Source organism: Phyllostomus hastatus, unplaced genomic scaffold (genome assembly GCF_019186645.2).
Source record: "Phyllostomus hastatus isolate PE091 unplaced genomic scaffold, TTU_PhHast_1.1 phas_scaffold_1066, whole genome shotgun sequence".
NCBI classification, from domain to species: domain Eukaryota; kingdom Metazoa; phylum Chordata; class Mammalia; order Chiroptera; family Phyllostomidae; genus Phyllostomus; species Phyllostomus hastatus.
In genome coordinates, this window is record NW_025334004.1 from 24,040,115 (window position 1) to 25,193,547 (window position 1,153,433).

General features: G+C 43.9%; 7 protein-coding genes and 1 pseudogene across 9 annotated transcripts; 6 read left to right on the forward strand and 2 right to left on the reverse strand.

The window, feature by feature from the left end:
- Nucleotides 1-10,226: 10,226 nt before the first annotated feature.
- Nucleotides 10,227-47,420, forward strand: TRUB1 (TruB pseudouridine synthase family member 1). Its single transcript, XM_045854682.1, has 8 exons — nt 10,227-10,510; nt 13,966-14,064; nt 22,230-22,285; nt 31,864-31,945; nt 40,576-40,648; nt 41,949-42,088; nt 44,025-44,081; nt 44,836-47,420. The coding sequence occupies exons 1-8, from the start codon at nt 10,246-10,248 to the stop codon at nt 45,093-45,095; spliced, it is 1,032 nt and encodes a 343-aa protein (XP_045710638.1). The 5' UTR covers nt 10,227-10,245; the 3' UTR covers nt 45,096-47,420.
- An 83,358-nt stretch (nt 47,421-130,778) lies between these two features.
- On the forward strand, nt 130,779-636,952 carry ATRNL1 (attractin like 1). The gene is made up of 29 exons (XM_045854498.1): nt 130,779-131,721; nt 152,217-152,300; nt 153,415-153,528; nt 158,534-158,662; nt 160,001-160,209; nt 171,780-171,954; nt 174,708-174,795; nt 180,164-180,419; nt 198,409-198,592; nt 219,213-219,367; nt 232,829-232,913; nt 234,195-234,403; nt 235,184-235,302; nt 239,227-239,359; nt 243,793-243,974; nt 251,480-251,693; nt 253,542-253,730; nt 261,192-261,410; nt 276,347-276,484; nt 282,305-282,398; nt 287,875-287,927; nt 306,540-306,634; nt 311,510-311,588; nt 313,519-313,676; nt 333,096-333,157; nt 347,383-347,461; nt 446,822-446,929; nt 537,015-537,129; nt 636,058-636,952. Exons 1-29 carry the CDS (start codon nt 131,435-131,437, stop codon nt 636,180-636,182), a joined length of 4,137 nt encoding a protein of 1,378 aa, XP_045710454.1. The 5' UTR covers nt 130,779-131,434; the 3' UTR covers nt 636,183-636,952.
- LOC123829010 lies at nt 386,343-387,145 on the reverse strand (annotated as a pseudogene).
- Nucleotides 636,953-689,885: 52,933 nt separating the features above from the next.
- Nucleotides 689,886-916,040, reverse strand: GFRA1 (GDNF family receptor alpha 1). 3 transcript variants are annotated; one of them, XM_045854233.1, is made up of 11 exons: nt 915,932-916,040; nt 915,345-915,633; nt 914,221-914,514; nt 912,956-913,039; nt 863,635-863,649; nt 783,159-783,495; nt 756,846-756,955; nt 753,820-753,954; nt 749,834-750,015; nt 726,100-726,153; nt 717,622-725,163 (listed from the first exon to the last, which is right to left on the reverse strand). In XM_045854233.1, the coding sequence occupies exons 2-11, from the start codon at nt 915,382-915,384 to the stop codon at nt 725,008-725,010; spliced, it is 1,407 nt and encodes a 468-aa protein (XP_045710189.1). In that variant the 5' UTR covers nt 915,385-915,633; nt 915,932-916,040; the 3' UTR covers nt 717,622-725,007. The 3 variants fall into 3 exon arrangements, with proteins under 3 accessions (XP_045710191.1, XP_045710189.1, XP_045710190.1); XM_045854235.1 differs by lacking the exons at nt 717,622-725,163; nt 726,100-726,153; nt 915,932-916,040 and adding exons at nt 689,886-689,931; nt 704,325-704,378 and having other exon boundaries at nt 915,345-915,690; XM_045854234.1 differs by lacking the exons at nt 863,635-863,649; nt 915,932-916,040 and having other exon boundaries at nt 915,345-915,690.
- A 43,478-nt stretch (nt 916,041-959,518) lies between these two features.
- Nucleotides 959,519-997,870, forward strand: CCDC172 (coiled-coil domain containing 172). Its single transcript, XM_045853723.1, has 8 exons — nt 959,519-959,597; nt 959,811-959,896; nt 976,159-976,275; nt 977,685-977,850; nt 982,835-982,936; nt 983,296-983,398; nt 996,903-996,990; nt 997,835-997,870. The coding sequence occupies exons 1-8, from the start codon at nt 959,519-959,521 to the stop codon at nt 997,868-997,870; spliced, it is 777 nt and encodes a 258-aa protein (XP_045709679.1).
- Nucleotides 997,871-1,048,189: 50,319 nt separating this feature from the next.
- PNLIPRP3 (pancreatic lipase related protein 3) lies at nt 1,048,190-1,074,274 on the forward strand. The gene is made up of 12 exons (XM_045854556.1): nt 1,048,190-1,048,238; nt 1,051,799-1,051,953; nt 1,056,885-1,057,004; nt 1,057,652-1,057,783; nt 1,059,378-1,059,486; nt 1,062,962-1,063,081; nt 1,063,166-1,063,288; nt 1,066,387-1,066,505; nt 1,069,152-1,069,284; nt 1,071,408-1,071,519; nt 1,073,578-1,073,745; nt 1,074,019-1,074,274. The coding sequence occupies exons 1-12, from the start codon at nt 1,048,190-1,048,192 to the stop codon at nt 1,074,080-1,074,082; spliced, it is 1,404 nt and encodes a 467-aa protein (XP_045710512.1). The 3' UTR covers nt 1,074,083-1,074,274.
- Nucleotides 1,074,275-1,110,890: 36,616 nt separating this feature from the next.
- On the forward strand, nt 1,110,891-1,126,093 carry LOC123828983 (pancreatic lipase). Its single transcript, XM_045854488.1, has 13 exons — nt 1,110,891-1,110,998; nt 1,111,143-1,111,188; nt 1,112,303-1,112,457; nt 1,113,032-1,113,154; nt 1,115,076-1,115,210; nt 1,116,140-1,116,251; nt 1,117,445-1,117,564; nt 1,117,681-1,117,800; nt 1,118,372-1,118,490; nt 1,120,582-1,120,711; nt 1,121,780-1,121,888; nt 1,122,464-1,122,628; nt 1,125,969-1,126,093. Exons 2-13 carry the CDS (start codon nt 1,111,143-1,111,145, stop codon nt 1,126,030-1,126,032), a joined length of 1,398 nt encoding a protein of 465 aa, XP_045710444.1. The 5' UTR covers nt 1,110,891-1,110,998; the 3' UTR covers nt 1,126,033-1,126,093.
- Nucleotides 1,126,094-1,132,741: 6,648 nt separating this feature from the next.
- On the forward strand, nt 1,132,742-1,147,074 carry PNLIPRP1 (pancreatic lipase related protein 1). The gene is made up of 13 exons (XM_045854381.1): nt 1,132,742-1,132,844; nt 1,132,974-1,133,022; nt 1,133,586-1,133,740; nt 1,134,186-1,134,311; nt 1,135,924-1,136,058; nt 1,137,374-1,137,482; nt 1,138,908-1,139,027; nt 1,139,128-1,139,247; nt 1,140,728-1,140,846; nt 1,141,776-1,141,905; nt 1,143,970-1,144,078; nt 1,144,865-1,145,032; nt 1,146,954-1,147,074. Exons 2-13 carry the CDS (start codon nt 1,132,974-1,132,976, stop codon nt 1,147,015-1,147,017), a joined length of 1,404 nt encoding a protein of 467 aa, XP_045710337.1. The 5' UTR covers nt 1,132,742-1,132,844; the 3' UTR covers nt 1,147,018-1,147,074.
- The last annotated feature ends 6,359 nt before the right edge of the window (nt 1,147,075-1,153,433 follow it).

Consider the following 1,153,433-nt stretch of genomic DNA (forward strand, 5'->3'; position numbering starts at 1 on the left):
TCCAACTGGTGATAAAAGGCGGCGGCTGCTGGAAGAGAACGTTATTTTACGAAAGCTTTTAGAAGAGCTCTTTCCCCACACCCTGAATGCTAATCTAGTTCAGATTTCAATTGCCTGTGTCATTCCCTTATTTTCAGACATCTTCTGCTTATAGTGACACTTTCACTGGAGTTGGTAGGGTTGGTTTTCTGTTGGGGGGTGTGACAAGCATTCATCCTTCACGGAAAAATCCGAGGACTTGTGTTGCGGGGCTGGCCTTGCCCCCGGAGGCCCGCCGGGAGAGCACAAGGCTGTTCTCCTCTCTGCGAGGAGAGGAGCCAGGGGGATGACTGAGAGGCCAAGAGAGAGCTTGCTCTGGGGATTTCTTCTTTCAGTCCCGTAAACGGGAGGAAGATGAATGGCTGGCAAAGTCACACGACAGATTATAATTCTCTTCAGGCAGGTTACAAAGGTGCGCTGACAAGTTCTGAGAGGCGGGGGGAGATGAGGAAGGGGCCAGGCTATGTAGCTGCTTTCAAAGCCATTTATCAGACAAGAAAGTATCTCTCAATAAAATGACACCGTGTCTAAGAATGCTTGCCCGGCATCCGTATCTGCTATCTGCTGGCGTGTGAAATAAATGTGCCTTCATGGTAATCAGAAAATAGAATTACGGACAAGAAATATGTAAGCATTAGATACATGTATTTAATAAAATAAGATGGCTTGTTTTAAACTCTGAAATAAAACAAGGCTAAAATTTCATATAGGGGTTTGCTTGTCTATTTGATGAATTATACGGATTGGCAGCTTAATGAATACCATAAGTACCCTGGCTTTCTGATAAAATATAGAATGTTTATATTTTGGTATTGGTAGCAGGATCTCGATATCATTCTAAAAGCTAAATATATTAAAGAGAGGTAGACAGGGAGATGCCCCCCACCCCGGAATAGTTATTATGAAAGATAAATTTGTTGGGTGTGATGGGGTTCAGGACATGCTACCCCAAAATATGGCACCTCGGTATCTGAGAATGGTAGAGAAGGAAGGTCACTTGGATACCCACCCCCACCAATCTCCTTCTCCCTGAAAGCAGAAGATAAATCTCCAGGGTGAAAGGTGCCCTCCTGTACCTGCAGGAGAAGAAACCTTATCACCAGAGAGGAGAATTTGGAACTGAGAAATCTATACAAACAAACCTTGTCAAACTAAGCTTTCTCATCCTAGCTACTTCCTCACCATTCGTATAACCTCTAGCCCAAATCACTGTGTCTTGTCAGTTCATCACAAATTTATTGTTTCTTTGTCTGAAAGGTAGAAAAGCTTCCTGCTCTGGTCACTTTGGGTCTTCATTCTCTTGTGACAGCCCCCATGCACATGTAAAAAAAAATCCCTAAAATCTGTAAGCTTTTCTCCCATTAATTTGTCTTTGTCAGTTTAATTTTCATACCCAGCCAGGGACCCTAAGAGGGTTAAGAAAAACTTTTTCCTCCCCTACAGGTGGGCTATAACCTTTAGCTGGATAAACTAAAATAATTCAGTTCAGCCAGTGACCGAGGCGTCATGGTCCGCTCACAAACCAGATGTGAACTTGAAGTTCCCGTTGTACAGTTTAAGAAACGGATAAAGGCCCAGCAACATTGAGTTTGAGTTAGGATCTTAACTGAACTAAGAGAGAATTGTTTTCTTTCCTTTCAGAAACTCTGTGAAGCAGAGGAAAATTTTATTCTGGGGGAGAATGACCAGGGCATTGATGGTTAATTTGTACTTGGTCAAAGTAGAAGAGTAGAATAGGGAAAAAAAAAGAGGAAGAAAAGAAAAAAAAATATTGTAGATGTAATATGTGAATACAGTTCAGAACTTTTGAGATTCCTATTATAAAGTCAACAGAGTAATAAAATACATTATACAAATATATGTTATTCAATGTTATATAGTAAAAAGTAATTTTAGGATTTCATACTCAGGCTTTGCCTTTTCTGAACTGTTTCTCCAACTTAAGGTTAACCACATGAATGAAGGAATTTTGGAGGCAAGACACATCTGCATCATCAAGATACACATGCAGGTATGCCTTGGCTGCAAAAATAAGAACACATTTTCGTTCTCTCACTTGGCCAAAACATTCAGATTACTTTTAAATTGTACAATAGATACCAAATCACAGATTAGGAGAAATGTATCCAAACCTTGTCCAGCCCCCACCTTCCCCCCAAATCCATCTTACATTTAAAAACCTGCAAAATACTTAAAAGGCAGATAATGCTTTTCCAAATTCAATTAAGTAGTAGTAGGAAAGGCCGAGGCATTCGGGACTTTTGGGATAACAAATGGCAGCTGTAAGTAAAGCCATTTTCCTCTGCTAGCCTCTAGGCGCAGTGCATGCTTAAGAAGAGGCTTTTCATTCAACCTGGTAATGGGAAACATCCATCACCTGCGTCTCTGAGCCCAGCCTTAAACTCTTCCTCAAGTGGAGATCATTATTAAATGTTTAAAAAAAAAAACCCTGAAGTCACAGGACATTTCCCCAGCTTATGATAGCATAGATTAATCAATGAAGACAATTTGTACATTATCTCTGGAATGTGAATATTTTAAATATGTCAAACCCTCGGAGCCTACTTAAAAACTGATATTGATGATACTTTCTCCAGCTGTTTTTAAATGATTTTATTTGCAGTAGTAGTAAATATGACGTTAGTTCATGCATCTATCCCAAGCAGATGCATAATAAATATTTGTTGTACCAATGAATGTTACTTTAGAAGTGTTACTTTAGAAGTGTTAGAGAAAGTTGACCAATCCCAGAGCTGTCTGTTTTACTGTATTTGTAAGTCACTTAATATGTATGATCACATATATTTAGTTTACATTAAAATATAAATATATTATTGCCCTGGCTGGCGTAGCTCAGTGGACTGAGTGCGGGCTTCGAACCAAAGTATCGCAGGTTCGATTCCCAGTCAGGGCACATGCCTGGGTTGCAGGCCACGGCCCCCAGCAACCGCACATTGATATTTCTGTCTCTCTCTTTCTCCCTCCCTTCCCTCTCCAAAAATAAATAAATAAAATCTTTTTAAAAATTAAAAAATATAAATACATTATTGATGTTATTTAATAAAAACTCAGTATTTATAATTGTGTAGAGGTTTGATCTGAAAATGTATTAAGTATCCTTAAGATACCTTGATAATATTGTGTACATTGTAGGGGATCACTATGCCCTTTGAATGATGTTATGAGAGCTCAGGAGTAATTACAGGGATCTCTATTTTTTTTTGTCTTAATATTTTAAAAATATTTCATTTAATTATTTTTAGAGAGAGGGGAAAGGAGGGAGAGAGGGAGATGAAACATCAATGTGTGGTTGCCTCTTGTGTGCCCCCTACTGGAGAGCGGGCCTGCAACCCAGGCATGTGCCCTGACTGGGAATTGAACCAGCGATCCTTTGGTTCACAGGTCGGCACTCAATCTGCTGACCCACACCAGCCAGGGCTACAGGGATCTCTTATGGATCTAAACAAACAAACAAAAATGTCTAGTTCATGTTTTGTACACTGGAAAATATTTCTGTCATCTCAGGTCTTTCTGCATCGTGGCCCCTCTTTTCTACTTCTTTCTTCTATAAAATATTTACATTTATCTAACTTGAACTCCTACTTGGGGGGGGCATACTACTTCTTTTTGCTTATTAATGTGAAATTTTGCCTTTTTGATAGAGAGGTCATGTGAGCCAGCTAATGCGTTGGCAGGTGAACTAGCTCTTTCTGCCAAAGGAGTCGGCTAAGATGGGAGCGTTAATTTATTTGAATGGATCTGAGTTGACAATAGCATAAAGGAGTATTGGCATGGCTTAATGGAACAGCTGTCAAGAAAATGGAGGATGGGTATGGTGTGATTTGGCAAGAATCAGAATGTTTCCATGTTCACAAGATCTCTGTTTCCTAATCTGGACTGCTGTCTCTCAGATTCCTTCGCCAAAACCAACTCCTAGAGATGTGATGCCTAGAGATGTGACTAACTATTATCAGGTGTTAGTATGAGATGGGAATTGCTGATAGGCAATTTTTTTTTTACTACAAAAGTGGTAGTTTTATTTGATTTAACATCATACCTCCTTGGGGATAGTTCATCAGATAGCTTGTTAAGGAACCGAGGAGAGAGGACCAGGAATCTTTGAGACAGGAAAGAGCTGAGTGTGAAGTATTGTCTCGAGTCGGCCCGATTATCGGGACCTGCTAACACCTACCTCACTCTAGACCAGCACCTTCCACGGGTGTGCCGCGAGCATTTTTAAAACATGCAATACCTGACTGTTTAGTCAGGGGCACTGACCTCTTTTCCCTGAGACTGTCAAATTAAAAAAAGGACAACAGCCAACACAACAATAGCTGTCTGGTGCAAAAGAATCAAAACTATACCTTTTTTTGGGTCAGATCAGCAAAAGATATATTTTTTGGGTGTGCCACAGAATTTTAGTAATGAGTTTATGTATGCCTGGAGATGAAAAGAGTTGTAAGTTGCTGCTCAAGACGTAATCATTGTGTTATTGCTTCCAAACTGCAGTAACTGCTCTGGTGGCCAGTTTATACTGTGCTCCTGTGAGGTTCCATGCAGACGGAAATCCCCCAAGCGTTTTCCTTTAGGTTAATTCCAAAGCTTGTTTTCTGTGACTCACCTTCGGAACTTGGCTTTTAGCACCACCTGTAATCTTGGACTTAATGTTAATTTCTGTAAAAATTCATTTGAACTCAACTTCACTCTCTAGTCTATTTGTATTGGTTAGTGGTTACTGAGTACTGGTTAAGATCATAGACTTGGGAGTCAGGGGAACCTGGATTCTACTAAGTCTAACTACCACTTCGTTGTCGGATTTGCAGTAAGTTGCTTATCCATTTAAGCTGCAATTTCCTCATTTTTACATGCCACTGATACTTCTTAGGGCTGTTGGATGAGTTCCGTGTGGGTTAGATGAGTTACTGTACTAATTCTGCACATTCCAAAGAAAAGACTAGCCCTTGACTGATTCCTGGGAGATAAGCTCTGAACCCCAGGCATATCCTGCCTGCTAAGAATGTTTCAGTAAATCTGAGGCCTCCACTACACTTTATGAGTCAGAGGGGATAGTTTATACGAACGAGATGACTTAGGGTAAATATCTGCTTTCCGGGGCCTGATGCTCTGGGCCATGTGGTATTGGTTTGAGGTCTGGGGGGCTGGAGACTGAGTAGGTTAGTCATCGAGGAGCTGTACGCCTGTGTGACTGATCTCCAGCAAAAACCTTGCACGGCAAGGATCAGGTGAACTTCCCTTCACACGTACTGCCCCATTGCTTCACTGGAAACGTCGAGTGCTGTCCTTGTGACTCCACTAAGAGGGGATCACTCTGGAAGCTTGGGTGTGGTTTCTCCTGGCACCTCCCTCCCGGGTACCTTTTCCTTCTGCTGCTTTTGATCCGTACTCTTTCACTGCAATCCACTGTACCCGTGAGTATGACAGCTTTTCTGAATCCTGTGAGTCCTTCTAGCGCATCCAGTCTGAAGCTGGTCTTGGAGACCCTAACCCATTCATTCACTCACTGTATGCTAGCTGTGTGCCCTTGGTTAAGTGACTTCACCTCACTGAGTTTCACTTTCCTCCTCTGTAAATGGGGATGGCGATGGTGATAATGATAAGTAATAATAATAGCTGCCTTAGAGCTAGCTGTAAGTTCTGGTACGCAGCCTACACTTTATTTTACCCACAAGCACAGCTTGAGAGTCACTCTAGAAATTCTAGGGAGCTGTAAAGTGCCAGCACACAGCATATATACGAGAATAGTCAATGAAAGCCTTCCCTTAAGCAATCTCTTCTGTAAGTTCTCGTACCTCCCTTCTCCTGACACCCCAAGATACAAATTTTTGAACTAGGAAATCTAACCTCAATTCATTCAATCTTCTCACCCCTTGTGGACATCATTGTCTTCTTATCGATTGTTTCCTGCTCCCATTTTCATCCAAAAATCAGTCTCCTCCACAGAGATGTCCGGCAAAGTAGGTGTTTCGCTTGGGCTTTGCCATCCTATTGGCCTCAAGCAGTAAATCGATCTTTCCCTTGATCTTCTTTAAAAGTTCCTTTTTATTTTCTTTTATGGTCTCTGGGATTTGTTTTTCCTATTCCCAGATCATTTGGACTTCAGCTTTTCTGGCCTTATTCCTACATATTTGTGACACTTTCTAGTATTAGTGTTTCATGATCTATGTGACCTTTAAAAACATTCTTTGCTCAATTAAAAACATGATTTCATTGCTACCATTTTTCCTATTTACAAAATAACTATATGGTCAAAAGTCAAAATATTAAAACCATTTATGCCTTAGAAAGAAAACTTTCATAGAAGTCTGCCTCTATAAAAACCATGACCTCTTTCTGTTAGGTATATAAGCTCAGAGCAGAAATCCCAATGCAGCCACTGGTTTCTGTAATTACCTTCCCTGTTAAGATCATTCATAATGGCGGCAAACTTTTTGAGAGATTTCCAGTTCTTTCAAATGTCACACAATGCAACATGCCCATCTTTTCTCTGAACTAAAAATATATATATGTCTTTCTAAGTTCATGGTATAGACCGAGCATCTGTAGTATTCTCTTCTTATAAGAAACACCTTTTTATGTGCTTCAGTTTTAAAGTAAGGGATGCAGATTATATGGTCTGTAAGTTCTCATGAAGCACTATTTTCTTTCTTTTTTTTAAAAGAATTTATTTATTTATTTTTAGAGAGGGAAGGGAGGGAGAAAGAGAGAGAGAGAGAGAGAGACATCAATGTGCGGTTGCCGGGGGTCATGGCCTGCAACCCAGGCATGTGCCCTGACTGGGAATTGAACCTGCGATGCTTTGGTTCACATCCCATGCTCAATCCACTGAGCTACGCCAGCCAGGGATGAAGCACTATTTTTGATGATTCTACCATCTATGGGAAATTGCACAGATGAGCAGCAGCTGGAGAATTTGTAAAGCATCACTTGCCCAAGCATATGCCTATGGCAAGGATCCAGTAAGTGCCCCAGGAATGCAACCATGGAGGAGCCAGTGGCAAATCTGGAATAAAGCCTGAAAGTCATATCAATTTTTGAGTCTTGTTCGAGGCACATGGGTAGTCAAGGACAGTATGGAAGTTGGTCTAGAAAGTTGGAATTTTGTAATATGGCATTAGGTAATCTTATTCTTGCTTTGTCTCAGTTCCAAACATATAAAATAGAGATAAAAGCATTTGAGGCCACATGAGGTAAGGTACACTTGGAATATACATCTATTATTTTGCACGTACAGTACTCGACTTTTCTGGGAACTGGCATCAAGTCTGCTGTATCTGCATCAGGAGCGTCAAACTCATTTTCACCAGGGGCCACATTGGGCTCATGGTTCCCTTCAAAGCTTCAAAGGCCCAAATGTAATTTCAACTCCTTAACAGTTAAGGAGCAAGTTACATGTATACAGTCCTAAAATTACATTTGTCCCTTTGAAGGCAACCATGAGGCTGATGTGAAAATCAGCTGCGGTGAAAATGAGTTCGACACCCCTGGTCTACATGGTTTCTGCTGGAGCTGCCATGTCAATTCATTCACTTGTTTAACAATTATTTATTGAGAGCTATCTCTGGCACTCTTCCAGGCAGTAGATGAAACATACAAAAATTCCTCATGGAGCTTACTTTCTGATGGGCGAAATAAGACATTAGACAAAATGAGTAAATACGTTGCACGTCTGATGAAATATGCCATTGAGAAAAATCAAGCAAGAAAGTGAGGGAGGAAACTACGGTGGCTGAGAGATGAAAGGAAGGAAGCTACGTTTCATAGGTGGCCAGGAGTGACTTCATCCTGAATGTGTTTGGAATTGGACCAAAACGGGATGGCTTAAACCATGAGTGTGGAACGAAGAGAAGAAAAAAAGGCCTGCTCAAATCAGAAGAGAAGAATGAAGAAGACGTAAGAGGGGAGCATACGAGGAGAACGTGGGTGGAGAAAGAGAGAGAGGATAATAGAGAACTTCCCAGGTTCTGCATAATTTTCCAGCATACTTCTGATGAATCATTTAGAAATATCTTTTTGAAAACCCTAAGCTGGTATGCATCCAATTCTGTCACTCCCAACCAAAGAAGCCTAACTCGTGCATATATTAGGTAAGGGAACCTGTACATTCAAGACTTGTCCAATGTCGGAGATGTCAGTTACTTCGGCAAATTAGAGGTTGGTGCTTTGATGCCAAGAATCCAGACTCGACAGCAGAGTAGAATTAATCTTGCCATTCCCTAGCATTCCAGAAATAAAAATATGTGAGAAACATCCATTTCTTTGTTTTCTTTTCATCACGTTAACTCTGATTCTGCACTGGGCTTGTGCTAGATTCAAATGGTACTATTATTTTTCACCCTTAGTTCTGCCCTCCCTCCACTCCCCCCACCGCGGAGTCACAATGGAATTAGGGAAGCTTACTGATGTCTAGACACTGGGTAAAGGCTCTCTAAGCTCCAAGTCATCATTGCTGAAGTCTCCTTTAAACTTCCTCTGACAGTTCCTGGCTCCCTGCTTCTATATCGTGAGGAGAGAACAGGAACCTTTGCTGAAGGTAAAGGGTGCTTGGATCCCTAGGGTGCAGCCATCCCACCTGAAGTCATGCTACCCTCCTGGGAAATCTTGAAGTAGGCGCAAGTACCTACTAATCCTGGGACCTGTCCATTTTTCTTTCTCCTTATTCTCAAAATAATTCTCTTCTCTCTTGGCCTCCAGGGCACCGCTCTCCCGCCCCCACCCTCTGCCCTGCCCATGCATAATGTTTTCCCTTAGCTTAGGCTTTTATAATAGACCACAAGAGTGATTTTTTTTAAAAAAAATTCAGCTTTCCACCCTGCAAAAACTTCCCAAAGATTGTTTTCAACCTTTCTCTTTGTGGTACAATATGCATAACATAAAATTTACCATTTTCACCATTTATAAGCATACGGTTCTGGGTTTTTAAGTACCTTTGTATTGTTGTGCACCCCAGAAGTTTAATGAGAGCCTGGTGATCTCTGGTGATCTGATTGAAATGGGGAATGGTGAACATATAGGAAGAAATAAACACCATCTTTAAAATACGGTTCTTCCGTGTGTTTGTTGGACTTCAGATAGGGTCCCCTAATTGGTGAATCTGAGCAGCTAAGAGGCATCATTGGGATATTAGAGGTGAATGTGTGAGAGGATGAGGAGGAGGAAGGGTAGCTGCAAAGAAACTTGGGAAAACAATGAAGACAAACTGAATCTGTCTGACCATACTCATGGTGTGCTTTAGTGCATCTGCAGCAGAAGTAAAATGGAGAATGTTTTTCCACTCTGCCTCGTGCCAGGACCAGAACGATGTTCCTGAATTGTGCTGGGGAGTGAATATCTTCTAGAGAGGCCTCCCATGGAAAGTAAAGTTTAATTTTATGCATTGCAGCAATGCCTTTGGGTACCTACGCGATGTGTTACCAAGGAATGCAATCCACAGAAGAGTTAAAATTAAAAATCTTGGAATGATTAAGAATTACATGTGGCTTGTGGTAGTTGGAAGGTGGATGGAATGCCGGAGGGGCATTAAAATAAGCCCACGTGATTTAGTATTAGCTGGGCCTAGACGTTTCTTTGGGAAATTTGAAGAACTAGGATCCATTCATTCATTTCCAAATCGTTATTTAAGGGCCTACTACGTGTGGGGCACTTACCGATGATACAACAATGAACGAAGTAAATTGGTTCCTTCCTCTAATAGAGCTAATAGGCAGGTGTATCTTAATTCTGAACTGTAAATCCAAGAGCACAATACATTGAATAAAGCCAGGGAGCCATGGTTCCCGCAGCAAAAGTCAGAATTTTAAGTTTTCTATTCTTGGACGCTGGGTATTACTAGTTCTGCAAGGGCGGTGAGCAAGTGGCATGTGAAGAGATTTCCCCCCCGAAAATACACACAGATTTAGTGTTCCAGTTCGGCAGCTTAGGATTTGAAATTCTAAATTATACCCGCGGTGCCGAACTCACACTGCCTAAGAAGCAAACAAGCTTATAGGAGAAAAACCACTTGCTCCATCAGAGCGCATGGCCACCTGTCAGCCAGCAGAGGTCATGGACTACAATTCCCACAAGCCCTTGCAACTCTATCTGCAAGGGCACTGCTTCGAAGTCTGGGAAAGAAGGGAGGTCGGGCGCATTTTTTGTTGCGTCATCAGCGTGCGACTACGGACGCAAACCGTTTCGGGTTTGAAAAGCATGGCAGCTGCAGAGTCGGCGGCGGCGGTGCCGTCGTCGTCGTCTCTGGTGGCAGACACAGTCCTGGTCCCTGAAACTGCAGAAACAGCTGCAGCAACAGCCGCCACCTCGCCAGCGACGGCCGGGACCGGATCCGAAGCCATGGTTTCCAAGGCCGCTTTGGCTACTAAGCTGCTGTCCCTGAGCGGCGTGTTCGCCGTGCATAAGCCCAAAGGGCCCACTTCAGCCGAGCTGCTGAATCGGCTGAAGGAGAAGCTGCTGGCAGGTACTGCAGCCCGGGTGGGGACCGGGCCGAGACGGTCGCCGCGAGAGCGGAAGCCGCAGAGAGCACCCTGGGCTTTTTTGCGCGTTCATGACTCAAGAGATAAAAGGAAGGGAAAGGGCAGAGGACCACTGCCTTAGATCTGGACAGAAATCTGGGGCATCGCGGGCTTGGACTCGCCCTGACGTGAACTCCTGTAGCCTAGTTGGCAGCTGGCGCTCTCAGGGGAGCAAAGCAAATCAAAACCCACGCACACACAAATAAACCTCAGCTCTTGAACTTGCAGACCAACTTTTTTGTAATCTGACCCTAGAGGAGCTCTTTGGCTCCCGTCGGTGAACCCCACTCAGAGGAAGTACTGTCTCTGTACCCCCAAAGCTGCATTAAAAATATGTTGGAAGTGCAGATATTGTTTTGTTAACGAAAATTTAATACAGTGGTTTTCACATAGAAGGATAAGAATTACTTAGAGTCCCTAGTACAAGTGCAAAGTCCTAACCCTTGTGCTCCCAGAGATTGCAATTCTGAGCGTTTGGGGTATTTTTAGGAAACCGTACTTTTAAACCATTGCTCCACATAATTCTGATGTCAGTAGTCTTTGGACCACATTTTGGAGAACACTGAATATAACTTGGTCACTTCTCTAAGAGCGTTCTTTTTGTTGGTTTCGTCACATACGCTGGAAGAGAATTAGCAAAGCCTGAAGATTCTCTCCATTCATCTGCCTAGTAGATCATTTCAGACAGTGGCATCAAGGAACCTTAGTATTGGACACTTACAATAAACCAGATCTGTACTAGCCTATACGTTTTGGGATAGTACAGTATAGTGAAGATGAAAGATACCATCTCATTTCTTAAGCGAGCCGGTAGCCTAGTAATTTCTGGTGGTAAACTATTTAGCTGCATGTGGAAAGCCCTCCAGAATGTGGCCCTGGCGTGTCTTTCCGTTAAACCAGTGCAGGAACTGTCTTACATTGTTTAGGAGCCCCTGGCAAACTTTGCACTTTTTAAAAAAATTTGAAAACAAATCATTCTGATAAGAATTTGTTATTCAAAACATACACAATACAGATTAAAATGTTTATTGGCAACAGGTGTGCTCCTGCAGATGTTTAATTCCCGTTTTATAGCTACTCATTCTTCTGTCAAATTTTCCTGTGTAGGGATGGGTGGTAGAGGAGATCGTAAACGAAGGAATCGCATCAGGGACAAGTCCTGTGGTGTCGACAAGAGTGGTTTCCTTTCAGCAGAATGGCGGCTTTCATTTGGCCTGACTTGTTAGCTAAACTGAATGAAGGCTGTTTTGTTCCTCAATAATGATTACCGTTCTTTGTCTCAGACAGGTTTCTGATAGGATCAAAGCCATATCCTGGCTCTGGTTAATCTGCCTCCAGCACTGAAGTTTCTTCTTGAAACTTGGTTAAAACACTGTTTCAGGGCACTGCTGGGCCACCTTCTGGGAACCACTCAGATTGACCTCCACTGTGGAAATTCGGGTGTAGCCACAACCCCCATCCCGTTCCCAACAAAATTCCACCAGAATCTTGTTGGCCTCATTGGGGTTGCATTTTCCTCAGTGTAACCATCTGTTGTGCTAAGAACTGTTGATTTGGTTACTGTTGCATCTCCTCTGTGTGACTGTCAAACATGGACAGTCTCATTGCTGCTCTCCATTTCTACCGTTGCCTGTAGTTGACCTGCTCTGTGTTTGTATTTGCTAGACCAAGCCTTCCCGAATGCCTTTCTGACTGGCTGTGATCAGTGCCTAGGAAGGTTCTTAAAGATGCGGATTCCAGGGCACCGTATTCCAATGCCAGCCAGGTTCGACGGCCATGCTCAGTGGTCACGGCCCCTGTGTACTCACATTTCTTGCCTTTCCTTACACTGATTCATGCCACACTGAAATCCCTGCTCTTCTTGGTTTGAATCTTTCAAGGCCTGAAACACCAGAATTTTATAGCTAGAAAAGACTTACTGAATATTCATTTGTGCACAGCACCAGTGGGAAGAGCCAAACTCCAATATAGCAGAGGGGGCAGTATGTTTGTGAACTTCAAAGACGTAAATTTGGACACAAAGAGAAGACAGTAGACCTAGAGGCCTTCCTACTCCAAGGAATGTCAAGTTGAAAATACAGACAGTTCCCTAAAAGGCTTCTATGAACTCAAGGATGAGAGATGCATGACGGGTTGCAAGTGAAAGGACAGGTTGAGGCCCAGGTCCAGGCTGAGGCCCAGGCTGAGGCCTTACAGGTTTACACTAAAGCAGCCGTGCCCTTCCCAGCGGGTGATCTCGTACTCAGAGAGTGACACTGGGACTGGGTTCCAGACACTGGTTCTGTCTCAGTAGGGTGGTCATTGTGTGGCGAGGCTGAGCAACCCAGCACCGTTTATTTTTGGGGGGTGGGGGGAGGGTGGGCATTTATTCTGGATTTTCCACAATTGCTTTGCTTTCCTCCTTTTCTTCTCTCTGTCCCCTCTTTTCATTTTCTTTTGCTGTGTCTTCTATCTTCTTAATGTCAGTAGTGGCAAGGCAGGTTTGACAGGCTGGGGTCAAAACAGCTGTTTCTGCTCCTCCCTTTTCTTATCTGAAGTCCAGTAGCCAATATTCTTTCGATATCGTTGTATATGCCATAATAATAACAACAACTGCTACCTACTCTTAGAGTGTTTTGTCATTTCCAAAGCACTTCCAGATAACTTGTCAGTTTGTCTTTGCAATAGGAATATGAGATAGGCTGGGTTGGCATCCTCCTTTTTCCTTTTCTTTCTTTCTTTTTTTTTTTTTTAAATCTAAATGCTTCAGAGGTTAAGAAGCAGCTTAACTGTTACCTACTTCCTACATAATCTTCTGTGGTGGTTAGCCTCTTTAAGGCACTGGGAGCTTTGATTGGAAGAGAAGGACAAAGAATGCAGATAGTTTGGGAACATAGTGTTTTCGGAAGTAGCCTGGCTGGAGATGCAGTCTCCCAGCATTAAATACGGGGGTGGGTGGGGGCAGGGGTGGGGCCGTGCTGGGGAAGAGGACTAGGAAGCAAAGGATGCTTAGAAATGAAAGGAAAGACATTTTAAAAGTAGCTGCCTATGTGAAAATTACCTGCTTTTTGTCATTCTGTGTCTGACAGCCCACTACTACCAGCAGCTCACCAGATTTTTATGGGTTGGCATGCACATTTATCTACTGTTCCTAAATGCTACTTTTTTATGATGAGAAAAGGAATTGTACTTTCTGGATGACTCATTTTTGAATACTATTTTTTTGTAATTTAGAGAGTATCTGTACATTTTTAACTGTGTTCTTTGCTAGTAATGTTGTCACAATCTAAATATGTTACGTTTGTATGAGAGTTTTCATTTGTTTTAAATACTCCATCTCCCCGCCCCCCATATTTATTAAGATCCTACTTCATTCTTCTTGGTCTTGGTAATTACCTTTTTCATCCCAATTACTCTACAGAAGCTGGAATGCCTTCTTCAGAATGGACCAAGAGGAAAAAGCAGACTTTGAAAATCGGGCACGGAGGAACTCTAGACAGCGCGGCCCGAGGAGTTCTGGGTAAGAGATGTGAACGGGAGCTTAGTGTAACTGTCACTTCATAGCAGAAGGAAATACTGCTTGAGAACAGATAAGATAAAGATAAGACAGAGCCTTGACATTTTCAGCCAACTTTGGGATCTTTCGGGTCCACTGGGTTTATAGTGCCATTTTGTAAAGAAGCCTTGAAATGGCGTGAGGTATACAAGGCCGTTGGAAATAGCCTCTTTCGTGTGTGGATAGGACCTGTGTGTGAGAAAGCCTTTGCATCTGTGTAGGAAAGCGTTGACACAGCAGGCCCCAAATTGCTCTTTTTAGAAAGTCTGCTAACAAGGCTTGCCCTTCGCTGGCCACTGGGCACCCGTGAGCTTTTCCACCCTTCTGTCTGATAGGGGTGGTTTATTCTGCCTCGACGGTGTGAGCGATGTGTTCACGCCGAACACCTACCTGCTTTTCTGCTTGAAGTGCAGAATTTTGTCCCCCACCCTGCAAGCAGAGGATGCCCGAGGGACCATCCCTGTCATCTCCCCGCAGTAAAAACTTAGGGTGCTGAGTTTCTGCTGGGCTTCCCTGAGCAGGAACATTGCCTACATTATTGCTTTTTTCATTGTTGGGGAAAGGAGCATCCTCAAGTGTCCCCCGCCCCTCCCTCATAAGAGAGAGGGGGTAGAGAATAAGGAAGCCCGGGAATGGATTTCTCCAGTGTCTTTTCCCTTTCTGATACATTGTCTAAGTTCGCTATCATTGTAGTAAATCTTTGCATGTATGAATCTTCCAACATGGAGTGGACTTGGGGACTCCCAATGAGGGTATATGGTGCCTTTTTTGGTGGGGGGCTATATAGAATCCAATCTCTGAGATCAGCTTTCTTGAGAAGGTGAACCTTGTAGTTTCTGAGAGGAAGTCACTTTCTCCTGGAGACATATTAGTTGAGCATTTTATTGCTTGTGGAGGAAGATAGGTAGAACTGATTGAGGAGAGAACAATCATTTATCCTTTTTTATGCCACCCATTTGTTTTTGGCATCAGGTAGAGGTTCTGGAGTCTATCTTTATAGACTGCTAAAGTGTGTATCAACAGGCTAGAGATGTTTTACAGACTTCCCTGTAACTACATTCATTGTCACAGTAATAGGTACATGGGGATCCCCCTTCTCTCCCCCTTTCTCACTAGAAACAATGTTTATGGAACAATACTTACATTTTCACATGCTCTGGTGTTTCATGCTTTATTCTATTCTATTTTTTTTTTAATGCTGATCAAAATCCACCAAATTGATTTCACGGTGCACTAATGGGTTGTGACTCATGGTTTGTGAGTGTGCTACGGTATCCAATACATTTCATTAGCGCTAAGCTTAGATACAAACAAACAACAAGCCTGACTTAAGTGATTCAGATGAAATGAGTGCTTATTTAGAAGGATAAAATTAGTGGGGAAAATTATATTTTTCGGGAAAATTAAAAACAAGGTATGAATTTGCATTTTTAATATTATAGATATTATCTAATTCATGTTGGCAAAAATATCTTAACTATGAGGTTAAAATAGAAGCAAACACAAGGAAATAAATTTTCTTGAATTAGAGAACTTGAATAGGCAAATTCTGACCAGTAATGTTACTATTTTTTACCGTAACTAATGATAACCATTTATGAAACTCTTACATTGTGCTTAGGACATTCATAAATTACGTACTTTAACCATTATTAAACCTACCCTAAGGGTAGGTTTTATTATCCCAGTTTTACAAAAGAAACAAAGACCCAGAGACAAAGTGATGTGTGCATTGTCATGGGTAGTGAGTGGCAAAGTCAGGATTTGAACTGGGTCTGCTCAGTTTCAAAGCCATTGCCCGGATCTGGGACGGCAGATACCAGGCGCACCTGTCTTTGTTCCCTTCTCCCCACCCCTACCCACTGCAGGGAGTAGCAGTCAGGCTCAGCGTTCTCCGCCATCGATCCCCCGTGTGGCTTTGCTGTTCCTATCATTCCAAACTCCCAGCATTCTCTGCGATTGGTTCCTGGTGTGGCTTTGCTGTTCCTATCATTCCCAGCTCCCTGGGTTGCAGCTGGCTTGCCATCACCACCCTGCCCCACTGTTTCCCAGGTACACCACCGTCAGTACGGAGGGGAGCGGGGAGCATCTGCTGCTTGTTTCTAAACAGACCAACTGCATTGATTTCTGGTGGTTCTTAGTCATCAGTGTGTAGTGATATTCAAGGCAGTGAGTGAAGTAAGTTTATTGTCAGCACTAAAATTTAGGGATCTTGTCGAAGTTTCCAGTTTAGTATTACGAAGGGGGGCGTTCAGCTGAGATTTGTATGTTTGGAAGTGGTTGCATTGGAAATAATTTTTCATTTGCACACTTTTTTATATTGGAGCACACGGGGACTTTTATGATGATATAATATATTAATATGTCAGATTTATTTATTCTAAAACTGCTGAATAAAGTTTCCAGTGAGAAATAAAGTTAAACAACAACAAAAAAGGCATGTAGTCACAGCACTGTTGGGAACCGCCCTGCCTGGTTTCAGAAGCTGTAACCCCTGCCAAGGCTAAGGCTGAGGGAACGAATTTGGACTGTAAGCCAGCAAGGAGACAAAAGCTTATCTCCCTGGCAGGAGTGCCACTTCTGCTCCGTTTACTTCACCCTGCTTGGCCCCCAATGCTTGGTCAGTTAGCCAATGACAGGTAAGATTCCCCAAGAGGGGAATGACTTAAGACAGGCACGATCACGTGGGAGGCCCCCAAGGAAGGACTTTGTAGGGTACAGCAAAAGGGGATGATGGACCCTTGACCCTTGGCTTTGACAAAGCCTGAGTCCTCATTGTCTGCGAGAAAATCTCCTAATCTCTTGGCTGCCTTAGTTCCCTTGCTCCACCTAAGCCTGAAGCAATGACAGGGTGGTGCAGCTCTGTGCTGGAAAGGGTGGGTTCCCCGGGTGATCAGGCCTAAGAAAGAACATGTAAATTACTGTGAAACCTGCTTTGTTTAGAATGCTCTCAATGGAATGATAAGGGTCCAAGCAAGAAGTAAGTTTATTCCTCAAACTTTTACAGCTCTTTAGCTATTTGACCCTGACTCAAAATAGGCCCTCAGAGTTCTTTGTTATCTATTGTTTGATCCTCACTTCCTGGCAATGATTAATGAGCTTTACCTGAATTCCTGTGTAAAAGAACCCAATAAAAGCCTGCTCGGGTGGGAGAACAGGGCGCTCCCCACTAGAGAGGGTGGCCGTTCCGTCCCTATTTCCCCACAGGACCTGGTTGTCTCTGTGTATGTTTTTCTTGTGTTTTGACGAGCCATCTGCAGCATTCCCCTGTCATTGCAGGCCAGTGGTCGTGTCATAGCACAAGGAGTGTTTGTTATCTAAATATTTCTGCAGACTTAGGAGAAGTTGGTTTTGGGCTCTAGGCTCACATGGGTTTGTGCCCCGGCTGCTCTGCGTGCTGACTGCACATACCCCGGGCCAGTCCCAGAACCCCCGTGGGCGTCAGTTTCCTCGTCTCTTGGAAAGGGCGGTGTCCACCATGACTCAGAAGGCTATCGGAGTAGCTTATGAGACACCTGTAATGTAGAGATGTATACTGTACCCTGTGAGCACTTTATAAAAGCCATTTTTAAAAAAATAAAAACTGGACCTGTGTGACAAAATATACTTTTACCATTTTAGACTGCTTTGCTTTTTTGATTGTTATATTAATGGTACAAATTTAAAAATTTAGTTGACAATTTAAGACAATCTGAAATTCAGGTTTGTAGCTCTATTAAACTATTATATATATATTTCGATATATATCTGATTAGGTTACATCACAACGGGGAGTTACAATTACAGATGGAATTAATCTGATTCCATGGCTGATCAGCTGACTCTAAGATGAAGAGATTCTCTTGGAATGCCTAAGTGGGCCCAGTATAATCACAAATGATTTTTTTAACTTTATTTTTATTGTTGACACTATTATAGATGTCCCCATTTCCACACCCCCCCCCACCCCCCGCCAGCCCCCACCCAGCCCTGCCCACACCCCTCCCCTCTGGCCATCACCGCACTGCAGTCTGTGTCTGTGGGCCGTGCACACGTGCTCTTTGGCTGGTCCCTTCACCTTCTTCCACCCGGTCCCTCCCTCCTCCCCCCCCCCACCCCCCGACAGCTGTCGGTCTGTTGCATGTATCCAAGCCTCTGTTTCTATTCTGTTGTCAGTTTAAAAGCGAAAGAGGAGGCAGAGGAGAGGGATGTGGCAATGGAAGCAGAGGTTGAAGTGATCACTTGCTGGCTTTGAATATGAAAGAGGGTCACAAGCCAAGCAGTGCGAGTGCCTGCTGGAAGCTGGAGGGGGTAAGGACCCTCCCTGGGAAGGGTCCAGAGAAAGGGTCTCCCTGGGCCACCCAAAGGAATGCAGCCACACTGATGCCTTGACTGCGGACACCTTGATTTTTAGTGTACTAAAGCCCTCCTCACACATCGGACCTCCAGAACTGTGGGACAGTGAGTTCGTGTTGTTTTACTACTAAGTTGGTAAACCAGTACACCCATTTATTATAAATCACTTAAACTGGAAACTAATTTTTTATGTATCACTTTAAATATTATTATTTTTAACTTTAGAGATTATAAAATCACAGTGTAGAAATTAGGAAATATTTAAACCACAAAGTTGAAAATAAGTTAATTCATTTTCTACATTCTAGTGATAATTATTAATATTTTTGCCATATTTCCTCCTAGCTTTTTATCTATGCAAATTTTTTAAGTTGAGCTGTTTTACTGCATGTACATTTGCATCCTTTTTTACTTACATAATTACATAAGCATTTTATCATGTTATTTAAAAAAACTCTTTGTAAACTTTTTCACTTTATTAAGGAAAAATTGAAAAATAATAGTTGTATATACAACTTCAAGGGTTGATATTATATCCAGTGTCTTCTGTGACCACTGTGATATGAAAATAGAAATCAGAAACAGGAGGAGAGGTGGGAATTCACAAATATGTGGAAATGAAACAGCACACTTCGGAACAACCAATGGGCCCGAGAAGAAATCAGAGAGAAATCAGAAAATGCAAATGAAACGGAAGTGCAGCATACAAAACCTGTGGGATACGGCAGAAGCAGTGCTGAGAGGAAGTGAGCATTGTTTGGAGCAGTAATGGCAGTGTAAGGTGTTGTCATGTGGGTAAAGTGCAACTTATTTAACTGTTTCCCTATTTGAAGTCATCGGAGTTGCCAGAATTTTGTTAGTAGAACTCATTTTTGTGAGGAGCATCTTTACGAATAAAATTTTTTCTTTGATTATTAAGATAAATTCTTAGAAGTGGAAAAATACAGATCTTTTAAGATGATTGCAAGGGCATCATAGAATTAAATAAATGGTAGTAGGCACTTCCAATTGCAAAAAGCTTTAGAATTGCATGTGTAATACCCTTTCCTGTCCTAAAGTGGCTCTTGTTGTATATAAAATCTATCTTTATGATTTGAGAATAGAATACGAGGCCATTTGAACAGGTTTGGAAATAGTGGGGGGGGGTTTCTGTTTTTACAAAGAAACACTTGAGCACAGAAAATTTGGGAGACAGACAAAGCAATACTTGTGAGACAGTCCTTGGAAAACCCTGTTATTCATTTATTCTCTTAATTTGCCACAATTTTTTCAAACTGTTGTATCTTTGCCAATGCTGTGTTTTCACATAAACTTCCCATTTCTGTCTCCTTTAATTGTCGAAATCCTACTGGCCTTTCCAGGTTCAGCTGAGATGCTGTTTCCTGCATGTGATGCCTGCCTACTTGCTTCTTTTTGTTGCTAACGTGAAAGTTCATGCTGTTCCTTGTTTGTGTAACTCACGGGGCTGGATCCAGGTCTTACTCGTTTCTATACCTAAACAGCAAGCACCCAGTAAAATTTTGATTGCTCGAATGGGAAAAAGTTGAGTAGAATGTTTGTCCACTAAACTGTCCCTTGAATGAAAGCTGCTCATTGGCTGGGTTTCAACTCCAGGTAGTTTTTCTGCGTGCCACTTCTGTGCTGGTCTTCCTGGAGTTCTGCTTGATTCACTGATCACTGGGCTTCAATGGGCCTCGGTTTTCTTGGGTACAAATGAGAGAGAGAGTTAAGCTGGATAACTCTAAGATGCTCTCTTGTTTTAGATTTTATTATTCTGGATGACTGAACTGGCAGGGAAATGAGTTCAGCATTTCAACCATGACAAAGCTAAACATGCCAGCCTGCTCTTAAGACACTCCCCCGCCCCCACGCTCTGATGGAAAAAGCCACTGTGCTCATCCTTGTATCTGAGAACATGCTTGTGTCCCGAGAACACGCTTCTGTCTCCGCTGTGTTCCAACGCCGTACGTCCTTCAGGGCCTACCTGAGACTGTGTGAAGTGCTTGAGTGAAGGGCTCTCTGGTCTCTTTAGTCCTTTACGCGCTCCCTCCTTACCTCCGGCAGCAGCTGCTCTCTCTGCTCCTGTCGACACGACGACACACTAACTACAAGCTGTCGCGTTGTTATTAGTGTTATCCACGCATTCTTTCAGGCAGCTTTTGTTTTTGAGCACCCGTGATTCCTCTCGTCTGCATTGTGTTTTCCCTGTGAGGTTGCACGTTTTTCCAGAGTCAGAAAATGCGCTGCCCCATTCGAGGTCTTCCTGGGGCCGTATGCGTGCAGAATGGCTGCTCCAGGGCCATTGGTCGGGGACCCCTGAGTGGAGTGAGACTGTGCTGAGTCTTCGCTGTTGTCATACCGAGTGTCTGCCTCCGCGGCAGCAGCTGTCATTTGAAGAGTGCTGTGCTCAGCACAGAGCATTCCGGGGGCAGACGGTGTTTTATTTTCGTCCCTAAATTAACATGACTGTTACCACAGCAGCTTAGGGGGTTTGGGGTGGACTTAATAAAGGAGTTGCGATTTGGGCTGGGTTTCGAAGGGTGGACTTTGAATGCCTTACAAAGGAATCGGTGCTGTAGGCATTGGGGCCCTAGTGAAAATTGGGGGCGGGGGCGTGTTGTAGTGTACAGTATACATTTTCAGAAATGGTATCAACTGGTAGAGGAATGCGTTGGTTGTAGGGAAGTCAGGTTTGCAGCGGTCCAGGCAGATTTAGGCCGGGGGCAGGCAGTGGGAAGAAAGCCTAGGTGAGTAAGGTGGCAGGGAGGGTGAGAAGGGGAGGGTCTGCTCTTAGATGGTCTGGTTTAAATTTTCATTTGACCATACACTAGTTGTGAGGTGCTAGGCAGAGTTCTTAGTCTGTGTTTGAATGTTCTTATCCATAAAGCAGGGATCGTTGCGTTACCTTTAAGGGCTGCCGCAAGGATGGAACGAGCTAGTGAATGGAGGACATTTGCCGTGGGGTTTGGTGAACGGGGAGCCCGGTGAGCGGTGACTGCTGCAGGCATCCCTGACAGCTGAGCTTGCCAGTCACGCCTCCTCCTTGCCTCTGATTTCGAACTGTGGTGGCTATGTTGTGTTCTTCTACAAAATTGTATCCACTGATAAGAAAAGACTCCAATTCTTACAACAGTTAACTTGCTATTTAGTGAAGAAATGATTATGTCTCCTCACCCTCAACTGGTGGAACGTGCCACCATACAGTGAGGCGGTGGTGGGCGTGGAAGGGACGGGTGGGCCACCGCCGTGCTGTAAGTGTGGTCCGCGTGGGCGCCTTCTCCGGGCGCGCGTCCCCCACGCGGTCTGCTCTGTGTTGGGCTGGCTTGTTACCTTGCTGCTTTCTTGACTGTGTACTGCTGGGCGATAATCATCTGTAAATGGTTCATTAGCTATGATGATGGCTTTTGCTTTGTTTAATAACAAACTGTCAGGAGACCATCAGACCATGGTTAATGACACCATGTACTTTTCACTGGTGCCCATATCAAATTCCAGTTAGTCCTTTAAGGTTTTTCTAAAACTTTTTATTGTCTAAATGACCAGGTTGAAGTTTCTATCATGATTTGTCCTTTGGGGAAGAAAAAAAAAATCTCTCTCCCATTCCTTGTCAGAATTTCTTGGTTGCAAGACAAGTCCAACAGATGAGAGTAGCGGAGCCCTCAGATTGTGCTACATACACACTCTTTCCAACTCGACGGAGCAGGTGCCAGGGAATTACGATCAGAATATGTAGATATTTTAAAAACCTACTTTTCAAAATGGAGTGTCATAATGTTTCTTTCTTTGATTTGTAGTGGTTGGAATTGGAAGGGGAACAAAAATGTTGACCAGTATGTTGTCAGGGTCCAAGGTAAGAATACAGAAATAGTTCTGTGTTTCTTTTTTTTTTTCTTGAATATTTTTCTTAATGACCATGTGTTGGATTTTATCAATTAAAAATAAACTATATGAATTTGCAAGAGTGTCAATTCTGAGTGTTCACCACAATATCTATAATTAATGATATCTGAGAATTCAAATTTTGAAACTAAATTCAGAATTCAAGATTGAAAGGCAAAATTGACTTATAGAAACAAAACCTCTGCTGTGCCCCAAATTTTAAAAAATTATATCTGGCTTTTTCTGTAATTATATTTCTTGGATGAAAGGGAACTTATAGATCATAAATTCTATTGGCAGATTTTGTTAAACCTTGGATTTTTTATAGAAACAATACCATTTTGTAAAACATGCACTTTTCAGCGAAAGACATGCTTTCTTCATGGTTGCAAATGTTTGCTAAAGAAAAGAACTGGGCTTCTTTAAGGTGGTGAGCACTTTTTGAGGCTCTGGGAAGGAGAGAGAGGAGAGCTTATGCAGAAAGCGGGCGGCCCGACACCTGTGGCTTGCTTCGGGCGCTCAGTGAGCCGCCTGCAGGGGGGAACGGCAGGGTGAAGGGGCGCTGAAGCAAGACGTCAAAGCGGTTAACCTTTCTGGGCCTTTCCGTGTTTCCTTAGGAGACGTGATTTGATCCTCCCTAGGGTCTCTCCCAGCTCTAAGAGATAATGACGTCTGTATCCTAATTAGTGACTAGGTTATCATAGTTGGGCCTGGGGACCAGTGCAAATGCCTGTGGGAGGGAAATTCATATGTCGTTAGGTAGACAAGAATTTCAGCAAGTCCCTGGACTAAACTTTTTGTTTTAAAACTGTTGCTGTGAATGGGATATAAATAGCTGGTAAAGTGATTTTGTTTAAATTGTTTCTTTAAAAAAATTTGGTCAAAGACCATCAATTGTTTTTTTTTTAGTTCATTGCAGACTGATGACTTTTATGAAATATAATTAAAATGTTATGGCAGTGTCAGATTGCTGCATAAGTTTTAAACACCCTCATTTTCTGAAGTTCATCTTGTCGTGGATATTAGACCTTGGACCACACTTGAGTGGTGGTGGTCTTGATGCCCATGGGCAGCCTCCCGGGACTGCTGGCAGTGGGCTGAGGGCAGGGACCGGGAGGGGTCACTGGGGGAGACGGAGCCAGGCCCTGGGAATGGCACCTGGGAGCCGCAGCATGTGGCCAGACAATACCTTTGCAAGCTGCCCCAGGGCCGTGGCCAGCACATTGAGTTTCTCTGCACTTGTGTGTGCATCTATGAGGCCGCGCTGAATTTAGCTCATGTCTTCGGGCACTCTGCCCCTATGCAGAGGGCCTGGTCCTGGCTGCAGGTGCCCTGCCCTTCCCGCTGAGGCGGTCCTTGGCTCTGCCGCAAAGGCTGTGGGGTTCCCAGGGTTCCTTTACTTAGGCTGTTGCTTTGGTTGCTCTCTGCAGGCGGGCTCTGAGTGTGAGCCACTTGCTCCTTATCAGAACTAGGGTGTGGGGTGTGGGAAGTGCAGAGCTGACAGCGCCAGGGAGTCTGCCCCACACCCTAGGCAAGATGGCAGCCGGAGGAAGTCCTTACACTGAGCATGTGCAAGGCTAACAAGACACTAAAAGGGAAAAAGCTCTCCTACCCGCTTCCAGTGTCAGATTCGGGGTGGGAACAGGGGAAGGCAGGCACGTGCGAGGTAGAAGTTAAAGTGGGCAGGGGGAGGTGCTAGACCAGAGAGGCCTGCCAGTCTACCCCAGGGAGAGAAGGGATGGATTGGGAAGTGGACTCACTGGAGGGCACGAAGGTTTGGGAAGTTAATTGGTGGTTCTGAGAAAGCACCTGGCCTGTCCCATACTCAAAGCTAGTATGAATCCAGGGGAATGAACAAACACTCCCTCTCATTGTTTGCTGCTCGGGACCTGCACCCGAAAGTGCACTGGCCTGTCCTCTCCATGGACCATGTGACTGCCAAGTCACATGGCCCATGGCCTCCAGGAGGGAGTCTCTCTCGCTTGCTGACTTGGTGGCGTATTTGCCAGTGCATTCATGTGCTTTGTGGCCTGGGAGCACCGGACCTTGTGGGCCTAGAAACTGCATGGCCGATGGTGGCACCAGCTCCATACGCAGCCTGTGGGAGGGAGCCTGGGCTGGACGGCAGCTGGGAGCAAGTTAAGCTTCCTGCATGACCGCTTAGCAGCCACCTTGAGCTCCAAAGGACAGCACTTTAAAATGTAATGGGAACTCTTGAGCATTGCCTTTTGCTTTGGTCTTGCTGAGGATGCCGGGTTTTCTGTGGGTTTGCAGAGGAGCTGAGCTTTGAGACCGGGAGTCTCCCATTCCCCCAGGTCATTCAACATCCAAATAAAAACCTCTTTCCTTTCTCACCAGCCTCTGCCTCTAGAGTTTGCCTTTTAGTGGCAGCGGGCAGCTGAACCCCATTTTTGTTCACTAACAATCTGCATAAGCTTTTCTTAAAAAGCCCTGGAGAACATACTGCCTTTGATGTTACATTTTAGTGATCAGCTGACATAAAACCTGTGTCTTTTGGTTGGAACAGCTCTTAATGCCTTAGATAAATGGAAGAATAATTTCAGCGTGTCTTGCTCTGCAATCTTCACAATGCTGTTAAAAAGTCACAGAATATAAAAATTGTGTTAGAATGCATGAATTTGACTGTTTTACAGTAAACTTATACATTATGTTTAAATATAGGCACATGGAGTTTAGAATCTGTTTCTGATACATGTTTTTTTGCCTGTCGCTTAATATTTGTTTGTTAACTCCAAAATATAAGTTAATAGTAATTTTGATATAGGATAATGGATGATTTTTATTTTCTTTTTTTAACATGGTTTTGTATTTCCCAAAATCTTTACAATGAACAAATGACTTTTATAATAACAAAAAAAATACGGTTACATTAAGGAATTCGTTTGGGTTTTCCCAAGATACAGTATTTTGAGTTCATTGGAATATTTATTATCCATCCCTCCACCCTCAACCAGAAATGCACACAATACACACTGTATGTTATTGGGAGGTTTGACATGCAAATTCCAGGCATATTTTCAGAAACGTGATGACTGGAAATGTAAATACATTGTTGGCTCTGGCTTAAGCTTTATTTGTCACAAACCATTTCGTGTTCCTCTAGGAAAGCTGAATGTCATATAGTGAAATCACTAATCCTCAGTAACTTAAACAGAAGATCCTAGATGCATCTTATTACAAGAACCTAGTTCTTGGGTGCTTCACCTTTCAAAAATAGGATTATTACCTCATTAGCTATTTGTATTTTTTGTACTTTTAATTTTAGATTATGTATTTGTTGAAAAATTAAATTATTTAAATTTCACTTTTAACTGTTGAAGATTATATTTTTCTCAAAAGTAGTTAAATTTTTAAAAAATATTTCATTTATTTTATTTTTAGACAGAAGGGAAGGGAGGGAGAAAGAAAGGGAGAGAAACATGTGTGTAGATGCTTCTCATGTGCCCCCCTACTGGGGACCTGGCCTGCAACCCAGGCATGTGTCCTGACTGGGAATCAAACCAGTGACCCTTTGGTTCACAGGTCAGCACTCAATCTACTGAGACACACCAGCCAAGTCAAAAGTAGTTAAATTTTTAAAAATAGATCTTGTTTTTAGCATTGGAAGGAATCTTAGAGATCCTCTTATTTAGTGGCTTTCAAAACTTTTTGACCAAGACCCAGAGTAACAAATTCATTTTACATCATGATCCTACATCACATACATGCATAAAAACATTTTATTACACAATTTTAACCCTATGTACAATGCACTGATGATATTTTTCTCTGTGTGTGTGTGTGTGTGTGTGTGTTGCCTGCAGCCTCCTAACTGGGCGCAGACCCAGTGTTAGACCTAGTGTTTACTCTTCTTCCACTTCCTACTCTTACAGATACATTTTTATTTGCATCACAGAAAATTAGACTTACAGTATGTGTAGGGTGGAGTTAGCTGAAGAGCAGAAATGTTTCATTCTGGGATGGCAGATACTTGGTGTGCATGTTTCAGCAATATCACAGTCCACCCTTTCCTCACCATTCGGCCCTTAGTAGAGACACTGCCCATTGAACATGGCCTAACACTCTTCTCTGTTGAACCAAGAAACATCCCTAGAATCTTCAGCATCATGCTGCTTCACGCAACCACTTCAAAGTAAGGGGTGGGGTGCTGACCTTTTCCATAAAATCGGTAGGCCTTCAGGTTATTTTATGTCCGTTGTGAAGACCAGAGACTACTCAGACTGTGCAAGTCCTTTTTCCCCACTTCTTCCCTTTCAGATCAGGTGAGATTTAAGAAAGGAGCCTTTCTTTGTCTTCGTTTGCTTCCTCTTCTATCTTATGGAACGTTTTGCTCTACCAATGATCATACTTCTCTTTATTTACTTAATTACTATTATTTTAAATTAATTTTTTCCCATCACCATTTATCCCCCTGTGCCTTCTTCCACCTCCACCCACCTTTGCTTCCCCTACAGTGACCACACTGCTGTCCATTTCCATGAGTTCTTTCTATCTTTTTATTTTTCCTTTGTTTGCTATTTCTCTTGCCATTTATTTTTTTCACTGCATTATCCTTGGGGATTACATGGATAATGTGTATAGAAAGCATGTAAGTTTTCTGTACGGTGCCTTGTATACCAAAGTTGCTCAGAAAATGCTGTTGTTACTATTTCCAAGTATTTCATCCATCCCCAAATCTCTCCCCTGAATTCCATGCCTCTTGGATCTCTCTAAATGATGTCTCGTAGACACTTGTCGGAAATCTTGAATCCATCTAATTTCATTCCTTTCACTTCTATCTGTGATTTCTGGTAGCCTGGGCAAAACATGGTACTCATCAGAAACAGGAGGCATGCCAGTTCTCCAAGGGAGAGAGTTTCTCTGGACATTCAAGTCAGAAAGAAAGTTTTTAGAGCAAGACATATTGAGTGACAGATAGGTGGTGGTTCTCAAAAATAGTTTTGCAACAGATGGACATCTGCATAAAATGTAATTTAAGTAAAATGCTCGTGAGAGAAGTTAGGCAGTGTGTCCCTTTGGCCTACCTTGGAGAGTAGATTCCCTGGAAGAAGGCAGGGGTGCATAGTCCTCGACTGTCTTCCCTAAGTTACACTTACCGTGAGCCACTCACTGGGCAGAAGCTGGATGGCAGATATACTTGGAAGTAACAGACTTTGAAGAGGTTTTGGAATATTATCTTTATTTGCTTTCTATATTGCTGATTAAAGTTGGTTACTTCTGCATGTTTTAGAGATCAGATGAGCAGATGGAAGGGTTGCTGTCCTATTATGAAATCACTGAGGCCATGTAAAGACTTGACCTCCCATCTTCCAGATAGAAGGCTGCTCCCATATCTGTGTGGAGATACACCGTAGTACAGTAGTACCTGTAAGCAAAGCCAGCATTTGCTCCGGAAGCAGCTTTGTATCCCCTCCAATAGTTGAGCAAGTCTTATTGTTTAGGTACACAGACCTTTTCACCTTAGATGTGCTCAAAGGGCAGTAATGTACCCCAAGTGTACCCCAAGTGTGCAGTGGTATTTTCAGGGTAACCAGTCAGTGTCAACTCTGAAGTGTGACTTGAATAATGCTCCCGTGAAATGTAGCCAACGCTCCCAGATTTGAGCATATCTAATGCACTTTCTCCAGAGGTTACTGCCATTTGTGCCTTTTCTTTACATCCTCTTACTGTTCATACATTTCATATGTACTATGTTGAAAATTTTGAAGGACTTGTACTTATGAACTGTACAAAACTATTCTTTTAATGAAGACATTCAACGCCACATGTTTTCGGTTTGGTAGTTGTTTTTTTTTAATGTTCTTCCTCATTCTAAATAATATCCCTTTGTTTGTGAAACTGAATCACAAGCTTTCAAAATCAAACCAGAAAAAGCAGTGCCTAGTTGAGATGGAAATAATTATGTACACTTTCTGTAATGCAAACATTTTGTTTTCTCCAGGAGAGTACAGAAGGCAGTTTGTTCTTAAAGTTGTCCGGTGGCATTCAGGGAGTTGAGGATGAGGGAAGTAGAGAATACAGTAATATTAGTACCAGCGAGAAACCACAAGTCCCAACATACAGTTCAATGGAAACTTCTTTAAAAATTCTACAGGACCTCCGTTCGTTTTGTGGCAGTGGAATTATGTTGTCATGAATTCATTAAGAGAATTCATAATTTCCAGGTATACATCATGGGACATAAACAACTCTAAAACCCTGGTAGAATTTTGGCCAGTGAAAATACTTTACACCCCATAGGATAAAATGGTGGGATTGTGCGTATAAATTCCCATGTCTGTTTTCCTCTGTCTCATGACTCTTCGGTAGTAAGGCTTTGTGTCAGCTGAAGGCTTAACTCTCTGGGTAGAGTTTCCTAAGTAGTTTGTGGGTTATTGAGCATAATTGGAAGATAATTGGTGCCTAGCAAGGCACCAAGACAAGGGATAGCTGGAAATCAGGTATGACTTAGACCAGCGATTTTCAACTAATGTGCCACAAGACTTTTAAAACATGCAGCACCTAACTATTTAGTCAGGGACACTGAACTCTTTCCCCTCAGACTGTCAGATAAAAAAAATTACAACAGCCAACACAAACAATATTTGCTTGGTGTGAATGAACCAAAGTTACACCTATTTTTTTAATGTCAGATTGGCAAAAAGTATATTTCTTTTGGTGTGCTGCAGAGTGCTGGTAATTGGTTTTTGTGTGCCATGAGGTAAAAAAAAGGCTGAAAATCACTGACTTCGACCAGTGGTTCACACAGTGCAGTCCGGGGGCTCCGGGGGCTTTTTAGGGGGCCTTTCAAAGTCAAAACTATTGCCGTAGCCTTTGCTATTTCACTCGCAATCTTGTACTCAGTGGAGTTTTCCAGAGGTTACCTGATGAGCAAAGATATCATGGCTCTGACGGCTAAACGAATGTGTGTGTGTATTAGTGTTTTCACATTTTTCAGTTTTAATATGCAATAGAGTAAATATTAAAGAATTCATATGAAAAAAGAAATTGTGCCAGGGTTTCTCAATAACTTCCAGGTGTTGACAGGGTTCTGAAACTACAGTGTTTGCGAACTGCTGGTTTCGGTATTATTTTCCCTAACAAGAATCCAGCGTGTGGCCAGATTCAGCGTAACGGCAGAGTCTAGAATGACTTGAAACTTGGCAGGTACAATGTGGAGGTCCAAAACTATGGGGAAGTATGAAGAATTGTACGTGTAGGAACTTCTCTAGCATGGAGATGGAACTTTTCCATCTAGTAAGAAACTAGATGGAAAACGAGAACAACAATGCAAAATCCAATGTAACAGAGTTTATAATATGGCAAGATAAGGATCAGTGTGTAAAATGTACTTGGAAAATAATGAACATCTGCAGGTAATCACATGCCACGCAATATGACGTGAGAGCTCAGTGGGATAAACCACTGGGAAGAGGCATTGTTATCTGTTATCACCTTCACGCTGCCCCCTCTGCAGGTTACCTTTATTGATGTCTTATCCTGTCACACTGTAACCTTCTAGAGGCAGGGGACTCTTTAGTGCATGCCTTTGTATCAAAAGCATGTAGCCCTGGCTGGCATGGCTCAGTGGATTGAGCGCCAGCCTGCAAACCAAAGGGCTGCTGTTTCAATTCCCAGTCAGGGCACATGCCTGGGTTGCAGGCCAGATCCCCAGTAGGGGGCTCCCTAGAGGCAACTGTACATTGATGTTTCCCTCTCTTTCTCCCTTCTTTCCCCTCTCTAAAAATAAGTAAATAAAATCTTTAGAAAAATTTTAAAAAGAGCATGTAAAATAATACTTTGTATATTCACAGTCCTTAAGGAATGCGATCGAATGAATATACTAGTGAATGAGTGAACATATAATGTGGGTTTGATAATAGGCCTTCATTCTTTTTTGTAAGAAACTGGTGTTGAGCACCTACCCTTAACTATGCAGCGGGGTCCGAAGATGGGATGGGTTAACAGGCAGCTTTGAAGGAGGTTTGGGCCTCAGGGAAGAGAGGGGGCCCAAGGCCAGGACACCTGTAGTCCAGAGACTAACAAGCCTTGATTGCATACTTGGAAAGATTCCTCTTTAAAACGTGTTATATAGCAGAATAGCACAAATATCTGGACACAATATACTTCGTGATTGCATCGTGCTTTTCTTATGCAACTAGACAGATTGTTAAGACAAAAATCAGAGCACCGTTGCTTTACTGTTTCTTATGGGAATTCATTGTAACCAGATGAGTCACTCGAACCGCTGTTAGTGTGAATCACTTTACTTTTTGTTTTTGTTTTTTTTAATATACCAATAATAGTATTGTTTTTTATTGCTTACCAGGGCCAGGTACCGGTGTTGTAAACTCTGCCCCTTTTCAGGAGGCACTGCTGTTGTCCCCATTCTAAGGCAAAGGGCACAAGGCGCCAACGGGGGAGACTGACGTAACCCTCTCCGCCCCGGTGTGGAGCGAGGGTTCACAGACCCTGGAGTCTGTGCTCTGCCCACACGCCCGCGGCGCTTCTCCCCGAGGTCCGCTTCACCAAGGTCGATTGTTCCAAAAACAGGAGCAGGAGTGGGGCATTCTGGGTGACTTCTGTCAAGATTAATGAAAAACGTTTAAAGTTAATGGAAGTGCATTGGAACATTCCCTTCCGTATTGTGTTTGTAAAAAAAAAAAAAATCTGAGCAACATAATAGAAGGTGATTTCATAAAAGGGCACTGAGGCGGATATGAAATGTGTGCTTGCTTATGAGAATTTGAAGTTTTAATTTTTTTTTTTCCGCATTTTTGTCTCTGGTCCCTGGACTAGCATAATAAGCTTGTTATTAATAAACTATATGTGAACTTCCTTTTTAAAAAATTGCCCACCCAGCTACAGAGGCTATTTAATGGGAATTCTATTCCTTGCATTTGTCACAGTATTTCATGTGATGCTCCACTTAAAATTGAATTTGACCCGATGAAAGGAATATCAAGAAATTGTAGTACAGTGTGCCCTGGAATGAGTAGTGAAACACACCTCAGTTAACTGAGAGTGATCCAGTTCTTTATTTAGGAATAATGATGAGTTCTTTTCCCTTCAGAGAACTACATATTTAGCTTTTGTTTAAATGCATAATCAAATTAACAAAGACTTGTCTTGGTCTCTCACAAAAGAAGTAGTAAGCTGACTTATTTTGAAATCAACACTTAACTGTACCTGTGGTGAGATTGTTGAGTCTGGCGATGGCCATGCGTAGGCCTATTGTGCCGTGCTCCCCATCCGTAAGTACATGGGAACATTTCCCTGCAGAATCAGAGCTGGTTTTAGAGAGGTGTTTGCAGTAACAGTGTGTCTACAAGCCACGGCTACCTTTGGCTGCTGTGGGAGTTTGGGCACGTTCTCCAGTTTACACACGTGCTCCCCCCGACCACAAACGAACCGAGTGCCTGCTGTCTGTTCGCCTCCATCCTGTGCCGCGTGGGTGGTGCCCGTAAAACTCTGTGTGACTCTCAGGACCTGCACAACGGCTCTTCCTCACCTGCGGCCTGTGTCTCTCCCTTGTTGCTCTTCCTCCAGAGGTACATCGCCATCGGAGAGCTGGGGAAAGCTACCGACACGCTGGACTCGACGGGGAAAGTGACGGAAGAGAAACCTTACGGTACGAAGTTCGTCTAAAGTGCTCTCTTTTGACATTTAGGGAAAGATTCTGTGAGTTCCCTGCCCTGATACTACTAGTGCTTTTAGTTTTCAGGACATTTTTTACTTTAATAAGACCATAAATGATCTATCACGTTGTTTATCTGGTATGAGTTTGTTAATAAAGTTTCATTGTAATTGCCTCTTTTGCTATAGTCAGTTTTTATAGTGTTCAGAATTCTTTCAAATAATTCCCTTTCCAAAAGGCATTTGTGGCTGGGATTTAGGACATTTTTTTCCTAGTAAATGAGAAACAGAGAAACTCTCTTGTTAGATTTTACCCGTGTCTTGCAATTGTTTGTTTATTCATTTATTTATTTTAGAATCACTTCTTAGCTGCTGAAATAAATGTACCAGGTTTAATGTTTAAAACTAATCATGTCTCTTTGCTATTGGAGTACGTAAAAAGGTATGGCCAAGGGAAAGCTATTTCTCTGGAAATAAAGCAGAATCTTAGTTTTTCTACTACTCCTTTTATTTATTTATTTTTTACTATGTTAAGAAAGGATAGATAAATGAAATGGTCTCCTAGCAACTCTCCCAGTGCTCATGCTATTTATAATGAAGCAGGCTTGTACAGTCAGTTCACCTGCATTATCACGTCACCGACTGTGAACTGTGTGTAGGTTTTCTGTCTGCTTGTTGCTGTTCTGCCCGTGTTTCGTGGGATCACTTCTGGCCTTAGCTGCAGACGGTCCAGCACCCGGCCTCCCCGTGCTTTCGTGCTGCGTGACCTCCTTACACACTTTGTGTTGCCCCCGCACTGAGACTAGCCATTTCATCGTCCTTCACAGTGGCTTCACTCGGCCTGCTAATATTTATTTACATGTAGTTTACTGTTTTTCTTGATTAATCAAACAACATCATCCGAAGAGAAATCGCTGATTTATTTTGAGTCGTTTTAAAAATAAGTGTTGACTTATTCTTGATACTATTTTTATTAGGAAACATGTAGGCGACCCTCACTTAATGGAAACGCAACTGTAATCTCCAGCCAGAAGGTGTTTAAGAGTGAAGAAGCACAGGGTGGCAGGAGACTATCCGACTCCCAGAGTGCACTAAAGTGTACGGTGTCGGCACGTGTGCAGGTAGAAGGGTGGCGGAGAGGCAGACTTGGTGAGACTCGCTGGTTGGATGGCGCAGTGAGGGAGAGGACGTTGTCCGCCATGACCTGAGTCTGGGGTTTTAAAGCCGGTTACGCGGTGGTGCAGTTCGTTGAGTAGGGGATTCTAGACGAGGGTCAGGGTGGTGGAAATGCTTGAACGTGCCCTTCCTTCCTGCCCTGGGGCACTTTGGAATTTGGAAGCCTACTCTGTTGTGTGATGTGTAGCCTTATTTACTTGTCTTAGAGAACGCATCATTTGTTAAAATTATCTCATTAAAATGTTGGAGTAAGTTGTGGAGAAACTGAGGTTCTTTAAGCCTTAAAAGAGGAGAGCTCCCTACAGTTTATCGAATGGTATTTGTAGTTCCAGAAGGTGAGAGGTCAAAGAATTTTGCTGATTGTTATGACTTCTCTATGTGATTTCAGTAAATCAGCAAATGTTTATTATTTGCTATAGCAGGTACCACAGGGAAGTTAAATAAGTGTAAAACCCAGCCTGTGTCCTTATAGAACTTCTGTCTAACGGAGAGCTAGGACCTAGGTTCTCTACCCTCTGGGACCCAAAAACTGAGACCTATAACCAGTATTTTCTAATGCCTTCTTTACTCCCCAAATAAAATTCAAAGATACTCTAACCTACCTACATGTTTTTTTAAAAAATCACTAATATACAGTACATGGAATGTAAAGAAGGAATAAAAGTGATAATAAAAATGGCACATCAGTATGTAAATGCACAGATATTACTATACTGGAAGTCTTAATGGAGTAGTGAGATGTTTACACTTATTCATAAACCATTGTAAATGTCACAAGTACAAATGCAGACTGTTCAGACGTGTGTTGTATGACTTAGTACTGGAAAATTCAGTATATGGAAAAAGTGCAAAAAAACACTTTGTGTTTAAATGGAAAATGGAGTTAGGTTCTAGCTTCAGGTGGTTATAAACAGACTTTCACCCAGGTAAGTATCCGGCAGACATCCAAAGTCACACAGCATACAGGACAAGTCACTGTGCTGTGCCACCTGCCAAGGACAGGTGTCCGGCCCCAGCCCTTACATCATCGTAGGAATGAACAATGCCGTCCGTCATCGACCCGATGAGGACCACTGGGAAATGGGTGCAGCAGCCGAGGCAGTGTGCAGTGAGTGGCCAGTGCATGCTCCTAAGTCGTTTTGTTCTACCGAGACAGACACTGCCGTTAGCCATTGGGTCAGGTGGCGGAGAGGTAGCTCAGAGGAGTGAGGAAACGAGTCCGGCTCAGTGGAATTAAAAACCCAACCTTATTGACAGGTCCCTTCCTTTTATTCTCCTTCATAACACCGTCTGTTACTCCCGAGTAGTGGTTTTCCCCGTGTCTAACTGTGTGTTTGCGTTTCAGTCCCTGAATGGTGGGGCTGAGACCACGTCCCCCTTGGTCCTCACTGTCTTTTTGGTTTGTAGGACAGTGTGTGGCCTGTGGAATAAGACACTCACTCCGTGAATCGATTAGACAGGAGACAGAGGCTTTCTGGATAGGACGACTGCCGGAGACTCGCAGGAAGGGCAAAGCGCCTTCCTGCCCTGCTGCACTTCCCTTGTCCGCGTCTGTGCGGCATGAAGGGGTTGAGGCTCGGGGGCAGTTGCTAGTGTCTGTCGGGGCCGTGTCTTCACTGTGCCCGTCTGTCCTCCACTGGGCCCAGGACACTAGGACCGTGACTTTCTGGGCCGCCTTCGATGTGGGCCAGGCTTCTGGGAAGGCCTGGCTGCTCCTGAGATGGGAGCAGATCTTCCTCTCTCCTGTGGCTTTTTTATTGGGAGGCAGGAAAGGAAAAAGGAAAGTGGTCGCTCGTGCTAACCCTCTGTCCTCAACACCGCCTGCTCCTTAGTCCCAAGACAGGGTTCCACCGAGGTCTCTCGAATGGATGTTCTAATGTCAATGGGAGTGGCTTCTCTTGGACTCCGGCCTGGTTGCCCACACTCCCTGGTGGAAGTCGAGAAGTTGAACAGAGTTTCAAATTGTGATTTGAACAAATAGAGGACACGTCGGGGGCTCATGTGTAGCTGGGTATCCATTACCTTATGGTGCCTCTTGTTTGTATTTAAACCGCTTCATTATGAAGTATTACACAAATGAAGACAAGTGGAGAAAACGTACATCCGCAGCTCTGTGAACTATCCCAAGGCAAACTACCACCTAGTCACGGCACAGAAGGTTCCTGGAAACCCCCGAACGCCCTTTCCAGTCTCTGCTCCGGAGACGGCGGTTCTGACTTCCAGCGCTGCGGTGACAGTAGTGCAGTGAGTGCGGTGACAGTAGTGCGGTGAGTGCGGTGACAGTAGTGCGGTGAGTGCGGTGACAGTAGTGCAGTGAGTGCGGTGACAGTAGTGCAGTGAGTGCGGTGACAGTAGTGCAGTGAGTGTGGTGACAGTAGTGCGGTGAGTGCGGCAGTGCGGGTTAGCCGGTTTTTGAAGTTGGTAGAAATGCAGTGAAACAGTATGTTTCTGTGTCTCCCACAGGCACACACAGTTCGTCTGTTCATCTGTGTGAGAGGCATCTATTGTGTTACACGTATCAGTATTTTGGCCTTTCTTTATTGCTGTGTATTATGCTGTTGTGAGAATGTACCATATTGAGTGAAAAAAATACATATATATGAATGGGGTGTGTGTGTGTGTGTGTGTGTGTGTATTCACACACATACACTATTGTTGACAGACTACTTTTGGGCTGACTCCAGTTTGCAGTTTTATGAGTAAGGCTGCTCTGTGTATTTGGTATGTCTTTTCGGTAGAGATATGAACTTGTTTCTCTTGGATATAGTATATCCAAGTGTCATTGCCAAGTCATAGCATAAGTATATATGTTACTGCACTAGAAATTAGTAGTTTTTAAAGTGTTTGTATAACTTTTTTTTTTTTTTTTGCATTTCCACCAGCAATAAATGTGTTCTGCTGCACCCTTGGCAACATGTGGCAACAGTGTTTTTAATTATGGCTGTTCTGGAAATGCATAGTGGTATTTCATTGTGGTTTTAATTAGGTTATTAATGAAATTCAGCACTTGATTCATGTTTTTTGGCTCCTTAGCTATCTTCTGTTGTGTATTGTCCAGGTCCCTCGCTCATTTTTTTGATTTTGAGTTTTTCCTTTCCCTATTGAGTTGCCTTTTCTTTTTTGTAAAAATATTGATTTGTATAAAGATGTTAATATGCTCTGGATATGTTTGTTCTCTTTTTCTGGTTGTTATGTGTTGAGGATATTTTCTCCTACTCTGTGGCTTGTCTTTTTTCTATCTAAGAAGTTCTTAGGTTTAATTTTGTCCAATTTATCCAGTCCTTGATCACAAGTCAAGCCCTGGACAGACGTGAGTTTGTCTGGAACCTGTTTTGTTATGTGGGTCTGTCTCTCTGTCCTTGTGGTGAGACCGAACTATTGTAACTGTTGTAGTTTTAGAGTGAGGCCTGCTGTCTGAAAGAACAAGTCTTCCTTCCTGTTTCTACAGACTTTTTCTTCCGAGTTTTATCAAAGTAAGGATATTGCCTTCTCTGCCCAGTTTGCTGCTGTTGTCTTTTTATCATGAGCAGACATTGAATTTTTATCACACGTTTATTCTGTATCTATTGATTTTTCTCCTTACTTAAATATTAAACAAACTGTACTTTTCTGGAATAAGCCTAAGTCGATTATGGTATGCTATCCTTTATATAAATCATTGGATTTAGTTTGCTAATATTTAGTTTAGGATTTTTTCATCTTCGTCTCTGAGTGAAGATTACGCTGTAATTATTCTTTCTACATATAATGCCCTTGACTGTTTTGGAGTGGTTTTGATATCAAGGTTATGCTGACCTTATAAAGTGGGTTGGGGAACATTCTCTGTTTTCTATTCTTTGGCAGAATTGGTGTCAGATCAGCATCCTTTTTTCCCTCATGTTTGGTAGAATTTGCTAATAGACATTTGGACTTTGTGCTTTGTTAGGAAGGTGTGTAATCATGAGTTGGATTATTTACTGTGGAACTTACTTTTTTTAATCTCGTGTCACTCTTGATAATTTTTCCCCTTGTTCATTTTATCTAAATTTTCAAGCTTATGGTTATAAAGCTGTTTATAATAATTTTTCATGCCTGTTCTTTTTAGTTTGAAATACTATCAAACTTAAAGTTGCGAAAAGAGAGCTATATTTTTGTAGTTTTCAGTATACAGATCTTTAACTTCTTTTGATACTTATAATAGCACACTTTGCTGCTGTTTAAATGGGATTTTTAAAATTTTTAATTTCTGATAAGTTCATTTCTAGTATATAGAAATGGAGTTGATTTTTGTATATTGGTCTTTTGCCTTTAACTGTGCTAAACTCACTTATTAATTCTAGTCACTTTTGTGTAGATTTCTCATTAGGGTGGGTCTAAAGTAGACTGTTTTCCAGGTCTAGATTAGCACTGTTCCTGAGCAAGACTTCTCTGGGGTCTCTGTTGAATGCCTCAGGTATGCATCAGAGCTCCATTCCAGATGGTTGGAGTTGAAACATCTTTGGTGCCGGTTCTTTGGTTAATTTTGTGGCAGCTCAGTGTATATATGTACAGCTTGGAATTGAGCCAGGTCTCAACTGGAGCCCTGTGGGCATCTGTGTGGTTCTCTCACCTTCTAGCTGCTGCTGCTGCCCCAAGTCTGATTTCTGTTCAGTGGGATGCGGTGCTTTGTTTGGGCTCCCCGCCCTGCACCGCCGCTCAGAAAGCTCCTCCAAGCCAAAGCGAGCGACTGGGGCTCCGCCGTGGTCCTTTCCCTTCGCTCAGGGGCTGCTGCAGCGATTGCTGCCTGTAGCCTGTCTCGTGTTTATTGCATGTTTTCCAATTTAACGGCTGCTTGTGGTGGCAGGGCCCGTCCGGTCACCGCACTCCACCGTGGGTGAGCATGGTTTGTAATGCCGTCGTATGGTTTCTCCTGCGTAGTTAAGCACCAACTATCGTGGGAGTTCACCGGAAGAGTCAGTCAGTTTTAAGCAAGGAATGATGTGTAACGTGATCTTGTATAAATTAAATTTTTTGAGAACGACTTTATAAAATTAATTTCAAGTGAATACTGTTGTCTTGGTGATTTATTAATTTGCTAGTAAACCAAGAATAATTACCCAAATCCTATGGTACTTGTATCACACCTGTCTCTCTTACCAGTTGCACTTCTTTGGGCTGGTTATGGGGTATATTCGCTTCGGAGATGTTACTCTCTTTCTTCTTAAATCCTAGGGAGGTAAAATCTTTATTCTTATAGGGACAACTATTATTATTTGGATTGAGCTAATAACATGTTTAAATCTAGCCAGCATGCTCACTACATACTCATAGAGTGGTGAATATAATTCTCATTGATAACATTTATTATTTTACTTTTATTGTAAAATAACTTTCTGCGTAGGCTTGTTGTTTGGTGGTTCACCTATCAGGTGACTGACGGGCCAGGTCACTTCTACTGCCCGTTAGACCTTGAGGTCGGTTATTCCGCAGCAAATTGGATTCAGCAGGACCGCCTTGAGTGCCACCGCAGTTGTGGATGTGATAGAAGAAGAAGAGCTGTCTTTGCCTTTAAGGAGCTCAGGATTTCATTGTTAAAATGTGTGTGATTAATTGCAGAACGAACAGCACAACCCATAAACCCCTGAGATGTTAAGTCAGGGAAAGAGCCACTGGGGCGGAAGTAGAACTCGAAAGAGCACGTCTTGCCATCTTGGGGGGGGGCGCGGTTGGTGCCAGTGAAAGAGCTGTCGAAGCAGCACAAAGGAGACGCAGGCAGGGGTGTCAGTGGAGAGAGCGGCCTGGCGGGAGAAGGCTGTTTGGTCTCACTTCTAAAACGTGTTGCCAGATTGTGAACTATCGACGTTTTATCAACAATGACATTTCTTTTGGCTGTTGCCAGGATGGTGCCTAGATTTGGAAGTTTTGCATAACTGAGGTGCCACCAGTAATTATGTTTTAATGTTACAGTGGGGTAACATTTTTCATGAGAGGATCCTCCTCTGCATCATGAGCTGTATCTGTTTGAAAAACAGTGTGAACAGAACAGCCTTCTGAGGTCCGCCTTTCTGGAGCAGCTAGGTGCTGGAGAAATTCTTTTCACTTCTGCAGCTCTTCTCTGTTTGAGGCTGTAGTGGATTCTGGTCTTTTGTTCCCTTTCAGCTTGCAAGGATCAAGGTCACAGTGAGGGTAAGGCTGTCTTGCTGTGTTGATATTGAAATCTGGACACAGTATTCCCTGCTGTCCTTTAATTTTTATTCTGATGTTAGAACAGTAATTGGAAACATCATTTTTTGTTAATATTGTCCAAATAAATCAAATATAACATGTACATATCAGAAAAAGAAGTTTAAGCCCTGGCTGGCGTTGCTCAGTGGATTGAGCGTGGGCTGCGAACCAAAGTGTCGTAGGTTCGGTTCCCAGTCAGGCCACATGCCTGGGTAGTAGGCCACAGCCCCCAGCAACCGCACATTGATGTTTCTCTCTCTCTCTCTTTCTCCCTCCCTTCCCTCTCTAAAAATAAATAAGTAAAATCTTTAAAAAAAGAAGTTTAAATAAACTTCATACAAAGTGAAAAAGCAGCACTGTGACATCTTTCCATTTATATGACCTAAATTATAGAGTATTTCTATAATTTAGTTATTGAATGTGAAATATGTATAGTTGTCTGTGAGTATGAAAAATCCCAAATATCAAATTTCAGTGTGTTGTAATTTTCAGTTGCAGAAAATCGTAGAACTGTACGTTAATATAGCATTATTTTGCTTGAAAGAGTATCAAATAAGTTGAAAATGACTAAGTGACAGATACTGAAAGCTGTATTTATGTCTTCATTCAAATTGTCTAAAATCATTATTTACAAAATGTTTAGTAATCATGCTAAAATTCTTGCTATGTATATTATCTTTTTGCTCTGGCTTATTTTTGAGGCAAAAGACATCCAGTGGAGTGTGTTCATTTAAAAGAACAGGAAAACTGCAAGAACAGTGAGGGGGTACAGATGAATGCAGCTGTACTTGGGGACAAAATTCAGTGTGAATGTGTCACATTTATACTGTACCATAGAAAAGTTTTGAAACCTCTTCAGTAAAATTTTAAATGTGTTTAATACTTGATCACCTTCAATACTGCATTAAGTTATTTATATTTGATGCCTGGAGAAGCTTAGAGAATAACTTACGGGTTTTTTCCTACTCTCTGTTCACTTCATTTTTGATGCCTGCAGGACCATTTCTGTGGCTAATGCAGCATCTTCTACGGTCTTCTAAAGGCCATTAGTAAGAATCAACTAAATGCAACAGGATTTCATGGACCTCAATGCAGAGAATTGAATCACTTTTATTGGAGAAAAAATGGAAGCAGAGGAAATTTGGTCTTAATGTTAGACAAGATAAGACTGAGTGCTCCTTTTATCTCATGAATGTCTGTATATTATTAAATACATGTACTTCTGTGGTTGTTTGAGTGTCACTTTTTTTTGTTCATTTTTGGCAGATAAAATAACACAAGAAGATATTGAAGGCATTTTACAGAAATTCACTGGGAATATAATGCAGGTGCCTCCCCTGTAAGTTTAAGTATCGAATTTGACTAAATGTTTAATTTTATTTTCCAGCAGATAGTATCGCTTTAATGAAGGAAATGCCTCCTTTTTATGTAAGGTGAGGCAGGTTTTAAATTTGACCTAGCGAATGATCAGGTAAAGATGAGCCCGATTTGGACGGGATGCCAGGCTTCCGACACTCTCCCGGAGGCAGCGATGTGATGTCCTCTGTGCCGGGACATCGCCACAGCCTGGTATCTCTGCTCTTCTGTGTTCACCCGTTTTTCCGATTCTGTCTACAGACCAGGGCAGTTTGGAAGCATAACGGTGGCACTTCCCAGAATGCTCTGCAGGACCCAGTCCAGCCCGGTGCAGGTGTCCACGTTGTGATTCGGAGTCCAGTTAGTTGGTCCTTCCTTTCCGGTCTTGAGACCATTCCTTTTGGGATCAGAATCTTAGGCTTCACAATTCTCTGAATCAGATGAGAGTTAATAACTTATTAAAAGCATAATAAAATGGATTTACCACATTTTTTCATGCACATTACTATTTCAAGCAGATTTTCATGCACATTTTTTAAAAGATGACTGAATGTCTATATGTTGGGTCAGGATAAGTTACTGACAACTCTTTTTAAATGTAGTATTTATTTTGTTTATAAAAATATTGGTTTTTTTTATACTGAAATAGCTATGGGAAAGCGTCTCTTCAAATTGTTGCCTCCAAGGTAAAGGTTTAAAAATTTTAGCAGGAGATGAATAAACATGATTTTGGATCATTAGTGTTAAAATAAATGAAACATTTTTACTTATTTATAAGAACTGTTTTAGAATTTTCTCTGTGATTGTTCCAAGGATGTTGTGGTCTAATAAAATTTTATCACATGAAGCTAAGATCTGCTGAGTAGATTATTTGCTTATTTGCTTTTCACAATCACTTTGGTAACTTTTCAATGAAAATGAATATTATTAGAGCGGAAGTTGTCTCAAGGAGCTACAGCCGAGATCCTCATGACCAGAGGCCCTGGGCCCTTAACCCAGGGTGTGGTCCACTGAAGACACGAATAGCCACCTCTAGGGAGACAGACAGTCAAAGAGTAAAATTGACAGGATGGCTCCTCAGGGCCAGACTGAGCTCTGTGCGCTCAGAGGTGCTTAGGAACTCGGTTCCTGGCGCCACTGTGGAGCAGGTTCAAAGGAGCAACTCACGCATTTTTTAGAAGGATTTGCCATGAGAAGGGCGGGTGGTCGTCGCTTCCTTGCTGCAACCTGGAATCATTCTGCCGTTCTTCCTTAATTCTTCTCCCCCTCTCTGATCTTGTAAGCTATTCTGCGTTAAAGAAAGATGGACAGAGACTTTCAACCTTGATGAAGAGAGGTGAAGCAGTGGAAGCAAAGCCCGCCAGGCCAGTCACTGTGTACAGCCTCTCCCTGCAGAGATTCCAGCCACCGTTTTTTACATTAGGTGAGGCGGAGAAACTCAAAATCGTTTGTGTTTACAAGGTGCCTTTAGTTTTGTATTTGGCTACGTATGTATAGTTTTAATGGCTCTCTTAGAGAGTTTTAAAATTCATATTTAAGGGAAGGTTGGCTTTGTTACTACTTTCTGGTAACACATTGAATGAGAATACCTCCAGCTGGAGGTTCGGACACGCCTTTCTAAACAGGCTGAGGTTTTATACCTTAGGCCTCAATGGAGAAAAGTGGGTAAGGAGTATATATTTTAAAAAATTTTGTATTTTATTATCTTATGGATACTTGTTCCCTCATTTTGGCTTGTATCTGGTAGTTCACATTCAGTTTTAAAATTCATACTGCTTTGTATTCTTAAAACAAAGCATTTTTTTGTCTTTTTGGATAAGAAGTCTAGGAGTGGAGTGATTCTTTTTCCCCAGCCTTCTTTGTTACCTGCAAGTTAGTGTTAAGGATCATGAAAATATGGAAATAGTGCATAAGGCAGAAATGTATGCATGGATATCGTGTAAATTTTAGTTCAGGTTATCAATATGAATTCATCCAAATTTAAAAGCCAAAAATTTTGTTTTGGTTGTTTGGAAATTTTATGACCTACCTACAAAAAGTAGTCGCTGAAGCCTCAGACATACAAGAGCTGTAGTTCCTCTGAGTCCTTAGGCTTCCTTAGGCTGATCCTCTCTTAATTTCATGTTTCCCCAAACCTTTTCTGCTAAACTTTGTTCCTTTGGCATATTATCTAATGTATATAAAGTTCCTGTAGAGTATGGTTTTTATACAGTTGAAAAAAAAAGAAGTCACTCCTTTTCTTTAGTTTCCTGGTTCTAAAAAGTTTGACAAATAAGGAGAGAAACACAATAAAACATATTTTGTCCCATTCCATGAAAACGCAGCAGCTGGATTGGCACAGTAGATATTACCTATCAAAGTAAGAAACACTGGGATTTTTCCGATTGCATCTTATTTAATCGGCAAATACTTTATTTTGCTCACTGGAAGGTGTGATAGGCCAAAAGAGTGGTCTTTTCACCCGAGTCAGGTAGAGTGCCTGAGTGTCGGCCTCTGTTTGATCCTGGTGTTCATTTCCTGTCTCAGCTGTGGCCCCGCCCCAGAGCTGATGGAAGAAAAAAAAAACTATTAAAATCCCCAGGTAGTAAGTTTTCATCGATTCCCTTAAATGCCTTCATGTGTATGATATGAGCAGAAACGGCCGGGTGTAGTCCTTTGTGCAGAGAGTCCGGGTGTCCTCTGGGTGAACGGACGTAACCCAGGGGCCCTGCGCTCACCAATAAACGTGCGCCACGCTTTGGGAAGGAGACGTTCAGCAACGCGTTTCCTTTTGGAACATGGTGCAATTTTACTTACTTTATGATTTCCTTAGGAATATTTCTAAGAGAACATTTAAGTCTGCTGAGCTCTCCATGAAGTATATTACCTCAAACGTAATTCCTGTCCCCCAAAAGGGTTTTTTGCTTGTATTGGTTGAGTGTACAAATCTGGAAGTATTTTTAAAAATCTACAGCTCATGATAGCAAACCTGAGATGCCTAGCCACTTAAAACCCATTAAATGAGTAAGGTGTCAAAATTTGAAAATAACCTTTTTAGATCTTCAGCTCACGAGAGCAAAGATGAGATTTCCGATTAAAAACTCCTAAACGAGCAAGGCGGAAGTGTCGGAGGGGCAGGACTTGCCAGTTCATTCAGAATGTGTTCGCGAGCCTCTGTTGTTTGCTTTGCCCGTGCTCTGGCTTTTCAGTCTCACAAACACATATGCTGCGGGATGAATAATTTATGTTGTAGCGCATAAATATTTTATCACCCGATTGTTTGCATAGTGCATTTTCACATTTGTTTAGAGGCACCATTTCTATGTAAAGTGGATTTCATGGGAGGTTGGCAGTTCACCCTGTCATTGTTCACGTTCCAGATGTTGAATGCGGAGGAGGCTTTTATATCAGAAGCTTGGTCAGTGACATTGGCAAAGGTAAGCGTAAAGATGAATTACGAGTTATTATTTAGAGAGTCCTACTCCTTTTTTTGATGAGAAGAGGGAATTGGCTCCTTGTCACAGCTCTGAGCACTGGCCTCGCGAGGGGCGCTCCTGCCGCCTGCAGCTGCGGAAGCATCGCAGGTTTGCGGCAGACAGTTGCCAGCGTCAGCAGCTGCCGTGGAAGGCTCGCCGTGGGAGAGCGGGGAGAGGAACAGGAGACGAACCTGGGAGTAATGAAGGGAGGACCGACATTTTTCTCAAGCACAAAATATGTGTACCAAAGTAGGGGTCAGAAAAAAGAGATTTTTCTTTCCAAAAGTTACTTTCATTGGTACGAGTCAAATCTTTTAAAAACTGGAAGCCGTGGTCTGACCACGAGCCAGAGAGCTGCAGCCCTGGCCCCAGCACTGGCTGGCAGTCGTGACACTGCACGGGTCACATTAGCTCAGCTGCCAAGTGGGAGTAATGGTTACCTCGTGGGGTTGCTTTGGGAGGTAAATGAAAAAGTGTGTGTGAGTTCCTTGTAGACTTGAAAGCAGCTCATAAGGTGAGTTATTAAATACTATTTTGCTCTTTAATCATTTCTTAATCTCAAGGCTCTTGGTTCTCGTATTGAATTATTGCAGTGTTACATTTGGAGTGATTTTGAGAGGTCTGAATCAGGTTCCTCTGTCATTTGACAAATTACAAACTGCTGTATACCGAGTCATTTATCGTGTGGGTTTCCTTTTCACCTGTGCTGCCGTAGCGCTCTCGTCCTGCGCCAATGTGCTGGAACTGACCCGGACCAAGCAGGGGCCGTTCACGCTGGAGGAGCACGCGCTTCCCGAGGACAGGTGGACAATCGATGCCATCGCGCAGTCCCTGGAGCACTGCTCGTCCCTGCTCCCAGCCGAGCTGGCACTTAAAAAACCGAAACCCGAGGAGTCTAATGACCACGTTCTGAGCTGTGAATATATAACTCTAAATGAGAAGAAGGGAGAAGACGATGTAATTAAGACGTGTTAAGATGGGCGTGGGTCCTCATTTCTCAGTGGACAGTCAAATCCTGTGTACACAAGCTACTGGCAAAGGACAAATAGCTACTCCTTTTTTTTTTGCATGAAGAAAAATGCCCATCATTTACCGTTTCTGCAGTGCACAGTTTATCTGCTGCACATTGCGAATAGCCTTGCAGTTGTTCAGCTCTTCAGCGTACTGTGGAGTGTTCTTTTAGGATATTATTATGTTGTTAGATTGGATACGGGAAAAACTACTTGCTCATTTTGATCTTGCTTCAAAGTCTTTTCCTGTGAAAAAGCTGAACACATTTTCTAATCAAAGTAAAAAGACATATGAGCTACGTGTTTCTTCGGCCTCAAAAAAGTTAATGTAAATTAGTGTTACTTTGCCTTTATTCTGGCTGTCTGGTAGCTCTGTTTTATTGAAATTCTTTAACTTCAATATATTTGAAAAGGCTGTTATTTAACTCCTTGTGTTTTGGAGAGTTTGTGGTTATTAAGAACATTTCTTTGATACGGCTGCATTCCTTTGGTAATAGCTGTGTTTGTTTAGATCTTGCACACTAATAAACTTGTATAATAAATATTTTTAATTGAACCAAACTTTTGCTGTTACCACTAAAGGGGTGTAAAATGCAAGACTTAGTGCACCTCTACCGTTAGTGCAAAGGACGGCCCAGTGGCTTGTATTTCGGCAGCTATGAGATCTTCAAATATTTTCCACACTGTCAACCACCCTGTACCAAGTTGCTAAATAACAATTTTTTACAAGTAAGCTAAAGAATGTGTCTTCAATTAAACATTTCTTTATTCTTTAGTATTTATTTTACCTTTTTTAGGGCATTGATTTTTGGTTTGCTCTTTCAAAGGATATTTATAGACTCTGAGATCGCCCCTGTGCATTTCCAGCTGATCTTTTCATCTCTAAATGTTTAAAAACAGTTCATCTCCAACATTTTCATTCAGATGGCCTACTGAACATTTTCTCTTCCTGGTTAACATAATTTTGAAAGCATAGTCACATTACAAAATGGTAAATTTCATATGTAGTGAGTGCTTCATATTTTTGTTATGGGAAAGTGATCTGTTGTGCATCATCCTGTCTGTAGACATGTTTGTCCTTCCTTTATTCAATAAATGTAGTTTCGAAAGGAAGAATCATTAACATTTTCATAACATAGGAGCTTTTAGATTTTCATGAACTACATTTCTTTTAGCTGGTTGTCTCCTTGCAATCCCTACCTTGAAAAAACATTACTATGAAAACCAACATGATTTTATTTATGGTTTACTCAGTATAGAAAGTTACATGCTTCAGTAGAGCATTTTCGTCCCATTGGCAACATATTCAAAGAGAAAATGCTGAAAGCAATTCTTAGTATGACACAGGAAAGGATAAGGGAAAGAGTTTGGCATCTTGAGGGATTAACATCAAATGCCAAACCAAGTTGAAATTTCGAAGTTTACAATTTCCCTTGTTCACAGCTGCTGCCCTGCAGGCTATGCCAACCCAAAGTGGCGGTAGTGGCTGCTTGTGCCCTGCAATTGTGCAGGGTGGAGCGTGTCTTCATGCATCGCCAGCCAAAGTCCAAACAGAGGGGTATTTAGGTCGTAGAAAACAACTGGGGCATTTCTACTTGACATCGCAACTTAAAAAATTGACGTAAATAATGTATTAATGGAGAAGAGTAGAGATTATTTGACTAGACAAGTGACTTTTTAAAATAGTAGCCAAATCTTTTTCTTTTTATTGCTGAAATTCTTGCTATGTATATTCTCTTTTTGCCCTGAGGACACTGAAAAAAATTTTCCCAAATGGAAAAATTACCCATAATCCTCACCATCCTGGTACAGTGACTTCAGAACTTTACTTTTGTAGTAATATTTTCCTTTTGTTTACATAATTATGGTCTTAAGACACCTATGTTTTTTAATTGGCTTTTTCTGATGTAATTAGTTTGATAATTATTATTTTAATTATATTACTTCATATTCAGTTTATTTAAACTATTTCCTTATTACTGAACACAAGTTATTTTCCATTTTATTGGGATGAATTCCTGAGAGTGAGACTATTAAGTGGGATATATGAACAATTTTATGGTTCTTAATATGTTGGCCTTATTGCTTTCCCAAAGCGCTGTAACATTTGACTGTCACTATTTGAGTTTTATCAGTTCACTGAAAGTTTACAGTTCGGGTGGGGGTATGATATGTCGTTGTTGCTAATTCAGTAAGTGTCAGAGAGTTTAAAATTGCTCTGCTTTGCTTTTGTGTAATTTGCATGTATTTTGTCCATTTATGTAAATAAATGTCTTACGGTTTCTTGATACATTTGTATGAGTTATTTATGCAGGAAATACTTGGTAGAAGTATTTTCATGGCCTTTCTCTTTTTTCACTTTCAGTTACATTTTTTTATTCTTGCTAACTGAATTGGCTAACTAATTTCAATAATTCTTCACCTTTTACAGTTGTCAGATTTATGACTATGAATATTTAAAATTTGTTTAAGATATTATTCATAGCTCTCATAATCAGCTAAAACTGATCAAGAGGCTCTCAAAATTTTAAGACTCATCCAGAAACAAATTAGTTTTCTCCCAAGAGTCTAGTATTTAAGTACCAACTTTTTTTTTTTTCATTTTAATCAAAATGTTAAAGAAATAAATATCTGTTCCTTATATATTCCTAGGCCTACAAACTAGGAAGTGGCTTCATTTCTGTGTGGGGTTTTCAGAATTTCTGACCTGTCATTCTTGGCCTCTAAGAATTCTTTAAAATATCTGCCCTGACTGGTGTGGCTCAGTGGATTGAGTGCCAGCCTGTGAACCAAAGGGTCGCAGGTTCGATTCCCAGATCAGGGCATATGCCTGGGTTGCAGGCCAGGTCCCTAGGAGTGAGTGAGTGAGAGGCAGCCACACATTGATGTTTCCCTCTTTTTTTTCTCCTTCCTTTCCCTTCTGTCTAAAAAGAAATAAAATCTTAAAAAAAAAGAATTCTCTACAATATCTGTTTTTTCATCTCACCTGCTTTTATGATGACTGCCTCTTGCTTCTGTACTGTGCCAGAAATGAAACACTTCATGTTTCCTGAGTCTGTTCTACCTCGCACCCTCAGCTCTTTGATGGCCTCAAGAAGTGGCCCAGCTTTTCCTTGCTGTTAGGGGGATATCGGCATTGTCTCGAAGCTTTCATCCCAAGTAGAAGCATAAACTTAAATAATGCTTTAATATTTTTCTCAGCACGTATAGTTGTGAGGGTTTTGTGGTTATTTTGTCCACTGTTTTCATTAGAAATAGAACTCTGTGTACCCAAAATGTAGTTAAAATGAGTTGCAACACCATAACATTATAGCTAATTTTACGTCCTTAGGAAATACTCTGTTGATCCATTGGCTAATGGCAAAGCATTCAATAAATTAGCATTCATATATTCAAGGTGCTTTGACATTTGACTTAATTCTTCCATTACGGGTGAGACAATTAGGGCATAGAAAAGTAACTTCCCCAACTCCAAATGAATGCATTAGGAAGGACAGACAGGTCAAGGTCAGATACCTTAAGTCATTCATAATCTTTTGGCCCACACAATTGGCTACCTGATCTAAAGGGGATGAGTAACTGGGTGATTTGATTGCAAATGAGTCAATTGTCAGAGACGCCTTGGTGCGGGGAAACAACGGATGCAGACCAAGTCTGGAAGACACAGTCCAGCCTTCCAGAAGCTTTCACATACTTCAGGTCGGGACTCAAGGAAAGAACATGTAAAAAAGTGAAGTAGTGGTACAAGACAGTACCTACGTGTGGTGAGTGGCATTGCCAAAAATGCCAGTGGTGTTTAGTGGAGCAATTACTAATTTCCACAAGCTTCTGTTGAGCTCCTGAGACCAGAGGAGGGAGGGCCCAGGGACCAGGACACCTGCATTGAGGTGGAGGACCTTGAACGGTAGGTAATATTGAAAGACTTAAGAGAGGAAAGAGCCTCAGGTGTGGAGGAGAGCTCTGTCTGACCCAGGCAGCAGTGTGCAGGCATGGGGTCAGGGAAGAGGAGGCGGACACCTGGGTGGAGAGGAGCCCTCGTGTCAGCGTGTGGTTGTAAAGGCAGATTGGCGTTGCCTCGTGTGGAACCTTGAAAGCCAGAATTCAGTAATGTTTCCTATGGAAGCGTTTTAGGACATTAATTACTATCTGGCAGTTGTGTGGCAAGAACTGAAGAGGCAGAAATACAGGGCAGAGAGCCCGGGGAAAACAGCTTGGTGCAGTATTCTGGGATTCAGGTAGTAAAAAAATACCCTCTCAACTAGAGTGTTATCAGACAATAGATATTTGAACGGACTGATTAAAAGGAAAATTGATGGTATTCAGTGATTTATGAGATAGTTGAGGGCCAGGGAATTGTAGGAAAACATGGTTAGCCGTAGCCATCAAATCGTTTTTCTTGAAAGAATCTGAATGTTGGTATGAATAGCATTTTCTCGACTGTTGGGGTAGCTGGGGTAGCTGCCTGTGATAAAGAGGGCCACGATATTTATTCTACTGTCTTTTTACAACCTTGAATTCCTCTGCAACCAACCAATCAGTCTCCTAGAAAGAACGATGCATTTTCACCTCTCCAAAGTGTCCAGGATATAGTAGGTTTGTTGAATTTAATCTCTAGCTAGGGGTTCCCAATCATTATTCAAATGTTCGATCATGCCCGTGGTCAAGGGCATGGGCTCTGGAGTTGTAGATTTTCCAAGTTCTGCTTGTCATCAGCTGTTAACCTCAGGCAAGATAATTAACTCTCCTAAGTCCCAGTTTCCTCATTTGTAAAGCAGGGATAATAATAGTGCCTACTTCATAAAATTATGAAGTCTAAATTAAGTCATTCAGGTAAAGTGTTTAACATGATTCTTCGAACTTGGCAAATAGTAAACAGAAGCAAATGCCACATACCTGATTTAAATGTAAGAGAAGAATGAATCTGAAATTTTCAGGGTTTATGGATTCAAAGTATACATTTCAAAAATGTTTTGTGAGAAATTATTTTGGTAGGAAGAATTGAGCTGAATGAAAAAAGTTTCCTGACAGCAAAGGTAATTAAATGATGCAACCGTCCATTTATTGATGCAAAGAGGAGACAAATCTTTAGGGAATGTAGATATCCATCTTTCATATATGAAGTGTACTACAGTATTCTTAGTAGACACACACATCCCATTAACGTGTGTAAACCCTTTCATTTCCATCACCTCCCTTGACCCGCCAACGATCCTATGAAGTAGGGAGGATCGGTCTCCACCTTATTTTGGTGAAGAACGAAGTGGCCTTGAGTGCTAGGTGACTTGCCTAGAGTCACACAGCCAGAGTGGCAGAGCTGGGCCTCTGGTTCCAAAAGGCTGCTTTTCTTACATCTGGACCAGAGTGATCCGAAGCACAGATGTCTGTGGGGGGAATGAGACACATGCTGGAAAGCCAAAAACATAACTGGAAATAAAAGCAGAAAACAAGACATTTGTTTCTGTTATAATGTGACAGAGAGTCAGGCTGCTGTGGTTTGGGGCTGAGCATTCAGAGACGGTACAGGGAGACGGCCCTGGGAACAACGCATCTGCTGCTGGCTGCTTGTCGCCGGGCTTATGGAAACCAGCTGGACGACGTTCAAAGAAAAGCTCCACAATGATTAAGGGACTGATGGCACTGATTAATAAAGAAAGCTTGAAAGAATTAAATACGCATAGCTCAGCCGAGCAAAGACTAAGGCAAAACAAGACAAGTGTATACAGATACCTAAAATGTGTAAATACTAGAAAAGGAGATTTAATTATTTAGTATGATACCTGGGGGTATAATGTATAGTAATAGGATGAAAATTTAAGCTGAGTATAAAGAAGCCTTAAGAGTTCTAAAACTTTGCTGGGAACGAGATATTAGATGATGTTAGAGAATAATTATTAATTTGGTCAGGTATGATATTGGTATTGTGGTTATATAAGAAAATACCATTTTTTTTAGTGTTACTATGAAATGTAGGAGTAGAGCAACATGATGTAAGAGATTTGCTTAAAAATACTACAGCAAGGAAAGAGGAAGGAAGGAAGGGGGGAGGGTGTGAGGAAGAAAGTGGAAGCAGAGGATAGAGGAAGAAGTGTGGCAAAATGTCGATGTCGAATCTCAAAGAAGAGCATATGAGTTCATTTTACTCTTTCACATATGATTGAAAGCTTTTATCATAAAAATGCTAGTTATTGTTTCCTGAACAAAGCTCAGGAGCGTGTTATTAATCCCTGGCCTCCCTGAATAGGAAAGCGCTATTGCCACACACCAGACATCTGGTTGACCAGGGTCCGCGGTGGTGGGGACAGATGCCTCTGTCCACCATCTTGCTCTGGCGCTGCAGATTGGACTGGGCCGGAGGGCTATTTCTAAAACTCCCAACAAGATTCCTAGAGTCGTAGGCCCAGAGGGGTAGGTTCAGAGGGTAGAATTTCTGAAGTGAAAGCAGAGAGCCGGGGTGTTGAACCACTAACAACTGACCTCTCCCGCTGTCCTGCCTCTCGGTCATGGGAAATACTGGCCACTGAGCAGAGGCCTGGGTGCCTCAGAATGGCCATTCTCTTGAATGAAGACAAACATTCCCCTGTTTGCTGCAACTAAAAAGCCAGAAGAGGGGTTCATTTATAAAGTAAAGCGAAGACAGACTTCAAAACCTAGCAAACATCTGTGAAGCTCGAGTTTTAAAAAATAAGATTTGTAAAAAGCACCTTCCCTCCTTTACCTCTGTTCCTGTAAGTAAACGCTTAAGGCAAGAGATTTAAGGAGCATTTGGAATGTATGCCTTTGCTGCTTATTTTGTTGTTAGAAGAATATAAATAATTTATCTGAATTTCACTGATGGCAATTGCACATGAACACAGACCCGGCATTTCAGACTCCTCACGTCTGAATTTCTCCAGAGGGCAGAGCTAGGCCCCAAAATAGCAAGTTAGAGTGAGGCTGGTTCCAGCCCAGAATGAGGATGGACCCTATGACCATAGGAGCTGTGTGACAATGAAGCAGAGGCCGCATGGTGGGTAAGCTTGGTTGGGTCTATCGTCCCTTACCTGCGTTATTGCAGCGGCCATAACTCGGCTTCCACACCTCCAGTCTCGTCCTGGCGTCATCATGCCCCACCTCACCCTTAGAGGGGCTGTTCTGAAATGCAGCTGATGGTGACATCACTCCGTTTAAATCCTTAGCATCTATATTATACAGTGTGACAGGGACCATATTTTGGGCACCTCCCACCCTGCCCGGCATATAGACATTCTTGCATGAAGATCTGATTGAACGCATGCCATCTCAGTGCCGGCCACTCTGCCAGTGGCCTGTCTGTGCCTCTGTACTTGCTTCCCCTTTGCTCACTAGGTGGCTTTTCAACCTTGTCCACCAGCAATTTTTCAAGACTCAAAGTTTATGGTAATGAAGTTGTGTTTTTTTAAATTCTCACCCTAGGACATGCTGATTGATTGAGAGAGGGAGAGAAATATCGACATGAGAGAGAAACATTGGTCAGTTGTCTCTTGTATGTGCCCCAACCGTAGACTGAACCCACAACCTAGGCATGTGCCCTGATGGGGAAACCGACCCATGACATTTTGGTGTATGGGACTGAGCCACACCGGCCAGGGCAACGACGTCTTTTTTGATGGCCCGGTCAGAATAATCCATCCTCACCTCAGTTGCCATGCATCCATCCATTCCTGCATACACTCACTGCCATCCTTAGCACCCCACCTGACTTACGCATTTATTTGTCTTCCCCACCAGACTGTGGGTTCTTTGAGAGTAGATACTAAGTTTGCTTCCTTATTTCCCCAGTGCCTGGCGCATAGTAGACACTCAGGGTCATCAGATAAACCTTGGGAGTCCTGCTGTTCCGAGTATGAGAAGATAGCGGGCCCTCGACAAGTCTGAGTGAACGAAGACAGCATTCTTTCCACACATATTTATTGACTGTTTAAAGCAGATTGTCTGGCTGCTTTTTTTTGTCTGTAACTCGAGGAGAGAGTACTACACAGAACCACAGATCCAGCTAATCGCCAAGTTAACCTTTAACCTGTGATGGGGAAATGATGAGGAAACGTCCCCTCATTTCTGTGTTTTGGGGACAGGAAAATGCAGTGGCACATACAAGAAATATTTATTCCACTATCCTAAGCTGCCTTTCAACTTTAGGAATCTATGAAAGAAAGAAGCTGACATACAGCTTATTCTAATTTGTGGTGGTGTTGTTTATTTGTGTCCTCTTTAAGGAGGAGGTGGAATTGGATTGTTTGTTTGGTTTCTTTTTCAATAAGAAGCATCTTAATATAACGAGTCTGGACATCTGTCCCATTTTCAAAAATTACAAGTTTTGATCACTGCTAAATTGTACAGATCCTCGTCTGTCTGCTCTGCATATATTTGCATTTATAAAAGCAGGAGCGGACTAAAAGTCTTTCTAATGCAATTCCCTAAATGCATGAAGTATTAGATTGCTTTCCCCCATTGGTTCATGCATTGCTGAGGGCTTAAAAGGATCATTGATTTGAATTATTTAATGTGTACAGCAGGTTGAGTTTCCTTTTTATTTTTTTTAAAGAACTCTCAGGGACATTGCTTTCGTTTTTTTATGTTAAATCTCATTTTTCTTTGGAAAATAAGAAGTTAAAGCTGTATTCACATGAGCTCCCAAAGTGCCAGATTTCCATTGTGTTTTTAAATCATCGAGGAAATGTTTGATTCTAATGAAATGTTACTGCTGAGAACGGGGCTGAAATTGCTGGGCTGAAAATATAGTTATAACTACTCATTATTATTCTAATGTTGTGGGTTTTTTTTCTGGGGGCTGATGCAGATGAAATAAAAGCAAGAGGGAGAGATCCTGTCTACAAAAAAAGCCATCCTGGATTTTTGTTGTCGCTTTTGAAATTTAAGCTGGTTTTGACTTCAATGCAGGAAGCACAGTCCTGGGCTTTCAATGTTGAACATTTGTACTGTGTAATTTACATTTTGGTTCCTATCGTTTTGTGATGGCTTACGCCTTCCCCGAGGAAAGGAAGCCACATTGTGTCGCCACAATTTGTGATGGCGGCACCTGGGTGAATGGATTTATTGCGGTTTGTGTTATGTTCAGAAAGCCTGCCAAAAATGGAGACTTGTTTGTGATGCTTAGTGTGGCTTCCTATGACAAAGCAGGGAGTCTTATTGAATTCCTTTGTCAGGACACTGCACAAATAAAAATAATGGAAGTCCCATCCACATAAGGTAGTCATGTGATGTAAAAAAGTTTAGGTGGGGGGCTGTTAATAGGGTGACTATGTCATTTACCACCTGGACCCAGATGCTTCAGAGAGCGAAAGACAAGTGCCAAAATGATTCAGAGACATTGACTGATCGGGTATAAACTAGATATAAACAGGTATAAACCAGGCCCACCCAGGACAAACCAGATGGCCATTGTCACCCTAACTAAGGAGGCTGCCACTACCATCTTTAAAATCTTCCCTTGAGGATATGTTTGTTGAGTTTTAGTGAGAGAGGAAGGGAAGAGAGAGAGAGAAACATTGATGTGATAAAGAAACATCGATTGGTCGCCTCCTGTATGTGCCTTGACCAGGGATCGAACCCACAACCTTTTGGCTTATGGGGCGGCACTCCAACCAACTGAGCCACCCAGCCCAGCTGCCACTACCATTGCTGTTGCTGCTGCTGATAGTGGTTGTTCATCGGCTTGTTTTATTAACCAGTCTCAGGCTACCTTGGTGAGGTGACAGGGTTAGCCTCATCCCTCTAATGTTTCCATTGGAAAAGGGTGATTACTCTAACCTGGCTGGGTACCAGCCACGTGCACTTCTATTCCTTCCCATTGCCTTCTGTGTTCTCAGGGCTCCCAGAGCACAGCACAACCCGGAGGCCCTGGCTGCACAGCGGTTTCCAGATCAGACAGTCCTTTATCCCTCCGAGTCCCTTTAACATCACTGTCCACACGTACATGGTAAAAGCAGGGGTTTTTTTTTGCCAAAAGTTTCCCTGTGACACCCACAGTCATGCCAGTGTCCCTCTCCCAGTTTAGTTTTGCTTCTGTAAAGCGTCGCCACCTGGGGAAGCTGGGTGAAGGGCACACAGGATGCCGCTGTTATTTCTCCAGTTTCCTTTGAGATGATAATGTCAAAATAATGTTAAAATTAAAGCAAACATATTACTTATGGAAATGAGAGTATAAACATTCAAGCTCAAAGTTTAAAAGGACTCTCAAGAGAGCTTGAGAGTCACCTGGCAAAGGTGACACGCAGGCAGGGGGACCGTGAGGCCCACGGAAAGGGGCCTGCTCATGTGTGAGGGTCATTACTAACTCCAGTGGCGATGCACAGGAGTCAGCCTTGGCCTCTCCGCTCTCCCCAAGTCCTGGACCAAGAAGGCTGGGGATTAGCTCCAGCTAACAGGGAACGAAGTGGGTGGGAGAAAGGCCCCTAATTTGAAAACCCAGCGAGGGAACACTCTGCACCTGATTTCTTTCGGCCACTCCACATTTGAGGCCGACTCACGCCCACAGCCGAAGCCCAGGCCAACAGTCCGCCAGGGCTCAGGGTCTCACCCTGGCTTCATCAGGGTGCAGGCCGAGCTTGTCCTCCTTGGGCAAGACCTGCTCTTCCAATGGCGCCCGGCCCACCTGATGGTTGGTGAGCACAACAGGCCGATACTTCTGTAATCGCCCGTGCTCCTTAGCCTCCAAGCACAGCTGATGGGGGCCAATGACAATGCACAGGAGAGGGGGAGGAGCTCCTCGTTGTTGACATCGCAACCATGCATCCAGGCCTCCAGCACCCACCTGTGGCCCGTGAAGTCCACGTGCAGGGTGGGGCCCAGGAAGTCGGCCCGGCAGCGCTGCGGGGCCTGGGGGAAGCTTGCCCGTACATCAAAGGGCATCCAGGGGTATACTGTGGACACGAGCCAGCAGAGGCTGAGCTTCACACGATGAAGCTCCTGTGGCCCTGCAGCCAGAGCACCTGCTGTCTGAGTGATTCCGAGTCACTGTTGCATGTGGCCGCCTCTCTGGGAGCCAGTCCAGGTCCCCTGAGGCCACGGTGTTGTCCCTGGAGCAACACGACGCCCCAGCAGCCAAGGGGAGCTTAACAGCGCTATGAGAGAACTTGCCGATACACTCCAAGGCCTTTCCTGTGGTGTCCAGTCCATTCTAGTGGCAATCCTGGGAGTTCTGGTAAGTCATTGATGCAGCTCTGTGTTACGGAGGGATATGGTAGGGATTCTAATACATCTGGCAGTACTTGCCTGGATTTGTGGCCAAAGGCACGCATTACGGCAGAAGTCAAAGAAACTGGGACTTGACCAAGGGCATAAATGTTGTTTAATCATCAACCTGCTAAACAATGAAATGAGTTCAGTGTGCAGGAGGGCACAGAAATGGATTGCCTATAGGAAAAGCTTGGATTTGGGTTGGCTGTCATGGCGGCTTTGGTTCCGGAATCAGAAACATGAGCCGAGGATGTTAGCCAATGAAACAAGTTTTTATTGTCATATGCTACGGACACAGCCACTGTCCTTTCCTTCCCAGGGGTTCTTTCTGAATGAATATACCTTAAACATAGCTGCAGCCTCTCCAATCTGTAAGAAGAGTTTATGCTGCTTGCCACGCTTTTCTTTTTCCTGAAGGTCTCCCAGGCCTTTCAGGAACACAGTTCAATTCAGCAAATATTAGGGACCTGATGTATGTAAAACGCAGTGTAAAGGGCTTCTCAGATACAAAGAGAAGAGTGAGCTGCCGCCCTAGGCACTTTTCTATAATGCAAGAAAAGAAAATAAAGTGTGTAAAAGGACAACATAGCAGGTGCCACTGAAAAGGTGCACACGTTAAAGCCGGGTGGTAGGTATGAGGATATCTACAACGTTAGTCTATAAATTTCTGCATGTTTGAGATAGCTTATCATTTTAGTGAGTGGAAAGGAATCTATATCTGTATAGGACCATGAGAATGTAGAGGATGGGAAAATGATGCCTGGTTATAAGCACCTGTGATGACTCTCCTCTTTTCTGCGACGTTGCATTCTAACTGTGATTTGGCTTCCCCCAAAACTCTCTCTTGCAAAAGAGTCTTATTTCTCCCACACCTGTGCAGTGACAGGCAGCAACATGCACGTGCTTTGGGGGCCTCAGAACACTCCCTGTTGTTTGCCCTGAACTTGGTCGCTGTCTCCTAACCTTGCCGGTCTCACGTGCCTTGAGTTTGGCCACTGGCACCAAGGCGCCCTTCCTCCCCACCCCAGTCCTTGCCGAGAGAACTGGTGTGTGCCCACTGCTCACCTTTCCCAGGGCACAGCTCCAATCCTAGCCCCACACACCTACTGACTGCACTCCCGCCGTGGGTTCCTTCCTCTTTCGGAAGGGTGTCCGGCAGGGGTGAGACTGGGTGCGAGGCAGGTTTGGGATTCCCAAGGAGATGAAGACTCCTTTGTGCCTAGGCTGGTTTGCCAACTGTTCGCTCCAGTCGGCAGGTGGGCGAGTCTCAAGGAGAGACGGGGGCTGATGAGCTGACAGTCTTCAGGGTATGACGGGGGTCTAACACTGTGGGACCAGGCCACCATTCTCGGAGAGGGTAGGTGGGGAAGCTGAGCCCTCAGTCATCCTAAACCAGAGCCGGTAGGAGGAAAGCCCTGGGAGAGCGGCCTCCTGAGGGTCCAAGGACCAAGCATATTTCTGGAAGGAGAGACCACTCAGTGCTGCCCAGGGGCCTAGTCAGATAGAAACAGAGGTGATTGCTGGACCTGGAGAACTTGAGTTTGTGGGTGCTCTTCCAAAGAGTGGGTTCAGAAACCACTTGAAATTATTTGCAAGATTTGTTGGGCATGTGCACTATTCCAGGCTGAAGGCCAGGAAAGCAATAAGTACTTATTGAGCACTTACTGCATGCCAGTGCCGTGTTACCCCCATTTAATCTCACAGCAGCCCCCCCCCCCCCGAGGTAGGTGCCATGTCCCTGTCTTCCAGATGATGGCATGGAGAACAGATACATTAAGTAGTTTGCCTAAGGTTACACCAGCTGACCGGTGCAGAGCTAAGATATGAACCCAGGCAGTCTGACCCTAGAACCCACGTTTTAGTTTCCAGACAGATGCTTGCAGAAGACACTCACTGACGAAAAGCAAAAAGCCTCTGGACTGGGGACCTGGGAGTGTTTGCACAGAAGGAAAAGTTAAAGGTGTAATAATGACAGAGACCAGTGAGGAAGGAGTAAGGAGAAGAGAGACCTACCCACAGCAGAGATAGTGGGCTGATTCCTGCCTGGGAATTAAACCGTTAAAAATACCTACAGGTAGAGCAAAGTTTCTTAGACTTCCTGAACAGCTCACACGCCCTTCAGAGGACTTTGTATCCTCCCCGAATGTTACGTATTATCCAGGTCACACGAGATACTGTGACTGAGCCCAAAGCAATGGGACAAGGTGCTGTTCTGTCTTCAAGCTCTGCTCCCTCCCAGATTCTGGTGCTATGTCTGCACATGGACTGACAACAGGCGAATGTCACTGATTTGCCAGGTGGGAGGAGAAAGTCGAACAGAATGAGCCATTCAAGAGAGAGTCCCTCGAAGACAAAATAGGGACAGGACTTTGTCATGAAACCCAGGCAGTGAGATGTCTCTCCAGGGAGACAGTGGCCAGCCCTGTTGCAGATGGCAGGATAGGGTCCTTCATCAGCTGCTAAGACCGAGTTTGCCTTAGTCATGAAACCAGTGCCACTGCGAACATGCAGTAGTTCGCAGAAGTGAGTATGGTCGGCACAAGCAGAAAACGTGGTGCGGGAACATATTTTCAGTCCTAGAACGGATAGTGGAAGCACAAACCTAACCCCCGAGATCCATTTGTCTTGCTTTCCCGAGAGCACCGATCGTGCTAACGCGTGGTGCTCACCTTGAAAAGGGAGGAAAAAGGCTCCATCCTAGCCGCACTCTTTCAGCGGTCAGCGGGAAAATGCAACTCTGCACCTGTCTTCACCAAACCTCGCGGGCTTAGCGAGCAGTTGTTTTCCAGCTTCCTTCCGTTACCTTTGAAATCCAAACATTTTTCGATCCTCTCTTTTCTGCTGTGCCAGCACTAGCCCAGCGAAGGGCGAGAGTTCGCACCGCCCAGTCGCCACGACGACTCCCTGTGCATAGGGAGGGGGAGGGCGCGAGGCTGCTGCAACCACGTGGCCAGAGCGTGCCTGTGAAGGGACCTGATAATGATGACCATGGTACGTCGTTCTTGCCTTAAACCAATAGACAAAAAGAGGCAGCCGACCCCACGCTTGTAAGGGAGAATAACAATATAATAAATCACCTTTCTTTCTGTGTCCGTTTCCAACCTGGCTCCGGTTTCTTAGATGAAATCACATGTGTAGAACCGACGGGAATTTAGCTCTGAAGTCCGGAATGGCTACACAGGAAAGCCGCGGGCCTTTTTGTATACTGGTTCCCTGGTGTGTTAAATCAGCCAGAAAGCTGGAGAAAAGGGCTCCCCTGCCCGCGCAAGACCAGGAGGGGGCCATCTGAAGGATATTCCAACAGTTCGCAGTTGAAAAGCTGGCGAAGGTCTAGGGTTATTAATAATAACTATTATTATCTTTTTATTTTTAACCTCAGATGCAGGGAGTGGAGTAAATTACACTTCTCTGATCCTGCCCCATTTTCATTGTGACGGTCTTCCGTGCCTGCTCTGGTTTTGAGTATTTATCTCCCGTTTCTGTTTCCTCACTGATCACTCCCCCATCCTGCTCCTCCCCCATAGGTAATTATTCTAGCATGTTGGCGGGGTGCTAATTTATTTGTATGTGTTCTTACAGACTGTGCAAACTGGTATCATCAGTCTATACAATGGTACTGTGTTATATATCTGTCTCTTTCTTTTTTCACTCAACTAGGTTTTTAAGATTTATCCTCATTTTTTTAAGACTTTTAAAAAAAGAATTTATTTATTTATTTTTAGAGAGGGAAGGGAGGGAGAAAGAGAGAGAAACATCAATGTGTGGTTGCTGGGGGCCGTGGCCTGCAAACCAGGCATGTGCCCTGACTGGGAATCGAACCTGCGATGCTTTGGTTCGCAGCCCGAGCTCAATCCACCAAGCTATGCCAGCCAGGGCTAACCTCATTTTTAAGATGTATCCTAATGGCTGCAGAATATGCCATGATTCTTACCTCTTCGCTGGGTGCCTTTTCTGTGCCAGGGCTATTATTCGGTGCTTTAAGTGCATCATCTCCTTTGATCTTACCCACACCCCAGGAGCAGGGCACCAACGAGTCAGGATCAGGGCAGGGGCTCCAGCAGAGTGACGTACAAACGTGCCAGCAGCCAGGTGGCATTTGCTCAGCTCACTCCAGGGGCTGCTGCTGGAGCAGCTGCTTCCTGCTTCATGTCTTGCAGGTCTTTAACTGCCGCTGATTTCAGCTCCACAGATTTTCTTTCTTTCCTCTGGCCGTCTTCGGAGTCTCCTAGTCCCCAAAGACAAAGAGCCCCAGCAAAGCGTTGGGCACCCGTGTCCATTCTCTTGGAAGGACGATTTTCTGGAAGCCCAGGTGGCCAGTTGAACACTGTGTGCTCGGCCCGGGTCCGAGCTTCGTGCTTCCGACAGGAAATCAGGGAAACTCCGAGCTGCAGAGCAGGACTCACACAGTCAGTGTCCGAACCGGTTGGGTACAGGGACAGTGGCCGGTCGGGCCAGTTAGCACCTCTCCTTGGGGGCGAGGGAGAGACCTGGGGCGTGTCTGGGAGCTCTGCCCGCCCGCACCTGTGCGAGAGACTGGACGCTCTGGCTGTGGATCCTACGTCTGTGAAAATTGGTCACCTCTTCCTGCACAAGATGAACCTCTGTATGGAGACACCCAAAGCACTGGCCTTTATATTTTTATTCCTGCATGAATCTGGTAGAATCAATCTGTTCTTTTCCTTTCAAAAATTTTTTTGTCAACTCTTGCACTTATACCGCTATAGCCAGTGTAACTTCCAAGTCATATGCCATACAAATGTTCCCAAGCCCAAATAGGGAGATTTTTTTGGCCATGGGCGAAAACAGAGAGTTTGCTGCGGTGTTGAAATTTTCGGAGAAGTCGTTGATTATGGTTTCTCGGGTCTCATATTTTGCTTCTCAAGCCTTCATTTCTGCCTTACTCTTCATTTTGGAAGCAGTGTGTTTAAAAGCTCCAATCATGGCGTATCTGTGGAATAGTCTCTGGTTTCTTTCTTATTCCCGGAAAAAAAAAAACATATTCAGTGTAGCTGATGCTGTGCTTCTTTCAAATTACTCATTTCTCTAACCCCAGGATTGAAATCATACTTTTACTGACTAATTCTTATTGACCAGCTTTCACTTCTTGTCATCAGGCTACTGGTCTCTCATGCCTCGTAGATCTAATTGGCTCTTCTAATAAAGGGCTTCTAACAAATTTTTTTTCTGATCAGTCTTATCTTTTGATTGCTTGTCAGTAGCAAACTGTTAATGTTTTGCTCCTTCATAATATTTTCCAGGGCACACCGACCATTTCTATCTTGCTGACAGCAACACCCAAGTGTAATGCGTTAAGACAGTGTGTACCCAGCGTGGAATAGGAGAAATTAGAAGGAAACAGACCCCTCTCAGCCTGAGCAGTGCATGGTAGGGTCACTGGACCTAGGTTGAGAGTTCTTGAGGGGACACAGACATAGTCTGTGCCCGCGAAGCACAGAGGAGGGATGGGACAGATGTGCCCGATGAAGCTTGAGCCACACTGGGGTGGAGGGACCCCTGGCTGTAGGAACTCAGGGTTGCCTGGTTCAGCCCAGGGGTCAGAGAGGGCTTCCTGTAAGAAGCAGCTTCCGAGCTGCCAACTCATGGGGAAACTCTGGGTCTACTCTTCTGGCTCCATGGGGCTGCTTCTTCCACATCCATTCATTGCCACTGGAGTTGGGCCACCTTCCGGGCCTGTCCTCTGCAGAGCAGTCACAGTGACATGGAGCCAGGCTTTGAGGAAGGGCTGTCGTCGCCTCTGCCCAGAGACCGGTTCCTTGGAGGACCCACGAGTCACTCAGTCCTTCTTGACAGTTTTGGTGAGGCCCTCTGACTCCAGGGGCCATGGGCCTTTCCATCTTTGCCAAGTCTCTCTTTCTCATTCTCAACCATCAGAATGTGGCGCACAGAGGGCTGGGAAGTCATCCTCTCCCTGCAAGTGGGACGCAGGGCTGGAAGGAGAGAGCAGATGGGAAGTTCACCTTCCTGCGGTGGTCAGACCCGCTGACAGCCTGGAAGCATTTGACACCCCACCAGTCCAACAGAGAAGCCGTATATACCTTCTTTCCTCCCCTCCCTCCCTTTCTCCCTCCTTCTCTCTTTCCCTCCCCTGCTCCCTCCCTCCCTCTCTTCCTCCCTCCAGGCTCTGTGTCTTCAGAGCCTATTCCGATTATGTTGTGATGTCTGCCTCTTCCTCTTCTCTGTTGGAAGTGGAAATGTATGGAAACCTTTCACTGAACAAACTAAAAGAGCTAAAAATTGATGGTAAAAATGAAAATATTAATTAGTATACTAACTTCAATGAAAAGGTACCTAACCTTTTTTTAAAGATTTTATTTATTTATTTTTTTTAGAGAGAGGTGAAGGGAGGGTGAAAGAGAGAAAGAGAAACATCAATATGTGGTTGCCTCTCACATACCTCCTACTGGGGACCTGGGCTCACAACCCAGGCATGTGCCCTGACTGGGAATTGAACCCGTGAGTCTGGTTCTCAGGCCGGCACTCAATCCACTGAGCCACACCCGCTATTGCAGGTAACTAACTCTTCATGAAAAACTGATGGGGGGGGGGAGAGGGAAACAAAACAATAACCTCAGTGACCTATTTTTAGAAAAACAACATCAGAGAAAATGGATATTATGTGCACTCATGTATATGTCTAGGAAATAAAATTTATAGAGACGTCTTATCTGATCCTTTCTGGGTAAACAGGACTGTGAGTAGAATCAAGAGGAGATTTGAAGAAATGGCAGGAGCTGAGCTTAGCAGGAATGGTTGCCTGGTTCCCCCAAACTATGTTTGGCTCAGCGAAGTTTGAGGCTCAACTTGAATATATTTAAGACACAATGAAGACAGAAGGAGAAGAGCAAGCAAGAAGTTCATTGGCAGAACACTCAGACTTCTTACTACTCACTCTCCAAAACCACCACTGTCTTAGATGGAAAAGCAAAAAGCCACTCTGTTAGAGAGACACTCGGTGCTCTAAGAGATTTAAAATGCCCTCTTGACCCGTTTCCATCATTCTCAACCCTTCCCTGTGTTGTGCAACAAAGGACCCCTACTCCAGGAAATGTTACATCAAATGTTAATGCAAATGTTAAATCAAAAACAGAAAACACAAAATATGAAAATGTATTATGAAGTGACAGTAATGAAATCAGGACTGGTTACAGGAATAAACCGCCAGACCAATGAGGCAGACGCCAAGTCCGGAAATAGACTGAAATGCACACAGTAATCTAATATAAATAGAGGTAACAGAGTGAACCAGTGGGGGGAATTGATCATGCCATAATTGATACTGAAGTAATGGGCTAGTCACCGGGAGAGAAAGGACCGTTTTTCCTGCCTCCCTTCTCACACCGTACACATTGGGGATGGAGGGAAGATTTCTGTGCATACTAAATACATTGAAAAAAAATTTTTTTAGAATATCTGCTAGAACCAACCATGCCACTAATCAAATAAAGATTCCGAACCATAAAACAGACTGTTTTCAAAGCATTTTTATGTTAAAAATTTAAATTTTAATAAAGTCTGCATTGACTCACTGAAGGAGCATTACTATGGAACGTGGCTTAGCACAGGATGAACTAAGTCTTCCCACTCCACGGAGGGGCCTCTCAGAGTTAAAGAAGGAGCGGGCCAGTCCCTTTGGCTCTGCAGGTGCTAACCCCGACACCTGAAGGCCCGGGACACCGGTGGATCTTTGCACTGGGGGAGGAAGTGGATCAGATTTAAAGTTGATTCTGACATTCATTAACACCACACGAAATTTGTAGACTATCCTTGCTTGAAGGCTTTTGTAATTAAATTTGTTCATTGAACCAACAGATGCAGTTTATATTGGGAATTTTTAGCAGATCACATTGATCTGGGCTTAAACCTAACAAAGTAATACCTTTCGTTTAGGTTAACCATGTTTCCCCAGAGGCTGATTTTAGTCGTTTTAGAAAATATGTCTACACTCATCTAACCCTCACTGCAACCCTCTGAAGCAGGCTCCATTGTCGTCTTCCTCATCTGGGTGGGGAACAGACGCAGAGAGGCCGTGCGCCCCTGGCCGGACTTCCTAGCCAACCGGTGGTGGAGGCAGGACTTGAACCTGAGCATTGACCCAGGGCCCAGGTTCTCTGTTGCTGCACTGAGTGTGTGCTCTGTCGCTGTCGGCAGAAGCAGGCCCCGAATAGGACCCTGCATTTTCCAGTAGCCCAAACAGCATGTGTAGTCAGACCTTAGCGGAACACACACACACACGAAATCCCTAGGCAGAGAAGTACGTGTCGTGTCAGGATGAGCACACCCTACTAGTGTGTGTCCGTGTATGTCGATAGTAAACCCTCACTCGTTTCCAGGCAACCCACACATCTGTGCTCTAACTGGGGTGTCCTACCCGCCACCCGTGGGCCGCCTGTGGCCAGAATGGCTCTGAATGTGGCCCAACACAAAATCGTAAATTTACTTAAAACCTTTGTTTTGCTCATCAGTTTTCATTAGTGTTGGTGTATTTAATGTGCGGCCCAAAACAACTCTTCTTCTTCCCGGGTGTCCCGGAGACACTGGAAGGCTGGACACCCCCGCATGTCTCGTAGATTGAAAATGGCTAGAGGTAAGGTGTGGTTTCCCTGAGGCTAGGATTGAGTTTTGCTTTTGTTTGTTTGGTTTTTTTCCTGTAGACTTTATTCTTTAGAACAGTTTTAGATTTACAGAGAAATTGAGAAGACAGCACAGAGTTCCAATATATCCTACACCCAGTGTCCACGGTTATTAACATCTTAACGTATAAGTATGTACACTTGTAACAATGAACCAACATTGGTACATTATTACTAACTGAAGTCCATCCTTTATGGACTTAAGTCCAACCACATTTTCTTGGTTGTTACCTAATGTCCTTTTCCTGTCCCAGCAACTCAGGGGGCACCACGTTACGTTTGGTTCTCATGTCTACTTAGGCTCTCCTTGGCAAGGACTGAGTTTTAACTGCTTTATGCAGAGTCTGCAAATGTTCGCATTGCAGCTCAGTATACGCAAGTGTTTGCACAAGCAGCCTATTGCCGCGGTGGCTCGTAACGGCGTCTCAAGGTGGTGAGCACCTGTGTTTTCCGTGCCAACTGCGAGTGCCAACTGCGAGAGCTGCTGCTTCGTCTCCTGCCAGATGACAAATTGGGTCCACCTGAGCATTTCTCCGAGTAATGCCTAGTTCATGGAGTTTCTTAAGCTGCAGCCTTACAGGCAACACTTGGCCAATTAAAAGACACGCTCATGTTTAAGCCATTCTGTTTTCACTTACTGTATCTCCAAGTATGGCTTTCATCACTCAGAAAATTTAACAGGACTGTAATTTTTTTTTTCACTGTCCGTTTCCCATCCATCAGTCCTTTCCCCTTTGCCTGTAAACATGCTTGAGATTCTTCCAGGTCTTAAAAAGCAAAGAAAAATGTTTCTCGTAATCTAGTTCCTGTCTGATTCCCCTGTTCCTTCTATTGCTGGAATTCTGGGAAGCCTGACCTAGCTCATTATTTCCATTTCCGCCCCCTGCGTGAATTCCTGAATCCAGAGTCATCAGGCCTCCTTTCTCACTGCTTGACATTTCTTTCCGAGGGTGACAGGTCCCGAGTACAGTGGCCTTTTCTTGGTTCTCTTCCTTTTTAGACTCTTGGAGCGTCTGACTGACCATTCCCTCCTTTCGAGCATTCCTCCCTTGGTTTTTATGACGTGACGTGACGGTGGTTTCTTTTCTCTCTCTGGCCACACCATTATCTTTTTCGTTTCCTTTCCTCCTCCCATCATGCCGCTGTCCTCATTTCCCAGAATTGTCCTCACCTCTTGGACTTCTCTAAGACATCTTGTCCGCGCATATATCTTTATTACATTATTGCATCTATGTCGATGCAGCTGACTTTTCTCTTAAGCCGCAGCCTCCCATTCCCAAATGTCCTTGGGCATTGCCAACCGAGTGTCTCTCTAATGCATTTAACCTGCTAAATAGCTGAGACCCAGTCTCGCCCACCAGTTCCGCTTGAGCTTTCCCATTTCCTGTCAGTGCTGCCACACTCCGCTCAGGAGCCCAGACTTGAAACCTTGAACTTTTTCACCACAACCTCTCCCTTCTCTCCCATAATCGATCAGCAAATTATTCCTTGACAATATCTTTCTATATTTCCTGCCCTGCTATTATCATTCATTCATGCGATCCTTCAGCAAATGCCGTATTTTTCAGACCATAAGATGCACCTAGGATTTAGAGGAGGAAAATAAGAAAAAAATTTTTGAAGCAAAAAAAAATGTGGTAAAATATTTAATAACATAAATAACATAATATTTCACCAATGTAAATGTAAGCAGGACTCAACAGCAGCATTAACAACCATTATTCTTCCCGAATTTGGCGGGGAGAAGTGCATCTTATAGTCTGAAAAATATGGTATTTACGGAGCGCTTACTAGGTGCCAAATGTTCTACCAGCACATTTCTGTTTTGTTTTCCTGCCTCTAGTGTGCCCCCCTGACAGTTAATTCAACAGTGTTGCCAAATGTGTGTTCAGAATATTCTCTTCTAATTTTGTCGCCTATGTGCTTAGAAACATTTCATGGCTGACCGTAGCCGCTTGCAAAATGCAGAGTACTCTGTAGAGCCCTAAAGCTCCCGTGGAGCTCCCCAAAGGCACCAGAGTATGTGAATGTAACAGGAGACAGCTCTTCAGCCAGACAGCTCAGCTCCCACTTTATAATAATTTTTTGTAAAGTTTTTAAAAAAATATTGGAAAGGACTGTTTAAACCTTTGCCTGATAGTAAGGCCCTCTTTGATCAAACCCTAAATGGCTTTCAGGGCTAGTGTGCTCCTAACCCACCACAGACAACCACTTTGAAACCAAATCGGACTCCCGGTTGTCACCACGGGAAATCACGCACGCCGGCCGCCCCCACGCGCCTTCACGCGCACCGTTACCTTTCCCTGGAATGTCCTGCACGCGTCTTCCCCGGTCGAATTCTGCATCTAGCTTTTAAGAAAAGGTAGCTCGGTTTTCAAGAAGAGCTTTCCTTTTTCCGAAAAGTCCATAGACTTGGTTTCACGAATCTTTTTGGCACTTCCTAAAATACCTGCTTGATTTTGTTATTTGTGTTCATGCCTTATGCCCTTACGTGCCCTCAGGAGTTTTAGACTCCCTGAAGGCAAAGTGATGCTCGAAGTCATTTTGTGCCTTAGTAGCTACCGTCCATAGTAGCTAATGCAGTACCTTTCCTCTAGAAAGCAAAGGATGAGCAAATCTGGTCTCCTGTGGTTTTGCCCTGAAGGGGTCTGTATGAGTCCCTGCCAAAAAGGAAAAAAAAAATTGTACAACCTTATGTGTGTATTCACGTAAAAGAGATCCAGAGAAAAGAAAAGGAGGAATATGAAAAAGGGGTGAATAAGAAAATAAGAATCATATGTACCAAAAACATACTTTCTTCCTTAGTACTAACTACCCAAGGAAATAGGACGGGTGGTAATAATCCTTCTTTCCTTCGTATTCAGTTAACTTTTTTTGCACCTTTATTTCACATTCACGTAGGAGACAGTAACTCATTAAGGCTTTCAGTACCCCTGGAGATAAGAAGGGCCGCTGTGTTCATGAAAGAGATGGGGAAACTCAGATCATCGGTGACTTAAACAGGGACACGTGGCAAAGAAATGGAGCGTAAATCACCAGGTGGTCGTCACAGGATTCTGATTTCCAGCCCGTGACTCTTCGCAGTAGACACCATCCCGAGTTATGATCTTGGCTTGTGCACAGGAACATCACGTTTGTTCCCACCACCCTTAGGGTTCTAAGAGCGCACTGAAACCCCCCTTTGTCCATTCAATAACATCAACAGCCAATAACATCTGAGCACTGACTGAGTGTATATTGTTACATGCACACGCAGCTCCGACTTTAACACAGGAAATCCACAGGGTCATCGTCTCAACAGGTTCCACCGAGAACACGGCCGAGGCAGGTGGCACGAGTAGCAAAGCACTGCTGCGCCCACCTTGAGTATTGGAGAGGTGCAAACGACTCCTTTCACTGTTTTTGCTCGCTTGTCTGTTTCACTCGCGGGAGAGCGGGCTATTGCATCTTGCATCCACGTTGCATCCATGCAATGTGCGAGTGTGAGCGTCACTTGGCCTTTTCCAAGCAGAACGTATAGCTGATAACAAGCCGCTGCAGAGAAAATGAAGGTGTTTCTGAAATCGGTTCGGCATGGGAACGGCTGACCAGAGGCCATTACTGAAATGTGGCTCTTTTGCTCTTGGCTGATTCTGAGTAATAGCTTCGCTTCTGTAGAAAGGAGATTTTATTTGAAGTCCATTCAGAGATTTGGTTCAACAACCTGGACCACAGGTCTCAGAAAATCTCTTTGGAACCTTCCAATAATAGACTCTCTCATCTCTCATTGCTGTAACGCTTCGTCCTTCACAGCCGGGCACAGAGGTAGTGCAATTGTTCGCCGTGTCCCGTGTCTGCCATTACGACCTCCTTTTTCCACTTGGGGTACACATGGAATAAAATCTTTTATGTTTCTAATCCATTGTGTGAATTCCCACTTTCCTCCCTCAGCAGAAGTCCAATATCATCTTGAAAACTTCCTTTTCTCAATCTAGGAACTTACTTGCTCTGTGAGGCATTGGTCTTGTTTGTGAATATCAGGGAAAGAAAGAACCGGAGCCATTGTCATCTGCGTGATGTCACTTTGGAAACCTGGTCCCGCTTAGATCTGTGCACACAACAGTGGTGCCCTTGGCAGGCCAGGTATCTGCTGAGGCCGCAGCTGGGCCGTGTGTTTAACTTCCAGGATGCAGCAGGCATGATATCAAAATATTTCAATGTTGGCATCACATGGGCATTAAATAATCAGCCACACACAACTGACAGAGCTGTAGAGAGCGCCGGCTGATTGTTAGTCCCGGGTAACAGTCCTTTTTCGTTCCCATACCCATGGTCCGCCCTTTGCTCCCGAAGACCTTGGCTGTGCTGCAGTTTCTGAAGACAGAGGAGTCTGCAGACCAAGCCACGTGTGGGGCCAGCCCCAGCCCACTTTCAGAGCTGTGGGAGAGCTGGATCGCCGTTCCTGACACTCTTTCTTCAAGGTATTTTATTTCAGGGATATTTTTACTTTCATCGACTCTACAGGGAGTGTTTACAATCTAGGGAGCAGAGCTGGGTTCCTTGACTTCCAGAGGGCCTGTAGGGTTGCCGTAGCAAAATACCACACATGTGGGTGGCTGAAAACAACTGGCATGTATTCTCACACCGTTCTGGAGGCCAGAAGTTCAAAGTCAAGGTGTCGGCAGCGCCATGCTGCCCCTGAAATCTGTGGAGGAGAATTCTTCCTTGCCCCTCCCTAGCTTCTGGGGGTTTGCCAGCAATCCTCGGAATTTCTTGGCTTGCAGCGCTTTGGTCTCCACCACCATCATCTCACGGTGTTCTCCCCCGGTATGCGTGAGTCTCTGGGCCTCTCCTCCGCTTCATATAAAGACACCAATTATATTGGATGAAGGGCCGGCCCTACTCCAGGCTGACCTCATTTTAACTAATTACATCTGCAATGACCCTATTTCCAAATAAGGTCACATTCTGAGGTACTGGATGTTAGGATTTCAACATATCTTTTGGGAGGACACAATTCAAGTCATAATAGTGCCTGTATTTTTTTTAAAAAAATAAGTATACTTCCCTTTTCCCCAAGTTCTTTATAGCTGGAAGCAACTCATATCGAGAGACAAAAATATAACATTATGTAACCTTAACCTAGGGTAGTAGGTCCCTACTGGCCTGCATTTTTGTAAGCCACAGAACCCCCAGGAAACTCCTTATCGAGGCAAAGAAGATTTTCTCCAAGGAGATTTTCTGTTATCACCTGTACAGGGAATGTCTCCAGGGAGAAAACAAACAAATAAGCAAGTAAACTGTACCCTACTGTATATCCTATTAGGCTTGGTTGATCAAAGAAAGGAGTTTCATGAAAGCAAAGATATTATCAAATGGGAGCTTTTCTCTGCTCTTCTGTCCTGATAGAACCTTGGGAAATGAAGTGAAGTGGCTGTCCAGGTCAGCCAAATGATAAGCGACAGAAGTGTGATGAAGAATCTTCACGTCTTCGGCTCCCACTCCCGAGGAGACAGACAGATGTGAGCAGGTGCTGGCTGCTGAGCCCGAGGCCAAGGAGGCCTCTGCTCACCTGCCCAGGAGTACCTTTGTGTCGAATGAGTTTCAGTGCACGTACTCCATGAGGGCACATTCTCTGTGGTGCTGCCATACTTTTGGGGGCATTGTGATAAGGATGGCTTCCCCACAGAGCTCACCCAGACCTTCGTGAGTTGCAACCTCATTGCTGGAATGTTGCAGAAATTGGACAAACTGCAGAAGAAGGACTTTGCCAGTGTCCTCCTCTTTGGAACCCACAGCAGCAGCTCCATGTCTGGACTCTGAGTCTTCCAAGGCCAGGAACTTGCCTTCCCGCCAAGTCTAGGTTGGCGGGTGGACTCAGGTTTCTATAGGTGGCGAAAACTGCATCCCGCCAGCAAGGAGAGCCAGATGCTGAGGACTTTTGCTGGGAGGGGCCTTCCAGCCTGTGGGCAAAGCCTTCAACCAGGGCAAGATCTTCAAGCAAACATCTTTTGCCATTGCCTAGCTTCCTACACCTGTCCTTCAGGGAGATGGGGTCATTAAAGGAAACTGAACACTGGGGGAAAAAAAGATTCTTCACACCTTTGTAGCTCTGACCACAAGACCAATCTGAATTCCATCCATCTTTCATGACCCAGCTGAAGTCCCTCCTCACCTTTGAAGACAATGGTTTTTGCCTCTCACTGATGGGCCATCGATCTAGGAAAGTGCAGTTAGAATGAGGTCATAAAGGCTGGAATGAGAGCTGGAGGAGTCTCAATCTTCTTCAGCAGGCAGTGAAGACTTTTTAAAAAGAAGAATGACACCACGAGGATCGGACTTTTGGAAGACTGATCTGCAAGGTATAATCATGTGTGATGGAGGAGAGCTGGGGACCCATTCGGAAACCAGCAAGGAGGAGGAAACACAGAATGAGACGGGGACAATGGCGGAGGTCGGAGGTGGTTCTGAGGTCTGCACCTTCGGAAGATAAGGCATCTTTAAAGACAGGGTACAAACAAGGGCTGGTGCGGGAGGGAAGGCGGGTTCAGCACTGGAGCCGCAGAGCGTGCTATCCTGGTTAGGTGTTCCAAGGGAGAGGGCTCACTGAAAGTCTGTGCCACTTTAATCATAGGAAAATAAATCTTCAGGAGGGTCCCCAGATTGGTCAACTTCTTGGTAAAGGTCTGAACTTGATTGTAATGAGAATATTTAAAGTCAGAGTTAAAACCCATCTTAATATCTGATTATATCTTTAAGGCATTTTTTAAATTTTTTACAATTGATTTTTAGAGAGAGAGAGAAACATTGATTTATTGTTCCACTTGTTCATGAACTCATCGGTTGACTCCTGCATGTGCCCTGGCCGGGTTTCAAACCCACAACCTTGGTGTATCAGGATGATGCTCCAACCAAGTGAGCCACCCGGCCAGGCCTAATATATTTTATTTTTAAAACTGTCTTCTGAAATTTTAGTTTCTAGCATGACTGCATTGTGTTTGTGCTTGTGTAAAGGAACTTAAAATATTTATAAGGGGCCGTGGGTAATTAATGTATATTAGATTTTTACTCTATGTCACCATCAATAAAACATAAAATGGAAGGAAAAAGAAAGAAAAGAATTTGCCTTTGAAACAAGAGAACAGATATTCTAAGTTTGGCCTTTTCTGAGAACGCAAACGCATGGCCCGCTGGCACAGGCGCCCTGGTGGGTGTGCCGGGTCTTGTCATTCACACGCAGCAGGTCACCCAGTGCCCTGTGCCACGTGCCCTGTGGTAAGAGCCGTGGGAATATGAAACAAGTGGGGCCATGCCAGGCCTCAAAGCTGAGTAGACAATCTCGTGGCACAAGGGCCGTGATGGAGATAAACAGAGGGAGCCATGGAGATGGCTAGAAGGTGGCAGCGGGACGAGGGTGCCAAGAGACACTTCCAGGGAGGTGGTCCTGATCTGCATTACAAAGGAGGACTCACAGCCGTGTGGGAGGGCACGGTCCCCACACTGAGGTTATAGCGAGAGCAAAAGCAGAGGGGAAGAGGGCGTGGGTGCCCGGGAAACTGCCAATGGGTGGTAGGGTTCAGCACGGCGGGGTGGGGGGAGGGCGGGAAGGCCGGAGAGGAAGGCTGTGGACCACGATGAGAACAAAACACTGTTCCAGCTGGAGTGAGGGAGCGGGAGGCCAGGAGGGAAGAGAGCGGATTCCAGTTAGGACTTCAGTCTGGGAGAACAGAAAGTTTTCATGCTTGTAGGAGCCATTCAAGACCATCCCACTCCAGGCTCCTCCATTTACAGATAAGGAAAGAAGGCCCAGAAAGGCGAGATGATTCGCTCAAGGTCACACAGGTAAGCCTGGACTCGGGCTCTGAGATCGAGGTCCCAGCTCCCGTATCCTCAGTGAAGAAAACTGAGACTCTGAAAGGAAGAGTGACTTTCTCAAGTCACCGAGTCCATTAGCAGCAATGTCAGGGTTTTGGACTCTCAGGCCGTGCTCCTCCCTCCACCCGTGATCCGCTGCTACAGACTCCGTGTGTCCCCCCCAGGAAGTCTAATCCCCAATGCGATGGGATCTGGAAGTGAGGCATTTGGGAGGTGATTAGGTCATGAATGGATTGGCACCCTTAAAAAGGGGACTCCAGAGAGCTCCCTCGCCCCTTCCGCCACGTTAAGACTCAGTGAGACGACAGTTGTCTGCAGCTCTCAGAAGATACCTTGATCTTCGACATCTTCGCGTCTAGAATTGTGAGGAGTACGTTTCTGTTGTTTGTGAGACATCTGTCTAGTCCATGGTATTGTGTTCTGGCAGCCCAGGTGGACTAACACAACCACAGGGGCGAAGCAGCTCAGAGGAACCGCGAGAACAAGGCCACTGTGGTGCCTGAGATGGGACTGCCGGGAGGCCAAGGTCAAGGTGCTGAGAAGCGGAGACTCTGATGAACTCGGAGCCCAGCGTGTGGGGAATTTGATGAGCGGGGATGTTCGAAACCCTCTAGCGTAACAGAGAAGAGGACCAGGGACCAGGCTCTGGGGGCATCCAGGAAGACGAGAAAGGGGACCAGAGGCAGAGGAGAGTGGACACAGGGAGAGCATTGTCAGTGTGAACGGGCAGAAGGAGAATCTGGAAGGTGTAGCCTAGGTCCCTAAGGTCCCCTTGGATCCTAGGCAGTTTCGGCGAGGTGGTCAGGCAGAGAAGTTAGAAATCACAGGGAGGGGTGAAGTAGAATTCCTCAGCACGAAGTATGAGATAGGAGTCCCACCCAGGGCAGCACAAGGGAAGGTGCTATCAATCCAAAAAGGAAAAGAATACAGGTGGAGGTGGCAGGGGATAGGGGTTTGATGAAGGGAGGGTGGTGATTTTTTGGAGTGCAGAGTTGAGGGAGGGAAAATCTGGGGACCCTGGATACCTGTGCTTATGGTCAAAGTGATGTGATCGAGCACTTAGCGCGCTAGGCGCTGGGCTGAGGGCCTGAGACGCTTGTCCGTTTACGCCCATCAGATCCTTTCAGGGCACCTGCAACTATCCCCATTTTGCAGGTGAGGTTAAGTAACTCACCCAGTGTCACATAGCTCAAGGGTGGTAAGGCCAGGACTTGAACTTGGGCCGGCTCCTGAATCCCAAGCTTGTGACTATTATACGTGCTATGCTTTCCCTCACCTGCAAAAGGGGTCAGCACAGGAACTCAGGGCATGGCAGCTTCCAGCCCCAAAGTCATGGAAGGGTGTTAATTTTCTGCAACACTTTCCCTTGGGACTTGAAAAAGGTGACGTGGGCTCACATCCCATCTCTGCCATTAGTAACTTAGGGAATTAGGATAAATTAGTTAACCATACTCAACTGACCTTTGCTTATTCTAGAGACGCTGTAATGAAAGTAGTAATCAAGATGCGGGTGTTTGCAGAGCGTCCAGAGTGTCCCTATTAAAACACACATCACATCCTGTCATTGCTCTGATGAAGACCATCCAGTAGCTTCTCAACTCAGAATAAACACTGGTCATCACAATGGCCTGCAAGACCTCAGTGTACCTGGTCTTTGACCGCACTGTGGTTCCTGGCTCTCCCTCCCGCACCTGCTCCAGGCACACTCAGGGCTCTTGATGTCCCTTGGGTACATCAGGCACGCTCTTTGCCCAGGGAATCTCCCCTCCGACTCTCATGTATTTTCAGTCATACCCTTTCTCCCCACGTTCACTGGTCAAATGTCTCAGTGAAGTCTTCACTCTTTCCCTTATGTAAAAGGTGCTTTCTATACCTTTATAGAAGTAGTTCCTTCTTATACCATTATTATATATGTCTGCTTTTAGGTTATCTATTGCCGTGTAACAAATCTCCCCCCAGACTTTACCCAGTGGGGTAAAACATCATCAAACATTTTATTTCTCCTGCTCTCTGAGGGCCACGGATTCTAGAAGGGCTCAGCTGGGGGTGGGGTGCTCTGGCTTCTGGATCTCTTGCGTGGTTGTAGTCAGAGGGTGGCTAGAACCAGAACAATGCAAGAGCTGGCTGCATTTCTCTCTAGTCTTGGGGCCCTCCACGTGGCCCCTCCATGTGGTCTGAACTGTCTCGCAGCGTGCTGGCCTCAGGGCACTGGGCTGCTTCTACGGTGGCTGAGGCTTCACGGGTGAATGAATATCCCAGCAACGAAGGTGGAAGCTGCATTATCTCATATGCTCTAGCCTTGGAATTCACATAGCCTCACTGTTGTGTGCACTCTATTGGTTGAAATCTCCCGGAACACCATCTAGTTTCAAGGGGAGGAAACAAATAACCCGACTCTTCATTGGAGAAGGGTCCGAGTCCCATTGCAGTAAGAGCCTGCGGGATGGGACACGTTGCCACCGCCGTATGGGAGCAACTCAGCCAGCGACACCTCCTTCAGTCCCTCCTTCTCACCTCACTTGTGAGGGACTGACTCGTTTTTCTCTGTTGCCTGTCTTCCTGCACTAAAATATCGGCCTGCTTCGTTCACTGCTGTATCGCTCAATAAATGCTTGTTGAATGAATGACTTGTGACTATTAACCCCAACTGTAGGTCTCTAGGTTAAATACTAACATAGAACCATTTAACAGACGAGAAGAACGAGGTTGGGGAAAGATCTGGTGACGTCAGCAGGCTCACTCAGCTACACGATGGAACGGCTGGGGTTAAATGCACACCTTGCTCTTTCCACTGTTCCAGGCAGCTCGTCACCCAGCTGCACCCCTTCGGACTGCCCTCCACCCCCACCCCGACCCGGCACAGAGACACACCGCCACAGTCCAGCCGCAGACTGAAATTCGATGTTTCCCCAGTCGGTTGCACTCAATGGAGAGCAAAGCAGTTGCACTTTAAACGCCCTTACAGCCGATGTTTCTGGGCACGTTCGGGAGCGACCAGCACATTTTGCATTCAGATCTGATTTCTGGTTGGCTGCGAAAAGGCAATTAAATGAAAGGTTAGGCAGCTTTTAAAAGAGCCAAGTCAAACTTTAGGCTTATTTTCGCCTTGCTGTCTTTATAGGCATTTTATCAATATTTATCACTCTTCCCCTCAGGGAGCCCTCAGAGCTGTGATATTTGAAATAATAAAGACTCTCCATTGGCCCTTTAAAAGGTTCATGGTGAGACTGCACCATTAACATTCACAGTTCCTCATTTATGCGGCCGGCCCCTGATTTCCATACTCCTCACTGCTTCTCCGGTGAGGATCTCACATAATAGCGTTGGAAGGCTGAAGACATCAAAGCAAACTCTTTACCATTTTTATCCTTGAACAATATTCAGTATTTGTATAATTAAAGTGAACTCTTCCTAGAGGAGATGACAACTCAGATCATCTCAAATGTGCCTCCAAGAAAGGAACTGTCAGAATGGCATTCAGTTGCACAGCCACGTCCGCTGAGGCCTCTGCGTCTTCTCCTGGTTCCTTGTCATCTTTGAAGGTTACGCCATGGCTGACTTACAGCTCTCTTTAAATGATTATGGCCTCCTTTCAACGTGAGTTCTGAGGGCGAGGAGCTCGGTTTTGGCTTTTTCTCTAGATTTTTGTCTCTGCACTGTTACCAAGAATTTAAAACAAAGGGACAAAAGCCGAAACAAAATCTTCCTTGATGCTGGTTTTGGCACTAGGCACTATCCTCTCTCTCTCTCTCTCTCTCTCTCTCTCTCTCTCTCTCTCTCTCTCTCTCTCTCTCTCTCTCTCTCTCTCTCAGGATTTTTAGCAAACCTGGGTACCCTCTGTCTCCATTTTCTCACTTCCATTTGCTAATGACCGCCAACCTCATTGGCAAATTAGAGGGAATTTTTCAAGTTCTGTTTTTCATGGACTGCCCCCTGCCTGTCTCCCCAGCTTGACTTGGTGCTTCTCACGTTGCCCCCTTCCCAGTGCTGAGGCATCTCCTTATCTAGGCTGTCTTCAGTGTGGCTGGACATTCGGTATCATCATTCATGCAGATGCTCACGGGGCTTGCTAAGACACTGATGGAGGAGAGGAGGAGGCTGGAAGTCAGTCAGGCCAGGGGTAGGGAAACTGACGCACATCCAGGTGAGGGCGCCCCTTGGCTTAACACTTAGGGTTCGGAAGGGCTGGGAAAGTTGTGCTGGACACGGGCCAGTGGTAGTTCTTGGGATCCAATCCAGTGTTCAGTAAGGATATCTAGGCAATGTCCATATCCATTCAGTGAGACTTCACTAGGTGTCGGTTCCGGGTTAGGCATTGTGGCGGGCACAGGGGAGGTTGAGATAAGTAAACAAACACGGTAGCTTTCCTTAAATTGCTCACTGGGGAAGTGGACAGAGAAGAGAACAGACAAGTACCAAAAATATACAGAAAAGTACAATTAAGCAATGGCCTTGAGATGAATGTCACTGACTCATCAATTGCTCTTTTAAGGGTTTTATATGGGATCTATTAGGTGTTATACTGGAGAAACATGAGTTGCTTTTCACAATTAAGCACATGAATAATTAAATAAAATGCATTTGTATTTTTATAAAGAGCTGTTAAGAAACACTTGAAAACCTGGGAACTCTTAAAATCTTGCCATGCTAACTTCCTCTAAAACCTTTTATTTTGCACATTTCTTTATCAACACAAACACCACTGTGCTCTTCATTGTTTAGTCAGTTTAAACCTCACGTTCTTCCATTGTCTCCTAATTACCTATTCCCATCCATTAATTTTCCCATACAGAATGAAACAGAAGTGGCAGAATGTCTAACTACAAAAAGCAGATTTTGACAGGCAATATTCAGAAGTAGAAGGAAATAGTCAAGATGAATATGATAACCAACAACATCTAATAATGACAGAATAACAACGTCCAATTATTCATTAAAAAAATTTAAGACCTTAAGAAATATGTCTGAAAAGGAAGGCATAAAAACTGTAATAAACTATTTGGAAAATAACAAGGACAGTATAAGATGCAGTCAAAGCTGTGTTTATTGTCAAATTCATAATCTTGCATAAATGCATGTCATTATTTAAAGCATAGGTTTTGGATTAGTTAGACCTGGATTCAAATCCCAATGATGGAACACAGAAGGCTTGCAGTGAGGAGCAGACTCTATAAGGAGTGTTGAGAATAGCATCTGGCGTGAAATAGGTACTTGACAAGTAGTGGCTGCTCTTGAAGATTGATCGAAGAGTGATAGGTTTGTGTTGCAACAATGTAACACAATTTTAAAAGTAGACTTATGTCGCTCCCGTGATTCAAGAGCTTTGAGGTTGTCTGAATGTGCCATCCCTGTCTTCATCTTTGCTCATTTGTTGAGACTTGATATCTGTGCTGCTAGCAGTCTTTAATTAAACCCGCACAGATTTTGTGTCACTGGTTATGGGGTAAACACGTTTTTTGCTAAGATCGTATTCTTGCTTGCTTTTGGGGAACTTCCTCCACAGGAACATTTTGTACATGGCAACGCTAAGCATCAGCTCTGACTTGCAACAGTTACTGATGTTTAAAAAAGGATTTTCATTTGAGAAGGGGTCCATTTGGGTTCTTTAGATCCTAAGAACTACTTTGTTCTGTTTTTTTTTTTTTTTTCTGGTTTCTGGGAGAAGAGGAGATGTGAATTCCATTAGCACCTTGGCAGTTTTCTTTATCCTTCATTTCAATACGGAGATGCTTGGTATGCATCGTGGTGTCAGGTTACATCGAAAGAGGGGGGAAACAGTTTCTTGGTTTTTAATTTTCTACCAAAAGGAGAAGGCACCCATTTCGTTCTGCTCTAATTAGTATGAGGGTTAGTGCGTGACTTTCCGAGCGGGCAGATGCTTTGAAGGCTGTGTAACCCAAGTCTTCGTTAATCTCTGCGCAGGATTTTTGCTCGTCCTCTGTCTGGGCCGAAGGTGCCGGCGCGGGAAGATGAGCTGTCAGTCACAGAGCCCTAGCCCACCGCAGCCAGATTCTGTAAAGAACAAGTCAGGATGGGGACCCAGTAGCATTCTTACAGTCTCCCGCTGACTTCTACATCAGAAACACAAAGTTGATTATTGTCATTGGAATGTAGGCATGTAAAAAATTAAAGTCATTTAACAAGCTCAGTGATGAAGACACTCACCGTGAAGGTGCTGGGATTGATTCAAGTTCTACCAGCCCCACTGCGGAAGGAAGCCAGCATGCAACTCTCCCCCCCCGCCCCAACACCCTGAACCCCTGGCACCCCTGGCTTTTCTGATGAGGAAACGTGCCCACAGTGGAAAACCATGGATCGAACAGCTAATTAGGGCTCGGGTCCTTTTACTAAGCACTGAAATCCTGACCCAGTAATACATTTGTGCGATAAAAGGAGCTTCCCTCAGCCACGGGTTCGGGTTTGAACTGTGTGTCCTACACACACACACACACACACACCCAGAAGGGCCGCCCCTGCCCTGCCCAGAGAACAAAGCCTGGTGTGTGGTGAGTGACATTCTGCGGCTCACGTCCCGGCAGCACCAGCTTGCCTGAGTTTTAGCGAGGCCACCGAGGGCCTGTGTCACTCAGATGTTTAGTCAAGCTAATTCTCGTGAACCCAGCACGTACTCTGTCTAAGACACTGAGGAAGGTTCAGAGATGCATAAAAAGACTGAGCTTCCACCATATTCTATAAACCATCACTTTGGGGAAGGTTTTAGATGTGGGTGAGCTGCAGGGCCTCCTTCAGGGTCAAAGTCACCGACTCAGATGCCTGCAGAGGCCCCGCTGACAACATAAATGAGCGATTCTGGCTGGATATAAAACAATTACGGGTGGGCGGGAGGGGGTGCGGGCAGCTTCCAGCTGGAGAGTGCGTGTCTGTTTCAGAGGGGCAGCTGCTCCTCATTTCCAGACAATTGTGTTCCCATGGAGATGTGCCGGCCGGGTAGGGCCAATACTGACGGTGTCTCGGGAAAAGCCAGAAATCTCAACTTTTGTGTAAAATCTCTCAGATTTCCAAAGGACTGTGCAGGCCAAATGCACGCAGCCCAGTCTGCAGGCTCTCCCCTGGCCACGTGAGCACAGTCACGCAGAGCTGTGCTGCAGGCCCTTGGTCGTCATTCTTTTTCGTTTCATCCCACATCTTCCCCGTCCTGCCTCCCTCTGACCTTCCTCCTCCCTCAGGCCCCCTCCGGGCCAGGCGTGGGTTCAGTGAACATTCAGCAGGGGAGCCCTGAGCGTGTCCGCTGCGGGTACAGCATTTCAGCAACCTTGAGATACATCACTGTTGTGGCGAGCGCCTCACTGTAGATTTTTAATTTTCAAAAAGGCAATATTTATGATTTGCTTCTTCCAGGAAAGAGCTCTGTCAGTTTTGGTAAACACTTGGAGGCTGAGGCGCCTTAAGAGAGTTGTGCGGTGATGCACAATAAAGAATTCCATTTTTGAAGTGAGTCTAAAAAGCATCAAATGTCACATGGAAGTCACTGCCTGCAGGGCTACATTAGTATTAAAACTGGGTTAAAGAATTCTGAAGGGGCTGATGGGCAAGCCATTAAAAGACCTGCGTATGGTCTCTCTCTCTCTCTTTCTCTCTCTCCCTCCCTCCCTCCCTCTCTTAAAGAGATAACATGACTATCAGAACATTAAATACAGACAGACAGTAGCCAATGGTATTTAAAACATCGCCTATTATACAGGCATCAGGAGCTGAAGGTTAAGAATATCAGCCGTGGGGAGCGCATTAGGAGTCAGGGAGAGATGGATAACAGGGGGAATAGATAGGGTCAGGAAAGGAGAACGCTCAGGTTACCCATAAGTAGAGACCAGAAGGGTAATATTACGTGTTCTGTTGTGAGAGCTGACTTTGGGGTAAAAATGGGAAGATAAATGAAATCAGTAGGGGGTGATGGGGAGTAGGTGTGAAAGGGTCCAGGCTTATAATATAGATCTCTGCAAACACAGGCAGTGTTGTACTGAACGATGGCTAACAACTGGTTCTCCTAGGGGTGGGGGCAAGCCTCGATTTGCAGCATTTGCTAATTTTCATGGTGCGAACCCTCCCGCCAGGACTGGTTTCAAGCTATCAGTGTGAAGTTACTGAAAGAAGAGCTGAGAAGAGATGCGCGCAGTTGGTCCCCAGGAAGGTGCAAGGTCAGGAGGGTGAAATCAAGGTTAAGGAAAACTCAGGATCCTGAGGCGCCTCAGGTCTGAGAGACGATGACATCTCAGGAGCGGCCGGAGTAGGGCGACGGCAGAGGTCATGAGGACGGAGGTTAGAGAGGACCTCATGTCTGTGAGAGTGACCGTGGAGGAAGGGGTGGAGGACGGAGTTGACGGGCCAGGTCTGGAAGGTATCGAAGGCAGTATGACATTGCGCTGGAGGTCAGCGGATATCAGAGTGGGGTGTCATGTAGTATTGTGGGCCCTCATTCATTGCCAGTCACTGAGCCTCTCCTATGGGCATGACGCTGTGTGGGTTACAGAGGGAGTAAGACGGCATTCCTGTCCGCTTAGGGGGGAAGCAAGGCCTGTCCACGGGTAATACATAGTGTCACGTGACTGGCACAGAGACAGGATGCTGTAGATGAGGCTCTTACTATTGGGGACACTTATTTGAGCCCTAACAGTGGGCCTAGCATTGTGTGAAGGACTCTACATGCATTCAATTTAATCTTCAGAGCAACCCATTTTACGGATGAGGAAACTGAGTCAGAGAGTTTAAATGCTTTATCCAAGGTCACATATCTGGCAAGTGGCAGAGGCCAGCCTGGATCACAGGTATTTTTTTCATGCCCAAAAGCCAGTACCCAACCACTGCCGACTGCCCGCCCCCCAAAGAAAATATTGTGATGGAGATGAAGGGTGGTAAAATAGGAGATCTGGGGTTTCTTTTTTAAAAAAATTACTCAGCTTGCATATTCCTAAAGAGTCAATTCACGTTAAGAAATAATTTCCCTTGTGCTTGCATGTGACATGTATTTTTAGGATCGGCTGTTCGCAAGTGTATTTTTGTGTGATTGAGTAGGAGAGTGGGAAAAGTTTTGCAGAGCTGTTTCAACCAGAATGCAGGAGGCACAGCAGAGGCTGTGAAATCTCTGCCATCGACGGTTTCAGAAAAACCACAAAGAAACATGTTCCCAATTTATGCTTCTATGTGCATCCCCAGATGAATGACTAGTTAAAGGTATTGTTAAAGCACGTTAAATGACCCACTTCCAGCGGTGAACAGAATCACTTACTGTGCCAAGCCAACTGGCGTTTCTGAGATTATAAAGCCACGAAATGAGGAAAACGTTAAAACGGCTAAAATAAGAAGGATACACAATAGTGGAGAGGGATAAAAATTGAGCCTCATCATCTGTGGAGGCAGATGGCTGACCACTAGGTGGGCCTGTGCGGAATGTCCAGGGTAATTGGTTGCTGGGGTTTTGCTGGCGCAGAGGGATCAGATTTCCGCCTGGCACCCCGGATCCTGGCTCGTTCTGTCCTCGGCTCTGCTCTCCGCCTCACCCCACACCCGGACCTGACGGCTGATCCGAGCAGACAGTTGAAATCAGGAGGTTACCTTTACCTTAAAAGGCTTTTCTAGAAATAGTGACATGAGAAGTAATTAAGGACTAGATATCCTACCCATCATTCTCTTCTGCATGTACAATTATCCACAGATATAAAATTGCCTGCTTTGATAATTATACCCTCCAGATGAGGGGCAAGTGGCTAATTATGCCCACATGCGGCCGATTGCACTCTCCATTAGCCGATTACTGCACAATTATCTGTGCACATCAATAATTGTACTCGTGGAAAATAGTGGCCCTTCTTTTAAGTCCTCCTGCTTGGAGCGGCTGATGGAGTAATTGTCACACTGGAAATGTACTTGGTGGGGATTGAAAGCTACCAGATACCAGGAAATGCATAAGTGACCAGGGCTCACCGGTGGGCACTGGAGCAAATGGCATTCAAGTCAAAGAAAGCAGGAAGGACCCCGGGACAGAACAGAGCCAGTCTCTGAGTTAGGGAGCCCGCCTCTGAGGTTGGGGGAGTGGTTCACAGGTAGTGAGCTTGGGTAAGTCCCTAACCTTCCTTCAGTTCTCCTGGATTCGCACACACAACGAAGGTGATAATAATGCCCGATTCCCAGCACTATGGTAGGATGGACCAGACAACTCAAGGGTTTGTGGTCTGCTCCAGGTAAAAGCACGACGTGCATGAGGCTGCATCAGGTGAGTCAGCACATTCCCAATGGCCAAGCAAAGGTGTGACCCCCTGCCCCACCCCATAGCATGGCCAGACCACTGGCTTGGGAAGGAGACTAAACTTGCTCCCTGGGCATTGACATTTCTACTAATAACAGGACCTGACATGTGGCCACACAGCATTCATTCATTCATTCAACAAACACCTATCAAGCGTTTACGCTGTCCTGGGCATTGCGGGACATGATGACAGGCTTGGTCCTGAGCGAGGAGGTCACTGGCACGTGGCCTGGGCCAGCCTTTGCCTCCGAGCTGCTCCCATGAGTGCACGCGAGGACCTTGTCTAATGCACTCATGTCTTTAGGCCTCATGTCTCAAAAATCTGGCATGAATTTTCAGTTTGATTGACTGGTAAATTCAATGCGAGTGCATTTTATGGGCTACTGCTACTTTTGTTAACCTAAGAGCTGCGGTTTGAATGCCAGTGCTCACAGGTGGTCTATGTCGCGGCGTCAGGGGTGTGGCTGAGAGGCAAGCCTGCAGCTTCGCCGCTGCCTGTGTCCCCATCTCTCCTGTCACACACAGTAGGAGCAGCTGTTCTTCCTCATGGGCATACGGAAGGTGTGCACAGAGGCAGGAATGCTAGGGTCGGAGGAGGAGGCTTCTGCTAGAGGAATGGGCATGGGGAGTGTGGCCACATTCTAAGAAGCCAAGGTTTTATTATGAAATCCGCTGTCTGGGGTTTGGAGTGTGGACGCTGAAGTGAGACTCTGCCTGGATTTCAAGCCTGGCTATGTGACACTGGGTCCGCTACTCAACCTCTCAGTGCTTTTGTTCACTCCCCTAAAACGTGGGGATTCGTGTCCTGCACGGTAAGGTTGGCATAAGGGTCAAATAGGTAAACGTATAACCAGAAGTGCCAGGAATGTTGATGCGGATGAAGTGAGCACTGCCTGATAGCCGTTGTTTATACTAGTTAAAGAAAAATAGGCAAAATGCCCATTCAAGAAAGCAATCCCGACGGTCCTCGGACTTAGGTACGTCTAAAGATCACACGGGTCACTTATCAAATAAAGCACGTTCCTGGGTTTCGACCTCAGAGAGTGTCATTCAGTGGGCTGGGCTGGAGCCCAGGCTTCCTCACCTTAAACCTGTGTGTCGCCCCTTGCGCCGCCTGTTGTCGATCTGATGCAGGTGATCTGAGGAGGACGCTTTGAGAGAGTCACAGAGAAGCGCCCGTTCCTCATCTGGCATAGCTCACGTGAGAGGAGGAGATTGTAAGACCTTTTGCCCAGGCCCTTATTTTCCTGGGTCTTCCACTCTTCCACGTGGGCCTCTTCTGTAGGGGCAGCGAGAGCCCTGCGCTGCAGTGCCGCGCCCCTCCGAAGCGGGGCGCTGTCAACGCCGTTGTGGGCCCGCGCGGGTCTTGTTGGGCACACATAGCAGCTTCCTTCTCTTGTCCTTTTGTATCTTCAGGAGATCGTTGAAAAAAACGTTAACATGTTTTATTTTGCAGTGAATCCCATTTCTCTGATTCTGTAAATAAAACAAAGTCCTAAGCATCCGCAGCACTGAGGAGAACAGGTACCGAATGCCCCCAGCTCCCTCCCGGTGGTTCCCCGCAGGGGAACCGGAGGAGGCTCGGGTGCACGCGTACTGATCGGCTGTTGGCTGCTCTGTGTTTTCCGCAAAGAACGGGTTTTCCTGCTGTGCTTCAGTGCTTAACGTTAAGTGTTTCTGCAAAATGCTAGGATTTTTTTTCCTTCCTTCAATAGGGACATTTCAATTGTAGCAAAAATCAATTGAGGGACCCCAAGGGGCCCAGTGCACAGAGGTTGCCACACACCTCTCTCCCTGGATGATGAGTGGATGGGGGGCTTCGTGGATTTCACCACGTCTCCCCCGAGCCCAGATGAGGAAGCACGGCTGAAAGGACGCCAGGCGTACTGGGCATTCTCAGAAGTGTTTTGTTGGCATAAAGAGATTGGATAGCGGCCCCTTGTCACAAAAGTTGTCTTACTTAAATAGTGCTGAAAAAAGAAATTTGCTTTCCCCAGATATACGTCCTGACTCTTTGTGAAGACAGGTTCCTCTGACCTGGGGCCCTGCGGGGCTGGCACAGGCGTCCCCTCAGCACAGGTCCAGAAGAAAGGGACTCACGCACAGTGCGATAGCGAGACGCTGCTGGGGGCGGGGCGCGTGTGCTCATCTGCTTGCGTTTCATTTTGCTCTCCTGTTGTTACATGGGGATGATAGTACCTATTGCATTTAGTTCTTACGGGATTAAGTGATACAATGTATGTGCATGCAGTGAGTAGTTCAATGCCCCGAATTGTGTGATGTCTCAGGATATGGCAAAAGAAAAAAAGAAAAGACAAGTTTTCCTAAGTACCCACTAACCCGGGAATGTGTGCTCTCCTCTGTAACGTATCCACACAGACCTCATGCGTCCTCAGGAATGGGAGACGCCGTGAAGTCATCGACTGCCCATCGAAGGCCGGGACGCCCTGTATTACATCCCCGGGAATGGCCTGTAGCCTCCGTCGGAGGGCAGCTGTAGTGACCAGCTGGGGATGGCCAGCTGGGGATGGCCAGGCCCTCAGCCCCATTTTGGCAATGTCCATCCACGGCTTTCAGATGAGAACACTGGAGGTGTGTGTGCCAAAGCTCCTCCGGCTGGAGGGAGGGGTGGAATCCAACAAGACAACGTGTGATGAGGATAATTGTGATGCCAAACCCTAGACCCCAAGAATCCAGCTTGTCACGAGTTCGGGAACTGCAGAGAGGAGCTGCAGGAATGGGGGCTTCTCTGCCCACCAAGGCAGCCCATTCTGTTTGAACAGCTCAAACTTTGGGAAGTTCTTCCCTTGGTCGAGGTCACCTTCCGTCCATTCTCGCTGTGGTCTGGTGGACTTGCGTGCCCTGACCCCTCCCCCCTCAACCCTGTCTCATTGTGTGTTTCTTCTGTCTCAACCCCCTCCTCCTGACTGCCACATGCGAGCCACCACGGACCCTTTTCGCTGGTCCTTAACAAACCATGCCCTTCTCCGCCTCTGAGTCCTCCCACCAGCTAGCCCACCACTTTACTGAGCTCCCTCCCCACAGCGTCCTCCACAATCCGATGTCTTCTCCTCGCCCTGCCCTGAGTGATGGCTCCCAGTTACTCCCTCTCTCTTTCTGCTTCATTTCCTTTGGAGCCCTTGCTGTAATTCATGTTTATTTTAATGTTTAAATTATATTACTTAGTTATTTGTTCACTGTATGACTGCATAAGCCAGTAATTTAAATTCGGTTTATATATATCAGACGTATTCTTTGAGATGATTGTATATAACCTGCAGTCCATTCTGAGATAAAATTATTTAAATTGTATTACCATAGGAAGAGAGCAAGAGTGTTGGCTCATCTGCTCTTACCTGTCGGTGTAGCTGCATGATTGGAAGTACCCATTCTGGGGCCTCCTGTGGGCGGTAACTTAGGCGGTCTAATACTCCCGAGCAACCAACTCCTCCAGCTCACTCTGCAGCCTGGGCGGGTCAGCCCCTGGGTCCCGTCCAGAGTGTGCGGTCAGGAGCTCTGCCCCTCCAGGTCTGGCAACGTCTATCAGGATTCACCGGTCACTTCAGTGCCCATGGCACAGTGGCCAGCTTACCCCGACTTGGTCAGTGGGCTCGGGCTAGCAGGAACCGGGGAGCTGAGTGTCCACTGCTATGAGCTCCTTTCACAAAGACGGCCAAGTAGCCGTCAGACAGAGGCAGTGACTTTGATTTAGCTTCAGCAGAGCAGTCCCTTGGGCCGTTTGCAGTGCTGCATCATCCTCTCTGGAAGACACTCTGCCCAGCAGAGAGAGGGAACGAGATGCTCCCAGAGGGAAAGAACTCGGACAGTCTGACTTCTCCTTACTTGGTAATTGGATGTGGAACTGGATTGTGAAAGAATGCTTAAATTCGCAGTGTTCATTGCAGGGCACGCTCATGTTCTCCCTCCCGTCCCCTCCCACCTGCCTGTCCCTCTCTGTGTCTCCCTGTCTCCTCTCTCTCTCTTGCTCTCACTCTCTCTCACTGCCAACAGTAATAGAGTTGCTTTTTAACCTTTTAGAAGGAAACCTTATTCTGATGAAAAGCGTGCAGACTAACCTAGTTTTAATCCTGGAGACAAGGCTTTATGCCTTTATCTTTGCCCAGCTGAAAAGCCTGGTGGAAGCAGCCCTCTGGATGAAATAAAATGGGTTCCTGCCCAGGGCTGGCAAATCTGCAGTCTTCTGTGCCCCTCCCCTCCCCTCCCCTCCCTGGCACCCACAGCTTCCGACGGAGAGAGGGAGGCTGGATGACGGGCCTCCCTGGCTGGGCCACTTGAAGGGAAGCTGGGTGAAGAAATGTACATCGGTGGAGGTTAGTGGGTGACTTAAAGGATCTCCCCCTCTAGGAACTGCTTTATCCCCTTGGTAATTGCTCCGTAATAACTCGGCCAAAGTTCACAGGACCTCGTGCACGTACTAGAGGAACTTCCCAAGACTGAGGCATTTGGTCTGCATAGGCCCGTGAGAATGCACCTTGGGTATTGGTCGGCCTTCTGGCTGTGACAACGGGGAAGGGGAGGATTGCAGGTCGTGGCTCTACTCCCAGGATTATAATGAAAGGCACCGTTTTCCGAGCGCTCACTACCTGCCAAGGGCTGTGCCAAGGGCTTTGCTGTGTAATTGCATCGAGTCCTCAGAGCTATCAGAAAGGAATGAGCACCACCAAGAAACAACAAGCACATAGCAGAGTGGCTAGCCTCCCTCTTCGGGCCCCTGCAAACATAGTAGCTATGACCACTTCTCCAAATGCTGCCTGCTACTTCTATCGCTGATATATACATTGTAGAATGGAGACATGAAGTAATGCCATGCAGGGTGCTGGTCAAGACAGCCATCAAACCTGGTGCTTCCAAAGGCAGGACTGCAACTTCCAGCGTCTCCACCATCCAGCCGTAAGCATCGCCCAAAGTGAACGAGAGGCAGGAACTGAGAGAGATCTTCACCAGAGCCCGAGAACTCAGCCTCCTCCTCCCAGATTCACACTCGATACTCCACCTGCGGACGGGCTCTTAGGTTCTTCCTGCCCAGGCTCCTGATAAGTAGGGAGACTTCCCAGCAGTAGAAAGCCTGGGCACTGGAACTCCTTGGAAGTTCCTCAGGCTTTCTAATAACAGCGGAGAGGTGAACCATAAAAAGTATCCAAGTTCCTCAACTCATAAAGCCGCTCATCATTTGGAAAGGGTAAGGTACCCGCAAGACAATAAGCACCAGTATTTTCAGTCATCCGTGAAATGAACATTTTGGGGAGCTCCGGTAAGTTGATGCGCTGTGCCTGAGCAGGGCACGCTGACTACTCACTAGGAATTCTTGGTATTTTAAAAGGGTGGCAAAGGGAAGAACAGTGGGGGTTGGGGCAACAACTTTAAATAGATCTCCCCCAGTCATACATTGCCATTGAAGATAATTAACTTATGATTTTAATCAAGTGAGCACTCATGGGGCCCTTAGTATTTGAAAATGAATTGCCTCCTGAATGTTCATGGCAAATACGATATATTAAGCTTAAGCTATTTTAATAAAACATCCATTTTCAGAAGCTCTGGTAGGATCTTCTAGGTCAGATTTGAAAAGCCATAAAGAACAAAGGCGAACTCATATTTTCCCAAGGTAATGGGAAATAAAGAGAAATGAGTAATTCAAGCCCGTGGTTTAATTTCAGCCAATAGTTTGTCCTCTTCTGCTGTCCTTTCATCAGCGGCGTTACCAAGTAACCACACTGGTTTGCTTGCGTGGTTTCCGACCTTCGTGTGCAGACTCTTGCTCTGTTGAATTGAAGAGGGTTTGTGTAGCTGGGGCTACCCTGAGCTAGGAGTCCCAGGGCCTAGGTTCCGATTCTGTCTTTACAGTTAAGTACGAATGACCTTCAGCAGGATACCCAAGGTCTTTGCGGAATCACAGGCTTGTCACCTCTGAGATGGGGCTGACCATTCCATCTCTAACTTGAGCCCACACTGGCAGAGAGATCACATGACCACAGCTGAGGGCCTTATGGAAAGCTGTCTCATGAACATTATAATTAATGTTATCATTAAGTATGGCCTTCATGCAGATCTTCCAAGTATAAATATCAGCTGAATAAGAAGTAATTTTTCAGCCCTGGCTGGCGTAGCTCAGTGGGTTGAGCTTGGGCTGCAAACCAAAGTGTCACAAGTTCGATTCCCAGTCAGGGCACATGCCTGGGTTGCAGGCCATAACCCCCAGCAACTGCACAGTGATGTTTCTCTCTCTCTCCCTCCCTTCCCTCTCTAAAAATAAATAAATAAAATCTTAAAAAAAAAAGAAGTCACTTTTCCCTGAAGCAAAAGTGAGATTTGAAAATGCAAGTTTTGGGAGCTTATTTTGCCATATACGATGCCAGAGGTTCCGTAACACATATGTACCTTTTCTTTCCCTACATAGACTATTGACAAAATTGTCTTAAAAGTTTTATTTTGGCAAATGTCCAGAACATTAACAATAAACAACAACAAGACCCTTCGAAAATGTCTTCGTTGACTGGTTTTCATGTCAATTAAAATTTCTACATAATATCAGTCTACACAAAAGCTCAGAACCACCGTGTTATGTCAACCGATTAAACGTTAATTTGCATATTTACAAATATTCACACAGCGCCCCCTTTTGTAGGGTTAGTGTAGGAGTCAGAACCCCCACTGCAGTGTGTTGCAGTGACAGAGAGCAAACCTGGGAACCAGAACCCCAGGAAGCCATGGGTCGGCTGCAGGGCACAGCTGAGGGGTATTCACAGTGGTGCCCAGACCAGCATCATGGAGATTCCCGCGGAGCTTGTTAGAAATGCTGATTCTTGGGTCTGACCCTGAGCCCACGGAACCAGAATCCTGAACCAGAATCGCTAGGTGTGGGGCCCTGGAATCTGTACTTTTTTTTTTTTAAGATTTATTTATTTATTTTTAGAGAGGGAAGGGGGGGAGAGAGAGAGAGAGAGAGAGAGAGAGACATCAATGTGCTGTTGCTGGGGGCCATGGCCAGCAACCCAGGCATGTGCCCTGGCTGGGAATCAAACCTGCGACACTTTGGTTCACAGCCCACGCTCAATCCACTGAGCTACACCAGCCAGGGGAATCTGTATGTTTTTTAGCAGGCCCTCCTGTTGTTCTGGCATGCGTTAGAGTTTGAGAAGCACTGTGTAGTTGGTCCTGACTTAGACTTACCACGGACATGATCTTGAACAAGTTGCCTAGTCTCATTGAGTTCAGTTTCCTCACATTTAAAAGAGGCCCAGTCACATCTACTTCATAGGCTGCTTTGAGGATTGGACCAGACGGCCACACCTGGTCCACAGGTGACTTTCAATAAATGGCAATTTCCTTGTTTCTCTGCTCTGCTGCGTATGACGTGGTTAACTGTGAGCAAGTGGTTTAGTCGTTCTCCGTTTAGTTTCTTCCACTGTAAAACAAGGGAACTATCTCTTATACAGAGTTCATGAGGCGGTTGTAAAAGTCAGCTGAAATTATGTCCACGGCAGCTCTTTGGACACTAGAAAAACGTTAGACACATCTAAGGGATTCACGAGACCACGTGGATTATTTCTAAGCTCAAGGGGGTAGTAAGACGGACCCTGTTCTGTGTCCGCATAGAAACTCTATAGAATATGCACATTTGCAACAAAGGGGTCATCTGGGGAAGGTGACATTCACCCACACTAGTCCCCAGAGACTGGTTGGTCCTCCAGCGGTGGGCTGGAGCAAGCTTGTACCAGCTCTTGGGGACCCATTGTTAAATTTTTAGAAATTTTGTAGACTGGGTGTTAAAAACAGCTATTATTTAAAATTAAGTTGTATACATAAATGTATAATAATAGTAAATACAATAAATGAAAATAAGACAAAAGCAACAATTGCTCCACACTCTCCCCACACTCATCATTGTTCTGCTGGCTGTGCCTTGAGATGACTTACACGCGCTGTGGATGTGTGGGGACAGTGCTTTATACCCGCGTGCTCTCTCCCCAGCTCCGCGTGGACCGACTCTGGCTGGTGGCTTGACACCGGCCAAGGTACAAGTGCGAGTATTTGCACCGTGGAGGTGGCCCACCGCTACAAATCCAGGTGTCGATTCCCACCCCAAAGTGCTGTTAAAAATTTACCCACACACCACTGGTCTTACCTTTGTAATTGACCACAGTCCTAGGGCTGACCACAGCCTTAGAGACCGAGCTTTGTCAGCATGCTGAGGCGTGAGCCTTTGTTTTTTTTTTTTCTGGAAAGCGTGCTTATTACCCAGGCTCACAATTGTACGTATAGAGACACCCAGTTAGAATATCAGTTTATGAACCTACAGGGAGGAGAGGTGCCACAGGACATACCCCAAGGGAAGGTAACGGGAGCTTCCTTCTCAAGGGGGACACCAGCTGCCTTAGAAAGGGACAGGCTGGGCCCTTGGGCAGGGACACAACTGCTTGGACCTTCGATGAGCACTGTCCCTCTGGCCCACGGAATGCTCCTTGGCATGATTAGAGCTGGTTCTTTTATTTATTTTTTTTACCATACAGGTGGACTTACCCTTCCTTAACACTCGGCAATGCCTCTCACCGGGTTGTACTCAAAACCTGGCAGCTACTCTCCATCTTCCAGGCAGGATTTTTCAAAGAGAAGTTTGTGGACCATATGCATCTGGATCATTTGGATGAATATTAACAACGCAGATGCTTGGGCTTTCTCCAGACCTGGCAGCTTGGGAGCTCTGCTGGCAGGGCCCAGGAATCTGTATTTTCCACAACCTGCTAGAGGATTTCTAGACACGCTGCGGTGTGAGGATCGCTGCTTGAGGGTTTCTTTGCACATCTCCCCTCAGTGCATACAAAGATGGACTTCTGGATTTAACTCCTGAGGCACTTATATTTTTAAGTTCCTGGAGCCGTACACTGCAATCCCCCCACCACTAATACCACGTTAGTCTCGAGAGAGAAGGCGAGAGTTGTACAAAGGTACCCTGTCGAGGCAAACAAAGCTCTAATCCTGACTTCGGGCCAGTAGCCTCCTTTCTAGTCATTTCCGTGAAGGGATCACCCGTTATGACTACCCCTGGTGACAGAGGGGGAGGCACAGGAATGGAATTTGCTTCCTGCGAAATCTCAGCCTGTGCAGGTTGAAGTGCAGGCGTCTTGCTCTCACCTCCGAGAATAGAAGGGAACGGACCTGTGAGTAGAGACTGGCGCCTTGTCAGACGGAGTCACGCCAGCTCAGTGGTCCTTAGTGGGGGGGGGGGGTGCATTGGACTCCAGGGGACAGTGCAGTGCTTGGAGACATTTTTGGCTGTCACAGTGGGGGTGGGAGTCGGTGGGATACTGCTGGTGTTCAGTGGGTGGAGTGCAGGGATGGTGTTAAGCATTCTACAAAGCACCCCCATAACAAAGAATTACCCAGCCCCAAATACCAATAGTGCCAACATTGAGAAACCCTGTTTTAGCTTCCTTTTCCCTTTATATTCTAGTCAATAGTTACCCTTTCAGCATTAGGATCCATATCTATATCTATATATCTATCTATATCTAGATCTATATCTATATCTATCTATATAACTCGTTCTAGTATTTGACATGAGAGGATCATCAAACGCAGGCTACATGATTTTCCCTTTGAATGGATCCAGTAACCGTGCTCTTTAAAAAGAAAGCTAAGTGGCCTTTTTTTTTTTTTTTTTGCAGAGAGTGTAATGTTAACAAAAGCCAGCCCTGAATCCAACCCCCCAGATCTATTTAAAGAATTCAAAGAATGTCAGAAAAGCATGTGGCTTCAAGGTTAATGTGTGAGATTTACAGAACCTTGAAAAATCACTATTGCTAAAAAGAAAGTACAAGCCCGCTGCATGCCTTTAAATTAGAACGACAGCCCGAACCAGTTCATTACAACAGCGTATTTAACCCAATTTTATATTGCCCTCCTGCCCCACCTAGCATTTCATCAATAACCCTTAAAGAGACACAAAGAAAGGGAAGCTCTGAACCAAATTCTGCTTTGTCGCAGATACCCAGGTCAAATACTAGGTTTCCAATCTGCAGGGTGGGGGCTTCCACAGTTCTACAGTCGGAAAGAAATGTGAAGAGAGGGAGAGGTTCAACCGGAGCCTCCGCTGAGCTAGCATGGAGGTGTGGCCCGACAGTGGTGAGTGGTGAGTGTCTGGGGACCAGGAAGAGAAGTTAAAAGGAGAGCTAGTCAGAGGAGCCTCATCCTCATTATAACGTAAAATCACGGACTCCTAGAATTTTACAGCTGATGTGATTAGAAATTTTAAAAGGCAATCTCTTTAGTTTTTCAGCTGGGAAAACAGATGGCCAGAGAGGCTAAATAACTCGTTCATGATCACAGATCCCCCCAGAATGCAAACGCAGCACAGCACACGCACACACACGCACACACATGAGGCTCTGCTCCCCTCACTCAGAATTCACGAGTGTTTTCCAGGCTCTCGTTTCTGCCTCCGTTTAGCACGTTCGCCAGTCTGACTGGTTTCGGAGTTGTTCACATGTCTACTGAGCCATGACCCCCGCATTCGTCTCCTTTCTCCAATGCCATGGACTCAGTCAGTGTTGGCTGAACCCAGCCGAGTGGAACCCTGGTTTCCTCATCACTGTCCGGCGCATTGGGAACCAGGATAGCAAGGGATTTGTCTTTCTATTTTTGGCTCCTATGCTTTTTCCACATATAGATGTTCCCGGCACGTTATTAAAACCTGATACAGTGCTACCTACACCTGGACTCTCATAATTCCATTTCTTAAATGTACTGCAGTGGTCTCTACACTTCAGGTTGTTTTGAATTTTAAAACATAACTGGATAAGGCCTGGGGATGTGTAAGGCACGAAAATGTAATTTTGTTACTTTTTCTTTTGTTTGTTCTTTTTAATAGCTTTTTCCTTATTATAACAATAATTCCCGTTCATTGTAGAAACCTTAGGAAATAAAATAGTAGGTAAATAAAGGAGGAAAATAAAAATGACCCATAATTGCACCATACATTTGGGTGGTTGTTTTTTTTAAGCCCCAGGTAAATGCTAGGGATATAGTGTAGCATTGAAGGTAAAGTCTGGAGAGGCGTCACTGACTTGGGAAGTTATCGGGCTAGACATTTTCTGCTGGGGTCATTTTGTAGGTGACGTTACTGGGAAGGTAAGTGGCTTGCCACCCTGGGGTAGTTAGGAAAGGGTTTGGGAGGATGTCGGAATGCAGCTTCCTAGCCTCCAAGGGGGAATCTAACAATAATCCTCTGGATAGACATTTATTCTCTTCCTATGATACAATGAGCTACCTGATAAGTCATATGGGGCACTTCATTCTTCTAATAGGTCTCTAATGTATTTAGAATCTGATAATGCCACTATTAGAATTCATCTCTTTAAGAATACAAGGAACTGAGGAACTAAAGAGAGGGTTGGAATAACCCATTAATTGTGTCCGTTAAGCTTCAGTTACAGCTAATAAGGAATATCACATGACCACGGCGTGTGCTCGCTCTGAACAATAAAGGACACGAGGAAAGATAAGATTCAGGACTGAAATGTCCTTCAGCGTGGCGTAGCTAGTGGTGATGAAAGTCATTAAGAGAAAAATTGATTGAGGTACTTCAGTAAACAAAAGAACTCACTGCTTACTCATCGGGAAGTGTATTGTTAAGATAGTGCCGTTCAGCCTACTGGAAGAAAATGTTTCTTCGTGCTTCTCTCTTTAGCTTAATTCTTATCCCGCCACTTTTCAAGAAAAAAAAAAAAAAGAAAGAAAGAAAGGATTGACAACGATGGCCCTATTTGCTTTGCTTGAAAAGAAACAGGCTGTTGCATTGTGCTTTGGAACAGTTTACTCTCGGCCTTGACGTAAGTGTGAATGGAAGACCATGTAATTGACAAGGCTGTTTCTGGGGAGGCAGCAAATACGGTGTTAAAAAGATAAGCAGGCATGAAGACAATGGCTATTTGATAAAACTGTAGCATTTCTGCGGCGAACACATTCTCAGCATATTTCCTTTGTTACCGGCTCGCCGGAAGGACATTAGTAGAAACCATAAGTAGCTTGTAGGCATTGTCTTCCTGATAGTTTTCTTTCGCATTATTGAATTTATAATCGCTCACAGTTGTATTACCTTTAGGGTAATACACTGAGTATCTGTAGCTTTTATTAAAATCCGGAGCATCCAATACCTGACATATATCTGCAGCCGCCTCTGAAGTCTTAGGATTGAACTAGACTATTGTGTGGACATCAATATCAGATATTAAAATGGAAATTTTGTCTAAGGCCAAAGACAATGAAAATTATAGATTCTAAAAGAAGTGCTAGACCACCAGAGGGGATTTTTTAAAAAATGTGTGTGAGCAGTGGAGTGAGATAGGGGAAAATTACTTTTACAACTCCTTGAGTATTCTACACTTGATAAGAGTATACGGGGTGGAAGTTAGAATTCAGGAGAAGAGGGGTATTGGTGTGGTGTGAATAAATCCCACCCCTCCCTCCATGCAGATAAGACAGGGGCGGCCTCTTCCCTTCAAGAACATTTAGGAAGGGCCCTAACAGAGCCCTCTAGAGCCAACTAAGGAAACACTGTTGCTCAGGGAGTATCATGCTCTGGGTTCTGACTCAGCCAAAGTGGGGGCACAGGAGGGCTGGCTGCTTGCATGGTAGGGTCAAGGTCACCTGCATGCACTGCAGGGCCCTTAAGTGTTGCCTTACAACTTGTCCTAGAGATGTCCCTGGAGAAACCAACCAACACCCAGCAGCAGAGAGAAGCTGGAGGTCATTCTGGGCTGAAGAACTAGCAAGTAGTTCATTGGGTCTGGACTCATTCACCCTGTAGAGACAATGAATGACAGGAAAGATCCCCAGTGATGGGGGCTGGCGGTGTTTCTAGGAATTATGACAACCCAACCCCCCCCCCCCCCCACACACACACAACCAGTCAGCTTTAAACACAAGCCAAGACTGAGATCACACAGATACTAAATCTCCACCAGGATGTGAGGCTTGTAAGAACCTTCCTGCTCCCTTTAGCCCTACTCCTCACTGTCCTTTAAGCCTTGGGTTACAGAGACGGTGAGAGGAGGAGGAGAGACCTGGGCTGGGGAAAAAGGACCAGAAGCTTCCCTCCTTCTTCAGCTGCAGGACTCTCCCTGGACACAGTCGTGGGATGGGGGCAGGTCGAAAGAGTCCTTTTCCAACTAAAAATTTAATGTTATTATTTTAATATAAAAGCGATTTATGTTTCAATTACACTAGGACTGGATGTGTTCATTATTAAACCAAGACCATGTTTTGAAGCTTGAAGGAATCAGAGAATTCTCTTAATTACCCGAGAACACCTAGAAAAGTCGGGCCTGCCTAGATGTTCGTGCAGGGACCGGGGCAGAATGAGGTCCTAGAGCAAGTTCAAAGGGCAGCTGGAGCCTTCACAAAGGTGTGTGAGGGAGTGGTTACATACCCAGACTTGTGGTCATGGCTTGTGAGCAGGGGAGAAAAAAGTGTCATATTTTTCCCATTCACTTTTATCTGACGAGATCCAGCGCGTTCAGGGTGGTCTGGCTGTAGACATGTTTTCCCCCATTCATGTTTAGAGAAGAAAGTTCAACTAGTATCAAAGTCCAATTCAAAACCCAGTGGGTATATTTGCATATTTAAGTCTACAGCCTATCACGTAGGCCCCGCGTTACGGCATTCATTATAGCAGATGACAAGCTGCGGTGGTTTCTTCCCCTCTAATTTAACAAATTAATTTTCCTTGGAACGTTTTGGTTGGGATTTTAAGATGTTCAGCTTTCATCACAAAGAGATGACGGCCTTGGAGATGATTGCAGGGGCAGGGGGGCCCCTCCTGGGACGCGGCCAGCTGGGCGGAGGGTTCCGTGCGCGCTGGGTCTTCCTTTCTCTCGCGTAGCCTGTGTTTCTGGGTATTCTCCTCACATTTTGTAAGGTTTTGTTAAAAGAACAATTTTTCTTGTGTGTGGTTGAAGGGCATGTCAAAGAATAGAGGACGCAGTTTTAAATCAAAGGAAGGTTTATGCTACGACTTTGGAAGTTCATTTGAGTTAGGACGTATCCTTTCCTCATGGACGTGTTAAATGGCTCTGTTCAGCAGGCTGGCGGCCTTCTTGTAAAATACAGGCTTTTTTTTTTTTCTTGCTGTAAAGAATGTGTATTTCAAAATGTGACTGTCAGCAGTCAGAAAATTATATACATATGTACATATGTGTGTATATATATATAACTTTTTTAAGGTTCTCAGAAACCTATACCTAATCATGAATATTTTCTCTCTCTGGATTGTATATTTTCCCCTTCCAGAAACTTTGAAGTTTCTTTGCAAGACACCAGGACTGATATGGGGTTTTTTGTTTGTTTGTTCCAGAGAGAGAAAAGAGGGATGCTCTATTCCCAACCAGACATACCAAATTCTGATGCCCCCCCCCCCCGCCCCACCTTTTTCCTTTGTTTTGTGAAGAAGACCTTCTCTTTGGGAACAATAATTTGTTACTCACAGTTTACTTGTCCTCATCCTCTCAAGAGGAAAATTGCATAAACTTTAAAGAACGCTCCAGGCGGCATTATCATCCCTGAGTCTTTGCGGAGTTATAAAAACAAACAGATTTCTGAACCTAGCGGAGAAACTGTTGCGAAGCCATTGCATTTAGGCAGAAGCAGAATTTCTCCTCCTGGGTCATTAAGTTATAGAAGAATAGAAAGATTGCTTTCTGAGATTCGGATAAAGCTAGGTAACTTGTTAGTCCAATGAGTAAAATTTTACAATGCAGGAATACTGACAGCCATTGAGTTTTAATAGACTTCTCACATCCCAAGTTTAAAGCTTCCTTCACTGAGCTAATAGAGGCACTGCCACCATAGACATTTCAGAAGAAAATAAATAGAATGGATCAGCATTTCCGAACTGTAATGTGCTTTCTGTCCATTCCCCTTCTTCACATAAAATTTTAAAACCATCACAAAAGGTTTGAAAGAATGGCAGAAAATCACTCACTTTCCCTCTCCCCCACTATCTCCTTCAAATTTACACCTTTTCCTTAGGTCAAGGCAACCCCAGAAAGGGAAAGTTTGGGCAATTCAGACCTGTTAGTCCAAAGTCATCGACCCTCCCCCTTCTCCAACTTGTTCTCAGCCCTTGACCTTGGGCTTTGTTTCCATTCCAGTCCTAGGACCTGAGCTGGCTTATGGGGCTGGATGGTTAATGCTCCTCCTCCGCTCTAGCTGCTCTGTCTTCTGGAGCTACACTCTATGGTGACTGGAGGCCACTCCTGCCGCCCCCCACCCTCTCTCTGGTTTTAGCCCAGGAGACAGGTATCCCGACTGGGTGGGCCTAGGTCAGACCGAAACACAGCCATTCTCAAGGATCTTGGCGAACTTCCTTCCAATCTTCCCCCAATATCTTTTTTCCTTCATGGTTACAATAGTACTCCCCCTACCCCCACCCCCCACATGAGAACATTCCACATTTTTATTTAAAATTACACTATAAACATTTTATGTGGTCGCTATCGTTGCTATTCTTCAGATAACGATATACTCTCCCACTGATATAAAATAATTTGTCTGGTCATTTGACCGTGCACACGTGTTCTTCTTTCCTGCTCAGCATCTCCCGCTTCTTTGAGGAAATGCCACTGCCCGTTTGCACGGAATCTGGGTGAGACTGTTGACCGCAGTGCTTGGCTCCCCACGGTGCCTCCCCAAGAGGAGAGCAGGTGACCCCGGTCAGGTCAGGCAGACAAGCTCTCCAGAAGGAGCCCTGAGTGTGGCATGTCACCCCACTCGAAGTCTGGTTGGGGAGCAGATGACTGAGCCTGAGTCATCTAGCACCAGTAATACCCCTCCCCCACAAAGACTGTCCGTGAAGCCATCATACTGAGATTCCTGGAGTTATTCTGGCTCTCAGCTTCTTGATGTCACTAGTTTAAGAATCTTCCCAATGTTTCTAATACATGTGTTTTTTTTTTCCCTGAAGATAGAATTGCTTTCTGTTTTTGCGACTGAAACACACTCTACATGATAGACTTATTGCCAGGCATTTTGGTTATTTTATCATTTTGAATACTTCTGTGATAAACATCTTTGTGTGTGTGCTTATGTGTGTGTGTGTGTGTGTGTGTGTAATGGCTTTTTATATATTTTAAATCATTTCCCAGAAGTGGAATTACCTAGTCAAAGGATATGAACATTTTCTGATTCTTGATATAAATTGCTCAAAATTTAAGGGGATTTTACCAGTTTACACTTCGTATTATATGGTACAGAAAATACTACTAAAAAGTAGAGCAAAACTTTTGCCTCTGTTCAGAAGGAACTTATAGTAGACAATAGGTTGAAAATATTTGATTAAAAAATCAGTGTTTTTAGTTACTTTAAAATTATTCCATTGGTTGTTAATAGGTTGATTTGTATCAAACCTAGGTTAGTAAAAAAATTACTTATTCAGCTGAGTCTGAATAATAAAAAGCTGGAACTTACTGAATGTTTAACATACACTTTGTTAGCGGCTTTGCATCATCTCCTGAAATCCTCAGCATTCTCTTATCCCTCTTCCAGGAAGGGAAAGGAAAATGAGGAGAACTTGATTAGCTTCCCAACGGCTGTGCTGGGACCAGAACTCAAATCCACGTGACTCTAACTCTGTGTTATAAAGCTGCATCCCAACCACCTATTCCTCTAGAACTTGGTACCTGAATAACCTTGGGGGATTCACTCAGCTTCTTTCAATCTTAATTTTCTAATCTGTAGAACTAAAATAATACCTGCTCTATCCACCTGCTAGGACCTTGTGAAACACAGACACGATGCTGGAAAGTTCCATACAAATGTACAGTAGTAGCATGATTACCGAGAGTGGTGAACACCATGGATAAACCTCTCTGACCTCTGTAAAAGGTCACAAGGACTACTGGGGCTCTGGGATACCCACTCCCCACTTTCTGCTTTGACTTCTGAGACAGCTGAGATGCAGGTACAAGTCCAACAGATGAGGAGGAGACATCAGGTGTACCGGGGTTGTGGTTCAAGTGTGTGGCTGCCATGGGCTTCCTAATACTGCAAGGGACAGACTGACCACCCGTCGCTGGCAGAGCTGGACATTCGGTGCCTCTCCCACCGCGCAGCCCCTGACTACAAGCAGTGGAGGGGAAGGTTGGCTGAGGTTCCTCCTAAAAGCAGAGCTTGAATGGCACCAGCCCCAGGGGCCCAGGTGCTCCTTCCTAAGCAAACAATGGCATCACTCACTGTAGACAAAACCGGTGAGTTGGTGGGGAAAGAGAGGGCAAGAACTCTGCCCAAGCTGACCCCTCTGGAGCATCTTTAGAGAAACGTGCAAATAGGAAGTTGGGGAGAATCCGATTTCCCTCTTAATAGAAAGAATGACCATCACTGCTAGTGATGGGAAGACAAGGCTCACGAGGAGTCTTTGCTAGACTCCTCTGGCCTCCCACGTGGCTGAGCGGAAGGGGCCGGCCGTGGTTGCCGCTTCCGCTGTTATCAGCTTTGTAATTCCACGCCCACCCCTGAACTGCCCGACCTATGGTCATAAGACTCCTTTCAAATCACCCATGTAAAAAATGAAATGGCTTCTCTCCCGTAAAGGACAGTTCACTGTCAGACGCTTGCACGGTTTGCTCCGGGATGGAACCCTTCGCAGCGTTTGGGCGGCTCGCAGTGTCTGACTCTCAGTGGAGTTCCCTCTGGGTCCCAGTGTATGCTGGTCTCACCAGGGCTGGAAGCCCCGTGGAAGGTCATTAGGAGACACGAGCTAATTGGGATTTTGTCATTCGAGGTCACGAATGCCTGGTTTTGTCAATAGTGCTCAATAAAGCCGCACGGCCAGTGCGCCCTTGTGCACACCGATTGCTGAGTCAGGCTCCCCGGTGCAGAGCGCCCCCTGGGCATCACCACCGTGGAGACGGGTAGCCTTGGTTCTGAAGTGGTTGAAATTTGTAGCGCTCTTTCATCTGAGTCTGGAGAATTCTTTTTTTATGACTGAGATTCTGCTATGATATTTTTGCCCTTAATATATAGAAATCGTTCCCCAGTTTCTCAGGTTCTTCAATCAGTTACATCTGGCCAGCTGTCTTGTCTGGTGTCTGAGAGTGAAAAGAAGTGTTCTGCCAGGTTTGGAGGACAGGAGAACTCGGAACTGCATCTCCCCTCGCCCCCTTCCGTCTCACCGCCTCCCTGCTGGCCCAAGCGCTCGTCCTCAGCTGCGCCGTTGCGATGGCACCAAACGGGTCTGCTGCAACTGCTCGAGTTCTTGTCCTCCTGGGGGTCTGCTGTGCAACTTTTCCTTCAGTCCTGGCAACTGCTCTTTCACCGTGTCCCTGTTTCGAGTGAAGTTGGCCAGAGCCTCTTTGCACCAAAGAACTAATACAATACCAGCTTGCAGTGATCTGTGCTGCTTCTGAAATCATGCAGCATTTCCTGTCTAATCCATCGACTGATCTTTAGTGTTTGCTTCCTTTTATTGGGTAATCGTGTGTGAGTGTGCATGTCTTATCTCCCCAGACAGAATGTGGTCTCCAGGGAGTGGGACCGTGCTTTGCCCACCAGTAGATATCACAGCACCCAGCAGTGCCTTTCACAGAGGAAGTACACGCAGATATGTAGTGTTCCATCGCTCTCTTTTCTCCTTCAAAGCGACTCCCCAGCCACACCAAACGTCTCCACGGGGGTAGCCTGGCCTGCAGCTATGGTTTTATGCCCAGAGCAGCTACAAGAAGACCCAGAGGAGCAAATTTAAATCCTGCCTCTGCCTTCTGGGGCTCCAGAACAAATAGCAGAGCTTGTGGGAGATAATCATACCTTCTCTCACTCTCCCTGGGCCCCCACTCTTGACTCTCTGTGTGGGCTGAGCCCCTATAGTAAAGGGCCAGATATAGAGGTAACCGTTTTATTTAATCCTAGTGGTATACATGCTGAGTATTTGGTTGTGTGTTTATAAGCACAACATTTTTAGTGGGAGAGAAAAAGAAAAATATTACCACATATGTTATTTAGAACTCTTTGATTGTACTCGACAGACACTCAATTCAAACCAACCTGAGTCAAGAAGGAAAGCATATTGGCTCACGTAACCTTATCACAGAGAGGTCAGGGTGGGTGGGGCCTCAGCGACCAGGGACTGGGACCCTAGGATTAATTCAGTGCGAGTCACCTGCCTGTCCCTGACGTGGCAGCGGAGTCTTTTCAGAGGAAGGAACGTGTGTCAGGATGAGGTAGGGCTAGCAGACAAGGGCCAGGGCCACTATACCATGTCAAACACGGTTTCCTTTGCTGTTTCTCTAAATTCTGCAAATTCTTCCAGCGAAGGAGCACACGCAGAGAAGAGCACAGGAGCTACACTAGAGAGGCCATGCTACAGCATGAGCCTGGTGCTTGCCTTGACTCTCTCTCCCTGGCTGCGCCTGAGGCTATCGGCGCCCTATAAAAGGCTTCCACAGGGCTGCTCCCGAGCTGGGCTCCTCCCGTGGTTCCCCCCCTCCCCTGTCACTTTACACGCACGATCTCCCTCCTCTCCTGACCAGCAGGACTGACCGGGGGCTTGTGTGCAGGGACTGCCTCTTGTCTTCAGATCATCCTAGACCAAATAAACAAATGCCATTTTCTGCTTCCTCCTGCTGGGTCATGCTCCCTGTGCCCTTCATCCTAGCTTTGGTCAAGCCCCCCTGGAAAAGGAAAGGCCTAGTTAGTTCACAATAGTCATCCTAGAAACTGATCGTCTTTGACACGCTGTGAAAAGAATTCGCACTTGGGAACCATAGCATTTCTCTACTGCGGCCAACGCCAACCAAACCTCCCCTGGAATGCAGAGAGGGCTTAAACGTGGGATGTTCTAGAATTGTGTTTTGGGCATGTAAACATTCTCCAAAAGGTAGGCTTAGGGCACCGCGCCGAATGAGCACGACTGAGTTTGTTACATCCACTACATCCACGGAGTTGGTTTTGTGCAGGCTCAGAAACAGAGCCCATCTCCTTCGTGTGGCCAGCCTTCCTCCCTTCAGAAGTCAGCCGTGTTTTCTGCTGACTGTCCTCGGGAAGGGCAGCCTGCACGCTGGAGTAGTAAGTACTGCTGACAGTCCCAGAAGCATCCACGGCTATAGCTCCAAAGCCGATGATCGATCATAAGAGAGAAATGAGAAAGCTGGGCTCTTCGGATAAGTCTTGCTCTTTACAAGCTCCCTGGTTTGACTGCATCCCTGTTTTGAATCCAATGATCATTTGTGCAATTTTTGTGTAAGTCATGCACACCCAATTTCCTCTAGTCCTTGGCTATGCTAGTACCTGTCTATTCATGACAGCCGTGCTTCTCCAGTATAAATGTCTTGTATGTGTTGTGGCCTTTGGCTTACGTGCAAAGGAATATTGAGTCCTGTGAAACTGAGATTTTTCTCTCTATGTATGTAAAGAGTTCACTGGATTGATTGCAATAGGCTGATCTGTGAGGTTCTGTGCCCACTCGTAACAAGGAAGTCATGGACTAAGGAACAAAAAACACAATCCAGGCAGTTAAAAGAATAGGCTGACTTTACCCAGCATAAAAATAAAGCAAAAGAAGCTGCAAAGAACGCCGTGTCTCGAATCAGGTCATTGAGAGTCTATTGCAAAGATTTTCTCCTTTATGATGAGAACCAGCTTGACTCAAGTGAGCAGTGATGACCTCTTTGGCCCCTGCATCTGTGCAGGATGGAGGCTTTCCCATAGAATCTCACCTGGCACAGGTATTGAGACAAGTGCCCAGGCATGCTCTTCAAAGCACTCAGGCTTGTGTTCGAGTCTTTCAGTGAACGGAAGGGGAGAGACAGATCCTTCGTGAGAACACTTCTTCCATGCTCGGGGAAGTCATTCTGCCAGGGCTCTCTCCAGTTACCTTTTCCGATTCATTGAATGCGACCCCGAGGTAGCAACACTTCCAAGTTTTCTCTCGTCTGTGATCAGTTTAAGCTCAGAGAATTCCATACTCAACTTCTTGCCCTTCTATGGAATATTGCCCTCCAGTATTCCATATTCAACTTCTAGCCTTATTGCAAAGGTCTTCTAGGGAAGGAACTTAGATTTTTGCCAAACCTGCGCCCGCCGCCTAACTCAAGCCCATTCAGTAGTTAATTCTGCCCACCGACTGGGAGACAGGGAAGAAGAGAGTGCCTCTACCCCCTCCATCCTCCGTGCAGGGAAGAAAGCATTTGTGGCGAGGCCGGCCTTACAAAGGTGCGCTAATGCTCCGTGACGGGGAGAACCTTCTGTAGGTCATTCCTTTCAGAAAAAACACACACGTGCACACATTCGCACACTATTACTACGAAACAACTGTGGTGGCTGTTTGCATACTGAACCAGCAATTTCCCAAGGATGTTTTACCCAACATCCTCTCCAGATAGTGAATGCAAAAGACTTAGGTTGGAAAAGTGCATTAGCTTCTGATTAAAGGTTGGATGAGGGCCAGTTAAATTTTTAAATCTGAATGGACTTGCTGACTCAGACCCCTGAGCAGCATAATGGGCAGACAGCCCTCGAAGCTTTCATTAAAAGGGTTTCTGGTAACTGATGGCTCAAGAAACGAGTTGAAATGTAATTCACTGAAATATAATTCAGCTTTTTATCTAAAGCAGAATATGTATTCTCAAAGAAGTCAACTGATCTCTTGACATTTTCAGGTAAAAGTACATTTAAAGAAGCTGGGGCTTGAATGTTTTGAAGAGAAGAAATCTCCAGTAGCTTTGTGACTCTATCATTTCATCTTTTTGAATCCCGTGTTTAATTCTGTTTATTGCATTTTAAGTGTAGTTGGAGTTACCGGTCTGCTGACAACGAAGTCTGGAATGGTTTGTAGGACATTCTCAGGATTTGGCAGAGACTGATTGGATTTGAATTTTATTTTAAATTTGTGGGTCTCTCTGAACTCTACCTTTCTATTTTTTTGTCTTTTGTTCACCTTGGTAGTAGAAACAAACTGTCTTTGCAGAAATCTCCCAGGAAACCTGGCTATAAAAAGACCGCTGAAACTACTCTGACCTTGGGGGCTGCTTCATAAATTAGAACCAGTAACTCTTGACCTTTAGGCTGCAGCCCGAGACGCATCCAATTTCCTTTTGCAGTGACGCTAGAGGTGAACGTGCTCTCTCTTCTGTTTCTCGTGAAAGAGCGTAAATGATGTTTTTTGCTGCCTTTTCCCAGTCCAGTAATATCTTATTCAATGTATGAGGTTAATAGCAGCCCCTTCAGAAGAGCACAGCAAGAGCGGCTGCTTTAGGAAAGGGGTGAGTTCTTTCCCGCCCCCTCTGAGTCGGAGTCTTCTCGTGTAACTCGTCTTCCCAATGGGGTCGTGAGCATCTCCAGGAAGCACCTCTGCCTGTTCCTCCTCTCTAGTAGTCCCGGCCGTCCTCTACTGCAGTGTTCCAACATCAGCTATCAAGGCATATTATTTTTTCCTGAAACATGTAGTAGGCACTTTAAAAAATAGATTTTATTGATTTATTTTTATTGATTTATTTTTAAAGATTTTATTTATTTCTGGATGGAGGGGAAGGGAGGGAGAAAGAGAGGGAGAGGAACATCAATGTGTGGTTGCCTCATACATGTCCCCCACGGGGAACCTGGCCTGCAACCCAGGCATGTGCCCTGACTGGGAATCGAACCTGAGACCCTTTGGTCCACAGGCCTGCACTTAATCCACTGAGCTACACCAGCCGGGGCTACTGATTTATTTTTAGAGAGAGGGGAAGGGAGAGAGAAAGAGAGGAGAGAAATATCAATGTATGAGAGAAACACTGATCAGTTGCCTCCCAGAAGCCCCCAGATGGGGACCTGGCCTGCAGCCCAAGGATGTGTCCTGACCGGAAATCGAACTAATGACCTTTCACCTTGTGGGAGGACACCCAACCCACTGAGCCCCACAGGTCAAGGCTACAGTAGACACCTTTGACAGTGTCTGCCCAGTTCCCAAATACCACCATCCTCTCCTGAAACCTAAAAGCCATATTTGTACAATATGACTTTTTCAGGGGCAATAGCTGATTGGAACAGTGGTGGACAATTGTCACAAACTGGGCCAATCAAATGCTCATGCTCTCTTTCCTTTTCTCTCTCTATTACTCTCTTGCGGGAGTTTGAAATTGAGATTCAGAAACAGCCATTTAGTCTCTGCATGTGGCTAGAACAGTGACATCTGAACTCACAGTTCCAGGGAAGCAATGTTCTGCAAAATGGAGAGAGAAGCTGAGGAAGACAGCCTGAGCAGAAAGGAGGAAGCAGCGGAGAGAAGCAGACACAGATTCAGGGAAGCAGGACACCTTTCCGGTTCAGGTCCAGCCAGTTCCGAGGCCCAGATGCATTCCTCCCGGGCAGCGCCATGGTCCTGCGTTGTGAAGCCACCGCAAATCCCTCCTGACCCCCTTTGCATGTTACCTGAAGTACTTTTGCTCTGGAAACCGAAAGAGTTCTAAATGATATAAAATGTCTGTTGTAGAGAAAGTAGGGTGGTGGTTGCCAGGGGCTGTGGGAGGGGGCAACGGGGAGTCGTGGTTTAATGGGCAGAGTTTGTGTTCTGCAAGATGAACTATTCTGGAGATAAGTTACACAGCAATGCAAATGAGCTAACACTACTGGACTGGATGCTTGGAAAGGATTAAGATGGTAAAATGCTATGTGTATTTTATCACAATTAAAAGGATACTTTTCCAAATGTCTGTGACGGTCAGCTTCCTTTCCTTCCTCACTGCCGCAGCCTTATTCGGGTCCCACTGCCCCACGTATGGACAACTGCAGTTACCAAAATTCTGTGACTCCCCACCGCCACCCCTTGGCATTTGCCCCGACATGCTGTTTACCCTGCATACGTGGAGAAATCCGTGTTCCTGACACAGCACACAAACTGTGCCTTTCTCCAACCTACCAACTCCAGAGCTACTCACTGGATTCAGGATTGAGTTCCACTCCCAGCCTGGTGTGCAGCACCCAGTGAGCCGTTCCAACCCTCGCATCTACAACTTCCCAGCAGGAAGCAAACCCTAGCCAGGTTGTTCAACTCCCTTCTCAGAAAAGTGCATACTCACGCCCCTTCCCACCTTGGACACCTGCCTTCTGTTCATCACATCTCGTCTCTCGTTCAAAACCTGCTTCCAAGTCCGCCCCTCCCAGGAAACATTTTCTGACCACTCTGGTTCTCAGGGGACATTTATTATTTGAACCACACTTTTTAAGTATTTAAATAGACATAGTTTCCTATGCATCTCTTTGTTCTTTTGCTCGTTTGCACATTGTTTGATGATAGGGACCGGGTCTTACATGCTTTGATTTTTCCCGAACTGACTACCAGGACACTCTGTTCTTCCTCATGCTCGTTGCATGAAGTCAGAAACGGAACAGAGCTGAGTCACCAGCTTGCCTCGTCAGGACTAACACTTGCAGAGAAGTAGCAGAAACATTTATTGAACACTTAGTATTTGCCAGATACCATGCCAAGTGTTTTACATAGACTATATACCTCGCTTAATCATCCAGATAACTGTATTAAATAGACATAATTATTATCCTTATTTTACAGATGAGCAAATGCAGGCACATATGGTTAAATAAACTTGTCCAAGATCCTATCTACAGTAGGAGGCGGGGTCATGATTCTGAGCTAAAGCTATTTGGCTCCTAAACCTATGTTCTTTCTGCAATATCACCACACAGTCCATTCTCTGTTGTTCTTGCTAGACCTCTTGCCTGGTTTTCCTGTGAATAATAGTGTCCCAAGGGCAGGAACCTTCTCTTAATTTTTAATAGAGGTTCACTAAACATCTAGTAAAGAAAGAAAAGACAAGCTATCTGTCTCAGCATAGGAAGGAAGGAAGGAAAGGAGGAAGGAAGGAAGGAAGGAAGGAAGGAGGGAAGGAAGGAAGGAAGGAAGAAGGGAAGGAGGAAGGGAAGATTAGGGGAGAAGAAACTTTGCGGTAGAGCCTCTCCTGCTCCTAAGCTTAGCCAGGTTCAACCTTGGAAGGGGCTTGTCCAGAACACACGGGCTCCTCTTCCTGAGCCACATGCCCAACGCCATCGATCCCTTTCATCTGGGGAGTTCCTCAGTCGTGCATGCACTGTGTGGGTGATAGCTGATGAGCATTTTCCTGCCCCAGTCTCTTCTGGCCAGGTTTCCTTAGCTTCCAGCCTGCTTCTTTCTTGTTTTGAACAGATAGTATCTAACCTTTTTTCCTGTCTGGCAAGTGATGAACTCTGGCCCCTGTTAGCCATGAAGTCTCCTAATAAAAAGAAAAATCATGGGGCTCTCTGGCCACCCCTGCCCACCCTACATCCCCGACTAGGGATGCATGGGGACTCTCTGGAATATGGATGGCAGACATTGGTTTAGAACGGGCGGGCAGATAACCTTCAGCTACAGCCATAAAGAGTTAGACTGTTGGGAATTGTTTCTTTGGGTTAAGAGTCTCCTCTTCCTCCTACCACCCCATCTCAGTTTACTTACCTATAAAAACAGTGAGGTTGTTGCAAGTTAATGCATGCATGTGCTTAGCACAGTACCTGCCACTCAATAAACAGTAGCTGTTGTAGTTGCAACTGTTATTATTATTAGCAGTAGCAGTACTAAGATGTGAGATAACCAGGAAAAGTAGAGCATTCAGCCAGGATGAGTCAAGGGCAACCTCAAGGGGATTGTTCGCTAGCCTTTCCGTGCTATTTCCTAAAGGAAGTTCACTGAGACGAGACATGAGCAGGGACGACTTACCACAGAAGGAGTCTGGAAACGAGGAGTGCTGTGCGTCCAGGTGCCGTGCGAGGACCCCGGGGGCGGGGCAGGGCGCGGTGGTGCTCAGTGAGAACTTCGGCTTGCAAATGACGGACAGCTGATTCAGATAAATGTAAAGCCACAGCAAGTTTCCAAAGGGAGCGTATCAGAAAGGCACTGGGTCACGGAGGGACCAGGGAGCAGATTCTCTCCTCTCACTCCCAACTCTCCTGAATAATAAATACAAGGCTTTATTCTCTGTTTCTGCAGATAGGCTTTCTCTCCATGGTGGTGAGGATAACGAACAATATCACTTAAGTCTCACCTTTCCAACTCTGTGACCCAAAACACAAGGCTCCTTCTCCCGTCGCTGCCACATTAAAAGGAATCCCAGGGCAGAACGTGTATTGGCCAGGTCTGGGTCACATGATCCCTGTGGCCTCGGAGTTAGGGAATTCAGAACCAGAACTGGTAGCTCCAACAAAACTCCCAGGAACAGAGCGAAGGAGAAACTAGTCGAAGAGGAAAGGACGGATCTCCTTTGACTCTCCAGCACGTGGTTGCAGGAGAGCAGACATTCAGAGTCCCGACGGCCTGAACGTTTCCCTGCAGGCCGATGGAAACCCACATTCTTTCAGCTAAAAATTTTCCACTCTCTTCGTGAGGAGTTCTCATGCAGAGCCTCGCTTCGTGGGAGAGAACAGGAAGAAAACAACGCAGGATGTTTCTCATTAGGACACGCCATTATTGCCGTTTTATAGGGACCTCGGTCCAGTCCTCCCGGGGCTCGCACGTTACTCCTTATGCTTGTGGCTTCTGAACTTTTTCTTCTCTTTCCTTTTTTGTTTTGCACGCTGCTCACATTCCCTTCCCTAATAACCACTCTATGAAGAAGAACGTTAGCCAAGTAGGCTGGTTTGATTATGTGCTGATCTAACTCATCGTCATACACCTGGAAGAGAAAACGGCAGACACACTTGAATAGCTCAGGGTATAAAACCTGGAGTACAAAGCACACTGCCGGCTTCCTCGTCACCCATGGATGAACGGAACTGCAATTCTGCTGGAACAGGCGAGGAAAGAACCGTGAAGAACAGTATTTAAATCAGAGGATGGTGATATCCAGTTTTGTCTGGGAAGACCGTGGCAGTGGTCTCTGGAAGGAAGGACATCAAGTCTTTGGAAGAGTCTCCATATGTGTAGGGCTAAGTGTTAACTAATGGGAGAAACCAAATGAAGTACAACTTTATTTGTGATCCTATTAGGCCTAGTGTTAACTGTGTCTGGGACAGTGGTATTTATCTGGTGATGCTGGACGTTGTCCTGCCCTGTTTGACAAGGGCTTGACTGACATGGAGAGAAACAATCATGCTTTAAGAGTTTGCAGAGCACTTTCCTGCACGCTGTTTTAATCCTTCCAGCGAGCTTGAGGGGCAGTAATGTTATTCCCATTTCAAAGAGGGGGAAACTTGGGCAACAGCCCAGGAGGCTGGCTGGCGAGTTTGGAAGCGGAATATCAGAGGCTCTTAATTTTAGTGCCTGGAAACACCGAGTGAGTTTCTAAAATGCGTATTCCTGTTCTCTGCTTTCCGAGTTTCTCATCGAGTCCGTTTGAGGAAGGGCCCAAGGAACTGAACTTTTTATCATGCTCCCCAAGAGATTGAAAATACATATGTGGTCCAATAAGCATAATTATGCATTGTCCTAAGCACTAGCTCAGGTGGCTTGTGTGAAAAATGAAAGCCCACAAACCACGTGACCGAGTTAGTTAACATTTCAGAGCCTCTGTTTCATCATCTGAAAAGTGGGCAGTGGTAATAAAACAGCCAGCTGCCATGTGCCCTGTACACGCTGTCTCAATGAGTCCTTTCTACGAACCCGGGAGGTCGATGCTATCGTTGTCCCCACATGATAGGGCGCAAACTCTGATCATTGCCGCTCACGCCTTCTGTCATGATTTCCAGGAAAAACAGAAGTAGTACGCGGAAAGCATCTAGCACACATGCCTAATGTTGAATGAATGGCAGTAGCTGCTACAACGAAATACTGAGGCTGGCAATTCCGACAATAGAGCCACAGCTACAATGCAGAGGTAGTTTCCCACCTGGAAGGAGTGTGGGAGTAACTTAACTGTGTGAGTGACCCACTTCTTCCTTTACGTGTAAGTTTATTGATTAAAAAAGGTGTGGGCTTACAGACAAAAATTAGACAGATACAGAGAACAATGAGAACTATTGTGTTTGACAGTATGTGAATTTTTTAATTTAAAGTTTCCTTTTACATATGTTAACACGGTTTCTATCACAGATTAAAATTTGTAAGAAAAGCAGGAGATGCTGCCAATGTGCAGTGAATTTCTTAAATGTATTTCCATTACAGTCTGCGACTGCTAGTCCTCTCTAACAAAGGGAAAAATCAACCAAAGGAACGTGTCAGAGCTAAAAGACTTCAGAGCTGATGGACCGAAACCTAGATTGTATGCTCATTAGCCTTGGCTTAGCTCGAAATACCAAAAGTAAAATATAACATTCTGCGTCTCTTGTACCATGTCATGTTGTTTAAATAGAAAGTTCTCAGCATAATCTGTACCATCATTGAGATACTTTGTTCAGTTCTTGGGCAGTAAATTCAGTCTTTGGTCCCTGCACCGTATCATTAAACAGTGATTTCCACTTCGTTTCAAAGTCAACTACTGAGGCCTACTGATGTCGATTTTATTTCTTTATTTTTAGAGAGAGGGAAAGGGAGTGAGAAAGAGAGGGAGAGAAACATCGATGTGAGAGAGAAACATCGAGTGGTTGCCTTAGTATGTGCCCTAACTGGACGGAACCCTCTACCCAGGTATGTGCCTAGACAAGGAATTGAACCGGTAACCTTTCACTTTGTGAGACAACACCCAACCAACTGGCCACACTGGTCAGGGCCTAATGAGGCACTTTTGACACTGGACATAAAGCGTTTATAGTTCCGAACCGCAGTTTTCTTTGCCTCACAAATAAGATGTGTTGATGAAAGAGGACATCTCTTAGACCCTATAAACCTTACAAGCATAGGAAAATAATCTGTGAGAATTTTACTTAATGAGCATTTCAGAAAATTGCAGTAAAGTTGCTACCTTTATTACCATTTTGCTCCTTCATTATCTTCCAGCTTTATCACAGTGAACTTGTCCATTCATAAACTGGGTTCAGAGAACGTGGTCGCTGTACAATGAGGGGAGCAGCTCATGTCTCAAGCCCTGGATTATGCGGACGCTCCCTGGAGAGCGTGGGTGTGAAACGGTGCAGCAGAGTGGACTGGGCGTCAGCATGGGCCCTGGACCCATACTGCCCGGCTCTGAATCCCGGTTCTGCCACTGCTCTCTGTGTGACCTTGGCCGAGTTAACGTAATCTTTCTGGGCCTCAGATTCCTCATCTTTAAAACAGGGACAGCAACAATGCCTACCTTGCAGAGTCATTGTGATCGTTACATAAGCTGATGTTCGTAGAAGAGGAGTAGTGAGTGGGTTTTGCTAGGGCAATGCTTGGTGCAGCTGCAGTGCTAAGTTAAATGAATGAAGGTTAGCAAAGAGCAGAACGGCCATTTTACACACAGCAGTTATTGAAACAGGAAAAAATGCCTGCTCTCATAACGCTTACATTCCAAAGAGAGAAAAGAAGCAAAATAAGTTATACAGTGCCTATATAAAGTGAGAATGAAGTGAAGAGCATGGGGTAAGGCAGATATTGCATCATCATCAATTGGGTGGCCCTTGCAAAGCTGACATTTGAGCCAAGTCTTCAAGGGGGTGTGGAAGGAAGCCGGGTGCATTTCTGGAGTAAGGACATCGCAGGCCCAGGCGACAGGGAGCGCAAAGGCCCTGCAGGCCCTGAGAAAGGAGCATGACCGGCACGTTCAAGAAACAGCCAGGAAGCCAGGGCGATGAGAGCGGAGCATGAGGCGGAGAGTGGCAGAGGACCAGGCAACGCCGGTGAGGGCTTCAGCTTTTACTCTGAGCAACACGAGGAGCACGGAAGGTATTTGAGTGGAGGAGGGACGTCATTCCTGAGTTTGGACTAGACTGCAAGGAAGCCAGAGTGCGGCGGGAAGGCCAGTCACACACTGTTGTCACACTCCGGGTGAGAGAGGGCAGCAGTGTGGACCACAGCCGCCTGAGGGAGAGGTAGGTCTCGGCTACGTGTGCCTGGGTCGCTCTGACACCCCCTGTGCCCAGGCATAGTGTTCGGCTCATAGTGGGGACTCTATGAATGTTTTGGTAGAGGAAGAACAAGTTAGAGGTGAATTTGGGTAAAGTGAATTATCTGGGGCTCTGTTCTCTCACCTTCAAAATGGGAGTAAGGGGAGGGAGATTTTAATAGTATCTACCTCTGAGGGTTCTTGTGGCAATTAAACAATCTCCCTAAAGCACGTAGCATGAGACAATGCTGAGATGTGTGTATGAAATATATAAATAGAAAATATTTGGGGGAAAGTTTACATTTGGAGAGATGGAGGAAGGTAGACTTTCATTCTTCCCTATATGTGCTAAAAATAAAAAAATGAAGGAGTATTGGAATTATGAGTTATTTTTAACCCCTCTTTTTGTGCTTTTTACAACTTTTAAACATTTTTTCTTTAATGAACGTGTGGCGTGAAGACAGAAAGGAAAGGATAAGACCGCTCAGAATCGCACATTTTTGCAGAGTACCAGATGTGAAGGACAATTTTTCTGCCTCTTCCACGTGGCCCATTTCTCTGGCCCTTTGAATGTGAGTATTATGCTTATCCTCCTCCCTGCTCCCTCTCTTTTTTAGTTAAGAGTAAAGTGAGCTTTTGAAGCTATTACAAAACGAGAACAACCACCTAGTTCATCCTCAAGGTTTGGAGCGTCTTATTCCTTCTAAAGAACAAACACATCTATTTACCAGTTAAGAGTGTCCTGAGCTGAAACCATTCATCACGGTAACCGTAGCCCATTGGTCTGAGGTGTGAGTTACCACTAAAGAAATAGAGCTCCTTGTGGAATTTACAAATGGACTCTCCAAAGAAGTCTTCTGATGCTTTTTAAATGAGGGCACCAGGCCCTGGCTGGGTGCTCAGTTAGGTTAGATTGTCATCCTGATACCTATACCAAGGTTGTGGGTTCAATCCCCGGTCAGGGCACATATAGGAATCACCCAGTGCCCTGGCCGGATAGCTTAGTTGGTTGAAGTGCGGTCCCATACACCAAAGGTTGCAGGTTTGATCCCTGGTCAGGGCACAGTCCTAGGCTGCACGTCTGATCCTCCGTTGGGGCACATAGGGGAGACAACCGGTCGATGTTTCTGTCTCACATTGATATTTCTCTCTCTCTCTCTAAAATAAATAAGCATATCCTTGGGTAAAGATTAAAAAAAAAAGGATCAACCAGTGAATGTATAAATAAGTAGAATAAGTCGATGTTTCTCTTTCTCTCTCCCTCTCCCCCTCCTTCCTCTCTCTCTAAAATCAATTAAAAAAATAAATAAATCGGGGCCTCAACAGGTAAAAGAGTGCAGTTGGAGGCAGAGGAAAAGGTGCAGGTCACAGGAGACCTGGTTTTCAAGCCTAATCATAGGGTCCCATCAAGAAATAATGATGCTGGACTGAGCTCTGGAGAGGCGAGCCCTCAGCCTGAATCTTCCAGGGCAGAGCCGGCAGGGTGTTCCCACCTGGGCTGGTCTTACTCTGCGGGTCTTCGGCATGTCCTTCCGCCTGCCTTTCTGGGACCAGTGTGCGTGCCTGCGCGCCCCGAGATTCGCTCCCAGCTGCCTTCCAGCTCTCTGTGCTCAGATCCAGCGTTCGGCAGTTCTCAGTTCTCAGCCCCCGCCGTCCATTAGGAATCTTCTGGGGAACTTACCTAAATGGGCGCTTGGGCCTTATCCAAGGCCGGTTAATTTAGAATGTCTTCCTGGTGGATCGTGGGCATTGCTTTATTTCTCTCTCTCTCTCCTTCTCTCTCTCTCTGTCTCCCTCTCTCTCTCTCCTGTTTCTAGGTGATTCTAATGTGCAGCCGGAGTGGAGAACCACAGTGGTAATGAAAGCTGAAGGAATAACCCTCCCCAGGGATCTGGGAGACCAGAAAATGTAACACTCAAAGGAGTATATTAACAATAACAGCGATAACATTGTTCCTATTCATAACTAATAGTCACCGAGCTTTAAATGTGTTGGCTAATGTAATTCTCAACAACAACTCCATGTGGTAGTTACTATTATTAACCTACCTGTTTCACAGATGAGGAATCCAAGATGCCAAAAATTCACACCACGTGTCGAGTGAGTGCTCAGGCTGGGATTCACAGCCAGGCCACCCACAGCCTTCACTGCCACCCGGTCCCCAACCCCCGCCCCGCCCCGCCCCGCCCCCGGTGCTGCCATCATGGAGGGTGCTGATGGCGCTGCAGCACGCTTCCTGTGTCGGTCTTCTTGTTAGGCTGAGCCGCTCGTGCTGCAGCGGCCTACACCTCCAAAGCAGGATGCGACTGATGCAACTTCTCTGGCGCTCCGGGAACCAACCAAGGTCCTCCGTCCCCTGTTTTTAAAGCGATGTAAATGATTAACCTGCGTTCCGTGACTCCTTTTGGAATCTAATTCATGGAATAAATCCATGGCACAAGTTAGTATCATAAGTTTCCCATAAATTGCTCATCAGGCCGTGTGCAATGTAAGATAAAGCAGCAAGAGTTTTCCTCCAAAGAACAGTCTTTCTGTTTGTGACAAGTTATTCTTGGCAATGTAATTAGCCAGTCGGGTTATTGAAACAGATGGGAAGTGTTTCTTCCAAAATGCTAGAACTGAAATGATTCTTATTCTGTCTTGTGATAAATGTCAATTAAAATAGTTTTTGCTTTACAGGAAAAATTAAGGAAAAATATAGTTTAGGAAAATATCAGTCCTGATTGCCAGGGGAGATGTGTTTCTGCCGTCAAACAAGCAAAACAAATCAAATCCCTTAAAATTAGGAACAGACTATCTACTGAAGTCCAATTCACATCTGGAGATTTTTTATGAAATTCATTGAAATAGTTCCGGTTTTCTCTATTTTTAGTATAACAAAAAGATTCTTACTGTTTATTGTAGTTGATCTAAAATGTTGCTTTTAGCCAAGCCCTGACACAGCTCCTATATGGCTGGAAAATGTTCTCTGCGTTGACAGAGCAGCGAAGATCTTGGATGCGGAGGCCAAAGTGGACCATCGATCCATTGCACAGTCCTAAAGATTCTTTCTAAATGGCATCTCATGCCACAGGTTTGCCCCATATGCAAAGAGCTGCCAATATGTAGCAAGATTAAAGAATCTATGATAAGTACATCGTATTTATTAATGCTCTTCAAAAATGTGAATTTAAGTGGCATTTAAAGAATGCATTTTTGGGTCAAAGATGTTTTTAACTATGATATCAGAAGATAGAAATCTAAATATAACATACTTGAAAAGACGCCGGAATGGCTGAATACTCACCTGTGTACCATTCAGAGTCCAAATAAAATTGAGAGATTCTTTTAATCCCAAGATGCCTTTTGATCATATAGGAGTGTCCGTGCTAAATTTTGACTTTTAAACATTCCTGAATATGGGTCAAAATCTACTTCACAAGTAAACTCCCCCCTCCTTTTTCAAGAGAAAAGTCAAGAAACCGTTTCCATCCAACTCCTTACGTCTAAGACGAATCTATTGATATTTTAGCCAACATTGAAAACATTCACTTTTTTTTTCCACAAAAAAGAAAACTTTTCTTCATTCTTTGTTATTCTTGGCAGGTAGTTGATTTTTAAAAATCTTTGAAAGCAGGAAAAATTAGACAGTGTCTTAAATGATGATGATTATTATTAGTCATGAGTACTAAAAAGGAGAATGAGAGCATCTAGAGGACTAGCGCCTGTTGGGAGGAGCGGTTCGACCTGGCCTCGCCAGGCACCGACGGAAGGGGGCGCTCGGAATGCCGCCTGGGATGCACACCCAAGCCGAGGCTCAAGGGTTCACCTGTCAGGAAAACCTTTGACAGAGAAATCTTTGCCACAGATCCTAGTAGTTACAGTGGGGAAACCTAACCAAGATGTTGGCATCTGTGGGAGTTCAGGTTGGGAAGCAGAGTCTCAGCAAACTCAACTCTCCGTGACCTTGGACCTGAATCTGAAATACACACGTTCTATGCACTAATTGGACATTGCAGTGAGCCATCAGTTGACCACATCTGGGAAGGAGCTGGTTGGGTCTAATCTTGGCGTGGCAGGATGGGTGAGATGAAGGGCCACCTCAATGTGGGAGCCCAGCGATCACTGCTGAGACACTGCTTTTTAAGTCAGCTTAAATAACCTTCCTGGGTTACCCCCTGAAGGGCTGAGGCTCCTCAAATACTTTCTGTCTGGTGTGCGAGACAGGACTGAGTTTACGGGTGGGGAGATTCAGGCGGGGAAGACCGAGACCTGGGGGCTACAGAGCTGATGAGTCTATTCCGTGAATGAGGGCCATGGGAGCAGCTCCACACGTGGGACATGCTGATAAGTCATAGTGCAGCATTTTGCTTCCTCCCTCTGGGGCAGCCCATTGAGGATGAAAACTTAGACTAAGTGGGCACTTCCCTGACTGCTCTATTTAAAATCGCAATTCCCTCATGCTCTTGATCTTCCCATGGCTGTTTCTTGATTTCTTTTCCTCTTCAGCACTCTATCTGCCTTACTTATTATCTCCTCTCATTACTTCTCAGGGAATTAAGAGTGAAGAAAGCTGAAGTTCAGGTTCATTACCTTGATCAGGTTTACTAGCTAGGGGAACTCAGGTCTTCTGACCTCAAAGCTTTCCGACATACTATGCTATCTCGTGTAAGGGGTGGTGCAGTTTTTGAGCAAAACGTGCTCTGTAAGTTTTAAAAATGAGTACATGTACTAAATCTACAAAGCATACTAGCAAAGAGTACATTTCCTAGGGAAGCTTATATCTTTCTGCTTCCCAGTGCTCACTTTTCCCCCTCTTTATTGAGGTATATAACCTACAACCCGTAGAGTGCTCAAATCTGAAATATACCACTCGATGAAATTTTACATTCACACACTTCTCTGTAACCGCCACTCAGACCCAGTTATAGGCCGTTTCCAGCACTCCGGGGCTTCCCGGTAGCCCTTCCCACCCTGAGGCGACAATGACTCAATGTCTATCATCGTTTGTTATTTTGCCCATTCTTTCACTTTACTGAAAAGGAATAGTACAATATGGAGCCTGCTGCGCCTGGCTTCTTTTGCTCAGTCTTATATCAGTGGGAGTCATCCAGGGTGTTGGATACACCATCGTTGATTTTTTTTCATCGATTTCTAATGTTCTGTGGCATGGACATATCATAATTAGTAAGTGTACGTGTATGTATGTATGTATTTAACCAACTGTTATTCCAATTTACAGTCTCATCAGCAACATATGAAAGTTCCAAGTTGCTCCATATCCTTGGAAAATTATAGCTACCCTAGATCGGCCATTTGGATACTCTCATTGATGAAGCATCTATTCAAGTTTTTGCCCATTTTAAAATTGGATTGCTTATGTTCTCACGTTCACTTCTAAGTTTAATACATTCATTGATAATCTGGAGGAGAGAGTGTATATCAAAGTATAAATTATAGGCTTTAGTTCACAGATATTTTTCAAGTGCCAACCGTTTTCCAGCACTATAATAGGGTTGTCTCTGCCTTCTGTAGGCCCGCTGTTTAGAAAAGGAGACCATATAATGTGAAATGGTGTAGATGCTATTATATTAAGATGTTTGATATAATCTTGGGGGTGGGAGCCCAAGGCAAGGAGAGGTGGCATAATCTGGAAAAAAGTGCTTGTGTGGAAGGTGACCTGAGCTGAAAAATAGATCAGCGTGAGCACCATCAGGCTCTCGGGGTTTCTAGGATCACAGACACTCAAGCCAGCTCCAGTAATGGAATTATTGTATAAATACATTTCCAGAATAGAATCTCATGGACATCTGTGGATGGAAACCATGGAGACTGGAACTCAACGACCATCCTGAACCCAAGGCAGCCTTAGCATCCGGAGCAGCAGGAGTCTACGGCTCATCACGCTGCCGTTCAGTGAGCAGCATGACTCAACAGTTCTCTGTATGCCTGCTTTTGTTCTTTGTCTAATTGCTGGTGGAGAAAAGTCTCTTCATCTTCTACTCTATCATTTTCGGTGTCACACTGGCAACTTATCTGTAATTTTTCTTCCTTATAATTTTGACCTTCTCATGAGTTGAGTTACACCTTTTTTTTTGTCCTTCCTCTTCCCAATGGTCAATCTCTTTCTGCACAAATGTTCAACTTTCGTTTCTACTCTCACTTGCTTAATTCTTGCTATAGTTCTAATATGAACCCCCCAAAGGGAGAATTTAATGGCCCCAGTACGTTCCTGTTTGATTAGTGCTTTTGTGCCAAGTCCCTTTGTAAAGGCCCTGGCACCCCCAAGTTGGTGCTTGTCTCTGGTAATTATCAGCAGCTGAGGAGAGCAGAATCCTATGTACCAAACATGGCTGTGTGAGTAGGCTTATCGGTGGAAGACAGGGAAAGGATCATTTTCTCTCCATGTTAAGGACTCATCTGTCTTCATGATTATCTCATGCAGATGGTAAAGAAGCAGTGGATTATTCAAAATCCGCCATCACGGAAATCTAGAAGTATCTAGACATTTTTCCAAACCAAGTAAATGAACACACCGACGGAAGAAATGTGTCTTGAGATACTATGATTCTAATGCATCTTGGAAAGAAATAATTTAAATAATAGCCTCGTGGGTATTTAGTTAGTTCTAACCCTTTTTGGGAAAGTATGCAGACATCGTCACAAATAGACCAAAGAACACGTCTTAAAGAGCAGTGGTAATCAAATAAGTGAATAAGAAACCATTGCAGTTTAAAAGGGTTGTAAAATATTGTGATAAACTTAGGTTCATTTTTCCAAAGTGCACATCCTAATTTACAATGGCCTGTTCCATTTTATCTCCCTCATCTCAAAAATGACTGAGCTAGATAAAAATAATTTAGACAAGGGCAGCTAAAATAATTACAGCCAGTGTAGCAAGATAGAACCCAACAGTGAATGAGTTAGGACTTTTTAGTTGGGGGCTGGGCGGGGGTAGAAATCTGATTAGAGCTATAAAAGAATAAAAGTTAAAGAAAAGGGTAATTGGACACTTTTATTTATATTTTTTAATAATTAAGGACTAAAAGGCCACTTGATAAAATGAAAAAGCAGAAAAAATGTTAAACTAATAAAAGAGATTTTTTTAAAGCAAGCAATTAACTTTAGACATTTAATCATAGGATAATTACTGCAGATAGTTTAGGATGGTTTAGACAGATCAGGCATTCATATGAATGAGGAGAGCATTTGCAACAACAGGGTTAGATGAAAAATAATGAGCGCCAGCAAGTGCTAAGGCTTGAGGGCACATACGTATCACAAGCCAGAGGAAATGTCCCCACCTGATACAACATTGTCAACCCGCCGGGACTGGCAGACATCTACAAGACTTCTGAGCACATGCCGGGCGGGGGCTGGCACCCTCTTCTTTGATGGTTCCCCCTGAGTCATTGCACCAACTTCGAAGCCATCGCACCAACTCAATATTGCTGCCCCGTTGTTTATTCATACATATTTTGGGTGTCTGGCTAGCTCAGAATGCCCATATTTTTCCCCTTCTAATGAAGCTGACTTTTTTCTTCATTTGAGTGATCATTTCCAGTTTCACCCTTTCCAAACTTTCCCTAATAAATATTTCATTCTGACTAGTCTGCATGTTTAAAAGAAAATGGACTGAGCCAAGAATCTGTCGGTAATGATGTTATTATTTATGCAGAAGAGATTTGGGGTAACCGCAGAGACTGGCGTTTCCTCAAGCATCCTCCCAGCCATTAAAAGGAGTCAGGACTGTTGCTGAGGATCCTTGCCAGACTTCAACCTGGGGAGCGTGTTCCCCAGTGAAGACCTACCCTTTCATTCTAATTCCGACCTTACATTCACTCATCCTGTAGTCCGGCGTGCCAAAATCCCACTGCTGGCCTGGCTTCCACTTGGCAGGAGGTACCATACCTCCCATCCTGGTTGACTTGAAGTCAAATCTTCCATCCAGGAGCCACTCAATCCAAAACCCCACCATTAGTACTTAATTCCTTTGTGTCTGTACCCTCACTGGTCTTCTATCTGAAAATATAAACCCTCCCTCCGTGGATGCGATGTTATATTAAAGTTATAAAAGGGGCTAGTAACTTCTCACAGTCATGTTTCTTTGATCAGGCCAACCGGTAAGAACGTTTGCAGTATGTGTATGGGCTGTGTGTTCTGGGTGGGGGGGCAATGGGGATGGTGCAGCTTTATACTTTTCTTTTATTCCTTATCAAGAGTATTCTCAGGAAGTGGTAAAAGTTGTTCATGCTAAGAGGTTAATCATGACTGGTCAGACTAAGCGTTTCAATGGCATTTGCAACAGAGCAAGTGCCACCCAAATCGTTAAGCTAAAGGACAAAATCGCCGAGCTGGAGTTTTAAGTTATTATAGCTGGAGCGTGTGAGTGGTGTGCTTTGTTCTCTGGAGCCTTCCAGTGGTGGCTGCAGTCACTCCGTACGTGTGGTCACTTACCTCACCTGGGCATAAGGCGATGGGCTGTGAGGTGGCTGCCACCTGAGTCTCAGGCCTGGGGGCGTCAAGATGCAGAGGGATTACTGAGCTTACTCTCTGGCTCTCTGCTGTCACACGGCCCCGCTGGGTCCCAGAGTGGTGTTCTTTAGGAAGGAAGAGAAGCAGGCACCGTCAAATAGAGCTTCACAGCTTTTAAACCACTCTGACATCTTGTTTGGAATTTTGATCCCGCCGGCAATGATCAGGGAGGGCCAATATTTTTGCTGTTCTACAAAGGAAGGGACCGAGGGGTAGGTGAGGCGCACTGCTGAGTTCTGGGGGCTGGGTCTCCTGGTGCTTTGTCAGCTTTCCAGGCACTTTCCTATGTCAGCCCCGCAAACCAGAGGGCTGTGTCCGCTGATGAAGAACACGGCCATGACACGTGTCCGACAATGTCTGCTACCGAGTGGTTTAGATGATTTAATAAATGAAACTCTTTCACATACTTCCTGGTCGTAGATGTTAATGTGTTCTCTGCTTACTGTCGAACCAATTTTCCTAGAAAAACCTATGTCCTCTTCACGTGCAGGAAGACTTTCCAGCTATGTTCTAATTTAAAAAAAAAAAAGGAAAACTTAGGGCTCTCGCTTCCAAACGGCAGTGTTCCTGTTGACTTTGTTTGTTTGTTTGCTTAATTTGAGATTTCACTTCAGCTTTGGGGAGGGGTATGCGTGAGGGACTCACAAAAAGAAGAATCATAAGGCTGGTTTTAATTTATTTGTGTACATTTTCAAAATTACTGTGCCTGGAGTCTTCCAAGACTGATGTTTTTAATAAGCAGAATGTCGTGTTATCGGGATTTGTGGGGCCTGGCTATCATTTGTCAGATATTTTTTCTTTTCTTTTTTTTTTTTTATATGTGTGCTTTTCTGTGGTTCTTCTTTGTCTCCGAGATCTGTTCGCGGCATCCTGACGGCTCAGTCCTCCCTCGTCAGAGGGTCCATAATTCTTTTTTGTGCTCTTTTCCTTGTAAACATAAACATATTTTCCTGTGTCAGGACCTCACACAGCTTCTCAAAGCTAGTGTGTTATTGTTCTTATGAAATTGTTTATTTCGCTTGGGAGCCTTTGTTTTTTTTTTAAGTACTTCCTGTTTTTCTTAGGCGACTCACTCTTTCTTTAAACAGCAGGAGCATGAAAGGAACCTCTACTTAACTCAAGGTTTACAGAAATTCTACCTGGTTTATCCACACGTGGGCAATCTGTTAGAAGTTCGACTGCAGCAGTCGTTGGGTTTTTTCCAGACATAATCCTTTCTGTCACTCATAATCACAAGTGTTTCTCTGTGTTTGATGGCGCCCTTTCAGTGTATGAACCTTCCGAACGCTGGTTCTTTAGATGTAAGATGATGCAGCATAGTGCAGTGACTATTAGGAGTCATCTTGAGAAATTAGAATGATCTGTTGGGCAAAAATCGTGGCTTCTGAATAGAAAAGAGTGCTATTTCCCTTTTTCGTCACTGGATTCAAACTGAACTTCTGTTCATTTTTATTGACCGCTGTATCTTAAGAGTGTTTTCCTCCTCCCTTCGAGGAAAGTACCAGCAAATGATATGCTGGGTATGGAAGGGAGAAAAGGTCCCGGAGCTTTTTATCTTCCCTTTGTCCTCACTTCTTTCAACATTATCCCAGGGAGGAAAGGACAGGGGAGCCTGTTAGATGTTTTGCAATGGCTGGGAGCGCTCCAGATTTAGCACTCTTTCTCGACACATGTTGTCAATCATGGGCCATGCCCTTTCTTCCTCTGCTTTTCTTCTCTCTTGCTCCCATCCTTCTCCCGTTTAGTAAAGCCAATCCTTACATCTCCATTTTCCAGAAGAATTTTGCGGCTGCCTTGGCCTGTCAAATTGTCTTTTTTTGAAAGTCTGCCTATTTCCTTCCTGGCTTTTCTCTCCATACTTCGGCAGGAGCTCTAGTTGGCCAGTCAACTGATATTTATTGACAATGTGTGTGTGGCCGGTCCTGACCTGGGCCTGTAACCTCTGCCTTTAGCTGCGCGGGCCAGCTTTCACTTGGTTCCACGTTCCGGGTGTAAGGTTCATTCTTTGGCTCCTGCCTTTTGTGAGGCTTAGCGTTGCCTCTGCTGTCAGTAATTTGTGTGACACTAGACAAGTCACCATCTTTACTGAGCTTTGGAAGGCCTTTCTGGAGCGAGGCAGGGATGACTTTAGTTCACTTGAGAAGTTTCCTTATTAGCCTGAACTATAAGATATAAGACAAAAACCAAAAACCAGAACTGGGTTGCATTTCGGGAGAACTAGGGTTTTAGATTTAGCTCGGCCACTGGCCCCGGCTGTGAATTTGGATGACACTTCACTTTCTGGGTCCCAGCAGCTCCTTGGCAAAGTGGACTAGATCTGTCTTTAAAATAACATGGCTTTCTTACAGCCCTGCCTGTTTCTCTGAGTTTTTGTATTTTGTGTTTGTGTTTTGTATCAACCCAAATCCCTTTCAAAAATCCTTTCCCTTACACGGGACTAGAATGAATTGTTCCTAAGAGTAATTGTTTTACATTGAAAATTAAATCAAAGCTTGCATAGTGCTTTACTATTTACGAGGTGCTTTTGCACATTATTGTTTGGACCCTCATCTTACCTGTAAGACTATTTTCTCACCTATAAGATTCAGTTTTCTTACCTGTAAGACTATTCCTGTCTTATAGGTGAGAGAACTGCGGCACAGAGGTTAATGGCTCATACAAAGGTAACTAGTATAAAGGTGGAAGAATTAGAAACCCAACTTGCCCTGGCTGGTGTGGCTCAGTGGATCAAGGACCGGCCTGTAGATCAAAAGGTTGCTGGTTTGATTCCTGGTGAAGGCATGTTCCTGGATTGCAGGCCAGGTTCCCGGCTGGGGGTGAGCGGGAGGACACACATCAATGTGCACAGCATCTCTCTTGCACATCGCTTCTCTTGCACAGCGATTCTCTTGCACACCACTGTTTCTCTCCCTCTTTTTCTCCTTCCCTCTCTCTAAAAATCAAACAATCAATCAATCAATCAATCAAACTCATGTTTCTATGAGTCTTAGGCCATACACCACCTTCTTTATTTTATACAATAAAGCCATAATTTTATTTATTATTTTGGGGGCTTTTTTTTACAAGTAAATTTTAATTTTCAAAGAGTACCAAAAACCAAATAATAAAATGCTGTATTTTTGACCCTCCTCCCTACACTCTAAAAGAAAACCACCTTCAACTCTTTTCTTCAGTGTAGTATACTTCTAGTGCTATTTCTGGATTTATCAGTTTGGGATGTGCAATTACTTCTTATTAAAGAGTGGGGAATTTAGCACTATCCATCTTTACACCTCTCTCGTCTCTTTAATAGGGACATTAAAATTGCGCGTTAAATCAATCGCATTCACATTATTATGACTATGTATTGCTGCTGAACCATCTTGCATCAGTTTCCTTTCTTTTTCTTTTCTAGTGAACAATTGCTTCATTTTGTTCATTTACTTAGATTTCTGTGCGCCTATTCCATGTTCCCCCCGCACACTTCAAATCTGTCACATATCACTAGTAGTTCTTCCGAAAGCTCAAACAGTTGCAAGCACTCATACCCGCTGTTTCCCTTGACGACTCTCTCCCTGGCCCTCTGTGGGACTGGCTGCTCTGTCATCCTAGGGTATCTCTTCACAGTTGTCTTATGCTCAGTCTCCTCTCCCTTTATTCCATTCTCCAGGAGAATCTTTAAAAAGGAACTACATGTTTATGAATGCTCGTGTATCTGAAAATGTCCTTATTCTGACACTTGATTGACAGCTTGGCTGGGTATAGAATTCTATGTTCAAAATAATTCTCCCTATATCTCTACTCATTTTAGCATCTAGGTTTGCTGTTGAGAATTTTAGCATTATTCTTACTTCCAGCCTATTGCATTTGCCCTGTCTCCCCCTCTATTTGTGAGTCCTTTTTTTTAAAGATTTTGTTTGTTTATTTTTAGAGAGAGAAGGGAGGGAGAAAGAGAGAGAGAGAGAAACATCAATGTGCGGTTGCTGGGGGTCATGGCCTGCAACCCAAGCATGTACCCTGACTGGGAATCGAACCTGGGACACTTTGGTTCACAGCCCGTGTTCAATCCACTGAGCTACCAGCCAGGGCTGTGAGTCTTTTTTAACTCAGTGTTTTAGGCTGTAGTGGGCCCTTCATCTGGAGGCTCAGTTTAGTTCTGGGAAATTTTCTTAGGTTGGAGAAATTGTTACAAAGCAATTTTGTCTGCTCTACACAGGAGTGGTGTATTAATGTGCTATCCCATTAATAAATGTACACACATTATAAATGCTTAATTTAAAATGGTGTCTGTTATGAACATTCATTAATGAATCTTCTTATTTTCTTAGTTTTCCCCTCTCCGATGAGAGGAGAAATTTTGTTTTTTCACTCTTATTTCTATATTTCCTATTCTTTATTTTTTAAACTTTTTTTTGCATTTTAATTTTGTTGACCCTATTTTTATTGTTTTTGTCCTTTGTTCTTTGTTTTTTAAAGAGTATCCAGTTCTTGTTGCATGTCTGCAAAATCTTCATCACTTGACTATATTTCCTCTCATTTCCTTTTCTCTGTTTTTGTTTCTATCTTTCATGTCTAATGAGCATTTATTGCTTGTATTTAAAAGGGAGTCATTAAAAATAAGTGATTGGGCGAGGCTTACTGACTGGCAGCCTGACCAGATGTGGTCCCTTTCGTTGGGAGACTCCCAGTGACAGCAACCTTCCTCTGGGATTATTTACTTTTGGAGATGATCGTCCTTCCGTTTTCTGCCTGGGGCGGGGGGAGTTCAGTTGGCTGTACCTGTTCTGAGAATAGGTAGGAAAAGGAGACAGGAAAATTTTGCCATTCAATGTAAAGATTTTCCACTTAATCTCTCCATTTTCAGTTGTATATCTCGTTCCCTCCTTTGATCATGCCTGGGGCTCTAAGTCTGGAGACTCTCTGATTCATTTTCTCAAGAGATTAAACCTGTCAGGGTGGGGTCAAGGGCAGTCTTTAGCTGCTTGGGGTAAAAAAGTGGGGAGGAGGCATGAGTCCTTATATTGCCCTCAACCATTCTCTTTGTTTTCGTGTTAGGGTCCCAGCTCTACTCTCCACGGCGTCTCTTGCCTCTGAGTCCTGAGGTTTCCCCGAGGCTTGTTATTGTTACTCATCACGCAAGCATGTGCACATGTGTTAACGACCGTGTCTCCATGTTCTCTCCTCCTTCCGGCGCACTGACCCTTGCGAGTGCATTGACCCCTCTCATCTACTAGTTGTTTTTTTTCCTCATTTTCCTTGTCATTGTGAGTTTATACCTTACCATTAAAAAAAATTCTTTCCTGTCATGTTAGTAGAGTTTAGAGCAGAGGTCAGTGCACATACTTAGCCCATATGTTCAGCAGGAAGTCCTAGCTCATGTTTTTTATTGAATTAAGTTTCATGAAAGTCAAATTTCTGCAATTGGCTACTAGCAATCAACTGGTTTTTTTTTTTTGTTTTGTTTATTTGCTTTGTTTTTTTTTTTTTGGAGAGGGGTAACAAGTCTGAGTATTTAGGATGAAGGTTTAAGGATGCTCATTTTATTTCCCAGTTCAGGAAGATGTATTAGCCCAGCATTGTGAATTTAGACTCTTTGGATTTATTTCCTTGGATTTACTTATAACAATATGTTTGAAATGTGTTAAGTAGAAAAATTGGCAGGATCAAAGAGTATGTGTGTGTTTGCAAGTGTGACAGCAAGGGAAGCCAGTGGAAGGAAAGCATGGGTGTAAGGGAAGGCAGTGTCAGATCTGGGGTGGGAGGCAGGGCGGTGTTTCAGATTATCACCATATGAACATGTTTAATTTCATCTGTACTTTTATAATGAGCATCGAACATGGACTTTTTCTTAATAGAAGCAGAGGCATAACTACATAGAACAGACTGGCTGCTGTCAAAGGGTTGGGGGGACGGGATGAAAGAAGGGGAAGGGATTAGCCAAAGAACATACACATTAACACGTAGAAACAGAAAACAGTGTGATGATAGGCAGAGGGAAAGGGGGTAGGGGCTAGGCGGAGGGGGCCAAGCAGGGGGTTGGGAGTGCAGATGGACAGAAATTTTGCATGGGGGTGTGGGTGCAGGATGCAGGATGCAGATGATATTTTATTGAGTAGGACACTTGAAACCTGTGTGGTTTTGCAAACCAATGTCATGCCAATAGATTCAATTAAAAAATAAAGTTGATTTTTTGTCTTTACTGTGTAATCTCACAGACTATCCGTGCTTTATCAATGTCACAGAAAGACTGCCTTGATTCTGAGCTCTCATGATCTTGGCTGGTTCCAGAAACCTCGTAGAAGTCAGATGGTGAGCAAGTAACCAGAGCTGCCATCATTTTTCAGACAAGTGACTGAGAAGGGGATGTTTTGGTTTCTTGGGCCCAATAGGATCTCTTATATTTTGAGTAGCAGTCAAGAGGTCAGTGGACCTATCATTTCTGTTCTTTAACAAAAAGTCCTTTGAATTTCCTTCAAACAATTTGGCAATGGGAAGCTTTAAATTTCTGTCCACCATATTATAGTATCATTGTTAAGGGGTATGAATGGAAATGAAACACACCACCCAAAATAGCTCAAGGTCTTGCTATAAGGCCAACTGTGGAGAGAACAAATGTATTTTTCCAACCTTTCCCCTTGGATACATATTAATAGGTAATCCAATCTTAATAGTTCCATCCCACTTTAGAGGAGCTGGCTCTCCCCTCACCGAGTCTTTGGAGTAAACTTCCACATTTCCGTTGGATTTATGACTGCGATTGCCCATACTATGAATTATCGTAGTGCTCTATGGCACTGCTAGATGCTGACTCTACTTCTCTGGAAGACAGAGATAACATGTTGGAGTTTTAAAATTTCCCGATCATAGAAGATACTGGAACCTTCGTCAAGATTCTAGGCGAGCTTCGTCACCGAGTTTTTGTGCGACCATTGTAAAATCATTTAAGTTTTTTGAGTCTGCATCTGTTCACTATGTGACACTCGGCTGTGAAAGGGACTTCCAGTCTAGTGAGCTTAATAGAAGATCCGTGTATCCAGGGACAGACCTTGGTTTTATTCGTCTTTGTGTTCTCTTCCTTGAATTCATAATAGTCACTCACTGAATGCTGACCAAAAGAATTTCCAAGAAAAGTGGGACATAGGGCAAGTGGAAGTTCTGAGATCCTAATGAGAATGATTTTACGTGTGTTTAGTACAGTCAATGTGATTCAAAAGGCTACAGTGAGAGGAGGCCCACGGGGCTGCCTGTTCTTCAGTACAACACCAAGCACTGAGCTGATTATAGTGGTTAGAAGATTAAAAGAGATGTATTTTAATGGGCACATCCTTAGCCGGAATATAGGCTGCAGTCAGCCCGTGGCTGAGCAGTGATCTGTCTTGTTAAAGGGGCTGCACTGGACCGTTTGAACTGCCTGCACGTTCAGTGATGGTGTCAAAGGCTCGGATGCTTCCCACCGTCTACCGTCTGAAACCGACTCTGCATCAGATGTGAGCAAACGTGGCTGACTTGAAACTTTGGCTGGCCCAGGCAAAGGATGGAGAAGGCGGCAGAGGTCGTTCATGCATGGCTAGTGCTAGAGACAGAGGTCTAGATTCTACAGGCGTGGGAACGAAAAGGTGTGATCCAGAACCGCCTCTTCCTTTGAATGTAGGCACAGTGTTTCCTCCTTCTACCCTCCGGGGTCTCTAAGGAGCCTCCTGATCTAGAAACTATGCAACGGGAAGATGAGGCTGTCCTAATTTTTAAGGTTTGAGGATGACATTTCTAATATTGGTACTAGGGGAGCATTGTGATTTTTTTTGGTTTTATAGATAAAAACCATTGTTTTCCTTTTTAAAAAAAACTTTCTAAGAAGTCACCTCTTTCTGAGCCTTGTGTTCCTCAGGTCCCTGCTGAGGTATTTTCACACAAAGCCAACACTTGAATTTTATCCACCAAAGTAGAACAAAGTATCTGCTAATAGGAGCCAAACAGCCTGGTGAGTGGTGGGGAAAGGCAGGGAAGGGAGAGGACTTGGTTTCCAGCTCGCTGCACTGCTTACTCCAGGTCGGCCATCAACCAATCTTAAACCTTGCTGAGCGTCTCTCCTCATCTGTAAAATGGGGTTAATGGAGGATTTCCTCTGCAAAGTGGGGATCACAGAGATTACAAGAGATGACGTGGGTGCCTCGTGCCCCAAATAAACATGGGACTAATCTTAACAAGAATACTAAGACTGTGTGGTGGCAACGAAAACTTTCCTCCCTTTGCTGTCAGAAATGCCTTGGGTAGATTTCGGTTTCTTTTCATACCATCTGCCCTTCTCTTGGGTGGGGATCAGTAACCTTGCTGCAACTCCAGGATACAGGGCTGCAATTTGTAGTTCGGCTTTCTTTCTCCAGGGTTCAAACAGCCCGTTTCGAGAAGGCACCAAGTACAAAGCAAACATCCCAGCATACGCCAATAAATCTTGGAAAGTCATCTGAAGGAGGAAAAGATTGCTGCTTTGGAAGGAAAACGGCTCATTTTGGGCATCCTTTCTGCTCGTCTAAAAAAAAAAAAGCTCCGATGTTGCAATATTTTTCAAGGCAGAAAGAACACTGTCCCAGCCTGAAGAAGAAACACTGAGAAACAGAAAAGGAGATACCTGGGGTTCCGAGGCAGCGCTGGCAAGGGGTGGGGCGCCGGGCGCTCTGAACCACGCAGATCTAGTGGGGGCCGGGGGGGGGGGGAGCCATTATTTCCACCCAAAGGTGGAAGAAATTGCTCCCCCTTTGGAGAAGTCCCTCAGCGGAGACAGTCCCGGATCCTCGCAGCTCCCAACCCCCGCCCCTTCCAGCTATTTCGGACCCCACAACGTGCTCTGACTGCGGTGCCTTTAAGACTTTTGCCTGCTGCACATGCTCAGCTCTTCGTGTGTTGTTGGAGTTTCTCTCTTTCAAGAAAAAAAAAAAAAAAAGGAGAAGAAGAAGAAACAGGCAGGAGGATGGGGCGGAGGAAGGGGAAGCGCCAGGAAAAAAAGCACTGCACTTTTGCAGCTGTAGACGGCGGACGCGAAGGGCTTCATTTTTGCTGAAGCTGCGAAGCCGGTCCCGACCTGCTCCCTCGTTTGTGGGGCTCCGCAGGCGCGTGGGGCGAGTGGGGGGCCCGGCGCGCGGCGGGCAAGGGCACCGCGGGCACGCGGGCCGCACCTGGGGGGCCGGCCACCCCTCGGCTCCCGGGCCGGGCGGGTGGGCGCGCGCGGGGGAGTCCCGGGTCCGCGTGAAGGCGGGGCGAAACCACGCGCTGGGCCTGTAGGGGGAGCGCGGGCCGGCGAGAGGCGCGGAGGCAGCCCCGCACGCCGCCAGCTCGCGCCGCCGCTCGGGTGGCTGGCTGGCGGCGCCGGAGAGAAAAGGGCTGCTGGGGGGCGGCCGGCCGCGGGCCGGGCTGTGCGACGCGGAGCCCGGTTTTCCGAATCCTCCCTCCCACATTGGGCGCGCCCACCTCGGGGCTCCAGCTGGTCCCCGCCCTCCCGGGCGCGCGGGGCTGCGAGCCGAGGCAGTTGGCGCGAGCCGCGGTCGAGGCGGGGCCGCGCGCGGGGTCCCCTCCCCCTCCAGCAGGTCCCCTCCCGCAGGTCCCCTCCGGAGCGCCCAGCGCAGCCGGCACTGCCCGCTCCCCGCCTCCAGTCCGGCCCGGGGCGCCGCCGCGTTGGGCTCGGCCCGCAGAGGACAAGGTCAGGAGACGGAGAGGCGATGCCCGAGTACGCCTGGAGGGAGCCGAGCGGAGGCGACCGCGGTTGGGATCTGTCCCTCCTGACCCGACAGCGGGACTGGGGCAGGCGGCGGTGAGGAGCGGCAGAAGCGGCGGCGGGGGCACGGTTTCCTCCGGCCGGATTTCCCCTGCGGAGCATCCCTGTCCGTGCCCGCGAGCGCAGCCCCGCCGGGCAGGGGCCCAGGGGAAGATGGAGCCGGGGGCCCCGGCCCGCACTGGCCCCCCGCGGCCGGCGGCCCCGGCGCCCTGGAGGGCTCGGCCGGCGGGCGGCGGGGGCGCCTCCTCCTGGCTGCCGGACGGAAACAACTGGCTGCTGTGCTATGGCTTCCTCTACCTGGCGCTCTACGCGCAGGTGTCCCAGTCCAAGCCGTGCGAGAGGACCGGCTCCTGCTTCTCCGGCCGCTGTGTCAACTCCACCTGCGTCTGCGACCCGGGCTGGGTGGGGGACCAGTGCCAGCACTGCCAGGGCAGGTTCAAGTAAGTGCCTTGCCAGACCCCGAACCTCAGCCCTGCTTCGCACCCGTTGCGGCCTCCCTCCTCCCCCGCGGGCTCGGGTCCCCGGCCCGGGAGCGGACCCGCTGCCCGCTCCCGCCCCCGGGCCTCGGGACCTCCGCCCCGCGGGGAGCGCGGACCGCTCTGGCCGCTGAGCCCTTCCCAGGGGTCCAGATGTCCGCAGCGACTTCTGGTCCCCCGCTCGTCAGCATTTGCACATTCAGTTACGGTGTCAAACACCATTTTGTCAGGACACTATTTTTAATTAAAAATTATGCAAGTAATTCATGAAGTACTTGGGCACTGTGGAACGTTCGGAACGATACGGAGGTGTAAAGGTTAAAAGTTATGGTCTCCCAATAGCACCCCCCCCATCTCTCTCTCTACAGGTAACCACTGCTAACACTTCATTTAGTAATAATAATGATCATAAGTAAAATTTATAATGGGCTCGCTGTGTGGGAAACACCGCCCTAAGCGCCAGCGTGGGTTATCTCATTTGTCCTCACCACCACTCTGTGAGGTACTGGGAATCTTATAATGCATGTACAGAGGGAAAAGTCAAGGCAACGAATTTAAGTCATTTGCCCGAGACTGCACAGGAGAAGGGCAGATAGATGCGTGATTCCACGGCAGCCAGCCTAACTCCACAATGTTTACTTTCAGCCAATATACTGACTGTATTGCATTTGGGAGGGCGAGCGCGAACTGAGAACTGCGAGCGTGACTCGGGGGCGGGTGAGAGGAGGAAAGACCCGGAGTCTCTGACGTGGTGAAGATAATGGGGTGTCCTCACTGGTTAGTTCCCCGCCAGCTGTTGTGTCAGAGCGTCGCTCTGGTTTTTCTGAAGCTCCAGGCCCGAACGACTGTGCTTGACAGCAGTGGAGATGCTCTCTCCCTATTGGATGAGGTTGATTGCATGCCTGCCCGACAGGAGGAGAAATGGGTGAAGGTCGGGGACCCTAAAATCAGATCGTGGAGGACATTAAGGTAGCTGCTACTTGACAGCTTGCAGTGAAGTCAGCGAGTCAGTCAACCTCGGAGCTTTCCAGATACTTAACATCAAGTTTTCTGGCTGGTTTGTGGCTCTGAAATGACAGTATGTAGATGGCTAACATTTATGGTGAGGATGATAGCACAATCTCAGTGAAATGTCTCTTGGGTGCCAAGGCAAAGGTGGGGTATGGCTCACTTTATTAATGTGTCATAGAAAAATTTCCTGGAGTTCTAAACTCAGCATTTATTTATTTATTTATTATTTATTTCACTGTTGCTGATTAAAACGGTGGCCTGAAAACTCATTATAAAAATGTATTTTTTAAAAAAAATGGCACCTTTTAATTTTAGGTAGATCCTACTATTTACATTAATTTACAGTAGGTTTTGGGAAGTGAAATCTCAAGATGACATTTTATGAAATTCATTTGTAGCAATAGGTTGAAATGTGTCCTTGCTTTGCACTTTCACAAATTAGTATAACACTATGTTTTTTTAATATATATTTAAAATTTGGGACAGGTGCTAATTACAATTTTAAAAAGGGCTTCAAGATGAGGAAAGATAGCATATTGTATTGTGCTTGTTAGCCTTTTTAAAAATTGATTTTAGAGAGAGAGAGAGATATCAATTTGTTGTTCCACTTAGTCTGTGCACCCATTTGTTGATTCTTGTCTGTGCCCTGACCATCCACTGAGCCTGCAACTTTGGCAAATCAGGATGATGCTTTAACCAGCTGAGCTACCCGGCCAGGGCAGTTAGCCTTTGTTTTTTTTTTCTCCTTCAGTGTTCTTAAACTTTTGCTATGAGTATGGCAGCCAGCCTCCCCACCTAGCAGGAGAGATTTTGAACATGTAAATTGGGCACCAACAATGAAAAAAGCCATCTCCATTTTTCCATCTTTTTGTACATCCATAGGAAGATAGCCTGATTCCTGTGTAATTTAGGGAATGTTGGCCTTTGTGTGGGTGGCTTTGCTCCATCTGTCTTCAGACAAAATTGCTACAGTCCGGAGGAGCCCCTGTCCACATTGTATAGTCGTGGACTCACGAATCAGCGCCATCAGCAGCTTGTAGCCTCGCGAGCAGATGTTGTCCCAGTTGGTAGGAAGCACCACAGATCAAGTTAAAACTAGCTTAAATGGCAGAGAAGTGGTGTTCATAAGCACAACACATCAATGAGTAAAAGAGGAATAGCTTTTTAAATATAGATATAGTTAAATAACAATAAACCCTGAGCTAGCCATCCATTGAATGTTCCTCATTTCCTTGGAAGCTGTAATTTCCTGTGATTCATTGTATTCTATTGATAAGTAGAATGCATTTCATATCTCTGCAGAATACAGGCTATTAATTAGAATGAATATAACTGGTACAACTTTGTGTTTTGTTATATATGCTCTTAGGGGTAAAGAAAACATGATATTTAACATTAAAGGGACGAATCAATTTAGGAGAAAATTCTCCCTAGTAAAGTACATGCTAAACTAAGAAAGATTTATTTGAGGATGGTGGCTTGAAGTCATAACACAGTGGGAAAGACTTTAACTGGAAATTCTCACTTCATTAATTATCTTGGAAATCTTTGACAAAACTGGAGGATAGCAAACTCACAAACAGACATAAAAATGATCAATCTCGGTAAGCAGGTGTCAAAATTAATTGGCTGGTTCCATGGTAACTTAGCTTCCCCCTCTACTATAGGGATTTCACTAGGGAATGTGCTTCAGATGCTTCTTTAGAATGGAAGATTGATGGTTGGTGGGGGGGGTGGCAGGGTAGGGGGGGACACAGAAGCAAATGTGATATTAAAAGTGGTACTTCAGTTCTCTTAGCGCTGATTCCAGCCTTCTCTGTGTTTCCACTTGAAAAGAATAAAGCACTCAGAATTAGAAGCCACTCCTCACATAGGTAAAACAAAATGAATACTGATCTTCAGCTACAGCAGTCCTGAAAGATTTAGGGCTGAGGTTCAGAATAGGCCAGTGCCAGTTTGAAACACAATCATGGAGCTTATGATGTATGCTAATTCAAATGGTATTTATACTTGGATAGCTTAGTATAACATTAGGCTAGGAAGCATTTTGCTATAAAATCTATTTGAGTAAGTAGCATTCTTTTTTAGAAGCTGGTTGTTGAGAATTTTTTTTAGAATGGTTGAGATTTATATGTACATACATTTATATATTGTGTTCACAAGTCCATTTTCTTGCTAATGTGACTTAGGAACCTATGACTTCTAATTTCTGTCAGGTAAACAGAATAACCTAAATAATGCTCTTAGATTGGAAAATATCATTATATTATGAATAATTTGTAAATGTAAATTTGTTATTAAACATTTATTGAACATCTTCTAAAATCACCTATTAAATCTTACTACATGCTCAATATATATAGATTTTTTAACTTCATAGGTTAGGCAAATATAGATACTGAATTGCACACATTTATAATGGAAGTATTTATTTCTAGGGACAGCAAACGGAAGATGTATTAGGAATGAGGTTGCTATAAAAAACAAAATGGGGTAGCGTTAAATGTGCAAATGTTTTTCTTAAGTTACTAGTATGTATATACATATACATATACACACATGTGTTTGGAATCCTTGTTATTAATAGTAGGAAAACTGTCAGTAAGTATAAAGTTAAATTGAATGTTCCCTGTCCCCTGGTCTTCTTTATTTCAAACCAAATCGTAATATGTCATTTACACCCACACCTTCTTTGTAATTCTTAAAAAATCACATAGTAGAGCCATTCAAACAGTTTAAATGGAATGTTTCTAAGATCCTGAATTGGTGAAGTTACTTGTAGCATGTTTCTCAAGACCACGTGTCTGCCTGGTTTGGCCCTTGTAGCGGATTAGACCCTCCCTTCCTTTTTTTCTGCAGGGAACTCCAAGTTCCCTGTCAGTGTCGGAGCGTTTTCGCACAGTGCTGTTTCTTCTCTCTGAACCCTGCTTTCCTATCTGGGTGGGTGTTTTTTTTTCTGTGTGTGTGTGTGTGTGTGTGTGTGTGTGTGTGTGTGTGTGTAGCTAATTACAAGACATCCTTCAAATCTTAGCTTATACCAAGGAGGCTTTTCTGACTTCAGGCTGTGTTTTCCCTAATTATGTACTCTTACAGCACAGCTTTTTTCTTTTTAGTATGTTCAAAACGAATTATTTAATTGCAATTGTTACTTCTCCTTTAAATTATTTTTCTTTTCTTTTTCGATCCTTTATTTTAAGAGCTCTTTGAGGTATCATTGAGATGCAATAAACTGTATAATTTGGAAAGTTTTGACATGTACACACCTCTGAAAATGACACCACAATGAAGATTCTAAAAATATCCATTACACCCCAAACCCTTTCTTTCCTGCTGTTTCTCCCTGTCCCCGGGAAACTGCTGAGCTGCTTTCTGTCACTATAGGCTTGTTGGAATTTTCTAGAATTTTTCTATGAATGGAATCATACTTTATATATTCCTTTTTGTCTGGCTTCTTTTCACACAGCATATTTATCTCAAGATTCATTACTGGTGTATCAGAAGTTTATTCTTTTTAATTCTTGAGTAGTATTCCAATGTATGGATACACCACAATTTATTTATTATTCACGCTGTGATGGATATTTAGATTGTTTCCAATGTTTGGCTTTTCTGGAAGCTGCTGGTAGTAGAAACCTTTGTATGGACGTTTCTCTTGAGTCATCTGAGTGGAATGGCTGGATCCTATGCTGGAATCATGTGTAACTTTTTAACAAACTGACAAACTATTTTCAAAGGCAATTGTATCATTTCCATTCCCACCAACAGAGTGTGAATGTTCTAGTTAATTCACATCCTCAGGCACTAGATATAGTAAGTCTTTTAAATTTCAATGGTTATACTAAGCATGTAGTGGTATCTCATTGTGGTTTTAATTTGCATTTCCCTAATGACTAATGTTGTTGAGCATCTTGTCATGTGCTTACTTACTCTACAGCAAGTGACATGTGAGGTATCTACTTTAAGTGTTTGCACATTTTTTATATTCTTATTTTTTATATTTCTTCTTGTGAGTTCTTTATCCATTCTAGGTACTATTTCCTTATCAGATATATCATTTGGAAATATTTTCTCCTAGACTGGGGCTTGTCTGTTCATTCTCTTAACAGTGGTTTCAAAGAACAGAAGTTTTAAATTTGATGAATTCCACTTTATCATTTTTTCTTTCATGGATTGTGCTTTTGTTGTGATACCTATGAAACTTTGCCTAAACCAAATATTTTCTTTGATTATTGTTTTCTAGAAGTTTTGTAGTTTTGGATTTTGCATTTAGGTTTATAGTCCATTTTGAGTTAATTTCTGCATGTGGTGAGAGATATAGATCTTAATTCATTGTTTCTGCATATAGATATTAAATTGTTTCAGGGCCACTCATTGAAAAAACTTCTTTCTCTGCTAAGGTGGCTGTGTACTGATGTTGAAATCAGTTGTGCATATGTTTCTGTGTCCATTTTGGGACTAGTTTGATTATTGAAGCTTTCTACGTCTTCAATTCACTGAGTGTCAGTGCTTCAGTTTTGTTCTTTTTCAGTTATTTTGGCTACTCAATTCCTTTGCATTCTAGTATGAATTTCAGAATCAGCTTGTTAGTATCTAGAAAAATGTTGCTGGGATTTTATTTGGGATTGTGTTGAATCCATAGGTCAGTTTGGGGGACAGTTGACACCTTATCAAAATTGAGTTTTCTGATTCATGAATATGGTATATCTCTCCATTTTTCAAGGCCTTCTTTAATCTCAGCAATATTTAAAAAATTTCACTGAACAAGTCTTACAACTTTTTTGTCAGACTTTTCCCTAAGTATATTTATGAAGCTGTTGTAAATGATATTTATTTTCTTTAGTTTTTCAATGTCTGATTATTTGTTGTGATTATATGGAAATATAGCTGATTTTTGTATATTAATATTGTATCCTTCAATCTTGCTGAACTCATTAGTTGGAGTAGATTTTTGTAGATACCTTATGGTTTTTTAAAAAGATTTTTAATTTATTTTTAAAGAGGGGAAAGGAGAGAGAAAGAAAGGGAAGTATCAACGTGTGGTTGCTTCTCACATGCCCCCTACTGGGAACCTGGCCTGCAACCCAGGCATGTGCCCTGACTGGAAATCGAACCAGTGACCCTTTGGTTTACAGGCTGGTGCTCAATCCACTGAGCCACACTAGCCAGAGCGATACCTTATAATTTTGATATAGCGGATTATGTTGTCAGCAAATTAAGAGACCCTTAATCCTTTCTTTGCAATCTGGGTGCCTTTTATTTCTTTTTTCTTGCCTTATTTCACTGGCTACAACCTCCTTTACAATGATGTATATGGCTGGTGAGAGTGGTCAGCCATGTCTTGTTCCTGATTTTGGGAGAAAATGTTTAATCTTTAACCATTAGGTAAGTAATCTGTAAGTTTTTTGTAAATCTTTCTTTGTTACATTGAGGAAGTTTCCTTCTCTTTCTAATTTGCTGGGAGTTTTATTAGAGATAGATAATGCATTTGTTATTTTCTTTGGTGTTTGTTAGGATTATGTCATTTTTCTTTTTTAAGTATGTTAACAGGACATATTACATTACTTAATTTTTGAATGTTATACCAACCTTATATTCCTGAGCTTAACCCCATCATATATATATATATAAAACATATGTACTTAAATACATATATATAATCACAACAAATAATCAGACATTGAAACAAAAAAAATATCATTTTCCTGCACATATATATGTATATTTATAGATAATATTGTTTGGATTGTTCTGTTAAAATTTTGTTTACAGTTTTGTTCATGAAGTTATTTACACATGTATGTTCATGAAGAATATTGGTGTGCACTGTTCTTGTAGCATCTTTGTCCTGTTTTAGTCAGGGCATACTGGCCTCATAGAATGAGCTGGTGCCTTCCTGCTCAGTTTGCTGGAGAAGTTTGTGTAGAATTGGCAGTATTTCTTCATTTTGTGTTTGGTAGAACTCACCAGTGAGGCCCTTCAGACCTGCAATTTTCTTTAACTTCAAATTCCATTTATTTAATGTAAATTTGATTTATTTAATATGTATGTCTATACATTCAATTTCTTTAATATGTGCAGGGCTATATGATTAGACTCTGTTAAAGTTTATTAGCCAGAATACTGTTCGTCTTGATAAACACCCTTGTGCTTGTGAAAAGTACGTGTGCTGTGCTATTGATGGGGAGAATGTGCTGTAAATTTCAGCTAGGTCAAGTTGGTTGTGCGAGTTTTCCAGTACTTTTCTAGTTTTCTTTCTACTTCTGTCAGGTATTAAGAGAAGGGTATTGGAATCTTCAGTTATAATGTTGTATTTATATACTTTTCTCTGTAGCCTTGACCTGTTTTTGCTCCATGTATTTTGAAGCTGTTACTAGATGCATGACATTTTATATTATATCCTCTTGAGGGCTGACCCCTTTTTCATTATGAAATGACCATTTGTTAAAAAGACTATACTTTTTTCACTCACACCTTCACACCTTTGTTGAAAATTAATTGATATCTCTACCTTCATATCTGTTTCTGTCCCTTTGATCCATGCATCTACCCTTTTGGAAATTTCTTTTTAGACTACCGTATCTGTATAATCTTGAAATTGATAGTGAGATGCTTTCAACACAATTTTTTTGGAAAATGCATTTGGTTATTCTAGTTGAAGCACTTTTCCACATGAAATTTATATTCAGTTTATCAATTTCTAAAAAAAAATATAGTTTGTTTGGGATTTTGACTGAGGCTGTGTTGACTCAAGAGCTTTGCAGTCCATCACCACGATGTATGTGTTTATTTAGGGTTCCGCTGGTTGCCCGCATCACAGTTTTGTGGTTTTCAGACAGCGATCCCACGTATGTTTTGTTAGATTTATACCTAGATAGTTTTGCCCTTTGATGCTGTTGTAATTGATAGTGTTTCTCTGGATTTGTTTCCAATTGTTGCTTCTCATTATGTAGAAATAAAATTGATTTTTGTATGCTGACCTTGTATCCTACGATGTTGCTAAACCCGCTTAGTTTCAGCAGCTTTGTCTGTAGACTCCAGGGCTTCCTGTACAGACACTTATGTTTTCTGTGAGTCGAGACAGTTTTACTTCTTTCTTTCCAACTACATGCACTTTACTTCTCTTCTTGCACTATTGCACTGGCTAGGACTTTCAGCCTGATGTTGAACAAGCGAATGGGAGTGGATATCCTTGCCTGTTCCCAACACAAGATGGAAAACACTCAGTCTTTAAGGATTAAGTGTCATACTAGTTGCAGGCTTTTTTGTAAATGCCGTTTATTAGGTTAAGGAAGTTCCCTACTATTCCTAATTTCGAGAATTCATTATGTATGGATGTTGAATTTTATCACATTTGTGTGTGTGTGTGTGTGTGTGTGTGTGTGTGTAGCTCTTGAGGTGGTCATTTGGTTTTTCTTCTTTAGTTTGTGGATGTTGGTGAATTAAATTGATTGATTTTTCAAATATTGAATCAGCCTTACATTCCTGGGATGAATCCCACTCGGTCACAATATATTACATTTTTTATATATTGTTGGATTTGGTCTGCTAATATTTTGTTGAGGATTTTTGCTTCTATGTTTGTGAGAGAGATTGCTCTGTCATTTTCTTTTCTTGCAGTGTCTTCAGTTAACTCATTAAATGAGTTAGGAAGTGCTCTCTTTTCTGATTTCTGTAACAATTTATGTAGAATTGGTATTACATTTTTTTTCTTAAATATTTGGTAAATCCATCAGTAATGCCAGCCCTGGCCTGGCGTTTGCGTTGTGGGAAGGCTTGTAACTATGAACTCAACCTTTGTTATAGATGTATGTATATTCATTTTATCTGTTTCCTTTTGAGTGAGTTTTGGTAGATTGTGTCTTACAGAGAATTTGTTCATTTCATCTAAGTTTTTAAACTAATGGGCATATAATTGCCCATGATATTTCCTCACTGTCCTTTTAAAGTCTGTGGGGTCTTCAGCGATAACCTTTCTTCCATTCCTGTTATTGATAGTTTATGCTTTCTTCCTTTTTCCTTGCTTATTCTGGCTAGACACTTGTTATCGATCTTTTCAAGAATATGTGTTTGGTTTCATTGATTCCTGCTATTTTTGTTGTTGTTGTTTTCAGTTGCATTGATTGCTGCTTCCTTTGGTTTTAATTTGCTTTTCTTAATCTAGTTTCTTAAGATGGAAAGCTTAGATAATTAATTTGAGATGTTTCTTCCATTCTCTAGTCAGGAGGCTGAGGGGGGCTGAGTCTGCTGTCATTTGCTTAGTGCAGGGCAGAGATGGTCCAGGCCCTATGTCCTCCCAGCAGCTGCCGCACCCCAAGTGGCGAGGGGCCCGGGGTGGTCTTTGCCTGATACTCGAGTAGCGCAGGCAGGAATGGACAAAGGGGCTCCACCCCCACCTTCTTCCCCAGTGGGGAGAAGAAAATGCTCATTATTTTTATAGGTAAAATAGGAGCATTTAGAAAATTAGAAACTCTCACGTGGATTTCCTATGTCTCATAAAAAATAGAAAATCGAAGCGCATTTTCCGTATTTAGATGTACTAAGTTTAATCCAAGGGTGCATTTGTACTCCTTTTGACAATGTAATTACGCCGATAATGGATTTTTTCTAGAGAATAGAAGTTATTATTTCATGTAAGAATAATATTAATGGTATTAAAGCTAGTATTTCAAAACTGAGATTTTGAATTGAGAGAATTATTATAATGTGGTGGAAAAAAGCTTTTACATATATTGTCTTTTTTTTTTTATTGCTGATGAACATCTTGTGAGGTGGATATTGTTTTTCTCATTTTACAGTGGGGATAGGTCATGAAAGACCCGAAGCAATTATTTATGCACAGTACGATAGCTACTAAGTGACAGATGAGTTGCCAAATCATGTCTGTCTGGCCCTTTTCGTGCATCAAGCCATCTTTTACTCTTCGTTCAGAGGTGTCTTCTTTGTTACAAACTCACAATCTTCTGGATTTCCGGATAGCGTAGGGGTGACTTAGTGGATGAGCTTTGGTATCAAACTGATAGGTGTTTGAGATCTGTTTCTGCCAACGTCCCGTGAGCTCCACACCGATTGGCTTTGCTCCCTTACTGAGCATTAAGTTCTATCTCATTTTTTGTTAAAACATTCTTCTGAAATAAGTACTGTTGTGGAGACTTGGGGAAGTTGACTGACACGCCTGCTGAGTGTCCAAGCTGAGATTCTTGCAGCTCCTCTGAGTATTGCCTTTTACTTTCAGTTTCTCAGTTCATGTCTTTTTCATTCTTCAGTGGAAAGAGAATGTTCGACAGAGTTCTCACTTGTCCTTTGCAAAGCTGACACGAACGGGTGCATTTTACAGTACACAAAGGTACCAAAAGAAAAGTCTAAACTTTTCAAATAGTTCTCTAGCATGTAGCAGGACTTTATTTTTCTGCAAGCTTGTTGAGCGTTTGCATGCATAATGTAATGGGAACATTTAATGTCAGGTTCCTGGGTGGGCTGTGAGTGGTTCATGAATTCTCAGATTTGTGTATAAAATACTGTGTGTATGAATTTTTTTTTAAAGATTTTATTAATTTATTTTTAGAGAGGGAAAGGAGGGAGAAAGAGAGAGAGAAACATCAATGTGCGGTTGCTGGGGGCCATGGCCTGCAACCCAGGCATGTGCCCTGACTGGGAATCGAACCTGATGTATGAATTTTTAAAAAAGATGTTATTGATTTATTTTTAGAGAGAAGGGAAGGGAGGGAGAAAGAGGGGGAAGAAATCATCAATGTGTGGCTGCCTCTTTCACACTCCCCCACCAGAGACCTGGCCCGAAACTCAGGCACGTGCCCTGACTGGGAATCGAACCGGAGACCCTTCAGTTCTCAGGCCAGCTCTCAATCCACTGAGCCACACCAGCCTGGGCTATGTGTATGAATTTTTGTAGGCAGGAGGATATAGCTTTTAAAAGATTTTCAAAAGTGATCTCATCTCAAAATGATAAGAACCACTGTGTCAGAGGGACGAAACCCAAATAATGGTCGTTGGGTGTGTACAGCTAGAAAAACGTGGGGTCCGGTGGACAGAGGCTGCAGAACGGGGAGTGGGGCATGCAGAAAGAGATGGCGAAGCAGACGAGAACCGAGGCCAGGGCTGCTGCCAAACATCTCCCAATGCAGAAGACAGCCCCACGGCCGAGAATTATTTGGCCAAAGTGTCAGTAGTACCAGGAGACTTCGCAAACTGCTCGACACATTCGATTAGTCACATCACCTTCTCTGTGTACTGTGTGAATCTTTTTTCTTTGCATTCAGTTGCGTTTTTACTTGTAATAATAAGTCATAATATTCTAGCACAAGGCAATGCAGTAACTTATCGGTGTACAGACACGGAAAAGTTAATTCCACTGAATATACTCCAGAAGTCCTCTTCATCCTTTTTGTTGAAAAAGAAATCAATGCACTATTAAATAATATTTTAATTAAGACCACTTTTTAAAAAGACCGCATGTAAGGAAGGCGCGCAAAGCCAGCCCCACGTGGATCCGACTTCCCCTTGTGGAGTGCTTGTGCCGCCCTGGACCTGTAGTCACTGAGGAGCAGGATTTAGTGTTTCAGAGACTTGGTCCCATAAAAACAATGGGATTTTCTTATTTCTAGAATGTCTTAACTGAATTTTGTGTTTATGGCCGGGATTACAGAACAGCGCTTTGGCTGGTTTACGTTCTGTTTCTTGTCTGTGCGGGGGGGTTCCTGCGCTTGGTAGTGGTCCCTCCCGGGGCGTCAGCACCCCCGCATGCTTGTCCAATCGGGCGCTCCCCAGCGGCCGTTTCAGCAGGAGGACACGAGGGCGTGGGGCAGACAGCGAGGCGGGCACTGGCAGACTCGTTCCGCGAAGGGCCCGGCAGTAGCTGTTTTAGGGTGTGCGGGCCAGGTGCTCTCCGGTGCTACTGCTCCGCTCTGTTCTTACAGCTCGTCAGCGGTCTCAGACACGTGTCAGCAGACGGGTGCAGCCGTGTCCCACTAACTCGTCATTGACACAGTCAGGCGGCGGGCTGCAGTTCATGTGGTCCTGTTTGGGATTAACACGTCAATGTGGTTCTCACCTCAAGGACGGGAGTGCCCCCAAATTAAAAAACAGAACAGTTAATGGTTTGAACCTTGGACCGCATGGTAGAGACAACATTAGAAATAGTAGCCACATGGAGGCCCATCTTACCTTTCGGGCAGCGGAGCTATCTGTTCCCTAACTTCTGGAGACCTCTACACCGTTGGAAGGTAAGGAGGAAAGAAAAGATGGAAAACCAGGTGTTTGTGGCCAGAGTGTGATGCTGAGGCGTGAGACTTCTGCATTTGCGAAGAGGAACAGGTCCAGATTGTCTGTGGCGGGGAGTGCTTGGGCGGAGCCGCACGCAAGTGAAGGGCGTTGATGTTGAAGAGACCTGGCCATCACAAAGTGACAATCGCTGTGGCTGTCGAAGTGGCAGGGGCTTTCTCCCCTTACTCCTGTGTCCGGGTGGTGAGAAAGAATGGAATTTTCCATCCCTTTCACCTCGCTTGGTGTCAATCCTCCCCATCCCCAAGCTTCTAGAAGAGGCTATGGCCAGGAGGAAGGCCCCCCCGCAGGAAGTGCAGGCAAAGGGAGGGTCCTGGTAGGGGCTTTAGGTTAGGGATGGGGGGTGAAGGTGGAGAAGGGATTCAGGGGCTGTGGTGAGTAGAGTTTTGTCTTGTCTGTGTGCACGTTGCCCTGAAGTCATGGGGGCGGGGCAGAGTGGGTGGTTTCAAGGCTCCTCCTGCTGTGCAGCCTGGGTGGGGGATCGTAGCAGTTTCTTCACCTCGCCTCTTACAGACGAAGAGCAGAGTTATGGGGGTCGCTCCTAGTGTATATGTCTCTTTGGAGGAGGGTTGGCCAAAAAGTCTGTTACGTTTTTTCTTGTAAAATAAAAGACACATTTTTCATTTTCACCAACAACTTTGTTGATTTGGATATTTTGAGTATGTCGGCTGTCTCCTGCTATTGGCTTCCAGTGGGAAGAGGCCAGGGGTGCGGCTGAACATCTCCCAATGCATAAGACAGCCCCACAGCAAAGAATCATTCGGCCAAAGTGTCAATAGTACCAGGAAACTTCGCAAACCACTCTTGACATGTTTGATCAGTCACAGCACCTTCTCCACACACTGTGTGAAAAGATTCCCTGTGTGAATCTTTTTTTTTTGTGTTCAGTTGCATTTTTACTTGTAATAATAAATCATAATATTCCAAAACTGTTACATATTTTCTTCCACCTTCAATATTAAAATGGCTGCACCAAAAATGCACTGGTTGTGATAAGTTTTTTTAAAAATGGGCACTATATGACAGCTGTCACAATACAATGTAACGGAATTGTTACAGTGAATGAAGTTAAAGACAGCTAAGTACTACTGGAACCATAGTATGGAAAAAATGCAACAGACTTTTTGGCCAACCCACTATGTTTTCAAGTCAGGGTGAGGAGCTGAGAAACGTAGGAGAGGAATGAATCCGTCTGAGAAGGTGCAGCGGTGGAGAATGAGAAGGTTTCAGAGAGCAGGGAGGCAGTGTCCTGGGTTTGGGGCATGAATTCCCTGCGAGGAAGGTGGGTTAGATTGTATTGAGAAGCTGATACTTGCAGAGCAGGGCTGCCTGTCCTCAAATTTCCAGAGAAAAAGAGCTATTTATCTCATGACTGTGTGTTAAGGTGCTTTTTGAATATGTTACACTGATACTCTTGCACCATAGATGTTGCAATAGAAGTAGCCGTGTAGGGTCATGGGACAAGTTAGAAGTTTTAAAAATATTAAGTCCCCGAGGCTCTAACCGGGGGTGTCCAACCTTTTGGCATCTCTGGGCCACACTGGAAGAAGAAGAGTTGTCTTGGGCCACATAGGAAATGCATTGCAACATGTAATCACACACAAAAGATGTCATAATGTTTTAAGTAAAGTTAGAATTTTGTGTTGGGCTGCATTCTCAGCCATCCTGCTCTGCAGGCGGGCCATAGGCCATGTGCTGGACACCCCAGTGTCTAAACTATTATCACACAGTCTGAATTTATTATGCCGGATCGTTTGTATCATTAGGTTCAATCCTGATTTGGGATTCTTTACAATTTATATTAACACTATTTTGACTTTAAGGGTTTGTTGCAACTGTAAGTTAGAAACTTCCAGAGAAGGATTTCTGGATACACTTTACTGAGGGATCTACACTCAGCCTTAGAACCAGAGGAAACTTTCATACAAGATTCCTCCCTGTGTTACCTGCTTTTTGAGAGGATGGAAGTAATAATGACTTTGAGATTGTGATAAGGAAGCTTTTAAATGTTTATTGATGTTTTCTTTATCCATTGAGATATTTTCCTGGTTTTCTTCCGCTCTTTAGCTTATTTAAAATAGTTGAGTCAGTCTGTCTAGCAAGTCCAAAGCCTGTGTTTCCTCAGGGACCGTTTATGTTCTCTTCTGTGAATGGGCCATATGTGCTTGTGTCTTTGCATGCTTTGCCACTTTTTGGTTGAAGACTGGACGTTTGATTATGATAATGCGATAACTCCAGAAAACAGATTCCTCCCCCTCCTGAGGGTTCATTTTTGTGGCTTATGTAGTTGCGTGTTTGTTCGGTGACTTTTCTAAACTGGTTTTGTAGTGACTGGATTCTTTGTTGTGCGTGGTCTCTAAAGTCTCTGTCCCCTAAGCCTGTGGCCAGGTGGGGTTTTAATAAATTTCCTTGAATGCTGGAGCCAAGAAAAAAAAAACAAAGAAGTCTCCCAGGCTTTGCAGATGGACTCTGAGGTGGTATTCCTTTAATGCTTAGCCATGCTGTTTGCGTACGACTCTGCCTTAGCCCTCACTTCCTTCTTGCTCTTGAGTCTAAAAATTAGCTGTAGGTGACAGTCTCTTCTGAGCACACAGCCTGCCCTGGACATGCATGTGGCTTTCCAAATTCCCAGGCTGGAGCACTGGGTAGCTTTTTAATGTCCTAATTCTTCAAAGAATCTTGTTCTCCACATTTTTCTCCCAGGCGCTCGGTGTGTCTATTGCTTGCTTTTACTCTAACTTTGTGCTGCAGGCAGCAGGGGTTGCTCACACCTTGCCTTTCTGGGTTCTTGTGGAATGCCTTCTGTCTGGCTGCTTTCTTTCTCCTGAAGGTGTTTCATTTTAGCTGTGGCGTGGTTTTGTAATGTATCAGCAGGTGATTTTGTGAATTAAATGCAAAAAGAAAAAGGTGAATTTCAGTTGCTCAAGGGATTAGAGCAATTAAATGTATGGGTTCCTTCCTTGAATCAGTCTGAATAACTGTGAAGTTCACCTTCTCCATTCTTACAGCCACTGTCGTGTAGATTGCTTTTTCTAGTCTTGTCTTTAGACATCGCTCATTGAGCCACTGAATCGCTTGCAGTTCCCCAAAGCTATCAGGCTGTTTCATGAACCTCCAGCTCTTCTTCCAGGAATACTGTTACATCTTATTCTTTTCATAGACATTTTTAATATCTACACCAGATTAAATTTGATAATATTTTGTTTAGGATTTTTGTATGAGGGATATTTGTCATCTTTATTTTTTCTTGTATTGGTTTTGTCAAGTTGTACTTTAAAAATAACTTTTGCATTTCATCTAAAATGTCAGGTTCATTGGTATGAAGTTGTTCTTAATGCCATATGATTTCTGTAGCATCGGTAGTGAGGTTCCTCCTTTCCTTTTTGATAACGGTAATTAATATTTTTTTCCTGTTTCTCTTGATCAGTTTTGCTAGGGGGTTACTAATTTTATTAGTCTTTATAAAGCCAACTTTTGGTTCTATAAATTTTCTTTACTATATGACTTTTCTATTTCAGAGATTCCTGTTTTTATTATTTCCTTATGCTTTCTTGCTGTTTAATTTATTGTTCTTTTTCTAGCTTCTTGAGCTGTAGTTGATTATCAGCATTCTAGCATACACATTTAGAACTATAAATTTCTCTCCGAACACTGGTTTAGCTTCATCTTATAAATTCTGATATGCTGTGGTTTTGGTATTCAATTCAAAATACTTCCTAATTGTCCTTGTGACTTAAAAGTCTATTGCTCATTTTTCAGACATTTGGGGATTTTTAATTTATCTTGTTCGGTGTGAGGTTGCTGGGTGTGGGGCCGCCACTGTTCGCGTGACTTTTGGATGCATGATGACCGAAGCCGCTTGCCGTTGATTGAATTGATTTAATCATTTCTGGTGCCACTTGTTGCTATAGCTTCATTTAACAAAGGTATTCATGTTAAAGAGGGCGGGCTTTATTTTTCTTACTGTCAGAACTGGCTTCAGAAACACTTTCACAGGCCCAAAGTGTCCAAAAACATCTGGGGGTTCAAGGTTGTCCAGGGCATCCACCCAGCCAGCACCCTCCTGGGTATCGGGCTCCACCTCCTCGTGGGGGGCACCGCCTTCAGTACTGAAGTGCTGTTGGCAGAGCCGTGAATGGAACTTTTCCTGTAATTCTGCTCCTCTGACATTCTGGTCCCGGGCCTGTTGTTCAGCCTCCCCTCCCCTCCTCAGGAGTAGAGAGTCTCTCGCAATGTTACAGAGTGCCCTGGCTTTCACGCCATGTCTCGAACTGGTGGCCGGGGAGTTGAGTGTGATAGGGGAAAGCTGGTCACGGGGATTGTCTCCCACCAGAGACGCTCTGCTGCAGTCCTCTTTCTTCAGCGCGTCGGTGGCTTTTCACAGCGACCAGCCGGCTCCACAGTCCTCACAATTACCCGTGCTCCGCCAGTTATTGCTCAAACACTGGGTAGAGGTATGGCACAAGCCGACTGCATTAGTCAGCGCGTCACCTTCCACTGGTGTCCCCGTGGAAGCCTTAGTCACTGGGATGCTATAAATAGCATGCTGTGGGTTATTACCACCCTGTCCGCACCCGCAGTGTGGGGCGGCATGTGGAAATGATAAGGGGGTCTGGGAGGATGTGGTGTAGCTCCCAAGGCTGTCGGCCTCTCCCTAAGATCTGTCTGTTTTCAAGGATGCCGGTTAATACTAAATTACTCTCTAAAGGCGTCCTACTGACTTCTTCCTGTGAGAATTCGTTTTCTGCACATCCTCGCCAATATTTTATCAGTCAGTCTTTTAAATCTTCACCATTCTATGGGGTGCACACTGATATGCTGCGGTGATGTTATTTTGCATGTCCTTTATTATTATTATTATTGATGGGTTTGGGTCACATCAGGAAAGGGAGGCACTTAAGAGGAAAAATTCAATGTAAGAAATGATTGACTCTAACAGGGATTGGAATAATGAGCACTTGGCTGGTAAGAAGTGAAGAGAGCTTGGGAAAATATGGCAGTGGCAGATAGGAGAAGCAGCCCCTTTTGGCTGCGCATGAGCCGTGAGCTGTAAGCAGCCAAGCCCTTGTGCTGAGACGGAGCCCGTGAGGGCCCCCTCCTCCGCGCCTGACATCCAGGCCTTGTTGGGAGGCCCTGGCGTGGCTGGGGCTTACCAAAGGGCAGGAAAATTGCCGAAATCCTGCACTGATGGGACTTCCTTGACATCTGCCCCTTGGAACTTGCCATGGTTACCTGATAGGATGCTGGGAAAAGCTGTTCGTGGGGCAGTATTCTGCTAAAGGCCTCAGGGAAAGTGCCGGGGCAGCTGTTAGTGGCTGGGTGCTACCGGCCGTGATGTACTGCAGGCGCCCAGCGCCGGAGAAGCCAGCAAGCTGCAGGAGATCGTTAGTGCACGGGAACGGGGAAGCAAAACTCTTAGCTCCCGCAGGCTCTGCGTCCACAGCGCACTCTGCCCACGAAGCCTGCCAGCTTCGCACCATGCGATCCGGCAGAGCAAAGAGACATAAAGGACCCGGATCGATTTTCACGGAGTAGGCCAGTCCTGTGAATTTTGCGGTGAGAGGCAGTGGGGGACTGGCACCATCTACCCTTTGGTTATCCAGCTCCTGTGTGTTTCCCTGTAAACACAGGTGAACTCCCGCACATCCAAACAGATCTGTATTTCGACCTAAGAAGATACACTTTTGCCGGGTGTCCAAAATGGAGAAACACGCAGCTCCAAGAGTCATTAATCTCTCTCTGGTTATATTAATTAATCTTCATACACGGCCACAGTCACCCTGATTATCCCATTATCCAAAGTCTACGTTGCGAAGTTAGAACAACTTGTGTGTAAAACAAAAATGTGGAGAGAGAAGACATACATGCAGAAAGCAAATAGAAACTGCGCAAAGCTGCTGGGATCCTGGTCTCTATAATTGGTTGTAAGACCGTAACTGACATCGGCGGTTGTGTTCTTCCGCACGGGGGCTGCGCATTTCCCCTGCGCTCAGCTACAATCAGCCGGTGGCGGGGATTTTACCTGGCGGAGGAGTGACCCACACCCAGTGGGTGGAATCCTCAGTCACCCTGCTGTGGTTTTGATATTCTTATGGACTTCGCATACAGGGCTCTCACTCCGTTCTGGCTGTGTTGGATGTGGTGTTGAACCTGCCCATTGAATTAATTAGGTTATGGTAGTTTTTAGTACTAGAATTTCCATGATTTTTTTTTTTCAAATGCTCTCTGTTGCTGTTTGAAGTTTTCCATTAACTGCCCCCGTTTAAAATTGTCTTTCGTCTCTGTGAACTTAGTAAGGCCTGTTTGTATGATAGGATGCGTCTGGCGATCTCCGTAATTGGAGTATCTTTAGGTTTCGTCCTGTCGTCTGTTGGTTCTTACAGTGTTGTCGTCAGTATCTTCCTCTGACTAATTAGTTTTGATCATGCTCGACACTGTAATTTAAAAAATTACAGGTAGAGATAATTTGAGACCTAGGATGATGTTGTCTCTCTTTAGAGAGTATTTTGTTTGTCTCTCCTGTTAGGCACTGGAGCACGCCGGTGGTTCTGTCGCCGGAAGCCAGTCGTGAGTCTTGGGGTTCGCTGTCACCCCAACGACTCATCCAGGGAAGGGCTAGCTTGCTTCAGGCGCGCCATTACCCCGAGAACAAGTCACTCTGTCCCGGTCCAAAGTGCCTTGTTGTTTATTGGAGCCCCTACCTTTGTTTTGCCCCCTCCCTCGCCGAGGCTGCCAAAAGCACTCTCAGCCTTTGGCCCAGTCTTCCAACCGGACAGATCTCTCCAGAGCAAAAGCAGCTCTGAATGCCTGGAATTTGCGACTTCTTGATCTTGCCTTGGCAGATCTTAGCGTTTTGTTACTTACAGCATGCTTTTTAGATTTTAAAATTGTTCCTTAGCGTTTTAAGTTGTCCTCAGTGGCGGGTTTGTCTGAATTACCTCATCTGGTACTATTGGAAGTGAAAAATCAGGACAAGTTATTCAACCTGTTATTTAACTGGGCTTTTGTTTTCTCATCTTCCAGATGGGATTAATAACTGCTTAACTATTTCGAACGGTTTCAGGGATTTTTAAAGGAGGTAACACATTTTGTGCTTACAGTAATGCCTGGCATGTAGAAAATGCTCAATTTATTACTACATTAATTTGAAAACATTGAAATTTGCCTTTTCCTCTTCAAAACCTTTTCCAACCGTGAATTAGCTCTTTTGTTGCATAAAGTAAATTGGCAGGGATTATGAAAGACTTACAAATCACTTTCATATCGACTGACCTTTCTGTCAACCCTGATTTGGGTAGAAGATACTTTTTTATCCTAATGATTTTAGGACTCTATCACATCAGGACAATTTAATTTCATCTGAGACTCGATAATGACCCTGATATCTGTGTGTGTATGTACGTGTGTACACATGTGTGTATGTGTGAATATACAAAGACTGCCAAACTCTGATGTGCATATGTGTTTGTATCATATGTAAATACATAAAGGCTAAATGGGAAGCCAGTTTAAGTATTTAAAATATGGTCTTTTGTTGATAAAATAATTGGGCTGGAGCTAAGGAGAACAAAATGAACTGGACTGGGATCCTGTTTTAAATATTTTTAAATTTTGAAAGTTGTGTAGATAAGAGAAAATGATACTAAAAACAGGTAGCCAAACCCGGTAAGTCCGGTGACAGCTGCCTTGGCCATGCTGGTGGAGAGGAACACACACACAGCTGCCCATGTGCGGCTCTGAGGGTCGTAGGCATGCACACTGTGTCTGCATTCCACAGATCCGCATTCTCCAGGGTGTGCTTGGTCTCCCTTCCTTTGCCTCGGCCTCACTTTGTGCAGGAGAAGTTTAACTTGATCTATTTTGTATCAGCCTTCAACCCATCAATACAATATTCAGCCTTTCAGTGTATTTTCCCACTATGTAAAATAAAACAGTCTTAATACATCAAGGTTTTAAGCAATCCAAAATAAAATTCTTTTCTGATGTGGGAGATACGTGGCAATTTGAAAAATGTTCTAAGTTGTAAACAACCTTTTATTTTTTTTTGTAAATTGCTAGTCCCATTCCTTTGTTCTAATGTCTCTTAAATTTTCTTCTGCTACTATGTGTCTTAGTTGCTTTAAGGTAATTATTTTCATGGTTTTGTTTTCTAGGTTAACAGAACCTTCTGGATATTTAACAGATGGTCCAATTAACTATAAGTATAAAACTAAATGTACATGGCTAATTGAAGGCTAGTAAGTATACGATTTGGGTATACTTGTTTTATTCTGAAATGATAAAAAAGATGATCCTATCAATGTTATAGCAGTAAGGTATAACAACTTTATAATTGTAGTTTATTTAATTGCTTTTTGTTAGAAGAACATTCACGATACTTTTATGGGATTTACAACTCTTAGATTTCATGTTTAATATAAACTACAATACCCAATCTCTTGTAATAATAGTTTAATATATTTTATTTTTTAGTTATGTTAGTGTGGCATTAAATCAAGTGGGCATTTTTGGCTTCCTTTAAACTTCTTGTTGTGGAATTTGAAGGTTCCAAAAATAGTCCATCCTGGATTATGCCATTGGTTCCTATTATTCAGCATTTTAGTTCTCGGGTATTTAAAAAACATTTAATAGAAAAGAATGAATTATCCTTTTATAGGTATTTTTTTAGTAATAGGGGCTTGAGACTGACTTTATTTAAACATTGTAAACAGATTATAAAATAATTGATATGAATTGGTTGAAAAATTTTATGATTTTTAAAGGGTGTATTTAGAAAACTGGTATTTTGAGGGTTATTTAAAAAGTTTTTAGGACTTAAAAGTTATTAATTCCTTGTGTATCTATGGTCTCATTTTGTTTATTCATTAATAGTATATCATATTATTAACTTTCAATTAAACTCAGAAGACCTTATTCAGACCTCTAGTTAAGGATGGTATAGAAATATGAATAGTTGCTTCTTGAGTGTTGAATTTTAAAATTCAACTTTATTCAAGTACAATTTGTGTATAATAAAATGCATCCATATTAAGTATGTAGTTCAATAAGGTTTCAATAATATATACAATCTACGTAACCTCCACCTTAATCAAGAGATAGATAGATAACATTTCCTGTGGCTGAGTTTTTAGGAAATGATGATACGTACATATGGCCTGTTAATAGATTTTGAAGTTGTGTGTCTTTGTTTTACAAATCAGATGTGACTGCTTATCAACCTTTTACGCTGGTGACTTAGGGATTTATAGCTAAATTATCTGTAAATAGGTTTTAGTAAAATACCCAAAATTTCTTCAGACTGTGCTTTGCATACTACATATTAGTTTTAAAATATTTTGGTTTTTTTTTTAGTCCAAATGCCGTGTTAAGATTAAGATTCAACCATTTTGCTACGGAATGTAGCTGGGATCACATGTATGTTTATGACGGGGATTCAATCTATGCACCTTTAATAGCCGTGCTGAGGTGAGTGTTCATGTTTCATCGATGAACTTACAGTTGTAGAAATGTAGCCATGTATAATTTATGAATTTTAAATATATACTGATCTGTACTTCAAAATAAATTTGCAGAGATATTGACCATCAACTTAGCTGTACATATAATAATGTCGGTATTGATGTAGCAAAGACAAGTTAAGTCTTATATCAGAAATGGAGAGTTCTTACTGACTGTCCTTGATTTTGCCTCATATAGTATCTTCTTTTCAAGTGACTCAATGGTATTTTCAGAACTGTTTGGACAGATTAATGTGAGTTCTAGCTGACAAAAAATAAATATATATGTATCAATAGTTGCCTTTTTATTTTAGCAAAATGATAACATTTTAAATTTTTGTCACAAGGTTAAGTTATGCTTTATTTAATGGTTTAATAAAGGAGGTGTGCCCATCAGTTCTCAGAATTTAGGAATTGTGGTTGCTTCCAAACATTTTCTTAGTAGTCAGACTTAATTTTAAAATCACAAAAATTTTAGTATCAATTTAAAAATCTTTATGTTTGCATGTACAAATTATTATAGAATGTTTCACAAGTAGGAGAAAATATGTTAGGCACAGGAAAAATCGTGAACAGCACTGGTTTCTGTGTGTAAGTTGACTAACGTGATCCTTCTCCAGAGTCACGCACTGCGTTACTCCTTCGTTGTGTTAATTACACACAGTATCTCTTCTAGGTTAAATCGTTGTTAGAAACTTAAGCATAGATCAAAGGCTATTGTCTCCTTCGAGATTTTTCATTTTCATTTTACTATTTCTGTTGCAAATAGTTTATCAGGCATGTGAATCGTTATTTTTTTTTTGGACAAACATGTAAGACTTGTACTTCTAAATGATGACTTCAGAGTAACTCCTTGGAGCTTGGGCACTTGTGTGCCATTGCTTTTGCTCAAATACTTGTGGAGCTTAAGTTTCAAGTTGTTTGAAAATTACATAAAACGTAGCCACGAATGGCCCTTCCTCACAGGACGGTAGATGGAAAGCAGAGTAGCCTTGTGAGTAATTACAATGTAAGGCAACTCATCCTGACAGTTAGCTAGCTGAGGTCCTGGCTTCACCCGCTTATTTGTAGCAACTGAGACGTTGTTCTGCCGTCACTGCTCTATTTGTATGACGCTGTTCACCGACCATCATCTAGATGTGCGTCTTTCCACTTGTTTCTCCAGCTTTAGTTGATAGTGATTCGTTAACACTCTTACCTGCCCTTTCTTGACCCTGGAGGAACCCTTTGTGAGGTGGCAGGATGGGACTGACTGATTGCCTGGGAAGATGGGACAGTGGGTCCTCACTGGCAAGTGTCCCTGGGAGCAGTCCTGAGGGAGATGAAAAATGTTACGCTTGTTGAATGCCCACTTGGCGCTAAGCACCGTGGGAGGCAGTTTAAATGCCACGTGATGGGCATCTTGTGGAAGAATTACTGTTACCCCCGTTTTACAGCTGAGAAAGTAGAGACTCAGATAAATTAAGTTTGCATATGATAGATGGTAGAGTCAGCTTAGGACTGACGTACAAGCTAAACTGTCTTTTATGTAGCTGAGAATTCAGAATCTAATTGTCCGAATTATTCCAGTGGTGTAAGTACTTGCTACTCGACAAACGTTTGATAACCTACTCAACTCCAGAGGCTGTCGTAGGCTCGGAGGGTATGCTGGGAAGGAAGGTCCAGGGGGTCCAACCTGCGTCCTGCAGTTGGCTCTGAACTCAGCCCCACGCAAAACTGTAAATTTACTTAAAACATTACGAGATCTTTTTGTGGCTACGTGTCATAACTCTTCTTCTTCCCCCGTGGCCCAGAGATGCCAAAAGGTTGGACACCTCTGCATGACTTCAGCTGCCGACCGCCTGGAGTTGAGCCAGACTCGATAGGTTACGTTACAGCCCTTCATGAAACTGCCCTTAGTTCAGACACCAGCTGCTGGTTCAGGGGTTCCCGGGTTGCTTGCACGTCTGACCAGCTGGCTACAAATTTAGGGGTGCCCACTCTCCCCTGAGGTTCAATAATTTGGTAGAACGACTCCCAGAACTCAGGAAAGCACTATATATACATATCATTACAATATTATCATGGAGGATAAAAATCGCAACCAGCCAAGTGAAGAGGCACATCCGGAGAGGTCTGGGAGGAGGATAAACAAAACACCTGGGTCCTCAGGACGTGTCACCCTCCCGGGACACGAATGTGTGTCACCAGCCGGGAAGCTCACCTGAGCTACAGGTGTCCAGAGTTTTTCCTGGGGTGTCGTTATGTGGGCGCGATGGATCGAACCGTTGGCCACAAGACTGAACTCAGGCTCACTGCCCCCCGAGCTGTCTCTGGAAGTCAGATTGAGCTCTTGGGCTCGAAGCCCCAGCCCGTTGCATCACACGGTTGGTCTTCCTGGAGCGGCAGGCTCCCATCCTGAGTCATCTCGTTAGCCTGGGCCACACAGGGACCCGCTGTGAGTCATCTCATCACCGAAAACTGTCAGGGCCCACGGGTAAATAACAGAGCCGCTCCTGTCCCTGGGGAAATTCCAAGGATTTGGAGGGTATATGACTGCATGGTAGTTTGCCACTGGTGTCAGCTTATAAACAGATTTTTTTTTTACACAGCACAGTAAGTGTTATGACCAGGTTTTGGAAGGAGTACTGTATGATTTCAGGGGAAGTCACTACTTCTTCGTGGTGAGTTTCATCATGAGTAGGAGGATAGGCCAAGACTGAGGAGGACCAGATAGGGTATTTCCATAGAGAAAAACATATGTCTAAAAAGGCACAGATGTATGAAAAGAACGGTATATCTTGGGATGATAGATGGCGATAAGTAGTGATGAGTAACTTGATCGCAGGAAGTATAAAGGAGTGGGCAGGAGCTAGATTACTCAGCCAACAGTAGTCCAGTCCGGAATATCTGCTGAGTGCACGTTAGACGGCAGGCAGTGTGCAAACATTCTTTACGTACATGGACTCCTTTAATGCACATTTAATGCACATGACTGTGAGGACGGTGACCTGTTAGTCAGGCACTACCGTTGCTATGTGAGGGGCCCCAAGTCACCCGGCTGGCAAGGGGTGGCGTTAGAATATGAGCTCGGCTCCTGTGATCCCTTAGTCCCTGTAGTACTGCTTTCCTGTGTCCCTCACTCAAGAAAGTAGACTTTGCAGGCAAGACTTTTTAGATTGTGGAGAACGGATGGGATGGGAGACGTGTAAGGTATTCAGTGTTATAGTGTGCTGGGCCTCATGTCTGTAAAATCGTATGTAGCAATCATTCGAGCCCGAGGAAGATACTGTGTTCCTACAGGGGGAGCCCGGGATGCTGCGGTCCACAGTGAGCTAATTCCAAGCTCATTGTCGAGGTGATGGCCACCCAAGCTGCAGAGCAGTCCCAAAGGGCCCCGTCTTTTACCAGATCACATTTACATCCGTTCTTTGGGGGGCATCCCAGATGAAAGTGAGGGTCCAGGCTCCCACACTTTGTTTCCCTAGCTCTGTGCCACAGCCCAGCTCCTCAGCCCTTCCGACCTCACCTCCAGCTGTTAAATCAGCGAGTGTCTCCGAGGAGAAAGGGCCTGGGTGCCTGGGCGCTCCACCGTCCTCTCAGCTCTCCAGTGCGTGCAGGCGGGTCTGTTCGTTTTTGTGTGATCTGTCATTTTTCTGGCTGACGTCAGCGGCGGAGTCGTTTGGTGCAGACTGCGTGGTGTGGCATACAAGAGGCGGGAACCCTTGCTTATTTGATGCTTTTAAAATACTGATGGACAAACAACCAAGCAAATCTTTTTACATATCCGTTTCAGAGAGATTAACTTTTTATTATAAAGGTTTGGGAATATTGTTTTGAGCAAAGCACTCATTTTGATATAATCCCTCTCCAGTGAAAACTATACATGTGCAGCTAAGGCTGGTGTTACGGAATTTGAATTCCGTGGACAATCTCCTTTTAAAATCTTTTGGCCCTTCACGCACATGAGCTACTGGTAGATGTAATAATTATTATCAACGCATCAAGAGTTGATTACTTTTTGTTTGTTTGTGAGACTATGTTTGCCAAATAAGTCGACTATAATATTTTATCTGTTCTCTCCAACATGCCCCGAATCAGGGAACTTAGTTCCCAGTGGTGCCTGGACACAGGTTTAACAGGAAGTGAGGGAACGACCACTTTGAGAGGTGCGGGTTGTTGTTAGCGGCACCCTTTTATCCTCAGAGTGCGTGCTTTCATGGGTTTCCAGAGACGGTTGTGGTGTAAGTGAAGACGTGCAGTTTTTCTCCATGAGCAAATAGGCTTAAAAAGGGGAGAAGTACCTGTTATTAACTTAAATTTTTCCTTTTGCACATTTTATATACCCCCCAAGTTATGTATTTATTTATTTTTGTGCCTATAGTGTAAAGTGGATAATGCGATACATTTTGGAATAGTTCTGTGTTAATACAATTTGTGTAAGTGAGCAAAACTTGAAAGACATGTAAGAAGTATACATTTTTAGGTGACCTAAAACCCGTGGGTTGGTATCAGAAATGAACAACTTTTGCTGAGACGCCACGTAGTCACTTAGCTGGTGCGGGGTGTTCTTCTAGCGTCACAGAATGTGCCACCAGGGGGAAGGAGGGAGGCGCGAAGTCACTTGTTAGAGGGCCGAGGTGGCTTTAAGGGAAGGTTTGTGTACGGAGGTAAGTGGAAGACCACCCTAGGGTGTTAGGCGAAGGTGGACAGCAGGACCAGCGGAGAAATGGGGCGTTGCTGCCCCGACGGCGGGGGGAGGGAGGAACACGGAGAGTGGGGGCGTCAGAGCGGGTGTGAGCCCACGTGGCCTCCGCGGAAGGGCCCACCTGGAGAGAAACGGACGGAGACCCGTGTTAGCTCTGTTCTCCGGCTAGCTGCCCGTCCCCATGCAGGTGCTGAGTGATCCCGACAGGCCTGTGCTTAGCAAACGGGACGGGAGGAGCTGTCCCGTGTAGGTTAACCCGCTCGGCGCCCGCCTTGCTCTCTTGCAGCGGCTTGATCGTCCCCGAAGTTCGGGGAAACGAGAGTGTGCCCGAGGTCGTTACCACGTCCGGCTACGCCCTGTTACACTTCTTCAGTGACGCTGCGTATAACCTAACTGGTTTCAACATTTTTTACTCGTGAGTATTTTTGTTGTTGTTCAATTTCGTAGTGTAATGATTTTTATAATTTTGCTTAAAAGAGTTAATTGTTTGTGTAAATATCTTATATACAAGGAACGGGCTAGGGTGTCAAATTTCAAAACATATGGGGTCTCTCCGTGACCTAAAACGTTAATAACATGCCTCAAAATACTGTCTAAGCTTGCATTAGGATAAATTCTAAGTCTCAGGACATGGCAGTAGCACGTTTGGTTGCAAATTAATTACGAAATTTGAAACTGTCGCTAAATGATTACGTAAACCAATGCAAACTGGTGCAGCTGGCTCGCAGCAGCCTGTGCGGGACTGCGGGGAGCGTCAGCCCTAGGTGCTCCGAGGGGCTGCGGCCGACGGTCCTCTGGGCCCCAGACGGCAGGGGGCGCTCTGTGCCTGTTACGCTCTTTGACCCTCGTCTTGGCAATTCTGTCGAGTAGGAATTTTCCCCATTTTACTCATGAGAAAATTGAGGCTTTAGGAGACAAGGTAAGTGGTTATATCACTGTCTTCTCTAAACCAAAAATAATATTTATAAGTACTATTTATAAATATTATAAGTACTATTTATTGCAAATCTATTGTTTGTCTGACATTTATATAATTTCTTTTCTAAATCTGAAAGTCCAAGGGCAAAGTAAAGTAGCCAGAGATGCTTTCAGGTGCTCTCATGGGAATGGTGCAGAGGAAATCATGTTTCCCCCCTTTTTTAGGAGTGTAGAAAATGATAACCAGAGAGTTTTCATCAGGAATAAAACATTCTAAATACCTTGCACCCAGAAGTTTATTACAGAATGTATTTGTCTCAAGTATGTATGCAAGGGAGAATAAATTACAGTAGAATATACGAGTTGGTTGAAGGGCCTTAAAATAATATTCGACAAACATTTCATTTTTATATAACAGCGTATAGATGGTAGCCTGCTATTTAAATATTATAAAACAAGTTATAGCTTGGCTTCTCATGCAGTTTCAGGCATTCATGGATTTAATTTTTTCCTGTAAAATGTACATTCAGATTATTTGGGTGCTAAAGTCGTTACAGAGCATCGTGCTGGGAGCTGCGTGTATCCTGCAGAGGCCGAGCTTGGAGTCCCGGTAGCCAGGCAAACTCATTGGATGAACTAAGGCCAGTTGCAAACAAATAGAACTGGGCTGCATTCGGGGTAAGAGGGCACAGAGTAGAAAGTTGAAGTCACATTGTGAAACTGTTAGTGAATGAGGGACTGAAGACGACATAAAATTGTAAAGCTGACAAAAATACCGATCAGAGTTCTTGTTCAGTTATGTTGAATTTGAATGTCTGTGCACGGCATTTTACAGAATCAACTCTTGCCCCAACAACTGCTCTGGCCACGGAAAGTGTACAACCAGCGCCTCCGCTCCAGGCCAAGTGTACTGTGAGTGTGATAAGTACTGGAAGGGCGAGGCGTGTGACATCCCGTACTGTAAAGCCAATTGCGGCAGCCCCGACCACGGTTACTGCGACCTCACCGGGGAGAAGTCCTGTGTCTGCAACGACAGTTGGCAAGGTGAGCCCGCATGGATGATGTCACCCAGTTTGAAGCTGGTTCACGTATCTGAGAGACGAATACAGATCTGCCCTCATCCGTTTTGCTAAAGTTTGCAACACCCAAATCTCGGTCCTTTGCTTTGTTTTTAGGATGTTCAGTTAACAATCAACTTCTTAATAGGTTTTTAGAATGTTCAGTTAACAAAAATCAGCTTCTTCATAGTTTGCTTCTTCAAAACAATTGGTGTAGATTTTGCCTCTACACTTACTTTTTTGAGAATCAGGGAAGTTATATATGAAGCTCTTTAAATTGTAGCTGTGTGATCATTATTAATCTCCACAGATCTGATGACTTGACTGAAATGAACACATGGTGTGTTCAAATTTGATTTATGATAGGTAAATTGTTTATTGCAAAAATAGATGCCTATTTTAAACATTTCTTAGGAAACACCGCCCTCTAGTGGCTCTTTGTAAAAGATCATAGCATATTTAAAAAGTATTTCAGCTACTTAGTGCAAAAAATTTCTGAGGAAGGATTTCTGAACAGTTTTCTATAAATATCTGTCATTAAAGATTACTTTTAGACTACATTGAAGAGTTTTAGTTTATTTAAATATTGGGTATAAAATCATAAATTTTGTCATTGTAGAATTAAATGAAGAGAGATCTGTTTTCCATGTACTTACCCATCCACAGCCTACTTTGTGCCGATTATATTTACAAATCAAGAACTTAGTTTGTGCAGATATATTAATCCTGTTGATGGAGGGAGCTTTGACTTAGGAAACACATATTAGTCAGTGACATGCCCACGTGTTACTCTAATATAGCTGTCACAATCCTTGCTATGAGACCTAAGTAAAAACCAAAGGGAATGTGATCCTCCTAGTTCTGTTCATCATTCTGAAGATCATTTTTTAAAAAATGTGCTACTGAGTATGCTGAGTACTTACTTCAAGGCGTGGTTTTAGGCTTTGTGAAAATTATGCCCATCTTCAACCCATGTTATCTCATTAAAGGGTTAGTTACTCCAGCCACGTAAAATACCAGTGATTACTTACTGAATTGAACTTGATTACCTGGTATGATTACGACAGGAAGAAATTTCTCAATGTTCTTTAATTATAGGGCCCTGTCTTTTATTAAGTGGCTATTCTAATAATTTGTGACCTTTCTTCTCCTAAAAAGTGCCTTGAAGTATCTTTCTTTTTTTCATTTCCATCTTGAAACTAAAATAATGTTATTTTCTAAGGAGAACATGGCATATCAAGAATATACTTAAGGGCTGGGAAATACACGTATAGCTTACACACGCAGTGATTTCCACACTGCTGTTCATCTTCATTTTATTTCCACATTCTTGAAAACAAAAGGGAAACATCTGTGTATACTGTTCTCTATGAACATATCTGTGTTTTCTCGTTCTGTCCTCTTGTTCATCCTTTGAGATGTTTTATTTTCTGGGGTTTTCGTCCTGTAGAGCTGGTTTAAAATAATATCTGTTGTTTTTCCGGCCTTTCGCATTTTATTATTCTCCTTAGTAATGCCTCCAATCATAAAAATTCCTGATTCTTATAAGCTCAAATCATAAAAATTCCTGATTCTTATAAGCAAATGGAAATGGGGAAGGAAAAACAAAGTGATACTGTGAATAGTTTTCTATATAGACACATTTTTAAATAGGTTGTAAAATATTATAGGAATCATACCCATTTTGCACCACTATTAATTCGTCGTAACTGAAGAACTGACCTGAATTAGTGGGATGTGTCCACCAGGGGGCAGTGTTCGGCGGGCGAGAGGGTGTGTTGTTGCTGGGTTCCTTTGAGCGTCAGACTGGATCCCTGAGTCTGGTTTCCAGGAGGTTGGCGTTGTGACTGAAATAGTTGGGGGAAAATGAGGTTTTCATTTCAGGTATGTGGAATGTGGAGGAATCACAGAGGGAAAAACAAAAAGGTTTGTTTCTAGGACGTCTGGGAAATGATCAGAGAACCGGAGATATTTGAAGCTGAGAGCTAAGGAGGACATCTTTCCGAGCGCCCAAATCTGCCAGTTTTCTGGGATGTGTTACTGGGAGCTGGCTTCTTTGGCTTGAAAAATAACAGGTCGTTGCTACCTCCGCTCTATTTTGTACTCTTATGTTGGTTAACTTTGGTTATTCTGTTTGGTTCTGTGCCAGTATTAATGCAAAATAAGTGTTGGGGTCTAGAAATTGAGATTTTATGAAGAGAACACACGGGGAAAATTTAGCTTCATATTAAGTCTTGAGTTTCCTTCCTGAACACCTCTCAAGTGCTGGTCCCCCCCCCCGCATCTTCCTGTCTCCCCGTTTTCTCAGTTTATTTTCCCTGGGGAGCGCCTCCTGGGACTCTGCTCAGCCATCACCATACCCCCTCTGCCCCCCCCTAACTTTCTCAGCGAACTCTTTCTTCCTTAACCGTCTACGTTTATCTTTTTACCATTTGAGGCATTTTTCCAAATTACGTAGGAGTGTATTTTAAGGATAGATAGCACCATTAGAGTCAATTGTTCCCCTTTTCCTGTAGAAGGTACTTACAAAAACCGAAAGCTAAAGTAGTTGAGAATATAGAAAATGCCAAATGCAGCATTTTTGAAAGGCACACAAATTTCTTTTACGACGTTTAAGTTCTGTCATAATGTACACCCACCAAATTACTTGAAGGATGATAGGGGCCTGTGTGGGCTCATGTGCTCCTGTGACATTTCTCATGTAGTGAGATTTGTATAAGTTTCTGTAAGTCAAAGGAGAAAAAAAAGGCAACGTTGAAAAGCACTTTCCTTTTAAATACAATTTCAATAAAATATTTTAAAATACAGATCGCTGCCATCATTGACAAGACATGGGCTCAGTAGTTCTCTCCTGTCTGCTCAGAAAAACTCTGCAGCGTGAGCTGTTTGGTAAGATTAGACAGACAGTCTTAAAAAGACAAACCAGCAGGCCTGCAGGACAGTTTTTTCTTAATCCATTACAACAGAGCATTTTTCCCCTGTACTGCAGGGATGAAAAACAGGTTGCCATGTCTTATATGCCAGTAGTTACCGAGCCATTTGGAGATTGCCCCCATGCCCCTCCCGTTGGTTCCAGGAGCTCCTGCTCAACCCTGGTGTTCGGCCCCTTCCAACGTCTTCGGGGTGTGCGCTGTAGTTTCAGTGTTTCTCCTCAGTCCGGTCCAGTCACAGTTCTCCTGTAAGGATCAGAGTTTTCAGCCTTTGAATCACTGGGCGAGAGACAGTGTCTGAGCATGTAAGTCGCGTGACTTGATCATGTTGTATGTATGGTGCCTCTGATTCTTCACGTAAAGTCACACTGTGTTTGGACGTACTGCAGTGTCCGGCATGCCCTCCGTCCTTTACTGTCTCGAGGCCCTGTTCACGGCTGAACCCCCTCCCAGAACAGCCTCCCCGCGTCGACACGCTGGTCCAAGGTCAGATCTCCCTGTCACATGCTCTCCGGGGGCCCTGCCTCATTCATGTGTAACACTGGTCACATTCGTGTTTGTGTGCTCTTTGGACTCTCTTTCCTACAGACCTGTAAGCTCCGTGAAGTTAAAATGACTGTCCTGATGACCTTCGTGTCCCCAGCACCTTCTGTAGTGCCCGCGATGTGTAGTGGGCACTCAGTTTTTTAAATTTTATTTTTGATTGAATGAATGGATTAGAATTGTATTAGATTGTTAGTGTATTAATACCTGGACTTTACAATACAGGTGTTTGAGAAGACTAGTGGTCCGATAAGTTATGTAACTTGCTTGGCATAGAAATCAGAATTTTAAATATGGGGAGAAACAATTGAGTTTGAGCCTTTGGTTCTTGGACCATTTATGATGTTTGCTGCACTTTTGGTCTCAGATTCTAACATCCGCCACCAGGTGGCAGTATTGGCTACCAGGACACACTTCAACTCCAAGGCATCGTTCCAGTTGGACGAACTTGGTAATTTGGTTCATTTTAGAAAAATGTAAAATCTTTTGTCTCAGACTCATGGATATTTTATCCAAAAGTGGTCTTTCCTGGGTTAGTCATGTAATAGGACATAGTCAGTTACTTTAAGACAGCGCATGAGAGCTGTGGGTCACGGCACAATTCACGGAATATCCCGTGGTAGACATCTAGGCTCCTTCCTCACAGAGGCTGAAACACTCGCCACCACTTGTGTTGGTGCCTCTGACTTGGGTAAGCAGGGTAAGCAAAACCTGCTCTCAATCCTAGCCAACCGTGTGTTTGTCGGTTCCAACTAATCAGAACCAAAGTCTGGAAAGCTTTGTTTCAAGCCTTCCGCAACTCAAAAATGATAAGTGGGAAACCACTGATCCTTGCTAATAGACCGAAGCTTCTTTTCAGACTGCAATGGCATCATTGGCCTACACTCTAAGAACCAAGTATTCTTGGGACATACCTAGTCTGATGCTTGCCACTCACACAATTCATTGTTCTATAAACCTGCTGACGGCAGACATTTAAAAATACACTAATATCCATACCAGGCCTTTGCAGGTTGGTTTGATGACCTAGAAAATGTTTAGAATACTTGGGAGACGGAAACAAAACAAAATGTTACTGACGACGTTAGCAGAGAGGACTCTCGCACTGGTGTCATCTCGTGTTGCCGGTCTTCGGAGAACCTCAGATTCAGCGCACACTGAACCATAGGGCTGTTTCCGAAACGATACGTAGAAGTTACGTGTGCCGCTCTAAAAATCTCCTTTCTCAGCATATTTCCCCTTTCCTATTAGCAGTCCAATTTCTGCTGGGAAATTGCCCTTCACTCACCGGGAGGAGTGTTGACGGAGGAGATAGCCAGGCACCTGTCCAGTCAGAACATGATTTGTTGGCCTCTTTGTAGCCTTCTCTGGATTTCTCCATGTTTTTTTTTTCCAGTAAATTCCCAGCTTTCCTAGCCAAAATTAGTTTCTGTGGCCTACAACGAAAGAAATCTAACTGATAAAATAACCCTAGGGATACAGTTAGAAGGCACACCTAACTCTTTTTCCTGTTATTAGAGTTGTTTAAAATAACAGAAGTGGATCTACAGGGTAGAGTTGTTTACGGAAATGCAGCCTCACAGCCTGCATTTGATGTAGTTCAGAGTTAGCCGTATATATAATGTTAAAAGAAAATAAATAAAACTTGCCCTTTTACATACGTGCCTTAATAGAAAATAAATATTTTTTATGATGGCATAGATGAAATATGAATTACAGGTATGAGTCAGAACTGTATCAAGAAGGAGTCTAGGTCGAGAGCAGATCGACCGCTCTGGGGGGAGGGCATGGGGGAGGGGGGGCAGACAGCAGTGTGGTGAATGCGGGGTGGGGGTGGGAGAGGGGGTAAAGGGACTCAATGGTAGTGGAGAAAAATACAATAGTACATGCATAAATAAATACAAATTTGAAAACATCTAAAATTCTGGAGCAAGATTTTTCTCCCTGAAAAATCCCTTATTTTGGGGTTCTTTTCTTGCTTTAAATTATATAAAGAAAGCTCCACTCAGGCTCATTCTTGCTTTGAGGAATCAGAGCCCGCTGTTAAAATATTAACCAGCAAAAAGGGACAATGCAACCGTTTCATTGTTGGCGGAGATAAAACTTTACTGCCAGGTTTTCCATGCTGTGTCTCTGTACATAACAGTTACAGTTTTTCTGGTAATATCAGACATTAATGTATCAGTCTGCTCATAAATTTGGGGCACCTTCGGGGAATTGCTGTCTCACTCACTTGAAGACATTAAATTTTTATCCTTCTTTATGGAAACAGTGTCATTTTATAAATTTAATTTGTGTAAAAGAAATAAAAATGTTTTTGTACTGATTTCCATTATAAAATCAGAGATAGATTCCTTTAGGAAACACTTTTCAGGGCAAAACTATTACAATACCTGGGAAGGAAGAAAATGCAATTCAGTAGTTCTGGGATTGCTTTGGAAAAACTTCCAAAAACATTTTAGTACTTTATTCTTGTTTTTTTTTTTTCCTTTGCTATTATCTGCTAATTGGATTTACTTGTGATTATAGGCATTTTTTGCTTGAATTTTTACTGTTCTCTTTGGGTGTGTATATTTATAATATCCGATAACACTAGTCTTCATTAACTTATTTTGCCTGCAGACTTAATTATATTTAGTCTCCTTGTGTATAGAACGGGGGGAGGGGGAGATTGACTTAATAACAATAAAGTTACTATTATGAAGCTTTCATTGTAGTATTAAGTACAGTCTCATTTTATATTCACAGAATCCTTATGTTCTTCTAGCTGTAATCTCCATGGTTAAACTGGAGCTTAGAGAAGTTAAGTAACTCCTCCAAGGTTTTACAGCTGATATCTAGGAAAGCTTTGTTTGACTGTATGCTCATGCTTTTGACCTTTTATAGCTCTAAGGTTATATTCATTCATTCATTCATTCATTCATTCACAAAGTGTACCCTGAGGCAAATCCTGGAGGGGTTGTAGACTGTATTAGGATTTTTCGTTTTATTGTCAGTCTGATGGGAAATGATCGAACTGCTTCAAGTAGAGGAATGACAGGTGTAGATTTGTATTTGTAATTATTCTGGTCGCACCATGGAGAGTTGAACGTGACGGGAAGGGCGCAAGAGTGGAAATGAGGCGACCAGGTCGGAGACTGTTGCAAGAGTCCAGGTGAGCGTGGATGCTGGCTTGGAGTAGGATGTCTGTTGTAAAGGAAGACATCAGTGGCTGGTGTCAGGCTGAGGTGACAGAATGAAAAGTATTTATCATTTAAGGTGCGGATACTCAGACGCCAGCCCATCCCAGTGGATGCTGACCTTGGCCAGGAGCAGGGTGCTGGGCCTGCAGCCGTCCGCTGTGCAGAGGTCTGGGCTGTGTCAGGAGGGGCCGGGGGACTGGGGAGGGGATGCGGGCAGCATCTGCTTCCCCAAAGCACGCCCATGTTCGGGCACTTGGAGAGGCTGAATCCCTGCGTGTCTAAAGAACATCTGTCCGGGATTTATTGGTGGGTTGGGTTCGGGCTGTGGGAGGAAGAGAGAACTCAAGAATAGAGCCGAGGTCTTTGCCCTGAGCAACTGGATGAAGGAAGTGCCCTTTGCTGAGATGAGACACCCAGGCCAAGGAGCAGATCCGGGAGAGAAGCAGCAAGACTTTGGTTCTGGACGCGGCAGGTTCGAGGTGGCCACTAGGCACATGGCTAGACATCCCAGTGGAGACATCACGTCTGTAGTTTCAGTTCCCATCTGGGATTCCAGAGAGGTCGTGGGGCTGGAGAAATAAGTCGGAGACCCATCAGCGCGTTATTGTACACTGCGATTCCAGACCAGCTTTTCCCCTCAAAAACCTGTCTCTCAGCGGCCTGTCACTCATGCCTGAAGTCGCAGCACGAGGAACTCATTCATGCTCGTTGAGTCATGAAACTACACATAACCTGTGGAAAAGGAACACATTCAATCTTTATGAAAAGCCGCCGTAATGTGGATCATTTTATTGCTTCCTTTCCCAGACAGCTGAGACCTGCTCATGTCGTGGGGAGTCCCGCACCGACTGTTGGGGGTCGTGCAGGGAGAGTTATGTGGAGCTGTCGGATCAGGGGCCAGACCAGGCAATGGGGGAGGGTTTTCCGTGGACGTGCTTTTATGAAAAGGGAGTCTTGGAAGGCCTTAAGTGCAGATATCAACGCCAGAGTTTTAATGGAGGGCGAAGGCTTTGTGTATATAAACTGTTCTTTATAGTTATCTGCGTTTTAAATTAATATTCATTTTATAAATTTATGTTTTAAATCATTTTAGTTATATAATGCAGAAAGCTACCAATGATGACATTCAATTTTCTTTAAAGTTTTAATTCTATTCATAAATCTTTCATTCTATTTATAAATGTATTCATTCAGAGTAAAATAAAAACAATCTGTATAGCTGGCTACAGACTATTCCTTCTGATAATTTCTGCAAGTTACATAAAATGTGGTAGTGACAAAGATAGGAAGAATTTTTTTATTTTTAAAGATTTTATTTATTTTGAGAGAGGGAGAGAGAGAGAAACATCAATGTGCGGTTGCTGGGGGTTATGGCTTGCAACCCAGGAATGTACCCTGGCTGGGAATCGAACCTGCAACACTTTGGTTCCCAGCCCGCGCTCAATCCACTGAGCTACGCCAGCCAGGGCTTAAGATAGGAAGAATTTTGACTGCTATTTTCTCCTGTGTAGAAAAATTAGATATCTTATAGAGTCAAATTAAAAAAACCCTCTAGCATCCTGTTTTCTGTATTAAATAATGTTTCGTTTAAAATAATGAATTAAATCAGCTTTTAGTATTAGTTTCCCCAAAGTACTCTCACACGTTCCCACACACTTACCTTTCGGAGGTGAGCAGTTTCACTGGGCCGAAATCCAGGTGTTGTCAGGGCCGCACGCCCTCCGGCGGCTCGAGGAAGGACCCGCGTCCCCGACTTTCCCAGCTTCCCCGGCGGCCAGCCCGACATCCCCCGGCTCCCTTTCCCTTCCTCCGCCGCCTCCGAGACTTGCAGCGCAGCATCCTGCTTCCTTCGCCACGTTGCTGCTCCTTCTGGAGCCCAGTCCCCCTCCCTGCAGAGGGCCCTTGTGATTACGTGTAGAGTCCCCCTTCCATCATCCGGGAGAAACGCCCCCAGTTCCAGACCCTGCGTTTATTCTGGTCTCAAGGCCCCTTCTGCCAGATAAGGTTCCGTTGGGTACGGCCTAGGTGTCTTTTGGGGGCCATTACTCAGCCTTCCACAAACTTGCTCTGAAGTATTTGGCTTTAGGGAAGATTTTCTATATCCCTGACTCTCTAAAGAATTTTACATGCCATTGACCCCTGTCCAGCTCTGCCAGGTAGTACCCTGGCGTTATCGGACGGCACACAACTGTGTCTTTGCACGATGCCTCTTTTTTCACTTCCTATTTAGAAAGAGTTTCAAACTTATAGAAAAGTTGCACAAATAAGAATAGCAATGCGTATTCAAATGTTCTTTACGAAGTTTACCTATTATTACCATTTCATCCTATTTGCTTTATCACTCCTGACTGGCATGATTTACAATAAATCCACATTTCCTTTTCTAGGACACCAAATACAAAACTGTAGCAGTAGCTATATTAGTCATGTATAATGCCCACCTGCTCCCATTCTCGTCAGTTCGATTAGAGGTGGGCAGACTTTTGTGCGAAGGGCCGTGTAGTAAGGAGTTTCAGCTGTGTTGACAGTCTGATCTCTGTTGCAGCTACTCAGCTCTGCTGGTGTCCTGCAAAAGCGCCACAGACAATTCTTAAACGAATGAGCACACTGTGTTCTAATTAAACTTTAGCTACCAAAACAGGGAGTGTGGGCTGGATTTTGCCCATGGGCTATCGTTTGTCAACCCAAGTTAAATGAGTTCTAAGTGATTCAGAATTGTAGTTAAAAATTTTTTTGAAATCCCTGTGTTCCTTTCATTTCTTTGGTTACCACAAAATGATTCAGAATCTTTTCACTCAAAAATAAAAAAGTTTTTTATATCCAGTTAAAAGACTGTGTCATTATCAGAGAGAGAATTTAGGGTGCTACTCCGTTGCACCTGAAAAGTACACTCATAGAATGTAAGTTTGGAAAGGACTTGGAAGATGAATGAATGAATGAGTGAGTGTGTGAGTGAGTGCATGGGTGAGTGGACAGGTAAACAGATGGAATCTATGCATAGGCTGATGTTTCTCAAATTAGGGCTGGTTTGGAAGTTTTTAAATATTGTGATTCAATGGTAATCTAATCCTAAAGTTTTTTTGTTGTTGTGCAAGTACAGTTGTCTCCATTTTTCCTCCACCACTCTCCCCCTCCCCACCCATCCCCGCCTCCTACCCTGGATCCTTCCCCGCTTTGGCTTTGTCCGTGGGTCCTTTGTACATGTTCCTTGACGCACCCTCCCCTTCTTGCCCCTGTTAGCCCTCTCCCCGCTTCCGGTTACTCTTAGTTCGTTCTTTATTTCAAGTAAAATTTTTTGATGTAAGCAAATTTAGGATCAAGTAAACGATCTCATATTTGAGTAACGATGCCACTTGATTGTAATACCAGCCTTGGTGTTGACCGGTAAGTTGGGACAGAGCAGTGTTCCCTGTTGTAGGCTAAAAAGAAAGTTATCGAGTGTACCGATGCATTTGTGGCAAGTGAAGGTCGAATGACCGCATGGCATAATGTATGAATTGAAAAGGTTTTTAAAGGGTAGAGGAAGGAAACATGATGGGGAAATTATGTTGTCAAAATAATGCAGACATCCTAACCCTGTGTGGGAAAAGGTGCTGTGAGAATTACTATCATTTCCAACCTCAGACCAAGGATTTAGTCTGATGTTGGAGCAAAACGACATCATCTCTCCTAATAAACAAACACTAAGCTTATAGGTTTTATGTTTGTTTATATGTACATATAATTTATAAACTTATTGTTGATTTTATATTTATACAAGAACTTTAAACATGAGTTTATATCTAGTTTTTATTTGGGCATACTTGAGCTTTATTAGAATTAAAAATGATTTGTGAGCCTTTAAGTTTGGTGAAAAACTATTCCCTTTAGGAGCATTTATTCCATCACTTAGGCTTGGGTAATGGAATAAGTCACTGAGCTGAACACTGATGGAGGCCGGCCTCTCCTACAGTTCACAGATGGGGAACCGAGACTCCGGAGTGACGTCATGCATTTGCATTGGAAGAGGTGGTGTTTCCAACTTACAGTATTGGAATTATCCTGCGCTAATTAATATAAGTTTATGATACATAATATATATATTTTTCTGTTTGAGGTTAATAAGCCTTCCCTACTGATACCAATTTTGGTTATTCCTAATACTGCTCAGAAAAAAGATGATTTTATTTTTATATAAGTGTAGTGGTTTACACTTTACAAGTGCTTTCATCTCCACCGTCTTTTAAAAATTGCATATTTGTAAGCCCTGGCTGGCATAGCTCAGTGGACTGAGCGCGGGCTGTGAACCAAAGTGTCGCAGGTTTGATTCTCAGTCAGGGTGCGTGCCTGGGTTGCAGGCCATGACCCCCAGCAACCGCACATTGATGTTTCTCTCTCTCTCTCTCTCTCTCCCCCCCTCCCTCTCTCCCCCCACTTCCCTCTCTAAAAAATTTTAAAAAATAAAATCTTAAAAAAAATTGCATATCTGTAGTTACCCTGGGAGAGTAGATGGTCATTTCCGTCTTGTAGACGAAGGCCTGTGATGCGGGAGGCAGACTGACTTGCTCAGGTCCCACGTGTAGTGAGTGCGGAGCGGGGATTCCCGTGCATCCATTTCCATTGTGCTGCCCCGGCGGCCGAAAGTGAGCAAGAAACGTTGTCTCACTTAAACGGTTCTCCCAGACGGTGATGTCCGTGTGAACAAGTCTGAGTCTGATCGAGGATTTAACTTGTCCCCCCTTAGATGTGACACTTCCTGTGAGAACTTTCCCGGTAGGTCGTAGTTCAGGCCCTTTATTATGTGCACTGATGAATAGGATGAGCCTTGAATCACTCATTTTCTTCATCCCTGCATTCTCTGTTTTTATAATCCAAAGTTCTTTGTTTAATGCGTCGTGTTGTTTGATTTTTTTTTTTAATAGGTCCCGATTGTTCTTTGAATGTTCCTTCCACGGAGCCTTACTGGATTCTGCCGAACGTTAAGCCCTTCAGCCCCTCCGTGGGTCGGGCCTCCCACAGGGCGGTTTTACACGGGGAGTTCATGTGGGTGATCGGTGGATACAGTTTTAATTACAGTTCTTTCCACATGGTCCTGAAGTAAGTGTCTTTCCCAGATCTTCACAATTTAGTACTTAAGCTGATTGTTGTTGTTGTTGTTGATAAGACTATCCTAAATGCCTATTTTATTACTGTCCAAATTTATGGATGTTGATCTTTGTGATGGGGTCTATTTGTGACATGGAACTGATTTTAAAATCTGTGAGTTCAGTAGTTAAGTACTTGTCATTGTGAATATATAGGTTTGTTTTGTAAAACCTCTCTGGAGTGCCTTTAATAAATTCTGAGTAAGAAGATACTAACTTCAAGTAAGGGGAGGCCAGGCCTGTATTAGACATTCTGAATCCTGCCACAGTTTATTTTTGTCCAGAATGAAGTAGAATTGCTTATATAGAAACACTTTCAGTGTGTCCTGCAAATTAATTTACCTGAACTTTTTTACTTTGGGCTTATTTTACAAGCTCTTGTTGGGAGAACAGCGCCGGTATGATAAAATAGATTATTCGTTTGCCGTTGTCCCAGCAGAGATTGTCCTCTCAGGATTGGATGATGGAGGGAATCCCATGGATGGCAGCTCTATCTGATTTCTTTCAGCTGGTGATTGTATTTTATGAATGCCTGGTAGTAAAGAGCAAAAGAGGAAATAGGAAGAATCATTTGAGTAGCAATATTGTTTTCGGGAGTGACATGCATAATATATAACTGGTGCAGCTTGGGCATCAGCCAATCAGAGCTGACCCTGGACAGCCTGCCATAATGGTGTGCACCCAATGGGTTGCCAGAGGGAGCAGATAAAATACACAGGACACCCAGTAAAACTTGAATTTCAGATAAACGACTAATAATTTTTTTTAGTATAATTGGGCCCTTGCAATATTCTTTTTAAATTTTGTCTCAAATATTGCATGGTTCTACCTATACTGAAAATTATTTGTTTGTCTAAAATTCAGATTTAATTGGGCATCTTGAATTTTACCTGGCAACCCTACATACCAAAAATATTAGCCGTATTAATTTTGGGCATTCAAAAATTCTGCTTATAAGAGGAGATTGCTTTTAAAACTGTGACTGACTAGGACTAGAATTAAAGTATTAAATAAATTCTGTAGAGAAGGAGGAAGAGTTTTAGCTAAGTACTTAAGGGAACAGTTAGAATTCTGTAACCATATATGACAGATGAAATATAGTAGAAAGAATTGAAAGGAGGTGGTGGGATTGAAATGAATTGCTAAGATATGAAAAGAACCCGAAGAAATGAATTTTAAACGTGGAAACTGAAAGGACGTTCATTAACTGTGATTAATTAAAGTGAAAAGATTGTGAAGATAAAGTAAAATGGTTTTTGCATGTTTAACGGGCAGTTAGAAAGAACAAAGAAAGAAAGATACGAAAGATCAGCGTGGCCCACAAGGCCTGAGATGTGTCCTCTCTGGCCCTTTGCAGAAATGATCTCCCAAGTCCTAATTTGTGGTAACCTGGCGGAAAGCAGTGTGTTGGGTGCTGGTAGGCAGGTAGATGTAGCAGTGTGAGTCTGTGGAAGGTGTGTTCTGATTGATCATCGTTCTTTATATTTGCATCCTGCAGATGTATCTTCTAACTGCAGTGCAGGAAACAAGTTAAACGTAATGCTCAAACCAGTTTTTGGTAACCTTCCCTTTTTTTTGTATGAAGGGAGCTCGCTTTGCCTTTCCTGATGAGCTGGAGGAGGAAAGAGAAGAGAGCAGGTGAAAATGGAAAGGAAGCTTCTTAAGCAAGGTCCTGGCCAGTTCTTGGCTGGGGGCTTCCTTTGGCCTCTTCTGGCAAATTGAGGAGACTTGAGGGTCGAGTCTGATGGTGACAGCTGAACTGGAATTCTGTTAGCTAAGCAGCTGAGATCCACAGTCTGGAACCTCTGTTTCCATGTGTCTGTTTTTGGACCAGTAGAACAAGTATTCATTTTCATTTTTACCCTATAGTCCAATAGTACCTTATTGTTACAGAAGCTTCTGTCTCGCTGGATTAATTTCACACAATCACAGATGATCAGTAAACATGATGTATTCGTGCATAGGATATAGATACTTCTTGGTTAATTTATATAATGCTGAGCTAAGTGCATGTAAAAGAGTGAAAATGAATGCATAAAGCCAGTGGCTTTTGTAAAAATGGAGAGAATTTCCGTATATTTCCAAAAGAAAAACCTGGCTTTTCTTTTTGGCTTTTGTGCAGTTTATTTATTATTTTTATTATTTTTTAGTTGAATTTCCTGGGGTTACACTGGTCAGTAAAGTTCTATGGGTTTCAAGCGCACGGTTCAGCAGCACATCATCTGCGCGCTGCATCGTGCGCGCCCCATCCAAAGTCTAGTCTCCTTCCACCACCATTTACCCCCCGTTCACCCTCCTCCGCCTGCCCCCACCCCGCCGTCCCTCTGGCAGTCACCATACTGTTGCCCGTGTCTGTGAATTTTTTGTTTTCCTTAATCCCTTCACCGATTTCACCCGGCCCCCGTCCCCTCTGACACCTGTCTGTTCTCTGTCTTTTTTGTAAAATTAAAAAATGCAGACCATCTCACTATTGCGTTCGTTCAGCAGTTGGCTGAAATGATTAAAGCAGTTGAGCAAATTAATTCCAGTAGTAAGCAGCCTCATCAAGTTAATGCACATTACACATTTAGGTGATTGAACCCTAATTTAGAGTAGGTATAAAATCTGTTTGTGAAAAATATCTAATATGGTACATGAACTTACGAGTTTGCGAATTTAAAAAGCAAACAGGAATCTTGTGAAGTTACTTCTTTTTCTTGTTCCTAGTTACAATTTAGAAAACAACATATGGAACGTGGGGACTCCGTCAAGGGGACCTCTCCAGAGATATGGACACTCACTGGCTCTGTATCAGGTATGGGTCCTGCTTATAAATTTGAATTTTTTTTTTTCAGTTCACCTTAGGCCTGAAAAATACTAAATCTCAGATTTATTTCAAACACCTCATGAGAACAATAGATCATAAGGACCATAATGATTTGACATGTCACAGGCTCATATACTATTTTAGTAAAAGTAATAGGGTTCAGTCGTCACTTTTCAAATTGTGGTAAAATACACACAATATCAAATGTACCACTTTAACCATTTTAAGGTCAAGTTCAGTGGCATTACGTATATTTGAATCATCGTCCAGCCATTACCACCATTGTCTCCGGATCTTTGTCCTAAAGCTGAAACTTTATGCCATTAAACAATTCCCCATGCCCTGCTTCCCTAGGCCCTGGTACCCATCATTCCACTGCGGCGCCTGTGAATTAATTTGACTGCTCTGGGAGCCTCATATGAGAGAGCTCACACAGTATCTGTCCTTTACCGACCGGCTTATTTCACTTAGCGCAGTGTCCGCAGTGTTTATCCATCTTGGAGCCTGTGTCAAGATTTCCTTTCTTTTTACGCCTGAGTAATAATAGTATGTATGCAATAGTATCCATTGTATGTATGTAGTGCATTTTGTTTATCCATTTATCTGTTGATAAACATGGGTTGCTTTTACCTTGTCGGCCGTCGTGAATCAGGCTGCTGTGAGCAGGAGTGCACACCTATCTGTTCCTGCACCTACTCTGGATTTTTGGGGTAGGTAGCCAGAAGTGGAATTGCTGGATTATATGATAATTCTATTTTTACTGTTTGGGGAGTTTCCATATTGTTTCCCGCAGTGACTGTACCGTTTTCCATTCCCACAGCAGGGCACAGGGGTTCCGGTTTTCCCACGCCCTGCGGCATTGTGCTGCGGATTTGATTTGTGTTTCCATAGTGATCAGGGATGTTGAAGCCTTTCCAAGTGCTTGTTGGCTCTTTGGACGCTTTCTCTGGAGAAGTACATATTCGAGTCCTTTGTCTGCTTTAAAAATTGGGTTGTTTTTTTGTCATTGAATTTTGAGGGTTTTTTAATGTGTTCTGGATATTAACTCCTAGTTGGATATGTGATTTCCAAGTATTTGTCTCATTTCATGAGCTGTTTTTGGACTCTGTTGATAGTGTTATCTGATGCACAAAAGTTTTCAATTTTGACGTAGTACAACTTATCTGTTTTTTGTTGTTGTTATCTGTGCTTTTGGTGTCCTATCCAAGAAATCATTGCCGAATCCAATGTCATAAACGTGGACCTTTGCCATGTACCGTAAACAACGTTTACTCAAAATTGATGAAAGACCTGAAAATAAGAATGCTTTAAGACTCATAAAAGGAAACATAAGAAGAAGGTTCCATGGCATTGAGTAAATTTTGACCCTGGTCTGTGGCAAAGGTCCAGTTTCATTCTTTGACATGAAGATATTCAATTTTCCTGGCGTCTTTGTTAAAAAGACGGTCTTTTCCCCAATGAAGGATGCCTGTGTTGGAAATCAGTTGACCACATATGTGAGGTGTGTTTCTGAGCTCTCTGTTGCTGCGATGGCTGTGTTTACGTGAGTGCCACCCCGTTCTGATCATTCTCGTCTGGCAGTAGGTTCTGAACTGAGGTCGTGCGAGACCCCCAGCCTCGGCCTTGTGCTTCAAGTTCCTTTGGTCTCGTCACGGTCCCCTAAGATTCCATGTGAATTATTAGGATGGTTGATCTATTTCTACAGATACGTTTTTGGATTTTGATAGAGATTGCACTGTATGCAGTTACTTTTATGTATTTGAGGGATTCATGATTTAAAGGACAGGCTGCTTAACTGGTTTTTATTTTGAACCAACAAAAATTCATGTATTTTGTGATCTGTGACTAGACCCTTCAAATCAGATTCATATGTTTTCTCTGCTTATTTACGAAAAATTGGAAAATACAGGAGTAATGTAAAGAATAAACTGCCATTTTTATGCATACACGTTTTAAAAATGAAATAAAAATCTTCATGTAAAAATGTATGTATATATGTTTTAGTTTTGTTTTTTAAAGATTTTATTTATTTTTCCTAGAAACTGGGGGAAGGGAGGGAGAAAAGGAAGGAGAAAAACATCGATGTGAGAGAGAGACATCAATTGGTTACCTCTCACAAATACCCAAACGCACTGGGGACCAACCCACGATTTAGGCACGTGCCCTGACCAGGAATCAAATTGGGAACCTTTTCCTTTGTGGGATGATGCCCAACTGAGAAACACCAGTCAGGGCTATTTTTTAGATTTTATTTTTTTTACTCTTTTTAATTTTTATTTTTTAAAGATTTTATTTATTTATTTTTAGAGAGAGGGAGAAAGAGAGGGAGAGAAACATCATTTTTTGTTTGCCTCTCACATGCCCCTGACTGGGAACCTGGCCTGCAACCCAGGCATGTGCCCTGACTGGGAACTGAACTTGCAACCTTTTGGTTCATAGGCCATCGCTCAATCCACTGAGCCACACCAGCCAGGGCTGTTTTCTAGGTTTTTAAAATTAAATTTATTGTGTGTGTGGGGGTGACATTGGTCGGTAGGGTCATATAGGTTGCAAGAATACATTTCTGTGGCACATGATCCTGCATATAGCATTGGTTTTTAGCTTTGTGATTTATTTCATTTTCGTAACAGATTTATTGAGATATAGTTGACACATGGTATAATTCACTCATTCTAAATCTGTATAATTCAGTGGCTTCCAGTGTATTCAGAGTTGTGCAACCATCTTTTGCAGATTTGTGCAAAATTGCAGAGTTGTCCAATCAAGTTTAGAACATCTTTATCACCTCGCAAAGAAACCCTATATCCTTCAGCCATCACCTCAAACCTCCTCATCCTGCCAGCCTGAAGCAATCCTTAACCTCCTTCCTGTCTCCATAGCCTTGTCTCCTCCGGACATTTCGTGTACACACAGCTCTGTACAATGGGCCGATGACTGGCGTGTTGCAGCATGCGCCAGTGCTTCATTTCATGGCTAAATAATATTCTGTTGTATGGACATATACTACCGTTTGTTTATCTTTCCATCAGCCAATGGACCTTTGGGTTATATTCACTTTTCGGCTCTTGAGAATAATGCCGTTGTAAACATTTACGTGTGAGTTTTTGAGAGGACATGTGCTTTCATTTCTCTCGAGTGTGTATGTGGGATTGGACTTGCAGGGTCAAACGGTAACACCGTATTTAACTTGTGGAGGAACTGCTGCTGTTTTCCAAACTGGCCATCCTGTTTGACACTCCCCTCCCCTGCACCTCTCCCCCCCCCCGCCCCCTGCCATCTACAAAGGTCCCAATTCCTGTGGATCCTCGCCAGCTCTCATTCGTATCTGTTTTTTGGATTGTAGCCATCCCAGTGGGTGTGAAGTGGCATCTCGTTGTGTTTTGATCGTGTTCCTGTTGATTAATGATGCTGAGCATCATTTCATGTGCTTATTGACTGACTGTGTTTTCATAGGAGAAATGTCTATCCAAGTCCTTTGCCTATTTTTTAAGTTGGGTTATTTGTCTTTTTATTATTGAGAGGTAAAGGGTTCTTTATGTATTCCAGATACAAGTCCTTTATTATTTGCAAGTGTTTTCTCTCATTTTGTGAGTTTTAACTTTCTTAATGGCGTCTTTTAAAAGACAAAAACAAAAGTTTTTTTTTAATTTTGGTGAAATGCAACTTATCATTTTTTCTTTTCTTGTTTGTGATTATGGTGTCATGTCTAAAAATCCATTGCCAAAACCAAGGTCATGAAGATTTACCCCATGTTTTCTTTTAAGAGTATATAGTTTGGCTCTTAGATTTAGGCCTTTTGATTCATTTTGAGTTAAATTTTTTATATGGTATGCAGTTTCAAGTTCATTCTTTTGCATGTCACTGTTCAGGGTTCTTACCACCGTTCGTTGAAGAGATTATTCTTTCTCCATTGAATGGTTTTGACACTCTTGTCAAATATCGATTGGCCGTAGAGGTAGGGATTTATTTCTGAACTCCCTGTCCTATTGATTTATGTGTCTGCCTTTATGCCAGTAGCACACTGTTTTGATTACTTTGGCTTTGTAGTACGTTTTGAAATTGAGAAATGTGAGCCCCCCAATTTTATTTATTTATTTCAAAGTCGTGTGGGTATTCTGGGTCTCTTGCAATTCCATGTGAGTTTAGGAATCACCTTGTCAGTCTTGAAAAAGAGGTCCTCCGGGATCCCGATACCAGTTGCATGGACTCTTGTTCCGCTGGGAGAGCGCTGCCTTATCTTGCTGACAGGAGGTCTTCTGGCCCAGGGGCACGGGGGTCTCCCCCTTGGTTCAGATCTGTTCAGATTCCTTCCAGCAATGTTCTGTGGCCTTCAGAGTAAGCGTAGAATTTCTTTTGTTAAAGTTGTTCCTAACTGTTCAATTTTTTGATGCATTTGTAGATGGAATTGTTTTACTTGGTGTCATTTTTGGATTGTTCATTGCAAGTGTATAGAAATAGAATTCATTTTTGTACGTTGGCCTTGTGTTCTCCAGTGTGGTAGAACTCGTTTATTAGCTCTAATTGTTCTTTGTTTATTTCTTAGTATTGTCTATAGATACTTTCAGATCTTCTATGAAGAGCAGTATTTTACTTTTCCAGCCTTGTTGTCTTTATTCAGTTTTGGCCAATGTGCTCTGGCTGAAACCTCGAGTACAGTGTGGACTATAAGTGGCAAAAGGGGGCATCTTAGTCTTGTGGTTGACTGTCGTGGGAAGCACCCACTTTTTCATCATTATGTATGATGTTAGGTCTGTGTTTTTCTTAGGTGATCTTTATTAGGTTGAAGAGACTCCTTTCTATTCCCAGGATGTTCAAATAGTAATGACTTGTCTCATGTATGTAGCATTCACTTCAGTCATATGTGATTAAAGCTATTGGTATAATTTATAAGTGCTGTAAGTATCTGTCTGCCCAGAGAGAGCCAAGGGAAGTGGTAATAAAAATGTACTCCATGTCATATGCAAACATGGTCTACCTTTTCGTGAGCTGTGCTTGAGGGAAGCAGTGAATGGTCAGGAATGGCACAAAGCATCACACATAGCTGGTAACATTCAAATGTGACAACCAGACACTCGGCAAGTAGGACAATAAAAATACGGTTAATTGACTACGTAATGCAGTTGTTTTCAATAAAATGTCTTACGGTAACTTTTTGAAAGCATGGATTCCCCTCCCTGTCTTGTAAGTAAAAGCATCCTTTTTCATTACTCGTGTGTTCCCATTTGAGACTCTACTAATAAGAATTATGTCGGGTGCATGTTGTGATTCCTGAAATTGGATGTTGAAATTCAGCCTTCCTGTGAAATGGAGATGCCTTGCTATTTTGTTTATCGACATGCGCTTTTTTAACTTCCAGGACAACATCTTTATGTACGGAGGCAGAATCGAAACTCACGACGGCAACGTCACGGACGAACTGTGGATCTTTCACATCCAGAGCCAGTCATGGAGCACGAAGACGCCCATGGTGCTGGGGCACGGGCAGCAGTACGCCGTGGAGGGCCACTCGGCGCACATCATGGAGCTGGACAGCAGGGATGTGGTCATGGTCGTAATATTTGGCTACTCTGCCGTGTACGGGTACACGAGCAGCGTCCAGGAGTACCACATCTGTGAGTTGCTTTGAGAAATGTAACTGTAGGCTCTTCCCTTTCTCGGCGGAGAACATTTTTATGTTTCATATAATCTTCATATAGTGAGTTTAGTCAGGATTTGGTCAGTTACTTGAACTAAGTAAGAATGACAAGCCAAGAATTGATCCTTCCAAATGTGTTTTTTAGCTTTGTGTTAGATTTTGTTCTTTTGTATGTAAGTGTCTTCTTAGCGACATGTGGGAAATGGTACAGTACTAAGTATCTGAGTCATATTTTCTGAGAGTTGAGAATGTTTTTAAATACGTGACATTCCAATAGATGGTGCTATTTCTTTGGAATTTACTCATGGACCAAAAGCCAAAACTAACCCAGTCTCCTGACTGTGGAATCCAGGATGTCAGGATTTTTCATTTTTCAGGGTTCTGTTCCTAATCTTGCTGCAACATCTCCATGTTCGTGTTGCTCTTTGAAAGGGAGCTTGTAAAGGGCAGTCACTCAGCTGCTACGAGAGACTGTTAACCTGGTGTGAGGGGGTGGCCGGGACAATCTACCCACGACTTCCTGTGCTGTCCTCTTAAATCCTCTTCTTTGTTTTGCTGGTGCTTTATTTAAAAATATTTTTTTATGAAATTTTCAAACAGTTGTAGTTTAAAAAAGTTTATCTACAAATATACAGGGTGTGGCACAAATAATGCCCCTTTTTATTACACAATCATAAGCATATCATTCTGTAACATAACAATATCACACTCATGAACACCATATGACATTTTAGGTGAAATGCCCAAATTGAAACTGTAAGTTATGGCACCCTTAGTGTCACCCTAGCAACCACACTGAAGCAGGCCTTACCTCTGCCAGACCCTGGGTGTACCTTATACTCACTACTTATAGTCACTACTTAGATTTGAGAACGTACTCCATTTCTGGCTCTTTCCAGTGTTATGAGCTCAAGTTTTAGCCTTTTTTTGTGTATAGACAACTAGACAGGGTGGGACAAAAGTAAGTTTACAGTTTGTATGGAAAAAGTGGAATAATTAATAAATGATAATACAAGAATAAACTCCGTTTTACGTGCTCACAAAAGCAAACCTCACTGTCACTGCCCGCCCCCCCCCCCCCCCCCAGGACAACTCTGCAGGGCCCTCGTGCGGTCTTTGTGAGGGGGCTCCTGTGCAGGTCCCATGCAGCAGCAGTAGGAGCGCACTCGTGTGCCCAAAGCAAGACACCCCTCTGGCTACTCGGCTGGTTCCCCTGCTGACCTTTCAAGTGGTCTGTGTCCCTCTCCCTGTCCCCCGTGCAGCTGGGCTGGAAGCGGGATGTGCGACCTCAGCACTTCTTGCTGCGCTCTCCTTCCATCCCTTCCTCTGTGAGTCGCTCGGCTTTGAATCGTGTGTCATTAGACTCTGACCCCCGTTTTTCATCCTCCTCGTCTTCGGTTGCTCCTCAGATCGCTGTGTTTTGTCCCTTGAAGAAAACAGCTTCTGGCTTACTGTCACTCTGCCCCACGTGTATTACCCAAATGTTTTTATGATTTCAGCATCTGCTTCAATCACTCTTCTGATACCTGACTCCTCAGTTTTTTATGTCTTCCACAGATCTTGTTTTTCTTTTTTTTTTTAAGATTTTATTTATTTATTTTTAGAGAGGAAAGGGAGGGAGAAAGAGAGAGAGAGAAACATCAATGTGCAGTTGCTGGGGGCCGTGGCCTACAACCCAGGCATGTGCCCTGACTGGGAACCGAACCTGCGATGCTTTGGTTCGCAGCCCGCGCTCAATCCACTGAGCTGTGCCAGCCAGGGCTAGATCTTGTTTTTCATCCCACTTGAGTAACTCTCGCCTGTTGCCATACTTGCAGCGAAGCCCATGATTTCCATTTCGCCTCTCTTGCCTCCCGTGCCACCGATGAGTCCAGCCTGCTCCCTCCAGCACCCAAACTCTGGTGACCCCTCAGCCTGACCCGAGCATTTAGTGCCCCGGGCCTGCGTTCGGGCCTTCACACTGCCTGGTGCTTACTCACGAACTCACCAGGCGTACCGTTCACAGTCACCGCTCTCTCCCCCAGCTCTCCACAGTGACGGTTTCACGCGTTTTCCTCTCTCTTCGAACTTGCAGCACGCCCTTCTTCATCATAACGCCAGCTGGTGAGCTGACTTGTTATTTTACGGAGAACATCGAAGCAATCTAAAGAGACTTCCTGCTGATGGGGAGGAACATTTTGGAGGAATGGCTAATAAGCAGTGCTGCGTCGAGTGAGCCTGCTTACAGGCATTGCTGTCGTGACAAACTCGCGATGGCATGGGGGCGAGTGTGGCTGTCCTCCTGATGTTTCAGATGAGCCCCAGTTGTTTCAGCAAGAGTTGACGTACAGGTGTCCTATGTAGAAAGGTTTTGTTTGATTTTGTTATTGATTTTAGTTTTATGCTAATGTTCAGGGAATGTCGTAGGTATTATTTCCCTATTTTATAATTTTTTTAAATCAGTTTTTTATCCTTATTCTATTCCAGTTGTCCCAATTTCCCCCTTTGCCCTCCTCTGCCCATCCTACCTGCCGCTCCCACAGGCCGTCCCCACACTGCTGTCCATGGGCCATTCGTACCTGTGTCTTGTCCAGTCCCTTCCCCTTCTCCCCTCCCCTGTGTTCACTGTCCGTCTGTTCCATGTTTCCGTGCCTCTGGTTCTGTTTCGTGTGTTAGTTTGTTCTCTTCATTACACGCCTCTTATAGGTGAGATCACATGGTATTTGTCTTTTTCCGACTGGCTTATTTCACTTAGCATAATACTCTCCAGTTCCAAGGAATTTCTCTATATTATAATTAATGGAGATTTTCTTTGTGGCCTAATTTTCATAACTACAGACACTCAAAGAGGAGGCAAATCCTATGATTTTAAGGTATGGTGTCTGAGATACTGTATGTAGATCAAATCTACTTGATTCATTTTACTGCTTAGTTCTTCTGTTTCTTTTTTTTTTTTTGTCTTGGATCTATCATGCCTGCAAGTTAAAGTCTAAAAATGTTAGTGTATTTTTGCCTATTTCTCCTTATATATTCTGGAACTTTTATGCTTTATGGAAGTTACTATTATGGGTATTCATAATTGTTTCATCTTTGTTGCAAATGGTATCTTTTAATGTTATAAAGTGCTTTGCTTGTTTAATGTTTTTTGACCCGATTTCTGTCTTGTCTGACATTAATACTGTGGCTCTTGTTTGTTTTTGTTTTTTCCCGGGGTGGCGGTCAGTGTTTTCCTGCCCGTCCCACAGACTTTTGCCCGTCCCTTTGTTGTTGGCCTTTCAGAACCACTTCCTTTTAAGTGTATCTCTTGTGTGCAACAGAGAGTTGGGTTTTGCTTTGTGATCCCATCTGGGTTTTGTGCATTTTCTGTACATGTTTTATATTTTTAATAGTCACTCCGTTGTCTTTCAGAATAACCACATGCCTCCTCATGTTCAGAGGAGACAGGCCCATGTTTTCGTGGGAACGAGAGTGGCAATTCCCATGCTCCCTGGCTCCGGTGTCTCATGTTCCTTCCTGCATTCTGGGGGCTTCCTCTCTCGGGCCCTTTTACTTTAATTTGCTTTTTGCACATTCCCAGCCGCTTTGGTATTTGTGGTTTTTTTTCATTCCTAGTTTCTCTGGAAATTTATTTGTCTTCCCCCCTCCCCCACCATGTTTTCCTTGTTGCTTTATATGTCTTCCCTGGGGTGAATGGGAGATTGGGGATTCAACTATCACCACGCTTGTACTCGAACCCTAGATCTTGACTCTCGAAGTTCTAACGCGAATGCTGAATTACGTCTGACGTTAACCGGTGCTTTTAGTCCTCGCCCGAGCTCTAATTCACAGGATGCCATTTTCCGCTGTCTTAACTCATCTCGTCTCGTTTCAGACACGTTGGCACCGCCATCAGTATTTTACTCTAGGGGTCAGCAGTCTTTTCTGTAAAGGGCCCAAGAGTAAATATTTTAGGCGTTGTGGCCAGTGTGGTCTTTGTCACTCTGATCAGCCCTGCAGCTGCCATGAGAAAGCAGCGGCGGACAGCACTCGAACACACGGGCTCCGGGGTTTTGCCCTCCTGTCTTCGCTAGCCGCGTCCTGCTCGGAAGAGCGGGTGTGTGTGTGCTGCTGGGGGCCTAGCCACCCTGGTCCCCATTTATTAAAAATGTTGGCACGTGGGAGGTTTTTCTTTGGATCCTGTATAGGCAGTGAATTCATGGCCCAGACTCTATGACCCAGAGTTCTCAGAAGAAACATTATTTCCCCCTTCAGATAGAGCCAAGGTGGAAATAACACATTTTCTGTCTGCTTCTGCAGAGCAGCTTAAAAAATAACTCACTTTTTCATTGAGGAGATAACCCTTCAGGGATCCAGACTTTGTGTAGAAGTTCTCTGATCCGTCACCCACGTGGGCTCACCTTCGGTACTGGCCATTGAAACCAAGTCTCCGGTCCCCCCACCCCCTGATCGAGACACGTGTTCCCTACCCGGCCTTTCCACTGAGTGCAGTTTCTACTCCGCAGAATATATTTCCCTCTTCGTATACCACCCTTTTTTGCAGGAGAGACTCATGCAGCCATGAGACATGGTGGCAGTTTCGCTTTCCAGGGGTGACCAGGAAGACACGGCAGATTGATTTTAATTTTCTATGAATGGTATCATTGGTGCGGGTTGAACGATAAGTCCATCGGCTGGTAGGTGTTTTCCTTTGGAACACTGTGAATCACAGAATGTGAATGGTAGCTTTGGTCAATTTTAAACTATTTCTGAACAGTTTCTTTTGGCTTATTCTATAACCCAAATACTATTTCTATGTAAATTTATCAACAGGGTATTTTTGGTTCGATTTTTGTCTTATTAATGGCATTACTTGTCAGGCACACTTGCGAATGTAGTCTCAGATGGAAATGGGAAGAATACATGACTTAAGAGTTTTATGAGAATAATAAATGAATTATGAGTAGATTTTACGTTTTGTGAATTATTTAAGTGCAAAGTAAAGCTCATCAACTTTTCTGTAAAATTATATTTTAATGATAAAATGAATGTACTACATTATTTACTCCTAACACATTTTGAATTTGCTGCTTATTGTTGAAAGTATGGTATCAAAAAATAATCTGTAGTTACCTTCAGTTTGAAAAGTTCTTACACAAAAGAGTATACAAAATGATGGGTAATTATAGTTTAAAGATGTCAGAATAATGAAGTTGTATATCCCGTAGGCAGTGCTACTTTAGGGAATGACACTATATTAAGTAGGGCTGCTTTGAACATAAGTAATGGGATAATTTATCATCTGAGTTATAAGGGAAGGCTTATCTCTAGAGGGAAAGTTTAAAAGATTTTTTTCTGTGTATCGTGGGATTACTATACTGCGATGTCAGTTAAAGCTCCCCCCCCCCCCCCAACTGATTTTAATGGTGGCAACTGCCCAAATGTAGGTTGGGTTTATTTTGAGTATCCTTACATGTTTAAAGCTTCTAGAAAACTGAGCATTTTTTGTGTGTGTAATTAAAGAATGGACTCTCTTTTTAACCAGCAGTGTGGTGAGAGCAGCTGAAAGGAGAGCCCACGTCATAGCAGATTAACTCATGAAAACAGGGGACTTGACTACGTAAACATTGACCCTGAATTGTGCTCTGAGGATATTAACCTCACCATTACGTAGAAATTTTAAAAAGAAACAAAGTGCTCTCAGTGAACTTACTCCAAAATGACTGCTTATTAAACTTTGAATGATACTGAAAATAACTGGGAAGTATTTCTGGTCCAGTGCTTACTACCCTGAATGCTCTTGGAGATTTTTGTCATAATAGGATTTCAAGCAAAGGAACCATCTAGTTAACTTTAATTATCTTAGTCTGAGCCTTACCAATTAACATTAAAACAAATTTGAGATACTAGAGTATAGGTTTGGCTTCTGAGTTTTAGACCATCCATTGATCTAAGGAGTAATTCCAAATGGCTTATAGGAGCACCCTTTGTGGTTCTGCCTGGGTCCAGGCATATGCATTAATGCCCATCAATGCGTATCAGCAAATACGGCATTAGGAATTTTCCTTTACCTTTGCAGAACTTATTTCTAACGGGGTGATGCAGATAAGCAATAGTGAATGTAATAGGTATGCATGTGTATGATATATTAGAAGATAGTATATTTTATAAAAATAGAGCAAGGTACGGAAATTGAGAATACTGAGGGTGGAGGTGGTCCAGAAGGCCAGGAGAAGCCTCAATGAGGAGGTGAATTTTGATCAAAGAATTGGAGGCTGGTTAATGTAGCTAATCGGGGGAGGGGGCGGGGGCCGCAGTGTTCCCTAGAAGTAGGAACAGCTAATGAAAAAGCCAAGAACATGCAGAGCATGTTCAAGGGCAGTCAGGAGTGTGGAGGAGGTCAGAGAAGTAATAAAGGGAGAGATCATAGGGTTTTAGCTAGCTTTTGTTTTTTCACTCTGCACGGAATGGCGAGACGTTGCAAGCTTTGGGCAGCGCAATGACATAATTTTTAAATGAATCATCCTGGCTGCTGTGCTGAGAGGAAACTCCGGGGAGAAAGAAGGGAAGCAGGAAGGCCAGTGAGGAGGCTGCCACAGTAATCTGAACAAGGATGGTGGCTTACACCAGGGTAGCGGTGGTGTTTGGAGATGATGAGGATCAGTACATTGGCTTCATATGTTTTTAAAGTGAAACTAATAATATTTGCTGAGGGTTTGAATGTAGCACCTGAGATGAAAGGTCTTTGGCCTGAGCAACTGGCGAGATGAAGTTGTCGTCAACCAACATGAAGAAGTCCTGAAGCGGGTCTGAGGGGAGGGCCGTGTGAAGGTCCAGATTTCAGTTGGGACATTTATATGTGGTATCCATTAGACACGGCAGCAGCAATGTGAAGCGGGCAATGGGTCTGGGGGCCTAGAGCGAGGTGTGGGCAGCAGATGCGAACTGGGAGTTTTGAGGATCTACATAGCATTTAAGGCCATGAGCCTGGGTCAGATCACTAAGGAAATGGGTGTAGATAAAAAGCAAAAAGAATTGAGCCTTAGGGTGTTCCAGTGGGAAGAGGTAAGGAAGAAGAAGAAAAGAAGCAAGAAAGAGTGTGGTGAACTAGAAGCCACGTGAAGATAGGTTTTTTTTTTTAAAAGATTTTATTTATTTATTTTTAGAGAGGGAAGGGAGGTAGAAAGAGAGAGAGAGAGAGAAACATCAATGTGCGGTTGCTGGGGGTCATGGGCTGCAACCCAGGCATGTGCCCTGACTGGGAATCGAACCTGCGACACTTTGGTTCGCAGGCCGAGCTCAATCCACTGAGTTACGCCAGCCAGGGCGAAGATAGGTTTTAAAAAGAAGAGCCATCCACTCTGCCAAATGCTGCTCTGCTGGCAGGTCAAGTACAACGGTGACTAAGGTTTGACCGTTGAAGTTCTGACAGCGCAGGTCACTGGTGATCCTCACAGGGACAGTGTCTGAGTGGTGGGTGGGTGCGAGCCTGGCTGGGCTGGGTGCAAGAGGGAGGGAGAGGAGTGGAACCCAAGGAAACTTGCTTCTAATAAGGGGAGCAAAGCAGTGAGCAGCAACGGGCAGGAAATGCAGGACCTTTTTAAAGGGTCTGCACAGTGGCAGACCATGAAGCAAGGGTTCAAGTGAAAGAATCTTACTTGGGGAAGTGCAGGTAACACTTAACCCTTCCTTAGGATAGTCGAGTAGTGAGGCTGGCGTGAGGAGGCAGCCTTCAAAGGGTCAGGAACCTAAACAACAGAACAAAGAAACAAGCAAAATATAACCAAAGACACTGAAACAGAGAACAGACTGACAGTTCAGAGGGGAAAGGAGAGGGAATTTCAGGGGAATTTCAGGGGGCAAGGGGAAGGGTTTGCAGGAACAAGTATAAAGGACACATGGATGAAAAACTAGGGGCAGGTGGAAACGGGAGGGAGGAGGGGAGGGCTGGGGGGGTGGGCTGGGATGGGAGTAAAAGATAGAAAATGGTAGTGCAATAATACTTACAATAAAATTTTAAAAAATCCCCCCCCCCAAAAAAAAAAGAAAGGAGAAGGGGAAGACCAGTAAGTTTTGAGTAACCAGAACTCAGACTGAGAGCCAGAATGAACAAGATTGGGGGTGCAATTTCAGAAAAAAAGTATTCACTTTTGCTGTTGTTTTGCTTTGTTTTTTTTTAAACACCTATCATTGATTTGCTAAGCATTAAAAAAATTCTTAAGTCAAAAAAAAAAAAGGGCCCGTTCATCAAGGCAACCGGCAGAGTGGTGATGGAGCTTCACTACCCAGGCTGTGAATCAACACATAGTCTTTGAAATTTCCTTAATTAATTACAACATTCACAGTTAGATGATGAGTCTTGTGGGCTGTGTTTCCAAAATCAGTCCTTTCTTTAGCTGGAGACCTGGTGCATTCAGTGTGCTTGATTTGCAGTTGACCTTTGAACAAGATGAGTTTGCCCTGCACGCGTGTACTTACGTGGAGGCTTGGTTTTGTTTTTTTTGTTGTTGTTGTTTTTTTCTCAATAGATACCTGTACTGTGTTTTATCAGTGCATGGGGTCTGTGGATGCGGAGGGCTGACTGGCATTGATCTACACCATTGTACCTGGGGGACATGAGCATTCATGGAGTTTGGTCTCTGTCCGGGGGCCTGGAACCAGTCCTCCTTAGATACAACTGGTGTAATTAAGTTTTGGGGAAGGTAAACGTGATACGTGGATTTTCAACTGTGTGAGGGGTCGGCGCCTGAAGCCTGCGTTGTTCAAGGCTCAGCTGTGTGTGGAAACATGTGTTGATGCGTAACGACATGGTGCTGAAGAGAACAGCTTGTACGGGGCACACACAAATCCGTGTGACAGGGACAGTTTTCAGGAGAGCACTCTAGAGTGTAACTTCTAAAAGTGACGTATGATTGTCAGGTGCTTAGAGGTGACAGCAATCAACCAGCTCCTACACAGAATTATTAGAAGAGTCAGGAAAACGTGTAACATAGAGATTAGCTTGCAGTAAAGGCTCCATAAACTTTTGGTTAAGTAAGAAAGTAGAGGTAGTCTTCATGAAAGTGTAAGTGTGAAAAGACTCTTGTTACTGTACGACTATATTTACTGCCTTTTCATCTTCTGAAAGTGGTTTAATTCTTCTCTAGGTTCCTGTATTTATTTGTAAATGACTGTGAGACATACACTGCTTTTTATAGGCTTTCTCTTGGTATTTATATTCTTTTTCTTAGAAGTTAACTTCAGAGTACGAACCCTGCTGTATCTCTCTTTGCGTACTTTCTGGTAGAGCGCCGTGCATTAAATGCTCGATAAATGTTTGTGGAGGAAGGAATAGGGTTTTTAGCAGTTCTGCTATTATTCTTGAACTTATAGATTTTAATACTGTGTGGTCACCTGTAGCGTTTTATTTTCTTTTGATGTTTAAGACTGATATATTTGCTCAACATGTTTCAAGAATATTAGCTATTGTTACTTTTTGTTATAAACAGCACTCTTGTTTACACATATTTTTCTTTCTGTTTGTTAAAAAAATATAACCATTGGCCCTGATTGGTGTGGCTCAGTGGTTGAGTGCTGGCCTGTGAACCAAAGGGTCACTGGTTCAATTCCCAGTCAGGGCACATGCCTGGGGTTCAGGCCAGGTCCCCAGTAGGGGGTGTGTGTGAGAGGCAACCACGCATTGATGTTTCTCTCCCTCTCTTTCTCCTCTCTTCCCCTCCATCTAAAAACAATAAAATAAAATCTTTAAAAATATATATAATCCCTCTAGTCACTGTTAGCCTGTTCTCAGTTTCAGTGTCTTTGGTTATATTTTGCTTGATTGTTTTGTTGTTTAGGTTCTGTTAAAGGTGAGATCATATGGTATTTGTCTTTCACCATCTGGCCTGGCTTATTTCACTTAGCATAATGCTTTCAGGGGAGAGGGGAGGGAATTTCAGGGGAAAGGGGAAGGGTTTCCAGGAACAAGTGTATAAAGGACACATAGACAATAACAAGGAGGAGTGGAAACGGGAGGGAGGTGGGGAGTGCTGGGGGGAGGGCTGGGATGGGGTTAAAAGGCAGAAAACTGTACTTGAACAATAATTAAAATTAAAAAAATGTATATATATATAACCATTGATTGGATATTTTTAAAGTTTTTTGCTTTATAATTTATATAACTTTATTTGTTTATTATGTCATCAACATAGAAGTAATCATGCCTTACTAACGAAATGACCCCAAAACTTATTTGATGAGTGGATTTTGTTTGAAATGGCATAACCAGTTGTTGTATTCCTTGAATTTTCTCTTTCTAATCATGCTCACCATTTTTTCCTATTTTTAAAAGGATTTTCTGCCCTCCCACTCTTCTGAAGTCCAGAATTTCTTATTACGAATTGGTTTTTAAAAATGGCTCGACCACATGGACATGCATGCTTATGTGACATATTGTTTTCTTTCCTTGTTTTTGAACTTTAAAACAAGGAAAGATTGTTTTATGCAGCTTTCTAAGGCTTTCTTTGATTTCACTCACTATTTTCCCGAGGCTCATCCTTGTTGCTACGCAGGGCCACAATTAACTCCTTTGCATCACTCGATTTCATCGTCCGATGCTTCCCAGCTCACTCGCCCGTGCTCCTGTTTATGAGTTGTTACATTGGGTACCTGTCACAATTCACCCACAGCAGCAGTTTTGAGAGATCTTGATAAAAATATTGCATTGAAAAAAATAAAGAAATAAAATCCTCAGTCTCTTCGGGCAGAAAGATGAAACATTTTATAAGGGCAAGAGATTAGATTACTATCAGATTTCTTGAAAGCAACATACAAATCTAGTCAAACATGGAACACATTTTTCAAGACACCGAAGGAAAGCAAGGACAGGCTAAAGGTTTGTATCTTGCCCAACTGTCCTTCAAATGTCAAGGCTATAGAAACGGCGGTTCGAACACGCCCAAACTTAGATAATTCTGTATCTATTTGGCCTTACCTGAGAAATCTACTCGAGTAGAAATGTGCAGACTTTTTTTTGATAAAAGTCTAGATAGTAAATAATTTAGTCCGCTATACAGCGTCTGTGGTCGCTGCTCAGCTCTGCCATTGAAGCCGTACACAGGCAGCCATATAAAACCCACACATGAATGCGTGTGGCTGTGTTTCACTAAAGCGTGATTTACAGAACTATTGATGGGCTGGACTTGGTCTATGGGCTGTAATTTGCCAAACCCTCTCCCATAGAATAAGCGCCACCTAATGTCAAGGTGAATGGGGACACTTCAGGTAAAAGACTGATGGAGAACCTTTCACGGGTTTAACTTTAGAACGAAGACTAGAACAAGGGTGCAGGTGTCGATAGGTGACTAGTATACACATTATGTGTTTTTTCTTAAATTTATTTTTTGTTTCATTTTTTTCATGATCACTTATCCCCCCATACTATCTTTCCTCTCCACCCCACCCCTGCCCATTCACCAGTGTTACGTGTTCTGCCCCGGTTAGAAAGAAAGAAACGAAGAGTGGAAGGAAAGGGTGGGTGGGGAGGGAGGAGAAGCAGAAGGAGCACGTGGGCTGTGGCCCGGGTCACAGTGGCAGCAGAGGAAGCCGCTTACCTCCTGGCACTCTGTCAGGTTCTGTTGCAGGCAGTTTTACTTTTCATGCTTAGGAAGCCTGACTGTGCGAAGACTGTTGTTTTATGTTTCATTTTCTCTTAGAAGTCTTTGAAAGAACAAAGAGAACATTGACTCATTTACTAAATATGGAATATTCTATCTGTAATTATTAGATGGGTTTATTGGACCCAACCATGTTTCAAGTAAATAACACTCATTCTGAAGGGAGGAAAAAATAACATATCCAAGTGACTCTTTAAAAATTTTTGGTTATTTTTTAAAATATATGTTTATTGACTTGAGAGAGAGAGATACACTGATGTAAGAGAGAAACATTGACTGTTTACCTCCCATACACACCCCAACTGGGAATTGAACCCACAAGCTAGGTATGTGCCCTGACCAGGAATCAAACCCATTGGACCCTCAACCTTTCAGTGTGTGGAGACCTCCAACCAGCTGAGCCACACTGGTCAGGGCCCAGTTTAGATGCGGATGTGGGGAAGGAATGCAAGTAAGTCTCTTAGGTTTGTTCGTTGAAGGTTTTGGTGAAGCAATTCTGAAATGATTTTATGTGTATTGTTAGATTGAAAAAAAATGAGTAAATGTGTTGATGTCGTTGGGGATTACATTTCTCAGCGTGGAAGCCGGGAGACACGACACGAATCTGAAATGGGGAAGGCAGGGAAGGGCTCTGCCTGCAGGAGTTGGACGCAGAGGTGTCAGTGCGAGCCTATGGTCTCAGAGACAGGCGGGTAGTTACGGTCGTAGGTTCTTCTGGGAGGGCCGAGGAGCTGAGACGCCCCACTAGTGAGCACACGGATCATCGGTGTTCCCAGATCCACTTTCTACCTGCATCCACCCGAGAAGGACGCAGGGCTCCCTGGAGGGACGGCGGACTGCGGGGCTGTGGCAGGAAAGCGGAAATGAAAAAGCGTCTTGTGCTATCAAACAAAGGACGTGCTCAGGGAGAAGATGGGTCCTGACGCAGAAACACGGGAATCGGCTTGGAGGGGTCCTGTCGGTGAAGCCCAGGACACTGGCCATCAGAGTAATTGAAGAAAGTCCCGTAATCAATTACAAAGCAGTGAAAAATAGGATTCGTGAGCTCCTGCCGATAATGGGCAGACAGACACAGAGGAGGGGAGAATTCTCATTCTTCCGCAGAATGCTGACTGGTATTGTTGGAGTTAGAAACTGTATTGAAAAATGGGTTCGGGGAAGAACCATCAGGGGGTGCTAAGTCGGAGGGGTGGGGGTGAATTTCCGATGAGATGTGCATGGTGTTTAAGGGTTTCCCCCACGGATTATTTAAGGGTGCAAGGGGAAAACAGTAACTACGTGGTGAAGAGATCCATCAGTACCTTGTCCAGGTGACCAAAATCCACGTCACAGGCCATGGAAAATTGGACGTGGTTTGCCTCTGGACACGATACTGCTGAAAGAAACACCGTGTGTAGCTGGGTTGGCAATTTTTTGCCATAAAGGCTCAGGTAGTAAATACTTCAGGCTTCGTAGATTATCCTGTCTCTGTTTCTTCTACTCAATTCTGCCCTTGAGATTTGAAAGCAAGCTGCAGCTAACGTGTGTACGGATGAAGATGCCTGCGTGCCACTAGGTCTCTACTTAGGGAAGGGAGTGGCGGGCTGGGTTTGGCCCGTGGACATGGGTTGCCAACCCCTGGCTCGCAAGTATTCCAAGTGGGAGCACGTGCCTAAGTCTAATCACCACGCAATCTCACGCAAACCCCAAAGGGGGAACCTTTAATTTTAAAGGGGAGAGCTTTAGTCTTCAAAAATGTCAGTGTCCTGAGAGGCAAAGAAAAGTTGAAACATTGTTCCCAGTTAAAGGAGGCGAAGGCAACGTGGCAGCTGAATGCTGTGCGTGGCCCCCCGCTGGGCTGTGCACTGGACAGAAGCTCTGAAGGACGCCACTGGCTCTGTTCACAAGCTGAATGTGTGCATGTGTGTGCGTGTGTGTGTATTAACGTGTTGTATACATGTGAAGTCTTCTTGATGCTGATACCTGTAATATGGTTATGTGAAAAAAAATCTGTTTTTAAAGTATACGCTACAATGCGTATGGGTAATAGGAATGATGTAGACATTTTGTATAATGATTGGTAAAGCACATGGGGCAAATGTTAATATGCAGTAATCAGTGAATCTGAGTAATGGGTGTGTGGGAATCCTCTGACTACTCTGGCAAGTTGTTTGTACCTTTGAAATTATTTGCAAATGAAGTGCTAAAAATAGAGGAAGTAGATGCATGTTTCTGTATTTGGTTGTGTAGGATGTAGAGTTGACATGAAATGATAGGTATCCCCGTGAACTTGCTCTGGCAGTAAAGAAGACATCAGTTTGTCCTTTTTGCTATACTTTGAATTACGGCTTTTAGGGAATCTGTGTATCTCCAAGGGGAGTTATCAGGTGGTTTTACTAACTTGGACCATAAAACCCTTCTGGGCTAGTCCTGAGGGAAATTTATTTCACTGTAAGTTTGCAATACCTCATAAACTTCCTAAGAATTTCAATGTGAGTCTCAAAGTTTGTATAATATTAATGGTTTGCTTGAGTATATTTCATGCTTTTAGAATTTGGGAGGTATATTGGGAAATCATCATTAATGTCATTTTATGTTACCTTTTTCCTTTGGACTCAAAACCATTCAATATGATTTTCAAGGAAGTTAATTTTTTTCTTCTCTAAGTGTAGATGACACTATGTGACCCTCTTTAGCTTTGAACACCACACATTGTCATGGTCTTGTGGTGACTTTCAGGTGTAAGTGGAGCTCTGCTTTCCAGCACATTGGTGTCTGAAAATGAGACCTGCAGACAGGGGGGTGAGGTGGTGGGAATTAGGAATCTTCAGTAGCAGAAAGCGCCCTTAAAAAATAATTCAGCCCTGGCTGGCGTAGCTCAGTGGATTGAGCGCGGGCTGTGAACCAAAGTTTCTCAGGTTCCATTTCCAGTCAGGGCACATGCCTGGGTTGCAGGCCACGGCCCCCAGCAACCGCTCATTGATGTCTGTCTGTCTGTCTGTCTCTCTCTCTCCCCCTCTCCCTCTCTCTCCCCCTTCCCTCTCTAAAAATAAATAAACAAAATCTTTAAAAAAAAATTCAACCCCAGGAATCATAAAACACAGACTTTTCTTGTGCCTATATTAGGCTTGGCATTTGTTGTGGAGTTTCATTTGTGAAGAAGAACTTTACAGGACTAGTTTGGTAAAGTAAAACAATCTCAGTGCAGTAAGTAAAATGTTTTAATAAGTCACTATCAATACCTCGGTGTGACCAAGACTGCTGTTCACATCAGATGCATGTTTGTATTTTCTCAACGAAAATGCCACAAAAGACTTCATAGTTTTGGTGAATGAAATGATCTTTTTTATTATTAAAGTATGTGCTTTTAAAACTTTACAAGCTACGTAAATATATATATTTGAAAATACACATGTGTTATGTTAAAAAGTCAGTAAATGCGCGTTCAGGGTGCAGAAAATTCTCATCTTTCTGTCCCTGCTTAACGTTCTTTTGGTGATGGACGTACCCATCCCTTAGAAGGCAGCCGTTCTGTTTAAACACTTTACGTATTTAACACGTAAGGATTTATATGTGGGAGAAACATGCCATTGTAATCGGTACTTGCTTTTTCATGACCACATGGAACTCTCCACGTGCATGTAACCGCTCGTCCACGTCCTGGCCCTGCAAACATTTCGAGATATGTCATTTTCCATTTATTTTTGATTCTTTCGACAAGCCTCCCTACTGGCCTCAGTCTTCACGTAGCCCGGTTTTATCCGTATCCTATTGATAATGCCTTACAGTAACACGGACATTAAAGATGTGAGGGATGTTTTCTAATAAATAATAATAATAATAATAGCAGCTAACATTTACTGAGGCCTTACTCTGTGCTAGGTGGTGCCATAAGCACTTTATACATATTCACTCTTGTTCAAAGTGATCATGCAAAATATATGCTCTTTTAACCCCATTGTACAGATAGGGAAACTGAGGCACAGATGCCTCACACAGCTGAGCATTGATAACTCACTAGAAGGATTATGTAAGTATAAAATACACGTTGTCATCTTTGTCACCCTCTCTGGACAAACTATACGTAGTAATGACCCATTCAGACCTAAGAGAACTTAATAGAGCGTGGTGCGTCACCTGCTGTGACACCATTCCTTTCCCTTGTTGTAGAGTTGATATTAGTATTTTTAATGCAACCTAAAGTTATATTTCACACTAATATTATTATGCTGACTGGGAGCTAGTCTAAAGGCAACAAAACTTCTTCCTTAGTCTTTAGTTTTTGCTTTTAAGGTAACTGCTTACAGTGAAGCGAGGTATACTCTGTGCTGTACTTGTCTCTTTGATGTTGAAATATCAATGAGGGACTTCACTGTTATTGTTAGTGTCAGCCAGTCATTGCTTTTGCTCATAATTCTGGTACCTAAAGCTTTAGTCAGCTCTCCTTGTATTGGGTCAGCGGTCATGTAAGCAGTACAGCTTCTTTGCCGTCATCCTAGGAATTGACAAAGTATGTTGACAAGTAAAAGGTCGATGTTTACGGAGCCAAAATGATACCTTGTAGCATGCACACATTTCCAAATGCAAAAGTAATAAAAATATAGTGAGAGTGCGGATCATAATTTTACATTTCAAGTTCATCACCTGCAACTGGGCAAAATTATTTCCTTAATTTTTCGTCTGAAACTAGCATGTCATCTGTGGGTTCCTTGGCTGAACTGCCAGTGACCGACCCTTGAGAACTCCTGCTGTAGTGGTTAGGAATACACACCTTGATGTTAGGTCCGTGTCATGATGAACTTCCTGTTACTAGTAAGGTGCGTGCACATTTCTAAATGAAACTTTGACTTTTGAGATAATTTACGTAGACTTGTGAGAGCTAACAGTGGTCCTGTGTTCCCTGGAGGCAGTTTTCCTTGGTGGTGCCATCTTGCAAAAATACAGCGTCTCACAGTCGAGATATTTGTGTCAATACAGTCTCATGGTCTTACTCAGATTGCTCCAGTTTCCTTTGTGTGTGAGTGTGTATTTGTGTCTAAGTCTATCCACATTTTTGCACATTGTTTCACGTATCTACCACCGTAGTCAAGATATCACCACAAAGACACTTCACATTGCTCTTTTTATTTTTTTTTAATTAAAAGCTCGAGAGCGTTTTATTGATTTTAGAGAGAGAGGAAGGGAGAGAAAGAGAGAAATGTCGTTTACCGATTGGCTCCTATATGTGCCCCAACCAGGTATTGAACCTGCAACCTAGGTGTGTGCTTTGACAACCGTTTGGTGTATGGGATGGCGCTCCCACCAACTGGGGCACCTGGCCAGGGGCTTCACGTTGCCCTTTTCAACCGTACCCACCTCTCTCTGCCCTTGACACTCACAGCTCTGTTCTCCGTTTCTATCGTTATCTTTCAAGAATGTTATATAGCTGGACCATTTATGTTTAAAGTAACTTTGATATGTTAGGGCCTACATCTGCCCTTTTATTATTTGTTTTGTTTCCTGTTTTGTGTGTGTGTGTGTGTGTGTGTGTGTGCACGTGTGCCTCTGGTTCCGTTTACCTGCTTCTTGTGGGTTACTAGGCAACTGTCAGAATTTCATCTTGATGAACTTACAATATTCTTGAGTATGATATCTTTGTATAGTTTTCTCAGAGGTTGCTCTGGGTATAAACAATACACATGTGTAACTAATTATAATCTCCCAGTATCAACATTTTAAAACTTGAAGTATGGAAGTGTTGCTTTTATTTAGGTTCCCTCTCTTTCCCCACTTTTTAATATCATTGTCTTGAATAGCAGATGGCGTTATAATTTTTGTTCATCAAATACGATTTAGAAATCCCATAGAGGACAAGGATGGTGTGGACTCATATTTCTGCTCCATTCATTGATCTTTTCTGATGCCCCAAGAGTCCTTTTGTCATTCCATATCTGTTTGAAGCGATAAAGCGCCAGCCTGGTGCTAAACACAGTTAAAGGCAGACACCCTACCTTTTTTGTTATCTTTGTATATCAGTGACCAGCTCAGGGCCTGTTACATAGTAGGCTCTCATCAACTATTACATTTTTTCAGAATTATTTACAAATATAGAAATGTATATAAGAATGAAGGTTGCCTTTTCCTCTTGCACACACAAAATTGGTATTTTCCGTGTTTCAGAGTTTCATCTACAGAAAGACAAGTCTTACTTGACTTCAGCTTCTAGCACCTAACATAGTAACTAGCACATACTTAATAATCTTTCCCTGACTAAATGAACATTAGGTATACCTTGCTCCTAAAGAGGTGGTGTTAGAATTAACTTGGTAGATTGGCGAGGTATTAGTTATGTTTTTAAATACTCCTTGAAGTTCATGTTTTATCTTCCTTCTCTTACAGCATCCAACACTTGGCTTGTTTCAGAAACCAAAGGAGCTATTGTTCAAGGCGGATACGGCCACACCAGCGTGTATGATGAAATAACAAAGTCCATTTATGTGCACGGAGGCTATAAAGCATTACCAGGCAACAAGTATGGATTGGTAGATGATCTTTATAAGTATGAAGTTAACACTAAAACTTGGTGAGTAGTTGAAGCAGAAGTATGTTGAGAAAAATTTGGCACTGGTATATTTTACGTTTGTGTAATAGTGGTGCTTATTAAATATTTTCAGTGAGACATGCTTGTCCCATCTTTATTTGGGACAAGCCAAATTTTTTTGGCCTTTTCCCATCTTTATTTCAACTAATGATATTATATTATGTAGCGAAGGCTCAGACTAATAGATTTCCTATGTAGCCGTCATTACTGGAAATGATTGACCTGAAAGCGGCTTCAGATCCTGCAGATACACTTACTCTGTGTTACTTGTACTCATCAGCGCTGACGTTATGTTTGATTCAGGCAGGAAATTTTGCTTACCACACTTTTAGGATCGCTATTCTCTGCCTTGGGATTTGTTCTTTGTTGCTCTCCTGTGTTATTGTCATTTGTAAATTTTAAAGATGTTTCTTCCATGTTAACCTCTCATTTCCTGTGAAATGCAAAGCTTGTGACATTTAGCTAGATTTTCCTATTTTGTTGTAAAAATGCCGCATTGTCCGTCTTGCGCTGGTCTTCTCATGCACAAATGCAAGAGTTTCCCTAGGGTGTACACTAAAAATGAGGATGTTCGTAGCCTCAGGTTTGCTCCAGGTCGCCTAGCTGCTCTTCCAAGCGGCTGGTGATGTGTTCTCCACCAGCAGGGTCTGAGTGTCCCGTTTCTTCATGTTCCCACTGACACTCGGTAACTGTGAGGATATTTTAGTTTTCCCAAAGCAGTGGGTGTGAGTGATATTTTACTGGTACTTTAATGTACATACCCTGGTGACTAGTGTGAATAAGCATCTTTTATGTGTTCATTTGCCACTGTTTCCTGTTTAGTGAAGTGCCAATTCATAACCATCATGTTCTCCTTATGTTTGAAATGTTGTTAGTTTTTTAAAATCCGTAGATCACCTTGGGAACTGATTCCTTTGTTGTTTTAAGACACGACACACTCTTTTAAACTTTTGGCACAAAATTCCTTTATGTTACATGAAATAGAGTTTTCTGCCAAATTGTGATTTGTTATACCTCCTTCACTTTCAAATATATATTTCAATTTTTACTTTATTTCAAGAAAGAAAGATGGAATTTTTAAGAATTAGGGCTTTGGGTGATTTTGTGCATTTTCATTATTTTTAGTCTAATAAAATGCAGTGTTATTCTTCATATTTTTATAAATATTAAAATTAATAAACTACCCTTTTTGTTTTATGTAAGTTATACATTGCATTTTTTTTCCCTATTTTGGTATTTCTAACATTCCCTCCACGACTTTGTGCCCTGAGAAAAGGCGGGACTGCGGTGCAGCGCGGGGCCCCGTCAGCCTGCCTGACGTAGTGTTTGTCGCATGTGTGTTGCAGACATTGTATCAGGGCAGAGGGGCCGAGATCAGTGCTTCCGCGTGGCCGGGCTCCCAGTAGTGATCACGGGCACCGCGGTGCTCAGGGAGGGAGCTTAAGAAAAATGGATGAACAAGAGAGACACGGACAGTGTTTGAATAAAGTCACTACGAGAGAGTTAGTTGTCGCCTACCATGAGAAATGAAATTTGCTCAGATTTTACGTGATTACCTGAAAATTACCCACAGTGAAATTTGGCATAGAAGGATATTAATTGTCATCTTGGCAATTTTAGCACATGCACAAATAACATGGTTTATCTGTTCCTTAGGGGAATTTAATAAAATAATTTGGAAAGTATCTTGAGCACCTCATTCCAACTATGTTATAGATACTTATGATACTTTACTGTTGTCCTGGGGTCTGCATTTAAAAAAAATTTGTAAAATTATCAGTGAGCATTTAAATGGTATTTTCCTATTTGTAGCCTTCTTAAAGTTTTGGTGCTGTTTGCAAGTTTGTTTTTGAAGTTTGCTGTTATGTATGCACTGTAGTACGTATCAGCTTTATTTGCCAAGTGTTATGTTATTTTCAAGTGTTTCTGTTATGTGTCCATTGTACACACTAATTTCACATTTTTGCCACATCAGAACTGGTTTTATTTTTTAATAGATATAATTTAGTAAATAGGCTACTTTGTTGAGATACTAGAAAATGTGTGTTTGGAGGGATTCTTTTTCATTGGCAAAATGGGTTATTTGGACTGTTATTTGCACTGGGAAAAAAATTAGGAATTGCATCTTTTGAAGGCATCGGTGTACTACTGAGGAACTGAGACATTGTGGGCCAAGATGGAGGAGAGGTAGAATTCCAAGGGAAGTAAGAGTGGCATTTTGAGCAACCTTTGTTCTTAAGACAAGTATAAATCCTGAAAACTCTTGAGAAGCTGAGCAGAGCTTTCGTTGATCACTGTGAAGGACCAACGTTGGATTTCCAAGTGCGCCAAGGACAAGGCACCTGGCTACACCCTTAAGGACCTAGTCTGGCCCCGGAGTTGTAAGCCTGTTTGTAGGATACGCTCACCTCTGCATCGTCCTGGCGTCTCACTGGGGTATGGTGATCTGCTCATAGCCTAACGCGTTGGCAGAGCCAAAGTCAGTCCTCACTTCAGGGAGATAATAATGCATAGAACCTCAACTTATTTCTTCAGTATATCATATACAAAATCAGGTACAAAACTAAAAAACCTTAAGGCTTAGAAAAAATAAGATGTGGAAAAAAAAACAACAACAGCCGTTAGAAACATATGTATAGGACCATGGTGTTTTGGGGAGCTTTAAAGTGATTAGAATTTTATGTTGAAGGACTTAAAATATAAGGTAGAAAATGTTAGCAGACAACTGGAAACTTTTACTAAAGAATCAAATGGAAATTATGGGAATGAAAAATACACGAAATGAGTGAAGAATTCGTTCGACGGCTTTCACACAGCCAAGCAGAGAATTAATGAAACGCCGGGTAGGTCAGGGGAAACACCTACTGAAATACAGAAGGAAACAAATAAAAATCGAAAGCAGAAAGAGGCATAAGGGACATGCGCAAGGGGTCTGCCGGGCTTGTAACTGGAGTCCGGAGGAAGAGGCAGGAAATAATGCACCACACTTTTCCAAGCCCGAATTGCTGGTAGTTTTCAAACGTGACAAAAGACATCAAGTCATGAAGTGAAGACATTCCATGAGCTCCAAGCAGGATAAGTGCAAAGAAACGTATGCCTAGAAATATCACAGGAAAGCAAATGAACTCCCAAACAGGAAGAGAAATCTTTTAAAGCAGTCGGAGGTGATGAAAGGTGTATTTCCTTTAAAGGAGCAACAAACACTAAAGCGACACTAAGACGGACAAGTGATTTCTTCACTGAAAAAAATGGATCTAGAAGATGTGGTGTCTTTTCAGTGATTGAAAAAAAATGACCGTCAGCCTAAAATCTTGCAGCCAATGAAATATCCTTTAAAAATGAAAACCAGAGTGAGGAGGTGGTTCTCGCCTGTGTTGTGTGTGTGTGTGTGTGTGTGTGAGTGAGCAAGCGAGTGAGTGTGTGTGTGTGGGGGGGGCTCACTTGTTGTTGGTGACTTCTCCCTCCCCTCCACCCTTCTCCTCCCCTACCGCTGCTGCAGCAGCGGCTTCCAGGGCTGAAGGAAAGGAGAGATCAGGAGAAGGCAAGGCGGAGAGCAACGAAGAGCAACCGAGGTTTCAGAGGTTTCAGTCTGCGGCTGACTCACGGGCTCATCCTAATGAGATGGGACAAACATGTAGGGACCACATCAAAGCCAGGTTTCACAGTTTGCAGGACTGATCCCATCACTCCAAGGAGCGAATGCAGCCTGGGCCCAAATCTTAGGCAAAGCCATAGTGTATATCCAGTAATGAGAAGGAAAAACCACACACACTGGCCAGATACCGATGACTGATGACCTCAAGGGGCCTGAATGTTCTTTTGGAACAGCAAGTCCGTGCGCTAGAGAAGCCGGGGTCTGGTGCCCGGCGGCAGACCAGCTAGCCCTCCTCAGACAACAGCCTCTTCACCAAAGCCAAGGGCAGCATCGCATCTGCCTCAGTTGGGAGCTCAGACTCCAGCTCAGAGCGGGAGCACGAGGAAACTCCGGATGGGGGCCAGCCAAGCTCCGCGGGACAAGCCGGCAATGAAACTGCCTCCTCCATCACCTCATCCTCTTTCAGTCCATCCTTAGAACGCTCAGAACCGTCTAAGAGACTATTTTTTCTTTCTCTCTCTTTTTTGAATTTTATTTTTACACAAATGCTCTTGGACAATAGCTGTCATTCTCCTTCCCCATTTCCACTATTTTTTAAAATATTTCCCTTCAAGCATTCCCTGTCCCTACCAGGAATTTTTAAACCAGAACACCCCAGCTTGGCAGCCTTTCCTGTGGAGGAGAGATGGCCGGCTGGACTTCTGAGCACATGGTGTCCTGACCGCCCACCAGCTCCTCCAGCCCTGCGGGGCACAGGCCCAGAGGACCCCCGCCCCTCCCAGGCCTCTCCACACCCTGGCCATGCTTGCCACTTTGTGAGTCTGCGGACTGCTCTACTTGAAGGAGATGACTGTTTTAAGGGTCTTCAGAATGACTCCCTCTTCTTTTTAAGGATCCCTGCCTCCCCCTCCCCTGCAAAAGCTACTTATTTTTCCTGTTGAAAGACCCAAATCCCTGAAGAAGTTTCTGGTATGAAAGGAAGTGGGGACAGATTTTCAGCTGAGTCTTTGGCCTGTTTCACTCCTGCCGGCCTTAGGGAGGGCTGTGTCACCCTCCCGTGGTACGGGAGGGGCTCGTCCCCAGGGAAGTGGTAGCCACCAGAGGTTGCCAGGGGTGGGACAAGCAGCAGGGACTGGTTGGGGTAGAGGTTTTTATTGAGGGCCAGGGATGATGTTTTGATACTTATTTCCTGCTACTGAAATTTGAATCTGAGTGCATTGTCCGTGTTTCTGATGATGTCGGTATTGCAAAGTGACAGATTCGTAAAGTGATGATGAAGTCCTTCCATGTTTACTTCTAAGAAATAGATCCAACTGGTTTTATATGTAAGTACCAGGAGCAATTCACCCGCACTGTACCCCTTCCTACCCTCAGCCCTGCTCTCTTTCTACTGGTCTGGGACCTGTCTCCGCTGTGTGATATGGCCCTGGTTCTGGCTGCAGTCAGCAGACCCAGTGAAAGGTTTTGTGTGTTAAGGCCTCATTTCTTTGTCTTTCTCCCACTTTTTCCCCACCATTTGCTGATTTCTAGTGTATATTCCGTGGTCTCAGTCCATGTTTGATTCCGTTCCGTGGAAATGTAAAGTCTGTTGTGCATACTGCTGAACAAGTTAGGGCTTCCCCCTTTATTAGAAGACTATAAATAAAAAATTATAGTATCCTTAAAATATAAAAACAAAATAAGGACACTTTAGAAGAGGGAGAATTGAGAGAATTTGACAAGAGTAGACCTGCAATAAAGGAAATAAATAAAGGAAATGCTAATGAAGTAGAAAGAAAATGACCCTAAGTACTGGAAGGACTACAGACATTAAAGCGGTGGATCTAAGTGATTGTTACATGAAACTATGATAGTGATAGAGGCTTAAATATAAATTTAAATGCATGATAATAAAGCTGATAAATCAGGAAGGAGATTAAAGGGTATTAAAAAATGCTGAGGGTCCTTATGTGAGAATTGACAAAAGAACTAATGTATAGTAGATAACAATGAAAAATTTAAATTGTAATATTAGGTAATAACAAAAATAGAAGTAAAGTAGCGTGTATCTCACAAGGTAATGGGGGAAAATGGGAATACTACTTCATGGCTTTTTAAGAAGACAAGAGAGCGATGGGAAAGGGACAAAGTAAAGTTGGGATGAGTATCAAGGATGTAGTGAGGTTGCATATGTAACTCCAAATATGTCAGTAATTCCACCAAATGTAAGGCGATCGATATTGCAATTACACTAAATGTAAGAGACTAAATCATTCCAGCACAAACCTAATGGTTTTGATTGGGTATAAAAACAAAACCTAGCCACATACTGCTTAGAAAAGATACAAACATTATAAAAATATTTAGAAGAGTGGAAAGTAAAAGGATGGTAGAAAAATATAGTATGCAATCACAAAACGAAAGTAAGTTGGTATAGCTATACTGTCAGGCAAAGAAGAATTTAAGACGGGCACCAACCTGGAAAATGGAACAGTTCTGTATTTACATGTAATTCATGACACTGTATTAAATAAGGCAAAAACTGATAGAGTAAAAGGGAGAACTCATAGTGGGATATTTTTAACCCAGTTGTCTTGGTAATCTAGTATAAGGAGAAAAAGAAAAATCAGTAAATAAACAATAAAAGATTTGAATAGCACAATTAATAATCTTGTATTCTTTGGTGTTTGAGAGCATATTATCTTATGATTGCCATGTGTACATTGTTTTTAAATACAAGGATCATTATCTAATATTTACCGTATGCTGGGGTTTAATACAAGTCTCAAGAAATTTAACAGTAATAAAATCATGTGAAATCATACAAAGTAAGGGACCGCAGTGAATTGAACAAAAATGTAACTAGAAAAAACTTTATGTGCCTGGAATTAATAGGTTACTTAAAACTACTTGGTCAAAGAAGTTATACTAAAAATTAGAGTATATCTTATACTGAACGATGGCACGTCAAAATGTGTATGATGCCACCAACAGGGACATTTATACTTTTAAATGCCTTTATTTGAAAAGGTTTATAAAAGCCTGAAAATCAGTTGTCTAAATACAACCTTAGGAAGTTAGAAAAAGAAAGGCAGATTAATTTCAAAGAAATGATGAAGCAAATAAAGAAAAAGAAAAGGAATATGAGATAAGAGCACAAATTAACAAAATAGAAAATGTGATAGAGATGATTAATATAGAAACAAAAAATTAACAAAGTTGGTTGTTTGTAGAGAGTAATAAATAGATAAACCCCTACTTGGACTTAGATACAAAGATCTCACTCAAATGACACATGCTAGGGTGAAAAGTGACATCACTGAAGGATGTCACTTAAGACCCCGCAGACATCAAAAGATAAAAAAAGCATATGATAAGCAGCTGTATGACAGTAAGTCTAACAGATCAGATGAACCATGTCAAATTTCTAGAAAAAACAAAACATCACAATCGATACATGAAGAGACAGAAAACTTGAATAATCTTGTATCACAGAACTAGAATCTGTCATTGAAACCCTTGCCCCCTAAAAACCAAACTTACACAAGATAAAACAAACCGAACTCCCCAAGCCCAGATCACTTTACTGGTGAATTTTCTTTAACATTTAAGAAGTAAATACTTAAAAATAAAGAACACCAATCCTTCATAAAATTTTAGAGGACAGAAAAAAAATTATCTTGAAATTTATGGGGCTAGCATAACCTTGATGCAAAAATATGAAAGACATTTTATAAGTAAGGAAAACTATACTGTTATCTTTTTCATTAACATAGGTACAAAGAAAACCCCCAGTGAATCCAGCAGTATATAAAAAGGATAATAAATAATTTTGGTTCATTCTATGAATATAATGTTAATTAAAATTTTATAAAATTATGTTAACTAACACATAAAGAGGATAAAGAAATAAAGCCAAAAGATCTTCTCAAAAGATGCAGTTTAGATAAAAGTTAACATTTATTCGTGATCAAAACTCTAGTTAAATAGTAACAGGAGCAAAGTATTCATGTGGTAAAAGCTACAAACAGAAACATTTTGCTGCAAACATTGTAGTGTAGTATTGAAAAAATTCCCCTTTTTAAATTTAGGAATAAGTGTGCCCACTATTACCATTTCTATTCAACATAGTATTGGAATTTCTAGCCAGTGCCATAAGGCAATTAAAGTAAAATAAAATAGGAAAATATAAAAGATATATGGACAGTAGGTTGCTAGATATATGGACAGTAGGTTGCTAGATATAATGTCAATATAAAAAAATCAAATATAATTCTGTATACCAGGAACAGGTACAAAATGATAATTTAAAAGCAATACAATTTATGTCCCCATCAGAACGTCAACAACTTAAGGAGTAAATGCAATGACATATTCAGGGTTTTTACCTAGAAAACTATAAAACCTTTTTTTTTAAGAAATCAAAGATCTGAATAAGTGGAGAATACTTTAGGATGATGGATTGAATGACTCAGTGTTGTGGAGATGTCTGTTCTGCCTAAACTGGGCTATAGATTCAATGTAACCCCTAACACATTTGCAGTAATAAATTGACATGCCTATTCTGAAATTTATATGAAAACGCAAAGGAGTAACCTTTGCTAAAATGAACCAATGGAAGAACAAAGCTGGAAGATTTCTGTACCAGGTCTCATGACTTTAAAGCCCCAGTAATAAGCTGGTTGCAAAGACAGGGAGACAGACCAAAGCAGCAAATAGGACTTCCACAGTCTTATACTGGGACCTACACACTCACGAGCACTTTGTTTATGACGGAGCTGGCTCTGCAGAGCTGTTTCTCTCCTAATGAAGTATTCTGGGCCAGTTGGATGTACAGTGAGATGAAGTTTGGGTCCTACTTCACGCCGTACATGAAAACTAATTTCAGATCAACTAGAGATCTAAATAGGGAAAGTAAAAAAATAAATATTATGGAAGGTAACAGGGACAAATATCTTCATATCCATTGGTAAAGAAAGACTTCAGGATTTAAATACTACTATGAAGAAAGATAATGAAAGGCTACTATGAACAATGGTAAACAGCTATGTATATCTAAAAATATCATGAAGAAGGTGAAAGGCAAGCTGCATTGTGGGTGATTTTTGTAACATATGAAGCCAACAAAAAACTCTATTCCAAAAATATAGAAAAGTGCTCTATTCAATCAAATCAATCAGAAAAATGTCAGATTACTCTAGAAAATGGGCAAGAGACTTGAATAGAGACTTCACACCAAAGAATATCCAAAAGGCCAGAATACATTTAAAAAGGTATTCAACCTCATTAGTCATGAGAGCAATTTAAAGGAAGACAGCACAGAGGTACCACTACACATCCACCAAATGGCTCAAATTTACAAGACTGCTAATCCGAGTGTGTACAGATGGTAGAAGCACACTCTGAAAAACCTTTGACAGTGTCTGTTAAATTTGAACACTGTCACACACATTTGTGATGTACGTATCCTATGTAATAGGTATTCTAGTTATATAATCAACAAATGATGTGTGTATGTGTGTACTACAGTCATATGAAAGAACACATCACAGTGTTATTTGTAATATTGGTAACTGAAACAAATCAGATACCCATCATCAGTTCCATGGGGTAAATTAGTTGTATTCTGAACAATGGAATGCCATGCAATAATGAAAATGAAAGAACTGGCCCTGGCTGGTGTGGCTCAGTGTATTGAGTGCTGGCCTGCAATCTGAAGGGTTGCTGGTTCGATTCCCAGTCAGGGCGCATGCCTGGGTTGTGGGCCATGGCCCCAGTAGAGGGCACATGAGAGGCAACAACACATTGATGTTTCTCTCCCTCTCTCCCTCCCTTTCCCTCTCTCTAAAAATAAAATAAAGTCTTTTTAAAAAGAAAAAAAAAGAAAAAGAATTGTCTCTGCAGGTATCCATGCAGTTGTATCTTCCAAAATAATGTTGACCAAAGGAAGCCAGACAAAAAAATTGTATATAGTGTATGATTCCATTTTTATGAAGTTTAGCACCAGGAAGACCTAGTGTATGGTTTTTGAAACGATGAAGGGAATAGGCTTAGGCTAGGAAGAGTGAAGTAGTGATTGAGATGGGCAACAGGGAAGTTTCTGGAATGATTACACATATTCGTTCACTTTGTGAGATTTCATTGAACTATACTCTTAAAATTTGTATACTTTTTGGTAAATATGTTACATTTCATAAAAGTATATTTACAAATAGAAATCTGTGTTTGATTTATCAGGTTTAATGTTATATGCTGGTAGTTTATGATCATTAGAATAACTAAAAGAGGGTCAATTTTTAGTATATAGTTGCCGAATTTCATTTTCTGGCCATTGTTGACCATGACTGAGACACAAAAGTTCAGATACACCCAAAGCCATTGCCACCTCCTCACTACTTCAGGAGTAGTTGAGTCTGGTTTCTTTACATTTAAAGAGTAAGAGAGAACAAACATCGTCTATTTATTGGGTGTCCTTTCATATGCTTAGGAAGGTTTATTAATTGGTATCATCCTTTGCTAAGCGACTTTAACTCTGCTCTTATTGTGGGTAGCAGGGCATTGTGGTCTAATTTCTCAGCCTCGTTAAATGAGGTATCTCATAATATTCTTTTCTCGCATGTTTGAAAGCTTACAGGAGGTCCCTACATCTTCATAGTTCTTCTACATCAAGGCCTTTCTGCCAGTGGAGACCTCAGAATTTTTGTCTGTTGCTGAGATCCTTTCCTCTATGCTGTGTTCCTTTAACCTGTGAAAGAGCAGAATAAATTTCAACACATAAGGAACACATTAAAAATTATTATTTATAACTTAATGGCTGTGATTATACATGTGTTAATTTTGGACATTTTGGCCATTAATCTTGGACATTTTGGCCATTAATCTTGGACATTTTGGCCATTAATCTTGGACATGTCCAAAATTAACACATGTATGAGCCAGGGACTGTATTCCCAACTCTGAGATACATTAAAAAGATGAGTAGTCAGTGTAATGATAATGCTTCTATGGTCCTATTTAATTTTGTATGTTAAAAAATATTTGAAATCACGTAGAATATGTTTTCATCATGCTGCTACATATAATTACATGAAATTATTTTTCTAGCTTCTTAAATTTGATATAATGGAGTTTTTTACATTAGATTATTCAAAAGCTATTTTATTACTTTATTGAATTTTTGTGATTTCTCTAAAACCTTAGCTGTCAGAGATTTTGGAAAGTGCAATAGGACAATTTTATAGATGTTTCCAATTAGCTTAAATTTTAGTAAATACTGAAGAACATACTGTGCATGGTGTTCATCCTTGCTTATTTCTCTGCAGAACGAGTGTATGAAATCTTTTCAACAAAAAAGTTGTTTACTCTGTATCAAACACTGCGTTGGGAATAATCCTGAGACTTTCTCAGTAAAGAAGACAGATAACTTAAAATTTTATGGTACATGTATATGCAGAAAACAATAGAAATACATACCATAAAGAATTAGCGCAGCAGAGGATTTATTAAATATTTATATAGGAAAAAAATGGTTATCTTCATAAACAGCATGGGTTATGAGATTTGGAATTTAGGAATGCCAAAAATCACACATTGATCATTTAAAGAAGTATTTATTTCTATAGCGTTACCTTCTAAGGTAATTTTGAGCTGTATAGTACTTATCTTTCTCATAGTGCTTTTTATAAACTTGGGACATTTTGCCTATGGACAAAAGACCGTATGAAAGTGTGCATGTGTAGTTTCAGAACAATAATGAAGCACACACCCTGTCTACCTGAGCTAAGAAAGAGGACAGTACAGTACCCCAGGAAGCCCTCATGGGCCCCCCGTTGGCTCTTCCTTCATTACCCCCCAAAGAGGTAACTGTATTAATATTGTGTGGATTGCTTCATTGCTTTTCATTGCAGGCTTTTTACCCTTCTCTGTGTATGTGCAAACAAACTATTCAGTCTGTCAGTTTTTGAATTTTGCAGGTGTTGTTTCACATTGCATGCTTTCCTTAGAGAGTTTTTTTAAACATCAACTTTATGTTTTGGAGATAGATTTTAATAAGGAGAGACAGACAATGACAATGGAAATATGTCAAATGTGTTTAAGATGATAATAAGTGCTATGGAGAGAAAAAGAAAGCCTGGAAAGAGGATAGGGAGTTTTAGGTTGTTACATGCAAATGGGGTGATCTGTGAAAATGTCACCGACAACACATCTGAGTGAAGATTTGAAGGGGACTGGGGAGCGAGCCGTGTCAGTAGCGGGGACAGGTGTTCTGGCAGAGGCAAAGCTGGGGAAAGCCTCCAGATGGGAACATGCTTGTCGTTGGGAATAACCCGAGGGGCCCGGTGTAGCTGGGTTCAGAGGGCCTCAGAGTGGGTTGGCCGAAGTGGGAGAAAATGACCTTAGGGTGGTAATGGGTAATCTATCATACAGAGTCACAGAGGTCATTATAAAGATTTTGACTTTTATTCTCTTTTTGTTTTTGTTTTTTGGTTTTTTGTTTTTTGTCTTAGTTTTTGAATTGTTGTCAAGTACAATTGTCTCCATTTTTCCCCCACTTCTCCCCGCCACTCCACCCACCCCCACCTCCCACCCTTGATCCTACCCCCCTTTGGCTTTGTCCATGTGTCCTTTATATATATTCCTTGATGACCCTTCCCCTACTCCCCATAATCCCTCTCCCTATCCTCAGTGTGTTCTGTATTTCAACGTCTCTGGTTATATTTTGCTTCCTTGTTTGTTTTGTTGATTAGGTTCCACTTACAGGTGAGATCATATGGTATTTGTCTTTCACCCCCTGGCTTATTTCACTTAATATAATGCTCTCCAGACCCATCCATGCTGTTGCGAAGGATAGGAGTTCCTCATTTCCTTATGCTGCGTAGTGTTCCGTTGTGTAAATGTGCCATAGTTTTTGATCCACTCATTTACTGATGGAGATTTTGACTTTCATTCTGATACGGGAAGCCCGTGGAGGGTTTGGAACAGAGATGTAAAATGCTCTGACTTGGGTGTGCACAGTATCACTGTGGCTGCTGTGTTGTGGTTATGATACAAGAGCAGAAGGAAGGGGGCTGTTTAGGGGGCTATGCAATAATCTAAGAAACAGGTGATAGTGTCCGAGACCGGGCAGGCAATGTGCAATTGAGGAGAATTGGTTGGATTCTGAATATATTTCCAAGGCAGGGCCAGCAGATTGGCTAGACTGAGGGGATGAGTGAAAGTCGAATCAGGCTTTTGAAGACCTGAATGCATGGAGCTGGCATTCATTGAGATGATGGATTTTGTCAGAGGAGTAGGTCTGGTGTGAAGGAAGATTTAGAAGCTCAGTTTTAGATATATTTAATTTGAGATACGTATTACACATCCTAGTGGATAGGTAAACGAAGTGGCTGGATATAGGAATCAGGGAATCTGGATACTACGTTTCTGCTTGAAGAAAAGGGTAAACAATCAGAAAAAGACTGAGAATAAGCGATTTATGCGTTGGCATGAAAACTAGGTAAGTGTGGTGTCCCAGAAGCCAGGAGCGGGTTTCAAAGGAGAGAGAAAGTGTGTCAGAATCTGGGGATAGGCAGAGTGGTATGAGCATTGAGAAATGACCGTGGCGTCTGGCAAACTGGAGTTTCTTGCGGACCTCGACAGGGGAAGTGCCAGTGGAATGGCAGAGGGAAATTCGGTTTGCCATGGAGCCTACCCAGGCTGGGAGAAGCGGAACTGGAGCAAAGTACAGACATTTTCTGGGCAGCTTAGTGATGAGGGAAGGAGAGAAGTAGGGTAATGGAGGGTCAGGGAGGTGAGGACAAGAGAGGTCCTTTTCATTTTTTAAGTTTGGAGAAGCAATGAAGCTTGTTGGCTGGTAGGAAAGATAAAATGTTAAGAATGATGCAGGAGAGGGAAGAATTTGCTGGCAGGTCATGCTTAACAAGTAGCAGTGGGATCGTGTGAATGCAAAGCAGAGCCTCCAGCCCTGCAGGAGTGTAGACCCAGTGACAGAATTAGGGGAGAAGGCAGGTTAAAGGCATGCAGTTGCAGCTAAATGGGTTGATGAGGGGGAGTTGGTGAAAATCATGATTTAAAAGAAATTCTCACTGAAATTGTCAGTGGAGAGTGAGAATGGGTGATATTTATTTGAAGACTGAGGTCTGGCAAGGTCAAGTACGGAATGATCGTTTAGGAGGGAGGAAGGGTGAGTGGGTTAGGGAAGTATGACAGGATTTGGGGGCAGAATTGTCCTGTGTGACAGACCTTTACTGTGGGAACAAACAGACAATAGATTCTTTTTAAAGGATCTATGTTTCCATTTTTGCTATTATGAACAATTCTAGTGTAAGTGTTCTTAGTCAGTCTCCTGTTGTTTCATAATACAAGTTCTCTAAGCTATTTACTGAGCCAAAGTTTGGTCATACGGATAGTCCTGCTCGATTTTACCCAACTGTACTCCAATGTCATTATTACTATAATTTACATTTCTACCAGTGATGAGTGGGAGTTTCCATTCCTCTACGAATTCGCCAAAATCTGTTGTTGTTTGATGTTTTTAAAAGTATTTTTGTCAATAAGATGGGTGTGAAATCATGTTCTATTTTGGTTTTAATTTGCATGTTTCTGATTACTAATGAGGTAGAATGTCTTCATGTTTATTGTTCATATTTCTTTCTTCTTTGAAATTCTGCTCAAATCTTCTGCCCATTCTGCCATATTAGTTGTTTGTGTACACTTTTAAAATATTAATCCTTGGTTGTTTCGGGGATTTGTACAGGGTACACCTTTTGTGGTGGGACACATTCAGCCTTTATCAGGTTGAAGACATTCCCTTTTGCATCTGTTTTGTTGGGTGTTTCTTACCCTGAAAGGGTGTTGGATTTTGTCAAGTTTTTTCTGCATCTATCAAAATGATTATTTTGTTTTTCCTTTATTTTATTCATATGGCATATTGCATCAATTGATTTTTAGGTATTGATCCAACTATACATACCTGGGATAAATTCCACTTGGTCATGATACATAATACTTTTATATATTGCTGGTTTTGAGTTTTTAATATTTTGTGGAAGATTTTTATGTCCAACAAAGATTTACATTTTTATATATATTTAAAAATGTATTGGTATATAGTGTTCTTTTCTCGTGACGTCTTTCTCTGGGGAGTACTGTTCCATCCTATTTTATATTTTTGAGGAGTTTGTTAAGACTTCATACCAATCATCTTTAAATACTTGGGAGAATTTACCACTGAAGTCATGTGGCCCTCACTTTCCTTTGAGGAAAGTTTTAAAATTTCTAATTAGATTTCTTGTTATAGGTCTGATCAGATTTTCTACTTGTTTCTGTGTCAGTTTTGGTAGTTTGTATTTGGGACTCTGTTCGTGTCGTTCTGTTGTTTGTAAATTCCATGACAGACTTACCTTATGTTTATTATTACATTGTAATCTGTTATATTTCTCTATGACAGTCACATTCTTTCTTTCATTTTTATGTTAATCATTTGAATTTAGTAATTAATTATTTGTTCATTACAGCTAAGAGTTTGTCAGATTTTGATCTTTTCAAAGAAAGAACTTTTGGGCTTTATTAGTTTTCTCTGTTGGTTTTTCTAGCCTATTGTGTGTTATTTTCTGTCCTAATCTTTATTATTTTCTTTATTCTTTTTAGTATATTTAATATCTTTAATGTTATTTTTGATATAGTTAAATGTATCTGCTACTTTACTATTTTTAAAATATTTCATATCTTTTTGTTACTCTATTCCTTTTTATTGCTTTTTGGTTTTAAGTAAATTTTTTAAAAGTGTACTTTATTGATTATGATATTACATTTGTCTCATTTTTTCCTCCCCTCTATTCCCCTCTGCCCTGCACCCTCCCTCCCACCAGCATTACCCGCCGCCCTTAGTTCATGTCCATGGGTCTTACATCTAAATACTTTGGCTTCTCTGTTTCCTAGACTATCCTTAACCTCTCACTGTCTACTTTGTACCTATCCAATATGCTTCTCATTCCCTGTACCTTTAGCTTCAGTCAACCCCTCCCGCTCCCCACTGATAACCCTCCATGTGATCTCCATTTCTATGATTCTGTTCTTGTTCTAGTTCTTCACTTAGTCTGTTTTTGCCTTTTTTTTTTTCAGGTTCAGTTGTTGATAGTTGTGAGTTTGTTGTCATATTACTGTTCATAGTTTTGATCTTTTTCTTAGATAAGTCTCTTCAACATTTTATATAATAAGGGCTTGGTGATGATAAACTCCTTTACCTTGATCTTATCTGGGAAGCACTTTATCTGCCTTTTTATTCTAAATGATAGCTTTGCTGGATAGAGTAATATTGGATGTAAGCCCTTGCCTTTCATGACTTGGAATACTTCTTTCCAGCCCCTTCTTGCCTGCAAAGTTTCTTTTGAGAAATCAGTTGATAGTCTTATGGGAACTCCTTTGTAGGTAACTGTCTCCTTTTTTCTTGTAGCTTTTAAGGTTCTTTCCCTATTTTTAATCTTGGGTAATTTAATTATGATGTGTCTTGCTGTGGTCCTCCTTGGGTCCAACTTTTTTGAGACCCTCTGAGCTTCCTGCACTTCCTAGAAGTCTATTTCCTTTGCCAGATTGGGGAAGTTCTTCACTATTTGTTCAAATGAGTTTTCAATTTTTTGCTCTTCCTCTTCTCCTTCTGGCATCCCTATGATTTGGATGTTGGAACGTTTAAAGTTGTCCCAGAGGTTCCTAAGCATCTTCTCATTTTCCTGAATTCTTGTTTCTTCATTCTGTCCTGCTTGAATGTTTCTTTCTTCCTTCTCTTCCAAATTGTTGATTTGAGTCCCAGTTTCCATCCCTTCACTGTTGGTTCCCTGTATATTTTTCTTTATTTCACTTTGCGTAGCCTTCACTTCTTCCTCTATTTTGTGTCTGTACTCAATCATTTCTGTAAGCATCCTGATTACCAGTGTTTTGAACTCGGCATCTGCTGGTTGGCTATCTCCTTGTCATTTAGTTCTTTTTCTGAAGTTTTGATCTGTTCCTTCATTTGGGTTGTATTTGTCTGGGCATGCCTGTTACTTTGTAAGGGGTGGAGCCTTAGGTATTTGCCAGGGTGGGGCAACCCACCCTGCATCCTGGTGCTGTTGTAGGGGAGGGGTCAGACAGGGAACAATGCCACTTACTTGCCTCTCATCCCACCTTCAGTCACTTCTTCCACTACCCACAAGCAAATTGGGCCCTTCTGGTGCTGATTCCCTGGTGGCTGGGTTTGGGTACCTTCTAGGATCCTGTGGGTCTCTCCAATGAACTCTACTGTGAGGCTTTGAATCTCTCCTGCTGCTGCAACCCCCACAGTTTTAACAGTGATAGGTTTGAGCTTCATTTCCTTCGCTGGAACCCTGGGTTGCATGGTCCGTCTCGCTCCCTAGTTGTTTCTCCCGGCTTGTCTACACGTGAATGTGGGACTGCCTGGTTCAGCTGCTGCCTCATCTGCCTGGTCTTCTAGCCACCACCTTGTTGTGTGTCCTCTCCACTCCAGCTGCCATCTTCGCCCTGCCTGCCAGTCTGGGTGAATGTTTCTTTTTCAATTCCTTGGTTGTCGGACTTCCATATTCAGGTCCATATTCTGGCAGTTCTTGTTGTTTTTTGGTTTTAAATTTGTTGTTGTCTTTCTTTTGGTTGTGCAAGGAAGCAAAGCATATCTACTTGTGCCTCCATGTTGTCCAGAAGTCTTTTAGTAAGTATATTCTAGTATATTTTAATTCTTTTAATATTTTAAAATAGTTATTTTAGTTACTTCCTTAGCAGTTGTTCTAAAGCTTAACATGTATATCTTAACTTAGAATGTACTTCAGATTTATACTAACTTGATTTCAGTGAAATAGAGAAACATGACTCTTATATAAAAGTCTATTTCTTCTTTTCTCTTCTCTCATGGTGTTATAATTATATATACATAGAAAACATCTATATATGTTGAAACTCAACAATATATTTTTATGCCTACTAGTTTATACAATTTTAAGTCATTTAAAGAGACCGAGAGTAGAAAGGAGAACAAATGTGTATGTCATGTCAACCTCGCTACTAAATATTTTTGTGTGCTTTTTTTAATCATTTGTTTTTCTTGATTTGAGTTACTATTTGGCATCATTTTCTTACTATAGTGGACCTTTACTTCCGTCCCTCCCTTTGTGTTCTTATTGTCAAATACAGGAGTAGGCAAAAGTAGGGTTACAGTTCGTATGGAAACAGACATGCAGGGTATGATTATTTCAATAGCCTTATTAACTGCAAAGACGGTCACCACAACTGTGAACCCCCTTTTGCCCACCCCTGGTGTATTATTACATTTCTTTCTGTATGTTATAAGCCCAATAATCCAATTATATATGTCCTGTTTTAAAACAGTTGCTCTTCAACTGTATGAAGAAAAGGAAGGAGAAAAAATATGCATTCACACTTTGATTTGTAATGATATGAATGCCTTTGCCAGCACTCTGGATTGGAAAATTTGATTGAAGACTAAACAACTACCTGTAGTAACCTGCTGGGCAGACATTTTCTTTAAGTTTGTGAATGTGCTTGTAACATTTTTCTAACATGTATAGATAGTAGCCACTTTGAAGTCTCTCTTGCTCATCTAACACCTGGGCCCTCTCAAAGGCAGTTCTGTTGTCTCTCTCTCTTTTCCTGCGCAAGGGTCACACTTTCTTACTTTGTTGCATGTCATCATTTAATGGAGATCCTGATTTCCCTGCTCTCTGGGACCGTTGTAATTTTATTTGTTTAGTAACATAGCAGAACTCTTTTAGTGAAGTCTCTCCTCCTCCAAATGCATCCTCTAGTGCTGCCCCTCAGAGGAGGCGGTCTGGGGACTCACACAATTGCCCTGGGAGGGCTGTGATTTTAGCAGGGCTCTTGGGACTTCTTCCTCTGACCTCTCTGTTAGGCTGTCTGCCTGTGTTTGTATCACAATGACCAGGCCTCCACTAATTGCTGACCGATTGCTCTATTATTTTCAATAATGCTTTGGGGCATAGGTGGCTCCACAGTCAGATTGGATTCAATTTCAGTCCTTTTTCCGGGCTAAGTCTTTGAGGACAGTCTTTGAGTTTCTGACCCCTTTCCAGCTTTTAGTTGTTATTTTTTCCAGGCTCTTTCTGGTAAACTTTTACCTGGTCGTTGTTGGAGCTTTTGTTCTCATGGAGCTACCAGCCATCTCGTAATTGCCTACAACCAAAACCTCCATCTTTTTGAGAGTTCCCTTAAGGCTTGAGGTCTCCCACCCTCTGTTCCATAGAAAGGCAGTTTCCTTGGAAGAGCTTTGGAACTCTTCTTTCTTAGCCTACCTCTCACTACGGGGGAAACCTCTGTGTTTAGAATCGTAGGTGGAATTAGCAGCCCGCTCCTCTTGGAGCGACACCACTGCTGTATGTGCATGGTACTGGGTGGGGCTGGTGGCCTTTGTTCTTTGCAACTTGCCTCTTTTGGCAAGGAACCTCTGCCCATTAAGTTAGGTGAGGTGAAGCCTATTCAGCCCTGGTGCTCTTAGCCTTCTGAGCTGATCCTGGCATTTAGCTTCCACCCTATGAGTTAGAGGGTGAGCTCTAACACTTCTCATGCTTTCTCCTTGAGTAGAACTTCTGCCAGCCAGAGCTGGGGGCGTGGCAAGTCTTGGCAGTCTCCTGCTCCTGGTTAGACTTCAGTGGCCTGGACGAGGAGTTGAAGGATGGAGCTCTTGTTCTTGGCTTTGCATGCTTACTTGGGGTGACTTCTGTGTTACCGAACTGGGCGTAGGGTGGGGGGAGGTAGAGAAGGTGAAGGATGAGGGCAGGTAATGGGTTAGATATCACAGACTGCTGCTGTTCTTACTAAAATTTAGCAGATACTCTCGAGTAAATGGTTATGGTTGCTCTTAGTAAAAGATATTTAGACAGTAAATCATTATTTTTTAAAAAATAATTTTTACCAGTTATAGCTCTGTGGGGAGAAATTTGTTGAATTCCTCCTCGTATTGCCATTCTGGAGGTCAGCTCCATATTCTTGAAGCATTAATTGGTATTCTAATCCATGGTGTTTGAGATACTATATACCTTACTAACTTTATACATACTGTGTTTATATTCTGATTCTTTGTTCATACCAGGGATTTATTTAGAATATTTACAAAATACTGATTCACACTGTCATGCACCGTTATCATGTATCTCTTTATTCAGGTGAAATATATTTGTGAGAATATATTGGTAGCATTTTCTCTCAGATACACTTTAATTAATTAAAAGAATATTTATATTGTAATGTTTCTCAAAAATGCATTGTGTTGTTTAGTTATACACAACATATGCATGCATCTCAGACATTCTTGAGCAACAGAATGTACAAATGAATACAAACTGTGTGATTCCATTTTGTAAAGTACAAAGACAGCAATGACAAATCTTTGCTATTGAAACCAGAATAGTGGCAGAGTATCTATTTTCACATCCGAGTGCTGATTACTTAGTTGTGTTCATCCTGTGAGAATTCACTGAATTTTAGAATTATGATTAGTGTACTTTTCTGTATGTTTTATTATACCTAAAAAGTTAAAAAGTGTTTTATGGGATCCATATGAGTTATGTAGTTTTAACTGAATATAGTTCCAAGTAAATTTATTGTACCTAGCTTTTTATTTATTTTGATACATAAAACTGATGATATTGATCCTCTAGTTTTAAGGATAATAATTTCCTACTTTTATAAATAAAAACAAAATTCAAAGTATAAATTATTATAAAATCATTAACCATTATGTTTAATATTGTGTTTCCTCAAAGCACTTTAAGGTACTATGAATCTGAAAATATTTTTCTAAAAATATGAAGTTTAGAGACAATATATATTTTTAAAAATATTGAAGTTTAGAGGATGTTTATGTTGAAAATTAAGCATGTTATTTCACAATTCCAAGGAAAATTCTATATGCAAGTTAGATCCTTTATATAATATATATATATATATATATAAAATTAGGGAGGTCTTTTTATCTTTTGTAATACATTTTTAAATTTTATCCTGTAGGACTATTTTGAAAGAAAGTGGGTTTGCCAGATACCTTCATTCAGCTGTTCTTATCAATGGAGCTATGCTTATTTTTGGAGGAAATACCCATAATGACACTTCCTTGAGTAACGGTGCAAAATGTTTTTCTGCCGATTTCCTGGCATATGACATAGGTATGTATCTATGTTAGGATTGTACAAAATAGGAAATATCAGAAAATTTTCATGTAGAGATTCTCACATACATTACTTGACAGCATGTGTATGTATCAGTTTAGAGAGATAAATGCAGGGGCAGATTGTGAATGGAATTCTCTCTAAAGTCAGCATAGTAGTAGCACAAGTCCAGGAGCAGTGATGAACTGGGGTGACTTTGTCGTAGAGACAGGGGCGCTGAGAAATCTGGGCTTGAACGTCCTTTTCAAAGGCTTTTGTATAGGCTATCCCAACGTGGGCGCTATATCAGTCTGTTTTGTTTGTCTGTTACCAAGAGTTTTGATAATGGGTAGATCAAGAGGGCTATCAAATTTTGTAAATTATAAGTAGTAACACAAGCACATTAGATATAGTGGGGATGAGTAAAGATGCATTTAAATTAAACTCCCCAGGTACACTTACTTGGTATAGAACACTAAGGGAATTAGAGAAAGGAATGTATTGGTTGTGGAGCAAAGGAAGTAAGATTTGGGATAAAATGAAAACTGAGAACTAGGAATGGAAGTGATAAAATAATCTTTTGCAGAGAACCAAAAACATGGTGCATAGTTACAGTTTATTTAATTTTAATTATGCTACCTATAATCCTATCAACTTCTGAACATTAAATGAATATATTTATTGAAATACTAAATTTAGCAATGCAATAGACTATTATAATAAAAATATTTTTCTTTGTACATCATAATATAGATAAAACCTGGCTGATATTTAAAATATATTTAGCAGTACTTTAGAGCACTTAGAGCACCTTTTATTGGTGGTATAAAGTAATATACCAATTTTAAGCTATTAGGAATCATTTTGATAAATAAAAATAAAAGAGACCAAAGAATAATATGCTGAATAGATGTAAGAAGTATACTCTTGCTTTTGAATACCAAAAAGGCACATAATCTACTTAGGAAAATTATTTCAAGTGGTAGCATATAAAGAAAATTATGACTCTTAGTAAGCACTTTGATCTTCATACTATTAGAAATTTGTCGGGAAGAAAATTCCTAGTAATAAAGCTAAGCATGCATCTTAACTCTGAGCTATGAGTGTCTGTCTGTGACTCATCATTAATAAGAATTCACTGTCTTGAGGATCTTTGGGCCCTACATAATTCCATATTTACTTTTTGAAAGAATAATTGGAAGTGATGATTCATGATGAAAATGGGATTGTCTTGGCTCTTAGAAGGCTTGTAAATCAGCGCCTGAGATCCAGAAAAAATGGATCCAATGAAGCGCTGAAGGCGGCTGGTGCGTGAGTGTTCACTGCCAGAGGGGGGCGTCCACCTGTTGTTTCGCCTGTGGTGATGAGGTAGTAGGTTTCGTTCCTACTAGGTAGGTAGTAGGTGGAGGTAGATGAAAGTTTTGTCTGTTTTTCTTATAAGAAAAAAAATACTCTGGGAAAGTGTAGAATTTTGTTGTTGTTGTTACTGTTAAACATCTATAAAGTGAGAGATTTTGAACTTCTCATTTTTGCAGAAGATTCTTCCAGAACCTTGCGCCCACTTTCTGTACTTTAATGAAGAAATTAGCACTGAGATCTTTTTAGAGCTTTCACATTGGGAATTTATTTTTATTTCTTGCCTATTGTTCACAATGATCATATTTTAGGGTTTATGTGCCAAAAAAACTTACTGAGGTAAAAAAAAATTAGAGGTGTTAGTTTCAGAGAGGTGGGGGGAGTGAAATATCAGATTATCTTTGTTCTAATTACTCTTCACTGCCTTCTGAGAGCTGGGTACTATGCTAAGGGCTAGGGCTTTATATACAATATCTGTAACCTCTCAAACAACCTTGTAATGAGCTGTTAATAAACTTATATTCCAGAATAGGAAGCAGAAGAGGGTGAAACTTGCCTAAAGCTTTGGGGCCAGTCAGCAGTGGAGGTAGCTTCTGTAATTTCCAGTTCTTGCCGTAGTCTTCCCACTCAAAGGTGCTGTGCTGTTGGGTTGAGTCCAACATATGTTCTTAATTTGGGCAACAAATTGCCAGACACATTATGTTTAATGATGTTTCTTAATTGTGTGGAAAGATAAAAGCAAACATCAGTTTCACTTTTCAAGGAAATGTTTAGATTGAAGGAAGGATAACATATTTTAAATAGCTTTGTATTTTAACAGGTTTTTGTTTTGGGTTTTTTTTGTTTTTTTTTTTGCTCTGTGTTAGCACTAACAACAGAAACATAATATAACCATGCAATTCAACCTAGGATAAATGCTTTTTTAAATTTTATCTCAGTTGATTATTTCTGTTCAGCTCCCAAAAAAATTTCCCCCTAAAATCTGTATCTATTCTTTGTTTTGTAGCATCAAATGTTGGAATATTTTCCTGGAAGAGTATTTTTCATATTTCAGGAAATGCCTTGCAAAATAATTATTTTCCTTATGCAGTATATTTCGTGGAAATAAAACACGATCATTGCATAATGAACCAACCATAAAATAGATCTGTTCTGAAAAGGAAAAAGGCCACCTTGCTAATTTCCCTCGCTGGTGCAGTGCTCTAGGTCTTTCATGGCATGTCTAGCTGGAATGTACCTGAACGCTTCTGCTGCTGGCCTTGTGTTCTATTGTGTTTAAACAAATAGGAATATTTGTGCTGATGCTATTTTTTTCATTGCTAAAAAATGCCCTATTTCAACCTTACTGCAAGTATTTTAGTAGCAGTATCGTTAATCTTTGGAGATATAACCCTGCCTTCAGAGCTCTCATTATCTGTGGTAGATACAGAGACACATGATGGTGATTTTGAAACATGGCCGTGCCGTGGCATCCCTTTTGAAGGTTGTAGGAGAAAAAAATTATGTAATTTGATTTTTCTTAGATTAGTCACCGGGCATCTGCAGTTAAAAAAGAAATGACTTGAGTGCACTTGATAATAGAGCCATGGCTGGGGAGTAAGACTGGATCGACTTCAATAGATACTGTGATATATTATTTAATGTCCTAGTGTGTAAATCTAGCTTGAAGTCAGATTTTGAATATGAAAACTATTGATTTTTGTTATTGTTTAGTGGTATTGTTATTGCACCTGATTCAAGATGAAAATGATCTTTCTGGCAAAGATAACTTTCTAGTGTATAATGAGGCTGAAGATACAATGGGAAAAGCGTATCTTACTGAGCTGATCTCATGTGACTAGATGTACTTATACTTTGAAACTCTTTGGCTGTGGAAAGTGAATATTGTCATAGAAATTAGTTTTCTGGGATGAGCGGGGAGAAAAGAAATCAGTAAGGTTGTTTTTTATATCTGTTAAGTTTCAGAAGGCGATTTGACTAGCGGTGTCAGTATTTACAAGCGAGAGAGTTTTATGAATTGAAACACCTTAAAGTCAAAATGAGTTTTGACACAATGTTTTAAGAGTATCATAAACTATGACCAAGTAGAATTTATTCTAGGAATTTAAGTGTGATTGATTACCAGGGAATATATAAATATAATTTATCACAAAGACTGTTTACTGAAGTCAATTCGTTATCAAGAAATGTATAAATATAATTAATTACATGAAGACTACTTATTGAAAACCCCATAAAATCATTTCAATTAATTGAGAGTCAAACAGTAGTACCTGCTTTGCCTGGCAGAGAGTAGAAACTAAATAAATATTTACTGGGTGAATGCCAGGGACAACATTCTGAGAGCAGCTGTCGGGGCGAATGCAGTGACTAAGAAAAGTGTGTGCTTTTTAGAATGTTTGGGAAGTTTTGACCTCGTGGGGGAAGAACCCGGTGAAACACCATCATTGAAGAGCTAGTGGAAAAAAGTTTTTAGACAACACCCAGAAATTTGGTTTCTGTTACAAAGGTATTCAAATGGTTAAAGGGAGGTTTTCTCTATATTCGTCTACTTTTGAGCCTGGTCCATACAACCTTTGTGTTCTTTTTAGCATATTTCAAGTATACAACTAAGACTGACTTATGAGCTAGGATTTCAGGTGGAAAATTAAAGGAATTTTTAAAATGTGTCCTTCAAGCATTACGAATGTATATTTTCATGAAAATATACATTTTTCATGACTGTTTGTAGGAAAATTTGCAAATGAATGTGCATTTTCCACCTGTACTACTTATGCGTAATTGATAAACCAGTGTCCAAATGCCAGTAGAAGTTCTTAATGTGGTCATGAACTAGGTCAGCAGCCCAACAGCACAGTTTCCTGATTTCTGAACTTTGGGTTTGAGAAAACAGTAACTCATTTTTCACCTTATGCGTACTGAGCGTGCAGCCTGTACATTAGCATTTAGTACCTTGTAGCACAGTTTTTAAAAGCACATCCGTACCCCACAGTGTACATTTTACTTTGTCCTTGATTCCCGTGCGTGTAGCTTCCCTGTTGTTACGGAACGGTGTTTCTGTCGGCTTTCGTGACGTCGGGAGCTGTGTGGATTTGCTGTGATTTGTCTAGCCTTAAACTTTTCATGAAGTGGTAATGACTTAAGTGCTCTGGAAATATATTTTCTTCTTGGCAACCCCCCCCCCCCCCCCATAATTATTGACTGTAGTCAGATTAATAATGTAAGAGGCTTCACAATGTAAGCATGGGAATAGACCGCATGTAAGCAAATGATATTAATGTGATACCGACAAATTCTGCTCACAGGAAAACCAATCCCAGTTTTAGAGAGAATCCCGATCTAGAATGAGAAAACTCAACAACAATTTATCTAGCCCAACCTTCTGTTTAGTAGTTATTGAAAAAGCTGGAAGGGATAAGTGGAAAGTCTGTTTGTAACAACTGCCCCTGTCTCTTTCTGTCCCCATTCTGCTGCAAATTCCTGGCAGGTGGGCAAATACCGGCAAGCATGAAATGCTCTGCCTGTAGATGCAAAAATTGCTCACCTCAGCTGGCTATTCATAAACTTGAAAGTGAAATTCTATTCATCCTAAACAGTTTTACGAGTGAGAACAATTTGCCAGCTATTTTCAGAAACCGTGGAGGGAGATTTGCATTTATTGTATTGTATCAGTCAGCACGGGTCAGGTTATGTGGTGGCCACGAACAGCCCTGTCACAGCCCGGGCTCTCTGGAAAGCAAACCCTGCGATGGTGTTTGGTGTCCAGGGTGCTGATGAGGGTCTTGGGAAGGGGCGGGGGGAGAGACTGGATGGGGCAGAGGGAAAGGTCAAGCCCACCTAACAGCCTCTGTGCCCATCAGAGTTGTCACTCACGGGATGAAACAGGACTGTCCTTGTGGGAGGGTCCCTCCCAGGAGCATAGGGCCTTGGGTGAGGGGGCTCTCCAGAGCTAAAGCAGTGTCTGCAGGGGCCGGTAGCTGAGTGACGTCGGTGAGAGTCCCTGGAGGTGGGTTTAGTCAGCACATTTCCGTGTTCGATATAATTCATTCTTTGAGCCACTCAGTCCACTTCTTCAAATATATTTGCTGAAAGCTCCTTTTGGATGCCAGCGGCCCTTCTCCCCGGGGAAAACCTGGCTCATTGCTCTGGCTCTGCAGCTGGTCTCAGGGCTGGAAGCTTCCTCCATTATTCTTTTTAAACGTCCCTTACCATCAACTAGGACCTCTCCCGGCCTCTGGCTCACCTGGTGGCATGACCCAGACCCTCACCCTTAGGTATCCGAGCCCCTGATCAATATGTTATCTCCTGCCCTGGCTGGTGTGGCTCAGTGGATTGAGTGCCTGCTTGCCTGCAAACCAACGGGTCATTGTTTTGATTCCCAGTCTAGGGCACATGCCTGGGTTGCGGGCCAGGTCCCCAGTAGGGGGCATGGGAGAGGCAACCACACACTGATGTTTTGCTCCCTTTTTTTTCTCCCTCCTTTCCCATCTCTCTCAAAATGTGTAAATAAAAACGATGTTATCTCCTACTCTGGGTTATTGTACTTGCCCATTTACCTTCACACTTGGCTCTAGGGCCATTTCTCTTTCCCCACAATGTGAATGAGGCACAGTTGGCAGGGTGACTTTTTCCTGAGCCACGCTGAGCGAGGCTGTCTTCTAAGTGACGTCTATTTTTGACTGTTCCCACACATCAAGCTGCCACATACATATTTCCTTCCTCTCGTTATCTGGGCAGAGACGATTCCCCACGTGGCCATAGCTGTAAGATGAGGGATGAACACGGGTGCACCGGCGGTGGATGCAGGGGTCTGAATGAGCTACCTGTCTGTGCGTGTTGCTTGTGCACCGTGGTTGTGCTCACGCTGGATCTGGGGTACCACTTCCATTCCACGTTCTTACAGTTACTGGGGACAGAGCCAGCTTAGACATCAAACTCTGAACACATGGTCACTTGAAAACCCATGGCAGGGCATGGCAGGAATAGAGGTGTAAAAATTTCCACTGTGGATGGGGAGGAATCAATAGTAGAGATATAGAAAGCCAAGTGGAAAAACGATCTGTGGGGAAAATAAAATAATGTTCATGAATGAAAATGCAGTCGGAGCAAGCTGCATGCCTTATCTGTGAATAATAGCACATAATATTTATCTAAAAAAATATAAGTACACAGGGAGGACGAAGGGGGGAAGTCTGTGTGGGCACACCTGCACGAAGGAGGTCGGAGATGTCTGAGGCTAAGAACTAAGTATGCCGCTGGGAGCAGGGAGGTAAATGTACAAACAAACTCTAGTTTTTTATTTGGAATTCAAAGTGCTTACTTCTGTGATTGTGGCATAGGCACTGGGAAGACAGGGCAAGAGGCCCTTTTATCATAAACCTTGTGGGGTCGTTTCACTTTTAAACTTTGCACATATGCAGGGTCTGGCAGAAGTAACGCCACTGAGTGCAGTTGGTAGGGTACGTGAATGTCCCGCACGAGGTGGACAGCAATTTGAACATTTCACCTAAAGTGTCACATGGTGTACCTGAGTGGGATATTGTTACGTTACAGAATTACATGCTTATGATTTTGTCATAAAAGATTTGGTATAGATTACCAGCTCATTAAAAACAAAAACAAAACAAAACAACAACAACAAAAAAACCCAGGGGCATTCATTGTGCCAGACCCTTTAAATTTTTTTAGTTAAAAACTAGCAAAATAAGAACAAACCAAAGCAGCACAGAAATTTAAAAAGGCACAAATAGTGGGTCAGGAATAAATGTTCAAAATGGTTCTGGGGAAAACTGGTATCTGGAAATATACTGAGAAATATCTGCGAAATGTGGTGTGTGGGAAAAATTGAACTTGGATCATTGCAAGAGAGGTAAAAGTAAGTTCCAAAGATCAAAGCAGTAAAGGCTGGGCTGTACATCTTTTAGAATAAAATGAGGGATTATCTTTAAAATCTTCTGTTAAAAATAAAAAGAACAAATCGAAAATTTGACCAAGTTAATCTACGCACTTTTTCGTAAAACAAAAATTGCATGACTAAGTGAAAAGACAGATCACAGCAAAGGAAAAGATATGGCAATTCATATGACCAGCAGAGGGTTGGTATTCAGAATCTTTAATAAAGAATTATTAAGAAAAATAGTCAACTAGAAAAATGGATGAGACTCGAACTGTGATTTTACAGAAGACCTGTAGAGGTGAAAAGGCGCTTGATCTCACTAGTAACTCGGAAAATGTATAAAATAAAACCATTCATCAGATTGGTAAAAACAAAAAACGTCTGATAGAGATTCATGTTGGAGAGAATATGAAAGAAGAAAACCGATCGCGTACTGCTCGTATGAGTATTGAGTCAGTGAAAGTACTTAGGAGAGCAAATTGTCAAAATCTATTGAAACTGATATTGTGCCTTTCCTTAAGCATAGTAAGTAATTTTACTCTTAAAAATCTACCTAGAGAAACTCTCAAAATGTGCACAAGAATGTGTGAATAACAGTGAGCATACCAACATGACTTGTGGTGGGAAAAGTCTGAGAAAAGGCTGAATGACCATTACCAGATGAATGGATAGATACAGTAGAGTCATACAAAGCAATGGTATAACATGGTTAAAAGGAACGCACAGCACCACATATACGCATACATTTAAATGGGTTGTTGAATAGACATTTCTCCCCAAAAGATACACAGATGCTCAACATGACTAATTACTAGGGAAATGCAGATCAACCCCACAATGTGATGCTACATCACACCCAGTAGGATGGCTATGATCGAGAAATAGAAAATGAGTTTGGGTAAGGACGTGGAGAATTCGGAACGCTTGTGCACTGCTGGTTGGCATTTACATACAGCTGCTTGGAAGAGTGTGGAGGCTTCTCAACATATCACACATAATATCACCATATGACCCAGAAATGCCACTACAGGTATGCACTCAAAACAACAGAGAAGGACAGGAACAGTCACTCGTAAACCCATTTTTATAGCAGCTTCTTCACAGTAGCCAACATTGGAAGCAACCCAAGTGCCCACTGATGGATGAATTGATATCCATATCTATAGATACCTATAGATATCTATATCTATAGATAGGTATATCTACAGATATCTATAGATATAGATATAAATATATAGATATATAGATCTATGTAGATAGATATAGATATATAGATATAGATATATATCCTTATATATATATTGATATCTGTGTGTGTGTGTGTGTGTATTATTCAGACTCACAAAGGAAGGAAATTCTGACACATGCTACAGCGTGGCTGAACCTTGAAGATACTATGTTAAATAAGCAATTTTTCAACCTTTTTCATTTTTTCAAAAAATTATTTTATTGTTACTCAATTACAGTTGTCTGCATTTACCGCCGCCCCACTCCCCCCACGCCCAGCCAAACCCACCTCCCTCCCTCGCTTCCACCCACTCTTGGTTTTATCCATGCGTCCTTTATAGTTGTTTCCCAAAACCCTTCGCCCTATTATCCCCTCCTGCCTTTTCCTCTGGTTACTGTCAGATTGTTCTTAATTTTAATATCTCCGGTTATATTTTGCTTGCCTCTTTCTTTTGAAACCCTTTTCATCTTATGACACACATAAAGTAACTACTAAAATTCTGCAACACACTAAAATACATATAGTTTTTGCTGTTCTGACAAAAATAGGTATCATTTTGATTCACCCACACCAAGTAGCTATTGTTGTGTTGGCTGTTGTCATTTTTTTATTTGACAGTCTCAGGGGAAAGAGGTCAGTGCCCCTGGCTAAACAGTATTTGCATGTTTTAAAAATTCTTGCTCACACTGGTTGAAAAATCTCTGTGCTAAATGAAATAGCCCAGTCACAAAAGGAGGAAAACCATATGATTCCACTTATGCGAGGAACCTAGATATAATGTAGAATTATTGGGGAGAGAGGGAAATGGGGAATATTATTTCAGGGTGTGCAAACTTTTGGTGACTCTAGGGCACACTGGAAGAAGACGACTTGTCTTGGGCCACACATTAAATACACAAACACTAATGAAAACTGATGAACAAAATAAAGGTTTTAAGTAAATTTACAATTTAGTGTTGGGCTGCATTCATGGCCATCCTGGGCCGCACACGGCCCCCGGACTGTGGGGTGGACACCCCGATTCAGTCTAGCAAGATGAAGAACGCTCTGGAGATACACTATGACGATACCCGAGTTTGTAATGTTCAGTGTTTGTAATGCCACTGAACTACACCCTTAAAAATGATTACGATGGTCCAAAAAAGAAAGAAAAACCTAAAATCAAAACTCAGTGAGTTGAATAAACCAAGCGAGTTGCAGAAGGATATCATTTTTTGTGTATATATATATATATGTCACTTGTGTTAATATAAATTTTTAGAACCTATACAAAATACTATTCATGTATCATAAATATAAAAACTCATGAGCAAATAGAGGACAGTGGTTGCACTTGAAGAGGGAAGATATTATAAAATATTCTTGTGGGTACACAAGAAAATGTTATCTGTAATTTTTTCTTAAACAACTGTAGTAAATGTGATAAAATAATGGTTTTGACAAACCTGGGTAGTGGCACATGCGTTTGTAATGCTATTCTTTAGACTATTCTGTGTACTGAAAATTTTCTTTTTCCTAAAGGAGAATATCTCATACAGTTAGAAGAAATCTTAAAAAGCAAAATTTGTAGTTATGCTCATTTTATTCTATTAGCTCTTTTTCCTAACTCGCATCTTAGATAGTTTTCCTCAGTATATTTTATGCCTTTCATCTTGAAAATCTGCCTTCCTTTCTTCCTTCTGCCTGGCTTGTACTGGATGTCGGGCCGAATTACTTACCTTTTCCTCCAAGGTGGGCTCAGATTGTTGGGTCATTTTCTTTTCTGGACTGTGGATGTCCAAAAATGACCTTGAAGGTTCTTCTTTGGAGACTTTTATAATAAACTGATTTCTGGAAGTCCTACTTTCTGAAGCCCTACTCTTTCATCTGACGCTTCTGTTTTCTTTGTCTGAAGCATATCCTGGTTTCTAATTCTGTTGCTGAAATCCTATAACCAACACACAGTTTACAAATCAGCAGTCATGGGGCATGTGTGTGTGTGTGTGTGTGTGTGTGTGTGTGTGTGTGTGTGGAGATTGTACGGAAAGTCTGAAACCTGTCCTTCCCAACCAGTGAATTCTTTGTCACCTCTTTGCCGAAGTCTGTGGCCTTTTCAGGTCGCACCTCCTCTCCACATGCGAATAATGCTTTACAATTCTTTTTTTTTGTTCTTTTTTATTAAATTTATTGGGGTGACACTGGCCAATAAAATGATAGAGGTTTCAGGTGCACCATTCTACAACACGTCATCTGTGCACTGTGTGTTCACCGCCCAAAGTCAAGTCTCTGTCCACCACCATTTGTTTCCCCTGTGCCCTCCCCCTCCCCCTCCGTCCCCCCTTCTCCCAGGAGTCACCACACTGTCGTTCGTGTCCGTGGCTTTTTTTTTCTTTTTTGTCTTTTGTGCAATCCCTCCACTCCTTTAGCCCCCTCCTGCTGTCAGCCTGCTCCCTATGAGTTGTTTGTTTTACTTGTTAGTTCATTTTGTTCATTAGACTCCACGTGTGAGTGAAATCATGTGGTACTTGTCTTTCTGTGACTGGCTTATTTCACTTAGCGTAATGTTCTCCAGGTCCATCCATCCATGCCGTTGAAAACAGTAAGGTTTCCTTCTTTTTAATAGCCAAGTAACTGTATTCCATTGTATAAATATACCGCAGTTTTTGTATCCTTGTATTTACTGATGGACACTTGGGCAGTTCCATCAAATTAGTTTTATAATAGCAAACATTCATAAACATAACTTTCAGAAAAAACAAATGTAATCGAATAGGCTTACAGAAATTGCCTAACTTGTCCTGGGTTGAATTGTTAGATATTTTTAACGTGAGGTAATACCAACTCAATCAACCTCACAGGATTCTTATAAAGACTACTTTAAGGGGTGGAGATGAAAGCACTTTGGAAGTTTTATAGTACTACACACATTTCTTCAATGAACTTGAGCGTGTTAAATTGGCATACTTAACCCTATGCATAGCCATCAATAATAGTATTTCCCAAAATGTGATTTTCAGAGCATTGGCTCTTGGAAAAGTCATAGGTGTTATGTGAAAAGTGTTTCTATGGATAAAACATTGTCAAAACACTAGCAAATACTCATCTGCTGGTAGACTATTGTTTTCATATCTTGGCTGTTGTAAATAATACTGCAATAAATCCACAGGCACATGTATCTTCTCAAATTAGCGTTTTTGTTTCTTCAGATAAATGCCCAGAAGTAGAGCAGCTGGATCAAATGGGAGTTCTATTTTAAACTTTTTGAGGAACTCCTGTACTACTTTTCATAGTGGCTGCATCAATTTACATCCTCACCAGTGTTGCACGAGGGTTTCCCTTTGCCCACATCTTTGTCAACACTTGTTATTTACTGTCTTTTGCTAATAGCCATTCTGACAGGTGTGAGAGGAGAGCTTATGCGGTATTGACTTGCATTACTGTGATGAATAGAGGTGTTGAGCATCTCTTCATGTATCAGTTGGCCATCTGTCTTTATCAGAAAAATATCTATTCACATCTTCTGCCCATTTTTAATGGGGTCATTTGTTTTTTTTTTGATATTGAGTTGTATGTATTCTTTGTATATTTTTGATACTAACTTCTTATCAGATATGTCATTTATAAATATCTTCTCCCATGTAATAGATTACTGTCTCACTTTGGTGATGGTTTCCTACACTGTGCAGAAGCTTCTTAGTTTTATGTAGTCTCATTTGTTTATTTTTGCTTATGGTGCTCTTAGCTGAGGAGCAGATCTGAAAAATATTGCTAAGGCTGATGCCAAAGAGTTTTTTTTTTCTAGGAGTTTTATGGTTTCTGGTCTTACATTAATAATTTAATCCATTTTGAGTTTACTTTCAGAGATGTTGTAAGAGTCATCCATTTTTTTTCATGTAGCTACCCAGTGTTCCCAACATCATTTATTGAAGAGATTGTTTTTCCTCATTGTATATTCTTCCCTCTTTTGCTGTAGATTAATTGACGGATGAGCATAGGTTTATTTCTGACCTCTTTATTCTTTTCCAAGAATAAATTCCAAGAATATTTTCCAAATATTCTTTTCATTTCTATTCTGTGTGCCTGAATTTGTGCCAGTACCATGCTGTTTTGATTATTATTGGTTTGTGATATAGTTTGAAATCAAGGAGCATGACAACTCCAGCTTTGTTCTCTTGCGAGGTTACTCTGGGTATTCAGAGTCTTTTGGGATTCCATACTAAATCTTTGATTTTGATAATTCTGTTTTTAGACATGCTTTCATTGAAAATTATATATTCTACTTAATTTTGTATGCATGTATATAAAGTTTGATTTAGCGATTTAACTTTCTACTAGATTTGCCTGGGATTGATGTTCATATATTATTTCACTATATGAACCTTGGTTTATTTGGTAAAGATAATGTCATTAAAATTATTTTCCTGTTGTCCAAAAATGTTTCTTAAGCTCTCCTCCTTTATGCGAAGTGAAATAAGCCAGTCAGAGAAAGACAAATACCATGCGATTTCACTCATATGTGGAATCTAATGAACAAACTGAACTAATAAGCAAAATAGGGACAGATTCATAGATGGAGAATGGATGACAGTTAGTGGTGGGGGGAGATTAGTGGGTAGAGGGACTGAGCAAAAAGGAGAAGGGACTCATGGACATGGACAGCAGTGTGGTGATTTCTGGGGGTACCGGGGTATGAGGGGACTAAATGGTAATGGGAAAATATAATAAAGATAAAAAAGAAGAAAAGATTATTTTCTAATATAAAATACACCCATTTTCTTTTCTTTCATTTCCTTTATTCTCATACACATAAATTTATTTGTGGGAATTTTAGGCAAAAGCCATTTCTATTTAAGAGATAATGCTAGTTGAGTAACCTAAATTGTAGGTCATGAAAAATTAATGAAAGGCTTTCTGACTTTATGTATTATATCATTAATATGACCAATGATTGTTTTTTAGTATTTGTATTAATTTTTTATTTTAATTTTTTGTTCTTCTGGTCTCTTTTTTTTTTTCCTAGCTTGTGATGAATGGAAAATATTACCGAAACCAAATCTTCATAGAGACGTCAACAGATTTGGACACTCTGCAGTTGTCATTAATGGGTAAAAGAAATACATTTATCAGTTTTACTCTCTGCATATTCTGTTATCCTTTCAGAACTATCATTTGTACTTAATGGCATTTGATTTTATGTATCCCTGCTGTACCGTGGAGTACCTTTTGGCTCATTAACCGTATTCTCCATTCTTTCTGTGTTTAAATGTGTTTAAGGGGCAGGGGGTCGTCGAGGGAAAGGTGCTGAGGTGCAACTTCAGACACTTAAGAAAGGCAGTCCCGCCTTCTTTTCCTTTCTCCAGAGACCAGATAGTGAATGACTTCCTTTAAAAAGATGACACTGAAGTGATAGAAAGGCTAGTAGTTCCTGTTTCTATCCAAGAGAGCAAGGGTAGTGAGGAGAATTCATTTCAGTTGTCATTACAAATGCATGCTTTTTGACAAGTCTTTTAACCCCTCTGGATTTGAATATCCTTAAATCCACTGGGAATTTGGGCTGGGTGATCTTTAAGTTACCTTCCTCTTACAAGTTTGTATGATTTTTCTATTTCCGTAGCAAAAATGTGGTAATATGGACTCAAGCGATAGTAAAAATATGCTAGCTCATTCATTAGCTTAAAATGTATAATTCGTAAGACCATGTTTATACGTTCATTTTATTTCCATTTTACTCAAATTATGTCAGCATTCTCCAATATAATACTAAAAGCAGGTAAAAGTTAACCACAATGAAACTGTAATTGGTATCAGTTGGCTTTCAAAATAGTAGTACATGAAATTCAGAGTGTAAATATATAAACTTTAGGCTTCTCTGTTGACAAATTGTGTTTTGTTGATTTCTATTTTACTTCTCTTAAATAATAGAAGGTATTATCGAAGTGTTTTCCGACTTTTTCCATTTATTATATTAATAGTATTTTTAGAGATAACAGTGTTACTGTCAGGGCATGTCACTCATCTTTGGCATTGGGAATACTAATCAATTCAGTGATTGTCTGGGATTTTCTTTATAAATTGAAATTTTGAAAATCTTTTTGACTATTTTACTCTTTTTGTGAATTTTATAAGAGGATAGTAAAATACTGTAAGAAGGTCTCCTTATCTAATTTCTAAATTTTATGTCTGTATTTAAAAATCACAATTTTAGATAGCAGTTCTACAGTGTACCTTATAATACATGTACAGCGAGTATCTATTTCTAAAACATTGTTTCCTCCCTCGGTAAAATAATGTAAAATATATATTTAAATTCATTTTTAAAAGTAATACACTCAACAGAGACTTTTGTTAATAGTGTTTCTTTAAGATTCTTGTTCTGTTTTTATTAGGTCCATGTATATATTCGGAGGATTTTCTAGTGTACTCCTTAATGACATCCTTGTATACAAACCTCCAAATTGCAAGGCTTTTAGAGATGAAGAACTTTGTAAAAATGCTGGTCCAGGGATAAAATGTATTTGGAATAAAAATTACTGTGAATCTTGGGAATCCGGGAATACGAATAATATTCTTAGAGCAAAGTGCCCTCCTAAAACAGGTAAAAGCTGTTTTTTCTTTTCTTTCTCACATCTCTGGCACATAGCCTCTCTACTTGGCTAGATGTAGAAATGCATTCTGCTTGTGAGAATTACCTTTGTAGTTTTCAGAAATTAAAAATTTATAATCCTCTAATTAGGAATCTAATGTTTGAACTAGACGGCAATTAATAATTTAATATCTTTATTAGCTATTTTTAGTTTTCTTTTAAAAATTCTGCATGTAAAATTACATATCAATATTTTATACATAACATGATCATATATAAAAATTATTTTCCTATGTGAGTGAAAAATGACTTCAAATAATTCTTTCTAAGAAATATTATATGCTTCAAAGAAACAAAATGAAGTAATTTATTATGCACTTGGTATTATTTTTTTCTTCCTGAATTATTGCCAAGCCAGACCATGAAGTTAAAAACAATTTCTGTAATTTCAATGATTAATAATGTTTTCTTTTAGATATATAGTAATACATTTTGTTCATAAAATTACCTGTGAGTGTTTTCTCCCTCCTCCATAATGTGGACATTTCAAATAGCTATAGATCGTGTAGATTCAGTAATTAAGATGAAGGCAGGACGTATTTAAAACCTTGTAAACACAATTAACCACGAAGCTGACTTCATACTGAAGAACTTATGTTGATATTGATGCTCATATTTATGGTTTAAAAATGTCTGAGCGATTCTTAAACAGATGTTGAAAATGCGTGAATCAAGAAGCGTGACATTTCCACTCGCATTCTGATGTGTCTCTCTCCCCCGTTCGCATTGCAGTGGCTTCTGATGACAGGTGTTACAGATACGCCGACTGTGCCAGCTGCACGGCCAACACTAACGGGTGTCAGTGGTGTGACGACAAGAAGTGCATGTCGGCCAGCAGCAACTGCAGTGTGGTCAGTACTCGAGGGTACACGGTCATGGACTTAACGTTGCTGCTGTGTAATCACTGGCCTAGCACGTAGTAGGGCTGCAAAAAATAGCCCTTCTCACATCAAGGCATTTAGAAAACTTGCAGGGAATGTTTTATTCCCTTATTACATCGCACTCTTAGTACATTGTCAGTTCAGTCCGCCATTTGTTGTTCAAATTTGTCAGTGTGGGTTCCATTTTGAGTCCAGTAACTTTTGCTTCTTTTCATGGACAAGATTGGGAAAATTCTTACAAAGCTGATTTAAAATAAAAAGATTTATGGCTGTAAAATGCTGTCTCCAGTGCTGATGGAAATAGGATTATAGGGACTTATCGAAATCATTTCCAGGGAGATCTCGTCAGTGGTGGTGTGGTCTAGCACGTCATTTACATACCCTGTGTGTAAAGTTTAACCCGAGGCCGTGGCCGTGTCGGCTTCTCTTTTATTCAACGTCTGTGCTGAGATCAGTGCTTCTCAGCCGGAGGCAGTGTTGTCCTCTGAGGGACATTAGGCCATGTGCGTGGACGTTTCTGGTTGTCATGACTGTGTGGCTGACGGTAGCATCTAGGCGGTAGAGGACAGGGATGCCGCTGAACGTCCCACAGTGCGTGGGCAGACCTCCCACAGACAGTTATCTGGCTCGAATTCTCAGTAGCGGTGGGATCGAGGCACCCTGCTTTAGGTAGGTGCTTGAAAACATCATAAAATGAATATTCATGACAGGTGAAAACTGATTAAGAGCCGCAAAATTTAACCTTTTAAGTGGGTACTGAAAATGTCCTGTGTGTTAGATGTCAACAAATCGAAATAAAAATTTAAAAAGTATTTAAAAAAATGTATTTAATAGGATTAAAGTTTCCCCAGTTGGGCTATAGCTTAAATTTCTAATATGCATACTGATTTTCAACTAAATACAATATACATTGTTTTTCTCTAAATTTTTATTAATCAACAAAAGTGCCTGTTTGTTTTTCAAAATAGCAGGCAGAGATGAAAGGTAAAGAAAAGGGGGTTGGAAAATAAGTAAAAAAAAAACTTCTGTGTCATCTGAAAATTTTCTGCACTAACCAGTCATATTTCAAAATATTAAGTTTTATGATTCTATTCTACAATAATATTCAAAACTCAAAATGGAGGACAATTTTTAGTTACTGACTCATCAGTTGAATCTTTTTGCTTTCATACAAGTGGTTTTGAAATACAGGCAAAAAGCAGGTTTACAGTGTGAGTATGCAAAACAGAGTTTATTCTTGTGTTATTATTTATGAATGACTGTGCTATTTTCCACACAAGCAACTGGAAACCTACTTGTGCCCCACCCTGTATGCATTCTAGGGATGCAAGTTACTTTAACAACAATACATACTTCCATTTTATTTGTTTGAATGTTACTCTGACGTGACTCATCTTTGAAAATCTGAAGTACTTTTTCATGCTTGGTGGATTAATGTTCGTCTCATGAGTTATGGCGGTGAGTCATGTGGAAACAGGAGGAGGGAAGTAGAACGAGGTATAAGGGAGTATAAAGGACTAACATGGAGAATGTCAGTAGGTAAAAACTGCAAGCAGATTTTATTTGAAGCTTTGTTGAATAACCCTGAGTTCACCTGTGTCTGGACATTGACCCTAAGTGAAAATATGCATATCCCAAAAGTTGTGGGATATCAATTTGCTATCAAGTATTCATTTTATAAGGTGCTTTTTTTGCTCTCTATTTTATTTTTGCTAATGCTGCGTTAACAAGGAAAGCAGTGGGCGAGGTGGTGTAAGTGAGCAGATGGTACTCACTTGTAATTTAGACTTTGATGTAATGTGTCTTTCAGACAGTTTTATCGCGATGTCTGGTGATTAAGCTAAACCAAATGCTAATGGGTACAGAAAGGTCCACGAGATTTCCGTGTAAATGATGTCCACTGATACCCTATTTCATTATTTAATCATATTTACTGCGAGTTGCAAATATTGAGCTCTCATAGTTCAAATAGCCTGCTTACTTCTCCCAGCTTTTCATTTTAAATTCCCTTCTATGTTAGAGTGAAGACCAGTAATGGTTAGTCTTCGTAGTCTGTTTACAATGTTCATCTGCTTCATGAGGCCAAAAAATGCCAGCCATGTTTCAGAATAGCTCTCAGCTTTCTTCCATAATTGATTAAATTGGCCCGGCGTGCAAATGAAAGATGGTTTCATCTATTGTCCTGGTTCAGCACCAGTCAGTGACTGTACCGTCATTAATGAAGAGCAGTATAGTTAGTTACTTGGAGGGTGGCTGTAATGATGTCATTGTTATTCTAAGATCCGGCTTTTGTATGTTATTCTTTCCCTCATTCTAAGATGATGTTTGGCATCTCAGTAATTCTATTTGTCCAAAGAGTCGAGTAAATTTATTTCTCTTGTTAGCTGGCGAGGGTTGGGAACTACGATGATCATATAGACTAATACTGATTTATATGCTATATGAAAACAAAAACTGAATTAGAATAAATAACAAGGAGATTAATATGTTTCTAATGAAAATATGATGGTTGAGTAAGAGTCACAAAGTAATGTGAGATCTTAAAAATTGTATTTGCTGCTATTTTTGGATGCATAAAGACAAACACCAGTACCTGTGTACTTTTTACATTACCTTATAGTCTGTGTAATTTGCCCTAAAGGAATGAACATCTCCTCACTGAAGGGGGCTACGATGTGTTTTGTGTAGGAAAATGTAAGAGTTGACAAGTAGATATTTGGTGGGGATATTTAAAAGTATCTAAGAGGATGAAGATTGCTTTAGCTGTTTTTCTACATGGGATAGTTATTACTAAACTTTAAATTTTAAGTTTACTGACTGAAAGGAAGTGTTTAGCTTCCTTATATGAGCAAGCCTGAGGCGAGCATTTATACCTTAGTGAGAAAACTGGGGGGAAGTGGGACCCAGGAGGTAGCAGGACGTCCTTCATGACTTTTCCTGCAAAGAAGCGTCCCAGGAAGAGTTGAGCCAGGAATGTAATACCCAATTTTGACGAGGTAGGCTGTGCCATAGATATTGATAGTATGTGAAATATGGGAACCTCGGTGTACGTAGGGACTGCCACTAAAGTTCCTATGTTGCCTGTGTTTTTCTCTTTTAACTTTTAAACTCTTAGTGCCGAAATTAATTGAAACACGGTTACATACTACAGTTCTGGCTGGGTAGGTTTGTTGGTTAGAGCATTGTCCTCTCAGTACGCCAACATTGCGGGTTCGATTCCTGGTCAGGGCACATACACGAAGCAACCGGTGAATGCATAAATAAGGGGAACAACAAAGCAATGTTTCTCTAAAAATCAATCAATAACATTTTTTTTAAAAAGTAGCTTCTGCAGGTTGTTTGCAGCCTGGATAAAGGCAATGTGATAAATACAGGAGAAACATCAATGAACCAAAACCAATATTTAATGTCTGTGGGAATAAAATTAGTTTGAGTTATTGAGAGAATAATTCATTTTAAAAATTTATTGTATTCTGATAGAGCATCTCTTAAATTTTTACTGCTTATCATTTCCACTTCATTCCAGGGATTTGCATGATAGTTTTATGATGACTGGAATTCTTTCATGTGATCATTAAGAGAGATGGCTTTGTGCATTGGCTTTATTTGTTGACTTGGAAGTCTGCTACCCAATTCAATAGCAAATGTTTTCATTAGATGGGTTCTGTTTCAAATTGTGTAATTTGCCCATACTGTCCAGTATGTACATATTCCAATTCCAAGAACTGTAGTGTAACTAAATTAATGAATAAAGAGAGATTCTGATTCAGTAGAATTGAACTTGGGGTTAGGAATTTGTATCTACAACGGCACCAGGTAATTTATTTACGCTGAAGTTTAAGAATCATTGCTGTACAAAGGTGAAAAGTAACGTTTTATCTTTTAACTTTCTAGTTTGTGAAAAACTACACCAAATGCTATGTGAAAAATGAGCAGATTTGTAACAAACTTACCAGCTGTAAAACCTGCTCACTGAACTTGAACTGCCAGTGGGATCAGAGACAACAAGAGTGCCAGGCTTTACCAGGTAAAAATGTCAGTTCGCTCAACGAGCTCCCCAGTCCACAGATGGGCAGCGTTATTGCAAAGAGCTTTTAGCAGAATGTTCCCTTCTCCAAAATGAAATCAAGAGCAAATAAACCGGTACTGTTGAAACAATGGCAGCTTTGCTTCCACAAGGATATTTGTATGTTTGCTTGCACTTCTTTTAAGATGTCTTAGGTTTCTTGTATTTTTCCTCCTGTTGACTTGATAGAATCCCCTTCCAATTTTAAAAATTGATGTCTTAACATAGAAAGTAATAAGCACCCCTACAGATAGCCAAATTTTAACAGATGTTAACATTTTGACATATTTGATTTGATTTTTAAGTGCTTTTTTTTTTAAATTATGGGAACTGTATTTTCCCGACTGCTTTTTAAATTCTAAATGGGAACACTTGTAATAAATATTATATGATTTAATGAGAATCGAAATTCTGCCAATGAGAGCAAAGATCGCTTTAAAAAGCAATTTCAGTTTATTTTTTTTATTGTTCACACACTCCTCTTAGTAGACCTGAACCACTATTCTTTTTAAATCTGAAAGGGAAAATCAGTAAATGAAAAAGTTATATAAATAATTAGCCAGTTTCATCTTCCCGTGACACAGATAAACTGAGATACACTGGCTGAGTGACTTGCTCAGAATTGCGTGATTGTAATAGAAGTGACTGTTGACTGGGTATTCTCTGTTTGATTATACGCCTTTCTGTGTCCCGTGCTTTTTGTTTGTCTTTTTATTTCTTTGCAAAAAAAATTTCTAAGCCTATGTAATTTTAAAATATATTAAATTCCATCATGGGATTCATGTCTTTCTTACAAGTTCATGTAATTAAATAAAACTTAGATTGCCCTGATAAGTGCTACTGAGATGTTGGAATGTTTATTTGAATTTTGAATTTTGTTTATATGTTGACCTTTAAAGTTTTCATTTATTTTTTAATTTTTATTTCTTGATTTTGGGGGAGAGAGGAACAGGATGGGGGTGGGGGAGAGAGAGAGAGATTGATTTGTTGTTCCATTTATTTATGCATTCATTGGTTCATTGGTTGATGCTCGTATGTGCCCTGACTGGGATCAAACCCACAACCTTGAAGTATTGGGATGATGCTCTAACCAACTGAGCTACCCAGCCATAGCAAACCTTTAAAGCTCACAATATATTGTGATATATTTATGTGTGCAAACTTTGAGAAAATTAGAGAATAGTAATTCAGTGGGCAGGATTTGAGAAGCAGTACTGAGATGACATTGAACTTGAAAGTAATATTGATTTCTTTTTCTTAAAGATTTTATTTATTTATTTATTTATTTATTTTTAGAGAGAGAGGAAGGGAGGGAGAAAGAGAGGGAGAAGAATATCAATGTGTGGTTGCCTTTCTCCTGCCCCCTACTGGAAAACTGGCCCATAATTCAGGCATGTGCCCTGACTGGGAATGGAACCGGCGACCCTTTGGTTCGCAGGCGGGCACTGAATCCACTGAGCCACACCAGCCAGGGCAAAAGTAATACTGATTTCTAAGCGTTAAATTCTAAAATCAACCTATTGATAAGTAAAAATACAAAATCTCTTTAAAAATACATAGTAAATCCTGGGCCAAAATAGTATTTCACTGAAAGGAATGTGTATATTTAAAGGAAGATTACTTCAATAAGAAAGGGATTTGGTTACCATTGGAAGTTTTGAGAAATAACAATAAAGTTATATTGGTAGATCCTACCTACTCACTGCCCAGGAAAAAACTGTGGTCTAGTATAATGGCTCCATTTGAACAGCCTAACATTTTGAAGAATAAAAAATAAAATACAACAAATACCGTAAAATGTGGTGTTATATACCAGCTTCGCTTGTTCTGTGTTCATATTTACTACACCATAGTATGTTTTTCTTCCAGCTCGTCCCAAGGCGGTGAATGGTCGGAATGGGGAGCCCAGTCTATAGCAGTGGCACTTGTCCATGAAAATTCGTGAACTGCATTTTTTAAATTGGTCTCATGTAAATTTGGAAGTTTGAATTTATCTCACTCAACTCATTTGGCAAATTTACTGCTATCTTTTTAACTTGAAAGCTGAGTCGATACCCAATAGGGACAAAAGCCTCAAGCATCAAAACATTTGGTTCAGTGGTTTCAGTTAGTTTAGCTTCAAAGGCCCATGCACTTGTTTTTATTTGTATAATTTGTCATTGGATATTTTTGGCCTTGGGGGGAAAAAAGGTGAATTGGCCAAAAACAAACAAACAAAAAACCCACCTAAACCCTTCTTTGATTTGATGACGTAAGAAAAATCCTTAATTTAATAGAATTTTTGTACTATAGCCTTGAAGTCATTTGGTACTTCCAATTCTAGAAGACAGGAAGGTTGCTGTGTGTGTAGCCTAGAAATGAAAACAAAGGTGTTTTAAGCAATCTTATTAGATGATAATTATGGTTTATTGAGGGCTTACTGTGTTCCAGGAACTGTGTGCTATTCTTGGTGCTCAATTTAATACAACAGCAGTTATTAAAGAAACAGAGTCTCCTGTTCATGGGCCCTTTTAACGGGTCCGTGAGGTCAAAACTCATAATACTAAGATATTATTTGCATTTTTAATTCTCATTCTGTAATGGGATTACTGTAGCGTTTTCCAAAGGCCATGTAATGTATGATTCCAATACATTGAATGGAGAAGCAGATAAGAGAATACAGTTGTCTTATACTCATCCACCATTAAAGAGGTTCGCACAGATGTAAAATAGTGATACACTTTTCACTATTTTGTTTTGGATACTATCATTTAAAAAAAAAACTAAATATGCTATTTATTTTAATTTGTAATATTTTTCCCAAACATTTTATATGAACAATTTCAAATATATAGAAACATGGAAAGAAGATCAGAGGACACTGAATAGCCACACCCTGGCATCTTCAATGAACGAATGTTTCATCGGCTCATTCCCCACTTCCGTTATCAGTACATCTGAATTGTTTGATGCGAATGGCCTAATTGCAACTGTCAGCTACTCTCTCTCAGGGAGAGAATTGGATGACACATCCCCTTTGGGCCTGAATTACGGCATAAAAGGGCAGGACATCCTAGAAGCTGGGGGAGTGTATTTCTAATGAGTTTTATTTATCTATTTATCTTTTTTTTTTTTTTTTTTTAGTTTTTTCACTATGGTTTGCAGTCAGCATTACCATGTGTTAGTTTCAGACACAGCTGGACGGTCCTGTAGTTTACAGAGTGGTGCCCCAGCTGGTTCCGGTCCTCACTGGCCATGTACATGGTTGTCACAGTATTATCGACTGTGTTCCTGTGCTGTGCTTCACATGTCTGTCACCTCGCTGTGACGACCGTTTGGCACTTCTTAATCCCTCCACCTCTTCAGCCAGTTCCCCAAGCCCACTACCCTCTGTCCACTGTCAGTCTGAATTTTACATTACAACTTTAAATAAACAAATACATCTTTAAATGATCAGCTTTAGTTTTTATATGGTCAAAACCAAATTGGAAGTGGGTAAAGGAAAGACCTGTGGAGTCGTCAAGAGTTACAAGGGTCTCAGGCTAACATGTTTAGGAAGAGGTGCTTTCGAACAGTTCCGCAGAGACTGCGTTACCGCATCCGAGGCTGCAGGGGCAGGGGCACCGGTGTGTTTAATGTGACGCGGAAACTAAAATGTAGTCGAATCTTACAGAACAGCGCGTTCATGAAACATTGCATTGTTCATTAGCGCACTCTAGTGCGTGCCTTTGCAATATATTTATTAATCCGTGTTCTAGAACTAGGTCCTGTTTTAGGTTCAATTTAAACTTTAAGGTTAAGCCACTATTACTGAATAGTGTGTTAAAACTTTAGAAAGACCTGAATAACTGTGTAAAAATAAGTATTAAAAAGCAAAGATTATAGCTTTTTCTCTAAATATAATGAAATGAGGGTTCTCTCTCCACAATTATAATTAAAGAATCAAAGAACCAAACATATCAAAATATTAATAGTGTACCTCGGGCTGTGGAAATTAGATTTGGAATACAATTAGCTACACTTGTAGGGATAACTTTGAAATTGCTTTTGTTATATGTTGGTTGTTTTTGTTTTGGAGTGATCTTTTATTATGTAAGTTGACTTTGGGATATATACATAGTAAGCATTTTACTTGTGGAGAACCGTATTCCAACACAGCAGATTTACAAAGAAAGTCTAGCAAACAGCTAACACGTTTTAACAGATTAAGAATTAAGGAAGAATTCAAAATCTTCTGTTCTCTTTCTCTACTAAACTATTAGGTAAATTTTGTTTAGTATACTTTGTTGGTATATTTAAATATTTTATTGTTCAGTTATTTAAACAGATACAGAAATTGTATTTAGAATTCTGAAATAAGTGAAAATACACTTGCTTTTTGGTAATCTCAAAATAAATTGTAATTTTTTCCCTAGCTCATCTTTGTGGAGAAGGATGGAATCATATTGGGGATGCTTGTCTCAAAATCAACACCAGTAGAGAAAGCTATGACACCGCCAAAGTTTATTGCTACAGCCTTAATGGAAATCTTGCTTCATTAAGGACCTCAAAAGAAGTAGACTTTGTTCTGGATGAAATACAAAAGTATACGACGCAGGTAACAACTATACTTATTTATATTACGGAAATATGCTGATGATCCTATAATTATTGGCAATGATTCATTCTTGTTTTGTATCTTAATACATTATTTTCACTACATCTTGGAAGTAAAAGTGAACTGATTTCAAAGGTGACCTGGTGGAGGATTCATTCAGTATGTGTGTTTAGGAATAAGGTTTTCTAAGGTGGTTTCCTCATATTTTGTGCAGTAAACCAATGCATTGTCTCACAAAGAACTCACCTCACGTGACTAGACTTAAAAATATGGCCTAAGGTTTAATAATTTGTGTTGGAGTATTATTACTTTGTACTTGAACAATCCCTCTCAATAAAAACACTGGACCGACAAATACACTGACTACGTTTGTATACGTGCACATTCTGTACGTGTGTGTGAGCATGCACTGTGAGGTAAGTTTTTGAATTCTGTTATTCTTCTAGATATAGACTTGCTTGAAATAATATACTAGTGATCAGTAGGACTAAAACCAATTTTTAAAGCATCTGGAAGATATTGTAACATACAGTACTTGGAAACAGTTTCAATTTTGTTAAGAGTTGTTTTATGGAATATATTTCCACAGAAGATGGAAATGAATACCAAATTCTTGAAAATGATATCACAATATCATTTTATAAGAAATTTCTAAGAGAAATTGACAATATTTGTTTTCCGTTCTTGGGATGTTAAACTACAGTCAATCACTAAGAATACATTAAATAGGAGATTTGGAAATAATTTACTAAATCTGCTTTTGAAATACCTTAGTTCATGTACTTACTTGAAATACTTTGAGGGCATTTTTAAAAATTGAGATCTAATTGACATATAACATTATATTAGTTTCAGGTATACAACATATGAGGAAAATTACCACCAAATAAATCTAGTTAAGATCTGTTGCTATACATATTTACAAAAAATGTTTTTTTCTTGTAATGAGTTTTAAGATCTACTCTTTCAACAACTTTCAAATATGCAATACGGTGTTTTTAAATATGACCACCATGCTGTCCAACTCATGACTAGTGTTATTACTGGATGTTTGTACCTTTTCACCCCCTTTGCCCATTTCACCCACCCCCAGCCCCCACCTGTGGCACCCACCAGTCTTTTTTTCCTCTGTATCTATGAGCTTTTCTTTTTTTTTTAAGATTTTATTTATTTATTTTTAGAGAGGGAAGGGAAGGAGAAAGAGAGAGAGAGAGAGAGAGAGAGAGAGAGAGAGAGAGAGAGAGAGACATCAGTGTGTGGTTGCTGGGGGCCGTGGCCTGCAACCCAGGCATGTACCCTGACTGGGAATCGAACCTGCGACACTTTGGTTCGCAGCCCACGCCCAATCCACTGAGCTACACCAGCCAGGGCTCTATGAGCTTTTTTGTTTTTACACACCTAATTAGGGTTTTTCTTTTTAAAAAATTGTGGTGCAATTATAGTTGTCCCCATTCCTTTTTTAAAGATTCCACAATAAGTGAGATCATACAGTACGTGTCTTTCTCTGTCTGACTTATTTCACTTCGAAATAATTGATTAAACAGAGTTTGTTTGAGAGATACCAGCCTTCTGGCTGAAGGATAAGATGTATACGGTAGGAGGGGTACACGTCCTGTAGGACAGACCTTTAGATATTTTTAATAGTTCAGAAGAACGTGACAAGGTCTATTTGAAAAGTTTTATTTTTATTCACATGGACCATACAACATAAGCTCTGTTTATATCCAGGTGAACACAGGAGCTTCATTTCTTTAATTACAAAATTGAGAGACAGTTTCCAGTGAACACTTGGAAATTAGTTCTACCGAATATGTATCACTTAGAAAGAGCTTATTATTGGTCAGTCTACATCCTTGGAGTTATAGAAAGTACTACTAGTATTTGGCATTAGTACTCTGTTGCTTTTTTCATTGTTTATAAAATACTATTTTTACTCCTTACACTGTAACCCTGAAATATGCTATTTTAGAAGTTGCATATTTCAAGAATACTTGATTTAGTTGTTCATTTTTTTCTTGCTTATTTTTGTCATGAAGAATGGGCTATTATTTTGGATGTATGATATACTTAGATTTCATAGTTTGTGGATTAGCATGCCCTGTGAGTGAAGAATATTCTTTTTCATTAGAGAGTTAAGCTTTAGCAAAATTTCACAGGTAGAAACTTCTGCAAGGTGACATTCCATTAAGCGTATCTTCATATAAAATAAATTATATTCTGAGTTATTGCAGTTGGGTAAACTTAAGATAACCTTTCCTTGGCAAATAAAGATCAACAAATTCATATACTTGAAAGAGATAGCCTGGGTCAAATGACCATTTACTTATCGGAAATGGCTAATGAAACGTTGCAATGATGTATGGTATGCGACTGTGAATTTTCTTAATACAGTAATTTATCTTCCATTTTCAACTGCCTGTCCAGTCCATTTACTGGGTAATAGTTACTTTAAATGTTTTATCAACTGCTTCATTTTTCTGTTCTTGTCCTCTTCCTTGAAGGTTCTTATCATGATGAGTTAGGGAGTCATACTTCATTTTAAGTGACTTGTCTCTACTGTGGAGAGTTCGGAAGTGGAGGCAGGGTAGCTGTACAGGGAAGCGCAGTCATTAATTTGAAATATCTATGTTGGATTGACTCCTGCTGTTATTATCAAGAACTGTGAGAAAGTTATAGCTTTTTTTGTTATAAAAATATCTTTCAGAGTAATATATGGAAGATATGAGGATCACAAGGCATAGCAGCATGTGAATATTTGTAATTAGAAACATTATTTATTAAGTGCTATCTCTGTCTCAGGAACTGGCTGGTGGGAAATAACTACCTCTGTTCTAATGAACTTTGTTTAGCAGAATTTATTGACTACCTACTATGTGGACAGTACTCCACTAGGTTACATGAGGTCTACTGTCACGATGAAGATACCTGTTTTAATTTTATTTAAGGAATATTTGTTGTGTTAACTATGTAAACATTTTGAAATTTGTTTTAAAGTGTATTTATACTCTTACAAATGTCTGGGTCTACAGCCACCTTTATAAGCTCTCTATGACCATTCATGCAATATATCGAGAATAAATACTGGATATGTATCTCTTATTTCTATTTTGTTAGAGAATCAAACAGAGAGGTATAGTCCATAATTTAGGGAAAAAAAAAGTGGAGTTTAGAAACTCCATGATGTGGAGTTTTCAAACCACTTAACATTGTAGTATAATCTTATTAGCTTAGTAACTCAGAAAAGAAAATTATTGTCATGTATATTAAGGTATAAGTGTTTAAGAATGATGTGAGGGAGAAGATAGATGGGGAGTTTACAGGGATTATCCCCTCAGAGAAGCATCAATTTGAACAGCTAGCTGTCTGTGTACAAAAACACTCTTACAGGAAGTGAGGCATCCAGGTGAGAGATCACAGCACCTGCGAGGAACCCAGAAATAAGAAAGGACCCAAGGAAGAGGGTAGACAAGGCAGGTCCATATTACCTGCCATCATCCTTTCCTCAAGGCTGCACAGGGCAGTGAAACCTGTGAATACCACCCTCATCGAAAGGGAAGAGTGAACTGAGCACCTGACTTTGCTGTGGACACCAGCTTTAGGCTAGCCCTCTGTACCCTGGGGCTGGGCCAGTCCCCATGGACCCGGGTACCAGGCATGCCCCCGTGCCCAGCTGGCCTCTGTGGCTTCAAGCTCCAAGTTGGTACCCATGGACCCAGCCTTCGGGATGACCCCCTGTGGCCCTAGGCTCCAGCAGACCTAGGGGCCTGGTCCTCCCCCCCTTACCCTCTGGACCCAAGCACTAGGTATGTCCCTGTGGACCAAGGTTCTGGGCCTGGTCACTCACTGACAGCAATAGGTGGGCAGCAGGCCGGCCCACCCAAGGACTCTAGCAGTAAGTGCACTCGGAGCCCAGCAAACAGCCAGCCAGAACCTCTGGGTGGGCTGACAGGGAAGGGCTTTCCCTGTTGAAACTAGTCTGTAAAGACAGGAGGAGGGGACTGGTTCCTTTAGTGCCCAGACACCAATACCAGGCTCTAGGGAGGATGAAAAGTCTGGGAACCGCGAGACTGCAGAACGAATAATATAAAGCACCAGTGACCAAGGTTGAAGGGATGGAGACCTACAAACCGCCTGAGTGAGAATTCATAATAGTCATCTAGAAGACGCTCAGTGAGCTACAGGAGAACACAGACAACCGAACAATACTAGAAAACAACACATGAACAAACTGAGTTCAACAAAGACACGGAAACCACAAAAAAGAACGAAACAGAAATTATGAAGTTGAAGGACATGATGACCAAACCATACAATTCCATAAAGGGCTTCAACAACAGCCTCTTGTCAAGCAGTAGAAAGAATCAGTGATCTCAGACATATCATTTGAAATGACTCAGCCAGAGGAAAAAAAGAAAAAAGAATGAAAAAGAGTTAATAAAGTTTACGTGACTTATGATAGACCATAAATAACAATGATTGCATTATAGGGGTTCCAGAAAGCACAGAAAAGAGAAAGAAGCAGAAATTTATTTAAAGAAATATGCTAAGTGAAATAAACCAGTCCAAGAAAGACAAGTACTGTATGATTTACTCATATGTAGAATTGAATGAACAAACTGAACTAACAAGCAAAATAGAAACAGACTCATAGGGCAGGGTGACAGCTAAGTGGGGAAGGTTAGGGGGTCGAGGGATTAAACAAAAAGGAAAAAGGACTCATGGACATGGGCAGCAGTGTGGTGATTGTGAGGGGTGGGGAGGTATAAGGGGACTAAATGGTAATTAAGAAATACAGTAAAAATTTAAAAAATAAATAAAAACCCAGAAATAATGAATATCTAGAATTCGGGGGTGTCCAAGCTGCAGCCAAGGGGTCACATGTGGCCCAGGATGGCTATGAATGTGGCCCAACACACAATCATAAATTTACTTAAAACCTTTTTTTTGCTCATCAGCTTTCCTTAATGTTTGTGAATTTAATGTGTGGCCAAGACAACTCTTCTTCTTCTAGTGTGGCCCAGAAACAGCAAAGGTTGGACACCCCAGATCCCTGAATTCCAAAGATTGTCACGTATATTAAACATAAAGAGATCTTCGCCAAGACATGTTCTAAGAGCCTGAAAAATCCATGCATTTTACGATCAATCGATATTTGACAGAGGCGTCAAGAACACACAATGGGGAAAGGACATCTGTTCCGAAAGTTGCTGGATATCCTCACGCAGAAGGATGGAAATGGATCCTTATCTCATACCACATACAAACATAAAAATTGGTTAAGGATGTAAATATAACACCTGAAGCTTCAAAATTATAAAAAGAAAACATGGGGAACATCCTTTGACACTGGCCAGGACAATGGTTTTCTTGGTTATGACTCCCAAAACACAGTCACCATGAGTAAAAATAGACACATAGGATGGCGTCAACCCAACAGCAAAGGAAACCATCAACAGGGGGAGAAGAAACCTACAGAATGGAAGAAAATGTTTGTAAACCATACTTTGATGAGGAGTTAGTTTTGAAAATACATAAAGAACTCAACTCAATGGGAAGGAAGATAACTCAGTTAAGAAAAGGGTAAATTACATGAGTGAACGTTTTTCCCAAGAAGACACGGATGGTCAACAGGCATGTGATTCTATGTGCTAGAAAGCTTAGCATCGCTATTCACTAGGGAAATGCAAATTAAAAGCAACTGGGATATCACCTCACACCTGTTGGAGTGGCTGTTATGAAAAAGACAAGAAATAAGTTTTGACAAAGATGTGGCAGAAAGGGAACCCTCGTACACTATTGGTAGCAAGGCAAATTGGTGTAGTCAACTTGGAAAACAGTATGGCAGTTCCTGAAAACATTAAAAATACCATATGATCCAGCAGTTCTGCTTCTGGGTATAGATATCTAAAGGGAATTAAATCAGCACCTTGGAGAGACATCTGCCCCCCGCCCAGCCTCATGTTCATTGCAGCATCGTTCACAGTGGTCAAGGCAACAACCAGAGGTTCCCTCCGGATAAAGAAAAAAAGTGGATGACCGGATAAAGAAAATGGGAGGTATACAATGGCATATTACTCAGCCCTAAAAAGCAGGACAGCTTGACATGGGCAACAACATGGGTGAACTCGGAGGACTTCATTCTATTTGAAATAAGCCAGACACAGAAAGACAAATAGTGTATAATCTCACTTATATGTGGAGTCTATAAAATGTTGCACTCACAAAAGCAGAGAGAGTAGGATAGTGGTGGCCCGGCGCTGGGGGCTGGGGTTGGGGGGAATGTGGGGATGTAGGTCAAAGGGGACAAAGTGTCAGTTATCCAGGATAAATAAGTTTTGAAGATCTAATGTGCAATATAGATACTATAGTTAATACTGTTTTGTATATTAGAAGTTTGTCAAGACAGTATATTTTAAATGTTATCACCACATACAAAAAAATAACTGTATGAGGCGCTGCGTTATGTTAATCAGCTTGATTGTGGTAGTAATTTCACAGGAATACCGAAATGTCACCTTGTACACCTTAAATATGTATACTTCTTGTCAATTATTTCTCAAGAAAGCTTGAAAAAAAATAACAATCTCTCAAAAAAGGAGCATAAGTCTGAAGTAGAAACAAGAAAAGAAAAAGATAGTCTCATCGAGTTTTGCAAAGAAAGTAACTTGGACCAAGAATATATCATTATTTTTTGATTGTCACGAGAAAAACATCTGAAAATTGAGTAATGGTTAAAATAAGGCACGTAAATACAGATCCCATATTACGTGCCACCTCCTTTGGACACAGTAGAGACAGCACTAAGAATGTTTAGTTTTGGGACATTTGCCACCCTCCGCAGATTAAATTTCAGGCACAAGAGTCAAAGATTTCATTCTTTTTTAAAAATTTATTTGATAATGAAGATAGATGCCATTGATTTACCTACAATTACCTGTAAGTCCTAATGTAGTAGTAGGAGTCGGGACCAGGAGAGGCGCTGTTATTCTCAGTCCTTTCGTGAACCTGTCACAGAGTTGTCACCCAGCCCCTCTGCACCGCCTGTCGATGCTGTTTTCTGGGTCCCCACAGCCCATCTACGGCAACTTCTGTGTAGACACTTCCTCCGTAACCGATTCCACCGCTGCTGGTGGTTCCAGTAGTCATAGCAGCGGTGGCTGTCACTGCAGCGGGAATGTGTTACATTTTTTAATGATCTGGCTTCATAAGATAGGTGTTTATATGTCCTTTGAATAGAAGAGGAAACTGAAGTTCTCAAGGGCTAACCAGTAACCCCAGTCATGCAGCTGAACACACAGTGCAGTTAAAAATAGTGTTCTCGTCCCCACTGTTCTCCAGAATGAGCTGTCATTGTCGGTCAGCCGTGGCAGTGGCGGCCCTTAGAAAGGCAGTTCTGTATGTTTTCCAGTGTCATTTTTAATGATCATGTACCAGTTGCTAAGGAATACGACACAGTATTTTTATACCTAACTATTCTCTAACGCCCTTCTTGGTGTCGTTGACAGAAACTGTCACCTTGGGTGGGCTTGCGCAAGATCAATATATCCTACTGGGGATGGGAAGACATGTCTTCATTTACAAACACGACACTGCAGTGGCTCCCGGGTGAACCGAACGATTCTGGGTTCTGCGCTTACCTGGAGCGGGCCGCGGTGGCCGGCTTGAAAGCCAACCCTTGCACCTCCATGGTGGACGGCCTTGTCTGTGAAAAAGCCATTGGTAAGTAGCTCTGCAGCCTGGTCTTTCTTGGAGACGTGGTTCCAACCCGTCTCTCCACCACCCCTTCCAGGGTGTGACAGTTTGTGGGGCTGTAGTGACTTCTGCCATCTTTTTATGATGCTGCTCCCCACAGAGATTTTTAAATTGACCCACATTCCCCACTGACTATTAGTGACCCTGGCATTAACTTGTGGAAAGAATACATTTCATCGTTTATGTACAGTCTGTTTTTTTTGTTGTTGTTGAAATAGTGACATTCTGAACATATGGTCATAGTTATTATAGTATACTCAGATATCTTCATTTCTTAATGTCTTTTACTTTTATGATAATAGTCTTTGGGAGAAAGATTTATCTTTAAGATTATTAGCTAATTTAAAACCAATTTAATCTTGCATATCTATACTACAACTGGAAAGTAAAAAGAAACATTTTTGTTACATCTATTGAAGTAGGTTTTTGTTAAGTGAAGTGAGAAAAGGATATTGAATTCTTTTCTCTGTTTAAACCAATATTGCATTTCTTGTGTGGTAATATATGTAACATAAAATGTACAATTTTAACCCATTTTTTTCAGTTTTATTAAGATATAATTGACTTTCTAGACCCCTTTTTCAACGTAGAGTTCAGTGTCATTAAGTGCATGCTCTTGTTGTGCATCTGTCAACACTGGCTATCTCCGGAACCTTTCATCTTCCCAAACTGAAACCCCGTGCTCATTAAGCAGTAACTCCCCACGCCCTGGTCCCCTACCGCTGGCAACCACCTTTGACTTCCTGTATCTACGAGTCTGACTATTCCAGGCACCTCCTATGTGGGGTCATAAGGTGTATGTCCTTTTGTGATTGCTTACTTCCCCTAGTATCATGTCTTCAAAGCTCATCCACGTTGTACCATATAGCCAAGTCCGTCTGTGTCGTGATTTTACTTCTTTTTTACTTTGAATGATTATCCACTGTATGGATATACCACATTTTGTTTGTCCATTTCTCCATTCATTGACGGACACTTGGGTTACTTCTACCTATTGGCTGTTGTGAAGGATGATGCTATGGATATTGGTGTACCAATGTCTGTCCCGGTTCCTGCTTTCACGCCTTTGGCCGAAAGTGGAATTTCTCTCTCACCCGGTAATTCTGTGTTTAGTGTTTGAGGAATTGTCATCCTGGCCGCCATAGATGCCGCACCGTTTTACATTCCCCGCAGCCATGCGCAAAGGTTCTGAATTCCTCAGCTCCTTGTCAACATTTTTTAAAATCATCCTAATGCGTGTGATAAATACTGTATTCTATGTAAAGATTTTATAGTAAATTATTTTATTTTTATTATTTATACAAGTAACATATTCACTGACAGGATGTTTGCTTTGATAATGTGTGGAGCATTTATGTGATTGTGGCAAGGAAGGTAAATAATGATCGTATACGGAGTTCTAGCCATTAGGTAGAAACACTAGGTCAGGTGTTACAATTCAGAGTTATAGTTTTAACTTTATACACCTTTATGTACTTTGCAAAGGATTAAACATTTTCAGAAATTATGAATTTTAAATGTGATAATAAATTGAAGAAATATTGATATGTCATCTTTATTTTTATTTTTTAATATTGAATTTATTGGGGGTGGCATTGACTAATAAAATTATATAGGTTTTAAGTGTACAGTCCTGTAATATATTGTATTACGTCTCATCTTTATTTTTAATATCATCATGCCATCTGGGCTTTAATTTTTATCCCACACGTGGCTTAATGGAAATATCCCCCAAACGGCAAAGCCCATGCAGTCCATTTAGTTGTGTTAGAATGCACTTACAAATAAAACACTCGTATCTGTGGGTCGTTGCAGTCAGCCCCAATCAGAGCGCGAGGATATGCAAAACGCCGTGCTCTCTGCGGGCCTCCTGCTCCAACTGCACCAGCAACGGCATGGAGTGCATGTGGTGCAGCAGCACCAAGCGCTGCGTGGACTCCAACGCGTACATCATCTCGTTCCCCTACGGGCAGTGCCTGGAGTGGCAGACCGCCACCTGCTCCCGTGAGTATTTATTTGTCTGCAGTGACTCCGCATTGAACCGCAGCCTCGGCCCCTTTCTGGGGTGGACAGGGGACTGGAACATTTGAGGAAGTTAAAGGAGACGCGAGTAAATACTATTACAGTTTGTTTTGACACCTAGTAATGCTGCCAGCTCCTGATTTATATTATGCCATCATTTTGAGTTCCACTAGGTAGCATCTTACTCTGCGTATTAGCATTCTGCCACATTTGTCCTCCCCCGAACTCTGTGTGTTTCAGACAAACGTTTCCCCACAGGGCTCACGTCCAGGATCACAGATCACTTCGCTGTCTTTCTTTGGTCTCCTTTAATCTAGCCCACTTCCCAGGTGGTCTCTTTCCTACCTGTCTGTGATTATTATTATTTTTTTTTTTAAGAACCTATACCAGTTGTTTGGTAAGTTTCACAACCCAGATTTGTCTAATTGTTTCTTCAGGGTTAAGTTCAAATTAAGCCCTTTTAAATCATCAGATGCAAGTGTGACATTTCGGGGCACGAATGTCCTGTCGGTGGTGGCACATCTGCTGCAAAGGCGGGATGCAGCCTGGGCCGCGTGCGGTGAGTCCTGTCGACAGGGCAGTTCTGGACTTGCTGTGGGCGTGTTTCAGGAGAAGGCCCCGCCCCCTCCTTGGTGTCCTGTGTTATAAGGACTGTAGGATGAGGACACACCCAACAGCATCGGTGGTCCTGGGCACCATGTGGTTCTGACAGTGGCTTTTCTTGCAAAGACAAGCTGCATCCGGATGTCACCGCCAAGGGAATTGCATACTACTACTGACTGCACTTGGTGGTCTTGTAGGAGCTGGAGACCACGTGTGGCCACCTTTGCTTGGGAGAAGTTAGAAGCCACTTGTCTCAGTCAGGCCCTTGCTAGTCGAGGCGTCCCTCCTGGAAGTGGCCACGTGCAGGTTTCCTGGTAGTGTGGGCCCATAACACAGCTGTTCCTGTCACTTTCTTCAGTTCCTCCTGGACTTGCTCATGAGCCCATTGGCTTCCTCGCATTCCTTCTGTCGGAGCCGGCACTGACCACGCAATTGTGGGACATCGTGACTGTCCCGCAGCAGTGTGCATGATCTGCCATGTAGTGTTCCTTTCATTCTTCTCTTGCGCTCTCAGGGTTTTCCTGCCAGATGAAGAGCTGCTTGCTTGAAGAGCAGCTCCATCATTCTGAGAGTCTTTTTGGTGGTGAATCCACTGTTGTGTGGCTTGAGCTGGGACCCAGTGGCTCTCGGACGACATGGTCTTCCAGTTACCAGCCCTTCTGGCTTGGAGGAGCGACCTCATTCAGAGGTGGCCATCAGCTTAAGACAATGCTGGTGGAGACTCACTGATTTTTTCATACCTTCCTGCATTGCCTGAGGAGGATGTCTTTTCCCCCAGGGATCCAGCCAAACCCGTATATGCTTCTTACTGGGCACCACTGTGGCCAGTGAGGACTGAGACAGAGGAGTGCCACTGCACAGGCTGGAGCGTGCAGGCTGCGGTTGCCGCGTGCATTTTGTTCTCATAGCCTCTCGGCATGCAGTGAGAGGTGTTCCTGGGGTGGGTGTGGCTGGACACCTCATAGGCTGGCCCCCCTGCCTCTGTTCCTTCTCAGGAGCTTTGATAAGGAACGGTGGTGTGTCTGATCACATGTGTTGATCACGTGTGCGGCAGTGGGGTTGCTGCAGGCACACCGTGGTCTCGCTACCACTGGAAACATCTTCTAACTAGGAGCCAGCTGCCCAGGAGGTCGAGTATCAGTGCTGGAGACGGGTGCTCAGCCTGTCTTGCTGCGATGGTCACGTTTGTCTTTCCAACCCCATTTGTACTCAGTGAAAGAAGCCAGAAAGAAAAGATTACATCCTATATGACTCCACTTACGGACATGAAATACAAAAGTAGTCAGAGCTGCATTATATGGTGCAGCAATGAATATTTAGCTCTGGAGTAAGGCAAAAAGTTACTCTTATGAAGGTCAGCAGATACTCCTGGGAGAAGATTGGGGGTGCTGACTGGGAAAAGGATGCAAAGGAGGTAGGGGTGCACTTCTGGGCTGGGTGCAGGTGCAAAATATTTATTTACAGTAATTTATTGTATTATATTGTAATTTATATATTATATCACAATTTGTGTACCTCTCTGTATGTGTGTTATATTTTACAATAGAAAAGGCTAACAGGTAGGGAAAAGGGAGTTTGAGAAGTACCCAAGCTCTTCGACTCTCAAGAAATTTCTAAAAATTGCTTCGAGTTAGGTCTACATTGTCTTCTCCACTCCCAAATCTGTCTTATATCTCATTTCTTCGTTCTCACCTGCTCATCTTTTGGAGAATAGTCTTCAGTAATTCTGTCTAAATACATCTGTGGCTGGTACACTTTTTGAGTGTCTGCATGTCTAAAAGTGTATTAATATTTTTGATAGAATGACAGATTGGCGTGAATGTGGAGTTCTAAATAATTCTCTCCTTAGAACTTCTAGCATTTGATGGGGATCAGCTTCTCGGGCCAATTTAATGTTCATTTCTTTGGGGAACAGTTTTTCCCTTTCTTTGAGAGCTTTTAAGATATTTTTCTTTACAGTTGGAATAGAATTTTGTAGTTTGTTTAAATTGTTTTCCAGCAGTTGATGTGGATTTTTAAAAAGGGACTCTCATTGGTTTTCAATCTGAAGAGTAGTTTCTTCACTTTTTAAAAATGTTCTTTACTTTCTTATTTTTTCTCCTATTTAATATATCCAGAGAGTAAACAGTTGTTAGGATTTCTAGATATCTCAGTATTTTTCAAATTCAGTTGTATTTTCCATCTCTTTGCTAAGATTTTGTCTCACAGCTTTTACAATTCTGTGCCCTGTGCATCCCCGTGGGAAGTGAGGCATTATACTTTGTCTCATCCGAGGTTTTCCAGTAAATGGAACCTGAGGGCAACTTTTCCTTGCACATGAGAAACAAATAGGGAGTTTGCAATATTCTTCAGTATTATCCAGTTATTATATTGTAATAGTAATGCTTAAAATTCACAAATTGAAGAGGAGAAATATATTTTAAGACAAATTTTGCCTGATGGTTTCTAAGAAAGCTTTGCTAATAACTGGAATTATTAATAATTAATATATTTTAAGGAGCTGGATATTCTATTTGTGAAAATGAAATCCAAGGGGATTATTTGAAGCAATAATGGAAGATTTAGTTCTTAATATATAAAAGCTCAAATAAAAATGTAATTAAATTGATATGGTGAAAATGGAATAAGAAACATAAGAATGTAGTATACATCTCAGAAATCTCTCTCTATATTTTTAATATGAAAATGGCCTTTTTTTAAAAGATTTTTTAAAGATTTTATTTATTTATTTTTAGAGAGGGAAGGGAGGGAGAAAGAGAGAGAGAGAGAATATCAATGTGCGGTTGCTGGGGGCCGTGGCCTGCAACCCAGGCATGTACCCTGACTGGGAATGGAACCTGCGATGCTTTGGTTCGCAGCCTGTGCTCAATCCACTGAGCTACACCAGCCAGGGCTAGAAATCTATATTTTTTCCAGTATTTTAGAGGTTTATGTATATGCTTGATTTAAACTTTTTTTTTCTTGACAGTTAGGGAAGGTGATCTTTTGTTTAAATTAATTAAGTTTTATTTTTAGGACTCGGTGCAGTCACAGCAATATTGAGAGGAAGGAACAGGTTTCTCATACACCCTCTGCCCCGCCCACCCCACCCCTCCCCCCGCACATGCACAGCTTCCCCTGTGGCCAGCACCCCCACCGGAGTGCTGCATTAGCTGCACTGGCTACCCGCACTGACACACCGCTGTCGCCCAAGGCTGTGGTTCACATCAAGGGTAGCCCTAGGTGAGGTCCATTCTGTGGGGGTCGACACATGTAGAGTGGTGCGTGTCCATCATTAGAGTATGATACGCTGTGGTTCCACGGCCCTGAAAGTCCTCAGCGCCCTGCCTCTTCATCCCCCACTTTCTCCTAATTCTTGGCAATCATTATTATTATTTCTTTACTGTCTCCATAGTTTTGCCTTTTTTCAGAATGTGATATAGTTGGAATCATACAGAATATAGCCTTTTTCAATTGGCTTCTTTCACTTAGTAATATATATTTACGTTTTTAAATGTCTTTTCATGATAGGTCATTTATTTTTAGAGCTGAATAGTATTCCCTTGTCTGGATGTACCACAGTTTACTTATCCGTCCACCTACTGAAGGACACCTTGGGCACTTCCCAGTTCTGGCAATTGTGCGAACAGCTGCTGTCCACACCCACGTGCAGGTCTTTATGTGGACGTGCATTTTCAGTTTCTGTGGGGAAGAGCAAGGAGCGTGATTGCTGGATAGTATGGTAAAGTATGTTTCATTTTGTAGAAATGGCCGAACTGCCTGTAAAAGTTCTTGCATTTTGTACTCCCACTGCCAGTGATTGGGGGTTACTGTGTTTCCCTCCAGTTCCGCATGGTCTCCAGCATTTGGTGGTGTCAGTGTTCTGGGTGTTGGCCGTTTCATACAGGTGCCTGGTGGTATCACTGTTGTTTTAGTTTGCGTTCCCTGATGACGTAAGTTGTGCAGCTCCTCTTCATCCTCGCCATCTGTGTATCTTTTTTTGGCAAGGTGTCTTTAGCCCATTTTCTAAAATGGGTTTTGTGTTTTCTTATACTGAGTTTTAAGAGTTGTGTATCAGATGTATCTTTTTCAAATATTTTCTCTCAGTGTATGCCTTGCCTTTTCATGTCTTCAACAGTGCCTTTTGCAGAGAAGAATACATTTGAATTTTAATGAAGTTCTATTTATCAATTCTTTCTTTCATGGGTTGTGCCTTTGGTGTCATAACTAAAGTATCGCCAAACCCAAGGTCATCTCAATTTTCTTACGTGTCACTTTGCTTCCTTGGCCCATCTGTTCTTGCATGCTGTTGACTTGACCCATTAGAGCCCACGGCCTGTTCATCAGAGCTGTTTTAAATTCCTGGTCTGGTAATTCCAGCATCCCTGTCGTGTCTGGGCCGATGCTCGTTCAGTGTCTTGAATTGGTGGGGTTTTTTTGCCTTTCCATATGCCTTGGAATTTTTTCTTGATAGCCAGATATGATATGCGGGTCACAGAAAGTGCTGGAAGTTGACCTTAGTGATGTGGTGGAAAGGTGTGAAGGAGGGGAAGTATTTTATAGTTCTGTGATCAGGTCTCAGTCTTTCGGTGGGCCTCTGCCCCATACTGTGAATTTCACGAGCTCCCTGGTATTTTCCCCCTCTTGGATGGTATGGGATGGCTGCTGCGGGGAGCTGAGTCTGTGCATTTCTCTTTCCCGTCCCATGCTAGTGTTGGGTATTTCCCTGTAATTGGGTGAGGTAGGATCTGATAAAACCCCAGCTGGTCAGACTTTCTTAAATAGTTTCTCCAAGGGTTTGTTCAGAAGAACAGAATATTCTGGCATATCTTAAAGTCATTCCTTTTCCTTTCCCCCCTGCTTGGAGCACAGGGGGCTTTTTCTTGGATATTGCCCAGGGGGACCTGGCAGAGCTCCTGGAGATAAAGCTCCCAGAGGTGTGGGTCCCTCCTGTGACTGGGTCCCCTGGAGACTTGAATTCTCGCAGTCAGCCTCCAGCAGTGCATCAATGACAGCTCGGATGGCTTACCCTGGCCCTGGTGCCCGCAGAGGTAACCTTGGTAAACTGAGATGCTCCCTGTCCACCTGTCTGTCTGTGCAAGTTGAAGGGTAGTGTTGTGCCCCGAGACCTCACTTCTCTGATGGGTCTAAGAAGAATTGGTGGTCTTTGAGTTTGTGCTGCTTTTTCACTTTTCGTTAGGATGGAGTGGAGACTTCTAAGCTCCTTACCTGCTGGCCTGGAAACCGGAAATCTTCAGTCATCATTTGATGACATAATTTCTTACAGATTGATTTTTCAAATGTTTCTATGCATTAAAACCGTAGTAAAGAATTTACAACTTAATCATTCAGAAGCCTAAAATAAAGTAAAAATGATTGCTCTAGTTTCTTGTAGCTCATACATAGCTTCTGTACCATCCATAACTTAGCTTTCATGTCATTATTGTTTTCTGTAAGAAAAAGGAAAACCATTAGACTCTGTCAGTTTTTGAGTCAGCATTAAATGCTCAGGAATGAATTTTCCACAGGGTTAACATTACTCACTTGTGTTTAATGACTCAAAGAATATTCTTCATATTTTAATTTTATCATTAAAGAAACAGAAGAGACGGTATTCATTTTCCACCTTCTTACATCCAATCTCTGAAATGCTTCGCATGCAAAAAATTCGTAACAACAAATCACATTGTAATTGATGAGTACTTTAACCCAATATCCTATTACCCCCGCACAGTGAATTGTGAATTCATATTGAATTCCTGATGTTCACTGAGACGCTCGCGCCATTGTCTGCAGCAGTCTGAGGAGCGTTTTTGTTTCCAGTGACACTACAACACCGAGTGGCAATTAAGTTATTACTCCCACAGCAGTGAAATTGAGTCTGCCAGAAATCTTCCTTCTTTTCCCCCTTGGGGAAAAAGTGTGACCAGAAGTCATTGTTCATGGTGCCTTGTCCCTGTGTCACCGTCTTCTGTGGATACACAATTTCCAAGACGAAGTGTACCTGTAGAGTTTGCCACTGAGCAAAATCTCAGTAAATGTAATAAAGTCTCAGCCCAATGTCAGATATGCAGGAACTGTTATAAACCAGGGTGGCAGAGTATCTAGTAAGTTCATCCTTGGAAAAGGCTTCCCGGTCTTGATAGGCTTTGTTGAGGGTCATAGGTTACACGTCAGTTAAACAAAAAAGGTTGAGCTTCAGTGAGTGAGCCTCGGAGTGATAGATTCTGCAGCCCTGCAAGTCCGAGTCAGCCTGTGCTGCTGGTTGCCTGAATGAGGCAGAGGACCCGGGTTCCACGTGCCCGTTCAGCTGGGCTGTCTGGGTGAGATCCAGTTCACTCATCACACGGTAGCCAAATACTGGTGTCTCGGACCCCTGGAGAGAGCATCGTCCATGCGAGGCAGTCCCGATGTGGCTTGGCTCTCGCAGGGGACGGACAGGCATCACCTGCACGCTGAGCGGAAGCAGATTTTCCTTGAAGGCCCTCACTAGGTACGGGAACAGCTGATGAGGCTCTACATCCCAGACAAGGGGAAATGGGGGCCTCAGGACCCTGAATAGGCTCCTGGAGGGTCCTCATCCTGGCAGAGTTCAAGAGGCTTTAAGTTCTGACTTCATTTTCCTCCGCATCAGAGTCACCACACATTTTTAACCTCAAGTCTCCTTTATCTCCTCTTTGCTCATGGTGAATGTTTTCTTTGGGCTAAGTAGTTGCTCGTTAGACGTTGTTACAGGACTGTTTAAACTACAGATGACCTTCTCTGGGCTCTTTTTCAGATCATGTTTATTTTTCCATTAGCTTACAGTTCTGTTTGAATGTAAGGTCCTATAACGTGCTTGTTCATGCTCTGATCTTGCAGCCCAGAATTGCTCCGGCTTGAGAACCTGCGGACAGTGTCTGGAGCAGCCTGGGTGCGGCTGGTGCAACGACCCCAGCAATACGGGGAGAGGACACTGCGTCGAAGGGTCTTCCCGAGGACCCCTGAAGCTTGTTGGAATGCACAACAACGAGGTGGTTCTTGACACCAGCCTTTGTCCCAAAGAAAAGAACTACGAGTGGTCCTTTATCCAGTGTCCAGGTAATAAGAATGCGATGAAAACAGTTTCAGGTTTTCCAACAGTTCTGTTTTTCGATCAAATTATTGTTCAAACAATTTCAAAACCAAAAATATTTTTTCCCTTTCTTGTCATAAATATATACAAAAAAATAACAATGAAGATGAGGCTCAAAATTCAGTGATAAAAAAATATTCTTCCCTATACTCATTTCTGTTGCATAGATGGTATTCTGTTTGGAATCATTAAACAGAGTAACCAGATGCATTGCGTATAATTATTAGATTGGGTTTCATGTCAATAGTTTAGATGAAATAATGTTGGCTTATAGCTGTGTTCTATCCTAGTATTATAATGTTTTAGAATTCAAAGGTAAGTCTGAGGGTCCAGTCAAATTCATACTAAGTATGGGAATTTTCTCTGTAATTCCTATGATGAAGTCCACTGGCCTCGTTTTGAAAAGTTGCCATTGGTATTCACTACCATTCAATGTTGAAGGTCAATAATTACTAGTTTTCAGGTCCTCTCCCATAGGAAGTCTTGATTTACTCTAATACTGAGTAAATCAACCTTCTTGAAAAATTAATTTATTCAATGTATTTTTGAGTGCCTACTATGTGTAGGAGTATTGTAGATGTTAGACATATACCAATGAACAAATTAGACTGAAATCATTGCATCCATAGTAACTGTATTCTAATGGAAGTTAACAATTAGTTACACACACACATACGTGTAAGTTAGGTGGTGGTGAGTGCTATTAAACAAACAAGGCAAGGAAGGGGGAAGTAAGGCTTGCTATTTAAATTGGGTGGCAAGAGAAGCTCTCACTGAGGGGTGACAAGTAATATGTAGATGAGGGAATAAATGCGGGGGACATGTGGGGAAAGAGTGTTCTAGAACAGGTAGCAGCCTGGCTCAGGACTGGGTAGGATCGTTTATTTGGGAGGTGAACCTAGGAGACACCGTTGACATAGGAGAGAATTTCAGAGAACAGAGAAAAACCCCGTCAAAGTGCATTATTCAGGTGTCTCCTACACGGGGAAATGTGGACTCAGACCCACCAAGGACCTAGGAAGAACCATGTGGAAGGTTCCTCAGAGTTAAACTCATGAAGGCACAAGGGGGATCCGGCATTTATGCACAAACTCTCGTCCCCCATTGGCTGATTGGTGCCTCTGGGGTATTGTACTTCCGAGCTGTGCCAGCACGTCTGATTAGTAACTTTCCCCCGCACTCTTGAAAATTGTGCAGCAGGAAAGTAAAAAAACTATGTCAGAATTCGCTTTTGGTGTGACGCCGGCGATTTGTTGCTCTGAAACCAGATGGACCAAGGGGATCTGGCACAGGGTGAAACCATACCCGCTGCATGACCTTTGAAATACATATAAAAACAAGAAAGAACAAACCGTTGACTCATACAACATATCTGAATCTTAAACGGATCCTGGCTGGCTTCTGTGCTCCAGGTCCCAGAGGCTGAGCGCGAGGTGTCGGCCAGGCTGAGTTTACTTTGGAAGCTCTGGGGGAGGGTCTGCTTCCAAGCTCCTTCATATTGTGGGTGGAATTCAGTTCCTTTTAGTTGTGGGACTGAGGTGCCTGTTTTCCCATTGGCTGGCTGGCTGCGACCACTTCAGCTTCTAAAGAACACTCACATTCTTTCCCTGACGTCCCCCTTCATCTCCAGCTGGTACTGTAGAGTCCCCAAAACTCAAAGGGCATCTCTCACCTTTTAATCTCTTCCTTCAAGTAGATTCCGATGCCTTGCAAGGGATCATCTGATTGGGTTCATCCAGAATGATCTCTTTTTAAACTCAGCTGTGCCACGCAACATACCTAATCATCAGAGGGAATATCCCATTGTATGTACTGGTCCCCGCCACACTCCAGAGGTGATCATTAGTGTTTGATTAAATAACTGAGTACTATAATCTAGCTTCATTTCCTCATAAGACTATCACTTCGTACAGTTTACTCATTTAAATGTATAGCAGCTCTGGATGGGTAGCTCAGTTGGTAGGGCCATCATCTTGATATTCCAAGGTCGTGGGTTCGATCCCCAGCCAGGGCATACACAAGAGGCAAATGAATACAGAAACTACTGGACCAACAAATCCATGCTGTGCTCGCTCTCTCTCTCTCTCAAAATATCAATAAATTAAAAAATTTAAAGTGTATAATTCAGTGGTTTTTATTATATTCACAGAATTATGCAGCCAACACTACAGTGAATTTAAAAACATTTTTTCATCCCCAACAGAAACCAGATACTTGTTAGCAGTCACTGAATGTTAAACCCCCACTTACCCTTGTCAGCCCCAGGCAACCACTAATCTTTCTGTCTCTGTGGGTTTGCCTATTCTGGATATTTTATATAAATTGAATCATACAATTGTAGTCTTTTGTGACTAGCTTCTTTCCCTATGCATAACATTTTCATGGTTTATTCATGTCATAGTATGTCACGGTAGACTTGTTAACAAGTAATTTTCCGTCATGGGAGGATACCGCATTTTGCTTATCCATTCAGCACTTCATGGACATTAGGGCATTCCTGGTTTTTTGCTTTTTGCATAATGCTTCTGTGAACATCTATGTACAAGTTTATGTGTGGACATGTTTTCAGTACTTTGGGATGGAATATCTGGGTTAAATGGGAACTTGGTTGGACCTTCTGAGGAGCCGCCGGGCCGGCTGAAAGCTGCTGCGTTGTCTTGCGTTCCCACCAGCAGTGCACGAGGGTTCCAGTTACTCCACAGCTTTGCCAGATGGTGAAGTGGTATCTCCTGTGGTTTTCATTTGCCATTTCTTCTTGGCTGATGATGCTGAACATTTTTTGTATGTGCTTTTGGCCACTTGTGTGTCTTCTTTGGAGAAATGTCTGTCATAGTCTTTGCCCATTGCCGAATTGTGGTATTTGTCTTTTTGTTATTGAACTATAAGAATTCTTTATATATTCTGAATACAAATCCCATATCAAAAATTGATTTGCAAATATTTCCTCCCATTCTGTGGGTTGTCTTTTCACTTTTTTGATAGTGTCGTTTGAGTCAGACACTTTTAATGTTGTTGTTGTCCTATCTACTTTTTGTTTGTTTGTTTCTTGTGCTACTGATGACATTCCTGTGAAACCATGCATAACATCAGATACCAAAGATTTATGCCTGTCTTTTCTTTTAAGGGTTTAATGGTTTCGCACTGGCCAGGTAGCTCAGTTGCTTAGAGCATTGGCCTGATACACCAAGATGTGGATTTGATCACATATGAGAAGCAACCAATGAATGCACAAATAAGTGGAATGACAGACTGATGTTTCTTTCTCTCTCTTTCTCTCTTTGCCTTCCTTCCTTCCTTCCTCTCTAAAATCAATACATAACAATTTAAAAAATAAAAAAAGTTTAATAGTTTTAGCTTTTACATTGGGGTCTTGGATCTGTTTTGATCACCTTTTATAGGTGTTGTCAGAAAGGGACTTCATTCTTTTGCAAGTGTATCTAGGTGTCTGACACCATTTGATGAAAAGACTTTTCTTTCCCCAGTGAATTTATTTTTCACTTTGCATATTTTATTGTTCATCATTAGAAATCATATTTTAGTTATTTGATATTTTCCATTTCTCTCTTTTTCTGTATTCTTGAGTATATGGATAATACTTTTAATAGCTGTTTTAAAAATCCTTCTCAGCTCATTCCATCTTTTGTGCCATTTCTTCATCTGTTTCTACTGATACATGTATCTTTTCTACTAATTATGGATCAGAATTTCCAGCTCAGTTACTTTGTATGGTATCCTAGGCATTGTGATTTTTGTAGTTTATTACTCAATTTTGTTGTATTTCTTTTAGTGTGTTGCACTTTATTCTGGCATGCAGTTATGTTACGTGGGATTTGTATGATCAATTTAAAAAAAATTGTTTTTAAGGTTTGTCAGGACCTGTACATAGCAGTCTGAGTCCAGTGAGAATTTATTCCCACTAAGAGTACCTTTTTGTGGGCTCTATACAATGCCCTTTGGATTAGGAGATCTCTCCCCCTTGGCCAGTGGGAATGCAGACTATTCCCAGTCCTCTGTGAGGTCCTGGCATTGCTTGACCTGCGGGTTTTCTGGTGGCTCCTTCTCCAGGTTCACCGAGTTTCGCACTGCGTTCAATTCAGTATTTGGTCAAAGACTCGGTCCTCTCTGCAGACTGCTGTGCAACCTCTCTTCCGTAGTATTTTGTTCCACAAGTGGCAGCCACTGTGACCTCCCTGAACTTTGAGCTTTGTTTCCTCAACTGAGTGAGACGTCTGGCGCTTATTTGGGTTTCCCTCGCTGGGTTGCGTCCTCTAATCTCTTCCAGGTAGTCAGAGTTTGTTTGCCTTCTCTGGGCGTGTCATTCCTGAGCTGCCTGTGATATTCGAAAGTGGCTGCTTCATCCGTGTGCTTGTCACCACTAGAGGTCACTTATCCGAGTGGTTAATGCTTCCTGGGCAGCAGGGGAAGTCTTCTGTCAGTGTGTTTTTATTTACCGTTAATCTCTTGAAAACAGCACATAGGTCTTGTGTATTTTTTGTTTGTTTGTTTTAAATCTAGTTTGACAATCTCTGTCCTTTATCAGAGTGTGAAATCAATTCAGATTTAATACAATATTAGTATTATTAAGTCATGCCATTATGGTATTTGTTTAAAATTTTTTTCTTTATTTTTTTCCTCTGTTCTTTGTTTCTCCTTTTGCCTTTTCTTGGATTAATTGAGTGTTTTTTAAGTCCATTTTTTTATCACTTTCGTTGGATTTTTAGCTATACCTCTTTTGTGTTTTTTTTAGTGACTGCTGTAGTGATTGTAATAGTCATCTTTATCTTATCACAGTCTACCTTGAATCAGTATTATTCTACTTCATATATAAGGTAAGAATATTACAACAGTGTAATTCTATTTGTTTTCTTCCTGTCCTTTGTGTAATTATTGCCATATAATTTACTTTTTTATATGTTATTAACCATACATTATTATTTTTGCTTTAAATAGTTTTCTTACAAAATGATAAGAAAAAAATACTTTTTAAAAGATATTTTATTTAATTTTTTAGACAGAGGGGAAGGGAAGGAAAGAGGGAGAGAAACATCAATGTGTGGTTGCCTCTCACACGCCCCCTACTGGGGACCTGGCCCACAACCCAGGCATGTGCCTTGGTTGGGAATCAAGCTGGTGACCCTTTGGTTTGCAGGCCAGTGCTCAATCCATTGAGCCACAGAAACCAGGGCAGAGAAAAATTATTTTTATTTACCCGTATATGGGCCATTTCCTGTGATCGTCGTTTTTTCCCTATAGGTCTGAATTTCCTTCTGCTATAATATATCTTTAGCTTGTTGAACTTTAACTTAAATACAGTGTTTTTATTTTCTCATTGTGGCATTAAATTATTGCTTTCATGTCTATGAAAAAGGTTTTTATTGTGTATGTGTGTCTATATTTGACAAATTTTTTTTTTACTGGAAATAGCATCCTAAGTTGACAGATACAGTTTTCAGTAATTTAAAGATGTAATTTTCTTTTCTTCTGGCTTCCTCCATTTCTCTTCAGAGTTTCTCTGTTGTTTATCTTTTAAAAGCAGTATGTTCTTTTTCCTCCTTCGGACTTTTTAAAATAGATTTTTCTTTTCAGTTTTTGGATGTTAGTAATTTCAATATGATGCACCTAAGTATCAGTTTTGTCTTTTATACTCTGTGGCTTCATGTTTTTCATCATTTTTGTAAAGTTTTCTGCCGTTGTCTCCTCAGCCTTGGCACTTGCTCCCGTGTCACTGTTTTCTGTTCCAGGAGTTCACTCCGCTACTGTTCGGCTTTTTCACCGCGTCCCTAACTTCTGACTGGCATTTCTATGTTTTCTTTCCTTGCACCTCCTTTGATCTGTATTCCAATGTACTCATTCTTTCTTTAGGTGTTTCCAATTTTCTCTTAAATCTACATTTCATTTGTTTATTAGTATTTAACATAGCATCCAAGCTGACTGTACTAAAGCATTTTTATTCATGATTCTACATCATCTGGTTTTGCTAAATTCTGTTAATCACTTCTTCTAGTTTCTTCTGGTTTTACGTTGTCATTTGAGACAGGAAAGTTGTTGTTTTTTTTATTTTGATGATGTCCAGTGTATCTGGTTTTTTTTCCTGTTGGTTGTTTGTGCTTTGGGTGTCAGATCTAAGAAGCTGTTACGTAATCCAAAGGAATGAAGATTTACATCTATATTTTTCTGGTAACAGTTTTATAATTTCAGCTCTTACTTTAAGTCTTCGGTCCATATTTAGTTTATTGCTATATATGGTGTGATGTATGTGTTCAAATTCATTCTTTTGCCTGTGCATATCAAGTTATTCCAGCACCATTTACTGCTAAAGCAGTTAATGTTCCCCATTTAATGGTCTTGGCATCCTTGTTGAAAATCAGTTGACTTCAGATTTATGGGATTATTTCTGGACCTAATTCTATTGCGGTGATCTATATGTCTATTCTTATGCCAATACCACACTGGTTTGATCACTGTATCTTTGTAGTATGTTTTAAAACCAGGACATTTCAGTCATTCAGTTTTCCTGTTCTTTTTCAAGATTGTTTTGGCTAGTCTGACTCCTTTGTGATTTAATATGAATTTTAGGATCTGCTTAGACAAGAGGAGTAACAATAGGAAATTATTCCTATTAAAAAAAGTCTGCTGGAATTTGATAGATAGTACATTAAATTTGTAGATTAATTGGAATGAATTGGTATCTTAATAATATTAGGTCTCCCAATCCATTAATACAGAATATCTTTCCATCAATTTATTTCAACAATATTTTGTAGTTTTCAATGTACAAGTCATCCATTTCTTTGGTTAAATGTATTCCTAATTATTTAATATTTTTCTGATGCTATTGTAGGTTGTATTATTTTCTTAATTTTATTTTTGGATTGTTCATTGTAACTGTACAGAAAAAGAATAACACTGATTTTTCTCTAGTAATTGATCTTTTATCCTACAACATTTCTGAACTCATTCATTAGCTTAATTAATTATTTATGGATTCCTTAAGAGTTTTATATATGTAAGATCATCTGCAAATAGTTTCATATGTTCTTTTAAATCTGAATTCTTTCATTTCTTTTTCTTCCTTTATTGCCTCTGCTACAATGTTGAACAGAAGAGACAAGATTTTTTACTTATTCCGATATAAAAAGGAAAGCTTTCAGTTTTTCACCATTAAATATGATGTTAGCTATGAATTTTTGATGCATGCCTTTTATCAAATTGAGACAGTTCTTTTCTATTCCTAATGTTGAGTATTTATCATTTATTGAGATGATCCTGTGGATTTTTCTCCCTTTGTTTCTGTATCAGTATGGTGTATTACCTGATTAATTTTCATATGTTTGAAGAATCTTGAATTCCTGGGATAAATTCCACTTAGTTATGGTATACAGTCCTTTTTATATGCTAATTGATTCAGTTTTCTAGTGTTCTGCTGAGGATTTTCACAGCCGTAATCACAAAAGATATTAGTCTGTCATCTTCTTTTCTTGTGATGACTTTGTCTTATTTTTTGTGTTCAGGTAATATTGGCTTCATAGTATGAGTTAAGAAGTATCTCCTTTGCTTGATTGTTTTGGAAATGTTTGTGAATAATCAGTGTTCATTCTTCTTTAATCATTTGATAGAATTCACTATTTAAGCCACTTGATCTTGGGTTATACTTTTCTGACAACTTGTTGATTAGTAACTCAATCTCCTTATTGATACAACTTATTTATAGTTTCTATTCTATTCTTGAGTCAGTTTTGGTTGTTAGTGACTTTATAAGAATTTTCCCATTTTACCTAAATTATCTAGATTGTCATAGAGTTGTTTATAGTGGGGTTTTTTTCAGTAATGCTTCCCCTCACTCTTTGTCAGTAGTGTGTCTTCTCTTTCATTCTTGATGTTAATAATTTGTGTCTTCTCTCTTTTATTTATTTATTTATTTGGTAAGTAAAGTTTTGTCAATTTCATTGATCATTACAAAGAACAAACTTTTGGCTTTATTGATATTTTATATTGTTTTTCTACTCTGCATTTCATCTATTTTCATACTAATATTTTTTTTCTGTTTGCTTTAAGTTTAATGTTCTATATATCTGTTAGTTTCTTAAGGTGTAGAGTTAAGTTGATTTGAGACTTCTTTTTGTTTTTTGGTATAGGCTTGTACAACCATAAATTTCTTTCTGAGCAGTGTTTTTGCTTCATTCTGTAAATTTTTATGTTTTTATTTTTATTTACTTGACATTTTTAATTTCCCTCTGATTTTTTGGGCCACTGGTTATTTGGGAATGTGTTGTTTAATTTTAATATATTTGTGGTTTGCTAAGTTTTTTTTTCTGGGCAAATTATTGATTTCTAATTTAATTCAATTGTGGTTAGAGAACACACTCTATATGACTTCAGTCCTTTTAAATTTATTGGTGTTTGTTTTATGACATAATATAAAGTGTATCCTTGATTTGGTTTATAGTGTTATTTAAGTTTTCTGTTCCCTTGATGATTTTCTTTCTAGTTGTTCTATTCATTATTAAAAGTGTGGTATTGGAGTCTCCAACAGCTGATGTTAAATTGGATATTTTAATTTCTGACAGTGTTTGCTGCATGTAGTTAGATGTTCTGTTATTAGGTATATATGTGTTTACAAATTTTGTATCTTCTTGATGGGTTGCTTTTTTTAATTATAAGATGTTTATCTCTAGTAACATTTTAAAAAGTTTATTTATCTGATATTTGTATAGCCATTCTAATATTCTGTTGGTTGCTGTTTGAATAGTATATCTTTTTCCATCCATTAATTTTTCAATCTACTTGTATCTTGAGATATGTTTCTTGTAGATATAACATACATAAATCTTTGATTTTTATCCAGTCTCTGCCTTTTGATTGAATTTTCATCCATGCAGATTTAATATTATTATTTATATAGTTGAATCTATGTGTTACTTTTCATTTTTCCCCTATATGCCCCATGATGTTTTGTTCCTCTTTTCTTCATTAATTTTTTATAGTAAGTGAATCTTTTCTTCTAATGTAACATTTTGATTTATTTGGTGATTTTTTACTATATTTCTTGAGTTATTTTTCTGAATGGTTACTGTGGAGTTTACCATGTTACATTTTATTAAAATATGCCTCAGATTAATACTAACTTCATTCTGGTTAGTATATGGAAAGAATCTAACTTATTTATATAGGTCTTTTCTCTTTCTTCCTCTTTTGTGGTATTGTTATACATATTATATGTTGCAAAATCAACAATAAATTGTAGTTTTTTTATATAATTTTATGTCTTTTAAAGGATCTGAGAGAAGAAAGGAGGGCAAGTATGTATTTATAGCTTTTGGCATATTAATCTTTGTATTCACTGTTTCTGGTTTTCTTCATTTGTTCCTGTGGATCTAAATCACTATTTAGTAATGCCATATCGTGTCTTGTTCCTGTGGATCTAAATTACTATGTAGTAATACCATGTCATGTCTTCATCTCAATATAGATTTTTCCACTCTATTCTTTTTGTTGTCATTGGGAAGTATATTACATTTTTATATCTTAAATGCCCAGCTATACCATCATCTATGTTTTAAAATAAAATTTAAAAACTTATATAACAGAAGATAGAAAAAATATTATTTTTACTTTTTTTATAATGACAGAATTACTATTACCAGTGTTTTCTTTTTGATTATATGGAGAGTAATTACTCTCTGAGGTTATGTATTTTCATCTGGAGGAACTATTGTTAGAATTTTTGTATGGTGGATTTGCTGCCAATGAATTCTCTTAACTTTTGTTTATCTGTTAATATCTTTATTTTACATTATTTTTTGAAAAGAGGTTTATTGGTTAGAAAATTTTTGGTTGATAGTTTTTCTTGGAGAGCTTTGAATTACTATCCCATTGCCTACTGGCCTCCATTGTTCCTGAGTGAAAGTCAGTTGTTAATCTCATTGGACTTCTTTATAAGTGAGGAGTCATATTTTGTCTTGTTGCTTTCAAGATTTTCTTTTTGCCTTTGGCTTTTATCATTTTTATTGTAATATGTCTATTGATCTCTTCATATTTATCATATTTAGAGTTTGTTAAGCTTCTTGGACATGTAGATTAACGATTTTTATCAACTTTGAGAAGTTTTAAGGAATTATTTCTTCAAATTTTAGCCCCTTTTTTCCCCCTAACCTTCCAACATTCCCATTATGCATGTGGGGGTACACTTAACTGTGTCCCACATTTATCTGAATCTCTATTAATTTTTTTCACTTTTTTCTGTCTGTACTTCAGTTTACATAATCTCTCTTGATCTCTCTTCAAGGCTGCTAATTCATCTGTCAGTTCAAGTCTACTGTTGAATCCCCCTAGTGTATTTTTTATTGTAGTTATCACACTTTTCTACTTCATAATTTTCATTAGTTCTTTATTATAATTTCTATGTTTTGATATATACCTTTATTTTTAAGCATAGTTTAAAAATGTTTTGTTTTTAACTATTTTGAATATTTTTTATTGCCTTCTAATTTTCCTTTTACTCCCATTTTGGGGTGTAATTCTCCTTTTTTCTCTTTCATTTCTCCTGACTCTCCTTTATGATAACTCATAAATTTTCATTTTGAAGTGTTAGTTATAGTTGTGTGTTTTATGTCAGTGGTTTGCAAACCAGAGACTGCAGGTCAGACCTAGTCCATTGCTTATCTGTGTCAGCAATGTTTTGTAGGATTACAGCTATTATCAATTGTTTACTTATTTTATATGGTTGCTTTTGCCTGCAATGGCAAATGTGAGTAGTTGTAACATAGATTGTATCGTCTACAAAGCCTGAAATAGTTATTATTGAGCTATTTACAGGAAAAAGTCTTCCAATTCTCTATTCTGTAGTATACAAGGTCTGTCTGGAAAGTATCCAGCCAAGGAATATAAAAAATAGAGACATTTATGGAAGAAGATATAAGAAACATTATATGTAAGGCAATGACACCTCAGTCCCCTTCAAAGTAGGCACCTTGGGACCTCACACAGTTCTCCCAGTGTCTCTTCCAGTGTTCAAAACTCTCTTCAAAATCCTGTGTTAGAACTGCAATCAGCTGCCCAGTTGCATTTTCCTGAATCTAATCAATGGTCTGAAATCTCTTCCCTTTCAAAGGGAATTTTAGTTTTGGGAAAAGAGAAGTCTTAGGGCACCAAATCTGGGCTATAGTGGGGCTGAGACACCTGGGTTATTTGATATTTCATTAAAAATTCTGCACAAGACATGATGCATGAGTAGGCACATTGTCATGATGAAGCTGCCAATCACCAGTTGCCCATAGCTGTGGCTGTTTTCATTGTATTGCATCTTTCAACTGATGAACAGCATTGATGTAGTACTCCTTATTACTTGTTTGGCCTAGAGGAGTATACTCATGATGGACAACACTTTCCCAATCAAAAAACAGTTAACGTGGTCTTCATCTTGCTATGACTCTGCTGAACTCTCTTTGGGCATGGAGAACCAGGTGACTTCCATTGGGACAACTGGGCCTTTATTGCTGGATCATCCTGTAGACCCACAATTCATCTCTAGTTATGACCTTCTTGAGGAAATCTGATTTATTGGTAGCAGTTTGAATCAAGTTAGCAACCGCAGCACGATGTTCCTTCTGCTCTGGTAGCAGAAGCTGCAGAACAAATTTTGCCATGCCACATTGCACGCCAGGATCCTTTGTCAAAATCTCAGAAACAGTAATGTTTGGAATCCCCAGATCAGCTTCTAGTTCTCACACTGTCACTTGCCGATCTTTGTTGATTGCAGCTCATGCACGTTCAACATTCTCAGGTGTTCTGCTTGTTGCAGGCCTTCCAAAATGTGGATCACTTTCAACAGATTCTCGACCATCTTGGGGCACTTGCGCTATGCTTTTATTTACACTGCACTCATCTCATTGTCCCTGAAAGCCATCTGAATCATCCAAATAGTTTTTGTGGAGAAATATTTAAACTTAATGCAAAATTTGATGCAGATTTGTTGATCTACTCACTAGGTCATTTTGAGCATGACAGCCACACAGTACACATGTTCACTCAATGGCCTCAACAACCCACACTGACCAGTATAGTGACATTATTATTGTTCACACGTGCATTCCAACCCACTCTCCTTGGCTGCAAGGTTACATTGATGTCATGCAAATTGTTTTCGTTATATTAACAATGGCTCCGCTTTTTTGGGACAGACCTCGTATTTGTGTGACCTGAGTTGTAGAAGTATTTCAAGGAGCCATTTACAACTGCTTTTGCAAGGTGCATCTGGCTTTCCTTGCTTACAGAACATGCTTTACATTGTTTGATGTGAGGTTTCTCTACCATATGGATGATGTCAGTTTCCACCCAACATACATACATACTTGGAGCAGGTTTTAAGTTCTCACAAGTGATTTTATTCTTGTATACACATACCTCAGTGTACTTAAGGTTCTTTTCTACTTCTCTGGGTTTGTGATGTGTTTAGTACTTTTCTCACAGATAGGGGCTCTAACTGAAGGTTTCAAATATTATAAATATGGTTCAGTATAGCTCCCTTGTGTGAGCAGGCCAGAGAGTATGTCTCCTGGGTCCTGTGTTCTGTAACCTGTCCTCTCCTTGGCCATTGCTGCTGTGTTAATTACAGCTATGACAATGACCATTCTTTTTTTTTTTTTCCTGGAAAATTAGCTTGCAGATAAGTCTAAAATATACATGCTTTCTCTGTGGTGCATTCACTACATGAAACTTTAGGCATCCTTGTATCACACTGTCCAGCAGGTGTATGGAAGCATGCAGGTAACATGCTTTGCTTCTTCATGGTCACGTGGCCCAGACCTGGCTTTAGAACTCACTTTGGGAAAGGGGGCTTTGAGTGGCATTACACTAGGGGTCCTCTTTTCTTTTCCAGAGGTATTGCAGGTTACTACTTTCTTGTTTTATTTGTGGGGTTGTCACCATAACTAAATTCTTGTTGTTGCTGGCAAGTTTTCTTATTGTTTCAATGGAAATCTTTGAGGATTAGATGCAATTGCTAAATTCAGCCCTCTTATTCAGTAGTTAAAGCATATACACATGTAACCATGAAGTTCACAAAACACCTAAAGCAACCCATCTCTTATTCTGATTTATTTCAGATAATGCTTTACATAGAGTGAGCACTCGATAAACTGTTTTTACACCACTGAACTAACATTATTTAATTCACTGTGCACTAGGTTTCACATAAATTTTTTATGAAAGAATGCCTTAAACTTTCAAGCATGTTAAAAAATTAAAGTTAACATTATTGTTTCTTATTTTAAAAGTAATATGAATTTATTGTAGGAAATTGATGGTACAGAAAAACTTACTACACTAAGGTAACCATTATTAACTTTTCCATAGGCATAGTTAAATATTTAAAAACAAAATTTGATTATCTAAACGTAATATTTTATCTTTATTTCACTTAATTTGTCATGAACATTTTCCTTTGTTATTAAATTTTCCCGTTTCATAATGTAATAAATGATAATAAAAGCTGAAAATTATAACTTTTCTCAATTTTATTAAAAGAATGGTGAAGATTATTTAACATTTTTCCATGATGATTCCATGTCATTTATATGCTGTGTTACAACAGAGGTATGCCTCTGAAAATTTTTGTCAGATAAAGGTATTTGGTTTTTACTTTTTATGTGGGTGTATTTCTTCACCCTTCAATGTTAACTGATATGGATGACCTTATGGTAGTCTCTTGGGATTTTCCTTTCACATCCAAGTTTTGCACATGTCTGTGGTATGGTGTTTCATGTCTTTTGACTCATACATTCTGATTATGCATTTCTTTGTGCTATTGATTAGCTGTGTGGCTCTGGGTAGTTGCTTAGCCGCCCAGGCTTCCTCATCTTAGAAATGGTCCTAAAATAGTACTTTCCATAGAGAATTGCTGAGATGATTAAATGATATAATTCATGTTATTATATCATCTAGTATATTGTCTGGCAGTGGGGTGGTATTTACAATATTTTAAGACTGATGCTGTGTGTAAACTGACCAATCAGAGTACATGCCTACCACAAACCATCGGAATCTCCTGAACACTGGCATTTCTGGCCAGAGTGAGAGAAAGCTCAGTTAAATGCTATCTCAGTTGTAATAATGATGAAAAAGATTATGAAGGTGACAGTGAGGATGATGTTTGGACAAACGGTTACCAAACTAGGTCAGTATTATGCCCCAAATAAATACTAAAGATGCGAGATTTCATATATGAACTTTCTCATAATCTGAGAATTGTCGGATGCTATTATAATATTAATATGAAGACATAATACATCTCATAGTATGAAGACACAAAAATATCGTGCTTAAATATCTGATTCTGTTAGTTCACATTCACATAGAATTTCAATTAAGCCCTGAAGCTTCGCTTGCCCAAAGAAGATAAACATTTATGCAAATTAATTTAAAAGTAGTATTTTTGTGAATTTTAACATATATTTTCTTGAAGTAAGGACCTATTGCCACACACTTTTCTATATTTACCAATCCTTTGTTATTATGTGTAAATATAATTTTAACCTTTTTTAAATCAGAGGTGGATTATTTAGTCTTTTGTTTATGTAATTTAATAGACATAATATTCACATGAATCTTTTAGGAATATGTTAAAACGTATCCCCTGCTTAGCTGTAACTTTTATGTTCCAATTTATCTCTAACCTGTGCATTTTATAGTGTATAAAGCAGAATTTCTAAACAGAATTTATCGTATTTATTCTCCTGCACTGATAGTTTGAGCCACATATATTATACATGAAAAGAACTTGGAAAATGTCCTTAGGACTTTGCTACCATGCCGATTATGAAAATAAAGTCTTTGCCTTGATAGTAGTTACACTTGGTTTTATTGTACAGATATTAGTAACGTATTTTTCTGCTGTTTTCTTTAGCTTGCCAGTGTAATGGGCACAGCACTTGCATCCATAACGATGTGTGCGAGCAGTGCAGAAACCTCACCACGGGGAAGCAGTGTCAGGACTGCCTGCCCGGGTACTACGGGGACCCCACCAACGGGGGGCAGTGCACGGGTAATCATTTTCCCATTCTCTTCTGTGTGTGTGTGTGTGTGTGTGTGTGTGTGTGTGTGTGTGTTAAACTACAGAGAAGAAAATTGACAAGGATACCCTTGTGTGGAAAATATACTTTAAAAAGAGAAAGTTTTCCATTGTGTCAGTAGTTTTGGAAGGTAATACATTAGAAACTATGTAAATGATAAAAATTCTGTGGTATACTTGCTTTAAAAATTGTACTTGTTTTTCAAGGATGAATTCATGTTTATTATAAAAAATTTATCGAATAAAGATAAAGTTAAAAATGACCTATAATCTCACTGTTCAAAAGTAACCACTGCTGCTAGTTTTTTTTAATAGTAACATATCACTTTGAGTTTAGAAATAAAATAATTAAGGGTTTTTGTATGCCTTAGGTAAGATTTCTTTTGTGACAGAGTGATAGTGCAGCATGAGGTTTAAGGGAATGGGTTTGGAATCAGTCCTGGGCTGAAACCCCAGCTCTCCCACCGTTTAAATATATGACCTTGGCTCATCAACCTGACCCCTCAGTGCCTCCTGGTCCTCATGTGTGAAGGCAGATGATAGTACTTCGTTGGAGTGTTGTAAGGATCAAGTGAGATCATATGTAATTTAGGCACACATAATAGGAATTGAAGTACATTATAAGAACATTTAAGTGCTGTGACTATCTTTACCTTTTCATTCACTAAACCCTACTGTTCTCTATTTTTCTATTCTGCTACTTCTTTTTTCCTACTTTAAAAAAATTTGGTCTTTCCTTAAAGAATTTCCTGTTATGTTGTAATTTTATAGTAATCTTTTTTATCTCTGGATTGGTCTTTGTCTCTTAGATTATGTCTCTCCTTTTTCTAAATGGAGATTGCCTAGATAACACCCGCAGAGAGGTCTCAGATGCTGGCTGTGAAATGATGAGGACTCTTTAAAGAGGAGAGTTGGGCCTGACCATGGTCTAAATAAAATTGTTAACACTATCTTCATATTGAAACTACCTGGAAGTCTTTTAACAAACATGGATGTCTGGGCCATCCCCTAAAATAATGAAGTCAGTTTCTGGGTTGGGGCTGTAGGGTGACTCTTGAGCACTGGTTCTGTTCCGAGGTTTCCCAAATGACTCCGACATGCATTCAGGGCTGAGCCAAGGGGAAGGATGGGCTCAGCCTTCCAGTCAACAAAACTGTTCAGACAACAGCAGGCTTGGTGCTGACTGGAGACAGTTGAAACAAAGTTTTGTCTGACGTTTTCTGATTTCTAGGCACCGTATTCATAGCTTTATGTTCATGATCTCCTCTGAGCTTCACAATAACTACATGGGGGGGTATCACTTTTGTCCTCATTTACCTGCAGACCCAAATATACAAAGAAGTCAGGTAAAATACCGATCATTGGGCTGCAAGTAAGAGGAGGAAAATGTGAGCTCTTAGCTCTTCACGCAGAAGTTATTGTACGTTAGTACGGACAGGGAAGATTCAGTAGCCCTTAGCTGAAAGCCACAGCTTGGTTCTGGGTCCAGTATGAATTGATACTGTAGGGACGGGCAGAGTGGAATCCACAAAATTTAGACTTCACCTATTAGAGTCTTAGTATTTTGTTATTTTATGTTTTTAAGTGAAAAGATCATCAATATACAGCAGTGCCTCAATATTCAATGCACTACAGTACTTTGCAATGAAGGATTATCCTTGAATTCCACAATTGTGGAAATGGACTGAATACACTGTATAGGTGTTATAATATTGGGATAAAGAAATTGAACGATACAATCACTGACAGATTAATTCTGCTGGAAGGATCTGGGTAGACCCTTGGGAGTTGAGAGCAATTTATGATCTTCAATTTTACATGATTATCATGAATTGTGTATTTTTCATTTTAATTTGTTCCAAAAGTTAGACAACTAAGCTATATTATTAATCTTAAAAATAATTTTATTTCTTTACATAGATGTGTTTTAATCAGTCATTTATAAGAGAACATGTAATATAGGAAAACACTTCTCTGAATCATGAGATGTACAGACATTTAAAACTCTGCACTCTACGGGACTAAGTTTTCTTCATTGAGGTCTTACTCTTGATTAGTTTATTACAAGGTGTTCAGTGGATTTAGTTGATATCATGATTTTACTTTTATATTTATATCTTTTAGTTCATTTTTTTCTTTTAACAGTGATAAAGAAGCTTATTTTTTTTCAGTTTTTGGATAAAAGGTGTTCTTTTAGCATAGTGGCAGATCTATATTTTTACCTTTGTTTCTTCTCAACAAAACTTATATTATAGTCTTTTTGGCATATTAAGAATATCTGTCCATAGCAGACTTTTACAGCAGTATTTAATAGTAAAAAACACACTAGGGACTTGGCCCAGGTAGCTCAGTATGTTAGAGTGTCATCCTGATATGCCAGGGTTGCTGGTTCAATCCCCAGTCGGGACACATTAGAGGAATCAACCAATGAATGCATAAATAAGTGAAACAAGAAATTGATCTCTCTCTCTCTCACTCTCTCCTGCTTCTCCCCTCTCCTCTCTCCTCCCCTCCTTTCCTCCCCACCTTGCTCTCCTAATCTGTGCTTTTCTTTCTCCATCCCTCTATAATCAAGTTAAAAAAAGAGAGAAACATGCTAAGTTATGACACAAATATTCTCTGAGACTAGAGGGTAGTGAAAAAAAAAAAACCAAATGAACTTTGCTCTGTACTAGGATGGTAGAATTTTTTTCCATTTTAAAGTCTTCTCACATATTGCAGATTGTTCAAAGAAGCAGAACATTTATAAGCAAATGATTTTGAACACTTTTAAATATAAAAGTAAGAAGTTTAGTTCTCTCAAACTGGGGCATTGACCTAAATAACCTAAAGATGCAGATAAATGAAAATCACTTGATGTGAAAATCTTGGTTTTATTAGTTGTTTTGACAGAGTAAAATTGAAAGTTTGCATTTATCTGAGTACCCATTATCATCCTGTGTGCCCAAGAAAAGCCAGCCCAAGATTTGAAAAATTTTCAAGAGAGCCCATTAAATGAATAACTACATAATTGTATGTAGGTATTATTATATGGTATAACCATGAAGTCATGCTTCATCAAGGATTCTGTTCAGAATGGCATTTTCTATAAACTTAATTATATTAAGTAAACCAAGAAAGCCTTTTTAAGTCATGGAGAACTGCATAATTAAAAAGAAACTTTATTGCCTAGCTACTATAATATTTTTAGCTAGTTTGTCCTCTTTCTGTACTAATTTTTTGAAATCCTTTCTTGTCCTTGGAGAAGTGGTCCCCTCAGATGCCCAGTCGCCCTGTGTGTTCTTCACGCCCCCTGTTCAAGCCCTTCCCATCCTTTCTGTCCTCACAGCAGGAATCACAAGGGCAAGGGGGACTGAGGCTGTGCCAGCTCTGTCACTGGCCCCGTCGGGCCTTTCAGGATGACCTTCGGTGATCTGTATTAGAAGGTGCAGATTACTGCTTTTCCTATTCGATGCCTTTTATTAAATCATTTTATTGTTATTCTATTACAGTTGTCCCAATTTCCCCCTTTGCCCTCCTCTGCTCATCCCACCCACTGCTCCCACAGTATGTGGGCTGAGACTCACACAACTACCAGAAACACAGTCCTCGAACCTTTGAGGGCTGGGGACTGTGGCCACGGCTGTGGCAGCACCTTCCTTACACCTGCCCACCCCTCCTCCAGATCCCCCTCCCTAACTCTGATTGACACAGAGTCCTCCTTTCCATCCTGACTTACACGAAACTTTGACTTCAACTTTCGGCACTTGGTTAGTGTTAAATAACTCATGTCATGTTTTCTCTTTATTTTTTAATTTTGGCTATACGTTGATGTTGCAGCTTTATATTATAGAGGAAAAATATCATGTGACCACATAATGTCCCTCTAGTGTATGCCTTGGCTATAAAATCGTCATATAAAATTTGCCAGGCAAAGGCCACCGCATGATAATTTCCTAGCTGCTTATTCAGCGTGAAAAGATAACCTCAAACGCTGACAACAACAGAATAATTTCAACACTGTCATGAAGTATAAATTTTAAACAATTGAGTTTCAGACACTTTTGAGCCATTTCAGCCTGAAGTACAGCACCACAAGGGAATTCTCTTAAACTGAGCTTACATTAAGAGGTATTTCAACACAATTGTTTTTATCTCAGAAATTATTAAAGCTACTATACCATGTTAACTATTTATAGTACTGCTATAAAGGACAAATAAAGGGTTTATCTAGGTTTTAAAATAGTAATGAAGTGAAGTTCTGAATACAAGGCAGAATTAATATGATACTCTGCAAGTTAATATTAAATATATCATAGTATATATTCATTCACGGTTTATAAAGTTACATGCATGGTGTCAATATATCTTAGTCTCCCTCTGTTACTTGAGGATTGTTTCTTTTATTCCTCGAGTTTAAACCCTTGCCATTTGTTTCTATAATTCTCACATGTTGTGTTTTCATACTTAATTCTACAAACCTAAAGGAAATTTATGCTGATTTATTTAAATATTCTTTATGAAGAAACATGTACTTTTATGCAGAAATATCTTCCAGAAAAAAAAACATGTTCTTAAAAATCTACTTAATACCAACTTATTTTTATGTGTGTGTAGGGGTATGTGTATTTACTTTACATTAATTATCTATTTTTAAAGCAAATAATCATAAACAAATAGCAACAAACTTAAGTGTTCTAGAATACTCTATACTTTGATCAAAACCAGGGACTCAGCTTATTTTTGTATGTGTATGTGTACCAGGAAAAGACCACACTATTTTATTTTTATCCACAGAATGGCTTTACTTAGCTGGTGGGGTGCAGGGACATAGTAGTTCTCATGAAAGGTTTTAAAGGGGCTAGTAATATGGTCAGCCTTGTCTCTGTAGAATATGTCTCGGGGCTGGGGAAGGAGTTGGAGCCTAGAAATACTGCAGGTGAAAAGATCGGACATGTGATCGATTGTACAGGGAGAGAACGCGGGTGGCAGTGTTTGAATCGCGCCGTCACAAGGAAACTGAGGGGACTTGCAGAATCGGAACCCACCAGTTCTTTGGGTGTTGGGCACAATAAAGTGTGAGGTTGGCGTCCTAAATGATCAGAATGCTGCTCTCTAATGAGGAATTCAAAATAAGAAAATACAACAGGTTCATATGAACCCAATCAACTGTGTTTATTATAACGTGTTCCAATTAGTTATGGGAAACTAAAATGGAGAATATCTCAGAAGCTAGAAGGGACACTATTGGGGCAAACACACATACTTTTTTAATGCAATACGTTACTATTTTTATTATCGTCAGCAGTGGGAGTAATAGAAGTAATAAATGTATTTATCAAGTGCTTGGTATGTGTTAGGTATTTTAGAACACGTTACCTGAGGGCTAAGTGTTACTACTTTCCTTTTACAGATGAAGAAACTAAGCCTAGAGAGGCTAAGTAAGTCGCCGGTGTCACATATATAGCGATTATAGATGCCCGTGTTGAAACTGAGCTGCTTGACTCCAAAGCTCTTGTGCTGTGTGCAACTCGTTTCATTGAGCAGATAATGCAAAGTACGAGTGGAAGGAGGCCCAAAGATGAAAGACATAAATACTCAGGTCCATACATATGCCAGGACCCGAAAGAGTTTCTCATAATTTTTAAATAAGTGAATTTACCTCCCTTTAATTAAAAATAACTTAGATGGTAACCCTAGTTTTTGGATGGCGAGAGGAAAACACAGAATAAAAACACGATACAGAAACCTTCCCTGAGATGCGCATGCTGGTGATGGAGAATACTCAGTGTCGTTTTGGTTTTGACTTCACAGCTTGTACCTGCAGCGGCCACGCTAACATCTGTCACATGCACACGGGGAAATGTTTCTGCACAACTAAAGGGATAAAAGGTGATCAGTGCCAACTGTAAGTAAAAATGGTTTTATAGAACTTTTCTGGAAGGAATTTGTACCGCAGAATTTGTAGGTTTTCCTTTTTAAGTGTAGTGTTGTGCTCGTTAGGTGACCAGTATCACTGCACACTACATTTACTTGGGTTCTGTCAATTCTCATAAAAAGTTAAGCCTTTTAAAACAACAGTTTTCTGGAGGACTTAAAATATGGGCCATAGATTATGTTTGTATTTTGTAAATCTTGAAAAAGAAGAAACATTCTTATTTTTTCTGGAAAACTCACGTTCCATATCAAGTCTGTATTGTCATCCGTATAATTTCCCTTCCTGTCTCGTTAAATAATTCAAGTCCAGTGTTTTTATGCCTTTCTTTCTTTTGAGTCTTTTGCTATTAATTCTGGTATTTGTAGTTCTTTAAGCCTTTTAAGTGTTTTCTTAAGTTGTCCTCTTTTTCTCTGTTATGTGTGCAGACAGGAACCTGCCTTTGGTGTTCCTCTGCTGTCGCTAGTTTTATGAGTCACTGTCTTTTTGTAATTTAACTGTTATTCTCCAGATTTATTTCTCTCCTGAAAATAACTTTAAGAAGCAGTTGTTTCATGTTGTTTGAATGTTTTTCTTGTCATTCTTATTCATATACATCATATATTAAAAGTATTTTTATAGTTTTGAATTATTTATATGCAAACACTTATGTTTATATTAGATATAAATATACTCTAACCATAAATGTCAACCATAACAATTATAATTACAAAAATTGGTAAAATGTTTTCCCAAACTATAAATATGTGAAAATTATATCTAAAGAAGTCTGTTAAAAATGGAAAATGATCATTGTGTGTTTATCAAGAAGAAATATGATTTTTTTTTGCTCTAGAATTATCCTAAACATTTCAATTTAGATGATTATATCTTTAACTAGTTCCTGAAGTATCATAGGTTTTCAAGTTCAGAGAAGATAAGTAGAACTAATTTTTATTTCTTCTCCATAGTTTCTGAACTTAAAAATGAGGCCAGAGCATAATATTATCAGGAAATTCTTATTAAGGAGGGCTATTTTGGTCTCATTACCAATGGAATTAAATCACAGTACTTTGCTCTAAGACCGAAGGATGCCTGCAGTATTTTGCAACACTCAGTACTGGTTGTCGTGAGCAGGGTCAACTTTGTGGGCGTGTGGTGTCTGCGTCTACATAGGACTTCAGGCTTACAAGGGCATCCCGCTTGCTCTAACGCTGTGCCAGCGCCATCTTGAAATTCTTAATAAATTTTTAACAAGAGCCCTGTGTTTTCCTTTTGCACTGCTCCTTGCTTTCCTGTCGCCCTCCACCCCACCCCCACTATGAAGTACACAGCGGGTCCTGGTCATAAGCAACAGATGTTTTATTTTTGTTCTGAGACTCCATCATGAAGATGAGCGCTGACATTTTTAATTTGTACGTACTTCTGCATAAATGAGATAGCCATCCACATGATTGTCTCTTACGTGATATGGTACTTTAGTAACACATTTTTTTTTTCCAGATGAGAGGGCAGAATTTTAATTCATTGCACTTAGATGTACAAAGTTACAGAGTTTAACATATCTATGAAATACTAAAAGGTAAATTATGTAGTTCTAAATGATGAAAGTATATTTACCCTAGTTCTTATTTATGATTTTTTTGCAAGAAGAAGGAAAATTGGGCTACTAATTTGTAAAGAGTACTTTGTAGATAGAATAACATTCATTATTTTTTTGTTCTATTTATTTAGCTTTTGAGTGTGGGCCAGTGAAAGATAGGGCCATCATTCCTATAGCAATCACTTCCTATGGTGCGCTTACCCAGGAGAAAACGCTCTTGCTAGGAAGCAAAGCTAGTCATTCAAGTCAGTAAACAATGATTAAGTGAGTGCTACTAGTAATGAAGATAAATAGCACGTGGTTTTTGCTGAAAGTATCTTTCAACATAGCAGTGTAGACAGTAGTCAAAATACACTAATTTCTTTCCGTAGTGATTTGAGATACTTATCAACCCTTCCCTCCTCTCAGGATAATTTCCGTTCAGCTTTAAGTATGTAGTCAGACACCACATATTCTTGGATATCTTCATAACCTCCCCAAGCTGAAATTGTTTCTTTTCCTGTTTGTTAATTTTTTCCTTGTGTTAGCTGTGTACTTGCCTGTATCCTTTATAAAAGTGAAATTCTTTGGGGATTATTACATTAGTAGCACAGTGTCAGTGTTCAATAAATGTATTATTTAATGAAATGGAGTGCAGAAAGTACTGAAGGGGTTCTGAAAAGGGAGTGAAGAATTTATCTGGGAGGGGTAAGGGAAGTTGGAGCAGAGGGCATTTAAGCTGGAGCTTGAAGGAGGAGCTAAACTGTTCTGGGTGGAGAATATAGTCAACAGTGAAGCCAAATGGTAAAAACGAACGTGGTTTTAGCGTTTCCATTGTTTGCTCAAGGATGTGGAGAGCTGGGAAGAGCTTCACTTCTGCCTTTCCAATGAAAGAAAGAAAAGCTGGGCGAAGAACAAATTCATGAGTATGTTCGAAAGCTTTGAGCTATTGGCAGAATTCAGGGATGTTTTGCTGGGGGGGCGGGGGGAGGAGAAGGTAGACGTGAGTGGGTCGCTGGCAGCAGCTGGGATGACTTAAACCCTTCGCTGCACTAAAGGGGGTCAGTTAACATGGAGCCAGCAGGACAGTCCTGGTTTAGAGCGTTCTGCTAGCGTCAGCGTAGGTGTTGTCAGCGTGCTCCCTTAAGAATTTATGCTCGTCCTTACTTGGGGTAACACAGTGAAAACTGTTTCCCCCATCTAGTAATGAGATTTTTAACAGATGTCATAGAGTCAAGAGAACAGTCTGAATTCTTGAAGCCCAGCAATGCTAACATCAAGCACCATATTGTTAATTGCGTGTAGTGTGAATACATAAAAAGAAATAGTCCTGATCACTTTTCTAATTGTATACCTTGAGTAAATTACTTGAATTCTCTGGGAATCAGTGTATTTCTCAGTAAAAAATATTAAATAGCCATCACTTTGTAGGGTTATTATGATGATTAGATTTGCCAATATAAAGTGCGTAGTAAGGTGCTGAGCACGTAGTCAGTGCTGAAATATCAGCTCTTAAAAAGAAAAATAAAAAAATAAAAAAACACAAGGTAGCCAAGTGGCTAAAGATCTAAAGACGAACAAGAGCTTTCAGGGAGTGATGAGACATGAGCCCCAGCTTACCTGGGGTGAAACCAATAGGAAATTTCCGAGTTCAGCTGAGGAGGTGAATGAGCTGGTGCTAAGTGTGCGCTGTCAGTCCAGTGTGAAGCTCCTGGCCACCCAGGAATAGTCGAGTTCACACCTTTTTTAGAGTTGTTTTTTTTTTTTAAATTTCATCCATGAAACCAAGCAGTTGCTCATGCAGAAATGGGAGAAGTTTTTTTAAGAATGTTTTTCCTGTGGTAGAAGCCGAGGGTGGGAATGGCAGACACAGTGGGTGGAGCTTCGGTATTGGGATCCAAATATTCATGTATAGGGACACCAAGTTATTCCTCTTGCCAAGGAGGTTCTCACTCTGGCCCTGGCCTGAAACACTGTGGGAACTCAAAAATGATACCTGAACAATGAATTTAATGAAAATACAAACTCTTAGATAAATATATAATAAGTGAAGTAGTATTTTCTATGAAAGCTGCTTACTTTCGAGGAGCAATCTATGGACTTTAACAAAAACACAATGTATTATTTTTGGAACATGTCTAAATTTTATTTATAAATTGTGTTTAAATAATTCCCTGAATTAAAATATAGACTGACATATGATTAAATGTTACAAAGTGTGTTTTCTTTCTTGAAACCCCACCATGTATCAAGGCATAATATGCAGTTTCTGATATTTCGGAAGACTGTAGAAACTGTATTATTTCTTAAGACAGAAGGAAGTACAGGGTATGAGCCAGTAGAGTTGTGTTGTCAGACTCTCGGGTTGAAAAACGATTGGTACCCCAAAATAAATTTTAATGTATAATGTCTACCACATAGATTTTATATTGTACTGCTACAAAACTTTAAAAAATGCATAGGGCATGAATAATATACCAATTTTAATTAATTTTTAATGAAATTCAGTGCTGTTCATAAGTTGATACTACTAGTAATATTTGGTTCTTATTCTCTTACAAGGAGTCTTATATATTCTCTAGACATGTGATACACCCAGACAAATGTGTTATATATATCACGAACAGCAAAGCTATTGTTTATAAGGTTTTCTGAAGTGATGAACATGTTTTGTTACATTCTAAACATGATTTTATATGGTCTGTTTTCAAGTTACATGTTAGTTGCAGTGCTAGGAAATTCAGTATGTTTTATAAATATGCAAAACTTACTCTGTAACTTGTATGTAAAATGGAAGTTGTTTCTATACTCAAATAATTATGAACAGAAAGTTATTCATTTGCCATGTTATTCAAAAGTTGTCTAGGGTTTGGATCATTTTTTGTTTCATGGGGTTGCCTTGTGCATTCAGAATGTCTATTATCCTCCCTCCCATTTTGGAAAGTTCCATTAGAACTCCATAATTATGGAGTAAATAATTGTTATCCACAGATTTAATTTCTATTGAGAACCACTGGCTGAATCAGTTAGTGTTTTCGTTGACCTAGCCAAAAAACTTCTGTTGTTTCACTTGCTGCACATAACATCTTTTTCCTATTTTTCACCTTTGTCCTCATTTGTTTTTTAGTTTACTTTTCTCTTTCCCACTGTGTCTAACTGGCTGTTAATCTCATTCACTCAGTTTTTAATTTTGGTTATTACAACTTTATCTTACTGGTTTTATAGTGTCCAGTTTTTAGACTAAAGTCTTAACAGACAAGATTTAAAACTATGATAAAGTTATGTCCTACCATATAAAAAATAGTTATGTTAAAGCATATGTCTTTCCCTGGAGAATATCTGAATTTCCATGGCTATATTTATATGATTCTTTGTTTCTGCTGGTTCCTGTTCTTGTTTATTTTTGTTAGTTTCTAAGTCTCCTTATTTTTTATTTTGTACTGGGTACCATATTTTCAAAATTTATTTATAGTTCTTTTGACACTTTGCATGGAATGCTTTTCTAAAGAGAATTCAATTCAGTCCTGAGCCTCAGGGCAGTAGTACCTTAATCATTTCAGGGATGAGGATGGTTCAAAGTAGATCTTCAGTCTCTTGAAGTACTCCTTGTGTCTTTTCTCCTACGACTAGTCTTTGTTACCTAGGTCCTCAACCTTTGGTGGCCTAAATGCTGGTCCCTTTTTTTCTCGTGAAATAATCTTTCCATCTATAACCATGAAATCTCCCAATAACCTGGGATTCCATCCTCTGCATCCTAGCTTGGAAATTATTTGCTTTTGTGCTCTCCAGGGCTTATTCATTAAAAGCAAGTTAAAAATCTATCCATCTTAGTTGTCTTTTTTATTTTTTATTTATATATATTTTTATTCTTGTTTATTATTTCTACAGATGTGACTCTGAAAATCGTTATGTTGGTAATCCACTTAGAGGAACATGTTATTGTAAGTATTTGTATTTTTTCATTTTAATTAACTGGTTTGAATGATTAGTTCAGGTGATTTTGCAGATAATAAATTTTATCTTAAATACTTGATATCATTATTAGGTTACCATTTTGATTTTTTGCAAATCTTGTAGCATATATTGCTAAAAAAAAAGCAGTGTCTTCTCACTGTATTTTCTTAATTTTATTTGGTGCATTTTTTTCTACTCTGAATAGAAAAATAGCAATAAATGTTATTCTGAACATGGAACAAAATATAGAACTTGATATAAAACTCAGCTGGATTTTAGTGTAATCCTTTCATTATGATTGAATTTAGAACAACTGAAATTTTGTGATAGATTTTTTAAAGGGGAAAATTTTGGTCATCATTAAAAAGCTGCAATGATTCTGTGTTGAAAGACACTTCCATTGGGTAATGATCATATGGCAGATGTGTATTTAACTTTTTAAGAAACAACCAAACTATTTTTCCCAAATGGTTTTACCATTTTACATTTCCACTAGCAGTGTATGAGTTTTAATGGTATCTAATTCTCATGTTCTTTGCATTCCCTAATGATTAAAGATGTAAGCATTTTTATGTGAATTTTTCCATGTGTTTATTTTTTTTGATGAAGTGCATTTAAGTGTCCATGCCCCAGCTTTAAAAATTGCATTGGTTGTTTTCATTTTGAATTGTCAAAGTACTTTATGTATTTCAGATGCAAGTCCTTTGTCTGGTATATGATTTGCAAATGTTTTCCCTAGTTTGGGGCTTGCCTTTTCACTCTATTAAGAGTTTTTTAAAATGGAATTTTTAAATTTAGATGAAATTCAATTTATCAATTTGTTGTTTTAGGAATCTTAGCCTAATTAAGGTCACAAGGATTTCCCCCTATATTTTCTTCTAGAAATTTTATATTTTTAGGTTTTCCATTCAAGTATATATTACATTTTCAGTTGATATTTGCATACATTTTAAGGGATGAGTCAAATTTTTTGTCTCCATTTGGACATCCAAATGTTCTAATACTATTTATTCATGCACTGTCTTTTAACCAGTGAATTGCTTTTGCACCTTTGCTGAAGGTCAGCTGTCCGTATACGTGCATAAGACTATGCTTGTTTTTTTTGTATTATAAAGGAATTTTAGCATTTATTTTGGAACATATGGTACAAGAAATTTTGTGTCATGAATAATTAGTACTTTGCATGCAAATATCAGTATTGCTTTCTAGAGTTACATTTTTAATGCATAAGTGTAAATAAAAGAATTAAAAAACATTTATATAGATATGGAATTAGTGCTACCCATGTATAACGCACATCCTTATTTTTCCTCAAAAATGTGGGCAAAAAGTATGTATTATACATGGCAAAATATGGTATATTCCATTTTTTAGAAATGGGAAATATACTAATATTTAAGCCTTTTATGTTACAGAATAAGGTTGTTTTTCTTCTAGATCAGAGCAGTCTAATGTAAATACATTGTGAGCCACCTATGTAACTTTAAATTGCTACTAGCTGCATTAAAAAGTAAAAGAAAACAGGGGAAATTAGTTTTAATACTACGTTTTATTTATGTCAACGTATCTAAAATATGTCATTTTAACATGTAACCTTGTAACAATCACCTGTGAGCTATCTTTCAGTTTTTTTCCAAATTAAGTGTTTGAAATATAGTTTGTATATTCAATAGGTAGAGCAATCTTACGTTAACTTTGTCACGTCAGTCACTCTATAGTCACATGTGATAGTGGCTACCATATTGTAGAGCTCATCTCTACATTATAGAGGACTGTCCCTCTTTTAAAAATGCTAAAGGAATAGTTGTAAAGCGCTAGATGGCAGTCTTGCCATTTGCTATGAGACTTTTAGAGCTTAATGACATTTGAAAAAAAATTGTGTTGAAAAAAAGAAAAGGTCAGTAGTTCTTGTAATAGTGTTAATGGAAACTCTTCTGATTCTAAAGATTAGAGTGAAATTTAAAATGCAGGCCTACACTGCAACATAAAGCCATTGAGTTCAATATGGTGTTAACTTAATGGACAGTAATACAGACCAGCAATTGTATCCTGGACAGTCTTGACAGCCTTTCAAATGTCAGCCTAAAACCAGAAACTGAGTGTGTTAGAAATCTGTCATTGCTCCCATGGAAACAAAAGAAAGTTAGGAGCAATGATACCTCATTAGATTGATGGTTTTCAACAGTGAATTATGCAATTTATCTCACCAAATATGAAAAAAGTAGTCTCAAAGTAGTTCCTTTTTTCCTTGATACTTTATTTTTAATTATAATAACAGTAGTAACAAGAAAACCTTAAACACAAAATGAAAGACTGGGCTATGAAAATGTTATGTAGTTGATACATTTGAAATGTGTAGAACTGAGTATAGGAAGTCACTTTCTCTAATCATCAGCTTTACACTACAACTATCTTAATTCTTCTTTATTTTATTTTATTTTTTAAAAGATTTATTTATTTACTTTTAGAGAGGGAAGGGAGGGAGAAAGAGAGAGAGAGAAACATCAATGTGCGGTTGCTGGGGTCCATGGCCTGCAACCCAGGCATGTGGCCTGGCTGGGGATCGAACCTGCGATGCTTTGGTTCGCAGCCCGCACTCAATCCACTGAGCTATGCCAGCCAGGGCTATCTTAATTCTTTAACTCTGTGCAAACCAAACTGCTCATTATTGTGCTTTAGTACATTTCCAAGTAATCAAACATATTTTGGTTTATTTCACCTTTCACTCTTTGAAAGATTACTGTATTCTTAAAAAATTTCTTCTATTACTATTTAGAGTTAAGGGTGCAATTTTGTGGTGATAATAGTACACTGACTTTTGAAGAATAAAGAACTAATTACTCTATATTCAGTGATCACCTCCACTACTTATTGTATCTTAGTTTATATTTGTAAAAAATGGAAATATTTATCCATTTATCTCACTGTATACCCTTTCATTATTATTGATTTATTTAATTAATGTTTATATCTTGAACTGAAAGATATTTATAAATGTTATTTACTGGATTTGAATTTTCTATTTTTGATAAGTGAGTGATAATATTTCTAATAAACATTATTGTAGCTGTGAATTAAAACAAATACAGGGGTGGGCAAACTTAGGTTAAATTACCAGCCATCATTACCTAAGCAATAAAGCATAAGTAAGTAAGGATATGATATAATAAGAATAATAAGAAGAAGACAAGTGATATAAATAAATAATACTATAATTAGTCAATAAAGAGTAATATAAGAATAAATTGTGTTTCACATGCTCACAACTATACACCTGCTTTTGCCAACCCCTGTGTTAATCTCATTACTCAAAATGCCATGCTATATAAAACTATAAAGCAGCTAAAACTTGAATTAACATTATATTTAGTGTAATTGTCCTATGTTTTGTTCTAAAACAGAATAAAAGTACTTTTCTGTTTTAAACTAAATATATTGTATTTTCTTAGTGAATGTTATATATGACTTTCTAGCCATTGAATATAAATAGCTACCTAAACGGAAATGGCTGGTCCATCGGCAGGAAGAGCCAAGTGAGCTCAGTGGGCACCGAGAACCTGAACTCTTGTGTTTCACAGACCGAGGGCGTGTGGGATCGAGGGTAATCTGACAAAGCATGAACGATCTCCACGTGGTTGGCATTTTGACCTTCTCCTTCGATTCATCTCTATTTTCATTAAATTCCCTCAAGTCTTTATGCCAGTATTTTAGATGTTTATTTCAGAATTATTTAATATTTTTGTCTATTCAGAAATGAAGGCTAATGCTGCACAGTTATGAGAAACTTAAAAATAGTTGAAAGAAAATAATGGATATGGAGTTCATCTAGAAGAGAGACAAAAAATTTATTTGACCATGTATTTTATGATGAATCTGTTATATTTCTCTGGTTATGTAAAAAACATAGACTTGCTGTAAAAATAATTAAAAAGAAAAAAACAAGTAAAACATGTCTGAAAACCTCCGACCAGGGTTTCCAAGCGGCGCTGTGCGGTCGGCACCCTCTGAAAAGGCTCTCAGCTGCGAGGAAGAGTGGGGGCTCACGCCCTGCACGCACTTCTCTCCTGAGCCACACGACCAGGTGTGGGCTTGTGTACCTTCAATACGGCCTCACGGTTCCTTACTCCTGTAATGATGCCGAATGGGCTAATGAAGGCACTGTGTGCCTTTCTAAATAAATCATATCTATAACATACCTAATATTCTTATTGTGAAACATTTTTTTCCCCTAACAGATATGTAACTCATTATTTACCATCATTTATCGAATACAGCACAGTTTTTGTACAAACTAGAAAACAATCCATATTAAAATACCGATGACATATTTCATAGTTATGGAACAAACATTCCAAAAATGTATATGGAACCAAATGTAAATTTTATTTGGCAATTTTGAGAAAGAAGAACAAAATAGGAGAGATCATGATACCTGATATTAAACTATATTATGGTGCATTGTAATCAAAACAGCCTGGTATGAGCATAAGAACAGACACATAGATCAATGGAACAGAGTAGAGAGCCCAGAAATAAACCCATGTCTCTGTGTTCAGTTAATATTCAACAAAGGGGGCAGAAGCATAAAATGGGGTAAAAATAGCCTCTTCAACAAATGGCGTTGAGAGATCTGGACAGCTACCTGCAAAATAAATGAAACTCTACCAGCAACTTACACCATACACAAAAATAAACTCAAGGTGGATGAATGACTTAAGTATAAGTCACAATACCAAAAAAGTCCTAGAGGAGAACATGGGGAGGACACTCTCAGGTATTCTGTGCAGCAATATTTTCACTGATATGTCCCCAAGAGCAATGGGCATAAAGGAAAAAATAAACAAATGGGACTGCATCAAAATAAAAAGCTTCTACATGCCTATAGAAAACATTAGCAAAATGAAAAGGGAACCAACCGTATGGGAAAATATGTTTGTCAATGATACCTCAGACAGGGGGTTGATCTCCAAAATGTATCAAGAATTCATGTGACTACACAATAGGAAGACAAACAATCCAATTAAAAAATGGGCAAAGGAACTGAACAGACCCTTCTCCAAGGAGGACATACAGAGGGCCCAGAGACATATGAAAGGATGCTCAGCATCACTAGCCATCAGAGAGATGCAAAGTAAAACCACAATGAGGTTCCACTTCACATCAGTCAGAATGGCCATCACAAATCAACAAAAAACAAGTGCTGGCGAGGATGTGGAGAAGGGGAACCCTAGTGCTCTGTTGGTGGGAATGCAGACTGGTGCAGCCACTGTGGAGAACAGTGTGGAATTTCCTCAAAAAACTAAAAATGTAACTGCCTTTTGACTCAGCAGCTGCACTGCTGGGATTATCCCCTAAGAATCCTGATACACCAATTCAAAAGAACCTATGCACCCCAATGTTCATAGCAGCACAATTTACAATAGCCAAGTGTTGGAAGCAACTCAAGTGCCTATCAGTAAATGAGTGGACAAAAAAACGAGGTACGTTTACACAATGGAATTCTATGCAGTAGAGAGAAGGAACTCCAGCTCTTTGCGACAGCATGGATGGAACTGGAGAGCTTTATGCCAAGTGAAATAAGCCAGGTGGAGAAAGATAAATACCACATGATCTCACCTATAAGTGGAACCTAATCAACAAAACAAACAAGCAAGCAAAATATAACTAGAGACACTGAAATAGAGAACAGGCTGACAGTGACTGGAGGGGAGAGGGAAGAGGGGTAATGGGGGAAACTAGGGGAAGCGTGGTCAAGGAACATGCATACAGGACCCATGGACAAGGCCACAGGGTAGTAGGATTCAGGGTGGGAGGTGGGAGTGGGTGGGACAAGGGAAGGTCGTAGGGGGAAAGTGGAGACAACTGAACTTGAAAAACAATAAAAAAAAAGGAAAGAAAACAACCATCTGACTTTTTAAGTAATGAAAATACTGCTTCACCTTTACTGGGCACTCACTGTGCCAGGCTGTTCTGTGCTTTTTCTTTGTATTTGCTTATTTAATCCTCAAATGAGGATACGCTTATTATCCCCATTTTGTATTTGAGGGAACAGAGGCTGGGAAGGTTTGTTTAACTTGTATAAGATCACGCAGCTGCGGAGTGGCAGTCAGTCCTCACTCAGGCCGTCTGGGCCTGTAGCCCTCCTCCTTGACCACAGGTGATCAAACCAGAGCATCAGAAATCAGCAGTATATTTAACTCAAGAGTTGTTGGTAGATGAATAAAATAAAAACATCCTGTTAAAGAAAATGGAAGAGAGAAGCTAAGCAATTAAAGATTCATACAGTTTTCTCAAGTGAGGAGTCTTCGCATAAAAACATACTTACTAAAATTTATGTAAAAATTTTATGCAGTTTCAATTAGAATTCCATTCAGTTCAGTTTTTTAAAGGGTATGCATTAGAATAAATTATCTTAAGCTTTATTTTAAGTCACAGACTTTCAGAATATTCAGTACAATTATGTAAGAAGGGACAGTGGGAAATCCCACTCTGATGTATGTTTGCAGAGACGCTGTAACTCTGACCGTACTGGTTCCCATAACCAAAGAAGGAATCGATGAACAAATCAAGTCCAGGGTTAGATTCCTAAACATATGGGAATTTATATGGCACTCACTTTATTTTCAAAAAGCCGTTAATGACTTCACATGTTCATTCATTTTTTTATTGAATACTTTTGATTTTTCTTGTTCAAGTACAGTTTTCTGCCCCCCCCCCCCACCGCCCCAGCCTTCCCCACCTGCCTCCCCTGTTTCCACACCCCCTTGTTTTCGTCCATGTGTCCTTTATGGTTGTTCCCATAAACCCTTCGCCCTTTTCCCCCATTGCCCCCTCCCCTCTCCCTTCTGGCTACTGTCAGTTTGTTCTTAATTCTTCAATGTGCTGAGCTTTATCTTAGGTTGTAGCTTTTGCATTTATTATTTTTCTGCCTCAAGCACTTCATCTCCAGCTAATATCCACTGCAGTGTAAAATGGACTCCCCCGGGGTATCACAGTAGCCTGTATTTTTTTTTTTCATCCTAACTTACAGTAGAAAGTTACCTCACTTGTTTATTTGTTTACTTGAATGTGACTTTACTATTTTTTTTTACTCACTAGTATGAACATCTCTGAACCCAGGACCTTCCATTGTTGGAACCCACAGCTGGAAAACTGTGTGGTCGCTGGGCAGGCACTCAGTAAACATATGGAGGTGCCCATCCACATTATCTATCAGTAGATGTGTATGCATGCATTGTGGCTGTCTGGGCAAGTGTTTTATTTTTCAACTTATTTACATGTAGTATGAGCCATCATTGAAAACCATTAAGCATCATCCACTCATTTAAATAAAACTGAGTTTCAAGGTTTGTTTTTTAACTTGGTCTGTGTAACATTTGCTTCAAATAGTATCTGAGCAGTTTCCCTTGTATCATTGCAAAATAATGGAATGTTTTAGCTGTTGGTGATACTATGAAGCATAGGACGGTGTCTTCCGAAGAGGTCATGGCATATTATATGAAAACTCGTAATTACAATCATGGGTGAATGGGCATTGGTGATCTTCATCCATCCTCTTTCATTCATAGATTAAAAAGTAAGACCCACTGAGTTTTAAGTGTGTATTCTAGGCCATAAAATCAGTATTTTTCAGTGCAAATAGTAAAGATTTTGCATTTTTTTCTGTGATATATCTAACAGATGTTTAACTTGCCAAATTCCTGCAACAGATTTCACCTTTGGAATTTTTCTAAGTGTTCCAAGCTTAGTAAAAATTACTTTTTAAAGATATTTATTTATTTATTTTTAGAGAGAGGGCAAGAGAGAGAGACATATCCACGTGTGAGAGAAACTCCAGTAGGCTGCCTCTCGCACACCCCCAAGTGGGTGCCTGGCCTGTAGCCCAGGCATGTGCCCCGACCAGAACTGAACTGGTGACATTTCGGGTTGCAGGACAATGCCCAGCCCTCTGAGCCACACAGTTCAGAGCAGTAGGAATTCTGAGTTAATAATTGTAAGTATGGATAGTAGTGTTCAGCAAGCAAGGGAAACTTGTATTTATTGATATTTATTATGTGAGAACAATTTAATTCATTTAATACTCACAAGGGTGACATTCTTTTTCTCGTTAATTTACTTACTGAAGAGTTACACTGTTAGAGCTTGGAAGGAGTGTGGGTTGTTGGAATTGACCCACTTCTGTTTACTTATTCAACATACATTCATTGACTATTTTGCTGGACTCTGGGGATATTATAGTGAACAAAACAGGTTCTGCTACATTGACACTTATAAACCACTGGTGAAAATAGATAATTAAGTCTATACAATCACCTCGATATGATTGTCATAATAGGACCTGTGAATGAGAATTGTAGATGCTTTGGGAGTATATTACAAGAGAGTGTGGCCTAACTGTGGGATAAGGCAGTAGAGTGGGTAAAGCAAGAAAAGGAAGGGGAGTTGATGTGAAAGGTGAATTGATAGAGGAAGGGCATGGTGTGGATGGAGAGGAGCAGAATCAGCAGGACGGCATGCGTAAAGGCCTGTAGTCAGAAAGGGCATCCTGGCCTGTGAGATACAAGCTCTCCAACACATAGAACTAGGTGAAGAGTGGCAAGAGATGCGGGGCGTGAGACCTGCGGGATCCAAGTCACGTGTTGCTTTTTATAGGCACGTAAGAATTTTGGTCTTTATAGGAAGAAAAGTGGGAAGCCACTGGAAAGTGTCAGGAAGAGGGTAAAATGTTAGGTTTTAATTTTAAAATAATCGCTCTGCTTGCAGTGTGCCAAACAGCTTGGTGAGGGCAATAGAGTATGAAAGAGGCCATGCTTGTTCACTTTTTGAGGCATATTCCTGGAGCTACATGTTAAAATATGGTAGGTCCTTGAATATTGTCATTTTGTTCAACATTTTTCTTATACTGTTAATCAGAAAACAACAACAACAACAAAACCAGTCCTGGTGGAGGCCACTGCCTGTGTGGAGTTGACATACTCCCCCATGTCTGCATGGGTTTTCTTGAGGTCTTGCCGTTTCCTCCCACATCCCACACATGGGTATGTTAGGTGGGCACCAGCCTACATCGCCCCAGTCTGAGTGAGTGTGGCTGTGGTGCAGGCGTGAGTGGCCCGGCGATAGAAGGGCATCCTGTCCAGTGTGAGTCGCATCTTGCATCCCGAGTGGCCAGGGGAGCTCCAGCCACCCAGGAGCCAGAACTGGAATAAGCCTGTTGGAAAATCATTGTCCTGTTTTGTATTAATCTTTCCTACATGTATGTACAGGTCACCTATATTCACATAAGTTTTATCATTTACTAAACAATTGTCTAAGTTGGCAAATACTTGTACTTATATGTAGGCCATTGTCTAAAACATGTGGATTCTTAATGTAGTCAAAGTGTATGTGCATCCTTTTCTAAAAATATGACCATGAACTCATGAAAAGATACCTAGCTGTAGATAAACATGCATATGAGAACCTGTTTGACTTTTGAAATCTTTAGATTTCATTTAAAATGACTAAAGAAAGTGAAATAACATGTATGGACTGCATTTACTTTATGAGAGAGTATTCTCTAAGGCAAATACACACTAATACAATTATGTTTAATCCACAGAGCAATCCTATGAGATAGGCAATTTTACCCGCTTTGTACCACTGACTTTCACTGAGGTTAATTAACCTGAATAACAAAACCCCATTGGTAAAATGGGAAATTGCAATTACAATTGAGATCTTCTTAAATATTGTGGACAATCGTAAATTGAAAGTAAAGTACAGTATTAACTGGTGAAAAAGCAAATCATTACATGTCAGTTTCTTTCTCAAAATAGTCAACATAAAAATTTATGAAATAATTAAAAATTTATGTAATAATTATTCTGCTCCCCGAATGACCTGACATTTATATGAACAGTGCCATTGATCTACCATACTCATACGCATATCAAGATTCATTTCATTTGGGATCCTGGCACGTTTGCCCCTTCTACGTCATTTATTCGCTTATGCAATCATTTGTTGTGTCAGTATGAACTCATGGATATATAGTTTATGGCTTACAATAAGTTATTAACATTATTTTTTTATAGCTGAAGTTGCTCTAGATTTAGCCATTGGGTCCCTCCTCAAATTGGCCCCTGTATCCTTCTGACCATGACTCCATAATTCTCTGAATACTTCCTTATATTCTGGGACTAAAAGACTGTTTTTGTACTTTTTCTGCCCTAGTCATGGACTCAACCTTTTTTTTTTTTCCAAGAGGCTATGGTTTCTTATATTAAAGAGTGGTATATAGAAACCAAAATTTGAGAGCTAAGTATGCTCATTCACTTTTGGGTTGTTATTCTTCTTTTCCTTTAAAATACTTTTTTTTTTTCCAAATTAAATTACCAAGTATATTCTTGTTCTCTTTTGGTAACTTTCTTATATTTTAACTGAAACTTGTCTTATTCTGAAACCTGGCCATCCTCTAAGGGAAGTGTTGACTGTGTTTTCTTTCCTAGTGTCAATAACTTACAACCTGGGCGTGGAAATAGCAGCTGCTTTGCTCCCTTTGACATTGCATATGATGGTTCTGCTTTACCTGCTCAAGAATTCCATCTCTTTCACCCCTCCTTTCTGCTGCCTTTCACTGAAATGCTTTGTGCTCCATGTAGCAATCTATCCATTTAATACTTTTGACCTACCTCATTGTCTTTCCCTTAATATCTTTCTTGATATCATTCTTGATTCAAACTATCACATGCACTTTAACTGTGCATTATTTATCTTGTGTTCAATTTCTGAAAAGACTGTAGGACTCAAACCACTATCAGGTCAGCTTTATTACAAGGAAAGGATATATACTGAAAGGGCTCTGGAGATCTAAGATATTAGGGCTAACTGTGCAGTTATCGGAATTAAGGTGGTGTGTGTGTGTGCGTGTGTGTGTGTGGCGAGATCAACATTATCACCAATATAATAAAATAGGCCCCAAATAAGAGCTGTAGGTGTTAATATTTTTATACCATATGTGGTTACACACTGAAATTGTTTATTTTAGTAACTTTTTTTATTGTCCTTTATTACTTGGTAAACATTCTGATTTTAGACATAAAAATATAGCTTTGTTTTCTTTTATTCCAACTTGAAATATTCACTGCCAGATGTTTTTGTTATGCTATTTTCATATTTGAATTTGTGTCTCAGTTGTAGTATGTGTATGAATGATTAGTTTTCAGGATGAGTATGTAGATCGTATACTTTTGGACTTTTTCTTACCTGAGACTATGATGACGTTGTTTTTCTGTGTAGACAGCATGGCCGAGTACACATACTACATAGATACTGCTCCCATCTTTTGGTAGTGTCTTTGGTTGTATATTGTTACCTAGGGGCACTTGCCATCTTGCCTAATTTTTCTTTATAAATAACTAGTTTTCTGTGTGAATGTGTGTGTGCACATGCCCACATGGAAGAGCCTGAATGTCTACAGTATTTTTTAAATAACCACTTTATTGTGATACAATTCATATACTAAAAACCTCACACTTTCAAAGTGCACAGTTCAGTGAATTTTAGTACACTCACAAAGTTGTCTAACCATCATCACTATCTGATTGTAGAACATTTTTATCACTCCTGAGAGAAACCCAGTCCACAACAGCAGTAGCCACTCTTCCTTCCCTCTTTCCCAAGCCCCTGGCACCTTCTTTCTCTGTGGGTTTGTCTGCTGCTTTTCACGGTTCGTCGTGTTACAGCAGGCACAGTACTCCACCCGTCTTTACAGTGGAGTCAGCTAAATGATATTTCATTGTATGGGCACACTGCATTTTGCGGACCTTCCGCCAACGGACGGATGTTCGGGTTTACTTTTGGACTGCTGTTGATAATGCTGGACTCCTTTTGTCTTTTATACAAGGTATTTCCTTTTAATAGATTTAGGTTTCAATCTTCAACAGATTTCTTTCTATCATATATTTAACATCTATTTTATGTGTTTCTTTTCATTTTGTTATGATGTTGGCTACAATATTACTCGTGCATACATGGAAAATTTCTAGGTCTCTTATTCCTGTTGAATGTTTTTTATCTATGACCAATATGAGATGTTTCTTCAGATGTGACTTACATAGAAGTAGTTCGGTTCTATGTTGTAATCATTATATGTTTGGAATCTGTTATTGTATTTAATTTTGTCATTATATTATTACTTTTTGGTTTCTGTTGCAGTTTTTTTACAATTTTTACTTATTTTGCTCTCTTTTATTGTCTTCAGTGTTATCTCATCTTCCAACTTCAATTTTGTGGGGCTTTTTTTAGATTTCCTTTTTCCATTAATGCATACTGCATTATGCACAGATATTTTAACTGACTAAACACTTTACTCATATTAAATATGTATACTTAATGTACTGTTGACAGAACATTTTTCTCTTGTCTCTCCTCACTATGCAAGTGGAAAACTGCCTTAACACAGGTGTCCGCTTCTCCTTTCTCTTTGTTTCCTTTCTTATAGATGATGACTTTGTCTCATCTGTGAGATTTGGACCCAGATGTATTAATAGCCTCATATTTACCTTGAGGTCTACCATCAAAAAGCGAGAGAAGTATAAAGAAAAGTGGCTCTTTTTCATATTCATTTTACCCATATTTTTAGGGATTTTAATTTATTAAAATTAAAATAAGTAGAATAACAGTTTTATTCTACTTACTGGGTTTTATTGGGAAATTATTTGCCAACCTTTAATTTTCCTGGAATTATCAGAGATACTTTGCTCATTCTTAGCCAAAATATTTAAGAGCTACCTATATCATTTACAGTTGTTCTAACTTTTAGGGCTTGATCTGTAAAATCAAAAGATTGGTTTATATAGTGTTATATGGTTTCTATAATGCTGAAATGGTTTCAGCATTTCTTTCTATTCCTAAAGTTCTTAAATAATTGTTCCTAGTCAATAATATATTTAAACATACAAAATACAGTTTATCCTTTATTAATTATGAAAATTTAAATTGTGCTGAAAAGTATCATATACGAGGTCTGTCCAGAAGGTACCCAGCCATGTAATAAGAAAAATAGAGACATTTATTGGAGGAGATACAAGAAACATTGTACATAGGATAATGATGTCTCAGCCCCCTTCAAAGTAGGCACCTTGAGACCTCACACAGTTCTCCCAATCACCATTAGCTGTCCCATCCTATTTTTCTGAATCTCATCAACAGTCTGAAATCTCTTCCCTTTCAAAGGTGATTTTAGTTTTGGGAAAAGCCAGAAGTCACAGGGCACCAAATCTGGTCTGTAGGGGGGCTGAGTCACCTGGGTGATTTGATGTTTTGCCAAAAACTCTGCATGAGACATGATGCATGAGTGGGCGAGTTGTTGTGAGGAAGCTGCCCATCACCAGGTGCCCATAGCTGTGGCCTTCTGAATCATCGGAATAATGTCTGCTTAATGCGGAAATGTTCAAGCTTAATGCAAAATTTGATGCAGATTGAATGTGATGGCCACACAGTACACATGCTCACTCAATGGCATCTCCCTGCCCCACGGACTAGTACAGTGAAGTCATCATTGCTCACGCATGTGCATTGCAGTCCACTCTCCTTGACTGCCAGGTTACATTGATGTCGCACAAACCATTCTCGTTGTATTAGCAATGGCTGGACTTTTTCCAGCCTCATATACTTTTCATATAAAGTATAGTATATATATATATACTTTCGTATTTACAGTACATATACATTTGTAGTGTATGTAATGCAACTTAAGGGGTGTCTGCTTACCACTGAGCTGGAACAAGCCTTGACACTCCCCTGAGTTTCCCGCGGCACCGCAGGCTCCACCTCTGCCGACCTTGGTGCAGGATGGGTGAGGTTTACAGGGCTCCACGCTCCAGTGTCAGCACCCCAGTTTTCTTAGGGCTCCTGCGGGGTATGAATTCGTTGGCATTTCCAGATTGTAGCTGCTCGAACTCCCTGGTGGGGATATACAGGAAGTGAAAACAAATGAAAACCCCCTCAGACCCAGGGAACTCACCATTGGGCCATCCCTTGAGTTCCAAGGTTATGGCCTTTTACCTACTTCCTACCTTTTAGGGTGTTGTTCTAAATTTTTTTCCATCTCATCAACTTTTCCTTCTACTAAATTCTTATTTATGTGGATCAGTATAAAAACATGCTGTTCTTCCCAATTTAAAAATAAGCTCACCTCACTTTATCACACTTAGTCCTCCTGCTACTTTTTCTCTGTGTTTATTAATAATACCGTAAGTTATTTAGTTGATTTATACTCAGTCTTCCTCTTTATATCACAATAATAAAGTGGTTCATTAAAGCAGTATAAAAACTTATTTTCAAAATATGTATACTTGCACAAACCTGACGCATTTTAAATTTTAATGTTTTATGTCCTGTACCCTATTTAGCTGAGAAGTTCAGAGTAAATCGGAGTGATATGGTACATGTTTTAAGTCCCAGGTAATTAATTATTCATTTGTAACACTCCTAAAAATATATGAGCATTTTATTTAAATTGAGGGGAGAAATACATCATCTCCTGGTTAAGTGGAAACTTGTGCAGTTCGCTTCTGGAAGAGTTTAAAAGGAAATTCCAAGCAGCTTTAAAAGGAAAAACATTCTGTGTAGAAGTCTAAACTTTCTTCAATTAATAATAATTCACATTCACTAAGTGGTGTTCCTATTAGTTGCCTGAATTTAGTAATACTCTGTTGGGAACCGCCCTGACTGGTATCAGAAGCTGAAACCCCCGCCTAGGCTAAGGCTAAGGGAACACCCTTGGAACCGTAAGCCAGCAAGGAGACAAAAGCTTATCTCCCTGGCAGGAATGCTGATTCTGCTGCTTTATTCATAACTGAACCCCAAAAAGCTTGGTCGGTTAGCCAAAGACGGGTAAGATTCCCCACGGGGGGAACGACCTAAGACACGCATGATCACTTTGGGAGGCCCCCCAAAAGAAGGACTTGGGGGGCTGCAGCAAAAGGGGGTGATGGACCCTCGCTCCTTGGCTCTGACATAGCCTGAGTTCTCAGTGTCTGGGAGAAAACCTCCTTGTCTCCCTGTTGCCTCAGTTCCCTTGCTCCACCTAAGCCTGAAACAATGACAGGGTGGTGCAGCTCGGTACTGAGAAGTGCGGATTCCCCGGGGTGATCAGGCCTAAGAAAGAACATGTAAATTACTGTGAAACCTTCTTTGTTTAGAATGCTCTCAGTTGAATGAGAAGGGTCTTAGGAGGAAGTTAGTTTGTTCCTCAGTCTTATAGCTCTTTGACCCCAAATCAATAGACCAGCAGAGTTCTTTGTTTTCTATGGTTCCTTACTTCCCCCTAATGAGTACTGTACTTTACCTGAATTATTATGCAGAATGATCCCAGTAAGAGCAGGTATGGACTGTAAATCGGCGCGCTCCCCACTGCGGGGGGTGGCCATTTCGTCCCTACTTCCCCACAGAAACTAGTCTGTCTCTGTGCATGTGTTTTTTCTCGCGTGTTTATCGTCGAGCCATCCGCAGCGTTCCGTGGTCACTGCTGGCCGGTGACCCACGCGCAACAATACTCCTGCTCATTTTGTTCTCGGCCAGGCTTATTTTACTCAGCGCAGCCGCCATTAGGTTTGGTCGTTATCCTCCATACTACCCATCGTGCTGTTCTTGTGCCTCCCACTCTATCAATTAAGAATAGAGAAATCAAGCATGGAGGCTCACCAAGGATTCAGTGGGACATGATTGTGGCAGAGGGGTAGAGTCCAGAAAGGCAGAAGAGTGTCCGTGGGCCTGGGGCACTGCCGCTGTGGCCGGAGCCGCTCAAGGGTCCCAAGTCACCCATTCCCTGCCTCCTAAGGGCTCTCTACTCTCGACTTCTTAATGTTGTGTTTCAAGCTAGGAAAAGTAAAGATAATTATGCAGACAAGTCCTTGAAAACAGTTTCAAAGTGTTTCCTTTTTCTCGTGGTTATTTTTCCTTCATTCTGAGTAGATATCCCCTTTCCTCAATACTGCAGCCCTGCGTCTGAGCCCTGCCTGCTGCCGCTGACTGGTGGGCGATCACTCCTCCCTTTGCAACATTGTTTACTCGGCCCCCGTAACACTAAATACTGGTCGTATTCCTGTCTCATAGTTTTTCCTCTCCGTGTCCTCAGCGGGCTCCTCCTGAGGATCTGATGAGCTCACAGTGCTACCCCTCAGGGCTCAAGCCTGGGGCCTCTTCTCTGTCTACAGCAGGAGCTTTCTCGGCTCCAGGGATTTAAGTTCCATCTGATATGCTGATAACTCACAAACTGTTACAGATTAGGCATGCCCTTGAACTCTATTCAACATACCACTTGCATATTCAATTAGTAACTCAAAGTTAACGTCCTTAAAACTAAGCTCCTAATTATTGCCCAACTCCCATCAAGTGAAACCTACCCATCTCAGCAAATGCTGCTGTTATGCCTGGTCTTGGGTCAAAAAAAAAAACAAAACTTTACCTTTCTTCCAGATGCTCCACCCATTTATTCAGTTTGTCATACCTTCCAAATACATTGTGCATGTCTGACGTCTTCTCATGACCCCCAGCTTCGGCTAGTACCCTCACCTCCATCCCCTCTTCTTAAAAGAATCATAGTTAAGGCTGGTTCTTTCTTTGAGATTTTTGTACATGTTCCCTCTGCCTGGGTTATATTTTTTTTTCTACTAAACTTCACAGTTTATTCTCTTATTGTCTTTGATTTTTAAAGGTTCCTTCTCAAAATTGCAAGCGTGCTTCTTACTCCAATAGTGGTTTCCTTTTCACTAATTTGTTATTATCCAAAATACTCATCATCCCTTATATAATTGAATCATTTATTAAGTTTTGATGTCCATCCAATAGAATATACTTTGCACGAGGACAGAAAGTTTATCTTTTATTGTTGTATCTCCAGTGCCTAGAAGGACACAGGCCCATTGAGCTCACCCCGGCATTTTCCCGGCAGTCAGGTGAAAATGGGAAATATGACTTATTGCATCATTCTCCTTGTCACATGTAAGGATGCCTATAAATTCTTAGGAAGACAAAGTGTTGCCTTTACACTAAATTATATAAGAAATACATAGGATGGATCTTGTAAAGTATACAGGAAACAGTGTAGGGAATGATGCCTTAGTGCTTTTAACAATAAATCCAGTGATACTATTCCTGTCTTTACTTTTTATTGTAATAGTGTTTAATTGCTGAAGGCATAACATGAAAGGTATGTACCCAAAAAAGCAGAAGTCATCTCTGTTTAAAATAATTTGAAATATTTTTCTGTCAAGGTAGCAGTGTATTTGTTTTCTTTTTTAAATTCAGTGTATTGGGGTGACATTAGTTAATAAGATTATATAGGTTTCAAGTGTGCGTTTCTGTGATACATCATCTGTATATTGCACTGAGCATCCACCACCAAGATTCAGTCTTTTTATTTTCTATTTTTAGCTTAAATCAATTTTTTATTATATTATTTTTCCCATTACCATTTAATCCCTTTATACCCCCTGTCCCTGCTCCCTGCCCCGCAATCACCGAAGGTGGCAGTGTACTCACGGGGAATACTTCGCCCTCCTGTAACAGGAGAGGCTGCACTTGAGGTTTAACATTCAGCTGTCTCACCCGGGTTTCAGCGTTGTACGTGGTCAAAGCTGAACATGAATTGTTTGCCCCTGTATTCTTTTTTAATCACTTGTAAATGGCAGTCATTTCTGTAGAATGATGTTTACCACAGTCATTTTTTAAAATATATTTTATTGACTATGCTATTACAGTTGTCCCAGTTCCCCCCTTCACTCCCCTCCCCCCTGCACATATAAGTTCTTTGGCTTCTACATTTCCCATACTATTCTTACCCTCCCCCTCTCTATTTTCTACCTACCGTGTATGCTACTTATTCTCTGTACCTTTTCCCCCTCTCTCCTCCTCCCACTCCCCTGTTGATAACCCTCCATGTGATCTCCATTTCTGTGGTTCTGTTCCTGTTCTAGTTGTTTGCTTAGTTTGCTTTTGTTTTTGCTTTAGGTGTGGTTGTTAATAATTGTGAATTTGCTGTCATTTTACTGTTCATATTTTTTATCTTCTTTTTACCACAGAGTCATTTTAAAATTACTAAAAGTAAAAAGTATCACTCTAATAAAGGAACAAGTAAATTTATTGTAGTACATGATGAAATATAAGTTAGCTATTAAAATTCATGTGTTGGAAGAATTTTTATTTTATTAAGAGATTGAAATGTCTACCTATCTGTCATTCTACTTACAAAATTTTAACTGGAATAAAATGCACCAAAATGTTTTGTATTTTTCTCTAGTTATAAGATTATGGATGACCTTTTTTTATATTCTTACTGTTATGGAGTTTCCAGAATGCCTACAGTGTTTGTAGAATTTTTATCATGAGAACAGTAATAATAAATATGATTTTTAAAGAATTAGGACTTCTTCCATACCTATATTGTGCTTTTTGTAGCTTCATGCCAATGGTTTGTAATTCACTAGTCTGACTTAGGCTACTAATAATTAACACTAATCATCTTCGATGCTGTCATACGGTATGTTTTCGCATAACTTGGTTTGTCAAGCAGTTTTTAAATGACATGTCAGGATTGTGTTTTTTCCCCCCGGCAGACAGCCTGTTGATCGACTACCAGTTTACCTTCAGCTTGCTGCAGGAAGATGACCGCCACCACACTGCCATAAACTTCATAGCAAACCCAGAACAGGTGGGGAGATCATTTAACTTTTCTTAGACTATTCTGTGTATAGCAAGGGGCACAACGTATTTTCGTCTTGTTTGATTGCAAGTTTACCTCTTAGAATTATCGCACTTATTTTCCTGGTTCATAACTGCCATTAGATGTCCACGCCATGCTTGTTCTCTCGGAGCTCTGGGCCAGGTAAGGCAGACACAAGTCCTGGGGGTCGTGCTAGGAAAGGTCAAGGATGCTGGATATATGGCACGTTCTTTTCTTTCCCCTGGGGCGGGGGGGCAGAATTCCAGGCCCAGGTGATGGTGCTGGCCTGGGGGAGGGGCTTCTGTGGGGCTAACAGCTTCTCTTACCCATTATAACATGGCAGGTTTCGATTTTGCATTCATCATTGGTACTGCTGCTTCTTAACTGGACCTTGGTGCTCTCATGAGGGTGTTTTGGCCCATATATCATTGGTGTTTTTGTAGGGGGGTGAGGGCTTGGACTTCCTGCCCGACTGTCATCTTGCCCATGGCGCTCTCTCTGATTCTGGTGTGGTCTTATTACATAGTAGCCTATCATATTAAACCCGTATTATGTATTTTAATAGTTTTTGAAATCGGTGAAACCTCAAAATATTTACTGGCATTTGCTAGCTTCTTTTCTCTAAAATATTTTATAAGGCTTCTTAACAAGTTATATGATTTCTTAGATTTTCCTTTTCTAGTAAAATAGGATCCCTCCTTGCAAAAAAAGTAGAACGGTTAGTTGACGTGATTCCTTGTCCTTTAGAGTTTGAGGAATGCCTTTATTCTTGGGAATATATTTAAAGTTTTAACTTTTCAGTAAGGATTTTAAAAGATGTTTCTTCAAAGGATGATCCTATCTTCAGTGTGTTTTTTTGACATATTAATGATATGTCAGAAACTACATTTATCAGTATGATAAGAGAGTTTTTATCAGTGTGTTGTAATTGCCATAGACTTCTCTTCTACTGTGGAAATATACACATAAAATAAAATTTATCATCCTAACTACTGTTAAGTAAAATTTCATGGCATTAAGTACACTTACAGTGTTATACAGCCATTACTGCTATCCATTACCAAAATTTTTCATTATTTCAAGTAGAATCTCTGTATCCATTAAGCAATGGCTCACAATTGCTCCCCTCCCTCCAGCCTCTGGTAACCTTCATTTGACATTCTGTCTCTATGAATTTGTGTATTCTAGGTGTTTGTGTAATCATGCAGTATTTGTCTTTCTGTGTCTGGCTAATTTCACTTAGCCTACTGTTTCCCAAGTTGACCCCTGTTGTAGTATATGTGAGAATTTTATTCTTTACCACTGGCTTCTTGAATGTTTAGTAGCAATTTCCAAACTTGTAGAGTTCTTTCAGGATAGAAGAGTTCATCGAACTTAAAATGTAGGTGTGAAAAGAATAATCCTTTCCAGGATTATCCATGGTGTCCTACACATAGGTCCAGATTGGCGATAATTCTAGTTTGCTTCTCTCTTGACCGTCCTCTCCTGCTTCGATTTTCAGCATCCTTGGGGGCTTCCACGTGTCCTGACTTCCATTTGTACTTTCTACTCTTTTGTCCAGTGGAAGCCAATAGCCTGGACTACGATATTTTTTTTTAATTATTTTACTGTTGTTCAATTACAGTTGTCTGCATGTTCTCCCCACCCCCTCCAAACCCACCTCTCTCCCAAGCCAAGGGGGGGTGGGTGGAAGCCATGGACAACCTTATTTGAAAGGATGCTAAACTACCCTGAGAGTATGCCAGGAAGGATGCTTATAACATTATTATATATAATTTATAATTATGTAATTATCACTTATAGTTAAAGACTTATTTAACTTGGAAACAACTCTGAAATTAATATGGATTATTGATCAGGGCTTCCTACTCATCCTACAAAAATAGATAACAAAAACTAGGTGACTTAATTATTTATGCATTTTTTTACATTTTGACAAAAGCATCTTATTTACATCAATTACACATCACTTCTAGCCTATGCTTTCATGTCAACAATGCCTGGAATAGTTTCCTATTAACATGATTTTGTCTAACTAATCTACATGTAACCGACAATGTTCTAAATGAGTAATTTTGGCACTTACTGCGGTAATCACAGTATCACTTCCTTCAGTCCAGCATTTTTTTCTTGACCTGAAATGCATTTTATAAGGCTTGTATTTCAGTAATGCCTGCACTTGGAATTGGTAGAAGATAAACTAATCATTTGAGAAGAGTTTTTAAAAAATATTTTATTTATTTGTTTTTAGACAGAGGGGAAGAGAGGGAGAAAGAGAAGGAGAGAACCATCAGTGTGTGGTTGCCTCTCACGTACCCCCTCCTGGGGACCTGGCCCACAACCCAGGCATGTGCCCTAACTGGGAATCGAACCAGTGACTCTTTTGTTCGAGGGCTGGTGCTCAATCCACTGAGCCACACAAGCCAGGGCTAAAGAAGAGTTATAATTTTCTATATCAATTGGAATTTTTTTGACTTTTTAGCAGCATTTCCCCACATTTCATAATTTCCCCACCCCAAACAATTATGAAGATGGGCATTCAAGATAAAAATGATGATTTAAGCTTTCTTAGGGGTACACCTTTTCAACCATGTTTTGTTTTTCTTAAAATTAAACCATTTTATGAAATACCTCATTAATAATAAGCAACCAACTGCTTCTCAGACACTGGCAAATATTCCCTCTCTCTGAGTCCCCTGGGAAAGAGGAAGATGAAGAAAGAGAAGGCATCCTTTGTCACCAGACCTAAGAATATCAACAGTGCTGCCATTATCAGCGCTGTCGCCAGAAACAGTGCTGTTTTTTTGAGAATTGACCTTATTTGATATCCCCAAGAAACTCTTTAGAGAGGTCATCATATACTTATTTTAGAGATGGGGAAACTGGTTTCTCAGGAAGGACAACTCGTTTTCCCTGAATCAGTCGACACGTATGTGAAAGAACTCATTTGAACCCAAGACTGTCTGACTTAACAGTGCGTACTCTGCATTAATTCATTTCACTGCCTCACGAACATGATTTAATGACTATGGAGCGATATGGAAACCAATGAATAATTGTTTTTCAGGCCTGGTTAGTTCATTATGATGACATAAGCCAATATTTGTTACCGGAGATTTTTCTTCTTTTTATTTCTGGGTTTTCCTTAATGTAACACGATGGTGAAACAGATGTTTTTTACCACACTCAGCCCTGCACCCCATCACATTTTGAGCAGATCTGTCTGCCTGCGGACAAAAAAGCATTTTGCGTTTATTGCTAGGGTCATATTAGTGGCATTATCCTGAATCATCGTCAACTGCTTTCACTCATATCATCAAAGAAGTAGCAAGGTTTCACCAAGTTGGACAGTTTTGTGGTGCATATTGTGGAAGGTATCTGAACAGCTTATCAATAGAACTGAATAGAACTGAAGTTAAGAAGAACTTAACTTCTTTCTTACAGTCATGGCCACTTATGACTCTGGGGGATAATGCAGAATCCTTCTGAAATACTATATATATTTAAACTCCCAGGCTTTATTTTCTTTGATTAGTTTGAATACTCAAATACTATCTCTGCAGCATTGATGAGCAGTACCCTGAAAAATCTGTATGGCATTCAATCTTATTATCATGCATTTAATTTTGCATGTTCTTGGGAGATGACCACTCTTGTTGCACACGTGTTTTCTTCCTGGAAACTAGGAAGAGAATGCTCTGTGGTAGTTGTGGAACATTATTAGTAGCTCTTCATACAGGCCCAGCTATCCTTCTGGCTATGGTGATCATTAAGAGTAGATATTATTTTGAGGTTAAAAAATGGATCTTAATGTATCTTTAAAGTGGAATGACTATCACACATCCAGCAGATTTTACCTGTTATGGGGCTCCTTGCTCCTACTCTTCATCATCAAGAAAGGGCACCAGATTTCAGTTATGTCCTCTTATGACCATTACATTGGAAATAGGGAGCTTAATTGCTTACAGACATTTTCTCTGAGTCATTCGGAAAATTGGAGATGTACTTTCTATTGGCTTACCTGTTTTATCTAATTTAGAAAGAAGTAGTAGTATTAAGGAACTTACACATTTTCTAGTAGCCAGGTCTCGCCTATGAGTACAACTTTTAGTACGAGTCATTATGTGTTTTAAAAGCAGCACAACACAGTCCACAAAGCTAAGCTCGTCCAACGTGAGCAGCCTTCCGTATGTTTTTGCAGAACTAAATAGTTACCGTCATATGAACTTTCTGTTCCTCGTCTCTTGGAATGAGATAATAACAAAAACATTTAAAGAAATTTCTCAGACATTTGTTTGCGGTGAGCGACAGGAAGAGAACGGGTTGCCTGACGGACTCCTCAGCGCTCCTCTTCAGAGACGTTTAAACAACATGGTCTCCTTTTTCTTCCCCGAGAAGTTTCATCATTGTTACCGGAATGCTTTCATGTACACAGTTTAAGCATTTTTTTAGCTAGAAAAAGTGTGTATAATACTAGAATATGCACCTAACAAAAAGCCTTTCAACAAAATAATATTTTATTGCTGTAAAAGTTTTGAACACATCCAAACCTGTACCATTTAAATATTAACTGAAGATCAGTGAAGAAAATTAAAATACAGATATTGAATTATAGCAGCCTCTGGCTGACATACAGAAGGTTAGATTTTAGCAGAGAAGATAAATGGGGATCTTAAATCTACTTTGGAATCGATCACCTATCTATAGTATTTAAAAGAGTATAATTGGCATCTACACTTAGTTGAATGTTGTCATTATAAATGTACAGAATTTGACAAATATAGCATGGACATAATGAAAACATTAATCATATCTATGTAGTATAATTCAGTTTTTTAACCTTCATATTTTTTTTCTTGGTAGTCAAACAAAAATTTGGATATTTCGATTAATGCATCAAACAACTTTAATCTCAACATTACATGGTCGGTTGGTTCAACAGGTAAGAGAATTTTGTTGCCGTGTGTCTTTCATGTCAGTTTCTATGTGGAAGGTGTTCTGAGATGACCTTTTAATATTAATTTAAATAATTGAAATTAAAAAATATGATGTGCCTGGCATTGTATTGTTTCAGATAAAAATAATAAGTAGCATTATTAACGAAGCTTTATTACTTTGTTAGCTTTGTCTTTTATTAAAAATAGATGGGGAACAAATATGGTACATGACAATTTTTTTAAATGGCAGTGCCATGAATTGCTATGATTTTAATTAAGATAGATTACATTTCAAATAACTAAAAATATCAATGATTTGATTCACTATTGAAACTGTAAATTTAATTATTAACCTCATATTGCTATAAAACAATGAAATTCTCCTGTGAATGCTGATGAATTAACAACTTATCTGTTACTTTCCAATTTAGAAATCTGTCCCCGCTCTATCTGTGTCAGCTTTGGTGCCGCCAGAGAGTGAAAAACAAAACCTATACTTAGTGTGCCTTCCATAATAAGCTTCATAAATTAAACTGCTGACTTTTTTAAAAACATAACTAAGAAGAAGTAAAAATCTATATGTTGGATTGTAAAAAACTATGTTCACTTTTTTAATATATTTACATATTAGGAAATTCTATTGCTTTCTATTTTCTGTCAAAGATACACTGTTGCATAAAAGTACTGGGAACTTTTTTTAAAGGAGTATTCTTTATTTGATTTCTGAAAATTAAGTCATGTTATTTAAATATGTAGGATCATGGAAAGAGTTCAGGAGTGATTAGGTCTTTGACATTCCATCACTTATAAAACATGCATAAAAATGAGAAGTTCAGGCAAACATATGGACATTTTGTTACATCGTTCAAACGTGTGGTAAAATCTTGGCACTGTGAATTACATTAATTAATGATTCATGATCACTTGCATTGTTAATTGGAAGATTACTTCTGTGCAATAAACCAACTCTACAAGTTTTAAGATTTTTCAATAAAAATATATAAAATGCTGTAATCACGTTAGAATACTGATTTTAGTATGCAAGAAATTACTTGTAACCCAGATACCCAGAACCAAATGTCAGAAATTTTTATTTATCAGGTTGTGAGATGTAGGTCAGGAAAAAATCTGCATTTTTAAAAAGCATCCACAGCAATTTTGGAATAATGATCAGTTAGAAATTAATTCAGGTGTTCAGTGTATAATTTTCATAATTTTATTTTTTGTTAAGTGGAGGGCTTGGTGAGATTGTTAGAAATGCTTTGTTTCATTTGGTTAATTTCATTAAATATTTATTGAGTACCCGATATTTGTTGAACTGATTGAGCATTTAGCTCGTGTTTTAAATTATAGCCTCCTTACAATTTACTCAAATTAGTGATATTTCAGCTTGTGGTAAGACAAAGAAATTGATTTTTCCCCATTTTTTAATTTAATTGAGACATGCAAAATATGGCCTGATTTATTTTGAAATGCTCCGTGGAGAAGTAAGTAGAAGGAACTCAGTTTCTGGGGCCATATCCACCCAATTTCCAAAGAGGAGTTTCCCGTGCAGTAGCTGTGTGCTGGGGGCACGTGCTTGCATCTTTTCTAGACTCAGGTTCCAGTTTGAAAACTCGAAATGGAACTTGGAACACCTCCGGAATAAAATTGTCATTAAAAAAGAATAAAAGTCTCTAAGCTAGTGCCGAGAACATGGTACTTCATCAGTAGTATGATTTTGAAAAATAATTTTTATCCTAAATCTATTTCATTATATTGAGGACAAGTCTTGTTTTTCTCCTTCATTGCTCTAAGTTGTAAGCATGAGTTTATTTTAATAATTATGTTCTTATACGTAGTTATAAAAAGAAGTATCATATATATTCTTAAGTTCATAAAGATCTGTTTCCTCCTATGAATTATTTAATTTTGTGATTGTTATTTACCTTTCAGCTGGAACAATATCTGGGGAGGAAACACCCATAGTTTCCAAGACTAATATAAAGGAATACAGAGATAGTTTTTCCTATGAAAAATTTAACTTTAGAAGCAATCCTAACATTACATTCTATGTGTACGTCAGTAACTTTTCCTGGCCCGTTAAAATACAGGTAAGTGTTAAAATAGTATTAAATCTAGTGACTATTTTGAGTATTTTCATTAGAAAAAGAATGTGGTTTCTTTCAGAGTGATGATACAGTTGGATTTCTGTGTTTTTAATAATATGATAAAAGGGCACATGAATGTTTGTGATGATTAATATCTTCATAAAAATTCATAAAATAATATTGCATCAACCAAAGAATATAATTTTTAATGACATTATATTCTAAAAATATTAGACTTAAAATAACTAGATTTTGGGGTTTTCTGATTAATTGTGTACTTTAACTGAGGGTTAAATGGATATTCTTTTCCTATAATACCACTTGAAAGTATTTGCTATGTTTAGTAATCTCATTTTTGTTTTATTATATACTGAAGGCAATTTAAATTTTCATTAAAAATTAAGCATGAGCAGTCCTTAACAGTTAGTTCTTCCAGACCCACTGCCTGTTACTGCTGACATCTTCATCTCTGCTTTGTCTCTGCTCTGCGTCATCCGTTTCTTTTCTTGTTGTGTTTAGTGATAGGCTGCTAACACTTCCGATTTATTACTAGGACATATTTAGGATGTTCTTTTATCTTGAAAAGTCCAAGGCTTGAGTTCTTAATTTATGCTTTTTGTGAGCGGAATGTCTACATTTTGTACCTTGGGGATTTGTTCATTTATTCATTCTCTGATGACTGTTTCATTTGAATTGATTCCAGTTAGTTGGTTGAGTAGCCTGTGCCAAGCCCTGTGCGGGGTGGGCCTGTTTCAAAATCTTTTAAAAATTTACAGGCCATTCATTCCTCTTTCTTTTATATTAACAAATGACAACCTAAGATCTGTGACTACAGATGTTTGCATGTTTTATTTATATTTACGCCCCTGTGATTTGTGGATAGAGTGATTTTTAAAAATCATGATTTACTGAAAAAATCTATAGAGCTTATTAAATAGGAAATAAAATGTATACAGTTGTTATATATTTAATAGTTTCCTGCCCTTTCTTTCTTGGTTATCTCATTGTATTTTATGTTTAAGAAAATTACATAGTTACTTTAGAATGCTTATGAATATTTAATGGTTAGAAATTAACTTTCTAAATTGGATTTTCTTTTGGGAACATACTAGTAATATGTTCTGGATGCCAAACCAGAATTTGTGTAATAAAGTTGAAATATTCCCCTCTCCCAGAGTAATAAAGTGTGGAAAACAACTTGGATGGTCAAGATAGATAGCGCTCAATTTCTACTCTTTGATTAAAATCATTGTATTAGTCATGAGAAATATTTTCACTGAGGTACTCATAGATGACTATGGGTGTTTCTTTATAGAACTATGCTAATCTTTCGATTATTAAAAATAAAACAGAATTATTTCAATTGAGATTTATTTTCTGATAGAATTGAGTTACATTCATTGATTTTTGAATGTTTAACCAACCCTGCTAATTCAAGAGTAAGTTCTGCTTGGTCATATGTATTATTGGTTTTGATTTCTTAATATTTGTGTTAAGAAATTTTATACCTGTATAACTGAGGAATATTAGTCAGTAGTTTTCTGTTGTAACCCTGTTTGATTTGGTATTATGGTACTGTTGGCCTTACAAAGTGAGTTGGGCAGTAGTCCTTTCTCTGTAATTTTCTGAAAGAATTAGTGTAGAATCTATATTACTTTTCTATAAACTTCTTAAATTATTTTAGTGGTGACTTTATGGTTTATCATAGACATTTTAAACTCATGGCCTACCTCCAAGTAGTATCACATCGCTCATTTTTCAAACATTAACCTTAAGACAGTATGCTTTTGTTTCCTTCCAGTCTTTGCTCCATAGTTGAATATATTTTACTGCTTAACATATTATAAATTCCATACCACACTTGCTGTTTTGACATGGTCAACTATATTTAAAGATATTAAAAATAGTTACTCTCTCTGTAGATCTAGATTTCTGTCAAGTGTCATTATCCCACTGCCTCGTGGACACCCTTTGGCACTAGTGCAGAGCTGCAGGCTCTGAATTGCATCAGCCCCGTATTTCTGAAAAGGTCTTTATTTCACTCTTTTGGGGGGATTAAGGAATTCTAAATTGTAGCTTTTTAAAATTGTTTCAAAGATGTTTCTTCACTGTCTTTTAGTTTGCATTGTCTCTAATGAGATATCTGCTCTTAACCTTGTTTTTCCTTTGTATATAATAGATCTGTTTTCCCTTTTCACATTAAAATTTTTTCTCTTTATTATTGATTTTGGCCACTTTGATTATGGTGTGCATAGGTGTGGTTTTCTTTATTTTTTGTGTGCATGAGTTCTTTTAACTTCATAAATACATAAAATTACAATTTTAACCAAATTTGGAAAACTTTTAGCCAATATGTCTCAAAATTTTTTCTCCTCTCTGCTCCTTTAGGAATTCCAATTGTATGTATATTAGACTGCTTGAAATTGTTCCTTAGCTTACTAGTGCTCTGTTCTCATTTTTAATTTATTATTTTTCTCTGTGTCTTCATTTTGCATATTTTTTCTATATCTTCAATTTCATTAACCTTTCCTTACTAGTGTTAATCTGATAATAATCTCATCCAGTGTATTTTTCAACTCATACATTATATTTTTTATCTGTAGAATGTTGATTAGTTTTTTAAAATATCTTTTTTATCTCTATCTACTTAATGTGCTCCATCTTTTATCTGCCTTCTTGAACATATGTATTCCAGTTATTGTAACTCAATGCCCTTGTCTATAAAATTCTGTCATCTGTGCAATTTCTGAGTTTCCTTCTATAGTTTTATGTTGTTCTTCTTTATGGATTATATTTTGATCAGATGCCCGACATGCAGAATTTCCCCTTTTTGGGTGCCAGAGAGTCACTAACATTGATAAATAATTTTTAGCCTTGTTCTGGGATGGAGTTAATTTACTTGGAAACGTTTGGGCCTTTTCAAGGCTTACATCTGAGGGGCGCTCATTTCTCCCCTGGGCATGGCCTTCTTGGTGCTCTAGGCCATTGAATCATGAGGTTTTGCACTCTGACTGGTGGGACTGTAAACTATTCCCAGCTCCAAGTGAGTTCTGAGAATTTTTCTCTCGGCTCCTTTGTGATCATTCTTTCCCCAGCCTCAGGTAGTGCCTTGACCAGTAAGGAGTATTCACCTGAAGGTCAAGGGGACCCTTAGCAAAGCTCTGGAGCATGCTGGGAAGTTCCCTCTTCTCCAGTACACTGTCCTGCAACCGCTAGCCACCTCAGCCCACCACATTCCCCGCTGCCCCTCCGCAAGTCAGCAACGTTTCTGAAATGCACCTGTGTTGACTGTCCTTTTGGTGCCGCCTCAAAACCATGATAATCCGAGGGATTGAAAGGCTCACCCCGCCCCCGCCCCACTCAGGAATGATTATTCTGCATTGCTTGATAGCCAGTGTCTGAAAGAAAACAGGTATTTCAGATACTTTCTCTGTTTCAGGGGTTGTTTAAACATGAGGCTCAGTCCATTCCCTGTTATTCCATTTTGGGAGGAGATAGAAATTTTCCACATAATATTGAGTCTAGATAGTAGATAGAACAATTGTGTTAGCCACAAGTTTCTTCAACAACTGAGGGGACTGCTACTGTATGTGTTGTTTCATGTTCACTTGTAAATTGTTTAATTTAGTATCTTAGATTTATGCTTCCAAGTACTTTTCAGATAAATGGTAATTAGGTTGCAGATATATTTCTATACATTTTCGATTTCATAAAGACATTCTACTGCAGATTCCAACAAGCGGCAAGTTATGAGAAAATTTATAATCCATAAATGAAATTGTTCATAAATAATTGCAAAACTACACTCTATGGAAGCAGTTATCTTAAAAAGTGGCTGAAATAAAAAAGTATAAAAAAACCCTAATTCCTACTGAAAAAGATCTATCACACCATGAAATACCAAAAATGCTCTTTTCAAAAATAAATATCACAGTTTTCTTTTCCCAAAATTTTATCAATGAATTTCTAACAAGCAAAAATAGTGTTTGTGATCAAAATTAACATTTAAATTTTCATGACCATGTTTACTTAATTTATTTTTATATTCACTTCAATACCATTGCCACACGGGAGAGACCTTTGTGTATATAGCTGCAAGAAACTGCTTCAGGTTATTTCAGCCTTTCAAACTGTAATTTAATTTTTTCAATATGCTGCAGTATAAAATATGGATGAAGATTTAAATATTTAATTATTTGTTGTTTACATAAAAAATCTTTGTATCATATCCTTTTTGTAAGCAAGACATTTCACATAAATTTCACTTCAGTTACTGTCAATAGTATTTTCATACTTAATTTTCTCCGTCACAGTTCTTTTGAGCGCTGTTGGTTGGGGCGTTTCCATGATATGCTTGAAGAGATTGACGAGATCGATTTAAAAAGTATTACTTGAATAAGGACAAGTTTTTCTTGATATGTGAGAAAATAGAAGTTTTCATTTGTCTTGATCCGATTTCTGTGTAATGTTACTCGTGAGATACAACATTCTAGCATGATAATAGATCTATGTCAATTTCTACAGATACTGACCAAAATTAAAAATTACAGTAATGGTATCTTTTGTATTTCATCAATCAAATGTTAATACAAAATAGCGCTTTCTTTCTGCAGAAATGGCAGAAATTTAACATTTATGAGGTCTCTCCACAAGGAATCCAGCCAGATAATATGAAAATTAGAGACAGGTATTGAAGAAGATACAAGAAACATTGTACATAGGACAATAACACCTCAGTCCCCTTCAAAGTAGGCACCTTGGGACCTCACACAGTTCAAATCGCCATCAGCTTCCCCATCCTATTTTCCTGAATCTCACTGATGCTCTGAAATCTCTTCCCTTTCAAAGGTGATTTCAGTTTTGGGAAAAGCCAGAATTCACAGGGTGTCAAATCTGGGCTGTAGGGGGGCTGAGTCACCTGGGTGATTTGACGTTGTACCAAAAAGCTCTGCATGAGATGTGATGCATGAGTGGGCGCATTGTCGTGATGAAGCTGCCAAATCACCAGTTGCCCATACCTCCAGCCAAATAGTTTCCACAGAGGACTATTCAAGCTTAACACAAGCAGATCGGTTGCTCTGCTCGCTCAGTTGTTGTGGATGTGATGGCCACACGGTACACGTGCTCACTCAATGGCATCTGCCACCCCTACTGACTAGTACAGTAAAGTCGTCATTGTGCACACAGGCTCATCCCAGCCCACTCTCCTTGGCTGACAGTTTCCACTGACGCGGCGCAAACCTTTCTTTTTATATTCACAATGGCTGGCCTTTATCCAGATACACCTTGTACATAAATTTTTGGCTACACCTTCAGTCATATACAGGACACTTCTCTAGAGGAAGAAATGGTATGCAAAGTAGTCTTTGCCCCCATGAAACGTATTGGCAGCATTATTTCAGTTGCAGATAAAGAAATCCAATTTTAAATGAGCTTTCAAGTAAAAGAGGGCCATCATAGGCTTAGAAAACAGGGCATCGAGAGGAAAGATCTTTTGGAACTTCAAGATTTTGGCATCCCCTCCTCTGGGCATATTTCCTAAACGTTCATCCCTTTACATTGTCTATAGTGTGTTATACAAATAATTACTGATTTGTTAGTGTGGTGGTTCTTTCTCTGTCTCCAGTTTCAGTTTCACCCGTTGACCCTGTTCTGCTGTAGTTGGGTTTATTGGATCCTGATTTCGTCATTCTGGAGAGAAAAGGAAAAAAAGCCTCTCAGTCTTGAGACTGAGTTTCAAGCACCTGTTTTGGTTTTGTTCACTTCATAAAATGCTGTCATTTTGGGCCATTCACTTGGGCTGACATGGGTGTGAATGGTATTTATGAACTGGCGACTCTGGATAATATTCCCACCTCTGTGACTGTTACAGAGATGATGTGGAAGGAGGAAAGCTTCTTGGAGAAAGGTAAATTGAAGGAAGATTTTGAAGGACGAACAGGAGTTCAGCAAAGGGACATGATGCATGAGAAGGTTTTCAAAGTCACGAAGAATTTTCGTTAGGGAGGAATGTAGATTTTTTTTAAACTTTTTTTTTTAAAGATTTTATTTATTTATTTTTAGAGAGGGAAGGGAGGGAGATAGAGAGAGAGAGAGAGAGAGAGAGAAACATCAATGTGCAGTTGCTGGGGGTCACGGCCTGCAACCCAGGCATGTACCCTGACTGGGAATCGAACTTGCGACACTGTGGTTTGCAGCCTGCACTCAATCCACTGAGCTATGCCAGCCAGGGCTGGAATGTGGATTTTTTTAACATCTGGAAAACAGGTTGCCTGACAGACAGCTGGAGGGGCAGGGTGGGGGATGGTGTGGAATGATAGGAGTGGTAGGAGGCAGGGATGGAACGGGGCTGGGAAGCTTCCTTGGACCCAAGTGATAAGTATGTTCAGAGTTAATCATCCCATGTGCATTTTAGAAAACAAAATTTGACAATTATCTGGCTGTAGAGTTGGCTTGGAAAGAGTTTTATGAAATTTCATCTAACTTGTGTTAATTCTTTAAAAAATTTGACAGAAAAGGGGAATTTTGTATATTCTGAATTGACAGGCAACATAATAAGCCTGTCATCCACCAGATCAATATTGACATAAGGGAGGATGTTACTACTTAAGAGAAATTCTCTGTTGCCGCACACATAGGTTAATAGACCTGTCCAAGTGATCACAGAATGGCAAGATGCCCACACGAAGAAAGGTTTTTACCCCCAGGAGTATTTCTGAATTAAAATGGGATGTTTTGTTTCTTTTTTACTTCCATTTTCTTCAAGTCAATAAATGTTAATTGTATGCCTAGTATGTTGAGGCACTGTACTGCATATTAGGAGGAAATGCATAATTATCATCTACATTCTCAGAGAATTTATAATGTGTTCCTCATGCTACTGCAGTCCCAGTTCTACCCAAGCAGCTCCTTTGAAACTGCTAAGGCACAGGGCGTAGAGACCTTACAGACACCATGTTTGGTTTCTTGCTTCAGTCTGAGTTGACCTGGGAACAGCATTATTGGTCCCCATGCCGCCTCATTCTCCTGCTCTTCCTCCTTCTTTTCTTTGCGTTTCGAATTACTTCCTTCTATCACCCCTTAGTTTCCTGTGTTCCTCAGGGCTGCACTCGAGACATTCTGCGCTCGGACAACCAGCTTTCTGTTTTGGCCTCTTTTACTACCGTGGCTCCCACGGTCACTTTGTATACATTTATAAATCAGTGTTACCAGCCCAGACCTTGCTTGTTGGTTCCAGTACACCTGCGGGTCCAAAGCTGCTTTTTGCAGGGCATGGCACCACCTACAGCATTTTGCTTGAACTTCAGACTTGGGTTTTGATTGCTGGCTTCAATCTATTCCTTAGTGCAGGGGTCCCCAACGTCCCCCCAACCCCGCCATGGAGCTCTGCATCCTGTCTCTACTCCCCTAAGTGTCCCCGTCCATGGAGAAACCAGTCCCTGGTGCCCACAATGTCGGGGACTGCTGCCTGAGTGGACAGGCACAGAGCACACACATTTCATTGACTGCACTGACTACGTTCCACTTTTTTCTTTTATGTATCTGGTGAATCCATTAATATCTTTTTCAGCCACCTACTGCCAAGCTACCTTAGACCAGACTCCCATGCAGTAGCCCCTCTGGGGTGCCTGTAGGACCACCTGACTCTTGGCCCCACCCTAAGCACTGTTTTCCTTAGAGACTTTGGACTACTCTCACTTGCATACTTTGATTGATGCACAGTAGATTTTTCTGGAAAAGTCAGTTGATGAAATAAAAGTAGTCGAACTATAACTTGAGTATGTAAAGGTGAACTGTTTCATTAATAGAAATTTAATCTGTATTGTATTTTGTTCCATTACCATTTAGTCCCCAGCAGTCACCACCCTGTGGTCCATGTCCGTGAGTCCTTTGCCCTTTTGCTCAGTCCCTCCACCCCCCAGCCGTGCCCCCACCCACGCTGTCGTCCCGCTCTGGGTCTCCAGTCTGCCCTGTGTTCCTTGTTAGTTCAGTTTTTCATCAGATTCCACATGTGCGTGAAATCACATGGTATTCGCCTTTCTCTGGCTTATTTCACCTAGCATCATGTCTCCAGGTCCATCCAGACTGTCGCAAAGGGTAAAAGTTTCTTTTCTATAGCCGAGTGGCATTCTATTGTGTAATGTCCCATAGTTGTTTTTTCCACTCATCATAAAACGATTTCAAATGTTTTTTGCTACTAGTGAACTGAATATTATAAGTATATATATCAATAATTATGGAATATTACACATATCATATAAAGTATATGTTCTAAGTGTGTACATTTATATCTTTAGACTTTAGCTAAAAATAAAAATAAGTAGAATATTGATTAAATTGGTTTTGTTTCATAGAAAATATGTTGAGTGACAATATTAATATTTATATTACATTTTCATTAAATAGTTGTAGCTTCCCTTTAATAATGTATGTTTTATTACAAGTTGTATTATCAAATATGTTTATATATTTTTACCTAACTCTTATCCCTTTCTACAATCCATTAAAGTTTTAAATTTATTTTTAGTTAATTATTGCCTTATTCTATAAAACATTTTAGTACAAATTATATGACAGACAGGCAGTCCTTGTGCTATAAAAACTGTAAGTGGGCAAAGACTGTAGTGATTGCTGAGCTAAAGGGCAAATTATGACAGCTGATTCTAAAAACACTGCTGCCCGAATTCACTGGCTCCAAGATTTTTTTAATTTTTATTTATTTTTTAGAGAGGGAAGGGAGGGAGAAAGAGAGAGAGAGAGAGAGAGAGAGAAACATCAATGTGCAGTTGCTGGGGGCCATGGCCTGCAACCCAGGCATGTACCCTGGCTGGGAATCGAACCTATGACACTTTGGTTCGCAGCCCGCGCTCAATCCACTGAGCTACGCCAGCCAGGGTCACGATTTTTTTTAATGTTTATGAGGATGCTTGAGAAATAAACATCTTTGTTGAGGATTTTTATTTGACTTCTTTGTAAGTATTATACTAATTTTTTTCTTTTGCTTCCTATTACTGATTATATGTATTGTAAAAGCTTATTTCTTAGAGCTTGATAAACCTTACACTTACTAATGGAATTCTCGAAATCAAGAAAATTATTTTCCCTGGCAGACACAAACTACACCTACCAGAGCAGGGAGATTATACACCATCAAGCAGACTTTAATTTGGCCAGGGAAAGTGTCTGCTGTTTCGATATATTATTCAGTTAATTTACGTATTTAAGGAAGTAGTTTCCATTTCATGTAAATCGTTCTAATGTTAAACCAGTTTTCTTCATTGTCCTTGATATGGTATTTTATGTTTTAGATTGCCCACTGCTTCAGCATTCAGATATCCTTGAAAATCCCAGCTGTGGCTGTGAGGCACGTGACAGGGTTCGTTGTATGATAAGTACATCAATAATCTAGTAGTGAAGCAGGACATTTTTTCCCCTTTTTGAACACTAGGAATCATGCAAGTAGGTTGATTTGCCTCAGTTTTCAAAGTGAGATTTTATTTTAAATTGAGAAAATCATGCTGGCAGGTTGATTTGCACCCGTTCTTTATTAATTCTTTAATAAATACATCCTTTATGGCTTGTAATGCCATGCAATTGAATCTTGGTGATTAAAAAAAGAAAAATACTACTAAAACTGCAACGCAAATACCCTGAAAAACAGAAAGATTGCGTTGAGCTTAAGCACTGTGTGTTCTACAGCGGTGCTGCTCATCCACCCTTACACATTCCTGTTTAAATCCCATTAGTTGGAATCTAAGTTACTTGTCCCTGAGTAGATGGGATTTGGCAACTCTCTGTTGTCAGTCTGCAAACTGATGTCATAATGAGAATAATGCCAGGACGCATTCTTCAATTTGCAATTTTAATTTCCATAGTAGACTAGGTGATATCCCTGTACTGATAACCGGTTGTGTTACAAGTGTGTTAGCAACTTGAACATGTATGATGAGCCCTTTGAGCACAAAATAAGGTGGTTAGCTACTAGAGTAGGTACTGAAATGAAGAGGAAGTTTTACCTCATGCATGTTGTTTGAAAAGTAAGGTTATAACACAAAGGTGCTAATAAAGACATCCTTGTGAAATATTTTTCCCAAATTACCCCACAGGACACATATTATTGTTGTTGTTTTCCAAATTGTTACAAGCTTGAGGAATTTATCACATATATATTAAAACATACTTTTTCCTTTCCCTTTAAGGTACAGTTCTTTTTTGCCATGAAACCTAGGTTTGCATAAATTTAAAAAGTGGCATTTGATATTGCTAATCAATTTTGTTAGTTACTAAACTAATACATTGATTATACTAATCAGAATATAACTTTGAGGTAAATATTAACTGATACTTAAGTATATTATTGTAGAACTAAATGAGAAGATTTATGACAACTAAAATATAAGATTGGTTATGATAGGTACAGATGTTCTAGAGATTAAGTGAAGAAAAATGTAATATCAAGTTTATAATATAGTGTAAGAGTTCAGTAGTAAGAAACAGAGACCGTACTGTTTGCAAAGCTGAAAATCTTTACAGATTATTCATAGGCCTTTAACAGAAAAAGTTTGTTGGGTCTTTATTTTAATATTAATACAAATGTTATTTTTATAAGCAATAACATTGTTGAAATTAGATAGGGTGGCTTATATTTTCTTAAAAAGATATGGTTTTCTAAGAGAATGGCTTATAAAGAACCCATTTAACCTTTCATTTGTAAAATGAAATCTAAGCACCAAAGAAGTTCTCCCAATCCTTTATAGTAGCAGTTTTTAAAAAGTGATTAATTTCTTTCCTAAATCTAATTAAACTCTTTAAAAATTTAATGAATTCTTGTTCAATATTCCTATAACCAAACAGACATTTTACTTGCCATCGTGAAATCATTTGATTGTGTAGACTTCTGTGATTTTTATATAACATAGAGCAAACCATTTTATTTCTATGTCATCTCTATTATCTTTTTTAATGGGAAAACAGTTTAACCAGGTCTTGTACCTCCATGGATATTGTTGGAAATGTAGAATTTTAGAAAAGTAATCTAGCAGTGAATATTGCATGATCACACTTAGGAGTGTATATGAACTGAAGAATGGATACGCAGATTGTGCGATATCCATACTAGGTCGTAACACTCAACAATAAAAAATATTCATACAAGCACTGACATGGACCAAGCTTGAACATGCTGTGCTCAATGAAAGAAATCAAACATGAAATATTGTGTGCCCTGTGACTGCATTTGTATGAAGCTGTGGAAACACGAAGAACCATGGTGATGGGAAGGACATAGAAGGTTCAGGGTGTGTGGAAGGTTCAGCTTCAGAGAGGCAAAGGAGGGCGTTTTAAGCTGATGAAACGGTTCTGCATCTTCAATGTGGTTGCAGTTATAGCTTTGTAAAAATTGCCAAAATCCAACAAAATATACATTATAAAGAATTTAATTGTGTTTACATTATACTTCAGTAAAGGTATTATCGATTTGTAATTGTGAGTGTATTTCAAATGTTGTGATCTTTCCAAATATGAAATATTTGAGTATTGAGTATTGTGTTGCCACAGTATATAAGAAATGGTAACATTTCAAGAAAGAAAAATCGCTATTTAAATTGCAGTCATCTCAGATTTTCCATGTGATGTATTTGCTTGAAATTCAAAATTAAAAGGGTATACATAAAAATTATACTACAAATTAAGTAACCCTCTCAACTGAATGACTTTAAAAATATTAAGTACTCATTTAAAACATTAATAGTATAAAGTCATGCATTCACATAATATCATAATATCTGAAGAACCAATTTCAAATATGGATACATGATTTATTTGAATTGAGCCATTTCCTAGGAGGTTAACTGAAAGAATGTAGTAAACAATATAAATCAATAGAGACATTAAAATCCTTTTTTTTTTTGGTATAACAGCACTTTTTATATTTTTCAATAGATTTGTAAAATAGTTTTCAATAGTTTCAGGTAGATTCTCCACAGTTTAGTGAAAGTTTTCATGGAATTCCTGTTTAGTCACTGTATGTTGAGTTTCTGTTGCCTTGCATTTTTTTAAAGTATGTTTTATTGATTATACTATTAAAGTTGTACCAATTTTCCTCCTTTACCCACCTCTGCCTAGTACCCCACTTCCCGCAAGCAGTCCCTCCCTTAGTTCATGTCCATGGGTCGTACATCTGAATTCTTTGGCTTCTCCATTCCCTATACTGTTTTAACATCCCTCTATTCTGTACCTACCAGTTACGCTTCTCTTTCCTTGTCCCTTTTCCCCCATTCTCCTTCTTCTCCCTCCCTGCTAATAACCTTCCATGTGGTCTCCATACCTCTGATTCTGTTCTTCTTCTGTTTGTTTGCTTAGTTTGTTTTTGTTTTTATTTTTAATTTCAGTTGTTGATAGTTGTGAGTTTGTTGTCAATTTAATGTTCATAGTTTTAATCTTCTTTTTCTTAAATAAGTCCCTTCAACATTTCACATAAGGGCTTGGCAATAATGAACTCCTTTCGTTTTATCTTGTCTGGGAAGCACTTTATCTGCCCTTCCATTCTAAATGAAAGCTTTGCTGGATAAAGCAATCTTGTATGTAGGTCTTTGCCTTTCATGACTTTGACTACATCTTTCCAGCCCCTTCTTGCCTGCAAGGTCTCTTTTGAGAAATCAGCTGATAGGCTTATGGGAACTCCTCTGTAGGTAACTGTCTCCTTTTCTCTTGCTGTTTTTAAGATTCTCTCTTTATCTTTAATCTTTGGCCATTTAATTATGATGTGTGTTGGTGTGGTCCTCTTTGAGTTCAACTTGTTTGGGACTCTCTGTGCCTTCTGGACTGGTATATCTATTTCCTTCACCAAATTAAGGAAGTTTTCTTTTATTATTTTCTTCAAATCTTTCTCTTTTTTTTTCTCTTTCTCTTCTTCTTCTGGCATCCCGATGATTCTGATATTGGCATGGAGATGCCCCAGAGTCTTCTTATTCTCTCCTCGTTTTTTTGAATTCTTGTTTCTTCATTCTGTTCTGGTTGACTGTTTATTGATCTGAACCCAGGCTTCCTTCCCTTCACTGTTGGTTCCCTGTGGGTTTTACTTTATACCACTTGGTTTAAGCTTCATTTCTTCCCCTATGCTTTTGCCATACTCAGTGAGATCTCTAAGCATCCTGATCACCAGTGTTTTAAACCCTGAATCTGATAGGTTGACTGTCTCCAATTTACTTATTAGTTCTTTCACTGGGGTTTTGTTCTGTTCTTTCATTTGAGCCACATTTCTTTGTCCCCTCAATTTGGCAGCCTCCCTGTGTTTGTTTCTATGTATTAGGTAGAGCTGCTTTGACTCCTTGTCCTGGCACACCTGGTATGGGGTAGAGCTGTATGGGGTAGAGCTTTAGGTAATCACCAGGGTGAGGAGAGCCCGTTTCACTGGTTTGTGGCTTTGTACATGGGGAAGAGGTCAAAGAGGGAGCAATGCTGCTGCCTGATTGCTGGAGGCTTGTTTGGCACTTGCCCTGCTTTTAGTCATTTATGTGACTGTTGCCCCTCTAGCCATTGTCCTAGCAGTGGTTCCTAGAGTGGGTGAGTTTGTGTACATTCTAGGACCCTGCCAGCTCTTTAAACGGACTCTCCTGAGAGACTGGCACTTTCTTCTGCTACCCCAACCCCCACTCATTTTTACCGCCAGGAGTTATGAGAATTTATATTCTCAGCACTGGAACCCTGGGTTATGAGGTCTGGCCTGGAGCTCCCTCCCCAGGTGAGGGACTGCCCATTCTTCTGACCGTTGCCACTGCCACCTGCTCACTGCTGCCACACAATATCCTCTCCACCCTGCCTCTCCATCTGCATTCTTCCTACCCATCTGGGTGAATACGTCTTCTTTAAATCATTGCTTGTCAGACTTCCATACAGTTCTGTATTCTGACAGATGTGGGTGTTTTTCATTTTGAGGTTAGTTGCAGTCCTTACGGTTGTGCAAGGAAGTAGAGCATATCTGCCTGTGCCTCCATCTTGACCCAAAGTCTGTCTCCTTCAAGATATTAACATTCTTAAAGTAAAACCCATTGAAACCAAAATAAAATGAAAGTATGTGTAAATTATTTATTATGTTTATGTGAATATATATGTTGAAAATATATCAGACATAAATCAGTGTATATGCCCTTAAGCTCATCTTTTGTATTCTAACTTTCATGTTACTATTGGCATATTTAACTTATATCCATTAAAAATTGTCACTTGGACTTAATCGACTATTTTTTTCCCATATTTCCAAACATCCTCTTAAACTAAAACTTTAACTTTTAATACTTACAATCTGTATTACACATCACAATTTATAAAAAATGGTTTTACAAGCATAAATGGTATATAGCTTTTTATCTTAGCCATTACTCTTGCTTTTATATGTTTTTGATCAATGAATTGAAACTTGAGGCTCTTCACAAAACCTCATAAATATGCTAATACTATAATTAAGAACAGGTAGCATTGCAAATGCAATTTTTTTGCCATTTGAAAGGGTTTATTTTACTTTTTAGCATTTACAAGTGTTTTTTTTAAGATTTTATTTATTTACTTTTAGAGAGGGAAGGGAGGGAGATAGAGAGAGAGAGAGAAACATCTATGTGCAGTTGCTGGGGGTCATAGCCTGACTGGGAATCGAACCTGCGACGCTTTGGTTCGCAGCCTGTGCTCAATCCACTGAGCTATGCCAGCCAGGACTTATAAGTGTTTTTTGAAAAATGTTTGGAAAACTAATATAGCTTCAAGCAAAAATATTTTTGAAAAAATAATATTCTTTAACTTCAAGTAATATATTCTCTGGACAAGTAGATATAAAGTTTTATCTATTTTAACTGACATAATCTTGATATAAAAGTAATTCTCATTTTCTTGTATAGCTTGACCTTTAGTTAAAATGAAACTTTTTTTAAAGCCTTTTTATTTAGAACATTGAGACATATATCTCTAGAAGTTACTGCAATTTATTTCTTAAACACTTATAAGTCAAGATGCCAGGTTCTTTTCTAGTTGCTAGGAATGCATAGCTGACCATGAGAATGCCTGACTTCAAACATCTTGAAGTCAAATGAAGAGAAAAGAAAAATAAGCTATTATCACAGTACACTGATAAATGGTCCACAGGTCTTAGGAAAGAGTACAACATAAGAACTAGAGAGATAACACACTGATTTTCATTTTAGTTTTGCTGCTTGTTGCGGGGGTAACCTATGAACCATTATTTCATTATCTATAAAATGGACTTAATGGCATTGCTTATTTTTATTTTTAAAATATTTTATTGATTATGCTATTACATTTGTCTCATGTTCCCCTTCACTCCCCTCCCACCTGCACATTCCCCTGTTTTAGTTCATGTCTGTGGGTCATACATAAAAGTTCTTTGGCTTCTACATTTCCTATACTATTCTTACCCTCCCCCTGTCTATTTTCTACCTACCATCTATGCTACTTATTCTCTGTACCTTTTCCCCCTCTCTCCTCCTCCCATTCCCCTGCTGCTAACCCTCCTTGTGATCTCCATTTCTGTGTTTCTGTTTCTGTTCCTGTTCTAGTTGTTTGCTTAGTTTGCTCTTGTTTTTGTTTTAGGTGTGGTTGTTAATGATTGTGAGTTTGCTGTCATTTTACTGTTCATATTTTTTATATTCTTTTTCTTAGATAAATTCCTTTAACATTTCATATAATAAGGGCTTGGTGGTGATGAACTCCTGTAACTTGACCTTATCTGAGAAGCACTTTATCTGCCCTTCCATTCTAAATGAAAGCTTTGCTGGATAGAGCAATCTTGGATGTAGGTTCTTGCCTTTTATGACTTGGAATATTTCTTTGTAGCCCCTTCTTGCCTGTAAGGTCTCTTTTGAGAAATCAGCTGACAGTCTTATGGGAACTCCCTTGTAGGTAGCTGTCCCCTTTTCTCTTGCTGCGTCTAGGATTCTCTCCTTCATTTTAATCTTGGCTAATGTAATTATGATATGTGTTCGTGTATTCCTCCTTGGATCCAACTTCTTTGGGACTCCCTGAGCTTCCTGAAATTCCTGGAAGTCTATTTCCTCTGCTAGATTGGGGGAGTTCTCCATTATTTGTTCAAATAAGTTTTCAATTTCTTCCTCTTCCTCTTCTCCTTCTGGTACCTCTATGATTCAGATGTTGGAGTGTTTAAAGATGTCCTGGAGGTTCATAAGCCTCTCCTCATCTTTTTGAATTCTTGTTTCTTCATTCTGTTCTGGTTGAATGTTTCTTTTTTCTTTCTGGTCCATACCATTGATTTGAGTCCCGGTTTCCTTCTCTTCACTATTGGTTCCCCGTACATTTTCCTTTATTTCACTTAGCATATCCTTCATTTTTTCATCTAATTTGCAATCATATTCAACCAATTCTGTAAGCATCCCGATTACCAGCGATATGAACTGTGCATCTGATAGGTTGGCAATCTCTTCGTCACTTAGTTGTATTTTTTCTGGAGCTTTGATCTGGTCTTTCATTTGGGCCATTTTTATTTTGTCTCTGTGAGCCTGTTGCGGACGAGGGGCAGAGCCTTGGGTGTTCACCAGGGCGGGGTAATCCCTACGTCACTGCGTTCTGACGCTACTTGTGGGGGAGGAGTTCTAGGGGCAACCACGTGGCCCGTTCCGCTCTCCACCGGGTTTCAGTCCCTTCCCCCACTTCCCACAAGCCAGCTGGGCCCGTCTGGTGCTGGTTTCCGGTGGGTGGGCTGGTGCGCGTTCTCGCACCCTGTGGGTCTCCCCAGCCCGACTCTCCTGTGAGGCTGGGAGTTTCTCCCGCCGCTGCCTCAACCCCCACAGGTGTTTTCACTCAGGGGTTTGAGACTTGATTTTTTCTGAGCTGGGACCCTGGGTTGTGCGGTCTGTCCCGCTCCCCCGTTGTTTCTCCCGGTTTATCTGCACGTGATTGTGCGACTGCCCTGTCCACAATCCGCCACCTTGCCAGTCCGCCCACTGCTGCCGCGCCAGCCAGCTGTAGCCTTGCGTGCCCCGGCCCTCCAGCTGCCACCTAGCGGTGAGTCCTCTCTGCCCGGCTGCCTGTCTCCGCCCCTCCTACCGGTCTGGATGGATGTGTCTTCTTTAACTCTTTGGTTGTCGGACTTCCATACAGTTCAGTTTTCTGTCCGTTCCGGTTGTTTCTTGTTTTTAAATTGTTGTTGTCCTCTTTTTGGTTATGCGAGGAGGCACAGTGTGTCTACCTATGCCTCCTTCTTGGCCGGAAGTCTCCACATTACTTATTTGATGTGGTTATTTTGTTGGTTAAATAAATTAGTATGTGGAAAACAGCCCAGTGCCAGGGCAATAATAAATGGTTTCCAAATGTTAGAGGATTTTTTTTTATATAGTAGTAATGTTGTAGAAGTATACGGTAGCAATTGAGGCCACCAAATAGACAGGCTCTAGAGTTGAACTGCCAGGCAATGAATCATTTGGACTGAAATTCCCCAAGAGAAGGTGTTAGGGCAAGAGGGAACGGTTCCTGCTAACCCAGAACAGGGGGTGGTAATGAATGGCGAATATTGGAAACTACTAAAACTGCTATTTGATCAGACTGCAGTGTCAGGGCTATGTGCAGAGAAAGACACAAGGGCCAACTCTGAAGGTCATTCTCTGCTATAGCAAGGAAGTTGGAGCCCAGGCTAAAAGTGATAGAGAAACACTGGGGAAATTTCAGCAGGGGGATGAAGGGCTGTGAACAGGAATTACAGAAACCTCCTTCAGCTTCAAAGAGAGCATGTTGTCAGCCGGATGAAGAGTGACCAGGGCGTTGTGAGATTGGAAGCCCGGAGACCAGTTAAGTTTTTACATTAAACCAGGAGGAAAGTTATGAGTGCATTCACTAAGGCATTTATCTGCTCTAAAAATAATTAAACCCATTAAATTTTCATAAGCAATATTCAAGGATTTATAACCATTGTAATTTGTGTTGTATTTATAAAGGATTGGTTGGTATGTTTATTCCTCATGTTTTTATCCAGAAATAGATTTTATCTTTAAAAAGTATCCATTTTCCATTCAGCCCTATTTTTAAAAATATTACTGTATCAAGCATGATGCATATTATTATATCTATTGGCAATGTGTTACTCTCTATAGGAAGTTTAGGCTTATTGGGATAAATTATCATGGTTGATCTCATCTAGTAATAGGTAACTTAATCTCCAGTTTGCTCTAATTTATTTAAAAAATTAACAAATAAAAACCTGATGCAATCTTGAATTGCTTACCTGAAACACAGCCCATTGTTTCTGAGCTGACTGATTCCCATTATAACCTCCATTATTATTATTTTTTTAAAAGATTTTATTTATTTATTTTTAGAGAGGGAAGGGAGGGAGAAAGGGAGAGAGAGAAACATCAATGTGCGGTTGCTGGGAGCCGTGGCCTGCAACCCAGGCTTGTGCCCTGACTGGGAATCAAACCTGCGATGCTTTGGTTCGCAGCCCACGCTCAATCCACTGAGCTACTCCAGCCAGGGCAACCTCCATTATTTAAGTATGCTTTTATGTCAGCATTCAGCAGAATTCTGACCTAAATAGCGGTTTGAAAAACCTCTTCTACTTTGTGAGATGAACTTGATAATTTTAGCACATCCCGTTACATTTTCATTTTTATTTATCTCAAATACATCAGGATTTATTAATGGCAGTCTGACATTTGCACCAACATACTAACTTGTCCTTCAGAATAAGAACAAATAAGAAATATCCAAATCAGAACTCTGATCATTTGTGGCGCTATTAATCTACTTCCCCAGCCAAACTCACGTGGTAGAAACATTTTTGTTGAATCATAAATTCAAAACGTTGATTGTTATTATTTTATAAAATGCAGCATATCTTAATTTTAGGTTTTAGGTGTTGGACACGTATTCAGTGTAAAGTTGCATTAAAGCTCGAAGGGACGAAATCGATTGCCATCGCTGTTGCTTTGGTTTCCGCTAACTCAGTATTTTCACATTCATATTTCATCAATTATTTGAGAGCTCTTTAAAAACATGGGACAAATGAGGATATGACTAAATTTTACCATTAATTGGTCTCTTGACTTTGCAGTGATCCATTATGTTAATAGAAAATGTGATTATTGTTGGATGAAGGAACTTATCTGTACGATTTAGTCAGGCGCATGTTAATGTCCTAGGATTTCACGGGAAGCTTGTAGCACTCATTCCTGAAGTAATTTTGTGTTCGTTTTCTTAAACCACTTAATTTTAGAACCCAGGCACATGTTATCGTTAGTAGTTAATGTATTAGGTGTTCTAGATAAAATTTTGATTGCAGCATAAATGATTTATAATATGGTGATCCAATTACCTTGATCATTTAAAAATATTGTACTTAGAAATGCCCTAAAATATCACCACATCAATGCAGTAAGTTTCAGTCTTTCCTTTATTTTGATCTTTCAGATTGCATTTTCACAACACAATACAATCATGGATCTTGTGCAGTTTTTCGTCACCTTCTTCAGGTAATTTGCTTTTATTGACTTTGAATTTGTTAAACCTATATTTTGATATTTGTTCTGTCAGCCCGTTAGGTAATTTTTCAAATTTTTAACCTTAAAATACCATAAAGTGTTATATATGATATTCTTATATCATATATAACATGAGTATATATATACATGAGTATATATTCATACAAATCATAAATAATTTTACATGCTTAAATATATCCCACAGAGGACACATATTTGAAATATACATTGCAAGGTTATTTTGCTGTTGTACTATTTGTTAATGGATTTAGTGCAATGAGAATAACTTCATGTTCCTCTGTCACATAAGTAATTAAACTCTTTTTCAATTAATGAAATTAATAGTACATTCACCATATTGATTAGGTGCATCTTCTGGAGTTAAATCAATTCAGTGATTTCTTAGGAAATTATATGTGCTTAGCAATGTGTTAAAATCTGTGAGGGATAAGAACAAACATGTATTTATGTTCTCAAAGAGTTTATAATCTGGAAGGACAAAATATGACTGAATGGAGCATCTTTCCCTAGGATGTTTGTTATTTGAGATATTAATAGGTCTATAAAAATGGTTTCATAATTAAACAGCTTTGGAAAGTGTGTATACTCAAGTTAACTAGGGCACTTTAATTTGTTTTTAACTGACATCACTTGTCCGAACTTTTAATATGTTAATTTGCACTGTATCCTTCTGAAAGAGAGGGTGGAGCTGGAAGCATTCCTCACAAAGTGAAAACTCTTATCTAGGAACATTTCCTTTCCTCTCCACGGGCTCTGGGTAGAGAAGCGCCGGGCTAGGGGGAGCAGCGCAGGTTCGGTGCTGCGCGGAATCTTAGATCACCTGGGTTGGAAGGAACGCCAGTTTTGTTGACACGGTTATGATGTGGACAGCTTATGTGCGTCCCCTGGGTGCCTTCGTGCCAATTACACAAATGCATCTCCTTCTCCCAGCAGACATAGTCCCCCATCACAGTACACAACTTTACAAAGCAGTGTGAACTTTGACCTTCACTCACCAAGTTGGCTGTACCCCCTTGTACAGTAATGAACCTTCACCACCCGACACACGATATGCCAAGTACTTTCCTAAACGCCAAAGCAGCCCCTACTGACAGGGGTGACCTTGTCCAGACACCCGTACAATACCTGAATTTCTAATGCTTTCCCCACAGAGGTCAGCACACATTTACTGTGATGGGCCAGATAGTACCTATTTCAGGACTCGTGGCCTCTGCGGTCTCTGTTGCACGTACGCAACTCTGAAGCTGCAGGGCTAAAGCAGCCCCAGCCAGTGTGGAGAGCAATGGGAGTGGCCATGTTCCAATAAAGCTTTATTATAAAAACAGCTGGTGGGCAGGATACTGCCTGCGACAGAGTTTGCCCAGCTCCTGATCTAGCACATGCCTGAATGCCTTTAAGGACAGGAAATGTACCGTCTCTTGAGGTAGCATTTTCTATTTTCAGATAGCTCATTTTGCTTCATGATGAACTCAAATCTGTGTCCCTACAATCTCTCTTTCAATTTATCCCTGTGGGCCCAGACGGAGGGAGTCCAGTCTCTTGTCTCTGAACAGCCCTTCAGTTTTCACACTCGTTTCTCAAATGTACACGTCCCCTGCTTATTAATTAATCCATTTCCGTGGTCAACCCCTTTGCCACGGTGGTCATTTTCCTCTGAGAACAATTGTGTTCGTCTGTGTGCCTAGAGAAGTTGTAATTTCTGGGATTTAGTGCTATAAACATTTATCTCTAACATGTGTGAAAGTTTTATTCATGCTTTAAGTTTGTCCCTTAAAAGTGAAATTTGAGGAAACATCTTAAATATAATTAATGTTTTATGATTTTGTACTTCTGAATATAAATGGATTTTAAGGCCATTAATTACATTATTACATGTTTTGGGAAAGTATTAGAAGATAAAATCAAATGAGCCTTATTTAATGCATCAAAATAAAACTGTTTAGTGCAGAACGGTGTGGATGGATATATACTAAAAAGTTCAGCTGTGTGAAAATTCACAATGCTGAATATGTACGTAAACTATTTAAATATTTAAAGTTATAGTTGAAGCTTTTGAATTTGTGCGCATATTTAAGTTCGATAGTTCTTTCATTAGATGAAAAGAAAGCTGGCGTTGATGCGTACCACGCCTTAGAGATGGTCTCATTTATTAAGTTGTCACCATGAACAAAGTGGAAAAATTTTAGTTGTCATGTGAGGTAAAATGTATTTGGTGGTTTTTTTGTCATTTGAATCTCTTTCAGTATTGAAATGTAAATTAGTATTAAAATTGCCTTATTATGAAGAAAAATAGGGACAGGATATTTTGAAGTTCATTTGGTTTTCTTAAATAAGGCCATTGATAAATCTTATTTATTTATTTTAATTTAATGATTTGAGAGAGGAAGAAAGGGGAGGAGAGGGAGAGAGACACTGATTTGTTGTTTCATTTATTGATGCATTCATTGGTTGATGCTTATATATGCCCTGACTGTGGATCGAACCTGCAACCTTGGCTTATTGGGAGGACAATGCTCTAACCAATTGAGCTACCTGGCCGCGGGCCTGATAAATTTTCAAAGAGATTTTCAGTCAGGCCACCATTCCTGCTATTGCCTTTTCTAACCAAGTTATTCAAGTAGTAGAGGTAAATGTGTCTGCTTTTTGGTTCCGCCACGGTTCGATGGAAGCTACTTCACAAACTCTCTCGCTTTTTAAGTCTACTTGTGTTGGGCCTAGCTCCGGTGGTGGGCATCATTAGGCCAGTGTCAGGGAGATTGTTTATAGACACAGCCCGGCTCTGATCTTAGCTTTCTAAACCATCATCAGTGCGTCACCTAACATCTCTAAGTGTCAGTCCTCTCATATAGAGAATTAAAGCATTTTATTGTTGTGAATTTTATTTGGTTATTATTTGGCAGAGCCTGTGATATCATAGAGTAAATGATTAGAAAACTAAAAAGTTATTTTAAAAATAAGTTCCTTTTTCTGGTATGCAAAAGAGGAAAGTAAATCTGTGTGAATCTGAAAAGTCTGAATTATTTATTTTAAAAGAAGTGAAGTCTGGTAAATTAAATGGAGAGGTAGCAGGGACCGCTGCCCCTGCACCTTTTAGGTCCGTAATGGTGGTAATGATTTTCACTAGCCCACTGGGGTGACGTAATGTTTCTGATTTACCAGCTGGACCAGAAGGAAGATAGTTGAGAGGTTGCTGCCTGGTCTTTCCCACTATGATAGGTCTTATCAGACAGGCCAGGGATGCAGTGTATGGGATATTGTAACTAACTTGGACATCAATTCTAATTCTACACTTGAGAACCAGGAAAGTTATCGCTAGGTACATCCACAGGCACTGTTGGCATGCTGTGAGCCAGAATTAGCCAGAATTTGTTACCTGGTCCCGGAAGACACCCAGCTCTTTCAAAGCGCCACGGTGAAGACTTTGGTCCTTGGGTGTCTGTGACATCTGTAACCCCGTGTTTAATAGTAACCGAGCCATGTACCTATTCCTCTTGCACTGTGTGAGTACACCCATGCATGTGTCTGTATATATGCCCAAATATGCACAGGCCCCTTTGTATAGAGTCACACACAGGTCCCTTGGGGGATCATTTTATAAACTCTTAAAGATGTTGCAAGGTGTCCTTTCTTCTACGGACCCAGCCGTATGTATGTTCAGTCACTGGTTTCTGGATTTGCAAATTAGCTCAGCCTGGGACTGAGCAGAAGATCATGATGTTTTATTGAATCTGCTGGGGTACATTGTGCTACGTGAAATAAGCCAGTCAGAGAAAGACAAGTACCATGGGATTCCACTCGTAGGTAGTATCTAATGAACACGATAAACAAACAAAATAGAAACAGACTCACAGAGTGAGGATCATGATTTCCTACCGGGGCCACCACCCTCAGCCCCTTGTTTCTTCAGTTCTTAGTTAACATAACCCTAAACGTGCCTACCTGTCGTGCCCCTCGGGAGCCCTTGCATTTTTAATCATCTCCGCCCCTCCATCCCAGCACATTCCCTCTGTCAGCTGCTTTCTTCCGTCCTCTTCCATGTGCTGGGGCAACTCAGGCATTTCCATTTCACTCCGCATTGCCCACTGCTTTTTTCCCGGCTCCTAAGAGTCACTCCAGCAACAGGCGTGCCTATCCCCTGGAGTCCTCATTAGGGCATTGCATCTCCTGTGGTTCTGAGAATACACACCAATAGTCATGAATTTTTGCTTACCCAATCTCACATTCCTTCCACCCTGATCAAATTCCACTAACATGCAGTTGTGGTCATACTCCTCTGGCTAATTCCCGCGCTAGCTAATTCCTGCAGCTCTTTTAGTAGGTCATTTCTTCCCATTCTTATCAGGCCAATATAGATCGTGCTGGTTTAATTATAGTTGTTATCAATCCGGCAACCAAGAGAGGAGGTAGTGGCAGCTTGTTATGGGAGCTTCTGTTGGCTCTGTTACTAGAGCAAGGGAGTTGTAGAACAAAGCTCCTCAGAAGGATCTGTCTAGATATTCCGTTCTAGATATTCCTGTCCCATATTTCAAGGGCTCAGGTTTCAGAGGACTGCTTTGCCTGAGCGTCTGTCATCTTTGGGAGTCGAGTGAAAGAGCGGATCTAGCAGTTAGATCGTTAGCCTGCTGCTCATCCTTATTAGCTCTTCCACCATCAGAGATAAGGGCCTCGTTTGGAGCTCTAAAGGACACCCTCTAGGCTCCTGTGCAGCTGGTAATGTTGATGTCCTCCAGCCTCTCATTATCCCTCTGCAGGGGGTAACACAGCATAGCAGTAACCAGACAACGCTCCTCTGAAGGTGTTTTCCCCAGGTTACCACTGGAGAAACCTCTGAGCAGCTGAAGCCTTCCTCCAGCTCTCTCTGCGTCCGTGCCCCACCTACCAACATGGATGGTTTTCTGCTAGCTTGCCAAGTAATGAATGAGCCAGCTCCCAGTCCTCATTTTACCTCCTGATTTCCCAGACCGCACGTCCTCAGAGAACCAGACACCGAAATGGGATTAGACGTGTGATAAATGTGTCAGGGGAAACTCCTGTAAGGGGAAGAGCAAGGGAGAAGGTGAGGGACCTTATAGACCACAACGTCGATCTGACCTTTGTAAAATAAGTAGGAGGAGAGGGAAGTTGAGTGAAAGAGCTTGCAATGGCAGGGCAGGTCAAAGAAAGTTTGACGAGACCGGTGGTAAGTCCTGGAGCCGAATCACCCGTGAGAGTTCTGTATCTCCCAGGCTCAGGCCTGCCTTGTGATGGCTGCCATGCGCAGTCAGTGACTGACAATAGCCCTTGGGGAATGTGGCCTCGGCGTGAACACAGCGATGGTTTTCAGAGTGCAGGAGTGGGAGCCATGGATTAGCTTAACGCTCTCTGCTGTCAGAGGCCAGGGACACATTTTAATGGTTGTCTGGTTTGTCTGTTGCTTAAAGACTCGGTGGAACTGACCTGTAAAACCATCTGAATTTGGTATGGCTTTTAAATTTGTTTTTGTATGATTTGATTTGTGTTTGTGGGTAGACTTTTCAATTTCGATTAAATTTCATTATGCCCTTTCAGGTTTTCTGTTTTTCTTGATAGAGTTATTTTATTTTTGAACTATATCACAATTTCCTTTTTTTTTAAGGCCAATAATATGTAGTACATTGCATGCATATACCATGGTTTCTTATTTGTCAGTGGACTTTAGAGTTGCTTCTATGTTTAAATAAATTATTTTAATTCTCATCTGAGGGTATTTTTTTAAAGATTTTATTTATTTATTTTTAGAGAGGGAAGGGGGGGAGAGAGAGAGAGAGAGAGAGAGAGAGAGAGAAACATCAATGTGCAGTTGCTGGGGGTTCTGGCATGCAACCCAGGAATGTACCCTGGCTGGGAATCGAACCTGGGACACTTTGGTTCGCAGCCCGCGCTCAGTCCACTGAGCTACGCCAGCCAGGGCTTTGAGGGTATTTTTTTTAAAGTTTATTTTAGAGAGAGAAGAAAGGAGAAAGAGAGAGGTAAACATTGATGTGAGAGAGAATTATTGATTGGTTGCCTCCCATCAACAACCCAACTGGGGATCGAACCTGCTACCTTTTGGTATACAGGACAATGCTCCAATCACCTGAGACATACTGGCCAGGGACGAGTCAGTTCTGGGGAGGTTCATTTGGGTATTTTTCTATGCATTTTGCGTAAATGATTCCTGAAGTGGAATTTATGGATTCTTCCCAGCCTTCATTTAACTCCTCCCACTTTCGGTAGCCTGGTCCCTCACCAGCTTCCTAGGCTGAAGCCTGTGAGTGCACAGCTTTCAGGTAGCCAAACGATGGGGGAAGAGTGGGCTCGTGTCATGTTGTATGATGTGAGTCCTGACATGCCACCTCCATCTTGGTTCGAACAAGCCTGAGAGTAAGGCTGATGCGCAGCAGACTATGTAGTCCAGCATCAGAGACCAGTGTAGCCAGGGCCCTGATCAGACCCAACCTGGACATTATTTTTCCTTCTTCCTCTGTACATTGGAAGCATCAGAGTCTGCTCAGGCTGCCCCGCAAAATGCCACAGACTGCGTGGCTTTAGCAACAGACTTTGTTAAATCGCACGGTTCTGGAGGCGGGGCACCCCGAGCTGTGAGCGCCAGTGCGGTTGGTTTCCGGAGAGAGCCCTCCTTTTGGCCTGCAGAAGGCTGCCTTCTGGCCGTGTGTTCACACGGCTTTTCCTTGGTGCGTGTGCTTGGAGAAAGCGCACAGCCTCTTTGGGGTCTCTTTTCATAAGGACACTAATTTTATTGGCTCTGGGCTCCACCCTTACGAGCTCATTTAACTTCAATTACATCCTAAAGTTCCTCCCTCTAACTACAATTATACCTGAACTTTGGCTTCAACACATGAATTTAGGAGGAACATACCTTATAACATTCTGCTTCTGGCCCTCCAGAATCTTGTCCTTATTTGCATGTGAACTACATTCATTCCGTCCCAACAGCCCCCAAAACGTTTAACCCATTCCAGCATCAACTCTTAGAGTCCAACGTCTCATTTAAATCTCATCTACATGAGAATTAGGTGAAACTCAAGGTATGATTCATCATGAAGCAAAATTCCTTTCCAGCCATGAACCTGTGAAACCAGACAAGTTATGTGCTTCCAAAATACAATGGCTGGACACACATAGTGTATACATTCGCATTTCCAAAGGGAGAAATCTGAAGGAGGAAAGGGATGATGGGCTGTAAGCATGTCCCAAACCAAGGCAAATCCCATGAGCTCATAAGATTGGAGAGGAATCCTCTTTGGTGTATGTAACGCTCTGCCTCCAGGCCTACGTGGGTGTCAGCATCACCCCACAGCTCTGTGGGGCAACCCCGATCCTTCAGTTTGGTGAGGTGGCCCTGACCCTAAAGTCCTGGGCTGCAGCCTGGCTCCCAAACACTGGGCGGTGCCATTCTGGTCCCCGCAAACTAAAGAGGCTCCACCCTTTAAAACCTTGGAGAAACTAGACTTGCCCCCAGGGCCTGGGAGCAGGAGCCTTGGTGATATCTTAATGACGTGTGGGTCATTCGCCCCTTTTTCTAAAGCCTGTTCCCAGCTGCACACCCCTGTGGCTCCGTCCTGTGGAATCCAGGAAGTCCGACAGCATTCCTTCATCCGTCTGTCCGTCCTGCTTTTACTGTTCATTCAGTTCAGACCAGCCAGTGTCTGTGCCCCTGTTATCTCATCTCCGTGTCTTGCTTCTGCTAAAATGGTTGATCAGATCCATGAGCCACTCCCAGGCTTTCTTTACCAAATGGTTGTTTAGCCACAACCCGAGTGTTCTCTTCAGAACAAGCTTTCTCAGTTTGTTCGATATGGGTGGACTGAGAATGTTCCCAAATTCCAAGTTCTGGTTCCTTTTCGCCTAACAATTCCATCTTCCGTTCACCTCTCTCCGCTTGCATTATACTATTAGCAGGTAAGAGGGCCAAAGCCGCATTTTCAATCCTTTCCTTATAAATCTCTTTTGCTAGGTATCCAACTCCATGGCTTGCATGCTCTACTTTCCGCCAAACACTAGAATGCAATCCAGCCAAGTTCTTTGCCATTTTATAATAAGGATGGCCTTTCCTCCGGTTCCCAATAACCAGTTCCGCATTTCCACCTGCCACCTCACCAGGATGACCTTTGACTTTATATGTGTATCGACAATCTGTTCATGATTATTTATATATTCTCTAAGAAAACAGTTCTCCTTGTTTCTTTCTGACCTCTCACCAGCACCGCCTCTTAAGTCCACGTTTCTTTCCCAGTCTCTTCACATCAGTCTCGCGTTTTCCAGCATCTCCCTCAAAATTCCTGCAGCCTGTCCCCATTCCAGAGCCGCTTCAGTACCTCCTAAATGCCCTGCCTCCAAACACAGTCATGCTGGGTGATGGGTTTCAGCTTACGGACACGGGCAATACAATCTGGCCATAGCATGGCATGTTAAGTCCCTTTAGTCCCAGTATTGTTGATTGTATTTTGCATTAAGTTTTCTGTTAGTTGTATTTGGAATCATCTTAACTGATAGTACATCCTAAGGTATAATTGATTTTTTTGTGAGTCACTTTTTAATTTTTATTATTTTCCTGTTTTTATTACCAGCAGGGTGGGAGTATCTTCTTTAAAATGCTTTTCCCCCGCCCTGGCTGGTGTGACTCAGTGGATTGAGCGCCGGCCTGCGAACCAAAGGGTCACTGGTTCAGTTCCCACTCCAGGGCACGTGCCTGGGTTGCGGGCCCCATCCCTAGGTGCAGGCGTGAGAGGCAATCACACACTGAGGCGTCTCTCCCTCTCTCTAGAAATAAATAAATAAAGTCTTTAAAAAAGATAAAACGCTTTTCCCAAGCCAAAAGTACTCCACACCCCCATGCCCCTAGAGTGGGCAGCTGTCACCCTGCAACATGTGTGGAAAGGAGGGTGGGGAGGGCCTGCAGCACCCTCCACGCTGCCGGCAAAGGTTCCCCAGGCTGGTTCTGCTGGCCTCGATTCTTGCTTAGTAACCCTCAACAAACATGCACCGATATATGCTACGAACACACTGTGTCTCCACTTTCACCCACAAGACTTTGTCATTTTTTTCATCTTTGCCGATCTGACCACTGAAACAGGTAAATTTGTGTTTGTAATATATAGGGGTATCTTTGTTTGTTCTTTTGTTTTTGTGCTCTAAGTTAGTGATTTGCTTTTAACATTTTACTTTTTAAATAAATCCTTCAAGTGTTAGGAACATATTTTTAGAATCTTTAAAAGATTGTTTCCAGAATAGCAGGTACTATGAAATAAATTACTTTTTAAAATAATATGTCTCTGTACTTCCGCACAGTTCCCTAGTTTGTAACATTTTTAGTTGAAATAAAAGATTAATATGCCCAAATTGTCTTTTAAAAATGTGTTTAAGACTTGATTTTTATGATCAATTAACCTCAAATTGCTATAAAAGAGTGACAATATTATCTCTTTTTGCACTTGGCCAAGTGGATTACCACTTGAGGGTTTTTCTTTGCTACCCGAGGCCTGCTTTCCAATGTAACCTGCACTGCACTGCGCTTTTATTGAATTCTCTTTAATTTTCTCTAAATGAAAATGTCTAATGAGTTCCACATTTTTTTCATTTTGAGCATCCTTTCCACACTGACCATTTTATGAGGGTTAAAATCAAGTTATTGAAATATCTCTCCCTAAGTTCCCATGTTTTATTTTAAAATCCCATAGCTCAGATACTTGCTTTTTAATGTTTCCTTTCTTTCCTTTTTTCCCGTTTCACTGCCATTGGGGGATTTTACTGAAGGATAATGAACCTTTCAGACCTTCTGATTCTGTAATACAGCATTCTTTAAAAAGAATATCCAATTGTCCCCCTGTACCCACATTTCTACCAAGGAGCAATGGAAACTGCTGTGTAATATAACAGAAAGAAATCTGGGAGAAAGTGATGAAATATTTTTCTCCGATTAGCTGACCATGATAGCAGGTTATAGGATGCTAACGTTTGACATTGGCCTCATATTAGGGAAAAGCTAACCTGAACAGATCAACCCATCCCTATCTGTTTGATGCGATGGGAGTGTTTCTCTCACTCCCGTGAAGTCCGGTGGGCAGGGAGAAGCCGGTGGGAGGGGCAGAGCGCTGTGCAGGCCTCTGCGCCAGCAAGGAGTTCGGGCTCCTGGAAGCTCTGTCCTGCCTGGGTCTCCGGGGCCCGGCAGCGGGGCCTGGGGTTTTCCATTTGTCGCCAGTGGATGAGCATAACGTCACAACTGCGCAGGATAAATCTGTCAAACCAGTTTGTTTGTTTGTTTGTTTGTTTAAATAAAGCAAGTGCTCCTAATAAACCTATTTTCATCTTAAATGTAGATATTTAAAAAGAATTACAACTTTTATTTGCAATGTCATTTTTTGCACATTAAGAGCATTTATAAAGCATTACCTTGATATGCAATCCTACTAATGCCAAATAAGACATTCAATGTCGGAGAAAGTATAAGCTTCTCAAATCAATGAAAGAACCAGTTCCATTCATTTGGACAAAGTTTAATGACAGCTTCCACTTGCCACTGGGTTTTAAATATTCTTTAGAGATTATTAGGATATTTTCTTAAACTATTTATTGGTTTTACCAACCGATTTATTCATATCCCCGCCAGCTCTACTCTAGCGCGAATTAGCCTAGAGAGCATTGCTGCGAAGCCCTGACGCATCTCTCTCCTCTTCCGGAGGAGTGGTGGAAATGGTGAAAACTGAAAATTATTTTTTCATACTAGATTTCTGCATCATTATAAGAGTGGCACTCCTCACTTGAGTCATGAAATTTAAATCAGAAAGACTTTTTTAAGTTCCTCGTGGAGAAATCCAGCAAGTTTTCACCAGCTTAAATTGAATTTCTATCTCGTAACTCTCTTGACTGAGAAATACAAATTACAGATTGTCAAACAAAAGTATATTTTGCTACTTAATTTGTATGTAATTGTTTAATGTAAATGGATTTTGCTATACATACTATTGTCTGCTACTACATATATTCTGAAAGGAACAGTTACAAAATTTGGTGTCTGATTCCGGGGCATGAGGAATGATAAAACTGCATGTGCTTTTTTATGTTTTAGCTTAAAAGTAATGGCAAAACAAAGAAGTTGGGAGAAAGGGGAGAACTCACAACTAAATGCTTTTTAACTTAGGCATTTTACCTAAAGGGTATATAACAGTGCCTATAGTATATCATGTGTGGTTATGGTAACTAAGGAAGAATTTTGGAATTATATTATAGTGCTTGGTACATATTACTCAAGAGAGGTTAATTGCTTTTACTTTCATGAATGTTATTCAGGAGTTCAGTTTGGACACAGTAGGTTTGAGGTGACGTTTATAATGTTAAAATCTTAAGGGCATAATGGTGGGACTGAATTTCAGATAAGTAGATCCTTGGGCTATATCTAAGCCTCAGCTCTTCGTACCCTATTGCAATAGTGACAGTGTTACATGGATTAAGCACTGTGGCAACAATGCAGACTAGAACAGGATTTCCCAGCACTATTAGCATGTTACTGTGGAAAATTCTTGGGGCGAGGGAGCTGGTCTGTGTATTACTGTGGGATATTTACCTTCATCCTGCCCCACAAGTGGTAACAACCAGCAATGTCTCCAGACCCTGCCAGATGTCCCCTGGAGGGCAGAACTCTCCCGACTGAGAATTCCTGGAGTGGAGGGCATCTTGTAGGCTCCTTCAGGTATGCAGAGGAGTTTTAGCACGCAGAAGAAGGACCTGACTGACTCAGTGGAACCCAGAAAACAGAAGCAGCACTGATTGATAAAGACAATTTAATAGGAGGATATTTTCATAGTTTGAACGAGCTAAAAATAGAGTGCCATGACTTGTAATAAGGCAGCTTTCAGCCTCAGGTGTTTACTTAGTTGCCAGATCATGACCGGAATTGTGCTGAGAACTTACTCTCTCGGAGGGAGCTTGAACTAAATACTCCTTTAGATGCTCGCGTTTTGGCAGGTCTGTCTAATGGTGCAGATTTGAAAAGCATTCCGAGTGAGGTAACATTTGAGAAGATGACAGCATGGTTGCTGTGAACTGACTTTTAAAGAAGGTTTGTAACTTAGAAGGGGAACTCTGGAATGCAGCCCGCCTTCCCTGACCCTGTGATGTGTCGGGAAGGATGAAGGAAAACCAAAGAAATGAAGTGTTCGGGAGAGGTTGCACGGAATGGATGGTTGTGTTGCCGACTGAGAGGTGAAAGTCGGTTGACTGAGAAAAGAGCAGTGTATCTACTTCCTTGAAAGTCGTGGTGAGAACAGTATCCTGTAAAGTGTTGACTATTATATGAACATTGATCATTATTAATAGTAACACTTGATTAGCATATAAGCCAGGTGCCAGATCCCAAGGAGGTAAATAAAACTAGATCGTGAGGAAACAGACATGGAGGTGGGTGCACTGACCAGCTCAGAAAACAGAGGAAGCCACAGGGCCAATAAAGCAGAGTTATTGCTATTATTCTTCAGGAGATGTGGGACTTCAGCACATTGGAAAATTTAAATTAAGATGAAATAGAAAGTGTGTAAACATTAGGGCAATAGATAATTATATAAAAAATAAAAGGGTACCTCAGTGGTTGGAAAGGTCAGGCAGGGTCACAGGCTTTTTCCTTTTCTTTTTTTTTTTTATTTTTTCATCCACTTCCTTTGGTCATGGGGAAAGAATTAGGGAACGGATGTGGAAATGTAACCGTCATAAGGTGGTGGCTAAGCTCAGGGCTCCCTGCAGATAGGGAGGAAAGAGTTTTTGAGGTTTACACAGCCGGGTTTGAATTCCGACAGTACCACCAGCTTTCTGTGTGACCATTAGCAGCTTACTTTCAACTCTGGGCATCGAATGCTTCTTTTCTGAAATAAGAGTAATACACGCTATCCAAATTCTTCTTATGAAGTTAAATTCAACGGTGAGTGTAAACCTAGCACAGCGTCTGGACTGTGTTCAGCACGCAGGGAACATGTTACAGTTGCCTCTGTCATGGCCATCGAAGGGCATTCTAAGGTTTCTTCAAGTGTGGCAAGGAGGAAAAACATAATAAGGTCTTGACAAACATGGAAAGTGTCAGAAATTGCACTGCTCTTGAGTGAATCACTTGATGAATGCAAGGGTTGTCAGTTAAGGACGAAGACCAGGATTTTTATAGTGACCAGTGACCAGTGAATTTGCAGCGACTCAAGTCTGCTCACTTCTGGATTTTTTTTCAGAGCTTAATCTTTAACCACAGAACAAAAGAAGAGAAAATAATATTGATACAGGGTGGGGATTGATTAATGAGATTCGCATAAATTTGTTAGAGACTTGTCAGTCTCAAATTACTGCTCACAAGGTATCCGGTATTATCGTAGCTCATTGCGTGTCGTACCTAATGTGTGTGGACCACAGGTATAGACACTTAACTGAACCATTTCTTATTTTAAACATTAGCATAGCCCAGGACCTCTAAACTTCAGCACTGCTGACATTTGGACTAGATGGTGCTTTGTCATGGCGGGCAGGCCTGTGCATTGCAGGGCGGTCAGAAGCACCCCTGGCTCTCCTCGCCAGAGGCAGGTTGCATCCCTCCCAGCTGTCGTAATCAAAAATGTCCCCCGACATTACCAATGTCCCACGGGGGTGGACGAGGATCTACAGTCTGCAGTTGAGAACCACTGAGATAGTCTCTTATCTCAAATAGTTGCTCATGAAGATTAACTGAGTGAACACGTGCTATTTGGATTGATAAGATTGCCAGTACAACTCAGCGATTCTAAATAGATTTCTGTGACTTTATAAAATGAGTAGAATTATAAATTTATGCTTCTTCTAACAAAGAAAATCCGAAAGGTGGACTATAAATCGTAGCAAGGAATGTAAGTAATTTTTCTACCTGTATACTTCATTTTAACTTGGAAACATTTCACCACGAATTTATCCTTTTTTTGCTTGAATTATTTACCAAGGCAAAGTGATTACTTCCATATACATAGGGTGGAGCAGAAGTAGGTTTACAGCTGTTCGTATGGAAAATAACACAATAGTTAATCAGTGATACTGCAGGAATAAATCCTGTTTCGTGTACTCACAGCAGTAAACCTGCCTTGGCTTCACCGTGTGCATGTATTTAAATCCTCTACAGATTTTTATTACATACATTCAATATTTTAAGCCAAGATTATTCGTGTTTTATTTTCCAGTTGTTTTTTATCCTTGTTGTTGGTGGCGGCCGTGGTCTGGAAGATCAAGCAGACATGCTGGGCTTCTCGGCGGAGAGAGGTATCACTGACAGTGTTTACTCTTTAGTTTATGGGGTCCAGCAAACGTGGGCATCTCTGCTGCTGAATGAACGTCTCCGTTCAAATATAGGCTTTCAGATCTATCTATCTATCTACCTATCTATCTATCTATGATTTTATGGTCTTATGGGTTTTATGGTTTTACTTATTTTTAGAGAGGAAGGGAGGGAGAAAGAGAGGGAGAGAAACAGGAATGTGTCAGAGATACATTGATCGGCTGCCTCTCACATGCCCCCCACTGGGGACCTGGCCTGCAACCCAGGCATGTGCCCTGACCTGGAATCTACCCAGCAACCTCTTGCTTCACAGGACGATGCCCAATCCCCTGAGCCACACCAGCCATGGCTAATGTTATTTATTAGGATTGAACAAATTAGTCTAGTGTTTTTAAAGCTTCAGAACAAACTTTACCACAGTCATTTTAGGTCAGTATGTATAGAAGCATTGGTTAGCTGTAAAATATTTTTTTAAACGGTGTTAGAATCAGTAGTGAATAGAAATATTCTGTTGATAAAATAATCTGCATTCTCTTTTATTTAGGTAATTAGTTATACTATAAAACTATAATTTATTTTAATAAATGTCTTTGTTGCAGTTTCAAAGAAAATTCTAAGTGACAAGCATTTATTTTTGGTTTTTAATCTTAGAGTTTTGTTATTTTTTATATAATCAAATCTTTTCTATTTTAAGATTATCTGATAATGCAAGTATGTTCGAAGTGTACCTCAATTTGATACATGTGTATCAGAATTGATTATGTATGTTTCATGTAATCTAAAAATTAATGAAAAGCAGAATACTTTTCCAGAACAACTGGTGATATAAATAAATTAGATAGTTTCTTAACTTTGTATATATTAGTTAATTGAAAGAAACAATGAACCATAATAATCTAAGGAGCGTAAGTGTATAGTAGATTTGCTATTCTATACCTCACGTAACAAAAAAGTAAGTTTCTGTTTTAACATTATTGCTACTACATTCTGTTAGTGTTAATATTAGTTTTTTCTTTGCTGTTGCGCTTCCTGTGTATGTGTAAGTCTGCAACACTACAAAGCAGGGCTGTAATGACTTACCTTTCCCCCCACGTGCTGAAAGGTTACATTTAAGGGTGTTTAAAAGCAATCCAGAGTATCTGAAGTTGTGTTCTGGGTTCATTATTCTTTTGTTTTCAAACATCCATCACAGCTCAGTGCACACCTGTAATACATTTACAGGCTTGACACCCCTCCCACAAATCAGCCGTTCATTCGTCCTAACCCTCTCCGCCTCTCTGGTTTCTGTATCCGGCCAGTGCAGTATCAATGAGAATTGACTTGTTATGACCCCGTGATAAAAAAGTAATCCAATTGAAAAGGAGCTTATTTAATATAAATACATAAATATTTGGCAAGCACTAAACTTCTCTGTGGAGATAAACAGTAGGAATGAATACACATGTTAGACAATCTATTAAAGTGAGATTACAGGTGCACAAAGGGAAACTTAATTGGTAGGCAGAGAGTGTTAATGACAGCCTTCTGTACAATGGGAAAAGGTAAGTGACATTTATGTCCCTAATCATTAGAAAATAAGTCAGGATCAATTAGGGATCTTGGGTTCCCACTTCATTATGATTAGCCACGTTTAAATATCTGATTTCTAAAGTTCATAAAATGCACCTGTGTAATCATGGCATTGTGTGGAGATCAATACCCAGCTCCGACATTAACTGGCTTCCGAATGTGGGTAAGTGGTTAAATTGAATTTTTTTTCTCAAAAGAGAAAAGTTATACTATATAATTTCCAGTTAGAGGTCTCTAGAACTCTAGGAATGTTTGTATGTAATTACTAGAGTTTAGAAACAGTACTAAATATTTGAGAGAATTAATGTGAAAAGTTCATTTACCTACGAAACTCAAACTTCTCAAAACGACAAATTGCTTTTGTTTAATATTATATCACTGCAGGGTAGTAATGTTGTTTATTGCATATTATCAGAAGCTCTGGGCAGCTGATACTACTTGAATTTAACAATAAAAATATGACTTCATCTTTTGATTAAAAGTCCAGATCTCTCCAAATATGGAATGAACACAGGAGAGACAGGGAGGGACCTAGATCAGGGAACCCCTGGGCCAGTGCTAGCCTGGGCTTCTGAACATCACTGTGTGTTCTCGGTGTTCCCTCAGCATGGTGCCCACCTTTCCAGAACTCATCCAGGGGGGTTTTGTTAAGGAACATAATAATAATGTTTTTATTTAATTTGCTACTTTGACTAAGATGCAAAATCTATAAAAATCTGTCTTGTTGAGACTCATGCCATGTTGCAATATAATATGTTAAAAAATACTGTGAGGAATTTCCTGAAATTTAATTGTATTAAATTCTTTAAGTACAAAATTCTGAATGTGTTGGAAATCGTTTATGCGTTGATGCCCACAGTAAAGATGACACTATTTTGATGACTAACAGAGATCTGATAGTATGGTCAGATAATAACTTTGTCAAATAATAACTTTATGTTATTAAAAGGTCGTCATTTTGATCTTGGAGGCCCAAAGACTTTTAACTATACTCGTTGTAATTTATATGATAATCCTAGTTGTAGGCTTTTTGCAAATGGAAGTCAAAATGTGTTTTTACCTTATCTTTTCTTTATTCAGTTTTAACTATTAGATTAACTCTAATATTCCCCAAAGGAAAAGATCCTAGTTTTTTAAAACAATGTGGATATGCTACTTTTTCTAAAACCTTAATGCACCAATTATTGTAAACCTCATAGGACCCTGGTTATTAGTAGAATGGCAGTTTGTCTGTAGCAGTAAATGAAAATTATTTAAAGGACTTTTCTCCTTAGTACTTCTGTAATTTTATTCCAGGAATTGTACTACTACTGCAACTACTACTGCTGCTTGTTTTTCTAAATATAAGAACTGTCTTGAAGTGAAAATAACCTTTGGACATTTAAAAAATATATTGTGCTAATTAAACCAGGCATATTGCTTTTTAAAACTATTTGAAGTTTGGCTCCTCAAAAACACACAAATGCTTTTTCGTGGTATAATTTTAATATAAGAAGGCTATTATTAATGTTATTCCTTTTGAATAACACCCCTGAGAATTCAGGGGCTCTTAAAAACTCAAAAAGGAAACTACAAAGGACTTCAATTTTAATATTACCTCTTCATATAGGAGTTACAAACTTATTTTTCTGATAACTCTGTAAAGAATATGAAATTTGGGGGGAGAGGCTACATTAATTAATGGAAACAATAAATGGATATTGACCAGTGGAAATATTGTAATACATTAAGAGGCTGAGTTCCCTTTTATAGTTTCTGCTTATTCCAGAGGTATGAAAACATCAAGTTTTAATGGCATATTCAATTTTAGGTCAATAATTGTTACACTACATAAACACTTTTTAAAAGCAAGTATGGGTTCAAAGGAGTCTCTTAAAATATTGCCATGCTTTATAATCCTTATTTTTAAACTGAATTTGAATTTTGAGTGGGTATTATACATTTCCTGCACATCCCGTATCACACAGAGTAAAACCTAGACTTGAGTTTAGCATTAGGACCCTGAAGTTTGAGTTAAAATCAGTAAGCGAAAACTAAAAATAATAAACTAACAGTAGGATTGTCTAGAGACAAATGCACCAGTTCTTTTTTTCTGTATCTGTTTTATGGGCACAAAAACGGAGAACAAGTAGTAATATTAAATTATACTCTACTAAGGACATGTCATGGGTTAATGATAAAATAGTCTCTGAGATGCTTAATTTGTGGTAATTGGGTTCTTATCTAAATATTATTAATGTAATGCAGCGATGTTTTCAGAAGTGTGTTGCTCTACCTCCTTGGACCCCCAGCTTAGGGAGGGTGAAGGGAGTGGGCAGAGTGAAGAGACTAATGAGCAATGTTATTTGGGGTGAAGATGTTACAATTAATTAATTAGGTAATGTATGAAACTTCTTGTAGAATTTCTCAGTACTTTAAGAATCTCACTTTATAAAATGTTTAAACATTTTAGTATCTAGATAAAGCTTTCCACAAAACATGTTCATTTGTCAAAAAGCAAGAAGTTTTTAGTTTTTTTAACCATTGTTAAATAATGCACTGATATATATGTTTATCTTTGCCGTTAATGGCGTCACCATTAACTTATTTCGCTTATATTTTTATCTTACAGAATTGCACAATATGATTCCATTGCTTTAATTTTTTTCACTTTATGGATATTTAGCATGCCTATTTATATTATCATGGTTTTAAAAATTAGCATAAAAAGTCTACTTAAAATAATTTGAATTGAAAAGTCAAATATGTATGGAAGCATAACATGTGAAAGTTCACTGATTCTTGCCCATAAATGTGTTCCCATGTATCTTATTGTATGTATAATGCTTACATTTTGCTCAGTTAGGGAAAGATGTATTAATCTCTTACAGTATTCCAGAAAGATTGACCAATGCTATGGACATAAAGAGCCATAAACTCCAGCTTTAGGGAATTCATAGCTTTCAAACATTTTCAGAAATATACACACGCACATACAAAGCTCTCAAAGGAACACCTCAGTTTACCTTGTGGTGTCATTTACAGGGAGAGAGTGTATTCAAAAGTTTTCTGGAAGTTGTGTTAGTAATGGGAGTAAATGTGAACTGTTGCATAATTCTACATAGAATTAATTTCTAAAGAGACAAAATTTGTAGAATTGTTTTTACTATAAATACAATATGAAAAAGACTATATTTGTATGTCATTATCTTTCATTTAGACCCAGTTATTTACTTAGATGAAGAAATTTCCTCTCAGTGTATTTTAATCTTGGTTAACCACAAAATCTCACATATGAAACACACACAAATGTATCAGTGTATATATGCCTCTAAGGAACAGGTATATAATGTGTTTTCATAAGAAAATATTCATTTTTTTATCTATAATTCAAGTTTAACTTGGTATCTTATGTATTTGCTCAATTTGGCAATCCTATTTTCAATGCTGATACGCACTCTGGAGCTGAGGGGTAGGTTCAACCCCACAAAATCCACATTGATGAGAGAGTGAGAAAAGACTAATTTTCCAAAGTAAAATTTTAATTTGCTTTCAGAACAACGGAGAGTTATACTGGGCAAGCAAAAATAAAAGATGTTTACTCCGAGCATTATCTATCAAAATTAAAAAAGGGAAACTCTCTGATTCAACAATTAGATTTCTAGGAATCTATCCTAAATATATATATGCCTTCCTACTTTTTCAAAATATATTTATACAAAGATATTGTATACAGGGCTTTTCTGAATGTCAAAACAATTTATGTCATTCAAAATTATTCTTGAAATAACTCTGTTTTCTTATAAAGGGATATTATATATCTGAAAACTAGGAATGAGGTAGTATGTATAAAATGAAACATTTATTCCTTAATTCTCCAAATATTGAATAACTTCTCTTGTTCCAAGCACGTTTTTAGATGAACACAGTAGTGAACAAATCAGATGGTCGTCATGGCCCTAAAGGGGTCACAGGTGTTAAAGATATGTTTTTTTTACTGGGGACAGCACAGTTTTAGAATGTTTCTATTTGTCGAAATCATACACAAACTCAAACACACACTCATATTATATACATGGAAATTTTAAGAGAATCACCAAGATTGTCTCTGGTTTGGGGGATTGGTATTTAGTAAAGAAGGATGATTGTATTATTTCATAATTATAGCACAAACAAATAACTAAATTTTAGGAAAGTAGAGGAAACATGATCTAACGTTTTGGAGTTGGGCATTTTACAAAAATAGTTTTTAATCCTTATGATAAAAGACATATTATTTCCCTTCAAGCTATACAAGGAATTTGAGGAGAGTTGAGTGCAGTGTCTTAGCACTTATAATTAGTAGAAGAAGAGCTGTGATTTTTAAACTAAATCTGTCAAATTCCGAAATTCAAGCTCTCCGAGTCATGCAAAGAACATCAAAAATAGCCTGAGTTTCCACAGGTTCGATTCAATAATTGAGCACTTGTAATATAACCGTGTGAATCTGTTTGTTGTAGAGGGGATATGCTGTACTGTATCTAATATTGTGACACAGTCGATCATTATTTGATGTTATAGAAAGAACAGGCAATGCCAATGAAGTTATGTCACAGCACTCTCTTACCACTAAGAATATTTATTTTATACTTATTGAAAGGACTTTTGGCGAATTTCTTAGATACAGATTTTATTATATCACTCACATGTGAACATTGAAAGGAAAGTTGAAGCCAAATATATTGGTTAAGGCATTCCTAAAACTTGTTGACATTCATAGTCCAGCTTTTCATAAATCACTTTTTGACTCGGGTAAAAGTGTTTTCTTTGCTTCACGTAGTATCATTGACTAGAATAATCGAGTTTGTGTCTGCACAAGCCGTGCCACGGCCATCTGGCCAGCAGTGGTTGTACAATTTCATCGATTGTGAGACACATCAGATTTCAGGGCTATTAAAATGTGAGAATGAAGTGGGTCTCATAATCAATAAAACGTGGTCGGGCCTGCTTGATGAAGTTTTCAGTGCTAAGTCAGTGGTGGCACGCCAAGTGCTCACTCCACTGCCTTTTCCTTTCCAAGCTTCAACAGTATAACCTGTATTGTTGTTGCTATGTCCTATAAAGACTGATTTACATTTTATTATGCATTGATATTATTAAGAGCAGCTTCTCTGTATCTATGATTCTTCTCCTCCATATCAGCTTTGACACAGTGGTTCTCAATCTAGTAAGCCCTTAGAGTCCCCTGTGGGCCTTAAAAAGTATATTTATATATCCCCGAGTTCCCCTTCACTGTTGCACCCCCACCAGACCTGTAAATCGGAATTAAGCCTCAGCTTGATGTGTTTGTTTTTGATGCCCACAATCGATTCTCATATTCACCTTTGGCATTGAAACTCTGCTTTGGCTACTACTCTTAGAGAGATGGAAAACCACTGATGGGTTTTCAAACAAGGAATTAAGCAATTTGATTAAGGGCCTGATTTTAAACTGATAATTGTGGTGTGCTGTGTTGGGAATAGACTATACATAGGTAACCAAGGACACAGGGAAACCAGCACGGAGTTTGTTACTACCATACTTGGTGAAAGATAACGATGGCTCAGATGAAGAGGTGGCAGTGACTGTGGCGAGAAGTGATTAGGTTGTTAATATGTTTTAAAAATAATAACAGGATTAGATGGATGGGGAGGCATGAGAACAAATTAAACCAAGCATGACCTCCAGGTTTTGCCTCAGCAGCTGCAAAGAGAAATTTGGCATCCGCTGAGGTGGAGCTGACTGCAAGTAAAACTGGTTTGGGGATAGGAGTTCAGCTTTTGCATGTTAAGTTTGAGACGTGTGTTAGACATCCAATTAGACAAGTCAAGGAGGCAGAAGTTGGCCGTGACATGCGGAAGCAGACCTCACCAGGAGAGATAAATTTGGGAGTCCCACTGTACAGATGGCATTTAAAACAAAGGGACTGGATGATGTCCTCAAGACGAGAGGGTGGAGCCCTAAGGCATTACAATTTAATGTTATGGACTGAGTGTTTGTGTCTCCTCCCACATTCATAGGTTTATGCCCTAAACCTCAATGTGATGCTATTGGTAAATGCAGCCTTTGGGAGCGATTTAGATTTCCATGAAGGCGGTAGGGTTATGATATGATAGGGTTAATGCCCCTATAAGGAGAGGAGACACCATGCTTTTTCTCTGGTAGTACACAAAGAAGAGGTCATATGCACAAAGAAGAGGTCATATGAGCACAGAGAGAGATGGTGGCTGTCTGGAAGCCAGGAAGATGGCCCTTTCCAAGAACCTCATCTGCCAACACCTTGATCTTGGGACTTCCCAGCCTCCATAACTATGAGAAATAAATGCCTCGTGCTTAAATCACCCAGTCTGCTGCAGGAAGTCAGAGGGAAGGCAAATAATCAGCAAAGAATCCTGTGAAATTGGAGAAGAACTAAGCGAATGTAGACTCCTGGAAGCTGAGGACATACTGTGTAGAAGAGGGTAAGAGTTATCAGCTGTCTTAAAGGCTGCTGATAGGTAAAGTAAAATTATAATGGAAAATTGACCATCGGGTCTAACCACTTGAAAGACATCAGTGACTCTGACAGAGCAACGTTAGTGGACTGATGACTGCACGAGCTTGGTGGAAGTGTGATTAAGAGAGAATGGGAGATGACTTCCACAATGGCAGCAAGAGGAGCTCTCTCCCCCTACAGCCTAACTGATGAAGAACTGTAATTAGTGAACATTATCTTTAAAACATACAAGCATTCATTTTAAATCTCTGGAATCTGTTCTAAGTATATATAACCAGTAAAAATAATTGTCCAAGACAATCTACTAAATCTCAAAAAAAGAAGTCAAGCTATAGTATTTGAGCTGTGACCTGCTCTCTTCCTGTTTCCTCTCAACTCAGTATATCCAGCACTTCTGAGTTTAGACCCTAGTCCTGCCCAGCTCTGTGCCGCAGAGGTTGCGCACCAGGCCAAAGCAGCTGAGATCTGAGGCTCTCTTCCTTCACCAAGATGGCGGCACTTCCCAAACTGACCTGCAGATTCAGTGTGATCCCTATACAAATGCCAACTGGCTTCATTGTAGAAATTGATGAGTAGATCATAAAATTCACAAGAAAAATAGAAGTCTGTTTCCTTCACCAGATTGGGGAAGTTTTCCTTCATTATTTGTTCAAGTAAGTTTTCAATTTCTTACTCTTCCTCTTCTCCTTCTACCACCCCTATGATTCATATGTTTGAGTCCTTAAAGTTGTCCCATAGGTTCCTAAGTCTCTCCTCATTTTTTTTGAATTCTTGTTTCTTTATTCTGTTCTGGTTGGATGTTTATTTCTTCCTTTTGTTCCAAACTGTTGATTTGAGTCCCAGTTTCCTTTCCTTCAGTGTTGTTCCCCTGTATATTTTGCTTTATTTCACTTTGAGTAGCCCTCATTTCTTCCTTCATTTTGCAACTGAGCTCAATCAGTTCTGTGAACATCCTGATTACCAGAGTTGTTAACTCTGCATCAGATAGCTTGTCTGTCTCCTTGTTGCTTAGCTCCTTTTCTGGAGTTTTGACTAAACTCTTATTATAAGAAATGCTAAAGGGACTTACCTAAGAAATAGAAGAAGATCAAAAACTATGAACAGTAAAATGACAACAAACTCATAACTATCAACAGTTGAACCTAAGGGAAAAAAACAACTAAGCAAACAACTAGAATAGGAACAGAACCAGAGAAATGGACATCACCTGGAGAGTTTTCAATTGGGAGGGAGAGGGGAAGAATGGGGGAGAGGTACAGGTAATAAGAAGCATAACTGGCAGGAATAAAATAGATGGGGAGAGGTTAAGAATGGTATAGGAAACAGAGAAGCCAAAGAACTTACATGTACAACCCATGGACATGAACTAAGGAGGGTGGGGAATGCTGGAGAGTGGGGGTGTGCAGGGTAGAGGGGGGATAAAGGGGAGAAAAAGTGGGAAAACTGTAATAGCATAATTAATAAAATACACTAAAACAAAAAGAAATTTTAAAAAAGGAAAATGGAGAGGACCCTGAGTAGCCAAAACAATCTTGAAAGAGAAAAACAAAGCTGGAAGACTGACTTCCTATGTTCAACTTGCTACAAAGCTCAATCAGTTTGGTGAGCTACTGGCATAAGAATGGATGCATAGATTAATAAACAGAATTGCGAGTCCAGAGATAAACTCTTACATTTATAGTCAATTGATTTAACCAAGGGGAAAGATTACTCTTTCAACTAATGATGCTGGGCAACTGGATAGCTTCATGCAAAGGAATGAAATGAGACCCATAACTCAACCCTGCCCACCAAAATTAAGTCAATAAGGATAAATGAACCTACATGTGAGAGATAAACTATAAAATCCTTAGAGGAAAACACAGAAATAAATTGTCCTGACCTTGCAAAGTCTTCTAAGACACCAAAAGCATCAACAACAATAGAAAAAAGTTTAAGTGTATAAGTAATAAACCATATAAAAGACTGTGGTACAATATACCTGCTTTTAAAACAATAGAAAAAAGTTAATAAACTAGAATTCACTGAAATTGAAAACCTTTGTAAATCAAAGAACATCAAGCTAGTGAGAAGACAATGTAAAGAATAAAGGATTTTTGCAAATCGTATATCTGATGAGAGACTTGTATCTAAGTACATAAAGAATTCTTACAATTCACTAATAAAAGATAAATTGCAATAACAAAGAGGCAAAGGATTATGAATGGACATTTCTCAATATAAGATATATACATGGTCATTAAACACATGAAAAGATGCCCTGTGACATTAAGAATTAGGGAAATGCAAATTTAAAAAAACACAATGAAATACTGCTTTGCACCTGTTAGGGTGGTTATGGTCAATAATAATGCATGTTGTTATTCACCAGTATTCACCATCACTAGTCATCAATATTCATTAATAAGTATCACTAATCATCACCAGTAATAAGTGATAATAATAAATGAAGTGATGATATGGAGAAATTTAATTTATTGTACATTGTTACCAGGTATGTAAAATGGTACAGCCACCTTGTAATACAGTCTTTCAACTTGTCAAAAGATTAAAGTTTCCTTATAACCCAGGAGTTCACTCCTAGATACTGAAAAGAAATGAAAACCTAGTTCCACACAAATACTGTACAGCAAGGTTCAGCAGTATTCGTAATAGACACCAAGTGAAAACATCCCCCTACACTGTGCCTCCCTCTCTCCCTCTCTCCCTCTCTCTCCTTTTTTGCTGGCTATATACTGTTAATACTTGGGCATATAGATAGATATATAATTCTAATACAGAATCAAGCAGTAAGTATAATCTTATGAGCTAAAATTTCTTTTTTTGTGTGTGAGCTTTTAAAATATATCCTACAGGTTATAATTTGAAAGAAAAAATTGCTTCTAGCAAAATAAAATAATTTTGCTATGATATGAACATAGTTATTATAGTGCATTGTTATTAATTGTCCAAAGATTAGGTGCAGTATATAGTTACCTTAATTGCTTAGTTTGTACTTTTATTTCAGAATAAATGTGCTTTCACAATAATATTAGCATCCCACAGAATTGGTTTCTCAATAATTTGACCATATTATAAGGAATGGTAGATATATAATGGAGTGAAGTGTCCAGATGTTCACCCACCATCCGTGGTGGGTGATGTAGTGGTTCACTGTAGCAGGGATTCCCACTCAAAGAGGACATTTCAAAATAGTATAATTTGGAATGGCCTACTGCAGTTGATTTTGATGTTCCCTTAAGAGAAAGAATTGTATTTCCTTTCTCATCTCCAAGAATCACAGCTGTACTGAAAAGTAATGCTGAATTGACATTTGATAGGTACTGTTATTATCTAGAAATTACCTGGTATTCTTGCTACATTGTGTACTGTATTTATTTATTTTTAAATTCTTTTGATATCAGCATAATTATGATCTAGTTTGGGTTATGTTCATTCACTGAAAAGACTCATATACTTTAATCATGACATTTAGGTAAACCAATTAAGAGGATATTGAATCCGCATAGCATCTAATATTGCACATGTTAGCTACTTTAGTAGAGAAATTATTCTGAGTCTGAAACTCACTGTTACATTATGGCCAATGCTTCGAACAGGGATGGCAATCAGAGCTGGATTCTTCATTCCCGTAGCCCGTCGGAAGTCATTTCGTATGACCCTTTGTTCTCGTTCCTCGAACAACGAGGGGCAGGCGTGATTTCCCCCCTCTCTTTTCTTTCTAGATGTATTTTTCATTTCGTTGGTAATGGGATAGCACAAAACTTGATTCTCACAGTAGAAGAGATTTTTAGAAATCATTCTCCCCTCTAGTGGGAATAATCACGGGCAGACCGCTATCAGATCCAGCAGTCTGCTTGTTCCTCCTGCTCGTTTGCATTTTGTTTTAATAGCTATTGTCAGGAGGAGACATACCTGTGTTTCAAAATTGCAGGCTTACACCCCATTCCCTAGTCACTAACCTCTCTCCTCCCCAGAGCTGATCAGCGTTATCAGGATTGTGTGTGTGTGTGTGTGTGTGTGTGTGTGTATTCTTTTGAAGTTATTTTGTACATACACAAGTAAATGTGAACATAACGTTCTTTGTCCACATTACGTACACTAATTGTAGCATACTGTACTTCCCATTGCGCACATTTTAATATTTTAACTTTTAAATTCTAATAAATTATTGTGATTATAAATTGTTACTATCCTAAACTATTTTATAACTATTAATGAGGAGTCAAAAATTTTTATAACTATTAATAAACTAATACTTTTCGTGATATATCACATTCTGACCATTTGTTATATATTTTTTCCCTCTTTACTATTTATTTCTACAGTGGAGTCATGCACTGAGGAATTCTTCCAGAGAGATTATTGTAAGAAATCCAGGGCACCGTTCTAGCTATGTAATTTCTGAGAGTAATTTTGCAAACCAACCCCACTGTAGTGCTTTTCCAGATACCGATGGCTCAGTTCATTGCGACTCAGGTGGATATGGGAAGAAGTGATTAGATTAGGCGTATGTTTTCAAAACAACTACAGGATTAGATGGACCTCAGTAACAAACTTAAGGCACAACAAGCTGCATTATAATCTTAGAGAGCTAAATTAAAATATTGGCACGCTGCTTTAGATTATGTTGTGAAATCTTTGAATTCTGATGCATAAATGGAAAATAATAATAAAATTTGGCTTCTGTTACTTTTCCCTTCATTTAAATATAAAAAGTCATTGTATGTAAATAATTAGTTTTGATGTTGGTGTAGAAAGACTGCATAGTTGTATAGTCATTATATTATGCAATTATAAATTTGTACCATAGTGTTGTGTTGAAGTATGTTGCAGACTTACGCAGTCAGTCGCTGGCCTCCCACTCAGTGCATTTAGAGCAGTATGTAATTACTTACCTTGGCCCTGATTCCTAGCTTAGGAAATGGACTTACAATGATTTTGAAACACAATCTCTCCAACTGCTAATAATTTAAAGTACAGCACAATCCAAATTTAAAAATCTACACATAGTATTTTCAAATAAAATATGAGTGTATAAGTTTATAATTACAAATTCAGAAGTCATTATTTATACTGAAAATTTTCCTTTGGACTATCGTTATTTTTAATTATTATTCTCTGAATTTTTTCTATTGGTATAAGATTGTATTTTTCTTGAGATTGCCAAGTTATTACTGTGGAATAATATTAATTTGAAGAAAATACAGGTCAGCAAGATTCTCCTTAGTGTATTTTTTAAGGTGCTTCACTAAAAATATTAACTCCTTATTTCTCTTAAGACATCCTGAAGCACTGACACTGTGGACTCTAGTTGGGTTTCTTGTGGGAACATTATCTTTGACTTTCAAAAACCGTACATAATGGTTTAAACAATCCTATATAAGGCCTACAGTTTCCTAAACAAAATGAGAAAAATTCACTTTTCTTAAAAGCTAGTTGTGTATTATCTCACTGACTAAAAATCTCACAGAGATGTGGAGAATTTATTACTTTCAGAACAGTTATTTGCCTAACAGATGAGCTAACATGAATTAAACAGTAAATCAGTTTTGCTTCCTTTAGATAATTACTAATTTACATATAACCTTTGGCTATTCTTTTATCTTAAGGTATTGACATAAGTTGCATAAAATTGTTTTCTGTATAGAAAATGCTTTGAAATGCAAAATCTAATTAAAATGCACTATTATTTTAGGACAATTGTGTTGCTAAATGATACTGTTGAGACTATTATGAATATTTGAGGCATCTGAATGGAGCATGGAAGAGCTAAATTATAATCTCTGTGGACTATTGTAGGTTATTTTATCAATCAGTTGGAACAAGAGGAACTGCCAAAGTACTTAGAACACTGCATTTTTTTTTTTTTTACATATACTGTGTTTAGAAATAATGATGTTATTGCCGTATTGTGCTCCCTCTCCTATTTCACGTGAAGGTCAGGTCGAGTGAGGTAGGTCCAGTCTGGCTGTGACTGCAGGGCTCCCGCACAGCGGCGCTGACGCCGACTCCCGGAGGCTGCCGGAGGACTGAGGCCGTCACATTTGCAACCGGTTAATTGCACACTGGTTGGTGACCCGTATTTCATTTGCTGGCAGCTGAAGTCCTGTTTTGGTAAATGGTACATGTACCTGTCGGTCAGCTAGGCCATGCAGAATGTACTTGTCAGGAATGCCTTGTTTGCTTAACACCCCTGGCTTTGCACTTGCCCAGTATTGGGTAGAAAACTATGTTGCATTTCATCGTTATCATTTTTTAATATATTTTATTGTTGTTCAAGTACAGTTGTCTCCATTTCCCCACCAGCACTCCCCCCACCTCAGCCATCCCCACTCCCCACCCTTGATCCCACCCCCTTTGCTTTTGCCCACTACACGATCCTGAAAACCCTTCCCCACCCCATTGTCCCCTCCCACCTTCCCTCTGGTCACTGTCAGTTTGTTCTTAATTTCAATGTCTCTGGTTATATTTTGCTTGCTTGTTTGTTTTATTTTAAACCTTTGAAAATTCGTGGGTTTTAAGAGATTGAGTGTAGGATCTTGTGGTGGCTGGAAAGTCATGCGGCTAGGTGATTGTACTATCTGGGATCATGGTTTAGTAATTGTAACACTTTACGAATTAGAGGTAATGCTGTTTTAGACTGCTATCCTCTTTTTTAAAAATAGGCGTGGTAAAACGGATTACTCGGTTTCAATAATTCTTTGAGATGTATTGGAATAATTTTTTTCCTGATAAAACATCTTTTTGTTTCACAGGTTAATTCAGAATTAGGATTTGCTTAATTAAATTTGTTTTCCATTTAAGAAAATGTATATTAAATGGAAGTGTGTATCAAATGAATTGCTCAGGGATGCGGTGCATGGCAACAACCTAGTAAAGATCAAGCATTTTAAGATTCATTTCACTTTGATGTCCCTGTCGACAGTCTATTTTTAATCCAAAACTATAGCCATGTACTAACTTAAATTCTCTATTAATGTATGATTTTGGATTCATGCAGGAACACATTTTTTTCCTTACTTTGTTAAGACAGTCATTTCTTACATCTTTTAATTAGCAAATTACCTGCTCATTAGTGAACAACTAGAAGGTATTTTAATAACAGTAAGTTAATTAGGATGGTGAAAACCAAATAAATCCTCCAGGAAGTGCTTGCAAAGAGAATAATGCATAATAAGTAACAATCACAGTGTCTGTGATTTCGTTTCTGTTTAACCTTTATAAAACCTTCAGCGTCCTGCTACCTGATGAGAGAAATATTTGGTGGCAGCTTTCATACTGTCATCCTTTATCTGGTTGTTACTCTACTTAATATGCCTCATTATTTTGTTTAGAATTACTTTTTGTATTTCTTAAGATAAATGTTTGTTGGATTTCCAATGAAGGTGACTTTGATGCTGAAAGCTGGCAGTTAACGATAACGGTGGAATAACTTTTTATGAGTGTGGGTACATGGAATCACGTCTGGCAGGGGTTATTGTCATACATAGTAAGTGGCCAGGACCCTTTGCGCAGGCTATTAAATCTTGGTGATATGCATTATTTCAGCTAGAGGAAAAAGGATATTATAAGTCCTTTCTTAATATCGAAGTTCACAAGACAGCGAACACATTCTAATTGCTTCATCTCCTTGTTATGCCAAAAATTAATATTGAAAGAGAATTTAATAATCTGGATACAGAAGCATTAAACAAAACAAAGCATATCCATTAAAGATAGGCTGTGTAGTTACCCGAGTCATGTTCTAGCGTTCTGTTTTATTAAAGATTTAAAATGCCAACATCCCATTGGCAGCGATATTTTCAATTCATATTGACCATAAAGACACATTGGTCACGTCTACAGGGATTGGGTCTAACCCTAAATGCCTCTGCCAGAATTTGGATCCCAAATATAAAGCAGCTTCTCAATGCTGGACCAAACACAGATTTTACCCTAGGATGAGCGTAACATGATGAGTAAAAAGCAAATGTAGACTCTTTAGAATAATATTTTAAAACTGATTTTGCAGCATATGTTATGTTAATGGAATGTAATTTTTACATAAATAATACATTTATGTAGTTCAAAAATTAGGACAAAATAAAAATCTGTAAGTTGAGGGTTTTTACGTGAGCCGTAACCATGTCCGTCTCTCCCCCTTCTCTCTGGGCCTGCAGCGCTCTGTTATTCCTTAACGCGTCCTCCTGGGGTTTTAATGCAAATATCCACGAACGCTAATATACGATACCATTTGCTTCATTTTCTTACACAAAAATAATAGATTTCCTTATTTTTTCACACCCGTAATATTATGCAGTGTAATGCATGGCATTTTTATGTATCACGAAGAAAGAAACAATGCTGGCAATTAAAGTGTAGTATGGCATTGATTATAAAGTGTATGTGAATGTCAGAAATATTAAAATGTGAAAAAATTCACATCGTAGAATGAAGAAATAAGGTATCTTCTGATGCATATCATTGTTGTCATTTAGCAATATAATCTCAATATCTGCACTGCAGATTCTGGTTTCTGATTCTGACCCTACCCTAGTTTATTGAGCCCCTGCAAATGAACAATTGCTTTTTGGTTTTTAGTTTCTGAAACTTTGTATATAGTCCATATTTTATGTATTGTAGGTATAACTACAATATAAATTCCAAATGGTATTGCTGGCTTAATGGCAATCACACTTGTAATTTTATAGCTTTAACCACAAAGTAGTTTTGCCACTTTATTTTCCCATCAATTGCATGAAGAGTATGCTGTTACACTTTGTGTTTTTCCATTTGATAAGTGATAAATGGTATTTCAGACTGGTTCTCAATTGTGCTTCTTAAATAATGGGAAGGTCAAGAATATTTTCCAATGCTTAATGGCCTTTTTTTTTTCCTGCAAACTGTTCATGATGTTAGTCCATTTTTCTGTTTGATTGTTGATTTACTTCAAATTTATTTTCCAATTACAGTTGACATACAATTTATGTAACTTATGATCACCCTGGTAAGTCTAGTACCCATCTGACACCATATAATTACAGTATTACTGACCAAATTCCCTATGCTGTACTTCATATTACGGTGGCTATTGTTATAACTGGCAACTTGCACTTCTTAACTACTTTCCACTCTTTTGCCCATTCCCCACTCCCTCCCATCCAAGGACCATCAATTTGTGTTCTGTATCTGTTAGTTTGTTTCTGTTTTGTTTCTTCACTTGTTTTGTTTTTTTCACATATAAGGAAATCATATGGTATTTGCCTATCTCTATCTGACTTATTCCACTTAGCATAATGCCCTCTAGGTCCATCTGTGTTGTTGCAAGTGGTAAGATTTCATTCTTTTTTATGACCAAGTAGTATTTCCACATAATATTTATATACATGTATATATGCGTGCATATTATATACACACATACATATATGTGTGTGAAGGTTTGATATATGTCTCTCTATATACATACATTTATATGACTGAGAGGTATATATGACATATATACACGAATGTGACATATATTTATTTCATGTATATAAAGAAGATGTGAGGTATATATGGATGTGAGATATATACAAATAAGATATTTTCTGTATAAAATGATGTGATATATATGTACACGTGATATACACACACACATGATACGCACACACCCTCACATTTTTTTTATCCATTTATCCTACAATAGACACTCAGGTTGTTCGTATATCTTAGCTATTCTAAATAATGCTGCAGTGAACCTAAGGGTGCATATTATCTTTTCAAATTAGTGTTTTTGTTTTCTTCAGATAAGTGGCCAGAAGTGGAATTATGCTGGGTCGTACGGGAGCACTGGTTTTCATTTGTTGAGGAAGCTCCATACAGCTTTCCATTGGTCATAGCAGTGTATCATCCCACCACCAGTGTGGCGGGTTCTCTTTTCTCCACATCGTTCCCGGACTTATTTGTCGATTTTTTTGACTCCTTACCTAAGGATATGTTTAGAGAGAGTTTAGAAAGAAAGGAAGGTGGAGAGAGAGAGAAAGAAACATGGATGTGAGAGAGAAACATTGATCAGTTGCCTCCTGAACAAGCCCTGACTGGGGATCGAACTGCAACCTGGGTATGTGCCCTGACCAGGGATCGAACCCACAACCTTTTGGTGTATGTAGGATGCACTAACCAACTGAGCCACCTGGCCATGGTTTGTTGAGGGTTTTGTTGTTGTTGTTGTTGTTGTTGTTGTTGTTGTTTTTTGCCACAGCTTATTGAGGGTTTTTTTGTTTGTTTGTTTTGTTTTGTTTTCTGATGCTAGCCATGCTGATATGCATGAGGTGTTTTCTCATGGTGGTTTTGACTTGCATTTCCCTGATGATTAATGATAATTTGTATCGTTTTATATGTCTGTTTGCCATCTGTATATCATATCCTCTTTGGAAAAACATTCAGGTCTTCTAGCCATTTTTAACTGGAGTTTTTGTGTGTGTTGAATTTATGAACTCTTTATAAATTTGGGGTATTAACCCATTATGAGATGCATCATTGGTGAATATCTTCTGCTGTTCAGTAGGTTGTGTGTTTCGTTGATGGTTTCCTTTGCTGTGCAAAAACATTTTAGTTTTATGGAGTTCAATTTGTTTATTTTTTTGTTGTTGCCTTTGCCAGAGAAGACATACACAAAATGATATTGCCAGGGCTGATGTCAAAGAATTTAGTGCCTGCATTTTCTTTTGGAGTTTTATGGTTTATCATCTTAACTTTAGGGATCTGAACCATTTTTAGTTAATCTTTTATAGTGTCAAAATGTGTTCAGTTTAAATTTTTTGCATGTCTGTCCAGTTTTCTAACACTTATTGAAGAGTCTTTATTTATCCCTTTGTATATGCTTACGTTCTTTGTTAAGATTAATTGAACATATAAGTGATGTGTTATTTCTGGGCTCTTTCTCATATTTCATTGATCTGTACATCTGTTTTTATGCCAGTACCATATTGCTTTGATAATTGTCACCATGTGGTATAGTTTGACATCCAGGAGCATGATACCTTGCACTTTCTTCTTTCTAAAAGTTTCATTGGTTATTCATGGTCTTTTGTGGTTCTGTATAAATTTTAGAATTAGTTGTTTGAGTACCGAGAAGAATGCTATTGATATTTTAAAGGTAGTGCATTGATTCTGTATATTGTTCTAAGTAGTAAGGACATTAACAATATTAATCCTTCCAATCCATTAGCAGGATATATCTTTCTACAGTTATTTGTATCTTGTCATCTGAAAGCAGTGAGACTGTTACTTTTTCCTTTTCAACTTGGACACATTTTTTTTTTATTGTTGTTCAGTTATAGTTGTCCGGCCTCCTGCCCTGCCCCCCTCACTCCCACAGCCAATCCCTTCCCGTTCTCCATGCCCATGAGTCCTTTATTCGTGTTCTTTTGCTTGTCCCTCTCCCTTTTGTCCCCATTATCCTTTATTTCTTTTTCTGGTACGACTGTTGTGACTAGGTCTTCCAATACTTTGTTGAATAGAAGTGGTGATAGCGGGCACCTTGTCTTCTGAGCCTCAGAGGGGAAGCACTCGGGTTTTAGCTCTCACGGGTGTGTATGACATTAGTCGAGGGTTTGTCATCTGTAGCCTTTATTATGTTGAGGTATGTTACTTCTATGACAATTTTGTTGAGAGTTTTGATCATAAAAGGATGTTGAATTTTGTGTAATGATTTTTTCTACGTCTCTTGAGATGATAATGTGATTTTTATCCTCTATTTTGTTATTGCGATAGATCGTGTTGGTTGATTTACAGATGTCGAACCACGCTTGCATCCCTGGATAAGTCCCGCTTGGTCATGGTATGTCTTCTCACTCCTGTGTTGTTGAATCTGGTTTGCCGATATTTGGCTGAGAATTTTTGCAACTGTGTTCATCAAGGATACTGGCCTTTCATTTGTTTTTTTTTTTTTGTAATGTTTTTGTCTGGTTTTGTTATCAGGGTAACACTGGCTTTGAAGAAGAAGTTTGGAAGCATTCCTCCCTCATTCATTTTTTGAAATAGTTTAAGAATGCAAAGTATTAACTTTTCTTTCAAGTGTGGTAGAATTCACTTGTGAAGGCTTCTGGTCCTGAGTTTCTTTGTTGAGGTATATTTGATTATGCTTTAATTCAGATGTTTCTTAATCGATTTCTGAATGTGTATTTCCAGTAGCCCCAAGAAATGCCCTGGCTGTTGCTCAGCATAAAGCCAGATAGAGTTTGCTTCACTCTGCTTCCGACAGTTTTTCTCCTCATAGCAGGGTATGAGTATAAAACTTTCCATCACTGCCCTTCTTGTTTATTCATTTCAGACAGCCTCTTAAGATATTATAATTAACTAAAATTGCTTAATAAGCATATGTAAATAATTTTTCCAATGACTGTGACTTATGGTAAATTCTTGAGATAATACTCCAAAATAATATATAGCACATTAATTCTGACTCAATTTTAAAGAGAATAATGGAGTGTAACTCATAGATAACACCTGTTATGCTCATTGTTCTAATGGAAAGTTTTTAAATACTTTTACTCTGAAGAATTTACAAATTATACTGTTTTAAAACATCAGATTTTAAAAAAAGTGATTTAGGTAGAGCATATAATACATATTCATCTTTTCCCACTTAATGTGGAATTTTAGAAAGTGTTTATTGTTAATGGGCCATCTACTTTGAAGTCATTTTGTTTACTAAGCTGGAACTGAGATCTGAGCAATTATGTGGGCAGTAAAACCCTTAAAACAGAATGCATGGCATTAAAGAATGTTCATGTTTATTTGCAGCGAAGCTGAGAATAGTGTCAGAATTCTGCCCCAACCAGGATTAAGTTGAGAATTGAACTCTGTGTGCATTGTTGCATTTATTATTATCTGGATGTCTGAAGGTTTAATGTTGTTGACATCTGGAGTGTTTTGCAACATGTTTTGTGACGCGTTTCTTCACTGTCAACCGCACAGCCAGTTTCCGTCCCTGCTGGTGGTGTTCCAGTGGTGGAGGCCTTTTTCCCTGTTGCCCATTACTGACTTCTGCTTGCCACCACGGTATTTTTGCAGACTTCCGGGGTGTAGAATTCAGGCAAACTTAAAACAACAATAAGTGATTCACTTGCATTTGTAGCACTTCCCATGAAGCTCATTTTCAGATGATTAGACCGTTCACATCAAGTGCTAAAGAAGTTGTGTCTCCGTTCAGCTCTTAGTCAACTGAACATAGTTATTGTGAGAAAGGCAGGCAAAATAAGAAATACCAGGAAAAAAGCCTATCTCTATGAGTGGTGGTGGTCAATACCAAAAAAATAAAAATATCTTTAAATATTATTAGCATGCTTGTGACTTACAAAGCATAAGCTCAGTTCTGCCAATTCTGCCAATAATATCAAATAACTGTGTGCCCTGGTTATTAGTTCTGTGAAGCTGGAGGAGTATTTAAATAATCTGTTTAAATATCAATTACTCTTTGAGCAATAATCTTGAGCAAAAAGTCCTTATCTTTGAAAAGGGCTACCTCTATCACTATTGGGATTATCATATTCATTCACGGTGTTTTATCATTATATCCTTGCCTGGCATTGGATTCTCATTTGCTTAATAAAGAAAGCACATTGAATTATCTTAGGAACCATATTTCAGTGGCTGGCCCCTTGACGGTCACTGTGCGAGAGGGCCATCACTCACACAGCTGGCCTTAGATTCCTGTTGTAGAAAGACACTTAAAATGGTTGCAGAAAACAAATGAAGTAAATGAAGTTTCCTGGTTTTCTTTATTAGTTGAGTGTCTAAGATATGTCCTGGGCCTAGATTATACTACTACTCATGGCTTTTTGGCAATATTTTGGCAAATATCAACAACTGTCATTAATTTTTATTTTAATTTTTTCATGACATTGTTTTGAATTAAATTTGTGTATGCGATGCTTAATTTTTTTTTTTCCCAAAGTCTTTTGAATCAAAAATGTCAGAGTGGTGATTCAGAGATGAGGCTGTTAACCTTCCCATAGAGAGGTCAGGGTTTCATGGTCAGTAGTGGTCTTATCAGACAACTCCACTTGGCTACAGGCCAAACAGGCTTTGCTGCTGCTTATCATTGTCCGTGTGAAACTAAATGATAGCTGGCACAACTCTGTGTGGGTTCTCTGAAAAAAACAAAGAAAACAAAACGCTTTAATATAGCAGTTTACTGCTGCAAAATTCACAGTGTAGACTATACTGTAGCAAAATAAATGAACCCATTGTTGTTCTGGTTAAATGGAAAGTAGTGACTCTGCTAGCCTTCAAAATGAATCTGAATTGTAAGGAGTCTGATTGTCAAACGACCACTGTGATTTACCGCCATAGACAAAAATAATTAGAGAGGTCCAAGCGCTTCTTTCGGACGGAGGCGCGGAGACTAATCGCACGCGGACACGCATCCCAACAAGATGAGTGGGCCTGCCCCGGCATACGGATTGTGCTTTTGTTCACCATACTGAACAGGCTCGCATCTTCCGTGTCACCCTGTTTTCATCTTGGTCTTAAGTGCTTTGCTTTAGCACTTGGCTTTCTTGGGGTGTGTTAGCCTTTAGTTGCCTAATTATCATTCCTTTGGTAGATAATCTCTTTCTGCTTGTGCTTTCTACTATTTGTGTTATAAATCCATTGCCTGTACAATAAGTAAATATAAAGAGACATCATACTCCTACCCGGTGGGGCAGGGAGAAGAGGAGTTGTTGTGAGTGATGATAACATTTATTATGATCCATTTTCTCACACATGTGATCATGCCTTCCCTTTGTGCATAAAATGCAGTTGCTGCTCAGCTTCCTCCTGCAGGAATGAACCGAAAAGTCTCATCTCATCGTTGGGCAGCTCTGAAGTGAAAGTGTCCGTTATCCAGCCTCCTCTTCTCCCACACTCAAAACGCAGTGGTGAAGCGGGACAGGAAAACCGTAACAAACGCTTCCATTGGAAAGGGAAGGAGGGTAAACGTAGAGCAGCCCCTGAGTGGAGGTTCCCCGGACTCCTAGTGGTGAACTGTTTTACCATCCCCTTCCCCGCGAGTAGGAGATCTCTGCTTAGGTTTCTGGGAGCAGCTCCCTGGTCTGTTCTTCGTGGTTGTTTGGCTCTACCCTCCGGGAAGTCCTTCCATTTCCCTTTTCATGCGTGGTCGGCTCTGAAGGGGCATTGCAGCATCTTCCATTCATTGGTATCTAGGTGTTGCATCTGAAACCAAGAAGGGTTTGACGTGTTACTATACTTGCATGGATACACGTATACACACATGCATGTATATATGCACATATATACATGCATGTGCACACATATAGGTATATATGCACGTGCACATGTGTGTATATGCACACACATACATTAATAGAATCTCAAGAACTCTCATTCAGAGGCAAGATTCTTTGCTCACATGGCAACTCATATCACTCCCCTGTGCCTCGTATTCCCACAGGGTGACACAGTGAGGACCGGATGGACTCTGCACTGCACTGGGGGTTGTGCCACAGGAGAAATGGTGACTCTTGGACCTACCGTAGGGCAGCTGGCACCTGTGCCCCTCCCCACCAGGTTGGGGAAGAGGGATCTTTGCTGTGGAAAGCAAACAGTTATCTCTGGTTGATATGTCCATAGATCTTCTTGGAGATCTCCACCTTTAAGCTCCAAGATTTGTTTGCTATTTAATCATCCCTTAGCCAAGGAAGCTGGTGTCATTGTCTTTCAGAAAGCCACAGTTATGCAGAAGTGTGAAGATATCCCCAGAGTGACATCTTCGGTCATGGAGATGTTTTCAGTCTGTCTCCTGTCTGGGAGGCTGACTTAATCCTTTTTTTCAATAACTACTTTTTTTACACATAACTCATATTCTGTATAATTCACCCATTTGACACATACCGTTCATTGCTTTATATTCAGCACAGTTTTAGATCGTTTTTACAATCCCAAAAGGAAAGCCCGTATTCATTAGCAGTCATTCCCCATTTTCTCCTGCCGAGCACTAGGCAATCACCTATTTTTTTTTTTTTTTGTCTCTATGGAGTAACTTAACCTATTTTGGACACCTCAGATACTTACATGAAGTCCCACCACACGTGGTCCTTCACGGCTGGTGTCTCTCACTTCGCCTTACGTTCAGCGTTCATCCACGTTGTAGCACGTGTCAGTGCTTCATTCCTGTTTATCGTCGAAGAGTGTTGAGTATGGTCCTTTGATTTCTCCAGCGGTCATACTCTCTTCGTCCAGGATGGCGGCCCTTTTCGCCGCACCCAGACCTTGTTCTTTGTTGCTACCGTCTATGTATTTGATTACAGTCAGCCCCGTGTGCCTACTCACAGTTGCTTATAGGCAATGCCAGTGTCTGAGATCTCTTGATACCCCGCCCCCCCAACCCTCCCTTTTTCCCTGCCTCCCTTCTCCTCTTCCCCCTCCATCTAATTACAAGTACTCTGTGCTTATCAGGCTTCTTTGTTATCATATGTTTGATCTATCTTCTTGTGACATTTTGTCCAAATGAATGGATTTGCTCAGACCAACTCAGTTAGCCACAGACCTTACAGCAGGAAAGCCAGTCACTGACTGCTCTGTTTTCTCTTTCATCTTTCCCTGAAAACAAGCCACTTTTTTAGCTCACTTCTTTGTAACCTCAGCTTCTTGTTGTTAGCAACAATAACTTCTTCACTTTAGTACTGTTGTCTTTTGAGACTGGTTGTCCACAGCCACGTATTGATTACATATTAAATGGCTTAGGATGCGTTAGAAGTTCATAGATATACCACCTGATCTGACATTGAATGACAGGGGCTGCCTTTCTCCAGTCTTCAATAACATTGACCTGTTATTCACCTGGGAGCCTTGAGGCCCATGCTGTATATTTTAGTTTAGTGTAACAGCACCCAACTTCTAGTAATCCACTTTTTCTTGTCCCCAGTTGCAGCTAACAAAAGCCACTTGATGTTATATGATGGCAGGGGCAGTTAGATGTGGCCCTGCTCCAGGCAGCAAGTTGATTGTGAGTCTCTTCCCCATTCTTTTCACCTGAAAACCTTGAATGCGGGAGTAACTCCCTGTGTCAGAAGATCTGCTGTTCTTCTGAGGGCAGGGGCAGTAGTAACAGAGATGACAAGCCATCTGTCAGGACATGGCGTGTATCGCCACATTCACTGACCAAAGCAGGTGGCATGATCCGGCTCACATCAAGAGAGTAGGAAGAATACTCCCAGGACGCTTGCGGAGAGGACCGGGTGGTAAGAGGCACATTTGTGATCAGTAATTCTAACTGAGATAGAAAGAAAGACAAGGTGATTCTTTCTCCTTTATATCACAGTTTGTTTTAAGAAAATGAATGAAATGATTAGTATCTAAAGAGCTTTTTCAGAATATTCTGTGTTATTGAGAGCTGCATTTTGATAGTCTTACAAGAAAAATAATTACTTTTCTATCATGGAATTGATAGAAATGTGAGAAATTTCTTGTTTTCAGGGAATAGAAATTAATTTCAAATGTGAGCTGACCTATTGACAGTGAAACACTGAAAATGACTAGATTATTGGGAATCCAAAAATTCAATATTCTTGAAATTTATTTAGCTGCTGAATCCTAGTATGAGTTTTCTATAATGTAGTTTATCTGAGACCCATTAAGAAACATTAGCTCATTTGCCATTTTAGACTATTACAGAAATTTGAATATGTACCAGTCCATAAATTTTATTGCGCAAAGATGTGGTTTGGGGACATATAATTGATCTGAATTTCATTTGAATTCCAGGAAGCTGCTCAAAACCAAGTGACTTTGATTTGAACAGATTATTAACAGGTTTATGTTTCAGTCAACATCATATTATAAACATTTCCAATACATCTTTATTTTAGTGATAGAGTTTTAATGATTATATCTAAAATTTACATTGGAACAAAATTGGTGTGGGCATTTCATTGTAACCATTCTGAGATTGCTGTTAAGTGAGCAGTTTTGTCCTATAAAATATTTTGCTCGTACTTATTATTAGCATGTTTTATAGTGAAGGTTTAATTATCTTATTAATTATCTTACCTTTTTTGCAGGTCATATGTGATTATATATATGCAAACTATTTTAATTACCCAAGATAAATAGGTTCTCATGCCTTTCTAGGAAATAAGCTCTAGAACATATCATTGGGTCAGTAAGAGTCTGGATAGTTTTGGTCTATTTATATCAGCTATAACACCATTTTTATTTTCTTTTATTGGTTCACAAAGAATAAAACTATACTTTCATATGACAGTGATTTATAATTCTTCCTGGAAGAGGAAGAAATACTTAAGCCCAATAAAACAAGAAATCTCTCAAGATTCTAGATACTATTGTACATGTAGATGTACATATAAAGTTTATATAGAGAGATGTATGCAATATTACATATGAATTGTATATTACAAGTAAAATACTACATGTACACATATAGTATTTTATGTAGAGAGAAATGTACATGTCACATTTGAATTACATGTTAAATAAAATATCACCTAATATTTTCTCTTAAAATTACATGTTATATAATTGATAGGTTATCATATGCATTTTAAGCTAAATTTCAGCGATTTTAGGGACTTTTCATTTTTATGTTGGGGAAATTTTACCTTTGCTTCAATAAATTTGCTTAACGAATCTGAGTTACATGAACAATCTCAGAAAGTGTGAATCTGATGGGTCTTAATTTGCATTTTCTTACCAGAAAGCAATTCTTCAGCAATCTTATTTCCATGAAATTCTCTAAGTCCTCAAAGAGGTCACCGTGTGACTTACGGCTCCCAATCAAAGCAGAGTTCTTGCAGTGACATGTCATCTTTCTTGAGTCATCCATCTTCCCTTTTCAAGTTTCTCGTCACGGAAGGTTAGCAATTCTTGCTCTGATTTTTTTTTTCAATCTTTTCTTCATTAGTTCTTTATTAGGTACGCTTCCTGTTGAGGTAGAATCTGTATACAGGACATTACATAAGTCAGAAATGTACACCTGGATGCATTTTCACGGAATAAAGATTCCTGTGGAAGCACCATTCACTTGCATTTGTATAAAGAAATACAGCACGGCAGTGGGTCCGTTCGGCCCCGCCCAGTCCCAGACCCCTCCTAAACAACACCGTTCTGGTATTTTAGTCACCTTCATCTACGGTTACTGTGGGTGTTAGAAAAGACATTTCTCTTCCTTCTTTTCTTTTTCTTTTTTTTTTTAACTTTAAAAGGGGTCAACTATGAGACGTTAATATAATCTATGTAGTATTACTTGTTTCCAAAAAGGACAATGGGAGCATAAAGGAAATATGTTTCTACTTTGAGCAGAGGCCCCATGAGACTCAAAATCTTACATTTTATCTAGTAAAAGTAGCTGTGAAAAGCTGATGTACTACCTTTCATTTAGTACTTTATTCATTTTGGGGTGTAAATTATTATTTGGTTAATAAGTTAAGAAAGTAGTTAGGAAATAGTTAAGAGCTCATTTTTATGCAAAACGGGGATTTTTCATTTCCTCAAGCACTTATACTTGCATCCACACTCATTTTATTGAGTAGGTAAGGCCATTTATTATTTTTTTCCTTCAAGATCTAGCTGTCACAATAAGCATTTCTTTCACGTGTATCTTCTTAGATGTGAAAATAGCAGTGTGACTATTCAGTTTTTTATACTTATGAATCAGCATTTTACAAGTTGATTTATTCACTGGAAGTGTTACGGTTTGCCCTCAGTTTGAAGAGTTAGAATTCATTATAACGAAGCACTAAAGACTGATCATTAGAATTTGAAATCAAAATGTCAGTATAATGTGAAGCTACATGAACGGGCTAAGAATTTCATTAATATGTCAATCACTGATCTTAAATGTCTCAACGCAGTTCTGAAGCTAACACTGCCTTTCAGTCATGCATTAGTTTTTTTCTTTGTGATCTTCTAACTAGAAGACAGATATGAGTTATAATAAGTGCCATTAGTAACACTGATAATAGTTTATGTTTGTATTGGGGAATAAGTCAAATGGAGAAGGAAATCAACAAACCTGTTCCATTTCCACGCGTCACAGCTGTGATGGTAGTAGTTTGCTTTACCTGCTTACAAGTGATGTGCTGGGTCTGATGATGGGGTAGGTTTACCTCTTGAAGAAAGTACACATTTACCTACCGATAATAATAGGAATGCTCTGTACTTATATTTATCACAAATATATATGAGTATATATGCATATATAATATAGGTGAGAGAGAATATTTTAATGATATACCTTTATATAGATTAAATCCATTTATTCTCATCTTTATAGTTCAACCATCTTTTATATTAGAGCGGTGAATAATAAAATATTAGTCATGTGTCTTTCAGTATGTATACACAAAAACCCATGGGCGCAATATCAATGGCTCTCGTTCATCAAAAGTCCACTTCTTTTGTATTAGGCTTACTGTTTCTAAATAATTTTTATCTTAAATTCTACAGACTGAGTTACTATATAACTTAATTCTTCTAAAGGAAAATTTAAGTGTCATGATTTTACCAGGCTAGCAAGCAATCTGCATACATCGTAGTTTGATCAAAAAAGGGAGGGAGAGAAAGGAGAAAACGGAGGAGATTTTGTCTGAGCTTATCATATTCTCCTCATGTGTTAAAGTCCAAGATCTGTTTCCTGACATGGGATGTTTGGAAATAAATGGAAATGCATTAGTGATAGTGATGATTTGGATCGCCATTTTGTAAATGCATGACACTGTGCTTTTCAGAAATATTTTGCACACAGACCCGGTAATTGAGAGGCAAAAGTTCAGATAGCAGTTCCACATGTTTGGCTTTGCATATTTGATTCTAGAAATGTGCATTTGCAGCATGGCACTCGTAGAACTAAGTGCACAGCTGCCAAAACCGTTAACGAGCACTGCAGGCTCGCTTTAGCGCTACACTGAAAATATATCCCTTCCTGCACAACGTAGTCAATCAGAAAAATTCATTAAGAAATGTTCTTATCTACTTTTAATTTTCAAGGTACAACAAGAGAATATTATAGTCCATTAAAATGAATGTTTAAGTAACACATTTCAGAGATAAAGACTGACTTTTAAAGTTCAATTTGGGAAAATTTAGTTTATGAAAAATAAAACTCTTGGAATATGGTTGGAGCATTTCATGCATTTTTTTCTGGGCTTGCAGTTATTATGCAAATATTATTGCTATTGCAAAAAAACCCTTGTCATGAATTGCTTTGTAATGGAGCAAGGTTACTGAGCACTTTTTTAAAAATAGATGTGTCCCTGGTGGTACTCTGCATGGGACCTGAAGATAAACTGCTGGTGGCCAGAGACTGAACAAATGCACCCACCTTCCCCCACCAAAGTGCCAGAACTAAAGATGTTTATCCAAATGCTTTAAATCAATTTACTGCATATTTTCTATCCATGCCTGTAGGGTAGCAAACATGAAACGCTGGTTGTACTGAGCTTTCTTCTTCAGCTGTCACTGAGATGGTCATAATGTTTGGAGACACGCTCTCTACCTGTCAGCATTTGTTACAGTTCAGTGATGCGTGATACAGTGTGAGGGACATTGTCTTCCTCCACAGCTAACTGTATTAATGTGGCGATGACATTTCCCAATGACTTTTTACTCAAGGTCAGAATAATGAGATTCATCTGTATTTTTCAACAATTTGTTTATTAATCAATCTGCTTTTCATCTTAGCCTGTTTCCTTAAGTTTATTAAGTACTTTCTAGATTTGGAGGCAAGTATATATTACAATACAACGATGACAATTACTTGTCACTGTTAACCTTTAATTATATTTTATATAGTCAGCTCTGAGTTTTTGGTTCACCTCTTAAGTAAAACAGCATTGTTGTTTGTTCTTTCTGTTGCTACCCATGAAGACATGATTGAGGTAGAACTCTCGATTTCCCTGATCTACTCACATTTTCTTCCTGTTTATACTTGCAATGAATATGAAGTTTTATAAGATAAGTATGTGATAACCAAACACTCATTCTATTTATCCAGTAATCATCTCTTATTCATACGGTGCTTGAAGTTTACAACCTATTTTCACAGCAGCACTTCCTTTCATCCTGGTAACAGTTCCATGTGGTAGATACTGCAGAAAATTTTACCCCCATTTTACAGATTAGGACATTTAGTTCAGGGGTGTTAGTGCCCTGAGCTCACGCAACTTGAATTTAAATCTAGGATTTTTTACTTCAGTTCCAATATCTTTTCTTCTGTTCCTTTCTTATTTGTTTATGTTTATTGAGGATTGGAAGACTGCATAGCACTGGTGTAAAATTACGTGTCTTTATAAAATCGCAAAGTTACTACTACATTACTTAAATATTCACTGCTTCCAGGTTAGTCTTTTTAAATCACCGCTCTAACTGCTGTCACTCCACTGCTCCTAACACTTCAGTGGCTCGCGGCCAAGCCTGTCCCTTCCTCACAGTCATCTAACCCTTTTCCAAGACATTTTCGTTTACTGTAGTTGATCTTGTTTCACTGAGTAGGGCACATACTGATCACAAATATTTGCATGGGATAATTTCATTTTATTGGCTTATAGGAACCAATCTAAGCTTTTTGTTTAAGAGCAACTCTCTTTCCAATTATAGTCTGCCTGCATGTCACGAATGGTCTTTAATTTTTCCCCATAATATTTTAAAACTTTTTAAGGACTCAGTTTGCATTGAAAGTTACACTATCCAGTGCTATTCTTCAAAGCAGGCTCTTTTAGCTCCTATATGTTTAGCAATGTTGTATGTGTCAATTAACTTCCATTACTTGTAACTACCCTTCCACAATGAAGTGTAGAAAAGAGCAAAATATATAGTTTGGAAATCTGAATGTGCTGCCCCAAAGTCCTCAAGACCAGTAGAAGTAGTACCAAGAGGGAATTTGAAAAGCAGGTCTAAACTAGGAAGTTCTGTGTCAGAATTTTGATTTTTGAAAGCTCCTTGTTGCACAAATAACAAGGATCATGAATGCTTTGCATTTGTGTGGGTACTTTTGGGCAAAAGTTAATTATAACCTTATATTTAGTAGCCCAAATATGCGATGTGGATTCATAGTTATTACTTAAAGCATGCATTTGTATTTTCAGCCATCTAAGGTATGGAGAATAGACAGTAACTAGAGTATTTATTATAATCAAAGATCCATAAAGATACATAATATATGGAAAATATATATTACTGTCACTAGATAGAAGACTCTGCATTGTTGGAAGTTTGAAGTTATTTTGCCATTTTGGAAACCTAAGTTCTTAAAAGGATTAGCTAAGTTCAGCAAGAATGCTCACAGGTTTAAGCAACATATTTTAGTTTATCTCAGCATTCAATTTCAAAAATGTAATTTGAATTTTTAACTGGAAATAATGAATTTCTCAATAGCTTAACATCTCAGCAGACAAAATAGAAAAAAAATGCTTCAAGCTTTTGTCTGACTTACTTTACTGGGGATTATTTTTAATATTTAATTGTTTGAATGATGTGGGTTTACTCTTTATGCATAAGTACTTGTACAGTTAATATAAAACATATAGCAAACAGGTATCTTTACATATAGAAGTTAAGTTGAAATATTTCTTCTAATATTGTTAAAATCGCATGGCACTGGTTCACATGAGTTATGTTTGGTGACAATTCCAAAAATGTTTTTAAAGCATATCATTTCAGTAAGGTTATAAAGGCTTCACTCAGTCCAGAAACGTGTATCTTCCTCCACAAGCATCCCTGTTTTGTTAGTGTCCCTGCCGCCTGCCACCTGCCACTGAGACGGGAGCCCACCGAGTATCTGACATGGGTCAGCCTGGGTGTACGGGCGTGCCCTGGCAGCCAGGAGGCGCTGCAGGACGCCACAGTGGAGCCCACAGACGGAAACTCTGTTGCTTATGCAGGAGCCTTACCCTAGCTGCTAACAAAGGCTATAACTATAAATCAAGTGTTTAATTTAGAAATTTTTTAAGACATTAAATTTTTTATCGCAAAGCCCTGTTTCATAATTATCATCAAAATTGTGTCAGTCCTTTGGGAGCTTACATTTTCGAAGACAGAAGATTATTTTCTATCTTTAGAGATATACATAAATGTATTTTATTACACCTACACAGCACAAGAGCGATTGTTTTCCTTGATTTTTCTTGTTCATGTTTTGGCACAGAGCCTGAGAACAGGGAAATTGCAGTGTGGGGTGGGGCTGGGGGTAGCAAAGGGTTGAATCTCACATTGGGGTGCCCACGGTATGAGGCAGAGAGGGGTGGATCTGACGGGCAAACGTCTGGTTCTGCAGAGCAGCGGCTGCAGGTGCCAGATCTGGAGGCCAGGCTACTTTCAGCTGAGATGTAAGGAGCACAGGTCCTTGGGGTGCAACCCATGGCCCTCCCTGTGCTCCTGGGACAAAAGGACATGGGCGCGCCGGTCCTGTGAGCAGTTAGGCGGCTGATCGTGTGGACAGAAGTGGAAGAAGGAATGAACTTCCTCCTTTTTATTATGCTGGATTCTATGCTAAGCGCCTTCTAAAAGAGCCTGTTCGTGGTTTCTGTAGCACTTGGGAGGAGATGAAAGTATCGTCCCCATTTTATAAACCAAGCTTCTGTAGGTCTTGCAATTGCCTGAGATGACACAGCTAGTGATGGAGAAAGCAGGACGCAGACCCAGGGCATCCTCAGTCCACAAGCTGTGCTGCTGGGTGCTGCTGGGTGCTGCTGGGTGCTGCTTCCAGGTGCGCTGTGCAGCCTTCCCAACCTGTAGTCAAACCACCTGTGGGTAGCGAGTTGCGCAAATGTGATAAACAAATGGAGAATTTTTCATATTGTAGAATCTATGTGCCTACAAGACTTCTGTTTTCTCATGGTAACGGTAATTTCATTTCTACAGAAGCGATGAGCCAAAGCTTCATCAAGAGTTTTTTTTCTTTTCCTCAGGACTCTTCCTAATGATAGCTGTAACTTTTTATAATTTCATTTGTTATAGGTAAATTCCTTTTGGTTATGATTAACCTTGAATTAGAGAGAGTTAGCATAGCAAGGCCGCTGGAAGCCAGTCTGTCTGAGTTCAGACCTCGGTCATGTTCCTGAACTTCTCCGGGCCTCAGCCATCGCGCCTGTGACTGCAGAGAACAGTGCACCTGGCGCGTGGGGCTGTCGGGAACAGGCAGGAAGTTGGTGCGTGTGCAGTTCCTACAGCGGTGCTGGCCTCGCCAAGGGACTTCAGTTGTTTAATTAGTAGTTATTGTTACAGAGGATTGCATGTCAGAATTAGAGAATCCAAGGGTAATTCTATTTTTAAGAAAGTTCAAATATAAATTTAGATGATATGCTTGAGCAGCATTCACAGTGACAGAGTGAAGACTATTTTTATTGTAACATTTTTGAGTTAATGAAGGTTACCAAGAATACAGAACAAAAGAAATACAATCATTTACCTTTGTTTTAAAATATCAAATGTACAGATGATATATAAATGTTGAGTTTCAAAATATACATTCTCTACAAATAGCACAGTACTTTCCAAAGGACTTTTTTACTGTGTGTTTCATGAAACAATGAAATAGTGAAAGGAGAGATTAATAAGGTGGAACTGATTGGATTGGACATTTGTACACCGCTGTGAGTATTGTTTAATTGTCCATGAGATTGAGATGTTAAATAAGCAGATTAATATAAGTAACATAAAGAAGAGGAATAAGAAGAAATTGGAAAAATTCCTTTCTAATGTATAATACTTAATTATAGGTTGCATTTATGGGTTTATAAAATATGCATAATTCATTTGAAGAGAAATTTTAGTTTGACTTTTACTAGGTTGTTTATATTCTATCCCATGTATCATTTGTTGGATATTATAAAGAATATAGCACTTAAAGTAAAACAGAGGTGCATATTCTAGAAAACACAAATTGTATCTTATAGAAGGGCTACTGTGTACGCCTCTAGGGCTGTATTATTCAGTAGGGTTAGCTCTTGTTGTACTCAAGGTGGGTGCGCTTATGAAGCATTTAAGCCCACTGTCTGTCAGGTGTTAATCAGTATTCTAATATAAATATTTATCGGATGAGGGAAGACATATTTACAGTATTTTTATTAATTTCAAAAAGCACAGTTTTAAATGTTTTTAATTAAATACCATCAGTTATCATCCAATTTATATAAACACAAATAGCTTGTGATGAATATTGATTAATATAATTGAAACTATATTTTGTAATTTAGGGAAATGTTTTATCCCCAAAATCAAGGCCAGCGATACAGTAGCTTCTGTTGACAGGATACATTAATCAGTGCAACATTTCCACGGGATTTTAAAATACTGGATTAAACTTTTTAAAAATTTTTAAATCATCAAAAATACATTGTCACCGTAGACGGTAACTACAAGGCAAAAAAAAAAAAAAAAGAAAAAAAAACTAGAGAAAAGGAGATTGAGATGTAAGAAGACCACTGAATGTGTTTTGTGCTCTTGGCATTTGTCCGTAAGGCGAAGTGGACGTGTAGTGTGTTGACTGCAGAGTATAAGGTATACGAGGATACGAGTGAAGGCGCACTGCTACCCAGCGTGGGGAGTCGGGTAGCGAGTGCTCACCAGACTGAGGTGGAACCTCAGAGGGACGCACACTCAGGGGAAGGTTGGAATTCGGACGACAGCACTCCCATCATTTTGTCATGGCACGCTGTCCCTTAGTTCCCTACATGATCCTCCGAAAATGCCTTGAACCTTGAACTTAGTTTAAAGTTGCTTCTGGCAGACAAAGAAGGAACTCTTCAATGAAGGCACGAACACTCCCTCATCTAGGCTTGAAAGAATTTCCCAGCATAAGCCCGTACTCAAGGATAACCAAGCACGTAGGAAGTACAGCTCCACGAGCAAGAGTCAAAAGAAATGACAGACGAGTGGGACAGGCCTGAAGATTTAAAATATAGGAACAATTGGATGCATATTATGAAACAGCTATGCTTACTATGTTGAAGGAAATAAAGTTTCAAAAAAAATCTTGGAAAAACAAATACATACACATACACACACATATATGTATGCGTGTGTATATGTGTGTGTGTGTATATATATGATCCAAGCAGATTTGAAATATAACCAAATAGAACTTGTAAAATTGAGAAATAAATTAATTTAAAACTGCACTCAGCAAAAATATCTTTGTGGAATGGAGGCAAAATCAACATGTTTAAAGACTGAGAGAGACTGACACTCACGGATTATTCACTGATTGAAATTCTAAAGGCTGTATCCTTAAGGGAAGAGGAAAGTGACAGAGAGAGGTCTCATGTGAAAGGAAAAAATCAAACCTGAGGATACACCTGAACAATCCCTTACTGTACAAAATGTACACTCACCATATGATCCAGCAATCTTACTTCTGCATATGTACCCTAGAGAGAGGAAACCTATATTCACACAGAAACCTGTTCAAGGGTATCAGGGGTGTTTACGGGAGCTCTTTTTGTCATCTCCAAACATTGGAAACCACATAATTGTCTATCGATAAGTAAGTGGGTAAATAAACTGTGGTGTATCCAAACGGTGTAGCCTGGGTGGGGGGTGATGAACGAGCGATTGGTATCTGCAATACGGCATTTATCGTGAGTGATCCTGTGTGGAGAGGGAGGTTGGGGAAGGAGCTGTGCAGACTGGCAGAAACGAAATCACATCCTCTGCCTCAAACATGGGCAGCAATTCAGTCAGTGTGTAAGGCTGGCCTGTGTGATGTTTTACACTTTAGTGGGCATTGCATTGAACAAAAAGTATTAATATATTTGACACACTACAGTTTTGTTCTTTAAGTCAAATGTCTTCAGTAGATGCCGATGATCAGAATTTAACTAGAAATTTATGGATGGATTTGAAAATGGGGTTGTCAGTGTAAATTTCTTGAGCTGATCAAAGTTGGGGATTGCCTGAATTTTTTTGTTTTGGGAAATTTTTTGTTTTAGATTTTATTTATTTATTTGCAGAGAGGGAAGGGAGGGAGAAAGAGAGAGAGAGAGAGAAACAGCAATGTGCGGTTGCTGGGGGTCATGGCCTGCAACCCAAGCGTGTACCCTGACTGGGAATCGAACCTGCGACACTTTGGTTCACAGCCCGAGCTCAATCCACTGAGCTACGCCAGCCAGGGCTTTGTTTTGGAAATTTTTAAAAAACAGAGTAAAAGTTCAAAGAAGCAGTCATTTCCATACCCAGAATTAAGTGTGATTAATATCTTGACATTGTTCCTTGTGGTTTTGCTTTTTATTAATCAAGAAAAGTCAGTAGTGTTGCCAAAAAATATTACAGATGTTCGTTGAAAATATTCAAACAGAAAGGAATAGTGTAAGAGTAAAAGAGATAAAAAAGAACACCAATATCCCTCCCTAGAGACCCGTCATCCGTAACATCTGGGAAATATCTCCGCAGGCATTTGTCTGTGGTTACGTGCCCATTTATGTGTAAAAGATGAGGGATGAAAGGAGGGAGGACAACCGAAAGGCAGAAAGATTTATGATAAATATGGCTGCTGCCGCAATAAAAATAATTTTATTCCATTTTACTGTAACTTACTGTAAAAGTCATCCTTGTATTTCACAATTTGGCACCATAAGAGATATTAATTCCTAAACATTCCTCTAAAATAAAATTTAGAGGGTATGAAAAATGTTAAGAATTTGGAATCAAATGGCTTTTTTCGCTGCTGGTTTTTCGTTTTAGAGAATGTTGGCTCCACGCTTTGAAAAAAAGAGGGTATCAGTGCTTTCCTCCCCCATCTTCTTAGTTTGGTTGTTCGCACGTTCCTTCGACTGTCCTGGTCTGTGAGGTCCACATTCTCATCTGGGAGTTCTGGGAGCTGGTCGTCATTAGGTGTACGTTTTGATGGATTTGATGCCCATGAGCCCTTCTTTTACCGCAGCTGACTCTTTTGTTTTGATTCACTTCAGATTGACTGGATTCTGTGCTTCAATGGGATTTTTTTTTTTTTAGAGGGGGAGGCAGTTTGCCTTTGGATACTTCTGTGAGAGCTATATTTTCCAAACATACGGTTCCAAAACTTCTTCTGCACCCGCACCCTTACTTTCTCAGTCATGGGCATTAACATACTTAACAAGTATTTACATCCTAATCACTTACTGGCTGTTTAAAAAGTACACACAAAATAAAAATATTTTATTTCATTCTTAAGTAACCCCTGTCACTTGCCCGACGCTGCACAGCGTTTCAGCCTTGGTGCAGACTGTGCTGTGCGAACTTCCTGTTCCATCTCGATTTTCACGTGGTCTTGCTTTTTATCATAGCAACTGCGCCAAGTCCAGCCTCACAAAAATGTGACAATATTGCGGAAATGTAGCATGATCTAATGTTGAACTTGGTGTCCGCTTCAAACAATCGTCTATGCCATGTATCTATAACTAATATCACTACATGTACATTCAGTATTTGATGAAAGTTTTGCCTATTGGATTGATATTCTAACAATCATTTACTCTCCTATTCATAGTATTTTCCAATTCGTGGTACCAGAATTGAAGCTCAGCAGTTAATTGCCATGTCCCAGACCTCCCAGGACTTGATTTGTGCTTCTGAGGGCAGGTTAACCCAAGAGAACCTGAGATGTGGATACTGAGGGGGAGGGAGGTGGGTACCCTTGTATGCTTGTGTTTCCTTCCCCAAAGAACAGCCTCTTGTGTCTCCAGTGGAGACTTCAGTGTCTCTACATCAAAGCCCTTCAGGCAGCCCCAACTTGCCCTTTGAATAAAGACACAACCCCCATACTTTCCCTCTCAGCTCCTGAATTCACCCTAGCCTGCCTTGCAGAGCACATATCTTATCAGTAAGTCCTACTGCATGGTGAAACTCCATTCCAGTTGAGACTACAAATGACCTGAAACTCGATACCCAACAGTATTACACTTTTCTTAATTAGGCTGGATATACGTATTATTCATCAGTTACGGAGAGACACACACACACATTTACACTAGTTTTATTAAGAAAATATTGATTATATTTAAGGAAAACTTAAGCACGATGACTTACGTAACCTATAAATTATGGTATGAATTTTTTTCCCTATTTGTTGTTTCAGTGGGGAATAAGGAGTAGAAATAATTATACTTTATAAGTTGCTCAGGAGCCAAAGCAGCACTGGTTCATTTGAAACATCAGCTGTTCTGGTAATTATCATACTTAGAGTTAACAGTAATTCAACTCAGATCATTTATATTTGTTCTCTATATTGCTTAAGCATCTGTCCTTGAATCAGTTTTTGTCATGTTTCAATATAGCAGTCCCCAACCTCTTTGGCACCAGGGACCGGTTTCATGGAAGACAGTTTTTTTCTGTGGACCCAGGGTGGGGAGCTGATCGTTTCAGGATGATTCAAGTGCATTATGCGTATTGTGCACTTTATTTCTATTATTATTACATTGTAATAGACAAGGAAATAGTTACACAACTCACCACAATGCAGATTCAGTGGGAGCCCTGGGCCTATTTTCCTGCAACCAGACGGTCCCATCTGGGAGTGATGGAGACAGTGGTGCCCGAAGTGGGTCGCTTGTGTCCACTCTCCTCTGTAACCTTGTCCTGGTTGCTGTCACTGCAGAAAACTCCGCTTCACAAAGATGGGGTGTCGGAAGTGGAAGCAGGCTTTTCATTGCTTTTGTGGCGATCTCAGGATATTCCGCCTTGACTTCATTTATATTTTTGCCTGCAGCAATCTTTGATTTTTTTCCTTTAAGGCTGCTGAACATCCACACGTAGACAAGGCAGTTAATTTTCATAATAGAAATACCCCGATCCACATAGCCAAGGTCTCCATCAGATTCGACAGTGAGCATGTGGTACATCCCTTTCTATTTCACAGGTGCACTTTCTTGTGAGTCTGTGGGGTCATGGTCAATTCTTTCTGGAAATATTAGCTTCTCACAAACTGCCTCCTTGACTGGTAAATACTTGGCTACTTCACTGGACTCCATGAAGAGGGAAGGTGGAACATGTGTTAAATTAGCCATTTTGCTGTCTTGTGATGTATATTCTCGTAACATGTAGGTCTTGTTGGCCTTGCAGTGAAGTCTCATGTCATTCATTCTGATAGGTACTCCATCAATTTTCAAAAAAAAAACTGCAAAGCAGCAAAAAGGTGGAAGGCGTTACTCTAATTTTGAAGCTCCATGATCACGAAGTTCATCCTCAAACAGGAGAACTTCTTCAAAAACTTAATCTGGCCTCTGGCTTTCAACTTCTCTGTATCTGTATGATCTGTTGTAGGTGCAGCCTTTAACTTGAATGATTCTCCCAGTCATGTCCCCTTGCAACCTGTCATAGAGGTCCAGTCGTGTGGTTTATTAACCTCCTGGGGATGCTCACCTTCCGTCCTGCCTTCCTGCCCCTCTTCTGCACAGGATGCTTTGAGCATTCCTTGGTAGCTGTTGACGCATCTTAAAGCACCTGTAGTATTGAACTCGATCCCAAAGCGAGAACAGTGCTGGATTCTTAAAATGTTGTCTCCAAACATCATTTCTGGGAGGGGTGGCAGATGCCCTTCGTTAGCTAACTTCTCCACATCTGCTGACCTCATGGTGTGAGTCTGGGTAGCCATCAGCTTCCAGGGCCCAAAGGAGAAGCCCTGGTGGCTGCTCTGGAAGTCGTGGGCCATCACGGCAGAGGTGGGCCCGCATGGGCCGAGCAGGATGGGCTGGCGCGTCGGTGGCAGGGACACCAGTCCCGCCTCACTGCAGTCCAGCCCTCCGCCTTGCCCCCTGCTGTGCCGCCTGGTTCCTAACAGGCCCAGGACCAGTGCAGGGGGTGGGGACCGCTGCTCTAGAGGTAATTAAATGTAGAGATCCTGGAGCACTTTGACACTGTGGATGCCTTAGAACTTGAGCTTTTCATACTTGCTTGTTAGATGTGAGAGAAGGTGTATATTTGGAATTAGCCATGGGTAAAGATTTGTATTATAATATAAATTTACCTTTATAATCTGCATTATTTTTCATTATCCTCAAATCTGTCATCATCACTATAACACAGAAAAGGAGGGTGGGGCTAATGTGATCTGCCATGTTTTGATAATGAAATCTTAATAACGTTAAGATCTGAAAATTAAAATTACTGTCTAAGAAAAAAATCAGCCAAACTAAAGTTATCCAATAAAACACCTTACAGCACTTCAACTTTTGATATAGACAATATGACATGATTGTTATGCACTTTTATTGTCTTTGTCAAATTACCCTTACCGTTTTCTAAGTCATTGCAGTGAAACAGATTTTCTGTTTCATGCTACACGGTAGCAGTCATTAGTGTCTGTAATGGCACTTGCAGTCAATCAGCCATATTAGGCACTGACCTATTTCCAGGGTTTTTCAAAGAATAGTAATAGCTATATTTGGATTCTGGTAAAAATAGTTTATGGATAATAAAATTCATACTGGAACAATGAGTTTAATTGATGACCACACAGTAAGCAAATAAGATGTCAAAAATCTGTATAATTTAGTAGTCCATTAAGCCTAATGTAGTTATGTCCTACATAAACCAAAGGATTCAAGTAAAATTGTGTTTTAGATAATCATCATCATTTTTTACTCTTTAATAAAATTTAGACAAATGCTTAATCTAAAAGATTTTAAACTTTTTTTACTGCATAGTAATCATTATGCTCAAGGATTTAAAATATAGATGCAATGTAGAATAAAATACATCAAAATTTAAAAAAAAAGATTATTAAAACATCATTTCATGACCTTGGAGTAGACAACTGTTTCTTACATAAACATAAAAATCACTAACCTTATAAAAAGAAAGTCATGAATTGGACTATATTAAGATTATTGAGATTAATAATGTCTCTTCATCAAAATGCAAATTAAGAGAGTGAAAAAAATATGGTACAGAGTGGGAGTGTATATTTTCAATGCATAAATCTGACAAATGACTCATATTCAGAGTATATAAAACACTTTTCACGAAACAATTAAAAAGACAGTTTGCCCAATAGGTAAAGGGGCCAGAGGGTTAAAAAGAAAAATTTGAATGGCCACTTAACAAAAGAGGATATCCAAACATCATAAGCATATGTAAAAGTTTTCAGTTTAATTAATCATTAGAGAAATGCAAACTAAAACTACAGATAACACTACACATGTACCAAATGGCTTACATGAAAAAGGTAGACAGCACCAAGAATTGTCAAGGAGGTGTAGCAATTGAAACTCTTATTCAGTGCTGTGCGGAGTGTAAATTGGTGTATCTCCTTAGGACACCTGTTCGGCAGTATCTGTTAATGCTGAAGGTATGCATGCCTTATGACTGATGAGTCCGCCCCCAGGTATGTACCCAATGTATCAGTTCGTGTATGTTGACTTGCCGAAAACACATACAAGAAAGCTCATAGGAGCGTTATTGCCAAAAGTCAGAACCTGGTACTCAGGTTACCAGGGACCCATCAAAAGTTAGACTTTTAAAAAAGTTAATAATAGCATATTCCAACAGCGTCACACGTAGGAAAGAAGATGAGTGAACCACTACGATTACATTTAACACTGCACATGAATTTGTGAATTTTGCAAGTATAATGAGCACCAAGGTGGGGGACAAGACTCAGAAACATAAATACTGTCAGAGTTAGTTTATTTAAACTTAAAAAAAAAGACAGAACTAATTCACATGTTAAGTCAGATTAGTAGTTACCCATTTGAGGGTGGGATTTCCTGGAGGTGGTATAAAGGGGATTTCTGGGGTACGGCTAAGGTAGGGTTTCTTACTCTGGATCCTCGATACGGTCATTTTTTCTTGAAAGTCAGTTGAGTGGTATACTTATGACTTAGGGACTTTTCTATATTTTCTGCTTTAATACAAATTTTAAAAAAAGCATTTGGTGCAGATGACCAGTAAAAGGGACCCAAGGGACCCCATCACAACAGGAAGACCAATTCTAGAAGCTTCTGTGTCCCCTAGGATCTGAGACTTTCAGGTAATACTAGCCAGTGCCAGGGGAAGCCCCAAAGCCTCCAAATACACCGTACAGACCAAAGTAAGACTGCAAAAATCTCTGAATGTTAGACTGCTATTTGAACTACAACCCACAAAAGTATGCTAAGATTTGTGTACTAAAGCTAAAAGAGAGTGAAATCCTGCTAAAATAAAAGATTTCCACAGAAACCAGCATCTCCTAACGTTATAAACAAAATGTCCAGGATGCAAAAAAAAACAATCACCCCTCTTACAGAGAACCAAGCAAGTAACAACTCGCGTGCGACAGTCAACTTACGCCAACAAACAGGAGTCAGATGTTGGAATTATCAAACAAGAATTTTAAAGCAGCCATTCGGAAAACCTTCAACCATGAAATACACATTCTCCCGAAGAAATGGAAAGGTAGGAGATCTCAGCAAAAGACTAGAAGTTACAGAGAGTCTATTCAAAACATATACTCATTCATGATTTGTAAAAAACTTATTGATTTGGAATAGAAGGAAATGACCTCGGCATCATAAAGACCATCTACAGAAGTCTATGGCCACCCACATGCTTAGTGGTGAAAGACTGAACACTTTTCCTCTAAGAGAGGAGCAAAGCAAGGATTTCCATTCTCATCACTTCAGGTTGGTTATTCCCCCGCAGGTTCAAGGCCTTAGACTTGAACCTGAACTACTTTCTTCACTGGCTTCCCCGTTTCAGTTTCGGCGTTGACGTGATTTAAAGCACACGTACACATCATGTCATATGATGAAATGCTGAAAAATGTTCCTTTTCAAGGTAGGAACAGAATGCAGTTACTTGCAACCTCTGTTGTTTTGTATTGTTCTGGAAGATGAACCAATGTAACTAGGTAAAGAAAAGTATATATGTTAATGCAGTCAAATCTACTGAAAAATCAGTAGAAATAATAATTGCAGAATATATATGAGATTTTTTTATTCTTTGCCCGCAGAGTTATGACAGCATTTTTTTCAAAATATGGTTTCAACTTAACTGTATATTAATTTGCTAAGCTGTGTTGGTCTCCTGAGCAGGAGTATGAGGGGAGACCCCCCAAAAAGCTAGAATTATGTTCTGGGGAATGGGCCCCTTGTAGTGTAGGCTTTCCCCACTAGGTGAGCGTTCTAGGAACCCATCTGTATCAGTGTGCCAGATGGTGTCATTGTGAGAGGCTGCGTTTGGCTTCAGTAAATCTTTTTTGAAGACGTGTTTGCCCATTTCATGATGGGTGATCTACGAGTGCATCTGCCCACCCTGTACTGAATGTTCAGAAGTCTGTGACCAAAAATGGCGTGACCCCTGTGCCCCACACGGGGCGCAACGAGGAAAGAATATTCTCTTCACTAAATGATGTTGGAAAAACTGGATATTTACAAGCAGAAGAATGAAATGAACACCTGTTATAAAGCATTCCCAAAACTAAATAAAAATGAATTAAAAACTTGAATATTAGACCTGGAACTGTGAAACTCCTAGAAGAAAATGTAGAGGAAAAAGCTCCTTGACATTGATATTTTTGATAGGAACCAAAAGCATACAGAACAAAAATAAAAATAAACAAGTGAGACTATATCAGACTAGAAAGTTCTTTTGCACAGCAAAGGAAACAATCAACAAAATGAAAAGGCAATCTGTGGAGTAAGAGAAAATACTTGCAAACCATATGTCTGATGAGGGGTAAATGTCTAAAATGCATAAGGGACTTACAATGCAAAAACAAAGCAAAACAAATAATCTGATTTAAAAATTGGCAAGCGATCGTGCATAGACATTTTTCCAAAGAAGTCGTACAGAAGGCCAGCAGGTACATGAAAAGGTGTTCAACACCACTAATTGCTAAGGAAATGCAAGAAGTTTGGCATTTAACCAAACTTAGTTCTTGCCTCGAATAAGATGAAAAGAACCCCATTCTACCAGGCCAATCCGCAGTGTGCCTGCCTGCTGGGAGACCTGACAGCCGCCGACATGGGGAACACGCTCCCGAGGTTTATCTAGTGGCTTCATTTCCTCTAATTGTCTCTGGCACTGATTCAGGGTGGAGTTAGCCTGGAGTGGTTGTTCTTGAAGTTCCACTCATGCCTTGCCACCCCGACCCGATTGTGTTTGGAGTAGAAAGCTGATGAGTGAAACCAGTGAACACACACACACACACACACACACACACACACACACAAGTCCTGGGAACCTCAAGGCAAAGCTGGTTCCTGAAACCAGATCTCCACCGTCAGATCCCATGTTCTTTTGTCTGTACTATGCTCCAGCTCATTCTATCCTCCTTCGTGTGTTTTTTTCAAACCTAAGAAAATACAAAATAATGTTGAAAGGAAACTGTAATTGAACGGTTAAACTCCCTCAAAAATACATAAGTAAAACTTGCACTGTATATGCACTTAAGCCCAGGGACTATCAGAAGCTATAGGAGATTTATATAAAAGGAATGATCTTGACTGCAAGTGTCTTAAACTTATACTGACATTAAGAAATAAGTATGATTTTGTTCTCATGTTTCTTTAAGACTATACACTGATATTTTATAATAACATCTGCTGTTGCACGAAAATTTGTGTCCATCCAGTCTCCTTTGGACCCTTTATTAGTTAAATGATGTAATATCACAAATTTTAGTAACCCAAGGAATGGATGTGTCTATCCTGGACCAAGTTCATGTAGCTATTCCTGCCAGTAAGTGAGTTCAGGACCCTCTCCCTCCCATCAGTGGCTCCCTCGTCCCCTCGGTCTTTGGAGCATAATGGCGGATAGCCAGTGGAGGACGCACAGCTGCTGTTTAAAGACATTGGCCCAGGCCTGACGCACGTCTTCATCCGCTGCTTGTCATTAGCGCGAGACAGTGATCAAGTGCCCTAAGAGGGCGGGTTTTTCTGTGAGTGGGTAGCCAGGCATCTGTGGCACAGACTCTTCGAAGGTGGTTTGCCTCTTCAGGTATTTGCTCATTCCGTGGCCTGGTCATTTGGTATATTAGCAGGTTTGGTGAAATTTTGTCTCAATTCAGTAAAGCGGCAAAATAGCAACCGCCACACTTTGTGTCGAACACGCATCTGTGAGTTCTCATGGTCAGTGTGCAGAGTCTTTCTAGAGTGCGAGTCAGGCGCGCCTGCCTCCAGCACCTCCCACTCTCCACTTGGGTAACCTTGGGAAAATCATTTCTCCTTCTGGAGCCTGTATCCACTCACTTATAAATGGAGGAGCTGTTAGATCTCCAAAGGTCCTTTCAATGTTAAAATTCTATGTTTCAGCTATGCAAATTTTACATGTTCATAGTATTACTATTTTTGTCTCACTTATTTATTTGTTGCCTTAATTTAAATGAAATATAATGTCATTATCATTTCAAGTCAATTGTCCTCACCCAAAGAGTAAAAATGTGGTATTTGTATTTATTCATGCCTAGTTACACTTAACAGCAACATGAAATAAATGATTACCTGTTTGGATATAATTTTATAATAAGGCCTCTGAAGGTCGTTCGAAATTCTGCACTAATTAATGTTTTATTTCCAGCCTCCCTTAATTATTCCAGCCAGATGGTCCTTTATTTATGTTATTGCTAGAGGTTTCCAGCTGAGGTTGTTTGATTGTTGAAGAAAAATATGTGATGGCACCGTAAGATAACTGTAATTGAATTGTTAGGTATGTCAGAGCGCTGCGGGCTTCTGTCCCTGCTCTGGCCACATCTGGGGAATAAGTTTGCTAACAGAGCACTTTGACACCTCATCTGACGCCCGAGTGAGATTCTGAGCTGTGTAGGGGAGTTCACATGGGAAAATGACTCTGCATTTCACTGTGAAGGGAGGCACTTTGCAAACATCTCTCTGTGCCAAATTAGTTTTGTGAATGATAAAAAATAAACTTTGCAATAAGTACACTTTTAAGGACATGATCCGTTTTCCAATGTCCTAATAACTTCAGGAGTAAGCTGTTCCATTAAGGTCAAATTTAAAATTTGTGTAGATTAACCACCATTTAGGAAGCAGTTAAATGGAATTTTTATGGCATGGAACTTCAAAAGCCTAAATGAATTATCGGCTGAATAGAGAGTCCAATAAAAGAAACAGACTTGAAGTGGAAGATAAAAGTGATAAAGTGACAGTAAATTAGAGAATGGGACTTAAAGCTCCATTGTTATGAAGAACAACAATAGACCCCCTGAATTATCTGTATTTCTTTAGAAATTATCTCTTCTCCTTTCTTCACTTGTGAGTTTTAGAATTACTAAATAAATTAATAGCATTGGAGCTGGAAGCTTCTATCAGCCAAATTACGTAGGAAGCCTTATTAACATGGCCATTGGCAACTTAACACTGGACAATTTTCTTCCAAGTGAACGTGATTTCATTATTGTGGTACTTAGGCGGCGCACGTGCAGAATAAATCAGTTCAATGTCCTTCTTCCCAATATGTTCAAAGACTTTGAACCCTGATTGTGCTCAGAGCAGATGCGATTGGACATTATTGTTCCAACGTCTTGGTAGTTCAGTCTGCATGCTATTTGTTCATGTCATAGAGGCTTTGTTTGTCTTGTCTCTGCTCCTTGTGACTTATATATTAATGATTAAAGAGGGATCAAATCGGAGAGATTATTTGATACTGGATGAAATAGACAAAGCAAAACAATTAAGGTAACTCGCAATAAATGTACATACTTACACACGTACGGATATTCGCTTGAATAACAGAATTGACCACGTGGATTTAAAAGGGTTTTTAAAGAAACTAAAGAGGAAAATAGAATGTAAAGGGATCGCATTGTTGTTTCATCTTATTTTCTCCATCATTTTGCTTTGCTTTGCCAAGTGAAACGAAATGGCATACTGAAGTCAGCCATTTTCAAAGCACTAAGTGCTACTTCATAAGAGAAAGAGCTCAGTATAGTGCAGTATAGTGATTTTGGGTGTTTTCCTTATCAACTCGCTGCCCTTTAATGCCTTTCAGTTAGTTGATAATTCCCACCTAAATAATTTCTCTCTGCAATACGTAGGCTTTTTAGACCAATCAGTGTAGTAAGTCTCCTAATGTGCAATCCTGCATATTTATAATGTGACCTTGTGGAGCATGCGCTAAGAATACCCAGTGTGCCTCCATGAGTGTACTTAGTTCTAGGCAGGAGAGTCGGCTGCAGTCTTCTCCTGGCTTGCCACGGAAAGCGCTTAACGACAGCCCTTACTTCAGCTGTTGGCTTCCACCAGGTTGTGAAGGGGAGGATCGAGGTTACCAATTCAGCATGAATGAAAAGAAAAGATGTCTTTGGAAAGATGACCAAGGCATTCACGGAAGTCATACAAAGTATGAAACATTAGATAGGGGGATCTTCACATAAGCATCTTGCTAGGAATTATTAAATGCAATTCTGTTGGGATTTTTGAGAAGGTGAAGTGATACCTTTGGCCAGTTTGCTTTATTTATTTTGACTTGTCTGGTTCTCTTGTCATTTACCAATCTTTGGTTAGTTCTGAATTTACCCTTCTTCTGTATGTCAGCAGTATATAAATACTGCAGATGGAGGTTATAGTTGGCCATCCAAATGACATTAGCAGGAAAAATATGCTTGGGATGAACTCTTGAGTTATCTACTTTGTGGTCACTAAGAAAACCATGGTTTTCTTGTTTAGAGGATTTATAAAACAGGTTGTAAGAATTTACTTTTTTTAGACACCCAGGGACCATCTTAACAAATTTGTTGTAGATTTTAATAAATTTGTTCTACAAAGTAGAATCCTAAATAATTGTCAGTAAACATTTGCAGTTTTAGCCTTTTATGTCATTTTGCATATTTTCATAGCTTTAAAGATGGCATTTCTCTCTCCAAAACGCCCTGCCAGAGATGATTTGTTCATTTTGCCTTTAACTAATGTCCAAGGAAATTTGGAGCATTTATATTTTGTATTTTTATGATATATGTGAGAGGGTAAAACCGTTCATCATTCTCAAGTATTAAAAAAATAACTCCCTGGATGTTATGTGAGCTAAAAGGCAGAGTCCCAGGACATCCCGGCACTGACAGTAAGAAGTCCTGATGCACGTTTTATCTCCCACACATGAAAAACTTTTTCCATCGGTTTGTGAAATGTACCTGGCCAGGGGAAGCGAACGTGGTCAGATGGCTTGCAGAATGGAAGAAATATCTAGGAGGACCAGAATAATGGAAATGTGCATAATCACTACTGTTATTTGCTAATGAAATGTCATTTTTTTTTAAGATTATTTATTTATTATTTTTAGAGAGGGAAGGGAGGGAGAAAGAAAGAGAGAGAAACATCAATGTGCGGTTGCTGGGGGCTGTGGCCTGCAACCCAGGCATGTGCCCTGACTGGGAATCGAACCTGTGACACTTTGGTTCACAGTCCACCCTCAATCCACTGAGCTATGCCAGCCAGAAATGTCATTGATTTTTAAAGGGCAAAACCTTGGAGAAGCAGTACACTCAGGGTCCCATGTATTGTAAAGGATCAGAATGAGAGCACGCTATCCTCTAGACATCTTGATTCTAAGAGGCCTCCAGCACATAAAGATTAAGTATTTGTTTGTAATCTTACATTGTTATATTATAACTAAGCCATGATGTATTATTAAGCCTAAAGACCATTAGATTAGGAATGTTTTCTATTTGTTTTCCTAAATTTTATTTTGATAATGATAGACTTTTTCTGAATTTGTCTTATTTTCTAAATGACTATCAGTCACTTATTACAGATGAATTATTATAAGTTTATAATGCAAGCATATTTCCCTTCAATTTGGTAAAATGGAAAGTCTATGATTACCACTTTAAATATTGTAGTAATATAGTTGCAAGTTAAAAATTAGAGCAGAAGCTATTGTGTTAGTCACATTTAAATAATAGTTTATACTTGTCACTGCATGAAATAATTATAACACTAAAAGTGTGAACTCTAAATCAATAAATAATCTAATAAACACAAGCAACTGGAAAACACATTTGGCTTATAAATAAAACCCTTCAGATTTATGGCATTAAATTTAAAAGCTTTCATGTGCTTTTATTTTTGAGCTCTGATATGTGACTTTTCAAAAATGTTATACTGGCTGTTTGCAGATACGCTTTTATGTATGTTTCTATGCACGTGTAAGTATTCGTCTGAAATTACGATGTTCATTTATTTTTTCCATATGTGCCTCCTTGTGGCTTTCAGTGTGAAATCCACACTCATTAGCATCTCATAAAAGGCGTTGAGTGATGCGATCCTAGTTATCTCCGCGAGGCCTATCTCTTTGTTTTTCTGCCCCAAACCCTCCCCACATTCCCCCCAAGTCATACTGGCTTTGCCCCGAATGCAGCAGGATTTTTCTTTTCTGGGTCTTTCACAGCTGTTGCTCGTCTGTTTAGAACGTTTGCTGACCCCTCCCTTACTCAGACATGGCCTCCATTCTCACACCAGTACCAGCAACATGGACCTTCTAACGGACCTTCGGCTGTGAGGTCGGCGTGACCCTCCGAGGATCCTCCCCGCATGTCGGCCCGCCGTCTGAGCTATATATATACATACTTCCTGGGTCCGGCGCTTGCCCCTGTCACGGGACTTGTCACTCTGTTATAGGGCTGCCTGTTTATTCGTCTCTTCCCTTAATACCGTAAGCCTCTCTGTTTGCAAAGAGGATGTCTTGATAAATCTTTATGTCTCCAAAATAATCCGGCACACCATCCTGGCACATAACAGACACTCAACAAATGTTTGTTTCAGTACTGTTTATCAAACAAAATCATTTATGAGTTCTACCTACAAAGCAATCTTAAATGTGCCTATGATCACATCTCTTTATGTGCAGCATTTTGGGGGTTTAGATAATGTATCTTGAATACTAATATTAAATACGATTATCTCTGGTTTCTCTAGCGAGACAATGAAATATCCCAACATATTGTTCTCTGAAAATGTGTTTCTATCCTCAGAACCGAATGCAATTTATAGTCTGAAATATTTTAGTCATTATTGACATTTTGTCAAAATAGGGACTGTTTTCGTTATTTGCATGGAGGAGAGTGGCACGGCTTCTGTGGACGGAATGAAAATCTGCAGGTTTCTAATAAGCCTGTTTCTCATGCCTGTCACTCCCATTTTCTCCTTGACTAGTTTATTACTGAAGAAGTATTGTTTAAATATTTATAGTTGCACTTGTCATTTCTTTAGGTGGAATTTTAATTCCTTGAAGTAAGAGACTGTATTTGATATAGCTCTTGGCATGATGCCTTACATGTAGTTGGTGTTTATGTTCAGCTGAGTATGGGAACTACTGGCCAAAAATGAAATTATTGCTATTAATGCTTCAAACAAGATGCAGTGAATTTAAGATGACCGCAGATTCTTTGGCATTACTCAGAAGGAAAGGGGACATTGTGTCCCATCCACTTAGGGTGACTCTATGATGGTTTTGTCTAAACTGTGCACTGTGGGAGTGACACTGTGCTAGGTTCCAGGCCCCAGCCTTGACCTATTGGCAGCTTCCACTTGTCAGAATTCTTGCTCTTAGGATGTTTGCTCAGGGTGAGCAGCTACCATGTAGGGAAATCTTTCTTCCTGAAGGTCACCAAGCTGTGAGAAGCTCAAGGCATGCAGGTGGAAGAGGACAGAGTGGGGGAGGGGAGGAGAGAGAGAAGGGGAAAGGAGAGAGAGATGGGGGGAGAAAGAGAGCCACCCAGAAGCAAGATAGCAGATATGTGACTGAAAAGCCATCTTGGAAATGGAATGTCAGTCCCTGTTTCCCCCGGTGACACATGACTCAGAGATGAACTACTTGTCCAAGTTCTTCCGAAATTTGAGTACGTATTAGTTTATTCCGCTACAGTGAACAGCGAGAGCAAAGGGTAATGGCATTGGACAAGACGTGGAAATATTAACACAGTTTTAGTTGCTACTTTATGAATAAGAAGTCTAGGAATATATTTTCAAGGCCATTATTTTATTTTATTCAAAGATTGTTGATAATGTATTGGGTTGGCCAAAAAGTTTGTTTGGTTTTTCTGTAAAATGGCTCTTTATGGCTTAGTTGTCTTTATCTTCATTCAAAACAATTGTGTTAGATTGTATTGTGTCAGCTGTCATAACAGCATGCATGTAAAAAACATTAAAATTGGTGGATTTTTGTGTAGCCATTTTAATATTGAAGGTGAAAGAAAATGTGCAACACTTTTGGCATATTATGCTTTATTATCTCAAGAAAGCTAAAAATATAACTGAAGCACACAAAAAAGATTTGTACAGTGTATGGAGAAAGTGCTGTGACTGGTCGAATGTGTCAAAAGTGGTTTGCGAAGTTTTGTGCTGGAGATTTCTCTCTGGACGATGCTCCACGTTTAGGTAGACCAGTTGAAATTGATAGCGATCAGATAGTGATCAAAATATCCAAATCAATGAAGTTATTGGTAAAAATGAAAAATGTGCCTCTTATGGGAAAAAAACACATGGACTTTTTGGCCAACCCAATATTTACTATACAGCTTAAAGAAGAGTGGATCATGAATTATATCTTTAACTAACATCTTCTGGCAGCAAATGTTGCCAAAAGTTTCTTTTTGTATTTCTTATTAATTAATAAATTATTCAAATTATGTTTTTTTCTTTAAATATTGGCATGAAAAATAGTTGAGGGGATGTAATGAATAAAATTTTAGAGGATAAAGTAGAACCCAAGAGGCCTATCTCACCTGACAATAATTGTGTCTTACCAATTTTGTAAACACTTTTCTTACCTTGCATCATACTGTGTTGAGCCTTACTGTTTCACCTTTTGGGCGAGCCTAGCCCACTTAGGTGGCAGCAAGATAAGGAGCGCAGTTAAGGCCACAGACTGCTGCAGATTGCTGGCAATCCAAACCAAAGAGTTCTTTCCGTAAATTAATGTTTGAAAGTTAAAGTGATGAGGCAATGCGAATTAATGAAAACTGACAGTAACCATTGTCAGTGGAAAGAACAGGAACATTTTGAGCTGTTAGGCTTAATTAAACATTTTCTTTTGTTTATAACTGAAGTCATTCACCTTGTAATTTTATCCTTCGTCTACCGCAAAAATTCCTCCCCAAATTCCTCCGTAGACCATCGACTAAGTGGGAAAATGAGCCTGACCATATGTACCGAGGCTGCTAAACACTCTCTGCTTGCACATGGGTTTTCTCATTATGCGGCTATTAGCATAAGTCAGGGCCTCCATGACCAGGGGAACTGGGAATAGCACCTCTCTGACTGTTCGGTATTAGCCAGACCTTCTGCTGCATTTGTTGATCTCCAACGGCGTTATTGGCTCACTTCGCTCTCGTCCTTCCCAAAATTCAAGCCGGTGATTCTCAACTTCATGCCATTATAGGAAATGTTTTGTAAATGGCCCCTTTATTAGCATGAAATGAAACCTATTACCAATATAACTGACACAGATACATGATTTCAGAAAAGAGCAAACTGCTGTAATGTAAAAGAAACATAAATGGAAGGTAATTTATGAAAAATCAATATGTATTTTAATAGAAATGTTTGTGTATGTCTGTGCTGTTAGACATAATGTAGTCAGATGCTTTCATCTATTCGTAGAATTGCAACAAAGGTGACAGCTGCAGATGCCGACAGGTACAGGCTTGTGGTATTGGTGACTCATCCGTTAAGAGAAGGATCGCAGTACAGTGATGCGATTTTCTGAAATAGTGAATGACTCACGGTAAAGTTAGGAACAAAGCAGAGAACAGTCTTCTCTTAAAATACATGGTCTGAATACCTGAAAAATTCATTGCTAATAACAACTGTTCAAAACACATGTAGCATTTATAGGAAAATGCAGTTAGGGGTTGGGTTCAGCTCATTATGAACAGATGGATGCTTGCTTGCTAAGACATTGGAATGTCGTGCAGGAATCAGAAGTTTGTGGTGGGGGGTGGGGAAGTGTCTTGTGCACTGAAGGACCTTTAGAATCTCCAGCTTCTGCTCCTGAAATGGCAGCCCAGTCATTTCTCCCATTCATTGTAACAATTCTCACAGCAACACACACCCAGCAAAAATTTTACAACACCCCTACTGAGTGGCACTTCTACCAACAAAGAACTTCGCTTTAAACACTCTCTCTTTTTCCATCTTCTCTGTGTACACCCCAACGTCTTGCTGTCAGTATGTACACACTTCCCAGAGTCTCTGGATCGACCCATGTAATCTCTCCTAACTACACATAATGCAAAATGTCGCTGAAGTTACGTAATGATGTAATTATATCTTCCCCTTGATGACATCTCTTACCAAATAAATACATACACATTTCATACTTTGAGGACTATACCTTTTAAGTAGTATTACTCATTTTATTCTCAACCTAGTCTCAGTTCCCCCCTCCCCCAACCTCTTAGGGCAAGAGCGCATTTTATGCGAGAGAGGGGGATGGGCAGTGTGGTCGTAGAAGGTCTCCACATAAGGTGATGGTTGAAGTGAAGGAGGAATTAAGATAGAGCAACCAGGGGGGCAAATCAGAAGAGTATCCTTGTATCCCGTGCCAAGAAGAGCACGTTTTAAGGATGCTTTGAGAGGACAAAGTAAGGACTGAGAAAGGCTCAGAGGAAGAAACAAACAAGTTGACGAAAAAACCCTTGACTGGGACAGCGTCGATGGCGAGGTGGGGATGGAGGCAGGTTAGGGAAGTAAGACGTGAGAAAGCAAGGAACATGAGTACAGAAAACTCTTCCAAGTGTTCTTTCCTGTGCAAGGGAGAAGGCACAAATGTAGTTTTACTGGATGTGGGGGTGGCTCCGGGACATGGATTGTTTGTATGTGTACACATGTAAGGACACATGTTAGGTATGTATGCCCATGTGTGCATTGATGGAGGTGTCTTCAGGAGGGTTAAAGGCCAATGAAAGCAGGGAAGTGTGGATTGAAGGTTCAGGAGAAAGAGAACAGATTTAGATGCATGAGAAGGTAGGGAAGGAACAATATTATTATTATCATCAGTTTATAGTGTTGTCCTGCTCACCTGAGCCCTGGAGAGGCAGAAGCTGCCCATTCCTCTGTATCCTCAGCATGTGAAATCCTGGCCTAGGCCTGGCCTAGCAAATCCTGGGGACTTCTGTATTTTAGTCGAAGGAGAAAAGGGACAAAGGAGTTAACTTACCTCAGGTCCTTTCCCAGATCCTGGACCATTATTTTCATTATATTCCAGCTCCAGAAACTGCCAGACACATGTATGATCCTTGTACACTCTTTCTATATAAACATTTAGAATTATCCCTCTTGGACATTCAATAAGTTCTGAAAACTTTGAATTAGTGTTAAGTGTACAATTTTAGTGCTCTTCTCATATTTAGTGCTGCACTGCCTGAAAAAAGTCATATAGGAGAGTGAGAAATGAGTTAAACCAGTATGGTTCAATTTGATAACATGCACATTGAAGAGCCTACTTACTTATTTCTCCTGTAATATCAGCAAGATGTGTGATAAAGGCTTCTTCAATGCACACGCTCCACTAGCAAGAATGAAATGGTCACATGCAGATGGCTTTTGATGCCGTGGCCCTGTAGCTCACCTGCTCCTTTTTATTGATTTCAACAGACTCAAGTCTGCGTACATTAGATTAGACTCTGCACCAACCACATGGTTTTCTGGCACACCAGAATTTCAAATTTAATACATGATCAGAGGTAATTTAGATTTTTTAATAATAAACCGTGATACAGTCCGTGGACTTTGCTGTGATGATCCAATCAAAATGAAGTTTCATCTCATTGTGTCGGTGGAAGTGTGGCATACACACGGATCAGCCTTCTTTCTAAGCATATTGAATAGTCACACATCCTTACAAATACGTTTTGAGGATTTTTGATAGAGTACTTATTTTGAAATACCATCAGATTTATGAATTTAGATGCTAGCCCTCCAACTACATTTTAAAACATCAAATGTAGTATTTTTATTCCTTTATCTTTTTAATTTTTAATTTCTTTAAATTTTTTTATTGTTATTCAAGTAAAGTCTCCATTTTCCCCCCAACACTCCTCCCCCACCCACCCATCCCTGCCTCCCACCCTCAATCCTACCCCCTTTTCTTTGTCTATGTGTCCTTTATACATGGTCCTTGATGACTCTTCCCCTATTTCCCCCCATAATCCCTCTCCCCACTCCCTCTGGTCACTGGTAGTTTGTTCTTTATTTCTGTGTCTCTGGCTTTATTCTTCCTGTTTGCTTGTTTTGTTGATTAGGTTCCACTTTTAGGTGAGATCATATGGTATTTGTCTTTCACCACCTGGCTTATTTCACTTGGCATCATAGTCTCCAGTTCTATCATGCTGTTGCAAAGGGTAGGTGTTCCTTCTTTTTTCTGCTGCATAGTAATCCATTGTGTAAATGTGCCACCGTTTTCTGATCCACTCATTTACTGATGGGCACTTAGGCTGTTTCCAGCACCTGGCCATTGTAAATAGCACTGCTATGAACATAGAGGTGCATAGGTTCTTTTGGACTGGTGTTTCGGTATTCCTAGGGTATAATCCCAGCAGTGGAATCACTGGGTCAAAAGGCAGATCCATTTTTAGTTTTCTGAGGAAATTCCATACTGTTTTCCACAGTGGCTGCACCAGTCTGCAATCCCACCAACAGTGCACCAGGGTTCCCTTTCCTCCACAACCTCTCCAACACTTGTTGTTTGTTGCTTTGTGTATGATGCCCATTCTGACCAATGTGAAGTGGTATCTCATTGTGGTTTTACTTTGCATCTCTCTGACGGCTAGTGCTGCTGAGCATCCTTTCATATGTGTCTGGGTGTTCTGTATGTCCTCCTTGGGGAAGTGTCTGTTCAGGTCCTTTGCCCATTTTTTAATTGGGTTCAAACATAGTTGTTTTTTACATGATAGAAGACAAATTTCAACTACCTGATCATTCTAAGGATAGAATTATTAACTTGATGGACAGTTGATCTTTTATTATAAAAGAAGATGCCCCAAATAAGATAATAATTTTACTGAAAATTCTCTTATTTAACTAACTAAAGTAAAAAGAAAACAATTGATATATCCTTGACATTAGCTGGTGAAAATTAGATTAATTTGTGTTAACAATAAAATAATAAAACATGGAAACTGTTAAGTGAAGCAATAATACTGTTATGCCTTCTGAAATGTGATTCAAATTTTTATTATAATATAAATTAAAATTTAGTGTGATTTTTAAACCAGTTGTCTCTTTGGTGCATTGTCAGTATCTGTCCGGGCCTGTACACAGTGATTTATGTACATTATATTATTGAATTGACACCACAACCCTGTGAACTGTTAGTCTCATTTTACCAACGAATAAACTGAGGTTCAGAGACTAGATAACTTGGTATGGGTCATAAACTAGTAACCAGGCAAAACAAAGACTCAGATCTGGGTTAGTCTAACTTGGAAGCCAATGATCTTGACCATTAGGTGTGTGTGTTGCCTCTGTCTGTATATCTACCTGTGTCTGTCTCTCTGTCTGTCCATCTATCTATCTAGATCTCTCTCTCCCTACATAAACTTGGCGATTTGTAACATTTGACTTGTGTACTTCAAGTGTAATACTTATGCATGGATAATATAATTAGTTATATTTGTTTATATATTTAAATGCATTGAAAGAATATGTAGCTCCTATTATGACTACAGCAGCACTAGTCATGATGGGTTTCAAAATGTAGAACAAAGTATGTCCTCTTCAAGAAGAGCCAATCGGGCTAGAAAAGGGTGGCATACATAAATAAAGTAACTAGTGAGTGGTATGCCAATTATATGATGTATTTCATCCTGTAATGGCATACCATGCAAAAATATGTTCATTAGAGATAGTAAATCGTATTGGAGTTTTAAAAGAAGAGTTCAGTGACATTTATCCTTACGAGAGTTTTTGGAAGGAGGTGAGAACCGAGCATTAATAAAATATTTGAACTGATTTGGATACATGAAATAGACCTGCTGAAACTCATCTGCGTTAGGATTCAGGTCTCTAAAACTGGGTAGGGCCATGCATTGCCTAGTGCTGAAGGTACTTTGGACAGTGGCTCCATGTATTACCCCATGTATTATAGGCACTTTCTTTGGAATCCTGGCACCCGCCTTGGCCAGTTGACAGATCCCTCTGCCTGCTTCATACCATTCCCCACAGCTCCCTCCTTACCTGAGGTCCATTCGGGAGGGTCTGCGGCACTATACAGTATTCCCATGTAAAGGCAGCCCTCTTACCACAGCCTCCTCCCCTAGCTCCTGTTCTCATTGGGCTTACCTTCCTGGTTCCTTTGCCAGTGTTGCCCACTAAAGGGATGACTCTAGGCCTTGGCAGCTTCTGTGGCTAATTGCTACGGCACTTGCTGACCTCCCGAGCAGACGTGCAGCAAGACTCACAGCCTGGACCGTGCTGTGGTCTCCATGGCACAAACATCCCGCACTTGTGTTTTGGTAGCAGGAGCAGCCTCGCCGTGGCAAGGCATGGCAGAGACAGGCAGTGAATCATTACACCATTTTAAATCCCAATTAGATGTGAATAATTATAATTTATGAGGATAACATGTGGGTTTTTTATCATTTCTATTTCTACTTTTCTATGCGTAATGCATCTATGGAAAGAAAAATGTTTTTGTTCAAGATAGTGACTCATTATTTTGCTTATTAATTTTTATGTCCTGTCACCGTGTATAAATAAGCATACGGCTTCGAAACAATTTCATGTTTTGCAGTAAAAAAAAAAATTCAGACATAAACTACTTATGCATTTTTCAAGTTGGTCTATTTTTGTCCTCAAGGTTTATAATCACTTCTCAATATATGACAATTACCACATGAATAATTTGATATAAAATTGTGTTCTTTTCACATTTTAAGGTTTATTTTTAGATATAGAAAATAATTAGATTTTTTTTCTCCTTTCCTCTCCTGGAACTAGAATCCAAACAACTCATAGGTATTTTCTGTGGCTGCTTTGCCTCACTGTAATTGTATCCAATGGTGACGTCTACAGAATTAAGGTCGCCTTGCTCTGTGTCAGGCTACTCCACTTTCTAAAGGTTTTTCCGTATTTTAAAATCATGTGATAAGATATTAAATTCTGAATTCTTGTTTATTTAATGTGAAAGCTATGGCTAAAATTGGTTCAGCTTGGGAACAGTATCCAAGGAATGTTGTTATGTGTACTTGGTCATTTGGCTACTGGATCCGAAGACCAGATGGGCAAACATCTCATGGTTCCTCATTAATCTGGAGAATGCAGCTATAGAAGAAGCAATACATCTGTCGTGGTGACCGGTATTAAAATGAAAGTTAACAGGAAGCTAAAGACTACCGATTTGGGCTGGGGCAGGAATTGCGGGGAGGAATTGAGGCATTATTTCTATTAGAAATATGTCACGGTCACAGTAGAAGTGTGAAGACACAGATCTCTTAGTCATATGCATTTTCCTGGATGAAACGGAGGCACAGAGCAAATAAGTGACTCTCCAGGAGCACCCAGCCAGTTTACAATTAGCCAAGACTAGATCTTGTCACTCTCAGCCAATGTCCTTTTGATCTTTGAAAACAAAATACGGACACATCTTTGTGTTTATGTACAATGACATTTGGGCAAGAAATATACAATTGTTACCTTTGGACTATGAGTTGAGTTCATGCTATACTTTAATTTTTTTTTAAACTTTAAATGTATAACATGTATATATTCATAATTTTAAATGAATACAAAAATTTTAGTACAGGTAGCCAAGATTTTTAATCCAACATTTTCATTTCTCTCTGCAAGCGTTTACTAGGGAATACTGAGTCAAATTCTTGTTGCGCCATTTGGCTAGTCTGCGGGTGTTAGCTTCTTTCTGAGAAACTCACGAGGCAACCATGTTGTGGTATACATCAGGAATTTACCCTCAGGTACATTGCCATTGCCAAATAAGTAATATTTTTGTGAAAAATAATTGCCTGTATTTTAAGTACTAAATAAATGATCTTGCCTTACAGAAATGGCTCGGAATGGGGGTCAGGGTGCAATTTTGGCTCCTAGTAGATGTTTGCTAGCGTCGGGTTACAGTTCAGGTTGTGATAACTTGATGCTACTGGCGTCGAGTGAATAGAGGCCGGAAATGGTGTGAAATGTACTGCAATGTGCAAAAGAGCTCCCCCTGCTATTCACCAAATGTGCCCCTCCAAAATAATCATGTTAAAACCTAATGCCCAGTGTGATTTTAGCAAGTGGGGCCTTTGGGAAGTGCTTAGGTCAGGAGGGTGGAGCCGAAGGGGACATATTTTCCCTGGTTTATTGGGTCTGAATAGCGCCCCCCTCCCAGCATTACTGGGGCATAATGCACGAATGAGCTGCATGTATTTGAAGTATACAGTGTGACGGCTGAGTAGATGTATACATTGTAAAATGATTGCCACAGTCAAGTGACTGGCACCTCTGCCGCTTCACAAAGTTACTTTGTTATTTGTGGTGAGAACCCTTAAGATCTACCCTCTTAGCAAAATTCAAGTACACAGGACAGCGTTATTAACTGTAGTCGCCATGCTGTGTATTAAACCCCCAGAACTTACTCATTTTATGAGCAGCAGTCCGTGCCCTTGGACGGCGTCTTCCCATTTCTCCCTCTCCCCACCCCCTGACAACCATCCTCCTACTCTCTGCTTCTGTGAAGTTGATACTTTTCTTTTCAGATTCCACATGTAAGAGAGATTTTACAATGTTTGTACAGTCTCACTGACAAAAAAATGTATAGATTCTTAAGCCTCGCCTTCAGAAATTCTGTTCTGGTAATGTGTCATTTTATTTTATTTTGTTTTAAGATTTTATTTATTTATTTTTAGAGACGGGGAGAGAGAAAGAGAGGGAGAGAAACATCAAAATGTGGTTGTCTCTTGCACGCCCCCTACTGGGGACCTGCAACCCAGGCCTGTGCCCTAGACTGGGAATCAAACCAGCGACCCTTTGGTTCACAGGCTGCTACTCAATCCACTGAGCCATACCAGCCAGAGCAAGGAGTTGTGTAGTTTTCAAAGAAACTTCCCAAGTTCCAGAGGATTCTAAAGCACAGCTAATGTTTGGAAACCACTGGTGTGCACTGTTTATATGGTGGCTACTATGATTAATTGATAAAATTTACTTATATTCATTAATTTTGTACCATACTTGACTGGTTTATTGTTGCTTTTTATGTTATTTATGGTTTCCTTAACTCCCATTTATAGAGAGTTGGGTTGGTTTCTTTAGAGATCTTTATTTTTACAATTCTACATTTCCGTAGTTCTGCAATTAAGATATAACTGAAACTTATTATTGGGAGCTACCTCTGAAGATTATTGGCAACACACCTGAAAAACAGCCTCACTGCTCTATATAGCTATGCCTCATGGTCTGCCTTCATTGAAAAGATAAGATTTGAGCAGTCCAATACGGCTATTTAATTTTTTTTAAGATTTTATTTATTTATTTTTAGAGAGGGAAGGGAGGGAAAAAGAGAGAGACAGAGAAACATCAATGTGCAGTTGCTGGGGGTCATGGCCTGCAACCCAGGCATGTACCCTGACTGGGAATCGAACCTGCGACACTTTGGTTCACAGCCTGCACTCAATCCGCTGAGTTACGTCAGCCAGGGCTCGGCTATTTAATTTTTAATTAATTTAAACTAAATGCTGTTAGAAATCTCATTCCTTAATCACACTAGTCTCACATCAAGTGCTCAATAGCCACATGGATTTAGTAGTTAATGTGTAGAATAGCACAAACATAGACTATTGCCACCATCACAGAAAGTTCTAGGGGACACCACGTATCTATTGTAGGTTGGCCATGTACCAAAGAAAAAAACAGTCTTCAGCAACTTTAATTAAATTGAAATACTACTCCAAGGCTTAAGGAACATTTGCGCTAACCTATTTAACAATATTTATGTCACATAATTGACATCTGAATTTCAGTTTCTATCATTTTTGTTGGTGGAATGTAATAGTTGGCTGCAGAGTATATGTTGTGTAGAAATGCGGGGGGTGGCAAGGCACCCTTGCATTAGAGTGTATCTAGCTACAGAAAACACTAGATTTCTTTACTGAGATCACACCAATATGTTATTTTATTACAGCTATAAGATATTTGTATGACTTACCGGTAAGGTCAATGCTAACTCTGCAACATGTATCACTTCTGTAACTGACATCCTGGGTTCAGGTTCACTGTGTTTCTGACATAGTCCTGTCATTTTCTTTCATGAGAAGAATCTCTTCTTGGAGCACTGCAGTGACTCTTTAATTGATACAACACAAGTGCAAAAGCTTTCCACCAAAGCGGTACTTTATGTCAATAGGCCGGAGACCTTCTACCTAGCACTGAACCCTCCACACATTCACTGGGGCACGAAGGTATCTCAGGGATATGCCATGTGAGATTGATATTCTTGTAGGACAGTTTTTATCAAATGCTCTGTCATCTAGAGCTTTGGTAAAATTTCAGGTATTTAATTCCCATCTGTAATTATGTTCTGAACTTCATATATACATTGTTATGTTTTTCAGCTGAATTCTCACCTGAATATAAGAACTGCGAACAAGAAGTGTTATTACTTAGAGGTGTTTTTAACAGTTCTCCAATTTCATAACTTGTCATTTCCTTTGATTTAGAAACGTGTTATACTTCTGAAAGTTTTCATATGTGATACATGCAAAAAAATAGAATAATTTGAGAAGAATTATGCTGGCGGAGTGGCTCAGAGCTCTGACTCTGAAACCAGACAGTCTGGGTTATTAATTTTAGCTGAGCTCCTTACTTCCTTTCAACTCTGCACATGTTACCAGCTTTCCCTCTCACTCTCTGTTTGTTCATCATTAAAAGGGGAAATAACATCCATCTAAATGAGAGTGGATCCTCATAAGGTTGTTAGGAGGATGAAGAGTTAAATTGTTAATACCATCTACCGAATTTGGTGTGTATGCTATCCTTACTGCTATTGAAAGAAAATGAGGATACATTTGCTGCGATCACTGAGCCTAGTTCATTCTGATCATTGTGGTTCATTTATCTTATTTCAATTTTCCTACAGTGAAAAAGAAGGCAGTGGATTCTTTTACCATTATTTGATGTTTTAAGTTGTGTTTTTATGCTTATATGTAAAATATTCCAGAATGTTTTATAATATTTTAGGTAATGGAAATTGAACGATAGTTTGTATGAGTAATATCTTTATTCCCAGAGACTCAAACACCCTCCGAACCAGGAACAGCACTTTGTTGTCTTACCTAATAAGCAAGTAGTCTCTTTAAAATTATTCCGTTCTGTGGGCACCTTATATATTATTCCTTAAGTGTGTAGTGCTTAATACTTTTCTGTGTTTCACCGTGATTACAGAGTGAGACCTTGTTTTGACTATAAAAGAGTGTCCTTCTATTTTTTAATGTTATTGAGAAATATTGACATAATCATCATATAGGTTTAAGGTATGCAGCGTAATGGTTTGGCTTACGTATCTTGTGAAAGGATTACCATAACAGGTTTTTAATACTCGTCATCTCACACAGATGCGATAAAAAGAAAAGACAAAACTTCTCCTTGTGACGAGACCTCTCAGGCCCTATGCCTTCCGTAGTGTCCCTGCGTCTCCTACAGCGGTGTGATGTATGTGTTGTGTTATACCTGGTACTTACTTGTCCTAGCACCGGAGGTTTGGCTGCCTTCCTTCAGTTCATCCTCCCCCATCCCCACCTCTGGTAAACCATACATCTTCCCTCTTCTTCTGAGGTTAGTGGGTTTTTTTTTTTCCTTTTAGATTCCATATATAAGTGAGGTCATATCCTATTTGCCTTTTTCTGAATTATTTCACTTAGGATAATGCCTACAAGGTCTATCCATGTGGTCACAGATGGTAGGATTTTCTGTTTGGTTTTTACAGCTAAATAATATTCCTGTGTGTGTGTGCGTGTGTGTGTACACACAGAGGCTGAGGGATGTGCCCAGGTCATGCAGCTAGAAAGTTGCCGGCCTGGAGTTCCACTTGAAGTTGCCTGCAAAAGCCTGTTTTCTCTCCAACACGCTCTGTTCCTTTGGAAAGAACACGCTGGTTTTAGAAATTACTTACAGAAACGCCTCCCATTCTAGATTTGTAATCTCATATAATGAATCTTAAATTACAGCATTTTAGAGAATAGTATATATAAAGGTGGAACATATTTGGATGGGTACAAAGAAAATGATTACGAGGACAAAAATAACCCGAAGCGATAGTATTAATTTAGGCAAAGTAAGCTGAACATGGAGGAGTTAAGAACATAAGCCTTTTAGATTTTCAAAGTAATAATATTCTCTACTTTAGAAAACATTCATTCCATGTAAGACACTGATCACTAAAGAAAAGAGTTAGTGTAGTCATTTGTTATTAATGTTTCCAACTTACTGAATTCGCTATATTGGCCATTTTCATATTTATTACATTATTTTTGATCCAATGTTACTACCTCATTTGAGGAAAAAAGAGGAAGAATGAAAAGAAAAAAAACACCCTTTCTGAATATTCATGCGTGCTGAAGTTTGGTGCTGGTGTTGAATGAAGTGGTCTTACCTATCGGTGCGTGACGCTTTCGTGGTTCTTGCCTCCCTCCCACCCCGCCTCGTTTCAGCAGTCAGTTCGGGGACGCACCCTGCCACTTCTCGCTGGACTCCCATTTCCAGTCCAGTTAATACTTTCTTTACCAACTTTGATAATAAAACAAATCTGGTCTTCTCCGTCACTAAGCAGTTACCCAGAAATTTGTGCTGATGCCTAGTGCTGAGGAAGGCACGTGGACATCGAAGTGTCACGGGCATCCCAGTGGCGATGCCCACCGGGTGTCTGGGACGGCACCTGTAGAGTCGGAGTATAGAGTCCTTATTCGGGACGGTAGTTTCAAACTGAGTGATGTAACCCCTGCCTTGAAAGGCAATGAAGAAAAGAACTCACTGTCCTTATCGTTGACTTCGATTTATTTATTAGCTTACTTCTATGTCTATAAACATTGAAGTAGACATAATAGAGTCCTGCCCTTCTAAAGCCATGAAATTAAAAGTAAAATATCATTAAAAGTATGAAATCCTAAAATCCCATTTAAACATGTGAAGACCTTCTGGCCTCTTCACTGCCCTGCCCTAATCTGTCTAGTTCCTTAGGATTTGAATACAATGCTTCCCCTCTCCAAGAAGTCTTTCATCATCATCCTAAATGTGATGCATGACCCCTCTGCCTTGGAGCTCCATGCAAATCACACATCTGTCCCTCGTGGCACCTATCACATGGTGTTTTACGGGCACATCACTACCCTGTTCGGGCATGTTTTCCTGGAGAACAAGAATCATGTCTTAGTCATCTCTGTGTACCCTAGTGCCTGGAACGGTGGATTTCTTCACAGAGTGACTTACTCCTGATGATCAGAATAACACATGTTCATCTTTGAAAATTTAGAAAATAGAATTCTTTAAAGAGAAATTCGTAATCTCCCCTTGCTCCAGAGCCAGCCACTGCTAAAATTTCAGAGTATATCCTTTTATTCCTTCATTGTCATATAAATGAATTAAAAACAATGAGTTTTCTGTAGGGTAAGTGTATAAGACTATGGATGTACATAGGTATTGTTTTATTCATTTAGGCAGTGCTCTTGGTGATCCCATGATATACCAGTTTTTTTTTTCAAAGAATATTAAAACTATGCTATCTGTGTGAATCAGTATGTCGCTGTTTTCATCTTTATATCCTAAGTAATTCCTCATATAACTATTCTTCAAAATATGTTTTATGACACCATACAATTACAAATGAAGCTTAAGTCTTCTATTGTAATAACTATGCAATTATGAATGTACAGTACCCTCATTTTTATTTATGTTTGTGTAGGTTAGTATCTTGCACTTAAATATTTGTTGAATAAATAACTAAATGACTTGTATTGTAAGGCTACATGCCTGTATAAAAATGCATATGTCTGTTGCATTGTTTACACCATTGAACTAGTATTTTGAAGATCTGATTATATACCAGTCATTGGGTGATATCTAGAAAAACACAATTAAACGTAATTTCTGCAATAAAGGGACTTAGATCTCTTAGAGAGAAAGACAAATGAGCCAATAATGGCAGTGCCATTAACAATAAGGCCAGGTTAGGTTTAATTCGCTGATGGAAACTTACAAGAGTGACGTTTCCAATTTCCTCCCTAAGTTGCACAAAGCTAATGAAATTAAGCACTCAACACCAGGCACTTAAGACTGAGACACGTGAAACTAAGGGATGCAGAACCCGCAGTAGGAAACCGCCTAGATCTGCTGCCTTTCTTTTCCTCTCCTCCCAGCGCGGATCCTAACTCTGGGACCCAGAGACAGACTCTCTTCCTGGTGGGGGCTTACAGGTTTGCGGGATGAACTGTTCTTGTCAGATGCCCTGTTCCCTGTTACCGCCTTCAGGTTCGCCTACATTTCGGATGTCTTTGACTTTAATTTCCCTTACCGTGACCTGGGGACTGATTTTTGTTCCTTTGCCATGTGCATTTGTTATAATGAGTTCACGTCTGAGATACTTTATAATTTTCATGAATGAAGAATAAACACAAGACAACTCTTCAAAACAGCGAAGAGCATTACCAGATGGACACTTTCCCGCAAATCATTTAAAACCTACTACGAATTAGAACACTATATGTAATAAGTGCAATGATTTATTCATTCACTGTGACACATTTCTGTTGCTGCCTGTCGCATACCAATATTGGAGGCGCTGTACCTAGAAGGATAGCAACAAACAATAGAGAAATTCCCTGCTAGCGGATGACAGAAGTATATATACGCTAAATGCCGTGTTCATTCATAACTTAGCTTTAAAATTTTGTCATGAATTTTCTGTAGATACTATTAAAAGGGGAAGTGATTTTTCTAAGAATAAAATAATTTATATTAAATTAAGAAATTGTCGTTTTCTTGGCTCAGTAGCATCTAACAACGCCCGGAAAAACGTGTGCCAAGATTCAAGTCGCACTATATGTGGCATTTAGGTCTTTATCAAGTGAACAGTGGGAGCTAGGACACCGTTGGTCCCATGAGCGTCTTGGGAACCTTAGCAGAAGTGATCACAGTGACAGCTGGCGTGCCAAGGCCGCCGGACCACAGTTCCAGTTGGGCGTGGGAGTCTCAGCGGCGGCAGCATTTTCTAGGAAACGGCGATGGAGGTGAAGGAGTGGTAGGAGAGGCTGTTCACATGCACCAGTGATTTTTAAGTCAAGTATAGTTAAGATCAAGACCTGTGTGCAACCAAATAGAAGCTAAAGTGTAAGTAAGCCAAACGAACATAACCAATGTCAACATCTGTGACAGATGTTGTTTTCTAATGATGGTCACGATATCTCCTATGGCACATGCTCTTCTGCAGTGTGACTTTACATAGGTTTCAAGGGTGCATTTGTACAATATATCATCTGTATATTGTTTTGTGTGTTCACCACCCCAACATCCAGTCTCCTTCCATCAGCGTTAATCCCCCCTCTCGCCTCTTCAGTCCGCCCCACCCCTCCTTCCCGCTGGTAATCACCCTACTGTTGTCATAGCTGTGCGGTGTGTGTTTGTTTCTTAATTCCTTCAACTTTTTCTCCCAGCCACAAATACCATAGGATTTCCGGTATTTGTGGAATCTAATGAACCATGTAAAGAAACACACCGTAATGAAACAGACTCAGAGATACGGAGAGCACACTGACAGCTGTCAGGTGTGTGTCTGCCTTTCAAGGCCGGTTCAGAAAAAACCTTGCCGCTTCTCCCTCGGGGTCCTGGTTCTTGAAACGCTTGCTTTCTGGACGTTTTCCGTCAGGTTGCTTCCCCTTGGGAGCTGCCACACTGTAACAAGTCCAGGCCACATGAAAAGGTTACGTGCAGGCATTCCAGCTGACACAGGGCGAGTGGCCCAGACTCGAAGTCATTCCAACCCAGCTTAGACATGTGAGTGGACTTCTATGTGTACAAAAATGAAAGCAAAGAAATGTTTGGCGATTACAACGATGCATTGTGACAGCGACAGTAACGCTTACCAAGTATTCTGTGTGTTCTCCCAAATTTCTTAGGCCCCTTCCAGTTAATTAGGGCAGGGGATTAATCCTGCAGAATGGGCTGTGAGCAGCAGGGGTAAACGTGGCTCCTGACCACAGCAGAAAAGACCAGGCATGAACAGAGGGCGGCGTATCAGCTGATATTTAGATAACCTAGGTCCTCAAGTCACTATGAGAAATAAAAGCTCAGGCTACCCTTGGGTGATATACTCTCTTCATCCTTCGTTATTTCCTTTTACTTAATCACTGGCTCATTACCCTTACGGAGCTCCAGCCATGAGCCGGCTAAGTGCTAGAAATACGAAGATGCGTGAGATGTTGCCCCAGCCCTCAAGGAGCTCGGAGTCTTACGGTGAGCTCTTTCATTGTTCACTTGCCACTTACCGACTTTCTGCAGAAGAGATCTTTGAAGGTGTAACTTGTTCAGCCTAGAAGGCAAGGGCTTTCAAATACGACCTTAACCCATCATACTTGTATTGTTTTCTGTAACACATCCCAACCGCACCAGAAATCTCATTTTCCAAAAAATGGCCTACACTTCTAGACTGCTGTGGTTTTGCATATGCTGTTAACGTCCCTTAAAATGACCTAAATCATCTCCGTTCAACAAAATCTAACTCACTCTCTCTAACCCAATTTAAACACATCCACGCCATGGAGTGTTGCTTCCCCATCTCACCAAATGCAGTCCGTTTCTGCGGTAAAACTTCAGTAACAACAGGTGTCCGTTTCTTTGTACTTCCTCCCCGCTAGTCTGTAAGTTCCTTGAGAACAAGGGCTACTCACTTATTTCCGTACCGTCCGCACGCCCTAGGATGAGCCAACACACACAGTAGGTGTTCAACAAATGTCCGTTGGGTTGAGCTGAGTCGAACACGGCACCTTGAACTGCGCCTGCATCACCTGTACATGACTGCATTGTGGATTCTGGAAGTTTAGGGGAGATTTTGATATACTATGTAAAAATAGGGTTCCAGTTACTGATTGTTGACACTGATTTTATAGAGTGAAGGCTCCCGTATCAAAACTGTTACTCGAATGAGGAGGGGGAAAGTATCTTGAAATGTGAACTTGTTCTAACATAAATGCGTGCCCTATAAATAACAACACCCCTGAATCTGAACTTGTTCTATAATGCCAATCATTTATTTAATGATTTATATGAATGAATGCTTTTAAGTCAACAAATTTCAGCTCTAGGTACAGATTTTTTTAGCGTAAAGAGGAAAATGCACCTGGGCACAGGGATGACCTACTCTGACTTGAAAATGCAATAAAACATGGAAATTAAAATATATTAACATTTGGTGGGAACCGAAGACAATGCACACTGTTCATTAGTTTCTGATTGCAAATGTGACTTTCTTTTCGGGGCCGTATTGTGGACTTGCTCAAGCCAGACTCTTTAGGAGCTCCGTCTCACCCTAAGTGCTTGTTCCCCTGGAAATACCCGTAACCAAGGTCCTTTGAACCGAGATCCCTCTAGACACACTAACTTCCAAGGTTCATTGTCCATTTTATTCACCACGGCTATTTTTATTATCACAAATAAGAATGGGAAAATGCAAAAAAAATCTAAGGACTTCTACTTTAATACGTACCGTGGCTGGAAACCCGCTAGCTGTCAATAATGCTGTAATAGCACATTTATCAAGTGCCCACTATGTGCATCAGTCTTGTAAGTGCTTTACATTTATCAGTCAATTTACTTCCCATGAACACCTCTCGAGACAGGTGGTTTTCCTCCTCTCATAGATGAGGAAAGTCTGGCACAGGGAGGTTCAATAACCTGCCTCAGGTCGAAACGCTAGTAAGCTGATGAGCAGGGAGTGAGGATCCTGGTACCCTGTCTCCAGAGCGGCACCTTTGGCGATGCTGTCCGCAAGGAAGGGGATGCTAGAGCCTGTGGGGCTGTTCCTACATAACTCGGGGCAAAATGTGGCTGGTCAGTCGTTCTGGAAAGAAACCATCTCTGGAAAGAAAATGCAGTTCAGTGATTATTGACCAGTAACAGAAACGTAACAGTGCATTTAGTTTCCGAAGGATATTTTTTAACTCAGATAAAACTCAGTCTAGCATGTGAACCCCCCCACAGTGATGATAAGGAAAGGTTCTTGTGCTGTGTCACTGTCACAAACAATAGAGAAAGCAGGTTTTCCAAGTAATCGTGGCTGGAACAAAAAAAAAGTCTTAAAAATGTTGTACGTTTTGTTAAGCATGGAGCACAGGCTGACCTATTAAAGAAGGCAGTCAAAAATATTTCTGAGGAACTATGTAGTTATCAAACAATAGCTTGGCTTGACAGTTTATGCAAATTCCAGTAAAATTATTTACTCAGTTAAATAAATAATCCTACTGCAGTTTAACTTTCCAGGTGAGAAAAGAATGGCAGGTTAATTACTGTATTTTGCCGTGTACAATGGGCACGTTTTTGGCCCCAGTTTTTCAGGGAAAAATAAGGATGCACGTTATATACATGGGTAGCACTAATTCCAATTCTACATAAATGTTTTTAATTCTTTCATTTATGCTTATGCATTAAAAGTGCAACTCTAGAAAGCAATAACAATATCCGTATGCAAAATAATATCCCGGAATATGATAATCAGGTTTGTTTTAAATGTAAATAAATAAATGATTGAATTTAAAAAATTGAAAGGAAATGTTTTTTTTTTCTCTGACAGTTTGGGCCAAAAAAATGGGTGCGCATTATGCACGGTAAACTGTGGTACATGTGACCTGGAGTCAGAGAGGGAGGGCTGTGTCCTCCTCTGCGCGTGTACTTGCACCGCCCTGCAGGCGAGAAGGGCAGCGCATCCCGAGTGTCCCCTCTGACAACGTGCCGGTGCGTACGGCGTGTTGGGTGTATTATTACAGAGAAAGGCGCCAGGGTGTGTCAGTGTGGACCCGTCAGCTGTGATAAAGGCACCCCTCGGATGGGAGCTGACAGGGAGGCGCTGCATGTTTGGGGACAGAGAGGACGTGGGACATCTCTGTCCATCCTTTCAATTTTTCCGTGACCCTAAAACTAAAAAAAATAAAGTCTTAAGAAAAAGGAAGGCGAAGAGAAGGCAAAGGTAACTCAAAGGGAAAGGAGCCTGTAAGGAGGGAGGAAGAGTGAGGATGACGGACAGTGGTGGGGAAAAGGGGAAGAGGCAAACGGCAGAGTGGCAGAGTGGGGTGGGGGGTAATGCACGGCACCTGCTCCGTGGAGGCGCCCACGGGGACATCCGTGTCCAGTATGTGGAAAGACGGAACATCTTTCTGGGTTTTCATGGGGTTTTTCCCCCTACTATATCTGTGGTAGTTTCCGTTAAAGAAAGCAGAAACAAAAGGTAAATGAATTCTGACAATTCATCTTACGTACTTGTTCTACATACCTTAAATGTTGGGCAGACTAAGTACCTGTACCAATGCTGCCATTCACGATTCATGCTGAGGAACTCCACAGGCATTATCTCATTCATTTCTCATAATAATCCTACGAGGAAGTAAACCGATGGCAACAGGGTTCAGCAACTGACCCAAGGTCACGCAACGAGTAGCAGAATTGGTATTCAACCCAACCAGCCTTTTTTTATTCTTTTTTTTTATTGTTGTTCAAGTACGGTTGTCTCCACTTTCCCCCCACCCCAGCCGTCCCCACCTCCCACCCTTGATCCCACCACCCCCTTGGTTTTGTCCATGGGTCCTTTATAGATGTTCCTGAAGACTCTTCCCCGCATTACCCCATCCTACCTCCCTTCTGGTTACTGCCAGTTTGTTCTTAATTCCAGTGCAGTCTCAATTACTCCTGTGTGCTGTCTCCCTCTGTAGGACAGACGGTGGTGTCGGTGCCAGATCAATAAATTGAACCGTGTTGAGAGTTTGTGTTGGTAGAAGCCAACGCAACAGTTACCACGTTATAGGGGGATAAAGGGCATTTTTTCAGATCGCACAGGTCTTTTTCTCATTCTGACCTCCTACCTCACCGTCACCCATCCCCATGTGGCGAATGTGTGAATTCTCTAAAAAAAAATACTGTCACGTGATTTTAATACACTTCTCACCCACCACCTCCTTTGAGAAACTGTCCTGGTGACTCTTTTGTGCTATTTAAGGAGAAAGGTGACATAAAAGAAGAAATTTGGGTGTTTCTAGCTTCAGAAAAGCTTACTGTAAATTACTCCTGAAATGTAATGTACTGCTCAAGAGTGAAGGATTCACAATCAAACCAGGTGTGAACTTGGTGCGCAGCCTTTCCTCGTCATGCTGTTTTTAGACTAAGACTCGAACACTGGAGTAAGGACTCCAGCTGTGAGAACACCAGTCTCCTGGGTCTTCTTTCTGTTCTCTTTGGTAGCTGGACGGATTACATTAAATATAGGGCTTGCGTTCTAGCTCCATGGCTTAGTCCCGGCATGCATTTTGGCCAGCTACTCTATGATTCTGCGTCGTTGTCTCCTAAACTTGTTAAATGGAAAAATAAGAACATATACGTCACATGTTGTTGAGAGACTCAGGTGAGTGACTCCTTAAAAACTACATAGAAAGGTGCCTGCTTTATAGTGAGTCCTCCCTCTGGAACAGGAGATGTCATGGTGAGGGTTGTTCCTACGTGAGAAGTGGCTAGCTGCTCCCCCAGCCTGTGTTTGTCTGCCTCCACCAGTGGAGGTGTCTCCGCCGACAGAACAGAAAGTTGGTGCTGGTGACTGCAAGCAGCTTTAGACTGGGATGCCGCGCTGTTTCTTAAGAAAAATCAATGGAATAGGAAATAGATTTGTCTTTAACTGTCACCACAGGAACACTGTTAGAAAAGAGCACAGAATCTGGAAAGCGATTACTTGAATTCAAATCCTGATGCTGCCTATTGCTGGTATGGAACCCTGTCTCCAGTTATTTGTCCTCTCAGGAGACATAATTTCCTCTTCTGTAAAAAAAGGATGAGGGACTATCATAGTCCTTTTCCCATAGGGTTATTATTAGGTACATATTAATATCACTTATGTTTTCAAATAATCAAACAACATTTTAAACATACTTTATCAACATGTATTAATCCATATTAAAACATCTTTTTGCCCTGGCTGGCATAGCTCAGTGGTTTGAGCACCAGCCTGCGACCAGGGTCACAGGCTCAATTTCCAGTCAGGGCACATGCCTGGGTTGCGGGCCAGGTCCACAGTTGGGGGTGCACGAGAGGCAACCACACATCAGTGTTTCTCTCCCTCTCTTGCTTCCTCCCTTCCCCTCTCTCTAAAAATAAATAAATAAAATCTTAAAAAAATAAAACATCTTTTCTATTATTTTACTCTGAGCCTGAAGACAAAGCAAAAGAAAGCCACTGTCACTTATATAATTATTTATGATAAAGAAGCCTTTTCTAGCATCAAATTTATTATTATTTAACCCCTCTGAGACTTAACTTTATTATCTGTAAGGAAATTATGCCTTGTCACCTCTGCACCTGCAGAGTTTTTGTAGTGCTACTCAGACACAATGAATGTGAACATGCTTTCTACGTGGAAAGGTCCTGTACGGGAAGCACGGTGGAGGGAGAATATTTTGTTGTGTGCCTAATAGGTTAAATACTGTTTGACTTATTTACTCATTCAATCTGACAAGAAGCCCACTAACTAGATCATTCACCGATACAAATACTGGACGAAGATTATGTAATGAGTAAATTGTAGCACTGGAAAAGTCAAGCCTATGTTACCTCCAAAAACCCAGAGAGTGCAGTAATTGTGATCCAGATAGACCCTAGAGAATTATAGAACCTAGCAACCCAATTCCAAGGTTGAAATTTGTATAACTATGAGTTCCTGAAAATACTGACTGTAAATTCATGAATATTAATAAGCATGTAAACACAGACATAGAATATAAACAAGTCCTACCGAGATTTCCATTGGCCGCTGCCTGTCTCAGTCCAGTTCGGTTCCAGAAAGTGACCTGGACATTTGATACATGCAGTTCGCTCCAATAATGTGTCATAAGCTCTTCCAAGAATAATATCATATACTGTTCATGGTAATTGTATCTATATTTAGATATTGTAAATTTATATTAATTATTATATAGTAGTATAATTGAGAGGAAAGGTTTTTTTTAGAAGCCTGGTAATTTCTGTAAAATTGGGCTTTTTTTTAATTTAAATTTTTAATTTGCAGGTTTTTAATTTAAACTTTCTACAACTTGGCTTAAACTTTCTACAACTTTCTATACTGTTTCCTTAGTACACTTTATATACTATATATAAAAATAAGATATTTTATGAAAATAATGTATCTTGGGCCCTTCAAAACAACTGCATTTTTAGAATGGGTTCCAACGCGACTGTGGACGTCGCAGGGAACACGTCCCGAGCTCCCTGCCGCCCGCTGGGAGGGCTGCGTGCCGTCTGTAGGTGCGCCGCAGAACGTATCGCAAGTGCTTGTCTTTCAAAATTGACAGCTTTCGTTTCGATCTTTCTCCAAACAATTTTATATCTCTAATTTTTTTTTTGTCTTTTATACTTTTGGGCCAGGATATTTATATGATGAAATAGTCTTAGTAAGCCTTCCTTCAAATAGGGTTGGGTGTTGTTCCTACATCAGTATAATTTAACTTAGCATGTAAGCTTCAAAGTAAAACTCCTCTGAGAAAAATTGTATCATGTACTCTCTCCGTGACCTTGGGTTAATTACGTAATCTCTCTGAGACTTCATTTCCTCACCTGTAAAAGCTTGACTGACTGTCTGTGCATCAGAGTGTTTGGGTAAATTGAGTAAGACGCCATATGTCCAAGTGGCTAGCATATAATAGTATTTAACAACTGTTAGTCGTCTTGCTCATTTTCCCCCAGCAATGTTATTGTATTATAGCTGCTATCACAAAATACAGTATATTCTGTAATGCTATTTCTTTTACAACGTTTTTTAATGGGTAGATATAAGTCAACAGAACTAATACTTGGAGCACATCTGTGAGTCTCAGTCATGAAGTGGTGGTGGGGCCCTGGTCTGTGGCTACATTTTCACTCTACACCTAGACAAATAAGGGTAATAGAGGAAGTTTTTCATAAAGCTGAATGAATTCCAATGAAATGTTGTGCTTTTTCTGTGTTGTGATTAAGATGTTTTCTATGAAGTTATAGTGAAATAGCGATATTTAGGGTTTTTAAAAATATCCTTTCATAGCAATATAGAGTTGTAACTCCTCTGTCAGTGACCCAAATTTCTTTTAAATCTCACCTTTGACACTTGCAACGTGTGTGATGGAGGGCCAGTCATTTAACCTCTGGGTCATTCAAAGAACCTCTGGGCCAGTCAGATAACCTCTGGGTCATTTTCTCACTCATGCAGTGTGACTTCCAATAGTAATCACCTCATGTGTTGTATTAAAATAAAAAATAGGTAGTGCATCAAGACTCTTAGCAAAATTCTGGAACATAATAAACATTCCATAAATAGCTAAAATACGGTGCTTTCATCGTCACTGCTCCATGAGTCCATAATGCTGGGAACTGTTTGTTTAGATAATTCACCTTATGCCAAAATCACTTCTAAAGGAAGAAAAGCTTATATTTGCATGTGATACAATACCTTTAACTCAGAAATAGCCTTTGCAGACATATGAGATTGTTATTGAATATGAAAGCATTTTACAAAATATCCCTAGTTTCAGCAATTGATTTATTATTGTCATTGAATATCATCCATATATAATGGTGATTTTTTAAGGCCTGTATTTTTTTATATTAGAATAATGTTTTGATGCTTTTGTTAAGCCCCCCCGCAAACAATTATGGCTATATTATATTTTGCATTTAATCTATCAACATTTTTCTTTCTTAGGTTTTCAGCATTTCTCAAAGCAATATTTTTATACATACCAATTGCACAATGATGAAGGTCTACATACATAGTTTTATTGCAAATAGAAATAAACGACTTCCAAATGTGAGGCATAGTTTTTTTACTTTTTTGCACATTCAGTTACTCCATATAGTTTATTTTGGAAGTTTGGAAAAATTAGAGCGGTATTTGTAGTTTACTCTTTCTGCTGTTCTTTTAAGGCATCACAAGGAGAAAAACAGTAATTAGATCACGGTTTTGTTTTGGGGTTTTTCTGCATAACTTTCATTTGCATAGCACTTGCTCTCTTTTCTCAGGAGGAAGTGCTGTTGTGTTAATTATGAATTATTAATGCCGTGCCACCCCACGGAAAGAAAACCTGCCACCGAGTGTTTGAATGTTAACGACAAAGCCTTGCCTTCAGAGGGGGAGGACGTAGGGCACAGCACGGAGCTCCTTTACAGCAGAAGACGTCGCTCCCTCGCAGACTTTGTTTTGTGGCATCTAACCCATAGTCTGTGGGTCGCAGGCAGCCCAGGATGGTGGCTCAACACAAAAGCGTAAATTTACTTAAAACATCATGAAATTTTTTGTGTGATTATGAGTCACAGTGTATTTAACGTGTGGCCCAAGACAAGTCTTCTAGTGTTGCCCAAGGATGCCAAAAGGTTGGACACCCCTGGGATATGTCCATTTCAAAACCTCAGTCACAGTTTCCAAGTATGAGAGCTGTGCCTTTGTCCTCACCAGAGAACGGGAGGGCTCTGGCTGGAGCTGCCAACGACCTTCATTCATCTGCATTTCTTGCAGCGCTAACAAAATTGTGTTCCTGAAATGTAAGGCCTGAATGGCAGAAGCTCCGCCCCACTTATCTTTCATCTCTAGGACCTAGCGCGGTGCCTGCATGATACATTAGCAGATGCTAAATGAGCATTTGTAGAATGAATAGTATTCAAGCCAACTGCGCAAACCAGCACAGGCCAAATATGCAATTAACTTTAAGTTCACTTCAAGTGACTTTTCTAATTCAGTTTTCACACTCATGGGCTTAATCTCCAAATTACCTTCTTCCTTTTTTTTTTTTTATCCTCACCTGAGGACATACTTACTGATTTTAGAGAGAGGGAAGGAGGGAAGAGAGAGGGAGAGAAACATTGACGTGAGAGAGAAACAGATTTGGGTACCTCTTGTACGCGCCTCTGCAGGGACTGAACCCACAACGCAGGCATGTGTCCCAACCAGAAATCGAACCCTGACCTTTCAGTTTATGAGACGACACTCCAATCAACTGCACGACACCATCTAGGGCCTTTCTTCCACTTTTTACTAGACATGTGAGAGAACTGATAGAAACCCTGACTACAGCATTTGGAATACAAGTGACCCAAGCACCTTACTGAACGATGAATATAAAATACCGACCTTCACCGAAGAAGCATCTTTGATTTGTAAACTCTGAGACTCTTCCCTCGAATGGTATGAAATCATATCATTGAAATTCCTCATTCCTGAACAATTAAAAAAAAAACAAACCACTCTTCCCCTCAACTACAGTAGAGCAAAGTTTTGGCTATCAACACGGACCTGAACTCTCATTAATACTGTGTGCAGCTGATAGGAATCCGATGGGCCTCAGTGCTTTGAGACTCTCATTGCACCCAGAACTGTGCTTCCATCCCCGGACTCTCGAAGCAGGAGTTCAGCAGTGATGGCCGGTGAGCAAAACCGTGTAGGCACTCGCACAGTAAACAGCCACATGGCGCTGACAGCGTGTGAGTCCCAGCCCGGAGCCGTGAACCTGGCGCACGTGTTGCACTAGATACGTCACAGGTGATGGCCGCTCTATCATGTGTATGAGCCAGTGGGCCCCGGAAGGCTCTGCTTGACAACAGATGTTAGATTTTTTTAAACACTTAAAAAAAAAAATAGCCCCATAAGAAATTCATGGGATGGATTTTTTTTAACTTAGGAAGAGCCAACATAAATAATACATAGAAAATAGTTCCAAAACCAAATAGTAGTTGTAGAAAAGGTTGATATTTTAGGAAAGAACTTTTTGACTCATTTTTCAGTATATGCCTAAAGCTTAGGCCATTATCATCTGACCCATAGATATAATCCCTGAGTAAGGCAGGGTCTCTTGTTTTTCTCCCAGCCTCTTTTAAATGCAATACATCTCTTCATTAAGGCGTTATTGCTTCAGGTTGCCACATTTGTAGCAAAACCATCGAAATTTGATCCACTTTGTACTGAAGCTCAATTTCTGTGGAAAATTCTTCCCCAAATTAATGGGATTTTTTTCTACATAACAGAGTTAAAAGGAAAGGTCTTTATTCAAATAAGGGCATATTGTCAACCTTTGCTTTCATGATATATAATAGTGCTTCTGTGGCTATTTAAATAGCGGAGAGGGAACTGCTTATTTAAAAATATTTTTTACACCTATTTCTTTCTTGACATCTTGCTGTGGGTGTAAGTTAAACCGGACTTACATTCAGGTCATTACCAGTACCCTAAAAGCTATAAAGGCATCACTATTTCATCTGGGCAAATATTGGCTGAGATTTAGCAAATTTCTTGGACCGGAAATATCAATCAATGTATCCAGTGGACGGCTTACAGTATCTCAACAGAGTGTTGGTTACCCCTTTAAAAAAAAGTTCAGTACTCTTGTTAGCACTAAATCACTCATTAGCCTAAATGTAAAATAAATACAAGAAAGCTTGCTATATCTCGTGGGGGTGGAGCCTGAGCCTCGCCAGCTTTTACACTTCTCTCCCCAGCCCCATAGCTCTACCACGGAAGCACATTTTGTAAAAGGACACTTGCCTGGAAGATACAGCGTGTAAGTTAAATGACTACCAGTGTTTCTAAAAAGCTAAAGATGAGTCCTAAAATGGTCGTAATACTGGTTTCTGACCCCTACTTCTTCTATTTGCCATTTTCCTTTCCTAAAATAATAAGTAATTTGTTGACTAAATACTTCCAGCGATCTAGTACTAACAGAACAATAGTTGAAGAATGAAGGTCACAACGGGGTTTTGTTTCAAAACTCTTGACAGGCAGGACCCACGTCTGCCCCAGTTTGGCAGCCCCAGCGTCCCGACAGTCCCAGGCCCGCAACAGAATGCCCAGCCCACGTTCCTTCAGTCGCTGTGCCAGTTGTAAACGTGCAGAGGCTTGTTGTCTCACAGTCTTTCTAGGATCGTAGCTGTCTTTTCCCAGAATGTTCTTGTTTTCCACTCAGTCAAGTGTAACGGTATTCTCTTTCTTTGCCTCTGGAAGCTGTCGGTTACGTGACAGTGCCCTCCCGCCGTCTCCGCCTTCCTTCCTCTCCTTCAAAGCCCGGAACCCTCTGGCCGGTGTGCACGACCTGCCTTGGCTGTTGTTTACGTTTGCCTTGATTCCCGTTATGCATCTCTGAAGGGACAGGATGGCGAACAATGAATGTGAGGGACTGGTGGTATTCTGCCATGCAGCGGGGATCTCTACTCTACAATACAAGCCTGTCGTGTATCTATTAATTAATGAAAAATTTTAGCGTTTTAGAAATAGAATCCCATTGCAATCCACTTTTATGAATCTATCTGTGATGGGGTATGAAACTTCCTTTGAGTTAGGGGCCTTTACTTTTGTACCGTCTTAATGGTCCCAAAGCAAAACCTCTTTTATAGCTAAGGAGACAAAGCCTTTCTTTGCCCGTGTCATTGCCATTCTCCTGGACTTGGCCGTCCTTTTGGTTGTGAATTAAAATGGATGGAGGCCGTGCAGCCAAGTCAGTGATGGAAGCTAATCTAATGCAGTGAAACTGATGAACTCTAAATTGTCCCACTTTTCTGTCTGAAACACAGAGTGGAGCTTAGAATTCCAGCCGGAGAATTTTATGTTCTTTGTCACACTGAAATTGAGTGACTCTTTGTAATAGAGAAACAAGAATTAACTTTTTATCAAGATTTCCATAGTTTCTGTATATTTGGCTGCAAAACAGTCAGAGAAATGGACCCAGCTTAATTATACAACTAGAATAACAAGTATAAAAGAAAGAGAGAGGCAGAAAGAGGGAAGAAAAGAGAAAAGAAGGGAAAAGAAAAAAGAAAAGAGAAAAGAAACAAAACCAGGTTAACATTAATTCAATTAGTTAAATGCTATGAAAACAAACTACTTTAATGGGGAAAATTGAGTACAAAATGTTCAGATGAAGTACTGGACTTGGGTCACCAGGAATTTTATGACTTCTAGTGGCTCTGAATGTTCTTGAAGTAGAATACAGGCCAGAGTTTACAGGAGAAGAGGTCATACACACATCTCAGCACGGTGGGCCTCCTAGCCTCTGGCATGCTGATAGAATTCAGTGGAATCTGAAAGATACTGTAGTTATTACTAGTACCCAGGAGCAATGTAAGAAGGCGACAGAGAGCAGCTACCCAGGAACTACCATGACCAGCAATATTCCATTCGGGGCTCTTTTCCATTAGCTTATGTCAAAAAGCCCTTCCGCAGTGCACAGCCACAGAATTGTGCTTTCTGCTCACACGGTTGGCGTATGACAGCTAACACAGAGGGACAAGGGAAAAAATCGGGGCTTTTTCACACAATATTCCCACACCTTTTCCTATTTGGCAGAAGTGCTAAGGGCTACACTTAGGCTGCTAGTCATTGAATTTGGCAGTTCGTGGACATCGACTAGAGATAGCGGAGCTCCTCTTTAACCACGTGATTCATCAGTAGCGTTCTCGTGTTACAAATAGACTGAGGAACACTCAGAAAGTGACAGGTTATAAAAAGAACATTCTGACCAGAAACATAAACATCACACAGCTGCCCAATGTGAAGAGAGCTGCAAACCCAAGGCACAGTCTCGTTTGTGCGGGGTCTGCTTTCCTTTTGGTGGTTGTTTGCTTGTTTGTGTTTTGTTTTTGTTTTTGTTTTTTTTTATGAGAAAATTATAGTGGCAAGAAATCACATGGGCAACAAAAGCATCCTTTAGAGCAGAGGAGTCAAGGTCATTTTCACTGGGGGCCACATCAGCCTCACGGTGGCCTTCAAAGGGCCGAATGTAATTTTAGGACTGTATAAATGTGACTACTCCTTAACAGTTAAGCAGGAGCTCGGCGCTGCCGCCCGGTGGAAACAAGGTGCCGGGATGGATAAAACAAGGTGGAGGCCGGATTCGGCCCGCGGGCCTTGTGTTTGCCACCTGTGCTTCAGAGAAAGGACCATCCAGTGCTACTTGCAGGCTGAGAAGTACAGCTCACAAGCAGTGTCAGTGACAACCTGCTGAAAGTTTAGATTCCTCTTTGTGAAAAATGGTTGTCAGGGGAGAGCCAAGTCCTTCCTGTTAAACTCTGATGTTATCAGGCATAAGAGAACAGTTCAGGGCCAAGAAATTAAAGGGCTAATAAAATTTAAATGATTTATGGAATAGAGTAAATCCTTAAGAAATGGAACCTGTTGCCAAACTAAGTTCTAAAACACTGGTGCATGAATTCCATAAAGCAGATACATTTTTTTTAAACTGTTGCTAATACCAGGAAAGGGCAATATCAAGAGGAATAAGAAGCACTTTGATTGAGTCACACGTGCTGGTAAAGGTCAGAGACCAAATCAGGAGCAGGGTATATCTGCTCCTATAAAAGCTCCCTCTTCCTCCGCACCTTGTGCAGTTTGGGTCCTTTCCCCCCCCCCACCCCCCAGTTCTCTTGGGGTTTTTTTTCTTCTCACTCTCTTTATTTTATTGTTGTTCAAGAACAATTGTCTCTGTTTTCCCCCCACCACTCCCCACCCACCCCAGTCATCCCCACCTCCCTCCCTTAATCCCACCCCCCCCCTTGGCTTTGTCCTTGTGTCCTTTATACATGTTCCTTGACGACCCTTCCCCCCTTTCCCCCTGTTATCCACTCCTACCTCCCCTCTGGTTACTGTCTGTTTGTTCTTTATTTCGATGTCTCTGGTTATATTTTGCTTGCTTGTTTGTTTTGTTGATTAGGTTCCACTTACAGGTGAGATCATATGGTATTTGTCTTTCACCCCCTGGTTTATTTCACTTAACATAATGCTCTCCAGATCCACCCGTGCTGTCCTGAAGGGTAGGAGCTCCTTCTTCCTTTCTGCTGCATAGTATTCCACTGGGTAAATGTATCATAGTTTTTTGATCCACTCACTTACTGATGGGCACTTAGGTTGCTTCCAGCACTTGGCCATTGTAAATTGTGCTGCTACAAACATTGGGGTGCACGGGTTCTTTAACCACCTCCATCATTATTCCTTCTCATTACTTGTCAGCTGCTCAACTTCTGAATATTTGTGTTTATGATATTTGTAGAAGAAAGTCATATGATTATCTCAGATACAGAAAATTGTACATCACTTATGACTTAAAGAATAATTTTAACAAGCTGGGATTACAAAGAGATTTCCTTTAACAGATAAAATGTATCTACAGAAATCCCACATGCAGCAAACATGGAACTCAGTGGAGAAATATGGAGAAATATGCAAACCACAGCTTTCAAAATCATCAGCAGGGGAAGGATGCCCTCTACTCCCACTTTTGTTTGAGATTGTACTGGTACCTCTAGTGAGTTCAGTAATTCAGGAAAAGAATTCAAAGATATATAGATAGCAAGCAAATAAATACATCTTTGTTTCATTGTTTAAAAATTGTGCAATTCTGTTTATAGACAATCTAAATGTATGTATGGAAAAGTTATTAGAAATATTAAGAAGTTAGTAAGTAACCAGAAATAAACTAAATACACAAAACAAAATTTCCTACTTCTATACATATTATAACAAATAGTAAATGTAATTTTTAAAATATTTATAGTAGCAATAAAAATATAACTTAGGGACAGTTTTACATATGCACAAAAATGTTACATAGAAAAGTTATAAAGTTATAACACTTTAAAATTTTATAAAGTTTAATTGAGAAACATTAATGCAGATCCAATGAAATGGAGAGAAATATCTTTAGGATGGAAAGATTCAGTGTAGTAAAGTTACCAGTTCCATTTGAATTGATACATAGGTTTAATGAAGTTCTCATTGCAGCAGGTTTTGTATAGGCCATTAAAAAATAATTTAAGATCTGCATGGAACAAAGTATCAGGAGTATGCAAGACACTCTTAACAAAGAAGGCTAAGATTAGATTACTTGCCTTTCAGGATACCAGGCCATAAAGCTAAAGTAATTGAGAAAGCATCATATTTTTGATAGGGACAGATAATTAGATCAAAAGAATAAAATAAATGGGCCAGCAAAAAACTCACACATGTTGGAAATGATGTGAGTCAGTGCAAATCATTGGATGTGGAATAAATAAATTATGGCCTTGCACAACAACATGGATATGTGTTAGAAACATAAGTTTAAGTGAAAAAAGGCGTTAGTTGTAAAGGGCTCTTCACAGCTGGAGAACATGTTTCCTAAACATCTAAAAGAACAGAAGTGACTTCAGTACTGGTTACCCTTGCAGAGAAACGAGATAGGGAAGGAGCACGTAGGTGGATGCAGGTTTAGTAGTGTGCTGGGTTTTGAGTCGGGTGATGGGTTCGCAGGTATTCATTGTATTAGGCTTCTCAGTGAACAGATGAAACATGTGTTAACTTATAGGTAAACATAGATGCCCATATATAATATATAAAATAAAGTCATTTGTTTATGAAAACATTTTAAAATAAACTGATATTCAATAAATAAAAGAAAGAAAATCAAGGTACTGTAGAAAAAATGACAAGGTTTGGGGGAATTGCCTCTCCAGATACCAAAATTTACTGTGGTGCTTATTTAAGGATAGATCCCTAATGGAATCGAATGAAAACTCCAGAGATGGACCCCACGTGAATGTATACAAATATATGGAAATTTTATTTTTGGCTGGACTTGCATAACTTTGGGAAAAGGACAGAATATTTAATAAATGATGGTACGGCAATTGATTATCCATATGGAAAAAGTGAAATAGGATCCCAACTTGTTCCTGCATAAATGTTAATCTTAGATGGATTAAAGGTAATCAAATTTCATTTAAAATAAAAAAAAAAACAAGCATTTTTAATTTGAAGAAATTATAGGACAGTATCTTAGAGTGTTTTGCCGTTGAAAAATTCCTTCGGACTCAATAGTAAATAACACTAAGGAAATGACAGAAATATTCAATTACATTAAAGCTAATCAAACAACGCTGAAAAGAGCCTGAAAAGATAGGTCATGTAACGAGAGAAGGCATTTGTGAACATATTATCAACAAAGGATGCAAAATGTTTAAATAACTGCTATGAATCGTAAGAAAAAGATGATTCAAGTCCAAAGTCAGTTTTATAGGACAGAAGTCAAGGTGTCAGGGCACACCCCCTCCAGAGAGTCTAGGAAACAATCCATTTTCTTGCCTTTTCCAGCTTCTGTAGCTGCAGCCGTGCGCTCCCCAGCTCCTGGCCCTGTCCCCCATCTCCACGGCCTGGAGTGGCACTTCCTGCTGAGTAGTCACACTGCCCTAGCCTTGCTCCATAGTCCGGTCTTCCTCCACCTCCTTCGGATAGAGGCGCTGTGACTATGTTTAGAGATTATCTAGCTAATCCAGGATAAATCTCCACATCTCAACATTCTTAATTTAGTCAAGGTCTGGGAAATCCCTTTTGCCATAAAAAAAAAAGTTTCAGAGTTTCCAGAAATTTGGGTATTTGGGGGTCGGGGGCCAATATTCAGCCCATCATAATATACTTTTTCTCTGCCACGGCTCTAATTTTATCCAAGAATTTATTTAGTGCCAATATTGTCCTCACATTTTTAGACCTATTTCAAAATACTGTCATAGAAACATACTAAGTGAAGACATCTGATTTGTGTCCTGTTGACCACCAGGTGGCAAACTTTGTCACTGTATCCTTAATCCTAATCTCAACTAATTTTACAGCCTAAATCGGTAAGTATGCCAATTTGAAGTCTGTTACAGTGCCAGGCAATTTTGGATGACTGGATTTATATCATTCTAGATCATTTCTGATGAGAGTAACTACACACAGCAGAGGATTTAAATTGTCCTCTGAACTATTCAGATGGCCGCTGAAACAGGGAACTACTTTGTCTAGTTCTAACAGCAGTAATCAAGCATGTTTCCATTTAACAAAGATTCTTCCAATGCTGTATTCATTTATTTTTTAGAGAGACTGCATGTACATTTCCTAAATTTTATTAAGAGTATATATAAATAATTATAATTAATACTAAAAATGACTGTTTTTCTTTAATTAATATGGATTATTATATATAATTATTACATATAATTAAATAATGGACTATTATCTTAATTATAATTATATACAGAATTTCTCCTAGAACTTGCTTCACTAATACTTTTATCTCAGCCAAGTACTAATCCTTGCCACTTTTATCCTGTAGTGTTATGTAATATGTATGTAATATAAATAATGGGCACAGATATGTCATCTTTCTAAAATACCGAAAGTTGTTTCTTTATTCCTCTATTGTTTTTGTTTTCTAAACCATATATTTAGTGGTTACAGTTCAACCAGTTCAGAGGCATCAAAATCATAACTGACATTCTTTTTCTCTCTCTGTTATAAAAATTTCTATCAAAAAATTGGGAAAATATAAATTGAAAAGAATTAAAATTTATATTCTAAAGATAAAACTTTCTTGTATTTCCTGTCGGGCATAGTGATATAGGTATAGATGTAAGTATAGATTATATAGAATAATAGACACATATTTGGGATTATTTGTTACAGTGATCTTTTTCTTTTGTACTTAATGCAAAATATTAAATCAATTTTATTGCCTCTCCCCCATTCCATCTCTCTCCATCCCCCAACTCAAAGTAAACATCATCCAAAATCTTATTTTTATTACATATGTAATTTTATATATGATTTATATATGTGTGAGTATATTTTATTCTGATTTTTGTGGGAAATTATATCCTTGACATTTTCCAATGGCATTAAAAATTCTTTGAAAACATAATTTTAATGCTCATGTAATATTTTACCTTTATGACACTGCGGTTTGTTTAACCGAGTTGTTTCCAGTTTTCACCATTATGAGTTATATTTTGGCAGGACTTCATAAATCTGGCTTTTATGTCTGATGATTTCATTAACGGAGAGTCATAAAGTGAAATTACTGAGTCAAAGGATGTGTGCACTTTTGATGTTCTTGATATCTGTTAGCAAGTAGCTCTCCAAAAAGGCCAGAGCAATCGGCTTCTCTTAATATAGTTACTGAAGTTTGTCACTAATTTAATTTGTGTTAATTAGTTTAAAATATTCCTTGATTATTTTCTTATTACCAGTTTATCTTACGAATATCTTTTAAGTTATTTAAATTACATATACCATGAAGTCAATATAAAGCTGTAATTATTCAGCATAGTATACTAATAGTGAGTGGCAAAGGGAACTAAACATTTTGGAGGCTATATAATTTCTAAAGATGGAAGGGATTGTGGGTTGGAATTAGAGGATAAAAATAGTCTTTACCTATTAGCCTGGGGTTCTCTAGCTTTTTATTTTGAATAGGTCAGAGTTGCCAATACTGCAATAGAAAGGCAGTAAGAACGAAAGTAGAAATCTTGTCTAGAATTGTTTTTTGCCCTTCAGCAATTTTCATATGTGGTCTGTCCAGAAAGTATGTACTGTATTTCACAGTACTATCCAGCCATGTACTGTAAAAAATAGAGACATTTATCGAAGAAGATACAAGATATAGGAAACATTGTACACAGGACAATGACATCTCAGTCCCCTCCAAAGGAGACAACTTGGGACCTCACACAGTTCTCCCAGTCGCCATCAGCTGCCCCTTTGTATTTTCCTGAATCTCATCTACGGTCAGAAATCTCTTCCCTTTCAAAGGTGATTTTAGTTTTGGGGGGAAAAAGCAGAAGTTGCAGGGTGCTAAATCAGGGCTGTAGGGGGTGCTGAGCCACCTGGGTGATCTGATGTTTCACCACTCTGCACGAGACAGGATGCGCGAGCAGGTGCCTTGTCGTGGTGAAGCTGCCAATCACCAGTTACCCATAGCCGTGGCCCTCTGAACCATCCACATAGTTTCTATGGAGAAATGTTCAAGCTTTGATGTAGATTCGTTGCTCTACTTGTTCACGCATTTTGAATGTGACAACCACACAGTACACATGCTCAGTTAATGGCAGCATCTGCCTCTGCCACTGACTAGTACAGTGAAGTTGTCATTGTTCAGGCGTGAACATTCCAGGCCACTCTCTTTGGCTGCCAGGTCACATCGGTGCCATGCAGACTTTTCTCTTATCTTAACAATGGCCGGACTTTTTCTGGACAGACCCCGTGTATGTTTTTGGGACTTGTCCCCTGAGAAAGTTGGAGCCTGACCTCACGAGGTACTTAGGAAGACACAGTCACTTTCCAAAGTGTGATACTGTATGACTGAAATAATTCTTGTTTGAATAGAAAGGTATATGAATAGACAATAATAAAATACACATTGAAAATTTATAATTTCTTCCTCTTTATACTACTATTGATTTGGAAGGGTGAAGAGGTCTTTTTATAGTAAGAGGGCATTATTTCCCATGACATTTTACCTGGTCTCCTTCGTTTGTTTGCACTAAAGAAAATCTTGCCAGATTTGGTTCATTGTTCTCCGAAGGTGTGTTTTCATCATTTCCAATTAAATGTTTAAGTCAGCAGTATATGGCAAATTACCATAAATGTTATTGTAAGTTCAAGCTGAAATGTTAGCGAGAGAATTGCTGAAGGGTAGCATTTAAACTCTTATTGGGTCTGTGTATTTGCTAACATCTATGGAATATATTAATTACACTGATGATTTTACAGGAACTTCTAACTTGAATTAAAATATGGCATTTGGTCTCCTTTTTGAGCTGAATACAACATTTAAACTAGAGTAACATTTGCTTAGTTAATCACCTCATTTTTTTGAAGCAAGTAGGCAATGATTTGGGAAAATTCAATAAATTATCATTGTTTACTCAGTGTTGAAACTGTAGCATTCAGTGGGTTGATTAATAATTTATACTGCATCCTTTACTTTTATGAGTGATGGAAAGAAGAGTTGATTGAAAAGTAGCAGAGACCAATTAAATTCTCAGACTCATTTTAATAATATTTATAAAAATGTATTCCCTTTCTAATAATCCACTAATTTTTTGAGGTTTTCTTTCTTGAGGCCTTCAAATTGTCCATGGATATAAGGTGGTTTCTTCATTAACAAAGCCTTAATTAACACTACAGTGGTGGAATTCTTTTGGTGTTTGTTGGCGTGTCACTCACTTGTATAGCATGCATGTCCAAATACGACATATCACAGTGTTAGGTGAGCAAAGCCTATGGCAAAGAAATAGTTGATACAACTATTTTTCAAATACCGATATCACAAGCTTTTTCCAGTATGTTTGAAGAGTAAAAACTTACTTGGTGGTTACTGTGCCTGAAAAGGAATAGAAAAGGCAGATGAGATAGTTTGAGAGACTCCAGGTGAAAGGAACAAGAAAGAAAAACAATGTATATAGAGTTTGACAAATGAAAAGAAGTAATATACAGGAATGTGTAAATGAAAGGAAAGGGGCTTTATTTATTCTCATAAAACAGAGTTGTGAAATAAAATAATTATTCTGACCCAAACTGTTACTTAATCAACATGATACAGCTTGTCCAAGCCCTGCACTTACTTCCTCGAAGGGTCAGTCTTGTCTCACAGACTTCCTAGACCTCTAGCACCAGTCCAGCCCGTGGAAACTGTCTTTTTCTGCGATCATGGCATTTGTTTATGCCACTCATTTGACGACGGATCACACGTTTGCATCGCTGACTTATTTTGTCATTAAAATCTTCTACAATGTAAGTTCACATTTCATACTTTGAATCTCAATTTGAAATAGAGTGGTGATCTAGAAAACATGCGCTCAGGCCCATTTCTGGCTAGTCTCCAGTCTCTGCAGATACAGCAAAGCATCTTCATTGTGGAGGACTCCCATTTCCCTGACGACTGATGGGGTATCATAGACTACGGGTGCATTCGTCACCAAAGAAAGTCACTCGCCCTATATTAAGAGAAAAATACAATGAGGTAGCATTGCAAGCACTGAGAGACTTGGCCGTGTGATAGTCCTACGGCGGAGCACTGGTGCTCAGGAGCCACGGTAGCAGCCATGGAAGGGTGCGGTAAATGGAGACACGTACACGAGTCAGATTACTTACCTTTTAGAGACGGTATCTGGTGTTGTTCTAATGAGTACTGCACTTGATCCAATTCCAAAACATGCCCCTGGAGCTGCAAGTGTGCGCAGTCATAACTGCGTGACCTGTGATAAACGGCCTTTGTCCCAAGGCAGGTGACCACCCTGGCACCAAGTCCAGGCGGAGTGGGTGTGAGGGGATGGAAGCCATCTGGACATCTGCGGGAAAGCACTCTCTGCTGAAAGCCGCAGATACAATCAGTTCCTGGCCTGCTTTGCTGACAGCTCAACTCTCAGAAGGTAGAGAGAACGGTGAAGAAAGCTCCCACCCGGGCTGGGGTGTGGAAGTCCTGAGAGAGGGAAATTGACCTTGTCATTTCAGAGTGCATGAAAGTAAGGACACGGAATGAGGTAGGCTTATGCGTACCCAAGACTTGAGCAAAGTAGATTTCAAAGTGTTTACAGAAAAGCTGTATTTGACCCAATGGCAAGAGATACTAAAATAAAGTTAGGTATCCTAATTAAACACTTATTCATTCATTTATTAAGTAAAAGCAATGGTGTTCAAGTTTAAAGCCACAAGTGAGTTAAGACTCCAAGACTGAGCTTTCATATTTTATTTGTGAGGATAACCTGGCTGATACAGCACAGATATCCTGCAGATACAATGTAGCTTGACTTCAGCAAAGAATTCAACAATATCTGGTGCGTTTTTTTGAACTGGATAGAAAAATGGACACTGGGTAATAGTATAGTTATTGTTGGTGGTTTCTGAGTGGGGAGGCGATCATTAGCACTCTTTTCTCTGCCTGGATTCTAAACAAATGTGAACTAAACAATTAAATGGCTTTGGGCATATAAACCCGTCGAGGTTGCTGATAACGAGCTCCAGAACTAGGCCGATTTCATCACTTGCCACGGCTAGTGCTCACCTGGGGCACGATTTCCTCAGAGGAGGCCTTCCCAGATACGAAGTTAGGGGGTGAAGGACCACAGTAGGATTCACATCATCTGCAGGCAGATTAGCTTCTAAGAGGAGGAGACATGGACCAGAGTTGAAGGCACCCCGATTCATCAATAGGATGGGGCATCTCACCCCCTGCAGTCAACCATGTGAGTGGCTGCACGCCCTGGTGTCTCAGTTCCCACCTAAAATATAAATTATATCAAATTCTAAAATACTTAGAGATAAATAATAAAATTCCAACAATATAGAAATGCTCAAATGGAATCAAGTCTCCTTACTCCGTCGAATTTTTTTTTGGGGGGGGAATCACTAATGTTTAAAAGATTATATTTGTTTTTAATATGAGATTATAAGTAAAGCCCAAAATAAAATTAGTTTGCCTTTGTGAGTTAAAAATTCTTTGAATAAATTCCAAAAACTATTCTTTCATAATTCTTATCCTATTTAGTCTCAGCCAGAGGCATCGTTCATTCACAGAGTTGGGGTTTTCTGCTTCCCACCAGATCCGAAGTACTCCTTCAGGGGAAGGTCTAGGGAGGGTATTTTCTGGATGAATTTTTACAATAAAAAAGGTTGATTTCACAAGCTTTGAAAATAAAGTGTTCCCAGTCTGCTAGCTAGGGGCTATCTTAGGCCTGTTTTCCCCCAAAGTGTATATGTGGATGTAGCCTATAAAAATAAACCAAATGTTACTAAAAACCCATATGCGTTATCTGTTCTGTTTTTTCACATCACTGTACGGGGGAAGTCCTGGAATGTAAAAGGCAAAATCATTCTCTCGGTGGATCCTGTGTTTTGCCCCCGAGTACTAGCAAGTGAGGAAGCGCACTGGCGTTATTCCTTTCTGTGGCATCGGCCTGGCCGAGGAGACGGAAGGGGAGCTCAACGCCAGTGCCGCTCTGGGGAGAGGTGGCCGTGTCAGCTGCAAGTTCAGAGGGTCCGAGAGAGGTCTGCACTCAAGGAAGAAGAAGCTAAAAACAATTCCAACAGCAACCAAACGTGAACTATGAACGAATACAGTGTGAAGTTCTTCATTTACATTTAAAAAAATAACACTCGAGGAAGTGCGAAGCCGGGAACACTTGTTTTGATCAAAGTTCACGTGAGGAAGACCTGGAATTGTTGATTGGGGCCAACACCAGCGTGGTCTCAAAAATGAAACAAACAAAAAAAAAACCTATTTCAAAAATGCATGTTAATTTAGAATACATGAAGAAAAACAATTCTCCAACCTTCGATACTAGTCAGATCTTGTCGATATCATTGTGTTCATTAAACATTCTGAGAGGGACACTGAAAGGACGCCGAAAACCATGTGGCAGGAGAAACAGCTCCGTCCTGCTTGTGAGACTGCGTGAGCCACCTCCTTGAGGACAGGACAACGTGCCTTATCGCCTAAATGCCACTGCGTGGTCTCGCTCTCAGAACACTAGCGTTCCCAGGATATTTGCATAAAGAATGAATGAACAGTGCAAGATACTGGAACTGTTTAATTTGAAGACATGAGAAAAGATTCAGATACATAATGTATAGTTAAAGGAATTTTAGTAAATGAGAAAAGAAATGTCCCATTTCATTTTAATGGTCCAAAAAGAGCCCACGAATAGGTTTTCATTCAGTATATTGAATTTTTTAACAATGTTATAAATCTCTGGGAAAAAAGACTGCCTTGTTAAAGTAGTCCTTTTGCTATATATATTCGAGGGTGCCGAATCACCATTTGTCAGAAAAGTCTTAGCACTTTTGACCCTGCTTTAATGGGAAAATTGAACCAGGTAACCTCTAGGTTTCCTTCCAGCTCCGAGAATGAGTTACTCCAATGAGTCTGCTATGACCATTGATTTTCTTACATTCTGATTTTTGTGATTTAACACACTGTTCCCAGTATATAAGAAAGCCAATTTGTATCAGTCAGGAGTGATCTATGCTGCTTTCCAACTGCCCTTCAGATTTAAAATATTTTTTAAAAAATTGAAATTAGTTATTAAAAACAGTTTTCTTCTTTCACAAAAGATTGAAAAATAACAGTGAATATTAATTGATCACAGGGATTAGTCAATGGACATCACAAGTACCTTCCAAATAAAGACTTGAAAGTTTATAATTAACAGATGTTCTGTTTCCCAAAGAAACATTTCAGAAAAGAATCATTTTTGAGTTTCTCAACATTGAACTGAAAAATGCCTCCGTTAGCTAATAACAAAATAATCACATTTCCCGTAAAGGGAAGAAATAGTTTTAAAATATTGATTGCAATGAAAATGGCAGTTTTTTAGTCATTTATGTCTCTAGAAGGACTTAAGTACTTGAAGAACTTCCAGATTATTGTCACAAACTATCTAAATGATCAACATGAACTCCTCGTACACTAAATGAAAAAGCTAAATGGATTATGTTGCATTTAGAATTTCTGAACCTAGGAGGTCACATACTGTGGTTCAGAAATGGATCTTGTGCTTTGTATGGATTCCCAGAATCAGGGAGGGAAAAAAAAAACCCTTTCTTTAGTAAATTACTTCTTAAGGAGAGAGGGAGAAACTCCTGAAGGGTGGATCTGAGTTTTATTGTGAGACGAGCCTCCAGTTGTAAATTCCCGGCACACACGCCAGAGCAGATGTGTCATTTCTTTTGTAATCAGCTGCCTTTATATTTCCACTCGTCAAGGTTGACTTGATCGGATTGTGCGCCTCTTGGATGTCATCGACATTAATTTGCTCTTCTTGAGAGCAGGGCGTGGATTTTTCTTACAACTCAGACCTCTAACTTGGGAAAGTAATATATTCCACAGTAGGACTGTGAGGGTATTCTGTGTGGGAAAAACATTTTTTTTTTCCTAGCTCAAGTTTCAAAGTTTGAAATTATCCAGCTTTCCATTTTGCTCTTTGAGGAGTAATATTAAGTATCCATTCTGGGGATGTAGCTTTTAAATGACCTTTTCAGTACTCATCCTTTTGTTCATTTTGATTTGTTCAGATAAATTACAACCACCTGGCCTTTTGTATTAAAGAACGTTACATACAAAATTGACCTTTTGATACTTATTGCATTTGCGATTAACTGCTGTTGCCGTTTTCTGGGTTATGTCTTAAATAAGTTTATTTGGATGGTAAAGCCTGTTTCTTTTGCCTGCTTGTTCCAAACTGCTTCTCACATTATAGGAATGGACTCTCTAAGCAATATAAAGAGAAATTATGTTTTAAAAAATAATGAATCTGATTCATTTGGATCCCATGGTGCCTGATAATTTATATGTGTTATTTCGATGTCTCTTAACCTTTGACCGTTCTGCTCCTTGCCGCCTTGCTGAATAAGGCTCAGCCATTTCTCTGTTTCTTGAAAACTTCCAGCTCCAACTTGCCTCGGGAACCCTGCGCTTGCTATTCCCTCTGCCTGAAATGTTCTTTTCTGGCTTCCTTTCATGTACCCCATATTCCAGGGTTACCCCACAGTTTCTGGCCTTTGTGTATTTAGGGTGGGCTGTGTGGCTCATGGAAAATGATAAATGTCCCTTCTGGTCTGAGGAATGAAAAATTCCATACAGGATTCACTAGTTTTTTGTTTTGTTGTTGTTGTTTTAGAGAAAAGGGAAGGGAGGAAGAAAGGGAGAGAAACATCGGTGTGACAGACACTGGCCAGGACAGGATTCACTCGTTTCTTTCCCACACTTACTACACTCAAACAGTCCTTGCATTACGATGACAGAGCATCTAGATTGCTGAGTAGCCATATGGGGAGTTCCTTGGTCCTAGAGAAGATTTTCTATGAGCAAGAAATACACTTTTGTACTTTAAACTTCTGGATTTCGGGGATGTGTGCCTGCCTATACGGACTGAGAATTCAAGGATTCAGGTCAACTCCCATTTCCCCAGAGGTCTGGGGTCGCTGTGAAGCCCTCTCTCCCACCACTGTCTCTCCCCCCTCCCCAACCCCCTTATGTTTCCTGCGGTGATTTCTTCTGTAATATTTTTACCTATTTGTTTATATAAGACTATATTGAACAAACAAGACTTCTGTGTACTGTTAATTATGATTGTTTTAAGTGCTCAGTATAATCTTTAATTTTGGCAATAAACATTTAATTTTTTGACTTTTTGCGGCACTTTCAGTAAGTGCAAACCAAACACAATGAAACGCTGCCCTACAGTGGTCTGTTGTACTTCCTCTCACTCACCGGAAAGCATGGTCTTGTGTCCAGAAATGGCTGAGTCTTTGACTATTCTAGATGAATCCACGCTGTATGATTTCTTTCCTCCGGAAGTGAGATCATCTTTGGCAAAGTCTGAATCAGTGATGCCATCTATGTCCACAAAGAAAGGATTACAAATCCAAATTTTAATTTTTAAATTGCCTGGAGCAACCTTCAAAAAAAAATTCTGCAATGTCTTGACACAGCTTCTGGTTTTGCCCACTGAGAAATAGGTAAGGCTTTGCTGTGTTCAAATCCAGGCTCCATAAATAAATACAGGCATACCTCGGAGATATCGTAGGTTGGTTTCCGGTCCACTGTGGTAAAGTGAATACCACAATAAAATGAGTGACACGTCTTTGGTTTTTTAGTATATATAAAAGTTATATTTATACTATACTGTAGTCTATTAAGTGTGCAATAACATTATGTCTAAAAAAAACAATGTGCAGAACTTAATTAAAAATCCTTTATTGCTAAAATGTTCTAACCATCACCTGAGCCTTCAGTGGGTCATCGTCTTTTTGCCCTTGGAAGGTCTTGCCTCGATGTTGACATTTGCTGACTGATCGGGATAGTGCTGGTGGGATATTGGGGTGGCTATGGCAACTTCTTAAAAATAAGACAGCATTGATGTTTGCTGCACTGAATGATTTTACCCATAGTAGAACTTTGTTAAAAGATGGAGTCAGTACTCTTAAAACATGCCACTGCTTTATCAACTAAGTTTATGTCATATTCTACACGTGTTGTCATTTCAACAGTCATTTCACAGCATCCTCCCCAAGAGTGTCATCCACTTCAGGAAACCACGTTCTTGCTCATCCCTAAGGAACGACTCTTCATCTGTTCCTTCCCATGGAGGGTTCTGGCAGTTCGGTCACCACTGCTAATTCTCATTCTCTTGCCGTGTCCACCGCCTCTGCAGTTACTTCCTCCGCTGAAGTCTGGAGCCCCTCAATGTTACCCAGAACCGTTCTTCCAAACTCCTGTCACTATTGACATTTTGACCTTTTCCCAAGAATCGCAAATGTTCTTCAAGGCGTCTAGAACAGTGAGCCCGTTCCGGAAGGTTTGCCCAGACCTGCCAGAGCACTCGCTGTCCAGGGCAGCTCCAGCCTGATGAAACGTAGCCTGGAAAATAGTCATCGAAGCGGCCTAAACAAAACAGATGACCAGCTAGCTGCTCCCAGGAGCTTCTAGTATCACCTGCAGAAACCCGTTCAGACTGGAGGCCTGGGAGCAGACGGTGCCCAGTGTTCTGAGTAGGAGCTCGAGGACTGTGCCCTGCGGGTTTAGTTTTCTAAAAGGATAGAACGGCATGCTTTCCTCGTGAAATGACGCCAAATACGTTGCCACTTCTCTTTGCTTCTTCACACACCATCCTAACACCAGAAGAACAAAATTGATTGTTTACTTGCATTACTCTGTCAAGGGTGATTTTGTTAGTAAGAGAAGTATTCTTTTCATGAAGTGTTGCTTAACCTCTCACTCAAATACTTGGTTCATTTTATAATGTAAGCTCAAGATTAATGATCAGTCCTTTTGATTGCCCTTTTTATACTTTTCCAGAAACTTAGGAATATAATTTTTATTAAAAATGTGAATGTGTTATGACTCTATGGCAGTGTTTCCTGGTCTTGTCAGTATCGCAATAAGGTGGATGAGGAGCAGCATGGAACTGGATGTTGACTTAAAATACAGGTTCACAAAATTGTCCCATTCTAAAAAAATCAATATCCACTTAGTTTGGAGGGTAGGCTATAAAACTCTAAAATATTCAAGGACACATAATAGTTTTAAAGGCTAATTCGTAATTAAAACCAGTTTTATCCTGCCTGGTCTTCACTCCCACTTAGACGGTACAAAATGTGATCCTTTAATCCGCTCATTCCTTGTTCACTCATTGAAAACTGTGACAGCCAACTAAGTGCTGTAGGGAATAAAAATAAATAAAAATAGATTTTTGCATTAGAGAAGATTTCAGAGAAGCATGAAGACAGAAAGAGATAGTGTCCTCCTCACTGAGTCAATGATTCATGAGAAGGATGGTCACTCCAAGCTTGGGGTGGAGCAGAGGACACTGGAAGTGGGAGAAAGAAGGCAGAACGCAGGCACAGGAGGAAGGACATGTGAAGGCAGTCGGGAACAGAGTGAGTTACTGGTTTGTTGTGTGTGTGTCCTAAAGGCTGTTATCCTGAAGTCTGTTGGAGAGTTGTATGTCTTCAGGGTACTAACAATACGGCGAATATGAATTATGGTGAATGCTACAATATTTAAAGTAGTAATATTGAGTGGAAGAATTATATATGTATACATTCGATAGAATTAATGTTTGCCATCGTTAAGCATGGGTTTATATATTCTTCTTAATTTCATGATCTGTTTTGAAGGAGATTTTGAATAGTAAAACAGTTATGGACGACAGGCGTGATATAAAGAACTCTTTAATTTTTAAATTTCCTCACAACATTTACAGCAGCATGCTTACGATCTATTGTATTATGATCAATTTGTTCGCTTGGCTTTGTCTTTCTGCTGAACAATTGGCAAGAGCAGATTAGTTAGAAAACAGAGCATCTGTCATAGCACTTCTTATGGACGTACAAAGTGTTAAACTTCATTTTATATAAAAATCATGATCATCAAATAAATTATTTTTGCAAGTTCTTAAGAAAGTACTCTACATTCTCCCAATTTTCAGGTTGAGTTCTTATCACTCTTGGTTGCAAATGGCAGAAAGCACGTCCAAATTTAAATTTATTTTACCACAATTATGACATTTTCCAACTGTCACGCGAATTTGCGACATTTGTTCAAAGGGAGACCAGTAGAGCAAAATGTGCCACTAGTGCACAGGCAAATGGGCCTGTGGTAATTAGTGGGCTGTTTTGAAAGACAAAATCAGAGCCTGAAATTTAATATAGCAATTGTCTCAGTGAACGGTTAGCAAGCGTTCGCTGCGTGCCAGCCTCTGTGGTGAGCAGTCCAAGGGCATCCTCTCTTTAGTCCCAGCCTTACGTCGCTGCTGTTTCCTTTTCATAGAGAGAAAGGATGAGCAGTGGGAAGCCCTGAAAGGTAACTTGGTTACAGCCCAATAAAGAGTGGGTGGAGAAACTGAGACTCCAAACAAACTGGCGAGGTATAGGTAGAGACGATGTCAATGCCCCCACTGTACAGACGGGGAACACCAAGACGTAGAGAAGTCTTGATAATTTAGTTCAGCTGAACCAACTAGTACATGCAAACACTGGTATTCAAGCACAGGTCCTTCTAACTCAAGCATAGCTATATCGTTTGTCAGCATTTATCATAAATTTTGCCAAATTTCAGCTGCGAGCCTGCGATTTACCTCTTCTTTGTTTTGACCCAGAGGGGGCATAATTTGGGAAGTAACTGGCAGGAGGGAGGATAATTGTTGAGGACACCGAGGACTGGAAATTAGAAGCAAGTAATGTTATCCCATTGTATTATTTTAGGCCGTCACGTCAAAGCAAGAGGGTCTCAGGAGGAAGTGATTTACCCGTCCTACATTTCACAGTCAGAATGTTTACATTATTTTCCCGAAGTCAGGAAGTCAGTATGTCAGCCGGAGTCCTGGCCCTCTGCTAAGTAACCTGGAAGGAGTTCATTCAGCTATTTCCCGCCTCGTGTCCTTTACTGTATACTACTTTCTTCTCTAATTACATGTATTTTATCATGTCTTGTTTACAAGCTGTAGTGTTACAGGCCTGGGCAAGAATATTGTTTTTTTTTTCCTTCTTTTTTGCAAAGAGTGCTATAGTAGATATTCAATTCTTAAAAAGTGATGGAAACTTGAAGCTCAGAAGACAACCTGGAATCATTAAAAATACTTTTGTTTTCTACTAATAAATAGAAAGTTGAGCAAAAAATTATGACTGTCACTGATTTTTCTTTATTGTGAATGTTGGGGTCACAATAATATATCATGTTGCAGAAAACTCTGTTTGTCAGAGATAGTGAATATGGAATGTTTGTAGATTTATATTACAGTTTGTGGGATTGACTCTTCATTAGCTATATCTTGTAGACCTTTTAGATGTAGGGGAAAGGTAAGATGAGGAAACGGAAGCTGTTCATTTTGTTAAAAATCATGTAATTATAGAAGGGGGAGGGTCAAGCTAAGGAACATACATAAAGGACCCCTGGACAAAGACAACAGGGGGAGGATTGCCCATGGGAGGCGGGGGTGGGCAAGGCAGGGGAGAGCGATGGGGGAAAATGGGGCAACTGTAATTGAACAACATTAAAAAATTTTAAAAAGAAAGCCCCCAAAGTCATAAACATAGAGCATTCTGGATGGTTATGGCATTGTAATGACAGGGGATGAGTAATTTGACATTTATAATATTGTCCTTGATATTAAAATATACACTAGACACACAAAAAATCATGTAATTATGTGAGCTACCATTGGTAAGCTAAGGACAACTAGTATTAATAAAGAAACTTTTTAATACAAATGTTAGAAACTGGTGTTCAAACCTAAACTATAATTTGCAATTTTCTTAAGGCTATTTGCATATTGCTATAGCAAAGGTACTTTGCATACTTGTGTATGTTTGTGTATGTGTGTGTTGGTGAATATGTATATGTTTTTACCACAAAGAGCATGGTGTTCCCTACACTTGGTGCCCTTGGCATTTGAAGTAACATTGTTTGCATTTGTGTAGACTCGGTATTCAACTGGCCACTCCTACTGAGAGAGGCTCAAACAAGATTCTATTTGCTAGCAGCTGTGTTTTTATTATCATTTTGAATTTATGTTAAAGCAAATAATTTGGTGGTTTAGATCCCATTTATTTTTACTTTAAATCTTTTAGTATGTCTATTACATATAGATAGGTACAGCATATATAGATATAGGTATGTTCATTATAAGAACAAACCGTTACTCCATAATAGTTGCATTACTTCTGTTTTATATTGGCACATGGACATTCTTTTTTTAATAATGACAGAGCAAGGCCTGAAATGATACTGTAGCTGCACACTTCACGAACAGCATCAATACTATGTCACAAGTGTCAGGACAAAATGTTAAATAATAAACTGCCATCAGGTGTCAGCCTGTGCTGCTTCGTCATCTAAAAGGGAATTTTATGAATGATGTACCACAGTACTATGTACATGTACATTTACAGGCCAGTGGATGTTTTAAGTTAATGCCACTGAGTTAAAATAATCTCAATGAGTAATGAAACCATTCATTGTGTTCAAGGATTTGTCTTTCTTCAATGATACAATTTTCTCCTCATTTGAAAGGGTATTTAATTGCATTGCCCATCCACTTTTAATATTTAATAATATTTTTATTAGCTGCATGGAATGAGAAGGGCAAGGTTTGCAATATCTGGTGCCGGTCATCAATTTTTTTCCCTATCATAACTTAATGAATATTGTAATTACAAGGAAAGGCAGAAATGTAAATCATCTTGGAAGTGGCTGGGACTTGCTAGTTTATTGATGTTAGCTTGGCCAAAGGCACAAGGAACAAGAAACAAATGCCTGGGGGTGAAGCCCCGGCACAAAGTTCTTGCAACATACCAGTCACCCTTCATTTTAAATGATGAACAGAGAGGCTTTGCATACAGGTGTGAGTGCTGCCCATAACAACTGCTGGTTCCTTAGCAATTGATAGGGGATCTCGACGACCTTACAAGACTTAATCTTGCAAGGTGTATGCTCCTTTCACCTCTATTAATTTTGACAACTTTTCATTGACATTTCTTAAACGTTTTTACTGTTGCTCCCTTTCAGCTAATATAAAAGCAGGAGCTAGAGTGGGAAAACTGGGCATGGCCATTATAACAATAGCACTTCTTAGTTAGGTAACACCTTTCAACTGATGTTTTCAAAATGCTTTTGAGCACATTTCGTTAGGTGTGCGGGTGGGATGGAGGTCGGCAAGAAGCCCTCCGCAAGCGCCGTACATTTAAAGCCTCTATGGTGATATAACCCAGGCCGTGGAGAGAAACCATTTTCATTTCCAGCGATCTCAATGGGCATATGTGTATTAGATGAATTCTAAATTCCGAGAGTGCCATTTGTTCAAAATACAACCAGATACTGTTGACATTAATGGATTTTAAACCTATTTTAAAAGGAATCATTTTTAACTCTCTGCAGCAACTACTCCGGGAGCGACAGCAGATGGCCAGCCGTCCCTTTGCTTCTGTTGACGTAGCGCTGGAAGTGGGAGCTGATCAAACAGACTTCCTCCGAGGGCCGTTGGAGGTAGGAACGGCCCCGCCGAAAGGGGGCCTCGGTGATTTGCGTATTTATATTGCTTCTCTAATCTGCGTCTGCTTGTGAAGCCAAACAGAGTCTAATTATCTTGAGTTGACAAGCTTCAGCGACATATATTATGCCATTTTGAAGGCACCTAGTTTTAATAGTATGACATGAGCTGTAACAAAAGCCACTGGAGAATCTATTAGCCTAGGCAAGAGGGACACACTGCTCACCTGGCAGCCTTTCCCTGACGGAGAGGAGCTAAAGAAATTAAAGATACAGGTATGATGGAAGAAACAAAGGCTCTCTATGGTCCCTGAAGCGCTCAATATCCCTTAATTAACAATTCACGTCTATATTAATGAAGTTGGCTATAAAAGGTGGATGAGTCGCATTTTAATTATATAGTTTCATTTTTGAATGTTGAGAACTGTAGAACACAGTATTTTTGATTTGTGGTAATGACAGTGTTAGTATATCCTTTTATTGCAGATGCAGAAACAGTGTGGTGAAACAGCAATCATTATGTGCAAGTAAATGTGGTATTAGAACCCTGAAGTAATACATGAAATGGTTTTTGAAAATAATAATCCCCAGAGAAGCAGAAGCCACAGGTTGTAATTAGTGGCTAATCAACACTTTTCGAGGCATAGTAATTTACTTGTATGTTTATTACTGTTTTATTTATACTTTATGTATAGTAAGATGTTTAAGTAGGAAAATTAAGAAACACTATAGAGTGGAAATATTTCATTCCCTTTTATAAAAATGCCCTCGTGTGACTAACTTGCTATTTTGACATTTTGCTTTTCTTCAAGGAGAGCAAGGAATGTAAAAACAGGCTCCTTCAAAAACCTAGGTACAATTACAATTAATGCTGAAGAGCATTTTTGGTTATTCTGAAAAAAAAAAAACACTGAATCAGACCTCATGGGCACGCTACAAAGGCCAGTGTTTAGAGCATGCTTCCCTATACATTTTTAAAAATTTTTATGTTCTTGGTTTTTTTACTGAATAAAAAGCCTCAACTTTTCACCCCTCCCCTGTCCTTCACCTACTCTCAGCTAAAACCGACATGTACTGGACCCATCAGAGCTGATGTGCTCAGCAGCACATGCAGACTGTGCTTCCGCGAGACTGTGAGACACAGCAGGGTGTTGTCGAGTACTGTCGAACACTTTTACCATGCACCCCTGGTATATTTTAAAATATTAATGTTAATATTATTACTAACAAAACTATTAATATTAACATAAACATTAAACATGAATATTAACAAAACTAACAGCGCCTTAATATTGGTTAATCAGCAGCAACAACAAGAAGTAGTTCGAGACTGTTTGGCCCCTTTCCTGATCTTTAGAAGCCTTGGAGCACTTCCTGTGCGGTAGCAGCGGATAATAGTTATTTTATGATTTTTGATTAAATTTTTTATTAGGCTATAGTTTCCTGTGAATGTTGTTGTTATATTAAATTTGTGTTTCTGTGTAATATGCTTTTGCTTACATTTCATGTAACATTTGTTAGTAATTTAACCCGTATTTCCTACTCCTTTCCAATGTATGCATTAGTGGATAATATCAGGTTCATAACCTCAATTACATAACTGACTGTAAGAATTCTGTAAAATACTGTTGAAGCAAACAGAAGTCTTATCAAATGAAATCCCAGATATTGCAAGTATCGTGTTAGGTATTTTAAATGTAGAAACTAAGAAACCAATAACGGTGAACTCTAAGTAAAACATTTTCATAGGTTCCCATAATTTACTTAGAAAATAAAATAGTAACTAGGTGGAAAGTTAGGGTATATAATCTGAAATTTGACCTTGTCTTAATATTTTTTTTTAAATTAAGGGTCATTTTTTACCAGAGGTGTTTGTTTATAGTTATACCTTAAAATTTTGTTCATACTTATTGTAAGCCTCTTTTAATTTTTGATTCATGAAGAAAGGCTCTGGATTAACTATTAATGACATATAAAAATATAGCAGACTAAATATTATATAAGTGAAGTTTATGTGGAATTTTTCATGAAGAAGAAGCTGCTATTCATGGCTTTTGCCATCCCTAATATATCTTAGGAGACAAAGCAAACATGACCCAGTATCATTTTTTTCATATTTCATAATGGAAAGTCTCTTAGAAAGAACATACTATGAAAAATTAGGTCAGCAAATATTTACCAGTCTGACCATGTGCAAAGCATGTGGGTGATGGAGATAGAAAGACATTGTCTATCTCTTCCAGAAACTTATATATGAATAAAAGAGATAAGATGTAAAAATACTCTACTAAAATATATGTGATTAATGCTAACAGGACAATAAACATAATGAAGAGTAAGAAAGGAGCTTAAAACTCAGGATATGGCGGAACGTTGCCTGAAACATTGTAGTTGGTCTTGGCCCTTAAAGACAGGTGAGACATCCATAGGCAGACGTAGTATGAGGCACACCAAGCTGAGAGGGCGGCGTGAACAAAGGGAGAAGCAGAAGGTGTTGTACATGTGAAACAAGGGAAAGACAGGATTACATACAACACCTAAGTGAGGGAGGAATTGCGGGCATCAAAGCAGAAGACGCAGGAGTACAGTAGGAAAGTCATCCTTAAGGAGATGCTGAGGATCACATGCAAGACTTCTGAGCAAAAGAGTTTTGGGTTTGATTTTTAGAAAGACTATACTGTCAGCACTTTGTAACATCAATTGTATTGAAGAATAACTGAAAAACAATTGGGAAGTTAGCCCCTGCACTAGTGGCTGTCAAAGTGTAAAGGAGCAAACACATTTGAAAACTGCAAAGAGATAGAATTTACAGAATGAAATAGCTGACTGAATGTCGAGAGAGAGTCTGAGGCAAAGAGAGGAAGGGGTTGTAATGCTGGGAGCCCTTCGTGTGCACTCGAAGTCAGGAGCGTGAGAAGAGAAAGAGCAGCAAAGGCAGATTCTAGGAAAGCTCCAGGATGAGGTGGCAAAGATGGCGTCCATTTCCTAAGCAGTCGGTGGAGAGGAACTGTGGGACCCGAGGGGACATTGGGTAATTTGTTGTCCCTGGGGACTTTGGAGGAAGTGGTTCCTATGGAATGATGGAAACCAGGCAATAGGGCTGGGTTGGAGATGAGGAAGTATCAGCAGCAGGGGTAGACTACTTTTGGAAATTGGTATTGTTAAAAGGAAGGAAACGAGATGGTAGTTTAAGAAATTGACCAGTTCAAGAGGAAGTTTCTTTGGAAGAAGAAATGGCGAAGGGGGGAAATGTACATGAAGGGAGAGAGAGGATCAAGGAAACAAGTACAATTTTTGGAAAGACAAAATAGAAAGGATTAATTTTGGAAAGTCAAGAAAAGAAAATGATGGGTAGATAAACATTTAGAGGATTTCCAGGTGAAAGCAGTTTACCTTTAACAATTTTATCATTTTTTATGGTAATATTTGAAGTCAGGTCACCTGCAGCGCTTGAGCTGAGGGTGCAAGAGTGAGATTTAAGAATGACAGAGGAGATGTGAAACCCTCCTTGGAGAGACTGTGACAGCTGCTTCAGACAGAGCACTGGGGGGTCTGTCCTCTGTTCGCATTTTCTATCAGTCATGGAGCCCTGTCAGTTCTCCAGCTTAAACATAGTGTAAATCCATCACTTCATCCCCACTCCTCCTCTTCTGTGTCAAGCCTTCAGGATCCGCCCCCCCCCCCCAAAACGTTTAACATTACCCTTCTTCCTGGTCTTCCTGATGCTATTTACCTCCCTCCCTCTTCCAGGCTATTTTCCACGTTGCTACCAAAGAGATCCTTCTAGGGGGCAAATCTGTCCATATCCAATTTCCCCATGGTTCCCCTTCTCTTTCAGTAAAATCTGAAACTGCTCTGCCTAAGGGACCTCCAGGGACCCAGTCCCTGTCTTCCTGTCCCAGCATCTCTTGCCGTCTCCCGCCAACCGTCTGATCCCCACCCGCTGTCCCTTCCCTGTCTTTGTTCCTCCGGTTTCCTTGTCCCGGAAGAACTTGCCTGTTCGGTAGAATTCAACTATTTCTGCTAGTCTTGGGGGGCGTGGGGGGGGGGGCGCGGGGAGACTGCATGAATAAAGGAAGAAATAAATGAAAAAGATTATCTTAAGGTGACAAAAGGATTTCTGAGCAGCAATGAAAACCCAAAGAAACTTGGTGTGTAGTAAGGACGACGACTTTATACCGTGATGACCTTAGAGCTAGAGTCAGGAGTGAGGGAACCAGACGGTGGGGTTTCCTCAAGGTTAGATGTTGGCAAGGTGAATAACGGAAGAGAGTCGTCAAGGAGAGATTCTAGGGTACCGATATGAGAACTCCTTTTAAAGGGATGCTGAGGGTCAATGGTGAAGACGAAGGTCTAGGCTGACAATATGAATAGCTCAGGGGATAGAGTTGAGATTAATTAATTAGTTAATTAATTCACTACTTAAATACTAATCTAACTCTTACTGTCTGCCTCCTATATGTCGAGCATTGAGGATACAGAAATTAATACAGGAGCACGGTCTCTACCCTTGTGAATAACAGTTTAATTAGGAGTGAGGGGAAAATTTAGTGCTTGAGATCTTGTTAGAGATTTGAGTTATAAAGTAGATAGGACTCCCTGGTTTAGCCTTATTTGTTGGCTTTTCTGAATAAGGTATATCTGTGCTCTAATCATTCCATTTTGCAACATTATTTTACTTTAATGCACTAAAATACACATACAATGTCTTGGACTTAATTTCTAAAAATAAACAAAAACCAATTTTGTTTAGAAAGGCATGATTTTGAGTGAACAGCAAAATCTTTTGATAATCACATCGTAAAACATCATTCAGTCAGTGTTTTATCTATATATAAATATATATAATGTGTTTACATATAAATATATCTGCTAGGGAAAAAGTAAGTACAAATGATTATGTACTCTGTGAGTATATGCAAGTGAACATTAAGTATTACTAAACTTACATATTTTATTTTTTAACCTTTATTTTTTGGAGTGGTTTTAAGCTCACAGCAAAATCAAGAGGAATGTATAGAAATGTCTCATACGTCTGCTCCCTACCCAGACACATATCCTACACAAGTGTTTTGCTTATAACTTATTAGAATATTCACTCTTTCAAAATCATATGGATTTTTGAAGTATGCATTATATACGTGGTCCTTGAACCTCTCTTTTAAATGATACATTATGACCTCTGTGTCTGTGTTTCTGTGAATTTTTTAAAAGTACATTCTCAGAATAGAATAATTTTGTCTTGATATAAATTGCATTCCAAGCAGTTCCATGTAACATTTTATTCCAAGCGCATTAAATTTTGATGACCTCATTTATTTGGCCTAAAAGAAAAATAACAAGAAAATGAGTGATGCATTATACTAGGCGCTGCAGACCACACAAAGATGTTTCTAGTGTTGTCAGCGCTGTAGAGCATCTTAGAATCTCCCGTGGAGAATGACTTGCCATTAATTACCTCACCCTTTAATTATGCCCTCCTCCTGCTGTTGCTTCCTTCTTTCTCGCTCAGACTAGCTCTGTTGCGCCGCGTTCTCTCATGCACTAGAATAAATAACTGATGCATGCGATGGCAGACCTGAAGCACCACGGTATTCCAGAATGCTTTTGATTCCTCAAAAGGAAGTTGAGTTTGGGGATAATTAATAATACAGTCATTTTATTATAATTACATTAATATCTGATCACTTTCCACCATAAAACTTGATTCCCTAAAACACCTCCAGTCAGTGTCCACTGTACTGAACGAAGCATGAGTGTATGCACACGTAAATGTGTATATCAATGCACACGCACAGGTTTCATCAAACACTGAAAGAAATGTGGTTGGCATTACTGACGTGTTATGTGGTATACTATGTGTTCTTGAATTGTCCAGGCCATTTGGTCGTCATATATTAGTTATTAATTCTTTTTATAAAGACTTTATTTATTTATTTTTAGAGAGGGGAAGGGAAGAAGAGAGAGAGGGAGAGAAACATCAATGTGTGGTTGCCTCTCGCATGCCCCCCACTGGGGACTTGGCCCACAACCCAGGCATGTGCCCCGACTGGGAATTGAACTGGCAACCCTTTGGTTGCCAGGTCTGCGCTCAATCCACTGAGCTACCCCAGCCAGGGCAGTTATTAATTCTTAAGAAATGTTAGTTTCTTTGCCCAATTAGAAAATTAAAACATTCCGATTGTAAGAAACTTTGAAAAATGAGAAAGGCCGATTATAGAAATAGAAACCCCCACCCCTGCTCCATCCATTGTACACAGTCATGAAGCGTACACCCCTCAGCCCAGATGCAGAATGTGTCGGTCGCTGCAGGAAGTTCCCTCACGTGCCTCCACAGGCACTCCCATCCCTCAGCCCACACCCCTAGCGCCACTTATCTGATTGCTGTGCCTACAGTTTTGCCTTTTCCAGAAAGTTGTGTACATGGAACTATGCTCCGTGTGGCCTTTGATGCCTGCTTCTTTCACTTGGCACAGTGTTTTCAGGATCCGTCCAAATGATTATCGGTGTCAGCAGTATATTCTATTGCTGAGTATCATTCCACTGTGTGGGCGCATCATAATTGATTTATGCAATCACCAGGTGGTAGACATTTGGATGATTTTCATTCTGGAGCTCTTGTGAATGCACCTGCATTCTTTCGCATGCAGATCTTTTATGAAAATGTTTCTGTTTTCTCTTGGGTGAATATTTATCAGACTGCTAGGTCATACGGTAAAAGTAGGTTTAACTTGAACAGTTTTTCAAAGTGGCCATATCATTTTGTATTCCCATCAGCAATGTATGAAAGTTGTGATTGCTTTGCATCTTCACCAGCACTGGGTATTATTGATATTTTTGTATTTTGTTTTGTCATTCTAATATGTATGTGGAAATTGTCATTGTATTTGGTTTTGAGGGAGCCTAAATTTCTTTTCTATTAGGTGGAACTTGTCTACCCATTAATAGGCATGCATATCTTCAAATATTAATTTTTTATAGATATATATGCATGGACATTAACTGAGAAATATAAAATAAAAGGCAGAGAGCATAGGATATCTAATTTGTGCCTATAAAACAAGAATCCAGAAATGCATTTTCCAGCTCCTTATGAGGCCCTCTTTAATGAATTGACTCCATTAAATAAATAAAATATTAACGTCAAATACTAATTTTTAACTTTTATAATAACCAAATGTAAGGACACGGAAAAAGGAAGCAATCATATTGCCCATCCTTAACAACTGGTGACTCATAATCTTGGTTCATTTACAAACACCGTCGTCCTCACAACACCCCGGCCCTACAGTGATTAGTTTGAAGCAGATCCCAGGCATCAAAGATTAAGTTTTTTGTTTTGTTTTTTTTTTTAATTTTATTTATTTATTTTTGGAGAGGAAAGGGAGAGGGATAGAGAGAGAGAGAGAGAGAAACATCAATGTGCGGTTGCTGGGGGTTATGGCCTGTAACCCAGGAATGTACCCTGGCTGGGAATCGAACCTGCGACACTTTGGTTCGCAAGCCCGCGCTCAATCCACTGAGCTATGCCAGCCAGGGCTAGATTAAGTTTTAATTGAATCTTTGAGTTCTTGTTCTATCACTTTAGTATTGAAAGTAACTTTTAAAGTCTTTAATTTTTAAAAGTTAATTTCTAGTATTTATCTGTAAGGTTGTATTAGTCTTTTGGTTTGACCCACTTATATGTAAAGTATATGGAGTATTTGCTAGGAATATTCTTCCAGTCATTTATTCAATAAGCAATGGGAAATCATACCTGAACAGGAATAAAAGCTTATTAAGTGAGATTATTTTACTTTTTAAGCATATTATGTATATAGTTGTTTTAGTAGCATTGTATAGACATTAAATTATAAGAACTGCAGATTTTGCTTAATGGAAAGTGCTACTTAAATGAACAATTGAGGTCATTTGATCTATTTTTTTATTTACTATATTATATTTTTAAATTACACATTAGCTATAATTCTAGGAGTAATTTCTTAATTCTTATTATAATACTGATCTAATTTTTCTCCCTGGGGAGCTCCACTGAAGTGCCTAACCAGCTTTAATTAACAATAAACAAAGAGAAATGAAAAGAAACTTCACATGATTGGGAGTTCTGATTTTTGCCACACGAACAGCAAAAGACCACGAGCAAAATGGGATTAGTCAGATGCGAGAAATGATAAGCAACCACGGGAAGGGCCTCCTCAGACAAACTGCAATAATAGAGGAAGAAACCGTGACATATTTCAGTCCACGTTGGAGTATCTACAGTTAATTATATTCCAGACAGTATCCATTACCAGAGATGTAGGGCCAAATTAACTTTAATGTTGCACTCTTCACAAGACATTCCATAGCTAGCAATAACATTAAGATAATGCTGTTAAAATAAGAATTTCAATTATAAGGCAGATGAGTCTGTGAGAAACATGACAGCCTTAATGAGCAGTAGGAGTTGGAATTCGCTTTGATAAGGAGCACAGTTATCCTGGATGGGAAGGAAACAAAGTACCTTCCGTCCTAGCGCCCTCTACTGATCGCAGCTTTCGGTTCCAATTCATTTCACCACAGCTTTGTTTGAAAAAAAAAAAAGGGGGAGCAAGATGCAGGTGTTGGTCCCTTCCTGCAGCGGGGGAAACTGGATGGGTAATTCAGTAGTAACATTGGGATAGACTCACATTACTTGAAAGATCACCAACTGCTTTTTAAGGGGATGATTTTAAGCAAAGCATACGTAGTGAATGTCACCCAAGTACAGGATCCCGTTCTGTGTTGTATTGGCCATACCCTTGGTTTTTTGTTTTTTTTTTTTTTACTTTACAGTGACAGGGAGAAAGGGGACTGGTGCAGATCACCGTTGGGGATAGTAAGATCAGAGGGGAGAAAGGCTGCCTTTGCCAGCTATCTGGTCTTTACAGCTCCTCTGCATGCAGCCACTCCCCCGTGGCTGCCCCTCCTCCCTTTGTCAGTCAAGCCTGTGAGCCACGCACAGTGTAGTGTCACCGTTGGTCTCCCCGTGTGGTTTAACACAGAAACCTACCTCGGGGCAAGCTGCACCGGCTGCGCGAGCTCTCGCCTGTCCGGAGCTTCAAGGCTGTTGTGTGTAGTCAAGGGAAGCCAAGAGTTCATCCTGCTCATCCGTAACTCATCTCATTAGTGTTAGCCATCACCTGCATCGTTTTTGCCTTTCTGCTGAAAGCTGTTAGGGGTTGTAACAGTTTCTTGTTCACTCAGGTTTGTTGTTCCTTTTTTCCATTTCACATGCAACAGGACATTTTTCTTTGCATAAAGAATAAGCCTGTATGAAAATGTTGGCAATTTTCTAAAGGTCAGGAACTGTTTTCTGCTTCTGGAAAATCCTTAAAAAACTATTTTGGTTTTAATTGACTCCATATATCACTATTCACCACTTTTATAATTAATATAAATATTTCCCTCGATTTCTTTGTAAATACATTTCTCATAAAGCCTTTTCATCCATATTGCTTGCTCTAGACCATGACCAATTTTCATAATCCTTACTACAATATGCTGTATAATAACCCATAATGTCGCTGCTGTCTGCTCTCATATTTACTTAATCTATCATCAAAGGGAGCATGGTTGATGCCTTTAAGTGAACCAATCGATTATACAGCATTATGTTTAGCTTTCACAAGCAGAAATATTGTTTCCTCCCTCAGGAACCTTAATTCTGGAAATGAGCATTGCATCTAGATTCGGAACGTTCAGTTATTAAATACAAATGTATATTAGCTTGCTAATACACATTTAAGTAATAGATCTATAGAGTAACTATAAAAATTTTAAGGCAATTTATTAGCATCTATGATTTTAAATATAATCACAATGAAACTGATTTGAACTACAACTATTATAGTGACCCTTTTGAGATGAACCACAGAGCGCAAATTCAAAATTGATGTTCTAAAATTAATCAGTTAGTTAATATATTGTCAAGCAAACTAAAATACATACAGTGCCATGGTAGAGGAGCACCTTTGCCCAGCAGATCTTACACCTTTTTAAATGTAAGAACATAGAGGATTTCAACTATATTGTTACAATCATTTAACATTTGTTTTTTTGTCATACCTATTTTCTTTTCTTCTTTCTCACTAGAAACAGTGATCCAAGAATTCCAAAATCAGGAAAACTATTTTTTTCCTTGTTCACTTTTTTTCCTGTTAATTGTGTATAGAAACACAGCATGGCCATTTCTTGGGCTTCGTTTCTGTCTAGCCTTTGGGCAGGATCTGAACATGCACGTTTATATATACATTTTGAGAATTGGACTTCACAGTCTTTAGGTAAAAAAATAGGTATAAAAATAATGAAAAACATTTAAGCACTAAAAATGTTGAACAAAAACCTCACTATGTTTTTTCATTATCTAATATCATCCTCAGACATGTAATTAATATTATCTCTCAGAATAACGTTTAAAAATTGGCCTTTTGAAAATGTTATTTCAGCTCCCGAGCATTGCTTTCAGTGGAGGATAATTGGTTCGTCTCATTATTAATCAGGTTTAGACCTCGTACATCTCTTGGATAAATGTTATTTTAGAATTGAAAGAAAAATAAGAAGGAATGAAATCCAGGCCAAGCATGGGGTCATTTTACCTCTAATGTTAAGAACATTAAATTCGGAGTCAGACGATGTCATTCCAGTTCCAATACTACTGTTTATTCACATGGCCTCCAGAAAGCAGCGCAAGCACTTCTGAGCCTCGGGTTCCTCCTTTACAAAGCAGAGATAGGAAATACCGTCTCTGCCCAGGACTCAGAGTTCCTGTCGGACCAGACAAGGTTTCCTACACTTGGATGGCAAACCCAACATTGCTACCTAAACATAAAGTATTCCGACAGAGATATATTGCCCAGTATTGTTATTTACACATTTCTAATAATGATTTATTGATTAATCTCAATGGGCAAGGTATACAGCTAGACACTGGGGAATAACAGTGGATAATATAATACCCAACGACCTCCAATTATAATGGGGAAACATATGAGCACATAGTAAAATAATTTCAGTTATTGACTTCGACTTGAATGTTTGCCAAGTACAAGTAATTATGATATTAATGAGAGGGCATACAAGTCTAAAAGAAAGATCTAAAATAAAGCAGAATGAAAAATTTAGATGCACATCAAATTATGTGTGGGAGTTTAGTATGTGAAAACAGCCGCATACGGATCCGCGGGGAAAGCATGAGCTTCTCAGTAAGTGGCGGCGGGAACCGAGGAGCTGTATGGAAAAAGAGAAAACATCGGTTTCAAATATAATAGATTTTTATGCTAAAAGAATCCAAAATTTAAATATAGAAACTATGTGAGCAGAAGAAAACAAAGGACAATTACTCTGTAACAGTCAGAGTAGCCAAAAGTTTTCTAAATCTGACAAAAATCTAGAAGCAATAGGGGAAAATACTAATAAAGTTGCCCATATAACAATTTCTAATAAACGTTCCATGGCCAAATATTTAAAAAAGGAAAATGAAAACTGTGGAAAATATTTGAAATTTATATCGTGAACCAAGTTTTACTATCTCTGAAATGTAAAACAGCTTTTAAAATTAAAGGGAAATAAAAAGACCAACAACTCTACACTAAAGAAGAGATATACAAAGTTCACAGGAAAAGAAATGCAAAAGGCACAGGACATCAGTGTGTTCGAACTGATTCACGGTAAAAAAGTACTGATTACAATTTACTGGGATTAGCATTCCTTATCAATTTGATTCTCAGAAACCCAAAAGACTGACAACATACTTCTGGGAGGCAGAGTAATGGAACCTCAAAAGCGTCTCCTCCATCCGAATCCTCAGAATTTCAAATGCAAAAAGAGACTTTGCAGATGTGGTTAAGGATTGTGAGGTGTGTCAGTTGTCCTTGCTTATCTGGGTAGGTTTCACATAACCACAGAGGTCCTCAGCAGCGGAGAAGGGGCGGGAGAGGCAGAGGAGAAGACACCATGGTAGATGTGGAGGTCAGGGTAATGTGGTTGCTGGCGCTGGGGAAAACAGGGCCACGAGCCAAGGAATAGGGGCAGCTTCCAGAAAGTGGAAAGACAAGGAGGCAGGTCCTGGAAGGAGGACGGTCCTGCTGACACCTTGATTTTCGTCCGGTGAGTCCTGTGTGTTTGACTTTTCAGTTCCAGCACTGCAAGGTGATAAATTCTGTTGTTTTAACCTATTACACTGGGGTGAGTTCTTACCATAGCAACAGACGGCTAACACAGTACTCTAAGAGCAACATGGTGGTCAAACAGACACTTTAATTACCCGATGGGAACACAAAATGTACAAGTGCTGTGGAGAAGAATTTTTGCTCTGTTTACATGTACACTGACCACTAGATCCCGCAAACCCACTGTCAGAAGTACAATGTAAGTTGAGGGCTGTTGCAGCACTATTAGTAATGACAGAAATGACTGGCAGCCGGCCAAATGTCCATCAGTAGTGGACTAGTTGAACAAAGTGTGGCCAATGTTGTACTATGCTGTCATTAAAAAATGTGTCTGTGTTAAGCTATGGAATGATCTCAGGCAGTATTGCTAAGTGTAGGTGGCAATGCGGAAAAAATATGAATAGTATGTTACTATTTGCAAAGAAAGGGGAGGTCATAAATATAAATAATCACCCATATTTTCTTTCAAGAACTAAAAAGATAACATACTATAAAATTTTTTTTTAATTTATTGATTTGAGAGAGAGACAGACAGACAGACAGACACATCAATTTGTTGTTTTACTTACCCATGCATTCATTGGTTGATTCTTGAACTTATCAACCTTGGCATGATAGCATGGCGCTCCAGCCAACTAACCGAGCTACCTGGCCAGGGCAGTTTTTTGTTTGTTTGTTTGATATTTTGTTTAGGGGTTATTCCTCAGGCTAAAAAGGGAAGAGCATGAAGGGAACAAGAATGGTTGGTAGGCCTCTCTATGTGCACTTTATTATGTAGATCTGACCCTGGAACCGTATGTATTATAAAACTAATGTGTTATAATTATAAAGGGAAGTATAAATAAAAACGGGAAAGGCCACAAGCTCCCAAAAAGTCCACTTCTGAATTAACACATTAACTTAAATTAGAATTGAGTCAGTGGCAAAACCATGCACAGAGGGCATGTTTCAGGTGATTTTAAATATATTGTATTTGACTATGTATTCTTAGTTGGATATACTCTTAAAACAAACAAAAAACTACAAGTAAATTTACTTTTGCTAATTGTATTGTCAGATATAATATGTAATGTTATACTTAATTGTATTATAGCATACAGATAATTATTAATATCATTAGGCATCAAGGTTTTCAGTATAGCAGGAAAGAGATACAAAAATGGAAAGAAGTTAAGTAAAACAACTTAAATTTGAATTGGCAGTATTTATATGAACTCATGGCATATTTTTCATCTTCAAAAAAATTTTAGTATGGTTACATACTCATATTCTACAATACACAGATACCCTTTCATTGAAGACTCATTGCCCCAGCTTCTGGGAGTGCTATTAGCTCTCTTTAGCCATCAGCCCTTTCAAGGATTGCAGAAAGCTGCCTTGCCCAAGGTTATGACCCTTGATTTGTCTTTGAGGGAGAATAAATGCCTGGTTCTGCCCAACTTGATTGTTGAAGACCATCCTAGCTCCTGATCTCCTTCTCATAGGCCTGCGTCACAACTTAAACTTTTCCCTTTGTCCAATCAGGCTTCCTTCCTTTTCCTTTCACTTTTTTTTTTGGGGGGGGGGTCCATAGAAACTTCTTCTTACTCCATCTCCCAGGGAATGTACTTTCTTAGGAATCCAATTCATGACACTGAGTTCTGTTGCCCAAAACTTCCTAGAACAATAATCAACCTAGCAGCAATAATTACATCTTATGTGATCTTTAAATACATTTTCCCAGCAGAGGTCCTTAGAGAAATGTTTGATGGCAGGTCTGGGACTGCAGAAGACAAGGAAGCTATGAAAGGCTTTTGTGGTTATATCAGAAGAACTCAGGGAACTTTCTCAACTCGCTAAAGAATATCTACAAAAAACCTAGAGCTAACGTCATGCTTAATGGTGAGAAACTCAAAGCTTTCCCATTAAGATCAGGTACAAGGCAAAGATATTCTCTTCTCACCACTCCTTTTTAGCATTGTACTCTAGTTAATGTGATAAGACAAAAGAAAATAATAGGTATAAACATTGGGAAGGAAAAAAATAAAACTCTTGGTTCACAGATGATATGATGTCTATGTGGAAAATCCAAAAGAATTGACAAAAATAACCTTCCTGAAACTAATAAGATTGCAGGATGCAAGGGTAATGTTCAAAAGTCTATTGCTTTCCTATATTCCAGCCATGAACAAGTGGAATTTGAAATTAAAAACACAATAACATTTACACTAGTTCCCCCCAAGATGGAATACTTAATATAAATGTAGCAAAATATGTAAAAGATCTATATGAGAAAAACAACAAAATTTTACGGAACAAAATAAAATGAACTAATTAAATGAAGAAATAGTCTGTATTCACACATAGAAAGAGGCAATACAGTCAAGATGTCAGATCTTTCCAACTTAATGGATTCAGTGCATTCCCAACCAATCAATAATACCAGTATATTATTTTGTAGATATCTGCAAACAGCTCATATTCTAGTGGAGATAGGGATACAGATAGTAAATGAAAGGTGAAAACGAAGAATTGACCATTACATTGAGTGTTGCTGAGCTCTTGTTCAACATGACAAGAGCAGGCACATCCTTGTCACCACGCCGTTCTACTCTGCAGTGGACAGAGACAGACGTTACATAGCCAGGGGCTATGCAGTGTGGTGTAAACTGTCTACTTCCTAAGAAGCTTCAGTAGAACTGGCATTATATTAGGCACATAAAAAACAGTGAGTACTCAATTAATGTCCATTTTTTCCATAAGCAGACAAGAAGTATAGATTACTGTTAGCGATTATTTTGTACCCATTTATACTGTCCAGCCTTTTGTATTTAATATCTAGTATTATTCCTGTAGTATAAAGAGTGCACTGACTAAAGATAGCAAACTTCTACATGACCTGACATACCAGTAGATAAGGGAGTATGTACAAAACAATTCGTAATTCCGACCCGTCGTTATCAACGAGCACATCTACATCTTTTAACCTTAAAATAGTTTCAGTCATGGGTCTTACAACCTTAAAAATAATTTAATAATAAATTTTAAGTGTACTAATAACATTTACTTATGTAAGCGATATGTGTGAATAATTCTCAATCATGCATACCATTCCGTTTTTTAATCCAAGATTGTCCTGTAAAGGGAAAGAAGTTCATTTTGCTTTTCTCTTCTGGAGGTTCTTTAACTACATTAGTAGTATTAATTTATTAATGACAACGAAAGGGAAAAGTAAAGTTATTGAGCTAAAATATTCAATATAATAATTATTGAGGACTAGAATAAAATTAACAATGCTTTTAAAAATGAATTTGTTTTTTAATTATTCCAGTGTAAATGCATACATATGAAAAACAGTAACACATGTATAAGCAGGCTGTATTATTTATTTAATCTGTAACTCATGCCTGATAACAGAATTCCTAGACTCATTCCCAAAACTCTATACACCCCGTGCTACTGGGCCTTGGCCTGCAGAGCAGGAGTCCTTACCGGGAACAGAGCTACCTTTTCAGCAAAATGCGTGGTGGTCATCTCTTTCATCTGACTACCGTTACCAATGAAATTCCATAGAAACACGATGTCTCTAATGCTTTATTAAGTTGAGATACCAAATATGTGTAAGTTTCGTCGAAGGCTAAGGGCAGGCCTGGGAGCCTCCCTCTTTCCACTTAACCTTGTACTACGCTAGCTGAATCAGTTCACCTCTGGCTTCGCTTCTTCACCTAGAAGACAGGTAGGGACAGTCATACCTGCCCCTGTGGTGCCGTGAACGTGAAATGAGACACGTGGATGGTGGTGGTTGATGTTATCAGTGACACATTATTATCAGCAATAAAAACCTTCAGATTAACTTAACCACAAACCCTTTCATATTTCCATTCTTATAAGTTTAACATAAGTATGCTAAAAATAAATTAGGTCATTTTTCTACATTATGAAGTAGAATACATGTAGCAGAAACCATTATTTCATAGGGTTTTTTTGTTATTGTGACAGTATCAAGTACAAAATATTTGTATTACAGTTTTAAAACGCCCTGTTTGGTTTGCACCTGAGCTCAGCGAGATAGGCGTGTACACCGCCCCCATCTCAGAGGTGAACAAACACGCTGAGCTCAGACACACCATTTTGAAAGTTCACCCTCATTACACTGTGTTAGACTGAATGTGCCCTGTCGTGAGGAAATTGGCATTTTGAAATACATTTCTGTTTTGATTTACCTTTATCTTGAAGCCAGGATTTCTCAACTTGACACTGCTGACAGTTGGGCTGGTGATTTTTGTTGGGCGGCGGGGGCTGGTCTGTGAATGTGAGAATGTCGAGCGGCCTCCCTGGCCTCTACCCACCGGGTGCGGGTGGCATACCAGCCCCAGCTGTGACAGCCACAAAGGTCTCCAAACACTGTCGAATGTCTCCTTGGGGGTAACCAGTGACATTTGGGAGAGGAAAGGAGAACTGTGAGTGAGAACCGCGGCTTTATGCTTCACCACAGTGACGTTCTAATTGGTTAGGGTCTGATTATTATGTCTTCCTCTGTACTAAAAAAGTACAGATGGCGATTGCTGAGGCATTTTATGATGTAGTCACTAAACATGGGGACGTATGAAATTGTTCTGATGAAAATTTACGGAAATAAAAATGTGAATTTTAGTCACATTAAAGGGAAATATTTATATATAATTATTACCATATACATCATTACAGATCATTTATTCCATTAAACTTCCATGAAACACTGCTCATCGCTGTGGTCACCTCACAAAAGTAAAGGCTGCATCTGTACTAAATATATTTGCCTTTTGTTTCCAATTTTTTATTGACTTTACAAGTACCAATTAAATTTTAGGAGGGATAAAGTTAATTTTAATATTTTTGCTCTAGTACATGCAATATTATCCCATAGATATTTTTGTATAATTACATGACATTTTCCTCCTTATGAAAAAACAATATATAAATTTAAAAAACATTTATTTGTTATACTTTTCATTGATATTGAATTTTAAAATAAATAACTCAGAACTATTTTTAAACACTCCTAAATAATGTCCAGAAGATTTTAATATTGAATAAAATAATTTTTAGTTTAATTATATTACTTATTAGGGCATATTATTCCCTATTTTTCTTGATTGAAAGAAATGTAAGTTAAATGTTGAGTTATCACAGTTGAGTTAAGCCATTGATTTTTAAACACCTTTTTGAAGGAAAACAAAACATGTATTTTTTTTAAGATTTTATTTATTTATTTTTAGAGGGATGGGGAGAGACAAAGGGAAGGAGAGGGAGAGATTCAATGTGTGATTGCCTCTTGCGCACCCCCTACCGGGAACCTGTCTGCAACCCAGGCATGTGTCCTGACTGGGAATCCAACAGGCGACCCTTTCATTTGCAGGCTGGCACTCAATGCACTGAGCCACACCTGCCAGGGCAAAAACTTGTCTTTTAATATATGTAACATCACAGTTTCCTGTTAGCTCTGAATATAGGAAATACATTGTATATGTGTATGTGTATGTTCATGTGTATGTGTATAGTGGGTAACAGGTAACAGAGACAGAAGATAGTGGCCTAAATGTTCATTCTGCCTAGAAAGTTACCAACGAGTAAGGAATGCTAGCAGAGCGCGAAATTGACCAGTAATTCAAGAATCAATCAGACAAGGTAGATAGTTTGTTGTATTTTTAACTACAGAAGGCTGGTCAATAGTTGTACTCAATTTGCCATTGTTTCCCCATGTAAAGCTCAGTTTGAGAGCTTTGGGATAGGCTTAGTCAATGGGTTCTTTTTTACCAAGAGAAACGATCCATGGGAGGTCCCCCGAGGAGTAAAGTCATGAGAAAGTACAGTCAGCCTTTCATGCCCCACAGCAGCACTAGGGAAGTAAGACTCTGACCTAGTTCAGGGAGAGTTTCAAAGATTGTGCCACTGGAACGCTTTTTAAAAAAATCAATTCACAATTTCAAAAGAAAACCGAAAATGATGGTAAAAGGGTGGTTTTATTTAAAAAAAACTTTTTTTCTGTGATAACATATTATTTGAATTGCTTGAAATTGGCCACAAATACTGTTAAAACACATATTAAAGCAGTCAATAATTACCCTAGGTTTGCCTGCATGTAGGCACCCTTTCTGGTCTCCTGGAAAAACTGTCCGAGAGGTGGGTAAGGCACACGGACTTGGGTGACCTAAGCTGAAACTCGCATTCATTAATAGTATGTGACCTGATTTCAAAAAAAAGATGCAGCATCTGGTGTTCCATATAGATGTGTTGATGAGACATGCAGACCGTAAATAATTTTCCCCTGTTAAGCGTGGCTGAGAATCAAATTCTGCATTTGGGCGAGTCAGATTGAAAAGCCAGTGTCCTTATTGACAGCATTAGGATTTTTCATTATTATTGTCTTTCCTCCTATTTCCAAAAAAAGAATTGGGGTGACTTGCAATGAAAAGAACAGCAAAATAAAAGCAAAGTTTTGTTGGTGGTGAATTTACTTGTTTCCTTCCTTCCTTCCTTCCTTTTTTAAAGAATGTCGTATTAGAATAAACTTTAGAGAGAACAGGCCCCGTATAAATCTGAGCTTTTCCTCTTAGTTTGTCTTGGGCAAATTAATTGGATTCTTTGAACTTTGTTTTCTTAAACAAATGCAGACACAATAATAGCTACCCAAGGATCGCTGCAAGGATTACATGAGCTAAAATAGGTAAAACGCCTAACATAATGCCTGGAACAAAGTAGGGGCCCAGTGATGAACATTTCATCTCCCTCTGTTTGCTCTTCCCTAAGGGGAAGGAGGTGTCGGGGGAAGTTTGCCCCGGCGGGCTCTTTTTCCCCTCTTCCATGAGAACACTGTCCTTGAAGGGTCTGAGACCACAAGAATTGAAGAGTGTCCAAGCTGTATCTGGAAGAAATTGACCACTGGCAGCATTCGTTTATTCATTAAACTGTTTTTGAGCACTACGAGGATATGAGAAGCAGTCAGAAGAAAGGACCTTGCTCCTTGGAAAAAGGAATTAAAAAAAAAAAAATCAAACCTCCAACTTCCTTCTTCCTTCTTGTTTTGAAAACTCTCCGTAGACATGGCATTAAGTGTGGGAGTTGTATTCCTCCTGGCTGATTGCGGTGATGGATGACTGTTCCGAAAGCCGCCTCGTTTTTTCCCAGACTTGCTAGGGTTTGTATGACCTCATCCGTGATGGTTGAAAACACGTAGAGAAGACAGATGAATTGAACGTGGCAAGTCCAGTCCTTCCTAGGTAATAAGGAAAAGTTCAAGATTAAGGGTTTGTTAGAAGATAGTCACTCATGTGAGGAGAAACAACACAGTGGTATAAATCTCATCTGAAAGGAAGCAGGACTCATCAATTCTTTTTTAAGGACAAACTTAGGAGTCTGAAACTTACCATTTAATATCTCTAGATTGTAACATGAGTTGGGGGGAAGGGGATTTTACATCCCACCTAAGGCCTCGCCTCTCAAAAACATACGACATAAAAGTGTAACAACAAATACACCCTTTAGAAAGTCACTGTCAGTAATTTATATTGACAGAGTCTAACTACAGAAAAAATTTAAATGTGAAAAGCTCATCATTAAAATAATCATTCTCTAACAACTTAGGAATTTTTTTTCAGTGATTGAGAAAATGAAAGTTTATGGCTTTTAAATTGTGTTTAAATATCTTTACCCACTTTTGTTTAAATTATTGAAATACTCCTCAACCTAGTAAAAATCAGGCTTGTAGAAACACTAATAGTTAAAATATAAAGTTATTATTAAAATGTACTCTTATTTTTATGGCATTTATATAATATTGGATAAAATTTCAGGTAGATTGTGCAAGTTTAAGTAATTTGTATAAAATGAAAATTATAAAACAATAAATATAATGTACTCATTCTCATCAATGAGAGTTTTTTTGTTTTGTTTTGTGTTTATATCTTAGTCCTATTACTGTATGCAGTTGTTATGAAAGGTTGAAGTTCATCCATGAATTGATGTAATCCTTCATCATCTCAAAATATGGATTGAATAGCCCGGCGTTCTGCTCAGGCTGCGTGTGAAAGAATAAAACGCGCTCGCCTCTGAGGCACATGTAGTCTATTGAGGGAGAGACGCAGACACTGGACTGCATGACGTCGTAGTAGTGAAGAGATGCACTTACTCTCTGGGAACAGAGAGAATGGAGGGACTAATATCATCTGAGAAGCGAAGTGATTGCTTCAATGAGAGGGCGATACTGGAGCAGGAGCTTGGTGGGGGCGGGGGCGGCCGGGGGAAGTAAGAGTTCCTCTAGAGAAGAGAGGGCGTTCCAGAAAGGGAGTCAGGAGGGGGCGGCTGGCCCCGCTGCAGCCTGGGGTCTGAGAAAATGCCAACAAGGGCCTGCACCCTGCAAGCGGGGAGGACCCGCAGGTGGTTTAGAGCACAATCCGTTTGTTTGCTGGACGAATCCCTCTGGTGGCCTCATGGGGAGCAAAGTGTGAGAAACAGACTAAAGGCAGAGAAAGGGGGCTCTCAGTCTGGGCAGAAAAGAAATAGGAGGAAACTAGAGCTACTTATTAACTCACTTATTCATTAGTTCAACAAATATTTGATCTCCAACTGTGTCAGGCACTGTTTTAGGTACAAGAGTTTCAGCATTGAAAAATCATCTTAAAAACTCCTGTGTGTGTGTGGGGGGGGGGTATATATATGCATGTGTAAAGATAGATAATATATGCATACATATATGTATATAGATGCATGTGTATGTAAGTGTACATATGCAACCTTCCATAGCATGAAGATACTTTTAGAAAAAATGTTGGATATTCTTAGCAGTCATTAAATGCCTGTTATTCATATTCAAAATTCAAAAGAGGATATAGTAAAAATGAAAATTAACCATTTTCCCACCTTGATCCCCTAGCCACCTGTTTCTTTTCCTACTATTTTCAGGATTTTTGTGTTTCTCTACAGAAATGTTTTATACCAGTCTATCATTAGTGTCTGCTTCCTTATCGATTCTCTGTCCTGCACCTTGTAGATAATTACATATCTGCACTTGCTGACTTAACCTTTTTAATGGCTGCATAGTGTTCCATGGTACTCTAATTCGTTTAACGAATGCCCCACTGATGTACAGACTTTTTCTAGTCCTTAGCTATTTCTAAGAACATTGCCATGAGTATTCGTGTTTGTCTGTCCTTATTAACCCCCCCCCCCGCAAAGCACCTTTCATCACCCAATATCCTATGTACCCTCCTCCTGTGTTTCTTCGGCAGGCCCCACGCCCACCTCGCACACGCACGTTAGCTCGAGGAGGCTCAGGTTTTCCTTTGGTCTGGTCCTTGCCGGAAAGCATGCTCCTAGAGTAAATATTCAACGAACACTTGTTGACTGAACGAATTTTGCACATGTATCATTATCTAGAAAAAATAGAAGTAGCATTTACTCGTTCAATAAGAATACGTATTTGTAATTTTGACAAGTGTTAGCGAATATCTCCATAGAGCAGGCTCTCTCAACGGTGGCACTGCGGACATTCTGGGCCTGATGGCTGTTTTTGTGGAGGGCTGTGCACTGCAGCAAGCCTGGCCTCTGACCCCTGGGTCCTAGTAACAAGCCTTGGTTGTCACAGCCGAAAGTGTCCCTAGGCATCCCAGATGTCCCCTGTGAAGAGGCACTGCTACCTCAGCCTCTCTCCAACCGTTGTGACAGGGGCTGCCTCCTGCAGCTCCACCCAATACTTCAGTAAACATTTTGCTCTTTGAAATCTAATGGTGAAAACACATATCTTAGAGTTTTAATTTGCATGTGAAGTCACATTTTGAGAAAAGTTTGGTACAGTGAAGCCCCGGCATTGTACACGGTGTCGATGAAGGAAGGTTTGGTTTTCCATTACATTGGGAAAGGGATAGAGTGAATGTAGGAGATCTAGAACCATCCAAAAGAAAATGCTGTTTGCCCTTATATTTTTGTTTTGAAATATTTAAATGTTGCCAATCATTTCCAGTCTTTAGACTGTTACGCTTTTATGAACTGAATCTTCTCTAGAATTATATAAATTGCCCTTAATTAATGAGCAAAATTTGGAGTCAAAAGACTTGGATTTGAGTGCAGGTTTTCCTAATTACTAGTTGTGTTACCTTCGGGAAGTCGCATAAACTCTGAGCTGCAATTTACTCAGAGAAGAATTGTGGATAATAACATTTGCTCTCTCTACATCACTGCGTTATTATAAGAATTAATTTTTTTAGACTGTTAAGCCTTTCACAATTGCAAGGGCTTAGGATAATTGTTATGAAGGTTTTATGGCCCACTGCTTTATCTTATGACTCATGGTGTCCCAAGACTTTCTCTCTTCTTAGTACTTCAATAATCCCTTCAAACTGTTCCCATGCATTTATTTATGAAACGTGGGCATTTTGTACCCTTGCCATACCTTTTCTCCAACTCTGTAGTCTTAAATCATTACAGTACAATTTGCTCACAACTAAGGCCCAGATATAGTCATCATTCATTCATTCACTCATTCATTCAGTGCACCCTAAATAAGCATCATTATCCTGCCCCACACTGTGGCTTTCCCTTCCAACTGCTCCATTCCCATCACCGCCATCATTGATCTCGTCTCCAGTTAAGACCTCGGTAGTTCTCTGCCCTGCTGTGCTCCCTGTCCCGTCGATCCTGCATGACCAGCCTTGTTATTATAGAGACCGCATTTTCAGTCTCCTCCTCCCTGTGATGACAAGTTTATGAGAATTCCCCATGGGTCGCCACATGAAACCCAAATTGCTTCTTAGCAGCACTCATTATTTTCATCAGCCTAATCTCTTAACTGCTTGTTCTTTCTCTGTGCCAGGCTCATTCCTGCATCTGCTTTTGTCCATATTATTCCCTTCCCTTGAATTTTCTTCATCTGTTTTTCTTTCACCCATCAACCAGCACCATCTTTCAAGACATGTACCATTCTCGTTTCTCTGTGTTCTCCTTCTCCACGTTTCTTTTTGCTCTGATCTCTCTCTCACTCGACTCTGACTCTCCTTGGCCAGTTTCGCATAGTGTATCATCTTGGGTCTCAATCCTGGCTGCCCCTCAGACTCTCCTTTGGAGAGTTTTTGCTTTCTTCATCCATCATCGCAGAACTACTCTTGGAAACACTAATTCTTGGAGGAGCTTAGGCGTAACTTTGACTCTGAAGATAAAAAAGTTGAAACCTAAAGGCCCCTCATTTGCCTAGGCCCCTTACAAAGACTGAGATTCAATACTGTATTCTGAAGTTTGTATTCTTTTCTTAAAGAAGGTGTTCAAAACTCCAAACTCCATGAAACCTGGATGTAGATTTTTACTACCTTGAAGGGTTTGTTGTTTTTTTAACTGAAAAAGTTAAAGGGAAGTCTTTGTGAGAAAGTCCAGAAATGTATGCTATCTAATGAACCCACTGATTTATGTTAAATTTCTATTTTAAACACAAGTTTCATAAATTCCATGTGGTGCATGGAACTTCAAAACGATGCTGCAAGCCAAAACGGCATACTAAGCAATGAAAACTGGAGGTAACTTGAGAATGGCGGTACAACTCAAAAGAAATATAATCAGTGATACAGAGTTGTCCAATTTTATACTGAATATTTTCAAAGCTGTTTTCAGAAAGAATGGAAAATAACGTCCTCAGTGAGGACGTTAACTGATTGAACTTATTCAAAATAAATATCAGTCCTCTTCTAGTTAGAGCATTGCAAGAGCATGAGGCATAGTTCTTCCCACAAATTAAAAATTAAATGTCTATTACTCACACATGCAATAATTGAAGCTGGGAAAATTACATATTTGAAATCAATAAGGCAAACTCTGGTATAAAAGTAAGCTGCAGTCCACGGAAACTATATTCCTATTTTAAATGGTTAGCTTCAACACTTTGGGAAAAAAGTACTTTGAGATCTTTCTGGTGACATTAATTAGTGAGTTTGAACAAAACCGTAATAAAACCACTGAAAATACCTTGAAATTAATGTTGTTGATCTTGGACTTTAAAAGAGTTTATTAGTGAATTTTCTTTATATACCTACATGTTCAGTAGGTGTGAAATATGAAAAATATAATGTAAAGCAGTTCAGAAAAATATTCTTGATTTACAAGTCAGGTGTTTTAAAAATGTGTGCCCTACCTTTACAAAATGTATACTTCAAGGTAAATAAAGTATACTATATTAAAAATGTTTCACCTAAAAATATAAAATTTCCAATTTTAATCTTATCAAGCAGGTGATATTAACTCTTTAGGAAGCCATCTATCTTACAGAAATTTAAGCACAGTAGCAAATGAGATCTACTATTTTTTATTAAGTACATCACTCTAACATTACAATAAGAAACCATTCCTGTTTTACAGACAAAGAAATACAAGAATGACCAGGATTAAGTGACGTTCCCAAGGTTACTGATGCAACCAGGATTTACTCCTAGTCTCTCTTAATCCTTCCGGGTCCCGTCATCTCTCAACACTTTTAAAAGATGTTCTTTTATTATGTTTTCAGCATATTGTGAATCTAATATGCCACCTTTATTCTTTCCATGCTTTTTTTTTTTTCAGGAGAGAAATCATTTACTTTCCTGTCTTTTCTAAATAGTTAAAAACATAAAAGTTCACAGATGTAGTAAATCAGTGCAGAAGCTCAATGACTTCATTGGGAGGCTCCATTTTATTGTAAGAGGCTAATCTGAAACTTTATCTCACATGCCTACGCCTTCACAGTTCTTTTCTACACTAAAAAAAAAATTGTTCGTAATAAGAATAATCTTGGGGGAAAATAAGATGAGATGTTTCAGACAGCTTAATGGGGCTGCCACTGCACTAGACAACCATTGTTTACAGCCTTCGGATTTGCTGAAGGCTGGCGCATGCTGAACACGGCCACCACATCTTACAGTGCACCTTCGAAGTCGGGATAGACAGCCCCCATGAATGAAAGCTCTTTTGATCGTTACAGGTGTTCTGTGGCTGGAGACGACAAGCCACGCACACACAAACAGAGCTTGCAGTTTGTGGAACTGGGTTCCAAGGTGATAAAGGGGGTTAACAACTTTTTTGTAAAACTCGTCTTTGTCGAGAAGAGAAAATACCAAAAATATTGAATACAGTATTCATAAAGTCAGTTTTATACTTATGCCTGGTACTTAGAAGCAAGAAGTAGAGAAAATATCCTATTGTTCAATATTTTGGTAACTAATCACAAAAGCATCCCTAACCGATTCTAACTGCATTACTCCCTTACTAAAATTTTTTTTAAGATTTTATTTTTTATTTATTTTTAGAGAGGGAGGGGAGGGAGATAGAGAGAGAGAGAAACATCAATGTGCGGTTGCTGGGGTCATGGCCTGCAACCCAGGCATGTGCCCTGACTGGGAATTGAACCTGCGACACTTTGGTTCGCAGCCCGCGCTCAATCCACTGAGCTACACCAGCCAGGGCCCTTACTAAAATTTGAACCTCATTTAGTATGCACTTTATCGACGTGGCCCATTTGAAGACACAATTTATCAGTCTAATAGTTAGCACCTGTTAGATGAAACTTGGGCCATGAAAAGATTTTAATTGAAAGCAAAAGGAGTAAATTCTAGCTCTTTTTTTTCTGTGTTTTATAAAAAATTGATACACACATACCCAATCTCCTTTTTCCCTGGACAATTCTGGTACATTTTCCCTAGCTGAGCTAAAAGCCGTAAGTATCCCCACAGATATTTTTTTTGCAAGTGAAATTGCTTTTCATTTGGCAAAAACTAAACGTGTGATTCAGAGCAGCTTAGAGCACTCAAGGCCAGAGAGTGCGTTTTGCTCGCTTTGACTGACATTCCTGCAGAGGAAATCAGACCTGCATGATTCAGCTGCGTGGAGACTCATTATGCCGCGAAAGAGGAGGTTTGGGGGTGGGCTAAAGAGCAGGAAGAGAAATCATCTCGGAGATGGCGGCTAGTGATGGAGGTAAAAATCAGCCGTAGCCAGTAGGCAGTTTCAATTGGCATTTGAGAAGGAGACAGTGTTTCGCTGCCACCCTCTTTGTACAAAGAGCCGGCAGAAACCATTAGGCAAGATTTAGCGAAGAAAACCGCTGTGGGCACGCAGCTGAAGCGAGGCTTCTTCTCTGCGAAGTGCGGACAAGGTGGGGAGCAGAGGCCGTGGCTCTTTTTAATAGTCCGCAGCCCGGGCATTAGAAGTAAATCAGGTACCTGTTTTGTGTGAATAGAAAGGTGGTGAAAAATCCAGCTCCGAAATATGTCCCCGAAATGTCCCCCATTAGGAAGTCATTCCTTTTAAATTTCTTCATCAGGTTGGTTCACCTGTTGCCTTTAAAATTCATGTGTCCAGAAGGAGTTAAAATCTTCCTACCTTGGTCCTTCCTATCGAGACTGGGTACAAGGAGAACAGAAGGGTAACTGCGTGGGAAGGTTGGGGCATCAGGAAAGAGGCCTATTTTTAAGATGCTGTATGTCTTAATCTAGCCGACACCCCATTGTTGCTTAATGTTTGGTTCTCTCTCACTTTTGACCTATAATCCAGTCATAATGGATTTTATCCAGGACCAACTATAATAATCTAGGGTGCAAATGAAAGCATAGAGCCCCTTGTTCAAAGGTTATTGAAAATTTCACAATGGGGAATTTCAAGAATTTCAGCAGAGCAGGTGACCGGGCGTGAGTCCCCTTCAGTGCCGGGCCCTGCACAGCACACAGGCCACAGGCCACAGGCCGTGGGTGGTCAGCCCTCGTTTTATTCATCGTAATAGTGGAGGTGATGAACCTGATGTCTGGATAAGGGGAATGTTTCATTCAAGATATCTAAATATTTTGATTTGTGAATTCTCAACATTAGTACCAGAAATTTGAAACCAGTTTCTTTTCAGGTTAATTTGGGGCTTTAGGAATCACTAAATATAACATTTCCACCACCCCCCACCCCCGCCCACTAAGTTTAACTTTTTTTTTCTCTCTATCTTATCTGCCTGTCTTTCTTGCTTGACTTCTGTGAGAATGCACAGGATCCATGAGCCCCCACCTTTTCATGTCTGGTTTGGACCCCGTGTCCTTGCCCTTAACCCTGAGGTTCCAAGGGCAAGTCTTCACTTACACTCCCAGGTCATGAGCCATCAAGGTGCAAGGAGCCAGGGATGGCTCCCTATGGCCTCCCAAGCAGCACTCCTTCCAGCATAACCAGCCATTTCCCAGCCCCAGGTGTGAGGCCGGGATGCACGAGGATGACACCTGGCTGTGCCGAATTCCAGACGTAGATTTTAATAAAGCTCGGGATAGTTTAGGGCGAGGTTCCATAGCGTTCCAGGTAATGGTGAAAGTAAGCCTACAAGGGTCTCTGTCACCTAGGCTGGAAAAACCACCTCGGGGGAGGATAGATTCCACGAGCCTACTCAGATCTGAGTGAACTGCTCTGTAAGCCAGCATTCCTTCCTTCCCAGCAGGATGTTTCGACTTGAGTTCAGTCCGACACCATGCTTTTTTGATTTCTCTATTAAATTCTTACTCTTCATCTTTTGTGGACACATCACTATAGTGAATATTACATGAATGCTGCCCCTGACAGAATGCCCCAGATTTTTTTCTTATTTTATTTTTCAAAATCAGGTAGCAGTGGTAACTCTTCTGACTCTGACTTTCTTATCTTCTACTCAGTTATGCTTGGAGTAAATGAGGTCATCCTTTTGGTGCGAGGCTGTCTTTTCCTTCTCCCAGCCCCAATCCCCCATTGAGAATAGTTCAATGAGAGGATGGCATTTTTATGGTGTTGACTAATAGTCACAAGACATGAGTTGAGAAATGAATAGCATTGAGGTTTTGAATAATCAGCTGTTAATTTTTAAGGTTACGCTTTAGGAAGCAATGATAAACTACTTTTGATGAGAGGTGACCACTAAAAACTCCTTTTAAAACATTATATATAGCATAACTAAATTATATCCAGTGCAATTGTAAGTGCATACTTCTAAAATATTTACCTCCACAAAACTTTTCTTCTAAAACATACAACCATAGCTTGCCAGCTTACTTGCAAGGCAATTTAAATGAGTTAAAAAATGTTGAATTTTTTTAATGCTTGGTATGATTTTTGTTTTAAAGATTTTATTCATTTATCTTTAGAGAGGGAAGGAGGGAGATAGAGAGAGAGAGAGAAACATCAATGTGCGGTTGCTGGGGGTCATGGCCTGCAACCCAGGCATGTACCCTGGCTGGGAATCAAACCTGCGACACTTTGATTCGCAGCCCGCGCTCAATCCACTGAGCTACACCAGCCAGGGCCAAAGAAAGGCCTTGCTTGGTATGATTTTTTAAAAATAGTTTTATCTTTATAAAAGCTAAATAAAATAGTATTCTTTTTAGATTCAAAGCATTGCATGCAGAGTTTTTTATTATCAGTAGATGACTTGAACTTTAGGAAGCAGTATTAACAATATTTTCTCTCCCATCAGAACATGTTTACCCGCTAAATATCATTTTATAGTGTGGGATTATTCTTGTGGACTGGGTATTTAGAGACTTTAATATGCTTTCAGTTATAGTCCCATGTAACAAAATAAACATAAAACCAAGGCTCTATAACAACGTATAACTTATTATAGTATTTAAACTTACAAAGACAAATGTAGTACATGAACTTCAAAATATATAAGGAATCTGGAGGAATCAGTGCAATCATTTGCTTAAGGCAAAGTATTTGGCAGGAGAAAGTGAATCTGTTAAAAAGTCAAATACTCTTTTATTGAAGGAACTTCAGTATGCTAGAGGTAACATTTAAGCAGTAATATAAGCTTTATGCTTTCTTGATGGCATAGCCAATTAGCCTGTGATTTAGTCAGTTACCAAGCTTAATGATGAATACAAGATAACACGTCTTTAAAATTAATGAAATAACTCAAGAGTAAGTAGTGTATTATCTATAAAGTAAATTCACTACCCAAATCAGTCTCTGAGGCTTTACTCCAAAGTAGACCTTTGCCTCCAATTACATAGGCATGAGTTAATTCTGATGCGGAGCATCTGTAGCTAGATATCATATATCACTGTGCAAGTGCCATTTGGCCTCCCTGGGAGAACATGAACCGGGTCAGGGTAAAGAAGCTTTCATAACAACGTACAGTTGCTCAATGATTTTATCTTTTTGGTCGATTAAAGTTGACTTGGGTTCCTTCGACACCCCTTTGCTCAAGAGGTGGGGTCTAGGTTTCCTCCTCTTGAATCTGGGTGGGCTCTGTGACCGTCGGACCAATAGAATAAATGGCAGTCAAGTTTTCCAGGTGTACACTTCATGCTTCGAGAGGCTGGAAGCTTCCACATCCTGTTCCTGGGAATACGCGCTTTTGAAACCAGGCTGCTGTACTGTAAGGAAGCTCCTACATCCTAACGTATAGGGAGAGACACATGGACAGAAACTGAGGCCCCTGCTCACAGCCTATGCTGTGCTGACAGCTGAATGCCAGCACCACCTCGCCAGATGTGTGAGTGAGGACTCCCAGAAGAGGGGATAAGCCACGCCCTACAAGTGCTGCCCACATTAGAGTTAACTGTATTATGGAATTCTGGGATTGGCTGCTACAGTTGCAGCAGTAGTTAGCACCATAGCAACGCCTGGGGACTAAGGCACCAAGATATGAAAGAATAGAGGATTTGAGAAGACACAGTACATCCTCGACTTCCATCTTTTGTTTAGACATGTGCCCCCAAATCTCTTCAGGACAGTATCTCCTTTCACAAAGGCAGGAGGAATATGACAGCCTTGACTCTTAGAATGGTTGGGGATCGTAGGCCAGTGCATGTGCACTACGTATTCAAAACAGGTCTTCCCCACCTCAGGAAACATGCTGGTTACTGGAGTGTGCCAATGGGTAGTTAGGGTAATTAAGGTACTGTTGCATTGTTCTGGTTAGAGCAGCTTCTCCTTACAACCTCCTGAAAATATGAAACACCATTTTTATCATGTCGTTCAGTCATTCTCTTCATCCAAGCCTCCGAGAGGGCTCAGTGGAACCGACTAGTCAAGTTCACACTGTTCAGCCTGGCATTGAAAGGCCACTGAAATCAAACTCCCCTGGGAGGTGCCTGTTAAACTGGAGCTTCTCAGGCCTGGTCCCCTCTGGTGGTTTAACTTAGCCGATCTCAGTCAGGTCCTGGATTCTTCATTTTAATAAGCATCCCTATTGAGTCTGCTGAGTCTCTAACCACTGTTGGAGTCTCTAATCATTGAGAACGAATACTCTAAGTGACACTTTTTGGGTAACTTTGGCTGAAATGACAAGCGTGTATAAGGGAACGCTTGGAATGGAGAATGAGCCTCTGAATGCTCTAATCTGAGCTACACAGGTACTCATAGTCCCCTGTCGCCCATTTATGGAAAAAGTAATTACGGATTTGCCCTTCATAGCCCTTAAGTGAGCATAACAATTGGACAAATGCCCCATCCCAGCTGGCGCTAGTGTTGGAGCAGGTCAGTTACGTGGGAATCCTGATGAGCATAATCAGCAGCCGCATTTCGGAGATACAGCAGTCTCTCACCGCTGCCTCACCGTTATTCTCCGTGATTAGACAGACACTCCTAAAAACCCAGGTCCTGGTAGGGAAGAGCGCTGACAGAAAACTTTACGGATACGCGAGTCACTTATTTATTTCGACACCAACACAAATCTCTAAGACGACCCTCAGGAGACCTTAGGAGGCCAAAAGCAGCTTAAATATAGCTTCGTTAGCAAATATCACCAAGCCAGTAAGTTATCCCACGCAGCAGTGCGGAGAAGACACAGGGGTAGCGTGCACGTGTGCGTAATTGTCACGGAGAAAGGAAGACTTGAGGACACATGAATTGGGCTCTTGGACTGTAGCATTCCCAGGAAAGGAGATGACATCTCACCACTACCTCCCGGATGTGTGTTTATCAAAGAAAGGGGCCCAAACAACAGGAGGGAGCTGTCACTTCCAGACTCCTGCCCACCGGCTTCAAATGCCACACTTGACAGAGTACCTGCCTCCTTTAAAGAAATGTAGCAACCAGCACTTTCACATCGCATTCCGTGGGACACGGACGTCTATTCTGAAATACACGGCGGAGAAGGTTTGGATATTTGAATTGCCACGCTCAGAAAAATGTTTCTAATGCGTTTATGTGCTCGAGAGAAGTGCCACCTGATCAAATTAAAATTCTCCTCAAAACAAGCAAGCTTGAACATTGATTAGTAACACATGCTAGAAGTTATAGCAAGAAAATATATGGATGTTGGCAGTTTGTTTTGTAATGTCTCATAAAAATGGGCTGATAAATGGACAAGTGGATAGATCCGTGATGAAGCTGTGATAAAGCAAGGATAGCAAAATGGTAAGAATTATAGAATTAGGATGACAGGTATATGGTGGATATTATACAATTATTCCAACATTTCTTCATGCTTGAAAGTGTTCAGAATGAAATGTTGTTGGGAAAAGCATTTATCAGTAGAGAAGGGAACAATCCTTTTTCTGGTCGACAGACTCAAGCACAGCATTTATAGTCAGACAGACCAAGACTGAACCCGTGTTCCTCTGTGGGAATATGTATGACCCTGTATGACCCTCACCGTGCTAACTTAATCACTAAGATGGCATTTTCTAGTCTGACAAAGGAGTGTAATCATAGTTACTGTATAGTGTAAATGTAAGGATTTAATGGATATGAAGTATCTGACACCTCTACTAAACATTTAAAATGTTATTTTTAATTGTTATTAGTTTTTCTACTAGTAACTAGTAAATTAAAATTATTTATACACCCCAGTTTTCTTCAAAAAATCTTTCTAAATTTCAAAGATTAATTTCAGAATAGGAATTGTGACTTAGATTGCTATATCAAGAAATGCAAAGTTCTTCTGAAGCAAATAATATATTTCCTATAATCTCCAAATCATCAGTAATTCTATAGCATTAGGAAAAATAAATGGACGTAAATTTCATGGTATTTGATGTACTTTAAGTGTAGTTTTTATCAAATTTAAATTTCACTCTAGTTTATTAACAGGAAAGGAGGAGATATCTAATATAAAATTCTATCCAACATGCTGCTTTCAGCAAAAAAACAGTTCTTTCAACCACAAAAATAAAAATAGCTCTATGTTACATGCTGGGGGCAGAGAAAATGGAGCTTACTACAAGGCCTTTATCCACAAAAGACTTTCAGTGTGGTCAGGAAGAAATATCTAGCTCTTGGGAAGAACAAAGCATGAGTTAAAAATATGACATGTGACAAAGATGTATATGATGAAGAACCAGATGAATAATATAGATAATATGTGCTGAGAGTTCAGAAGAGAAAAAAATGATTATTGCCTTGAAGTGAAAGTTTGGGGGATTCTGTGCCTATTTAAGCCCTGCGGAACACAAAAATAACTTTCTGAGAACATGTCATTTTGATGGAAAACAAAAACACAATTGAATGGATAGTAATGTTCAGAACAAGCCTTCCCTTGGGAATTAGGAACAGGAGGAAAGAAAGAACAGAATATTTAACAATAATCACAAGAAGCATATTACCCTTCCTTCATTTCAAGAGGCAGTTACTTAATATCCAGTTGATATGAAGAATTAGGGTAGGCGCTGAAGCCTCATAGGAGTGAATATGGCCCTAATTTCAAGGGGTTCACCAGTGACAATAACTAGAGTTATCACTAAATGCCAAGTGTTTGCCAAGCTAGTTAAAGCTTACATTTTATTACAAGAGCTAAAAAAAAAAAATTCATATTATACAAAGTATAAAAGAGCAAATGCCATAAAAAAAAAAGACCAAGTAACGAGGTGAATTCAGAGAAGAGAGCTTTTTGGCAATTGACATATAAGGGAGATATTCATGCAGAAAGTATCTCTGAGTTGGTCTTTGAAGAGGAATGAGTAGACTGTGCAAAGGTGAAGTGAAAAAGGAAAAGAATAAGAATGAACCAAGGCACAGAATTAAAGCAAATGCCCACAGTAGAGTATTCGATTCTCTCTGGAGACTGAATGGAGAGAAGCAGGGGAGGGGAGATGGAGCCAGACCACCGAGGCCTTGAATACCAAACTAAGGGTTGTGAACTTTATTCTTTTGGCAACAGGAAGCCATTAAAGCAAAGGGCGATGAGCTGAGGAATGAAATGTATGGAACTGTTTTGCTCTTTTTTTTTTTTTTTAATCTGGTAGCCTGTGTACGATGAATCAGAGAAAGAAAAGTCAGGTGCAGAATGATCATAGGCAATAAGAGTGTGAACCAGGGGCACAGAAAGGACTGCTTCCCAGGATAAAAGGACATAACCTTGCAACTAATTCAATGTCAAGACCGCATGGGGACAGCAAGGTGCACCAAAGTGGGATGCAGCGGGATATTGACATCATTTAGAATTGCCAATAAATGGTAACAAAAAAAAAGCCAACCAGTATTCAGACCGTTTTATTATTGTCCTTAAAATCTCTGCAGACAACGCCTTCTTGGTTGCAGGTACCCAGGGCAGATGGCACCCCCCTGCCTGCACCTTTGTTTGTCAATGGGAAGGCTCTCAGAGTTAAGCTTAACACCTGCAAGTTTAAGGGTGCATCTAGTAGAAACAGAAATCAGAAAGGTGAAAGGGCAGATTTAGGGATGAGTCCGATTTTGCACATGTTAACTGTGAGTCCCTGGTGGGCTGGTCAAGCGATACTGTCCACCCTGAGAAGTGAGAGAGGGGTGTGGCTCAGCTGAAAAGTTAAGGCAGAGCTTTAGACTGGGGAGTCGTCTGCTTAGAGGTCGCAACCAAGGCCAGTGGGAAGCATCTAGCTTTCTGGACTGTGATATTTGTAATTGAGTATCTATGACATCACCCACGTATCTGGTCTCTAAAACAGGTGGATCTTAAGCCAAATAGTACTCAGAATATGTCCAGTTAGGGGCACCTCCCGCGAATCTCCATCTTGCACCGTCTCCTTTTCAGGTCCTATGTGTACTACAGTTGACATCGTTGATGCTTGAAAGCTAAATATAGCAGAGATTTTAAATAAATTCTATTTTTTTCAAAGTTCTATCACTGCAGCTTAATTATTTATACTTAAATACATTTACATAGCAGAAAAGAGTTTAGGTGGACTGCATTAGAACGTAACTTCCTAAAAAAGTTAGGACGTGGAGACAATTTGGAATTGGGGAAAACTTCTCTCCATCTTCTCTTTCCCATCTGTGGATCTGGGAAAGTAGAAAGCAAGTCACCTAATTCCCAAATACAGTGGTGACACAGACATGGGATAGACATCTCCACTCCAAAAGGGAGAAGATGAGAGGAATAAGTGGCTAATTGGTTCACACAACCCTGAAACCCAGCAGAGCTGTTTCTGTTAGATTTCAGGGCCGGAGAACAACCCTCTTTGGCTCAGTGCTCTATCTTCTGCGGTCACCCTCGCTGGCCCCTACAACTGCGGCTCTGTCCCCCGCGTCACTCTCGATTTTATCTCGTCTCTGTTCCTTTCGGTCCAAGCTGCAGTGTTTCTCTTCGTATAAAGTTCTCAAAATCTGGTAGGTCTCTCCTGCAGCGCAGGGGAGTGCACACCATCAAACAAGGGGTCTCCGTAGATCTTTCCTGGATAGGCTCGTCTCTGTTGCTGACTTCTGCCGCAATAGTTCCATCGGATCCTCGAGTTACTCCCCTAGTCCCTGCAACAGAATGTGGTCTGTCTACCATCTTTGCCTTCTCTCCAGAGCATGCTTTCTCATTGGTTGCAGTCCAGACAGGCCGAGAGTTTCCAGATTATCACGAGCTGTCTTTTGTTTGTTTGTTTGTTTAGTACTGTTTGTGCCTCGAGTGATCTGTTTCCTCTCACATTTTCCAAAAGGCAGCAAGGAGAAAACAGGCCATACCTTCCCTGCTTTGCTTGGAAACATATTCTGCTAATTACCCAGTTCATCATTTTCTCATTCTACCTTCCACCCAACAGTACAACTCTGTTCACCTAAGGTTTCTGCCACCGTATAACAAGGATGGCCTTCCCTGTGGTTTCCGATAACACGTCCCTCGTTTTCATCCGAGACCTACAGGAAGCACCTTTACAATATTACAGAGTTTCCCAACGTTCTGTTACCGACAATGTGAGTTATTCTCTGAGACCATAGGAGCACTCTCCATAGCTCCCCGTACTTCTTTCTGGTCTCTCATGTATCTACCTTCAATGTCCAAATCTCTACCATCAACCTTTTCAAGAAAATTTGGGCTTCTGTCATGTGCCTCAGATTCTCCCAGCCTCTACCCACTGCGCAATACCAAACCCACTTGCAGACGTTTAGTTTAGCTGTGTGCCATAGCAGCACCTCGCTTGCCGGGACCAACATTTGTATCGGCTTCCCGGGGCTGCCATTACAAACTACCATGGACTGGGTGGCTTAACACAATAGAGATTTATTTCTCTCACAGTTCTGCAGGCCAGAAGTCTGACAGCGAGGTGTTGCAGGGCCCGCGTCCCTCTGAAGGCTCTGGAGAAGAACCCTTCCTTGCCTCTCTCCTAGCTTCTGCTGGCTGCCGGCATTCCTCAGCCTTTCCTGATTTGTAGCTGCATCGGTCCCATCTCTGCCTTTGTCATCACAATCACTTCCTCCCCGTGTGTCTCCATATGGCCTTCTTAGGACAGCAGTCATTGGATTTAGGGACCATCCCGATCCACTATGACCGTCTCTTAACCAACTGCATTTGCAAAGACCCTCTTCCCAAATAGGGTCACATTCTGAGGTTCTAGGTGGACGTGATGAATTCTGGAGGGACACCCTTCTACTCAGTACGGTTTCCTTCGGATCTCCGACTCTCCCCATCCTCTCTTCTGGTCGATGATTCTAACATTAAGTTGCCATGGTTACGGCTTATCCGTTTAACCTACCGTCTGCATTCAAATCCCCTCTCTCTTTTCAAACTGTGTGTCTTCCATGTTAAACTTTCAAATGGACAGACTGACAGCAGTATTTTGAGAACAATGAATATTAAGTTCATCTGGAAGTGGGGAGATTGCCAAGGTGAGGTCCCAAACAGTAAAACACCGTTTTTAGTTCACTGCTACTGACTGTGTTTAAATAACAGCCTTTGTTTTTGTTCATAGTTAATTCCTTGCTCAGGTGGAAAATATCAAGAGTTCTTTAACCGATTCTCTCCATTGATATTTAATACATGCTCTGCTGTGGTTCCCCAGCCTGGGATTTGTTACTTTAACATATCAATCAATGGCAAAGTCAATGTGTGAGCTGCTAGTAATTTTGAAAGTGTCTTTGTACTCAATAGTCTTGTACCCTGTTTGTAATTGAAGGTCATTCTTTAAGGAAAGAATAATATCCAAGACTGTAAATTCATTGTACTTTCTAAGCTCTTGAGAGTAGAGATTTGCAACATCAATATGTAGCTGAGCTTCACCCATTCGGTCCACTAAGGACTAATGCTCATAGCTCTCATCATTTCCACCTGGTGCAGCTAATTCCAAGAATATTATCTCTTACTTGCTTGGCTCTTAGAAAATATATATCTATTTTATTGTTTGAAACCTCTGAAGCCACGCTCTTTGGCTTTAGGGAAGCTTCTTCTCTTACTAATACATTTGTTAGATTTTACTCATCTTATCTTGATAGCAGTCCACATTGAGGAATATTATATTTAGAAATTCCACCTCATACTATTTATAAGCCAGAGTGTTGTTGCTTGAGGTTCTTTGTGAACACATGAACTAATCTCCTATTTTATTTAGATACTGTTGTAGGCTACGACCCTCCCCCCACCCACCCCAAATTCCCATTCTCACGGGAAATCCTGAATGTTACCTAATTTGGAAAAGGGGCCTTTGTGCATGTGATTAAGTTAAGGGTGCAGAGACGGGTGTGTATCCTGGGTTATCTGGGCGGAACCTGAATGCACCCACCAGCGCTCTTACAAGAGAGGCAGAGGGAGAGGTGATGACTGAAGGAGAGGGAAAAAGAGCAGGGCCACAGAGACGGAGGTCAGAGTGACACAGCCACGTGCTCCCCTAACGTCTCTGGGGGGAAGGCAGCCTGGCCCGCACCTTGGTTGGACCCAGTGCGACCCAGTGCGACCTGTGTGAAAGTTCTGCCCTTCAGAACCGTAAAAGAATTTTTTTTTCTGTTGATTTAAGCAATCCACTTGTTATTACAGCAGCTTTAGGAACTAATACAAGCGTGTAACATTTTCCCTTGGATGATGTGAGATACACCTACCAAAAATATAGCTTATTGGGCTCTGGGTGGTGTAGCTCAGTGGATTGAGCACAAGCTGCAAACCAAAGTGTCGCAGGTTCGATTCCCAGTCAGGGTACATGCCTAGGTTGCAGGCCATGACCCCAGCAACCGCACGCACATTGATGTTTTTTTCTCTCTCTATCTCCCTCCCCTCCCTCTCTAAAAATAAATTAAAAAATAAAATCTTTAAAAAAAACATAGCTTATTGGATGTACTTATCATAATGGTTTTCCAGTTCTGTGTCAGCACATGAGCTGAGTTGATACTGAGTTTTGAGTAACAGCTACGCCCTTTGACCTTAGGAGTAATGCCTCATCTGGTTATCAGAGTTAACTCTGAACTTCCATACAGAATGGTTTCTTAAACTGGAAGACTAATTCAGTGATGTCTTTTCAAAAAAGTCTCATCTTCACCCACCTGAATGGTATATATTTTGGATTTTCTTCTATGTAAAATTCATAGTTCTTTCTAAAGCCCCAAGTCCAGTTTTTATTTCACCATTACAAATTACAAATTAAACCAAAGCTTCCCTCCTTTATGGGTGCAAAATTGATGGTACAACTAATTATTCTCTCCAATGACTAATTATATTTCCAGTTGCCTACTTGAAAGTCTAATTAGCCAATGGCATATGCTTGTGTGGGGGCAAGGAGATTATTGGCATTCTCAAGCAGGCAATTACAAAAGCAATTAGTAATGCCCACGACTAATTACAAGAATAAAAATTGTACCCACAAAAATGGGACCAGTGTCTGCTGGGCAGAGAAACCGGTCTCTGGAAAGCGATAGGAGGCTGAATGCATCTGGCGATGGCCTAAGGAGGAGCAGTGAAACAAACCGTGAACCTGACGCACCTGGACCTGCAAGCAGCCTGCTGCTCTCACGGGGCTGTCAGAGCCTTTCTGCCTCTGGCAAAGGGCCGCACTGGGGGCAGTTGCCCTCTTGCCCAGAAGTGCCTGCCAGAAGACTTGCACCTGAACTTATACCTGTGTCGGGAGCAGGGTCATCTTTCAAGGCTCTTTCATTTCCCGAACCACCGTATTGCGAAACGCTTTCTGAAGTGGTGACTTCTGATGCGGTGGAGTCACCAGCATCCGTGTTTCCCGTGCTGTGACATGGAGGGGCCTACGAAGGACAGCGCTTCGGTTCTGGTTGCTTCTCCACCGTGCCTGCCCCGCCCTTCGGGTAACCAGAGCTTCAGCGAATCGTTTCCGCGAGTCCACCGAAGTCCCCGCGAGCAGAAAGCCTCCTGAGGTTAGCGGGTTTGGTCGTGAGATCCCTGCAGGTGGCCCAGTGACGCTTCTGGCTGTGTTCGTGGGTACCTAATCTTAAACTCGTGAAGGCGCAGAAACGGGGAAACTTGTCGCATCGGACAGCAGGTCTAAAACTTTAGCTCTTGAGGAACAAGAAAATGAAAGTTGTCGAGATGTTGGTGTTCTAAGTCCTGAAAATATCACATCTGTCAAAGGAACATGAAAAAGCCCGAATCACTCCCTCTCCTGGCACATCTCCAAACGAGTGCACACATATGAATGACAGGGCGCTGGAAGGTGCGGGTGGCGGCAGCGCTGGGAGCTCCGCGCACCGCACCGCACGCACCAGGTGCCGCACCAGGGATTTCTGCTACGGGTTCAGCTGTGCGAGCTGTGCGTGGAGAGTGGCCCCAAAGAGCTGAGGAAGGTGAGGTCAAAGTCTCCCAAAATAGAACAAGTGTGCCCGAAGAGTGAATGATTTATCCCGGGAGAAATGCCCTTGTCAGTTCCTCCTATTTTTAAATTTCTCTGCCTGCCTTCTGTCTTTCCATCATTACTTTTGCCCGGCCCTACTCATTCGCTTTAGTCGGCACCTCCCACCTTACGAGCTAGGGCGAAATGTCTAGGACTGTGAAAAAAAAAATGTACCTTGAAGTAAAAGTCAGAACAAATGCAAATCTGCTGTTTTGTTTAAGTGCTGCAGCACCGTTGAAGATTAAAATCCAGAAAAGTGTATCCAAAATAAACACACAACCAAGAGGTTATTTTTTTTAAAATGAGCAACGTTCGAAGGATAATGCAGAAAAAGGATTAAGAGCATTAATTACGCAGCAGATAAAAAAATAAGCAGACCTTGCTTCAAATGTGATGTAAAACAGTCTTGCTAGCCAGAGGATAAAGGTATTTTTAGTTCCATTAAATATTCGCCTTGCTTTCATTTTTTTCCAAAAGTATATTTCATTTATATGTGTGTACACTTGTGTGCATTCCAAATTAATTTTAAGACCGTAGCAGGTGTGCTCTAAGAGGTCACCTACCCAGAGCGGGACCATCTGACAGGCGGTCACCGAGCTTCTGCCTCACGGTGAGTTCAGTGACTCTCAGAGCGGCCTCCTTAGTGCCCAGAAAGCCCGCTTATTGTGTGAAGGAGCATCCTGACTTCAGATTGACTCCTCACTGTAACCTCCACCCACCGGTCCCATTTCTGCTCCCCAGCGCTGCCACGGGGAGGGCCTGACCTGGAGACAGTGGCAGCCTCGCAGATATGAAAGGCCCAGGTGTTGGCCCTTTCCTTCTGATCTCCGACACCTCTGCAGGCATTCCTCCTGCCATTGTGTTTTAGCTAACTGTTCTTCAACAGCGGGGGAAAATAATAGCTCAATTAAATGTGTTCAACCAGAGGTACATCGTTTAAACTGGGCGAAGGTGGAAAGAGGAAGGGAAAATGAAATACTCTGCCTCATTTAGCTGTAAAAACTTATCACTTGACTTAAAAAAAAATAACAGAATACATTGGTATCAGAGAGACCTAGTGTGGTTCTATCTTTTAGAAATTCCATGCTTAAGGTAACGTTTCATTTACTATTGCAGCTGTGTTTTCTTTTTCCTACATTCTACTACTTTATTTTAATAAGTTCAAAGTAGAAAAAATGGAGAGGCACTTATTTTCTTTATTCTCAGTTTCTCACCTCACACATATTTCATACTTCACATAGAAATTCTGTTAGTACTAAAAAAAAATGAATGTTAGGGGGTTTTCAGCGGGACACATTCTCTCTCACGCTGCCGTCTCCCCACCAAACTCAGTGTCCGTGTGATCTGCGAGACGCAGTCCAGGACATCCGTGGAAGCTACAAATCTGTCAGGCAACTACCGGTCACCATAGAAGACCATAATTTTGGCCTTTTACTTCTTGTTGCCTCTTCCTGAGAATCTTTTCTCCCCGGAGCCCCACACAGCTCACTCCTTCGCCTGCTGCAAGGCTTCCCTCAAGAGCTGCCTTTGCAGTGAGCCCCTGCCACGCCCGCCCACTGGCAACTGTGTTTCCCCTTCCTGGGGTCTGCACACTCCTTCCCCTGCACTGCTTTTCTTTGTAACACCCATCATCACCTGACATGTGCTTTTCTCATTCTGTTTGTGAAATGTAGCCTTCGTGCAGGAGAGTGTGTGAAACATGTATGCAGTTTAGAGCCATCGTCTAGGTAAGCAAACACCTGTATCACCACTACCCAGGTCAGGGAAGAAGAAACTCCCCATGTGTTCTTCCAAGAGGTAACCACTATCCCGACTTTTTTCCATAATCATTGCCTTACGTTTCTTTCTGTCTTAATATCTATGTATGTATACACTAAAAGTCCCACATAATGTACTCATTTGTTATAGTTCAAACAACAGGCCAAGATACCTGGCATGCTTTGTATGGATGAATTTCGGACCCGTCCTAGAGCACCCAAAACCAGTTCTTAGTCCGACCTTCACCAGCGATCTCAGCTGTATCTGTTTCCCCTCAACCTTCACCCTGTTAATTACCCTTGCTAGATATTCAGATTCCTTCCCAATTTCCTTAACAGAACAGTCTTCATTTTTGACTTAGGTCAAAATCAACTGACCAAGGTAATCTAATTTTACTGAATATGATTCACCCCTCAAAGTACCTATTGGGAAAATGACAGATAATTTCTTTCATGGGTTTTTTTTTTTTTTCGTTCCTGAAACAGACTTCAGTGGTTACAGAATTTCTGGTACTTGCCACTGATCGCAGTAGCAGGAAAGCTCAGGCTCGTCTCCAACAGTCACATTCTCTTTTTCCTGTGGTCCAGTCTTGGAAATGATTTTGGTTTGCTTAGGGTCATCACCTGGGCAGGCCACAATTTCCATTTCGATGTATTCCAAAGATCCAAGCAAGCACACTGCTTCCCAGATGATCGCAATTTGTTTTGATAATGTGCCCAATCATTTCGCATACAATCAGAATGTGTAATCAGAAGTTATGCAAATGAAACTTCATCATCACTGGGACCTCTGCCTATTTGCAAGTGTCCTGCATCCTCACCTGGTCGAAGTTAGCTATTATCCTCTCCTGCGGAGTTTTCTGTGGAACGGTGTCCACCTTTCTTTTGTACAGTATGGAGCCCAGAGAACAGCGCTCATTTTCTTTTTGTGTTGCTAGAATTAGACATATCATTCATCCGTAATCTGAGCTCTACAATAGCTGCAATCACTGTGTCACTGGCCTCTGAAATGAATTCCTAGATTCCGCAATCACTGCACTACCAACATCTATTAGGTGTAGCGTCGAATCCTTCTACTGAGAATGTTGCAACCTTCCCTATCCACGCAGGATGCAGCAAGTGTAACAGTGTATATCTAAACTAAATTCCCTTGTAGCCTTTATCATTGTTCTGCCTTCCATCCACATGATGGCACTTTACTAGGAACAAAAGCTGTGGAGCAATAGTTATACACACATAGTCTAGGCGCTCTTTTTGGTAAAGGAAACAATACTGAAAGTTCTGTAAGAAAAAAATGGAAGTTTTTGGTTTAGGTTTCTTCTTTATTAGCTTCAGTATTTTTTAGCATACATTTCTTCTCTCAGATAACAGGTTTTTAAATAATGGTTGAGATTATAATTGCCTCTGTTTAATAAACTGAAATTTAAATAGTCTTCTAGCACACTTACAAAATACTTCAAAATACAATTGAAGGATCAATTTTCAATTTCAGAAACGTACTTATACCAAAATTATTCTCTCTAGAGATCATACCTATTTTCTGTGGCTAATTAATCCATTTCCTGAGAGACTTATTTCTGCCAAACATTTAAAAGTAAGTAGTATTTGGAAGAATACAATGATATAAATTATTGTATTCATATAAGTACTAAAATTTTGAGGAGATGCTTTAAAGTGGAGGCTTAAATGTTTTCTCACCATTTCCACGAAGTAATAGCGTCCAATTTTGCAAGTTCTGCGTTACATTGCTTGTGAAAAGAAGGCCTTGATGTCGGGCCTCAATGAAAATAAAATATAGATGATTAAAAACGCAATGGCACGGTTATGCATAGCCCGTGCTCACAGCACTTTTTTGTCATAAGGTTATGTTGGAGGAAATACCTTCTTCTGTTTGTCTCCCACTCAGTCATGTAATAGTCACCCTGCATTTGAGGAGTTTTGTCTAGTCTGTCATCATACAAGTTAATGGTAGGTTGCTACTGGGGCCAAGGTTACGAGTTCAATCATGCCGATTGTTGTCACCTATGTTACAGTGACTCAGCGCTTTCCGAAACCTACTGACGTCACCGTCGCTCATCCGTATTCCACGAGACCACACGAAAGATAACATCACTGTCATGGGTTTTTATAAAATAACTTACCATAAGCTGAAAGCCTCTTTTTCAGAACAAGGTGCTTGCAGACTGCTTTTTGTAAATGAGGATAGAGAAAGTGGCAGATGGGAAACAATGGTAGAGATGCCGCTCATAAATGGCTGTACTATCACTCAGCTGGCAATTCACTCATTCATCAAATATGTATTGACCGCCTCTTATGGGCCACTGTATCTCAGAGAAAATGAAGTAAGTTTTAAAAATAACATTTGTAAGGGTGGGAATGAGGACTGGCTGCTGCTGGGGATGGTATTTGGGGGGGAGGCGACAAAATGTGCTAAGATTAGACTCCAAGGGCGGTCGCACAACCGTGAATACACTGAAAACCCCTGCGCCGTGCACGTGCATTTTAAATGGGTGGATTTTGTGGTACGTGAATTATATCTCAATAAAGTTGTTTTTTAAAAAGATGCTTCGTTGATGGGAGACAAAAATCATAGTGAAATTGATTATTATATTGGCGTGGAGCTAGTGCTGACCAGCGAGGCAAGTTCGCCTCACACAGTTTGCGAGTCAGTTCTGAAGAGGGTAGACAGCCTGAATTTGAGAAAAGTGTCTGATCTACTCGAGTTGTGCAAGACAGTTCAGCCCTAGTGACACGTGATACTTTTTAAAAAAAAAATTATAAGTCTACGGGAAATGTACATGTCGAGAATTTTTTTGTTCTAGCACTGTTTCAGAGTACCATTGCCACCAGAAACCCCCGTTTCTCCTGGGACATACCTCAGTGTATATAGTTCCTAAAATTAAGAGCAGCCTCCTGCATCACTACAATACAGCCATCAAAAATGGAGAAATTGACATTGATATATTACTGCCATCTAATCCCAGGCCTCCTTTAAGTTTCATCAATTGTCTCCATCATTTAGAGCAAAATGAAAGCAGAAGAGTTCAGTGTCGAGCCACGAGTTGCATTTAGTCTTCCCCAGTCTGCAGCGGTTTCTCAGCCTCTTCCTGGACTTTTAGAGAACTTGACACTTTGGAACGATTTTTTTACTAGGCTCTAGGTGGACTTCAGGATGTCCCTCAATTTGGATTTCCCCACCTGTCCCCGTGATCGCATTCAGGGAACGTAATCGTCAGCAGCAACATCGCAGCAGTGACCCTGACATTCTGTTCTTCTCGTGGCAGCCCGTTGAGATGTGCACAGTCTCAGCCCCTCCCCTTCCCGATGGCATTCACGTTCAACCGTCTGGTTCAGGGGGTGTCTGCAGGGTTTCTCCCAGATAATCTTACTCTCTTTCTCTTTATAATAAGTATTTTACAGAAGGTGCTTTGTAACTACGTAAACTTCACAGCCGCCATCAAACTTTCCATGTATTATCTACTTATTTATATAACACAGTTTCCTATTTCATACCCTCAGTACTAACCCACTGCAGTTATTATTTTGATACTCAAATTACCCCAAATCTGGGCATTGAGAGCCTCTTTAAGGTGACTTTACTGTTTTTGGGTTAAGTCTCCGTACTCTTTGTGTACTTCCTCGCTTTCCGGCACAAGATGTTCTCATCTCATCTTGCTCTTTCTCTGCCCCGGTCCTTGCTCCGAGGGGTCCTTGCTCCGAGGGGTCCTGCTCCTGTTGGGAGGAGCATGGCGTGCAGAAGCCAGGATCTGGCGTTGGGTGCGCTCGCTGTGGAAGAGGCGCCGCTCCCAGGCCTCTCGGTAGACAGAACTGGAACATGTTTGTGTGTATATACGTTTACGTATAAATTTATGTTCCTATCGATATATTGAAAACCATGAGATTTATATTAACAGCTATACTTCCAATCCAGTACCTCAGGGTTCACTTCTCTCTTTCCGTATTTGTAACTCCTTTCCTCAACCAGGTGATGAACCCGTTTCCATTATCGTTAATTGGTTTCCTTTTCACAAAAATAGCCCCTTCTTGTGCATCCAGCCTCTATCTTGCCTGTGGTCTTCTCCCCAGTGCAGAAGCCCTTCTCTGTCACTCAGTTCCCCCACCCCCACCCCCCTGCCCCGCCGGGCTGGTCCCTGCCCCACGTGGGTGCCCTCTCACCCTGCTACCGAAATTCCAGAGTGTTCCCCCATCTGGACTCCCTCCTTACAGTGCCCATGCTCCGGGATCCAAATTCCACATCCCTACAAGGAGCTGTGCCTCCCCCACTCTAGGACATACTTCTCATTCCGCTTAGGCTCTGAATCCCCACACCTGGCCATACCCTCCCCACCCCGCCAGGGCTCTGACACCCCGTGCTGAGCTGCCTCCCCATGGACATGACTTCATCACTCCGCTTGGGACCGCTCTACCCCAGGCTGTGCTCCCGTGTGGACGCTCTCGGCACCCCCCACGGGGGCTCCCACACTCTGTTCTGGCACACTGTGACGTCCCCTGGTTTGGACACCCCCCTGACCGTGCCCCGCCTAATGGCTTTCGGACGGAATTGTTCAGAAAGGGAACAGAGGGGAGACAAGCTCACATTGTATTTTAATCTGACGTGTCTTTCTCAACTAAGAGCCTGAAGTCCATGGGGGAAGGAGCCACATTTTCTGTACATCTTTTAATTCTCAGCTCTTAGCAAAGTATCTGACAAATAGAGGTATGAAAGGAACTCAATAAATGCTAGTTTAATTAACCTTATCCAAGTTGAAAGCCGAGAACTTATGTAATTCCAGGCTTTCGCTGTTATCAGTGATCTGGGTAAAATCTTCTGAGCCTTATTACAGAGAGGAAGGTAAATCTTAAGCAGTTTCGCCAGGTGTCCTCTAAAGAGGGTATTTCTAGAATAGTGCAACACAATGAACTTGTCCTTTGCAAGGGGCTGAACCTCCTGGATGCAATTTGCTGATAATTTGAACTGATTTATTATGAAATTGTAAATTTTATAATAGCAACATTGGATGCACAGCTTTTATTCTTATTAGGAACAAAAATCGGAGGTGATCAGAATGATGTCTTACTTCCCCCATTTGCATAACACAGATAAGTGGATTAGCTCCTATATATGCTCAAAATTATAGTTAGCCCAAGAAACATCACACAATGAAAATAAACGATGTTTGGAATAAAGCATTATGTAGGACAAACAAAAACCGAGGGCATAGTCTGAAATATAAGACCTTGCCTTTCAGTTCCTATCATTGGCAGGAACAAGCTTATATTCATTTGCATCATTCCTGGGAAACTTGTTCATTCATTCATTCAGTCTCCCTAACATGTAACCCTTTCCCCTTCCTTCTGTGCTCTCTCTTTTGGCCTGTATGATGCTTTCGTTTGCTATTTAATTTTACACCTGAGAGCCTCCCCAGGCAAGTGTGGATGCTCACAGACCTGGACGTACAGTGGGGGGCAGATACCCACCGCCACCTCGGGCCGATTTTCCTTCCGGCCGGTCGCTGGACTCACAGCAGAGTGAACAAAACGGGCAAAATGTCCTGTGTCCTGAAACTTACATTCTAGCAGAAGACACATAAGAAACATGTGTGCATGTGGGTATACCTGTTAGGTCGTGGTACGTCTTGTAACAATACATAAGCAAGCAAACAAAAATAAAACAGGAACATGGGATCTGGAGTACTCAGGATAGGGGATAGGATGGGTTGCAATTTAAAATAGGGAGGTTAGGAAACCCCTCACTAAGAAGGTCGGATCCAGAGGCAAGAGTGTTGCAGGCGGAGGCAGGAACAATCACAAATTCTCTTAGGTAAATACCACAAATATTTCAGTGTGCTCCCCTCCCTCCTTCTCTATGTTCTTCCTCCTTACCACATTTGTTTCTGGAATCTGTTGCATCTTTCCCTTTCCCAATTTAGTTGAGATTCCCAGCTGGGACTCTGCCCTCTCTCACCTGTTACCAGAGGTGTCTAATCCCTGCTTCGAATCTCTCTGCCCTTCCTTTGGCTGCCCGGCTGGCTGGCACAGCTGCTCGCGTCCTCTCACTCCGAACCCCGGCCGCACGTGCTGGTGCGGGATTGCAGGACCCTGCGTTCTCTCCAGAATGCCGTAGAGCCGGTCTGTTTGCCAGCCGAGCCGGTTACCTCCTGTTAGGGGGCATCAGCGGCACCTTTACCCCGGCCTCTCCTCGTCCTGGCATCCGTTCTTGCAGTCTCGCAGCTATTGAAAACTGAACTCATCGTTCAAGTCTCGGTTCCAATGTCACCTTCCCCCTGAAATGTTTCCTGATCTATCCAGTTAAAATGAACTATTTACCTGGCGTCAGTTTTATTTAAATATCTCTCTGCTCACTGGATAATAAGCTTTTTTTAAGTCAGAGTTCTGTCTTATTCATCTTTACATTCATAATAGCTATTTGCTTTGTACATAGCATATACTGAATACATGTTTATTGAATTTCATTTTAATACACTTAACATTAATTGTAAAGCAATACAGTACCTGCCAATAACGCAAATTGAAATAACTTGAACTCAAACACAGATCTATTGGTAAGTGGCCCCTGTGAGCTACCTCATCCCTTTACTCAAAGTTCCTGGGGAAGAAGAGGGGGGAAGTGGGGTCTAAGGTGGTGCTGGACCAGAAACACTTGGATGACCCTATCTCAGGAGGGCAGGAGTCGGTCTCAGCATTCTCCCAGCCCAGGGGCTCTCGATCAGGCCAGCAAACTGTGCATCAACTAACCAACAGATTTTGGGAATCACTGCCGCTGTCCCAGAAGTCCCAATGTCCCTGTCAGGTTTTCGGCTAGAGCTACCTTGGTGGTAGTCACTTTGGTGATGCCGAGCGTCAGCCCACAGTAAGTGAAATTGGGATCAAATAGACACTGAACCCCCAAACGACCCGCTGAGGAAACTCACCTTGGTCGTTTAGTTAATCTTAACAATAATTCAACCTCACATTATACACAGTTAAATGTTTTTAACATTGTCTTAGTGCATTGCAGCTGCTGTAACAAAATACTGTAGACTGAGTGGCTGATAACAGAAGTGTATTTCTCATGGTTCTGGTGGCTGGGAAGTTCAAGGTCAAGATGAAAGCAGAGTCCATGTGTGTTGAGCACCTGCTTCCTGGTTCAGAGATGGCCATCTTCTCACAGTGGCCTCACATAGCAGAAGGGACTAGAGAGCTCTCTGGGGTCTCTTTTATAAGGGCACTAACCCCATTCATGAGGGCTTCACCCACGTGGCCAATCCTCTCTCCAAGGCCCCTCCTCCTAACACAGCGGGCATTGGGATTAACATGTGAATGGGGGGAAACAAACATGCGGTCTATAGCAGACACCAGTGATTGCACTGTGGCAACTTTCTATTGTACCATTTTCTAAGATCTTACTTCATGCCAGATACCATCAGGCAGGTTACGTGCCTTATCCCTAATCCTTATAGTAACCTGTAAGGTAGTAGGTACTGATATTTTCATTCTGTTGGTAAAGAGTCTGGTGCTAAGAGAAGAAAAGTCCCCAGCCCATAATCTAGACTTAAGTTTAAGAAATGAATTCCATCCATGTTGTTACAAGAGGTAGGAACTCCTTCTTTTTGCTGTGGAGTATTCCACTGTGTAAATGGATGGAACTGGAGAATATTATGCTAAGTGAGATGAGCCAGTCCGTGAAAGACAAATAATATATGATCTCACTTAGGGGAGGAAATCTAATGAACAAAATACACTAATGAGCAAAACAGAACTAGAGTCCTAGAAACATGGAACAGACTGACAGTGGCCAAAGGGGAGGCAGGAGGGAGACAGTGGTGGAAAGAAGGGGAAGGGACGAGTCAAAGAACATGTACGAATGACCCATGGACACGGGCAGCAGTGTGGGGGTTGACGCTGGGCAGAGGAAGGCAAAGGAGGAAAATTGGGACAACTATAATAGAATAATAGTAAAAAAAGGAATTGAATTCAAGCCTGAGTTCATGACGGGATCAATGCCCTAATAAGAAGAAGAGGCCAGAGATCAGAGGGTGCCCTGCCCCCCGCCCCAGTCCTCCCAGCCCTGTCAGGACGCAGCAAGGAGACAGACAGCCTCCTGCAAGCCAGGAGGAGGGTCCTCATCAGAACTGGGCTGTGCGCATGCCCCAGTCTCAGCTTTCCCAGCCTTCGGGGCGTGAGAAACAACGGGTGGCGTCGAAGCTGCCTCCTCCGTGGTCTTTCTGTCACAGCAGCTGAGCAGACTAAGAGAGTGACTTTTTATTCTCTTTTAAATATGCACCTGAAACGCCGTTGGCTCCCCCAGACCTGTCTCCGGCAGGTTCCCATCCCCATTTTGCTGCTCTTGGTGGAGCTGGCCGACTTTTTATCTCCCTGGCCATTTTCTGCACCTGAAGCTGAGGCGTGCCCATCCTGGCCCTTGTCTCTGAAAAAATAAGCCCTTTCTCTCCCACTTTAATGCCCAGTGTTCTCCATTAGTGAGTAGCTTGGACCTCTGGTAATGGTAGGCAGTAAACCCTCAGGCTTGTCTGACTGTGATTGCCCGTTTTGATCGTGAGGAGTTATGAGCCCTCTAGGAATCGCAACCTTTATGGCCACTTGGAAAACCATAGATGCCGTGGGGTTCTTCACTGCAGAGGACACAAATGAGGGAAGGAAAGTGAAGATCAGTAAGAGAGACACACACATAAAATTTTGGTGAAGAAGGCTCTGAAATGTTAGTGAGTTATTGTGCTTCTGATTGTGTTTAACAAACTATTCTGTATTTGCATACGGGTGTTGGAATATTACTGTCTTTGACATGCTGATCATGTGGTTAGCCATTGTTCACTTTCCAAACTCTTAATTATGGAGCTTATGGATGAGAGTGGATGGGAACCAAAATGATCTGTATTGCACAGATTAGTGTCTGCGTTAGTGTGACTACAGCTGTTTTCATTAATGCGACTTTGCTGCTGTCCTGCCTGCATCAGCGTGATTGTTGCTGTTCCAAGAAACTCCTGCCCAGGATGCTAAAAATTGTAAATAATTTTCTGATTTCTTTCAGGAACGTTTTTGCAAATCCATTCAAAGGAATATTAAATTGCTCAGTAGATAACATCAGATGACTACTTTCCCTCCAAGATGCCCTTGGAAATCCTCACTTTGTCCGCCAATAACCCTAAGTTGCTATATAGTAATCCTCAGCCAATGCCAGCCAAGCCCCCACCTAACAAAACACCCATCTTACCCCAGAGCCTCCACCTGCAACTCCCACTGAAAAATTGTCTTCACCCTCCCTCTTCTGAGAGACCACCAAAATGTGTTCAGCAGGCTGTCTCCCCTGAGACAGTGAGCAATGAATTCAGCTTTGTGTTGTCAACAGGCTTTAAAGAGCCTGTTTTGTTGATATTTAAAGGGCATCATATTCGACATGGGAGTGATCGTAGCCATTTCCGCTCCAGATTACGGTCTAATTCTGCCCGGCGAAGAGAAACCACCTATCTTTATCCTATAGAATTTGGAAGTATCGTATTTTTTCTATGAAGAGAAAGTGTACTAGCTGTCAAAGGCTCACAATGGGTAGCACAGAAAATTGAAAAAAGAATAAATCATGTTTTGCCAGAGAAAACAGTAGAAAAAAATACAAAATCATTATAAAAATAATTCATTTGAGGTTACACGTTGAGATTACATTATTTTCTTTCTGGTATCCAGACACTTGAGGTTCACTTTTAAAATATGTTGGGGAACAATTCTCATTTTCAAGAAGTACATATTAAAAACAGCAATATTTCATAATAACAGCATACAATGAAAATAATTGACTGTCTCTTGCTTTGTGGGACTTGGCTTTTAATCTAAATAGATTTGAAGCATAATGGCATCCATCTATGTGAGACATTCGCAGACTGAAGGGAAATTAAGCGACAAGCCTGTAAGACCAGTTCGTAAACCCGCAGACAGGTAAAACCCTTCCTAAAGGCTCCCAGGGGACTCCTCGCTCCTTTGCAAGTCGTTACCTGCCCTTTATATCCTGTTAGGAAGGGTTTCCCTCCCACGAAAGGCTTGGGGAAAACAATGTATGACTTAGAATTTACAAGAGCTTACAATGTTTATGTCATTTTTAAAAAATATTTTATTTATTTTTAGAGGGGGCGAGGGAGGGCAAAGGAGAGGGAGGAAAACACTGATGTGAGGAAGAAGCATCAGCAGGCTGCCTCTCGCACACCCCCAACCCGGGGTTTGGCGTGCGCCCCGCGGGAGAATGGAACCCGCGACCTTTCGGCTCCCAGGCTGGCGCTCAATGCACGGAGCCACATCAGCCAAGACTATTTATGTCACTTTTGATTGAACAGTTTTAGAAGACTTGTTCAAAAATGACTCCTGATTTTAGTTTTCTTCGTAGTTTTCTAAAACGCTGCTCTCAGGGCAGAAAGCCATCCCGCTAGCAGTAGAAACGCTGTCATGGAACCATTAAGTCTGCACTAAAAGGCAAAATGTTGCAGCTAAAAGTATTTTTAATGACTTGAAATTGCTTGGAATGCTTTCTAGAAGTAAAAGGATGCTGATTTATTTACCTAGTATACTTACCTAAATTAATTTGGCAGGATTACTTTGGCCCTAATCCCCTCACAATGAAATTTATATGTTAATATTTTTAAATGGTGCATTATTTTTTTCCTGAGGATATAATATATTGCAATCACAGGAATCTACCAAAAGTCATTAAAGAAAGAAGTAAATTAACCCATTGCTGAACCATGTGCAAATATTCTATTTTTACCCAGACTACGATTTTATGTGACCTTACAGATAAAACATCGCTATGTAAAGTGTTAATGAGAACAAATAGAATCTCATTCTGTTTTCAGTTTCCCCTGGTGTACACTTTCCGCCAGCAAGATGGAAGGAGCTTTACTTCGCGTAATATTTTATCATAGTGTATTTTTCCATTTTAAATGAATGAGCTTTTTCTATACCTTTCTGATTAAGCACAGTCTTTACTACAGGTTGAATCTAATGAGATTCTCAGGAGAGACCCTTTTTTTCTGTGTGTATTTTCTGTCCTTTAATGGAAATGGTAACCGTAATTACTAACATCTAAATAGCCTCTTCCAAGAACAAAGTCAGAGCAGGTGTACTTTGGTATGCACAACTTCACTTATTCCAGTTTTATATCCTGTGTTTGTCTCCAGTCATGGACATCTCCTTTGTACCTGGGGCTGTGGCCTTGACAATAAGTATAAATGCAATGTGATGTTATAAACTACGACAAAGAGCTTGGGTTAATTAATAATTGATGTGCATCTTCAGTGGCTGCGTCAGGCCCCTGTAATGACAGCTCATTTTGACTGTGTGCCAGGTACCGAGGGGGGCGTGGTCTGTGGCTGAACGTTCGTGTCCCTTCCCATCAAGTTCACACGCCTGAGCCCTAATCCCCAAGGTGATGATATTGGAAGGTCGGACCTTCAGGAGGTGATTAGGTCTTAAGGGTAGAGTGAACGGGATTAGGGTCTTTAAGAGAAGAGACTTGAGACAAGTGATCTCTCTCGCCACATGATGATGACGCAGGGAGAGACCAGCCTTCTGCAGACCAGGGAGAGGGCTCTCACCAAGACCCCAACCTGATGGCAGCCTGGTCTCGGGCTCCCAGCCCCCAGAACTGGGAGAAACACGTGTCTGTTCCTTAAGCCATCCGGCCTACAGTATTCCATTGTAGCAACCTGAAATGATGAACCTAGCGTGTCACATAATTATCTTTTTAAATTCTCACAGGAACCATTGTTATCATTACTGTAGAAAGAACAAAACTGACATCAGAGCAGTTAAATAGCTTGTCCAAGACACAGAGCAGCTAAAGGGTGCCTGGGACTGAATCCCAGTTTGTCTGAACCTTAGACAGGGTCTTCCACCTGTGTTACGCTCTGCCTTTCAGACTTAATTGACTGTCCACATGACTAATACCTGTCTCCTCAGGACATACAAACAAACAGCACAAACACAGGGACCTTAAAATGAAAGCCCCAGCCCTGGCTGGTGTAGCTCAGTGAATTGAGCACGGGCTGCGAACCAAAGCGTCACAGGTTCGATTCCCAGTCAGGGTACATGCCTGGGTTGCAGGCCATGACCCCCAACAACCGCACATTGATGTTTCTCTCTCCCCCTCTTTCTCCCTCCCTTCCCTCTCTAAAAATAAATAAATAAAATCTTTAAAAAAAATGAAAGCCCCACTCCTTTGAGTGGGTTGTGATGTTATGTAGTAGAGGTAGGTTTCCTCTCTCCCACCCACGCTCAATCTGGTTGGGAAACATCATACTTACAGAGGAGTTGACTTGAAAACATTCAATATGCAAAGAATTTATTTTCTACAGCTCCTTGGGAACATATCTCAATTTATTTTAAAGAAGGTTAGTGTAACTGTAGGTTAGTTTATAGGTCAATCTAACAAAGTATAGGGTAAATCTTTTTTTAAAAAGTTTGCCAGTTCTGTGTATGTGTTATACGTGCATATTGGGTGGTGAGACGGAGCTCGGGACAGTGGGCCTCCAGGAAAATACGTGAACATCTAGGAGGTGCTTTTCAAAAGAGTCCTCTTTCCCTACCCAAACATTCTCCATCTCCACACAAATTGAAGAAAAGGATGCTCCTTTGTTATTCAGCCCAACAATGCCATCAGCCTGATCTACAATCCTGTGAGTCCTTCCTAGTGCACGGATTATAGGGAGTGTGCCAATCCCAGGAACAACATTGCAGGGTTGTTCTGGGACGCCTCACTCTCCTCTGAAAGCAAATTGTGTTGGTTTCATGATGCTGCGTTTTTTTTTTTTTAACGAGGCCATGATTCTTGCCTCTCCTCACATCCTAGACGTACTTCAACAGGTGCATTCTCTCTCTCTGTGTTCACCGTTTACAATTCTGTAAATTTTATAAATGCATAAAGCAGTGGTCAGGTTGCCTACGATTCACGTTTTAGCTGTTCTAAATCAAACATTTACTACTCGCCTTTCTTTCCATCTGTTCACTCCCAGGCATCGTCACTTACTTGCCTCTGCTTTGCAAGAGGTGTGTTGAGAGAGTATCAGGGAATTTAGTTCTGAGTAACATGACCGCACTGAAAAGCAGCTTGCACTTGCCAGGATCCTGGTTGCTCCAGCAGCAGGAGGAGGGGTATACACACCGCAGTCCCGGGCTCCAAGACGCAGCTGGCATGTCCGTCAGAGACTTTTACAGACATAGACTCTGCAATGGAATGGATTTTCACATTCAGAAGTTACATGCATTTTCTCAGCATGATATCCACTTAGCTATTATTTTATGCCACATAAGAAGATAAATTATCCAGTGTGATCTAAAACCATCCGAAACACTTAAAAGTTTTATGGTACGGTATTTTAAAGTTTACTAACTATTATATAAAATTAATAAGGTAGTTTCTACAGTTTCTTGCCTTATTGATTGTGGGTAATAAGCTGTAGATGGCAATATAGTAGAATGACGTGACTAACTGCCTTTTTAAAAAACTTATTTAAACTTGAGTAATTTATTCTGGTGTCTCTCGGATTCCTCTCCCTTCTGAAGTCTTGCGGAGGAACGGTCAGATAATGTTGAGCTGCTTTTATTCACTAAAAATTTTTGCGAGGAATTTCTTTAAGGGGAGATGTGGATTTTAATGCATAAATTTTTTAGACAGACTATTGAAGTTGAAATTTCATTTCAAGAGGCAGTCAGCTTTGTTTAACTCTCTATTTTTAGTATCCACAGCTACTGAACCAGCTTTTGCTTTAATTAATAACTATAGGATGTGAGGCCGTTCCAGCGCTGCTTTTTCCTATTAACTCGCAGTTTCCTGTAGGAAACTAATAGAATGCAGGAGGGAGGGGCGGCCGGTGAGAATGGAATACACGCCACCGTAGCCAGCCACTGAGATTTATCAGAATAAATGAAGGTGCTCAGGGTTGTTTTTTTTTTTTTTTTTTTAATTCTATGAAGTTTCTTAATTCTTAAGGCACATTTGACCAAGAAGCTGGGTCATCTCTAAAAGTGACCAACTTGAATATAAAAGACGTTACTTAATTCATTGATGAAGATAAAACGTTTTGCTCCACAGTATTTTTGTAATGGCTGAGAAAGTAGACTCCAGAAGCGGACTGCCTAAGTTTGAATCCCGGCTCTGCCTGTTACGAGCAGTGCGCATCTGGACAACTTCCTGACCCGCCCGCATCTCTCTGCGTGTAGGAGAGGGGTCGTCAGACCACCTGTCTTCCAGGGGTCCTCCGAGGGTTAAGTAAATGGGTTGGTGTCTGTACTTTCTGGTGCACAGGAAGGAAACATTCAACTACACCTAGCATTTGTGTTTTCCCTCAAGATTAAAAATTTAAAAAACTATCTTTTAGTTTATCTGTCTCTTTCTATAAGCACCAGAGCCAAACATTTAGAAGAAAAACTTAAAATTTTAAAACACTCCCAATTTTGTTTTGTTTTTCTGAGTCTCTCACCACGAATTTGCCTGTTTATTAAGTGTTTACTCTGGGAATCCAGAGGGCACGCTCAGTTGTGCATATTTCTAAGTCCGTGTCATGGGCCCTGAATTTCGAGTATCTGACAATTATTTTTTTAGTAAAAGGGTTCCTCTTGCTGAGATTCCAGAAAAATCTTTAAAAAATATATTTGGAAGATGATTGCCTACTGACCGGGATATTACTAACATTTAGACCTGCAGCTCAGCCATGCCGGTAAGAGCGGTGGGCTCTTCTTAGTTACGAGTGTGCTCATTGTAGAATCAATATGAACGCAATTATCATGAAAACCTAAAATGCAGAATCAGGGGCTGTACTGCTTTGACTGCATTGTTTATCCAGTTAATAGCTGTAACATATTTTAGTTTTGGCCTCATTTGAACTGCGTGCACATGCCTAATCAGTAACATACCTGAAACAGCTTCTTCTTATTATTACGTGCTCATGAGCTCCTCTGAGCGTGTTCTCTTCCTAGGATTGCTTTATAAAAGTTGCCTTTAATTTCCCAAGTTAATTAAAGGTTTATCTTACATTTATAGGTGCTGTAGTTTTGAGAGGGGTTCCCCCCCCCCTCGGTGGAGAAGATTGGAAATTTTTTATTTCCTGGGTGGGGAAGGTTTTATCATTCGGTCTTATATTTACCTTGCTGTATGTATTATTAAGGTATTACTTTCTCTTAAGTAATAACAATGAGTGACTGAAGTGGATGTCAATAAAATGACATGACAACACTCACCTGTTTTTTTAATTTGTTTTGTTTCCAAGCTCTAGTTTAAGTGGACTACAGTCCACTGTGAGAAAGGCATTATTTGGAAAATGTTGCTCACTTGTTATTTTCATGTTAAAAATTACATTATCAATGTTCTTAAAATGACCTATTTTTCATAGTAGCACCCTGAAACCAGAGCTAGGAAGAAACTTTCCTTTTAATTGTAAATAAGTAGAAATCCTTTGTGTCAACACTCCATAATTTATTCGTCAGGTTGTGGACTCAGTTTCCAGTCTGCAGCTGCTCTGGAGTAAAGCTGCTAGGAGGTTTGTGTGTAGCTCCTTTTGGCCGACACCTTTTCATTTCTGCTGAGTAAATACTTAGGAGTGGTACTGCGCCAGCAGATTTTATATGTTTACCTTTACAAGACACTCATCCACACTGTTTCCAAAGGGGCTGTGCTACTACCCGTTCCCAGCAGCAATCCGTGGAAGTTCCAATTGGTCTACATTACAACACTTTTCATGGCAACCATTCTATTGGGTATCTTATTGTGACTCGATACTGCGTTTTCCTGATGACTACTGCTGTCGAGCATTTTCCCATTTGTTTCTTGGTCATTTATGTAACTGTTTTGGTAAAGTGTCCAGTTTTTTGGACCAATTTCAGTTGGGTAGATTGTCTTGTTCTTAAGTTGTAGGATTGTAAGATTTTCTAAGAATATATTTTGGATACAAGTTCTTTATCGTGTGTGTGTTTTGCAGATACTGCCTCCAAGTCCGTAGCTTGCCTGTTCCTTTCCTTGTGTCTTTTAAAAACATTTCAGTCTTTACTGCAGTTAGAGATTTTGTTTGGGGGGAGGTTGTTTTAATTTTTGCTTAATATCCTGTGAAGCAAGGGTCAAGTTCTTTTTTTTTTAATCATATGAATACTTAATTGTTCCAGTACTTTCCATGCCCCCATCAAATTGCTTAGGCTGCTTTATTGCAGATCAATTGACTATATATAGTTTACTGATTAACTATATTCTGTTTTATTGATATATTTGTCTATGCTTATACCAATCCCATAATGATTTGATTATTGTGGCTTTATAGTAAGTCTCAAAATAAAGTAGTGTGCATCCTACAATTTATACTTCTTTTTCCAATTTGTTTTGGCTATTCTAGGTCTTTTGCATTTTCATGTAAATTATAGAATCAACTGTTTAATTTCTAAAAACACACAGCTGAGATTATGATTGGAATTGAGTTGAATCTATGGGGAGAGTTGACATCTTTACAGTTTTATGCCTTCTGTCTTACAGGATACTCTCTCTCCATTTATTCAGATTATCTTTAACTTCTCTCAGCAATGTTCTGTATGGAAATACTTTGTTAATTTTGTCCTTATTTCACTTTTAATGCTACTGTAAATGGCACTTTTTGTTTCAATTTTCAGTTCTATGTAGTCACTGAACACTAAAATAAGATTGATTGTCGTATATTGACCTTTTATCCTGTGATTTTGCTAATCTCAATTTAGAGACAGACTCATAGATAGCAAGATGACAGCTAAGGGGGGAGGTCAGAGGGTGGAGGGACAGAGAGAAAAGGAAACAGGACTGGGGACATGGACAGCAGTGCGGCGGTTGCTGGGGGGAGGGGGTGGAAGGGGATGAAATGGGAATGGGAATAAACTGTCAGAAACAAAAAAAACAACTTATTAATTTTAATACCCTTTTTTAGAATCTTTAAGATTTTCTATATAGAAAATCACATCATCTGCAAATAAACAATTTTACTTTTTTCTTCCCCATCTTATGACTTCTTTCTTTCCTTGTCTTACTTCATCGATCAGGATTTTTCACACAGGATGGAATTGAAATGTTAAGAGCCAACATCCTTGCTTTATCTGAGATCTTAGGAGGAAAAGATTCAGCCTTTCACCATTAAGTATGGTGTTAAACTTAGGTTTTCTCAAATGTTCTTTATCAGATTTAAGAAATTTCCATCTATTCTCGATTTGCTGAGAATTTTTGTCAGGATTAGATGCTGACCTTTGGCAATGTTTTTCTGCATTTCTAAAAGATAATCTCATAGTTTTACTTTTTCCATTTGTTGAAATGATGAATTAAGTTGATCAACTTTCCAGTGTTAAACTCTCTGTGCCTTTTGACGATTAACCACACTTAGTTACAACATTATATTTTTTATATACGCTGAATTCAATTTGCTGTTTTTTCAAAGTTGATTATTATTAATATTATTATTATTATTATTATTATTTGCCTCTACCTTCATTTGGTGTACTGGTCTATAATTCTTATTATTTGTCATGTCTTTGTGCAGTCTGGTATCAGAGTGATGCTGGCCTCATAAGACAGGTGGGAACATGTCCCCTCCTGGTCAGTTTCTGGGGAAGGATGTGCAGAATTGGTACTGTACCATTCTCAAGTGTTCTCCAGGAATTGCCAGCTAACGTTATCCTGTTTGGTCCCTGGGTTGCTTTTCTGTGTGTGTGTGTGTGTGTGTGTGTGTGTGTGTGTGTTGGGGGGGCAGTTTTTTACTGATTCTTTAATAGAATCTAATTTATAAGGATGTACAGGCTATATACCTTATTTTTCAAACCATAAGACACACCTAGGTTTTAGAGGAGGAAAATAGGGAAAAAAATTTGAAGCAAAAAATGTGTTGAAATATTTCATAACATAAATAACATAATATTTCACCAACGTAAATGTAAACAGAACCCAACAGCAGCATTAACCACTATTATTCCTCCTAAATTTGGGGGGGGGGGGCGGAGTGCTTCTTATAGTTCAAAAAATATGATAATTCTATTTGAATAAATTTTGGTAGTTTTTGTTTTTTCAAGAACTTTCCGTTTTATCTAAGTTGTCAAGTTCATTGGTATTCTTTTATTGTCTTCTTAATGTTCCCTATTATTTTTTTCAAATGTCTATGGAATCAACAATGATGTCTTCTCTTTCATTCCTGTTATGATATCTCTTTTTTTGGTAGCCTTCCTGTAGATTTATCAATTTTTTTATGTTTTTTAAGAAACAGCACTTGGTTTTAGGTATTTATATTGTTTTGTATGTCATTGATATTTGTCTCTTAATCATTTCCATCTATCTGTTTTGGTTTAATTTACTACTTCTTTTCTAAAGTCTTAAGAGGGAAGCTTGGCCCTGGCTGGCGTAGCTCAGTGGATTGAGCGGGGGCTGGAAACCAAAGCATCACAGGTTCGATTCCCAGTCAGGACTCATGCCTGGGTTGCAGGCCACGGCCACCAGCAACCGCACATTGATGTTTCTTTCTCTCTTTCTCCTTCCCTTCCCTCTCTAAAACAAAAAATAATAAATCTTTAAAAAAAAAAAAGAGGGAAGCTTGGAATATTGATTCAAAACCTATACCATTGAAGGTACAAATTTCATTTAAACACTGCTTGAGCTACGTTGGACAAATTTTGATATGTTGCATTTTTATTTTCATTCAATTCAAAACATTTTCTAATTTTCCTGGTGAATTCCCCTTTGATCCTTGAGATATTTAGAAGTATATTGTTTAAGTTCCAAGTATTTGGGGATTTTTCAGATATCTTTCAGTGATTTATTTCTAGCTAATTCTGTTGTTGTCGGAGAATAATGTATGATTTTCCTTCTTTTTAATTTGCTGTGGTTTCTTTTATGGCTCAGAATACGACCCAACTTGATTGATGGTCCATAAACACTAGAATGGAATGTATATTCTGCTCTTGTGTAGAGTTCTAGAATTGCCCACTAGGTCAATTTCACTGATAATATTATTCAAGTCTTGTACATCATCAGTTCTGAATCCTACTGATCTCTCCTTAGTTCTGTGTTCTTACTAAGAGCGGAGTATTACAATATCCAGTTAAAATCGTGGTCTTATTTATTTCTCCTTTAAATGTTACCAGTTGTGGCTTCATTGAAGCCCTGTTCCTAAATGTTACATATTTAGGATTGTTTTGTAATTTTGATGGAATGACTTTTTTATCACTGTAAAATGTCATTTGCTGTTCCTGGTCATTTTGTTTTGGTCTGCAGTCTGCTCGTTCCACTATTAATATAGCCACTTCAGCTTTCTTTTAATTACAGCTCACATGGAATATCTTTTTTTTATCATTTTACTTTTATCCTATCTGTATGTTTATATTTAAAATGAGTTTCTGTGGACAGCTATAATTAGGTCTTGCTTTTTTTATCCAATATGACAATCCCACCTTTTAATTCACATATTTAGGTCATTTATACTTAATGTAATTATCAATATGGCTGAGCTAAAGTCTATGATATTATGTCAGAGGTCCTTGTCAGGGGCTTGCGCTACTTCTAGAGTCTCACACATACTTCCCATTTCCTCTCTCCTCCTCCCCATGGAGCCTCCTTTATAAGCTTACTCTAATTCTTTCAGTGGCCGTATTTTCAGTGTCCCGATGTTTCCACGAGCTGCTCTGTTTGCCTGTCACCCTGTCCTGTCTTCCTCTGTTTCCCCACCTCACTTCATTCAGTCTTACTCATCCTTCCCATTGCATCTAATCAGTTTTTCTTTTATTTCAAGTCTCGGGTAAGCCACTCCTCCTGCCTTTGCTTCACGTATCCAAGAGCTGGTCCCGTTAGCACTGACTTTTTTCATTGAAGCCCTGTGCAGAAGGAGCGCGTTAGGGAGTGGATGAGGATGTCTTTCCCCTCTGAAGGAGAACCCCGAGCAGACTGCCTTCTGTCACGCCCGCGGAGTCTTCCTCTGGAAGAGCCCCCACGGAGCTCTCTGCCCGTCCTGCTTGAAGTCATCTCAATTAAACTAATGAGACAGTTCCCTGACGTCCCTGCAGGGGTGTCTTTCCCTTACACGTATAGTTTGTTTAATTACAGTGTAGTTAGACATCTTGTTTCGCTCTTTCCTAGAGAATGAGGCCCAAAAGGAGCTTCCCTTTCAGATAATTTCTGGGTTTTTATCAAACTGAAAGAGTATGTGTGTTCTTTTCAAAAACTGAAGGTGAGTTGTTGAAAATCCAGTGCTGTGCTTTTTCACTGAGAGTGGTCTGAATTGCATCCCTGGCGGAGCACCGAAATCTCATTGTGTGCCATTGCAACAGGCTAGCTGCTGGGTGAGCCGGGTCCTCTTCTGGAACAAGCTTGTTTTTGTCTTGGATTATCACAAAGCATCTCAATAACCTTTTCTAAATTGATTTCTAAAATTTCCACAACAAAATTCATCGCCATTAATACGTCAAATAGCAGCAGTTGTAAAATGCTACTAAATAATAGATGTCTGAAGAACAATGTGTAGTTTTTTAAAAAATCCTTACAAGACAAATTACAGTAATAGGTATTGACGAGAAATGTGGCTTATCTATTTTTAGAAAACATAATTGTAGCAGACATTAGCAAGTATATTTTTTTTCTTACTCCCTTAATTAGCTTTAATCAGACATTCTTAGAACATCTTGTACCTACAAAACGATACTCTCTGACAACCAAGTGCAGTCTGAAAAGGAGACTCTTTTAAGAGTTATTTTCTTCATTTGACTCACAACAGTGAGTTATTTTGGTGGCAGGAAGCCACAGTTATATTTTGTTTTATGAAAAGAAGAGAAAAATTGTATCTTATTAAAAAATACTTACTAATATCGGTCAAAATCCAGTTCATTCCCTGAACATCACATAAATGTAAGAGCAAGTAACTGAATGATCTAATTCAGCCTTCTAAATATTGTTAGACCTTAGTTTAGGGAGCAAATATGAAAGTATAATTAGTGAATCGGTTAATACTTTTTAAAATCCTACTTAAGTCCATCATAGTATCAGCCACATTGGGGAAAATACCATGATGTTGATTTGGTCAGCAGTGATAACTTGCCTCCTTCAAATATATGTATATATATATTTTTAGTTTTATCTTGCTTTTCTTTTTTTAATTGTCATTCAGTTACAGTTGTCCCACCTTTCCCAGCCATTGCTCTCCCCTGCCCCGCCCCCCCACAGTCAGTCCCCATCCCGTTGTCGGTGCCCATGAGTCCTCCGCCGTGTTCTTTGACTTGTCCCTTCCCCTTCTTTCCCCTGTTACCCTCCTTCCCCCACCCCTCTGGTCACGGGCAGTTTGTTCTCTATTTGCATGTCTCTGGTTCTGTTCTTCCTGTTTGTTTGTTTTGTTGATTAGGTTCCACTTCTAGGTGAGATCATATGGTATTTGTCTCTCACTGCCTGGCTTGTTTCGCTTAGCATCATACTCTACAGTTTCTTCCATGCAGTCATGAATGGTGGGAGCTCCTTCTTTCTCCCTGCTGCGTAGTATTCCATTGTGTAAGTGTACCACAGTTTTCTGATCCACTCATTTACCGATGGGCACTTAGGCAGTTTCCAGTACTTGGCCATTGTAAATAATGCTGCAATGAATATTGGGGTGCATATCTTCTTTTAAGTTGGTGTTTCGGGATTCTTAGGTTATAATCCCAGCAGTGGAATCACTGGATCAAAAGGCAGTTCCATTTTTAGTTTTCTGAGGAAATCCATACTGTTTTTCACGGTGGCTGCACCAGTCTGCATGCCCACCAGCAGTGCACTAGGGTCCCCTTTTCTCCACGTCCTCTCCAGCACTTGTTTGTTGATTTGTTAACGATGGCCACTCTGACCAGGGTGTGAAGTGGTGTCTCACTGTGGTTTTAATTTGCATCTCTCTGATGGCTAGTGCTGCTGAGTGTTTTTCATGCGTCTGTGGGCCCTCTGTATGTCCTCCTTGGAGAAGTGTCTGTTCAGGTCCTTTGCCCATTTTTTAATTGGATCGTTTGTCTTCCTGCTGTAGAGCCATGTGAGTTCTTTATATACTTTGGAGATCAAACCCTTGTCTAAGATTTCATTTGCAAATATATTTTCCCATACAGCTGGTTCCCTTTCCATTTTGCTGATGTTTTCTTTGGCTGTGCAGAAGGTTTTTAGTTTGACATAGTCCCATTTGTCTATTCTTTCCTTTATCTCCCTTGCCCTAACGGACATATCAGTGAAAATATTGCTGTATGGGATATCTGAAATTTTCCTGCCTGTGTTCTCCTCTAGGATTTTTGTGGTGTCCCATCTTATATTTAAGTCTTTTACCCATCTTGAGTTTATTCTGGTGTATGGTGTAAGTTGGTGATCTAGTTTCGTTGTTTTGCATGTACTTGTCCAGATCTCCCAACACCATTTACTGAAGAGCTGTTTTTACTCCATTTCATGTTCCTGACCCTTAAATGTGTGTGTGTGTGTGTGTGTGTGTGTGTGTGTGTTTAATAAAAAAAAATTCTTTCCAAAGAGATTTTTCAGAACTTGTCATTGGCTGAAGAGTACATGCTCATTTAAATCATTTGAATCATTTTACCCTATCCAATAGATCTCATTAAATTCAAGATACAGAGTTTAATTTTTGAAAGTAAGTCTTTGACTTGCAGGAAGCCTTCCAGGCACACAGACACACGTGACAGTGAGCTGCCAGCCAAGTGGAGATCCCGGTGTTTAGAGTGACTGGCTGGCTGGACTAGGCCGCCAGTGCTTTCCTCCTTCAGTGTGATGTGGGCAGCGTTCTTTCGCACGCCCCTGAAGTCACTGTGGAGCCTTAACCTGCAGGATTCAGGAAGGGCTTCGGCCAAGATGGTAACTTAGCAAGAGGACAAAGAGGAGGCCACTCTGGTGTGGTTACACAGCCTAAACTGCTCCTTTTTACGCGGCCTGCCTTCCTGTCTGGCTTCAACAGCAGGCACCCTCCATGCATTTGTCATGAGACCCCAGCTATGAGTTCTAGCTTTTACACTTAGCAGGTCTAAAATCTGAGGCTAACGTCAAACCTCCATCTCTTCATCTATTAAAACTACGATAGATAGGTGTACCTCCCAGAATTATTGTGCTAGGTCGATTCCATGATGACACAAAACAAAGACTTTTCAAATGGCAAAGCTTTACATAGATATTAATTGTTGTGCATGTGTGTATACTCAGGCTAGAAGAAAATCTGTTGAGCACATTTCCAGAATTTTCTGCCTACATAATCGTGGTATGAATAGGTGGGAATCGCTGAACAAATCAACAAACAAATAACAGGTACCAGAAAATGAGTCCCAAGGTTGTCCCATGATAGTGTGACATCCACAGTCCATTCCCCTCAGGCGAAGCCCGTTCTCATGGCAAATTGAATAAAGACTCACAAGGCAAGACTGGGGGCCGAAAGCCTTCTCCTCCATCGTGAGAACCCTGCACTGTAGAAAAATACAGGCTCGCTGTATGAGAGAAATACAATGACTCTGCTTATGTATTTGAATTGCATTTTGAATACCGAAAAAATGAGTTGCTGTTGAATCACACCACCACAGAGCCACACACTCATCTGTGTGTGTGTGTGTGTGTGTGTGTGTGTGTGTGTGTGTGTGTGTGTGTAAAAGCCTCTGGACCTACACCTGTTTCAAAAAGGCTAGAAAAGGTAGAACTCTAAAGAGATGTTGTACAATTTATCTTATCAACGATCTCCTGCCGTATGATTCTTTGAAAAATCACGTTTCAATCCCAAATCGCCAGGCAGGAGGAGAATCAATAGGACAGCAGGCTAATGCCTTGGACCTTCAGTACCGTCCTACATAAACATATAGAATGGGACTAATTAATTATGCTCCCCGGAAATACGCGCTAGAAACCAGCTCAGTGAATCACAGTCCAGAGGCTCACCAGGGTAATTTTAGGCAAAAAGAAGCCCCTCTGCAATAATCTTAGTTTTCCTCCTCCTACCTTTTCTGTGTAACTAGGAAAAGAAAACCACCTCTTCATAGAAAAAGGAAGAAGGGAAAAACTGCCAAGATGTTTCCCGGGCTGAATTAGCACTTAGCACTAAATGTCTCAGCTAAATTACCCATACATCGTGTGTTTTTTTTTCCTGTTTTGCTTTGTTTTGCTTTTTAATGGAGAGATATTTGGCCCTGTAAAGTAGGCTCCTTCCAAAATACAACACTCTTGTAAACGGCTTTGATTTTATGTTGTGTTATTTTCTGTTTTAATGTGTAGCCACACAAACTTGAAGTTATTGTGGCCCCAACAGAAAATTCTAGCTGCCCTTAGCCCGTGATGTATCATCAGGGAGAGGCTGCTTTACAACAAAATTCCCAAACAGAACTTTCCCCCCATCGCACAGCTCGCATTCTCGACCCCCTCCTCCTTCAGCTGCTCCATTAGTCTGTGCAAATTGCTTCTCATTTTATTGCTTTCCAGGGCTTCTAAGTGCTTGTTTAGAAACAAATTGTCTTAAGTCCAAGCTGAAGTCCAAGATTTATTTGATTCATTTTTTTTAATAATCAGCTGATCCTTAACTCTCGAGTGTCGGTTTCTGTGAGTAAGAACCAGAGACGTGAGCTGCCGAAGCTTTCCCAACCAGGTCTCCATCTGCCCCGTGAGGCCCCTCGGCGCGCGGGTCCAGGCCACTGTGGTTGGTCCCGAACCGGCGCCTTCCTCAGCCACCCTCGAAGCCTGTTCGCCTTGGGATTTTAAAATGACGCGGCGTCATATTGATGGATGGATGCCCAGTTCTTTTTATTTGTAATACTGTTATTGTAACTGCTTATTCTGTATATCTTCTTGGCTATCTGGCAATCGGGAAGTAATTAATATAAGGCAACTCCTTTTTAGTTCCAGAAACTGTTGTCAAAAAAAAAAAAAAAAAAAAGGGGGCTATTGTCCGGAAACTGGAAACTGCCTTTGCTCTGCTCTTCGTAAGAGTTTTTATATTGCTGATGCTTTCAAGCCCCGATACTGTGTTTCTTTCCATCGGCCACTTACATTGTTTTTTCCCCACGCCCCCGGAACTGTCCTCACCGGCACACCCAGTCCTTGTCTCCTGCCACTCGTGTGTGGCGTGCCCTTGTCCTGCTGGGCGCTCCTGGATTAAGTCACTACCAAACAACGTATTCAGCACCACCCTTGTGCCGGATGGCGTACTGGGAGGGCAAGGTGGATGAAGGTGGGCAAGGCAGCCGTGGTTCCTGCCCACGTGGTGCTTGTTATTCAGCGAAGGCGAATTCAGAGAAGACAGACAGTTTCGGAAAACAAAACACCCTTCCCTTCAATGACGTGACTTCATGTGATCCCGGTGTGATCTGCCTTCTCGATCCTCGCCGTCGCCGTGTCTTTCGCTGGATGCTCATCCTTTGGGTCAAATGTCACTGTTCCTCGGGCCGCCTTCCTGGGCCCTCTCTGCGCTCTGTCGGCGACCTCCTTCTCATCCGACGTCAACTGCCTTCCTTCCATGTGCCTGCGATGTCGGTCCCCTTGATCTGCAAACCCACCAGCCAACGGTGTGCTGGAAGTCTCCCCCGAGGGTCCCTTTGGCACCCAAAAGCAGCCTGTTCAACATCAAACTTACAAGCTTAGTATCTCTTCTTTCAGCTTTGCTCCCGCCCCCCCCACCCCCCCTACCCCCCTACCCCCCTACCCCCCTACCGACTTGTACTCTTTTCCTTAATTACTAGTATCACTGTCTACCTAAAATGTATTCACTGCTGTTTTCCATGCAGACAGAAGTTTTCTGACCAGATCTGTATGTCTGAGTCTTACTGAGTCTAGACATTCAAAATATATGCTGGCTACATTCGGACGTTTTCTTGACTCTTCTGTCTTCCTCACTGCTAATAAAATTTTGTTCAAGTGATTCTTTATTCCTGAGCGTTATACCACCAGGATCTCTCGGATTCAACCTTCTGTCATTATCTTCACAACATCCTACCGAGTTCAAGCCCTTTCTTTTATACTTTGAAGATACTGTTGTTTTCCCCTTGTATTTCTGTCTCTCTCGACAGCACCCCACCCCCATGTGATTTATATGCCAAATTAAACTTTATTCCGTAAAGTACCCAGCACAGATGCGATTGCCAGAGACGTGCCAAGTCGATCGCGTTCCTCCACCTCCTGTCACTGGCCCTGGTCACCGGACTCTGAATTAAACACTCACCATCGCTTCATCTCGTAAGCAGGTTTCTGTCTCCCTCTCTTCTTTCATGGGTAAGGTAGAATCTGTTTCTGGGAAATACTTGAAATTCTAACGTCTCTGCAGAGTGAGGAATAGGACCGGGTGGGCCAGGAGGCTGTGAGGTTGTTTACTAGGAGTTGAAACCAGAAGATGCTCTCACCCTGTTGTCACAGCCCAAACTCCGCATGTGCCAGGGGACTGTGAACACAGCCCAGGTCCAGGCTGCTCTGTTGTTATTATTCATGCACATCCCTTCTTAAGGCCTGGGTGGGATGCAGCCCTCCCTCTGCTCCCCGCTCTGAACGTCGCTGGGTTTTTGACATCGACTGATACTCATCTTCCTCTCTATCATTTCGTTCTGTCACAAGTAAGTAAATGTCATCTTCATGCGCAGCAAATCCACTCAGCATGGATCAGTAAGTTCTGCTTCCACAGAATATATTGACGGACTCCTCCGGCTGCTCGTGTCCTGCCCTCCCCACAGTGCTTACTGCAGGGACCCCCACTGCCTGGGGGCCCCAGAACCGTGATGCTGCCTTCGCCAGGGTCCTGAAAGCAAACAGAGCCGTCTTTCCAGGGAAATCGCTAAGTGCTCTCTGCAGTACATGCTAAGGCCTTGAATCGTTGTGAGTTAGCAACTGACCTCTGGCAGCTTGTTGCTTTTCTCTTTAAATTTTACTATGTATTGGTTTCAGGTGTATGCTCAGTGGTTCGACAGGAATATGCTTTACATAGTGTTCCCCTCAAGGTTTCCAGTACCCACCTGGCACTGAACATAGTTATAGCACCGACTGGATTCCCTGTGGGATACTTCCATTCCCATGACTGTTCCCAACAACCAGTTTGTCCTTCTTAATCCCTCCGCCCCTTTCACCCAGCCTGGCAAGCCCCTCCCCTCTGGCAACCACCAGCCCACTCTCTGTGTCTGTGAGTCTGTTTCAATTCCATTTGCTTATTTTGTTCTTGAGATTCTCCATATGAGTTAGATCATATGGTGTTTGTGTCTCTCTGACCGGCTGATTTCACTGAGCACAGTAGCCCCTGCGTCCCTCCACGCTGTCGCAAATGGTAAGATTCCACTCTTTTTTATGGCCAAGTTAACAGTCTGTGTATGTGTGTAATTTCAGTGATCAGAGCATCCAAGCATGAAACATGTTACTCATTAAACTACCATACGACCTAGTACAAAGAGCACTGAAAAACAAATACTTTCCCATTGACAGCGTTTTTATCCACTTGTCTGTTGAGGGGCACTTGGGTTGCTTCTACATCTTGGTGATTATGTATCGTGCCGCAGGGAACGTGAGTGCTGGACACTGCCACCCTCCGTTCGGGTCTCATCCATCAAGGAGCTGCACCTTGTCAAAGGGAGCATTCCCTGCAGCAGAGGGGTCCGTGACCCTGGGCCAGGCTGTGCGTCACGGCTGCCCTGGTCTCGTGCTCTGTGACAGAACGTGAACATGCCCAATGCCAGAGCTGCCCCAAACAGTGCCCTGCCCTCTCGGGCCCCTGGTGTCTGAAAGTCTCCTAGCATGACTCCAACCCAGTGCTTGATGGAAGCCACTCCGGACCAACGAACCCATGATGAAGAGCCCAAGTATCGCAGCCCCGGCCGCTGATTGCGTAGGCCACGCCCCTGCAAACTGTTTCAGGAAGGAGGAAACTCACAATGTTGGCCCGTGCTGTGGGATTTTAAAATTTTAAATATGCTTGATTAGTGCCTGCAATTAACAGTTACCTAAGCACACACACGGCAGTTTAGCCAGGATGCTGGCAGGCCTCGGGCTGTCTGAGATTGCTTTTCCCACGTTTCTCAGCATCCATCCGAAGCCCTCTGAGGTCAGAGGCAGGACCTCAGTAGCTGTCAGTGCTGACAATTATCCAAAGGAATGACCACATCATGAACCTATTGCACCATGCGGTGTGGATTTCACTTTTCTTACGACACCCTAACAGCTGTACCAAAGCGCTGCCTGGGATGGACAGCAAGTCAGAGAAGGAGGAGCGCTCCCCTGTCAACAGTGGCTTCCACGGGCCACATGTTGGCATAGGTCAGAGATGACAAAAGAGCAAAGGCAGTTGTCTGACCGTGACACCAGGGAACTGCCCTGGACTCAGTGAGCATGCAGGTGGCCAGACACGAACCTCAGGCTGGCCCGAGCAGCGGTCACAGTGAAATCACAGTGAAAGAATGTTCCCACGGGGCTGCGAGGAAGGCAGTGCCACCAGGGCTGCCTCTGGCTCAGCACCGGGGAGCAGTGGGCCACAGGGAACAGCAGTGGCCCACCCACCCCCGCGTGGAGGGCAGAGACGGGGACACAGGCCCCTGCCCGTGTGGACCAGAGTGCGTGCGTCAGGAGACTCCAAGCCTGGCACACGGCTCGGGCCGCAGGCTGTGCAGCTGTGGTGGCCAAGGGCAGAGGCGCCGTGGGAAATGGAAATCACGGAACTAAAGTGCAGCTTCTTCGTGGCTTGTCGGTTAGTCCGCTCAACGGGCACTTCGGTGGCGATGATAGGTTTGAGTAGACGGGTCGCTGCAGTTCCAGTGTTTGCCGCTCTCTCCGACCTGACCCCTAGCACGGCGGCAGCTGCCTACCAGTTTCTGTCGGTGTTTTCTCATTTCTCCGGGTTTTACTGACGTTTTACATTCCATTGTTCTTTGCACAAGTCGTTCTGTTGACCTCCCTACATCTGCCTGCTCTTTCAGCATCTGTCGGTGGGGCAGTGACTTGCTAATCTGCCCAGCTCAGTGGTCAGTTTTGAGGCTGGCCAGCCTCACCACAGTCCAGTCAAGTACTGAAGCAGGTATGTCCTTACCAGCCCGTGTAGGACACACCAAAGAGTTTTCAAATAAATGCAGAGGAGTGTTGCTAAACTCCTGTTTTTAAAAACACGATGCCTTCCCACTACTAGCCCACCCCACACTCCTCATGTCATTAGAAACCTCCAGAGGTACATGCGTTGTGTTGGCCATGCCTGTAGGGGAGAGGACCTTGGATTGAGGATGAAGGGTCCTAACCTCTGCAGGTGGGCGGGCATCCTCCTACAGCCTCCTCCCCTGCAGGCTGCCCTGCAGACTGTAGCACTTACCTCTGCAAATGCTGTGTGAGGACCCGAAGCAGCAGGTGGCCACGTCTAGCCTATTTGGAGCGGGATAGGGATGCACCACAGGGCATTGGAGGGGGAGATGCACGAGAGGAGCGGAGCTGTAGCGAGGTTGTTTATCCCTACAAGTGTTCCCTACTCGAGGAAAAGAAAATTGGCAGAGCAAAATAGAGGATGTCCGGGGTGTCCGGAGGAAGACGGGTGGAGCGGCGTGGAAAGGTACCCTGGCCCTGGCCGGGGCGCGGTTTTCATCGGGAAGAACACGCAGAGAGACTGTCGCCGGTGAGACAGACACACAGGAGGACGGAGGGGAATTTTAGGAAGGTGTAGGCTGTGTTGTGTGGTCAGTTTGTGTTGATTTCCATTTCCACCGCCTTTCCTTCAGGGGAGGTCCGTGGGCTTCCTTTTTAAATTTTTTTTTTTTTTTCAAAAAACATTTAGAAAATAAAGTGCTGCCATTTGCAAGACACTTAGCAGCAGTGTCCTCGGCACATCCTGCGCCTTCCTGTCCCGAGACCCTGTCGCGTATGCCGCCCAGGAACCCACTTACTTCAGCGAGGCCAGGGGGAGTTGGGTTTTCTTTTCTTTCTGGTTGTGGGGGCTCCCTAAGAGCACAAGTAGGAAAACAGTCATTAGGTGGCCCTCGAAGATGCGGCTGGTTCAGCCTCTGGTCAAGTCAGTTACCCTGGGGAAAGTTCCTCAGGCATTCACCAACACACAGAGATGCACCTGAGGCCCACTATTTCTGGACTTTCCATGAGGAAGGCTCCATGGTTTTAGTTATTCAGTAGGAACTCACCTTGGTCTACGCTAACACCTAGTCTAGGGGCTGGCCCTGTTCTAGAGCAGACTTCGCTACAGTTACTTCTTCGGTAGACCTGGAACAAGATAAGCCTTTGTTACTACAAAATTCTCCTACCCTAAAACCGCCAAAGCCTGCAGCTGTAGCTGGGTGTGGGCTGTGCCGGGGCATTGTTGGTTCTTGGTAAATATTTGGTGTGTGGATACACAAGGGAACAAAAAGGTTTTTAGCAAAAACTCATTCATCTGGCCAAACGACCGAAGAATATGTGGAGATATTCTTAGAGCGTTACAGCCAGACCGCACTCCTGTTTGTTCCACGCGTTGCTGCCAGTGGTCGAGGGAGGCGTTGAAGCGCCTCTTCATTAGGAATTCAGCAGGCCCAGCCTTCTCATTATATGGAGCAGCACACTGAGTAATAAGAAATCTGGCCTGGCTACAGTATCTTGCACTTAGGCTATGCTCAATAAACGTTTATTGAACGGCTGTCTTGTTACCAAGACTTCGCGGCAATAAGCTTCGGAGGTTTTAGTCTGGCCATCTGCTTGAGTGGGATAAATTGTGGCAGTGAGAGTTCACGGTGTGTTTGTGTTCACGGATTCCTCAAACTCGAGTGAGATTAGATGCAGACCCTCTGTCAGGAACTGTTGCATCTCTGGAAATCTATTGCTTTGCACATAGAAAGCCCAGAAGTGGGGCTGTTTTGTACTGATGGTCTCAAGTGGAACCAGCAGCTCTGGGAAGCATATTGAAGAAGTTTCCACAGTTTTGAAACCCTTCCCCCTGGGGAACCTCGACCGAAGCTTCCTGGTCATTTCTCGTGGAGGGCAGCATGCCTTTGGCCAGTCGAGCTATGAGCCCTTCCGACGTGAGCTAATTTCTGTCCATCACTCCTCAGGGCCTGGGGGGCTTTTCTCTAATTCCTATGAAGAGGGGCAGACGGAAAACTGTAAGACTGAGTTCAGGATCTGCCTTCTTAATCTGTGGCTGCGAGCTGACACTTAGCCACATGCACTGTCTTGTCTGTGCTCCCACGTTCCTGCACAGGTTTCCCACATGCGTATTCTGTGAGAAGCATCAAGCAGGGTCATTTTCTTAAATACAATCCCCCTCCTCCTCCTTATTCACCAAGAAACACGCCCTCACTGGTTAGTTCGTTGATATTTCCTTATTTTCCTTTCATGCTGTGGCTCAATAACAGCCTCTGGGAGGCGCCTGCACGTGTCATTAATAACTTTGTAACAGGGGAGTGGGGGGGGGAGTGTGAAAGACAAAGGATGCTCCTTTGTGGTTCTCCCCTCTTCCTTTCTTTTACACGTCTCCCTTCAACCTCTCGATCACACATCAATAGCGTGCAGAATTGTCGGAGATCTACAACTGTCAGCAGGCTCGTCGCTCCTCTGTGGCAAACAGGAATGAGCTGTCTCACAGATGGATACCAATGGATGGGCAAGATAAAGCCCAGAGCCCACATGCTCTCATAAGAAAACTCCTCCAGCAGAAAGGGCACTCGGGGGAGCGGGGAGGGGTGGTGGAGAGCTAGCCAGCCAGGAAGATGTACAGCTGTACCATGACGACATGTCCAGGGGTTGGAGCTTCTGTGTTTACATCTAGCACCTGCCAATGAAACAGAGCAACTTTGTGTTTTCGACACTCCTAACTCTCAGAGCCTCAGTTTGGTCACTGGTAAAGTCTGGATAGTAAACACTCTTCTCAACACCCCCACAGAGTTACCAGCAAGAGTCAGGCAGCATTTTTTTAAAGTGATATTTTGAAGATTTTTGTCGCCTGTTAGGTGCCAAAAAACAGGTCCATAGAGATTGTTATCACTGAAGAAGCACTTTAAAATGACTATACTACCTGCAATGAACTGAGGGCAGTAAGCCACTTTACAACCCACTGCAAGAAAAACAGCGTGATTAAATTTGCCTCCAAAGAGTGATTTCATTTTATTCATACAGTCCTGGGAGGTGATCTCAGAAAATACGGAGCTACTTACAGAGATTAGTATGTCCTGACTTCCTTTCCATGGAGTAAATAGAGAATGAAATGTTAAAGTCACAGGGAATGTGACTTTAGAGGCCGTGTGGTTGCCAGAATTAGAGAAATTCGTTTATTTTTAATCAGTAGAACAGATCAGAAACTTCTTTTAAGATTTATTTTTTATTTTTTTTTAGAGAGAGAAGGAAGGGAGAAAGAGAGAGAGAGAAAAAACATCAATGTGCGGTTGCTGGGGGCCGTGGCCTGCAACCCAGGCATGTGCCCTGGCTGGGAATCGAACCTGCGATACTTTGATTTGCAGCCCGCGCTCAATCCACTGACCTATGCCAGCCAGGGCAGAAACTTTATTCTTTGACCAAAGCGTGGAGAAGTACAAGCTCACACTCTAAAGGTCCCTTCTCTCTCTCTGCCTCTGGGAATCAGGAAGGTCTCAGAGGGCTGTGGGGAGAGGCAGTGGGGCAGGTTCAAGGGCAGAGATTTCCAAGAAAAGGTGGAGAGTTCTCAGATTTCCAAGAAAGCATGTGCAGTTCCCAAACATGCTTGGAATGTGCTGAGGCATGCATCACATGTCTCATTTTAATGTTAAATCTCCACCCCTGGGTGTGATTTTTCATGTGCTAATGAAGTCAAGTTCCTGAAAAGGTCACGGGGGCAGGGCTGTCAGGTGCCACCTGGGATCTTTCAGGTACAAACTGGTTTCTCAGAAGGGGTCCTCAGATTTCTTACCTGGCTCCTGGGGCTAGCTCCCTTGGACTGTCTGCCTTTCCCTGACAGGTTCAGCCTGCTGGATGGACAGTGCACTCTGGCCCCATCTGGGCAGTGCAGTCAGGACCCAGCCACCCGCCCACTGCCCGCACACCCCACCCACACACACCGCGCCCCATCATGCAAGCTCACTCCGGGGACTAGAGAAATTAGTTTGTATTTCTGTTTTTAAAAATGTTTAGGTTCCATGCAACGGGGGCATGCTCCTTTTTAAAATAACACTGTAGTCGGGGTCATGGAGCTATCAGGGAGCCAGGACAAACTAGGGAAGAATGTGGGATTTTTCACAACTGGTTAGTGTGGATGGCTTCTGTCTGCCCTGTGAGCCTTGCCTCGGTCAGGAGCTCCCCGCCACCTCTTGCCTCCACCACCGCAGTTGGGCAGAGCAGCTCCTGTCCCCAGGAGTCAGAGTACGGTGCTGAAGGAGTGACAGAAAACCTCCGTCTCTCTGGAGGTTCCTTCTCCGCTGCCTCATCACTTGACTTCTTCTTCTTGTCTCATCCCTTCACATCTCATAGAATCTCCGCCTTCTCAGCCTTGGACTTGGAATGGCCCTGCATCTGGCTGTCACTCGTGGCAATCATAACTCCTGACGCTAGCATGGACAGGAGGAGAGAGCCAAGCATTAGAATCATGAAAGTCCCGGGTTCGAGTCCTGACTCTTCCACTTCCCTTGCGCAGGCCAGGGAAACGTTAGGTCCTTGACAAAATGTTTATTATTATTAAGGATATCACTTCTAAACCCACGACTGACTTGATGCATCCTCCAACTCCCTTTTCTTACGCGGTCCCTGCTTGCTTTACATTCCTCCCTTTGTGATGCTTCATCTCTGCCTCTCATCTGACCACTGACCACTGACCCCTGGCCGCCCCTGCCCTGGCTCTGATAAGAACATGAAAGATAGCTTCAATGTACAAAGGTCTATGGGTGAGAGATGTGATTAAGTAGCAAGGTAATTCCCTTCTAAATGGAAAATGACCATCACTAGTATTTTCATGATGCAGTATTTCATTTCGGTGAGGGTTGTTTATTTTTTTTAATTCTTTCAGGACATATAAGAAAAGTGAAAAAAGGAAATTGAAACAGCAAACTAAGAATTGATGGCGTTCAGTTATAATAAGCAGACGAGCTAAAGGTAATTCAGGAAGAGAAAAGGACTAAATAATAATGTAGCCGTCATTTACCGAGCGCTTACCCTGTACCATCTCATATACCAAGTATTCTATATAAGTTATCTGTTCACTCATCACAAAACCCTGTGGCTTACTGGCACTATGATTGTGCCCTTTTTATGGCTGAAGCAACCGGGGCTCAGAAACGTGAGTCTCGTTGCCTCAAGTCACATAATCTGTAAGTGGCAGAGTCAGGATTCGAACTCAGTTTTGCCATTCATACCAGCTTGTGCCGAACGTAGAACCTGCGTCCTCAAGGTCTGTGTCACGCCAGGGCCACACAGAAGCCCCTGGCCTATTCCATCACAAATTAGAAGGTATAGGCTAAGTTATAAGAATAATTTGTAGTGATACTAAAAGTGTATAGTAAGTTAAACAGACCATTAAAGAATGATGAAACAAAATAACAATAGCTAATATTTACTGAACACTTGCCCTAGGCTGGGCAGTATCTTACATGCATTAAAAGTAACAACTTACTTTATCTTCCCAATGATTTGATGCAGTGGATATTATAATCATTGTCATTTTACAGGTGAGGAAACTGAGGCCAGAGCGTTCAGAAATGTGCCCAAGTTCACACAGTAGGTGGCAAAGTTAAGAATTGAATCTCGGCAGCATTGGATCAGAGGCTACGCTTGTGAACTCCGTCCTATACCAACTGCCTGCGTAATTTTACTCCTGCATCTTAATCTCTTTGAACTCCAATACAAAGCGCCTTATAAAGCTGTCATGGAACGATCCACCTCATAAGCAGCAGTGAGCTGCCCTCCAGCTCTTGTAGTTAATATCTGGAAGGTTCTCGGTGGAGATGCTAGGGAGCAGACGTTTATTATGGAGTAATTCTCTGTGGCTGTGCCCTGCCCAGTGGCCGGGCACTTCACTCGCACGCCATAATGGACCTGCCTGTAACTGACCATTTTTCTGGCTAACGTGAAATCAATCGCCGTTACTATGCTCTCAGGAGCCAGCTGTCTGTTCCGTCCTTCCGTTGCCCACGTTTTTGGTCCACTCCAAGGACTTGCTCCCGCAGTAGGCCTGCTACTTAAGCTGCCGTGCTGTTATCCATTAGAGGCCACACACAATTCCTTCTTCACCCTCTTCACTGTGTTGTAGATCACACAGTTTGAACCTTCCCGTCCCCGGGAGCCCTGTTATCTCAGATCCTCTGGTGTGGAGATTATACCTGCATTCTCTCTGCACTTTCTGAAACCCACTTTCCTAAGTACCAGCACCCTTTCGCTGCATCCACCGCACTCCCTGCCTCTCCTTTTGTGAGCTGATTGCCGGCTTGGCTTTTGCCCCTGGAACTCTTCCACTTGGCCTTCGGAACTCACAGTGCCATTAGGCAAACCCCTGTATCTGCAGCCTCTTCAGCGGGCTTGAACATGCCCTTCACCTTTTTGCTCTAATTGAGGCCTGCGGAGCGGTTCCCTCAAGCGGTGGTTTCCGCAGCCCTGGTGCTGTCAGACCTGGGAGCAGGGTCTTTACCTCCCCAGCTCCTCCGTTGCCTCCGGTCCTGGGTTTTACTCATCCTGTTCTCCATCTCCTGCCCTCTGCGTTGCTAGCTAGCTAACTCTAGCCTCTACTTCAGAAACCCTTTGCTTTCTTGTATACACCCTGAAGCACCTCGCCGTCTCTCTCACGCCATCTCCTCTCTGAAGTTGGTCACACCTGACTTGCCCGATTCTCTTTCTACTCCAGTCATACACCCAAGCAGCAAAATGAGGCTAGAAAATAAAAATTGTGCTCTAATTCCAATGTCCACGACTTGGACAGATTCTGAATCGCCCTGGGTCAATTCATTGCTCTTCTTGCTGGTGCTCGAACAGGCCTTCCCAGTCCTCCCTGAGGACGGTGCCTTTCATGCGCCTCCTCCTTGACCTCTGCACCTCCACGTGGCCTCAGCCTGCACTCCGGTCCTGCTTACAGGCTCACCCGCTCTGACTTAAACATAGGAGCCCTCATCACTCTCGACCCCTCTTAACCTGCTCCAGTACCTGCTTGTCGCTCGTCCTTCTTTGGTGTTACGTTACCTATTTACTGGTTTTCTTTCGTCCTCCTTTCCTGCTCTCTGAGGGGAAGGGGCCTGTCTGTCTTGCTCGGTGCTTGATGCTTCATGACTGAAACGGCCCTACTCCAAGCACGTGCTTAAAAAGTATCCTTAGGATGAACGAGTTACTTTGTCCAGCATTATACATTCTAAAAGAGCACGGTCTTGCTCCGGAGAGGTTTTTTTTTTTTTTTTTAAATCACATTCCTGTCTGGTTCTCTGTAGGTCAGAGCCAGACCAGAATATCTGCTTTGTTTTTGAGCCGGAGACACGAAACTGTCCACCAGGAAGTGAAGTTAGGTGATGTGATCCGTTCCTTCTCGCTTTGAACGGAGTGAGGCTGCCAGCACACACGTAGCTGGTGTTAGGTTTGGAATCTGTGGCGGGAAAGCATCATCCTCGTTTTCTTTCTCCCTGGCTGGACGTCCGTGTTGTAGTGCTACCTCTTCGGTGCGTCATCCCTCGCCCCGGTGCCCTCTATCAGGTCTCCATCCACAGGGTTGGGAATTCCACCTCGGCGTGTGACTTCTGGCCTCGCTGTGCTGGGACGCAACCTCAGCCTTAAAGGCACGGAAAGAAACATGCCTCCCCAAAGGGTTTAGTGTGTCTGTAGCTATTGTTCTTACAACGCGGTGTGACTGTATCACGTTCTGGGTTCCGAAGGTTTTGCGAATGCCTGGAGCGCGTGTTGGTGTTCGGCACAGTGTGCAGTGACTGCCGTTGAGTTCCGTGGTCTCCTCTGCCCCGGGCGCGCTCGGTAACTAAGACGCGCTCGATGAATAGCAGGTGCCATGGTCAGAGAGCGCCCATGTAAATCTGCAGTGTGCCGCCGAAAAGAGCACGTGGCTTCCTTCGCCGGCCAACAGGAGTCATTGGCCCCTTCTCTGCCATTCCTTTGACTCTTCACAAAAGCTCGGTGATATCAATTAATTATCTCATCTTCCCCTGTGCGCGACTGTGAAATAAGGATGGCCTCTTTCTCGGGAAGCTTCGTGACTCAACAGAAAATAAGATACATTGAGTCGTTTCAAAAATAAGTGTGACGGATAAGCAGTGCTTACTCAGTTCTTCAGACTATTGACCAAGCTGTGAACTTAGTGCTGAGGTCATAATTTCTGCCCTTTTTTTGAACTGAAAAATCTCCATCAGAGTTGCTAGCCAAGGTAGGGAAATTAAAGAGGAAAGACATGGTCCACAGGAGCAAGCATCTGAGGGAAAGATTACTGCCGGCAATAATGCAGCAGCTCTGTAAAACCCCACGAGAAACGAAAGCATAGTCGTCTAATAACCTTACAGATACTGTAACATCTTATATATGAGTCTGGCCAGAGTCACTTTCTTAGCTAACAAGGACATTTCTTTGTTAAAGATTTTATGTATTTATTTTTAGGCAGAGGGGAAGGAAGGGAGAAAGAGAGGGAGAGAAACATCAGTGTGTGGTTGCCTCTCTTGCGCCCCCTACTGGGGACCTGGCTCGCAACCCAGGCACGTGCTCTGACTGAGAGTCGAACTCAAACCAGCGACCCTTTGATTCTTAGGCCAGCACTCAGCCCACTGAGCCACACCAACCAGCCAGGGCGTTAACAGGGACATTTTTTATTTAAATGATGAGTACGGTGGTGGGGCTGGGGTACCGTACCCCCTCAGGACGGAGCCTCGGGTTTCCACAGTTCACAGTTGAGTTCCTCTCCAGGACTCTCCCTCTGCCGCGAGGAGCCGCCTCGCCCAGTGTCAGCACCTCTCTGGGGACAGCCTATAGGCACTGGGGGACTCAGGGGCATGGCCTGTTGCCCCGATCCGGTACAACTCTAAAGGAGCCCCCCACACAGACAGAGGGTTCTGTGCTCACTGCACCGCAGATGAACCCCTCTCTCTGCCCACCTCTCCCAGACGTTCTCCCCAGGGCGCTTCCCAATAAACCTGCCCACCAGGCCTGGGGCCTCTGCATCTGTTTCCTAGGAAACCCGACACCCAGCCACAGACACTGTCTGTATTCCAAGGAGCTGTTTTCATGGCTCTTCCCCATTTTATGAATGTCATCAATTTCACAGCGATCACAAAACCCCCATAACTAAGTGAACTTTCCCACTGACATTTGCCATGCCATGTGATATGCGGCTTATTTCTTCAAGGAAAGTAGTTCGGACGACCCCAGACTAGGGTAAATGCCCTGAGGGGTTGGTATCAGTCACAAGTTCAGTATTAGACTTCATGATCGTTTCCAAACCCACAGAAAACAGGGCAGCCCATCAGTCCTCTCCGGCCGTTTGATTGGAGGTCACACGGTGACTAGGGGGACTGTGCTCGCTTCCTAGGGCGGCTGTAACAAATGGTCGTGGACGCGGCGGCTTTAACACAACAGAGATCTGTCGTCTCGCAGTTCCGCAGGCCAGGCGTCTGAGACGAAGGTTCTGTCGGGGTTGGTGTCTGCAGGAGGGCCTGAGGGAGAGTTCGTTCCCCACTTCTGCCCCCGCTCCTGGAGGTGGCCCCCAGACCTCGGCACTCCTTGGCGTGTGGTTGCATCGCTCCTGTCTCTGCTTCTGTCTCCACGTGACATTCTCTTCTGCGTGTCACCTCCGTATGGCCTTTCTCTGTATAAGGACACAAGGTCCACCCTAGTCCAGGATGACTTGATCTCAACCAGTTACATCTGCAAATGCCCTGTCCCCACAGACGGGTACATTCTGGGTGTGTGTGAACTTTTAGGGGATGCTGTCTAACCCCCTGCAGAGAGCACGGGAGGAAGCAGCGAGCTCTGTCTCCTGGTTGGCACTCAGTCTCTTCCCTTGTGCGCCGCCTCCGTGAATTAGCCTACCGTCCCTCGTAAAGGAAACCCGAGGAGCCAGGTATGGACGGTGGGCCACGCCCATGGACTGCGGGCTCAGTGGGCACACAGTCCCGTGATGAGTCAGACCAGGAGGGAGTTGGTAAAGAAGTGTGAGCAAAGCCAGGGGAGGGACCGTTACACCGACTCTGACCACTAATTTTTTGCCACACCGACAAAGGAGATTTGGGGGGAAAAAACAGATTTGAAGAAATATTTTATTCACTTTGACATTCTTCATTTTCTTAAGGGAGCTCTGGTGAGGTCACTGAGTTAACACAATCAAATCGTTTAAGGAAAGGGCCTGGAGGAATGTGCGTCCGTGGGGTTTGGTCCCACGGGGAGCCCACGTGTTGCGGGACAGAGGTGAGGCAGCTGGTCTGCCCTGCGGGTCCCAGAGAACTGGGGTGACCGCCTGCGGACCCGGAGTCCCGTTAACAGCATCCTCTGTCTACCGTCCTCCTTCCTCTCCTTCAACCTTTTAATTCTCCTGATTATAAAGTCAGGGGAATTTTTATCTAGTCAATAACGGTGCACAAGGTAGCAGGCAAAGAGTCTTCCCAGCAGCACAGAGACACGTGAAACACACGTAGGAACCTTTCCTGAGCGTCGGCATGCATCAGACAGCTCCCTCTGCGCTGTATAAGCAGGACGTCTTCAGCAGAGTATTTATCTCTTTTAATGGCTTTTCACCCGGGGCCTTCCGCCACGTGTATGCATCAGCTGTCGTCTTCCCTGCACACTCGGAGCCGGGGTCCAGCTCTGATGCACAGACACTAGACTGCCGGTCCCACACTGTGGAACCAAGCCGGAGAGAATGAAAGCTGGGACAAGATCGGGCTGTATAACCCTCTCTCACTGCCCGTCCGTGAATCACCAGAGCAGAGGGAAAGGGGCCCCTCTGTTTTGGAACCAGAGAAAATGGCTGATACTTAGTTGGTTTTGACTAACAAACATGACATTTGCAAATGACCTGACCTAATATAAACACTGAGACGCCTACTTCTTGCCAGGTACTATATTAAGTGCCTTATTCATATGTTATCTTTTACGACCCCCCCTCATAACCTTGCCAGGTTGGCGTCATAAACTCTATTTCCCATACAAAGCTGAGGCATGGAAAAGCTGAATAGTGCACCCAAGACCCCATAAGATCGGAACCCAAGCCTGCTTGGCATCCAGTAAAGTCATCTGGGTCTGATGAACTGTTTCTAGACTTTGTAACAAGAATACTCCCAAACGTCATTGTCAGAATTCTTGACCTTGGAAAGGCTACTCAGCCTACAGACTTCAAGGGACATAGGAGGGTCAGTATGAACTGTCAAGAAGATGTCTGTGGTCCATGGCCTTGGTGATGGAGAGACCGGGCAGGGCTTTGAATGATGCCGACACGTCTCACCGCCGTGACAGCAACAGGGACGAAGCTGTTGGGGAGGATGAGAAGAAGGTCACCTTGACCTTCGCACCATCGGTGGGTTTTACAGAAATGCTGTCGTGTCACCTGCTGGCAGCTGCAAATCTTTAAGTTGCTTCTGTACGAAGAGACAAATAAAGAGAAAGCAAGCTGGCATTGGTGACTCCAGAGGAAACGAGAAAGAAAAAGAGAAAAGAAGTCCCTAGTGCTGTAGCTATAATATATCTATCTAATAAACGTACATCCACAAGGCCAGGTATCCTCAGCCCACTCTGAAAACAGATACTCCCAATCATGATCGTGGGACACTCGGACACTGTTTAATGATGTTTAGGATATCGTAGTCTGCTTGAGAAGCAGAGAAGTTGATATTCAAGAGATTTCACATTAATTTGAAAATATCCTGACATTGCAATGTCTTAGTCTTAGAAGGGTTAATGTTCAGCTTTCTGGGAAAACTCCGTTATCCAGAATAACTCTGTGTCTAAGACATGCAGGTAGGTTTCACCGCATGGTAGTTGCATCCATGCGCTTATAATAGGTCAGAGAAGCTCTTTCATTCAGCGGTTTGTTACTTATAATCGGCCATGATTGGTATAATCATAGTAGAAAGTCAGTTACCATGCTGGATCTATTAACATTTGATTCCTCATTAAGAATATTGCCATATCTGCACTTTCATTCTTTCTGCTGACAGTCAGTTTTCACAGTACTTCTTGATTTAGCTTTATGATTGAAGTTTCAGAAATAAATGTTTTAATTTAATGTTCACTCGGTGTAACAGCTTTGACCAATAGTTTAATAAAAGAGCCCTGTGAGTCCCTGATGGGGAAAGGCTGGCTGGGGTCCACGTGGGGCGATTTGCACCGCATTGTGATGACAGTTCCCGGGGGCGGCGCGGGGGGCCCTCTGTGCTCTGCACTTGACAGGTTCCCTCCGAGCACCAACGCAAGCCTTTCCGAGCAGGTAGTGATAATCCCAGGAATCATCCCAGGGAAGGGGGACCTGGATTTCGTGGAGGGCCCCAGGATGCCTCTAGGGCCGATCTTCATCCCTGTCACCTGAACACTTCCTAGGCTCTATCCACAATGAACTAATAAATTTCCAAATAGCCACGTGCCTTTACACCTCTGCATTCATGCTTTAACTTCTGCCGGAAATCTCCCTCGCTTCTCATTCTGCTAGTGAACTCCTGGTCATCCTCAGCAAGGTGAGGTCCTTCCCCCAGAGAACTGGTACTGCTGGTACCTTCTCTGCATCCTCCGCTCCCAGCCCCAGGGCCCTGCACATTATTACTCTGGGAGCCCATGGAGCTCTAACTTGTCAGCCAGCCATCAGCTAGCCTGCCCAGAAGGAAGCTGCACCAGGGCAGGCACTGCGCCCTGCGAGCACTTCACACCCGTGGCCAGCAGGGGGCTGAGCTCATTTACCTTTCAAACGGAATCGATTATCAGCTGCATCGCTAAGGTCACATTTTGCATTAACGACATACAGTAATGTGTTTTGGAATGGACCCGCCTGGGGAATAAATACCAAGATCTTGATTTCCTATCTTTCCTGCTTTTCTTATATCTATCCACTCTATCGTACATTGAGCTTTCGGTAGAGATGTATCTGGTGCTCGATTTGGAAAAGACAAATACCCATCCGCCCAGGACCTAGGTGCCATGGAGCGTTTGCTCTGTGTGGCACATAGCACTCAAAGTCAAGGCAAGGCTCCTCCGGAAAAGCAGGGAACAGAAGGGGGGAAAGAGGCGGACACGCGGTGGTAGTGTCTGTGTGGCCTGCGTGGGGGCTGGGGCACAGGGAGCGGGTTTCCTCCACCCTACAGGCCACCAGCAACCTTCTCTCCCGGAAGCCGAGTTTCTTAATTAATGCATTTCATGCCCTTAACAGAGGTTTTAAAAATATCATCCTTGCCCTCAAATAGCTTGCCTTTGAGTTGAGTATATTCTTCAGATGGAACAAAAAACTATTCTAAAGCAAAGGGAATTGGACAGAATGGCATAAGGATAATAGCTGATTTTTTTTAACAAGTATCATGTGCCACACTTTATACATGTAAGTACATACTATTTTTAAATAGTCGATACAATATGAAAACTAAGTTTGCAGCTGGACCACCTTTGGAACCTCAGAAGCAGCATATGTTTGTACTGACTCCTTTAACCCTCATGACAGCACCACGAGGAAGGCGTTGTTAGTCCTCCTTTACAGAAGAGAAACTGGAGACACAGGGGGGTGAAGTGGTCTGACCGGGTCACGCCGGGATGATACGGCAGGCCGTGAACCGGGCCGTGGTTGCTGTAAGTTGCTCTCCAAATCACTGCGCTGCACTTCCTTCCAATGTCATGGTCGGAAAGACGGGCCACTCCTAACTGTTGAGACAGAGCAGAGCGAGGAGGTCCTGGCGTGGCCTGGGACGATCTGGGAAGCCTTCCTGCGGGCAGTGAGTTTTCAGCCTGATGGTGCAGAAACGGTGGACGTGGGCAGGTGGTCTCGGCGGAAGGGCTGGCTGAACGCAAGTACAGGACTGGACTCGGGCAAGACGGGAAGTCAGCTGGTTTGGCAGGCACACCGGCCTCTCACACTTCGCAGGATCTCTTGAGGTCAGAAAGGTGGCCCCAGTTTGGGAATTAATGTATAATGTATGCATAGTGGTGAGGTTGCTTTTTGCACTCAGCTACTGAGAAAAGTACAGGTTGTTAAAAATCTAATTATGGCAATTATGCAATAGATAATCTATTTCAAATTTTTGAAAAATGCTATCAGGAATCAACTTTTAAAGATAATCTGTTCAAAGTCACCTCCTTTAACATTCACATTTATCGGCCAACTTGAGGGCAAAGCATGATTATATATCTCAAAGAGAGATAATATCCTCATTTTCCAGGACCTAAATACCTTTGAAAAAATAGGTAACAAAACTCTAGCTATCACAATCCAGCCTTCCTAGCTCAGTGCCATGGGATTAAAATCACAGCAAAACCCAGTTAAACAAAATATTTTACTATAGTTGTAAACCTTGTTCAAGATGTGTATGTGTGTGGGGTGAGGGATTCTGAACAGAGTTTGAACATGGAGTCATCTCAACAAAGGTAAAATACCTGATGCGATACGAACATTAAGCATGCAATTAGAGTACCCTTGGAATCTCAGAAGCAGCACCCTGATTCTATGAATATTACGTTTCATTCCTTTTCCTGTTCCCACATGGAATACGTTCCTCTCTTTGAATTTGCTTCTAAGTAAGTTTAATCCTGTTCTGAAAGGGTCCATTGGCTTACTTTCTTTTATTACTATGAATTCTTTTCCTAGCAAGTAAAGCCAGCTAATTTGTCCATTTATCATTTCACGAAAAGCAAATAGTAAATAAGGAGTGACTATGATTTTCGCTTTTTTCCCCAAGTCTAAATGGAACTCAGAAGATTTGTTTTTGAGATCCGGGACCTTGATGTTTGTTGATCCCACGGAATCAACACACTTGTTTAGCTGTGAGCCCAGACATCGGGCCGACTTAATTCGAGGCTCAGTCAATTAATTCTACTTTACTAATGTGACTAAAAACTGAACTCCGTATCAATATAAACACTCATTAAACTGCAAATACCAAGTTGTGCAAGCTGTTGAGAAAGACTCGTTTTTATTTATAGATGGGTTTTGATAGGAATGGCATTAAAAATGTTTTAGTAGGGAAATGTTACAGTGATTCATGTGCAGTTGTTTGCATTTTTAATATTTCACTCACATATCAGATTCGTATTTGCGCACACTGTCAGACTTCATTCCGCTCCTGTCAAAACGCTTATTACTGCTGACAGGTAGAACATATCCACATTAATCCTTAATTCCTTGATTCAATTTTCTAATTGCGTTTTTGGCATGCGACGGTGGCCATTTAGTCTTATGTGATGTATTCATCATATGGTATAATAGTGTGCTTTAAAAATTAGATGTGTCATTTAAAGTACCTGGACAGGGGAAAAATATTACCAAGTACAGTGCAGATTTCACTGTACTTAAACAAAGTATTAGATTTTGGTATGTCGCACGTTCTGGAAGGAGGCCGTAAATCATAGTCACAGACTGTTCGAGGGACCCTAAAAAGCATCCAGCCTACTGGTTCATTTTTCAGTTGGGGAAATGGACTTAATTACATGCCCAGGATTGCAGCAAACAGTGGCTGCACTGGCCCTAGAACTCAGGTGCTCTGAATCCTGGTCGGAAATGGGGCAGGTGTATGCATATGATGTTTCTAATGGATATCTTAAGTTGGTTCCTACTATTGGTAGCAGAGCTGAGAGAAGGAGAATCCTTGTCTTCTTAAACTATACTTTTTAGCAGTACCATATAGCAGTTAAGAACCAAGATACTGGCCCTGGCTGGCGTAGCTCAGTGGATTGAGCGTGGGCTGCGAACCAAAGCATCACAAGTTCGATTCCCAGTCAGGGTACATGCGTGGGTTGCAGGCCATGACCCCCAGCAACCACACATTGATGTTTCTCTCTCTCCCCCCTTCCCTCTCTAAAAATAAATACATAAATAAGTAAATAAATAAATAAATAGATTCTTCAAAGTCTGTTTAAAAAAAAAAAAAAAAGAACCAAGATACTAGAATCACACAGATCTGAGTTCCTGCCCTGGGTCTCCCCCTCGCTAGCGGTACTGCCCTGAGAGTACTGTCTGATATCTGGGAATGTCAGTTTCCTCACCATTTAAAAAAAATATAACACAATAATGCATGTGAAATGCTCAGCACAGTGCTTGGTACCTATAACTGCTCAGTAAACATTAGCCAATATTTTAGATAATAATACGCTGGCTAATAATTTCAATGTGTTATTATTTCTTTAATATCCATCGTTTGGGTAAAACTGAATGATGCCCACCAGTTATCTCACCACATAACAATTTCCTTTATTCCTTTGTTCACTCTTTCACTTACCACCAGCAAAATGCACTCTGGTAGATACTATAGGAAAAGCAGAGGAGAATCCAACACGATACCCTCCTTGGAGGAGCGGGCATCTCATAGTGACTTGCAGCATGGACATCGACACGGCGACGTGAAAGACCAGGAGACACAAGTTCACCAAAGCTGGCACGTGCACCGTGCTTGGGCATTTCAAACGCAGAAAGTGAGCGCAGGGTCAGTAGAGGTGAACACGGCATGGGACCCGCCCTCAGCATGTTCCAGTGGGAAGACAGGGCATCTACCCAAGTGTCATTCAAGTAGGAAATGAAGAAGGCTATAAAAGGTCCCGGTAAAGAACCACAGAGTCCAACACAAGTAACACCCCTGATTTTATTACAAAATCATAAGCATGTAATTCTGTAACATGATAATATCACACCCAAGCACGCCATAGGACCTTTTAGGTGAAACGTTCAAATTAAAACTATAAATGATTACACCCATATTATCACCCTCCCAACCACACTCAAGCAGGCCTTACTTCTGCTGGGCCCTGGATAGAGGGAAAGACGAATTCCCTCGGACCAGGGAAGGCTTTCTGGATGGGTTGGCTTGGAGGGTGTGCTATTTTAGGACAGTTAGAGACCTGCAAGAAGGATCTCCTAGACAGTGGGGATGTCATTTATGAGTGACGAAGGAGAAAGAGAAACTTGATGTCTTTAAAGGAACCTTGTACTTTTTGCCAGCCCTGTGTTGGAACTAGTAAGTTTCTGAGAAAGGAAATAGCACCACATTTATCTTTTGAGGCCTGGAGTGTCGCGCTGAACCCTACTTAGGTTGCAGTGACCGTTCCGGGGACATCAGGCAGTTCTGTCAGACCCCCAGCTGCCGCGCTCATGGTTTTCAGTGGAGGATCTCAGCGTGGTTTCTGAGCGTGAGGACCTCAGTGTAGGGGTGAACCCCCGCCCCCCGCACGCACTCCCTCTCTGCCAGTGGAGAAAGCAACAAGCAGCCAGCTCTCCCCTTGGTGTCTTCCAAGCATGCAGTGATTCTCACCGCGGCGGCTGCCCAGGACAGACCGAATGGTGACCTCACTTCCAGAACATGTCATTATGGTTTTTAAGAACTGTAATCTTGAAAACCCTTAGGGTTCCAGGAGCTTATCTGGTGACTTTCTTGTCTTTCATAGCTGACCATGAGGAAGGGTTTGCCACAGAATGGTTACCTCCGAAAACAAGAACTAGCAAACATGAGTAGAGTACTTTTAAAAACGCTGGCGTGAACAAAATAAATCTTTTGTAAAAGCGCCGCCTGCTTAATAAACAATGACTGCTAATTACGTAACTGTCAGCGACGTTTTCTGGCTCGGCCTAACACCAGCTTCTTGCAGTACAACAAATGAGAAAACGCCCAGAAGTCAATCACAGTTGCTAAGCGCCGTGGGCAAACAAACCCGTGCCTTATCTCTTTCAAAGGCAGCCCTGCAAAGTGCATGATGAATTGCACACTTCAGTAAACATGGTATGTCACTGTGAAATGCTCTTGATTCATGTTATGTATTTATCCCTGAACAACTGACAAAGCTCTAGGTATCAGAAATATCACCCATGGGTTTCTGCTCTTTTGTTGCAAAATGCAGGTGTTATAAAGCGTTTGTTTTTTTAATTCAAAAATCTTGATTGAAAGTGAGATTTGCCACAGAGTCTTTGGAAATGATTCTCTTAATTATGTGAATTCCTGCCAGAAGTGTCAAAGAGCTGTGCTAGCCACTAATATTTTAAATATAATGAATAATTCATCATTTTGCTAATATCCTCTTATGAAAATTTTATAGCCAAAAATAGACAAGGTTGTAAGACAATTCGATTTTAAAATAGAATTATAATCTCTTTTCATATGGCTTATCTATATAAAGAAATTTCTGAAGTTTTCTGTAGCATAACAATAGAATTGAGAGCAAGAGCATGGTTTTAGGAAGATTTTTACAGAAGTGACCTTTGTCTAAGTATGATTCCTTTTGCACAGTGAAGACCTTTCACTGCACTGTGTTTATCTGTTGCTGTATTTCGGAAGTTTAAAGTACTGAGTATTGGGTTGGCCAAAAAGTCTGTTTTTTCATTTTCGGAAATTTACGGCTGTTTTTCTATTTTCCCTTGGGTGGTGCCGTGGGCATCAGCGTTTACTCATGGGAGCCTCAGAGACAGCAGAAAGCAGTCCCGGCAACAGAACCTCCCCCTGGGCTCTCAGACTGTTTCTTGCTTTCCCTAAATCCTTTAAACCAACAACTACTGTTTCTCAACCTTTTCTGCTTGTTTGTTTTGTTTTGTTGTAATCCTAAAAGCTGTCTGATTTTCATAATCCATTATTTTAACACGACTTCGGGTATTGTGATTTCTACCAGTTACAGCATTCAGAGCTTATCAAAACAGCAAAGAAAGCCTGGGCTAGTGGTAGAAATGATAGATTATTCTTTAGGTATAGTGAAAGGGATTTGGGTATTTCTCATATATCACCATCATTTACACCTGAATTTATTTTATTTTCTCTCGGTGTATTTTAACCAATTGACCTTTACATATACTTTGCATTTATTAATGTAGAATAAATTTCAATAGCCTTGAAATATGGCTCAAAAGAATTCATAGTATCTTTTCTTTTCGCCTTGGAATATGACAAACCTATTCTCCAAATATTTACGTCATTGGAGAATGTCTGTGTACTTTTGCTGATCTTGACTTAACATTTTTAAAAATCAGTCTGTTAAATTGAATATAAGCTTTAAGGTGTAAAACCATAAATCACGGAACTCGATGCAAGAGTCGCAACCTGGCTTGCAGCGCTCCCTCGGGAGAGCCTCACGCCCTTCACGTCCAGCACAGCGGCCACTCTCACCTTTCCGTCGGGGACTCCCCCGACGAGTCTGCGTGGGGATCGTTTCAAGCCCCGAGATTTATGTTGCCATAAAGGAGAAACCCTTTATAACCACATAAAACCATTGTCACCAGAAATTTCAGTCTCGGTTTTACATGAAAGAGGACATATTTTATCTTCAATGCCTCATTAAACTTTCTGGAAATAGTAGTGTTCTGAAATACTCCAGGTGAATGACTACATACGTGTGTGTGTCTCCTGAAAAGTTCAAATGTCTCCAGTGAGGAAAACTAACCATTTGTTTTAATAACTAAAGCTGTGGTGTATTTCCTTCTATTTAATTTTGCATAGATGTTGCTTTGATAGGTCAACCATATCCCACTCACAATTTGTTGAGCAAAATAGCCAAAACTACCATATTGCACCAAGAATGTCAAAACTGTGGAGACAGGGAAAGGATCGGTGGTTTCTGGGGTGGAGGGAGGGGGCGGGATGCATAGGTGGGACACGGAGCATTCCAGGGGCAGTGAAGCTACTCTGTATGATATTAGAGCGGTGGACACAGGTCATCACGCATTTGTCCAACCACCAACAGTGAACCCTAATGTAAACACTGGACTCTGGGTGAGTACGATGTGTCAGTGCAGCTTCATCAATTGCAACAATGTATCTCTCTGGTGGGACATATTGATAATGGGAGAGACTGTGAATACTGCAGGTGGTGGGGGCAGTAGGCATATGGAAAATCTCCTCACCTTCCTCTCAATTTTGCTGTGAATCTAAAATTTCTTTTTAAAAAACTCTACTAAAGAAAAATCAAGCTAAAAATAGAACAACACAAAGACTAATTTTCAACAATTGCAAAAATATGGACTAATACATAACTCAAGAAAAATGTCCTTTAAATGTTAATGACCACCACTACGAAAGATGCATATCACAACAAAATATTTAATTAAACTATTTTCAAAATGTACATGGTGTGTCCCCAGCCGCTGGGGAGGTGCAGGCTAGTTGACCGAAGCACAGATGGGAGACAAGGGAAGCAGCAGTGTCTTGTCAATTATGCAAATTGAACATGAGTTCTCTTTTCCAGGGGGCGCCCAAACCCATCGCCGTTGAGCCGTGTGCAGGGAACAGAGCTGCTGTTCTGACGGTGTTCCTTTGCCTGCCGCGAGGATCGTCAGGTGCCCCTCCCCCCGGGCAGTCAGGTAAGATGAGTAAGGAGCCGTCAGCAGTTAACAGAAGACACAAACAATGCTACCAAACAGCACAGTAAAAGTATGTACATGGTTCTAATTTCGAGTATGGTAAAATTTTATTAGGCTACAAACTTTTACCCAACTATCTAGGTACCTGCTTTGCTATGAATTCAGATTTTCCAGTGTTTCTTTTAGACATATATGTCAAATGTGTGTCTGTATATGATACAGACATATATGAGAAGGGACCTCCCCCAAAATACACAGAATTAGCTTCTGGAAGGCGGGTCCCTTGTAGCACAGGTTTCCACCACAAGGTGAGTGTTCTAGGAGCCCATCTGTATCAGTGCACCAGCTGGCGTTGTTGTGAGAGGCTGCCGTCAGCTTCAGTGAATTTTTTGTTGAAGACCCAATGCATTTGCCCACTTCATGATGGGTGACTTACGGACGCACCTGCCCACACTGCACTGACTGTTTAGCAGTTTGTGACCCAAAACAGCATGACCCTCGTGCTGGTTCCCTATTCACCTGATCTCTCCCTGAGCACCTTTTCTTGTGGTTTCCCCTGGGTGAAAAAAGGCCTCCACAGGAAACGTTCTGCCGATGTGGCAGAGGCGAAACAAAAAACGGCAGAAACACTAGAAGTCATCAAAATTGACCGGTCGAAAAACTGTTTTGAGCAGTGGGGAAAATGTCTTGACAGGTGTATTGCATCAAATGGAGAATACTTTGAAGGTGACTGAAGTTTAAACATGCAAGTATAAATATACAATTTTTTTATAAATAAATTCCATTTTGGGGTCGGCTCCTCCTATGTGTGCTCACTACCCAGGCCTGCCCCCCCTCCCCCGAGTCTGTTGTTGTGACAATGAGAAATCTCACTAGCAGGGCACACAAGTTCTGGACCCTTTGGGGCATCTCCTTTCTCCTGGTCTGTGCGTCACATAGGATGGTGCATTTTAAATATGATGAGAAGTTTGCTTGATAAATATGGGACCAAATTACGGAACCGACTTGCACGATCGGAATGTTTTGGTGGCATGGGAGGAGGGCAGCTTGACGCAAACACATCCTTGTGAGTAAAGTGCAATGTGTTCTTGCTGTCGGCACTGGCCAGGGGCAGTGCCCAGGCCAGGGCCCCGCTCCTTTACACAGGCAGAGCCGCCTCGCCCTCCAGCGCTCCCTTTCCTACCCGAAAAGCATGTTTTGAGTGATGGGGCAACTAACTGAGTGGGTCCTCTCCGCGGTCGTCTCACTGCTGCAGTGTTGTAGCAATGCTCTGTGCAGACATGTTCTCTGCTGAGTGTGGCTTGTAATTGAATCACAGACCATGCTTATGTCTCTCTGGTCACATATCCTATTTCATCTGCTTACAAGTTCTAATTTTTCTTTCTCCCAATTGTTTTCTCTAAACACCTCTTAGTGAAATGGATGCTTTTTGAGGGTAAAGGTAATTTCAAATCTATCTTTCTATTCACTTCCTCCTTACGCATAAAATACAGCGCCGGAGAACTGTCAGGTTTTCAATAGCAGTAATCGATGATGAACCCGCCTCCCTGCGTATTTTATCGTTTCTTGGCTCTTGACCTTGATCTTCACTTTCTTGATCTGTATCCAACCAGAGATAAAAACAGAAGCTACTTCATATCTTACAAACTTAAGATGCCCTTGTAACAGAGTTTTTCCCCACATGGGGACAGAGGGTTTCCATCACCTTTAGACTCGTCATTTCTGAGGCAGGAATCTCTACCCAAAGTTCACTTGTGGGCACTTCGTCAAAGAAATCAACGTTCTCTGGACCCTCGCACACAACGAGCGAATTCCTCCCCCCACTTTTAGAGCCACCGATGTAAATGGGATGCAGAAGTAGAATAGTTTGGCACGGGGCAGATAAGATGAATAATTACGGGTGCTGTGCCCAGCTAATGGAAGTATTGTTTTAAGGCTGGGACGCTGTCCAAGGCAAACACTTCACTAATGAAAACAAGTCTGTGTGATACACACCAGCGTCGCTCTAGATCCTTGACGAGATGACGTCCTGATGGGCTGAGTGAAGGCATCTGCCAATACTCTGTCCCTTTAACCTTTGAAACCTTTTTGACTGATTTGCAAGAGCCGAGTAGCAGTGTGGACCATTACCTCAGCCGCGTCTCACTCCGAACGCATTACGGTGACTGACGGTTACAAAGCATCTTCTGGTTTTCCACATTTGATCCTCATGGTCAGGCTGTGCTGTAAAACTCATTTTGCAAATAAGGAATTGTAAAAACATAGAAATCTTCATGTTTCTACACTCAAGGAATAATTAGGAAATACTGAAGTATAGAGCAAAACAACAAAAAAGACTCATTGCTGACATCCCAGGAAATTCTTCTGGGTGATCTGTAGCAGAAAGCTTATTTCTCTGTAATCCACAGCCGTGTCTTCACAAAGTCAAACATTTGGAGGAGTCTGAAAAATCTACAGGGTTGATACAAGCAGATAAAGCCTTGAGCTAACCTACTTTTTATAGTGCCTATAGATTGAACTATGGTAAATATCTGTGTGCGTAATTCAGAATGACCTTGTCTTTTGTTTAATAAAAACTAATATGTGTTAAGCCCTGGCTGGGGTAGTTCAGTGGATTGAGTGCAGGCCTGCTAAGCAAGGGGTCGCCAGTTTGATTCCCAGTCAGGGGAAATGCCCAGGTTGTGGGCCAGATCTCCTGGGAGGAAATGCATGAGAGGCAACCACACGTTGATGTTTCTCTCCCTCTCTTTCTCCTCTTCCCTTCCCCTCTCTCTAAAAATAAATAAATACTTTTAAAAAAAATTAATACATTTTTATAGCTGTCCTTATAGCAGTAGGAATGTATATTGATGGGTGGAGAGTAGGACAGGTAGATGGACAAATGTCATAAAGCAAGTAAAATAAATGTTAGTGGTAGCATGCAGGTGGTGGGAATACTGGCGTCCATTGTAAAATGCTTTCCACTCAGGTATATGTTTGAAATTTCTTATAGTGAGGTGTGGGAAACAATAAAATTTAAAAACTCTTAACTTTATTGGGAAAAAAAGACAATGTCTATAGAGAGACGCTTTCTAACAGTCATGTCTAGGTTTCCCCCGAACAGAGCAAATTCTGACACCGGTATGCAAATCATCTTACCACCCCCCCTCTTCATGAAGGCATTTGGTGGGGACACAGCAATCACAACGTACCGTCTGTGTGTCTGAGCTTACCACAAGGCCCTACACGTAGAAAGCAGTCCAGCAATGCGTTTGCGGATGACCACAGGAGACCTGTGAAGCCTGACCTTACGGAACCACACTCCGTCTCTGAGCCTCAGCAAACACCAGTGAGCAAGTGGGCCGGCCCCCAGTCATCGTTTCCCGCAATGCTCTCCCAGGAGCCCTGTGCTCTGAAGAGCCGCCTCCAGTGCTGGTGCAGGGTGAGAGGTTTGGGGGGCGCTTCGTGGACGGACTCCGGACCCTGCCCCCACGGTGTGGAAGACAGAGCCCCAGGAGCCTTCTCTTGGCCAGTCTCGGGCTCTATACGTCTCCAAGTGTTGTTAGCATGTCTGCTCAGTGATTAATTAGCATTAATTACTAGATTAAAGGTTCTCTTGCAGTACTTTGCACAACCTCAAAAATTTTCATCAGGCCCTCTTTTGAAATGTTGCTTTCTAAATGTCTAGTGCTGCTTTTCCTAAAGCACTCTTCATTACCGGGAATAAAAGCATTTAAAAGAAGGAGGATTTGCGGATATGGAGAACACGGAAGCATCCATGAGTGTGGTGGTATTCTCTCGGAAACTGAATCGTACCACTAACAAATAAGCGATTCAGCAACATTCATGTGCTGATTTTGGTCATCTCTTTTCAGTAGCAGCCAGTAATTTCTTTTTATTTAAACTATGGCATTGTCTTTGCCCTTTATTCTCTTCCCACCAGCGAATATTTCAGTAATACTTACCAATCATTGGACACGGCCCTTTTGGTGTCTGCCTAAAATTTGTGAAGTCCCCTGCATGGCTCTCATCTTGGCAGAGGTCAAAAGAAGAACTTCGGGTTTGTCCTTCAGATTACCCCATGCACTAATCATTTTTTGTCGTCTTTAATGTAATGAATTTAGGTGTTTGTGAGCAATTCTCCCTCTAGGTGGCTTAGAAGAGTAAAAGCAAAAGATATTAAACAGGCTTTTTGGCATTCCCGGAGCTGGGCTAATTAGGTTCCTACTCCCCGACGCCATAAACCTGCTGCTTTATTCCTGCGCTTTCTGCAGGCAGCCACTGCCAGCCGCGCCAGACGCTCTGGGGTTAATGTGGTGTTTCTGCTGTTGACACATGCGCACTGGGCGACACCTTCCCTCCTGACCTCAGAGCGGCTGGAAAACCGGCGTCCCCGTGAAAACAGGGTGCATCGCGTAACGCTGCCGCACAACACAAAAGAACTGAGCATGTCTCCGATCACCTTGGACAGCACGGTCCCCACGGGTGTGCGAGTGACATTAACATGAAACGTGGGCGAAGCAAACAGAGCTCTTCGAAACCATACACTGCACATGGTAGTGTCTCCTGCCGTGTGGTGACGAAGGGTTACAGTTTTCACAGTTTGTGGGTTCTCACTAATGAGACGCAGATTAACTGTTTTCCGTGGCCCGAATGCCCGCTGCCCAGAAGGAGCAGTGCGCCTCGTCCAAAGGGGGAGTTCTCCCTCGTCTTGCCCCGCGTGCAATTTACTCTAACACGACCAAAGAGAGGACTGGTAGAAAGTCTAAGGTTTTGAATTTTTTTTCCCTTTAGGCTGAGAACTTTTGGCAGAATAACCAGATTATTTTGAAAAAATCCAGAAATGTTGTAAAATGTTTCAAATGATAGTCTGCCCACGATGCCATGGGTGGTGCTGGCAGTAAGAGAAGTTTGGTTTCATTAAATGAACAGAGGTGGGAGAAAGAGAACTAGGAATTCTGGGCTTTATATACATTCACTCTATGTTTATATACATCACATGCTTCAAATACACCTGGGCTTTATATACATTGAAGCTTTGTATACATGTTACGTGATTTATATATATACATACGGATAGGTGCTTTATACACCCATTGGTTTAACTCTCAGTGACTTTGCAAAGGAACTACTATTATCCCAATTTTATAGATAAAAAAAGGAACTGAAACTCAAGTGAGAATAAATGACTTGTCTAAGGCCAATACAGCTAGTGAGTGAGTGAACCAGAATTCGAACCGAGGGCCACCTGTGTCCTTGGCCTGTGAGAGTGTCCCGCATCGCTGCTCTTCTCTGGATAAAGATACAGCAGCTCTCCAGATGACTCTTATTCCTGAGAAACCTTCCTACGCAGAATTAGTAAGGAAGGGCTTGAAGGATTCTGCTGAGCATTGGGCTCAAGGGGGCAAAAATGATCGACTTATCATTCCCAGTGATTTAACTCCAGAAATTTCGGGAAACGCAAACATGTGCATGCCAGTTTCACCCCCACCAATGAAACCGTGACTCAGCATGTGTACAGCAGCAGGCAGGAGTGTGCGGCCACAGGAAAGGGACTCGGGCTGGTCTGCGTGAGCTGCGGACTCGCAGGCACAAGTCCTGAAATCCAGAGCTGCCTCTGCCGCCTGCTAGCTGCGTGACCCAGGGCAAGTCCCTGGTCTCTGGGTCCTAGTTTCTCTGTGTCCAATGATGCAGTTGGGTTAGATCCCTAGGATGCACTTCACTCCAACCTGACTGTACATTTCTACTACAAATTCTGTCGAGCCACACCGGGTTGGGGTCAGAAGGGCAAATAGCTTGTTGCCAAGTGGTACCTTCACTTGTCTTTCTAGCTGCCCAGGACCAGTTAAGGAACTCAATTCTAATATATTGTTGTTAGTGATGAAAAATAATTAGCACCACTCCTTATATTTTAAAAATATCTTAATAATGTTATGAGTAAAGACTAGTTCCCAATCTTCTCAGCCTGTTCAGAAGACAAAGATAGTTCATATTGCCCCCATTTTGGAAGCGAGTGAAAGGAAGCTCACAGCGTGGGGGCAGGTGGGGGGGGCAGGTGGTTGGCAACCTCTGAGGTGGGCGGGGAGCAGGCTCCAGGCCGCTGGCTCTCAGTGGTCAGTCCCCTTTCCCCAGAATCCAGTTGTTTTAAAGCTAATTTACATTTTCCAGAAGCCACTGGAGCCTCTTGGTTTTCCTTCCCTAACTCCTACACTGTATCTCCCCACCTGCAGAAACACACCTATTGACCTCATCTTTGCATTCTCTCTGTTAGAGGTGGCCAGACCAAGAAATGAAGCTACTGAATTGTATCAAAACGTCATTGTAGAAACCTGGCACGGTAGTTCCCCGTTAACCTCAAATCTAGATATTGTCGACACCCAGCAGCGTGGCTTCACACAGAAGAAAGATAAAGGGGGCACTTCACGGCAAAATAAAGTACAAAATTAGGTGGAGCACCTGGGAAAACACACAGATAAGAAGAAACACCTTATTCAAGAGTCCCTAACATCAGGTCGGAAATAATTTCATCTTCTCTCCGAAATACATTTACTGCGAGCCTTCATTTGCTACCTTTATTCATTCGAGAAACATTTAAAAGTGTCTGCGAGGCCTCCGGGCACTGGTATTAAGGAGTGAGCAAAACACAGAGTTCCTTCCCTCACACACTTTACAGCCTTTGTGGAAATGAACACGAGACAAATAGTCAGGCAAATAGACCCATAATTACACGTTGCTCTGAGCGCTCTGGGTGCAGAGCAGGCCAAGCTGTGGGGGAGGTGGCCCTGGAGCTGACGAGCGGTGGCTGGGCATCGCGTCTTTGGTGATAACAAAGTGATGAACACAGTCATTAAAACACCCGTCCCTCCGTCCTCATTCATCATCGCCTCAGAGGTGTTTGACTCCCATAGTCCCCTTCTTGCCTCTCCACCTTCTGGAAACTTCCCCTGCTCTGGTGCTCTGTGCCTTAATCTACATCAGGTCCCCACTTAAATTATACTTAGAGATCGTGGATGCGGAGCACCGCACCGCTCTGCCTCGTCTACCGCACCTGCTCTGTGACACAGGAGGCGTCCCCGAGGCCCCGCTAGGGTCATGCCCTGTCGGCTCACGGAGGGGGCTTCCCGGCAGCTGACGCCCAGCTCTGTGCCACGCCGCCCACACCTCTCACACCTCTCGCCTGTGGAACAGTGGCACCTCAATCTGGACTTGCTACTCCTTAGTTCTTTTCATTTTTTTCAATCACCATTTACATGCAATATGGTTTTGTATTGGTTTCAGGTGTGTGACATGGTGGTTCGGCAATCATATGCTTTACAAAGGGATCCCCCGATATTCCCGGCACCCACCTGGCACTACGCGTACGGTGATCACAGTAGTACTGGCTCGATTTCCCGTGCTGACTTTACGTCCCAGGACAATTCTGTAACCACCGACCTGTGCGTCTCAGTTCCTTCACGTGTTTCACCCAGTCCCCCAACTTCCTCCGCTCTGGCAACCGCCAGGCTGTTTTTGTGTATACTGTTCTTTAGATTTCAGATAAAAGTGAAATCCTACGGTATGGGTTTGCTACTCCTTAAGGATCGATTCCCCCTTCCTTCCCCCTCCTCGGTGAGCCCTTCCTCCTCCCCAGGCCAACTCTTCTCCCTGACTTTCCTGTTTTTAAAGTCCATCTCAGAGTGGCTCGAGTTGGAAACCTTGGAGTTAGTTTCCTTCTTCTTCTCTCTCCCTCCCCTTTTCCACCAGAGGAACTATGAGGCTCCACAGGTGCCACCCTGGAGCCAGTGGGGCAGACACCCTTGGGGTACCCTTGCCACCCCCCCACACTTTTTTGTTCAGGCCCAGGCTGCCCCTCGCCTGGGCTTCCAAGAGAGGAAAACACAGCCCTCCTCGAATCCCTGCCTCCCTCCCTCCCTGATACACCTGCCCTGACACATCACCACCTGCCGCAGGAAGAGCAGACATTCACCCCAGGGTGTGAGGTCCTCCTCTGACCTCTCTTCAGCCTTCGGGGACAGCACCCACGGAGTCCTTGGCCACCTTACCCTGGGGCCTTTGGGCGGTTAGTTTAACCTCTTGGGTCCTCGGTTTCCTCATCTGTGAAATAAGGAAGCTGATTCCACTAGGTGAAATGTAGCTGTCTTTGTGACCACTGCTCGGTTGTGACTCCACGTGTCTGTTCCTCCCCGCGCCTCCGCCGGTGTGTCCGTGCCGCCGGCCGTGCTCGCCGGAGTGCCCTGTGTCTGGAATACCCTCCCGCTCGCTGCCTGCGGGTAGAGCCTCGTGCCTGCCACCTCCTCTTCCGCAGCGCCCTTTCCCGTTTCTTCCATATGAATTGGGTTTTATGTTTGTACCCTTCATGTAGGATTCAGGCTGCACAGCTCGGGGACTAAGATCAAGCTCAACATCGTATCTTTGCTGAAAAAATATCTATGAGAACTTAGTTGCCCAGACTTAAGGCTCATGGAAAATCAGAGCATTAGTGAAAGATGACACAGATGTCCCCATATTAGTTACACTCAGGACAGACACTCACGAAACGTCTCTGGCAGATAAAAAGTATCAGTTGCCACTGTTCTCATTAACACACACCGTTTACTGGGAACCTGTTCCGTGTTCATCCCTGTTCTTTCACTCCTCCCCTTTCCTCCACAGGCGGGGAATGAACTCATGGAGTTTGATAACTTGCACAGACAGCCACCTAGTCACTCAGTGATGGCACCGGAATTGAACACCAGGAAAATCTCACGCCACAGTGCCCTTTTCAAATCCTTTTTTTTTTTTTTTGAGGAGGGGGGATTTGGGAGTTATGGTCAAACACCATTAGCTGCGTGCTTTGTGCGATGACACAGTTTGTCCTTCTACCAGCCAGTGTCACTGGGAAGTGACGCAGCCAGTGCCCTCTCACTTGAGGTTTAACAGTTTACCTTCTTGTCATCGATTACCACGTAAAGAAAACAAGGGCAAAAGAAAGGATAAGAAAATTAAAGAAGAATGAACGCGACTGATTAACATGCCGCAAAAGTGAATGAAATACCCCAAAAGTTGACTCACATACTTTCAAGGTAGAGCAATTAGAAACAGTCTCACATAAGAAGTCAGAACGTACGGACATGAAAAATGAGACCAGCAGCCCTGAAAGCACGGCCGATGCATTTTTCTTTTCTTTCCTTTGCTTCTGCCCACCTGCCACCCTTCCAGGTATTCCTAGGATTGACTGGCAAATAATTACCGCGGTCAAAGGGAAAAAAATAGGGAAAAAGTAAGCACCTCCACAAATCAATTCACAAAGCCAAAGGGGAAAACCGAGATTTGTTTGGAATAAGCAAGCTGCCTTTGACACAACAGAATAACAAAATAAGACTTTTGTGGGTCTGAATAAAATGTACAGGCTAAACCTCCTCCCCCTTCAACCCCAGGATTTCTTATAGTAGCCGACTCCAAGGTCTATGTATAAAATTGCCAATTAGGAAGACATTTTACTTTTAATTGGTCACGAATTAAATAGTTCTGTTTACAAAGGTTTAGAGGAATTTAGCAGAAGCCTACCTCCTGCTTTTTAACAAGAACGGAAGGCTAATCCCGAATGTCAGAGAATTTTAGAGTTTTTGGTGCTTTAGAAATGGCCACAGAAATTCTCTAGTTCTATCCCACACTGAGTGAGCGAGAAACCTGGAGGGCCGGAGGCAGGGAGAGAATGAATGCATGTGTTCGAGGTGAGGTGAACAGCGGATCGGGGAGAAGAACCGGGGACCCTGAATCTGCCACGCAACGTGATGCCATGGTGCAAAACCTAATCAGAGAAAGAAAATAGCGATAACCCACTTCTTACCAGAAGGCTGTACTTCATACCTCGCCAGCAGAGCCCAGAAATCGCAGACAGAAAAGAACTCACCTCCTAGATCTAACAAGGCAGGGGTGTCAAACTCATTTTCACCGGGGGCCGCGTCAGCCCTGCGGTTGCCTTCAAAGGACTGAATGCAATCTTGGGACTGTATACATGTAACTACTCCTTAGCAGTTAAGCGAGAGCTCGGCGCTGCCGCCGGGTAGAAACAAGGTGCCGGGCCGGATAAAACAAGGTGGAGGGATGGGTTCGGCCCGAGGGCCTTGTGTTTGCCACCTGTGCAATAAGGAGAGCGACTTGAGAAAACATTCCTCTTTACCAGCAAACTGACAAAAACGCAAAGAAAATGTAGGTCCAGGGCCCCGGGAAGTCCTTCTCACATAAACACCCACAGCAAAGGGCCAGTGCCCCTTAAGCGAGTCCAGGCAGGGTGCGCTCGAGTGCCGGTAAACAGGCTGTGTGCTACTGGTGGGCGGTCTCCTCGCAGAGCCTTCCGCTGACTGCGCGTGGTGCCCCCGGCCCCTACCGTTTTTGAGTTGGAATATTCCTCCATTCTTAAGGAAAGGCCCAGTGAGGGAAGAAGTCCTGTTGTAATTCCAATTTACCAAGGTAACACTCGATTGTAATCACATTAACTCCCAAAGCCAGAATGATCTTTCCTTAAGGGCTTTTAGGCAAAGACTCAATGGCCCTCTGAAAAGTGAGTGATTTACCCCCTTTTATCTACCTTATTCTTTGCAAAGGGGCACAACCCAGGTAAACTGGGCCCGCATCCCTCCTGGTGGGCAGTCCGTTCAGAGCGGCCACAACGATAAAGCACTGTCACAACTCAGGGAGAGCTCGTCCACTTCCTCCAGAGCTGGGAGAGGAATCGGCCCTCGGCCCTGCAAGGCGGAGGTTTGCGGGGTGCCGCCTGGGCCCTGGGCGCAATGCCTAGAAGCCTGGAGGGACAAAGGCATTCCTGCCCGTGAACCTGGCACAATTCGAGCTGAGCCACGCAGGCCCTAAAAGCCTGGATGCAGCGACCATACATCCATTCCCATTTACTCAACACACCAGGCCGGGAGCATCAAATCCATAACGTGGCTGTGCCGTCCCGCCGTCCCCTTGCTCCCCATCATCATGAAAAACGACTCCTTAAGTGTCCTGTGTGGCAATTAGCTCCAAATGTAGAGCTGCAATGGGAGAGGCCGAGGCACATTTGTATTCAAAACTTTCCTGGTAAAATGGAAAGGAAACTGCTGTCCATATTAATAGATACATTTAAAGCGTATAAATGGGATAATTCAGTTTTACTCTACGTATGCACCATGTTATATGGCCGCAGAAACACAGGGTGAGAAGGGCACGCAACGACATCTGGCTCCCCAGCTGCTTGCAGCCACAGCTGGGGCCCCTGTCCCGAGTCAGCTGGGGCAGACAGACTCTTCCTAAACACTTTCCCAAAAGACAGGCCCATAACTTCCGGGACTAATTTATTCTGTTATTTAACAGTCTTCACTGCAATTTCACCCCATTTGCTTTTATTTGCTTTCCTCTCGTTCTCCTCCTCCAGAAATAGCGAGCGGCTCACTGTGCTCCTTATAATAACCCACCACGTGGCCGGAGGTCGCTTTGACATCACCGCCCAGCCTGTAGCTGCGGTTCAGCCCCGCACTCCCAGCCCTCCTGCCCTTCGGGAGAGCCGTATCTTCCAGCGGGGGTCACCCCGGCACGCTGAGAATGCCCTTCAAACCACCCAGACACCCCTGGCTCCCGAGCCCTGCACTACAAAGGGGCTCGAGAAGGAGCTCTGCCCCTTGGTTTTACAGATGAGGAGACGGAGGCTCCCCCAAGAGACTTCCTCGGAAGTCACCGTTGACTGTGTGGCGGGCCCGTGCTAGAACCCAGGGGCCGTCTGGGGCTTTACTCTCTCACTGTTTGCTTCTCGGCCCTGACCCGTCGATTAGAACTGACCGCCCTGCCCTGCTGGTTGCGTTCCCGAGTGCAGTTCAGTAGGACTCCTTGATCCCTTCCTGACCTTTCATGCCATTCCACAGTTGTATTTAGGCCCAATTTTTTCTTGCACAAGAGAAGGGACAACTTAGTTTCCGTTCATTTCTCTGATGCTTTAAGGTCCTTTTTGGAGCGGAGTCCTATTCTTCTAAACTCCATTCTCATGCCCGTGCCCCATTTGTGTTGCCTGCAAAGATGATGATGCAAGGGAGATATTATGTGCCTCACACTGCTAGGTTCCAGAGTGACCTTGAACATGCTGCTTGTTATGAGTACGCTGTACCTCTGTCCCTTTGCACGTGCTCGTTCCTCCGCCTGAATGTCCTCCCCCCCACACCAATACTCACACCCCTTTTTTCCCCACCAATAGAATTGCTAATTCAAGGGTCACCTCCTCTGTGACACTTGTCCTCTCCTCTCCTCTACCCACCTTCAGTCCACTACATTGTTTTTTATTTACTACTATAAAAGTTTTTATGACATTGTCTCCATTCTTCCCAGACAGGCTAAGGGCAGAGTGTGTCCCCTTATCTGCATTATATCTCCAGGGGCCAGGCGGTGCCTGGAGCATCATAGGAACTCAGTCTGTGTGCTTAACTGTTGTCCCCTTTCTCCTCCTTCCCAGAGTTCAAGACTGAAGCTAGCTGTGAGATGATCATTTGACTGCATTTCATCCAAGTCCTTGTTGTATGGATCTAACTATAGATTAATTCTAGATGTTGCTCGGGTTTTAAAAGTTAGAAAGCCTCCTTGATCTCTGGCCTACAATCTGGCCTATGAAATAGAATGGAAAACTGGACTGTCGTGAAAACAGCTGAGTGCTCACTAGGAACTGGAGGCTCTTATTTCCTCCCCCTCCCAGAAGCCAGTTTCTCACGAGCCACATTAATCATTTCCAGTATGTGATTTTTCTCTACGTTTAACAGATGGTTTGGGGTCTCTCGTTCCTTTTTTATGTATAAAAATCTTACTTTGACTGTTTGGTCACTCATTAGATCATTGTCTGATGCTTTCTAAGACCAGCCTGTTTCCTCTTCTTAAAAAGGGATGTTTCATAGGTTTTTCTTTATTCTTGGTGTTTTAAGCAAGATTAGAGCCCCTCCCACTTTTCTTGGTGGCCTGGGTGTGAGTCACGAGACTCTTTTCTGGACACCCCACTCACAGCCTTGTCTGATTCTTTCTGGGCTCCGTGGCTTCTCTATCCTTTGTTGCAGGCTTTTAGATTGCCATGGCTCTTTAAAGCCTGAGATTTTTCAAACACTCTGAGTCTCTCCTTCTTAAGCATTATTTGTTACAAGCCTTTCCTCTTGCATGTAAAAACAAGTCAGTCTTTTTAAACCCATCTTATGCCTTGTGCATTACAGGTTGCATTCCCTTCCCCTTTATACCTCCAGTGGGTCACTTTAGTCTTTGTATTAATGCTTTCTGCTTTCCCCAACACTTTAGAAGCATCATCTCTGAGGCTCCTGAGGAGACTTACAGGCTTGTCAGGACACTCCTGAGTTCCACTTCAGCTCTTCGTGCAGCTCTTGGCTGCGCACAGGAGCAGCCCCTCGATTTTCTTTTTCCATCTGCATTAAAAGTATTTCTAAGAAATGCAAATGAAAACAATCCTGCGATACCATTTCTCACTTACCATCTCTCCCCTATTATGTTGGTGAAGCATACCATTTCTTCACCTATTACGCTGGCGAAAATTGAAAAGGGTGCCAGCTCGTTGCCGGCGAGGATGCAGACGGCTCCAGGCCTGCGGGAGGGGGCTGGCAACACCCGACAGCACTGCGCCCGTGCCCTTTCCACCCGGCAGTCCCGCCTCCAGGACTGTGTTCTGAACACCGCCCCCAGCAACGCGAAGACGCGGATGCATGGGTTATCCGTTTCAGCATCATGCGTGACCACATGATGTCGAAAACAATGAAATGACCGCACATAGGGAAGTGGTGAAATAATTTATAGTCATCCACAAATGGAGGATAGTGCATCTGTAAAGAGGTAAAGAGAGAGAAAGAAAGAAAGAAAGAAAGAAAGAAGGAAGAATGAGGAAGATCTCTATGAACTGATATGAAATTATTTCTTATTTCCAGGAGATATTAAGTGATAAAAATAAAGTATAAAGGAATATCTAGAGCAGAGAATTTCTACTTTTTCCTCTCATAGCCCATATAAACTAAGTACTAAAATTTTGAGACACACTGAAAATGTATTTTTTTGCCAATCGGATTTTAACAATTGGTATAATTTTGATTCATTCACGTTGGATGGCTGCTGTTGTGTTGGCTGTTGTCATTTTTTTATTTGACAATCTAAGGGAAAGGAGGTCAGTGCTGACTAAGTAGTCAGATATCACATGTTTTAAAAATTCTTGTGCCGCGGCACACAGGTTGAAAAGCCTTGACCTGGCGTATGCTGTCCTTCATGTAAAAATATAAGGAAATCCTACAGAGATGTACTTGATTTTGCAAAAGGCTATGGGAAAGATAAAGCAAAAGCTAATGGGATTGGTTACCTACGGGAAGCGGAGTAGAAATTCAGTGTGAAAGTGGGGGAAGAGTGGAGGGAGGAGCAGGGGTGCAGAGGGGGAGACCCTTCTTCGAGAACTCCTTTTTGTGTACTTCTGACTTTCAGCAACGCTGTCCTGTTTCACACACCCCGTAAGTAAATACATAAAATCAAGATGTGGGGAACCCAGAACGTTATACAGACCATGAAACATGAAGTAAAATGTCTTGCAAATGAATAGCATAACTATAATGAGGGGGTATGGGAAGAAGAGAGCAACCTGTTACTCTGGACAATAATACTTTGACTGAGGCTAACTGCAAAAAGAACCATGTGTGAACATTGTGCTATACAGTTTGTACACTTGTTTCTTCTGGAAACAAGAGCGTGGGTCAGCCATTCTGATAGATGCCCATACTAGAACTGAACAAAGAAGTAAATACATTGTCGATCACGAAAGCTTGGTTTCTCACTGTGAGAGGAAAAAGGGATACGTACATGCAAGAGAAGTGAGGGGGGTAGAATATATTCTGTGATACTGGATTGGAATTAGAAGGGTCAATACGAACGCATACAGGTAGAGGGATATAGGAACATAGGTGTGTGTATGTGGGGGACTGTACACATCTGTGTTTCTTAGCTGCGTCCATTGAGAGGAGCTGGAAGCAGCAATATCTCAACAGCAATGAGTGCACTTAGCACCCGTAACTTGGTTCCTTAACACCATCCTCTGGTAAAAGGAACCGGGACTTTTTGGAGAAGCGGTTGACATTGAGGGTCAGAAGGGACAATGCAAGCTGAGTCTTGGACATCTTATGCTTCCAAAAAGGAGTTCAAAAAGATATGAAACCACATTGAAAAGACACAGGAGCCCAGCTGAAGGAGCACCCAGTTGCCAAAGCTGGAACCACTTGAACAATGAAAGAAATATACTATTGGGTTATAAGTCAAAGACCATTAATATGCAATGCTAACCCAGATACATAAATAAACAGATTAATTAATTAATTAAAAGGACAGAAGGGGCAGCTGTCCCTCACAATATAATTCTAGTTTATGAGTATGTAAAGAATAACAGAAAAGAGAAAAAATCACCACTAGACAAATAGCACATTTGTAATTATCAGGTGAGAACCATTGAGGGAATCTAAAATTAATGGGAGACAATATCATGTGAAACAGCACCATTGCCTAGCCTCAGAGCATCTACCCACAGGCATTTATTAGTTACACTGGGGAGCATAAATTCATAGTAGAAAAATGTAGCAGATACGACCTTTTCCAACTGATCGTGGTTAATATCACCAGTAATAAAACATAGAAATCAGATACCCCCTTATACGTTGCTCTGAAAAGACCAAAACATCGCTTCCCTGGTGTCCCTTTTAAATACACAACGCCAGGGGCACCCTTACGGAAGTTCGCACAACTCCAAACTGAGGAGCAGTCTAACAAAACAAAGAGCAGAGCTTTTCAGAAGTGTCGGTGTCATCAAAGAGGAGCAAGACCGAGGAACTGACACGGATTGGGGACTAATGACATCTACCCGCAGTCAGATCCGAAAATAAATCCTGGCCCGGAAATAAATCCTGACCCAGAAATAAAACATTAGTGGGAAAACTGCTGAAATTCAAATAATGTCCGTAGATGACTCGGTAGTATTTTATCAGTGTTCATTTTCTGGTCCTGATGATTACGCTGTGATTATGCACAGTGTTACCATTAGGGGAAGTGGGACGACGGGCAAGTGAGAATTCTGTACTCCTCTGTAACTTTTCTGCAAGTCTAAAATTATTTCAGAGTAAAAAGTCTATAAGAAGTATTTCTCAGGCCTCATCTGCAAGTGGATCACATTCTAAAAGCTGATCTATAGGTTTTGACTCTGTTTTTTCATAGAAATTATATTTGCCTTGTTATATGGTTCCTGGGTCAGCCCACAAACCTGGTATAACCTAGGATTTTTATAGGTATGTGTGTCTCTATTTATTATTCCCACTGTGTTCTAGAACATAACCCATACACACTCTGATAGTGTTCCTTAGGGGCTTTGGCAGGGGACAGTGGGGTAAGAATAGAAAACACATATCGAGGGTTCCTGTGTGTGTGAATTCACACACACACCCTTTGAACACTGGAGACACAGACTGCACTAGTTCTTAACCTCTAAAAATGGTTCCTGGGCAGGATCTAGCAGAGCGGGGACTGCTGGGAGACTGGGAGGCTGGCATGCTGGGGAGCTCTGGGAGAAGGGAGGGAAGAGGGGGTGGGAACGATCATTTTCATGTCTGTCTCCGGGCCTCTCCTGTATTTAAGGAAAGAATGACTAATCATCGTCGGAGCATTGCTGCCTCTCACCCTAGAAAGTGCTACCCGGAGCTGCCCCGGTGAAAAGCAGCATCATCGCAAACCTGCTCTTGCGATTGGGGGCACCTGTCCCGTGCCTTTCAGTTTGGAGCGCAGATTTTGAAATTCCTATTTTCGCTGCCCCGGCCTCTCTCAGTTAGCCATCGCACGAGCTTTCTGCACCTCCGTTTCAGCTGCCTGAAAAGGGCTGTTGCCGTCTTAGAAGCCCTCCATCAGAATTTCTCGAGTGAATCTTGTATGGTCCACATAGTTTTAGATTAAGTGGGGCCATCCCAAAATAACCTCCAAATTTGGTGAAAATCCATCTGGCCATTCTTAAGGGACATGTAAACGTATAAGTACATCTTTCATTTCTTCGCTTATCATAACTAAATGACAGCAGCAGGGCCAGCCACAATTTCCCGAGCGCCTGCCACGACCGAGCCACTCTCCCGGGTGCTTTATGTGTAGACTAAACCATTGAATTTGCGTACTGCAGCCCATGGGGGAAATTAGCCCTGTTCAACAGCCGCAAATCCTGAGCCTCAGAAAGGTCATTTGACTTGCCAGAAGTGTTTTACCAGCAAAGAGTTTAGAGCCAGCCAGGGGTGGGGCTGACTTTAGAAGTGAGTCAGCGGGGTCCCTAGGTGAGCTGCCCTATCTCGAGTCCCCGCCCACCAGGCCTCTTGCTCACTCGATGGAGACGTTGAATGCGAATAAATCGTAGGGACGCCCTGAGCGAGCCTCTTGAGTCTTTCCCTTGATTCTTGGACTACGTGTTCATCTTTATTTTGCTCACTAGAGCACCTTATTCTTAAAATATTAACTCGTAAGTAGTCTGCAGATTTTTTTTTCCTCTATTCTGCTTTCCATCTTGTGATGGGCAAATCAAAAAGTGTTGGGCTTCTAATGCAACACAAGGGCAAGGTTAATAAAAGCTCAAAGCAGCACACATACATTTACTGAACTGTTTGTACTTATAATATATTTCTGTGTTTTTTTGTCAAAATTCTGAAAAATGTGTAAGTAAGCATCCCAAGACCATGATGAGACTGGGAAGCTCTTTCTGTTAAAAATATCCTTAAATCATGTTGAAATGGACATGGACTGAACACCTATAGGCTGTGGGATCCAAGTGCAAATGTCATTTCTGTTACCGATTTTTCTCAGTTTGAAAATATATTCATTACGCTGTGCACATGTCCGAAATAAGCCAAGAAAGACACACACACACACACACACACACACACACACACACACACACACACGCACACACGCACACCCTAAAACAAAACAAACAAAAAACTCTTACCATTTATTGGGTATTTACTGTGAGTGAGTTGCTATATTGGTTTGCTTTCTTGTATTTTCTCATTTAATCTTGTAATAATCCTCTGTTAGATCCTACTACTTGTATTTTACAAGTTAAGAAAACTGAGGTTCAAAATCTTTGCCAATAGCTTATAGAACTAAAAACTGAAAGAATCAGGATTTCAATTCAGTATTTTTTGTGGCTCTTAAGTGTATGCCTGTAGCCCCTACACTCTCAAGTCTCCCTGGCAGGAGGGAGTAAATGCAGCATAGAAAACTTACAAGGAAAAAAAAGACACATGAAATATGTTAAGCTTACATTTCATTTGCTCTATTTTGTGATTTGAAAAAAAAAAAAGAAAGGGAGATTTTTTAAAGAGTGATTCAGAGACTAAACATTATTTTATCTTTTGTCCCCAAAACACTTCAGATCCAATCACAGCTTCACTGCTGCAATGCACACCCACTCCCGTGTCCTGTAATTGGTGAATTTACATCACGGGTGTCGCCGGCAGCTTAAGAAAGGCACAGATGTGGGTTTGAGAAAATCCTGGGAATTTCAGGCTTGCTCGGACTAATTGGTCCGATCGATGAAACACTAATGAAAAAATAAATCCAAGCCTTCACCGCAGCAACTCTGAGTTCTGACCACAAAGACGAATGTGACTGTGTTTTGGAAACCCCTCAATGATCATGCAATAAAGTCAAGTCCTTTAGGAAATTAAAAACATACCGCATTTGTCTTTTAAACGAATTGTTAGTGTTAAACTGGTGATGTAAGGATGACCAGAAATTCTAGTTGTAAATGTTAGCTGTTTTATGAAATGAAACTCCACTGTTACATTTTCTTAGAACAATAGAATCCCCCGTGGTCACTTGTTGGCTCTAATGCCGTCCTGATAACACATCTAGGAAGTTCAAGCCTGAGCATTAGCGGCTCTCTAATGCTGTGGAGTCAGAGTGGGCTTCCATTTATTTACACCGTCTTTCCTAGGAAAGGGAGGGCAAGACACAAGGTAGGAGCCTGCCTTCCAGAAGCCGCCGCGTTGCTTCGGGTTCCTAGCATGCTTCTGCCTCCCTGGGCTCTCCCCTTCCTCACTCCAGTCTCAGGGTCGTTAGCATGACAGCAGCAGACAGCTAGAGTTCATCTTGTTCAGCCGTCCATCCCGTGCAGCGGCTCATATTTTTAAAGACATCCACAGATGGAGACCGCATAGATTCTCACCATAGTCATTTTCAGATCTTAATGTCCTTTCAGCATTTGAAATGTGGCTACTGTGTGATTTTTTACACAGTTGTACTAGGGCTTATGCATCAAATCAATTGCCGCCCCCTTCGAGGCTGTCACCTTGGGCAGTGAAACGCACTTATTCGAGTGGTCTGAATAGTGTTTGAGAAACAAAGAGGACCAGTGGCCTGAAACTCACTCCAGCTCCTGCCCCGTCCTTCTCCTTCAGTTTCGTCCCAACCACACCCCATACACAGTGTCTGTTGCCAGCATCTTCCTTTAGTCCCCAGCCCGTTGCGTTCTGACTTCAGCAGCCACTTCTCTGCTATATGTGCCGCGCCGAGGTCGCCGGTGAACTCCATCGCTCTCAGTGGGAACGGTTTGGTGAACTACCGTTGTCCCTCCCCCACTCATTGCACTAAAAGTTATTTCTCTCTCTGCCACCAGAACTAGACAGTGAGCTCCATGAAAGCAAGGACCATCTTTCTTTATCGCTTTACTGTTCTCTGTGCCCAGCATAGTGCCTGGCACAACGTGTTCGTGATACTTAGCTGGGTGAATGAATGAATGAGTGCATTCATATATTTTGTTCTTGTCATTTTGCACATACCAAAACAGAAGCCCGAAAGAGGGCATACAGCTTGCCCAAGGTCATACAGCTGACCTTTGGCAGACCGGCACGTGACGCCAGGTCCTCCTCTAACTCCCAGGCCAGTTGCTTGCACACCGTACTGCCTCTGCTCAAAATCAGCTCTGGCCTCCCCTTCAAATTGCTTCCAGCGCCGCCAGTATGTTCTTCTGAATATACGTGGTGGCAAGTCTTTGCCCCCTTGATTGGTGGCTTTGATATTTGCAGTCCTCCTAATGTTACCAGGAACCCCCGTGTGCTGGCCTCAAGCCACGTTTCTCCACTGCTCCCACCGGCTGAGCCTTCACGCCACAGCCACGGAAACTCGCTGCCTTTCATTCAGAGCCCGACGCTCCCAGTGCCAGGCCTTTGCTTACGATGCTGCCTCTGCCAGCAACGTCTTTCCTCCGTCACTCTCCAAATGCCCACCTTGCACTCGCCTTGCTTCATGTTCTTTTCACAGCGAGAATTGGACCTGTGAAGACGTAGGGTGAAAGGCAAAGAGCACCGATTAGGCTAGCGTTTTTTCCTCGTGTCTTACATCAGTCTGTCCCAGTGAATGGAAGCCGGAAGGTGCACGGAGACTTGGTGGGAGAGCCAAAGAGTGTTGTTACCTGGGATGCATTGCAGAGGTCTGTGATGTTAGTGCCAAATCATCATGTTTAAAATAAAAAGATAGTGGAAGTAAAAACCACAACAACCGTCTGTGAAGGTGTATTTAAAAAGACACTCCAGCTTTGTTTTAGCCTGAAGAGTTTAAGGCCCCTCTGTGGGACCACTATCAGAGTCAGGCTTCAGAGTAACTGGCTTAAAAACATGCACTGAGATGAATTGGCACCTGTTTATGTGTGTAGATGAAAATAGACTGTTTATATGTGTAGCAGGCAGGGATCCCCAGTTTTTGTGGGGAGAGAGCTCCGTGAGACTGGTAATCGTGTGTTTGTATATGTGTGTGTGCACGGGAGCACACACCCGCACCCAGAGGAGCTGAGGACTGAGCACGTGGGGGGTGCGGGGGAACTGAGACGCATCTTCCGGAAAAGGAGGCCCCCTTTCTTGTCTGCTGCCCACTTCCGCCCGCCTCCCCCCACCACCGTGGGCGGCGGCGCACCCGAACATCCGCCAGCCCTTCTTCCCCGTAACTCACGGGTGTTTACGTTTTAATGGTTGGTTTTTCTGCTTCTAAAATTAATGCCTTTTCATTTTAGAAAATTTGAAAAAGAGAAACCAAAATCTTACTACTCAGAGATAACCAACAAAAGGCAGATACCCTCTCAAAATTTTCGACATAGATTTTTTTTCTCTTTACATAAGTGGCATCATTTTTCAAATGAAGTTCTGTATTCTGCTTTTTCCCTCAATGTTATATAATGACTCCTTCTGTGTCATTAAAAGTTCTTCAGAAACATAGTTTTAATGACTGCATAATATTACATTTTCTGGATGTATCAGAAACGTCTGAATTAGGCTCCTCTTTTTGGTTATTTATGTTGTTTCCAGGCCTCCTGCTTCCCCTTCTCCTTCTCCTCCTCCTCCTCCTCCTCTTCTCCTCCATCTCCTTTTCCTCCTTCTCCTTCTCCTCCTCCTCCTCTTCTCCTCCTTCTCCTTCTTTTCTGTTGTAAATAATGCTGTGATGTTTTCATGTAAAACTTCTGTCCACATCCCTGATTACTTTCTTAGGCTATAATATTACTCCTGAAACTAGTAGTTATGAACCTTTTCTTAGGTTTGCAATACATATTGCTAAGTTGCTTTTCAGGAAAATTCTACCCATTTACATTCAGCCAACTGAGGCATTTTTAACGTCACAGAAGCCCCTGTAGTAAATGATAGGCACATCCCCTTCCCACTGTAAACGCCCATGGGGCATAGGGAAACAGGGCGATTCCACCATCAAGAGATTATTGCGATTGGCTAGTGACGGGCCCCTGCGTTCAGCACACCGGCAGCCTCAGGGGACCTCGTAGAGGAAGAATACCAGAGAAGTCATCCGAAATTAAGGCGTAGTTCTCCCCCCCGCATCAGCATATGAAGAAGCTGGAACTAAAGTGTACCGAATATATGGCGTACATGGATAGTCTGCACTATACTATTTACACCCTACCCACATCCAAAAGCTTCTGAGGTGAGCCCTCTTCATCTGGGACCGAGGGACTGCTCCCCAGCCTGCCTCACTGAGTAGCCAGATCTCAAAGCAGAGATCAGTATCCCCCCGCTCCGTGGGACCTCGCCCAGTCCATCCCTACTTGACTGCTGATACTATCATGGATATTTTTATACATCAGTCAAGCTTTTATGAGAGGCAGTAAAACATTAAAACGGTTAAGAACATAGACTCTGGAGCCAGACTGCCTGAGTTTTCGTTCCCGGCCCTTCCATTTAATAGCTGTGTGATCTTGGGCAGGTTACTGCCTTTATCTGTGCCTTAGATTTCTCATCTATAAATTGAGGATAATAATATTTTCTTCTCTTTAGAACTGGCATGAAGAGTAAGTGGGTAAATACATGTAAAGTACTAGGAACTTATTCCTTAGTTCTCAGGGCCGTGGTAAGTGCTATATAAGAATCTCCTATATTTATTATTTTAAGAAAGAATTAACTTTAGCAGATAACTAATGTTAGATAATAAAAGTATTTTAGAACAATTTCTTGGACTTTGTGGATAGAAGGAAAACTTTTCAAAGTAGATTTTCAAGAATATTCTGATTCAGACACTGAAAAGTTTTTTTTTAATGACAGCTATACTTAGTAAACTTTTACATCTCTCAGAAATGTTTGAAAGCAGTATCTTATACTAGAAACAAAAAACCATTAGCATTACCACCCCATCTGATACTCTTCCCTCTAATATGGAAGGAAAAATATACTTTATCATTAGACATTTTTTAAAAATCTAGCCCTCTATTCTAAGGCAAGGAATTTCCTAAATTGATACTGAAAAACCATAGAACTTTTGCATAATCTCACAATCCACATATAACAGCAGCAGTGACATCAAAAGGCATATTTCCTTTCAGAAATTTCTTTTTAGCCCACCCTTTCTGCCAGGTTCACCTGGACACACTCACAGAGGTTATCGGGGTGTGTTCAGAATTTGACAGTTCTAGCCCTGGAAAAGTACAGTCAGATTCTGTGTGTATTCATGGGACTCCTGACAATGAACTATTTGAAATCTGACCCACTGAATGATCTGGCGAACACGTGAGTCAAATGAAAAATCACCCACATAAAGGAACTCTTCAGAGAATCAGGAACTGCTTGCCTAGCAGAAATTGGACCATGAACTTGGGAGTCTATAAACTCTGGGCCATCATGGATAATTGAAGGTCATAATCTTCCAAAGAGCTTTAACTGAATGTTCAGACATCTGTATGAAAATAAACCGAGTCAACTCGATAAGAATAAACACAACTACATCAAGCAGTATAAATCTTCAAAAGAAGAACCCTAATTAAAAAGATATATTGCACTTCCTGGACTTCGCCATTCTGGTTGTTTTTAATATTCTGCCACTGGGAAAATACAACTGTTTCTAATCAAATAATTTCAACTCCCATGCTGGGGCTTGAGGGTGGGTTCTCCCATTTTTCTCCTGCTACTTGTTTTGGGGATAAAGTGGTGCAAATTGTTCAGACACCAATCAGATTTATCATCCTGTGCCTTTTGATGACATCCATCTGTTTATCTAAGAAGCCATTAAAGACTTATTGAGTTACAGCACTGGGGAGAAAATTGGGTTATCATCCATGGTTAAATCCAATTCTTGCATCTGCCATCTTTTCAGCTTATGTGGTGTATTCTGAAATTACCCTGACTTGCAGACCTGCGCTACAAGAATACATTTGCTTCATAGCCTTTTTATGTCATTTCTAGAGAATTTCTAATGCATGAGCAATTTGCGGTTCAGGAAAATGTTGGCAGAAAGATGTCAGAGCTTTCTCTTGTTAAAAGTTCAAAAGCCTAATAGGGATTGTACAAGTTTAAAAGTCTTATCCAAAAGTGGGGACTGTTCACTTCCGAGGTTTGTCTGTAGACTGGCCTATTAAAAAAAATTTTTTTTTGACTCTAGGTCACAAAGGTAGAATTGTGTTCATCAGAAGATAAAGATAAATGTTATCAAGTCACAATTCCAATAGACAAAAAAAGTGAGGGCTCATCACAAACGGTGTTAAAGAAATACCAGCAGGTAAACTGATGAGACACAAAGAACCCATCTTCCTAGGGAATGACTAGGTAGGAGTCCAGAGCTTATCTCCCAAGTCAAGCAGCCTAAGCAATACTAAAAGTCATGTTTTCTGAGCTGGCTGAAGAGGCAGTGGACTGTGTGGAGAAAACTAATTGAAATAAAGGGAGAATGTGCTGTTTCCTGGGGATCCTGTTGTATTCTAACTGCGGGAGCGCCAGAGAAAGAGCAACTGTAAATCAGGCAGATGCGTCAGCTTTGCCAGTTTTTCTAGCCTTTGCCAGAGAAATAATGAGGGCTCCACGAGTAAAACATTTCCTTGATTTGTTTATGTAAATCAGGCCAGAATTCTGGGAAGTCTCCGTTTTCTGGGAATCTTCGAGGATGACGGCATAGCTGCTCGTCCTTAAAATCTCGCTGTCCACGCTATTTATTGGCCATTTTGGAAGGGGAGCCTTCTGATCATATTTCACGGTGCCTTTTCATTGTTTTCCCCATTGTAAGATAAGTACTCTGAAATGGGAGCCAACAGCTATGCAACAGCTGAGCATAATCAGTGGAGACCTACAAGCCAGATACGGCTGGTTTCAGGAAGATAGTCCTTTGTCTACCTGCGTGCTTGTCCATGACCTTCATACAGCTCTGTCTACGCTACGGCAGATACGCTGGTTCTGTATGTCGATAGCGAGGCCACAATGAGACAAAGCTCTTGCCAAGGCAGAGGGGACCCGGGACCCGGGACCAGGGCGCAGATGTTGGAGTAGCAAACACGAGACAGAAGAGTCTCCTGGGAGGATTTCATGCCTCACTAAATTCATCCAGGTGGTGAACTGGAGTTGGGTCGAAAAAGCTCTTGTTCAGTATGAGAAGGTGACTACTTCGTGACTTTTAAGACCCGTGGCCTTTCTCCCTGGACCACTCTAGTCCACCCACAAAATACTTTTCTAATTTGCTCAGGTCGGAAATTCTATGCCTTATGGTAATTTTTGGTTGGATGAAAGGAGTGAGGGCCCTTTGGACCCAAAAGAGAAAGCCCTGTGTTGCTCCAAAGCTCTCGTGTGGGATCTGCTCGGTGGACCATCTGTTAGGTAAACATTCTGGCTTTCAGTCAGAACAGTAGAGGAAAATGTACTAGCAACTTTTCTTTCACTCAAAGACTAGTTTCAGAACCCGTATGGACTGTTTCATAACATCGTACTTAACGGCTTTATTAATTTTAGTGTTCCGGTAGGAAAATTGACATTGAGAATTCTTTAAGAAGGTTTCCAGCCCTGGCTGGCGTAGCTCAGTGGATTGAGCGGGGGCTGTGAATCAAAATGTTGCAGGTTCGATTCCCAGTCAGGGCACATGCCTGAGTTGCAGGCCATGACCCCCAGCAACCGCACATTGATGTTTCTCTATCTCTCTCACCCTTCCCTCTCTAAAAATAAATAAATAAAATCTAAAAAAAAAGAAGGTTTCCAGTAATTCCATTGATCGATCAGTTAAGGTGGTTAACCCGGATACAAATAACCGCTGGGATGGCTGAAGCAAGCCTGTAAAGCTGCAGTGGGAACCGCTGGGGACTGTAGGCCTGGGAGAACCGAAACGAGGCAGTGCAGTGATGCCCGGGCCTGGAACCACCCCTCTCCTCTCCTCCATCTGCCCGCCCCCTCCTCTCCCACACAGCTCTCCGTGCTCCTCAGTGAGGGGCAGATGGGGTGGCTGCCTGTCTGACAGCCTGCTGGAAAAGATCTGTCACCTTTGCCACCTGTCAGTGACATCCCCCCCACCCCCGCCATCTGGGCTTTCCCCGATAGCTTCCTCGGAATTCCGAGCCCGAGGCCAGAGGCACCTTGGACTGGCTGGGCCGAGTTCTTCCAGTTTGAAGATGACCTTTTCAAATGCCCTGCCTCTCAGCCAAAGCGTCCATGCTCACAGTGACTGAAGCACATAGCCTGACGGACCACTCCCCAGGTCCGCCTTATTTTATAGGTTGTTCACCGTTACTGACCGGGGAAGTGAAGATGTTGTTTGCCTTTCTAGGCTTCCCTGAAAGCCCATTCATTGCTCAAGCACTGGGTACCACTGAAGAAAGACATTAATGTTAATTATGCACAAACTTTAGGAATAGAAAAGAACATTTAGATGCTTTTCTGAAGGAGACTACTTTAATCTTCTTGGGCAGACAATACATGTGTGAAACTTTCGTTTCTAGGAAAGATAAAAATAAGAGAGATAAAGAAAGCATTAAATGTTATGGACTAAACTGCGTTCCCCCAAATTCACGTATTGCAGCCCTAACCCCCAATGTGACGGCATCTGAAGACAGGGCCTTTGAAGAGGTCATTAATGTAAATGAAGTCATAGAACTGGACTCTAATTCTGTAAGAATGATGTCCTTATAACAAGAGGAGGAGACACCAGAGATGTGCGCATACACTCAAAAATAGGCCAAGTGGGACACACAGAGAAAGCACACATCTGAAAGCTGGGGAGAGAGGCCTCAGGAGAAACCAAACCTGCAGACACCCCGATCTTGGCCTTCCAGCCTCCGGAACTGTGTTCTGTCATTTAAGCCACTCAGTCTGTGGTATTTCGTCACGGAAGCCCTGTCAGACAAATATACTAAAAGTTAAGTGGAGTTAGGAGAACTTGAGATTTTTTAAGTTATGAGCAGGAGTTGGCCTGACAGCATTGAAGGAGAAGGTCAGTGTAAGTGCAGAGGCTCATGAGCAAAGAAGAGACAGGAGTAGGAGTGACTTGGAAGCAGGGAGTTGCTAAGGCAGACGGAAGGTGCTAGGGAGGCCCTCACTCCCAGGATGCATCTGAGTCTGATCTGGTGGGAACTGGAAAACCATTGTGGGTGGTTCGGCAGGGACCACCTTCAAACTCAGGGTTTCAAGAAACTTAACTTGGCCGTAGTACACACGCCCAACTGTAAAAGGTTAAGACCAAATGTGGAAGACCGGTCATGAAAAATATTAGTAATCTAAGCAGGTACAGGTGCAGACGGTGGTAGAGAAAGAATGTATCTGATGAATTCGAAAGTTATTACAAAGTAGGAATTGATAGGACTTGCTGACAAAAATTGAATTAAATTGACTAATAAATCATTTATCTTTTGTGTATTTCTGCATTGTGTGTCTCTACCAGTGAACTCATTAAAGAGATTTTTATGTTAATAGCCAAGTTCTTACTATAAGTAGATTTGAGAGCTCTTTTCCAGTTGAATAAAGTCAGCAAGCTGTTGGAATTACCCGAAAGCTCTTAGTAAGCAAGGCATCATTAAAAACTAGGTAATCCATATAAATAAAACTTTCATACAATTGCAATGTATCATCATCACGCAGTTTGGGGAGGGTCTCACCAGTCAGATAGCACTTTGGGGGCAGGTTGTATCCGAAGGAACAAATGGAGGAACAAGGTCGGGGCCAATATTTTTTTTTTGTAAGAACCGTTTGGAAAGTGAATGCAAAACAAAAATCCCTCTAAACCAAGATATGGTTTAGGGTCTCTGACAAAATGGACCATGGAATGAGTGTAAAGATCTAAGGAGAGTTCATTCCTCTATGAGCTAATATAACTAACGTATATCAAGCACCTATTATAGTATGGACTAAGGGCTTTGCATAGGTCATTGCATTTGCATGCTTTGAGCCCCTACTAGGTGTGAGCTCGGGGCGAGCAGAGCAAGAACAGCCCTGCCCTCGTGCCACTCACTGTCTCATACGTGAGGCCGAGGAGCCTCAAGCAGACGATCGCACCTGTATGAGCCTAATTACAACTTGTGATCATCGCAGGGAAGGAAAATACAGAAAGGTATGAGAAAGAGTCCCTCATTTTGATTGGACAGTCAAAGGTGGCCTCACTGAGTAAAAGATGTTACAGTGGAAACTTTGAAGAATGACCGAGGAAAGAGAGATCAGGCCAGAAGTGAGGCCGTGATTGGCCGGGGGCCGGAGGGCTGGTTGTGGGCACTGCAAGGCTGCAGCGGTGTGAGTCCCGGTCTGAGTCCTCGAGGGACTCGAGTTCACCTGCAGAGAGCTGGTTCCCTGAGCCCAGGGCCTGGAGAAAACCAGCCATGAGAGAGTGGGGCCTTGGCTTAAGGCAACATCCAGGCACAGGGCCGTGGAAAGACAAAGCAGGAAACCAACTACCAAGACTCTGGGGAACGAAGTGAAAGTGAGACCTGTGTAACTATAAGTGGACAAACCACTGCCCGTGAGGTCCTCCCGCGACCCAGCCCAGGACCTACAGGCACATGCTGCTGGGCGAGGCAGTGCACTGTAGTGGTCAGCTGTCCAGTCTGCAGTCGGTGCTTCAGTGTTTTTTGGTGTTTTTTTTTAAGATTTTATTTATTTATTTTTAGAGAGGGAAGGGAGGGAGAAAGAGAGAGAGAAACATCAATGTGTGGTTGCTGGGGGCTGTGGCCTACAACCCAGGCATGTGCCCTGACTGGGAATCAAACCTGCGATGCTTTGGTTCACAGCCCAAGCTCAATCCACTGAGCTATGCCAGCCAGGGGGTGCCTGGTGTTTTATCCTGGGAAAACGCTCAACCTTTCTCAGCTCGAGTTCTTCATTTTGAGAAATACGGACAGGACTCCTGTCTCCCATGGGCCATGAAAGGCTCAAACAAGTTCACATCCATACACCGTGCTTAGTTCAGTGCCTGGCAGACCATGTGCACTCTTTCTTCATGTGTCACCACGTCACTTGCTCTTCTGTTCAGTTCACAGTGATCTGCGTGATAACATGAAAAACATCTACATGCCTAGTAATGTGCGTGAACTTCATCACCAGCATTTACTTGGCTGCTCAGAAGTTGGTCTGAGTCTCTTCCACCCTTTTCTCCATTTGTAATCAGTTCATACCCTTGAGGCGCTCTGAAGTGAAAACCCCGGATTGGGGAAGGATGAAGGAATCCATATGCAAATTTACTCAGAAGTAGAATTCAGTTAAGGTTTGATGGATGAATGATTGCTGTATAATTACAGGAGGTTTGACAGTTGTAAGCATAATTAATTGCCAAGGCAGTATACAATAAATAATCATTTAAAGTACTTGTTGGTACTTCGCGTTTCTATGTGGTTAGTAAACTGCATTCTAACCCCTTGCTCTCCGACTATTCTCTCAGCTATAAGCTTTACCATGTTTTAATTAAAGAACTGTTCTGAGAGTTTGGGAAAGGAAACTCTTTTCTCTGTTTAAAACATTCCTAGTATTTCAGCTAAACCATTTATCTAGAATGATTTTTCCCTTTAAAAAGCATAGCAGACAATTAGAGGCATAATACAGTAAATTTTCTGCCTTGTGGATCCAAGCCAGGAAGCATACAACTTTTGTGTTTTATAAGCAATTACGAACTAAAATGAGTAACTTGTAGATTGTAATGGAGCTTCTTCGAGCTGCCATTACCATAGAATGCTCGCTCTCCTGGCTTTCGTAGAAGCAGGAGGACACAATTGAGAAGAAAGCATCTGCCTGCTGGAAGCTAGAATGCTTCTTGCATTGTTCTTCACTTCAGGCGGAATGGCAGTCATTTTGTTTGCTATTAATGTGAATAGAGAGATCGCTCCTTTTCAGAACGTAGCCTGCAAAAGAGATCGGTAGTCAATGCACACGGCTAGAAATCCAGCTGCCTGAGGAGACTCAGACATTGTTGCCTGTGGTCAGACCCTGGGAGACCATTCGGGTAATCATAGTGGGAAGACGAGAGATTCGCTTAAATCAATACTGTCTGTCGGGAATCACTGAGACCTCCCTTGAGCTCTCTCCCCGGAACCTGGGAGCACAGGTAGGCCCAGTCCAGAGAGTTCCGATCTGTCTACACAATTGGGTCAGGAGCAGGTTAGTGAGAGCGGGCCGATCAGGTGCACTGGCATTCAGATATTTCCCCTATGATTGCTGTTTTCTTTTTTTACTTTGAAAACAAAAGCGCTGCTTGAGGATATTTAAATCCTAGTAAATATAAATAATAAGCGAAATCAATACAATTCACTTGAAGTGTTTCAGCCAACTGCACAGCTGTAGAAATGCTATGTTGGTTTGATTCCTCTGAGGACTTGGCAATATTTTTCCCATACCAAGTGATTTCACTGTTTTATACATTTATTCAAAAATATTTACTGAGTAGGAGCAAAATCCTAAGCACTATGCTGGGCACTGGGTAAGAAGCACCAAGTAAAATAGACACATACTCCGCCCTTTTGGGCACTGGCAGTCTAGTCCCCAGGGGCAGAGAGAAATCAAATGATGCCACAGTGCCCTTTCTGCAAATGAGACCTTTGGAGAAGCGGAGCAGCTCTGGTAGAAACCGAACAGGGCAAGAAGCCTGCCGTTCCCCTTCTCACTGCCCTCCTGGCAAACCCCGTTGGGGCCCTGTGCACCCATGGACCCTGCTCTGCGGGACACCGCGCTGGCTGGATCTATCTCAGATCTCGCTGGCCGGCCAGCCTTACCACACGGACCACACCCCAAGGTCAAGGAGCTTCATTCCAACCCAACCTCATGCTCCACAGTTTGCCCTCTGCACTAAGACACACAACTTATTTATCACTATGATTGAGGCAGGAGAGAATGCCACTAGGGTGATACATCTCCCAAAAAAGAGAAAGCTATGAGAAACTAAATTATAAGGACGAAAGGGATACAGATGACTTATAAGCAACCTCAGTACACCTGCACAGACACACATCTTAGCCACGTGCTCTGAACCCGCCAAAGGGATCTAAGCATGCAGGGTATCGGGTAATCAAATCCATCAGTCCGGCCAGAAAGCCTGAGGTCGGGGCAGATGCCCTATAACAGTTTTCTTTTGTTCCTTCTCTGTCCAAGAGGAACCTGGAGAGGTGCTTCGCTTACACCGAGACCAAGAAGGTCTCGCCGGACATTGCCCTCGGGCCCCAGGTCTCACGATGCCCTGCTCTCCGTTGTGTAACGTGTGTGTTTCGTTCACACCCACTCCATCAACGCCTGTGCTCCCGACACAGTGCGGACATCAGGGCTGCAGGTAGCCCCTCCCGTGGCCGGTGCTTGGAGAAAAACTTCCCTCCCAACCCCTGCAACGTTCGTTCTTCGATTGAAGGATTGGAAGATACCAGTGATAAGAATGAGAACAGATAGAAACGTGGGGTCGCAGGCATAAAAATAGTATAAGGAAGAGGAAAGTTGTGATGTCTACCACATATCTGTTACATATTCTGTGCCAGACACTTTAAGAAGCACACAGGCCTGCGTTCACACACTCACACAGCCCCATGGGATCAGCATACTTACTACTGAGTGTCTTCCAGTAGGGAAGCCTTCACGCACCTCGTCCAGGATCACATGGCTAGTAAGTAGCAGAGTCAGGATTTGAACCGGAACACCCTGGCTGTCAAGCCAGTGCATTTAGCACGGTTCCAGGGGAGCCCTCTGCAGGGCATGGAGTTAGCGGGCAGATTTCTTTTTTTCTTTTTCAACTCCAGTCTGATTGAATGTTATTCTGCACTAGTTCCAGGTGTACGGCAAAGTGGTCAGACGGCCACGCACTCAGCAGAGTGGTCCCCCCACTGCTTCAAGCGCCCACCTGGCCCCATACATGGTTACCACGATGCAGGGCAGAGCAAAAGTAGGTTGACAGTTGTTCATGTGAAAAATGGTATAATAATCAGCTCTATGTTTCACGTACTCACGAGTCAACCAACTTTGCCCCACCCCATATTATTGACTGCATTCCCTGAGCTGTGAGCTGCGTCTCTGGGACTATTTCTTTACAAGCAGGCTGCAGAAGCCGGAGGAACATGGGTGTGAACTCAGCGAGGCTGTGCGATAGGGTAAAGGACTTGTGAGGAAGGAAACGAGGGGCTTGGGATGGAACAGAGAACGCGGTTAACTGGGGAAGAAGACCCTGACTATGAGGGTTAAAACCAAAAATAAAACTAACCGTCACTCAGCTACTTTCAGTCCTTTTAGAAATAGAGGTGGTAGATGACTTATAAGTAAATAATAATCACTGGCAAGTATCTTTGAAAGGAACACTAGAGACTCTGGCCAAACTGTGGTTCAAGTGGCATCGGGGAGAAAGCATGTTCTCAGCCCGAAACAGGTTGCGCTCACGCATGAGCACCGGTGAAGTGGGGGGTGGGGGGGGGGCCGAGCCAGGGAGGGGCTGTGGGTGAGGGGTGGGGCCTGGTGGGGAGACCAGCGCAGAGAAGCGTGGGGTCGCAACGGGGCTGTGAACGCTGGGTTCAGGAGCCAAGAAAATTTTCAGAAACGAGAAATCAAAATTCACCAGATGGTAAAAGCTAACACAGCAAAGAGGATGCCAAAAAGCACTTGGAAGTGAGGCAGAGACCGTCTCAGACAGGAAACACCTCATGCTAGACCAACGACCCGAATTATGTCAGGGTGAAGTCATCTTTCTCGAGCCTTCAGGTGGAGTGGTTTGCCTGGACCAGCAGGTGTTGTCAGCCCGGGAGGTAGACCTATATATAGCCCAGACTGAGAAAACCCACTCTTCCGAAGGACCCAGGGACCAACCCAGGGACCAGCCCTGCGTTCAGCCTGATCTCTGCTCTGGGCAGGGGTGGACTCAGGAGGAGAGTGGGGGAATCTCAGGATCGGGCTAGAGAAGACCTGTGATAACCGGGGAGTGGACTGGAAGGGCCTTGGAGAACGTGGGCAACGCTGTAAAACACCCAGGCCAGCCGTGTCCTTGGCACTTGCCTAATCAGTATTGGATTTCCATCCTCTTTTCATTAAGCCCTTTTGTGGTCTTCCAAATGCACTACGTCCAGTGGTGAATAAGGGTGAAAGGACCCCTCAGAAGAGAAAGAAGGCAAGCAGCGAGTCGCAGATAGGGTTTTTTCCCCCCTGAGAAACTGAATAAAACAAGTTTTGGGTGGGTGGTTGCCAGACCCTTCCCTCTCTGATATTCTCTGAGTCTCACTAATGCCCCTGGGCGAACACTACTCAGAGACGGGAGCAGGGGCCGCCCTGCCATGTGTGTTTGTGGGGCTGCATTCGTCCCTGTGCTTTCCGAGCATGACTGGTCTTTGCAGGGGCTGTGGGCTCCTGCTACCAAGGGCTTGCTCGGTTTTGTGGTTAAGGCGATGCCAGGCTGATGCGAGGCTGGGGCGTTCCTTCCCACCTGGCTCACCTCTCAGTTATAGACGGGAGCGTTGTATTGCCAGGGCCACCACTGGCTCCGTCTTTGCTTTTGAGCAAATGGAGAAATGTTTGGCCAGCACTCGTGGACTTGCCCGAGAGTGAGCAGCACTTCAGTCCACACCCTTTCCCAGGCAACCTTACTCTTGTACAGTGATGTGCTCACCCCGCCATTTGCGGCCCCCTGAGGATTGCTTCTGTTTCTTCAGGTCGGTCGGTTACCTGCGGGCCTTTAGGTGCACCAAGGCCATACCTTAACTCCGTAGCTTCCTCCCACAACTCTTTCTTTTCCTGGTTCTCTTGTTTTCCTAACCACGATATGCAAGTCACTTTTGACTCCTCCCTCGGCCTCTGCACTCAGTCTAACACTAGTCTTGATCCCATCTCTGATGTCGCATGACTATTTCTGTACGTGAAGAAGCCGGGAACTTTGTATCTCTCACTCATCACAGGTCGCCTCTCCCATCTGCTGTGGTCGTTCTGTAGCCTGGACTCGGACGCCTAGACAGCACAGTATTTGGCCCCAAATGAGCGCTGCCGACGCAGGTCCCTCTGACTCCATGCCCGCGCGCTTTTTCACCCGCGTGCACACCAGGTGTTCTGGAAGCCTCTCCGTTTCCCTCGGTCAGCCCCCTCCGCCAGCCCGTCTTCCACACTGGGCTGCAGCTCACTCCTCAGACACACTCGGCCTACCCTCTCACTTAAAGGTCTTCGAGTCCGAGGACTTCTGCAGGTGTGCAATACTGCCATTGGCAGCAAGGTAGGTGGACCTTGAGACTACTCTGCTGAGTGGAATAAGTCAGATGGAAGAAGTCACGAACCATATGATTTCACTCACTTGTGGGATGTAAAACCGAAAGTGGCCCTGGCTGGCGTAGCTCAGTGGATTGAGCTCAGGCTGCAAACCAAAGTGTCACAGGTTCGATTCCCACTCAGGGTACATACCTGGGTTGCAGGCCATGACCCCCAGCAACTGCACATTGATGTTTCTCTCTTACTTTCGCTCTCCCTGCCCTCTCTAAAAATAAATAAATAAAATCTTAAAAAAAAAAAACGAAAGTAACACATGAACAAATAGGACAAACAAACAAAAACTCATAGACACAGACAACAGAGGAAAGGCGGGTGGAAGGGGGCCACATATACGGTGGCAGAAGGAGACTTGGCTTTGGGTGGTGGACACATAATGCATTATACAGATGAGGTACTAGAGAAAGGTTTGGAACCTATATAATTTTATGAACCAATGTTACCCCAATAAAATTTAAAAAATTTATTTTCAAAAGCAAAAAAGATCTTCCAGGGCTCTAGCCATGTGTGACAAGGGAAAACCAAGCCCCTCCGCAGGGCCGCCCTGACTTAACCTTGCCCGCCTCCTTCCCTAGCACCCAGGGCTCGCCCCGAACACCGCCAGGCGGAGACCAGAACAGCCAAGGTCATGGGCACAGGCTGTACGCAGGCTGAGCACTCCGCACTCACAAGTAGATGTTGTCTCCGGAGCAGGAGTTTGGGGCGGGGAAGCTCAGCCACAAACGTTTTTAAATCAAGACTGAGAACTGAGCGAATACGCACACCTCCTGTCATGCCTGCAGCCCCCTCCCGCCACACACAAAGCTGCCTGTGTGAGGAGAATGGGGAGAAAACTGGCGGTCAGGGTCACCCCACCCCTAGTGCTGCCGGGGCAGTTTTTACTGAATTGCCTAAATATTCGCAAGCGGCCTTGAAATCCCCACTCGGGCTCCGACAGCCGCATCCTCCTGTAGCCATGCTGAACTATTCCTGGTCAGCCTGTGTTGCCATACTTCCCTTCCCTTCACCCGTGGGGGACATTGCGTCACCTGGAAAACTGCTGTCACTCTTCAGGGTCGATGTCATCGTCACCTCCTCTGTGACGCCTTCCAGGCTCCTCCTCGGCAGCATTAGAACTGTTCTCGGTGGTTTTGTAACACAGGGGGAGAGGGAGAGCGTGGGGGAGGAAGCGGTCCGAGTGGAAGAGTGGGGGACGGAATGGCTTCTGTTTTCTCCCGGCCCTCGGGTGTTTGCTCATCAGACTTCTGTAGCTTGAACCGCTTTGTGCGCTGGCTGGTCGTATAATTAGCCAGATGTCTAAAAATACCTCAGCCTTCGCCAGCGAGGGAGTCTTCAGTGCTCCCCAGCTCCCCACGGACTAGTTATTTCTGGAAGCCTCCCCAAGGAATGAACCACAATTACCACGTGACTTTGGCTCTTTTTAAAATTTTTTAAAATTTTTGTTTATTGATTTGAGACAGAGAGAGAAGAAAGAAAGGAGAGGGAGGGGAAGAAACATCGACTTGTTCTACTTAGTTACGCACTCATTGGTCAACTCTGGTATGTTCCTGGCCCGGGATTGAACCTATAACCTTGGCATATCTGGATGACGCTCTGACAAACTGAGCTACCCAGCCAGGGCTGACTTGGGCTCCTGCTGAACCCTCTGGCTCCAGCTGTTCCTTGTCCGTGTCCCCTTTAGATGCCTCCCACTGCCGTGGCCTGTTAGGGGAACAGGTGCCTGATAATCCCGAACTCCCCCTCTGGAAGGTACCAACCTGAGCTTGGCTGTGCACGAGGATGGTGCGAGTGCCCTCTCTGCTCCTGGACACCTCTGTTCATTGCCACCCACACACGCAAGGGCCTCTTTACCCCCTCACACAGGGGACACACCCAGTGCACGAGCCGCCGTGGGAGAATAGATGCCATCTCTTTCCCCACCACGCCTCTCACTCCACCGCAGACCCACTCCGCAACACAACTTTCTTCTCTTCCATTAGCGAAACAAAACTCACATACCAATGAGGGAGTGCGTTTCAGCTGGTAGGAGTCAGCAGGCAATTATGTCTTTAAGTCCAACAGAAATGGACATACACCAAAGAATTTGAACAGCAGTGTTCATTACAGCGTGGTTGTAATAGCCAAAAGCTGGGAACAAGCCAAACAGCCATCGACAGCTGGAATGGATAAAGGACAGTGTCTTCATAGGCAGGGATAGTGTATAGCGAGGGGATAGCAAACCATTGCCACGTGCAGCCATGCAGAGGACTCTCACGTAAGGCTGCAAAAACGAAGCCAGCCACAAGAGTATGTGCTGTGTGATTCTATTTACAGAAACTTTGCTTTAATGACCATTAATCAATGGCAGTCGGAGTCCATCAGTAGTTGCCTTGGGAGAGGAAAGAGTGGGGGAGCCTTCTAGAGTTTTGGTAAGGAGAGAACTGTGACTTTGGGGGCCGAATGCTCTGACCCCGTTTGAGCCTTCTGCTGGGGTAGGGCCCTCTGACCTGTTCGGAAGCGGCCAGGTCCCTCGGAAGCATGGAGAGGTTTCTGTGTTCTCCACTCTCCGCCCCTGGTAGGGCATTCAGGTGGACGTGGAAAGTTACATTGCCCAGTAGCATATTATCATACTCAGCTCAAACGAGTGGACCTGATGGTTGATTGTCAATGAAATTCCAGGAAAACGGTGCCTGTGGATATAACTGAGGGGGAAGGGAAGCAGCCGTCACAAACAGGCAAAAGAAAAACGGCAGTCTCCATCCAGATCTTACCTTGACGGGGCCGTTTCAGCCATCACCGCCCCGAAAAGGGTTTGGAATTGTATTTCACCTCATCTCTGTCTCTATCTGGCCCAGTATTCCTTTTGATAATCCATGCTTCTGAAGCACGTACAAACAGATCCTGGCCTGTTTTTAAGGACAGGAGATAGGCCACACCAATTAGCCACAGCAAGGTTTGAATTTCGGGTGATCTCGTCTCACCATGAGGAGTGTGGCGGCCGACTCTCCGCAGAGCTGGCCGGCTCCTGCGGATCCGGGGACCAGAACGCCCTCGCTCCCAGGGTGGAGGCCGGCTGTCAGGAGATGCTCAGCAAACAACAACAGAAAGCATTAAGCCGCTTCTTCCTAATTATGCCGCTCTCTAAATATCTAATTATCGTTGAGAACAAATTGCATGTTGCCGAGATAATGTTATGGGGAAACATTAATCTGCTGGGCTCCTGCCTTTGAATTCCTGAGTCGGTGCTGCAGCTTCTGGACCAAAAAAATTTGCCACCTGGACATTCATTACGATTTCATATTTAAATGGAAACACTGCCGAAGGGAGGTTCCGTCTGATGAACCGGGCTTCTTGGGGCTTTTGTTCTTAGGGACGCATCCCCTGCACAGCTCTTCCCGTTTCCCAGGTAGCTGGGGCTATTGAGTACGTGAGCATTTAGAGGGACAGAAGTACAAGGGAGCAGTGGAAACACTGTAATACCAATAAGGTGACAGTGGAATTAACTTCTCTAATTGTTTCTTTTATCAGCACACAAAGGTCTGCGGCTTTTTATGACATTCCTCAGTAACAACATGGGGTTTCCTTAATACATGCCGATCCAAAAAGTACACTTTCCCAAGGATTACCTGATAATTGCACCTACTGTGATATGCTTACAGCTAATTAACATTCAATCTTCACGTTAGAGAATAGGAATTACCAGGTACTTATCCTATAATTACATCTTTGTGCATTTGCTATTGTAATCTGCGGTATTAACTGTATAATTAAATGATGAACAGTGTCTGCAGAAGGAGAGAGTATTTATGTAAAATTTGTGTCTTACCCAAAAACAAAGTAAAATAAACAGATTCGAAGAATCACATCTCATTGTAAATTCCATTGTTCCGAGGGAGGTTGCATAGCTTGCCAAGAATTAATAATAATACTCTCAGCTCCTTGGAGGTGGAGAGAGAGAGCACTGTCAGAAGATGTCATTGTGGGTCACCTCACCACTAAGGATGAGTTGCACTGAGCAATCCTCGCTGTTTTTTTCCGGGTCTCCATCAAATAACAGCTACTTAGAAGATGTCTTACTAAGTATGACCTGTCTCGAAGCTATTAAGCCTAGTCATTTTGTGTCAGAGGCTTTGCGTAAGAATTCTCTTAAAAAATAATGTGTTCATTTTATTATAATGCAAATGTATTCATGGTAAAATGTTTGTAAAATATTGAAAACCCACAGAAGAGGATAGAAATGACTTATAATACCATCTCAATGTTAATTTTTTGTTTCCTGTGCTTCCAGTCTCTTCTGGATGAATCTCTCAGTAGATAAATAGATAGAACATTGCAACCTACTTTTTAAGCAGTATATTGTGCACATTCTAATGAAGTATTATTTCTCCCATTTCCCATGATCCCTTAGTACTCTGAAATATTGAGGGTTTCTAAATTATTTAACCATTTTTATGGACATTTAGGTTACTTCCAGTTTTTCACCATTAATAGTTATTATTTTGCTTTTCACTGTGTGCAGTCCCTCTCAGAGAACGTTTCAATGTTGTGTCTTCTTGAAAGCATTCTACATCATCCATTCGAAATAATTACCTGGTGACTACTTCAGCGTCTGAGTTTGTATCTTTATTCACGGTGTACTGGAGAAAGGGCAGAAGTAAACTTGTTAAGAAACAATGAACTGTTGGGAGCCGCCCTTCCTGGTTTCAGGAGCTACCACCCCCCCATGGCTAAGGCTGAGTGAGTGACCTCCAGACCAGAAGCCACTAAGGAGATAAAGCTTATCTCCCTGGCAGAAGCGCCACTTCTGCTCCTCTTTCCATAACTGGCCCCCAATGCTTGATGAGTTAGCCAATGACAGGTAAGATTCCCCAAGGGGAGAATGACCTAAGACAGGCATGATCATGTGGAGGCCCCAGGGAAGGACTTGGGAGGGTATGGAGAAAGGGGGTGATGGACCCTCGCCCCTTGGCTTTGACAAAGCCTGAGTCCTCATTCTGCCTGCAAGAAGTCTTCTAATTTCTTGGCTATCTTGCCTCCTCTGCCTGACTTAAGCCTGAAACAATGACAGAGGGCGGTGTAGCCCTGTGCTGGAAAGGGCAGGTTCCCCGGGTGATTAGGCCTGAGAAAGAATACATAAACTCCTGTAAAACCTGCTTTGCCAAGAATGCTCTCAATTAAATGATAAGGGTCCGAGCAGGAAATGAGTTTGTTTCCCAAAGTTTTGTAGCCCTTTAGCTGATAGACCATGACTCAGAATGAGCCCTAATAGTTCTTTGTATGCTATCAGTCATTTGATCCTCTCTGCCTGACAGTGATTAATAAGCTGTACCTGTATTCCTGCACAAATTAAACCCAGTAAAAGCCTGTCTAGGCAAGGGCGTGCGCACTCTCCTCTTGAGAGAGTTGCTAGGCCACTCCGAGGCACCCTCCCTTTGAGAGGGTAGCCGTGTGGTCCCTTTTCCTCCACAGGACTCGGTAGTCCATGTGAATTTATCTCATATCTCATCCATAACACCTCAGACACTGTGGGCCGGTGTCCGCGACAATGGACTACTGCCCTGGCTGGTGTGGCTCAGTGGATTGAGCACCAGCCTTCGAACCAAACGATTCCCAGTCTAGGGCACATGTCTGGGTTGCAGGTCAGGTCCCCAGTAGGGGGCACGTGAGAAGCAACCACACACTGATGTTTCTCTCCCTCTCTTTCTCCCTCCCTTCCCCTCCATCTAAAAATAAATAAATAAAATCTCTTAAAAAATGAATATACTCCTTTTAAAAACTGAAAAAGAAAATGATGGTATAGTTAGTTCCATCAAGTGAAACCAAAAGACTTCACAGTGTGCAAGACAAATGGAATTTCAAATAGAGGCAGCATTGACAGTGGTAGCAGAGATATGTCAAATTAAAAAAAAAACTAAAAACAAAACAAAACCCTGAAGCCCTGGCTAGTGTGGCTCAGTGGGTTGGAGCATTGTCCTATAAACCAAAGGGTCACGGGTTCAATTTCCAGTCAGGGCTTTTACCTGGGTTGCAGGTTCAGTCCGCAAGAGGGGTGTGTATGTGAGGCAACCGGTCAATATTTCTTTCTCACATTGCTGTTTTTTTCCTCTCCTTCTCCCTTCCTCTTTCCCTGTCTCTCTAAAATCAATACCTCAAGAAATTCAGACCATAGTCACCTAGCAAGCAGTAATCAAGATCCAAATGAATATCATGTCACCCTAAATTAATGCTGTTAATTTGAATTTTATTTATTTGAAAATATTATGTTTAATTTGTAGATTTGTTTTAAATTGGCTTGGGTTATGCAGTTGTATAAGAACTATAATCATAGAGTTACTATGTAATTTCATATGTTCACGCATCTAAGTAACCCAGTAAAAATAATTTAAGTTAACATTGCGGGGGAGGTCTGTGAGTTTTCTCCCAAAGTGGATCCATACATTTTCCCAATTTGGGTTGCGCTGTTCTCAGAACTCCATCTTTATGCATATCCTTAGAATAAATTATTTCCTTAGGGAAATTTCCTAGACATAAAATTACTGATAAAGCGTTGAAAGCATTCTAAGACTTTTGATGTTTTTTTGGGTTTTTTTGTCAAATTTGAATACAGATCCCCTCACTTGTTCTCCCTGCAGTTTCGCCTTCATTTGTAATATTTTCTGCGGTGGCCCCTTCATTTCAAAGTTCGTCGCATGTTTCCTGAGCATTTGCCACGCACAGGCAGCGTGCTCGCCACTGGGCTGCACAGGTGGGAGCTCTCGGGCCGTGTCCCACGCACGGGAGCCACCCGCGCAGCAGAAGTCAGCAGTTCTCCGCGGTCTGTTCTCACTTGTAAAAAATGGTGGAGGGTCCCAGCGAGCTTTTGCTCTGTAGATTATTTCTGTAGATATCAATGTATTAGAAAAGGGATACATTCTTTAAATGCCATAATTCTCGTTTTTCGCTGTAAAGCTTCTGTTTTATCATTAGCCACACACACTGTCCGTTGTGTTCCTTGAGTGACAGACATTTGTTTGTTTTCGAGAAAATGTCTGCCATATATCCCTGTCTGAAGAGCCATCATTAGTCACTCATTTGAGATGAAAATGATGCCGCATTTATGAAAGGAAATGCGGCTGCTTCAGCTGGAAAGTCACTCACGGGGGTGCCTTCTCGATCCCGTCGCCACCGTCCAGCCTGCGGCCCAACGGCTGGGTGTGCGCGTCTCCTTTCCCTGCCCAGGATATTAAAGAGATGCGGGCACCACCGTCACCATTTAATGCAGTAAAATACTTTTATGTGAAATTGGCTTTTTAAAAAGATGTTCATTCTCACCCGAGGATGTGTTTATTGATTTGAGAGAGAGAGAGAATCATTCATCGATTGCTTCCCATGCACGCCCTGGCTGGGGATTGAACGTGCAGCCTAGGTATGTGCCCTGATTGGGAACTGAACCAGTGACTTTTTGGTGCACAGGACAATGCTCCAACCAACAGAGCCACCCAGCCAGGGCTGAAATTGCTATTTTTCACCAGGAGTATGTAGCAGATGAGGAGTACCACTGCCTTGGTTTGTGCTTAAACTCCAGCAGTTTTATCCAACAGATCATTTGTACCATTGGTATAAATAGCTACACAATGAAATATGCAAACAATGTCGTGGTATAATTTTGGTAAATAATGTCACAGCATTATGAAAATGGTTTTGACCTCATGACCCCCTTAAAAGGGCCTCGGACCCATGGGGTTCCGCGGACCAGACTTTGAGAACCGCTGCTAGAGAGTATGATTATGGAGGGCCGGACGGGTGCAGAGTGTGCTGTGGCAGCAAAAGAAAAATGCCTCAGTCTTCTTGGAAGTCAGGGGAGGACCCACAGCAGGTAGTGAATAAGCTGAAACTCAACACGGAATTTGCTTACGGAGTAACATACCAAAATGGTCTTTCTTCCTGTTTCTTAAAATACTCTCCTGCCTTGCCTTCACTTGTATAATATTCTGCCAGCTTCCCTCGTTTCTCCTGTCGCTCTTCTGCTTTCTTTGCAGGCTTATAGGCCTCTGTCCAGGCATTAAACGTTGGTGTTCCTTCAAGCTCCGTTCTAGAGCCTCACCTCTTACCACTCTGCCCTGTGTCTAAGCACTCCCCTCCACACCCGAGGCTTTCATCATAGTTGCTCACAGGTGTGAGCTCCAACCAGGCTTGTCCTCTAAACCCTTGCCACTTAAAATGCCGTCTGTAGGTCAGCAGGATTGGCATTGCCTGTGAACTTGTTAAAAACACAGGATCGTGGGCCGCACCCTTGACCTCCTGACTCAGAATCTGCACTTGAACCTGATGTCCAGATGATTGGTGGGCGTATCCAGTGGGAGACGTGCTGTTCCAAGAGCCAGGACCCAGAGGTAGAACTGCTTCCTGGCTGTTTCCCCTTGGCTGTCCCAAAGGCACTTCAAATGTAACATGTTCAAAGTAGAACTTAGAATGTTTTTCCATATGTAGTATTTTCCCCCCGGTGGCATGCCATTCACTCTGTCATACCCATGGGAAACCTTCCTCTGTCTTGTCCTCCATGTCTGATTTATCTCCAAGTTCACCGTCTCTCACTTCCCTCCTATCTGCTCCAGCTGCTCTCCGCTGCCGCCATCCTTGTCTAAGCTACTGTAATCTATTTCCTGTCCATTTTGAGATCTCTTCCCACCTGGTTCCCCTGCTTCAATCTTTATCCAGTGCATTTCCTGCAGTCAAATGGGGAAAAGAGTCATCTTTTGGGTACACACATGAAAACATCCCAGTTATTTTCCATTGCTCTCATGATACCGATGAACGCTATCATGAACGCCACCAATGAACGTGGTCAGGGGACAGACTTGTCCCATGCCCTGTGTTCTAAGGTGTCAGTCCCCTCTCACCTGGTTCTCTTACCACCACTGAAATGTATCTACTTAACTCCTATTCTCAGATCTAGGTCAATCATTTCTTCCTCAGAGATCCTTCTTAAGCCTTTCTAAGGAGATGAATTTCTCTTATTCTATGATCTCATGTTCTACCACTTAATTCCCCTGCATGTTTCTCACAGGCATAACTCAACATTCATTTTTTTGGCTGTGAGATTCTTTGATTGATATCTGACTTCGCCACAAGACTGCAAGCTCCATTAGGACAGGGGCTGTGCATGCATTTTCCTACTATTATAGCCTAGCTCAAGGCCTGGACGGTAATAGGCAGTGTCCCGTAGGTTCTTACCTCTCTCTCTGTCTGTTGACGAGTAGTTCTACCACATGGAATCTCCTCCTCCCCCATTGTCTCATAGCTAAATAATAACTGTCTTTTCAGGGTTGGGCTGAAAAGACATCCCCAAAGGTGGTCTTCACAGCTAAAATTCTCATACATACTGATTATCTTCTATAATAATAACTGTGTTTGTTCCTCTCTGTGTATTAATTGGTGTAAGTTATGACTGGTTGTTGGAAAGGTAAACAAACGTTGAATTCTTCTCACTCCCGGTCCAATGGGCTGACTGAAGGAGAGACTTCATCCTCCCTCCCTTCCTTCTGTGACTCAGCACTCAGGCGGCCTTCCCTGATCATGCTGTTTTCCCAGCACAAGGCTCGCGAGGGTGCCACAGGGCATGGAGATGCCTGACAGTCTATGAACTGCCCTCGCCCAGAGATGTCATGTCACTTGTACTGGAAGTAGTAATCTGTTCCCTCCTAAAGGGATGGGGCAATGGAGTATAGTCGTCCCACATGCCCGGGAAGGGGCACAGAACCAGATATAAGTGAAAACAAATCATCCCCTCCAACCCGCAAACTCCGGGAAGAGGGTCGGCTTTACAGGATACTGAAGTATTTGACCTTTCGTGTGTTTGCTCATTAATATACATTGCTGGTTCCGTGACCAATTAAAGGTTCCCGAGGATGAAAATGGAGAGGGAAGCAGAACCAGAAACAGAGGCAGATACAGGACGGAAGCAGCAGGCGGCATTTCAGCCCTAACGCCTTCCTTTTGCTCCCCACGCGGACACACATCTGGGTGGTGCTAACCGACCTGGTCCGCATCCTGAGCCCCCCCAAGTAAGCCACATTTCATCATCGTAGCTTCTGGTGCCGTGATAGGAATGAAAATTGTGTGAGTGATGTTTAAGAGCTGGATAGTGTGCAAACGTGTCTGAGGCCTACTGCCGTGCAGTAATTCTTTCCACAACTCTGCGACAGTCATTCTTATCTCAGAGACCGAGTGTCTTGCGCTGGCCTTCTCGACGCACACAGCCTCGGGCGTGGACTCGGGTCTGTCTGAGTCTAAAACCTATGGACTTAACCACGATGTCACATCCGAAACATCTGAATTCTCATCAGCCCTGAGGAAGGAGTCCATTTAAGTAGTGTAATTAATCTACCCATGGTAATCCCTATGACCTAACCTGGATAACAGACTCTGAGGGATCACTTGTAGAATTTTGCCAAGACTGTGGGCAAATTCCAAAGGACCCACGAATCAGTCTTTAACCAAAGGTACACATCCTAAAGCCCAGGCGACACTCTCTCAGTGGGTTAACGTGGTCTCGGGTAACACATTTCCTGTGGGTATGTGTGTGTGCGCAGGGTGGGGGGTGTTTTTCCAGCTGAGACAATGGCCACAAAATTCCTTGTCCTTTCTTCTTTGATATACACGTTCATCCATGTTTGCGTAAGTAAGACTGGCCTTTGGTTTTATACTTGGCTTTATGCACAGTCAGACCACTGAATCGTGACGGTGTGCATGGCAGGAGAGCCAGAGAGGCCTCAGAGGCCCGTGCACGGCCGCCCCGGCGCCCACAGTGCTGTGGGTGGTGGCCGCGAAGGCACGCAGGAGGAGCGGCCGCCTGTGCGGTGTTAGAACATGCGACTTGCTCAGTGCAGACTGAGAAGCTGAAGGCTTCCATTTTTCATCACTCTAATACGGTTAATTTTTAAAGCTATTTATCGAACACAAAGACATTTGATTGAGCGCTTGGTGGAATGAAACCTTTCCCTACCGCCCTCATTCCTCACCTATTCTCATCATATCGTTGTTACAACGTGCAGCAATGGTGCCGGATAAAAGGCCTTCACGTGGCTCACAGCGCCTATAAAATAAGGGGTTTTTCCCCCTCAGAGCAGCTTTCGAAAATTGCTCTTTCTTGTTATTTCGTGTTTTTTTCCAGGTGCTTACAGGAAAAGATTATTTAGAGAAACGTATACTTTCTGTATCCTCTAATAGCGTGTGTGAGGATGTGTTCAGTGGCTCCTGAAGGACACCGCCAGGTTTGGAGAAGGAGCCGATAAACTTTAGGTACTAAGAGGTACAGGCCCATAACGATGCGCACTCAGACACAGAGAGATTTTGCCCGCTCAATGGTGCCTTTTAGTACTTGACACCTTCGCTTTGCAGGTTGGCTCAACGGGCTGTTTGCCTCTTTGCCAGATCAGTGTTGAGGGAGGTTTCCAATGAGAAGAATATTCGGTTTGGATATTAGAGTTATGGCCATCACATTGGAAGTGGTCAGTCTGGTTTCTCTCAAATGCTGCCTTTTACTGTGGATGCAGACTGGGGACTCATGAAATGCCAAAGGAACTCTTATCTGTCTTTAAGGTACAACACATCCAGGTGTGTGGGCACGTGATAGCACCTCTAGCCCACAGCACTCATGGAATTTGTGTGTGTGTGTAAAATATTTTCTATCTTCCCTAGGTAAAAATTTAAAAAATTATATGTACATCTTATTCTTAAGATGTGCTTTTAATGGCAAATGAAAGCTTTCAGCATGTGAAATAACATGCGTTATTATATTAAACATACAGGTGGCCCGGAAAGAAAACTGGGTGTGAGGACGTTTGTGGAAGGGGAAATTCGGGGCAGAACGGAGACAAATGAGATGCAGCGTCTCTGGGGACCTCTGGGGGGCTGGTTGTCATCTACAAACCGCCCAAACTGGTGGGCATCACCCAAGGACACACTTGGGACGGGGCTGTTCGCCGTGTCCCTCTATTTCGAAACACAGAGTTTGCAAATAAATGAGTTCTTTTCATGCAAAATCTTCAGGTGGACAGCACACCAGATGAAATTGTACATAGAATTATGCTGTGTTTGGAGCAAACAATGGGGCGTCGGGGTGAATTATAATATCATGGATCTCCTCTATCCCTGGATCCATTCATTAGGTTTTTATTCTTCTGTTTCTAAATGTATCTTCTCCAAATACTGTAAAATCACTTAATTCCGAATTTGTGCCCTCAAACTGGACTGGATGGAAACTTCCAATTATCTCACACACACACACAAAGATAGATTTAGTTTTCTCTTGTTTTGGCAATTAGATTTTCTGGCTGAGATTTGTGTAACTTGGTCAGGTAAGCTAGTAAAAGTTTCTTTTACCTCAGTAAAACGTATAGTGTTTTATTGCATTGATCAAATAATTTTATATATTGTGAGTGTTCTGCAGTTTAAATAGGACATTATGAATTCAGCTCATCAGTTCATTACAAATGTGCGATGCATTATTGAATGATAGGTTCAGAGTAAAAAGAAAAAGCACGGAAGGCAGCAAAACCTTATGAAGGAAGACCATAAATGTGAACAGGTAAATGAGTCTACTAGGCTGGGTCCTACCAAAGAGTTTATGGGGTTTTTTTCTCCTTCTGCTATATTTACCAGTTTATTATAAAATCATGGTAGGTGAGGCTTTTTTTTTCTCTTAGAGGGATATTTCTGAATTTCCAAGACATTGCCAAGGTGGTTTTTTAAAAAGTGAAATCTGGTGGCTCTTGTTTAAAAAGCCTGCTAGAACAAAACCGGGGGTGGGTGGGGGGTGGGTGGAAGCGAGGGAGGGAGGTCAATTGGCTGGGGTTGGGGGAGTAGTGGGGGGTAATGTAGACAACTGTAATTGAACAACAATAAAGTAAATACAATACAATACAATAAGAAGCCTGCCAGACAGCACAAACACAGCCAGGCATTATTCCTGGAGTACGGTCAAGTTTTGTGCAAGACACCACTCACCCAGTATGGGGGGGACCTACAGTTTCCAGAGGGGTAGTCTAAAAATGATTTAATTTCTTCTTATAATTGAATTTATACATCTGGTAAAAACATTTTTTTGCCCTGTTTAGCCACCAGTACTTTCAGCGTGTACAGTAAGTCCTAAAAAGTTCTGTGGGGCAGAGAGTCGTTCAAAGTGATACGGCTTTTCTTGCTGCCGTGTAATGAGAAGAGTGGATTCTAGCTTAGCAATGCTTCATGCTGATCATCTGCATCTGGTCCGACTATGAGTTCTTTGAAAGCAGGAACAGCGAGTAGATCATTTAAACTAGCCTGACGGCCTATTTGGGGAGGAAGCAGGTGGAGATGACGGAGGACCCAGCGCCCTCCCGCCGCCCATACGAGGAAGTCGTGGCCCCGCAGATGACACAAGGGGCTCGACTTCTGACAGGTCTCCTTCCGGGTCACAAAGGGTTTCGGTAGGAAACTCAGACGGCTGGGGTGGAAGGGAGATCGGGTGGTTTCGCAAGCTTCTTTATGCCCCTGTGTTTCTAGTGGTAACTCTATCTGTGCTGTATTTAAGTAAGTAATCTAACTGTCTCATAAACTGATAAAGGGTTAGCTCAAAAATGGTTTCCGTTAAAATCAATGCTTTAGAAACTGTCACGTTACTTTTTAAAAATGCGGTCGAATTATATGTGGGCGTGTGTGTCATGAAAACCTAGGGAGGAAAGAGTTTCAAGGAGGATATGCTCAATTGTGTCAAAGTCCTCAAGAACAGGAGGAGAACAGAGAGCGGGAAAAGACCCCGGAATGGCCCACTCGGAGGCCACTGCTGACTGAGCACGTGCGAGTTTCATTACGCAGGTGAGAACAGAAGCCGGACAAGCATGAGATGGGGGGAGGCGAGTGCAGGACGTGGAGCCCGAGGCTCTGTGGACCCTGCAGCAGCCAGGGGGACGTGGTGAGAACGGAGAAGTTACGGAGAACACGACTGTCGGGAGCAGGGGAGGGCTTTGTGGAAGAGCCTGGGGGCCAGAGCAGGAGCAAGGCTTTGGATTTGCCGGCTGTGTGACTTCTAACAATATATGCAAACTTTCTCTATAAAATTAAAATAATGATAGGCAATCAAGAGATTGTTGGGTTAATAAAACTAAGTGCAGCTTTATATAGCAGAGTTTTTATTTTTTCTTTAAAATGCACTTTTTGCACAATTTTTTAATTAAAGATTTATTTTTATTTATTTACTTTTAGAGAGGGAAGGGAGGGAGAAAGAGGGAGAGAGAGAAACATCCGTGTGCAGTTGCTGGGGGTCATGGCCTGCAACCCAGGCATGTATCCTGACTGGGAATCGAACCTGCGACACTTTGGTTCGCAGCCCACGCTCAATCCACTGAGCTACGCCAGCCAGGGCTATTTTTTCTTTATAGCCCAGCTTTCTTCTAAGGAAGGTTGAGTCCCATCCAACTGGAAGACTTTGTATTCTGCTGAGCATGTTGATGATTGTTAGCATGAGCACTTGGGGAGCAGGCTGGGGGCTGACCGCTGGGTTGCCCTTCATTCATGATACAGATCTGGCCGCTGCCAGAGGAGACCCAGGGGGCAGGGGCTGGGCAGCAGGCATGGCAGGGGACAGCGGAAAGCCAACAAATGGGACAGACAGGTGGCATGGTGGAAAAAAAAAAAAGTGACTCCTTCCCCAAGACCCCCTCCAAAAATAACTTTTCTGATGTCTACTGAACTCACAAATGCTCAGTACGGATATATTTGCGATAAGAATGGGATAAAGATGTTCGTTTTATGGCTGGATCTGCACAACAGGAAAGCTTCTCAAGGAAGCCAGAATTCCAGGAACATTAACAGACCCCTGCTAACACCATCGTCAGGAAGACACAAAAGTCTTTGGAAGGACTTAATCCTTTCACAGGATGAGGGGAGAAGCAAGAGGAATAAAGAGGCATTTCAACAAGACTTCAAGGGCATGCCCTACGCCAACTGCTGTGCTACACACATAAAGCCTAGCGCCTTAAACATAGTGGATGTGGATCAGTGGTGCTAATGAGCATAACCTCTGATTGAAGATGCACCAGAGGGGATTGTTGCTAGCCCGCTGTCCACAAAGTGGCCAGAGGAATGGAACTGAGACGCCGGTTAGATTTCTCCGCTTTCTAGGCCGTGAAACTACTGTCTGGAACAGAACGCCGGCATCCTGTTTTCCCTTCATTTTGCTGTTCTTTGGGAAGTTGCGTGGAGCTTCGTCTGGGGACTTGCTGGCCCTGTCGCTGTTTATCCAGTAAGCAATTCCTTAAGTCTCAGCTGCACACAAATCTTAAAACCAGCTACAGACAGTGCAATGTATGTAAGGCAGGAGCATCTAAGTGGCTGTTGCTCCTCGTCTAAAATTACAGGCGTTCACCAGACCTCTGAAAGATGTTGGAGTTACAATATAGATGTTTTGGCAATCTCCAAAAAGTCCTGAGGAAAATTGGCTTGTAGCTGACCAGATACTGACCATTGTTGCATGGTGTGACAGTCAAGAATATGCTGTTATAAAAGAAATCTTTATCCTCTTTGCTTAAGGTAACAGCAGAATCACATGGTGTCTCAGGTGCTACCACACAGCAGTCACGGACCGTGAGAACAGCGATGTCATTTGTCTTCAGCCCACCACAAATACGCCCTCCCCCCGTTTGGATAAAGGCAGCCCTGACTTGTGCCCCTGGCACACTGAAATGGCATGTGGGGCTTGTGCGGAGACACTTGGCGTCTACGAAATGAGCTCTTAGTTTATCCCCTGGTAGCTAATGACTACACCTCCAGGTCAATTAGATGGCTCCTAATAGCTCAGTTGTGACTGCGGTTTCCCTCCCAAGCTGCGTGTGGTAATTCCAGTTTACTCGTCTCCGTAAGTAAAACTCAGAGCACCATGTGCACTGTGACCCAGAGTGCTGATCGGAACCGAAGTGCGCCAGAGTGGGCTATGTCTCTAAAACAGTTCCATCAAAAGCTTCTCATTTTAAATCACTGTTATACTGTTCATGTTCTCTTGGTTCCTCCAAAGATCATTTCTAAAAATATACAAAATAAAATGAAAGGAGCATTTTTTTTTTTTACCTTCATCACTTTAGCACACGTGATCGGAGATTTGCATGATCTGCAATTAAACACGGGGTCCCAAGTCTCAGATGTCTGTGTGTCTTGAAGGAACGACTTCACACTAGTCCGCTGGGGATACAGCTGGGTCTGCGGGCAGGGTCTGCGGGCAGGGTCTGCTGGAAGTCTGCGTTCTCCAGTGCACACATCCCCAGCTGTCAGCGGGGGGCGCCCCCAGCAGCGCGGCACACACGGTGTGTGCTCACCCTGCTGTTCTAAGGTGAACGCGTCATTTCCAGCTCTGGGATGCTCCACCAGGAGCTTGTGATGCCTTCCTCCTCACGCTTGCCTCTAATTCCTGCATCTGAGAAATGCCAGGTGAGACGTCTCCTGCCCTGCCTGCCTCTGCCTCCCCACCCCCAGGAAAGCCACCGTCCCGGCTTCGTGCGTTCATCAGACAGCAAACACCGACCATGTACCAGTCACCGCAAGGTGCCAGGCAAACAAGGTGGCCGAGACCCAGACCTTGTGCTCAAGGATGTTAATGTCCTGGAAACAGCCATTTAGACGTCGAGTAATTGCAATAAAGTATGATAAGAGCCCCTAATTGAGGGGTCCGCAGAGTGTCACAGGCATGAGGAACAGGGAGCCCACCCCATCGTATGCAAGGGTGATGTGCAGGAGAGAAATCGTAGAGGCCTTCACGGAGGAGTCGGTGCTTGAACTGGGTCCAGAAGGACGCGAGGGTTTTGTCAGGTGGATCGAGTAGGGAGCGGAGGTGTTACCAAACCAGGGAAAGGGCATGAGGTAAAGGCAGAGGATGGCTTTCTGGTCAGCCAGGCGGAGGGGGATGCCACACACCAAGAAAGGGGGGTGCAAAAGGAAAAAACGTGATGCCTGTCGGGTTCTCTGTAGTGCTGCCGCTGTCACTGTCATCATCCTCATCATCAGACCGCAGTTCCCTGATCCAGCCCACTGATGCATTCAGTGAATTTTGTACAGGTCCAGCAGTACATTGTCTTCCTTGTGTATAAAAGGTGCTTTCTGATTATCGTTCTGCCTGTGCTGTACTTAGAAATCGTACTGTAACGCATGACCCTGAAAGCTGGAAAACTTAAGTTCACCAATAGTCACAAAATAACTTTAGAAAGCTATTTTAAATATATCCCCTAAAAAGTAATAGGATTCACATGGTTTTATAAGCAAATTGCTTTAAACCTTCAAGGAATAAGTCATTCCAGTGCTAATTAAACTATTTCAGAGCACAGCAAAATAAGTCAGCTTTTTCCGGAGCACGTACAAACATAATGCAAAACCTGATGAACAAAGCACAGTGAAAAAATGCCTTGATAAAATGGCTGTATACAGTTTATTTGAAATAATAAAGGTATAAAAATATCTCGTAAAGTGTAAAAAAATAAAAATGAAAATAATGGGAAAATAATAATTCTAGATATTAAAACATAAAGGTGTAAAAATTATAATAGTATGGACCACAAAGTTATTATACAGATCAATAAAATAAATAATACCACAATATGTACATATATATTATAATTTTGTACAATAATAAAGAATATCAAGTAGGTAGAGGAAGAATGATTTTTTTTAATAACCAGTATTGAGACAGTTGGCTAGTTCTATTAAAAAAATACAAATCTGAACATCACTCCTTACAATAAAAGAAGTTCCAGGTGGATAAAATAGCACGCTACAAAAAGACTGACAAATAAATTAAGTTAAAATATGAGAAAATATATTTACACAACTTTAATTGAGAAGACCCCCCAAAGAAAAATTCTCATGGCTGTGACTGCAATGCTGACGCATACACTTTAGAACCAAAGTCACAGTGAAAGACTAAAATGTACTGCCAAACTTGAGGACATTTATAACAGGCAATATTTCCAACATACAGAGTTCTGATTAATTAATCTTTAAAAATAAATGTGCCAATTGGAAACCCCACGGAGGAAGTGAGCAAGCAATTGGCATGCATACATACCAGAGAGGGAAACAGGAGTGGCAGGCGAGAATAGGAAAATATACTCAACTTTGCTAAGAGTTAAAGAAATGCGACTTGTGACTATAATAAATGATCATTTTTGACAGCAGTCTTCAACCTTTTTCCTCTCGTTGCACACATAAACTAATTACTAAAGTTCCGTAGCGCATCAAAAATATAAATTTTTTGCTGATTTGATAAAAATAGATAGAATTTAATTTATCCACACCAGACAAGTATTGTTGTTTTGGCTGTTGTCATTTTTTTATTTGATAGTCTAAGGGAAAGTCAGTGCCCCTGACCAAATAGTCAGGTATTACATGTTTTAAAAATTATTGTGGCACAACCAGTTGAAAATCGCTGGCCTATTAAATAAGCAAAAAAGAAACAACTTTATAAGATCCAGGGTTGCCAATGTTTGAAGAAAGGGGTGTGCTCATGCGCTGTTTCAGGGATAATTTGACAATATTTATCAAAATGTGGAATGTACTTTATCAATCCCTTAGCGATTAAAGATATTTGAACATATTCAAGGGTAGATGTAAGGATGTTGATTTGAGCACTTTCTATAATAGTGAAAAGTCAGAAGTATCGTAAATGTTAACCAGGAAATCCAGTTAATCTAGGCAGATGGAAAAACGTTACTGCCTAGATGGGTCATGGCGATAGTTGAGTGAGGGAAGTGGGTGTGAGACAATAGGGAGTAGTGGGGACTGTAGAGAACTGGACGGTGTTCACTTCCCCAACAGGACAGCTGCTCTCAGCTCCAGCTATTTGTTGCCTTGAGATAATGCTGAGCCAGGCTGCCAGATTTTCCAGTTTCTCCGGAAGAGAAGCTGGAAGTCAGATTGGGGACCTAATTATGAAATAAACAACCAAGGTTATGATATACACGTGAAATTTGTCTCACAGAACACCAGTGTGCACCATCTGATGTGCACAGTGCAATACTTCTGCACGGCGGTCATCGTGGTAGATTGTTACATTGCCCCACGTTTGCTCTCCCTTTCCTGAAAGAGGGGCATTCGTCCCGTCCTCTGCTGCGTGCCTGAGAGTGTGGACGCAGTGTGCCACCCCGCCCCCTGTGAATGGCAGGCCCAGTCCCGTGTCCCACTTCAACCAAACAAATGGGAGTGGAGGGGCACACACCATGGCCATCCACCCCACCTTTCCCTCCACTTCTGTGCTAAATAGGGGCTGCCTGAATCCTGGAATTAGACAACACGTGAAGAAACAGAGCCACCAGAGGAGATGACCCCCAACCCCAGGCGTGCCCATGTCCACAAGAAATAGATACTTGTAGTTATTGTCACTATACTGCTGGGGTGGTTACTGCAGCCAGGCTGACGAATACAAACACTAGCAAAAACCATGACAATTTTTATCGACTTGAAAGATCTCTACAGTGTATTATTGAGTGGGGGAAAAAAAGCAAGCAGCAAAACAAGAATGTATAATATAAAACTCTTTATGTAAAAATGTATCCATTAATATACTATCTTATAGGCATATGTATTTTAAAAAGTGTGAAAAGCATGTAAAAATTGTTGATAGTGATTGTCTTGGAATATAGAACTTAGGACAGTTTTTACTTTTGTTTTTATATTTTCCTGTGGGGTTTTTTTTTTGTGACAAATCATCTTTATAACAAGAAAATAATTAGTATTCAATATTTTTACTTGATCGATGGTTGAAAGAAGCTCAAGAGCCACACAGAGGATTATAAAATAATCCCATTAGGAGAACTTCCTCCTTAGAAAAGTTAATGTCTGTGTTCTCATAAAAACGTGATTATGGAGCCGACACCAGCCAAGGCGCTTCCAGAGAAAGTCAAAGTGCAGAAATTGGTTTACCAGGATTTCAAGGTTATTATAAAGCTATAGTAATTACGACGATGTGGTTTTGGCACACTGCAGGCCTATGAGCCAATAAAAACCAGCGTGGAGAGTCAACACAGACCCCCAGCCTGATTCCTAACAAGGCTGGCACCGCGGGCGAGCAGGAAGGGAACGGCATTTCCAATAAACAGTGTGGGGAATTGGTTGTCCGTGAAAAAGAGAAAGAAGCTGGACCCCTACCTCACCTAATAACTCAAAATTAATGCCACATGGTTTTAAATTGTTAATACGAAAGGCAATATTAAACATTTATAACACAGTTTACAAAAAGATTTTATTGACTTTAGAAGAAGGGACGGATTTCCTTAACATAAAGCTCAAAGCATGAAAAAAAGTGATTAGTTGAACTATGCTGGAGAACTTGTGTTTATCAAAAGACTTCATTAGAAAACATGGAAAGATCAACAGTCAAACAGGAGACATTTTTAAAACCTTGCAATTGGCACAGAGCAACTGTTCGCAGTTTGGGGGTGCTTACTGTGTGTGAGGTACAGTACTCAGTACTCTACCCATATTAGTGCACTGCACTTCCACAGCCCCCCTGTGAGACAAAGCAGTATTGTCATTCCCACTTTAATAGATGGCACAGAGGGAAGAGAGGTTAAGAAACTTGTTAAAGTTCACACATGGCATGTAGCACTGGGACTCGCACCCAGGCAGGCTGGCTTCAGAGTCTGTTCTTTTAACCACTTTGTACTACCTCAGCTATAGGAAAGGATGCTGATCCAAAATATGTAAAGAATAACTACAACTAAATAACAAAAAGACTAACGATGCAGTGAAAAAAGACCCAACATATTTAACGGTCCCTTCACAGATAAGGAAATACTGACGGTCAGTAAACATAGGAACAGGGCTCAGTTTTCTTAGCAATCAGTGAAATGCAGATTAGGGCTACAGAGAGCTTCAAGAGCTTAACCCACCAGATGGGCAAGGATTGGGGAGTTTACCTGTATCAAATAACAGTAGGGAGGTGGACTGCTCCACCCTGATGGAGAGACTGTGAATTCATAAATATATGAAAGTCGTTTTCATGATAGTTAATTGCTATTTTGGTCTATCTAAAGTTCTTGTGGAGGGGAAAAAAAAAACCTATCTCTTTTTAGGCCACATTTTTCTTTACTTAACACAACAATTCATCCAACATGGACACATGAAATAGTCCCATTACAAATGGGAACAAATGTGTTTCAATTTATAAAATATGCATATGGGGTTTATTAAATGGCTTGTAAAATGTAAAATTAGTCTTTAAAAGTTGATGGGAAAATCGAGCCTCATTCAAGTCTATTTTAATTAAAAAGATGCTACATATTTGAGTGAAAAATTATTTAACTTGTTCTTAAGAGCCTACTTAAGAATTTTTCCAGCAACTTGTAAGAGTCAACAAAACAATGGTCACTGTTAATTCATTGCAAAGTTTTAGGCTGTGTGTTTCGGTGTTGTTGTTGTTATTTGCTGTGGTTGCCCATTGCCTCATTTTCACTGTTCTGTGTATGTTTATCTTAAAATACTGAGTCAGCACGGGAAGTATCAGAAGATTCCCGCTCAGTTCATCCCAAACCACTGCGTATCTTTACACTGACCTGCAGAACTGTCTAAGTGATGTTATCATAAACAGGCCAGAGAGCAAAATAATTTTTTTAAAGCCTGCCTGTTCTAGAAAGCTCCCTAAGATCAGTGCTAAAACCATCATGCCTTAAACTATCATTTTCGACCAGAGGGTCGTGTTAGAGTGCCCCTCAGGCCCTTGACCCTCGTCCTACAGAATTAGGTGTGCTTGCGTCTACGTCCTCTGAGGTCTGGTGTGCAAAAGAAGCCAACATTCTCAGCAGCACAGGGGCCTCACGTACAATAATAGGGTAAATTATGTTTTCTCTTCCACATCTGCACGCTGAGTGTGTTTTGGAGATCATTCAACTTAACTCATTACAATCAAGTTGTACCAGCCTTTGTTTTAATAAGATTCTAATCTCGAGGTCTATCCCTCGCATCAATGCCTTTACACACTGTTAATTGCTTTCTTGTCCTCCATTAAATTGCGGCTGCAATTGCTTCGTCTTAACAGGCACTTTGTGCTTTGTATTCTGCCCCATGCTCTGCAGACACACTTAGTCACATCATCTTCCCAAAGAACAAAATTACCTATTATCCCTTTAATCTTGATGTACTTTTTAATGTATTTGGTTCCTAGCTAGTGTCCAACCAGGAAGCTGCGTGTTATCTTCTTTTTAAAAAAAAATTTTTTTTTAAAGCAACATACTGTGGATGGCCAAAATTTCCTTCTAGATAGAACTTGCCTGGTGCACACATTTATTGTTTTATAGAACCAATTAAAAAGACAAAGGGGTCGATTCTCCCCTTGATGCACAAGAGTGACTTCCATTAATATTAATGGAAGGGAGACACTTGCAGGGAGATGAGTGGGACCATCATATTAGAGAGTGAAAACAAAAGCAGAATCTGGAATGAACGCGGCCATGTTTTTCTCCAGAGAAGCTGCGCAAGAAGGCAACAGCTCAGTTCACAAATGCGTTCCCCCTCTCCGCTCTCCGCTTGTTTGTATGTTAAAGAACATCCGTGAATAATTTTGAGGCAGTTTCTTCCTTCACAAACCAATCGAAAGGGAATTTGTTACTTTAACACAAATGTCACAACTTGCCCAAGGAGTTCGGTGATGAAAAGCAGTCCAGGGATCTGACAGGTTTTTGCTGAAGTGGCGTCCCTGGGGGACGGGCTTTTGGAGGCAGAGGTGGAAGCAGAAACGGGGTACCTGCAGAACCCTGTCCACGGAGAAGCTTCATTTTCAAGGGAGGCAGGCTGTCGGTCTCAAGTTTATCTTTTGACTCGATGTTGCCTGAAATCTATCGAAATCTGGGAACTGCTTCTGACTTCCCAGTGCAGTGTCCTTCCCAGTGCGTGCTTGATGAAGGCTTTCCATTTTAGACTGACGTCCTCTGGCACAAGCTGGGGAGGTTCCTCTTGGATCCTTTCGTTTTTTGGTGAGTCGCTTGAGAGTTCAAGTCTTTAAAGTAGGACTAGTTCTCCAATATCGTCTTTTATTGACACATGCATTTTGCATCTGGTGGACGTGAAGCTCAAATCAGATTTGAACCTCTGAAACATGTTTCAAAGATACAAGCAGACTTCTGAGTAACGACAGGCTGTGCTTGGTGTCTTTCTGTCTGTCCTCCCTTCCTTGGCCTAGACTTTCATTTGCCGTAAAAACCAAGCTCAGGAGCGTATCATCTTCCACCTCCCATCGCTCCCTTCCCATGGCTGCTTAGCACTATCTCTGGAAGGTCGTTACTATTCATACTGACCTAGAAAATGTGTCTGAGATGCTTCCTACTTTAATTGCTTCCTTTCTTAACTATGACAAATTCCCTGCTTCAGAACATTACCTGCAACTTTCTTTGGAGCCAAAAGAGATTCGACTCCTGGAACCAGAGTTCCTTTTTTTAACCTTACAACGTGACTGCTGCCATGTCCTCTCTCTCGCCTTCACTCGCCTCCCTTTTGTCCTGGGGGCCAACTCGACCTTGACCTGCCCTGGTCAGAATTCCCTAAACTGTTGTCTTTATCTTCTCCTCACAGCAAAACCATGTGTGTTTGTTGGTTTGTTGGTTTTCCATAGCTGGTTTGCGCCAAGTATCCAGAGGAAGCTGGTGCTGGGGGACATGGGGGGTGGCAATAAGGAGGCCCCATCAGGGTTGTGTTTTAACTTTACACTTCGGAAATGCTCTTATTCCCTCCAGCATTTTTTCAGTGTGCTAGTTCAAGTCCTCTCTGCTCTTGCTTTATACATCAGGCATGGCGCAAACCTAAGGAAGCTTTGGACAGGCCTATGGGAAAGTCTAGGCTCCTTCTCGAGAAGACACCCCTCCCTCCCTCCCCACCCCCGCCCCCCCCAGGCAGGGACAGGGCGCCACGAGTGTTCCCACAGTACTCCGCATTGGCTGGGGGCAACAGGAGAAGCCTGGTGCCAGTGAGCACGGGGCTGGACCCGCAGGGGCTGTACCTGGGGCACCTGGGGCCTCCACACCTGGCGATTTGCTTTCCCCACTTGCAGTGTGGCTTTGCCTTCAGAGGGAGAAGTCAGCGAGCCGTCAGGGCGGGGCTGTCTCTGCTGGCCGTCCTCCCAGCGCCCCTCCTCTCCTTCGGGAGTCGTCATGCGATCACTGACAGGCATTGTAGATCCCCCCCCCCCCAAAGCTCTGAAACTGATGGAAGCCATGCGTCAGTTACATTGGCTCCAGAGCCTTGCTGTAGCCGAGGCTGAAAATCCATTTCCCGTTCCCCGTTCCGAACCATGTCCAGCCGCCTTTCCCACAGTGGGCATAACGGGTTGTAGAGATCAAACCCCCTGAAGATGCTTTGATAACAGACTGCCAACATGGACATGCCCCAAGTGTGAACATGAGCTCCCTATCCTCTTCCAATTCCTGGAGAGAAATGTAAGTCCAAATATTTAATCACTTTACAAGTTAAAGTCCAAAGAAAACCAAGTCTACAATCAAGTTCTCTTGCCCTAGTGAATCCAGTTGTCTTTTAAAGTTCAAAGTTCATGCTCTCCAATGACTTATGTTGCTGGGGGCCAACTACTGGGGTTCTTATTATCTAGGGGAGTGAGGATTTCTTTAGAAGCTTTATCCTAGTCTGTTTATTATTGAGATGGATATAGTTCCTTCAGTGCTTCATAAATTACCAGCTACTTTTGTATGGGTCCAGAAAGTTATAGGAGCCTGAGGATAATTACAACCCTGGCCTCACACTCACCCAAGCTGGGGAAAAAACTGGTCCCCAGCCCCTGGACTGCAGGGGTGTCCAACCCACAGCCCTTGGGCCACATGCGGCCCGGGATGGTTATGCATGCGGCCCAACACAAAATCATAAATGTACTTGAAACATTGTGAGTTCCTTTTGTTTATGTTAGTGTTTATGTATTGAATGAGTAGTCCAAGACAACTCTTCTTCCCGTGTAGCCCAGAGACGCCAAAAGGTTGGACACCCCCACTGATCCCAGTACCGAGGGTTACCAAAACCGTCGCAGAGATTCGGCGGTGACTGAAGGAAAGTAGATGGAGAAAATCCTGGTTTTAGTTTTCCGATGGTGCCAGTCAGCCTGTGCCTAGAACCTGGAATCCATGCCCTGTGAGTATAAATCAAACTGGGAAAAGTCTCTCCGCAAGAGGTTAATTAGACCCAATACACTTGTATCTACGAGGGAAAACCCACCTGTGCAGACGTTCCGCTCCAGGAAATGTTCTTGACCCGGCACTGCTCCTTTGAAAGCGCTTATCTTGAGGCTAAGGACTGCACCTGCCGCGTGTGCCGTGGACCCCCAGCATCCCGGGCCTCCCGTGTGGAAGGGGCTTCGTAAATAATTGTCGTAAGAAAGCGGCATTTCATTTCTACGCGTGTCATTCAAGCTTCCGTCTCACCTCACTTGAAGAATAGCCTTCTCTATACAAGGTGACCTGTGAAAAATCGGTGACAATTTACAACCATGTGGCGCAGGATTTTCTGAACCTGTGCGACCAAAAGAAAACAGAAATAAATCAGGCTCTGAGGCCAGCAGCGGGCTCTGTGACTGTCGTCCATAACCTCTGGTTTCATATGTGCGTTTTCTTCACCTTGGCCACGCTTTCATCGATTGACTGTATGACAACTAAATGTTTGCTATTTTAACTGTAATGAACAAGTTGTAGACAACTTATATTTATACTAATAAAAGAACGCATTTAACAATGTATGGTTTTTTTAAAGCTAGGTTTCTGCTAATAAAGTTGGAAAACTGCTGGTTCAGCAAGAGCCTGAAAGTTTTATGTGGAATCAGATTCTTCTCTGACTTGACGTATTTGAGACCCAGGCTACTGTTCTGTACAGTGAGAGAGACTGTACATATCAAAGATTGTTACAAGATTAAAAGAGTTAAATAAGAAAATCTTAAAAGCCCCCTGGCACCGAGTAGGCGCTCTATATTGTTTCCCTCTACTCTTTGTTTTTTAATTATATTGTATTGGTTATGCTATTACAGTTGTCCTGATTTTTCCCCTGCTCCCTCAGACAACCCGCCCCTACCCTTGTTCGTGTCCAGAGGTCATGCATGTAAGTTCTTTGGCTACTCCATTTCCTACACTGTACTTGACACCCCCCTGGCTGTTCTGTAACTGCCTATTTGTGCTCCTTAACTCCTTTGCCTCTTCACCCATTCTGCCACACCCCTCTCCCATCCGGCAACCATCAAAACACTCTGTATCCATGATTCTGTCTCTGTTATTCTTGTTTGTTAGTTTTTCAGATTGACTTGTTGATAGATATGTAATTTTGACATTTTATTGTTCATAGTTTTTATCTTTTTCTTAAATAAAGTCCCTTTAACATTTCATATAATGAGGTTTGGTGATGATGAACTCCTTTAGTTTTTTCTTATCTGGAAAGCTCTTTATCTGCCCTTCAGTTCTAAATGATAGCTTTGCTGGGTAGAGCAACCTTGGCTGTAGGTCCCTGCTCTCATGACTTTGAATATTTATTGTGTACCCCTTCTAGCCAGCAGAGTTCCTTTTCAGAAATCAGCTGACAGTGTTATGGGAACCCTCCTGTAGGTAATTTTTTTCTCTTGCTGCTTTTAAGATCCTCTCTTGACCTTTACCTTTAACCTTTGGCATTTTAATAACAATGTGCCTTGGAGTGGGCTTCTTTGCATCCATCTTGTTTGGGACTCTCTGTGCTTCCTGGACTTGCATGTGTATTTCCATTACCAAACTAGGGAAATTTTCTTTGTTATTTTTTCAAATAGATTTCCAATATCTTGCTCTTTCTCTTCTCCTTCTGGCACTCATACGATGCAAATGTTGGACCCCTTGAAGTTGTCCCAGAGGCTGCTTATACTATCCCCAATTTTTTGGATTCTTTTTTTCCTTGTTGGTCTGATTGGCATTTTTCTGCTTCCTTATGTTCTAGATCATTGATTTGATCTCAGCTTCATCTACCCTACTGTTGTTTCCCTATAAATTGTTCTTTATTTCAATTAGTATATCCTTCGTTCCTGTCCACATTTTTTTTTCAATGCTGTTAAGGTCCTCACTATGTTCCTTGAGTATACTTATAACCAGTGTTTTAAACTCTGCATCTGAAAGATTGCTTATCTCTATTTCATTTAGCTCTTTTTCTGAAGTTTTGATCTGTTCTTTCATTTGGGCCATACTTCTTTGTCTCCTCTTTTTGACAGCCTCCCTGTGTTTCTATGTATTAGGTAGAGCTGCTTTGACTCCATGTCTTGGTAGTGTGGCCTAATGTAGTAGGTGTCCTGTAGGGCCCAGTGGCACAGCCTTCCCTGTCACCCAAGCCAGGTACTTGAGGTGTCCCTTTTATGTGGGCTGAGTATACCCTCCTCTTATAGTTGAGACTTGGTTGCTGTTGGCAGATCAATGGGAGGGATTTTCCCAGGCCAATCAGCTGCAAGGATTGGCTGTGACCACTGACCACCAACCTCCACCCTCTGTGGAGGATCAGCTGTGTGGGGGCAGGGTGGTGGTGCTCTGACAGGGTCTGTAGCTGTCCACTGGGTGCAGTGGCCCTGGAGTTTCCTGGGCGGTGCAGGCCAAGGTCAGGCCCCAGCTGTGTTTTGCCCGGAGCCACCCTGCCTGAGCTGTAAAGCAGCCTGAGAGGGCTGTCACTTGTGCTGAGCTTGGAGATTTGAAGTGAAGCCAAGCTACGAATCTAGACCAGCTGCTGCTAGTGCCAGGCCTGGGGCTCACTGAGACCACTGTTGCTTGTTCGATAGGATTTAGGAAGTTAGGAAGCATGAGTCAAGACCATCCATTCATATGGAAAAGCAACTTGAGTGGGCCCGTAATCTGCAGGGGAGGGGGCAGAGTCTCTGGGGATCTCCAAGGTGGGTCAACCTGTGTTAGACAGGTTGACGGAGTCTCAGATATGACACCAGCCTGCTGTCTCTGTGAGGGGTGGGTCCTGGAAAGAGACAGTGGCCTCCACTTGCCTTGATGATAGACACCTTAGGTCCCCTCTTTATGCCACTGGTGCCTTTCAAGCTGCTACCCCAGTGCTGGAGCTCACAAGGAGTCTGAGCGGGTGACTCTGTGTGTGGGTTCTTTAAGAGGAACTGCTTAGGGCTTCAGCAGTTTCTTCCACCAACTCAATCCCCGCTGGTTTTTGCAGCCAGAAGTTGTGGGGATTTATCTTCCTGGCACTGGAACCCTGGGCTGGGGGCCTGGTGTGTGGCTGGGACTCCTCTCTCCCCAGGTATCCCTCCTGAATTTGTGTCTACAGCATGTGGGTGAGGGACCAGCCCGTTTAGTGTTTGCACCCCTCCTACTAGTCTGGATGGATGTGGTTTCTTTAATTCCATAGTTGTCACACTTCCATTCAATTCCTTTTCTGATAGTTCTGAACAATGGCTGTTCTGTAATTTAGTTGTGATTTTGTTGGGGTTGTATGAAGAGGCAAGCTGGATTACCTACGCCGCCATCTTGACCGGAAGCCTGTTTCCCTCTACTCTTAACAAATACCTTTATGTAGAGCTTTTGTGGTCCATTTGGCAGTGGACCACAGAGACAAACAAATAAGCACTTAATAAATGTTTTAATTAACTTTATTTTAATAGTTTGGGATATTTTAATTATTCTAAATAGTTTTAACATAACAGAGTAAAACAGCTTTCCTTATTACAATCAACTGCTTTCCTATAAGTTTTGTGTTTCTTGGTTTATATCTGTTCCAGCACACATCTCTCACTAGGATTTCAGTGCCTTTGGAACAAGGATTTTGTTCTAGTCTTCATCTTCACTAGGGGGACCATATAGTTGAGCTAAGTTCTGAATAAATAACTTTTTTTGAGTCACAAAACACATATATAACATTTATTATGTACCAGTCTCTGCTACATGCACTTTGTAAATATCAGCCCACTTCATGCTCATAATGCTCTGGGGAAGCTGCCGTTATGACTCGCGTTGCACAGGAGGAGGAGCCGAGCCAGGGAGAGCATGGACGTGACCTAGTCAAAGCCACGCAGCTGCCCAGGCTGGTGTGGCACTGTTGGCTGGAGTGTCGTCCCATAGCCAGAAGGTCACAGGTTAGATTCCCAGTCAGGGCATAGATGCAGATCGAAGGTTTGGTCCCCATTTAGGGTGCATGGGAGAAGGCAGCCAACTGATGTTTCTTTCTTTCTCTTCCTCTCTCTCTGAAAGTGATGGAAAAAAAAATGTCCATGGTTGGGAATAAAAAAAAAAAAAGGCACACAGCTAAGTAAGCGGTAAAGCCAGAACTGGAGGCCACCGTTGCCTGACCTTGAAGTCCTTTCTCTTGGTCCTTGCACTGCCCTGGCCCCCACTAATGAAAATGACGATCACATAAATATTTTTTTAGATAAAATAAAATAATAAATAGAACAAGAAAGAAAATGATGATCAAATCACCAAAAAGGAGTGGCAATAGAAAGCTGATTGAATTAGCGGTAACTCAGTGCTAGAATTTGTATTGTGGTTTCCATAGTAACCTTAACTCGTCTATCTTGGTCTGAGTGTACATTATAAAGGAAACATTCAGAGTTGAGCTCAGTGAGTGCGGGTGTGGTGCTCACATGCACAGAATCATTTTGTCCGCCTGCACCGTGAGCACAGTGCTTCGGGCCTCTGCAAATGTTTAAGAATGAAAACAATTTTTTTATTTTAAAAGAGGAAAATGACAAAGATTGAAAATGAAGAAATATCTACAAAATGTGATGTAATGCCAACCCTATTAATCATTAAATTTAATATTCACAGCCGTTTCTATACGCTTGCACGCAATCCACAGGTTTAATTTGCTCGCTTTATTAGACTTTCTAAGTGTGCAGGATAACTCCAGCCAGCCACATATTATACCATATCATACTTACAGTAAAGATTTTTAAAGTAAAAAGTATGTTAAATCTTTTTATACGTTTTCTAATGCCCGTGACACCTCATGGGAATGCGTTTTCCTATGAGGGGCGTGACACGTGGAGGGTCCGTGATGGTCTGAAACTGGCCTCGTGCGACCCGCATCCTCCCGTCCCGACGGACCGGCGGCGCGACTGCACCTGCGCATCCGCCCCAGGCAGCCGTGCGAGGGAGGCAAAGAGGAGAGCGCACTGTCTTATTTATGGGTTTCACAAGCAACCGATGTGTTTAAAGTAATAGTGTGTTCCCTAAATATTACCACACAAATATTTGGATTATTCCTCCTCCGTTTTCTCACTTCATAATTCTGAGAACTGCGTCTACGGGAAGCAGCAGGGAACGGCGTTGGGAGGGAGACGGAGGACAGAGCTTGAGCGGGGAGGGCTGGGATGGCCGAGGACCCGTCTCGCGCCCCGCAAGGACACAACTGGAGCCCGGAAGACTCGGATTCCGTGGACATGTAGCCAGAGCTCGTGGCCCTTTCGCATCTTTTTGGGTGTCCCTCTCAGCGCCTAGCACTGACCTGAGCATGGAGGAGGCTCTTTGGTTTCCCAAAGCTGCCGTAACTAATTACCACCAACTAAGTGGCTCACAGCACAAATTGATTCTCTTGCAGTCTGCAGGTCAGAAGTCTCAAGTGGGTCTGGAGGGCGGCATTCCTTTTGGAGATTCTCGGGGAAGAGTGTCTCCTCGCCTTTTCTAGCTTCTAGAGGTTGCCGCTGTTCCCCGGGTCAAGGCCCCCGGCCTCCATCCTCAGAGCCAACGTCTGGGGGAGTCTTTCTCACGTCTCATCAGTCTGACCCATGCTCCTACCTCCCTCTTCCACTTCTAAGAACGCTGATTACTGTGGGCCCACCTGATAATTCAGGATTGTCTCCCGATCAGTAAGGTCCCTTCTGCCTTGGAAAATAGTTTCCAGGGATGAGGACCTGGGCCTTGGCTTCTTTGGGAAGGGCTGGGCTTACTCTGCGCCACAGAGGCCCTGGGAAATCTCCAGGTGAACAGACTCCTCGGGGGAACCGGGCAGCTGTCAAGCCCACTGCTCCGAGGGATTCCAGAGGCACATCCGGGCCACCCCACCGTTTTCCCGCCGCGGCCTCCCTAACGCACCCTACACCCCGCCCTGAAGTTGCAGCCGCCTCTCTTCCTACTCGTTCCTTTTCCCGTCAACCCAGGGATGGGGGAGTTGTCAGATTCCCGCACTTCCTCTTGTTCCCTTGGGGACAACACCCTGCGGACAGATGCCACCACGCTGGGAGGGGGAGCCGTGTTCACAGATGTGTGTGTGTGAGACGTGTGCACAGCCAAACTGATGTTTTTCCTTCCCGTCTTTATCGCTGGGCTTTGCCATTTTCGTTTTTGGGAAAAATATTTTTTTAATAAAATTGCCACATGCAAGGTATCCTCTTGAGACTTGTGTGAATTAAGAGGGTGCATGATTAACAGTGAACTTGTCCTCCCCCCCCGACGACTCTGGCCCCCACTCCTCTTCCCCCTCGTTCCTGTCAGGCGGAGGTGTCCATAGATGAGGGGCTGAAACAGCTGTAGTGCGTGCACGGTGGCATATTACTGGGCCATAAAGATTATGAAATCTTCCCATTGGCGACAACATGGATGAACCTGGGGGTACCCTGCTGAGTGAAGTCAGAGAAAGACACATACCATATGATTTCACTTACATGTGGAATCTAAAGAACACAACAAGTGAACAAACACAATAGAAACAGACTCACAGAGGACGGATGATCGCCAGAGGGGAGGGGTATTGGGGAGCTGGGTGAAAGAGATGAGAGGATTAGGAGGTACAGACTGGCAGTTGCAGAATAGCCATGGGGATGTAAAGTACAGCATAGGGAATATAGCCAATAATATTGTAACAACTCTGTATGGTACCCGGGGGGGGAGGGGGGGGGCGGTACTGGGAATATTGGGCAGAACACTTTGTAAGGTAAATGACTGTCTAACTACTATGCTGTACACCTGAAGCTGAGACAATAGAATGCTGAAAGTAAACTGTAATTGAAAAAAAAATGCAAAAAAAAAAAAAAAAGAATAGAAAAGAATGCAAGAAAAAAAAAGAAAGAAAAAAAACAATAAAAAGGTGCCAAAGGCAGCAGTGGAGTAAAACTGCCAGTCAGATGCCACCTAGCTGTGACATCCTTGGCAAGTCCCTTCCTCTCTGTGTGCCTCGGTTCCCTCCTATATAAAATGCGGACAGCGGTAGCTTTTCTCCTTCATGCTGCCCTGGGGAACCAGTGTTTCCTTCTTGGCTTTAATGGAAACACATTTGGTTTCTCCTCCAGCCCCCGCTCAAGCCTGCCCGAGACAGAGGCCTGCGAGGCAAAGGGCAGACCCAGCAGGGAGGCTCCTCAAACTCCAACCCCACCCTCACTTTCCATCTTCATCCGCCCCTGCTTCCGCTGCCTAGACCCTCCAATGAGCCCCTCTGCCTGGCGCGACCCAAACAAGTCCCAGAGGGGAGGCGACCTAGAGTCTCCCTCAATGTGTATGTGTTTGGGTAAATAGGAGAAAGGGGGAGCTAGTCAACCATGATTAGAGCGGTTTTGTAAAATATGATTCCGGCAGTACCTCGGCACTTGCCGTCAGTGTGTTCTGGGACTTGTGCCAAGTGCCGAAACCAACAAGTTCCGAGCAAACAGTGCTGAAACATTTTTTTCTCATCAAAATGTGGTAACAGGGTTTGACGAGTTCTGAAGCAGACGAGTACCGAGGTATGATTGCATCTTGCCTCAGAAAAAGAAGTGAAATGGGGGGATGTGTTTGAATTCAAATAAAGTATATGTTTCGGTTTAGAATGTACAGCTCATCGGAGATAACTTTGTAGCTGTCAGTGGTGCCTGGTTGGGAGATTGTTTTAAGCAATAGTGAACCATAAATAAAGTAGATGGGAGAGCCAAGAATGACTGAGTTCCTAGTGTACTCAATGGGGATTAGAAGGAATAAATTGAAAGTCAGCTTCTACTTGGGATGTTGCAACCCTATTAGGGGAGAGCGGGGTGGGGATGGAGACTGCAAGTCTCAGCTCTGGGCAAGGCTTGGTGTTCTCAAAGGGCACCTCTTCTTACTCACCTCATGCCTCCGCACCCGTTACCTGGTGAAAAGCAACCCAGGACAGCAGCTCAGGAAGGGCCACTGACATCACACCCTCCCCAACCACGATCCCATGGAGGAAGCACGCCTAAACCGCGGGACTGTGCTTTCCAGGCATCGGGGCCGGAGAGGAGAGGAAAGAGGTGGTTGTCACCGCATTCTCAGCCTCAATCTTTGCCCTTCTGCCCCGGACACAGACCTCTGTTACTTTTTAAGAACGACGCTAAGGGCACTCAAGTTGATGGTTCTGGGTGGATGGGCTTGTGACTGGTGGTTCTCCCCAACGCCCATCTTTGCCTCCCAGAGAAGCCGTGTAAGACCCAGGCAACGCCGTTTCACCCCTCAAGATCCCTGCGTGTGCTGCTCCGCAACCAACCACCCTGTCCCCTCCCCACCAGGGGGTTCCTGCCCATCGTCCCCACTCAGTGTCGTACCCAGGAAGCTCTTCCTAAGGACCCGCATACCCGAACACGCACAGCAAGGAGAGGCCGCTAATTAGCACTGTGTGCGAACCCCGGCACAGTTACACACAGTGTTACACAGTGTGTAAACGGAACCTCCCTGCACACCGCTCGTCCAGACGGTTTGTCCAGCAGGCCGTGCTGGCCAACAGAGAAGCCGAGTGAAACAACTGCAGGCCTGCTTTTTAGGGACATTTGAATGTAAATCATGGGAACGGGAGAATGAAAAGAAACCGGAGTGATCACTCGAGAAAAGTCATAGCTTCTTACCCCACTTGCCCATGAATTTTTTTCCTTGAAGTTGCTAAACACCTACATCCAAACTCCCATGAAAATGCAGGACCTACAGTTCCTTTTCACTGGATAGTTCCCATGTTGTTTTTATTTCATTCACACACTGGATCTTGGCAGCAGCCCTGTGTGCATCACCCATTTTATAGATGATGAGGTTGAGGCTGATAGGCACTTGACCTGTCTAATGTAACAGCCAGTGGGCGGTCAGGAGAGAAGCGTGTGATCATCCATCTGCCCACCCTCCAGAAGCCCCTCAACAGACCACCGATATGCGCTGGGCATTAATGTCGGGGAGACGCAGGTACATTAGCTGTGGTTTCTCCCCTCAAGGTGCCGCTCCCTTGCTTTTTCCGTGCACCATCCTGCGTCCCTCCCCCTGGCTCCTTCTTCCAGCCGCCTGTTATTTCAGGAACTTGTGCCGTGCCCACTTGGAAAGTTTGAAGGCTGGGAAGTCGAAGTTGTGATTCATTTCCTAAGTCTGCGTACCTTCATAGAGCTCCGTATGGTGCGCTTCCTTCACGTCCTGTTTTTCTCTCCACCGCACCATGTGCTCACAGAAGACTATTAAGTGATCTAATCTCATGGCTCTGACTTAACCAGCTTCCTGCTTATTGGGGTGTCAGGAAGAACGAGGCTGCAAGAAGGGCACGGGACCGGGGCCCTCTAGTGCTAGAGGTCTTCACTGACAGCAAGTGGAAACTAAAGCAAGCAGGGGCAGAGAGTCTACGGAGATATTTCCAACAAATACGATACAGCAGTGATTGTTTTATTATAGGGGAGGCTAAGACATATAACGAAAATCTAAAAGCAGTTCAAAACGGGACAAAACACACAAAGAAGCAATTGAGAAAAATTAAAAGCCTATAGTCTAACTAGTAGTCAACCAAATAGATATTAAAACAATAATTTTCACCTGTCAAATTAGGGGAAAATGACCTATATAACGTACATATACAGATGAACCAAGCATCTCCTAAATATTGCTAGCAGAGGTACAGCATCAGGGCCTGTGAAAGGAACCGGGACACTGTGTCAAGAGCGTCAGGACAGTTGAGACCCTCACTCTTAGTTACTCCACGTTTAGAAATCCCCTTAAAGAGTCAGAATCTTGTCCAATAATGAGAAGCAGAGATGGTCAACCCAGCCTTATTTACAGTAGTAGGAAATTGATCATGTAGATAAGTAAAAATAATAAAAATGTACATAAATTATTATGTAATCACATATTATAATAATGCAAAGACTACCAACTGATGTGGAGAAATAACAGTTCATCAGATGTCAAAATTCTTTCACCCAAAATCTTGGAAGAATGTAACTGCCCTTCTTGTAGTGGCAACAGCGAAGTCAGAGGGACGTTCTCAAGTGTGGGTGGGGAGGGAGCACTGGGCTGAGACCCAGGCGCCCTGGCTGCTGCCACTGCCCATGACCACGTGGCCTTGGCAAAGTCGCCAGCCTGCCCAGAGCCCCCAGGGCCCACCGCCGCCCCCCGCTCCTACCTCCGCAGGAGGATGGTGAGGACTGTGTGTCAACACTGCCTTGCGTTGCGGAAGCTGACTACTGTGAGCCCAGAAACCAGGGCCCGGGGAGAGACAGTGATCAGTGAGATGCGTGAGAAACCGTGAAAGTCCTTTGTAAACTGAATTGCAGTACAAGTCAGAAAATATTTTAACCAATTCCTACTTCTCTTCCCTGCCTGCATAGAGAACGTTCCTCTCCACAGCTGTCATCAGTAGCTTAAACATAATCCCAATTGTCTAGTTATGAGATGCCCTCCACGGACGGTCCCGAGTCCTTGGGTCCCGCCCACCAACGCTAGCGCCCAAAGCTGACTCCAGCCTCACCCACGTCCCTGCGTGGCTGACCGAGATCACCAGCTCGGGGCTCAGGACACCTGGTTCGCATCCAGCTCTGTCGCATACCACTTGCAAAACCGTAGCCCAGGTGCTTAATTGTCATAAAACCGTGGTTCCCTCAAGTAGAAAATGGGGAGGCAACCTCTCCCTCGGGGCTGTGGAAGGATTCAATGACATAATCTGATTAAAGGGCTCGGCTAGTGTAGCACCTGGAATAGATCAATAATGCATGGTCAGTTTTATTATTATTACTACCATGATTATTTTATTATTACTATTAATAATTTTATTATTAAACTTCTGGAAGGCTTTATCTTGCAGTTACCTCCCCGCACCCTCCACATGATCTTACTGAAGAGGCAGGAGCCCAGGTCAGGGTTAGAAAGCACAGGTGACCCCACAGAACACGGCAGCCAACCTGCAGGGACGTCCAGACCGCTGCGCACACCCCCACGCGGGTCCCCACACCGCGGACCCCATCGCACAATTAGACGATTGGGATTCCGATGGAGGTTTCAAGTCTAAGTGCAAATGAGGGATGCGGTTGGCTTTGAGAACACTTCGTGGTCAGACTGGGAGGGGCAGTGTGTTAGGGACACAGAAAACTCCAGGGAAAGATAAGCCTGGAGAGGAAAACTCAGGGACGGCCCATAAAGCTTGCAGATGTGACGGAATCCTGAGGTTGCGTGAGCCAAGAGCAGGCACTTGGGGCTCACAAACAGTCCCCGATGAATCAAAGCAGATGGAAATACGGTGGCATCTTGTATGTTGCCAGCGAGACTGGGCGTGCGGTCAGTGAGCCATCGGGGGGTGGGGGGGGCACGGCCTTGGGCCAGATAGCCAGTCCCCGGCATTTTTGTCCTTGTCACTTTATTCCCCTTCAGCTCATCTGTACCCCTACCCTACCAAGTACTTCTCCATGCTGATGGCCATGGGATCATTACCCTTTCGTACTCTTGGAAGGGGCTTCCTTCCCTTATTTTTGGAGCAGTGAGAGAAAGGGAGACGAAAGCATGAGCCCTGGAGTCAGAAGAGGAGTCAGCCCTCAGCTCTGCGACTTCCTCTTCCTGCGTGCATGGGAAAGCTAATTCCTCGAGCCTCCATTTTTGTATCTGTGCCATAAATATGGAAATATCACATCCCGCCCCACTGTTGTGAGCATTCATTGAAGAAATATATTTGTGGAGAAACTAGCATTTGTAGGCGGTTACCAAATGCTTTCTTTCCCTTCAGTAGAAGAATGTTTAAGTGCAAATATTGCATTGTATAAGTTTGCATGTTTAAAGGCAAATATTGTTCTTGTGGCTTTATGGATATCTAATCAAATAGGCTTGTAAGTGCCTGGATGACTAAAACTGTTTAACAAGTACAACCAGGTCAAGTGCTAAGGATATAATGATAAACAAAATAAAGTTCTTGTCAGCCAGAGCTTTTGTTCTAGTTGGAAAAGACACTGAGGTGACGCACAGACAAAGATTTTTACAGAAAAATAAGATAGTCACATATGCTTACTCTGCATCACTTTTAAATGGAGATTTTTCCAATTGATTGATTGACAAGGTTAGCCGGTGAGGAGGGCATGTGAATGAAATCCCGGAGTCCAAGGTATCAGATCCTAAAGAGATTAGAGTGAGGAGGTGGATTTTGAGCTGAGAAGGATCACCTGTTGATGTCTAAGAAAACGCATTCTATAAATCGTGACACCTTGGAAAACGAAGTCAGCCAGCTCTCCTAGGCCAGCAAATTGCTGGCGACCCTAGAGAACTGTGTGAGGCCGCAATTTAATTGCCCGAGCTTTAAGAGATCTGCAGTCCTTTATCCCATTAATTCAACCTGCAACTTTGTTCCCCTGTCCTTTTGAATATGCAATTCTCATTGATTTCAATGGGAGTTACAGACACAGAGAAAGGGAAGAATTGCGCCAATTATCCGTTCAAAGCAGAGCATCCTTTAAGGTGCAGTGTTAAAGTGTTTGCAGGCACATTACTGAGTCAGCTCCTTCTCACTCGCTGGTCCAGAAGGCTTTCCAGTTCCAGTGGGCCATTGTAAAGGGCACTCTCCATCCCTAAAATCTCGGCGTCATACTCACGCACCAGGAACTTGATGGTGACTGCTGGCAGGCAGCGACCTCACATTTCAGTCTGCTGAGTTGTTTCGGATTTCAGCTGCAGCCTAATCGTAATCACCAACCCCCCAAAACATTATAAATTCCTCGAATGCCTGTTGGGCTCTGGCTGGTGTTGCACACAGCCAGTGAGGTCAACCCAGCCGCAGCCCTCGGAGACCTTTTGTTTGAAACAGTCTCGGTCCATCGATCATGCACCAACACAAAACAAAGAGGCAAAATGCTTGTAAATAAAACATTTAAGGGAACTGAACTTGCACAGACAGTGAGCACAGCACTGTGGTTTCGGCTGTCCCTCACCTTATGGACCGTGCATTAAAGCTGCTTGGTGCATTTCTGTAAAGCAAATCTCTTTCTCTACTGTAATTCCTGCTCTGTAATTCCATGTGCATTAGAATTGGGGGCGGGGGGATATCCAGATGTCCTGGACTGCCCAACACCCCAGCTCCAGAGATGCTCTGTGTCTTCGAGGGACATCTCGGTGCTGGACCAGTTGCAGTCCCGGGACCTTAGGGTCTTTCTGCTGGGAGCCCCCCCCCGACCCAGAGAAAGTTACTTCTGCCACCCTTGGACATGCGCTGGCCTCATGCTCCAGCCCCTCCTTGTCCCTTCGTCTGGTGTTTATAACGCCCTGGAGGACCCGTCTCAGGGGCGGTCCCAGCAGTAGTGGTCTCCAGGTGTGGCACACAGACTGCGCTCAGGGGTTTCACTTTTGCGACACAATGGAAGAGGGTGGCTGCTCACACCCGGGCGGGTCACCCAGTCCCCGAGACATGGTGACGGGAACATTGTAGGACCTTTGGGGTTGGTTCTAATTCTGCCTTCAAGTTCAGTAGCTAAAATGTGACCTTGGGCCATCTCTGGGATTCCAAGTCTCTCCCTCCGTAAGGTGGGACCGTAGTGTCTCCCAGAGTGATTGTGCGGACTAGATATGATAAAGTATGCAAAAAGCCTGCTCACTCTGTAGTGGTTTGCTGTTTTCTGTTTTCAGAAGGGTTATTTAAATGTATTATCATCTTCCCATGCAGTAAAAAGTCCAAGAGTGATTAATATTTCAAAGAAATATTCTCGTTTATCTTTTCTCAAATGCCATTTCAGAAGGAGCAAAGGCCCTGTGAAAAAGCTCACCAAACAGTGGCGATAACCACATTTTGCTCATAATGATGCTTAAGTGGAAAGCACTTTCTGCAGGGCCTGGTTATTCATAGTTCAGGTCAGCTCAGTGCTTAACGCACCGGGTCCTTTCTATGTAAACATGTAACAAAAGGGGGGGAGGGGGCAACGAAAATCACTGCTTTTGTCGTTACTACAAACATGTATTCTTTGATTAATGGACTTGTCTCATATGAAACCCTATTTCTAATTGTGGTTGATAGTACACAGTAAGTTCCAGAAATAAAGAATGCCGTCATTTACCCGTCATCTTATGCATGGTTCCTGCCCGCTGCAAAATAAGGAACCTGCCACTGGAGCCGTGCGCGTCCTGGCTTGCAGCGTCTTCGCCAGTGCCTTCTCCTTGCCTCCTAAGTAGTTACTAGACGAACAAACAACAGTAGCCACCTTCTATGTGGAATATAGGGTTCAGAAGGTCTCAGGAAGTGTTTAAATGATTTTAAACTTTCGTTTCAGTACATCTTAGGAGGTAATTAGATTTTTCAAATTAACCAGTGAGAATTTCTTCAGACCTACAGCGGGGTCAGGGATTGGAGGACCCTCTTCGGTCTTAGCTGATAAACCAGCAACAAACAATAAAACCACCAGAAGTTGAATTACGTAGCACAGGCTTGAGGGGTGAAGAAGTTCAGAAGGAGGGAAATCTGGGTGACATCTGTGGTAATCAGAAGAGCTCGCTGGACAAATCAGGTCTGAGGCTGGGACTTGAGGGGTAAATGAACAGAATTTGGATTTGGACCGGCAGAGGGAACACGGTCCTTGTGTGTTTTAGACCTGTGGTCTGCAGTGGGAACTAGTGAATTCTTTCCCATTAGGAATGCATCAAATATTCCCAGATAATTAACAAACAAGAACTGTTCTGTAAACGGCAAAAACGGCTGGCCCTTACTCAGCAGTAGAACTCCCCAGCGGTGACCCTGTGGGAAAAGGAGCAGCCCCCACGGAGGCCCCCATTTCCAGCTGGCATTCAGCATCACCCTGAGTGTTTGCGTGTGGATCTTCCGAAGCTAACAGGTCAACAGATTGTGTTTATGTCAGAGAGATGTTCGAATTCTACATGGGAGCAGAAGTAAATGGTAGACCAGAGAACCTGAAAGCTGGCTAGACTGGACAGCTGGCCGAAATGCTGCACAGAATGTACTTGATAAGAAGGGACGGGCTCACTCAGCCTGGAGGAGGTGCAGCGGGTGGAGAAGGCTTCTCCATACAGCTCTGCTCCGACCCCAGCCCCAACTTCTCCAGTGGCAGACGCAGGAGGCGTAGTGGAAGGTTTCCATGCGCCTAATTATTTCCTGTGGATTCTATCAACAAAACCATTTAGGAATCACAGTAAATATTTTGTTTTTCTTCAGATCCAATGAAGGTAGTAGGGTTCTGTGCTATAGCTGTTCGTATGGAAAATAATAAATAATAATACAAGAATAAACTCTGTGTTTCCTGAACACTGTAAACCTACTTTTGCCCTACCCTGAGAGAGAGAGAGAGAGAGAGAGAGAGAGAGAGAGAGATTATATAAAATGAACCTTATAGTTGCCTTAAGAGTCTGCTCACCTACCTGCTGGTTTCCCCCCAGCATTCTCTCCTCATCTCCAGTCTCATTTTCCTAACTGATCTCTAAACCTAGACCCATTAACAGCCATTTTTCCATCACATTATTTCCCATCATTCCACACCTATATTGTATTAGATTTGTAGAAACCCTACCAATTCTCTAGGTCTTTCTCACTCCAAATAGGGACAGCTTGTCCCTGGCTTTTCATGACTGTGGTCATTTTAAAATGTGTCCACAAATTCCTCAATACTCCTCCCTTCAAAAGTGGAGCCTCACCCTCCTCCCCTTGAAAGTGGGCTGGACTTAGTGACTTGCTTCCAACAGAGAGCATACAGCAGAAGTCGCAGTCTGCAGCTATAGACACTAGGTTATGAAAGGCTTCGGCTTCTCCTCGTTTTCCCTCTCAGACCACTTGGTCTGGGAAAAGCCAGATGCGGGGACATGAGGACACTCACTGTGGAGGGGCCCGTGAGGCGAGGAACCGAGGTGTCCTGCCAACAGCCATGTGAGGGAGCTCCAAGGTGGATCCCCAAGTCCAGCATCGTGGTTGCAGCCTCATCAGAGACCTTGAGCCAGAGCCAGTCAGCTAAGCAGCTTCCAAGTCTTGACTCACAGGAACCATGAGACTAACAAATGCTTGTTATTTTTGGCCTCTAAGATTTGGGTGTAATTTGTTGTATTTTGATACCTAGTACAGTGACCTAACAGAGCAACAATGCTGTGCTGAAGTAGAAAAAGCCAGACAAAGAGTTAGGTGAGAATTTCTCCTTTTTTTCCCATAGGCTTGGGAAGGGGGAGCGAGCCTCGATTCATTCGCCTTGGCCGTTTTTCACATCTCAGCCGAGAGCACATTCACAGCAGCGATGCTCAGCGCAGGCATCACTTTCCCCCCAAGTTCTTCACGAATTCGCAGGGCGTTCTGGGTTTGCGTGGTGATTGGGACCCCATAAAGGCATTCCGTGGGAGGACCCAGGGATCCCGGATGCCCTGGTCACACAGAACCACACAATGAGCAATTGTCAGGTCTCGCTCACCAGTTTCGAGTGCCCTGCTGGACACCCGTGGACATAAAAACAATAACAAAAACAGTTCACGATGCTCTGAACTAGAACTTCTGTGTTAAAGTCCATTTTATGGGTTTCATATATACTCAGTTTTCCAAAAATAAAACCACCGTGTAAGTTGATAGATTATACTTTTGTTTGTTTGTTTGCTTAGGAGCTTTCTAGAGTTATTCAAAACCACCTCAAAGGCAAGAGTACCCCACGTATGTTGAGTCACCAATAAGACACTTCTGTTGATCTGCACCTTTACCCGAAGGATGCTTGGAGATCCTACAAACACGTGAAAGTATCTGGCTCCTTCTGGGATGGCCATGTGCAAGCATCGCATACAGAAATGCACCTTAGTTTAAGGTTACTTTCCAATGATGTATCCTGAAGTTTACAGTTAGAACACTATACTGCTTTAGTGAAAAGTATTTGTGTAAATATTTTTCATGCTTTGTGAATCTTTTTCAGGTAATAAGGAGCACTACCAAGTATTGTCAAAGGAGCACATTGAGTCTGTTACTGTTGAGAGGCATTGCTCTCGGGCGGTCATTGTGTATGTGTCGACAGGCGGTGTGGCAGTATGGAGTGACAGACAGACCTGGGTTCAAATCCCGGTCCTACCATAAATTGCTGTTAGCTAGCATCTTACTACCTCTTTCAGGATTACGTTTTCTCATCTGCAAGATAAGCTGATGACAATTACCTTGCAGGTTGTTGGAAGGGTCAGAGTAGTGCCTGGCCCATGGTAGGTGTGTAATAATAATATGCATCACAATAAATAGTACAAATTTTGATTCATTCTGTGATGAGCAAATCTGTGTGGTTATTCCCAGTTGTGCTAAGTAGAATGCCAGTCAGATTTTGAAACCCATCAACAGTCATGCTTAAAAATAGCACGAGGAAACGCCATGGTCTATAAGGTATCACTTAATACAAGAGTAAAGAGACAGCGTTTCAGTCTGCGGTGAGCACATAAACATTATAGCCAGCAAGGGGGCCTCCAGTTTTTTTTTCAATGCACAGTAACGTTTTCAGTCACATTCCTGATGCACAGTGTGACTATCATTCGTGCTCTACAAAAGGTTATACAACCGGTAAAATAAAGAGGATGAATTTGGGATCTCCACTTCTCCCAAGTCATCCTAGACGCCCCCATTCACATCCCCCCCATCCGGGAGAGGGCAGCGGTTTGGCTGTAATGTTGAGAGGTGGTGTGTTCTGGCGCACACTGTCTTCTGATCGCCCCTCGGTGCTCCGAGGTGGATGGAATCTCGTGCCGACTCCCGCACAACCCGTGCGGGGGTGTGCCCTGACCTCACCTCTGTCATCCTGCTGCTGCTCACAGAACTCAGGCCGGCCAAGGCCGAAGGTATCACAGGCACCTCCAAAGACATGGCAAAAGCTGGACTGTGGGCAAAAGTAATACTGAGGCTGTAATTCTGAGACACCCAACGATGGCCCACTAGAGGGTAATCTGATTGTTCTTCTGCATCACAGATGCCCGTAGTTTGAGAGGGGCACAAGATTCCAGCCAGCTTTGTCTGCCATGGGACTCATTTGGTAGAAACCTCCAAGGAGAACTCTCAGAAGGGGCAGAGCAGCCCCAAAGCCCATGAAGTAGATTTGAGCTTTCCCCTAAAGTAACCCTGTGATGTTTCACCAAAATCTGGATTTATTTCCATGGTGCATTTTAGTAAAAACACCTTCATGGCCTGCAATGGAAATGTTAATAAAATAGGGAGTTCTTCTAGTCAGTATATATAAAAAGTCATACAAACCCAATATCTTATAGACACTGGTACTAAAACTGCAAAAAGTTTTAAGAGAAAAATGAAGTTGTTAAGAATTATCAGAATATCAGTACTTCTTTCTGCGACGGCTGTATGTACAGAAGATATTAAAAAAAAGTATCTGCGAACCAAGGAGAGAAGTTAAGAATAGCACAATAATAGCGATGGTTATTGAAACTGTCTGAAATTCCCTCTAGTTCCGCAGTGCCACATAATGATGTGACGGCCGACGCTGCTCGCAGAATAAAAGAGCATTAGAGACACTTCAGCAGACATTTTTTGTAGTCTCACAAAAGGAGGTCTCTGTAGACTAGAAGGGTAGTTTAGATAATGCAGTTATTTAATCAAGGATGTCAAACGCCAGCCATCACGCCACCTGCTTTTTAAAGGAAGCCGGGAGCTAGAGGGGTGGTTCCAAAAGAGGCAGCCACAGAATAAGGGACAAAAGGGGGAGAAACATCATGACACAGTGTGAAAGGGAAGGGCCGAGATGGGGGCTCCGCTGTCCTTTTTGTTTCAAAAGTCTATAGAGGACCGACCATGTATTCAAGGATAAGAAGAAAATTGTAATTGACGACTTTTCACAAAGGAAGTGAGAGGCTCCAGTTCCGCCTCTCGATGACACGGTTCTTACGTTCTTTAGCACCCCCCACCCCTGCGTTTCCAGGGTGCGCTGGCTGGCGGGTGGATGACGGCACCCATCATCCACCTTCCAACGGTACCTGTCGCAGGTTGGCGTCTTCAGGGGGGCCGTCCAGGTGTTGAGAACAGCGAGCGGCAGGTGCCATGCATGCGCGCCTCGTACCGTTGCCAGAGGAGACACGGGTCACTGAACGTCACTTCAGGTGCAGCGTCAGGACAAAATATGGGCGACTCCCCTGGTCTTGAAATGGAGCGATCCTGAAGTTAGTGACATTTTAGTAACTTTACTTTTGCCAATACCGTTAGGTAAAAAGGTTAACTGAATACGGTGGACCCTTCGGGTTCACCAGAAATGCCCGTGTCTCAAGCCTGGGAGGGAAAACATTTCTTAAACGCCCGCGGCCGTGCTAGCCTCGCCGACCGTGACTCTCCTCCTGCTCCAGGGCGCTGCCAGCCGCGCAGCCCGGGGCCGCGTGTCCAGGGGGCGCTGGACCAGGGTCTGAAATTTCTCCGGGCCCAGCCCCACTGGTTCACCAGACGTGTTTGGCACTAAGATTTACGTGGAGTGGACAAAATTCTGTGGCTCTACGTAGGCTCCTTGGCATCGCCTGACTTTGGGAAGTTACTTTTATTTTAAGCCTTATCTTTTAAAGAAGCAAGCAGAACCATTTGTCAACTGGGGTTTGTGTGTTTTGGTAAAGAAACCAGAATAAAAAGTGGTTTGTCTCTGATCACTGAGATAAAATTTAATTTTGTAAAATTTTCTGAGGATAAATAGACCATCAAAATTATGTGTACTTTAAAATAAAATAACATAGCCTTTTTCCATACATAAATAAATAACCAGGATAATGTTATTTTTCAAAAGGGAGTAAAGATTATCTCTCGCAAAAAAAAAAAATTCCTTTTTCCTGCTGGCATATGTGACACTATTAAAAGTAGATTTAAAAATGTTTAAACTAATAAGAAAATAAGAAATAAAGCAAGCGCTTTCACATAAAGAATAACATAGATAACAGAGTCATAGGTTAAGAGAAGAAGAAACTAAGTTCATTTCTCCAGAAACAAAGATCAATTAGGTTAAAAATAATTAAAAATGTTTAGGTCAAGGAAAACACAGCCCCAGTGTCGTGAGTGGACACGTGAGTTATTTCCCTCAGATTGTTACCATAGTGGCATTGCTTTATCCCACGGTAAAGGGAGACTACGAGTCACTTTTATGACGCAACGTGTATAAATCATGAAAGGCTCTTTGAGTTTCTGTTCAGATCATTCCGTGTGCACTAACAGAATCTTCTTGTCCGAGCCTTTACTTCAGGATTAAGGTGCTTCCAGTGATGGTGAAGTGGCCCCATGACTTGCATTATTATATCAACACCTTCATGTAACCCGGTAATTAACATGTGTGTATATTACATTCACTACATGCATGTTATATGTGCTCTATACCTGCATGTATATTATATGTATGTAGTGAGTCAAAAATTAGAATAACATCTCATTCAAAAGTCACTAATAAAGTTTGAACATTTGCTAAGAATACTGTGATTAGCATTGCTTCTAGTAATTTCGCATTTTCTTTTTCTTTTTTTGTAGTCCTCACCTGAGGCCATTTTTTCATTGCTTTTAGATAGGCAGGGAGGGAGGAAGGGGGAGAGAGAGAAAGAAACATCGATGTGAGAGAGAACCATGGATTGGTTGTCTTCTCGTAAGTACCGTGCCGGGGATTGAACCTACAACTTAGTTATGTGCCCTGACCGGGTATCAAACCCGTGGTGTTTTGGTCTATGGGATGATGCTCTGAGGAACTGAGCCACACTGGCCAGGGCTGTATTTTCTTAACAATATCAAAATTTACAGTAAATAGAAAGCAACAAAGACAACACAAGGAGTATCTTATATGGGAAGTAGGGAAGGTTTTTCCAGGCAGCACATGGGAGTCACATGGCATAGGAGTCACATGGCATAGGAGTCACATGACATAGGAGTCACATGACATAGGAGTCAGGAAGAAGATCTGTGAGTGGAACTACATCTAAAAGCAAAAGTTTGATGCTAAGACAAAAAAAAATAAAAGTAAAAAGACAAGTAGCAACATTAGGGAAATATTTACAATACAATGCATTGCTGTTGAATGTTTTTTCATCCACATCTTTCCACAGTGATACACAGTTGTAAATGTGTTTGACAGTATTTCATTGGCTTGTCAAAAGAATTGGTGCACAGTGTAGGTGTTGGGAACAGTTTTAGTGCTGTTCTCATGCTTTCTAAAAAATCTAAATTGTGCAATGAACATTTCATGTTATGAGTGAGCGTGTCATCTCTGAGCTCTCGCAACCTCGGGGGTGAGGAGCGGCTTGGTTCAGGAGGGAAGCAAAGTCAGTGAAAAGCCAGTTAGTCAGTCCTGGCAAATTCTAATTTTTGTGGTGGTTTCCAAAGGAGAAAATGAAAAAAACAAATCGCTCTTTACTACTCTGCTCCATGGACACTTCGGGAGATGGAATTGTTCTTTTCCCTGTTTGCTACACCAGGGGATTTCTGAGATTCCCTCCAGCTCAGATTCTCTAGTTCTGAGAATATCCCCATTGTAATCACTACATCTCTTTCTGCTTCGAGAATGTTCAAGGCGTGGTCTCTTATCTTACATCTGTCTTTGTGAGGAAGAGTAAAGAAAACTGAATTTAGTATCTTCATGATTAATGCATTTGTCACATTCTTCCCAAGTAGCAAATTAATTTATTGTGTTTTTTTCATGAATGCAAATTAAAACTGTGCAAACTATTGTGGTTAAATTTAGCAGCCCTTGTTCATAAATTGGAGCTAATTGATTTGCTGTTAATGAAGGGAACTATATTCAAATACGAATCTTAATGACATGGGTGGGAAGAAAATCTTGGGCTTCGTGAGCTTTTCCTTACGTGAAATTTCATGTAACTTGAACAGAAAGTCATGAACATGCAATTTTCTATAGTGAAACCTGTATTAATTGCCTAATATAAAGCCCTGAAAAGTTCCTTAATAAACGTCTGGTCCCGTGTATCCCTGAGAGGGAAATTGTCTAGTGACTCATTATCTCAAACCAAGGGCCCCGGATTCAGTGTTTGATAATCACTGTCTTTTCCTTTGTTCAAATGGTCTAATCAAAATCAGATGTAAAACAGCTTTTATTTAAATAAGCAAGTATTTTGCTTGTGTTCATACTGGTTATACAAAGAGCACCACTGTAAATTTAATAAACTGTTTTGCAACCTGTTGATTCTAAGGACTTAGCCGGCCACCCCACAACTACGCGCATGTGTTTGTGCGTGTGCGAAGTGCCCTTATGGGTCAGGTTCTAGAAGTGAGTCCTGTGAGCTTCCTTCTCTCCTGCTTCTAAGACTAAGCCCACTTCAGGGGGGTTACTAGCGAGGATTCTCACTGAGTCCTGGCGCTATTTGTCACAGCTGTCTGTAAGCCCATTCTGTGGAATACTTATCCTGAGGAAGACGAGAGAATCAAAACCGGTATTTTCTCTTGCTTTTTATATTTTAATAGCATTTCTGCTTGGTTTTCACGCAGTTCAACCAGGAGCAATTTTGACCTTTTTATGGAAAACTTAATTTTGTATTGAGTTTATGGGCTTTTTATGCCAACTAAATAAACTATAGGGGCCAATTATATTCACATTTTTAAAAAGAGAAAAATGTGTAGATGCTGAGCTTGACAACATATAATTCATACTGGGGTTTAAGGATTTTTTGTATAATTAAAGTACCTGGTTTTTTAATATTAACGTTTGCAACGTTCACGGAATTTAAAAGGAAGTGTCAGATTAGATTTAGTGCTCGCTTAATTCTAAGGCTAATCATTTAAATTGACAGAGCTCTCATGTGTAACACCTTGATACATTCCACCTTATTTTTACACCACACTAAAAGTCACGAAAATTAATGAAACAATGACATTGAAACTGAAATACATCCAAAATCTCCTTGGCATGCCATCTAAAAACTAGGCAGTGCCCGGTGTGAAGGGGCCACGCTCGGGTCAGCCGGGGGCCCCTGCGCCTGCGTCCTGCCTCTCAGAGTCGCCCTGGCTGGGTTTTCCTGTAAGGAAAGATGAACTCACGGGGGGCTGTAATGAGGAACATATGTAACATTTCTCACCCACATTTTAGTTTTTATCTTGGCTTCCTTCACATCTTCTTCTCAAAATGTCAGCAGTGATTAGACTGCGTTGTGGGATAATTAATATGAACTTTTATCAGAAATCTAATTTTGAGTAATACTAGAACAAAACGCATCAGTGTGTTAAAAATGGGAAGTGGAACAGTTTGCCTTCGTATATTAAAAAAATACATGTTTTCTCTTTTCACTTCACCTCTTCTTTCAAAGATCGATCCCCCTTAAAGGTCTGAGAAAAGGCAAATATCCTGTGAAAGAAAGAAGCACCTTTCAAAGCTCGGTCGTCCCTGAATCCTTCCATCAAGTGTGGCACAGATTCGCGTGTGTTATCACAGTGGCCACTTTAGGGTGTTTAGGAATCTTGCCCCCTGTGCTGGGATTCGGGGGACGTGTCTCTGCCTCATCAGTTGTGTCCGATTCACACTCGAATGCCGATGCTCCGTATTCTAACAGCACCTTCATGTGGCATCATATGCCGTTTTCTCCTTCTAAACGGGCCTTTCCCCAAATTTCTTATAGTTATTAAATCACCCATTTCATCCTACAGTAATTCCGGGGATGTATTTGACGTTTCCCCCTCAGGTGCCTCTGCCGTGTTGAATGGCACCTCTGAACGCAGGCCCTGCTCAGAGTGGCAGCGTGACACCCCTTCACGCTGGGTCGTGCACTCCGGAAGATGAGCTGGCCATGCCGTGGAGGCACCACCCCCGGGTGCTGATCAGCACCGTGCAGTCAAACCAACAAGCCATTCAGCAACCTACAATTTAGTTGTTGCTTTTATCTGAATTGAAACTCAGTTTGAGGTCTAAGTGGCTTAGCCCCTGCCTCAGCTGGGTCAGTTCAGGCCGTTTGAGTTGTCCCATCCTAAGCCAGCCATGTCATTCCCAGGCAACGAGCGCATGCAGTGTTTTTTAGAGAACGTTGCTTACAATCTCCTGCAAAGTGTGCTATAAGGGTGCAGCAGAGTGATCGCCACTAGACGGTAGACACCCAGTCATGAGTGTTAGGATCTGGCTTTTATCCACTGACCTTCCGTTCTTGCAGACTATTCCGGCTCTCTAGGAAAAGGCAGCTAGTCCTTTGGCATCGTGGCTCATTGACCCCGGATCGGGATTTTTACGTCTCCGTTCTCTCCTCTCAATTAGTACTTGACCAAAGCAATGAAAACGACAGGTTGGCTATGTGCAACTCCAGAAAGCAAAATGGAAATGTGAGCCCTGGCTGGCGTAGCTCAGTGGATTGAACGTGGGCTGGGAACCAAAGTGTCCCAGGTTCAATTCCCAGCCAGGGTACATTCCTAGGTTGCAGGCCATAACCCCCAGCAACCGCACATTGATGTTTCTCCATCTCTCTCCCTCTCTCTCTCTGTCTCTCCCCCCTCTCCCTCCCTCCTTCCCTCCCTCCCTTCCCTCTCTAAAAATAAATAAATAAAATCTTTAAAAAAAATGGAAATGCGATATACCTGATTAAAAGCTGTAGTTATCCACGCAAAATTCTGCGGGATTTGCTTTTGTTTTGATTATCGTGATCCCAGTTTCTCAAAATGATTTCTAAAAAGTAGTCTTTTACCCCCAAAAAAGGGGGGTGGAGAGACACAACATACATGGTCAATTATAAATCAGCCACTCGGACTTTGTCCTTTGAAGATCCTCTCCGACATTTAGGGAAAGCCATAAATATCTTTGCAAATAAAATGTATAATCTGCATTCCTCCAACTTTGATAATTAAGGAGTTGGAGTAACAGAATATGAAACCAAATTTGCAATACTCATAGTTTTTTAAAACGTTGATAGTACCATACTCTTTTCCGATACTTCTCTACTTTGTTAAGTAGAATGCCTCTAAAATGCAAGTCTTTTCTTTACTAAAAAAAAAAAGTTCTCTAATTATGGGAACTCACTGGCTACTGGGCCGAATGTCAGCGGCATCTGGGTGGGGAGCTGGCCTCCTGCCCAGACCTCAGGGTGGGACTCCCTTGAAAACTGTTTAGAGCACGCAGCCCAGAGTCCACCCTGTTCAGAAGATCCTGCTCTAATCAACCATTGATCACAGGAGATTTCCCTTATTGACCTGAAAGCGAGTTTTTTCATCCTCCTGCCAGCTACGGCACTTACTGAAAGTAGGTAGACAACATCCAAAGTGAACATGCCTAATAAAGAGGGCAGAGTCCTTCATGCCACCCCCAAATGACATCCTGATTCTGTCCCCAATAGGCCTGCTGTAGTGGCGTGTGCTCATAGGGATTTCGGTCCCCTTCCTTCCCTTAACCCTTTTCTCTGCCACCCTAGGAGGAACATGAGGTTAGCAAGATGTCCCTTTTACAGATACAGTTGGAAATCACTTAGAAAACTGTAGTCGGAGAATGTGGGACCAGTGGGGGAGAATTCTCTCTCTGTCTGGAGACAACTCGGAGTGAATTCAGGGCAGCGTTCATCCCGGGAGATGCCGTCAGAAAGTTCCAGACCTCTCACGTCTGCTCACCCACCTGGAGAGTCTGAAAGGTCGCCAGTAGTGCTGAGTCTTTGGGACGCTTCTCAGCGTACAGGAGCGCAGAGGCCACTCTGATTGTTCCTGAAGGCAGACTGGGGTGAAATGGTACTTTTTTCACTCAAAAGGGTTAGCATTTATGAGGCAGGCTCAGCCAGGCTCTCAAAATTGCTTCCCTGAATGAAGGCTTCCTTTATGCTATCCACTGTTAGATAAAAGGAGGTCATTTAAACACGCTGCTTCTTAAAAGTCCCCGTGATGAATCGCTGGAGAGCAGGTGTACCTCCGGGGTTCCTGGTACACTTAGCGAATGCCAGGGAGACGGTTCGGAGTCTGTTTTGAGGAATACACTGTCCTAAACAGCATTTTCCTTCAGCCAAGGAAGCTTCCCAGGGATCAGTTTGGCTGCAGACACATCTATTTTTGTTCAAATGCCTTTGGCCATTAAGTTATCTGTAATAACTTTTGGTAAGGTCTAAGCAATTTATAGTAACATTAATGGAAACATCATGATTCTGTGTGGCATTCTGTTCTTCCATTTTATCCAAATGGCTACAAGTGAGGATTTGCATAATTTCATCTCCTTTTTCCTGTGAGCTGAGAGTTTTATATCAAAGGCATAAATATGCTTTACCGTTGGAGTTTGCTGAAATAATAGTTTGACTTTGCAGAGATAGTGGTAGAGTTTCCATTTCTTTTCATGTTGAAATTACTTAAAAATATTGATTGCTGTGAACTTGGGAGCAGAAACAACACCTTGGACAATACTAAAATTCATTTTTTTAGTTGATCGCTTGTCTTTTAATATTTAATGCAGTATGTCTGTGTTATATGACAACATAAACTTTGTGTCTGTCTCCAATTCTCCCAAGTACTATAATATAAGCACCATGGGAAGCAATGGTACACATCGCCACCCAACACTATTTTAGCCTGATTTAAAATTGCAGTCTAGTGTCTTACAAATAAGTATCTGAGCTAAGAAAAAGAAAATATGTGTTTGTGTTGGCTCCAACTTTGTACAGATCTCCAGAGAGAGAGATCCGCACATGAAAGGTGAACCTATTTTTCCTTTTGGGGAGCGTTTGTTCAGGAACAGAGGGAAGCTTCTGGGGGGACCCCCAGAGTCGGTCTGAAGTCCTCCACGTCTCTCTGAAGACGTTCAGGGCGACTTGACTTGTTCATGCTTTGATGCCAAGCAAGTGTGGCAGCCGTGTCCATTTTTCACGAGCATTACCCATACGGACACAGATATTAAAACCTGTCTAGAGATGGCGGTGGCCGAGATACAGGGCAGACACCCACTAGCGTGGCTCTCCCTCTCTGGGCGTAAGCACGGTCCGTCTGAGACGTACAGCCAGTTTCCTGACACGTGTGGTTGGCATCGTAGAAACGACACCTAACATGGTACTCGCCCTGCCTGCTACTACCCGTGTGGTTCTCACGCCGGTGGAAGTATGCCCAGTCCTTCGAGAGTCTTGAACAACAATAGGTGTATGTTTGTAGCAAGAAGGTTCTTGAACCCTGCCATCCCTGACCTCACACTGACACTTGTGGCATCCACTCTGCTGCCCCGTGCGAGCATCTGTGGGACAGGAGGCCAGCAGTGAGATGGGGGTCCTTGCTGCCAGCCTGCCAAAGTCATGAATTTGTGGGGCCAGAAGTGACCTGAGTGGCCACCTACTCCAACTTCCTACCAAGAGAAACCTCTCCAGGGACATTCTGGATTTCGGGTCAAGAACAGCTGGAAGCCGCAAACTCGCTGGCTTACAGTTGTCATGGAATGTGGGGGCTATTTGTTGCAAACGAAAGTAGGATGCTCAGGTTTTAAGTAACCACTGACCAGTCTTCTTAGAGAGTCTGGAGAACCTCAGTCCTGGCTTTCTCCTACCTCTCTGGGTGTTCCTGTCTTCTCATGGAATCTCCTCCACCGTTATCAGCCCTCTCCTTGGCATTCTCCTTACTCTATTCTTTCTGCCAGGGTGGCCCCATCCGCTCCAGTGGCGGAGATTGCTAGCTCTCCACCCAAGACTCACGCCCCTCCCCTGCAGCGGAGAGTTGTTTCCGGAAGGTGGTACTTGCCGATGCCCTGGAGCAGTGCCCTGAGCTTTTCTGGCCCAAGGTGGTTTAGAAGGGGGTGTACCTTTCCTGCGCTCTCATCTCCCACCTGGCGCCTAACTGTCAATGCTCAAGGCAGCCATAGAAGACCCCAGACTGAAGGTAACACAACCGAAGCACCATGTTTCCAGGTCCCTAAGGAACCACACAGAACAGATGCTGCCGCGGCCGCCCCCCACGTACACATTCCGGTACCAGTCAGGATCACCCACCTTGGGCGTTATGTAGTGGGAAATAAACTTCTGTTTGGCTAAGCCACTGAGATTTTAGGCTTTAACTGTTGCAACAGCTGCTGCTGGTGTTACCCACCTGCACAAGTACAAAGTCTTCAGATTCCATCCATTCAAATAGCCCCCGACGCTCCACCTCTGGGCTAGACTCCGTCCCTGAGCTCCACCCCTGCATATCCAACTAGACCTCTCCACTGAGACGCCCCACGGGTCACCGAACTCAGCACGTTCAGAACTGAACAAATGCTCCACCGCCTTCCCACACACCCTGGCTCTCCCTGTTCCTCCCCCATGTACTCAGCCACCCCAGCCAGAGAGCTGGGAGTCGTTTCAGACCCTCCCCGGTTCCGTCTCCCACTGAATCTCTCCTCGGTATCTGTCCTCTTCACCGCTCTTCTCTGTCCTGATTGCTGCGCTCCAGGCCGGGTTTCATGATAGCAGTCTCGCCCGCACTCCGGTCTGTTCCCCTTGCTACTACTGGCGTTGTCTCTTTGAAATAAAAGTCTGGTTGTGCCTCCTCTCTCCTGAACATCATTCCATGGCTCTCTCTGGCCTGCAGATTCAAAATCAGCTCCCTCGTTGGGCACCAAAGGCTGTTTTATGGACTAGCCCCCTCTGCGGGCCTCCCTCCTCGCCCACCGTTCTCCCATTCGCACCTGTGTTCCGGCCACAGCAAGTGCCCTGCAGCTTCCCGAACACCCTTCTCTTCCATGATGTTGAATTGGTGGTTCCCTGTCCCCTGAACACACCAGGTCCCTCATGCGGTGTTTCTTCACCAGACTAGTTCCTTCTCGTCTCTCAGACCTCAGCTCAGAGATCACCCGCATCAGGCACCTTTGACCTCCACCCCCACCTCGGAGGTCTCATTCTGTCTTTCCCTCCCGCCCTGTGCCGACTTCACAGAATTCATCTTTCTGCAGTTGTGAGCAAACCGAGGAGCCCTTGCGTTCTTGCCCTAGCTCGGTGCTGTTCGGTGATGACTCTTGGAGAGCAACTTGAACCACCCTGCCTGCAGTATGCCCTCAGTGCGTGTTTACGGATGTGAGCCGTGTTATCTTCCACTCCTTCCTGCTGCGTACGTGGGCAAAACATGCCTCAGAGGGCTGAGGGCAGTGCTTGGCATGCAGTTGGCATTCAATCAATGTTAACACGACAGGGTTTTGTTGTTTGTTTGTTGTTTTGTTAAATGTTACATTTTTAAAAGATTTTATTTATTTCTTTTTAGAGAGGGAAGGGAGGGAGAAAGAGAGAGCGAAACATCAATGTGTGGTTGCTGGGGGCCGTGGCCTGCAACCCAGGCATGTGCCCTGACTGGGAATCAAACCTGGGATGCTTTGGTTCACAGCCCACGCCCAATCCACTGAGCTACGCCAGCCAAGGCTGACAGGGTTGCTTTTTTTTTGTATTATTATCATTGTTTTTATTACCATCGGCGTTAATTAATGCTTTTGACCATAACTGATTCACACCCCTACCAATGTTTTTTCCTTTTTCTTTTTTTTTTTTTTTTTGATCTGAAATAATGCGCTAGTCATTTGGACCAAAGCAACAGTTTCCTTCTAACAGCTGTAAAGTGAGTGGAGTGTGAGTTACGGGACCCAGAGCAGCAGCCACACTTTTTTGGCACTGGGGACCGGTTTCACGGAAGACAGTTTTTCCACGGATAGGGTGGTGGTTGGGGGGGAGTGAGGAGGGGGCAGGAGGCAAAGCTCAGGCAGGGATGCGAGTGAAGGTCCACTCACCTGCCAGTCACCTCCTGCTGTGCAGCCCCGGTCCTAGCAGGCTATGGACCAGTCCCAGTCTACAGCCCAGGGGCTGGGGACCCCTGATCTAGAGTCCTGGGTTCGGGTCCCACCACTAATAGCAGCTGTGAGAGCCTGAACTAGTCATTTAATCACTCCGTGCATCTTCTGGGCCATCTGCAGAGCAGGGATAAAAATAGCTTCCTGACCCACTTCCAACAGAACAGTCTTAAGGAATAACCTAGATAATGAATGTAAAAGCATTTTTAGCTCTAAAAAATTTATAAAACTTAATTATTAGTCCTATTTCCAATAACATAAGCAATATTAATATAAACAATGCTTTGTTTAATGTCATTCTCCTATTTTCCCATTACCAATTTCAAATACTTTCACATTTTTTTAATGAGTGGAAAATACTTATAAGTCATCTATATCTTCATGAGCAAGTTCTCAATTGCATTATGCAAGACACCGAAATAATTCTGGCTTGAGGACTTAATACTACCGCCTCACTGACAATGAATGCTGCTCTGAATTGATGTTGCCTGTGACGCCATGTCTCTATTAAATTTTGTCCTTTGTCGTTCCACACGGTGGGCACGCTAACTTTTGAATGAAGGAAGGAACGCTACTGAAGGAGGGCGGGAAAACCGTGAGTGTCTACTGTTCTCCTACTGCCTCCTGTTTGATTTCAAATTCCTCACTCAGGGATGATGATGATCATCATCATCATCATCGTCATCATCATGGACATTTTTTAAATTTTAATTTTCAGTTACAGTTGACATTCAGTATTATTTTTTAGTTTCAGGTATACAATGTGGTGATTAGACAATTATATAATTTCTAAAGTGATCCCCTGATAATTCTAGTATCCACCTGGCACCATACAATTATTATAATATTATCAACTATATGCCCTATGCTGTACTTTACATCCCAGTGACTGTTTTATAACTACCAACTTGTATCCCTAATTCCTTTACCTTTTTCACCCAGCCCCCACAAACCCTTCCCATTTGGTGGCCCTCAGTTTGTTCTCTGTACCTATGAACTGTTTTTTGTTTTGTTTCTTTATTTTGTTCTCTAGATTCCACATATAATTGAAATCATGTGATATTTATCTTTCTCTGACTGACTTACTTGTCATAGTGCCCTGTAGGTCCATCCATGTTGTTGCAAATGGTAGGATTTCCATCTTTTTTATGGCCAAGTAATATTCCATTGTGTCTGTGTACCACCCCTTCTCTATCCACTGTGTATCAATGGGCACTACAGTTGTTTCCTTATCTTGGCTATTGTAAATAATGCTGCAGTGGACATAGGGGTGCATATATCTTCTCCAATTAGTGTTTCAGATTTCTTCAGCTATGTCTCCACAAGTGGAATTGCTGGGTCCCATGGCAGCACTATTTCTGATTTTCTGAGGGGACCCCATACTGATTTTCCACAGCAGCCGAACCATTTGCAATCCCACCAGCAGTGCGCTGAGGTCTCCTTTTTTCCACGTCCTCGCCAACACTCGTCTGTTGATTTATTGATGATAGTCATTTTGACAGGCATGAGATGACATCTCATTGTGGTTTTAATTTTCCTTTCTCTGATGATTAGTGATGCTGAGCACCTTTTCACATGTCTGTTGGCCATCTGTATGTCCTTTCTGGAGAAGTTGTCTATTTAGGTCTTCTGTGTATCTTTAATTGAATTGTTTATTATATTTTATTTATTTATTTGGGTGTTGAGTTGTCTGAGTTCTTTATAAATTTGGGATATCAACTACTTATTGGTTGTATCATTGGCGAATGTCTTCTCCCATTCAGTGGGTTGTCTTTTTATTTTGCTGGTTTGCTGTGCAAAAACTTTTCAGTTTGACAAAGTTCCATTTGTTTATGTTTTTCTTTTCTTTTTCTTGCCTGAGGAGATATATCAGAAAAAAAATCACTAAGAGGAATGTCAGAGAATTTACTGCCTATGTTTTCTTCTAGGAATTTTATGGTTTCCAGTTTTACATTGGAGTCTTTAACACATTTTGAATTTATTGGTGTATATAGTATAAGAAGGTGATCTAGTTTTATCTACTTGCATGTATTTGTCCAATTCTCCCAACACACTTATTGAATAGACCCTCTTTTCCTCCTTGAATATTCTTGCTTCCTTGCTTCCTCTATCATAGATTAATTGACCATGTACGTGTGGATGTATTTCTGGGTTTTCTATTCTGTTCCATTGATTTGTGTGTCTGTTTGGATGCCATTACCACCAGGTTTTGATTATTACAGCCCGTAGTATAGTTTGATATCAAATAGCACGATCTCTTCAACTTTCTTCTTCTTTCTCAAGGTTGCTGTGGCTATTCAGGGTCTTTTGTGGTTTCAAATACATTTTTAGGATTTTTTCTAGTTCTGGGGAAAAATGCCATTGGTATTTTGATAAGGATTGCATAGAATCTATAGGTTGCTTTGGGTTGTATGGACATTTTAATCATGTTAATTCTTCTTGTCCATGAGCACAGTATATGCTTCCATTTATTTGTACCTTCAATTTCTTTCTTTAATGTCTTATAATTTCCTGAATACACACGTTTTTTACCTTCTTGGTTAAATTTATTCCAAGGCATTTTTTTTTTTTTTGGTGGGGGGCATTGATGCAATTTTAAATGGGATTGTTTTCTTAATTTCTTTTTCGGATAGTTCCTTATTGGTGCATAATAATGCAACTGATTTCTGAATATTAATTTCCTATCCTGCTACTTTATTGAACTCATTTATCAGTTCTAGTAGTTTCTGGTGGCCTCTTTAGGATGCTCTCGCTACAGTATCATGTCAGATGATGGACATTTTTGAGCTTTTACGTGCCAGGCACTCTTCTAAGCCCTTCTGTCCAACCCCCACAATAACTCAGTTAAAAGAGCACACAACCTCAATCTGCCGGAAAGAACAGAATCTTTTGTGTCTTGACTGTCTTAGTCACTGCTGAATCCTTAGGGGCCAGAGCAGTGCCTAGGATATATATAACAGGCACTCAAGAAATAATGGCTGAAGTGATTCACTCTACAAAGAATTTTTTGATCCTTAGGACTTTGGAGTTTCCTGGAAATGTGTGATTTAATTTTTATTTTGTATTATTAGTAGTAGTCGCTGATTGTTTTATAATGGAAATGATTAACTTTGTATAATACATTATAAATACAGCTTATAAAATACTGCCACATATAATCTCATTTAATTTGAAGCAACCAATGACATTTTACTACCAGAAATGCTAAAGTACAATGTCCATACCTAATAGAAAATAAATTATGTCTATTACTACAAAACTGCCATATTTCAGTTTCTTCAATGAGCAGTAAGTACTCCAGTGAAATTAAATTAAGGATGATTAGGACTTAAAACAAGGTATTATCATATGTCAGTTTTTTTTTTTTTAATTGAAGAAAGAAAATACTAGAAAATGGTTTCCCACTTGGCTTAGAAAGAGGGAATGCCATTTGGAAATTTATTTACCCACTTTGAAAAGTAGCTTCAAGGCTGATTCTTGTCAGGTTGGTGCCCCTAAAAAATCAAAAATTTTTCAAAATAAAAGTTTCTAGTATATGATTAACATTAGAATTAAAATCTAAAGGAGGCTTTCCTTGTTAAAAAGCCATGAAGACGTTCACCAGTAACTCGGACAGTGATGGTCCTTATTTACCGAGCACACACCACCACCCCCCACCACCCCCCACCCCCCCCCCCCCCCCCCCCCGTGAGGACACAGTGTCCAGGGAGTACCGGGCAGCGCTGTCGGAAGCGGCATCTGTGGTACACGAGGAAGGTTACATTTTAGAGGACTTGTACAGTGCGTCTTCAAATGCAATTTTAAAACATTACGATGTGTTAAAGGCCAAACAAAAATTTGACACCCGAATACCAGTATCATTTGTATTTAAACACTGACGTCTGCCGTTGGTCTCTGGTAGGCAAAGAGAAACATTTCTTTAAGCTCTCACATGAACGTGGCTAGCCCATTTGTCCTTCCAGTTTCCGGCACTTGAAGTGTTTGCATTTTCATTCCACGGTGTAACCTTTGGAGTTCTGCCTAATAATGACTTCAGTCGTGCTGGCCTTCCAAAAGATAAATTAGAATAGAAATGCATATTTTCTAATTATGCACCCATCCCCAGTTGTATATTGGCAAGGGCGGCCACACTGAATGTTAAATGAACTCTGCACAATAGCCAGAGTCTGTGTAACATCAAAGTTTCCCAAAGTCACTTTCTTAATCGTGTGAAGGATGGCCAAGGCTCTGATTGGTACGTAGCTGTATACAATCAGAGGGAAGGCATTTAGACATCCCAGCATGGTATTTCCATTTAAATCTGATTACAGTGAAATAAAACTGTAGCCATTAAGGTTTAGAAGAACTACAAATACACGCCGTAAAAGAAGACAGATAGTAAATGAGGTAGTAAAACATTTCAGCAGGGTAAACAGTCTACAGCCCTCATTCAAGTCTTCCTGAAGCGCGCTGTGCAATTCACGACAGACCTTGCACCGGTCCCTGAGCTCCACTTAAACCTGCAATTAACCTTTCACGCCTAATGAAGCTGTTTTCCTGGGAAATTAAAATATATAGCGGTGCCTGCTTTCACACAGACCGGAGAGGAGAGCATTCCAAAATGAATGCCTTCTCTGAGGCTTTGTTCAAATGTGAAGCGGAAGCGCGGTGTTTGTATAGAAAGTGAGAGCGCTCTTTCCGAGGCAGTTTCGCCTGATGTGCAGTGTTTTATTCCTGTACTTATTAATTGTTCTGCATAATTGTAGAAAGAAACACACACATCAGTAAATTTTATGAGTAGGTTGTTACTGCTGGAGTCTTCTGAGACCATTCTACTTCCATTAGGAAAACCTAGAGTTTTTCTAAAGATAACTACATTCCTGATTTCTTTTTTGGTGATTTTCATCGGCAATTTTGAGGTTTAAAAAGGCATATTTTCCAATTTAATATTTAGCTATTAGATGTTAACACTGCATTTTCTTTAGGGCATGTCTACACACGGTTACTAAGACACAAAGTTCTTAAATCTTAGGAAGAAAATACAGTGTCTTTCCCTCCTAAGTTTCTGGGTAAAGATGCCATTTTGCTGCATCTTCTACTTATTACGAAATACCTGTGGTAGCTCGTGGCATCCGAAGAGGTGACGGCGGAGTTGAGCTCATGTTCTGACGGAAACCCACGCGGTCCCAGAGGAGTCCGCTCCCTTCCAAGCCGGCCCTGCCCTGGGCGGCCCAGAGCAGCCGCGAGACGTTCCTCATTCCACGCACCGGGCCGAAACGCCAGGGGTTGCAGGAAATGGAACGGGAAACAGAATGGTATTTGCTTTCTTATGAGGCTTATAATTCACATTTAAATAATCTAACTGCCATAGTGTCGGGTATTTAAGGACTCCAAGTGCAAAAAGGTAAAGCTTACAATAAATATTTAAACCCCAGCATTTTTATCGAATCCCCCGGCCTATTTTGATATCCATTGCGCTAGCCTGCGGCGTCTGTGAATCATCTTGACATGGTAAATGAAATTCCTTTAGACCACCAGTCTAAAATAATGAATTGTTCCCCCAGTTAATTGTATTGCTTTGATAACAAGGAACTGTGCTAGGCCCGGAGAACGCAATAAGTGGATTTCACCAGATGATTTGTGTGACGTTTTGAAAAATGATCTTCTAGACTGACCTGATTTTCATGGGACTCCAACGGCGCCACCGAGAGCCACTGTGCGGCGTCCTCCCGGGCACAAGGGCTTCCTCCCGTGGTTTGGGGAGCGTGGGGTCATCGCCGCTAACCCATCGCGGGGAAATGGTTCCCGGGGAGATCTACACCAGGAGGAAGTGTTCGCCTCAGAGGGCGAAGCAGAGAACTCACTTCTAAATTGCTCTTATTTTATTGGTGCATTTTTTTTTTAATCCAGGAAAGATCTCAAGCTCTGTTTATCTCTTCGTGGCAGGTGTAAAAATAAACCAAACAACAAGCAAAAGCTATCTATTCGGAACTTGCTCTATATAGCCAGGGAGTCGGGCACCATGGCTTGTCTTGGCAGAGACTTCAAGGTGGGCAGATGCGTGGGGATTCTTCCGAATGGATCACGGAGAAGGACCCCAGGACGCGCTGACTGGGGGCTGTGGCCTCGGGGAGCTGGAGGCTGCCTAATTCGATGCAGGGCGTCCTCCGTGGTTGTTAGGGGAGCAGATTTTCTCTTCTCTGGTTGGTCCTGCGTTGGAAGCAGGGACAAAACTCACAGAAGCTGTCAGTGACTAATCAAGTCCTGGGTAATGGGGGCCCATCAATAAAGAGCTAATAATTTGACTTCCACAACTGCTACGAGAGACAGCAGTCTGACTTCCCGCAAGTACGACATGGCAGGGGTTTGGGGGGGGTGGGGGGTGGGGCGGGTTCTGTGCCTCCTGTTGCCCCAGGGGCTGGTTGCCTGGGCGGGTTGCCGCTGCGCGTGGGCCAGGGTTCTGGTCTTCCGCGGGGTCTGGGCATTGCCCGATTGCACATCCGGCCTCCCCCAAGCACATCAGTATTACATTGCGGGGAAAGCGGAGGTAATATTGCCTGTTTGAAAGAGCTACTGACTTGACTTTTCTTTTTATCAATTAAGAAAATTAGATTCCCTACAATAAAGCATGCTGATGGGAAATGATAGAAATTACTTTAATTTTCCTTTCTCCCTTTCGTAATGAGTCTTCCACACACCAGACGATTCAGGAGGACGGGGGCCTCCTCGCTCTGGTTTACTCGTCTGTGTCCGGGCCCCCTTGTAGGGTGGACGAGGCCCTAGCCATTTGGGGGGTTGCCGCTGTTTAAAGTTCTCCCGGTATTAAAACAGGAAGCCAGGCAGGCATAAGAGTCCAATCTTGCACCCAACCATCTGACGCTTAAGTGTGCACACAGGTAGCTACAACGATTAGCGTGTTACTTATTAACAACCTGGGAAGATTAATACAGGATTCATTCATGGCGTGCCACACGCTGCATGGTGCAATAAAGCACAGAAGCTTCAATCTCAATGAAAGCCTCACCTGGCCCATCAAGAAGATGAAACCTGGGCCGGGGGCCCTTTCAGTGTCCTCCGTGAGCACACCTGGTGGCCACTCAGATGTCACCGGGGGAGGAATGCAAGGTTTCCTACATTCATATTGCCATTTACACAGAAGCCGAGAGTGCAGTTCATTTCCCGTTTTCATAGGGAAGGACCAAAAGCTGTCAAATTAAAATAAGCATGATTTGCAATTTCATTTGTAAATTAAGAACTGAAACACGGTTGAGGATTTATTATTTTCAATTGAATGTGTTTCCAAGTTCACGGACCATTACTAAACCCAGGATGTGTTGTGAGAGACAACACTTTAATTAGGCTTTGCACTTCAAGGCCCCAGAATACAAAGACACAGGGACAGTTTCCAATTAGCATACACTTTCCTGTCACCTGTTTACTTCTCTGCTGGCCCCTACCTTCTGCAAGGGAATGGCCTTCGGGGCCACGTGTAAATGGGAAAGTATTTGTTTTCTCAGAGCTCCTTCGGACTAGGTCACACAATCGTTTAATGGATAGCATGAGTTCATATTTGGATGCTGCGATCATTGAAATTAGTGCAAGTGGTCTCTGTCCACGTGAAAGTAGATACACACATATTCTTGTCATATTTGGCCGTCTCTGGACCCGGCAGCGCCAGGAATGAAATAACAGGAGGCTGTGAATGACGATAGCAGTTTGCCAGGAGATGAGGGTCTGTCTGAATGAACTTTTGGGTAGCACAACCAAGGTCTGTGGGGTTTTTTTCAGGAATGTGCTTCAGCTCCCTCCCTTAAAGAAATAACAGAAGAAGTATTTCCTAGAGCAGAATAAGTGACCAAAACATCTGTGTTGGACGTTTAAGAAGTTCATATGTGCTTTTCAAAGGTCAAGAAAGCAATTTGTATTGAAACTTTGATCCTTTGATCTTGTGTTGCCTCTAAGAAATTCAGGATAATATTTCATATCCTGAAAAGGGACATTACTTAACAGCAACCCTCCGAGGGTAAATATGTAAGATTATTAACTTAGCTGTCAGTAGCTATAACTTTGTAATCCCTTCCCTCTAAAACACTGTCAGTTTCTCCTTCTCCACAAATAGCTGCTCTTCTGTTTACAAATCTACTCGAGGCTTCTTTTTTCCTTTAAAACATACATATACTCATAATCATACACATCTCCGAGTATTTCCCATGACCTTGCTGTGTCTCCTGTAAGCCAGTTAAGAATAAATTGGCCCGCAGGAGTAAAATATATTGTCTCATGCGCATTCCATGGGATAAGATCCGCACATGAGGACTTTAACAGCAGCACCTCCAGGGGCTGTCGGTGAAGGCTCAGGGCCAGGGCCAGCTCCGTCCAGGGTAAAGTCCCCGAGACCTTGCAGAAGGCCCTCTGGCCTCTTGGTTTAGTGTGTGATTGGGCACATTCTGTTTCACTCAAGAATTACATGGGGGCTCACCAGGAACTGCAGTGATGCCTGGGTAGCTGTGATAAACCGGGGTATCTGTATGGAGCCATTGCTTTGACAAGTTTGGGAAACTATTATCCCTGAACATCTTACCAGATGTCCCTGTCCATCAGTGGACAACAGTGTGTAACTAAACAGTATTTTTGGGGATGGCCCAAGAGAGCTGGAGATCACTTTCGTGTTGGTATTCTGCCGATAATACTCAAGGCCCTTTTCTTATATGTAAGATAGTTATCAGCTAAATTTCTACAGGTTACCTTTCTTCCGCAGCCTCGGGTACATAGCACAATTCTATCCCTGGGCCTGCTTTTGCTCTTCTTCCTAAAAGCAGTTTAAGGGAATGAAAAGATAAGCCACCGACTGGGAGAAGATGTCTGTGAAACCCGTGTCTGGTAAAGGACTGGCGTCGGAAATGTAAAAGAAATCTCTTAAAGCAGCAATAAGAAAACAAATAGCTCAGTGAAAAGTGGGCCAAAGAACTGAACAGATAACTCACCAGAGAAGATACACATATAACCAAAAAGCAGACGAAAAGGTGTCATTGGGGAATTACAAATTAAAACAACAGTGAATCACAGCCTCACGCCTATCAGAATGGCTAAAATCCAGAACGCAGCCAACACCAAGTGCTGGCGAAGGTGTGGACAACAGCCACGCTCATTTCATTGCTGGGGGTAACGCTAAATGGCGCAGCCACGTTGGAAGACGGTGTGGTGGTTTCTTTCAGAGCTGAAACCTAGGCTTACTTATAGTGTGACTCAAGGTTCGTGCCCCTAGGTGCTTGTGAACTGAAAACTTAGGTTCACACAGAACCTTGCAAAATGTTTAAGGCAGCTTTATTCATCATTGCCCAAAAGTGGAGGCAATCTGGTTGCCCTTAAGTGGATAAGCAGATTGTGATTTATCTATACAATGGAATATTATTCAGTGATAAAAAGAAATGAGCCATTAGACCAAAAAAAAAAAAAAGGATGTGATGGAACTTGAAGGCATATTGCTAAGGGAAATAAGAGAATCTGGAAAGACTTATATTTTACTATTCCAATTATATGACAGCCTGGGAAAGTCAAAACTGTAGAGACATTTAAAAAAATATCAGTGATACCCAGGGGCCCAGGAGAAGGGGAGAAATATATTGATAAAGTACGGAGGACTGTTAGGGCAAAAAGCTATTCTGCATGACACTGTGATGGTGAGGCCACGACATTGTGCATTTGTCAAAACGCATAGAGCCGTTCAACACCAAGTGTGGGCCCTGACGCAAACTAGGAACTTTAGTTTATAATCATGTTTCAGTATTGGTTCAATTTTTATGTAAACCTAAAACTTCCCTGATTTGTTTTTTAATTTTAATGCAGTGACCTTTGTCCCCCGCCCCCCACCCCCACACACACACAAATAGTAACACTGGAAATCCCTTGTACATTCATAGCAAACCTATGTTCAGACACAGAAACTGCGTTGGGGGTCATATCCACAGCTCACTGGGATACTTGGTCATCTCTGAATCTGACTGTGTGAGGTCAGAGCCAATGAACTTTGTGAGATCCTAGTTCTTCTCTCATGAATGAAGTTCATATGTTCAAGTTAGGTGACATCCTTAGTAAAGACTGAACGATCTGGTAACTTCCGTTATGCGGCTAAACGTTTGATGACTGACTGTAAAATGGTACAGTGGAGGTGCTCAGCCGCCGCTGTCGCTGCGTGTCGGGACGTCCTCGAAGTACCTGACCCAACATGTCAAGGTCTCTCTCCTTTTCTTCCAGGCCTCGCCATCGCCAGCGCCCTCATAGACATCTCGCAGCAGAAGCCTTCAGACAGCAAAGACAAGACTTCTGGAGTCCGAAACCGCAAACCCCACCTCTCGACACGCCAAGGAACTTGTGTCTGAGAACCGGGAGCTGCTCCTGGAGAATCGGTACCACTTCACGTGGTCAGTGGCTTCCGTCAAGGCCGGTCGACGGCCTCAAGTTTTACGGAGGCGAAACTGCGTGTGGTCCCAGGACCCGAGTACACTTCCCTGCAAACGGGCAATGACCCAAGTGGCCAAAGAATGTTCACGAGTTTTCTAGGGGTAACAGGACTGAAGGTCAAGGGTGATGAAGTCAGTTTTTAAAACTCTCTTAGGCGTATCCTAGATAACATTACATTGCTCTGGAAAAAGATGTATATTGTTTCTTACGCAGATGAAAAATATGTAATTCGTGTAAACCAAACTGTTTATATCCCAAGACATTAAAGAAAGACATTTTATAATGCCTGAATGATGAGAATTGTACAGTTTTTGCCTCATGAGCAAACTTAAATCACTTGTATATGAACAGGAAATGAACAAATTGCAATGGCTTTAAATACTGTTTTTTCTCACTGTACATGTAAATGCAAGATTTTGATTTAGTAGGATGTAGGCAATGTATTTAAATATCTCATATGACAGTATCAAGTTCAAACTCATTTTGAGAATGTGGCTATTTCCACCTAACTGGAATGCAGAACCAAATGAGTGCACTTAGACAGATGGTAGGTGTGACTTCACAGGAGGTTTATTAGAATTCCGAGAAAAGCAAACCTTCCCGCGGTCCGTGCTGACTGCCTAACTCATTGTCAGGGCTGAGAGAGCCCGGAAGAGCCTGTCCAACGATCAGTTTTCCCGCCCCTTCCAAACACAGCCCCACCCCCCCCACCCCCACCCCCCGTGCCGCAGACCCGCCGAGGGCTGCCACAGCCCTTCCGCCCGAGTGCCGTCAGTTTTAATTGCCTGGGAGCCGCTGGATCAGACCTAAATGATCCCTCTGCATTTTTGTAAGAACAGATCATCTTTTTTTTGGTCTTCCTCTCCTGGCTGCTCAAGTTCATCTACCTTTTACGAATGTGATGGAAAGTATTGTAGAGGCGACAACTCCCAAGTTATAATGTGACCCAGGTTCCTTCCTGCCAGCCGTTTCCCTGAGAATGCAAGCAGACAGCAGTATCTGCCGGCAAGAGCTCCTACAGAATTCTCATTTCTGACATGAACACGTTAGTGTCAGGAGAGGAAGTCTCCAGTGTAAAAAAGAAGTTCAGTATTGCCCCCATTCAGCCCACTATTAATGACTCAAAACCAAATCGCGGCAGAAAGGAAAAGTGGTGTAAAACGGCCTTCACGTTGGCGCATAGGACCATGCGTGTTCTGAGTCTGCCCACAGTTCACGAGAACTCAGTAGCATTACCGATCTTCCCGGGAATGGTAGGTTCCTAACTTCAGGGTGACTACAAGATATTTGTAGAGAATGCTGAGAGATGCCCAAAGCTGCTTTACACGATATAGTTTTGTTAGGATGAAAGTCACTGAAGTGTAATTGATGTCTAGAGCTACATATGTACTTTTCATGTTCTTTGGATTTCTGGAAGGTAACGAATGACACGTCGCTGTTTACAGCTAACGCGTAGTTACTTGCATGCTATGGTTGTGCGGTAGCGGAACACGACCCTGTTGTGATATGAAATGTTGATTTTATAATGCCATTTACACATAGTCAGCTTTAATTTGATGAGGATTGAATGTAATATATATCAGGAATGATCATACAACATGTAGTTGCATCGTATATAAGATTGCTAGGTTGCTTCTAACCATGACTATGTCATTGTTTTAATAATTAGGCATTTATGAATTATAGTATATATTCCTTATGTTCGCATGATGATTTTGCTATTTTCCATGCGTTAAAAATAAGACTAATTCTTAGAGTAATTCTATCTATAGCCTGTGGGGTTTTCTCGGGGGCCGGGAGTGGAGCTGGATTTTACCTCCCTATGATATTTTCTCTCAAAAAAAAAAAAAGTGAGCAAAGTTTCTAAATGTCTCCCAAACACAAGCAATTTTATTAGCTTCCTTTTTGGACCCTTTAAATGTCCATTTTTCTCCTGGAAAAATCAATTGACAAAACTGGTGATTGCAAAAATATAATCATTTAAAAATAAAATGATTGCCCAGTTTGTGTAATTCTCTAACGATTGTCATGCGAGAGAGCTTATTAACAAAAACACACACAGAGTGGCACGTAAATCGGTTTCAGCTGTATTTTTTTAGCGAGTCCAAGCAAAGGGTGTCACTGTAAAGAATTGTCCACCTTCAACCACCTCGAATCCCATCAGCTTCTTAACCTTTGAAAATGTGGATTTTGGAGAATCAGGGGACGTGGTACAATGTTAAAGTCATAACATACCTTCCTGCTCTGAATACTGCAACCTCGTGACTACTTACGCGGTATCTTCTCGCGTTATCAAAGCTTTTTTCCTGGCAATGAAATCATTCACCCTCAGGTGAAGAAGATTGAAAAAAACCTTAGGGATAATGACTTTGAGTGTGTCGTGTTATTGAATGTTTTTGTCTCCACATCACAACAATTTGAATTTTGTATGCTTCCTTTTATTTTTAACCAAACCACAAGTGTGCAGAACTCGTTGAGAATTTAGCCAATACATGACTGATTCTCTTGAAAATGTATCTTCATGGAATTCTGTATATATCAATTTAGAATGACCTTGAAAAATTCTTTAGATTTCAAGGATTTATTATTCTTCCACATATGAAAATTTGGGGTTAAATGGAACGGAGTTCCTAAAATTAGCCAGGGGACAGGCACTATTTAGACCCAACTAGAGGATTCTTGTTGAAAGATTGCACATGCTTACAGGTTGATTTAATACATATTAAGAGGATTGGGATTTTTGTAATTGCTTTTAAATAAAAATTTATTCTAGGGATACACATGGAAAATGTATGCCATATACCACTGTATTATGTTCACTAGGACAACTTGAAATAGGACATATGTCGCTGTGTAATTGATACTTACTGTACTTTCCAACCACTCATTTCTGGGGGGGGGGGGGCAGTGCAGAGGGGGTACCAGTAAGACAAAGTGACTGTGTGGCTGTTGTCATACGGCAGGGTCACTTAGAGTGCAGACTGGTGTGTGGGCCTGAGAAGGGACATAGGAACCAACTTTGAGCTGCTGGTGCTGGGCAGGTTTTAACCTCTGAAGCCTCGGACTTTTCCTCTGTGAGGGGAGGGAGCGGCGCCCCGCTGGCAGAACTGTTGTGAGCCTGGAAGAAAATAAACATAAAGCTTCCACCCCAATGCAGTGCAGCTGCTACTAACCATCGTGGGGCCACCAGACCCCTCTTCTGCCTCCCCCTGATTTATGAATCCGTCTGTTAAGTTTTCATCCATCTTTTCACCACAGGGAAAAGCCGGGTAGGTTTTCGCAAGTGAAGATTTCATGAAAATCTTGAGTAAGTTCCTATATATCTAAGATACGGAGATTTCTCAAAAACTACTTTGATATTTGGGTCAGTAGAGGGCTTGACTCTTTCAAAATATATACCGTTTTAGTACAGTGATTTTTAAATTACCGCTTGATGACGTTTAGACGGGAATATCAGTTGCCACTTTTGCTTTCAAACTCGGCATAAACAGATCAACCCTTACGTGTGGTTGTCGTACATGGAATGTCTCTCTGTTCACTGAACATAAAACTGTGACTTGAAAAGTGTTCCATAGAAAAGGTTTTTAAAATTAAAACGGATCAAATGAATCCATGCTCCCCACACAGGCTTTTTAAAAAGATTAACTTCCAAAGCCCATCCGACATTTTATCAAAGCGTGGAACTTGGTCGTAAAACTGGTCTGGGTTGGTACAGATTCCCTCCTTTCCTCTGGAGATGGAGAGTCAGAAGGACTGGATTGGACCCTGGAGATTAATATGCTTAATAAGCTGTTCAGTGATTCTCACGATTAGGCAAATTAGGGGAACACTGCCCTGGGCCACAGAGCTGCTTTTCTCCACAGTTAGAAGAATTGATGTGAAGTAATGAATTCAAAATGCTTTAAATATTTTTCCAAGGAATATAAGCCATCTGGTCGGTGTTACAGCCGTGTCTTCATTTTTGTGTACATGTAACATTTTCGTTTTCTCAATTTTTTTTAAAATTAAGAATTAGAACCATATCAGTGTATATGTATACAGGTGTGCGTGCCAGTATTAAAAACAGATTGTGTAAAAATGCAAACCTGCTTTCAAAAGCAAACATGTTGTGACACCATGTGCTATGAATCAGGGTGAAATCACTGAAATAAAAACATCGGCTGTCCCAACCCCCACTGCCAGCGCGGTTCTGTTATTTATTTATTTATTTCACCCTCCCAAGATCATGCAGGAAAAAGCACCCTCCGGCCCCACCTTCTAAAACTGGGTTATAAAATTTGTGTTCCTGAGTTCCACATGCAAAATCCATTTTCTCTCTCCCCCTCTCCACCTGAGTTTCGTTGGCCGCTTCTGCGTGACTTGGAACGGTGTGCTGAACACTTAGGCGTCCCTGAGGGTGGCAGAAACTTTCAGAGCCCGGGTGGCTGGCCAGGCTGCCCCGCTCGCCCACTCCGCCCGGCCCACGTGTTTTGTGTTTATATAACTTGTTCTTGCTTACGATAGATAGAAGTCCTCTTTCTGCGACTGGTGCAGCTGTGGCGTAGCTCAGGCATGTCCTAGAAAAGGCCGCTTGTTCTCTGGCATGCTTTGGATTGAGTCCCCACGTTGCCACCTGCATCCCAGCCTCCTGTCAGCGCCACTGCTCTGCCGGGGCTTTGTCTGGAGTTCCTACGGAGCAGCCCAGCAGAATCCAGCGCCCCTCCTCTTTCCAGCCCCCACAGAAGGACCAAGCAAGTGTGTGTGATCCCTCTTAGATTCAGGTCCTCAGTCCTGCTCTCTGCCTCCTAACCAGAGGCCCAAACCTGAGGGTGGTCCTGTCTGTGCTCTAGAGGATGGCTTGAAGTTCCCCTCCCCCTCCAGCCCCCCCTCCAGCAGTCAGGCCAAGGAAGAAGCCGGGGCCAAGAGGCCCACTTAGCCCCGAGAAACACGCCCAGCCTGGCTGGCGTCTCCCAGAAGCGTTAGAAAAGAAAGAGAAGTTTGGGAGGGGCCCAGGCGAAGATGTGCCTGAAGGAGAGAGGAGAGCAGAGTTGAATCCCAGAGCCCCCTTTGCTGACAATAAAAAGCAGCAGCTTCTCAGAACGTCCGGGCCTTACTCGTGTTTTAGCTTTTTGATGGTGGATCAGTAGCTATCGGGAGATTTGAAGATTTTTGACTCAAAACGGACTCTGCCCTGAAGAGGTTTCTTATAGAAATCACCTGTAAGTGGCCAGCGTGAGGAGGGGCAGGCATTTTTTTTTCAGCTCTAACCCACAGCCCTTTCTGATGAACACAACTCGCTCTTGAAATGCTCATGGTTTTTCCTACTTGTTTGCCGTCATGGGACCCGGCAGAGGCCATAGCAGCCAAGGTTGCATTGAACTCTACTTCCCCCGGCCCTACTAACGAAAACAAGTATTATTATTCTGCTTTCCGGATATGAGAGTACTTTCCAACTTTGCTTGAGCTTCTGTAAATCACACCCCCTCCCCAGTTCTGACCACATCTGCCTACCAGGGGTCCCCTCCTTTGCTGAAATGATTCTGTTTCGTGCAAGGGCTGGTTGTGCAGCGATCCCAACTGCACGAGAAACCAAACCCTCCTGCCACTGCAGAAACACAGGATGCTGCTCCCTGTCAGAAGGTTTAACACATCTTATATGTGGCAGAAAAGGGAAATTTTCACTCAGGCAATATAGCTATTTAAGCACACGCTTTACACCAGCCCTGTGCGTGGTTGGATAGGAGACAGTGCTCTAGAATCCCACCTAGGAAAATAGTATCAGTGAGCAAACTCTGGTAACAGTCCTTTGTGCTTCTGTAGCCCCTTTGCCAAAAGAGATCGTAAAGTTTGTGTTTTCCAGTGATGTATTCATTATCTTAGAATAGCTCCTGAGTGGGGACACATTCAAGTTTTAATGTGAACGCAAATGCCAAATTTTTGTAACGCCTTGGGCCGGTTGCGGAGGCCATTTTTTACGTAAACTGAGATCAAAGTGATCCCCTCTCTCACCTATGTGTTGTGATGAATTTCTGCTCTTGTATGGGAAGCAGATCAGAGTTAGATGCTTTCTCCTTTTACTTTGAAAAGGTTCAAGGTTAAATTTGGGGGATCACAAGTAACGATTTTTCTCTTGACTTTTTTTTGGTAACACTAAAGTGCATGTATGTGCCAAAGTTCCCAAATAACTGAATTGCAGTAGGAACCAATGACATGTGTTACCCAAGTTGTGCTTTCCTGGATTTTTACAATGTCATCTATTTCAAATGTGAGCTTCCTCAACTCTACATCATAATTTGACAGCAAATACTACCAGATTGTGATGCATTTTCGTTCCCATCATCAGACATCTCCCCTGGCCCTTCAGCACCCAGCCGTCTCATGTCCCCCAGCAGCACATAAATATGTAACATAAAACAGGTCTTGCCCACCTCCCTTCCCTCGTGACAACGCACACTGGCAGGGGTGGTCTTTGCCTTCAGGTCAGCCTGTCTGAAACACGATGGCACTTCAAAGGAAGGCCGGCTGGAAGGACACCAATAAAAATACCAGCTCAGCTTCAAACGATTTGATTTCAACCCAAAATGAGTTACCCTGCCACACAAACAGTTAATGGCAAACAGAATATTCTACTTATTAAGCCTGTTGCCTGCCAAGAGTCGGAACACCGGGTTCCTCCAAAGCTCATTATCCTGTGAGGTTAAGAGAATGTGGTCTCCGGAACATTTGTGTGCAGGTGAACTAGTTGGAAGAAGAAATATCTGGGCACCCAGTGTCCACTCTTGGCTGATGGCTGAAGTGACGGCTGCAATTTGACCTTTCAGTGCAAAAACTCCGTCAGTGGCCTATTAAAGGAAGCAGCGTTCTGTGCAGGAAACTACCCAACAGCATCCATGGTTTCTCGGAAGGCGGTCTCTGTGATGCGCTTCACAAACTAGAAGTTTGTAAGGACGTGTAAGGATGCCTTGTTTGTGTTCCTACACAAAATATGCAATGTTTTAGTGACATGACATTCCTTTTCTAAACAAGTATCCGGAAGATGGTTATGTGGCAGACTTTTTATCAGTAACTCTTATTTTTGATGGTATATAGGAACCACTTAGGTTTTGTGCGTTAGTGAACTGAGAATTATTTTGGCCGAAGGTGGAATGTCCAAAGAAAGATATTTCTACATGGGAACCCCTTGGGAAAAACAAAAAAAAGAAAACAATTTTTCTAGCATTTTCAAATATTATAACCATGTTTATATCCATCCGTACTGCATTACTGATAGCCTTTCTTCTTTTTTTGATGCAAATTACTTTGGGTTGATATTCTTGATGTAGTCTTGATAATTGCCCCTACCATGTAGTCTCCAAGGGATTATTTACAGTATTTGCAAAGATTAGGGCAATGTCAAGTTTATCATTTTAATGGAACATAAGGCAAGAATAATGATTAATAACTTCTACAAAGTTTGGAGTCTACTACGACTGTTGATCTAGAGTTTTCTTCTTATAAAACAAGTCACTTATTTTACTAAAAATTAAACACAATTTTCCAAAATTACCATATATTTTGGACTGTAAGATACACCCCACCCCCCAAATTTGGGAAGAATAATGGTTGTTAATGCTGCTGTTGAGTTCTGTTTACATTTACATTGCAGAAATATTGTGTTATTTATGTTATCAAATATTTTACCACATTTTTTGCTTCAAAAATTTCCCCCCCATTTTCCTCCTCTAAAACCTAGGCGCAAAAAATATGGTAGGTATTAATTACGTTAATATCAACCTGAAATGGCAGCCTTTGGGAGTGTTTGGGGCTCTGTGAACCAGTCTGTAAACTGTACAATGAACCAGAAATATTCCCGGACATAGAGTGAGTGGAATCAATTCTGAAAATTTTTAAAAGGCTTACGAACATATGATCTAGTGGTTGAAACGAAGACCTGAGAAAACTAGAATAAAACCCCAGATTCTGTCTTCCAATGAATGACGAAGCCTCATCATGTTCCATGCGCCTAGTGCAGAAAAACGAGAACACCGCTGCCTTTCCTTCAGGATGCTGTGAGAAATAGCGGAGTTTCCAGAACCTTAGATCCAGTCCCTACCACTGCTATCAGGCAGGCCGTCCATACAGCCCTGTGCCTACGCCCTTGGTAATGTTCTCTGAATGGTCATAACACCTATTACAAATTGATTTCCTAAAGATGTTTCCATAATCAAGGTTTTCTCGATTTTAAAGGCAGGAGGGATGCATCACATCTCACTGACCTACAGAAGCTGTTGTAACTATCGTCCTGGTGGATAAAGAAATGAGTAAGGTGCCACCATCACGATTTGAATTTCCATTGGTAGCTGGAGCCTGTGAAGTTTAACATTTTGGGGGTTTCTGTCCCACTGTTAAATGATGAAGTCATTCATCTGTACCTATGCATCTGAAATGTTATCGGGTAACTACATAAATGAAGTATTTCACACAAAGCGCTGAAGTTTGCATTAGAAAGAACAGCTCATATTAATTCTCAATCAATACTGGCATATGTAAGACATTGTTAAAGCTCTCAACAAAATAATAAACTAACTCTCCCTGTTAGTCATCATCTAGATACTTTTCTTGCAGATAAACAATCGATGGTGTGTTTACTGAAGCTCGATTTGAGTGTCTCTAATGGTGTTTGCAACTTGAGTTTTGTTCCAGCAGCTACAGGAAATGAGTCCACAGCGCAGAGCAGGCGGGCCCCTCTGGACCCTGAGATTATTTGTTCTCTCACTGTTCTAAAGGTAATTAAGGAGCATTGCATGTTTCTCAATTAATGATTTCTCATTCAACAGGGGATCTTTGATGCTAATTTGTTTTAATCAGGGCAGAGGCTGCTCAAAAACTCCAAACAATTCAGTGAAGAGGAACTAGGAATTTTTAATCAAGTGGAAGAGATTTAAATGCTCTGAGGAATGTATCCATCATCTACTTTCAACTGCTGCTTATTTAAGTGTGTTCTTTTGAGTGTTATAAGCCAACGTGAGAATTATTAGAGTGTATTGTATTATCCAATGTGATTTTTCTTTACATATTTATGTGAGGATGCGATGAGCTCCATTTAAAGCCTACTTACATACAACCTTCCTTCCTCTCTCTATAGAATATATTTATGCATACATCCAATACCCTTATTTAGTATATACACTTGTAAATGTAGAACATGTATCTGTAAGAGCATATGTATATGTAGCAAAAGAATGGAAGATATTAACGAGCATTAGGTTTAAAACATTCTGTTCACCCCTTGGACAACTATCCTCAGCAGCTGGCTGTTCATTAGTTGAGTTGCGACATCGAATTGCATTATGTACATGGAAACACAACCTATACAGCAAGTTGTACCTTGCAGAGCCATTGCAGGCTGATTAGGCCCTAGTCTGTGTAAAAAAAAAAAAAATGTCTCCACCAGGTGACCACGTCTTATGGAAATGACCACTCAAAGTAGTGAAACTGTGAGACGGCCTTTCCTTCCTGACAACCGGGTTCTGAGCATCTCAGGCTGATGTCTTCACACCAAGACGGCTTTCCAGGAATGGCAGTCATGTGACCACAAGGTGTGTTTTTTTTTTCCTTCCTTCCTCTCACTGAATACAGAAAAACCTCAAGAAATCCTTGAGAGACCTTCCTAGTTAAATACAGATCGGTGCACTGTAAGTGGGAAGACAAACTGTGTTTCTGTAACCAGCGCAAACATTAGAGCAGATCACAGCCACCTGGAGAGCTTGTTAAAAAGGCTGGATCGCCCGGCCCACTCCTAGAGTCTCCGACTCGGAAAGTCTGAAACGGGGCGTGGGGTTTTCGTTTCTGACAGGTTCTCGGAGGGCACTGAGGCTGGGGGCTGGCAACCTGACTTTGGGGACTTCTGTAATCAATCAATCAATAGAGCAGGTCAATAGAGCAATCGATCAATCGGAAAGCGGTGGCCACAGTTTGAACGCAGCATCGAACAGTGGCCCCGCACTCCTGACGAGTTCCAGCGTCTTTTTCCCAGGCGGACTCTGCCGGACGGCAGGTGAGCCTTGCGTGTCTCTGAAGGGGCCTCTGGGCGACTGTCCGGACTAGCTGGGCAGGGACTACGTGGAGGATTTGGGCAGAGGGATGACATTGTGCCTATATTTTTATTCATAGAGACCCCCTAGTGGGCTTTGCAGGAATGAGGAACGCCTTAAAGCCAGTTTGTGAACGGAAGTGATGGTGAGGCATGCCTGTGCTAGGGGCAACGCCGGAGCCAGACCGGCGTGTAACAAGCCGGACCCGGATGGCATTTCCTAACCCCGCTCTCGAGAAGCATGATCTGGGGACATGGTTTTCGGTAAGAGCTCCAATTAAGTCAACAGACAAGTTTGGGGAACTCTACTTGAGAACCCAATTCTTTTTTCCTTAAAACTGTCCTTCATCGTGGTACTACAATTGCCTGCGTAGAACTTCAGAGGGGAGCTCATTCATAAGGCCTCTCTCTGGAGCAAGTGCCCACTCTCTTTGCAGACTGACCTTGCCACTCAGCCTTCCCTGACGTGTGACATTATCTCACTGGTGGGCCCTGAACTGGCCCAGTCGTGCCTCTTGGCTGTGTAATTACGGCACATAGTGTGCTGCGTTCAATTATGACTTGCTTTGATTCTGTTGGGGGGTTTTCTGACTCCCATATGATAGGGCAGTTTAGGGATGGGGGCAGGGCACCAGGTTCTCATGCATACGTATGAACAGTGATTTAACTGCATTTACCTTTGTCCTTAAAATTAATTAGTAGCCAAGGAATCAAGTGCTTAAAGATGACCGTTTTGAAATATATCTTCTGAAAATTCAAAAAGTTCATGGCACCTATGTGCCAGGCACTATACATGTTATTTAATCCTCCTATAACCAATGAGAGGGGAATACCAGAATCCCCATTTTACAGATGAGAAAACTAAGGTCGAGGCCGCATTCACCTGCCTAAGCCCATGACGCAGTTAAGGGAAAAAACCTGCAGTGCGCTGCCTCCCCCAGACCTGCTGGAGATTAATTAACGCGAGACCTTCAGACAGTGGCAGGAAAAAATGATGTAGAAACTCCAGCATCATCCCCTTACCATACTTTCTAATGACAGGAATATTTTTAACAGAAGGGACATGTTCCTGTTTCTAACGAGCCATCTAATATTTTGGAATCATCATGGTTCTCCCATGTAAAGAAAATGAGCTCTAACTCTGCCCAGCGGCAGGCAGTGCCAGACTTTCAGATGCCCTTGACCCGCAGCGCCCACGTGTCGGCCTCGTTAATCACACAGTCACTCTGCACGTCCACGGGCTGGCTTCCGACCTCATCATGTCATATCGCTGGGTCACAAGAGTGCTCGTAATCTACTCAGAAGTGACTTTGCAATTACAAGGTACAGCTTGATGCCATCATGTTGTCAGTTATTTCACCTTGCCAGGGTTTACAGACCCGCAGACTGTCATTCGGATGTTTGTGAAATCCCAGTGAAAACCCATCAGAACCGTGGCCAGGGCCCTCCCAGGGACTTGCTTTTCCATCGTCGCGAGTTGATTCGGATCCTGTCAACCACACCACCCTCCTCCACCCCCACGGCGCCCTTCACTGAGCAACCCCCTCTTTGCTTGTGGGGTTCTGTCTTCGCCATTGCTCCCCCAGTTCGTCCCTAATTCCAAACCCACAGAGAAGGAAGCCCAGGTTATAACGGGCGTTCTAGGTTTGCATCAGGTCAAATCACACTGCAAGCCGCCGTGAGGGGCATTGAAACCCTTCCCTAGAACTCGAATGTTGCTGTCAGAAACGCGACCCGAGCTTGGGGTCTCTTCTTCACACGGATCCCGCAGTTACAGGAATTGACACGCAGCCCTTTTCAGTTACAGTATCTTCATGGGACTTGTTAGTCACTATTTCTTCGCAGTTTCCTCGTCGGTGTAGTGAAGACCCATCTCTGGGCACACTGGCTGTTCTCTCCGACCTCTCGCTGAGTGGCAGTGCTACTGGCTTACCCGGGTGCTATGCCTTTGGTTCTCAGGGAATCACCTGTGAGAAGGCTGGTTTAGAACCCATCTGGCTAGTTCAGCTTCACAGGAAATACCTGCTCTAAAGACGTCACGTGGATCTTCGCAGGAGCAGCATTGACAAGGTCAGTTTTCAACCCGCAATTCTGGACTCCTCTGCTTACGCTTTGGATTGACACAGTGGAATAGTGAAGGAAATGCGTGTTGCACCGTCGCGCCCCCCGCCCCCGCCCATCTTTATCTTTTGTAACAGAGACCCTTTGAGTCACAGATCAAATGTTTCACTCACCGCCACCAAAATACTAACCTCTTCCATTATTCCGCAGTGAAACTTAATTTGCACCCAGAGGAGATGGAGTGTGACTTCATTGTTTCAGCTGTGCGCTCCGCCTCCCTTGTCCTTCAAGGGACTTGATGAAACGCATTCTTCCTACTCGGAAGATGAAATGGGATGTAGAGAGTTTATAAATTATTTGGGCATCAAAAGATCCTATATAGAGAGCCGCTAGTTAACAGAGACAGGAACGTTCATGTCCTCTAGCCTCCCAAAAGGATGACTGGAGATATTTCTGAGACAGCCAACTTTCCGAAGGAACGCCACAATTATTCCATGATTATATTGAAGAGGAATAATTATTTTCCATTTGGGGCCAAAAGAAATGGTGATTCTCCACCAAGCATGGCCCTAACCGGTTCGACACGTATAAATACTAGGTAATTAGCCAGTGTGTTTATGTGCGACATGCAGATGTATGACCTAGATACATCTCTAAAAATTAATTTAACAGTGCTGCACGGGGCCTGACTAATACTCGAACAAGTTTCTCCCCCCTTTAATGGTGAGCAGAAACCCTGAGGGCATTGCGTTTGATGGGAGTGACAGCTCCGTGAGATGCGGCTGGGGCTGGGAGTGAGTGTGCTGACTCAGAAATCAGAGGGGCGTTGTCAGCCAAATTGGAAACGTTCCACATTCAAAGGTATGTGGCTCGTCAGTGCTGCAGGCATACTTCCACCATCTCCCAGAGGAGGGGGTGCCTGCCTTGAGACTGATTTCTTCAAAGGAAAGTCGGTGTCGAACCTCGGATCTGCTTTACCAACTGTCCCAGGTTTTCCTCCAATTGTCTGATGTGCTTTGAATTCCATAGCAACTAAATGATCGAGGGGTTTTCTTTCCCCTTCTTCTTTCTTTCTTTCATTACCCTTTTTTTTTTTTGCCTCGAGAAGATTCATCATGTTCCTGAAACCACACGGGACATGGAGATCTCTGTCTATCAGATATGCTTAGAGATACGATCGCAGCTGTTTGTGTGTTTCTAAGATATCGCATAATTAAGTCTGATATCAGCGAGGGAATTCAAACAAACAATCCAGCAAGAAAAATAGGTATTTATGTCTATTTGCCTGGGATTTTCTTTAAAGTAGCTTCAGTTGCAGTCAGGATTAATTAATCCTGTGGCTGGCTGCTGTGAGGCGGGAGCAGAGGGAGCTTCCGTGGGATTTAGAAAGTGGGCAGGAGATGCGAGGGCTCAGACGGAAATAAGCATACCTAAAAGGACATGCGTGAAATAGCTAAAAGGGGAGCTTTTAGATCTGTTTGGTACAAGGGGAAAGGAGACTCAAATGGTTTAGCAGTTCAGTGCCAGTAGCAGAATCCTAAGCGCTTTAGCTAGGATTTGACCGGTCAGGGTACCCTCACACTGGAAGGGAGTTCTGAGGTTGTGACTTACGAAGGTGATTACAGGATTCTTGAGACTCTGTTGCAAACTCAGAAATGAGAACCATAGGCACACTCACCATAGAGTGTGACTCTGCACTAAGACGCACGGCAATAATAAGAGGACATGAGTGGGGTTCAGAGAGTAATTTAAAGCTGCTCCTCGCTCTGGAGAATTGACGGCTCCTTAGTTGCCTTCCGGAGGTTGGGTCTGGACTCCAGTCCTCTGTGCCTTTTTCCTATTTTGTCAGGTCTTTCTGAGGGTCCTGTTTGTTTTGTATCAAACAAGTAAATCTCTTTGTTGGGTCCTGCCTTGCATTACCACTTACGCAGCTGTTCAGATTCTCAGCTCTCAGACAGAATAAAGCGTGGCATTAGCACGGCGCTGTAGGTTTGCATCAGGTCAGAGCCCATTACACGTTGCTATGAGAAGCATTAAAATTATTTCCTAGAACTCGAGTGTATTGAGCTATAAATAATAGACAACCTCACAGTGGATTAAACCATAAGGAAGTTCTATTTCACTTAACAAGAAAATCTGGCAGGAGGAGTTCTGGGAGGGAGAGGTGGAGACTCAAAGGTATTTCTCTCTTCCCCAGCCTCAGCAGATGGGCTTCTCCCCTCACTGCATGGCTTCCTTGGTTCAGGGCCTCACCTCCTCCGGGGACCTTGTACGAGGCAGGAAGGGAGAGAGGCTGGCGACGTAGCTTTCTCCTTTAGAATTCCCTGATCTTTCATCAGAAAGGAAAATCGTCCTCAGAAGCCAACCCTGCCCTGCATCACATTTTCTCTTGGCTCTCATTGGCTAGGGCTGACTCACATGCTTACCCTGGACCAATCCCTGGTGAGGGGCAAGGGATTACCGTAATTGGATTAGACCCTGTCTACTCAAGGTGAGATCCAAGGAGAAAAAGAATTGTACCCCAGGCCTCTCCTGGACCTGAATGTAACAAGAGCTCCCTGCATTTATCAAGAGCTTCTGGTGTTCGGGTGGACGTGGAATTGTGAGACACACCAGCTTGAATGGTTCTTCTGCTGGGGCAGGATACATTGCAATTTGGGAAAATCAGGATTATGCTAGTAAGAAAGGTGGGGATGGCTTTGGATCACCCTCAGTGTCTACCAAGATCTTCTAGTCCATCTGCACATGTACTGGGATTATCACTCGTTTTGGTGGCTATTACTTTTTCTCCAAAATGCTCTGCAAAAAAGGAAGGAAGGAAGGAAGGAAGGAAGGAAGAGAGAAAGAGAGAGAGAGAGAGAGAGAGAGAGAGAGGGAGAGAAAGAAAATAAATGCTGGCTGATGACATTACACAGTAACCCAGGGAATGGCTCGGGCTCACTTGAATGGCCCTGCAGCTCTCTGCCTTGTCTGCTGGCACTTGGATCAGCGGAGCATTTTCCCTGAGTGCTGAGGCAAAGGCATGTGGGCTGCCCATGCCCTTTCATGGGAGGGATCACTTCCTGAGCAGGATCTGAGCTGAAACGGTTCCGCCACGGTGGTAGGCTAATGTCCCCCCAGAGACCCGTGTCCTAATCCCTGAAACCTGACCATACAGGACAGAGAGACTTTGCAGATACGATAAAGGGAAGGATTTTGAGAAGGGAAGTTTATCCTAGATTATCCAGCCAGGCCCTAACAATAATCACAGATGTCCTCACAGCAACAAAGCAGAGGGCAGTTTGACTTCAGAAGAAGAGACGACAATGCGACAACAGAAGCAAGGATGGCAGCAATGTGGCTACAAGCCGAGGGGTGCCATTTGCCTCCGGCGACCGGAGGAGGCAAGAACAGACGCTCCCTGGAGCCTCCGCCCTGCCAAGGGCCTGATTTCACCCCAGTGAGACTCATTTTGAACTGTTGGCCTCCAAAGCTATAAAAACAAACAAACAAAAACATCTCTGTCCTTGTGAGCCGCTGGTGTTGTGGTCATTTCTCACGGCCGCCCCAGGAAGCTAACACACCCATCTGGGCATCGCTGGCATTCCTGTCCCACAACTTTAAATCCAGCGATGTTACCTTTTTGTTATTTTCATGTAGCTTACAGATGGAATGTTAGATTTTTTTACAAGACATTCAAATATTGTCAAAATGAGATCCTGTCTGGGTTACAATAATGATTAGACTCTAGGAAGCCTGCAGAGACAATTACCCTGCCTATCGTGGTGGCAGGTCCTTGGTCACCATCGTCATCCTACCCCCAGCAGCAGGAGGGCCATGAGGGTGAAGGGAGGTGGGGAGCAAAGGGGAGCCTGAGATGAGCACCCCAATCCCGCCCCCCACACACATGCAGCTTGACTTGAATTCAGCAGCTCATAGGGTAGTGGGGAAAAAAGCACAATTAGAAAACCAACTTCACACACACTCTCCAGAGCTCATTCTATTGCGAGCCTGGTACATTGCACTGCCCTCCACCCACACCATTTGACAGGATGATGAAAGACAGAGAGAGGTCAAAAGCAGAAGCTCTGAGGAGACTACACATGCCACCAAAAGGACTAAAGGGTGGTCCTTAGCAGCTGTGAGGGGACATGAATAGGATCTGGAAAAGACTGCGAGGGGACGGGAAGGTCTCCTGCAAAGCAGGGACAGTCACCCGGGGAGTAGAGGCCACAGCCCAGCCCAGGGGTGGCGGGCGAGGAGGGGAGGCTGTGATTCCGCAGCCTGCAGGCCTGACCTCCAGCCCCCAGCAGGGGCCACTCCCGGCCGTGGCGTGTTTGTGCTGAGGGAGGCTTTTAAAGGCGCTGTCCGGACAGTGTTCATCTCGGGCCATTCGGATGGAGATGGATGAGGGTCTGAAGTGAGGCAGACTAATGTGAAGAATCATTGTTTTCACTGCTGGGAAGGAGGGGGAAGAAGCTGTCACAATCTTGCAAGCACAGCTTTTTCTCAGAAATGAGCTCGCAGCCCTGGAGTCTGCTCTGAAACTCCGTGCACTGCTAAATGGTGCTAATAACGCCGGGCCCTCCCTTGTCATTCATTCCACCGCGGGTGGGTCATGGCGCTCCGGAGCCGTCTCCTCCACCACCAGTTCCTCCGGGCACTGCCTCATCCCTGGTCCTCACTCCTGTGTTTGGAGTCAGGACAGGGGACGCTCTCCTTCATGGTTACGGGTGAGCCTTGTGCCATAAACTGTCACCCACTTCATTGGGTGGGTTCCTGTGTTTGCTTTGTGTTTTGGACTTTGCCATTAAAATTCCTTTGTTGACACCATCTTGGTCAGTTGTCGGGGAAAGCAGACCTTGGCTTCCTGTCCCCAGAGAAGGAAGGAGCAAGTGAAATGCAGAAAAATAAAATACATCAGTATTCAGTTCTAAATTTTGAGATTTCTCTGGTCCAAGGTGTAGCACTCCATCAGTTCGACAGAATATTTAGCCAATAGGCCCCTGCCCTCAGCCATTCTCAGCCGCGGACAGGGGCCCCGACAGACACTGCATGGAGGACAGGGCGAACCCACAGAGGAGAGAGTGGAAGCCTTTGCCCTCTCTGTAGTCTAAGACGACAGCGAGCGCGTGCACGCGCCTGCGCTTTGGGCATCCTAAGGTCTTGGCTTTTGGCAGCCGCCTGTGGGGTATACGAGCCCAGGGCCAATGGAGGATCATCTGCCTCAGCAGGTACCAATGGGGATAGATGCCAATGGTCAGAGCAAGACAGGGCGGTAGCCAACACCAGAGATGCCACCGTGAATGCAGATAGTGGGGGACAGGAAGCATCTTCCCCGCTGACATGGAGATGCACCCCATCCTTCCCATTACCCTGCCCCCAACAGTGCAGACGTGGCTGGAGGGTCTGAAATGACTGGAAACCCTAAGAGAGGCCTTCAAGTAGCCTAGTTTTCTGAACTTGCCTAACATTCCGCCACAGTTGGAATGGAAGGCTGAGAAAAAAATGGTATAAGTTAGAGGTGACTAGTTACCCTTGTACACATGTGGCTTATGGAGTATTATATGTAATGTGCTCAGTTTGCTCTGCCTGCCTTAAATTAGGAATTTTACCCTAAGCTCTGGATTTCAGCTCGCTCTCTGGAGAGAACTCGGCTGCGTATGTCACCCACTTTCACTTGCTTCTCTATCCTTCCCTGCGGGGCTGAGCTGGACAGATGCTGACTCCCTCTGAAAGGTCTCACTCACCCGTGAACTCACCGACTGTGGTTCATAGGTGCCTAAAAATATTTATGATGCCCATCAGTAGCCGTCTAGAGGGGACAAACATTTCTTAAGTACTAGTTACGATGTCATCATGCTAGGAATGTGATGTGTAGTATCTCAGTCCATTCGATCCCCGTCAGTCACCTGCCATTATTGTCCGTACAGAGGGGGAAACAGGGCTTTGGGGGTCTCCCCAAGGACGTGTGACTGGTACTGAGCGGCCTTGTGAACTTGGAAGCCCACTGAATACAAGATCCGCGGGAGACCGGGAATCAGAAAGTGGGGAATGCCAGCTTTGAACAGATTCCTCCCTGACCCCACCCTTTTCCCCCTGCCTCAGTCACCTCCTCTGAACACACAGCCGTGAAGATGCCCTGGCAAGGGTGGGGGGCGTCTGATAAAGGGCCATGGAGACACCAGGCCCAGAAGGGCGCAGGGACCATGGCAGTGGGTCTCAGACCGTCGTTCTCTCTGGAACAGAGAGAGGTGCAGGTGGCTTCTTCCCTGGCAATCTCAGGCGGCATAGCATTCTGTAAGACGATGCTGGCCCTGTGGGTGTGCCCAACCTGGAGCATCTGACCTGCGCCCCTTGGAGCACGGAGAGGCAGGTGGCACAGAGGCTGAACACGTGGGCTCTGGGGTCAGGTAGCCTGGGTCCGTATCCTGGGTTGGCTTCAGGCAAGCCATTTCACCTTTCTGTGCTGAGGTTTCTTCACCTTCAAAGCAGAGATAATAGCAGTATCTACTTTGAGGCATTGCAGAGATGAATGAGTGCGTGATAAGCATAGGTATTTAGGACTGTCCAGCGCGGGGTTAGTGCTGTGAAGACACTGGCTGTCATTATGACGTGGCCGTGGGACCAGCTGGCAGGATTCACCAGCTCAGAAGCTGGGCACGATTCTCCAAAGAGCCAGTTCAGGGTCTGACTCACAGACAGGTTTCCTTGCTGTTCGGTCATGTCTAGCAGTGTGAGGTCTCTTGAATAAAAATGGGACCTCGAATGCATCCTTGTTTTACTCCTTTGGAAATTGGGACTGGCAAGACCTCGTTTGCCCAGGAGATAATCACTCACAGGCTCCAGTGAGCTGAGGCCTTTTCTGGGCAATCCGTCTGACTTCCAAGCTAACAGGATCAAGGTGGGCGATGGCGCCATCTCCCTGAACAAGGAAGGCAGGAGGCCCACATGGCGGAGTTCCTGCTGTGGGCCAGGCGCTGCTCTCCTTCCCACTTATCCCCCTGACACCTCCGTGTGAGGCATCCTTGGCCTTGCTTGTGTAAACAAGGAACCGGAAACCCCAGAGGAGTTGTCACTCACTCCCAAAGGCCAAGGTCTAGTGGGTGAATCCAGATTCACACTCAGGTCTACCTGACGGCAAAGCCCTGGGTCATTCCCCAACTCCACTCTGTTTATTTTTTGGGTTTTTTAATCTTTCTTTATCCTCGTTTTCAGGGAAACTGCCCTTGGCCCCTCTACACTCTACTGTCTGCTCCTCTCTGGGCCTTCCCATCATTCTCTGCTCAGAGCAATCCTTTGGTTCTGGTTGGTGGCATTTGAGCCCCTCGTGTTAGCCAGGCTCTCCACTCCAAGAGCCGCTTCCTAAAAGGCTAAGGACATCACCCAGAGCAGTATATGCCAGTGGGTAAAATACTAGACCCCCTAGGGACGTTCCGTATGCATCAACCTAAGAGACTACCCCTCCAGAGGCTAGGGTTCAGTCTGGTAGAGGGTGGTTGAGGAAATAATGGGAAACAAGACGTAATCTGTAAACCAGTGAGTTCCAGGACACTGAAGGGTCTGAGTAAGTGGATGTCACGTGGAGGACAGTGCACGTGGGCAAGGGGACGGAGTAGGAGGGGCCACATCAGGCGGGCCTGAGCAGCCCCAGTGACAGGTGAGCTTCGACTCTGAGTCAGATGGGGCCTTTGAGAGATTTTGCACGTAGCAATGATATGATCTGACTCTCTCTCTCCTCTGTACCAGTGGTATTTGGGATACCCTCAATCTGTCCTCTCAATCAAATCTTATAAAATAATTGGCCTAAAAAACTATCATTAAAAATATCATATAGAGTACAAATACCAAAAATATATGGTGAGAATAACTGTGCAGGAATTGTCCTATTAGTACTAGTTTGCTTTACAACCCTGAGCTACTCTAACTTAAAAAGTACCTGTTTCATACTCACAGGTGCACAGTGGTCAACATTCACCCCAGATACTCTGTCTGTTGCCTATGAGCACCCACAGAAGTTTTGATTGTCTTCATTACTATTTCAAAAGCTTATCTCTTATGATTATCTCAAAGTTTTTACACTCTGTTGAAATGTATATACATACAGAAATCATAAGGGTATGTATGGCTTGAAGAAACTTCTCAAAGCGAGCCTGCCTCTGTTCCCAGAACTGGATGGAGGGCCACATGTCACCCTCCCCAGAGCTGGCCTGTGGCTTCGTCCTATTGCTACTTTGACCTCGCCCAAGGGTGACTTCTTTCTTCACTTCTGCCTCCATAGACTTCTCCGGCCTACCTCTGAGCTTTGTCTGAGTGGAGGGTGAGGTACATTCTCTCGCACGTCTGGCTTCTGTTCAACAACACGTTTGTGAGATGCAGCTGTGTTGTGCAACTGCTTGTGGCAGGTCCATTCTCCTCGCTGTGCCATTGTGTGCGGGGACCACGATGGATTGATCCATTCTGTTGTGAGCACGCTCTTTCAGGCCCTTTCAAACAGCGGGGCTCTGAGCATCCTCATACATGGCCTCTGAGGAACCTGTGTACACATTTACAAGTGACATCGTAAGGATCACAGTCAGCTTTGGTTCTGATGTATATTTTAAAGGAGCCACTCTGGCTTGCTGTGTTAAGTATTAGGCTCAAAGACGACAGGGGCAAGAGTGGACACAAAGAAACCAGCAAGAAGGCTAGGGGACAGCCTGGGAGGTACGAGTGCTGCTGGGACCAGGACAGCAGCAATCATTTGGAGGGTTCCTTGCGAGAATCTATGGTCTTGCTGGTGGTCAGCAGCCCGGCAGTGGCTTGTCACTTTAGCAGAGGCACTATGTCAGGAAGGCAGAGAAAAGTATTCCATGCCATTGTCCTGATGGCCCTCTGGGCGTGAATGCCTATACACATCCCACTCCCGGACATGGTGGCCACAACAACTACTGTCACCACCACCTGGGCCCAGCAGGAAGGCTCCCCAGAAAGCCTGGGTTGGCCAGCGATAGAAGATAAAGCGAGATCAGAGAGGAGCTTTTCAAATGGGTTTCTTCCCAGAGAGCTTGACTGCCATTCAAAGTCACAAAGATGTGTGTGTCAGACTCTTTGCTTGAGTCTCAAAGGAACTGATGCGCAACTTTGTCCATGCACAGCTCTTTTTCCAAGAGTTTTTTGAGCAACCAAAGATCCACAGTTGTCTAAAACACCTGACCCTTTCTAAAGACTCCAGCGATTTCCTCCAGCACACTTCTTCCTTTGCAGACAAATATTTTACTATTCCGTCAACTTCCTCTTCACGCTCTTCATGAGGATTTGTGTCTGCAGGTGTCCAACGTGGAACATTTGGAACAGTCTCTCCCGAGCTCCCCCACCTACACCCCAGGCCCTCGGGCACACTTCTCTCCACGCCTGAGTTTTATGAGAACAGTGGTTCCTCCCTCTTTGCTGACCATCATTTTCACATGATTTTCTGAGTTTTTCTGAAATTCCTAAGACCTTAGGACATCACTTTATTTTGTCACTCTACCCCAACAATTTTCTTTCTTTTTGACGTTAGCAGAACCCTTTTTAGCCCATGCAAAGTTTGTCTTTCATACAGCACAAGACTGCCCTTTCTTCCAGGTGAACGGGGTTCCCTCTATCTGCTTAACTCAATAAGCAAATGGATTTTCAAGTTTCCTTCAAATAAATAGCCCATACCATTTGACTGCCAACGCAGTGACATCTCTGAACTAAATCTAATAGAGAAAGATTGGAATAACTGATTCCTGTGTGCGTGTCTTTTTCTTTCCTGAGATAAGAGGAAACTCGAGCCTTCAGACAGCCCTGTCATTGATTTTTAGTCTTTTATCCTCCGTGAAAGAAACCCCCTTGTCCCAGCTTTAGCAGAATAGCAAACAGGCTTTACTTCTATGTACAGCCCTGCATGGGCCCTCCCTCCCCGTCCCCTGGCTTTGGGGGGGCACGGTCTCTGGCGATGCGGGGTGCACGAAGAAACTGGCCTCAGAGCTGCCCTCACCTGCCGCACCCCTCGTACCCTGTTAGGACACAGGGGACTTGGAGGGCAGCAAGTTGTGGGATTGTTCACGGTTTCTGCTGAGAACAGGCCTAATAGAACAGGCTTAATAGAACAGACCGTTGAAGAGCAGTGAAGTATGGAATTCAGTCGATTTAAACACATACATAATATGCAGCAAAGGATGGGGAAATATTCAATTATTAAAGACCAATGACATGAACATTGACTCACGAGCTCACCGCACACGCAGCGCAGCTATTGGAAGAGGAGCCCTAGAGGTTATCCTGCAAATGGACCATTTATCCACGTCTGCTTCTGATAAACTGTCCCTTCTCCCCGCATCCTCCCAGGATTCTGGCTCCTCCCTGGGACCCCTTTGCAAAGGAGCAGCTAATTGTTCCACCGGACCCTCGAGCACCTCTCAATAATAAATAGGCCAGCCAGGCAGCCTGCCTTGTCTGTCGCCTTCCCCGGCATCACCCCTTATTCCAATGATTGTTGAGCACCAACCAAGGAGTTGGGACTGTACCCAGGGTTGTAGAGAGGAGGAAATCACAGTTTTTAGCTCTTTGTAACTCCATGGGGAAACTGCCTCTGTAGTGCAGTGTGGAAAAGTGCTGTGGGAAGATAATCAGAGCCCACACTTGAGCGCTCCTACCCCAGACACGGCTCTGAGTGGCAGACACACACCTCATCATTCCGCACCCGCAGCGGTCTGGATGCAGAAGGCACTGCTGACGCACCCATTTTACAGCTGCGGAAACTGAGGTGTCGGCTCTTGAGGAATTCCTGAAGGTTGCAGCCTTGTCTGCAGGGACCCGGGGCCAGAGGGAGCCAGATGGTTTTGGGGGCACTTCGGCAGGTCTCCCGCTGACTTTCCCAGGCACAGGGTAGAGCTAGGTCTGAAGGACAAGCTGGGTTCAATGTCATTTTTAATAAATTGTAATACATTTATTTATTACTTTAATATATAAAAGGGGAGGAAGAAAATCATTGCAAACAAGAGGAGCAACGTGGCCCTAGGTCACAAGGCTGGTTAAGGACTTGGCTGGTCTGATGCCAGTGACCCCATGGGGATGGCGACTGGGGCGGGGCTGGGACACAGGGCTGTGGACAATGCCAGAATGGGGTGCTCACACATCCTGGTGTCTGTCACAGCATGACTTCTCTTTACTTCATTGCTGTTCTATTACAGTTGTCCCAATTTCCCCCCATCACTCTCCCCTGCCCCACCCACCTCCCACTCCCACGGGCAATCCTCACCCTGTTGTCCATGTCTGTGGGTCATTTTTGACTTGTCCCTTGACTAATCTCCCCCTTTCTTCCCCCTTACCCCCCTCTTCCCTCCCTCCTGGCTGCTGTCAGTGTGTTCCTTGGTTCCCTGCCTCTGGTTCTATTTTGCTCATTTGTTTTGTCCAGTTGATGCCTCTTATAGGTGAGATCATAAGGTATTTATTTGCCTTTCACTGCCAGCCAGCATGACTTCTAACGGTGCCCTCTTTGCTTAGAAGTTCGGATGATAAATCTCATGGCCACACAGAAGGAATCCAGGAAAGACTTGCTTTTCAAACTCTTGAACTTGAGTGGGCAAAGCACTTGCTACAGTCAGAAGGAAGCTTGGGGCAGCCAATGGGAAAGGGGCAGGACTTGGGAGGTGGGCTCGGGAGCGGCCCATGGAGAGACAGACATCTGAAGCAGAAGAATGCATGAAACAACGAGAATGGGAGAGGGTGATAGGGACAGAGGCCAGGGCGGGACACCGGGACAGCCGTCAGAGGAGTGTGCGCGGCCAGGAGCAGTGGCCAGGACAGGGAGACACGGCGTAGCTGCAGGCCGGCGGCAGGCCGGGGGCTGGGCACCAACAGCCCTGCCTTAGGAGAGAAGGGGCAGGAGGTAGAGGTGGAGACCTGGATGTAGTGGGGCTCGGGCTTTCTTTGGGGCTTTAAAAGGCTGGAGGGCCCCTGCTTCGCTCTTGTTGACTGTGCTCTGTTCTGGACACCCTTAAAAGGGAGACCCTTTTAAGGTGTGAGTGACAGCACGTCACCTCCTGACTCAAAACCCACGGATGCTCACCAGGGAATCTAAAATGTGCAATGCTTGCTGGGATGTAAGGCCGCGGCTTTCACAGGCCTCCTCTCCCTCTCTTGCCAGCTGTTCCTGAATGGGGCCCGCGGCGGCGTCTGCCTTAGGCCTCTGGGCCGCATCCCTCCCTCAGCCCAAACAGTCTCCCCTGGAGGTCCCCATGCCCCACTCGCCTCATCACACTTCCACTCAGAGGTCCCTTTCCAGCCCTTCCCTTGTCCCCCACCTAAAACTCACCCCCATCTCTCTCCCCCCTTATCCGTCTTTTTCTTCATAGTAGTTATAACCTCCCATATTTTTTTTCTATTTTTCTTATATAATCTGCATACTGAAATTCACTCCTCTGTACATTTTCTGAGTGTTGACAAAAACATATGTTCCCGTAACCACCATCACCATCGAGATACAGATACGGAAGAATATAGAAACTCTTCTATGACCCAAGTTTACTCATACCCTCCCCACCTCTTGCTCAGCAAACACTGGTCTGTTGTCCATGCTTGTAGTGTTGCCTTTTCCAGAACATCTGGTAAGTGGGATCGTAATGTCGGTGGCTCTCTGAGTCTGTCTGTGTTCTCCCGTTCAGCAGACAGGGGTCTCATTCCTGGTGCTGGGTGTCGCAGCCCGCTCCTCTTTGGGGCTGCACGGCCCTCCACCGTGTGGGTAGACCTCGGCTTTCTTACCCACTCCCTGCTGAGGTTATTTGGGTTGTTTGTACTTTGCAGTGAATATGATTGATTAAAGCTTCTATACTCACTCGTGATCAAATTTTTGTGTGCCCACAAGTTATTATCTTGGGGGGTAAATACCCGGCAGTGGGGCTGCTGAGTCATATTGCCAATGCGTGCTTAACTTCACAAGAATCTGCCAAACATGTTCCCCGAGAGATCCCACCGTTTTCCATTCCCACAACAATGCGAGAGAGTCGCAATTCTCCCACCCCTTCACCAGCACTTGGTGATGTCGGTTTTTTGGTTCGTTTCTGTTTTCTGTTTAGCCATTCTACACGATGTGTAGTGGATAGTGGTATCTTATTGTGGTCCCCTCGTTACGTAGTGATTTGTGAGAGACTAAATACACAAAGGCGCAATGGCCAGACCATATACGAGACTCAAACTCTGACTCACCGCCTCTGCAGCAGCTGGCGCAGAAGGGTCCAGGCTTGGCCAGGGAGTGCCAGCGCCCTCTGGTCTCCAACTCAGGGTCAACCAGGGAAAGCCCAATACACCGCCCCCAACCAATGACATAGGATGCCCACTTCTAGTTGCCCCTCCTCCAGCTTCCCCAGGCCAATGGCTATAGTCGGGCCACACCCAGAGCTGTTCCTCTGACCGCTACAAAGCTTTCCAGTTCTCCTGCCCGCCTTTGACTCGGCCAGACACAGGTGATGGCGACTGGCCCCCTGCTCCAGCAGACACTGAACGCACAGCCTCTGCTGGTTCTCCTCTGGGCGGTCTTTGTCTCCCACCAGAACAGAGTCTCTCTGCTCCTTGGGTCCCCACGCCTGGAGCGGTGCTTGTTGACTGAATATGGGAAACTCCAGTCTTCCCCTGGAGCCCTTGACTCATTTCATTTATCAGGGGCAGGTGGTTGCCTGACTGTGGGGCCTGAGGGTCTAGCAGTTCCCCTGACTCCTGCTGGAAAAGGGGGCCCAGCACTGTCCCCACTCTAAACCGACCCTTGCCCTTCATCTCCTGGTCGCCAGCTTCCCTGCCCCATCTGAACGGCCTCCCTTCACTCCCCTGGTTGGGGCAAGCTCGGGGCGTGCAAGGTGAGTCCTTCCAACTGTTTCTGAGGATCCTGTCTGCCGAGGGAGAACATGGGGCCAGGAAGAAAGCCCACAGAAGGCTCTTTTGGAGGCAGCCAGGATGTTCTCTGCTTTTGGCAACGGCCTCGTGAGAAGGGAAGCATGTGAGGCTAAGCATCACACTCCCCCAGACTGTGCCAGTTTGGAAGTGCTCCCTGGGAAGAGGATTTATAAACCTAAGTCTGAAGTGCTCTTGAGTACTCGGAGCTCAAGGGTTTTCAAAAGGCCCTTCTGGAAGTCCATGGTCAGAAACTGGACCTGTAAAAGCATAAAAAAAAAATCCAGGCTGATGTCCTAGCCCTGGGCGGGGTGGGGCGCAGCCCTGGTCCCTGTAGGGTCCAAGTCTCAGGAGGGCTGATGGGGGAGGGGATTAGTGCTGCAGGGGCACCCGAGAGCCCTGGAGGGGCCCACGCTGCGTCCAACAATAAAAACAAATACCACGGTACAACTTTCAATGTCTGCATCTCTATGTCCAAGGGTAGCATTTTTTGTCACTATGTGTAAGATTTATCTTCTTAATAACGTTTGATTGTTGCTTAATCAGCAGTTGCCTAGCATACCTCTCTTTCGCCCCAGATTAGGTATTTAGTGTTTTGTACACTGAGATTCAAAAGTGCCCTTCAACAGGGCTCTGGTCCTTTTGCAACATGACCCATTTCACCTCTGTCTGTGGGATGCCAGCTACTGGGTGTGATTGGTAAGGATGGGGTAAGTAGGTATTCCAGCGAGAGAAGGAGGATGCCACCCCCACCCTGAGACCTGTCACCCTAAGAGGACTCAGCTCACGGGGACCTGAGCATCTTCAGGACTTTGCGGGTGCTCTGGGGAGTGGGCTGTGGATCTGGGCTCTCAACCTCTGGGCGAGGTAACAAATCTTCACATTTCCTACCTCAGGGCAACCCCCAGGGTCTGGACGCCATAGCTCGGGTAGCCCTCAGCGAATAGTATTTGTTATTCTTACTACACACACCAACAGTTATTCCGGACACGCAAAGACAGGCTGAAGTTGGAAAACAGTAATTGAAGCATCCACACCTGTTGCCTGAGACTTTGGATTGTGTGGTGAGAGAGAGATGTGTACAAGGTTTGTCTCATTTCTATTCTGTTCATTGACTGTTTAATTAAATGTATTATTTGGTAACTGTATATGTGAGACACACTCTGGGGTTCTGTGGGGGAGCATAAAGCCGGTTAAGTTGTGGACGATGAATGAGTGCATGGTGGATGGACGGAAACATGGATGCGTGGGTGGGCTGATGGACGGATGGGTGGGTGAATGGGTGGGCACTGAATTCCTGGAATACGCAGGTGTTGGGTCAGACACCTTCACACTTTCTCTTTTCATCTGCCCAGCAAAGATATCCCCAGAAGCATTTTTTAAAATATATTTTTCCATTACCATTGATCTCCCTTATCTCCCTCCCCCCGGCAATTACCACACTGTTGTCCATGTCCGTGAATCCTTTTTCCTTGTCGCTCCATCCCTCTACCGCCTAACCCCCACCCCCACCCAGAGCGATCAGCCTGCTCTCTCTCTCTGAGTCTGTCTCTATTTTGCTTGATAATTCAGTTTGTTCATTAGATTCCACATATGAGTGAAATCATATGGTATTTGTCTTTCTCTGACTGGCTTATTTCACTCAGCATAATGTTCTCCAGGTCCATCCATGTTGTCACAGAGGGTACAACTTTCTTCTTTTTTACAGCCAAGTGGCATTCAATTGTGCAAATGTCCCATAGTTGTTTTATCCACTCATCTACCAGTGGACGCTTGGGCTGCTTCCATATCTTGGTGACTGTAAATAATGCTGCAATGAACATAGGGGTGTTTATGTTCTTTTGAATTCGTGTTTCAGGTTTCTTTGGATAAATTCCCAGTAGAAGAATTTATCCTGGGTCATAAGACAGTTCCATTTTTAATGTTTTGAGGAATTTCCATACTGTTTCCACAGTGGCTGCACCAACCTGCATTCCCCCCAACAGTGCACTAGGGTTCCCCTTTCTCCACAACCGCACCAGCGCTTGTTTTTTGATTGATTGATGATGGCCATTCTGATGGGCGTGAGATGATATCACAGTGCGGTTTTAATTTGCATCTCTGTCATGATCAGTGACATTGAGCATCTTTTCATATGTCCATAGGCCCTCTGCATGTCCTCCTTGCAGACGTGTCAGGAGCGATGATGCAGTCTGATCCCAGCTGAGAGGGCCCGCAGGATGGGGAGCTCCTGGATGCGGGTAGGACTAGCAACATTATTGCAGGTCTCATTGCCGTCTGGCCCCCCTCACCCTGCTAGCAGGCCTTGCCCAGCTGGACTGCTGGGCTCCACAGAGCGGCAGGAAGGAGCGCTCTGCATTCAGCGAAGGAGTCCCACACCATCTCTCCCCGCACCTGAGTTTTCCCCCTGGAGCTTCCGCATGACGTTCTCAGACCTGACACCGTCCGTCCGTCTCCGGCATCGGTAATGACCAGCCTCCCGGGCCCTCGGCTGCGGCTCTGCCAGTTTCCCTGACGCAGCACTTTTTCCTCGGTGCATTATTTTCCCCCAGATTTTCGAATTCCCTGTGGACGGTAATCAGACAGCGAGCTCCGCACACTTGGCAAGTTTTGAGTTTTAATAAAAAATCATGTTTACTCCTGAGAAGACTTTTTTTTTTGCCCATGAATTCTCCTCACCAATGCAGTTTTTACTCAACCCAGGCTTTTCCTTGACTTGTTTTCTTAAAGCCGACTCTGACTCTGTCCCCACATTCTTCCTGCTGTCGGGAGCCTAGGGCCTGCGAGGTGGCTCTGGTGTTGACAGTCCCCGGTCCTGGGGGAGGCTTGTGTTTTCCCCCCGTATGGTTCTCAGTCCCCGTGTGTCCGCAGTGATTTAGAACATTGCAGGTAAATGGGAAAAGAAAGAAGAAATGGCCCCCAGCGCAGGAAGGCTGCCCAGGCTCTGTGCATGAGGACTCTAACCTCATGAACAATAAAACAACAGCACCGTGTGTAATAGTCCATCGCTGTGGGGACAGGGGGCCATCTGAAGTGTCTATGGCCCCCGATTCTGTATGGCGATCAGCTTGGCAGGGACCCAGTCCCTGTTGCTAAGACACAAATGCAGGGAAAATCACAGAGGAGCCGTAGCCCCTGCAACCCAGCCCTTCCCCCATCCGAGTCGCAGTGAGCAGCTAAGAGCGCTTTCCCGCTTCGCCCCCTCCCCGTCTCACTTCCCAGCACCGGGGGTGACTGTCAGTGAGGGGGTGGGGAAAGGCGATGATTAAGAGGTGCAGACCTCAGACTGCCTGCCTGGGGGTGAGGATGCAGGAGGTGCAGGGGCTGTGACATTGGTGGGAAGCTACAGATGCCACTTCCAGGAAGGCCCATGATCCCGTTGTCTTTACAGTGAGCTCACATAAGGAAGGGAAGACAGAAACACTGTGGCATGAGAGGCGCTGGCTTAGACTGGGTTAGGAGCCCAGGTAGCTTTGGAGTCTGACCCTGGGTCAAATCCTAGTTCTGCTCCCACTGGTCTGTGACCACAGGGACGTTTCTTAACCTGTCTGAGCCTCGGTTTCCACCTGCGCATAAAGGAGACCGGGCCTGCCGCTCAGGCTCACTCCGAGGACGACAGGAAATAATGCGACGAGGCAAAGAGCACAGAGACTGCTACCGCGTTCCATTACTATTGCCCATGCGGTGCAGGACAGTCATCGGCTACTCTGTGACAGGAGAGACAGCAGCCCAGAGCCCCAGACTTGGCTGAGATGGCTCTGTGTCCTTGGACAAATGACCTCTCTAGGCTTCGATGTCCTGTTGTAGAATGGAGGTGCTGTGATGCTTACATCACGGGACTGAGGCAAAGGAAAGATGAGGGAATGCTGTGTGTTTGCCCACCGTGGCTCTAACACACAGTGAGGGCTTCCTCAGTGTTAGCTCCCAGGCTGCTGCTGTTTTGTTTTGTTTTTAGAAAGAGACATCAATTGGTTGTTCCACTTACTTATGAATTCAATGATTCTTACATGTGCCCTTCCCAGGGATCGAACCCTCAACCTTGACATATAGAGATGATTCTCGGATCATCTGAGCTTCCCAGGGAGGGCCTCAGGGTGGTTCGTTAATCACCATTATGGAGTCCAAGTCAGGAAGCGCTCTTAGCACTCTGTAAAGGGGCGTGGACATGGGCAGTGATGACCCCCTGAGCACACAGCCCGCAGAGAAGGGACTCTCTTTCCTTGAGCTGGGAGGGCAGGAAACTTCTAGACACACCTAAAGAGCTGCCCCCTTCTCAGCCCCCAGTTTTCAAAGGCCCGTTGTGTGCCTTAGTTGGCCCTAGAGTCGGGACAGGTGCAGAAATCATGACACAGATATACATTTGGACTGAATGTAAGAAGGAAGTTTTTAAAATTAAATTTCATTTTTTGGAGGAGGTAGTAATATATTTGCATCGTTCAAAAATCAAAAGAAAAACTTAAGTCCACACAAAAACCTGCACACAGACGTGTATAGCAGCTTAATTCATAATGGCCAAAATTCAGAAGCAAGGAAGGCGTCCTGTAGTGGGCGAGCGGACAGACAGACTGGCTCGCCCAGACAATGGAATATTGTTCCGCCTAAAAAAAGGAACGAGCTCTCAAGCTGAGAAAAGACATGGAGGAGGTTTAAGTGCACATTATTAAGTGAAAGGAGCAAATCCGAAAGGCTGCCTACCGTATGATCCCAGCTGTACGACATTCTGGGAAAGGTAAAACTGCGGCAACGATAGAAGCATCGATCCGTGGTTGCCAGGGACTTAGTGTGTGTGTGTGGGGGGGGGGGGGCAGGTATGTAGGCAGCGCGCAGAGAAGTTTCAGGGCAGTGAAACTACTCTCTGTGGTACTGTGATGGGGGTGCCTGTCGCGATGCATGTGTCCCAACCACCAAGAGTGGACCCCCATGCGAACCACGTGCTCTGGGTGAGTGTGGCGCGTCCGTGCAGCTTCATCGGTTGTAACAAGCTACCACTCTGGCGGGGGATACGAATGGGGGAGGGGGACACACTTGAGGGGGGCACACTTGAGGGGGCAGCAGGGGGCATCGGGAAACCTCTGTACCACTGCTTTTCAACAGGTGTGCCACAAGGATTTTTAAAACATGCACTATCTGACTATTTAGTCAGGGGCGGCGACCACATTTCCCTTAGATTGTCAAATAAAAAAAATGACAACAGCCAACACAGTAGCCCTCCAGTGCGAATGAATTAAAATTATACCTATTTTCTAGTCCGATCAGCAAAAAAATTATTTCTCAGCGTGCCATAGGATTTTACTAATGAGTTTATGCGTGCCGTGAGATGAAAAAGGTTGAAAATCTCTGCTCTATACTTTCCTCTCAACTTTGCTGTGAACCTAAAACTGTTCCCACGAACAAAGTCTTTGTTAAAAACTCCACAGGATGTGAGAAGGGAGCACAGACGAATCTGCTCACACCCATTCCTGTCTGTCACTCCTCACCGGCCACGCCCACACTCCCTTTCGTTGTTTCACTGAGAATTCTTACGCTCTTCTTCATGCAAACACCAGCAAATGCAAACAGTATTTTCCTCCTTGTTTACACAAAAGGCATCTTGCTTTATATACCATTTTACACGTTGGGTAGTTTGTTTTTTCTTCTTAAAATATATGCCAGAGCCGTGGCTGGCATAGCTCAGTGGATTGAGCACGGGCTGCGCAAACCAAAGCATCGCAGGTTCGATTCCCAGTCAGGGCACATACCTGGGTTGCAGGCCACGGCCCCCAGCAACCGCATATTGATGTTTCTCTCTCTCTCTCTCTTTCTTCCTCCCTTCCCTCTCTAAAAATAAATGAATAAAATCTTTTAAAAAAATAAAAATATATATATATATATGCCAGAGATGTCCCCACGCCAACCCAGGACCTTGCACCTTCCCAGCCTGCACTCAAACCCACCCTTGAACATGCCATGACTTACTCTTCCGCTGTTGATGGACTCCTTGGCTGTTCCCAGTCTTTCGTAAGTACAAACAACGCTTCCTTAACTAACCTTGAGGTATTTATGGGAGTTTGCACAGGTACGAGGGTACGGCGAGGTTATGGACGCGGAAGTGGGAGTGCTGAATCATAGGGTAAACAGACTGGCAATTTTGATAGATGTTGCCAGATCACCCCACACCGTGATCCCACTACTTTGCACTCCCATTAAAATGCCCAAGAATGCCCATTTGGCTGTGGGTGTCTGGCTATTACAGGGCTTTGGATCCTTGCTGGTCGATCAGGTAAGACGTGGTATCAGTAGCATGATTTTAATTTCTGTCTCTTTTATGGATGAGGCTGAGCATCTGGTTACTGATGTACAGGTAATTTGTATTTCTTTTCCTGGGCACTGTGGGTCATGCATTTTGTCCATTTGCCAGTTGAGTGGTTTGTCTTCTTCTTGCTTTCCAGAAGTTTTTCTATGAAGATTAGCCCTTTCCCATCAGAGCAGGAGGGACACCAGCCTCCCATTGCCAAAGGTGTTAGCAGGGGTGTGGTTGGGCCTGGGGCTGGGAGGACAGGTGTAGTTACTGGCGACAGCCTCACTGTTACCCTTGGGTCAAGGCCAGCTCAGATCCCCCCTGCCAAGAAGCGTTCCCAGATCTTCCCAGTTGGAATGATCGCCGTCTACCTATCGCTGGGGTGCAGCTCTGTGGGTGTCACAGTCTGCCTCGTGTTGGCGAGTGACCAGAAGGGGTAGGAGAAAGTGCTGGCGGGCGAGCCGGAAGCTATGGAATCTGCATCCCAGGGATGGTGCTGCAGGAGTTTACCTCGGTGGCGTCCCTCTCCAAGCTCGGCCTCTGTTAGCACACCTGGACGATGGGAGAATTAGACTACGTTGTCGTCTGGGAGAGTCACCTGGGGAACTTTTCAACATCACGCATGCCTAGTCCAGACCTCAGATTCGATTGGCTCCAAGGGGCGGCCTGTGTATAGTTTTTAATCCTCACTCAAGGACATGTTTTTCATTGCTTTTAGAGAGAGAGGGAGGGAGGGAAAGGGGGAAACATCCATGCCAAAGGAAGCACCCATTGGTTGCTTCCTGTATGCACCCAGACCCAGGGTCAAACCCGCAACCTTTCAGTCCCCGAAACGGGACGATGCTCCAACCAACCGAGCCACACCGGCAGGGGTGTGGCCTGTGTATTTTTATGTGTCCCTTGGTTGAGACCAATTGGTGAAAATGATGGCCGTGGGGATCCAGAAACTCAGTCCATGTGTGCCTTCTGGCCAAAACTGTAAACCCGGGGGAGCTTGCCTTTCCCAGGGGGGAGCACATCCTCATCAACGCATAGTAGGCACTCAGGAAGCATTGGTGGAACCAAATAATGAAGCTGTCTCCTTCCTATGCCTCTTTTGGTGATTCCTGCTGCTTATGAAAATGCATTGGTGGGAACGAATAATTTTGTAACCTCTAAACTGTGTAGATCTGATCCATTTATAACCCAACGTTAATCTAGCCCAAGTTAATCACCCCGAAGCCATTCGCCACTTGGAATCTCTCTCCAATGGGCCGAGAGGTCATGCATTTACAACAGGTGGGCTTTGTGAATAATTATTCCCTCTTCCACGCTGAGCTTGTGTTTTCTTTACGACAAAACTCATGATGTTTTTCTCCACCTGATTGGAGGCTACTGCTCTAACTTGGAGCCTTTTCAGGTGTTGCTTTAATAACTCTGACTTCTTTGACCTTTCATCGCTGTGTTCCCGCTCACACGCCTTGACTTGGTAGAAAAATCCAGAGTGTGTGCCCAGCAAACGGCCTCCAGGGGACCTGGCTCGTGAGCCCGCTGCCTGCATTTTCCAGCGCTTTCGTGTTGTGAATGCTCCCAAACAAACAGCCGGCCGCTCTGGTTGTTAAGGGAGCTGTGGGTGCAGAGCCGGGGCCTCGGCCCAAATATGGGGGCATGGCCAGCAGGCTTTCCACTGTGGGTTGGGGCCTATGGCCCTTCAAGCATAATCAGTGCTGTGGCAGTTAATGAATTTATTTTAGGCTTAATTGGCCCGTGGCTGGTGCATGGACCCCAGCTTTGTCTCCTAATGCTCCATAAAGCATGCACGTGGCATTGCGCTTGGAGAAGGGACGAGCTGAGGCTTGGTGTACAGTGTTTGTTTGCGACGTGAAAGGCATAGACCACCTGCCTACTGCTCCCCTCACCCGCGGTTTGCTGGGCCCTGTAGCCTGCAGCGTACCTGCCGTGACGGAAAGCGCCTTTCTGTTTAATTCCCAGCTCCAACCAGGAGCTTTGCCATGATGTTCCTCTCTCATAAATCACTCCTGAGAGTGAAGCGTGTGTACACAAATGTTCCTTCCCCATCAGCCTCTCCTTTGCTGCTTTGTAGTAAAAGGAACGACAGTGGGTCCCCTCCCCCCACTGCCCCATTAGAGGGCGCAGGGGGCACTGATGGGGAATCAGACAATGGACCGTGGCCCCGGCTCCACCCCGGTGCACTGCATGCCCTTGGTGTTGACATTTAATCTCTTCCAGCCTCAGCTTACCCCTGGGGAAATGGGAATAACAGTACCCACCCTTCCCCTCTCTCTCTCTCTCTCTCTCTGGGAATTATAAAAATTGAGTGAAAGCAATCCCTGAGACCTGCAACATCTCCCAAATGAGTCGTGTTATTCATTTCACTCCTTGAACTGGGTGGGGTTTTTTTCCCCCTTTGGATCTTGTCTGGTGGATGATTTTTCACCTGCCACACAGAGCGTCTTCAGAGCTGGCGTCTGTGGCAGCAGAAGTACAGTTCCCCTTCGTCATCTGTCACCATTTGTCACATTTCCTAGAGAAGATCTCTGTAGATCATGCACCAATTTGTTGGGGGCAGTTATCCATCAAGGTGGAACCTGGATTGTTCATCTTTAGACCTGGCAGCTGCCGCCAACACAAAGCTGACGCTTCCCCGAAGGAGTAAGAAGTGACAGGAACACCTCCTCTGAGGGGAAGCCACGCGCCCCGTGACTCGCGGTGGGTGCATTCGGGGAAGAAACTGCACAGAGAGGAGGTGCATTTGACACGACGGCCCCGAGCCCCTTACCCTGTTCCATGGACCTTCTGCCTAAGCCCAGTACCCAAGAAGGAAGGAATGGTTTCAGGAGACTGGCCGCAGACATCCCCATCATTATTCTGATCACAGAGTTTCTGGAAAGCTCAGGTGAGGCTTTCGTGACCGCTTTGAGGAATTAGACGTCATCTGCGCGGTGACTGGTTGATCGTGTGCTGTGCTTCCAGAGTGCAGTGGTGGAGGAGCCAGACAGAGCTTGTCCCGGAGATCTGATGGTCCAGTGGGGGGGGCAAGATGACAAGTAACAAGCAATTGCTGCATAATGTGACACAGAGACGCCGTGTGGTTCTAGGAAGAGACAACCAGTCTCAAGGTGGAGACTCAGAGAAGCTAGGAAAATGTTAATCAGGGCTGGGTAGGAGGGCACGGGGGAGGCGCGATGGTGGAGGAGGCTCAAGATGCAGGGAGAGCAGGTGTGAGCCCTCGAGTGTGGAGGGGAGGCGTGCTGTATCACCGCGTGCCACATTGCCACGTGCTTCCCAAGCGTGGTCCCGGGCCAGCACCATGGCATCACCTGGGAACTCGTTAGAAATGCAAATCCCTGGGCCCCACTGCAGGCCTGCAGCATCAGAAACTGGGGGTGGGGGGCAGGATTCTGTGTTGTGACCAGCACTCAGGTGACGCTGATGCTCATCCCAGTCTGAGAGGCACTGAATGAGGGGAATGGAAAGTACTTAGCCTATAGCTCAGCCCAGCTGAGCACCTTTCTTTCTAGAAGGGACATTACCACCACCTTTGCCACCGTGGTGGGGCCCTGTCCACGAACCCTGCATGCCCATGAACCCTGCACTCCCATAGTGTGTCAGGACGCTGCCCTTCCCTGCCAAGGTGGACCATGGTTTTATTCTCAGGTCCCAGAGGGGCTGGTACTCAACCTGTAACCTCCACACTCCTCCTACCCCAAGGAACCACGGAGAAATAGAGAAAAAGAACCACAGAGAAATACTACAATCAGATTTCATCACCCACCTTTCATTCATTGAAAGGGAAAAAACAAAATCATTAGGGATACAAAACACTTCAACGACCATATTACCCAACTAGTCAACATTATAAAGCTGGAAGAATAAACAGGCGTGGCCCCTCCTACCTCGTGACTGCCGTGCACACGTGCCATTCCCTTTCCTACAAAAGGAAGCCCAGCACAGCGTTTTATCAGGGAGCAAGTTAGTCTCGTTCATTTTTTCTCTGACATCCGAGAGCCCACCAGGCTCTGTGCCTGTCGCAGTAGCTACTGGAGCTCCAGAGGGGCTGTGCGCCTGGGGAAGGGGAAGGGGGGTGTCTGACTCCTAGACAAGGAGGAGAGGAAGACCCCCTTGAAAGATGAGACGAAATGCGTGGGAACTCCCAGGCCATGGGGTCCTGTTTGTGATAATATTTCAGTTGTACCTGAGAAATGGGGAGATGTCAAAAGTCAAGAAGTGAAAGAAGGGCTTTTCAGTAGACGAGGACCCAAGTGTGGAGCTGAGGCAGCATGGGGCAGCTGAGGGAGAGACCCTGCTGCTGGCCCAGGGCTACTGGGGTGCAGTGTCCTAACTGACCGTCAGCCCAGGGCGCTAGCCTCGCTGCGCTGGAGGCTAGAAGCGCAAAACCCAGGCGGCAGCTGGGTCCCCGTCGGTCAGAAGGCTCTTGGGAGCGCCCTTCCTGGCCCCTCCCAGCTTCTGGTGGCTGCCAGCCAGCTAGGGGTGCCTCGGCTGGTGGCAGCACGGCTTCCATTTCCACCTCCGTCGTGGAGTGCCTGCTGTCCTCAGTATGCGTCTTCGTCTCCACAGAGCCTTCTGGGAATGGGGCCGCTCTCACCCAAGATGACCTCACCTTAACAAACTACATCTACAAGGCCCCTGTCTCCGCATAAGGTCGCGTTCTGAAGTTCTGGGAAGAAACGCATTTAGAGGGGACACTCACCCAGTCCAGGCCCTGTAGAGGATGCAGCAAGAAAGTGGGAGTATAAGCAAGTGATTTAACTTGGTGCTAGATCTCACACTTACGGACAAAGTTTTAGACTTATCTGAAAAGCAGCCTTTTCATGTTTCTGAACGGGGGCTAGAGGGGCCAGACCGGTACCTGTAGAAACTTGATGGTATCCACGTAGCACATCAGTCGAGAGGGAAGAGACTGCATGAAGTACCTCTAATCTGGGGCTATTGTCATGATCCCCCTTGTACGAAAGGCGGTAGAGCCCACAGGGACAGGAGGGAGCGTGGTAAGACTATGAAGAGCAGCACTGGGTTGATGCGGGAGGGTAGAGGAAAAGAAGAATTTAAGGGGGCCTGAGGTTTCCAGCCTGGGAAGAAGGAAACTTTTACAGGAGGAAGTACAGACCCTTGCAGAAAGAGTAACGACAGTATTCACCAACAGGGATGGCAGGTGGAGGGAGCAGCTAGTCACTGTAGGGGCTGAGGTCATAAAACCGAATCCCACGAGTCAGGGGGGATAGCCCAGCAGAGAAGCTGTTTCAGGAAGGTTAGGGGACATAAGTTCTCCCGAGTGCCAGCCCCTGGCTCTTCCCATGGCACCAACATGAGGTTCCTACAAGTGGCCGGAGCTCAGGAGAGGGACTGAGACAGAAAACGCGGGTCTGGGAATCAATTCTGCACCAGGGAGATCTTGGTTCACCAGGGTGGGGACCGGGATGCTTTTGCTGAGTGGAGAAAGGAGATGGCTCTTCCTGAGGCTTTCTCTTGCCCTTGGTGGTGTCGGCTTGGATGGGGAGGCAAACCCCAAAGCAAGGGGACTGGGCTTGGCCTGGCCGTCTTGGACTAGTCATCTGGGGTGGGTTAGGGGGTGGAATAAACATCCCGAAGGCAGTTACCCACCCAGGGAGTATTCAGTGCCGATGGTCTCTGGGTCGCTAAGAGGAGGCACAGACTTCGCCACTCCGATTTAAACACAGAACAATTCTCATGCATCCAGTTTGAGGAAGGCTGTCTTACAGAGGCAATAATAGAAGAATCTCAAGAAAAAAGACTTAACAAAAATCACCAGAGGTGGTAGGAGAGAAGTGCCCAAGGCATCAGACAGGGCGGGCCCTGTGGAGTTTCAAGGAGGTGGACAGTTTCCCTGGATGACTTAGACCTTCATCCAGAAGGTGGTTGGCTTGTGTTGGTCTCAGGTAATGAACATCCATGTTTCGAAAAGCCCTCTTCTGCTTCTCAGCCTCCACCCCTCACCTGTGCCTCATCTGCTCTTTCACGGGCTCTGGCCAGGAGGTTCCACTCAGTGCGCTGTCAGGATGCAGAGCAGCTGCCCCAGGGACCAGGGCAACAGTGTCTGGGCAACCGATGACCACATATGCGTGCACTCCCCGTCACAGATGTCATGCTTTTCTGCAGAAAAGGAGCAGACATTTCCAACGAAGTGTATGGCCAAGGTCATGTTATTCCCTCACCCACACAACCCTACCTCCACGGAGCTCAGCAAGCTCACAGATGGAGCCCATGTCAGGAAAATGGCACCTCCTAAAAACCACTGTGGTGTCCACGTTAATTGCTAAAGGGGTTTGTGGTGGGCAGAGGGGCCCTGTCCAGCTTCTCTCAGCCTCAGACACACGCGGAGGCGGCAAGTGCTCCCTGGAGCGGGCATTCCGCATAAAGTGCTCGGGCCTCAGGCACCACCTCCCTTGTTCACTGACCCGGCGGCCCAGCTGCAGTGCACGGGTTCATTGGTTTGCTCCCCAGCTATCTTGTTTCAGAAAGTCGAGGGAGTTCTTGATGGGAAAATGAACTTTGTGCACGCACTTCTAACGGCTGTGGTGTCTGCTGCCCGCAAGATACACAAACTGCATTGTTGCCAGCTGGGGTTTTCTCCCGATGAGCGAGAGATTGATTACAGGAGGCGAGCAAAGACTCCCATTCATGAATTTGGGACCGTGCAGCGGGGAAGACAGAGACAAATTAGGAGTGCTTACTCCCGGGGCGCCGGTCGTCGAGGAGAACTCCAACAGCTGGGCTTTAAATGCCGGGACTGCCTGTCCTCTGCCGTTCCCTTCTCCATGGCAGGGGAGAGCTTTCTAAGGAGGGTATCAGGGAGACAGAACAGGATCTGCTGTCTGCATTTCAAAGTCCATGCTGACACTGGCTTGGGATTCAGTGAGAAGTTTGAATAACTATCTCAGGGAAGTCACTTTTAATCAGAGCTCTTGGAGGCTGGCTCATCAGTCAAAGCAACCACTGTTCCTGACACACAGCTTTCTTGCATTAGGTAGGAGAGTGTAGCTAGGACAGCCCAATCCCGCTGAGTCCTTTTGCAGCCCAGTGAGCTACTCCCAGTGAGTGGGAGCAGGTGACCTTGAAAAGGGGGAGTGATGAGGCTAATTCAAAAAGCTGGAGTGACCTCGTCAAAGGCAGGACATCGGGACAGTGGTGTGGCAGTGCCTGGCCGAGAGAACTTACTTCACTAGTGGGTGGGCGTATTGGCAAAGTCCTACCCCTTTTCTAGGGTATGGGATTCTGCCAGTTGCTAGGAATCAGAGGTTGTCCTCTCCAGCTTCCCCTGCTGCTTCCCCTGGACTAGGACTTAGGTCCTGTGAGCCACGGGAGCCAAGCTCAGCCCTGAGGGCCCTTGGAAAACTGTCGTCTGGGGAGGAACGATCCTCAGAGTAATAGTAGGTGGGGTGAGGGGTAGAGTTAGGAATGGGTGGGGGGTGAATGGGAAACGGGAAATGGGCTGGGTTTTAATAGAGCGTCTCCCCATTAAATCTTAAATTCTGTGTCTGAATCATTTGCCAGTGTTACCCCAACACTCAGAACCCAGACCAGCCTGTACCTATTGTTGCATGAATGAATGTTCTTGCATCTCTCCTGAAGCCTTTCTGTAGCATAGTGGCTCTTAAACTTGAGTGCTCTCATTCACGGGCCTCACTGGTAATCTGTTGGACTGGAATCTGAGGGTGGGGTTGGGATGGGACTAAAATGTGAATTTGCACAAGTGCCGCACTCCTATCTGGTCTGCGTTGTTGTTTAGGACCTTAAAAGGGTCTTTTGCTTCTGGAATTCAAATGCAATGAGATACGCAGGGGCCAGGACCTTCACAGTCTTGCAAAACATACCGCCTTGTTCTTGGCTTTGATCTGTCTCATCCATAAGCCAGTTACAGACAGAAGGAAGTGAGGCATTAGGCCGTCTCTCTGCCTTGTACTGTGAATAAGCTCTGGTATATGCTATTTCTGACTGCAAGTAAAATTAACCAAAGACAGAGCGTCCTGTGTGAGCAGAAAAGTCTTTCTTGAATGGGAGCTGTGGCATGAAACGCTGACTCTGGGCGGGGCTGCGGTTACACTGGCCAATGGTGGCCATCTCTTCCCGACACCTTTGTTCAGTGAAGTCACAACAGTAGTTTGAAATTAACCACAGTGGGAGTATTTACACCATGGACACCGGCAAGTATTACAAAGCAGGGCTTTTGTAAGTTGTCTACCGGAACACCCCTGGCTCTAGGCTGGTCAGCCACATCTGTTCTGAAGATGCAACATCTTCCTTTTGCATTCAAGGGACTGAGAAAGAATGCTCTCAGAACGAGGCTACACTCTTATCACCAGAACCAGATGTGTCCCTATAAGGATGCCAAGCTAGGAGGGCCAGTGTGACCTTCTGGAAAACACTGTGGAGATCTGGGGCACTCTTCCCCACAGCTTTCTGCCTACAACGGTCCCCTCATCTGACCCCACCCACACTTATCACCTTGTTCATTGTCTTCATCAGCAACACCAGCCGCTTTCCGAACACTCGTGGCCCTAGGCTTATGCCTGGCACTGAGGCACCCAAAGCTGTTTGAGGCTCTGCCCCTAGAGAAACCGGGGGATGAAGGTAGAGAACACGGACCTAGAACCTGTGAACAAATTTATGAAGAGTACAACTGGCAGCAACTGGAAGTTTAAACATTACTGGGGACCTCTGAGCTAGGTCCTTGCTCCTCTGTGATCCTGCAGGTGGCTGTGCCTTTGTCCTCGTGCAACTGCAACCTCTCTGCTTTGGAATGCCTGCTCACACCTGTCTCTCCTGCTGCCACCTCCGGGTGCCCCACGGGACAGGACCTAGTCTGCTGTCTTTACAGCCGCGCTGTACAGGGCAGTTTCCAGCGGATATGCCTGATAGCAAGAGATGATGAGTGGACGGGTGAACAGACGGGTTTGAGCCCGAGGAATGGGTAGGACTCGAAAGTCAGGAGAGGGCTGGGGTTCCAGACCAGGAGAGCAACATAAACAAAGCACGTGAAATAGGCTTCACCAGGGGCCCTGAGAAGTCAGCCCACCTGGAGCTGCTCCTGGGGGTGGGGGTAGCAGAGGGGGGAGTGAGAGTGTTGAGTGCAGGTGAGCTTGGACCCAGCTGAAATCAGAGATGTTCTCATTATGTTGTTCTAGAGAACCCCAGAGCCCTGCAGAGGCATTCCAGGAGCTCTGTAAATAATTTTAATCCAATTTTCCAAATTACACAGTTTAAATGGTAACACAATTACATCGGCACATGCAAATTGGGTTTACACTAAATTTTAACACATTGTCGACCTCTGGTGGGTTAACTTGTGTGAGCCAATCAATTCTCTGAATAAAACTCCGGCCACAGCTGTTTAATTGAACACTATTCTGGGATTGCAACATGTGCTATTAAGCTGTAAATGGTTATCAGTTTTACTGATATGAATCGAGGTTTTCTCCATTTTTATGCAGCTAAAATCAAGTACAGAAATAAATTACATGCTGAGGCTCATAGAAGATTGCCGTTTCTTCCATAAACCCAGATTTCAAATTTTTATGTTCGTCAGAACCGCCTCATTATTCTCATTGACTGACTTCATTGAAATCACAAATGTCTAATCATCTGGACCTTGGAAATAAATTTCTATTAATGTTGCACAGTACTTGAGCAGAAAAGTAGACCCTAACAATTTTGAAAGCTTGTTAGGCTAAAGCTAAAAAAGCAACCAAGAAAACCCAACCTGCCTTTTAAAAAAAAATTGTCTTGTGAGAAGTGGGAATGGTCAAAACTCTTAAAACTCCTTTGGGGTAATGGGTTTCTTAGTTTTGGGAAAAATACTTCACTGGGACATTATGGAAATGTAAAGACCCTTTCCTGAAAGAGATTTGAGGTCCAAACCAGAGCTGTGGGAGTTGGGGGGGGGTTTTCATGGAGGTGTGGGGTCGGAAGCAGAGAGAGTACAAGCTGTGGACTGAATTGTGTCCCTTAGAAAAGGAGATTGGACTCCTACAGTAACTCAGAGTGTGACCTGTTTTGGACATAGGATCTTTACAGGGGCCATCAAGTGGAGATAAAGTCAAGAGACTGAGCCCTAATCCCATATGACCATGTTCTTTTTTAAAATTCATTTTAAGATCTTATTTTTAGAGAGGGGGGAAGAAAGAGGAAGAGAGATACATCCATGTGTGGTTACCTCTTCTACACCCCCTACTGGGGACCTGGCACGCAACCCGGCACATGCCCTGACTGGGAATTGAACCTGTGACCCTACAGCTCTCAGTCTGGTACTTAGTCTGCTGAGCCACACCAGCCAGGGCTGACCAGTGTCCTTTTAAAAAAGGGCATTACAGACACAGACACACAAGGAGAAGGCCCCATGAAGACTGTCACACCACCACAAGCCAAGGAACAGCCAGAAGGTAGGAGAGAGGCCTGGGACTGGTCCTTCCCTAGAGCCTTCAGGGAGAGTGTAGCCCTGTGACCCCTTGATCTGTGACCTTGAGCCTCAGAGCTGAGAGAATGCACTTCCCATTGTTGCTTTTGGAGATGCTGGAGGGTGTCACGGCATCTGCTCACCTAGTGGCCCCAGGAGGAGTTCAGCCTCTACAGCTTTCAACAGGGAAGGAAACTGAGGCATTGGCACGGGACCGCTCTGTGCTGTGGGGCCCGTCATATATTGGGATCTCATTTGACACTGTTTGAAAAAGAATTCTGATATTACAAAGGATGTTTGTGGTAGACTGTAGGGAAATTGAGTTCCAGGGTGGCAAAATGAAAGATATTTTAGGCCATCCATCTGTAGTGTCATACAATGTCATTGAACGGCTGCAGACCCCTCACCCCACCACACACCAGGACATAGGGAGACACTCTGGGCAGCTCAAGTCCCCCAACAGGGGCCAGGGTGTTTACACCGCTAGTCACTCAGGGTCTGCCCTCGCTCAGAACACAAAGTTGCATGCAGACGTGATTGGGCTCCAAGCAGGAAGCTCTCGGGAGCTCAGGTCCCATACGGGGTCCAGCCTGCACCTTTTGCTGCTTTCTTGAGGCCACTGTACACTCAGCAGGGAGGTAGTGACTAGACAGGACTTCTGCTCAGGACCAGGCAAGGTTTCCTAGTCAGGCATCTCTCAAGCCATTGACCTTGTCGGAGGGAGGCCTTCCTGCCCTGAGTACCCTATCCCTGAGGGTCCCTTCCCTTTAACCTATACCTTGAGAGGCAAGGGGAGAGGGAGGGTGCAGCAGGGCGGGCTGGACGACTGCTCCAATGGTCCAGCGGGTTAGCTCTGCTTCTGATGGCCTTCGGAAGGCCCCATCCCAAGGATGTGAGTTCACCTGGGCCTCTGGCAGTGCTTACCTTGACACCGGGAGTTGGAGGGCTGGCCACCTTTTAACAACTTCACCTACCCTCCCCCCAAATATGAGGTTACCCAACTCCTTATCGGTGTTGCTAGATCTTTGGTACTCGGTGGCCTCACGGCACCAGTCACAGACATAGTCTGGATATTGTAGGAGTCTGACTTTCGATCATTCTTACTGGTTTCAATGAAGCTTATTTTATGTCTAATTCAATGTGGCTTCATGTTTATCCTTTGTAAAGCTCTGCATGAAAATTGACACACCAACATCCTTTGTTAGATCTGACATCCCAAATCCAGTTAAAAAAAATCTGTCACATGTAAAGAATACTGGCCTTGGGCTCTCTTTAATCCCTTAAATTAGTCCCTTTCCCTCCCAGCTGTTTTCAATCATTAATAGAAATTTCTGTGGGTTAGCTCTTATTAGCTAGTTGAAAGGCACTTGCAAGGGAGGATGGTGGATTCTCCTGGCATGGGTGCATTCACCCTGTCAGACCTAGCCCAGGGGCAGAGTACGTGAGGGGCCCCCCGTAAGTCCTTGATGGCTTGATGGTTGACTTGCCAGCAGGTGGGCTTTGCCTTGTCTCAGTGCAGCCAGAATCACAAAGAAAAGGAAATCCTCACCTCCCTCACCATATTTCCCCAAGTAAACTTGTTAATGGCAGCCGTAGTATATAGCGGATCATTCTGCATGGCGTGGGCCCAGCTCCCACTCAGAGATGCACAGGACACATGCCCACGGATAGGTTCTCCCGTGGGGAATCAGGCCTGCATTGTACCTTAGACTGCTGTGAGACTTACGGTTTTGCCAAAATTCCCTCACTGTGAATTGAGACAGCAAGTGCTTACTGTAACTTCCTAAAATCCATGCTAAAACTCCCCATTATGGAGTGTAACCGGTTCAACCACTTTTCCTTTGCATTTGCAAATATCGTTTTTTTTAAAGATTTTATTTATTTTTAGAGAGGGAAGGAAGGGAGATAGAAACATCAATGTGTGGTTGCTGGGGGTCATGGCCTGCAACCCAGGCATGTACCCTGACTGGGAATCGAACCTGCGACACTTTGGTTCGCAGCCCGCACTCAATCCACTGAGCTACGCCAGCCAGGGCTCAAATATTGCTCTTCTGTTATGTGATTAGCAGCACCAGCTCCTTTTTCTATAAAAGGTAACCACCTAAAGGGAGCCTGTGAGTAGTAAATGAGGACCATCACATAATGTGCCGAGAAACCCAATAAAGGCTTGTGAAAGCAAGGGCCCCGGCTTGCTTCTCCTCTTGAGAGAAAAGCCACGCCATTCCTTTTCCTCCACAGGACTCAGTAGTCTGTGTGAATTCCTTGTATCTCGTCCACAATGTGGCGGACCCCACGAGCCAGAGTCCGCATCAATAGTGAACTATACTGATGGCTGCTCTGTGTCTGGGCTTGTGTTGCCTTTTGTCATTTAACTCCCAGCATCACACAGTCCCGCATGGGTGACTATTGAGGAGTTGACATGTGGCTGGTGTGCACAGAGATGGGCTGTAATTGTGTAATGCCCCCTAGATTGAAAAGGCTTCGTGTGATGATGTAAGTATTATGAAATAGGCAACAATATTAATACGTATTTGTGTTGACTATGTTGAAAAGCTATTTTGGATCTATTGGGTTAAATAAAATATAATTAAAGCTTAGTTCACCTGCTTTAATTTCTTTTAAGTCACTAGTAGGACAGTTTGCATTCTACACGTACATGGCTTGCACTGGTGGCCTTCAGTGTGTTTGTTGGTGGCACAGCCACAGAGCAGTGGCCATAGGTGCTATTAATCTCATGTGATAGGTGGGGGACAGTTGGGCTCGGAGAGATTAATAAACGACTCACGTTCACAGGGGTTATAACTGAAGAAGCTGGGATTCGACCCTAGGTCTGTTTGGCTCTAAACACTATACACATAAACATTTCATCTATCTCCCAAATGTATGACTACAAGATGTTATTTTGATTCTCAATGAGATTGAAGTCCGCCCATGGACGAATGGAGGAGATAGTGTTGGTGATGGGATTTGCGCACCAGCAGCATGCCTGATGAAAGTCTCCACACTCCTTGGACCAGCCTAAGCTGGGAGCCCTCGGTGTTCAAGTTCAATGACAGGGTCTCAGCCTGCCCGCTTTGCAGCCCTTCCCTCCTCAGGAAGTTGGTTGGCTTGTTCCGAATCTTATTCTAGGACCATGGCAAACGTTCTACATGATTTTGATTAATGTAGGAGTAAGTGAAAGAGATTTTGCTCTCAAATTCTCAAGGTCAGGAAGAGGTCAGCATGACAACTGTCTTTGGCAGATAGAAGAAAACCCGGCCAGGGACAGACTCAGATTCCCGAATCCCATCGGGACCCAGCAACCTGTCACTCTGATCTATCAGCCTTTAATAAAAGGCAGCTCATCTCCCTGATGGCTTGGGGAACCATATTAGATACCTGGGGTTTGGGGTCTTCTGGGAAATGAGCCATCTTCCCCGAGAGGCTGGGTGAAGGGAGGGGAAGGGAAAGGAAGTGCCACCTGGAATTCGTGAGCGATTTCTAGACATGTTCTCAAGAACACCTTTATTTCAGGAAAAGGCAAGAATAATGCAGCCTTTCAAGACAGAGCTTTTATTGCTTGTCTCAAAAAACATCCAAATGCAGTGGGGTTGTACAAGTGTCACAAAAGAAATTAGGTTTCCCTTTCTCCTACAGGAACAAATGTTTTGTAAGAGTGTCGTGTGCCGGGTCTCCTGGTAAGAAACATACATAAACAATTTTGCTTTGTTTTCTACCCAGAGAAAAAGTGAGAACCGTGAGCATGCGCGTTTGGGGGCTTGGGGGCCTGGGGATGGAAACAGTTTACAGGGGAAGATTAAAAAAAGTTCCCCCTTTTGTCTACGTGGCTAAAAATCCAATTAAAATGTTGCTGCCCGTTTGTCGGGCTGCTGAGAAACAGGTTCCGTGTCACTGAACTTTGGCTGCTGTCCTTCTCCCGGAGAAGCAATGTGAGATTTCTAAACTGGCCGCAGCGTTAACCAGGGCCACGGGGGACGGAGCTGTTCGGAGCGCCAGGGGCTCTGATCCAGTATGTTTATTCATTTATCTTGCTTTTCCCGGATGCGGGTGCTGTCAGCTGCAGAGCTAAATACTGAGCCATTCCGAGGTGGTTAACTTCTACTGGAGCTGAGAAAATAGCTTTCAGGGCCCCTTATCACCAAATCAATCTATCTGTTGCACCCCTGGAACTTGAATAATATGCTTTTGAAAATTCTCTTCTGGTATTTGACAAAGCCCTGAGAAAGGTTATTTTTTTTTTCCAATTTAGTTTCGTTTGCCACTTTTTTTTATTTTTGCAAATTGAGTTTTTATTTCCCTTGTTCATTATTCGAAACTCCTTTGGAAACAGAGTTCATAACAGCCTCATGTGGATTTTTTCTGGGGTTTAAGCTGGTGCGGGCCTGCCCCTGGGTCCCCTCGGGTTCTCTGTGCCCACGGGGACACAGCGGAGCCCTGCGCCCCTGGAGGCTGCCTCCCTCCGCATGGTGCCCCTGATGGTCTGCTGTCACCTGGGCAGTCGGCACCCCTGAGATCCTAGGGAGGGAAGGGACTGGGTTGTGAGAACCGAGTCAGATCTTCAGACGCCCTCCTGGCACAGACTGAGAGTGCAGGGGTCTGGGAACGATACCTAAGTCCAAGCTGTCCAGTTGAAATGTAATGTGAGCCATGTATGGAATTACCAATCTCGAGTAGCTACATCAAAAAAGTAAAAATGAGCCCTGGCTGGCGTAGCTCAGTGGATTGAGCACAGGCTGTGAACCAAAGTGTCGCAGGTTCGATTCCCAGTCAGGGTACATACCTGGGTTGCAGGCCATGACCCCCAGCAACTGCACATTGATGTTTCTCTCTCTCTCTCTCTCTCTCTCTCTCTCTCTCCCTCTCCCTCTCCCTCTCCCTTCCCTCTCTAAAACTAAGTCTTTAAAAAAGATTTTCCCTCCCTCCCTTCCCTCCCCTCTCTAAAAATAAAATAAATAAAACCTTAAAAAGTAAAAATGAAGTAGGTGGAATTATTTTTAGTGATATATTGTAACTCAGTGTGTTCAAAGTAGCACTTCCACATGGAATACATACAAATTATTAATAAGAAACTGTATATTATATATTTTTAATACTGAGGCTGAAATCTAGTGCATCCCCATTCAGCCTAGTCATATTTCAAGTGCCCTACAGCCACCTGTGACAGCCATTTGTGGCTACCACCTTGGGTGGCGCAGGTCTAAATTAACAGGCTCCACTGTCGGTGCCCACTGGGTGATAGGGAACGGCCACGTGATTTCAGTAGGGTTGTGCTGAGTCAGCACGGGAAGTGGACAGCATGCCCCTGAGCTGAATTACTAGGAAGAATTGGATAGAGTGACAGGGGTGGGGACTGCCCCCCAAACGAGGCAGGACACAGATGCCATGACATAACCAAGGACAGAGAATCTAGATTGCTGGGCTAGAAGCCTCCGCACCTCCAGAGGCAGACTGGGATAGGATGTTTCCCTCCCCTCCCCTCCCCTCCCCTCCCCTCCCCGGCACCCACTATCCCAAGTCAAATTCCCAGGGACGCGTGGTCGGGGCAGCCTCTCCGTTCAAGGTGATGTGGCCACCTGGCCCCTGTGGCAGTGGCATTTGGAGACACTCCCTGCGCACAGCATGGCGCCACAGGCAGGGGCTTCCCTATCACCCGGCCTGGCTTTGCCCTTTAACAGCCGTGGGCTTCGGGCAGTTGGTTTAACCTCTCTGAGTAGGCTTGCCTCATCCGGAAGCTGAGAATGACATTAGCACCCACCTCCTAGGGTAGTTGGTAGGGTTAAATGGAGTCCTTAGGGCCGGACCCGGTACCCCGACAAGTACCTCATCTGTGTTGTTCAAAACTGTAAAAGGGTCAAGTACCGGCTTCTGTCACAGGCGTTGTTAGCAGACAGTGTGCGTCTGGTCACGGGTCACAGGTTCTCACGCCCTGAATGGCAGGAGAGAGGCTTCGCTGCGTCCTGTGTGTCGTCCGCGTGGAACGTCCCACGTGGCACATTCAGCTGAGGCACGGCTTCCTTTCAGCTCACACGTCTTGTGCCCTGACCACATCTCTGACCACTTCTGATCAGGCAGTCTTTTGTTCTACGGCCCTCTCTCGAGTTGATAGCCGCGCTCGTGGAAACGTGTATCCTCTTTCTGGAAAGAGAAAGAGGTGTTGGGAGGGAACATTCTGGTATCATCAGTGTACATCTGTGTGTGTCTATGCGTCTTGTCACCTGTGTGTATGAGTTTGCGTTTCTAAAACAAGAGCCCACTCTGAGGGGCCATGATAATTTTCACAATCCCTATGTGGCTTTTTTTCCCTGTATTTCTTCAGATTAGTTTTGCACTTGCTGTGTGGCCTATCATTGCCTTGCAAGCTTGATCTGGCCTTCTACCTGCACCTGCCATACACCTGTGTGCAGCCCGTGGGTGGGAGGACGGTTGGGGCAGGTCCCTCCCTCCTCTGGTTGCTCCTTTCTACAGTTTGGTCCCTGTCCCCAGCACTGTGGCCCAGGGGCCATGAGGCAGCCTTAGCAAAAACACCTCAGGCCAGAGCCCGCATCTGCAGTGTCGCAGGCCACCAGTCCCTGTCATCTTCATTGCTATCATCGCCACTATTTTTTAAGCTTTGACTATGCGCCAAGCAGTTGCACGCATTTTCTCTAATCCTCAGAATAGTTGTACAAGGCGGGACGGTGGTGCCCTTTCCCCACGTCTGCCTGCAGGAATGATCCACTGTCCCCCGGTGACACGAGCCGCTAAGCCTTTGAGTTACACTTAATCCCGAGAGAAATAAGCTTTAAGACACGGCTCTGTGTAGGGGATTGACTGCCTCTATGCTTTTATCTGCTCTGGGCACTATAATTTTGACGGCAAAGCCAGGCAGGGTTTGTTCAGATCAGATACTTATCTGTAATGGCACATCCAAGTGTTCCTTCACTGGGGGACTTCATAAAGACGGCCGGCAAAATATTAAGCCAATAAGTCGAGAGCAACTGAAACCGCAGTGTGGAGGGACAACGTCATCTATTTCATCGTAATCAACTAAAATATTTACTGCAACTGCTATTCATGTTTCTCCTCTTCCCTCTTTCTCCATCTTGTTACTGCTATTGTTATTAGTATTTAGTGAGGTTCTGATTAATTGCTAGTCCTTTTTCACTAGAGAGTTTAGTAAGTTTTGAGTTAAAGAAAAATGGCTAAAAGGAGAAGAAACTTCATGGTCAACGCTGATGGTGTTTTCGTGCCTCATCCACGTTCTCAGAGCTCCTCTGTGTCCCCCGCCCTGTCCCTGCGTTTTCCTTCCTGGCCCGCAGGTCTTACGGCATCACTCCAAGCATCTTTCTCGCAGTCTTTGCTTTCGGACTTGCTCAAATTCAGGCACATACTGATCCGCTTCCATTGCACCAGATACGTGTTTTTCTCCAAAACACCCCCACCCAAATGCCACCCTCAGCTTTTCTCATTACCCCAGGCACAGCTCCTCACGCTCCTGGCTTCATGCACAGATCTGCCTGAGTCCTCTGGGGTTGCATTTTTCTTTATCTACTGCTCAGTGCCGTGATTGGTGGGGGGTGTTAAACAGCTTTGGGGACTTCACAGGAAAGGAAATCTCTCATTGAACAAAACCAGGAACACCATGTGTGACACTGTTCAACCTTTTTCTCCTAGATAGAGAAGGTCAGGGGAATCGTCTCCTAAGGTTTCATGCTCATGTGCACATCAACACAGTCAGTGTGAGCGGAAGAGGGAGCCCATGGTCTCCCTGCTGTCCTCTGTTCGCTCTGCAGCTGTACTGTACCCACGTCCTGATTGCGTCTAAGGCATTAGAGGGGGTGGGAGGAAGGTGATGGCACAGTGTTTTCGATCCAGAGCCCACAGTCTAGAGCGGGGTCTAGACCAACCCGGAGGACACTGTTTCTTCAAGAAGAGAATTGCGCTGAGCACCAGAGAGAGCATCACAGGTGTCTTCTGGGAACTGGGCAAGGGAAGAGCACCGCTGAATGGACTATCAGTAAAATGTTTAAGTGGGGCAAGGATTGCCCCTGGAGGGTTGGGTAGGGGAGAATGGAAGGGTGATCAGAGGAACAGGATGAGCAGAGAATGAAGATCTTCAGGGACGTAACCCACTCAAAAGAGGTCAGTTTGGCTGGAAAAGAGGGTTCACACTGAAGACAAGTAGAAGTAGTTGGAACAAAAGGCTAGTGCCCATCAGATTTTCTGGGGCTGTGCTGTCCACTTGAAGGTGGTCAGGAGTCCTATGTGGCTATTTAAAGTTAAGTCGAAATGAATTAAAATTTGGTAAATTAAAACGTCAGTTCCTTGGTTCTAGTCACATTGCAAGTGTTCCATGGTCCAATGTGTCTAGTGGCTACTGTCCTGGGCAGTTATGGAACATGTCACTGCGGCCAGTTCTAATGGACGATCCCAGGTGGTTGAATGCCAAGCTGAAGAATATGGACTTTTTCATGGAGGCCTTGGGAATCGCTTGCTTTATTTAAGCAGGTTACATGAGGGTGAAATAGCTTATATTTTTATGAACACATTGAAGATTTTATTTAACTCATTAACTAATGGGGGATCCTGTAAAACATTAACAACCAAGTTTTTCATTGAAGTGGAATTCACATAGCATAAAATTAACCATTTTTAAAGTAAGTAGCTTACTTTTTAGTTGTGGTTGAGAAAAGTCAGCCTGATGGCCGTGTGGAGGATCTACTGGTGGGACGAGAGATGGACAGGGAGGCCAGTCGGACGTCTGGGAAGGGCCCAGGTCCGAGGAGCTGAGCCACGTGCCAGGCAAGCGGGAGTAGGGTGAGGTGGGTGAGGAAGAGGCAGCAGCCTTTGTAGGCAGAGCAGGGTCGGACTTAGGGACTAGGCAAGTGCGAAGTAACAATCAGAAACCCCTGGGAAGGGGAGAGGTTACTGGCTTGGTGGGGCAGCTGTGTTCAGGTAGGCACTTGCTCTGAATGGATGAGAACCATCCGGGCAACGGTTTCTACGAAGCACTGGAGTTGGAGTGGGAGAGGGGAACAACGCCCGGGGCCAGACACATCCATGGCTGCGCCTGGGAAAGGTGTGCGGCTGTGTGGGCACCGAGAAGGGCAGGGTCGCTGAACCTGAGCATCCAGGGACACGTGCAGTTAGGGATGTTCTGCAGAAGAAAAGGCGCAGGTGGAGAAGTAGGAGGAGGAGGGAAGAGGACATGGTTCACGTGGCAATCTTTATCGACCACCTGCGGTATACAAAGCTGCATGCTGCTGGTGCTGAGGGTAGGGCGATCACGATTCTCCAAACCCCAACCGCTCCCAGACTCATAGCGTGTGTGACCCGGTGAGAGAAGAAGGTAGAATTTACAGAAACACGGAGGTGTGGCCTGCCTGCATGCTGCTGAGAAGTCAGAGAGGACAAGGCGCCCCGAGTAAAATCTTTGGGTTCGGCCAGAAGGCAGCAGCAGCGGGGGCTAGGAGAGACAAGCATCGCAGGAGAGCAAGAGAGCAGAAGCCAGGTCGCAGAAGACTAAGAGATGACTGGCAGGCGAGAACGTGGAGACAGCAGCCATCAACTCTCTGGAGGCTTATCAGGAAGGAGGAAGAAGAGAAAACCATCTCTGCAGGCGGCAGCAGATCTGAGCAGAGGATTTGCGGGACCTGTGCTCTCCAGGGGGCAGCCAGGAGCAAGCTGGGGAGGGGCAAGCTGGGGGAGTTACTAGAAGGCGGAGCCACGTGTGGGAGGGAAGTTCCTGCAGAGCTGAGAAAGGATGACCTCTAGCATGCAGGTGTCAACATTTTTGTTTTAATGAACTCTTTTTAAGTGAAAAGGCTACACCTGCCCGTGGCAAACATTCAGGGACTGAAAAGGTGTCTCTCCCCACCTTTCCCAGAAGTAACTGTCGGTTCCAGTTCCTTCTGTATCCTTCCAGAAATGCTGTGGCCCTATGCAACTACCTGTGCATCCGTGTGTGTGTCCGCGCGCGCGTGTGTGTGTGTGTGTGCGCGTATCATCCCGACCCTCCATTCTCATTTACACCATTGGTAGCACAGAGTTTTTTTTCTTAATTTTACAAATAAGGTTTGGAGATTATCATCTGTCAGTACGCAGAGAGCCATCGGGTTACATTTCATGGCTAGAGTTTCTCAGGTGCGCTGCCCTCTTTGTAACAGCCCGCATTCACGGCTGCGGAGGTTGCTGCTGCTCTTTTGCTATTGCAGCCAAAACTGCAGGGAACATCTCATACTAATATATGTATTTTATCACAATAAAAAGGGAAAAAAATAAAATCAACCATTTTAACCACGTTAAGTGCACAGTTCAGGGACACTACGTACATTCCCATTAAGTACATCGCCCCATTAGCCACAAGGGCTCATCCCCTGCGGGGTGGGGGCCTAGGTGACAACAGGTGCTATGATCCCACCCCATCATCTTCTCCAAAAGCAGCCCTAGCCTGTGCCACTAAAGACATTTGGATGGTTGGGCCAGCAAATTAAAAAAACAAAGAGGTAAATATAGTCTTCCAGGACTGGAGAGGTCTTGGAAAAAGTCCTTCCTGAGCTTTCTGCCAAATTTTAACTCAGGGAAACATAAAGCCTCAATGAGAAGCTCAGTAAGGTTTTCTGACGCCGTGTGATCACCGAGAGGGCCGCAGGAAACACCACGAAGCTCCGCCTTCGCAGCAGCGCCTCCAGCAGGTGCTGAAGAACCCGAGGCTGGCTTGTCAGAGCTGATGTTCAACAGAGGCTTGACGGCTTCCAGCAGTTTTGGTGCTTTGGTTTCATTTCCTCCTCAGCTGCCCCTGCAGATCCGCGTTTTCTCAGCCCCAGATGTTATGACGATCCCGACCCACTGCTTTTCTCCCAGGGGTCACCAGAAGTTCAACCGAACTGACTAGAGAGAATGACCCGCTTCCAAGTGTTCAGTTCCACAGCGGACCTGCCCGCGAAGAGCTGGACTTTTCACGGCGCGGCTCTCGACTTGGAACTTGAGTCCGTACGTCTGCGATGGAAATGCATGTTTATTTTCTGTTACAAGGGGTGAAAAAGCTGCGGCTCGCATGCACAGATTTACACACCACCAGGCAAGCCCTCCTCCCTGGAGATTATCGGAGGAATAAATTAGCCTTCTATAAATACATGTTGCAAGCACTCTTGCACCAGTCGGAGCCATTATTATAATTCATCAAAGCAAATATGTAAATGGGGTGGCTGTCTCAAGGAGAGAAGGATTAGGAAATGAGGACTTACCCATATTCTGGGAAGATCTTTGCCTTCCGTTCCGTACCCTCCGTATTTGGCCCTTTCCCACGTCCTTGGAAAAAAAACAGCAGCCCCATACCTGGCCGCCCCCACTTTCCTCACCTTTTCCCCTGAGATACGACACATTGGGTATGATGCCTGATATTTTCTGCTAGATAATGCTCAGGGCTATTTTTTAAACCAAGCACTTAAGCTGATAAGAGTCGTATTTTTCCCATCTGTATTTCCAACCTATTGCCAGAGGTTCTGGGCCATAGATATGTTTTTGAGTAAATAGAATACTAAATCGAGGCAATGGATCATAAGTTTAAGGCAACGAGCCTCTCTCTTCACCATCCAATAAAAAAGGTCACCAGACAATAAGAAAGGAAGGGAATGGTAGGAGATAAAAAGTTTTAGTAATGCAGTCAGCAGAAAGACCGGTCAGGCTTTTCTTCCTCTTCCCGGACCCGAGAAGAGCCCTCGTCAGGGCACAGGACGCACGCTCCTTTCCATCCCAGAGGACGCATGGTCCTGGGGGTCGATCACAGCAGTCCCCGCTCTGATCTGCTGAAAGTTCATCAAACTTGTCTCTCCTGTGTTTGGGGCTTGAGTCATTGTCCTAAGGAGGGGGACGGAGGCACCCAGTTATTGGCCGTGTATGTGTGTTTAAAGGGAGCTGTTTAATCTTCTCCAGGCAGGCAGGCAGGCAGGCGAGCTATCAGCTGCAGGAACTTCTAGGTGACATCTTGCCGTTGGTGGAGGCAGGGGCCGAACAGGGTGAAAGCAGTGCCCCCGTCTTAGTGGCGGCTTAGGTGAGAGGGCTATAGAAATAAATTGAGTCTAGAAAACCTTCTCACCTCCCTTCTGTCCAACCCCTCGCCAAAGCCTTGGGTATGGTGAGCAGGGGCAGGAGGGGGCAAAGGGTGGTGGGTGGTGGAAGAACAGGGGTGAGGGTTAGGGGGTCGGTACTCTCCGCCTCTCTCTCCTTGGGGTGCCACGATTGCTCCCACCCCACATGCCTGACATTCTGAACCTTGGCCTTGTTTTCTCAGAAGCTGATAAAGGAGTAGCTGATTAAAAATTTTTTTAATAAACTCAGCACCAGTGCCAAATGAAGTTGATTGTCAATTGCTTCCCGCATCGCAGATGTTGCCGTTAGAAATTTCTGTGGATGAAGCAAACAAATCACTTTTGCCTGTAACAGTTCTGAGCTCTCCGATGGCTCGATTCCCCATGTCTATGCATTCAGTTTTGGAAGCCAAAGGCCCATAATGCAGGGCCTTGGGAAGTTAGCTTCTGTCTTGGGTTGAACTGGCATCTGTGACACTGCTCAATTTTTTCAGAAATGTCCCCCCCTCTTTTACTGCTTCTAAGCTTTTTGTGATGTTTAATTCAATATGGCAGGCAAGATTTTGTTCTTCAGTCCAAATTGCAATTTCACATCCAAACCAATTCTCTTGACAATCGAATGAGAATTCTCTCGACAATTTTCTTGATAGTCCGTTTCGGAAGCTCACAGGCTGCCCTGGTTCTTGTCGGGCGAATGAAACAGCTCCCCCGCCCTGAGACTTTATCCACCATAAAAAAAAAGCTTTTCCCCCAACCGGTGTGATGTAATTTACTAGTCTCCTTCAAGTGCTTGGGTGCAATCACAGATCGTGTTAAAATACTGCAGACATTTTCCAAGAGATGAGCCCACTGGCACTTTAAATCTACGCTGGCACGCATCCCGAACACGAGCAAGAACCCGGGGTTACTGAACCAATTATGGATGAATTTTTGAGTTTCTCCTCTATGAGATTTGGGTTCTGCCTGGCCTCCCATCCCTGGTGAATGTACAATTTGATTGCAAGCCTCTATAAACCACTCTTGTTGATGACGGGTGGGCCAAAGCCCCTATAAGGAAAATTTTAAACCCATGTGTTGGTTATCTTTTTAGCTCTAGCAACCTGTGCAACATATTCCAGAATGGTTGAGAATGGAAAATAAAATTGCAATCTACATAGTATACTAATAATCAAGTTGAAATGAACACTCTATAGAATGCTATGGATGGCGGAGGGAGGGGGACCCTCAGCTCTCTGAAGTGTGACCCAATTAGCCTTCCTGTTTTGTCTCCCACTGCTTTCCTCTTTGTTGATTAATTTATTCGTTGTGTGCAACCCACATTCACTGAGTGTCTCCTGTAGGCCAGGCACTGTGCTGTGTACTTAATAAACCTTCCCCTCTTTCCTCTACCTGAATCCTGCCATCCTTCAAGGTCAAGGAATGTCTCCATGTCGTCTTCCGATGCTCCTTCTCAGATGCTCGCAGGCCACAGGGAGCTCTCCTCATTCCTCGACTTTTCCCTCCGTAGCTCACTTTGCACTCACTCTGGCTTGACCCCGAGTCATTCGGCCAGGTTCCTGTGTCCTGAGTCACCGACAGGACTATTCCCTCCTGGTAGGCTGGAACTGTTTCTCTGTGTTTCTCCCCAGGCCCTACAGCTCAGAATGGGTGCGGAGCATGTGCTGGGGTGAGTGGTCATTAGATCTCCTCTGCCTCCCCTCCCCCCCAGCACCCCTCCCTGGACGTTCCTCCAAGGACACTCCTGCTCAGAAGGCTGGCGCTCAGTGTTGCCACTGTCTGCAATCCTCTCTGTTACCAGCTTGACTTCCTCCCGTGCTTCCTTCCGGTCTCTGCTCGGTGTCCCCTCATCAGAGAGGACCTCCCCGGCCACTGTGCATGAAGTAGCACCACACCCGCGCTGCTCCGCTCCATTCTTCCTTATCACTGTGCACTCAGCACATTACGTGCTGATTGGTCTGTTTGTCACTGCTCCCGAGAATATAAGCCCCTTGGTTTAACAGAGTTGGCCTCTTTTGTTTAGTGTGCTATATCTTGGGTGTCCAGAGCAGGGGCTGGCTTGTGGCCAACCATGGAGTTCATGAATGGAAAGCTGTGTTTTTTTAAGGCAGCTCTGCCCTTGGTGTGGGTCCCACCTGAAGGATTTGTATAGTAGCAAAGTGGGGGGTTGTCAGCACTGCCTGCAGGGGCCCAACTTCAGCTGGACTTAAACTGGCCAGGATCGACGGCCTGGGATCTGGGATCTGCTGCCCTGACTGAGTTGCAGGCCTAGTCTACCTGTGGGTTTCCTAGCAAGGTAACTGCTCTCATCCTAAGTTTCTTCATCTGCAACAGGAGCATCTTGACTGCTATAAAGGAGAGATAAGATAATGTAGCAAAGCTGCCTGCATGGCGCCTGGCACACAGTAAATGCTTAGCCAAGGCCAGTTTGACTGCAGTGGGAGGGAAGGCCCCGGGCAGCTCCCGCTAGCCGCTAGAAGTCAGTGTGGACAATGAAATTAGTGGGAGCTTTGCTATAATTGTTCTTGGTTTGCAAATTTTTGAGGACTGGATGTCAATGATCGTTACTGTCCTGACCTCCATTCTGGGATGAGGCTTTCATTGACAGGTCCGTAGGGTGTCAGCCAGCTACCCTAAAAGAAGCATCAGAGCCAAGATCCTGGCCGTGACCTTCACTTAGGATCATCCTTCTGGTTGTCCCCCAAAACCCAAGTTTCAAGGTGAGGGTGTGGTCCTGGGTTTGTCATTGGTTGGTGCTAGTCTGCCCCCAAGAATGACAGAGAAGGAAGAGAATGGCAGTGAATGCCAATGTCAAGGGCTAGATGAATTTTGGGCTGGCTGGCTTTGGGGAGTTCTCTCCCTGGCTGTTTTGACTACACAGACAGTTTAACGTATTTTTATGTGTGTGCGTTCCTTTGTGCAAACCAGGGGAACAAGATGAGAGCTTCCAGCATTTTGTCGTAATGGCTTTCTGCCCTGTTCCCCAGGTAAGGGCAAATGTGTTTCCTACAACCCGCTTTAACAGGATTTACTACGACCTGAAAACACACACAGGGCCTTCGGCCTAGCTAGCCGCTTCCCCGTGCGCACGTCAGAAACTTGACATGAACCAGCCTCGAGGCCAGCGCAGAGCTAACTCGGAGTCCGCCCACCTGCCCATCTCCAATGGTGGGCGTGTCTCTCCACACAGCACACATTTTCTCATTGTCCAAGTTTAACATTTGATTAATTCTCATAACACTAAACGATTCTGGAGTTCTTTTTCTATTGCCTATCATTAGGTTGCCTAAAAGTAATTTTCCTTCCGTGGTCCCAAATAGTCTTCAAAGACTAATTTGACCTTGAGAAGAAGAGTCGTTTTCCTAGGCAATTTGACAGTAGATATGAAAAATCACCTCTGTGCATCTTAACAGGTGCTCTCTTTGGGAAAAGCTAAGAAAAGCTGAGAAATGATGTGTAGCCTCTCTTCAATCATGTTTTCTCAAAAGGCATCGCTGATTGTGAAATGATGGAGCCTGGGGGAGAAGATCACGTTGGAAAGAAAAAAAAAAAAAGACGGGGGTGTTTCATTTCCCCGATCAAGTTGAGACATAGTGGTCAGAGTCTTTCCTATCATACTACCACTGATGTTAAATTTTTGACTTACCGGAAATTTAAGTAAATGAAAGAAAACTATTACCTATCAATGTCTTGGAAGCATCTCACTTTTTATTGACAGCACCTTCACGCTTTCTTGAAAGCAGCTGATCAGCGAAGGCCAGAGCCCTCAGGAGACGGACTGACAGGGGCTTGCAGGAAGGATGCTCTAGGGACCTCCACATCCCCGGCTCAGGCTGGCGGGTGCTGGGCCTCACTGGGAACGCCCCCATTTCAGAGCACTCGGTGATGCGAGAGCTCCGAGCAACAGGAAGTTTGGGGCGGTATAAGATTTGGAACAGTTAAGAGAACAGGCTCTGGACCTGGGTTCAAATCCTGGTTCTTCCATATACAAGTGGTTCATGCTATGTGTTTCAGTTTTTATATCTTGAAAATGGGAATAATGATCCCTCCGCCTGAAGTGGCGGAGCCTGGAATGAGATCATTTGGGTCAAGGACCTAGAACAGCACCTGCCTCGGTACAGGTCGGATATTGTCGCTGCTGCAGGTCCCGGTGTTTCCATAACAGAGTGAGTCCCTGGATCCAGCAGAGTACAAGCCCTGGAAGCTGGACTTGAGAATCTTTTCAGGCACAGAATTCAAAGACATGCTCACTGTTTTGCTTGGGCTTTTCCCATTTCTATGCCAAGGTCGAAGTCTGGATAATAATTTTGAGGACCACATGCTGACAACCCTGGGAACCCTTACTCATATATATATTTTTTTAGCCTGTAAGAGACAATAGACATGTCTGAATTCAATTTGAGTTGGACACATGCCATTGAAACGCCCTCCTGTGGTCCCAGCCCTGTGCCCCGTGAAAGGAGTCAGGACTTGTGTCTTGTCTGTCTGGGGGGACAGAGTTTCAGATGGGTGCTTTCTAAACCTCAGCTGTTTTCCAACCCCCTGCATGTCTCCTGCCAGGCGTGAGTGATACGTGAACTATACTATCCTTATTGTCAATTCTTCACATGTACCTAAATATACTGACCCTTATTCCTCTGCCTCCTCCTTAGTCATCCTACCTCTGAGATTACATTTGGATGTGCTAATTGTCTTTTAATAACACACAAGAAAGTAACTCCATAGCGATTACAATGGAATCTCGGGTCTTGCCCACCACCTTCGGCACACACAACAGCCTTTGTGGGGGACACGGCCCTAAGATTCTGGTGGCACAGTGACTTTCTAAGGAAGGAATGTTCTGTCTGAGGTAGAAGCGTGACCGAAGGCCCTTCAGAACTGGGGCTAGTGCTTTGGATTTTGCTGTCCTGACAGCCCGGAGCCAAGGACTCCGGAAGGATAGACTCAGAGGAGACATTTTCTGTCAGTGAGAAGCGACTGTGTCTCCGACAGCTGTCACTGAACAATTAATCTTCCAAATGAGATCTCAATTACCAAACATGTGTTCGGATGAGCAAGGCCCTCTTCTCATCATCCAGAACTGCCATTAGACACAAATAATATATTTTTTCCATTCATAATTATCTCCCCTTAATGCAGTCTTCATGATTATGATGTATGCTCTAACTGTTGACTCCTCGCTGTTGGAATTGTTAACATATTGTGAAAATATGCACAAAATCATTCTTTCCAAGCTGACTTTTGCTGTTAAAATTAGAAAGACCAATATGAGCTTGAACAGCGTGAATAGGAAGAGAAGGTGATCAATTCTTGTGCTTGGAAATGCAATTGTCTCTCTGCAGCCAAGATTTCTTGCTTTCTCATCTTAGGTCTTCTTGTGCTTATTATAAGAAAGACAATAAAGGAAAGTGAAGAGGGTGGAGGCTGAGAGGAAATAATGGAATATTTTAGTACAAAATGGTTTTGATTTTAATGTTTTTCATTTGTATTAACAGACCTAGCTGTTAGAAATTTGACACTAATCATATGTATTTGGTTTATTGAGGGGTTTTGAAGAAAATTTTTGATTCAATGGCTTTTGATTTGCTGCTCATTCAAGAAAGGGGAAAAGTACTGAAACTCAAAAGAAAAATCTAGACGATATGCATATTTTTAAAAAAATCTGTTGCTGAAATTAAACACACATCTATTGAACAGACAAGTACCAAACCCATTTGTTTAGAGCCGGAACTTGGCTGTGGTGATTCCCAAGAGACGAATGAAGCCTTTGATTTTTAAAAACAATTAGGATTTTTGTTTATACCATTGTAACTGGATGAAAAAACACTTTCTTGCTCCATTAGGAAAATAACCACCTTTTGTTTTTCCTTCCACCCTCTTTGAGAATCTCAGTGGTTTCCTGCCCAGGACTGGTTTTCTTCCTGCCTCTGTTCTGTGGGCATTTTGTCGCGTGCAGCCATTAGGGGAAACGGGTCAGCCATTCCCGGTCGCTGCAGTTACGTGGGTTTCCAGCTCTTCATTCAGGAGACAGTCTGTGACCCAAGCGCACAGCTGAGTCCAAACACCACTCCCCGCCAACCTTGTCACCAAGACAACTCCTATCATGTTTTCCATGACCCTGAGCAGACCTTTGCTTACTAGGGGTGACAGTGATGCCATCTTCCCTGCAGGGCCTCTAGCATTTGTAGGACAGCAGCTCACCCCTGGGTGTCTAGGGGATCTGACGTCTAGGCACCAGCAGCCTGCCTTGGTGAACCCCCAAAACCTGTTTGCAAATGTCAACCCAGTCTTTGTTTTGAGTTGTAAGCAGAGATTTGTCACAGATCAGCTGAGTCATCTGCCCGTCCTGCCTCAAAGGGCTGCTTTAAACCTGGAGCATCTGACTGACACGGAGCACTAATGAGAACTGCAGGATCGGAGGAAGGGAGGAAGCGCCCATAAGCACACAGTATGAAAAGTTAATGTCATTGTGAAGCAGACCACCCAGACAGAAAGCACACGTCTCCTACACCGAGGGAGAGGTGGGGGAGACGCTTCTAATTAAAGTTTCAGTCCTCCGTCCAGATCCGCATTAAAACACTGAGATGCTTCTTTTAATGTTTGGTTTCACGATGAATATTTCGCAAAGATAACATGAGATTTTGCTTAACGGCAGACTCTCCATTAATATTTATTCTCAGAGCCTGGGCTCAGGGTCTAGCTCTCTTTGTGGGAAAGCAGCCACCAAACCCTATCTGCAGCATTCTCTTTGGACGACATTTTAAATTGCATATGAGAGGATAGGACTTAAAATTGCACATAATGTTTTAAGGAAACATACTCTCAAAGTTAGGATAACCTGACTGTAAACATTGGTAAAATTGCACATAATGTTTTAAGGATAAATATACTTTCTAAGTTAGAATAACCTGGTGAGAAGAAACATCTATTTCTGTGTTTCATCAGCTACCTCCGGAATTCTGGACGTGAAGGAGGTAGAGAAATGAAGGCCTGGAAGATTCTGGAGACAGCCAGGCCCTCGCCAGGTTTGCTGTGAGGTGGATGGGTAAGCTGTCTCTGCTCCGACGCTTCCCTTGGGGTGGGGTATTGATCAGACACTGCCTATCTGAGTTTACTTGAAGTCCTGACCGTGCCAGTGGATTAAATGTATTTGGAATAGATAAGCTAGAAGATGGGGTTTTAAATATGCAAAACGCCGAGCAGGAAGTCCATATGGCATGGAATAAAGGCACACACACTTCTGAAAACTTAAAAGGCTGTCATCTGCTAAGCCTGGCCCGTAACAGCCACTCAAAGATAATTGCCACCCATGTGTCCTTGATGAAAAGTACATCACGCTGCCCAGGAAATTGCCTTAAACGGCAACAAGGAAGACTTAGATTAGCTGAGACAGAACTTCCTCCTGAGCCACCGGGGTTATGAGAGTGAGGGGCTGTGGGTGGACCCTGGGATGGGCCTGCTATGTCCCCAGACTCCCATCCCTTCTTCTCTTTGGCCTTGAACGTCTCCCTGAGCCATAGAGTAGACAGGCTGTTAGTGTCTGCAGCATAACTGGCCATGTGGCACAAGGATTTTAAAGGGCTGGGCTTATTTTCTCACTTCCCATTTGCGCAGCTGTGATGGATTCCGATGGCATCAAGCTACAAAGGGTGGCTGAGGCCTGCTCAGTGGTGCTGGGCACCGTTCAGGGTGCTGGGTAGCTGCCCCGAACAGTTTATCCTCTGGCCAAGGAGGCAAACCTCGGGCGCACTGCAACCTCACCCCGCAGGCAGAGCTGCAGGAAGGTGGGAGAGGAGAAAGGGCAGGTGGTGGGAGGGCATCCAGGGAAAGGTGTGACCCACAGAGTGGGACACCTTCAAAGATGTGGGTAGGCAGGAAACTGGGGGAGGCTGGGGCAGTGACGAGTACCCAGACTTGAATTCAGGAGTTCCCAGCCCAAGTGTGCAGGGGTGGGAGCCGGGGAGGGGAAGGTCAGAGAGGGAAGCAGCCCAGGTGTATATGATCGCTTACAGCCCTAGCATGGCGGGATCTGCGACTGGCACCCTGGCAGGCCCAGGTGCCCGGGATTGCCAGGGAAACCAGCCATCTGCATTCCATTTCTAGGTTCAAGCTTTGGATTCTTATGGGTTTTCTTGAATCTCTTGAAACTAGGCAGGTCGAGCACACCCTGACCACCGATGGATTTGCCATTTCTGCCCACTGTCAATAGGCCATTAAACCTATCCTGGAATCCCTTAAACATCTGGGTGGACAGACCAAACGCTGGTGACTTCTGCTGATGCCTCGGTGTCCGTGGCTAAGGGGGTCACTTCTGGCCCTGGAGCACTTGCACCCTGAGAGCATTGCCATCTGCTCTGGCTGCTCACCGAGGCCCCGAGAGGGACAGCTGGGGGCAGGGAGGGAGTGGCTGGAACCTGGACCGGCAAAGAAGGAGCCACCCCCCCACTCTCATGAGTCACACAAGCTTCTGGTGCTGACTGTTCCCTGGTGCCCGCCCATGTCTTCTAGGGTGGGGGTGTGGGGGGAGCCGGAGCAAACACAGGGGCCGCCCCTTCCGCGCTGCGCTTCCTTTCAGAGCCCCACTTGCCCAGGCAGGGAATGCAGATGGAGCCTGGGTGGCCTCCCGCCGGCCAGCCCTGGGGCCTCAGGGCCCCATGTCTCCCCCGGTCTGTGTGCCAGGCCCGGGAGCCTTCTGGGCAGCCCCGGCGAGTGCCCTTGAGCGGTTTCATTTGTGCTCCTGCTCCGGAGAACAGAATATTAGGGAGAATTATAAACACTCCTTTTCTGTGGATTCTGGGTTATGTTGCCTATTTGGGGTAATAATTCTCATTATGCTTTGTGGTCCTTTTTAATAAAAATGACATTCTCCTTATCTTTAAAGGTTGAAATCTCAGCCTAATGTATGACCCACTATCCTTGGAGAGTTATAAAAATTAGATTATATAACCTCACATTTCCTGCTAATGAACATGGTGAGGCTTTGGCCCGACGAGAGGGAGACAAGAGATGGGGATTTATGCTTTAATAATCCTGCCTAGATTGGTGTGCGTGGCTGCAGGCAGCGGGCCGCCGATGGGCGCAGCGGGCACTGCCGCTTTCCTGGCCAGCAGGGTAGTATTTTTTACGGCAGTAAATCTCTCCGGGGCGAGGGTTCCTTCCACTGTACCAGGGGACAGCTGCGGCTGTGGCTCTGTGTCTGAAATAGCTCTGAAAATAAGACTGTTCTCCTCGTCTAGAAAAATGCTAATTGGCACTGCTGGTTCCTTGGGTCTCAGTGTGTAGATAGAGGCTGCCCTGGCCGCCCACCGACGCCAGGCATGCTGCTGGTCGCCATTCATGCGATTTCCCCACTTATTCCTCCTGAAGTCCCTATGCAATAGGCATGGTCCCTGTCCCCGTTTTACACTGTGACCTTCCTCAGGGCAGGGACTGTGCCTTCCATATTCCCAGTGCCCCGGGCAGTTCACAGCAGCTGGTCAATGTGGCTCAATAACAAATGGAGACTGCAGTGGTTCGTTTTATGAGGCGACTTGGCTAGGTCGTCCTGCTCAGCTATTTGGTCAAACATTATTCTGAATGTTTTTGTGAAGGTGTTTATTTTTATTTTTTTTAGATGAGACTAATATTGATACATCGGTGGACTTTGAGTTCGGCAGATTGCCCTTCGTAACGGCAGGCCTCAGCCAATCAATTGGAGGTCTTCATGAAAAAAAAAGGAATTCTGCTTGCAAATTGCCTTTGGATTGGATCTTTTCCTCTTTCCCGAGCCTCTAGCTTGCTGGCCTACCCCGCAGGTGTTGGATTCACCAAGCGTCGGCAATCACGTGATCCAGTTCTTTAGAACTAATTTAGATAGTGACATAGCTAGCTCTATAGTTATTTCTACATCTATGCCTGTAACTCTATCTCTCTGGCTAGCTGTCTAGCTAGCTCTATATCGTTATGTGTCTTCTGTTGGTTACGTTACTCTGGAGATTGCTAACTAATACAAGACCCAAGGCGTTTTCAGATCTGAACCACATGAGAAATACCTAGGGAGTTTTTAAAAAATACTGTTTTCCTGGGCCCCATAACCAGATACTCTGATTTAATAGGTCAGGGTATATAGATAGGAAATCAGCATTGTTTAACAGCTCCCCAGGTAGCCATCAGGGAAATGCAAATCAAAACCACAACAAGAAGCTTTCCACCCTCCAGGATGGCTCTTATAAGAGGAAAGACAGGTCATCATAAGTGTGGTCAAAGATGTGGAGACGCCGGAACCCTCATCCGTTGCTGCCGGCAGTGGAAAACCGAGCGGCCACCTCAGAAGCAATCCCTGAGATTTCCCAAAACGTTCAATACAGACTTACCATATGACTCAGCAATTCTACTGCGAGATATCCACCCAAGAGAAATGAAAATGTACATCACATTTAAAAAAATGTACAGAAGTGTTCACGGCAGCATCGCACACAATCACCGAAAAGTAGCAGCAGCACAATGCCCATCACCCAGTGAAAGTGACTTTCCTTTGTTCTTGAAAGGCAGTCACTGAAATTCTAGGGCGACAGTCATTTTTCTCTCCGCACATTGAGGACGGCAGTGCATTGTCTTCCAGTTTCCATTTTTGCTGCTGAGAGAAATTAGCTATCAGCTTTTTGAAGGTGGTCTGTCTCTTTCCTCTGGCTTATCTTGTAAGAAAATTTTTAAAAATCCTCACCCGAGGATACGCTTTTGTCAATGTGTGAGAGAGAAACACTGATGTGAAAGAAAAACATTGACCTGTGGCCTCCATAGACACCCCAACTGGGGAGTGAACCTGCAACCTGGGTATGTGCCCTGACCAGGGATCAAACCCACAGCGTTTTGGTGTATGGGGTGGTGCTCCAACAAACTGAGCCACCCAGCCAGGGCTCTCTAGCTTATTTTATTATTAGAAAAAATTTTTTCATATATGCTATGGTCTGGATATGTGTGGTCCCCGCCCCCCACTCCAGTTCACATCTTGAAATCCTAATGTCCAATATGCTGGTATTAGGAGGTGGGGCTTTGGGGAGTGCTTCCTTAGATCACAGGGTACTGCCCTCATGAATGGGATCAGTGTCTTGATAACAGACCCCAGAGAGCTTGCTTGCTCCTTCTGTCACATGAGGGCACGACTATAAGCCTACAACCCAGAAGAGGACCCTTACCTAACCATGCTGACACCCTGAGCTCATATGTCCACCCTGCAGAGCATGAGAAATAGGTTTCTACTGCATATGAGCTACTCAGTCTGTGGTATTTTGTTACAGCAGCTCAAACTGACTATGACAGCATAAATAGTTTCAAAAAATACACAGTGGTATAATGAACCTCAATATATTTTGTACTCTGGCTTTTAAAATATTCTTTCTCTTTGGTATATTAAAGTTTCATATGTGTGTATTTATATATATAAAATATATATGTGTATATATTATATATATATTTGGGGGAATTCATAGGGATCGATTTCTTTGACTTCTCAAATACTACTTTTTGCCTCATTCACGCCATACTCTAATTCATGAGCTTAATTTAGACCCAGGTCCCTCAGCCTCAGCACTATCGCCACAACATCGTAAAACTTTTAGCAGCATCCCCGGTCTCTATTCGCTTAGTGCCAGGTGTACATCCCCCCTCCCTACTTTCTGCCAGTTGTGACAGCCCCAAAAAATGTCCCCTGCAGAGCAACATGTCCCTGGTTGAGGACCAGCCTGATTTAGGCATATATTATACCTTTCTATTCCTCCCCCTCTGTTTTCTTAATGTTTTGTTCCAAACCTTTGCTGTTTCTGGATAATTTGGATGATTTTTTTCACTACTCCTTTCTTTGGTTTTACCTTCTTGTTCATTTTTTTTTTTGTAGTTGCCTTGTGTCTGCTTATATTCAAACCAGTCTTTTATTTCTGTGAACATAATCATTTCACTTTCGTCCCTGACAATTTCAGTATCCAAAGTCATTGTGACTGATTTGGGGTTTTGCCGGTTCTTACTTACAGCCCCTCATTTCCTTGTGTGCTCAACAAAGGTGTTGCTCATGGGCTTTGGAACTTCGTATGTGGGGAATTTTTGTCGGTGGGATGAAAGGGGCTCTTTCCAGGGATGACTTCATTGAGTTTCTGTTGGATTCCTGGGATCACTACTAACCTCGAACCACTTAAATTGTTGGCTTGAGAGATTTCAGGCTGTAGATCATAAAAATTCTAGCTGCAAACCTGAGCGAGGGTCAGCTCATGGATATTAATTCTCAGGGCTTCTCCGCCTCTTTCCCTCTGTTTCAGTGTTCAAGAGCGGTAGCCCTTCCCGTGGTCCATGGGTGGGTGGTAAGAAGGAAGGGCAGTTACTCCTAGTTCACCTTTACACTGGGATTTCAGCTCACGGGGTCCTGGTTTTATTAGTTAGGGTTTCTTATTCAACTCCCTTCCTCCTGGACAGATCCTGTACTTTGTCTGTGGCACCCTATGAGGCTGTGAAAATCTAAGCTCAGTATTATTGGCTGGCAAAGGCCCCCAGGGTAAAAGCTGTCAGTTTTCTGCTTACCTCTTGGGTTCATGCCTTCAGTTCATTTTCTGCCTTCATGCTCCCTGTTTTCTTGCCGGTTTGTCAACACACTTCAGAAGGGGTTTACAACTTTGGCCAGCATGTCAAGCTATTTTCAATGGGGAAATTGGTCAAGGCACCTAGTTTGTTATTCTGCTGGCAGCAGATATTGAGTTGCTTTTTTTTTTCTTTAACTTACAGATCAGTTAGTTCGTGCCACTTAAAACTACTTGTTTTACCCACCATACACAGTTGGCTGGAGTTTCTTAGGTTGCTGTTTTTGTTTTTTTGTTTTTTTTGCAGGAGTTGCAGATGGAGAGAGAAACTGGGGACACTATCATATTGCTGTTTTCACAGACCTTTCCTTCCCGTCGACTCTCTGGCTGGAGGCAATTACATGTGTGAACCTAATGCAGCCCCCGGTTACCGATGGTTGCCCAGAGCGTGCATCGGGATTCCATGGGGCAACTCCCGGTCTCAGCCCAGATGCTTGTGGGGCTGCGCAGTGAAGAGCTTCCAGCCTCGAGGAAATGATTTCTGGCATCTCCATCTTTTTCACTTGCTCTGCAGTGATTCAATGCCACTTTTGAATGAGCTTGCCAGGGTACCCACCTTCAATGAAAAATTGAAAAATATGCCAGGGAAATAGTTTGCTGTTACTGGCTGGGAATGGTCAGTCGCCACAATAATGAACATAATGACCACGACGATGACAACAGTGGTGTTTACTCTGTACCGTTCACCGTACGTGGGACTTACCTGCATTCACCAATGCAGAGGATCTCATGTTGTTGATCTCACAAGCAACTGGCCCTGCGATATAATTATTGCCAGAGTCAAAACTGACTAGAGCTGTGCAGCTAATAAACCACCTCAGCAGCTCCCCTCATTCACTCCTCTTGGCCCTGACTTTGGCAACTGGCTCATGGAGGTGGGACCCTCAGCACTGCACCCCATGAGTCTTTCAGTGGTGTGTTTTCATGGGTGAGGTGGGTGTTTAGTTCTATTGCAAAAATGTCCTGAGATAAAATTATGACAGGTAACCTGCATGGTGTGAAACTTTTAGGTATCAATCCTTATTTGTCTGTCATGGAAGATGCTTTGGGGAGTGCTCTAGGGGAAATCTTGGCGCTGTCTGCAAGCACATAGCTGGTCCCCTCTGCATGGAGGTGCTCACCTCCTTTTCCATATTTGGGTCCTCAATATGCAGCCCGTTCATTCTGCTACACCAGCGATTTTCAAAATTTTCATGAAACAATTTCAAACCCCAAATTTGATAAGTACCCTACAAAACCTTTTTTTTTTTTGTCTTGACATACTTGAGAGTAAGCAATTCATGTGACACCTCATCGCTCCTGGATATTTTTTTTTATGTATTTCCTTTACGTACCAACATTCGTCCACATTTCTACCACACGACCAGCAAAATCAGGAAGTTCCTGTGGATATCACTACTGCAATCCTCAGACTTAAAGCAAATTTTGTGAATCAGCCCAATAAATGTCTTTTAATAGCAAAAAGATCCAGTTCAGGATCATGTGTTGCATTTGCTATCCTGTCTTTTAGTGCCTTTTTTTTTTTCTGACAGTTTCCCAAACTTTTGTGGCCACGATACTTTTGAAAATCACTGGTCAGATGTTTTGTAGAACGTGTCTCAGTTTGGGTTTGTCTGGTGACTTCTCGTGATTAGACTTAAGCCACATGTCTTTGGCAGGAATGTCACAGAAGGAACAGCAAATTCTTCCTGTTCTTCCCATCCGGTGGCACCCAGAGTTGAATCCGGCCATTCCTGGTGACGTTAACTTTCACTACTACATGAAGGACACATCTGCCAAGTTACTTCCCTGCCCTTTGTAAATAGTACGTATTTCACAGGGAGTCTCTTTGAGACGATGTAAACACCCTATTCCTCACCAAACTTTCCATTTATTCATTCAGTTGCATCATTATTGGTCCATGGATCCCTATTTTATTTTCATGTATATATTTTGATATTCAAATTTTTCCAGCTGTGGCCAGTGGTTGCCTATTCCTTTGATATGTCCCCATCATTCTTTGAGTATTTTCTTACTTTCTGACCAAAGAAGATATCCCAAGATCATCTTGTCCTCAGCCTTAGAATTAGCTGTTTTTCCAAGGAATCCCTGGTTCCTTTCAGAATAGAATGGTATTTAGACACCAAGATCTGGCCAGTAAATGTGCTCACTGCTCTCAGGGTGTTTTTCCAGACCTTCTCATGGGTAGAACAAAGGGTTCTGGATTTGCACAAACACATTTTCCTCCATGCTTATTTCAATATCTATATGCTTAATGTTATGAGCTAATATGGATACTTTAATTCAGTACCACACAGCTCACTTTAATTTTCTCCCTTTCCTTATTTGTAACCATACAGTGAAAAACTTGACTCTTATTATCCTTAATATACCAACTTATTTGACCAGGAACCTGCAGTTAACCAATCTCCTGCCCCTGCTGCCTGCCACACCCCCAGAACGGCCTCCCTCCTCACCCCACTCATGCTTCTGCACCCTTGCTGTGGTGTCCTGGCCCACACAAGTCTCCAGTGTGGTGGCCCCACTCATCCTGCTTAGGCTCTGGCCCCCGGTGCGGACTCTTGTCCAGTACAGAAGCCCCCCTCACTGTTCTGGGGCTCGGCCTCCTCCTGCCAGGCTGCTCCCCCAGCCCACTTCCCTGCACAGATGCACCCACCCCCTCTTTCCCCATGGGGAGCACTCACTCCCCGTGCTGGGCCACTGCCACACGCGAACTCTCCTCACTCTTCTCGGGTTCTGACACCTGCACAGGCAGCTTTTCCTCCCCCCCGGGAATCCGACACCGTCCATCCACACAAAGCTGCTCCCAGCGCGACGTCCCCTTTAGTCCTGTCGTTCTCTGACCCCTGCCCTTTGCTAGACCACCTTGCACCCCCATCCCACTGGCGTGGTCACCGCCCTCGCTCAGTCCTCCCTAATGTCTTCTGGGCCACACTGTTGGAGAAGGAGAGGGACAAGTTAACATTTTCATAGCCACAGATTCCTTTTTTCCAATGAAATCATGCATGGGCCATCACTATGTAAAACAGACTCGTATGGCATCTTTATACATTTATATAATTATTTCAACATAAGTGTATACCGTATTTTTATATAGTTAATAAATGGAAACAATGGGATTGTTAAAAACTTTTAAACCCTTTTCATTTTGAAATAATTTCAGACTTGCGGAGGAGTTGCCGTGGTGGTACAGGGAAAAGCGAGGCGGCTGGTCACTCTGACGCTGCTAACATCGCGTGTTCCCCTGCAGAGGCCGTGGCCCCGGGGGCGGTGCAGCCCTGCTGGCTGTGCGGCCCCACCTGGGCCTTGCCGGTGCCCTGGGCTCCAGAAAGCAAAAGGTGTGATCTGCCCCGAGTGTGTCCTGGGAGCGCACCAGGCCTCCGCATCCGCCCCGGCCTTCCCTGCCTGTCCCCTTCCTTCAGATGCCGTCTTGGTCAGGACATCAGTTTCTGAAAAGGCTGTGCCCTGGGACTCAGCCCTCTAGCGAGCGGAGTAAGAGCCGGTGGTCCCTGCAGCCAGACTGCATTGGGATCCCAGCCCTGCCACTTGCTGACCACAGACCGAAGTGACCTCTAGGAGCCAGTCTGTAACATGGGGGTGACTGCCCCGCCCCCAGAGGAAGGGGCTCTGGAAGCACTTAGCAGTGCTTAGTGCTTAGTGCATAGTTCATGCTGAACAAATATGAGCTCTGAACTCTCAGCATTGAACGGGAAGCCAGTGGCCATCGGAGCACAGGGCGCGGGCAGTGGATGCGTACTCACTGGGACATACTGTTCTGTGACCTCTGTTGGATACGGGTCATCCTCACCTCACCGTGGCCTTGGCCAGGAATCAGGGAGAGGGTCATCTCAGCTCCTCTCTTTCAGGAAACCTATTTCTCTGGAGCTGTTTGCGGATTGCCGTCCAAGAGCCAGATGACACCAATCTTGCCAGCAAATAAGGGAGAGGAACCCTGCCTGTGGGAAACGCAGGCAGCAGCCTGTGCCAGCTCACGTTTTGTTCTCACACTGTTCTCGGCAAACCTGGACAAGGCTTCGGATGGGCATCTGAGGGGCAGGGACCCTGTGGCCCAGGTTGGGGGGCCTGAGGCTTGCTGGTGAAGAGCTCAGCGGGAAATTCTTGGGAGACCTGTGGCATCACACTGACACAGGCAATGGTTAGGGGGAAAGAAAGGTGTTCTGGGCAAGTGACCCAGTGTCACAAGGCATTGGAGGGGTCGGAGAAAGCGCTTTGCCCATTTTCTGCCTGACTTTGTATCTCTTCCCCGGGCTTCTGATGTCTGGACACTCCTCGTCTATTCTTGTGTTTAGACAGCCCGTCCTTCCTCGGAGGAGGGGTGACCCCAAGCTGGGGCAAGCTTGGAGAGGTGCCCGAAGGGCCCAGCTGGGCTGTAAATTAGCGTAACTGACGGGTCCCATCTGTCCCGTTCCACTGTGTCACTGATGCTGCTCTAGCTCTTGTTAAATTCTTCAGATGCTCAGAGTCTTACCCGCGTCATCACGGGCAGGGCGGAATCTCACTTCCCCACATGCTCCCTGAGGAGTGAGATGCCTGCACTGGCCGCAGAGGTGCGATGCAGGACATAAATAGTGATGGCCGTGCTGAGGAGTAAAGGAGATGCTGATACCCACAGCGCTCTGCCCGGGCCTGGCACGGGCTGGCTGCAGCCAGAGGGAAGCTGAGGTACCGATGGTGGGAACTGAGCTCATGGATCCTTTTCTACCGAGGGGGCAGGGCAACATCAGACCCCCCCAGGACTGCTACTGGGGTTCTTCCCAGCCTCACTCAGCCACTGGCTGGCTAATGGCCTTGTAGAGGAATCACTGGCCACACGTGATTACCAAATACCTATCTAGTGCCCCGCCTCCCCACTTGTCTCCTGACATCTGGGTGGACTTCCCAGCAACACCCGGTGCCGGCAGGCAGGTTAAACACCCCAGGCCCGACATCCAGTGCAACCTCACCCCACCGCCCGCATCCGCCCGGTCCCTCTCTGGGAAGCATCTCTGACGATGAGAAACATCATCCTCCTCGGCTTCTCTCCTTGCTTGCCCCAGCCAGGGCGTTCCAAACATTTTGTTACACAGCAGTGTTCCTCGATAGTTGGTACATAATGAGAATGGGGAGTGTCAAGTACGGGGCCCACAGCGGGAGGAAAGCTACCTAGCCCCCACCTCAGCCTTCACCTTGGGACTCGCTCCGGAGCCTCCCGGGTGCTGGACGGCAGTGTGAGTGCTACGGCCTCGGACAGCTACAGCTGCCTGGTGAAGGGCTTGCCTGGCTCCGCCCCTTATCCCTGTGGCACGCCCCAGTCACTGGAGGAATCGTTACTATCCTCTGGCTGTGTTCTTCGCGTGTCTTAATGTGTTCAGTCACTGCCCACTGCCTGCCCGAGAGAGCCCGCCTCTCGGCTGGGCATTGCTGGTTGTGTGACCTTGGACAAGCTACTTCAGCTCTCCGTGTCTCGGTTTCCACATTCATAATGTGGGATTCTGGTGAGGTCCAATCTGATCGCTCCTATGAAATATTCAGCGCTGTGCCTGGCACGATATAAACACGTGTTCAGGAAATCTTAGAGGGTGCGCTTTTTATTTACACACACAGCACGTCTTTCTTCAATTTGTAAACAATCTAGAAAATGTACAATCCTGTGCTTATTATAGGGCCTGCCACATTAGTACTGATATTTGCTCAGTGAGAATTTTGACTCCTACATAGCTTTGCAGAATGGTGGCTTAGGGCTTCCACGTCATCATGTCTCAAAACGTGGGCTGGAGGGCCACCTATGTCAGAGTCATCCTGAGTGCAGACGAAGGCCTAGACCCTATTTCAGACCGACGGAATCGACATCTCTGGAGGCAGAGCCCCAGAAGCTACAACTCAACATAATACTCCAGGGATTTCTGTGTGTCGTGCCGAGAGCCCCGTGGGGTGTGACCTCCCTGCGTTTGGTTCCGTCCTCTCAGGCCCTCTCTCAAGGCCGGGAGCCAGTAACTTTTGGCAGTCTATCCGCATCAACATTTAATTGCAAAAGCCTCCTCCTGCCCCATGCTGACCTCGCACAATCAGCCCCAAGCCAGAAACATTGACTTCAACCCGAAACATTCTGGCGAAGTTTTTTTCTCCTTCGCCTTCCGTCAAGATGTTCCTTAGTCGTGGGGGAGCGGGCACCGGGTCTCTGTGAGTGCTTGGGTCCCGCTGTTTCACAGTCCAGTAATGACAATGAGAGCCTTCATTTTTCATCCATCTGCCTTCGCGGCGAAGGCTTATTTTGGTTCCATGGAGGCAACTAATTAATTACTTAATGTTCGTTTGTATTTTTCTCAACATTAGGCCAAATTTACATCGTGGAGCAAGCCATCCATACAGCAAGTGTCATAATTACTGTTTTGCAATTTCACACCAGCAAAAAATTATTAAAACTTCACGACTCATTAATAGTAAGTGATCATAATCGCTTAATAGAAAAGGAAACCGTGCTAATGACGGCGGCTTTGATTAACGCATTTGACCTTAAGTCACGAAGTCAAGGGAAATTAATATGGCTGAGTGATGAACATAAGGTATTTTCCAGAGCACATCGTTTCCATCATCATAAAAGGCAAACAAACTGGTTTTGAGTTTGACTTGGTTTGAAAGCCTTTTAACTCTTCCCAACAAATTAAGGGAACGGGAACGCTAATGAACTGCTATCCAATGACAATTAAGGGACAGGATGTGAGTAGACGCAGTAATGGCTCTTTTAGATTAGTCACTGGAGCAGTGTCATCCAGCTGGCCGGGTGAAGGGGCAGACACGTCACCAGGGGAGACGTCTGTCTCAGAAGAATTCAGTGTGTGGTCAGGGGGGACTTGGCAGTCCTCTGAAGTCTTCCGCCCCCTTCCTGTTCAGGTAAATGGATGGGGCTCCATGAGACCCTGTGACCCAGAAGAACCTTGATTCCATTCATCGGAACCAGCTGTCCCCGTGGACGGCATAGACTGTGCTGTGTGTGCAGACGCAGGTCTGATGGAGTGGCCTCCCTCGTGTCAGCGAGACTCCCTCCCGCCCCTACGAGGTGGGCCTTCCTAGGGGCCCGGGCAGAGGGCAGGCGGAAGGGTACCGACATTTTCACGGGAACAGAGATGTACTCCTTTGTTCCACAAAGGCAGTATTCTATCACATGACCAGCCTCCAGGGCACGTGTTAAGAGGGGAACGAAAAGGATCCTGGGAGAAACTCAGTTCATTCATTCCTTTGGAACAAGTGAGCGTGTGCTCACAACCCCCACGGCGTGCTGGCCTGGGCCCCAGCCTCTCTCCAGGTTTGCTGTCCTCCTCTTTCTGGCAGCTGCCTGATGCCAACGTGGGAGCCCCTGCAATAGATTCTATTATGCACTCCATTTGACAACTGGGGAAACTGAGGTTCAGAGGGGTCAAGAAACTTCACATCTAGAGTCTGCACCCTTCACCACTTACTGGGGGTACAAAAGGACTGTGTCCTTCCTTTGGGGGTCCTCCCACTTACTGGGGAGAAAAGGCTTGTACACCTAGAACCAAGTGACAACACGAGGTCCTACAGGAGCCCAGGAGCCAATGAGGGGGCTCCCAGAGCAGCGGGCACCCAAAGGTGGAGAAGCCATAAACTGGAGTGACTTGGAAAGCTTCCAGGTGGGTGGCAGGGGCACGCTGCAGGGTGGGTGAGTGGTGGCAGCAGGTGGACAAGGTTGGTGGACGGACAGACGGCAGTGAGCAGGTCTGCTCACGTGGGTGCGAGGAGAGAGGAGGAAGGGTGGGAGGTGTTGTGGAGTCAGGGGCAGGTGACGGTGGCGTATAGGAGAATCCGCCTGGGGAGGCTGGAGCCTGGGAGGCCGTGAGGGAGGCAGCAGGAGCAGCCCTGAAGGCCGGACCCAGTTGAAGGCAGAGTCCTGCCGGCTAATCGGCTAATCGGATCCGGGCAGGGAAGGAAGGAGTGAGTCGTCGTGAGTGCTGGAGTTTGGGGCTGCTGGCTGGGCAGGAAATCCCCAACTTAACAAGAGAACTGTGATCTCGTTCTCTCTGCCCCCCAGAACCTGCTGCTCCCCATGCGCCCCGCCTCTGTAAAGGGGCCACCGTTGACCTGAGTGGTTAGGCCTGGCCTGGGAGTTCTCCCGGCACCCCTTTCACCTCCCAGCACCAAGGAGTCCCCTCAGTGCCACTGTCGCATTTTCCTGGGTTAGCACAAATGCGGCTCGCATCACTGTGCGAGCTCAGTGAGGAGAAAGGCTGTTCTCCCATGCTCCACTCCGTGCCCTGCACCTGGAGGGAGGCTCTAGGCACTGATCCAGGTCAGGGAGGCCAGAGGGTCAGGGAGGCCGAGAGACAAGGGTGTCCGCTGTGGGCAGGCTGGTCTGAGGAAGTGGCTGGTCCTTCCCAGGGAAGCCGGACAGGCTGGAGGCTGAGCGCGGGCCCACAGAAGGCAGCCTGAGAACCACCTGCCTCAGGTGCACCTGGGGATGGGCCTCCAGGGAAGGGACGAGCCCTCCCAAGGGGGCTGGACAGCAAGAACAGAGCAGAGGAACAGAGGCGGAGCCCTTCCAGGCAGGGGAGCTGCGTCTAGCACACACCCGTAACGGCTGCAGTCAGAACTCATTAAAATGTTCCCAACAAAATCATCGCCTAAAGGATCGTTCTGTTTCACTGTCAGTAAATCCCAAATTAAAAAAAAAAAATCCAAATGCATATGGTGGTTCTTCACATTACAAGAGGATTACCAATTTAAAACTTCAGGTTTCCTGAAAGATCTAATCCCTCTGAGGATTTGAAAAAAATGACGTGCTGGATGCGCAGGAAGTCTCTTCCGGAGTCAGGCTGCTGCAGGGTAACGCGGAGGTCATAAACGCGGACCTCCAGTCACCCGGCCTGGGTTCAGATCCCAGGGGTCGCCTCTGACCTGTGAGACTTTGCAAAGTTACATAACACGAGTCTATTTCCTCATCAGCAAAACTGGGAGAGCAGTGCCTGGCTCGTAGGGCTGCGGCAAAAATCCAAAGCGATGGGCAGCGTTGCTTGGAAGAGTGGGCAGCACTCAGTGAGCGGAGGACCCAGGGGAAACACAGGTTTCCTAGCGGCAACGTGAGAAGGCGAGGGGCAAGCAGGGACCAGAATAGAAAGGGACTCAATGGCAGGGGGTGTGGGAAGATCTGGAGGTCCCAGATGGCGCCTGAGTGATCTGGGATTTGCAGGGTCTGTGCAAGTTGTGTGGGTGAGGCGAGCTGAATGCGGGGGCTCCCTGCACGGCAGGGAAAGGCCGGCTCACCCAGTGCCCAGAGGGGGGCAGTCCACGGGGGGCAGTACTGGCATCTGCCTGGTGGTCCCTGCCCCTGCCCCTGCCCCTGCCCCTGCCCCTGCCCCTGCCCCTGCCCCTGCCCCTGCCCCTCGGTTTGCAACCTGAGGCCTTGTAGTGTCTGGTGGGGGGGTGGGGGGGAGCCACCACCCCGTGCCTATGCTGCGTTTGTTTCCCCACCGTGGCTGAGACCTAGGCGCAGGTGACCGGCATGCAGCAACATCAGCAGGTGGCCCGGCTCTGCTGCTGGCTATCCCCTGAATTACAGAATGGGTTATTCAAAGAACACTTAATACCCTGGAAAAATTGCCTTGAAAAACCCAGTGGAATAGAAAAATAGAGTCTCTGGATGTACTCGGCAGACGCTGACAGTCAATTAAAATAGTTTGCAATTCCTGAGTGGGTGGAAGGATTCCAGGAAAGGAAGATGGGAAGCCGAGGCCAAGGTCAGCCCGGGCAGGAGCCGAGGAAGGGCGGCCAGGCGGCAGCGGCCCCTCTGTCCCTGACCAGAGAAAGGCCTTTCTGGGCCTCTCTCTCCCCATCCGTGCAATGGGGGGGCGGTCCCCGACCTCGGCACCCAGGGGCACAGGCAGGGGAAGGTGCTCTGCAAACTGTAAAGCACTTCCAAGCTTAGGAGACCTCACCTGAATACCCGGCAGCCTCCAGGGACAGAAACGCTCCGGGACAATGAAAACCAGGGAGCTTTGCATGGGAGTCAGGTTACTTTTCTGTTGTGATGCGGTGCCCACAGATGGGTCCGGGACGCACTTTCTAGAAGTGGCTGGAAGGGAAGCAGACTGAGAGGAGAGAGCAGCGTCCCAGGAAACCCTTGTTCTCATCAGTTTGGAGACTATTTTCTGAGGATCCCTCCTGGGTATTGGAATGAAATCCCTGCGAGCCCAGGAATAGAACCAGCTCTCCGTCCCCGATCTTGGGCTGCTCGCTTCCAGAGGCGATGCCCCAGGTCCCCGATGCAGTGAGCTCTCTGACAGAGGTCCTCACGGGGAGGGCAGCGGAAGCCCTCCGCGGTCTCTTCCCCCCACATTTCAGAAGTGGGACAGGTCGACATTTGGGGCGAGACAGGGACTAGGATCTAAATGAGTTTCCTGAGCCAGCTACCTGGCCAGGAGTCGGGTCCCTACCCTCAATCACCTCCCCACTGGCCGGAGCCCCGGTAGCCTCATTGTCATTGTCACTGTCATGGAACTAGACAGAAGAGGCACCGGGAGTGACAGCCACAGAGGATCTGAGGGCGCCTGGGCACCGCTGGAAGTCGGAGCCGGGCCAGGCACTTCCAGAGCCGCACAGTGACAGGTCAGCTAAGTTTTTCTGGACAGTCTCTGGGTAAATTAGATCTTTAGAAACACTTAGGCAGACTTTTGTCACTTGGTGTTAACTGTGTGTGTACGCTGCAACTACTTTAATTGGTTTCATGTCTGGAAGGAGGGACGGAAATGGAAGTGTGGCTCTCGGGGGACCAGTCCTGGCACTCAGATGGCTTGTCATATTTCCTTTTAAACCTGCAGTTCCTCTCCTCAAGGCGAGGGAGGTTATCTAATTATCTTTTGAAGACAAGCCTGTGCCGCAGACTGTTAGCTCAGGCTGCTCTCATAACGTGGCCCCAGGTGTGGGTGGAAGGGGATGAAGTGGGGGTGTTGGGGGTGTGGGGTGGACCCATGAGCTTGCTCAGGAGCCAGGAACTTCCCACCCATAAGACTGGAGGGCAGAGAACAGTCTCCATAGGAACTGGCACCAGAAAACTGAATTCGATCTCCAGTCTGCCTCCTTTGGCTGTGTGACTTTGCACCTGTCACTTGCCCTCTCTGAGCCTCAGTGTCTTCAGTTGTGGATGTAGATGATTCTCATTTTGGAGTTGCTGAGAGGACTGGATGATATCGGGGGCACGGAGCCCATCCGCCCAGTGCTGGGAGCGCGTGGTGAGGCCTATAACCGTGGTCGTTATTTATCACGGGTCCTCTGAGAGTTGCTACCCATGGGGCGAGGCCAATCCTTGATATTCCTGTCGCTGGAAGAGCTCCCCGTGGGCTGGGTGGGACCTATGTGCCACCAACCACAGAGTGAGAAATTAAAGTCCCTCCAAGGCACACAGCGTACATGTGCCCCTCCGTACAGTGCCTCTTCCCTAAACTGTGGCCATGACCCTCCAAGAGGTTCTGGGGGAGCTGCTCACTGCATCTCAGGCGCCCCGGGGTTCTGTGGTCACAGCAAAGCTGGAGCCCGTGGTCCGCGCATGCGCAGGGGAGCTCAAGCCCGTGGAGCGCTCCAGGCTACGGTGCCTCTGCCTCTTCCCTCCAAAGAACAGGGGCCAAACGTGAACTGGCTTCCAGCAGTTGCACAGCTCATCCTTCCTCTACTTTTTATTCTTTTAAAAAACAATGGGTAAAAAGAATACGCAGGTGTAATAAAAACTGCATATCTAGGCACTATCCATCCATCATCAATTTATCAGTCCATCAGCTATTACCATCTCTCTACTCATCCGTCCATCCATCCATCCATCCACCCACCCACCCATCTATCCATCCATCCATCCATCCACCCACCCACCCACCCATCTATCCATCCATCTATCCATCCATCCATCAATATATTGGTTCATCATCTCTCTATTATCTATTTGTCTACCCACCTATTGCCTATCATCTCTCGTCTGTCACTAGAATGCACACAACAAGGACCCCATACTTCACTGTCCTGTATCTAGTATCGACCACTAGCATAGACCACTTTGTTTCAGTGAACATACATCTACTTTTGAAAAAAACCGAAACAGGCACTTGATAGGGCCCCGTCTGGATGCACCACCGGTTCTTTAACCAGCTCCCTGCTGATGGACACTGAGCTTCGTTCAAGTATGCGGCGATCACAAGTCATTCTGCAACGGACATCCTTCTGCGTGGATCTTGGCACGCTGTTTAAGAACGCAGGACAAATCCCTGCAGTGGAGTTGTTGGCGCAGAGGGGACGTGGATTTGAACCGATCATGCATACTGTCAAACAGTGTTCTAAAAAAAGACTGTCTCTATTTATAGACACACTCAAACTCCTCTCAGGCCACACACTCACGTGGTTGTTCAGACGCCCGGGAATCGCCTCCCGGCCCACACGGGAGAGGCCCGCCTGCGGATGAGCCCATCAGGGCAGCCGGCACTGGCCGTTCTTGTGGCTTTTATGGCTCCTCCTGCTCCTATCTCTCGCATCACTGTTTTCCTTTACGCTTTATTTATATCACCAGACCCAAGCGGTCTTGTATCTTGTTTCTGTCACAGTTTTTATTCACTTTCTTGGCATTTCTCTCAGGGTTTTATGAGTCATTTCTTGTTCCAGCTCCTAAAACTTCTAACACCTGCATCCTGGGGATTGGGTCGTAGTCAGGAGGTGATTAGAATACCGAGGGCCCGCAGGAGGGAATGCAAAGCACCCCCAGAGCACTGCATCCTCCCTCTGGTGATTTGGGGGAGGGTGTCGGTGTCCTGTCCTTTCCCAGGGGCCGGCCACTCTGGGGGTGGTGACACTCTGGGGTTCGTTTCCCTGTGAGCAAACTTCGGGGTCTCTGCTCAGGCTGCCCTGGGGGTCGCTATGCCTCTAGAACGCCTGGCCCTCTTCCAAATGCTCTCAAAGTTCTTACCTACGCTGTGGTGTGTCTGGAGGAAATCATTCTCCACTTGGTCATTTGTCAGCAGGCCCAGGAAGCAAGGGGGGGAGGAAAGCCGGGTTGAATGAGAAATCACAAAGAACCAAACTGTCCTGCAGACTCTCCAGGGAGACGTCGCTTCCGTCCTCCAACGAACGTCAAGGTCTTCTCGACTGCGAGGGGACTGCGAGGCGCCGTCTGAAGCCAACAGCAGCAGCGAAATTCATCACCCTGTTTCCGTGTTTTGCTTTCCAACGTCCTGGTGGGGACCAGGAGCCCGGGACGGCGGCATCTGCGGGGACGTGAGGGAGTCGCGTGTGGAGCTGCCACGGTCATGATGCTAGTTCATGGGTGAAACCCAGCCTCCCGCGGTGTCGAGCGATTCTGCTGGGCCAGGCCCTGAGAGCCAGGTGTTGTTAGTAACGGGGGCAGCCCACTGACTGAAGGTCCTTACCTTTTACCAAAATACTGGCTATGAGTTTATAGGAGTAATTCAATACATATGTGATAGCGGAGAACCTGCCAACCCTGCCTTTTCATTAGGAAAGTTCCTGTCGAAGACATAAAATAAAGGACTCTACCCTGGAACCCGGCTGCCTCTGGAGCGTATGTGGCCTGCTGGGCTGTGTCTAACACGGCAGCCCCCAGCAAGGGGAATTTTGCTGCCTCCTGACTCTCAGGGGGTTGTCCATGTCTTGGGGGGTGTGGGGTTCGGGTGCAGGTTGCCACTGGCATCTCGTGGGTAGAGACCTGGGGTGCTGCTGAGCGGCCTGCAGTTCTCAGGAGCAAACGCCCCTCCCACTGCCCCCCCACTGCCCCCCCCCCCACATGCACTCACCTGCAACAAAGACTTCCAAAAGCATCTGCGTCAGCCACACTCATCTACGATACAAACCCTGACATCTGGACACGGAGGGGTGGGTCTCTATGTGTGTGTAGGTTTCCACATCACTTCCCAATAAATTTTGGTACCAGAGAAAGACACCATAAACATTCCTTTTTGTTTTTGTTTTTGTAAAAAAGAAAACATTTATTAGGATATTCTAGGGCGGGGGGATGGAGGCTGAAGGGACTACATACGTACAATCTGTAGTGCTTGAGCAAACGCGAACAGAAAATTCAAACATCACAAAAACCACTTCCAAAATCCAAAGAGCAAAACTTGGACTCTCAACACATGAATGCTCCTCCGCGGGCGCCGGCGATAAAGCACATCGTGAACAGCTGTGTGGGGAGCCACGTGGGAACCACCCCGGGAGAGCGCGCAGGTTCCGTGGGGATGCAGGGTGACGTGGGCGTCCTCTTCTACGCGTGGACAGCGCGGGACACACACAGTGTGAAATGGGGACCAGGAGGCCAGCCGCCCACCTGTATCCACTCTCAACAGGTAGAGGGAAGCCCACTCTAACCCTCAAGGGGGCTGGATGTCTGAACCCCTCTCCCAAGACATGATCCTGAACCTCTCCTACAACCCAGAATCCTCCTTTTATTCCACCTGCATTGTTCACCTGCAGGAAACAGAGAAGAACATAAACTGAAATATACCCTCGGGTTAAAAGTAAAAATGCAGCGCCATCCAAAAAGAGCACAACGGAAACCTCCGCATCCTAAATCCCACACAGCTTCTCGGCGGGAGTTGGATTAAACAAGAGAAAATAATTTCAATATCAAGGGATAATGAGGAGGAGATGAGAAAACTCTTTAAAGCAAACCGTGGTGCAAAGTGTCTCCTCCCCCTCCCTCAGGGGGACAAAGAGAGAAAAGATAGATAATTAGGAGAACTATAAGGCCCTGGATTTCAAGTTTCCGAAACCGGTTCTTCAACCCTCTGAGGACAGGCAGCTGTTTCTGAATCCAGAAAAGCACACCAGAAATATCTGATCACTGTAAGGCCACAGCCAAGATTGCAGGGCAATCTGTGATCTGATGCTACGGTTCCCATCCTCTTTCCCCCCACACTTTCGCTGAAGCTTAAACAAAATCCAGATCGAGCACACTTTGCACGCCAGAAGAGAGAATGCTGGATCATGCCGCCTTGCAGCATTTGAGACAAAGGAGCTTCATCCATGCACCCTAAGTGAGAAGGTGCAGAGCAGCTCAGAATACCTCCAGCTGTACGTGCAGCAGACTCCCTGCCTGGCCCCAGCGACAGAGGACAGAACTTTACCCACGTTTCCCATACCCAGAGTGTCCGTCTATCCATTGCTCCAATTCTTCATCCTACTTCAGCCTTATGATCTACACCATACTCGGCAAGCATCAGGGGTCACTGCCAGTTCCAAGTGTTGCTATTCTGAATGAGCACTGCTAACTTTGCCCCCGTGGCTAAAGCACTTCCGGTGTCTCCTCATCTGCACCTTGGCTGGCACCTGGTGGCTGTGACAGCTCACTGGTACATCCGCCTGACCATGCTCACAGTCCCTCTGAAGCTCAGAGGGTGAACCCCCTGGGTTCTCCATGGCAGCCTGGAGGCTCAGGCTGAGGACCGGTGTGTCTGCCTTCTCCCTTAAGAGTGGAGCTGCGGGCTGGTGGTGTGTGCATAGGAACCCAGATGTACTGGGCCTTACTTCTCAGAGACTGAGCCTGAAAAACAGCTTTGTGGACTATTTATAGGGAGAAGTTAGATTTTCCAAAGATACCAAAGCGAAAGAATATGCCGATCTAGAAGAGGTGGGTGTTTCTCTTAAGTTGCTGTCAGAGGTCCCCGAATTCTCAAGTGACCCTTGGGGGACCATCAGCTCCAAAGGATGGCTCGCCCCACTAGAGCAGATGTTCAGAAATGCACTGAATTGGGAACACCTGCGTTTGCTTCTCAGCTTCCATCCCTAGGGTTGGTTTGGGACTGGTGGAGTGGTCCATTCTGCCAGCATCCTGAACTTAAGGCAAATCAAACTATCAGCAGACTCACTGGCTAACTTCCCATGAAATTCTTCCTCCCCATTTCGGGTCCTATCCTTTCTGGGACAGGCTGGTCATGCTCAGCTTCTCCTGGGGACAAATGCTAGTTTTCCCTCTCTCTACAGGAGACACAGTGGGTAAATTTAAAGTTGCTTTGAATCCAATGCTTTCTTCCACTCTTCCTCCCAAATCACCTTCAATGGCCTAAGGAGGACCCTTCCGTGTCGACGTGTAACAGCTTGGTGCCATAAGACTACGTGAATGGGCCAGTTCTGGCTACTGCCTTACAGAACCCAGCCCTTCAATGTCCCAATGGAAGTTATCCACCCGCTGAGTGGTGAGCACCCACTGCGGGCCACGCCTTCTGCTAGGGCAGGCTGGGTGAGCGGGGCGAGATGTCGGAGTAAAGGGAGGGGCTGACGGTCTCTGGCCCATCTCTTGGCACTTCCCACAAAACTAAAAAGGGGGACTGGTAAGAAAGCCCAGCCTGGGACGAAGAGAAGAAAATCAGAGAAAAAAAACCTTCGATGGATGCTGGTTCTGGGCTTGGCAGCTGCCCCGCAGCAAAAATAAACTCCCCATGGCAGCGGGACGAGATGCTGATGGTGGGCACCTGCCAGAGGCAGACAGCCGAGGTCGCAGCTGCGCCGGTCAAATGAGCCCGGAGACTTAGGGGGCTGCGACCTCAATGGCTGCGCGCAGGCTGCAGCGCTCCAGGGCAGGGTATTCGGGCCTCCCCCACCCCTCTGGGCTGGGCCTCGGAAAAATCAGAAGTGCAGGTGGCGTGTCCGCTGATCCACCCGCGCTGCCTCTGTCCGGGAGGGAAGAGGAGCTCATCAGAGAGCACAGGCAGCAAAGGGACGCCCGGGGAGGATGCAGCAGGCGAGACTAAGCTACGGACAGGGAGCTCAGGGGAGGGCGGAAAGGATGAACTTTCCACTCGGGGATTAGCCTCGTCTTCAGATGGTCTGGCTCTCGAGAAATTCTCCTCCAGCTTCGAAAAGCCCAGGGTTACACGTAAAAAAGGCATCTGACAAAACGAGTATCAATGTGGGCAGGACTCAATTTGGAGTGATGAGGATAAAGAACTGATGGGAAGGGACTCTGGTACATACTTAGGCAATAAGTAACGATATGGGGGTAGGGGTGGGGCATCAATAATCAATAGGAAATCAGCCAATACCTTAAGACAAATGTCCCTGGGATATTGGAAATGTCCCACTGAATACATCCCAGGTCGCAGGCAATGGTGAAACCCCCAGGTTTAAGGCCTCTGCTGTGAGCATGTGTTTCAGAGGTATGGTCCCCATGAAGAATTCTGGACGACAGACTTAAAAAGAAAGGCCACGTGAGGATAAAACTGTGTCAAACTCACGGCGTGTCTGATCTATACATGAGATGCCTGTCTTAGGAAGAACAAGAATTTAGCTTCTTAGGGCAGCCCACCAAATTTCCAGCTGTTCTACTCTTTTGGAACTTCTAAACAAAACTTCTTTTCTCTGTCGTCCAGATGTTAGCTCTGGCTTGCTTCCCACAGACACAATGCTGTCCAGCCCAGGGAACTCGGGCTCTTTTGTTAGGACGAGGTCTCTATTCGGATCAGTAAGGGACGTCAGCAGGCTGAAGGATCCATTCCCCCAGGGCAGGCGCCGGCCTCTCGCTGTACCTTGATTGGCCTCATCTCTCCAAACTCCTCAAGGTCCGTGCAGACTGGCCCTTCTGCTGGGACCGTGCCTGGGACATTCGTAATTCACTCACGCCTGTTGCCATTGCTTCTGGTCTTTCTTGAAAAGAAGGGTCTCCCACGGTCTCGTCTTCGTCTGCTTTATCGAAGAGCAGCAGCCACAACCATCCACAGGGGTCTGAGCTCAGGAGATCGAGAATGGCGTCAAAGGAGAGTGAGCGAATGTGAATTCACTTCAACAGTGTCTTTTCTGGCCCGGAGTTTATTGACTCAAGTCACATGTGTCTGACTACATGAGTGAAAACATGTTTCTGAAAAGATAGCTCCTCCGAGACCGCTCTTTTTACAAATAATGCCAACAGAAATACATTTATGCTGGATCCTAAGAAAAGCATTTCCTAATTATTGTAACTCCCACTGCTTTCATATCTCTGTTCCCAGGCACTCCCCACTGTCTTTGAAATGCGTCTGCTCCCCCACTTTCCTAGCTCGGCAGATGGGGTGTTAGGGCGTGTCTGACTCAGCGCACAAAGAGGCAGGTGGGAAGCAGGGTGCAGCTGGAGGGGACCCACCTTCAGAGTGGATGCAGGACAAGAACGGTCTGAATACAGATCAAGCCAAAGGCCACCACCACCCTGGACGAGCCCTGACCTGTGTCTGGTCAACTCAAAACACATGGCTTCTAAGACATTTTAAACTACGGGATAAACCATTCTCTAAAAACTTCATTTTAATGGAAACCACACAACTACCACACGTTGGATACGGTTTGCTCTACTTGATGCAAACCAACCTGTGTAATTCTCAACCTACATGTGTTCTACTAGGGGCTTGAGAAATTCAGGCATGGAAAAATAAAGATTCGGGCGGCATTCTGAATTCCTTCTTTCTAGTGTGCCTTTCCTCCTTCATGTGCTCTACTAAACAGATACACGAACACAGACTGGCCCAAGATATTCAACATCCAAGGGGAATGAATGTGCTTCTAATCAGTTTGGCAAATTTGCCTTTCTTTTTCCATGAAATAAGTCGGGCATGGCTGGACTCGATCTGGGAGTCACGGTCTATGTGAACCGAAATCACTGTTTTTGTTGCGTCAAGGTCAACCACCATGCGATGCTTCCTGCGTGAGGCCTGAGCCTCAGCAGACAGCCCTTGTATTGGGTGGTTCCCTGGATGCAGGGACTGAAAGACAAGAGGTAGTGAATAATTTTTGTGTTTAGCACTGCAAAAGAAAGTCGGACAGGGAAAAGAGCTGAGTCACTTGCCTGCTCCAATCCTGGGGCAAAGGATGGCGTCTCGGGGCCACTGAGTTAAACTGAGATCACCCCGAGTGGCAGAAAGACTTGCTTGGCATGATTTTGGAAGGATGGCTCTAATGTCTTGTCACTGAACACCCTTTCCCGCCCCCAGTTATTTAATCAGCAATTTCTTTTCAGACTGAGGATTTGGTAACTCGAATATGCTTCTATCGCTGAAGAAAAATGAGATCTTTGTTGGTGATAGATGAGGCTTTTCGAAATGTAATTTGTGTGTTGTACGTTCATGCATTCCTCACTGAAGGGATACCCTTGTTAGCACTGATAACGCCCATTTCCTCTTGGTCATCTGAAGCTAATTAGGGCTGCTGTTTACTGCAGAAGTAATCAATAGCTTTCCACAGTAGATCACATAGAATCAGACCCATAGGCAATTAGCCCAGTGTAGATACACAGGGATATCTTAATTAAAACAAAATATGCCTTGTAAGGGAGATACTGTCATAGGTGACTGGAATTTTAAAATATTCCAACACATCTCCTGGGTTCATTCAAAGGAAGTCTTTAGGAAACCTTTCACTAATCACATTTGTTTGATGAATTTTCCTTGAAAACATTTTGCAAGTGAAAAAAAGTTGGCCCTTAGTATTATCCATTTGTGTTTATTAACATTTGGATATAAATGCACTTCAAACACCAATCAAGCTCCAAGACTACGCCTTCATCTTGGATTTAATCAATTTTCCATGCCAGCAACTTGATTAATTCTTACAAGGCAAACGTCAGTGGGCAAAGGGGATCAGTATGATGTGGGCACCGTGGCTTCCCCCTCCACCCCCTCTACTGATGTGACAAGAAAGGCAATTCTCCCCAGCAAAGGTGGAACCTCCTCTACTTGGTTCTGGAGAAACATGGCTACCAGAACCCAACTGTTGTAGGTCCCGAATCTCTTCATTTCCGCCGGACTTCCGAAGTGCGTGTTACGCTCTGCGTAGGGGAGAGAACAATGGATGATATGCAGTGCACAAGCCAGATGCCGCATATTCCTAGTCCTGTTCTGTTCTGGGTATCTGTGCCAACCAGCTCATCTCCGCAGGCTTAACACTGACCTTGATCCATAAATCTCTCTTTTTTGCACAGTCAGCCATGGTCTCTGCCATGGCGGATGTAGAACAAGATGCAAGCCGACTCCAGATGACCTCCAGAGCAAACTGCTCTCAACAGCAGCCAAGCCATCACAGTGGGGAGTCAAGACACTCCTTAGGAGGAGAACTCTGTACCCTGGCATGGATCTGCTTCAGAAGAGAGGGCAGCGCGTTCCCATGCCCTGTCCCACTCAAAGCTGCCTGTGTCAGGCAACGTGAACGCCAAGATACTAGATTGCGCGGGTGGCCACAGTACCATCAGACACTGCAAAACATTTACGAGTGGCCACCAGTTTCTTCACAGGTAGGCACGCTTGCAAATCCAAGAAATGATAAAAGCCAGCGGTTGGCCGCTCCATTTCCTCCTGCCTGCCCACAGTAACGTGGCACAGAGCTTTCTGCTCAAGCACAAGGCTCCTTAGGGTCAGCTTCTGAAGGGGCTGGCATCAGGAAGTTAGTATTGGAGCTAACGCCACTTGTGAGAGGAAAACAAGCTCCACATATTTTGTATTAAACCATCAGTAAAAAAAGGGAGACAGTATCATCATTACCTTCAAAATACAGAAAGCCAATAGATGAAATCATTTAGTAGTAAATTTTTTTTTCTACATAGAACCTCATATGTGTAAAGAGTATATTATTAGAGCAACGACGCTTCAGCTGTATTGGACTCTTCGTTAGTTTAAGGGCTTCTCGTGTGGGTAAGGCTCAGGAGAGTGTCTCTCAATGACCGAAGCTCTGGAGTCCCACTCCCACGCTCACTCGCTGTTCTCGCTAGAAGACAGACACTACGTTTGGATGTGACAGGCGCTTGCTGTTCGGTAGGAGAGGAGAGTGCGGAGCTGTTTACAGAACATAAACGTTAGCGCAGAAAAGGCTCGAACAGACAGAAAGGTGAACATCGGTACAGGCTTGTTTGCACAGCATCTGCCGGGATTCTCTTGATGAGAACCTTTGATTTGCAACTGAAACGCTTGTTAGGCTGCCGTTACATGTCGTCAGAAATCAAAGCCAGCATGAAATGTGGACGATTCTTGGGCGATACTAACTCTTTTGCTAGCTAGTAAAGGCCAGGGTTAAATTGTTCAGATCGTTATCATCATCATCACCATCATCATCATCATCATCAAAAACATGGCCCCGGCTGGCTTTACAGCCAAATTAACACACTGTCCCTTCACAATACAACATACCCCAACGCCTTGTGGGTTTGGAATGTAGCACTGCATTGGGTTTCCCATAGAAGCCCTAAGGATCACAAGAAGCTTTCTTTAAAAAAGGGGGAAAAAAAGGAAAGGAAAAAAGTTTCGGTAGGGTGAAACTGTTGGGAGCAACGCCTCAACTGAGCGCCTAAAACTGGAATTTCAGATATACAAGAGGGCAGGAAACAGATAACTTGGTTTTTTGTCTTTTTACAGGTCCACACTGTTTTTGGAATGCAGCTACAATGTTTCCGCCAAAGACAAAGATAAGAGGGTGGGCAGGGCGGTTACCACCAGCAGCAGCCGTGGGCTCAGACCACAGCTTGGAGGAGCAGCCATTGATTTTGTGGTTATGTGGCTGGAGGCACCGGCGAGCCCATCCTTTTCATAATCACGCTGTAAGAAAGAACGTTTTCATTATCATCCACCGCGTGGATTCATTCGATCACAGTCTATTTTAACCACACATCTCCCTCTCTCTCTCCCACCCCCGCCCCTAATGAGCTCGATCACTCACCAAAGCTGACCCAGGATTTTACCAATGCATTCACTACAGTTTTTTGGGAAGCATCACGAATCTGGGTGAGAACCAGATACTTTTGATAGACTGCCTGCTCAACATTTATTTTCTGGCTCCTCTTTCAGATTTTAGAAATTAAGGGGAAAAAATGTGAACTGCCATTCCCCGCTCCACTCCCCAGATGCCGGAGTCGCTATGCGATGTCTCCTTCTGGGTACCACCGGCTGCCCCTCCCATCGAGGAGGCAGGACAGGAAGAGGCATCTGAGAAGACCTGCCCAGGCCAGGACTGGGCCAGATGGAGAGAGATCACCCATCGCATCGGAGACCAGCACAGCAGGCAGTGGCGGTCCTTCCCTCCGTTGGCCATCCAACTCGAGAGTTTACAGATGGAGGAGCCTGCCCTGCTCATCAGCTTCCTCACTACGCGGGAAGCCAGGCTTCCCTAGGATGCGTTCCTCCACCCCCACTCCAGCCCATGATGCTGCATCTCGCCACAGTGACCCACGACCATGGGAGAATCATCCATCTCCTCGCCTGGAAATTGGGGACAGTAACGTGGCCTGCCCCCGATATCTCTGGGTTGCTATGGCAATGAAAAGAAGTGTAGATAGAGGACATCCGGTGAACAGTGAGAGTAGTTTTCTGTCCCGGATGGTATTATGTGACTGTGGCATTGGGACAAGGGTGTCCATGCCGGGTCCTCTCTGAGGCAAGTGTTGTCTTCGAGCCCTTCACGTCATACCCTGCCCCAGGGGCCCGAAGACTCTGTCTCTAGAAATGCGGGGAGATCCAGAAAGAGACACAACTTACATCAGAAAGACAGAGGTGTGTGCTGCCCGACGCGTTGGATTTCAGCTTCTGGGCCTGCGGAGGGACAAACACACATGCAGGAATAAAATGACTCCTATGTAATATGAACGAGTACTTCATGATGCCCCACTAACCAACTGTCTAGGACAGGGCCATTAATGGAAATATGTGAGCCCCGCACGTAATTATAAATTTTCTAGTAGCCACATAATTAAACAGGTAACAAGTGAAGTTCATTTTAATAATGTATTTTACTTAATCCAATTATTTTCCATCTCAATATGTTAACCAATATAAATATTATTGAAATACTTTGCATCTTTTTTTTTTTCCATTCCAAGTCTTCAGAATATGACACAGCACATCTCAATTTGGACCTGCCCCATTGCAAAGGTGCAACAGTTCCCTGTGGCCGGCAGAGGCAGCACAGGGCAAGGGGGTTGAAGTGTTGAAGTCACTTACATTTTGAACTCATTTATGTTTTTGAATGTTAATTTTGGGGAAGCGCCTTCAAGGTAAAAACGTTGCAATGAAAATCCCCATTTATTAGTAATATAGAGATAGGCATTCCTGAAGCCTGTTTCTTTGTCCACTCCTTTATCCATCGCTCCAGTCAACACTTACCAAGCTATTTCCCAATGCCGGGCATCTGGTGATGTGAACAAAAGGATGTAGTCCCTGGGCTCCTGGGGCTGCCCCCTAGTAAGTAAACCACTCCCTGCTTGGGAGCTAGGACACAGGACAGGAACTCCGTGAGATGGGTCCCCTCGAAGAATCGAGAAATTGCACATGACCGATCCCCAATCCAGCATTCTTAAAACTCAGCTGCGAGAGCTTTAAGTTCCCCAACTCCTTGCAACTGGAACAGGTCTCCACTGGGCCTGTACCTGGGAACTGAGTTGTGGGCAAGTTTTCATTGCTCAGACAAGCGCAATGAAAACCACTAACCCGATACAACCCTCTCGTTTTGTAAAGGTAAATGATTCGGGTGCAGAGACATTACATGACTTCTCCAAGGTCACAGAGCAATTTACTTGTGCGTCGGCATATACAGACCAGGTCTCTACACTCTGGAAGGAAAATGTGCTCTTTCCTGCATTACAGCATTTCTCACAGGGACCTCTAGCATGTTTGACCCTTCATGCTCCACCTGCCCCCAAATCCACACAACCCCTCCCAGGACCTCTGCCCACTCAAACAGGAGCCCAATGGCACCAAAAGTCAAAAAGCTCCTTTGCCTACAGGATGACCTCGGTTAAGCATCACACCAGAATCAAGGAGTATCCGGGCAGGCAGCTCCGTGTGAAAGGCACTGGGAGACTGCCTGTTGCAGGAAGACTCTGCAGCTCGTTGGAGACATGCTAGCTGAAATGACAGCATCTTCACCCGAGGAGTAATTTATAGGCCATAATGCTGCTTGGGAGGCATCATAATCTTTACGTATATTTGCATATATGCCAGCTGTGAATATGAAATAGAAACCTTTAAATAGGCGTCAGGGATAAGACACTGGGAAGCATCCCCAGGCTGTTCAAAGGTCACGAAATGTTATGTGTAAGAAGGTCAGAGGAGAAACTGGAAGAGGGGTTGAACCTGACTCCAAAGCCTGCTTTTAATCTATATTAAGGGCAAATCTGGTCCACTGCATTGTTACCTGCAGAGAACGTGGAGAACATCACGTTTGATTTCTGCTCAAGAAATGAATTGGAATTGTGCCCAGACACCAACATGCCCCTAAAACATCACATTCTGCCTTTTCTAAGCCCTAACCTACAAAAGACATAAACTTCTGCTGAGGGCCTTTGCATAACCAAGAAGTTTACTAAAATGTGCGGAGGAGGCAGCCAGACCTCCTCCTAGTCTGAGACACATTACAACTTCAGGCTGTTTCTGGACTTGTGCTCAGAGCTGAGCTGCCCACAGTGGCCTCCGAGGGTTCCAAGGGCTGGGAGGCCTCCTTCCGACTGGGGCTTGTTCTGCAGAGTGAGCACGAGCACCCAGCGTTCTCCTCATTTTACACACAACCTGAGACACTCACCTGCTATGTGTGTCTTCAGTCCGAAGTGACTCACGGTAGAACGCTCACCGTGATTAAGCGCCTGTACGGGGCTCCCACCAATATACTAGGACAGTCTCCCATCTTAATACATTTTCTGAAGTGGTTTACAGATCTGCACAGGAACATTTCTCGTCCTCATTGGTCACTGAGTGTTCGACTATGTACAGGATTAAAGGCACACCACCAAGTGGACATGCGCGGGTCTAACTTCCCAGGCTCTGGCCCTCCCTCTGGGGTGGCTGGGATAACGGAGCAGTCACAGGAAAAGAGACATGCATTCAGACCAGCTCCAAGTCTCTAAAGTCTCTGGGCTCATCTCCCCCCAGAGTGGGCATCCTGTTGGCCTCTATGGAAAGGAAATCGTCATCTTCTGGCTTTGTCTCCCTGTAACCCCACTGGTTTCACTGTATCTGGGAGCAGCAGCCCCACACTCATCTTGCCTTGAGGACCATTCTGATTGGCATAATTGGATAAAATGCTGAATAAACGTAGTAATGGACAGCCAGGCCCCGACTCTGAGAGAATGCCTTCTCCCCTGTTAAACACCTTCCAACCCACGGAAGCAATGAGCATCGGAGACTTAGTGGACCCCACACACAGGCCTTTAAGTACTCTGTTTATACAGTAGATTCACACAGCTTTGCACGGGGCAGTCTGGGTGCAGACCCAACCAGAGTGGTCCGAGGGTTCCACCTGAACCTGGCAAAGGACCTCAGGAAGTTCTGTTGAGCCTGATCTGCATAGACTCAATGCCACCGACGCCAGGCAGAGTGATAGACTGGACGTCCAGGGCCCGTCAGGATTCATAAGCTGTGGATGGAGGGGCAGAGCTTGGGATATGACCAGTGCGTATCAGCTGGCTGCACTTGACCACCAGTCCTGTATGCAGTCTGAACCCTGCCAGGGACCCCTGAGGTCAGACATCTACCTGTGCGGCTTCAGGGCCCACCTAGGAAAATCTGGCTTTTAAAGCCCATTTTAGAAACCTGAGCAACCTGTCATTTCCCCATTTTAAAGGCTTTTATCCCGAGCATTTTTGAAAACACCATGAAGCTATCACTGTCTGCTAGTCAGGTATGATGAATGCTAACATCAAATTAAAGGGCATCCCCCACTCTCCACTCTTGCAGAGAGTATTTACATGCTTTAAATGCTGTCTCTGATGAGGAAAACTGGGATGGCCCCAGGAAAGTTAAAATATTTTTTAAAAGTCTCAGACCTTGTAAGATAGAAAGTGAGTTAGAAACCAGAAGAACACCTTTTATCACCGGGGTCTAGACAGGTAAAACTGAAAGTGTAACAGTGGAAGTGTTGGCAGAGTGCTCAAGGTCATGTCTGCGAGCTGGCAGCCTGCTCATTAACAGGAGTGCAGGACGCTAGCCCGACCTACCCAGACGCGAGCCCTCACAGTAGGTGGCTTTAAAATATGATGTCTCTTAAAAAAGGAGAGAGGGGAATAAAGAAGGGAAGAGAACAGATTCATTTTTCTAAAAAGTCAATTCGGACCCTTGGTACAGCCCGTTGAAAAATGACTTACTTAATGTCTTTCAGGAAAGAGTGTTTCCCAACAGCTAATTCTCAGCTATATGGTTTCAGAGAGTAAGGTGCCTGACTTGGGGCTGGGAGTGGGGGGTGGGGGGGAGACACCACCCCCAAAGCACGGAACCACAAAGTTTGCATCCTGAACATGGAGAGATGAAAAGGACACGACAGAAGCCCGCCCCCAAACCAGCCGCCTTGCTGTCCTTCTGGAAATCCGGAGAACTGGCTCTCCAGTCCCTTCATGAGCCCGTCCGGCAGTGTTATAAAACTGTCACCAGCAGTAATCCGCAAGTCTGGGCACGTCACATAATAGAATTGCCACGGCACGGTAATTGCAGGGCCAGACCTCACCAGTTCCTGGCACTAGAGGGTTAATAAATGCATTAGATGCTGTTAACCTCTGTTACCTGGAGTCAGACTGCCGCCTCTCCTGCTTTTTACCTCTGTGATTAGCATTTGGAAAGCCTGCCCCGGTGCCGATGGCTTTCCTGTACCGAATGCACAGAAACACACATAATTTACAGCTCCCAGTTGAGCCCGCTCCTCAGCCACTGCGCACGCACACACCAGCTCTGCCCACAGTAGGCCGTCCCCGGCCTCCGGGGCCAGCGGTCAGGCGTCGGAGCAGCACGCTTGCTCTGTCTGTGGAATTAGAGACTTAAAAGTGCACCCACTCAGAACCGGGCGTTCGCAGTCCCAGAACTCCATTTCTGTCGAGAAGCCAGTGTTTAATCTCGGGGTTTTAGGCAGCTGTCAGCCAGCAGGGTATGGAACATTTCTCCGCTCTCTTTTATGCATAAGAAAAGCCAGTTTCTGCTCTACCTCCAGAAAATTAAACCAAAGGAAGTTGCCCAATCCAATAGCAGCAGACTGTCCAGGCTGCAGCCAAATGGTCACAATTAATGATGCTTCTGGTTCTTTTCTCCCTTGCTTTACTGATTAGAGAGATTTGCTATATTAGGAACCTGTTTGCTTAATGACAGAATACAAGCAATAAACAGAGAAATACACAGACTGTAAAATGCAATCAACTTTGCTCTCCAGCACTCACTAAGTACCTCGCTGCATCTATCACACTTGTCAATAGCAGTTTATTAGCATATGAGTCTCTTCTGCAGCATAAATTGGACCTTTGCTGGGGAAAATCGTTGCATGAGTTCTTCCCGAAATAGTCCAGAACTCACAGCCATTTGGCAATTTTAATCTCCATACCTTACATTTTCTTGTAAGACACGGGAAGAAGGATGTGCCCCTAATTCTGAAGGATAACTGAGCAGACTAACCTCCTGCAGAGTCTCCATTTTTCAGTTGCATTTTAATAAAGCTGACTAGCCTGGTTACACACGATATACCTGCTGTGCAGATGTGTACACCTGGTTTTATGGGTAGTGCTTGCTATAGAACAGTTGTATTGTGCGTTTGATGTGTATTTGCCTGATAATTTCTGCACAGTAACAAAAGAAAGGAGGAGCCGCCGGCTGCTGCCTCCGAGCTGAGTAATGGCGGACTACCCTACCCAGCGCTCTGTAGTCCTAGAGTCTCGTAGCTTTTCGGGTTTTGCCTGTTGGATTTGGGAGAGCCAGGGGAGCTTTTAACTGCTGGTCTGGTCACACACAGTTGGCCCGCCTTTCTGAAATCCCTTCCACTGTCCATTTTGAAACTCGCCTTCCTAGTGATTTGCTTTTCCCACAAACTTGGTAACAACCACACTTGCAACCACTGGTCTGAAAAATGTGCAGTTAAGTCAGCTACGTAAAACAAGGAGACGCCTAAGTAAGGCCTGCTCTGAGCCCCTGGGCTTGGGGCTGTGTGTCTCAGAGCCTGTGCTCAGCAGGGAGGGGATCCATTTTTCCCACGCTGACTTATGCCAGCCCCATGGACCCTGGCCCAGGTCTGGAAGGCCTGAGGGGCTACGAGGAGGACAAGGGTGGGGTGGGACCAGTGTCCTTCTGAGAAGGGCACGGCGATAATCCTTGGGCAGCTTCCCTACCCTGTCTCTTCCAGCCACTCCCTCCAAGACACTGTGTCTACATATAGCCTGAACCTCAGCCAAAAGGCTTTCATTACATTAAGCTCTAAGAAGGCCTTATAAAGATATTTCACTCAGCAGAGGTTCGGGAAGCCCACAGGGTGCCAAGATTTGTTAGTCTGGCAGGCTCTGGGCAGGTTGGCCCCGGTCATGAGGAGGGGGCGAGGAAAGGTCTGGAAGCTTCCAGTTGAGCTTCCTTATCAGGAAAAAGCACAGGCCCTGGCTGAGCCGCCAGAGTGAGTGGGAAGGGCGGGGCCGGGAAGGAGGATGTGGTCTCGAAGGCGATGTGCATTCATCTTCTGGAATCTGGAAGCTCTCGGGTTCCTGGCACCCGTGGGAGGTCCCCGGTTTAACTGTTCCATTTGGGCGGAGCCTAGAGTAGACACCCTCGTGCCTGAGAGGATTGGGGACTGGACCCACGGGTCATCGGGTAATTGAGAAATGAAGTTAAAGGGCAACATCATTCCATTCCTTAGAAATGATACATTTGTATCAAACTTTTAACAACATCACACTTGTTTTTTCTTAATGGTGGTAAGAACATTTAACATGTTCTACCCTCTTAAATGTCTAAGTGGACGACACAGTATTGTTTCTATAGGCACGAGGCTGTAGAGCAGATCTCTAGACCTGATTTATCTTGCATTACTGACACTGTATACATGCAGAAGAACAGCTCCTCACTACCCCCTCCCCCTGCCCCTAGCAGCCAACATTCTGTTCTTTGCTTCCACAAGTTTAACTATTTTAGGCACATCATGTAAATGGAATCATGTGGTACTTGTCCTTCTGTGATTGGCTTTTTTCACTTAACACAATGTCCTTCAGATTCTTTCATGTTGTTAATGACCTGCTGCTGAATTTCCTTCTTTTTGAAGGCTAAATAATATTTCATTATACGTATCCTATTAAAAAATTTTAATTTGGAATCTGAATGTCTTTGATTTACTGACTTTTGGATACAAGAGCCAGGCCACCTTCTTCAAATTTCTTAAAGAAAGGGTTTGTTGAGTGGAGGTCCCTGGCTTATGCTCGGCATTCGCTACACTGGTCATGCGTGGTCTACAATGTCCTCAGTTTCTTTAAATCAGGAGTGACCTGTGTTTGGTAACTGCAGAGGACTCTCAGCGCAGACTCTTTCTACATTTGTGTAACTTCCCTCCGTCTTTACAGTTGTCTTGCACCCTAATCCAGAAGCTTTCTCTCTCTCCCTTTTTAAAGGAATTAGCCTTTCCAAGGCAGTCAACTCAGTTTTCATTGAAACAACTCTGTCTTTTGTGATCCCATGTCAACCATTCATATGATGTTTAATTCAACGATGTGAGCAAAATCTGGAATAGACAGCACAAAAACGTTTGAGAACAAATAAATGTACGTGGCTCTTCAAAGCCTGCCTCCCAACCAGACAGGGAGAGGGGGCCAGCCACTGGGCACATTCAGGCTGCCCTGGGCATTTCGTGTTTACAGGGAAATGGAGAGGTTGCCTGGTTAAGATACTCCGGGTGGAGTATCCTAAAAAGGCCTCGGGGTGGAGGCCTTTTAAAATCCAAGCTGCTGTTGATGATCTCTTAGTCTCTGTGTGGTCCCTGAGCTGGTCATTCTTGGGTTCGGAGAAGGGTGGGGAAAAGGTTCCAGCTGTTTTGGCTCGTGAACATATTAAATCAACTGGCTCGTGATCTTGTGTGTTTCCTTAGACTGACAAATGCAAGCAGTGAAAGAGATACAGTCCTGTGAGATAGATCAACAGTCCTGCATTAGCTAAGCAGCCCCTCGGGCTTGCCCGTCAGTCTCTGGCACACCATGAAAAGGATGCTGCAGCCCCACACTTGCAATTTAACGCTAATGGCAGGATGGCGAGTAGCGTTATGTGCAGACCCTGTCTACAGCAGGGAGCTCAACACGCACCGGAGCTGCCCTTCTTCCCACAACTTCACAGGATCATCTTACATCTAGTTTGCATTTCTCCAAGTTGGGGCAAACTCGTCTTGCCAGCGACATCAGAAAACGGTGTGCTTTCGGTTCATGGTTAACTTGCAATCAGTAAAAGACTCAGCTAAGAAGCAATTATGAGATACATTTTAGAAAAGTATGCCTAATTACCAATGACATTATGCCAAACAATGTGTGAAAAACGTTTTGGTTTGGGGTGGGGGAAGCGTTTTGTAGCGAAGTCATGCAGTCGTAGTGCTGTAAGAGCAATGAGGGACCGGCCCTGAAACGAAACATTTGTTTTCCCAAAACCATGCGAGTGGGAAACGCAAGTGTGCAGCAGCAACAGAAAAGATTCATTGTGGTCCCCGAGGAGAAGTGCATGAGGCCCATCTCCTCCGACACGCATCCTCATCACCATCAGATAATATTTATTAAGCCTCTCACTCTCTTGCGCATTTATGTGCAGCTGAGGGCGGCCCCATAATGGCTCTGTGACTTACGGCCGTAACCAGGGTCTGAGAGAAAACGCCGCAGTCTGGACAAATAACGGACCCGGGCATTTTGTCAGCTCCGGTTCCCGAGATGGAGCACTGTTGGTGCTGCAGAAAACCAGGTGACGGCAAAAAACTGAAAAACTTTTTAAAAATGTGCTTTTAGCAAACAGAGAAAAATATTCTAGAAAACAGAGGAAAACCCAGTAGGCCAATAGGGATGGTGACTGTGACGATTGCTGTTAATAACGGCCTCCACGGAGAGGGGTCCCCGCTGCATGCCACTGAGGGCGTCCAGGGACTGAAAGGACATTCCGGGGGGAGCACTGCCCTTTCATACAGACTGGGGGGCTCTGGACTAGGGCTGGGACTTGCCCAGGTTTCTGCAGCTTAGAGCGACTGTGCTTCGACCCAAAGACCCATGCATGTATTCACTCCCTGTGAGACAGGGCCCACGCGTCTCCCACCATCTTTAGAGCAACCCTCGGAAGTAGTTCTCATTGTCCCAGTGATCACTGGGGGTAGGGGCTCTGAGGGGGGCAGTAACGAGCTCCAGGTCCCACAGCCAGCACGAACAGAGCCAGCTCGGGCAGCCTAGACTCAGCCAAGGGGCTGTCAAGGGGTCCATGGCCCTAGGGGGCCTCCCAAGTCTCACCCCGGAAACCAGAGGAACTTGTGCAAACGTGACTTCTGGCAGAAGTCAGAGGTCAAGCCGATCCTGGCGGGTTTTGTTCCCAGGGAGCCCAGGGGTGAACACCTCTCACGTCACACCCAAGGGCCCCGCGGCAGAGGGGCAGCAGGAGACAGCCACCCAGGAGAAACCTCCCTTGACAAGCCCTCCTGCCCCTCGTCCCAAGCTTCCTCTCCAGACGGCCTCAGCCATGATGTGGCTCCTCTTGCGCCTACGACAGGAGGGGAGGGGAGCCCTTCACGGAACCTCACCCCTCGGAGAACCAGAGCCGTTTCCCCTCCACCATGAGCTCCACGGCTCAAGCACGCGCAGAGCCAATTATTCAGGGAGACACGGTTGGTTAGAAGTCCTGAGGATAAGAGGTCAGTGGGGGATACAAGAAATTGGATTTATTTATGGTACGTGACCTAAGTGTGCTCAGAGGTATTCTCGTAGGTTACCCAGAACAAGAGAGCGTATTTATAGCTAAGATGGTACAGACGCCTTATTCCTTTTTATTAAGCATGTTTATTACCCAGAAATTGGGTTAAGCAATTGTCTGACTGCTGAATCACTGTCCCTCTCATGGGCTAGCATTGCTGCCCGGTGGACCGCAGGTGCAGGTGGCCTGGTGGCTCTTCCCAGAATGCAGCGGGGGGGGGAGGGCTAGTCATCCCAGCCCCATCTTTGTTATTCTTATATTTTCCGAAAAGCAGTTTTAAAAAAAGATCTTTAGGAAAAGACAGTCGTACACGGGTGGTCATAAAAAGTTCAACCCCAGGCCCACTTCTGCATGGTACCCACCCTATACCATGTTCAAGTTCACCTCCCCGGTGGATTTTGGGCTCATGGTCATCCAATGCCCCCTTAGCACAGGCTTCCTCGGTCTCATGGACAGCACAGACCAACCAGGAAGCTGAAAAAATAATAATAAAATAATTACTGTGCTGGAGGCCCTGTTCCTATGCCGAGGAATTTTAATTTGTTTAATTATCACACCCCTCCTCGGTGGGAGTGCTCATTATTCCTGTATCACAGATGAAGAACCCAAGATTGAGGAGATTAAACTACTCGCCAGTGGAGCCCACAGGAAGGTTTCAGTTTATTGTAGCCAAAAGCCTGGCCCTATGATATTTTATACTCTTTAAGCACAACAGTATCTTGTTCTTGGCCGGGGGCGGGCGGGGAGGGGGCGGGCAAGCTTTGGGAACTCCCCGGGCCGTGCTGTTGGCCCAGCATCCGTACAACCCCCCACCCCTCAGGCTTCGGCACAGTGCTCGCGCTGGTTACATTATCTCCCAGGGAGCTCGGTTTGGGAGTGCAGTGAGTGAGGGTGTTGCCCCCACTTCCCACGGGACCTCAGAATCACCAGACGCTACCCCTCACGCTGTTATGATGTAAGGGTTGCCATGAGCTGGGGCCAGTAACAGGTGGGCACAGCAGTTGACACCTGGAGTAAACGCCTGAGCCTGGCCGGCCAGAATGGATTCCAGCTGTGACATCATTACTGAGATGCCCCAATACCCTTGGGACAGACAGCCTTAAGTGGTCAACCAACACCAGATTTCACCTAGAGAGTCTCTGGAGCTGACAAAGAAGGGTGAGGTGACTGGAGAACTGGGTGGGACACAGAGGAAGGGGGAGCCCTGTCATTTCAGGATGATGCCAGAGAGCGGCGCTGGCCTCTGTGGGTGACCCCTGCCCGTCTTACTGACCAGGCAGGTAGCCCAGAGGCAGCTTCCCTGCCATTCACATACCGGGCACCGCTGCCTACGACATAGAGAGGAAGCAGCCCGGCCACCTGGGACTTCCCTGACTCACTGCCATTTCTGTGTAACAAAGCCGGGCCCGAGCTGGTCCGCCCCAGAGTCACACTGCGCCCGAAGGGCCCGGGGCCGTATTCTCAGGCTGTGCCCTGCATGCTCCATGGTAACCAGTCTGCGTACCCAGTCCAGGGCCTCCGCTGTGACGGCCTTCACTCACCTGACGACTTACCCCCTGGAAAATCCCAGAAACGTAACCACACGAGGCTACAATTCCAATGACAACATGAGACCGTGCCTTCTTCCTGGTGCTCTGTGCTAACACTTCTGTTACTCCTGGGGATAGTCTGCAACCACGTGAGAACTTAGGGCTCTGTTTTGCCACTCACTCCCCAGTATGGTGAACTATGGGTTACTTGGAGGCATTTATAAGACTTTCTTAGAGTCAGGGGCTGGGGCTAACACAGAAGAATGGACGGGGCCGCCTGTGAAGTGAAGAACCTTTCCAAGAGAGCTCTGGTGTCTGCCCTGTTCCTGCGGGCGCTCTGCTGGCCTCGCCGGGGTTCCCCTTGTGCCCGGTGGATAGGCTCATTCTAGCGACAGAGCTTATCGATAGAAGAGAACAAAAGGAGAGAACATCTGTAACTCAGTAATGCACTCCGGGTGCTTCATTGGGAGAGCTTTGTGGCCGAGAGAAATAGAGGTCCCACTCTGCTTTTGTTGAAAAGGTGGCATCTGCATTCGTTAAAGGTGTGCACTGGATTTTGAGAAAGGCTATTTTTCTAAGTCATTAAATTGGTTTTTAGGAACTTCACTCTTCTTCATTTGAACAATTATTAAACTATAAAATAGAGCGGCGCAATTGCAAAAAACCGTAATCTGAAATTTTACAGCCAGCTATAAAATGCTATATTATTCAACTAGACTAAAGAGGCTCAAGCCCATTACAACTTTATAAATGAATTATAAAACCCTTTAGTGCTGATAAAATAATCATCTTAAATGACTATTGTGTATTCTAACAATATGTTGAACTGAAGTTTGCTACAATGCAAATGTGCCAATCACAAAGAAATCGTTGCTTGGATGAAGTCTGCAGAAGCCTGACATCTGACAGTGTCCGCTCCAGCGGGGCAGGGAGCACCTGATGTTTGTGCGCCGGGCGGGAGGGTTCATCACCCCCCTGGCCCGGGCAGGCACCCTTCCCTGCGGCCCTTCCACCAAAGGATTAGCCAAGGGTCAGAGTTTCTCTTGTGGCATTCAAAGCCTGCACAGATGACCCTGGGCAGGACCCTGTGGATTAGGAAAGGCTTGCTGTGCTAACAGCCTTTTCCCCCTTAACACTGCCTCATTAGATTTGAGATTTTGAAACCGACAAATGTTTAATTACTGACTGCCCGCCTCTTGGTTAGAGGCTGAATTATATCCCTTCAAAAGTCTGAAGTTGGAAGCCCTAACCGTCAGCACTTCAGAATGTGACTCTCTTTGGAGACAATGTCTTTCTTTTTTGAAGATTTATTTGTAGAGAGATGAGGAAGAGAGGGAGAGAAACATCAGTGTGTGGTTGCCTCTTGAGTGCGCCCCCTTGGGGGTCTGGCCCACAACCCAGACTTGGAATGGAACTGGCAATCCCTTGGTTCACAGGCCAGCACTTAATCCACTGAGCTGCACAAGCCAGGGCTGGAAGCAACGTCTTTAAAGAGGCAGTTAAGTTAAAATGAGGCCATTCGGGTGGGCCTTAATCAAGTCGGACCAGTGTCCTCATAAGCAGGGGCCATGGAGACACACAGAGAGACCCCTGGGATGCTCACATGCAGAGGAACGGCCATGTGAGGCCACGGAGAGGGGGCAGCCATGCGCACAGCAAGGAGAGAGGCCTCAGGAGAAACCGACCCTGTCAACACCTTGATCTTGGACTTTCAGTCTCCAGGAAAGTGAGAAAGGAATTGCTATTGGTTAAGCCACCCAGCCCAGCGCACTTTGTTTGGGCAGCCCTAGCACAAGAATGCAATGCCCGATGCCACATTCTGTGATATGCATACCTACCGGGAAGCCTGGCCCTTCAGATGAAATTCCTGTTTTTTTTTGTACAGGTTATACTCCGCACGCTTCCGTTTCCAGTGGGGTTTGAATAAAAATTGAAAGTGCATTTCGGCATGCTGGACTGCATGGTGGCCTTAACGGAGTCATACTCAATTTGGAGCAGCCTTAACGGAGTAATGCTCAATTCTGAGCTCTGAATTCAAGCACTCTCCTGGATGAAGGGCTTTGAAAACGCTCTATAAGCAGTTATTTCAAAAAGTGTTTTTACAACAGCCTCTTTCCTCCCAGGGCGAACGTGGGTGGATTCTGGGATGCAGCTCCCCTCTGAGCTCATCGCTGGCACCTGCGGCCTGGAAGATTAAGTCCCAGGAGGCCACTGGCAACCTCTCCACTCCGGGAGCCGGGAGTAGCCGGGCCCATCACGCAGGGCCCCGGGGCTACTTGGCAGCTGGGTCCAGAGCTCTGCTGTGAGGCTTCCAGAGCAGCCTGGGGGGTGAGGGTGGTAGTGGGGGGTACCCTGTGGCTTAGCACTTCTGCTAAGGGAAGACACCCCCCCCCCCCACAGCTCATTTCTCCCAGAGTGGGGCAATCAACTCACTCTGAGCAGGAGACCATTATGCAAAGGAAATGCTAGGTGTAGCCAATATTTGGATTGTTTTTCTTAATGAGACTGCAACAACAGTGGATGCTAGAAAACACTCTGTAATATGCAGAAATGATGGAAACCTCACGAAGACCTCAAGCCAAATAGCACAAACACCATGTGGCACCAAGACCATTTTCTTAAACAAAAGGCTCAGGACGGAGCATCTGCGTCGCCACTGTTAGATTCAGAGCGTGTCCTGAGGGCGCGGCGTTGACGTGTCTGGCTCTGGCCTGGGATCCCAGCCAATCCCGACCCCTCCTGAAACGCCCTCCACAATGTCTATGTGCGAGAATCCCCACTGTGGTCTGCTACAAACACGTCCATCCACTCTGGTCATCTGGCGAAGTCTCCACAGAAATGTCACCTGTAGGGTACTCGCCCAGGGTGCTGGATGGATAAAAGCATCACTCAAGAAGGTGACAGTGTGAGGCCCTGAGGGCCGCGGGCTCTGGCAGGTTTCTGGATGAGAACACAGTAAGGAGCCCCAGTTACCCACACCTACGACACTACCCAAGGGTCCCTCTCTGAGGGGGTGCTGTCCCGGGAAAATTAATGTGTGTCCCCAAATGGGCATCACGTGGTGACTATAGCCCCTGTTCGGTGTCCTGGCCTGCGCTACCAGGAAAGGTTTGATCCGGTGCACTGATCTGCTCCTACGAGTCCTGAGCTGCTTACCATGTAATCCTGACGAGACTCTCAAGTGCCTCTACTTCTTCTGTTAGTAGAAAGGAAAGGGGGTCTTTTAGGTAGACCCCACTCATTTCCTGGGCAGTGGTCCCCAACCAGCTGTGATTCTGCCACCCAGGGGACATGTGGCTATGTCCCGGGACGTTTTTTGTCATCATCATTGGGGAAAGGTGCTACAGGCAACTAGACAGTAGAGGCCAAGGGTGCCGCCAGACACGCCACTGCCTCACAACCAACGAGCTATCCAGCCCCGAGTGTCAACAGGGCCACGGTGGAGCGAGCTTGTTGGAGAACTATTCAAGCCACAACCAACAGGCCATTGACCAACCCTTGCTGAAGTTTCCAAGGTCGGCACAGAAGTGTGCAGCCCACAGCAAAGAATGCCCAGGCGGAAGTGACTTCCTACGGAGAGTCACCTGACTCTAAGTTACATTTCGAAACCATCGCTCTGGCCCTGCCCAGGTGGCTCAGTTAGTCGGAGCATGGTCATGTTCTACAAAAGGCTGACGGTTTGATTCTTGTTCAGGTTGCAAACCTGCAAATATCTAAGTTGCAGGTTTGATCACCAGTCAGGACTCGTATAGGAGACAACCGATCAATGTTTCTCCCTCTCTCTCCTCTCTCTCTCTCTTTCAAATCAATAAAAATATGTCCTCCAGGAAGGATTTAAGATAAAACAAAACCATCACCTTGACAAGGCCTTGGCACTTTTTCTTCTCCACAACAGGTCTCCTCTACAGGGGCAAACCCTAGTGGATCCCGAGTCTAGAAACGCCACTGGAAAACAGGCCCCTTAAAGCAGTACATAACTCAGTCCGGCCCTTCGGAGCATTTCCCTGCTACTGAAGGCGGGACAAGGGGGCCAGGGACCTCCAAGCGCAGGAAGTCCCGTGAGCGTACAAAGAATGAAGTCCTACATAGTAGTCCTGTCTCTGAGCCTGCTGTACACACAGGACCACACCTCCTCCTCATAGCCCCCAGGGGGCTCCGGCACTGCCACCCCCACTTCATGGGTGAGGAGACTGAGGCAGAGAGAGTAAGTCAGTCACCCAAGATTTCATGGCCAGGAAGCGGTGAGGTGAGGTGAGCATGCTCAAAATTTCCACTCCAGCTTCCTTATGAGGAGTTTCACAGTCGGTCCCTAGGAATAAAACTAGAATTTGACTGGCTTTTGTTCCTGGCTCCTGGGAGATAACCTCCAAACCCTGGGAAGTTCTTGAGTGGCTGGAGTGTCTTTGTTCCTCAGAAGCCCTTTGGTGATCACCTGAATTTACTGAGGTGACCCAGGATGGGGGCTGTCTCTAGAAGGACCGACCATGGCTCAGGGGGTTGGGGTCAGAGCCACAGGAAGTCAGCCCGATCACCTGACTTCAGAGAGCAAAGAAGAGTAGAAGATTGCATTCCGGAGCTCAATGGGCCAGTCAATCATGCTTTTATAATGCAACTCCAATTAAAACTCTGGTCGCCGATGCTCATGCATGCTTCCTGGTCGGTAAGCACTGTGATGAGCTGGGGTGGGGGGCAGGCAGCGATCCGCACTCCATCGGGAACTCCATCCACGGACGAGGGTGCAGAGCTCTCCTCTGGAGACCCTCCCGGAGCTCAGCCTAAGTATGTCTCCATTTGGCTAGTTCCGATCCATATCCTTTATAGTAAAAATATAATTGGAATGCCTTCCTGAGCTCTGACTTATTGAACCTGGGGTGGTTGGGGGAACCCCTGAATGTGCAGCTGCTTAGTCAGAGTGCAGGGGGCCTGAGGACCCCTAAAGCGTGGCTGGTGTCTGAAGCAAGGGCAGCCCTGCGGGGGACCGTGTCCTGGAGCCGTGGGCTCAGTGTGAGCTCCGGGGCCTGGCGCTGGAATTGAGTTGTGCTGCAGGACACCAGTTGGTGTCAGAACAGGCATCACCGCCTCTCTTTATGCTCGTTTATGAACCAGTCTGGCACTTCCATCTGCCAGCTGTTCCACACGATTTTGGAGACTGATTTAATCTATATTGAATGAATAATGTTATCCAGAAACAAAAAGGTAAAGTGCTCTGGTTCAGGTAATACAGCGGAGACACTTAAAATGCATGGACAGGAAAAGGCTGCTTTTCCAGTTCTCCTCTCCCGGTCGAGCCCCTCTGAGTCTCAGGTCTGTTGTCCAAAACGATGGGAACAGCAGCAGTACTGACCTCACGAGGCTACGGTCAGCATTGAATGTGTGTGAATACATATATGTGTATATAGTGCATATGTAGTATATGACAGATATGTAGAATATAATACAGGTATAATGTACATATACACATGCATATATATAATGTGCTTAGATCAGTACTCGGCTCATGGGAAGGGCTATCTATGACACACCTGTGCTTTGTTCATACCAGACCAAAGAAAGAAGAGGTGGTGCAGGTCAACAAAGTAAATGGTTCTGGGACCTGTCCTATGATTAGATGGCTCATCATATTTCCCAAAGTGGGGTCTGCGGATCACTGGTGCCCATGACATCATTTGGGTGGCATCCGAGCATTTGTATTGCTTTGAATGGAATATTTACGGAGGGAGCTAGCGCGCTGACTCACGTGTGTCTCACAAGTGCTATTAACAACACTATGCCTCGCAACTGAGTTTGAGGACAGGCATTAAGCGAATGACGGCGCTGGAGGAATGCAGGTGCGGCAGGGCCGCAAAACCTGGGTCCTGGAGGCTACGAGGCAGGGCTCTCTCTCAAACGTCACCTCGCCTGCAACTAAGAGCGGTTTCTGTTTACAACGGTGTCACCTCTTCCCAATGTCAGCACGGATTAGAGGGACATGGCAACCGCCCCTGGCAGACAGGTCCCGTTCTCACTGTACCCAGGCGGGACCCAGATCTGACTGCCGCCACTGCCCCAAGTGACAGCTCCGAGCAGATTGTCAGGACGTCGTAGCTCCCGGGAAACTCTTCCTGGGCACAGAGTGACGGACTTGGGGGCAGTTCTAACCCTGCACACCTGGTCCTTTGTTTATGGCCTTTTGGTTTCTGTTTCTTCTCAGCCTGGTGTCCGGGGACCATCCCATCTTGTCCCCCCATTCCTTGGTCTGCAATGACCACATCTTAGGACCAGCAGGATATCACGTGGTTCAAATGCTTCTTACAAATTAAGGAGGCAAAGTCCTAAGAAGCTCCATCTCTTTTCCCTCTGTGGCCCCTAGCCCCTGGGAATGGCCCTTCCTTTGTAGCCCCGGTGTCCAGAGTTAAAGACCTAACTAACGCATCTCTTCCATTGCCACAGGGCGGGTGGCTACTCACCGAGTGCAGTGGGTTGTCTGGTCCTCCTGGGCCCTTTGCATGCACACACTAGTTCTTTCATCCTCAGAACAAACCTAAGAGGTGGGTTTTGCAGCAGATCTCCAGAGAGGGTAAGAAACCTGCCCCAGGTCACACAGCAACAGGAAGTGAGCTGGGATTTTCACTCAAGTCCAACTAATTCCCAAGTTCACATTCTTCCCCTCAAAGCAATTCCTAGGCTGTCAACCACAGGTGACAAAGAAAGCTCTAAGGAGGTGCCCACAGGGTAGGTCTGCCTGCTGGAAGGGGTGGTGTGAGTACACAGGGTGAGCGACCCCACGCCGGGGGCCTGGTTTGGAAATAAGCACTTTCCTCTCCCCTTCCAGCGTCCTGCCCACCCACGGGTCACCCTGCGTAACATCCCCACCCCAGCCCTGCTCGCAGGCACCCGCTCTCCAGCGGAAGATTAACGGGACACCAAAGCACCCTATTGCTCTGCTAGCATAAATTGCAAGAAAAACATTTAGAATATTGATTAAGTGCTTTGTGCTAGAAGATTTAAATTTACCTCCTGTATTTCCAGGATTAGCTGACATAATGGGGTCAGTCTGCTGGCACAAATGATTTACAGAACACCCATTGGCAACTTTCCTTTTAAAACTCAACACTTACAGTTTCCACTTGGTCACAGCCAGTGGAGTGCTGGGTATTTGGGAGGGTTGGACAATCGCCCTCCTGCCACACCCAGACTTTTGTGGGGTTTGGCCCTGAGAAGACTTTAGAAGTCATTTCCGGTCTGGTCTGACCCTGTCCCATACACATGGGCTTTTTTAGGTCTCCTGAGACACTGGGGAGGGGCAGGGGTGCTGTTCTTCCAGGATGCAAAGTCTTATTTCAGATAGAGATTGTTTTCAATATTGTAATGCAATGTGCTAATATTCAATATTCAAAGTCAATACTCAAATACTCTACACAGAGGTTATGAGCAGGTGTTAAAGGCGGGCAGATCCCACCTGCCCTTTCCACACCTTCTACCCATCTGTAAATAATGCACAGCAGCCTGCTGGCAGTCAGCTCATTTCTATAAGCTCCAAACTGAGCTCTGGGAAGGGGAGGGACTAGCGCGAGGCTTTTTTGGGGGCTGGAGAGGCTGGAGAGTTACACCTGTAACTGAAATTCCGTGGATGTTGTAGGTCTGCTGCAAGATGCCCACCCCCATGGCCCACGGAGGGCCATCAGTGTCCCAGCTGTGGGACCCCTGACCACCAAGGTAGATGATGCGATCATGGAGAGGAGAAGGGGACAGCTGGCCTCTGTGTTGCCGATTTTAGCAGTCAGCATTCTTGCAGTGTTCTTCCAACGGATACGGGGACCCTGCTCACAGCTTTTATGACTGGGCAAGCTGCCTTATAAGTCCCACTCAGATGCGGGGGGGCGCTGAACTTGAGATCTACAACTGCTGGCCCTCCAAGCCGCACCCACAGATATCTTTTATTTGGCTCCCCCAAGCAAGCAAAGAGAAAAATAAAACAACTGACTTTGAATACGGCCTGCCCTGCTCACCAGAGCTCCCACACACGACCCGTAACTACCCTAAATCCATCCCGCTGGCCTTGGCTCTGAGTGTGGGCCCCGGTCTCTTCCCTTCCTCCTTTCAACCACCCATCACACCTCTTTCAAGGAAAGGCGCAGAGGCCGTTCAACTTCTCAAGGGTCCTCAGCCTCAGTCCCGAGCCTCTATTTTTCAGTCTCTATAGCCCTATTTGACCATGGAAATCGGGAGCCCACCAATGCCGCTTGGAGAGGCGGCCACCAGAGTGAAGTGGCGGACAGTAATGCCAAATAGAGGTTTTGCCAATACTTACAACCTCCCCAAGATATGTACTTTAAATAAATGACAAGTACAATCCATTTGCTTTCCATATCCTGAGCTTTTCCCAGCTACCAGACGAGTCCAGTGGCCAGAAGATGAAATCATTGGTCGACTTTTTCATATTTCTTTGTTTCTCCTGTGACCAGTGATGACCGAGGCAGAGGGACATGCCAACAATAGCACTGTGTCGTGCCTGTTGCTAATACGACTGCCAATTAATCCCGACGTGGGAACTTGGCGGGTTACCCAAACCCTGGTATTTCAGCGCCTCGGGGAGCCGGCGGCTTGGACATTTCCATGACATTTCATAGTGATCAATCAACTTTCCTTTTTTAAAGCCGAACCTTTCATAGAAACTGCAGACGAGCCTTATAGGCACCCCACCCGAGGCCCCCATTTCCCCAAACACAACTGTGTTTGGTTTGTTGATAATTACACTTGGAGGCTGACTTTTGAAAATGTTTATTCTTATTTCTTCTCTTCCAAGGGGGAAATCTAGCTCAAATGTTAAGACAGAAACTCAAGTCCCCAAGAGTGTTCTCATATTATTGTATATTTTAAAATATTACAAGAAGGTGTTTCTCAAGGGAAGTGAACTTTATAGCTGCCAAAGACACTTGACTTTCTCCAAATCTGTTACCAATGGGTCCCGAGCTGGTTGAAGTTGGTTCTATTTTGAGGAACGACACACGTGACCTGGACACATGGTATTCTGAGGTATTTCTAGGATCCACGGGCAAACGGTGATTTATCTGGAGACGGCCAGGCAGGCGCAGGAAGGACAGATGGGGAGAATGAGTCTCCTGGGGACCCTGTGCCACAGCACGCGTCCTGGCGTAGTGCCCAGGACCACGTTCCCAGGGGCCGGGGCCCGCCTCTCCCCACTTGCTCATCCCCGGGCTGATCCTCTGGCCTTGGGTGATTCTTTCCACCGTCCTCCATCCAACTCATCCTACAGAGATCACCCAGCTGCTGGAAGCTGTCCTGGCCAACGTTCAGTCCCTCCCCCGTACCCTGTCTCCTAGAGCGACCACAGGGAGCGATCCGGCCCAAACAGGGGCTCCGTGTTGTCCCGTGGCTCACATGGCCATTTTCAGGAAGAACTGGGCAGCCTCTTCCTCCTCATCTTTTCTTCCCCCCCTGCAGTTTTACTGAGTTATAAGTGACAAAAAAGATTGTGTATGTGTAAGGCACACAAGGTGATGCTTTGATATACATGGGTACATCGTGGAAGGTTTACCACAATGACGCTAATTAACACATAGTTACCATTGGAGGGAGCATGTGCGAATACATAGGATCGACTGTCTCAGCACATTCTAAGTACACAACACTTAGTGTACGCCCTGCTGTACGTTAGACCCCCAGGCCTTACTCACCCCGCACTACTGCGGCTTTGCACCCTTTAAAGCCCAACGCCTCCCGTTCCCCACCCCCGGCCCCCTGTAACCTCCACTCTACTCTCTGAGTGAACCTTGGCAGATCCCACACGGACCTGGAGGACACTGTGCTGAGTGAAATAAGCCAGACACACAGAGAGACAAATGCTGCATGACCTCTTTTTCTATTTTTTTACTTCCTTCTTTCTGTTCATTCCTAATTTAGAAAAAGAGCTCAGGTGGTCCAAGGTCATAGAACAAGGCAAAAGTTCATCACCGTGGAGCATGGTAAACGTACCCTGGCTTCGGAGCCAGAAACCCCAGCCGTGCCTGGGAATTGCTGTGTGAGCGCAGTTAAGTCGCTGGCCTTTCCCTGCCTCAGTTGCCTCGTCTCTAAAAGGGAAGGATGTTGTAAGCAGTAAAGGGCACGAAGCAGGTAAAGTGTTTAAAAAAAAATGAAATACCTTACACACCTGTTGGTACTAACTCATGACAGATTCCCTAGCATAATACGCCCCTCCCCATGCAAGACACAGCACCACCGTCTGCTTGACTGATGGGGAATCAGGCATCACACGTGACATTTGTAACGCGCCATCCTGGAGCCTTCACTGTGCCCTAAGCACTGAGGCATGGCCTCGTTTGAACCCTCCCAACTCTAGCAGCCAGGCCGTCCTCTGGTCCCACGGAGGAGGAAGCTGAGGCCTGGGGAGGCCCTGATGCCGGCGAGCACAAGGGCCTGGGTCTGAACACAGGCTTAGCTGCCTCGCCCCCACCTCCCGTGTGCAGAAAGCAGGAGTCAGCTGAGGGGGAAGGGCGAGGTGCTGAGGACCCCGAACGACTCCCGGCAAGGGAAATGCTGTTCAGCTGCAAGAGATGTGAGCTCTGTGTGTGTGCCACTGGGGAGACCGGTGTGGCCGTCACCTCCCTGCTCGGAGTGCCATGCCTCCTTCTCCTCCCTGCCGAGAACGCGGATGGCAGCCCTGACATAAACACCAGGCCTTCCTTTTACTCTGCCCCTCGACTGATGAGGCCCAGGTCCCATCGCTAACACAGGGGAAGCAAAGGCTCTGTTTCTTGGGAATAGAGCTGGTGTGTCCTCTGATGTTGCCAGGGCAACCCTGCAGCATACCGAGGCCTCTGGGCAGGGAGGGCAGATCTGTGTTGGAAGCAAAATGTTGTGTGGCCAAGCCATGCACAGTGCCACGGGAAGCAGCAGTCAGGCACCGGGGCGGGAGGTGTAGGGGGGAAAGAACCCCTCCGTGTGGCTGACAGGCCCCTCTCCTACTCCCAAGGGAAACTCCAGTTCCCCGGTTTTCCAGTAATGACAGTTCTTCTGCGATAGCATCCATCAGCTTAGTCTGACCTTCCAAGCATGCTGACAAGCTCCATCATGCCTACTAGCTGATGTATACTGAGGACACAATTTTCATTGAATGCCCATCTTCACAGAGGTCCCAAAACACAGAAGGAGCTTAACACACAGGCTGAACGCCACCTCTGTAGTTATGCTCTGTGCATCGAGACCCGAGCACAGGAGACCCTGGTTTGGCTGCAGCAAGGTGCGCCTCTTCTGCCGCTCAGGAGCACCTCTGGCCCACTGCTGGCACCTTAGGATAGCAGCACCTATCCCTCGCCTGCCCACTGGTCTCTGCCGACGCTAGGATCTGAGTGCACCCAGCAAGTACAAAAGGGGAAGCTTGGAGGAAGCAGGATGCTGAGCACCGGCCAGAGCTGAAGAAGAGACCCGGCCTCCGAAAAGCTGTGTCTGGTTCTCCACCCACGTCCGCCTGGCTGGGGGACGTTGCACGGGTAAGTCACTTCCCCGCCTTGAACCTCAGGCTCCTGCTGCAGGACGCCGCAGTGCGTGCCCCTCCCTCCCCACACCGCCAAGCTTCCCCCCAGTCTGGCGTGTGTTTTGCACAATTCCTCGGACATGGATGGGCTCAAGAAATGCTTTAGAAGTAGGAAGAACTTGTGGCTGACCGGAAGCTGTGGGACCGAGGGTTTGTACCAGGTGTGGAGGCCCAGGAGGAGAGAGGATGCAGACCAAAGCTCAGATACGTAGCACGGAGGGTGCCCACGAAGGAGAGGAGAGACACAGGGATGAGAAGACATTGAGCCAATCGGAAGTGGACAAACTGCCCCGACACGCTCCAGAAAGGGGGCGAAGTGCCTGTGGGGCCAGGTGGCAATGGGCAAAAGAAGGCTGTGGGGAGCGTTCTGGTGGGACTGATCCTCAGCAGGGGGTGAGGGGAGGGAGGGGACGAGGTACTTCAGTGCCGAGTGTGACGGCACACTTGGCCAATGTCCCCTTCCACAGCACAGCAGGAGGCGGAGGTCAACATGTCGTCACCACTAGCCCACAGCACAGAAAGAGCCAGAAAAGAACCCGAGGCCCCTGGGGACCCAGCGCCGGTTCTGTGACTCGCCAGCTCCGCAGGCTCGATCCCGATCTCGAGTGTTACCTCGCTGAGAGTCTCCGTGTCCTCAAATGGAAAAGCAAGGCTGACGGGACTGTCACAAGAGCATCTCTCCCACAGCCGCCAGAGGGCAACGCTCCAAGAGGTCAAGCGTGTGAAAATACCTGGTGAACGTATAGGTATGCAACATCTTGCCGAACAGCCGAATACTCGTTACCATGGAAAAATCCATTAGAAGGCAGAATAAACACCCCGCTTTGATGCAAGTCAAGAAACCCCCTGTGAGTACGGGGTGGTCCTGGCCCTGGAGATCTGGGTCGACCCCAGGGAAGTCTCCGGGCCATGCTCCCACGACTGTGCACACGCAGGGTTTGCAGGCAGCTCCTTGGAGCTCCTCTCACTGCGGAAGAGCCTTGTCTTTTGCTCCCTGAACGACAAACCCCTACGGGACTCTAGGTTCGAGCTGAGGCTTCACTAGTAGCACTGTCTCTGGTTTACCCGGCAATACAGTTACATCGTTCGGCTTAAGTGGCAGCGATGGGGACAAAACCAAAAGCTCCTCTCTTTTCAAGATGCTGCTGCTTTGCAGAGAACATGGAATAAGCATAATAAATTTTTAAAAGAGCCAGCGTAGTCTGACGGCCCTACAGATAAAATCCTTAAGGATCCACGTGCCCAGTCACCTACCCCCTTATTGCATGCAGGTGAAGACGCCAGGGGCAGAAAGACGACGCAAGAGCCTCAGCCAAAGCCACACCCCTCCTAAATGGCCATTAGTTCCAAAGTCCATCTTCCTCTCCACTCTACATCACTTCCCAATCTCCATTCATCGTGGTAGCAATGTACCTTTAAGATTCATCATTCGCCAGCTATCTCTAAAGCAAATGGGTCTGTGGCCCGCTCAAGTGAGCTCCAACAGGGAGTTTGGCCCCACTCTTACCTGTAGGTTTGCACAAGGTGGTAAAACGTGAGTGGGGATTTCATTCTCGGATCCTGCCGGCCCCAGGGGTTGGTTCTTGACCCGGAAGGCTGTGGTGGTGGTGGCAGTGGTGGTCTGAGCGGGGAGGGCTGGCTGCCACACAGTGACGTCGGAACCATTGCCAAAAGCTTGAATTGCGTTTTCTGCAGTGAAACAGGAGGAAACCCCATTTCAAAGTCAAGCGGCAAATGTGCCACACAACGCTACGGAAAGCCAGAGAGGCGCACTAGCAACTCTGAATATAGCACTGGACTTTTCCGACCGAAACCCATCCAACTGTCTGCCCTCCATGTGTGGAGGGAGAGTCAGCCCTTGGGTCAGACATCCAAAAATTCAATTCATTCACTAAACACTGAGCTGGACACTTGCATGCTCCAGCTGCAACCCGCACTTACTGTGTTCCTCTCTGTGAGCCAGGTCCTTGCCTGGAAACACTCATCAGTTGAGCCCTTTGAAACCCAGCCCTGGACCCGTGACTTGGGGTCACAACCACTGGGCCATCTTCCAAGGAAACCTTTGCGCTCTGTCACAACTCTATACTAAAAGCAAACTCATTAGTGCTTTGAAAAAAAAAGTGCAACACCCCTAATTATGAGACCAATGTCACTCAGTGGCATTCACATTGACTTGTCAGGGAGTGAAAATCAAACAGCAAAAACTGTGACTCGGCGGCACGGAACGCCTGCTCCGAGGCGGCGCTGCTCGCAGAACCACCGCAACCGCTTTCTTGAAAGGAAAGATCCACCCAGAACCTCAGCAGCAGCCTAGTGAAAATTTAAGTAAGATTATTTTTTCCCCCTCTCTGCTCCCAGTCTTCTAAACAAAATCTGCATAATTAGATAGGAACAGCCCTGCTTATATGAAAAGTTTAAAATGTAAAATTTTAAAAGCTTATTACAAGTTCATGGGATTAGATTGTTTTGCATGGCAAGAGTAAATCAGTTGTGGCGTTCCCCTCCCCCCCCCGCCCCCGATGCATAAAAAACAGTTTAATCAGGTCTTCGGGGATTTGGCCTGGATTTAGGAATTTCTTTATTTCATATTCATTGTATAAGAAATCAAACTCCTCCATTGGGGACCTGAATGTGCAAATTGTTAATACATGACTCTTAGCTGGCATTTCTCGATACACAAGACAGAATAATTTAAGCCTAATGTTCCTCTTAGAAATGACATTTTCTTCTAAAATTGTTATCCTTTAAGTTCAGAAAATTGGGAACTTGTTTTCTAACAACTTTACATGTTTAAGGCTGTAAGAAACAGCTTCGAATGAATACACATGCTTTCTACCCGTCTAGCCCTGTTACACGGCCCAGCGGGCGGGGGAGGCAGAGAGAGGTACACGGGGGACTGGTCTCCCTGACCGACCGGGAGCAATGAGAACAACAGAACAGCACGGTTATCCCTTTCCTTCCTCAGACAGATTCAGGAGACCCTCTGCCATTCATTGAGGCCACCTGTGCTTTTCCGGGTGCTCGCACTAGCACATGGGGTGGGGTGGGGTGCGGTGCAGTGGGGGTTGTTCACAGGCTCATTCGCTCATTCAAACGTCAGCGGAACACCTACTGCGGGCCAGGCACGGCTCCGCACTGGGGACGCAGCAGGGAGCACTGGGAGCCGTGAAACACGGAAGGCCCTGCCCTCGTGGAGGTGGCGTTCTGGCTGGGAGGAGATAAAAGTAAAACCTCTACTGCATTAGGCGGGAAGAAGGGCTCAGGGAAAGGGGAAGCAGGTGGAGGGGTACAGGGAGCCCTGGGCAGGAGCGGGGAACACAGTTTAGATGAAGTGGTCTGGGGAAGGGACGGTGGCATCTAAGGAAAGACGTGTGAGTGACAGTAACAGTCATCTCCACCTTCAGCTCCTTCTTTCTCCTCTCTGCCCCTGACATCTGTCCTGCACGTTGATGTAAAAATCACCGTTCCCCCCCCCCCCCCCCAGCAATAGCCATACGTACACAATAGGTTGGAGTGCTGTTCGTGATGGGGAGTCTGGGGGGAGGGCTGGTTCATTTGAAGAGAGCAGAACTGGGTTATTGCATTTGGGTTGGAATGTACAAATTCCAGTCCCTTCTGCTCCGGGGCCTTTGCCAGAGATGGAACCTACAGCACTGTGTCTTTGGTATGCTGTGCCCCTTTTCAACAAAGGATAAATGGAGGGACTGTAAAAAATTCTGGCTGGCTTTCGCCCCTGTTGAAGACCAAATGCATTTATTTTTATTGAAAAGTCATTAGCAATTAGATGCCAGACTATTCTCCCTTTCACCAAAATGTCATTAAGCAGGGACAACTTTAGATTGTCTGTGAGAGAGCGCTTCTTCAGCCAGCATGAATGTCTTTTCTCACGCTGACCTCTATTGTCATTGCTTTATCTTCATTAAACCTTGTATTCTGCCAGGAGAACATGCAGGGTGTGAAAAAGAGGAGAACTGGTATATACACTTTAAAAAAAAAGTCAAGACCCAACTGGAGGCCCATAGCATGCCCAACGTCTTGGCAAACGACGCCATGCTCGAGACTAGTTTTGTGGGTCGGAATTTTGTTTAAGCGTCCAAAAGCTTGTTTTTGTCTTAACTAGTTGGTTACAGCCACTTGACTCCAGAACCTCTAGCGAGCAAGTCATTTAGATTTGCCTTCTCAACAAAGGACACGATGGGGAGGTTTTAGAAAAGCAACACGGAGAAGCTTTTCCAGTGCGTGCACAGGCCAGTGGTCAGGTAACCCTTCAGACACCAGCACCCCCATACTGCAGCAGCGCATGGAGAAACCGCCACTGAAGGATGGGCGTTCGGAGGGGCAGCTGAACCCTGGTTCCTAGGAACTTGGTCTGCACCTGCCACTCGGAAGTTGTACCTGGGCCCTGCTGTTCAGGTACACGCTCTTGTCCAAAGAGCCCTCTGCAGCAGGTGTGACAAAAAGCCCTCAGGGGACAGGGAGCTGTGGAAGAAGGAACTTAGGCTTTGGATCCTGTCTTTGGCATGGATGGGCTGTGTGAAGACCAGCCATTCATTCAGCCATGAAATGGAGATGATAATCCTGCCATCTCCTCGGATTCTTGTGCACAGCACAGCAAATGAGATAGTGTATATACCAGACTCCCTGTGGAGCGAACCGAAGGCACCCAGTACACTCACCGTGGCCACCACAAAATGTGAGTGAGGTGCTGACTCATCACCTGGACCATGCACACCTCTATGGGTGGACTGGAGGCCTGGCACAGTGCTTCTGAAGTTCATCTGAAGAGCGCTGTTGACACCTGCATGTGTTCTCTCTGCATCCTCCCCCACTGGGAAGTGTGTTCCCCACTCCCCTAAAGGAGACTGCACTAATAACCGGGACTATTTCCAAGCCCAAGCCGCCTCCGCCCACGGGGCTCATCTCCGCCTCCGGAGATAACCAACCTTCCTGAGCGGCTCCTGGTTGCAGAGCCAGTTTCTCCCACTCGAGAATGGTTGCTTCTCCTCTGAGCCAACCCGGAACATCATGGGGGCTATTGATGTTAACTTCCAATTTTTCTCAGAGAGCCCTTGGGGGCCTACCCCCACCTAATTTGTCAGAGCATCTCACATTGTATATTGCACTCAGATTAAAAAAAATTGGAACAGCCTTGGCGCTGGTTGCCAAGATCAAAATTTGATCTGTGGGTAGAAGTGTTCCTTCCCACAAACAGACCCTCAGTTATTGGAATCTCTTGCTTGCTTGGGCTTTTGGGAGTCTCAGCCTTGGTAGTGCCCCGCTGACCCCTTGCGGCGTCCCCCGCTGCATTGCCCAGGGAGGCCCAAAGGAGCTGGATGCACCAAGAATGAGAGAGAGAGACAGAGAGAGAGAGACAGAGAGAGAGAGAGAAAGGGAGAAGGCAGACTCCAGAAAGAATGAACACAAGGAATACGGGAGCAGGGCTTGGGCTCCCAGAGAAAAATGTGCTTGTTTCCTATTTTGTAAAAAACGTACTGAGACACGTGTTGTCCTTGAAGAAGTTCAGGAACCTGGAGCACTCCTCCAGGTCGTTCCCGCTGTTGCTGCAGTCGCACCAGGGCGCCACGCTGAGGCTGCTGGAGTCCACATAGTTGGGGGTCATGACGGTGCCTGGAAGAGTGAAAACAAGGTGTTGGGTTCTCCTGTGATGATACGGATCCCGCATCCTGAAAAGGAACAAATGTTCCCCTGATAGCCGATACACCGCAGATAATTACTGGCATTGTGTTTGCTGAGTGGGAAATTATGTTAAGCAGTGCATTTTCTTGGCCATTTATCTTGAGCACATAAAGTAATTTACACATTTACTTAAAAAATTATAACGGAACTCCTTGAGCTGCACTCAGGGTATTTTTTTTTTTTTTTGCCTGCACAAATGGTATGCATGTCATGGAGTAGGAGAGAATTAACTTTGAATGCATGAGTTGCCAAATCCCTTGCATTTTCATGAAAATGTCATTAATCTTCATAAATAGATAGAACTGGTTTTACATATCTTAAAAAATCCTTTTAGGACTTGGAATCTACTTCCCTCAGAAGCAAATGGCTTCTTCAGAGAAACAAGGGAAGCTTCAAAGCTCTCCGTACGTGTTACCCCACACCCCGAATGTATATAATGAGGCCTCTGCTCGCCAGACACCAATTGATTTAAATAAAGTCTTCTAAGTCGTGAAGGGGGGATTGGAAGCACACAGTGGAAATTCTCTAAGCTGATGGCTCCGAGAGCATTGTCTCAACAGTCCTCAAAAGTCCTCAGAAATACTGGGTGGTCTCTCTTGCCTACATCTCCCCTTGCTTATGGTTTTTCTGATGAGTTCTGTGTTGGCACAAATAAACAATGCCTTTATACTTAATACAACCCAAATGTCTTCCCCTGGGTGGTTCGCACCAGGCAATGCCTACTCAGGCCAAGAAGCCTTCTGTGTTTGTGTATTTTGCGGAAGGAAGAAGTAACGAGTGGTCAGTGATCCACAGGATACACGTGATTCACAAACAGAAAACCATTTCTTTGTAACCTCTTCTGCGCCAAGGGCACATCTTCATTGCTTCACATTCCTGACTGACTTGAGTTCAAGTCCAGGTCATCATACCTTGACATGAGAACTTGAACCCATAACAGAGAGGGAGCTCCTATCTCTGGGTCAGAAAGGAATTGAGCCAACAGGTTAAAATGCGGCTACTAAGCATGCCTGGCACCCCGGTGGGTCCCCGACAGATGGAAGAAGTTAGAGCAAGCTTTGTCCTCAAAGACATTAGAACCCAATGGTCAGCGTGGAGGGAGAGACCCGGACCCCACAGGGAAGTGCATATTGGTCTGTAGAATGCATCGCCCTGACCGCTCATTCCCTTCAATGCCGAGGATTTCATCATGCGCAGGCAGGTGACCGTTCCCTTGGCTGACTTAGTGAGCATGTGTGTCTGGAGGGACAGGGGCTAAGGCGCTAAGAGCAATTACATCTGGGAGTGGACTTGCAGATCCCTAATACTGTTTTCTTTGGGCTTCTCTCTCTCTCTTTTCAGTGTTCTACAATGAGCATGCCTTAATTACTCCTGTTATTTGTTAAACCTGTAATTCCATAGTTGATAAGTAATCTGTCCTGGGGACAGACTAACTTAAGAAATGGAAAGAGCAAATGCCAATTTGGAATACTGACTTAAGGAAGATGATACACTCATTGGACATATCCATAAAAACGGTCAACGACAGCCCTGACCTGTGTGGCTCAGCTGACTGGGTACCGTCCTGCAAATTGAAAGGTCACCAGTTCCATTCCCAGCCAGGCTACATGCCTGGGTTTCGGGCTGATCCCCAGTTGGAGTGCATGTGAGAGGCAACCAATCGATGGTTCTCTCCCTCTCTTTCTCCTTCCTTTCCCCTCTCTCTAAAAACAAATAAATAAAACCTTAAAAAGAAAATGGTCAGCAACTGGTGGAAGGTATCACCCATCAGGGCACAGGTACCCTTTCAAAAACGGGGGGACAAATACACAGACACCAGTCATATCCCTGCATGGAGGACCGCTGTGGATTTTCCCGCGGCTCTTGCTGAAGGCACTCCAGTGACAAAGAACCCAGTCGGTGCTGTCACTTCAGGTGGGGGCTCTTCCTGGACGGAGATTTGCGTGGGCCTGGCAGGAGCGCTCACCCTGGCCGAGCCGTCACGCTCTGACCGCCCGGACTCCCCCTCTCCCCCCCACAGCCTACACCACGCGTTCATTCTCGGATGTCAGCCGTAACACTGGAGCCCTGTCACGGAGGCCCCTGCAGTCCCTGGAACCTGGAGCGCCTGCCTGTCCTGCCGCCTGCCATGCTCACCCAGGGGCACCACCGATTCGCCTCGATCCTGGCTCTCTCCCAACTCACCGCGACCTTGCGGAATTGTCCTGTCCTCCCGAACACTGAGCACCTGGTTCTCCTAACACCTCAGGTCTTAGAAGAGAGAAAAGTACTGTTTCTGCTATGTCTGCTCTCAGGGAGAAAAAAAAAAAATGTCGGCTAAATCACCCCCCGCACACCAGGAGCTGAGTTTCCAAGAATATCAACAGTGAGAAAGGCCCCAGTAGTAGGGAGGGGTTTCTTTCCAAAGGGTCATTTCTGGGGAACAACCTTTCTGATTTCCCCAGAATGAATGACTTCCAAGTCCCCTTTCTCCCAAGTTCCCTGATACGATTACCTTGGTTTGACTTGCGTTCCCCTTCTCTCACCAGGCTTTTTTCCTACTTTGGTTTCATGAGGTCAGTTATGAACTTCACAGGTCTTCACACTGCTGTCTTTCTGCTCCTTAATAACCCCTGCTTCCTGCCTTTGCCTTTGTGTGCGTCCACTGGCCTCGTTTTTGCTTTTTTATTTTTATTTTTTTACAGGCAAGTCCTAGAAGCCTAACATCTAGACCCCAGAGGGTGCCTGGGAGATCGCTCCTTTCCCAGGTAGTAAAAGGTTACCAAGGCCACGAGTACTCGTAAGCCAGACAATTCTCCCGTCCTGCTTCTCCCCGCTCTTACCAATAAGGCCCGAGTAGGCAAGGAGGCAGTCCGCGTAGTTTTCCTTCAGGCAGCTGCTCACGGCCCTGGACTCCGGCTGGCAGTTGGTAAAAAAGTCAGCAAGGCGAGATCTGCAATAGGAAGAAAGGAGGGAGGGCGCTTTAAAATATCCCAAGCCTCTAGGCAGACATAACGTTTCTTTATTCCTTGGCTGATAGGCCTTTTTCCATCCCCCCCAAATATAGAAAACGTGAAGCCTTAAAATGTTAGCATCTTGTCTCACACCGGCCCCCCCCTCCCGCCCCCAGCCCTCGCCCACCTGCGCGTCTGCTTATTTGCAGAGAAGTCTTCAGGGCCTACAACGGGAGAGATCTAGATGCTTTGAAGTTTCCATCCAATATTTATTTCTGACGCGACTTATTTGCATCTTTAGGAAATATGCTTCTCTACACACTCAATGGAGATCCACACTGGGAAAATATTTACTTTCTACAGAAACATGTTCCTGGCATCCAAATAGGCTCCTGTAGCCCATCTGCTCCCGTAATTCCTACTGGCTTTGAAACTACATGTATCTGTCTTGTAAGTCATCTCATCCACCAGCCCGAGGGGTCAGTGATTATTCCAGCCACGTGACAGTGAGGAGGAGCTTGCCTTTCTGGAACTGAAGGGAGAGGCAAGTGGGACCAGGGGTGTTCTCTTTGTCCACGGCTTCACTGTCTCGGACTGGGTGGGGTGGGCCTGCGGCTGGAGGTGGTGCCAGAAGGGTCCCCTCATCGAAATGCAGCATCTGCCTGCAGTCTGGGGCCGCCCTGGGTGCTGGTGAAGGTGCAGACACCCAGCAGGGGCCAGGGGGTCCCAGGCACTCCGGTCTGGGGAGGAAGAGGCCTCTGTGTGACCAGCTGGCTGTTTTTCAATCTGAAGAGGATATTGTTGGAGAAATCCTGCCCGGGAGCCGGGCCCCTCTGAGGTCATGGCGGCAGACAACAGCTCCGTTTCTGTGTGAGGAACACAATGGATTGCCAGAGAATTTCAATTCTCCGGCAATTACGGCAGACAATGGGCGGTTGTCTCAGCTTTCTTCTCGTTCGCTCCTCCAAGTTGGCAGCCAAGAAACCCGGTGCTATTTGTGTTTCTTTCCATCCAAGAAACTGTATTTACTTAGCATATTTTATGGTGTAAACAAGCAGACAGAGCAAGGTGGTGCGTGTGGCAGTCGCCAAGGCTGGTAAAAGGCCTACAGGAAGCGCACAGCTGGTTCCCTTCGTCGGGACTTAAAGTAGCAGGGGGGTCAAAGGTCTGACGACACCCTTCAAGTTCACAGCCCACCGCCCAGGCTGCCCCATGTTTGTGTGAGATCGGTCTCTCCTTGAACCCGTGTAAACAAGCCGCGCCGGAGCCTCCCCATCCGTGCTGATCTGTGAGCTCCATGTGTCATGTGCCTGGTTCCACCACTGTGGATCCCCAAGGCAGGTGCCGGAGCTTGGCTTTCTTTCCTTTGCACTGCACCTGACACTCCTCGGACAGGCCCCGTACAGGGCTTCCCAGACAGGGCCACGTGCTGAAGCTAAGGGACTGGCAGAACCCTCCGTTTCAGACTGGGGCACGCCCATCTGTGTGCGCCCGCATGCGTCTCTCCCACAGTCTGAGCCTCGCTGGTGTTTTCTGACTCTAATTGAACACACTGAAGCACATAAAACCTGGCCGTTTTCTGTAGCCTGGCTAAAAGATTTATTTTTCAGAGGAAATCCCTAAAGGAGGCTCCGGCTTACTCAGCTGGCTCCAACGGCATCCAGCTTGAAATGAGTGTTAATTTCAGAAGTATTTTCCTGGGCATGAAAGTTAATGATCTAGCGGCACTGGGCTTCTATCTTTGCAAAAGCCCACTGTGGTCCAGGCATCTCAGGCTCCACCTCTGCACACGACCGGATCCGCTCCCTGACCCGGCAGCCCTGGGCTCCCGGCCCGAAAGAAAGCGCGCCCTGTCTGCATGTCCCCCATGTCTCGTGGTCTCTCCAGCAGACTATTAACTGAACAGCCCCGTGATGCGGGGTTACTGTCTCTCCGCGCAAGGCTACTGCCACCAGACTCATTTTGCTTAACAACCTCAGAATTGACTCACATTTGGACTCTGGAATGAAAGGCTAATTGAGTCAGTCTGCTGCGGAGAGCATAACCCTGATTGAGAGGATGAAACTATACAGACCGCTCCGAGCAGAATGCTGGGCAGGCTGGTGTTCGAGAGAAGACATCAGCCCAGCTCCTGGCCCAAGGACAAACACAGCCCGTGGAGGGAGGGAGGGAGGGCCTCCGAATAATCGGGAGAACGCGCAGCTTTGCTAAAACACCACCGTCCCCATGGTGCCTTCACATTGGACCCCACTTGCCGTGGTATTTCTATTTGGAGACAAGGTGGTCACGTTACAGGGCCGTATTTTACAGAGAGAAAAAAGTGAGGTGAGAAGTAGCTTACATGGTGGGGTGATGGACTGGCTCATTATTGGCCGGCTGATAAATGTTCCGGAATTGTGGGAGTTGGTTAATACCACCGTGGTCATACTTGTCAGCGGTGTTGGTGAGAGCGTTTACACCACGGTAATCAGCAAGCACTACGAATCAGGGCTTTATGTTGTTCTTGGAGAACAGTTTTTAAATATTCGCCAGCACAACCCTGTTTAAGAACCACTATGATGTGGTCAATCCCACTGATAACGCCATGGCTTGGGGGTCAGCTCCAGTCCTTCCTGGGCGGGCGTCCTCCCCCACCCCCGGTCACCACTGGCCGAAACAAAACGGTGTAGTGCCCATTAACTTCCGGTCTTCAGTACCTGCCAAAGAGGGGAAACAGGCCTCCCCGAGGGAAGCTTACTTCCCGACATCTTCTCTTACCAGCACAGTCCTCTTAAATCTCCTAAAGCAACGTGGGCAATGGTTACAGGTATTGACAAAGCAGCTAAATTCGCGTCCGTTCCATTGACTGAATGATGGATCAAGTGCTTGTGATCTACTGATGAAGAAATTCCCTGTCCCTGAACTCAGATAACTCACAGTCTAGCAGCTGAGAGAAACGACTAGAAAAATTATAATAATACAGTGGCCAGTTCCTGATAAAAAGCTCATAAAGGCGGCTAATAAAAACAGCGAATTTAAATGAAGTATTTAGGATATGCTAGTGTATGTCTTTACACACTTATTATTTTTTCCCTGACAAGTTCAACAAGGTAGGAGCTATTTTACTCTCCTAATTTTATAGATAAGAAAACCACAGCCTGGCCAGTTGAGACCAGAGCAAAATAGTGAGTTGTAGAAGCAGGATTTAAAACCACACATTCTGATCCTCACAACTTAAGCTTTTAACATTGCACAGCCGCAGAAGCTGGTTTCAGAGAGGCTGGGATACTGGGACTGGGACCTGCAGGGCGTGGAGGATCTATCAGGTAAAAGTGAAGGAAGGTGTTCCAGGCAGAATGAAGAGGCATATGATTAAGCAACTACACTCATAATCATCCCAGGGTGACAGTAATGCGGCATTTGTACGTGCCAGGCACTGACCTAAGTGCTTGACCTATAGTCACATATTTAATTTTCATAACAGTCTTCGTAGGTGATCCCATGAGCCTCATTTTACAGATGAGGAAACTGAGGCAAAGAGAGGTTAAGGACATCCCGGTGGCAGTAGAGCTGTTTGGTAGAGCTGGAATGAGACCACATTCAGTCTGACTCTGGAGGTCACTGTCAATCACCACACTTAACACAGGCATCACCCAGGAAACTGAGTCACTGGCTGGGGACGGCAGGGTCATGGGATGCCAATGCTGACTGACGGGAGGTGGTGCGGGCAAGACCGCAAAGAGCCTTGAATGACCGACCTAAGAGGTCGGATGTTACTCTAAAAGCAGTGGGGACCACGGAGGGATTTTAAGCAGAGAAGTGACATGATCGGATTTGCTTATCAAGAAGACTCTTAGGTCTTTCAGGTGTTCAGCAAAGATTTGCTTTATACCTGCTCTGTGCCCTCACTGTTCTAGCGGCGACGGGGAGAGCGGGAAGATGGCCACAGATGGGAGAAACGGCAACATAGGAGACTGTAGGCCAGCAGTGAAGCAGAGGGAAGACCAGAGGGCCAGAAGGGGAAAAGAAAGGATGCACTGAGCGGTGGGCACTGCTCGAACAAGTCAGGATTGCAGGCACAGGGAGGCAGAATCAGGGTGTGGACAACTCGGCAGACAGTGGTCCCATGGCGGGTGGCGCAGACACAGGGTGACGGGTGTGCAAGGAAGGTAGTGAGGTGGGGTGGAACCGAGCTAAGTTCACGGCACTGTAAGAGCCGAGTGCCTGCTAGGCTGTTAGATCCCAGCTCTTCCTCTGTCCAATCAGGAACCACGGCCTGAGCGCCCACTCTCCCCGCTCCCCAGCGCCCCTGGACAGCCCCCTGCACGGGCCCCCCTGCCCGCCGTGGGTTAGGAACCGCGCCGCACCTGTCTGAATGGCTTCTCCCCCTGGGCTGCAGTGATCCAAACAAGGAAGCTCACACATCCAGTGTGGGATTAACAAAGAAAAGTCACAATTGGGTTTCTTCTGGAGACGTGAAATCTCCATGACGACAGAGTGATGAACATGATTGTTTTTCTCTGAGAAAATGAAAATGAAATGAATAGGCACTAATGGAAAAACCTATCTCCCTCCGAAAGAGAAAATTTCCCACCCTTAAAGAGGAGCAAAATGCCAGCGAATGCCAAGCAGGCCTTAGGAAATCTGGTGAAAAGAAAACAGTGGTTTGTGCAGAAACTATCGTATGAAAGGAAGCATACTGCTAACTGGAAATAGAAAAATGATTATAATGATAAAATCTAGGAGTACCTTTTCAAACCGCAGATGGTTTTTTGACGGGGGGGGGGGGACCATCATTCACCTCCTTTTTTCTTAACACTTTTAGGAAAATAGTGTTATGATGAACAGGTCAAAAATCATACTATAAATGCCCAGTTTGACTCATCCTGGATTATCCTAAGCCTTTAAATGTCTTTCCAGGACAAACCCCATTCTTGGACACGAGCCGCGTGGTTGACGGAACGGAGCCCTGGACTAACACTTGTGAAATCTTGGATGAGGTCCGGGCTCCAACGCTAATTAACCCGAGTTCCTAAGTACGTTGCTTCATTACTGAAGCTCTTGATTCTCCCTCCCACTTCAGAAATGCGGTCTATGGGACACTCGAAGCTACTTGGGAAAAGAAAAAACACTTGTTTTCAAAGCATTATCATTTCTCTCACCCACGACTGCATTCTGCTGTGACACGTGACTTTTGAGTCAAGGTGTTTGGTTTCCTTTCATTACAGGAACCATAATGGTCCCCAGAAGATGCCCTCCTCTCACCTACAAGGTCAGAGACAAAGAGGTTGCGGTCCTGCCCAGAGTCACACACACACACACAGGCTGGTGGCACGTGGCCCTCACCACGAGGGGAACTGCCAACTGCGCATGCCCCAGGCCTGGAAGGGAGCAGTGCGGAGGGCGCTGGACTTCAATCTTCCTGGGATTTTACTTAAGTCATCCAGTACGTCACTGCTCTCCCTCTGCCACTATTTGACCAGACTGCAGGGCAGATGACGCAGACGGAACTCGACTTAAGAGGGCAGGGAGTCTCTCAATGACCTGGGCTTGCTAAGGGCCTTAAGGGCCACACCACTGCCCACACAGGACGGCAAGACCTGACTGCCCCGCAGAAACCCAGGTCCTGGGACGGGGCCCCTTTATTAATCTGCTTGTGTAAGAAACCACTAGCAGTGCTCGCTGAACCTGAGGTGAGCATGAGGGCTTCAGAGCCCTGGTTTTTAAGATTTTATTTATTTATCTTTTAGAGAGGGAAGGGAGGGAGAAAGAGAGAGGGAGCGAAACATCAATGTGCGGTTGCTGGGGGTCATGGCCTGCAACCCAGGCATGTGCCTTGCCTGGGAATCGAACCTGCGACACTTTGGTTCGCAGCCCGAGCTCAATCCACTGAGCTACGCCAGCCAGGGCTGAGCCCTGGTTTTCAAGTGGGGCCACTTAGTGCCTGAAAGCTTTCTCCGTGGGTCAGGGGGAGGGGGCAACACCGGGAGGGCCCAATAGTGATGCGTGCCGTTTCTCACGCCAGCCCCACCTCTTGGGCTCTTCACCTCAGGGAGTTACAACACTTCCCCGACTCTGTTTCTTCACCTGGAAAATGGGGTCAACGCCCTTGACAGTCCCTTTAAATGGCTACCGTGAGACCAAACTGACAGTTACATAAAGCACTCACCCAGACCCGAGACTACCCACGGCCTGGTGAACTCCAACTTCCCGTCCCTTTGATGTTCTCTCCCCCATCCCTGGTCTCTTCTAATGTTAAGCCCTTGCAACAAAAACGCACTCTGAACACCGAGAAACATACACCTTGTCTGTCTTCCGCTGGCTCTTCTATCGCATACCCCGCACAGGCTGCATCTGTGTGAGGCTGACGTCAGCAACTTCGACCACAACGGACTTGAGAAGTCCCAAGCCAGGGGCCTCTGTGGTGTGACTTAAAACATCTCAGTCCGATGAGCTCATAACATAAAAGCGTTTTTAAGGAAAGCTGCTTTGCTTTTTCCCCTCAGGGACTTGGGGCGGAGGGGGAAATGCATATGTTTAAAAATGACTAAATATCAGTAAGTTGGTTAATGCCACTAATCTCTTGTGCAGAATAAAAATAATTTGAAAAACATGCCGCTGATAGGAGACCCAGGACGACAGAGCGAGAGCCCAGTCGTGGTGATTCTCTGCCACGGTGACACAAAGCAGATGTTTCTCTTTCTGTTTTTAGTCAATTACCCTAGCCCTTCTTCCCCGGCAGCCTGCGGGAGAGCACATCTGGAAGGCATCCTGTGGCAAGTCAGAGCCAACAGTAAATACACTTTGCAGGGGGCCAGTTCCTGGCCTTGCCGTTCCCCACTCCGGGCTGCACACGCTGGCTCCTCGGAGTAAAGGCCCTTCTGAAAGCCGGGGTCCTCCCCAGTCTGGGAGTCTACGGAGCAGAGGCCCTGGGGCAGGTTCACACACCCCAGGCACAGACGCCCAGAGCCCCGTAGAGCAGGTGTTCCTCAGCCCCTAACCATGGATCCCACTCCTGGTGGGGTGGTTGAAGCCTCGGCCAGTGAATGTGCCACAGCCCCGTGCTGTTGGGACAGAGCACTCTGAGGTCTGAGGAGCCTTCGAGACCTGTTTCCTGGGACAAGGAAGGGGTCTGCGGCCAAGCAGAGATCAACGCCTATTCTCCCAAATCCCTGCTCAGCTTTATTTTGATGCTCGAGAGGCTATGGCCCATTTAGCAAAACCCCAAGCCCCACTCTCCCTGAGGAGCCCCGATCACGGTTGTTGGTCTGGCTCCTTGGCAGCTCCTGGGTCACCGGAGGCTGTGGCCAATGAGCTTGACACACAGGGCTATAAGAAAGCGTCACCCATAGAGGAAGCTGTGCAGAGGACCCAGGTAGAGCCAGGCACCATTTTCGTCCTTGTGTCCTGCTTGGGGTCTCTCCAGGGTGAGGGCTCAGTGCTGGCAGGCTGCAGGGCAGGTGTGTGGGGCTTCCTCAGCCTTTCTGATCACATCGAACTGCAGCAGCCCCCCCTGAGGGAAGTCTGGGGCAGCATCGGATCAATCTCGGCACCCCTCATGAAGCCACCTCACCTATAAACGCTGACAGCCATCCATCAACATGGGCAGGGAGGCTGACGGGGCTTGACAGCTAATCTCTACGTGGCACATTTGAAAAGCAAGTTACAGCAGTTGGCCAGGGAATCCACTGCAACCTAGAAAGGGCTCTCGGCAGCCTCTGCTCGGATGCTCCAGAGCTGCCCTCGGGCCAGGACCCCCTCCACACCCCCTCCACCGATTTTTCCAATGCACACCCTGCTGTCCCAGTTAGCAGACTGGAAGTCGTAATTGAAGCACCGAACATTGCAAACAGCCCTACGCGGCGCTGCCAAGTCAATCAAGTTGTTTTGTACTATCCATGCTACAGCATGGCCATGAGGGCAGAAAACCCAGCCTTGGCAGGACTTGTTTTTATGAAATGGAGGGAGAAAAGGCATTGGCGGCTTCCTGGATGCTGAAATTATCCAATAGCTTTCTGGTGGGATAACGGCAGATGACAGATACGCTCTAACCCTTAAGAGTAAATCTCACCCAATAAGTCTTTTCTGTTTCTGCAGGGAAACTTTGGAAATCAGTGGTGTGACTTTGCGCCGCAAGGAGAAACAGAAATCTAGACGTTCAACCAATCTTTCACCAGCAGACCTGGAGCTTAAGTCTGCAGACCAACATGCTGTGGATTTATTTCATGTAGAGTTCTGCAGGCACCTCCACCTGCAGGGGTGAACTTCACAAGCTGCCTCTCATTCATCCTGGAGCCTAAGAAGCTCGAGTCACCTGCTCAGGAGCCCTGGGCTGCAAAGGTCACCCACCGTGGCTCCGTTTAATTATTTATGCCCTCTCTTGCTTCAGAAAGAATTTTGAGATGCATGCTGATGTAGCTTTAAGGCAACAGAATAAATGTACAAAAAATCAGTGAGGAAATTGGTGGCCACAGGAAGGTAAGATAGAGGTAAGAAACAGCTGGTACAAAATGGGCACATGCCCCTGGCTACATGAAAGCTAAGCATTTGATGTGGTTCTGGGTGTTCTCGCCACATCTGGGAAGAGAGGAGAAATGACTAGTTCCACAATTCATGATATACCAATACTGAAATCAAGACAGTTGCTCAGAAGCAACACTAAGACGCTCAGAAGACATTTTTAAGTGCCATTATTCTATCTACTACAAGATATCTGTCTCCACTCTAATCCCTGGAACCTAGGAAATGTTTCGATACAAAGGTTTTTGCAGATATGATTAAGGTTGTGGACCCTGAGGTGGGGAGATTATCCTGGATTCTCCAAGTAATCACAGAGGTCCTTGAAAGTGGAAGAGGGAGGCCAATGAGGAACTCAGGGTGATGGCATGTAAGAAAGGCTGGATTGGCTGGTTTTTTAAAACTCCTCACTGAGGACATGTTTATTGATTTTAGAGAAAGAGGAAGTGGGGGGTGGAGAGAGAGAAGTGAGAGAGAAATGTCGATTGGCTGCCTCCAAAATGGGCCCCAACTAGGGATGGAACCCACAACGTTTTGGTGCTTGGGACGATGCTCCAACCAACTGAGCCACCTAGCCAGGGCCTGGCCTTTGCTGACTTTGAAGATGGAGGCAGAGACCATGAACCAAGAAATGAGGAGGGGAGGGAAAGCAAAGAGATGGATTCATTTTACCCCTAGAACCTCTGGAAGGAATTTAGCCCTATGGACCCCTTGATTTCGGCCCAGGGAGGTCTGTGTAGGCCTTCTGACCTCCAGAACTGGGAGAAAATAAATCCATATTGTTTAAAGCCCACATGCTTGTGCGAATTCATTAAATCAGCAACAAGGGACTTCATCACTCCTAAAAAGCAGTCTACAGTAGAGGTTCTTAATATAGAATTTGAAGATGGACCAGGGCTTAAATTTCAATTCAACTACCATGACACTTTAGACAAGTACTTTAACTTGTGTGAAATTTAATGTACTCCAGTGGGGTGTCAATAAGGCCTTCAAAATGGCCCTGGAGGATTAGGTGTGGCCGGCACCTAGCACCTGTTTACGACTGTTCCAGAGTCCTAGATGAGGGTAAGACTCATCATTGCTGATGACTTCTTCTCTGCTCTGGACCAGCCCAGGAGGTCAGTCCACCCTGGCCTTGAGACCTCCACGGCGTCCGAGGGTAGAGATGACCACACTGATACTTCCCTTAGCATCCACCTGCTAATCACGGGGCGTGTGAGGGCCTGTGTACGCTCGACAAAGTCAGGATTAATATCAGGCTCCTTCACACCAGGAAGAGGAGGAGAGATTTCTCCCGAGAGTTCTCCACACCTTCGAGCAGAGGAATGTGTTTTACAGGCCAGCGAGTCACAGCCACGGAAGCAGGCTGAGGCAGTGCGACAGGTCGGCCACTCACCACCTGCGGTCCCCACTCGAGGCCCTCTGCTGGCCTGTGTAACCTGACGGAGGTGCTGTCTGCGCCCTAACAAGGAAGTGTTCACATCAGGATGGTCACGGCAGAGAAAAATAAAGTCTAATTAATTTTAGGGAAATGCAGGCAAATTCTAGAAATTATCCTCAATGCTGCCGGGCCCACTTCAGTCACACTTCGCTTCTTTGGGGGTTCCAGAAGATGAAAAATTACGATCGCACTGACTCTCTTGACTTTAATAATAATAATTTCAAAAACTCCTCCCCTTGCCCCCACCTGCACAGGACAACAAGCATTAAATATCTCTGCGGCACCTGTGCCCCAAGCTGCAAACTCATCGGAATGCTGATTGACCTTCCAAACATGAAAGGAGCCGCGCTTCCGTGCGTCCGGGGAGGACGTGGGCAAAGGGGAAGGCGAATGCGTGTCTGAATGGCCAACGGCCTACACTTGCACAAACAGGCTTTAGGCAGAAACATGTGAAAATAATATCTCCTATTCGTCTTTCCTGGGGTCACAGGTGGCCTGAGGGGAATTACGCTCACTGGTAAATACACACGAGGTCACTTTCCTACCAGGCGAGTTGTTTTAAGGTCAGCAGGGACCTGGAGCTCAGCAAACAGCCAGTCCCTGATGCCTGCCTTCCTTTTGCTCGGGAGACAGGGGACTGTGTGCTGTTATTTGTCCAAAGAATACATCACGTGGTCCATCGCCATCAGAGGGTGACCCTCCGCTCTTCAGGAAACCCACACTGCTTCTTGGTGATCCATTCTCACGTCTAACATCCTCTGGCAACGGCACCCTCACCTCCTGCCTAGCTTTTCTACCTTTTGTCCTAATGTTCTTCGCTACTAAAAAAAAAACTGCGGGCCTCCCTTTTTTCTCCAGGGCAATGGAGCGGATTTCCATGGTCCACATAACCCATTTTAATAATAAACTGTCCCCCCAACCACACCACCCAAACAGACGAAGTTAAGGTGCATTTATTTTGTTACCAGAACATCACATCAGTTTATTTCAGATGTTACAGCTATGATGAAATCAACAAGTTTAATTCTTTTTTAAAATAAATCTTTTAAAAGGTTTTATTTATTTGTAGACAGAGGGGAAGGGAGGGAGGTAATGAGGGAGAGAAACATCAGTGTGTGGTTTCCTCTCATGTGGCCCCCACTGGGGACCTGGCCCACAACCCAGGCATGTGCCCTGACTGGGAATCGAACCAGCAACCCTTTAGTTCACAGGCCGGTGCTCAACCCACTGAGCCACACCAGCCAGAGCACCAAGTTTAATTCTTAACTGCAGCAAGTAAACTTAGTCATTTAAGTATTTTTAAGATTATTTTCTCTAAAAAACGGAGGGAGCTTTTCACCCCACCCCACATCCCTCGGTTTCCCAACAGTTCCGTCTTTGGACGACTCTGACCTGACGAGGAAACTGCTTTGGGGATATTTCCTAACTTCCTTCCCCAAATAAAAACTAATCTGAACAAACTGCATATCACATAGGTTTCTTTGCACATTATTTTGACCCATTCGCGGGGACCTCAGGGGTCTGCTCTGAGCCCTCCCACCGATGCCCCTCCCCCGGCTCTGAGCCCCAAGGAGGGCGCCGCTTCAGCCCTCCTGCCCACCCCCTCCATCACTTTCTATTTTACATCTGCGCTTTGTGCACAGTCTCGCTGCGGCATGAGAAGGCGGCACTCAGGAGTACGCCCGGCACAAAGATGTTCACTCGGTATTTGTCGAAGGGGTGAATGCACGAATCTGCATACGCTACACCACGGCTCCAGTCACCTGCAGATCCACACCCATTACACACATCTTGGTGTCACAGGTTCGGCCCAGATGAGGAGACACGGCAGCCACCGCATCTAACTGTTCCAGACACTGTCCCATCCACAACTACGTGGTCCATCGCCATCGTGGGCCTGTGCCTGGCCCTAAGCTTCACAGGCCGGTGGCATTTCATGCCCAATCACCTGTCCGGCCAGTTCAGCCTTTTTTCACAGGGCAGGCCTAGCGGTGCAAAGAGGGCAGCGTTCAGCCGAAGTCCTAGAGCTGGTAAGAGTTCGAGTCGCAGGTTCTCAAGCTCGCACTTAACCACCAAGAGCACCGCAAGGAGGATTAGTTCTGGGACTTTTGCTGCCACTTTGACGTGAATTGAGTGCTTGAGAAGCCAAAATCGATGTAAGTAGATACAAGTGATCTTGACGAGGCCGAGTAGAGTGTGATGACAGAATTACCAGGCATTTTTTGTTTGTTTGCCTGCGCTTGCCGTTCCAAAATATAAAAATGTGATGTGTGTGGGTACCCCAGCCACCATCGGGCTGCCTCAGCTGTGTTCCCCCTCCTGAGTCTCAATGCTGCCCTGCAGGGCCCACTTAGCTGCTACCTCCTCTTGTCCTCAGCTTCGCGCGTCCCTTTGAGATGACTCCCATCAGCCTAGGTCACCTGGTGGACATTCCCTAAAGCAGTGGGTCTCCAAGTTCAGGCCCCGGACCAGCATCGTCACCATCACTGGCGATGCTAAGGAATTTGAATTAATCAAGCCCCCCCTGGACCCCACGAATCAGAAACTGATGCTCTCGAGCGATGGCACCAAGGAGAAGTCCCTGACCCCGCCCCTCCTCCCCGTGCACATGCATTCTGCTGACGACACGCTCATCTCTGACCTTCTGGACCCTGCAGAACACCTGGCGCTCTCGCCCTGCTGAGCCAGTGAATGAACCCACCACCAGCCAGGGCGCAAAGCAGAAAGCCAACTTCCCAAACCATAAGCCTCGTTTGTAACTTAAAATGTTTCCACCTGAATTGTTGAACCTACAATGCGGAAGAGGCGTCTCTATTTGCTTTTGTCTACTTTGACAGAAAAGTTTTCTGGCAGAACAGCGTCAAGGTCCTTTGCTGGAGTGAATATTCTTGGAGAGATGACATTTTCTCTCCCCAGAGCCCCATCCAAAGAAGTTCAAAGCTATTAGATGGAGCCAGATAACTCTCCAACAGGAATTCCAACTCTGGGCACTCACAGGGACCTTGAACTTGCAGCTTTCTGGCATTTCTGATTCTAAGGGTTATCCCTGGCCCGATGTCATTATGATCCTGTAGCTCTTACCTAATGGTCACGGAGCAGGAAGAGCAGACAGGGGCTGGCCATACCCTAGATGGCTCATGTCAAGATCCACCACCTGATCCCACGTTCCAAGGAGCAGAGGCTTACCACCTGGTACACTCTCTCCAAGGCCCTACCTGAGAGAAAAGCACCAGAGGCTTTCTGGACACAAGGGGTGTTTACTCATCCGCCCAGAGTTCTGCCTGACCAAGCTGAATCTCATGCTAAAATCCTCCGCCATGCCAGAAAACGTAAGCAAGGGCTCTCTATCCAGAAGGTGTCACTCAGGGCCAGAAACCAAGCTGGGCCAGGGACACCAGCAGCCACGCAGCCGCACACTGACAGGTGGTGGGAAGCTCAGCAGTTCTGGAGTCCCCAACACCCACTTCCGCCTGGAAGGGCTCCAGCATCAGGCTCCCACGACATCCCACAGCCTTGCTACGCTGACCTGCGGGAGCTGGATGGGGTGGGCGCAGGCAGCCACACCACCCACCCCCCAGATTGTCTTGTTCAAGGAACATTTGTGCACACACGTGTTTTCTAGCCCAAGATTATTCTGGTCCTTCTAGGGCAGCCATTCTCAAAGTGAGGTCCCGGCACCCTGGCAATCTCAAAAGAGCCTCGTAGGGTCCGTGAGGTCAACACTGACTCCCTAACTCCAGGCTGAGCTCCCATTGGCCTTTCTCACTTTCCTTCCCTCACGAAGGTACCGTGGAGTTTTTCCAGTGGCCGTACGACACGAAACACGGCAACGCACTGAACGCCGAAGCAGATGTGAGACGCCAGGCCTGTTCTGGGCGGACACTGGACTGTGAAAGTGTAAAACAGCACCAGCTTCTCCCTAGTATTTTTGTTTTGGAAAATATAATGGTTTTTAGTGAGAATGCATTCTGGTATTAATAGTAACGTGTAGTGGGCTTCTGGCATTACTTTTAAATACAGTAATAGATATGTGTTGTAAACATTTCTTCAGCTTTGATTCCCATATGGTAAGTATTGACAGATTTTTTCCCCACAGATAAATAAAGCCCTTTGGGGACCATCAGTCATCTTTAAGAGTGTAAAGGAGCCCTGAAAACAAAAAATGTGAAAACTTCTATTTTAACGCAAAGTGAAATGTATCTGGGGAGGGGCACTTAAGCCCTATCTGGACAAGGTTCACAGGTCTCTTATTTAAATGTTTTGTTTTAAAATGAATAGTTACAGAGAACAGAGTGTGCCAGCTGCCAGGGGGAGGGGTTAGGGGCTGGGTGAAAAGACGAAGGGACTAGGAAGTACCGACTGTTAGTTACGAACTAGTCACGGGCCGCAAAGCACAGCGTAAGGAGTACAGTCAGTAATACTGTAATAGCTGCACGGCGCCAGGTGGGTGCTGGGGAGAGCAAGAGAAACACTTTGTAAAGTATCTGATTCTCTAACCACTATGCTGTACACCTGAAACTGACAGAAAATAATATTGAATGTAAATCATACTTGAAAAAAATTTGACAGCAGATTCAAAAATAAAATGCATACATAAACGTGAAAATAAAGTAACCTTCCGTATGCAATCCCACAGACCCAGAGCGTCTTCGGAAAACCGAGTGGGTGGTCAGCAAGATCCGCACCCTTTGCCCCGGAAGCAGACCCCGGGCCCTGCACCCAACGGGCCCCCTGCGTTTTGGTGCCAGCGGCAGCACTGGGGCACCTACAGACGCTGCTCAGGATCGCGCCTCGTCATCACCGGGGAAACGGGGAGGATGGTGACACCCCCACGGCCGGGGCTGCTGTGAAGTGCTCAGCACCGTGCCTGGCACACAGTAAACGTCAAATAAATACTGCTATCCTCGTCATCCTCCTCACCACCATCACCCACACGTGCCTGCCGTGACGGCCCTGGTGGCTCCGCAGGCTCGGGGCTCCCGCATCCTGTACAACGGGCCACTCTGTCCCCCGGTTGCAGCTTGCTTCCTAATGGGGCGATCGGATGATTCACACACAGGCCGACCCGGGAGAGAGGAAGGGGCCGATTCGGGCACTGAGTCAGTGACTGCCCTTTGCTGGGCAGCCCCCCGTCACTGACTCAGACACACGAGCACCTCTAAGAGCCCTCTATTCACGGGCGCCCTGGGCCACTGACACAGCACCACGGGCTGCCGGTGCCCCCCACCCACCCACCCACCCACCGCACGGCCTATTCAGCTTACACAATGGGCAATCTAGGACTCGGGGCCCAACAGTCTCGTGGCCAGCTCCGCACACGCCTGCCTGCGCATCTCTCTGTGCGTCAACAACTGTCTGTCCTGGACAGGAACGTTCTCGCGATGACACACACTCCAGACACCTCTGGACTTCGTCAGCCCCCGCCTCCGCCCCCCAGCTTTCCCTAACGGAACAAAACTCCAAAGATGCCGATGTGTACAGCTTAGCAACGCGGCCCCACAGAGCGGGCTGACATTTCCACACGCTGCTGAAAGCCGTGGGTGCGCGCAAGTGTGAGGCAGTAAGAACCTGCCCCTTCCACCCACGAGCCCTACACTGAAGGTCTCTTTCTGCCACGGAGGGGACACGTTGCATTCGGAATCTTAAACTTTCTTTGTCCTCTATGAGAAAAAAACGTGGAAAGGGTGAGGGCGAAAGGGGGATAGACTGAGTGTTTTGTGCGTCGGGTGGCAGGCCAGGCGCTGATGCCTGTAAACAAGGACCTCATTTAATCCCCTGAGCTGCCCTGGGAAGGTGGAGTCGTTACCTCCGTTTATAGCTGTGAGGCTGAGGCCTCACACCGCCCACGTCCTAGAGCTGGCCGAACCAGGAGGCAGCCCAGGTCCGCCTCACTCAGGAACACACTGACAGCGACTGGGGAGGGGAAAAAAAATCCCAACTCCTGCCGGGGGGGGGGGGGGGGTGCCACTTTTAACACAGGTGGTTCTTTTAAACTCTTGTTTTTCTTGGAGGCCACATTTTCTGCATAATTGATTGCTTTTGAAAATTACAGAGCAATTTCCCATTCACTGAGTTGGAAATGCCCACGGAAATGGAAATGCCAACATGACTGCAGGATAGCGAACTAACTTGGGGTAATGCCTGGGTGGGGGTCTGGCATCTCCTTGGGTGGAACAGAAGTCCCGGCTTGGCTGTGAGACCTGGGCACTGATTATCCACGACACCGCTCAGCAATGGAGGGGGCCGATTCTGGGTCACACGCTATGGGTACTGGGCAGCGTGGGATGCCCTTGAACTCCACAGGCTGTTGTCTGGATAAGGAGAGGCAACCTCTTGGGAATACTGAGGTCTCCCTTTTCCCCATTCTTATGGCCCACTCCTTGTTTCATGGATAAACACATTTGAGCTGTATGAAACGGAGGCATCCCCTTTCCCTTGGAATTGAAAAAAAGAGATTGTAGAATCTATGTTTAGGTCTGGGCTGGAAGGGAAAGCTAGTCTTCCCTGCCTGTGAACTTCACGGGTCCAAGTACGGGAAGTGGCTGCTGAGCGAAGCAGAAGGGTCCCCTCGAAGAGCAACAAGCTGCATGAAGCGATGGGGGTGGGAGGGGGGATCAGTCAGGGTCTCCCTCAGCTGCCTGCAGTTTCACCCAAGGTGGTCTGAGTCTAAGGCCCCAGAGAGCCCCTGTAAGCCCCCCACCCGCCCCCACTCCAGCACTTCTGGCATGATTCCAGGGCTCTCTCCCACTGCACCTTTTCCCAGCGCTGCACTCGAGACTCGGCCCACACAGCAGAGGCTTTCCTGGGATTGAGAGCTGACCACAGGGTGAGGAGAAGGTACAGAGGCAGACACCTGCGCGACCCCAATTTGGTGACATAACCATGGATTATTTAGGGCTGGTTATCACTTGGCGACAGCAAAGAATTCATCTCCCGTGAGACACACAGCTAGGTCCTTGATACCTGCCACCTTGGGGAGGCTGAGCGCCGAGGACTCCAAGCTCCAATCACGGTTCAGCTGGAAGCTGAGAGTCCGACTCCTAGAGTCCAACCAGGTAACGGGGGCACCTGGGAAGCAGGCACGTGGCTTACACATCTGCGACCCTTGGGGTCAAGCAGACTATACTCCATAAACGGGACTGTGTTCATAATAATAATTTTTTTTAAAAGCGTGGTCCAAGAGGATGTTTTCCTCTTGGTAGAAACGACTCTTGCTCTCACGAGGCTGTCACTGAGAAACCACTCTATAATAAGCAATGAGTGCTCAAAAGGAAATTAGATAAAGTAAGAACTTAATGAGCATGTATTACCTGAGTAGTTTGTCCTGTTAAACGGTGCTAAGAGGCTGATGGACATTATGTCCTGACACACTTGAAAACTGTCTCACGGCTGCTGATGGGTCTTAGCTCCTGAGCCATCGGGAGCATCTGGGTCCCCAGGCTGGCCAGGGTCGTCAGTCCGCCTGCCGGCAGCTACAGGCAAGAAGGCTGAGCCGTGGTAGAACCTTGTATTTTTGTCACAAAAGACGATCATTTGGAAACTGACAAAAACCAGGTTTCGGAGTTAGCAAGGCCAGGTTGATCCCCAAATCCTCCCCGTGGGAACCGGGAGCCACTGGGCTCATCACTCCCCCGGTCAGCCCTGTGTGGGGCAGCGGGGCCGATCAAAGACGACATCTGTGAGCCGCGGGGCTCAGTGCTGCTTATGGGCGAAACCCAGCACAGGGGCTGTGCTGTCTGACCTCCCACGTGTTCCTCCCACCCACAGTCCCAGGCCGCTGTCTCGGGACTGCCACGGCTGCTCTCTCCCATGTCGCTCCTCCTTCCAGCCCAGCTCAGAAGGCAGCTTCTCCGGGAGGCCTTGCTGACCCGCCAGGCTGCGCTGGTTGTCCTCCCAAAGCACTTTGTACCTTCCGGACCACACACTGTCACGATGCCGTCATGACTGTGTGTGTGCCTGCCTTCCTCTCGGCACTGTGGGTGAGGAGCTGGGTCTTTATTCCTGGCATAATAGCTGCAGGCCGGTGGATGGATGGATGGGTGATGAATGGAGAGCTAGACAGAGGGATGTAGAGATGGATGGATGGATGGATGGATGAATAGATTGGTGATGGATGGAGGGAAGGAGGCAGGGATGGGTGGATGGATGAATGGATAGATTTTCCGTATGCTAAATCTGGTGTCCCTCAGAGTTCTTCTCCTCTGCCTGCCCCGTGAGTGACTGACAACGATGCCTGCCACCTTAATCCTAAGATTCTGTCCCCTGTCTGCATTGTTGAGGTCTTTGCTTGGTCCTCCACCTCTCCGACTTCCTACCTCTCCAAGGCCTCTCCAGACGCTTTCACCATAAACCTGGTGTCCCCAAAGGCTCAGCCCTTGGCTTATCTCTCTTCTCACTCACTTTCCCTGGGGAATAAATTCTAACAGACATCTTCAACAACTTCGGCACTGATGATTCTAAAATCTACTCCTATGTCCCAACCCCTTCTCTGATCCATTCATGTTTGAATTGTATTCATTCATTTACTCATCCAGCAAATATTCAGTAAGTAAAGGATATTGTCCAGGCACAATTTTAGGCACTTGGGACATATCACAGATAGAGAACCCTGACTTGGAAACTTACAGCACAAGGAAGAAAAGAAGCAAAATAATCAAAACAAGTATGTAAATTACAATGTGTTCACAGGTGATTTAAGTGCTTTGGAAAAACCTGAGAGCCACACAGGTACACTGGGAGTGCGTAGGGTTTACAGCGCTAAATAGGGCGACCAGCGTGAGCCTCAGCAGGAGAAGGTTTAGGAGACTCGGGAGTGAGGGCGTTTGCCTGAGAGCATCTGGGGAAAGCGTGGTTGGTCCTGGCACAGAGGACAGGTAGAGCAAGGACCTGGAGACACAGGGAGAACCAGTAAAGGGACGACCAGTAAAGGGACCAATGTGGCAGAGGCAGAGGGAGCAGGGGCAGCGTGGCTGGAGAAGAGGCCAGACAGGCAAGGGCAGGAGGCCGCTCATCTCAGGATCTGGAGCCACTGGAAGGACTGTGCCTTCACCCCCTGCTGCCTGGCTATACGAGCCTTCCCTCTCCATGTGGACATCCTTATGTGCCGAGCACCCAGCCTTGTTTTTCTGCACCCAGTATTCCTTCCTGGCCTCCGGTAGCAGACCGCCGACACTGGCTTCCACTGAGCCGTGTTATACTCCGCCTTCGGCCTCAGGGGCTGGCCCAAGGATGGGTACATGATCCAAGCAAGGCCGATCAAAGTTCTTAACTGGGATTTTTCTAGCAGGTTTCAGTGGGGGAGGAGTCTCTGTCTCATGAATCAGGAGGTGACAGGACTCCCCAAGAAATAGTACCGGAGAAGGAAGCAGACAAGCCGAGGGGGCCAGAGAGGTGAGAGTGTAGCTGCAGTGCACTGAGCCCTCAGTCCTGGCTGCGTCTCACCACCCTCCCTCCCCAGTCTCACGAGGTAACACCATCCCCGCTTTAGCTCTAGCGAGCTTAAGTGAGGGTTCTATCATGGACCCAAGAGTCCTGAGGAACACATCCTTCGAAGTGAGCATGGCCAGAACAATTCACCAGCTTCTTTCCCTGCCTCCAGTGCAAGAGACAAGCCAGTCCCTCTTTCCTCTGTCCCCCACGATGGCTCCTAACACTGTCAGCTGCAGAGCCACCAGGCTGCAGAGGCCCACGCTACCCTCCGTCTAGGCCAGCATTCAATCATCCAGTCCTTCCCTCCAAGGTGCTCTTAGGCTTCCGAACTTTCATCCTGTCCTCCTGGTCACCGCTCACCTAGTCCAGTGCAATGCTGTGGCCTCCTGGCCTCACCCCACCTCTCCTCTGGGGACCCTCCGAGGCCCGTCAGGTCTCTCTTCCCTTACAGAGCTTTGATGGATGAAATCTAACACTTCTGACACGGGAGGGCCCCCATCTCTTGCCTTCATGGTACATGGATTCTTCTCCCTCAGACTCCAGGCCAGTCCCTGAGCTCCCACACCCTACCCCCATCACTGCATCCCCCCCAAACTGAGCAGCTTCCTCCTACTTGGCTTTCTGAGCTCCTCTCTCACTGAGGCCGGATCTGCGTCTATTTCCCAAGACCCTCCACTATGGCACTTCCTCCCCCAAAGAAACACGGGGCGCTCTGGGCTTCCTGGGTAGCCTCAAACCGTTCCTTCCCCGTCCACGTTCACACTGCAAGACAGCGACAGAGTTCTGGTGCCAAGACTCCATCTGTTCACGTGGATCTAATAACCCGCACAACGCCCCAGCGTCGAGAAGAGGAGCCTGAGTCCTTCTGTCTCGGGGCCAAGCTTGGCAAAAGCGACGTTGGTGAGGACGTGGGCAGGGGAAAGGAGCACGGGAAATGAGACAGAGGCTCTGAGCTCGGCAGGCGCAGGGAAGGGGCCGGCAGGAGGGAGGGAAATTTGGAGTAAATCTAGACAAGCGTCCGTCCTTTAAGCGACAGGCTCTGGCAGGAACGGACGAATGGTTTTGCACTCGCCTCGGCCGAAGAAGAGATAAGGGAAGACAGGGGGCCACGAGGCAGGGCAGGCTGCAGCAGGCTCCGGCCCAGCTCACAGCTCCGCCCGGGAGAAGGCGAGCTGCGTCCTCCACCGCTTCAGTCTTGGTGTCAAACGGCCACCTGTCTCATCTCAACCGCGGAGGCCGGAAGAGCCAACAAGAAGTAGCAGGCTCCCCTTGCCGCTGGGGTCAAGGAAAAGGGGGCGGCAGCGGAGGGCAGAGGTTAGCCCTGCTCTTCTCTGGGGACCTCCATCGGCCCTCTGCACGCATGCGGGAGCCCCGGCAGGAGCCCCGGAGGCCCCCCTCGCGGAGGCCCGGTGGCAGGCGGCTCTCACAGGTGGAACGCATTAAAAAACGAGCCATTTGGCACTGTGAACACATTTTGCTAAAGATACTCGTGTAATCGTTTGAAATGAAATTTGCTCAAACGAACTGGAAAATGTTTTACTTGTATTTTCTCATATTCCCGAAACTTTCTCTCCATGGTTCAAAAGTTTGCATTGTCTAATTGCTGATTTCCATTTGTGAATGAATCAGTGTAAAATAAAATTAAGTGCCAAATTAATCTGCCCATCTAGTTTTAAGGCATTAATTATCGTCTGAGACACTCTCTCCTGCGCTCGTTGCTTGTCGAGACAAGCCTGGATACAGTGGTGTAGAATCCAGGTTTCAGCTCAGGAATTTAGCCAAGCAGTGGAGGATGACCTTGATCTCTAAGGCCCGCAGTTTACTGTGTGAAAGGGGTGTGATCCCAGACAAATAAAACAGCTTTTAAAGCTGCCCTGAGACTGTCACGCCACGTAAGTGACTGGAGGAGAAATGCGCCGCGTGGTTTTGTGACACGTTTCCCCAACTGTCCCGGTTGACAAATTAGCAACAACACATTTCCTCGAAGTTGAAAAGGTCAGCCTCAGTGTGGAGAATGTGGTGCTGGCTGGGGCAGAATTCTGAAGATGACACATGCTGTTCTTTTGGAGCTACACCAAAGGATACTTCTTTGGTTGTGCAAAAAACAGAAACAAACAAAAAACAAACACATGTCCAGATTATCATTAAAGGACCCTCGGTCCCCGGGGCAGAACCATATACGTGGTGACTTGACCAAAGCCACCATGCCTGGAAACTACGGGGACACAGAGGCTGGGTACCAGAAAGACAGTTTGTCTCCAGCAGGACCAGGAGAGCCTTGGGGACAGAGGGCACCCAGGCCCTGATCCCTTCCCTTTTGAGGCTTAGCATTATCGTTCTAGAGGAAATGAGATATCCTTGGCCAAGTCGTGTTGTAGCCTTAAAAAAAAAAAAGGAGGAAATCTTACTGTACGCAACGACACGGATGAACTTAAAACGTTATGCTAAGTGCAATAAGCCCGTTGCAGAGGACAGCTACTGCATGACTCTACTTGTACGTGGTAACTAAAATGGTCAAGTTCATGGCAGTAAAAGCACAGAACGGTGGGTGCCCAGTGGCTGAGGGGAGGGGGAAGCAGGGAGTGTTTGATCAATAGGTATAAAGTTTCAGTCATTCAAGTTCCAGAGATCTGCTGTACAACACTGTACTGGAGTGTGCACTTAAAAATCTGCTAAGAGGGTAGATCTCCTGTTAAGTGAAGGCAAGAAGGCAGGCAGGAAGGCAGGCAGGAGGGAAGGAAGGAGGGAAGGCAGGCAGGAGATGCAGGACGCAATTCCACCTGGAGGCACTGCCTAGAAAGGCAGAGCCGGGTCATGCAACGTGTCCAGGGTGGAGGGCTGATTCTGGCTGGAACCACTCAGCACCCCGCCCCCAGGGCAAAACGTCCTGTGGGAATTGGTGGCTAGAATTCAGTATGGACTAGGAGTTGTTATTCTGCGGCCCACAGGTGCAGCACCTCTGTTGCAAATGCAGAATGGCCAAGAAGGGTTCAGCCACTGAACCGCCAAGCATCCTCCAGGTTGCTTCCAACAGCGACGTGGTGTGGCAGCAGCTAGCGCCACGGGCAGGTCGACTAGGTTGGCGGCCTCAGGCTCCCTCTTCGCTTGGCCCTGGAAGCACCACTGATGAGTTTGGGAACGGAACACTGAAATTCTTAGGAGAAACCAGGAAGGGCTATCTATGCTCAAGAGGAAGATGCTAGACACCTTGGTAATAAAAAAAAATAGCTGAGGCATCTTAGTGATTAATTAGAAAAATAAAAGATATGAACAAATTTGCTGCACCCACAGGCAACGCTCAAGTGCTGAGCTTACTTTGGGTATCAGAGTGCGGGGAAAAGGAAGTAAAGCGCACGTTTAAATTATGTATATCTAACAACATGTATCAGGAATAAAGGTTTATGCTTCCTTTATGGCCAAACCCAGTCCTGACACCTTTGAAGTACCGAGAAAGCAGCCAGAAAGCAGCTGGCAAGGGAGACACTGTGCTCTGGAGGAAGAAGGGGGGACTGCTGCATCTCATCACACCTTTCTAATAACGCCTCCGCCCGTGCTTTTCCCTAGACAAGCTCCGAGGCCCAAACCGTCAAGCACTTGCCGCTCCCCAGCCACCCCAAGAGGAAAGGAACCTGTCAGCTTCGCTAAAAGGGAGTGGAAGAAGGAAAAACAAAGTCAAACGGAAAAGCTCAAGTTGCATCTCCTCCATCTGAAGGCAGCAGCAGCAGGCAGGAGAGGGAGAGGTTTCACCTGCACAGGGGCACCATGGCCCCTGGGGGGAGCAGGCCTGCGAGCGCAGAGTGGGCAAGCACCGAGGAGCGCGGGGAAGTTTTAATGAGCTGGAGCGGCTCTCTGATGGTCGCAGATGTGGAGATGGAAATGGAGCATTTGAAAGTGGGAGCTTTCGAAGAATAGGGTTTTTAGGAAGAGATTTTCCCTCTTGCCCTGTCTTCACGGCTTTGGATATATTCAAATGAGGCCTGAAGTCATCCCATAAGCCCCACCCCCTCCCTCGGGCTGGGGCTGGATCTGAGCGCCTGGAAGGTGGAACCCCGCAGGAGCCCCAGTCCAGCTAGTAGCCGCTGTTGCCCTGGGCCCCAGCAAGGGTTCACCGAGATGGCCTGGTGGCGGGGCGGGGGGGGGGGTGGGGGGACGGACTAAAAGGCATAAAATTAAAAACAAGACAAATGAAATCGGATCAAAGAAAGCACTGCTAGACTATACTAGCAGCTTAAATTACATTGACCACAACCGACAGGGATGGGGTAGTCGTGAGTAGTAAGTCCAGGCTCTGGGAAGAAATTATGGGCGAAATAACGATAGGTAACACCAGGGAAAGTCAATTGATTCACCCTCCCAGGGATGACTCAAGATAGGCTATAAAACCCATCAATCATACGGAGACACATTTCACTCGGCAAGGTCCCTAGACAGTCTAGGATCTGGATTTCCCAAACAGCTCCCAAGTTCCACCTAGAGCCAGAAAGGAGGCGGCAGCACAAAGACGACCTCTAGCTGACCTTCCGGTCCAGCTGGTCTTCACCCCGACCTCTGTGTGGCAGCCCCTGGCACTTCCTGGCCTGGGCACAGCCAGGCATTGTCAGCTATTAGGCAAGGGCTGCCCCTGGCTTGTGTTTCAGCGGAAGCCACACTATGCTACCGAGGCTGTCTCCACATAAACAGTTCCCGCACCCTCTCTGCCAGACCAGTCTGAGCCTCATCCTGTTAGCCGCAGGTTCCTCCTGCCACCTCCCCAGAGCGCCCCAAGTTCCCAAACTCCCTGCTATTTCTTACGGCGGCTGAGCAGGAAAGCAATCTGATTCGACTCCTTCACGCCAGCCCTCTAAGGATTCTCTCTTCGGAAGAGCAGGCCAGGTGTTTCAGCCTGTGCAGGGGAAGTCAGGGACCTCCTCCCGACCTCTCGTGCAAGAGGACTCTCGTGAGAAGAGAAGCGTCCATCCCCATGCCCTCCCCCACCTTCCTGCCATTACCCTGTGGGCGAAAGGCTCGCCCACTGCTCCCTGGGCTGCTGCTCCCTGGCTTGGACCTGCCCGTGAACAGGGGAACCTATTGCTGCAGAGACAGGGAGGAGGTGCAGTTGTCTGGCTTCAAGACGAGGAAGACTCTGGAAACCCAGTCCTACCGCTAGAAGAGGGATTCTAGATCCCTGCTAGAGGAGGGTTTCTTCTGTTCAAAGACTGAAGGGGCCCAGAACTTGGGTTTCAGATCCACAGGTCTTCAGAACAGGGGGTCTGCACAATCTCCGCTCCCCAACATCCTACATCCTGAGCAAAGGTCCCGCATGTTCTCCCGAGTCCTGCTCCCCACACCTCCATCTCCTGCAGGGGGTTCTGGGACTCCTCAGCTGAGTGGCTGCCCCAGGTCAGAGCCGTCAAGGGCCCCGCCTCTTCCTCAGGACCCTTCTAGCAGAGACATCTCCGACCGGAGCCCGCAGCTAAGAGGGTCTCAATGGGTCGGGGGTGTGGGAGTGAGGAAGACGGCCCGATGCCTCCCAACACCCGCTCGGTCACCTGAGCTCTCTTTCATAGGGTAGGTCACCTGCTTCCAACTGAAAAGTACAGTGGAAGGACATTACTCTCAGAAAGTCCTTGGCAGGAGAGGGTTCTACGTTTATTTTTCTTCGGATGCTCTTAGAGCTAGCTTAAAGAAAGACAGGGATCTCCATCTACCAGAGTAAGGCTTAAATTGACCAGAAACTCAGCTCGCCAGCATCTTCGAAATATCAGACTGTTTTTCCTGCTTTTCAGAAATGGGGCACCTATGCAAACACAAACACATAACACACCCTCCTCTGCTTGTGCACTGCGAGCATCTGCGGGTGCCCGGGGTTTTGTCAGAGACGGCATCTGAGGCTCCTGGCTCTACCCTGGGGACACAGCACAGGTGTTGTCACCATGAGGCCTCCTCCGAACCTCCAGCCCCGGATCCAGCCTTGGCATCTGTGGCACCGGCGTCACCCGAGGCCATAAAGACTTAGTCTCTGCTGATCAAAATCTACTTGCTTCAATCAGCAACTGAAGTCAGTCCTACACCCTGGAAGGACACACATCAAATCATTGATTGTGACAGTCGGGGGCGAGAGCTGCATGAAGGGAGACCTTCTCCCCTCTACCTACTTCTGTATTGCTTTAGAGAGAGAGAGAGAGAGGAGAGTGAATGGGTAGGGGAATGCATTCATGGACTCCTTCAAACATTAAAATAAGTGGCCCCAAGGGCAAAGGAAGCAACTGTTTTCAACATCAGGGCCCAGGCTTAGCAGGGGGCCTGATGGAGGCTGGGATCTGGAAGCGTGGCCGAGCGGCAAGGTGGCCACTCCTCCTAACCACGTTGAAGAATCAGTGGCCCAGAACAGACCCGGGGATCCTGGCAGTTCTCTTCAGGGCTCGGACACAGCCCCATCCCTCCAGTGTTCTGACCTTGATGGCCAAGAGCCTCAGTATCTCCAGCCCCTCCCCCCCAACTTAACCCCTTGTGCCTCCTGGAAGCATCTCAGGGCACGTGGAGTGCGCATGTGCCTTCGAGCTCACCTGGCCTCAGGTGCCTCTGACTGCTTACCAAGAGCAGAAGTATTCACCTCACTCCAGCATCTCTCAAAGCCTGCCCCGGTCAAAGAGGGGAACCTGCCCCAGCACGAGAGCCTGCCCAGCTTTTGAAGAATGGTGTGTCAGACGCAGACGCCAGTTTCTGGCTAGTCCCTCTCAAAGACTATCCTCCCCTCCCACCTCTCCCTCGGTTGATACAAAATGGGAGCTTGGCCACAGAAGCAGCCACAAAGGTTCTCCCTGCTTCCTCATGCATCACCCAGCCCCGGCACTCACCTGCAGATGTAGTTTGTCTTGCAGGAGTCCTGCAAGTTCAAGCAGTTGGGCTTCTCCCTCTCCTCGTAGGAGCACACGGGCACGATGGTCTGCCGCCGCCGCTCGGTGCAGGCCACGTCCCTGCAGGAGCAGAAGAGCATCCCGTAGCTGTGCTTGGCCGGGACCTTGTCGAAGAACTGCCTCAGGGCCTTGTGGCACTTGCGCCGGTTGCAGACTTCGTTGGACACGCTGGTGGTGCACGGGGTGATGTAGGCGGACCTGTACTTCTTGCAGGTGTCGTCGAGGTTGCAGGCCTTGGCGGCGTCCAGGCAGTTGTTGCCCTTGGGGATGTGCTCCACTGCAAAGGGACAGAAAGGCGGGCGTGATCACCATGCTGGGTGCCCGGGCTGTGCTCTCAGGCTCCTGTGTTTGGATCGAGACCTCGCATTTAACCTGGCAGTACTGGGAGCTCTGATCAACTCTGAGGTTGTTTTTTTTTTAAAGCTAATAACTTAATGAGTCCGAGACAAGGAGGAAATATCGAGTGCCAACGCTGGGAGCCCACGGCAGAACACAAACCCCTAGCACTCGCTTAGACGTGTAATTAGGAGGTACTGAGAGAGGTCCAAGGAGCTCCGGCACCTGCCCAGCTACGTAGAAACAAAGCAACGGGAGGAGAAGTTTCCAACTCCTGGTTGGTAAACTGAAATTAGGGTAAAAGAAAAAGCGACAAATTATATACTTGTTCATTATACAGTATATAAATCGATATGCTGAATGTAACTGTAATTGCCATGCAATCCTCCAGGAATATAATTATGTAATAAATGCATATAGTGTATGCTAATTACTATATGATTACACAGTAATTGCATGGTTATTGGAGCCCAGAAGACAAAATATTATGCCAGCTTCTCTAAACAGAAAGAAGCAACTACAGCGAAGCTGTATTTAAAAGTTCTAGCTCACAGGCCATTGGAAGAAAACCAGAGTAAGTTACATAAAAATTTACAAATCTCCATTACCACTGAACTTACCATCTATAAAATACGGGACCCATAAGTATTAAGGTTGCAGATTAGCAAACTTCGGCTAGTATTTTGGGTGGGATTTCAATGGGCCTACAAACCACAGGCCTTGGGAATCTCACAAAACCCATTCCACTGCCCTGACCAGTGAGGCTCTGTTGGGTGGGCGTCATCCACAAAGTGAAAGTTCTCAGGTTTGATTCCCGGTCAGAGCACACGACTAGGATGCGGGTTTGGTCCCTGGTTGGGGTGTGTACGAGAAGCAACGGATCAATGTTTCTTCTGTTCGTCAATATTTCTCCCCCTCTCTTTCTCCCTCCCCTCCCCTCTCTCTAAAATAAATAAATAAATGTGTTGGTTTTTTTTTAATAAAAACATGTGCTGCCTTCTGCCCAAGCCCTCTGCTGTCAGAGACACGAGGGCTGTCCGCTGGCAGCCTGCAGAGAGAGCTTCGTGGCGGCAGGGCCCACAGGGATGGCTGGGCGGGCTGGCAGAGCCAAGCCCAGTGAGTAAAGTGAAAAGGTAATTAGACAAGAGAAAATAATCTCAGTCACCACGATACAGGTGTTTCCACAGAGAGAGGAAGTGATGGAAACCCCCCAGAGCCCAACTATACGGCGGTCCATGGAAAATTGATAAATTATAACAGCAACCCTCTGGAAACAACAGGGGGGGCCGCAAACACCACACAATTGTGGAATGTGACCCCCAGCGAGTTCCTGCTCAGACCTCAGCCCTTCCTTGGATTCTGGAACCTATTCTGGAACCTTCTTTCATTCTCTCTGTGATCCCAGGCAATGCAGACCATGAAGGTAATGGTAAGAGAGCTGACAACAGAGGAGAAAGCGCCCGGGTGGGTTGGGTGGGACTAAGACAAGGCACTGCATTCAGTGCGAGCCTGAAGGGCGCGTGGAATATTATGCAGCCTTAAAAAAGAAGGCGATCCCGCCACATGTGACAACCCTGATGAACCCTGGGGACATTATGCTAAGTGACATAGGCCCATCGCAGAAGGACAAACACAGTATGATTCCACTTACATGAGGCATCTAACACCCTCAAACTCGCAGATGCAGGGAACAGAAAGGTAGCTGGGGAGGGGGCGAGGGGGAAAGGGGCGTTATTCTTCGAGGGGTACAAAGCCTCCGTCAGGCACGACGAGTGTGTCGTGGGGACCTGCTGTACAACATAGCGCCCACACTTAACAACACTACATTGGACACTTAAACATCTGTGAAGAGGGCAGATCCCATGTTGCGCACTCTTACCATAATGAAAGAAACTTTAAAATAAGTGAGTCAGTAAAGAACACACGCAGCCAAGTCCCGCATTTCTCTCCATCGTACCGACAGTGCGCCTTGCTATAAGAAAACCCCAAACGCAAAAATCTGAGAACCAAATCGCACCCTGGCGCCGCAAGCAGTATTTCACTCTGCTCCAGGTTCACGTTTCCGCCCGGGACATCTGAATCCGACCAGTTAATGGGGCAGGCAATAAACCAGACGCTCGGCCCTTCGGAGGGGAGCAGCGCGCAGAGCCAGCAGCTGCGCCCCTGTCCCTGCTGCTCTAACAAGCGCACCTGGTACATTTTCTCCGTCACGGCCTTCCCGGCCCAGCTTCTCTCTGGCCCCTGTTCTCATACTCAGGCTCTTTAGGGCTCCAGGAGGGAACTACTACTTACCGTGAGCCCTGGTAAGATCACCAAGCCCTCCAGGCCTTGGTGACGCTTCTTGCCTTTTCTCCTTTTGAGACTTCTAATGTGGTTCTACTGGGCCCACGGCAACAGAGATTTATGTTCTTGTAGGTCTATGGTTCACGTGGAGATTTCTGAATTACGCTTTTTTGATGATCATCTAAAATGCATTAATATGACCAATCTCTAAATCGTCTAGATTTGGCCTAGCAGGCTGGATATGGGTACACAATTTGCTGCGTGCCTTAACACTTGTATTGGTATTAAATGATACTCTATAACGTCTGGCTAAGAAGAAAAGAATAGAGGCATAGAAGTAGAATTAACACTCAAAGGATGCAGCTAGTGATACACGAACAAACAATGGCTCATGTAAATTCAAAGGGAGCAAAGTGGCAGGAGAATTGTCATCATGTGGTAGCCAGTGAGACAGACCTGGCAAACTGCAAAGAACCCCCACGGAGACAGGGCGCTGCCTTGAGTGTCAGCCCCACGTTAGCTTCCGCAGAACCGTATCACCCCTTACGTTAAACCAATGCGATTAACTCGCATTGCGTTATTTTCAAACTTTTGTTCCCACTTAATCTGTGTGCCTTGCTTTTATAGTCGCATAAAAGCAAAGAATAAGAGCAAAGCAATAAACTTAAAAATGTTTCAGTTTATTGGTTTCAAATAAAATTATAACAAAAGGAATAAAAGTCAACAAATAAGGCCAGGAAATTTAATTTGCTCTGAATGTAGTCCACATAATACACAAGTTTTAAAAAATTGGCCTGGAAAAAAATAAGTTCCTTACACGGGTCTTGACAACAACTTTTTGGATATGATGCAAGCAACAGAATAAAAATTAAGTGAGCAGGACGACACTGAAAAACCTGTGCAACAAAGGAAACGGTCACAAAATGAAAAGGCAGCTAGCTGATGGGATGGGAGAAAATATTTGCAGATTATGTATTTCACATGTGGTTAATATCTAAAATATGTAAAGAACTCACATAACTCAACAGCATAAAAACAAATAACCCTGTTTAAAAATGGGCAAAGGATTTAAATAAACACTTTTCTCAAGATATTCAAACAGCCAATAGGTACATGAAAAGATGTTCAATATCACTAATCATTAGGGAAATATAAACCCAGACCACAGTGAGATACCACCTCACACCTGTAAAAATGGCTTCTATTAGTGTATCAACAAACAGTGAGCATCATTGAGGACGTGGAGAAAAGGGGACCCTCACGCACTGTTTGTGTGATGGCAGATTGGTGCAGCCACTGCGGAAAACAGTGTGGGGGCTCCCCAAAAATTAGAAATAGAACCACCTTATGACTTAGTCATTCCACTCTGGGTATTTACCTGAAGAAAATGAAAACACTAACTCAAAAACATATATGCATTTCCCTATGTTCACTGGGGTGTTCTTTATAATAGCCAGGATAATGGAAACAACTCAGGAGTCTGTCAACAAATGAATGAATAAAGAAATGAAAATATGTATACACAATGGACTATTGGCCACAAAAAAAAGAAGGAAATCCTGTCATTTGCAACAACATGGATGGACCTCGGGGGCATTATGTTAAGTGAAATAAATAAAAAAAGACAAATACTATATGATCTCACTTATATGTGGAATCTAAAATCAAGAAGTAAAACTCAAATGAAAAAAAATCGTATTTGTGGCTAGCAGAGGCTGGAGAAGAGGGTGGGGGAATTGGATACAGGTGGTCAAAAGGTACAAATTTCTTGTTATAAGGTAAATAAATCATGGGAATGTAATCTATAAAAATACAATGACTGTAGTTAACACTTTCCCATGGTATATTTAAAAGTTGTTAAGACAGTAAATCCTAATAGTTGTCATCACAAGGAAAAACACTTCTCCTCCTCCTTTCTCCTCCTCCTCCTTCATTTCTCTGAGGTGACAGATGTTAACTAAACTTGTAATCATTTCACAATATATTGAAGTCAACTCATTATGCTGCACAGCTAAAACCTACGCAGTGCTGTATGTCAATTACATCTCAATAAAACTGAAACTGGCCTAGCGTATACTTGCTGTTACAATAACAAGAACTTCCTTTCGGAAGCTGTTAAAACTGCAAAAACTACTAATTAATTATGTTCTTTGTAATGGTAGCAAGAAAGAAAAGCAGTATTTCAAAGAGAAAAGCTTCGTACAAAGTGAGACTAGGATGAACGATTTCATATCCGAACCAGTTGCTCAAAGGTTACCCCACTTAGCAACCGATGTGACTCAGCCTCACAGCTGGTTCTGTTTTCTCCAATACCCAACGCTGCCAAAGTGCCATCTCCTCACCAGTATTTCAAAGCCTGTGACAAATGTCAGCATCCACAAGCTGGCACATTCAGAGAGGCAAAAAACTACGAACTCGTTTGCAGCTCCCAGGACAGCGCTGGGCTTCCTGTGTGCTCTTGACCCTCATTCACAAGAACACATTCTCATGACCCTTTCCAACTCAGTGTATGAGACCAGTACCACCTAGCTAGCAGAACCTGACAAATGCAAAAGAAAAAATTACAGACTAATATTCCTTACGAATAGAGATTCAAAAACCTTTATTATGTAGCATTTACAAATATGTGAAAAGCATAATACATCATGATCAACTGAGGTTTATCCCAAAATGCAAGGTTGGTTTAATATTTAAAAATCAACTGACTTCACCATATTAACAGACAGAAAGAAAACCATATGATTATTATAATAAGAAAAAAGTCATTCAACAAATCTCAATTCTCATTCCATATTAAAAATGCTGAGCAGACTAAGGAGAACAGAACCTTCTCAATCTGATGAAGGTTATTTATGAAAAACCTACACCTGATACTTAACACTGAGTTACTGACTGTATCCCCCTTAAAATCAGGACAAAGGAAAGATGCCCTTTCTTACCACTTACAGTCATAGTACTGGGGGTCCTAGCCATGGCAATAAAGTAATGGAAAGAAGTAAAAGGTATGGAGATTGGAAGGGAAGACATCTCTATTTGCAGATGACCTGAACAATTCTAAAGAATATACAAAACAACTAATAAGTGAATTACTCAAATCAAAGGATACAAAGTTCATATATAAAAATCAACTAATTTTATACGCTATCTACAAAAATATTAGGAAAAAAATTAAAAATGAAATCCCATTTACAACAGCACCGAAAAGAAACAAAAAGAAAAGGCACTTAGGGATGATTTGAACTAAAGACATGTAAGACCCCTCTACACTGAAAACTAGCATACATTGCCGAGAAAATTGGAGCTAATAAATGAGAACTATTACCATGTTCATAGATCAGAGGACTCCACGTTGTTAAGATGTCGATTATTCCCAAATCACAATGCGCTTGGAAATTGGAAAGCAGATTCTAAAACCTATGGAACTGCAAAGGACATGATAGAGCCAAAGCAATTTGTAAAAGAACAACAAAGGTACAGGCCTTCACGCTGCCTTCGAGATCCACCATGAAGCTACAGTTACCAGGCAGGCGTGGCGTGGTGGGGGCACAGACTAACGCAACAATGGACCGGAAAACAGAGCTCAGGTGAATGCATCCATGTCTCTGCCGTAGATTTTTGCAAAGTCACCTAAGAAATCCGGTGCACAAAGAAAAGTCTTATCAACCAATGGTACTAAAAAGATTGAAAATCAGTGTAAAATAAAAGTCCTCAACCTCTACTTCACACCACACGTAAAAATTAACACAAGATGGATCACAGATGAACATAGAAGCTGGAATCATAAAGTTTTTAGAAGGAAACATAAGATAACCTTGGAAGCAGATAAACAAAAATTCACTCTTCCAGAGGACCACAGAAAGCAGCAAACTTTTTTTTAAAAGATTTTATTTATTTAGTTTTAGAGAGAGGGGAAAGGACGGAGAAAGAAAGAGAAAGAAACATCAATGTGTGGTTGCCTCTCACGTGGCCCCCACTGGAGACCTGGCCCACAACCCAGGCATGTGCCCTGACTGGGAATCAAACTGGCAACCCTTTGGTTCGCAGCCCGTGCTCAGTCTACTGAGTTACACCAGCCAGGGCAGCAGCAAGCTTTAAAGGAAAAAAATTGGTAAGTTGGATTTTATCTAATTGAAAACTTCTGCTCATCAAAAGACAGAAAAGAAATTAAGAAAACAAACAGACAAATCACAGACCAGGAGAAAATACTTGCAAAACATGTATCTGGCAAAGAACCCATATCTAAATTATACTAGGAATGCCTAAAACTTGGTAATAAAAAAAAATTGACAAGTTGAAAAATGGGTCAAATATTTGAACAGACACTTCACAGAAGACGACATATGGAGGGCCAATAAGCATGTGCAAAGTGCTAACATCATTAGTTATCAGGAAAAGGCAAATGAATACCACAATGAGATGCACCATACACTCACCAAGTGGCTAAAATAAAAGTGTGGTAACCAAACCTTGTCAAGAGTATGGAGCTCCCAGAATCTCACAGCGTTGATGGGAGTGAAAAATGGTCCAATCGCTTTGGGAAAGTGATGGGTGGCTTCTTTTTATAAAACTAAACATACGCCTACCCTTGACCCAGCAATTCCTCTTCTAAGTATTTATTCAACAGAAAGGAGAACACAGGTCCACAGAAAGACTCGTACATTAATATCCTAATGCTACATCGACAATAACCCAAAACTGGAAACAGCTCACGTAGTCGCCAATAGGAAATGGCTAAATAAACTGTGGTATATCGATGCAATGAAATATCACTCAAACAAAAACAGATCACCCGCTGATACACATAATAACTCGGATGAATCTCAAAAACACTATGCTGAGTGAAAAAAAAAGCTTGCACAAAAAATCTTACACTGCAAGATTCTATATATGTGATGTTCTAGAATAAGCAACACTAAGTCATGAGAAAAATCAGAAGAACGGTTGGTCGGAAGGGATGGAGGTGGGAATTGGAACAGCCAGGAGGGGACTTTCTAGAGTAACAACAACATCCTCCATCTTAAAGGAAGTTTGGGTCAAAACTCAGAATGTACACTTGAGGTTTATACATATAGAACTTTGCCTCAAAAGAAAAAAACCCCTAAATAATGAAAACTGGTTGATGATATGTCTGTGGAAGCATTCAGGGGAAGTAGATTGGTGTCAGCATTTTAAGAACTTAATGGACTGACAGATGGACGTAAGGATGGATGGATGGACACTTACAAAGCAATCCCTTTCCAATTGAGTGGTAGAATCCAGGCAATGGGTTGATCGTTAATTTTTTTCCACTTTTCTGTGTGTTTGAAAATGTTCAAATAAAATACTGGAAAAATAGATTCATATCTATTGGATTCTTATTTTAAAAGTTTCACACACACAGGATGTGGCAAACAACTCGGCCTCCACCCCCTCCTTCTCCCTTCTTAATCTTCTCACAGGTCCCTGCGAGCCTCTCAGGGAATGCTGCATTTCCTGCTGCAGGTGAAGTTCAGAATAAACACTCCTGAGGTCGCAGGACGTGGAAATTCGAGTTTTCACTCGGTAAGAAGATCGATCCCTGTATCTATTAAAATAGGCCCCCAGTGCCCCCAAATGCAGCCTGCAGGACTTGAGGGCAGCGGGGGGAATGAATGAGCAGAATGATTCAAGTGAAGCCACTGAGTCACGCCCGATGCTCCGGCGGCTCACGCAGGGCACGGAGGGGCGGGCGCACGCCCGCGTGTCACCGTCTGGGCACAGGCGCCTCGTCGCCTGCATGGGGAGCCTCCTGAACAGCTTTGCCGTAACTCTGAGTGCCATCCTCTCCACAGCTCATTTTAGAGCTCAGCATCAAAATGTCGCTTCCCCCCCTCCCCTCCACCTCTAATCTCTCCCTCCATCTGCTGTTATTCATTCTTTAACTCAGTAGAATGTCTGGGATGCTGTCTGAATAGGAAGTATTCTCAGAATGAAGGCTGTTTACTAGAAATCCCTTTTTCTTGGGTGTGGGTTGTGCTGGCTAATGAGCTCCTCTCAGCGCCAGCCCCACACTGGGTTACGGGGAAGCTTTGCCATTTCAAAGTTAGACACAACCACGTCGTTGTTTGGCGCTTTCATATTTTCTCTGTCATCATGCTCCGCCTCCCTGGCTGTAATCACATCTGATGTGACTGGTTTCCTGTTCTCCCGGGCATGGGGCGTAAAACCTTCATAGCAACCGGATGGCCAGCCCCGAGACCGTGGAATAAAAAGAGGCAGGTGCTAATGCAGAAGCAAAGCAATAGGAGTCGAGGAATTAAATGTGGTCTGAATCACCTGAGTGTTTTTGTCCAAGTAAGCTTTCCCTCGGTGGGCCTCAGTTTCCCCATTTGTGGGATGATGTATCTAAGGTCCCTTTAAGCCTCAAGTTGAAGGCTGTAATATAAATCGCCTTTTTGGATTATAGCATCAAGTATTTAGGACAAAACTTTTCCCAGAGAAGGTCAAGTTACAGGAGTTCATCATCACCAAGCCCTTATTATTTGAAATGTGAAAGGGACTTATCTAAGGAAAAGAAGAAGATAAAAAATATGAGCAGTAAAATTACAACAAAATCACAATTATCAACAACTGAACCTAAAGAAAAAACAAAAACAAAAACGAACTAAGCAAACAACTAGAACAGGAACAGAAATGCAGAAATGGAGATCACATGGAGGGTTAGCAGCAGGGGAGTGGGAGGGGGAGAGAGGGGGAAAAGGTACAGAGAATAAGTAGCATAGATGGTAGGTAGAAAATAGACAGGGGGAGGGCAAGAATAGTGTGGGAAATGTAGAAGCCAAAGAACTTATATGTACGACTCATGGACATGAACTAAAGCGGGGGGATGCGGGTGGGAGGGGGTGTGCAGAGCGGAGGGGAATAAAGGGGGGGAAATGGGACAACTGTAACAGCATAATCAATAAGATATATATATATTTTTTAAGATTTTATTTATTTTTAGAGAGGGAAGGGAGGGAGAAAGAGAGAGAAACATCAATGTGCGGTTGCTGGGGGTCATAGCCTGCAACCCAGGCGTGTGCCCTGACTGGGAACTGAACCTGTGACACTTTGGTTCACAGCCCGAGCTCAATCCACTGAGCTGTGCCAGCCAGGGCAATAAGATATATTTTTTAAAAACCCTGATGATCAGGGACAGAATGTAGAACCCCAGCAGCGGGCGGCAGGTGCTGGCCTCTCGGCCGTTCGCTGCTCCGAGGAGGGCATGGACCAATGGTTTTAACATCCAGGCGGAGCGCATGGAAAAGGTCCAGCGAAGGGAGACGTGGAGGTGTCAGGATGAATTATGCACCGGCAGACGCTTTCCCATCCTAAATTCCTGTGGAGCGCAGAACTGCCTTTATCCCGAGCACAATCCTCACACTGTCCCAAATCAAAGAGGCTACCACTGTGTCCGGCAGCCTCTCATTATTTACACTTAGAAAATGCCACTGTTATTGGCAATCGCTGGGGCCAGCTAGCCAGTCCAAATGAGGCAGGATGAAACACAGATGCAAGCAACTAGAAATCCACTTGTATAGATTACGAGGGGAAATAAAACAGCATATATATTAAAATCTGCACAGTCTGCACGAAGCAGAAAGTTCACAAGACGGAGTGAGAGGACGTTGTTTACAAATGCTTGCCACTTTCCGGGTTGTCTGACTGCCTTTCTGCTTCGGGCGGCAGAACTGAATTCACCACTGGTTTCCTCCTCCTTTCTGACTTGATTAATTACCATGTTAACATAACTACCGTTCTTCTTCTAATAGGCTCTCTCTAACATGTTATCCCAGCAAATAAAAAATGGGAGGAAAGCTCCAAGATCCTCAGAGGGGCCGGGCATGCTTTTCTGGAAGCTCACGTTTGCAGTCTGGTCTTCCGACAGCCACGTGGATCAGATGGCAAATCTGATCATACATATAGGTTGCGACCCTGGTAATCAATCCTTCACGAGTTTGGCCTTTCCCAGCTGGGATGCTAAAAATCACATTTAAAACGCACATGTTGGCTCTTGGGAGTGCATTTTGTCATTCACACACCGTTTCAGACGTATTGTATTACAGGGTGGTGAATCTCCTCCTGGCCCTATTTTTCCATACCTTACATGACTACATCAAGCCTCGAGTCGTACTCGAGTTTTCTCCGGGGCTCGCAGTGACTGAATTCATCTGAATGCTTGTGACTTTGGAAACAATTCTTCCGGCTGGTGAAGACAGTGCCCAGAGTGAATGACGCATGAGCCGTGGGCTCCCCCGTTAGTGCCTCCTGCTCCGACACGCACACACCTCGGCCCGCCACGCCACCCACACCTTACCAAGTAAGATGCCACCCGTAAGGGGTGTGCAAGTCACATGCTTGCTGCTGCAAAGTGATTAATAGGGCTGTCTCAGCAAATGGGATCATTACATTTTTAATTAACCTTTCCAACCTCCTCCACCTTTGCTTTTTGTTATACATTGGCTCTCTGAAGTTTTCTACTTGTTTACGTTCAACTCGGTTCAACCGGGTTTGCAACAAAAGCGTGAAAAATGATAGCAGGCGATGCAGGAGTCGGGGCAAAGGTGAGATGCCTCGTGAGCTGTGGTGCCTCATTGTACATAGGATATGGGGACAGGCGCTCAGAGCCTGGTGGCTGGGTTCCCACCTAATTTTTGTTTTGGCAGCTGAGCGTTATTTAATGGCCTTGGCTACCAGGAAACTGGCTTTTAAAAATCTCTTGCAAGCTAATTATAATTACTGTGTATAAATCATACAATGATCAATTATAAAAATCTCGGGTTCATAAATATTTAACTTAGCATTTAAATCCACACGGCAGGAGTGCCTGAAATTTCGGAGCCCTTCGCTTTGCAAACCACCGCTTTATTACAGTTCCAACGCCAATTACTGAAAACTGAACCGAGTGTGCCTTGCAGCACACTCGGGCACATATTGGAGCATAATGCCTTTCCCCGTATCAGGGTGGCACGATTCAGTTATTTCTAAAATATGCATGCGTCTCATTAAGAAGGCATTTTGCAAAATCTTCTATCGCCATCTTTTAATTCCTCAAGTATGAAGAGGCATAATTATGATATTAGACATAACAACACTCATTAAAATATATTTTTATCTAATATAAAGTTGATTCTGAGATAATTGAGGTCAGATTTGTTTGGAAAATGTATTGTGACATGTGCAAATGCGGATGCGGAGAGGAAATGATCTTCTACGGGGACTCGAGCAAAACAGCTAAATATTTTTCAGCAAAATCATACAGCCGTAATTGGATTTCAATTTAGTCATAGTCGGCCTAAGACAGGCCATTTTTAATAATCTAATTATGTCCGAGGCCTACCCCAGGACTCAATGACTGCTTCAGAACTATTAATTGTACTCAATCCTGTTGAACCTTCAACCATGAAATTTGCTATTACATGTAGGGCTGGCTCCCAGTTATGAGTATTTTCCCCCAATCTCAGATAATCTTTATAACATCCACAAATGCCTAGGTCTTTAATTGCCTAAAAGCAAAATCTTTTAATGACTTCCTCTGGACTAGAACACTTGATCCCAGTAGCTCAGAACTGTGGACCTTGTACACACAGAAGTCGGCATGCGCGCTACAAGCATCTTCTCGATTTTGATGAAGACAAAGAAAGAACACCCCTTGCTTTTGTCTGATTTTCATTAATTAAAGGTATTTAATTGCTCACATCTCATTAGCAGTAAAATTAACGAGTACTTCAACGACAGGAAGAGATCTGCATGATAATGTAAACCTAATTCACTTTACGGGGGCACACGCGGGAGCTCCACGAGGATCTAGCCTGTGCAAGCTGCACTGGTATTTAGCCATTTCAGCAGTACAGGGCTAAACACGTCTTCAAAACCGGTGCTGCTGCTCCCCAGAGAAAATAGCAAATGGTGGGCTGGCTGAGCAAGGAAGCTCCCCCTCGCCGGTCCCCAACATATCACCACAGAGAGGGCCGAGTGGGGTCAGTGACAGGGAAATGTGAAGTTTGTTTGTTTTTTTCTAAGTGCCTGAACCTTTATCCTAGCATACACACATTTAGAAATTTCTGAGTGTGGGTCATGCAAAGTAATTGCTCTGGCAAGCTGGACAGTGAACCCAAGGAGGCTGCCAGCACTCCAGACATTTCATGAAACTCTTCCCTGGGAGCCCGAGGAGTGTTCTTTAGACGACTGTGAGCAACAAACAGACAATCTCTGCTTTGGGTGGGGATGGATTGGAAAAGCCAATGTCATTTCTCACTCAGTGTGGTCATTAAAATAGGTGCTGATTTAGGCAATGCTTAGGGGTAGTAAACAAGTGAAGAATATCTGTAAAGATATTTTTTTTCCTACATGTGACCTAAAATGACCAGTCAAGTGGCTTTCCTGAAAAGGGGCCAATGCTAGCAATGGGACGAGTGTTTTGCTTCTCAAGGCGACTCTAAGGAAGGACATAATTCATCGGGGGGGTGTGCTCTTGGGAGGCTCCTTATCCAGCGACAGCGGATGTTTGCCGTGCTATCCCAATGAGCTAGAGAACAGGATGCCACCGGAAGGCAGGCGAGACGCCCGAATGCCACCTTTACTGCACGATCTACCAAAAAGCCCTGCCCTGCCCTCTGATCCACACAGACAGAAGCAGCAGCAGACATTCTAAAGCCAACAAATCAGCTGAAACAATGAAAAAAAAATGAAGAGGCTGAAGATCCTATTAAGTATCCTGGATGATGCTGAGATAATAATGAATCATTGATGATCTTAGTGGTTGTCAGGGCCCTCACAGTGTGGGATTGCCAGCGAAGATAAGCTAAATATCAGGTCTTTATTTTTAGTTAAAGAGCATAAAATTCCACGCCTTTCCTCCCACGAGCCTATTTACGTACCTGCTGCGCTACCTATTTGCCTTCACCTGCTTCCCAATTAATCCCCCATTAAGCTGCTCCACCTGCGGTGGCTTTTACCTTCCCGGCAGCCCTGCAACCATCACTCACCTGCTGCAGCTCCACGGTTTCTTTCGGGAAGATAAACAGAAGCAGCATGAGTAACAACGGCAGGACTTTGCGTTTGCTACAGAGGGCGAGGTAGAAAGCTAGCAGCCAGAAGCCCAGGCCAGTTTCAGAGACAGAAAGCCACTAGCTGGGCAGAATGTCTGGTGTTCAGTGTGGCCACCTTCCGGAAGGTTGTGTGTGGGGGGGGGATGGCCATCTTAATTAGTCAGGTTTTGTGAATTCCAGAACACACACACACACACACACACACTTTCATGGTCTTTTGCTTTCATGTCAAGTTGGGTGAATAATATTTTTGTGTGACCGAGGGTTCCTAGGCGACCTTTTTAGTGAAGATTAGCGCTTATTTCTCTTTTAGGCAAACAGGTTGTACGTGTTTGAAAAGTTGGTTGCTTCGAGCAGGGACCAAACACAGGGGCACCGGAAGTCCTTGGAGAGCAAACCTTAAAGAAAACACAAACACACACTACAGATGCCTGGGTCCTGTCCCACCCTTTGGGGACCTGGATTCTTAGAAAGCTCCCGCGGGCTTCTGATGATCGGACTTGGAATTTGCTGATCAGGAAATTAGACCTTTCCGTTTGACACACCCACTTACTTTCCTAGGAAATCCCAGCTTTCCGGTTGCTTCTGGTCACATTTTCAGGAATGGCGTCCCGAAGACGTGCCCCTTCTTGGTGGAGAGCTCATTCAGGGGTCATTCCAGAAAGTTCTTGTTGGTGAGAGGGCTTCCTTTGCCTACGTCCCAGTGTGACTTCAGAACTAAGCCTAGACTAGATGTAGCAGGTGGCCCTAGAACAGACACCTTCAAGGGGGCCTCACCCAAAGCCCCCCCCACCGATGTCCCACAGCCCCCAGGAGCTGCAGAGCCTGCAGAGGGCACTGACAGCAGACTGGGCGTGTGCACACCCATCCGCGTGCCTCAGTGAACCTCCGTGTTTTTATTTTAATGACGTGCCGGCAAGTGTTCCTGCTCAGTCCATGTCTAGCTTTAAATTGGTTCCGAAAGCATTCACACATTTACCCTTCTGAGCCTCGGTAGCATTCCTGTTAGATCCCCATTTGAAGGACTACACCCTTGAGCTCAAGATTTAGTTTAAACCCTGGAGTTTTTACATTAAAATTCCTTAGTCAAGGCCTCCACTGTATCTCTGCAACTTAATCTGTGGCTCTGTCCCCCAGGGGAATTGCAGAGTAAATACAGCCGCATCCACATGGTGCTCTGTGGGCGTCAAGCCACCTCTCCCAGGGAGGTGTCCTCCCACCTGGCACAGGTTCATGGGGATGCTGCGGATCCGGTGAGGCGGGCTGAGGCAGGTGGGGAACCCAGCATGCTCAGGCTGCTTGGGAGACGTGTCGTACTTCCGTTGCTCATACACACAGCCACCATCTATAGAGTCGTCACATCCCTGATACACACGCTACATCCCTGATGTACATGTAATTGAAGAAGTCTGGGCTAAATGAAAATGATCCCAGCTTCTGCAGCCTGGTATTTCTACCTAGCTATTTGCTTAGCGCACACACACATACACACACAGAATAAAAGGTATACCAGGAAAAATGCATGTGCTCTCTCCGAAACTCGTCTCAGCTTCAAAGTGTGCCTTTTCTGATAGAGACCTGAACTTGCACACTAGTTAGCTATTCTAAGAAATGGCCACTCGAACAGCTACATTTAATCCTGGGTGAGCCTGAAGCTGGATGTAAATGTTGGGGTCAAGACGATCCCATCAGCTTTATGCCTGGAGAGATCAGAGTGGCATTCAGCGCAAGTGCTGGGGTACACGCCAGCTGCTAATGCTGCTCTCAGCACCCCTGGACATGCCAGAGGCACAAGGTCACCGTCTGGATAAGGCGTTCGGGGACAACAGAAGCGAGGAAGCCCCGCCTCGGAAGGGCCAGCCACGCCACCTCTCCGTGGGGATGTGACAAAGGGATGAGAAGCAGCGGCGAGCTTCTGTCCTACAGGAGGTCAAACACGTAACCCCGCACTAATGGCCAGGGCTCCGTTTTGCAGAAAGTCCTGTTTTTCTGCAGGAAAAAAACAAACACGGAAAGAACCACACCTAGTTAGACCTTAGGTCTCTGTAATTTAGCCTCCTTACCACAAATTGTCAAACACAGGTCTCAGCCTTTGACCCTTTGGCCTGAAAAAGTGAATAATGAACACCTCCTGAGAATTCCCCTGATGTGCCTAGAGTTGCCTCTGATTTCAGAGAAAGACCGAACAGTCGTCTCTGTTAGAACAATCTTCTCTGAATGGCTGTGCCATTCGCTAATGAACTGACCCAACAGGGCTAAGAATGTCCCTGCGGTGGAAAGGGTGATTGGCCTATGGATCCTCAGGAGAAGACGAAGGTGGAAGTGGGGGCTGATGTGACTCAGTAAGAAAGTAGGGATCCCCAGGACCCGGAAGTCCTCAAAAAAAAAAAGCCTAAAGACAAAAAGGAAGGCCAGTGGGCCGTCGGGGTGGGGGAACAGGGCTTCCTCAGTTTCTAATTTATCTATTGTGCGAGACAGATGAGCTTCAGTGCTGGACCTAAGAGCTATTCTTTATAGCAGAAAGGAGATCTAGCCCCCCGGAGTTTTCCACAAGCCCTTCCAGAAGTTTCCGTGAGAAGCTCTGTTCAACAGCATCAGTGGTACCCTATTTAGTGAGGTTGGGGGGTTGCAGGGGTGGGTTTATGCAGCTCAGAGATTTGGCTTAGGAATATATTTGTTTAAAAAAGCAAAAATTAAATATAGCTTTAAGAAGATAGAGCCAAAGCATACTAACAGAGTACTAGAGTTTTGGAAATCTGTGTCCTGAAATCGAGAATTCATTTCTAGTATGGTGCCTGCACGTTAGAGAGAAAGAAAAAGAAAGCAACTGTCTAAATCTATTTTCTGACACCAATGAGAGATCTTCCTTGTGTGGGGAAGGTTTTTTAAATCACCAGTAACTCAGGAACGCTTCTGCATGTGAGAGAATAGGCAGGAAATTACACATGCAAAATTACAAATGCCGCACCGCCTCAGTCATCTGCTAAAACCGAACACCACAGAGGAGGGAAAGGTATCCACGGGAGACGAGCGTGTCAGTAAATACATAAAGCACAGAAGTCCCACATATTTGACATTTGAAGAACAAAGCTATCCGTCAATGTCCTAGCACAGATCGATCAAACAGAATGCTACTGCTAAAAACCTAATAGTATGAGGGTAATAATGTAGCCATAAAACCTCTGGTCTATAATTGACTGCTTCCACTTGAAGCTAACATGTCTAAAACGGTGACTAATGTTCACCTAAAAATTTCACTTGCACTGAATGACAATCCGTTACACCTGACAGTGGTCTCAGTGGATGGCTTGTGCTGGATAACGGCCCCGGGACACACGCCAAGAGGGGTGGGGAGTATAACCCCAAACAAGCAATGCAGATCCCGGATGCTAAAATGTCGATTTCAAGTATGTTTCCTCTTGGCCTTTAGAGGGGAGGAGGCCGCCATTTTCTGACAAAGTAATTAGAAATGAAGCGACCAGTACCATCCTTGCAAGTGCTTCGGAGCACCCAGGTCTCAGCTGTTGGGTTCTGTTCAGTGAGCCTGTTACCATACATCACACCCCCAGACCGTAAGAGTGTGTGTTCTGTCTCTCTTCCTACAATAAGTAACCAGATGCAGAGAGCCCAGGAGGCTGTGGTAGGGGGCAGGAGTCACATGTCCTGGCCTCCTCCTCTCATTTTTTTTCAAGCTCCTGTGCGTTCTGGGTGCCAGTCTGGCGACTGCTTTGGTTAAGTGAGGCTTCCTGGATGAGAGATGTGTCTAGGCTGTTGGCAGCGCGAACCCAGCTTTGAAAGGGAAGCTGATTGCTATTGCTAGAAGACTACGCAAAAGATGACTTACCTCTCAGTGCAAATTCAGGGCCCTCCCGTAGGACAAGTGGCTGCTGAAGGGGCAGGGCCCATGCAGTGTGGAGATTATCAATGGCACAACGACATGGTCAAGTTCAACAATGCCGGCCACACAGCAGGACCGGGAAAGGGCTGTGTGACATACGTCTCCATGCTCTGCTTTGTATTTAAGTTATTTCACTCATCCCCCATTGAGGCTTCACCTGTGCTGCCTGGAAGCCATGACCACTTCGCTGAAGCTTAGTTTCAGAGGATGAGAACCAACCCCCTTCCCTGCAACTCACACACAGCGGAGAAGCCCTCTGCGTCTTGCAGTTCACAGCTCTGAGTAAAAAATCTTTACATGTTGGATTCAAGAAAATAAAGTCATCCCTAGGTTTCCTTACGGCAAAAATCTCCAGGACCTCCCCTTACCCAGATGAATTTGCAAGTTCCTGCCTTCCAGTTAGCCAGGAACTGTTACCAAAAGCAGAAATGTTTATCCACACTGTAACTAGAAAGTTTAATTAATATGTCTGGTGTCTTCTAATGGACTTTGAGTATAAGTCAGATTGCTTGGTGCCCTTTGATATATACTTAAAGGTAATTGGGTAGTCTTTCTGATGTATTTTTAAAGAGCAAACTATTGATTAATAATGTTTCAGTATTAATATAACCACTTTGTGGAGATCAAGAAACATCAATAGCAGAAAACCCATATTTATCTGCAAATTAACAACTCTATATAGATCTGTTACTTTAAGCTAAATGGAGTGCATCTCCTCATTCCACTCCAGCAGGGGCTGGACTCCTCGTAATAAAGATGAAAGTTGGAGTTGGCCTGATTTTCCCACTGTGTGAAATGAATGCTTTCTGCACTCCATGCCCTGGTGCGGCTGAGCAAGAATGGCCGTAAAGCACAAATCCGCTCCTGTCTCTGGCAGGCCAATATTTTTAATACCTTACTTGATGAAAACATTTTATACTTTGGGAGCTTTAATTGCCGCCACCGCCAAGCAGAATGAAATAAAAAATGATCGTACCATTCAGGACGGAGGTGGGTACGGTCCTGGCTTTATCACTGTCTAAAACAGTTGCGCAGTTCATATACTTGGAGGATCCATTCATTCAAATCGATTCCTACAAAGTTAGAAAAGGCTGGCACATCATGGAGACTTGAAATGAACCAGTTCCCGAGGCTGGGTTTTAGGGTCTTGGGCAAGGCACGTCTCAAACAAATGGGAACTAAGTTCTTTTTTTCCTTTTTTCTTTTAAATACGTAGAAGGCCTTGTGATTCTACTAAAGAGGTTGGTTTGAAACAGCACCCTTTGCTTGTCTTGAGCACGGCAGTCTGGGCCCACTAACCTCCAGGCAGGCAGGCAGTGTAAACAGTGGCGTGAGTGGCCGAGACAACCTACAAATGGCAGCAATGGCAGTTTTCACGCTGGGACCATGAGCCAAATTTCTATAAGGGTCACTTTGCTCTGCGCCGATGACAAAATGTCCAGACATTGCAAATGCTACCTGAGTGTTATTTAGATTTATGGAGGGAGAAAAAGATAGCAGCTGGCAGGGCTCCTTGCCCTAGTTTAATTCTCTCTCTCTCTCCTCTACAAGGAGCGTGGCTGATTTAACTGTAAGTCTCCAACAAGCTGGAAAAGCCACAGATGGAAATTAAGATGCAGAGAACTGAGGAATGTGTACAGGGAGGTCACACGGTAAGTGTCCGGCGCCCCCAGAAGAAGAATGGAACGTGAGCGTCCGGGATGCTGATCCCGGGCCAATGTCCTCTCCACTCCAGTGGGTTCTGACCTACGAGTCTGCCTGGTGGCTTTGCTGCAGGAGGTGTGCTGGCCTGAATATCACTGCTCTGTTTGGCGGAACATCTGAACAGAGGCTCTGAATGACACGTCATTAAACCGGTGACTCGTACATTGTTCTGAACAAGAATCTCCTGGAAAGCTTGGATCCCATCCCCACAGAATCTACTCAGGGGACCTGGGGTGGTACCCAGGAATCTGCATTTCAACACACTTCCCGGGGGCTTGCTGCACTACATTTTGAGAATGTAGTGCAAGTACATCTGAGAATACTTGACTGCTGAAAGAAAACGGCTTTCTGGGAAGCTAAGTCCATTAATGAGATTGCTTTTCTCATCCACAGAATCCGAAGAATAAGATGTGCCAATAATAATTTAAACTCTAATAAGTATTCTTTAACAGTTATATCACACAACTCATTCATTCATTCACTCACTCATTCATTCATAGCACTGATGCTAACATTTACAGTGTTTACTATCAGACTCAGCCATATAAATGTTGCCCCTATTACTCAAGGACCAATCTACCCGCTCACATTCAGTGCAAGTTAGTGAACATTAACCAAACAAATGGCATGGGGTAAATGTGCTGGTTACCTGTGAGGAATGCAGGAGAATGTCAGCTAAGAAAAACCAACCCCTTCTTGTTAAAAACTCAAGGAACAAATATACTCAAAGAGTAACCTAGTACTAGATGTATATGGGATTTGGCAAAAACCTCTCAGCTGGCAAAGGATAAACCACTGAAAAACAGCTCAGTGACAACTGGGTATCCCCTTGGAAAAGATAACATTGTATTTTTAAAGCATCCATACAGAAAACTAATTTCTAAGTGAATGAAAGAATAAAATGTGAAAAACAAAACTTGAAAACTTTTAGGAAACAACGTAGCAGATTATCTTTGTGACTCTGAGATAGGGAAGAAATATTTAAAGAAGACACATACATTTTGTGTCTTCTTATACATATGTGTATACCCCAAACTATAAAGTTAATAAATTGACTGCATTACAATTGAAAATAGTACCACAAAAAAGATCACAAAAGCAATGTACAAAGGTGAACCACAGACTAGGGAAAGATACTTAAACTCACAAAATGACAAAAGAATGATACCCAGAATCATACAGAACTCCTATAAATCAATACGAAAGAGAGAAAAATGATGAGGTGATCAATAAAAAGACTGTCAAGCGTAAAAATATGTTACATGCTGATAAAATTATGAGGATGGAAAAGGATAGAATTTTAAGTTCAAAGAGCAAAAGGAGTGATATAAACTTTCTAAATATTAAGGAAAATCTTAGTAGTATATTATTTAAATGGATGCTAATGAAAGTCAAATCATTATCCTATTTTCCTTTCACTGAATTCTTTGAAAAGAGTGATACTTTATCTTGAAACACATTAAAATTGTGCAAATTCTTTCCAACTACATAAACATATGCTGAAATATTTTAGCTGTCAATTAGAATATGTATGAGGAAGCACACAGATTTCCTAAATTCTTTTGGAGACTCTATGAGCAAAAATGTTTGAAGACCACAGCTATAGAGAACTTCTCATACGTATGAATAACTATGAGATTTCATTGTCCCTGGTTTACTTTCAATGAATAATTATTATAACCCAAGTGCCCATTGGCAGAAGACAGGACAAATATATTATGGTATAGTCACGCCGTGAAAAACTACAAATGGCAGTGAAAAATGAATAAACAAGAGGACTATGTGTCAAGATGGGTAAATTTCAAAACAATGTTTGTAAACAAGGCAAGCTGTCCAAGTATAGGTCCCAATTGATATTTTAATAAAGAATAAAACCCTAAAATACGGGTGTGTGTATTTCTATAGTTGGCATACATACAGCATAAATGGTAAGTATGAACACCAAATCAAGAGCGGAACAGAGTCCAATATCTAAAGGGACCCGAGGTGTTGTAGGGCCACAGCATATATAATCTAGGATGCTTTCTTTAAAACATGAACAGAGTTTTGAACAGAAAAATAGGATGCGTTATCACTGTCTATGACACATTATCAAGCATATCCCTGACAGGAGATGACTTCCAATTTGAGTTAAGTGCTGATAGGAGTAGAAGCGTTTGCCTATAAGTTAATATGCTTGATGACTTGACATGTTTTCCCATGGCCTCGTTCCTGGCTCTGTACCGTTCATACTTCGTTTCTCCTCCACCACCCACAAACATCGGGTGTGGGAACCACCGGACACGTTCGTATCGCTGCTGCTCCGGGACCTCTGGTCCCATGGCTCCGTGACATGTCACTGGTGAGTGGGAACAGTGGGCAGTGGGAGTATTCCTGGGAGCCGCACCCCTTCTTTGCACGGGGACATCTAGCAACGACTCAACAATCCATGGAAATAACTGGGACCCACAGAAATATATCCCACTAAACCCAAACTCAATGCACCCCTGATGGCAACTTGCCCTTAGCCAGATGCTCCTCAGTTATCTGAGAACTACCAAATCCTGCCGCACTGAGGAAAAGGCGGAGTGGAAAGAGACAGTAATCCTCGCCAACTGCAGCTAAAGTCCTGTCTTCCACAAACTTTACAAACTTTTACAAAAGCATATATAATCGTGGAAACTCATTGCTCGAGCCTCTCCTAGGGTTTGTGGCAGGAAGGCGCCAGCATCTTAAGTTTCATCAGCTTCCCAGTAAATCCACCCCTGGGGACCTGGGGATGAGGAAGGAAGGAATCTGTAATGATTTATTTATGTGTATTTGCGTGTGTGTGAGAGAGAGAGAGAGAAAGAGAGAGATATCAGCTGCAAATATGGCAATAGGTTAAGGTTTGATAAGGGTACTTGTGTGTACACTTGTATTTCTGTTTACATTTGTATGTATGTTTGAAACGTTCCATTAAGAGGTAAAGACAGAAACAGAGAACACGCTGAGTGCGCTTGCCTCCTGAAATCTCCAGGGAAACAGCCAGTGGTGAATTGTTGGGGGCGGGGTGGCAGCCTGCCAGATCTTGTGACAGCTGTCAGTCACCAAGGGTCAAGCTCCGTGCTCTGCTGGTTGGAGCTAGGTGTTCTTAATATGCCCTCAAATTAAAAAAGAAAAACGCACGTGTGACATCCTTTTTCGAGAAGAGACCGGCTTATGCCCCCACTCCCGACTCCGCACAGAAAGGGCTACCTGCTTTATCAAGACAAAAGAAAACGCTAGCGCCAAGCGTGACTCTGTCACCACATGTCACTTCACATCCGCTGGCACATGTCAGAGAATGACACAAAAAGCCGCCACCTGCCATCCTCTCACAGAGCACATCAAACTTCTTTTTTGTAAAACACTTCAACAGCCACCGAGAGAAAATTCCCTTTAGGAGCCACAGGGCCTCCCGCGAACGAGAGCGAGGAGAAATCTCATTTCCTATAGCCGGAGACGACAGAGGAGGAAGGAAGGAACCCCGCAAAAGGTCTCGAGTTAAAAATAGGCCCTTGCCGCTTCCCACCTGCGAACGTTCCTCCCCCAGATATCCGTTTCCAGGGGACCACAGTGGAGGTGTCAAAAAGCCACATGGGGCCTTTTCTAGAATATGCGTTGTAACCATTTCTGCCTCAGATGGCGATTATTATAGGATGTGGCGGCTGGGCTATTTTCCATCGTGCTTTTATCAAGAATGAGAACAAGGAAAATTATTTGGTGGTGGTGGGCGCAAAGGCGGAGGATGTTTTGCGAACTTTGCCTTTTGTCCTCTGGCTTACCCTTGGAATGCTTTAAAATAATTACCGAGAATGATAAAACTTCAGGGCCATAGGGGACTTCAGAGATAATCCAGTCCAATATTTTAATAACAGTCAAGAACCATATGATTTCACTCACATTCAATACAAGGGATAGAAAGGTGAAAGCTGTGAATCAATAAACAAGACAAATAAACAAAAACTCACAGACACAACAGCACGGTGGTTACCAGAGGGAAAGCGGTGCTGGGAGGTAGAAAAGGGCAAAGGGAAGCCCTGGCTGGCGTAGCTCAGTGGATTGAGTGCGGGCTGCGAACCAAAGCAGTGCGGGTTCGATTCCCAGTCAGGGCACATGCCTGGGTTGCAGGCCACAGCCCCCAGCAACCACACATCGATGTTTCTCTCTCTCTATCTCCCTCCCTCCCTTCCCTCTCTAAAAATAAATAAATAAAATCTAAAAAAAAAGAAAAGGGGCAAAGGGAGCCAAATACGTAGTGATGGAAGGAGACTTGACTTTGGGTGGTGAACACACAATGTAATATACAGATGATGTATTTATAGAAGCGTACACTTAAAACTTATGCAACTTCATTAACCAATGTCATCCCAATGAATTAACGGGAATCTAATGATCAAAACAGAACCCCAGGCATGGAAACGTGGAACAGACTGACAGTGACCAGAGAGGAGGTGGGAGGGGGACTGAATGGTGGAAAGAAGGGGAAGGGACTGAACAAAGAACACGTATGAATGACCCACGGACACGGACAACAGTGTGGGGACTGACTGTGGGAGTGGGGGGTGAGATGGGAAGAGGAGGGCAAAGGAGGAGACAATTGGGACAATTGTAATAGGATAACAATAAAAATAATAAAGATGTTTAAATCACAGCCATCCCCTCCAAAAAAATGAAATAATAAAGGTGGCGGAAAGGAACCCGCAAGTCGCACAGCTGGCTGCAGGCGGAGCCAGAAGGACTCGAATCTCCCCACCGCAGGCCCCACGATCACATGACTTCGGGCAAGTTACTAACCTCTATTCTTCCTTCCTTCGTCTGTCAAATAGGACCTGGCACTAACAGCACAGACCTCCCAGAGTTGTGAGGATGCAACACGACCACACGTGCCCAGCACACAGCACGTGCTACAGTGTGGGCTGTGTTCGTTTTGTCATTAACGGGCTCACGTGCTTCTTCCACGTTGCCCAGGCTCCACCACCAAGGCCCTGCTCCAGGAAGAGCTTGACCGGGAGGGCACTCACAGACAGATGAATACACAGAAAAGGATCATTTCCATATGATGACTTCTGTAACACCACTGACTTTGATCCGAAGGAAAACAAAATCATTAAACATAAGGATGCAGCTTTTTCCGGGACATGGAGACGAGGGAGGACAAATGAGAGAATGAACAATCGAGATCTTCGCTCAAGATTTTTGAGATTCACTAAACAGTGAATGGGGTCACTTTTTCAGTTGATTCAAATTAAATTCCCAGTGCATTATTTTTTTCAAGGAGAGAAACTGCTCTAATGACAAGAGCACCCCAGGTCTAAGGAAGGTTGTGCACATCCAGACAAGTAACTGGCTGGACACGCCCACCACGCAAGTGTCCCACAAGCCTAGGGGATCACCGGCAAGTCATATATGATCAGTAAGGTAGCTCCAACACTATGTACACTTTTAAAACACGCTTCCAGAATGTTCCTGTAAGAGCCACTGTCGTGTTGGAGAAGTCACAGCAAATTAATCAGGACCCTGACGTGCTTGAGAATACTTGGCGTGTGACAATGAAGCTATCGACACTCGTTATCTCCTTGAATTCCAAGAAAGCAAGAAATAGCAGCACAATAAAAAAAATCTTTCATAACAGTTGATTAGAAAATATAGCCTGCAGAAAAGCAGGCTCTCGTCGCACTTTGCCCATTAAAAATCCAAATATGTTCAAGAACCTGGGATTTTTAACCCCCCACAGCTTTAGCACAAAGAATCACATTAATAAGACACAATTTAGATTTGCATTTTTTAATAAGCTTGGGATCAAAGGGAACGCATAGCTGAAGGGGCAGTAAGCGGTGAGCGCGCGAACCGCTCACAACACACTGGAGGAAGAAAACACGCCACCCGCGCCCCCACCCCGGCAGGAAGACACCTGGAATTTCAGAAGTTGAAAACAGATTTTTTCTGTGGTACATCTCGACTGCTTAACAATCCCCAAGCATTTCAAATCGGGCACCTGCCCATCAGCTAATGGACTCAGTTCATCCTAACGTTGCAGCGCCTTAACTGGGGACATCAATGGAAGAGCTGACTTGGGACTTTTCCTCTTATGCATATTCCTTAGTATGTCAAGACAAGAATCAGACTCCTTAATCCCTCGGGTTGGGAAGGCTCTGAGTGGGGTTGACTATTTTTCAAACCATTCTTCATTATCATGAAAAACACAATCACTCCCATTTTCAGCTTGAAGTCAGGGTACCAGAGGCCAAGAGCCTCACACGGAGATCCTCCTCTGAACACGTCCCAGGTACTCCAAGAATGGCCTCCCCGGAGACAGTGCAGGTGTAGCCTTCTAACAGGTATGCTAGTGACTGTTTCCAGAGGGCTCACTCTGTGTCTAACGTGGTACCACCCAAGAACTGTACATGCATGATTTTAGTCTGTCCTCCCCATTTTAAAGATGAGGAAAGGCTAAGTGGTGGGGCTGGGATTTGAACTCGGGCAGATGCCGAACCTCTAGGTCAGCTCTATTTCTAAAGACCCATTACTCCTCCTCTCGCACCCACTAGCTTCCCCAGCCCCAGCCCCAGCCCACCATATCCCAAGCCATCCCAGCGGACAGGTTTCCTCTAACCTCCTTGACTGTTGCACTGCTTGTCATTAAGGAAAAACCCTAGCCCCGCTGCATATCCTTCAGGAGGTTTCCCAGATCAGGGCTGGCCAGTCTTTCCTGCTAATACTCCTGCCAGGTATGTGCCCTCCTAGGCAGGAGACATGGAAATGTCTCTGTGGGGTCCCACAGTGGGCACCACACCGGGTGTGTGCACAGTCCGCATCTCCCTAGGAACGCTTTTCGCACTCATAGAGCACCCCCCTGAGAGTCCCCCACCCCAGCCACATTTGACTGAAGCAGCGGTCACCGCCTGGGTCAATCCAATCTGCTGCCTGCTTACACTGAGACTGGGTATCAAGCCAAGGCCCCCTGTAAGCCCCACACGTGCTTTCTCTGGTCCTAGGGTTCCATAAGACATGCCTGGGTTCTTATTCCCCAACCAAGGGACCATCGACTAGGACACATCCCAAAGGGGAGCCTTGGTAGTCTGTGTTACTGAGCTGATGACACCAGGAGGCCCTTCCCTGGGCAGGAACACTAGGAACACCCACCCCCGCGACAAGGCCAAAGCAATGCGTCTTCTCTTGGGTGGGAGGTAGCCGATGATCGTTAATATGAGAGTGGAGCGGTGACTTGTCACTGGATAAATCGATTCAAGGAGACACTGGAATAGAAACAATGAATCTCCGAGGGAGATGAGCGGCTGCTGGCAAGATGGAAGGACGAGGGCCCATCTGAACTTTGTGGCTGGCCTTGGAGGAGGCGAGCGTAGGAGGCAGGAGGATAAACACATGACGAAGGCCTGGCAGATGGGTGGTCTTAGAAGACAGGGTGGGGAGAGGCTGATAACAAATGGTCGTTCATTCATTCAGCAGGTTGTTGAGCACCTAAGGTGTCCCAGGACTGAACCACAGTGCAGAACCAGAGAGGAAGAAGGCAAACAAACAAGGTGTTTATTACAGAGGGGGTATGTGGTAACGTGAGCAGTCAACTCGACCACCCAGTTTTGGGGCGAGAAGGCAGAGAAGTGCTCTCCCAGAAGGCGAGGGCTGAGCCAAGCCTCGGGGCAGGGAGACACTGGGTGATCCAAGACGCAAGGAGGAGACTGTGTCTAGGTGCAGTGTGGGAAGGGGGGTGGTAGGAAATGAGGTCAGAAAAGCTGGCAAGAGTCAGGCACTCCGCTTCATAGGCACGGGAAGAAGTTGGGATACTACTCTGGTGCAAAGGGAAGTCACCGAGGGGCTCTAAGCAGGGAAGTGACACGATCCAATTCACGTCTGCTGGGTGGAGAGTGCATGGCCACGGACATGTCAGGTGGGCCAGAGAGGAAGCGGCGGTGCCAGTGAGGAGGCCACTGTGATAATTCAGTACCCCACGCTGCGTGATCACCCACCACCTATCTTTGTAACCACCACGTGAAAATGCTCACCATTTCCAAAGCATCTCTCTAGCAGCACGTTCACCTACTCAGCATGAGTCAGGTATACGCCCAGGCAGTGTCTTTCATGTATTTATTTACTTTGGTGATATTTCAGAATCACACACATTGCCGACCATGACCATCGGGCAAAGCTGCCTGTGGACTTCTTAACATAACGTGGACTTATTTTCATATCTGCCACATTAGATTCACTAAGCTGATGACCCTTTGTTGTCCAGCAAGTAATTACTGTTTGTTAGGGGGGGATTAGAAGGCAAGTTCTTTTACTGAGCACTGAACTGAATGTCAAATGGTCAGCATAGTTGATCATCCAACCATCCACCCACCCACCCACCCACCCACCCATCCATCCAACAAATAAATACCGAGTGGCCTTCTTTATTGCCCCAGTTTTACAAATCAAGAAACAGCCTCAGGACGGTTAAGTGATTGGTTTGACGCTACAAAGCCAGTTTTCTAGAGAGGTCCTGAGCCAGGGGAGCAGGTTAGGTGTTAGGCACAAAGGTTTTCAGAAGGTACAGAGACGGGGTGAGCGAGGGGAGCGCGGAACAAAGGGTGCTGCCCTTCCCAGAGCCCCTGGGGCCATTTCACCATGCCTCCTCCCTTTCCACATCTTTCTGGAACTCCTAGAGCAAGAAGAGGTTTGTAGGGATGAGGACTAGGGCACTGGTAAGAAGTCCACCATCTCCTGTGGCGTGGACATGGTCAGGGTCAGGCCGTGGGCCAGCGACAAGGCATTGTCAAATGCATCCCACCCCAACGATGCTGGCGATCCTGTCCTGTTGGGTGTTACCTGCTGCTTTGGACATTAAACTCCCTCGCCTTATGACATCACTTTGGAGAGCTTTCCATTTATTTGAGAGCTCTTTAAAAAGTAGTGACTCTCCTAAGTGTGGAAGTTAGTAACAAAGCTTCTTGGAAACAGGAAGATAAATGAATGACCTGGGATAAGCAAAGATTTCTTAAAACACAAAGGCCCCTCACCACAATGAACACTGACAAGCTGGACAGCATTAAATAAACAAAATTCAGTTCATTGAATGACACCCTTTAAACAGTGAAAGACGAGCTACAGTGTGAGAGGAGATAATGGCAACACGTTTATCTGACAAAAGATTTTTATCTGGATTTGATTAGCGCTCCTCAAAACAATCACAAAAGAGAGACAACCTACCTCCAGGGTAAAGTAAAAATATTATGAATAGCTTCTCAGAAGTCCTGTGGCAAGAACTTTATGTCATTTAATCCTCCCAACAAGCCTATGAAGTGCGTATTATTGTTCTCATATTAAAGACACAGAGTTGGACTTAAAGCAGGTTAAATAACCTGCCCGAGTCACAGAGCTGGTAGCTGGCAGAGCAAATGGATTTAAATTCAGGGTCCTGGGCTCCCAGGTCCTTTGAAGACTTGGCACCACTATCCCCAACATGGTGACACGCAGTCCCTTTGAAGAGGCAGGCAGCAGAGGCCACCTGTCACCTGCCTGTCACACACAGGGTGCTCATGGGCAGCCCCAAGATGAAAGTGATTTGCTTCGGTTCACCTGCAAAGGGCTAGTCAAAGCAATGGCCGTTCTTCCACAGCCCAGCAATTGATAAAACATTAATGCACCAAGAATGATAAAATATGTGTTTATATTCCTCCCCCCCCCAATTTGCTGATTGGCTGAGCGACTTTCACCCCGCAAGCGAGAACAGGCTCGGGAAAACGCGGTTAACACAGGCAAAGCCCCGGAAGCAAAGCGCAGAGGAAAATGCAGGAAAGCACATTCGCTCCTCCAGCCCCTCATGAAAAATTGAAGGGTGGGCTGTCAGGGTGCAGAGAGCCCTGCCGCTGAGCCACCCAGTTGTCACGCTCGGTGCATGCCAGCACGACAGGCAGTCCCAGAGACAGAGAGGCTCAGGAACCTCGGGAAACAAGAGATGGTTGTAAAGACCAACCCTGGTTTATGGATCTGGCTGGTGGGAAGGGGACAAGCCCTCCGACGGGACAGGCTCTCCGGCACACCCACGGAAAGAAAATGCCAGAAAACAGAGAAGGCCCGCGTGGCCCAGGGGAATCAGTTGCACCTGAGGCAGCTACCAAAGGAGAGTGTTTCTGTTCACAAACGGGTCCCCTCGGGCTGGGCAAGAAGCAGCGCAGACCTTGTATCAAATCAAGCCAGATAAAGCCTGCCACTCAAAACAGGGAACGCAGCCAGACTTTCTGAACGGCCCCTGGCGCAGGGTTCCAGAGGGTAGGCCGGTGAGGACAACAAAAGACTATTCCTTCTAATGAGAATAATCTATCACCACTACATCAATTTGATTAATGTAATGGGACCAGTTCAGAGGGAGGAAATTACAGGTCATTAGGAGTAATCTCAAATTAAGTTATGGGTTCAAATGATTTTCTTCAGTTTTCTGAAGAATTTCCCCCAGAATTTTATTTTGGCATGTTTCATCCACAGCACAAATGATATTTACACGACGTTAAAAACCTGTCCGTGCAAAGGACCGTGTGGAGGCCCGAACGTTGGAATCCAACTAAAACTGCTTCGAAATCTGTCTTGCCCCCGCCCCCACATCCCCCACGCGGTGTTTTCGGGTTCAGGCAAATGCGTGTTCCAGCCCTACCTATTCCTTATTTATCTTCCCCGGTGACAAAACCAACACTTCCACTCCAGGTTGTTTCCAAACGGTCTGATAATCTGATTCCAATTAAACGGCTGAGAACTACAATAAGAACAAAACTATAAATCATGTTAACCATCTGTGTTTGGCTGATAAAGACGGCAAATGGAAAGGTTAAGTTGACACTCTGCATTTAATCTGTGCTATTGTGGAAGGAAAACCCAATTAGAGATGATATTTCATCGCAGGCTCTACACCGTTTCCCTTTTGTTCTTTAATTTGAGTTGTAGCATTGTGTTACCAACAGGAGGGAGGGGGTTCATTGTCTCCTCCTCCAACGTGTTGCATGGGCACTCTCGTGTATAATTATCATGGGCAATGCCAGCTAATTATAACCAACTAGTCTCAACTACCGCGTAACAACTTTGCAGGCTTAGTGGCAGAACTGTCTTCAACTGCGACTCGCGCTGCTCTCCCAAGTAGAATGAATAAGGGGGGAACTCAGAGAGAAGGTGCTTTCAAGCATTAAGAAATCGAAGGAAAGGTTAATCCAAACATCTCCTTGGGCGTTAGCTCCCTGGGCGCCCCTTGGGGGTGGACAGAGAAATCTGGAGGTACAACAGTCGGAAGCAGTGTTTTGAAGAAATGCTGTTGGCCAACCTGAATGCAAATTGCTCTCCACATAGGTTCCAAAGTAGGGTTTTGGTGACTTCTTCTGAGGGTCCACTACTCAACGGCTGCTAGACCTGGGCATCCCACGGCCAGAAGGGGCAGCCATGCTGTTTCTTACACTTTTCTGAACTAGCCACCTGGGGAATAATACCCAGCACACCAGCACAGTGGTGACTACTGGCAATGGAGGAGGGGCACCAATCTACCTGTCACCCTCCCCAGACTCCATAGTCCTGCTCCCCCCAGCCTTTGTTCTTCTGAATGTGCTGTGCCCGTGCCTGAAGCACCTCCATGCCCTCCTGGTGATGCCCTACTTGACCTTGAAGAAAAAGCCTTCCTTGCCTTCTGCTCCAATGAGGCTCTTCCTCCTCCCTGCCCTGCCACACCCTCATTGCACCAATGACACTTGTCATAGTATCTGTTTGTGTGCCTGTCTGTCCTGCTAAATTAGGAGTTCCCTACAGCAGAACCACCTTAGTAAGCTTTCCACTCCCAGCACCGTGTACAACAGATGACGATGAGATGAAGGGATGAATGAGTGAACAGACCGCCACAGGCCAGTCTCTGGTCCTGAACCTCAGGGGTGGTGACAAGGGGCATCTCTGATGTGCCCTGATGCCCCCTGGCTTTGCACAAACGCGGTGATCTGGACAGACCGCAGCCTTCCATTTCTTGCTCGGTGAATGTGGTGAATCTGAAAACTTCTCTCATAGCAAAGTCCCTGATCTCTGGGTCATTCCCACTAACCAGTCCTGGTGGTATGACTTGTCATTCCCACGTCATCAGGGATGGTCTCCGAGTTGCACCGATGCAGAACTCCCGGAAGAGCCACCCGCCCCCCGCCCCCAGCGGAGGCAGTGAGATGAACTCAGCAGAGCAAGCAGCCCCGGGGCTGGAAAGGGGGTATTATTCCTGATCGGCGTGCTCCCCGGAAAGCAAGGTGGTGAGAGTTACCCCACGACTGGAGATTTATTTCCCCCGTGACTATAATCACCAAATACATTTGGAAATGGCATGTCCAGCTAGACGGACTATAAGCCCCATAAGGTCTAGGACCAAGGATGGGCAGCGTACCAGACTGAAAAGATATCTGTCAAATAAATGAAAGATTCAGGCAAAATCCTTGGGAGCTGGGTGAAAAGGCACTTTTCTCTCCATTTTATTCATAAGAAAACTGTGCAAGACCAAAGAGGTTGCTCCGTGCAGCGGGAATTGAACTTCTGGCCTCCAGGCAGGAAGGGGGCTTACGGCCCTGGAGTGAGGCCAGTGCCCCAGAAGGGGGACCATTATTCCAGCCAGCAGTGCAGGAGAGCAGTGTCAGCACTAGGACAGTGGTGTCTAGACAATGCTCAGCAGGATGTGGAGGGCCACCAACAGCAAGGAAGGGGAGACAGATCTGACCCCGGCCCCCAAGGGGCACTAAGAACAAAACAATGAGGACTTGTGCAGAAAGCTGGAGCCCAGGGTCTACCCTTCGTGCAAAGGCAGCGGGTGCCCAGGGCCAAGCTCACAGGGTCACCGACGGCTGCAGTGCCAAAGGCCCCACACTGACACGGTCTCAGCCATGTGATCAGTGCACGTGGTCCCTTATACCAGCGGTTCTCAACCTTCTGGGCATCAGGGTGTATTTTCGTGGAAGACAATTTTTCCACGGACCAGGGCTGGGGGGATGGTTTCAGGAAGATTCAAGCGCGGTACCTTCAACCTTACCTCCTGCTGTGTAGCCCGGTCCCTAATAGGCCTGGACTGGTAGTGGTCCATCACCCAAAGGTTGGGGACCCCTGCTTCAAACTGCACGCACACACACACACACACACACACACACACACACAAACACACACACTGGACCCCTGGGTGCCTGCAAACACAGGGGCTGCCCATCCTCCACAGCAGAACCTTGCACTGGGAGGGAACAGTGCATCATGATACCTGAGATTCGAAAGTGTGATGCAGCTACATTTTTTAAAAAATGCCAACACATATTCTGACTGTATTCAACTATGGGCAATGCATTGTGGGCCAAAATCAGTAGGTACAGGCCAAAGCGGAGGGGGAAAGCCAAACAGCCTGTATCATGACTAAAGTCACAGCTCCAGGCTTCCTTCTGTAACCCAACAACGGAAGCACAGGGCTTTGTGTCACAGGAACCTTCCCCACAGGAAGGCGCTTCGTTCAAGGTATGAAGCGCCACGTGCCCCAGCCCTGGGCCCTGGGTGTGGCTGTGCATGTCGAGGGTTGACCAGAAGCATGCACTCTGAACTTGCACTACACATGACCCGCTGCACTGCTTTGGCCTGGTTCACACCCTCCCTGGGCAACTGAAGTGAGAGACTGGAGCTTCTGGGCAGCCTGGGGCAGGCCTGCTCTGCTGACCCCCAGGTGCCCCCTGAGACATGCGGGACACAGGTGACCACACACAGAGGGCCAAGGGACAGCACATCTTCCCCTCCTCCCACCCACCCCCGCTGCCTGTAGACCAACTCAGGAAACAAAAAGTGAAGGCCACCTGTGATTCCCCAACTTACAAATCATGCGCCAGAAATGAATCCCACCTCCCGTCACAGAACGAACCATAAAAAAATTCCAAAGTACAGATTTTTTTTCTGTATCAAAATTGAATCGTGTAAAATTTACCTTATTCCACTAACCAATGTATCAGGGACACAAGAAATTGTCTCATCCACGCGATCAACTGCATTCTACTGCCTTGTAAGAACTGTCACTCATTCTCTGGTCCCCTGTCACTGGACATAAAAGCCCTCTGGTTTTTGTCTTTTGGTTTTTATTGTTTGTTGTTCCAAATAACATCGCAGTAAGCACTCTGGAGTTTATGACTTTGCATACTACATCTTTGCACACTAGGTTCCTAGAAAGGGGATTGCAGAGTCGAAGGGAAGAATATTTTTAATTTCAGAAGATACTGTCAAATTACTCTCCCAAACTGTTGCAGCCGTCGTGCATCCCTGCCAACATTGGAGGAGAAGGGTGCTTAGCACTTTTCCGTAATAGTTGTTTGGGTGTACGTCTTATTTCCCAACCAGTCGGAAATGCCTACAAGGCAGCAAACATCACTTATCCGTCTCTGTGTACCACATGCTCGGCCCTTCATCTCACTCAGTAGATGCTCCAGGAATATTTGCTGGATGAATGTCAGTAAGAAATCACTAGGCATCATTCAAGTGCCTGGGATGAAACCATAATCCACAAGCAATAAACTAAGATCCAGTGTTATACAACATGACAAAGGCATACAATTATCTCTAAGGATAACTGTCCTAAATGGGCTTGAGATCAATGGCCAATTAATGGGCAATATAAGTTTCACCAAAAAAAATGTATTGCCTTTAACAAATCATGCATTTAGATAACCCCCAAGAGGCGGGGACCACCAGGCACACAGCCATTAATGGATCCGAACATCCACTCACAGGCTGAATTCAATTTGACGTAAGTCAGGGCTGGTCTCTGAACTATGTGGAAAGGAGGACACCTGTCAATAACAATGATGAATTATTAATTCTTTGCTTATAGGATCTTAATTTACTGCTCACCCCCTCAAAGGAAATCCGTGCACATGTAGAAACCAGTAGACACCCAGGACTCTTGTCTCCTTCTCAGGAGAATTCTGGGCAAGATGGGGCCAGTAGCCAGAGTCACTGGACGGTTTCCAGCCTGCAGGATGGGCCCGGGCGGCATTACTCAGGCAGAAGAGCCGTGGGGCCACCTCGGAGAGGAGAGGTGAGCCCTGCCGGCCCATGCTTCACCCGTGGAACTAACCAGATGGGGAGGAAGGCGGGATGTGCATCTTTACCACGGCCTTAGGAAGTCTCAACTAGGAAACACACCTTCCACGACCTTCTGACACTCTAAGTGTTCTTTCATTCCGTCCCCAGAAAGCTCAGTTCTCCCACCCCGTGCTTCCACCCTGACGTGTGGCCTTTGTTTATGTGCTGTTTTTCCCGCTGCTTCTGAATCCAAGACCCTCCCTCACCTTCCAGCTGCCAAACGTGCAGATTCTTACTTGGGTGGGTCCCACCACGTCCCACCAGAACGAATTTGGGAAGAACGGCGTTTCTGTAACAAACTGCGGAAGGAAACTGACTGTAACTGTGCCCTGAAAATGGACATCCTACACACAACTTGACTACGATTGTGCAAAACGGGTATAGGCCAATATGCAAATGGCTCACTTGGCTCTATTTAGGGCCATTTAAAAAATCTGGAATTACTGTGGGCCACAACTCAGATAACAACCCCCAGATGAGGAGGGGCTGGTTTGCCACGTTGCCTCCTGCCCACCAGTTCCTTCTCAAGCTCCAGGTTTCTGAGCAGCATGATCCTGACAGCTCTGTTTCCTGAGATTATGTCACGTGTTGACCACACTGTGTGTTATCAGCTCACCCAGAATACAAAGGGTACCCAGGCTGGGCGGGATAACCGGCAGTAGCTGGACCTGGCATCTCTGCGGGCTGCCTGGCCTGACCCTTACGGGGAGCAGGAGGAGGTCAAGCCAGAGACCAGGAACTGAGGCCTATGGAGAGAGAGGTTGGGGATCAGAGGTCCTAGGAGAGCAGCATTAGCTCTAGCCTCAGAGCCTAGGGCCTGGATTTCTCCACCTGCCTAAGCTCTGCATTAGTCATGGTCAGGAGGTGGTTGGGGCACCGAAGGCCTCCTGGGTGGGCCTTCCCAAGCTGGACTGGCTCTGGGCTCCCTTCTTGCCAAATTCATGTGGTCGGGCCTCACAGTCTGTTGCAAAGAAGTTCATCTGCTGAGGCTCTGGAAAATGCACGCGTACACGCACGCACCCATGAGCATTTCACTCAATGGAAAAAGCGCACAGGAAAGCTACATCCCATGTTGAAAACTTTCAATCATCACAATAAGTTCCTCCTGGAATAAAAAGACAATCATTCTACTGCTCCAAGGTCTCTGTGTTGTGATGGTTGTACAACCTTGTAACTATACTGAAAAGCACTTTCAAGTGTGAAGTCCATGGCAGGTGAATTACATGTCAACTGATTAAAGAAACACTTTGACTTAGATTTCTTTGCAGGGGCTGTGCATGCCTTTGGCGCGTGGACAACGTGACTGGGTTCACAAAGACAAGATTGCGGATCTGGAGCTCCTGTCTTAGAAAAGGCAACTAACTATACCTGCGTGCAGAACGGCACGGGGAGATAGTCAGCTCCTCGATGTAATGGGCACAAGGCTGCTGACCGTTCCAATGTCACCTGCTGCCGGCAGCCAGCCCCCGCTCCCCCCATGTACAGTGTGGGAAAGGCCAATTGCCCCACTCTTAATCTCCCCAGGCGGGCCTGGATGAAGAAAATCAATGTAATGACCCATAAAAGGAATGCACTCATAAAGAAGGTCACTAAACACCCCTAGTTATTTGCTGGCTCTTTAGGAAAGAAAATACCATAAAATTCTACGAGTAGGGCATAACCCCGTGTTCCATTAACACATGTGATCTGGGGAGGAAAAGCACTCATGGGCACTCACGCTAACATTTTCTTCCTCGTTTCTGTCATACCAGCTGCCCTTGCTTGGATCCAGTGTTCCCTGGGTGCCCATAGGCCAGGCACTTGCTTGAGAAACATCAAACGCCAAAGTACAACCGACACCAAGACAAGCCTATTTGTTCTCGACACATCGAGGACGTTGTCGGTAAGCAATTTACCCACAGACCCAGATTTCCAACGCAGGCCCGGGTTTCCGATGTCACTGTGGTGCCTTACAGGGCCGTTTCATGGTGGTTTTGTCAGTTGCTAAGTGCAAACTCCAAGCCACATCTTGAAATTCACGAGAATTCATGAATAAATACAATCCATTCCTCGGAAACATACCTTCGCCTTTCCCGGGAGGGCTCCTTCCCTGGGCCATGCTGTCCTGCTGTGGTCCCCTAGCTTAGGATGGCCTGAGGCAGGTCTACGGGCCCAAAGCACACGGCCCTCACCTGGGTGTCCTGGTTCTCATACCTTCCCCTTTCAGACAGGAAAGCACATGGGGAGTTTGTGAGCCACGGGGCGGGGGGGCGGCGGGGGCGGAATCTAGGTGAGCCAGCACCTCACACTCTGCTCCAGCCACGGCCACCTATTTTCTTCCCAGGCCCTACTCATCCGGGGATTCCAACTCAAGTGAATCCTCCAGGGTCTACGTCCTCATGTTGAATGTGGCTCTCGAGCACCAGGGAGGCGTTAGACAGCGAATGCCACCAGACCTTGTGCAATGTCAACAGGTCCTTGCTGAAGATGCTCCATAGAAGTGCCCACCGAACCCCTGGTGCTTCTCTTCAGAGACACCAATCCTGCTCCTGAAGAGGCGTGCCACAGCCCGAGGTCAGGCGAGCCTGGCCTCTCCCTCCCCTGAGGAGACCAACACAGGACAGGTGCACTTCTCAGCCCTCCCCTTGTCACACCGATCCCGTGGGCCACAGACGGGGCACTGGCTACCTCCGGCCAGCAAGCCCAGAGATCACACTCCCGCACGGCCCGTCACGCCCCAGCTCCTCATTACCGGGTATCTGACTGCTCCGTATCACTTAAAAGCAAGACACAACCGGGACTTAGCACCATTCGCTGGGCTTAAAAATTAGCAGTGCCTGTCAAATTCTGCATTTGCCTTTCAATAAAAACCTAACACTGACCCCCTCCCTCCCCCCCAAAAAATCTCAGAATGTTTTGTTTTTTAGTTTTCTTATGTGTGTGTAACCAATTAGTCTCTTTTGTGCTTTTGGTCCTGCCTTGGTTTGGGTAGGAGTGAACAGCATTTAAAATGAAGGCATTGTTTATTCACAAATCAAATAAGCTCCCGACAGCTGCCCCAGTGGCTTCCTCATTCAGTTAAATTAATGCCCAAGGCCTCAGGGTGAATGGTCTTCTGGGGAGAATGTGGGCATTTATTTTCAGATTCCCGCTCGGTGTTGGGTCTTTGAATGCCAAACCCTATTTAATGTACTCGTGTTATGTTAAACTGTGTGCAAATTTATTCTAGAGACTACTTGACAGAATTCATACTATTAAAGTCAAACACGATTTGCACTTGAAAAATAAGATCTTTACTTCACTTTCAAACAGCAGCAAGCCAGCGCTGCCTTTAGCAGAGTTTAAGGTCGACCAGAAGCCGCATCCGTCTACACCCAGCCCTCGCCTTCCTCTTTCCCAAAGACCACGGTCGGGAAGGACCGTTGAAAAGGAGCACAGACATCGTGTTCCTAACTCCTGAAACCATTTAAATGAAACTTCTGGAAATCCCTTTGTTGTTCTTTTAAGTACACAAGCAGCACTGTTTTTCCGATATTGTTTTCTCCCTCTACCTTGCCCAGGATTGATGGTTCTTAATAATGTGTTACTGAATTTATAACTGTCCTTCGGACGTAGCCTTCTCTGGAAACACTGAGCTTCTGAGAGCTTTTGATCACGAAATCTCTGATTCTGAGGTGAGTGTTGAATCAACCAGAGACTTCGTTTCTTCAGTGGCTCTATCTTAATATCTTGGCCGGCCTGCAAAACATCCTCGTCCTCAAAAATATCTCGGGAATGCTCCAAAAGGAAGGCATATGGAGATTCCGTGTGGCAGTATTTTGTTCTTATCACTCAACAATCATTCTCCTATCATGGATAATAAGAAATTACTTTCAATTTCCCTGAACTGTTTGGAACATTTTTTTCTACTTATAACACTGAGGATATCCCCAAGAGGGAAAGTCTTACTCAACAGCATTGTCAGGCTGTCACTCTCTTGAAATTGTACTTCCTGCTCTCTCAACTGGTAATTCAGATCCGCTATCGCACCATGGCCATTAACAGCATCTCCCTTGGTCCCTGAAATCACATCCAACCAGAGCGAGCCTGGTGGATGATGGTTACTCTCCCAGGTCACAAACTATTCTAGAACTTACTGTGCATGTGTGAGGTTTCCAATTACTGGCTTGGTCTTGGTTTCCTGCTCTCTCTCTCCCTCTTTCTCTCCCTCCCTTACACACTCAGAGAGAGAGGGAGGGAGGGGGAGGGATATGGAGAGGGGGGGAGAGAGAGAGAGAGACTGCATGGCTATTTAAACTCACACAGTAATGCTCCCAGATCTACACTGCTCTGTGGGACCACTTCACCTCTCTCTTGCATCTTTAATAAACCTCTCTTTTCCTCCAAGCCCTCACCTGTGCACAAACACATTCAGATCTTCACCTCAACGCACCTTCCTTCAACTCCTCAAATTGCCACCTAACCCCCGACTACCCATCCCACACCAAAGAGTCAGGGAGAGAGGAACTTCCACTTCAGTGTCCTTTCCCTACTCGCCACTCCCTCCCACTCCTTACACTCTGATCTCAGCCAAAACCTGCCTACGATTTTCCTCTCTTGAAGGATCCCAGTAATCCGCTTCATCTCAAACCCAACCGTGTTTTCTCAAATGTGTTTTATCTAACCTTTCCATAGCAGAAGACTGTCAACTGTCCATTTTCTCATGGGCTTTCCCTTTCTGACACCAGACTCTTGAGGTTTTCTTGACTGGCCAATTGCGCTTCAAGTCTTCCCCACATCAATACTTTGGCTAAGAAATTCCTTGGACTTGAACTTGTCCTACCCGTCATCACCAACTGTTTGACTCCTACCCAACATCACAGGACCAGCAAGCGGAGGCCTTCCCTCTGGCCTCGTGCGTCTTTCTCTCCCTCAACAACTGGAATTCTCCCTGACAGTGCCCTCTTACTTTCTGCCTCACGGTTATCCCTTTTCCCATTGTTTCTCCCTGTATGTATTGCGGGTGGAGACTGTCTCAATTCCCCTAAAACCTCCGTGCATTTGGCCCAATGCCTGGTAGGTAATGTCTGCTGAATGCTGAATGAGTTCATTTTCAAAATTAGTTATAACCAAAGTCATATATTTCCTTCCCGTTTTCTTTGTTAGACTGTCATTTGGCACCTGTAAGACGAAGCTCTCCATCTTTACTCTGTGTACTATCCGGAGACCCCGAGGCTCCACACTCAGAGCATCTGAAGCAGTGGGTCCATGGGGGGATCCCGAGAATCTGCACTGTCATCAGGCATTCGTGGACATTTCAAACCCATAATCCCAATGTAAGCATTGCTAAAAATTACATGTGAGAGTTAACCTCAGGGTCAGGTTCACAATTCAGCCCTGATTCCTGAAATTCTTCATCTTTTTTAGGTGAAACAGGCACATGCGATTGTCAATCAACCACTATTGATTGAGGGTGGGCACTTGGAATATGGCGTGAGTTAAAGGGAAAATTCCTGTGGCCTTCTGGCAGAGCCTGGGTGTCAGGGTCCCCTCTGTCACGTTACCACTTACATCAGTCTCACGATGGAACAGAGAACAAGGCGGGAAAATCGACAACACAACAGCAACAACTGGCTCCTGAAGCTTTCAACAGGGTGAAAGCATAAAGAAACGCTTGTAACCACTAACAGATGTAACCACTGTCCACACTGGGCAGCCCTGGCCCACGTCCTTCTGGGTCGCATCCTTCCCTCCTCAAATATCTACCTGTCCTCACGTCACAGCTGGGGCCTGGCCTCGCTCTGCCTGTTCCCCAGGCCTCTGAAGGAAGGGCATGGGTGCTGGCCTGTGGAGGTACACGTTCCCTCCTATGGGTCCCTATGGGTCCCTATGGGTCCGCTGTGCAGAAGAGGGGCAGGGACAGCCTGCGGGGGCTGGGGAGGAAGTCTCCAAAGGTTCCAGAGGGCCTCCCCTCTGCTCTCCACCAGGTAGGGACCGGGGCCAGCGCTGAGTCTGTCTGGTGTATTGGCTGCCACTTGCACTGTTTTATTCCTCATTACTTTGATCGGATCCAACTGTTTCTTGAAGCCATCCTCATCCAGCATGCAGATTATATGCATACCAGATTTTCTTTCAAAAATAAAACCCACAATGACTCTGCTATGTAAACAATCTCAGTACTTCAGAGCGCTTCAATAGCTTCCTTTTGAAAACAAAACCCTAAGTGGCATTCAGATGGGGGTTCCAGATGGGGCGCTTCAGTGAACTCACCCCTGGGAACTGAGAGGCAGTTCCACGGCTGCAGGGCCCGCCCCCCTGTTCCCTGGCCCTGCCTCCTTCCCTTGATCACCCCTCATCCCACTCCCTACAGGATGGCTGCCCTCCCCACCCCGGAATCCTACCTCCATCTCCAGGACACAGGACTAGCTCCAGGGGCCCTAGCAAACTCACCCAGCGCCCCTGAGATCATCAAGGTTCTCCTTGACTTGACCAGCTGAGTTCACTCTGCTTTCCAAAGATTCTCCAGGGTCCTAAACTTTGAAAATTAAATTAAAAATTCCTTCCTATAAAGCTGCCCCTAATCTCCCAGTCATCAGAGGTCCCGAATGAGCAGGAGAAAGCCACCAGGGTTATCCACAATGTGACCCTGAGCCAGTCTGCATAAGGATTCCACCAGTAAAGAAGAAAAATGGAGGAGGACTCTTAAGTCCTTTTCAGCATCTGTTAGGTAGATGCCATTGAAGAGGAAAGGTCAACCTCACCTCCTCTCTGGGTGATACCACTCGTGACTCTCTTTACTTTCAAGTTTTCTATTGAGATAATTCACATAAAATGCTTGGAATGTAATGACCTGGACACGCACTTTTTTGCCCAAATTTTTTAAAAAATATTTTATTCATTTATTTTTAGAGAGAGGGGAAGCGAGGGACAAAGAGATGGAGAGAAACATCAATGTGTGGTTGCCTCTTGTGTGCTCCCAACTGGGGATCTAGCCCACAACCCAGGTATGTGTCCTGACTGGGAATTGAACCAGCGACCCTTTGGTTTGCAGGCCAGCACTCAATTCACTGAGCCACACCAGCTATGACTTTGCCCAAATTTCTGAGGGAAAAATAAGGATGTGTGTCACACATGGGTATAATAATTACATACCAAGGATATAATAATGGGCATGATAATTCCACGTATAATGTGCACAAAAACTTGGGCATGCATTATTCATGGCAAAAAAGTGGAAGGCGGCTGCACTTACCTTTCCAAACTCCGTCTTTTGGACCACATCAAAGGGACCTTGTATCCTATTTGGGATTGACTGCAGTGGCAGAAGCCTGTCTCCCTCTCCTCCCCATACCCCTGTCCTTGAACATTTCAAGTGCAGGCTCCATATCTCATGACTTCTGGGTGCTCGACAGACATTTGATGGCAACTCATTCACGTTCATCGAGGCCTTGGGATTTTTGAGTTAAAGACTCAAGGAGACTCAGAAATGTGTTCTCCAAACAGTCCCTGCCTTTCTAACCTCATCTTAATAAATCCAATGAGGCAAACAATACTGTTTATGTCATTGAAACCTACCCGTTGATAAAACAGAGCTCAGATAAGCATGAAAACTCCCGAGAGTTTCGACGAGAAGGCACCAGACAAAGAGATCCTCCTGAAAGCTTATCTATCCTCCGGGGACCCTGATTTCAGCGGCTGCTGTAGTAACCTGATGTCTGGAAGTCCTGGAAGAATTCGTTTTCAATGTTAAATATTCACCAGACACCTCCTTTTGCTCACACGCCCTGGCCAGGGTTCCAAAGTCATCCCCACAAAGATTTGCAGGCCAATCCTTCTCTGTTTAGTTGTCAAAGCTATCAATTAGCAAAACCTCTCTCTGATGATCAGAAACTGCATCCTATTTTCCTGTGCACAGACGCACCATGAATCGCAGGCCCCGCTAATCCTTTAAGAGTGTTAGGGTCCCACGGGACTGTTCCCACGAAGGCAAGCCCTGCCCTGTATTATGCTATTTCCTACTAATCCTAGGAAAATGAATGTTAATTTATCATGAAAAAGGGTTAATTATGCATTTATTTCCGGCGTAGGTGCATTGAGAGGAGGCTCAGAAATAATACTGAATATAATTCTCTGTTCAATGAGGATTCCATTTTAAGCATTTTTATCAAGCAGACGCTCAACTCGGGAGCAGCCGCGCTGAAGCAAGAGAGGGACTGGGTAATGACAAGACCCGACTATAATTTTAATTAACCTTCTGATCCTGCTTAAATATATTTTGCCTTGTAAAAATCTGTAATAACATCTATCTCAATCTCCTCCGCTATTAGTTATTAAATTGAAAATGGAGGCCTAGACTGATTTGGCAAAGAGATTCAAGAAACTTTTCTTTATTCTCTCTGGTTTATTAAAGTAATAATTTGTAGCCTAAAAAGCTCTCTGATTAAGTAATTTCGTGTAATTAAATCACCAGATTTATTAGGCCTCTCGCACAGCTGGGATGATGGCGGCTGTGGGCAGATGCCGGGACACGTGCACGTTTTGATGGTGGCCTTCCTTGAACTTCCCCTGCTGCTCGGACCCAAGTGTCGTCAGTGTCCCAGGCCCTCTCACGGTCTCTGAGCGCCTGACGGCCTCTGCTAGCGACTGTCTCCTGCTCACAGGGGAAGAGGAGTCCTCAGGAAGGTTCACTGTGCAGGGTCAATGTAGCAAAGAAACAAGCCCGAGATGAGCCCACGGGCAACGGTCTCGGGGCCCAGGTTGGTTGGTTGTCCTCTTCCCTTCTCCTGCCTCCCCTCGGACCCCGGACAGCTCCACTCTGAATACCTTCCTCCTTCCGAGGACACATGTCAAGATTTTAGCCTTGCCTGCCCTCAGCCCTGAGGACCCCTTGGAAGATGGCACCAGGTGGAATGTCCTTGAGCCAGGCTCTGTCACCTTTACCAAGCCTTTGGCCTTTTGCTGGAGGACGAGTAGGGAGAATTTGAGATGACTCACAAAGCGGAGTGGAATATGCAGACCCTCGTCTCTCTGCGATGCTGTTCTCTCCTGGCCCCTGGATGCACAAGGTTAAAGGCAAGGGTTTACTGGGAGCCTCTCTGTGTTTCCTGCTGAGGTGTGGGGGGAGGAAGGAGAAGTGGAGGCCCTGTCTGTCTGCTCTCTGTAGGTCCAAAGTCCTAAAGGAAGGTAGACGAGAGACTAAAAATTACAGTACAACAGAGCAAGGGCATCTGTGGCCAACAGGAGGAAGCCCGGACTGAGCTGGGGCGGGGGGCGGGGGGGCGAAGGTTTTCAAGAGGAAATGGCACTTGAGTCCCTTCTGAAGAGAAGAGCAGGCTGGCAGAGGGCATGCCAGACGGAAAGAACAGGTGTGAAGGCAAGAGGCCACTGAGGGCCTGGAACTTTGGGGGACGTTCAGGTCACTTCCACTGGCCTAGAGGGAAGGAAGAGTGTGTCTGAAGAGAGGCCAGAGAGTTGGCAAGAATTGGAAAGTACTGGGTCCTGCGTCCCAGACCTCCCAGGCGGAGGAACGGGGACCTTATTCTGACAGGGCCAGGCAGTCGCTGCCTGAGGGATTCAACACCACACCCCCTTGCTGCCTGGAGCAGACCCCCGGGCTCAGATTTGCACTTGAACAAGGTCTCCCACACCCAGAAGCCAGGAGCCCCTCAGTTAGCTGTTGCAGACACCCAGAGGTTGAGGACAAAACACTAATATGAAAACATCCTCCATGCACTGAGGGGCACCCCTCCGGGGTCCGCTTTGAAGGAGACGACGTTAATTTCGACACATCCATTCATTCATTTATTCACTCATAAATCGAATGCCTGTGGAATATATTCTATGTGCCTGGCAGTGCATACAAACATGTATGTTCAAAATCAGAAATTGTCACATGCTCAGTTTCTTACATCTCTCGACTTGTAAAAGCACTTCCATGTAGGTGTTTTTTCACCTGTAGGTGATTCAGCCTCGGCCACACTCCCACATCTCGCTACTAAGCACACCTCCGTCCCCAGGGCCGGCGCTCTGAGGCCGCTGCTTTTCTTGGCTGCTGAGCTGCTGCTGCCTTCAGTCCCCGCGTGGGAGGCTGGACTGCAGTTCTGAGGCTGTGTTTGATGGGGGCGCGGCGGGGTTTATGGCTCCTGTTTTACTGACGAAGAAACTGAGGGTCAGAGTGTCCAGTGCCACATTAGCTCAGAGACGGAGCTGGGACAAAATGTCCCTCTGTAGCCTACCTAGTGCTACATCGTCTCCAGCGTAAGACATTTTTTCTATTTTAACCCATACACGATATAAAGAATATACTTACTGCTTTCCCAGAACTGCCTCTCCAATAACCCCACGCATCCCCTCTGTAGGGCGCGAGATAGACTGAACCCCCCCAAGGGATTCAGAAAGCCTCCCCTATTCTAAACTGAGGCATAAAATCTGATTTAAAAAAAAACAACACTGCATTAAATACCACCCTGAACTAGAGAGAACTTTTTGTAATGTGACTGTTTAGTTTGGGCTGAACAGGGTTGTTTTTTTTTCCCCAGGTGAAAAAAAAGTCAGCCAGTAGCCAGATCTGCCAGCGCCGATCTTTTCGATGAATTAAGCTTCTCAGAAAAATTGCTTTTTTTTTTTTCTCTGCAAACGTACAAAAAAAAGTGAACGTGTCCTTGCGGGCTAAAATATGATTCCAGTGTATTTCTGGTCTGTATGCATTTACCACGGGAGGGAGAGCCCTTTCAGACCCGGGTACATCTATATCTCGGGGAAGAGTGCTAAGTGAGTTCTAACGAACAAAATGAGCTAATTTTGTGAATCTTCCAACGCGTCTTTCTTCCCCTTAATAACCTATAAATTTTAGTCATGGGAATCATCCCTCAGTGTCTGGGGCAGTAAAACTCTTGCTAAAAATCAATAGTCTGCCTAGTTTTAAGACTTCAGCGTGGCGTTAAGCAGCAGTGGCCTTTCTTCATAAAATCCCGTAATGACCGAAAGCAGATTTGATCCCAGAAATCAGAATTCTCACGCTAATAGGCTTTCATGGAAGAACCCTCTCCTAACTGAGGACAGGCCACCAAATGGGTTGGGTTTTTTTTTCTGTTTTATACTTTAGTCCATAAGTGCTCATTTCTCGGCAGAACAGCCAGATAATATACTACCAGAGTTGACGGAAACCTCTAGTCCCAGTTCTGAATTACTAATTTAAAAGGCTACGCACCAGTGCTAATATAAACTATCTTTTAAGACTATATGGGTAACATTTTAATAAGCTTTAAAACATCGTTTTTCACTCCTGATGTTGAAAGCAAAATATGATATATAAACGGCTCTGAGAGAGCTATGGATTTATTGTATTTTTTTTTTTCCAAAAGGTTTTGCCCGACCATTTCCCCATAGCTGATGAGAAAGCCCCGACTGTGGGCCCTGCCTACAAATGCGCTGTCCTAATCCATTTAGGGTGGCAGGTGTTCCTCGCTCCCGGTAGCCTGGGACTCGAAATGAAATCTCTGTCTTCCCCAACCTGTTAGAAAACCTGTACGCGGCATTCAAGCTTCACCTGAGCACATCGCAAGGAAGAGCCAGGCCCCAGGGGAAGCAAATAAAATACCAGCGCTGCGGCGGCCTGCAGAAATGTCAGCTCCCCTCCAGGTGAACAGCGGTCATGCTGCGCCCGGTGCAGAAAAGCGCACCAAGCTTTCTCCCCAACATGGAGCCATATCCTTGAGAAAGGGGATGACTTGGAGGAAATATGTGACTTCTTAGCTGTCTAACTACGTGCCAGCTCCAAACGATGGCTTGACATTTATCAAGAAGCCCGAGCAAGTGGGAACCCAGCAGGCTGCCTTCCTTCAAGGACAGAAGAAGAATTTTTTTATTAAAAAAAAAATGCAATGTTAGAATACCATGCATAGATCCTTCCAGGGTGAAATTAATGCTGGTTGAATTTACACTCATTGGGATCCTTGCCTGGGAACCTCACCCAGGATGTCCTTGCTGGCTTTGCTTGGTGAGCTCATTTAGAAACTTGGGAAAATGGAGTCAAGGCCAGCTGGCCCAGACCTCTGCCATTCTCGGGCTCCCTTTGGTTTGCTGTAGAGCCGCCATGGGGGAAAGCTCACCCCCACCCCCCACCTGTGGGGCTGCTCCATCACGTTGCTGCAAAAAGGTACCCATCGGTATGTTACTTAAAGGAAACAAAGAATTCAGTTGTACAGCTTTTCCAACTCAGGAGGAAATGGAAATCTTGATTTTTCTCTTGTTATGTTCATTGCCTTATTTTCCAAAGGGACCTACCTGCCCGAGTTGACTTTGCAGGGATTGAGCGTCAAGTCAAAAGGCAGACCCAGTGCGAGACGGAGTTCCCCGCTGGTTACCACACAACCTCCCTTTAGCTTTTTCCTCCGTACACGTTTTTGTTGTGGCGGTTGTTTTAAACTAGGGGCTACTCGTGTCGGAGGCCAGCAGACTGTGTCCACCACAAATAACCCAGCAAATGCACTCTTTTTTAAAATGAGGACAAACAAATCTTTAATTTATAAGCAGAGAGAATATCAACCAGTTGTCCGGTGTGTTACAGCTCCAGAATTTTAAAGTACATTTCCCACAAACGTGTGTCAATTTGCAAATATTTACCAGGAGCCAGTGTGTCATGTGCTGGTACTCCTGGCAAGACATGGAATGGGCAACGGAAAGTACCTGGCATCCTTGGGCATCGGGAAGATGGCACAGGAGTACCTCCGTGGAGCTTTCTTTAGGATTCTAGATGGAATTCATGCATTCCTTTCTTCCATCCTTCCCCTTTTCTTCCTTCCTTCCCTCCTTCCCTCCCTCCTTCCTTCTGTCCACTCAGCCAGCTCTCCTTCCATCCTTCCAACCGTCCCCACACCGATAATATCGGGCCTACCATGAGCCAGGCACTGCAGGCACAAAGATCAGACTCAGTGTCCGCCCTTAGGAAGTCAGCTTCCAACAGGCCAGTAGACAAGGAGGAGACGGCCACACCGTGTGGCAGGCGCTGTCATGGAGATGTGACCCATGCGCACAGCTTCACGGAGAAGGGCCTCTGAGCGGGGTCCTGAAGGGTGACCCGCCTTTCACTAGGTAAACAAGGTGGACAGAGACCAGTGGGCAGCACGAACAGAAGCACGGAGGCTGTAACATATCTTCTCTGGGGAAAGGTAGAAAAAAAGCAACTCAGTGTGTCCAGAACATAGACGATGCTAGAAAAGGTGAGGCTGGAAAGACAGGTGGAGGCCTAACTAGGAAGACTATCAACAGCTCCGGTAAAGGAATGTAGATCTCCTCCCCGAGAAGGAGGGGTCAGCCGGGGTTCTCAACCTTGACCACATCCATGTGTTAGGATAGTGGCCCTAATGACAGTGTCAAGGACAGAAAGAGTTGGCCCATCACGGGGTTTCTGTAATGGTCCAGACAAAATAACGAGGGCCCGGGCTGGGAGAGAAGACAGAGGAATGGAAATGAGGGGGTGGAGTTGAGACAGACCCAGGAGGTGGAATCCCAGGACCCGATGAATGTCCACACGCTGAGGGGGGGAGGGGAGGGGCAGCAGGAAAGCAGACCGAGTCCAGCCTCGGGGGCCAGGCGGTACCGCCATCTGCAACAGGAAACACGGGGAGAGGGCAGCCCTGGGCTCGGGTCAGTGAGGAGCCTGCAGAGGCTGAGGGACGAGCGCCAGAAATGAGGGAGTGGAGCCTGGGAGGAGGGTCTGGAGCAGGGTCTGGTGGCTGTCAGAGTACAGTCGGGTAACGGAAGCCACAGGAGCAGAAGAGAGCAGACAGAAGGAAGAAAGGGGGCCTCAAGCGTCCACTCCCACCCTCCATTCTCCATAGGAACCTGAGATGCCATCAGGAAGATGATAACGCGGCAGGGAAAATGAATCACGTGAACACGAAACAGCAAAAGGGCTTCCTACCGGAGCGGTATCACTGTAAATGAAACACCTCCACCCATCCCCTGCTATCTCTTCTTACTGCAAATAAGTACACACGTCTATACGTCTGGGTGCACTGAGGACAAAGCCAAATGTTGTGTCTACAACAGTGTCTACCAAAGAAGAGCCCAGGCTCATGACAACCAGAGGCAGAAGGCCCTAGAAACCCAGTCCCGAGCCCGTTCTACCATCTCCACTAACAAGGGCTACTGCCACACTTGCGTTTTCCAACTCTGCACTTCAGTACCTCCCTCTAAGTATGCACATTAGACTTGTAAAAGGCACACTTTTAAAAGCAAGGGCAGTCCTGCCCGCGGCTTACCTAGGTGGAGCTGCATACAGATTTTGTTTGAGCTTGGCGTCCTCCCAACTGGTAAATTGTAACATTTTCAGTCGCAGTATACACACAGGGATCTCCCCCATGGCAGAGCCCTGCCCTGGAGCACTCCAGCCCAGAAGGGGCTGCTGGGGGGAGGAGGCTTTCCCTCCCCCCAAACTTAGACAGTACGTATTGTCTTTACTGTCTTGTATGTCAATTAACTGCTTCTTGATGTATTATTCTTTCCTTGTCATTTAGCCAAATGTCAGGCTTCTTGAGAATAGGCTGAGTTGCACTGCCCTGTGTGCCACAAGGCAGGCAGGGACTCGGCGACCGCGCCACTTCAAGAATCTAAATCAGCAGCTTTGGGAAGCAATCCACGGTTTCAAAACTAGGTGCAGGAGACAGATTCATGTCCGATGAATAACTGCGTTAAGAGTTTAAAAGAGGTAGAAGCCGTGCGCAATGGATGCTTAGAAGACGGCAGATTAATTCCAACCCCTCTGGTTTGACATGATCGGGGTCCGCCGTGGTGCGTGTCTTTGCTAGTATCAGCAAACACACTCAAGCCTGGGGAGCCCTGAGTGGGACCAAAGCACGTTGTTCCAAAGGCAGGAGACGCGTGCAAACAGAAAAGCATGCCCCTGTGTCTGCTGCACAGGGCTTTCTCTCTCGTTCTCCTCCAGGGCTCTGCCCCCATGGGTCACTGAGAGCATCTTGGTCGAACTCGGAGGCCCCCGTGTGCCTGGGGCGCCTGCATGTGGGTGGAGCACGCCTGTCTGTGGGGGCCAGAGCTCTCCCCAGCCTGGGCCGCTTCCCCTCTGCTCCCCAGTGAGCAAAGGCCGGTGTGCACAGTCCAGCATTTGACGCAGAGGGAGCCACACAGAAGCCTGAGGCTGGAAGGCCGCCGAGCAGCCTGCAGTTCAGATGAGAAGCCCAAATACAACGTCCAGCTAGCCACCCAGACCCTCAGCACCAAATTCAGCGTCTCTATTCTCAGGATTTTATTTAACGTATTGCGTTTGTCCAGCACGAATCTAAGAACTTTACAAATACCTGCTCATAAAAACCCTATGAAGAAACTATTTTCATCACCGTTTTACCAATGAGGAAACCGAGGTGACTAATTAGTGGTCACGTGACCGGTCCGTGGTAGAGCCAGGACTTGAACCTATGCTCTTCACCATTACAGTGCATTGCCCTTCGTGCTCATACCCACAGCAGGGCCAGGCACTGGAGACAGAAGGTGCAGCCAACCCTTTGAGCCGAGTGATCTGAGACAACGGTCAGAGACAAAGAAGCGTGCCTGGGGCCTGGAATAATGAATGGATGCAGACGGGCACAGCAGGCCAGGAACAGGTCGCTCCACGCAGGAGAGATGTCAGAAAGGGAGCCAGGAGAGTGGGCAGAGCGGACGCTGAGCAAGCTGGCTTGGCCGGGGCGTTGGGAACATGGCAGCAGGAGAAGGCTTGTCCCCCTCCTAAAGGCTCCAAAGAGCCACCGGGCTTGGCAGACACTGAATACGGATAAAGGTGCGTGTTTTCTGGCTATGGGGAGGCAGGGTGCCGATTCTCGAGTTCCAGGGGCCGCCAGGCCAGACAGGCTGCTCCTGTGTGCGGCCCCCCAGACGGGAAACACAAATTCTAGGTGTCACCCACCGAGCTGACCGTGCAGAGGAGACTTTTTGCTTCCTACGCCATAAATCTTGTGACTCTGGCAATCTGCAGTTTGTCAAAGGAATTAGATTCCTTAATAATCATTATTCCAATGCATGCCAGTCAGCAAATATTTCTTTTCGAACAAAGACATCATTAATTCAGACAACACCTTTTTGACTCAAAGGTTTTAAAGTGCCTGGCTGAGGTGAACATTCAGGAAAAATAATGGTATTTCCAAAGGAAAATTCATACGTAGTTCAATTTACAATATTGTAATAAGACTCTGCAGCATAAATTCTAGTACACTGGACAGAAAAGCTATTTGTGTGGTGCCTGAGAACATAAATAAAAGCCAAATACTTATACTGTCCTCACAAATATGAAATTTTCTTTTGTGAATCTACACTCCCTGACACATATTCCAAGAAAGTTGGATCCCGTGATAAATATTTCGACTCGAAGGTCTTCATCAATATCAACACTCTCTCTCATTATTCAGTTACTAAATAAAAAGGATGGTAATAATAGAGTAACAAATAACAGAATAATGTAATTAAAGTTATGTATCAACTTTCATTCAACGCTCACTCATGACAAATTTTGTCACCAACTTCTTCCCTTTTTCTCCCAACAAAACGAATTTATCTCATTCTTAACTTTTTAGCTTCTACGCTCCACAATGGCCAATCAGTGGCCTCTTTTTACCTGTTTTTCAGCCCCTTCTATCCTCTTTTGTCTAAGGTGTCTTTCCAAGAGATCTATTTTGGTTTTGAATTCTGGGATTGGAGCTTCTTATTTTTAAGATTTTATTTATTTTATTTTTTAGCGAGAGGGGAAAGGAGGCAGAAGGCGAGGGAGAAAAACATTGATGTGAGAGAGAAACATTGATCGGTCAAATCTGGTACACGCCCCAACTGGGGACCAAACCCACAACCCAGGCATGTGCCATGACCGGGAATCGAACCAGCGACCTTTCACTGTGTGGGATGACCCCAGACCCACTGAGCCACATGGACCAGGGCTGGAGCTTCTTTGTATGTTCCAACGGGAAGCGCCATCCCTTCTGCGCTTCCACAACCCCACCATCACTTGCTCCAAATAAAGTACTTTCTGGGCCCTTCCATGAGTCATACCTGCAGCCTCTTTCAAGAAAGCCACCCTTTTCTGAGGTCTCTGTTCCATTTCTGGGTAGTGTTTATAAGCCTTTTATGGACCCACCATCTTAGCAAGGAAGATCCTCGGGTTCAGAAGCCCAAACTCTGGCCTCCCTCTCAACCACCACATGCACCACTGTCACCCATAAATAAAGTTCCTGGCAGAGAGCCGATTCTGATGAAGCTCCTGAGGTGGGTGATAATAATAAACTGAAAAAAAAAAGCCTATTGGACTCCATTTGTGAGAACCCGGGAACAAAGGCGCTATTATTCTCATGCCTGTAAGAGTAATAATGGAATATCGCCTTTGCTATAGCGCGTGGGAGGCACTGCTATCTCTCGTTGAGTAGCAGAGATTGAGAAGCGCGAGTAGCAAGGGTTGGTAAGAACAGTCCTCCGTGCAGAGTAAGAGAGTGGGGTGAGGAGCGGCCAAAGGCCCCAGAGCCCAGCTGCGGCCTGAGGACTCCGTAAGACCCTTCTCTAGGCTCAAGCCACCAAGGGAGTTGGAAAGAAGAGAAAGAAACCTGAGGTCACTGGCCTAGAAGTGGAGAGGGCGCTGGCCGGCCCAGGAGCCAAGAGCGAAGCCTAGCTCTGCCGTGCGCCGTGACCTACATGCCCACGCGGGAGTCTCACTTTCTTCATCTGTAAAATGCCCACGGTGAGGCCTTACTGAGCTGTTAGGTCTTTTTTTTTCTTTTTTTTTTTCAGGAATTTATTTAAAAGCTCCCACGGCAGAAGATATAAACTAGCTATAGGTACAAAAACATGGGTTAATCTTTAAAAGTTTTCAGTAGAGGCGCTGGCCAGGTAGCTCATTTAGTGAGAGCGTCCATCCCGATAGGCCAAGGTTGTGGGTTTGATCCCCAGTCAGGGCACGTATAAAAACCAACTGGTGTATGCATAAATAAGTGGAACAACATAAGATGTTTCTCTCTGTCTGTCTCTCTCCAAAAGTCAATAAATAAAATTTTTTAAAAATGTTTGTAGAAATGGTAAGAAATTGAACAAGCATCGTAGTACCACGTATCTGTATTTTAAAAAACTCACAGGCACACAGAAAAATATGTTGTTCAAGGATACACACATTTGCAAGAACACACACATACTCAAGAGCGTAGATTAAACACGTGACTGGGGAGAGAGGATAAGGAGGCAGCAGCCACTGGGTGTGGAGTGGAGTCGACGTAGTTAAACCAAAGACACGGGCTGTCCCTTTGACAAGGCAACGACGACAGTACTCCATCAAGGAGGACAGTCATCTGACTACCTGATGACCAAATGATATTAGTAATAACAATGAATAATAACGGAGCAATAACTTCCTTGCTGGTTCTGTATTTTTAGGAACTGGGGAAAGAAAGCGTCTTTTACATGCTCCATTAAAGAGCAAACCCGCTATAAGCTGCGGAGTTTGGACTGAACATCGCTCTGTCTGCGAACCCTCTCCACTATCCCCCAGACTCAAAAGCCGAACTAAACCCTTCCGCAAGTTGCTGAGGGAGCAGATCTGAAGAGCCCTCGCTTCGGCGGTCAGTAGCACTCCCTGAACTACATTCAGGAAATCCCCTAGAGGCTAGCGCTGGCTCCAAATCAGAGCAAGCTGGTCTCCATCCTCACAGCTGGAGATGACCCAGGCACAGCTCAGTGACTCAGGAGCCAACAAAGCACCATTTGCTTCACGGCTAATTCCTGGGAGCACCAGAAACCCCGCTCATCCGGTGCCCGGGATCACAAAAGGGAAGAAATACAAAGGGCCTCTCACTGTCACTTTGCCAGTTCTGAGAGGTGCCCAGGCCCATGCCTGGAGGGGCAGCAGGGAGCCAGCAACACCTCGGTCTGGAGATTGTCGTCACTAAGACAAAAGATAATGACATCCACCTGCAAGACCCACCGAGCGCTGAGCACTCCAGGAAGACATTTCACAAGGACCTCAAGATCCTGTTCTCCCCGTGCTTCCCGCCAAACGGAGTTTGTGATGACCCGACACTGTGCAATGTTTCTGTGGGAATCAAGGTCACACCCAAGGCCCCTCCCAAAATGTCTGGCTGAACGCATTTGGCCCTCCTCATTTTTCGTGCCTCCCTGACTTTCCCAAGTCTTGAGTATTGGAGGGAAAAAGCACTCTTTCCCGGAGAGAACAAGCATGGCATTTGTTGATGGATTTCCTTTGAGGAAGGAAGCTTTGCTCACTGGGCCCGGGGTTCAGGGCTGATCCCCTCAAGTCAGATGAACAGCTGGTGGGCAAGGACAGGACCGCACACTGGGAGCACCCCGATGGGTCCACCCCAGTTAGCTCCTACTCACGGAATGGAGTGAATGCCATGCGCCCATGTCTCCTAGGGAGGTTAAATGTAGTGTCATCTAATTGTCCCAATAGCCCATGAGCTGACGTTTATTATACCCATTCAATGGGGGAGCTCAGGTTCAGGGACATTAACTGGCTCCAGATCAGGAAGGTATACATGAACTCTGGCTGGTCAGAAATTATGGTCTTTCACCCAGTTTCAGCACTGAGTGGGCAGAACCCAATGGATGGAGAGCAAGGTGCTCAGGTGCCGTCAACTGGTAGGGGCATGAGGGGCAGGTGGAGAACACCACCACCAGGCTCTCCCTTCTCCCAGCCCACTCCTCTCCAGGAAATGCCCAGAGCTCTTGCAGGCTGGAAGGAGACGTCCAGCCTTGGGTTCTCCCTTGCCTTTCATCCCCTCCCTCACTCTTCTTCTCCTCACTCATCCTCTAAGTCCACTGGGCCTGATACTCAGAGAGGACAACAGAAGTTGATGCTGCATGACCCAGCATTTTGGTGCCTGGCTCTCCCACGTTTGGTAGCACCCCAGGGCCACTGATCTGAGCGCCACTGCCCCCCTATCAGTCTAGTTTCTGATCAAGCTCCCTGAAGGCTGGGAGGGTATTCGCTCTGCCTTGGCAACCCCAGGGACAGACTCCAATGTCACTGTCAGGACCTGGGACAGATCCCCAGATCACCAGGTGAATGCTCTTGGCATTGCCCCACTGCTTCCCCTGGGAAACCTGCCAGGTGACGGTCACAGTCTCACCCAGTTCTTGGGAACATTCCAGGGTGCTGGCTGCTGAAAGCCCTTCCTGAGATTGCATGGGGCATTTTTCACAACATGTGGTGCCGACCCCACCAGGGAGCCTAAGAAAGCCCCTTGCTTTCGCAGGAGTCTAGCTGTTCATGAAATGCACACTGTGAACAGACCCTTTGCTTCTCCCGATGCTGTAAAAATAGACCAGGAAGGGTGGCTTTCCTGAGCCTCTGGTAACTAGTTCACACAGTCTCTGGGTGTGCAGAGGAACTGTCAGCCGAAGCCCCCAGATGGTTTGGGGACGCCAAGCTGAAAATCATGGGCTGCCAGGAACCAGTTACCTCCTGGCCGGCTGTTAATGGAGAGGCCCACTTAGCGTGGGAGAGGATGGATGGCAGACTTCTCTCCAGGCCCACATGCCAGCATCCATCAGCTTCCCAGTTCTCAGAAATCACCCTCACTCACCAAAGTGACGACGAATTGCAACATTTCTCCATAAGAGCAATGTGTGTGTTTTCCCTGGGCCTGCCAGGGACCTGCAGCTCCCGGGTGCAGCCCCTCACCAACCCCCCAACAGGCTGGGGGTGGCTTCTGGACACCGGGGAAAGCCAGCGCTCTCTCTCTCTTTCTTGCCAGCCTCTGATCTCCACGAGGAGGTGGCACCCGCAGCTGGACTCCCTGGCTGGCCACTCAGCTCTAATCGAAATGTCTCCGCAGAGGTCACAGAGGAGACAAGAGGTCCCCTCAGTGCATCTTCCCTACCATGACGTGAGGCTGGATTGAGTTCGCAAAGCAGGAGGCTCAGGGGAAACTGGCCACCTCAGTCACCCCGACTCCCGGCTCTGTAAGCAGGGCCCTGGCCATCGGGAGCCGGGGTCAATGCAGACGGCCCCTCTGGTGGGACACCACTTCCGCCAGGTGCCCACATGCCCCCCAGAGACCTTCGCCTGAATCTGCATCAGTTCCCTCCACCTCTCTGTCCTGCCCTGCCCGCTCCCTTGCTAGTTTCTTCAGTGAGAGATTCCTTGAGGAATCGTTGGCACACACATTCCCATCTTAGAGTCTGCGTGACAGCAGATTCTCGCTAGTGGGACAGTGAGGCTAGGCGCATTGTTATCGTCACTCATTTAACTGTCACCATACCCTTCACGATGTCCCCGAGGACTGAATTCCTGAGTTGACATCTAGGCATGGCCTTTGTGTACCTCTGGGTGAGCTGAAGTTTTAACCCCTTTTCTTTTATTTTACTGTCTTCTTTTTGGGGGAGAAAGGTGCATTGTGGGAGGAAGTACCACGGAAGATTTCTTCCCAGAGCCTCAGAACTCAGGGTCGGCCAGCAGCAGCTATTCTGTGGCTCGACTCTGGCCCCGCACAGGACCGCAGAGCCAGCAATGGCACCACAGGAAAAGAAAGCCACCTGCCTGAACTGAAGGGGGTGGCAGGAGCTACTGTCTCAGGGACAGGCACTGGGACAGGGGGAGACTTCTGAGGGTTCACATGCCATTAAAACAGGTCTGGACCACCTTGCCACTTTCTGGATAAATTTATACTTTACCTGTGATGAAATGTGACTCTCCCACAGCCCCCCCCGAGGAACTAAGTGACACGAGAAAAAAGCCACGGTGCTTCACGCAGCGTTGGTGGCAGTTCCTAATTACTGACGCACGACTCAGCAAGGTCTTGCTACCAGCCAAATGAGTGGGCGCACTTATAAAATGAGGGCACGTGGCACAACTGATTGGTTTACACACACATCTGTGACATTACCCAATGCTGAAAGGCCAATCTTTCTTTATCTGCGCAAGTCAAAGGGGAAAGGCCCTTTTTAAAAATCCACATTTAAATGCCACATTGTTTTGCATCCAATTATCTCTGTACTCTATACACCGAGGAGGGAAAATGCTGAATGTTCATTTTAAGTTCCATCTATCATCTGCTTAATTAATTGCAAGCAAATTCCTAGTTTCATTTCAGGTGAACAGAACATAAAAGAAATGAGATTTTTTTTTTCTTGCAAATGAACGTACTGTTTCCATAAGGAATATGGCTGCCCTTACTGAAAAATACAATTTTTTTACTGAAATGTGTGCCTCAAGTTCCTGTGACCTCTAAGCACACTTAGAATGCTTCTTCCCCTCGCTGTTCTCAAGCTACTGATGTCCCTTCAAGCTGCTGCCCCGAGAGCTGGAAGGTGCTGACCTGTTCACGTCCTGGTCTTTCTCTCAAGCACCAGCAATGTTCCCGGGAACTCTGATGTTAGAACTCAACGAGAAAGTCACTTGAGGTTTTTCATAGGTGTGTTCAGATAACTGCTACTCTAATGATCAAAGCATCGTATTTGGATGGAAGACAGGGCTTTAAAGCCAACGAGGTATAAAAAATGATGACTGCAACACCTGCACTAGTTCATCAAGGCACCAAGTACTCTAGAAAAAGACTTAACTCTTCCTGAATGCAAATGATCTGTGAATATTTCATCTCTGCATTTTTTTTTATTTAAAAATGTGGGGTCATGTGGCCAGAGCCCTGGGTTTCAGTGCCTGCCTGGCCAGCATCTCTGGACCACTATGACCCCTGCCCCCGATGAGACCTGCCTGTAAGTTTCTTCTTCATACAATGAGGAGTTGGACCAGGTGTTCAGGGAGACCCCTCTAAGACTTCGGCCTTATTCAGGGAGTTGTTTGAATTCTCCAGGCCTGGAAACTGCTATCTTACTTTTAACATTAATGAAGTCTAATTAACATAACAGTCTAGGAGCTAGTGGCTTGGATAATCCAATAAAGAAGCTCATCCATGAGGCATTTTTTCTGGTACAAGAACACAAGGATTGGCTTTTCTGTAGTAGGTTTTCGCTTCTAATTGTGTTCCATTTAGATTGACGATAAATTTGTTTACCTTCTCTGAGCACACATCCGTGCAGGGACCAGAACAAAGCGGTCCAGAACCTTATCAGGCTACGGGATGGGGACAGCTGGAAATCCAAATGTTTGCCACGGAGCATCTACGTGAAGGCAGCGCAGGCGCTGGTAAGAACGGCAGCATGAAGTTAGCACCCATCTCTGGGACACTCAAAACACAGCCACGTGTGTGATTTCATGACAGTTCTTGGCCAAAGATACAGAGAGAGAGGTGTTCCTCCACCCCACCCTCCATCCTACAAGAGTTTACTGAGCACTTACTATGTGATAAGCACTAGGTTCCACTTCAGGTGTAAACCTAGACAGTAGATGCCCCAGTCCTCTCAGATCTTAAAATCTGGTAGACCAGTCAGCCAATGAGGAGGAAACCATATATATATATACACATACCATATATACCATATATACCATATATATATATGTGGTATATATTGTATATATTATATATATTTTATATATATAATTATACACTGAAATGGAAGAAATAGGATACAGGGACTAAGAAGAAAGGGAAAGGGGGCCTCTTAAGTTAGAATAGTCAGGGGTGGAGGCCTCTTTAAGGCAACACCACTAAGGGTGGGACCTGCAGGGTTAGGGATCCAGCCATATGCAGAGGTGCCCATGGGTGCTGAGGTTCAGAAGAACTAATACCGGTGTCCCGGCTGCACAGGCTCCAGGCGACGGTCAACCAGACTCCAAAGAGGCAGGCAAGAATGAACGAAGCCAGACACAGAAGGGCAAATGTTACATGATTCCACTTACATGAGCTGCCCAGGCCTGTCAAACTCAGGGAGACAGAAAGTAGAATGCTGGTTACCAGGGGCTGGGGGAGGCGGAATGAGAAGTTAGTGTTTAATGGAGACAGAGCTTCACTTCGCGAGCATGAAAAAGTTCTGGAGATGGATAGTGGTGATGGTTATACAACATTGTAATATATACCTAATACCACTGAACTGTACACTAAAAATGATGAAAATGGTAAATGTTATATATATATATATACACACACACACATATATATATTTCCACATTTCTTTAAAGGTGGCAAGCAATTGGGCAGAATTAATGCCCCTAACCAATCTCCTTGGGCCAGTTCGTGAGTGCATGTGCAGACACTTGGTTCTGCCTCTTTACTGACTACACGTCTTTCTCCGACAGGGGCAACTATTTGGAGAGGCGGTTATCCACCAGAAGGCACTTGGCACAGGGTGCTTCTCTTCCTCCAAGCTGTAGCTCAAGAAACACTTCCTCCAAGGGGTTTCCTTGACCAACACTTCGTTTCCCTATCAAAGGAGTCACAGCACTTAGCCCCAGCCCTCCCTTTCCTTCATCCCAATGCTTGTCTTCCTACCTGATGGAGCCAGCATCATCCCTCTGTCCTTCTTCCACTCCGCCCCCATCCCCTCCAGCTGCATTCTAAGTATGTTTCAGCCTCTGCAGCAACATTTACATTTTTCAACTGCATGAATGAACTACCTTAAAAGTTTAATTCTCTTGAAGGGTCAATCATGGCAGAATTATTACTTAAATGGGTTCTGAGATTCATTCCCTTATTCAGTCATTCATTCCCTTATTCATTCATTTATTCCTTGATACTTAAAGAATAAACACCCCTTAAGCAACAGAAATAAAGTGAACTGAAAGCCACTGACATCTACAGTTTTATTCAGTGCTTTGAGTTTGACTTTCTATTGCCACTTACATTTACAATTTTATCCAGTACAGTGCTTTCTCCCAAGCCAAAGACAGAATTTTCTACGAACCGCGGATATATAATAGTTATCTCTTTCTCCATTTATAGCACTCATCATTTTAGAAGGTCAAGGCAAATGCATTAGGCCAGAGGTTTTTTTAAGGTCTCTTTTCCTGATGAAGGTAAAGACAGGCACAGTTCTCCATGAGAAGACAAATGCCCCCCAGGGAGGCATTTCCAGCCGGATGAGAGCCCCAGGCGAGGCAGAGAGGGGACCAGAGCTGGGAAGGACACCACGGCACAGCGACTGGCACGCAGCTGGGGGAGGCGCAGGCGAGCCAGGCCCAGCGGCCACTCGGGCCTGTGCGTGAACCCAACAGCATGCTCCCTCCAAGTGGGAGAAGAATCATTCATTCAACATGTGGACTGAGCCTCATTTCACTGAAGGGATCAGCACCCCTCATTACACCAAGCAGGATCGGCACCCCTCAAAACTGGATGCATGTTTAAGCTCAAAATTCTACGGCTAAGTTGTCACTGGTCCGCTCCTCTCTCCACCTAGGCAGAGAGATGAGTACTGCACCCCTCTCGTTGGAGTTCAAGACCAGTGGGCTCCCGGGAACTCAGGTCCACCCCAAGCCAGTCTCTCCAGGTGGCAGATGGGAGGAAGCTGGATTCACACCTTTCTCCAGAGTTCCCACAAAGGTGTGGTCCCGGGAGCTGAAGTCCCAGCAGAAACCCAAAGAAAGTTGCCAGGCTCCAACTCCTGTGTGAGGAAACTCCAGGCAGGACGAGTGTTTCATCCAGTCCTTCCCAAGAAGTCTCAGCAAAGCCTCCCCCAAAACACAGAATCCTGATCTTACCAATTCCCCAAAGCCACGTACAGGAGGTTCTGAGAATAAACATAAGCAAGGGAGGGGAGAGAAGCAGGAAAGAAGAAAGGAAGCTGACTCTGACTTTGCCTAAGGAAAAAAAAATTAAACCCACAGAGCCTTTCCTTTTCTTCCCCTTTGTGTCACCATCCTGGGTCATTTATTTGGTGACAAAGCTCTGAATGTTAATTGAATGCCTTAAAGGCGTAAGAACGCAATCCAGAGAATTGTTCTGCTGTATTTTTAACCTTCCAGTGTGCCTGGCTGCCTACAGCTGAACAAGAACAGGTGAAAGATCTTCCCGAAATGAAAGCAAAGGAGTTCAAGGGGGGGAGCAGGTGCCTGCTTGAGAGTTCACCGGGTTCCCAGGGAGAGGAGGGCAACGGCCTGGCACAAGGCAGTTTGGTATCAATGCAATAATTTCTGGAGAGCTGCCAGCGCTAAGGTTAAAAAGCAATATTACAAGGCTTCTATGATGACAGCCTACTGGGAGACATTTGTTGAAAATTGCTTTGCCTATCATTTAGTCAGCAAAAAAAAAAAAAACCCACAGTACTAGTTATGCTCGAACTCTGTTGAGTGTGCATCTATAAATGATTCAAATTGTAAGCACATAAAGCCCCCATACAGGTAGCTGTAATCACCGTAAGAGCCGGGAGCCTCGGCTCTGTTCTTTTACATTGATAGGCCGTATAAATTTTCACCATATGTTGCCAAATAAGAGGCATAATTATCAGGGAAGTCGATTCTGAGTTTCAAATCCAACTTTCAAAAGATGAAATCAGAATGGCTTTTTTTGGCACAAGGCAATCAACTTTTCAGAAGCCGCATCGTAGAAAACTGACATCCTAAACATACAGCATCCGACAACCTGACTCCATGTAACTATACCTTTCCGCCCTGCGAGAAGGGGTAACTTGCACATTGACAGGGGAAAATTACAAGGTTTTACTAGACTGTCTCCTCAAGTCTCCAAGGAGCTGAAAACATATTAAAGGGAGCTACAGCGTTGAAAAGGGAAATAAAGGACCGTCCTTCCGCAATCAGGGCGGTGTGGAGAACAAATCCAAGGGCGTCTGCAGTTCACGGGGCTCAGGCTTTGCCTGGATAACAGTGCGGCGTCCAAAGGAATTCTTTTTGTTGCTGTTGTTGTTCCTCACCATGATTTAAGGAGTAATTTCATGTCTTAGTTATTTGGGGCTTTCCGCTTGAACTGATATAAAATTCCTTGCTTTGACCACGCACCTCCATGCTTCACCCCAACGGGCCAGGAATACCTATCTTAAGGCGAATAAATACGCCGTCACTCTGTATCAGAGACCGGGAGTCTGGGTGTGCATGTGGGGTGTCTGGAGGCCCCCGGGCTGTGACAGGAGCTGGGGAAGGCCTCTGCTCGCACGTCTGCCCTGGGCCTCCAGGTGTGAGGGGCCACACTTCCAGCGTCATCGCAAATAAGGTCGACGCCATGGTCTAGGCAAGGTGAGCACATCCTCCAAGGAGCACACACAGCGCTCGCTGTGTTTGGAGACGGAATCCACAGAGTCAAACTCTGAGTACTGCCCGAAACTCAGAAGAAGCCACCCGGGGCACCTCCACCCCAGAGGCAATCCCCCCTGGCACAGCGGACAAGCTCTTGTTTACCCCGCCTCGGCACGAGGACACCCTCGCAGAGACACGGCTCAAAAACCCGCAGAAGACTCCGCATGAGTGTGGCTGGGTCCCTCGAGGGGCTGAAGATCCAAACCAGCCAGCCCAGCAAGCACCAAGGATGGACCAGAAGTGAGCGATGCTTCCCCCTCGTTCTCAGCCAAGCCCGGGGACACAAAGGCAGGCCCAGGGGAGGGCTGGCAAGTGTGTTCCTCTCTCTCTGCTTCGTCTGAAGCGGTCAAGCGAAGGCAGAAACAGCTGCCACCTAGGGATCCAATCCCTGCCCCCTTTTCAAAGCTCCACCCTCTCATTCCTCCCCCACTTGCCTAAGCACACACGCACACACACACATGCATACACACATACACGCACGGACACGGCTGACACCCACAACAAAGAGCTGTTCTTTGATCAGGCTGGGAAACCACATTCGGCAGGCCAAGTTTCAGAAGTTACTAAAGGAACCTGGAAAAGGGGAAGCAAAGGGAGCCTCAAGATTATGAAACAAAAATAGGTGTTTTTGTAATCGAGGCATTTTCACAGCCATTATGTTGCTGCAGTCGTAACAGCCGCTTGTGCAAACAGCAGGTTTGGGAAGGACAAAAGACTCCCGCCACCTCCATACCCCCTCCTCCTGGGGCTGTTCGAGTTTGGGGAGGGGAAGGACACAGAGAGGATGTTGAATTGAAGACTTTGGGGTTTTTCAAGTTGATTCTTAAAAAGGTATTACCATAGTCTCTACCACTGAAAGGAAAACAAAACCAAACACACTTTGGGGAGATGAAGGGAATAAACTACACGTTGGAGATGAAAGGTCAAGGGCTCCTGCAAGTCCCAAGGCCACGGACACGTTGCCAGTCCCTCACCATCAACCACGTCTGTTTTGTGTTTTCTGACGTCGCCGGCGGAGAAGGACTGGTCTCCTGAGAGACACAAAGCCTGCTTTCGTGGGGAAAACCCTGGGCTGTGCCCCCTGAGAAGACGGTCAGAGGGGTGAGGAGAGTCTCTCAGCCACCCCAGTGCGACACTCTAGCGCTTGGACTTGCTTCCCAGTCGCCACTCCCACCCCCCACTCCATGTACCTCGGTTAACAACCTAAAAAAAAAACGAAGCTCATCACAAAACCTTAAAGGAGGAGCTATACGATGGCCAGCGAGTTTCTAATAATGTGCTGTTTCTGGACCTGCTGTCTATGCAGAAAGTCGGTTCTAAATATCCCCACGAATCTGTTTTGCTCTTTATAAACTGGGTCCGTTGGGTAAATCGATGTTGCCAAAGTTGACTGATAAGAATAGAATACCTAAAAATAACCACATGAATTCTTTCCCACCAGAAAATCAAAACAACAAGGCCCTTTCCAGTGAGCCGTTCTGGACTGCGCTTACCTTTCTGGGTCACCTTTAACCTACCCCTCCCTGCAGAGGAACCCTGTGGGCGCCCTGTGGGTGCTCATTTGTCCCGAAGGGATCAAAAGGGAGTCTGAAAGGTTAATTAAAATATCTGCCATAGCTTTTGTCGATATCTAACTGAGTATACAATATTTAGCTGGAGCAAGGACTGGGCTTCTGAATAATTAAGTATTCTGGTTGATAGAGAATTACCCTATGTCCATTGATGGTCAATAATTACAATAGACATAAAACCACTGAGAAAGGGTGTGTGTGGTTTTTTTTTTTTTTTTTTGATGATTTAACTGTTAGCCTCTTGATTCACACATAGCAGGACATCGATAATTATTTGCTACAGGACTAAATTAAGAAGATACTTCAGTATTTAGGAGCACCGGTAGGCTCAATGCATCCCTCTATCAATATCTTTTTTTTTTTTTTTAAGATTTTAAGGGTGGGTGGGCTGGAATGGGAGTTAAAGGGAGAAAACTGTACTTGAACAATGATTAAAATAAAAAATAGAAAGAAAAAAGATTTTATTTTTTTTTTTAGAGGGAAGAGGGGGAGAGGGAGAGAGGGAGAGGGGGGGGAGAGAGAGAGAGAGAGAGAGAGAGGAGAGAAACATCAATGTGCAGTTGCTGGGGGTTATGGCCTGCAACCTAGGCGTGTGCCCTGACTGGGAATCGAACCTGAGATGCCTGGTTCGCAGCCTGCGCTCAATCCACTGAGCTACGCCAGCCAGGGCCCTCTATCAATATCTTCATCTTAATTCCCTCAACAGGTAAAGAGCCATTTCCGAAACTTATGATTCACTATGGTTTCTCACCACGACCTGCTATGGAGACACAGGAAAGCAGGGGTCAGCAAACTCATCCTATAATGAGCCAGATAATAAATGTGTTCAGTTTGTGCACCATACAGTCTTTGTAGAAACCATTCAGCCCCGCCACCGTGGTGCAGAAGGAGCCATGAGCAATATTGAAATGAATGGCTGTGGCTCTGTTCCAAAAATAACTTTATTTACAAAAATAGGCAGGCCACAGTTTGTCAACGCTTGCACTAAAATAATCGTTCCTTTTCCGTCATGGTCAAGTTTAGAAAACACCTCCCCCACTGAGCCTCCTTTAGTGCCTTCCAAAAGAACTCTTTCTGTACTTTAAGTTGCCCTATTGATTTGGTTCTGTCTTTTTTTGTAGTACTTCCACCGTCAGACTGAGACATGGGGCTTGCCAGGCGGACTGCTAATTCTGTGCCTTTCAAACTAATAGTCTGTAAACAGCTGCCTGGAGTTCCTGAACGGGGCAGGGAGAGTGCTACGTCGGGGAAGGGCGAGAGGGACCACCAGTGGGGCACTAGGATTCCCCTGCCTCGTTCCCAACGATTCAACTCAGACCCGAACTTACAAACCTATTTCGTGAAACATAAGCCTCCCTAAGGAAGAGAGTTCCTTGGGGTTCTGCTTCTTAATCCAAATTCCTTACCAGTTTTTTTTTTTTCCTTATACACCCCATACTCTTTTCAAGAAGTCTGTACCGTCTTTTCTTAGCCGTGTTTGGTGTTGTTTCAGCCCCTCCCATTGATGGGTGCCCGAGCAGCTGCTTGGCGGGCCTGCCCTCTCTTGCAGACAGATCGTTTTCAGCCTTGCAGTATCCTTCTTATACTAGCCTTGCCTTCCTTCTAGAACTGTAAACTCCTTAAAGGCCACATCTATGTCCGAGTTTATTTAATCCAGCACGCCCACGGTGTGCTTCACACAGGGTCTGACATGCAACAGAGGTTCCATAAATGTTAACTGGATGAAAAAAATGCATAATCCTCTTGCCCAAGTAACCCTCTTTCCTTCAGGATTTTAATCTGCGAGTAAAGCCCTCCCTAACTCTATCTGTTTCTTACGGCTGCTGTAACAAATTACCATAAACTGAGTCACTTAAAACAACACAGATTTACTATCTTACAGTTTTAGAGCTCAGCAGTCCTAGCATCAATGTGCTGGCAGGGCTGTGTTCCTTCCAGATTTTCTGGGAGAGAACCATTTTCCTTGCCTTTTCCAGCCTCTACGACCACCTGCATTGCTTGGTTTGGGATTTTCCCCATTCCTCAAGGCCAAGGGCATAGCATCTTCAAAGCCCTCTCCCCCCCCCCCACTCTCTCTCTCTCTCTCTCATTATTCCATTGTCATAGTTCCTTCTCTGACTCTGATCTTTCTGCCTCCCCTTTACAAGGACCTTTGTGATCGCATTTTGGGCCCAGAGGATTCAGGGTAATCTTCCCATATCAAGACCACTCTCATCTGCAAAGGCCTTTTCTGCTTGTAACATAACATATTTGCAAGTTTCAGGGATCAGGATGCAAACACATCTTTAGTGGGCCATTGTCCTGTCAGCCACACTGTCGTTCAAGTTTAAGTGAATAGGGGGACTGAGGACAAAGAGACAGACATGGACGATTTTGAAAGAGAAGTGGGCTGCCAGCCGGGCCTCCCCCCACTGGAAATCCCCACCAGAAACGGACAGAAAAGGTGATAAGGAGCAGCACTTGTGGCTTAGACACCCTTCAAGTGAGCCTTCAAAAACTCCCCAATTCTGATTGACTTTTCGGAAACCCACACATATCACTATTTCAATCAAGAAGCAAGTTCACAGAAACTATACAGTCCTAAACTGTCCCCCAAACCATGGCTCAGGGTAACTAAAATTCATCCAGAAGGGGGTTCAATACACATGCCATCATCAGCCAACCGTACACCACCGGGGATGCAGTGGTCAGGGTGAGGCTTAAAACCTGGTTAAGAAGGGAGACACGGATGAAGGGAAAGACAGGTTTCGAGTATGAGAGCAGAACTGGTTGGAAGCCATCGTTTGCTAGAATAATAGACTGTTCAGGCTGGATCTTCGAGGTGATGACAAATCCCTTCATTTTACCGATGAGAAAGTTCAGGCATTGAAGCTGATTTGTCTGACATCACACTGTAGTTAGGTATGATGACCCCCAAAAAGTCCTCAGGCCCTCTGAACGCTAGTCTACAAGGAAATGAATTTTCCACTTTGCAGTTATACTTCTTCTAGATTTTAGAACAACCACACTTTATCGGACGTGGAAAACATAAGAAAAGACAAAGATGGAGTACACTGATGATCAACTCAAACACGTAAGCCACGACCACACACAGCCAGCCGCCTCCTGTACAGAACAGAACCTGATATGCACCTTAGAGGGGTGATTTTTCTAAATTCCACAGCAGGTTCTTTTTATGAATTGCCTTCACTGTAAGGCTCTTAGCCAACCAACCATCCATCTCTCCATTCATTCAAACATCCATCAAATACCTACTGTGCCCCAGGCCCAGGGGAGAACGGGATGACTAAGGCGGGCCCTTCCCACAAGAAGCTTGTGGTACAGTGGGGAGAAGACAGGGAGACTGCTGTGCTAACCCCAACCTCAACTCCAACCCTAACCCTGACGCCACATCCTGTCTCTGACCCAGATTAGCAGCGCCATGCCTGATGACTTGTCAAGTGAACTTGGACCAAACTTCAGCTTCTTTCCAAAAGCCAGATTCAGATCTGCCCTCATGTAACCAAGACATGCCCTAGGAGAGAACATGAGAAAACCTCTGCTACATACTATTGTTTCCCCATAAGAACAAAACAAGCTTTATTTATTTACACACACACAAAAAGCTGGAGGCTGGGGAGAAGGCAGGCCTTATACATTAGTACTTGAAAGGTAACTGACTCCCTTTGGTAGAAACTGTACTAAATCTGTTCATGGGTGCGGAATCTGAGGCCTCGCAGTGCTGGGGTGCACAGAGGCTCAGGCCGTCGTGCTAGCACATCAAAACATACTTCTTTAATACACAATTGACAGTATGTGCATTATTATTTAAAAACTTAAAATTGTGTGTGTGTGAGAGAGAAAGGAGGGGACATTGGTGAATGGCACTTGGGTAGACTTGTAAAAAAACAGGGACGAAACAGTGCCAGGGAAGCCGAAGGGATGACTGATTTGACCTCATTTGGGCTGAGAGCCAGAGGGGAGAGTAGAAGACAGCAAGGATTCATCAGGAATCAAACCCGCAAGATGATCAATCCCAGCGCCACACTGCAGGTCCCAGATAAAATCGAATGAATGCTCCAGATGTGCTCCAGTAGCCAGGGGGGGAATCAAATTCCGCTCTTTTTCCCTTTGTGGGGAGAAGAGAAGAGCAGTGACCCTCAGAGTGGCAACCCAGCTGAGTGAGAGGTGCTCCTGCAGTCTATTTGTGGGTGCACACCCATCCGGTTGAGGTGCGGACAGCACCTGGTCCCCTCCTCGGGGCCAGGCCCCCAGGGACTTCCGTCTTCGCTGTGCTGCTGAGCCAGCAAGCTGCCTGCTCCGTGCCTGGGTGGCCTTCCTCCCCCCAGGGCGGGCTACTGACCAAAACCCCTTGGGGAAGGTTCTGGTTCCCGTTTGTAAGGGATACAGACTATACTGGAGTTTTTGAGGGGGGATGGGAGGATGCATTTCAAAATAAATTGTAATGATACTAAAAAGAGCTCTTTCAAAATAACAACAAAGCTGCTGTGATGTGCTAGAATAAACTTGACCTTGAAGACCAGAAGGCCTGAATTTGAATCCTGACTCTTCCAAATATGTGAGTTTGGGCAAGTTAAGAAACCTCTCTGGGTGTCAGAGATCAAGACCACAACTCTTATGACACAGGGTTTTATTAGCTTGACAAGCATTTATTCGGCACTTATGCTGTGCCTGGTGCTGCTCTAGACACTGGATGTAGGGAACAGAACCACGCACGGCAAGGCCCTTGCGTTCAAGTGCTTTATATTCTGGCTGGAGAGACAAGCCAGGAACAAGCAAGCAAAAAAAAAAAGTAACTTCAGATTGTAATGGGTCCTGTATTCGTTTCTTGGGGCTGTTGCAACCAAATTTAGTGGATCCAAATTTTAAAAATGTATTTTCTCACAGTCCTGGAGGCCAGAAGGTTATAACCGAGGTGTTCGTAGGGCTGTATTCCTCCTAAAGCTTCCAGAAAGAATCTTCGTCTGCCTCCTCCAGGTTCCGGTGGTTTCAGGCATTCCTTGGCTCGTGGCAACATCACAGTCGCAGCCTCCATGGTCACGTGGCCTCCTTTCTCTGTCTCTCTGGGTCCTCTCCTCTTCTTATAAGGACAACTAGTCACTGAGCTCAAGGCCGCCCTAAATCTAGGATGGTTTCATCTCAAGACCGTTATAACTAACCCCACTTCCAAATGCAGTCACATTCTGAGGTTCCAGGTGGACGTGGATTCAACCCACGGCCCGTTTTGTACGGATGCTATGAAGAATGAAATGAGGGAACGGGGGACAGTGTGTGGGGCGTGAAACTTGAGCAGGGATGACCAGGGAACGCAGCTCTGAGGAGGCGAGTGCCTAACGAAGAGCAGCCTGTTAGAGGAGGAATGTTCCAGGGCCCTGAGGAAGCTCAGAGGACGGGTCCAAAGGTCCAAATGGAAGCCTGAGGAGGTGACCGAGGGAGGTGAGGGGACACACGAGAGGGAGGCAGGAGCGGGGCATGCCTGGGGCCCGATCACCGGCGCTCACATGAGAACTGAATGTGGTAAAAGATCTCAAGAACTAGCACGCATGACCTCCTTCTCCAGGGCTCGGAGGGCTGAACTTGTAATCCACCCACCGAAGAGAGTGGGTGGTCCCAGCTCAGGAAGCCCCAAACCACAGCAGGCCTCTCTTTGGAGCGCACATTAATTTACAGGCCTTTCCCCCCACCTCCCCCTCACCGTGCAGGTGGTTTCCTGATGCAGGATATTAACTTTCAGCAGCTGGAGGTCCCTAACCTCCACACAAGCCTAAAAGGTTTCCTTGGGTTCGGATAAGCCTCAGATAAGGAGCTGAACTTTTGCGGGCTTATGAGAACTGCAACCCTCAATCCTTCAGAGATTCGCTCATCACGGAACTTAATCCATCTCAAATAAAACGTGTTTTCCCACCATGGCTGTTTAACAGGGAAAAAGAACAGCTTTGTCTGCTCTGCAAAAGCCTCATCTGCACACTTGGCCCATGGATTTAATTTCCGAGATTTACATTTTAATTCTTTAATATATTCAGGAGATAAAGGGGGTGGGGAGGCCTATGGTTGCGGCGCACAGCCCTTTCCTGGAAAACCTACTTGACTTGTCTGCGTCTCGCCCAAGGCTTTGTTCTCTTCCTCTTACCAAATTTAAACCGATTTCCCTCTCCACTCTCCTCAGGACTTGCCCGTTTCTACCGGCCCCTCACTCTGTCTTCTGCCCCCGTCCTCCCATAATGCCCTCGCCTCATCTGGGGACTCTCAGATGAGTTGGTCACCTGTCACGGTTAAGGAGGGCCCCTCCCCCCAAGTTCATGTCCACCCTGAACCTCAGCAGGTGACCTTGTCCACCCCTCTACCCAGGTGGCAACCTGTTTTCGTTGTTCGGCTGCATTTGAAAATAAATCCCAGACGGCAGTGCACTCACCCCTAGATGCTTCCATGTGCACATCGATACCCAGAGTTCAGTACTTGTTTATATGTTTCTTTTCTTTTAGGGTAAAATTTACATAAGTGGAATGCATGACTCTTAAGTTGCATATTCTCTGAGTGTTCACAAATGCAGACACTTGTACAGGCCACACCCCTGTCAAGACAGAACATGACCATCAGCCAGAAAGTTCTCTCTTGCCTCTTCTAAGTCAGTCTTCACTCCAGTTTCCCCAGAGGCAGCCAACACTCTGAGCTTCGTCCATCCCGGCTTAGTTTGAAGAATTGTGGAGAACTGAAATCGCACAGAGCGTCCTCAGCACCATCAGGTTTCTGAGGCCACCCATGTCATTGTGTGTGTGTGTGTGTGTGTGTGTGTGTGTGTGTGTCCGCACTTTCTCCTGGCTATTTTTGAGCACCACTCCGTTCCACGTGAATACAGTGGTCGGTCCTTCCTCCTACGGACAGGCAACTGAGCTCTTCCCAGTGTCAGGCTACTATAAATAAAGCTGCTGTGATGACTTGTACTCGAGTTTTCTGGTTGAACACGTGCTTCCACTTCTCCGAGTTTGGCTGGGACCTCGTGCCTGGTCGCTGCACTGTCTACCCCACCCATTGGCAAGCCCACCTGGGTGTCCTGGTTTCCAAGACGACTTGCATGATGTGGCCATTAAGAAAATTCAGACTAAGTCTCACTTGGGTCTTGCTTGGGTCTGAACTCAGATTTGGTCTTGCATTCGCTGAGAGACCTTCTGTAAAGGAAAACTTAAGCTTTCCTGATCTATTTCGCCATCTGAAAATGGGGATACACGTGGAGAAAACTGAGAATATGAGCCTCGATTGTCCCGGGGAAACGAGTGAGTCCGAGCATGCGCCTGGCACACGCTGAGGGAGGAGAGGCCCTCCCCATCCTCGGCCACCCGACACACAGCAGTTTCACTGTGTGCACGATTCTTGCTCTGTCTCGGCTCAAAAAGCTATAGTGGCTCTCTTGACCTTCCTAGAACAAGCTGGAACTTCGCTGCCTACACTTTAAAATAACGAAGACCGCCATTTCTCAAGCTATCTAAAATATCAAGCTAGGTTTTTTTTTCTTTTATGGACTTAAATCTCATCAACTCAGAGGCATAACATTCACTGTGCTGATCAGGAATGCTGATTGGCTGACTGGTCACCCTTGAGTAGGAAAAAGAGTAATAAAATGAGTGATAATAAATGGGGAAACTCAATAACCCAACACTATTCATTTGATAGATAAAATCTTTTCAATCACACCAGGAGTGTCGGGGGGCAGGAGGGAGCAAAGAGGTTGTTGATGATCAGCAGGTGTGAACTAGCCCCATCTGATGCCAACATGATGCCTGTGAAGTTCACGGCCTCTCGATACCCCATAAGCACAACGCTGTGTATTTGTCTCCACCTCCACTCAGACGGCCCTTCCCCACTGTACCTGCCCACGGGCCTGCCTCTGTCCTTCCCATTCAAACCCTCTGCTTCCTTCAAAACCACCCCACGCAGCACTCTCCCAGCAGCAGAGCCCCTTTCCCAGGGACCCCCGTCCTCTGTGACTTCCCCCAGCACCAGGAGAAGACAGCACCCACTGACCCACAGACTGACTAGCCTTGGGTGTCCTGTGACATGACCAGCTCTTGAAAGGCAAGCCCACGCTCCTGAGCATGCCTTGCACAAACCTGAGCAGCCAAATATTTGCTGACTCACTCTACGTCCAAATGCTGTCCCTTTAAGAAAAAAAATGGCGGTGAAGGCACAAAATGGAAAAAGATTTTAGGACTCAGGGATAGAAAATGATTTGGCTTAGTTCTCCACATGACCATGGGTGACATGACCATCTGTGACTCTGCCAGCATTCTGCCCCAGGTTTGTCACGGAAGTTAGACTGTCAAACATAAAAGAAGCATGAGCTTGTCCTCACACGTGTGTGCACGAGCATCCACACGCAGCAGCCATGCACAAAATGTTCGTTCCTCTGAGCCTTACTTCATCTCCACTTTCAGTCATCGAACACCTAGTGAGCACCTACTATGCACTAAGCACTGTATTTGGTGCTAAACATTCGAAATAAAAGGCCAGATTCTCTCTCCCTAGGACTCAGGGTGGTGTGGTCAGGCAGATGATGAAGCGGAGCATCACAACAAGGCGGGAGAAGTCCTGGCGGAGGTGTGAGAAGCTGATGGGCACCTCCGGAGCGGCGAGCAGGATCTCCTGCACCCGGGCAGGAGGGAGTGGGGATGGCCTAGCTGAGAGGACTCAGGCTGAGTTCGGAGAGTAATCAGGAGCAGAGACGTATCAATGAGGGGGTCTGGGTAGCGAGCATTTTCTCAACGATTTCTAGGCTGTCCCAATGGCTGTAAATATTGTAATGAGGCATCAGAGGACCATGTGAAAATGAGAGTCTGCTTCTCACAGCACCCACCCCTGGGTCAGCCACCGTGATGTCAGGACCTGGGTACATTTCCGATGGCAGGGGAGAGAAAAGGACAAGGGTGGCTGTAAGGAGGAGAAAATACTCCAAACAGAGCAATCACCAGATCCAAAGGCACAGAGGTGGGGCTAAGCATCTGGAAGAACAGAGATCAACCAGGTAGGGCCTTATGGGGGTGAACAGCATGAGCTGGGCGAGGGGTGCGAGAAATAATGCGTGGGCACGGCTTGAGGAGGTCTGGCCTAGCGTTCCCTAGAAGAAACTGCTTGTCAACGAGTGCCCTCATCCAGCCATTAGCCTGGGAATATGCCATCAAACCACCTGTCGAGGCTAAAGAACAAATTTCCGTCAGCTCTCAAATGTTCCTTAGATGAACACACTGCTTCATCTAAGAACAAAAGATCTGAATGAATCAACTGCAATTGTTTGTAAGGTTCTGTGGCTTCCGGCAAGCCAGGCTCTGAGAAAAACAGCAGCGGAGCTTCCTGACACCATGGGGTCCAAGCGCCCCCACACCCTGACTGCTGGCCTGGGGGGAGCCAGGTGCACCAGAGGTACCAGAGGGCATTGGCAAATGGGCACTGGCTGTCTCCACAGGCATTCCCACTGGCCAGCTGATGAATGCAGCCATCACAGGTGGGCCTCCCAGTAAGAGCATCCTCTCTGCCTGCAGCGGACAACGCACCAGCCCAGGCATCTGGGAAGGGCTGTCAGGGAGAGGAAGTAGGGGAATGGGGGTAGGGAATTGGCTGGTGGTGGCAACCCAAATAGATAAACATGCTCAACCAACCATACACCCTCCTGCCCAAGCAGGAAACACAGCCTTATATCTGTCCCCAGGACAAACTCGGTGACTCAGAGCATGGACCTGTCTTGGACCCCAATGAGCAGTGATCCATTAAAGAAGGTGCAGGGGTTTTAAGCGCTCGACAGCAGGGAGATTATAAACAGATCAGTTGTTGTGTCCCTGGCCTGCTCAGGCTATGGGAGGAAGTACAAGTGTCTCAGCTCAAAAACAAGGCACTATGCAATCAGCTTCTGCTCTCGATAAAGCAAACTCACTTGGAAGCTTTTAGGGCTGGAACTGGCTGAGAAGTGGCCAGAGCAAGCCTGAGTCCGGTGTGTAGGAAGGAGGGCGCTGTGATGCACTAAGTGTCTGCGTCTCCTCCAAGTTCACACGCTGAAATCCTAACTACCAAGGTGATGACACTAGGAGGTGGGACCTCTGGAGACTAGAGCCCTCACGAGCAGGATCAGTGCCCTTACGAACAGGACCCCGGAGAGCTCCGTGCCTCCTCCTACCACGTGAGGACACGGCAAGAAGGTGGCCATCTATGAACCAGGAAGCAGGCTCTTGACAGACACCATCTGGATCTAAGACTTCCAGCCTCTAGGACCATGGGAAATAAATGCTGGTCATTTAAGCTGAAAAGTTTATGGTATTTTGTTATAGCAGACCGAACTGACTACCACAAGTACCCAATAAACCCACTTTTCTGCACCCGGGCAGTCACGTTAGGACTTGTTAGGAAGCGTCAAGGATCTGTGACTGTGTAACACCAGGGGTAGTTGAAAGCCTTTCTTTAGGAGTCGGGTGAGCATATAGCAGAACCTGAAGTCACACTAGGTAGGTTCAAAATCCAGGCTCAGGCGTCTCACTCTGGGAAGATAAGCAAGGGGAGGAAGCCAGAATGATCCGTGTGGTAATGGATCCGAGTTAAAGGCGTCAGTGAGAACTCACAGTTAACTCAATATAGATATACCTCATTACATATAGAGATAGTTATGAATAAGCATATATGCACAGGTTAGTGTATACACATATATTTCTTTGCTCTGACATCTGAGAGAGCTTGAAAGAAATGACTTTCCAGTAGCAACAACCACACCTACCACCTAGACCTTGGTTTCTGATATTGTTCTCCCATCAAAGTAGCCAGGACTCCTGGAGAAATGCATGAATCTGGGGCAGAGGTGGGTAATATACAAGATGACCCTGGGGCATCTTGTAGGAGCAGTGAGTGCCGCAGAGGTGCTCAAAGAAGAAGTGGCAGGGCATAAGGAAGCGACAGAAAGAGCTCCTGATGGCCAAAGCTGGAACAAAGCTCCTAGTAGCCAAAGCAAGAAGATAAATGGAACTGTATTGCATTATAACCCAATGTATACAATAAACACCCACGAGTCCATGCTGATCTAAATAAATGATTGAATAAAGTAACAAATGAAGACTAAGAGCCAAATCTCCCACACAGAAGATTAATCGATATACGTACTATTCCCTCAATGGGCTGAACCGTAACTCCCCACTCCTTCAGTGTGGGCTTTGCATGGATTTCCTCCGAAGGGTGCAAGAGGATAAGGAACTTGGCAGTGGGAAGATGTGGCAAACACTACTTCAGCCAAGTGGTGAAGATCAACGTCAATCACCACAGGTCACGTTCATAGAAGGGGCATTTGATGGGATGGGATGCAAGGGGCCCTTCAGCTCTGTGACCTTCCCCCAAACCCCTGACCTCAGTCTAATCAGCAGAAAAACATCAGACAAACTCGAAGAGAGGGGCCTCCTACAATAGGGTCCCCCAAACACCTGTACTCCTCAAAACTGCCAAGATCATCAAAAACAAGGGGCGCCTTAGAAACTGTCACAGCCAAGAGGAGCCTAAGGGGACATGACAAGTCAGTGCAACTCAAGGCAGTGCGGTGTCCCGGACGGGCTCCCAGAACGGAAGAGGGGCATTAGGTGAAAACCAAAGGAATCTGAATGAGCTGTGGACTCCAGTGAATAACAACGGAGCAGTGTCAGGTCAGTGACTGTAACGAACGTGCCACACTAACGTAAGAAGAATATTGGGGGAAACGGGGTGCGGGGCATACGGACATTCTCTGTACCGTCTGCACAGTTTTCTTCTGACACTCTAAACCTGTTCTAGAGGACACAGTCGCTCAATTAAAAACAATCCTGGCCCTACCACTCACAGGTTATGTAACCGTCACTCTGTTGCATCCATGCTGTGCCTGAGTTTTCTCCTCTGTAATGTGGGATTACTGGTTATAAAACCTACTAAAGGGTGGGGGCAGATTCAATGAGAAAATGCACTTCAAACGCCTGTCCCAATGCCTGGACGAGGCGAGATATAAAAATGTCGATGTTATCACCATCCTCCTCCTCCTCCTCATCCCAATAAACTAAAATTTGAAAAAGACACACTGGTCTTTTCTCATTAGCAACTATCTCACAGTAAAGGAATCTCAAGAGTTTCCCACTTCACTGATTTTGCAATTTTGAAACTCCAGCTACTGGGAAGAAAGGTTCTGAAACGTCACTCCAAATTCATACCCAGGGACTGCAGTGGGCACACGGTGGATGTGCCACAACGAGAAACCCGCCCCACGGGCACCTGGCATGGAGCGGGCGGCCCCGCACAGCCCGCAAGGAAGGTGATAAAGCACCGCAGAGAATGGGATTATTTAAATGTGGTTATCGTCTTCCTCATACATCACACACACGCACAAAGTGAATCTGTGCAAAATTAAATGGTAATGTTGTTCAGTTTGTGCTGGAAAGATGGATGCCTCTCCTACATGACTCAGAATATTCTACCGATTCTGGACAAAGAGGAGGACGTTATTAAGTATTAGCAGGCAGGAAATGTGGCCAGGGGACCAACCACTTGCCACCACGAAAATGTGAACCCATTTTTCTCATGTGCTGGTTAATGTCATGTGACAACTTGGATGTGGGGTGCTTTTTTTAAAGGCTGGCAATGGTAACAATAGATTTAATTTATTCCCATAAATCCCACCCTCATGAAGAAAACAATATTTCATAACATGGAACATTACCAGAGGGACCATAATTCATGGCGAAAGGGTCAGAGCTTTATAATAGATGGGTTTTCGGAAGTGGTTGGGAAAACCTAAGATCCAGCCCCAGCAATTCAACTGATAAGTTTGAAACATACAAAAGAGCTCAAGCATGGTACGGATGGCCTGGTCCCTGTCACCACAAGCCCACCCCAGCAATTAACAGGCCTGGCTGGGCTGCCAGAAACCAAACTGTGATTGATTTTTCTGTGCGAGTGAGTACCAGCGGTGCCCTCCATTGCGAATGCCGTATTAATCCCGGGAAGCGCTGGCGCTTCAGAATGGCCGTGTGGGCGAGTGACACCTCTGAAATCGCAATTCTTTTAACCTGAATTCTCAGCCACTGGGGAAGCCTCTCTTTCACCCAAAGTTCTCCAGACAACAATCGAAACCTGTAGTGTGGGCTATTTCTGTGCACTCTTAGGGCAAATCCGTAACACGGAGCCTGAGCAGCAAGCCAAGCTGGGCTGGGGATCGCCCCAGCTCTCTCGCTGGACAGATGAGAAAACTCAGGCCACGGGGCAAAGCTCCTGGTCCGAGTTTCCCACAGAGGGAGCAACCCAGTCGGGAGCCCAACTGAGGTCTCCTGAGTCTGTGAACATGTATCTATAGTAACATCATACATATGATACACCTGTGTGTGTGCACTGGAGAAAAGTGGCTTTTAAAAAATCTAAAGACACACCGAGGAATGTTTTAACAAGGCCCTCGATGAGCATTACTTGCCACAGCCTTAAGGAGAGGAGGTGTACGTCATGGGCACAGGACTCCCCCAGACAAAGCAGGCAGGAAGTGTGGCACCCAGCAGAGGCGAGCTGCCGGGCATGGGCCACCCGGGGGTTGTGGGGGGAATCCCACGGCCCAGGATGGCAGAGACCCACTAAGGGGAACAATTAGGACGGTGGGCAGGGCCCCATCTCAGCCGACCAGAGCTCGCTCAGCACTCCGTTCTGAGCCTGCCTTAAGTCCTCACACACTGTTCCTGCGCTTTTCCACCGCAGCCAGCTTGGAGATTTCTGGTGTACACAAAACCAGGCCGCTCTCTTCTGCTTAAAACCCGCCACCGGCTTCCTTCCTCTGACCCCCAAATGGCCATTCGCTCTCTCCTCTGCTTGTCCCCTTCACACACGTCTCTCCTTCACGCACGAGCCCCAGCAACACCCGCTTCCTTCAGACCCCGGGACAATGGGTGTTTCTGCCTAACGGGCTTCTCCTTTGCACGTTCCCCTGCCGGTTCCCCATGTCCCCCCTTCGCTGGTCCTTCTCGGCATCCTCTGACCACCCCATCTGAAGTGGCCCTCCCTGCACGCCACCAGCACGCCACCCTGTGATATTTTCTTCACGGCAGGTATCCCTCTAGAAGTCACTGATTTGCATGCTTGGCACCGATGTCCCCAGGCCAGACTGAGTTCCATGAGAACGGGGCCCTTGCTGTCTTGTCCACACTCCCTTATCCTCAAGGCCCGGAAGGCGTGTGGCACAGTTACCCATTGCAAAACTCGCTACACTCCAGAGGTATCAAAAGTTACTTGGGCTGGAAGAAAAAAACCCTCCAGTAGCAAGATGCCAGCTCTAGGGGGCAGGGAACGGAGGAGGAGGGAAGGCTATGCCTCTTTGGGTCGGGGTCTGGAACAGACTTGGGAGCACAGCGCAGAGCCGAGAATTAACTCAGCGGTGAGATCTTTCTACTGTGCCCACTTACGCTTCCCAACACCCTGCCGAGTGGTATCGCTTGATTTCCAGGCCACTCGCTCAGTTTCTATTCGATTTCAGAATCAAGGTTGAGCCCATGGAAGAGCATTCCAAAGGTGCTCCAGTAACTTCAAATGAGGCGTGCGTGTGGTCCTGACTTCATTATTAAAGGGCTGAGATAAGTGCTCTGACACTTGAGATTCTAGGCATGTGTGCACACAGAACATTTTCAATTGCCTCTGACATCGTGAAGAGCAAGTCCGTGGCACTTTGGAATTTCTGAGAGCCATCTCCTGGCTCTGAGCTCTGAGGACAATAGAGAATCTAGGTCAGGAAAGGCCCTTTGAAAACGTGGCCCCGTGGCCCTAGAACTTACACATATGGAAGGCCCAGCTGCGGGCCCGCTGTCCTCGACAGTCCTCACGCCCTGGGTCTCACCACCACAGCAAGTGGCATTTGCAGATGAAAGAACCAACAACACTATGAAGGCCCAGGAGCAGAGGAGAAACACGCTCCCACGTGCACACAGCACAGATGTGGCAGAGAAAGGCCCAGCGGTAGCTGCCGCACTGTCACCGACTGTAACAAGATTGATCTGCGAGGAAATAAAAGGTAATGTAATCCAGAGGAAATAACCGCAGCTCCCTCTGAGGACATCTGATGTTGTCAACTTGCAAGCCTGCGTCCCTCTTCTCCCGCCACGGTGACAGCAGCCCAAACACACAGCCTCCTCTGGGCAAAGGGGCCCCACTCACTCACTGCCAGACCCACGCGCTTGCAAAGCAGCAGCCCCCCAACCGCCCCAAAGCACGCTGGGCCTGGAGGCCCCAACATGGCAGGGGCCAGAGCCAGTCGGAGTCACCCTGCATGAAGGGGCTTCAGAGATGAGCCCGTGGCTCCTATCCATCCGCAGCCACCTAGTTTGGGGATTATTCCTAGCACAGTTCACAGCCTCCAGGTTTCCAGAGACTGGCACAATTCTGCAACAGAGTTTCAACCACAGAAGACGTCGCAGAGTCATACGTTAGGTTCTGTCTGTAAGACACAGAACCCGTTGTCTTGGTCCAATGCTCCTGTCACTGGTCCGTTTTTACCGTCACATTTTACTGAGCATTCATTTCACAGGAAGAACAGCCAGAAGCAAAGGTAAGGAGGAGGGACCAGCTGGCAAGTTCTGTGCCATCATTTCAAGAATCTCTCTGCATACAAAATGGTCCTCTAAGGCTGGTGCCATGTAAATAATTCACAAAAGCCAGCTTAGTTCTCTCCGTTGGAAGTCCTAGTAATATCTTATAAGGGAACTGCCACCCACCCACCCGTGCGCGGGACAGCGGGCAGCGAGCAGCTTCCGTCTCTGGAAGATGCTATTACGTCTCGATAGCCCGTGATTTGCAGATGATTATAACTTTCACTCTGCATATCCCTGTTACTGACAGGCAAACACCATCCATCAACTGGCATGACTGATTCGAAAAGGAGGCAAACTTGACACAGGCAGTCTGATGGGCCATTTTTTACGCCGACGACAACAACCAGGAACGCTCCTGTGTTCCAGAAAGCCTTTCCAAACTCAAACGTTCCGCACCTTGCAAGGAGAAACACCATTCGGCACTGGGTTGTACTTGCACTCTTAGCTCACAGAACAAAAACACTCCACTCCCTTCCCAGGGCTCCCCCCTGAAACCCCAAGTTCTCGAGGAAGAAAACGGACTGCAGCAGGGGCAAGGCTCCGACAGCAACCCTTGCCTTCTGTGTGCAGGCGCGGCTCCTGCTCGGTGTTGCTCGTCTCTTGGTCTCCAACCAAATGGAACTTATTACTTGTAGCGTGTTGGGATCTATGAATTATTTATAAAAGTAGGTCTATGCCTCCAGACTCTTAAAAGATAACGCAACAGTCCCCTCACCCTTAACATCCACAACTGCGCTTTTATGAGGGAGAGTAGGCAGACATTCTCCGTAACACAGGCTGCCTGTTGGGGGTAAAATAATAGTTGTGAAAATAGCAAGCCTCGAAGATTATTTGGAAGCTATTTACGGAATGCCTGGGTGTATTTTTAAACCAGTCTCTTATTCCGAGCCAGGCTTGGATTCAAGAGAGACGTAGCAGGCTGCGCTACAAACATGTTTCCCAGCTTGAACACAAACAGTGACTCCTTGCCGCTTTGCCCGCTAGCTTCAGACTGGGATTAAAAAATAAAAAAGGGCAAGAGGCTGTTCCCCTTTCATTATACGTCTAGCAGGTTCCACAAGGCCATGGCCGTGAGTGACCCGGAGCGTGGTGGCTGCGCATCCGAAGTGGGGACTAAGACACGCACCGGAAGGCACAGTCGGGGGTTGAGCTTTCAGCCCCCAGCTCCCCAGAACACGTGACCTTGGCAGGCAAAACACACGCGACACGGCTCACCCCGGCCTGGCTCTGTTTCTGTCACAGGCCCAGTTGGAGGGGTCACAGGGGACACCTGGGTTGAAGGGCACACAGCGACCAGCCAGCTGTGGTTCTGCCCACACCGCCAGGACAGCGGCACATTTGTTTGGTGAAGAAACGCCCGTGTGAAGCTGGCACGTGGAGCTCTGGCCCAGCTTCAGGCGCCCTGACGGTGCAGGAGTGCTGAGGATCGGGGCTCCACCTGACCCCCTCCGGAGACACCTGCTCTTCCCCATCTGACACGTCCTACAGCGCCCCTGCCCCAGACAGGGGCGCGGCCACACGCCCCACCCCCGTGCCCCTGCGCCAGTCATCCAGGCCCCGTCCCTCCCATAAACATGATCACGAGGAAGCAACCCGAAGCTGGATGGCACAACAGGTCGTCTCAAGCCACTGTCCTCATGGTGCCTCCTAAAGCCCCCTGGGACACATCAGAGAGACTGAGAGGCCCCATGACCTCCTGCACCCAGACAGCCCCTTGCTCCCAAAAGAGCACAGCCAATGGGAAAGCAGGCAGAAGACTGTGAACTTACCTTGCTGGAAAACATCTGCCGGGAGGGAGGAAGAGCAGCAGCGGAGGAGAGCGGGGAGAGAGAGAGGAGAAAAACAAATTAATAACAATGTCGAACACGACAACGATGATAATCACAGCTAACACACTCTAACTGCCGGGCACGCTTCATGCCTCGGTTCCTTTAACTCGGAGGCAGTGGTTCAGAGCCTGGGCTCTGGGATGCAACCGCCTGGGTGGAAAGCCTGGCCCAATGCTCACCAACGCGTGGCTGACACTCTCTAAACCACACACAGACCAGAGTACTGGGAAGGTTAAATAAATCATGGCCGATGTTTCAAGGGCTGAGAACACGGCCCAAGACATAGTAAACACGCCAACGTTGGTCATTCATACTATTAATACTCTTTATTTTCACAACCACCCTATAAAGTAGGTTGTGTGATCGCTCTCGTTCTACAGATAGGGGAAACCGAGGCTCTGGGAGGCTGAAGAACTCATCCTAAACCACAGACGAGTAAGTAATGGGCTCAGGAGTGAACGCAAGCCTATCCGATTCCAAAAAGCATCTTCTTACCCACTGCTGAGCTGCCTGACTAGTTTATACAGAGCCACGAAAGCAACAAGGACACACAGAAAGATAAACAGAGGAAGGGCCTTTGCCCTCACTCAAGTTCCATATATAAGTCTCGTTAACAAAACATCGGTGTAGATTCTCCACACCGTAACTCACAACTAGTAACACCATGTCCTCATATTAAATCCTAGCTCAAAGGCTGTTGAAAGGTGAAAAAACTTATTTGTTTCCACAAATATCTGTGAGACTACTCTATGCTAAGCACAATGGCTGGCACTGGGGACCACCCATCTAGCGAAAAGCATCAGTGAACGCACAATCACTAACAGCCGCCTCCAAGGGAAACCACTCACGGGACTTCTATCCTCTTCCATTGGTTTTGACTACTTTGGAACATGGTATGAAGGGACTGATACAGTGTGAACCTTTTCTGCCGCCTTTGCTCCGCAGCGATGGTGGGCCCCACACGCTGTAGTAGGTATTAGACCATTCACGCTCACTGCTGGATGGTATTCCACTGTGTGAGTAGAGCGTGATTTTTAACCTTACGTGAGCATTTCTGTGTTATTTTAATTTTTGACAGTGAACATGCCTTATATTTCCTGAACCTTAAAACAAGTTATTTGCATCTCAAAAACTGAGTAAGAACTGTATCATCAACACCAAATCTGCTGTCAGTCATCAGCTAAAACATCAGCTCCTACGAGGTCACCAAGAGCCAAGGGCCCGCTGGATGGCGTAAACACAACATGCACCTGCTGGGCTAAGCAGACTGCAAGGACAGAACACCTGTGGAAGCAGGTGTCAGTTCAGTGGCGCACATGTGACCCCTCTGAGGAATGCCATTCACATTCAATACACGTGTTCCCAAGGGTACACCCAGGCCAGACTGCAGACTCGCAGTTCCCAACTCCAGGGAGCTGGCTTACCCACCGCCCTTTCTCCCGCGCTCCTGAAAGCCAACTGGGATGTAAATGGCCCATCTGGCACCCTTACAGGCCAACTTTAACTCTGCTCTAATTTATATGTCTTCTCCATCATTCTGTAACCTCAGTAACTCACCATCAGCATGGTGTGCAATGCCACTCACCTCCCAGCCCCCGACACTGTCCAGAAACTGAGAAGGACCGTGTGAGCTCCCTAAGCATATACCAGGCCGCACGCATTTGCTGCCTCCCGCGGAGTCTGAACCACCCACTCGGACCAACCCACACACCTGGAGGAGGCTTCCCCCTCAGCCTGCAAATGTCATAGCCACTGTGAAGTTTCTCAGAGCCTGTCCCCACAGAGAGGGGCGTCACTGTTTCCGCCTCTGTGCTCCTTGAGTAATTTGTACGCGTTGCAATTATAGTTCCTAGTATAATTAGTTATTTATGTAGGCCCTGAGCTCCTGAGGACAAGAGGTAGGAGTCTTAATCACTTTTTGTGGGTCCTCACTGCCTGGCATGGTATGCTCCCCTAGGAGGGAAGGAAAGAGGGTTGGTCTGTCTCAACATCCGCCTGGTCCGACCCCCTCATTTTACAGACAAGGAAACTGAGTCCACAGGTGTAAGAGATTCTTCCCGAGGTCCCACATGGCGTGACAGGCTGAGCCAGGGCGACATGAGATCCATTTAACCTCAACGAAGCACAAAAGCTCATCCCTATTATTAGCAAAGTACAAATTAGAGCTTTATCATTCTCCTCTAATGAATACAGACAAAAGTTTCCAACCTTGAAAACATCAGTGAAATGAGATTAAGTCTTTCAAATACAGATCCAGTCTCAACATCCGTCCAGAATCCCCAACCTCCTCCCCACAGCCTTGGAAAGGGAGTGCAACCTTCGGAATTCGGTGCAGATCTGAATCGCTGGAAAGCATGGGCGGGCAGGGAGGCAGGAAGTTCAGGCGGGGATTTACGGTAGTGACCTTCTTCCTTCCAAATCCGCTGGGTCTTCCATGCCTTAGCAGACAAATCTGCATAAATACTATCTTCTCTCCCCCAAAACTCTCTTGATTTTCATATAAGCTATTCTAGATTTTCACAAGAACCCCTTTTCAGCTGCATTTACCCTTGCACCTTTTTATTCAAATGAAAATTTTAATCAACACTAGTATAAATATTGCAACAATTTTTGCCAGGGGTTATCTTGCAATTTACACTGTACACTCATGTCTGTTGTAGTCTGTGGTATGAATCATTTGGCTCTTAGCATTTTTTAGCTCTCTGCTCTGTATAATAATGGCTTGAGTGCCTTCTTTTTTTTTTTTAAGATTTATTTATTTTTTTTATTTTTTTTTTTAGAGAGGGAAGGGAGGGAGAAAGAGAGAGAGGGAAAGAAACATCAATGTGCGGTTGCTGGGGGCTGTGGCCTGCAACCCAGGCATGTGCCCTGACTGGGAATCGAACCTGCGACACTTTGGTTCGCAGCCCACACTCAATCCACTGAGCTATGCCAGCCAGGGCGAGTGCCTTCTTTAAAATTGTACTGTTCCTGGCTAAATCTTCCATCCAGGCTCAGGCTCAAGTGATGCAAGGACAGAAAAGAAAGTAAGTGAGAAGATGGTCAATTTTGTGCTGTTCGGCTACATTTTACCTCCCTCTCCCAACCGCAGACCTCATAGGACACTAGCCACAAAAATACTCTCACCATCTCCCAGGCTGCTGTTCGTGTCCAGCACCCCCATCTTCCAGCCCACCGGGATTGGTAGATACAACCAAACTGCCTCAAATTTGCGTGTGATCTTCTCCTTTTAGTCTAACCAACCTCTACGAATTCTTGGGGAGTCAATTACACTCTCTGAGCTTGAGCTTCCTCATGGGTGACCTGGGTGTATTTTAACATCCACAACACTGGTGTTGGGAAAGTTAAGTTCGCTAATTTACACCAACCTTTCCCACCAGCGGCTGTGGAGAATGTCTGAGAAGAAGACCCAGCCTCATCTTTTTTTGTTTTCCCTGAAAATGGAAGTCACACAGTTCAGAGCCGGGAGCTTCCAGTGCCCACCCTGACCACCAGTCGGGTTGAGCCCGGAGGACTCCAGGGACACTTGTGCAGAGGAAATGAACTCCTTCAGACAAAGCTCTGCTCTTACTCACGTCCCAAGGGAGAAAACCTCAAACCCCAGTCCTTCCCTGGAACAAAGAAAGCCTGTTCCCCAGCCCCACCCCCACCCCCTGGAGCCATTCTGATCCTATGGATGGATGAAAGGCCGGGTATAAGTTGGTGACTCAGACACGCAAAGAAGAAAATAAGACAAAAGGAACTTAGTTAGATAAGCCTCAAGTCCCGTTTCTTCAGTGAGGAAAGAGCATCAGGGACATTTTCCCTCCTCCCCCACAGCTACCGAGAGAGATTCACACCCCAGAGACCCGTAATGCTTGGAGTCCTCCGGAGACGGGGGCCGTAAAAAGACTAGATTATTTATTAGTATTAATAAGTTATGGCAATTAGGCTGGATGATTCCTTAACGTGGCTGATTAAAAACTTTCTTGAGTGTTACTCATCCACACGGCCGGTGTTTACCTCTGTTAAAAATGATTTAACTGCACTCTGGGTGAACCCCCCTCTTGAGCCCGGGGTTAATAATTAGCGGTGCACAGAGCCACGCGAGTTAAGTGAGTTGGCTCTCCTTTATTTATCTATTGCTTTCTTTTATGGGCAGAACTGGATGGCAGTCTCATTGCCCATTCAGTCTGCTAAGAACAATTTACTATTTCAACCCACAGTCCGTAACTATGGTTAGCAAAGCTCTCGCTATTATTACGATATCACACTTAGCCCACACCCCACAGCACTAAAGATATGCCAAACAGTGGAAGTGTGCGTGACTTCCATAAGACCAGGGGAAAGAAAGCTACTAGTTCTCAAACAATGTAATCACACTACTCTCTCAATTTTGCTTTCTTTTCTAGGTTAAATTATATATGAGGGGAGTTTAGTTTCTTGAAAATGCATGCACTTAACTCCCATTTAAGAAATCTCACCTGGGGAGACAGCTGTCTTGTGAGTCCCCCTGTGGTTTGAGCTCCTGAGTGAAAATTCTCTTTCAAGTACAAGTGCTTTTACAGTAAAGCACTGGACATTTTACTGGGACCCAACTAACCAGGGGCAAAGGAAGGGAGGTGGGGAAGAGCTGGAATAAATACTGATTCCTAGAGTGGGTCAGGTCCACCAACAGCCGGAGTAAATTTCAAATGGGTTAGGCGGCCCCCTCGCCGGATTTCAAGAACCAGCAGGCTCTATGCACAGATACGAAGAGTGCCAGAATTCAGTCTGTGATCTTGGTGCTCCGCCAGTCTCTGTGAGTCAGGTGAATTTCCTGTGTTACAAAGCGGGTCCCTCCAATGCCTCCCTCCCTCTTGTTGAATGCGCACACTCCAGAGGAGATCGGCTTCACATTGACCAAGTCTAGGTCCAAAAGCCTAGGGCCTGCCGCGGAGGGCAGGGTTATCTCCTCTCCCAAAGACAATCCAGCGCCATGTCACAGTGTGACTGTGGCCACCGGGTCCCATAACCTAAACCGGGTGCCAGCTCCTCAGGAGGTGGAAACCTGGGGCAGGGAAGCCTCTGGTAGTCTGTGTTCTCACCTACAAAATGGGGATAACAGAGACAAGCTTTGTCCCACCACGGTGGTATCATGAGGCTCAAGGCACAAGACAATCAGCACAGAGCCCACGGACTTAGGAGTCTAACACTAGTCCACCGTCTGAGCCACCCTGGGCTGGCCATTTAACCCGCCCGAGTCTCTGTTTCTTCATTTATAAAATGGGGATAACAAAACTTATCTTTCCAAATTCACAAGAACCACCAAGATCATGTATGTAAAGCTCTTATTTAGCACATGCTAACTGGTTTACGTTATGCGCTCAGCAAGTGAAAATTGCCATCATTACAATACTAAGCAGTAAAAGAGGGTAGCGAAGACCTCAGGTCCTGAAGTCAGAGCTGGCCCCGCGTCTCTGGTTGTGGGACCTCGGGCAGGTAACTGAGGATCCCTAAGCTTAGCTTTTCTCATCAGCAACATGAATAGCAGTAGCTAACTTTGGTGGTAGCTCATAAATCGCTATGGAGATTAAATGAGATAATACATATAGAATGCACAGTAACTAGTACTCAGAAAGACGGCTATGAATTGTAGTGTTATTAGTCAACATTTACTGATTATCTACTATTTGAAAAACCTTTGCAACTTTCTATGGGGCTATAAAAGTTACAATAAGAGAGAATCCACAAACTAGATTGATTGTTTTAATTTCATCTTATCATCACGTCACTACATACCACTAAGAAGCTTTAAAGCGCCCTGGCTGGCGTAGCTCAGTGGATTGAATGCGGGCTGTGAACCAAAACATCGCAGGTTCGATTCCCAGCCAGGGCACATGCCTGGGTTGCAGGCCATGACCCCCAGCAACCGCACATTGATGTTTCTCTCTTGCTCTCTTTCTCCCTCCCTTCCTACTCTAAAAATAAATAAATAAAATCTTTTTTTAAAAAAAGAAACTTTAAAGCAATTCTCAAATATTACCTTACGAATGAATTATTTTTAATCTCTGAGATCAGAGGTCCAATGGCATCCTATCTTCAATCAATGATCTAAGGGGTTGTGATTAGAAGTTCCAGAAACCCAGGGCCCAGCCTTCATCATTGGCACCACTCACTCCTCTGACCTTGCCTGTCTCCTCTGGCCCTGCCATTATTTCTCCAGGTCCCCATGTACGGGGCTCACTCAGCCCCGCCCCGGGCTCTGACCAGGGTTTGCAGCCATGCTCCTTCGATGCGTAGGTTCAAAAGAGGTAGGAACCGCACGGGGGCCGTGGAACTGAAAAGCTCCACTCGGCACAGTGGGGTTCTATGAGGAATTTGCCTGACCAAAGGGTTCTGCTGCTTTATTAAATAACTCGGTTAAAGTTTGAACACAACAAACCACTTAACGGAGCCCCTTCCTGTCCGGGTGCAGGTCTGTGCTCTCCTGGAGAACAGCCAAAGTCAAGGGCTCCTCCAGCATCCCTGTGTGGCCTCAACGGCACCACACAGGGGCTGTGATTAGCTTCCTGTGTCTCCAAAGCCAGACAGCCCGGGCAGCCGCGTGGCCACACAGCCCACACCCACGCCCCTCCTGCCTCCCACAGGCACACTCCGGCTGCTCCGACTAAACAGAAGCTGGTGAGCCTTGGTTAAGGGCTCCAGGCTCCAGCCCTCAGTGCCCCAAACAAACCCATTCTCTTTTTTTTTTTTGTATTTATTTTTAGAGAGAGGGGAAAGGAGAAAAAGAGAAGGACAGAAACATGATGTGCAAGAGAAACAGCAACTGGTTGCCTCTCTCACACCCTCAACTGGGGACCTGGCCCGCAACCGAGGTATATGCCCTGACTGGGATTCGAACCAGTGACCTTTCAGTCCACAGAGCGTTGCTCAATCCACTGTGCCACACCAGCCAGGGCACAAACCCATTCCTTAATGTGGACAGGCCTTGCGTCTCTCTGTCCTTTTTCTTCTCTGTATCGTTTTCAATGCAGACCCGAAAAAGTTCCATCATTTTCCTTATTCCTGGCCTCCCCTCACCTTTTACCATGTTAGAAATGAAGACCACGACTTTGCCTGTCATTGTCATACCTCTGAAGGCACATGGAATTCAGCAAATGTCTTTTATTTGTAAGAGAAAAAAAATGTAAAGCCCTGAAGTACCTTCCTGCCACATCTTCTAGGGAATGTGCTACCAACAGCAACCGTAGGCCACGTGCTTATAACCCATCAGCCCACCCTGGTTTGGGAGGGCAGTGCGAGGGACAAGGGACACGAGCTAGTAAGTCCCTAACATTTTTACGACATTCCATCCCTAGTATTTCTCATTCGTCACACAGAAGGATAAAGCTCTTAACTACTGGAAGCACATAAAAAAAAAGATTTAGGAATAATACTTTTTATGATCGCATTCTGTATACTGTGAAAGTTATGTTCAAATCTGCTAGTACTTTATGTAGCTGATAAAGTAGAACAGGATGGCTTCCCAGCTAACAGTGTATTTTATATCCATTTAAAATGTTTTCTCTTCAATTGAATTACTTTTTGAGTAATTATAATGAGACTAATCTGGGCTTAATGAATTCATGTACAAATACTTTAGACTGCATTATTAAAACCTCTCTGATATGAAACTATATTAAACTCGATCCCTTTAGCAACCAGGGTTTTTCCTTGCAAAGGACAGCGTACGTGACTTTATCTGAATTCTCTTAGATCAGGTGACTAAGAACTCACAAGGAGCCACATTAATAGCTCAAACAAAAGAAAAGGTTGACAAAGAATTTTGTTCTAATGTCCCTAAACTTACACAATTGAGCGTTAATCAGGGGTCACAGGAAGTATTTTTATTAAGCACCCAGACGTGCAGAGGGCTGAAGAGTCAGTCTACCTTCCGGAAGAAAGCAGCTACAGCTCCGATTTGCAATAACATAAACCCACCGATGGTAAAACACTAAAAGTGAGCCTGTGGATGTTAAGCCTTATGGTCTACGAAGTCTCCGAACCCAACAGTCTACATGTCTGGCTCCTAGCTGGCATTAAAGGCAAAGCCACCCGTCTTCTCGGGGATTCAGCTTCCCCATCTGCAAGCTGATTTGTACCAGGATGATCTCTGAGGTCCCTTCCAGTTCTAAAACAGGATGGTTTCAAGTGTAAAATTACACACATTACATCAAATGGGCTGTATTGCATGGAGCTTATCTGTCATCTCGTCCGCACTAAATTACATTCATGGGGAAAAAATTTCATCCCCTGCAATTCACAAACACGTTCATAATACGGCTGGTGATTTCAGATTTATCCCAAGATATTATCACGGTGATAAAGTATTTTCTTCCCATTACAGATAAATTATAAACCAGATGAAACCGTTAAGGTTACAGGACCTTCTTGAATCAATTTCTATCCGTACCACCACCATCCACCCAACATACACTTCCCAGAGGATGCTGTCATCTCCACCTCCACGTCCACTGATTAGTTTCATCACATATGTATTCCTCGGGCAGGTCTGTGAAATCCAGGCTTTCACAAGACTAGCTACCCAGTCTCCTCAATTCAAACTAGGTATTCACAAATGTCCAGCAGAATAAATTGCTTTCTTTGCCAGGTGATCATTACCAGGATGGACAACCGTAATGCAAACATAAGACAATGGCCATCATCATTATTCTGATGGCTTGGCACAAATGACTATCAGGAGAGCTTCCAGGAGCCAGAGACAATTAAAGTCTGAGTTCAGAGAAGCTGCCCCCAACATCAAGCACTGCTTGATTAGAATGATTGGAAAGTAAATATGTTTCAGCAAATTGGCCCAAGTCTTCAAGGAGGAAGTTTGGCCACGTGATCCGTTCCGGCCTGACCCGTTTCGGGAGGTGCAGGCTCAGGCCAGGCCCTGCATCAGTCCGCTGAATACTCGAGGATAAATCATTTAAGCGCTCGGGAAGGTTTGAGTGGGAAGTCTCCGCAGCCCCTCCCGGTGCGCAAGTTCTACAATGACTCTATCACTAGGACCCTCTGCCGTATGCTCCTCAGTCACCTGCCCTTCTTTCTGGTGCACTGATATCCTCTTAACAATTTTCTCTCTCTCGCTGTCTCCCCAGCTAAGCTAAAAGTGCCACGCATGTGTGCATGTGACAGGGATGTTTTGTCCCTTTGAGCCCCCAAACCCAGGGTAGAATATTACAGCACAGTGGGCACATGTCATGTTAACTAGTATGTTTTCAGAGCTTTCCATGTACAGGGCACATTTTCAGTACTGTGTGCAGATGTCTCGAATCTTCCCAGTTACCCGAAAAGGTAGCTGTCACCATCACCCTCGTTTTAGAGATAAGGAAACAGAAGCCCACAAAGGGCAACTGAAGTTGTCAAAGGTCAAGGAGCAGGTGATCTGGGATTCAACACAGAGCCCACACCCTTCACCACTACTCTACACTGTCCCCCACAAACACCTAGCCGCTGGAGGTGTGGACGGATGAACAAGCAAAAATGCTTCATTCCTTCGAAAACACCCCGAAGGGCTCCCGTGAGCCACAGCGACAACGTTTCAATGCGGTGACCACACTTCCAGGTCTCCGATCGCACTCTTTCCGTACCTTTATTACCTGCGGATCTCGGCCCCACTGCAGAAACCTCCTGAATGTGTCTTTGCTTTTTAAACACTTTACAAATTCTCTTTTTTTAAAAAAAGATAATGCAATTATTTCAGTAGGTTTACGGCAACGGCTAAGGTCAGGACATGTGGAAAGGATGTTGAGCTGGATGAAAAGATGAGATTCCCAGAAAAGGGTAAGGAAAGGGAGAACAGTACAAGGGCACGTGACGGAGCCACAAAGACGGGGCCGCTGTGTCTGATCCACCTGCCCTCCCGCTAGGACTCAGGAAAAGGAGGGTGTGAGAGGTGGACGGAGGGAAAGAGCCAGTGTAAGAGGTTATGCAGGGCTGGAGGCCCCTGTGCGGGCTCTGGAGTCAGCGCTTTTGAGTCCTCAACCTGACCCTGCAACTGGGGAAGTCAGATGCCTTCTCCACGACTCGGCACCTCCTTGGACACCCTGGGAGTTACGGGGGCCACAGCGGGGATTCAAGGAGATCAAGATTGAGAGATTTCATACAGCGGCTGACACGCAGGAGGCCCTTCATGGGAGCAGGTCATTTGGAGAGCTGTGAGAAATTAAGTTTCAGGATATCATTAAGATCAACAAAATCCTCTGGCAACTACACTTGTTGTGATGAGTAAAATGCACTTGCATGGAACCTGAAACCAAAAAATTGGAGGAGCCCAGGGAACTATCCCAGAATCCACACCCAATGTCCTCCAGCTCCCAGCATGGAACGATGCATAAAGGGGAAAACAAGGGAGAAAACATCTCTAGCCACGAGCGTCCATTCTCTCCTGGTTGCATCTGCTCCTTTGAAAGCAGGACAGCGTTTACCACATGAACAAACACTGAACCCTACAAGGACTACCCCACACTCTATAGCACATAAGTGCTTATGTTTTTCATCAGAGGCAATTGGGAGCAAGAAATTAAGTGGGAGCTGTCGGCCCTTTCATGAACGTTTCAGTGCACAGCTCTTTCTTCCGGAAGGCACTTCCTCCTACGCTCAGCAGCTAAATCCGGCTCCTCTCTCTCCATCTCGTCCCATGTGCTCGGCAGGACCACACACTGGGCTGGGCTCCCCTACAAGGAAGCCGGGCATCTCCGAGGAGCAGAGTACTGAGGGGGCTGAGGACACCTTCCAAACAACCTCCGCAGCTGTACACGTTCACCCTTGTGAAGAAGAGTCAGCAAGCAGCAAATCGGGTTACTACGGGTCATACCCTACTGAGCACCCTTTCAAAAAAAAAGTAGTTCAATCCGCAGCTGAAGATTCTTTTCAACCTGTACGATATTATTCACTGGCTTAGCACAGTCATGACCTATAAATGTCACTTTCGTGAAGGATTTGTGCAGCTGGCTTGCCCCGAAAAAGAAAGGGGGATTCCAGCTATTATTCTGTAAGTCCAGAGACCTGGGTTCTAGGTTCCACCTCTGCCCTAACTAGCTGTGGCTGGGGGCTTAGTCTCTCTTGGGGTGCCTTGGCTGCAGTCAAAGCCTGCCTTAAGTAATTCTTCAAGGAAAACGTAAGATAGTGGATGTGCTCGCACTCTGAAAAAATAGACTGCAATTCCTGATGCTTTGTTGGTGTCCACTGGAGCTTAGAACAGACAGGAGTCCAGCACCCTCAGGGCAAAAGTGCTCAAGTCTCCATGGAAATGAAACCGGTATGATGAGGGAAAGAGCAATTTGGGGGACAGGGCTCTGAGAGGTCTTCATGGACCAGGTACAAGGTGAGCTGGTTCATGAAGGGCAGTCCTCAAGTCATTAAGCCCTCACTTTTTAGGGCTTTACTTAACTGTCTCACATGCTCCCCCAAACTGTGTGAAGAACATATCATTCTCGTCTTCATTTTACCAATAAGTTAATTTGCCAAAGATGCCACAGGTAACCCAACCAACTGTAGGGCACCCCCCCCATCACCACTGCACTGTGGGACTCAACGGCGGAAATGAGAGACAATGGAGAGACAGGGCAAGTGAGTCGGAACAAATCAAATGGGCTCATGGGAAACTGAAGAAAACCTAAATAGAGAGAGGTATGTGCTACATTCATAGACGGAAGGACACCAAATTAATCTATATACTCAATACAACCTCAGTAGTAATTCTGCCAGATTTTTTGTAGGACATGGCAAGCCAATTCTAAAATGTGTAAGAATCTAGAGCAGCCAAGCTATCTTGATAAAGAGCAAAGTCCTGCATTGATATTACTTGACCTCAGGACATACAATAAAGCTACAGCAATTAAGACAGTGTCGTTGACAGGCGAGTAGATCAAGGGAGCAGAATAAAGGGCCCAGAAACAGACCTATGATTTTATAATCATTTGATGTTTGCCTAAGCAACCAGTGCAACCCAAAGGCAGAAAAGGCAGTCTCTTCAACAAACGGTACTAGAACACCCACACAGAGAAAAGCAAACTTAAGACTCCTACCTCACACCATACATGATAATTAATTCATGATCAGTCACGGACCTACAGGTAAATGTTTAAACTATAACATTTCTAGAGAAAAAATAAGAAGATACCCTCATTAGTTAGGAGTAGCTAAAAATTGCTTCGACAGTAAACTGAAAGCAATAGCAACAGAAAGAAAAACACATTAGAATGCATCAACATTAAAATTTTCTGCTCAGTAAAGAACACCATTAAGTAAATGAATCAATAATTTATTTGGGAGAGCAAATATTCATAAAACCTATATCCAAACATGTAAAAAAATTAAAGAAACTCCTTCAAGTCAACAAAAAGATTAAAAAGAAAACAACTTTGGCAATGAGTAAAATATTTGTACAGACACTTCACAAAGGAAGTAGACAAATAACCAATAAGCATGTAAACTAATAAGAGAATGGGCAAAGCATCTGAATGAACATTCCTCAAAAGAAGATATACAAACGGCCAATCGCCACTTGGAAAAATGCTCGACATCACTGGGCATCAGGGAAATGCAAATCCAAACCACAGTGAGATACCAGCTCACACCCACTAGGATGGCTACGGTCAAAAAGACAGATAAATGACAAGTGTTGGCAAAGATCTAGAGAAACTGGAGTCTTCACACACTGTAGGGTGGAATGTAAAACGGCTGTAGCCACTTTGGAAAACATGCTGGCAGGTCCTCAAACAGTTAAATAGAGTTAATCATACGATCCAGCAATTCCACTCCTAGGCATATGCCCCCAAAACACTTGCCCACAAATGTTCACAGCAGCACTCTTCGTAACAGTCAAAAAGCAGAAACCACCCAAATGTCCGTCAACCAGTTAATGTGTAAATGATATGCGGGCTCTCCATACAATGGGATCTTATTGGGCAATAAAAAGAAATGAAGTACAAATAGAAGCCACGATATGGATGAACCTTCCCAACATTGTATCAAGTGAAAGAAGCTGGTCACAGGGACCACATATTCCATGGCACCGTTTACATGAAATGTTCAGAGTAGGCAAATGTAGAAAAGGAACATACATTAATCGTTGCCCAGGGCTGGAGGGGAGAAGAGGGTGGGAGGGGATGACAATGTCCTAAATTCGATCGTCTGGTGGGTGCACGACTCTATGAATACACCACAGCCACAGAAGTGTACGCTGTATTGTTTTTTCAATCCTCACCCAAGGACGTATTTCTGTCATTGCTTTTTTTTTTAGAGAGATAGAGGAAGGGAGAGGGAGAAACATCTATGCAGGAGAGAAGCATCGGTCAGTTGCCTCTACATGCCCGGACTGGGAATCAAACCCACCATCCAGGTGTGTGCCCTTATCAGAAGTCAAACCGGCAACCTTTCAGTGACAGGCTGAAGCTGTGCACTTTAAGTGGAGGAGTTGAATGGTATGTGAATTGTGTATCAATAAAGCTGTCTGAAGAAAAAATAAGCCCTACGTTGTGACATTTCTAAGGACTAGCATTGTCAATCTCTGCCTCTCTGGGCCACAGCGCTGGGCGGGCCAATCTCTCGTAACTGTACCCAGCTCTTCATGGGTGAACACACCCATGCACTTTGGAATGTGGTGACTCTGAATTAAGTATAAAATAGACACCGGATTTCAAAGACTTGGTTAGTGTGAAAAGTAGAATACCTCATTAATAACTGTTCATATGGAGTGACATGCTGAAACGATATGAAAAAATTAAGTAAAATTAAATGCTCTTAAATTCAATTCCACCTGAGCATTGCAATTTTTTGAATGTGGTTCTAGAAAGTTTAAATTAAATATTGAGCTCCTATTCTATTTCTATTGTGTGGTGCTGGTTTAGATTTTTCAATATAAATAAATCATCAAAACTTTCCCTATCCCCAGTGTTTTGGGGGAATTATTTTATGCAGACTTCTAAATGGCAATTAACTTTGAAGTCCACTCAGCAGTTATAAAATGCCTGCTGCTTGCCAATTACGAAAGTACAAAAGGTTCCTTGTCCACTGCCCTCTGCCAGTTGGTCCTTCGGACTAGAGTTGAAGATGCTCAGTGTGGCCTTTTAAACACTGGCGTGCCCAAGTCTTCACAAAGCACAGATGTTTCCCAAATCGGGCAGGCCCCGAAAACTTCCTCGGCACTCTTTTAAGAACCGCGATCAAAAGGGCTGCCTTTGAAAACGTTTAAAGATGAGGCCAAGGAAACAGACCACGGTTCACAGAACGAAAATGTCTTCTCTAAGGGGTTTATCTAGAAGGGGCTTTGCAAGGCATCGGTGAGAGATTCCCCCTTCACCCCTCACTCCTGCACCCGGAATTGTTTAGGGAGCTTCTTGCTTCTGCCCTGGGTTCCTCTTCGACCCAGGCCCATGAGGCAGAGGCAAACTCTAAACTGGGGCTCTGCTGCAACTTCAGATCCAGAGGCATGCCTGTGCCCCAACAGGGGAGACAGAGATGGACCTCCGATGTGGCGGCATCTGGACATAAACATGTTAATATCAGCCCTGGCTGGCATAGCTCAGTGGATTGAGCACGAGCTGCGAACCAAAGCATCGCAGATTCGATTCCCAGTCAGGGCACATGCCTGGGTTGCAGGCCAGGTCCCCAGTGGGGGCCACATGAAAAGCAACCACACATTGATGTTCCTCTCTCTGTCTTTCTCCCTCCCTCCCCCTCTCTCATAAATAAATAAATAAAATCTTAAAAATGTTTCTTAAAAAAAAGATGTTAATATCACAGGGTAGCAGAGCGGAGACTCCTACCAGCACGCCTGGTTGCTCATTTGCCCAGACGATGCCCAAAGAACAGAGTCAACTGAGCCTTCGCCCTGCTCTCTTTGAAGGCAACAGCAAGGCTGCTGTGGCCCCCCGTGAAAATGAGTTTGACACCCCTGCCCTACACCAACAGGCTGCAGGCTCGATGCCCAGTCAGGGCACGCACCTAGGTAACGGGTTCAATCCCCAAGCCCGGGCCTGTGTGTACGGAAGGCAACCGATGGATGTTTCTTCCTCACATCTCTCTCTCTCTCTCTCCACCCTCCTCTCTCTCTCAAATCAATCAGTATATCCTCAAATGAGGATAAAAAAATAAAAAAGCTACATGAACTAGAATCCTACCTCCTCAACTGAGATACTCGTAAATTCCTGTACCTACGTTTGTTCAGAATCTCCTGTAATAGAAGACGGTTTCATTGCCTTAACTGCCTCCATTTTGTCCACGATGGAAGCAGAGCCAAAATACCCCCGGATCCTTCATCTCTCCCGGGCCTACACCGGGCAGAAGTGGGCAGGCAACATGGCGCTTCATTCCGCGTCCTGCTGCATCCCAGCCGTCTCTTCTCCACGCTCAGAAACGGGACGGCATGGCACGTGCCGGCTCGCTCGGCACCTGGGCCGGGCCACGCATCGTGCTCGGCGCTGGGCAGAGACAAAGGCGAATCTACCACCATCTCTGCTTCTGGGATGTTCCTCAGTCAGCGCCTAACAGGTAGGTGATTTTAAACGGCCTGTGTTTGGGGCAAAGTGTGCCGTAAAGAACAAAGCTCATTTCTGGAGCTAGCTTGCGGCTTGAGACGTCTTCAAATTATAGCAGATGTTACAAAGTGTACCTGACTTAGAGTTTCAAAAGCACGGGCTGTAACATGGCTATTTCCAGACGGACTGTTTGGTCTGGGGCCGAGGTAATCAAAGCCGTCATTTTCCGCTCTCCTCCCACCACTCCCATTAGCTGCCAGGCCTGGGAGTCAGGCAGTGTTTGGCTGCCCTAGACAGTCCTGGGGGGAGGGGGATGGGATTTGGAAAGTTAAGAGAATTATGATGAAAATGTCACTGCAGGCCACCAAACGTCTGGAGGCCTCTGAGGAAGAGATTTAAAGGTGCCTCCAATCATCTCCTGGCCAGACACTCCTAAGAAGTCAGAATGGCTCCAAAGGAGAACCAAGGGGACCGGCCTTCTCTGTCTCTGGCTGTGGTGGGCACGATGATGCCGCTCCCCCAAGAGATGCCCACGTTCTCATCCCGGGCACCTGCAAAAGGGATTCTGCCGATGTAGTTACATGAAGGGTCTTGAGATGCGGAGATTTTCATGCATTGTCTGGGCAAGCTGATGCTAATCACATGAATCCTTAAAGGCAGAGAACCTTTTTCTAGAGAGAAGTTTGAATACAAAAATGGTCGAAGTGACACTCTTTTGATGACTTCGAAGACGGAGGAAGGGAGCCAGGAGCCAAAAAAGGCAGTGGCCTCTAGAAATTGGAGAAGGGAAGGAAATATTTCCTCCCTTAGAGTCCACAGAACGTCCACAGTGCTGCTGGCCCCTGCTTTTAGCTGAGAAAGACCCGTACTGGGCATTTGACCTACAGAATGGTAAGGGAGAAAATTTGTGTTGGCTAAGCCACTCAGTCTGGGGTAATTTGTGACAGCAGCAATAGGAAACGAATACAAAGGTTTTATGCAACCAAACAATGGGATGGCCAAGCAATGGGGCCGAGTAGTAACCAGGGCGATGACTACACCGTCAGAACAGAGAGCTGAGCCAACAAGGCAATTCTGTCCGACAGAGAGCTCAAGTCCTGTGGAAGGAGCCGTTCTACGACGGGACTACAAGCACGACGACACTGAAGCACTGAGCACACTGGGTTGATTCTGGGTGCTCCTGCCGGCCCTGCAGAACCCTCCCTCACTCCCCCATCACCTGCGGTCGGCTCAGCACCAACACTAGTATCAGACAGACCTCTTGTCGTGTGGAAGGAGATCAGGGAAACAAAAAGAAGTGTCCCCAGAGTCTTGCCCCTGAGACTTTAACCCTTCCCAGCCCTACTGAATGTGTTCAGTGACGTGCTCAACGCAGAACAGTCCTCAGAGTGACTCCTGACGGCGAGGAGGTGGCTCCTCTCCCAGCCTAAAGTACCTATGATGCTTCTCTGCAGACAGTCAGCTGTCGGACTGTCTTCCCCCAAACACATGCACGTTTTCAATGAACATGTCAGTGCCTGGACACTGTGGAGGCGCAGATGTTTACAAAGGGCTGGGTGGTTGGAAGGACTGGTAGGTGGCTTCCTCCTTCTTCTTTCTTTCTTTCTTTCTTTTTTTAAAACCTCACCCATGGGTAGGTTTATTGATTTGAGAGAGAGAGAGGAGTATCAGTGTGAGAGAGAAACACTGATCAGTTGTCTCCCGTATGCGCCTTCACTGGGGATCGAACCCACAACCTAGGTATATGACATGATGAGGCATCAAACCCATGACCTTTTGGTACATGGGATGATGTTCCAACCAGCTTAGCCACCAGGCCAGGGCCTCCCTCCTCTTTCTTCCTTAAAGATGAGGTGGTAGTTTATCTCAACCAGGTGTCACTGATACGCTCTTGTGTGTTGGATGGAGAAGGCTGTTCCACAGTCTCATGTATGCCCACCTGGCACCCATGGGGGTTTCCCTGAAAATCTAGCAGCAAATCCCCAGCTGTGTCTTTGGCTCGGAATCCCCAAAGAGCTTCTTTTGGCTGTTTTGTACTTTGACAACCATCCGTCTAAGGCACAGGTGGCCAACACAAGGCCCATGGGCCGAATCTGGCCCTCCACCTTGTTTTATCCAGCCCAGCACCTGGTTTCTACCCGGCGGCAGCACTGAGCTCTCATTTAACCGTTAAGGAGCAGTTACATGTATACAGTCCTAAAATTACATTCGGCCCTTTGAAGGCAACCAAGAGGCTGAAGTGGCCCCCGGTGAACATGAGCTTGACACCCCTGCTCTAAGGGAGTAGTCACCCCTCCCATTTGTGAACTTCCTTGAAGTCCCAGTGTTTAATCTCATCAACCCACAGGGCATCATCAAATAGTGAACAGGGTCATTAAGGACTTGGAAGCTGTCTAAATATGGGTCCTGACCAAAGGGATTCCTGATACATCATGATGACTCTCACCACCATTTCCCGAGTATCCGCTCTATTCCAAGTACTCCCTATGTACTTTCCTATTCAGTCCTTACGGTATCCCTGAGAGATGAGTATTACCCCATTCTAGAGATGAGGAAACTGAGGCTGATAACATCCTCAGGATCACGACGACAGTAAACAAAGGAGCTGAGTTCAAACGCAGCATGAATTCTTCTCACTCTGCTGCACGGTCTCCCAGGAATGAAAGTATCTTCTCCCCGCAAGTTTCTGGGGAAAAATGGGGCAAAAAATATACACACCTATACAAAGACTGCTCTATGTGAATTCTCAGTCGAAATCTACCTTCCCTCGCTAGTTAAGGGAAGAATTCTTGATGACAATAACTAACACTGGTTTCAACTCTAGAAATATTAGTTCAGTAACTACTATACAGAGGCCACGCGCATAAAGAGAAGAGAACCCCAACCTCTACTCAAGAAACTAGCCATGCATGCACTCACCCGAGCGCGCACACAATTAGAGTGTAATGCAGAAACTAAATACTTCGTCAAAGCTATCGGCAAGAAAAGTGTTTCAAAGATAAGCAGCAGCCACAGCAGTTAATTCAGTGAGCTTCAGGGAGGAGGGACACTCAGGGCAGACACGGAAGGGAAACGTGGGGGACGCACAGCCCATCTCCACATGAGTGGGGCACTTAGTGTTCTTAGAGGAAGCGGGGAGGTAGGTGGGGCTAGATTGCAGATTGGGGGTGGCTGCGAAGACAACGGCAAGGGAAGTTTGGATTTTATTTCCTATTTTTAAAAAGTATTCTTTTTATATACTTTAAATGCATTCCATGGAGGAGTCATGAAGACTTCTGAGCATGGAAGTAAAATGTTTACAGCTATGCTTTAAGGGAATTCCATAAAGAGACAAAGGGATTGGCAATGGCCAATGGGTCCCTAAGAAGGCGATTAGCCAGGCACAAAACCTGTCCTCCTGACTGGGCTGAGGGTCAGTGCAGTGTGATGACAGGAAGCCTAGGTCTCCAGCCCCAGGTCTTCCACCAGCTGGCTCTGTGACGTGGGTCAAATTGTTGAAACCTTCTGAACCTCAGTCCCCTCATATCTTAAATGATGAGGTTAAAATAAATACTGGCTAAAGCCACATCCACCTCTAAAATGTTATGCTTCGAAGTGATAAATGTGTGTACACCACCAGAAAAGTGCCTCTGTATCATAGGAAGCATGGAGATAATTAGTCGTATCACTTAGATCTCCTTATGGATTCAACTGATATAGTTTGTATGAAGTATTTTTTTCAATGCATGTATGTTAGGTCCATCCAAGCACAAGCTTCTCGTTGTGCATGTTCCCTTGATGAAATAATGTGTTCCTTTCCCAGTCTTAAAGAGTATTCCCCATTTCCCTTTCCAAATTCTAGACCTTTGTCTCAACTATTGGGTTGGCCAAAAAGTTTGTCTAGTTTTTTCCATTAATCAAAAGACACATTTTTCACTTTCACCAATAACTTTATTGATTTGGATATTTTGAGTATGTCTGCTATCTCCTGCATGGTATAATGTTGATTGTTCTCAATTAATGTGTTGATTTGATCATTATCAACTTTAATTGGTCTACCTGACTGTGGAGCATCGTCCAGTGAGAAATCTCCAGCACAAAACTTTGCAAACCACTTTAGTGATGCACCTTCTCCATACACTGTACAAATCTTTTTTTTGCATTTCAGTTGCATTTTTACCTTTCTTGACATAATAAAACATAATATGCCAAAAACATTGCACATTTTCTTCCATTTCCATAGTAAAATGGCTACACAAAAATTCACCAATTCTGATAATTTTTTAAATGCACACTGATATGACAGCTGTCATAATACAACCTAACAAAATTGTTTTGAATGAAGTTAAAGACAACTAAACACTACTAAAGCTATCTTACAGGGAAAAAGAACTTTTTGGCCAACCCAATAAAAACAGCTGCCAACCTTTTCCCAACTCACCTGCTTAGCGAAGGAAAATCATCTGTTGGAATATACCCACAAATTTAAATGCTAACTACAATATAAAAGCTAATGCTCTGTGACAGGCATTATTTCACATTTCCACAGCACCTAAATCAAGACCTGGGCTTGTGAGCTTATTTAACGTGAACCCAGCCACGTTGTGAATCGAGTGCATTTCCTTCTGCAGACAGAAGGATTCCCTTAACATGTGGCTGTGCCTACAGGGGACGAGAGGATGTTCTTCTCGGGATCCTGTCGGGATCCCCGTATGGAGAGAACAGCCCAGGAGGAGAGAGGAGAAGGCAGGCCTCTCTCTTCCTTCCTGAATGGCTCACTTTGTCTTCACGCCAGCAACTATCTAACCACACAAGCCAGTGGGAGGCTCAGGTTAAGAGCGCTGCTCTTTGAGGTCAAACTCTCTGAACCTGCTGCTGGACTCTGGCAACTTGAATGAACAGGTTAAAAAACCGATTCCGCACGACTCAGAAATAGCATGAACAAAAACACCAGCCACTCCATCCTCCCGGGAATGTACATGACAGACTCTCATTTGGCAGCCCTCCAGGATCTTGTCTCAAAGAGCTGTTGGGTGATTTAAAGAGATGAGTATTTTAGTGCCTTGACTTCTCTTTAAATATACACCATTTGAACGAATCCATTGGTTGTAAATATCAAGGCATTGTATTTAACATTTCATATCTGAAAAAAAATGTTCTCGGCCATTTTTCTTCAAACCTTTCAAGACACATGATTCCTAATTTTTTAAAAAAAATAGTAATCCTAGTGTTTAATGATGATAAAAGACTTGTCTATTTCTGTAACAAATCATCAGAACGAAAAGCTATTATGGAGTAATTAAACACCACATTCAGCATAGACATGGAGAAAGGAAGAATTACAAACTGCTTTTTACAGCGTGTTCTGAAGTTTTCTAAGGTGCAACACGTTTAATCATTAAACTCCTCAAAGGTGTTAAAAAATAATCCTCAGCCTCGAATTCCAGAGCCCCAGAGCCTCAGCTCTTCCAAGGCCTCCGACTGAGGGCTGTCACCAGGCTGAGACCCCCATCCTCGATCAGCCCACCCAGGGCTAACTGCTGGAAAGCCCACTTTTCATGTTCTTTGGGGGGGCCACAGAGATCTCTGACCTTTAATTAAATATAATTTGCTAGTTTGGGCCAAAGAACAAGTTACTTTGAGTTCAGGCTGACACCAGGATCATAAGAAGCCATCTTTAGTTCTCTTATTATTACATAAAAGGTACACTTATTTTTGAGTTCGCTTTCTGAATACACTTGGCCGTGTGTAAGCAGATTAAAATATAAGGATTCCCTGCCTTAGGGAGTTCCCAGGATCCAGTCCCCGCATCTCAGAGCAACCCAGCTAATGACCCCCCCAGGCAGACACTGCCGCAGCCTGGCCCGGCCCGGCCCGCATGTGCCTTGGTTTAAGCGCCCACAGCTCATCCTCTCTGCTCTGCCTTGCTAGCCCAGAAGCTCCCTGGAGGCACAGCCTGCTCCCCTTGGTCGAGGGGCCCCTCTCACCACCTTACGCAGAGCCACGACCCACCAGGTGCTCCCAATCTATCAGCATCTTCCTCCTTCAAGGGCATCTGTCCTGCCCAGCTAGCTTCCTCTTTGAAAACCGAAGGATCTAAGTACAGTGTCTGGTTTCTTATAACAAACATACTTGATTTTTCACTTTTGCCCCAGCACAAGTTCTATATAAAGGCCCATCTTACATAAGAAGGGGAGAAAAAAGAATTTGTTTCCTTTGACCTCTCTAACATGGCTTTGGGGAAGAGTCTGCTATTTATCACCATCGACGTTCCTGGCCATGGATGACGGAAGGGGGCAGCTGAGGATCGATTCATTTTTGGATACGGCTTCTTTTGTCTCTTTCCTCCGCTCCTGGGTTGAATGAGCGCTTTAAATCTCCCTGCTCTTTGGGAGAAGGTAGGACTTTACTTATATTTACAACCCTGACAAATGCAGGCTTTTTGTGCTAAATCAGAACAAAGCCTATTATACACTGTCTTTTTTTTTGGGGGGGGGCGCAAGGGAAATGCCTACAACTGAGATGGCCTTGGTGTCCCCCTCCAGTGAAACGGGGAAAGGCCAGCAAGAACTTCCAGCTATGGGAACCCATTGAATTCTCCTCCAGCCAGGGTCAGACCTGCTTTTCCCTGAACATCATCTTGGGATCCAGTGACATGGAGGGACGAGCATAAAGGGGAAACCGGCTCCAGCTGAGGTGGGGACACGCGGGCTGGAACCCTAAAACCGAGCCAGCCCTTCCACTCGGGGGGCGAGTTTCTGAACCCCGCCCCTGCCAGGACACGCAGAATCGGGAACAATGCCCCTTCAGGAGAGAGAGGGGCCAAAGCAGAACATTTCCCCTCCAGACCCCAAAAGAAGGCTGCCAGCCCCGTCTCAGACATAAAAGGAGAAAAGTGCCCACTGTTTCCCATCTACAAAATTACCATGTAAGGACAAATCACTAGGAAGAAAACAAGGTAAAATGAATGTGGTTCCAGCCTTCCCGGAGGCAGGTGATTTGAGAAAAAACAGACCCAGAGGGAAAAAAAATGATTAAAAGCAGGCAACTGATGAAAACCACTCAGTAAGCCCCCACGCCATACACAAATTAAACATGCACTATGTGTATCCCCCATATGAGGGAAGGACCAGCGGTTAGAATTCAGTAACATTTATTTAATCCAGAAAGGAGTTGAAAGAGGGACATCAAGGTGCTATCTAGCCACCCCCTCTGTGAGGATCCCTCTCTTCCAAAAAATTAAGGGGCAATTTCATCTGTGCTTCCGGAACAATTTATACCCACTCCCCCACCACCATCACATGGACTGGGATCGCCTGTGATTATCTGTCTTCTCCACAAAACAGGAGAAGTTGACTTCTATGCAACTCTCGTTCAACCCCACAACATAATGTTAGTAAAAACATAACTTCAGGGCTTACTTTCAGCCAGGCACTGGGATAAGAATGTGACATGCATTATCTCATTTAATCATCACAAACTTAAAACCTAAACTCTTACTATCTTATAAGACATCATATACTTATATGGTTCAAAAACATTCAAACACAAAAAACAGCAGCGAAGTTTCCCCCCAACTCTGTCCAAATTCCCACCCCCTTCACATGGAACTGTTTTATTAGCATCATATATATCTATCCAAAGTTTATGTAGATATGATTTACGTTTTATACAAAACGTTGTGCATTATACAAGTGGCTCTGTCCTTTGAAATCTTTACTTATCTTGGAGATCCATACTTTTTATCACAATATAGTATTCCACTCTGGTTGTACCATAAAATATTTACCCACACATCTGTTGATGGACACTTGCATTATTATATTTTACAGATGAGAAAACTGAGGCTCAGAGAGGTTAAGTGACTTGTCCAAAGTCACAGAGTTGGCAGAGGAGACTCAAACCTAAGCTCTTACACGGTTTCCTGTATTTACTGCCTGGCACAAGACCTGATATGTAGCAGATACTCAATACATACTTGTTGAATAGATTAATGAACCAACAACCAATAGTAAAAGGAAGCAGCAGCAGCAGCAGCAGCAAGGGGAGCAGTGCTGCCCTCTGGCCTCCATCCTTCACTGCTACCCTGCTCTCCTTTCTCCCTCTGCAGGCATCTGCACCCATGCGCACCCATTCCTGGATCATCCCAGTAGTAAAGCAAAGAGGTGTCCAGCCATTCTCGGGTCCTGCCTGGTCCCCACACATCACTGAGTCCCTACACAAGCCTTGGGTAAAGGACATCTTGGACTGGATCCAAGCGTCACCTCTGTCTGGCCCAAAGCCCCAAAGATCTGCTCAACCAAGTCACAGGGGAGGGAGGACAGAGAGTTCCCGGGGGCAAACAACACCTGTGCAGAGATCCCTGGGTGTCACGTGGACCCATCGGAGCGTCACCGTTGGATCAGACTGCCGATTTCCACACTTTCCTCCAGGGGTCACGGCTGGTTTTCGTCTACACTGCAGACTCCCTAAAAACATTCACCTCCTTCTAAAAGCACTTGAAAGCTGACATATGTAGTCTTGTTTTTATACTGTCGTACACGAGGCTCAGCCGTCCAATAAATTTAACACCGGAATTATACACAACATTAAGTGCGTTCGAACACAGCTGATGTCTTCACGGGCTCTTTTGTGAGCAGCTGCTGGGAAGGTGCCGCTTTGGACAGCAGGAAAGCTGTGTCTTTCAATGTTGCAGGCCCCGGGGAATGCTGGGCTGAAAGGTAACCTCCCTGCGACCTCGCAGGGTATGGGAACGGTTTACTTCTTCTGACACGCAAGTGTTAGAAGAACACCGCAAACTCTGTCATCTGCATTCAGCCTTCCAATCCCTCAACAGATATGACAGCTGTTTTCAAAAGTTCCGGACTTAACTTTACTCCGAACGTGATCCATACCATCCCTATCCACATTCTCAGCGTACGTTATGCCTCTATGTGCAATTTCTGGGCAGTAGGCAACTGTGTGGGAAATGCACACCCGTCTGGCCGCTGACACTTTGCCGTCGAGTTTGATGATGAGAGCTATTTATTTAACAAGAGCTCAGAATTACAGCTTAATTGGTTGTAATCTGCTCAATGAAAGAATAATGTCCTCTACAATTATTCTAACCTAATCCATTTAATCTAAAATCTATGGGACATTACAGATTTTTCTGAGATGGAATATTTAAAATCTCTTCCTCCACTTTTAATTTAAATTATTGACATGCAAAAGAAATGGCCATTACTTTCAAAGGCTGCAAAACACAAAAAAAATGTCTATCATTCTTGCCCATGTTCTTGCTTGCTAGCTGTAGGATTAGCATTTGCAATTCCCCTAATACGAGAAACTTTTAAAGCTTATGTGTTTTTCCTTTTCCTCAACGGGTCTCGCACTGAATGAAGTATGTGGAACAGAAATCTCCAAGCAGGACTATCAGGAGCCATGTCCAGCAGTAGTCAAAGCAAATAGAAAAATCTATTTCACTAAGATGCAGAGAGAGAGAGATCAGCTAGCCAATCACTCAACAAACAAGTTCATCTTCATTCGTGGCCTTCCATTATACATATTTATATTGATGATTCTTCCTAACACAGCGTGTTAATAAATTTTGTTCAAACAAAGCCTGTGTCTAAACGCTGTTATGCTTTGCATGCCCTTGTGTTTCTCGGGTTTCAAATAATAGTCAAAATGCAGATCACGATGGAACAATTTCTCGACATTTTTGTTTTATAATTAGTATTATCACAGTGCAATTCTAGTGGGGCTTTGCCGGATATATATCAGAGGTGAAAATCTTTTTAAAGTAAATCATTATGAAATCCTTTTCCTTTATACCGTGCTGGAAGTGCAGTGTCTAAAGGTCTTTCGGGAAAATAAACAATGGAAATTTTGTTATTGATCTCATGCCGAGGCAGTGAATCTAATGAGCTATTGTTATTTTACCCACAGCAAATATTATGAGGTCCAAAATAATAACATTCAATTAAAGAAAGAAAGCCAGATAGGATGCAGGATAAAAACATGATTTAACAATGAGTCCCTTTCCGTACTTCCTAAATACTAATTTAGTCTGTCAAACATTTAGAATGCAGTTCTTTTTTAAAAGTCGTTTCCCATGCCACAGCAATAACCAAAGTGACTATTTATCTTGTGATAGACAAGTATCAGCTTCAACAAAAGGTTACGGGTCCTCATTAAAAGATAAGTTATACTTGGGGATTTTTTAATCTAATAACAATAACAAAACCTTAAGCTAATAGTCAAGTCTCCTAGGATTTATCAAAGTCTTTGAAGAGTTAAACTTGAGCCAAACTGTAGAAGCAACTTTGAAACTGTGCCCGATCAAGCGCTGACAGCCTGGCTCCTCCTTACGTGAGTTGGGGTCATGAGACTAAAAGGTCACAGTGTGTCCCTCAGAGTTTTGCTAGACCCAGGGAATCCTTTGTAGAGAGACAAAGGGCATCTACGGCAGGTGTTTGTCTGATTTCTCCATGTTGTATTATAGGAGATAGGAAGCCATTGTATTTTTAAGTTATGTTTATCTGGTTTATGAAACCGTCAAGAAACTCCAGGTGACTTGGGAGGTTTAGGAAGCAGCTGCCACTGACCTAAGTTCTTAGGTCAAAGCTCCCACTGCTCTGTCCTGGCTGACCTAACACACCCACCGTTTACTCCCGTTGTTGGGACCTGTCTGGCAGCTCTGTTCTCACTAGCTAGATGGCGAGATCCCCCAATACCAGGCTCACTGACCCCCCTTTGCCCTCGCATCACCCTTCCTGGGCCCAGATAATGCCCAGCCACCTCCGCAAGCAGTGAAAAGCGGGACTGAGACCTTGACACCCAACGGCTATTTTCATCCTCATAACCAGGAACAGAGCCGCATTTACCAGGAGGCATTCTCTAAAGATGGATTTCTTGTCAAGGGGATGCGTCTTACCATCTCTCAAAAACCAAAGCAACTAAAGAATGAATGACTCACCTTGAACTTTGCCCTTCCTGGCCACCTCACACAACCTTTGGGTGGGGTGAAAAACAGGGCCCTCAAAATAGGAGGGAAACACCTGGAAAGGAAATGTCTTTCTACCCTCCACTTACCTTACAGTATCACAGTAACTTCCACCTGCTTTTCTAACCCAGCAGCTCCCAAGCTGCTGGGTTAGTCTCAAGGAGAGACTAAACATTAATTTTTGCAACCTGGCATCCTATGCGAATAACCTGCAGACCAAATAAATGAATAAGGAATAAATGAACGAATACCAGCCAACAGACACAGTGCTCCCCCTAGGTCAGGGATGACACTAAACTTTTAGTCTTCGAGACAATCCCATAGGTAGGTATAATCAAGATCATCCCATTCTATAGATGATGAAGCTGAGACTTAAAGAGGTTAGGATTATCCAGCTGAAACTTACGGAGTTGGGGTCTAACACCCAACCCTTCCCTCCAGACCTTATGCTGATCGCAGTCACTCTGCTAAAGTACCTAACAGTGAATAGATTGATAAAATGACTCAATTTTCAAAAGCAAGTCCCTACGTAAATACACCTATTTTCATGGATAAACCCACTTTCAAATAATGGATAATTTATGATTTCCTAATACATTGGCTTTCTAAGACATGTATGTTTTTACCAAACGACCCTCTTAGATGTTGAAGCCTCACAGTGTCTTTTACCAGAAGAACTGAAAAAACTTTTAAAACCAACAACAGGAGGATAAAACCAGGTCACACATATCCAAGAACCTGTCACGAAGAGGTTCACGGTCCCCATGCTTGCGTCCAACTATCCTATGAGCATTTCAAATCGCCTGGAAGAGACTGAGAAAACAGAGAGGCCTTGGAGAACCAAAGCTGTCAAAACAGATCTCAACCACGCAATTTCTCAGTTCTCACAGGGCCTTCATTCGGATGCAAAAATGCAGAGTCTCGGGAGGTCTCCGGAGCCTCCCAGCTAAGTGTCTGCATTGTTTCCCTTCTGCACGTTCGTTCGGGTCCTCAGCTGATCCAACCAGCAGCTCAATGGGTATTAATACCTATCGCCACATGGTGCAGATGACTTCGGGAACGGAATTAAAATGCATTGGCTGAGGTTCCACGTTGGCAGTAAACGGAGGTTCATCAGAAGCAGGTACCATCTGGAATTGCTAAGATGGTCAAATTGGATATTTTTCTAAACATGGGAGTATTTGCCATGTTATTTGTGATTGTTAAATACAGGTGAGGACTGAAGGTTTTTTATGTGCAGGATTGGATAGCACTGACTAGATAACTGTTTTTTCTCGAGAGGCTAGCTAGAAAAATCTCTGGATCCAGAAAGAAGTTTCTTCAGCACTCAGTTCAGGAAAAGCAACTTGCTACCTGGCCTCCTTCACCGAAAGGCAGCAGATAACATCAAGGATCTGAGAAGCAGACACAATCCCTGAGCAAGAGTTTTTATCTTGAAAATGGTGATTTCTCAAGTGGAAATTTAAAAAAAAATTAAAAGCCGTCAATCATACAACAGCTGTGTTTACACATACAAAGTGAAGTGGAAAACTGAGGCAATTACCCAGATGATTTCAATCAAAACATCCCCTCAACTGAAATATTCAGAAAACTGAAGGTATAATATGGGGGATTCTTGTTTTTTTGGCTTGGGTTATCCAGATAATTGCTTCATCTCTTCACTGTTCTTATTTAGACACAGTCTAAAACCCATCCTATGCGTTGACAGTTGAAAGTACATATGAGGTCTGTCCGGAAAGAGTGTAGCCATTGCTGATATAAGGAGGACAGTTGGCTCAACATTGGTGTGACCTGGCAGCCAAGGAGAGTGAACTGGAATGCGCATGTGTGAAGGAGGAATTCACTGTACTACTCAGTGCGGACAGTAGACACTGGGAAGTGAGCATGCGTACTGTGTGGCCATCACACTGAAAATGACTGACCGAGTAGAGCAATGAATTTGCATCAAATTTTGCACTAAGCTTGAACATTCCTCCGCAGGAACTACTTGGGTGATTCAGAAGGCCACAGCTATGGGCAACTGGTGATTGACAGCTTCATCACAACAACGCACCAGCTCACGCATCACATCTCGTGCCGAATTCTTTGGTGAAACATCAAATCGCCCAGGTGACTCAGCCACCATACAGCCTAGATTTGGTACCCTGTGACTTCTGGCCTTCCCCCAAACTAAAATCACCTTTGAAAGGGAAGAAATTTCAGACTGTCAATGAGATTCAGGAAAATACAATAGGGCAGCTGACAGAGATTATGAGAACTGTGTGAGGTCCCAAGGTGCCTACTTTGAAGGGGACTGAGGCATCATTGTCCTATGTACAATATTTCTTGTACCTTGTATCTTCCTTAATAAATGTCTCTATTTTTCACATTACATGGCTGGATACCTTCTGGACAGAACTCGTACTTAGGAACACAAGTGTCTATGGTGACAATTTATGTGCAGATGTAACTGTCACCACAGACTAGAATCAAGTCTGAAGTTCTGTAATCCTGTTTTGACAATTTGACTGTAAACATAGATCATTCCTTTTAAACTCCACCCCCTATAATACATCACTTAAGCAGATAATAATTCCCCCCCCCCGCCGAAAAACAAACCCATGTTCAGCACAACATACCCTTAAAACTGCCCTATTTTGATCCTCTCATTATTTGAAGAGAGAAGGTGTCCACAAAAACAGTTTTTCAAAAAAAAGAACCCTTTCAAAAATCACTCCCTTTTAGCTTCAGAAATCACAGAAAAAAATTACCTCCCTTCTAAACATTCTCCCCCTGATGTCTGAACAATCTATTTGATCCATCGCCTCAAAAAACAATTCCCATCATTTCTTATGTGACACTTAAAATCGTCCTACAGTTATGCTTCCCCTAAATTTCACTTATTTTGAAATAGACGATCCACCTGCAGAATATATTCCAATATTTGTATCCCAAGGGGGAAGCAGAGGATGTCCCTGACTCAAACCCAGCCCCCAACTATAAATTCACTTTAATTAAAGATACGTGGCAAGCTCACCTACTGACATAAATGAATGGGGGAGGGGTGGCATAAAAAGAATTATCTTTGCAGAAAAATTAAAAATTGCAGAAAGAATTCAACAAGCCAGGGAGGCCTCTTGAAACCTTCTGCTCGAATCCTTTTCTCCAAGCACCCTGGTTAAAATCTGGTGCTTCTCATTTCTGGCCAGCACCATCCCCTAAGCGAGCCCAGGTACGCAACTGTGCTCCCTGCCAAAGAAGAAAAACACAGAGAAAATACTACATGGGATGCGACTTTAAACAATGAAAGCAAGATAAGAACGGTCGCACACCAGCAAGGCAATCATTTTCAACTCGGGCCACACGCGTAGAATCATCGGGGAGCAAAATGCCTCTGGGTGCGGGGCGCAGGCCTCAGGACCTGGAGTCACCAGGTGATCCCAAGGCGCTGCCTGTCTTGAGAAGCGCTGTGACAGACACATGCAAGACCGGCCACTGTGGTCACGGACCCTTGTCCAGGAAACTCTGAAAACCTCACTGCGTGAAACCAGCAGCCAAGAAGGTCCAGATCTCGAAACAGGCCCAGAGTACCTTTGCTCACTGGTCTGAGGACGAGGCACAGAAAGGGGCTCGACTCTTGGAGGAGCGCGGAGTCTCAAGGATTTCTCAATTCTTCACAGAACGTGAGAACTCCTAGACACGGAGCCTGGCCCAGAGAGACCCCTCCGGAAACACTGGCAGAATTAATTATTCAGTGGTGCTTTCAGGAGACTTCAACTTTATTGATAACAGTTCCTTTTACAAAACGCAGGAGACAAACTGGGGAGCCAACTGTGCGTTCTTAGGGCTGAATCAGACCGATCTGCAGTCTCGAACTTTTTCCTTCCAGAGTGCGGCCCAGGTGGGGTGAAGGGGAACAGGGGGTCGCAGCTGGAGGCCAGGAGGGCCTCGGGCTTTGCTGTCTCTCGCTGCAAAGCTGGGGGCAAGTCATGTACAGTCTCTGGCCCTGAGCTCCACCTGAACATGGCAGGCTGGCTCTCATCAGGTGGGAAGAGGAGCTGTTTCTTTTCCTAGAGGCTGAAGGGCAGGGAGGAGGCACACTGCGCACAGGAGCGGAGGGACGAGTGACCTTGAGCTGACCTCAAATCCCCAACTGGTACCTAGCCTCGACAATTCACGTCTCACCTTCCACACTCTAACCAAAAGGTCTCGCAGGCTCCTTCTGGTCCTAAAACTCCAGGGCTGATTGTTTCAGGCTGTCTTTGAATCCATAGCTCTTCCTACAGTTGAAGAAAATCAAAACCACCAAAAGCAACTTGAACTGCCAAGTTCAGAAAGCAGTTTGCCACGGGTCATTTCATGCAAGCCTGCCAACAAGTCTCTAAAGCACCGAGGGCAGTTATGGACACGACCCCAGTCCACGGTGGAGGAAACTGAGGCCGGAGGGGTTCAGGGGTAGGCCAGAAAGAATGGGGCTGTCATCGAAAAGCAAGCGAGTTAAATCCCTGGTCTGCGGGCACTTGTGCTCCCATGGCCTCTTTTCCCAGATGAGTGCAGTTGGTCCTTCTCAAATGTGACAATGACGACAACGGGCTGAGAAAAGCACGCAGGCCCCGCGGCTCCCACCCCGGTTCATTCCGATGTGGAGGCGCACAGCCGAGGGCTGGCCTGGCCTCCGGCTGAGTCCTAAGCAGCCCAAGACGCCTCTCCAGGCTCCACTCACACTGACCTCCTTCACCACCTGCCCCCTCACACCACCGGCCTCGCTCCTCCCACTGGACCAAGTCTCCCTGTTACAGGAGCTCATACGGCACCCTCTGCCACTCCTACAGAGCACTTTTGACACTTGAACTTTTCTGTATATTCGGGTCTCTCTTCCCTGCAAGACCATATCCGTGAAAACAGGGCCAATCGGACTTTATTCACCGTTTTATCCCCAGATACCTAGCCAGGGATGGTGTAGGCAAGGCCTCGAGGTCTGCGAATGCGGAGGCCTTTTTGTGACCATGAGGGAGGAGCGCGGAGCTGCTGGAAGACGTCCCTCTGTGGGCCCTGGAGGGGATACCTCAGCACAAAGGGCAGGCCCAAGAGCTGGGGGTCAAGAAGTCGTGTTCTGGGTCACCGAGCTAGAAACCCACTCTAGCTCCAGACAATGTACGAGTCCCAAGAACTAACCATTCTCTTTCTCATCTATGCCTATCATAGATGCCTACCTATGCAAGGGGTAAGTTTTCTGTCATTTGCAAAACAGAAAGTCCGAATGACAGCTCTCCTACCAAGACTGGAAGCTCTCATCAGCACGGTCTTGCACACGTCTGTCCCATCTCACCGAAATGCTGGGCACCAAGTAAGTACTTACTAACCTGTGTTTGTCCGCCTGGCTCACTGCACTCTCACTCACTCACTTACGCGTACAACAAATATTCGCTAAGCGCCTACTGTATGGCTCTCTAGGACTGGGGACAGAGAAGTGAGGGAGCCGGATGAGGTCCTTGTTTTAGGCAACTGAATCCAGTAGCAAGAGAAGTGAGGGAACAAGTAAAACAACAACTTACTCTGGATCGTGTTAAGTCCTGTGCAGAGAATGAAATAATGAGATGTAATAAAGACTGAGGAAGGAGGAGGAGGAAATATCTAGGTGGGAGGTTATGGAGGACCTCTGGGTTGAAAATGACAGGGAGGAGTCAGCCAAGTGAAGATGACAGAGAAGAACATTCCAGAGAATGGGGGGAGCAAGAGCAAAGGCTCTGAGACAGAACGAGCTGATGCGTTGGAGGGGCAGAATCAAGGCAGAGTGGCTTAAGAACCTGTGAGCCTTCCAGGGGAGAAGGGAACGAGGTGAGGCCAGAGGAGTGTGCAGGGAGCAGATTATTTAACTCTTCTTCTTCCGAGGACAGTTCGGATGCCTGTAGGGACAGAAGCTTCAAGCTTTTGAATCTCCCGTCATTTGGGCCTTCCTACTTGGGCACGCTGCTCGTGTCCACCGAGGAGAGGACAGAGCATGGGACGACCTCCAGGAGCAGTGTGTCCCCTTGCAAGTCCCTAGACCAGTCTGGTCTTTAATTCTGTCATCGATCCATCATCCAAGGGCCTGGCCTCGGAGGTCATAAAAGACCGTTTCTCCAATGTTCTGTAGTTACTTTCCTTTTTGTTGTTTCCTTTCCTTTTTTCAAAAGGAGACAAATCAATAGAAAATATAAACCCGGCCCTAAAAGAGAACTATCATTTAAGAATTACATTTTCAAAGCATGCGTTAGAAGGGCAAGAGGACCAAGTTTGGCACTGCAGCCACACTCAAAGGCAGAGTCTCTGGTTTAGAGACAGCTCTTTTGCTGGTCTTTTCAGAATTCTAGAGCCGTGACATGCAGCCATGGCTGCTTGCTGGGTAAGGGGCATGAGTCCCCTAGAGCAGGGACCGTGGCCCTGAAGCCTGGTAGTGGCCCCATGACCCCCAGTCACAGCTCCGTCCTGATCCCTGGTGATGGCCTTGCCCTCATCACTGGCCCGCTGCCCAGGGCAGCAGAAAGAGATCATCGCTGATAAAAAAAAGTGTAGGCTCCAGCCAACTGGCCACCCTGTTGCAGAGCCTGAACCAGGCTTTTGCCCACCTGGGGGCCTCTGGGATCCTCTAACAATGCACCTCGGCTGTGCTCAAGATGACCAGCTCTTCCTTGTCACGTAGGTCTCAGGGCAAGGCCACCTCTTCAGAGAGACCCTCTTGACTTCCCTGTGTAACCGAGTCTCCCTCTACCCTGTACTTGCTGGCACACTGATCTGGCTTCTTCAGGGTACTCACTGCCGTCCCAAACCACCTGTTGGCTTTAACAGCACATCTGGGGTGGGGGCGGGGAGAGCTAGCAGAGCGACATGCACCTTCCGCTCTGGGCAACAGGACACAAATGCATGATGTCGCTGGTTAGAACCACTGGGGTGACCTAATACACAGTCTGCTTTCCCAGAGAGGAACTGAAGGGTCTAGCCAAGGAAAGTAACTTATTTAATGGGACGTTCAGAGGCTCAAGCCCAAGTGTGGGACACACACAGAATCCCTCAGGCCCCCAAGGCCAGTCCTCTGGTGGGTTTAACACCTCCTCCGTCCACAGAATTCCTTTACTCCTGGGAGCTGGGGAGGAGGCAGTCCGCCAACCGCAGCACCCCATCCAGCACACGGAGACCCCAGTGGTGGGGCCAGGCCCACGGTCAGGGCGTGTGGAGCAAAACCGCCAGGTTCGCCGGGACAGGGGAGCTGCGCCGAACTGAAAGGGGGACCCCGATGAAGGCTGACTCAGAGAGGAGAAGGTACATGGAGGGACAGGTCACGGGGGCCACTGCTTTGGTGGCTCCCTTGTTATAAAAAGTGCCTCAGAGGAAATGAAAACACAAAAGGGGACCTTTTCTTTCTTCTTTTTTTTTTTACAATGATCAAATATAAAACAGCTGAGTGTAAATTTTTCTATTTTAAAGTTTCTAAACAACACTCCACACGTGCTTTATGTCTACACCGACGACTGGCTGGCCCTGGCTGGCTCACAGCGGAGTGCTCCGTTTGCTCTGGACAGGAAAAGGCTCCATTCCCCTTAGGACACTCATGTGACCCCACAAGCACTCACCTCCCCCAGTCCCCATGGTGCGCCTGCAGCGGGAGCAGCCCCAGGACCCGCTGAAGGGCCCTTTCCGGAAGGTCTGTCTACCTGTATAGGCTGTGCTCTCTCTCAGTGAAAGGCGAGGGATGGAGGGGCAGGTCGCTGACCAGCCCCGCATTCAGGGGGCCTCGGCCCGCTGGGCTGCGGGGCTGTTTGGGGAGCTCAGTGACCGTGAGGCAGGACCATAGCTGGTAACGAGGAGGCACACAGCTGGGACACAGTCAAACGTGTTGCCTACCACTCGGATCCGACCCTCACAACGACCTCACAGAGGAGATGCTGCCCACGTTTGACAAATCAGGGAGCGGAGGCCTCAAGCAGTTCACTAAGGTGCCTACGTTGTGGAGCGATGAAGTCAGGCTACAAACCCAGGTCTGACTCCACATCCCTTCCACCACAGCACTCCTCCTAACCGCCCACCCAAAGAGAGATGAAAACACCTCCCCGATGCCAGGTAGCACGGTTGGCTGGAACGTCGTCCCAATACACCAGGGGTTGTGGGTTCGATCCCCAGTCAGTGCACATGCAAAATCGACCAATGAATGCCATAAAAGGGTGGAAAAACAGATCGATCTCTCTCCCCCTCTCTCTCTCTCTCTCAAATCAATCAATAAAAAATTTTTAAATACTTCCCCAAGATTCTAACACTCCTATTCCCTCAGGTTTAAGAGAGAAGGTGAAGTCAACATGGAATGTGACTGAGATACAGCCAAGAGAACGCGATGGAACTGTCCAGCAGGCAGCTGGGTGGACAGATCTAAAAGAGGGCTCCTCAAATAGAGACTGCAAAGACTGAACCCCACACAGGAAACACTGGTCAGAGCAAGGGGCTCCCAGAAACCCCAGAGGTGTGGGCGGGCACGCAGGTGGAAGCAGAGACCGTGAGACGGCCCGCATCCTTGGGGGGCTCCTGTCACCCAGCCAGGCAGGGCAGGCCCTCTGCAAGCGAAACCAGGGTCCCCAGCAGGGAAGCATGCGGGAGAACTGGCGAGGTCCTTGGCCTTCTTCCTAAGCTTCCCAAGTGTGAGAAAGATGTCACTGTTTCTCGTTAAAATACAAAACAGTGCTTAAACCAGAGAGGGCCGAGAAACAAAAGCATTTGGTTGCTTTTGTTCTTGACCTAACAATCAAAAAAAGCAACGAGCAGAACAGCATGCAAGAAACTAGGTCACTTGAGTCAGACCAACTTGGCTGGAATTCAGAATCTTCCAGAGAGGAGCGGTGTCGCCTTAGGCTAGTCACTGGATTTCTCTGAGCTCTGGTGCCCTTTTATGTAAAATGTGAATAGTTCCCACCCACCCAATGCTAGGCAAACCCTTGGGCCTTTTGTGATGATTAAATGAAATAACCAAGGAAGGCCTCTCCTACCTACTGCTGGGCACCCCGCAGGCGTGCCACAATTAATGTTCTCGCAATTGTCCTCTGGCTTCGACACGGACCCCACAGCTGGGACTTGAGCTCCTGGGGACCATCTCAGCTGAACCTCCAGGCCTGACGAGTCTTTCCATGGAAATCTTGAGCCTTGCTGGTTACGCCTATTTTCCTGAGGAATCTTATCCCAAGAAGGGCATTTCTAAGAGCCAGATCTTTGGTGAAGGTATATATGGACCAACCAGCCAGCACTTAGGAAGCAGCTGCCACCAAACCCCTAAGGAGGTCATTTCCATACCCAGCCCTCCTGCTAAGAGAGGATTCTGGAGGAATCTCAAACCCAGACAAAGGGGACTGGGATGAACGGGTAATGCTCAAGAATTCTGACCCTCACCTGACCCCATGCACAACATAGTAGCAGTCAGTTCACTTTCTCTGCGGTGACAGAGCCACCAACAGCTGTGGAATCTCAAAAACGAGGCTGCGCGGGTCTCGAGTTACCCCTCCTTCTCCGCGAGAGGAGAGAAAACACATTTCGGAGTCTCTACTTCTGTGTGTTTTGCTTATGAGGAACAAATGTCGACAAGATATAGGATCTAGTGCTCTGTGTGCCATCAAAATGCACAGAACATAATTTTATATGAAGCTACACCCGCTTAATTGTGATGCATTAAGTATTATGTTCATTGTTTCTGAAACCGGGTAGAAATGAATAATTTATTGCAGACAAAGGAAACTCCTGAATATGAAATGCCTCATCTTTTAAAATTACAATTTGGAAGACAAGAACGAGCAAATACTCCTAGTCAGTGAACCTTACACTGCTAATAGAAAACAATGCTTCTACTGTTTCTACTTTGTTTGCAAACATCACTCTTTTGGGGGGGAGTAAACAAAATTTAATGCAACATTCTTGAGAATGAATAATCAGCAACGAAAAACACTAGGTTTTCCTCATATTCACAGCTTCTCAGCACGGGGCCAGCACATCCAATATCAATTCTCTGTGCCGGGTGAATATCCTTTCCTTTCCCACCGAGGTTCCGGGGCTCACCTGGAGTCCTCTCCCTGTACCCCTGCACCCCACTCTCTGCCACCTCCCTCCAGAGCTTGCTTCCTGGCATCCAAGTCCCCTTGGTCTCTTCCCCTGCCCTCTCCCTCCCTCCATGGCTTTCACTCTGTCTTTTCCTTGTTCTCCATCATCCCGTCATACCTCTCTCTCTCTCTCTCTGCTTCTCTCTCAGCAGAAGAGACCTACATCCACCTAAATAATCTTCTATTTCTATTTCATGCTGAGAAGTTGGGAGAGGATGAAGAAGGAAGTTCGGGCATTTATAAAAGGAGGAAACCGGCAGTCACCTACCATTTGCTGTGCATTTTTAAGTGCTCTTTCTAAGCGTTACCACCATGAACTTGTGGACGGGACAGCAGTATTATCCCCACTTATAGAGAGAGGACCCACAACAGAGGAACTATTTACCGTGGTCACACAGCTGATTTAAGTGCAGGAATGTGGAATTCAAATCTGGGTGTGTTTAACGCCCAAGATTTGCTGTTTACCACGATTTCCTAGGCTCATCAGGCCCTCGTGCCCTGCCCCTCCCCGGCCCCACCCCAACCTCTGGAATGAACGCACGTGGTCTGCCCAGTGGTTCTTGATGAAGGAGGGCGTCGCCTGGCTCTGGGTGCCTTCCTACCCAAGATCAGCTGCACACAGAAAGGGCAGCCCCTCCTCTTCCCACCCCCACCCCCACAATGTCATTAACACAATGTCATAAACACACCCCGGACTCCAGGAAGGGCACAAAGAGAAGGTTCAGTGACTTCTTAGAAGCAGCTCTGGGACTTGCGGTAATTACTGTCCCACTGCCGCCCTCCTCATCCTTCCCTGGCCGGCGCGCCCTGGGGTCAGCGGGCATCTCTTTCAATTAAGACAACCGCCTGCGTTTAGAATCTTGCCGTTTTGATTCAGACACTCTCTTGCAAAATGTTCTGAAGCGAGTTGAAAACTTGGCGGGCAAAACTGCCAGGAGAGACATAGGACTGGGGAGCTAGAAGAACTACAGGGAATGTAGGAAATAAACGAAGAAACAAGCCCGTACTTCAAGTCCGCCGCGCGCCAGGTCCACAGAGAGGCTGGGCAGGGCCATCCCCCACAGCCAGGAGGAAGCGCTGGCCTGGGGGACCGCTCCCACTTGCCTGAGCCACTGTCCTCGGATCAAAATGTGGAAGGCCATCCTGAGGCCAGGACGGAGGGCAGCACTGGGGGTGGGGGTGGGGCAGTGCAGGAAGGCAGGTGGGGAGCCAAGGCCGCCCACCAGGGGCGGCCCCCTTTCACCCAGCGGGTCACTCAATGTCTAAAGGGCCCCGTGAGCAATTTTCCATGACACCCTTTCTCCTCACCGCACTCGAAAATGCCTTCCTCCTACCACTAGCCTTAAGACCCTTCATGGCTTGGCTCTAGACCACCCTGCTTCCTGCACTCATTCCTGCTGGCACCAGCTTTACCTGTGCCCACCCACCTGCTCAGGGCCATCCTGGGAGCCCCAGGCCTCCTCCATGACTCCCGGCACCTAAATGGGGGGCTTTGGACACCTGGTCTTTGCATCTTGAATCCTGGTACATTCCTCATCCCAGAAGAAGGTAACTCGGGGAGAGAACTTGAACTTGACCCACACTTGCTCTAAGGCCACCAGGAGCAGAGGCAAATAGCCTCATTTCTATTTCCCCAGAATGTACCGTCTGTGTTGAGAAGTTGCTCATCGCCTCACCAGGCCATCTCTGGTCCAGAAGCATCCAGGGGTGCTGCATACACACGTATGGCACAAAACTACATTAAGTTGAGCCATACGAAATTTCCGCTTGTCTACCCCGTTGACCTTCAAAAATGTCAGTTTCATATGAGTCAACCGAAAAAATCCCCGCAATGCTGAGGTAAATTAACCAGCATCCTTCCCTGGTTGTGCTGAGCCACAGGCTGCGCCCTGAGGTGGGCAGACCTGCCTCTCCGCCCGGCTCTTCTCCTGCCACGCACAGTGTGTCTGTGCTCACACTGCAGCCTCTGCCTGCCCGAAATGCCCCCCTCTTCATCCTTGTGTACCAAACTCCTACCCATTCCCCAAAACCCAGCTCCAAGTCCCCTTCGGCAAGCCTTCTCTGACCCACAAGTCCATCCAGGCGGTCATTCCCTCCTCGGGGCGGCATCTGAGCCCGCGAGAGTTCCACCCGTTCACCTCCCGCATTGCATCATAATTTGTTTATACCTATCCCTAAACCAGAAAGAGAGCTCTGAGAAAGCAACGGTAAGGTCCTGCCTACCCGCGTCGCCTAGGTTTCGCACTGATCTCATAGCTCTCAACAAGTATCTGATGGGCGAATCTGGCAGAGAAGTTATTCCATCACATTGAATGCTGAAAACTGATAGAGATCAGAGAAACTGACCGGTTGTTTTATTCATTCTAAAATAAATGCACATATATGTGATTTATGATATATGAGTACATACATACATATACATGTATATATTAACATGTATCACTCAGTAAATGCTCAGTAATCCTTCAACTACTTGGAGCACTTTACTGTCAAGGGCTCTGTCCCGAGACACCCGCGTGAACACCGCCACAGCACGGGCTCTGGAGCCAGCTTTCCCGCATGAGAATGTGCCCCTCCAGTTCCCGTGAGCGGGTTCTTAGCTGAACCTCGGTTTCCTTATCCATCAAGTGGGGCTAAGAGTACCCACTACTCACAAGGACAGCTCAAGTTACTGCCTGTGACACACCTAGCCCATTGCTTCCCACCGCTGTTTCATCATTGCTTTGTTTCTCTCGTGGTCTCACAGAGAGTGTAGTCCTCTGCACTCGGGAGTATGTTGAGTTTCAGCCTGCTCACTCCTTTTTCCACTCAAACGCCACTTGCCATTTCTCATCCGAGAAATAATGGGGCCCCATCAAGGGCTCTCTGGGATTCACTCATCTCCCGGTATCTTCTTCAAGAGTTTATTTGAAACTCAGAGAACAGAGATCGATGAAACATTTCATAAACATGGGCTTTAAGAAAGCTGCTGGCCGGTTCCTACAAAGAATGTAATCGATACTTATTTTCATACATTATTAACTGTACACAAAACCATAATGTGCAAAGGGCACCAGAACTCTCGGTCAGCGCGGCCCTTCTCAGACCTTCCAGAGGGGCCGCAAACGGAAGTGGTGGCAGCGCGGTGGAAGACAAATGAATAGCGGACTGGGTCACCTTACAGTGGAACTAAACTATGTATCCCTTACTCTACCACTGTGTAATGCTATTTATATGACAACATGACCGAAAAAATGCCCTTAGGCACTTTGCTCTACTTTAGAAGCCTGCCATCTCACAAGGAAATGAAAAAAAGATACAATCCAGAAATTGCTTCTTTGCTTAATATTTCTGCAGTTCCACAGGAGTGGTTTTAATAGCGTGCGTGCTCTGGATTTCGGTTGTCAATAAGGAAGGCATCGAAATGCAGGGGTAAATATTAAAATAATAAATATTGGCGTCTTTCAACTTCAAAGGCCCTTCGTCAAACAGTGATTTAGGTGGAACATAAGGGGGAAGAAATAGGAATGAAGGAGGGAGAGAGGGGACTCGATACTTCCTCCTTAATAAAAGAGCCAGGTCTGTGCTTAAAATTTCATCTTGCAACAGGAGAAAGAGCACAGGCTTTAGAGAGGCAGGAACAAAAGGTGAATCCGAATTCTTCCACTCACCAGCTGCGTGGCCCAGAAAAAGTTCCTCAACCTCTCTGAGCTCAGGTTTCCTCCTCAGAAACCAGAGAGAATTCCTAGCTTTTAGCGGTGGCTGGGGACCAAAAATAATGCCTACGAACAGGCTGCCCAGGGCAGGGCACTCAGCGGGGGCTCCCTGGGGTGTTCCTCTCCCTGTACTCACCTCCCCTTTTTAAAGAGAGTGCAGGTTTGGAGAGTGCGGAGCTCAGGGACTGACAGGCAAGGTCCCAGAGGGAACTGCGGTTTCACCAAAAATAGGCCATTTGACCAATGATTAAAAGTCTGTCATATGCTAATGCTTGGACGGGGTGGACCTTGGGCCAATTTAGTAGGAGTAAATTGCAATTGATTTTCGAAGAAATTGCTTGTTCTCTTGCCTTTCCTCAGCTGTGTCACACACAGCTGCCTTTGTCACAGCCAGAACCAACTGAAACACGTGACAAGGGAGATCTTTTAGAGGCAAAACATTGACTAACAGAGACATACACACTCACACACTATAAAACACACACACACGTGAGCAGGCGTCTACACAAATACATCTCTATCTCGGTGTGTATACACGTGTATCTAGATGTTCAGAGGGCTCGAGTTTCGAAATAATTCTGCATCGCAGTTGTATCCTTCTGTAGGTTTTACAAACCCCCCTGTGGCTGGAGACCTATCCTGAGTCATTTTTTATTTTTGAATAAAGATCGTAAAACAGCACACCCCTAAAATCCCTCCACGCACAATCCCAGCCCTATCCACAGAGTCCCTGGATATGAACACGGTTAAAAGATCACAGGAGATAAAAAGTCGTAAGAATAAAGGTTAACAATAGCTGCTTTCACCCCTCATTTCTGATATGGTGATAAGCCCTCTTACAACATTAATTAGAAAGGAAGGAGAGATGAAAGAAATACCCGGGGGACATAATAAATTAGCCCCTTATGCAAATCACCCATTCGTTTTCATCACTGACCCAGCCAGTGAGTCTCTAAATTACAGGAAGTGGTTAGCTTCTTTAACAAAATTTCCAGATAAAGGATGAATTTTTTTTTTCTTTAATCTCCGGGCTGGGGGCAGGGGCTTAAAGCAACAACTAATTTCTCAGTGTCCCTTGCAGGCAGCTGTGAAGGGGGCCAAAAGAGATGAAAGTTAACATCCCTACCACCAGTTTCTGTTGCCAAACTAAAGAGGCGTATTAATGAACCCTTAGAAACAATTCCAGAACAATGGGCAACGACCCCCGTGACGGAAGTCCACGGCTGTGGGTCTCGCCCTGTGTCAAAATAATGGATAGCATTCTAAGGGGGGCACAGACTCCAGCAGGTAAAGGACAATTTAGAACAGGTAGGGAAATGCCAGGATGTGGAGAGTTTCAAATATCCACTTAAAAACAAACGCACACCTAATTTTAACTTATCATCACTGCCCTAGACAATTCATGTTCCGCTGTCTTAGAAATTTATGGAACTGTCTGTTTTCTCACCAGCCAAGTCAGGAGCTTGGCCTAGAATGACCTCTGAAAGTCCTACTGCATCTGGGGTCTGGTGATTTTATTTATCCTTTTGTAAAACAAACACAGCGCTTCCGCACGTTTAATTGGTTTAAAAAAAATCTCATGACATGCGTTTCATCTACTGAACTCACTCCTGGCTTCATTTTTCTCTTTCTTCCTCTCCTTTTCCTTGTCCCCATGCTCACCACGTCCTTATTTCTTATTTTGTTTTATCTTCTTCCATGTATTCAAATGAGATGCTATAAATAAATTCTGGTTCCAAGGAAGGTATGTATTTAATAAATCATCCTTTATGAGTGCTATTAATATGAAAACTACATATGCCAAAATCACACACTTCTTTGGAATGAAGAAAATGCTAGAAGAAAAACAGTGAGTCCCAGAATAATACAAGATTCAACCACCAGGCCCTCAGAAAAGGAAGGGGAGTGTGTTAAAGATGACTCTTGTCCATTGCCCCGTTTTTACAAAAGGATGCCTTTCAGGAAGAGTGGACATCCGCCCAAGGTCACCTGGCTAGTGAGGGGGAAACCCGGAAGTCTGACTCCTGGACCAGTGCCCTTTGGGCCCAACAATCCTGATGTGATACTTTCTCTCGAGAATTCCATACCAGATCCGGGGTGAAGGGCAGGGGGAAGGAGGGCAACCTTTGGAAAGAATAAGCTTCAACAGCAGAAAACTAACAGATGTCAGAAAGAACTACGTCGGAGGACTAAAGAGAAGAGACAAGGGCAGACATATTGGCTATAAATAATAACGCACCTTGTAACACTCTTCAGTTCATACAATTCCTTGTCACTCACCGATGTTTTATCTCCCTCCATCTGGTAATGGGACCCACGGTCCCGTGCGAACTATTTGACTCTTTCTACCTTCACAACCTCCACTATATGGACTTAGATACTGGGACGACCTGCTACTTTTTATTCATGAAACTTCCTGAGGTTGGCAGTCAATCACAATGATCAAAGTTGCCTTTAGGAAGTGGTCAGTGTCACAGGAAGACACAGATTCCTAGGGTCATCAGGTAATAAGAAAGTGTATATAGACTATGAATCCATTATTGTTTAAAAAAAGAGAGAAAGACAAACATATTTGTGTATATTTATACATACACATTCACATTCATATATCAATATAGAAGAAAAAGTGTGAACGGCTCATATCCACACGTTTATAGTGATTGTCTTTGGGAGCTGACACTGTGGGCAATTTAAACTCATTCTCCTTTTTCACCTGTTTGTAATAGCTTATGGTTCTACAGTAAGCACGGATTGCTGACGGGCTGGAGAGAGAATACAAACCAAAAGCGGTGGCCTGCAACAGTGGGATGGAGGGGCACTTAGCACAGCCTGTGCAGATGGAGGTGTCTCCCCACCATAAGGCATGCCCTTCCCGGGGAGCAGTAATTCTTCCTGCTATGAGGGGCGCTGGGAAGAAGATTTATGGGGAGAGGTTGGAAGGATGGGAATCAGTCAAGCTGAGAGGGGAAGGCTGATCACAAGAATCCTTAAGCACAGGAAGCGCTCCTACCTCACTGATCACCGGCTGCAGCCAACCTGCCTCTGACCAAAAGCATAAGGAGGGGGCCCCAGAGGCCCAGGGGAACTCGGAGCGGCAATAAAGAAGACTCTCCCCAAAGGAGAGTTAAGACTCAAACTGGGTTATGAAGAGACAGAACCTCCCTCCGGGGCCCGTTAGATATAAAGGCTCGATTTTTCATTTCTTATCCCAGGAAGTTTATGAACAGCCTTCCTGCGGGTTTGGCACTGCTATCTTTTTTAGGGCACAGAATCACCGTTCCAAGATCGGGGCATACGGTTTGCTACAGAGAGTCCCAAGTCTTGGAGTCAGGAGCAAGTCAACAGCTAACGTGGCCTGGGCACAGCATTAAAGATGACGGAGATTTGTCGGGATCGAGTAGGTTTCAGGCATTAGGCTAGGCATTGTACATACTGCACCCTTAATTCACAGGAACCTATAAGGTAAGCATTACCGGCATCACATTTTACATCCAAGGACCCTGAGACACAGTGAGTGCAAAGACCTGCCCAAGACAAATTGAGTGGCAGGGCTCAGGTGCACCCAGGCAGGTGGAACTCCTGAGTACGTGTTCTTCCTCCAGCACCGGCATGTCCAAAGGCGTGGGCACGAAGCTGCTAGAGCACTGTTGGGACAGCCCAGCTTGTCTGCATACAGGGTGGCTGGGGTGAGACAGAAGATCAATTAATAGAGGAGTCTAGGGAGGAAGACTGAAGCCCAGGCACCAAGGTGCTAAGAGAAGACCTGGCAATGAGGAGGCCAGGTGGGACTGGGAGAGACTGGACACAGGGAGGCCAGTAAGAAAGCCAGTGCAAAGTTCAACTGAGAGATAAGAAGGGGATGGAGAGAGGACAGCAATGAAAGATAGCAAGTAACATCAGCAGAACGTGATGATGGGTCGAGCTAAAGGCATGACGATGGCAGGGAGGGTGACGATAACCCCATAGCTTACACCTTTGGTAGCTAATGCTATTACATAAGACTGGAGACTGGGGAAGAAAAGGTATAAGGAGAAAAGATCTTATAAGGTATAAAGATGAGACCCACTGTGGACACATCGAGTTTGGAATAGCTGAGACACACATCTGGATGGAGGCATCCAGGATTCAGACGAAAATACTGGTTTAGAGCTCCAAAGAGGTAGGAATGGAGCGGAAGACTCCAAGTCCTGGGTGTAAGTGGTAACCAAGGTCCCAGGAATGGATCAAGTTTGTCCAGAGAGTATGCAGGACAGAAAGACACCAACACTGGCCTCCTCTGAGCCAGTGACATGTTCTGGAGAAAGTCTTGGAGGCTACCCTCAAGCAGTGCGGGCCTGGCCAAATTGCCTCTCCTCTCTGAGCTTCAATTCTGTAAAATAGAGGGTCACCCTAGACCCTTTTCAAGGCCCCTCTTCTCTAATATTCAACCACCTGTGGTCAATGGGACACCCCCTCAGGGCCAGGAAGGATGGTCCACGCTGAGAAGACACCCAGCCTAATACTCTGTGAGTCCTGGGCTTCCTACTGGGAGAGACAGACGCATAAATGAGTCCTCTCGAGATGCTGTGATGAACAGCTGCCATAAAGGCAAGAGCAAAGTGCAGCACGCAAGAGTCCTGGGTGGAAGTGCCTGTCAGGGAGAATTACAGCTTGGCCCCCAGAGATGAAATTTGATCTTGGTCTTGAAGGACTCACAGAGACTTCCCAAAGAGAGGCAACGCCATGGGCAAAGGCACAAGAAAGCGAATGCACGGGAAGCACCTGGGGGATGGATTGCTCAGGGAGCTTGGGTAGAGGCGAGGTGGAGGGGCCCGCTGGACTGGAAGGAGTGGACCACGTGCCAGAATAGGTAACAAGAAAGGAATTGGAGTTCTCCAATAATGGGACAACATAATTAGCTGTTTTAGAGAGCTGGATGGAAAGGAAAGGACCACTATACACCCCCTAGATTCTGATATCTCACAAACCCTTTCCTCTCATCATGATTCGATGAGAAATCAGAGGACCTCAAAAGGCTCTTCTTCAACATGTAAAGGTTTTCAGAAAAAAATTCTTAATAGTGACATAAAATAATGGTACATTATAACGGAAATGCTCAGCATGGCTCATTATTCAAAGCATCATCATTCAGAAAAAAAAGGCACCAGACTCAGAAGAGAGTTCAGAAGCATCTCATCCTGAGCAAACCATTACTTGGGAACCAATCTCAAGATGCTCAGGCTGCCTGGGAGGGTCTAAGCCACTCCTAGGACTTGGAAGGAAAAGAATGGTGCAGCCGGAGGGCTGGAACATGTCTTCTGCCAAATCAGACTTAGGCTGTTCCATTCCTAACACCACGCTTTCCCCAGGATCATCCGCCTGATTCTTGTTCGCAAGTCCAGCGACGTCAATTATATTCTAAGAAGGTAGGGCATCTCTTGACTCTCCTCTGCAAAACCCAACCTCCCGATCAATACTTTTAAACCACGGAGCCCTCCTTCTCTCTGGCTGCCATCAAGGTCCCCATATCATCCATGCAAGCCTCCCTCCCTGGCTTTCCTTGGCTCCCTACGCTACTTTCAAAATCCCTCTCTGCTTTGTTTTCCCTGCTCCAGAGAGTCCAACGACATTGCTAAGTTCATCTTCCCTTCAAATCACTATTCACTTCTTGCTGCTTCTTGAACTTCTGCAAAGAAGGAAATACAGGCAGGATGGAGAGTCAAGAGCTGGAGAGCCTTGGCTGCCAGAAACGCAGGTGCGAAACCCCACGAGGTGGCTCTGTCCTCTGGGCCTCCCAGCACCCCCTCCTGGTCCCCAAAGCACTTTCCTGTGTTCTCTCCTCCAACACCCTCTTGCGCTGGCTCAGGTTTTCCTTCGTGCATTCCCACGCACCGCCTCATTCTTCATGTCCAAGACCCCTAAAAACCACACTGGCACCAGCCCACAGTGAGGGTACCTGCTGGGGCCCTTGAAGGTGCCTGAGATGCACTGGCTCTCACGTTTCGGCTCTCACGTTTCCACCAGAGTGGTCCCCCCCCCCCACCCCACCTCCCACCGCACTTCCTGCCTGGCTGGGCAGCTTCCTTTCATTTCCGGTCTGCAACCCCGGCTTCAGAACAGGTGACAGTTCTTAGCTCCAACGTTATTTTGATTCCCTCCGGTGTTCCTGCCAGGCCCCCCCCGCGATACCTCAATATGGTCTGTTAACTGGTGTGATCCAGTAAACAGCGACAAAGGCGCCTGTGGGTTTTGAGGAGCCGAAAGAAAATGGAAACTCGAGGATGTCAAACATGTCACGTTCCGTGAGAGGGTTCGGCTCACACTTAATGTACGTGAATAAACACTCTCCTCGCACCGGGCAGAGAAATCCAAATATGGAAACTCTGACTGCTACTGTATCTGTACCCCGCAGATTGTCCTGGTTCCCTCAGAGAGGACAGGAGACGTGTTCTAGAAACGCCGATGCAGACCACGCACAGCAACATTTATCATCCTGCTCCTCTGCCCCTCTCCACCCTCCAATTGCCAAACTGGATCGTATGCATTATTCAATGACTTAAAACCTCTCAGGGCTCCATCTGGCTTTCCTATACCCACTTAAGGCACGGAGTCACTGTCAGAAGTCAAAGCTCATTAGCGCTGGAACCTAAATCCAATGCCCTTGAGATATAAAATGCAGCTCTAGACAAGGCCTTCTTGGCTCTGATTAATTCCTCATGACTTCTGGGTTCTCACAGGACAGGTCTCACAAACTCGGTGTCGTATCGACTATGAAAAGACGCCTGGCTGAGGGAGGGATCCCAAACATGAATGGGTGCAACCTGGTCCACGCAGAAATATTTCTAGGACTCCCTCACCAAAGACATTCAGACAAACCAGTGGTATCTGAGGATGACCCCGCCACTCGGCGTGCAGTGTGAAGGCGAGGACTGAGTAGACAAACGCGAGCGCACAGTGGAGGCATTCTGGAGGTGACGCTGGTCTTCCCTCCGCATCACGGACTGTTAGGGCTGGAGATTACTCACTCCAATGGCCTCATATACCAAGAGAAGGGAGATCCAGAGAGGGGAAAATGAGTCTGTTCAAGTCCCATAGCAGTTCTGAAAATAAAACCCAAATGGGCCTTCCTCCTAGCCCACTTCTTCCCTCTCGCTGTCCACGGGAGGTTCGCATCCTTCCGGGCATCTGTACAAAGACTGAGGAGTAACGCATCCATAGGGCAGGCGGCAGGCAAAAGGCAGTGCCCTTCAAAAGCACTAGGAAGGCCAAGTTCATTTTGGTACCCCATCTGGCACATGGATCCTAGCTCCTGCAGACCTGCTTGCATGAGAGCCCAGATGGTCACGTGCACTTGTCCTGGCTGGGCTAAGGGGACAGAGAGCATTAGCAGAGGTTCGGAATGGAAATTGTGGGTATTCTTCAGGATCATAAATGAATGTCTGATACTAAACGTGTACCCTTATGTCTTAACCCCGAACACATATGCATGTACACTCTTTCCCTCTGAACCAAAAGAAAGACAGAAAAATGTGCAGGAGTGCTTCTCAAGCTTCATGAGCATGGAAAGCAGAGAGATCCTGAGATGTGAATTCTGATTCAGCAGGCCTGGGACAGCGCCTGAGGTTCCCACCGTCCTAACCACCTCCCAGGGAGACTCCACGCTGCCGTGCTGAGGCCCACACACAGAGCAGCCGGGGGCAGACGTCACACAAGATGTGTGATCTTGGAATCAGACACATCTGGGTTTCAATTCGGGTTTCGCCGCCGAGGAGCCTGGATGCTCGGACTGGTTTCCTAACTTCACGCCGCCTCAACCGCCTCGTCTCTCAAATGGAAATAAGAATAGCTAAGAAGCACTTGGTGATGATTACCTAAGTTAATGACGTGAAAGTTTTAGCACAGTGTCTGGTATAGTATAATAAGGGCTTGATAAATGTCCGCTGCTGGCTGCCTCTAAGATCCACGAGGGCAGGGGCAGCATCTGTCAGGCTCGCTGCCAAAAGCTCAATGGCTGGGACGTAGTAGGTGCTCCCTGCATGTGGAGAAATGAATAAATGCACCTACAACCCACCCACACGTAAGCTCAGTATTTACACACTCCCTTGGTTCTGCGGCTCTCTGCAGAAAAACATGTAACATTTAGAACACCCGAACACTCTCGCCAGTGACGAACCACCATCTCATAGAATCAACTTCTACTTTAACCACCACGCATAACTACCGCTGAGAAACGTATCATTTGTGACGGCCATAAAGACTTGAGAAAACATCTTCACTGTAAACAAATGAAGACAACATCAGTCAGGAATCTGAAGATCACCGGGAGAGATGACTGCCTTGCTCATTATCTACGTGGCTGTCTGAACGCCGATGTTATGACAAACTTAATTCTAAAACTAAGTCCCCCTCCCAACCCAATGCAGGCTTGCAAGGAGAGACAAAACAAACCGTGGGAGGCAAGACTACTTTTTCAACAGCCACCGGGGCAGCAGTGATGTATTATCTTGCGTTTGCACACACCGGCCCAGGAAAAAATAGAAACAAAAGAACTGCTATCACGTGGTGGAGCTTAATCTTTTAAGTCAAAGGCAGACAAATGAGTGAAGCCAAAACTGTTCAACAACCTCAGATCATCTTGAGGCATCTCATAAAGTAAGTGGCATCATTCAAACAGATCCCGTTTCAGGGAAGCACAGTGCACAGCGTGTAGCAAGAAGGGAATACGATTGCCACCTACAGACAGAACTGGCACTCCCATTGCAAGAGCTGGCCAATCGCATTTTAAGGTGAAAAAAAAATTCAACCAAGTCACCTCCCTCCAACCTCTTCCAAACCACCACGCCACATTACTTCATTTAGAATTACTTTCAAGTCATACAATCATCTCTAGGCATCCTGCCTCTTCATTATCATCATCCTACTTCTAATTTCCCAGAAACTCTGTGCCATTCAGCTCCTCATACGCTCTCTGAGAGCCAAAGAGAATGCAAGCCAGCGCATTGCAAGCAGGCGAAAGCCCCAGCGTGGAAGTACGAACCTGCTTACCTGGTATGAAGGGGACCACGCGGAATATATCAGACAGCCTGCTGTTCACTGGTTCGTACGGGGAATCTTCAAGCAGATCATTTCCTGAAAGCAGAAGAAAGATGGGGCTCGGAGAGGGAACACACACACATATTCCAGGCAGTTTTTGTTACTGGAAGTGAATTCTAATTATGTTGCGATTGGGGAGCTGAAAGATGCTGAAACTTTCAAACGTTTCAAATGCCTCTCTTTGGCTTCTGGTTGTTTTTCTTCCCCTCTGCCTTTGTTGTCCTTGCTGTCCCCAGAGAGCCATGGAAACACTGAAGAACAACCCTGCCTGATCCTGCCAGCAAACTCTCCTACTTTTGCAAAAGAATGAAATCAGCGAGAAAGAAACTAGGATATCACATGCCTAGCTTGCTTCCAGGAGCCAATGGAAGAAAGGTGATTCAAATGAAGCCCCCATTCCTTTATTCCCAAGATGGGGCATGTGGTCACAGAGCAGGAACCCTGGCTATTAAACAGTCAGTCTTGGAAACAGGTTTTCAGGAGAGGCTCTGGCAGAAGTGGCAGCTGATAAGCCAATTCTGTTTATTGCAAATTTTTTGGTGTGAATCTCAGTGGGGGATGAATGCACTGGGTGTCTGTGTTAGATTTACAAGCAAGACCTACATCTGTCACCCAAGGACCAAAAAACTGCCATGGGAGTGGATGGTGGTGACAAGTGGGCCTTTCCCTCTCCAAGCCACTTCTGTGTTAACCAAGGCTGAACCGCACCAGCTGGTTTGAGACTCAGCTAATCTAAGATGACAAATGGTTTTTCCCACAGCAGCCTTTGGTCAGGTTGGGGGTGGGGGGCAAAGACAGAATAGATTCTACTGGACTTTCAGTGCTTAATTCTTTATCTTATGTCAGACGAGACAGGAGGACAGAATAAAGGCAGAAACTCCAGGCCAGGCGCAGTGCGAGTCTTTGTATTAATCTGGGAAGCCCTCTCTCCTTACAGAGAAGTTGCGGTTCCTCGGGTGGCCTTTAATGGCTTCCTACTCCCTGCTCTGACCAGGTTTCGAAGAGATCAGCATGGCCTCGTGGTGTCCCCCTTACTCCCTTATGGGTTTTCCAACAGCCAGGCCCAACAACGCAGCTGGGGAGGCGGCAAACACCAGCTGCTGCTGTCCCTGGGGGCCAATGAAAGGTCCTCATTCTGCAGCTGGGGAGACGCGAGTGGAGGATGAGGTCAGCCAGCCCCGGGGGCGGGAGGGGGAGCGAGCGCGGTGGGCGCGTACCCTGCAGGCTCTGGTACATGCTCCAATAGATGCGCAGGCAGTTCTTCTCCTTCTTCATACCCCGCTTGCAGCGGCAGTTGTACAGCGACTTCTGTTTGAGGGCCTCCATGGCGCTGCGGCACTCGTCCTTGGCCTCCAGGCCGGACGTCAGGCTGAAGTTGGTCTCCTTGCCTGCCACGCACTGCCTCAGCGTGCGGTACTTGGTGCTGCAGCTCTGCTCCTTCAGGCACTGGTCGCTGGCTTTCACACAGTCCAGGCGGTCCCCGCCACTCACCTCCGCGGACAGGAGCACGTCTGCGGGTGGAGGGGAAGGAGCGTGAGTGCGGCTGGCCCATGCCCAGCCGCTCCTGCCCCCCGGAAGGGCGCGTGCTTGTCTAGGCTCCTGGGGCGACCTATGCAGGGAGCGCCCCCCACATACACACACACACATTACACCCGCGAGTCCATTTTCCTTCCCCGGGACCTCCTGTCCCTTGGTCTCCCCCACACCCCACCCTCCCGAGCCCCTGAGGTTTACGGACTTTTCGGGGTTTCCCGGAGACCTGGCGCGGCCCACCGTGCGCGCCGACCCCGCAGCCCCAGGGCAGACCTGCCGGAGCCCGAGGCTCCAGCATCTCGCTCGGCCAGGTCCGCCTGAAGCCGGGGGCCGGGGGGCAGGGGGAGCTCCCAGAAGAGGAGAACCGCGGCGGACTGGGCTCTGGGCGCACCGCAGGCGAGCCCTGGTCCGCGGCCCGCCCGGTGGGGAGCACGGGGGTGCTGCTCGGAAAAAAGTTTTCCCTTCCAAGTTTGTCTTCTGGCCGGATGCTCTCCCACACCCCACCTGACGCTGCACCTCCACGAGCTCCCTGGGACTCACACGGGGGTCTGCCTGCTCCGCAGGATGGAGGACTCGCACCCCTTTATTTCCGCCAGGCTTGGTCATTAAAAACCACAGAAAAGAAAAACCAAGCACGAAGCTGCGGGCAAGTGCGCGCAGACACCGCCTCCCCAGGCTGAGGTGCTTAGGATTCATGACCCCTTCCCCAAAACGAAACTTCACCTTCCCACACCCACCGCACCCTGCGCCAAGAGGACTCGGAGAGAAGACTCAGCGGGTAAGAAATCCAGTGGCAGCCTCGACTTACCCAAAAGCGGCAGCACGAAGTACAGGGTCGCCAGGAACATGGTGCCGGAGCGCAGTTGGTCCCCACCCCCCCCAAAAAATCCTGAGCTGCAGACGGTTCTCGCCGAGGGAACTCAGCATGCAGTGATCCCTGGGCGGCCGCGCTGCTCAGGCCGCCCAAAGTTCAGCTCCATCCAGTACGAGAGGAAACTCCGCTGTCCGTCTGCAGCCACAGCCGCGGGCGACTCAGCTCCAGGCGGGCGCGAGAGCCGGAGGCGGTTCCGCTTCTAGGGGCTCAGGTCCGACCCAACCTGGAAGGAAGAGCGCGCTCTGAAATGACGGCCCAGAGGGCTGGAGCTTCCCCTGCCCCTCTGCCCTCTTCTGCTCCCGCCTTGAAGTACTTTCCAGAGCCCGAGTGAAGGCCCACCCCTACCCGTGTCTGGGCGCGGGGCGGGGGCACTGGGTGTGCGTGTGCCTATATTCCGCGGAGCCGCCTGCACCCACAGAGGGCGGCTGGAGAGGCCAGACGCAGGCTCCCGAAGTCCAAAGGGGTGTCTATCTGGTCCAACCTAAGAGGCTGAACGCAAGCAAATAAATAAATAACGTTACTTTCTGAGCGCTGAGAGCGGAGCCGGCTGCTGCCGGGGGTGGAAGCACTCGGCGGCGGCGGCGGCGGCTCTCTCGGCAGCCCTGGCGCGGAAAGAGCCCCTTCTCCCGGGAAGTTCGCCGCCCCCTTTGCGCCAGCTCGCTGGCTCCGCGGCCAGTCCTCCCCACCCAAACCACCAATCGCTGCCCCCCATCGCCGTATCCCCTCCTCCCCGGCTCGCTTTCTTTCAGAGGCAGCGGGGCGAGAGGAAACAGAAGTCCCAGCTCCTGCTGAAAACCGGCTGATGCGTCCCTACCCTCCGCGCGCGCGTACTCAGCTCCCTCCCCAACGTCCATCGGCTAACACACAAGCCTAGCGCCCGGGACTCCGGCGCATCAGCGCCAGCAGCCTCGGCCGGCGCACCAGCCTGCAGCCCCGAGCGCCAGGGCAGGTGCAGCCTCGCTCGAGTCCCCGGTCCCCAAAGTTAAGGGGCGCCTGCAAGAGTATAAGAGGTGTGTGGGAGAGCGACGGTAGGTTCCCAAATCTACAGGAAGAGAAAACTGTCTCCAAATGCCACCAACCTGGACTCAACCGACCGTGCCCAGCTGCAGCGAGGAACCAGTTTGTTTATTTATTTATTTTAGGGGGTGTCCCCGCCCCCTTCTTCCCTTTCCGGGCTCATTTGTCTGCGCTAGGAAGAAAGATGCGGCAATCTTCGAGAGCTCGGAGGATCTAGTTGGGCCAGGACGGTTTCCGAGCAGAGCCCCCTAGGGCTCAGATACCGGTTAGGGATGCTAGTGGTTACTGGGAGCTGCGCGGAAGATAGCGGGTTCGGAGACCAGGAGACCCTGGGCCTTCTTCTGCTCCCTCGGAACCGCCGCACACTGCCAGACCCCTCGGATACTCGCCAGTCAGGAACGCCGCGGATGAAGACACTTGCCTGCGGTGGGACGGACCGTGGGACTGACCCGGGGACCGACCCAGCAGGCGCTCACAGAGCACGCAGAGCTACACAGCCGGCGGCGAGCGCTCGCTCTCTCTCTCTCTCTCTGTCCCTCTCCCTCCCTCCCCCCCCCCCCACAAAAGGGCACCAGCACGAGGACTGTTAATCCCTACCGCAATCAAACCAGACCCTTCTTCTGGACACAAAGTTTTTCCCCACGTCACTCACGGCTGTGACTCAAGACTTGGAGCGTTCAAGACATACTCAGACCCTCCGAGCTGACATTGCTGGTTGCGCCCACCCACTCATCCGCGCCAACGCGCGCACACACTCACTCATGCACACAGTCTCTACCTCTGTCCTCCAGCTTGAACAAGGAGACAAAAGCGGAGCCCAGTGCATTTACACCGCGCCAGACCTGGCTCTGGGTATCATATATAAGCGAACTTCCATTTTGGCTGTTTCAAGAGTAAATTTTAAAATAATAAATGTAAAAGTCTAATACATACACAATCCTTCACCCCAATCCCTAGGAACACTCGTTCTCAGGGGAGCTGCGGCCCACCCCACCCCCGCCCGAACCCGCCCTGAACACTTGCTCCCCTCCCGTGGGCACGCCCATGGGCGCCAGGGCCACGAAGTCTACGCTGGGTCTAGACAGGAGTCTGGAGAACAGTCTGCAGTGGCGGGCGGCGGTCATGCCACTCAGGGCTTGTATTTGGGATTCTCGCTGATGCCCAAGTTCATATCTCTGGGAAACCGAGTTTGAATCAAGTCTGGGTGAGCACAGCTGTCAACTCTGCAAACCCATCACACCAGACAATGGGCTGAGAGGAGAGGGGAAAGAAAGAACCGCTCATTTTGATCGAGGGGGGTTAATTGAAAAGGGCACGGGCTTTGGTTGAAGTTTGAGGACCGGGGTTTGAGGGCGGGACGGGAGGAGGAGGGGTTCGTAGCTCTCTGTTCAGCTACGTATCAGCCAGGCGCGCCCCGCCGCTGCAGCGGCGGCTCCAGTGCATGCAGTGCATTGTGCGGAAGGTGTGAGCGTCTTGGTGCGCGCCCCAAACCCCGGGGACGTCCCGGGGATCTGTGCTCTTGTGCACGTGTTCCTCAGGGGCAATCGATTCCCTCATCAGGCAACCCCCTCAACACACACACACACACACACACACACACACACACACACAGCGACACCATAAGTGGATTTTCCTTTCAGTGTATCAGTTTACACTTGGTTGTTGAGTAAACAAAGCAAACATATGCCACATTTTCTCGACAGATGGTTCGAACCAAGGGCTACTTAAGTTCTTTCTCTAGCAGTGCTAACAGCCTAAATTACAAGGTGGACTAGGAAGACTGAGTAATTAAATCTTCCAATGAGTTTCTTCACCTTAAATAAGTTTATTCCCAAATGTTCACACAGAAACCAGATAAGTCCTAGGGAGGTGATTTTAGAGAAAGGAGTGCCAAATTAAGGGTTTATCTGAAAACTGCATTTCTTCATGGACACCCAAGACTCTTTCATCATTGTATCTTTTTTTTTAAGATTTTATTTATTTTCAGAGAGGGAAGGGAGGGAGGGAGAGAGAGAGAGAGAAATATCAATCTGCGGTTGCTGGGGGTCATGGCCTGCAACCCATGCATGTACCCTGACTGGGAATCGAACCTGCGACACTTTGGTTCACAGCCCGCGCTCAATCCACTGAGCTACGCCAGCCAGGTCATCATTGCATCTTACACGTGAAGGTGAATGTCTCCCTTCAGAAAATGAGTAACCAGAGTTCCAATTTTTAATGGGTAGACCAGTGCCTGTCATTGATGAACACGTGATTTAATGAAATAAGATTGCATTTAAGGGCATCATTGACATCTTTTGTAAGTCTGCTTCGTTTAGAAATGACTCTATGTTGCCATAACATTCCACAGGCATCTTTTAAATCAAAATTGAATGGGGGTGGGGGCAGGGGTGGGGTGGACGTGGGAAAGTGTAACCAAAGTTCTCCAAATGTAAAATAAGGGGGTTCTTTTCAGATATTTACAACTTCAAGAACATGCCAGAACCATTCCCACAAACTAGTCCTCAGTAAGCTCTTCCTGATGATGGAAACAGCGCTTTATTGTTTGTGAAATGTTTAAAAATAAACCACCAGCTACCCTAACAGTGTTGTCCAATACAATAGTCACTAGCCATGTGGCTATTTCCATGAAAATTAAGTTCAATTAAAAGACAGATGCAGCTTCTCAGTAGCAGTCACTACATTTCAAGGGCTCAATAGCCACACGCGGCTCGTGGCTACCGTGTTGCACAGAACAGTCATAGAACATTTCCATCATTAGAGGAGATTTCTGTCTCCTGAGGAGAGCTATGTACAAAAAAAATGGCCCATACTCCACCCTCAAACTCCTTATAGTTGGAACTAATAAAAAAATCACTGCTTTACAACTATATCCACTATCTCTTAAACGTGGAAGAAACATACAGCTGAAAGGCCTTGGAATATGGCAGATAAAAATGCAGTGTGGCTTACTGCATTCATATGATCCCTGTCTCCTCCAAGTTTATCTGTTTCCGTGTGCACAGGGTTGATCTCAGGATAAAAGGTGACACTGAAATATCAAATATTATTAATAATTACAAAAATCCATGCCATCTTCTGTGACATGTTTTCTCAGCAGAAAATTGGTTTTAATGCTGCAAAATTAGGTTCAACCCATCCGTAAGCATGTGAAGGGAGCAATTTTCTTGCACTTCTTGATGTCAGTGTATTTTTATTAGTTAACAGATGAGTCCCAGTGAGAATGACAGTTTTACACCATGCAATATGTTGTCTCCTACTCTCAGGGCCTTGGCCCTACAGCCCAGAATGTAAAACACATTCATTTTGAAAAATTATACTGCTCAAAACTCACTCCAGTTTCTTTAACTGCAAGAGTTCGTCAAAGTATTTGCCATTTACACAGTGTGACAAGCTTACCTCTGTAGCTGTACAAAACCACTCACTATCACCTAAGAGCGCCACGCTTTTTTTCCTGCTGCTACTTCTTTGCTCATGCTGTTCCATCTGCCTGATATGCGCTTCATCCTGATATTTGAAGTTCCAGCTGAGCTCTAGTGAGCCACTAAGGATAGCAAAAACTCCTTCCGTTGGGAAGAACAGCCCTCTCTGTGTTGCACTCTCGTGGCCCTGCTAGATTCTTCATTACAACTGTTGTCATATTGCATTGTAGCTAGTTGCTGCACCTGTCTCTTCAACTGGAATGTGAGTTCCTTGAAGGCAGGAAATGTTCTGTTCTTTTTTTTTTTTTTTGCATCCCTAGCATTTAGGCTGATGACTGATGTAACAGTCACCCCAATAAATGTATATGGATTGCCTGAAGAATGAACGACGATGTTTCTCACTTTCCTCTGACACCATCCTTCTCCTGGAAGGTTTACATAAAATCTCTTCGCTATATGAACAATACTGAATATAAGTACCTCATGCAATTACTGGTATTGCTTCTCCAACGGGACTATCAAATATGTATTATTCCTTTGGGGGGTTTGACGTGTCCTTTTTTTAAACAAACCCATTATTGTAATAGAATGCTCTTTTTCTGGTTCACTTTAATAGTAACACATGACATATTTCATTTCTGGGAAATGATAGCTTGTGTTAGGTCATATTTTAAGGCATAAAGCCAGAGGCAGGGTAACATTCCCACCTCGGGTTCTCTCGTCATCTAGAAATGTGCCTCTCTCTGGGAGAAAATGATCCAGAAGGGCCCGATGACAAGCACCCTGGAGACTTTGTCCTCAAAGGCAAATTTTCAAAAGCCCAATTTGACTCCAGAGTGTTAAAAGTCCTTTGATGGACACACAAGGCTTGGTGCAGTCTCTTAGGAAAATGAGAAAAGGGCGACCCACCCAAACCTGGAACGCTACAGGGAGGGTCTGTATGAGCACACAGATCCAGGGACGCAGTTGAAACATTTGCCCTTTGGCGATACGGAAAGAGCCCGCTGCTCTAGGATTTCGGAGTCCCTGTCCAAGATGACTATATTGAGATGTGTCTTTTGAACATTATTTGCAAAGGCAGCTTCTTATTGGCTGTCAAGGTGCCTGACCCCGAGGAACCTATCTTAGGAAACCTCTCTTCCTCCCTAGTTTTCAAGTGATTCTCCTTTCTCAGTGCGCAGAAGCCAGTGCAAGGATTTTAATGCATCTGTGAGAGACTACTGCATTCCGTGAGCGTTACAGTCATTTGTACTTTGGCCTTATGCCACAAAACGCATTCAAGGTGTGCAGCTCTGATGAAATAAAGTGCCTGTCACGTCTTATTGCTTGGATATATAGCCAGAGACACCCCATCTTCAGGGGACTTCCAAGGCTTTCTTGGTGATTGCCAAAGGTACAGGATTAAAAGCCCTGTACATTTCACTCCTCTTTATCCAGAAAGGATGGGGAACGGCTACATGAAGGAAACAACCTTTTCTCTCCATCACTCTCCTAATAAGCCCTAAACCCTGCTCCAGAGGGACTGTTTCTTCATAAGGGCAAGAGGGAAGCTTAATCCCCAGCTTTGTCCAGTAATTAGTCTCTCTCTCTCTGCAGGCAGCAAACACAGATGCCTGTCCGGATGAGCTTGGGGACGCAGGATGAAAACACGACCGAAAACACTGACTCATTTCTTCAGCAGCCTCTTAGCAGCCTTTAAGATGGTAAAATCTTCTGACTCCTATGGATGCTCATTAGGCCTGAAGTGGTGGGATGGAGCTTCTCCCAGCAGCGACCAAGCAGGGAGGCAGCCGAGGCAACGAAAAACACGCAAGCGAGCAGCTCGGAGGCCCTGGCTGCAGCAAGGCCTGGCTCTGTAATGCGGCATGTCCTTGTGGTGCCACGTACCCTGGCGTCTTCCAGTCAATGCCATGGACATGTGCTCATTGCCTAAACCAAAACCTCCGGAAGCGCCATGGTATGAGCCCACCAACACAATTAGCACGTGGTGCGTGATGACGTCCCCACCAGAACTAATAAAGCCAACCGGTGCTTGTGGCACAAAGGATCCGGGGCCTGTTTTAAAGCATGTATGGTAGCCCTGGCTGGTGTAGCTTAGTGGATTGAGCTCGGGCTGCGAACCAAAGTGTCACAGGTTCGATTCCCAGTCAGGGCACATGCCTGGGTTGCAGGCCATGACCCCCAGCAACCTCACATTGATGTTTCTCTCTCTCTCCCTCCCTTCCCTCTCTAAGAAATAAATAAATAAAATCTTAAAAAAAAATAAAAATAAAAAGCATGTATGGTGACATCATTTAAAAGTCATTTCAGACCCCTCCAAGACGGTCGCTCTGAAGACAAGTGCAGTGTAATGTTCATAGAGCTGTTGGGTTTGTTTTCCCCTGTCAAAAACCTGCCAAAAGTCGGCTGAAACTGTCAAGGAAAAAACATCACACAATACGACGTTTTCCTCCAATTTGAAGTATAGACCCGAATGACAAATCTCGTCCGTAGATTACTCTAGCCCAAAGGTGAGTTACAATAGCCTAGGAGATATGCTATTATTATAAATATATGAGGTTGTCCTTGACACAGTTCATAAATTTGAGGCCATGACAAAGATTTAAAATGAGATCAATTTGGTTTTGATCTGAATTATCTGCTAAGCTTAAAATACCGGAGGATCAATAGCATGGATAGTTGTGTGAGTGTTTCATCTACACGCAGTCGTATTAAGAGGCGAAGAAGAATTTCTCCTTTTCCCATCGCTAGAGTATCTCTTGGTGAAAAGTCCTTCTAGCCTTCCACACTTTGTCTGAAATGTCAGTGGAGATTTGGTTGCATTCTCCAAGTTCTCACTCACGGCCTGATTTATTCATGAACAGGTTGCTTTGGTTGATTTATTTATTTTTCTGCACCTGTCCCGTAGCTGGGACTGAGATGTGCAGTACAAAGACTGCAGGTCCGTGATCTTGCCTCAGGTCAGCCCACACGTTCTCCGACCGATGGTGGAGACCCCGACTCGCCCCCTGGACCTTTCTCTCCCATTTCTGTGGCAGTGCCTCTCAAACGGCAGACTGGGCTCCCTTCCTTAGTCATAAACAACACTCATCTCATAAAATCTAAAAGTGTGAACATTCAGGACGCAAAGTATTGTTTTTTGAAAAGGAATTAATTTGTCTATGTGTATAGAGACTGTATTGGATTGTCATACACAATGTCTTTCTTAAATAGGAGGAAAATGGGCACAACTGTAATTGAACAACAATAAAAACATTTTTTTAATAAAATTAAAAAATTAAAGTCAACCCAGCACTAAAATACATACATACATACATACACACACACACAAAAATAAAATGTCTTTCTTATTGAGAGTCATGGCTAAAGTCTTCGAAAACCACTGCTTTATAATAATAATACTTTGATTTTTATTTAGACATCTGGCCACCCAGAATAAAGACTAAACTTCCCAGCTTCCACTGAAGCCAGCTGTGGTCACGGGGCCAGGATCTGATGAAGAAGATGTCACAGAAGTGCTGTGAAGAATCTCTGATGGGACCCCTTCGTCTGTGCTCTCCTTGCATGCTCCATCCTGCCGTGTGGTGTGGTGCCCTTGACCAGACGGGTGGGGATAATGACTACTGATGGCAGAGTGACCGGACAGAAGGAACCAGAGTCCCCAGATCACTTCCTGGAGCCAGGCTGTCTGCCCACCATGGACCTTCCGCCTTCATACCATTATATGAGAGACAGATAAATAAACTTGTTTCACTTGAGCCACTGCTGCAGTGGGTCTCCAACACATGCAGCTGGTCTTCTGGAACCAGCAGACCCAACTTCTAATGACACACAAAAAGGCAAGGAAAATAAATTCAATTTAACAATGATTTACTGAGACCCTGTGATGGACCAGCCCCTCTGCTAGGTCACTGTGGGACATGCAGAAGAACGTTGGGTCTGAAGGAGAGCGTAATCTCAGTGAAGAGTGGGTACATCTGATACAATCAGATGACACTGTAAGGAAGTGTAAGATTGTCAGCATGACTAGAAGTAAAAACACTCTACAGAATCAGCAGAGATCGGTAGAAAGGAAGAAAATGGATGGATCCAAGGACTTGAGAGAAAGGGAAAAGAAAAAGTCATAGAGTAGCAGGAATGTTCTAGAGATACTTTCAACTACCCTGAAGATCTGGAATGAAATTAAAGACACTCAAGATGGAGACGGTATGCCCCCTCCCCGGTCTCCCCGTTCCCGCTGTGCGTGACATTCAACCACGGCCGTCACAGGAGTCCTGCTATGGCCACATGCCCCATCTACAGGCTTGCCCCTATCCCGGCACATGCGCATTCTCCCTTGTTAAAAACCTTATTGTATTACCACCGTGATAGACCAGAGGCTGGAGGCTCCTTGGTTGGAACACCGTGTTGAACAGGATGCTGTCCTTGTGGGAAGCCGTTCCGGATTTGGTGACAACAGCTTCCTCACACACGTAGCCCCACTGTGGGATGCATCGGTCCCCGCCCCGTTCTGGAAGATTGTGATGAAGCTTCTAACACTACTCAAGGTAATTTGCCCTGCTAATGATGTGGGTATTCTGGAATTCTGTTTTCTGCACACCCACCCAAAGCCGCTTAACACTCCGGCCTCCCTACCTGGAAAATGCATGGCTGGGGGTGCCTCGCTGGCAAGGCAGGGGCATGAGGAAAGGAAAAGTGTTATTTCAGCAGACTTGCCACAGAGGTATGTGTTAATTAAGTTAATTGTGCCATCAGCGATGCAGACAATGACAGTAACGGCTCCCCATAATGGGGCTGGGTTATTGCCATCATTTATTTAACATGCCGGTTTTCTTAAATGCAATCACTTTCCCTTATTTTTTAAGCGAGCGTGCGTGCGCACACACACGCATTCAATTTATAGCTTACAACCTCTTCCATATGAATTCAATTACGTGATTTGATCTTTATACGGACTCAGTGACGAAGGACAGAAGTTATTTTCTTCATTGAGCAAATGAGGAAACTGAAGCTCAGAGCTGTCCAGTGACTGGCCGGGGCCGCCCACGTTCTTAGTCCCAAAGCCAAGTTCTCAGTCTAGTGTCCCTTCCCATGGGCCACTCTGTCTATTCAAGTTCATGGTCTTCTGAAAGGCAAAAATGAAATTGTTATACTTTACATCCCCTAGCACATGGGCCTAACAAGTTGTAAATACTAATTTATCTTTTAAAATGATTGGTGAATCTTCTAATTGCTCCATTTATGAGGGTAGTAACTCATATGGATTGATCAAAGCCAAACGCAATCTGGATAAGTAGAAATTTGGATAATTTGGAGAGTCACCCCAGACCCCACCCCCTATGTGTCTCTCCCAAATATTAGAGGACCGTTGGCTTAACCTGAGTTATTCTCACTAGAATTAATAGGAAAATTAAGAATTGTTTAAGAATGCCAAGTCAACTCAGCTTTTCAATGAAGAAACTGAGACTTGTTAAATGCTACCAATTCTACAGTGACTGGGATGCCCGTTCAGGGGGTCGCAGGACAGTTTCCTGTCCTAGCAAAATGATGTCCTACTTTGCTGACTGCTGACTGGAGCCCATCTTTAAAGTGTTGATATAATTAGTGTCCCTTGTCAAAACATCCACATTCTTGGGAGAGTTCACTCAGAAGGGGGGTTGGTCAATTTCACTTCAGCGTGATGGAGTTTGTGTCTCTTGGTTGGAAAAACAAAGAGCTTCTTGAATCCCCGACACAGTGTCCTAGAGTAGATGCACATCCTTGTCCCCAAAAGAGTCTCACATCTGGGAAATGGTCAGGCATGGGGCTGGTGTGCTGGGGAGGATAGCGGCCTGTCTAACAGTACCCAGACACTTGAATGTTAAGCTTCTAAGAAAAAAAAAAGGTATGATAAACTCTCACTTTCAACTCATGCCTAAGCAAGTTGTAAAAACAGAGCTAGAAGGTTTCTTCCCTAGATGGCTAAGATCATGTGCCATCTTGGAACGGTTTCTTAGAGGAACAGCTGGACAGAAGAAATCCAAATTTGTTGAAAAGTGAGTCCACTCAGCATGAGATGTAGAGAATGTTCAGAGAAGCCAATTTGCACTTCAATTCACTATTCCCTGTTAGTGTAAACACATATCAGCAAAATCTAATGCGTTTTTGGAAAGCACACCTTTGAAACTGTGCAGAAATGAGTTAACACAGCAGGCCCGAAACTGTCAGCCTTGGAAAGGTCCACTCCCAAGGTTGGCCCTGCCTGGAGTCTGGGAACTTGATTTCAGGAGGTTCCCATCATTTCCTAATAAGAGTGGCTCAGTGCACCTAAATGATTGGAAAAGCAACATGGTTTATGTCCAACACTTTCCTTCTGGGAATCTAGAATTTGGGTTCATGCTAGCAAGAGGGTGACTCTATGACCAGGCCCCAGTAGAGAGTTCCCTAGTAGACAACATATCACAAGTTGTCACAGCTCCTTGCTGGGGAAATTAAGCAGGCCCCGGGTGACTCCTCTGGGAGGGGACCGTTGGAAGCTCACACCACGTGCCTCTGCCCTTTCTGATCTTGCTTTGTCTCCTTTCACTGTCATGAATCATGACTGTGAGTGCAAGGAGATGCTGAGTTCCCTATTGAATATGGGCGTGGTCTCAGGGACCTCCCATACAGAAATATTCTAGGTAAGTCACCAGACGGGCAGACAGCAGCGTGGTGTTGTAAAGTGTTACATTTGACGGGTGGAGACAGGAGTGGCTTCCTGAACAGGAGATTTGTTGCAGTCACACAGCACCCCTGGCTTAGACAGGCTCTGGGCTTGGTTTACTGCTGTCGCTATTTTGAAATTCTGAAGAATTTGTGAAAAAAAGGATCTTGAATTTTCATTTTGCATGGGCCCTGCAAATAACAAAAATGGTCCTGTGTCAAGGTGATCCTCAGAGGCTAAAGAATGGACCAGCTTGTCACCACCCCAAAGGCTTCCCCTCTCACCACTGGCAGTTTTTCAGTCGACTTCCCACAGGGCCTGAAACTCCACCAATTAGAGATTGGATTTGTGGAGGGGAATGGCCCAGGAATGTTAAGTGGTTGTCAGTTACCACTTCCTGTGGACTTGTTTACTCATTCACTCTCTGCAGAGTCTCCTCCTGAACCCTTAGCTAAGCTCCAAGTATGCATATGCGTCTGCCTTTCCCAAAATGCATCCTTCAGAATACTGATCCCTGTGGAATGCACCGGGTGAAAAAAGTCTTCTTGTTAAATGTTTGAGATACTCGACCCCTTCTTGGAGATTTCCAGTGTGCATCAGCATATTAAAACCTCTGAAACTATTGCACTGAAATAAGCTGCCTGTTTAACTTTATAATAATCTCCTAGGGTTTGCATTAACACAGGGCCACAAACTGGATGAGTTTAACAACAGAATTTATTGTCTCCTGGTTCTGGCTGGAGTCTAAAAGTCCCAGTATTCAGTTTTTTGCAGGATTGGTTCCTTCTGAGACCGTGACGAGAATGTGGTCCATGCCTCTTTCCTTCTTCTAATGGTTTGCTGGCCATCTTTGGCATTCCTGGGCTGGTAGAGACAGCACTCAACCTCTGCCTTCCTGTTTTCTTGGCCTTCTGTGTGCGTGCGTGGGTGAACGCGCGCGTGTGTGTGTGTGTCCAAATGTCCCCTTTCTATAAGGACTAATCATATCGGATTAGGACCCATCCCACTGACCTCATTTTAACCTGATTACCTCACAAAGACCTTATTTTCAAATGCAAGCATATTGGAGGCACTGGGGATTAGGACTTCCATGTATGAGTTCAGGGGGAGATGATTCATTTTTTCCCCAACTTATTTAACCATCTGAAAACCTAAATCCTATTAACAGCCGGTGGAACCAGAGTTTCGTGGCAGAGACTGAGTGTCGCTCTATTTCATAAAGACAGGGAAGGCCGTGTGGCTGGATGACTACAGTGTGGAGTGCCAGGGGCGGGCGGGGGTGGGCGGGGGCGGGTGGGGGGGAGAGGATTCCACCTGCAGCTGTTGGGAGATGGGAGGAGGAGAGGCTGGAGGCAGGGAGACCGGGGAGGTTATTTCGAAGTCTGGGGGAGTGACGGAAAGGAAGCCTAAACCCAGGCGGCAGCAGTGGGAGGGAGACAAGAGCCATTCAAAGGTAATAAAAAATAAAACAGGTTCACCTTCATCTTCATATTCATACATATGTGTACGTGTATAAGCAAATACATATTCATGTATACATATATATGCATACACAAATATGCATTCATGTGTATATATGTATATATACCTATGTGTATATAAATATGCATTCCCATATACAAATATATAGTTATTTCTATCTCTATGATGCATTTCACAGGAGGTGCCCTCGCCCTTTGAGCCTTTGTTTCGCTCCAGCTGGCTGCTGCCACTCAGGTGGAAAGCTCACAGAGGGCTGGTCTGGGAGATGTCTCAGGCTGGGAGGATCATGTGTTGTCCCTATTCGTGGCCTTGATTGTGCCATGAATTCTAAGGGCCAGATGGGGAAACAGGGTCCTGTGTGATCTGCCCCAGCCTCATCTTGCATCCCCCCACCCCTGCTTTCCTACACACTGGTCACGGTGTTCTACTGCAGAGCATTGCCCTTGCCGATCCCTCAACTTGGCTGTTGATTTAATCCCCATTTTATTTGGCTGAAGGCCTTCACTTATAGGATGCTTACTCCTGGGAAGCCTTCTCCTCCATCCCCTGGCAATGTCTCTGCTTTCCTCTAGACTCTAAGCTCTGTGAAGGCAGGGGGCTTGTCTGCTGTGTTCTGGCAGGACCCCAGGACCTAGCATGGGGCATGGCACTTTAACTATAAATTGGGTGAGTGAATGATTTACAGTATAAAAAGCATTTGAATCAGTAGAACAAGGGAATGATAAAAATAAATGAGGGACTAGATGATTTGATAGTTTAGAAGTCAGCTTGGAACCCTCCCTTACCAAAATGACTTTTAAACATGAGGCCAATGTCAAATCCTAAAGGGTTTATGTGACTTTAATCTTAGCCAAAGAAACTTCCTGCTTTTTAGGAAAAAAAAGGCTTACCAAGATTTATTTTAAAAACTTCGTAGACATCAAATCACTTTTATAAAGAAAAGGAAAAAAGAAAACCTTTAAATGAATGCACTTGAGTAGAAATGGCCAGAAACATGTGGATTGCATTTCCCTTAAACTCTCTTGAGTTTGCAAATTGGAAAGAAGGGTCTGGAATAAAACACTTTTTTTTTTATTTTTCTGAAGTCATGTATTTGGGAACAGCGATGTTTGAGATATTCGGGGAACTGCAAATACGTGCGGGTGCCTGTTTAAGCACTGTTCTTCCAGGTCTACAGTAGAGTGGCTGATAAGAAGGAGGAAGTGGTCATTTAACATCTGAAAAGAACCAATTCAAAAAAAATTTTTTTTCTGTATAGCTTTCACATGAGAGAACTCTCACTCTGCCTCACCCCCACCCCCACCGCAATCAATATTTTTAGGGGATAAGGCAGAAGGAGGAGAGAGTTTATTCAGGCTTTTGTATGCGACTGAGCTGTAGAAGCAGGATGAAGATTTTGCTAAATCTGTCCATTAAGTGCCTCTAAGTGCTTTTAAAACATGACCTAGAGCAGAATGGAGGCCACAAGAAAGAGAAACTGGAAATTAAGGCTAAATTATTACGTTTAAGTGTCCTGATAGTGGAAATGTCAGAAAAAAACAGCAGGAATGATGAGCAGATAAAACTTCTGATGCTCCACTTAAATCTTCTGTTGAGCTTCCCTAAAAGCTGGAAAGTTGTCTTGATTCTAAAGTGGTCAAATTATATAATTTCTGTGGATTGAGCATTCATTTTTCTTGCCTATCAGGATCAATATATAGTTCTTTTCTGAATGTGCTAGATAAGAATTGAGTTAAAATATAACAACCTAAATGCTTAAGATGATTACCAGGCATTTCAACAATTTACCTGTCAGTGGAAATTTACTTTCTAATTTAGATAACTTGAAGAACACTCTCAATGTAAAATCAACAAGCTTCATGACATATAGAAAAAAAATTAATGTAAGAAAAATAAGTGAAAAAAGAAAGTTTTTGACAGAATATTAATAATTTTGCACATGGAGTAAATAACGTTGAGATGACATTAATATATTGATATTTAGAGATGACAATGAAGAATCATCCAGTTTTAAATTTCAAACTGTTACAGCAAATTTATTTGTGTCTGAAAGGTGGACTGCTAGAGCCCTCTAGCTGTTGGAAATGATTCTGTTCTCCATAACCTAACTGCACAGGCAGTAAGTAGCTTACCAAGAAACCTACTGGAAAACCATTAGATAAAACGTACAACCTGATCTTCCACTATCGTCTTACCGTTTAGGCTGGCAGTAATGTCAGTACCATCGTGCATCCATGGACACCTGTCCTGGCCCTCCACACCCCTGACATTGACAGGCCAATTCTAAGGACAATGTAACCACCCTTTCCCCAGGTGTTCTGATTGGTTTGAACTAGATGGTCTCCCAAATTCAGAAATAAAGTTCACCAGCTCCCTTTGCTGTAGAAAGAGGGTCTATCCTTGGAGCCTGGGATACCCTGGGCCCTGGCACAAATCAGGAGATAAATACACACCCACCATGGACAAATGTGTTGTGTTTGCTTTGTACAGAGCTTTAAAAACCTTTAAATAGCCCTGGCTGGCGTAGCTCAGTGGATTGAGCTTGGCCTGCGAACCAAAGTGTCGCAGATTCGATTCCCAGTCAGGGTACATGCCTGGGTTGCAGGCCATGATTCCCAGCAACCGCACATTGATGTTTCTCTCTCTCTCTTTCTCCCTCCCTTCCCTCTCTAAAAATAAATTTTAAAAATCTTTTTAAAAAACCCTTTAAATAACGAGGTGATTTAAAAATGGGGAAAATTCAGATGAAAATCCATGTGTTCTTCTCTTAAAAAATCAAAAGATCTGGTGGCTCTAGACCTGGATGCCCATATGTTACCACCAGGCAAGAGCTAGGTAGTGGGGACCTGCTTCACTTGGAATAGACGAGTTCAGTTCACCCAAGTTCCCACCACTTCCCGCTGGGTAATATAAAACCAGTATGCTGAGTGCAACCATTTTACCTGCTTAGAACCCATAGGCATCTGAGTCTGTAACTCCTGGCCCAAACCCTGAATAACTACATTCTCCTTCCTCCTCCTAAGAACAATAACAATAATAATAATGCAGCTTTTGGTAATTGAAGACTTAGTGGGAATCACACATGGTCAGAGGTTCTTTATGTGTATTATCTTGGACCTTCATGTCGACCACTCAAGATGATTATTATATTTATTTTATAAACCAACAATATGAGACTCACATCCAAATAAAGTAGCTCAGACAACACACAATGAATGCCACTCCGAGCCAGGTTCAGCACTAAGTGCTGGGCCTGTGGCATTGAACAAGACAGCATGGTTGCTGCCCTCTTGAAGCTTATGTCAAACCACAGGCATGCGCACAAAGAGACAGTGTAGGTTACTGCAGAGGGACCAAGCAAGGAGGATTTAATGTTGTCTGCATCAGTATTGTCAGTTTTTTATGTATCGGAGTCACCTGATAGCTTGCAGGTTCTGGCTGCATCCCTATCTTGTCCTCTCTATTTTCTGATTTCAGAGGTCAGCGTGGAAGCCAGGAATCTGCCCCCCATTTTTTTGTTCTGTTTTGGTCTTTTTTTGGGGGGGGGGTAAAGTATAGATAACAAAATATTTACTATTTTAATATTCAGTATACAGTCGAATGGCATTAATGCCTTCACATGGTTGTGCAATGGTCAGCACCCTGTCTCCAGAACTTTCTCATCTTCCCAATCTGAAATGCCATCTAATAATTTCCCATCTCCCCAGCCTTCAGAAGTACAACGTCTTCAACGTTCATCCATGTTGTAGCACGTACCATAGTTTCCTTCCTCTTTGGGGCGAATAATATTCTATTGCATACATAGAGTATGTTTTGCTGGTCTGGTCATTTGTTGATGGACACTTGAGTTGCTTCCACCATTTGTCTATTATGACTGATGCTACTGTGAACACGGGTGCCCCGGGATGAGTCTGAGTAGGAATCTGTACTTTGACCAATAAACTAGGTCAATCTAATACAAGTGGGTCATGAGCCAGACTTTGAAATATGCTGATCTAGGAGTCGGGGAAATCCTCTCTGAGACACTGACTTTCAGACAGAGTCTCCAACCGTGAGTAAGAGTTGATCAAATAAAGAAGAGGTAAGAGCAATGACCCTGTTAACCTGGGAGTATGAGCTCCCCTCTTTGCCTGAAATACTGAGATGTTGCAATTGTCACAAGAACATTCATCAGCACCGAGGACTGTAATTGGGTGTCCTAACTGGGTTGAGTACCTAAAACAAGAGTTATTAATCAATCATTCCTTTAACAAATATTTATGAAATGCCAGGCACCTTGCTAGCTATAAGAAATATCATGTGGTCTTTCATCTGTTCACTTACAATGAGCCAGGCACTTGTGCTAGGTGCTGAAAAATTACAGGAAATTGTTGTTGTGTATAATTTTGTTAATAGTTTTACAAAGTCCATACATACTACTTATCAGTAAGTTCCCTCCACACTGGTCCCAGGGAATGTCAAAGAGTTATTTAATACTTAAATATCTACCTGTAGGCACCTGAGCTGATGGCATTATTTATTTTTTACTTAGCCATAAAGGAATTATCACAGATAATGATTTGTGAGTTTTTGAGACATACTTATTTCAATAATTAATCCATCCTTTTGTTATTGATGAAATATTAGCATTGATATTTTGGTTCCCACCTTTCAGAATGACTCATATTTATCAAAGTTTACCAATGCTACATCTTAACACATTGATTAGAAAGCTGTGGTTCTTTAAAGGGAAAATAGAGAAATTCTCTCATGCTAAATTACTTTTCAAAAACCTGGTATCATAAAAAGTGCCTGGTGGGATATAATTTTTTTATGCTTGAGTCCGAGATATAAAAAATTTTATGCTGTAGGAGTCTCAAAGAAATTCAGGAGAATGCTTTTCTGAACTCTTAAATCACTTAATGGAGATGACGTTTATTATCATCTACATTGTATATTTATTATTTTTTTCTTACCAGGTTTCAAGTTTCTTGAAGGTAGGAACTATTTCTTAATCATCTTCGAACAGCTCTCAGCTACGGCACTGATAACTCACAGCACTGAATAACTCACAATAGATTATGTGCTGAGTACTTTCTTAATAAAAGAGAGATCCAACAGGAAGTCAGAGAATGAACAAATACATGAGCAGGGTTCACAGAAGAGCAAAGGGAAATAAGTGTAAGTAGGTTACAGTTTGCATAAAATTAACACATTTGTGTGTCAGAGAAGGTAGACAGCAAGACAATTATGAAATGAAATGTTGCAAATAGAAGCTTTCCTTTAAAAAAGAAAAAAGAGTGATACCTCAAGAAGCTTGTGGCTTATCCTTCAAAAAAGTACCCTTCTCAGAAATGGGAATATGTCTGAAAGGACAGACCAGAGCAAGCATCGGGCCAAGAGAAGCTGAAGACCTCACCCGGCCTGGAATGAAGGGGCTGTTCAAATGAGTTACAGAAGATGAGAGAGCAACAGGCACATTCTGTTTCTGCAGCCAAGAATCCAGGTGCTCCGGCTGACACGTGATCGGTGCTTCCGCCAGGGAAAGGGTCAGGGGAGAGAAACGGGTAGAGGCCGAGAGGCACCGAGGAGAAGGAAAGGGGGAAAGCTGTAACTTAAAGTTTGAAAGATTCTTTCCCCTCTATTCCAGAGGGACAAAGAGAATTCAACAAAAACAGTCATGCACAATGAAATATTACTCAGCCTTTAAAAAGAAGGGAATCCTGTAATTTACAACAGAATAGACGGACCTGGAAGACATTATGCTAAATGATGTAAGCCAGGTGCGGGAAGACAAATGCTGCATGATGTCACTTACATGTGGAATCTTAAAAATTGCAGTTTATAGAAGCAAAGAGTAGAAGGGCGGCCAGGTGCTGGAGCGGGAGGAAGTGGGAGATGCTGGCCAGAAGGTATAAAGTTTCAGTGATGCAGATGAGTAAGTTCTGGAGATCTAATAAACAGGATGGAGACTGCAGTTACTAACACTGCGTTATACACTTGAAATTTGCTAAGAGAGTAGATCTTAAATGTTCTCGCCACAAAAAGAGGGAAAATTATAGCTAATAAGTGAAGTAGTCAGTAAAACAAAGAATGAGTCTCCAAATATTATTTTAAGTGATCCCAAGACATCTACTTCTGAAGTAATCTTTTCTTAAAAATACTTTCATATTTGCCCATTTTCAGGGGGAAATTTTCTTGCAGTCCAAGTTGTTTATGTTGAAGCTCGAATATACCTGCTTATCTCCCATCTGCTATTTCTAAGAGTTCTTCAGGACCCAGTTATTGCTTCACTGGTTTTAATGGGAGTTCAAGAAAAAATCTTGAATCTGTTTATTTTACAGATTCTTGGTAACTGGTTTCCCTGCATTTCACTCTACTGCCTGATGATTCTCAGTTTTCTGGCCTATATTTAACCAGAACACTTACTTTTATGTAAACTTGAGTTGAAATTCCAATATATTTTTTTTGTAAACGAAGGGAGGCTGAATTAGAAAAATGGGCGGGGGGGGGAACCTAAGAAGTCAGTGTTGGGATCTAAGAGAGGATCTGGGAAAACAGAGGGAAGAGTTTGCACATTCTCCCAGCTCTCTCCAAATGCACAGATGAAAAGGTCAAGGAGGCTGACAAACTGTCACTTACCCCGCACTGTTCCCGGAGAGTATAACGCGTGCACATTTTTAAACCCCGTCTTCTCCTGGAGACATTAGGAAGCCTGAGCAGAAGGGGTCACAGGGCATGTCAGCAAATCAAAACCAAGTGTGGGAGCTTCCTCCCAGCTTGTTCTGGGCTGTATCTTATGGAACTGGGAATAAAGCAGGAAATGCAACAACTCCCTACACCATCTGCCCCCGACTCATAGATCATCCCTGAAAACTTCACTGGCTCTGGGAAAAAAAATGAATGCTTTAAAAAAAATCTTGGAATTCACAACCCAGGAAAATGACTATGTGCAGCAGTGACAGTAATTTTAGCTTCCCAAGGGACACAGCCTGGAGAAAACCTACGGCAGGCAGACACCTTGTCCTTTCAGTCACCTCCCAGTACCTGGCGTGCTGGGGAGCCTCCGTAAATGTTTGTGGAATGCAGTGGGATGAATGTAATGGTGCTATGCAGATAATTGTGAAGCATATAATTAGAAAGAGCTTTCTAATCATAAAGCGAGCCATTGTCCATGTGAAGTCATTACCCAATATAACAATTGTTAACTACTCAGCGCTTTGGATTAATTCGATGTTACCAACAATGTACTGTTTTTATGAGTTTGAATCAGATGCAGTTGCAAATGCTTGACCATTTTTGATCTCCCGAGTGGTCGTTGAATGTGGTTCAATCGAATATTCTAATTACCGTACTAACAGTGGTAGTAGGTTGACCCATAGGAGATTGCCAGTTTTGTAGGTCAAACACGATCGCCTATCAACAATCTCATAGTTTTATAGCAATGATATGCACCTACTTAGGTATTATATAATTATTTGTCCTTAAAGATCAGTAGCAGCTACGGCCACCTATTGAGTATCTATCATGTCCACACCCTTTGCTATGTAGTTTATATATATTAATTTCACTTAATCTCATGAAGTAGGTTCTGACATTATCCCTCAAAGTAGGCAAATACTCCGGGAAATAGTCAGGCATTAAGCTGTTGGTCACTTCTGCCTCATGAGATCAATTTAATCATTGGGCCTCGTGGGAGGTTTTGGGGGACATAAGGACTAAAGGTTGAGGCCACGACCTTCCAGGGTAACAACTTCAGTGAGGCAGCGGCTTGGGGCCCAGGGTCCAACTCCAGGGGAGCTTTTGTGGAGCACACCTGAGTTTCCTACACGGTTTCCAATTGGTCCTGAGGTCACAGCAGTGGGAAAGCTCGTGTGTATGCTGGTGGGAGGTAAGACTCACACGTATGTACACACGTGTATATACAAACACTAACAAATACAGAGTGGTTCTACAGATGCACCACTGACAGTGGGTGGGGGGGGCCCTATGTCCCACTGGCCCGGGACAGTACTGTCCCAGCATAGTTATTAAAAGTCCTCCACATTACCCTCAACAGCAAAGCTGGAATTGGAACTAGGGGACTGAGGCGGGTGAGGTATTTGCCGAGGGCGCAAAATTGAAAGAGCGCCGGAAAACTCAGTCATCAGGATGTCCCATTTTAAGGCAGTACATTTAAAGATCTAAATTAGTACACACTTTTTAAATAAAAGGGGCATCAGTATTAGTGATTTTTCTCTTTTTTTAAAGATTTTATTTATTTATTTATTTTTAGAGAGGGAAGGGAGGGAGAGAGAGAGAGAGAGAGAGAGAGAGAGACACATCAATGTGCAGTTGCTGGGGGTTCTGGCCTACAACCCAGGAATGTACCCTGGCTGGGAATCGAACCTGGGGCACTTTGGTTCCCAGCCCAAGCTCAATCCACTGAGCTACACCAGCCAGGGCACGTGATTTTTCTTTTTGCTTCAGGCTGTCCGTCTCAGTTCAAACAATAGATTATATGCTGACCCTAACTTAGAGTACTTCAGAAAAGAATGGCTACTGTTTACTTAGCGATTCCTAGATTCCAGGTTCTATTCTAAGTGCTCTACACACGTTAACTGTGAGACACATTTTGTTATTCCCTCACATACAACTGAGGACACTGAGGCTTGGGAAGTTTGTTTATTTCAAGCCACACAACTAGCAAACGGAGAGGACAAGTTTAGAACCCAGGCAGTCCGGCTCCCAAGTCCCTAACCACATGGTAGATGCCACATCTCCAACAAAGATCTCCACAAATGTCCCCACTGTGCATGTTATTATAAATCATAAAGAAAGAGAGGACCATCTGGGAAGGGAGGAGGGGGGACAGGGAGTCAAGCTTTACCCGTTTTTCACTTTGGACTAAGGACAGCCCAGAGTACAACTGCTCGCCGGCTGCAATTCAGCCTCCTTCAGCCCCTGCTTCCTGTCAAATGTAAAGATGGTCCCAACTGATGTCTAAGGTCTCTTTCAGTTCCAAGTGTTGGCCTCTTATTCTGTGAATCCTCATTACTACATAGCGTTTCTCTGGCTCTTGCCAGTCTTCCGAGGCACGTTACCTTTTCCATCTGCGGTTCCCTGTGCTCAGCCTTGGCCCTCCTTCCATATGGTTTTTCCCCGGTGATCTCATCCATCCGCTTCGACCCTCACCTGTCTGTGGCTGGCTCCCAAGTTTTCAACTAGTCTCATTCCTGGAGCATTTCCAGCTGTCTGCTGGGCTCTTCTCCTAAATCTTCTGGAAACTTGAAGTCAATGTGTCTGGAATGAAGTCCGCGCCGTCTATCACCCTCCCCTTCCCCAGCTCCCCCCCTTTGTCTCTGGCACCCCGACTCAGGCAGGGGCTGAGACCTGATGGTCTTATCTCTGCTCGTCTCCTTTGTTACTCCCCTTCTTTCCATTTCAGCTGCCCTCACCCCAGTGGGCCCCTCACCGCCTTCCTCCTGGATGTCCTCCTGTCTGGCCCCATCCTCATTTGCAAGGAGAATGGTGCTGGAATGAGGTCCCCAGACCCTAAACAGGATCCTGGGTCTCCTGCCCCACCCCACCCCCAAACAGTTATAGTTCGGGGGTGGCCTCCCAGGGTCTGCAGAGGAAAGTCCAAATTCTGTTTTTGTCATTTGAGACCTGTCCTGCCAGAGTCTGGCTCCAGTCTGCATTTCCAGTCTTCCCCTCCACTTCTCTGTTCTCTCGGTTTCATATGCTCTCTATGCTGGACAGTGTTTCCCGAACACATTACGTACGTTCCTGCCTTTTGTGTGTGTGATTCCCTTTGCTGTATGTTCTTCCCTCCACTCTCTTCACCCACCCTGCAAGATTCAAGTCAACGCCCCCTCCATCATAAAGTCTTCTCACGTTCCCCAGGGTAGAGAGAGCCTTTCCCTCTTGTAAATATTTATAGCATTTATCTATACATCTCTGCCAGCACTTATGTCTTTCTCCAGTGTCTCATGGCTCCTGTATTTGCCTTTTGATCCCACCACACCAGAGGCCTCTTAGCTGCCACGGTCCCGTCTTGCAGCTCTCCCACGCCCAGCCCTTCCAGAGCGCCTGGCACATCATGCCACCCGAGAGGCCTGATCAGAATGCAAGTTAAATCGCTTGATGCAATTTTTATTAAATGGTCCTGTTCGCAAGACACAGCAACTGACCTAAATTCTGAGTGAGTGAAAGGACAGAATCCAGTTTCGCTGTCTCTCCCGGAAGGTCATTACCCTCCGTGAAGGGCGTGCCTCCCCTTCCGGCAGCAGTCCTTCGGGGACAGGCCAGCTTGCCCAGCCTCGATTCCGAATCCCTCTGAACAGCCTGAGAGCATCTCATCCCTCTGAGGAGTCTGCAGTCTTCCTTCTTCCTCCCGAGGATGCTCCTCCCTGGATTTTTGGGTGTTGGCACATTGACTTCCCTTCCTCCCAGATGTGCTGAACGCCGTCGTTCCTTGGGAGGGGTTACTCAGCTACCCCACCCCCAAACCTCTCCCTGTGGGCTGTACGTGGCGTAGCATGCTCCCGGTGTGCAGAGAATGGCTTTGAGATAGGCTCCTCTTGTGGTCGCTAACGGACAACGCTGGTGACACGTAGAAAGTGCTAAAGATAACTTCCTCCACTACATTTATATTTGGGTCACGGTCAAACACAGGAAGAGAGTTTACAAAGATGAGGAAGAAGAGCCCATCGCCAAAGGTCATTTGTTCTGAACCTAACAGCTAAGAGACAACATTTTTTCAAAAAAAACTTCATTTTAGGTTCGAGTTTGTTCTTGAACTAACATCCGAGGATGGGATTTTAATTTAATATTATGGCATATGTTGCCTTTCTGAATTTAAAAATCCATGACTTGATTCCAAAATGTTTTCAAGTTCTGGAGAAGAATGGTCTCACCAAAATAAGGTCATCAGTGGCAGGCAGTATTTATAATAAATTCACAATTTCTGAAAAACTGGAATCAATATGTACAATTAATATTGCAAATAAATGTCAAAATGACATACTTCCCGCCGTATAAATGAACCCTGTTTCACACATAAATGTGCTCCGTGGCAATGGTTCAAAATCCCTTTTCTTCAACAGTAAGCAGATTGAATGAAATAAAAAATGATGTGCCAGGATTTAAAGGTACAAATGGTACAAATTTCAAATTATTGATTGCTGACTGTGCTTACAGACATCAAACAATACTTTTTCAGGCAGCTCTAATAGTCCCCTTCAATAGACGCATGATCTATTACAGGAAAATTGAAAATGTGAGAACTATTTAACTGGTCAATGGTCATTTTAAATTATTAAGGTTTGGGGTTTTATTTGGTTTTTAGGTTATAGAAAAAAAAAACAATGCAAACTAAGAAGAATCTCATTAACATCAAACCTTTCATACCAGGCACCTTTATTATAGATTGAAAAGCACTGAAATGTCCAGTTAGAATATAAACTGTCTCTGTGTTAGAAGAAGTGCCCATTTGGGCAGACTCCATAGGCAGTGACAGCTCTTAATGGAAACTCCAGCAGGCAAAGCAATCACTCTTGAGGGGCCCAGTGTATTTCTGTAGGCAAGAAATATTATCAGGAACTAACTTTTTTTTAAAAGGTTTTATTTATTTATTTTAGACTGAGGGGAAGGGAGGGCAAAAGAGAAGGAAAGAAATATCAATGTGTGGTTGCCTGTCGTGTGCTCCCCACTGGGGACCTGACCTGGCCTGCAACTCAGGGATGTGCCCTGATGAGGAATTGAACTGGCAACCCTTTGATTTGCAGGCTGGTGCTCAATCCACTAAACCACACCAGCCAGGTCAGGAACTAACTTTTGATGTATAGGTGAGATGTGTTCTCATCAGTCTGAATGGGAACTCACTCAACCTGCTCACTTCTTTCAAATCAGTGTGAGGCAACATCTTCCCCAAAGTAGCTAAGAAATCAAGTCAGGGGTCCCACATTATTGCTCGTGAAGTGCTCTTCCCAGAACCTGGAAATGGGAAGCAGATTTGTGTATTAGAAAAATCAATTGGTCAGAATTTTTTCAGTTGCAAGTGACAGAAACCAAACTCCAGCTAGCTTAGGCCAAAAAGATAATTTATTGTTCCATGTCGTGAGAGAGTTTAAGTAAGGCTGGATCCGGGGGTTCAGGTGATGTCATCAGAGGATGTCTGTTTCTCTCCCTCCCTCTCTCAGCCCTGATCTCTCTGGGATGGATTCCTTCCCAGACTGGCTGTAACCACGTGGAGGGCCTGACGGTCAAGGCTGCTGAGAGCTGGTGCAGCCTGGAGGACAGTTTTTTTCAGGTGCTCCAGGGCGAAGTGGTTAAAAATCTCTACGCTGTTTTTTTATTGACCGGTACACTGAGGCCCAGAGCACCGTCCTGGATCTCCTACTGTCATCTCCCTGCCCCTCAGCACACAGGCATTCCCAACTCCGTCCCTCTCATTGGTCCTGCTCATGGGCTTCCACGGTGATTTCAAGAGACAAGAGTCGCTCTCGGTCTCCGTCCTGCTCTATCTCCGTTTCTCACTCTCTCTTCCTTCTCTCCCAGCCCCTGGACCCCTCCCAACCCATATCAAACTCAGAAACAAAACACCAACTGGTCCTGCTAAGGTACACACCCACCCCCAACCCCGGCCAATCACTGTGCCCAATAGTATGAGCACTCTGATGGCCCTAGGGCACGCCCAGCCTATGGGAGCCAGAGCATAGCTTGATGGACAGCCCTCCCAGCCCACAACGACATGAGCGATTGGAGTGAAGGAAGCAGTCCTCCAAAGGAAGTGTTCTACCAAACAAGTAAGAAACAGACTCCACCTCAACTTCTGGACTCACTGTGAAGAAACAGGATTTGTTGTTTTCCTTTATCTCAGTTTCCTCATTCAGTTGAAATCCATAAAGCGAGTTGACATGATACCAATATGGAGGCCTGTCACTGGTAGCTGAATGGGGCAAGGCAGGCTTGTTTCCACCTGAGGCTGTGGCACTGGATATACCCTCATCAAAAATGCATCGCTTAAAACTTCTACGCATGTGCCTAGGCTTCAGAACATGGGCATGGAGCCAGGTCATGGAGCAGGGAAGGTGGTATTTACTGGGGGAAATGAGGGGAGGCATTGGCATGGGAAAAATTCTCTTCCCTTGGAATCTGGCTAAGGGGGTGAATATTTATTTCTGGTGCAAACCTAGTCAAATAAAGATGTACTGCCTACCTCTTACATACCAGGAATTAAAGAAACATTAAAAACAATCCCCGACTTCAGAAAATACACAGGTTTTAGGAGCAAGGCAAAGCAAACAGTAACGAACACAACGTGATTAATGTTTGAAAATGGTGTAACAAGGTGCAGCAGGCGATTCGTTTTGCTGGGAGCGGAGGGAGTGAGCAGTGATCCCGGGCCGTGGAGGGAGAGAGATGTCAGTGGAGGTATCCTGGGGGAGGTGACATCTGACCTGAAGAATGAGAGGGAGTGTGGCAACTTGGAAGGAGGAGACAGCACTTCAGGCAGAGGAAACAGCAACAGGGAGGGCGAAATCAATCCGACATCTCTTTAATAGTCGCTGGCCGAGCGTCTACCGCCAGCAGAACGGGGAAGATTGAAGCAATTATTGAGAAAACTGTCTCAGTCCTGCCTTTTCTCCGAGCTGTGGAAATCTGGCCGCTGAAGCACTTTTGTAAGGGAAAGACCTGATTCCAGAGACCACACAGTGTTAAGTGACGGCAAAATCATTTTTTAGACAGAATAGAGAAAAACCAGAGCACCTGAATTCAACTGGGGAAAACTAGACTTTTTGAGAAAGGAAAACAAAAGCCTTTCTTCCCCGTCTCTCTCTCCACTCTTCCCTCTTCCTTTTTTTTTTTTTTTTTGAGGGGGATGGGAGGTGGGGAGAGGTTCACTTCCGAGAGCAAATCCACTGAGCAAAAACCATGCGTCTGTATGCAATTGACGCCTTGTGAGAATTGAATAAAGAGTAATAGCCAGATGACGATAATTATTCAAATAATTTTTCAAGAATTTACTAACATCAAAATCAAAATCAAGTGCAGTCCAAGAACTGAGTCCCATGCTCTATCTTCGAACGAATCTCCCATCTCCCCTAACGCCTAGGTAGCTTATTAGCATGCAACACATCTTGGGAAGATTAAATAGCGTTAAATTTTTACCTTGCAAGGGAAGAGATTACAGATTTATGTGAAAACAAGTCTTGGGGAGAGATGTTGGCAGAAATCTGAAGAGGGGAGAGAGTCTCACTTACAGCCCACACAAGGCACCACACATGAACAGAAACGGAGTGGGCCTCAGTTTGAGTTTCAGCACCACGGTTTACTACGTGGCTTCAGACAAGTTTCTAAACCTCTCTAGACTCAGCTTTAAAATGGGAATAGTGACAATACCTACACTGTAGAGGTATTTGGGGCATTAAAAGGGATAATCCATGAAAAAATGTTTTACGTAGTCTATGGTACACAATATTGTCTTGAAATCAACAGAGTGATGGAATTATAAAAAATTGCCCCAGAAGTACTAGTAACAACAGAAGCAAACATTACATCAAGATTCTGATCTTGCCCACCCAGGTGGCTTAATTGGTTGGATTGTCATCATATACACCAAAAGGTTGTGAGTTCAATTCTCAGTCAGGGCACATACTTAGATTGCCGGTTCAATCCCCGATTGGGGCGCGTACAGGAGGCAACCTACCACTGTTTCTCTCTGTCTTCCTCTCTCAAATCAATAAACATATCCTCTGGTGAGGATTTAAAAAAAAAAAAGAGTCTAATCCGGTACCATCTATGTCATCTGTTTATCAAGGCGTTAGGGTAACAAGATTTAGGAAACATGGTTAGGATGTCCATCCCCATTGGATGTCACCAGAGGACCAAGGGATGACCTTCAGTGCTTTCTGCCCTCCTGCTGTTTGCAAAGAGGAAAGATAAGGGCGTGGGACTCCTTTCGCTGAAAACCTCCGCCCTCTGGCGCCACCTGAGTCCGGTTGAGGAGAGAGGCGGAGGTCCAAATGCCACGTTAGCGCTGGAGCCCAAGGCCGTGAAACAAAGCCTTTCCCCTCCCCCACAGCGGAATGTCCTCTCGTCTGAACATATACTTCAAAGCGACATGTGGCTTTCTGGACATTAAGTCTAAGGATTGACTAATGTGTCACCTTTGACTTGAGCTGCCTATCCTCTTTACAAGACAGAAGAGGCCTGAGCTGCTAACTGAAGTGCAGTGTGGGTAACAGTGGAATTGTCTGTGGTTCAAAAATGACGATGAGTGTTTCTTTTATGGTACACATAAGAAGTAAGTACATAATTCAGTGCCGCATATCTTTCTATTTGCCTATTGGAGTCTTCACCCGGAATTTCATTTCTTACAAAGGAGCTCAAATATGAATTTGTGTGGAAACAGAAGTCAGGGCAACATTTTCAGTTGGCTGTATTTAAATAGATATTTTTGTGTCTTACTCGTATAGTTAAATGCTTTGAAACATTGTAATTCATCTCACTTAATATATAAGGAGGAAAGTATGACGGATTGCAGACAGGTTGAAAATAAATACGTAAAAGAGAGTGCTTAAGGCTATACACTTTGTGGGCAGATTTTTTCATGACTTCATTCACATACCGGCTATTCAAATTCACTTTTAGCTGGATATGCACACCAAGGGGATGTGTGACTGTTGGTGATTTATTGAAACAGCCCAAAGAGCTGCAGGATATGGTGGTTCCTTGTGGTCATCTGTCATTCTGAACGATAATTAAGAACAAGAGGGAGTTGCAATTTAGAAAAAGAACAACGTGAATTTGGGATAACAGGAATGGGCCACACCGTGACTTGCATTCACAATGAAATTCAAGAAAAAAATGTTAACAAAAAATAATCATAATAGGTATGTTAGATTTTGCAAAAATCAAATAAACATGACTTTGCAGAATGTATAAAACCAAGATTCCGAGTCATAATTAAATACCGCTATCTTAAGTCCATATTTCAAGTGACATTTTATAATCTTTGGCTATGTCTACCATGACTTCCCACCTTCCTTAGAAAAAGTGTAAAGTTGGAGAGAGGTTTTAGCAGTTGAACAAGGAAGCTCTACATTCTAAGGCTTCTTAGTTCAAAAGAACGTCAATCAAAAGTGGAGCCTTTGAGCTAGAACCAGATCTCTCACGCACTTATTTGAGCAAATCAGAACCTCGGTTGCTTGATCTATAAATCAGAGAAAATTATTATAATTGTGCCGCTTCCCCAAAGAATTGTCGTGAGGATCAAATGAGATAACAGATGTAAGATGCCTTTATTAGTGTCTGAAAATCAATTAATTTAAAGAGAATTGCTTCTGTCAGTTCTTCTTAAAGAGCTTAAGCACAGTCTCGTGTGGAGGCACCGTGACAGGATATGTCATTTCCAAAGGTAGCTCTCCCCTGGAAAGTGAGATATCGCTGTGCTATTCGTTTTGTGATCTGAGTTGTATGCCCAGGCTGAGGAGACATAAGGGAATATTGGTCATACTTAGGTGTTTAGGAAAAGTGCATCCATAGGCCCAGCTATGCATCGTAAAAACCAGGGTGTGTGTTTGCGCACACCTTGGATTAAGAGTAGGGGTTCTGGGATCAGGTGGCTGATATTTGAATCCTACTTACAAGCCACTTAATCTCAGTCTTGCTGTGTCTCAGTTTCCTTATCTGGAAGAGGAAAAAAATGTATAGTTATGTCCACGGGGACTGAGGTACTAAGAATGGTGTCTCTATGTTTTGTGAGTGCCAAGTCAGTGTTCATCATCAAGAGAGCCTATATATATTATAGTTCAGCAGCAAAGTAATCAGAGGGGATTTACTCTGTTCAAAGCATACACTCGTGTCCTGGCCCCCTGGTGAACGACAGTTTACCAAAATGCTAGCCTAGGCCGGGATCACAACTTTCAGAACTCCCAGCCAGAGGGAAGCTGAGTGGCCAGAAACTACACCGCAGGACATCATTGACCCTAACCTGCTTCAGTACACCTCAGGAAAAAGGGTCATGGCCACATACAGGATATCCTGCAGATATCCTGTATTGCAGGATATCTCAGAACTTTGAATCAACTCACATGCATTGTGAGTCTCCCAGGAAGCTGTGGATTGCAGTTTCCCAAATTATTCTCCTAGAGAATTATTGTTTTTGTTTTTTAAACAAAGCTGGTGCATTTTTAATAACGGAATGGCAAACAACCAAAAGTACTCAACAAAATGCCCTTTGGCGGAGGGCAAAGGATCTCATGGAACCCTCCATCGAAAGATCTTGGGGTTGTCTTTGTTAGTAATAAGTTAATTGTGGCTTGTCAGTAATTTGAAAGAGAAGAGCCCCCACACCCTAGAGTTTGCTGTGGAACATAGAACAGGGGGCACCATGAAAACTGGACTTAAGTGTGATCTTTTGGGAACCCGTTTGCACCATTTAGAGATAATGGAAATTTCTTTTTGGGGGATTAAAACAAAATTGTTCACTGCAGAGCAGAGCCATACACTGCTCCAGAGAATGAGCCACTGGTGATTTGTGTTTCACGGTCGCTGAAGAGTTTGAGCTGCTTGTTAATGAGATCAAGCACCATTTCATATATTACTGGCATCCTCAGTAGCTGCGGATCTATCTTGAAATATCTTTATGCTACATTTGTTCAAAGAATTGTCTTTCTGTTACAAGAATTCACCTGTACATTACATCTTCTCTAGAATATACTACTGATAATTTAAAGGAACATGTCTGAATTTGGAAGCTATGTATTTTCTCTGAGTTCCATGTCTTCCGAAAACTAGCTGTTGACAAATACAGCTGTCACCGCGATTGTAGGACTGAATCACACTGTTGATTTCCTAATTTGTTGTCTGAATTATAATGACTCGAAATAAGAGCAGCCTCTCTAAAGTATTTTGTCATCTTATACTGTTGGAAAGGTAAGTGATCTCAAAGAGAAGTGTTGGAATTCTTTGCTAGAAGGTCTACATCTGATAGAATGGAAGTGGCAGAGATTGCTCTTTTGAGGGTAGGTTTTTCTCATCTAAGTAGATGAATTGCATAGGATCAAGTCTAAAGTGAAGGAGAGAAGATAAAGGAGATGGATTTCCAAGTCAAAAAGACAAATACGGTAGGATCTCACCTATAGGAGGAATCTAATGAACAAAACAAACAAAGGAGCAAAATAGAACCAGAGGCATGGAAACATGGAACAGACTGACAGTGACCAGAGGGGTGGGGGGTGGGGGATAAGAGGGGAAAGAAGGGGAAGGATCTAATCAATGAACAGTTGTAAAGGACCCGGGACATAGCCAACAGGGTGGGGTCGACTGTGGGATTGCTGGTGGGTGGGGCAGGGGAGAGCAACAGGGGAGAGTTGGGACAACTGCAATAGAACAATTTTTTTCAAAAAATTTTAAAAACCAGAAAAAAAAAAGAGTACTGGGTCCAGGTGTAGATCTTCATGAAGTTTGGGGTATGTCAGACTACTATCTGGGTGTCAATTTCCATGTTTATGAAATGAAAGGAACAGACATTAGTAATCTGTAAGGTACAGCATGTTTCACTAAAAAGTTGGGATGGACAGAGAGAATAAATGGAGAAATATGGGGCTTAGCAACTAACTCTAGAATTTTTTCCCATACACGGTGTGGGGACAAGTCATACTATTAAGGACTCATAATTCTGTGTTCTTCGGTTACTATTTCACGTGTAGATTAGCATGGCTGTGGCTTTGGGAGAGATAGCATTTCCAAACCGGACTCAATTTTCTGCCTAGAATTGTTGTATGTTGTTGTATGCCTAGCGGGTTCTTTTTCCCCACTTCTCTGAAAGGCGTTCGCTTACTCTGCCTATGAGCTATGATAGTGAGGCTCACTGCCAGTAAAATTTCACGGAAAAGAGTGAGAAATTTATTTAAAGGGACCACTTTTTGATAATGGCACTGTTTTGACAGTTTTTGACAGGCAATTTAAAATAATGCAACCTCCTGGATCTCTGCCAACCTCTGAAACGGGCTGTAATTTAGACTGATGGCAGCTCCTATGACCTCTATATTGGAGAGTCACCGGAATTAAAAAAAAAATTCTCCCAATGGTTTAGGTTTATATCAAAAATCTGGCTTCAATGTTCTGACATGCAGCCATTTTATTTAATGAAAGGACTTTCTTGTCCTATACACAGCTCCATATACTTATTCTAAAGCCGGGGCAGATTTCCTGCCTTTTCGTATGTGGTAAACTGCTTCTGCTCAGAATCCGCTCCCAACCAGATTGTAGACATTCTAATGAGCTGGTTGTGGGCGTGTCTGCCCTTCTCTCCCCTGGATGAAATGAGGCCCGCTGAGCCCTGGTAACTCCATCCCGCGGTTGGTCTGCAGTGCAGGGAAATCCTGGGCTGCTATAGCTCCCCGCTCCCTCCGTTCATGCAAATGTGTTGCTTCGGGTTCAGAATTTGGTCCTCAAGGCCCCTGTGAAAAACAGATTCCATTACTCCCTCAGTTCTGAGAGTGAAATGCTTTTTTAAAGAGTTGTGTAAGCTAAAGAGGAGCTGGGTGCGCCATACAGGATTTTTAACTGAATTGCAATTCTCCAAACGTACCAATATATTCCAAAATTGCCAGTTGCAGGTCATAAAATATTTACACTTCCAGAGTAAATAATGTATGTTTAGTAAGAAACAATGAAATATTTACAGTTTTTCTAAAGATACTATATGGTTTTTTTCCTCTACCGCAGCCATTTTCTTGAAGCAGGCAGAAATAGGCAACTTGGAGAGCTCCAAGGATGATGTGGGAGCATATGGGAGGGGAGAGGAGGCTCTGCGGCAGTTAAGTGGGAAAGTCCCCACAAGGAAAAGAAACGACAGCTGATCTGCGATATCAAGATACATATTTCATTTAGCTAAAGGTCTAGGGAGGCCTTAGCAAACACTTTTGCTATTTTTTACCATTAAATTGAAGAGTCGCTGGGCCCAGGTCCCGTGACACAGTCATTTGCCAAAGCCGTGCTGCGGGAGCGTTGCGAGCCTCGGAGGGTGGTATGACTTTCCAAGCTTCCAAACAAAGACATTTTTCAAACCTGTCCCACGCGCTCATTGACCCTGAAGAACTCCGTCACGGCGTTCCTGAATTCCCAGGGGCCTGTATCTGGGAAAGGGCCTGCAGAAGCCCTTAACAGAAGTGTAAGAATCACCTAGAGAGGCTTGCAGAGCGATCTTCAGGCCCCAGCCACAGTAGGAGGTTCTAACAGCATCCCTGTGGTGTAGGGCCTGGGCAATCTTTATTTCGGGAAACCTTCCCAGGTGACTCTGGTGCTCATCCAAGTTTGGGAATTGGGGTAGACTGCATCCTGGACCCCAACGAGATCTAGGTCCTAATCCCCGGGAACCTGTGAATGTTACCTGATGTGGCAAAAGGGAGGTCACAGGCGTAATTAAATTAAAACTCTAGAGCTGGGGACACTAGCCTGGATTACCTGGGTATAGCTCCCAACTTCCTCCTGCCATGCAAATGTGTCGTCTCAGGGTTGGACTCTGGCCCTCAAGGCCCCTTTGAGAAGTGTAGTCACTAGTATCCAGATGAGAGGGAGACTTGATTGTAGAAGAAGAGGGCAAAATGGAGATCAAAGCAAGATGCTAAGCTTCGGACTTTGAAGGTGGAGGGAGGGGCCGGGAGTCAGTGAATGCAGGTGGGCACTAGACACGGGAGAACACTGGGAAAGAGATGTTCTCCCAGGACCTCCAGAAGGAGCCAGCCCTATGACCTCTTGACGTTAGCCCTGTGAGACAGATTTTGGACTTTTAACCTCTAGAACTGTAAAAGGATAATTTTGCGGTGTTTTATAAGCTCCTCTTTGTGGCCATCTGTTACAGTGGTAAAAGAAACAAATACACAAACCACTGCTCTAAACCATCTCTGTTTTAATAGTCCTTTGTTGCTGAACACGATGTTTTAAACCAGAGCTTTAAGGTCCTAGGATTAAGTCAGGGGTGTCAAACTCATTTTCTGAATGTCATTTTAGGACTGTATAAATGTAACTACTCCTTAACTAGGGGCAAGGAGCTCTACTTTTGGCCCTTTGAAAACAACTGCGAGGCTGATGTGGCCCCCCCATGAAAGCGAGTTTGACAGCCCTGATTTAATCCACTCCCCACCTATGGAGGGACGCAACAGCAGGCTTGCATCTAGAAAACACTCTCGCCCACCCCACTTCCCATCTCTGTGGAGCCCCCTCCTCACAGGCACATTCCCTTGAGGATGGCATCAATGCCCAAAACAGAAAAGGTAGCAGAGCGGGCCCGTGGCCAGTAACTGCATCCCTCAAGCTTGGACATCAAGCAGCAAGAATTCATCATACCCTGCCTGTGTGCTCAGCATTCTGCTCGCCACTGTGGGGAATTCAGGGAGTCAGGAGAGGCCGCTCCCCACTCTCCTGCAGACTGCAGAAACTGCAGAGCGATTACAAACTCAAGTTGCGTTTTCCAGGATTGTCAGAGCTGAGCCTCCCCTGGGTACAGAGGATATTGTTTCATTTGAGGAAGAGGACAAATGTGTCATTGCCGTTTAGAGGAAAGAGGAAGATGTCAGAACATGGGCTTCCCCAGTTCTACTCTGATTAGAAGACCTGGAAATCAAATCATTTCCATAGTTGTAGGCTGCTGGTAAGCTGAGGGACGTATTACCAAATTACCTGTGCAGCAATTGAAGTGTATTTTCCAAGGTGGGAGAGTGTGGGGGGGGGGGGGCGACCGCTATATTTTATCAGTATTTGTTCCTATCAGAACTCCTCACAGTGAAAGAGAAAATAAGATGGCAGCTGCATTGAGCTGGGATAGCATCTTGTTTCTATGACAACAGTGTCTGCTCTGCTCCCAGGCTCCATCTGGCATTTTCAGGCCTAACAGCCAGGTAGCATCTAAATGCTTCGTGGGGGGAAAAAGGCATCGATGGAGGTTCTTGCGCTCCGACACAAATGAACACAGCACCTTCTGCCCTTTCTAAGAAAAACAGTGAGTTACTTCCCCAGCAACAGCGTGTTATGAAGACAGACCACACAGTGCAGAGAACATGCTCGCCTCTGTTTTATGGGCTAAACCAGCACAACAAGCACATAAATAAAGAGAGCTGTTGGGGCTGATGGGGGCCTTGTCCTAAAGGCAATCTAAGGAGGCTCCCCTGGGGTGACCCTCCCCTTCCTTGCTGTTCTCCTTCCCCGTCCTGCTTTGCGGGGCTGTGTGTGCTTTAGGAAATATGGATGAAGCAGCTCCTACCCAACCTTCCCTTTAGGTTTTATCCTTGCTGATTACTGGTAGCTCTGCAGAATTTATGACAAGCTGAATTTCAGTCGTCCTCCACGGGCACTCGCTCACAGAAGAGTGTGCTTTTAAAATAGCACAATATGACACCATCGGTTTTCACCTTCCCCTTACCCCCTCTTTGAACACAATGTAGGGAGAGCCCTTCCTCTTTCATCCTTGATAACACCGGCATTAAGAAGATAACATCTTCACAAAGATACAATTAATCTAAAATATGATGCAGGGTGATTTCACAGCTAGGTTGTCATGCAATATTTGGGACAGACTTGTATGAAACAATTATTCATTGTTTATCTGACATTCAGATTTAACTGGGCATCCTGTATTTTTGTTTGCTAAGTCTGGCAACCCTATTTATAGACAAAAATATAGGCCTTCCCAATGCAGCCGGTCACTTAGACTTTGATACGGTATATTGAAAGGTCAGTACTTTGAATTGAGTATCGATTTCCAGCATTTTCCGGTTATTAAAAGGAACATTTAAATGTTTATTGTTTACGCCAGAAACTGATGTTTACATCAAACCTTTGCCTACATTCATCTTTCCCTTCGGGCAACACAGAGTCAGAGGCACCTGCTCCGTGCCTGGCACCGTTCCAGGAGCTGGGAGTCAGGGGCGCGCAAGACCACCAGGGGCTCCCTCACGGACCCGACATTCTGCTGTGGCTCCTGGATTTCATTTCAGGATGTTTGCGTACGAGCACTTTCATACACAAAGACCCACCCAATATGGTCCTGTCCTCCAAGAGCAGATAAACTGTCCTAGGTTAGTTGTCCCTTACCCATCTTCAAATTTCCCCAAACCTCATCAACCAATCCCAAGTAGTTTCACAGGCATCAAGTCACAGCGCTAATCCGAATGGGCATTTTTCACTTCCTTTGTCCTTCGGTATCCCAGATTAGGAGACAACTGACCCTGAGAGATTTGGACATTACCTGGTGCCACTCCGCCATCAGTTTCTGAAATCACCTTGTGCCCTCGCTGGGACCACTCAAGGGTCCTTGCTCTGTCCTCTTCCCCTCCTGAGCCCTCACTGGAGATTTGGACACGAGTGATATTTACCTTCCTTCTCTCTTCCCGACTCCTTCTCAGTGAGGGCTTTTATTACTAATTGTTTGTTTGTTTCAATTTACTAACTGAACTTTTCATCTGTAAGCATTGAGTAGTATTTTTCCCCTATAGCCTATTTTCTCTTTTATTTTACTCTGCCTCTCCTAACCTCATTCAAAAATAAGTAAAATATGGGGAAGAGAGAGTCAGTGACTTGCTCAAGGTCACATAGCTAATTATCAACCCTACTGAGCCCTGGACCTGGGTCCACACCCTCCATCTCTATCCAGGGATGTGGAATCACTTCTCCACCAAGGAACCAGTGCTCAGCGGTCATCTTCTTATTCTTAAAATGCAAGCATTCCCCTACAGAACTGTCTTATGGCCTTCCACTACATTTGGAATAAAATCTGAACCCCTTGCCTTGCCTTCAAGGCCCTGCAGGATTGGGCCCTGACCCTTTCACCAACCCCATCTGTGCAAGGAACCCACTGGCTTCCTCTCCGTCCTTCCGAGGCCGGTTCTGTCCACCCCGAGGGACTTGGTGGAAGCATAAATTTGTTGTTCACACTGTGGCAGCTCTCTGCCCCACGCTGTTAGATTTTACACCGACGCCAAGTCCATGTGTGTTGAATTAATGCATGTGTTTGCTTCTCGTTCCCCCAGTAGGCTCCACGAGCACAGAGGGCTCATTCATCTTGTTCATTGTTGTGGCAGAACCCGGGACACAGTAGCTCTTCAGTGTTTACTTAGTGAATCACGCTCGGGGTCATTCCTCAGGGCCTCATCCTCAAGTCCTGCCACCGCTCTCGAGGCGCTGAAGTCCTAGTCCGCCTTGTAAACCATCGAGACAGGCAACCAATCAGAGGCTGGGAATGAATAAAAGAAAGACGAGCGGTCTGGTCACTTATATAAAACAGCGTAGCTGAGGCCTAAGGGAAATGGAAACAAACTTCCTGACCTCTGCAGTGTTCAGCTTACACTGGGACTCGGGAGATTTGAATCCCTTTACTTCTAGATGAGAGTATCACGTCTCGTCTACAGCTACAGCCTTCTGGACTGAAGCATCCTATTTTATGAATAATAGCACCTGGAAGTTAGAGAAAAGACACCACAAAAGAAAACGACAGCGTTTAAAATACAACAGTTACCAAAATCAAATCATCTTTAGGACATTCCTTTGACAAGTTCTCTTCGGTTTTACTAGTTTCTTCTCAGAGAATGACCATGGATCTTTTTTTATGAGTGTTGGGATCCCACGTGCATGATCCTTGCGCTCCTTCGCTGGGGGATATGGCGTGAGAAAGCGCGGGATCTCAGCAGTGCTAACACCTCGAAAAAGGCAACGGCCAAGCTAGCCTATCCAAGGGTTTAGGGACCCTTTGATAATCCTGCATGGATTTGTACAACCCTGCATGTACACATTCCACAAGCAGAATAATGAGGTGTAACAGGCACAGACTTAGGAGACTGCCAAATTTCAAATGATGATGTATGTGTACAACTCGAGCAATCCTAGTGTTTTGCAACATTTCCTTATTTGTTTTCAGATATTTACATTTCTTTCACTCTCTTTATTTATCCCCTTAAATTTTATTCCAAAACTTATGATTACCTGTGGAATAATCAGTTTATGCCCTATTTGAAATGTTTCTTAGTGAGCTCTTTTACTTAAATGCTAATTAATTGTTTTCTTCAACCATCTTACAGATTCTCCACATTCTATTATCAACACACCTGCAATGTCGGATAAAAGATAAAGTTTATGAGCCATGTAAACTACGATGCAACATTCTGAATTGTCTATGGCATTGTGAAGGGAAAATAATGGCAGTGTCTGAATTTTATAATATAATACTATTGTACTAAGGCTGCTAAAGTCATTTTAAACATTGGAAGCATAAAGTAGTTTTATCTTGATAAATGAGCAATATTTTAAGTTGTTTTAAGAATAAATAGGATTTATGGTTTACTCTACCTATACACATATATGTCCATGTGCAAATTAAATATTTTTCCAACTTCCCAGAGTCACTGTGACTAACTCATAGATGGTAATAGAAATATTAAAATTTATCCCAGAGTTCCAAATAATCGCTGTGACTAATTCACTCAGGTGAGTAAAATCTTCATAGAAATTTCTTCATAGAAATATATTAATCACTGATTTAAATTCGGACCCATTCCACAACTGAAGAGTTAATTATTTACTAAGTAACCAAGTACTTATTAGGTAGACAAGGAATATATTAATGACTAAAACATGGAAATGGTAAGAAAAAACCTTACATTTCTCTTTTAATTCTTTCTATATAATCCTAAACCATTTACATTTATTGTCATGGAAACGCCAACTGGATACAATGAAATTGCAAGCCCCTTATTTTCTTCACCTCTGTAATTGCAAATTTTTCTTGCTGTACTTATAGTGTATACCCAATAAGTAGTTACTAAGTAAGTGAACAGATGATGCAAGATAGCGAACAGTGGTTTCCAAGTTTTGTTTGCTGGGGCTCACAGGCTAATCTCTTGGGTAGGGTGCCTGAGCAGCCTTCCTGGGCCCTAGGCTGCCTTCTGAGCTCTGACATGTGGGAATCCAAGTTCACAGGCTGTGCTGCACCTTTTCTTCTTCCAAAGATTTTGATGTTTAATCACTCCTGACATGTTAATGAAATTTTTTTATGCAATGTATTTCACAACCAAAAAAAGTTTGGTTTTCTTAATAAGGAACCAAGAATTGACAACACAAAGAAGATCTTTTATTGGAGCAGAAGGAACTAGGAAGGAATTCTAGACCTAGCTCAGGCGTTAGTTGCCTGTGCAATGCTGGGGAAATCCATCAACCTCCACGGCCTCAGTGTTAACATCCATAAAATAAAAAGATTGTCAAAATGTTTTCCAAAGTCCATTAAATGACTAAAAAGACTTTGAGTATAATAGAAACAAGGAAGTCATCAAAAATTTTTTAAAATCTTAACTATTTCCCACAAATTAACTTTTAAGAATTGTTAGATGGGTTGAGTTGCATCCCCAAAAAGATAGGTAGAAGTCCCAACCCACAGGGAGCTCAGAATGTGACCTTATTTGGGAACAGGGCCATTACAGTTGTAGTTAGCTAAGATAAGGTCACAGGGGAATAGGATGGGCCCTTTAACTCGTATACCTGGTGTCCTAATAAGGAGAGGAAACGAGACAAAGAGGCGGAGACACACAGAGAGAACTCCGAGGGACCAGGGAGGCAGAGTGGGTGCATCTGAAGGCCAAAGAACAAAGATCACAAGCAACAACCGGAAGCTACAAAGAGGCAAAGCACAGGTTCTTTGTCTGGAGTCCGGAAGGAACTATCCCCAGGGACACCTTGATTTGATTTCAAACTTTGGATCTCCACCACTGTGAGAGAATAAGTTTTTGTTATTCTAAATCACTCTGTTGTGGTACTTTATGGTAGTAGCCCTAGGAAACTAATATAAATATTAAGAAACAGAAATGATACTTTGCATGCAAATTTTACTTTTATTTTTACATGTTAGATGTGTAACTGGTTAAATAAACACTTATATCAAGGTATGACCCATTCTCAATTATTCTTCCTTAGATCACATTTAAATTTAATATATTATAGATGCATTATACTACTAACCCACATCCTAGAAGTCTGAAAATATCTTCAGAAAATATTAATTTGTTGCTGATAAGCATTTGTTAGGAAATGTATCTGCCTTAAAATGAAACAGAAGTGCTGAAATAGTCTCATTTTGTCCAGCCTCTCGTTTTGTAGGCAGTAAATGAAGCGGTTTAGGGTTTGCCTTGATAGGTGATCAGGGTTCAAATCCTGATTCTGCTATGTGACCTTGGACAAGTAACTTAGCTCTCTCGCCTCGGTTCTCCACGTGGAAATAGTAAAAGCATTTATCTCACAGGGTTGTTGGGTTGATTAACAGGCTCTTTAGTGTTTCTAACCTACCGCCACAGACAGACTGCAAGAAGCAACTCTGACATGCCATCCACCTGCTAGAAAACATTGCATGTTCCTCCATCAGATACAAGAAAATGTTGGACAACGTCCAAAAGCTGGATCCATCAAACTTTCTGCTTTCCTTCTCCCATAATCATTTCTATTGAATTCCCACCCTCCTTGAAAATCCAGCTCATATTTTACCCACTACTGAGAAGATTTCCCAAACACCTACATCAGACTTACCATTCTCCCTCTAACATATTCCCATAGCACAAGGGTGAGACTCTTATACATATCCTGCCTAAGAATTATGAGTGCCACTGTGTCCCATATGATAGGTTATGACGTTCAGGAGGGCAGGGCCTGTGCCTTTCAATGCTGTATCCCCCACAGTACCTAACAAAGATTTTACACTTAGTAGCTGCTCAATAAGTGGTTGTTAAACTTGGTTGAACCCACATTTTTTTGGCAGATGCCATAAGCAAAACATAAGATAAATAAATTATTTTTCTTCTTTCCATTGCAATATATATGCCCTGGGCTAGTGGGTATCTGCAAGCCTGCTTTAGAGTTTAGGGAAGTCATCCATCTAAGAAAGGAGAGGTAATGCATTTTAAATCACAAGAGCAGTATAGCCTTATATAAGGCCTTCTAGCAAAGCAATTATTGATGGCTCAATAACCCAGGTGCTGGTGTGATTATGAACACAAGTCTGAGGTTTAGAGATAATGAGCGATCCTAACTTTTATACTCCATAGGTATGCAACTCAATAAAACACGCACAGATGGAAAGTTTAGATCTGAGAATCATACGTGGGTATCATAATGCAAATAATTGGCTTTCTGTCTACAGAACATCTGTTGAAACATCTGAAAGTAGTTGTTTATATTGCTGCCAAAATGCTGAAGAAATCTAATAATTCTCCAATGAGGTTAGAAATATCTGGGGGAAAAATATTTTTTATGTAGTTCTGTTTTTATTAAATCTCATTGTTATTTCTTTAACATGGCATGTAGGAGATGCTCAATAATATTTGTTGAATGAGTAGCAGAGACTCATTAAACAGTTGTTGAATGAATCATTTCTCTTTTTTTAGATTTACAAGATTCATTTTCAGAAAATAGTATGCTCTAGTTTTACAATGTCATATAACATTTTTATTTGGCATAAATTCAAGTAATGCTACTCTTGCTCTGAGGTATATCTATAAGGAAAAATGTATTACTAAAGCTAGATATAGAATAGCAGTATTTTTTTCATTTTTATTGAATGTATTGGAGTGACACTGATTAACAAAATTATACAGGTTTCAGGTGCGCAATTCTACAACACATCATCTGTCCACTGTATTCTGTTTTTACCAGCCCAAGTCTCCATCCATCACCTTTTATCCTCCCTATATATCTTTTTTTAAAGATTTTATTTATTTATTTTTAGAGAGGGAAGGGAGGGAGAAAGAGAGAGAGAGAGAGAAACATCAATGTGTGGTTGCTGGGCCTGTGGCCCACAACCCAGGCATGTACCCTGACTGGGAATCGAACCTGCAACACTTTGGTTCACAGCCCGCGCTTAATCCACTGAGCTACGCCAGCCAGGGAGCCTCCCCATATATCTTACTATGTTACTTCTACTCATTATTATGAGACACTTTTAAAATTCGAATTGTGGAATTGCACAATCACATTTGCTTTCACAAATAAAGCAAAACATCCTGCTAATGTCTATAGTTGCGGTTCCTCAAAAAAAAAAAGACTCAAATTTAGGATTTAAAGGCACCGAAATATTCCAGGATTTGAAGAAGATGAAGCCATTTCTCCCAATAACCTCTTCCCAGAACTTCCAGCAGCTCTCTCTCCCTTACTCCTGGGTGAGTGAGACAACTGGGCTCCTTTCAGGCTGGCCAGCTTGCACTCTGCCAAGTTCAGTACAGAAAGAGCATGTTAAATAATGAATGTGAGTTTGAGGGCAACTAATAAAATTAGAATGGTAAAGAACAGCATGCTTCTGAAAACCAGCCTCTTTATGAGGACGCTCCCTGTGCAAGTCCATGGGAACTAACTCTGAAAGGAGTGATACTAATTAGTCATAAATTTATCTTCGGGAAGCCCTGTCCTTTGGCGGCTGCCGTGGCATAGCCTCTGAATGAGTGCTCAAAGAAAATGGCTTAAACCGAAATTTCAGCTTTGTTTTTCATCCTCGAACAGATAAAACAGTTAAATTTATTTCAGTATTTCACACAGGGATCTATGTGCTAGGGGATTATAAAGTTGTAAAAAAGGGTATTTATGAAGAGTTTTCAATGAAATGCTAACATGCTTCTGATATGTCAGAGGAAAAAAGACCAGAATCCAAAATTCAATGTATGAGCTCTGATCCCAGATTTCTTGATTTCAGAGCTTGCTCTGCCATGTACTAGATATGCAAATTTGGCAAGATGCTTACTTGTTCTGTGCCTCAGTGTCCTCATCTATACCATGAAAATAATAATAAAAAAATAATTGCAAGAGGATAGTGTCCAGAATAGTGCCTGACAAACTTACTCAATAAAGAATAATAATTATTATTACTCATTCACAGTATTTTCAATTCTATAAAGGAAAAAAATGCAAGATGAGGAGGATTACCTGGAAGGCAAGGACGAACATGTTATTACTGTTGGCTTCTACATGATGTTCGTGGGCAATTCTTTTCTACTTCATTCCACTTTGCAGTGTGTATTCTTCCAAAGTGTAAAAATTAAGTTTTATGCATTCATGGCTTGGAAGTGAAGTTGGAAATTTGGAATAGGTTAAAAGTTATAACCGATTGTACTATAGCATTATGAAATATTAATTAAGTCTATTATACAGATGATGTGCCAGAAATTACATTTAGCTTGTTTTACTTAATTCTAAATATATTCTAAGTAGAAATTACTTTTTCAAGTTTAGCCAATGTCAGTTTAACATTCAAGAGTAAAGTCATGTGTTTATTATACTCTTAATATTTTGACCTACTAAAATTAAAAATATTTTATTTTTTAATTTAAAAATTCTCATTCAAAAGTCCCAAAGGTGCCTTTCATGTGTAATCTTTAATTAGCAACCACTTTGGTCTCTGACACATATTGCGCAGATATTGAAGTGTTAATATTACTGCAGCTTGATTACAAAGGGCGATGAGTAATTTTAAAGCAGACACAAAAAGATATGCCCTGATTACAAAGGAATGATTAAGGCAGAATGTCAGACATTGCTCATTTACAGCAGTCTTTGCCACATTCAAAGGCTAAGACTTTGCAAAAGTTTATATTTAGAAACACGGATACTTGGTCCTTTTCATACTGGGTGTTTCTGCCTTGGAGATAGGTCACCCCAAGCCCAAGTAAAGGCCTAAGAAGCCTCGGGCGGGGGGCCGCAGGGTCACAGCAAAACACCTGCACGCAGAATGGGTCAAAGGGGCCACCGTAGCCTCCGTCCCGTCTGGCCTGGCAGAGCGGAGGTCACAGCCTTCGGGAAGGTCTCACACATTAATAGCATAGTTAGCAAATCCACATTCTGCTGAGAGTCCGAGCACGTTGAGAACCTTGTCTCTCCTAAGAAAGGGGGCTGAGAGGTAAAGGCGGAGGCCAGGAAGGGCTGCTGCCCAGATGGCTGGGAAGCCGACGCCCGGGGTCTCTCCCCCTTTTAAGGATTATTTTATTCTCTTATGAGAAAAAAGGGGAGAGAGAGAAACGTCAAAGATCGCTTTTCTCCTGCCTGCGCCCCTACTGGGGATCGAACCGGCTACGGACGCGTGTGCCCTGACCCGGGATCCGGAGTGGAACCGGAGACCTTTCGGTTACCGACTAGACTCCAACCGACCGGCCACACCGGCCGGGTCTGGGGCCTCCATGTTGCCCCCCCGGCGGAAAAGAGAACAAGGGAAGGGACCCAGGCCTGATCCGGGCGGCGCTGTGCTCGGCGGGGGAAGAGGCACCGTTTGAGGCTGGTGTCCCACGTGGAACGAGGGCAGATAGAGGGGAAACCCGGTCTGTTCTGCAACTGAGGGACCCCCAGGTCTCTCGCTGCCGGGTGTGGGCACTGTCGGTGCTGTGGGCAGGGGCCCTGGAGCTGGAGGCCGATGTGGGAACAGCCCTAAAACAATCCTTCTTCTTTATTGTGCTTTCCAGGATCCTCACACCCGGCTATAAAATATTTAAGTGGGAGGAAAAAAGGATCCGGGAGCCAGGGCCGAGATGAGTTTGGAATCCTTGTTTCAGCATATCATCTTCTCTGAGCATCGGGCCGAGGAGAGTCGCCGCTTGATGCGAGAAGGTCCGTGGGGCCCTCGGCACTGTGCGTGGGGCCTCTGTCTTCTGCAGGTGGGGGCTTGGAGAGGGAGGAAGTCCCCAAAGCAAAGGCCAGGGCCCTTAGTGGAGGCTGCTTTCCGCGTGGAGGGAAAGACAGCTGAAAGGTGCCTTAGCCCGGGCTGCAGAAGTGGGGACTTGAGAAAGATTGATGTGCTTAACGATGTAATTTGTCTTCCAGTCAGGTCGGAAATAAACAGATGTCGTGAAAAAATTAAGAAAGCAACAGAGCAGCTGAATGAAGAGAAAATCAAGTTGGAATCTAAGGTATTGACATGGAGAGCATGCTCATTTATCACTTGAAAAAGTGTTTTAACTTGACTTTCTGAGGGTATTTTACTGTTTAACTAGTTGCGCTTCAAGTAGGAAGCAGGCTAGTAGGCTGGTTGGCCAGGTCCATGTGGCCCCGGGAACATTTAAAGTTCCGAATCCAGTGACACCTTCCCGTCTAGTGTGAATTTGTTCTAAAGAAACCAGTTTAAGTAAAAAAAAAGAATTCGTGATTCATCCTGGGGGATGGTTCAAGTTTTAAAAGAGCACGATGTCATTGGAAAAATAAATGTTCCATAAGTGGTTTGTGCGGTATTTACATTTTGAATCATAAATCATTTAGGAAGTGGACTAGGTTGATGTAACTATTGAATGTAACTTTCAGATGAGTGTCTGCCTTTTGTTTTTCACTTCTCGACCACATTTTGGACATGCTTTTCATCCAAAAGCAGGTGCTTTCCACAAACATCTCTTTTCTGCAGCATTTGTTCAGTTCTGTTGTTTTAAATAGAAGTGAGGGGATCTGGCAGTCTCCTGCAGGAGGATGTTGAAGGGTGGGTGGAATTTCCCAGAAGCAGAGCAGTGGGAGAAAAGCATTTGGGGCTGGGCAGGATGGGAGCAAAAGAGAAACATCCCGTAAGGTATATTGGGAGAGAAATCTACCAGGGCAGAGGGCTGATGTCTGGGGTGGGGGGCGGTAAACCATTGCAGGTTGTTGACTGGAGCGCTGTGTGGTAACAGTGGTTTTCAGAAGTCTCTCTGAGCCGGGGGAGGGTGGGAGCTGAGAACATCGTCCAAGTGTATTACAATGAAGGCCTTGCTATGGGCAGGAGCAGACAGTCATGCAAACATATTTATTCAACTCCTGAAGATGTATGTACTAAGCAAGCAGTGTGCAATGGGAAATCTGTTTGAGGAAGCCTGTTTTCTTAAACTATGCCGATTTTAACTTTACACTGTGAGGAATTTTCAGTTGTCTTTTTGAATAGAGTAATCACAGATCCTTTCTCCACCTGGAGAGCTTCTGCGCTTCCTTCCAAGCCTTGCTCAAGCATCACGTGGGAAGCCCTCCCTTGGGCCTCTTAGAAGAGATTTTTTATATAACATTCAGTGCACCATCTTACAATTAAACAATACATATTTGTGTTTGTGTCCTTCACTATTTTGTGAGCAATGTATCTGGAATTTTTTTCTCACCCATTTTTTATTCCCACAGCCTATACCCAATGCCTAGAACATAAAATGTTAGAATTTTAAGTGAAATAGTGAGTACTGATAATGACATAGTAGGGAGAGTCATGCTGTCTTTTAAAATAGAATTTGGAACTCTTATTTAGTGAAACCTTAGGTCCTGTTTTGCCTGTGAGTAGTAGATAAACTAGCTGCTAACAGCAGTGCTAAAAGCTGATGGGATGGGCAAAGCATTAAGAATGTCATGATGTAGCTTTCTTTTTCTTCAAAAAGAATTAAGATACTTTCAGGATGGCTAACTAGAAGCTATTAGAAATAATAGGCAAAAAATGTTCAATTAGGTAATGCATAGTGAACACTGACTGCGCACTTCCTACATACTGGGCGCTGTTGCACATGCTAACCCTGTACCGCTCTGTCAGTCCAGGTGGACTCCTGTGATTGGGCCCCATCTTTAATCCCCCTCTCAGCGAGGGGAGGAAACCAAGAGGTTAAATGACTTGTCTATATCATATAATTTAAAAACAGAACTACTGTAATGCAAGTGGGACAGCATATTTTACTAAAACAGATTTTTGAACTCAAACTTCTCTTTTTGTATTTAATAATGTATCTGAAGCTTTTGCATCTAGTTGAGGGCAATATTTTTTCAAAGGTCACTTATGTAAGTTTTTGTACAAAATGTAGTTTTCTAGGATTCATAAAGGTATTGACCTGACAGATAACAAATGTTAAAAAATAAAAGATTTACTCTTTGAATATTTCTTTGGAAAAAATTAGGTTTACTCTCTATAGTATTTTCTTTGTTAGCTAGTTTTGCTGGAAAATGGAAGTGTAATTTGTTGATATATATATACATACATAAAAAATGTTGACACAAATATTTGTACTTGAGGTAAGAGAGAGTACATCCCTAACATTGTTTAGAAACATTTGCTGAAATTACTAATTAATATAGTCTGATAAATGTGCATTGCTCTTTAATCATATATGTTCATATATGTGGGCAATAATACAGTGGTAACTTACTGATAAAATTAATATGAAGGTCATAGTCCATATAATATTATGTGATTTATAATATAGTCAACTGGTGTGTGTACATATGTGTGTATAAGGGTTTTAAAAGTGGAACCACAATTATAGTGTAAATGATTAATAGGAAGAACTGAAGAAGTAATAATAAATTGATTTCTCATTCTTTTATTCTCAGAGTTAATTATATGGCTGCCAATAACAATGAAAATGTATTTATTTGCATATTTGACTCGGCATTTATTGTCCAATTTATCAAGTAGAAGCAATATGAAGAGAAACTAGAACATAATTTGAATAGGCCAGTGCTTGATCTATTTGTACAGTGAAACATTCAGAAAATATTTTGTGCATCTACCTTGGAAGTTGTTTGTGGCAAAAAAAAAAAAATGTATTTAGGAAGCACAGTATTCACTTTTCTCCCATTCTATAAAACTCAGGTAGCATGTAATTAGAACTGGAATGATAGCATTTGCCTTTCAGGGCTCGATGAGTTCTTTAAAATATGTGGTTGCAAAAGTCTCAAATTATAGAGTATGAGTGTGTTGTGGATCGGACAGCTACAGTATGCCTGGTTAGGTTCAGTAATATGAAAACGGAAAGACAAGAACTTGCTCTGGATTTGCATTAATGCTTAACAATGCACTGAAGCTTCTGAGTGCCAGGGAGAGGTTCTGCAGTGTTATGCCAGAGCAACCCAAACTCCAGGACTCACAGAATATTGGTCGTTTCTTTGAAGCGCCTATAAAAGTTGTTTATGTTTTAAAAAATAGTCTAGAGTTAAAATTGGGCTATTTAATCTTTATAAAAATACATATAAAGCCTAATATAGTACCATGTTCCCTGCAGAGGAAGTAGATGGAGGAAAGTCTGAGGCGATTTTGTCTGTTTTTTTCTTCTCCCAGTCTTGACTTATTGCGTAGATATCATAACAATAATAAAATTTCATGAGCTATTAAAGTAAAATTGTATTGACATAAACAAGTAAGTTAAGGTGATTTCTTTTACTGCCTTCTTTAAAATGTACCCATTCCTTTTTTTTTAATCGATAAAAGTTAGGATCCCCATCAGAACTGCGGGCAATGTAACATCCATGAGTACTCTACTACCTAATTGGGGAAAAAACCAAATCACAAATTATTATCATTTATAATATTGAGATGGAGTTTTGTAATTACTGTATTTTTAGGACTATAAGATGCACCGGACCATAAGACACACCTAGATTTTAGAGGAGGAAAATAGGAAAAAAATTTTTGAAGCAAAAAATGTGGTAAAATATTTAATAACCTGTGACCCCGCTCCACCCCCACCCCGCCACCCCCACAGTGAGCCAGGTAAGCTACATTCAGACTATATAAGACGCACCCCCATTTTCCTCCCAGATTTGGGGGGAGGTGCGTCTTATAGTCTGAAAAATACAGTAAGAGTTTTAAATCTTTAAGTCGCATCAAATAAAAATTTGTATCTTGCTTAAATATTAAAAGTTGTTTAAAAGCAGATAAAAGAAGGGCATTATTTATTCCTTCTAATTAAGATTTGTTTAAATAGCATTATCTGTGATTATTTCATCTTAGTTCTAGAAAATAAGAATTCTTACCACAATTAATACATGTCCATAGTTCAATTCATTGTGACCAAGACATTTTGGGGTAGTTGCTTGCAATATCTATGGCTTTTTCCTTTGAAATTCCTTCAAGCCAAACCTCATATCCTGAACACATAAGCTGCTTTTTAAAGTCTTCGTACAGAGCTTTAGGTACACTGACCCTTCTCCGTGGTCTCCTGTGCAGTTCTGCAGCCGGTGGACATCTCTCTGAGTCTGGGAGCCGTTCTGTGGAGGATGATGGTGTGTTTTTCAGACCTCGTAGTTGGCGGGTCGGTGGGTGTGTCCTCCCCACTTTCCAGCGATACTGGCAGAAGGTTTCTCTGCCCACTGATGGAGCTCAGGCTTCTCTCTAGACTCGACCATCTCCCCCAGCCTGGTCTTTTTTGTCGTTTTACTGACTCACTGGAGAGTCCCTTGTTCCTTAGAAATTGGTACCTGCCCCCCAGGCGTCCGTTCTATTTCAGCTCTTGCCATCATCTTGGATGATGTCATTGTCTCTGCGGACTGTTCCATTACCACCCCGGCCTGTTAGTGACCTTTCCCTCCTTCCACCTCAGCCGCCTGTTTCCATGGTCGTACTCAGGACTTCTCCATCACCTACAAACACTTTCAAAAATCAATGAGGCTTTCCCTTTTCTCCCACTATATTTGTCCTCCGGTTTCCTCAAGGCCTTCAGTCCATTTCCGTCTCTTTCTCCATGAGCACGTGCCTTCGCACTCACTTTCCTATTTATTCTTCGAGTCCACGGTTCATCGTTGCCCCCTTTCCCCTGACTCCTCTCTCCTTTCCTTGCACCCCGTGCAAGCCTCCAGCTTTAGGGCTACTGTGCCAGCACCTGGATGACTCCCGGAGGGACTGGGCCCGGCGTCCATTCCTGGATGACAGCCTCGGCTTCCACCGAGCCCGCCCACTGCCTGGAAATCCTGCTCCGCTTCTCTTGCTCACGCACTGCGACGCCTGCTAGACACTGTCGCACGTCTCACGTTCTGTGTTCTCTTCCGGACTCAACTTTCATTCAATATATCTGCCTTTTATTTCAAAGAGAAAATAGAAACTATCCAATGGTTTTTTGGTTTTGTTTTTTTTTTTAAATTTCCAACCTTCACATTTTAAACCTCCTACACGAATGCGCATCTTCTCCCCTTTCCTTCCTGTTAGGGAGACAGTGCCCTTCCCTGTACAAAGGACACCTCTTCCACCTGTGCTTCAGATCTCATCATCTCCCGTATCACCACCACCACCATCATCATCATCGTTGTTTTGTGCATATTGGTGGAAAGGCGTCTTTAGAGAAAAGTTGACAAAGACAAAAGAGAAAATGTAATCAATAGTTAAAGGTCCTGGAGGAGGTGGAAGGAAGGTGGAATTTAGAGCATGAGAATTAACATGCTCTAAACATAGACAAGAAGAGGGACACCTCTTCTGTTGTAAAAACCAAAAAAGGTAACGTTTAGTAAACAATTACTAGCATTTCAGGCCTTACGCTAAGTATTATCTCAGTTCTCACAAGAACCCTATGAGGCTGGTAGTACAGTATTATTACTCCTATTATTCACTTGAGAAAATTGAGACTCAGAGACATTAAATCATTCGCATGAGGTCACATAAGTGGTAAGTAACAGACCTAAGATTTGAGTCCCGTGGGCTAACTTGAGAGCCCTCGCCGGTGACCGCTGTGCTGCGGTGTGGAAGGAAGGAAGGAAGAAGGACACGGGACGTTGGCCGGCTTGAAGACTTAGTGACAGGAAACTGAAGGTGTGTTCACTAAAAGGAGTCTCCTCGCTTTATTTTTTCAACAAAGTTGTTGAATGTGTGTCATGTGCTTAATGAAGTTATTAGTAAGAATGTTTTTGTTGTTCTTGTTGCTTGTATTTCTTTGTGCATTTGCTTTACCAGTTGGGTGACTTCGTGCAAGCAGGGTAATAACTTGAGTTTGGAAGCGTTTTCCTATAATTATTCGGGCTCCTCATCATGAAAGACCCATGTTAATCAGAGAGGTTAGGGTGATTGATACGTGGCCTTTGCCCTTGAGGGACTTAGAGTCAAGCCAGAGGTATTACCCCTTTCCTAGAGAGGGGGCTCTCTCAGTTGTGGGCGAAGATTGGGCTCTGTAGTATACACATCTAACCAAAAGTAACCTGGCAGGGTGGTCCGGTGACAAGTTCCTGCGTGGGCAGGCCATGGTGGGTGGTCACACCGCAAGCCTCGCATGTCCCTGGAAAGCAAGCCCTGTCCGCTGCTCTAGGTTAACCGTCTGGGTTAGCACGCCTTCGGAAAGCTCCTTCTTTCAGACCCCTCGGAAGCAGAACCACCTTCAAGAAAACACACAATCTTGTTAACTGTCCTGTAACCCAGCCCCCACCTTTCCTTCTCCCCATTCGTGTAGTCTTCCTTACTTTCCCTCCTTAATTCCGGCTGTGGGAAAGAAACCGGAAAACTCATTCTCGGGAGCATTTGGGTCTCGCGTCCTGGCTTGTCATCAGTTTGGCTCAAATAAACTCGTAAAAATTCTCCACAGGTTTGGACCTTTCTCGTGCTGACGCAGTTCAGGGTGTTCTTGGTTGAAAACAACAGAAGTTCCGTTCAGAATGGCTTGTTCAAAGTCCTTTCCCACATACTGTCTGTTATCGACTTACACATTTGAAACTCAATATTCGATTCTCGTGGGTATTCCATCTAGGAGTAGAATTTCTAATGACACTCCGTTCCCTAATGACAGTAATGTCACACATACTTTCAGGTGCATATTGGTCATTTGACACATCCGTTCTTGACATGAGCTACTTAATTGTCATGTACAAGGATGGTTCAGTTCTTTTAAAGAGGGGAGGGGGGGCTGGTCTCTGAGAAGTAGCCATCTCTCTTCATATTAATTGAACTGAAACTATATTTCTAAATGAAGTGAAAAATACTACACGTAGCACTTATTAGACCCCTTTTTCTCACCTTTGTTTTCAGGATCTTAAGAAAATCTAAAGAATATTTCATGGTAATAACAGTTTAGAGTAAACTCTATTAACAGAATGCCAGATAGCCTTTGTGCTTGCAAGTGCTTATAAATCATAAAAGTTGCATACTTCCTGCCTTGGATCCATAAAATGAAAAAGCTACTGCACTGTTTCCAGTTGTAAAATCTACCAGGGTGCCTGTGTTCCTTTTTATTTTTTTAAAAGAGCTTCTCTAAATAAATTGTTTAGCTAGAAATGTTTTGAACAGAAAAAAAAAAGCCTCTTTTCCAGGAACTGAGAGAATGGTCCCCTAATTAAAGAACAGTGTGTTTGTGGTGCTGTGTGCAGTGAGCACAAGGTTAAAATTCCATTTTTTAGCCTTGTAAAACTATGCAGCACAAAATAATGCCTTGTAAAAAGTTCACCTTTCGACAGTGATTTCTTGGAAAATCAATAAACTGTGTCCTTAACATCTCCTAAATATCTCCAAACACACATTGGGTAATTATTCATTCAACAAACATTCATTGAGCAACTTCTGAATCACACCATGAATAATTGACAAATTACATAACAGATTTGTGGCTTAATTAGAGGGTTGATATCAAGCAACTTTAACTATATGTTAACCTAACTATAAACTCAAATTTCTTGTTCTCATTTTTTAAAAAAGTTTGTAATTTTAATATTTCCTATGGAATCGTATAAAGAAAATCTTATCACAGTCACCATGAATAATGATCTAAAACACAGGAGTAGACAGACAGGCCAGCAGATGCCCTTTGAGTGTGGCATTAGGCGTTTCCTAGTGGTTCACCTGCCTGGGAACAATCTGGCTCGCTGTGGGTATGTACCTGTGTAAGTTCTTTTGTTCTCGAGTAAATCAACCATTCTCTCGCCTCAGGGCCTGTGTACTTCTCTGCCTGAAGTGCTGCTTTTCTCAACTATTCGTGTTTCATGCAAACTCCCTTCTTTTGGGTGCCTCCTGGTAGGGTGGCCAGCTGTTCCGCCGGAACGTGAGACTTGCAGTCCTGACATCGGGAGAGTGCCATGCAGATCCTGATGGTTGGTTCTCAAAGAGGGGTCTGGGGATCCATAGGCGTCTCCAAGACTCTTTCAGGAGGTCAAATTATTTTCTTAATAGTACGACGGTATTATTTACGATTTTCACTATGCTAACATGCACGTTGATGATACTAGGCAATGGTGAGTAAAATCGTTGGCACCTTATGACAAACCAAGGCAGTGGCCCCAAACCACACTAATAGTCATTGTGTTTTTCACGGCTCTGCACTCACAGTAAGAAAACAAAACCTACCAGTTTCACTGTATGCCCTTGATTAAAGTGGAAAAAGTATCGTGGGGCTGTATGTGTGTACGTGTTTTTAATGCTGTGTGCGATGAAATGGATGTTCACATAAAGTACTGCTGTACTCCCAAAGCACAGTGGTTGTCTCAAAGGCGAGCGCTTGTGTGGCTGAGTTGTACTATGAACTAGCTGTTTTTGTCCTGGAACACCATTTTTACTCAAGTAATTGTTAGTCAAGCTATAGTTATATGAACTTGAATATTTGGTAAAATTTTCTTTTCTTTTTTTTACCTTTTAAAAAAGATTTTATTTATTTACTTTTAGAGAGGGGGAGGGAGGGAGAGAGACAAGGAGACAAACATAAATATGTGGTTGCCTCTCGCATGCCCCCTACTGGGGACCTGGCCTGTATGCCAGGCATGCGCCCTGACTGGGAATCAAACCGGCAACCCTTTGGCTGGCAGGCCCTCACTCAGTCCACTGGGCCACACCAGCCATGGCGGTAAAATTTTCTTATAAAGAGCCAAGTGACCCACACATTGCAAAGCAAATAACTGATTGTCTTGTACCAATGATAATATTAGACTTTTCTAATAAAAATTCAAATTACTGTTATTTTACCAATGAAAATACTCAACTTTTCCAACAAAAATTCAAATTTTGGGAGACTCAGATCTGTCACTGTAACCTTGACAGTTTTCCAATACTTAAAGATATTTCTTATGAGTTTTTTGTGATATTAATGAATGTTATTTTTATTATTGTATTATGCAACATATCAGCATTTGGAGGGTCTGAATAATTCAATGATGCAATATTTTCTAAATTACTAGTGCATAATGTTACAAACTGTTCATGGATAAGAGATCCATTCAAAGCATAAGACAGACCAATGGATTTTGTTGTAGCGGAAGATGAAAAGTTCATTGAAATGGCTTCAGATTCCACATTGCAACCAGCCTTTAAGGAACTACTACTTGTTGAGAAGAATATAGAGTCCTTTAAAACAGGTGTTAAAATGCCCTTCCCATTTCTAACCACACGTCTATAAGAAGCCTTTCTTTTTTTTTTTTTTAAGATTTTATTTATTTATTTTTAGAGAGGGAAGGGAGGGAGAAAGAGAGAGAGAGAGAGAGAGAGAGAGAGAGAGAGAGAGAGAGAGAGAGACATCAATGTGCAGTTGCTGGGGGCTGTGGCCTGCAACCCAGGCATGTGCCCTGACTGGGAGTCGAACCTGCGATGCTTTGGTTCGCAGCCCGAGCTCAATCCACTGAGCTAGACCAGCCAGGAGAAGCCTTTCCTCATATATGTTAACCAAAAAACGTATTTCAAACTATTGAATAAAGAAGCAGGTATGGTATCTTCTGTTAAACCAGACATTAAAGAGATAAGCAAAAAATGTAAATGCAATTCACCTTACTTTCTTTTGTTTTGGAAAATAGTATTTTTCATATTTTAACATGAAATGGGTTTATTCTTAAATGAATTAAATGCTTTTTTAATTCTGAGTTTTAATTTTTGATACAGAAGATATTCATAGATATAACTAACAAAAAAAATCAAACAAGTCAATAATTTTTTAAGGCTATGGAATTTGAAAGACCAAGTTCGAGAATGCTGTGGAAGAGTCTCCCTGACCTCCAGATACAGAATAACATCGCCTTACCCCATCTCTTTCCACCTCTTTTCTTTATTCTGCTTTTTCTTTGTAGTGCTTAATGTTTCTTGATGTACTTTACATTGATCTGTTTATTATTTGTCTCCCCCCAGTGGAATGTAAACTCCACGAGGAGTTTACAAATGTATCTATTTTGTTTGCTATTATTCCTGGTATCTAGAACAGTAGGTGTTAAATAAATATTATTGAGTGAATAATTAATTTAAATTTTTTCTTACAGAATTCTCTATTTTCCACTTCTGTAAATTCTGCTTGCTTTGTCTGACAATGTTTTTACATGGCGGTGCATTTTCTTACGAGCTTTAAAATTTTTTATTGTAGACTTACCTTTAGCAGGACTTTTCTTTCTTGGGAAACTTGCATATCCCTTGATAGAAAGGATGTCCCTAAGGACCATTTTCACCGCTGCTGATGTCACTTGTGCAGAACTTGTCCATAACAGTTTTTGTGTTAATTTATGAGCTCAGGATTTCTGTACTGCAGAGGTCAGAGATATTTGACTCTCACATCCACACGCAGTTCAAGCTTGGGGTTAGGTTTGGGGTTTGACTCCTCTTTCACTCATGGCTCAGTGGAAACGGATCATTTATATGCTGCGTCTCTAAGCCAACCGATGGAGTTTTGTTACTGTACTTGCTTAGCTGGCATAGACACTTCTGGATTCCAGGCTATCCAATGAATCCTGTTCCAGCTCACTTTGGCCTTGACTTTTAGTCTTTTGTGGGCATTCGAAGTCCTACCCCATGATATCTGTAACTAACCCCAAAGATACCCCTTGGACTTGAATTCTAGCATTACGATTTCTGGCATGACGATTTCTCTCTCTTGTTTTCAGATTAGCTATACAAATGATGTGTTTTAAGTTAGTTATAGTTTATCCAGCATTTCTCTGTGTTTGAATGGAAAGTGGTCTTTTCCACATTTGCTTAGACTGCTATGTTAACCAAAATTGTTCACTGTAAATTTCTTAATACTTCAACTTCCTCATTCTTGATGTTTTATGTATCTGTTGCTAAGTCTATGTAGTTGTTCAGTCATTTTCCAGAAAAAAATATGTACATGATGGATAACAATATGTACATGCTGGATTCCCTAAGCCATTAACATCTGATATTTTTTTCTATTTTCATACTTGAGTGAAAGTTTATCTGTATAAGGAATTCTTGATTCAAACCTATTTTTAGAAAATTTTACACATCTAACACTATTAGCACTGTTGTCTTCTAAAATTTATTAATACCTGGTGTTTAAAAACTTGTTTTAGGTATCCTGCTTTGTTTCATTTTCCTTCCTTGGTTGCTTGTAGAAACTGTTTTTTATCCTTATAATTCAAAATTTGTGCATAAATGTATATATCAATTTTGTCTTGAATGAGAGTGAGCCTCCCGTGCCAACCTCAACCACTGTATTCTGGTTTCTTTTTCAAGTACCCTGTTTCCTATAGCTTAGGTCTTCGTTCTCTTTTCTCTGAATCCACATCTCCTGTTATTTGCTAGTTCTCAGCAGCCTTGGACAACTTCTTCTATTTTACATCACTGATTCCATCCTTTGCAATTAGTTCTATTATGTAACACTCTACAAATTTGAATTCTGTGTTGCTATGTTACTTTTGTACACTTCTTAAATATCTGTTTTCCTTTTTGTCTCAGCGTGTACATTTTTATCACTCTTTCTTATGACCTTTTTGTTTTTTAGTGGACATAGCTTTCAGGTAATTCTCTTTTTCTTTTCTGTTAGTTTTTTTTGGTAGGTTTTATGTTGACATTGGTGACAGCTGTTCAGATTTACAGTTTTGCTACAGATACGATATATAAATTGTTCTTTGTCCCATTCTTGTTCTCTTGAGTTCTTGAAGAATGTACTGTCTTCTGAAAGCTAAAGCTGCTGGTTGACAAGTTTATGTGAATGTCCCCAACCCAGTTTCTGGTGTTCTTGTAGTGTACTTGACTGAGGTATGATCTTTTCTTGTTCATGTGCCAAATTTTCTTGTTATGAGGAGGAAATGCATATTTTAATGGAATCTGTGACATTTTATAGTTTTTCAATTAAAAGCAGTACATGAAAAATCGCTACTGTAAGCATTCCATTGTTTTATGTCCTGACAGAAGAGGAAGATGTAGTTGTAGGTGAAGTTAGGTACCGCCTCCTAAGCTGTCAATTAACACAGAAGTCACCTCATTTCAAAGTATTTCCCTAGTAAGAGTCTTTCAGCTTAAGAAGTATCATTACAGAATAATTCTCCCACTTTACTTCTCTTTCCTTAGTCAGCAGTTCTCCGGGAATGGGCGTTTTATTTGAGGAAAAGGGAAGAATAGTTTTTGGAGAATAGGGGTTATTTTGAGAAGCGTAGATTTAGGCGGCAGTGGACTTTGGACTACCAGATAGATTCCGAAAAGGTGAATGAAAGAGTTCAAGGGTGAACTGGGTACTTACAGTTGTGCCTGTGATCTTAATGCTGCCGGAAAGAAATTCTCATATAGCTTTTGGTCCCTATGTGGTCTTATGAATTGCTATTGCCTGAATTAATATTTCAAGATAAGTTGAAAGGCTGCCTACCTCAGCTACTTTGATTCAGATGAGTTACATGGCTTTAAATGTAGTTCATTTTCTCCTTTAATGATAAGTAATGTACAGTTATATGAGAAAGAAAATTCACATGTCAGAAGATGGGAGTGAATTTTTATTGTCTTCATTTGTTTTAATATTCATAGCCATGACTTTCCAGAGACAATTGTACTTGAACAACAATGAAAAAAATATTCATAGCCGTGAGAAGACAGAAAAGAGGAAGGAATGGGGGCTATGTGCCCACCACAGAAGGAAAATAGATTAGATTGTTGCTCTGAATGGTCGTCTTCTCTTTAGCATGAGCTATTTCTTTACCTCCGTTCTTGTTAAGTTTTCATGTTTCATTTATTTTGTTTTTGCTGTGGTAAATGGTTTTTTTTTTTTTTTTTTGCTTTTTTCTATTGTTGGTAACTAGCAAAGATACAGTTTTTGGTGTTCATTTTGTTACTAGTCTCTTTACTGAGCTCTATTCTTTATTTCTAACAGTTGCTTGGTAGATTTTCTTAGATTTATTAGGTATATAGTAATGACACTTGCCCAAACAAACAAAAGACAGAATTGTGTGTCAGCTTTTTGGGTAATTACACGTCTTATTCTTGTTTCGCGCCATATTGCATTAACAAGAACTTCCAGAGCCAACCTAAATAGCAGAGGTCTCACCAGGCATCCTGATGCTCTCCGATGAAAAGGTGAAAGAGGAGCGAAGGCTTGGCTGAGGTGAAACGAGCCGTGAAGACTCTGGGGAAGGGGGTTTCCAGGCGGAGGACGGCTGGTGCAGAGGCCTTAGTGGGGAGAGCTCCCGGCATGCTCTGGGAGCAGCAAGGAGGACGGCGTGGCTGGACACGAGTGATTGAGGACACTGGTTGACGATGAGATTAGACAGGGAATGAGGCGTAAGATCTACCATTCGCTAATAGCACTGAACTTTCCATACTACATTAGGGTTACTGTGTCATAGTGAGTTACTCCTTCGGTGCTGCATCTGTTGTGAAGAAATGTTTTTCTAAAAAGTATAATTTGTTGAAAAACCTTAATGTCTGCTATTGATACAATATTCATTGCTGTGCTCTACTGTTTAAAATGTCTTTTATCATAGCCATATCAAACACATTCTTTCCCCAATTGCTATGATCCTACAAATGTGAAATCTTTTGCATAACTCTCTTTATGTTTTCTTATGTAAAGTTGCCTGCTCTACTCTTGGGCGGAGCTTTTAACCAGCAAAATGTCAGTTTCTGAAGGCTGAGGTTACTTTAAACAACAGCAACCACAACAAAGTGTAGCTTTGTGCTTTGCTTACTTGGACCCAAGCATTCATTTAAGATCCTCAGTCATTTTCAGTTTCAAGTTCTTCTTGTAGAAAAATACCTAAAGGCACCCAGGCAGCGAGAGGAGCCGGTGAGTTCCAAATCCTGGCTGTGCTCAAACTGATGTGGTCGACCAGATAAGTCAGCTCAGTGGGAAGACTATAAGCTCTGCTGAAAATCAGATATCCCAAGAGGAGTAACATAGGGAAGGGGGGGAAAAACTTTATTGCTGAGAGAAGCAGAATTAACCAGAGTGTTGGCATTGCTATAAATGAACATTTTCTGTAACAGCAGTATTTTCTGACAAAGCTTGGCTATTTGTCTCTATAATGTAACTCTAAGGCTGCATGCAAATATTTTTCTTCAATTTGTACTCACAGAAAAGAGAGAGGGAAATTTATATCAGTGCTACTAGGAAGCTTCCATCCTTTTCTTTTTATTGTCTGTGGCCCGTTGAGATCCCTGTGTAACTTAGGAAATAAAGTCAGTAATTTCAAAAATATTTAAGTCGTGATTTTACATCTTTTTTGCTGTCTTCCCAATTCTGATTCCTACCCATCATTTTTGCAACAAGAGAGGTAATAGAGTTTTCTAACGATAATTTATTCTGTGAAGTGACCTTATCTTGTAATCCTATCAATATGTTCATGAATATTTACCTAAATTTTACATACTAGTAAGTCTGGTTTTCAAACACAAGAATGTGAAAAATAATGTAAGAAATTAGTTGTGGTAACAAGAGGAACAATGAGAAATGTATTCTGCAAATAGCCATGGAAAGCTATTTTAGTTCTTTTTTAAATATTTTGTTTGTTTGTTTGTTTACTCATTATTTATTTAGAGAGGAAGGCAGGGAGACAAAAGGAAAATAAACAACTGGGACTGCATGAAGCTAAAAAAGGTTTTGCACAGCAAAGAAAACCACCAACAAAATAAAAACAGCCCACAGAATGGGAGAACATATTCGCTGATGCATCTGATAAGGGGTTAATATCCATAATTTATAAAGAACTTATAAAACTCAATACCCAAAAAATGAACAATCCTATTAAAAAATGGGCAAAGGACCTGAATAGACACTTTTCTAAAGAGGACATACAGAGGGCCAATAGACATATGAAAAGATGCTCAATGTCACTAATCATCTGAGAAATGCAAATTAAAACCACAGCGAGATACCACTTCACACCGGTCAGAATGTCCATCATCAGTTAGTCAACAAACAGCAAGCGCTGGCAAGGATGTGGAGAAATGGGAACCTTTGTGCACTGTTGGTGGGAATGCGGGTTGGTGCAGCCACTGTGGAAAGCAGTATGGAGATAACCTCAGAAAATTAATAATGGATCTGCCTTATGACCCAGCAATTCCACAGCTGGTAATTTAGCCGAAGAAACTGAAAACATTAAAAGAATTTTCTGATTGTTTTTGGTCTTATAACTTTTACCTCTGTAATCTTCCTCTGCTGCTGTCTTTCTTAAGATGGAGTTGAGAACAGCGCCACGCACTGAAGGTGTGGGCGGATGTGCCGTGGCAATATATAAATGCAAGATCATGTTCTCTGTTTTATTTAGGCTACTTTTTAAAATGCCAATATTTGTAGGACTTTTGAGCCATATCATTTCAAAATGTCTTTTAGACCAAACCCATTGCCTCTGGCCTAGACTATTTCTAAGCTCTTTACTATTCAATGTCTTCTGGGATAGAGATTTCACAGCCTGTCTGTCACCTTGAGGAAGTTCTTATAGCTAACATAAATCTTGCTTTCTGCGATTTAAGTTGAATTTATTTCTTTTTTGTTTTCTCTGTAGAGATAGGAACAGCCCCCAAGTAGGAGGGATGCTTTCTTAAGAGGACATGCACTGAACGTAGTAGAGAGGGTATTTGCAGTCCAGCATTATTTTTAGCTTTTATACATTACAGAGTATATGTCAACATTCTCTGGCTTTCATTTTAATTCATGGTCTCAAGAGATGCTGCTTTTTATGGCCCAAATGAAATAACAGTTACACGTCTAATATTAATGTTTACTTTACCTTTTGCTAGTTAGAACCACATAAGGTGCTAAAGTAAAACAATAAGTTCTCAAAACCCACTTGAGGATTTTAGCAGATTCGTGTTTTATTTAATGTAACTATAGTCATGGGATTTGGTTGTGCTTATGGTTAGTAGATTTTTATCTCATTATTTTATTAGTCATAATGTATACATGATTTATTCATCCATATCTTCCTTGTAAGTGAGGAGAACAAAAACTTGTTCTTTAAAACGAGCTTTCCTGAACCAGATTTCCTTGTGTGTAGTCAAAAACTTTTAGTAACTAGGCAAAAAAATGCGCTAGATATTGGAAAGGAAAAAGAAAACAAATTCTCTGTCCTTGAGGAGCTCATAGTCTTGCTGGGGGAAGAGATTACAAAAATTGTAATTTTAAAGCACTTGTAAAATATAAGATGGAACATATAAAGTAAGGTGTTTAATGTGAATTATATTTTGCATTTTGAAGGAACTGCAGAACATGTTTTATACTGTATGGATCTGCTCTGTGAACTAAAATGCTGTGAAATGTCTAATTGACTCATTCTGATTTCTGTTTTGTGTTTTTTTTTTCATTTTAAGGTTCAGCAGTTTTCTGAAAAATCCTTCCTCCTACAGCTTTTGAAGACTCATGAAAATGCGTTAGAGAGACAGTGCAGTGAAATTACACACCAAAGGGATATGCTTCTCCAAACCTTTGTAAGTCTCGAGCCTCTTCGAAAAACCTATTTCACTAACTGTGTTTCACTCGAGTATTTGAATACACTTAGGTGTACATTTGGCAAATTATCCATATGCACGTTGGCAGATAGTTCTGTTCGGATACAAAAATGTATTAAGTGCTATTTAAAAATAGTTGGTAGAGTAATATAGTTTGAAAGAATTTTACTGGCAGGGATACAATAGGAAAATTAATTGTGATAAGCATAAAAGAAACAGTGAAACTGATTTGAATTGCTCAGGCTTCTAGACGTTGGTTTTAATGCTTTTGAAAAGCAAAGAGGTTTACACTGTGGACATATTTATGGGTGTGGGTAAAAAGATAGGTTTTGTTTATCTTTTTATTCCAAAATCAGAGCCAAGAGACACAATAGTTTTAAATGATAGGGCCAGTTTAGGAACATGACTTGTAATTAATTGACATTTGAAAGAAAATACATTTTAAAATATTCAAAGAAATATATATATCTAAAGTCAACAGAGTCCACCACCAGTGGTTTATGAATGACATAGCCAGTTTCCAAATGTAGCTCATAATTAGTTGACATGTCTTAGAAAAAATAGAAAAATGTAGTAATGTTTAGTTTGTAGCATTGTCACAGTGTAGGTTCTAGCATTGTCCAAAGTCTTTGGAAATTCTCATTTCTACCACATGTTGATATTTTATAAAAATGTAAAATATTTAAAAGTGAATTTGAAATTAACATATAATTTTACATTCATTGTTCACATTTAAAGTTTCCTGTCATTTCCTTGTTTCTCTCCTTTCGTTAAGACTTAAGAGGGGAAGGGAGGGAGGGAGAGAGGAAGAGGAAGATCAAGGTGAGAGAGAAACATTGCTCAGTTGCCTCCTGCATGCTCACTGCATGGGGACCGAACCCGCAGCCCAGGCATGTGCCCTGACTGGCGATTGAACGGGGAACCCTTCACTTTGTGGGATGACGCCCAACTAACTGTGTCACAATGGTCAGAGTGCGCACGCTCTCTCTCTCTTAATAAGGCAGTAATTCCTGTGCATGTCGATTTTTACTTTCAGGTTTGGTCATTTAATTATTTTACCACCAAATTGATAATGCATTGACAAAATAGCGTATATGGTTGTAAGTTTAATACAGAAACTGACACATCTATAATGATGAGTGGTAGAATTTCTACATTAATAATTCTCCCAAAACATTAAGAATAAAACATTCATGTGAAAATGGTTGTTATTATACAATAGCTTTAGTTTTTTATGAATATTTCTGGAGCAGTAAAGCATTTTGTGACAGGGAGTATGATACTATATTTTGTTGTTAATAATTTCAAATGACTGCATTTTAAATCATGAAAGAAAAATATTATTGCAATTAATACCTGTATTTGATCTTCTGTTTTTTTTTTTTCAGGAAGCTACTAAGGAAAAAATGATGAAGGAGGAGGAAAAATTTATTAAGGAAATTACAGACTTCAATAATGAGTATGAAATAACAAAGAAAAGAGAGCTTTTGATGAAAGAAAATGTCAAGGTTGAAATATCTGACTTAGAAAACCAGGCAAACATTTTGAAAAGGGGTATGAATACATAATATCACCTCATTTGTCCAGTGGTAATGAAATTGAGTTTGGCTTCAGATATTTTTAGTTCGAGATGTCTATGACACAGACCGGGGAGATGCCCGGCGGCAGGTGGACATGTGTTTGGGAGGCGGACGAGAGAGAGCAGAGCTAGAGTTACTGGGTTTGGGACTGAATCCGGGGAAGACACCATCCAGCACAAGCATGCAGAGGGAACAGGGAGGGGTAGCAAAGACCAAAGGTAGAAACTAGGAAAGCACAGTGTTTAAGGAAAGGAAGAAAAGAGAGCCGTCAAAGAGGTAAGAGGAGAACCAGAAGACAGGAGAATTTTAGAACTAAAAGCAAAAAAATAAAACGTTGTCCATAAATGGTGTGAATCAAAATAGGAAATGAACTTGACAATTAGGAGCTGTCACGACCATTATCATGGAGTGGGGAGTTGAGGAAGCAGAGAATCAAACCGTAAATGATATTAAGTGGATGATGCGTTTTTCATGGAAGCCTTTCTAACATGTACTGTTACTTTGATGTCTTTAGTAAGTGAAGAATAGTAAACCCATTTAACCCTTCTATTGCCTTAGAGCTATCGTTACGAATATTTCATTGTTGTGCTTTACGTAAAACAATTTTCATTGTTACAGGTAACATTTATAGGTGTGTGCCATATAAAACCCCCATCCTGAAGAGTGTAAATGCTGAAGTCATGTTGATTGAATTTAAATCTTAATTTCACCACTTAATTGTTGTATGATTTGGGGCAAGATGCTTAACTTATTTATTTTTTTTTGTCTCAGTTTCTTCATCAGTAAAGATAGGAGATTACAATGATGACCTTAACAAGGTTGTGGTGAGGATTCAGGGAAAGAATATTTAAGCATATGGAATGCTGCCTCACACATAATTAAGACTGCAGAAATATGGGGATTATACTTTCAAGTTAGTCTTATGTTATAGATGGGAAGAAGTCAGGTTCTCATAGATAAATTACCTTGGGTAGAGAGTTTAGGACAGAGGTTCTTAACCACAGGTGCACATCTGGAAAGCTTAAAAAAGTATTAAATGCTTGACTCTCATCCCAGAACTATTGAATCAGAATCTCAGTGGGTGAGGATAGGGAACATAATTTTTTTAAAGCCCCTTCGATGATACTGGTGTGTACTGCTATTTAATAACCAATAGTGTAAAATGAAGATAAATAGATATTATTAACCTTAGGAAATACTCTGAAACTGATTTTCTTTAAAAAGTCATTGGATATCACCACTTCTGTTCAACATAGTATTGGAAGTTCTAGCCAAGTCAGTTAGATAAGAAAAAGAAATAAAAGGCACCCAAGTTGGAAAAGAAGAAGTGAAATTATCTCTATTCCCAAATGATAAGATCTTCTGTGTAGAACACCTAAAGATTCCACACCAAAAAAATGCTAGAGATAATAAATAAATATAGTTGACCCTTGAACAACATGGGTTTGAATGTGCGGGCCCACTTGTACATGAGCTTTAAAAATAAATTGACAGTCAGCCTTCCATAGTCCTGGGTTTCACATCTGTGGATTCGACCAAGCAGGGACTGAAAACTGTTTTTGATCTGTGCTCGAGAAGTCACACAGTCGTAGAGCTGACTTAAGTTATATGTGGATTTCAGGCTTTGTGGGGATTGGAGCCCTAACCCATGCCTTCTTCAAAGGTCAACTCTATACAGCCAATTCTCAGTATACAAAAGCAACACACAAAAATCAGTTGCATTTCTATGTACTAGCAATGAGCAATTCAAGAGGGGAATTTTAAAATTGCATTTACAACAGCAGCAAAAATAATAAAATACTTAGGAATAAATTTAACTAAGGAGGTGAAAGATTTATACATTGAAAACTATAAAATGCTGCTCAAAGAAATTAGAAATTTAAATAAATGGAAGGACATTCCACATTCATGGGTTGGAAAACTTAATATTTTTACAATGACAATACTACTCAAAATTACCTACAGCTTCAATGTAATTCTCTTTAAAATCTTTGCCAGTCTGACAACTAGTAAATATGTTATTTTCACTGTTCGTTTAATTAGCATTTCTTGATTTTGTACAATGTTGGATATATTTCTCTGAATTTATTGACCACTTTTATTTATTTTTCTGTGAACAACCCGTTCATATTCTTTGCTCATTTTGTACTTACTTGTGTTTTTACTGGTCTGTATGGGCATTGTGTCCACTGAGGAAGTTAGCCTTGTGCCATGTGTTGTAAACTGTTTCCTAGTCTGTTGTTTACATTTTTATTGTACTTATAGTGTGTGTGTGTGTGTGTGTGTGTGTGTGCGCGCGCACACACACATGAATGCCAGATAGAAATTTTAACTTTCTGCAGTCATCTTAATGAAATGAATCTTTTCCTTCATGGCTTCTGGACTTTTGTCTCTGGCTTAGGAAGACTTTTCTACGTAACATTAATAATTTCAAACCTACAGCCATGCTTATTCTGGTAACTCTGTTTCCTTTTCTCCGCTTATATCCCAACCGGAATTTATTTTGATATAAACGCTTAGGAATCCAAGATTTTTTTCAGTTATTTAACACTGCTTATTATGTAATTCACTGCTTTCCAACCAATGTGAAGTTCTGCATTTATCATATGCTGACTTCATATTTTTGTGTTTTCACAATTAACATAGTGAATTTTATTAATACATATCCTATTGTTAACCTTAGTTGTGGTCTTTTAGTCTTCTACTGTACTGCTGAATTCTGGCTAATACTCAACATTTTCTTTAAGGTTTTTGCACCAATATTTATAAATGAGATTAATCTTTTTGTGAGGGTTATGTTGAGTTAACCAAAAGAATGTAAAAGCTTCCTTTTTTCTCTGGCTGGAGAAGTGTGAACACTACAGTCATCTGTTCCTTCGAGGTTTGAAATACTTCGCTAGTCCAGCTGTGCGCGTGCCTTTTGTCCCGTGATGCCGTTCAAACCTGCGGCGGATGTTGGAGCCAGTCCCTCCCCGGGGCAGTTCGGGCTCCATCCGCCTTCCCTCCTGCGGGGGGCTGCTCTTCGTCCCCTCTTGTGACTCGTGCCACCACGTCTGCCGTGTCCTGACACTTGAGTTTTCTCGGGTCTTTCCTTTCTTTCCTTGGCTTGCTCCCGATCTTCTCCGTTGAGCTTTTCACCCATGGCCCTGATTAGTCACCCAGTTTCACTGGGTTGTGGATAATCTTCCTCTTCAGAACCCACAGCTGTTCTACTGTTTTCTACCGTTCACGGTGTTGCTTTCATTGCCAGAACTCCTCTTGGATTTGTTTTTCAATTCCAGAGTTGGACTCCGTCCTCACTCCTTGAGACTGCCAAAATATTAACATCCGTATATTGGTAAAAGAAATTATTATGTTACTCCTGGACTATTATAATGAGTCTCTTAATTTATTGATACTCTGTTTCAAAAATCACGATAAACCTAGCAAACCAAGTGCCTCGGCCTGTTTTGCCAGCCCTCCCTCCCCCCTCCCTCCCCTCCAGCCTCACCCGCGGCCTTCGCTGTTTGTGCTGAGGCGCACCGACCTCTGTTGTTTGCTGGATTGTGTGATGCGTCCTCCTGCCTCCGGGCCTTTGAAAATGCTTTATTAGGATACTTTTTAAAAATTCTTCATCCATTGAATTCAGTCACTTTTCTGATCTCAGCTCAAATGTCACTTCCAGAGGAAATTTCCCTGATGCTTACCCTGCGTACCCCCTCGTCCGGTCCGCTCCCCTCCCCTGGCTGCAGGCTCTCATGGGTCTCTGCACTGCCATCCTCAGAGCGTCGAATTTCCTTCCGTGTTCACTGGTTCGTATCTGTCTCCCCTGCGAAGGGTCAACTGCCACAAAGACAGGAATTATGTCTGCTTTACTCACCCAAGTATTTCTAAACTGTGTCTAGGACATTCATTCATTAAGTCATGCTATTTTTGTGCTTTACACATTGGTGATACTGCAGTGTGCAAAAAAGAAAACCAAAGTCCTTCACAAAGTCTACATTCCTGTAAAGGAAGAGAAACATTCATGTTCCAACCTGTCAGAGTAGAAAAATCTCACTGAACAGAAGAGTCCCTGCCTTCACAGCAGGATTAAATTATCCCTGGATTTAAGGCTGTTCTGGACCCGCTGTTAAAAATATTTTTAAAACAAGGTTTGAACCTGATCCATAAGTTATTTAACTGCCTGCCAAATAACAGATATCAGTATACTTCAGGAGAAGATAGCAAAATTCAAACATTTAACAAAATAGTAAACACGATGTCTTATACCCAATCAAAAATCACCAGACATTTGAAAAAGCAGCAGGTTGTAACTCAATAGCAAGGAGGAAATTAGGTCAATAGAAACATACATGTAAATGACAGTGATGAGGCAGTTAGCAAAGAAAGACTTTAAAATGGCTCTTAGAACGTTTATAAATAACCCAAAGGCATAGACATAATCAAGAGGTAAGTGAAAGATATTAAAAAACAATTGAAGACAGAGAAAAAATATTTGACCAAATGCAACACCCTTTGTAATAAAAGTGTAAATACAAAATATAAAGGAGCTGCTTGTGGGGAGAAAAGGAAGAAGGCACTCCAGGTCGAAGAAACAATGTCAGCAGTGTTGTGGGAGCTTGTAGCCATGTAGTGAATACTATGCAGGGTCACTTTAAATATGCTTTACCTATGAAGGACAGAATTTCCTTTTTGACTCCTTGGTAAGTTTGTTTTGCTTCATGATATTACATTATTTTTTTGAATTCTCTGGTGGTAGTCTAAGCATCAGCTAACGTTTATTTGTATCCCATTGTAACTTTCAACAAATCCTGGTCAGTTTGTTAAAAACTTCCTAAGTGGCCAAGGGAAGGCAGCCCAGTCTTAAAATTGACCATATGCTGCTTCAATTTTTACTACATGAGAAAAAGTGAAGGAGTGCTGACATATATGGCAAAGCCTAAATAGTTAAAATAACGGTTTTTGCTTGTTTCTAGAAATGAAGTCCATGGAACATGACAGTGGCCCATTAAATGAACTTCAACAACAGAAGAGTAAATTGATGCAAGAACTGTTTACTCTGCAGAGAAAACTTAAAGGTATCACCTTTCTGTGCTTTGTTTATTCTGCCGATGAGTGTATTTATATACACGTGATAGGGTAGTATTTCTCTTTCTAAATGCATCAGCCTATTGGGACGTAGTGCTATTACTGGTATTGAAAAAGGAATAGATAAAACACTGAATTGATTGGTGTTAGACTTGATATTTTTTAATGTCTCAAATGTTAGGACCTTTTCTTGTGTCTTTAATAGCTATATTAAAGTAGAAAATAAAAATCACTAGCACATACATTTTATGTGAAGCAGCAAAAATTAGAGGATAGTTCTTATGAATGAATAAGTATAAACTTTATGTTTAATTTTTAAAAGATCGTAAGAATTTTCTTAATTGTTTAGTTTTTGAAGATAAAAAGAAGGAAGCCATCTGTACTACCGAATACCTAGAGGCAGAAAAAATCAAAATCCGTGAAAAGCCTCAAAGTGATGCTGAATGCTTAAGGTAAGACTTGCCTGTTACACTTTAGTATACAATCTGGGAATTTTTCAAGTTGTCAAATAGATTTCAGCGTAAAGCTAAATGCACAGATTTTTTTTAAGTTCCAGATGAAGATGTTATTTTTTTCTATGTATGTTCTGAGACATGCTAATAAACAAACACATCACTGACCAGAAAGCACTGCAAGTAAGTTTCATGATGCATCGGGTTAATAATACTGCGATCAATTTTGTCTTTTCTTAGCCCTCGTGGACTCAGTGTTACTCACATCCTAATAGATTAAGGAAAAGTATTGGTCCCACAACTCTCCTTTCTTTCATCCCTGACTTTTCTTTTGCAAATAATTGGAATTATTTTTTATCTTTCTCCAATTCAGTGCGGGTGGGGAATCACAATCTCCTATTTTGCTTGAAATTTGTTACTCAGTGCTGAAAGATTGAAAGTGCATTTTCTGTTCGGAATATTCAGATGCTTTTTATGTATTTGGATCATGAAAGAATGGCTGACGTTGAAAATGAAACACTCATATACACAAGGAGGGAAAAAACCCTGTTTATTAATTTGACTGTTCTTTATTAATAATTCAGTGTTATATTTGCTGGCTTAATTTTAAAGAAGTTTCTATACTTTCCAGGCTTAACCAGGCTTAGTATAACCAAAGAAACCTCATTACCGAATCTATGAAGAAGCAAATGAAGCCTTCATCCCCATAAATCATATAGGAAATATGTCCGCTAGAGCTGAACAAATGCTTCATATTACCAGTGTTTAGCCTCAGGCCATAATTTCAGTAGATTATGAGAAAATATTTGCAATTTAATTTTATGTTCAGTTTTGTAAGCATGAAATATCAATCTCTTGGGTGGTGTGTGTGATGCAGAATGAGTTTCTGTAATGACAATGTGCTCATTGATTTTTTTTACACTTTAAAAATGGCAGTGCCCACTGGTATCGTTATAGCTAGTGGTGTGAGGGCCTCTGATATCAACTCCACTTTCGTGGGTTTATCACTCAGTCATACAAATACGCCCTGGGTTAGAATTAAACACACGAAGTCTGCCAGAGGGTGCTTTCTCCCTCACTGATGGGACCAAGGGGACCCGGATAGAAGGAAACATCAATCCCTATACCTGATCTGTTCTTTGGATTTTAGCAGCTATTAAATGAAATGCCAAAATTTATTAATTCCTACATTAAATTCTTTGATATGCCTAGCTTAGTTTCCCCACCGGTATGACCTATGAAAGTTTTTTCGAGTGTGAAGAGCAGAGTCAAAGTACTGAGTGTAAAAATTTTAGGAAAGGGGGCCATCAGTTTTACAATCAGTGCAAGAGCAAAAAACTAATGATGGCAAAAAATGATGTGACATTCATTCAACTTTATCACGAAGGCCAAAGTTAAATTGGTTTTATTCCTAAATTTTGGAATAGAATCATCTTTGTCATCCGTGGGTTGAAATGTATACTGAATTTTGTAATAGTTGCCTTTTTTCTTAATTTTCCAGGTTTAGCTGCTATTGATAATGGATGCTATTTTTATAGGAGGGTTTCTCAGAAACCTGTTAGTGTGGACAGTTGGGTCCAGATCACTCTTTGTGTTGGGGAGCTGTCCTATGCGATGTGAGATGTTTAGCAGCGTCCCTGAGCTCTGCCCAGTGGGTGCCAGTGTCAGCCCCTCCCGCCCCACCTGTCCGAGCTGTGACAGCCAATGTCTCCGGACATCACCAAATGTCCCCTGTGCAGAGGGTATGGGAAACACATCTCTAGTTGACAACCAGTTTTATTTTAAGGTTATTATAGTTACAATTGTATTAAACTTTAGTAAGAAAGCAATTACTAAACAATTATATTAGTTCATTTCTATGAGCTGATTGTTTCTACTTTTAGTACTCAGAAAATCTTGAATACATATTTTGTGTCTATATTACTGAATTCTTTTACAATGACTGTGCGTTTTTTAAGTTAATTTGCCATGCCTTGGTTATTTGTTGAGCTGTCTCTTTTGATGCCATCCATTAAGGTGGAAAACAGTACCCACCCTCACAATGGCTTAATGGTTTAATGGTCTGTGCTTTAGGTAATCTTTCCCTGTTTATAAATACCAAGATGTCTGTTTATTTAAAAGATTCTCTATTGAAGTGTGTGGGCTCATTAATTAACACATGTTAAGGCAGCTAATTGCTGTGCTTGACACTTATGCCAGAGGTTGGATTCATTCCTCAGACGCCTCCTGAGGCTTGTGAAACTGTGCCTGAGCTCGTGTTTTCGTAGTCTAGGGAGGGCCAAATGGTCTTGAGAGGAAGGAAGCATGGAGGGCAAGATCACAACCCCTTTTGAATCCCAGCTCTGCCATTGACTAGGTTAGTGACCTTGGGGAAGCAATTGTCTGTGCCTCAGTTTCCACATCTATAAAATGAAGTTAGTAATAGCGCCTACCTCACAAGGTGATAGTAAAAAAAAATATATATATATATATAAGTGACTTAATCTATACAAATCCCTTAGTGCTTTGCACGCAGTAAATACTCTATAATTACTGGATATAATTATATCATTACTTGCGATTTCATTTTTATTCCATTCTGTCTGTGAGGATTTCACACCTTTCATGCTTCTTTCTCATTTTCCCTCTGCTTGTCTCCAAACGCAGAGGCTCCCTACGGGTTACTCACGGATTGTCCTCTTTATACTCTCCGTGGGCAGTCTCATCTGGCCTGAAGATTTTAGTTAGCATTGACAAATTTTTGTCCCTAGTCCTCTCTCCTAAACTTCAGCCCTGAATTCTCAACAGCCTAATGCAGAAGGAGAAATGCATCTGAAGGGATGCTGCCTTGATGAAACAAACAAAACCATACCGTCAGAAGTTCAAGGGCCTCCGTAACCTGCCCGTGCCTTATGCCCCGGTGTTTTTATCTCACGCCTTCCTCACAGCACTGGCGCATCCGAGTACACCTGTGGCACCCCAAGCAAGCCCTCCCACCTCTGTATCCTTCCCTCTTCCTTCCCCATCAGCTAACATCCAACTTCGTCCTCCAGGCCCAGCTCACACGGCATCTTTGCCGGCGATTGCTCAATCCAGAATGCAGCAGGCATCTTGACATGTTTACAAATCACATTATTCTCACCCTGCCCAGCCCACCACCAAGTTTGGGTGCTTTTACCACCAAAATACCTCTTGAATTGTTCTTCCTCTCTGTCTCCATTGCTAACATTCTGGTTCTAGCCCCCACCCTCTCCCACCGGGTCACAGTATCAGTCTCTCTTCTCCTTTCCCCCCACCCACTCGTGCACCCTCCAGTCCACTGTCAACTGAATCGTCATCCCCTTCTTGAAACCATTCGATGGCTTCATAACGGATGCCATAAAACCGGAAGTCCTTAGTGAGTGAGGCCTGCGCGACTTGTCACGATGTGGCCTCTGACCGCATCCCTGATGCTGTTTCCAACAAGGTCCCCTTCTCACTCGGTTCCCTCGGGTCCTCCCAGCTTTCTTCCACTGCGGAGCCGTTGTCCGTGCCTTTCCTTCTCCCGTTCACCACTCTGCCTGCCCGTCTCCGACTGCTGGGCGCGCCCCATTCTGTGGGCGTCAGTTGAAATATTTCCTAAGAGAAACCCTCCCTTACAGTAAATCGTGCCATCTGTTATTTTTCTAATAGCACACTGTTCTTTCTGTTTTGTAGTTACATATTCATTTGCTCTATTTTGTTAATGTCTGTCTCTTCCATGTGGGAGGAGTTATGTTGTCTATTTCATTTCCCGTTGTATACTAATGGTCTAATACGTTGGTACAGAGCTTGTCATATAGTAGGCACTGAATACATAAATGGAGGGATGAATGAATGGACTAAATTATGAAACCTTTCCTCTACAGTTCTTTTCTCTGTGTTCCTAGAGAATAGGCTTCTAATTCTGCTACATCGTTAATCATATTCAGTGATAATATGTGTATCAATCTGTTCTGCTAGACTGGGAACTCCCTCCACTTGCTCATTTTTCATCAGTCTTTGCATCTAGCACAGTCAAGGGCAAATAATGTTCAAGACATTTATTCCAGGAATCGGGTCTCCATATAATTGTATTTTCACTACAAAGAAGATAACAGTTCATCATATATTTTCACTGTTATTTGCAGAAACATAGTGTATTCTAACCACTAGGATAGCCCCACGGCACCCTTTCTCCTCCTAATGTTTTTCCCTGTGGGAAACGCTGTCCGGGTTTAACTGTCCTCGCCTCCGTCGCCCCCGATGTAACCCCCCCTTTCTTGTTCTGACTCGCTGTGATTGCTGAGTCTGGAAGGTGCTCTGGAGTGCCGTGTGTTCTGCCCTGCTGCTCCGCTCCTGAGGTCCTGTGATGGGGGGTCTCCGTGGGAGGAAGCTTGTGGCGTCCAGGTCTGCCTGTGATGGTGTGCTCTGTTAGTCTGATCCTGGGGTTCAATATGAGCAAGCCCTTTCTTGGCAGATATAAGCCACCTTCTCTGCTATTTGACCTCCCTTCTGCCTTATTTCTCTTTTGGGCGGAATTCAGGCAGGAAAGAAAAATGGTATCTATTAGACTGCCAACACCTGTCATTTATATTATTATCTAACACCAGTCACTAATACATAGTCTTGTACCCACAAAAACCACTAGAATGGTTTTACATATTTTTATAGCCAATATTTGCAATCATTTAATGCAACAGAAAGTTTGTGACAGCAATGAAACTGCAAAGTCAACAGCACGAGAGGTTTCCTTCTGGCCATTTGAAGACAGTAGGGCTTTGTGAAGAGTGTGTTTGCAGTGAAAACAGCACGGAAGTTAATATGCACCTGCTATTGAGAGACCCCAAATGCATTGATGCGAAGTAGTAGATCAGTGCTCTGGCCCCTTCGGTGAAAAGTCATCCAGTTTAGTTGGTCATGGAGGTCACACCAACGGACCTCAGATTTATAAGTCGGCATAAACACACGCTAATATTAAACTACTCCCATCCTTTGGTAATGATATATAGATAAAAATATATGTTTACACATGTATGTATTTTCATTTTACCAAATAAATGTGGATATTTTTAAATTATGAGAGTAGGCTATGTTGATTGAATAAAAAATTCAAACCCTGCAAAAACGTCAAACATCAAAGTCTCCTCACTCGTTGCCTCACCCCAGAAGCCCTCAGTGTAATTAACCACTGTTCAGAGTGTGGTGAGTATCCTTCTAGAGCATGTGTATCTCCGTGTGTGTATGTGTGCAGGTACGTGTGTGTGTGTGTAGCAAAAAAAATGGTGTCACGCCTACTGGTCCATAATTTGCCTTATTACTTTGCCATTTCCCATGTTCGTACTGATCAACTTCATTCTTTTTAATGCCAATGTATGGAGATGCCGTGTTTATGTTACCTTTCTCCCACTGCTGAGTGTACAAGAGTTTCTAAATATTCACAATGAGAAATGTTTTAATCAGGGTGTCCTTAAATATGTGGGGGAGGGAGTGTTTCTGTAACATTATTTAGAATAAACATCATTTAGCAGAGTAGTAGGAATTGTTATCCAGTCTGCATTGATAAAATAATGCATGTTTCCTTTGCATCAAGAATGAGCCCAAGGTGGGCAAGTGTAACAAGATCTCTCAGTTTTAAAATTTCTGGAAAATACTAGTCAAGAATTATTATATACGGTATCTGTATCTAATCCATGCTATCTCTTTTTTAACATTTATAAAGTATGAAAATTTCCATTTAATTCTAGGATTGTTCTTAGATATGTATTTTGTTCTCTGCATCTTTTCTCGTAAAAAGTCTTTTATTCTCAAAGAGGAGTGTCTCTGCAGCATTGATTATTTAAGCTAATAGTTTTTAAGCTAGAGATCCCCTGTTTTGTGAATTCTTTGCACATACTATAGTTATTAAAGCTTCTATGTAAATGCAAGGAAAATTTTGATGGTCGAGTCAATTATTTTTAATATGTTTTCTTGATAATGCTATTATAGCTTTCTCCATTTTCCCCCTTTGCTCCCCTCCTCCTGGTACCCCCCATCCCCTCCAGCAACACTCCCCTTAGTTCATGTCCGTGGGTCACGCATGTAAGTTCTTTGGCTACTCCACTACCTATACTTTTTATAACATCCCCCTGTCTATTTTGTACATACTAAGTTGTGCTTCTTAATCCCTGCACCTTTCCCTCCATTCTCCCCATTCTCCCCCTCCCCCCAGCTGATAGCCCTCTAAATGACCTCCATATCTATTATCCTGTTCCTGTTCTACTTGTTTGCTTAGTTTGTTATTTGTATTCAGTTATTGATAGTTGCAAATTTATTGCCATTTTAATATTCATTGTTTTGATCTTTTTCTTGTATAATTCCCTTTAGCATTTCATATAATAATGGCTTGGTGATGATGGACTCCTTTAGTTTTCCTTTGTCTGGGAAGCACTTTATCTGCCCTGAAATTCTGAATGATAGCTTTGCCGGATAGAGTAATCTAGGTTGTAGATCCTTGTTTTTCATTACTTTGAATACTTCTTGCCAGTTCCTTCTAGCCTGCAAAGTTTCTTTTGAGAAATCAGCTGACAGTCTTATTGGAACTACTTTGTAGGTAACTATCTGCTTTTTACTTGGTGTTTTTAAGATTCTTCATCTTTAACTTTTGGCATTTTAATTATGATGTGTCTTGGCGTGGTCCTCTTTGGGTCTATCTTGTTTAGGACTCTCTGTGCTTCCTGGACTTGTATGTCTATTTCATTCACTTAGGGAAGTTTTCTTTCACTATTTTTTCAAATAAATTTTCAATTTCTTGCTCTTCCTCTTCTCCTTCTGGCATATCTATGATTCAGATGTTGGTATGTTTAAAGATATCCCAGAGGTTCCTAAGCCTATCCTCCTTTTTTAAAATTATTTTTTCTCAAAATTCATTGGTATCTTTGATATCATGGAATTTTTAAAATTTTTCATATGTTTACCTTTATAAACACGCCTTTTGATACGGTAGTGGAGAAGATGATGGAAAATACCCACACAAAAGGAGATGCCCAATCCAACCAACGGGGATTCAGGTGACGGAGATGATGGCGGGACCCTTCTCAGCCGGTCTCTTAGGTTCAGTCTGACAGACCTGTGAAGGTGCCCGCCTGTCTGCCGATGGCCTGGGTTGCGGGAAGGCATCGTTAGGAAATTGAAGTCTGCTTTGGCACATTTAACTTTCAAACCTACTTTAAGAAATAAATTGTACATGAAAGAGGATGCCCTGTATGTCCTTAACAATAATGTTGTGTGTTTAAATGGCACTAAAATAATTTTATATGAATTGATACAGAGAAACACGATAAGAAAGTTGAGTCTTGGAAAAACTAGCAGGAAGTTGAAAGGACTCCTTACTAAACCTCTGGTGTGATATGAAGGAAACCAAAAAGAGTAAGATTAACAGACTTAACATGTAAGATTTAAAACCCCATGTGTCAAAAAGTCATCAACTTGGAGTGATAAACTGGGAGAAATTTATGGTAATGACAAGCAAGGATAACAGTTGATCAAAGAACTGATAAAAATCAATAACAAAACACTAAAATCAATAGTTTTTCATTCATGTGTTTATCTAACAAACATGTATTAAATGCCTACTTTGTATCATGTACTATGCAAGTTAAAAGGTATGATACCAAAATGAATAAGACAAGATAATTCTGTTAAACTGCTTATCAATTAAATGTGAATTAAAACCACTGAATATAATTTTTCTACCTAATTCTGAAAGACATTCTTAAATGACCATAATCAAAATTGGCAAGACTGTGGTAGAGCTACTTTATACATTGCCATGGCAGAACACGTTGTGTGTGTTTGGAATGCCTTTTGAAGCACATAAATTATCACAGGCATCTTAAAAATGGTTGTGCCACTTGACTCAGTAATTCACCATACGAGCTTTCTCCTAAGGAAAATGATTCTAAGGATAGAAGAAACTTTAGGTATGAAAGTGTTCACAGGATGTTATTTATTGTGGGGGGCGGGGGGGAGGAACAATTTAAATGCCGTACCGTGAGTGATTAATTTAACTGGTATAGCGTCTTAGACTACTACATATTTATTGTAAATGGTATTAATTGGCATGGCTAATTAGCTAGAGGGAATGGATGTGATAAGCATTACACAAAAGAAAAAGCTAGGAGGCTATGTGACATAACCAGTGCTAGATGGAAACAAAAGACTGTAATGAAATATACTTATATCTTAACAGCACTTGAGTTTGCGTATTAAGACTTTGGATGAGATTTTTCCTTCTTTCTCTGTAAATAGTACTTTTGTACATTTCTATAGCTAAAAAAGAAGTTCTTTCAGTTAAGGCTTTTCAGTTATGACACTTAGAAAAAAAATTTTATATGACACTGAGAAAATGGGAAGGCTGCAGGAAATCATAAACACGTGGGACATAAGTTTGCTAAACTAACTAGCAATGTGGGCCACCCTCGTCGTTATTGGTGATTCAAAGAAGAGTGGCAGTAACCAATGCAAACGGCCCCTGGTTACTGTGCGGTAGGTGGGGGAATCCTTTCTGACTCGTGTAGGCAATCAGTCTATGCACTGAAGCGTGAGCTCTGCTTACCATTACAGAGCTTTGGCTATCTGCAAATGTGTTAATATTCATATCATTATCACCAGCCTCTTTTAAAGCTAGCAACAGCAATCTTTAAGTGCAAATCTAAATTCTACAGCTTGATTGTATGCTGAATAGTGAAATACTTCCTATAATTTGCTCTAAATGCCCTCCTTAATTTCAGTAGTGTGTCATTCTCATTGTCAGCGAGCTAAAAGCCAAAGTGGTCGCCACCCAGTTCTGATGGATGTGGAAGATCTTACAAACCTGTATTCCATTGGAACTGAAAAGGAGGAAGGGCAAGTATTGATGACACGGTGGGCAGAAAGATCCCTGCCATTTTATTTGAAAAGATAATTATATTAAAATGAAGCCCTAAGTACATTGTATAGCACTGTTAGAGTAGGCAGTTAGCTAATTAACACAGGAGGGAAGGAGGAATGGCACAGTCTCCCCTGGGGGTGTCCGGCATCCTGCCGGCTCTGCGAGTCAGGAAACCTCGCTTACAGCTCTGGGTCTGGTGGGGAAGTAGGGAACCGCATTGTTCTGAGGATCAACAGCAGTGGGGGGTGGGAGGGTGCAGGCAGTTCATTCTACTGAGTGCATGCGCAGTAGGAGCCAAAATTGTGACCACAGAGGGAAGGGGCGCAAGCCTGGGACGATCTGGGGTAAAAGATGGGAAGGGGAAGAGCACCAGCCCCAGAAAACCCAGGAAAGAGATTGGATGGGGGAGGGCACGAACACAGCCCTGGAGAAGCCAGGACAGAGGTTGGGTGGAAAGAAAGCCTGCTCTTCCCCGAACCCAAGGAAATACCAAGAAGCCTGACAAAGAGCCCAGCCCGTGCCCTTCCTTCTCTTTGGGGACTGTCTGCCTTTTTTTTCCTCCCAAACTCTCAGGGGCCCAGACTTGCGACCAGGGGAGCAGTGAGCAGCAGCAGAGGACTCTGCTGCGCCCTGTAACTTCCTGAGTCTGCGCAGCCCGCCCTCCAGCCTGCCGCTCTCTGCCTCTGCGGGAGCGCCCTATCGCTTTCCCTCTAGTAAATGTTGCCGCTATTGCTTAAAATTCCTCCTGACGTTGTTTTCCCCTGACACCAGGGAAGAGCCTATTTCCTCTGGTAACAGCAGCGCCCGCTCACATTGTAACTCTCCATTTAACCCTCCACTTATTCTTTAAAAATATTTATTATAAGGGGTTTTATGCTTGTGAAAACATCTAATGCTCAACATTAATAACATTCTGTATTTCCTACTTGAACATTCTTTCAGAATTCCTATTTACTATTAAATTCTTCATTCAGAACACTATGAACCTCGAATATATAGGGTATTGTTTCATCATTCATATTTATAACTATTATTAACTATTTTGTTTTTCTCTAACTGTAAGTAAGTACTAAAGAATAATCAGATAATGGGAACCTGTGAACCAAACGAAAACACCACCAATAATTTGCAATAGTCAGGGGCTCCTCCGTTATCCCACCATTCCCTCCTTAATGCAAATGGGGCCGTTGCCCTGCAGTGTCGCCGAGTTTCATTTGCGTGTGTGTGGCGCCATCTCTGTCAGGCTCAGGTATCACGGTCATACTTGGCTGTTTTCCTATTTTTATACTTGGGACCAATTTACGTGATACTGGGATTATTTGGTCTCTAAAAGTGATTTTGTTTTTTATTGATAGTATGGTTCTCTGAAAACTTTCTCCATATCAGCTGTAGTTATTGGGCTAGAAACCGAACTTGGAAGGGCTACAAGCTTTAAAGACAAGGAAGAAGCAAGAGATGGAAATGAAGGGTGTTAGAGAAACAAAGTCAATAAAATCAAAAACACAGCAACCCTTCCCACTGCCAAAGTAAGAGACCCATTGATTAACAAACAAACAAGCAACTCCCTTCGATTTTACAAAAGCCGGTATTCTCCATCACAAGGCCTCAGACGTGTGGGTGTTTTCCCCCGTAGAGTGGGGCTTTCTCTTTCTGAGGTCATCTACCCGTGTTCTATCACCCCATGCCCTCCCTTTCCTTTCTTCGCTCTTTCGAAATGTAGTTGCTGCTTCACTCTCTGCACTGGTGTGGACTTCGGGTTTGGTGCTGCCGGATGAAGATGTTTGTTGCTGTACTTAATGTGTATTGTAATTTCAAGTTTGGAATATCCTCTCTTTCTTGGTTAGGTTGTAAGTGTGGCTTTTAGGTGGCATAATTTGTCCCTCTAATTCAGAGATTGTTTTTATTCAGGTGGCTGTCATTATTTTATCGGAACCTGGATTCCTGTCACTGTCTTTTTTTTTTAAAGACCGGCTTATTGAGGTATAACTTACATGCAATAAAATTCACCCTTTTGAATACACAGATCTAACTCCAAGGCTCTGATCCATTTTATTTTCCTACGTTTGTCTTTCCCAGTGTGTCATATAAGTGGATACATATGTGCTATGTATGTAGCCTCTTGTCTCACTTCTTTTACTTAGCATAATGCATTTGAAATCCATCCGTATTATTTCTCCATCCATAATGTCGGAGACAATGACAGTGCATATTACAAAAATAATAAAATACTTTAAGCACAGATACAGGGAACTCAGAGAATTCCAAGCAGCATTTTTTAAAAAGCAAACATCTTTACACATTATAGTCAAACCTCTGAAAAACACAGATAAAGAGAGAACCCTGAAGGAAGGCAGAAAAAGAAAAGACATAAAAACACATTACATACGAAGGAATAAAGATAAGCATCACAATAGACTTATCAGAAATCGTGCAGAAGACAAAGGGATGACTCTTCAAATACTGAAAGTGAGAGGTGTCAGCTCAGAACTCCTGATGGAAATATATTTTACATTCGAAGGCAAATACAGATTTTTTAACAAATAGGGTGTCTAGAGTTCCTTGAAAACAGACTGCATTACAAAAAAAAGGCTATTGTAAGTTCTTGAGAAAGAAAAAATATGATGCCAGATAACAACCTGGAGATATATCAAGAAGTAAAACTCCAGAAGTGGTTTAAATGAATGTAAACATAAAAGCTTTTTTTTGTTTTTAATTGCTCTAAAAGGCAAATTACTAAATCAAAAATTCTAGCAATATATTTTATGTTTCTAGTAAATGTAAAAGAAAAATATGTGATAACAATAAATGAAAAACAGGAGTGAGTAATTGGAAACATACTGTTGTAAAGTTTAAATACTATAAATATGTCTGTATAATATTTGAAAGTACACAGTAGTAAATTGAAGCTGTATATTATAAAATATAATATATTATATAATAAATGACATATATTATAATATATTAAGTATTAAATATATAATATTTAATATATATTTAAATTTTTATATTATAAAAATTTAAAATATGTGTAAAAAATAGGTTAATTAGTAGATAAAATGCAGTCATAAAAAAATAAATCAATCTAAAGCAGGAAGAAAGGAGAAAAGGAACAAAGAACAGATGGAACAAATAGAAAACAACAAAAATGTAATTCAGCCCAATAAATAATTCTATTAAATGTAAATGATCTGAACACACCAAGTCATATTGTATTGGATAAAAAAGTAAGAAACAAGCATAGAATTTCTGTAAGAAATTTTAAAAGTAAAGATATAGATAAGTTAAAAGTAAAAGAATGGAAAATGATACCTAATGCCAGCAGGGTCTTAGAATTCTAATTTCTTCATACCAAGTGTGTTGTCAACACTTGGTATTGCCTGTTTTTCAATTTAGCTATTCTAGTGGGTGTGTGGTGGCATTACATTGTGCTTTTCTTTTGTGCTTTCTTGATGACTAATGAAGCTGAGCATCTTTTCATAGTTTATTAGCCTTTGGATATCTTCTTTTATGAATAATCTGGTTACAGGTGTGTGCACGCGTTTTTCATTGTGTTAGTTTTTACTTGCTGACGTGAAGTTCTTCATATCTGTTGTTTATTGCCTCTAATGACCTTCACTTACAGTGGCTTGCCTTCCTGTGTACTGGGTGATATTTGATTGTGAACTCATCATTTGCTGTTAATCTGTGGTAGGCCTCTGCACCTAAATAATCTTCAACTTTCCTCCAGAGAGGGTTTTTTTGCTTCTGCCAGTATACAGGGTGTGATGCCACTGACTGGCCTAGGACTCCTGCTGTCTCCCCTTAAGGAGAGGGCTCAGGGTAGGTTCAAGTTGCTCTGTGTATCCTTTCCACCCTGGGGCCGGCCTCACCGAGTCAGGTTTGTGGGAGCAGCACTGCTGTTCGTGCCTGCTCTCCAGGCAGCCCCGCCCTCCTGCCCGCCCCCTCTCAGTGCCGGCCCTCTGCCTCTCCAATCTCGGCTGGTGCCCCTGGCTTATGTTGTTTTGTGTTTTGGAAGGAATGTTAGTCAAAGTGCCGAAAAGGAAAGACTGTTGTTTCATCACCATTTTTAACATTAAATGTGGACATAAAATAATGGTTTCAGTTCATTTTAGTATATCCAAAGGATTAAAAGCTTCACGGGGGAAAAGAAACATTGGTATTAATTTCTCACTCTCAAAATATATTTTAATGATATATGTGTGTGTTATCAAGTTAATGTTTAATTTTAGAGCAAGAAATCTCAGAAGTCCTGTATTTTTTATTTTTCTGTACTTAACATTCCCAGGTGAGGTTCCAAGAGACCAGCTGATTGAGCCAAGGTTGTGTGCCTTGTTAGTGGCCACGACTAGCATGGAGGGGCTGCTCTTTTAATGTCCCTAAAGAGACTGTGTTTATTATTATACAGTCTACCTTATTCTACATATGGGAGTATTTTCCCCAAAGTTTTATGTAGCCCTTACAGAATTATAGAGAATTAAAATTTCTTTCCACATTCTTTAGTGTTGACATGAAATCCTGATGATAATAGACCTAGAAACCTGCCACCATTCACATAACAAAAAATGATTATACGTGTTAATTGCTGAACTAATAGGGTGAATTTTTCATTTAAAACAGACTTAAAAAAGAATTAGAACTTTATAAGGAAGATGACATGCAAAGTGTTTATGAAGCTCTCCAAACGGAAATAGAATTTTTGGAGTTGGTAAGCCATCATTGATTCTTTCACTTCTAATTACCGTTATTTACCTAGTGGGAAGAATGGTTTTAATGCAACACATGTCATTAAGTGAGTGTTTTCTGTTCACATGGATTTGGACTAAATATAAAAAACAGAGCAGCAACAACCAGAAAAACTAAGGTCAGGAAATAAATCTGTGGAGTATTTTGAGTTCCTGAAGAGCTAGGCGCTACATAAAGCAAGTGATACTCAAAGAGAAGATGTACGGTTTCAAACTAATATTAAAAAAATAAATCAGACCTGACCACACAACATGCCCTTGACTGGAGCTGTTACTAGCGGATTAATGCACTGAAGGAGTTTAACTATCCAAATGTTAAAAAGCTTCTTGTTTTTGATAGGCATAAATTACACTTTTATTATATTAGATCCTAAAACTTCCTTATTACAGGTTTTTATGATCTTAAGAACTTTGTATCCAATTATTGGAAACTTATTTGCAGATTGTGTGGGAGCACTTCCAATTGCTTTTAACCTTCTGCTTTATTTGTTTATGAACTGAACACAGTATTTGCTGTGCTCTGTTTTAATTGGAGACCTGTATAGCTAAGTTTAAAGTATATTAAAGTCTAGGTTTCATTTAATATGTTACATTTTGTTCATGTTTATTTTCAGTAAATATTTTTGCTTACAAATGCTCCAAAAGGTTATGTTAGGATTTATATTTTTATTAAAAATGTTAAAAATAAAATTTAGAAATGCCCAGCGTGGTTGTGTTAAATTTACATAAATTTTATATGATTCCTTTATTAAGGATTTCATGAATTTCATTTTCCTCATGAATAATTATTCTATGTGTTCCTTTCAGACGTTGGCACAGAAAGATCTTCAGGAAAACCAGTAACGTGTAGAGAATTGATCAGCTACCTGAGATTTGGTCAGAGCATCTTGGAGTTAAATCTTTGTGACAGACACACGACTGATATGCATCACAATAGATTCTCGTGGAAAATGTGAGATCCGGAAGGTTCAAAGTTGTTGGTGTCCAGAATTGGTTCATTAGCACTTTAAAAAATAATTATTTATCTTGTTACTTGCTGGAACTTTAAGGCTTCTTGTGTGCTTTGATTTTGTTTCTAAAGGAAGAAAAAGGAGCAGTAGCTACAATGTTCGCAGGCTTCTTACTCCCCCTGACCCTTAAGCTGGTCTGCACTTTCTGATGCCGGCCAGTGTTTGTTGCAGCTCACCTTGGGTCCAGTCAGACACGCGTAGGAAGAAACACTCGGATTATTGACCCAGTTTTGTTGACCCATTTCCACGAACAAGGTGCCTACTTTCATTTTAATCCTGAATAGGATCTCTGCTGACCAAGGTGCTCTGAGGTCTTTCACCTGCAAAAGCCAGTGTCCTCCACTTTTGTCTAAAGGAGTCTGTGGAGTTGAGCCCGGGGCACTTGCAGCCAAGTCCCAGCACTCTGGGCCCGCCTGGCTTCTCCGTAACGCCAGTCCTGGTTGGAGTGAAGGAAGTCATCCACTTGGGGAGGCGCATACTCTCCTAAGGGGCATCAGGATTCATTTTCGCTGGGGGCCCGAAACATTGCAGCTGAAAACAGTGTACTTATATTTGGATCAAACTCGGTATTGCCACCAAATTTCTAACAGCATGTGTATTTCTGCTATTAGCAATCCTGACTGGGAAGAAAGGTGTATTTTCAGTAGCTTCTAAAACAACTGTATTGAAACTGTTCAACAGGGCCCTGGATTGCAGTAGGTGGGAAAGTGGAACAAAACCTGTTTGGGGGTGTATTTCAAAATACTTAGTGTAAATGCGAGAATCATGTTTTCTTTTGTGGTTGTAGTTAGTTTAACATCAAACGTGAGATGTTTGCAAATGCCTCGTACCTGCTGACATTAAAGGAGAGTGAGTACTTAGGTCTAGTCTCAAAGCAAGTCTTCCTTTGGCATAGCTTGTTTTTGCATATGTTGTTTTGCACTCCTACTTTTTTTTAAATTAGCAAAGCTAAAACTCTTTTTTGAGATGTGTAGGAGTTGATATCTGTTTAAATAATTTGCATTTGCAGAAGCGATTTCTATTTTGATTCGTTCAATATTTACTAGTAAATTATTTTTGCTTAAGGAGAAAAAAAATGAAAGGTACCAGGGAATTGCAATCTATTTTATATGCAAATGTAGAGTGGGAAATGGTTATTGGGATTAGCCACGACTTCAGTTCTGTCTTATTTTAATCCATGTATTTACCCACATTCTAAGTCTCATGAATATCTATTATTAAATATATATTATATTATTAATATGTAGATGGAGTTTACACATAAAGCCTTTTTCACTTAACAGTACATTTTGTTTATTGTTGGTTTTATAGCTAAAATATTAATGTGAACTGGAGATCTGCCACTTGTTTGTATAACTCACACACAATGGCGTACATGCAAATAAACTCTGACTGGTAATGTCCACTGTCTTTCGTGCGCGTCATATAGAAAACCTAAATTAGATAGTCAGTAATGGCATCAGGATGAACAGAATGAATTGAATTTGAGAAAAAACATGAGGTTTGGTGTTTTCATTATTTCAAAATGCTGAAAATGCTTATTTTAAGATTTAAACCAATTTTCACACAATCAAATAAATGATTATTTTAGCATGGCATGGTAGAGTAATACAAAGCACTATCCATGTGATACCAATCAAAATAACAGACCATTAGAATAAATATAATTAATGGAACGCACACTAAACAAAGAAATACAGCAATCAGTAGAAATCACAGTGTATGAAACCAAATTGCACTGCCACTGAAAAACCAGCAGTATAGTAGGTCTATTTTTAGTTTTTTTAAGAATTAATAATTTATAAAAATCTTAAGTAGGAAAATAACAGAAATTATCTGAGTAAAAATGTGTCTCAGACCAACCTCAATTGTTCTGGAAGCAGTCTTTGTGTTTGACTATGCAGAAATACAATTCTTAACTAAGTGCTCATTCATTAAGTAAATTCACGGAATTTTCCCGATACTTAGTTGTAACCAAAGCTCAGACTGGCCCAGAGCAATCCTGACCGTGCTCTGAGGTCCCTGGCCGGCCACCGTAGTTCTTCACGTAACAAGTTCTTTCAAAAGCAACTTTCTAATTCTCATTTCTTTGTTGGGGATGATATTAGGACGTATAGATAGCTTGCTGCATGTTTTTTCTTGCTGATTAATGGAGCTATATGGCTAAGCGAAAAACAGCAACAAAATTATAGGATGTGGGGCATGACCACTGGACTAGAAATTCTTGTTCCTTCCCTGGCCTGATGAGTGAGACGGGAGGAAAAAGTAGAGAAAAAGAGAGGCTTTAAGGTATGCACAGTCCGGAACATTCCGTCCTACTCATTGTCCATAGTCATGTTTCCTTCTGTAAGAGGAAACTAAATTGAGGAGTATTTTGTCTCTGTGTCTTCTTTTCCTTAAAACTTGAAAAACTGTATAGAGATTCTTAAAAGTGCAAACTAAGGTGGGAATCATTCTGTTGTAATGAATGGGAGTCTAGGGTCCTAAAACAGTGCCAGTTGGTATTGGTAATTTCCTGCGGAGTGGAAATTATGCGCTGAAAAACCTGCCGAGTCTCTGGCAGGAGGGCAGTCAGTGGTTCCGCGGGCCGGCTGCGACGGACCAGCAGCCAGCCCTGGACGGGCCCTTTCTGTTTCTCCCCAACCAGTCCTACGTAACCGTCCCATTATGATGAACAGGTCATTTATTCCCAGGCCAGAAAACAGTAGCAGTTCCGTGACATGACTGGAAATAAATATGATATGATTTTTAATCCTGTCTGTACAGGGTGAGGTGTTTTGTCATTCAACTATTTATTTATAGTATAAAGTTTGAAGTTTGAAATTTCGGTGCGCTAAAAAAAGGCTTTTTAACATTTGAGACCGATATATTTTAGGTCAACTTTTATGCTTGTTCTTGAGTCCTCTTCTCTCCTTTGTCCTCCTGAAAAACTTCAAGGAAACAAATGCATTTGCCTTTCAGAGCCTAGTTCAGAACATTTTCTGTCAAGGGAATTTTTTTCAGGATGTGAACTAAAAATGAAAAATATTTTTTTGTCATTAGCCTGAAGCAGGGATTAAGTCTTGGAGTTTTGTGGTCCTTTTATCTTAAGACAACGATTTTTTTTTTTTAAATGAGAGAACAGGAAGGATGAATATATCTTTGGAAATGTTGGAAGTGGGAATGCATGGTTAGTTGCATTTCTGCTTTCTAAACACTTTATTTTCAAGTTAGGTACATTTTTGCTTGACCTGCTAGTGGTCAAATCATCAGACCCAGTGCAGAAGCTTTCCTTTCTTGCTGACTTCACTGACATGTGACAAAAGAGTAATACTGAGATAGCATCGGAGGAGATAACGTAACGAGCCTCCATGCTCTGGAAGGGAGGAGGCCCAGGGTTTCATTTGTTGTTCCCTCTGCTGGGGGGGGACATCTCTAAACTTGAGGGACAATTCTGCAGGGCAGCGCAGGTTGTAAGAACGTACTTCCTTAGACGGCAGGAAGGAAGAAAGCCTAACAAAGACAGCCATGACTGACGGACAGTAAAATGTTCTCCTAGCTGCTGCTGTGAAAAGTACGGAGGGCAAAACTGTCAGCACCAAATGCTTATTTAAACAACTGCTTTTGATACACAGTGAATTCCGTCTTTAAAAGGCCTCCATGCAATTGGCAGCCCCAGAATTCAGATGTCTGGGAAAAGAAAGAGTGAGTAAAAATGTGAAATTAGTAACAATGGCTGATACGTAGCTGTGCAAAATGAGCCTGTAGAGTGGGAGAGAAATGCAGTCGTTCTCCTCTGATGAGCAGAAGAGTTGTGCTACTTTATAACTCTTAAGTTAATTATTTTCGTACTTGTAATAATTTGTCATTCTAATGAGTTGGTAAATAAAATCTTGTTAAAATAAAATTCCCCTAATCTACATTTAATAGATGTAAATACAATTGCTAATGAGTATTTCTGGATATGGTCTTGTGATTACTGAGAGAAAGTATTTGCAAATTCTAGCCACCGTTAAATGGTGTGATTGGTGACAGTTTTTGTTGGCTTTAGACCAGGAAGTTTCTGCTAGGGGATGGGTGACACAGGAGGAAGCACAGGGTCAGTGTAGTGTCAGCTCTAAAATCCCGTGCCAATCAAAACTTGTAAAATACCAAGGTTATATTTATAAAAATATTTTTCCCCAATATATCCAAAGCTCTTTATTGAGCTTTTCTAGTTGGAAACAAGCATATATCCCAGTTTTTACAGGAAGAACTGAGATTTTGATTGAGGAGTGGTTTGTGTGAAGTCGCTGAGACTGTGGGAGTCTTTATTTATAGGTTCATTGCTTGGGTTTCGGTTCCAACAACCTTAAAAAGATATTCCTTTTCTGTATTGGCTTGTAATAAAATTTTACCCAACAGGTAAGTATTAGAAGATAAAAGAATGGCCATCATATACAAAGCAACAAACAAGAAGTGTTGGAGAAGTTGTGGAGAAAAGGGAACCCTAGTGCACTGCTGGTGGGACTGCAGACTGGTACAACCACTGCGGAAAACAGTATGGAATTTTCTAAGAAAACTAAAAATGGATCTGCCTTTTGACCCAGCAATTCCACTGCTAGGATGATACCCTAAGAACCCTGAAACACCAATCCAAAAAACCTTTGCACCCCAATGTTCATAGCAGCACAATTTACAATAGCCAAGTGGTTGGAAGCAACCTAGTGCCCATCAATAAATGAATGGATCAAAAAACTGTGGTACATTTACACAATGGAATTCTATGCAGCAGAGAGAAAGAAGGAGCTCCTACCCTTTGTGACAGCTTGGATGGAACTGGAGAGCATTATGTTGAACTGGAGAGCATTTAAGTGAAATAAGCCAGGTGGTGAAAGACAAATACCATATGGTCTCACCTTTAACAGGAACCTAAACAACAAAACAGAGAAACAAGCAAAATATAACCAAAGACACTGAAATAGGGGACAAGTTGACAGTGACCAGAGAGGAGAGGGGAGGAAATTTCAGGGGAAAAAGGGAAGGGTTTACAGGAACAAGTATAAAGGACACATGGACAAAAATTAAGGGGGGTGGGAATGGGAGGGAGGTGGGGAGGGCTGGGGGGTGGGCTGGGATGAGAGTAAAAGAAAACTGTACTTGAACAATAGTTTAAATTATTATTTTTAATTTTATTTTAAAAAAAGAAGATAAGAGAAATTTGAGAATCATTCAAATCACCCTTTTGGCCCTGGCTGGTGTGGCTCAGTGGACTGAACACTGGCCTATGAACCAAAAGGTTGCTGGTTCCATTCCTGGTCACGACACACGGCTGGGTTGCAGGCCAGGTCCCCAGTTGGGGGCATGCTAGAGGCAACCGATAGATGTTTCTCTCCCTCCCCTTCCCTCTCTAAAAATAAAATAAATCTTAAGAATTAAAAAAATCAATCTCCCTCTTGGTAATCAGAATCAGTGAATGTGAATATTTAATAAACTAAGAATATCTTTTATACTCCCCGTGGAGGAAGGGGCAAATCAGTACAAAACAGACTCAAATCAAGTATTATTGAAAACTCACCTTCTGGGTATCTCTTGAAATTAACACCTATTCATCCCACTTTATTACACTTTCTACAGATACTTTTTTCAGTGCCACCCTCTGGTCATTGATAATTTAAGGTAGAAATCTGAGGGATGGCATCTTCTTAAAATATCAAAGAAGAAGAGTTATATTCATTTTTTTTTCAGTACTTGCTAAGACAGAAATATGGGCTCATAGAAAGCTTCCAGAAAGATCAACAGGTAAAAAAAAAATCTCTGATTAACCTGCAATTAGCATTCTTGTTTATTTCTGTATTTTCCCCTTCTATTATTCCCTCCATCCATTGTTAGCCATCCTTCCATCCGGGCTCCTGGAACCCCTTGCCCATTGTTCGCGGACCACCCTGGCCTTTCTGCTCTCTGGATAGGCCTTGCTGGCTCTGGCCTTTGGATCATTTCACGAGCTGAGATCCTGCTGCTTAGGATGCTCCTCCTGATCCGTACGTGGCTCTCTGCTGTTGTCTTTCAGGTGACACGGAATGCCACCTCCTTGGAGAAGCCTTCCAGGGGTGTCCAACCTGCAGCCCGTGGGCCACATGCAGCTCATCAGTTTTCACTAGTGTTTGTGTATTTAACGTGTGGGCCAAGACAACTGTTCTTCCAGTGTGGCCCGGAGACGCCAAAAGGTTGGACACCCCTGCCAGTCTAAGTAGTCATGTGGTCACATCATTCACTCCAGTTTAATTCATTCATTCTTCGTACTGCTGCTAATGTCTAATATCTTATTTTTCTTTTCTACTTATCATGACTAAAGCATAAGTTCTGGGAGAGCAGGGGATTGATTGTCTGTCTTGTACACCACTTTTTCCTCAGAGCCTAGAACTGTGCTGGCACGTGGGGAGTGTTCAGTGTATGTGTGTTGAGATGTGGTTGAACGAACTTGTGCGTTTAACCCATATTTATTAATTGAGGATTTTAGCATAAATGATTGATCCTCTAGTGAAAGAAACTGGATCCACTTATGGTCGATTATGTTTCTTGATTGAATTAGCCTATCTTCTCATGTCTTTCTCTTTCTGAGCCTGTTTACGTTGTTGAAAATGGTAGTAATAATGTTTGCTCGTTTCAAAGCCTGTCAGTGTAGAACAACCGATAAAAGCATTGAAAAGAAACTAGAATTAAATAATGGCCCCATACCCATAATGGAGAAAGTTTGTGGGTCTCTCCGTGGTCACTGACAGCCTTCTATTATCAAGCTGCTGATTGGCACGTGGTTCCTAATGCTTGCTTTCTACCAGCTGCTGGAATAGGAAGTGAAAATTGTAAGTTGCTTACAAGCTATGAATGTGCATTAGAGTAGCTTAAAAGCACTATTTCTTCATGGTAATAGAACATCTTAAAATGTGTTTGCTTCTGACTATGATTTATTCGTCTTTCTGGTCTGAAATACAAAGTTTAGGCAATCCTGGTTTTATTCAGCAACGTATTTAGAAAAATGTATGAGTGCCATCTGCTGGACATCTCTGGTACCACTTTGAACAAGATGATAAAATGGGGAAGTTTGGGAATGAGAAATTACTATAAAAGGGTGACCCTTCTTTCCTTCCTTCCTTCCTTCCTTCCCTCTTTCCTTTCCTTACCCTCCCTCTCTCCCTCCCTCCCTCCCTTCCTTCCTTCCTTCCTTTTCCGTTTATGTAGGTATAAATTTTAAATCTCTCTATAATTTTCAATTGTCCATATATAATGGACAATTATAAGTATATAATAAGTATATACTTATTATATATATAATAAGTATATACTTATTTTCAAATAAGTACTTTATAGTAATCTTTAAATTAGTATCGTGCACTATAGAGGAAACAAAGTTTAAAGGAAATAAAAGTGAAATTCTATTAATATAGTACTAGTTCTACTTTTGCTAATCTTAAAAGAGCCTAATTGGTTTAATTCATATTATTTTTGAATTAGAAATATAAGTAATGGATTTTTCCCTAATAGTACATGAAGAGTTGGTTCATTCAAGTAATTGATTATTTCTGTAACTTCTGGCTGTGCTAACCTTGATTATTTAGTGTTTTCTTTACTCTTATAAAATTCATTTGTAAGCTGTTGATCTATCAAATAAAGTGAAGTCATTCTACTTAGGATGCTTAGTAATTGACCTGCCAACCAGCATTAGCACCCAGTATGTGTTTCCTTTAAAGGTTTACTTAAAATTTCCTGTCCTCTTATTTAAAGTCTGCAGAATCCATGTTGTTTCTGTTGTTCCATGAGTTACGTGGTTGAAATATTTTCCAGCATAGTTCTGTTGATGGAGGGAATCGGGGGTAAAGCTCTCCTGACTCCAGGAATATCCTAATAGTTGAATATTTGACAGTACTTCATGTGGCCAATTAGCAAATCTTTTTTTTTTACCTTCAAAATATATACAGAATCTGGAACTCCCACCGTGGCATGGCTACCGCCCCCCACACTTCCTGTCTTTATTTCTGCTCTTTGTTTCTTAGCACTTAGCTCATATATTGCAGTTATTTATAAATGTTGTTACGTGCCCTGTGCACCTCTCAGACTAGAGTGCAACCTTCACGAAGGCAGGGGTTTTTGTCTCTGGTTCACTGCTGTCTCCCCGGTGCCTGGAGCAGTGCAGACACATAGTATGTGCTCAGACCGCTTATTTCTTAAATGAGTGGGTTTGCTCTGAGAGATTTTCCTGCTTCTCAAATAGAATGTTTTATAAATTATATTAGTAGGGACATATTCTGGATACTTCCGTCCACTCTGAATTATCATGTCCAGATAATGGCAGTCTTTTTATTATGTACTTGTTCAGTTGAACTCTATATCACTACACTTTAAGGAAAGAATGAGCACCTACTAAACAGAGGATCGCGATAGCTGTAGTGTAGGGCCAGGGGCGGCGAAGGCACGGCCCTCGTGCTTAGGGAGCGTACACTCCTTTCTTTCTGAGGCTTGCTAAGGGGTTGCTGTGAAATGACAAAACACTTCAGATTCGGAGCTGCTAGATTTATTCTTCAGTGAAATAAGAAGTAGGTCTAGTTTGTTGCATTTTGCTTTATTTTTCTGAAGGGCATCAGTTAAACTCAGCAGTGGTTCTCGAAGAGTTCTGGGTATGTCCTGATCTGTGAACACTTGACTTGTGTGCTTATCGGCTACAGTCTGAATTCAGAATTCCACCCTTGATCTCTCCTGCTGGGCGCTTTACATAAATCACCTCTAATCTTCACCACTATCCTGAGCGATGAGAACATTGATCGTTGTTTTACAGCCAAGAAAGCAGAGACTGCAGTGCTAAGTCATTACCAAGATAATATAGGGACGGGTTCAAATCAGATTGGAAACCAGGACTACCGGACTCCAGTGTTCCCCGATATCTCCCAATCCAGAATACCCAGGGACTGGTTTGCCTGGGTTTAGGAATGTGGCGTAGAGCCGTTTCTTTCACAGAGGCAAGAGCAGTTGACTAGGCACCAGGGATGTTTAAACTGGCTCTTCCCCAATGGAGGCCGCTGTTGCCTCCTTCCCAGCAAGTGTAGAGGCAGCTGGAGTAGGAATGTTCATCTGTTTCAGACACTGCGCGGTGCTCCTTCGCTGCCACGTGTCCCGGTGCCGTCGGGCAAACTACCCGTGTCCTCTGTGCCCCACAGAACTTTTCCTGAGAGTGCCTCATGGTATCAGCCAGCAATGGTGTGATTCTAATTCTCCTGCAGATTGTGAACGATATGACGGCAAGAACTTCATTCATTCATCTCTGCATTTTGAGTCCATACCAAAGTGATTCGCATACAGAAAATATCAAGAGATGCGGGAGACTTCCTGTGTGCAGCTAACTCAAACTTCACATACTTAATGGGTTGACCAGGTATTATGGGCTGGCCAACCTGGGACCTAATCCTTTAACTACTATAGGTGAAAAAAGGTATATGAAAGATTTAAGTAACCTAATTAACATTAACTTTTGAACACTAGGACCCTAACTGTTTCTTTCTCATGTTCTTTGTTATTCCCCTCCTCCCCCAAAAAACCTTAAATTTGCGCGCAGTACAGCTAATGGCTATTTGCCATTCACAGTAGCGCCCTGGTAATGTCAAAGGGGGGAAAAGGGAATACTCACTAGTGTGGGAACGTTTTTAAAGGAATAGAGGAAGCATCCTGACAGCAGAGCTGATGCCAGGCTGCCAGAATTAAAGCATTAATGCATGCATACAGGCTCGTGGAGGAAGTTCTTCTTGGGAAAGGATGTTTTTGTTTAACTTCATTCTGCACGGGTAGAGAGGCAGAGTTGGCCAGACTACAACAGTATTATTCAAGGATGAGGATGTGCTAAATAGGCTGTGTGTACATATTTAATTCAGCTCTAGCTTTTGTTTCCATAAAACCTCATTAATTCAGTTTAACTGGGAATATACTTATTGGAAAATGGAGTCAGTTTTGTTCTAACAAAAAAAATGTGATTTTTTTTACTTGTCTATTGGCTTGTTTTAGAGAGTAAGAGAAGATGAACTCGTTTGCATACATTGGCTCGTCAATTGTATTAATTTCCTATCGCTGCTGTGACAAATAACCATGAACTTGTGGCTTAAAACAACACCCATTTGTTATCTCCTGGTTCTGGACGTCAGAATTCTGATGCGGGTCCCGCTGGACGGAGGGCAAAGTGTCAGGAGGGGTGCGTTTCTTCTGGAAGCTCAGCCAATCAGCAGAATCGTGTTAGTTTTCTTCGCAAGCCTTTTTAAACTGAGTGAAAATTTTGCTCTTAGTCAACGGCATTTTACTTTTTATGGTTCTGAGGCCCGCTGCCTGGCCTACGGAAAAGGATCGTAGAAACACGAAGCAGCCTAGCGATTTCTGTTCCCTCCCAGGGAACGTGGACAAAGACATTTCCCGGCAGTTTCACGCCAGCACCTTTCTCCCGGTCTCCGCCTCCTCCTCCCCCTCACTGCCGACATCTCCGCTCTTCCTTTCTGAGCTCTTCCCAAGCACAGTTTTGTCATTTTTCCTCTTATTCTTCCCCTCTTCTCTTTTGCCCACACATATTTATCTGTTTTACCGAATTACTTCCACTCTCGAGAAGTGACGCGAAGCCGTGTTCCCTTTGTTCTTCAGATTTTAGAACTAGTTAAATCTCCCTCTTCGGGCAAACAATCTTCACTTGGAAATCTCCCTACGAATAGAATTCCTCAGAGTGACCTTTATACATGGAAGGAAAAAAATCTACCCTCAAAGTATCCTTTGGGGAAACCACCTTTGTCGAGTCAAGTGTTTAGAATCAGTTTTTATGTAAAAAGACAGGAGACATTGCAAAGCGATGTTAAATAACAAGACCTGTGCGTCTCTGAGGTTGATTTCCTTGCTAGAAATCTGTTTAGTGACTTATGTATCTATAATAATCTTGAATGAACTTGTTCTTGCGCATTACTCACTGAGCTGTTAAATCTAACAGTCTTCAATGTAATGACTATTTTTTTTTTTTGGAGTTTTTCTCTGGAAGAGGCTGTCCGGATCATACACTCAATAAAACAGGGCCCACATCTGTTTTAACAAAACAAAAGCCAAGTGTGCCATGTTGCCTTATTAAACCAGCTTGGGTTTTGTGTTCCCAATAAATGGTTTTCTTTGCTTTTAAGTCACCGTATTGCAAAATGGTTATGTGGTGGCTTTAGAATAAGGTGGCCTTTCAATCCTCTTCTAGTTCTACCTTTCCTGTGGGCCTTCAGCTATTTACTTAACTCTTCTGAGTTTCAATTTCCTAATTGAAACATAAAGTAGTGCCATTTTGTCAGGCTGCTGTCAAGATTCTGAGAGACAGAGTATATCTAAAGGAAATAGTGTGATTCTGACATTGGGTCTATCCCCAATGAATCATAGTCACTTTAATTATTGTTTGGCAGAAGGCGGCCTGGAACAGAGCATCTCAGCACGGTATTCACATTTTTAGCATTGCCCTTTATGCACAAAGATGAACTTTCTGGTTCATGTACTTTATTTCTTGTGTCGAGTCACCAGAATTTCCTATGTGTGGCTTATATCTCAGACTCATGACACATTTGATTTGCCCCTACAGAATTCTCAGAGCACTGGGCGGTTGGAGGACGAGGTACCTCTGGAAGTGGAGGTTATGGGACTGAAACCAAAGGGAATGTGCTTAAGAAACACTAAGATCCTTAGATCCTGTTCCCCATTCTAGCCTGGGGAACAGCACCACCCCCCACAACCCTAGCAGAAGATTTGAACTTTATTTTCTAGAGAATATGAAATAGAGGGTCTCTGGACAGAAGGTACCAGGCACTGTTGAGGTGAGAATATAATTACCGAAAACAAGGAATTAAGAAAAGTTGACACTGTTAATGTTAAAAACTCAACCCTTTAACTCAGATCTCACTTGAGGCCATCACATTTATATCCTCCAGCCCAGCCACTGTTGTCAGAGCATGGTCCCAGGACTAGCAGTGTCAGTGTCGTCTCAAGACCTGTTAGAAATGCAAACTTTAGAGCCCTATCCTAGACCTAAAGAATCACAAACTCGGTAGGCTGCCCCCCCCCCCCCCCCGTCCCAATCTGAGTTGGAATAAGCCCCCTGGGCGATTCTGGCGCATACTCTAGTTCGAGACCACACTCTCCCAAGCAAAAGACTGGACTGTTTTTTAAGGAATTTCACAAGCTTAGAAGAAAAGATGTAAGGAAAGAAAATTTTCAATGAGACAGTCCAGCCAGAAAGTCCCTAGAGTGAAGCGCAGAGGCTGACAAGCTCTACCCATGGGTGTCCAGAGCTTTCCATGAACCTTGAACAGCCTCACTCTGAAGCAGAGAGTTGATATCTGTGTCCACAGGACTGCCTTTCACACACACAGCGCCTCTCTACACAGATGGGGGGAGGACAACTTGGGAGAGAGAGATTCCTCAGGGAGATGAAATATTTAAAAAATGCATTGATGTTGTCAAAAGAGAGAATATATTGCCATCATAAGATGAAAATAGATGAAATTTAAAATGTTACAAGAACTTTTTAAAAAGTAAAAGACTGAAAAGATAAAGTTTAAGAAAGCTCCCAGGAAGTAGGACAAGAAGACAGATGAAAAATGAGAAAGATAAGATTAGAGAAGCAGTTCATTTTGTTCAACATCTGAATAATGAGAGCTTAGAGAGAGCAGGAAAAGAAAAAAAGACAAAAAGAAAAAAAAACAGAGGCGAGAGCAAGCAGTTCCAAAGAGGTGCTGCCAGGGAGGTGATGGCGCCAGAATCCCTGATGCGCTGGAACTATTGAGGGAAATTTTAAACAGCTGAGATACTTTGGGTATAACTCAATGATAAGTACACAGAAAACTAAGCAAATGAAACAAAAAGCAAACACGAGAATATCGCCAACTACAGAGAAAACAAAAAGTTGTGCAGGGAAAGAAAAGCCGAAGGACTCGTGATACTAGACAGCTGAGCTGTGATGTCTTCCTCATAGATTTGTGTGAACACTCGGTGTTCATCTAACTAAAAGGGGAGCACAGTGTTGGAAGGGTGGGGTGGTGCGCAGTGTATTTTGAAGGCGGCGGACGTTTTATGGAAAGAAGACGAAACTCGTGTCTTTCGTAGTGGGAAGTCAGTAGACAGTGCCAAAACGGACAAAAATAAGTAGCAGCATGTGCATGTTATTTAGTGACCTGAAGAAAATTCAAAATTCAACAGCCAAAGGAGTTGAAATTACTGTCTGGGAGTAGAGGTGATGGGAAGAAAAGGGGAGCAGGAAAATGAGTTTGTAGAACTACATTTTGGAAAGTTTGCTTTGTTTCTTGCCCATAACTCTAAACATGACATGCAAAGCAGATCTTTAGTTTAATATAAATCATAAATCCAAGGGTGTGCTAGGAAACCAGAGGTGGGGGATTGAGGGGAGATGTTGATTTATAATGTGTTGTAAAGACTTCTACGACGACCAATTTCAAGCTAACAATGGTTTGACAGCTGGCTCTCAAAGTTCCTACAATTTAATAGTCAGTTCTTGCAAGGCAGTGTAAATCAGCTTGTAATGACTTCAATAAAATTACATTTTTTTAAGTAAAACAGTTCACTTCGGCTTGTATGAAAAGCTCAATATTGCTATGTGAAACATGGTTCTATTTTTTGCTGTTTTTAAAAAACTTAAATAGATTTTTGAGGTGTAATTTACATATACTAAGACCACACATTTGAAGTGCAAAGTTCGATGAGTTTCAACAAAGTCGTGTGCCCACCACCCAAACCAAAGGCCAGAGCGATTTCATCACTCCTGAAAATTCCCCATGTCTCCTTGAAGTCAAGTCCTACTGCCACCCCTGCCCCTGCCTTAGTAACCACTGTTCTGATCATTTTCACTGCCATTTAGTTTTGCCTGTACTTAGACCTCATGTAAGTGAATTATACAGTACACACCCATTATAATCTGGCTTCACACCGTGTCTGTGAGATTCACCTGTGCTGTTGCATGCACCGGCAGTGCGTTCATTCAGTGTACCAAGCACTGAACTTGCCAATAGACAAATAACGTTGTCCTGCCTACTGGGGATGATGTGTGGTAATGAACTTGGATTACGACACCTTCCTTGAAAGAACCTTTTGCTTGTCCCAACAGGCATTTGGATCACTGGGGAATTCTTTTGATCCTGTTAGTCTTGGTTTTATTATTTCTTTGGGTGGTTCTATTTTCATTTTAAACTTAGCCTTAGGGCAGGGCCCTGACTCTAGGATGTGGTTTCTATATTAAGGCATGACGTACATGCCACCCCTAGCCCGCATCTCCCACGCCACCCCCCACTCAGGCCCCTTCGCCCACCCCCACCACCTGCTCAGACAGCAGCCTCTTCCCCAGGGCGCTGCCTCGCACGTTCCAGAGGCTGCAGCGGAGGAACCAGGCGCACCTCTGTGCGTCGTCGGGAGCGGCAGTGCCCAGGTCGCCCCCGGGGGTCCTCTCTCAGGGATCCTGCTCCCGCTCTCGCTCTGTGTTCAGTGCCTGAAAAAGTCGTCTCCTGCAGCCTGTGTGGTGTTTTCAATGTTTTCAGTGTTTTCAGTGGGGGAGCGACCCAGTGCCCATCACTCTCTTACGGCTGAAAGTAGAAATGTGCGGAAGGATTCGACTCTTTAAGCTCTAACTTGGATAAAACCAAAAACCAAAGACAAAAGCCCCAGAACCCCCCCCCCCCTTTCATTGCCTCTTTTGAGAAGAGCCTTCACAATGAAACTGAGCTCCTGTGGGGAGAGATGGCGCTGTGTCCACTTCAGTGTCCCCCGGCCCTGGCCCCGGGCCCAGCACTGTCAGCCGTGAATGAATGATTGTGTAAGTGAATGAATGAACAAGTGACTGAACGAGTAAATATGCCAGAAACTTTGGAAAATATTAAAGCACGATAGGTAAATCATTTCCTCCTTCCTTCCCCTACTCTACAAGAGGAATGAAGACAGAGAACAGTGAAGGCCAGTTTATTCCGGGGGCTGGGTGTAACGCGATAGATGGCGAGGAAGCTAGACGAAGGATCTCTTACCTGTAAGAACAAGGAATGAAGGCGTGTCCTTCCTTGCAGCGCGGGAGGGTTAAACCCAAGTCCCTGCTAACACCACGGCAGCCAGCAGCGGCTCTGCAGTCTTGGCCTGTACGTGGCCTCCGTAGCAACCAAAAAGATGATGTCTCTTAGTCAAGAAAGGTGAGTGTGTCAAATTAACCGCCTTGGAGGAGGATGTCATCAATGCAGTCTCATACCTGGAGAGAGGTGGATGTAGTGAAGGTCTGGTCAGCAAGGGTTGCGTGAGACGGCCAAGCTGCGGGGGTTGCCCTGGGGGTAGCCTGAGAAAGGCGCCGTGTCCCTTGGGGGGTGAAAGCACACACCGCAGCTGAGAGGCTGCTGAAATGGGCACTGAGCGGAACATGTGCACCAGATCCATAAGAACAAAATACTTATTGTTATTGACAGGCGAGCCAGTAATTTCCGTAGCACTGAATGTGGGGTACGGGCCGTGATGCGCCGGACTAGAGCATTTAGGGTGTAGTAATCCGCACTGGGTGCCCTTTATTTTTTTTTCCAGGCAAAATTTGAAAAGTAAGAAAAACTGGGCTGTTAAATGGAGAAGCAATGGAGATGATCAACCCTTTATTAGCTGGGTGTTATGTAGTAAGTTTTTATCCTGGAAGGCTCTGCTTTATTTTACATTGGGCCTGCGAACTATTAACTGGGAGTCCATGAGGTCCCATTTCTCAGCCAATCTATAATAAGTCCCAAAAGGTTACTTCAATTTTCATGTATTATTCACTGTGTTAGAGCATCTATACCAATGTGGGACATTTTAGGGCAATGGGTACTATGACTACGACAGATTTAGACAAGGATACAGTTAAGATGAGGTGTAGCTATTTCTCCTTTATATTTAGTTACCTTCTTAAGATAATAGGGGTCATTTAGTGGGATACCCAGGGGTAATTAAACTGCTCTGACCAGTGTGGCTCGGTTGGGCATTGTCCTGCAGAGTGAAAGGTCATGGGTTCGATTCCTGGTCAGGGCACATGCCTGGGTTGCAGGCTCAGTCCCCAGTAGGAGTGTGTACAAGAGGCAACTGATTAACATCTCTCTCTCACATCGATGTTTCTCTCCCTCTCTCTATCTCTCCCTTCCCCTCTCTCTAAAAGTAAATAAATAAAACCTTAAAAAAAAAAAGTAAGAATAGCCCTGGCTGGTGTGGCTCAGTGGATTGGGTGCTGGCCTGTGAACCAAAGGGTTGCCAGTTTGATTCCCAGTCAGGGCCCATGCCTGGGCTGTGGGCCAGGTCCCCAGTAGGGAATGCGCGAGAAACCACACACTGATGTTTCTCTCCCTCTCTCCTTCCCTCCCTTCCCCTCTCTCTAAAAATAAATAAGTAAAATCTTTAAAAATAAATAAATAAGTAAAAATAAAATTTTAGCAACAATATTAAGTCTGTGAGTCTTTGTCAATTAGTGCATTTTAGCAAATGTTACAGTTAATTTAGAACCTAGGTCAAAGAGGTACAAAAGCCAGTTGGTTCTCTATATTTTTGTTATATAAATTCTTTAGGATTTTTAATTAAATAAAAAGAAAGCTGTGCTGGAAATAAGACCAAGACAGAACTATGAGTTAAGTAACAGAAATGAGATTTTGTGTGTAAAGTTGCAACATCAAAATTACACAAGACAAGTTGAAAAGACCTATTTGAATAGATGTGTAACTTGATAACGCAGATAAGGTGGTGAAATCAGGTCACGGCGAGCAGGCCACGCTCAGGTCATCACACCTGCTGTTTGAACAGGACACTGGTTACACAGATCTGTTGGCTATAAATTAAGAATAGGAATTGTTTCCCAGTGCTTATCAAGAACATTGACATCATAATGGTTAGTTTATGGATGGTTTCTAATAGCTTCATACAGATATGATAAATGAGTTCTGTAATGTTGCCTGGAATCTTTTCATTCAGAACATGAACAAAATATGTAGCCTTCTTTGAACAACACTGGACGAATCATTCTTTTATAATGTGCCATGATTCCCACCGTACGGCAGCCTGAGCACTGAAGGAAGAGCCGTCGGATGCGTGCCTGAGGGGACACCGAAGCCCGTACCTCTGCAGGCTGCTGAGAGCGGGAACGGTTATCCTCTCCTTCGTGTCTAAGAAAGGTTAAGTTGTCTAAACTTCATTTTCTCCATTACTTATGCTGTTTATTCCTTTGCACTGGAAACTTGTCTCCTGTTTTCTGCCTGCAGACTTTGTATACGTTTTAAGAGATGTTCAGTGAGCACTGAATAGGTTGGGACACTTCTATTTGCAAAAGACCCGGTATCCAACTCAAATTAGCCTAAAAAAAAAACAACACAAAAAAGCTGTGTGGTGTCTCGCTTAACTGGAAAGTCCTAGAGTGCGTCTTGACCTTGGCCATAGCTGGATCCAAGGGCTTCAACAAAGTCATTAGACCAGCCTTTCTCGCCACCGCATGTCCATTTCTCACTCTTCTAGCTTCATCTTCAGGCAAACTCTGCACATGTGGTATGGCGACAGAGATGGCCGCTGGCAGCTTCAGGCTTTCATTAGGGGTTCGGCCATCCCCGAGAGGGGGCGGGCACCTTTCTCCAGCTGTTGTAGCAAGTGTCTGAATGGGCTTTCACTGGCCTGAAGTGGAATTGGTGCCTCTGCCCGAACCACTCTCTCTTATTCTCATTGGCCGGGCCAGGCTGAGGGGCGGGGTCAGAAACAGGATCAGCTGATGCAAACTCAGGCGCTGAGAAAGGGAAAGCTTATTTCTCCAAAAGAAAATGGGAGGGATTTTACCAAAAGAAGGAAGAATGAATGTTATGCATTACCAGCAAAAACGCTTACTCTATTCCAAGCACTGTGAATGTATACTTACTCTTCAAGTTTGGGTTCAAGTGTCATTTTTCTTCTATAACGTCCTTCTGGGCCCTTCTCAATATAGGCAAAATTAATCAGTGCCTTAATTCTCTCTTAACTTTCATATATACCTATATTATAACATCATTTGGGCTCAGTTATAATCAATCTTTTTGCCTTTCTGTTTCCTCTAGGTTCTTTAAGGGCGGAGACTATTTTATTTTTGTTTGACGCCTGTTTATTCATTTAGCTAACAAATACTATATTGAGTGGCTGCTGTGTGAGGTCTGTCTGGAAAAAGTCCAGCCATTGTTAATATAATGAGAACAGTTTGCACGACATGGATGCAACCTGGTGAACAAAGCAAATGAGCAAAATACAACTAGAGGCAGGGAAACAAGGAACACACTGACAGCGGCCGGGGGAAAGGCGGGGGATTAGGGGGAAGAAGGGGAAGGGTCTAGTCAAGGGACAGGTACAAATGACCCATGGACATGGACAACAGGGTGGGGATTTACTGGGAGTGGGATGGGGGTGGTGGGCAGGGGAGAGCAATGAGGGAAAATGGGCACAACTATAATAGAGCAACAATTATATAAAAAAAAAAGCAGCACAAAAAAAATCTTGGCAGCCAAGGAGAGTGGACTGGAATGCACATGCGTGAACAACGATGACATCACTGTATGAGTCAGTGGGGTGGTACATTCCATTGAGTGAGCATATGTACTGTGAGCAAAATGACTGAGCCAGCAGAGCAATGAATCTGCATCAAATTTTACATAAAGCTTGACCATTCCTCTGTGGAAACTATTCAGATGATTCAGAAGGCCACAGCTATGGGCAACTGGTGATTGGCAGCTTCGCGACAATGAAACCGCTCACACATCACATTTGATGCAGGGTTTTTTGGTGAAATGTCAAGTCACCCAGGTGACTCAGCCCCCCTACAGCCCAGATTTGGTGCCCTGCGACTTCTGACTTTTCCCAAAACTAAAATCACCTTTGAAAGAAGAAATTTTAGACTGTCAATGAGATTCAGGAAAATACGATGGGGCGGCTGATGGTGATTGGGAGAGCCATGTGAGGTCTGAAGGTGCCTACTTAGAAGGGAGCTAAGGTTTCATTGTCCCATGTACAATATTTCTTGTATCTTGTATCTTCTTCAATAAATGTCTCTATTTTTCATATTCCATAGCTGGATACTTTCTGGGTAGATCTTTCTGGGTATACCAGACATAGTACTAATGCTAGAAAGGTGGTAGAATTCAATGTACTTCATTGTCTAACAAAGCTTATTTTTAATGGGGAAGATAAATGAACAAAGAAGGAATTACAAAGTATGTGTCGAATTTTATGGGACGGGTTTTCAGGATCCTGTGAGAACAGACATGAAGACAATGAGTTAGCTGATGAAGGGCGGAGCAGAGGTGAGAGGTGACAGTTTCAGGCAGCGGGAAGGGCCTGCTGGAAACCCCTGAGTAAGAGGCGATACTGTGAGTGTTCAAGGAACTGAGTCTCACGTGATGTAGAAACGGTAGACATCGGCCAGATCTAGGATGCACTGAAGTTGTTTCAGCTGTTTGGATTTTACTTGGAGGACAATGGACAAAGGGTTTCAATAAGGGGAAGACTATGACCGTATTTACATGAAAGCATCCCTTCCTACTACAGTACGGGAAGGGAATTGACGAGGAGTAAGACTAGAGGCTAATGTAGTAGGAGGAGCCAAAAATTGATAGTGGCTAATACTCACCCAGTTTTCTACTTCTCCCAGTGGCTGAACAACCCCAGTGACAGAAAACTGGTGTGGGTTTAATTAATCTGGACAAAAAGCAGGTGCCAGAGGACTTACCAGTAGAGCACACAGGGGTGTTTAGAGTCGCACTTGATACGCCTGGTTTGCAAGTATAGTTAGCTGTCAGGTGTCACACTGTCTTTGGTTCTTCATGGGAACTCTACTGCTTTTTTAAATCTGTGTTCACAGGGAGCCTGTGATTCTGTTTTAGAAGTGTCCATCTTATCTTATCTTATCTTATCTTATCTTATCTTATCTACAGCTGCAGAAACTCTTTGTATCACTGAGGCCTGTTGAATCAAGCCAAGCAAGAGAGTCCGTGAAAATATTTTCCTGTGGCACTATTTCTCATCCAGGGGACAGGACACGGTGACTCTAAGGCTGACCGTCACCTGTTACACCTGTGTTTCACTGTCTGAGGACTTCTTGTTCTCACGGATGAGTCATAAGAATATAAATTATTTTCTGATGCTCGTCATGAAAAATGGTGTCAGTGTTTTCGTGTGAGTTGGGTTGGATTAATTACAACTCAATATCCTGTGGAAGATTTAAATCGAGCTGGTTTATTAGCAGAATGTGGGAGTAAGAAAGCAGTAGCTGTCTCTGACTGGTATGGAGGGGAGGGGCCTCACACAGTCCGAAATGTATAGAAAATGAAGCATTTTATTTTGAAAATATCAGTTCTCTCCAAGTAAGCCTATACATTCACTGAAATCCCTATTAAAATACCAGGAGGATTTTGTGAAGAAATAAACAAGCTTGTTCTAAAATTTGCATTGAAATGCAAAGGATCCAGCATAGCCGACTAATCTTGAAAAACAAGTAGAGTTGGTAGAAGTACACTGCCTGATTTCAAGACTTAACTCCTTCAGGCTTGAATCAAGACAGTGTGGTATCGGCACATGGATAAACACGTAGGTCAATGGGACAGAATAAAAATACTCTTACATATATATGAGCAATTGATTTTTGACCAAGGTACCAAGGCACTCCAACTGGGGAAAGAAAAGTCTTTTTAAACAAATATTCCTGGAGAATTGATTATCCATATAGAAAAAATACACTTAAATTCCTATGTCACTGTGTCATAGTGTCATTGTGTCACTGCATACACAAAACTTAATCGGAGATGGATTATGTATATAAATGTGAAATCCGGAGCCCAAAACCTTTTAGAAAGAAAACATAGGAGAACATCTTAGCAATTTGGGGACAGGGCACAAAAAGTGCTAACCATTGAAGAAAAAGGCTGATGTTAGTTTTCATTAAAAAAATGTCTGCTCATTGAAAGGTGTTATTTGAGAAATGCAAGACTGGGAAAAATATTCATAGCTCATAGTTCTGACATAGGACTTGAATCCATAATATAGAAAGAATTCCTACAAATTAATATTTAAAAATGAAGCTAGACTTGATTGAAATGAAAAACTTCCTCTCTGCGAAAGACAATGTCAAATGAATGTGAAGATATACCATAGACTGGGAGAGAATATTTGCGAAACATCTGTTAAAGGACTGTTATGTGAAACACACAGAGAACTCTTAAAGCAAACAACCCAATTAGCAGACACCTCACCAAAGAAGATAATACAGATGGCAAATACGCGTATGAAAAGATGCTCCACATCATGGAGGAGCCAGTGTCTAATGGGGACCGAGTTTCACTTGGGGAGTGTTAGCAGTCCCGGAGACGGATGGTGGGGATGGCGGCACAACAGCAGGAATGTACGCGATGCCACTGAACTGTACACTTAAAATGATTAAAGTGGTAAATTTCATGTTATCTATGCTTTGCCGCAATAGAAAAAAATACTCATTGAAATGAACGCTGAAGATCTGTATGTTTTATTGGATGCGAAATATACCTCAATTTAAAACATTTTTGAAAAAGAAAGAGAAAATGCTGACTAAACAAAACTAGCAAGCAAACAAAAATCGATGCCAAGGCTTTAAAGCTCCCTGGGCAATTCGGCTACACTGAATATTCAGCTGAGGCTGAGAAATACTTTAATGGTTCTGGTATTATCGAGTTCCTTAGCGAAAATGTGTTCCAGTTGGCCATTTTGGAGCTGTTGGCCCATCCGCACGCTGGGTTGTGTATCTCCAAGTTGGATTCCTCAGTCCCCAGAGCAGAAAACAGCGCTAGTAACTTCATGGTTTTTCTTTCTTTTTTTTCTTTTTTTCCGAAGAATGAGTGAAAGGGAGATACAAGCAGAACAGCCTTTAGCGTTGTCTTGTGAATTCCTGGAGTTTGCTTGGAGACAGCTGGAGCCAGGGGAGGCCCCATCCCCTTGTCTTCCCGGGACACGTGAGCCTGGGGTGAGGGGAAACCCGGTGGGCCTTTACGGCAGTCTCCTTTGACCTCATAGTCTTCGTTAGCTGCATCAGCCTTTCCTCCTCGCCCTGTGCTGGAGGCAGCCAGGAGGACCATTCAGATAACCCCTCCGTGGATACACTGCCTGATACCAACCAAGACAAACTCACGCTTTCATTCTCAGACTCAGCTGCAGAAACTGTCCTATCGAGCAATCCATCAGTTGCAAGTCAGTACAATGCAACTGTGATTACATCATAAAAGTCTGGTTTGTGGTTGATGGCTCAGAGCTAAAAATAATTATTTCTCACGCTACAGGGGGACGGCACTCCCCTGTAGGCTATTGTGAAAATTGGAGAAGTATGTACTGGTGTATCCCTATCAGCTGGTTGGTTTATCTTCATCCTGTAAATATTCAGTGCCTGGTTCTCCTGTCTCTTCCTAGTCTCCATTGAGAGAAAAAAACATCATTGTCCTGGCCATTAGGGGACATATTCCTGAATCTGGACATTGTCTTCTAGGTACCTCCTCTCCGTCGAGGCACTGGCACTGGATGCCATGAGAATAAGGCGGAGATTCTCCCTGTTTTTCTTATCTGAAAGTTCAAGTCCTGTTTCTCCAGACACCCATGTCTACTCCCACTGAGCTTCGCTGTGCCCATGGAGCCTGTTATGACAGCTTCTCTGCCCACAATTCCCAAACACATGCATCCTCCGTGCAGCCCAGAAAGCAGCTTGTAATCAACGTAGATTACACAGACATAACTGGAGACATAATTCAAGAACTCCTTGACTTGAAGCTAGGATCAAGGGCTCTCTTTTGTTCCATTTTGAAGATGACATTGTCCTTTAAGAAGGAGCATTTGCTCCCTCAGCACGATCTGATTTCTTCTGTGGTTTGTGTTTGTAATGTTCTGGCACAAATTCAAGACTCAGGTCCTGCTTCATATTCCAGAAAGCATCTCTGTGCTGGTAAATTTAATATCGTGGAACCGCGTTATTCTAGTAGGCTAGGAAATAATTCAGCAGTGCTTCACATTTATTGAACAAAAATGTGGTAAAAACAGAGTGGCTTGTAAGCACTGAGTATGGGTGCTTAGTTGGATTTTTGGTGGCCTCTCAAAGGGTTCCTGCAGCTTTAGGTTGGGGCCTTTTTGATGGGACCTGGTGTAGCCACTGGGATTGGCCCACTAGTCTGAGCCCCTCTTTTTACATTAACTGTATTGATTTTCTGTTTTTCCCCCTTAGAACAAGAGATACACAAGATAGTTTTCAACTACATTGGTGTGAAGTCTGAATCCACATGGCCCGATACAGGTTTCCTTTTACAAGCGCACAGTTCTCCTAGATTACATTTTAGAAAATATGTTTACAACTTGCTGAGGCTTTTTTATCAGCGTATTGAGCCTCGTTCTTAATGGTGTGAATCCTTTCCTTCCCAGACACTTTTCTATGCTTCCCCCCTGCCTCCGTGGCTGTCGCCTTTCTCGGCCCTGTTTCTAGCTGCACCAGATACAGTGCTTATCAGCACAGCGGACCGACCGCGGGAGGAAGTACTTACTGTCGGGTGACTCCCACCTGCTGCAGTGAACAATGATGGCACAGCCCATTCAGAAGGCTGGTGCACCTGTTTCCCTGCCCTGAGGCCTGTGCCAGGGCGAGTCCCTCTCAAGACTTCTTTAGAGTCAGGATCTCAGGAACATTCACATCCAGCCATGAACTTGATTAGAACATCGCTAAGTTGTCCTCCTAATGGCAGGTTCACTCAACGTGGTGCTTCCTGAGAAAACACACATTCTGTATCCTTAGATTTCCAGATGAAGCGTTAGGTACGACACAGCCACGGCTAGATTTCGCTGGTGCCCTTGTATTCTGACACAGGCCCTCACTGTGTTCTGCTGACTCTGTGGGCAGCAGCTCCCTGCCTGGGTGACGTGGACAGCATCAGTATCGGGAGATGTTTCTTTAGTTACCTACCGCGATGCTTGCTTCCGCAGCCTCATGGGCGGGGGAGGTTAACTCGGGATGAGTTCAGTCAGAAGGTACCTTGAGAGGATCTCATTGGTACCTCGGCATTTGATTCTGACCTGTGTTATCGAAGAAATGCAAAAAACTGAAATGTTGAAACGGAGACCACAGTCTTAAACATAAGTGACAGAGTTCTTGGTTCCTTTTTTTTTTTTTTTGAAGGGAACAAATTTGATCAGTTTTGTTAAGCAGGCTGGATCACATTTTTTATACACATTGATCATTATGAAAACTTCTGAAATCTTTAGTAAAAATGTTTTAAACTTTTTAGGAATTTAAAAAGCTTATGTACCAGCCCTGTCTGGCGTAGCTCAGTGGATTGAATGCGGGTTGTGAACCAAAGTGTCGCAGGTTTGATTCCCAGTCAGGGCACATGCCTGGGTTGCAGGTCATGACCCCCAGCAACCGCACATTGATGTTTCTCTCTCTCTCTCTCTTTCTCCCTCCCTTTCCTCTCTAAAAATAAATAAATAAAATCTTTAAAAAAAAGCTTATGTACCTTCTATGTTCACTAATTCACGTGGAACTTTTAAGAAGCCATATGAAGTTGGTTCAATAAGTGATACTGTCTCCATTTTATGTGTAGGGAAAAAATATGAGCAATTGAATGTGTTGCCTGAGACCAATGACCTCCTGAGAATGCCACTCATAGAACTGGGGAGGTTGGGCCTCGCTGGTGTGGCTCAGTGGACTGAGTGCCAGTCTATGAACCAGAGAGTTGCTGGTTCGATTCCCAGTCAGGGCACATGCCTGGGTTGTAGGCCAGGCCTCCAGTAGGGTGCGTGAGAGGCAACCACACATTGATGTTTCTCTCTCCCTCTCTCCTTCCCTTCCCCTCTCTCTAAAAATAAATAAATAAAATCTTAAAAAAAAAGAACTGGGAAGGTTGGTCATGAGTGGATTCCTCTATTCATCTGAATACTTTGATTGGTTTCAACATGCTGTAAAGAGCTGAGCCAGGGACAAGAAGGGGCAGAGAAGTAGGTAGAAGCAAGGGCCTTCCTCGGGTTCCTTAAACTTTCAATAACATTTCTACTGAATTTCCAAAACGCTTGTTGTGACTGTATTTTTTGGTGAAAACTGAATTTTCCATCATCTCGGTTTTCTTGAGCACCCATGTATCCATTCAATAAGTAGCAGTGCACTGCGGGGTGCAAACACTGCCCCCCGCTGTTGGCGACGCTGACACTGAGGCTCCCTCCTCACCCTCACGGAGGCTGTGGTCTGTGACGGGGTCAGCCAGCTCCTACCCACAGGCCAATGCAACTCACAGCCAAGAACGATTTTAGGAGGTTGAAAAAGAGTGAGAGGGAGAGTAATGTTTCATGACCTGTGAAAATGATGTGAAATCTGAATTTCAGTGCCATTAATAGCTTTATTTTAACACAGCCACACTCACTTGTTTATGCATTGTTTATGGCTGGTTTTGCACTAAAAGGCAGAGTTACCTTGTAACAGAGCCCTTCTGAGCCAAAATGTCTAAAATAGTTTCTCTTTGGCCCTTTACAGAAAAGGTTTTCCAACTCTAGTCCATAAAATTGAGGTTAAATAAGAGATCATGATTGAGCGTAGTAGTTTACAGTGGAGAAAATGCAGGATTATATGGACCAAAAGGCTTGCCAACAACTCAGATATAATGGGTAATATTAGTTATTTATCCCAAATGGAGAGAGTATAAACATTCTTTGTTCATCACAGAAAACTACCCTAACCTAGCCTAGGCCAAAAAAGGGGAAGACATTGCTTTATGTAACTAGGAAGACCAAGGAAAACTCTGTGTTCAAAGACTGCTGGATTTAGCAACTCAAATGACATACTGACCAATTGGTCTCTTTCAGTTTTTGACTCCAATATCTTCCTCCACATTGGCCTCTTTTGAGACAGACTTTTCCTGTGTGGTGACAAAAATGGCCACAAATAATTCTAGACTCAATTGTACCTCCAGGTGGTGAGCCCCATGAAAAGTGAGTCTCTCAAGTGTTTAAACAAAAACCTGGGGAGGATTCTGACTGGCCTGGCTGGGAGCATGTGCCCATCTGTAAATCTCAGAGCTGCTCTGCGGCCACATCACATGACATCTCCTCTGTGACGGTAGACGCAGGGCCACGTGACCGACGTCCCCACCAGGAGGGAGAACTTACGGGGATAATAAAAATAAGAATTGCACTCCATAAACTCACATCTATAAAATTGTTTGCAAGTGTTTGAGGTTTTGGGGGATTTCCAGAGTTTTAGTCACGGTAGTGAATGTCGTCTTGAAAAAGCAAAATTCTATAAAAATATCTAAAGCTTTCACACAGAGATTGCACACTGATTGCCAGTGAGGCTAATCCGGCTTTCTGGCCTGTTCTGTCCGGCCTGCTGGCCTGTAGTGTTTGTGCTGTTTTAATTAGGCCAATCATTTCCAGCTTCTCTTTTTAAAATATTATTAAATTGAGCAATGCTGGATCTGCATTTCTGCATGAAATAATGAGCCACCATTTTCATATGGAGCGACTGCAACTATGCCTTCAGATGGAGCATTTGCTCTTTCATTAGCCGCAAGTGCCACCACTCCCTATTACTCTCCATCACTGAAGCCTATCTCAGTTGCCACTTGCACGTGTTTCTCCTAGAGTAGGTAACTGCCTCTCTACACCTGTATCTCCACTGACTGTGGAGAAGAGATGCTTGATTAGGACACAACGGAAGAGATGATCTTTCTCCGATGAAGTGAAAAATACTCTTCCATATGTAATATGCAAATTAAAGATATTCATATTAAGAGAACCACAACTTAAGAGATTGTAAAATGTGAAATCATATGAAACCATTATGAGATAAACTCTAATGAGATCTATGACTGGTATATGGAGAAGATGGGAAATGAAAAAGAACATAAAAATAGGACTTACATGTCAACAAAAAATTATTTTTGAATATGAATAAAATATCTGATACTACTGTAAAGGAAGTTATACAATAAGTGGAAAAAAAAAAGCCCAGACAGCAAAAGCTTTTATAGATGGCAAGTTTATAAAAGAGCATCCGAGAATACAGCAGAAATTATGTGTTCGACCCAGACACATGCATTTGTAAATTTGTCTTACTAAAAATACTGTGGACCAGCATTTTCAAGTCATGTCTTAGCCCTGACAGAAAAGTTGTATAAAAAAAGTTAAATAGGTTATAGCATTTTCTGTAGCAGATGATGAGAGCCCAGATATAAATATCATATACTTAGCTATATGGAATTGGCGATACAAGACTTTTTATGGGTCAGGAGATGAGAGACTGTGATTGGAACTCTGAAAATAATGACTTACCTTTCTCTGCAAGAAAATTACAAAATGTCATGCAGTTGGTCAAAATGAGTCAATGTGATTCAACTCCTGCAACGGGCAGTGTTAATGCGAAAACTTATAGGAAGGAACATTTTCCAAGGGACAGAATTTAAGCATTTTGATTACATCATTTCCCCAGGAATTGCTTTGTGCCAAAGAATTTAAAATGCAATCTACCGTGATGTGAAATATTAATGCTGTGAACTAGATAAAATCCCATAGTATGAAATCCAGAATCCCCTTCTTTTTATGAATTGTACGTACACTGTGACAATCAGCTGTCGTGCATTGATTTCTGTGCCCAATCACAGATTGATATTTTGGGACACTTTTTTGTCATTCAAGAGCAAACCCCCACTCAAGCTCTTAACAAGTTCATGGAGCGGATCCACTGCTTGGCCTTTTTGGTGGATGTTACAGAGCCTATCAACTTGGAGTCGTTCTCTGCAAAGGCCTTCACGAACAGCTACACAAATGTACAGTTCAGTGTGCTCACTCGAAGTGAAATTGTGTCTTTAAGAAACTGATTTGGCCAGGAATAATCTGGCTCATTACCCTGCAAGATCATTTCCCTGAAGTGCAAGTCACGGCTTGAACTACTTTACTGAAGCTGTAGAGTTGAACATAACATTTCAAGAAGGTTCTCTGATTTTTAACTTTATGAAAGTAAACTAACACTGAACGCTTATTTTTATAATTTGATATTGATAAAATGAAAAAAAAAGAGCTACACATGGAAGTTATTGAGCTGCAAAGCAAGTAACTGAAAACTAAGTGCAATGATGTTGGAATTCGAGAACTGAATACATAACAACCATTGTGTAAACAGGGTCTATACATGGTAAGCAGCGCCAGTGTTTGTAAAGTGAGTAAATCAGATTGCTGCCCCCCCATTGAAGGACTTGCGGTTTAGACTGGCATGGCTGGATGGTGATGCCACATGTTAGTTTCAACGACAAGTTTGGGAGTCAGAACTTAGGAAAGAAGCTTTGTAAGGAAATATTTGTATTTTTTAATCTTGCCTTTTATTTTAAAATTTCAAATAGCTCTGAAAACATCATACATGCCTATTCGTACTATACTCAGGAATAGAAAATGCATTTGGTTGTTTTCCGACACTCCATTTCTCTCGTATCTCATCTGCCTTCCTTGCTTCTGTGACTAGCTGGCCCCTGTAGGCGTATGGAGGAGTAGTCCAGCCTTGCCCTGAGCCTGTATATGCTGCTCAGTCATCCTTTGATAAAAGACTGTGTTAAAGAGAATGACCTGTAGGGTGTCTATAAACAGAGATCCCAAAGAGCACGAATTTGTCAGAGCGTTCTCCAGCACTGTCTAGGGGAAACGTATGCCCAACCAGTTGCCTCAAGGATATTGTTACTGTGGAGATAGATGGATAATGGAGACCATAAATATTATTCCACAAGCTATCCTTCACTAGATGCCACGCTCACCAAACAGTAGGAACGGTATGGATGTGGCTGGGGGAGAGACCATCATTACCAGATAGCAGAGCATCTTTTCTCCTTACACATTAATAAATGTGCTTTCCAGTTTGCGTAGCAGCCTCTGGTCAGTTTGGATAGCTAAATCAGTTACTACAGCCGTATCGCCCTTGGGCATAAGTGTCTTGATGTGTTAACAATGGACCAGGTCCTGCTGCTTATTTATTTCTAACTTAGTGTCCTAAAAATGATTGAACCCTATCCTTAGCCACTCCGCTGAAGTTATGTATCAGTATGTGGGGACAACAGTGACACAGGCTCCCTTACCACAATAACTGAGAAGTAAAGTGACTCTCTGAAAGCCCACATAAAACTGGGTGAGCTCCGCCAGGCATTGTCGAAGACTTTGGAGAAATTTGGGGACTACTTAAAGTGCTCATCACAGTTGCTAATGGGTAGTTCCAGGAAAAGATGCGTCTACTAATGCTTTTTAAAAACATTTTCATCTAAGGCAGTGGCTTTACATTTGAAAATTTTACCCAGTGGGCTGGTTGAACGTGAATGTACTGTTAACAGAAGTCACATTAAGGAGCCCAGAGCTACCAGCACTCGCTATGTAAGGCAAAGGCAGAGTGCTTAATGGCCCTAATAGGCTTTTCCACAATAAATTAATTAACGTGGGTTTACATTCTGCTCATTGGCGAATTGACATTCTCTGACATGCACCCATTAATATAAGTTATGAGACAAAGTATTTTAATTATATATCATGCCACATAAGACTTTATAACTTGTACCACGTCTGTCAATATCAAAGTCAATAAAAGTTGAGTGACTGTGAAATGAGATTCTGAACAATTAATCTTAAAGCTAAAATAGTATGAAGAGTGAATGGAAATTATAGATGTATGTAAGCTTGTTATGTTAGTCCTATTTTTCTGGTTTGTATTATATAAAATAATTAAGTTTTCCTTTAAAAATCCATCATAATTATATTGGGAAAAAAATCTTTGCATCTGCCTCTTGGAAATGGTTTTCAATATGCTCTATTGGCCTTTTCTGACTGATTGAATTCTCAGACATGTTTAAAGTAAATTAATTAAGAATATTTGTTCTAAGAACTAATGTTGGAAAACGATGCTATGTAATAGAGATGGGAGGAGGACAGAAAATCAGACAGTCCTGTCTTTTATAAAAATCCTCATGAGACCGAAAGTCTTGATAAAACCACAAAGTATTTGTTGGAAAGGATTTTGAAGGTCACGTAGTTTAACTTCCTACAGTATGTATAAATCTCTTACGCCATCCAAGCAGTCGGACGGCCTCTCCTTGAAAGTTGTCAGCTGACATTGGATGTATTGCTTTTCTGTTTAGTTCATAAATTCAACCTTCTCACCACTTTTGGAATCCTTTGTGAGCGTGTTGTGTGACTTCTCCTAGGCCGTCATCTCCTTGAGGGCCAATTCAATGTTCAAATCCCTACTAGCCAGTTTATAACATTGTCATTAGGTTCTCAAATATATTGTTGAAATAATCAATGACTTCTAATTTGGGGGCATCCTACTCATTAGAAGATTCCTCCTTAAACTGAGATCTTCATCTCCTGTCAAATGACCCTGTTCCTTTCTTAAGGGTCTCCCAGCCCAAGGCAGGGACTTCAGCCTTAAGGTGGAGCTTAAAGGTGTTTAGCTCCTTGTTCCTGCTTCCATGTTACCCCTCCCACGATGGGGAATAAAGCCCATCTCAGTTTCTGCTCTCTTAAAATAACAGTGGCGCTCATTTTTCTCATGATGCCGCAAGGTCTCAGGTTTGACAGGACCTAAATCATTCCCTTTACGGGTCAAGACACACTGAGTCTTTGGGGTTTTGTAGTTACAATTCGAGTCATTCTCTATTCTTAAAGTTACTTAATGACACCCTGCCCCAAGAGAGGAGCTCCTTTCTGGGTGGGGCCCAGAGTCACCGCCTGACTATGATAAACACTGAGTCAGCGTAGATGACAGCAAATAATCACACTGTAGATGGATTTATGATTATAGCACCAGCATTATTGTGAGGGAGGAAGTCAAATTGGCCAAGTTTTTTTTTCTCAGAAGAACTTACTCAAATATCTATGAATGTGATCCTTAAAATTCAAGGCCCAGCCTGATTTTGAGCCACAAAAAGGACTTCATGTCATCACAAATTTCAAATTCCTCATTTTTATACACAAGGGGGTTATAAAGACTGTATTAGCCTAGGTCATAGCTAGTTACTGGCAGTATTAGAAGAAGAGACCATGACCCTTTGTTTCTATTTATTTCTTTATCCAGAGAACTTTCTTTTTTTTTCTTTCTTTTTTTTTTAATATTTTATTTATTTTTAGACGGGGGGGTGGAGGGAGATAGAGAGAGAGAGAGAGAGAGAAACATCAATGTGCGGTTGCTGGGGGTCATGGCCTGCAACCCAGGCGTGTGCCCTGACTGGTAATCGAACCTGCGACACTTTGGTTCGCAGCCCGTGCTCAATCCACTGAGCTACACCAGCCAGGGCTATCCAGAGAACTTTCACACACAGCTCTCTCCAGATGTTAAATTGGGTTGTCTCTTCTATTTCACGTACTGTCATGTAAAATTTAAAAAGACTATCAGCCAGAGGGAAATAATGCTTCGGTTAAAATATGTTTTGTGATTTATCATGTAAGGAGCTTATAGATAGGTTTTCAATAAACCTCAAATGTCATTCTGTCTTTATCAGCCCAAAGACTGGCTCCCTTGTGCAAAGAGAAAACCCAAGTGTCTTCAGGTTACCCCCAAGTCATCTTTGCTGCAGAAAACTTAAATTCATTAAGATGACAACTAGACATTTTGGAAATACGGAGGCATAAATAAATAATATTGAACTGGTTAATGAAATAATCTAGTATTTAGCTTGATTAGAAGTCTTAAATTCTTGACATTATTTGTTGTGGGAATGGGAACCAGGCCTGAAGTTACATTTTTTAAGTGCCTTCACATACTAGGAAACATAAAGAATAAAACAGATAAACTTGTGGAATTGCTTCTAGTTGAGGCTTATAATTATAAAAATTTGGACCACAGATAAGAATTTTAGTTTTTGATATGTTTAGCCAAATCAGGATAAGGCCATTTAATATATACTTTCCTTCTTTCCTTCCTTCCTTCCTTCCTTCCTTCCTTCCTTCCTTCCTTCCTTCCTTCCTTCCTTCCCTCCTCCCTTCCCTCACTCAGTTATTTGTTAAAGCGCCTGTTCAAGAAACACCGAGTGTCCACCAAGTGACAGGCTCCTTACCTGGTACTGGGGAACACCAATATGACAGCACTGATTTCCTGAATCTCCAGCAGGTGGTCAGATGGGCCGGTCTAACATGTAACTAATTAAAATGTAGTAGCACCAGAGTTAGAGATATGTCTGAAGTGTGGGGGAGCTCAGAGGAAGCAATGATTTCCAGTCAGGGGTCAGGGATGATTTCGCAGAGTAGGCAGTGCTTGAGCCGGATCTGGATGGAGCGATGGGATTTTACCCAGTAGATGAGGGGTAGGGAATGGTGTTGCAGAAATCACACAAACAAAAGCACGGAGGCACAGCGAGCCCGTGCACAGTGCTCCCAGTGGTTCTGCCTGATGGGCCCTTGGAGCGAGGAGGCGTGGTGGGGAGAGCTAAGGGGGGCAGCTTGCGAAGGCTGTGCATCACGGGCTGCTGAGTTTGGATCTCTCAGACAAAGCAGAGAAATTAAGTGATCAGACTGTGTGCAAAAAATTGTACAAACCAGGTACCATAACAAGCATACAAATATATATTCTTGGCCTTCAGGTTACAATATAATAATGGAAATGAAAAAATAAATAATATGAGATTTAAAAAGTTAGAAGAAGAAGAAAAATAATTGTTTTCGATAGCTAAGATATGGAAATAATCTAAGTGTTAATCAGTTGATGAATGGATAAAGAAATTGTGGTGTGTATATATACAATGGAATATTATTCAGCTATGAAAAAAATGAAATCTTGCCATTTGTGACAACATGGATGGACCTCAAGGGCATTATGCTAAATGAAATAAGTCAAAGAAAGACACTGTATGATCTCATTTAACTGTGGAATCTAAAAACCAATCAACCAACCAAGATCATGGCTACAGAGAGCAAATTGGTAGTTGCCAGAAGTGGGGGATGGGTGGTCGGGGGAATGGATGAGGGGGATCAAAGGTAAAAAGAGAAAGAAAGCAGGAATAAAAAAAGGCAGCAAGAAGGCACAATGGAACGTGTACAATAGTAAAAATGGAATGATTTTTAAAAGTTATAGGAAGGATAAAAAGAATACAAGATGCAGTGTGTATTCAGAAACTGGAGAAACCTTGTAAGACTGAGGGGAAGAAATCAGAGAAAATATTCATGAAAGGGATCATCACACTTGAACTGAGTCTTGAACCATGAGAAGGACTGAGCATGCACAGGAGGGTGGGGAAGGACCCTCAGGGGGGCGACCAGCGTGGGCCAACACTGCAGCAGGCCAGCGGAAGTAGTGGGTGTGAAGGGGTGTGGGTTGAGGGCTGGGAAGCCATTCTGAGGAGAGGACAAGGGGTCCTGTATCCGAGGTAAACGGTTTGAGCCGCATTTGGTAGAGGCACTTGAGGAGAGTGGGGGCAGAGGCGTGATTCAAAGGGCTGCTCTGTCAATCATGTCTAGCTGGCATGCATAATTGGAGAGACAGAAGCCTGGCCGAGAGCAGCAAGTCAGGCAAGGGATGACATCCTGAGTGGGGACTGTGACAGTGAGTCCCACAGTAGCAAACGCACGGGAAAGACAGCCCAGAGGAAGAATCCGCAGGGCCTGGCAGGTCTCTCTGGGAGCCCGGGGCCTTGAGGGTCAACAACGATTTGTCAGTTTCCAGCCCGTAACTCAAAGAACAGCAATTCCTGCAACAGGAACAAGGAAAGCATGAGAGGGGCTCTTTGGGGAGAGAAGAGTTTCTTAGAACTTGGATAGGGTGGTTTTACGATTCCGACAGAACACACAGTTGGAAAGGCCCAGAAGACGGCGGACAATGCTGGGTCAGAAGCTTTGGAAAGTGGATGGAGGGACGTTTCTCACAAGGAGACAAAGATCAATGGAGCCCCAGGAGGAGACAATCTTGCCACAGGTGGAAGTCTCAGGAATCTACAAAGCATGGCGAGGAGGAGAATCTTGTGAAATCATTGTATTTGAAGAATAAAAAAAAAGGAAAATAAAAAATCTGCTAGTAATAGAGCCATAGAAATATGTGGGAAAACAGGTTATTTCAGAGACCTGAAAGATAAGGAAGCGTGTTTCAAGAGTCAGGAAAAGTAAATGCAGCAGAAAGGTCAGGAAGGACCAAGAATTTGAGAGGCCACTGCAAGACAGTACAGGGTTTATGGCTCATAATGGGTTCAGACGCCACATCAGTTTTCATAATGATCTTGGGGATTATTTGTTTAACCTCTATAACTTCACCTCCCTTATGCGATAAAAAAATTGGAATAAAACATCAACCTCGTAGGGTAATTGTGAGAACAAAATGAAGTAACGTGTATGTAACATCTAACATAGTACCTGGTGAATTAAGGTGCTTAATAGGCTTTCGTTTCCTTCCCGTCCTTAATTTCTCTATTGACCTGCAGGGCAATCACATACATTTCATTTTTCAGATAAAAAGGAAGAAAGAATAAACAAACAAATAGGAGACATCTAATTAACTGGGTCACTCCCTTCTCCCTGAATTTGTTGTTTTAATCGCCAGCATTCCCTCTGCACATTGATCAGTAATAAATATACAATTTACATGATTTTGCTGCACTAATTTTATTTTGAATATTAGTAAGTTGGCCTTTTCTCCTTTACTCAAGGTGTAATTGACAAAACTGTGTATATTTAAAGTACGCAATATGAACTGATGTATGTAAATGTGAAATGATTACCAAAATCAAGTTAATTATCACATCCATCACATAGTTAGGTACCTTGTATGTGTGTGTGGCTTAAGATCTACTCTCTTCGCAAACTTCAAATATGAAATCCAGTATTATTAACTATACTCACTGTGCTGTACATTTGATCCCCAAACTTATTCATCTGATAATGAAAAGTTTATACCCTTTGACCACCAGCTATTATTCATTTCTTTTCCCCTTAAGCTAACACTTGTTCCCTCAACCCTATACTTAGATCATAGATGATAGCTACCAAAACTAAGAGGAATATTAAAGACCAACCACAGGTAACCACTCATTTGGAGATGAAGAAGCTTAATATCTGAACAGAGTAGGTAATGTGTCCAAGGTCATAAGGCCAGGGCTAGAACCTGGGCTCTTTTCACTACTGTACATCCCCTCTGTTTAGTGTCGAGTAGGATGGAAATTTCCATCCCTATAACAATGCCAATGTCTTCCTCTTCTCTCTCTAATATGCTTACGCTATTTCTCTGTGTTTCCATTGGCAAGTATTATTTTTATAGTATAGAGTAAGGATTGAGCTGTATATAAATCCAGATTCCTTTCAGATCCTAGGGTGTAGCTCTCATCTGCATGGTCCAAGATGACTTCTGGAGCTCCAGGTATTATATCCATGGCTGATGCTATAAAATGGAAGGAAATGAAAAAGAAGATTGGGCCCTTAAGGCTTCTTAAGGCCCTCCCTATAAGAAGCCTTATAGGGATTCTCTTATAAAATTTCTTCTGTCACTCGTAAGCCATCACTTAGTCCCATGGGTATGTGTAGCTGCAAGGGAGGCTGGAAAATGAGTATTTACCCCTGAAGGAAACACGCAAAATAAACACCAGGTTGGTATTACTAGCAGAGATGAGAATTGGCATTGGAAGGTAATTAGTATCCTCTGCCACACTGCCTCACAGGGCTAGTGTGATGGTGAAAGAAGGTAATTTCCCTAAATCCTTTAGTCCAGGATTGACAGATAGAAAGAGTTTGGTATCCGTTAGGTATTACTATCCTAACACCGTCTGCCTCACTGCATATCACCACTACTGCTTTTAAATTCAGTGGTTTAATTCAGTGGTTCTCAGAGTGAACACATTTCAGTTCCATCAACTGCTCCTATCAAATGTATGCAGTGCACTGATGTTTGGTTTTTCCCAGCATGACGAGAAATGAGGAAATGAGTGCAATACCCTGGGCGCCTTTAGGGTTGGGAACCTACCAACTGGCTTGAAAGCAGTGGAGAGAGTTGCTTCAGGGATGCTGACTCCTGCCAATGTTACAATAAAAATCCAGGCAGTGAATCCATCAAAAGCATTAAAATTTCTTGACCCGGTAATTTCACTTCTGGGAATCAATCAGAAAGAAATAATTGCAATATATACAGCAACTTTATGTACAGAGCTATCCTCTGCCCGGCTATTTATAACACTGCAAAAAATTAGAACTATCCTAAGCACCCAACAATACAGAAATAGTTAGGCAAACATTGATAGAGTGTTACGTAACCACTAAAATGGTATTTATGACAAACACACTATAATGTTCAGTGATAAATGCAGCACTAAATTACAAGTATATGCAGTATTAACCTAATTGTGAAAAAGCATCTAGAAAATTACTCTAGAGAAAATATGTCTAAAATGATTTGGGATTAGGGATGATGACTAGTCCTAGCCTTGGGACTATGGATTTTTAAAAAAATTATGTAAACCTTCTTTTTGGTACATGTTTTTAATTTTTTGAAGAGGAATACGGATCCTTTGACTATGTGGAATTCAGTCATCTAACTCAAAAAGTACTTATTTCACCTGCATTTTGATAGGCAGCTCTCTAAATGGGACACACATACAGGTATTTACAGTTACATGGTTTTGTCTTTATAAACAAACATTTGATTTTAGAATAATATTAGTTTTATAGAAAAGTTGCAAAGCAAGCACAAGAAGTTCCTAAATGCTCCCATATGTGCACATACCCAGATTGTCCTGTCGTTAACATCCTAAATTGCTCTGGTAAACTGATGACAAGTAAGGAACTAATATTGATACATTATTATAAACTTACCTCCATACTTTATTCAGATTTAGTTAATTTTTCTAAAATCTTTCTCCTGTCCTATGATGTCATCTACGATACCCCATTACGTTTATTACGTCTAGCAGCCGTGTCTCCTTCGGCTTCTCTGTACGGTGACAGTTTCTCAGGCTTTCCTAGTGTTTGATGACCTTGACAGTTAGGAGGAGGACTGAGATATTTTGTAGGAGGTTCTTCATTTTGTGTCTGCATGATGCTTTTCTCCTGGGTAGACTGAAATTACGAGCATTCTTTGAGGAGGAAGACCACAAAGGTGATGTACCATTCTTAATACAACAGGATGATATATTACAAATCTATTTCTGGTTCTCCATATATTTTAAACTATGTATTATGAACATAATTGCCACGTTGGCAATGGGAACTAAAATGAATGTTGTCTAAAAGGAGAAAAGGAGGAGAAAGATGAATTTAACGTCCAAGGAGTAGAAAACGCTGAGGTCAGGTACCAGCAGGACATTTTCGCTGTCGTCTTTTCCCCTGAGCACCCGCCCATCAGTATTGCAAAATTGTGGGTTAGGCGAACAGCAGAAGGGGTCTGAGGGGAATGTTCCCCGGTTGTATTTTGGTTGGTGGCCGCTGAGACCTGCACATGCCGGACATTATCTTTGACCAGTAGCGTGGTGTGGACCCTGGAAGTTTGAAAATCACTCCTGATGAATGAAAGTGTTTGTTTTCTGAAAATGATCGTATTATCAACAACATCATCAGTAAGATAAGCACGTGGGAAGTTCCACGTGCTGTAGGGCTTTCTTGAGATTATACAGCCTCGAATCTGAAAATGATACTCAGATATGAAAGTGAAGAGGATAATGGGGGGGAGGGGGAAGGGTTTTCAGGAACATCTGTAAAGGACACATGGGCAAAACCAAGGAGGGGTGGGAGGTGGCGGCGGCTGGGGTTGGAGGGAGCTGGGGGGCGGTAAAATCGAGACAACTACACTTGAACAACAATTAAAAAAATAAAATAAGTAAAAATAAAAAATAAAATAAAATAAGTCACAAAAATTATCGTTTAAAAAGCTTGCAGATGACAAAAACATTACAAAATCTAGAAATGTGATATGTTTACTAACTGACTAACATACTTTTCCTAATGTTCTTTTTCCTTCATTGTTGGTTGCACACTCTTTGATGCCTCTTCATATGGCAACACTTTTATGATATCTTTTTTCAAAAAGAAAATATAAAACAAACACACTCTTTCCTCCAGCAATGTCAAAATTATTTTTATTAGTGACGACTTGGAAAAGTTTCTTTCAGCATCACATCTCACAATTAGTAATGTGCTCATTTCATGGTTACTGTCAACTCTGGGCATCGCCCTCATTGAAGTTATTTTGTATATAAGCTGTAAGATCTCAGGGCACTTCAATACTTCCTGTGAAGTTACTAATCTTAAATAGTCTTTATATTGATGACACTTACTAACCACTATATTGTTGCTGTCTTCTTTGTAGTGCCATATTATGAGTTCTATGTCATCTTTGTGGAAGTCACTATTTATGTCAAATTATTAATAAATTTAAACACTAAAATTCTCATAAATTCTATTTCATGCAATCCTCCTGAAAAAAGAAAAACTGATGGCCAATTAAAATTGCCTATGCTGTGTTGCCGGCAGGTGAGAACTTCCATTTTGAGTAGGCACCAGTGACAGCCAAATTCTCCACTTAGACTGGACACATCTGATTATTGAAATGTCCATAGACAGTCTTCTGGCTTCATACACGTCAAACCCGATTTCTCCATCACTTCGAATGCCGGTTACCACTGGCCACGTTTTTATATTGGTGGAACTTTTAGCCTGCTTGCACCTTTGTGACATAAGCCGATTACTCAGCAAAGTAATATTGGAAACCATCCTACATCTGAATGACTAACAAAAATATAGCTCTACTTGGAAGTTACTTCGAATTCTATTAATATATCCAGCTAACCCTATTGCTACTCATGCCCCTAGCATGCCTGGGGTCTTGAGCAAGAATGCAAGTGGAGGCCTATAGTTCATATGTAGAATATTTAAAAGTTAGAGATCAAGCAAAAATAATCCTACCTTAGCACATACACAACTGTATTTTTAAATACAGATAACATTATGATTTTTATATGACAAAGTCAACAAGATCATCAAAGATGACTGAATTTAATTATTTTTGCATATGTGCTGGGTGTTCCGTTAATGGGCTGGGGAAGTTTGTATATGCAGTCAAAGAAAATATACACAATTCATACATTCTCATACATGTATTCCATATCATTTCTTTATCTTACCTTCACTTCAGCAAAATCACTAATTAAGGTATTATAATCAAGATTTTTCAGTTTGTGTGTTATATTGACTGTAGTGATATAATGAATTTAAAAAATATATAAGAAAATAAAAATGATTTTTCATATATATTTATTGATTTTTAGAGACAGAAAGAGAAACATCGATTTGTTGTTTCGCTTATTTATGTGTTCATTGGATTGATTCTTACATGTTTCCCTACCAGGGATCAAACCCACAACCTTGGTGTATCAGGACGATGTTCTAACCAACTGAGCTACGCAGTCAGGGCCATGTTTTTTCATACACAAGGTCTGTCCAGAAGGTATCCGGCCACGTATTATGAAGAACAGAGACAGTGATTGAAGAAGATAAAAGATACAAGAAACATGGTACATAGTACAATGACACCCCAGTGTACAATGACTCCCCTTCAAAGTAGGCACCTTGGGACCTCACACAGTCCTCCAGTCACCATCAGCTGCCCTGTCCTATTTGTCTGAATCTCATCAACAATCTGAAATTTCTTCCTTTTCAAAGGTGATTTTAGTTTTGGGAAAAGCCAGAAGTCGCAGGGCACCAAATCTGTGCTGTAGGGGGACTGAGTCACCTGGGTGACTTGACATTTTGCCAAAAAACCCTGCATGAGATGTGATGCGTGAGCGGTTGCATTGTCATGAAGCTGCCAATCACCAGTTGCCCATAGCTGTGGCCTTCTGAATCGTCTGAATAGTTTCCGCAGAGGAATAGTCAAGCTTTATGCAAAATTTGGTGCAGATTCATTGCTCTACTGGTTCAGCAGTTTCCAGTGCCATGGCCACCAAGTATACGTGCTCACTCAATGCTGTATTCTACCTCCATGCACTCATACAGTGAAGTCGTCCTTGTTCATGCCTGCACATTCCAGTCCTCTCTCCTTGGCTGCCAGGTTACATCCATGTTGTGTAAACCATTCTTGTTATATTAACAATGGCTGGACTTTTCCCACGAAGACCTTGTATACTTTTAAAAATAACAATTTTTCAAGTGGCAAATTATAAATTAATGATAATAATCATTTACATTTAACTTTAATTTTTATTTTTATGTTTATGTTTTATTGATTACCCTATTACATTGCTCTGATTTTTCCATCTCTGTCCCCCTCCACCCAGCACCTCCCCACTCCTGCAGGCAACCCCCCCACCATTGTTCATGTCCATGGGTCACGCATATAAGTTCTTTGGCTACTCCACTTCCTATAGTGTACTTTATACTCCCATGGCTACTCTGTAACTGCCTATTTGTTCTTAATCCCCTCACCTCCTCACCCATTCCCCCACAACCCCCTCCCATCTAGCAACCATCAAAATGCTCTCCCTATTCATGAGTCTCTGTTTTTCTTGTTTGCTTAGTTTGTTTCCTAGATTCAAATGTTGATAGATATAAATTTATTCCCATTTTATTATTCATAGTTTTGATCTTCTATTAAATAAGTTCCTTTAATATTGCATATAATAATGGTTTGGCATGATGAACTCCTTTAGTTTTCTCTTGCCTGGGAAGCTCTTTATCTGCTCTTCGATTCTAAGTGAAAGCTTTGCTGGGTAGAGCAATCTTGGCTGTAGGTCCCTGCTTTTCATGACCTTGAATATTTTTTGCCAATATCTTCTAGCCTGAAAAGTTTCTTTTGAGAAACCAGCTGACAGTCTTATGGGAACTCCCCTGCAGGTAACTAACTTCTCTTCTCTTGCTGCTTTCGAGATTCTCATTTTATCTTTAACTGTTGGCATTTTAATTATGATGTAACTTGGAGTGGGCCTCTTTGCATCCATGTTGTTTGGGACTTTCTGTGCTTCCTAGACTTGCATGTCTATTTCGTTCATTAAATGAGGGAAGTGTTCTTTCACACTGTTTTCTAATAGATTTCCAATTTCTTGCTCTTTCTCCTCCCCTTCTGGCTCCCCTCTGGCACGAATGTGGGATCTCTTAAAGCTGTCCCAGAGGCTGCTTATACTATCCTCATTTGGGGGGTGACTCTTTTTTCTTCTCATTGCAATTGGTTGTTTTTTTGCTTTCTTATATTCTAAATCATTGATTTGATTCATAGTTTCATTCATTCTACTGTTGTTTCCCTGCAAATTGTTATTTATTTCAATTTGTATATCCTTCATTTCTGACTGGATCTTTTTTATGCTGCTGAGCTCCTCACAAAGTTTCTTGAGCATCCTTATAACCAGTGTTTTGAACTCTGCATCTGATAGATTTCTTATCTCCCTTTCATTTAGCTCTTTTTCTGGAGTTTTTATATGTTCTTTTATTTGGGCCATGTTTCTTTGTCTCTTCATTTTGACAGCCTCCCTGTATTAGTTTCTATGTATTAGGTAGAGCTGCTTTGACTCCGTGTCTTGGTTGTGTGGCCTAATGTAGTAGGTGTCCTGTAGGGTCCAGTGGCACAGCCTTCCCCATCACCCAAGCCAGGTACTTCAGGTGTGCCTTACATGTGGGCTGAGTATACCCTCCTCTTATAGTTGAGACTTGGTTGCTGTTGGCAAATCAATGGGAGGGATTTCCCCAGGCCAGTTAGCTGCAGGGATCATCTATGACCATGGACCGCCAACCTCCACCCTCTGTGGAGGACCGGCTGTGCAGGGACAGGGTGGTGGTGCTCCAACATTGTTTGTAGCTGTCTACCGGGTGTGCTGGCCATGGGGTCTCCTGGATGGTGCAGGACAAGGTCAGCCCCCACCTGTGTTTTGCCTGGGGCACACTGCCTGAGCTATAAAGCAATCTGAAATGGCTGCTACTTGTGCTGGGCTTGAAGATTTTCAGGCAAAGCCACACTGTGAACCTAGACCAGCTGCTGCTAGTTCCAGACCTGAGGCTCACTGAGGCCAGCTGTTGTTTATTTGAGAGGATTTAGGAAGTTGTGAAGCATGAGCCAGGACCATCCATTCATATGGATGAGCAGCTTGGGTGGGACTATAAGTTGTGTGGGAAAGAGTCTCTGGGGATCTCCAAGAAGGGCCAAACAGTGTTAGCCAGGTTGATGGAGTCTCAGATATGGCACCAGCCTGCCAGCTCTGTGGGGGGGAGGGTCTAGAATAGGGACAATGGCTTCTGTTCACCTTGATAGCAGACATTTCAGTTTCTGCCTGTTTGCCGCTGGTGCCTTTCAAGCTGCTCCCCTTTCCAAGGTGCTCGAGCTCAGAGGGAAGGAGTCTGAACAGATGAGTCCCTGTGTGGGTTCTTTGAGAGGAACTGCTTGGGGCTCCAGAAGTTTCTTCCATTGACTCAATCCCTGCTGGTGTTTGCAGCCAGAAGTTGTGGGGGTTTATCTTCCTGGCACTGGAACCCTGGGCTGGGGGGCTTGGTATGGAGCTGGGACTCCTTGCTCTTGAGATATCCCTCCTGCATTTGTATCCACCACACGTGGGTGAGGGACCAGCGTGCTTTGCATCTGTACTCCTCCTGCCAGTCTAGATGAATGTGGTTTCTTTACTTCCGTAATTGTCAGACTTCCACTCAGCTCAATTTCTGATGGTTCTGAGTAATGATTTTTCTATATTTTAGCTGTAATTTTGATGTGGTTGTGTGAAGAGGTGAGCCATGTCTGCCTATGCCTTCATCTGGATGGGAAATCCTTATTTTAATTCTTAATAAAAAATTACTATTAACAGCTCTAGTGTTCAGTGTATTTAGTTGCCACAGTAAAAAAAAATACGTATGATAAAGTGTTCTTCCTGCTCCATGTACAACTTTTGTAAAACTGTGCTGCTATGTGAGTAACTCTGAAATCTCCTATGGGACAGCCAGTGAAACAATAAAATGAATTCCTAGTGATTAAGCATCACTAGGAAATGATGCATAGTTACGCAAAAATCTGCTTACCTAAGAGGAAAGATTTGTCAAGTACTTCAGTTCATCTTTTTAAAAAGTCTGAGAATGTCCACCACTCAAACCCTCCCATACCCCTAAGCAGTGTACCTCCCTGACATCTTCCATGACACAACCCACAGAGGTTCATAGCACTCAGACTGAGTCACTTTTTATTTTGAGGACCCAGGGCAATAAATGTGAAGTATGTACGTGCACCCAAACAGTGTTGGTCTCGAGAGCGGAGGTATAGACTCACCTACCGGGCCACACCAACACCAGGAGCACTCACCTGTGTGTCAGGGGGCGGACAGGTGTGTCTGTGTTTGTTTACCAGAGTTCTCCAACGCGCTGGACCTGGGAACGGGGATCCTCATGCCTGGGCCCAAGCGTGTTTCTGTGAAAACCCAAACTGATGATTGAATGTGGTTCGATCATCTTGAATCGACAGGATGGTCCCCCACCCGAAAGTTGGTTGGGATGTCAAGCTTAATGATGACACACACACACACGAACACACACACACACACTGAGAGGACATGAAAAGGTTTCTTACTTACGTCATGAGTCTTTTTGGGGAGCGCAGGGAAGACTCCCATGCTGGTCTAAGAAGGGCTGGAGAGAGGAGAGAAAGGATGTTGGCTTGGGGTGTTCGTGGTGGTCAGGATGTGGGACTGGAATGAGGGTTCCCGCACGGGTGGGCAGGGGCCCGCGTGGTGTGAACTTCCTCCTGTGCCAAGGAGGGAACACACCCAGGCTTTCCTACCAGCTTGCCCACGTGAAGGGCGGAAAGGAAGGTGGTAAGGGTGAGGCTTAAATGCTGCCAGCAATCGAACCTCAGAAAATAAAGTGAGGCTCTTTATTACAAAACGTTTCCCTAAATCTCTCTTGGCTGGATCCCAGAAATACCCACCATTGCTCCAGCACCACCCTCACAAGGGGAAGCGTGAGAGTGTGAGAGAAGACAGCGTATGAAGAGACTTAGAAGCCGAGAGCAATGGCAGCCCAAATACCTTAGCAAAGGGGAGCATTACTCAGGCCCCTTGGGGGGCCCTGAGAGTGCCGGTGCTAATGAGGAGCCTTGAAACTCACGGTAGACCCTTCTCTGGATGAGCATTTGAGCTGCATTAAAATGTGTTTGGCAGATTTACACCAATCTACTCCTGCTGTGGGTCTTTTTGAGAGGAGTGGAAGCATGTGACAGGACGTCTAGCAAAGGTTAGGAACGCTGTTGGCCACGGAGCAAGAACCTCCTAGGACCAAGTTTGATCGGCACTGAAACCGATCAGCAGCCTCCCTCCGCGCGCTCACCTGTAAGTCACCTTCAGCTCACCTGCCCCTGAGTGTACGTTTCTTCTTCCTCGCCTTGAAGTCCCCACCCAGCAATCATCCCTTTCCTCGTCTATATCTAACTAATTAGTCATGCTTCCTCATGCGCATGCTCTCTCACCCCGTCCCTGCTGTCATTGTCCTGGGCCCACCGTTCCATCGTAATTACACAGCCGTTCACAGCCAGGCTTCCCCGCTGCCCTTACTCTCCCACCCAAGACCTGCCTGCTCACGACTCCAGCCTCCGCTCCTGCCTTTCTCCGCGCTGTGTTTGCACAGGCAGCCCAGCCTCTCCCAATGACAGTCATTGCACACCACTCCACACGCAACAGGAGACTGGGTTGGACCTAATAAAATGATAATTATTAGAGCTCCCATTTATTGAGTGTTTACTTTGTACCTCATGCTGGGCTAAGCTCTTCCTGAGCATGGTCTCATTTCATAATAACACTCGCAGTACGTGACCTCAATGTCATGCTTGAGGAAAGTGAGGCTCCGAGACGTTGAATACGTGGCCGGAAGTCACGCAGCTGAAGAGGTCCTGCCAGGCTCTGAACCCACATCCTGTGCTGAATGAAGTCCAGGCTCCAAACCACCATACTCCACTCCTGTGCGAGCCTGCTTCTGGAAATCAGGACTTTCCAAATTGGGTTGAAGTCCCCCGCGCCATTTACCAATTCTAGACACAGGTAGAAATCTTCCTAACTTCCTCTCCTTTCCGTGCAGTTGCCTCTTGGATGGTGATGTTTTTCTCTATTACACCATTCAGATTTCTTTGCTGCATGTGGAAGAATTTAAATTCATTTTTCAAAGTGTTATTTCAATATACCGCATCCTAGTGCAGTATATTACTATTCTGAAAAGTGTGGTACTTGGAACCTTCAAGTAGCCTTGAGTAACTTATAATTATAATGAATTGTGTTGAAGCTATGTGTATTTTTATTGTGTGTAATTTCACGAGTATGTGATGACTACCTAATTACAGTCTGTAGTTCACAAAGTCATACTTTACAACGATGTTTCCTTGGTAGATATTTCACCAGTCTCTGGGATCAGAAATGCAGGAGAAATGGTCATTCCAGGACTTCAGAGATTTTTGTTGTTGACAACGTGAAACTTAGCGTTGCATTTCCCGACCAAACAAATTGCCTCTTTGTTTCCTGATTTTCCTCCCTCTTGTGGGGGGTCTGACAACACTTCAAATGCATTCACTAAACAGTACAAGGCTCAGGAGATGGTCTTGAGCATAAAGATGATGGTGCAGAGCCCCATTCTCCTTTGTCACCCCAGGGCCTGGGGCTGTGGTTCTGCCTTTTCCCACCTCCTAGAAACCCTTCCCCAGGTCTGCCGGTCTTTGAGCCTTTGTGCAGCAAGGACGTTAACCCCTGTTCTTGAAAGTGCAGACTTCTTGGGGTTCCCCCAGAGGATGGAGTCTCCACACACCAGGCAGTGTTTAAAGGAAACCACTGAAATAATTCCTTCAAGCCAATCTCAATCCATTCCTCAGGCAGAGGAACAAAAACAGCTGTTATTACTGAGGGCTTCCTCTGGTCCGTAAGGCTTTTTTTTTTAAGATTCTATTTATTTATTTTCAGAGAGGGAAGGGAGGGAGAGAGAGAGAGAAACATCAATGTGCGGTTGCTGGGGGTCATGGCCTGCAACCCAGGCATTTGCCCTGACTGAGAATCGAACCTGCAACACTTTGGTTCGCAGCCCGCGCTCAATCCACTGAGCTATGCCAGTCAGGGCTTGGTCCATAAGGCTTTTATCTGCACTTAGTTCACACAAAAACACGGTGAAGTGGTACCATCACCTCCATATACTCACACGGAAAACACCAGAGAGAGTAGACAAGGCCACTAAGTAAGATTTGACCTGCTTCAGAAGAATTCGTCATGAAACAAAACTCTGTTATTCGAGAATAAAACAGGAAAATAAAGTGTAAATTTTTCGACCTCTGTGAAATGCCCCTAGGGCTGCCCTATATCATCATGTTCTTCAAGTGCTCGGCTAAAGAACACATAGTAACAAAGGAAACCCTGTCGGTGCTGTCTTCAAACCGTGTCCTGAGTCTCACCACCTCCACAGCTACCCCCTTGGTCCAGACCGCCTCCGTCTCTCTCCTGGATCACCGCAGTAGCCTCCTAACTGGTCTCCGCGAGTCCGCCCTTGCTCTGCTTCAGGCTACTGGCAATGGAGCCACCAGAATGACCCTGTTACAGCCGAAATCAAACCGGTCCGCTTCTCTGATCAGAGCCTTCCAATGGCTCTTTTCTCTCTGAAAGGAAAAGCTGACGTTGTTACAATGACAATGACCTTGCCCACTCTGGCCCTCAAGTGCCTCTGCGACCTCATCCTCTCCTCATCTCCCCTGCTTTCTCTCCCACCGGTCCCACCACACTCCTGACTTGGCCTGGGCTCACCCGTCCCTCTGCCTGGACAGCCACATGGTTACTTTCCTTACCTCCTTTGAGTCTTTGTTCAAATGTCACCTACTCAATGAGACCTTCCCAGATCACCCAGTCATAACAACCCTCCCTCCATTCAAATCCCCAATTCCCCAATCTCCTTTACTCTCTTTACTTTTCTACCATCACACTTAAACCACCTTTTCATAGACTCGGTTTCCTTGTTCACTATGTTTATTGGCTGCTTCCTCCCGTTGTAACATGCAGGAGAGTGGGGTCTTCGTGATCTGTTTTGTTCATTGATGTATGATTGGACACTGGAATAGTGCCCGCCATGGAGTAGCTGCTCAGATACTTGGGAAATGAATAAATGAGTGCTAAGATTACATAAGTATTTCTCTTTGTGTTTCGCTCTTCCTTTACCTTCCCAGAATAGCCACGATGCCAGCCTTCTTGCAATCTGGGATCATTTAAAGAGCTATGCATTAAGAAATAGCCTAAAAAGTGTTTTTTTTAAAGATTTTTTATTCACTTTTAGAGAGGGAAGGGAGGGAGAGAGAGAGAGAGAGAGAGAGAGAGAGAGAGAGAGAGAGAGAGAGAGAGAGAGAGAAACATCAATGTGCGGTTGCTGGGGGTTATGGCCTACAACCCAAGCATGTACCCTGGCTGGGAATCGAACCTGTGACACTTTGGTTCGCAGCCCTCGCTCAATCCACTGAGCTACGCCAGCCAGGACCCCTAAAAAGTGGTTTTAAAAATTATAGCCATATTCTTCAGGGTTCTGACATGAATATTGAAATATCATGGCACCTTAAAAGATTCTATGCCTTCTAAATCCTCACAATAATTTGTCATATCAGGGACAAAACTAATTGAATTATCTTCTACTGTTGAATCAAGAATCGAACTGATCTGTTTTTCCTCATTTTGGTGTGCTATCATATATAAGCACAGCTTTGATTTTTGTGATGAACTTTTAAAAGCTTTATTAACTAGTCTATGTGACATTTCCCAGGCAGAACTGGCATGATTTCAGCATCTGTGGATTCACCAGTATCTGTTCCTCATTACATATTATTACTAAAGTATAATGAGTCCTTGTCTCTAGAGGAAGAATTTCCTTTAATGATATGAGATCCAGGAAATCTAATACTATTTGCTTTCTTTCAACAAATATTGAGCAAGTGGCTGCTATGACAGACTTATCACTAGACACAGAGGTCCCAGGGATGCACAATAACCAATCCTTGTCCCAGAAGCGTTCAGTCCAAGGGAGAAGACTAATAGGTAAATACCTAACAATTCTAAGATACACTAAGTGCTATAGCAAATGCATTGAAAAGTGTTGTGAAAACATGGAAGACAGAGTGGTTTAAAAAAAAATCCTGCTCTGGTCAGTGTGGCTCAGTTGGTTGGAGCATCACCCTTTAGACCAGAAGGTCACAGGTTCGATTCCTGGTCAGGGCACATGCCTAGGTTGTAGGTTCAGTCCCCAGTCAAGGCGTGTAGGAGAGGCAACTGATTGATGTTTCTCTCTCGAATCCATTTTTCTCTCCTTCTCTCTCTCAGCCTCTTCCCCTCTCTTTAAGATATATAAACATGTCCTCCAGTGAAGATTTAAAAAATTCCTATACTACCATTGCAGATCTTTGTACTTTTTTATTTTTATTTATTTTTAAAACGTTTTTTAAGATTTAATTTATTTATTTTTAGAGAGAGAGGGGAGAGAGAAAGAGAGAGAGAGAGAAACATCAATGTGCAGTTGCTGGGGGTCATGGCCTGCAACCCAGGCATGTGTCCTGACTGGGAATCAAACCTGCGACACTTTGGTTCACAGCCCGTGCTCAATCCACTGAGCTACACCAGCCAGGGCTTATTTTTATTTTTTTTAATGTTTATTAAGCTCTTACAAAGTTCTAGGCATTGTGCTTGTTCCTTGGCATGCAGACATGAGGGAGATGCCATCTTCTCAGAGGTGCTACTAATGATTATGTTATTCGTGCTGATCCTCCATGTGTGGCTGCAAACATTGATTCTTGAAATGCCACTTCTGAAAACAACCAGCTGTAACTGGCGGAACTTTAAGAGCACGCCTTTTCTGTGGTGTAGTTACTGGACACTTCACGGGCCAGGCTCAAGCCATTTCTGCTGAACAGCCTGGTCTCCGCTAATCACTGTATGCCTACGCCAGGTGGACTGGTGGCTGTGAGTTGCAGGAAATATTCCAACCAAAGAAAGCACCCAAGACTTGTACCTACTCTTGTTCATAATCTTTTCTTTGATTCTTGAATAATGTAACAAGGTTCGTATAAAGAGGCCAACTGCCTCACGAACACTTAAAACATTTGATGTTTTTAAGTATAAAAGTAAGAAAAACCAAGAAATACCTTCAGCCACCTTTTGTGAACATTTAAGCATTGAGAAATGGACTAAGGTTATCTATGGATTGAATGGCTCACCATTTCAAGTTAATGTACCAGCCAAAAGGTAAGTTGGCTTTGCATCAAAGTGTATTATGAAGTCTATGTACAATAATGTGAAGGTGTATTAATATACATTTATGTTAACAGATCTGAACATAAATTTGGTCTTATAGCCATTAGCATAGTTGAAAAATGACAATAATTAAATTAATAGCAAATACAGTACTTACTATACACTGGTTACTATTCACAGAGTAAGTAATTCAATCACCTAAATGATTCTATGACTTAACCGTGAGCACCCCATTTTATATGAGAGGAAAGGCCCGGCTAGGCTAGCTAGCCCGAAGTCACTGTTGATAAGTGGCAGAACCAGAATTCGGACCCATGTGATCGGGCTCCAGAGCGTGTTATATCACCACACGGGTAAGACAGGCAGATTAGCCATGTTCATCGTTAAACTCATATTTTAGCAGGCTCTGTTTGCATTAAGTGGATGTTTGCACTCAGAAATGAGTCAGAGGGGAAATGCTCAGCATGTAGAATCCTGGTTTGGAAAATTCTGACCTTTTAAATGTTTGTTATCTAGCATCCCAAAGCCTTAAAATAAATTTTTGTTGCTTGAGACAGAAGGAAAGAAAGAAAAAAAGAAAAAAAGAAGAAAGAAAGAAAGAGAAAGAAAGAAAGAGAGAAAGAAGGAAAGAAAGAGAGAAAGAAAGAAAGAACTTTCCAGAGAGACTTGGTCGTGCTTAACCAAAATATTACTAATGATGAAACAGAAAAACGTCATACAATTAATTACCGGTATACAATGCAAGACACGCCCCACTAATTATCTCTCTTAATGTGGGTGTCTGGCTGTGATACATTCACTTTGCAGGGCACAGAATTCAAGGTGCTGTTAGCCCCGTGCTCTTCCGGACCTGCAGCTTCAACAGTGAGTTGTGTCATTTTGAAGAAAACTGCTGAATATTTTATAGCAAGGTGACTTCACGAGTAAAAATCTTCAGGGAGATTTTATGTGATTTTTAAAAATCAACTTAGATGTTTGGAATTTGGATTGCTACATTCTTACTTTTTGGCACCTCGACAGGTAAGACTCGTAACTTATAATAAATTCCTTAAAAATGAGTATATATTCATATCCAAAATGTAATTGACATGGACTTTGAAATATGGGTTCTGTTTATATCTTGGTTCATTTGTCATAAAGTTATCTGAGGAAAATGCATCGATTTTGTAATACTGCATGAATCTGAAGAGCAATTGTGAAGCGTCTGTTTCCAATAATATCGAAGTTTCCAGGTAGTCTTGTGCTTGGCTCCCTGATCTGCCACTTACTGGCCTTGGTCAGGTAACTTACCTGCTGAAGTCTCTATTTCTTCACTTCCAGGATGGACATGGGACAGTAGATGAGAAAACGCCTATTTCTGATTTCAGTACCTGACTCACAGCAGATGCTCAATAAATGTTTGAATGAATGAATGAATGAATGAATGAATGACCAAAGTGGTTAAAGCTGATCGGAACTTCCACATTATTTTTTTTTCCATTTGTGTCATGATTTTTGAGAAGGGATATTGGTCTGTGGACATGTCTTGAGCATGAACTCAACATTCATTGACTTGTGTTCTGTGTGTTGTAGACTGCTTATGCATAGACTCTGTGCTAGTTATTGGTCTTGTTTGTTCTCACCACCCAAGTTCAGTATTGTACCTATCCTTTGCTGTATTGGCCATTAAGTTAGTGGTCCAATTTCAACTTGTTCATTTCATAGCAGACATTTTATTTTTTTCCTACGGGGCTTTCATACCTATGACGTTGATCAAGTTCCCTGCACACATCTAGTTTCTCCTAACTTTATGCCCTCTTTACGGTATTTCCTCATGGAAAATATCATGGTAACCAATAACCCTGGTAAGTTACAAACATAGAAAACATACGACATTAATAACAATCTTCATTTCAAAATCCAAACTCTCTCCCATAGACTGGATAGTGTAGTTGAGAACTTAGGGGTAGAGCCAGGGAATGAAAGAAATAAAGACAGCTGGACTTTCTAGGAAAAACTGAAGGTTGCATCAGAAAGGCAAAATCCAAATGTGAAATCACTGCTCCCAATTAGAGCTGGATATATGTACGCTTCAAAAGAAAAAACAGAATGGACTGCAGGCAGGAGATGCATTGGTGAGAAGCTGCGTGAGGGATACATTGAAGGAGGCACGTTTACACTTCCAACCAGAGAAAAACAAAGGCAACCAGAGAAACCAGGAAAACAAAAATGGCACAAGAAAGCCACGATTCAGATATGAAGCAAATTAAAATGGCACCGACCTTGAGCAATCCACACATAAGAAAAGATAATTCACGCAAATATCCTCCTTTGAAGGGATTGGAATCCGAGCAACGGACGTGCAGAGAAGGAAATGTAATTATAGCATGCTAAGTGGCTCCAGAAGGAAAAATATTTATCTAGTCATAATCGTACAAATTCTGTTTATTTATTCATGGAGTCAGCCTGCAGACAAAACATGGAAGACTTAATTATGACTACAGAACAAAGTCTGGGTTTTGTCAGTGTTGACAGTGTGAAAGCAGGTGCGGCTGGCACACCTGGGAAGGTGAAAGGGAGGGCAGGAGGGAGAGGCAGCTGCACTTTCAAGTTCATGTTGCAGAGGGAGGGAGTCAGGTCATAGGAACATGAGGTATGGATTACCTAAACTGAAGATTACTATTTAAGTTTGCAGTGGAAGTCAATAAGTGAGCTGAAAACAGTGTTATTGATCATGCAGGAGGAGGAGCTGAGACAGTGGAGAGCAGGACAGGCTGGCTGTGGAGCTCTTGTCCCTCAGCTTCAAGCCAGCTGCTGCTTTGCAAGCACTGCGACAGGGCGACCATTTCAGCCGTGGCCCCAGAGACACTGTCAATAAGGACCCTAGGGGGACTTGGATGCTCCTGTGGGAAGAAGGGAGATCTTCCTCCCCGTTTGCTCCTGGTTCCGGTCCGCATTTTCCCATCGATGGCTTTTCCCTCCAGCACAGCCATTCCAGTAGGAGGCGTTGGTTCCACCGCACAATTTCTCTGGTACTCCCTGAACCAGACTCACAATGCCCATTCAATGATGCCAGCCACAGCGAGCTAGCACCCCTCCTCAGGGGCCCAAACCCCAGTTCTAGAGAACCAGCACCCCCTCCCCCACCTACCAGCCCTGTCCTCAAGTTTCCGCATTTGAATAATTCAACCTCTTCCATGTCTTCGCCAGCCTTGGCACTTGTAGCTGCCCCCTGCAGTTACTCCCTCCTAGCTACTCACAGGGGCCCCCATTGTCTTCAGTTCTCCAAAGAGCCTGATTCATAACCATCGTTATATTAGACTCGCACAGTTAAAATAACTGGTGTGGATTCCGTGTCTTGCCCTGATTTGGACTGAATAGGTGGGTTAAGTCCTCATTCACTGTTGCAACAAGTTAATAGATCGTTGTGACTAACGCTGATCAATGAATTGCAACGTGGTTGTGTCAGCACATCATACAGACATGTGGGGACCACGGAGCTGCACGTGTGTTCAGTGGCTGGCTCTGGGAGGGGGGCTGGGTTGGGGGGGGCAGAGGAGGGTGCTCATCTGTACAGTTGTTTTCAATGCACAAGCATTTATTTGATTAAAAAACAATTTTAATTTTCTTTTCTTCCTCTTTACATTTATGTGGAATCTCATTCTTGAGAATGTGAGATCTCCTAAAATTAAGTTAAAAGTCAGTGGATTGGAGAGTTAAATGCTTATTTCGTATTTCTTATTAAGTGATAAAATCCTTAACTTCAAGTCTTCCACAGCTCTAACAAAAACTAACAAATACCATAAAGTAAATAGATTATAATAAATGTAATAAATAATCATAAATTGAATAAATAATTCAATCACAAAGTGGATAAATACTCATAATCATAATTGAATAAAATTGACCTATCCCTCCATAAAACAGCCTGAAATGAAGTTATTTGGTTTTGAGTATTAAATGAATGCAAACGAAAGGTCAGAGTGGCAGAATAAATCAGAGCCAGTGAATGACAGAAGTGACAAGGACCGAGTTTCCTCAAAGCCTCTCACTTCAGGGATGAGTAAGGTGAGCTCCAGAAAGAAGGAATTCGGCTAAAGCTGCATGGGACGAGACTTTGCTGTCATTTCTGCTCTCAAGAAACGTGCATTAGACATCTAGGCTCTGGGGACAGAGATCCCTTTGATGGAGCGCGTTCAGTCCAACAAGAAAAGGTAGAAGCTCAGCATCTCATTTTGCATTTCCAGCCCGATCACAAGGGCTTCCCGCGTTATAGGTCACTCAGCGCTCATGACGAGGCTGTAAGGGAAGTGGTATGACCCTCATTTTGCAGAGGAGGAAAATGAGACTCAGAACGAGATTGAATAATCACCCAAAACCAGGAGTGTCTGATTCCAAAGCCCATGCTCTCTCATCTGCCGCATTGCGATCCCCAAGGTCACGGTCATAAATGGGGAGGAGGGAGCATTTTTTAAAGAGACGCACCCTGCAACAGACTTGTTTCACTGAAAGACCGATTTCAATTAACCTTCAGACTGGGAAACACAGCCCCTCTGTGGGCCTGGTTCCCACTCCACTGACACCCCATGTTCTTGTTGCAGGAAGAGAAGTTTGCTATGAGAGGGTGGGGTGCTTTAAAGATGGCCTACCATGGACCGGGACTCTGTCGAGGCAGTTTGCGGGCCTGCCCTGGTCTCCCGAGGAGATCAACACCCGCTTCCTGCTCTACACGAGACACAACCCCAGCACCTCCCAGGTAACCTAGCTCGCTGCCTTCACCATAGATTATTCTAGAATGAAAGCTGTGGCCACGGACATAGACAATAGGTGTGGTAACCTGTTCTGGTATAAACTATTGATTTCAAGGCAAGTACACAATTTCTTTTTACAATTGTGAGCCAGATTTTCTTTTCATATTATTTATCCTAGTATTTAAATATGGCAACGTCTCTGAATATGTTTCCTACGAGGTAAATCTGGTATTTTGCCCAGTGAATACGCCGAGAGCCTTCCACAGGTGAGACTGGGGATTCAGCCACCGTACCTGTTCTGTGCTCGTACTGAATTGGATAAGCAAGACCCTGCCTTAAGTGGATTGTATCAGGGGAACAGGGAATACAAACAAATACGTTTATTGCAACCCGAATTATGGTCTGCAATCTAAGCTCACAGTGAGGAGGGGCTTCCCTTCCCTTGGGGGGTGGAGATGGTGACCGGGAAAGGCTTTGAAGGGGACACGCGTTGGAGGCGTGTCCTGAGGATGGGCTCGGTCCTTATATGAAGACGCAGACAGGGAGAGGACAGAGAAGGTGACATGGACAAATGCTGGGTTGGACTGGGGACAGAAAGGAAGTCCTCAAAGGCAGAGTTAGTTAGCAAAGCAGATAGAAACGAATCACGTAACTGCCTCCCGTGGAGTTTTGATTTCACCCTTGGAGCCATGAGGCCCCGCTGAGAGTTTTTGAAGAGGCCGTAGGACAGTTACCCCGGCTGAGTGGAGTGCACCCTCTGAAAGCCTGGAGGTGACAGCCGGACCCCTCGGTGCTGTGCTGTCCAACCCAGTAGCCACTGGCTGCGTGCGGTTATCAAAATTAAATTAAATTAAAAATTCAGTTCATCAGCTACGCCACAGGATTTTAGTCACTAGTTTATGTGTGCCATGAGATGAAAAAAGTTGAAAACCGCTGTGCGACAGCACCACATTTTCAGTTTTTAGTAGCCACGCGTGGCTGGTGGCGGCCGAGTCAGTCGGTGCACACACAGTGTGTCCGCGATCACGGGGCGCCCTACTGCACGGCCTGAGTGGAATGCTGTAGTGCGGTGGGTCGGGCACGGGGCGCGAGCCCGAACCAGTGTCCCGACTGCTCGTGTGATGGCAGACAGCTGACACGATCGACATCATAAACTGCCCTGGGACTTCACATACAAGTGATCGGGAGACTAATGACCCTCTCGTCAGACTATTCGGGGGTGAAAGAGAATGAGTCACATTTCGGGCAGGTGAGGTTTGGTCAGGCTTTTGGAGATTTTAGTCTTACAGCTTAGGGGCCAGCACAGAGCTGGAGAAAGGGATTCACAGCCTTTTACCCAGAGGTGGAAGTTGAAACCCCAAAAACACTTGCAGTCTCGGGGCAGAGAGAAAGCAGGAGAGCAGGCCCAGTGGGGCGTCTGTATTTAGGGAGCAGGCGGGAAAGGGGGGCAGAGACGGAGCACTCCTCACAGCGAGACCGTTTTCAGCCTCTGCCTGCGTCTGTCACCCTGAGGCTTGCTTCCCACCGGACCTGGCGCACGCAAGGCTGCACTTCATACGACATAATCCACTTTGTAGCCGTCTGCTTCCCAGACACACACGTGCCACCTGCACTGAAATATGCCACCTGCTCTGTAGGTGACAACTCTATTGACGACAAAGAAGAGTCCTCATTGTGAGTACAGAGAAACTTATAAAGAAAATGTTATCAAAAGTTCAATTTTTTATATTACTCAGTTTTAAAAAGAAATGAAGTTCTGTCAGAGGCTATACCATGGAGACCCCTTGTAAACATTTTGCTAAATTAAATAAACCAGACACAAAGGGACAGATGCTGTAGGACTCCAGTGTGATGGGGTTCCTCGAATGACCGAATTCGCAGACACAGAAAGTAGGAGGGTAATCCCTAGAGGTGAGGGGCAGAGTGCCGTGGGGTTAGTGTTTAACGACACAGAACTTCACTCTGGGATGATGGGCAGGTTCTGGAGAGGGATGGAGGTCATGGTCATGCAACATGGGGACTGATTTATGCTACTGAAGCGCACGTGTAAAAATGGTTTGCGCGGTAACTTTTGGGGAGTGGAAAAATACAATAGTTTTTTTTAACTTTTATGTTATATATATTTGACCATAATTTCTAAATGATGGAGAATCTACACTGAATACAAATGTTTGGAGTGCCTTTGTTGGTTTAGTGTCCATCCAGGACCAACTGTATCTCCTGCTCTTGACCCTCGGTCCTCATAGGACTCACTGGTCCCTCATGCTTCTTCTGCACAGTGGTCATGCACTTGAACCCTGTAGAGCACAGGCACTGACACAGAAGTTGATGTAGACTAGTCTTAAGGTGAGGCCGGGCCCTCAAGGCAATGCATTTCTCGGGTCTGCCCCACTCCTTCCCGTTGGAAGGAACCGCGCGTGACAACCTGGATTTGACCTGAGTCTTGCGGCGGATACAAGCCTGCGGGTTTGTTGCTACAGTGGGTTTTTTTGTTTAAAATGACAAAATAACTTTAATTAATAATTCAAACATTCTTAACATATGTAAAGTAATTTAATTACACTCTCATTTGGAGCATTCTTAAACTGTCTTTAGATGACTAGGGCCAAATAAAGGTCCTTCTGTAGGGTCCTTGTCAACCTTGAGAGACTAGATCACAAGAGGTCGAGTCTTACCAAAGTTAATACACTTTCATTTTTATCATGGGAAAGTTGCCCATTAAGCACTGAGAGCATACAGGTGTGATTCTGTTACAGCGTTTTTTAACAACAGCTAGGACGTAGGAGGGACTCAGGGTGTTATACTAAAACACAAAAAGGATTGCCCTAGGCTTGGCCCAAACACTGTGCAGTACGACTTTGATTGTCTCTGTTTGTGAGAAAGTGGGAGTGGACATGCAAAGACCTAACAGCCTCTTTTCCCAGAGGGAGCAATTGTCGGGGGACGTGGTGCAATGCACTTGGTCTTCTGAAAGTCAGAGGTCTTCACAGGCCCCTCCTGCAAGGATAAAATGACCCACTTCCCCCTTGAAGCCACGGCCCTTTCCCCCAGAGTGGCTGGCGCAGACGCTAGGGGTGACGCACCTTTTGCACAATGATGGAGGTTTCTGTGCCTGTAGCCACTGTCCAGGTGGGAACATACCCGAGTGGTGACTGTTTTTGACGTGCTGGAAATGAGGTCACCTGTGAAGTAGTCAGCAGTTGCAGAACGGGGCGATTTCATGCCCACTAGCCTCCGCAACGCCTCCGCGATGAGAACTTTCGGGGGGGAAAGGCCCGAGGGCCCTGCTAACCATCGATGCTTCGAGTAGCCCTTTCTCTGGGTAGCCTGTGCTGTTCTGACAGCGTTTGTAGTTTCCCTCCTCGGGGCAGCAGAATCCCAGTGGCCTCGTTTCCATCCCACGATGTGGGGTGTTTCCCACCGTCCGGGTCAGCATGCCATCTTACGGGGGTGTCACAGACGGATTGGAAAGTGAATGACACATTTTCCTGCCTCCCTCCTTTACTAAATTCCTCAGTGGCTCTTGTGACAGCGGGGGTGCTCCGATCCCGCAATATTCGTCTGACTGCCACTTGCTTGGGATTCCCTTTCTTCCTACTGTCCTCTTGACAGGGAAAGACTAGACACATTTTTCTACTAAATTCCTCCCCGAAATAGGTTTTTTTGGTTGTGGAAACAGGAATATAGTAGGTGTTTAGGGGGCTGCCGCTGGCACTGAAATGGACATCTGGGTTCTTCTGCACACGTGGATGGACAAGTGTTTTGCCCTTGGATTCCATTACTTAGTAGATACACGCTTCCGGCAGAGCCCGCATACAGTTGACTTTATTACCTGCCTCAGCAGATCCCACATCTGGTCTGGGCCCATCAGTAGGGAAGACTGTGACCCATCACAGCTTGAGAGCCCGGTGGCCGGGTACATGTTTGAACCCCGCTCAGCACTCGTTAGCTACAGCATTTGGGGGCAAATGCCTTGGCGTCTGTCGTTGTGCCCCTTCCTGGTCTGTTAGATGGGCACCTACCTCGCTGTGCTGCGAAGGTTAAATGGGCCCCCCTATAACGTCCTTCAAACAATTCCTGACTCACAGGCTGACAGAGTGTCGGCTCTATTGTAATTACCACGTGAACCAACTTCTGATTCTTATAATTTGTTTAAGGTCTTGGAGACACTTTAACCAGCAAGTTGTATGATTAATGCCGTAACACCATTAACAGCTAGTGATAGGCTGTTTGTTTAAATCCCGTAGGTGTCTACACTTGCGGCTTCTCAGTGATAGGATTCACTGTTGTCGGACTTGCTATCTGCTAATTATTCTTTTTTGTCTTAGACAATTTCTTGTCCTTGTGCCTTTTAATCTTCCTCTTAATGACAAAACCATAGTACTGCAAAGTCTTTTGAGAGTTTGGTTATAAAACCAAGGCCACAAAATATAAGAAATACAGGAGAATATTTAATGCAATCACATAAAATTGTCTTTAATATGCTGCTGTCTTTCATGTGGTAAGATTCTAACCTGTATTCCTTACTCATAAAGTGAGGTGTCCAGTCGACTTTGTTGCCACCCTAGTAACGTGCTTCTAAGTCTAAATTAAGACAATTCCCGTTAACTGCATTGGCACGTGAGAAGTACTGCACAAATCAGGGCTTACTGAAGTTCTGACTGAAACCGACCCAACTTTAAAACATTGCCTCAGAACCAAACTTGTTATTTCCTTTCCTCATGATTAAATTTGTATGTTGCATTTTATAATATATTAAAACCTTTTTTGCACTTTTGCAATATGCATTGGTGACTATTTCTTTGGTAAAAATGTATGAAAGGAGGTTGCTCAAAATTAAATGTAGTGGAATATTTTTAGCAGATTTAGAATGATGCTACTAAATATTAAATAACTGAATTGTGGTTTCACCTTCATCTCTTTTCACTTGGAACAGGAGATCAGTGCAGTTAATTATCTGACTATCCGAGACTCACACTTCAGCACAGACAAGACGACTCACATCAACATACCTGGCTGGAAGTCAGACGGAAAATGGCAGCAAGACATGTGCAACGTATGATGGGAACAAACTCTTCTTTAGTCGGAAAGTTTGTGTTTAACGTGAACACACCGTGCAGGGCGTCGGTGCCTATTAGTGAATCCCCCATTCGGTTACTCATGCCGTCCGTGTTCCAAAGCCTGAAGTGAATTACCCATTCCCCACATATTTTCACTTGTTATGAATTGCCTAAGTTATACTGGGAGCATATTTCTAAATTACTACTTGATCATTCTCACCTTTCACACACACAAGAGAAGAGTGGTAGGATCAATTGCTCGTTTAAGGGAAAAAAATGTCTAAGTTCACTTCAAGAAATTAAGTTTCCTCTCTTACACTGGCGATTCAATACAGGCTAACGTAGCGAGCAGTCACTTACGAGGCCCCGTAGGATGGTAGAGTCGGGTTGTCTGAATTCATACCGTGGGTCTGCGTACTGGCTCTGTGATCCCGGGCAAGTTCATGAGCCTCGCTGTGCCTCAGTTTCCTTACCTCTAAGTGAGGGTTGCGTAAGTTCCCATATGTAAAAGGGTTAGGGCAGGGCCGAGTGTGTAGGAGGCGCTGCTGCCCGTGTTATTTCTTACTCTCGAGTCAATTATTCAGGCACTTTGGTTTCCTTTCATCCTCGTTTCTTTACCGCTTGTACCAACCCCTTGCACCAGGTGCTGCTGGAAGTGGAAGATGCGAACTGCATTAACGTAGACTGGATTAACGGCTCCCTGGAATACCTCCACGCTGTAAACAATCTCCGCGTCGCAGGAGCCGAGGTGGCCTATTTTATTGATGTTCTCGTGGTAAGGAGAGTTATTATTTTGAAATTATATTTAACTGGTTTTGCATCATAACACCAAGAATTTGGGGCAAGTTGATGTTCTTTTTATTAGCTTACACAAGTACTGAACGTGTGGAATAGTGAGCATTCGTGCGTGGGAGCCAGAAAAGGGAAGTAACTTCTTGTGCAAGTGCCTGCAGTTGTACAAAGCGCCACATGGTGGCAGTGTTCCTTCACGGGCTTCTCACCAAAGGCTTTCCCTGGCCTTCCCTCGCTTCAAGGTCATTACCTTGATCAGCCTGTAGGACCATCGCTGTTAGTTTTCATCACATTGTAAACCTATCCTTCATGATGATTAACTATTTCCAGCTTATGAATGCTTCTTGCTGAGAACGTGAAGTGCGTTTTCTTATAGAAACAGGGTTCCATGGCAGCGAATTAGGTCTGTACGCAAGTCCAGACACAAACTCTTTAACTATACACTTTACATACACATATAAATGATAAAATAGATTTTGCTATTTATAAGGGATATACCAGGAGACACTTATACATTTCCAAATGCCTCTACCCTTATAGAAAGTAATTTCCTACCATAAAATGCAGCCAAGTAAAATCCAAAGATTTGTGACCCTTTCAGATTTTTAAGAGGGTTCACGCATTTATCCAACAAATATTTTACCTATGCCTTCTGTGAGCCGGGCACTGATCTGGGCACTGAAGGCACACGGTGAATGGGACAGCGTGTCTGCTCCGACAGCATGTAGGCACCGTGCTAGGAGCAAATCCACGGCAATGGGACAAAAGTGGCCTGATTGGCAGCTTAGAGGGGAGGCCAGAGACAGCGATGCTGGAACACGGAGCACAGTCAGGAAGCAGCCTGGAGAAGAATCAGGGAGCCCAGTGCTCCTCTCTTTCCCCACTCATCTCTCTTCCCCCCCCACCACGTATCCACCTGCCCTCACACATCTCTCTCTGCCCCCACAGTCTCCCTCTACCCCCACCTGTCAGGGGAGAGTGGGTCCTAAGGAGGCAGTTAGAGCGGGTCTTTGTACACAAAGAATGCAATCGGATTAATCTCCTCTTCAGAGAACCACCAGCCATAAGTTCTTGTGAGCTTCTACATTGACCCTGGGGTCTTCATTAGTCCATGGTCCCCTCTAGGCCCCGTGTCGTCTGAGACGTTTGCGAGAGCCACCTTAAACTGAAGGAAGCAGCCACAGGCGAGGTGGCTAACCGCACGGGTGTAAGTGGCCTTTGACCTGTGCTGGGCCGTGCTGGAAGGATCGGGTCTCCGGAAGGACGGGCGTGGGCTGGAAGCCACAGACGCTGTCCCTGGGCTGTTGTCGCGCACCCAAGGACCATGAGGTCCCTTAGCACAGCGGGAGGGCCTCTGATGGAAGGCGTTCCTCCAGGCCTGCCTGACGCGCCGTCCTTCCACCAGACAAGGACATGGGTGGACGTGTGGGGGTCACTTTGTCACTTTGCCAGTCGTCATCCTGTATGTGAGAGGGGGAAACATGCCAGCTCCTTTCTTGTTTTAAGCATATTTAAGCCATTCTGCCCGCTCTTTTAAAAATATTTGTTCTGTTTTGTTTTGTTTTTTAAACCATCAGAAACAGTTTGGATATTCCCCTTCTAAAGTGCACTTGATCGGCCACAGCTTGGGAGCTCATCTGGCAGGGGAAGCTGGGTCAAGGACGCCGGGCCTTGGAAGAATAACCGGTGAGTTGGGCCTTGAATTTGTGTGCCTGCTTTTTCACACACAAAATTAAGTATCTGAACACCAAATGGAGCACCAGCAGCAAGTATAAAATACGAAGGAATGTGACTCACGTAAACCCAAAGACGAACGCGCTTTCAGAGCTTGAGTGTGCAGATCCACGTTCAAGGGCATTCATCTGCCGCAGCATTGTCTGTGGTGGCGAAGTAATGGAAACCAGGTGATGGGCCACCTGTAGCGGGCGATTGAAAGAATTATGACACACCCCGGGCTTTGCAGTTCCATTCCTGCAGATACAGAGAAAGAGGGAGGACCCCACCGACGGCGCCAGAGGGGTGTCGGTGACGCACCTGGCTCATAGCTCTCTCAGGGTACACCGGCAGTATGGAACTGTGTTTGAGGCCGGTGCCCAGGTTGTTCCTGCTGCCACAAGGTTTAACATTACCCCTGGGTATGCCGTTCAGTCTAAAAAGAAGTTGCAAAGTAAAACCTATACTATGAATTAGGCTTCATAGGCTTTTTGAGAATGATAATTAATCCACCCCTTCCCTGCATTCTGACTTCCAAGACAATTGAGTCAGATGGATGGAGATCAAAGCATCAGCTCCGTCATGGACCAGCTGGGCTGGCCCCTCCCTCCCCTGCATCCCCCACCGACAGTTAGCCCGCAAGTCCCATGTCTCCTTCCCCGCCCTGTCTGTGCCTCCCCAGGCCCTGGCCACTGTCCTGGGCCTCCTCTGTCTCTCGCCTGGGTGTCGGCCGTCATGGCTGGCGCCCCGGCCCCGTCTTCCCGAGAACTGCCAGGGCTGTCATCTCTCCAAACACGGGCAGGGTCCCTCCACTGCCCGAGACTTCTTCCCATTGCCTAGGGCTTCTTAGCTTGTCCTACCACATTTCACGTTTCCTTGTGTTGTTTTCCTATTTCTGTGCCTCTTCCCATGCTCTTCACCCTCACCCTAAACGTCTGCTGTTTGTCCTCCTAGATCCGATCAAACGTGTCCCCCTCAGGCATGGTTCATTCTCCGAGCTTCCCAGACTCCCTGCACTGTGCCTCTGTTACACTCGCAAATACAAATATTGTATCGCATGGTCCTATCATCCTCATGTGCCTCCTTCACTCCGCCCCCACCCCAGGCCTGGCATGTAGTGGGTGTACACACATATGCTTCAAATTCAAATTTCAGTTAAAAATATTTTTTATAGAAAGAGTGAAGAATTTCAAGCTGGATTCAAAATATTTTGCCTCTGCAATCTCTTGCTATAACAGGGTTTCCTGCCGAAGGCTTCCTCGCTTCCCCGCTCTCTGATCCCAGCTTCCACCCCAGCCCATCACCGCCACTCCTACTTAGGATAATGAAATGGTGTCTTTATTCTGAAGTCACTTCCCCTCTTCTCCAAGTTTTCAAGGCCAGGGGCAAGAGGAACATACCATTTCTGAAGGCAGACCCTCATGGGGCCTACGCAGCCGGTAGGGCACTTAAACCATAAATTAAAGGGGAAGAACGTTGCCCTACGTGCATTAAAAATTCACACCGGGTTACAATAAATTCATGAAGATTTGTCTCTCTTAATTCTTATTTCAAAAATCAGATACCATGTAACTCCCATTTTTTCCTGCCAAGTGAATGATCTTGTTGAGTAAATAGAAAACAAGAATTTTGTAAAGTCTCCCTGAACAGCCGAAGAATTTACAGAATTTGGATGTTGCCATCTATATTCTAAGTGGTTATATTTTGCAAAAATCATGTTCCTTGAGAAACAGAAGAACTGAGACCTCCAGAAAGATCTTAACTTTATAATGAAACTAGTTAAGAACAACATTGGTATGATAGGTTTTAAGACATGGGTAAGTTTCTATGTCTATGGTAATTATCTGTACCTGGCGGGGAATTATCATGGATGACTATAAATGAGGATAGCCTGGGGGCTGCTCAGCTGATTCAAGCTTCTTTTTTAGTCTGTAAAGAGCACCCGTGTTTTCCCTCGTTGGGAGGAGATCCATCCCTCTCTGCTGACACACCCACCCATGCGCTCGAATCCATACACGCTAATAAACCCAGGTCCGGAATGGTTACTCTCTAGCCCCTGACACATAGTAAGTTCTTCGGAAATAACTGCTGAGTGTATTGATGAGGGCACGTGTGGACGGAGACCTCACCTGCATTTCACGAGACATTGGATAGGAGACAGTGGGCTGGGCATCTGCACTCCTGGGCTCTTGGTCCCTTTTGCCTCTAACACTTGGTGACCTTGCCGAGTCACCTCACCTCCCTGGGCTTCGGGCTTCTCACTCTTCTCATATAATGGAGCGGGAGCCAGTGAGCCTGAGCTGAGGACCAAGATTAGATTTTTAACTATCACTTTCACTGTGTTGCTTTGTAGATTCATCTCTGCATTCTGAAGAGCTCCGATGTTTTATTTTTATTTATTTATTTATTTATTTATCTTGCATGCGGATGCTGCTCTTAAGGTCATCTCCAACCTTAAGCTTAATTATCCACATGGCATTCCATGTACAGACCTAGAAAAGCCACTTTGATTTTTCTGACTTGGTTAGCTGTTTGGCAATGTCTAGACCCACATTCTTACTCGTGTATGGGATCTGCCATTGCAATATACACAGACCCTGCATTTATACGAGGTCTCTCCAGAGGGTATCCAGCCATGGAATATGAAAAATAGAGACATTCAGTGAAGAAGATACAAGACACAAGAAACATTGTACATAGGACAATGATACCTCAGTCCCCTTCAAAGTAGGCACTTGGAACCTCACACAGTTCTCCAGTCCCCATCAGCTGCTCCATCATATTTTCCTGAATCTCATCAATGGTGTGAAATCTCTTCCCTTTCAAAGGTGATTTTAGTTTTGGGAAGTTACAGGGCACCAAATATGGTCTGTAGGGGGGCTGAGTCACCTGGGTGATTTGATGTTTTGCCAAAAAACTCTGCATGAGACATAATGCATGAGTGGGCATGTTGTCGTGATGAAGCTGCCAGTCACCAGTTGTCCATAGTTGCGGTCTTCTGAATCATCCATAGCTTCTGCAGAGGAATGTTCAAGCCTAACACAAAATTGGATGCAGATTCGCTGCTCTACTCACTCAGTCATTTTGAATGCGACAGCCACACAGTACACGTGCTCAGTCAACAGCGTCTACCACCCCCACTAACAAGTACAGTGAAGTCGTCATGGTTCACGCATGTGCATCCCAATCCACTCTCCTTGGCCGTCAGGTTACAATGATGTCATGCAAACTGTCCTGGTTATATTACTAATGGCTGGACTTCTTCCGGGCAGACCTCGTATACTCAGTTTATGCTGGTGTACTTCGTCCTGGGTGGTGTTTGACCTATGCAAAGCATGCAGAAAAGAGTGCCCTGCCTTCACCGTCTACCCTTCCCTAATAGCAACACCATCAGTGTTCTCTAGAGTAGAACGTGACTCGGTTTAACAGGTGCCATGCTTCTTCCTAGGGCTGGACCCGGCCGGGCCGTACTTCCACAACACTCCCAACGAGGTCAGACTGGACCCCTCGGACGCCAGCCTCGTCGATGTGATTCACACCAACGCGGTTCGCTTCTTCTTTGAGTTTGGTGAGTTGTTAGCACGGACGGAAACTACACTGACGCACAGGGGAGGATTTCTGAAGCATTCGTCCTGCCTTTCCTGTGTTTCAGGCGCCGGCACTATTAACGCTTGTGGACACCTTGACTTTTACCCAAACGGAGGGAAATACATGCCAGGATGTGACGACTTAATTACACCTTTATTTACATTTAATCTCGATGCTTACAAGACAGGTAAATACTTTCTAAAATGTGAAGGCTGCTGTTACACATTCACTCAGCTCCCTCCCTGGACAGGATCAGCATCCTTTTGTGTATAATGTAGCATAATAGAATATAAAAATACAATTTAGCCCAAAATAGAATCCCATTCTTGGAGCGCCCCCTAGTTGTGAGATCTGCAAGGTCAGCGTTCCTGTCTCGTTACCTTTGTGTCCTCAGGGCCTAACAGCATGTCCAGCATATTGTAGTCACTCAGTGTAAACAAGGAGGGTTCCTTCATTCAACAACTATGTGTTGAGTGCTTACTAGGTGCCAGGCATTATTCTAGGAACAGCAGGTGTAGGGATGAAAGAAAGAGACAAAAATCTTTGTCTGACGAAGCTAATATTCTAACTTGCTAGAAACACAGTCACGGAATAAATGCCAAGGAAACAAAATAAAGCCTGGAATGGGGCAGTGATGTGTTGCCGAGAGTAGGGCAAGGCGGGGAAAGGAGACTTTTGATAGGGTGGCCAGGGAGTCCTTGCTGGAAAGGCGACCTAAAGGAGTTAGCCTAGTGGACACCTGGGGGGAAAGCGTTGCAGGCTGAGGGGTGGCGATAGCAAGTGCAAAGGGCCTGGGGCAGGAGCCTGTCTGGGAGGGTCATGGCTGTGAGGAGCCCGCTGTGGCTGGAGCAAAGTGACAAAGAGGAGAGTTGCAGGGCACGAGGTTCGAAAAGATGCAGTGACGGAGGGAGACAGCACGAGGCCCTCGGGATGCTAGAGAAGGCCTCAGCTTGCACTCCAGGGGCCGGGGGCACGGGGGACTGTGAGCAGAAGCGGGGAGTGTTCCACTTACTAGTTAATAGAATCGTACCGGATCACACATTAAGTTAATCATAAATGAAACAAATAATAGTTAACCTTTTATAGTGGTTTCCAATAATAATAATTATTATTATTGTTATAATTATTATTATAATTATTATAGTAATATCCCTATAGGGCATTTAGTTTAAAGGCACCAAAAGGTTATTATTTGGGAATTCCATTCATCCCCATCTCTCTGTATCATCATCATGTAATAAACTTTATTACATATAACATATCATGATATATAATAATATATGATGATGTGATCATAAATATCTGGAGATGCTAAATATCTCACCACATAATCCCGTGTAGCCAGAATATCTAGAAGACATAATTGTTTGATCTTCTGTTTGGCTGATGCAGACGAAAGGTACACAAACCATTGAGAGGAGCTCAAATTTCTTCTTCACTAGAGAAGAATTACAAAAGTTCTAATATCTGTTCTCAGAGATGAAATGTGATTCAAAGCATCCACTTTCAATGACTACTTAAAAAAATCAGAATGTAGGGATACTCAAAATCAGAATTAAAGCCAGCCCCATCTATACTGATAAGCAATATTTGTTCAAAAAAGTCCTATATAAAACTTGCTTCTCATGTTTTCCACATTATGACTTGAAATCCTTCCTATTAGGATAAAATATAGGTCATAAGACTCCTTTATATAACTATAGTAAGTGTTACACACAGAGCATTTGAGATTCTGAGAAGAGTTACTCCAAGTAAAACATGTACTTGTCATGTCATTTTGAGACATTAGATTTTCTACAGCTCTGTTGGATGAGAAGCACATGTATCAATCATGTTTGGCCTTTAAGTGGGTTTTAAGACTTCAAGATATTCCATTTTACATGATATTTATTACTAAAAGGTCATTAATTTAAAAATACAGAGTTCCCTATATTCTAATGAACCATCTTGTCTAAATCACAATTAATTATGATGATAAGTCTGTATTTAAAGAGACCTTATGTAAAAGAAGGCCCCATTTAAAAAAAAAGATACTGCCAATTATTGCATTTGTGAAATTTCGCTGTCTCGGTTACCAGTTGCATAACAAACCATGGGGTCTAAAACAGCGATGGTTTTCTGCCCAGGGTCCTGAGGCTCAGGTTTCAGGCAGAGCTCCGCAGAGACCCTGCTTCTCCGCGTGTCCTCTGGGGTCGCTCATGGGAGGGGACCTGCTGGGGGCTGGGCTGGGTGGGAAGGCCCGAGGTGGCCTCCCACGTCTGGGGTCTTGGTACCTGTTCTCGTCTTTAAGTTATCCTTCGGGGCCTCCCTCCCCAGCCAGTGGACCTGGATTTTTAACCTGGAGGCTGGGTCCCAAAAGAGCAAGAATGGATGCAGGAAAGTCTCTTAAGACCAAGACCCTAGAACTGGCACAGTGTCGGTTCTTCCACTTCCTATTGGTCAGATCAAGTCACGAGACTAGCCTGCAGCCCAGGTGGGTGAAGATAGAGGCTCCACCCCCTGAAGAGGGGAATGGCAGCGTGCACTGCAGAAGGATGAGGACCTAGGAAGGAGAGCTTCACTGGAGGCTGCTGTCAGAGAGTAATGGTGCACCACCACCTCCACAGAAACCAAAGTCTGGTTTCTCAAAGACCAGGCGGGCAGTGCAGGCCATTGGACCAACGGTGCATGCCGTACAGTGAAAATGTTACGTGAGGTGAACAGAGCACATCTTCAGCATGCACACGTGTGTTTAAATGTATCTTATTAACTATTGCGATAATCCTAAATCCTGGTGGCAATAATGTTATGCCTGATAATGACAAAACTAACTGGTCTGTAGCATCCTGTATAACACCTCCCACCTGCCCCACCTGGAAGCTCAGCGGAAGGCGTGCACTGGTTAACATCACTGGCTGTGAGTAGGGGGGAGTCTGGTCCTTCCTGCAGAGACAGGGAGACGAGAGTAATGGGTCTCAGGAGATGCTCCGTGCGCGGGGTTACCCCGAGCTCTGAGTGCAGTGCCGGAGATCCGGGACTTTCAGAGGGTGTTAGTGTCAGAGCACTGAGTCCTCTACATTTGCATTTGTCTCTTTGCCCTGCTTGAGTGTCCCTTTCGATTCACACGAAGAATCCTTTGGTACAGAGAAAACGCTGTGTAATATTGATACATGCGCGGCATCCAAGTGTCTAGACCCAGGTCAAGACACTGTCATTTGAAGTGACTTATTTAAAGAAGTGGATCCTGCTCTCAGTTACCAGTTAACCCGTTCATGGCCACCAGTTCACTGCAAACTGTTTCCACAGAAATGGCTTCCTTCTTTGACTGCAACCATGCCCGAAGTCACCGCTTTTACATGGAAAGCATCCTCAACCCTGATGCATTTATTGCTTATCCTTGTAGATCCTACGAGTCTTTTAAAGCCGTAAGTAAAGCGTTTTGCAGTGGGATTTAATTAGCAAGTCGTTTTTTGAGGCATGATCAGCCAACTAAAAATTAGGGCTTTGGGTTTGTGGTTTAAAAAAAAAAAAGGGCATCTGCCACTTCGGGAAATAGTAAATTCTGTCCTGAGCACAGAGCAGCGGCTGAGGATGCTGAAAGGCTTAAATAAGCAAACCGACGATTTGTATTCTGGTTGTTTCAGCTCTTTTGAACATTATATCCAATTTTTCTTTTTGGGCCATTTGTTATGCAGTAATTAGATGCTATGGTGTGACTGAAATAAGTCCAGGGCGAAAATTTTTCTATGTATATATTTTAAATGTCATCTTCCAAAATGCCCCAAGAAAGCTGAACCCATCAATAGCTGCAACCAAACACGTTACTATTCCCTTGGAACATTACAATTATTTTATATTAAAATTTAATTATTTATGGAGAGCAGCACTGAGGCACAGATAGCTCACAGGAGTTCCACACGGATCAATATGTGACAAAATACCAAATTTGATTTTACTTGAGTCATGAAGCCCGCGGTGCCAGCTCTGAGCTGAGCGTATTTTTCATTTGGTTATCGCTATGAAAACGAGAAGGAAAATCTATTTTGTGGTGGGAAGTGCAAAGACTTTCCCTCTTGTGTTCAGAGATCGCTCCCCAGTCAGGGTAGACAGACATCGGAGGGGCTCCATCGGAAGCTGATGGTAAGCAATGGTGCTTTGTGAGTAGGTGCGGGGCTGGGACGGGAATAAGCACTTCTCTCCCGTCCCAGGCTGTTGTCTCCGTTTCCTGAGCCAGCCGTCCCTACTCGGAAGGTGCCCTGGTGAACTTCTATTCTCAGAAAGCTTGACAGTCAAACACTGACAGGCCCCCTGTAACATCCTTTTCCCGCACCTCCCCCTTCGACCGCCCGGGTGCTGCTGCGAGTCACTGAGAGGTCCTGGCATTTACCATACAGGCGGGAGCAGACCTCGGGACTCACAGTATATTCAGAGAGAATTGGGGGTCCATCCGCCAGGTTGGAGAAGCTCAGGCTCCTGCTCCACGTGATGCAAGTTATGGTTACGCTCTTAGAGAACAGAGTCCATTTCCTTGGCGTGTTTTATGGTAGGTTCACCCAAAGAGTCATAAAAATAAAACAGAGCACAATAAAAGAATAAAATAAAATAAAGAAGGGTTCTAGCGTCAGGCTGCTCTGGTCCACATTGTAGTTTCATCGTTCACCAAATGTGCAGCACTGGGTGAGTTGTCGTCTAACTTCTCTGCACCGCAGTTCCCACACCTGTACCATGAGAGAGGGACTGAAAACACTAGAATAGTAAGGGACTTGGTGAGGATCAGTTGAGGTAAATGCACAGGAAGCGCTTAGAGCAGTGCCTGGCACATGGTGAGTGCCCAGGAAATGTGAGTCGTTATTGTTTTTGCTAGAATTTTCCTGCGTTACAAATGAAGGTTTGAATGGGGTGTCTGACTTTAGTTCTAGCCCAGATATACCGATAAATCTAAAAGTGCTAATACTCCAAAAGTACCACCCAAGATTTTTTAAAGTTAACATCTCATTAGTTTTGCTTCATATTTTAAAACATACAAATAAAATGAAGGAATTGAAGTTCCTTACGTTTCCCCACTACCTCCCCAAAAGCAGCATTTGATGTGAATCACATTTATATCAAATACATAGTATCATACTGTAAGTATCTTTCTGGATTTGCTTTTTTTGCTGTTAAATTTTATCAATTTGAAATTGCTATGTGTATAGATCTATACATTTATTTGGTAGGAATCAGCCACAATTTATTTATTCATTCCCCCACTAATGTGCATTGTGATGGTTTTCAGTTGTTTGTGATTAAAAGCAATTTGGCGACGGACACCTCTGCCTGTCTCCTTGTGTACCTGGGTGGAGTTTCTCGGTGATGTATACCAGTGATAGATGTGAGATTGTCAAAGCACGTGTGCATTTCCATCTTTACTAGACATCAGGGAGTGGCTGTCTGCGGTTTCCATGAATTGACATTCTCATCAGAAGCCAATGAGAATCCCCTACTCAGTGTCTTCACCGCTCCTTGCATTTGCCGGTGGCTGGAATTTTTGCAGATCTGCTGAGTATGAAATTGCATGTGGTTTTAATTAGCACATCCCTGACAGCGAGCAAGACGGAACGTCTTTTCACAGAGCATTGATGATCCACGTTTCCTTTTCTGTGTGGGATGTCTAGTCCCGTCGTTTCCCCATTTCTCTCATAGGCCATTTTTCTTTTTCTGTCAGTTTTTGTCTTTCTTTAAAAATATTTTATTTATTTATTTTTAGAGAGGAAAGGGAGGGAAATAGAGAGAGAGAGAAACATCAGTGTGCGGTTGCTAGGGTTCATGGCTTGCAACCCTAGGCATGTACCCTGGCTGGGAATCGAACCTGCGACACTTTGGTTCGCAGCCCGCACTCAATCCACAGTTTTTGTCTTATTTTGTTTTGTTTTTAAAACAAGCAGGAGAGCCTGTTGGGCAACTTAGTCATTTTTAAATGCCTATACTTTATTTAAATTCCAAAGATTTATTACTGTTTAATACTGTACCATAAGTTTATTGAAAGACATTTCGAATTGTGTTTGTGATTACATCTTGTTTTCTGTCACCAGGGAAATTGCTTCCATTGTCCCAAAGGAGGTTGCCCGACGATGGGCCATTTTGCTGATAGATTTCACCTCAAAAATAGGAAGCCTAATAGATCCTATTATTTTTTAAACACTGGGCCTCTTTCCCCATTTGCCCGTAAGTATTATAACTAAGTTTCCTTGTAATGCTTTAAGGTACTTATTTTTTAAATTTTGACAGTTTTTACTGAGGGCCTACTAAGTAAGTGGGCAGTGGGCCGGACTTGGAGGATGCAGAGAGGAACAATTGGGTAAGTTTGGGCTCATGAAGAAGAGGAAGCTGAAAAAAAAAACAACAAAAAAGTCTCAGCCTCAGTGAACCATGTGTTAGGAAATGAAGGAGGGACTTCCACAACCAGACCGAGGGGTGCCTCCTGAGAGCAGACGATTTCTGAACTGCCCCCTGAAAGACCACAGGCAGAGGGAGGGCAGGAAGCAATTGCCTGGAGGTCGAGAGAGCGGTGACCAGGAGTGGAGTCATATGAGATGCAGCCGAAGAGATAAATGGGTCCAATGGTGAATTCGTGCACCATGAGTCTGGGCTTCCTCTGGGCTCCTGGAAAACCACGGACGGGTATCGAGACTACCAGGTTGTTTTCTTTAGAAAAACCGCACTAGTTAGTAGCTGCATGGATTAGACGCGGCCACGGTGAGGCGGAGCGACCCATCAGAGCAGTGTCAGCTCCCCGCTATGTGCAGGGATGGATGTGTTGGCGAACGTCACTGTGGTCGCCGTTTCACCGTATCTGTAGTATGTCAAGTCATCATGTCATGCGCTTTAAAATTCCCCGATGTTACGTGTGCATTTTATCTCAACAAAGCTGGGAGAAGAAAGAGAAAAGCCGGTTGTTGCAGCAATCTGGGCGGAAAGGTAGAGAGACGCGGAGAGAGCACAGAGGTGGCTGAGAGGCGGCAGCAAAAACGAACTCGGTGAATGGGTGTGAGGGACGCAGGAGGCGGAGAAGTCAAGGTGGTCCTGGCTGAGCGGATGGCGGGCCAGTTTCTGAACTTGGTAACACAGGGACAGAGGCTGGTGTGGAGTACGTCGCTGGGGTCCGTCTCTGACGTGCTGGGTTTGACACGCCTTTACGACTGGCCCACTGGGCGGTGGGAGACTCGGGGCACAGTCACCCACATTTACGCAGAGTAGCCAGGGCTGTGAAAGTCAACGGTGTGGCCACGCAAGGAAGGTGTCTCCAGCTGAGAAGAGAGAGAGTGGAGAGAGAGACCCCCACAAAGGAGACGGAGGAACGGGCAGAGGGAGAAGCGGAGTGGGTGTGGGGCAGTAGTAGTGAGGAGCCAAGAAAAGAAAGAGGAGGGGGAAAAGGGGGTGCTGTCCTGCACCCAGTGTGCCGAAAGGTCAAAGGAGACAGGGGCCCGCAGGGGCTCATGGGATGAAGTGCACATTTCGCCACTGGTCAGCTCGGGGACAGTGGTGTCATTGGAGAAGGGACAGAGGGAGCCTCGTTGCTGTGGGACGGGCGGAGGAAGGAAAGAGAGCTCTTCGGCAATGAGTCACTCACGAACTGAAAGTTCTCTCTAGTAAGATTTTCCCCCTTTCTGATGTTTTTCAAACAATTTTATGAAGAATGCTTTTTTTTCAATGTGTTATGAAGCATGCACCAATTACAGAATTCAGAATGAAAAATCTGTTTAGCTGTACAAGTTTTAAAATGTTACACTTGACCATTTGGCAGGGATTTATCCTGCTGGCAGGTCTGTGCCGACCCAGACCTGTACCAACCCGGCATTCCTAGCGCGCCCCCTGCAGGAGAGGACGCGACAATTCGCTTCACCTCTAACGTGATTGTCCAGCACAGAGCTTCCTGCCCAGTGGGTTTTCTAGATCTTTTCTGGGTCCGTGGTCTAACTCTGGCCTATAAAAAACCTGGCGGTGGATGGGAGCACATAATGCAGAGTACAAAGGAAATGGACGGGAGAGGACACACAACTTCCATTTTAAAAAGTCCTCAAATGCCTGGACAATGGTACAATTTTCTTTGTGAAATACCATGAAACCGTTGACTTGTGGAAAATGGGAATGGGAACATTTATATGTATTTTTAAACATAGTTTTTCACCAAATTCACTCAAACTATTACACGTTGACTTTTTTTCCATGAACGCGAACAGCCTCGCTCCCCTCGAACGCTGAAAGTTACAAAGCTGCCTTTGCGTTCAAGTGCTCGGGCTGCCGTGCTTGTCATGCATTTTTAACCCTCCATGTTCCTTTCTTTCAAGGTTGGAGGCACAAACTGTCCGTCAGACTCAGCGGAAACAACGCCACGCAAGGGAGCGTATTTCTCCGTGTGAGAGGGACGGCTGGGAAGACGGAGGAGTTCGGGGTGGCCAGGTGGGCGACCAGCTCGTCTTCTCCTGTGAAAAACCACAATCTGTCACGTTGCCTCTGACTCGCCCTTTTGCTTCGTGATTTCTGGATATAAAATAGAAATGACAGTACCAGCTACACGCAGAAAATGTTAGGAAGTGATAACGTGAAAATACAGACCTAGATAATAAAGCAAGTAGGGAAAAGCTGACAGGCAAGTAAATCAGATGTATAGTTATCCTGGTATTCGGTCCTTTTAATATTATAAACTTTGGCATATGTTTTTATTTGTGTAGGTTTCAAATGACTTATAAAATCAATTTCCAAATTTCTAACAAGGTACGTCACTGGTACTTACAGATACAGGACGTAAGTTGGGACAGTCACAGGTACAAATCTCTCAGTAGAGACAGTCACCTGTGTATCTAGGGCTACAGTCCCCTTTATCTCGAGTTTCCTTTCATCCTTTCTTTGATCAGCCTTTAGGACTTTGTGTTACATATTCACTTTCATTATATAATTCTGTAATTCATTTTAGAATTAACATTACACACCAATTAGATGTTACCCTTTTGCAAACTGATGAACGGATCAAATGTTTTGCCTCTTTGATTTTCATCACCTTCAAAGAGTGGGCAGAGGTTTTGTGGTTATTTTCTCACGCGAGGGATGCCTCGGATCAGTCATTCTGGCGGAGTCTGCACGTTATCCTGCCTGCAAATGCGGGTTCGCAAGTGTCGTCTGGATCCTAGTCAACGCCCAGGCCCAGCGCAAATGTCTGGCCACGTCTGCTGTGCGTGGCTGCGTTCTCCTTCAGCTCACCCAGGCTTCCCTGACTGCACCGCCCAGCATTGAATAGATCCCCGAGATTTCTTCCCTGCCCGTCTTCATGTTTGCTGTTCCTTTGTTCCAAATACCCTTCCCTGGCTTAGCATCTCATTTCTACCTGTTCTCCATGTCTCTGTGAGCCCCCAACGCAATCGTGTGCCTGTGACTCTGAGGCCCAGGACACACTGGCCAAGGCTGTGTGGCTGGTTGGTGGCCTGCACAAAGGCACCTGGTCTGGGCCAGGTGGGGACGGATATGCAGTTCCTGCCCCCTTAGGGCTTGTGCGAGTGCTCCGGCACTTCTCCACTTCCGACGTGGGAAGGAGCTGTTTGTGATGTTGCTAGGTAGTCACCCAATCCTGCCCTGAGAATCATCAAGCATTTTGGGTTCACACTTAATGTTGACACATTAAGATGTTTCATCTTGAAATGAAGTCAGCTAAATGAACTGGTGTGCTAGCCGATGTGTAGTCTTCAGTCAAGCTTCCAGTCTGGACTTGAAACATGTAAGTGCCTACTGTGTGCCAGGAATTGTTCTGATTGCTGGGGATGTAGACACAGCCCCACTCACACGGAGCTTATGCCCCACCTAGAGCAGACAGGCAGTAGATGATCAGAGGAACAGGGAAGCAGCAGGAATGGGAGAGCTCGAATGTCATCTTGGACAAACTATGCCACACGCTGCAGATAACCCGCCTCTCTCCGCTCCAGTGCCATGCCCACCAAAACATCTTGATTCTCGATTCTTTTGGTAACGATAAAGAAGGTACCAGGGAAGGACTAGGAGAACATTCTGGTTAATAAAAGGAAGTATCTGTCCATTGCGAATCGATCAACAGTCATGTAGTAATGTATCAGTTTTGGGTGAATTCATCCATTACTGATGGTATCATCATTTCCTGGTGTCAATAAAACCTGGTTTCTGATGCTACCAAAGCTAAGACCCTATCCATCATCATGGAGAGGGTCTCCATAATGGTGGAGGGCCTCCACTATCCATCAAGCTAGTGCATCTCTAGGCCTCTCCCCAGAATCAACTAGTCAGGCTTCCTTCCCATTTGCCCCCTCTTCCCTCAAGCTTCGGAACCACACTGTTCTGAGAACACTGACCAATATGAATAGAAAGAATACATCTCTCCTCTGAGAAAACGCCAGCAAACGCAACTTTCTCTTCCACGGTACACATGCAGATGCCTCTCCCTTCAGCTTGGCGACTGCTCAGGACAAGATTATGAGTCTCACTTTCTGTTCACAGTGGAACACTTCAGCCAGGCGCAACTTACACGAAATTAATTGACGCAGATGTTAACGTCGGCAACGTTAGAAGCATTGAGTTCCTTTGGAAGGAACATTCATTTGGACGTTCTCAGAATAAGTTGGGAGCCGAAAGGGTGGTAGATAAATCTGGAAAATATGGATATGAGTAAGTATTAGTTTTCTCTTTGCATTTTCAAACACAGTTTAAGTTTTGGAAGTGGTATTTGAAACCCATATATACTTTGAAATTTGCAACCAGTATAGAACTGTACATGGTGAAATTTTGCAATGAAAGAAAAGAAACATCATCTAATCAATACTATATTTGCAAAAGTGTTTGCAAGACACTAATTACTCATTACTTGAAAGACCTACCAATGTCTCTCCCCTCTCCCCGGGATCATATGAATGTCCTTTCTTCCCCCTTTACATTTTCCAGATCTGCCTTCTGCGGCCAGGACATCCAGGGACCTATGGTTGCTCAGATCCTGAAACCATGCTGATCCCAGATACAGTCTTGATGGAGTTCTTTAATGGAAACATGAAAAATAACCGCCTTTTAGTTGATCATTGGACTCAACTCGGCCTTTGTAAATGAGATAGAATGGTACGGTTGTTTTTTTCTGCATAGAATATTTTTCTCAGTGATAAACTTTTATATGCGCCTTAAATATAGCCTGGACCCTAGGACAGAGGATGGGGCTGTGGCCCGTGGGGACCTGGAAGTCAGGGACGACACGGGGCGGTGCCGAAAGTTCCCGGAATGGGGGGGGGGGGGGCGGGGCGATGCTGCAGTGTTGTGAACCCCCTGGGCAGAAGGGGGGCTCCCTGGTGGAGTGGAGCCGGTTTTGAGTATTTTCAGGTAGAATAATCATTGTTCTAAAATGATTTAAAGAATATTTATTATGTTTTTAAACCTTGCATGGCAAATTATGACTAGAGTTCATGATACATAGACTATAACCCTGTGGGTTGATAATGTGTACCTATTAATGATGAAACCTAATGGGAGTACGTTAGTACTTCCAAGGTTTTCCTTGGTCTTTGGGGTATATGTGGGGTAGGACAGGTTTTGGAGTTTATCTTCAGTGTGTGCCTCAGCTGGCGATGGGCCTGAGGATCCTCAGCCCCTTCTAGAACCCTCCGGAGGCAGAAGTACTCAGCTCCCTGGGCCTTGGAGGCCGAGATACAAATTATTTAGCCTGAAGGCAGCATTCCCTTGTAAAGCACTTGTCTAACCCTCTGTGTCTGTAGTAACAATATTGTTATGTTTAAATGTGTCCATTGTGTTTTTTTCTTTTATTGTGCTTCAGTTTCTTCTAATTCAGTTGTCCTTATCCAACAAAGCAGAACCCAAGGCGTGGAAACAGGGGACAGACTGAAAGTGACCAGAGAGGAAGGGGGAGGGGACAATGGTGGAAAGAAGGGGCAGGGACTAGACAAAGAACATGTGCAAATGACCCACGGACTCGGACAACGTTGTGGGAATGGACTGTGGGAGTGTGGGGTGGGGTGGGGTGGGCAGATGAGGGCAGAGGGGGAAAAACTGGGACAACTGTAATAGAATGACAATAAAAGTGATTTAATTTTAAAAAAAGAAACAAAAGGTGACTATGGTATTACTCTGCTTTCTGTCACCGGGCTCGGCGCTCAGCTCACAGCTCTATGCTGTGAACACTGTTGAGAAGGAGTGCCCTGGCTGGTATAGCTCAGTGGATTGAGTGTGGGCCTGCAAACCACAGGGTTGCTGGTTTGATTCCCCGTCAGGGCACATGCTGGGGTTGCAGGCCACGCCCCCAGTTGGGGGCACGGGAGGAGCAACCGCACATTGACGTTTCTCTCCTTCCCTTTCTCCTTCACCTCCCCTCTCTCTAAAAAATAAATAAATAAAATCTTTTTAAAAAAGGAAGTGTTGACAGATACTCTGCAGAGAGTTTCTTGGTTCTCCTTGGTGCCTCGCTGTCAACCAGACCTTAGGAAGAAACCCACGGGTGGACATCAGCTTGAGCTGTGGCAGGGAGCAGAGAACCAGAACCAAGTGGGTGGCTCTTCACCACTGGGCAAGAAGGAGACAGAAGGCTGATGGGTGGAAGGAGGAAACAAGATGGGACTCATTGGGCATGACCTGGCTGAGCGTCCCTCCCGGATGGACACATCAGCCTGGGGCCTAGGCCAGCCAGGACCAGGCGGCCATGAGCACCCCCACTGGGCGGGTCTGAGCCCTGCTCTGCAGCAGCCCTGCACCCTAGCAGGCGGGAGCTGGTTCCCACAGGGACAGGGCAGGGCGAATCCTACCGTGAGAGCAGCTGACCTGGGCCTGCACCGCCCTCTGCTGGCCCAGTCCTCCTGGGGGGGAGGGCTCACCACCAGGAGGAAGAGTTATGAGTCAGGATGCGGCATTAGGCTCTGTGAGTCCTGGCCAGCCTCCTTGCCCAGAAGGCCTCTTTGGCAACTCTTTCTAAGCTTGAAAAGATAACTGAGAGCCAATTTCTGGGAACCCTATTTTAATAAAATATGGACTTTCTGACCCATAGTTCTTAATATCCCTCCCCTCCTTTGCATTATAAGAATGCTGTGCAGATGGCAGATAGTGCGTGGGCTATCTAGGCCAAGGGCCTCTGGAAGCTCAGGGGGAGGACACTGTTATCTGTGTGCACTGGGGCCCAGGGCAGCTCTAGAGACGACGCTCCGCTTCCTGTCTGAGCGCCCTGTGCTGTTGCAGCTCCGTGCCTGGGGCCTGCGGATGTCTGGGAGAGGTCTGACAGGAAGTCCTTCTGCTTCTTGAATGAACTGCCATTAATGCCGAAAAGTGGCTTCCAATCCAATTACCCATTTACAATACTTCCTCCACTCCCCATCACCACTGATTCTCACTCATGCCTTGTCATCGCATCACCCAGCACGCCCACCTCCAAACTTGCTAATTGAACGGCCCCCTCTCCGACCAGAACAGGCCCCCCTTTAGGCTCACGAGGTGACATTCTCAGACCTCTTTGTGACTTCTGACCACTTACCCTTCTATGTTCTTGAAATCCACCGACCCATTATTTCCTTCTACAGCCAGCTGAGGTTGCGTGATTACTTAGTTCGGTAACAATGCCTCCCAATGCCCCAAACTCCCTAGCTTCTTTTTTCCCTCCCGTCAGGCAAAACCTCCTACTGAACGCACCCAGTGTTTCTCTTTCTCTCTGACCCAGTGCCCAAATAGTTGAGTGCTGTGGGGCCAGTCACATCAAAGGGGGCATATACATACATGACTGTAACTCAATCAACAAATTAATCAACAACACTGTCCTGAAACTCCGCCTGTTTTGTGTTTTTTTTTTTGTTTTTGAATTTTGGTTTTTATATGCTTCCTATCCCAAATCTCCTCCTACTTTGTACCGAAGACAGAGGTCATCGAGAGAGCAAATCTCTCCTCTTTTTGATCCAAATATACCAAGTACCTACACCTGCTTCTACTCTGTCTTTTTCCCTTCTGCTAGCGCAGCTTCCCACTTGCCTCTCCAAGGCCAGTGCCTGCCTGTCCATTCTCACCCTTTCCTCCGTTCTGGGGACCCTTATCCTATTGGCTACATTTTCTTCCTTTTGTATATTCAGGCTCTCCTTGCATCCAGTTTTAAAAAGTCTAAGGCTCTTCCTCTGGGAGAAAAGTCACTGTCAGCCCTACTCTCCCCTCTCCTTCGGTCTGACCTCAGAACCACTCTCACCGGGATTTCCTGTAAATGCCAACCACTAAGCCGAAAAGAACATTTTTACCACTTATTCCGTCCCTCAATAGAATTCAACGCTGTCAAGTTCTTCCTGCTTCTTTCTTTTCAAAATTAAGACATTTTTTCTTTTTGCTTTTTCCTGTAGACACTTTAAAATATTCTCAGCAGCAAGGAATACCTGTCAGAGAGTTTAACGATGTTGATATTTTGCCAATTCTATTTGATGAGAGCCTAGGAACACACACACGTCTGTTTCGTTTTGTTCGTTTGTTTTTGCTGGCGTACTTCAAAGCAAAGCCTAGACATAATACTATTTCTCTGGTTTACATACTTCAGTGTGGAGTTCTAAATCACAACTTTAACACAACAAAATACCCATTTATAAAAATTAACCATAATCATGTTTAAACGAATTCAAGGTTAAGTTAAAAAATTAACAACAACGTCTTAATATCATCTATTCAGATTGTATTTAAATTTCCCAAATCGTCTGGCAAATGTCCTTTGGCAGTTGAGTTTGTGCAACCTGGAACCCAAGCAAGATCCGCACATTGCCTCCGATGGCCTGGTCCCTGAGCCTCTGTTCATTCACAACAGCCCCCCCTCCCCTTTCCACCCCATATCGTTGGATAGACCAGGCCATCCGTCCTGTAGCATTTCTCACGCTGAACTGTGGGGGCCCCTCGCAGCACCTCGCACTCTCCTCTACCCCGCGTGTTTCCTGTGACCTAGCACACGGGTGGAGGGATTGAGGAGCCGCAGGGTCCTCTCCGCTGAATGCCCATCTGCCCGCTGGCCTGCGGGATGGGCGGTTCCCCCACCTGCCTCACAGCTCTCAAGTTCACCGCTCACCTGCCTTTTTTTAATGTCGAGGATCATGCAGGCAGTCACACTTTGTAAATCTGAAAGGGCTGTGCCAATTAGAGCTGTAGGTAAAATAGAACATTGGATCGTTTGGCATGTGGTTGTTAAATGGCAGGGGGAGAGGAGAAGGGTGCCCGTAGGAAGGTTTCCTGGGGTTTCTGCTCCGAAGGGACTGCAGGAGGGGCACGTGGTTGGTTGCTAAAGATCCGATCACAGAAGAGGCCCCGAGCTCAGTGCTAGGCCTGGAGCTGGAGGAGGTGGGTGGTCAGTGCTCTGGTGGAAGCTCAGGCAAATGCAGATGCCCGGTTGAATTGTGTGACTACTTCCCCAGGCTCCCCCGCTCCGAGTGGACAATGGAAATGACCCTGGTTCATAGAGCGCTCGGGCTCTGCTGTCTCTGCGCTCCCCAGAACAAGCCTCAGGAACAGCGGCATGATGTCTGCCTAGCTGTGGTCTCCCAGCCTCTTAAAACCTGCGCTCATGTTAGATAGACATACAAGTCTCCTGTCCCTCCTGGGGTTTTACTGCCCCACCTGGGAGAATCAGTCTTTTTAAAGTACCCTCTGACCAGAAAGAGTTTGTAAATCTTTACTTTCTGTGGATTGTTCTAATAAAAGTGATAGGTGTGTTTTATTATCTTCTCCCCAAATACATACTGATATTGTAATACCAGATGGGCTTTTTAAAAAGTTTTGTGTGTCCTGGCTGGTCTAGCTCAGTGGATTGAGCGCGGGCTGTGAACCAAAGCATCGCAGGTTCGATTCCCAGTCAGGTCACATGCCTGGGTTGCAGGCCACAGCCCCCAGCAACCGCACATTGATGTTTCTCTCTCTCTCTCTCTTTTTCCCTCCCTTCCCTCTCTGAAAATAAATAAATAAAATCTTTTAAAAAAGTTTTACGCATGCTTCTCTAGGAATTCTGCTCTAAGTGATTTGAGTCCTCGTAGAGTCTCCCTATCAGCTTTATTCCACTACAAGAGGCAAATGTTTTATTTTTTATATAATCTATTTCCTGTGTTTCAGTTTTGCAAATGTTTAGCCTTTACATAGTCATGTATTTTTCTTTTATTTTTATATGCTTTTCATCCATTCATTCAACAATTATTTACTGAGTTTTCCTTATGTGTCAGGCATTGTGCTAAATCATGAGGTTATACAAAAACCAAGGTATTAAGAGGTGGTCCCTGCTCTTGAGATATGCAGGGCACTGAGGCAGACACAGGAAAGGAGGTCGCTGATCCTAGTCCATCGTGGCAAGGAACGTGATAGAAGCAGCCATGAGGGTGGGAGCAGCAGGGAAAAGAACCAGTTGACTTGATTACCACTCTTTTTTTTTTTTAAGATTTTATTTATTTATTTTTAGAGAGGGAAGGGAGGGAGAAAGAGAGAGAGAGAGAGAAAGAAACATCAATGTGCGGTTGCTGGCGGTCATGGCCTGCAACCCAGGCATGTACCCTGACTGGGAATCGAACCTGCGATACTTTGGTTCGCAGCTTGAGCTCAATCCACTGAGCTACGCCAGCCAGGGCTTTGATTACCACTCTTACAGCCTTCATCCTCTGCTCACTGGTCTCCTCTGGAAGCAACAACAACAGAGAGAGAAACCGGTAGGTTTTCACTTCTGAATTCTGTGCTTAGCCCATCTAGAGCTACAGGTGATTCCACTTTGGGATTCAACATTCTTATTTTCCAGTAGCTGTGGTCCTGGAGGAATAGAGGTGGCATTGCACTCATCCATGCACAGGAACATTTGCCCATCGAGGATCTGCTGGCCTCAGCTGTGGCCAGAGAGCAATAATTTCCCTGAGGGTTCCAGGAAGCGGGGGAAAGGCCATGCCCACTAGATCGAGGATGGCGCCAACCGGAGCCAGCCTCGTGCACTCATCTTGGGCTGTCTCTGACACCGTCCAGCGGTCCTAACTGCGTCAATGGCAGAACAGTGCCCGTTGATCAGGAAGACACGTGTAGCCACCAAACTTGAACCCATGATTTAGGCTTAACCCCAGCACATGCAGCACTCTCAGCAACTTCGGCTAGGGAAGTGGGATCGTGCGGAGGAGGACGGGGAGGCCAGTTAGAAGGGAAGGAAACACCACTATTTCCTGACTCGGCCCAAAGAACATATGGGCAGCAGGTGAAGGCTCTGGACGCCGTTCAATCTGGGAGACAGCACCCTCAAGCCGTTTGCTTCGATGAGAACTCTATCCAAATCATGACACCGCATGCAAGCGTAAGAAAACGGAAGTGTTAGCAATTTCCTCTGGCTTAAACATGAAAAGGTATGCATATATATGGCTTCTGGAGAGCTGAGAAGAATTCCAATTTTATTCCCACAAGAAAATGTTTTCAAGTCAACCCATGAGACTTAGGCCTTTTAAAAAAAAATAATTTTATGTATTTATTTTTATAGAGAGGAGAAGGGAAGGGAAGGGAAGAGAAGGGGGGGGGGACATCAGTATATGGTTGCCTTCTGTGCAGTCCCCACTACGGACCTGGCCTTGCAACCCAGGCATGTGCCCCAACTGGGAATCGAACCGGCGACCTTCCAGTTTGCAGGCTGGCACTCAATCCACTGAGCTGCACCAGCCAGGGCAACTTAGGCCTTTTTTACAGGGTGGGAGGCACCGCCACCGGCTCTAACATCCCCGACGCCCGGTGTTTGGCAAACAGCGTCCTCCCTGGGCCCCAGGCCATTTGGTTTTCCCCAGAAGCTGCAGGGGAAGGGCAGGGTTTTCTCTGACTTATTGGCAGAGGTTTCCTTTAGCAGCACTTCCTCTTTTTCTTGTTATTTTTTTATCATTTTAGGGTTTTTTTTTGTTTTATTGAATTTATTAGGATAACATTGGTTAATAAAATGGTATAGGTTTCAGATACACCGTTCTACAACTCATCATCTGTATCCTGTATCGTGTTCACCACCCGCAGTCCCCTTCCGTCATCAGTCACCGCCCCTGCACCCGCTGCTACCCGCCCCCGTACTCCCTTCCCTCTGGTCGTCGCCGTACTGTCGTCTGTGTCTGGGAGGTTTTCTTTTCTGTATTCCCCCCACCTTTTTGCACCCAGCTCCCCAGCCCCCCTCCCCTTCTACAGCTGTCAGTGTGTTCTCTGTTTCTGAGTCTGTTTCTGTTTTCTGTGTTTGTTTATGTTGTTCATTAGCTTCCACATGTAACTGAGATCGTATGGCATTTATGTTCCTCTCACTGGATTACTTCACTTAGCATCACACTCTACAGGGATTTCCAAGGCCGGAAACTAATTCTATTGGTATCACGAGGAGCGAGAGACGGGCCTGAGGAGTCTCAACACATGACTTGAAGAAAGAAAAAGGCAGAAGACGAAGGGAAAATGAGGTCCATACTGTTTTGTACCAACAATGCAGAGACGTTTTCTGAAATCTCAGAAACAGACGCCTCTTTTGTAATTTCTACAGTATTTTAAACTTAATGTAGTGCAAGAGCAGAGAACCATGAGCCAGAGGGTCAGAAGTCTGGTCGCGATTCCAGAAGGAACTAATGAAATGAACTCGGGCAGATAACTTCTCCCCTGTGTGCTTCAGTGTGTCCACCTCCAAAACGAAGAAATACTTACAACTTCTAGGATTGCTTTCCCATTCGTAAGACCCTCGGCTAATTAGGTGAGGGTATGAATCATGAATGAATGGATAGATGTGTGAGTCAACCAATAAAAAATAAAATTTGAATTTTCTTGTGTGCTCATAATTCTCCCCAACTGTATAAAACTCTAATTAGGTATTTATATGTTTTAATGACGTACACTGATTGTACCTAATCAATTTATGTTTCCTAAAGTTTTGTTTTTGTCTGTGGAAAGTCTTACTTGAGTTTAAAATACAAGGTGAGACAAAAGTAGGCTTATAGTTGTGAGTACACAAAACACAGAGTTTATTATATTATTCATTAAGTATTGTGGGTTTTTTTCTGTATGAACAATTGTAAACCTACTTTTACCCCACACTGTGTTTAGGCGCCCTCTAGTGGAAGAATGAGCATACTGTGTTGTTTTTGGGACAGGTGAATCAACAAACCACTGAACAACCCGATACTCTTTTTTAATGAGTCAGACCTCTGTGCTACGTGAAATGAAAATTTGAATTCTCAAGATCTCAATATGTCATTCTGGCTAACATTCTCACTGGGAACCAATCTTGAAATTTAATAACAACAACATGTGTAAAGGTGGAATATCATTTTTTGAAAACCTCTCCCGAATGTTGATTGTTGTTCTCGGGGCAGAGTGCACGCCTAGCTAAATAAAATGCAGACGGCACTCCACAGTGTTCGCCAAGTGCCTGCATCCCCATCACTTAGAGAGAGAGCCCTGGGGGTCCTGGACTACTTGCTGGCTCACTGTGTATGTCCCCACGTGCCCTACCCCCCCCCACCTGTTCCAGGGGACAAGCGACTGAACCTGTGGAACAGATAGGTGCGCACCAGTTATCCTGAAGACACTGGCTTCACAGAATACCTAGGGCAGGGGAGCAGAAGATACACATCTGGATGTTCTTCCGGTGTCTGTCATCGGGTTACATAAGAACTCAGGGGTCTTTTCGATGTAACCATGCCTGTTGTTATAATCAAGGAAGATATTTCTGTCCAGAGGCGGAAGTTTCCACTTGGCAGAACAGCAACCAAGAGTGTGTGAGGAAACGTTCAGGCTACGTCCACAAACCAACTGAACACAATTAACGGGTCAGTTTTGTTTCTAAAAAGTGACAAAAGCATTTTGGTCAAACAACAAAGTTGTTTCTCCTAAACAGAATCACACCAGTTATTGATTTTAATTTTAATATATCAATACACCCATTCACCCAAAATATCACATCAGCTGGATAGAGAGCGTTACGAGTGAACAGAAAGCTAGAAAGCGATATGGAATGTCATGGAGTTAAATAATTCCCTTGATTTGTATTTTGCAGAGCAGCATTTGATGTGAGTTCCTGTAACAATTCTTCGTATTAAATTTAGATCACTCCTCCCAGCGAGAGGACAATGGATAGTCCTCCGGCAGCCGATTTAAGTTAGATGCATCTCCCTTCTTCCACAACCATGGGAATTGCATGACTAATGAATCTCTGGGTGCTGATGCTTCTTGCATGGCCTGGGGCAGAGCCCTGGCATGTCCGTTGCTGTCCCTGGAGGAGCTCCTGTTTGCAGAGGTTTCTGCATCTTTAATCCTGACACTTCCTGTCCTCTCCCTCTGTCATTCCCACAGTTGACAATGGGCTGGGCTCCCACACGGCCGGGCCCACTGCTGGGAGGATAACTGGGCCAGTGAGTGGCTCACCGGGTGGGAAAGAGGGTGACAGATGTCAGCCTGCAGAGAGTACCCTGGGCTGCCATGTTGCCAGGAAGCCCCTAGGGTGCGCTGCAGTTCGCTTTCATTTAACTTCTTGTTATTGAAGGACGACACACCTACAAGAAAGGGCACAGATCGTAAGTGTGCAGCTCATTGTATTTTTTTCGAAGTCAACACATCCATGTAAATTTTTTAAAAGACTATTGATGGCATCACATAAATCTCCTCTGTGGTTTCTCAATTTTTCCTCACGTAAAGGTCACCGCTAACTGATTGCTTTTACCATAAGTTAGTTTTTCTGGTTTATTGGGAACTGGACATACTATTTATTCATGCTTACTTTGTCCAACATTATGCCCGTAAGATTGTTGCAAAGAGCAGCAGTTCGGTCATTTTCAGTGCTGCATGCAATTCTCGTGCAAGGCAACCTCTGGATTTATTCTGCAGTCGATAGACCCTTAGGTTGTTTCGGGTTCTCTTTGCAAAAGCATTCCAGCTCACATAGGAAAAGGGAATGATACCATGAGAATACCATTATTTTCATGCCCTAACAAATTAAGGCATCTAGCCAATGCTCATCAACAGCTGCTGAAATAACGAAAAGAGAGGAGGCCAGCTGCCTAGGAGCCAGTCTAGCACGCGCTGCCCAGCAGCGGTGCATAGCATCCCTAAGCAACAGCTCTGGCCGAGAGCTTCTAGGCATCTGCTGGGGAGGGTTCTGGTTTCCCCCTAGTAGATTTTGTCTCTGTTTCCCAAACTTGTGTGTACCTCGAGCCATCCAAGGATGTGTTGTTTTTAAAGATCAAACCATAAATATTGTCCCCAAGCACAGGATCCAAAATGTCTCAGTTGAAGACTTGATGTTATCAAGTTCCCCAGGTGTTCCAACAGGTATGGGAACCACTGATTTGTGTCGCTTATTGTCCCAAAGGCCTCATGTGGTCTCCTGCACAGAGCAGGGTGTAGGCAGGTGAAGCGCTGAGATTTTTGGAGACTCCATCAAAAGGTTAATCATTCCTCTACCACGTGCTGGCACCTTAAATTCCACCAGCAGCACTTAAAGCGTGGAGCTGTTCACTGTCAGCACCACTCACCGAAGATGGAAATGGAAAATACATGGCGAAGGGGATGCCACGTGCACTCCCAGCCTGTGCGCTCGACTAGGAATTGATCACTGTCCTCTTCCTCGCGGAAACCAGATGTGGCCTCAGGATCCTTCACACTCCACTACCACGGGAAGTCACTACCTGCTCGTTACTGTTGACACACAAATCCAAAACTATCTGTCACCTTTGCCATAAGGTGTGACTGTTATCTTCCACGCACTGGGGACAGGCAGAGAAGTGCCACTCGTTTGCTCCTACCGAACAGGCCCGGGGGTGAGAGCAGGAGGTGGTGCAGCGGGAGAAAGCACCGGCGCGTCACACGTCCACGGCTGCTAGTGGTGGCCGCGTGCTCCTGGCTTTGACAGGAAGCTGCAGAACTGACCAGGCCCAGGTCCCAGGCCGGGTGGCAGCTATCCAAAGGAGGAAGTCCAGATGCGGTCCCAGCCCCATGGAGCTAGCTCCATTCCACATTCTCAGAGGCACCTCTGCCACAGGCTGAGTAGGGGGTTTGGCCGTTCCAAGGGAATCAAGGATTGGAGCGATTTTGTTCACATGCATCAGACGGATGTGAGATGTGACGTTTGCTGTGATTCACTGAACCCGGCTTCCCCCCTGAAGCCCCGTAGCGTGTTCAGGGAGGACGGAACAAGGTCTTTGGTCTCAGCAAGGATTTGACCTCACAGGAGCGATTCTTCTCAGATTCTTGCATCACTTGTGGGTTTATTCTTTAATTGCTTGTGCTAATTTGCATCATTTCTTGTTACTTCTGTGTTTGTTGCATCCTTGATTTCACTAAAAAGGCTCCGTGGCTCAAAAGTGGTTTGCTGAGACGGATCCCAGCACTTCAGGTGAGATGCCCCAGCCATGTGTCCTTTCCTTGAATAGCCTGAGATGCTCACTCCTGGGGTAAAATACTAAAGTCTTTCCTGTCACTTGATAGTTGTCCCTGTCACCTGCTCTAGCCCCTCTCCTGCACCAAATAGACACATTTATTTTATTTTTTAAATTTTATTTATTTATTTTTAGAGGAGAAGGGGGAAGAAAGAGAAGGAGAGAAACATCAATGTGTGGTTGCCTCTCGTGCGCCCCCTACTGGGGACCTGGCCCATAACCCAGGCCTGTGCTCTGACTGGGAATGGAACCACCAATCCTTTGGTTTGCAGGCTGGCACTCAATCCACTGAGCCATACCAGCCGGGCCCAAATAGGCATGTTTTTAAGAGTAAAGAAGAGGCCTTCTTAGCATCTTCAGCTTAACATGTTTAGAATCACTGGATTCTCAGATATTCTTTCTTCTTGCTGTTAAAACATACCAACTGACGTCTACACACAGTGACTCGGTACATCCCTGTGCTTCTGAGTGGCCTTAAAGTGGCTTTGCCAACAGTACCTGCTCAAGCAGGTAAGCAATGGAATTGAACACTGCACCATTATCATTAAAAATGACTATACCATATCATTTTGATCATTATATGAAAGGATACACCAGAATCTCTTGGGGAACTTTAAAAACCCTAACATCCAGGCCTCCCCGCAGCCCAGTGACCTCATTTGCCCAGAACGTGGGTCCCGGGCAGCAGCGTTCTCGTTAACGATCTCCAAGGGATCCCAATGAGCAGCCACGGCTGAGCGACAAAGGTCGGTCACACAGCGATCTCAGGGAATGAAGGTCTTTGGCACACATCATTAGCTTAGCTTTCTTTTCTTTCTTTTTTATTTGATCCCGGCTTACAACAGTCAAGCTATCTGCACTGGTTCTGTGGAACCAACCTCTCTTTCAGTAGCATCAGGACGTCTTGTGGTTACACTTTGGGGCGCTAGGGCGTGGCCCGGCTTTGGGTCACTGCGTGCGGCTGGATTGTGAATACTGCCGAGGAAGACCCCTTCTCTCTGCCTGCCCCGTCCCAGGGAGTCCTGACCGTGTAGACATATTGGCAGCTAGCAGCCAGCTAGACAAAGAATACCTCAAAGAGGGAGGAAAAATAGCACAAGGATGCTCGGCTGAAGGAGAGTCTCAAAGGGCAACATTCTGTGTCCAGGAGGGAATTCCTGTACAAATACACACTTAATGCCCATGTAGCTGGATTAGTCGTTGGTGACGGAGGGTCCCCAGTGTTGTCAGGTGTGGGGATGCAGGGGATGACACTTCTGTGTTGCCAGGTGGGGGGATGCAGGGGATGAAGCTTCTGTGTTGCCAGGTGGGGGGATGCAGGGGATGAAGCTTCTGTGTGTGCCGGGTGTAGGGAGGCAGGGGATGCTTCTTCTTGAGCAAAAAGGACGTGAGAGCAGAGCTGAGAGACCCCAGGCCGTGCGTGCTCAGGGTCTTGGGGAATCTGACTGCTCTGCTGAGCACGATTCTTGGACTGTTGTCACTGTGGACTCTCTGGGATCCTTATGAGAAGACAAAGGCACAACTCTTGGTTTACCTGCAATCCTTCTTTCTCAGCCTTCCAAACTCCTCCTCATTTATTCACCCGACAGCTGTTTGTCTGCAGTAGGAGCCTGCGTGGGCGTGTTCGAAGAACAGCACAGGGGCCGGTGTGGCCAGGGCCGGAGTGCCAGGCGGAAAGTGAGTGGACGTGACATCAGCGAGCAAAGGGACCAGCTTGTAAGACATGGCAAGGAACATGGAACTCATTCTGAGGATTTGGGAGACCACTGGGGCACTGAGGGCATTCCCGGTAAGTTAACTCTCTCACAGAATAACTTCACCTTGAACTTGGGCAGGGACATGGGCCCCGGAAATGTCCGCAGTTTTGTCATTAGTCGGCCATTAACAGTCTAATAACGTAAGCCTGGTGAGGCGGTCTTGTGTGTGGTTTTTTTCCCTTTAAATTCCCCTTGGGTATTTTATTTAACAAACCAGTTCTTCTGAAGAATGATTTCCTTGTACTTCTTTGCAAGTAAATGTCTTCTGTTCGTTCCTCAGTGCTTTTGTTTTGGAGTCATTCGTCCCTACAACCCGCAGGTCTTTGCAGGACACCTGTGCTCCGAAAGGACAGATTCTGGAAACACGCCATCTCTCCAGGGGGCATCTGTGGCCGGTGGGCTCCTGAGCTGGGCAACTGGTCGTCATGGCGGGGCTGTCTCGAGATGCGATGTGCGACTGAAGGACAGGTTTTGATGGCAAGTCCGAGCAGCCCACCTGTGGTACCTGAGTGCCTCCTGCGTGCTGGCCCAGTGGGCAACTTGAGCTTCACAGAAATGGCATCTGGGGACCCCGCAGCACTGGGGCAGTCCGCACTTGACCTCAGTGTGAGGCCCAGGCATCACAGTTCCCACAGGTGTCGTACGTAACGGCCGTTCTACCTGAGAGCTCTCCCAAAGCGTGAACGTTAGGTGATTCAGGAGCAGCAGCTGTAAAGGGATGTTTCCCCCTTTTATAGAAGAGCTCCTTTTAAGATATTAGGGTTACGTACAAATATTATTTCTTCAGAAATATTCTTAAGTACTGCCCAAACCATTAGGGATGTCTGTAGTCCAATAGGAAATTTCTTTTTTTGAACTTTAACTTTTAATGGACTTTAGGGGAAAATCAGTGAATACTAAAATACTAAAATACTCTCAACTGTATTTCTACCGGGAAATAAATGGCACCCCGGAGGCCGGAGTAAATCATTACAGCTAATAAAATGGCCTGATATTGCCGCCCGTGAGCGTGCACTGGGAAGATGGAATCCGTACAGATTTATGCACTCACACAAGGTCAGCCGATGTGAAAGAATGCTGTTTATCCAGCGTCTGGTCCCCATAAATCCCGCCCCCCACTTGCTGCGAGATTGGAGAATGGAAAGCTCTCGTTGCCGGTAATACTTATTTCTGCCGGGCATGGAGGCCGCGCAAGATCATTCCTAGGCCGGCCGAACGGAAGCTCTGTGCCTTCAGTCTCGGCCGTTTTTTTTCTTTGTTCTTGCCAAAATGATATCTCATTGGAATTTGCATTTTTATTATATTTCATTAGAGTTTATACCTGTTGAAGCCTATATATAATTTTCATGTTTCATTATTATATTTTACATATGATTTTAATATCTATCTTGTTTGTGTGCCTTGCCGGTATTATCTGTATGGGTTGTCTTTTTCTTATTGATTTGTAAAAACTCTTTGCATATCAGAGATATTAATTCTTTTTGGGTCTGATGTATATACATTGCCAATATTCCCCCCAGGTCGTGGTTTGTATTTTGCCTTTCTTTTTGTGTTGTGGAAATGCTGTTAATTTTTAGGCACTGTCAGAGTTGGTATAAGAAAGGAGGTTTGAGAGGACACCTTTATATTAGATTATATTTCTATGACATTTAGATTTGATGCTATCTTCTCTACTCGGTTCTATTTATTTGTAACTATTGACATTCGGGGGCTGGGGTATTCTTTATTTGGGGCCACATTACGGCCGGACCGGAGGGTGAGGGGCTGTTCTGTGCACTGTAAGGTGTTGAACGGCATCGCTCAGCTCTCCCCACCAGACGCCGGAGCGCCCCGCCGCTCACGGGCAGTCAGAGATGTCTGCAGGTGTTGCCACATGTCGCTGAGGGGCCAGGTGCCCAGGTTGAGACCTGGCCTGTTTCAGTCCCAGCACCTCATTATTTCAATAACTGTGGTTTTATAGTATGTTTTAGTATCAGCGAGGGCATGTTACACTCTTTTTGAATGAATTTCCATGTTTAAACTTCCAGAAATTAGAGTAATATGGTAAATAAAGGAAAAAATCCTACTATGAATAATTATATATCAATGAAGTTGTTACATAAAAAAATATCAGGACTTTATTGGGTTTGCATTTAATTTAAATATAAGCTGATGAGAACTGACTCCTTTACGATGTGCAGCTGTCCACTAAAAAGTCTGTCTCTACTGAGTTGGGTGTTTTATGAATCAGACTCACAGGTCCTGATGGTTATCTTCATGAAGGCAGAGTGGCAGTCTGCTTGCTTGGCGGTTACGATCATGAACTTGGGTTCAAATCCTGACTCTGCTGTGTTCTGTGAATGACCTTGGGGAGCTATTAAACTTTTCAGAATCTCGGGTTTTTCAGTTACAAAATAGTTATAATAATTTAAAAGCCTACCCATATTTTGTTTTGAGAATGAGGTGATAATGTAAAAAAAAAACCTCTCACTTTTAGCAGATATTTATTATTAGTGACTATTGAGATTCCTAGGAACTTTCTGTCTTACTAGGATTTTGTTCTTTTTGTTTAAGATATTTTAATAGTAAGTGGGTATAAAATGATTCATTGTGTTTTACTGTTTTTGTGAAGTAGAATCTCTTCTATGATGATACTGTTTCCAGAGAAAGGAATCTGTTGATTTTTGCATATAAATTTCACAACTGAACCACCTCTCAGAATTTTCTTAGTGTTTTCAATGGTTTTTTCCATAAATACAGTGACAGCCTCTGGAAATAAGGGGCTATTGCCTCCTTCTTCCCAGCTGGCTGACTGTTTGTTATTGAATTGTTGCATTATTTAGCACATTCAGAACAATTTAAATTATCATAAATAACAAGAACCCTTTTTTCGTTTGGTGTAAAGGAAAACATTTCTGTTTTGCACCATTGAGCATTGGTTCCTGAGAAGTATTATTATCATCATCGTGTTGGGACCTAGCTTTCGATCCTCACTTTTCGAAGTGTTTTTAGATGGGGTGTTGTCGCTCGATGGGCACAAAGTTCCGTCTATGCGGGTGAGTAGGGCCTCAAGGTCTGCCGTGCGGCGCTGTGCCTGTGGAACAGCAACCGTCTGTGCTACACACTCACAACTTTGTGAAGCCGGTAGCTCTCCTGTTAAGTGTTCTTGCCACAATCAAATTAAGAAGTTAAATGAACAGAACAAACATTGAGTGAAAGGAGAGACACAGGGACCACTGGAACAAAAGACACAGACCCACACAGATGCAGAAATGACCCCTTAGGGACCTGGCAGATGCAGACTAGTGAGAACAGACTGTAGTGTTCGACACGCAGCGCTGGAGCCATCGGTCACACAGGTGAACATGGATGTCCCACCCCACGCTGTGCTTCAGAAAAAGCCAGTTCTGGGTGGAGTAAACGTTCAAAGGTAAAAGGGAGAACTCAAACAATTAGAAGACAGTATCACATATCTTTATAACTTCTGCATTGAGAAGGATTTCTTGGAAAAGATATAAACATATATATATATACCAGAAGGAAAAAATATGTCTTCAATGATAATAAAATTAAGAATTTCAGTTTGTGAAAAAGAAAATAAAAAGAAAGTAAAAATCCCACAGTTTCACAACTTGGGAAAACATACTGCAACGCATATAACTGACAAGCTATTTATATCCAGAACATGTGAGGGATGCTTACGAATAAGAAACAAAAATAACCCAGTAAAAAAAAATGGTCGAGATATTTTACAGAGGGAAAAACCCCAAGTAAACAAAGAAAAGAAGCTCAATGTCATCAATAATCAAGGAAATGCCCATTGAAACTGCTAGACTGTTTTACTGCAAACAGATTGGCAAAAATGCAAATGAGTGATAACATCCAAGTACTGTGCGGATGTGGAGCAACTGGGAAGGTTAGACAGAGCTGAGGGAAACGCAGATTAGAACAGTCACTCTGGAAATGATTTGACACTATGTCATAAAGACTAAGAATGAAAGACCTGACATTCTCTCAAGTTCACTCTTCCGTAGGCAATCTCAAAAACCTGGCACAGTTGTACAGGGTCATGTACAAGAATGCTCATAGCAACAATTTTTGAAACACCCAAACTCCATACAATCCAAATGTCAATAAGCAGCAAAATGGAGAGATTCATTCCGGTGTAGTCAGATGGTAGAATACTATACAATGATCAAAACAGAATCAAACAACGTGGATGCACTTGAGAAACAAAACATTGAGTGAAAATATCACCACAGAAGAATGCATATAGTGTTAATGTACTATAGTATGAACGGACAGAAAGACCAACATATGCAAAGCCAAACTATTTTTCGGGCTACAAATACATCTTGTGTTTCAAACACACAAAGGGTAAAGGAAAGATGGGGAGGGGAGGGGCCAGAACAGAGGAGGGTCATGCAAGGGATTAGTCCTGTCGCTTCAGCTGAGCGGTAGACAGAAGTGTGGCTGCTCACACACACGGTCAAGAAACATTTACTTACAGCCCTTTGTGTAGCAGGGGAGAGAGCAATACACAGAAAGACATTCAGCTCTCCAGAGCTTACTTCTGGTGCTTAGAGATAGACAGCAAACATAATTAATTAACGATATTCATTACCCAGTGATAAATACTAAAGATCTCAAAAATGCAGCACAGAGAGAAGGGAGTATTGAGCAAAGGAACAGCAGTTACTGTATCACGATTATTTATTACCATACACATGTTTGATAAGTATTCTTTTATGACAATTCAACGTTAATTTTTTGAGACGCTCTTAAAAGACTAGAGAGAGTCCGTCTCTGCTTTTTTCCCCGTGGATTTATTGGGGGGAAAGAGGTGACCGTACAATCCAAGTGTTTCAATTACTAAAAAAGATTGGAACACGAGTCTAAATAGCACAGGCTCCGTCCTCAGGGATCCCATGTTGTGTTTTCTAAATTGCGGCCAGGAGGTGCTGTGCTGAGCTCACCTCTGAGACAAGGCCACCCTCAGTCTCCGGCTGTGACTGAAAGGTTAGTTTGACACTCGCACACCCAAATGCCTTGAAGAACGGGGGCCCTGGTTCTTAGAAGTTTCTGTTCTCTGATGTTTTAACTCGGCTTTGCGGTCACGAGAGCTCATTAAAATGCCAGGGCAAGCTTGTAGGCGCAGCTGGTGTGCCTGGGCCCGTGGTGCAAGGTAGCTAGCTCACTCTTCTTCCTTCTTCCACAGCTGACCTGATTTTATCAGAACTGGCTCTGCGCCTCCTGCTGCGTCCTCACAAGCAGATCACTCACCCAACCTCTCCATCCTTCGTCCTGCACAAAGGTCTCTGCCCTCCTGTCCGTCTTGTTTTCTTCCTTCTGCACCTGCTGTCCCCGCACTGAGTCATCTTTCGTAGGGGCGCATATTCAGGTCTCCATGGCACCGGCTCCTTCTTTGTACGGTGCCCGAGGCCCTGCTCCTGCCCGCACAGAGTGCGTGAGCCGGGACACCAGACAGACAATGGATTACACCTAATGGCCACTTCTCCTCTCGAGGAGACCTTTTCTGACAATGTTTTTCCTGGATGGAATTTTCCGAGTTGACCCTCAGCTTACTCTCACACTGCTTCATCTGGTAGCCTGTCATTTAACCGGGTCCTTTACGATTTCAGCGCAGCCCCTGCGGCTAGCTCGCCTTTTCTTCGGCCGTACTGTTAAGAGAGGTGAATGGATCGTGCAGACGTCATTCTGCATCAAAGGGACACCCATTTTTCTAGAACGATTGGATTTTCTTGGGTGAGCAGTGAAGAACTATCGTGAACTTTGTGCTCCTGAATTTACTGTGGGTTGCACAAGCCGTTCGTAGAAAAAAATAGGTGTGGGCAGGTAATTTTTACTGTGTGTTTGGTAGGTTCCCCGAGAGGCTTTGCGGTAGCAGCGCCCGTGCAGCCGCGATCACGCGTATTCTGAGAAGCGGACTAAACCAGCGCCGCTGTAAAGTAGTGGTGCATTCCAGCATCGATTACCCAGATTTAGAGGGAAATTTTATGTGTACATTTATGACTTTCTCCCAACAGTTGCTGATAAAAGCTTTTAAGTGGTAAAATTGGAAACCTATCCTTGGAAACATTTCTCTTTCCTTATCTTTTCTTTTTTTATGGAACCATAGGCAAAAAGTAACATTTACCTACAATGTGCATTTGTACTCTAGCATGACATAAGAAACCTCTTGGTGAGTTGGGAAAATGCACCCTATTTAACTAGATATTGCAATACCTTTTTAAGTGTAGAAAAATGTTCATACCTATTTACCTATATTTAAATCAAATTTAAATATATTGCAGTTCTGAGTTATCAGAGTACAATTGCAGCATCATAAATAAAAAGCATTACAAGTTTAACTTCACTGTGTAGTAGATAAAATACACAGGCACTAAACACAAAAATAATAAATTGTCTTATTTGGAAGTTGCTCTTGTTACCAGATGTTAATGTCTTCCTGAGAGGAGAGATCTTTCCAGAATCCCAGCTTGTGGACCATTGTGTGCACAGTGTTCCAGAGTGAGCTCCATGATAATCCCGAGTGTGAGCTGAGGATCTCTCTCTGTCAAATGCTCCAGGATGTTGAACTAAAGTTTGTTTCTATATCCTGGCTACTGTGAATAAGGCTGCAATGAACTTGAGAGTGTTAATATCTCTTTGAGATCCTGATTTCGATTCTTTGGGACAAATACCCAGAAATGAAATTACTGAGTCATACGGTAGGGCTATTTTTAATTTTTTGAGGCCCTTCTGTATTGTCTTCCATGGCAGCTGCATCATTTGCATTTCTATTAATATTAAGAACCTGACATTTTTTTTCCTAAGTGGTTACATCTCATTACGTTCCTACCAGCAGTGTATTTTCCAGTTCCCCCACATTCTTGTCAACACTCAGTATTGTCAGCCTTTTACATTTTAGCCAGTCTGATGGGTGTATCGGTATCTTATTGTGATCTTAACTTGCATTTCTCTCCTTATGCTTATATGTTCAAGAGTATAAAAGAAATTGTGTCATAATCAAGGAAAACAGGAAACTGTGACATAGAAATAAAAAACTATGAAAAAAATCAATTGGGAATTCTAGCATGAAAGCATACAATACATGAAATTTTAAATTCCAGATATGGACTTAATAGAAGATTGAAGGTGAGAGAAGAAGTTAAAAATGGAGCGATAGAAATTATCCAATCTTGAGAACAAAGGAAAAGACTTTACAAAGTAGAAAGAATGGAGTCTCAGGGACAATATCGAAAAGTCTCACATACTTATTGTAATTCGAGTCTTAGAAGAAGAGGAGACAGACAGTGCAGAGCACATAGTTGAAGAAATCACGACTGAGAAACTCTCAAATCTGTCGAAAGGCACAAATGTACAGATCAGCAAGCTCAGCAAACTGCAGTGAGGGTAAACGCAAAGAAAACTACACCTGGGCACGAGGTAATCAAACTGCTGAGAGCCAAAGGTAGAGAGAAACTCTTGAAAGCAGCCTGAAAACAACCAACGTATCAGGTACGATTTACATGGCTGCTCACTTCTCGTCAGAAACCATGGAGAAAATAGAATGTCTTTAAAATGTTACGGGGAAAAAACCCCATCAAGCCAGACATCTGTATCCAGTAAAATATCCTTTAAGAATGAAGTAAAATGAAAACACATACACCACCTCAAAAAGATATACACACTCCATGTTCATTGTAGCATCAGTCACAGTAGCAAAGATACGAAAACCAGCTGTCCGTCAAAGGATGAACGGATAAAGAAATGTGATATACAAGGGTGGGCAAAAGTAGGTTTACAGTTGTAAAACAGATAAATAATACAATAATTGATAAATAATAATACAAGAATAAATTGTTTCATGTACTCACAATTGTAAACCTACTTTTGCCCACTCCTATGCATATATTTGCATATATAGTATATATATATATATTCATAGTATTCACATATATGAATAATATTCATACAGCCATAATAAAGAAAATCTTGCCTTTGCAACAATGTGATGTACTTTGAGGGCAGTGGGCTGAGTGATATGTCAGACAGAGAAAGACAAATACCATACGATCTCACGTATACGTGGAGTCTAAAACAAGCTAAAAAATGCAACAACGAAAACACAATCCAAGCTTGTAGATCCAGAGAACAGGTGGGTGGTTGTCAGAGGCAGGGGTGGAGGGTGGGCAAAATGGACCACGGGGGTCAAGAGATACAAACTTCCAGCTAGAGAGCAAGTCCTGCGGCTGTAATGTGCAGCAGGGCGGCTAGAGTTAATAACACTGCACTGCAGATTTGAGAGCTGCTATGAGAGTAGATCTCAAAAGTCCTCATCACAAGGAAAAATACCCCATAACTATGTACGGGGACAGACGTTGGCTAGACTTATTACAGTGATCATGTTGCTGTATGTACAAGTATTGAATAGTATCGTATACCTAATGTCATGGATCAGTTTTATCTCAATTTAAAAAAAAGATAAGAAGAAACAGTTCTAATAAGAATAATGCAACACTGTGAATGTAAAATTGGGTACAGAACCTTGGGAGGAACTGTGACCATAAAGGCCCTGAAATGCAAGCTTCATTCGCTTAGGTTCCAGCGACCCGAACAGCGGCCTTGCCGGTGCTCCGCCCCGAAGGCAGGAGGTGTGGGAACGTCTCCCCGGACTTGAGAATCAGAAGGCTAGTTACTCGTTCCACACAGACAGAAAGGCACAGACAGTGTTGACAAAGATGGAGAGCACTTCTACCTCAGAGAGTGGTGGGAGAGCACGGAGCCGGGGCCAGGGGCCTGCACCCAGGTTCAGAGTGTGCCGGCTGGTGCCCGGGCCCTGGGCCAAGGGCTTCCCTCTTTGAACCCTGGTCTCTCCGATCTCGCTACGACATTCAATATTGTTTCTAAGATTTTTTTTCCTTAAAAACGTCTGGAATGAGATGGGGCTATTTCTAAATTAATGATTTTGTTAGCTGTTTTTAAAAATTTCCTTCCAGCACTAATCCTGTAAGATTCCATTTTTAATTTTGCTTATGGCATTCCCCTGTGGTCATAGACTCCGCACCTTATAAAAGCTCTCGGTGAATATCTGTTTGTTTTCATATAAAATAACTTTTTACTGGCATACGTTAACAGTTCAGGTTCAAAAGGCTTTTGATTTTTTTTTTATGGTCTTTTTATCACGCACACAGAAAAAAAAACAAAAACCTTTCTCACTTCCCTTCAATAGATTTAGTTGAGGCGCCCTCTAGTGGAAGGATCTGCATATAGCACTACAACAGTTAAACTGCTTGCAGATACTATAGTCCATGGTACTACACTTTATACATTAAACATATATATACCTATATTACAATAAAATTGTGAATATTCAAGTTCTCACTTAGGTTCAACTTTTAGTTGGGATTCAACATTAAAATATATGATACCACATATATAGGATCATAACACTTAAATTCTTTCAATCCTAAGTATAGGTTCGTTACCGTTATTAGATTAACCATGTAGGTGAGCTGTCTACAATAGAGAAAAGTTTTACTTTACCCCCAAAATGTATTAAAGTAGAAGACAATTGGGTCCTGAATGATTTCCTTCTTTCCTAGATAGCGCCTGCCGTTTTCAGGTGAAAGGGATGAATACATCTGTGTGGACAGCCGAGAAATCTCCCCAAGGAAATGAAGTCAGGTGCCCCAGGTGGCGGTGGGGCCGATGTAGCATCTTTCCTGGGTGTTCCTCAGGTAATTGTCCCTGGGTCCCACGGGAGCCTGCAGGCTCTGCTCTCCAGAGTTAGTGCTAAAGCAAATTCCTTACCTGTGATGATTAGTAAAGATGCTTCTCTCCTCACTGAGTGTTGGCCCGCCCCCTAATTGAACAAAATACTACTATGGATGACAAACATGTTCAAGTTCCATTCGAAAGCCAGTTGGACCCCATTTGCTAGTTAGCTCTGCTTTTAAAAAAATATAACTATATGTAAGGCAATACCATTAAGCAATTAATCACATCTTTCAACTGAATTCCATCCATTATATGTTTCACTTTTCAGAAACCGGTATCATTTCTCCCAAACATCAAACTGGTTGTGTTAAAGTGAATCTTAGGAGCAAATAAAAAGCTAAACTCACTTAGCAGGAAGTGGTTAGGAAAACCATCTCAAGCTTGAATTTCATGGAGCTAAAGTAATTACTTTCATAATTAGTTTTTTAAAAGCAATCCTTTCTAATAGCAAGTTTTTAAAATGACTCATCATTAAATTTAGCTCCTTCTTCATAGGAGAAGGATAATAACCCATGACAATTATCTTAAGAGTAAGATGTACTCTTGTTTTCTTATGTAACTATGAAGAAGTCGTGGCTAATGAATATTGGGGATGCTTTTCTACCTTCCTCTGACTGGGCCTAAACCCCACTGTTTCTCTGCTGACGTTATTGTCCTGTCATCTTGACAAATCAAGGCGAGTGGTTCCCATCACAGGCATCGTTTTATCTGAAGAAGTTTACTCTCCGAGAAGGGGCACTTGTCTTCTGAGGCTCACATCCCTGGGGACCGCTGGGCTCCGTTCTCCTGGACAGGCTGGAAGGAAGGCTGGCGGGACCATCAGGCAAAGCACAGCCTGCCCGCCCTGCAGCCCCGGAAGGGCAGGCCACATGTTTAAAAGGGGACTTCCGAGAGTTACACGTTAGCCTGGGAGAGTGGTTCCCAAGTGTTTTCAAATGTGGGCCACGTGGACAGAAAACTGGTGTAGAGGGATTGGTGATAAGCATTTTTTTTTATTGATATAAATTTTGCAGATGGCTGGAGCTCATGGTTCACATACAAATATTACCTGAGACACAAAAGTCAGCGATGAGATGCCTTTGAGGCCCCATTCAGGAGGTTCCCACCTAAGATAGGGACATAGGAGGCTCTAACTAACTTCGTCTCATGGACACACGAATCTACAGCTATACACAAAGCAATTCTTTCTGAAAGAAATCCAGAAATCAGCTGAGCGTCTCCTGCACATTGGAACAGGTCATGGCCCACCCTCAGCAAGTGGAAGGGGCTAAGAACAAAGAAGGTGGCTTGGAGAATCACAGAGGTCGAGGGACAACTGAGAACTCAGGCCTGGCTGAATGAGAAGGTGCGTCTCCAACGTGCAACCACTCCATGGAGACTCAGAGAGGCTGGCTCTTTTATCTTATACTCAGAAGCCAACAAGCAGAGGCAAGGAAAAAGAAGAAACAAAGGGATATGGTTCAAAGAAAAGAACAAGGTAGAATTCCAGAAATACAGTAGTACATGGGTACTCATCACTAACTAATGCGTTCCAGAACTCGTCACAAGTGCCGAAACTGATGAGTACCAAATGATGAAGCATTTTCTCTCAGGGCGGTGTCGTGACTCATACCAGTTCTAGCAAGTGTGCGGAGTCCTGAGCAAGTCCTGAGGGCTGAAACATTTTTTTCCTCATCGGGATGCTGTGAGTACAGGGTTTGGCGAGTTCTGAGGCTGACGAGTACCGAGGTATGGCTGTAGACCTAAATGAAATGGAGATGCGTGGTACACTGATAGAGAGACCTCATTCATACCCACAACATTCAGTTGGCCCTTCCCAGTGTCCCCGTTTCAGAGTGCAACTCCAGGAGAATTAAACTGGTACGGCAAAGCCAGGCAGTGCCGATTTCTCAGCAATAGTCAAGGAAGGGGGGCAGTCTCTCTAGTTCATGTGTGCTGGAGAATCAGTTAAACCCCAAGTGGGCTGTGCTCAAGGCCCAACAGGATATCCAAGGCCTGGGACTGTCCTGTTACTTTGGCTCACAACGTCAGCTTAGTAGATTCAGATCCCATGGATGCTGCTCCCATAATCCCCAAATGGATGAGAGGCTTCTCGGGAAACTCCAACCATCTCCTTCTAATGTCCTTTCTGTGTGGCTGCCCTAAAGTCATCTGTCTTCAGGAAATGTAATTGTTTTCAGAGGTCCTAGAAGAGCTATTTGGTGTTTGGAATTTCTAGCAGGTTTCTTTGCTGGAGAGAAGTTCTCCATCACAGAAGCGGTTGAGCCGCTTCTGTGGGGCCAGCGTCTCCCACACTTTGGGCAGAATCTTAGTCATTGGCCGGGAATCATTAGGCATTTGCAGCAACCACCATTGTTTGAGCACTTACTATCTACCAGGGGCCGTGCTGAGCCTTCGCCTGCGTTATTTCACGTTCTCCCCACAACAACCCTGCAATGAGATGACCGCTATTGTTGCCGTTTTACAGAGAAAAATGCCGAGGGTTAGAGAGGTAGAAGCAAATTCTGTGGATTTCTTCTGAAATATAAATGTCACTTCAGCAAATGGTGGGGGAAATGACGCTTCTCTCGTCCCGTACAAAGACCCAGTGACAGACCTGGTATTTATTTATGTGCACAGTCATTCACTGAGAAAAGGCAACAAACCCATGCATTTGCACACCTGTGGTATTAACATGACGGTTCAGTATTTGTTTGAGGGTTGGACCTGCCAAGGGTCAGGAAACCTGAGATACTACTGATGCTGTATTTGGAGAGGCAGTTCCCATCATCTCTGAGGAGATCATCTCCTCTACCCATTTTCAACGGTGATCCGCTATTGCTCTTTGGTGTGCAGTTTATGAACTTCCCCTTCTCCCTGTCCAAGTTTGTCAGGTTTCGGAATGCGCCACATTGGGGCCATCTAGTTCAGCGTGTCTTACACGCGAATGTGCACTCAAAATCGCCTGCAGATCCTGTGACAATGCCAGCTCTGACTCGGCAGGTGCAGGTGGCTTTGGTATCCCTGACAAGTCAGCTCCCAGAGGACACTGCGGCTGCTGGTCCGGGGACCACACCTGGAGCAGCAGCAATCTAGATCCCTCCCAAATGGAGGGCAAAAATAACATATGTAAAGAGAATTCTCTCTTACACTTGGCAGACGGACATGGTGCCTGGGACCATACAACCATTATGTGTAGAGAGAGACTTTTGGGGGAAACTGTTATATTTTGCTAAACTTTCTAAATATTTTATATTATCTAGTTCTTTTTTTATGTGAAAGAGCTTAAGATATTATACCAAAGACGGCCAGTGTTCCGTGAGGATGGTACCAGGAGGAGAGAAGATAATACCGTTGGAGAAACTAACATTGAGTGAATCCAGATTATCCAGTAATGAGTTAGACTCATCTAAAGGAATCCATTTTTTTGTCTAAAAGTTTTTTACGCCTTTTTCCATGACCTATTTGAAAAAGCTCTTGGGAACTAAAAAAGTGATTCAGAAGGTATGAATTACACGCCATGCCTGTGATGCCATCCATGTGGTCCCGATCCAATCGGCAGCAATCTGTGCCATTGTTACACCCTCACCGGGACACTAACTAGGAAAAGTAACTGTCACCAATGCGTAATCAAGTCTGATCTCATAAGAGGGTTTGTGGTTTGTGAGCACTGAAGAGGTGGCTGTTCCAGTACTAGGCTCAACCCTGACGCCTTTGCAGGCTACCCTTGCCCTTCCAGGAACGTTTAATCAAGAAAAGTATTTGTCATTACGTGGCAGTGACTAGGGAATGATATCACCCGTAAAAAATGGGATACTATTTCCAGTAATTTTTATGACTCATACAATTTTCTCATACATTGAAGCAATACTCTATATAACTGCTTATCCAGGAAAGGATATTTTAGAGAAAATCTAATTTAACTTTAAACTATATTTAATTAAACTTCAATTATGCAAATGACTGCCTCATCTGAAATATTTATTTTTCATCTACATGTTTAGTATTCTCTCAACAAAGTTATAGTGAACATATAAATTTAAAAAATGTAATTGGCTTCATTATCTGGTGTTCTGTTAACTGCGATTTTTCTCACGTGCTATTAATCATGTGTTAGTTATTTCTTATAATCAAGTTTTAAATGCATATATTAAACTCAAACTTGATATGTAGCATTTCACAATTAAAATATCAAGTTACGTGTTAAGCGTGTAGTATTAATCACAGGCAAGATCTATTGGTTTAGAGCAGGGAAAGCATCGAGCTTAATTAGGAGAAATGAAAGATTGTTAGTAAATTCTACAAAGCCTTATCGAAACACAAGTAAAACAGAAAACATCCATCAGAGTGACAATAATATCTATGAAGTGCCTACTGTGTGCCAGGCTCTGCTGTACGTGCTGTGCCTGCCCTGTCTCCCTTATTCCTCACGGGCCCAGTGACGTGGGTTCCGTCACAGTCCCATTTCACAGATGAGGAAACTGAGACACAAGGAACTTGGGCAACAAGTCTAAGGTCACAATCAGCCCACCATGGAGTAGTCGGGAGCACACCCAGGCTCTCTGGTGCCCGAGCCTGCGTACCTCACCACAGACGTGCAGAAAGCTTCTCTGCTTTAGATCAGGGCTACAAACTACGGCCCATGGGCCAAATCTGCCCCCTGAAACCTGCAAACCGGGGGTGCTTTTTACATTTTCTAAAAATTGAAAGAAAGCCCTGGCTTGGGGGTTTAGTTGGAGTGTCGTCCCATATACGAAAATGTTGTGGGTTCGATCCCCAGTTGGGGTGCATGTAGGAAGCAACTGACAGATGTCTCTCTCTCTCTCTCTGTCTTTGAAGTCAATAAACATATCCTTGGGAGAGAATTTTTTTAAAAATTGAAAAAAATATCTTTGTAACACATGAAAATTATATACAGTGAAAATTCCAGTGTCCATAACTAAAATTTTATGGGAACAAAAACCACATTCATTTGTTTTCATATTGTCTGTGGCAGCCTTCCTGTTACAACAGCCAAACTGAGTGATAGCAACAGACCGTAGGCCCGCAAAACCTAAGATATTGACTGTCTGGCCCTTTACTGAAAAAAAAAATATATATATACTACCTCTCACTGTAGACCGGAAGTGAAGGGAACAAAGAACACAGAATTTGAGCAAACGGATGTGAGGATCCATGAAAATGGACTGTCTGTCCCTCGAGGTTCCCTGGCAACGGGGCGTCCCCTTGTACATGTGAAAGTGTGAGGAGAAACACAGGTGCAAGGACTCCAGATGACGTCGGTGCAGGTGGCAGTCACACTCGTCTCCTCCCAGGACAAAACCGGAATTGCAGCTAAAATGGAGAACGATCACCCTGAGTTACCACCTGGAGAAAGACCACCTGGAGAAAGACCCCTGTGATTAAGCAAAGAGCAGACCGAGGCCGGGCAGCGGGGGGCTAGCCTGCTTTTCCCGGGAGGCGTCTGAGCAGCGGGTGAGGATCAGGTCGGGCAGGGCAGGGTTGTGCCCGAGTCTTCTGGGTACGGCAGGCACCTGCTGCTTTTCTCACGGACTTAGAGAAGGAGCCAGGAAATCAAGAAAGGACAAAAATCTCATCACCCATCGCCATCGTTGCCTGGCAGGGACTTTGGACTGGAGACCTGCGCAGGCCTTCCTGGGCTCTGGGTTGGGAGTGAGGCGAGGTGTGAGTGGGCTTGGAGGAGCAGATGGAGCTGTAAACCCATGTGCCCTCGCTGTAGAGGGGCGATACTCACTGAACAATTTATGCTTTATACACGTGTCTTGGCTGGGGAAATGTCTTTCAATAAACTATGTGTTCTCACCATTATTAAGATTGCTTTTTACCTCCCAAATCAAGATGCGTAGAGGCTATTCCAATTCTCAGGGAAGGTGAAATACCGGAGATGTATCCATCTTCATTAAAACACTTGTTTTCATTAGCCAGATGGGCTACTGTGCTGATGCGTTTGTGCTGAGGCTGGTGAGGTGGGGTCAGGCCAAACTAATCAGAACACCAGAGATGCCAGGCATTTTGCTCATAAGCGCCTGTGTACTTTCTCAAATGCTTATATTCTATGTAATGAGGAAAGATATCCTCTATGGTATCATGTTTCTACTCAAAGGCACATGCATCAAAAGTGTAGGTTAATGTGCTTCACATTGGTTTTAAATTTGCATTTTGTGTCATCCTGATTCTTTCAAGTTATATCCTCACTTTCACACGCACACGAGTAAGGATCAATGGTTTAGAAGTGGTTTGCTGGCGTGAAAAGGTGATGACAGAAACAGTTAACGCAAATGCCGTAGCTCAGGGTAAGCGCATACACCTAGAGAGACAAAACTGCAGTGAAAATGTAACTTAATTGTTTTGTGAGTCTTGGAATCAGCAAAACTACTATCACACAGGGGCCTGCGAAACCAGCTATCAGCCACAGTGATAACGATACATATGATTTGGGATAGAAAAATAATGAGCAATCAGACAAATTCCCTTATCAGATGACATTGTTGAATGTTACGTAGTATCAGTGGCACACTGTGAAATTTTCACTGAGTTGCTAGAGACATACTGGGTTGGCCAATGAGCATGTATGGTTTTTTTTTCATAAAATAAGGCATTTTTTCCTTTCCACCAATAACTTTATTGATTTGGATATTTTGAGTATGTCCGCTATCTCCCGCTATTGGCTTCTAGTGGCTAGGGGTGCTGCTGAACATCTTCCAATGCATAAGACAACCCCACAGCAAAGAATTATTTGGCCAAAATATCAGTAGTACCAAGAAGCTTTGCAAACCACTTTTGACACGTTCGGTCAGTCACAGCACCTTCTGCACACACTGCACAAACCTGCTTTTGTGTTTCAGTTGTGTTTTTACCTTTCTTGAAATAATAAAGCATAATATGCTAAAATGATGCATATCTTTTTCCATCTTCGATATTTAAATGGCTGCAGAAAAATTCACCCATGTTGATCATTTTTTTTGCATGCTGATATAACAGCTGTCACAATACAATCTAACAAGACTGTTTCAAGTGAAGTTTAAGACAACTAAACACTGCTAGAGCCATTATATGAGAAAAACCAAATAAACTTTTTGGCCAACCCTGTATTTTACAATTACAGTTGGATGGCCTCACTCTTGTGCAAAGTAGGAACTGGTTCCTGGCACAAGGAAGTGTGCTTTGCACATTCTTTGTCCTGTTTATCACTAAATATTCATACAATGATCGTTTGTGTGGGCCATAATACAGGCTGAAAAAGATGCATTGGGACAAGTAAGGAGAGAACACCACTGGCTTTGCAGCAGGGGAGGGTGTGATTCTCAAGCTACAAAAAGTAGCGTAAATTCTGAGTCTCAGAAACCAGCTGGTGGTCCACCAAACGCTTGTGCCACTGATTGAGCGTTGAAGGGCAGATTGACAATTGCAACCACAACGGAACTCTCCCTCTATCAGCCTCCACCTAGCCACTCGCTCCATTCACTCGTGCTCTCCATTCACACGGTCAGGTCTCGTTCTTCACCTGTGAGACATTGATCATCTGTCCTCCCTGAAACTTTTTCCTCTTTCAGCCTCCATTGTACTAACTGTAAAAAGATCAATGTTTGCTAGGAGCTGGGAGTGGGAAGAGGAATCAATAGGCAGAGCACAGAGGATTTTTAGGGCTGTAAAACTACTGTGTGTAATATCAACATTATACTGATGGATATGCTATTATTCAATTATTCATTTGTTTCTGTTCAAAAGTCTACAGTCATTCTAAATCTTTGTTTTCCCAGCATATAATGTCTCCCCCACCATCCCCTTCTTCCTTTAAGATTTGTTTTTTAATCATTGGCTTTCAAGAGTTTTACTAGCATGTGCCTTTCTGTGGTTTTCATTAGATTTTTTCTACTTGGGTATGGTGAGTTTTTTGGATATGTGGGTTCATTGTTTAAAATCAATATTGGAAATCTCAGCCCTAATTTTGTCAAATACTTGACATACCTCCTGCAGCAAGAATCCAGTTATGTGTATGCTCCAATGCTTATTATTCTTTCATAGATCACCAAGACTCTGTTTAGTCTTTTGGCCTTTTCTTCTCTCCATACTTCAGCTGGGATAGTCCCTCTTGCCATGTCTTCAGGTTATTGGTCTTTTCTTCTGTAGTGCATGATCTGCTATCAAATCCATGCTCAATCATTTCTATTCCCTAACTCATTAGGTCCATGTGTTTCTTTGAATCTTGAATATATTTATAAGGGCTATTTTAAAGTCCTTGTCTGATAATATTATCATCTCTAACAGTTCTGGATTTCCTTCTGTTAACTCATGAGTGATATTTTTCTGCTTCTTTGTATGCCTAATAATTTGTGATTAGATGCTAATAACTTACAACTTCATACTATTCATTACATTATTGTCTTCTACTAAAAGGAATATGATTTTTTTTAGTTGGATAAGGCAGGCAGTTAATTTACTTGTAGATTAGTTTGATCTTTTTGAGGTTTGTTCTTATATTTTGTTAAGCTAGGTTGGAATTAGCCTTTACTCTTGGGCTATGTTAGCCCTCTGTCAAGGCATGGCCTTTTGGGGAGTATCTACTAAATGCCTTGGTCACTTAATGAAATATCTTACCCTGTTGGGCTGAATGTCTCTCCATCGTGTGTGAGTTCCAAGAGTTGTTCAGATTATACATTTCCCAATAATTGGGCTTCCCATGATAGTTGTTATTTGACCAGTTTCATGGACTCTCACTCTGCACGTGCAACTTGGCGTGCATCCAAAGACTCCAGGGGACCACTGTGCCAGTTTCCAAAACTCTTCGTCTTTGTGGCTTCCTCCTCTCCAGTAGTCTACTTTTCAACTTTTCTACTTTTAACTACTTTAGCCTCCCTGAACTCTGATCTCTTTCTTCCCAGCTCAACGAGTCTGCTTTGTTCCCTCCGAAATATGACCCCCTGTGCTGGGTTCCGGGAGATGCCTCCAGGCATATAGGTAGTGATTGGAGATCTCACCTCATGGGTTTTCTTTTTTCATTTATTACAGTCTCACACTAGTCATTGTACAACCTTTAACAATGATTGCTTCCCATATTTTCTCTAGTTTTTCTGTTATTTATGGTAAAAAGACAGTTGCTCCACCATGGCCGAAAGTAGACATCCCTCAGCTTATAATTTTTTTAGTGAACTTTGCTACTTGACTTACAAAGTTGGTTATAGAAATGCACGTAGTAAGATGGCTTCTGGCTTTGCCACTCTGAGGATCCTTAAGTCATTTCAAACTGATCCCCAAAACATAAGTATGGAGCAAAAAATGCTACAAAGTATAAGCTTAATTTCTTTTTCCTTCCTTCCTTCCTTCCTTCCTTCCTTCCTTCCTTCCTTCCTTCCTTCCTTCCTTCCTTCCTTCTATTTTCTCTTTCTTTTGCTAACTCTCTCTTTCCCCACCTTTCATCACAGCTCCCAGTATCCAACCTGTGGTCTCTGGTCTGTTGAATTTTATATCTCTACCTGTTTGCTCTCTCTCCCTTCTCAGTGAGACCTGGAAAACTGGTCCCTCCATTCTCTAAGTGCCATATCGCTGGATCCCACTCAAACCCCTGGGTCAATTATATCTTCAAAAGAGTTCAGAGTAGCAGGAAAATGAGTCAAATGGTTATACAGCAAGGTTAGAAACCTCAGAGAAGCTAACCAAGTCCTTAAAATCTTATTTGTGATATTAAGAAAGTAAATTTGACCTAGAATTTTACTAGCCAATACAATTGGCACTAGCCACAGTGCCTATTGATTACTTAAAATGTGCTTAGTGCCACATGTTGAAATGGTGATATTTTAGGTTACATACGTTATTGAGATATGTTTCACCTGTTTCTTTTGTACTTTTTTCTTTGTGTGGCTTTATATATATATGTCCACTATTAATATATAATATATGTATATGTGTGTGTTTTTATATATATACACATAAATACACATATATACATATATACGTGTGTGTGTGTGTGTGTGTGTGTGTCCACTGGGCAGTCCTGATCTAGAAATCTAGAAAGCAGGAGAAGGAGGCTGGGGTTTTAAGAAGGACATGGCCAGTCTGCAATTTAAACCTAACTGTCCAGCAGTGTGTAGAGGACAGACAAGAGAGGGGACAGTCCACGGGCAAGAAAAGCAATCAGGAAAATACTATGGTGGCCCAGGAAAGAAATAATTATTATATTCAATGTCATAAAATAGCAATTTTATGTGATAAAATTGCCATTTGCTGCATTAGTAGTAAGGAAGCTAAATACAAATATAATAGGGTACCCTGAAATACACGTGACTTTGTTTTGAAGAACAAATACCTGGTCTTACACACGTGTACATACACACGCATACTGAGATCTCCTGCTGTACCCACTCTTGACTGTGTTTTCAGTTCAGCTCTAGACCAACACTGCCCATGAGAACGTGACCGTCTGTGGACCGTCTGTGGGACCGGCTCTGGCTCACAGTCTTCTGGGGCTGGTGGAAAAAATCTGGCCTCCAGATTTAGCTCTGCTACTTAACTCTGCCACTGAGCTCTGTGTCCTTGGGCGGGATGCTTGAACTCTCTGAGTCTTTCTGTCTTCCTAAGAAAAATCACTAGAACTTTCTCAGGGTCTCTAGAAGACTAAATGCAAAAAGCTTGAACGTATACAAAACTAGATGATGAATCCTATCAAAATTTTGGTATGTTTGTTATTCCGTTCCACAAAGCAAACCATCTTCATGCAGCACAGAGGAGGGGTGACTACAGCCTCACACCCTGAGTCGGGGTGAACAGAACCCCCTCGTGTTTGACAGCATGGTTGCCCTGGGAGGGGTGCGGCCACAGGAACTCCGAACCATCGCAGTCTCCTTCTGCTTGGGGAGGTGGGGCTTCCCCGGGCGAGCAGGTTCTCCCTCCCACTGATGGCCCTGGCAGTAGACTGCACTGGATAAGGGGGGGTCTTGGAAGCTTAAGTAAATGAGGCCTCGTTTGGTTCACACGCTGGTTATCTGGCCGCACAGGTGTCCCAGAGCCTTCCTTTCCCTTGCCCGGAGCTCGGTATCACAAGGCTGCCAGAATCAGAGCCTAAACTTACATCAATATTTACCTGCTCTGCAAACATAGCTATTGGATTAGTAATTTCCAAGTTTGGGATTTTTATTCTTAAATGTCCAAGGTTTCAGAGTCAACCCACTTTCAAGGCCATGAACTACCTGGGCAGGGACTGTCTTGGGCCTGTCACCTTCCACAGGGCCCACCTGCCAGCCTGCAGTCCCGAGACGTGAGGAGAAACAACGGCTGGTGGGGGGCGGTGTTTTGGTGGGATCTGCCATCCACCCCCCTGTGGTGCTTGGGAGTTCCTTATGTATCCAGCAGGTTGAACTGCCCCAGTCACACGTAAACTGCAGCTGGGGGCCCAGGCAATATCAAGTAAATTTCCACTAAACCCTGAGGTAGCCTATGGCCTCAGATGGCTTGTGAAACGGTGGTCACTATCAGGACTGAACTGGAAAATGCCCATTAAAATTAAAATTCTACAAAAAGGGAATGTAGAATTAAGCAGTTAATTTTTGTAATTCTGGAAGTGGCAGGAAAGGGAGTTTTTGAAGCCAAGAATTAGAAAAAAATCTGCCAAAGCATCGATGTTATCTATAAGTGCCATCCCTATCTCATGGTAACATTTAAGACCAGGATTCAATGTGTGGTTCTGAACCGTTCTTGCAAGTAGGAGAAATCATCGTACAATAATCTTTCATGGTTAAGGCAATGCTAGTTTCTATAACTCTGAAGTATCAGTGGCTTAAAACGATGGGAATTTATTTCTGGCTCATGAAAAATTCGAAATGGGTCTTTGCAGTTGATGGCTGGCTTTTCTCTAAGTAGGGAAACAAGGCTCCCTCTATCTCGTGGCTCTGCCCGCCTCGACATCTGGCCTTCAAGGTCACCGTACTTGCCTGAATCAAGCTGTGGAAGGCAAGGCAGGTGAGGACCAGGTGTGAGTTTCTAGGACAGAACTAGGACTGGTGCAACATCTAGACACTCACAGCTCATTGGCTGGAGGTTGATCACGTGGTCCATCTCCCCGAGAAGGAGATTGGGTAATAGCATCTAGTTCTGTTCCCTGTAAGAAGAAGCCACCGACCTCTGCCATATACCCTATAAACAGTCCTAGATAGCTCGTTAGTGGTCTGAAGGAGACAACAAGGTTGATAAAACTGTACAACCCAGACAGAGGATTCAGCAAGATTGACTTTCAAATGTCATTCACTCAGAGCTCACCTGATAGGTTGCTGATCATGCATGATTCCCTTCTTTGCTTTTATAACAGTTTGGGAAATTGAATCTTCCCAAAACATTCTGAAATTCGAACCTATTTCGGTTTATAGAACAACTCCCCATGTACTCTAGTCTCTGTCTCAGAATTTGGTGACTTTCGGTCCTAATTCTACAGCCTCAATGGAACAAAGGTTACCTGAATTATAGGTTAAATATTAAGCTTTCTAAAATGCCAGCTCAGAAACTCTGTGTGAATTATTTGGTAATTCACTCAAAACATATTTTACTTGTTAGTAAACCCCAAAGTAAACATTAGCTCACTTTCTTGTGGGGGGTGTGTTTGTTTGTTTGTTTGCTTGCTTGTTTTGATTAAAAAGAGCCTCAGAAAAACATAGTGCTTTCCTGTGAGGTTATACAGGCAGCAATTATGCAACAGAAACTGCTTTTTTTCATCTTCATTCCTTTGCTGTTTTGTTCATTCATTCAACAGGGATATGCTGAAGGTCTTTTATGTACCATCCGTGGAATTCTTTCTTGTGCCCTCTGTCCTGATTTTAACATTTCCCTTGCCCGACTTTCTTGAACTTTCCTCATATACAAACAATTTTACTGCTTTTTTTCCTGTAACTGTAAACTTTGTCAGGGAACTGAATTACTGGGTCTACAATTGTGGCAACTTCAAGTGACTTAGTCTGCATGTGTGAAGCGGTCAGGCTAAATGGCAACAACCTCTTAAAATTATGCTATGCCATTGCCTTTCGAGTGGTGAAAATAAATGTTCATCATTTGAAAATTTATTTTAAGCAATCTATCTCCAACTGAAAATATCCTAGTTCTTTTCTGTCAAATACTTCTCTTTCAGATTATATTTCCCAAGCCATTTTTTTTTCAAGTTGAATTTTATTTTTCTCTCCTCTTCATAATTTCATTTGATGGCAGGGATCACTGGTTTCACCATGATGTTCTTAGAAGTAACTTCCATTCCTTTTGTCAGTTCATTTGTGCTTTTTTCCATGTTATTACTGAGCAATAAACTAGTTCTATGGACTATTAAAATAAAATACCAAGTGTTTTCCTGAAAGGAATGAACTCTCTTGAAGAATTGCCTCTATTTCACTGTTTTGGGGGGGAAGGCAAGATTTTAAAAACTGTCTATGCTGGTAAGCTTTTAGTATTTGTTTTCTAGAATGTTGCTGTCACCTCGGTCGGGTAGCTCAGTTGGTTAGAGCATCAACACATACACCAAGGTCGTGGGTTTGATCCCTGGTCAGAGCACATGCAACACTCAACCAGTGAATGCATAAAGTGGAACAAGAAATCAGTGTTCTTTCTCTCTCTCTCTCCCCCCTCCCCACCTCTAAAATCAATAAATCAGATTTTTAAAAAAGAATGTTGCTATCAAGTCTGTGAAGACAATTGAGCCGACACAAACCCACAGGCCCGCACGGAGAACTGTGCATTTAAAAGGAGGCAGATAAGAACCTTGGCTGCCACAAAACCCCAGAGGCTCTGGCCTCAGGCAATCAGACTGGAAGAGGGTTGTTCCTATCTACCCTTTTGTCATCCGCCCACACGTCCTGTGGAAAACTTGGCCTACTCTACCATTTCTGGTTTATTTATGATTAAAATTATAAATATACCATTGGCACCTCCTTTCAAGTCATGTCACTTTCCGGTGGAGCGGCTCAAAAAGATAAGGCTTGGCCTATAAAACGGGCCTCCGGCTTGCAGCTGGGCGTGAGCGGGACCCATTGGAGCTGCCACGGTGAGTGCGGAGCCTGTGGTGTTCCCAGCCTAATGTATTAGCAGTCACCTATTTCCCCCCAGCAGCCTCGCCGAACTTGAACTATGCCCATCTTTTAAAAAGTAATGGTAGCCAGCTTCACTCGTGTTTTTCTACTTTGTTTAGATGCTTCCAATCTGGGCGCTGGCACTGCTGCTGGGAACAGCTGTCGGTGAGTGAGCCTCTGTGCATGGCGCTAGGCACTTTCGGGGAGGGCCGTGACGGCTGCGTTCGAGGCACAGGGAGGACAAGGAGCAGAGCAAGGAAAGTGCGCGAACAAGGCTCGGCGTGAGGCAGCCGGATAAAAGCTAAGACGCCCCATTAAGTTGGAATTTCAGATAAACGACATGATCATGTTCTCTGAAAACAATATTCATTGTGTATCTAATACTCTAACTTGTATTTTTATTTGCTAAAGTTAGCAACCCTAGCTTGGCACCATGTGGGGTTGGACCCCTTGGTTCCAGCAGTCACTCATGGACCCCCCTGAGCAAAGCTCCTAACCTCTCTGTACTTTACTACCGCCATCGGGGGGATGCGCATACACGGCCACCCCTCTCATAGGGTCATGGTGAGGCTTGGGAACCTAACTCATGCCAACCACCCTGCCCAGCCCCTGGCACATCGTAAGATTTTGAGGATGCAGCTCCCACAACAGCCACTACTCCTACTCCTACCATTAATCTAGACTTTGTCCTCCTCGACATCCCTCCCTTCGTGTTGTTCTTTCATGGGTAACACGTAAGGCTCCAGTTCAGTCAGATCGTGGATTATCTGTCTGATTATTTGTGAACAGCTTCTTCATCTCGGGGATTCAGGGTGCCCCTTTAACAGAGGTCAGACAGAGCCTTAAACACACAGCCATTTGGAGATATAAAGCTTCGGCCTTTGCATGAAACGAGCCCAAAGCCAGAAGGTGGCTACAAGGAGTTGAGGGCCTCGCCTCCCCTGTGAAGGCCTGTGGACATAAGGCTTCTTTCTTGAGCACCAATGGCCCAAGAAAGACATCTGAGTTGAGAGGCTCGGGGGGACCCCACACAGGACCCCACACAGAGACGAGGGGAGCGAGTGGTCCTACATGGTAGCGATGAGGAGCTGCATCCCATCTATCCTGGACATTGTCTGTTGATGCTGCTCTGTGACTGTGTAGAAAGGAAGAAGGGTGGGGGTGAGGAGAAAGAAAATATGCCACAAAATAGAATTTAACTCATATTTTGCCAGAGATACCATGAAAAAAGAGCCTTCTGGTTAAACTAATACCCCCACAACCTTTGGGGTGTTTGCAGGAAAGGAGCTCTGCTTCCAAAGACTCGGCTGCTTCAGTGACGATGCCCCGTGGGCAGGGATTGTGGAGAGACCCCTCAAGATCTTGCCCTGGAGCCCCAAGGAGGTCAACACCCGCTTCCTCCTGTACACCAATGAGAACCCAACCACCTTTCAAGTAAGAGTGCTCCTTGTTTTCAGAACTCAGTTCCCTCTGTTTTATGCGAGAAGGATACTGAATTTTCAGTCTTCTAAAGACAGGAAGTCAGTTACATCTTTGCAGACTTTTAGGACTGTGAGCTTAAATATTATCTTATGTAACTTTGTTTATACGGGGTTCCTTGCCTTGATATTATGCTTATCTCACGTCTATGGTACCCTTTAATAAATCATTTAGATATGGATATATGTATACATATATATGATCTCTCAATATTTTATATAACATTTCCACATGTTTTGTGTAGATAAAACACACACACACACACACACATAAACCCTCCCACTGGGCGGAGATGAGACCCCCACCACCAATATCAGAGCAGACATACTATCCCAAGTTGAACAACTGCAAAAATGTTGTGGCGTCTGGAGAGCAGTGACCCGAGGATGGTTGCAGATGGCTTGCTTGAAACAGGAGAACCCTTCCTCGCAAGGCTCCCGAGCCCAGGCTGTGCTCTCCTACCACCCTCTCCACATACAGCTGGAGTCCACAAGAAACCTGATGGCAAGCATTTTTCTCCCCCACATAGGAACTTGTCGCCGATCAGTCAACTATCGAGGCCTCCAATTTCAAAACAGATAGAAAAACCCGCTTCATCATTCATGGGTTCATAGACAAGGGCGAAGAAAGCTGGCTGGCGAACATGTGCAAGGTGAGACGTGGTCCTCTCTGAAGGGAAGGTTGTTTCTGGAGTGATGCTGAACCACGGGAAAGGCACCGGCCTCAACCAATCGGGACGGACGCTGGCCACGGCAGCCGTGGAGGCGCCTCCAGTCCTGCTGGGTGGGGCTCCCAGGGTTGGTCCAGGAGGTGGACAGGGTGCAGAGGTCCTGGCACGTTCAGGACAGCAAAGCTGGCAGGCACTCGGTGGCTTTGGGTAGCAGTGATTCAATAAAGAATATGGAGATATTTCAGCATTTAGCAACACGTGTTACTGCACTGATAAACGTGAGTTGCATTTTCAAGAGCTTTAAATTTTTTTCAATAGGCTTTCATGTCTATATGAAGAGTTAATCTAATTCATTTTGCCTGAAAGGATGGTTTTCCTTTGATTTTCACTTGCTACTCAGCAATCTCCTAAGGTAACAATAGCTAGGGAATCTTTGCAGGTTTTCATTTCCTCTTCTGTTGTTTCCACGGTAGCAGTGACTATTTTCTTTATTTGCTTTGGCTATATGGCCTCTGTCAATGAAGAATTTTAAAAAGACTGAAAAATCAAGTAGAACAAAATTTCCTAGTAACTGCCAGGTAACTAACTGCTCCAGGAACATTACCATTGATTCCTTTATTCACCAAGCTTCTGCGGCCTGTCATTTCTTCAGAGGTCTGAAGAGAAAAGACACGGAGGTTGTTGTAACGCCGTTTCATTTCAGACCTGTCTGTGACTCCAGCCCAAGGCCGGCTGGAGGCAACTCCAGAGAGTTTCTGCGGATCCTGCAGATAGCCAGAATGAGCGGGCTAATTCGCTCTCCAAGTTTAGAAATAATCAGTAAAACTATAACTTATTTTCCAAAACAATTTAAAGTTGATGATGGTTGAGGGGGGCAGTAATAAATTATTATACCACGGTAAAGAAAAAGTAAGTGTTCTCATCTCAGTAGGAATGGAGACATGTGCGTACAATTTATTTCTGACGTCTCAGAAGCAGGTGTGTTTTTCTTGCATTCGATTTGGCTTTGACGACATCGTTGCCCTCCAGTGGAGAAAAGGGAATTAAACTCCAAGGTTAAAGGTCCTAGATTCTAGTCCGACTCCACCCATGACATTTGCAAATTGTTTCCCCTCTTTGAATTTTTCTATCAGTAAAGTTGAAAGAGTTACAGGTGATTTCTAAGACTGCTTCACTCTTCTCAAATTCTTCTTGGAAAAATGGTGAGAATATGCATAAACACACACTCAGACAAAATTCCTGTCCGATCTAATATTCAGGAAACTATCGTGGATCCTTATGAAACAAAGAGTCCAGTAGCTATCTACTGGATGCTGCTTTCATGTTAAATAACTCTTCAGTAATATCCAATAGAACATGTTTGTCTAAAAACTTTGATAAGTTTTCCCATTATGGAAAAGGTTACTTATTTACCTTCAATATATTTATTTTAGGAGTTCCTAACATAGTCTTTCATTCTTAACATGTATTTATTCATTCAACAAATATTTATTTAGCACCTACTATGTGCCAGGAACTGTTCACACCACTGAGGATACAACAGTGAACAAGACAGGCCGTGTCCTGGGGTGTATTCTAGTAAGAGATGATGTTATGACATTATGAAGCTCTAATGAGAATCCACTGTACCACATTTTATATGTTTTTCCATGAAACAGATGTCTATGTAACTGTTGCATAGAAATCCCAGGAATCCAGTTCCCATTACGGTCAAACATCCAGTTTGGAGTCACTTTAAGCTTGAAAAGGGAATCCATATCCATGACAAACTTGAAGTTTTGCTTATTGCTTTGGGGTCAAAAGCAAGCATGATACTGTAAATGCTAGTCTTCCAACGTAGTGATGGGGAATTAATAAGGATTGATTCTGAATCGTTTACTATTTGTTGTGTCTCTCCTGCCAGAACATGTTCCAGGTGGAAAGCGTGAACTGCATTTGCGTGGACTGGAAGAGTGGCTCCCGCACGGGGTACACCCAGGCCTCACAGAACATCCGGATCGTGGGGGCGGAAGTGGCTTATTTTATCGAAGTCCTTCAGGTAACTTTTATGTGTAACATCCCATGCACGCTGCTGTCGGATTTTCTCCCAAAGACAACAACAACAACAACAACAATACTGTGATTTGGCTTTCCCCTTGGTTGAAAAAAAATTAAAAAAAAAAAAAGATCTAGATTTGGGCTTCAACGATATGCCCGTGAAGGTCAATAGACTAGTTTTTCTAAAATACGGTATGATTTTCAAGCAACCAGGGAGGTTATTTCTACTGAATTCTCCCAGTATTTCTTTTAACTTTACCAGTTATTAAACCAAGTTGACATGATAACGTCAACCTCAAGATTAAACTAGTTTTTTGTTTTTTATATTTTATTTTTTTAAAGATGTTATTTATTTATTTTTAGAGAGAGGGAAAAGGAGGGAGAAAAAGAAGGCAAGAAACATCAATTGGTTGCTTCCTATACACACCCCAACCTGGGACCAGGCCAGCAACAAAAGCACGTTCCCTGACTGGGAATCAAACCAGCAACCTTTTGCTTTGTGGGATGATTCCCAACCAACTGAGCCATACCAGTCAGGGCTGTTTTTTGTTCATTAAGAGAAGTATAATGATAACAAGTTAAGCTGATCTATTAACTAAAAGCAAACAAAATGCTCAACTTCAAAGTGCCTAAATAATTGCTTTCAATATTATTTTCTAATCCAAATACTTGCTTTACTACTTCTAGGTAACAATATTCCTCATATCCATCAAAGGGTCTCTCTACATAGTAAAATAACAAAATAGAGCCCTATTTCTGCCAGTTTAAATGTTAAAACCATCATCATTTTCTATTATAAACGGAAAAACCAGGGAAATTGCCTTGAGGGGAGGAATATGTCTTCCTAAAACTCCAGGGTTCAGAGGTCTCCTTCCATATCCGTCGTTTCCGCGTGTGAATCCATTGTGAAGAAGTCTTTCTTCCCAACAGTCGGCCTTTCAGTACTCGCCCTCCAATGTCCACATCATTGGCCACAGCCTGGGCTCTCACGCCGCTGGGGAGGCGGGAAGGAGGACCAATGGGACCGTTGCACGGATCACAGGTTGGTCAAGACAGTAAACGCTAAAATGAGCTTTTGGCTGACTTAGACTACGTGTAGCCCGTGCGGTGTCTGAAAGGACGGGGATTCGGTGCAGCCTGCTTTTTACCCTTGGAGACCGAGGTTTTCACATTTTCTGAATTGGGCCGCACGAGGAGAAATCGGTGTGGGCTGAGGCCACGCAAATGTCTTACTGATACCAATCTGGGGCTACAGGGCCCTGCCCAGCGTGTGAATGTTGCACGTGGCTAAAATGTGAATTGAAAACATCCAGAAGTCTCATCCACACCTAGTTTCCCTTTTTCAAGCATTCACAAAGGACAAGCTTCGTGAGTAGGATAAATAGCACAAATTAAATAGAGCAAATAATAAATAGAATTAAACCAAAAGAAGCTTTAAAAATGTATGATTAATTCTATTCTGCTTCAATTGCAATTGAGAATTGGCCCCATTTTCATCAACCACAACCCAAAAGAGTTGAGTAGGGGGCAGGCAGGCAGGCAGGTGGCCTTGGGCCGCCAGTTCTGCATGATGAATTAGATAAAATACATTATTTTACAAATCTCAGACTACTTACATTGGGCCAACTTTGGATGATTGTGTCCTAAAACACCCCTGTGAGTTTGTAAGAAAGATTCTGCTACCCTCCATCTGAGAGGTAACTCAGAAAACCACTGCTTTCCTCTCCTATCCTTCAGCTCTGATTTTCTTGTTAATACTTTGGATAAGTTGGTTACATTTGGATTGGTGGAGAAATCTGGAAAGTCTATCATTAATCTGCTGGAGAGAGCATTCTTTCCCGCAGTCCATAAATGTTTATGAGAGCCACGTCAGCCGGGCGCTATGCGAAGCCGTGCACACCAAGGTCCTTGCCCTCGTGGGAAGTTAGAGTATAGTGGGCACTCTTTTAGCCTGAACAGCTTTTAGGAGTGCCGTGTCTTTCCTTGTAACGGCTGCTAGGGATCGGGGTTGTCCCAGTGACCTAAGTATCCATAAGTCAGGCAGAATTCCACGACTGGAGGACAAGTCCCTTGAATGAGATCAGTGCATTAGACACAGATTTCCCTTCAGAACACGGGGAGGCTGGGAAGAACCAGCTCAGCCCTCTCATGCCTAAGTCACGATGACCGCCGTGAAGACAGGTGAAGGCTCAGGCACACGGATAGATGTTGACACGACGTATCTTGTCACTCTAGGGTTGGACCCAGCTGAACCTTGCTTTGAGGGGACACCCGAACTAGTCCGACTGGATGCCAGCGATGCCCAGTTTGTGGATGTCATTCACACAGACGCCTCCCCCATAATCCCCAACATGGGTGAGTTTCTCAGTTCGCCTTCCTGGAATGTTCTGTGAGTCTACGCATTCAGGTGTTTTAAAGAGTTCTCAGTCTATACACAAACATCACCTTTCCCATATTTTAAAATTCTTCAGGGTTTGGAACGAGCCAGATTTCAGGACACCTGGATTTCTTTCCCAATGGAGGATTACACATGACCGGATGCCAGAAGAACATTCTCTCTCAGATCGTGGACATAGACGGGATCTGGGAAGGTAAAACCATCGTGTGCAGATTTTTCTCGGGGGAAAGTTTATATTTTGTTTTGCTAAACTTTCTGAACATTTTGGTATTGTACAGGTCTCACATTTTCTATAATGAAGCACTTTTTAATTGTGGCCCCAAGATATGGGCGTTTCACTGGGGGAAGCAGGCATGAGGAGACTGTAAGAAAGAAAATGTATTTGTTGTCAACTTCGCAAAGATCAAATTCAGGGAATGCGTTCCTAAGGTGGTAGTTGCATCTGTATGAACCAATCTTTTCCTTCTGAAGTTATTCAGAACTTTTTTTGAAGCTCCATTTCAAGAAAGAGCTATTTTTGTATTTCAAAACAAAATGCTCTTTTCCATGAGCTGTGGCATCACTCTTAACATCTTGAACAGTCCTTAACTTCTAAGTTCATCAGGAATGATAAATACAGTTCATCAATGATTTTGTCCTGTGACCCTCATGAGTTCACACTCATTAGAGAAATCTATTCAACAACTTAACTTTGACCTGATCATGACATTAACCTGGAAAAGTCAAAATCTGTCACTGATGTGGAATCACACCTGTTTCCAAAGGCTCTCGGGACTTTGTTGCCTGTAACCATCTGAGAAGCTACAAGTATTACACGGATAGCATCCTCAACCCTGGAGGCTTCGCTGGATTCCCCTGCGGCTCATACAAAGATTTCACTGTGGTAAGGAGACGCCACCTGGCACCTAAAGAACTTGGGGACCATCATTCCTCATGGCTCTTGCGGGTCACTGCCCGTGCTAGGCAAGCAGTGGGTGGGGCTCTATGACTCCCACATCTGTATACTTTTAGTCATTAGGATTTATTTTAATAGTGATAGGATACTGGAGAAATTCTAAGAATTGGGCTTGTCTGCTGAAATGTCTCATATCTGCCTTGTTCTCTTGCTTCTGCATATGTCAGGTAAAAGTTCAATCTTGTTTTGGAAATAATTCTAAGTTAAGAAATAGTCTATGGAGATCTGAGCTGTGGCTACAGGACACCGATGAACATGGCACCCTTGTCTTAAATGCTGACCTTATAAAACTAAATAATGACAGGCATGTGGTTATTTCTCTGCGATCTCATCCTTGCCAAGATTTTTTTTTTTTTGAGTTTTCATCTTGTTTGGTATTTTCTAGATAGCTAGGTAAAGATTTTTAAATGTGATCTTGAACATGACATATCTGTTCCCTGTTTATTTTTCATTGCTTTTCCTTATGCCATATTTTTTTCAAATGAAAATGTATAATCTGTGTCATTTAATAAATAAAATTTCAAGTAACATGCCGGGTGAAGTCATACTGACCAAGGACATACACCTGAGTGATGAAGACAGAGAACCTGAATCTGGGTGTCACCATTAAAACGCTGAATGATTTGGGGCTAAATACTTAACTTGCCCAAGGCAATTTCTTCATTTCTAAATGTAAATAATAATGGTAGACTTCATAGATTTGGTAGGAGGATTTAATGAGAGGACATGTTAATTGCTTAGCCCAGAACCTAAAATATAATAATTAGCATTCGACAGCTGTGAGCTAGTATGTGTGTGTTTGGGGAAGGTGTGTTGTGTATTTTATTCCCAGTATGGCTTACATATGCAACCAGAACACCCCTCTTTCTCTGGTCTAACTTTATTTTTGTCTTTTCCCCATAGCCCTCCCTAGTTTCCAGGTAATGGGGAAAACAAACAAACAGAGAAGCTTCAGGTTTCATTCCGTTTGAACTTAATCTGACTCAATAATACAAACAGTCCTTTTAGGAGATGCTCGGACACCTTTATGAGAAAAATTCCCAGTCTGGCAGATTTCTCGGCCTTTCTCTCCAGGTTGGCACTGGGCCAGGAGATCACGGGGTGGTCCGCACGCACGTGTCGGGCAGAGGGAGAAGGGGGAGGGCCTGCCTTAGGGACGGGCCACGGCAAACGTCTGCTGATGAACTCCGGTGGCACCTCCCTTCGGCCCAGGCAATGCCCTTGGAGAGCGGTGGGCGTTCTTCCTGGCTGGCTCCGTCTCTCTCTAGCTTTCATTGGATGCAGACCTGGTTCTCGGCCCAGCCCCCATCTGGTTCGTTGATCCAGGAGTGGAACAACCTTGCCCTTCCGTAGTGGAAATGGCTACGTTTGTCCTCCCCACTCGGTTCCTCCTGTTTCCTCGCTTCTTCCCACACTTCCTCGGCCCACAGTTCCTGGATGATATCCATCTTTTCTAGATCCAACCTTGGGGCTAAGCCTTAGCAACCAACTGGGGCATTTTCTCTCCGCACTGAGAGGATTCTGAGACCTGGAGTCTTTAGACTTTGATATGCTCAGTGGGAGCTAAAGAAATTGAGAGAAACCTGACCTTTGAGCCCGTTGTCCTCCCACTGGGTCCTATTTTGAGCTCAACAGCTGATTATCACTTGCTGCTCCGTGCCTTGCACTTTCTGAACTCAATTCTAACCACCCGCAGGCAGATAGGTGTGTAGGGGCAACTGGGGCAACAGAGGAAAGATTTAAATATGTGCGTATATATGTGTCTACACAAATTCTCTTTTGCGTGATTTTTATAACATTTTTGTTAGCATTGGGTTATTTAGCAGTGGAATTGCTGATTTGTCATTGTAAAAGAATGAGATGCATCTTTAACCTTTGCAGAGACACTGTTAAGCCCTCTTGTACCATCAGGACAGGATTGGCTTCAGGATATTTGAGCTGTAACAACCCATGAAAGAAGAGATGATGCACTCTTAGAAGAAACAGCATCGTCATTCATCACCTGTTTATTTTCCCCAGAACAAGTGCTTCCCCTGCCCAAGTGAAGGCTGCCCACAGATGGGTCACTATGCTGACAGATTTCCTGGGAAGACAAAGGAAGTAGGCCAGACATTTTACCTAAACACTGGTGACCTCGGCGACTTTCCCCGTAAGTGTCTATTTGATTGGCCTTCAATGCCGAATGCTAATTTCACACATTTTATCATGCCCAGGAAAGAGGTGTGAAATTCCTTTTCTGTACAAAACATTTTTAAACACTCCACCCCACTTGGAAAATTACCCAGATGCTGTGCTCAGCTCATTTGGATGGTAGAACAGGGTTTAGGCACTGAATTATGAACAAAACAAAAATAAATCTCTTCGTATTTGATTCTAGAGCTGAACTGAGGAGGCTGCTTCTACTCCAGCTTCTTCATGTTCAGTCAAAAGTTTCAGTGAGCAAAATTCTGAAGTTTTGTACAAATAGAAAAGTCGTCCAGGAGAGAGATGGCGGAGGATGTGGGAAAGGAAAGGAACTGATGGATTCGAGAGATAGTTCGGACTGCCGAGTCCGTGGGTGCTGCGGGTTGGAGGATGCGCGGACAGGGGAGCATAGGACTGACTGCAGGTCTCTCTTCCAGCTGATCGAGGAAGGAAACTGCCTGGGAATCAATGAGTTAGTTGCATTGTAAAAACTAAAGCTAAGTTTTATCCTCCCCTCCCTCAATAACCCACACTAGCTCAATATGGTAAGAAACAAAAACAAAAACAGAACTGGTAGTTTACTATTGACTAGTACCACAAATTGGTTACCACACATTAATACATTTCCAAAGGCAATGGAAAGTTGAATTGTCACATTTTTAAATAAATGTAGACCATTTAGACAAAGACGAGCGTACTCTAAAATGTGATGATCTGTGAAAGTGAAGTAAATTGATCAAAATATTGTAGTCTACTATTTTCTACTTACCTGGCAGCATGAGGTTCTTTTAACATTTAGGAATAAACTGTTAGGTTAAACAATTGAAAGTGAAATAGATTACCTTTTCTCTTGCCTTCCCCCAGTGCCTGTCCTCTGAATGTTGAGGTAGCAGGAAGGTCTATGATTATTAGAACTTCTAATGCAGGTGGCAAATTACTCAGAATTCAGCAGCAGTGGAATTCCAGGTAGCCGGCTTTCGGCATCTTCTCTGCAAACTAACGCTCTGCAAACCCTCCCCCGCCCCTCATGCAGGTTGGAGGTATAAGGTGGTTGTCGTTCTGTCTGGAAAGAAGGTTAGAGGACACGTGCTAGTTTCTTTGTTTGGAGATCAAGGGAACTCTAAGCAGTATGAAGTCTTCAAGTGAGTAAAATATAACTCTAAGCTTCTTCAACGTTGCAATACCCCGCCCATTCGATGTATGTTGTAGACATAAGAGTTTATTCATTACTATCTGAGCATATGCTACTGCCACCTATCATCAAAAAAAGAGATTATGTCACCCTTGCACCTTAATATATTTCAGAGTTTTGCTTCTAATTTTTTTTTCCTCCTCCGTCCTGAGAAAACCCCTGATCTTTACCTTGATGAGTGGCAGCTGATTTATAATCAATAAATAATTATTCTGTCCAAAACAACTGGGAAAAGATGATATATATGATGTCATCACTTATTAAATATTGGGAAGATTATGACTAAAACATGTTTGAAGTTTTACTAAAGCAAGGGTGACTTTAAAGCAATATGAGTTATTAATGGCAGACAAACTACCACTGAGTTAGCATACGTGTCTGCACTTATTTAACACATTACAATGACAAATGTACTACTAATCATCAGCATAGAGATGCACTTTAAGCTGGTTTTAGAAACATATATATTTATATGTATATGTACATATGTTCATGTATGTTTTTATTAACTTTCTAATTCCCAAGGGGTGTTCTCCGACCAGACAGTATTCTGGCCAATGAAATTGACTCAGATGTGGATGTTGGAGACTTGCAGATGGTTAAATTTATTTGGTATAACAACGTCATCAACCCAACTCTACCCAAAGTGGGAGCATCCCAGATCACAGTGGAAAGAAACGATGGAAAAACGTAAGTAATAAAAATCCAAAGACATTTGACATGTTGAATCGCATTTCTAGTTCCAGCCCCACTGAAAGTCTGCTTTAAGTAAAATCTCCTACGATGTTCTCCTACCTCCCAACCACAGGTGCATCCTCATACCTTTTATCTCTTTAGGAGAAAGTGTAGAACTTTAGGAACACCTCTGTGATAGATTTGTAGGTGAGTGCTACATTATCTAATACAAACGGTGATAGAATGAGAATCTGGTTTCATGATCTAAGGTGAGAAGAATGATTTCAGTTAGCAGCTGTGCCTTGGGCTGTGTGTGTGCTTACTATATGTGCCTTCTCCAAATATCCCGGGTTCACCACATTTCCACTAAAATTATGAGGAAGACAACTTATCAAGAAGTAAAAATAGACTGTTCTGGATCATTGGCTTTCTTAGTGAAGACAAAGGTCAATCAACCTTTGGTTCCAACCAAGACTAAAGTGTGTGGGAGCCGAAGATATTTACCACAGTGAACCACCGGAAAAAGTGTGCTGCTGATGGTGATAACTGTATCAGAACCAATGTGAGCCCAGTGTTCTGAACTTAAAGCCAAATTCTGAGGCATAGTGCTCTGCTTCCTTTGTCATTATCCAGTCGTTCAGTCATTCATAAAGGCCCAAGGAGGGGGCTTTTGCTTCTGGCCAAAAGTGAGTAACAGTGATTGAACTTACATTCCCAATCGAAACAGCTGAAATTCAGACCAAAAGTATATAAAATAACAGTTTCTAGACACTGAGCATTAGGCAACAAAGAAAAGTGACCCCTGAAAGACAAGAAACAAGTAAGATAGAGCCTTGCAGTTCTTCCAGCTTACTGCCTGGAGAGCGTTTTCAGGATGTCACATGAGGAGGGACACTTCAGACCAGAGTCCAGGGGACTCCCTGAGTTAAGGAGACAGAGCTAAGAATCCAGAAAACCCAAGGCAACTGGATTTCAGAGGACTGAGTACCAGAGAGAAGAGAGCTACAGAGAGAATCTCAGAAACCTGGAAAGTTCCCTTGAATAGTTAGCAGAGCACCGATGTGTGAGGAAACTCTCCAAGGCCAGTGAAATATCCATCTGAAAGGATTAGAGGGAACAGTACCCAGTAATCTTCAGAGATGGGTGAGAACCTGTTTCCACTAACCAAACTGGAAAAGTTCACACGTCAAGAAACATTGGATAGAATATTTAGGAAGATCTTCTCCCAGTTGCAGGAAATAATTAGCCTAGATTGCATAAGACCTGGAAGTTTTCAAATCGTTTCCAAATAACTGAATTGCAACCCAAATGGAGCTTAAGAAAATGTATAGGAATACAAAAGTATCCAGCAGCAAATAGGCTAAAATCCACACATTATGACATTAAATAAGTTTCTCAGGTATACAAAAAAAAAATCAGGACACTACAACCTTTGGTAAAGATAATAATCAATCAGTGGAAAGCAAACCAGAACTGATACAAATATTACAATAGCAGATACAAACATTAAAACAGTTGTTAAACTTGTATTCCATTGTTCAGAAGGTTGTTAGAGGCATGGCGTATATGAAAGAAGACCCAAGTTGAATTTCTAGAACTGTAATATTTGAAATGAAAAAAACAGGGTGAGATAAAACTAGGTTTACAGCTGTGAGTATGGAAAACACAGTTTATTCTTGTATTGTTATTTATTAATTATTGTATTATTTTTCTATACAAACAATTGTAAACCTACTCCCCCCTACACCGGATACAATTAACAGCAGATTAGACATTACAGAAGACAGATTAGTGAACTTGAAGGCATAATAGAAACTATCCAAAATAGACACGCAGAGAATAAGATTTTTTAAATGGGAAGAACATCAATGAACATTGAAATAACTTCAAGAAGTGCATTATAGTTCTTATTGAAGACCCTAAAGGAGGAAACAGAAAATACGTTTGAAGAAATAATGGCTCCCAAATTTTCACACTTGGTGAAAACTACAAACCAACTGATCGAAGTGATACAACGAGAAACCAGAAGAAAACTAACCAACACACATCCAAATCAAATTGCTCAAAGCTAGTTAGAAAGAGAAAATCTTGAAAGCAGCCAGGGAAAAAAAATACACATTACATACAGAGAAATAAGGACAATAATTACAGCAAATTTCTCATCAGAAACAATGCAAATGAGCAGACAGTGAAACAGCATTCTTAAAGCACTGAAAGGGAAAAAAACCTGTTAACTTAGAATTCTATACCCACAAATATATATTTCAAAGAGGAAAATGAAATACTTTTCATCTATTCCAAAGCTGAAAGAATTTATCACCAGCAGGTGTCTACATAATGAGAAATGTTAAAGGAAGATCTTCAGGGAGAGGGAGATTATACCAGTTGAAAATAATCTGCAAAAAGAACTAAGAGACTGAAAAAAAAAACTACATTGAAAAACACAGGAGGGTATTAAATATTATTACTTAAGTCTTTAAAAATAACTGACTAATTTAAGATGATTTGGGAGTATTTGGGAGAGTTATAATACATGTATGTGTAAATTTTATGGTAACGGAACCATAAAGGGTGGGAGAGAGAAATGGAAATATCCTATTGTAATGATTTTATACCAAATGTAAATTAATATATCACTTGAAGGTGAAATGTGATAAATTAAAAATACGTGGTATAAATTCTAAAGCATCTACTAAAATAATAAAAACTCTAGCTAACAAGCTTATAAAGGAGATAAAATGATTCTTTAAAAAATTAGGGATAAAAACAGGAAAAAAAGACAAAGGATATAGGTGACAAATAGCAAGATAATAGACTTAAACCTAACTATATTAATAATCATATTAAATGAAAATGGTGTAACTACAACAATTAAAAGACAGAGATTAAAATTGGATTCTTTTAAAAAATCAATAAGTAATTCTATGCTGCTTATGTGAAATGTACTTTAAATATAAAAACACAAATATATTAAAAGTGAAAGGAGAGAAAAAGATATAACATCAGTTACTAAGGAAATTCAAATCAAAACCGCGATGCAATGCCACCATGAACTTATTTAAATGGCTAAAATTTAAAAAGCTGCCAAGTGTTGAGTAGGTGCTTTCAGAATGTGACAAAGGGGCCTTCCCTGTCCTTCGAGGTGCCCAGTGACACCTCCTCTCTCTGCCATCTCCACGGCCATGAAACAACTCCGGCGAGGAGAACCCAGTCTGTCCTGCGGAAGCAAGGTCTTCCCTCCGCCCCTGTGTGGTCTGGGGCACGGGGTGTGCTGCCCGCTCAGACGGAGGGGCGGGGGAGCAGGGCCTGGCCCCGCGCTGCCACGGAGCTGACTCGAGTTGTCTTCTCTCCGCAGGTACAACTTCTGCAGCCAGTCCACTGTGAGGGAGGATGTGCTGCTCACCCTCACCCCGTGCTAGGAGCCTGCTCACACGGGACCCCTGGGTCTGACTGCTAATAAAGTCTACTGGTGAAGCAAGACATTCCTTTCTTTGTCATCCTTAGTCCATTTTTCCAATGAAACTTTTGGATGCAGTGACTGAAATCCAAAATTCGGGCTCAGTCTGAAAAACCACAGACAACCTGAATTGTGCTACATGTTATGCGGTATAGAGCTTAGGGATACTGTTTAATTGATGCTGGCTGGCAGCGTGTCCGTTACCACGGTCACTGATGCCAGTCTGATTACTTAAGGCAGACGTCCAGGTCCAAAATGACCCGCTCGTGGTGGGCACCTTTGTGGTGGGAAGTACCCACCTTTGCTGCTTGTTCCCCTGCCTGCTCCCACTCAGGAGAGGTGAGACATAATGTGGAGGTGGGGACAGGGCATTTCTGATGCTTCCCAACTGCCCCCAGTGGGGCCCCTCACACCCCCCTCCTCTCTGCAGCCTCATGGAGTATTCTAACACGCAAATCAAAGATCCTCCCAAAGGTTGCCACGACGGAACCCACATTCCTTAGGGAGCCTTGCAAGGGCCCTCTTGGGCCGGTTTTCTCCTAGGACCCCACCCACACCTCTCACCACATCCCTTCTGCAACTCCGCATTCTGGCACTGTCTCCTAAAAGGGCCTTGACCTCTGATGCCGCTGGAGCTCGGTGCAAACTCTTCCTCTCTCAAGGATGTTTCTTCTCCTGTCTTCCTGCCTATTCAGCTCCTACTGATGAACTTCCTGTCTGTGTAGACATTGCTTCTTCCAGGAAGACGTTCTTCACTTCCATTACCCACACCCCTTAAGACTGGCGTAGAGGCCGCCCCACTACAGTCCCACTGTACCCAGGGCTTCCTCCATCTCAGCACTTCTCTCTCCGTATCATCGTTTCTTGCTTACTGGCCTGTATACCCCACATGTAAATTCCTTAAGGAGTTTGCGCGTTGCATGTGCCTGGTTCAGTGGAATGCAGACGAGTGCCTAGGCTGTGGGGGAGATTCGGAAAAAACAGCTTTCTCAGAACAAACATTTCTTTGGAATTAAGGGACTCTGAGAACCCAGCTTGAACCAACCCTACTCTCCCCCCAGAATTTATCAGATGTTTCTCTATCTGCCCTGGCTGGTGTAGCCCAGTGGGTTGAGCGTGAGCCTGCAAAGCAAAGGGTCGCCGGTTTGATTCCCAGTCAAGGCACATGCCTGGGTTGCAGGCCACGTCACTGGTGGGGGACATGTGAGAGGCAGCCACATATTGATGTTTGTCTTCCTCTTTTTCTCCTTCCCTGCCCCTCTCTCTAAAAATAAATAAATAAAATCTTTTTAAAAACTGACAAGCTATCTGAACATTCTGAACTTGACATTGAAGGCGGAAACACAGACAGAGCTGATGGGCTGGAGGAAAGCAGTGATTCGGCTCCATCTGGAGGTGTAGATAGGGCGGATGATAGCTAGAGACCTCATCTCTATCTTTGTGACCTTCAAGGAGTTGTACATTTTGAAGACAGGAGAGCTGTCTGGTGAAAGTGAAAACATAGTTTCAAAAGAGACCCACGGGTTTGTGTGAAAACGAATCCTGCCTTAAGTTCCTGAAGCTGAGCAAGATGTAAGTTCGTTCAGCATATTTTAATTGTTATTCTTTGAAAACCTCACTAACCAGAGGTCTCCAGAGATCTTTCCATCTGGAGTGAAATGGATTCATTGGTCCAGGAGGCCCTAAAGGAGATACAGTTCAGACTCCAGTCTTGTTAGGGGCTTAGTCCAGTCATATCCCCCAGGGCATTTAACAGGAGCCAGTGTAGCAAAGTACAGTGCATATCCACAAAATGCGGGTGTTAGGAAAGAAGACACCCCGAACTGATGCGGTGTGCCCAAGAGTGGCGGCAGTGAGTGCCGTGTCAGCTGCTCTTTCCGAATCCCAGGGCTGGCTGAGCTGTTCTGTATTCGTTCGCTGCTGTGGCATGACAAACCATCAGCAAACTCAGTGGCATTGAACAGAAAGCATATGTTAGTAATCTCTGCGTAAGTTGGGTGCTTCTGGTCTTGGCCGGGTTCACTCATGCGTCTGTGGTCAGGGCACGTAGACTCGGCAGTGCTGTTAATCTTGGCTGGGTCTCTCACATACTTGGGGGTCAACTGGCTTTGAGCTGGGCCAAGTGGTTACTCCCAATACAGTTAATGACCAAGTCAGGTCACACATCTACCCCAAAGGATGGGGAAATAGACTTCAATTGTTGATGAAAGGAGCTGCAAGATCACATTGCAAAGGGTGTGGGTATTTGGGGGCAGTGTGAAGAACTGTGACCACTTTCACAATCCCTCTATCACCATCTCTAACCTGCTTCTCCCTCCTGGGGAAGCCTGGGGCTGAGCAAGAAACCGCTCAGGAGTCAGAAGGGTTTTCACAGGGATGGGTAGGTCAGGCTCCAGTCTCTGGCCCTCTGATATGCCTTTTCCTCACTGCTCCCATCAGAAGTGAGGGCACCTTCTTCGTTCACTTGCTTCTGACCTTCTCCATGACAGGATGTTTCTTGTCAACCAGCTAACACCAGTGGATAGGGGGTTGCTTCTTCTTACCTTAAAACAACACGACAGCCCCTGCTGGTGTGGCTCAGTGGATTGAGCATGGGCCTGCAAACCAAAGAGTTGCCTGATTCCCAGTCAGGGCACATGCCTGCATTGCAGGCCAGGTCTCTGGTAGGGGGCAAGTAAGAGGCAATTACACATTGATGTTTCTCTCCTTCTTTCTCCCTCCCTTCCCCCCTCTCTAAAAATAAATGAATAAAATCTTTAAAAACCAAAACAGTCCTGATCAGATCTGCTGATCAGGAAATCCAGTCTCCATAGTCATTATTCACTCTTTTATTAATAGAAAAATTTAGCCTTGGCTGGCGTAGCTCAGTGGATTGAGCGCGGGCTGTGAGCCAAAGTGTCGCAGGTTCGATTCCCAAGTCAGGTACCTGGGTTGCAGGCCACGGCCCCCAGCAATCACACATTGATGTTTCTCTCTCTCTCTCTCTCTCTCTCTCTCTCGTTCTCCCTTTCTCCCTTCCTTCTCTAAAAATAAATAAAATCTTTTAAAAAATTTAAAAAAGAAAAATTTTATTAAATGTATTGGGGTGCCATTGGTTAATACAATGACATAGATGACAAGTGTATGATTCTATAACACATCATCTGCATGTTGCACTGTGTGCTCACCACCCAAAGTCAGGTCTCCTTCTCTCACCATGTGTTTGACCTCCCGTACCCTCTTCTGCCTCCCCGCCACCCCCTTGCCTTCTGGTAGCTGCCATTCTGTTGTCTGCGTCTATGGCTTTTTGTTTATCTTGTTTGTTCATTTATTGCTTGCAGCAGTTTGATATCCCACATATAAGTGAAATCATATGGTTCTTGACTTTGGCCATCTGACTTCTTTCATTTAGCATGATATTCTTAATATCATTCACTCTTGATAAGTCATGCAAATCACCTCTTATTTCAAAGTGTGATAAACATGACACTCCTAAAGAAATCCCTTCCCCAACAGCACTGAGCCACCAACTATGCACTTTATTATGAATTTAGCAGAACCAACCAACTTAGAATTGCTGTTTTTTACTGCAGAGCCACACACTTCTTGCAGTGGCCGCCCAGCCTGCAACTTAGGTTCCATGTTTGGAGGCAGAGGGGTGGGTCCCCTCAGCCTAGCCTGCCCAACAGGAGCCACTCCCCACTGCTACTAATTAAAGGGACAGCGCCTGACCTAACCAGGCCAGTCACTGGGTAATGAAGGATTCTGAGCTGAGATGCACACGGCCAGGGGTCCCCGCAGCAGAATCAGGTCCGAGACAGAAGGCATCTGAGGACGACTGAGGTCTCTGGGATGGTCCCATTTCTTGGGCTTCCCCGGGTCTCGTGGTTCAACAATTTCATGGATGCCATGAGATGCCCTAATATGCTTTCAACAAATCTCTGCTTTTCAAAAATTGAGCTAACTAGCCAGAATTGATTTCTGTTGCTTACAACCAATAGAACCATAACACTTCTCCAGAAACTCACGTGTTGAAACGGCTAATGGTCTCTACTTCCCTGTCGTGTCAGGGAATGAGGATGAGAGAAATAGCCTCAGACAGACACATGTCCAAGGCACAGAGCTTTTGTCTGTGCAACTCAGCTTCAGGGGTTTATCCCACAGACACGCCATGCCTGTGGGAAGAGACCCATGTATAAGGATATTCACCGAGGCATTGTTTTTAATAGTAAAATGTTGAAACACCAAATGTTCATCCATAGAAGACACACCAGCTCTGGTCACTTTTAGGTGGTTTCTACCTCTGATGCCCCAGGTAGGGAACTTCCCTCCAGGTGGGCACGGAGCCCACAGATGAACTTGGCAGTGAAGTGAGCTGAGAAGGAAAAATGCACAGGGGTCTTACTCATGGGCAAACTGTGACAGGCCACGCATCATTGTTTCTCCTAAACCGACACGGTGCCCTCCCGCCTTTCTCCACCCTGAAACTCACTGAGAATGAGGGTCAAATGCCCATGAACTCCATCCATGGTGCGTTCATCCCTTCATTAATTCATAACCACGTCTGTGCCAGGCACGGTTCCAGCAGCTGAGATGCCACGGTGGCCAAAGCAGAGGCAGTCTCTGTCCTCATGGAATTGCATTCTAGGTGGGAGAAGCATTACGACAAACAAACAGGCACATAAGATAGGTAATTATCACTTGTTGAAAGAGAGCTAAAAAAACAAACCAGGCGCTGGGTGCTGAGGGCCTGGAGTGGAGCGGGCAGGCCGGCAGTGGAGAGGTCTCAGGGGCGGTCAGAGGTGGCCTCACTGAAGCCGTGACATTAAAGCTAGTTGTTGAGTGACAAGAAGGAGCTGGCCCGACGCAGGCCCAGGGGAGAGAGTTTCAGGCCGTGGGAAGAGTGCAGCACGGAGGCCCCGCATGCGAAAGCGCTGGGTGTGTTGGACGGAGGCCACTGTGGCCGTGTGTGGAGGACAAACTGGAAAACAGGGAGGAGAGAGGCGCACAAGGCTGTCAGGGCCACCTGCCACCTCCCAGAGACACATTTCCCCAGTTCCTTACCGCCGGACTGTCACGAGGCTCCCCCCCGGGCCAGCACTGCAATGCCAGAGGACAAGCTGAGGCCTTTGATGTCAGCGGTCTGTGGGCTGCACTCTGGCACCTTCCCACATGCACCACCTGGGCAGCCTTCCCCGCTCGGCTAGTTCGTCACTTGGGTCAGTCAGATGGCTCGAGTCTGGCAGTTCAGCAAGAACTTTATTTTCTCTTTCAACTTATTCTGTGTAAATAATATTCTTCGTCTGTGTGGTTCACACTCAACAAATCTTATTGGTAACTTGCCCAGAATAACTGAGTATGCTACAGCTCCTGCTCTCACTCTGCAGACTTGATTCAAATGCCACCTTATCACTCATTATCTATGTGGCTTTGGAGACAATATATTTGTCTCTCTGTGCCTCAACTTCCACATATGCAAAGGGAGGAAAATAGTGGCACCTCCTTCATGGGGTTGTTGTGGGACATAACTTAAGTAATAAATACAAAATGCTTGACTACACAGTCTATGTCTTATTAACTGTTGGTGACTATTCTTTGTTATTCTGGGGGAAGTCCTTTCTGTTTTCTTAACAGGGGAGCCCTCCCAACCGTTCCGCAGTGTTTTGGCTGCTCTAGAAAACTGCAAATTTTTAAAAAGATTTTACTTATTTATTTTTAGAGAGGGAAGGGAGGGGCGTGGGAAGAGAGAGAGAGAGAGAGAGAAACATCAATGTGTGGTTGCTGGGGGCCGTGGCCTGCAACCCAGGCATGTGCCCTGACTGGGAATTGAACCTGCAACACTTTGGTTTGCAGCCCATGCTCAATCCACTGAGCTACGCCAGCCAGGACGAAAACTGCAAATTTTGGCAGTGAGGTCTATTTAACTTGGGGGTGGTGTAGGGCACCCACAGTGTAAGCCACTGAGGGCTTATCTGCCTGCTGTGTGAACTGGACGGGCTGCTCACAGATGCATGTCTGTGGGTAATTCACAACGGCCTCACAGGGGCCGAGTCTCAGGGGACAGGTGTGCAACCTTCAGGCGACCTGGGGAAACGCACCAGATGTGGCATTGTCTGGCGGCACAGGCTTTTAGAGGCTCCTGAACCCAGCTATTCAAAATTATCGTGGGGTAATAGAATATTTGCTGTCGTTTTAAACCATTAAGCTTTGAGTTGGTTCATTACAAGCAGTGGATACCTGGGCCAGGCGGTTAACGGGGGATTGTGGTCAGAGGCTACTGAGGGGCTGTGGAATCTGTTTCCAAAGTTCATGTCCTTGGATAGCACTAGACTGCCAGAGCCAGGGCCTCAGCCAGAGACTGAGAGTGGAGGTTTTCCTTAATCAGACACTTCCCTTTACTTTCCTCTACATGGAGGCAGCTCCATCAATTCTAAGTGGGAAACACTACCTTCTACTGTCACAGTTTGCTGCTGCGACCTTCCTGGAACTTGGTGATGAAATAGGACATCGGAAAGTGGGGCCCACTTGGCTCCCAGCTATGTGCACAGATACGAAGGGACAAGTTTGGGGCTTTTTTACCTCCTTTGAATCAATATCCTTTCATCTTCCCAGGCTCGTGGCAAGATGAATTATTAATCTTGTTTTGTGTATTTGTGCAGATTAAAACATACAGTGCACACCGTGTGTTTTATCTTCAGCTGCTGTTTCCTTGAAGCAGATGATAAAGCTGGAGTATAAAATGCAGCCTGGGCCCTGGGTGCAAAGGGGGAGAGTGAGCCCTGAGCAACCAACAAGGTAGGTCACCAGTGCCGGTCTCCCGCCAGCGGGGGAGGAGAGGCCAGGCACAGAGCCTTGAATTCCCCTTAGTCTGCTCTTTGCTCTGGGAACGCCTGGTGAGACTGACAACCCTTGAATCTGTTGTAGATGGTGAGCATCTGGACGATCACGCTCTTCCTCCTGGGAGCTGTCCAAGGTGAGAGAGAGCACGCCTGCCCCTGGAAGAACGGGAACCCAGGCTCTCAATGCTGCCACAGAAAGCCTTAGACGTGGCAGGGCTGCCAGCACCTTGGGGACAACTGGTTCCCAACCAGAAAGAGGAGGGTGGGGCTGACACTCACTCTGCCTGGGAGCGGGGACAGTTTGAGGGGGCCCTGCTTCCCAGCCTCTCCCCAGCATCCTGCCTTCGTGCCCGGGGCACCCTGGGCCAGACTTTGCCAGGTGAAGCATTAAACACCTGCCTGAGTTAACGTAATGACTTATCAATGCCCATTTTGACATTGGTCAAAAACCATATACCTGAAGAGCTGGAACAGGATGCAGGCCTTTGAAGCTTAGATGGTAGTATCTCTACAGGACTCATGGGACTGGTTGCAGACCCGAAGATGGGCACTGGGGAAAAGAAAGCATGGGTGGGGCAGAGGTGGGTGTCCTCACAGTCTGCAGACTGTCCCCAGGCGGGGGAGTGACCAGGCCTGAGCAGCAGTGACTTCTCACATCTGAGCGTTAATCCTTGAGCAAGTCATCCTTTCTCTGCAGGAAAAGAAATTTGCTATGGTAAGCTCGGCTGCTTTTCGGACTCTGAGCCCTGGGGGGGCACTGTCATCAGGCCCCTGAAAGTCCTGCCCTGGAGCCCCGAGAAGATTGGCACCCGCTTCCTGCTCTACACCAACGAGAACCCAAACACCTTTCAGGTGCGCCCTGTGTCATTTTAGCACCCCTGGCACTGGGGGAGGGGCTTTTCTCTGTACCACCTCCCCCTTCATACTCAGTGCGCCCCACTCCTCCAGCTGCACCCCAAGGCCTGGACAGAGGAGGCCTTCAGTGAAAAAGGTGGCTTCAGTGAATGAATGGCTCATATTTGCCAGGACCTCTAGCTGGTTATGGGATTCTGGTTTGGGGCGAGGGGCTTTCCAAAGGACCCTAGGAAAGGTGAGACCTTGAGCCACGACCCCGACTCAGTGAAAGCAGTGACCCCTAACATGAAAAAAGGGAGGAAAAGGGAGGTCAGGGCAAGCTTCTTGGAAGAGGTGGCTTTCGTTGCATTGGAACAACTAAGAAAAATAAAAGAGAGAGGTGATGGGACATCTCTGAGTGGCTGGACTGTGAAAATATGTAACCCCTCTGCCCTTGTCGCAGAATCTCCTTCTCTCTGATCCATCAACGGTGGAGGCATCAAATTTTCAAACAGACCGGAAGACGCGTTTCATCATCCACGGCTTCATAGACAAAGGCGATGAGAACTGGCTGCTGGGCATGTGCAAGGTAGGGGCTGCCCTGGTCCCCGTGGCCTGCTGGGGGACTGTCGCTGCTCCCACTGTGTCCTGTAATGTCCCTGCCTCCCTCTAAGCAGTCACAGTAAATGAGCTCAAAATGCAATTAAATGCTTCTCTTTTAAGAAAGTAAAAATTCCTTTCCATGTTCCTGGACTGCATCTATAGCCTGAATAGGTAACGTTTGCTGTGTGAAAAAAACCTCCTCACGCTGGTTGAATCAAGGTTAAATATTGTCTGCTCCCATTTTCAGTGAGGGTGCTTGGGATTCCTGAAAGGGGGGAATTGGGTTCTTTTTGTTCCAATATTTCCCTCATCCCTGAGAGTCAGAGGTGTGTGGCTATGACCACTGACGTGAGCATGGAGAGCTGAGAGTGACCGGGCGACTTACAAGGCAGCACAGAAAGTGACAAAACTGTAGGTAACACCGCACCTGTTGGTCAGAAGAACAGACAACAGAGGGACCCATACACCTGCACACGCATGTACATGCCAACAAGGCATGTGTGCAGGAGTCTGCAGAGGTAGACAAATACACACGGAATACACCATTATTCTTTCTTTTCATGTGCACACTGGCTTATTCTATTTTTGTTTTGACAACTAAGAATTCGCCCCCGCACATGCATTAATAACTCTGACCTATAATGGCAACAGGAAAAGTTACAAACCCGGAAAATTAAAGTCGTTCTGCACTGGGTCTTGGTTTACCAGCGTGTAGTTCTTGGTACCTCTCTGTCTCACTAGTAATAAGCACTTTAAGGTATCAACTGTAAGATATCATTTGTGCCCGCATTTTCCAGGTTGTAAGAGAGTCCTCATGGTTGTTTTAAATGTAACAGTCCTGAGGCACTGCCTCTTGGAACCTTTGTGCGTGTGGTCACACACGTCAGGGTACAGGTGGAAAGATGAGCGGATTTTCCATCTGTAGTACCATTTCAAATTCAGGCTGGCCGTGCAGACACACCTGGAGGGGCTTGTAAGGATATACCAGTCCCTTTAACGCTCAGGAAGAAGTTTTCCTTGCAGAGTTCTTCAATCTCTTTTAAGCCAGTGCAGTCCTATTCTTCAAATACCCGCAGTGCGTGTTTTCTCCACAACACTGGATGCTTTGCTGACTCTGAAAACAGGAATGCTTCCCTCCACCTTCAACCTTCGTCACTGCCCAGCAGGCGGGCTGAGAGCAAGCCCGGTAACTGGCAGCAGCGTTGCTCAGGGGCCGAAAGGACCCCTGGCGGTCAAATCCACGAAGTCGTTTAGACACTGGTGCTCAGAGATTGAACTTGAGGCTTTTCCTTTTCAAAACGGGGCTCCTCTAAGGATGCGATTGTATCCCCCACCTAATCAATCTTATTGAATTCGGCCACAGAAAACCAGACGGTGGCCAGCTGTTCGAGTACAAGCCAGAGAGGGAGTCTGCAGTCACCCTGAGGGGTGACCCCTAACTGACAGCAGGAGTCCCTAAAGTCCAGTGGCTCTCAGCACCCCAGCAAGGACGGGACAGGAGCGCGGCCAGGAGTAACCATCAGCGACCACTGCTGAGCCCCCGCTGGGTGTGGTTTTGTGTGCCCCAATGATAACGCCTGGTGTCTTTCCAACACCAGAACATGTTCAAGGTGGAGGAAGTGAACTGCATCTGCGTGGACTGGAAGAAAGGCTCCCAGACCACCTACACGCAGGCCGCCAGCAACGTGCGTGTGGTGGGCGCCCAGGTGGCTCAGATGATCAGCATGCTCTCGGTGAGTGGACCGCCGGGTGGCCGGGCTGCTGATGGGTGGGCGGGGGCCCTCTGGGTCTCGGGTGGGTAAGATGCCTCTGGATTATATATTTAAAGAAAAGCTAGAAAACACTGATATTTCTCCTACGGTCTCACTTCTAAAACTCCGAATTTCACACCTGTGGAAGTAAACAATAAGCGCTAACACTTAGAAGGTGGAGACTTTTAGTATCACCTTCAACTGATAGGGAAGAAAACTGAAGCCCAGAAAGCTTAACTGTCTTGCCCCCCAAAAATCATAGAGCAGGTGAATATAAGAGTTGTCTTTGGGTCCCCAAGCATCTAGTCCCGGGGGTCCCCACTATACCGGGCAGACTCTGTTTGGGGGGAACACAGCATCTCCAGGGAGAGCCAGCAGAGCAAAGGGCGGGCGCACACTGGGCCTGTGCGGGCTCTGTGGGCTGGGCAGTGGGTCCCATGGATCTTGGGGAATCTCTTCTGGAACAATCAAGTCAGCTGTTCCCTCCTGCCCTGGTCTTCCTTTTTCACTAATTCTTTAAGCCTTTCATTCTTTCAGTTAAGTCACTAATCTCTAGTGACTCTTTCCTCTACCAGGTAAAGGCCCCAGGCAACCCTGCCTTAGGTTTCGGGGGTCTATAAAGAACCCATCGGCTCTAACTGCGCCTGCAGCCCTGCAGAACCCACACCCAGGGTGTTCACACTGCAGGCACTGCAGACCGGTGACGAGCAGATCTGGGTGAACAGCCGTGAGCCCAATAAGAGCGAACATCTCCTAACTCTGTGTTATTTGTTTGTTCGCCCAGTATTCGGGGGGTGCAGTGTCAGAAGCTGTGCTAGGTGGTAAAGGGGATGGATGCGGTCCCAGGACTTGGAGGAGCTTACAGTGACGACTTGACCATAGGGCGTGGTCAGGATTCTGAAGGGGAGAGCACAGGGCTTTATGGAGGCACGGGGGCGGGTGGGGCTGATCCAGATGGGGTGGGGGGTGGGGCTGGTGTGAGCTGTGTTGATGTGAGCTGGGCAAGTGGTCGGTGAGATGAGCAACCACCGGAAGAGAGGTCCAAACCAGGCCCGGAGGTCAAAGAATTTGACATATTTAAGGGCCTGAAGGGTCCACAGAGGGTTGGCTAGAGAAGAGTCTAGAAAAACACGTGTTGAGTCAGGAAAGCTCTGAGGACCTGGTAGTGAGTTTGGGCTTGATCCTAGGGGCAGCGGGAGCCACGGGAAGTCTCAGCAGTGGAGGCACGGTATCAGGCTCGCACGTCACAAAAACCACAGCACAGAAACGTCCTAAAACTACCATCTTCCCCCTCCAGACAAACTACAACTACTCACTTTCCCAAGTTCACCTCATCGGCCACAGCCTGGGAGCCCACGTGGCTGGAGAGGCAGGGAGCAGGACCCCAGGCCTGGGCAGGATTACAGGTAAGGCCCGAGGGGCTGGGCCCCAGGTTTTGTCCTGAGCAACCCCGCAACATGCCACAAGACTGCAGCCCGGCTCGGACCTGGCCCGAAGGAGACTGACCCCTTGGCCTTGGCAGGGGTGGTAAGAGGCAGCAGAGCACAGGTCAGGAAGCCCCCAAGAAGCCCATCTGTGTGGCAGAGGGGTGGCAGCTCCGTCCCGCTGCTTCCCTTTGCTTCTTCTGCCTCTGTCCCCACCTCTCCTCTCCAGGTGCAGGGTTTCTGGCAGTGCGGTGCTCGGCAGGACTGGGCACCCAGGAAAATGCACAGTGAGGCTCGCAGGAACGTGAGCAAACACAATTAAGAAGGATGCCCATTGTCATTCCTCTTTCCCCTGCTTTAAAGTCAAGGGCAGAATGCAAAGTAGAAGAAATCCAGCCAGGGTCACAGCCAGAAGCATCCTGTTAGCCCAGGCAAGGCCTTGGCATTGTAACGATAGCCACAAAATATACCTGTATAATATAATGCTAATATAATTGCTATAGTAAGCATAGTTTAAGAGCCTCATTATCCCAAATACTATACAAAGTGCTTTACATTTTCTCATTTAATCCTCAGAACCAGAGAAACAGGCTCAAGGAATTGAGTAGCTTGTCCAGGGTCATATCACTGATTGGTGATGGATCTGAGATTCCAGCCCAGTTTTGTTGTCATTCGTCTCAAATAAGTCCTTACTTGTACAAGAACTCCCCCTTTTACATTCAGTGCAGTTATGTTCATGACCTTTTGGTTGCTCTGACCAAACCTTCCAAAAACCATTGACAAATCCAGGAGCCCCTCCAAGAAGAAAATGTAGTCAGGAGAAAATGATAATAATTGTTCCAGGCACTATGCTAAATGCTACATATATTAACTCACTTAATCGTCTAACAGCCATATAAAATAGATGCCATTATTAACCCCATTTCATAGACGGGAAAACAGAGGCACAGTGAAGATCAAGTGATTCACCCAAGGTCATGCAACTCGCCCAGGAAGTAGCTAAGTAGGGGTCTGGAGGCAGGCAGCCCAGTCTCGGAATCTTGTTCTTACTATGATACCAAACTGCTTTGTCCCTTTCTTCTTCAAATTTGGGAAGTGAAAAGAATGTTGAGGAAGAAAGATGCATAAATAAATGGGAGCATCTGATGTAGAAAAAATCCTTGCTCCCAAAACAATCTAAATGTCTTTGTTCCTCTGCCCTTCCCTGCCGTGCCACTCGAACCCTCCCGTAACAAGCAACACTGAGACTCTGCGTTCCCGTGCTCAGTACTACGCAGGGCCCTGGCACTGACACCCCAGGTCCTGGCAGCCCTTCAGTTAGAGCGCAGCCCGAACAGCTGTGCACCTTGGTCCCGAGGGTGCCCTCAGCCAGGCCTACCGTTCGCAGCACTGCCCATCTCTTCCTAGGGTTGGATCCCGTAGAAGCGAGTTTCCAGGGTACTTCTGAAGAGGTTCGACTGGACCCCTCCGACGCCACCTTTGTGGATGTGATTCACACAGACGCGGCTCCTCTGATCCCCTCCCTGGGTGAGGCCAGTGATGCCCCCGCCCTGAGCACGTGTGGTGGGGTTTTGCCTCAGGGGTGCTGAGCACAATCAAATGCTCACGGCCGTTCCAAACATTTCAGGTTTTGGATCGAGCCAGCAGATGGGTCACCTTGACTTCTTCCCCAACGGAGGAGAAGAGATGCCGGGGTGCAAGAAGAACGCCTTGTCTCAGATCGTGGACCTGGACGGCATCTGGTCAGGTAAAGCCAGAGCGGGGTGGGGCGTCGCTTCCCAGGGTGAGCAGCGTCTTCCCTGAAACAACCCTTAAAGAATAAAAACTACCTGCTCTTTAAAAATATGCAATCCCCCCTCCCAGACCTATTTCTGAAAGCTGTAGCCGTATATCATTTGCCATATCTGAGCTCTCCCAATTGTGTACTTTCTCACAATGTTGTGGTGGTGTTGTTGAGTGTGCAAGAGGCAAAGAATTACCAAGCCGTGGCTCAAAGCTGTGACTCCAACAGTAAATGGGTAGATACGCATAGCAAAGTACGGAAAAACCATAAAAGCGAACATCCTAACTTATCTAAGAGGACGTGTCTGCCAGTTTCTCGGGTGGGAGTCAGTGATACGCTTCAACTCATGCAACTGGCTTCATTTCAGTAGCCAAAATAAGAACATTCCCGTCATTTCCACAGCAAAGCATCAGCACCAAGAGAGTCACCACTCCTCAGTGCTGGGGCCAGAATGAGAACAATCACACTTAAGGGAGGTTAGAGCTAAGGCTGTGCTCTTCAAGGTGGTTAGTCTTTATCCTTGATCAAGTGCACCGGGGATAAAGGGCGTCCTTCGGACGCAGCCCTGACTCTGTGCTGAATAATGTTGCGAGTACAATGGACAGGTGAATTTCTCCACTCAGACTCATCATTTGCCACCACACAGGTCAACACCCTTAGTGATCTGACCAAATCTGCTGAGTGAAGATATTTATTGAATTCAATCAAAATGGCTTGGTAGGTGTGGATGCGACTGAAGCAAATGTTAAGGATAAGACTTGTAGGATTGTCTTTTATGGCCTTATGCGGGTGTGCATGGATAGGGTGGCCTAAACTCTCCATCAGGAATGGCCGAGCACGCTCAGCCCAGGCCTGGAGGGTCTGAGTGTGTCACTTGGCAGGAGCTCTGAAAGCCAAGGACGGTGATGAGGAGTCAGATGCAATGAGTGTGATACTCACATAGGGCCACCAGACTGCTCAACCCTCCTTTTTATTTGCATGAAAGTGCTGTCACCCCGGTTTCATCATGTCTGGGAGGTCAGTGTCAGATCTGGTTGTGTCTGCAAGGACCTCCAGGTTGGTGCCTGGAGCACAGGACGGTGGAGGCGTGGATTCACAAACCGGATGGATCGGCTTTACTTCCCAGCTTTGCCATTCACCAGCTGTAATCTGGCATCTGAGTCTGTAATCTAGATCTTTCTGTTATCAGGGAAGGCGTTGAAGGTACTTTGGTGAGTACTTCGTGATGGATAACACGGACAGCAGACGTCATGCTCTCAGAACGTTGCCCGCACTGCATGTTAACTGCACTAATGTGACTGGATTTTGCACTTACCTTAAATCTCTGAAAATGTACTTCGAGGTGGTTATCACCCATCCACTTTGCATCTATGCCACTTGAAGAGGCAAGAAGTTGTCATGGCTCCCTGACCACCTGTTTCAACTTCTTCATTTGTTTCCCCAGGAACCAGGGACTTTGTGGCTTGCAATCACCTGAGAAGCTACAAGTATTACTCAGACAGCATCCTCCATCCTGACGGGTTCACCGCATACCCCTGCACCACCTACAAGAGCTTCGAGTCTGTAAGTTATTGTCCCCCCCCCCACACCCTAAGCCCCACTGTGGCACTGCCGTCCAGCTGTGTTTGGAATTTGCAGTATCTGCTCGCCTTTATCTGCCCACCCCCTCCTTGTTGTAGACTGCCCCTCAGACTTTCATGGCCCTGTGGAGTGGAGGGAAACCAAACTTTAGGTAGGCAGTGGCTAGAATTCTAGATGAGTCATGTGGATGAGGAAGACTCTGGAAAAGCAGAGAAAAGGGCAGTCAATGCAACAATCTAGAAAGGCTTCCTGCAGGAGGCAACGTTTGAGTCTGGCTGGTAAAATCATTGGGTTTCGAAGGAAGAGAAGGAGTGCACGTGTGTGGCCAGGGCAGAGCAAGAACAGGAGAATGTATGAGAGACGAATTCGGACACCAGCGAGGAGGGAAGGCGGATGCTGGGCTTCACACGCCAGGCTGGACTTCGTGCCCGTGCAGCCGGCAACAAGCGGGGAGAGGTGGAGGGAATGGCAGTCTGGAGCCTGCCCGTTCTGGCTGTGAGAGCCAGTGGGAGCGATCTCTTCCCAGCTCCACGTTCAGGGACAGCATGTCTGAAAAATGGCCACAGTTGGAGTGTTAACACCGTGAAAATGGGCAAACGCTACAATCAGGGACTTTTTTTTGTCCCAGAGTTGGTTGTTAACCATTCACCAACACATCACTTGATACAAGGTGTAATTGATCTAATCTGGGGCCCAGTGTTTTCTCAATATGGTCATTCAGGCTTTCTAAAGCTCCCCGAGCAATTCTGATGTGACGTGCATCAGGCTCGGGAAGGTCATTTAGACGACATCTGCTCCCCTTCCGGTTACCAACGCAGAAGCTCAGGCTGTAGGAGAATGGCTCCCCCGTTGCATGGATCTTAAAAAGACAGATTGGCTCCTTGCAGCCTGATCTGTCTCTTTCTCACCAGAACAAGTGCTTCCCCTGTCCGGACGAAGGGTGCCCGCAGATGGGCCACTACGCTGACCGGTTTGCCGGCAAGACGAGTGAGGCGCAGCAGAAGTTCTTTCTGAACACAGGCGACTCCAGCAATTTTGCCCGTAAGTCGCACTTAGACTTTCCCTCCCAGGCAAAGAAAGTTTCTTTTCTTGGAAATGAAGGGCTTGTCTCTGACCTGAAATATTTGTGGACACGATTTTATCATCTTAGGAAAAGGATACACACACACCCCCAAACTGTCCCATTTGAGGCTCAACAGCAGATTTAGAAAGAGTCTGCATTTCTTCCCTTGTATTTCTGTGGCACGAAACAAGTAGAAGCAAATAGTATAGCTAATGGGATAACGGCAGTTTGGCTGTCTCTGTGGCCAGCTACCCTGAATTTTCACTGCTCCATAGTTCATGGTCCCCTTTCTATTTTCTTTTCATTTTTTAAAAATTAAATTTATTGGGGTGGCATTGGTTGGTAAGATTATAAAGGTTTCAAGTGCACGACTGTGTAATGTTATGACACATGATCTGTACGCTGCATTGCGTTCATACCGCCCAGAGTCCAATCTTCTTCCATCACCATGCGTTTGACCCCCTTTACCCTGGAGATTGTATCACATGCACCTGTTCTTCTGTTCATTCACAAACATTTATTTGGTACCAGTTCTTTGCTGGGCTGGGCCCCTTAGGAAGCTCAACTCCAATCTCCCTGACCCCCTCAGGACCCCCAATCCACACACGCCTGGTGCTCAGGGGCTGCCCCTCTGGTGGAGGGTGGGCAGGAATCAAGAAGACGTGATTTCTCTCAAGAATCTGCTAGATGGACGGGGTCATAGGGTAAAAACAGGGCATATTTGGGTCACCTGGTGCCACCCTGCCCTTGATGGTTCCCTGAGATGTTTCACTGTAAGAAAGAGACTGTATAGTATAAATATATGAATATAATAATGTCTTAGGTAGTCAAGCCAGGTTTATTGAGGTATAATTTTTGTACAGCAAAATTCACCCTTTTTAGTGGACAGTTCCATGAGTTTTGACAGGTGAATAATCCCGTGATTACCTCCACAATTAAAATATGGAGCATTTCATCAGTATATACATTTTTGTAAAGACATTGGTTAATCAATCCTTCCACAGATGTGGTGATGCATGAAGTGCTTGCCTACATTCTAACGACAAATTAAACATTCGGAAACTACATACTCATTCCCCAGCCACATTTATTTTGGGCCACAGGCGATGCTGGACATTGGGGGTTCGGGGAGCAAGGCGTGCTGTGCACGGACCGTGCAACGCAGCAGAGGAGACAGAAACTGAGCCGGCAGCTGTCCGTGTGTCGGGCCTGGCCGGTGGCTGCTGTGGCCCGTGGGACAGAGGGCCTGGCCCCGCCAGAGGGAGGCACAGGGACAACTTCTCTGAGGACGTGAAGGACGAGTGGGAATTAAGCAAAGGACGCGTGTGTTTTTACACATGTGTGTTTATACAAAGCATGTGTGATGTGTGTTCATATGAGTATATATGTATGTATGTGCATGTTACTGTGTGATCATATGTACATAGATTTTATGTGTATGTGTGTGTGGGCACTGAGACAGCACTCCAGGTATAAATCTGGGGGGCCACTGAGCCCCACTCTGTGGGGGACCCTGCCCAGGGCCTGGGGGTGCAGAGATTAGACACAGAACGTGCCCTCAGGGGGTCACAGGGCCACATTCCTGAGCTCGAGTCCCAAGTGAGGGGATGCCCCGTTCTTTCTCTTTCCACCTTAAGCCATGGTACAATCTGTCCAGAGCAGAACTCTCCCGAAGAACTCTCTGCAATGCTAGACACGTCTGTGCTGTCCAACACAGTCGTCATGAACCCCGTGTGGCCAGTGAGCCCTCGAAATGTGGCTAGTGAAACTGCTGGACTAAATTTTTAATTCCATTCACCTAATTTGGATGTAAATGTGAGCAGCCACACACGGCGAGTGGCCCCTTTGCTGGGCAGCGCAGGTCGGGAGGAAGGCGCTGCCCCGTGCGCAGTTCCCCCGGGGTCTGGTCGGGGCTGTGGGCTGACCTGCAGACTGTCCCACACTTGGGAGCCTCACTGTAAGGGGCAGAGACCGGAACCTCAGATGTGGCCAAGTGTTGGTGCATGAGTGAACAACCAAGCTCTTTTCCCTCTCCTGTGCAGGCTGGAGATACGGCGTGTCCGTCACGATGTCTGGGAAAATGGTCACCGGTCAGGTCAAAGTTTCTCTGTATGGAAGTAAGGGAAACACTCACCAGTTTAACATCTTCAGGTAAATGTCCTATTTTAGCGCCACCTCTCATTTGATGATATACACGGCCTTCCATCCTTGCATTTAAAGGCTCATTATTTCTTTATCTGTGGGTGGATTTTAAATTCTTCCCTTCATGTGCTGAAGTAACTTCAGACTTCTGCTAACCACTTTTCTTTTCTCTATGATAAATCCAGGTGTTTCATTCTTTCTCACTTAATATATCATATTTTTTAAAAGATTTTATTTATTTATTTTTTTAGAGAGGGAAGGGAGGGAGAGAGAGAGAGGAACATCAATGTGCGGTTGCTGGGGGTCATGGCCTGCAACCCAAGCATGTACCCTGACTGGGAATCGAACCTGCGACACTTTGGTTCGCAGCCCTCGCTCAATCCACTGAGCTACACCAGCCAGGGCTAATAGATCATATTTAAAAAAAATAAATCTAATTATTACCTAGATATCATTTTATAATTTGCATAGTAACATGTGCTTGTTATGTTAAACCACGTGAATAATGTGTTATTATACAAATAATTCTTTCCGAAAAAATAATATGAAGGAACTATATAATTTTCTATAAGAAAGTTTTAAAGAGAAATTAACCTGTGAGTAACCAATATTTAAAGAATATTTATTAAAGTTTGATTTCTGGCTTTTCTCCATCCGTTTCTCCATCCTTTCTTTATTTGGGGATTACTTTGGAAAAGTAATCTCACTAATTCAGAGTAGCAAAGAGTGGCATGGCCTTATACAGTCCTTGGAAGTTGTTTCTATGACTGAAAATGTTCCTATTTCTGTTTCCAGGGGGGTTATCAAGCCAGGCTCCACCCATTCCAATGAGTTTGATGCAGAGCTGGATGTGGGAACAATCGAGAAAGTCAAGCTCCTCTGGAGTAACCACGTGATAAACCCAACGTTCCCCAAAGTGGGCGCCTCCAAGGTCACAGTGCAGAAGGGAGACGACAAGACAGTGTACGTATCAGGCGGGCCGTGCCCGAGGGCGTGCGCAGCGATTCCTGTTTGTAAGGGAAACTCATCCCAGAGGGTCAGGTGATGGGTCTGCCAAAAGGCCAAGGGAATCCGCCCCTCTGGGGCCTTTCCCCCAGCCAACGAGTAGCTGAAAGGGAGCACAGAACAGCTCCGCTGGGTGCACGGTATCGAGTGTTCTCAGCACCGCCTGCGGGGGTGCAGAGGTCACGATCCCCTCCTCAGCCCCAGCCTGCACAGGGCTGCCCACGGCCGCATCGGTACCCAGCTGTAGCTGCAAGGGACCGCCTGCAGCTCGACTGCCTGCAGCGCGAGCACCTGCTGCGCCAGCCCCTCTGCCCTCTCAGCCTCACGGCGATAGTTTGGGGAGTAACACAGCTGAATTAGTCCAGTTATTCAAATAGTGTTGCTGTCACGAAAACAGCCAGTAAGCAACACTTTTAAAGATCACCGTCATCACCCTTAGGAGGCTAAAGAAAATCCAGTTGTGTTCCGCCCTCTTCTTAGACCCTCCTCAGATTATTTTGGCCACTTCTCTGGGGTTTCACATCCTACAAAGGAACATGTTGGCTAGAATTCCCTCCTATGACGTGGTATTAAGAGAAACGTGGCTCTCCCCATCTTTATCCACCTCCCATCCTTCCTCTCTGACTTTATTAAGCACCTATTGTATGCCTAACTGGCAAGAGTTGGGGATACAAAGACGGTGTTTGCTCACAAGGAATTCACCATGTAAAAACCAGATTCGTGGTTCACGTGGAAGGGAAATGCCAGATGGAAAAACTCGCCATGAGGGTCACAAAGACAGTGGCTGAGGAGAAAGCAGAGGACCCAGGGCAGTCAGTTGCTGAGGGGGACAGGGCACTGGGCATCTCTTGGGCTGAGGGATTTCCACCAAGAAGGTCACCAGCAGGGACGAGGGGCTCAGTGTGTGAAGGGTGGGGGAGGCCAGCCTGCTGTCACAGGACCCAAAGTGCAGGGAACCAGGGAAAGGCTTGAAGGTGACAGTTGCAGCTTCCAGGAAAGACAAACGAAATGCAAAGGACAAAGTGTGGAAGGCCAGAGAGGAGTAAGGAACCCAGACAAAGGCCTCAGGGCTGAAAGACGGTGAGTGAGGCCTGAGAGACGCCGTGGTTCTTGGAAGAGCCGTGATAACAACCACTTAGGACTGCGTCGTTTTCATTCCTTCAAAGTTGTTTTACGTTTATGGTCATAAGACGTCGTGTTACTGACACAGGATCTCTGAGAGCGATGCCCACTTCTGTACATGGAGACCAATGCCTGGAGACTCCAGTAGCCCATCCCGTGTCACTGCTGGAAGTCTGGGAGGGGGGATCCAGGGGCAAGGGCACTCCTGGAAGGCAAGGTCATAGAACATGCGGACTGTGGCATCAGATGTTTGCTTCTGGGTTCTTTTGCTTGCTAACTGGGAGTCCTCAGGCCTCAGCTCCCTCTCCTGTGATGTAAGACTTGTAATGATACCACTTACTGTAAGTGTGTGCAGCTAGGAGGAGCTCAGTATATCGTAGCTACAACACTGTGCAGTGAGGCCCCCAGGGCAGCCGAGCCCAGAGTCAGCCCTTCTGTACGCCAGTGTTTGCAAAGGGCCGGCACGTGCTTGGGGAAAGGGAGAGCATGAGCGGTCCCATTGCTGCCTCAAGGGGCCCCCAGTCCGGCCAGACAGAGGGCCCAGAGACCGGGGCCACTTCTGAGCAGCAGCTGGCCTGTCCTGGGGCCCAGCTACCTGTCACACTGGCAGCCCCAGAGGCAGTCAGTTTTCCAGTCATCGGCTGAAGCTGTGACCCCATGGCTTGTGAATGGCACAGCAGCAAATTCCTTTGCGTACCAACACCAATCACCAAGGAAGGATGTCTAACATTTAAAAACGATTCATTTTTCCCCACAGGTACAGCTTCTGCAGCAAAGACACTGTGAAAGAAGACGTCCTGCTCACTCTCACGCCCTGCTAAACTGCAGGCACAATTTGGTCACTGTATTAACATCAATAAAATCTGTCCATGCATCTACCTACTCAGTCTGTCTCTGACGCCAGCTGCCCCCTGCAGGGGCATCCGGGAATTGAACATTTTAAAATGTGCAAGCGTCCTGAGCGTGTGCATAGATTTGGGGCTCTGGCCATGGACTTCCAATCACACATCCTTTCCCTGCCTTCCTTGGTCCAAACGGCCACTGTTTCCTCCTCGCCTGAGAGGGTGGCCGCGAACCGCAGAACTAGGGGCGGGTGTTTGCGCCTCAGCAGAGCCTCTCATCTTACAGGCGAGGGCACTGAGGCTCAGACCTGGGGACCTTACTGTCCAAGCACACAGGGCGAGTCACTGTCCCGGCAGGACTGCGGGTCAGGCCCCTGACCCCGACTCCAGGGCTCCTCCCTGCCCCCGCCCCCACCTTGAGGGGTCATGGAAAGACCATGCTCTGACTTGGCCTCTTTGTCGCAGTAACGTTCGTGGTGATGGGACCACTTGGTGGCTGGCTCTTGGTGAGGCACCGGCTGCCCCAGCATCCAGAGGCGGTGCTGGGCACATCGCAGAGTGCGGCCAGGCCCCAGCCCCCACTCACCCTCGCCGGGGCTGCTGCCGCAGGTGCCATCCCAAAACAGGGCTCAGCACCGAGGAAGGACAGAGACTGCTCTGTCATGCTTTGGTCTGAAGCCGCCACGGACCCCTCAGCCAGGCAGACCTCACCAGGGCCCCACCACTCAGGTGTCCTTCAACTAGGAGACAAGGATGCTCTTCAGGGTGGCCCAGCCTGTCCCATCATCATCCCCAGGGGGCTCTGCGGGTCTGGGATGGTCACCCCCTTCCTCAGAGTGTCCCCCCTCTTGGCCACCAGGCCTCTCACCCCACACGGCAGGCTCAGTGCCCAACCTCCGTTCCTGACCATGGGTGTCACGTCACACTGTTAATGAGCTTTGAACTTGAGTGTGAGTGAGCACCGGACTGTTCCTGAGGCAGATGCTGTAAGGACTAAAAGAGAGACTCTAGTAAGGGCCCCACAGCGAAGGGCACAAGCTGAGGGCTCGACGAACAGTGGTAATGACAAGGGTCAGGGTGGGGGTGGGGGCCCCATTGTCACAGTTCTGCCCCCCGGCCCTGGCCGTGAACCTGCACCCTGGCCAGGGTAGCACCACGTTGGCCAAGAGCTCAGTCGATGGAATGCAGACCTGCCAGCACTACCACACCGCAGCCCTGTGCTGGCTCTGGAGAGGAGAGCACTTATCATCACTGGTTCAGTCGAGCACAGTAGGGGGAACCCCACACCCGAACACACGCCCCAGGCTCCCTGCTGAGTGCAACAAGCTCGGTGTCCCGAACGGGGTGGCCCGGAAGACGGAGGAGCTAGACGAGGAAGGCTGTGCCAAGCCATCTGTGCTAGGCCGAGACTTGCAAGAAGACTGCAGGCTGGGGGGCCCACTAGGAGGAGGAGGTCCCTGCCAAGCAAGAGGAGAGAGGGCTGTGTGAGGGCAGAGAGAAAAACGGAGGCATCAAGGAAGAGGCGGGACGGGGTGGCCACAGGCGAGAGCCCTTCCCCCGGTCAAGGACAGCGTGTCTCCCCTGCTCCCAGACCAACTGATATGGCCGACGACTCGGGGGAAACAATTTTATATACTTATTTTTTAGTAAGATTTCATTTATTTATGTTTAGAGAAAGGGAAAAAGGAGGGAGAGAAACATCAATCAGTGGCCTCTCACACATGCCCTGACCGGGACTGGGCCCACAACCCAGACATATGCCCAGACCAGGAATCGAACCGGTGACCTTTCGGTTTGTGGGATGATGCCCAATCCACTGAGTCACACTAGCCAGGGCAAGGGCAACAATTTTTAAAGAGGGCGGAAACTGAGAAGAGTGTGCAATGTAGAGGGAGGAAGCTACTTGGGGGAGGCTCCCCAAGGCTGTGGGCCACCCTGTAGCCACTCAGTGAAAGCATTGCCCTGAGCCTTGGGTGACTTGGGGGACCTAGGTCTTGACTGCAGGGACAGTGGCGGCCATGTGCTCTGGGACGGGGGAGGCAGCTGAGGGAGCCGGACTGGGGCCCGGCTCTGCTCCCTTCTCCCGCGTCCCTTCACTCAGATGGGCGTTTGTCCTGTTATCCGACGTGCAGCTGGACAAACTGCCAGGAAGGCAGGGAACGGCGGGTTCCGAAATCAGTGTCGTGGACCTGGACTACTTACCAGTGTGGCGTGGAGCCTCCACTGCCCACGGCCACTGAAGAGGCCAAGCTCAGGCCCCACATCCACAACCCTAACGCACCGCCCTGGGAGGTGGGGAGTTCGGGTCTCTCTGCGGTTACTCTGGGCCACCCCTGCGGTGTCTGTGCGGCTTAGCCCAATCTGGTCAGAGTTCCAGATTTCGGAGGCTACGTGGGCCCACTTTGATTGAGCTTTGGTTTCATTTTGCTTTTTAAATACCAAAGGTAGGACATTGTTCAGAATGCATACGGATGCAGCCTTTGGAGCAATGGGAATGTGCCACCTCTCTATTCAGTTTATTCACCTAAAGCTCGAGGGACCTGGAGTTTGGTCGAAAACAATAGAAAAAGGCCTTGAGCTGGAAGTCAGGAGGCTAGCCAACCCAGGGGGCCTCGGGCAATGGTCTCCACCTCTCCGGGCCTCAGCTTTGTCACCTGTAAAACGGAGGCAACAGCCCAGCCCTGCCTTGCTGGTATCGCGGCTTAAGGCTCTAACCGAAGAGTCAGCGGCACCGTGGACACAGTCAGTGAGCCTTAAGGCGAGTGAGGCAACCCAAGGAGCATGGCCACACTCCGGCGCCAGACCCAAACCTAAGAAGAGGCTGTAGGCATGCAGAACATTGGGTCCCTGGGCCCAAGGCCGTGCTTATCAAGGTGGGCTTTGTGCCCACCCAACCCGGGACCTGCGTACTCACCTCAAGCTACAGGAGGCTGGCCCTGCCCTCTGGGACATCCCAAGGCTCAGGGACTAGCAGAAGCACATTCCATCCTAGCAGAATGACCTGGGAACTTAAAGGAAAAAAAGGGGGTGGGGCCATCCCAGACCCCTGGCTGACTGATTCAAGAATGAGCCCAGGGCTGCTTTAAGAGCCCCCATAGTCCTGCTGGGACACAGCATCTCAGAGAAACTCCACTGGGAGCTCAGCGCCCAGGGCTGTAGACGTGCTCTTCTCGGAGAGTTCATTCATTTCGTGTTTTCGCTTTCACGACAATCCGCATGTTAACCAACTCTAGAGACACAGCTCTCTTTTTGCCGTGGTCCTTTGCAGCAAGACATTTGTTTCCTGGCTCATGTGACATAATGGCTCCTGGGCACAGGTGGCATCCCTGGATTTCCTCGGGTCTGAGAAACCCTGGAGAGCAGGCCCTGGGACCGAAACTGGGGGCGTCACGGCCAGGGTCACGGGCTTTGAGAGCAGGGGGTTGGCTCTGGCACCTGGAACGGAGAAGCAAACATGGAGGAGGGGGAGGGGTGGAGGGGGGCTGAGCCTGTGGGGGGGGGGCGCTGTGAGGAGGGCCTCAGGGGCAAGTTCCTGGGGGGTGGGGGATGGAGGGGCAGCCGACTCCCTGGCAGGGGGAGCCACAGATGCAAAAGCTCCGGACAGGGAGAAAGCAGGCTCATTCCAGGACAGTGAGGCTTCCCCTTACGGGCCTGTGAGGCGGGGCCGGGGCAGAAGGGAAGGCGGGCAGAGGCCGCAGGGTGGCCGTGTTAGTCAGCTCGGGCTGCCAGAGCAAAGTGCCACCGAGTGGATGAGTCAAACAATAAAAATGTATTCTCTCGCGGCTCTGAGGCTGGGAAGTCCAGGACCAAGGGTTGCCAGGCCCGGTTCCTTCTGAGGCCGTGAGGGGGAACCTGTTCACGCCGCTCTCCTTCTGGGGGGCGCCGGCTGCCCCTGCCATGTCTTGGCTCTGAGAAGCACCACCCGGCTCTCTTCCTTCACGGTCACTTGCCAGTCTCCCTGTGTGCCTGCCTCAGTGTCCCCATTTCCCCTCTTTGTGAGGACACTGGTCAGATTGGATTAGGAAGCATGCTCTTGACCTCCCTTTTCCTGTATAAAGACGCTCTCTCCAAATAAGGTCATATTCGGAGCTCCCGGGGGTTAGGACCCCCAACATATCATTTGGGGGGGACATAATTCAACCCATAACAGGGGCCAACTTTGTCTGCCTGGTTCAGGAGCTTGGATTCCACCTAAATTTGGACCCCTCTCCACCCGATACCCCCAAGTTATTCTCTCTGGATAAAGCCCAAACGACAGAGCCTGGGTACAAGCCCTCCTCCCCGTGCTTTTCCATCGTCTGCCCTGACGTAGTTATTCGTAGGCAATGCGTGTCTGTGCCCTGTGGGACCACCAGCCGCATGGGGACAGGGAGGGAGGGTGTCTGCTGGCTGTAGGACCCTCAAGGCCGGAAGAACACCCTGCACGGCGTGGCCACATAAACATAGACCTGAATGAGCAAACGAACAGACACGTGAAATGTGCAGCTGAGGGCACCAGGGAGCTACCTGCAGGATTAAAGGCGGGAGGAGGCTGTGGGGGAGGATGACCCGGAGGGGACAGGGCAGGGGACTGGAGGGGAAGGGACACCTCAAAGAAGAGGTGTTGAAGAAGAGGAACAAACTTCCAACAGGCCTCGGGGTGAAGGACGAGGACCCAGCCACCCCCATGGCCCAGGCTGCCCCCCAGGCCCTGGCCCTGCCACCTGCTGACATGTGGCAGTGAATGACTTTTCCCACAGATGCTGGCCTTCCCTGGCTTCCCAGGGCACACAGCTGGTGGAGTCTCAGAACTTTAGGTCTGGAGAAAGGAGGGGACTGCTGAGCTGGCCCTGTCGTGGGCGGGCAAATGGGAGACGGCCTGGGGCCCCACCGGCCTGCTCTGGGCCACCCTGCCAAGAGCCAGACAGGCTCAGGGCTGTTTCGGACTGGTGGCCGTGGTGGGGGTGCCCAGCCCTCCTGGGGGCCCAGCTTGATGCAGGGACAATGTTCCTAAATCAGTGCCTAGATTCCACCCAGGTCACAGGTCATCAAACTGAGACCTACAGGAGACTATTAGCACCGGAACAGGAGGTAGAGCCCTAAGGTCAAGGCCTGCTCTTCCATTTGCTCTTGAACTAAGCCCCTCAATCTTTCAGGGCCCCAGTCATCTTGGCTGTAAAATGGGAATAACAAGGTGTTCTATTTCTTGAGCAAGATGCTCAGCTCTCTCTCATGGCCCGCACCTGCCCTTGAGATCACACTCCCCACATGTGTTTGTTCAGCTTATTTCTCATTACCTTGGGATGTACCACCTCCTGGGTGATTTCTTATCCTCTTTGAAAGGGGTCGGGGTGGGGGTGGGCGGTTGGATGGTGTGCTCCTGCGGGGATAGAAAGGTAGAGTCTTTAGGTTTCGGTTTCTAAAATTTCTTGTTAGGATCCCAGATTTGGCAAGGACCGTAAAAGTAAAGCACCTAATCAACCCTCACCTGAGGCTTGGCCTCGGTCCACCTCTGCTCAAGTCACAGTGTCACCCACGTGAGGAAGGGGTCACTCCCCACCAACGAAGTCCAAAGGAAAAAGTTCGATTTTCCAATGATTCTAACCCTTGGAAAGTTTTTCCTTACATCTAACAAATCTGCCTCGGTAAGTCCCTCAAGGGCAGGGGTGACCAAGACCTGACCTTGGCATTTACAACAGGGTCTGGTGACGGAGAAATAACAAGAATTCAACTAGCACCCTCCTGCTCCTCTCCAGCCCTGCCCTCTGGAGGTGTCTGTGGACCAGATAAAATGCCACTCAGGTGAGCAGCTCCCTGGTTCCTTGACTCATCTGGGGCTGGAGCCAGCAGGGCGTGGGTGAGGGGACCCACCGATCATCTGCAGGTAACTTACTAAGCCTTGGGCAAAAACTGCAACCAAGCCCCAGAGTGGGTTGGCTGCTATTGGTGTGGGATGCAAAACCAACAGTCCAACAGTTACACAATCCCAAGCCCTTTCCTAATATGGACAGAAATCCTCATTAGGGATATGGAGTCAGGAAAGGAAGGTGCCCAAAGCCTAGCTCGTCCCCACCTCCAGAGGGACCACAGGCCTCTGAACCACGCCCTCTCTCAGGGGGCGTCCGGTGGCCAGCTGTACCTGTCAGGACCCCCAGTGGCAAAGGGATGGTCCCCTCAAAGGGCTTATCCAAGGGACTCTTCACAGAGGCGTGGAAAGCATTAAGGAAACCCACCAGCAGTCCTGGAGCACCCAGGGATCAGCAGCAGCCAGAAGCTCTGGCATCTCCGGGGCCTGACGCCTGGAGGGAGGGAGCTGTCAGAAGAATCTGGAAGGAGCTGGGGCCAGGGGAGGGAGCCGCCTGAGAGGAGCTGCTGTCCTCAGGAGAGAAGGGCGGACACTGCCCGACCACACGGAA

What these genes read in the sequence shown, in the direction of transcription:
- GFRA1 (XM_045854233.1), bottom strand. Translation starts at nt 915,384, where the DNA reads ATGTTCCTGGCGACCCTGTACTTCGTGCTGCCGCTTTTGG. An exon ending in CAAGGACAACACGTGTCTCA is followed by an intron (nt 750,016 to 753,819) that starts GTACGTTTTTTA and finishes GTTTCACTGCAG; the next exon opens with AAAACGCAATTCAAGCTTTT. An exon ending in CACACCTCTGTCTTTCTGAT is followed by an intron (nt 725,164 to 726,099) that starts GTAAGTTGTGTC and finishes TCTTTCTTACAG; the next exon opens with CGTGATTATGAAAAGGATGG.
- PNLIPRP3 (XM_045854556.1), top strand. Translation starts at nt 1,048,190, where the DNA reads ATGTTTGGAATTTGGATTGCTACATTCTTACTTTTTGGCACCTCGACA. An exon ending in TCGCTTCTTCTTTGAGTTTG is followed by an intron (nt 1,063,082 to 1,063,165) that starts GTGAGTTGTTAG and finishes CCTGTGTTTCAG; the next exon opens with GCGCCGGCACTATTAACGCT. An exon ending in TCTCGATGCTTACAAGACAG is followed by an intron (nt 1,063,289 to 1,066,386) that starts GTAAATACTTTC and finishes CTGTTTCCACAG; the next exon opens with AAATGGCTTCCTTCTTTGAC.
- ATRNL1 (XM_045854498.1), top strand. Translation starts at nt 131,435, where the DNA reads ATGGAGCCGGGGGCCCCGGCCCGCACTGGCCCCCCGCGGCCGGCGGCC. An exon ending in CCAGCAGCAACTGCAGTGTG is followed by an intron (nt 235,303 to 239,226) that starts GTCAGTACTCGA and finishes TTAACTTTCTAG; the next exon opens with TTTGTGAAAAACTACACCAA. An exon ending in AAAGGTGATCAGTGCCAACT is followed by an intron (nt 282,399 to 287,874) that starts GTAAGTAAAAAT and finishes TTATTTCTACAG; the next exon opens with ATGTGACTCTGAAAATCGTT.
- TRUB1 (XM_045854682.1), top strand. Translation starts at nt 10,246, where the DNA reads ATGGCAGCTGCAGAGTCGGCGGCGGCGGTGCCGTCGTCGTCGTCTCTG. An exon ending in CGCGGCCCGAGGAGTTCTGG is followed by an intron (nt 14,065 to 22,229) that starts GTAAGAGATGTG and finishes TTTGATTTGTAG; the next exon opens with TGGTTGGAATTGGAAGGGGA. An exon ending in GCCACCGTTTTTTACATTAG is followed by an intron (nt 42,089 to 44,024) that starts GTGAGGCGGAGA and finishes TTCACGTTCCAG; the next exon opens with ATGTTGAATGCGGAGGAGGC.
- PNLIPRP1 (XM_045854381.1), top strand. Translation starts at nt 1,132,974, where the DNA reads ATGGTGAGCATCTGGACGATCACGCTCTTCCTCCTGGGAGCTGTCCAA. An exon ending in AGGCCTGGGCAGGATTACAG is followed by an intron (nt 1,137,483 to 1,138,907) that starts GTAAGGCCCGAG and finishes ATCTCTTCCTAG; the next exon opens with GGTTGGATCCCGTAGAAGCG. An exon ending in AAGGGAGACGACAAGACAGT is followed by an intron (nt 1,145,033 to 1,146,953) that starts GTACGTATCAGG and finishes TTTTCCCCACAG; the next exon opens with GTACAGCTTCTGCAGCAAAG.
- LOC123828983 (XM_045854488.1), top strand. Translation starts at nt 1,111,143, where the DNA reads ATGCTTCCAATCTGGGCGCTGGCACTGCTGCTGGGAACAGCTGTCG. An exon ending in AGAACCCAACCACCTTTCAA is followed by an intron (nt 1,112,458 to 1,113,031) that starts GTAAGAGTGCTC and finishes TCCCCCACATAG; the next exon opens with GAACTTGTCGCCGATCAGTC. An exon ending in CATAGACGGGATCTGGGAAG is followed by an intron (nt 1,117,801 to 1,118,371) that starts GTAAAACCATCG and finishes CTGTTTCCAAAG; the next exon opens with GCTCTCGGGACTTTGTTGCC.
- CCDC172 (XM_045853723.1), top strand. Translation starts at nt 959,519, where the DNA reads ATGAGTTTGGAATCCTTGTTTCAGCATATCATCTTCTCTGAGCATCGG. An exon ending in GGCAAACATTTTGAAAAGGG is followed by an intron (nt 977,851 to 982,834) that starts GTATGAATACAT and finishes GCTTGTTTCTAG; the next exon opens with AAATGAAGTCCATGGAACAT. An exon ending in AAATAGAATTTTTGGAGTTG is followed by an intron (nt 996,991 to 997,834) that starts GTAAGCCATCAT and finishes TGTTCCTTTCAG; the next exon opens with ACGTTGGCACAGAAAGATCT.